The following is a 1,088,594-nucleotide window of genomic DNA, read 5'->3' as shown; positions in this document are numbered from 1 at the left end:
TTAAAGTCGGCCTTCTTCACAAGTCTATCACCATCTGCTGTATGCTCCACAATGACATGGAAGCTGTAACCTCATCAATGGGTCCACAACTAATCCCAGTGCAGAGTGGAGTCAAGGAGGTTTCTGCACCTCCAACATTTACTCCCTCCACCACCCACCCAAGGAACGAAAAAAATGGCATTCTTCATGTCAATTCTAGAATAATGATTACACTAACTTGGGCATGGTTATTGTTAAACTCCTTGATTCAATGTTAAAAGACTCTTGCATGGGATGTTGGCATACTTTCTGTTTCCACAAATGCTGTTTGACTTGCATTCTATTCTAGAATATTGTTTTTATTTCAGATTTCCAACATCTATATATTTGGCTTTTCAGTTACACATACCTGTACAATATTTCACTAATTTTAAACAAATCTAAACGATTACCTTTGTCATTGACTCAATGCAGAAGATATGGTTTTACAAATTACACATCATATGCTACTCAGGTCTACATCCAAAGGCAAGAATACTGAATTCTCCAATTTCAGGCAATCCATATGCCTCTGTCCCTTTCTCTCTCTCTATCTACCTTGGTCCTCTAAATAAACCCGTCTTCCCAGAATAAAACCGTAACCACCCACCTAACCATCTGCATGAGCAATTGCTTAATCCTCGCTCAGGAGCTTCAACCGCCCCGACGTGGGAGCTTCAACCACCTCGTGAGAGAGCTTCGATCGGCCCAACGCAGGGTCTTCGACCGCTGGATACGGGAGCTTTGATCACCCTGACCGCGGATGGTTCAACTGCCCCGACCGCAGGAGAAAAATAAGGGAAGGAGATTAGACTTTATTGCCTTCCATCACAGTGAGGAATGTAGGGAATACTGCATGTTTATGTTAATTTTATGTGGTTGTGTGTCTTGTAGCTTTTCTTTAGTATGGCTGTATGGTAATATGAATATCACTCTACCTTAATTGGCAGATGTGACAATAAAAGACCTTTGAAACCTTTAAATATTAAATTGCCATAGGTGGCAACCTCCTTTGCTCATCCACCTTGTCATGACTCCTCAACACCTCTGAATCCTGTAACCCCCAGCAGATACAAACCTACCTTCCTCTCTGATATAATCCGCCCAAATCATATATTAGTCCAGTAGGTACCCAAAAATGCTGGAGAAACTCAGCGGGTGCAGCAGCATCTATGAGGCGAAGGAAGTAGGCAATGTTTTGGGCCAAAACCCTTCTTCAGACCCTTCTTCGGCCCGAAACGTTGCCTATTTCCTTCGCTCCATAGATGCTGCTGCACCTGCTGAGTTTCTCCAGCATTTTTGTGTACCTTCCAGCATCTGCAGTTCCTTCTTAAACACTATTAGTCCAGTAGTCTTTCTCTAAACTGTATTCAATTTATATATGTTTAAGAAGGAACTGCAGATGCTGAAAAATCGATGGTAGACAAAAATGCTGGAGAAACTCAGCGGGTGAGGCGGCATTAATTTAGATTTTTCTTTGTATAAAGAAACCAATATTGGCCAGAATATTCCAAATTAGACTTCATTGTGTTCTATAGCATTAATCATGATTTGTTTACAAATATCTCACAATAAATTATATAATTCTATTGGATTTTCCAATTAATTGTTGTACTTGAATTTTTCATCTTTTGCATTCAATCCCGGGACAAGTGCCAGAGCATAGCAACTCTTTGTTTGCTGGTCCCAGAAATGGATCTACTATCCACTACAATAGTTCCACTCATTTAAAATCGCTGTTGTACAGGTGTTTGACTTCACTGAACTCATGTATGATATTTTTTGACTGGAAAGCATGTTAACATGATTCAAATCTCTCTGCATCTCAGACCTCTGCAATCTCACCATTTAGTAACCTTTTTCATAATTGTCATGCCAAAATGGACAATTTTATAGTTTCCCATTTTCTGTTATATATGCTAGATCTTTGCCAAAGTGTTTAATCATATATTTTCTTACAATAAAACACATTTGGACAGATATATTGATAGGATAGGATTAGAGGGATATGGGACAAACGCGAGCAGGAGCAAGTGTAGATGGGGCATCCTGGTTGGAAGGGGCAAGTTGTACAAAGGGGCTGATTCCATGTTGTATGAATCTATGTCATCAACAGATTGAGCAACAGCACATTTAGTGTCATCACCCAGGACACACACACATATATATACATATATAAATATATAAAATATATATATATATCACCCATATATATATATATATATAATAAAAAATACATAAATATAAATAAATGAATAGACAAATGGATAAATGTGTGTGTGTGTGTGTGTGTGTGTGTGTGTGTGTGTGTGTGTGTGTGTGTGTGTGTGTGTGTGTGTGTGTGTGTGTGTGTGTGTGGTATATATATATATATATATATATATATATATATATATATATAAACAAGTGAATAAATAAATAAATAAATAAATAGATAGATAGATAGGTAGATAAATAAATAAATAAAAAATGAAAGTTGAGGTCCCTGTATTGATCCCTCACTCACAAATCCCATCGCGTCTTGTCAACCAGAGATATACCTGTTTATGCCTACAATTGATTTCAAAAGATTTTAAAGGTAAAGGGAATTTGAATGGACAATATATAGCACTGGGTTTGCACACCAGAAAAGATGAAATCCAATTTCTAGCCAATTAACAACAGCGATGCTGAGGAGGACTTAATCATACAGCATCAGAAGTAAGAAAAACGGGTGTTTTGGAGATGTTTCTTCATGCAAAGAGGAACTTGTGTGGTGCGGAAATGGTGAGGGGAATGTTCCACTAGAGGGAGCTCCACTGCCAAACCTCAAGATCTCATCTATAATGTCTGGAGCCAGGATGTTTAGGCACTAAAAAACTCTGAAATAGGCAGGCAAAAAGGCATAATACAATTTCAAAAAAGGCATGAAAAGGGCATTTAGTGACATAAAAAGGCATGTATTTCCACCACCAAAATATGGTTAAAAATGATAATATAAAGGTATACTATATTAAATGGCCAAAGTTGCCTGGTTGCACATAATTTTCTGGTGTTAAACTATGCCGTCTGTCAACAGAATATGCTTCAGTTGTGAAAAACTGAATAATAAAACTTTCTACCCCAGCTGAGGTCACTTGTGCATACCCGAAACAAGCTACAGACTCTATATTCATATTGATATCTTGTGTATTACAACCTTTGAGAACTTTATAAAGTTATAAAGAAGGCACATCAGCTCCTCTATTTCCTGAGAAGATTACGGAGAGTCAGTATGTCAAGGAGGACTCTCTCGAACTTCTACAGGTGACAGTAGAGAGCATTCTGACTGGCTGCAACGTGGCTTGAATGTCCAGGAGCGGAAAAGAATGCAGAAAGTTGTGACCACTGCCCATTCCATCATCGGCTCTGACCTCCCCACCATCGAAGGGATCTATCGCAGTCGCAGCCTCAAAAAGGCAGCCAGCATCATTAAAGACCCACACCATCCTCGCCACACATTCATCTCTCTGTTGCCATCGGGAAGAAGGTACAGGAGTTTGAAATCTGGAACACCCAGGTTCAAGAACAGCTTCTTCCCCACAGCCATCTATACTATTACTAAAAGTCTCATCTTGACCACTTCCAGCCTACGTGGTAAATACATTTTAAAAAATAACGCTACCCAATATTGCTATGATTTTTCGCCATCTTACTTACCATCCTCTGCTCCTCCAAGCACCCCAAGGTTTCTTCCGATCGGTGAAATAATTAAAAAGTTATGAATGTTTAAAAAATTATGAGATCAGCAGATTGGTCTTCTCACCTGTCAGTCACCATGATGAAGGTAATGCCCCTTCCGGGGGCCAGGAGAATAAAGTCCCAGAGGCCGGACGTGAGTCAGTCGCCCCGGAAGTGAACTGAACTGTTGGTCTGCACCGTGAGTGAACTGAACTGTTGGTCTGTGCTGTGCTGATTGAACTGAATTGTGAATCTGCGCCGTGCTAAGTGCAAAGATCGCGGTCATTCCGGAGGTCCCGTTCACTCCAGAAGTCCCAGTCAGTGAGTCAACTGCCAGCCCACCAGCCGTGAGTCAATTGCCAGCCCACTAGCCATGAGTGAACTGCCAGCTCACCAGCAGTGCGTCAACCAGCCGTGAGTGAGTGAACTGCCAGCCCACCAGCCATTAGTAGGTGAACTTCCAGCCCACCAGCTGTGAGTCAATTGCCAGCCCACCAGTCGTGGGTGAACTGCCAGCCCACCAGCAGTGAGTCAACCAGCCGTGAGTGAACTGCCAGCCCACCAGCCGTGAGTGAGTTAACTAGCCGTGAGTGAAATGCAAGCCCAGCAGCCGTGAGTGAACTGCCAGCCCACCATCTGTGAGTGAATGAACTGCCAGCCCACAAGCCGCGAGTCAACTGCCAGCCCACCTACCGTGAGTGAGTCAACTGCCAGCCTACCAGCCTTGAGTGCACTGCCAGCCCACTAGCCGTGAGCGAGTCAACTGCCAGCCCACCAGCCGTGAGTAACTGAACTGTGAGTCCACCAGCCGTGAGTGACTGAACTGTGAGTCCACCAGCCATGAGTGACTGAACTGTGAGTCCACCAGCCATGAGTGACTGAACTGTGAGACCAAGAAGACCTCACCCCCCCACTGGCCACCAATATTGGAATTGGTGGAGAGGTGGAATATTGCGTTGGGGGACCAGCCCTCCCGTGTGAACATGGACCCAACGGGTCTCACTTAGTCTAGTCAGGCTACTAAATACGACATCAAACAAGCTCTGAACAATAACAGTCTATTGCACTTCATCTGTTTATTTATTGTGTACATATAAGGTCTATGGTATATAGACACTGAAACACGCTAGAATTTAGATGATTGAGGGGGGATCTTATAGAAACTTACAAAATTCTTAAGGGGTTGGACAGGCTAGATGTAGGAAGATTTTTCCTGATGTTGGGGAAGTCCAGAACAAGCGGTCACAGTTTAAGAATAAGAGGGAAGTCTTTTAGGACCGAGATGAGACAATAATTGTTTACACAGAGAGTGGTGAATCTGTGGAATTCTCTGCCACAGAAGGTAGTCGAGGCCAGTTCATTGGCTGGATTTAAGAGGGAGTTAGATGTGGCCCTTGTGGCTAAAGGGATCAGGGGGTGTGGAGAGAAGGCAGGTATGGGATATTGATTTGGATGATCAGCCATGATCATATTGAATGGTGGTGCAGGCTCAAAGGACCGAATGGCCTACTCCTGCACCTATTTTCTATGTTTATCTCCTGTTCTGTATTATGTTTACATATTATGTTGTGCTGCAGCAAGCAAGAATGTCATTGTCATATCTGGGACACATGACAATAAAACTCTTGACTCTTGGCTCTCTTGCTGCCTGACATGCTGAGTGTTTCCATCATTTTCTGTTTTTATTTCAGAATTCCAGCATCTAAGGATTTATGATTAGCAATCTTAGTGAGGACTGTGTTACTATTTTAAAACTTTTTCCCATCAAAATTGCAGCATTGTTACACCTCACAGCCATTAATCCCACCCCAAGCACTAGTGTGGGGTGGGATTAATGGTGGAGTAGCAAGTTAAGAAATTTATCATTGTTAATGCCAATTGCGAATAACCCTTTATTTAAACCATCTCTTATTGATAAAACATATAACCAATGGGAAAGTTTCGGAATTAAAAGGATCGGGGATATGTATGAAATGGGAAACCTACTATCATTCCAACAATTACAATAACATTTAAATTGAAAAGCAACCAATATTTTAAATATCTTCAGATTTGCGATTTCATGAAAAAATACATGCAAGGATATCAAAAAATTACGAAGGTTACATGGGAAAAGTACTTGATATATATTCACAAATGTTCGATTAATGTAAGACATAATCTAATTCAATTTAAAATTTGACATAGATTATATTATTCAAAAACAAGATTGAACAAATCCTATCCAAATGTATCCCCCATTTGTGATAAATGTTTACCCCAAAACGCAAATATAACACACTCTTTTGTTTCCTGCATAAAACTTTATAGATTTTGGAGTGATATTTTTGAAATATTTACAACATTATTTAAGATAAGAATGGAACCTAATACTGAAATGATTATATTTGTAGTAATGGAAGGTGGGAATAAATTGAACTCATCTCAAAATTTATTTTTAAATTATGGTTTAATAATAGCAAAAAAATTAATACTTAAAATTTGGAAAAATACATCAATACCAACGCTTAAAATGTGGATCACAAGCATGTTGGACACCGCACATCTTGAGGAAATGCAATTCCTCCTAATAGATAAATCGGACCAATTCATAACGAGTTGGTCTCCATTTGGCGTCTTTTTGGAATCATATGGTGCAACACAATTGTAAAAAAGCTAACTGTTTCAGGACTGGACGAGGGATGGTCAAGATTATAAATAATGATCTCCTTACTTCTTTTCTTTATGTCTTATTCTCTTTATCCTATTTTCTTTTCTTCAACTTTCTTCATTCATTCTTCTTTTTTCTTCTTCTTCACACACTATATATCTCACGTCTTTCAATCCTTTACTATCTAATTTATTTTTCTTATTCTTATTATTCTTTATTATAACAAAAAAAAAGAAGCTGTACATAAAATGTATTATGAAAATATATATTAGGCACTTTGGTGCCATATGATTGTACTTACTTCTATTAAAATAAAATATTAAAAAAACAAGGATGCAAACAATGCACTTGGTAGGATCGCCACTTCCACGCATTCCACTCTCTAGGCCCTCACCCCCTCATCTTCACCATGGATGTCAAGTCACTCTACACCTCCATCCCCCACCAGGATGGCCTCAAAGCCCTTCGGTTCTTCCTCGACCAGAGGAGCAACCTATACCCAGCCACTGACACTCTCCTCCGCTTAGCGGAGTTGGTCCTCACCCTCAACAACTTTACATTTGACTCCTCCCATTTCCTCCAAACACAAGGCGTATCTATGGGCACACGCATGGGCCCCAGCTATGCCTGCCTCTTTGTCGGGTACGTTGAACAATCCTTGTTCAATACGTACCAGGGCCCCATCCCCGACCTCTATCTCCGTTACATTGACGACTGCTTTGGGACCACCTCCTTCACCTACACACAACTGACTGACTTCATCCACTTCACCACCAACTTCCACCCGGCACTCCAATACACCTGGACCATTTCCGACACTTCCCTACCATTCCTTGACCTCACCATCTCCATCGCAGGAGACAGACTCCTGACTGACATACATTACAAACCCACTGACTCACATGGCTATCTGGACTACACGTCTTCCCACCCTGCCCCCTGTAAAGACTCCATCCCCTACTCCCAATTCCTCTGCCTACGCCGCATCTGTTCCCAGGATGAGACATTCCATACCAGGGCATCGGAAATGTCCTTGTTCTTCAGGGAACGGGGATTCCCCACCGCAACCATAGATGAAGCTCACACCAGGGTCCCATCCATACCCCGCAACACTGCTCTCTCTCCCCATCCCCGCACTCGCAACAAGGGCAGAGTCCCTCTGGTCCTCACCTTTCACCCCACCAGCCGGCAAATACAACACATAGTCCTCCGCCATTTCCGCCACCTCCAACGTGACCCCACCACTCTCCACATCTTCCCATCTCCCCCCATGTCTGCCTTCCGCAAAGACCGCTCCCTCCGCAACTCCCTTGTCAATTCTTCCCTTCCCTCCCGCACCACCCCCTCCCCGGGCACTTTCCGTTGCAACCGCAAGAAATGCAACACCTGTCCCTTCACCTCCCCCTCGACTCCATTCGAGGACCCAAGCAGTCGTTCCAGGTGCGACAAAGGTTCACCTGTATCTCCTCCAACCTCATCTACTGCATCCGCTGCTCTAGGTGTCAGCTGATTTACATCGGGGAGACTAAGCGTAGGTTGGGCGATCGTTTCGCCGAACACCTCCGCTCAGTCCGCAATAACCAACCTGACCTCCCGGTGGCTCAGCACTTCAACTCCCCCTCCCATTCCCAATCCGACCTCTCTGTCCTGGGTCTCCTCCATTGCCAGAGTGAGCAACAGCGGAAATTGGAGGAACAGCACCTCATATTCCGCCTGGGGACCTTGCGTCTGGATGGCATTAACATTGAATTCTCCCAATTTTGCTAGCCCTTGCTGTCTCCTCCCCTTCCTTAACCCTCCAGCTGTCTCCTCCCATCCCCCCGCCCTCGGGCTCCTCCTCCTCCCCTTTTCCTTCCTTCTCCCCTCCACCCCCCATCAGTCTGAAGAAGGGTTTCGGCCTGAAACGTTGCCTATTTCCTTCGATCCATAGATGCTGCTGCACCCGCTGAGTTTCTCCAGCAATTTTGTGTACCTTCAATCTTCCAGCATCTGCAGTTCCTTCTTGAACACTTGGTAGGATGGCTAGGATGGGGGAGGGGCCATCCTCCAGAAGAATGCTGCCTGACCTGCTGAATTACTCTAACATTTTTTTTCAAAATGCAGATACTTTATTCCAAGTTTTTTCAGGGAAAGACATTAAGTGGACAGGATTCAAGTTTGTGCTGAAAGACTACTTGAAAAAAATTGCAATCACTACACTTGTTTCTCTTTGAGCAGAGAGCAATGGTGAATGTGGACATGGTAATTTACCCAGATGTTTTTAATATTAAAAAACTTTATTTATTAAAATATATCCAGAAAAATCCATATGGTTGGTACATGTCTCTCATTATATTAATTTTGCCATCAAATCAACACATACTATTTTACAATGCACCAATTTCACTCCTGTTTCTTTTTTAAGCAATACATCTAGGAAGTGATTGAAACGTTGTTTTTACACAAAAGTTTGTTCCCGTGTCCAATGACGGCAGGACTGGACAGTGGCCTTTATCCACAAAGCCTTTATGGTGACTGAATCAAGCGTCAGTGCATCTCTCAGCACACTCTCCTGAAGCCTGGAATGTGTCAGTTGGCAGCACTTACCTAAAGACATCTCATTGTACTGGAACAGGTTTCAGGAAGATCAAATGCACCTTTTAGTTGAGGCCTCGGTACTCATATTGTACACTGATTCATAATCACCTGTTATTCGTCCAACATCCAATGGCTGTATCACCTGTATTGAGATACTATGAAAAACTAGATTTATGTGCTATCCATGCAAATTATCTGTCTGAAGAAGGGTCTCGACACAAAACTTCCTGTGGCAAAACGCATTCCGTCCCTCCAGAGATGCTGCCTGTCCCACTGAGTTACTCCAGCATTTTGTGTCTACATGCAAATAATAATATACATTAGAGCAACCATGCCTTAAATGAATATAACAGTTAGTGCAAAAAGAACAAAGTGCAGTTTAAAAAATGTGTAGGCCAGAATGAGATGGATCAACTTTAACATATGATCAAGAGTCTAACAATAGCAGAGAAGAAGCCGTTCTTGAATTTGGTAATACACACCTTCAAGCGTTTGTAGCTTCTGCCCAACAGAAGAGGGGAGAAGCATGAGAGACCCTAATTATGTCGGCTGCCTTCCGGCATGAAGTGTATATCGAGATGCTTGGGGGAAGTGGATGGTTTGCATGATGGATTGGGTGGTTTCCACAACTCTCTGCAGTTTCTTGCTGTTTTGAGAAGAACAATTGCCAAATCAGATTGTGATACATCCCGATAGGATACCTCCTGTGGTGCAGCTGGAGAAATAGGTAATCGTCCTTGGATGCATACCAAATTTCCTTGGTCTCAGGAAGTAGAGGCGTTGTTGTGCTTTCTTGGCCATAGTGTCAATAGGGTTAGACCAGGATACATTTTTGGTGATATTTACGCCTAGGAACTTGATGCTTTCAACATTTTGCACTGATGCAAACTGAGCCTCGTGCACCACCCCAATTAATGAAAAAGTTCACAGAATATGCATACAATAATGATAAATACAATAATAAATACAATGATCACAAAACAGAATGGTGGATGATTATAGTGAAATTTAATATAGTGTAATAAAATATTGAGGTACAATGGAATCAGCAAATAAGGCAGAGTTAAGAGTAGAAAGGAAGTGCAGATGGTAGTTTAAACCGAAGATAGACACAACATACTGGAGTAACTCGGTGGGATAGCACCTCTGCCTGACCCGCTGAGTTACTCCGGCTTTTTGTACTGATCTTCAGAGTTAAGAGTATGTGGCACACTGCCAGGAACTGGATTGGGAGAGCTGTTTGTTTCAGAAGTCTGAAAGTAGAGGAGAAGCTTTTCTTAAATTTGGATGCCAAAGCTCTTAACCTCCTGTACCCTCACCCAGAATGCAAGAGAGAAAAGGGAATGGCAAGGATGGTAGGCATCTTGAAGGTGAACGAGATGGAAGAAAGTGACAAACCTGTGATGAACAGGGCTTTGATCACCACTCTCCGCAGGTTCAGGTGGTCAAGACCAGAGCAGTTGATGTACCAGGCTGAGTACAGCAAATAACTATTTTGGAAGTTGAGCCATTTATTTATTTATCTATTTATTTATTTATTTTATTATTTATTTCAAACAGAATAAAAAGCAAGTGTGAAACAACATACAAAAAACAAACAAGATTATTTATAAAGTGTCATAAACAATATCTATAAATAAATGAAATCGTATGTGCCCGAATTCTATAAGTGTTGCAGAGAAAGTCCACTGAAGTGATTCAGGCGTTTTCTTCAGTTTAATCATCATTAGAAACATAGAAACATAGAAATTATGTGCAGGAGTAGGCCATTCGGCCCTTTGAGCCTACACCGCTATTCAATATGATCATGGCTGATCATCCAACTCAGTATCCCGTACCTGCCTTCTCTCCATACCCCCTGATCCCCTTAGCCACAAGGGCCACATCTAACTCCCTCTTAAATATAGCCAATGAACTGGCCTCAACTACCCTCTGTGGCAGAGAGTTCCAGAGATTCATCACTCGCTGTGTGAAAAATGTTTTTCTCATCTCGGTTTTAAAGGATTTCCCCCTTATACTTAAGCTGTGACCCCTTGTCCTGGACTTCCCCAACATCGGGAACAATCATCCTGCATCTAGCCTGTCCAACCACTTAAGAATTTTGTAAGTTTCTATAAGATCCCCTCTCAATCTCCTAAATTCTAGAGAGTATAAACCAAGTCTATCCAGTCTTCCTTCATAAGACAGTCCTGACATCCCAGGAATCAGTCTGGTGAACCTTCTCTGCACTCCCTCTATGGCAATAATGTCCTTCCTCAGATTTGGAGACCAAAACTGTACGCAATACTCCAGGTGTGGTCTCACCAAACCTTGTACAACTGCAGTAGAACCTCCCTGCTCCTATACTCAAATCCTTTTGCTATGAAAGCTAACATACCATTCGCTTTCTTCACTGCCTGCTGCACCTGCATGCCTACTTTCAATGACTGGTGTACCATGCCACCCAGGTCTCGCTGCATCTCCCCTTTTCCTAATCGGCCACCATTTAGATAATAGTCTGCTTTCCTGTTTTTGCCACCAAAATGGATAACCTCACATTTATCCACATTATACTGCATCTGCCAAACATTTTCCCACTCACCCAGCCTATCCAAGTCACCTTGCAGTCTCCTAACATCCTCCTCACAGCTAACACTGCCCCCCAGCTTAGTGTCATCCGCAAACTTGGAGATATTGCCTTCAATTCCCTCATCGAGATCATTAATATATATTGTAAATAGCTGCGGTCCCAGCACTGAGCCTTGCGGTACCCCACTAGTCACTGCCTGCCATTGTGAAAAGGACCCGTTTACTCCTACTCTTTGCTTTCTGTCTGCCAGCCAGTTCTCTATCCACATCAATACTGAACCCCCAATGCCGTGTACTTTAAGTTTGTATACTAATCTCTTTTGTGGGACCTTGTCGAAAGCTTTCTGGAAGTCTAGATACACCACATCCACTGGTTCTCCCCTATCCATGCTACTAGTTACATCCTCGAAAAATTCTATAAGATTCGTCAGACATGATTTACCTTTCGTCAGACATGATTTACCTTTCGTAAATCCATGCTGATTTGTCCAATGATTTCACCACTTTCCAAATGTGCTGCTATCCCATCTTTAATAACTGACTCTAGCAGTTTCCCCACTACCGATGTTAGACTAACTGGTCTGTAATTCCCTGTTTTCTCTCCCCTTCTTAAAAAGTGGGGTTACGTTTGCTACCCGCCAATCCTCAGGAAAGAGTTTTGAAAGATTATTACTAATGCATCCACTATTTCTGGAGCTACTTCCTTAAGTACTCTGAGATGCACCCTATCTGGCCCTGGGGATTTATCGGCCTTTAATCCATTCAATTTACCCAACACCACTTCCCGACTAACTTGGATTTCACACAATTCCTCCAACTCCTTTGACCCGCGGTCCCCTGCTATTTCCGGCAGATTATTTATGTCTTCCTTAGTGAAGATGGAACCAAAGTAGTTATTCAATTGGTCCGCCATATCCTTGTTCCCCATGATCAACTCACCTGTTTCTGACTGCACGGGACCTACATTTGTTTTAACTAATCTCTTTCTTTTCACATATCTATAAAAACTTTTGCAGTCAGTTTTTATGTTCCCTGCCAGTTTTCTTTCATAATCTATTTTTCCTTTCCTAATTAAGCCCTTCGTCCTCCTCTGCTGGTCTCTGAATTTCTCCCAGTCCTCTGGTATGCCGCTTTTTCTGGCTAATTTGTACGCATCATCCTTTGCTTAGATACTATCCCTGATTTCCCTTGTTATCCACGGATGCACTACCTTCCCTGATTTATTCTTTTGCCAAACTGGGATGAACAATTTTTTTAGTTCACCCATGCAGTCTTTAAATGTCTTCCATTGCATATCCACCATCAACCCTTTTAGAATTAATTGCCAGTCAATCTTGGCCAATTCACGTCTCATACCCTCAAAGTTACCTTTCTTTAAATTCAGAACCATTGTTTCTGAATTAACAATGTCACTCTCCATCCTAATGAAGAACTCAACCATATTATGGTCACTCTTGCCCAAGGGGGCACGTACAACAAGATTGCTAACTAACCCTTCCTCATTACTCAATACCCAGTCTAAAATAGCCTGCTCTCTCGTTGGTTCCTCTACATGTTGATTTAGATAACTATCCCGCATACATTCCAAGAAATCCTCTTCCTCACCACCCCTGCCAATTTGATTCACCCAATCTATATGTAGATTGAAGTCACCCATTATAACTGTTTTGCCTTTGTCGCACGCATTTCTAATTTCCTGTTTGATACCATCTCCAACTTCACTACTACTGTTAGGTGGCCTGTACACAACACCCACCTGCGTTTTCTGCCCCTTAGTGTTTCGCAGCTCTACCCATACCGATTCCACATCCTCCAAACTAATGTCCTTCCTTTCCATTACGTTAATCTCCTCTCTAACCAGCAACGCTACCCCACCTCCTTTTCCTTTCTCTCTATCCCTCCTGAATATTGAATATCCCTGGATGTTCAGCTCCCAGCCTTGGTCACCCTGGAGCCATGTCTCTGTGATCCCAACTATATCATAATCATTAATGGCTATCTGCCCTATCTGATTAACAGATTAAGTTGTGCAAGTGAGATTTCTTCAGTAATTGGAAAGAGAAAAAACCTTCATGGTCACAGTGAGGGAAAGAGACAAGTATTGGGGCATGTTTACTTCATCTGGATCTTGTTAACAAAAAATAAATTGTAAACTGACCAAGAGATTTGTAGGGAAGAAATGTATTTTGGATCCGATAGTGTGGTAGGAGGGTCTCGTTTTCCACTGACTGCTGGATCTTCAACCCCATGATTTGTTTCCTGTCTGCTAACCAATTTCCTATCCATGTCATTATCTAATACCATGTGTTCTAATTTTTCCCACTAATCTCCTATGTGGGAGCTTATCAAATGCTTTCTGAAAGTCCAGGTTACACTACATCCACTGGCGCTCCCTTATCCATTTTCCTAGTTACATCCTAAAACAATTCCAGAAGATTAGTCAAGCATGATTTCCCCTTCGTAAATCCATGCTGACTCAGACTGATCCTATTATTGCTATCCAAATGTGCCACTATTTCATCTTTTATATTTGCCTCCAGCATCTTCCCCACCACCGATGTTAGGCTAACGGGTCTATAATTCCCCGTTTTCTCTCTCCCACCTTCCTTAAAAAGTGGGATAATATTAGCTACCCTCCAATCTACAGGAACTGATCCTGAATCAAGAGAACAGGGCCAGCCATCGGCCGATTGGACAGATTTTTCCAAATTGGGCCCCGCGCCCAAGGGTGGCCCCGCATAATTTTCCGTATTTCATATGGAAATACAAATTCGCTTTGTTAAATAAAGATTTTTTTTTAAACATTTCCCATACGGATTTTTTTTAAACGAACATGAATAACAACCGCTGGGCGGCCATCAGACACAAACGATGTGATAACTACTACTGTAGCATTTGTTAACAGCTAGTATTTAACAAGTAGTTATACAATGTCTCATCAATGCTCTGATCCACATTCCTCAGTAAATGTAATTGTGTTTTGACTCGCTGCCGCCGGAGTGGGCGAGACTCTGGTCCGGATCGGGGGGAGAGAGAGGAGAGGAGAGGGGGGTAGTACCGGGCTCTGGGGGTGTGTGGGAGTCTCACAGCCTCCGCCAGATTACGGCAGCGAACTCAGCCGTGAGTATTCAACGGTAAACGCCAGGAGCGGGCAGGCGGGCGGTGTGTGAGTGAGTGGGGGGGGAGGTGAAAAAGGGTCAAATTTGTATGAATTCGGCGGCGTACCAGCCCACTCTTGGTCGGGGGGATAGAGTTAAAAGACCTGAAGCAGAAACGAAAGGCAACAGGCCGGATACGTGCGAGAGGGAGACAATCTGTGGATAAACAGATCTGGGGGTTGTGTTAACTCGTTCGGTGCCGGAACAACAGCAAACCAGGTTGGAGGTTTGAGTCTGTGTTAACATTGGTGTCGGGGTTAATGTCTGGGCCGGGGTACGGGTGGGATTTAACCCTGTGTGTGTGTGTCTGTGTGTGTGTGTGTGTGTGTGTGTGTGTGTGTGTGTGTGTGTGTGTGTGTGTGTGTGTGTGTGTGTGTGTGTGTGTGTGTGTGTGTGTGTGTGTGTGTGTGTGTGTGTGTGTGTGTGTGTGTGTGTGTGTGTGTGTGTGTCTCTGTGTGTGTGTGTGTATCTGTGTGTGTGTGTCTCTGTGTGTGTGTGTGTGTCTCTGTGTCTCTCTGTGTCTGGGTGTGTGTGTCTGTGTGTGTGTCTGTGTGTCGTGTGTGTGTGGAGATGTGTGTGTCTGTGTGTCTGTGTCTGTCTGTCTGTCTGTGTAAGTGTGTGTGTGTCTGTGTGTGACTGTGTCTGTGTATGTCTCTGTGTTTCTCTGCGTGTGAGTGTGTGTCTCTGTGGCTGTGTGTGTGTGTCTGTGTTTGTGTCTCTGTGGCTGTGTGTGTGTGTGTCTCTCTATCTGCGTGTGTGTCTGGGTGTGTCTCTGTCTGTCTGTGTCTGTGTGTGTGTGTGTGTGTGTGGGGGGGGGCAGTGGAGATACAGAGAGAGGGGGAATTTTCTGTTTGCAAACCACACGTTTTCAGTTACATGAGATTATGCAATCCTGGACACAATTCGAAAGTTGTACTGTCAATACCAGCAGCTCACGGAGGGGGGGGGGGGGGGGGGGGGCAGGGGAACACGTCCCCCTCCATGGTTTGAGAGGTGGGGGACATCCCCCCCCAAGTTTTGTAATCCATATTTTAAAAATCGGTGATCGAGGGCGCCGATTGGAGGAGAGAGACGTTGGTCAACAGGCAATGGGGGCAGGATATGTTTCAGCTCGATGATTGGAGGAGGGAGGAGTGGCGGGGGGGGGGGGGGGGGGGGTGGGACTGAGGATAGAGCGCGATGATTGGAGGAGGGAGACGTGGCACAGACCTGCGCCTCATCTGCAGCCAGGATCGATCCCAGCCGGGTCTCCGGCGCTGTCCTGTCCCCTCCCGAGTGCCCCCCCCCATGGGTGGCCAGAGAGGTCGGCAGCAAAGATCCTCCGCTATAGGACCTTTGGTTGGGAATCAGACGGGCCAGCGCAGAAAAACAGTGCTAAACCCAGCTAACTCTGCCTGCCCCGCCAGGTGAGCTTACAACCCTTCCCGGGTTTGCGGGAAATATGGCCAGCACGGAAAAGCAGCGCTGGTATCCTGTCAGTTCAGACAGGGCTGTAGTTAACCCAGTGAGACAGGCAGAGTTGAGCTGCATTTAGCGCTGGATTGAGCCTCCGAAGCCTCGCACGCGGGTGTGTGAGTGTGCGCATGCGGCAAAATTTGTGTCCCCCGTCCCCTCCATGTTTTGATAGCGAGTTCCGTTCTTGGACAGGGATGCTACACAGATATTTTGATAGGAAGGAAACGTTACAGCAGCTGAGTAAAAGATTGGTCAAATGGTGGGTTCAATGATGATCGGGCGAGGGGAGTTGGGGGTGGGGGAAAAGTATCTATAGCTTGTGACTTGCCTAAATGAGTACTGAGATGGATTATCATTCCACACCAAATTTATTGGACAATAATACCTTTAATGCAATTATCACAACATTTTGCTGGATATGGATCAGCGGACTCTGTATGGTACAGTGGGCGGTGGAGCTTACTCCATATGTCAGTGCGAGTAACCTCAATTGATCCCTTGTTCGTGCTGACACAGGAGTAAGCTCCACCGCCCGCTGTGATGTTATCCATCACCCGCTGACCCACTCCGCTCTATGTTCTTTGCTCTTGAGCTGGTCCCCTCACTGTTCAGGCGGAGAGCACTGCCAGAGGTGAGTGGGCCGGCAGAAGGCGCTGAGATGGCAGTCGGCTCCGCTGTCCGGTGATGGGAGACCGCTTGTAGCCACGTGAGCTGCTTCCCTCCCCGGCCACAATGCAGTAGCTCCGCGCCCGGATCGCCGCGGCAGCGGTGAGTGAGTTACTGGCATGAACCCGACCCCCTCCTTCTCAACGCTCCTGCCCTCCCCGCAACTTTACCCCTGGCTAGACTCCCCACACGCTGTGAAAGGAACTGTCCCCGGAATTGGTCCCTTGATAAGTTGAACTAGTATTGTCATTCAATAAGATGACAACTAATTCAACTTGTCCCGGTGTACTCCCGTTTTTTGCACCATCTTTCCTCCTGCCGTCTCCATCCACCCCCCACCCATTCAATAATTCAGAAAGAAGGCGATTTGAAAGCAATGGGAAAATTGAATTGTTACGTTATTTATTTTTATTTTAATTTTTATGGAGAGAACAATCTGTGCATGCGCGGTTTAAGATTTTTTTTTAAAGCCGACTGACTATCATATTACTCACGACATGTGACTCATTTATAATTATTTATTTATATTTCTATGAAAATTTTTCCCAATTGGGCCCCGCACCTCCTAAGGCCGGCTCTGCAAGAGAATATGATCACCAATGTGTCCAAGATTTCTAGAGCCACTTCCTTAAGTACCCTGGGATGCAGACCATCAGGACCTGGGGATTTATCACCCTTCAGTCCCATCAGTCTATCCAACACCATTTCCTGCCTAATGTGAATTTCCTTCTGTTCCTCCGTCACCCATTTCTGGCGGCGGGTTTCCCGTAAAGAATGAGCAATTTGATTGGCTTAAGTCCATCGTACACTATTAATATGACTAGTCACTGCCTGCCATTCTGAAAGGGACCCGTTAATCCCTACTCTTTGTTTCCCGTCTGCCAACCAATTTTCTATCCATGTTAGCACTCTACCCCCAATACCATGTGCCCTAATTTTGCCCACTAATCTCCTATGTGGGACCATATCAAATGCATCAATCGTTATTAAGATGCATGCGAAGAAGCAATGTGCTAGGTAATTCTGTTGTTTAAACAAAGTCAAAAGAATGCTCCACGAATGAAATTATGTCCTCTAACTGGGTGTTTGCATTGCCACGTGGAATCTCAAAAAGGATAAAAGCTATGGCACAATTGAACATAAGCCACTGGATCTCCCCTGCTATTCTTGTGAATTCAGTGCAGAAAATCCAACCTGTTTATGGGTAAACGTAGACGCCATGCGTGCATACTGTTTAAATAACAAGACACAGATCGCAATATTTTTTAGTTTTTCTTTATGCCAGCATGAGCAGTGAAATGGTGAGCAATAATTACAGATCCATACATCAATACGATACTTACGTTACAATGACTCATTGTGACATTTTGAAATTGTACCTTCCATTCAGTCAGAATGAAATATTTCAAACTTGTTGCAAGGATAACTAGAGGTCATGGTTTTCAGTAACTGGTGCACCATTTAAATGTTTCCTGTTATAAGTCCAGTAAATTCCTGTGTTGATTTATACAGAACAGAGTGGGAAAAAAGTGTTGTATGGCCAGGAGGTGGTGCAGTCTTGTCCCTTGAACATCATTCTGAATGCACTAATCTTTAACGCACAATACATTACAAACACAGCTTCCCAGATTTATTTGGCAATATAGCAATAGAATTTGTTCAAAAACTGAGCCAGTAGGGACACTGGAGACGGGAGCAGGCAGTGACACACATGATGAGGAGATGCATCTAAGTGGGGTCACTTATACTGCATGAATGAAAAGGCTGCTCCTCAGCTCCAAACAAAACAATTTGCAGTCATCATATCAAAGATTAATAAGTACACACGGAATTGTCTAGATAGGCTACTGAACTATGATGCATTGAACAGATTTACTTGGTGCACAGTGCAAAACGTAAACTTATGAACAGGAGGATTACACCACCATTATACTGATAGGAAAGGGATGCATTCAAGAATATTGTTAACTCCAGGAAAATACAATTAAACATAGTATTGGACTTTGATAAAGAAATACATATTAATTTCCATACTTTGTTCAAAATAGATATATTGAGGTCAGTGCCATGCTTCCTGTGTCTTCGGTTAATATACACTGACGCTCTGCGTAGTTTGTGATCATTTGATGCTTTTAACCTTGCTGATTAGCTTTTTATCTCAGGCATCAGCCTTTGAAAAATCCAAAGACGCAACCATATTGTGGGAGACCTTGTATGGGGAGCAGAGTCCTGCTTTTTCTGATAACTTCCACACAGGTAGACAACGGCCACAGTCTATTCCAGTTGCTGAGTGAAATTCTTGGGGAACAGCCCTTTGGAACTGTTGGCAGCACCATACTGTATCCAGTCCGACTCCTTTATACCTGTGAGCCAACCAGCATCCTGAAAAAGTACATGTAAAAATGACCATTACAGAGATGAAAAGCAGTGTCTCACTTCTACAGAGCAATGATCTGTCAGGAGTATAGCATTTGGATTTCTGCTCAGTACCATGCAAGTGATATCCCAGCTTTGATTTGGAGTGGGTTTGAATAGTCAGTTCTAGAGGTGACACAGTAGTGTTTCGGCAGCAGATGAGCTGAGGTGCAATTGATTCAAGCAGTGTTAGTAAGATAGAAATAGAGTGTTTTCATTTCTAATTAAAAAAGACAGCATAAACCTTAATTTAGAAACACAGAAATGAATCAAGGCCAGCCAGCATTGAATTGCTGGATGATCCTATCTGACTAAAGGGGCTGTCCCACTTGGGCGACCTAATTGGCGAGTTTAGAAGAGTTTAGGAGAGTTTGAAAAAAAAGTCATGTTGAAGACCTCTTCGACTATGTTGAAGACTAGCTTCGACTAGCTACGACTAACTTTGGGAAAATTGGACACCGAATAGTGGAGAGTGAATACGACCTCCTTCGACTATCTACGACTACCTTCGACTATCCTTGGACTAACATGCCAACCTACTACAACTAAACATATGAGTAAAAAAAGTATCGATTTTTCCCATGGCAACATTTTTTTACGCGCGAGATTTTTTTATAACGTTGAAAAATACGGCATGACCTAGCTGAGGCCTCGAGTACACGGGGACTACTCTCGAGCATGAAGGAGAGTTACAAAGACCTCCTACGACCTCGTGTCGACCATGCTGGGAGTACGAGTCGAGGGCAAACTCGCGGATTAGGTCGCCCAAGTTGGACAGCACCTTTACCCATACATTTTTTAAATAAAGATATTTGAGGACTGTGTGTTTGATGCAATCTGCATGAATCTGAAGTAGCAGGCTTAACAGGCCCTTCGGCCCACTGAGTCCACACCGACCAGCGATCCTCACACATTAACATTACCCTAAGCACTCTAAGGATAAATTTACTTGTATACCAAGCCAATTAACCCGCAAACCTGAACGTTTTTGGAGTGTGGGAGGAAAACAAAGATCTTGGAGAAAACCCACGCAGGTCACAGGGAGAAAGTACAAACTCCGTACAGACAGCACCCGTTGTCAGGATCGAACCCATGACTCTGCCGCTGTAAGGCAGCAACTCTGCCGCTATGCCATCGTGCCGCCCTTCTGAAGGAGAGTGGAAAATAGGATCCAAGGTGGTTCAGTGACAGGAAGTACTGGGCAACAAGTGTCTTTGTGAATGAAAGGCTGAAATAGCGGAGTTCCACAGGGCTCAGTACTTGGTTCCTACATATGGTATATGTTACGGAGGTTTGCAGATGAGACAAAAATGGGCATGCATATGGGACAGTTAGCTTGAAAGGTTGAATGGGAGGATGGAGATAGGCAGAGTGGATTCTGGAAGTAATAAAAACAAGTGATGCTCTGAATGGGTGAGTGTGGTTGGCTGGAGCACAAAGGAAAACCACTGGGAAAAGGCACTCCCAAAAGCTGCAGAAAGATCGGGAAGGGCGAGAAAAGATATCAGTCACAATCTCGCAGGAATTAATGAGAAGCACCGTTAATTAAGTTGCATAAAGTGGTAAAAGGATTTGATTTATTTCTAAGGAATTTAGTTGACATTATTAAGATTAAGCTTGGGAAGCAGTTTTCAAATCTTTTTATTGCTGAAAAACTGAAAGGACTTCATTTAAATTGTAAGATCAAAACCAACCAATATTTATTTGTAGAGTGATTTAAAGGATATAAAGGTGTAGAAGACATGACAGTGATGCAGCATAAATCCTGTTGCCTCACAGTAGCAGTGGTCTTGGTTTGATCCTGACCTCAGATGCTGTCATTTCAGAGTTTGCATGTCCTTCTGAATGATGCTGCTGTTTCCTGCCCCATCCCAAAGTTGTGCTGGTAGGTTACTTGGCTTCTGTAAAATACCTCTTTGTATAAGTTATGCTCCTGTCCCACTTAGGAAACCTGAACGGAAACCTCTGGAGACTTTGCGCCCCACCCAAGGTTTCCGTGCGGTTCCCGGAGGTTTTTGTCAGTCTCCCTAATGGTTGAAAGTGGTTTCCGCTTCTTCTATGTTCTGGCGATTATTTCAAAAAATTCAAAACCGGCAGCGACTAAAAATAGGTTGCCGTTTTAAAAACCGGTAATTTTTTAGTCGAAGCCGGTTGCAATGCTAGTTGATGGTGGTTGCCGGAGGTTGCAGGTAGTGGAAGGTAAACATAGAAACATAGAAATTAGATGCAGGAGTAGGCCATTTGGCCCTTCGAGCCTGCACCGCCATTCAATATGATCATGGCTGATCATCCAACTCAGTATCCCGTACCTGCCTTCTCTCCATACCCCCTGATCCCCTTAGCCACAAGGGCCACATCTAACTCCCTCTTAAATATAGCCAATGAACTGGCCTCAAATACCCTCTGTGGCAGAGAGTTCCAGAGATTCACCACTCTCTGTGTGATAAAAGTTCTTCTCATCTCGGTTTTAAAGGATTTCCCACTTATCCTTAAGCTGTGACCCTGTAAGACTGTAAATTCTGTAAGACTGTAAGACCTCCCTGGTGGAATAAAACTGGGTGAAAAAAAGGTCTTACCTTCCACTACCTGCAACCTCTGACAACCACCTTTAACTAGCATCGCAAACGGCGTCGACTAAAAAATTCACGATTTTTAAAACGGCAACCTATTTTTAGTCACGGCCAGTTTTGAATCTTTTGAAATAATTGCCGGAACATAGAAGAAGCGGAAACCACTTTTGACTATTAGGGAGACTGACAAAAACCTCCAGGAACCGCACGGAAACCTTGGGTGGGGCGCAAAGTCTCCAGAGGTTTCCGTTCAGTTTTCCTAAGTGGGACATGGGCATAACTGGTTAAACAGATCAAAGGGAAAGCTGAGACATGTGTGTGTGAAAGAAGGTAAGATGCAGGAGGAGGAGAATGGGACAGGAGGATCTGCTCCTCCAGATGTTGCTGTGTACCCGACGGACCAAATGGCCACCCCAGTGTTGTCATAAGAAATGAAGGCTGATTTACAGAGAGCCCATGATATCAATGGCAGGGAAGACCCCAGGTTCCCCCCCCCCCATGTCCCTACAAACACAAAGTGAGTAGACTCCCCAGTACTCAAAGTAACCTGACAACAAATGGTTTAGCCATCGCACGACCTGCAAGCTGTACATAGCACAAGAGTTTGTAGCACAAATGTGTTATATCAATCTATTTTATGTTTACTATCATGGCAACCATTCATGTCTACATTGCATCTAATGGACACCCATGTTAAGTGAGGCAGTTATTCAAGATACAATGTTCAACTATATCTTGTAATTCTAGTGACATTCTCATGAATTTGGAGAGTTATTGCCTATCCTATCCTAATTATATTCCCTCAAACACATACCCATTTAATAGTGGCACTCCCACACATGCAGACACCTCGCACTGAGTGCTGCAGGTCACAAAGTGAATTTACAGATGCTGGTATCACAATGGCATATCAACAATTGTATAATATTTCTAGGGAGCACCATGTGAAGTCTACCTGAAAGCCTAAAAGCCCTGTCCCACTGTACGAGTTGATTCAAGAGTTCTCCCGAGTTTACCCTGATTCGAACTCGGAGATTTACGGTAATGGCCGCACATGGGTACTCGGGGCTCTCGTGGACATTTTTTCCAACATGTTGAAAAATCTTCACGAGTCTTCCCGAGCTTACTGCGTTTCCCGAGTATCTGCCGTTAGCGTAACGAGCCGTTAAGAGACGTCCCTGAGCTCCGACGTACCCGCTACGTACATTCTATGTGCTTCTACGAGTTTGAATTTTTTTTAAAACTCGGGAGAGCTCTTGAATGAACTCGTACAGTGGAACAGGGCTTTTAGTCACTCGCTTAAACTCGCATGGCAGCAAATGCATCTTATTGCAGAATATTTGCAACATTAGCAAACCTGGCTACAAAACACTTTCTGCTCGGCCGTCAACATCGATTAGAGTTAATGAAAAAAATCAGACATAATTTACTTTTCATAAAACCATTCCGCTTAACTAGAGTATTTGAGAATCTTCTAATGTGAAAATCAAGCTATCATCCCCCTGACATGCAACAGCATTGATGCCATTGAATCCCCCACTATTTATATCCTGGGAATTACCCCTTGACCAGAAACTGAACTGGAGTAGCCAAATACACAATGTAGCTACAAGAGCTTGTTCCGGGGGCTAGGAATCCTGTGACATGTATCTAGCCTTCTAACACTCCAAAGTCAATCCACTGTCTACAAGGCTCAAGCCAGAATTGTGATGGAATACTCTCCACTTGCCTGGATGAGTGCATCTTCAACATGGCCAAAGAGCTCAACACCACACAGGATACAGCAGCCCGCTTGATAGGCACACCATCAACAAACAGTGGTAAAAAAGAACTGCAGATGCTGGAAAAATCGAAGGTAGACAAAAAAGCTGGAGAAACTGAAAAAAAGCTGAAGAAGGGTCTCAACCCGAAATGTCGCTTATTCCCTTCGCTCCATAGATGCTGCCTGACCCGTTGAGTTTCTCCAGCTTTTTTGTCTGCCATCAACAAGCAGTCACTCACTTACCAACAATGCACAGTAGCAGCAGTTAGCACCATCTACAGAATACACTGCAGCCACTCACCAAGACTCTGCATACACACCACCCATGACCTCAACCAACTAGAAGCATAAGGGCAGCAAATGCATTGGAACACCACTACCTGGAAGTTGTCCTCCAAACCGCACACCATTTGACTTGGAAACGTATCACTGTTTCTTCACTGATGCTGGATCAAAATCATGGAACTCCCTCATTAATAGCATTGCAGGTATACCTACACATCAATGACTGTGATGGTGCAAGGTCAGCTCACCATCATCTTCTCAAGGGCGATTATGTAGGAACAATTAAATGCTAGCTCAGCCTGAGACAACCTCATCCCTTGACTGGATAAACAAAAAAGACCGCTACTATTTGCTTAATTGCGGAGTACAGCATTCTCCCAGTAACAGACATTAGGCTTACTGATTTTACAGGTTCCTAGGTTCTGGCTCTTTATATTTGTCGTTTCTAATTCACTGGGACCTCTCCAGAATTTTGAAAGATCACAAACAATGCATCTCAGGGTCTCATTAACCTTGAGATTTTTAATAATATGTATTGTAATTTTTATCTTGCTTCAAATAGATATGCTTTTGCATCTGTGAAAGGAAGACTGTCGGCAAAGGCCCATTAAAGATATATTTATGCAGGCTTCTACTACAGTATATTCCCATGTTTTGTGAACTTTCAGTAAAAGATTTCATACCTACTCGAGATAGTATGAAGAAACTTGCTACTAGAATTTAAGCAAGATTGTTCCACATTTAAATTCTGTTTACCTGGTCTTCCATTGTCTCAGATGGAATCACTAATACAATGTCTCCACGTTGTAAATTAAGTTCATCTTCATTGGCAGCTTCAAAATTATGGACAGCTTCAACCTGTTAGAAAATCCAACCATAGATTTCAGTCATTTTTTTTAATTGAAGTATGGGAACTTTGCATCACTTCTGAGGCCAAAATGCTTGATCATTCCTGGTTTCACTTAAGTAACAGCAAGCAACCATTTTGGAAAACTGCAGTGTTGAGGTAACTGAGCTCTTCTGTTGCTGTTGTAAAGAAAACTTCAAGATTTAGATCCAGCAACATGGACCACTATCACATTTCTGGATTGGGAATCCTCCGCTTTCAAGGTCCATTTCATTGTGTGCATACGTACTGTATAACTAGGTCAACTTTCACCCGCAGTATTCTCAACATCGTGGTTACGAATTAAAATTGGGAAAGAGCTTGTCATTCTCAGAATTAATGGGATCAATGGCAACCCGTTTGGGAGCAGGATCAAGTCACAATCCAGAACACGTGGAGATATTCAGGTGAAAACTATGCAGTTCTGAAGAAATATTGGAATGTCCACAGACCCATAGTTTAGTTTAGTTTAGTTTAGAGATACAGCGCGGAAACAGGCCCTTCGGCCCAATGAGTCCGCACCGACCAGCGATCCCCGCACACTAACACTATCCTACCCTAAGGAGAATGTTTACATTTATACCAAGCCAATTAACCCACAAACCTGCACGTCTTTGGAGTGTGGAACAAAACCAAAATTTTCGGAGATAACCCACGCGTGTCACGGGGGGAACGTACAAACTCCGTACAGACAAGCACCCATAGCTAGGTTTGAACCCGGGTCTCTGGCGCCTTTTTTCAATTGCTAAGATGCTTTGGTCTGTCTGTTCCCCACATTTGAAAAACAGAACAGGTTTTTTTCTTTTTATCCAGGGTCTTGGATATAGATATACAGTACCTTCAGCAATATAATTGAAAACAAAATGTCTCACTACTGCTTTCGGAAGTTTGCTACAGGCTTCTGAACTGCCCTGGTTACCCCTGTGGCAAAATTACTGTGTTTCAGAAACAATCTATTCACTCGTCAATATGACAGTAGGTTTCTTTCTGTGATATTTACCACCTTGCAACAAATAAAAGGTTCTCTTTATCAACGAGTGGCTCGCTAAAGAGAATATGATTTGAAAGTCTGAGATTGAACCACTGTGCTTTTGAGAGTTGACTAGGTTTTCTGGTCTACTGGTAGTTTTGCCACTTTTCATGAAATTGTTTTTATTTACGTTTTTCCTTGGCCTTTTTAGTATCGTTCACCTTACTCTTTTGTCCCTCATTCTGATTAGGATTCATTTCTCCTGATCATTGTTAAACTGGCTTAAATCTCACGCATTGCTTATTTATTGACTTCTCCTTTAACCTATCTGTTCTGTCCAATTCGGCCTTTGTGCCTTTGTAATTGTCCAAAGTAGAGGATGCTGGTTTTGAATCTGAGATTTTTGCTATCAAGTTGTCCTTGGAATGACACGATGTGATTAATATTACCCAAAGGTTTCTTACCTTGTACATGAATCTCGGGGGCATGGTCTGTGAGTTAGCAGATTCAACCTCGGCTGCACTCTGTTGCTGACCGTCATTGGTACTCTCTGCACTGACAACTGGCTTATCATCAGCTCTGCTCACTTCCTCTGACTGTTCCATTGCAGTGGGTGCTGGAGGAGGTGAACTCACGTCCACGGCTGGCACCACCTCCTCCTCTTGCACATCCACAGTTTCATTCACTGTGGTGCTCTGATCATCTTCGCCTTCATTGTTGGACGCTGGCTGAATAACCACCAAAGGAATTGAGACCTTTCAAAGAGCACAGAAGTCAACATTATAAACCTCTCAGGAACAGCTTCTTCCCCACAGCCATTAGACTATTAAACACAACTTCAAACAAACTCTGAACTATAACAGCCTATTGCACTTTATCTGTTTATTTATGTGGGTAAATTACAGTGGCTTGCAAAAGTTTTCATACCCCTTGAACTTTTCCACATTTTGTCACGTTACAACCACAAACGTAAATGTATTTTATTGGGATTGTATGTGATAGACCAACACAAATTGGCGCATAATTGTGAAGTGGAAGGTAAATTATACATTTCAAACATTTTTTTACAAATAAAAAACTGAAAAGTGTGGCGTGCAAAAGTATTCAGCCCCCTTTACTCTGATACCCCTAAATAAAATCCAGTGCAACCAATTGCCTTAGTCACCTAATTAGTAAATAGAGTCCACTTGTGTGTAATCTAATCTCAGTATAAATACAGCTGTTCTGTGAAGGCCTCAGAGGTTTGTTAGAGAACATTAGTGAACAAACAGCATCATGAAGCCCAAGGAACATACTAGACAGGTCAGGGATAAAGATAAAGTTGTGGAGAAGTTTAAAGCAGGGTTAGGTTATAAAAAATATCCCAAGCTTTGAACATCTCATGGAGCACTGTTCAATCCATCATCCAAAAATGGAAAGAGTATGGCACAACTGCAAACCTACCAAGACATGGCCGTCCACCTAAACTGACAGGCCGGGCAAGGAGAGCATTGATCAGAGAAGCAGCCAAGAGGCCCATGGAGGAGCTGCAGAGATCCACAGCTCAGGTGGGAGAATCTGTCCACAGGACAACTATTAGTCGTGCACTTCACAAATCGGGCCTTTATGGAAGTGTGGCAAGAAGAAAGCCATTGTTGAAAAAAAGCCATAAGAAGTCCCGTTTGCAGTTTGCCACAAGCCATGTGGGGGACACAGCAAACATGTGGAGGAAGGTGCTCTGGTCAGATGAGACCAAAATTAAAGTTTTTGGCCTAAATGCAAAACGCTATGTGTGGCGGAAAACTAACACTACACATCACCCTGAACACACCATCCCCACTGTGAAACATGGTGGTGGCAGCATCATGCTGTGGGGATGCTTTTCTTCAGCAGGGACAGGGAAGTTGGTCAGAGTTGATGGGAAGATGGATGGAGCCAAATACAGGGCAATTTTGGAAGAGTCTGCAAAAGACTTGAGACTGGGGCGGAAGTTCACCTTCCAGCAAGACAACGACCCTAAACATACAGCCAGAGCTTCAATGGAATGGTTTAGATCAAAGCATATTCATGTGTTAGAATGGTCCAGTCAAAGTCCAGACCTAAATCCAATTGAGAATCTCTGGCAAGACTTGAAAATTGCTGTTCACAGACGCTCTCCATCCAATCTGACTGAACTTGAGCTATTTTGCAAAGAAGAATGGGCAAAACTTTCAGTCCCTAGATGTGCAAAGCTGGTAGAGACATACCCCCAAAAGACTTGCAGCTGTAATTACAGCGAAAGGTGGTTCTACAAAGTATTGACTCAGGGGGGCTGAATACTTTTGCACACCACACTTTTCAGTTTTTTATTTGCAAAAAAATTTGAAAACCATGTATCATTTTCCTTCCACTTCACAATTATGCACCACTTTGTGTTGGTCTATCATATAAAATCCCAATAAAATACATTTATATTTGTGGTTGTAACGTGAGAAAATGTGGAAAAGTTCAAGGGGTATGAAAACTTTTGCAAGCCACCGTGTATATATATATATATATGGTATATGGACACACTCATCTGATCTGTATTTATGGCTACAATACTCTGTTGTGCTGCAGCAAGGAAGAATTTCATTGTCCTATCTGGGACACATGACAATAAACTCTCTTGACTTGACTCTCACAAACAGAATTCTGTCGAAGGTGATATGTCTCTGTGTCTCATTTATTCAAATTAGATTGCACTTTAGAACATTTGCTTAATCTGCCATGGAATCAGCAGGAATTTCCTCTGGTTCATCGTCTCTGCTGTGGGGGTCACTAAGATGAACATTGTTCCTGGACATTATGATTCTGTCCTCAGTATAACATCATGTGGGACTCTAGCTGGCCCTGCAGATAGACACGAGGGTTCAGCGAAGTAGTCACCTTCCTAGGAGGCAAAGATTGGACAGGATAGGTTTCTTTTTTAGAACTGGGAACTTTCAGTGAGGGAAGACTACATTATGAGACCCATACAGAATAAATGGAAACAATCTACATCGCTTAGTAAAGAGATTAAAAAAAAAAGATAGAATAGACTTAATGTCATTGTTAAAAAAAAAAATTTAGAGAGGAGGAGGATATTCATTTTCACCTATTGAAACTTAACATGATTTCAAAATAATTCTTTAGCTTCCAAGATCTTCCCCACTGTAAATATAGATGAAACATTTCCATTGAATATCTCACCCATCTCAGGTGGCTACGCACATAGACTATAAATGCATACTCGGTTGTCAGCAAGGACGCAGTGAGCCAAACTTATTGTGGCGTGTGACTGTGGCTCTGTACCAAGTCTGTGCAATCCATTCTCATTATTCTGCTAAGTCACCACAATGTTCATCTAACATGAAAACTACGAAAACAAAATGGTCGATGGCAAAACGCAATGGTAATTACATTGAAACTTAGACTTGTCCTAGCTTAATGGCCTAGTTTAGTTTAGTTTAGAAATACTACGCAAAGTAGGCCCTTCGGCCCAGAGTCTGCACCAACCAGCGATCCCCGCACATCAACACTGCCCTATACACACACGAGGGACAATTTTACATTTATACCAAGCCAATTAACCTACAAACCTGTACATCTTTGGAGTGTGGGGAGGAAACCGAAGATCTCAGAGATCTTTGTCTGTAGGGACAGCACCCTTAGTCAGGATTGAACATTGAATCAGGCTTGAAGGGCCGAATGGCCTACTCCTGCATTTATTGTCTATCGTCTATTGTCTATTGAACCCATGTCTCTAGCGCTGTGAGGCAGGAGCTCAACCGCTATGCCACTGTGCTGCCTTGTATTTATTTAGTGTTCCAAAGCGATTCACAGAGAAGTATCAATCAAAAATTAACATCATTTCAAAGTAAGTCATTAGAATAACAAGTGAATATTATGGGAATTATAACGGTGGAGTGGTGGATGGGCAGAGAAAGGAACACAATAATGTTAATTCAGACGGTGGATTTTTCAAAGTATAGATAACGCAGACGTTTTAGTTTCTACTCTACAAGGTGACGCCACCATTTGGACAGAGTTGCAAAACCCTGACTTTATACCATAATTCTGCAGACAACATTGAATATATCTCAGCTACAGAGCAGAATGAGGCAACAGTGGAAACAGATTTAGAAGTTGCGTCTGTACCTGTGGGGCCTCCGCATCTTCAGGGATTTCCTTGTGTTGTTCAGTGTCCTGCTCGGGCTCCACTTGCTAGACAGTAACAATCAGAACAGATTAGAATGCAAATCTTCAGGACACTTGACTTATTAATGCAATAATCTGATAGATTGGATATTAGATTGGTTCAATAACACTCTTACAGTAAACCATTCTATACGTTGGATTTCAGTATCTTGTATCTTCACTGTTTCGTTTTAGTTTATTTTAGAGATACAGCGCAGAAACTGGCCTCTCGGCCCACCGATTCTGCATTTGACCAGCGATACCTGCACGTTAACACTACCATCACACACTAGGGCCATTTTTCACATTTATACCAAGCCAATTAACCGATAAACTTGTACGTCTTTGGAGTGTAGGAGGAAACCAAAGATCTCGGAAAAAACCCACGCAGGTCACAGGGAGAACGTACAAACTCCGTACAGACAGCACCCATAGTGTGGGTAGAACCCGGATTTCTGGCGCTGTAAGGCAGCAGCTCTACCGCTGCGCCACCATGCCACCCTGTTGGTAGAACTTTATTTAATTTTCTTATACTGGATCTAAAAGTTCTACATTCTCCTGTGTTTATCGAACGCGTGGTAAATGGTACTAGACTAGCAGTGATGGGTGCCATCGTGATCATGGCTTGGTACGGCAAACTGAGTGTCCAGGAGCGGAAAAGGCTGCAAAAAGTTGTAACCACAGCCCAGTCCATCATCGGCTCTGACCTCCCTACCATCGAGGGGATCTATAGCAGTTGCTGCCTCAAAAAGGTTGCCAGCATCATCAAGGACCCACACCATCCTGGCCACACACTCATCTCTCCGCTGCCTTCAAGTAGAAGGTACAGGAGCCTGAAATCTGCAACATCCAGGTTCAGGAATAGCTACTTTCCCACAGCCGTCAGACTATTAAACACAACTTCAAACAAACTCTAAACTATAACAGGCTATTGCACTTTATCTGTTTATTGATGTGTGTATATATATATTCTATGGTATATGGACACACTGATCTGATCTGTATTTATGACTACAATATCCTGTTGTGCTGCAGCAATGCAATAATTTCATTGTCCTATCTGGGACACGTGACAATAAACTCTCTTGACTCTTGACTTGACTCTACCATGTACAGTGTGCAAAGATTAATTAAAAACTAAAAACAAGTGGCCCCATACTTTTCTACTAAAAGTAAGTAAATGTATTGCACCACCAGGAAACTCCGTTGTATTTGTGGGGAAGGTCTTATCTGCGGCATTCTAACCATTGTCATTCACAAGAGGGCTGTTGCTGTTGCTGATGCTTCAAGCACTCTATCTAAAGAACGGTTCCAACCAGAAACGTCACCCGCCCATTCCCATCATAGATGCTGCCTGATCTGCCAAATTCCTTCAGCACTTTGTTGTTTCTTTACAGCACAATTATTCTACTTCAAGGACTAACCAAATCAAGCAAAATACACATCTATTCATCGCAACCGGACAATGTTGCTCTGTTGAAATGCGAAATCAGTGAAATTTAAATCACCTTAGTTAAGATCAGTTCTATAGGAGAATCCCAGTAACATTAGAGAAGTGGCTAGGTAAAGCAATTGATATTAAAGATTTATTTATGTTTGACACCATTTCATATTTCGTAAGGAAGAAACCAAAAGACTGCCAATGTCTATGTACACAGTTAATATCAGACTATCATCGGCAGTGATTGAAGGGGATGCATTTAGATTCATTACATCAGCATCAATGGAGATTCCTTTCTTCTGTGATCTGACATATCTTTAGTCAGAGGGTGGTGAATCTGTGGAACTCATTGCTGCAAAAGGCTGTGGAGACCAAGTCAATGGTTATTTATAAGGTAGAGATAGATAGATTCTTGATTAGTATGTGTCAGGGGTTATGGGGAGAAGGCAGGAGAATGGGGTTGTGAGGGAGAGTTAGATCAGCCATGATTGAATGGCAGAGTAGACTTGATGGGTCAAATGCCCTAATTTTGCTCCTATCACTTATGACCTTATTAATTTATCCCCAAGTGATTCTAATCCGCTTCTACTTTCTCCAGCCTCAATTTCTTCTCCACTCCAAACCACACCACCCATTCCACTTTCCTGCTTCTAACATGCAGGAAGCTGATTTTAATTAAAAAACAGCTGGCATCAGAGATGAAATTGGCCTGTAGCCATTGGGTCCAGCTGGATCTATGTACTGGCACAATGAGCACTGCTCTGGTGAGGAGGGGCAATCTCTGTGCTCCACTGTACACATGGGGAAGCACAGAAACACTTGTGCTTCTGACACTAATAGTAATTCCTGACAATGACAGCTCACTGATGTATCTGTTAAATGTTCAGTGATAAGAGTCAAGTCAAGAGTCAAGAGAGTTTATTGCCATGTGTCCCAGATAGGACAATGAAATTCTTGCATTGCAATAAGATTCCTGAACCAGTGTCACCATTGAGCAAGTGTTTGGCCACTGATATTGTGCTTCATTTGGGGGCTATTGCCAGGAAAGCAGGATGCAAGCTCACCCTCCCATAGGTTCGGCGAGCGAGAAGGGAGTCTATTAAACATCTGTAATTCATCAGATAGGAGCAGAATTAGGCCAAGTTTACTCCGCCATTCAATCATGACTGATCTATCTCGCCGTCCTAACCCCATTCTCCTGCCTTCTCCCCATAACCCCTGACACCCGCACTAATCAAGAATCTATCCATCTTTGCCCTAAAGATATCCATTCACTTGGCCTCCACAGCTTTCTGTGGCAAAGAATTCCATAGATTCACCACCCTGACTGAAGAAATTCTTCATCATCTCCTTCCTAAAGGAACATCCTTTAATTCTGAGGCTATGACGTCTGAATCTAGACTCTCCCACTAGTGGAAACATCCTCTCCACATCCCCTCTATCCAGGCCTTTCATTATTCACACTAATTTGTGCTTTTATATATAGCAAGCTATCCTTTGCAGCTTTGACTGGTGGGTGTGAGCGTGGATAACATTTAAAAATTAATACTTGAAAAGTTTTCGTGTGAAGTAAATTCTTTGTCTAAATGATTATAAAATTCACAATATTAACTCCATACTGCCACGCATTGTAAAATATTGAACGACCAATTAATCGTTAACACTGAAAAAGATAATGGAACGTATGGAATCACTCCCAGATCACGGTTCTCTGGTGAAGAACCAGACTAGATAAGGTCAGGTGCAGGAGAACTGAATGTGAAGGTCAGTGAGCTTCTTGAGCACTAATCCAGGCAATGCTGCAGCATCCGTAACTGACAGTGCATTCTAATAGATGAGGCGGACAATCGGAGAGGAGCTATGATTCATCTTCAGTTTCATTGAGGTGGGATAGGCCAGGTGTTTCTGACTGTTGTACAATTAGGATGTGGCAGGGTGGGAGAGCACATGATCATTTTTTTAAACTGGCAGTACCTCACCATCTCAGGTTTAAAGATATAATAACAAAGAGAACGGGTGTCAGGGGTTATGGGGAGAAGGCAGGAGAATGGGGTTAGGAGGGAAAGATAGATCAGCCATGATTGAATGGTGGAGTAGACTTGATGGGCCAAATGGCCTAATTCTGCTCCTATCACTTATGGACTAATGAGTACACAAAACAGACGTGGTCCTTGTATGCCTTAACAATAGACAATAGACAAAAGGTGCAGGAGCAGGCCATTTGGCCCTTCGAGCCAGCACAGCCATTCAATGTGACCATGGCTGATCATCCCCAATCAGTACTCCATTCCTGCCTTCTCCCCATATCCCCTGACTCCACTATTTTTAAGAGCCCAATCTAGCTCTCTCTTAAAAGCATTCAGAGAACCTGCCGCCACTGACCTCTGAGGTAGAGAATTCCACAGACTCACCACTCTCTGCGAGAAAAGGTGTTTCCTCGCATCCGTTCTTAACCCAACTACCGGATTTGCAATTATTAATGAAAGGCATTGCAATGACCCAGTGATGAAACTTCCTATATCACACTTACATTTGCTGCTACCCCAGGCAAAGTTTCCTGTGATTCGCATGTAAACAACAGCATAAAGTGGAATTGAGGTAGACATGGTAAAGTAAATACAATTCATTAGGTTCTTTTTCCTTTCAATGATATTCACATTCTCGGATAGTACAGCTCTCAAGTAAACTGAATAAAGCAAGACTGGAAATGGCAACTTGAATACAGTATCGTGGCTGAAAACGTGAGGGATAAATTATTGTCCATTCAGAACATTTGGTGAACAAAGGAAGCCCACATTCTCTGCTCTGTTACATGCGGGTAGGTGGAAATGTTGGGCTGGAGTGTGAAGCTTTGCATAGAAACAGTGGACTTTCCAAGGATGTTGCTAGCAAAAGAAAAGGGGTCAAGGAAAGAGAGTTCGTATCGCAGCCCTGTTTTCACCAATCTTTCCACCACCATGCACACGAAGCACAAGAAGCAACACAAGGAGCAACACAAGGAGCAACAAGACAGACACCATTGTATTCAGATGCCGAGAAGTGTGTTCAGCTCTGGCCGAACAACTTCTAATCTTGCGTGTGGACTCGATAAGAAGAAGCAAAAGAAAAAGGGAAACTTGGTGAAGTGATCTGTTTTTGCTGCATGGTTTGCAAGTACATTTTCAGGAAATCTCTGGGTCTTTGCATGAGCAACTTTTCCATTGAAAATATTACAAGCATGTGAAGAGTGGAGACTTGCTTGCTCAGAATTTACACCAGGAACTTAGATCACTAGAAAGCTATATCTGGAAATCAGTGGAGTTTCATTCTTGGTTTCACAACAGAACACTAGTTTTAAGATTGAAATGAGCAAACTCAGGGAACGGTGTTTGATGATTGTAAGGCATAAACAAGGCACAAATGCGGTAATGGAAGGATGTGTTTACGACACATGCAATGCATAGGCCTCAAAATGCTGACAGTTAACTGAAATGAACAGATGATGTGACAATGTGTTAAATTTAGCCTCAGCCTGAGGCAGCATCTACATACCTCAATGCTCTCTGTTTTAGCAATTACTTTTGCCTTCTCCACCTCAGTGTCTTTAATCTCCTTTAAGGGGAATAAAACATTGGATTTATTGAATCTAATCAGAGAACTGTAGAATACCACATTATAGAACAGGCTGATTGCTCACCAGTTCTGTTTTGTTGATGTTTCTCGCTGGTCCATTCCCACACTCCCACTCCCTCTTGTTTCATTTATTATTCATTCCTTTCAAATAGTTACTGTATCTGATTGCTGTTAAAGTACATTATGGACCTTGTTTCAGATTTGGTTTAGTTTAGTTTAGTATAGAGATACAGAGCAGAAACAGGACCTTCGGCCCACCGAGTCCGCACCGACCAGTGATCCCCGCACACTATCACCATCCTACACACTAGGGACAATTTACACTTATATCAAGCCAATTAACCTACAAACCTGTACATCTTTGGAGTGTGGGAGGAAACCGAAGAATTCGGAGAAAACACACGCGGTCATGGGGAGGATGTACAAACTCCGTACAGACAGCACCCATAGTCGGGATCGAACCTGGGCCTCCGGCGCTATAAGGCAGCAACTCTACCGCCGCGCCACCGTGCCATCCTGATGGCAATGTAGAAGTATTTTACCAATCTTCCTTTTCAATTGTTTCTTTGATTACTTTAAATGTGCCTTTTCTCATTATCATCTTGTTATACAGTAGAAAATTATCAATCACTATTTATTTGATCTTTAATACTGTTTGTAGGGCTGCAGAGGAAAAGCTGAGAACTATAGGCTGTGAGCAACATCTGTAGTTGAAAAGTTACTAGAGAGTATTCTGAGGAATAGGATAAGGAGGCATTTAGATGGACAAAGGCTAATTAGGGATAGTCAGCATGGTTTTGTACGTGGGAGGTCGTGTCTCACAAATCTGATTGTGTTTTTTGAAGACGTGACCAAAAAGGTCAATGAGGGCAGAGCTGTAGATGTTGTGTACATGGACTTCTGCAAAGCATTCGACAAGGTTCCGCATGGTAGGTTGCTCTAGAAGGTTAGATCGCAGGGATCCAAGGGGAAATAGCTGAATGGATGGAAAATTGGCTTCATGGAAGGAAGCAGAGGGTGATGGTGGAAGGTTGCTTTTCGGACTGGAGGCCTGTGACTAGTGGTGTGCCTCAGGGTTCTGTGCTGGGCCCAATACTGTTTGTCATCTATATCAATGATTTAGATGAGAACATACATGGCAAGATTAGCATTTTTGCAGATGATACAAAAGTGGGTGGTTTTACAGATAGTGAAGATGGTTGTGAAAAATTGTAGCTGGATCTGAATCGATTGGCCAGGTGGGCTGAGGAATGGTTGATGGACTTTAATACAGAGAAATGTGAGGTGTTGCATTTTGAAAAGTCTAACAAGGGCAGGACCTACACTGTGAATGGTAGGGCTCTCAGAGTATTGAGTATAGAAGTTGGGAGTTCATGTTGCAGTTATATAAGACAATGGTGAGGCTGCATTTTGAACATTGTGTTCAGTTCTGGGCACCATGTTTCAGGAAAGGTGTTGTCAAGATGGAAAGGGTACAGAGCAGATTTACAAGGATGTTGCCAGGATTCGAGGGTCTGAGCTATAAGGGGCGGTTGAACAGGCTGGGATTATATACCTTGGAGCTTTTCATCCCGTTTACCCCTGGCAACTTTAATAGCACAGAACAATGTTATTTCACTTATTTATGAACATCTAATGATGAACAGATACCGGTATATCAGAACCAAACACAGCCAGTCAATGAGAAAAAATATCTACAAATCCAGAAACAACATATTTACCCCCTGGGTAGGCGAAATTTACCCCAGGTTGTAAACTCTTGGTTTAAAGTGAAGGGGAAAGATTTAATAGAAATCTAAGAAGGCTAACATTTTCACACAATGGGTGGTGGGCATATGGAACGAGCTGCCAGAGAAGGTTGTTGAGGCAGGGACCATTGCAATGTTTAAGAAACAATTAAAAGTATATGGATAGGACAGATTTAGAGGGATATGGGCCTAACGCAGGCAGGTGGGACTAGTGTAGATGGGACATGTTGGCCGAAGGGGCTGTTTCCACGCTGTATCACTCTATGAGACACTGGTCATCGCTAAGGGATGGGCAGCAGTGTAGAGGCAAAAAGCCAATTAATGGGATTGGGAATTGGTGTTGATATGGAAGCCATACGTTTATCAACCGTTGCAGGTGCAGACCTGCTAAGGATTTATGACATGGTTGCAGAAATAGAAAACAGCAACTTAGAAATGTACTTATAATTAAAGAGAGCAGAACTAGGGATATGAGTTCTGATCGTTAAAAGGAAAAGCTGAAGTTGAGGTTGGTGAAGAATTATTTCCACACACTCACGAACCAAACAAAATTTCAGAGAATCACTCAAAAAGAATTCTGTGTTATATTGGATGAAAATTGATCATGTTTAATCATAAAGGGATTCATGGAATCTTACATAACAAAAGGACACCTCTTGGCCTTTCATGTGGATTATCATAAGGTCATAAGTAATAGGAGCAGAATCCATCTGGATTCCATCTGCTACATCTCTGACCACTCCCCCAACCTGTCCAATTCTTTCTGCAGAGTCCTAGCTTCCTCTGCACTACCTGCCTATTTCACCTATTCCACCCATTTCCTTCACCTTGAGTTCCCTTGTCAGATCGGGTTTGAGACACAATACCAAATCCAGAATTACCTATTCCCTGGTAGGCTCCACTATAAGATGATCTAAGAATACATCTCAGAGACACTCTACAAATGTCCTTTCTTGGGGTCCAGTACCAACCTAATTTTCCCAGTCTACCTGCATATTGAAATCTTACATTCTTACACGGCGAGTGAATCTCCTGATATAACTTGAGTTGTGAATCTGTGGAATTCTCCACCTCAGAAGGCAGTGGAGGCCGATTCTCTGGATGCTTTCAAGAGAGAGTTAGATAGAGCTCTTAAAGTTAGTGGAGTCAAGGGATATGGGGAGGGCAGGAACAGGGTACTGATTGTGGATGATCAAACATGATCACAGTGAAGGGCCGAATGGCCTACTCCTGCACCTATTGTCTATTGTATGCAATAATGCGGCCCAAATAACTCCCATTAGTGTATTTTTACCTTTGCAATTTCTCAGCTCTACCCACAAGGATTCTACATCTTCTGATCCTATGTCACTTGCTCAGGACCAAATTTAATTCCTACCAGCAGAGCTACCCCATCCCCTCTGCTCACCTGTCTGCCTTTCCAAAGGGACATAACCTTGAATAATCTACTCCCAGCTCCCATCCTCTTGCAGCCAGTAATTCCCACAACATCATAGCTACCAATTTACCATCGTAGCTACCAATTTCTAACTGTGCTCCAAGCTCATCCTCTTTGTTTATTATAATATGTGCATTCAAATAGAACATCTTTAATTCAGTATTCACCTCCTCTCCTCTCCTATTTTATCTGACCTTCCTCTCTTATCTTTTCTTAAACCTTCCATCCTATTGCTTCCAGAGACTACTGTAACTTTTCCTGCACCGTCTTTCCCTTTAACTCCACCCTTACACTTCCAATTTGTTGAGCCACCCCCCCCCCACTATTCAGTTTAAAGCTCTATCCATGGCTCTGGTTGGACGGTAATTCAATTAGTCTAAAAACAAAGAAATTAAATTGTATTAAATTGTGTAATTTAAGTTCAGAATGAGAAATTATTAAATCATCATTTTCTTTCTTAATCATCACATTATCAAGTTTAACATTATAGTCATATTGGCTATCAGTTAAACCCAATTATTGATAATGACAGGAATAACAATGTCCTTTTGATGATGCAGGTGGAACTAATCCATTTATGGAACACCAATTAAATGGAAGATATTTGTTGATATTTATTTGTAATGAGCAGAAGATCTAGATTTGTGCACAGATAATGAAGCATTGTTTACATACCTCAACAATCTCCGTCTCAGCACCTGCAGCTGCCTCCTGCACTTCAAGCTCCTTATTCTCCTTAATAGAGAATAAAACATGGGATTTATTTCATTTGAATGTAATTCAAACATACATCCAGTGGTGTAAAATGTCAAAACATGACGTGGTTTGAAGTGTTCAAACAAAGGTGGGTTGTCTGATGGTATTCAAGCAATATATACCTGCAGAGCACAGACGAGGGCACTAACACATTAGTTACACTCCCAGACTGGTCCATACAGTAGTTCCGTTGTAGTGTTGGCACGCGCGCACACACACACACACACACACACACACACACACACACACACACACACACACACACACACACACACACACACACAGTTCCGTTGTACACACACACACACGCACACACGCACACACACACACACACACACACACACACACACACACACACACACACACACACACACACACACACACACACACACACACACACACACACACACACACACACACACACACCAGAACACAGGCATTTTACTCACACAGGAACTCATGCACACAGCCACAAGTACTAAAGGCGTGGAACATGTACTGGAAGCACAAATACAAATAAAAAAACTGACAATTGTGCAGCAAATGGCATTATTGCACACAGTTTGTATCAATAACAAGACCATCGTTTTAGTTACAGCATTTATTGACAGGTTCATTATTGCCATTGCAGTCAGCGAAATGAATGTTCAGATTTAATTCAGTGTTAATGAAAATGGAAGGCAGATGGATAGAAGGTGAGGGAGTGTGGTGAGTGGTGCTAAAAAAACATTGCAGACAACATCTTCATGATCAGGGTGGAGGGTGGGCGTGCAGGATGGAGCAGGGAATTATCTCTACCGCTGAGCAGTAACAAGGGAACTGGCTGTGGTGATAGAATGAATGAAGCACTTACTGCTTCGAAATTAACTCTGCAGGAAACAGTGGGACTCACCACAACTTCCTCCGTGACTGCACTGGGCACAACAGAAGGACCATCCGGGGGTGCTTCAGTGCCAGTGGCTGGCTCTTTGGGCTCAGTAGCAAGAGTGGCTTCAGCTTCGATCTATTGAGAGTGGGAGAAGGAGCTGAGTTAGTGCTTAAAGAATATGCACGGAAAACTCAACATTCCATGAAAAGGAAAATGAGGTCACATTTTATAATCTAATTTGTTGAATTATGTTACGATTTAGCGTGAAGGGACGCTGATGTATGTTTTTTATGGAAATGTCCAGAACTCGCAGAATTCTATTCAGCAAACTTGGATTTTGAATTATTTAGCCTGACAAACCTGTATCCTGCTTTAAATAAAGGAACCACAGACCAATGCTAAACTTGCCTCCACATAGGCTTGGAAAAGAGTGGATGTTTAGAGGATGCTTCCACTACTGGGAGAGTCTAGGGCCAGAGGGCATAGCCTCAGAATTAAAGGATGTTCCTTTAGGAAGGAGCCAAGGAGGAATTTCTTTAGTCAGAGGGTGGCGAATTTGTGGAATTCATTGCCACAGAAGGATGTGGAGGCCATCAACGGATATTTTTAAGGCAGAGATAGATAGATTCTTGATTAGTATGGGTGTCAGGGGTTTTGAGGAGAAGGCAGGAGAATGGGATTAGGAGGGAGAGATAGATCAACCATGATTGAATGGCGGAGTAGACTTGATGGGCTGAATGGCCTAATTCTTCTCCTAACCCTTGTGAACGTGATATTCCACCTTATTGGATCAACAAGCACAGCGGGACATGCTTCAGCCTGGAGTATTAAACAGGTTTACTGGTTGTCTATCTCATCGCTCTTTGGCAGATACCTCACTGTGTGGAATTGGCTACGGTGTATGTTTACATTATAATGTCTACATGTCAAAATCAGTTCATTGGTTGTGAAGCAGTTCTTTCCTCTAACCGGTCATCAAAATTGTTAAAAATAAATCAAATTTAAAAGCATTATCGAATGAATTTAAGGGCTGCACCGTGGTGCAGTGGTGGGGCTGCTGCCTACAGCTCTTGCGGCACCGGAGACCCGGGTTCAATCCCGACTACGGGTGCTGTCTGTACGGAGTTTGTACATTCTCCCTGTGGGTTTCTCCGAGATCTTCGGTTTCCTCCCACACTCCAAAGACGTACAGGAATGTATGTAAATTGGTTTGTTAAATGTAAAAAATTGTCATTAGTGTGTGTAGGGTAGTGTTAATATGCGGGGATCGCTGGTCAGCGCGGACTTGGTGGGCTGAAGGGCCCGTTTCCACGCTGCATCTATAAACAATACTAAAGTAACCAAATGAAAATAATTAGACCTTCAGCCCAGAGACATTAGGTTAGACGAACTAGGTACCAATGTCTGACTATGGGAGTGTGTAGGATTTCACATGAAATGAATGGAAATGGGAATCTGCCGGGTACCACCGGCTGCGTGTAGACCCAGCCGGTGGAGTGAGGTACCACTTAAATCCACTACCATGGCGTGCTCACTGCCACGCCCATATCAACAACACAAACGGCAGACATTTTTCCCGGTGTCGAAACACTGAGGGCAGAAAACGCTAGTGGGAGTTGTGTACAGCCCACCTAACAGTAGTAGTGGAGTTGGGGATGGCATCAAACAGGAAATTAGAAATGCGTGCAACAAAGGTAAAACAGTTATAATGGGTGACTTCAATCTACATATAGATTTTGGGTGAATCAAATTGGCCAGGGGTGCTGAGGAAGAGGATTTCTTGGAATGTATGCGGGATAGTTTTCTAAACCAACATGTAGAAGAACCAACGAGAGAGCAGGCTATTCTAGATTGGGTATTGAGTAATGAGGAAGGGTTAGTTAGCAGTCTTGTTGTGCGTGCCCCCTTGGGCAAAGTGACCATAATATGGTTGAGTTCTTCATTAGAATGGAGAGTGACATCGTTAATTCAGAAACAAGGGTCCTGAACTTAAAGAAAGGTAACTTTGAGGGTATGAGATGTGAATTGGCCAAGATTGACTGGCAATTGATTCTTAATGGGTTGACAGTGGATATGCAATGGAAGGCATTTAAAGACTGCATGGATGAACTACAACAATTGTTCATCCCAGTTTGGCAAAAAAAAAAATCAGGGAAGGTAGTGCATCCATGCATAACAAGGGAAATCAGGGATAGTATCAAAACAAAAGATGAAGCATACAAATAAGCCAGAAAAAGCTGCCTACCGGAGGACTGGGAGAAATTCAGAGACCAACAGAGGAGGACAAAGGGTTTAATTAGGATAGGGAAAATAGATTATGAAAGAAAACTGGCAGGGAACATAAAAACTGACTGCAAAATGTTTTATAGATATGTGAAGAGAAAAAGATTAGTTAAAACAAATGTAGGTCCCTTGCGGTCAAAAACAGGTGAATTGATCATGAGGAACAAGGGCATGGCAGACCAATTGAATAACTACTTTGGTTCTGTCTTCACTAAGGAAGACATAAATAATCTGCCGGAAATAGCAGGGGACCGGGAGTCAAATGAGATGGAGGAACTGAGTGAAATCCAGGTTAGCCGGGAAGTGGTGTTAGGTAAATTGAATGGATTAAAGGCCGATAAATCCCTAGGGCCAGATAGGCTGCATCCCAGAGTACTTAAGGAAGTAGCCCCAGAAATAGTGGATGCATTAGTGATAATTTTTCAAACTCTTTAGATTCTGGAGTAGTTCCTGAGGATTGGAGGGTAGCTAATGTAGCGCCACTTTTTAAAAAGGGAGGGAGAGAGAAAAAGGGGAATTACAGACCAGTTAGTCTAACGTCGGTAGTGGGGAAATGCTAGAATCAGTTATTAAAGATGGGATAGCAGCACATTTGGAAAGTGGTGAAATCATTGGACAAAGTCAGCATGGATTTATGAAAGGTAAATCATGTCTGACAAATCTTATAGAATTTTTTGAGGATGTAACTAGTAGAGTGGATAAGGGAGAACCAGTGGATGTGTTATATCTGGACTTTCAGAAGGCTTTCGACAAGGTCCCACATAAGAGATTAGTATACAAACTTAAAGCACACGGTATTGGGGGTTCAGTATTGATGTGGATAGAGAACTGGCTGGCAGACAGGAAGCAAAGAGTAGGAGTAAATGGGTCCTTTTCACAATGGCAGGCAGTGACTAGTGGGGTACCGCAAGGCTCAGTGCTGGGACCCCAGCTATTTAGGATATATATTAATGATTTGGACGAGGGAATTGAATGCAACATCTCCAAGTTTGCGGATGACACAAAGCTGGGGGGCAGTGTTAGCTGTGAGGAGGATGCTAGGAGGCTGCAAGGTGACTTGGATAGGCTGGGTGAGTGGGCAAATGCATGGCAGATGCAGTATAATGTAGATAAATGTGAGGTTATCCAATTTGGTGGGAAAAACAGCAAAGTAGACTATTATCTGAACCTGGCCGATATGGAAAGGGGGAGATGCAACGAGACCTGGGTGTCATGGTACACCAGTCATTAAAAGGAGGCATGCAGGTGCAGCAGGCAGTGAAGAAGGCGAATGGTATGTTAGCATTCATAGCAAAAGGATTTGAGTATAGGAGCAGGGAGGTTCTACTGCAGTTGCACAGGGTCTTGGTGAAACCACACCTGGAGTATTGCGTACAGTTTTGGTCTCCTAATCTGAGGAAAGACATTCTTGCCATAGATGGAGTACAGAGAAGGTCCACCAGACTGATTCCTGGGATGTCAGGGCTTTCATATGAAGAAAGACTGGATAGACTTGGTTTGTACTCGCTAGAATTTAGACGATTGAGGGGGGATCTTATAGAAACTTACAAAATTCTTAAGGGGTTGGACAGGCTAGATGCAGAAAGATTGTTTCCGATGTTGGAGTAGTCCAGAACAAGGGGTCACAGTTTAAGGATAAGGGGGAAATCTTTTAGGACCGAGATGAGGAAAACAGAGAGTGGTGAATCTGTGAATTCTCTGCCACAGAAGGTAGTTGAGGCCGCTGAAGAATGTTCACCGACGCCGATGGACCAGCTTCGCGGCAGAGGGCCTGAAAACATCGAGTTGGCTGAGGAGGCCACATATAGACCCCGTCCTTGGGTGGACTATGAGGGGGAGAACTGGATATTTTTAGTACCTTCCCTCACAGTGAATTCTGCTGTGGGGGGACGTTTCTTGTTGATTTCTATAGTGTACTGTTCTGTGTCTTTTTTTCTTTTTCTCGTTTTTGTTTTGTATGGATTTATTGACATTTAATCTGTTCAATTAGTTTAATCAATCTCTGTAAAGCACTTTGGTTCAAATTGATTTTGTTGAAAAGTGCTATATAAATAAACATTATTATTATTATTATTATTATTATTATTATTATTATTATTATTATTATTATATTTGAGAGGGAGTTAGATGTGACCCTTGTGGCTAAAGGGCCAGGGGGTATGGAGAGAAGGCAGTTATAGGATACTGAGTTGGATGATCAGCCATGATCATATTGAATGGTGGTGCAGGCTCGAAGGGCCGAATGGCCTACTCCAGCACCTATTTTCTATGTTTCTAAAAGACCACCAGACTCTTATAAACGATAAGAGCATATAGACGAGCAAAGTACCACTGAAAAATAATGTCAAATGAACAAGTTGATTTCATAGAGTACAAAATGGGTTACGCCAGACAAATAGTCCGCTGCATTACAGGTACCAGATACCCCAAAAATGGATACCCTAGACCCTGCTGTCCAACTAGGCTAGCGTAGATATTGTGGGTACCAGTTGAAACTGAGTTTAAATGATCTACCACAGCTTGACCTATGACATTGACCTATGACAGAACAATTATCTGCTGCATTGTGCCTACCAGACCCCCTAAATGGACCTTTGGGCCAATCTAGGCTAGCCCAGATATTAAAGGTACCAGCTAAAATCAGGTTTAGATGATCAATCACAGCCTAGGAAATACAAAATGACCAATGCCAGAAAGTTGATTGAGTTTTCACCTGTCACAAATGTCGGTTCATGTTTCTTGCATATAACAAGTCAAGAAGGTTCTGAAATCTACTGTTTATCCTGGAGAAATGGCGGTCAAAATTCCAGGTTCTGAGTCTCAAATGGTAAGCTCCAATTAAATGCTGCAAGGGCCTATTTTTATATCAATTTGGGTCCTCTTTCATTGTGTTTTATGTATACTATGTTTCAGGAGACTGATACTAACAGTGACAGAGACCATGAGCCACATGGTCCAACCCAGGCCCTCTGCATCATATGCAAAACGTCTGGTGGGACCAAAGTGAGAGAGTTTGATAATAAAACATGGGAAACTGTCAAGAACGTGGCCTGTGTTCTGGCTACAACTAAAGACTGACAGGTACAGAGAAGTGGTGAATCTGTGGAATTCACTGCCACAGAAGGTAGTTGAGGCCAGTTCATTGGCTATATTTAAGAGGGAGTTAGATGTGGCCCTTGTGGCTAAAGGGATCAGGGGGTATGGAGAGAAGGCAGGTACAGAATACTGAGTTGGATGATCAGCCATGATCATATTGAATGGCGGTGCAGGCTCGAAGGGCCGAATGGCCTACACCTGCACCTATTTTCTATGTTTCTATGTTCAAGTTTATCGGAGGATGAAGGAAAAACAAGCCTGCAGAATGAGAAAGAGCAGCACCAAACCACTATAAGGAGTGCAACCCTTCACCTGAGAAATTAAATTCTGGGGATGCCTAAATGGAGAATACCAACTCCTACATCAGTTGAGTCCCTGAGGACCTGCTGTTGTTTTTCAGGACCCTACTCTGTGGGCTTCGTAAATCTACTGGTGATGCTAACAAGGATAATGTGGATAGAAAAGTCATGGCATTGTCATCCGATGCAGTGTTCAATACATCTCTTGGTTTAGTGCATCTATGGAAACAAAAAGTATTTGGCTTGGCCATAGGAACATTGACAGGATCCAATTTGATCCTTCGGATTCTAAATCGTTTAGGATACAGCCTGAGCTATGATGAGGTTAAGTCGCGAGAAACAGAGTTTGCATTTTCAGCCAAGGAGAATGATTGTGATGCACCAGATGGTATTGAGTTGAAGCCAGATCTTGGACCAGGACTTGCATGGGACAACTACAATGTCAACATGGGGACACTGGATGGAAAAGACACTGCACGCAACCGTTGGGATTTGCTACCAAAATGTGACAACAGAAAATGAAACACATGACAGACCAATTGCTACTCGCAGTGGGAAGAACGGGCAACAGTTTGATGGAAGAGAGCTTGACTTTGCCCCAAATCACCACCAGCTGAGTAAAGCAACTTTTTATCTATCGACACCAGTCAATCAACAGGGAACGATGGCAACAGGTGCTCAAGGCATGATTGATTTCTATTGGTTAATGCTCTTCCAAGTTATGTCACAGCCACTGTTTGTCGGATTCTTTTCTCAGTTTTTTTATGATGAGCTCCCAAAGCAGAGAATCTGTTAAATGGATCCCATCGCTTCACCTCCAACAAGAAATGATGTAGTTCGCAAAACTATGAAGAGAAGCATGAAAGTCGCCATAGACACAAATCAGGATTACGCAGTTGTCAAGTATGATCTGGCAGTCGCTCTAAAGGCATACTCCATTCAGTCCCTCGAAGCACCGTTGTTTGATTGACTACTGATTAAGTTGGGTAACTCCCATCTTGAGTTGGCCTTTTATGGCGCTATGGGGACCTACATCAACGAATCTGGTGCTAAATACCTCCTGACAAAAAGTGGGATATTGGCAGACGGTTCACTCAATGGGTTCATACGAAGTAAGTACTATAATCGGTGCTACAGAATCCATGAGATTCTGGCCGTAGTGATAGAAAGGAAGCTTTATGAGAGTTTCCTGTCAAGTTTCCCGCAGGAAAAGTGAGATGAAATAAATGTGTACATGGCTGCAAGATGCCACTGGAGATTGTAGTGAAATAGAACAGTTCCTGCAGACAAACCAGATGTTCAGAGAGCACATGGAACAATATGAGCAGTTCTTCACCAAGGTGATACAGGGCGTGATGGGTCCAACAGCTCAGTACTGGTGTGGATATGTCTACATGATCAATCGGGTACATAGAGATCTGATGCGAGCTGTGCAAACAAATGACATCGAGAGTTACAATGCCATTCTTCCAATAGTTACTGATATCTTTTTTGGACTCAATCGCCCAAACTATGCTCGTTGACGTTGATGACACAAGTTCTGGACCAGAATGGAGCGATGACTCAGACAATGAAAATGAGATGTAAAACATACCCTGCTGTCTGTCTGCTAATTTTTTTCTCATTGCAAAAAATGTCCCAGCTGCTCACTTCTTGCCAATTTTGCTAATGTCGACTTCAGACTGCTTTTGATGCAAACTCTTTGTTTTGAAACGGCCATATCTATGAAATGAGTAATGGTAGACCCAGTTTTCTTTTCAGAATTATTCTCAGGTAAACATATTGAAGTACGGAATATGTTAACTGGAAGAAAAGTTATTGAGCTGTCTCATAATGCCCAAGCCACCTTAAGAAAGTCATAGAATTTAATTTCATAAAGCATTTTTTTGTTCATTTTGTAAATCAAGGGTAAATGACCTTGTTAAGCAGTTTTTGGACGCATCGTAAAATGCCAGTGAGCTTTAATCTAATGACTGTGTGGTTTTAGCAATATATACTCCCTTTGAAAGACCAAAATAGAAAATACCAACAGCAGCATATCTAGTGTTAGGTCATCATATCACTTCCATTTAGGGGTCTGGTAGACCCACGGCAGCAGATAATTGTTCTGTCATGTCATTTTATATCCCCCAAGGTGTGATAAATCACTTAAACTCGATTTCAACTGGTACCCACAAAATCTAGGCTAGCAGGGTCGAGGGTGTCCATTTTTGGGGTGTCTGGTACCTGTACTATATGTTTGGCGTAACCTATTTTGTACTCTATGAACTCAACTTGTTCATTTGGCATTATTTTTGAGTGTTACTTTGCTTGTCTATATACTAGCCCATTTGTTAGGCCCTTTGTGGAGGGTCTGGCGGGCCTTTTGCAGTGGGAAAAATGGCTGCCGTTTGTGTTGTTGATATAGGCGTGGCAGTGAGCACGCCGTGGTGGTGGTTTCAAGTGGTACCTCACTCATCTATTTAGCACCCATTTTTTGGCCCCTTGGGGGGTCCACCTAAACGTAGCGGGTGGTACCCGGCAGACTCCCAATTCCGTTCATTCCAGATGACCCCTTACACACTCCCATAGTCAGATTAGTACCTAGTTCGTCTAACCTAATGTCTCTGGGCTGAAGGTCTAAATGGCCTCTAGTTTATTAATTAAACTCCTTGAGTTAAATTATTTTTAGCAAACTATGGGTGCTTGGCTGTACAGTGTTTGTACGTTCTCCCCGTGACCTGCGTTGGTTTTCTCCAAGATCTTGGGTTTCCTCCCACACCCCAAAGATGTACACGTTTGTAGGTTATGTGTGCAAAGGTACTGGTTTAAACCAAAGATAGACGCAAGAAGCTAGAGTAACTCAGCGTTTATGTTGCTTTCTTAGATTCTCTCCTCAACTCTAACTACCCCTTTAAACAGTCACCTGGAAGACTTCATTTACAGGTTGTACCTGTAATAGGACCCCAGCTATTTACAATATATATTAATGATTTGGACGAGGGAATTGAATGCAATCACATAACCCTTTCTGAAAATTAAAATGAATCTGTTTCCTCTCTCTCCCAGTTCTAATGAAGATTATCTAAAACAATAAATGTTCATTTTCTCTTTCCACTGACCTGCTGAGTTTACCCAGTGTTTTATGGCCTCCCAGTCACACTACTCAACTGACAAAACAACCTCCATGCAGAAAAGACCACTGGCACCAAGATTATAGATCAAAAATGCAGCAGTGTGCAACATGACTTACCACTGTATCGAACAAACTTTGGTCGGGCAACTCTGTGTCTCCCCCTGTGGTTCCAGCTTCCAGCTTTAATATGTGAAGACATCAAAGGGAAACATATTAGTCAGTAAAATGTTACCAGAGAGGAAGAATTTCTCACCAGGCCTGAGATATGACAGGTGTGATCCTACTACACTGATCTATGCAGTGGCTTTTCAGGATGAATCAGATTGTGTAATGCAGGGTAAGGGGCACAGCTGGAAGACACTTTCATCTGTCAAAGGCATAATTCATACTCATCTGCACCAGCTCCAACACTGCGCTATCCACAGGGACCCTTAGTCAGAGAAAACAAGGTTCTAAAAAGATTAAACGTTTTAATTTTCAAACCAATCACATGATTATCCCTTGGCCACAAGGCTATGGATTCAAAGCAACCCCCCAGATTGAAATATATTATTCAAGTTGATATTTCAACACAGTAGTGCAGTGGTTCTTCACGGTTGCAAGAGCTATTGATCAAATGAGCTTGTGTAGGAAGGAACTGCAGATGCTGGTTTACACAGAAGATAGACACAAAATGCTGGAGTAGAACAGTGGGCTTGTTGATCCAATGATCATGCTTCAGGCTAGAGTATTAAACATTACTGGTTGTCTATCTCATCGATCTTTGGCAGATACCTCACTGCGTGGAATTGGCTATGGTGTTTGTTTACATTACAATGTCTACATGTCAAAATCAATTCATTGGTTGTGAAACAGTTCTTTCCTCTAACCGATCATCAAAACTGTTAAACAAAAAAGACAAATTTAAAAACATTATCGAATGAGTAACCAAATGAAAATAATGGCCTTGAGTTAATTAACCTCCTTGAGTTAAATTATTTTTTAGCAAACTACGGGTGCTTGGCTGTAGAGAGTTTGTACGTTCTCCCCTTGACCTGCATGGGTTTTCTCCAAGACCTTCGGTTTCCTCCCACACTCCAAAAATGTATGGATTTGTAGGTTCAGTTTAGGAAGGTACTCCATATGCTGGTTTAAATCGAAGATAGACACAAAAAGCTGAAGTAACTCAGTGGGTCAGACTGCACGTCTGGAGAGAAGGAATGGGTACTGTTTCAGGTTGAGACCTTTCTTCAGAGTCTGAAGAAGGGTCTCGACCTGAAACGTCACCCATTCCTTCACACCAGAGATACTGCCGGTCCCGCTGAGTTACTCCAGATTATTGTGTCTATCATTGGACTTCTTTTGGTGTTGACAATGTGGTCTCGGCTGCAGTGGAGAAACCAAATGTAGGTTGGGCAACTGCTTTGCAGACCATGCTACCTGGCCCGTTGAGTTAATCCAGCACTGTGTTCAACTCAACATTGAAGCCAACAACATCTGGTAACTAACTTTCTCTGCCTGCATGAAAACTAGCCTTCCATCTGATATATTGACTCAGAGTTTCAATTTCAGTAGCACAGTCCAACCTACCTGGCATGTCACACAGCTCTGCATTTTTCCCTCTTTGTGGTCGATCTGTAACTTCCCTCATTTTACAGCATTTATGTTGCTTTCTTAGATTCTCTCCTCAACTGTAACTACCCCTTTAAACCGACACCTAGAGGACTTCATTTACAGGTTATCCATACAGCTACTCTGACTTCACATCACCAGAGACTTTCTGCTATTATCCTATTCATCCCCACACAACACTTTCTGAAAATTAAAACTAATTTTCTTGAAGACTGAAGCAGGTGAATTTATTATGGGGAACAAGGAAATGGTAGAAGAGTTGAACAGGTACTTTGGATCCATCTTCACGAAGGAAGACACAAACAATTTCCCTGATGTACTAGTGGCCAGAGGATCTGGGGTGACGGAGCAACTGAAGGAAATTCACGTTAGACAGGAAATGGTGTTGGGTAGACTGATGGGACTGAAGACTGATAAAACCCAGCGCCTGATGGTCTGCATCCCAGGGTACTTAAGGAAGTGGCTCTTGAAATCATGGATGCATTGGTGATCATTTTCCAATGTGCTATAGATTCATGATCAGTTCCTGTGGATTGGAGTGTAGATAATGTTATCCCACTTTTTAAGAAAGGCGGGAGAGAGAAAACAGGGAATTATAGACTGACATCGGTAGTGGGGAAGATGCTGGAGTCAATTATAAAAGACGAAATAGCGGCATATTTGGATAGCAGTAACAAGATCGGTCCGAGTCAGCATGGATTTACGAAGGGGAAATCATGCCTGACTAATCTTCTGGAATTCTTTGAGGAAGTAACTAGGAAAATGGACAAGGGAGAGCCAGTGGATGTAGTGTGCCTGGACTTTCAGAAAGCATTTAATAAGGTCCCACATAGGAGATTAGTGAGCAAAATTAGATCACATGGAATTGGGAGAAGGGTATTGACATGGAAAGAAAATTGGTTGGCAGACAGGAAACAAAAAGTAGGGATTAACGGGTCCCTTTCAGAATGGCAGGCAATGACTAGTGGGGTACCACAAGGGTAGGTGCTGGGACCACAGCTATTCACAATATACAACAATAATTTAGATGAAGGGTTTAAAAGTAACGTTAGCAAATTTGCAGATGACACAAATTTGGGTGGCAGTGTGTACTGTGACGAGCATGCTAAGAGGATGCAGGGTGACTTGGACAGGTTAGGTGAGTGGGCGGATGCATGGCAGATGCAATTTAATGTGGATAAATGTAAGCTTATCCACTTTGGTGACAAGAACAGGAAGGCAGATTATTATCTGAATGATGTCAAGTTGGGAAAAGGGGAAGTACAACGGGATCTGGGGGTCCTTGTTCATCACTCACCGAAAGCAAACATGCAGATACAGCAGGCAGTGAAGAAAGCAAATGGCATGCTGGCCTTCATAACAAGTGTAGTTGATCATAGGAGCAAAGAGGCCCTTCAGCAGTTTTACATGACCCTAGTGAGACCACACCTGGAGTATTGTGTGCAGTTTTGATCTCCAAATATGAGGAAGGACATTCTTGCTATTGAGGGAGTGCAGCGTAGGTTCACGAGGTTAATATCCTTTTCTATGGACTGTCATATGTTGATAGAATGGAGTGGCTGGGCTCGTATACTCTGGAATTTAGGATGAAAGGGGATCTTATAGAAACTTATAAGATTATTAAGGGATTGGACATGCTAGAAACATGTGCCCAATGTTGGGGGAGTCCAGAACCAGGAGCCACAGTTTAAGAATAACGGGTAAGCCATTTAGAACGGAGCTGAGGAAAAACTTTTTCACAGAGTGAGTCCAGTGAATCTATGGAATTCGCTGCCTCAGAAGGCAGTGGAGGTCAATTCTCTGGATGCTTTAAAGAGAGAGTTAGGTAGAGAGTTAGGGAATCAGGGGTTTTGGTAAGACGGCAGGAATGGGGTACAGAATGTGGATGATCAGCCACGATCACAGTGAATGGGGTTGCTGGCGCGAAGTACCGAATGGCCTACTCCTGCACCTATTGTCTATTCTCTAATCTGTTTCCTCTCTCTCCCAGTTCTAATGAAGATGATCTAAAACCATAAATGTTCATTTATTAATAATAATGAAGATGATCTAAAACCATAAATGTTCATAATTAATACTCATCTGCAAATGAACACTACAGCGATCATCAAGAAGGCTCAGCAGCGGCTGCACTTCCTGAGGGTTCTCAGGAAGCACAACCTGGACTCTAACCTGCTGATGACCTTCTACCGCTCGTCCATCGAGAGCCTGCTGACATACTGCACTACAGCATGGTATGGCAGCTGCACCATGGCAGACAGGGAGAGGCTTCAGAGGGTAACTAGGACAGCACAGAAGATCATTGGTTGCCCTCTCCCCTCCCTGATGGATATTTACACCTCCCGCTGCCTTAGCAGGGCAAAGAATATCATCAAGGACAGCTCCCATCCTGCGTTTGGACTGTTCGACCTGCTACCCTCTGGAAGGCGCTATAGGTGCATCAAATCTAGGACAAATAGACTCAGGAATAGTTGTTTTCTGAAAGTCATAACTACTCTTAATTCACACATGCACTGACTTCACAGCCCAACACCCAGACTTCCATCTATTCTATCCACGTACTGAAATTTGGAACTGTAATGTGTGTTGTAACTGTAATTTTTAATATTTAAATTTTTAAAAAAAAATATTTAATATAATTTTTAAACAGCTGCCTAAGAATACTATCTATTCATCCTTCACCATTTTGCCTTTATAGATATGTATATAGCGCCGCAGAATTGTGCACCTATCCCCCCCCCCCCTCCACCTTTTGTTTTGTTTTCTGCTTCTTGTTTTTTGTACTAAATTATATGTATGCACTGAGTACGAGCTGCTTTTAATCTCATTGTACATGTATAGTGAAAATAAATGGCATATATATATAAATATTTCTCTTTCCACAGACCTGCTGAGTTTACCCAGTGTTTTATGGCCATTCAGTAACACTACTCAACTGACAAAACAACCACCATGCAGAAAAGACCACTGGCACCAAGATTATGGATCAAAAATGCAGCAGAGTGCAACATGACTTACCACTGTATCGAACACACTTTGGTCGGGCAACTCCGTGTTTCCCCCTGTGGTTCCAGCATCCAGCTTTATAATGTGAAGACATCAAAGGGAAACATATTAGTCAGTAAATGTTACATGAGAGGAAGAATTTTTCACCAGGCCTGAGATACGACAGGTGTGATCCTTCTACACTGATCTAAGCAGTGGCTTTTCAGGATGAATCAGATTGTGTAATGCAGGGTAAAGGGCGCAACTGTATGACACTTTCATCTGTCAAAGGCATAATTAATACTCATCTGCACCAGCTCCAACACTGCGCTATCCACAAGGACCCTTAGTCAGAGAGAACGGTTCCAAAAAGATTAAACGTTTTTAACTTTCAAACCAATCACATGATTATCCCTTGGCCGCAAGGCTATGCATTGAAAGCAACCCCCCAGATTGAAATATATTATTCAAGTTGATATTTCAGCACAGTAGTGCAGTGGTACTTTATGGTTGCAAGAGTTATTGATCGAATGAGCTTGTGTAGGAAGGAACTACAGATGCTGGTTTACACCGAAGATAGACACAAAATGCTGGAGTAGCACAGCGGACTTGTTGATCCAATGATCATGCTTTAGCCTAGAGTATTAAACAGGTTTACTGGTTGTCTATCTCATTGCTCTTTGGCAGAAACCTCACTGCGTGGAATTGGCTACGGTGTTTGTTCACATTATAATGTCTACATGTCAAAATCAATTCATTGGTTGTGAAACAGTTCTTTCCTCTAACCGATCATCAAAACTGTTTAAAAAAAAAGACAAATTTAAAAACATTATCGAATGAGTAACCAAATGAAAATAATGGCCTCTAGTTAATTAACCTCCTTGAGTTAAATTATTTTTTAGCAAACTACGGGTGCTTGGCTGTAGAGAGTTTGTACGTTCTCCCCTTGACCTGCATGGGTTTTCTCCAAGACCTTCGGTTTCCTCCCACACTCCAAAGATGTACAGGTTTGTAGATTCAGTTTAGGAAGGTACTCCATATGCTGGTTTAAATCGAAGATAGACACAAAAAGTTGAAGTAACTCAGTGGGTCAGACTGCACCTCTGGAGAGAAGGAATGGGTAACGTTTCAGGTCGAGACCTTTCTTCAGAGTCTGAAGAAGGGTCTCAACCTGAAACGTCACCCATTCCTTCTCTCCAGAGATACTGCCGGTCCCGCTGAGTTACTCCAGATTATTGTGCCTATCATTGGACTTCTTTTGGTGTTGACAATGTGGTCTCAGCTGCAGTGGAGAAACCAGCACTTAGTGTTCGACTCAACATTGAAGCCAACAACTTCTGGTAACTAACTTTCTCTGCCCGCATGAAAACTAGCCATCCACCTGATATATTGACTCAGAGTTTCACTTTCATTAGCACAGTCCAAACTACATGGCATGTCACACAGCTCTGCATTTTGGAAATTTTATATTCGCCTCTTTGTGGTCTCTCTGTCACTGCCCTCATTTTATAACGTTTATGTTGCTTTCTTCGATTCTCTCTTCAACTAACTACCCCTTTAAAACATCATCTGGAGGTCAATTTATAGCAGGCATGTGCCATCAGGGTAGGCAAGGTAGGCACTGCCTACCCTGACTACAATAATGACATGGTACTCATTAAATATAAATAGTAAAGGCATAGGAGAATTATGCCTATCTTAGAGATCGATCTGTTAGGTAGGCACAATTCTCCGGGCCTTTCAACCGCAGCACTTGTAACATGTGAAGGTCTGTGCAGCCCACGTGCCGTCAGCACTGCTGGAAGCTGTCAATTTCAAGGGGAGCTGAAGGCAGCTGAAATGGTGCCTTTGCTGTACTGTGCATGCGCAGCGCGAGTTTCTTGGCGGGTTTTTCAAATATGGATTGCCATTATCTGAAGAGTATGTTCGGAAGCAAAGAGAGAAGAATGGAGTTTGTGTACCAATACTGTGGTAAGTACATATCTTGGTACTTTATGTTTTTAAATACTGTATTTCCCAGGGTGGGTGGGGGAGAGCTCCTTTCACAGTGTATGAGGAGTCTGGCCTGGGTGAAGTTGCGGGGAGGGCAGGAGCGTTGTGAAGGAGGGGATCGGGGCCAGTAATCCACTTGCGAATCTCCGGGCACAGACCCACTGCATTGTGGCCGGGGAGTGAATGAGCTCGGGTGGCTGCCGCAGCGCTCCGGGCAAGGACAGCAGAACTGGCCTCCACTTCCGAGGAAGGAAGCAGCTCGGGTGACTGCGAGCAGCCGCTGGGACCAGACAGCATAACCGGCTGCCAATGCAGCCCCTTCTGCTGGGCTCCGCTCACCTCTGGCAGTGTTCTCCGTCTGAACACCTCTCTCCTGCCGCTCGCCGGCCGGCATCCCGCAAATCCTTAAATTCCGACAGTGCGCTCAAGGGACCAATTGAGGTTACTCAGCTAAGGGAATTTAAGGATTTGCGGGAAGCAACTGACATGAGTGAAGCCGGCAAGCAGAAGGTGAGAGGTGTTCAGTCGGAGAGCACTGCCAGAGGTGAGCGGGTCAGCAGAAGGCGCTGAAGTGGCAGCCGGTTCTGCTGTCGGGTCCCGGCGGCCGCTCGCAGCCACCCGAGCTGCTTCCTTCCCCGCAAGTGGCGGCCAGTTCTGCTATCCGTGCCTGGAGCGCTGAGGCAGCGGTGAGTGAGTCTGACATGATCTCCGACCCCCTCCTTCTCAACACTCCTGCCCTCCCCGCAACTTTAACCCCTGGCACAGACTCTCCAAATGCTGTGAAAGGAACTCTCCCTCCAATTGGTCCCTTGAATTAGTATTGTCATTCAATAAGATGACAACTGATTCAACGTCCCGGTGTGCTCCCATTTTTCCCACCATCTCTCCACCTGCCTTCATCCTCCGTCCCCCACCCATTCAATAATTAAAAAATGAAGGCGATTTAGAAGCCTTGAAAATTGAATTGTTACTTATTTTTAATTTTTAATTTTAAGGAGAGAACAATCTGCGCATGCGCTGTTTAAGATTTTTTTTGATAGCCACCTGCTTACACTGAGTAATTACTCACAGCACGTGCCTGATTTATAGGTTATCCATACAGCTACTCTGACTTCACATCACCAGACACATACCGCTTTTTTCCTCTTCAACCCCACCCAACCCTTTCTGAAAATTAAAACAAATCTGTTTCCTCCCTCTCTCAGTTCTAATGAAGATGCTTTAAATCCATAAATGTTCATTTTCTCTTTCCACTGACCTGCTGAGTTTACCCAGTGGTTTATGGCCTTCCAGTAACACTACTCAACTGACAAAACAAACATCATGCAGAAAAGACCACTGGCACCAAGATTATAGATCAAAAATGCAGCAGAGTGCAACATGACTTACCACTGTATCGAACACACTTTGGTCGGGCAACTCTGTGTTTCCCCCTGTGGTTCCAGCATCCAGCTTTATAATGTGAAGACATCAAAGGGAAACATATTAGTCAGTAAATATTACTGGAGAGGAAGAATTTCTCACCAGACCTGAGATACGACACGTGTGATCCTACTACACTGATCTATGCAGTGGCTTTTCAGGATGAATCAGATTGTGTAATGCTGGGTAAGGGGCGCAACTATGACAATTTCATCTGTCAAAGGCATAATTAATACTCATCTGCACCAGACCAACACTGCGTTCTCCACAGGGACCCTTAGTCTTGGACAGGTTGGGTTAGTCGGCAGATGCATGACAGATGCAGTTTAATGTCGATCAATGTGAGGTTATCCACTTTGGTGGCAAAAACAGGAATGTAGATTATTATCTAAATGGTGTCAAATTGGGAAAAGGGGAAGGTACAACAGGATCTGGGGTCCTTGTTCATCAGTCACTGAAAGTAAGCATGTGGTTACAGCCGGCAGTGAAGAAATCGAATGGCATGTTAGCCTTCAGAACTAGTGGAGTTGAGTATAGGGGCAAAGAGGTCCTTCTGCAGTTGTACAGGACTCTAGTGAGACCACACCTGGAGTATTGTGCGCAGTTTCGGTCCCCAAATTTGAGGAGGGACATTCTTGCTATTGAGGGAGTGCAGCCTAAGTTCACAAGGTTAATTCCTGGGATGGCGGGACTGTCATATGTTGATAGAATGGACCACCGGGCTTGTATACTCTGGAATTTAGAAGGATGAGACGGGATCTTATTGAAACATATAAGATTATTAAGGGTTTCGATACGCAAGAGGCAGGAAACATGTTCCCGATGTTGGGGGAGTCCAGAACCAGGGGCCATAGATTCAAGATACAAGATTATTTAATGACCACACAGTCAAGCTGGTGGAATTCATGTTCAGTACAGGATTTTACACAATAAGCTGATTCCAGTCATGCAGACATACAGTTTGTGGTACAGAAGAACACAGTAAGCAGAACATAACATAACATAAAACACAGACAACATACAGTATACAGTACATGCACGGGGTGGCTTTGTGATATTATCATAGAGTGTTCAGAGTTCGAATTGCATATGGGTAGAAACTGTTTTTGAATCGTGATGTTTTGGCAGGCAGTGAGCTGTAGCGCCTCCCTGAGGGCAGCAGGTGGAAGATGTGGTGAGCTGGGTGGGAGTGATCAAAAATGATTTTCTTCACCCTTGACACAGACCGTTTGAGATTGAGTGATTCTATTGATGGGAGGGGGGTGCTGATGATTTTGGATGCTTTGTTGACAATTCACTGTAGTTTATTACGGGAGTGAGTGTCCAAACTGCTGTACCAAACTGTTATTGATGAAGTGAGCATGCTTTGGATGATGGCTGTGTAAAATCGGATTAGGAGATGTTTCCTCACTTTAAACTTCTTGAGCTGGCGGAGAAAAAAGAGTCTTTGGTTGGCTTTTTTATAAATGTGGTCTGAGTTGGTTTTCCATTTGAGGTTATTGCTTATGTGAGTGCCAAGAAATTTGAATGAGTCAGTGGTGGATATGGGTTCACCGGGCATGAGTAGGGGGGTCTTGGGTTGTGCCTTTCATCTGAGGTTGATGATAAGTTCATGGGTTTTTGATGTGTTCAGTAGGAGGTTATTGTAGTGCATACTTTTCGGTGCCCATTCATGGGGATCACCGGAGATATTTGAAGTTTAGCTGGATGGGGCAACTGTGGCAATTTAAAGCATTAACTTCAGCCCCCAGTTTAGTCACAAAATTATTAAAACCGGTCCAGGGGCTACTCCAGGCTCAGAATCATATTGTGATGGCATATTTGGATGACATCGTAATCATAGGGAAAACTATGAAATTAGCTGAATTATCTGTTTCAGCTACTAAACTCATGTTTAACTCAGGGTTGTGCCTTTCATCTGAGGTTGATGATAAGTTCATGGGTTTTTGATGTGTTCAGTAGGAGGTTATTGTCTGTGCACCAAGTGACTGCTTTGTGTGTTTGAGTGCGGTATTCTGTTTCGTTGTTGTTAGAGATGAGACCTATGATGGTTGTGTCGTCTGTGTATTTGTATATTTTAACTGAACTATACTGGGATGTGAGTTGATTTGTATAGAGTGAGAATAACCAGGTTGACAAGACGCAGCCCTGAGGGGCTCCTGTACTGAGGTGCAGAGGGTGAGATATGGTGCTATGTATCTTCACCCTTTGTTGTCTGTTCCAAAGGAAGCTATGGATCCAGTGACAGATGCAGGGGTCAATGTTCATGTCCGTTAATTTATGGAAGAGTTTGACCAGGTTGATGGAGTTGAATGCAGAACTGGTCCATGAACAGGATGCGGGCGTAAGTGTTGGCGGTTTCCTGCACCTATTGTCTATTGTCAGAGACAACAAGGTTCTAAAAAGATTAAACGTTTTTAACTTTCAAACCAATCACATTATTATTCCTTGGCCACTAGGCTATGGATTCAAAGCAACCCCCTAGATTGAAATATATTATTCAAGTTGATATTTCAGCACAGTAGTGCAGTGGCACTTCATGGTTGCAAGACTTATTGATCGAATGAGCTTGTGGAGGAAGGAACAGCAGATGCTGGTTTACACTGAAAATAGACACAAAATGCCAGAGTATTAAACAGGTTTACTGGTTGTCTATCTCATCGCTCGTTGGCAGATACCTTACTGCGTGGAATTGGCTACGGTGTTTGTTTACATTATAATATCTACATGTCAAAATCAGTTCATTGGTTGTGAAGCAGTTCTTTGCTCATCAAAACTGTTAAAAAAAAAGACAAATTTAAAAACATTATTGCAACATGACTTACCATTGTATCGAACACACTTTGGTCGGGCAACTCTGTGTTTCCCCCTGTGGTTCCAGCATCCAGCTGTATAATGTGAAGACATCAAAGGGAAACATATTAGTCAGTAAATGTTACTGGAGAGGAAGAATTTCTCACCAGGCCTGAGATACGACAGGTGTGATCCTACTACACTGATCTATGCAGTGGCTTTTCAGGACGAATCAGATTGTGTAATGCAGGGTAAGGGGCGCAACTGTAAGACACTTTCATCTGTCAAAGGCATAATTTTATTTCGGAGTCACATGAGTGATTACGTGAAGAAGACCGTCAACCCGCATGCACGCCATTACGTCTAACGCATTGCGCAATGACTGGCTGACAGGCGCGCCGCTCCTCCAGCGGTAAGTTTAAAATCCTCAGGTAAGTGTTTAAACTTTTTCTGAGGTTGTTTCTCTTGGTTCGATAATTCTTACTTACAGTACGAGCCGCATGGAGAAAATGTCCAAGGTGAAGTCTAGACGGGCCGTGGGGAAACAAGCTGCGGCAGGCCATGGGAGTGCGGGTAGTGGGCGACTGTTGATTTCACCTTCCAAGTCGCTGGTGGTGGAGCCAGCGGCTTCAGACTTGGTGCCGGCCGACAGCACCTTGGCAACTCAGCTTGGGCGGAAAGCCACAAAAAAGTCTGTAAGGCCCGTTCACTCGGACGAGTCGGGCCAGGAGGGTTCCCCTCCTTCAACGGGTAGCGTCTTCGGACGTTTAACCCACATGGAGCTCCTGATGGAGAGGATGCTCCATAACGATATGCACCAAAAACGGAGTTATATCCAATCGGGGGCCTGCGGCAGTGGCACCTGTTTCAGGGCTTCACAATGTCTCCCTCTCTGAGAGGGGAGCATTCGGGGTCATTTTTTTCTGACTCAGAGTCCGGAAGTATAGCCGGAGAGCATACCACCAGGCACGAAGGGCATGAATCAGAAGTGCCTGCTATGGCAACAAAATTTGCCATCCCATCACAAACAGGGGAACCGCTGGATGAGGACTTAGCCATGAGTATCAATTACCTGGCCGCACACCAGCTCCAAGAATTGGCAATGGAGGAAACTTCAAACAAATATCACACACCGGCTAACTGTGTTTCATTAAACGTGCCGGCTGTTAATCACTCCATCTGGGGTTACATTGGAGGGGACGTCAGAGTCCAGGAGGTGAAGGATGGAGGATACCGAATCATCCTTGACTTGACTGAACTTAACTCCTTTGTGCAGTATAAACATTTCAAAATGGAAAACTGTTACTGCCAAACAACTGATTTCCAGGGGATGTTATATGGCATGCATCGACCTTAAAGATGCATACTTTTCGATGCCCATTCATGGGGATCACCGGAGATATTTGAAGTTTAGCTGGATGGGGCAACTGTGGCAATTTAAAGCATTAACTTCAGCCCCTAGTTTAGTCACAAAATTATTAAAACCGGTCCAGGGGCTACTCCAGGCTCAGAATCATATTGTGATGGCATACTTGGATGACATCCTAACCATAGGGAAAACTATGAAATTAGCTGAATTATCTGTTTCAGCTACTAAACTCATGTTTGAGAGATTGGGGTTTCTCATCCATCCCGTTAAGTCCAAATTCATACCATCTAGAGTAATTGATTATTTGGGATTTTACCATTAACTCAATTCACATGTCACATGACTCTGCCTTGGGGCAAACGATTAGAATTAATAGAAGCCTGTAACAATCTCATTGTTAAGGAGCAACCTTCTATTAGGCATGTAGCTTGCATAATTGGCAAACTAGTGGCTGCTTTTCCAGCTGCACGGTTCGGGCCTATGCACTACCAACATTTACAACGTGCAAAGGAGCAGGCACCCAAATTCCATGCAGGTCACTTCGGTAGACCTATGCGGTTGCCAGCTGAAGCCATTGCTGAGTTACAATGGTGGGTGACGAATATTCAGCATTGCTCCAGTAAAATTTTGGTCGATACACCATCATTAATTTTACAAACTGATGCTAGTGCTCTAGGATGGGGAGCTGCTAATACCATCTCTAGCTGCGGTGGAATGTGCAGGAGTCATTAATTCTTCAGTCACATGTTATTAACTACTTAGAGTTGTTGGGAGCACTCTGGGGTGAAGGCTTATTGTGGCAATATGCATCATGTGCATGTTCAACTTTAGATTGACAACACTATAGCGGTGGCATACTTTAATCACATGGGTGGAATCAAGTCTGTATCCTGTGATAAATTGGTTAACCTTATTTGGCACCGGTGTATTATGAGAAACATTTGGGTTTCAGCTATCTACTTACCAGGTAGATACAACATGGTGGCGTACACCAGGTCATGGAAATTCAATGACATCACAGAATGGATGTTGAATCATGAAGTGTTTAACGACATTGTCGCTCGGTATAGCATACCAGAAATCGATTTGTTTGCATCCAGACTAAATCACCAGTTACCAAAATACGTTTCATGGGAACCAGATCCAGGGGCAGTGGCTGTAGATACATTCTCGCTACACTGGTGTGGAATGTTTTTGTATGCATTTCCCCCATTTTGCCTCATAAGTCGGTGCTTGGCTAAGATCAAGCAAGACTCCGCCTCTGGCATTTTAGTAGTACCAGACTGGCCTACACAGCCTTGGTACCCACTCGTCCTGGGAATGATAACACAGTCTTTTATGGTTGTCCCCAAAAGCAGAAATCTGCTGGTTCACCCTGTGACTGGGGAAAACCATCCACTACATGACCAAATCAATTTATTGGTTTGCAGATTCTGAGGAGACCGTACCTAGGGCTCGGACTATCAGATCGTACAGTGGATGTGATTACTGCGGCCTGGAGGAATGGCACCATGAAACAGTACATCTCTCATATCAAGAAATGGGAGATGTTCTGTTCACACTCGAACATATCGTATGACACGGCACGCATATGGGATGTGTTGGAATTCCTATCAACACTATATTTTGATTAGTTATAGTGCCATAAATAGTGCCAGGAGTGCATTATCATCATACTTATTGCTGGGATCGGGACACCACTCTGTTGGGTCTCACCCTTTGATATCCAGGTTCATGAAGGGTATTTTTAACTACTCTCCCCAGGCCCCCGTATTCGGAGATATGGGATGTGAGCGTGGTGCTCACGCTGCTTCGCCTGTGGGCTCGAGCATCATCCCTGTCTTTGCCCAAACTCACTCTCAACGTAGTCATGCTCATGGCGCTGGTTTCAGCGCAACGGGTCCAGGCGTTGCATAAACTGCGACTGGACAGGCTGGTCTCATCTGTAAATAATATAACTTTTTTTGTATATGATTTAATCAAGCAGAGCAGACCAGGGGTGTCAGGGCTCAAACTAGTTTCCATGGCATACCCCATGGACCTTCGGTTGTGTGTAGTTACACATATACAAAAGTACATCAAAGTCACCAAGAGCCTCAGAGTTAACTGTGTTCATTAGTTACAAAAAGACTCATAAGGTGTCAGTACAGACCATTTCGAGGTGGTTAAAACAGGTTCTGGATTGTGCAGGAGTGGACACTGACATTTTAAAATCTCACTCCTCCAGGGCTGCATCTACGTCAGCAGCGAGGGTAATGGACGTCCCTCTCGACCACATCCTAGTGGCTGCAGGATGGTCAAATAAACTAACATTCCAAAGGTTTTATAATAAACCTATTGCGAGACCGGGGTTTTTTGCCAATTACATTTTAGATTCTGTTTTATAGTTTCCCCCTGGATGAGAGGGGTCACTACTATTTTTCTTTGCTCATTAAAGCATCAGCATATTTAAATCTATGTCATGTCTGAATGCATTAATTATTTTAACTCATCCTGGTCAACTGATGCAGTGTGCGACGCATGGACTCATGAAATCACAGAGCTTTAAAATCTTCACGTAGTCACTCACGTGACTCCGAAGTAAAAGAGTAAGATTAAATGAGAACTTACCAGTTTGAAGTTTGATCTTTATTTTATGAGGAGTTACGATGAGCGATTACGTGCCCTCTGCTCCCAACCGTCGTATCATGAAGGTCATCCGTTAGTTCTAGTTCTCTCCAATCTTACTATGTTCAGTTCAATACTGTTATCTGTGATTTCACACCGCTGCTTTGAAGATTGATGCGCATGCGTGGTGACGGCCTTCTTCACGTAATCGCTCATCGTAACTCCTCATAAAATAAAGATCAAACTTCAAACTGGTAAGTTCTCATTTAATCTTACTGTTAATACTCATCTGCACCAGCTCCAACGCTGCACTATCCACAGGGACCCTTAGTCTTGGACAGATTGGGTGAGTTGGCAGATGTATGGCAGATGCAGTTTAAAGTGGATAAATGTGAGGTTATCCACTTTGGTGGCAAAAACAGGAACAATCAGAGACAACAAAGTTCCAAAAAGATTAAACGTTTTTAACTTTCAAACCAATCACATGATTATCCATGGCCGCAAGTCTATGGATTCAAAGCAACCCCCCAGATTGAAATATATTATTCAAGTTGATATTTCAGCACAGTAGTGCAGTGGTACTTCATGGTTGCAAGAGTTATTGATCGAATGAGCTTGTGTAGGAAGGAACTGCAGATGCTGGTTTACAGATGGTGGCCGATTGGGAAAGGGGGAGATGCAGCGAGACCTGGGTGTCCTGGTACACCAGTCATTGAAGGTAGGCATGCAGGTGCAGCAGGCAGTAAAGAAAGCGAATGGTATGTTAGCTTTCATTGCAAAAGGATTTGAGTATAGGAGCAGGGAGGTTCTACTGCAGTTGTACAGGGTCTTGGTGAGACCACACCTGGAGTATTGCGTACAGTTTTGGTCCCCAAATCTGAGGAAGGACATTATTGCCATAGAGGGAGTGCAGAGACGGTTCACCAGACTGATTCCTGGGATGTCAGGACTGTCTCATGAAGAAAGACTGGATAGACTTGGTTTATACTCTCTAGAATTTAGGAGATTGAGAGGGGATCTTATAGAAACTTACAAAATTCTTAAGGGGTTGGACAGGCTAGATGCAAGAAGATTGTTCCCGATGTTAGGGAAGTCCAGGACAAGGGGTCACAGCTTAAGGATAAGGGGGAAATTCTTTAAAACCGAGATGAGAAGAACTTTTTTCACACAGAGAGTGGTGAATCTCTGGAACTCTCTGCCACAGAGGGTAGTTGAGGCCAGTTCATTGGCTATATTTAAGAGGGAGTTAGATGTGGCCCTTGTGGCTAAAGGGATCAGGGGGTATGGAGAGAAGGCAGGTACGGGATACTGAGTTGGATGATCAGCCATGATCATATTGAATGGCGGTGCAGGCTCGAAGGGCCGAATGGCCTACTCCTGCACCTAATTTCTATGTTTCTATGTTTCTAAAATGCTGGAGTAGCACAGCGGGCTTGTTGATCCAATGATCACGCTTTAGCCTAGAGTATTAAACAGGTTTACTGGTTGTCTATCTCATCGTTCTTTGGCAGATACCTCACTGCGTGGAATTGGCTACGGTGTTTGTTTACATTATAATGTCTACATGTCAAAATCAATTCATTGGTTGTGAAGCAGTTCTTTCCTCTAACCGATCATCAAAACTGTTTAAAAAAAAAGACCAATTTAAAAACATTATCGAATCAGTAACCAAATGAAAATAATGGCCTCTATTTAATTAACCTCCTTGAGTTTAATTATTTTTTAGCAAACTACGGGTGCTTGGCTGTAGAGAGTTTGTACGTTCTCCCCTTGACCTGCATGGGTTTTCTCCAAGACCTTCGGTTTCCTCCCACACTCCAAAGATGTACAGGTTTGTAGGTTCAGTTTAGGAAGGTACTCCATATGCTGGTTTAAATCGAAGATAGACACAAAAAGTTGAAGTAACTCAGTGGGTCAGGCTGCACCTCTGGAGAGAAGGAACGGGTAACGTTTCAGGTCGAGACCTTTCTTCAGAGTCTGAAGAAGGGTCTCAACCTGAAACGTCACCCATTCCTTCTCTCCAGAGATGCTGCCGGTCCTGCTGAGTTACTCCAGATTATTGTGCCTATCATTGGACTTCTTTTGGTGTTGACAATGTGGTCTCGGCTGCAGTGGGGAAACCAGCACTTAGTGTTCGACTCAACATTGAAGCCAACAACTTCTGGTAACTAACTTTCTCTGCCCGCATGAAAACTAGCCATCCACCTGATATATTGACTCAGAGTTTCACTTTCATTAGCACAGTCCAAACTACCTGGCATGTCACACAGCTCTGCATTTTGGAAATTTTATATTCGCCTCTTTGTGGTCTCTCTGTCACTGCCCTCATTTTATAACGTTTATGTTGCTTTCTTCGATTCTCTCTTCAACTCTAACTACCCCTTTAAAACATCATCAGGAGGTCAATTTATAGCAGGCACGTGCCGTCAGGGTAGGCAAGGTAGGCACTGCCTACCCTGACTACAATAATGACATGGTAATCATTAAGTATAAATAGTAAAGGCATAGGAGAATTATGCCTATCTAAGAGATCGATCTGTTAGGTAGGCACAATTCTCCGGGCCTTTCAACCGCAGCACTTGTAACATGTGAAGATCTGTGCAGCCCACGTGCCGTCAGCACTGCTGGAAGCCGTCAATTTCAAGGGGAGCTGAAGGGAGCTGAAAGTCTGCCTTTGCTGTACTGTGCATGCGCAGCACGAGTTTCTTGGTGGGTTTTTCAAATATGGAATGCCATTATCTGAAGAGTATGTTCAGAAGCAAAGAGAGAAGAATGGAGTTCGTGTACCAATACATTTCTTGGTACTTTTTCAGATACGTTGTTTTTTGCCTTCCATCACAGCGAGGTGGAGATGCGCTGTGATGGATGTCTGTGTAAATTGTGTTGTGTCTTGGGTCTTATTTTTTCTTGGATGTATGACTGCAGAAACAACATTTCACTTGAGCCTCAATGAGGTTCAAGTGACAAATAAATTGTATTGTATTGTATTGTATTGTATTGTATTGTATTATGTTTTTAAATACTGTATTTCCCAGGGTGGGTGGGGGAGAGCTCCTTTCACAGTGTATGAGGAGTCTGGCCCGGGTGAAGTTGCGGGGAGGGCAGGAACGTTGTGAAGGAGAGGATCGGGGCCAGTAATCCACTTGCGACTCACTGGGCACAGAGCCACTGCATTGTGGCCGGGGAGTGAATGAGCTCGGGTGGCTGCCGCAGCGCTCCGGGCAAGGACAGCAGAACTGGCCTCCACTTCCGAGGATGGAAGCAGCTCGGGTGACTGCGAGCAGCCGCTGGGACCAGACAGCATAACCGGCTGCCAATGCAGCCCCTTCTGCTGGTCCTCGCTCACCTCTGGCAGTGTTCTCCGTCTGAACACCTCTCTCCTGCCGCTCGCCGGCCGGCATCCCGCAAATCCTTAAATTCCGACAGTGCGCTCAAGGGACCAATTGATGTGACTCAGCTGAGGGAATTTAAGGATTTGCGGGAAGCAACTGACATGAGTGAAGCCGGCAAGCAGAAGGTGAGAGGTGTTCAGTCGGAGAGCACTGCCAGAGGTGAGCGGGTTAGCAGAAGGCGCTGAAGTGGCAGCCGGTTCTGCTGTCGGGTCCCGGCGGTCGCTCGCAGCCACCCGAGCTGCTTCCTTCCCCGCAAGTGGCGGCCAGTTCTGCTATCCATGCCCGGAGAGCTGAGGCAGCGGTGAGTGAGTCTGACATGATCTCCGACCTCCTCCTTCTCAACACTCCTGCCCTCCCCGCAACTTTAACCCCTGGCACAGACTCTCCAAATGCTGTGAAAGGAACTCTCCCTCCAATTGGTCCCTTGAATTAGTATTGTCATTCAATAAGATATAACCATATATATAACCATATAAATATGGTTATATCTTATTGAATGACAATACTAATTCAAGGGACCAATTGGAGGGAGAGTTCCTTTCTAAGATGACAACTGATTCAACGTCCCGGTGTGCTCCCGTTTTTCCCACCATCTCTCCACCTGCCTTCATCCTCCATCCCCTACCCATTCAATAATTAAAAAATGAAGGCGATTTAGAAGCCTTGGGAAAATTGAATTGTTACTTATTTTTATTTTTTATTTTTAAGGAGAGAACAATCTGCGCATGCGCTGTTTAAGATTTTTTTTTAAAAGCCGCCTCCTTACACTGAGTAATTACTCACGGCACGTGCCTGATTTATAGGTAATCCATACAGCTACTCTGACTTCACATCACCAGACACATACCGCTTTTTTCCTCTTCAACCCCACCCAACCCTTTCTGAAAATTAAAACAAATCTGTTTCCTCCCTCTCTCAGTTCTAATGAAGATGATTTAAATCCATAAATGTTTATTTTCTCTTTCCACTGGCCTGCTGAGTTTACCCAGTGGTTTATGGCCTTCCAGTAACACTACTCAACTAACAAAACAAACATCATGCAGAAAAGACCACTGGCACCAAGATTATAGATCAAAAATGCAGCAGAGTGCAACATGACTTACCACTGTATCGAACACACTTTGGTCGGGCAACTCTGTGTTTCCCCCTGTGGTTCCAGCATCCAGCTTTATAATGTGAAGACATCAAAGGGAAATATATTAGTCAGTAAATATTACTGGAAAGGAATAATTTCTCACCAGGCCTGAGATACGACAGGTGTGATCCTACTACACTGATCTATGCAGTGGCTTTTCATGATGAACCAGATTGTGTAATGCAGGGTAAGGGGCGCAGCTGGAAGACACTTTAATCTGTCAAAGGCATCTGCACCAGCTCCAACACTGTGCTATCCACAGGGACCCTTAGTCTTGGACAGTTTGTGTGAGTCAGCAGATGCATGGCAGATGCAGTTTAATGTGGATAAATGTGAGGTTATCCACTTTGGTGGCAAAAACAGGAGCGCGGATTATTATCTAAATGGTGTCAAGTTGGGAAAAGGGGAATAGAACAGGATCTGGGGGTCCTTGTTCATCAGTCACTGAAAGTAAGCATGCGGACACAGCAGGCAGTAAAGAAAGCGAATGGCATGTTAGCCTTCAGAACAAGTGGAGTTGAGTATAGGGGCAAAGAGGTCCTTCTGCAGTTGTACAGGAACCCAGTGAGACCACACCAGGAGTATTGTGCGCAGTTTCGGTCCCCAAATTTGAGGAGGAACATTCTTGCTATTGAGCGAGGACAGCCTAGGTTCACGAGGTTAATTCCTGGGATGGTGGGTCTGTCATATATTGATAGATAGGACCACCGGACTTGTATACTCTGGAATTTAGAAGGATGAGAAGGTATCTTAATGAAACATATAAGATTATTAAGGGTTTGGACACGCTAGAGCCAGGAAACATGTTCCCGATGTTGGAGGAGTCCAGAACCAGGGGCCATAGTTTATAAATATGTGGTAAGCCATTTAGAACGGAGATGAGGAAAAACATTTTCACCCAGAGTTGTGAGTGTGGAATTCTCTGCCTCAGAGGGCGGTGGAGGCAGGTTCTCTGGATACTTTCAAGAGAGAGTTAGATAATACTCTTAAAGACAGTGGAGTCAGGGGATATGGGGAGAAGGCAGGTATGGGGTACTGATTGTGGATAATCAGCCATGATCACATTGAATGGGAGTGCTGGCTCGAGGGGCCGAATGGCCTACTCCTGCACCTATTGTCTATTGTCAGAGACAACGAGGTTCCAAAAAGATTAAACGTTTTTAACTTTGAAACCAATCACATTATTATTCCTTGGCCACTAGGCTATGGATTCAAAGCAACCCCCCAGATTGAAATATATCATTCAAGTTGATATTTCAGCACAGTAGTGCAGTGGCACTTCATGGTTGCAAGAGCTATTGATCGAATGAGCTTGTGTAGGAAGAAACTGCAGATGCTGGTTTACACCGAAGATAGACACAAAATGCTGGAGTAGCACAGCGGGCTTGTTGATCCAATGATCATGCTTCAGCCTAGAGTATTAAACAGGTTTACTGGTTGTCTATCTCATCACTCGTTGGCAGATACCTTACTGCGTGGAATTGGCTACGGTGTTTGTTTACATTATAATGTCTACATGTCAAAATCAGTTCATTGGTTGTGAAGCAGTTCTTTCCTCATCAAAACTGATAAAGAAAAGACAAATTTATAAACATTGTTGCCACATGACTTACCATTGTATCGAACACACTTTGGTTGGGCAACTCAGTGTTTCCCCCTGTGGTTCCAGCATCCAGCTTTATAATGTGAAGACATCAAAGAGAAACATATTAGTCAGTAAATGTTACTGGAGAGGAATAATTTCTCACCAGGCCTGAGATACGACAGGTGTGATCCTACTACACTGATCTATGCAGTGGCTTTTCGGGATGAAACAGATTGTGTAATGCAGGGTAAGGGGCGCAACTGTAAGACACTTTCATATGTCAAAGGCATAATTTTACTTCGGAGTCACGAGAGTGGCTATGTGAAGAAGACCGTCAGCCCGCATGCGCACAATTACGTCTAAAGCATTGCGCAACGACTGACTGGCAGGCTGAGGTTGTTCCTCTTGGTTCGATAATTCTTGCTTACAAAACAAGTACGAGCTGCATGGAGAAAATGTCCAAGGTGAAGTCCAGACGGGCCTGCGGGAGTGGCACCTGTTTCAGTGCTGCACAATGTCTCCCTCTCTGAGAGGAGAGCATTCGGGGTCAGTTTTTGTCTGACTCAGAGTCTGGAAGTATAGCCGGAGAGCATACCAACAGGCATGAAGGGCATGAATCAGAAGTGCCTGCTGCGGCAACAAAATTTGCCATCCCATCACAAACAGGGGAACCGCTGGATGAGGACTTAGCCATGAGTATCAATTACCTGGCCTCACACCAGCTCCAAGAACTGGCAATGGAGGAAACTTCGAACAAATATCACACACCGGCTAACTGTGTTTCATTAAACGTGCCGGCTGTTAATCACTCCATCTGGGGTTACATTGGAGGGGGCGCCAGAGCCCAGGTGGTGAAGCTACAGAAAATATTAAACTTGCTCGCCTCAGGCATCACGGCTTTTGCCAGGTCGGTGGATGGGGGTCCCCTGTCTGATGTGCAACAGGACGCCATGGCATTAATATGCAATGCACATTTCGAAATCAACTGCCTATGGAAAAATGGCATCCATCCTACCCTGAACCCCAAATTCGCAGCACTGTGTAAGCCCAGCAACGTACAGCCACCGGATTTCCTGTTTGGCGATGATCTGCCGAAGCAGGTCAGGGAGCTGGGCGATGAGGCAAAAACGGTCGGGCTAATGAAAGTCCCAACAACTCCCAAGGTTTCATCATTCCGGCGACAGCACCCCTACACTCCCTTCAACAACAGACGGTTCGCTGAAACTGGTGGGAAAGCCGGACAAATGGCACAGAGGTCTTTTTTAGGCCAAGGCCCAAACCGGCCCTTGTCCAAGATGCGCGGTTGGTGCCCTCCATCAGTCCTAACCCCAAACCTCGGGGGCGGAAACAAACACCATTCCACCGGTCACCATTGAGGTAGGTGGGTCTGGTTCTTTGCGGAACATATTGTGTATGGATCAGTTACAAGTTGGAGGGAGATTACAATTGTTTTTGAATGAATGGCGTTGGATAACATCAGATCCGTTTATACTACACAGTATACAAGGCTTCCAAATTGAATTCCTTCTCAATTCACTTCCACCCACACAGCATACACTGAACCGCACATTTGTTTTCACAACAGGAATGTTTGGATGCACAAGCTGAAATTGAAGCATTATACACAAAAAGGGCAATTGAGATGTTGTGTCATGAATCTCACCAATTTGTGTCTAATATATTTACAACACAAAAGAAGGATGGAGGATACTGAATCATCCTTGACTTGACTGAACTTAACTCCTTTGTGCAGTATAAACATTTCAAAATGGAAAACTGTTACTGCCAAACAACTGGTTTCCAGGGGATGTTATATGGCATGCATCGACCTTAAAGATGCATACTATTCGGTTCCTATTCATGGGGATCACCGGAGATATTTGAAGTTTAGCTGGATGGGGCAACTGTGGCAAGTTAAAGCATTAACTTCTGCCCCCAGCTTAGTCACAAAATTATTAAAACCGGTCCAGGGGCTACTCCAGGCTCAGAATCATATTGTGATGGCATACTTGGATGACATCCTAATCATAGGGAAAACTATGAAATTAGCTGAATTATCTGTTTCAGCTACTAAACTCATGTTTGAGAGATTGGGGTTTCTCATCCATCCCGTTAAGTCCAAATTCATACCATCTAGAGTAATTGATTATTTGGGATTTTACCATTAACTCAATTCACATGTCACATGACTCTGCCTTGGGGCAAACGATTAGAATTAATAGAAGCCTGTAACAATCTCATTGTTAAGGAGCAACCTTCTATTAGGCATGTAGCTTGTATAATTGGCAAACTAGTGGCTGCTTTTCCAGCTGCACGGTTCGGGCCTATGCACTACCAACATTTACAACGTGCAAAGGAGCAGGCACCCAAATTCCATGCAGGTCACTTCGGTAGACCTATGCGGTTGCCAGCTGAAGCCATTGCTGAGTTACAATGGTGGGTGACGAATATTCAGCATTGCTCCAGTAAAATTTTGGTCGATACACCATCATTAATTTTACAAACTGATGCTAGTGCTCTAGGATGGGGAGCTGCTAATACCATCTCTAGCTGCGGTGGCAAATGGAATGTGCAGGAGTCATTAATTCTTCAGTCACATGTTATTAACTACTTAGAGTTGTTGGGAGCACTCTATGGGCTGAAGGCATATTGTGGCAATATGCATCATGTGCATGTTCAACTTTAGATTGACAACACTATAGCGGTGGCATACTTTAATCACATGGGTGGAATCAAGTCTGTATCCTGTGATAAATTGGTTAACCTTATTTGGCACCGGTGTATTATGAGAAACATTTGGGTTTCAGCTATCTACTTACCAGGTAGATACAACATGGTGGCGTACACCAGGTCACGGAAATTCAATGACATCACAGAATGGATGTTGAATCATGAAGTGTTTAACGACATTGTCGCTCGGTATAGCATACCAGAAATCGATTTGTTTGCATCCAGACTAAATCACCAGTTACCAAAATACGTTTCATGGGAACCAGATCCAGGGGCAGTGGCTGTAGATACATTCTCGCTACACTGGTGTGGAATGTTTTTGTATGCATTTCCCCCATTTTGCCTCATAAGTCGGTGCTTGGCTAAGATCAAGCAAGACTCCGCCTCTGGCATTTTAGTAGTACCAGACTGGCCTACACAGCCTTGGTACCCACTCGTCCTGGGAATGATAACACAGTCTTTTATGGTTGTCCCCAAAAGCAGAAATCTGCTGGTTCACCCTGTGACTGGGGAAAACCATCCACTACATGACCAAATCAATTTATTGGTTTGCAGATTCTGAGGAGACCGTACCTAGGGCTCGGACTATCAGATCGTACAGTGGATGTGATTACTGCGGCCTGGAGGAATGGCACCATGAAACAGTACATCTCTCATATCAAGAAATGGGAGATGTTCTGTTCACACTCGAACATATCATATGACACGGCACGCATATGGGATGTGTTGGAATTCCTATCAACACTATATTTTGATTAGTTATAGTGCCATAAATAGTGCCAGGAGTGCATTATCATCATACTTATTGCTGGGATCGGGACACCACTCTCACCCTTTGATATCCAGGTTCATGAAGGGTATTTTTAACTACTCTCCCCAGGCCCCCGTATTCGGAGATATGGGATGTGAGCATGGTGCTCACGCTGCTTCGCCTGTGGGCTCGAGCATCATCCCTGTCTTTGCCCAAACTCACTCTCAACGTAGTCATGCTCATGGCGCTGGTTTCAGCGCAACGGGTCCAGGCGTTGCATAAACTGCGACTGGACAGGCTGGTCTCATCTGTAAATAATATAACTTTTTTTGTATATGATTTAATCAAGCAGAGCAGACCAGGGGTGTCAGGGCTCAAACTAGTTTCCATGGCATACCCCATGGACCTTCGGCTGTGTGTAGTTACACATATACAAAAGTACATCAAAGTCACCAAGAGCCTCAGAGTTAACTGTGTTCATTAGTTACAAAAAGACTCATAAGGTGTCAGTACAGACCATTTCGAGGTTCTGGACTGTGCAGGAGTGGACACTGACATTTTAAAATCTCACTCCTCCAGGGCTGCATCTACGTCAGCAGCGAGGGTAATGGACGTCCCTCTCGACCACATCCTAGTGGCTGCAGGATGGTCAAATAAACTAACATTCCAAAGGTTTTATAATAAACCTATTGCGAGACCGGGGTTTTTTGCCAATTACATTTTAGATTCTGTTTTATAGATTCCCCCTGGATGAGAGGGGTCACTACTATTTTTCTTTGCTTATTAAAGCATCAGCATATTTAAATCTATGTCATGTCTGAATGCATTAATTATTTTAACTCATCCTGGTCAACTGATGCAGTGTGCGACGCATGGACTCATGAATTCACAGAGCTTTAAAATCTTCACGTAGTCACTCACGTGACTCCGAAGTAAAAGAGTAAGATTAAATGAGAACTCACCAGTTTGAAGTTTGATCTTTATTTTATGAGGAGTTACGATGAGCGATTACGTGCCCTCCGCTCCCAACCGTCGTATCATATGAAGGTCATCCGGTAGTTCTAGTTCTCTCCAATCATACTATGTTCAGTTCAATACTGTTATCTGTGATTTCACACCGCTGCTTTGAAGATTGACGCACATGCGGGCTGACGGCCTTCTTCACTTAATCGCTCATCGTAACTTCTCATAAAATAAAGATCAAACTTCAAACTGGTAAGTTCTCATTTAATCTTACTGTTAATACTCATCTGCACCAGCTCCAACGCTGCACTATCCACAGGGACCCTTAGTCTTGGACAGATTGGGTGAGTTGGCAGATGTATGGCAGATGCAGTTTAATGTGGATAAATGTGAGGTTATCCACTTTGGTGACAAATACAGGAACAATCAGAGACAACAAGGTTCCAAAAAGATTAAATGTTTTTAACTTTCAAACCAATCACATGATTGGCCGCAAGTCTATGGATTCAAAGCAACCCCCCAGATTGAAATATATTATTCAAGTTGAAATTTCAGCACAGTAGTGCAGTGGTACTTCATGGTCGCAAGAGTTATTGATCGAATGAGCTTGTGTAGGAAGGAACTGCAGATGCTGGTTTACACAGAAGGTAGACACAAAATGCTGGAGTAGCACAGCGGACTTGTTGATCTAATGATCATGCTTCAGCCTAGAGTATTAAACAGGTTTACTGGTTGTCTATCTCATCGCTCTTTGGCAGATACCTTACTGCGTGGAATTGGCTACGGTGTTTGTTTACATTATAATGTCTACATGTCAAAATCAATTCATTGGTTGTGAAGCGGTTCTTTCCTCTAACCGATCATCAAAACTGTTTAAAAAAAAAGACAAATTTAAAAACATTATCGACTGAGTAACCAAATGAAAATAATGGCCTCTATTTAATTAACCTCCTTGAGTTAAATTATTTTTTAGCAAACTACGGGTGCTTGGCTGTAGAGAGTTTGTACGTTCTCCCCTTGACCTGCATGGGTTTTCTCCAAGACCTTCGGTTTCCTCCCACACTCCAAAGATGTACAGGTTTGTAGGTTCAGTTTAGGAAGGTACTCCATATGCTGGTTTAAATCGAAGATAGACACAAAAAGCTGAAGTAACTCAGTGGGTCAGGCTGCACCACTGGAGAGAAGGAATGGGTAACGTTTCAGGTCGAGACCTTTCTTCAGAGTCTGAAGAAGGGTCTCAACCTGAAACGTCACCCATTCCTTCTCTCCAGAGATACTGCCGGTCCCGCTGAGTTACTCCAGATTATTGTGTCTATCATTGGACTTGTTTTGGTGTTGACAATGTGGTCTCAGCTGCAGTGGAGAAACCAGCACTTAGTGTTCGACTCAACATTGAAGCCAACAACTTCTGGTAACTAACATTCTCTGCCCGCATGAAAACTAGCCATCCACCTGATATATTGACTCAGAGTTTCACTTTCATTAGCACAGTCCAAACTACCTGGCATGTCACACAGCCCTGCATTTTGGAAATTTTATATTTGCCTCTTTGTGGTCTCTCTGTCACTGCCCTCATTTTATAACGTTTATGTTGCTTTCTTCGATTCTCTCTTCAACTCTAACTACCCCTTTAAAACATCATCTCGAGGTCAATTTATAGCAGGCACGTGCCGTCAGGGTAGACAAGGTAGGCACTGCCTACCCTGACTACAATAATGACATGGTAATCATTAAATATAAATAGTAAAGGCATAGGAGAATTATGCCTATCTAAGAGATCGATCTGTTAGGTAGGCACAATTCTCCGGGCCTTTCAACCACAGCACTTGTAACATGTGAAGATCTGTGCAGCCCACGTGCCGTCAGCACTGCTGGAAGCTGTCAATTTCAAGGGGAGCTGAAGGCAGCTGAAATTCTGCCTTTGCTGTACTGTGCATGCGCAGCGCGGTTTCTTGGCGGGTTTTTCAAATATGGATTGCCATTATCTGAAGAGTATGTTCGGAAGCAAAGAGAGAAGAATGGAGTTCGTGTACCAATACCGTGGTAAGTTTTCTTGGTACTTTATGTTTTTAAATACTGTATTTCCCAGGGTGGGTAGGGGAGAGCTCCTTTCACAGTGTATGAGGAGTCTGGCCTGGGTGAAGTTGCGGGGAGGGCAGGAGCGTTGTGAAGGAGGGGATCGGGGCCAGTAATCCACTTGCGACTCTCCGGGCACAGAGCCACTGCATTGTGGCCGATGAGTGAATGAGCTCGGGTGGCTCCCGCAGCGCTCCGGGCAAGGAGAGCAGAACTGGCCTCCACTTCCGAGGAAGGAAGCAGCTCGGGTGACTGCGAGCAGCCGCTGGGACCAGACAGCATAACCGGCTGCCAATGCAGCCCCTTCTGCTGGGCCCCGCTCACCTCTGGCAGGGTTCTCTGTCTGAACACCTCTCTCCTGCCGCTCGTCGGCCGGCATCCCGCAAATCCTTAAATTCCGACAGTGCGCTCAAGGGACCAATTGATGTTACTCAGCTGAGGGAATTTAAGGATTTGCGGGAAGCAACTGACATGAGTGAAGCCGGAAGCAGAAGGTGAGAGGTGTTCAGTCGGAGAGCACTGCCAGAGGTGAGCGGGTCAGCAGAAGGCGCTGAAGTGGCAGCCGGTTCTGCTGTCGGGTCCCGGCGGCCGCTCGCAGCCACCCGAGCTGCTTCCTTCCCCGCAAGTGGCGGCCAGTTCTGCTATCCGTGCCCGGAGAGCTGAGGCAGCGGTGAGTAAGTCTGACATGATCTCCGACCCCCTCCTTCTCAACACTCCTGCCCTCCCCGCAACTTTAACCCTGGCACAGACTCTCCAAATGCTGTGAAAGGATCTCTCCCTCCAATTGGTCCCTTGAATTAGTATTGTCATTCAATAAGAAGACAACTGATTCAACGTCCCGGTGTGCTCCCGTTTTTCCCACCATCTCTCCACCTGCCTTCATCCTCCGTCCCCCACCCATTCAATAATTAAAAAATTAAGGCGATTTAGAAGCCTTGGGAAAATTAAATTGTTACTTATTTTTAATTTTTATTTTTAAGGAGAGAACAATCTGCGCATGCACTGTTTAAGATTTTTTTTTAAAAGCCACCTGCTTACACTGAGTAATTACTCACGGCACGTGCTTGATTTATAGGTTATCCATACAGCTACTCTGACTTCACATCACCAGACACATACCGCTTTTTCCTCTTCAACCCCACACAACACTTTCTGAAAATTAAAACAAATCTGTTTCCTCCCTCTCTCGGTTCTAATGAAGATGATTTAAATCCATAAATGTTCATTTTCTCTTTCCACTGACCTGCTGAGTTTACCCAGAGGTTTATGGCCTTCCAGTAACACTACTCAACTGACAAAACAAACATCATGCAGAAAAGACCACTGGCACCAAGATTATAGATCAAAAATGCAGCAGAGTGCAACATGACTTACCACTGTATCGAACACACTTTGGTCGGGCAACTCTGTGTTTCCCCCTGTGGTTCCAGCATCCAGCTTTATAATGTGAAGACATCAAATGGAAACATATTAGTCAGTAAATATTACTGAAAAGGAAGAATTTCTCACCAGACCTGAGATACGACAGGTGTGATCCTACTACAATGATCTATGCAGTAGATTTTCAAGATGAATCAGATTGTGTAATGCAGGGTAAAACGTGCAGCTGAAAGACACTTTCATCTGTCAAAGGCACAATTAATACTCATCTGCACCAGCTCCAACACTGTGCTATCCACAGGGACCCTTAGTCTTGGACAGTTTGGGTGAGTCGGCAGATGCATGGCAGATGCAGTTTAATGTGGATAAATGTGAGGTTATCCACTTTGGTGGCAAAAACAGGAGCGCGGATTATTATCTAAATGGTGTCAAGTTGGGAAAAGGGGAATAGAACAGGATCTGGGGGTCCTTGTTCATCAGTCACTGAAAGTAAGCATGCGGATACAGCAGGCAGTAAAGAAAGCGAATGGCATGTTAGCCTTCAGAACAAGTGGAGTTGAGTATAGGGGCAAAGAGGTCCTTCTGCAGTTGTACAGGAACCCAGTGAGACCACACCTGGAATATTGTGCGCAGTTTCGGTCCCCAAATTTGAGGAGGGACATTCTTGCTATTGAGCGAGTACAGCCTAGGTTCACGAGGTTAATTCCTGGGATGGTGGGTCTGTCATATGTTGATAGATAGCACCACCGGACTTGTATACTCTGGAATTTAGAAGGATGAGAAGGTATCTTAATGAAACATATAAGATTATTAAGGGTTTGGTCACGCCAGAGGCAGGAAACATGTTCCCGATGTTGGAGGAGTCCAGAACAAGGGGCCATAGTTTATAAATATGTGGTAAGCCATTTAGAACGGAGATGAGGAAAAACATTTTCACCCAGAGTTGTGAGTGTGGTATTCTCTGCCTCAGAGGGCGGTGAAGGCAGGTTCTCTGGATACTTTCAAGAGAGAGTTAGATAATACTCTTAAAGATAGTGGAGTCAGGGGATATGGGGAGAAGGCAGGTATGGGGTACTGATTGTGGATGATCAGCCATGATCACATTGAATGGGAGTGCTGGCTCGAGGGGCCGAATGGCCTACTCCTGCACCTATTGTCTATTGTCAGAGACAAAAAGGTTCCAAAAAGATTAAACGTTTTTAACTTTCAAACCAATCACATTATTATTCCTTGGCCACTAGGCTATGGATTCAAAGCAACCCCCCAGATTGAAATATATTATTCAAGTGATATTTCAGCACAGTAGTGCAGTGGTACTTCATGGTTGCAAGAGTTATTGATCGAATGAGCTTGTATAGGAAGGAACTGCAGATGCTGGTTTACACCGAAGATAGACACAAAATGCTGGAGTAGCCCAGCGGGCTTGTTGATCCAATGATCATGCTTCAGCCTAGAGTATTAAACAGGTTTACTGGTTGTCTATCTCATCGCTCGTTGGCAGATACCTTACTGCGTGGAATTAGCTACGGTGTTTGTTTACATTATAATGTCTACATGTCAAAATCAATTCATTGGTTGTGAAGCAGTTCTTTCCTCATCAAAACTGATAAAGAAAAGACAAATTTATAAACATTGTTGCCACATGACTTACCATTGTATCGAACACACTTTGGTTGGGCAACTCTGTGTTTCCCCCTGTGGTTCCAGCATCCAGCTTTATAATGTGAAGACATCAAAGGGAAACATATTAGTCATTAAATGTTACTGGAGAGGAAGAATTTCTCACCAGGCCTGAGATACGACAGGTGTGATCTTACTACACTGATCTATGCAGTGGCTTTTCAAGATGAACCAGATTGTGTAATGCAGGGTAAGGGGCGCAGCTGGAAGACACTTTCATCTGTCAAAGGCATCATTAATACTCATCTGCACCAGCTCCAACACTGTGCTATCCACAGGGACCCTTAGTCTTGGACAGTTTGGGTGAGTCGGCAGATGCATGGCAGATGCAGTTTAATGTGGATAAATGTGAGGTTATCCACTTTGGTGGCAAAAACAGGAGCGCGGATTATTATCTAAATGGTGTCAAGTTGGGTAAAAGGAGAATAGAACAGGATCTGGGGGTCCTTGTTCATCGGTCACTGAAAGTAAGCATGCGGATACAGCAGGCAGTGAAGAAAGCGAATGGCATGTTAGCCTTCAGATCAATGGAGTTGAGTATGGGGGCAAAGAGTTCCTTCTGCAGTTGTACAGGAACACAGTGAGACCACACCAGGAGTATTGTGCGCAGTTTCGGTCCTCAAATTTGAAGAGGGACATTCTTGCTATTGAGCGAGTACAGCCTAGGTTCATGAGGTTAATTCCTGGGATGGTGGGTCTGTCATATGTTGATAGATAGCACCACCAGACTTGTATACTCTGGAATTTAGAAGGATGAGAAGGTATCTTAATGAAACATATAAGATTATTAAGGGTTTGGACACGCTAGAGGCAGGAAACATGTTCCCGATGTTGGAGGAGTCCAGAACCAGGGGCCATAGTTTATAAATAAGTGGTAAGCCATTTAGAACGGAGATGAGGAAAAACATTTTCACCCAGAGTTGTGAGTGTGGAATTCTCTGCCTCAGAGGGCGGTGGAGGCAGGTTCTCTGGATACTTTCAAGAGAGAGTTAGATAATACTCTTAAAGATAGTGGAGTCAGGGGATATGGGGGGAAGGCAGGTATGGGGTACTGATTGTGGATGATCAGCCATGATCACATTGAATGGGAGTGTTGGCTCGAGGGGCCGAATGGCCTACTCCTGCACCTATTGTCTATTGTCAGAGACAAAAAGGTTCCAAAAAGATTAAACGTTTTTAACTTTCAAACCAATCACATTATTATTCCTTGGACACTAGGCTATGGATTCAAAGCAACCCCCCAGATTGAAATATATTATTCAAGTTGATATTTCAGCACAGTAGTGCAGTGGCACTTCATGGTTGCAAGAGCTATTGATTGAATGAGCTTGTGTAGGAAGAAACTGCAGATGCTGGTTTACACCGAAGATAGACACAAAATGCTGGAGTAGCACAGCGGGCTTGTTGATCCAATGATCATGCTTCAGCCTAGAGTATTAAACAGGTTTACTGGTTGTCTATCTCATCGCTCGTTGGCAGATACCTAACTGCGTGGAATTGGCTACGGTGTTTGTTTACATTATAATGTCTACATGTCAAAATCAGTTCATTGGTTGTGAAGCAGTTCTTTCCTCATCAAAACTGATAAAGAAAAGACAAATTTATAAACATTGTTGCCACATGACTTACCATTGTATCGAACACACTTTGGTTGGGCAACTCTGTGTTTCCCCCTGTGGTTCCAGCATCCAGCTTTATAATGTGAAGACATCAAAGGGAAACATATTAGTCATTAAATGTTACTGGAGAGGAAGAATTTCTCACCAGGCCTGAGATACGACAGGTGTGATCCTACTACACTGATCTATGCAGTGGCTTTTCAAGATGAACCAGATTGTGTAATGCAGGGTAAGGGGCGCAGCTGGAAGACACTTTCATCTGTCAAAGGCATCATTAATACTCATCTGCACCAGCTCCAACACTGTGCTATCCACAGGGACCCTTAGTCTTGGACAGTTTGGGTGAGTCGGCAGATGCATGACAGATGCAGTTTAATGTGGATAAATGTGAGGTTATCCACTTTGGTGGCAAAAACAGGAGCGCGGATTATTATCTAAATGGTGTCAAGTTGGGAAAAAGGAAATAGAACAGGATCTGGGGTCATTGTTCATCAGTCACTGAAAGTAAGCATGCGGATACAGCAGGCAGTGAAGAAAGCGAATGGCATGTTAGCCTTCAGAACAAGTGGAGTTGAGTATGGGGGCAAAGAGGTCCTTCTGCAGTTGTACAGGAACCCAGTGAGACCACACCTGGGGTATTGTGCGCAGTTTCGGTCTCCAAATTTGAGGAGGGGCATTCTTCCTATTGAGGGAGTGCAGCCTAGGTTCACGAGGTTAATTCCCGGGATGGCGGGTCTGTCATATGTTGATAGAATGGACCACCGGGCTTGTATACTCTGGAATTTAAAGGATGAGAGGCTATCTTATTGAAACATATAAGATTATTAAAGGGTTTGGACACGCTAGAGGCAGGGAACATGTTCCCGATGTTGGGGTAGTCCAGAACCAGGGGCCATAGTTTAAGAATAAGTGGTAAGCCATTTGGAATGGAGATGAGGAAAAACATTTTCACCCAGAGAGTTGTGAGTCTGTGGAATTCTCTGCCTCAGAGGGCGGTGGAGGCTGGGTCTCTGGATACTTTCAAGAGAGAGTTAGATAGAGCTCTTAAAAATAGTGGAGTCAGGGGATATGGGGAGAAGGCAGGAATGGGGTACTGGTTGTGGATGATCAGCCATGATCACATTGAATGGAAGTGCTGGCTCGAGGGGCCAAATGGCCTACTCCTGCACCTATTGTCTATTGTCAGAGACAACAAGGTTCCAAAAAGATTAAACGTTTTTAACTTTCAAATCAATCACATTATTATTCCTTGGCCACTAGGCTATGGATTCAAAGCAACCCCTCAGATTGAAAAATATCATTCAAGATGATATTTCAGCACAGTAGTGCAGTGGCATTTCATGGTTGCATGAGTTATTGATCGAATGAGCTTGTGTAGGAAGGAACTGCAGATGCTGGTTTACACCGAAGATAGACACAAAATGCTGGAGTAGCACAGCGGACTTGTTGATCCAATGATCATGCTTCAGCCTGGAGTATTAAACAGGTTTACTGGTTGTCTATCTCATCGCTCGTTGGCAGATACCTCACTGCGTGGAATTGGCTACGGTGTTTGTTTACATTATAATGTCTACATGTCAAAATCAGTTCATTGGTTGTGAAGCAGTTCTTTCCTCATCAAAACTGATTAAAAAAAAGACAAATTTATAAACATTATTGCAACATGACTTACCATTGTATCGAACACACTTTGGTTGGGCAACTCTGTGTTTCCCCCTGTGGTTCCAGCATCCAGCTTTATAATGTGAAGACATCAAAGGGAAACATATTAGTCATTAAATGTTACTGGAGAGGAAGAATTTCTCACCAGGCCTGAGATACGACAGGTGTGATCCTACTACACTGATCGATGCAGCGGCTTTTCAAGATGAACCAGATTGTGTAATGCAGGGTAAGGGGCGCAGCTGGAAGACACTTTCATCTGTCAAAGGCATCATTAATACTCATCTGCACCAGCTCCAACACTGTGCTATCCACAGGGACCCTTAGTCTTGGACAGTTTGGGTGAGTCAGCAGATGCATGGCAGATACAGTTTAATGTGGATCAATGTGAGGTTATCCACTTTGGTGGCAAAAACAGGAGCGTGGATTATTATCTAAATGGTGTCAAGTTGGGAAAAGGGGAATAGAACAGGATCTGGGGGTCCTTGTTCATCAGTCACTGAAGGTAAGCTTGCGGTTACAGCAGGCAGTGAAGAAAGCGAATGGCATGTTAGACTTCAGAACAAGTGGAGTTGAGTATGGGGGCAAAGATGTCCTTCTGCAGTTGTACAGGACCCTAGTGAGACCACACCTGGGGTATTGTGCGCAGTTTCGGTCTCCAAATTTGAGGAGGGACATTCTTCCTATTGAGGGAGTGCAGCCTAGGTTCACGAGGTTAATTCCCGGGATTGCGGGACTGTCATATGTTGATAGAATGGACCACCGGGCTTGTATACTCTGGAATTTAAAGGATAAGAGGCTATCTTATTGAAACATATAAGATTATTAAAGGTATGGACATGCTAGAGGCAGGAAACATGTTCCCGATGTTGGGGGAGTCCAGAACCAGGGGCCATAGTTTAAGAATAAGTGGTAAGCCATTTAGAATGGAGATGAGGAAAACCATTTTCACCAGAGAGTTGTGAGTCTGTAGAATTCTCTGCCTCAGAGGGCGGTGGAGGCTGGGTCTCTGGATACTTTCAAGAGAGAGTTAGATAGAGCTCTTAAAGATAGTGGAGTCAGGGGATATGGGGAGAAGGCAGGTATGGGGTACTGATTGTGGATGATCAGCCATGATCACATTGAATGGGAGTGCTGGCTCGAGGGGCCAAATGGCCTACTCCTGCACCTATTGTCTATTGTCAGAGACAACAAGGTTCCAAAAAGATTAAACGTTTTTAACTTTCAAACCAATCACATTATTATTCCTTGGCCACTAGGCTATGGATTCAAAGCAACCCCCCAGATTGAAATATATCATTCAAGTTGATATTTCAGCACAGTAGTGCAGTGGTACTTCATGGTGGCAAGAGTTATTGATCGAATGAGCTTGTGTAGGAAGGAACTGCAGATGCTGGTTTACACCGAAGATAGACACAAAATGCTGGAGTAGCACAGAAGCTTGGTGATCCAATGATCATGCTTCAGCCTAGAGTATTAAACAGGTTTACTGGTTGTCTATCTCATTGCTCTTTGGCAGATATCTTACTGCGTGGAATTGGCTACGGTGTTTGTTTACATTATAATGTCTACATGTCAAAATCAATTCATTGGTTGTGAAGCAGTTCTTTCCTCATCAAAACTGATTAAAAAAAAGATAAATTTATAAACATTATTGCAACATGACTTACCATTGTATCGAACACACTTTGGTTGGGCAACTCTGTGTTTCCCCCTGTGGTTCCAGCATCCAGCTTTATAATGTGAAGACATGAAAGGGAAACATATTAGTCAGTAAATGTTACTGGAGAGGAAGAATTTCTCACCAGGCCTGAGATACGACAGGTGTGATCCTACTACACTGATCTATGCAGTGGCTTTTCAGGAAGAAAGATTGTGTAATGCAGGGTAAGGGGCGCAGCTGGAAGACACTTTCATCTGTCAAAGGCATCATTAATACTCATCTGCACCAGACCAGACCTGGGGTATTGTGCGCAGTTTCGGTCTCCAAATTTGAGGAGGGACATTCTTCCTATTGAGGGAGTGTAGCCTAGGTTCACGAGGTTAATTCCCAGGATGGCGGGACTGTCATATGTTGATAGAATGGACCTCCGGGCTTGTATACTCTGGAATTTAGAAGGATGTGAGGATATCTTATTGAAACATATAAGATTATTAAGGGTTTGGACACGCTAGAAGCAGGGAACATGTTCCCGATGTTGGGGGAGTCCAGAACCAAGGGCCATAGTTGAAGAATAAGTGCTAAGCCATTAAGAACGAAGATGAGGAAAAACGCTTTCACCCAGTGAGTTGTGTCTCTGTGGAATTCTCTGCCTCAGAGGGCGGTGGAGGCTGGTTCTCTGGATACTTTCAAGAGAGAGTTAGATAGAGCTCTTAAAAATAGTGGGGTCAGGGGATATGGGGAGAAGGCAGGAATGGGGTACTGATTGTGGATGATCAGCCATGATCACATTGAATGGGAGTTCTGTCTCGAGGGGCCGAATGGCCTACTCCTGCACCTATTGTCTATTGTCAGAGACAACAAGGTTCCAAAAAGATTAAACGTTTTTAACTTTCAAACCAATCACATTATTATTCCTTGGCCGCAAGTCTATGGATTCAAAGCAACCCCCCAGATTGAAATATATTATTCAAGTTGATATTTCAGCACAGTAGTGCAGTGGTAATTCATGGTTGCAAGAGTTATTGATCGAATGAGCTTGTGTAGGAAGGAATTGCAGATGCTGGTTTACACCGAAGATAGACACAAAATGCTGGAGTAGCACAGCGGGCTTGTTGATCCAATGATCATGCTTCAGCCTAGAGTATTAAACAGGTTTACTGGTTGTCTATCTCATTGCTCGTTGGCAGATACCTTACTGCGTGGAATTGGCTACGGTGTTTGTTTACATTATAATGTCTACATGTCAAAATCAATTCATTGGTTGTGAAGCAGTTCTTTCCTCATCAAAACTGTTAAAAAAAAGACAAATTTGTAAACATTATTGCAACATGACTTACCATTGTATCGAACACACTTTGGTTGGGCAACTCTGTGTTTCCCCCTGTGGTTCCAGCATCCAGCTTTATAATGTGAAGACATCAAAAGGGAAACATATTAGTCAGTAAATGTTCCTGGAGAGGAAGAATTTCTCACCAGGCCTGAGATACATAGAAACATAGAAACATAGAAATTAGGTGCAAGAGTAGGCCATTCGGCCCTTCGAGCCTGCACCGCCATTCAATATGATCATGGCTGATCATCCAACTCAGTATCCCGTACCTGCCTTCTCTCCATACCCCCTGATCCCCTTAGCCACAAGGGCCACATCTAACTCCCTCTTAAATATAGCCAATGAACTGGCCTCAACTACCCTCTGTGGCAGAGAGTTCCAGAGATTCACCACCCTCTGCGTTAAAAAAGTTCTTCTCATCTCGGTTTTAAAGGATTTCCCCCTTATCCTTAAGCTGTGACCCCTTGTCCTGGACTTCCCTAACATCGGGAACAATCTTCCTGCATCTAGCCTGTCCAACCCCTTAAGAATTTTGTAAGTTTCTATAAGATCCCCTCTCAATCTTCTAAATTCTAGAGAGTATAAACCAAGTCTATCCAGTCTTTCTTCATAAGACAGTCCTGACATCCCAGGAATACGATAGATGTGATCCTACTACACTGATCTATGCAGTTACTTTTCAGGATGAATCAGATTGTGTAATGCAGGGTAAGGGGCGCAGCTGGAAGACACTTTCATCTGTCAATGGCATAATTAATACTCATTTGCACCAGCTTCAACACTGCGCTATCCACAGGGACCCTTAGTCTTGGACAGGTTGGGTGAGTGGGCAGATGTATGGTAGATGCAGTTTAATGTGGATAAATGTGAGGTTATCCACTTTGGTGGCAAAAGCTGGAGCGCAGATTATTATCTAAATGGTGTCAAGTTGGGCAAAGGGGAAGTACAATGGGATCTGAGGGTCCTTGTTCATCACTCACTGAAAGTAAGCATGCAGTTGCAGCAGGCAGTGAAGAAAGCGAATGGCATGTTATCCTTTAGAGCAAGTGGAGTTGAGTATAGGGGCAAAGAGGTCCTTCTGCAGTTGAACAGGACCCTAGTGAGACCACACCTGGAGTATTGTGTGCAGTTTTGGTCTCCAAATTTGAGAAAGGACATTCTTGCTATTGAGGGAGTGCAGCGTAGATTCAACAGGTTAATCCCGGGATGGCGGGACTCCATATGTTGATAGAATGGACCGCCGGCTTGTATACTCTGGAATTTAGAAGGATGAGAGGGACTTTTATTGAAACATATATGATCATTAAGGGTTTGGACGCGCTAGGGGCCAGAAACATGGTCCCGATGTTGGGGGAGTCCAGAACCACAGTTTAAGAATACGGGGTAAGCCATTTAGAACGGAGATGAGGGACACTTTTTCACACAGAGAGTTGTGAGTCTGTGGAATTCTCTGCCTCAGAATGCGGTGGAAGCCGGTTTTCTGGATGCTTTCAGGAGAGAGTTAGATGGAGCGCTTAAAGTTAGCGGAGTCAGGGGATATGGGGAGAAGGCAGGAACGGGGTGCTGATTGTGGATGATCAGCCATGATCACGAATGGCCTACTCCTGCACCTATTGTCTATTGTCAGGGACAACAAGGTTCCAAAAAGATTAAACGTTTTTAACTTTCAAACCGATCACATTATTATTCCTTGACTGCAAGGCTATTGATTCAAAGCAACCCCCCAGATTGAAATATATTATTCATGTTGACATTTCAGCAGTGCATTGGCACTTCATGGTTGCAATAGTTATTGATCGAATGAGCTTGTGTAGGAAGGAACTGCAGATGTTGGTTTACACCGAAGATAGACACAAAATGCTGGAGTAGAACAGTGAGCTTGTTGATCCAATGATCATGCTTCAGCCTAGAGTATTAAACAGGTTTACTGGTTGTCTATCTCATCGCTCTTTGGCAGATACCTTACTGCGTGGAATTGGCTACGGTGTTTGTTTACATTATAATGTCTACATGTCAAAATCAGGTAATTGTTTGTGAAGCAGTTCTTTCCTCTAACCGATCATCAAAAATGTTTAAAAAAAGACAAATTTAAAAACATTATCCAATGAGTACCCAATTGAAAATAATGGCCTCTAGTTTATTAATTAACCTTCTTGAGTTCAATTATTTTCAGCAAACTCTGGGTGCCTGCCTGTGCAGTGTTTGTACGTTCTCCCTGTGACATGCCTGTGTTTTCTCCACGATCTTTGATTCCCTCTCAAACTCCAAAGATGTACAGGTTTGTGAGTTATGTGTCGGAAAGAACTGCAGATGCTGGTTTAAATTGAAGGTAGACACAAAATGCTGAAGTAACTCAGCGGGACAGGCAACATCTCTGGAGAGAAGGAATGGGTGACGTTTCGGATCGAGACCCTTCTTCAGACCCCTCTCCAGGTTTGTAGGTTAATTGGCTTGGTATCAATATAAAATTGTCCCTAGTGTGTGTAGAGTAGTGTTAATGTGCGGGGATCGCTGGTCGGCATGGACTCGGTGGGCCAAAGGGCCTGTTTCTGCGCTGTATCGAAACTAAACTAAACTGTGTAAGAATGTTACTCAAGGTGCTGAGTTTACTCGAAGTCTACTCAAAGTTTAAACACACAACCTTGTGGCTCAGAGGTGCACGTGCTAATGTTAGAGATACACTCATGGAATGCATTGCCCTTCTGTCAAATCCCACACCTTTATAATCATTTAATTTCTCCCTTTATTTCTCAATGCATACTCAGAGAATTGCCATTTTCACTCTAGGTCTGCGGAAATGTTAAAGAATAATAATGAGATATTAGAAGCAGCGTGGAGAGATGGATCATGCGGAGGTGGACCATGTTTGAAACTTCAGGCTGGCTTCCCAGGGAATGTGGCCCTAACTTCCCCTTTATCTAATTGCCTGATCTGCCGTCGGGTCAGACAAAACTGCATGTCAGAAGCTCCAATTTATTGAAAGGCTCGAACGGAACCCGGTTGGTCATCATGAAACCATCTCCAAAAAATGTGTCCCTTCCCACCCGAACTACCCCCTCTCCGGGTACTTTCCCTTGCATTTGCAAGAAATGCTACACTTGTTGCTTTACCTCCCCCCTTGACTAAATTCAAGGACCTAAGCAGTCTTTTCAGGTGCGGCAGAGGTTCACCTGCACCTCCTCCAACCTCATCTATTGCATCCGCTGCTCTGGATGTCAGCTGCTCCACATCAGTGAGACCAAGTGTAGGCTTGGCGATCGCTTCACCCAACACCTCCATCCAGTTTGCAATAACCAACCTGATCTCCCAGTGGCTCAGCACTTCAACTCCCCCTCCCATTCCGAATCCGAGCTTTCTGTCCTCAGCCTCCTCCATGGCCAGAGTGAGGACCATCGTAAATTGGAGGAGCAGCACCTCATATTTCGTTTGGGCAGTTTGCACCCCAGCAGTATGAACATTGACTTCTCTAATTTCAGGTAGTCCCTACATTCTCCTCCCCTTCTCAGCTCTCCCTCAGCCCACTGGCTCCACCTCTTCTTTCTTCTCCCCCCCCCCCCCCCCCCCCCCCCCCCCCCCCCCCCCCCCCCCCCCCCTCCACATCACTCTGAAGAAGGGTTTCGACCCGAAACGTTGCCTATTTCCTTCGCTCCATAGATACTGCCTCACCCACTGAGTTTCTCCAGCATTTTTGTCTACCTCCAAAAAGTGACGATTAACTTCACCATTAATTTCTTACCTGTGTGAATCCATTGAATGCAGCACTGGGCTTCTGGAAAAATGGAAAAGGAAATGAGAAGTCCATCCATGGCTATTTTCTAAATCACCTGGGAAATCACTTTTTTACACAACAGCTATTACATTGGCCATTAATTATGACATGCCCTGTGGAGGAATAACACAACAGCAGGCAGTTGAAGGAAAGACAGAAACAAGGATAATAATGGGGCTATAGCTGGTATTTACAGTCAAATTTAGTCATTCCTAGTATTTTTTCTACGCTAAACACTTGACACGGTACCTCTTCTCTTTCAGCATCTAGTTCCTGGTATAACAGTCCATATCTCCGGTTTGCACTCTCATCTTCCGACAGATCCAAGATGTTTGTTTCATTATCTTTTGGGCCGGATGAACTCTCGTAGCTGGCGATGCTTAAAGTCTTGACTGGGTCGGCCAATTGGGGGGTATGTGTATCTTTAGCTTGAACTCCATCACCAGAGCTTTCAGCGTCCCCACACAAGTTCTGTGCTGCCTCACTCTGATCAGAAGCACCCAGCACGCTTCCAGCCCCTGTACCATCAGATGTGTGATGAACACTCTCAATCTGATCACATTCTTTCCAAAAGTCTACTTTTCCATCTCCGCTCGGCTCACCAATCTCCCCTTGCTTTTCTTGAGATAGTGGCCAAAAAACAAATCCTTGGGTCTGGTCTTCTGCCAGGCTTGCAAAACCCCACTTGCTGCTGCTAACAATAGGCTCCCAGTTCTCTGGCCATATCTCCTGCCTTTCCCTCCTCCTGGGCTCTGACCTAGGGCTTTCAGGGGGAATTGTGTTGTCAGTCGTTTGGTGGCATGTGTCTGCTTGATTCACAATTGGGAGTTCAGTATGGACTTCACCTGCTTGATCAGCTCCTCTTTCTGTGCTGGTTGCATTATCTGATGCTGTGTCGCTTGTGCTAGTTAGTGCAGGCTGGCTCCCCATATCCTCAGACTCCACTGTGCTGCCTATTTCCTCAGGGCTCACAACAAAGATGTCACCTTGAAAGGCAAACATTTGGTCCCCTTCACTCCTGCAATCAATTCCCTCTATTTCCTGGCAACTGGGAGTAGCCTCGCCTGCACATGTCAAAGGAATGTCTTGATCCTCTATCATATCTGGACTGTTATCTATTATATGGTTAAGTGGAATGTTAGCTTCTGGACAATGATCAGCTGTCTGGTCATTTTGGTAGCTTTTGGTGCTCTGAAGCCTTTCACTGAATTTCAACTCTTCATCATTTCTCCCAGAGTCTTCACTAGTGTTTGTTTTGGCCTCATGAACCTCACATGCAACCTCCACTGCCTCATGTCCTGGCTGATCCAGTGAATCACTCTGTTCGGACCTGTATTCATTATCTCTCGGTTCCAACTGGCTCACACTTCCCCCTTGACCCATTTCTATATCTAGGGGTATAATAGGAGACAAGGATGTCTGCTGATTAATGCAGAATTCAGCGGCATGCTCTTGCTCTACGCACGGATCTGTCTGCCAAATCCTGCTCTCCGTTACTTTAATGTCTACCTGTTGGTCTAATGGGTTCTCCTGCCAATTCTCTGCAATGACTGAACCCTGCTCCTCTTCCTCCGCCTGATACACAGGGTCCTCAAGGCTCTTATCTGAGTGGTCAGCACAGCTTCCTGCAGTTTCTTGCTCCCGAACACATGGCTGAGCTTCATGATGCCAAGCATCCACAGTGCCTTCCTCGCTGCTTACAAGCAGGCCAGTCTCCGTTAAGCTGCGCAGTGGCACGCAGTGCTGGCTTGCAGCCACTCCAGTAACTGCTGCGTTAACGTCCCTTGGTGCACCAGTATCTGTGCTGTCATCTCCCGCCGGCATATAGTCAGAGAAGAGACTTTTTGACGAGTCGGGCTTTTGACAGAAAATGGGTGAAGACAGATATAAAAGATAGCAAAAGCAGATATGATTTTTTAAAAAGCAAAACAAAAACATGTTTTTTCAACCAGAGGAACAAATTAAAATAAATTATATGAAATAAAGCGCAGGATATGGATATGAGAATCATAAACCAACACGTTTACTTGGTAGGGTTCGAGGGTCAGCTGGTGTTAATGGGCATAGAACTGGGCATAAAACCAGCTCTGTGTACATATGGTCCACTATGGAGCATCAGACCACAAGTTGTCCCCTCTCCCAACAACCCTCACCCCTCCATCCGCATCCATCACTGAGAATAAATTGAGTGGGACATTACACACAGTGAAACATGTGCAAATTTACATTAAGAAAGACCAAGTAAATCTAGTAAAGACAAAAGCATAGAGTTAACATTGAACGACAAGTGTACTAATGTGCTTCATTTTCTCAGAAATTAGTGCGCTTATCTTCAGGCCAAACTACATATTCGGGACATGAGGAAATATACTCACAGGCTGAACCAGTTCTGTGTTGGCCTTGAGAAAAACAAAAAAGAGGCATTTACAGAGCAGTATGTCAATTCTACTGTCATTATATAGTATGAAGTTTCACACTTGTTTTAATCTGACATTTGTCATGAGTGCAGAAAGTGCATTCACAAAACCAGCAGCCTTTTAAATTAAAAAAATAATTTTGTATCTTAAATTTTTTTGGTCGATATATATTTAACATCCCAACCAAAATCAATGAGAATTCTGTCTAAATTGTGGGGTGTTGCTGTGCTATATGATAATTTTAAAACAATTTCACAGTCAATTCTTTCTTTTGAATAATTCACTAGCCTTCCTGCGACTAATTAGACTGTTCTGATGGATTTTTTTACACAGGATGCATTTTCTAATCATTTTCTAATCTAATCCACCTTTTCTCATCAGTTTGTGCTGTGTTTTCACGTCGAAATGCAGTCAAATTACGCTGCAGGCTCGTGTGCATTTATTTCTAATCTAATCCACCTGAGAAATTACTCTGACAAGAATGCTCCAGATGAAGATTTTCTTAACAGTTAATAAATCTACAGAGTTTGTTGTCAGATGGAAAATATATGGTTCCTACCTCCCACAGATCCCAAGGAAGAGTCTGAAAGTGGATTAAAAGAAAAACACATCCTTGTTAAAACAGTGTGCAGGGTGTGCAGAAATCATACATATAACTTTTACCCACTTCTAGCATGACATCAGGACGAAGCAAAAATGCAATCTTCATTTATTTAGCACTTTAATGCAGAATAATGTCATAAGATCTTTCCAACTAACATAATTAAACAACAAATGATGAGGCATAGTGTGTGTACCCTCTCTGGAGCAGTGTCTAATAACTCGGCCTGACTGCGGCTCTAGGGAGGATCTTAAAATTGGAGAGGGGGAATAGGGTCTCAGGGAGGACAGTACAAGGCATAAGTTACAGATAATGAAAGCTACGCATTTACCTAGAAATTCACCTATTCACCTTGGGTGGCACGGTGGTGCAGTGGTAGAGTTGCTGCGTTACAACGCCAGGGACCCGGGTTCAATCCTGACCACGGGTGCTGTCTGTACGGAGTTTGTACGTTCTCCCCGTGACCTGCGTGGGTTTTCTCTGAGATCTTTGGTTTCCTCCCACACTCCAAAGACGCACAGGTTTGTAGGCTAATTGGCTTGGTGTAAATGTAAATTGTCCCTAGTGTGTGGAGGATATCGGGCTGGATCGCTGGCCGGTGCTGACTCGGTGGGCCTTAGGTCTGTTTCCGTGCTGTATCTCTAAACTAAACTAACTTAGAATTCAGGAATAATATCTATTTTTTGTGCAGTTAAACATCATTGTGTTTAATGCTAGTATAAAATTGGACCCTCCTCAAAATAAAAAATAGCAAAACTGACCAAAATGCATAGAGAAGGAATGCTGTCGCGGTTTTACACATTCATCAGTGGCGGAAATCGCTATCAAAACATGGGGGGGACGCGATTTCTTGGTGGCTGTATGCACACACACACACACACACACACACACACACACACACACACACACACACACACACACACACACACACACACACACACACACACACACACACACACACACACACACACACACACACACACACACACACACACACACACACACACACACACACACACACACACACACACACACACACACACACACACACACACACACACACACACACACACACACACACACACACACACACACACACACACACACACACGCTATGCTTCAGCCGTGGGCCATGTGGACAGTAACATTGGGAGCTGACCTGGTTGGTGCCCGATTTCGAACTCCAGCAACAGCAGCTTTGTCCGCCCCGAATCGTGGGGCTTGAATCGGCCCGTTCGCGGGGCCTTTCATCACCCGGCACGGCTTAAAATCGGCCGCGGGATCTTCCATCGCCTGGCGGGGGCTTCAACATCGGGAGCCTCGATCGTCTCGATGCAGCAATTTGACCGCGGGGCGATGGAAGATACCGTGGCTGATTTTAAGCCGCGCCGGGTCGGGCGATGAAAGGCCCCGCGAACGGGCTGATTCAAGCTCTGCTCTATGATCTTTGCTCCACCAGGACGTCTCCCTCTTCCAATCACCGTGCTCTATCCTCAGTCCCACCACCCTCCTCCAATCATCGGGCTGAATCATCATGTCCAGTCCCCCGCACTGCCTGCTGACCGACGTCTCTCTCGTCCAATCGGCGCCCTTGACCATCAGTTCCACCCCCACTGTCTTGCGGAAAGCGGAGATTTTTAATAGATTTTTTTTCACCAAATTTCAAAACCCGGATTACAAAACATGGGGGGGGGATTGTCCCCCTCCTCTCAAAACATGGAGGGGACGTGTCCCCTGTCCCCACCCGGGATTTCTGCCCCGTCAATAAGCACTGGAGTGGGATGTACGCTGTCTGACAGGATCTCATTTGCTTCAACACATCTCCGACACTCTGATGCACAGCAATGAGAGAAATGGTGACAGCCTTTAAAAACACACCTTCTTGGCAGCCATTTAGCACTAACACACACACTTTGCCTGCCATGGGGGTGACATGGAAGAGTTGCACCATTCCTACATTCACTCAGATGGTCATTTAGTTGCTGGTCAGTGGGAAACACACTAGGAGAGACGTCCTGTGCACGAGGCAACCTGCTGACCCCCTGCGGCCACAATATTAGAGGAGCTGAGGAGGAGGTGGCTCCTTGAGGAATGACAACCCTCACACAAACAAGCAATGAAGAAAGAAGCGTATAGGAAGGAACTGCAGATGCTGGGTTAAACCAAAGATAGACAAAGAAAGCAGGGGTAACTCAGCGGGACAGGCAGCACCTCTGGAGAGAAGGAATGGGTGACGTTTCGGGTCGAGACCCTTCTTCAGACTAGTTCGGGGAAAGGGAAAACGAGAGATATAGACAAATTTTCACCCAACAAACAGTTAACAATGGCCTGTTTCCTTTATCATTGTTATTTTTTTAATCATCATTACTTCTCTTTTTATCTCACAGCGAGTGTTTTTCTGGGGTATCATTAGCTGTAGGTCACCATGATTCAGCCTGAGATTTGGCAACACACTGTCTTATAATTTTTTCACAGTGGAAAGTAATGACTACAGTTGTTAGCTCACTGTTATATGTTCTGGCATTGGCTGTATGTTCAGCAGCTGCCTGTGACAGCAGAGTCCCCTTGGATCAAAATCATAACTGACTGGGGGTGTTTGAAGAACACTTGTGCTGCCCCATGCAAGCCTTTGTTTCTTAGAGAGAGGGAGCGTTGTGGCTGCAACAAGTTGTAGAAACCCCCTACAAGTTACATTTGACCTGGGATGAAGAGAACAATGGCCGAATATTGGAGAGAGCAAACACTGGAGCAAACAGCATTGCAATGGAGATCGAATGGGGAGAGATCCAGGGGGAAAGGAGGACATTAGCTCTGTAGCAGAGTGGTACAGGAGGCCTTCCAGACACAAGGGGCAGATAATTTGGTGCCCAGTGTCAGGAAGCCAATGGTTCTGGTGCAATGTTAGAGGTTACTTGATGACTTAATTCAAGTGGTCTAGCTCTGTGAATCATATTAAAATTCAACTTCCCATCACAAACTATTATTCAACACATCCCATCCCACCATCAACTATGAGAAACAAGGCTTATATAGAACCATCAATCCACAATGTCTGTGCTGAACATGATGGCAAGACCAATTCTTATCTGCCTCCATATAATCCATATCCTTCCATTCCCTGCATACCCATGTGTATATCTAAAAGCCTTTTAAATGTCACTATTGTATCTACCTCCAGTACCAATTTTGGCAGTTCATTCCAGTTACCCACCTCCTCATGGGCCTGTCCCACTTAGGCGATTTTTTAGGCGACTGCTGGCGACAACGACAATGGAATTCACCGGTCAGCACTGGCAACAACCTACGGCATCCTGGTGACAACTTATGTTAACCTGGCTACATCCTACGATGCCACTGTTGCCGAAAAATGTTCCACATGTTGAAAATCCAGCGGTGACCAGAAAGACGCTTCGACTCTTTGGGCAACTGAGGAGACTACTCACGACTATACATGCGACACCCCAGCGACGATGTGGCGACTGCCTAGTCGCCTGTAGTCCCCTAAAAAATCGCCTAAGTTGGACAGGCCCATCAATGTAAAAACCTTGCCCTGCACATCTCCTTTAAACTTAGACATCTCAACTTAAAGCTATGCCACATAGAATTTGATATTTACATCCTGACTGTCTACCCTATGCTAGGCCTCTCATAATTTTAAATGCTTCTATCAGGTCTCTCCTCAACCTCCAGTGCTCCAATGAAAACAATCCAAGTCTGTCTAATCTCTCCTTGTTGCAGTCCCCTTTATTCCAGGTATCATTCTGCTAAACCTCCACATCTTTCCTGCATTCGAGCGAACAAAACTGCGGGTAATGCTCCAAATACAACCGAACCAAAGTCCCATTTAGCTGCATCATGACTTTGTGACTTATACTCAATGCCTCAACCAATGAACGCAAGCGTACCATGTGCCTTCTTTACCATTCTACCCACATGGTGCCACTTTCAAGGTCCATGAACTTGGACCAAAGGATCCCTCTGAACATCATTGCTGACAAGGGTCATGCCATATATTGCATATTTCCATCTTAAATGGTTAGATCACAGGAGATCAATAGACAATAGACAATTGGTGCAGGAGTAGACCATTCGGCCCTTCGAGCCAGCACCGCCATTCACTGCGATCATGGCTGATCATCCACAACATGAAGCCAATTCTGTAGCCTGGCAGCTAGCTCTCCCTGGATGCCATGCAATTCTTGAAACTTGTTCCATTCCACCATCAGAACTTTAAATCAATTATGAAACATAATCACACTGATTGAGAAAACAAAATCTCTTATCATCTGCAGGTGATCATGGAAATCAATGCTATTTATACAAGGATGCAGATCGTGATCTTGGGGATGAAGGATTTTAAGGCTAATGCTTTTTTACAGCGGACATCCTGCAGGGTCACTGGATGCAATACTGTACAGGGGCAGAGACCAGTGTCCTGAGCTGAGGGGCAGTAACGTATCTGACCCCAACATTGCTCCAGGAAGGGCAACATTGGTTGCCAATTCCTAGATGGCATGAGAACATAATGGTCAGCTGGGTAGTGTGACCCAACAAAACCATGAGTGAATGACTTGCCTGTAGCAACAACACATTAGCTTTCATGGCCATTGCTCTTTTAAACCTGGATTTTAAGATTGCCATATTTTAAACCTGGTTACCTTTTGAGATCTGAATGCTTAACTATCCCTTTTCCACCATAGATGCTACCTGACCTTTTGATTTCTTCCAGCATTTTGATTCCAGCTCCAGATTCCTGCAACTGGCATCTGTTGCGTCATTGCGTTTTCAGGTTAAACCCTATTTTCAAACGCCCAGGAATCCCAACAGCATTGGGAAGGTGAGGACAGATTTGGGGAGTTTGGGGTCTCGGGCCTTTAAGATGCTACTCATGGCTAAGAGGAACACGAGTGCTTCCCAGAAGATTCTGACCTTCAATATATCTTGCTTTCCCCTGCCATTGGATCTCATCTCCACCTCACATCTACAGATACTTTCCTATCTGAGAATTAAGGTTGCCAATTTTCTCACTCCCAAATAAGGGACAAAAGGTCAAAATACGGGACAAATTCCCGACGGCAATTTGTTGACCGACTCGGCCGTGTCTGGGTGAATGATCGGTTGGCCCGTGTGCTGGACTGCGCACAAAGCCCAGCCGGCGGGCCAGCTGAGGCGTTTTCGCCGGCGTGACGTCGTGCGTAAAGTCTGGCACCCCATCCAGCTCATGAACCGATGATTGGCCCTGAGAAGGAGAGGTGGTGATGTCGGTGGTAAACGAAGGTCCGAAGGTCAGACAGCTGGCCGGGCTGCCGACCGACGGGGCCATGGGCGAGGCGCTGCTGCTGCACTCCATGGGCTGCACTACGTTGGGACGGGTGAGGTGGGGCCGGACGCAGTGCTCCGACCCGACAGTCCCCTCGACCCGAGTAGTAGCAGTCAAATACGGGACAAGAACGTATGCCACAAACCAATTTAGCCCAATATACAGGATGTCCCGGGTAATACGGGACAGTTGGCAACCCTACTGAGAATAGACTCATTCATATACATTTCCGACCAAAGCAGATGCAGACTCCTTACCTGATATTGCAACCTCCCTGCCGGAGTATTTATGCAAGCTTGACACTGTGCCCAGACTGTATATCAGCCTGATCCCTACCACCATCGCCCAACCACCCAGGAAGAGAATCAACGGTAACAAAATGCACATTATGAACTGACAATTCACAACCCAGAATTCCGAGTTTCCCGTCACAAATCCTATTTGAACACCAATTCTGTGCGTATATCTTACAAATAAAAAAGACATTCCTCAACACAGACCTGAGCATGCGGCGACTGACTTTGAGTTACGGTACTGGTCTGGTCTGGTTTGAAAGGATCAAAGTCCAGGTCAAGCAGCGACTCCCCTGGGTGAGCGGCAGGTTGCTCCGGCTGCAGCAAGAATGAAAGAGAAATCAAAATAATAAACAATAATAATCAAATAATAGCGACTTTATATCCAAGGTCCAGACAAGGTGTTACGGAAAGGTTGCTCCGGCTACAGCAAGAATATCACATAAAAAGCATCAAAAATTATATATTAAAAAAAACCACAATACATGATTTCAAAACCAGAATAAAAAAGAAAGATCAGTGTCCTACAACGAGACAGCGATACCAGTGTCTTAATGAAACATACTTCAGTTTTGACTCCAAAGGAACATCACAAAACGAAGGCTGCTGGTTCTAATGCGGATCAAATGCATTTGCTGACAAGGTGGTATTTACTACAATGGCCTCAGCACTGACACATCAATTGTCCCACCATCAGTGGTCCCAGCTTCAAATGTCCCAGCACTGAAGGTCTCAGCTCAAACTGTTACAGTCTGATGGATCCAGCTCCAGCTGTCCCAATATGAAGGACCCAGTTCTGACTGTCCCCTCAGTAGATGTTTCTGCGACAATTGTCGACTCAGCACTGATGCACGGAGTTCCGGCCGTCACATCCCTGATGGACCTGTTCTAATTATCCCATCACCTGGTGTTTGCATATCAATTGACCCGCCACTGAGGACCTGCTTCCCCATGTCCCAACACTGAAGGGCCCAGTTTTGACTGTGCAATCACTAGATGTTTCAGTGGCAGTTTATCATGGTTTATCAGCCATGCGTCCATCTTCCTGTTCACATAGTTATAGCTGCTGTTCGTCCAATAATTTCACTCAACAGAACTTTCTGTGAGCTTTTAGCTTCTCGGAGAAAGGAGAATTGCACAAGGGATTTTTCTGTACTGTCGGCATAAAACAACCTGCTTCTATATAATATTTTGGGATCAAGTTTAATTATTTTCTGGCATTTTCCTACCATCTAGTAGGAATGAGGCCAGAGGCTATGAATTAAGCCAAGCTGCAGTGGTTCCTACTGAGCTGGGTGGGTTGTCTCAGGCAAAGTCACCATCTTTATTCTAACCACAAACATCCTTTGCCAGCCTTTGGATACGTGCCATTTCCTAGCCGCCGGTTAAACCCTCAGCACCTTGGATTCCAAGTTGCCTCTTTGCTGCGAGCTTCTCGGGGCAGTGGATGGGCCAGAAGGTGCAAAGAGTTGGGATTTTAATCTAATATGCTTATTATGTTGTGTGCATAAGATTTAGTATGCTATTGTCTAAAGCAGTCTATATAGCCCAATTACTATTGATAAGTGTTTAAGAAGGAACTGCAGATGCTGGAAAATCGGAGGTACACAAAAAAGCTGGAGAAACTCAGCGGGTGCAGCAGCATCTATGGAGCGAAGGAAATAGGCAACGTTTCGGGCCGAAACCCTTCTTCAGACTATTGATAAGTGTTGTATATGAAAACAACATTTTTACCAAGGACATTTGTAGCCTCAAAACTACCCTGGACCGGCAAGCAAAACCATCAACCTGCCGTATCACTGTACACTTAGACTTGAGGGAAGATAGACAAAAAAAGCTGGAGTAACTCGGCGGATCAGGCAGCATCTCTGGAGAAAACGAATAGGTGACGTTTTGGGTCAAGACCCTTCTTCAGACTGAGAGTCAAGGGCTTGATTAGGCAGGGGTTTCTCAGTGGTGTGATCAATGGTGGGGTTTTCTCTGGCTGCCCCAGTTTTCCTCTCTACCTCAAAAATGTGTGGGCCTCGTGGTTAATTGGCCATAGTGAGTCTACCCTAGTGTGTAGGTAAGTGTTAGAATCTGGGGACATTTAAGAGAATTTGGGGGGAAAAATGGATAAATGCCAGATGAGTGTAAAATGAGCAGATAATTACCATGGTGGACTTGATGGGCCAAACTGTTTTTGTGCAGTTTACAACTAACAATCTGGAAGTATAATAGCTAATTGAAGAGTGTCTGGAAAGTTAAATGGCTTCTGCACAAGCAAAAGAGACACCAGTGGGCAGAACTGCTATCAAATGACAGAGAGATTGCACTAATTAATTATACAGAAGTCCATCTCATTGGGTTACACAAGACACCTTCAATTGAATGCAGCAAAAGATTTCTGTTTTATCTCAATTGTACAATTTCTATGTCAAAGCTCTGGCTAATTGTAATAAAAACTGAAATTATTGCTTCTCCAATAAACTTAAAGACTCCAATAAACTTATGCTTGTCTCATTAGTGTACAGGCAGTAGTTGTCGGGTGATTTAATACCTCACCACATTATTCAGTGCAAAGCCAATGTTGTTTTCCTGAAGGCTGCTTTCAAATCTATTTACTCTGACAGGATTAATTGAAGGTTTGTGGCTCGGACAATCCTTGCTCAATTGGTTTCAACAGTGCCACACCATTGAGAAACCTGTCAAATCCCAGCTGAATATGACACAATTAGATGGATCCCTCAGACATGTCTCCTCTGTGTCCTGTAGCTTTGCTCTTGCTCCACTTCCCCCAAGACGGGACAAAGTTCCCTCTGCTTAGTTTTATAGTTTTAGTTTAGAGATACAGCGCGGAAACAGGCCCTTCGGCCCACCGCGTCCGCACTGACCAGCGATCTCCGCACACTAACACAATCCTACACACACTTGGGACAATTTACAATCTTTACCGAAACCAATTAACCTACAAACCCGCACGTCTTTGGAGTGTGGGAGGAACCCGGAGCAATCCCACACAGGTCACGGGGAGAACGTACAAACTCCGTACAGACAGCACCCGTGAGACAGCAACTCTACCGTTGCACCACCGTACCTTACTTTTCACCCCACCAGCCTCCGTATCCAACACATTATCCTCCGACCTTTCCGCCACCTTCAACGTGATTCCACCAGCATTCACATCTTCCCATGCCCACCTCTTTGCACTTTCCAAAGAGACTGCTGATTCTGCGACTCCTTGGTTCACTCACCCATTCTCACACAAACTACCATCCCCGCAGGTATTTTCCTCTGCAACCGCAGGAGATGCAACACCTGTCCCTATACCTCCTCCCTCACATCCATTCAGTGACCCCCTGCTTCCAGGTGAGACAGAGTTTCATAGCACCTCCTCCAAACTGATCGATTGCATTTTGGGCACCAGATGTGGCCTCCTATACATCGGCGAGACCAAGCACAGACAAAGAGACTGTTTCTCTGACCACTTGCACTCAGTCCACCAGCTTTGCTGTATCTCCAATTTTGAATGTCTGCTAACCACTTCCAACGCATTTAAACATTGTACCCTTTCCCCTATATCTGCACACCATCTTGGTATCTGGATGACTTGATTGTAATCATGTATAGTCATTTGCTATCTGGCGAGCACACAACAAAAAGCTGTTCACTGTATCTTGGTACATGTGACAATAATAAAAAAAACTAAACTAAACCAAACCTTTGTCCCCACCTTTCTTTGTTCCCTCTCTACCCTGTGCCCAACCTAGATGCACACCCATTTCTGCCTTTTGTAGTGGGGACTCGCAGGGGTCCAGCCAAAAACTAGTCGGACACGAGTTGTGTGCACTTGCCCTGTTTAATCTCTCTAATACAGCTCCCTACTCCTCTAAGGTCACGGGCATTGCCCGGCCTTAAATACCAACTTGGGTACCAACCCCGTGACTAGCGCCTCCCACACCGAGATGCCGCCCTCCAGAGCCGAGGGTTCGTTGTGCTCAAGGCTAGCCATCAGGTGCCACCACATGACCCTCCCCCCCAGAATCAGGTGCACCAAACCGGATGGGACGCTGAATGAGGCAGCCAGAACGCGTAGATACCACCCCATGCTCGGTTCGGAAGAATCTCCGGGAGCCTGGGACGGCGGACGCCCGCGACAGGGAGGTTGAGCCACATGGACTGGCTCGCTCAGGTCCAAGTGGGCCCGTTTCGAACGAGCCACATACACAGTTTCACGCCGGCCTCCCATGTCCAAATCGAATGTAGTAGGCCCGTGCCGCAGCACGCGAAAGGGATCTTCATACGGGCGCTGCATGGGTGACTTGTGGGAGTCACGGCGAAGGAAGACGTACGGGCAGCCCATCAGTGGCAGTGGAACATGGGAAGGGGCCACTCCATGACGTGACGTTGGGATGGGAGACAGAGCGCCGACCCTCTCCCGCAAGCGGATCAGCACCATTGACGGGGGTTCTTGGGACCCATCAGAAGACCCATTCGGCCGTCTGAATCCCCAACAGGACCAACTCTATAGCAACTCGTCCATCCACCCAGGGCTTGTGAGACGAGCCTTCAGGGCGGCCTTCAGACAACGGTGGAACCGTTCCACCAACCCATTTCACTGGGGATGGTATGGTGTCGAATGGTGGAACTGCGTCCCCAACAGGCGGGCCATGGCGGACCAGTCCTCTTACTCCCGTCCTCTTGTATCTAAATTCCTTCATCTGGCTTCACATTTCGCACCTAACCTCATACATTTTGTCTTTTCATCTCTGACCTTTGTCCAACCATTTACTGCTCTAAAAACTCCCCCTCACTTGTATCCACCTATCACTTGACAGGTTTGCCCTGGAACCACCTCTCTTCCAGTTTTCTCCCCTTACAACAACCAGTCTGAAGAAGGGTCCTGACCGGAAATATCACCTTTCTATGTTCTCTAAAGATGCAGCCTGACTCGGTGAAGTGCACTCCAGCACTTTATGTCTTTTTTTGTAAACCAATATCTGCAGTTCCTTGTGTCTACGTTTTTTGTGTTGCTTGTTGATCCTGCGAGCTGCAGCTGAAAATATCCTTGGTAAAATTTTGTTTACATATTCAAAATTTATCTTGAAATAGTTATTGGGCTACATAGAATACTTACGTCAACAGCATTTCATCAACGTTACTCTCATGTCCACCCTGCCCTCAAACTAACCTGGACCATCTCTGACATCTTTCTGCGTTTTCTGGAACTCTCCATCTCCATCACAGGGGAAAGACAATCGACTGGAATCAACTACAAACCCACTGACTCGCACAGTTAGCCTGACCACACTACCTCTCACTCAGCCTTTTGGAAGGACACCACCCATTACTCTCACTTCTCCGTCTCTGCCGGTTCTGCTCCCATGATGAGGCTTTCCACTCTAGGACATCTGAGATGTACTTTATCTTCAGTAAACGTGGAATTCCCCCTGTAGTTGTGGAAGAGCCCGCACCCCGAACCTGCTCTGTAGGGCCTCACAGTCCTGCTCTCACTCCCTCTCCCCCCCATTAAAAGCAAAGATAGTTCCCCTGGCCCTCACCTTTCACCCCCACCTCGCCATCCACTACATCCAACACATTATTCTCTGACATTCTTTCAACTGTCTTCCATCATGAGTCACATCATCCAATTCCCACTACTTTCCACCTTCCAGAGAGACCACTCCCTCCACAATTCCTTCCCACCCAAACTGCCACACTCCCAGGTCCTCTCCTCTACACACAAAGGGGATGCAACACCTGTTCCTATATCGCCTCCCGCACATCCATTCAGGGACAGCCAACAGGTGAGACAGAGGTTCACGTGCACCTCTTCTAACCTCATCTACAGCACTTGGTGTTCCAGATGAGCCCTCCTTTACATCAGTGAGACCCAGCGTAGGTTAGACAACTATTTAGCCGGTCACGTGCTCGCTCAAGTCCTACTGGATCTCCCAGGACTAACCCTTTTAACGACTCTTCTCATGCCCATACTGACCTTTTTGTCCTAGGCCTCTTCCACCGCCAGAATGAGGCCACACACAAGATGGAGGAACAGCACCTCATATTCCGCTTGGGGAGCTTACAACCCACTGGTATGAAGATTTAATTTCTCCCAGTTTTATGTAATACCCCCCCCCCCCCCCCCCCTATCCTGAACCCCCCCCCCAACGCACCATTCCTCCTGCTATCACCCTGCCCTGCTTTGCTCCCCCCCCCCCCCCCCCCCTCTTCCACCCAGATCCCTCCCTCCGGCTTTACATTTCATCCTTATCTGATACATTTTTGCCTTGCTGTCATAAATCTGTTTAGATATTATCAGCTCATTTTTTGACTGTAATTATTTTCATTATTAATGGAGGTATTTTAGGAGGTGATGTACACATACCTGATAGAAGTAACAGTTAGACAAGTACATGGATAGGACAGGTTTGGAGGAATATGGGCCAAATGCAGGCAGGTGAAACAGGGGCAGCTGGGACATGTGTGGGTAAGTTGGGCTGAAGGGCCTGTTTCTACGCTGTACCACTCTATCACTCTATCTGCCACCTCTGCTGCTGGCTCGCATTACCAGCTCAATCTGAGATTTATCCACCAGAATAAGTTTTCATTTTCATTTAGATTAAATTAGAGGAGTTGATAGAATGCATGCAGGCCTATTTTCTGCAAAAATGTATCATGGAGACAGGTAGGGAAAAGGTTATTTTTAAAATATACTATTAATTAGTAGGGTCATGATTAGAAAATACTAGAGGAAGTGAGCATGGCATGATAGAAGTCTGTGCGGTTCGGGAGAGGCATAGACAGCCAGAAACAAAACAAATAAAACAAAATAGAAACCAGTTATGTCGTAATAAGCATGCTTTAACTAAGTTGATGGAAAACTAAATTAATAGGTTTGCCAGTGAATAAACATGAAAGAAATAAAAGTAAAATTCTAACTATATAACCATATAACCATATAACAATTACAGCACGGAAACAGGCCATCTCGGCCCTACAAGTCCGTGCCGAACAAAAAAAAATTTTCCCCTTAGTCCCACCTGCCTGCACTCATACCATAACCCTCCATTCCCTTCTCATCCATATGCCTATCCAATTTATTTTTAAATGATACCAATGAACCTGCCTCCACCACTTCCACTGGAAGCTCATTCCACACCGCTACCACTCTCTGAGTAAAGAAGTTCCCCCTCATATTACCCCTAAACTTCTGTCCTTTAATTCTGAAGTCATGTCCTCTTGTTTGAATCTTCCCTATTCTCAAAGGGAAAAGCTTGTCCACATCAACTCTGTCTATCCCTCTCATCATTTTAAAGACCTCTATCAGGTCCCCCCTTAACCTTCTGCGCTCCAGAGAATAAAGACCTAACTTATTCAACCTATCTCTGTAACTTGGTTGTTGAAACCCAGGCAACATTCTAGTAAAATCTAGAAATAAAAATTACAGAGATAACTGATTTTTTTCCACTGCAAACTAAGCATGCCAATGAGAGTATATTTTTTCTTATTAATTGTTCTGGAATGCCCTCCCCTGGGAAACAGACTGTGAGCATTCACTTTATTCATGCTCTTCATGATTCTCTATAGTTCAGTTAGACTCGGTGGCAGGATGGCGCAGTGGTAGACTACGGGTGCTGTCTATGCAGAGTTTGTACATTCTCCCCGTTACCGCGTGGGTTTTCTCCGGGTGCTCCAGTTTTCCCCCCACACTCCAAAGATGCACAGGTTTGTAGGTTAATTGGCTTGGTACAAGCAGATGGTGAAAATGACAGATCAAAGCAGAATGTCTTCCTGGTCACATCTTCCCACACCATCTGCCTTGATCTGTTGTCATTTTCACCCCTCACCCCTCCATATCTCTAGACTCTCTCCCCCTGACTCTCAGTCTGAAGAAGGGTCTCGACCCGAAATGTCGCCCATTCCTTTGCTCCAGAGATGCTGGATTGGGGAGAAATGGAATTGAGATACAGGACCTGTCTACTTGCTTGTAGTTCATTTGGAGCAGTGAGAGCATGGCCCGTTGCTTGTAGTTCATTTATTTCCACCAGATTAGAGAATACACAGCCCTTGTTCACCAGCAGTTCTTTATCACAAATTTCAATGATAGATTGCAGTCCTAAATTCCTTTGCTTTGAACAGTGCGAGTTGAAATGTGATGATCCTTATTATTAGTTAATGAGGCTGTCCAGGGTGGTGATTAGAAATGCAATAAAAACAAGGAATGGACTAATAATGAGAACAATATATCTTATATTTATTGAAAAAAAATCTCTCGTCCTCTTTCCAGTGAGACACCACTAAAGCAATGACTCTCGATTATAGTTTGCTGTGCATTAGATTGTCTGTGAGAAGCAATGAGGATTATTTGGCAATCCATCACAGGGATGTAATTGAAAGCAATGAATTTAACTTGCTGGAAAGACTAGTAGTGATGATCAATAATTTAAGCAGCAAGAGATAGGAGAATATGAATGGTTAAAGCTGTGGAATAGTAACATAATGTTAAGATGGTCAATAAAGCAATGCAGGAAATGTCACAGCCTCGGGGCATTTAGAGGAGTCACAATACATCATTAAATTTATAAACCAGGCTTGGACATACAATAACTAACTTGTTTCAAGGAGAATTGTGAGGCAACATTTTCTGACCAAACACAGAGTTGAAGATAGACTCAAAATGCTGGAGTAACTCAGCCGGTCAGACAGCATCTCTGGAGAAAAGGAATAGGTGACGTTTCGGGTCGAGACCATTCTTCAGACTGAGAGTCAGAGGAAAGGGAAACAAGAGATATAGACGGTGATGTAGAGAGATATAGAACAAATGATTGAAAGATTTGCAAAAAAGTAACAATGATAAAGGAAACAGGCCATTGTTAGCTGTGGGCTAGGTGAAAATGAGTTACAGACAATGAGACTCAACAAGACGACTTTGAAGCTGGTACGACTTGGGTGGGGGAGAGACGGAGAATGAGGAGATGATGCCAGGGTTACTTAAAGTTAGAGAAATTAATATTAATACATACAGTTGATATGAGAAGGGACAATGGAATACTTTGTGAAATGTTGCTTTAAGTAATGTCTTAGAGAAGGGAACAGTAGGGAAGTTCAGAACTTTGCACATAGGAACAGCACAGGAAGAGGGCCTTTGCTCATTATGTCTATACTTGATGCCATACTAATCTTATTTGGCTGCAAGTGGTTTATTTCTCTCCATCCCCTGCCTCTTCATGCCTCTAAAAATGTCTCTTAAATGTTGGTATCACATCTGCTTCCACCACCTCTCCCAGCAGCATGTTTCCGGCATCCACCTCTGTACAAAATAACTTGCCTCTCAAATCTCCTTTGAACTTTCCTCCTCTCACCTTAAACCTATCCCCTCTAATATTTGACATTTCCACCATGGGGAAAAGATTCTGATAATCTATTCTATCTATGCCTCTCATATTTTTACTTTGAATTTAATAAGCCCCCTGTACTTCAGAACTAACAATGCTAGTGCATGCATCCGGAAGCGGCGGCGCTGGTGAACGGCTGAGGCTCGCCTGCAGTCCGTTTGTTTTTACTTTTTTGTGTTGTTTTTTTTTTTGTCTAGTTACGTTTTGTCTAGTTACGTTTTGGTTTTTTTTGGGGGGGGGGGGGGGCGGGTGCAACGGGGCCTTGCTGTCTGTCTCTCCCTTCGGGGGAATACGACTTTTTTGTCTTATCCCCCTTCTCTGCCTCCGTCTGCGCTGAGGCCTAATGGCGGAGCTGGTGACCTCGAGGCTCCGGAGGCAGCCTGACAGGACTCGCCCTGGGCTCGCTCCCGTGAAGGCGGGCCAGCTCGGGGCTGGAACTGCGCTCCCGTGAGGGGCGGTGAGGCTCCCATGAGGGCGGCCTGGCGAGGGGTGAGACTCTCCTGTGAGGGGCTGTGGCGCTCCCATCGGAGTGGCCCAGCTCGAGGAACGTACGGCGCTCCCGTCGGAGTGGCCCAGCCCAAGGTGGAACGGCACTCCCATCGGAGTGGCCCAGCTCGAGGGAGGAACGGCACTCACGTGAAGGCGATCCGGCTTGGAGCTGGAACGGTGCTCCGGTGGCTGGGACGGCGTTCTGGCTGCGGTGACTTGAGTCCTGGGTTCAGCCGCGGGCCAGCGGCCGCGTTCGCTGGACCGGAGGGCGGCAGCTTCGACCACCCCGGGTCGCGGTGTTTGAGCCGGCCCGTTTGCGGGGTTCGGACTGTTTATGCCATCGCCCGGTGGGGAATCGCCTCAGCGCAGAGGGAGAAGAGGAGGGAAGAGACAGTAGCCCTAAGATTTTTGCCTCCACCACAGTGAGGAAGTGCTTGGAGGACTCACTGTGGTGGATGTTGATTTGTGTTTATTGGTGTTTATTATTGTATGATTGTATGTATGACTGCAGGCACGAAATTTCGTTCAGACCATAAGGTCTGAATGACAATAAAGGTATTCAATTAAATTAAATTCAATTCAATTCAATTCAATGCTCTCCTTATAGCTAATACAGGTTTATACTTAGTGCCCCGACCAGTAAAGGCAAGCGTGTTGTACATCTTTTGTAACCACCATGGCAGCACAGTAGTGTAGCGGTAGAGCTACTGCCTTACAGCGCCAGAGACCATGGGTCCCAGTTTTCATGCTGACTACAGGTGCTGTCTGTAAGGAGCTTATACGGTATCACCGTGACCTGCATGGATTTTCTCCGAGATCTTCGGTTTTCTCCGACACTCCAAAGGCGTACAGGTTTGTAGTGTGTGTAGGATAGTGTTACTGTGCAGGGATCGCTGGTGTGGTGCAGACTCAGTAGGCTGAAGAGCCTGCTTCCGCGCTGTATCTCCAAAGGGCCTGTCCCACTGGCGATGTTTTAGGCGAATGCAGGAGACTCTGCACTCGCCTCATGATTGCCACATGGTCACCACATGTTCACTGGTAGTCTCTGGTGAGTCTCCTTCATGGTCGCTAGGAGTTCCCGCATTCTGGGAACTAGTCGCGGCCTCAGTATGGTCGCCACAATTGGTCGCCAAGGAGATAATCGATTATCCTGTAGTCGTAAGTGCAGTTGTAGTGGGGTCGCAACGTAGCTGTAGGTAGTCGAGGTAGTCGTAGGTAGGTTTAGTTAATCGCCTTTGCTGACCAGTCATTTTCATTGGCTCATTGGGGGGAAAAAATGTAAGCACAAGTTTTCAAAACCAAGGATAACCGTCCGGTAATGTTAAATGTCCGCCGAACTTCACAGCTGTGTATCACTGGCATATTGAAAGTTGTCTGGCTTCTTAAAAGTGTCTCCACTCCTTCTCCTACATATTTTACATTACCTTTGACCTCCAAAATACAATACCTCACTCTTGTAAAGATTAAACTTCACCTGCCATTTCACCCAAAATTTTCAATGGATCTATATATTGCTGTATCCTTTGACAATTTCCTTCTCTATCCAACCCTCTGCCAATGTTTTTGCAATCTGTAAACTTAATAATCATACAAAGCTACATTGTCATCCATATTGTTAACATATATCACAAATAACAAGGGGCCCAGCACTGTTATTTGTGTAAAGCCACTGGTCACAGACCTCCAGTCAGTTAAACACCCATTGCCTTCTATAGCCAAGCCAATTTTAGATCCAATTTCCATTCACCATGGATCCCTTGTGACAACATCTTCTGGTCCAGCCTACCATGAGGGATCTTGTCATACTTTACAAACATCCATGAGGACAATGTCCACTGCCCCCCATTCATCCATCATCTTCATCACTTCCTCAATATTCCGTGGGGGAAACCGTTTAATCTCTTCCCTGTACGGGGACCCAACTTTTTCCCTGTCGGGTCTCCGGTGTCGTTGGGGCCTAACATCGTGGAGCCGGCGGCGGCCTCCAACCGGAACCAATCTAAGGGCTCCAGTCGCGGAGCCTGCGGACCTGCCATCGCGGTGCTGGCCGACTTCGGAGCGGGGAGAGCTGCAGTGACGCGCGGCTGCAACCCGACTTCGGAGCATTGGTGGACAGGAACATCGGGAGCTCACAGGACCCAGGTGGGAGACCGCTTTTCGGAGCTACCGCAACGGCAACATCTCCCGCCAGAATTGCGGGGTTTAAATGACTCAGAGCGGGGTCTAACATCGCCCGGCGTGGCTTAAACAGCCGTGGGACTTACCATCGCCCACCGGGGGCTTTAACATCGCGAGCCCCAATCGCATCGACACTACAGTTGGACTGCTAGACCGCGGAAGAAGAACAAAGGGAAGTGATAAGACTTTTGCCTCCAGAGTGAGGAGGTGTTGGAGATTCACTAAGATGGATTTTTGTGTAAATTGTGTTAAGTGGGTTTTTTTTGTAATCTCATGATTGCAGAAATGAAATTTTGTTCAAACCTTGTCTGTTTGAATGACAATAAAAGGCATTCTATTCTATTCGGTCAGTTCAGTTTAGCTAATCGTCACGTGTACCGAGGTACAGTGAAAAGCTTTTGTTGCGTGCTATCCAGTCAGCAGGAAGTCAATACTATTCATGGTGTATAAATACATGATAAGGAAATAATGCCCCTCCCCTGCACAAAGCCACGTTGACTATCCCCAATAAGACCAAGCTATTCCAAATGCGACAATATTCTGTAACTAAGAATCTTCTCCAATAGTTTTCCTACCATGGTGCAAGGCTCATCAGCTGAAAATGTAACTGTTTGTCCCTATGGCCCTTCTTAAACAAAGGACCAACACTGGTTATTCTCCAGTCTTAAGGCTGATGACTGTTCAGGTTTAGCTTTGTTTAGAGATACAGAGCGGGAAAAGGTTCTTCGGCTCACCAAACCCACACCGACCAGCAATCCCCACATGTGCACAATTGAAAAATACACTCAATGTCCTTCCCTGCTCGTTTAGGCTAAGACAATGGGGAATAGGCGCTCTCCTCACATGCCGCAGCACAGTATCTTCTCCTCATGATGGTGGGAGCACTGATGCCGCAACCTGCGCTCTATTCTGCAAGAGTAGCAAAATGCCCCCAACCGACTGACACCTGCCCCGATTGACAGCAAAGTTCTGCTCCGATTTAGCAACAAATTGACTTGGTGAAGATACTAGCCCGAAGAGCTCTCTTGAAAACATCCAGTGAATTGGCCTCCACTGTCTTCTGTGGCAGTGAATTCCACAGATTTGCAACTCACTGGGTGAAAACGTTTTTCCTCAACTCAGTACTAAATGGCCCACCGCTTATTTTTAAACTGTGACCCCTGGTTCTGGACTCCCCCAACATTGGGAACATTTTTCCTGCATCAACACTGTCCAATCAATCATGAATGTTATAAGTTTCTATGCTCCTATGGAGGGGAATGGGGATAGTTGGCAAGTAGCCTGTGATGCCTGGGACAGATAAATATGGTCAAATCTGCACTGCCCGCTCAGGAGGCAGTGGTGCAACTACTGCCTCCTGATGCCAGACATCTGGTTTGATCCCGACCTCGGGCGCTGTCTGTGCAGTTTGCATGTTTTCATAGAAAAATAGAAAACAGATGCAGGAGGAGGCCATTCGGCCCTTCGTTTGTGATCATGGTTGATCGTCCCCTATCAATAACCCGTGCCTGCCTTCTCCCCACATCCCTTGACTCCACTAACCCCTAGAGCTCAATGTAACTCTCTCTTAAATCCATCCAGTGACTTGGCCTCCACTGCCCTCTGTGGCAGGGAATTCCATAAATTCACAACTCTCTGAGTGAAAACGTTATTTTCTCACCTCGGTCTTAAATTACCTCCCCTTTATTCTAAGACTGTGGCCCCTGGTTCTGGACTCGCCCAACATTGGGAGCATTTTTCCTGCATCTAGCTTGTCCAGTCCTTTTATAATTTTATATGTTTCTATAAGAGCCCCATCATCCTTCTAAACTCCAGTGAATACAAGCCTAGTCTTTTCAATCGTTCCTCATATGACAGTCCCGCCATCCCAGGGATCAATCTCGTGAACCTACGCTGCACTGCCTCAATCACAAGGATGTCCTTCCTCAAATTAGGAGACCAAAACTGTACACAATACTCCAGATGTGGTCTCACCAGAGCCCTATACAACTGCAGACCACATGGATTTCCTCCATGTGCTCTAGTTTCCTCTCTCATCCAAAGTTAGATAGAGCTCTAGAGGCTAGCAGAAGCAAGGGATATGTGGAGGAGGCAGGCACGGGTTACTGATTGTGGACAACCAGCCATGATCACAATGAATGGTGGTGCTGGCTCGAAGGGCCAAATGGCCCTTATTTCTATGTTTCTAAAAGATCTATTTTCTATGTTTCTAAAAGATCTGTGGGCTGGTGGGTTAATTGGCCTCAGTAAATTGCCCCTAATGTGTGGAGAGTATCTTGTACCTTGTACCTTCCGAAGAGTCCACCAGGGACTATACGGGAAGTTGGACAATTTTTATACTGGACAATTTTTATATTTATCAAGCCAATTAAGTAAGCCAATTAATCTGTACATCTTTGGAATGTGGGGGAAAACCGAAGATCTCTAAGAAAACCCACGCCGGTCACGGGGAGAACATGCAAACTCCGTACAGACAGCGCCCGCAGTCAGGATCTAACCCGGGTCTCTGGCGCTGTAAGGCAGTAGCTCTACCGCTGCGCCACCGTGCCACCCTATTGATGACTGTTTACTTTTCTCAGGGCATGCCAATCCCAAGGAGCAGGTTCCCTGCATTTACCCAGTCAGACCCTTCATTATTTTGAGCATCTCTGTCAAGTCTCGCCTCAAACTAGGAGCTGACCTAGGGGTCGATAAGAACTGACCCAATTTCTACAATCGCTCCACAAAACTGCAGATTCTGGTGATGTTCACAGAAATCTCCTCAAAACATTCTACGGCTTGGACATCCTTGCATGTGTGTGGTCGCCAGACTATCCCCTGACCACTGGCTGAGTGAGGCAATGAGTCCAGCCCCAGCAACCACTGTGCCACCCTGACTGAGTGGATGAGACAGTGGGAATAACATGGAACTCATGTAAATGCGACAGTTGGAGGGCCGAAGGGGATGCTTCCATGCTGCATTGCTAAATGAATCCGTAGAGAGGAGGAAAAGAGGAAGCACCCAACTGAAGCAACCCGATAGCTGAGGTAATTGAATGAAAGGAGTTTACATAGTTGACATGTGTGGATTCAGTAGATGTCATTCCTGCAGCGTCGTATGGAGTTTAGCCCACATTTGTATCCTTCTGACAATTAGCGATCATGACTCTTCCATCAAGATTTTTTTACCTGGACTACATTAAATGTACAAATACGAATATTCCAGGAATGGGGAGGTGTGCATATGATGGAAATTTTTGGTTTCAGAACATGGATTATCACGCAAATCAAAGGTTAATGGAGGGTTGGCATGAAAATTAAAGATGTTGAAGTGTGAAGTGAGAATAATTCATGTGAAAACCGATATGGAAATTTGAATTACTAAGCACTTGATGAAAGAGAAACATATTACTAAAGGTCACTGCTCTTTACCTGTTGAGATAATTCTTGCCCAGCAAAGAAGGATCCACAGCACATCAGAGCCTAAGGAGAAATTGGTAAATAATCTACTTAGTCTAAATTACAAAAGCAGCTGTCTCTGCAAAATAAAGCATCACATCTAAACATAATAATATCCTTTAATAGAATTTTCAACCTTCCTTCAGTACCAACTTTCGACCTAAAGCATTGGAGGGAGAATTGCTTACACATGCTTGCTATACACAAAAACTCAGTACTCAGCGTGTCAGACAGCATCTCAGGAGAAAAGCAATAGGTGGCGTTTTTCTGGTCGACACCCTTCTTCAGTCTGAAGAAGGGTCTCGATCTGAAACGTCACCGATTCCTTTACTCCAGAAATGCTGACAGACCCGCTGAGTTAATCCAGCATGTTGTGTCTATCTTTGGTCTAAACCAGCATCTGCAGTTCCTTCTTGTTCCTTTTACGCATGATATTTGCTGCAGGGAATGCCCAAAGAACCAAATCTATAAATATCTGCATTTTAAACAATTATCTGACTTTTCTCTGACAGATAAAACAAAAATTAAAAGGCAAGGCTTGGTAAAGTGAAAAATTTATTATTTACACAGAAATGTGAAGGCAATGTCCCATCGTATCCAAGGGAAGCTCTTTCAGCATTTATCCACTATGCATATCTCTAATGACAAACCAAATTGATGGTTATTTGCTGTTTGCGGATGTTTAATTTAGTTTTAACATACAGCGCGTGACATCTAGTGAATTGGCCTCCACTGCCTTCTGTGGCAGAGAATATGGCAGAGTGGATGGATAAGGCAGTGTAGAGAGATGTGGCAGATTTAGGGATTGGACAGTGTCGGGGGATGGGTCAGTGTTGGGGATGACGCAACGTTGTGGTGGTCTTGGGGGAATGGAGCTGTGTATAGGGATGGGAAAGCGTTGGGGAAATGGAACAGTGTTGGCGGGGGGAGCGGGTCAGTTTCAGTTTAGTTTATTGTCACCGAGGTGTACAGAGGTGCACTGCAATGCTTTTGTTGCGTGCTATCCTGCCCAGCCCCGCCCCGCACACTAGCACGACAACATGTGTTTTCTCAGAGATCTTCGATTTACCCCCACACACCAAAGATGTACAGGTTTGTAGGTTAATTGGCTTGGTATAAAAATGTCAAATTGTACCCAATGTGTGTAGGACAGTGTTAATGTGTGGAGATTGCTGGTCGGTGCGGCCTCGTCGGGCCGAAGGGCCTGTTTTCTTGCTATATCTCTAAACTAAACTAAACTGAATTAATCAAGATGTGATGCCCAGGAATGCAGCTGACGAGGTGATGGAAGGTTATAGAAGCAGAGTTATTAATAAGTTTCAAAGTAGAAATGGATATTTGAAGTGAAATCATCGAACAGCCCATAGGGACTGATTTAATCTAATTTCTCAGAAGCAGCAGAGTAAGAAGGTGCTCTCTTTAGCCGTATCAATCTATGACAGTGCTACATTTTCACAACGACCGTTATAGGTCATTAGTTTAGAGATACAGCGTGGAAACAGGCCTTTCGGCCCACTGAGTCTGCACTGACCAGCTATTCCCACACATGCTAGGGACAATTTACATTTATACAATTACATTTATAGCAAGCCAATTAACCTACAAACCTGTACGTCTTTGGAGTGTGGGAGGAAACGGAACATCTTGGAGAAAACCCCTCCCAGGCCACGGGGAGAACGTACAAACTCCGTACAGACAAGCACCAGTAGTCAGGATTGAAACCGGGTCTCTGGTGCTGTAAGGCAGCAACTCTACCACTGCGCCACCGTGCCACACCTAAATAGTCATCCGGGAATAACCACACACTTCCAGATGGTGCATTTGCAGTTGCTAACAGATGTTGTCTTGCTGCAGGGCTAATTTTAGCTGAACTCAATAATCCATAAAGCAGGGAACAGTCAACAATATGAAAATCAAGTCAATTAATATACAACCTACTCAACCAAATGAAACAGTAACTTCACAATTGTACTAATGGTGCACTTTGTCTGACAGAATACTACATCCTAGTATCTTCTACCCAGAGAGCACTAAATCCCTCATCCGGTAGGCGGCGCGACTCTGGTCAGCAGCGGCCTCTGCAGCCTGTCCGCGTTTTTATTATTTTTTGTCTGTGTTTTAATGTAGTTTTTGTTATTTTATGTTGGGGTGTGTGTGTGGGGGGGCGGGGGTGGGGTGGGAGGGGGGGGGGGAACTTTTAAATCTCTCCCTGCACTGGAGACCCGACCTTTTCTCGTCGGGTCTCGGTTGTCGTTGAGGCCGCAACGAGGAGCGGCCTCCAACAGGAAGAAGCCGGGGACTCAGGTGCCGACTCACCTCACCGCCGCGGAGCTGGCCGAGACCGGAGCGGGTGGAGCGGTGGAGGAGCGCTGCTGCTGCTGCTGCTGCTGCTGCTGCTGCCCGACCTCCGGAGATTGGGAGGCTGCTGCTGCGGGTCTGCGGACGGCGGCACCGGGAGCCCGCGGCTCTCTGGAGGGAGACCGCTTTTCGGGGCTCCTGCAACGGCGACTTCTCCCGCCCGAGTTGCGGGGTTGAAGAGCTCCTGGAGCGGGGCCTGACATCACTGCCCCGCGCGGCTGGAACGGCCGCGGGACTCTGCGAGCGCACACCGGGGGCTCTAACACCAAGACCCGGTGTGCGACCTCGCACCACCCGGCGTGGCTTTAATGGCCGCGGGACAATCGCCATCGCCAGCCGGGGGCTTTGACTTTGACTCTGACATCGGGGGGGGGGAGAGTGCAGTGGAGAGATAAGTTTTTTTTTGGCCTTCCATCACAGCTATGTGATGGATGTTTATGTAAAATGTAATTGTGTTGTGTCTGGGGTCTATTTGTGTGTAATGTATGGCTGCAGAAACGGCATTTCATTTGGACCTCCAGGGGTCCAAATGACAAATAAATAGGTTATTGACTATTGACTATTGATATAGCACGGTGGCAAAGCGGTAGAGCGACTGCCTTACAGCACCAGAGACCCGGGTTCGATCCTAACTACGAGTGCTGTCGGTACAGAATTTATGCGTTCTCCATGTGACCTGCGCGTGTTTTCTCCGAGATCTTCGGTTTCCTCCCACACTCCAAAGACTTACAGGTTTGTAGGCTAGTCGGCTTGGTATAAATGGAAAATTGTGTGCAGGGTCGTGTTAATGCGCTGTATCTCTAAACGTAAACTAAGCACCCATTGCTGGAAGAAGCAAGAGGATAACTGGGGAATGGAATGATGTAAGTTAAAGCTAATCATTAGTTTCATCCTGATGTGAGGAGATCTGCAATGGTCAGGGGGACAGTGATCTGATGCGTGGTGAGGGGTGATGGCGATGATGCACATTGGATTACGAGAGGTTGGTGAGGGTGAGGTGAGTGGGGATGTCAAGGTGGTCAATTTCACACCACCAATCAGATATAAAAGTTAAGAGAGGGAAAGAGGCCAGAAGGGGGGTGTCCCAGGACAAGGGGAGCGCTCGAGACATGAGAAAGGGTCATCACTGGGAAGGATTTCTCGCTGAAGAAATAGGCAGATGCAAGAGGGGAACAGAAGAGGAGCTTGAAATCCATGTTGGGCCGGAAGACACACGGGCACAAGGTATAAAGGGGAATGTCAGAGAGGGGGAGGTCAAGGAGACGGTGAAGACATGGCAGGAGTTGGAGATGGTGTGAGGTGCAGGTCATAATAGAGTAATGGGAGAGGTGGCTCAGGTGGGAGAAATTGCGGGAGGAGGAAGGGAGGTTCATGGAGAGATGGAAAAAGGTACAGAGGTGGTATTGGGGCTTGAACATGAGGTGATAAAAGGGTGGGGTGGGAAATGGGAGAGATGGGGAGCTGGGGCAAGTGATAGAGGGCTGGGAGGAAAGATGTGGCGGGGGGGGGCAATAGACAATAGGAGCAGGAGTAGGCCATTCGGCCCTTCGAGCCAGCACCGTCCTTCACTGTGATCATGGCAAATCATCCACAATCAATAACCCGTTCCTGCCTTCTCCCCATATCCCTTGACTCCATTATCTTTAAGAGCTCTATCTAACTCTTTCTTGAAAGCATCCAGTGAATTGAACTCCACTGCCTTCTGAGACAGAGAATTCCACAGATTCACAACTCTCTGGGAGAATTTTATATTCCTCGTCTACGTTCTAAATGGCCTACCGCTTATTCTTAAACTGTGGCCCCTGATTCTGGACCCCAAAGGTCAAGAACATTCTTCCTGCCCCAACTTGTCCAATCCCTTAATAATCTTATCTGTTTCAATAAGATCCCCTCTCTTCCTAAATTCCAGTGTATACAAGCCCAGTCGCTCCATTCTTTCAACAAATGACAGCACTGCCATCCCGAGAAAGAGGTGGGGGGGGGGGGGGGGGGGGGGGGGGGGGGGGGGGGGGGGGCTTGTGGGGGGAGATGGGGGGGTGGGGGAAGAAGACTGAGCTCCCCGTGGAGCAATGGAGCCCTGGAGCTGGGCGAGGGAGCTAGCCCCAGCCCTCTGAAACTCATAATAAAACTACTAGAAACTGGAAATTGCACAGAGCTGAGGCACAAAGGTCTAAAGTCCATGGACATTGTAGTTCACAAGGAGAACTGTCTTAGAAGGTCATAGGTACCACATGGAAAACTAAATAAAACATTTGTTGTGTAAGAACGAGTCAAGGTAGCCATGCGCTGAATTCTGCTGCAATGGGACAGGCAGCCATTAAACTCAACGCCAATGGACTGAATTCATCTCTGGCAACACTGCTCTCGAAAGAAAGAATCATTATAAAACAGCAGCAGGAAAGTTAAGGCTCATCCAGAAATAGACTGCGAGTTTTTAAATAAGGTTGCTGATAATCTATTCTCACTCTGTGCAAAGAGTAAACATGATCCCAGATGTGCCAGCTCTGCAGAGAGAAGGTGCTAATGAGATTTATTTAATTTAATATAGATTGCCATTCTGTACTGTAGACCTCAGACGCGGCATGTATGCTTAGCTAATAGACAACGTGGGTGAGTGAATTAGAATGAATTAGAATATTTACTTGTATTCGAGTTCAGTTATCAAATGGCAAGTTAAAGTGTCTCCAATGTTGGATATATTACTGCATAAAAATTGTTGATGAACGCAGCTTAATTTTCCCTCCCTCCTCGCTCCGTCCCTCCCCCACCCAAGTCGTACCAACTTCATAGTCGTCTTGTTGAATCTCATTGTCTGTGCCCCTGTCCCACTTAGGAAACCTGAATGGAAACCTCTGGAGACTTTGCGCCCCACCCATGGTTTCCGTGCGGTTCACGGAGGTTGCAGGTGGTTGTCGGAGGTTGCAGGTACTGGAAGCAGGTTGGGAGACTGACAAAAACCTCCGGGAACCGCACGGAAACCTTGGGTGGGGCGCAAAGTCTCCAAAGGTTTCCGTTCAGGTTCCTAATTGGGACAGGGGCATAACTCATTCTCACCTAGCCCACAGCTAACAATGGCCTGTTTCCTTTATCATCGTTACTTTTTTGCATATCTTTCGTTCATTTGTTCTATATCTCTCGACATCACCGTTTACATCTCTCGTTTCCCTTTCCCCCGACTCTCACTGAAGGAGAGCCTTGACCCGTAACGTCACCTATTCCTTTTGTCCAGAGATGCTGCCTGTCCTGCTGACTTACTCCAGCTTTTTGTGTGAATCTTCGGTTTAAACCGGCATCTGCAGTTCCTTCCTACACATCTAACTGTTTAATTAATGTGTATCGGCACCTTTCTGTCTTCCAAAAAAGCACTGATTCAGACACAAGATGTTCCCTGTCTGAAAGGTGTGGAAAGGACTCATCTTTCAATTCTGATCTCAATATTGCCTTTATCAAATGAATGCTAGGATATCACCACAAACTCAGCACTCCCTTATCTATTAATTACCTACATCGTTTGCCTCGCAGCCTTTTGGAAGTTCCAGAGACACAATTCCCATGATCAAAGTCAGGGAGTCAGATCCACGTGAGTGAACATGCCTTGCAGCTGCACATCCGCCACCCAGGGACTCCAGTGTCACCAGAGCCTTTCCATTAACTGGTGGCGCCAGAATGTCACCAGAGCGTGTGCCTAAGATAGCAACCTGACGGAAGAAGGAAAAGAGGCTGACCAAAACTCACATGGAGGCGAACGTTCCAGAAGGATTTGGAAAGCAACCTATCGAGCGTTGAAGACGTCGCACATGACCGAACAGAATGGTGAAAGCTTGCTGCCCAATGCACTCAACAGTGTGGGAGGAACTAAGTCTAAGTAAGTAACTCTTCATTTGGGTACAATCCCAACAGTGCACTTGGATGTAAAAGTGCCTAGAAATGAGATTGATAACTCCAGAGCAAAAGAACATCTTGATAAAATAGCTCATAGTTATGAGGGAAGTATTAAGAACCCAATTTCCACAGATATAATGTGTAGAGGACATGAACAAGCAGAAACAATGGGTCTGCCAGGACAGTTCTGTTTGTGTATTTTGGGGAGAAGATATAAGGTTGCTAACCAGAAAAATTCAGATTTAAAGCAATCTGCAACCTACTGGTGTTTAAGAAGGAACTGCAGATGCTGGAAAATCGAAGGTACACAAAAATGCTGGAGAAACTCAGCGGGTGCAGCAGCATCTATGGAGCGAAGGAAATAGGCAACGTTTCGGGCCAAAACCCTTCTTCAGACTGAAGAAGGGTTTCGGCCCAAAACGTTGCCTATTTCCTTCGCTCCATACATGCTTCTGCACCCGCTGAGTTTCTCCAGCATTTATGTGTACCTGCAACTTACTGGTGTTGGCCCTGGTTTCCCCTGTTGTTCTGTCGCAGTTGGTTATGATATGAAACTCTGGAATGAAGATGGAAGATATAATTGGTAAAGTTAACATTTATAGTCCACACATTTTTTCTCTGAACTAAGGGCTTAGTAGGACATTTCTTGTGTCAGTTAAGAGACAGTGTACAGGTGCTTCAGGAGTCAACCATGTTGGTTCTAGTTCCTCAGGTCACATACATGCCAGAATGGGGAAAGATGCCCGATATCGATCCCTGATGGAGATTTGGTGGCAGATGGATTTTTAATCATAATCTAGTACTTTGCTGAAACTAGTCTTTTATCCTCGGCAATCAGGTGCCACGGCTTCGATGAAAGAATTTAAGGTCAAGAGCTTGTAGACATTGGAGGCACTGCAGAGCATTTTTGTGGCTGAAAGTAATGTGGATAGCATGGGTTTAGATGTGGTTAACCTGCAGCTGAAAGAGAGACAGTCGGAGAAGGAATTGGTGACCACGAGGCAGAGGAAGGGAGGCAGGCAAATAGCCAAGGAAGCCTCAATGATCTCACTTCTAAACCAGGAGTGAAGAAGGGTCTCGACCCGAAACGCCGCCTATTTCCTTCACTCCATAGATGTTGCCTCACCCGCTGGGTTTCTCCAGCATTTTTGTCTACCTTCAATTTTCCAGCATCTGCAGTTCCTTCTTAATCACTCCTATACCATGTCTCCATTGCAGGAAATTGTACGATCAATGTACCTCTCAGGAGTGAGGCCAGAGCCAAGGTGACGGCACCATGCACTACTCAGTTGCGCAAGAGGCGATGACCAACAGTCCAAGGGCAATATTGATAGGGGATAATAGTGAGGGGAATAGACAAGCATTCTACAGCTAAACATGTGAATCCCAGTGCGCTATTGCCTTCCCCGGTGCCAGGGTCAACGAGGTCACAAAAAGTGGCAAAGTATTCTGGAAGGCTGGAAGGTATAGGAATAGCAAGATGGGAGAGATGAATATGTGTAGAGTGGACTTTAGATTTCTGGATCACTGCCACTATTTCTGGGGAAGGTAGAGATTGTACAAGATGAAAAGGTTGGACCTGAACTGGAATGGTCCATTGTCGAAGTATGCAGGTGTACTGGCACTTTGGGAAGGGTTTAAACTAATTTGGCTGGGCAATGGACTAAAAATAGATGAACACTTTGTGGGGCGAGATGAAGTCAAATATAGAAGTAAACAAACCATATGATGGCATGAGACAGACGGCACGTAGGCACAGAGAAAGAAAGGAAGGCTAAATTGCATCTGTTTTAATGCAGAGAATGACAAATAAGACAAATGCAGGTAGACTGATCAGCACATTGGAACATGCAAACACAGGGATGATTCAGTTCATGGTTAAAAGAAGGGCAGAGATAAATGATTTAAATGTACATAGATGTCTAAAGGGCCTGTCCCACTTTACGATTTTATAAGCGACTGCTCAGCATCATTGACAGATGTATCAGTTCATGAAAGATTTGCGGCGTGATGACTTATGACGCGCGGTGTTTTTTCAAGTGTCGCAACTTTTTCTGTCGCTGCTGGATTTTGAATTGTTCAAAATCTTTTGGCTACACTGATATGACGCCGGCAGTCGCCGAAAAAAATCGGCAAGTGGGACAGGCCCTTAAACGTAAAATGTAAATGTTGGTAAGTAAGAGTGCTGACTACACCAAAACTGGAGAGTTTGCAGACAGTGAGGATGTCTGTCAGAAGATACAGTGAGATAGAGATCAGCTGTATCTGTAAATGGGCGGAGAAATGGTAGATGGAATTTAACCCAAGCAAGTGTGAGATGTTGCACTTTGGGAGATTGAATGTAAGGGGAAAATATACAGTCGATGGCAAGATGCTTAAGAAGCATTGATGTGCAGTTGAATGTTGGAATCCAAGTTCGTAGCTCACTGAAGGTGGTAACACAAGTAGATAGGGTGGTAAATAAGGCATATGGTATGCTTGCCTTTATTGCTAGGGGTATTGAATATGAAGGTCAGGAAGTCATGATGCATGCTCCATATAACCTTGGTTAGACCAGGGGTCGCCCCATTACAGTTCTGGTCGCTCCATTAAAGGAAGGATGTGGAGATGTTGGAGAGGGTGCAGAGGACGTTTAACAAAATGCTGGATTAGAGGGTTTCAGCTCCAGGTTGGATAGATTTGGATTGTTTTCTCTGGAATGTTAGAGGTTGAGGGTAGACAGTCAGAACCTTTCTCCAGGGTGAAAATGTCCAAAACTAGAGGGCATAGCTATAAGGTGAGAGGGGGAAAGTTTAATGGAGATGTGTAGGACAAGTTTATTACATACAGAGGGTGGTGGGTGCCTGAAGGGCCTGTCCCATTTGCGTGTCATTTTTGCGACGTCATTTACGCGACATCATCTACATGTCATGACGCGTGCATTACACACAATTACCTCTGAACTGCAGATTCAGAGATTGAGTCCTGCTCCAGAGATTTGCGCACAAAGATGTAGGCTGCCATGCTGTTGTAATACTGAAGGAATGCCACGCCATCAGAGATTGCCTTGAAATTAGATGTGGGACTTAATTTCTGCCTGTGCTCTCAAGTTCTCATGAGGGAAAGACTAGTTGCCCTGTTTCGAAGTTCAGCAGAGAACCTTGTTTATGTTTTACTCAACAGTACTAAAACAATTATAAAGAGGTACTACGTGTAAAGAGGAGGCATGTCAAAGTTATTAAAAGCCAGAATATTTGGTTACCTTCACTCACTGAGATTCCATCAGGTACATTTGCCAATCTTGGCCGTCTTCCCAGGAAATGACCTCAAGGAAGACATTGAGCTGCAGTGCTGTCTCATCTCCTGCAAGGAGACCTTGACTGAATGCACAACAGAGGGCTGATGCATCCAATGCTAAGAATACCTCCAATATGGCTGCTATTTATTATTGGTAAATTGACCTGTGGTGCAGATACATTGCAAACGGTAACTTATTCCAGAAGAGAAAGAGGAAATCACTCTGACATGTCATTTAAATACAGTGCCACCTCTCATTATCACCTTTCAGCTTAGTATTTTCACTTTTCAGTCTTGGCAAAGATCAAAATATGCGAACTTCCAAAGCTTCGTACATTATCTCCCACTGATTTGAGATGTCCTTTCAATTGTCCCACCCTCTTCAATTTTCACTGGCACAAATACTTCCCATTTCTACCAGTACTGTGCTCACTGCACCCATATAAATCCACTGTTGAAGCCATATTGATGATGAAAATTAGCGGCCAAGAGCATACCTCAATTTGAGTTCTGCATTTAGTAGGGTATCTATTGCGGCCAAGAAAATTGAACTTTCAGCTATCCCAATACGGCCGTAGTCAAAACAACTGAGAATACTACCAATTCACAAAGAAAAAACTTCCAGGGTATAAAGCCCATGTTTCAGTTTGGCTCTGTGGTCATCTCCAACAATTATAATGAAGACAGTTGGAGATGGAGTTCAGCATCATGGTAACTGCTTTGAACATTTTTGGTGTCATTTCATTTGAAACATGAAGCATTATCTTTCAGTTAAATTAATAAGATTCTGTAGTGTACTAATCAGCAGGAGGAATTCTGGCTCATGGTACATTTGTCAGCATTGGCTCCTCATGTCAAGCTATCAGCCAATGCTTTCCACCACCTCCTTCCCCATCTTGGCTGCTAACTGAAGTTGGCAGCAGCACCTTGATAACCGCCCACCCTGATCAACATGATCAATCTTTCATGCTCCTCTTCAGTCTGTGCCGAGTGTGGCTCCCTCAGCTCATTGAAAGCATCCACAATTGCTGGAGATCTGCTTCGTTCCGGTGACTCAAAACGCTAAGTGCATGGGCCAAAGAAGCAGCCTTGCATACAGCGTTTACACCATGCAAATGTTAGGAAACAATAGTGAGAGCAAGGGGTGCTTTCTTCATTTACATGCTATTTTAAATCTGGGTGGTCTTAAAATTGATGCACTGAATTAGACATCGGGAAGACATAGGAGGGAAGAACACGGATGAAGGACAGTGAACATTTCTCAATCACCATCAATCTAGGTCTACAGGAAATTCAGACAACAAAATTAGTTTGGTTTAGTTTAGAGATACAATGTGGAAACAGGCCCTTTGGCCACAGAGTCCGTGCTGACCCAACGATCATCCATACACTAGTTCTATGTTATTCTAGTTGTGCATCCTACACACTACGGTCAATTTACAGAAGCAAATTAATCTTCAAACCCGCACATCTTTGGAATGTGGGAGAAAAACAGCACATAGAGAAAACCCACAGGGAGAAGGTACAAACTCCTAAAGACAGCAAACCTAGATCTCTGGCACTGGAAAGCAGCAACTCTACCACTGCAGCACTGTGCCGCCCAGATGGGCATGGTCAGTCTGCGACTGCTGCACTGGTTCTCTGCCCTAGCCTTAGTTTAGTTTAGTTTTAGAGATACAGCTCTTCGGCCCACCGAGTCCGCACCGACCAACGATCCCGCATATTAACACTATCTTACACACACTAGAGATGATTTACAATTTTACCAAAGCCAATTAACCTACAAACCTGCAAGTCGTTGGAGTGTGGGAGGAAACCGAAGATTTCAGAGAAAACCCACACAGGTCACGGGGAGAACGTACAAACTCCATACAGCCAGCACCCATAGTCAGGACGTAGCTCTACCGCTGCGCCATCGTGACACCCACAACGTATTTTTATCTGAACTTCTCATCCAATTGTTCATCCGTTTAGACATCCGAAAAGACTAGGCTTGTATTTACTGGATTTTAGAAGAATGAGGGGGTATCTTTTTTTGTTGGGTTTTTTTTGTCTTTTTTTAAATTTGTTTGTTTTATTAGAAGTTAATACAGTACAAAACAATACAGTGGTACCTAATTTTAGGTGCCAACTGTGTCATAACGTAATACATTCTATGTACAACCTCTAGTTTTATGTTTTTGAAAAGGAAGTAAAAAAAACAAAAACAAATAGAGAGAAGAAAAATAGATAGTAGAAAATAGAAAAACGTGAAGCGTGTATATAAGAAAAGAAAAAATAGAAAGTAGAAATAGGAGAAAAAGACCCTTAAAAAAGACATTTTCAAATCTTTATTCGGAGATGTAAATCTATCCACGACCTGACCTGAAATCAGTAATCTTTACGGTACTGCTGCATCACATGATTCCAAAAAGTTGATGAAAAGGGACAAACTCCTTAAGATTTGGTCATATTTATCTATTAGGCGGAGTCTCATTTCTTCAAGATGTGCTATGTCCATCATATTCCTAATCCACATTTTAATAGTTGGTATAGCTGTATTTTTCTAAAATTTAAGTATCAATTTCTTTCCAATTATTAACCCATAATTAAAGAATACTTTTTGGTCTTTATTTAAATTGATATCGTCTACTATTATTCCAAATATAATCCATTCCGTATTAGGTTCTATTCTTGACTTGAAGAGCTTTGTAAATATATCAAATATATCGCTCAAAAATTTATTCAACTTTGTACATCCTACAAATGAATGTGGTATATTGGCATTTTGAAACAAACATTTATCGCATCTGGGAGAGACGTTTGGGTAGAATTTATTCAACCTCGTTTTTGAATAATATAGTCTATGTAATAATTTAAATTGATTTAAATTATGTCTTGCATTAATAGAGCAATTATGTGTGTTCAGCAGATACTTTTCCCATCTATCTTTCGGGATCTTTATCATTAGTTCATGTTCTCAATCTTCTCTTAGTGCCTCTGTTGAGGGTGCCTCTATTTAATATACTATTATAAAAAATATGATATTAGTTTTTGTGACTCAGCCTTAATATTCATTGCTTCTTCTAAAGGGTCTAAAAATATAGTTTGAAATCTATGTATATATTTCTTCATAGTCACATATCTGTATATATTTAAAATATTGATTATCATTCAGTTTAAATTTTGATTTTAATTGTTGAAATGATAACAATTTGCCCAATTCATACATATCTCCTACTTTCCTAATCCCTAGTCTATCCCATTATTTGTATGTTTTGTTAATAAGAGATGGTTTGAATGCAGGATTGTTTAATATTGGGGTTAGTACTGATAGATTATTTAATTTCAAGGATAATTTTATTTGTTTCCAAATTCTTATTGTATTGTGAATAATTGGGTTCTTCTTATATATTAACTATTCAATTTCATCGGTGAGAACAAGATTGTTCCTATATCGTACGGGAAACACTCCTCTTTCTCCATTCTTATCCACTCCGACTGGTGAGTGGAACTATCCAACCAGTACATTATGTTCTTAATATGCACTGCCCAGTAATAATACGTAAAGTTAGGTAATGATAAACCTCCAATTTCTTTAGGTTTACACAAATGCTTTTGTTGAATTCTGTGTGCTCTATAATCCCATATAAAATTAGTGATGTTAGAATCTAGTTTTTTTTTAAATATTCTGGAATATATATTGGGATCGCTTGAAACAAATATATTAAATGTGGTAAGAAAGTCATTTTTATAGCATTAATTCTACCTATCAATGAGAGCGGGAGCGTTTTCCAAAATGTAATCATAACATTCAGTTTATTTAATAGTGGCATAAAATTGGTGCTAAATAATGATTTGTGTTTTCGCGTAATTTGAATACCCAAAAACTTGAATTTTTCTGTTGCAATTTTGAAAGGAAATTTTAATAAGTGTCTCGCATCCTGTGGTTTTAAATACATAATTTTGCATTTATTCCAATGTATTCTATATACTGAAAAAGAACCAAATTCCTCAATTAGTGTTAATAAGGTGGGGATACTCGTTTGTGTATTAGTAATATATAAAAGGATATCATCAGCATATAATGAAATTTTATTCTTTGAGTCCTTAGTATTATATCCGTGAATATTCAGATGATTTCTAATCCTTTCAGCCAGCGGTTCTATCATAAGGGCAAATAGCAATGGTGATAAGGCACAACCCTGCCTATTATCCCTTGTTAAATAACATTTTGGAGATAACATGTTATTAAATATTCTTGCTGTAGGTTTATCATAAAGTAGTTTAACCCATCTAATAAAATTCTCTCCCATATTAAATTTTTGGAGTACCTTATATAAATACTGCCATTTTACATGGTCAAATGCCTTCTCTGCATCCAGCGTAACAACTGAAATATCTTCAATGTCCTCTTTGTGAGCATACATTATATTGAAAAGCCTTCTCAAATTATTAAATTATTGTCTTTTGAGTATAAATCCCGTTTGATCCGGGTTTACCAAATTGTTAATATAATTATTCAGTCGCTAGAAACTTTGCTAAGATTTTCTGATCGGTATTTAGAAGTGATATAGCTCTGTAAGAACCCAGTTCATCTAAATCTTTTTCTTTTTTTGGTGTAAGTGTTATTGTTGATTCTGCTAAAGTTTCTGGTAGTTTATTTTCGGTATAAGCCTGCGTGTATAAGTTGAGTAATCTTGGTACAATTGACTCCTGAAATCGTTTATAAAATTCATTACTAATACCATCTGATCCTGGGGTCTTCCCATTTTTCAATGAGTTTATTATTTATTTTATTTCTTCACTAATAATCCGTGCTCCTAATTCCTCTTGTTCTAAACTATCCAATTTAGGGAGGTTGCAACTATCTAAAAAATTTGTAATTTTACTATCATTTGTATTTATTTTAGTTGTGTGTAAATTATGATAAAATTGGGCAACCCTTTTATTAATATCCTTTGGTAATGTTAGAAGCTCACCATTATCAGATTTAATTTTAGTGATAGTATTTTCCTTTTCTTGTTGCTTCAGTTGCCTCGCTAATAATTTATGTGGCTTATCCCCAAATTCGAAGTGTGCCTGTTTTGTAATTTGGAATAGTCTTATTACTCTTGCCGATAAATTTCTATTAAGATTATATTTCAATAAGGTTATCTTGTTATGTTTATCTATGGTTGGGTCAGTTGCATTGTCCAGTTCTAGTGATTTTATTTCCTGTTCTATCCACTGAAGTTCTCTTTTATTTTCTTTATTTTGAAAACTTTGATAAGAGATTATAGCACCGCAAATGTATGCCTTAAAGGTTTCCCATAATAGCGATACCGAAATACCCAGCGTGTCATTTATCTCGAAAAAAAATGTTGTTTGTTCTTTTATATACTCATAACCCTGCGGGTTATTTAATATTATCCAGTTGAATCTCCAAAAAGGTTTCATACCCGGCATTCCCTCGATTTTAAGTATAAAAGTAATTGGTGAATGATCGGAAATAATACTATTATGGTATGATGGTTTAGTCGTATACAGGATTAATTTTGTATCCAATAAGAAATTGTCAATTCGTGAGTAAGTTTTATGAGCCGATGAGTAAAACGAATATTCCCTTCCACTTGGGTTTGCTATTCTCCAAACATCAATTATGTTATTATTGTTTAAATAAGTATTTAAAAATTCACAGGTCTTAATTTTAACAAGACGCTTCCCTACCTTTATTGATTTATCTAAATATGGGTCTATAACACAATTAAAATCTCCCCCCATTATTATATTTTGATAATTATGCTCTGCAATTATATCTACTATTTTTTTTTTAAATTGTGGGTTATCAAAATTAGGCGCATAAATATTTATCATAGTTAATGGTGTATTATAAATTTCTCCTGTGACTATAACGTATCTTCCCTCTTTATCAGATATGGACTTCTTTAATTTAAAAGGTATACCTTTCCGAATTATAATGGCCGTGCCTCTTGCTTTAGAAGTTAATTCGGAGTAGTAGGTTTGACCTATCCAGTTTGAGGGGGGATCTTATAGAAACATATAAAATTATAAAAGGACTGGACAGGCTAGATGCAGGAAAAATGTTCCCAATGTTGGGCGAGTCCAAGACCAGGCACCACAGTCTTAGAATAAAGGGAAGGCCATTTAAGACCGAAGTGAGAAAAAACGTTTTCACCCAGAGAGTTGTGAAATTGTGGAATTCCCTGCCACAGAGGGCAGTGGAGGCCAAATCACTGGATGGATTTAAGAGAGAATTAGATAGAGCTCTAGGGGCTGGAGGAGTCAAGGGATATGGGGAGAAGGCAGGCACGGGTTACTGATTGGAGATGATCAACCATGATCACAATGAATGGCGGTGCTGGCTCGAAGGGCCGAATGGCCTCCTCCTGCACCTATTTTCTTTGTTTCTATGTAAATCACAATTAGTGGATCTTTCATTAATTACCTAAGATTGTCCTTGCTGAAAAGGCCAAAGTTTTTACACTTTTCTGAGACTGGGTTTGGATGACAGAAGGCAGTACCAACCTTAAAGTGGCAGTTGATTTAAGCAGAGTAAAACAAAGAAAACTCCTCGCAAAATCTCTTAATTCTCAAAATATTTTGTTTGAAAAAATAAATATATTTGAAAAGAAGTCCCATCATAAAACTACCAGCCACATTGCAGTGCTTATGCACCAGTTTTTCCTGAGTGATGACCATCAGAATATGTTCCATGTGTCTCTTTTACGATAAAGCCAATTTAAACAGAGGCTGGATAAATCCACCATCTTTTCGCTGTCACTTATTGACCGATAAGTTTTATCATGTTACCAGTCTTTGAAAGTAGGCATGCAGGTGTAGCAGGCAGTATTTGAAAAGGATTTGAGTATAGGAGCAGGGAGGTTCTACTGCATAACAGGGTCTTGGTGAGACCACACCTGGAGTATTGCGTACAGTTTTGGTCTCCAAATCCAGCCACTGATTCCTGGGATGTCAGGACTGTCTTATGAAAGACTGGTTTGGTTTATACTCTCTAGAATTTAGGAGAGTGAGTTCTTATAGAAACTTACAACATTCTTAAGGGGTTGGACAGGCTAGATGCAGGAAGATTGCTCCCGATGTTGGGGAAGTCCAGGACAAGGGGTCACAGCTTAAGGATAAGGGGGAAATCCTTTAAAACTGAGATGAGAAGAACTTTTTTCACACAGAGAGTGGTGAATCTCTGGAACTCTCTGCCACAGAGGGTAATCGAGGCCAATTCATTGGCTATATTTAAGAAGGAGTTAGATGTGGCCCTTGTGGCTAAGTGGATCAGAGGGTATGGAGAGAAGGCAGGTACGGGATACTGAGTTGGATGATCAGCCATGATCATATTGAATGGCGGTGCAGGCTCGAAGGGCCGAATGGTCTACTCCTGCACCTAATTTCTATGTTTCTATGTTTCTATGTTACACAAGGTTCAAATTTCAATATCAGAAGCAATGGTAAAGGAACATGTTCAGACTACTTGCTCTGAGGTCCACAATGTGCACCATTTTATTTTGCAGTCCCCTGTACTCGTGACAACCAATGCATGGAGGCAGCACAGGGCACATCTGCAGAAACCACTTCCCACCCGAAACGTCACCTATTCCTTTTCTCCAGAGATGCTGTCTGACCCGCTGAGTTACTCCAGCTTTTTGTGTCTACCTTTGGTTTAAACCAGCATCTGCAGTTCCTTCCCACACATCTAGGAAAATAATGTCCTTTACATTACCATTACTATCTCCAATAATGCCTTCCAAATGTCAAGAATACCAATCAAAGAGGATTTTCCCCATTTAAATTATGTTGACTGACTTTTCATCCCGTTTTGGTCTTTGCTTTCTTTTATTTTCTCCTTTGCTTTTTTTTTTATTACAACAGTGCTAAGGTGACTGGTCCATGATTTCCTTGGACATGTTCTAGATCCATTCTTAAATGATGGGACCATTTTCTATTCCATTAATAATATGAATGAAATATCATGAACAATTCAAGTCCCTGACTATCAAAGTGTTACAAAATGAAAACCAAGGGTTTAAGTTAAAATATCCCACATGAAATTAGAGTGTTGGTTTCACTGGAGGTGGTCTTGGATGGAGGAATGCTCCTCAAACAGCGGAGTATCTTGGACAATACAGCTCACCCCCTCCATGACACACTGGTCAATTCGAGGAGAACCTTCAGCAACAGACTGGTTCCACCAAGATACAGCACAGAACGTCACAGGAGATCCTTTTCCCCCTGTGGCTATCAAACGGTACAACTCCTCCCCCTTCTGTCATGGGATAGACTGACTCCCCTCTCCCCACCCCTCCCCAATTTTGGGGGACATTCCACTCATCACTTTAATTTCATGTTTCATGTATCTTGTTGTGTTTCACGACTGTTGGCAGACCAGTTTACCTCCTGGGATAAATAAATTGATATTGCATCGTATCATATGAATAAAAGCCACACTTTCCTCCTTGCAATATAAAGGCATCACCAAAGGGTTGGTAGTCATGCTGTCATCTGAGTCTGAAAGTTGTGGATTTATGTGCGAGGGAATTGCTCTCAGGAAGTAAGTATTACTGACAAGGTCACAATATTGGCCGTCTTCAGTCATCATTCAGGAGCTGTTGCCAAACTCTCCCAACCAGCTATCGTCTTCTTTTCAAGGAGATCCAACAATATTGGGTCGGGTGGTCCAACATTCTGTGCCAGGTTCTTGAGCACACAACCAAGGCTAACATTTCCGTGCAGTGTTACATGTCAGAATCTGGCCACATGATGAGGCGTAAGACCAAAGACCAAATCTCCTTCATGTAGGGAAGGTTTGAGGTCCTATAAGATGACTTGAAGATGACCAGTGGTCTTCTGACGTTCCTCAATCACCAACACACAAAACAGACTGTCTTCTGATGTACCTCATCACATGGGATTGTCCACTTTAGTTTAGAGATACAGCGCGGAACCAGGGCCTTCAGGCTCAGCTCACCAAGTCCGCTACGACCAGCGATCCCCGCACATTAACACCCACCCTACACACACTAGAGCCAATTTACACTTATACCAAGCCAATTAACCTACAAACCTGTACCTCTTTGGAGTGTGCGAGGAAATTGAAGATCTTGGAGAAAACCCACACAGGTCATTGGGAGAATGTACAAACTCCGTACAGACAGCACCCGTAGTCAGGATCGAACCCGGATCTCTGGCGCTGTAAGGCAGCAACTGTACCACTGCAACACCATGCCACCCTTACTCTCTGGGAATCTGTTCAGTCATCCTCTGAAGCTGGAATATCTCTTGCATGGTGCAGTGCAGAAATACAAATGCTATACTCCTGACAGGATCAGATCAATGCTCTGTATAAGCGAGGCACATAAAGTCATAAGGTCATAAGTGATATGAGTAGAATTAGGCCATTCGGCCCATCAGGTCTACTCCGACATTCAATCATGGCTGATCTACCTCTCCAAACCCCATTCTCCTGCCTTCTCCCCATAACCTCTGACACCCATACTGATCAAGAATCTATCTATCCCTGCCTTAAAAATATCCACTGACTTGGCCTCCACAGCCTTCTGTGGCAAAGTATTCCACAGATTCACCACCCTCTGACTAAAGAAATTTCTCCTCCTCTCCTTCCTGAAAGAACGGCCTTTAATTCTATGACCTCTAGTCCTAGTCTCTCCCACTTCTGGAAATCCTCTCCATATCCTCGGAAATTACGGACCAGTCATCTTAGCAATGCGGTAAAAAAAGCAAAGGAATAAGCAAAAAGAAAGCAAAGATAAAAACAGTATGAAGAGTCAGTCAGCATGGATTTCAAAGGGGGAACATCGTCTCCACATCCACTCTATCTAAGCCTTTCATTATTCTGTATGTTTCAATGAGGTCCCCCCTCATTCTTGTAAACTCCCAACTTTATAAACTCAGTTTCATCTCTGTAATTGTCATTTTTACATGTACCTTTTCAGGATGCTGGTTGGCTCACAGGTATAAAGGAGTCAGACTGGATACAGTACGGTGCTGCCAACAGTTCCAAAGGGCTGTTCCCCAAGAATTTCACTCAGCAACTGGAGTAGACTATGGCCGTTGTCTACCTGTGTAGCCATAGGCACCCACAGTCTGGATCGAACCCGGGTCTCTGGCGCTGTAAGGCAGTAGTTCTACCCCTAGGACACAGTGCTGCCCGCACGCATCGCCAACTTAAGTTCTGAGGGTGACTATTTAATTTAGTTTAGAGATACAGCGCGGAAACAGGCCCTTCGGCCCACCAGGTCCGCGCCGACCAGTGATCCCCGCACACTAATATTATCCTACACCCACTAGGGACAATTTTTTTTACATTTATACCAAGCCAATTAACCTACAAACCTGTACGTCTTTGGAGTGTGGGAGGAAACCGAAGGTCTCGGAGAAAACCCATGCAGGTCACGGGGAGAACGTACAAACTCTGTACAGACAGCACCACAGTCGGGATCAAACCCGGATCTCCGGCGCTGCATTCGCTGTAAGGCAGCAACTCTACCGCTGTACCACCGTGACCGCTGAGGCAGCTGTGAAGTGCTTAAAAATCTCCAGAGGATGTTGAAAGTTATTAAAATGCATTTTCAGTCCCTCTTATAGCACGCACAGTGAATAGTTTGTATCGCAATTGGTATTGGTGATATTTCATGGCCGTGGCTCAAACAGTGCTATTTTACGCCACCTACATGCTATGGCCCAAGAACAGGTCACTCCGGGTAAACAATGCAGCTGTAAAGTTTGCTCACCTGCGATGAGCTGGTGACGTTGATCTCAGGAACAAAGTTGTCCTCGAAGAAGTTGATGATGTTTTCTGGCTGCAGCTCCTTTGTTGGGGTGAGTTTTGGTGGTGGTGGGACAGGAGGGCCTTTACGCAACTGGGTGCAATGGGGAAACACAGATCAGAAACAAGCTACAAAAACACAAACAGCAGACTCCACAATCTCACGCTGCCAGGAGCTTTACTGTGCAAACTGTGGATGAAGATCATGTGGTCGTCGTACACGACATATGGATCAACCGAGTCTGCACATTTCATCCAGCACCCGTTTACACTAATCGTACACTGATTCCATTTTGTTCTGCTTACTTTCATACCTTTCAATACTATCCACCAGAAAAACCCTAACACTTGGTCTGCTTCTTCATTGGCCCTTCCAACTTGTGGTGCAACTTCTTTTGATTTGAGTTTAGTTTAGAGATACAGCGCAGAAGCAGGCCCTTAGGCCCACCGGGTCCGCATCAACCAGCGGTTCCAGCACATTAACACTATCGTACACCCACTCGGGACACATTTTTTTTTACATTTACCAAGCCAATTAACCTGCAAACCTGTACGTCTTTGGAGTGTGGGAGGAAACGGAAGATCTCAGAGAAAACCCACACAGATCACATGAAGAACGTACAAACTCTGTACAGTCGGGATCGAACCCAGGTCTCTGGCACCGCATTCCCTGTAGGGCTGTAACTCTACTGCTGTGCCACCATGACTGCCCTATTCCTCCATTGGAATTTGGTATTCCTTTATCCCACCTAGACATGTATTCTAAATAACATCTCTTTCTCTTTTTTCTCTTACATTCTCTTTTTTCTCTTACATTCAGCACACTTCACGTTTTACTCTTCACCTACATACTTTGCCAGTTCATCTATCAACCAGCATTCCTTTGAGATATAGAAGGAAATCGGAGCACCTGGCGGAAGCACAGTCACAGGAAAAACATGTAAACTCCACAGAGACAACACCAGAGGTGAGAATTACACCTGGGTCACTGAAACTGTGAGACATCAGTTGTACTTGCTGTGCCACCATGCTACCCTATGCTAGATTGCAGAATGGACCTTAGGAAGAGGTACTCCTGACAACGATTGAAGTGAAACATTGCAAGCCTGATCTTAATGAAGAGGAAGAATGCAGGACGAATGCAAACTGATCTTCAGAGTCATCACAGTCTCCAGAATGCCAGTGGATTCTGGGTGAGCAAATTGAAAAGTTCCCTCCACTCCAAAAACAAGGCCAAAAATATTTTATGTTGCTGTGCTCGTTAAAATTCCACTGTTCCGCCTAAACTCCCTGTGCACATTGGGAAGAATCATAGATTTTGTAACCAGTTCTATCTCGCATTTTTACATGGAAGCTTGAAGGTTACAATTCTCAATGTCCTGCATCATTCAGAACTCATTGCAACATGGACTAGTTTGTATCATGCATAGTTTCTCAATTGGACCTCCAATATTTTCTTTGGGTCCCCTGGAAGGTAAGTAATCACACCTTAAAACTATTTTAAGTATATGTTTCTACATATCTATTTTACTAAAACTAAGATCTTGACCACTTTCTGACTTTCTGTTTTGTGATTTCTGAAAGAACGCCGCCACTTACGGCCGTCATTTTTGGCCACCTTAATCAAAGTCCCCCTCCGCTGAGCTGGACCAGAGGATACTTCCCATCGATGAAACATAAAAGAGTTATTAATGTTTTTAAAAAGTTGACATTCTCTCTGCTGCCCCTTCTGATGGGAGGGGGAAGGGACTATAAAACCCAGAAGTGTTACGCCTCAGTCAGTCTCTGCAAGATGGAGGAAGTGAGAGGGTCACGTCTCTCAGTCTGAGGTGTGAATAATACTGAACACCTGATGTTGCCTGGGTTTCAACAACTAAGTTACAGAGAAAGGTTGAATAAGTTAGGTCTTTATTCTCTGGAGCACAGAAGGTTAAGGGAAGACTTGATAGAGGTCTTTAAAATGATGAGAGGGATAGACAGAGTTGATGTGGATCAGCTTTTCCCTTTGAGAATAGGGAAGATTCAAACAAGAGGCCATGACTTCAGAATTAAGGGACAGAAGTTTAGGGGTAACATGAGGGGGAACTTCTTTACTCAGAGAGTGGTAGCAGTGTGGAATGAGTTTCCAGTGGAAGTGGTGGAGGCAGGTTCGTTGGTATCATTTAAAAATAAATTGGATAGGCATATGGATGAAAAGGGAATGGAGGGTTATGGTATGAGTGCAGGCAGGTGGGACTAAGGGAAAATGTTGTTCGGCACAGACTTGTAGGGCCGAGATGGACTGTTTCCGTGCTGTAATTGTTATATGGTTATATGGTTAACACACGTCTACTAAACTGTGAGTGTGGTTTTACTGAACTTGCGTGCCCTTAATGTGGTTTGAAAATGAAAATATGGTTGGTTTGAAGTAAAAGCACTGCAAATGGTTGTTTGGGGGTTTTGGTTTGAAGTAAAAAGCACTGCAAATGGTTGTTTGGGGGTTTTGGGTTGAAGTAAAAGGCACTACAAATGGTTGTTTCGGGGTTTTGGGTTGAAGTAAAAAGCACTGCTAATGGTTGTTTGGGGGTTTTGGGTTGAAGTTAAAAGGCACTGCAAATGATTGTTTGGGGTTTTTGGTTGAAGTAAAAAGCATTGCAAATGGTTGTTTGGGGTTTTTGGTTGAAGTAAAAAGCACTGCAAATGGTTGTTTGGGAGTTTTGGGTTGAAGTAAAAAGCACTGCAAATGGTTGTTGGTCTAAACTTGACAACTTCCTGTTTGCACTAAATATTGATTTTAGATAAAATGCTACCACTTACGGCTGTGATTTCTGGCCATCTTACTCAGTCCCCTGCTCATCAGGTGCAGAGGATTCTTCCCATTAATGAAAAATAAAAGTGTTATTAGTGTTTAAAAAATGTTGAGAAACTCTCTCCTGTCAATCACGCCATTAAGGCCACATTTTTTCCGGTGGGAGGGAGAGGGATTATAAAACCCGGAAGTGTGGGTGTGGCTCAGTCTCTGCATGATGGGGGAGGGAGAGGTCATGACTCGGTCTGAGCTGTGAATCAACTGAACACACTGAATGTCTACTGAACTGTGAGTGTGGTGTTTTGTGTGGTTTTATGGTGGTTTTATGCTGGTTTCACCCTGCTTGAAATGGTATGAAACCCTGCTTGAAATGGTATGAAACTGCATTTGAATGTGGTGGCGTTGCGCCCTGCATGGAATGGTATAAAACTGCACTTGAATTTGGTGGCTTTGCACCCTGCTGGAAGTGGTATGAAATTGCACTGAATTTGGTGGCCTTGCACCCTGCTGAAAGTGGTATGAAACTGCACTTGAATTTCGTGGCCTTGCACCCTGCTTGAAGTAGTTGAAAACTGCACAAATTCGGTGGCCTTGCACCCTGCTTCAAGTGGTAGGAAATTGTACTTGAATTTAGTGGCCTTGCACCCTGCTTGAAGTGGTAGGAAAATGGATTTGAATTTGGTGGCCTTGCACCCTGCTTGAATTGGAATTCAAGGAATAGCCGTGAGTCAACTGCCAGCTCACCAGCTGTGAGTGAGCTGCCAGCACATCAGGCCTCTCTGGAGACCAGTCCCTTCAGCCCACAACACCTATACCAGCGCTCCAGAAAGCCCCCCCCCCCCCCCCCCCCCCCCCCCCCCCCCCCCCCCCCGCCCAACTGGCCACCAATATTGGAATTGGTGGAGAGGTGGAATATTGTGTCGGGGGACCAGCCCTCCCATGTGAACATGGGACCCAACGGGTTCCACTTAGTCTAGTAGACACTATATTTCTCTCATACTTGAGCAAAGAACTGGAGTAACTCAGCAGGTCAGGCAACAACTCTGGAGAACATGGGTAGGTGATGTTTCAGGTCAGGTCCCTTCTTCAGATTGATTGTTCACCCATCTGCTAATCAACCCTCCACACCCCTATTCACTGGTCACTTGCCAGGTTTTGTCATGTTCCCGCCTCTCTTCCAGCTTTCTCCCCTCACTACAATCAGTTTGAAAAAGGTTTCTGAACCATATCATCACCTATCCATGTACTCCAGCTTTTATGTTTTTTGTTACAGTTTCCAGCATCTGCAGTTCCTTGTGTCTACTTTCTTTCAATCCGCCTAGACCTACATGATCTTCCGGTTGCTAAACACTTTAACTACCCATCCCATTCCCATACTGACCTTTCTGTCCTGGTCCTCCTCAACTGTCAGAGTGAGGCCCAATGCAAATTGGAGGACCTCATATTTTGCTTAGGTAGCTTACAACTCACCTGTATGACTATTGACTTCTCTAACTACAAGTAACGCTTGCTTTCCCTCTCTCTCCATCCCTCCCCCTTCCTAATTCTTCAACCAGTCTGACTGTCCCCCGATTAAATGTTATCTTTGTATGCCTCGTTGTCACCTTTCTCTAGCTAACGATGATCTATTCTACATATTCCTTGATCTTCGTCCCTAGATCTCTTGTTTTCACACTTTACCCTTCCATATCTCTGTGTCTTCCTCTCTCCTGACTCTCAGTATGAAAAAGGTCTCAACCTGAAACATCACCCATTCCTTCTCTCCAGAGATGCTGCCTGTCCCACTGAGTTACTCCAGCATTTTGCGTATTTCTTCGGTGTAAACCAGCATCTGCAGTTCTTTTCTACACAGAGATCTGCTGGTAGACAGGTCATTTGGCTTGGTCACCAATAAGTGAGGGTGGCATTGATATGAATTGTCAGTATGATACCAAAGACTTGATGGGTTGAATGGATTCTTTCTCTGTTGGAAGAAAATTTTAAATATAAATGGATCGGCTGCCCTAATAAAGTGGGGTGAGGACTGAGTCAGGATTCTGCAGAAACACAGATGCCCAGAAAACGCAGGTATTTGTCATGTGTACACAAGGACAAGTCACACCCAGCATATTCACTCACAGTCTCCATGAACCACTGTGCTTCTGCAGCTTTTCAATGTTCACTTCTATCATGTGTAGGAAGGAACTGCAGATGCCGGTTTAAACCGAAGTTAGACACAAAAAGCTGGAGTAACTCAGTGGGTCACACAGCATCTCTGGAGAAAAGGAATAGGTGATGATTCGGGTCGAGACGGTCGGCTCGGGTCTGAAGACTCTCAACCTGTTTACATCTATCGTGTGGTTTTCTTCTGACTGAACCTTACGTGCCCTTAAAATGATTTTCCCATTGTCTCAACCTGCCTAAAGATTGTATAGAACAAAATATTCAGTTTGTCTGTGTCACCAAATAAAGCAGATCACTTGAATATAACAACATTGTGAATTTGTTTTCCACTTGAACCATTACCAGAGATGGCGACTTGGGTCGAGTCGGAGTGTGGGCTGGTGAAACTGCCAAAGGAGCCAAAGTGTGGTTCGGGCTGGTCATAGGACTGCTTGGCGGAGATGGCTCTTCTGGTGGCGTTGGAGTCTTAGAAATTCGTAGAGGTCCTGAGTCACTGTAACAGGGAAGCAGTTTGCTCAACCATAGATTATCTGGTGCTGAGAGGATTCACAACACGACAGTTTGATAGCGCTAAATCAAAAACTATCCTTTTCTAATCACCAACCTGACACAGCCGAACAAGCTTGTGAGATTTGCATCATTATTAGGTGAAGTGTTATTCAGGTAAAGCTTCGCTTTTGTTTTACCTGGACAATCACATATTGCAAAAATGAAATCCCATACCTAGAGTCTGATATTTTAGCATATCCATAATTCAGTTGTTTTGTTTCTCATTATTTACCCAGTACAGGCAACAACACATAATTGATCTGATACCATTTGGCAGGAAGAACTAACCCTGAGAATGAAGAGTTTTGTTTTTAATTTAAGCTTGTATTCATTCTAAGGAGAAGAGCAAGCATTTCTCTGATATCTTTAACAGTCAAAAACATGCCAAAGTGCTTCACGGGAGGATTAACAAATGAAATTTAACACCGAACTCTGTAAGGAGATATTAGCACAGATGGCCAAAAGCTTTCTCATTTAAGTAGGTTTTAACAAGAAACAAAAAGGAGAGAGGCAGAGATTTAGGTACGGAATTCTAAAGCCTGGGCCTGAAGCAGATATAGATCACAAGTGGTGGTGCATTCAAATTTCAGGTTTGACCAAGGCAACATATCTTTTGGGGTACAGAGCTGGAGGATATTGTAGAGAGAGAGTAAGAAGTGAGGCGGAAGAGGAGAATTTGAAGACAAGTTATTTTAAAATTGTAGTGTTGCTTCCCAGGAAATGTGAGGTGAAGGGAGAAACAGGATATTTCTAATTGTAAAGGAAACTCAAGAGATTACAGCTGCTGGAATATGGAGCATCAAGCTATCTGCTGGAGGAACTCGGTGTGTCGGGCAGCATCAGTGGGGGAAAAGGAATCACTGACATTTCGGGTGAAAACCCTGCATCAGAACTTCGACCTGAAACCCTGCATTGTGAATTGCAGAGTTGTTGACTTACATAGAAACATAGAAATTAGGTGCAGGAGTAGGCCATTCGGCCCTTTGAGCCTGCACCGCCATTCAATATGATCATGGCTGATCATCCAACTCAGTATCCCGTACCAGCCTTCTCTCCATACCCTCTGATCCCCTTAGCCACAAGGGCCACATCTAACTCCCTCTTAAATATAGCCAATGAACTGGCCTCGACTACCCTCTGCGGCAGAGAGTTCCAGAGATTCACCACTCTCTGTGAAAAAAAGTTCTTCTCATCTCGGTTTTAAAGGATTTCCCCCTTATCCTTAAGCTGTGACCCCTTGTCTTGGACTTCCCCAACATCGGGAGCAATCTTCCTGCATCTAGCCTGTCCAACCCCTTAAGAATTTTGTAAGTTTCTATAAGGTCCCCTCTCAATCTCCTAAATTCTAGAGAGTATAAACCAAGTCTATCCAGTCTTTCTTCATAAGACAGTCCTGACATCCCAGGAATCAGTCTGGTGAACCTTCTCTGCACTCCCTCTATGGCAATAATGTCCTTCCTCAGATTTGGAGACCAAAACTGTACGCAATATTCCAGGTGTGGTCTCACCAAGACCCTGTTCTTGGTGAGACCACACCTCCCTGCTCCTATACTCAAATCCTTTTGCTATGAAAGCTAACATACCATTCGCTTTCTTCACTGCCTGCTGCACCTGCATGCCTACTTTCAATGACTGGTGTACCATGACACCCAGGTCTCGCTGCATCTCCCCTTTTCCTAGTCGGCCACTATTGAGATAATAGTCTGCTTTCCTGTTTTTGCCAGGACTTTATTTATGGTGATCAGAAGGAAGTATTGTATTAAATGTAAAAACATAACAGAGGAGTGGATGAGTCGCGGCGACATAGTCGAGGTCAGGTGCTGCGGTAGTAATTGTAAGTGGTCTGATGCTTGTCTCAGAGTTCAATCTGGTACCAGCGCTGTAAATTGTCTGGTTCTAAATCCCAAACAAGAATACAGACTCGTTATTAATGAAATTGCTATCGACATAAACTAAATAGAAATATGAACAGAATATATCAAGGTTACATGCACAGAGTGTCTGACTCCATTGATTGAGATATTTAGTCAAAGATAGACACAAACGCTGGGGTAACTCAACTGGACAGGTAGCATCTCTGGGTGATGTTTCAGGTTGAGACCCTTCTTCAGACATTCAGACAGGTATTTACAGTCAGCAGAGGAACTATTAAATATAAATTAGTCAAGCGAGAAACTATTAAACATAAATTAGATCCACCACTTGGTACTAATCTTGTTTCATCTCAGTTTTTGACAGGAAGCCAAGATCTAAGTCTTCTTAGGAAGAATGAAGTCCGCATGATTTGGTGTTGTGAGCCATAATCATGGGTGTTTGGAAGCTAATCATGGCCACTACCAATTGTGCTACATCACATACTCCAACCTACCTCCAAGTCCTTTTTGTCACAGCAGCAAAAGCAGTGTGAAATACCATCAAACATTTGATTACATCCAATGGTTAATGGATGAAAGCATAAACATTCTTCACTTTGGCATTGAAAAGATCTATCGCAGTTGTAATAGCCCTGTCCCACGGTACGAGTTCATTCCAAGAGCTCTCCCGAGTTTAAAAAAATTAAACTCGTGGTAAGCACGGAGAACGAACTTAGCGGGTACGTCGGAGCTCGGGGACTTCTCTTTGTGGCTCGTAATGCTAACGGCAGGTCCTCGGGAAGACTCGCTAACGGCAGGTACTCGGGAAGACTCGCTAACGGCAGGTAAGCTCGGGAAGACTCGTGAAGATTTTTCAACATGTTGCAAAATGTCCACGAGAGCCCCGAGTACCGACGAGCGGCCATTACCGTAAATCTCCGAGTTCGAATCAGGGCAAACTCGGGAGCGCTCTTGGAATGAACTCATACCATGGGACAGGGCCATTAGAACCATGTAACAATCCAGCTAGTTTTCAAAACAAACTTAATGAAATAACAAAACATCAAATGAGAAAACGCCTTTCAGTCCATTGAGTTTGCTCTTTCCACATCGCATGGATGCACCAGCCCATCATCGTTTCTAACACCTATTTAATCTCCCCCAGAATCCTGGGCAATTTATCCTATCTGGAACTGTAACCCTGCCAAATATATTCCTTTCACGGTCCATCACTAATCCAAACTTGGTCTCCAACTCATACATTGCATCTTCCTCTATATCTTTATCAAATCTTCAGTTTCATGGATTCTGTTTTCTCCCCATTAAATCTTCTCTCCCAACTCATATACATGCTATCCTACCATGAGGCTGGAGGTTTTCTCAATGCTGATCGCCAGTCAAAACCAGGAGGTCCTGTAGCCTACAGGCCGTCCCACAGTTGTTGATATTCAAGGCTGATGGGATAATCCCAACCCTGATGGGATACTCAACCAGGGACCAGCAAGTGCCAGTGATGGTCAATGTATGTTAACAATCCAGCAATGGTGAACCCTTTAGTCATGTTCTCATGATCAGTTGGCCTTGGTTGAATGGTAAGTGAATTCTACACTATATGTTCAGGCAGCATGCATATGACGCAGTGAGAAGCGGTCATTAAATCACAAAAATGTCCACATGGCGTCTCTCCAGGCAAACATCACATAAGCACATCCAAAACATGCAGGAATACAGACAAACGATAATGCATCCAAAAAGGTTCCAAAATAAACTTTTGTTTTAGAAAACCCACACATTTAGAACCTCTGCCAACTTGAAATGGAGTGTATTCTTTCCTTGCAAAAATGTAACCATCAAGTATCATCTTTACATTTAACAGACAATCAATGGCAAGAAACCAACCCTTCCCTTTTCTGAACGTTTGGTGCAAGAGGCCGTCTATCTGTTTGAAGAACACTATGTTGAAATATGTTGCTGGACCAGCTGAAGACAGGACTTCTGTGCACAAGTGACACCGTGAGAGCTTTTGGATGGTTCACATACAGAATTCTTCAGGAACTGTGAAATTTTATATCTCAAAGGTGAATTCAGCCTAACGAGAAAAGTGGAATATAATTGATTTGTCTGCAGATTTCAGGTTTCTGTATTGATCGGACGTTTTAAACGCTCAATGAATTGTCGGGCCATGGTCACCCCTCCAGCCTCGAGATTATTCTTGTATTCAATTAGATCATGACTGAGCTATATCTAAATAACAAGACAAACGCTTCCAGAAAGGATTCACTCAGTCACCTGGAATGGAAATGATAATTCATCACCAGGAACAATGTAAGTACAGGTAGTAGCTTTAAATACCAAGGGGCATGAAAACAGAGCAACATTGTCTATAGGTTTCCCAGCAGATGTGTTAAGTTAAGGTTTACAAATGGAGCCCAATGAGAAATTTTCCTCTTTGTGTGTGAAGCTAGTTATGGAAATATCTTACAAAAAGGTAATTAATAGTCATCAGATACTCTACCTGGGTGCGCCTTGGATAGTAAATGCTTTGTCGGCATGCTGCTCTCCAAGCTTACTCATTATTTCATACAATTTATGACAGAGCTGTAAAACAGAAACAGACAGGGATGTGTTATGGCCAAACAAAGTGTTATGATGATGATAAGGAGCTGTTTCTACTTCCAGACCCTCAATAATATTCAAATGATAGCATAACATAACAAAAGAGAAGGCAAGTGCTCTCTCTGCAGGGAACTAATTTTGTGTTCCATTAATGTAATTCAAAATCCATAAATATTATGAAAGAATCCCCTTTAAACTATTCCATTCTGGATGAGTGCATCACGTGCATTAGTATATTTAGTTTATTGTCATGTGTACCAAGGTACAGTGAAAAACTTTTGTTGCATGCTATCCAATCACCGGAAAGACAATACTTGAAGGCAATCGAGCCATTTACAGTGTATAGAAACATAGACATAGAAATTAGGTGCAGGAGTAGGCCATTCGGCCCTTCGAGCCTGCATCGCCATTCAATATGATCATGGCTGATCATCCAACTCAGTATCCTGTACCTGCCTTCTCTCCATACCCCCTGATCCCTTTAGCCACAAGGGCCACATCTAACTCCCTCTTAAATATAGCCAATGAACTGGCCTCAACTACCCTCTGTGGCAGAGAGTTCCAGAGATTCACCACTCTCTGCGTGAAAGATATAGATATAGATATAGATATATGATAAGGGAATAATGTTTAGTGCAAGTTAAAGACAGCAAAGTCCGATCAAGGATGGTCTGAAGTAGACAAAAATGCTGGAGAAACTCAGCGGGTGAGGCAGCATCTATGGTGCGAATGAATAGGTGACGTTTCGGGTCGAGACCCTCCTCAAGGATAGTCCAAGGATTACCAATGAGGTAGACAGTAGTTCAACACTGCTCTCTAGTTGTGCTAGCGGCTCTCTAGTTGCCTGATAACAGCTGGGAAGAAACTATCTCTGAATCTGGAGGTGTGTGTTTTCACACCTCTGTACCTTTTGCCTGATGGGAGAGGGGAGACGAGGGAGTGTCCAGGATGCGAGTCATCCTTGATTATGCTGCTAGCCTTGCTGAGGTAGTGTGAGGTACAAATGGAGTCAGTGGAAGGGATGTTGGTTTGCGTGGTGGTCTGGGCTGCGTCCACAATTCGCAGCAATTTTCTGCGGTCTTGGATGGAGCTGTTCCCAAAGCCAGCTGTGATGCATCCTGATCAAATGCTTTCTATGGCGCATGAGAGCATATTCAAAGATATGAGAAACTCCATGAAATACACAGGCTGGTACATACATACCCACCTTTAGACTTTAGAGAAACAGGCCCTTTGGTATGCTGCTACCTATTTGTGGAGGGAATGATGCTTTGAGTGGTGGTCACATGGGCTACGTTTTCATCTTAACCATTGTTGGAGTCTCACTCATGCAAGCATGAGGAGAGAATTCTATCACATTCCTGGCTTCTGGATGACGGAAAAGCTATGGGTGTAGGAGACAAATCTCTCACTCCAGAATGTGCAGCCCTTGGATTGTACTGTGGCCATTGTATTATAGTTAGCAGTGTCCACCAGAATGTTAATAGTTGGAGGTTATGCAGAGTTTTATACCAGTGGTCCTATTTCATGCAAATTAGCCCAATATTTTTATCTGTCCCATTTCTTGGCATTTTCAATGAAGAATCTTACTTAAAATATCAATCAATTTACTTTGCTCACAGCTGCATGGCACATGAAAACTGATAAACGGAAGATCAAATTTCATTGAAACAGGGCTAGCTGATTCAAGAGTAGCAATGCATTCTGATCTTAAATGCAAAGAGATGGGATGCCAGGAAATATTCATGAGAACAGGAGGGCAAACTTGACATGGGAGGAGCTTTATTGAAGTGTTTAAAGCAGTGCTTCTTAAACTGGTGAATGGTTCACCCAAAGGTGAATTAAATTATTTTGGGATGAATGAAACTAGAGGGGTGAATGAAGGGTGAATGACTTAATTTATCCAGATATTTATATATTTTTTGCCATTTAAGTGGTTAGTAAGCACTTATTGGTTTTAATGGCAGTGGAGCTGGATTTTGATGTTTTTTTATCTCTACCTATGGTTTGGTAATTTCAAAGGAGCAGGATATTTGCCAAATTTACTGTAATATAACCTTATAGTGAAGACCATGGTTTTTTGAGCAAGTTTTCCAAGAAAAAAAACTGCAGTAATCAAAGCCCGAAATGGTAGGATGGGGCTGAAGCCCAGTGTTTAGACGTTGGAATGTTTTTTTTTAATCATTCTAATAGAATGATTTTCCAACTCCAGTGGTAATTAAACTTCTTTTTTTCATTCCTATTTTTCTTTACATATTTTTAGGATGTTCAAAAAGTTGAATAAAAGAAGCACTTAAGAAATGAGTTAATTTATGTTATTTGCTCATGTGACAAAATAAATTATATATAAAATTATACACGAGGGAGAATAAGACGAAAATTACCTACAAACAGAAGAAAATTTAGTCGAGGGTGAATGAAATTTTATGATTCAAAGGTGAATGACACTGAAATAGTTTAAGAAGCACTGGTTTAAAGGATTAAACGGCACACACAAACCAATACAAAAAAAGGAAAAAGTCATTAGTGAAAACTTAATTTAAAATATACGTAATGAAGGAATTTGCTCTTGGTTGTAAATGATCAGAGTAATGTCCCAGCGAGAAAGAAAGTGCAAAAATCACAAAATTATATCAGTGCACAGAATGGATTAATGTACTGGCTGACTGCATATCTTACAAAGGACAAGATGTACAGAAGAATCCAAGGAGACCTCACATAGAATTCAGATACCCAAAACTCACTAAGGTCATGTGTAGGAAGGAACTGCAGATGCCGGTTTACACAGAAGATAAGACACAAAATGCTGGAGTAACTCAGTGGGACAGGCAGCATCTCTGGAGAGAAGGAATGGGTGACGTTTCGGGCCGAGATCATTCTTCAGACTCATGACAGGTTTAACAATGCCAATCACAGGGTCCATTATTGGCCAATTGAAGAAATGTGCCAGGCTAAATGTTGCATGAAGCATCATGCCGTGATCCCTATTATCCACCCCCAATCCAATTGCAGTGGCCTGGTTCAATATCCATCAGAGATTTGTGTTGAACATTGTACCTTGTGGGTCAACGCCCAATGTGTGATGTGACTGTAAACTCAACTTTGCTTTTTGGCACTGGTAATCATTCTGTTGGCTAAGGATCCATCACCTTCTTTCTTAAAAATATTCAAAAATTCTACTTCCATTGGCCTTTGAATGAAGAGAGTTCTAAATGAACTCGACAAGTTCAGGTAACTTTATTGTTCTATATTAGTTATTCACCTTTTGATATTGGCTCAGCTCATTTGTACTTTTAGACTGTAGACTTTAGAGATAAAGTGCGGCGACAGGGCCCTTGGCCCACCGAGTCTGTGCCGACCAGCAATTAGTCTGTACATTAACACTGTCTTGGCCCCATAGCAGAAGTGTCCACGTCGTGGAGCTGGAAACTGGAAGTATCCTGAGCTAATTCTGCTACCACCATCATCTATTGCGACGAGTGATGGCTTCCACTGATTGTCGCTGGAGGCTTGTGTCCTTTTCAGGACGGACAATGACAGCGAGGCCAACATTTGTAACAAGATGGACACGAAAAGAAGAAGAAGAAGAAGAAGAAGAACACTTCTACATGCTAGGGACAATTTACAACTTTACTGAAGCCAATACAAATCTGTACATCTTTGGATTGTGGGAGGAAATCGGAGCACCCGGACAAAACCCATGCGGTCACAGAGAGAATGTACTAACTCTGTAGAAACAGCACACATAGTCAGGATTGAACCTGGGCCTCTGGCGCTATAAGGCAGCAGCTCTACCGCTTCTCCACTGTGCCAGCTTTTCTTTCACTGCCCTTTGTTCTTTTCTTTCTTTGGAGGTAGAGGACATTCCCAGCCTGACCTCAGTCAGCATCAGTAGTATACCATTGTAATATTAGCTCAGCTTGTTTTATTTTCCTTTTTTTCTCTCTCTGGGAGAGGAGAACGTGCCCAGTCTGCCCTGGTGGGCCTGTCCTCCAGCGCTGCTTTATGCAACCCACATTCTTTTATCTGTTCTCATCTTCTAAATGCTCCCATTCATTCATTAGCCAGATAATGTTGTTCACAGCTCATCCCCCTGGTTGCCCCAGCATTATCCCATCAGAGACGCCCACAGTCCCCAGCCCCCAGTCTTCTTCCCTGTACTGGTGGAGGGTTTCCGACCTGAACTATTAGTGAAGCATCTCTTCCCGCACATGCGGCCTGACTTGCTGAGTATTTCCACCTTTTTATGTTTTTAGTTTAGATTACCAGCATCTACAGTTTCTTTGATTTTGAGTTCCAAATATTTCCTCTCAAGGAAAACCAAAATCAACTATTTCTGAAGAACAAGATCCATAATTTTTAAAAAGTGACCCATGGTTCTGGATTCTCTCACAAGTAGAAAGATTCTCCCCCTATCCACCCGTCAAGGCCCCTCAGAGTCCCATTTGTTTCAATCAAGTCCATGCTCACTCTTTAGGGCCTGTCCCACTTGGCGATTTCTTTCAGCGACTGCCGTATCACGTGACCGAAAAAGTTGTGGCGTGATGACGTATTGTCGCGCAGTGATTCCTCAAGAGTCACAACACTTTTTGTTGTTGCCACTGGATTTTGAAATGTTCAAAATCGTTCGGCGACCCTGATCCAATACAATACAATATAATACAATATTTATTACATGTCATTTGAACCTCAGTGAGGCTCAAACAAAATTCCGTTTCCACAGCTATACAAAAAAAGACAATTTCCTACAGACATACACACAATTCAATTTACAGAAACAGAATGTTGCCTGGGTTTCAACAACTAAGTTACAGAGATAGGTTGAATGTTAGGTCTTTATTCTCTGGAGCGCAGAAGATTAAGGGGGGACCTGATAGAGGTCTTTAAAATGATGAGAGGGATAGACAGAGTTGATGTGGACAAGCTTTTCCCTTTGAGAATAGGGAAGATTCAAACAAGAGGACATGACTTCAGAATTAAGGGACAGAAGTTTAGGGGTAATATGAGGGGGAACTTCTTTACTCAGAGAGTGGTAGCGGTATGGAATGAGCTTGCAGTGGAAGTGGTGGAGGCAGGTTCATTGGTATAATTTAAAAATAAATTGGATAGGCATATGGATGAGAAGGGAATGGAGGGTTATGGCATGAGTGCAGGCAGGTGGGACTAAGGGGAAAAAAATTTTGTTCGGCACGGACTTGTAGGGCCGAGATGGCCTGTTTCCGTGCTGTAATTGTTATATGGTTATTATATCCATCACAGTGAACCCACTGTGATGGAAGGCAAAGTATTTTCTCTCCCTGTTCTCCGTTTCTCTCCCGATGTTGAAACCCCAGGCGGGCGATGATAAGTCAGTCAATCACTGATGATACGTCAGTCAATGACGCAGGCAGTCGCCGAAAAAAAATCGGCAAGTGTGACAGGCCCTTTAGAATTGCTGCCTGTTTCTTCCTCCACACTCCAGGTCCAATACAGTCTGCTCCATTGTCCCAGATTTTCAGTGCTGCCCGATTTATTGATTTATTGATCGATGCGCAATTGTCCCACCTCTACCATTGACCCATCATAACTAATTAATGAAGTGAATCAGACTGGCTTTCCCCACTCCCATAAATCACCCAGTTTGTCTATTCACTATCTGATTGGCTCAGCACTCAATTAATGAATGTTCAGCATCAAATGTACTTATTCTTCAGCCACTCACAAAACCAGCTTTACAGTAGAACAGGTCCTTCACTGGGATATGGTGTGTGGTGAGTGAATGCCACTTCTTTGTCACCACAGCTTCCATTGCTTACACTGACCACTCTTTTCCAGGACAGTGAGCAAATGGCAATGTTTAATTTAGTTTAGTTTAGTGATACAGCGTTGAAACAGGTCCTTCGGCCCACCGAATCCGCTGTGACCAGCAATTACCATACACTAGCACTATCCTACACACAAGGGACATTAAAAAAATTATACCAAACCAATTAACCTACAAATCTGTACGTCATTGGAATGTGGGGGAAAACCAGAGCACCTGGGGGAAACCCACGTGGTCATGGGGAAATAGTACAAACTCCATATAGACAGCACCTGTGGTCAGGATCAAATCCGGGTCTATAGTGCTGTAAGGCAATAACTCTACCACTGACCCACCGTGCCCCAATGATCCAGGGAACAATTGCAAGAGTGGCCAAGGCCCAACTTTTCAAACAGCTTTTAACTTAGTGAGTTGCAATCACCTACATTAAAGTTCTTATAAGCAGTCCCACTGTCTTTAATATGGCAATCCATTGATTTCTTCTGACATATGATGATTCAATGTAGACAAAAATGTTGGAGAAACTCAACGGGTGAGGCAGCATTTATGGAGCGATAGGCAACGTTTTGGGTCGAAACCCTTCTTCAGACTGATGTGAGGGTGGGGGGGGGGGGGAGGATAGAAGAAAGGAAGAGGCGGAGACAGTGGGCTGAGGGAGAGCTGAGAAGGGGAGGAGAAAGCAGGGACTACCTGAAATTAGAGAAGTCAATATTCATACCGCTGGGGTGCAAAATACCCAAGCGAAATATGAGGTGCTGCTCCTCCAATTTACGGTGGTCCTCACTCTGGCCATGGAGGAGGCCCAGGACAGAAAGGTCGGATTCGGAATGGGAGGGGGAGTTGAAGTTGAGATGATTCAATGTATACTCACTGAATGGTACAGACGGAGAAAGTGAATGTATTGGAATAAAAAGCAGAAAGTAGACAATGGAATAAATGATACTGAGGGAAGATGAAATGAATGGGACCGTCATTGATAATGCTACCACCATGTCCAACTTTTCAAGATAACGGAAGGCGAAACTGAGCAGGCGGATTCTTCCTCCTTCAATGTTTGGATCATTCCTGCAGTGTTGACAATGGCTGTGCAGTAGGTGGAGAGAGCAGAGAGTGAGGGGCCAGGGAGAAAGCTCCATGTAAATTTTAAACCTTTTCTTGATGACACCAGACAGTGTGTACTGTAAGCGGGAGTTGAGAGCAAGCTAGGATAGGCTAGCACAGGACTCTGGAAAGAAAGTGCTGACAAATGATTTACATGAGATTTTATACAAGCATACCAGTAAGAATCTTGTTATTCTATTCCTACCTAAGACCCACCAATTGTGGTGGGAAACATATGAACAATTATTTAATTTAGTTGAGTTTAGTTTAATTTGGAGATGCAGCACGGAAATAGACCCTTCGGCCCCGCGGAGTCCACGTCAACCTGCGGTCCCCACATGCTAACACTATTCAACACACGCCAGGGACAATTTACATTTACACCAAGCCAATTAGGCTACAAACCTGTGCGTCTTTGGAATGTGGGAAGAAACCAGAGAACCCGGAAAAAACCCACGCACGTCACTGGTAGAACGTGCAAACTCCGTACAGACAGCGTCCATAGTCAGGATCGAACCTGGATTTCTGCAACTCAACCGCTGCACCACCATGTGGTGCCCATTCAGGTACACTAGGAAATACCTTGACCGTCACCTTCATTGGGCCGAGGGCCACGTATACTCACCACTGCAATCTCCTTGTGGAACTTCGACTCTATGCACGTAATGTTTCTGAAGGTGTTGACATAGAAACCAACTCGGCTGTGAAAGAGAAAACATATGATCAGTGAAACTTATCCCTCATTATTATCTTAAATAGACACTAAATGCTGGAGTAACTCAGTTGGGCAAGCAGCATCTCTGGAGAAGATGGGTAGATGACGTTTCAGGTTGGGACCTTTCCTGATACGAAACGTTACCTATCCATTATCTCCAGAGATGTTACCTGACCCACTGACTTACTCCAGCTTTTTGAGTCTATCTTTGGTATAAACCAGCATCTGCAATTCCTTTTAATTACATTTATCCCATTACATTATCTCCACATGAAGAACATTAAATCAAAGATAGACACAAAAAGTTGGAGTAACTCAGCAGGACAGGCAGCATCTCTGGAGAGAAGGAACGGGTGACGTTTCGGGTCAAGACCCTTCTGCAGGGTTTTTCCTGCATCCCTATTTTGCCAACATCCCATTTGTCTTGACTGGACTTGTCGGGAGGACTGAGAACACGAACTTGCTCATCTGGCTTGAAGTACCTCTCCTTTTTGTGGTAGTAAAAATGGCATTTTTGACAACTGTTTTTGCTCAACTCTCAAGGCCAAATTGGGTTGAACTAGGCTTAGGCGTATTCTTAGTCTTCTCTTCATCAACAGTTCTGAAGGTGAGTAACCCGTAGTGGTGTGTTGTGTGGTTCTGTACTTCAGCAAGAAACTAGCAAAACAATGTTTCATGGTGAGCTTTGAACTTCCCTGCAAAACTTGTTTCTTGAGAGCATCTTTAACAATTCTAACAGACCTTTTCGCCGCCCTGTTGCAGGCTGGATGGTATGGGTGAACAAGTGTGTGTTTTACACCATTCCGCTGCATGAACTATTTGAACCGTACTGAACGAAACTGAGGCCCGTTATCAGAAACAAGTTCATCCGGACAACCATGGCATGCGAAAATGGATCTCAACTCATCTATGGTACACTCAGTAGTAGTGCTTGACCCCATATACTTAACCTCAATCCATTTGGAATGACTATCTACTAGCACCAGAAAGTGATCATTACTCTTTTCACAAAAATCTCCATGAACTCTCTGAAAAGGTCTACTTGGCCATGACCAGGGTTGCAGTGGTGTTTTTGATGGTTTACTCCGGCAATTTTGGCAGACGCTACATTTGCTCACCAGTGACTCGATGTCACTGTCAATACCAGGCCAATACACAAAACTTTTGGCAATTAACTTCATGCTTACTATGCCAGGATGTTCGGCATGAAGTTCGTTCATAATTTTGTTTCTCAAAGAATCTGGTACAACCACTCTGTAACCCCACTTAATGCATCCCTGCTCACATAATAATTCATGGTGTCGATTATGGAAAGGCTTCAGCTCTGAGTTCAGAACTGAGTTCAATCCACTATCGATTTCAGTCCAACCATTCAACGTCTGTTCATAGACCCTCTTCAGCACAGTGTCTTTCTCTGTTTCTGCTGCAATTTCTGTTGCAGTCACTGGAAAGTCTTCATCTACAACTTGCAGTGTGTAGATTGAGTTCTCACTTCCCACGTCAGAGTTCTCATGGGGCAACCGGGACAATGCATCTGCAACTGCGTTGCACTCGGAGCTTCTGTGCACAACCTTGTAGTCATATTTCGACAGCAAAATTGCCCAGCACTGCATCCTTGATGCCATGGTGGAAGGTATAGCTGACTTGGGACCAAGTATCACTAGTAGTGAGTTGTGATCAGTCACTAGGGTGAATGGTCTGCCAAGAAGAAACTGATTCTTGATTCCGAACACAATGCTGAGTGCTTCCTTTTCTATCTGTCCATAATTGCGTTCACTCGGTGATAGGGTACAGGATGCAAAAGCAATAGGCTTTACCCGTTCGTCATTCATTACGTGGGAGATCACTGCACTTACACCATAACTTGAAGCATCACAAGCAAGTTTCATTTTGCGTGTCGTATCGTAGTGAACAAGGAGTTTGTCACTTGTCAAGTTTTCCTTGCAGATGTTATATGCACGTTGTTGTTCTTTTCCCCACGTCCATTTTGCATTATTTTGTAGCAGATGATGTAGTGGCTTTACCACAGTTGCTAAATCTGGAAAGAATCGTGCATAGAACTGCACCATCCCAAGGAATGATCGTAGCTCTGACGCATTATTGGGTTTTGGAGCATTCACTATTGCTTCAACTTTCGCCTTCACAGGGCGAAGTCCTTCGGCGTCTAGTTTGAGTTCAAGGCAGACCACCTCTGACTGCGCAAATGCACATTTACTTTGTCACAGTTTGACACTGTGGCAGTTCAGTCGTGTGAGAACTTGCTCAAGGATTTCCAGATGTTCTACCATGCCCTCTGTGAATATCACTATGTCATCCTGGTTGCACACACAGTGCGGAATGCCTTGTAACATTTTGTGCATGACAGATTGGAACATTTTCGGGGCGGATCCCACCATAGGGCAGCTTTGTATATGAAAACAAGCCTTTATGTATGTTGATAGTCAAGTACTGCTGACTTTCCTTGTCGATATTGTTGGGCGTAAGCATGAGACAAATCCAGTTCAGTGAAGACTCTTGCTCCACTAAGTTCTGTGTACAGATCTTACGAGGTTGGTAACGGATATTGTTCGCATCAACGGCTTGGTTGATTGTGACCCAGTTATTCCCGTGTAACTGTTGGCAAAAATGTTTGCATGTTTGCTTCTGACGTTTTAAAGACTTGATTTGGACAAATCGACACTGAAAATGTTCTTCCAGTCTAACTCTCTTCTACTCAGCCAATCCTTTCCAAGGAGGGTTGGTTTATTTCTGTAGCTGGCCACTATGATGGGCAGTGTTACTGACTAACCATTATGCTGAACTTTACAGTTCATTTGTCCGCATGTTTTCAAAGCTTCGCCCGGGTAGGTTCTCACCTTGACCTTACTCTCAAACAATGGTATCTGTGGGAACTTTGTTTCGTACAGGTCTTTGCTCATGACCAAACAATCTGCTGCCGTGGAAGCCTCCATCGTGTCGTTCTCTATTTTTTTAAGTCCGTTCAAACCCCCTGATTTCCTGTCTGTTCTGGTGTAGCAATTCATCTAAAACTTAGCTGTACAAAAATTATACCAGCTTGTGGAACTAGACAGAAAAAACTCAGTCTAAAATCTTATACAATCTTATACACCAACTTGCCACGTAGACACAACATAGAGATAGCCTGACAAACCCTCTACGATTTGTGCAGACTGCAATCCCATACATAGAAGGATCTGCAGCCTATCGTGTCCAGCTCAAAAATAACTGCGACACAGCTCCGTATTGCTGTTTAAAATGTTAAACAATATTGCATGTTGCAAAACAGTCCTGCACCGTAGTTAAAGGATGAGTTCACAAACTCTATCCCGTCCTCGTTGCCAATTTTGTTACATTCCGGACGGCAGAATGAAGAAGAAGACTTACATACTGGTTGCCTGGATCACGACAGAGAGATTTATTACCCAGCACTCCCTGCTTATATTGAACACCAACTCATTAACATACACATGAATATGTATGAATACATTACAATATGAAAATTGATAAAAGGCAAATTATACCTAAATTGGGAGTGAGAATTAGACACATGGCCAATAATAGTCCCTTTGACTGGGCCCTATTATTTCCTTCTCTCTTTTAAGTTTTAGGAAGATCTTGAGATAACAGATAATCAAAGTAACTGCAGATGCTGGAAGTCTGAAATGAAGATAATTTGCCTTATGGCCTGAAATGTTAACCTGCTAAATGCTTTGAAAATGTCTGTTTGTTTCAGTAAAAGTAAGTTCTGTAGACCCACATATCATGAACCTTCTTCCTGTACTAGCAGCAAAATCTTAACGTTGTTCCTCTGCAATGTTTCTGTCCAATTCAAGATCACTTTTCCACTCTCAATATGTAACTCTCAAACAAGACCTAAATATTTCCATAATTTAAAAACTGTTATCTAAAGGGGCTGTCCCACTGCGGCGACCTAATTGGCGAGTTTAGAAGAGTTTGCCCTCGGCTCATACTCGCAGCATGGTCGACACAAGGTCCTAGGAGGTCTTTGTAAAGGGCCTGCCCCACTTTCGCGACCTAATCCACTACCTTTTTTACTCGTGGACATTTTTTATCAGGCTAGAAAAACGGCCCGACCTACTTGATGCCACGAGTACCTACGACTAGCATCACGACCTACCTACGGCCTACCTACGACCTCCTACGACCCCGTGACCAAAGGTCTTAGAGCAGAGCAAGATGGGTTACTCCTGCGAAATACAATGGGCTGACGTGTAATATGCTACGGACGGGATCCTGGGCATTTTTCCCCGCCCATTTTAGTAACCGGAGCCTACCTGACCCGACTCGCAGTGTAATCAATGTTGCGGGGCAACAGTTTGTGTGTGTGATTATAGGGTTAGATTCATAATTCTGTCAGTTCATACTTCTTGTCAAGAATAAAATTTGACTCTGGTAATTGTCTTTTTTAATGTTTTTTAAATCATTTCTTTTTAAATGGCTCACAAGCAGTGTTTGAATTGATTTTGTAGTGACCGGAACCGACCCGACTCGCAGGGTAATTGACATTGCGGGGGAAGTTTTTGTGTGTGATATTGGGTTAGATTCATAATTCTGTTAGTTCATAATTCTGTTAATTCTTGATAAAGAATAAAATGTTTATAAACACACATACATGAATGTGATATAAATGTATATAATCATATAACACACAATTATATTTCTTCTGATCCAATGATGAACTTTATTTCAGACTCGACAAGGGACATTAAATAAGAAACATTGTAAACCTCCCCGCAACTTCACACACAACTAGGTCCTCTCCCCCACACTATAATCTCTCCCCCCCTCCTATGCCCCTCTCCCCGCTGCCCCGGGCCGCGCACTCCCTCTCCCCGCTGCCCCGGGCCGTACACTCCCTCTCCCCGCTGCCCCGGGCCGCTCACCCCCTCTCCCCGCTGCCCCGGGCCGCTCACACCCCTCTCCCCGCTGCCCCGGGCCGCGCACTCCCTCTCCCCGGGCCGCACACTCCCTCTCCCGCTGCCCCGGGCTCCACACTCCCTCTCCCGCTGCTCCGGGCCGCACACTCCCTCTCCCCGCTGCCCCGGGCCGCCTACTCCCTCTCCCCGGGCCCCCACACTCCCTTTCCCCGCTCCCCCGGGCCCCACACTCCCTCTCCCCACTACCCCGGGCCCCACACTCCCCTCTCCCCGCTGCCCCGGGCCCCACACCCCCTCTCCCCGGGCCGCTCACTTCCTCTCCCCGCTGCGGAAACAAAGATCCGATCTTTGGCCAGAAGCAAGATGGCGGAACAAGATGGCGGAGCAAGATGGCGGAACAAGATGGCGGGGACTGGTCGCTAAAATGGGTCCTATAATCACCCATGAATCCGCCCATGAGCGCACTACACGTTTGCGTGAGAGTAACCCATCTTGCTCTGCTCTAAGATCTTTGCTCGTGACGACCATGCTGCGAGCATGAGAAGGGCAAACTCGGCAGAGGTCGTGAATTAGGTCATGAATGTGGTACAGGCCCTTAACTCTCCTTCATGCTCGAGAGTAGTCCCCGCGTACTCGAGGCCTCAGCTGGTTCTCGGCGTATTTTTCAACGGGCTGAAAAATGAGTAAAAAAAGGTCGCCATGGAAAAAATTTTAACTCGTTGGTTTAGTCGAAGTAGGTCATAGTAGGTCGGCATGTTATTCATAGGTAATCGAAGGTAGTCGAAGGCAATCAAAGGTAATCGAAGGTAGCCAAAGGTAGTCGTAGATGGTCTTCAACATAGTCAAAGGGAGGTCAAAGCAGGTTGTCTTCACTCCTCACTATTCGGTGTCCACTTTTCCCGAAGTTAGTCGTAGCTAGTCGAAGCTAGTCTTCAACATAGTCGAAGGAGGTCGAAGGAGGTCTTCTACATAGTCGAAGGAGGTCTTCAACGGGACATTTTTTCAAACTCTCCTAAACTCTTCTAAACTCGCCAATTAGGTTGCCGCAGTGGGACAGCCCCTTTACTATCTCATTGATCCCCTTGGAAATAGTCCCAGATTCTTGATGGTGTTTCCATATCTGCACTTTTCCATTCATCAAAGTGTCTTCTTAAATACAGTTCCCATAGCCACAGGGCGGCACGGTGACGCAGCGGTAGTGTTGCTGCCTTACAGCACCAGAGACCCGGATTTGATTCTGACTACAGGTGCTTGTCTGTACGGAGTTTGTACGTTCTCCCTGTGACTGCGTGGGGTTTTCCGGTGGCTCCGGTTTCCTCCCACTCTCCAATGACGTACAGGTTTGTGGGTTAATTGGCTTTGGTAAAAATATATAAATTGTCCCTAGTGTGTAGGATACTACTAGTGTACGGGAGTGGCTAGTCGGCAAAGACTCAGTCGGTTGAATGGCCTGTTTCCATGCTGTATCCCTAAACTAAACTAAACTAAACTAAACTATGAAGGAAAACTCTATAACCAAACACTTAACTTTATTCCAACTGTGATCTTACCAGGGCAAAATGACCATAATCTCCCTTTGGTATTACATGAAAAATCCAGAACGGTACTTGCCAGCTTTTATAGTCTTCTGCATCATTTGACTGTTTTAATTTCTCTATATTCATTGAGAAAATTCTCCTTTTATACATTCCTTTCATGATGTATAATTGCACAATTCACTGTATTTAACTGCAACAAACACCAGTTTGTCTTTCCTACAAACACTAGTATCCACTGGTGAAGGACTGAGAATGGCTCTCTGCAGCCTCCTCCCTGCTCTGCTTAAGATAGTTGGTGAGGTTCTGTTTGGCAACTTCTCATAACAGGCTGGCTCCGACCAGTGGCACTGCAACAAGGAATGTGCACAATCGCACCTTTTCCCACTCCGTGACAATGTTGACTGCAGCTTGACAGGGTAATAGATAAAACAGCTCCAGTCGCCCATTCACCATGGCGCTCCAGAAAGTTGAACTATGCTGCTTTGACCTGCTTACTGTTTGTTTCAGTAAAACAATAGCCGTCGAGTTGCTGTCGATCCTGGCTACGGGGTGCTGCCTGTACGGAGTTTATACGTTCTCCCCGTGACCTGCGTGGGTCTTCTCCGAGAACTTTGGTTTCCTCACACACTCCAGAGACTTACAGGTTTGTAGGTGTACTGGCTTGGTATAAATGTAAAAATTGTTCCTAGTGTAAAATAGTGTTAATGTGCGGGGATCGCTGGTCGGTGCGGATCTGATGGACCCAAGGGTCTGTTACCTCCCTACTGTATATCTAAACTAAACTAAACTTCCTGCTAAGCCCCAGTGACATACAGGAGGGGCTGAAGTGTTCACAGTGAGGGTTGTGCAGACAATGGCAGTGTGCAATTCTTTAGACCGAACAAGTGTGAGACTAATCTACCTCAGCAGAAAACAGCATTCTTTAGAAGAACCTCATTGAAACATACAGAATAGTGAAAGGCATGGATAGAATGGATGTGGAGAGGATGTTTCCACTAGTGGGAGAGTCTAGAGGTCATAGCCGCAGAATTAAAGGATGTTCTTTTCGGAAAGAGATGAGGAGAAATGTCTTTAATCAGAGGGTGGTGAATCTGTGGAATTCTTCACTGGCTGTGAAGGCCAAGTCACTGGATATTTTTAAAGCAGAGGTAGATAGATTCTTGGTTAGTGCAGATGTCAGAGGTTATGGGGAGTAGGCAGGAGAATGTGGTTAGGAGGGAGATATAGATCAGCCAAATTGAATGGCATAGACTTGATGGGCCAAATGGCCTGATTCCACTCCAATTCCTAATGACCTTATGAACAATGGCCTGAGAGAGCAGGCCTAACAATAATATATAACCTTTCAAGCACAGACCTTTTCCATTCTTCCTTACAACATAAAGAGGCCACTTGGCCCATCAAGTCTCTGCTGGCTCACAGAGCAAACCCATTCCCCCATTCCTATTCTTCGAATATTCCAATAAATATGCTGCAGACTCTACGCCCCACTTGCACAAGGACAATCACAGCGGCCAATTAATCTACCAACATCATTGGGATGCAAGAAGGAACTGGAGCACTGCTAAGAAGCCCACCTGGAGGCCCCCCTACAAGCTCTAGAAAGACGGCACGAGAGGTCAAGATTGATCCAAGGTCACGAGGAAATGTGAGGCAGCAATTCTCCGTGTAGTGCCACTTTGCTGACGGGTGGAATTGCTCTTCACGATCCATGAGGACATCTTGAGTCTTCATGGGTTCTCTACCAGATGTTTCAGCAGTTAGTTCAGTGCATTCACCTAATGCCTGGAAGGCTGTGTGGACTTTAGTGCGGCTTCTTGCTTACTTTCCATTCAGAATAGTTGTCTCTTGCCCAGAGTAAATGGATCAAGGACAATGGGGCGTAGTTTTAAGGTGAAGGAGAAAAGATTTAATAGGAATCTGAGGGGTAACTTTTTCACACAGAGGGTGGTGGGGGTATGGATTGAGCTGTCAGAGGAGGTAGTTGAGGCAGGGACTATCCCAACACTTAAGAAACAGTTAGATGGGTATATGGTAGGACAGGTTTGGGGGGGGGAGGGGGGGATATGGACCAAACGCGGCAGGTGGACTGCGCAGCTGGGACATGTTGGCCGGTGTGGGCAGGTTGGGCCAAAGGGCCTGTTTCCACACTGTATCACTCTATGACTCCATGACTCTGTGACTCTATCCTATTCCAGTTTCATCAGCAAAGCTTACCCAACCTAAAGTGAGCCCAACTTAAGACCAGACACATAATATTGTAAAGGACAGTTGGGTGAAATATGTGGCAAGTTGCTCGAAATAATGACCGTCAGCCTCAGTAGTAGAAAGAAAGGTCTTGTACGGATAGACGGATTTGACATTGAAAATATGAAAATCAGAGAGAAAAAGACATGCTTTTAGACAACACATCTTGCACGACATTAGAGGATGGAGCTTAATACCTTGACCACAATGATGGCAATTCGTCCTGTAGGTCAATATTTAATTCTTCAAAGACTTTCTGTGCCTTTTGAAATTCCTCTTCTGCCTGAAATGAAAAGGAGTCAAGGGTTTATTTTAAAACATAAATCGCTTTCATTGCAGGAAATGATTAAAGCTTAAAGCTGTCACACAGTCAAGCAAGAGGGATTGACCACCAAACTGGAGAGCAATGTCCTCTTATCTCCAGCTGCAACGGCTTAATGATGTGCCTTTGTTCATTCTGCACAGAATAGAACTCTGGTTCCAAAGGCTAAACGACAGGAGAAATGATATCTGATTTCCATGCCATTTAGCTTAACCCATTCACGTTTCAGACATGTCACCAATATAATGAAGCTGGGCCCTGGTGAAAGCTAGTCTTACATTCGAGAAGTTAACACCTGTACTACTATTGTGTAAGAAGGAACTGCAGATGCTGGTTCAAACTGTAAACACAAAATGCTGGAGTATCCTGCTGCCTGATTATATGGGACAGGCAGCATCTCTGGAGAGAAGGAATGGGTGACGTTTTGGGTCGCGACCCTTCTTCAGACCCGTTGAGTTACTCCAGCATTTTGTGTCTACCCGTACTAATATTGATGGGTTTTGGGACTCTCTAGAAGATTTTAATCTTTGTTTTTCTGCATTAACTTAACCCCTGACTGTGATATCGAACACCAGAGGTTAGACAGATTAAGCAAAAATCTTTTCCCGGCCCACTTAAAAGGTGGAAAATGGTGTACCAACAAGCCTACACGTACTGACCCAAACTGGCTCAGATTTATTTCTGAGCGTTCATCTCATTTTTTTGGGGTACGACGTTTTTCTCTGGACGGCACGGTGATGCAGCCGTAGAGTTGCTGGCTTACAGCGCCAGAGACCCGGGTTCGTTCCTGACTACGGGTGCTGACTGTATGGAGTTTGTACCTTCTCCCCATGACCTGCGTGGATTTTCTTCAAGATCTTCGGTTTCCTCCCACACTCCAAAGACGTGCAAGTTTGTAGGTTAATTGGCTTGGTATGAATGTAACATTGTCCCTAGTGTGTGTAGGATAGTGTAAATGAGCAGTGCTCAGCCTCAGTGGTTTAAACGCTAATTGCTGAGAGATTAAGGACGGGAGATTCCCCCATTTGAACATTTACCTGAAACTCGCAAGGATTTATCAACTGGAGCTTCTCTGGATACATACACCAAGTGTGATAAAGCAGTGCGCTTCCATACCCTTGGAATCAAATAAATGGTGTGACTGCTCTAGGCCTAGTGATAGCTCTTAACATTGCGCCTTTACCAACCAGGATCCTCACTCAGTAGGGTGAATTGGAAAAGTACATAAAATGGGGGATATCCTGAACAAGCATATTGTCATGGTCCTGCCGGGGGATAAACAGCAAAATCACACAGTCACATGTGAGGAGGGCAATACGAGGAGTCAAGGGGTATGGGGAGAAGGCAGGAACGGGGTACTGATTGTAGATGATCAGCAATGATCACAGTGAATGGTGGTGCCGGCTCGAAGGGCCGAATGGCCTCCTCCTGCACCTATTGTCTATTGTCTATATTACTCATGGTAGCAGCAAGGTAGACATATGAGATAACGGCAAATATACAGTAACGAGGGCTCCAATGAAAACATTGTGAGGATTTTGGTGGGATATTTTAATCCAATGCTTTCAGAGATTTGATTATATCTTGGGTACATGCAACAAGGGACCAGAAAGACAGTGAGCGACTGCCTCAGAAGATAGATCATAGAATAGTACAGCGAAGGAATGGGTCCTTTAGCCCACTATGTCTGCAGCAACCATGTCACCAGGTGAAAGGAACTGGTTGAAAGCTGTAACTTTCAGAACCTTTTCATGGATGGTGTGTGGAATCCCAAACTAGAAAATTCAAGGAAAACTCTGACACACTGGATCTGGCAAATGAGGGAATTTGCACAATAGCCACGTGGATGGAAAGGACTTTCACAAATGTAAGGTAGATACAAAAAGCTGGAGTAACTCAGAGGGTCAGACAGAATCTCTGGAGAAAAGGAGTAGCTGATGTTACGGGTCAAGAACCTTCTTCAGACTGAGAGTCAGGGGAAGGGGAATCGAGAGATATAGACGATGATATAGAGAGATATGGAAGAAATTAATGAAAGATATGCAAAAAAGTAACGATGATTAAAGGGAACAAGCCAATGTTAGTTGTGGGCTGGGTGAAAACGAGTTGCAGACAATGGAACTCAACAAGATGACTTTGAAACTGGTACAACTTGGGTGGGGGTGGAATGGAGAGAAGGGATGCAAGGGTTATTTGAAGTTAGAGAAATTAATATTCATACCTCTGGGCTGTGAGCTGTCCAAGGGAAATACGAGGTGATGTTCCTCCAATTTGCGTTTGGCCTCACTCTGACAATGGAGGAGGCCCAGGCCAGAAATGTCAGTGTGGGAATGGGAAGGGGAGTTAAAGTTTCACAAATGTAAACAGTTTCCCCCAAGACATGAGCCCCTGGTTGACCAAGGAGTGATGGTGAAGGTGGCTTCATCTTTATTTATTTGAGGCCATGTAATAATTTTGGCGCCACATGTGCCATCAGCAGAGATAACATGAGAACACAAATGCCAAAGGTAGGAAGGTTAGAAATAGCGGGACTTACTATGACGGAGGTGTAGACCATCCAGCATTTGTAATGAATGGAAGCAAGATTCTTTGGCGAGGCTGCGACCTAGAGAATATTTGCAGCAACCATTTTATCAGGTTAAAGGCACTGGCTAAAAGGTGTAACTTCCAGACATTTTTTGGTTTAGGTGTTTGACGCATGGAACCGCAAACAAGGAAATTCAAGGAAAACTCTGACTCCTGTTTGCATGGATGTGAGCACACAAGATTATTAGAAGATCCAATGGTGGCCAGCGACAGACTGCAGTGGACTCGGATGATGCTGTCTGCAATCATGATACCCACAGATGTGAAGCTGTTGGACACATTAAGGAGGGAAGTATCGTGCATGACATAAAGGGATTTTTCCCAGTGTGTCTTGGTACTTGGAACACTGCGGTGCTCATTGTTCAGCTTCTGTCTTGCAGCAGCTACCCACGTGCTGGCCGCAGCTTCTGCAGTGACCACCACCAGCAGGAAAGGAGAGATTAAGAGGCACATCGCCAAGGGATCTCTTAGCTATGTCTCCTCTGTGTCCCATAGTTTAGATCCCGCTGCCCCCCCCCCCGCCCTCCCCATACCCCCCGAGATGGTTAATGCAAGTGTTCCTCTGGTCCTTACTTTTCACCTGCCCAGCCTCCGCATCTGACAGATCATCCTCCAACAATTCTGTCACCTCAATGTGATCCAACCTACAAGTCACACCGGCCCATCCTCACCCATTTACACCTTCAACACAGACCGCTCCCTCTGCATCTCCTTGGTTCACTCGCTGCCTTCCCGCTCAAATCAGCCTTTTCCCCAGCAACCACAAATATATCACCACTACATTCACAATTTGCAACTTTTCAATCCTTTTGTCTTACACCTGCTGTTTTTTTTTTCCCCATCTCTGGCATTTGTCCAACCATCTGCCTATCAACCCCTCCCCTCGCCCCACCTCACCTATATCCACCTATTACCTGTGTATGAAGGAATTGCAAATGCTGGTTTACACTGAAGATAGACATAAAATGCTGGAGTATGTCAGTGGGTCAGGCGACATCACTGGAGAAAAGGAATAGGTGACATTTCGAGAAGGGTCTTGACCCGAAGCGTCACCTATTCCTTCTCTCCAGAGATGCTGCGAACCCACTGCGTTACTCCAGCTTTTTGCGTTTATCCAACTACTACCTGCCAGAATTTGTCTTGCTCCTCCTCTCTCCCAACTTTCTCCCCCCACCCCCCCCCCCCCCCCCCCCCACCCCCACCTTCCCTATAGCAGTCTGAAGAAGAGTCCCAACCTGAAAAGTCACCTATCCACATTCTCCAGAGATGCTGCCTGACCCACTGAGTTACTCCTGAACTTTGTGTCTTCGTTGGTACACCAGTTTCTGCAGTTCCTTGTTTCTACATCACCAAGGGACCCAGGCACGAAGATCACTATGAGATGTTCTGGAGCGACCACCTGTCCTTTATGAAAGTTTAACTCTGGCCACTGGAGAGTCCAGTGATTTGGCTTTTTCCCAATTATGTATTCTGTGTCTTCAGTCGCAACACAATTAGAAGTGATTTGTTTAGGAAATACAAGTTAGCGTTCTCCAAGGAGTACTAGGACAACCGTGTACTCAGAGTAAAGTACACCCTAGACCATTGTAATGAGCAGTGGATTGTAACATTGCAAAACTAATGCGACAAGTGAGACAGTTTGAAGAATATTCAACTTCCTTCAAGATTGTGTGGTCCCGTTTGGGCAAGACAGTAACCTACAAAGCTGGCCCTCATTCAAGATTTGTGATGAAGTCACAAAGCAAACAGCATTCATTTGGTGCATGGAGAAGTGGAGCCAAAGCCACATAAGGGGTATTCCTTTGAGATTGGGACTGAAGGAATTTGACGGATTAGAGAGATATTGAAGCAGTGTTTCAATTAACTGCAGGTGTTGAACTGGCACCAAGGACTGACCATTCTTTGCAGGAACAATCAATTTGAAGGGAAGATCGTTCGACCACCTTCACCAAGAGCAATGCTACAGCCATTGCAAGTAGTCCCCTCATTGCAGCACCGTTCAAAGACTTGGGAGATGTCCAGGTTATGGATGTAGCCATTTCCAGAGACTGAAGAAGGGTCTCGACCCGAAACGTCACATATTCCTTTTCTCCAGAGATGCCGTCTGCTTCAGCTTTTTGTGTCTATCTTCAGTTTAAAAAAGCATCTGCAGTTCCTTCCTACACATAGAGTCTTAAGGTGATACAGCATGGAAACAGGCCCTTTGATCCAACTTGCCAACACCGGCCAACATGTCCCAGCTACAGTAGCCCCACCTGCCTGCGTTTGATCCATATCCCTCCAAACCTGTCCTATCAATGTACCTATCTAACTACCTCCTCTGGCAGCTTGTCCCATACACCCACCACCCGTTTTTGGGAAAAGGTTACCCTTCAGATTCCTATTAAATCTTATCCCCTTCACCTTAAACCTAGGTCCTCTGGTCCTCGATTCACTCTGGGCAAGTGGCTTTGCGCATCTACCCGATCTATTCCTCTCATGATTTTATACACCTCAAAAGGATCACCACTCATCCACCTGCGCTCCAATTAATAGAGTTCCAGCCTACTCAACCTCGCCAATAGCTCAGACCCTCTAGTCCTGACAACATCCTTGTAAATCTTCTCTGTACCCATTCCAGCTTGACAACATCTTTCCTATAACATGGTGCCCAGAACTGAACACAATATTCTAAATGCGGCCTCACCATCATCTCTCATACAACTGCAACATGGACCTCCCAACTTCTATACTCAATACTCTGACTGATGAACGCCAATGTGCCAAAAAGAACATGCCTATAATATATTCAATTGATTGAGCCAACAGTCCAAACTATGACAATGCATATTATTCATTAGCAACACAATCATTGTCAGCACCTGTACTTATTCAAGCAAGGCATAGCAATCCCTCTAACTGGGTTGTGGGCTCATCATTGATGACTGAGCAGCTGTGATCTATGGGAGTCTTGTGGGTGGCATGGTGTGAATCGGCAATCATTGATCATTGATCCGGCAACACACATTAAGTACCTATTTCACTTGTACGCCGTTGTCAGTTCAGTGTTGCATGCATCTAATTTCACTTTGTTGAGAGGAATAATTTCAAATCAATAACATCACTGCTTCTAAGTGATCTGCCTACCTTGACGAGTTTACTGTCATCCCTTCGTCTTGAGTGCTGCAAGGACTCTAGGTGATGTCGGGCACAGTCGTAGTCAACCAGCTTTCTGCTGCGCTTTGCAATTCGAGTCTGTGAAGATGCGAAAGGCGTGAATAGACCATCAGTTTGAGTTTGCAGTATGTACAGCAACATCCAACAGGCACTTTGTGCATTTCACCATAACTATTCATCAGACTGTGACATTGGAAGTATCATCCCCCCATATACTGGTCACAAAGTAGAAGGAAAGTATTATTACCATCTACATTTTGACACATTGTGGAGGGGCGGAAACCCTTTTGTCACCTCACGACATCCAAAATCAGTTCACAATCATGAACTTAACACTTGTGAAGCCTGACGACTAATGTAGATGAAGCAACAACCAATTTGAGCACAGACACAACTCCACAATTACCAATCTGATCACCTTCAGATTAACTATTGCTGGGATATATTTTCGGCCAGGACACTAGAGAGACCTCTAACAAAAAGTGACCAGAAATATTAACTAGATTAGGACACCGATGATGTGTCCAGAAGTCCTGATGGTTCTGCATGTGGCTCACACACTTGATGTTTGTTGTGTTCCCAGTTCATTTTGTAGAGATTCCTGGGTCCAAAATTCCCACACACTCTCTGAGGATCCAGTCCTACACCCCCTGCTCATTCACCAGCACTCCCATTCCCATGCTCCCCAGCCGCTCTCACAGAGCAAGACCCTCCCTGCTCCCTATTGCTTGGGCATAAGGTCCCATGCGTCCTTGACACTTACCCGTTTGTTCTGTGTCCAACGTGTTTCTTTTAATTACCAGAGTAACTGAAGTGTTACTGTATAATATCAAGTTATTCATAAATAAAGAAAAAGTCATGGAGTTATACAACGCCCAACTTGCCCACACCGGCCAACATGTCTTAGCTACACTAGTCCCACCCGCCCTTGTTTGGCCCATATCCCTCCAAACCTGTCCTATCCATGTACCTGTCTGTTTCTTAAATGTTGGTATAGTCCCTGTCCCAACTAACTCCTCCAAAAGTGTGTTGGAGTATTAATAAAATAAAATCTGATAAATCTGTTGGTTTGGCACTGGCAAAAGTTCTGTGAGTGCCAGACTAATGGAGTTTTTTTTAATTTATTTTCCCACAGACACTGCTCTATCTTATGAATAATTGTAGCAGTTTTCTGCTTTATTTGTTTTCAGATCTCCAACCTGTGCATTTTTTTGTTAATGGGCTCCATGCTGTATGAATTTATGACTACATGGGTTTGTAAGGGAAGAAGATATATGTGCAGGGAAGTCATCGTTGGGGGGGGGGGGGGTTGGCAGAGATGGTAAATTGTGGTCTGGGGAGCAAATGGTTGAAATGGGTTGCTGTTGAGACATAGTTTTTATTTGTTTTTTTGGGGGGGGTTTTTTATTTTTTTTATTAGAAGTACGGTAAGTTACAATAATACACAACATATGTCTTAATACATTTTTTGTACCGCTTCATTTTTTGAGCTTTAAAAAAAAGATAGCAGTAAAGGAAGTAAGGAAAGTGCGCAAGAGTCGTGAAGGTGCAGGAGAGTGTTGAGAAAAGAAAGCCCCTTAGAAAAGAAGTTAGAGAAGGAAGTAAAGAAAGAAAGTAGACCCTAGAAAAGAAGGAAAAAGAAAGGAGAAACAATCGTTCTATTATAACATTAAACTCCGCAGAAAGGGACTAGCAACCAAGTCTGTTTTTGTTGGGGGTTTTTTTTACCCCCCATTGCCAGATCCTGGTATCTTTTATTTATTTATTTATTTAAAAAAAAAAGAAAAAGATTTAACTTACTATTGCACCTTATGCTTGTAATAGTTCCAAAAACGTAGACCACGTCTTTTGGAAGTGGTCGGCTTTGCCTGCTAAGAGGATGTTGAGACATAGTTAAGCCCCTGTCCCACTTAGGAGACCTAAACAGCAACCACTGGTGACCTTGCCCACCACCCAAAAAAAAATCAAGGTCGAGGTGACCTGTAACCTCCTACCACCTCCCACGCATATGTTGAAAACCTTCCTCGACTATAAATAAATCCGGCTTCGACTAGACCTGCGACTAAAAAATGATCGATTTTTAAAACGGCAACCTATTGTTAGTCGAGGCCGCTTTTAATCATGATGAAAAAATAGCAGCAACCTAGATGAAGCCTCGACCACGCGGAAACCACTTTCGACCATTAGGGAGAGTGACCAAAACCTCCGGTGATCTCATGGAAACCTTGGGTGGCGGGCAACGTCGCCAGAGGTTGCTGTTTAGGTCTCCTAAGTGGGACAGGGGTAACTATTTAAAACCAAGGTGCATAGGAACTTTACATAGATGGTGGCAATCTCTAGATTCTCTATCCCAAGTGGTCTAAAGGTTAGATCACGGGAGGTATTTAAAGAGCAAATAGATACATTTTTGAAAGATTGGCGAATTGAACTGGCAAATTGGGCCCAGTGTAAGATTAATCATTGCCAGATTGTATGGTGGGAGCGGATTGAAGGCAAGATGATCATTGCTACACTTATTTCCTTGTGTATTCTTGTGGGTAACAAGTGGTTTGTGGGCAGTTGCTCCCTCAAGAAGTGGCAGAGAGTGTCAGGAGGCAGGAGGCAGGAAAGGGCAAACGATGGTGGAAGATGGTCAACAATGGTGATTGGAGGAGGGAGATATTGGCAAGAAAGTTCTTAATATGAGAATACATTTTGTGTGGGTATCATGCATTCACTGGCAGATTAGATAAAATGGGCAACATCAATAGGGCTGTACGGTGGCGCAGCGGTAGAGTTGCTGCTTTACAGCGTTCGCAGCGCTAGAGACCCATGTTCGATCCTGACTACGGGTGCTGTCTGTACGGAGTTTGTACGTTCTCCCCATTACAGCGTGGGTTTTCTCCAAGATCTTTGGTTTCCTCTCACATTCCAAAGACATACAGGTATACAAGTTAATTGGCTTGGTATATGTGTAAATTGTCCCTAGTGTGTGTAAGATAGTGTTAATGCGCGGGGATTGCTGCTCGGCACATACTTAGTGGGCCGAAGGGCCGGTTTCCGCTCAGAATCTCTAAACTAAAATCAGATCAGTTCTCTAGTATAAATCTCCCGATTTCTAGTTCTGTAAACTTAATAACTATCAGGGTAACAGTACAATGAGAAGGCAGTCCACGATCATCTGATTCACACTGCAGTCTGCAGTCAAAATCACCCTCTGGATGACACATGCACATTTTAGGCAGCGGTCACTTTTATCAATTGAACACGTTGTAATCAGACCATACCTTGATATCAGGAAACTGGCCCAGGTATGTGTCCAGCGTCAACAAAGACTGGTCAACCACCTTCTGGTGAAAGTCCGCCCATAGCAAGTCAGAGTTCTGAGAAATGAGCAAAGAATGCTTGAGAGTTTATAATGACCACAATATAAAATGTGTCCAGATTCAGAAATCAAAATGATAAGAACTGATTCAGAAACAAGTAGCAATTCTATGATGGGAATTAGCTACACATATGATGATGCATAAATGTTGTGGCATTTTGCTGTCCAATGTAGCACAGCAGGTCACCTTTAAAACCCAGTGGCTGGTTATTGTTCAGTTACACTTGCTTCAACACCGTCCCACTTTCACAACCTAATTCACCACCTTTTTTACTTGTGGTACAGGCCGGCCACTTGAGTGAGTATGGTAAAGGGCCTGTCCCACTTTCACAACCTAATTCACCACCTTTTTTACTCGTGGTCATTTTTCATCTGTATTCTCATCCCCATACCAAAGAAAACTTTTCCTTGCTGTCTACGTGAATGCAGTCCTCAGTCAGTGACTGCAGTCCTCAGTCAGGTGATCCTTACTTCACATTAGCTGGTGAAGAAAGCTAAAATAGTTATTACCTTTCCAAGGCGTACTAACATTGGTCAAAAATCCTTGGCCTTGCCAGCTAAATCCCCATCCTACAAAGGATATTTGGCGTAGCGGTAGATTTGCTGCCTTACAATGCCAGGGATGTGTGTTCGATCCTGACTACGGGTGTAGTGTGTACGAAGTTTTACGTTCTCTCCATGACTTGCGTGGGTTTTCTCCTGGAACTCCGGTTTCCTCCCCCACTCCAAAGACGTACAGGTTTGCAGGTTAATTGGCTTGGTATGAGTATAAATGGTCCCTAGTGTGTGTAGGATAGTGTTAATGTGCGGGGATAGGTGGTCGGTGCCGACTCGGTGGGCCAAAGGGCCTGTTTCTATAAACAAAACTAAGTTCAGGATTAATACTACTCTTCTGCTGTTATACTTTGTTCATTGGCCTTACCATGTTCATCATGAACTTCAATACATAAGCATCTTGCGGCACCCTGCATTCCCCACCCCAGCAATATAAGCACGTCAGTGGGCATAGGGTCAGAGGCTCCTTGACTTGGTGATGGTTAGGATATGGACATTGGAATGCTGAATCTGCTCATTTCCAAATGGACCAACTTCAACTGTCCAAAGGCCTGCTCTTTGTCATCGACCTGGAAACATGTTTAATGATCGGCCAGTGTAGAGTTCCGTCCTGAATTGAAGGAAGTTATTGGCTTCCTGACAGACCAAAAGAAAGTAAGCAATTCCATAAAAATATATGATCTCCTTTTTCAGCAGAACCTTGAGATCAAAGATGCCTTGCTTCCACTTCAATTTTGTGGACTTTGAGGCAGCTGATGAGCCCAGTGTTTGAACCACAAGTGGTCCAAGACATGGCCTGGCTACTCTGTGAGTGAATGTGCCGGGTTTTGTCTGCTTCAGGTACATGGACTTGAGGTTCTCAATACCATCCGAAAGGCCCCCTTTGAGCGTTCCTGGGCTAGACATCCAAAGGACTAGATGGAATGGTGTTCTTCTTCAAGGAAGCTTCCTGCATATCCTTGAATCTCTGTCAGCTTGACAATCTCCCGTGACAGCACTTGCAATAAGGTGTCTGTTTCAAGAGCCTGGTGTTGGCCATACAAACAACATAACCTGACCAACAAATTTTAAGGAAAATAATTAGGATCTCAGTGCTGGCTAAGTTGACCCATGAGAGGACATAGATATTTAGGACACAGTTTATTTATCCTTCCAGTGAAATTGAAGGATTTTGTGGAGACAGTTTTGCTGGTTTCTATCCAGTGCCTTGTGTTAGTTATGTAGGAAGGAACTGCAGATGCTTGTTTACACTGAAGATAGACACAAAATGCTGGAGTACTTCCCTTTTCCCTTTGAGAATAGGGAAGATTCAAACAAGAGGACATGACTTCAGAATTAAGGGACAGAAGTTTAGGGGTAATATGAGGGGGAACTTCTTTACTCAGAGAGTGGTAGCAGTGTGGAATGAGCTTCCAGTGGAAGTGGTGGAGGCAGGTTCATTGGTATAATTTAAAAATAAATTGGATAGGCATATGGATGAGAAGGGAATGGAGGGTTATGGTATGAGTGCAGGCAGGTGGGACTAAGGGAAAAAAAGTTGTTCGGCACGGACTTGTAGGGCCGAGATGGCCAGTTTCCGTGCTGTAATTGTTATATGGTTATATGGAGTAACGCAGCGGGTCAGGCAGCATCTCTGGATAGAAGGAATGGGTGACTTTTCATTTCGAGACCCTTCTTCTGAAAGTCTCGACCAGAAGCATCACCCATTCCTTCAATCCAGGGATGCTGCCCGTCCCGCTGACTTACAACAGAATTTTGTGTCTGTCCTTGAGGTAATTATTGTCGGTAGTCAAGATCTCTGGAGACTGCAGGAGACCAGTGATCATAAGTGCCATTTTGTGTTGGGTGTCATGATTTCATCATCAACATCTTTTCTCTGAACCAATCTAAGGCTGTGCAGGTGAATTGAAGACAATGGTGGATTTTACCACCAACGCCTGCCTTCAGACGTTTCTCCCGAGATATGGGAAGTGATCTACATTTTTTAGGCTTTGTTATGAACCGTTATTACTGGAGGGCAGTATTGTCTAGCAGAGACAGGCTGGTGGAGGAACTCAGCATCATGGATGGCAAGTGTTATGGGCCTGCCCCACTTAAGGCCCTGTCCCGCGATGCGAGTTTACCCAAGAGGTCTCCCGAGTCTAAAAAAAAAAATCAAACTCGAGGTAAGTACGTAGAATGTGCGTAGCGGGTACGTCGGAGCTCGTGGACTTCTCGTAGCGTCTCGTAACGCTAACAGCAGGTACTCGGGGAAGGCGGTAAGCTCATGAAGCTCGTGAAGTTATTTCAACAGTGTGAAAAATTTCCAAGAGTAAAAAAAAACTGGTGATGAAGTACCACGAGTGTGATTTTTTTTTAAACTCGGGAGAGCTCTTGGGTAAACTCGCATCATGGGACAGGCCCTTAAAGCGACTGCCAGGGACTAGTTTTAATGGAATTCACCTACGACACCTGGCAACAACCTACGACAGCACCTACGTCAACACCTACGTCAACCTCGACAGCAAAATTTGTCGCCACTGTCGCCGAAAATGTTTCAACATGCGGCAAATTTTCGGCAGTCGCCTGGAGTCGCCTAAATGGGACAGGCCCATGAGGCTCACTCTCTCAGCGCTTCAGTGAATGAACTGATGCTTACATGTCTCTCAGTATGCACAAACAAACAACTTGGTTAAGGACAATTGGGTGATCTTGGTTCTCTATGTAGTTGCCATTACTTGAACAGTTACCCCTCGTTCCAAAGGTTAGTTCCATTCTCATGGGCAATTTATTGGTGACGAGGTGCAGCACTGCCATGAAAAAAAAATGGCACTTCCATAGTTCTTTTATCAGCTCAAAATATTTAAAAATATTTTGTGATATATTACAATATTTTCTACATTGAGTGTTCAGTGAGTGTTGCTATTTGCTGAAATCCAGTACAACAAATCTTGTATCAATCTTGTACAAAGAGCACTGAGATGACATTTTAAAATAAGCAAAGATATTGGGTTTTTAGTGGTTAAGCTAACAGCTGATCTCATCTGGGCTCAGTCTTACCTGGCCGACAGTTTTAACGCTATCCCTGCCATACCACTCAGGCTCGTACACTTCATGTAATGACTCTGTGAGCTTTGTTGAAGCCTCTTGCATCCCTGCAGAATACAAACACATCAGCACATTTAATTCTCCAGACATGTCCCTCGATGTGAAATGTTGCATTCAGTAACACATTGATTCTGTTGTTTAAGAGAATCTCCAATATTTCATCGTCAAGCAATCTCTCCAGAGAGGCTGCCTCACCCGCTGAGTTACTCCAGCATTTTGTGTCTACCTTCGATGTAAACCAGCATCTGTAGTTCTTTCTTTCAAATGATTTACAATTTAGTTTGCTTTATCGACATGTGTACCGAGGTACAGTGAAAAGCTTTTGTTGTATGCTATCCAGTCAATGGAAAGACAATACATGATTACAATCGAGCCATTTACAGTGGAGATAGACACAAAAAGCTGGAGTAACAGAGACAGCATCTCTGAAGAAGAGGAATAGGTGGCGTTTCGGGTCGATTCCCTTCTTCAGACTGAATCAGCAGGATCTTGATTGACTGGGCCAATGGGTGGGGAATCACAGGTAGAGTTGAATTCTATGTGTGGGTTGTTCTTTGGCAAGTGAGCCCCGTCAGTTGTTATGGAACGGAGACCAAGGGGTGCAGATATATAGTCCAACAAAGGTGGCAACACAGGTGGACATGGTGGCGAAGAAAGCATTTGGCACGCTTCCCTTCATGGAGTATCGACTACAGGAATTGTGATTTCATATCAATGCTGTACAAGGCGATGATATGATGACTTCTCATGTACTTGTTCAGCTCTGTTCACCCTGCTATAGGAGGAATGTCATGAAAGGGTGCAAAATGGGGGTTATTTTCCAGTCTGGCGGATTTGAGTTTTAAGGTTGGATAGTTTGGGGATTTCTTTCCCCTGGGGCATATGTGGCTGAGGGATGCCACGTACATAAGATCATGAGGGGCACAGATAAAGTGAATAGCCAGTCGTTTTACCAGTGTAGGGGTGTCATAAACTGGGGGGCATAAGTTCAAGGTGAGAGAGGAAAGATTTAAAAGGGTCTCGAGGGTCAGCCGTATCACACAGAGAGTGGTGCATACATGGTATGAACTGCCAGAAGAATTGGTGGAGGCAGTTTCAATTCATTGCAATATTTAAAGGACATGGCTCGGAAAGCTTTGTAGGGTTATGGGCCAGCCTAGCTTGGGCAGGCATCTTGGTCATCAGAATGAATTGGGTGGATGTCCCTGTGTCAGTGTTGTGCTACAATGGACAGGACAGGTTGGGACAGCACAGTGTTGCCACTGCCTAATGGCGCCAGAGACCTGGGTTCAATTTTGACCTTGGTTGCTATCTGTGTTGCCACCCTCATTACATTATTTCTGGACTGAGAAAAGCACCATCAGCGTTCTGGTCACGAATCAATTAACAAAACAAGTAAATATTGTTATAATTCATTCTTTGCATTAAAAGTTGGAGCAAAACATTGAGGGTGGCACTGTGGCGCAGTGGTAGAGTTGCTGCCTTATGGCACTCACAGCCCCAGAGATCCAGGTTCAATCCTGGCTACAGGTGCTTGTGTGTACGGAGTTTGCACACCCCCCTGTGATCGTGTGGATTTTGTCCGAGAACTTTGGTTTCCTCCCACACTGCAAAGACGTACAGGTTTGTAGGTTAACTGGCTTGGTATAAATGTAAAAAGTGTCTCTAGTGTGTGTAAGATAGTGTTAGTGTGTGGAGATCACTGGTCACACAGAGAGATTCGGTGGGCCGAAGGGCCTGTTTTCGCCCTGTAGCTCTAAATTATAAAAACGAAATAATGCAGTGATAGGGCAGTTAAAGGGCACTAAAATGAACTGTTTACAAACAGCACCTTTTCTTGTGTGTCTCATCTGAAGAAAATAAATGCCCCAACTGGTGACATTATTCATCGGGTAGAAACAAGGAACTTCAGATGGTGGTTTACAAAAGAAAGACACAAAGTGGTGAACTAACTCAGTGCTTGAGTAACGCAGCGGGTCAGGCAGCATCTCTGGGGAAAGTGGGTTGCACCATTTTGGGTCAGGAACGTCACCTATTGTGGGGCCGGCGGCGGCCTGCGGCTAGAATCGACCTGAGGGCTCCAGTCGCAGAGCCTGCGGACCTGCCATCGCGGAGCTGGCCGTCTACAGAACGGGAAGAGCTGTGGTGGCACGCGGCTGCGACCCGTCTTCGGAGCTTCGGAAGCTCCGGCCGCAGGCCCGGTGGATGGTAACATCGGGAGCTCGCAGGTCGCTGGTGGGAGACCGCTATTCAGAGCTCCCGCAATGGCAACTTCTCCCGCCAGAATTGCGGGGTTAAATGACTTGCAGCGGGACCTAAAATTGCCCGGCGTGGCTTAACGGCCGCGGGACTTGCCATCGCCCGCCGGGAGCTTTAGCATCGTGACCCCCAGTCGCCCTGACGCTGCAGTTGGACTGCTAGACCGCGGGAGAAGAACAAAGGGAAGAGATAAGACTTTTGCCTTCCATCACAGTGAGAAGATGTTGGAGATTCACTGTGATGGATGTTTGTGTAAACTGTGCTAAGTGTGGGTCTTGGGTTTTTTGTAATGTTAAGACTGTAGAAAATGCAATTTCGTTCAAACCAAGCTGTTTGAATGACAATAAAAGGCATTCTATTCTATTCTCCAGAGATGCTGCTTAACTCACTGAGTTACTCAAGCACTTTGTGTCTTTTTTTGTGCTTCGTGTGTTTGGAAACTTGGGAATAAAATAATGAATTTATCAAGTCCGGCCAACATGTCCGAGCAACAATAGTTCGACCTGCCCGCATTTGGTTCATGTTCCTCCAAACCTGTCCTATCCATGTAACTGTCTAACTGATTTTTAAACATTGGGATAGTCCAAGCCTCAACTACCTCCTCTGGCAGCTTGTTCCATACACCCACCACCCTTTGTGTGAAAAAGTTACCCCTCAGATTCCTATTAAATCTTTTCCCCTTCACCTGGAACCTATGCCCTCTGGCCCGCGATTCCCCTACTCTGGGCACGAGACTCTGTGCATCCTCTGGTCCTCTATTCCTCTCATGATTTTATAAAGGAGCTCTGGCCAAAGATACTTTCAAATGATAGCTAGCAGTCTAGGCATGGCTGTGAAGGGTGAAGTGATTGGTACCAAAAGCGAAGCACATCATACAAAAGAACTGCCGAATAATTATACATCAATTCTCCATGTCAAACACACCAATCATAAGGTATAATATAAAATTGTATGACAACCTTTCACTGCAGTTAAGTACCCTCGTAGTTCCCTCTGTAATCGGCTACCTTCGGCCTGAATAAAGCAAAAGCAGCATGTGAAAACAGTCATGCTATTTTACAATATCCACCCTTTACTGTTAAAACACATCGTGACTGAGTATTGTTTCAACACATTTGGTTGCCTGCTCAGCCCATCTCGCATCACACTGAAAATCTCCCATCTAATCAACAGGGTTAGGCACAAAATGCTGGAGTAACTCAGTGGGACAGGAAGCATCTCCGGAGAGGAGTGGATGACGTCTTGGGTCGAGACGCCCTATTCCTATTGATCAGCAGGGTTCTTTTGGGTGCCAATCTTGCCTTAGTCTCAAAACCCTCTTTCTTTCAAATTCATGGAAGCCCCTCCTTGGTCAGAGGGAATCACAAAAAAATCCCACCCTTCCTTATCACTGTGTCTCCTTCTACCCTGACTCTCAGTCTGAATAAGGGTCTCCAGCCGAAACCCATTGAAAGGGTCTCCAGCCGAAACCCACCTGAATAAGGGTCTCCACCTATTCCTTCTATCCAGAGATGCTGCCTGCCCCACTGACTTACTCCAGCATTGTGTGTCGATCTTCACAAAAAGTCTTTGCTCTCTGCTCAGCAGTTGCCAGCACCAGGTTTCTCTCGCTTGCTGGGGTGATAATTTGAAAGCGCTGTTGATGGCTGCCTCCGCCTGCAGTCTGTTTGGCTTTGTATCTTTTTTTATTTTTAGTATGTTTAAAGTATGTTTTTTTTAGTATTTTATGTTGGGGAAGGGGGTAGGATAACGGGCAAACCGTCCTTCAGTCACTTCAGGGAGAGGATGTGACTATTATCCGAGTCGCGCCCTCGCCTCCCTCCTCGCGGCCTTTGCTGCCGGGACTGGACCAGAGCTTCAGCAGTGGTGGCGCAGCGCTGGATACATCCCGGAGCAGGCGATGCCTCACCTGGGATCACCGTTTGAGGCTCCGGAGTGTTGGGCCTGCAGCATCAACATCGCGGAGCTGTGGTTTGTCGAGCTCCCAATGCGGGTGGCGCTGACCAACATCGCAGTGTCCTGGGACCCTTTGCCAGGGGCTGACAGCTGCCTGTGGACATCGGGAGCCACGGACTCCAGTGGGAGGTGGCTGATTCAGAGGGCCAGACCACTGAGGATGTTCTTCCGCCCGACATCGGGGTTCCATCGTTCCCGGCGAGAGGGCCTGGACATCGGGCCGCCCGTGGCGGCGACTATGGGGTGCTCGGGAGACCACGACCACGGGTGAACATTGGGGAACATCAGCGAGGAGGTTGACTGGACTTTGGTTCCTTCACTCACAGTGGGGAACTTTGGTGCTGCTGTGGGGATGTGTGTGTTGTGGACTGCTGTGTTCTGTGTTTTTGTTTTTTTTATTCGTATGACTGTATGGGAAATAGCATTTTGTTGTCTCTGACTTGAACCCAATGACAATAAAACCAGACCTAAGCCAACCACCACACAACTTGAGGAAGTTATACGTGCACTCCTGCGTCTATAACGTGCCTGTTTAATGCATGTGCGGACGTGGCGCCGACAGACAAGAAGCCGAAGCAAAGAAGCCGCAGCCAAAGAACCGAATAGAAACGAAGCCGAAATGTCAATGAATCGAAAGAGTCAGAAGACGAAACGCCTACTAACCGAAAGGATGGGACGCCTAAATACAAACTAATCGAAAGGGCGGGACGCCTAAACGCCAACGAACCGAAAGGCTGCATCGCCTAAAAGCAAACTTACCGAATGGCCCCACTGTCAAAACGCCACCTACCCAAAAGGCGGCGGCACCTATAGGCCAAAGGACCGACTGCCGCTCAACAGAAAAGTCCAATAACGGACTTGACGTTGCCGGGGGCGGGACTTGCCAGCAATTGGTCCAGACCCCCCGTGTCCATCACATCACTGTGAAGGCATGAACATTGTCCCACACCTCCGCTCCACCCGACCCGCAGCCCGCAGAGGGTGGCCGTGGGAGAGTGGGGGCTGTCCCGAGGAATGCACACCTTCGGCCGCTTTCAACTTGGTGCTTGGGTTCAGATTGCCCAGTCACCTATGGCTTGTGTGGGAAAATGAACCCCACGCTCCCGTCTCCCCTCTTCTCTCTCCCCTCCTCTTTCTCTCCCCCTTCTCTCTGTCCTCTGTCTCCACCCGCGGGAGCGTCCCACAGTCACTGACCGCGATGCACCGCCCTCGGACCCCAACCTCCCCACCCATCTCCAACCCCCGGTCTTTGGCACCCACACCAGGGTGATTCACCCCGGCCGCGGGGACAGATGGTTTATTTATTACCGTCTCGGTGTTTGCGGAACACATCCAGGCTCCCATGCACAAAACAGGCAGCATCTCTGGAGAGAAGGAATGGGTGACGTTGCGTGTTGAGACCATTCTTCAGAGTCCGCCGGAAGGGTCTCGACCCGAAATGCCACCCATTCCTTCTCTCCAGAGATGCTGCCTCTTCAGCTGAGTTACTCCAGCATTTTGTGTCTATCTTTGGTGTGACAGTTGTGTCATTTCATCGGCTTCGTGTATTGCGCGCCCAGGAGAGAAGCTGGACTTGCCGCTTGCATCTAACAAACAAGTGCGCTCAAATTGAAATCCCTCATCTTTGTGAGGGAGGGATGGAATAGATTTAATCACCGGCTAAAACAAAGGCCATTATGACAGGGAAATAATGCCACCAGTTAATTAACCATGTTCCCGAATGTAAGAACGAGTCATACATGTACTACCTGATATCATTTATACATGGTTAATTAACTGGTGTATATCATGTATTACATGATTTAAATTAAAGCTGGTGCAGGCTTGTGTCAGGATAGGTCCTATTCCCTTTTCTGTTTCTTATGTTCTACATACAATGACAGAACATACCACTGAGCCAACAATGTCCTTAAACCAATGTCTAAATAAAGAATCAGACTTTCCATTCATTGATTTGTTTGAATATGCCAGATACCAAAATGACTGCACTTCAAAAGTGATTATTTTGTTTTCATTGGAAAGTGATTTTGTCAGTTGAAAGTGGCATCGCAGGTAGATAGGGTGGACAAAAAGGCTTTTAGCCCATTGATCTTCATCAGTTCGATTATTGAGAAGTTGGGAGGTCATGTTACATTTGTAGTGAGGCCACCTTTAGAGTATTGCGTTCAGTTTTTGGTCACCATGTTATAGGAAAGATGTTGTTAAGCTGGAAAGGGTACAGAGATGATTTACAAGGATGTTGCCACAACTCGAGGGCCTGAGCTATTGGGAGAGATTGAGCAGGCTGGGACTTTATTCCTTGGAATGCAGGAGGATGAATGGTGATCTTACAGAGGTGTTCAAATTCATGCGAGGAATAGATTGGATGAATGCACAGTTTTTTGCCCAGAGTTGGGTAAATTGCGAAATAGATGACATAGGTTTGAGGTGAGGGGGGAAAAATTTAATACAACTTTTTTTTTTACAGAAAGGATGGTGCCGGGGAAGGTAATTGAGGCAGGTACTATCATAACACTTAAGAGACATTTGTACAGATTCATGGATGAGATAAGTGTGGAGGGCTGTGGGCCAAGCACAGGCACATGGGACTAGAGTAGATAGGGCATGCTTGTAGGCATAGGCATGTTGGGCTAAAGGGCCTGTACTCTGTATAACTCTATGACTAAGTCGCTGCCTCAAAAAAGCAGTCAACATCATCAAAGACCCACACCATCCTAGCCACACACTCATTTAACCCCTGCCATCGGGGAAGAAGGTACAGGAGCCTGAAAACTGTAACGTCCAGGTTTAGGAACAGCTTCTTCCCTTCAACCATCAGGCTATTAAACACGACAACAAATAAGCTCTGAACTACAACAGACTATTGTTATTATTGCACTATAATTGTTTGTTTATTGAGTATGTATGTATGTGTATATATACACAGTGAAATGTTTTTTTCTTTTTTTTTTTCTTCCGTTATATACTGTGATTACATATTATGTCGTGCTGCAGCAAGTAAGAATTTCATTGTTCTATCTGGGACATATGACAATAAAACACTCTTGGCTACGACTGCTGGTGGTGGAAGTAGTTCATTACAAATGTAAAATCTTTATTTAGTTACCTCCTGCTTCTTGAAGTTTTGTACAAATCCTTCAAACTGCTCATCTATTGTTTCATCTGCTTTGCCAAGCTTCTGCAGCACCTGAAAAATAAGTAAATACTTATGACGCCACTTGACATTGGAACATGCTTAGAAATGTTGGGAGTAAAATATTTTTAAATTGACCCTTGAATATTTCTTCATTCTAAAAGCAATTATTAATATTAATCTTAGATGAAGTCAAACGCTCCCCATACCTCAGTCAGCGGAAAGACAATACATGATTCCAATCGAACCATTTACAGTGTACAGATACATGATAAGGAAATAACGTTTGTCCATGGTAAAGTCAGTAAAGTCCAATAAAAGATAGTCCGAGCATCACCAATGAGGTAAATAGTAGTTCAGGACTGCTCTCTAGTTGTGGTAGGATGATTCAGTTGCCTGATAACCGAATAGTTGAAGGTGGTTGCCACTACTTGCAACCTCCAGCAACCATGTTCAACTCGATTAAAAAAAATTACCGATTTTTAAAATGGCAACCTAATTTTAGTCGCAGCCGGTTTTTAGTTTTTTGAAATAAATAAAGGCCTGTCCCATTAGGCGATTGTTTCGGCGACTGCCGACGATTGTCACAGTCGTAGCAGGTCACCCTAAAAACGGCGACAGGACCCCCCCCCCATGACAATGTCTACGACAAGCTACGACAACCTTCCACCTAGTCGACGTCAAGCTAGCGACATCCAGCGACCCATTAGGACGTCCACCTTCGACCACACCTACGACAACCTATGATTACACAGGCGACAACCTACGTCAATCGAAGTCAACCTACGTCCACCCGCAGCAAGCTAATGACTCTGCAGGCGACAACTGAAAACAAATCAGTCGCCGGTACATGTCGCCGTTTGATGTAGGTTGACGTAGGTAGTCGCCAATGGAATTCACCAAAGTCAGCACCTGGCGACAACCTACGTCATCCTGGCGACAACCTACGACAGCACCTATGACAGGAAAAGACAAGCTATGTCTTTGTCAAGCCTACGGTCGCCAATTGTTTGGCAGTAACAAAGGTTTCCATTTTGAAATGAATATACTGCACAAATGTATTCAATTTGGTCAAATCTATGATGATGCGACAACCACCATCTTTTTTCAATAACCCCCTTGTCGTGGAGTCTCACCAGTTCAGCATGTTCTTCCAATTTTTATTTTCGTGAAAGTACGAACGTTCGGTTCGGTACATGCTGAACTGGGGCTATTTTTGTGCACAAATTCAATGGTATATCCCTGGTTAATGCACTCCATGCCTCCCAAAAGAAGTGTAATCTCCACCGATATGTGTATTATCCACACTTCCTATAATTTGTAAGGGACCAGACCCACCTACCTCCATGGTTACCAGTGGAAAGTTTACTCCTTCCTGTGTAGTCTTCGAGGAGGTTGAGGCGCCGGTGTCTTGGGGTTTGCGCATTTTCCACGAAGACCGGTCTGGGCCATGGCCTAAAAAAGACCGCTGTCCAGTATGTCCGGCCTTTGAGCTTTCACCAGCTTCTGATTGTCTTACTCTGCCGGTGGGTGCGTGAGGGTGCTGTTTTTGAGTGTAGGAGGTCCTCTCATCGAGCTCCTTCTTTCTCCTTCCTGCACCCCCTGCACACTTGTAGTTTGTTCAGCAAACCCCTCTTCAGGGTCAGCCCAGAATTGACCCCCAGTACTCCCCTCTGACGAGGGAGATGCATTGTGCAGCCCTACTGCTGCTGTGCTGGGGGTGCTGCTGTGGGTGTTTTGTATAACCCATGGTGACTAGACTCCATCTCCCGGAGTCTGTCACATTGGAGCATCTGCTCCATAAGCCGCTCCATTTGACCCCAGCAACGCTAGGCCCCGCGGCATTTCTTGCAGTCCAACTTGTCAGAGTCAACGGCTCTGTTCCGTATAGCCTTCCCATCCGGCCGCGATGTTGATCTGGCCGGTGCGGGTACCAAGTCGGGTACAGCCGATCCCACTCACGGTGATCTGGTGCCGTCAGCCGCTGCTAGCTGCCTGCAACTCCGCGGTTCTTTCCAGCCAGTGCAGCCCTTGTGGACTCTAGTCCATAGTTTCCCCTGTGAAATACAGCACGGGAAACAAAAATGACTGCAGAGTAATTCCCTTACCTGTCGGTCTCGGTTTAAACTTGCCGCTGCGGGGGAACGCTCCCTCCGCATAGCCTTCCCGCCCGGCCGTGGTGTTGATCTGGCCGGTGCGGGTGCCAAGTCGGACACAGCTGATCCCACTCACGGGGGTTTCCGGTGCCTTCAGCTGCTGTTGGCTGCCCGCAACTCCGCGGCCCTCCCCAGCCAGCTTTAGACGCAGCCCTTGTAGACTGTATTTTTGTCCAGTTTCCCCCAGTAAAAAACAGCGCGGGAAACAAAAAACGACCGCAGAGTAATTCACTTACCTGCGGTCTCGGTTTCAAAATTACTGCTGCACGGGAACGTCGTTCCACCCCGACTGTCGTTTCGCAATGCGTGAAGCGATATGATACGCATGCGTCCTGGCGAGTTCTTCACGTTGTCACTCACGTGACTCCGAAGTAAAATTGACCCCAGGTTGGGAACCCTTAGCCTAGAGGATGAGTGATGTAGTTGCTGATAATCCAGGTTAAAAGATACAAACTCAAATGCGAGGCCGAATGATTAAAGTATCTGTAACTCATGCGCTACAAATCTCCAAACCATCTGGTGGACATACTGTGGCGCTGTTGCTAGCAGCCTCCGCATTCAGTCCGGTATCTTTTTGTTATTTTTTGTTATGTCGAAGTGTGTTTTCTGTGGTTTTTTTATGTCTTTATGTGGGGGAAGAGGGTACGGTAAGGGGGATACCGTCCTTCAGTCGCTTCCTGGAGAGGCGACTATTATTTGAGTCGCGTCCTCGCCTCCCACCCCCCCCCCCCCAAGCGGCCTACCTACTGGATTGGCGCGGCCTTTCCTGCCGGGACCGACCAGAGCTCCAGCAGCAACAGCGGCGCAGCATTGGATACATCGTGGGGCGGGCGATACCTCACCGGGGATCGCCGTTTGGAGCCCCGGGTGCTGGGCCTGCTACACCGACATCGCGGAGCTGTGGTTCGCGGAGCTCCCAACGCGGGCGGCGCTGACCAACATTGCGGAGTCCTGTGACTCCGCCCGGCTCGGCCTGCGGACTTCGGGAGCCGCGGACTCCGGTGGGAGGAGGCCGATCTGGCGGTCCGGGCCGCTGAGGATGTTCTCCGTCGGGGTTCGGCGTCGTTGTTCCATCATCCCGGCGTGAGGGCCTGAGCATCGGGCCGCCCGTGGCGGCGACTGCGGGTGCTCGGGAGGCCCCGACCATGGGTGAACATCTGAGAAGATCGGAGGGGAGGCTGGCTGGACTATGGTACCTTCCTCAACTTTGGTGCCACTGTGTTGTGTTGTGGTTATGCTGTGTCGTGGACTTCTGTGTTGGTTCTTTTTTTTAAAATATGTTTTATTTATTATTTATTTTAATGTTACTTGACTGTAAGAAAAATCAATTTTGTTGTCTCTTATGAGATAATGACAATAAATAGAATCCAATGCAATGATATGCTGATTGGCCAGAATATAGACCAGTGTAGAACAGGAACGTGGCAGCACAGTGATAGAGCTCCTGCCTTACAGCGCCGGAGACCTGAGTTCGATCCTGACTATGGGAGCTTGCCCGGATGGTGTCTCTACGTTCTCCTCATGACCTGCATGGGTTTTCTCCGGTTTCCTCCCACAATCCAAGACGTACAGGCTTGTAGGTTAATTGGCTTGGTATAAATGTAAAAAAATTGTTCCTAGTGTGTGTAGGATATTGTGAATGTGTGCAGACAATGTCGCTGGGCGGTGCAGTCACGCGGGGCCAAAGGGCCTGTTTTTACACTGTATCTCTAAACTAAACCAAACAGGCCTTTCGGCCCACCATGTCTGGGCCAACCATGATGCCAATCTAAACTAATTCTCTCTAGCTGTCTGTTCATGTGCCTGTTTAAATGCCTCTTAAACTGTGCTGTAATTTCTGCTTCACCCCGACCATAGCTATTTATGTAAAAATCCGCCTCACAAATCTCATCTAAACGTTCCCCTTACCTTAAACCCATGACATCTAGAATCCAAATATTATGATGCACAACATGACCTCCAGGATTATTTCTTACATTTTCCTGTCATCCTGAGGGTTCACACACAAAGGAACACTCTACAAACATGTCTGAGCGTGACAGCTCAGAAAAACGTATTCCTTTTTCAGAGGACCCATCACATAGACCCAGCCCTGTCACAGTGCAAACCCGCACTCTTAGTTTAGCTTAGTTTAGAGATACAGCACGGAAACAAGTCCTTTGGCCCACCAAGTTCGCACAGACCAGCGATCTCTGCACACTAACAGTATCCAACACACACTAGGGGCAATTTACATTTATACTAAGACAATTAACCTACAAGCCTGTATGTCTTTGGAGTGTGGTAGCAAACGATCTCGGAGAAAACCCAAGTAGGTCACGGGGAGAACGTACAAACTCCGTTCAGGCTGCACCCGCAGTCGGGATCAAACCCGAATCTCTGGCGCTGCAAGGCAGTAGCTCTACCGCTGCGCCATCGTGCTGCCAAGTGGGTCAATTAGACAGCCAGTTAGATTTTCATTTGATGAATTACAGTTTCCAAGTGAGTAGGTGGGAGCGACACTGCCACAATCCTTCCCTCACTCCGGTCATCTGGATGGATGGTAAATCCCGAGTATTTTTTCTGAGAAGGAGAATGAAAAACATCTGTAGCCTTGAAGTGGCAGTAGGCCAGGAGAAGGAAGTTGGAGTAAGGAGACAAAGAAATAGATCTCCATCTCACTGGATGTGCTAGGACCTCAGACATATCCAACACATGTGCGGCATGGTGGCGTAGCGGTAGAGCTGCTACAGCGCCAGAGACCGGGATCTATCCGGGTGCCGTCTGTACGGAGTTTGTACCTTCTCCCCCGCGACCTGCATGGGTTTCTCCGAGATCTTCTGTTTCCTCCCACACTCCAAAGACGTACAGATTTGTAGGTTGAAAATAGACACAAAAAGCTGGAGTAACTCAGCGGGCCAGGCAGCATCTCTGCAGAGAAGGAATGGGTAACATTTCGGGTTGTAACCCTTCTTCAGACTGAAAGTCACGGGAAAGGGAAACGAGAGATATAGAAGGTGATGTGGAGAGATAAAGAACAAATGAATGAAAGATATGCAAAAAAGTAACGATGATAAAGGAAACAAGATTCAAGATAGTTTATTGTCTGTGTCTCTGTGTCCCTGATAGGACAATTAAATTCTTGCAAACAGGCCGTTAGCTGTTTGTTGGGTGAAAATGAGAAGCTGGTGCGACTTGGGTGGGGGAGGGACAGAGAGAGAGCGGATGCCGGGGTTACGTGTAGTGAGAGAAATCAATATTCATACCACTGGGCTGTAAGCTGCCCAAGCGAAATATGAGATGCTGTTCCTCCAATTTGTGTTTAGCCTCACTCTGACAATGGAGGTGACCTAGGACACAAAGGTCTGTGTGGGAATGGGAAGGAGAATTAAAGTGTTTGTCAACCGGGAGATTAGGTAGATTTGGTCTCGCCGATGTATAAGAGTCCACATCTTGATCAACAGACACAGTAGATGAGGTTGCAGGAGTTGCAAGTGAACCTCTGCATAACCTGAAAGGACTGTTGGGGTCCCTGGACAGTATCGAGGGAGGAGGAATAGGGACAGGTGTTGCATCTCTTGCGGTTGCAGGGTACGGTACCTGGGGAGTGGATGGTTTTGGTGGGAAGGGATGAGTTAACCAGGGAGTTGCTGAGGGAACGGTCTCTATGGAAGGAGGAAAGGAATGGCGATGGGAGGATGTGACTGGTGTTGGGATCACGTTGGAGGTGTCGAAAATTCTGGGAGATTATGTGTTGTATGTGACGGCTGATGGGGTGAAAGGTAAGGACTAGGAGGCTCTGTCTCTGTTGCAACTAGGTGGAGGGGTAGCAAGGGCGGAGCTGCGGGGTACCGAGACACGAGTGAGGGTCTCAACTATAATGGAAGAAGAGAACACCCGTTCCCTAAAGAATGAGGACATCCTGGATGTCCTGGTGTGGAACATCTCATCTTGGGCGGGGACGCAGCATAGACGGAGGAATTGGCAGTAGGGATAGAATCTTTACAGGAAGCAGGGAGGGAAGAAATTCAGTCGAGATAGTTGTGGGAGTCAGTGGGTTTGTAATAGACTTCAGTCAATAGTCTATTTCCTGTGATGGAGTCTGTGAGATCACGAAAGGGGAGGGAGGTGTCGGAGATGGTGCAAGTGAATTTGAGTGCAGGATGGAAATTGGTGGTGAAGTTGATGAAGTCCATGAGTTCTGTATGGGTGCAGGTAACACCAATGCAGTCGTCCATGTAACGGAGATAGAGTTCGGGGATAGGGCCGGTGTACGCCTGGAACGCCTGCGTTTGACCTACCCTACAAAGAGGCAGGTATAGCTAGGCCCCATGCCGGTGCCCATTGGTACGCCTTGAATTTGGAGGAAATGGGAGGAGTTGAAGGAGAAGTTGTTCAGTGTGAAGACCAGCTCTGTTAGGCGAAGTAGAGGCAACTTGGATGGTTCTGCGGTCGAGGAAGAAACCGAGGGCTTTAAGGCCTTCTGGTGGGGGATGGAGGTGTAGATTCAGATTCAATTTCAATTCAATTTTAATTGTCATTGTCAGTGTACAGTACAGAGACAACAAAATGCATTAGAGACAACGAAATGTAGAGTAACTGAACGTCCACAGTAAAGATGATGGAGCGGGTGCTCAGAAAGCGGAAGTCATTAAAGAGACAAAGATTAATTGCTTGGTATAAATGTAAATTGTGTGGAGATCGCTGGTCGGTGCGGGGTCGATGAGCCGAAGGGCTTGTTTCTGCGCTGTATCACTAAACTAAACTAAATCTTTAAATTAAACCGCATGTGAAAAATCACAAAGAATTGGCCACTAACTGTGCGCTGTAGTAGAAGGAGGTATTTTAATTACATTTATCACACCTGCGCAAACTCTAGCGTGTTTAGTGGCAGCCATTGCTCAGCGGTAGCATCTTTCTCTCCATCAGGTGGCTGGGACTTCAAGTTCTTCCCATTTGAATATGCCCTTTTTCCTGCTCAGTTGAACACAAAGGGTCCCATGGAGCTACTGCAAAGAAGCTCAGGGAAGTTTTACCTGGTGCCATCCCGAAATTTACACTCAACCAACATCAGTGAAACCAATGGGGTGGGAGATTGCAACCTTCACGTGGTCCACCCTGTTTCGGCTAATGCAATCAACCCAACGTACACAAACAAATAGAACAAGGTGACCTACAACTTTAGGCTGTGCACGCCATGCGCAAAAAGAAGAAATGAAACCAATTATCATGTTACTGTTGGACATTGGAGTGTAAAATTGGCAGCAACATAACAACATGAATGCTTCGAAACAACTTCATTAGAAGGGTCTGTGAAGATAGACAAATTAAATCATGTGGAAATACTTTTTCTACATTTCGCAAGAGAGCACCAGCATCCCAGGGATAATAAGACAGCATCCTTTGAGCAGTCGTTTCAGCAAACAGATGAAGGCAGATCAGAGAGCCGCAGGTGGGTTTCAGCAAGGTGCCACCTTTCATACTTAAGCTACTTACACGTTCAATGAAAACCTGCCTGTGGAATTAGGTGTTAGAGTTGCTGCGCACGGCGTTACAAGTAATGATGTCGGGCAAACTTTGATGTTGTCATTAATATTAACATTAGATTCAAAGGTTTCTAGCCCACGCATCGCTCCATTTTTACAGCTCTTCAAAACTGGCACAGGGAGAGAATAAATCAGCCCGTTTACTGTAAGGTATTGTACAGAAATATGCTTAAAAATGTTGGGATATATGCATTTTTATTATTAATGTTCAATGTTTTACGTGTCATTCTTAATTGTTACTGTATGTCGTGTTGTTACTTGCGGGCGGAGCGCCAAGGCAAATTCCTTGTATGTGTACACACTTGGGTCAATAAACTTATTAATTCATTCTCTTCTTCTTCATTCATCCATTTTCATGCCTCATGTCCAGCTTAGGACAGGTAGCCTAGAGCTTGTAGACTTTCTTGACTTTCCATTTTCAAACAAATCGATAGTAATGGAGTTGCACAATAGCAGGAACATCAGCACACTCTGGCACATAAGCCAGAGTGTGTATATTATCAGGGGGAGTGTGGGCAAGGGTGGGGTGTGGTACGATCTTGTGAAGTTTCAGATGGTATGTTTTTGGTGTCTTCCACCTGCCGATCTCCATGTATTGGAGAGGAGGAGGGGTGGGATCATTGTCCAAGTGGCACAGTCGTAACATGGCAGAGACACCAAGTGACCAACGTTCGGGACACTGATTCCAACTGTACCAAACCTAAACATTCAAAGGCGTTATTGTTGCCAGACCCCACAGCGTAAACAATGGCCCCACTCTGTAACACATTCCCAAGCCTTTCCCTGTATTCAAGAGAACATTATCATGCAGAAATGCTCAAAATATACTCATGGGTCAAGTTACTGGGAGAGGCACAACATGCACAGAAAAATATATAGATCGGAGCCCATGGATCATTTAACGTAAATATAAATGAAATCATAGAGAACGAATAATAGGCATCAGATTTATTATTATACAATAATCCAGAATCAAAATTAATCCTTATTGGCCTGTCCCACGGCGATTTTTTAGGCAACTGCCGACGACTCATAGTTGAAGCAGGTCGCCGAAAAACCGGTGACAATCTACATCATCCTGGCGACAACCTACGACAGCACCTACGTCAGGAGATGTCAAGCTACGCTCATTGGCGTCAAACCCACGGTTGCCGAAATGTTTTCAACATGTTGAAAAGTTAGCGACGACCAGAAAGACGTTACGACTTTTTGCGCGACTGAGACTACTCCCGGCGACCACTGGTGAACATGTGGCGACAAACTAGTCGCCTATAGTTGCCTAAAAAATCGCATGTGGGACAGGCCCATAATGAGTTATCCTCTTTTTATTCCAGACAATAATGCTACGAACGTGATGATTTAACAAAGAACCATAACAATTAGGGGCTCTTTGGACCCCTTCCGCCATTCATTATGATCATGGCTGATCACCCACTTCAGGACCTATTTCCCTGCCTTCTTCCTATATATATCTCTGGATTCCTTCAGCATTAAGAAACATATCTACCTCCTTCTTGAACATATCTAATGACTTCTGCTCCCTTCTGTGGTAGAGAATTCCACAGTACACCTCTCCTCAGGGCGAAGAAATTGCATGGATCTCAGTTCTAAATAACATACCTTGTATCCTGAGACTGTGAGCGTCCTGGTCCTGGTTCTGGACGCTCTAACCTTTGGTAATGTTGACACCGGAATCTAGTCTAGTTGGAATTATATACGTTGCTATGTGCTCCTCCGTCATTCTTCAAAACTCCAGTGAATATCGTTCATGTGACCCAATCTCCACTTATGTTCAGTCCCTTCTTCCCAAAGTTGCTTCTCTCATGGAAGCAACATCCATTCTCAGATTAGGCGACCAAAACTGTACACCAAACCCTACATGGGTTTCCAAGACCCCAAAATGCTGTAGCAAGACAGTTGCTCTAAGATCAAATCAGATTTCAATGAAGGTCAACATACCATTTGTGACAGGAAGACACTGACTCAGTTCAGTTTAGTTTAATGTCATGTGTACCGAGGTAGAGTGAAAAGCTTTTGTTGCGTGCTAACCAGTCAGTGGAAAGACTGGGCAGTCACGGTGGCGCAGCGGTAGAGTTGCTGCCTTACAGCGAATGCAGCGCCAGAGACCTGGGTTCGATCCTGACTACGGGTGCTGTCTGTACAGAGTTTGTACTTTCTCCCTGTGACCTACATGGGTTTTCCCCGAGATCTTCAGTTTCCTCCCACACTCCAAAGATGAACAGGTTTGTAGGTTAATTGGCTTTGTAAATATAAAAATTGACCCTAGTGGGTGTAGGACAGTGTTAATGTGCGGGGAACACTGGTCGGCACGGACCCAGTGGGCCGAATGGCCTGTTTCCGCGCTGTATCTCTAAATTAAAAAACTAAACAATACATAATTACAACCGAGCCATTCACAGTGTCCAACCTTATCATTACCCAGCCCCACACAGCAGGGTTTTATCTTCTCCCCAAAATCCATATATTTAGTATTTCAAGATGTATGTAAGAGATATTTTTAAATAATAACCATGAATTAAAAGAGTCTCTCAGAAGAGTAATACCATGATAACGTTTTCCATTGAGCCTGTGAGTGAATGGTAAGACAGCGTTAAAAAGTCAAGAACATGGTGTAGGGATGTGGTGATCACCTAAAGTCAAGAACATGGTGTAGTTTAATGATAAAAGCCGGGCCCACCAGCTTTTCAAATTATCAATCAATAAAAGATGAGTTTAATAGTATTTGATCATCATTGAATAAGATCAAATCCGGGAAAGTAGTTGCAAGAACATTTTTTTTTTAAAGTTTTTTATCTGAATGTACAAAACATTCATGCCAAGAGAGATGAATTAGTAGCCCAAACTAAGATAAATAACCTTGATCTATGAGCATCACAGAGACTGGGTTGATCAAAATCAAAATTACATTCTATATGGTACTTGATGTAACAAAAACATCAAGATAGACATAAAGAGCTGGAGTAACTCAGCGGGACAGGCAGCATCTCTGAATAGAAAGAATAGGTGATGTTTCGGGTCTCAACCCTTCTTCAGATCATTCTCAAATGGTAATAGGGACAGATAAAAAGGACATACGTTTTAGTTTTGGAGATACAGTGCGGAAACAGGCCCTTTGGCCCACCAGGTCAGTGCCGACCAGCGATCCCTGCACATTAACACTATCCTACATAAGGATAATAGGAATGAATAAACTTGCCTCAACTGATCAGAAAGTAGGTTCACATCAGTGAGAAATGAAATAATAAGGGGTAAAACCATGATAACTTCACAACAGTAGCTACTGTATATTGTTTGAATTAGTATCAATATTAAAAAGAGTCGGTAACAAAGGGAATGTATTCATTATGAGACCCTTTCATTTTCACACGTACGTTTCTCCCCGTACGTTTTTCTTCACCGTGAGTGCCACAAGTCACTCATGCAGCGCCCGTATGAAGGTCTCTTTCGCGTGCTGCGGCACGGGCCTACTACATTTGATTTGGACATGGGAGGCCGGCGTGAAACTGTGTCTGTGGCTCGTTTGAAACCGGCCCTCTTGGACCTGAGCGAGCCAGTCCATGTGGCTCAACCTTCCCGTCGCGGGCGTCCACCATCCCGGGCTCCCGGAGATTCTTCCGAACCGAGCATGGGGTGGTATCTACGTGTTCTGGCCGCCTCATTCAGCGTCCCGCCCAGTTCGGGGCCTCTGGGGGGTCTGGGGGGGGGGGGGGGGGGGGGGGGGGGTGGCGGCACCTGGTGACAACCCAAGGTCACAACGAACGATCGACTCTAGGGGGCGGCGTCTTGGTGGGGAAGGCGCTAGTCACGAGGTCGGTACTTGATTTGGTATTTAAGGCCGGGCAACGCCCATGTCCTTGGAGGAGTAGGGAGCTGTATTAGAGAGATTAAACACAGCTAGTGCACGCAACTTGTGTCCAACTAGTTTTTGGCTGGACTCCTGCGAGTCCCCGCTACATGGAAATTAATGTAACACTGCTATTGCAGAATAAAGCGAGTGAGATAACAATCCATGTAGTCCTTTATCGGCTGAAATCTGCTGCTAAGGAAGTGATGAGAAGTATGTTTAAGCAATGCCAACATAGATTTGTGAAAGTGAAATGATATTTGAACAACCTAACAGAATAATTTGAAGATTGTAGCCCCTAACGCACATAAGGGAAGCCTGCAGCTATAATTTATTTGTAGGTTCAAAAGATCTTCAACTAGATAGCAAATTAAGAGAGGTTAAAAAGAAATCTTCATGGGAAGATCATTAGAGTCATAAAGTCATACAGCATTGCAACAGGCCCTTTGGTCCAACTCATTTATGCCCACCTGAGCTAGTCCCATTTGCCCACATTTGACCTATATTATCTTATACATTACGGCACCATGTTGTTATTGTAACTGCATCAACTAGTTCCTCTGGCAGCTCATTCCATATAGCCTCATAAGTTCATGTCATATGAGCAGAATTGGGCCATTCGGCTCATCCAGTCTACTCTGCTATTCAGTTATGGTTGATCTATCCCTTTCTTTCAATTACATTCTCCTGCCCTCACCTTTCACACCCTTACTTATCAAACGCCTGTTAATCTCCACTTTACACAATGACTTGGCTTCCCCAGCTGTTTGTGCTGATGAATTCCAAAGATTCACCACCCTCTGGCTAAAGAAATTCCTTCTCATCTTCTTTCTAAAGGTGCATCATTTTATGCAGAGGCTGTGCCCTCTATTCTTAGACTCCCCCACGAGTGGAAACATCCTCTCCACATACACTATATCTATGCGTTCCACTGTCCGGTAAGTGTCAATGTGATCCCTTCTCATCCTTCCAAACTCCAGTGCCGTCAAACACTCATCATGCATTAAACCAATCATCCCCGGGATCATTCTCTGGAACCTCTCCAAAGCCAGCACATCCCTCCTCAGATATGTGGCCCAGAATTACTCACAATACTCCGAATGTGGTCTGACCAGTACCTTCTCTCCAGCCCATTCTTTCGCTCCAGAGGTGCTGCCTGACCCGCTGAGTTACTCCAGCATTTTGAGTCTACCTCATAAAACCTCAGCAGTACAACCCTGCTTTTATATTCTAGTTCTCTCAAAATGAATGATCAAAATTGCATTTGCCTTCCAATCTACTGATTCAGCCTGCCTAAATTAACCTTTTGGGAATCCTGCACCAGTCCTTTGCACCTCCGATTTCGGATTCGTCGGCCCTTTTAGAAACATAGAAACATAGAAAATAGGTGCAGGAGTAGGCCATTCGGCCCTTCGAGCCTGCACCGTCATTCAATATGATCATGGATGATCATCCAACTCAATATCCTGTACCTGCCTTCTCTCCATACCCTCTGATCCCCCTAGCCACAAGGGCCACATCTAACTCCCTCTTAAATATAGAAAATATTCTATGCCTTTATTCCTACTACCAAAATACATGACCACATACTTTGCCACACAGTATTCCATGTGTCATTTATTTGCCCATTCTCCCAACCCGTGCAAGTCCTTCTGTAGATTCCCGGCATCCTCAACACTATCTGCCCCTACACCTCTCTGCGTACCGTCTTCAAACTTGGCCATCAATTCCCTCATCCAAATCATTAATATACAACGTGAAGAGCAGCGGGCCCAACACTGACCCCTGTGGAACTCCACTAGACACCGGCATCCAAACATAAAACCCTTTGTTAACACTTTTTGCCTTCTGCCATTCAGCTAACCTGTCCATGCTGTATCTCACCTCTCATGCAGCCTCACGTGGGGCACCTTAAAGGCCTTCTGAAAATTCAAGTAAACAACATCCACTGACTCTTCTTTGTCGATCCTGTTATTTACTTCCTTAAATAATTCCAACAGGTTTGTCAGGCAAGATCTCCTCTTCACAAAACTATGCTGACTTTGGTCTATTTTATCATGTGCTTCTAAGTACTCATGAAGCTCATGCTTAATAATGGTCTCTAAAATGTTACCAACCACTGACGTCAGGCTAACCAGAGAATAGTTTCCACTCTTTTGACTCCCTCCCTTCTTGAACAGTGGATGGAGAAACACTGGCCAGGATTCCAGTCCTCCGGGACCACTTCAGGCTCTCGTGAACCCAGAAAGATCACTCCCAATGCCTCCACAATCTCCAATGTTACCCATTTCAGAACACTGAGGTGTAGTCAACCTGGTTTAGGTGACCTATCCACCTTCAGACCATTCAAATTCCCAAATGCCTTCTCCTCGGTAATAGCAACTCACCTACTTTCCATGCCCTGACTCTTGAATTTCTGGCATGTTGCTGGTGTCTTCCACTGTGAAGAATGATATAAAAAACTTGTTCAATTCACCCACCATTTCTTTATTCTCCAGTTCTAACTTCTTCAGTGTCATTTTCCAGCAGTCCAATGTCCACTTTCCTCTCTTTTACTCTTGATATATCTGAAGGAACTTTTAGTATCATTTATATTATTGGGCAGCTTATCTTCAAATGTCATCTTTTCTCCCCTTATTGCCTTTTTAATTGCCTTCTGTTGATTTATAAAAGCTCCCAATCCTCAAGCTTCTTACTAATTTTTGCAATATTATACAGGTTTTCTTTTACTTTTATGCTGTCTGACATAATTTGTCAGCCAAGGTCACCTCATTCTCCCCCTAGAATCATTCTTCCTCTTTGGGATGAAAAGATCCTGCGTCTTCCCAATTACCTCCAGAAACTCCTGCCATTGCTGCTCCACCATCATTCCTGCTCGGGTCCCTTTTCAATCAACTTTAGCCAGCTCCTCCCTCATGCCTGTGTAGTTACCTTTACTCAACAGTAATACCGACACATCTGATTTCATCTTCTCTTTCTCAAACTGCAGGTTGAATTTTATCAAATTATGGTCACTACCTCCTTGTGGTTCCTTTACCTTAAGCTCCTTAATCAAATCCAGTTCATTATGCAACACCAAATCCAGAACCTGATTTCCCGGTGGCTCAACACTTCAACTCCCCCTCCCATTCCGAATCTGAGCTTTCTGTCCTGGGCCTTCTCCATGGCCAGAGTGAGGACCATCGTAAATTGGAGGAGCAGCAGCACCTTATATTTCTCTTGGGCAGTTTGCACCCCAGCGGTATGAACATTGACCTCTCTAATTTCAGGTAGTCCCTACTTTCTCCTCCCCTTCTCAGCTCTCCCTCAGCCCACTGGCTCCACCTCTTCCTTTCTTTTTCCCTCCCCCCCCCACACCCTCACATCAGTCTGAAGAATGGTTACCACCCGAAACGTTGCCTATTTCTTTCGCTCCTCCAGCATTTTTGTCTACCACCAAATTCAGAATTGCCTTTTCACTAAGAAGCACAACCACAAGCTGCTCTAAGAAACCATCCTGGATGTACTAGACAAATTCCTAACTGTGCTTTAAACTCATCCACCTTATCCCATTTAATGCGTGCGCTCAAATATAACACCTTTAGTTCAGTATTCACTACCCCTCTTCCTAATTTGCCCCCATTTTGCCTGACCCAAGACTTTTATCACTTCTTAAACTTTTCAACCTATTAGTTCTTCGAGAGATTTCAGTAACCTGAATCGAATATGCTTACCACCCTCTTGAGTGAAAAAGTTGCCATGGTTTCTATTAAATCTTCCCTGCTGGCCTTGCTGAGGCAGCCTGAAGGTATAAATGTAGTCAATAGAAGGGAGGTTGGTTTGTGTGATGGTCTGGGCTAAATCCACAATTTGCTGCAATTTCTTGCGGTCTTGGGTGGAGCCGTTCCCAAACCAAGCTGTGATGCATCCTGATAAAACGCTTTCTATGGCGCATCTGAAGAAGTTGGGGAGAGTTGTAGGGAACATGCTAAACTTCCTGAACCTTCAAAGGAAGTAGAGGCATTGGTGTGCTTTCCTAGCCGTTGCTTCAATATGTGTGGTCCATTGGTTCTCACGATAGTTCTCCCTCTGTGCCCAGTAGGCCCTCGCTCTCTCTCCCACAGCTCCAGGCCTCACTCACCCACACCTGCAATGGACCTGTACATTATTCGCTGCGAGATCCATGCCTTCCATCAACGTCTCCTCCCTCCTCTACCCCACTAGTTCCTGATTCCCCTATCCTGGGAAAAATAATCTGTGTATTCCCCAGTTCCCATTGTACTTCCCCTTTTCCCAACTTGACACCATTCAGATAGTAATCTGGCTTCCTGTTTTTGCTAACAAAGTGGATAACCTCACATTTATCCACGTTAAACTGCATCTGCCATGCATCTGCCCACTCACCCAACCTGTCCAAGTCACCCTGCATTCTAATAGCATCCATTTGGGAAGGAGGAATTTCTTCAGTCAGAGGGTGGTGAATCTGTGGAATTCTTTGCCACAGAAGGCTGTGGAGGCAAAGTCAGGCAATATATTTAAGGCAGAGATAGATATATTCTTGATTAATACGGGTGTCAGAGGTTCTGGGGAGAAGGCAGGAGAATGGGGTTAGGAGGGAGAGATAGATCAACCATGATTGAATTGCAGAGCAGACTTGATGGGCCGAATGGCCTAATTCTACTCCACTTATGGCCTTATGATCTAATGATCTTTAACATGAATATAGGCCAGGTGAAAGGATAGAAAGTAGAAAATCAAAGCACAGATTATTTTCACATTGATGCTATTTCCCACTGAATGCTATAATACCCGAATACCATTGTCAGGCCCCAACAACATACACTCTACCTTACTGACAATTAGAAAAAAAGAATATATTCTATTTAAATTTACAGATGACAAAAAAGGCTTCCATCGGGATGGAACCTTTTACATCTAGGATCACCACGTGTAACAACCTTCTTATCTTAAAAATAACCCCATGGATCTCTGACATCAAACTAAGAAAATAGGCACAGCCTGAAATTTGTATCTTGACGTTAAAAAAAACGTACTACAGAAAGTGTACCAGTCACTTAGTTTAGCTTTGGATCAGCAGCTGGATATTTGAGCTCAATTGTCAAGTGGAGAGCCCATGACTGACGCAGAAGCTAAGGTGTCCTTAACCGAGCACAACCCACAACTGAACCCAAACTGCCTCGGAGAAACCAACCAGACCCTTTTCTCCAGAGATGCTGTCTTCCCTGCGGACTTACTCCAGCTTTTTGTGTCTATCGGCATCTGCAGCTCGTTCCTACACACTGTTTTGTGTACATCCACTGCACCTAGGCTGCTCCCTGAGCAAGTACTGCCCAAGTCCGGAAATCAAATTGAGAAATAGTCAACATTTCCGATCTCAGACTGGGACCAACTCCAATGAATTATTCCTGACCGGAAACATAGACTATTTCACTTCCCACGGATGCGGCCTGGCCTGCTGAGTGTTTCCAGCAATTTGGGTTTTACTTCACTCACGAGCAATGATTTTGCTCCGTTTCCAGCGTCACACACCATCAGGTACAACTAAGAAAGTGAACTCTCGAAAGATAAAGAGAAACTGCTAAATAATGTAGACAAGCTAACTAAACGTGGAAGGAATTGAAAGGTGGAATGTAATATGGATAAATAATGTTATTCACTTACATTTGAAAGAGTAGATACTTTTTAAAAGGTGAGAGACTATGAAGTGTTAGTATTCCTTGTGAGTGGGTGGCTTGGAACATGAATCACTTAAAGCTAACAAGCAAGGGAAGAAAATGTTAGCATCTGCCAGCAAATGGTGGAGTGAATCTTCCTGCACTGACACACGGCCTTGCTGAGACCACACATGAAGTACAATGAACCATTTTGGCCTTCTTGCTTAATCATCATCATCATCATCATCATCGTTGAAAACATCAACGGGCACAGTGCCTTACAATGCGATGTACGACAGTGATCGCAACTTCTACTGAAGTGTGGATGGCTGTTGGCTCGCTAGGAGCTCATCTGCACTTTGACAGAGCTTGTTTTTGGTCCTGCTGGGGGTCTACAGCCCCCTCCTCACCTGGAAAACCAGGTGGGGGAGGCGGTTTAGTCGCTGACTATCCGACCATCCAACCATGGAGAAGGTAGCACGGGATAACATGGTACCCGTTGCAGGGGGAACTCCATCTGCAAACTTACTAATTGTGCTTTGTACGTTCTCGTCCAAATCATTGATTATAGATGACTAACACCAACAAGCCCAACTCTGAACCCTGTCTCACACCACGAGTCACTTGCTTAGTTTTCCTCCCCAAATGCACAAGCATGTCCTTCCGTAGTTTGATTTCAAGTGTTCAACTTTGTACCCACATGTTCACCAGTTTCATGCAACTTTGAACTTTCTTTCAATATGATCAGCCATGATCAGGCTCGAAGGGGCAAATGGCCTACTCCTGCACCTATTTTCTATGTTTCTATCCCGCCAGATTGGCAAAATTTCAAACTTCTGAATCACGACCCTTACATTTCAGTCCAAACCCATACACACCACAGAAACCAAGGGGTAAATCATCTGTTACACTTCCTCTGCTGAGCCAATTTTGTATTCAACTTGTCACGTTCATATACACCAAAAATCATATACACCACATCAAATGGTACACATTTAATTTTTACCTCCTACTAGACCAAGTGCAGACCCGTTGGGTCTGTTTCCCCAACGCGCGTTTGCGGGGGGGGGGGGCTGTGGCATCACACTCACACTAACCACCACACCCCAAACTCACAGGTGGTGGGAGGGGGGGGGGGGGGGGAGGGAGACGGGGTGGGGTGAGGGAAGGGTGAGAAGAGGGGAGGGAGTGGAGAGGGGGAGGAGGAAACGGGAGAGATTTGGGAGGGAGAGGAGAGCGGGGTAGGGGGAGAGAAAGGGGGATGTGGAGGGGGAGGAGATTGGGGAGTGGGAAGAGAGCAGGGAGGGCAGGAAGGGAGGAGAGGGGTAGGGGGTGGGAGAGGGGTAGCGGGTAGTGGTGCAAGAGAGAGGTAAGGGGTGGGGGGAGATGGGGGTGAAGAGGGGGGAGAGAGGGGGTGGGAGGGGTGGAGGAAGAGGGGTGAGAAGAGAGGGAGATGGAGATGGGGGGAGAGAGAGGGGGGAGAGGGGGCAGAGAGGGGGAGGGGGGAGAGAGAGGGGAGAGAGAGAGAGGGGGGAGAGAGGGGGGGAGAGAGAGGGGGGAGAGAGGGGGGAAGAGGAGGAGGACCACCACCACCGGTGGACTGTGATTACTCAGTCCATTATTTCTTAAAAACATTAGAACACAAGAAAAAAAACAGGCCAGATGATCCTTTCAGTCTGCTCTAGCATTCATCAAGATCATGATGATCTTTCATCTCAATGCCAATTTCCAGCAATATCTACAAAATTAGCACAAATACATCTAATTTCCAAGACTGCAGTGTGACCGGCACTGTGAAATACAGTAGATATTGAACGGTATTCTATACTGAGGAAGGACAGTCAAAAAGAAAATGGTTAACTTATTAACAAAGGGAAAAGATTAATTCTGTGATGTGATCTGACATGACCATAACTAGTAGAATAGATAAGAGGGTAAAGCAATGGATGTGGGGATGTGATGTGGTTAAATTATAAGGGCCCAGGCAGAAGGTTGATTGACTAGATTCTGGCACAGGGAATTTAGAATTGGTTAAGAGTCATAGAGTCACAGAGAGCTACAGTGCGGAAACAGGCCCTAACTTGCCATACATGTCCCAGTTCCACCTGCCTGCATTTGGTCCATATCCATCCAAACCTGTCCTCTCCATGTACCTGTCTATCTGCTTCTTAAACATTACGCTAGTCCCTGCCTCAGCTACCTCCTCTGGCAACTGGTTCCATGCACTCACCACCCTCTGTGTGAAAAAGTTACCCCTCAGAATCCTATTAAATCTTTTCCCCTTCACCTGAAACCTAATGGTTGTTTGGACAGAAAGCAAAAAGGGGGAATAAACAGATAGTTCCCAGGTTGACCAGTGGAGCACCACAATTTAGGCTGCAGCTATTCGCAATCGATGTCACAATTTGACTGAAGAGACTAATTATTATACTTCTAAGTTCACTGATGATACTGAAGCAATTCGAATTGTAAGAAGGGAAGAGAATGAAGGGAATATGAGCAAACTGGTTAAGTCCACGTAGATGAGAAGGTGGCAGGTGGAATATAATGTGGAAAATCCACAGCCACAGAAGGCAGTGGAGACCAATTCACTGGATTTTTTTAAGAGAAAGGCCCTGTCCCACTTTCCCGAGTTTCTCGCAAGTTCTCCCGAGTTTTCCCCTCGATTCAAACTTGGAGGATGTCCGTAGCAGGCCCGTAGCGGGTCCGTAGGAGTCAGTAGATATTTCGTAGCGGCTCGTAATGCCAGCCGTAGGCACTCGGGGCATCAGGTAAGCCGGGACGTTTTTTCAGCAAGTTGAAAAATGTCCACGAGTAAAAAAAAAATAACCCCGAGTACCTACGGCTGACTATTACCGTAGTTCTCTGAGTTTGAATCACGGGGAAAACTAGGGGGAATTTGTGAGTCACTCTGGAAAGTGGGACAGGCACTTTAGATTTATCTCTTAGGGCTAAAGGAATCAAGGGATATGGGTGTTTATGAGTGATCCACAGCAACACACATAGTGAAGATCAATCTTTATTCCACAGGCAAACAGGAACATTCAAACAGCCAGCCATTCTCATCTAGCTCTGCTGGCTTGTGAGAGAGAGCGAGCTGGCTGACCTTGCTAGTGTAAAGCTGTGTAGTACCGTAATACCATCTAAAGGGTGGCATGCACATATGTGTAATGGAGATTGTAAATGGCATGAATTAATAAGGGTTAATCTACAATGGGGGGAAAAGCAAGAATGAGGTACTGAAGTTAGATGACCAGCCATGATCATATTGAATGGCGGAGCTGGCTCAAAGGGCTCCATGGCCTACTCCTGCACCTATTTTTCCATGTTTCTATGTTTCTATAATCGTCATCATACATTTTGATTCAAATAACAGAAACACATGTTTGTTAAATTATGCGAGATGCAGTAGCATTGAGATTCAAAGGAACAAAGGTTTACTTGCAAACACGTCAATGAAGGTCAACTTACAGTTGCAGCAAGCGATTAGGAGAGCAAATGATATGTTAGCCTTTATAATGAGAGGGGCTGAGTATACAGGAGCGAAGGAGTCTTATTGCAATTGTATAAGGGCATGGTGAGAGTACTCCGGGAGTATTTGGTGGAGTCGTGATAAAGTGAAGATCACTAGAATAGAATAGAATAGAATAGAATAGAATGCTATTTATTGTCATTCAAACCTGGGTTTGAACAAAATTCCATTTCTACAGTTTTTTTTACATTACAAACACAATCCAAGACCCACACTTAACACAGTTTTACATAAACATCCATCACAGTGAGTCTCCAACATCTCCTCACTGTGATGGAAGGCAAAGTCTTTATCTCTTCCCTTTGTTCCTTCTCCCGTGGTCCAGCAGTCCAACTGCAGTGTCGAGGCGAACTGGGGCTCCGATGTTAAAGCCCCCGGCGGGCGATGGTAAGTCCTGAGGCCGTTTAAGCCACGCCGGGCGATGTTAGGCCCCGGCTCCATGTCCTTAAACCCACGATTCCAACGGGAGAGCGGAGCTCGGAAAAGCAGTCTCCCACCAGGGACCTGCGAGCTCCCGATGTTCCTGTCCACCGGGTCTGCGGCCGGTGCCTCCGAACTCTAAAGTCGGGTCGCAGCCGCGCGCCACCACAGCTCTTCCCTCTCCGAAGTTGGCCAGCTCTGCGATCTCAGTTCCGCAGGCTCTGCAACTGAAGCCCTCAGGTTAGTCCCGGCTGGAGGTCGCCGCCGGCTCCACGATGTTAGGCCCAACGACATCCGAGACCCGACAGGGAATAGTCGGGTCCCCGCACAGGGAAGAGATTAACGGTTTCCCCCACACCACCCTTGTTCCAGACTTGACTTGTTCCAAGGATAGCCGGCTTTCCATTTGAGGAGAGATTGAATAGACTGGGCCTGTAGGTATTTAGTAGGATGAAAGGAAACCATCTCAAAACTTACAAGGTTCCCAAGATGCAAGGAGGATGTTCTTTGGACAGAAATCCCACTGACACCTCAACCCAAAGGAAGGTTGAATTTGTGAAGTTCTCCTGCCAGGCCCTTCAGCCCACCGCTTCCGCGCCGACCAGTGATCCCCGCACACTAACGCTATCCTACACACACTAGGGACAGTTTTTACATTTACACCAAGCCAATTAACCTACCAACACTTTGGAGTGTGGGAGGAAACGAAGATTTCGGAGAAAACCCACGCAGGTCACAGGGACAGAATGTACAAACTCCGTACAGACAGCACCCATGGTCAGGATTGAACCCAGCTCTCTGACGCTGTAAGGCAGTAGCTCTACCGCTGCACCGCCATGCCGCCCAATACACATTTCCTATACTTCCTATTCACATTTCCATGGGCAACATTCAGGGAGATTTTCTTTTGTAAGTGGTATTAACAGATCTGATTCATTGGTGTAAAACAGACCTGAACCGGAGGCATCAATCATTCAATTGGATGGTGGGATAGGCTCAAGGAGCTGACTGGTCTATTCTTGTAAACAATGAGATAGTGGTAAATTGCATGAGCATATCTTGTTGTGTGCTGGCAGCATTAAATACATCAGGGAAAACAGGTCTGACATCAGGTTGCCTGAAGTGGAATATCAGTGGCACTGCTCCCAAATGATCAACAAGCTTCAAGAATGTTCACACCTGCTTGTCCAGGAAACTTGGAATTATCATTTGTATTTAGTAACATTTCCGCTTGTCTCAGTATCGTAAACACAACATTCCCCCTAGTTCTCAATTTCCCAGTCTTCTCTGAGCACATTCTATGGCCCGAGGGATTTTATTTACTTCTACGAGTTCACCCCTCAAGGGCCTGTCCCACTTTCACAACCTTTTTTAATCGTGGACATTTTTCATAAGGCTAGAAAAACGCCCCGACCTACTGGATGCCACGAGCACCTACGACTAGCATCACGACCAAACTACGACCTTCCTACGACCATGCTGTTAGTATGAGCCAAGGGCAAACTCGGCAGAGGTCGTGAAAGTGAGACAGGCCCTTTAGTCTCCTGCACTCTGTCTGATAAAGTCCTCGCATGCTCAACTTCTTTTGTTAGTCCTCTATTGAACAATAAATAAGCAAGTACAAAATCATACTGTATAGCATTCCATGAAGCAGTTAGTGGTTTAGGAAATGTGCCAGCCTTTGCCTTGAATCTATTGAGATGAATAATTTCTTTGGTAGGCGAGGATCGAAGTCCAGGAGACCCAGTCTTTGGCAGCCTGAGTACACTCCCCTACCGGCGATTGTGTATTACACAAAGCTCCCTGCACTGCAAACAGAAGCCTGTACATCGGGAAAGGAACAAAGGAGGACCCGGCGTAAGGGGCTTGCCGTGAGGAGGGGGTGTGGGGAGAACAAAGGGGACCTGACGCGGGGATACTTTGTAACGTTATAAGCTTCCTTTATGTGGTGACTATTTGTATACCTTGTGTGAGCAAGCAAAGAATTTTCACTGTGACTCTACACATGTGACAATAAAGTATTACATTCAATTCAACCCCAACACTGCACTCCTAAAAATCTGCATATCATTGCAAAAATACTGAGTCTCAGCACAAAAATGCAAGATCCCACATAAACAAACATTTCAGTTCCTCCATGGTTGCTCTCCTTTGCACGTATGTAATTTATTGAATATGGAATCCGCACATGATTCACGCTGCATTTTGCCCGATAATGGGACAATTTGGACAAGGTAGAATCCAAAAATTCAATTTTAATTTACAGAGCACGTGTGGGGCAGTGAACATCCCAAGGAATGCAATCAGAGAAGTCAAACAAATGAGCATTAGGACATGTAGCCAGACAATCGGTCGTTGAGGTAGGTTTGAGCAGCTTCTTCAGGAAGCAGGGCATGTGCGGAGATTTACTGAGGACATTTCAGAGTGCAACATTTGGCTATTCTATGGAGAATTAAGTAATGAAATAGGCAAATGGGTTGTGTTGCAGTTGTGCTCGACATTGGTGAGATCGCACTTGTAGTATTGTGTTCAGTTTAGGTCACCCTTCTGTAAAAAGGTGCCATTATGCAATAAAGTGTGCAGAAAAGATTCATGAGCGACCATTTATGGCAGGACTCAGGGGGATAATGCAACCAAAAAGAAGTTGGTTAGGAAGGAACTGCAGATGCTGGTTTCAACCGAAGATAGACACTAAAGGCTGGAGTAACTCAGTGGGACAGGCAGCATCTCTGGAGAGAAGGAATGGGTGACGTCTGAAAAAGGGTCTCGATCTGAAACCTCATCCATTCCTTCTCTCCAGAGATGCTGCCTGCCCCGCTGAGTTGCTCCAGCTTTTTCTGGCTTTATGCCGTACAAAAATAAATTGAGCAGGCTAGGACTTTATCAGATGGAGTGTCGGAGACTGATAGGTGAACTCAAATGAGTATATCAAACCATGAGGGCCATAGAATGTGCCCAGTCTCTTTCCCAAGATTAGGAAGTCAAGAACTAGACATCGTAGGTTTAAGGTGAGAGGGGAAGGATCTAACAGGAACCTGACAGACAAAATTTTCTCACAGAGGGTGGTATGTATATGGAACTTGCTGCCAGTGGAATTGGTCGAAATAAGTACAATAATAACATTTCAAAGGCATTTAGGAAGGTACAGGGATAGGAGAGGTTTAGCGCGATGTCAAATGCAAGCAAATGGGACTAGTGTACTGTAGATGGGTGTTTTGATCAGTAAGGACATGTTGGGCTGAAGGGCCTGTTCTGTGCTGTATGACTATGATATCCATGGTGCAAAGTTCTCAGATGGGAACATTAATGAAAGAAGATTGTGGGATAGAGAGCAGTAAAATAAAATAACCTGAATCCAGGGATGCTTTTTAAGAAAAAATGGAAGCATTGATGGCTGATGCGAGTCACTGGCCATTTCGCTTGTCCACCATCTTTCTCCTATTCAACCTCCGCCTTTTCCAAAGACATCTCTCCCATCTGCTTCTCCCATGTCTCCCGATTTCCACCCTACATCGTTTCATTCATGAGAGGAATCTCTGTGTCGGGGTGCATTTTTACGACTGAGCTGAAGAGAATTTCTTCCTTTCAGAAGTTGTGGAATTCTCTGTCACTGAAGGTCAAATGGAGGTCAAGGCACTAAATATATCTCAGACGGAGATAGATTTTTTAGCACAAATGCATTCAGAAATCCAGTGAGAGTGGGAATATGATATTGAGATTGTTGATGTCATGAACATATTGAATGGCAGCACAGACTCAAATGAACAGATATCCTACTCAGGTTTCTATTCTCTATGTTTCTATATAATGGTAAATTTTAATCTGTTTTCAGCTGAAAAATGAACATAGGTTTGTGGCAAGATGGCTATGTAATTTCTTAATTTCCTACGTCAGTAGTTCTTTTCAGAAATGAGGGGATCCTGGCTGTTCACTGGGGACCTTTACATAGCAATGTTACAAAATTTTGAGATTTAAAAAATCAAGTCTGCAATTTATCCCATCAGATAAAGCATAACAATAAGTTTAATTTGACACCAAATTCACTTTCATATCTCAAGTATTAAAAAAGTTATGACCATTTTCATACTCGGAAATTAGCATCTTGTTCCCTATTGATTTTCAATGGACATTACAAAAAAGCTGTGATCTTGGATAATCAAAAGCCCATTTCTTAAGGAAAGATTAACATTTTTAAATAGCCTAAGTGTCCAAAGATTATTCACAAATAATTCACAATATAACATGATTTTTATATCTAATTTACATTAATTTATATGCCAAATGGAAGGAATTTAGTGTTCAATTGCTGTAAATAAATGCCCATTTAAATCGGCTTTCTAGTGGGTTCATGTGGAACGCGCTGGTTTAGAACGTTGACATAGCGCTGGATTAGTGCCCTCAAATGCCGAGAAAAATACTGCGGGATATAAAAAGCCCAAAATGAACTATTCGTTATAGATAACTTGATATATAGGGTTATATATATGCCCCATTTAATGTAAAAATAATTTAATTGTTTGCTTTATAAAACCCTGGGGCTGCGAGAGGTTGCGGAATGAAACAGTAATTTTAAAACTATTAGAACTATATTATCGAGGCCTATAAAACTAATAATACCTTTTGCGACCGGGTCTTGCAGCGATTTTTCGTTAATGATTTACTAGGCTGAACATGTGCGATTAGTACAGCCTAGTAAAAATCGCGTTTTAAACCCGCCCCCTCCAAACAGCGGCAAAATCGCGGCCATGGCTGAGGGCAGATTCCCAATGACGATTCAGGTAGGTTTTGTAACATACCTACTTTACAGATTACAGATCTCCTTTATTGTCATTCAGACCGAAGTCTGAACGAAATTTCGTGCCTGCAGTCATACATACAATACAATAAAAAACAACAATAAACACATATTAACATCCACCACAGTGAGTCCACCTAGCACATCCTCACTGTGATGGAGGCAAAAGTCTTAGTTCTGCAGTCTCTTCCCTCCTCTTCTCCCTCTGCGCTGAGGCTGATACCCCACCGGGCGATGTTAAAAACAGTCCCGTGGCTCAATCACCGCGCCCCGGGGTGGTCGAAGCTGCCGCCCACCAGTCCTGCTGACGCAGCCGCTGGCTTGCGGCCGAACCCCGGACTCAGGTCACCGCCGCCAGAACGCCGTCCCAGCCACCGGACCACCGTTCCAGCCCCGAGCCGGATCGCCCTCACGTAAATACCGTTCTCAGCCTCACGCCAGGCCGTCCCGACATGGGCGCCGCTCCTCCCTCGGGCTGGGCCGCCCTGACATGGGCGCCGCTCCTCCCTCGGGCTGGGCCGCCCTGACATGGGCGCCGCTCCTCCCCAAGCTCGGCCACTCCGACGGGAGCACCGTTCCTCCCTCGTGCTGGCCGCCCTCATGAAAGCACTGTTCCAGCCCCGAGCCGAACCGTCCTCACGGGAGCGAGCTCAGGGCGAGTCCTGGCGGGCTCTGCCTCCTGAGCCATTAGGCCTCAGCGCAGACGGAGGCAGAGAAGGGGAATACGACAAAAAAGTCGCATTCCCCGCAGGGAGAGACAGCAAGCCCTGTTTCAACCCCCCCCCCCCCCCCCCTCCCCTCCCCCAAACACAAACTAAAAACCATAAACTAAACTAACCAAAACGAAAAAAAAACAACACAAAAAAGCAAAAACAAATGGGACTGCAGGTGAGCCGCTGCTGCCAGGGCAGCGCCGCCACTTCCGGAGGTAGATACTTGGAGAAAAATGGCCAAACTTAAGAAAGTAACAAATCACAGATACCCTACGGTATCATAGGTGGTCCAGATTCACGTCTTAACATGATGTCTGCCAATCTGCTGAGAGGTGCTGAAACTTCACCCATTCCTTCTATCCAGAGATCCTGCCTGTCCCGCTGAGTTACTCCAGCATTTTGTGTCTTTCTTCAGTGTAAACCAGCATCTGTAGTTCCTTCCTATGCAAAAGTTTTTCCATCCCTTGTTTTGTGTGTTCATAATCAATGATCAAGTATTCAAGAACAGCTGTAGCTCAACTCCAGGGCTCATTGGCATTATAAATATAAATATATTAGCAACATATAAACCGTTCATTGGCTTTATATAGGGGGGGGGGGGGATGATACACACAATTTCTTGGCGGCCGCGCACACTCACGCGAGGCTTCGGCAGTGGACCCTGTGGACGGTAACATCAGGAGCTGTCCTGGTTGGTGACCGAACTCCAGCAACAGCTGCTTCGTCCACCCGTAATCGTGGGGCTTGAATCGGCCCGTTTACAGAGCCTTTCATCGGCCGGCGGGGCTACAACAACAGGAGCCTCGATCGCCTCGATGCAGTAGTTTGATTTTAAGCTGCGCCGGGTGCTGAAAGGCCCCACGAACGGGCCGATTCAGCCCTTAGAAAGCGTCTGATAAAGTCCAGATTACAAAACAGGGGGTGGGGGGAGATTGTCCCCGACCTCCCAAAGCCTGGGGAGGACGTGTGTGTGTGTGTCCCACCCCCCCCCCCCCCCCCAGGATTTCCACCCATGATTTTGCATGGGCTGTAACAGAATCATCTTACTATGGCAGGAGAACTAAGGAATTCCCAAACAGTTCTAGATATTGTGCTTCTCTCAATTGACATAATTCAACAACATATCTGATTATTGATATTTGACTTTGCTGCTAACAGCTTCACAAAGATATGACCTCTAGTCCTAGACTCTTCCACGGGTGGAAACATCTTCTCCACATCCACGAAACCCAAGCCTTTCACTATTCTGTACACTTGACAATGAGGTCCCTCCTCATTCTTCTAAACTCCAGCGAGTAGAGGCCCAGTGCCATCAAATGTGCCAGCACATCCTTCCTCAGATATGGTGCCCAAAATTGCTCACACTATTCCAAATGTGGCCTGACCAGCACCTTATAGAGTGTCAGCATTACATCCCTGTTTTTGTATTCTAGCCCTATTGAAATAAATGCTAGCACCGATTTGACTTGCAAATTAGCTTTTTGGAACTCCTGCACCAGCACTCCCAAGTCCAAATTTTGGTACAGAAATTCAGATAGCACCCGTAGTCAGGATTGAACCCGGATCCCTGGCGCTGTAAGGCAGCAACTCTACTGCTGCGCAACCGTGCCTCCTCTGTGCCAGAGATTATCAACAGCTGCCTGGAGTGATCCCAGGGTTGGAATCAGGGACATTGCCTCCATGGACAAAGCAGACCAAGAATAGATGATTCTGCATTGAGGTCACCTGAAGTCACCAATCTGAGTGTAAAGGATACCATGCAGTGTTGAGTGTATAAACTGCATGGTTTTTGAGGAAATTGAGGTTTTAAAAACTGCTATAATGTGGATAAATATGAAATGTCATGATTCAGAATAGTGCAGTTAAAAGTCACAATGGGCTTAAAAGGTGTAACAACTCTGGGGAATTATACACCAGAAAAAAAATCCTAGTTCTGATGACAATCCCAGAGGAATGTCAAAGGCTAATCTTCTGCAGACACGAAAAGTCCCAGAAATGTGACAATCTGCCTTAATCTGTGATAAAACTAGGTGCAACTGCACAGAGTTCTTGAATTTGCAATTAGACATTTCTAGGTTATAATCTGATCATTGTTTCAATGTTGTTGTTTTTTAGTACTGTTTAGTTCACACAATAGTTGCCACGTTTCCAACACTGCCGCCCAGTATATAATTGCATGTCGTGTTTTTAAAACCAAGTACATGATTTCCCATGGACGAATATATCATTAATATGTCTGCAGCTAGCTCAGCCATTTTGTACTGAATTTATCTGAGGCTTTAAGGGCGAGTCACTCCTAGAAGGATACCCAAGTATCAGCTCACAGACCGGGTATTCAATGGTTACTCCTGACTCTTGAAACTATCCGATATTTTATGCATTTTAGGAGTGGGGTGGAATAATCTCCATTGGCCTGGACATACACAGTTCCAAAACAGGAATCCTGACATGGCCTCAAACGGAACAGCCCATTTGATTGGTACATCATCTAGTAATGCAGAATAACACTCTGCATCAAAGAAGAAGCTAGACACAAAAACTCAGCAGGTCAGACAGCATCTCTGAAGAAAAGGAATAGGTGACGTTTCGGGTCAAGACCCTTCTTCAGACTGAAGCTGGTCATCGACGTGAGGAAGCGCTGTGGAGTTCTCGCCCCTGTCTTCAACAATGGTGCTGAAGTGGCGATTGTTGGGACTTTCTCAGTGCAAACATCACCAACAATTTGTCCTGGTCCATCCACATTAATACAATGGCCAAGAAAGCACACTGATGACTCAACTACCTCAGAAGCTGAAATAAATTTGGCTTTTCTCCAATGCGTCCTACCAATTATGACAGATGCACCATAGAAAGCATCTCGGCCAGGTGCATCACAGAGTGTCCACCTCCCACCAGTCTTACTGTCCGACTCTGGCCCGCCCACTCCCCTGACATCAGTCTGAAGAAGGGTCTCGACCCGAAACATCACCCATTCCTTCTCTCCAGATATGCTGCCTGTCTCGTGGAGTTACTCCAGCATTTCGTGTCTACCCTCGATTTAAACCAGCATCTGCAGTTCTTTCCTACTCAAGATAAACTCTCGGCATCTAAAGGTTACTTTACTCAGTACCGTGGCGAAATACTGAAGCACAAATGAGAGGGCAATGGAAGCATTAATGGAAGGCCGTCTTCATAATCACACGGATAAACCAACACAATCTAGCACAATCTCATAGAACCAGCAGTTACACAAAAAAGCTGGAGAAACTCAGCGGGTGCAGCAGCATCTATGGAGCGAAGGAAATAGGCAACGTTTCGGGCCAGTCTGAAGAAGGGTTTCGGCCCGAAACGTTGCCTATTTCCTTCGCTCCATAGATGCTGCTGCACCCGCTGAGTTTCTCCAGCTTTTTTGTGTAACCTTCGATTCTCCAGCATCTGCAGTTCCTTCTTAAACTCATAGAACCAGCATTTGGAACAAAACATTTCACCTTCATCTTCCGTTTCTCACCCTTGGATGCATTGCCCACATTGCCATCTGTCATCTCTGAGCCTGAGCATGTGTTTACAGAGTATGAGAGGCTTACAGCAGTGTATGTTCCTGGCTCCTGACATTCATGTAAATTCATTTCCAAAAGTGCCATGGTTATGGATCAAAGGTCAATCCACAAATTATTCCCCTTTCTATCCCTCCTCATCAGTACCATGCCTCCCATCATTGGAAACCTCCTTTCAATACATATCAGCGATTAAAGCTAGGATGAGCTTTCGACCAGAGCCACAAGAGACCACAGATGGTGGAATCAAGATGAGACAAAATGTCAACTCCATAGATGATACCTCCATAGATGATGCCTGACTCACAGAGTTCCTCCAGCAATTTAGCGTTTGCTCATGGTTTATGGACCACCAATCTTCACAGGTTTATCCAGCTGAGGGCACAGGGAGGGTGACATGACTTTCAGGACAACAATGGTGGTCTCACTGTGCAACTATCTGTGGTTCTTTAATCCTTGGTTCTTGGCACCCCACTCTACCCCCTTGCCTTTTGCATTTGTAAATAGCTTTCTGCGAACTGCCGCTTCGAGCTTGTTGAAACACATCCCCACACTGCAGCTGCAATTACAGCACCAGCTGGCACCTTGCCATGACCAGAAATGTTGCAGGAAAGACTGCAGGAACAAGGCCAAGATGCAGGGAATGAGATGCGCTGTAATTACATGAAATGCAGTCATACTGCATTCCACTACTCTGACCTCGTATTTTCTACTTGTAAGTGATGAGAGGACATTGTTGTTCCAATGCAACGTTGCCCTTTTTTCTTCCTGTGTCTCTACTACCTTTATTAATTACTTGGGGCTCACGTTGTCGACCTCCCCGTGGTGAGCCCCATCAACTGACCTCAGTCAGGAGAATGGCAGCAAATAGAGGCAGCAGCAGCGCCGCAGCTTGGCGCCAACCCGGAGCATGCGCCCTTTATAGGGCGGGCACCTACGGATGTCGAAACCGGATGGCATCATCCTGCTGCGACTTCTGGTGCCTCAAACGCAAGAAGAAGATTAAATACTTCCCATCCATATCCTCTGGTTATTGACATTCCCATTGCTGGAAATGGCCTCTCTTCGTTTATTTCTCAATGTCCTTCATGCAAATGCCTCAATCATATCTTCCTTTAATGTTGGTGTTTAAAATCATGATTAATAATATACGGGTTCATCAAAAACCCCTGGCTAGCAGATGCACCTTTTCAACTCAAGGCTCACCCTAAAGGGCCTGTCCCACTTAAGCGTCATTTGCGCGTCATTTACATGACATCATTTACATATCACGACGCACGCCGCACGCGTGATGCGCATTACACGCGCATGGTGCGTGGTGACATAGGCAGTGATGCATGGTGCCCCAGGATTTTGGGATGTACAACATCTTTGCGCACCATGTGCGTGACGCGCAAATGACGCCCAAGGGGAACAGACCCTTTACTCCCTACCAACAGAACATGGGGACTGCAGCCCAAGGCAACGAGCAGTGGTTTCAGGGGTATAAAGTACAGCCGATGAAGACTCATTGAGTTTTGGGTGGCAGTAGAGCTGCAGTAGAGTTACTGCCTTACAGTGCTTGCAGTGCCAGGGACCCGGGTTCGATCCTGGCTATGGGTGCTTGTCTGTACGGAGTTGGTATGTTCTCCCTGTGACCTGCGTGGGTTTTCTCCAAGAACTCCGGTTTCCTCCCACACTCCAAAGACATGCAGGGTTGTAGGTTAATTGGCTTGGTATAAAGGTAAAACTTGTTGCTAGTGTAGGATAGTGTTAGTGTGTGGGGATTACTGGTCGGTGCGGACTTGGTGTGCTGAAGGGCTTGTTTCCTTTCTCTATCTCTAAACATAACTAAATAAATTTTAAACTAACGTCCTGTTGTGTGATCGACAGGGATCAGTCACATTATGAGTAATTAAGTAATCCGAAAGGTTAGTAAATCCAGCATCCCACTGAGGCGCCTCATATATACGGAAAGGAAATGTGACTACTTTCACCTTGGTTTAAGGCTACTTGAGGAACCCATTCATGATGCACCTACAAAACCGTCAGCTCCAGCTTTTAAGGACAATTGGAATGAACCTCGGAGGGCAGGTACCAAAATATGACTGCAGCAATCGATAAGCAACTGTGCTCACTCGGTGCTCATTACAAGCCCATGAAGGGTATTAGGAGATGCTACTCCACAACATCCAGCTACAACCAAATGTCTCTGATCACTGTTAAGAAAACAAATTGATGAAGAGATGGAGATCTTTCGGCACGGTGGCGCAGTTGCTGCCTTACAGCGCTTGCAGCTCCGCAGATCCAGGTTAGATCCCGACTATGGGTGCTGACTGTACGGAGATTGCACGTTCTCCCTGTGACCGTGTGGGTTTTCTCCGAGATCTTCGGTTACCTCCCAAACGCCATAGGCATGCAGGTTTGTAGGTGAATTGGCTTGGAATAAATGTAAATTGTTCCCAGTGTGTGTGGGATAGTGTTACTGTGTGGGGATCGCTGGTCGGTGGAGACTCGGTGGGCCGAAGGGCCTGTTTCCACGCTGTATCTCTAAACTAAACTGAAGAAGGGGCTCGACCCGAAAAGTTGCCTATTCCTTCTCTCCATAGATACTGCCTCACCCGCTGAGTTTCTCCAGCATTTTTTTCTACCTTAAATCTACACCGATCTACATCAAGGTACCTGAACCAGACCTTGAACTATGAAAGTGTAGAGGACAATGGGTTAGGTCAGGGGTGGGGAACCTGCAGCCTTAAGGCCGCATGCGGTCTTCTAGGCCATTAAGTGCAGCCTTTTGTATGAATCCAAATTTTGTAGAACGAATCCTTTTATTTTTATTAATATGTTTTTGTTCGTGTTTTATTATTTTTATTTTAGTCTTAAAATGAACGTATTTAAAATACCAAATAGTAAAAGAAGATTCAACGAAATAATCCTCCCCGACTGACGGCCACAATTAAACATTAGTAAGTCATGAGGGGTATTTTAACAAAATGTACATTTTGAAGTATATCTAATTGAAGTTTCTTGGATGCGGCCTTATTAGATTACAGCTAACTTAATGCGGCATTCCAACATGAAAAGGTTCCCCACCCCTGGGTTAGGTGTTGCTAAACTCGATCTTGTACATACAGATACCTGATGATCAGCGTGGACATGTTGGGCTGAAGAGCTTGCTTCTCTGCTATGTGACTGTCTCACCTTCACCCAGAAACCTGCACCGTGTAAACCACACCCAGCATGGCCCTTGTGCAGCATGTTACACTGGCCCATCGTGACCCAGTGTGGCATTCTTTCAGCATAAGCCTCACCTTTGTAAGACTCCGTCCAATGTGCCCTTCACCAAGAGTGCAATGCACTGGTCTTCTCCATTCGCCACCCTTGCACCCACATCATTCCAATGGGGTCCGCAGCTCCACCTTCTGATGAGAAGTCATCTGTGGGGCTTTGGGTTTGGACTGACAGCAGGTGGCTCTGGCTCACCAGCAGTAAAAACTGTCTCAGGGGATGGAAATTGAACACTTCAGCAGGGTAATGTAATTTTACACCATCACCTAAACTAGCGTTGTCATCTGTAGAAGTATATCATCAAGTCAGGTTGAATTAAGAAGTCATGCATGTGGTCCAAATGAGCCATTAACCTGTTCACAGCCAAGTTTCTTTTTCACTATTGGCCATGAGTTAGTTATGGGCCTGTCCCACTTAGGCAATTTTTTCGACGCCTGTCACAGTCGTAGCAGGTCGCTGAAAAACCGGAGACTGGACCCCTCCTACGACAATGTCTACAACAACCTACTACCTAATCGACGTCAAGTTCCAGCAAGTTACTGGCGACCCATTAGGACGTCCACCTGCGACCACAGCTACGACAACCTACGTCCACCCACCACAAGCTACAACCCTGTCGAAGACAACTTAAGACAATTCAGTCACCGGTACCTGTCACCGGTTGACGTAGGTTGGCATAGGTGGTTGCCAATGGAATTTACCGGTGAGCACCGGCGACATTCAACGTCATCCTGGCGACAGCACCTACGTCAGGTTACGATCATTGTTGTCAAGCCCACAGGCACCGACTGTCACTGAAAAGTTTTAAATATTTCAAAATCCAGCGGCCACCAGAAAAAAAAAAGTACGACTCTTTGGGCGACTGAGGAGGCCATACAGGCGACACTCTGGAAACCATGTGGCGACAGCCTAGTAGTCGCCTAAAAAATCCATAAGGTATTTTAGTTTATTGTCACATTTACCGAGGTACAGTGAAAAGCTTTTGTTGCGTGCTATCCACTAAGCAGAAAGACAAAATGTGATTACAATTGAGCTTTTTACAGTGTGTAGAGTTTAGACCGATTATAATTATAAAGTAAGAAACGTTGATTCAGATTCAATTTTAATTGTCATTGTCAGTGTAATACAGAGACAACGAAATGCATTTAGCATCTCCCTTGAAGAGCGACATAGCAAACGATTTGAATAAATAATAATAAGTGTCCGGGGGGGGGGGGGGGGGGGGGTGTAGATCTGCTTCTGTGGGGGGGGTCATGCAAACAATCATATAAGAGTTCGGGGAGAGATTGTAATATGTGTTTGTAGATCTGCTTCTGTGGCTATCATGCAAACATCATATATTCGGGGGTGTACACTGTACAGTACACTCGGAGGTGACACTGGACAGGTTAAAGAAAATAGATATCTCACCATTTCCTACTGCCTGCATTCTCCTATCTGCAGTCAGTCAGTCAGTCACCACAGCTACCGAATTAATAAGATACTAATCTCTCTGATATTATATATCTTTAATCACTTCAAGTTAAGATTGTGGCAAGCCTTCGAGCCTTTCAATTGAGATTAATCACCAACAATCGCTTTGTTGATATCAAAAGCATGAATGAAATGAATAAACTGATGTTTAGACCTGTTTTTGCAGGAGTTACCCCAGCGTAGTTTGGTTCTTCCATGACCAGATTTCCAACGGCTCTTTACACTTTATGTAAGAGACACTGAAAGCCAAATTCAATAGGCTGCAAACAGCAATCTTGAAAATGCTCAACCCACTTCTTAGTTTTGTTTTTTTTTTAGTTTAGAGAAACAGCGCGGAAACAGGCCCTTCGGCCCACTGAGTCCCTTCAGCCCACTACCCTGCATACACTAATGACAATTTACACTTATATCAAGCCAAGTAACCTACAAACCTGTACGTCTTTGGAGTGTGGGAGGAAACTGAAGATCTCGGAGAAAACCCACACAGGTCACGGGGAGAACGTGCAAACTCTGTACAGACAAGCACCTACAGTCAGGATCGAACCCAGTACCCGGGGCTCTGGCGCTGTAAGGCAGCAACTCTATCGCTGCGCCACCGTGTTGCACTGTTGAATGTAATACAGAAGAAGGATGACCTCATGATTGTTACAAATTAAATCAACTGGCTCATTATATGTGACAATATTGTGTAAGGAGCACCAGTTAAAGATGACAGCACTGCTCTCAACCAACCTGAAGTTCATAAGATCATAAGACATAGAGGCAGATTTAGGCCATTTGGCCGATTCGGCGCTGCCATACAATCATGGCTAAACTATTTATCCTTCTCAACTACATTCTCTTGCCTTCTCCCCATAACCTTACACACCCTTACAAATCAAGAACCTATCAATAACCACCAAAAATACTTAAAAAACTTGGGCTACACAGCTGCCTGTGGCAATGAATTCCACAGATTCACCAGCTTCTGGCTAAAGAAATTCCTCTGCACCTCCATTCTAAAGGTATGTCCTTTTATTCTGAGTCTGTGCCCTCTGGCCCTAGGTTCCAGTGGAAACATCCACACACACTCTATCTAGGTCTTTCATTATTTGATATGTTTCAATAAGATGCCCCATTCTCCCTCTGAACTCCAGTGAGTACAAGATCAGAGCTTTCACACGCTCCTCATACCTAAATCCCTGGGATCATCCCTGGGATCATTCTCGTAAACATCTTCTGGACCTTTCCTCGCATATGGGGCCCAAAATTGCTCACAACACTCCAAAAAATAAAAAGACCAATGCCTACCAAACCTCAGCATTACATCTCTGCTTTTATATTTTAGCCACGCGCATGCGGGAGAGTCCCGGGGAGCTGCGTGTGGGGCGGGTGTGGCCCAGGGAGACGCGCGGGCCCGGTCCACCCGCCGAACAACCGCGGTGCCGACCGGAATGTGCCCGGTAGGCTCGACTCGCCCCACAGGCCTCCCAGGAGATGGCAGAGAAGCCGGGCGGCGAGGCCTGCCTGGGCCGAAGGAGCCTCAGTGGTGGCGGCAATGGGAGCATCGACGGCGGCAGAGGGTGGCTCGGTGGCAGTGTCAGCCTTGCTGACAACAGGAGCCCTGGCAGTGGCCTTGGCAGCAATGGTAGCCTCGGCGGCAGAGGGGCATGGCGATTGACCTGCGATCAACAGACGAGGAGCGTGAGGGGGGAGGGGAAGACAATATGGCCCGGCTTAGGGGGACCACGGTGAAGAACAATGGGGACCCAGCGTGGGGGCACCGCCGTATGGGACGGTAGGAGAACAAAGGGGAACCCGGTTCTGGGGGGGGAGCACTCTAATATAAAATGCTCGGCCCAGTCTGTGTTTGTTCATTTGTCCCGGTGAAGGTGTGTGCTGTGCACACGGCAGCCAGACAACAGTCGCTTGTCTTTTTCTTTTTTATTTCACTTTTAATTTCAGGTTTTCGTGCACGGTGTGTGTTGTGACCGTCGGCAGACCAATTTCCCTCCGGGGTTAAATAAAGTTTTATCGTATCGTAGTCCTCTCAAAATGAATGGCAATTTTATATTTACTTTCCTTACTACCGATTCAACCTGCAAATTAATCTTTTGGAAAAGTCGCTCCAGCACTCCCAAATCCCTCTGCATCTCTCATTTCAGAATCCTCCTCCCATTCAGAAAATAGTCAATGCCTTTATTCCGCTCCTCTTCATATCATAGGGTGATTCGGTCAAATGAGCATAGATGTGACCGAAAATTTGAACTGGAGGACATATTGTCGTTCCGGTACATGTTTGTGAATGGAAAACACGCACTTTCCCACCCGTTAAAAACATGGAAAACGGACGAATTTTTTAGCTGAAAATTTTCTTTTGACCGTGAATCAGCGAGGCAAAAAAAAAGCGAAAGTAAGGTTCCCGAGGGATTTGAAGGTAGGCATCGGAAGTGATCAGCTTCTTCCAAAGTGCATGATCATACACTTTACTACACTGGCCACAAAACCATCCTATAGCGTTAGCCAACACCAACCTTTGTGGAAAATTCACCGCAGCCAAACATGATGGCCAGTCAGATGCTTCTAGTTTCCCTCTAACACCATGGGTGCATAAAGCCTGAGGTGCTGCCACTTTTGTGGCAAAAACAGGAAGGCAGATTATTATTTGAATGGTGTCAAGTTGGGAAAAGAGGAAATACAAAGTGATCTGGGGGTCCTTGTTCATCAGTCACTGAAAGTAAGCATGTAGGTACAGCAGGCAGTGAAGAAAGCTAATGGCATGTTGGCCTTCATAACAAGAGGAGTTGAGTATAGGAACAAAGAGGTCCTTTTGCAGTTCCACAGGGCCCTAGTAAGACCACACCTGGAGTACTGTGTGCAGTTTTGATCTCCAAATTTGAGGAAGAGCATTCTTGCTATTGAGGGAGTGTAGCGTAGGTTCACGAGGTTAATTCACGGGATGGCGGGACTGTCATATGTTGACAGAATGGGGCGGCTGGGCTTGTATACTCTGGAATTTAGAAGGATGAGAGGATATCTTATTGAAACATATGAGATTATTTAGGTATTGGACACGCTAGAGGCAGGAAACATGTTCCCAATGTTGGGGAAGTCCAGAACCAGGCACCACAGTTTAAGAATAAGGGGTAAGCCATTTAGAACGTAGATGAAGAAAAACGTTTTCACCCTGAGAGTTGTGAATCTGTGGAATTCTCTGCCTCAGAAGGCAGTGGAAGCCAATTCGCTGGATGCTTACAAGAGGCAGTTAGATAGAGCTCATAAAGATAGCGGAGTCAGGGGATATGATGAGAAGGAAGGAACAGGGTACCGAATGTGGATGATCAGCCATGATAACAGTGAATTGCATTGCTGGCTCAAATGGCCTACTCTTGCACCTATTGTCTATTTATATATGTGAAAAATATTTTGCTATCCACTTTGATATTATTGACTAGATTACATATTCATATTTAATCTTTTCTCCCATTGTTATTTTTTTAGTTGCTTTCTGTTGGTTTTCAAAAGCTTCCCAATCCTCTAGCTTCCCACTAATCTTTGCCGTATTCTTTTATGCAGCCTTTGGCTTCCTTTGTCAGCCATGATCGCCTTATTCTGGCCTTAGTATGTTTCTTCCTCGTGGGATGAAAACAGTCTGTGTCTTCCAAATTAGTCTCAAACACTTCTGCCATTGCTACTCCACCCTCATTCCTGCTATGGTCCTCCCAATCAACTTTAACCAGCTCCTCTCTCATGCGTTTGTAGTTACCTTTGCTCAACAGTAATACCGATTTCAGCTTCTCCCTCTCAAACTGCAGGTTGCATTCTAAATTATGATCAGTGCCTTCTAGGGATTCTTTCATTGCTAATTCTCTAATCAAATCTGAAAGAAAAGGTGAATTATGGTTCAAGTGTGTACTGATGATCATTCGACACCTGAAGATAGTTCGGGAAATGGGCTAAAGTAGCAAAACAGAGTGAGAGTATGCTTCAAGGTTTTGAGATGCTGCACTTCAGATTTTGGACTGTAAGGTAGAAAGTAAAATAAATCCCCTATGTCGACACAAGGACTGGAAAATCTCCAGATAGAAGGTGATAACAGCAGGTATTGAGGAGGCCCTTGCCAGAACAGGCTCCAGCGCCTGGATAGACACAAAATGCAGATGAGGCAGCATCTATGGAGAGGAGGAATAGGCGAAGTTTCGGCCAGGACCCTTCTTCAGAAGGAATAGACGACGTTTCGGGTCAGGACCCTTCTTCACCGCAGAACCAACCAATTTCCGTCTACTAATACTCCCCTCTGCCTAGCGGAGCAGGTCCTTTTATTTCTAATTTAATCCAGCTCCAGCTGGAAGCTCCTTTTTCATGAATGTCTTGATTTCATGTCAGTCAAGGTCAGTGAATGCACCATTATGTGCACAGCCCCACCAAATGTAACACTATTCCACTAGCAGACTCCGGGGACAATAGTGCATATCCAAGGTCATGGCTTCCACTAGCAGACAACTAGGGTTGCCAACTTTCTCACTCCCAAATAAGAACCAAAAAGTCAAAAAAGGGACAAATTCCCGACGGCAATTAATTGACTGACTCGGCCGTGGCTGGTGAATGATGAGTTGGCCCGGGTGCTGGACTGCACACAAAGCAGTTTTGGCCCTGGCGCCGGGCGACGTCGTGCGCAAAGTCCAGCACCCCATCCAACCCATGAACCGATGATCGTCCATGAGAAGGAGGGGTGGTGGTGTCGGCGGTAAGCGAAGGTCCGACGGTTGGACAGCTGGCCGGGCTGCCGACCGACGGGCCCACGGGCGAGGCGCTGCTGCTAGAATCCGTGGGCTGCACCACGTCAGGACGGGCGAGGTGGGGCCGAACGCGGTGCTCCGACCCGATAGTCCCCTCGACCTGAGTAGTAGCAATCAAAGTATGGACAAGGGTGGTCCCGTATGGGGCAAACCAATTTAGCCCAAACTACGGGATGTCCCAGCTAATACGGGACAGTTGGCAACCCTACAGACAACTGATATCAAGCAGTAATGATTCAATGATACTTCATTGTCACATGTACCCAGGTGCAATGAAATGCTTTGTTTTGCGTGCAACCCGATAACATCACAGCAGCCCTCACATTAAGCAGAAGTGTCGCCACGTTTCTGGTGAAAAGTTACAAAAAGTTAATTGAACAGTTTTATCTTCTGCTCGCAGTGGCGAACCAGGCCTGTGAATGTGGCAGCCGGCGGCCCCACCACCGGGTCCCCGCTTCAATCCCAGCACCCCCCGCCAGCCCCTCCCATTCAACCCCCCCACCCCCCTCCCCTGCAGCACCCCCCCATTCGTTCTCTCCCCCCAACCCCCATCATCATTCTCACTCCCCGCTCCCCCCCAGCCCCCTCTCTCCCTCACTACCCCCCCCAGTTATCCCTCCGCCCCCCCCCCCCCCCCCCCCACGTTCTCGACAAGCTCTGCCATGTCTCCCTTTCTTTCTCGCCGGTTCCCCCTTTTGCTCTCACCATCCACCCCCAGTCAGGTCCCCCCCCACTCCCCCCCCTTGAGTCCACCCTGCCTCCTGTCGGGTTCCCCCATCATTCTCGGTGCCCGGTACTCAGTCAGGTAGTACTCGGCGATGCGGGGCCCCCTTCCCTCTCTCGACAGCCCACATAAACACGCGGCTGACAACCCAGCCTCTCAACGGTCCACCGACCCTCTCAACTTGCTGCCATGACGTTACAGATTACAATGTGCAGAAGATGTTACACTCTTCATGCCAGTTAGGCAAGCAATGAGTTCCTTGAATTATTGATCAGGATGCCTGTGATCGCTCTCTCTGCATGCATGCATGCATGCTTCTGGATTATGAGGCAAACTTTCACATGGCTTAGCAGATATGGATATCATCACATTGATAAAGGAGCAATGTGGGAAAAGGAAGATGCTATTTCTTTGGACATTGGAAACAATGTAGAAACAAGAAGGAGTCTACCATTCGACAGGGTTCCATTTGAATCAGAATGGGTCAGGGTTCTAACAGGAAAGATAATTAAGGCAGACATAAGAATGTTAAATAGGCAGAGCTTATTATAGATATTAATTTTAAAACAAACTAAAAGGAAGAGCATATTAGTCATAATTATACTTTAAGCATGATAGGGAAATGAAAAAAAAAGCACTAGGAGTTGATCTAAATAAATGTTTTGCACAGGAAAGAACTGCTGATGCTGGTTTAAATCGAAGATAGACACTAAACGCTGGAGTAACTCAGCAGGCCAGGCAACATCTTTGGAGAGAAGGTATGGGTGACCGTTCTGGGTCGAGACTCTTCTTCAAAAATGTTTTGTACGATGCATGTAATGTATGAAGCAAACAAAGAAGATAGGAACACCTCCTCCCTCGACCGTCCAAAGACCCCGACAGTGCTTTCAGGTGAGGCAGAGGTTCACTTGTACCTCCTCCAACCTCATCTACTGTATCCGCTGTTCCAGGTGTGGACTCCTGTATATCGGTGAGATCAAGCGCAGGCACGGCGATCGTTTCACTGAACACCTCCGCTCAGTCCGCCAGGACCAACACGATCTCCCAGTTACTAAACACTTTCACTCCCCCTCCCATTCCCACACTGACCTTTCAGTCCTGGGCCCCCTGCACTGTCAGAGTGAGGCCCAAAGCAAACCGGAGGAACATCACCTCATATACACTTGGGCAGCTTATAACCCAGCGACATGAATAATAACTTTTCTAACTTCAAGTAACCCTTGCTTTCCCTCTCCCTCCCCCATCCTAGTTCTCTGACCAGTCTGTCTGTCCTCCTGATTAAATTTTATCTCTGAATGCTTCGTTGTCAACTTCTCATAGCTAACAATCATCCATTCTACATTTCCCTTGATTCTCATCCCCTTTGATGTCTCATTTTAACACCTTACCCTTCCATATCTGTGTCTCCCTCGCCCCTGACTCTCAGTCTGAAGAAGGGTCTCGATCCAAAACATCACCCATTCCTTCTATCCAGAGATGCTGCCTGCCCAGCTGAATTACTCCAGCATTTTGTGTCTAAGATTGCCTGAACCACAGGTGCAAATTCAACAAAGGATAGAGCCATTGCTCATGCATTGCTGAAAGATACTCAGTAAAAGGAACTAAATAAGCCATGTTATTAAGATTTGCGGAGGAGGCAGGGAAAATGATACAGGGCAAGAAGTACCATTATTGATCGAGGATGTAATCCATTTCATGATGAGATGTAACATATCAGTAACTAAGCCAGCGTTGACTTGAAATGGCTGTTGGATAAGTTATGTATGTCCTCTTTGCTGAGGATGTGAACAATGGAGCAGCATTAAAATACTTTAATAAATTGGCAGTGTGGGGGGATGGGGGAAATGGAGAGGGTGGGGGATGAGAGTGGGGAATTTAGCTTTCATACAAGTGTGGCCCGCTGATGTGTTCATTTCTGAAAGGAGTGAATCCCAGAGTTTGTTCAAAGATGGCTTCTGCAAGAAAATTCCAATTTTGCGTGAAGCTTACTGCCCCGCGATGTGCCAAAAACTATTAGCACAATCCGCTCATGGGCTAAAATACTTTCAAAAGTGTTCCAAAAGTTAATGTGATGAAGCCTTGCACAGGATAGCAAAGTCAGCATAACACTATTCACAATTAAGTCTGAAGAAGGGTTTCGGCCCGAAACGTTGCCTATTTCCTTCGCTCCATAGATGCTGCCTCACCCGCTGAGTTTCTCCAGCATTTTTTACCACTATTTACAATTATATAGCCAGGGTCAGTGTGGGTCCCATGCAAGCAGATAGCAGTGGTACTGGAAATGAAAATAAGGTAATTACTGCGCATCAGAATGTTGCAATGGCAAGTCAGTTTTACGGGGTTACGGGGAGAAGGGAGGAGAATGGGGTTAGGAGGGAGTGATAGATCAGCCATGATTGAATGGCGGAGTAGACTCGATGGGAAAAATGGCCTAATTCTATTTCTATCATGACTTTATGATAAATGTGACTTGCAATAATTTGTGGTATATATGAATATGCGAGTACCATTTGTGTGATAGTACTAATGTACTATCAACATTTATGATAAATGTTGCTCACGGCTGTATTTGTCAGTGGGGATGGAGAGGTCTGGGATCCATCCTACCATCACTTCACTCGGAGTCATTGACATGTCAGCTGCACATATCCCTATTCAATTTTCAGACTGAAAATAAGTCCTTGTAGCTCTTTTCCGGTGGAATGAGTTCAACAAATGGTGCTGGTTTCCAGAAGCTCTTTCTCATCCATCATTATGTTATTAAAACATTCTCAAGCTGTCTTTGCCTCCATGCCTTCCTGGCATCAACTACCCTTGACTCAGACTGGGAAAGAAACTCAAGCAATTACCTGCAACTTCAGCAGTAACTGTGATATTGCCAGCTCGCTCACCTATCTTTTGCCGATGACCCTCGTCTCCATCACTCTGTCCTTCCCCTCACTTGTGACCCACATTCTGCATGCACTAGCTCACTTCCTCCTGGAAACCGCTCACATGTAGCTGCTTAGCCTTTCAGTCTAATCTTAAATGCTCCTCTTCGGATGGGCGATCATCAAACTCCATCTGGTGTGGTTTCGGTACCTTTAGCAGCACAGCTATTTACAGGAAGAGAGGTGTTTATCCTCACCATTCTCTATCCTGAGTTGTATGTCCTCCTGCTTTCCCAAAGTGTGAAACATAGCTGTGAAACACTTGGACAAAAATGGTCACGTTGTTAGGGCCATCGTCAGTGCCTGACTGATGGTGTGTGCGTGTGTGTGTGTGTGTGTGTGCGTGTGTGTGTGAGCTTGACCTCTTGGTGCCTGTACAGTCCGTCTGACCTGTGAGCTGTTTGGTCAGGGACAGAACATGCTGAAGCTGCTGTATTCCCTTCCTTCCCAACTGTGCACTTCCCTCAAACACACAGTCCCTCAACCCGAGTGACTGAACTTAATCCACACCCATGATCAATGGCATAACCTTGTGGAGCCTGACCACGTTAGGCCTCTCAACCCACTGGTCTTCACAGGAAATCCAATAATTCACTTTCCCCATTACTCTCTGAGTCTGATAGATACAAAACACTATCTTACTCATTCTTAATCTTCTTATCAAGTCCACACACAAGATTAGAAGTTGTCCAGCCAGAGCTGAACACACTTGTCGGCATCTGCACACAATGGTGCCTGTCTTGCGCTTCTTGTGCGTGGTAGTGGAAAGATTGGTGTAAACAGGGCCGCGACGTGAACACTATTGACCCCTCATTCTTAATGGGAACTAATGATGTATTTTTGATACATATCTAGGCCCAAGACAAATATTATTCAGAATACGCATACATCATAGCATTCTCTATCAATAAATTGTGATTATTCTCCTCTTCAGATGTTAATAAACTCCATTTGAGCTCTTTGTGTTTCCAACTGCTTGTTATCTGACACCAAAGTGTGTCCCAGATGGTGCCCCAGAGGGAGTGTTCCATGTTTTTACCTCCTCGTATCTGAGACAAAGAGAACTACTGCCTTTGCCAGCTGTCATTTTCTTTAGACGCCGGCACTCCTGTACATGATGCCCCATTCTGTGACAATCCAACATCCGGTCAAATGGAATCGGCACCATAAATAGAATGCTGTCGTGGCTCCCGTTATATATATCCCCAGCTAAACTCCTGTCATTGTACTCATATAAACCTACTAACTGCCCATTGAAGACAGACGTAGCATCCACATAGCTGTGAAGAAAACTATGCCAGCATTTCTCTTTCTGCAGATTTGTCCCTGCCTTTCTTCGGAATTTTGTGATGAGTTAAACAGTTTCATCTTGCTAGGTGTTATCTTCATCTTGGTGGCTACTCTTCACACTCCCTCAAATCTCACTTTGGCATGCCAAGCAGTTCTGCTTGCATTTTCTCATTTGCCAGCTCTCGTACCAAACGATATGCAATCTAACAGGGTCAAGAAGCTGCATCTTTTAGCCTGGGCCTTTAATCTGACCACGTGCTCGCCAACTGTGTGTTCCAATCTCTACTCGCACACAGCAATCCCACAACAATCAAAAATCTCTGAAGCCAATAGGTTAAGACATCTCTTCAGGTCTCTTACAATATCCAAGTATGAGATCAGTTTGTGTTTTATAGTTGGTAAACTCACCAATGTCTTGCACGAGTCGGATCCAAGGAGCAGCAATATTAATGCCACCTACCTTTCACCAAGTGGCATTGTCAATAGACAATAGACAATATGTGCAGGAATAGGCCAGTTGGCCCTTCGAGCCAGCACCGCCATTCAATGTGATCATGGCTGATCATCCACAATTAGTACGCGTTCCTGCCTTCTCCCCATATTCCTTGACTCCCTATCTTTAATAGCCCTATCTAATCTCTCTTGAAAGTATCCAGAGAACCGGCCTCCACTGCCCTCTGAAGCAGAGAATTCCACAGACTCACAACTCTATGTGAAAAAGTGTTTTCTCATCTCCGTTCTAAATGGCCTACCCCTTATTCTTAAACTGTGGCCCTGGTTCTGGACTCCCCCAATGTCGGGAACATGTTTCCTGCCTCTAGCGAGTCCAAACCCTTAATATCAGTGTGTAGTGATATTGGTCATTCCGGGAGTAGAAACATAGAAAATAGGTGCAGGAGTAGGCCATTCGGCCCTTCGAGCCTGCACTGCAATTCAATATGATCATGGCTGATCAACCAACTCAGTATCCCATACCTGCCTTCTCTCCATATCCCTTGATCCCTTTAGCCACAAGGGCCACATCTAACTCCCTCTTAAAAATAGCCAATGAACTGGCCTCAACTACCTTCTGTGGCAGGGAATTCCACAGATTCACCACTCTCTGTGTAAAAAATGATTTTCTCATCTTGGTCCTAAAAGACTTCCCTCTTCTCCTTAAACTGTGACCCCTTGTTCTGGACTTCCCCAACATCGGGAATAATCTTCCTGCATCTAGCCTGTCCAACCTCTTAAGAATTTTGTAAGTTTCTATAAGGTCCCCCCTCAATCTTCTAAATTCTAGCGAGTACAAGCCAAGTCTATCCAGTCTTTCTTCATATGAAAGTCCTAACATCCCAGGAATCAGTCTGGTGAACCTTCTCTGTACTCCCTCTATGGCAAGAATGTCTTTCCTCAGATTGGGAGATCAAAACTGTACGCAATACTCCAGGTGTGGTCTCACCAAGACCCCATACAACTGCAGTAGAACCTCCCTGCTCTTATACTCAAATCCTTTTGCTATGAAACTGCACTTATACCTGATGTAAGTCTCATACTGTTGCCAACATATTCATTCTCTGCCTACCTTCACCGCTGCACAACTTCAGAGAAACTTACTTCTGTCACTTCACGTTTGATTATTGTCTTATCCTTCCCTTAAGCGATAACAGGCTGAACTTAACGCCAAGGTAGTATCCGTAGGCTCTTTTGTGTTGCTCTTCACCAAGGTAAGTAACAAGAATGAAATTGTGTGCAAAATATTCTTTACTCAAGGTGCTCAACTCATGGAAATGGTTGGCACAAAAGATGTGCCACATGGCACTCACTCATCTTAAACATATATGGTACTTTGCGGCGCCACCTGATGGTTAGGCCACTTACTGAACGAACCTTAGCAACTTGGGCTGGCAGGGTCACCTGACTGTGGCAGGAAGGAGTCGTCACGTGGTTAAGGGGTGTGCCCTGGTATACAGGGACAGCCCTGGGAAAACCCTCCCCAGTCGTGTGTCTGCTGATCTCTGTATTACCGTACTAAAGATCACTTTGATTCACAACGCACGGCTCGCGTTGTGTATTTCAGTGTATTCCAAGCCTACCATGATTTAATGTAGGAACTGCAGATGCTAGCTTAAACCGAGCAAAAAGCTGAACTAATTCAGCGGGCCAGACAACATCTCTGGGGGGAAAAAGGAATAGATGACGTTATGGGTTTGAAGAAGGATCTCAACCAGAAACATCACCTATTTTCTCCAGAGATGCTGTCCGACCTGCTAAATCACTCCAGCTTTTTGTGTCCGTCTTCCCTGATTTAATATGCATTCCCGAGGGTTAGAATTCAACAGAGTGTAGCAAAGTCCAACTTACTGCCTCGCACTTGCAATATAACTTGAAGATATCATATTGCAGTGGATGATACTATACACGTCTTGGAGTAGCATGTAATAATAATAATGCTTTAAGCTTGTTTGCAGAAACATTCGGAATTGAATACAGTGGCCACGTTATCTTCAGCTTAGAGGATGAGGTTATTGTGGAAAGGATCAAAATGGTACATTTCAAAATTATGAATTACTCATAATTTAATATTTATAGACACGTAAACACTCACCATAATTTGTGGTATATATGCATTTGTGTTCCATGCAATATTACATTTGATATATTGTTGTACTGGCCATTGCTGTAAGAATACTTTGTTGGGTAACCATCTTTGTAAGAGGACATTTTCAGATGTTCTAACTGTAATCTTAGGAACATTTTGTAACATGTTAGTGTTCTTTTAGACTGGAAAATTGTGTTAAGAAAAGATGAGAGGGAAAATTAGGGATATTACAGAAGTTGGTCTAATGTCTGTTGTCAAGAAATTACTCAAGTTTATAATTAGGCACAGAGGTCTTAACACCGTGACAATTTTCACTAGGCTAGAGAAATCCAGAATGGATTTGTCAATGTAGGTCATGCCTGATGTACCAAAGGTAATGAGAGAACGAGGAGAATAATATGAATTCTATGAATCTGGACTTCAGCAAAATGTTCTCCATTGTTAGCAATAGCTGAGACGCACAGAATTAAAGGCCAGTGACTGACCGAGCTAGGAAAATGACTGCAGTTGAGATAATGGACAGATAGATACTTGATGATCCAGACACATAGATCATTGAAATATCAAAGAGATATAGAGATGGTTGTAAAGGCATTTGGAATGCAGGCCTTTGTATCCAAGGAACCTAACACAAGAGCAAGGAAGTTATGCAGCACCTGTATAAAGCCTTTGGTATCACGATTGGTTCATTATTGTCATGTGGACCAAGATAGAGTGAAAAGGTTTTGTTTGCATGCTATCCAGTCAAATCATGTCATCCCATACATAAGTGCAATAATTGCCAGGTACGACAGGTTGTACAGACAGAAACAATTGAGAGTGCAGAATATAGTTTTCAGCATTATAGCACTATAATTACAGAGCAAAATTGCAACGTCCAGAATGAAATAGTTTAATGACATAAAGGAAGAACAGAATTGTTTTAGGAGACTATACTGAATAGTGGAGCAATATGTAAAAAACAATATTGGCCACACAGCAAAAGAGATCTCAACAAATTCCCTGCTGATCCATGAAGACTAACAACTAAAAACCAACACAGCCATAACCTTATGAAAAGGAGCAAACTAATATTTAATATGCAGCTTTCCACCAGCAGCTTCCTGTAACAGTGCTCCAGGGTCCAATAAGTTAAACAGTTATTTGAAGCTGATGACGTACACATTACCCCCGACTCGGAACATCTGCTCTGATGCAGTTTTGCTCTGCACACTGCATGGAATCATTACAAGCTAATGATAGACAAGAAATGCTGGAGTAACTCAGCGGGACAGGCATAGAAGAAATGTGTGACGTTTCCTTCTCACCATAGATGATGCCTATCCGGCTGAGTAAAGGGCCTGTCCCACTTTCACGACCTAATTTACGACTACTGCCGAGTTTGCCCTTGATTCTTCATCGCAGCACGAGGTCATAGGAGGTCGTAGGTAAGTCATAGCAGGCCGTGATGCTAGTCGTAGGTGCTCGTGGCATCAAGTAGGTCGGGGCGTTTTTCTAGCCTGACGAAAAATGTCCACGAGTAAAAAAGGTCGTGAATTAGGTTGTGAAAGTGGGACAGGCCCTTGGCTCCAGCATTGTGTGTGTATCTTCAGTGTAAACCAGCATCTGCAGTTCCTTCCTACACATTACAAGCTGCTTCTAATGACCACAAACTGGGAATCTAACAGTTGGTCTTCAGTCATTGCCTTTTATCAGTTCCATTACCTTCATTTTGCTTGTTCTTTAACGTCATAACTTATTTCCACTTTTATGGTGCAACTGTTAACTATGTGTCAGACAGCAACATTTTATCCAATAATATACTTGTTAAGCAGAGACACAGCAGTAGTACAACCCATCACAGTCGAACGCAATAACACATTGACATAAATGTTGAGATCATCTATTTTAATGCTTGTGATGATCGTCGTGAGATGAACATTAGAGAACTAGTTGTTGCAAAACCCTCCTGCTCTTTCACCAACAATACTATTGGGACTTTTGCACCCATTAGAGACGACAAACTGAAACATAATCTAACATCTTATCAGTAATCACAAAAGCTAAATTATCACAGGTACAGGAGCCTGAAAACTGAAGTCCAGGTTCTGGAACAGCTTCTTCCCTACAGCCATTAAGCTATTAAACACTACAACCTCCAAATAAGCTCTGAACTACATAGACTATTATTGCTATTATTGCAATTGTAAATGTATTTAATTTATTTGCCAAGTATGTAAACATACAAGGAATTTGATTTGCCAGCAGTCATACAAAAAATAAACAAGATGCATAACCCCATAAAAATTAAATATAGACTAAAACAGCCACCACAATGGCGTGTGAGAATCCCCAGGACCCACAGCCATCAGTTCAATGTCCGGGCCACACACACGCTCCTACACCGTGATGTGACCAGAGTTGTACTGACCGCTGTCATTCTGTCTGCAGCCCCTGTCCGCCCGAACAGTCAGAAAGCCGTCCACACTCGCACTAGACTCATGGATCCATGTCCCCGCAAACGCCAAGATCACTGCACTCACGGCGACCTGTTTATTTGGCGACCTCACATTCCCACTGTGAAGGAAGGCAAATAACTTATACCTTCCTTCCTCCTTTCCAATTGCTTATTATTGTTTGTTTTTTTATGGGTACTTTGGTGTGTATGTGTATGTGTATATACATATATATATATATTCTGATTGGAGGAGCAGCACCTCATATTTCGCTTGGGCAGTTTACACCCCAGCGGTATGAACATTGACCTCCAATTTCTGGTAGCCCTTGCTTTCTCCCTCCTTCCCCTCCCCTTCCCAGCTCTCCCACAGCCCACAGTCTCCGCCTCTACCTTTCTCAGAGAAAACCTACGGGGTCACAGGGAGAACGTACAAACTCCATACAGACAGCATCCTTAGTCAGGATCAAACCTGGGGCTCTGGCATTGCAAGCAAGGTAAGGCAGCAACTCTACCGCTGGGCCACCGTGCCGCCCTTAATTGGAGTGCATATGTTGGGTTGTTATATTACATTTATACAAGGTATTAGTGAGGTAGAATTTGGAGAAATGTGTTCACGTTTGGGCACCATACTATAGGAAAGATGCCATTAAGCTAGAAAGAATACAGAGAAGATTTATAAGGGTGTTTCCAGGACTCAAGTGCCTGAGCTGTAGGCAGACCTTGGGCAAGCTAAGACTTTATTCTTTGGAGTGCAGAAGACCGAGGTGTGATCTTATTGAGGTATATAAAATCACGAGGGGAATAGAGAGGGTTAATGCACAAAGTATTTTTCTTAGAGTAAGGGAATCAAACACTAGATGGCGGAGGTTTGAGGTGAAAGGGGAAAGAGGTAATAGGAACCTGAGTGACATAATTTTCACACAGAGGGCGGTAGGTATATGGAAGAAGCTACCAAAGGAACACGTTGAGGCAGATACAATAACAACATTTAAAAGACATTTGTGCAGGCACATGGATAGGAAAGGTTTAGGTGGGCATGAGCCAAATGCAGGTAAATGTAGCTAGCTTAGATGGGGCTCCTTAGATGGGGCACCTTGTTCAACATGGACAAGTTGGGTCAGAGGCCTGTTTCCATGCTGTATGACTGACTTTATTCCTTGCTAATGTGTTAGTTTTCACCAGAATAATTTAAAAACATGTTACAAAACCTTAAGAGATATGAGAAGTTGAAGTGTTACCTGCAGCTTTGACTCCTGCAAGGGGCGTCAGGATGTTGTGGGGAGGTGAGGCTTCAGTGGCACATCACGTGAAACTTCAGCCTTATATTATTTCAAATTGAATTCAACCAGACACTAGATTCCTGTATCAGGGAAGTAGGGGAGAGGTGTCGAAGCAAATACTTGCACGTGGACCAGGCAAGGCCAACACTGCTTTCTAAACCAGAAATAAGACCAGAACTCAAAACATATCTTGCTCACTTCCCTGATCTATATCTTCATGTTCATCACTTATAGGAGCAGAATTAGGCCATTCGGCCCATCAAGTTTATCCCGCCATTCAATCATGGCTGATCTATCTCTCCCTCCTAACCCCATTTTCCTGCCTTCTCCTCATAACCCCTGACATCCACACTAATCAAGAATCTATCTATCGCTGCTTTAAAAATATCCATTGACTTGGCCTCCACAGCCTTCTGTGGTAAAGAATTCCACAGATTCACCACCCTCTGACTAAAGAAATTCCTTCTCATCTCCTTCCTAAAGGAACATCCTTGAATTCTGAGGCTATGACCTTTATCTCTGCCTTAAAAATATCCGTTGACTTGGCATCCACAGCCTTCCGTGAAATTCTTTAGCCAGACATTTCTCCTCATCACCTTCCTAAAGGAGCGTCCTTTTATTCCGAGGCTATGACCTCTAGTCCTAGACTCTCCCACTAGTGAACACATCCTCTCCATATCCACTCTATCCAAGCCTTCCACTTCTTAATTTACTGAAGCACTTTGTCCACGTCAACCACTTAATGTGGCAAAACACGGCCGCTCCAATAACCATCAACATAAAGGAGTATCTGTAAACACCTTCCATGCTCAAGCAGTGGGATTTTACAAAGATAAGAATAAAAAATATTTGTTCACATTATCCAAGTAATTAATTCAGTTAAATTATTTTAAATGAGGAAGATTCAACATTCATTTGTAACAAAAAACAACTCTGTTCTTAATAATTGCTGGTTGATATGTCTCATTGAAAAAACCCATCTCTTGAACAGTTTTGATGAGTGCAAGAGAAAGATAAATACCATGGAGAAGTGTGGTTTCTAAGCAAACAAACAAGGTGTGAAATATGGCAACTGAAAGCGTCAAGATTGTTTCCTCAAATTTGCCAGCCCATTACAAGATCCAAAACACACACAGCTTAAAGAAAGGTATGAATATTATCATTCAAAAGGCATGAGAAAAGGTAATGCCATTTCAATACAGGTGTTATAGACAAAATACCTTGTTATTGGTAGAGGAAAAAAAAAAATCAGAAATTGAATAAAGAGTAGGCTGTGCAAAATAAAAACAAAAGTGCCGGAGGAATTCAGTGGGTTATAGACTATAGACAATAGACAATAGGTCCTTCGAGCCAGCACCGCCATTCCATGTGATCATAGCTGATCATCCACAATCAGTACCCCGTTAGGCAGCATCTGTGGAGCAAATTGGAAAGGCAACATTTTGGGCTGGGAGCTTTCAACAGACTAATGAAGTAGGTGGTAGAAAGCTGGAAGGTGAGGGCAAAGCCTGACAAGTGGTAGATGGATATAGGTGAGGGGCAGTGATTGGTAGAAGGATGGAGATAGTGACAGAGGCTAGAGGTGAAAAGGAGAATCAGCTAGGTTGACTTGAGAAAGACAAATATGTATGAAGTACATCATTCATATGAAGCAAAGGAAATTAGAAGGATTGAGGGGGTGATTTAAATTTTGTTTTATAAGGAAGCAGAATGGTCCAAATGGACATCTCCTTTAATGGAAAACCAATTATTCTATATAGATATGCATGAAAGAATAATTGCCATTTACAATTAGACTTTAATAGAGTAAAATATACCAAGATACTTGTAAAATATATAAAGAGACCAATTTAAGTGACACATTAGGAGAGGTTATAGAAGTATTAATGAGTGCCTTATGTGAAGAGTGGAGCAGAGAGTGTGTTGCAGAGGTTTTGGTCTGGACCATGAGATGGATAATCAGGTCGGGGCTGGGGTGAGGAGAAGGAAATCAGGGATGGAAAGAAATGTGTAGGAAGGAACTGCAGATGCTGGTTTAAACCGAAGATAGACATAAAAATCTGGAGTAACTCAGCGGGACAGGCAGCATCTTTGGAGAGAAGGAATGTGTGACATTTCGGGTCGAGACCCTTCTTCAGACTGGTTAGGGATAAGGATCTGCACCCATGCAGAACTCATGGACTTCATCAACTTCACCACCAATTTCCATCCTGCACTCAAATTCACTTGCACCATCTCCGATACCTCCCTCCCCTTCCTTGATCTCCATCACAGGAAATTGACTATCGACTGACGTCTATTACAAACCCACTGACCCACAACTATCTCGGCTACGCTTCTTCCCAGCCTGCTTCCTGCAAAGACTATATCCCCTACTCCAATTCCTCCGCCTACGCTACATCTGTTTCCAAGTTGAAATGTTCCATACCAGGACATCCGTGATATCCACATTCTTTAGGAAACGGGGGTTCCCCTTTCCCATCATAGATGAGGCCCTCACTCGTGTCTCCTTGGTACCCCACAGCTCCGCCCTTGCTCCCCCTCCCCCTCATCGCAACAGAGACAGAATCCCCCTAGTCCTTACCTTTCACCCCATTAGCCATCGCATAGAAAATAATTCTCCGGTTTTTGCCACCTCCAATGGGATCCCAACACTAGTCACATCTTCCCATCTCCACCCCTTTCTGCCTTCCGTTCCCTCCGCAACTCCCTGGTTAACTCCTCCCTTCCCACCCAAATCTGGAGAGAAGGAATGGATGATGTTTATTGATTTCTCTAACTTTAGGTAGCCCCGGCATTTCCTCTCACACTCTCTCTCCCCCACCCAAGTCTCATTAGCTTCTCATTTTCACCCAACAGCTAACAATGGGCTGTTTCCTTCATCACCAATACTTTTTTGCATATCTTTCATTCATTGTTCTCCATCTCTCCACATGACCGTCTATATATCTTTTTTCCTTAATCCCTAACCAGTCTGAAGAAGCGTCTCGACCCAAAACGTCACCCATTCCTTCTCTCCAGAGATGCTGCCTGTCCCGCTGAGTTACTCCAGCTTGTTGGGTCTATCTTAAGGATGCAGAGAAAACACTAGTTGGAATATGTGGTACTCAGAGTTGTAAGGTAGATGACCTTGGGAAGGACGATGACCTTGGATGTGTCAAATCCCAATCTATTAGTCAGAATTTAAGGCTTTTAGTTCCTCAAGAAATAGCAACGTTTTTTTGAGATATTAAGAGTTAAAATGCAGGGATTGTGGCAGTCAGTTATGCACAGCAAAGCCCAACAAAAAGCTGAAGTAGGAAATCTGTAGATAGAAAGCACAAGTAGAAAATCTGTATTTGTGATATCAGTCAAAAGATAGACATTTTAGCAAAGTGGCATCAAGTGGTGCATTACTGCCTTCACAGCTTAAGGATAAGGGGGAAATCCTTTAAAACCGAGATGAGAAGAACTTTTTTCACACAGAGAGTGGTGAATCTCTGGAACTCTCTGCCACAGAGGGTAGTTGAGGCCAGTTCATTGGCTATATTTAAGAGGGAGTTAGATGTGGCCCTTGTGGCTAAGGGAATCAGGGGGTATGGAGAGAAGGCAGGTACGGGATACTGAGTTGGATGATCAGCCATGATCATATTGAATCAGCCATATCGAAGGCCCGAATGGCCTACTCCTGCACCTAATTTCTATGTTTCTATGTTTCTATTGAAGATTTAATGCTCCCCCTCTCAGAAATGGCACCTTTGACCGATACAATACAGAACTCCTTCAGCTCTTGCAAAGCATATGATCGACACAACTGAAGGTGTGGCTGTGAATTGAGGGAAAGAAAATCCAGATTGTATGTGTCATCTTGAACATTGAATTCTCCCAATTTTGTTAGTCCTTGCAGTCTCCTCCCCTTCCCCAGCCTTCGGGTTCCTCCTCCTATTTCCTTTCCTTCGCTCCTTCGCTCCATAGATGCTGCTGCACCCGCTGAGTTTCTCCAGCTTTTTTGTGTACCTTGTATGCTTCAGTGTTGTGTGGAACTTCAACACTTGGCTTTCGATTACATGTTGAGACTGTCTCCACAATGTAATTGACTGTCATTTAATATTTCCCAATTGAATTTGGTGTAGCAGATTAGAATTCTATTATCATGGAACATGCAAGCAAAAAATACGTTTTTATGCTCAAGTCCAAAAAAAAAATTAAACGTCTTTAGTTCAGCTAATTTTGTATTCAAATTGAGCACATAAATAATTGCGGACTGAACCACTGTCAAAAGGTTATGTGCCCAATGAAAGAAGGTCACATCATTTCAGCATAGATTTTTGTATTGCTGCACTTAAATATGTCCCTCGGTATTCTTGAGGACACAATGAATGGTATTGTGATAGTTTCAAGGACACAACGTTCAAACACTTTTCCTAATTGATCTTAGATGAAATAACTGTGCACTGAACATTCCAAAATATAGCCCTAGGAAATGTGTTGATTCTCCTGTAATCTTGCAGTACCCAGTAAGAAACATGAATAGCGATTATATATAAAAAAGGCAGTAAAATGTTATTCGATGGAGACATTATTTTACAAGCCACTTTGACCAACCTTTGGTTTAATGATTTGAATAGTTATTTTGCTTTGTGCCCACAGTTCACAATGACACCTGGACATGGGAATTACTCTCACATGAGAACAGAAAATAGTGACATCTCGAATTAAAGCAAATTTGAGAATGCATTATCTCTATGTATTTGGTAGTAGATGTGATGTTTCCAAAGGAAAAAGGTCGCTTGTATCCACAAATTATATGTTCTGGACACTTTTGAACGATGTATTTGAAATTGTAGTATTTATACACAATTAGGGTATGTAACCTCAAAGATCCCACCAAAGTCAATATATATTGACATTATTTCTAGATTTACGAGGATATTGTCAGGCTAGAGTATCTTAGCTATAGGGAGAAGTTGAGTTCGCTGGGACACTATTTCGTGGCGTGCAGGAGGATGAGGGGTGATCTTATTGAGGTGTATAAAATCATGAGGGGATTAGATCAGGTAGATGCACAGAGTCCCTTGCCCAGAGTAGGTGAATCGAGGACCAGAGGACATAGGTTTAAGGTGAAGGGAAAAAGATTTAAAAGGAATCTGAGGAGTAACTTTTTCACACAAAGGGTGGTGGGTGTATAAAACAAGCTGCCAGAGGAGGTAGTTGAGGCAGCTTTTAAGAAACAGTTACCCAGGTACATGGATAGTACAGGTTTGGAGGGATACGAGCCAAATGCAGGCAGGTGGGACTAGGGTAGCTGGGACATGTTGGTCGGTGTGGGTAAGTTGGGCTGAAGGGCCTGTTTCCATGCTGCATCGCTCTATAACTCTATCTCACATCAATCCAACAAGATTAATCTAGTTCCACAGCAGTCAAATCAGAATATGACTGGTCACTGTTATAGCCATCTAGAAACACAGAATCTTATGAATTAATTAACACACACGCACATGCATACAGATTTTAAATCGATCACTTTTTGATATATTGTGCTAAACCCACATTTAATGGTTCCAGTGGGCCATTTAAGTTGACCTTTGCAAGCAATTTGATCTGCATATCTAGCAGCAAGTCAGAATAGTTTGAGGCTCCATCTTACTTCAAATGAATACAATTCTTTCTCCTTGATAATTCACTCACATAGGAACTGTTTGGTATGGTGCAAAGAATGACAAATCAAATTGTTTTTAAGTGTTCGTTGTTTGAGGAACACTTCCCACCTTTGATATCGTACTAAATAAATGTAAGGAACACAGATAATATATTCAATGCAATCTTTCAATTCCCTCCTGACAAGCATTACAATTCACCCTTTAAAAGATGGAAAGGCATCACAAGGGCTGACTCTGTTAACCACACAATGTCACATTGACAATTCGCGTTAAATTTAATCCATTAAGAGAGATGTTCTTACACGGCATTGAGAGAAAAAACACTTTTTTTTATTTGATCAGCAGTAATGAATAAATCTCTGGGCAAAAGAGATGACTTCACTCGACATGACTGCCCTATTCCAATCAATAACAACGAAAAAAGGTCAAAGATTGCTCCCTGCCTAGGAATCATTGCCAATTTAACCAGCCCGCGCCAGTAAAACCAACGATCGCCCGACTGCAGCAGGCAAGCCTCCTGATGTCGCCGCTCGACAGCATCTCATGCAAATTCCATCCACTCAGGCGTGAGGAAGCCCATGAGATACCGAGTCCCTCTGTACCGCGAAGCGACGAGAGAAGCATTCGGCCGGGGATTAGCGCGGTTGAATGAGCGGAGATATTAAAGGAAATCCTCTTATAAAAACCATGTGGGGGCGGGGGCGGGGACTGGGAGAGCACAAGGCAGTGTGGTTTTTTTTCCTAATCTGTCGGTCGCTTGTTGGGACAGCATGCAGGAAAGGCCGAGTTAAGTGAGCGCACACAAGCGCCTCTCGGCCGCCGGCGCGGTTCCCGCAAGCGGCTTTGGGAACAAGTCGGTGCGCGGTGCGGGCACGATAACTCCATGCAGTTTAGCGGCCCGTGCTGGAAACGTGGCGGACCATCCAAACTTCACCGCCCTGTGTGGGCGGTCACTCGGGTTTCCCCGCCGATGACAGGGTGCTGGGCAACAACAGGCCCGTTACTGGCAGGGAACCCGCCTCCCCGTGCCTGCCCCGGGCGCTGCACACTCCACCTTCGGCTTTGCTGTTTGAAGGTTACCCGGCGCTTTTTTGCAGCTTGCCGGGCCGGCCGCAGCGGAGACCCCCGTGGGGGGTTCTCCTCCTCTCTGCCCCACGGTCTCCCCGCTACTGGGCGATTTGGAGCCTGGTCAACCAAGAGCAAACTCCGTCGGCCCTCTCTCTCCGCGTCTGATCGCATTCCCCGAGTGGGACCACGAGTCGGGATCCCACCGCCAAGTGCGGCCACAGATTCTGCCTGAGCAGGCGGGCAAACTGAGTGCTCCGGTTCGCGTTACACAAACATGCTCCCCAGCCCAGCACCTTCGCCATCTCTAGCCCTTGTCCCAACCCTCCTCTCCATCTGCCCCTATCTCCAATCTAGCTCACCGCCGACCCGTATCTAACACGTCCCCTGCTCCCGGTCCCGGCCGCTGTCCGCTCGCCTCTGGTGCTGAAATGTTCAGCCACACACGGACCGCGACCAAAACCGAAACTAAAAGCACCTTTCCCAAAACGGACCCAGTATGCTGCGGCGTGGAGGCGACCGCCGCCAGCTCCTTACCTTTTCTTGGGCCCTGTTCAGCCGCTTCTGGACATTTTTAGCGAAGACTCCCGTTTTGATGTTGTCCGCCATGACTGCGCTGTGTGCGTGTGCTTCAGATCCCGGGCTGGAGCTGAAGCGGCGCGGCCGCTGCTCCAACTCTTAAAGCGACCTCGTCCCACCCTGCACCCACACCACTCGTGTGCAAACAGGCACCCAGTTCAACTAAAACATACCGCGCCGAAACCCCGCTTAGATTTGATCTGAGCTTTTAACTTAATAAATGGAACCATGTAAAACCGTAAACGTGTACAGAAAACAACCAGCAAATGTGCATAAACAAGCAAAAAACACGCGTATCCCAATGAACCAATATACATGGAGCAAAATGAATGACACAAAATACACATCGGTTAAAGCTTTACATCTGTCTAGTTGTGCTTATAGCTTTGAATGTCATCAATATACGTTTAACATTAGATATGCGCAAATGTACATGTATGTATATGCGTGTGCATTTATTTTTTTTTTAAAAAGCAGGTATATCCAAATAAACAAATGACTTAATCCCTATTCATTGATTAGGCGCTTTCATGTATTTTTAATATTGTTTCCTTTATTTCTCTGCCGGCTGTATCTATTTATATTTGCGCATCGCTGATATCTGTAAAGCGTATCCCGGACAGCAGAGAACTGTGCCAAATTGACAACGGCATAAAAATCCTCTCAGCGTCTAATCTGCGGCACGGAAATACCAGTATCTGGGATTAATATTGCGTAGATTATGTGTTGTGCGTTTGTTTATTGCCAGATGGAAGGTAAAACATATTCCGGGTCATTGGGCGAATGGATGCTTGATTTCAAGCATCATAATTTTATTTGCAATAAAAATACAGAAGAATAACATAACGTGCAGTCATTTCCAGTGGTAAAGGGGATGCGAACCTATTCATCTACACCCTTGAATTTAAATCCAGGCTCCTTTAGCTCAATAATTTGTGCATTAAGTGCAAAGGAAAGTCTCTTGCGTTCACGAGGTTTAAATTGCAAATTTTAAACATAGGAAAATACTTCGGAGAAAGTAGAGATTTTCTTGAGAAAATCTAATTGGAAGATGTAGCGATAGTCTCGGGAATTCATCTCATAACCTGTTAATATTAGCCTCGCTTGTCAAGGTTAAACATCAAGGTTATACTTCTATTTATATATTTGAAAAAAACCCCATCTACATCAAAATGTGTAGGAAGCAACTGCAGATGCTGGTTTACACTGAAGATAGACACAAAATGCTGGAGTAACTCAGCGGGACAGGCAGCATCTATGGAGAAAATGAATGGAACCATCCCTTCTATCCAGAGATGCTGCCTGTCCCACTGAGTTACTCCAGCATTTTGTATCTATCTACATCAAAAATGAATAGGATCACACTTCCTGATGGAGTCATTATATTCATGACAGATCTTACCATATCCCGAGCAATATTTCCCGTCAAGGCATCCCTCACTTAAGCATTGCCATACCCATTTTTTTTCAGGGAACTTGGCGAGCAAGGATTTGCTGCCATGTTTCCTACATTACAATATTGGCCATTTTTCAAAAGTACTTCCTTGGCTGCAAACCACTTTGCGAGATGCTGAGGTTGCAGGTGCTATACAGTGCATTGAGAAAGTATTCAGACCCCTTCACTTTTTCCACATTTTGTTACATTACAGCCTTATTCTAAAATTGATTACAGTCATTTTTTTTTAATCATCAATCTAAGCACAATACCTCATAATATAAAAGCGAAAACAGGTGTTTAGTAATTTTTGCAAAATAATTAAAAATAAATAACTGAAATATCACATTTACGTAAGTATTCAGACCCTTTGCTGTGACTCTCGAAATTGAGCTTCGGTGCATCCTGTTTCCATTGATTATCCTCGAGATGTTTCTACAACTTGATTGGAGTCCACAAGTGGTAAATTAAATTGATTGTACATGATTTGGAAAGGCACACACCTGTCTATATAAGGTCCCACAGTTGACAGTGCATGTCAGAGCAAAAACCAAGCCATGAAAACGAAGGAATTGTCTGTAGACCTCCGAGATACAGATCAGATCTGGGGAAGGGTATAAAACATTTTTCGCAGCATTGCAGGGCCCGAAGAGCACAGTGGCCTCCGTCATTCTTAAATAGAACTTTGAAACCACCAGGACTCTTCATAGAGCCTGGCCAAACTGAGCAATCGGGGGAGAAGGGCCTTGGTCAGGGAAGTGACCAAGAACCTGATGGTCACTCTGACAGAGCTCCAGAGTTCCTTTGCGGAGATGGGGGAAACTTCCAGAAGGACAACTATATCTGCAGCACTCCACCAATCAGGCCTTTATTGTAGAGTGGCCAGACAGAAGCCACTCCTCAGTTAAAGGCACATGACAGCCTGCTTGGAGTTTGCCAAAAGGCACCTAAACAAGATTCCCTGGCCTGATGAAACCAAGATTGAACTCTTTGGCCTGAATGCCAAGTGTCACGTCTGGAGGAAACCAGGCACCACTCAACACCTGGCCAATACCATACCTACGGTGAAGCATGGTGGTGGCAGCATCATGCTGTGGGAATATTTTTCAGCGGCAGGAACTGGGAGACTAGTCAGGATCGAGGGAAAGATGAACGGAGCAAAGTACAGAGAGATCCTTGATGAAAACCTGCTCCAGAGCGTTCAGGACCTCAGACTGGGGCAGAGGTTCACCTTCCAACAAGACAACGACCCTATGCACACAGCCAAGACAACGCAGGAGTGGCTTTGTGACAAGTCTGTGAATGTCCGTAAGTGGCCCGGCCAGAGCCCGGACTTGAACCCGATCGAACATCTCTGGAGGGACCTGAAAATAGCTGTGTATCAACACTCCCCATTCAACCTGACAGAGCTTGAGAGGATCTGCAGAGAAGAATGGGAGAAATTACCCAAATACAGGTGTGCCAAACTTGTAGCATCATACCCAAGAAGACTTGAGGTTGTAATCACTGCCAAAGGTTCCTCAATAAAGTACTGAGTAAAGGGTCTGAATACTTGTGTAAATGTGATATTTCAGTTATTTATTTTTAATTATTTTGCAAACATTTCTAAACACCTATTTTCGCTTTTTTATTGTCGGCTATTGTGTGTAGATTGCTGATAAAAAAAAAGAATTTAATCCATTTTAAAATAAGACTGTAACGTAACAAAATGTGGAAGAAGTGAAGGGGGCTGAATACTTTCTGAATGCACTGTATAATTACAGGCCTGCCTTTCATAGAAAACCAAGTTAGTTTGAGTGCAGATACACGTCCACCCTTTCTCACTTCTTGACAAAGTAAATATAAAAACCTATGCACATTCAAATACAAACTTAAACGTAATTATACTAGGTGGACAAAATTGCTGGAGAGACTCAGCGGGTGAGGTAGCATCTATGGAGCTAAGGAAATAGGCAACGTTTCGGGTCGAACCCCTTCTTCAGGCTATATACTAATTATACTATATTGCACACAAAATATGCTAAACATCCTTAGATACACACAAAATGCTGGAGTAACTCAGCAGGATAAGCAGCATCACTGGATACAAGGAATGGGTGACGTTTCGGGTCAAGACCCTTCTTGGGACTCAACTCAGTCTCCCATTCCTTCTATCTAGAGATGTTGCGAGGCCAGCTGAGTTATTCCAGCATTTTGTGTAATTCTTCGGTGTAAACCAGCATCTGCAGTTCCGTCCTACACTGAACATCCTTAGCACAAGCTTTATTTACCCAAGACCTGCGAAAAAATCATAACCCAAGGCTGCAGCATGGATGGTAGAAAGATAACGACACACAGAGAAAGAGGTCACAGAAATTCTAAGATGATGATAATGTCACAACTCTTGGTGGAAATCCTGGCTACAAAAAGCACCCAATAAATATGAGTGGATGAGGGTTGGCCATTGGATGAGGAAACCATTAAATATCTTGAGGATGTACACAAAAATGCTGGAGAAACTCAGCGGGTGCAGCAGCATCTATGGAGCGAAGGAAATAGGCAACGTTTCGGGCCAAAACCCTTCTTCTATTCTATTTACTACACTGCGACCAAATCAGTAGCAATGAATGATTTTTAACTTCTGTCAATACTGCTTCTCAGCTCTTACTCGGATGATGTTGGCTGCAGTGAGCCATGAGGGGTTAAAGCAGCTGTCAAATCGACCCAGCATTGGAATGTTTTTAAATGCTTATGATTTTCAGCAATGTGTAAAAGCCAATCGAGAATATGAAGATGAAAAAAGTTAAAACATTTTGAATATTTAAAATATTAAAAATAATCAGTAACATTAAGAAAAGCAGTTAAAAAATTATATCTCATTGTCATTCTTTCCTGTTGAAATGAATATGCTTGCAATTTCTGTGTGGCAGGCCTCATCTGGTGCAGATGGACTCAAAAAGCTGGAGTAACTCAGCGGGTCAGACGGCATCTCGGGAGAAAAGGAATAGGTGACGTTTCGGGTCGAGACCCTTCTTCTTCTTCATCTGGTGCAGGGTCACTTTGCAGATTCTCCAGTGCAGGAACTGGGGACCTGCAGGAAGAGCATACTTAGCCATTGTACTCCATGTGGAGTCCTTCGTAGAAGCAAAGTCAGGGAAGTGCCAATGAAGGGCGGCAGCATGAAAACATAGAGAAAACATAGAGCGACATAGAAAACATGAAGAAGAGAGCCACATCTGTGCTGGAATCTTGAACCAGGTGGCATTCATGCAGAGAATTGTAGAAAGTCCAACACAAAAACAACAAATCCTCCTAGATTCTCACCCATTGATTATGGAATCTGTCCCAGTTATTATGTGCCATGTACACTGGCTCTTTTGTGTTTAGACACCAGTTGTCACAGTCTGCCCTCTCCTCATTCTCATCCACTTCACCTCCCAGTACTTTTCCACCGGTCCCTCCTTCTCCTCGCCTGCCACTCCACTCCCCTCTCATCAGCCCAACTCTCCTCACCTGTTGCACTCAGTTGCCTCTGATCACCAATTAACCCGGTATATAGACTCTCCTCACCATTCAGACAGTGCCAGATTGTTCTCAGCATTCATGCAAGACTCTCCAGTGATTTCCCGACTGCCTACACGGATTCGAACCTGCCTGCCCCTGACCATTCCGCCCTTTCGTCTGTCCCTCGCTGGTTTGTTTGCATCGTGTGTTGGATCTCCTGGTTACCGGACCTTCCGCTACCCCGACTACGTCTCCTGCCTGCCCCTCTTTGGAACCCTCGCTCAATCCTGAGCCTCTGTGTGAGTATGGTGTACCCATTCCTGTGTTAATACTCTGTGCTGCTATTGGGTCCAAGCTATACCTGTTACCAGTAGGTGTTCCTTTCTTGACGATTCACTCTGTTGATGACAGTTGCATGACAGATTAACTTGCAAGTGATTCATAACAGGTACCCAATTCCTGCTGATCCCACTCACATGCTTCCACTCTGTTCCATGTTCAACATGCGTGCCATGTTCCCATGACATCTCACTCAATGGATTACATTTAACACGAGTTGTCAACCTGACTTTGTGTGGTTAATAAATTCAGCACTCCCGATGTTGGGGGAGTCCAAACCAGGGGCCACAGTTTAAGAATAAGGGGTAAGCCATTTAGAACAGAGACGAGGAAACACTTTTTCTCACAGAGAGTTGTGAGTCTGTGGAATCCTCTGCCTCAGTGCAGTGGAGGCTGGTTCTCTGGATGCTCTCAAAAGAGAGCTAGATAGGGCAAAGATAGTTTAACAAAAGAATAAGGGGTAGGTTAGATAAGGGGGAGGTGCCATTCACTGAAAGTTGGCTTACAGACGAGGAAAAAGCCACTTTTTCTCAGGGTTATGTGAGTCTTTGTGGAATTCTCTGCCTCAGTGCAGTGGAGGCTGGTTCTCTGGATGCTCTCAAGAGAGAGCTAGATAGGGCTCTTAAAGATAGCTGAGTCGGGGGATATGGGGAGAAGGCAGGAATGGGGTACTGATTGGGGGATGATCAGCCATGATCACAATGAATGGCGGTGCTGGCTCGAAGGGCCGAATGGCCTACTCCTGCACCTATTGTCTGGTGCCTTTCCTTCTTTTAAAGGGCAAACAGTAGCGGTTGGCAGGAGGAAATTTAAAGATTACATTGAATAGATTATCTGTGTTCCTTACATTTATTTAACCAACCCAAAACCTTACCCCCTCCCCAGGTGTTGCCAGACACCATGGCATTCCCAAAGTTCATGCTGCCTGCTCCAAAATCAAACTGAAAATGGACATTGTTCAATACATGGAATGATGCACAATGTTTCAATTCTCTTTTTGTTTAGTCACAGGACTGGTTTGTAGGCTTTGGATCTGAACTTAATTCCTTTTTGGCAGAACAACACAGGTGGCACAATGGCATAGTGGTAGAGCTGCTGCCTTACAGAGCCAGGGACCCAGCTTCAATCCTGACTACATCACTGTGCTTGTCTGTATAGAGTTTGCACATTCTCCCCGTGGTCAGCGTAGATTCTCGCCTTGACCAGAGTGGGTTTTCTCTGGTTCCCTCCCACATTCCAAAGACGTACAGGTTTGTCGGTTAATTGGCATGATATCATTGTAAATTATCCCCAGCATGTGTAAGGTAGTGTTAATGTGCAGGGATCGCAGGTCGGTGTGAACTCGGTGGGCCGTAGGGTCTGTTTCAGCACTGATCTCTGAATGAAACTAAACTAAACTGAACTGAAATAAGTAAATGTATTGAAAGCCCTGGGATTTGCCTTCAATGCCTTTAATTTAAAAGTGACTGGCATTAAAGAATCTTCACGTAGCAGTAGTGTTTCTGAATTTGATCATTACCAACTCAGACACTGAAGTAACTGTTTGGCATTTTTGATTTGCAGAGACCTACCATCTATATGCTGTCAGCACAGAAAACGTAGCAGCAATTTGACTTGCTTTTTTTAAACTCTGGTTTCACATTTCCCCACAACCATTGAACTAAAATATTACCTGCATTAGCACAGCAGAGAAAAATGCAATTCTAGGGCAATCTTAGTTGCGCAACAGTAAAGCTTCCTTATATAGGAAGTAACTACAGACGATGTTTTAAATCGAAGACCGACACAAAAAACTGGAGTAACTCAGTGGGACAGACAGCATCTCTGGAGTAAAGGAACAGGTGCCGTTTCGGGTCGAGACCTTCCTTCGGACTTAGAAACTTATAAAGTTAGAAGAAGGGTCTTAACCCGAAACGTCACCTGTTCCTTTTCTCCACAGATGCTATCTGACCGGCTGAGTAAAGTTTCCTTCACTGACAAGTCAATGTTCAAAATTGTGGTTGTGATGCAATTCGAAAAACTCCTCTTGGATCAGTAAATGCCAGGATCACCGACGGCATATGTCAGTAATAAAGTTGATGGCTTCCATCCGTCTACATATTATCACATTATTAATTGGTTGTCGGCATTAGAAGGCGTCCAATGTAATTAAAAATATTAGAGGGCTTGGTGGTTCAAATACTAGTTGTAGAGTTATAGAGAGATATACAGCACAGACACAGGCCCTTTTGCTCAACACGTTCCATGGTAACCAATGTTAAGATGTTTACCCGATCTAATCCCATTTGCCTGCATTTAAAAACTTCCTCTTATTCTGAAATCACATCCAATCCATCTTGGTTCTCTTCACCCTCAATGCCAGGCCTCGGAACTACACTGCATTGCTTGTACACATTGGGTCAGCTTCTCCCAAACTGACTGCCCAAAAGACATTGATGTACTTCCCTCTTGCTTGTGCAGCCCGAGGGAGCATGAACAAACAAACTGCAAGGGAGAGGCAGAGATCTGTGTTTCACCCGTTATGGATGAGATAGCATTGACCATCAAAAGAGGGGCATTTGCCTGGCTGTGGCTGCCTAGTGGGTGAAATTAAAAAAAACCAACTCAATCCTCTTTCGTACATCACATTTCCTCCGATTACAGTTTTCTTCAGACTTGAGATGCAGATAGTGCAACATGTCCTTCTTTCCCCTCAGCACAATCCAATCCTTGTGCTTTTTCTCTTGAAACCATAAGGTCTCACTTTGTACAGGCAGTGGTAGTTAAGATAATTGAAGCCAAGGACAAGTCTTATGTTCAAGAAGGAACTGCAGATGCTGGAAAATCGAAGGTACACAAAACTGCTGGAGAAACTCAGCGGGTGCGGCAGCATCTATGGAACAAAGGAAATAGGTGACGTTGGGTCAAACGTCACCTATTTCCTTCGTTCCATAGATGCTGCTGCACCCACTGAGTTTCTCCAGCATTTTTGTGTACCTTCCAAGTCTTATGTTACTGCTTAAGTCATTCTAAACATAGATTCCTCATTCGAATATCATAGTCATAGAATGATACAGCATGGAAACAGGCCCTTCGGCCCAACTTTCCAACACTGGCCAACATGTCCCAGCTACACAAGTCCCACCTGCCTGCGTTTGGCTTATATCACCTATGTACCTGTCTAACTGTTTCTTAAACGTTAGGATAGTCCCAGCCTCAACTACCTCCTCTGGCAGCTTGTTCCATACACCCACCACCCTTTGTGTGAAAAAGTTACCCTTCAGATTCCTATTAAATCTTTTCCCCTTCAACTTAAATCTATATCCTCTGGTCCATGATTTACCTGCTCTGGGCAAGAGACTCTGTGCATTTGCCCGATCTATTCCTCTCATGATTTTATACATGTCTATAACATCACTCCCCATCCTCCTGCGCTCCAAGGAATAGCCCCAGCCAACTCAACCTCTGCCTATAGCTCAGACATTCAAGTCCTGGCAACATCCTCGTAAATCTTCTGTACCCTTTCCAGCTTGACAACATCTTTCCTCTAACATGGTGCCCAGAACTGAACACAATAAGATGCCTATCTTTTATTGCTTTGGAGAGTTTTATTTATTATTTAAAATACATTTTATTGCTCATGTAGTTCCAGAGAAAAGTAGCTGGGGATCAAGAGCCGAACTCGCTATCAAAACAGAGGGGACCGGGGGACACAATTTTTTGGCGGCCACGCGCGCATGCGCACACCCACACATGCGTGAGGCTTTGGAGGCTCAATCCAGCGCTAAGTGCAGCTCAACTCTGCCTGTCTCACCTGGTTAACTACAGCCCTGTCTGGACTGACGGGACACTAGCGCTGCTTCACCGTGCTGGTCATATTTCCCGTGAGTCCAGGAAGGGCTGTAGGTTCACCTGGCGGGACAGGCAGAGTTGAGCTTGGTTTAGCGCTACTTCTCCGCACTGGCGGTGGGCTGGGAGCACCGCGCCCGTCTGACTCCCGACCAAAGATCCTATAGTGGAGGATCTTTGCTGCCGACCTCTCTGGCCACCCGTGGGGGTGGCACTCGGGACCAAAGATCCTATGCTCTGCTATAGGATCTTTGCTCGGGACAGTGCCGGAGAGCCGGCCGGGATCAATCCTGGCTGCACATGAGGCGGAGGTCAGTTCCACGTCTCCCTCCTCCAATCACCGCATTCTATCCTCAGTCCCACTCCTCCCTCCTGCAATAATCACGCTGAATCATGATGTCCCGCACCCATTGCCTGCTGATCGACGTCTCCCTCATCCAATCTGTGCCCTCGATCATCAGTACCACCCCCACTGTCTCGCGGAAACCGGAGATTTCACCGGGTTTTAAAATCTGGATCACAAAAACTTGGGGGGGGGATGTTCCCCACCTCTCAAAACATGGGGGGGGGGGGGGGGCGTGTCCCCTCTGGCCCCCCGGGTTTTCCGCCCCTGCTGGGGATGGGACGGTTTGGGTGGGAAAAGATGAGTGAACCAAGGAGGTGCGAAAGGAGCGTTCCCTGCAGCAGATGAAAAGGGGTGGAGATGGGAAGATGTGACTAGTGGTGGGATCATATTGGAGGTGACGGAAATGCCAGAGTATGATGTGCTGGTTGCAGAGGCTGGTGGGGTGAAAGGTGAGGACCATGGGAACTCTATCCTTGATGCATGTATGGGGGGGTGGAGGAGCATGGAGGAGCATGAGATGAACTACGGGATCCAGAGGAGACAGGTAAAGGATCCATCTATGACACAAGGAGGGAAACCATGCTCACTAAAGCAAAAGGACATCTCTGATGTTCTCGAATGGCAAGTCTCGTGTTTAGAGCAGACGCAGTAAATTTTTAATGCTATAATTTTTACGTCACCTTAAATCTATATTGACATTTTCCCTCTGGTAAAAATCGAATCTATCCAGCCTATCTATACCTGTCATAATTTCATATACAATCAGAATACCTCCATTTCCCTCTTCCTCCACCCAGCCTGCGATGCTGCAGAGAAACAAAATAAGTTTGTCCAACCCCTCCTGATGACTAATACACTCCGACCCAGACACATTTGTTTCACTCCCAAACTACTTTCTTGACAGTTGTGTGTTTGTCTCCCCTAGTGAGTTCCCGCAAACCCTTTTTTTGGTCAGAATAAAGTTACTTACAACGTTGAAAGCTTCTAACAAATATCTAAAGAATAAAAGATGAATGGGTCGGATGCCCCCCCCCCCCCCCCCCCCCCCTCCCTCCTCACACAACTTCTTAAAGAGACACTACCTCAAGATACAAGAGATATTCCAAATATATTTAACGTAGAGGAGCAGAATCATTCAGTCACATCCTATTCCATCTGGGCTAGAAGATTAATTCAACATTCTCCCAGAACCAATCTGAAAAACATGCAACAATCTTTCCATTCACTTAGTTCATGCATCAAAACGTACTGAATAGTGAAAGGCTTGGATAGAGTGGAGGTGGAGAGGATGTTTCCACTGGTGAGAGAGTCTAAGACCAGAGGTCATAGCAACAAAAATAAAGGACATTCCTTTAGGAAGGAGATGAGGAGGAATGTCTTTGTAGTCGGTGGGGGCGCTGCGAGCCGGCTGCCCTGCCAGCAGCGTTACTTTTTATGTTTTTTTAGTGGGTCTCAATGTGTGTTTTTAATGTTTCTCTGTGTGTCTTGTGCCTCCTCCACGGAGAGGCGACTTTTTCCATGTCGCCTCCCTCGTTGCCTAAAATAGAGGATTGGTGCGGCCTTTCCCGGAGACGCGTCCGGGGCTTCAGCAGCGGTTGCAGCGAGGACTCTTTCGTCACGGAGGGGGCGAGCCCTCGCCGGGGGTCGCCGGAGGGGAGCGCTCCGTTCACTGGCCCGCGACAGCCTGAAGCGAACGGAGCGCCAAATGGCGCGGCGTCCGGAGCCTGGGATCCGTCGTTGGGGACCCCGGAGAAGAGCTCCGACCGCCGGCCCGCTTTAACTCCATTTACAAGTTTGCAGAGGACACCAACGAGTGAACAACATTTCGAACAATGACAGGATGGAAATAGAGAGTTTAGTAGCATGGTAGCAAGACTACAACCTCTCCCTCAATGCCAGCAAGACAAAGAAGCTAATTATTAACTTAAGGAAATGTGGTGGTGTACACGACGCAGTCAGCTTCAATGGGGTTCAAGTGGAGATGGTCGAGAGTATCAAAACAAAAGATGAAGCGTACAAATTAGCCAGAAAAAGCAGCCTACCAGAGGACTGGGAGAAATTCAGAGTCCAGCAGAGGGGGACAAAGGGCTTAATTAGGAAAGGGAAAATAGATTATGAAAGAAAACTGGCAGGAAACATAAAAACTGACTGCAAAAGCTTTTATAGATATGTGAAGAGAAAAAGATAAGTTAAAACAAATGTAGGTCCCTTGCAGTCAGAAACAGGTGAATTAATCATGGGGAACAAGGACATGGCACACAATTGAATAACTACTTTGGTTCTGTCTTCACTATGGAAGACATAAATAATCTGCCGGAAATAGCAGGGGACCGGGGGTCAAATGAGATGGAGGAACTGAGTGAAATCCAGGTTAGCCGGGAAGTGGTGTTAAGTAAATTGAATGGATTAAAGGCCGATAAATCCCTAGGGCCAGATAGGCTGCATCCCAGAGTATTTAAGAAAGTAGCCCCAGAAATAGTGGATGCATTAGTGATAATTTTTCAAAACTATTTTGATTCTGGAGTAGTTCCTGAGGATTGGAGGGTAGCTAATGTAACCCCACTTTTTAAAAAGGGAGGGAGAGAGAAAACGGGGAATTACAGACCGGTTAGTCTAACGTCGGTAGTGGGGAAACTGCTAGAATCAGTTATTAAAGATGGGATAGCAGCACATTTGGAAAGTGATGAAATCATTGGATAAAGTCAGCATGGATTTATGAAAGGTAAATCATGTCTGACGAATCGTATAGAAATTTTCAAGGATGTAACTAGTAGAGTGGATAAGGGAGAACCAGTGGATGTGTTATATCTGGATTTTCAGAAGGCTTTCGACAAGGTCCCACATAAGAGATTAGTATACAAACTTAAAGCACACGGTATTGGGGGTTCAGTATTGATGTGGATAGAGAACTGGCTGGCAGACAGGAAGCAAAGAGTAGGAGTAAACGGGGTCCTTTTCACAATGGCAGGCAGTGGGGTACCACAAGGCTCAGTGCTGGGACCCCAGCTATTTACGATATATATTAATGATATGGACGAGGGAATTGAATGCAACATCTCAAGTTTGCGGATGACACGAAGCTGGGGGGGCAGTGTTAGCTGTGAGGAGGATGCTCGGATGCTGCAAGGTGACTTGGATAGGCTGGGTGAGTGGGCAAATGCATGGCAGATGCAGTACAATGTGGATAAATGTCAGGTTATCCACTTTGGTGACAAAAACAGGAAAGTAGACTATTATCAGAAGGTGATCAGTCCTACTACCGTGGTATCGTCAGCAAACTTAATAATGGCGTTGGATCCGTACTTTGGGATGCAGTCATGGGTGAAGAGGGAGTAGAGGAGAGGGCTGAGCACACAGCCCTTTGGCACTCCGGTGTTCAGTGTTATAGTGGAGGAGGTGAGGTTATTGACCCTAACAGACTGTGGTCTGTTAGTGAGGAAGTCCAGTGTCCAGTTGCAGAGGGAGGTGGAGATGCCAAGTCCGCTGAGTTTGGTGATCAAGCTGGCGGGGATGACGGTGTTAAAAGCAGAGCTGAAATCAATGAACAGCAGCCTGATGTAGGAGTTGTTGTAGTCCAGGTGGGTCAGGGCAGAGTGTAGGGCCGCCGATGTGGCGTCCTCTGTAGACCTGTTGGTCCGGTAGGCAAACTGATGGGGGTCCAGTGTGGGGAGGGGGAGGCAGGCTTTGAGGTGAGCCAAGATCAGCCGCTCAAAGCACTTAGCAATGACAGGGGTGAGTGCCACTGGGCGGAAATCGTTGAGACTCCCTGTAGCTGACTGTTTGGGCACTGGCACGATGGTTGATGTCTTGAGGCAAGTGGGGACAACACCCTGGGCCAGTGAGAGATTGAAAATGTCGGCGAGGACTGGGGATAGTTGTCCAGCACATGCCCTAAGCACCCGGCCAGGGATGCCATCGGGGCCGGCAGCTTTGCGCTCATTCACCTTGCTCAGTGCATCTTGTACAGCAGAGGTGGAGAGGCTGAGAGGTTGTTCATTCGGGGGTGGAGCAACTTTAATGGCTGGGGTTTTGTTGTCCCGGTCAAAGCGAGCATAGAAGTGGTTTAGCTCGTCAGGCAGGGTGGCGTTGTCTGGGGGAGGGGTGTTAACTTTCTGGTAATCGGCAAGGGATTTGATTCCTTGCCACATGCACCTGGGGTCAGAGTTGTTATGGAAATGCTCCTCAATCTGCCGTTTATGATTGAGTTTAGCAATCCTAATTCCCATTTTCAGATTGGCCCTGGATGAGCTGTATCCCTCAACGTCGCCAGATCTGAAAGCGGCATCGCGAGCCTTCAGTAGGAGTCTGATCTCCCTGCTCATCCACGGCTTCTGGTTAGGGAAGGTCTTTATCTCCTTGTGGGTAGTGACATTATCGGTACAGAATTTTATATAGTCCAGAACTGTTGAGGTGTACGAGTTGATGTCCACTTGTGAATTGAAGGTGGACTGAGTAGCAAAGAGACTCCAGTCTGTCTGCTGAAACTGCTCCTGTAAATCAGAGACAGCCCCCTCAGGCCAAACCTTCACTGTCCTCATGGTAGGTTTCACACGTCTGATCAGAGGTGTGTATTTGGGGAGCAGGAACAGGGAGAGGTGGTCAGACTGTCCAAGGTGGGGGAGGGGGAGGGCTTTGTAGGCTTCAGTAATATTAGTGTAAACTAAGTCCAGAACATTGTTTCCTCTGGTTGGGCAGGAAACATGCTGATGGAACCTGGGGAGTACAGTTTTAAGGTCGGAGTGGTTGAAATCACCCGCAACAATAAATGCCCCCTCTGGGTGAGCAGATAGATGTTTGCTGATAGCAGCTTGCAGCTCTTCCATTGCTAGCCTGGCATTAGCGTCCGGGGGAACATAGACTGCAGTGATAACAGTCGATGTGAATTCCCTGGGCAAATAGAAGGGCCTGCACTTTAACATCAGGTATTCCAGGTCAGCAGAGCAGTGACTACCAGTCTTAACAACGTCCGTGCACCATGTGTTATTCACATAAATGCACAGTCCGCCGCCCTTGGTCTTACCGGAGTCCTCCACTGATCTGTTGGCCCTGAAGACAGTGCGTCCCTCCAGCTCAATGGCGTTGTCTGGGATGTTGTCCTTGAGCCATGTTTCAGTGAAGACCATGGCATTGCAGTCGGCGATCCTTCTGTGTGTGGTGATCCGCAGCCTTAGTTCATCTATTTTACTCACCAGGGACCGGACATTCGCGAGGAAAATGCTGGGCAGAGCTGGCTGGTGAGGATTTGATTGCAGCCTAGCTCGATGGCCTCCCCGCTTCCCACGCCTTTGTTTGCGGTCCCTGCGCCGCCTCTGGGTACTTCCTGTCGGGGGCGCTGACCCGCTAGACCACTGTGTCCTGGCGATCTCCGGCGGCAGTTGACAGTCGCTTCTGGGGCTTGTTACACAGAGACGGCCGAGCTCCAATAGCTCCTGACGGCCGTACAGAGTCTTGGCTCGGGTGCTCCGGGCGAAAAACAGGGTAATTATTAATAGAAAAATAACTAAATTACAAAAACTACGGAGACGCAGAGCCTCGCGTTGTGCACCCGACACCATCTTGTCGTGCCATCTTGTCGCGACAACGATGAGTCGGCCTACAGGGAGGAGATCCAGCATCTGACAGCCTGGTGTGCCAACAATAACCTCATCCTCAACTCCAAGAAGATGAAGGAGATTATTGTTGACTTCAGGCAGACCAGAGGAGGCAATCATACCCCCATCCATATAAATGGGACTGAGGTGGAGCGCGTCTCCAGCTATAAGTTCCTCGGAGTACATATCTCGGAGGATTTGTCCTGGTCCCTCAACACCTCCAAGCTGATCAAAAAGGCACAGCAGCGCCTTTACTTCCTGAGGAGGCTCAAGAAAGCCCACCTGTCCCCCCGGATCCTGATCCTGACCCCTCACACCCCAACCATGGACTGGTTGCCCTCCTCCCATCAGGGAGGCGGTACAGGAGCCTCAGGTCACGTACTAGTAGGATGAAGAACAGCTTCTACAACAATACAATCACATTGCTGAACTCGGAGACCCGCCGATAAATTTCTCCAGTCCCTCCGTCCCCATTGTTTAATTATTCTGTATTTTTTGATTATTCTGTATCTTCTCTCTTTCTATTTTTTTAATTTTTTTATGCACAACTACTACGGACTGACGCAAATCTGCATTTCGTTGTACTGATACTTGTATTTGTGCGATGACATTAAAGTTGAATTGAATTGAATTGAATTATCTGAATGGTGGCCGATTAGGAAAGGGGGAGATGCAACGAGACCTGGGTGTCATGGTACACCAGTCATTAAAAGTAGGCATGCAGGTGCAGCAGGAAGAAGGTAAATGTTATGTTAGCATTCATAGCAAAAGTATTTGAGTATACGAGCAGGGAGGTTCTACTGCAGTTGTACAGGGTCTTTGTGAGACCACACCTGGAGTATTGAGTACAGTTTTGGTCTCCTAATCTGAGGAAAGACATTCTTGCCATAGAGCGAGTACAGAGAAGGTTCACCAGACTGATTCCTGGGATGTCAGGACTTTCATATGAAGAAAGACGGGATAGACTCGGATTGTACTCGCTAGAATTTAGAAGATTGGGGGGGATCTTATAGAAACTTACAAAATTCTTAAGAGGTTGGACAGGCTAGATGCAGGAAGATTGTTCCAGATGTTGGGGAAGTCCAGATCAAGGGGTCACAGTTTAAGGATAAGGGGGAAATCTTTTAGGACCGAGATGAAGAAAACATTTTTCACACAGAGAGTGGTGAGTCTCTGGAATTCTCCGCCACAGAAGGTAGTTGAGGCTAGTTCATTGGCTATATTTAAGAGGGAGTTAGATGTGGCCCTTGTGGCTAAAGGGATCAGGGGGTATGGAGAGAAGGCAGGTACAGGATACTGAGTTGGATGATCAGCCATGATCATATTGAATGGCGGTGCAGGCTTGAAGCGCCGAATGGCCTACTCCTGCACCTATTTTCTATGTTTCTATGAGATCTTCGAGTTCCCAGGTGTGAATATCACCAACTATTTGTCCTGGACCAACCAGTTTGAAGATATGGCCAAGAGAGCATACCGACACCTCTACCTCCTCAGAAGACTAAGGAAGTTCATCATGTTTCGACTCTTATCTACATCTCCAGATGCAACGTAGAAAGCAAGCTATCAGAATACTGTATAATGCACTGTATAAGCAATTCTTTAAGCCAACTGCTTCATTCCCAAGTTGCGTGTCACTGTAGTCTCATTAGCAGTGCGCCACTGCGCATGCAGCAATTTCCAGAAACCAGTCGCTTGTTCTCGTGGGTGCTGCCATGTGGTATCCACACCGGTGCTCCCCCGTGGTTGAAACGTAATAACAAGGAACTGCAGATGCTGGTTCATACCAAAGATAGTCACAAAACACAGCAGGTCAGGCAGAATTTCCAGAGAAAATGGACAGGCAATGCCTCGGGTCGGGCCCCCTCCCCAGACTCACAGTAACGGAAGAAAATAAAATAAAATGAAGTAAAAAGAAAAGAGGAAGAAAAATAAAAGAAATAAATGAAGAAAAAGGGGGAAAAAATAAAAATTAAAAATAAATGAAGAAGAAAAAAAGAAGAAAACAGAAATTGAAAAAGGGGAAGTGCTGGGTCCTCGCTTTGGAATTTATCTTTCTCGTTGGAACAAATCTATTCCATTCAATGGTCAAAAAACAAGAGTGTTTAATTGTCATATGCACCAATAATAGAAAAAATAAAATTCTTACTTGCTGCAGCTGAATAGGCTACTGCATTCTGACTGACCGATATTATAACCTGGTTTGCCAGTTCACTTCAACTACCTGTGTTATTATAGATGCTTATATTTGACCTGGATCTATTCTTTGCTCCCTGGATCCAAATGAAGAACTCATTTCATGATTGCTGCTACCTTGGGTCACCTTCACAATGTATTCAGTAATGAATCCCGTCTCGTTGCACAATACCTGGTGCAAAATAGCCTGGATCAGTAAGCAAGCTGCTGGAGGAACTCGGAAAAACTTGGCAAGCATTAGTGTATCCAGACGAGGAACGGTAAATTGGCAGATGGATTCAGGTGGGAGAGGAAAGGGTGGAGATAGTGACGGAGGTTGGAAAATGACAAATAGAGACATACAGGGCTGTAGATTGTGGAATCTGATTGGAAAGGAAGTGTGGAACCAAATAAAGGAAGTTGGGTGGCAGAAGGGAACAGTAGGATGGGGTGGGGAAAGCGGGATGAGCCTATGGGTGATGGACAAAGGGAATGGGTGGAGGATAGGAAAGGAACTGGGTGGCTTGGGGCTGGAGAAGGAGTGGGGTGGGGGGGGAGGGAAATGGTGGCTAGAAAGAAAGGTATACGTGAGGACCTGTCTGGAACAAAAGGCGAGAGAAAGGGGTAGAGGGAAAGCAGTTTTTATTTAAATTGAAGAATTCAAAGCCCTCTCTGACCAGTTGTAGACTACCCAAGTGGAATCTGAGGTGTTTTTTTCTCTAGTTTGTGTCTGGTTTCGCCCTGGCAGTGACCTCAATTGGGATGGGAAGAGGAATGAAAACGGTTTGCAACCAGGAGCTCCAGATGCCATGGCAGACAGAGCACGGGTGGAATGGTCGAATAATTAATGCGGTGGCTGGTAATAATAATAATAATAATAATATATTTTATTGTCATTGCACATACTTGCAACGAGATTTGGTATGCAGCTTCCATCCGATTGTAGATCAGTGCATGTTCCCTTAACCATAGTGACCTCCCCACTACTAACCACTCCCCATTGTCTCCAGTATAATTGTAGTGTCCCCACCTCTAGCTCGCTCTCTAGCTCCAGTGATGACCATGGACAGCTACAGCCTAGTGTTAACTCTCAGTTAATAAACAGTTACAGTAAAAAGACTTGTGTGTGTAGTAAGTCACTTTACACCGATGTCATAACTTAAACAACTAAAATTTAGATACCCAGAGAAACATGAATTATAAGAAAAAAGTAAAACAGTAAAACAGTTTAAAGTGCAAATAGGTCTGTGCCGGGTCGATGTGCGACGTGACCATCTTGAGGGAGACAGTTCATGGGGATGGGGGCACTCAGCCACGCCGGTTCAAAGCAGCTATAGCTCTGGGGATGAAGCTGTTCCTAAGTCTGGAGGTGCGGGCGTAGAAGGCATTGTAACGTCTGCCGGAAGGTAGAAGTTTGAACAGACTATTACAAGGGTGTGAGGAGTCTTTGTGAATGCTGACGACCTTACTGAGGCACTGTATACAGTAGATGCCCTCCAAGGCTGGTAGCTGTGTCCCAATTATTTTCTGCGATCTGTGGACGACGCGCTGAAGAGCTCTCCTCTCCGCCTCTGTGCAGCTGAGACACCACACAGAGATGCCATATGTTAGGATGCTCTCTGTGGTACAGCGGTAGAAGGTTGTCAGCAGCTGTTGGGGCAGACCAGTCTTTTTCAGTGTTCTCAGGAAGAACAGTCATTGCTGTGCCTTCTTGAACAGCACTGTGGGGTTGGTGGACCATGTGAGGTCCTCTGAAATGTGTGTGCCCAGAAACCTAAAGCTGGACACTCTCTCCACTCTCAGGTGAAAGGCAAGGGCTAAGGGACTATCCTCGTTCTGTCTGGGAGGCCGTTTGTGACCTGCAGATAATGGAGGGATACATACAAGAACTCAATCAACCACAGTGATGGGTGTCATATTTCCTGAAAAAGGAGGACATTACAGATGTTATGGAGTGGAAAAGCCTCATCTCTAGAACCAATGTGGTGGTGAAGGAGAAACCAATAGAAAGGATAACGTCCTTACAAGAGGAGAAAGTCAGTTGATGTAGATGTAGCAGTCAGTGGGTTTGCAGTAATTTTTTTGTTTAGAGATCTAATTTAGGTTAGAGATATAGAGATATAGACCAGCGATCCCCACACACTTACACTATCCTAAACACACTTGGGACAATTTACAATTACACCAAGCCAATTAGCCTACAAACCGGCACATCTTTGGAGTGTGGAGGAAACCGCAGGTCCTGGAGAAAACCCTCGACTATCACGGGGAGAATGGGCAAACACCGTACAGACTGCACCCAAAGTCAGGATTGAACCCGGGTCGCTGGCACGGTAAGGCAGCAACTCCACCGCAGCGCCACCGTGCCGCCCTAATCGATTGTCTCCTGAGATAGAGACAGAGAGACCAATAAAGGGGGGAGTGGGGGGGGAGGGGATGCTGGGAATGAACCAAGTCAATTTGAGGTGAGGTGGAAGATTGTGGTGAGGTTGGTGAAATTGACAAGTTCTGCATGGGTGCTGGAGGCAGCCCCAATGCAGTCGTCAATGTAACAGTGAACGAGTTGGGGAACGAACAAAGGCGTTTGGAACAAGGACTACTCCTTAGGCAGCAGAAAGGAAGATGAGGAGGTGGGGATTAGAGCCCATGTGAGTGTCTATGACTACAACCTTGAGTTGTAGAAAGCAGGAGGAATCAAAAGGGAAGTTGTTCAAAGTGAGCAGGAAGAAACTGCAGGCGCTGCTAGACACAAAATGCTGGAGTAGTTTAGCGGGACAGGCAGCATTTTTGGATAGAAGTATGGGTGACGTTTTGGGTCGAGACCCTTCTCGACCAGTCTGACCGTCTTCCTGATTAAATTTAATCTTTGTATTTGTTGTCACTTTCCCCTCGTTAACAATGAGCAATTCTACATTTTCCTTGAGCTTTGTCCCCTTTGATCTCGTTTTCACACCTGACCCTTCCATATCTCTGTGTGTTCTTCTCTGCTGACTCTCAGTCTGAAGAAGGGTCTCCTCCCGAAACCTAACCCATTCCTTCTATCCAGCGATGCTGCCTGTCCCGCTGAGTTATTCCTGCATTTTGTGAAAAGGAGACAAAGGGGATTAAGTTCAAGGAAAATATAAAATAGACCATTGTTAGCTGGGAAAAGGTGACAACGAAGCAAAGAGGGATAACATTTAATCAGGGGGGCATTCAGACTGGTCGGAGAACTAGGATGGGGGAGGGATGGAGAGAGAGGGAAAGCAAGGGTTACTTGATGTAAGAGGTCAATATTTATACCACTGGGGTGTAAGCTGCCCAAACGAAATATGAGGTGCTGTTCCTCCAATTTGTACTGGGCTTCACTCTGACATTGGAGGAGGCCCAGGCCAGAAAGGTCAGTGCGGTAATGGGAGGGGGAGTTAAAGGAGCAACCAGAAGATCAGGCAGGTTTAGATGGATTGAGCGAAGGTGTTCAGTGAAACGATCGTCCAGTCTGCGCTTGGTCTCACTGATATATTGGAGTCCACACCTCAAACAGCAGATACAGTAGATGAGGTTGGAGGAGGTGCAAGTGAACCTCTGCTTCACCTGAAAAGAGTGTCGGGGTCCTTGGACGGAGTGAAAGGAGGAGATAGAGGGAAAGGTGTTGCATCTTCTGCGGTTGCAGGGGAAGGTATCCGGGGAGGAGGTGATTTGGGTGGGAAGGGATGAGTTAACCACAGAGTTGCGGAGGGAATTGTCTCTGCAGAAAGCAGAAAGGAGTGGAGATGGGAAGATGTGGCGAGCAGTGGGATCCCTTTGGAGATGGCGAAAATGTTGGAGCATTATGTGCTGTATGCTTTGCAGGGGAAATATCCTCCTTAAAGGATACAGCGGGTGGCAGGTAGTAAAACCTGCCCACTGGTAAAGGACCATAAACCCCACTTTCTCCCCCAGTGCGCCCATGTTATAACCCGCAAGTTCCCAGAGAAAAATAAATATCGAGGCAAGCTGAGTCAATCATTCGAGGCCAAAGAAGACGGAGCTACCTACTCCACGTGGAAGATGGGGAACAGTTCAAATTGGAAGTATGATCACACAATCACATTAATGCTCATGTGCTGCACTCTAGTCCTTTGTGATGCATTTCAGTTGGCCGCAACCATTTACCTCAATGAAGTCACCGAGTCGATTGCTAATGTTGTTGATAACACATGGTGTAGGCCTGTCGTAGATGATGATAGCATGGTTGTGAGTCTCGATGGGATCGAGTGTGGTTCACGAGTCCGATGCGCGAGTCACGCACGCGGGAGAGATGGGGCACGTAAAGGCCACTGTGGGGGGGGGGGGGGAGTTTAGGGCCGCAACCTTCCCCCTGTCTCTGGCACTAACGAGCCGCATTCGGCGATTGTTTTCGAAACGGCTGACCACCTTCCTGGTAGTTATAAACCAGTCAGTCCTGTCACTGTCATGGGTTTCCAGTTCATTTGGGGCTAGGCATGTGTGCTGGAGGTGGTCCTTGATACAGTCTTTGCACCCTTTCTTTGGGTGCCCTGCGTTCCTTTCACCCTATGACAGAACTCCGTACAGGAGTTAACAAGGCATGCAGGATTCGTCCACGTGGATCATCGCTACATCTAAACACATCTGACCCTCCAAAATGTGCTATCAGGAGCATCGGCAGTTCTGGACTGAACTGCACTGAACTGCTAACGCTGCAGAGAACACATTTTGGAGGTTTAGATGCCTTTGTGAATTTCTGATGTGAGCTTCTGGTGAGCCAACATTCAGGCTATATATTTTGAATATTTTATAAGATTTGAAATTTACCCTTGGATGCATAGGAACAGCACATTAAAAACATGCCAACGTGCCAGTTCATTGTCTGCATAACCAAACAAGTGTTTCAATCTAGTCTGAAAACCGCAGGCTATAGTTAAATAAATGGACCTTGAGAGCTGTGTACATCTGGTGCATATGGCACAAGTGTTCTTGCCTTGCACCACTCCAGAAATTAAACTGATTCTTGTCTTGTCATATTGACAGAGGTCAATTCCATCATTCAAACAATGACAGTATTCACAGAGGGTTGCAGAGAACGTCGAGGCAACAGCAAGATAATACAGGTGTTGGCAATCTGAAATAATTAGTTTCAGTGATTCAATGGGCAGCATTATCACCTCTAAATCAGAAGGTTCTGAGTTCTAGGCAGATTCCAGTTATGTGATCATGGAAATATTGGCTGGCACTCTAATTCAGGAGTGAAGTAGTACTTCACAGTTAGGGAAGCTGTAGAACTCAACATATTAAAATGATCACCTCATATTTCACTTGGGCAGCTTACAACCCAGCGGTATAAATATCAACTTCTCTAACAGGTAATCCTCTTTCTCCGTCCCTCCCCCATCCTGATTGACCGACCCATCTGACTACCCTCCTGATTCAATTTTATCTGTGTATACTTCGGTGTCAGCTTCCCCATGTCACTATGACCTACTCTACATTTTCCTTGAGCTTCGTCCCCTTTGATGTTTTCACACCTTACTCTTCTATATCTCTATGTCTCCCTCTGCCCTGACTCTCAGTCTGAAGAAGGGTCTCGACCCAAAACATCACCTATTCCTTCTCTCCAGAGATGCTGCCTGTCCCGCTGAGTTACTCCAGCATTTTGTGTCTATCATTTGGACAGGTTGGGAGAGTCGGCAGAGAAGTGGCAGATGGAATATAGTGTAGCAAAGTGTGGTGTCATGCATTTTGGTAGTGAGAATAAAGGCATAGAATATTTTCTAAATGGGGAGAGAATCCGGAAATCAGAGGTGCAAAGGGACCTAGGAGTGCTGGTGCAGGATTCGCAAAAAGTTAATTTGCAAGTCGAATCGGTAGTAAAGAAAGAAAACTCAATGCTAGCATTTATTTCAAGAGTGCTTGTATACAAAAACAGGGGTGTAATGTTGAGGTGCTATAAGGTGCTGGTAAGGCTAATATTTTAAATACCTCCAGATCCGTGACTTCCTGAAAAAACATATACAAGGATACCAAACTTTAACTCTAGACTCACTGGAAGAAGCAATGTACAATAAGGCTGAGTCAAGGAATTCATATCATATTTATATAATAGCATTTTAAATATAGAATTACCACCAACAGAGGCACTTAGAGAAGAATGGGAACGAGAACTACTGATAAAAATCTCGAAAGAAACTTGGGAAAAACACTTGATATATATACATAAATGTTCGATTAATGCAAGACATAACTAAATTTAATTTAAAATTCTACACAGATTATATTATTCGAAAACTAGATTGCACAAATTCTACCCAAATACCTCCCCCATTTGTGACAAATGTTTATCTCAGAATGCCACTATAACACACTCTTTTGTTTCTTGTATAAAACTACACACATTTTGGAGCAAAATCTTTGAAATTTTCACAAAATTACTTAAGATAAAACTGGATCCTAACACTGAATTGATTATATTCGGATTACTGGAAGACGAGAATAAATTGAATATGTTTCAAAAATCTTTCCTTAATTATGGTTTAACAACGGCAAAAAAACATATACTGACATTTTGGAAAAATACATCAATACCAATGCTTAAAATGTGGATTTCAAACATGTTGGAAACCTTACATCTTGAAGAAATGCGATTCCTCCTAACAGATAAAGTAGACCAATTCCTAAGGCCACATTTGGAATATTGTGAGCATTTTTGGGCAACATACCGGAGGAAGAATATGCTGGCTCTGGAGAGGGAACAGAGGAGGTTTACAAGAATGATTCCAGGAATGAGTAGGTTAACCTATGATGAGCATTTGTCAGCACTGGGCCTGTACTCACTGGAGTTTAGAAGGTAGACATAAAATGGCTGAGTAACTCAGCGGGACAGGCAGCACCCCTGGAGAGAAGGAATTGGTGATGTTTCGGGTTGAGACCCTTCTTCAGGAGTTTAGAAGAATGAGGGGGACTTCATTGAAGCATACAGAATAGTGAAAGGCTTGGACAGAGTGGATGTGGAGAGGATGTTTCCACTAGTGGGAAAGTCCAGGACCAGTAGTCATACCCTTAGAATTCAAGAAATGTTATTTCAGGAAGGCGATGAGGAGACATTTCTTTAGTCAGAGGGTGGTGAAACTGTGGAATCCTTTGCCACAGAAGGCTGTGGAGGCCAAGTAAGTGGATATTTTCAAGGGAGAGATAGATATATTTTTGATTAGTACAGGTGTCAGAGGTTATGGGGAGAAGGCAGGTGAATGGGGTTTGGAGGGAGAGATAGAACAGCCATGATTGAATGGTGGAGTAGACTTGATGGGCCATATGGCCTAATTCTACTATCACTAATGACCTTATGACATGATCTTTTCTGTAAAAAATAAACTTGTTCCCTGCAAAGAAGCAATATTTTAGGCCTGGTCATATTCATATTGAATATTCAAAAACTTTGTAGAGTCATTTGCTGCTCCACCATTGCATCATTCATGAGGAAAATAAATTTAAAATATCTTTAGGTATAGCAAATGCATTAGGGTTGTGAAAATGTAAAACAACTGCAGATGCTGAAAATTTAAAGTAAAACCAGAAAGTGCTGGAAATATGCAGCAGATCATGCTGTATCTGTGGAAATAGATGTGTAGGAAGGAACTTTAGATGCTGGTTGAAACTAAAGATAGACACACAAAGCTGGAGTAACTCAGCGGGTCAGACAGCATCGCTGGAGAAAAGGAATAGGTGATGTTTTGAGTCGAGACCCTTCATCAGACTGAGAGTCAGGGGAAAGGGACTTTCAGTCCGAAGAAGGGTCTCGACCTGAAATGTCACCTATTCCTTTTCTCCAGGGATGCTTTCTGACCTGCTGAATTACTCCAGCTTTGCGTGTCTATCTTCTGTCGAAATGGAAACACGGCCAATGTTTTGCCAATCCTTGGGCGACGGCAATCACTGCAGCAGTTGGAATTCTTTCTTTTTGGTGAAACAGTGCATCAGTAGTACATGCATTTGCTTTTGAACCAGGAACCAGTCCCCAAATGCTGCAACAAAATCATTTTGGGTTTCACAAGCTGTGTGATCACTTCTCAGTCACTGGACTCTCCAAACACTGAGAAAATACCAATGATCCCAGTTACGAAATGATGGTGAGAAGAGAAAATGCATGCACAACGGAAATCTGATTTTTGTTGCAAAGGAAAACACTAGAGCCCAAAATTGAGACTATTGGATCAGAATTTAAATTACAGGAGAAAAGGCAAACATGAATTAATGGATTGACAGGGTGTTAATGCAGTTTACATTTTTAATTTAAACATTTTGAGGATATTTTATCAGGTTATGATTGCTTTTACAGCAACACAAACACTCCTGACTTATTTAATATTAATGTTTGTTTAGCCCCGCAGGGTATTTAACCTTTTGGTTATTATTCTCCTTATTTACTGGTCATAGCAGCTGCTTCAGTAAATAAACTGTGAGCATTGAGTTTTGATCATGATAATCAAATCGAGCTGCATTTTACAGTGATTCTGCATAAATGATCGTACAGTAGTCAGCCTTTTCGGTTTGACTTGAGGTAGGTTAACTGGCAACATCGGTACTGCAGTGTAATTTTAATAAACACTGTGATTTTCATTTTATATGAGTCATTCATTTATAGGGGAAGGGAGCCAAAAATTACCAGTTCAAGAAATATTGTGTCAAGAATTAGTCCTCATATGGCCATGGCATATGAGTCATTCAATTTAAGAGCTCATGGCATGCATTCCTAATCAGAAGAAATTGTCAGTGTGGAACTATCAACCCTTCGAGAGGGGAGTAGATTTAATTCTGCAGAGTTATCCTTTGTTTATCATGCTGAGTGAGTGACATAGGCAGATCCGGCTGATAATACATACCGGTTTTACCCTTGAAGGAGTGGTCTGAAGCCACTTACCTGAAACACACCCCTTCCTTTGATTTGTAGACTCCCACCGTGCTGTTTGAAAAGGTGTTCCAGGATTTAAACCCAGTTACGTGTTTAGTTTAGTTTAGAGATACAGCGCGGAAACAGGCTCTTCGGCCCACCGGGTCCACGCCGACCATCGATCCCCGCACATTAACACTATCCTACACCCTCTAGGGACAATTTTTACATTTACCAGTCTAAATAACTTCCAAACTTGTTCATCTTTGGAGTAAAAATGAAGTGTCAAGTCAGGAGACGAGGTGACTTGGAGGAATCTGCAGGCAGTGTGTAGTCCTGCACATCTGCTACCTTTGTCCTTTTGGCAACTCTGGTCTACGTAGGTAGAAAGAATGAATTATTCAAATTATTTACATGCAACAAACAATCTTCAAGTTGGTTGAGCAGCATCTGTGGGGGAAAATAATTGAAATGTTTTGGATCAAAACCCTTCTGCAGGACAATGTGGAGAGGGAAGAGAGCCAGCATAAAGAGAGAGGGGAAGAGGTGAGAGAGGGACCAGTGGGTGGGCTGAGGAGGGATGAAGGATGATGGACAAATTTTGCCAAGTCGGGGAGGAAGAATGTTGGGAGAGGATGGCGGGTAAAGAGCACCATGGCAGAATATGAGGTGTCATTTTGCATTGGGCCTCACCCTGGTAGTGGATTGGGCTGAGGATGGATAGATTGGTGTTGAAATGGAAAAGAGAATTGACACGGTCTGCAACCTGGTGTTTGGCATGGCCAGTACAGACAGAGTGCAGGTACTCTGCAAATCGGTCACCTGATCTTTACTTGGTCTCATAGATATAGAAGAAGCCACATCTGGAGCACCAAGTACAGGTGACGAGGTGCAGGTGAATCTCTATCTCACCTGGAAGAACTATGTGGATCTTTGAAAGGTGGTGAGGAAGGAGGTGTCGGGCCAGGAGTTGCACCTCCTGCAGTTGTACGGGAAAATGCAAGGGGTCAGGGAGCAATAGGCGGACAAGGAGTGACTCTGAGGGAGTGGTCCCTGTCAAACGTGGGAAGAGGCGAGGAGGATAAGATGTGGCCGGTGGTTGGATCTCATTGCAGCTGATGGAGATGAAGAAGAGTAAAGTGCTGGATGCGGAAGCTGGTGGGATGAATGGTGAGGACTTGTGGAGATATACCCTTGTTCTGTTTGCAGGGAGGTGGGATGAGAGAAGCGGAGTGAGGAACAGAGTAAATAGCACAGAGGCTTTGGTCCACCATTGTGTAAGGGTCACCTACCTTGAAAAGATGGACATTTCAGATGTCCTGGGAATGAAGACGGAGATAATGGGTTGAAGGGATTGCATCCTTAAAAGAGAAGTGTAGGATGAGGTGTATTTGAGGTAACTGTGGAAGTCAGTGAGTTTACCGTAAATGTCAGTGAATAGTTTCTCTCCTGAAATGAAGACAGAGATCTAGAAATGGTAACGGAGGGGGGGGGGGGGGGGGGGGGGGGGGGGGGAGGCGGGGGGGGGGGGGTGTCAGAAATGATCTAAGTGAAGGTGATAAAATTGATGAGTTCTGCTTGAAAGCAGCACCAATACAGTTGTCAATGTAGTAGAGAAAGAGCCAAGGAGCTGTATCAGAGAAAATAAAGTTGAGGAGTGGTAACGCGACCTAGAGGAGCAACACTCCATATTTCATCTGGTCAGGGAATCGTATGAAGATTGAATTTTCCACTTTCAAGTAACTCACACTTCTGGTGTGTTTGTCTTTCGCATCCTCCTCTGGTCCTCCGATTTGTGTCCCTTTTGTAAGGAAAGGTCCCAACGAAACATCTTCTATCCATTTCCCTCCCCTGATGCTGCCTGATCCATTTCCCTCCCCTGATGCTCCCCTGATGCTGCATTCTTCCAGCAAGTTGTTTTTTTGCTCAGTTTTAGTCAGTACACAGTTAGAGTTCTGTCAGAGCTACCCAGCTCAAATTACAGTTGCACACTTGTCTCAAACATAGGTTAGATGAGAGTGTCCTTGACATCGTGGCAGTTTTGATCATGGAAACTAAGTAAAGCTGAAATCAGTGGGAATCCATGGGATAACATTTCCACTGGGTCATCATACATTGCACAATAGATGATGGCCTTCACTGCTGTAGGGTTAGAAATATAGAAAATAGGTGCAGGAGTAACCCATTCGGCCCTACGAGCCCAGCACCACCATTCAATAAGATCATGGCTGATCATCCAAAATCAGAACCCCGTACCGTTTTTTTCCCCGGTTAAACATTGTAGGCCAGGGCATGACCATATACATTCCTTCCAGCTGCACCAGACTCACAGCTGCTGTACCACTGATGTTTCCTCCAGGATAAGGCTGTAAGTGCATGCTTTATGATGACGATCCTAATTGCATTTACAGTTCCACTGATAATGAGTACAGAACCACATCAAGTCATAGTGGCAGTAAGGGCCCTACCACCAGCATGGGATTTCATGAGCGCGACCAAAACTTCAATTGGCATGGAGGCGTAGGAAGTTGTGCAGATGCTGGTCCCGACACGCGCGGGGGCTCCGAAAATCTTGCACTGTCCTGGAGCCCATGTCACACGGGACAGGGCAGCATGTCGCATTGAAGGAATTGGTACGCAGCGCCTCTACGGGTGTACGCTGCGTCTTGACGGCGTAGTGTCAATAGTCCCGTGGCGTGTGTAGGATAGTGTTAATGTGCAGGGATCGCTGGTCGTGATGCACGTCACGCGTGGGTCGAAGGGCCTGTTTCAAATCCAGTCGGCCGCGCTCCTCTCTAAACTGATTGGTGAGTAAACTGAACACCAGTTCCGCCAATTCTCCATAATCCTGTGCGGTTTCCCATTGGGACTGGCCCCGCGAGGCCGTACGCCTTAAGCGACCACGTTTGGTCACGCTAGACGCATGCAATTGCATGCTGGTGGGACAGGCCCTTAACACTCCTACCATCCATCTGTCAATCGCATTTCCTCCCATCTGTTGACATGCATTTGGTGAAACACAGATGTGGTCTCCACTCAGATAGACACACAATGCTGAAGAAACCAAACAGACAGGCAGAGCTCAGCTGAAGGAAGGGTGATCATCTTTCTGGTTAATGACTTGGTAAAGTGTCACTAGTGTGTGTGTAGCCAGTGTTAATGTGCCGGGATCGCTGGTCACTCAGACTGGTGGGCGAAGAGTTATTCTTAAACTCCTTGAAAATAAACTGAACAGTTCCCTAAAAGGGACCCAATCTGTGGCACCAGTCAAGGCACCCAGAAGAAGCCACTGACTAAACTGTCTATGGCCTCTCCACTATCATAAAGAACAGAATCCCTTTAGGACTGTGATGAGGAAATGCATTTCCCCATCTGTTGACTGCAGTTGGTGAATCTGTGGAATTCTCAACACAGAAGAAAACAGTGGATTGGCCAATGCACTGGATGTGTTCAAATCTAGAGTTAGGGTTACCTCTTAGGTCTAACAGAATCTTGGGACTATTAATCCAAAATCAACTTCACGGTGTACTGAGTGGAGAGTTGATCAGCCATGGTGATGAATTGAATGCTTTGGCTGCTGGGGAGCAAGCTGACGCCGAATGGCCACTCCAGCTAGTCTATGACTAAATGTTCTGTGGCAAGCTTTTGGGAACTTACATTAACATCTTCCTCCTCTCAACACATTACTGCTGTCTGGACTCAAACAGTCTATATCAGAACTGGTCATTTTTGCTCCATGCTATTGACTTGGCAATGTTTCCCTCTTCATTACCACAGCCTCGCATCATACTTCATGGTCTAACTGCCACATTAAAAACCTAAGCTATTGGGATAGATTGGGCAAGCCAGAACTTTATTCCATTGTGCACACTGACCCGGGATGATCTTATAAAGGCATATATATTGAGGAGAATTGATAGGGTGAATGCACAGAATCTTATACCTACGGCAGTGAAATCAAGAAACAAAGGACAGAGGTTTACAGGAACCTGCGGAGCGGCATTTTTACTCAGAGGGTGGTGGGTATATGGAATAGGCGACCAGAGGATGTAGTTAAGGCAGGTACAGTAATTGCATTTAAAAGACACTTGCACAGTACATGGACAGGAAAGGTTTAGAAGGATAGACACAAAATGCTGGAGTAACTTGGCGGGTCAGGCAGCATCTCTGGAGAAAAAGGATGGGTAATGTTTTGCGTCGGGGCCCTTCTTCAGACTGAAAGTAAATGGGAGGGAACTGGAGGTAAGAAAAAGCCAGAACAAAGCAAGATTGGCAACAGATGACCATGGAAGGGTGAAGCCCATAATGGCCCACTGTTGGCTGGGGAAGGGGTGATAGGGAAGGGATACAAGAATGCAAACAGTGGAACTAGTAGGATGACTAGAGTGGGAGAGTGGGGATGCGAGGGAATGCAATGGTTACTTGAAATTAGTGAAATCAATATTCATACCACTGGGTTGTAAGCTGCCCAATCGATGTACAAAGTGCAGTTCTCCAATTTGTGTGTAGCCTCACTCTGACAGTGGAGGAGGACCAGGACAGAAAGCTCAGTATGGGAATGAGAAAGGGAGTTAAAATATTTGGCAACCGGGAGATCGCGTAGGCCAAGGCGGACTGAGCATAAGTGTTCAGCGAAAAGGAAATCCGATAGACTTGCTTTCATTGTGCTCCAATAAACAAAGGCTTATAAAACATACAATATATAAATTGTACTAAAGCGTGGGAAATAAATGACTTTTATTCAATGCAAGTAATTATTTCCAAGTTAAATTGCTAAACAGGAAAAGCAGGAAAGCCTCACAGAATATATCAACTAAGAAATTAGCATCATGAAAAAATTGGTGAATATTGACAGGATTCTTCATTAGTACGGGTGTCAAAGATTACGGGGAGAAGGCAGGAGATAGGGGTGAGAGGGAAAGATAGATCAGCTGTGATTGATTGGCGGAGTAGACTCGATGGAACGAACGGTCTAATTCTGCTCCAATGACTTATGAACTTATGAATTCAAATAATTATTTTTTGACATTGAAATTGAAATTTCAGCTCTGCTTTTAGTCCAAAACAATAGTCATCGTCAGCATTTTACACACTAGGATCAAATTGCGCATTTCATTTTTTTGAGAGTTTGTTATTGTGGACTGTTGAATAACTTTTGAAATTTTAAGCCTTCAATTTAAACAAAGTCATTACTTTAAGCAGCCGATATTGACCAAGCAAAGATTTAATTGACATGAGAAAGCTAGGTGAACGAAGATTAATAATACAAGTAGGTATTTGAATAATTCTCAATAAATTCTGGCAATTTTAGCATGGTTATCTTTATTATCAATTCATGTTTTTCATGATGCTAATTAAGCTCATAAACTCCTGCTATTGCTGCTCCACTGTCATTTCTGCAAGGGTCTCTTTCCAGTCAACATTAGCCAGATCCTTCCTCATGCCTCAGTGGTCACCTTTACTCAACAATAATACTCACCCGCTGAGTTTCTCCAGCATTTTTGTCTACCTTTGATTTTCCAGCATCTACAGTTCCTTCTCAAACAATATTACTGACACATCTGATTTTATCTTCTCCCTCACAAACTGCAGGTTGAATGTCATCACATTACGATCACTATTGCCTAGGTCTGAAGCCCTCTAATTATATCCAATTCATTACACAATACCAAATCCAGAATTACCCTTTCCCTACTCAGCTCGACCACAAAGTACTCTAAGAAACCCTCTCGAAGGCACTCTACAAACTCCTTCTCTTGCAATCCAGTACCAATCCGATTTTCCCAGTCTACCTCCATATTGAAATCCCCCATGACCACTGTAACATTGCAGTGCTTACATGCCGATGGTATCTTCTGGTGTAATTTGTACCCTACGCCCTGGCTACTGTTCGCAGGCCTGTAAATAACTCCCATCATGGTCTCTCAAGAGCTGCCCCTCCCCATCTGCTCACCTGCCTGTCTTTTTGATAGCATGCGTATCCTTGGATTTTCAGCTTCAGCTTTTGCCACAATGTGGTACCTACCAACTTCTAATTGCACTATCTCATCCACTTTGTTCCATAAACTGCATGCATCAAAATGTAACACCTTCAGTTTAGTATTCAATTTGAAGGGACAATCTTGCAGTGATAACATGGTGATAAGGGACAGGCTCAATAGTGGAGTCAGTACTGAATGAAACTTCCCCCTCCCCCCCCCCCATTTTGATTATCTGCGAAACAAGCTGCACTCAAAATGTCAGAATGAATTTATGTGCTACTAAATCGCAGGATTTATGCTTCATTATTTTAATCTTACAGAAAGCAAACACATTTTCTTCCCCTTCCTTGTTCTTTCACTTATCCAGTCCAGCATGCGTTATCATGATTATTGGCAAGAATGAGCCCTGCAACTCAACAAGCTCACGTGACCAACACCCCTTCCAATCTTCACTTCCAGTGTATCACTTGCATCTTGCAGAAACATTTGATTGTCAGTCTAGTCCTTTTATCTTGTACTTCAGTGAACTTCCCTGTTAATTTATTACACAACTCCGCTGCTCTTGGCTGAGAAGAACCTGGGCTTGACTCAAGGGCCTGGGCTATAGGGAGAAGCAGGGTTGGCTAGGACTTCATTCCTGGACGTTCAGGAGGCTGAAGAGTAATCTTATATAAAGGCATGCAAGGAATAGATAGGGGAATGCACTGAGCCTTTTACCTAGAGTAGGGGAATCAAGAACCAGAGGACGTAGGTTTAAGGTAAGAGGGGATAGATAGGAACCTGGGGGGCAACTTTGTCATGCAGAGGGTGGTGGGTATATGGAATAAGTTGCCTGAGGGGATAGTTGAGGCCAGTACTATAACAACATTTAAGACATTTGGACACGTACGTGGATAGGAAAGGTTTAGAGAGAAATGAGCCAAATGTGCACAGGTGGGACTAATGTAGATAAGGCATCTTGGATGGTATGGGCAAGTTGGACCGAATGGCCTGTTTCTGTGCTGTATGTCTCTGTGCTGTATGTGCTTAATGTTTTCAAACTAGAGGCAAGATGTGAGTTTATAACTCTGTGAATCTGCATTAAGTCTTAACATTCACTTTAAAAACAAATTATTCTTATTCTATGGACCTTTATCTAAATTGTTCCAATGTTAATGAAATGTGTTTTTTCCAGTTCAGGTGAAAGGTTGTGGACATGAAACATTTACTGTTTCTCTCTGCACGTACTAACTACTTGCTGAATCAGTATTTTGAATATTTTCAGTTTTCAATTATATTGCCTTTTACAGTTTTATACATTTATACAGATACCTCTGTATATATATCCATACTCATCGTGTCTTTGCTAAAATCATAAAGTATCATCAAATGTCTGAAAATCACAGCCATGCTGTGAAGGCCGTAGGACTGGAGAAGGTTGGAAATATGGAGGACCACGGTCACGGAGGTAATTCCAAACCAAGTCTTCAGAATTTAATGTGCATGAAGATCGTTTTGCAGACAAAAGTCACTGAACATTTTCCATTATGCACCTGTTCATGAGCACTTTTACTCAAGATCTTCATAAAGATAACATTTATTCTATCAAACAACGAAACACTTCAGATTACACTGCAGTAGTACCATACCCAACTGCATCTTGGAGTGGTTTCTAATGGGGCAGACAAAATCTGTTTATGGCCAACAAAACCATGACTGGAGCAGTCAGATCTCTTATCATTAGAGAAGAAAGCTATATTGTCATAATGGACAAACATTCTGCATTTAGTCAATGCACACTTTCTCAATGAATGAGATTGTGTTACTATGGTTTTGTCAACTTGACTGAGCTTTGTTGTTCTGCTTGTGATCATTTAGATAACTATACTATAATGCTGTTTGTAGTACAAAGTTATCTTTGTTTGGAGAACATAATGTGCTATATCGATTTCTTTATGTTTAATAGAATGCATGACAATTAATTGGAAAATTAGATCAGTTTTGAGATTTATTTTTAAGAATAAATTGGCCACAATCTTGAATTTTAGCCAAAGAATGAATTTCATGGAGAATAAAAAGACCAACACATTGTCATGTAGAGGGTAGTAGTGGCATAGCTTCCAAATGAGTAAAGAATCCAGAAAACTACAAGACCATTGATGTTTAAGGGCAGGTTAAAATAATGAAAAGAGAATAACATTCCTTGGGATGAAGCATTTTCTGAATATTAACAGGTAATGTCTCATATCAGGTCAGTGGTTTAGTTAGTTTAGTGCATTGTCACGTATACTGAGGTAATGAAAAACTTTTTGTTGCATGCTGTCCAGTCACCAAAAAGACTGTACATGATTACAATCGAGCCATTTACAGTGTATAGATACATGATAAGGGAATAACGTTTAGTGCGAGGAAAAGCCAGTAAAGTCCGATCAAAGATAGTTCGAGGGTCACCAATGAGGTAGGTGGAGGTTCAGAACTGCTCTCTGGTTGTGGTAGGATGATTCAATTGTCTGATAACAACTGGAAATAAACTGTCCCTGAATCTGGAGGTGTGCATTTTCACATCTCTATACTTTTTACTCGATGGGAGTGGGGAGAAGAGGGAGTGGCCAGGGTGCAACTAGTCCTTGATTATACTGCTTGCCTTGCCGAGGCAGCGTGAAGTACGGTGTCTCAATTGGTCCAATTTTCAGCAAGTCTAAAGGTACCATTTTTACCTCCCCGTCTAAAGGTTGCTGCCCTATTCTGAGATCGCAGCATAAAAATCTGGACTGGCATTCCAAAGCAGTTTTCTAGATAAACTGCAATGTTGGAGGTTCAGTCTTTCAAATGAAGCGTTAAACTGAACCTTGCTTTCTCAGATCGATGATAAAAGAACAATGGCACGATTTTGAAGAAAAGCCAGTATTTTAAAAGGAAGTTGAGGAAAGTTCCTGGCTTTTACAATTGACAACGTTTTTCACTGTACCTCAATTCATGTGACAATAATAAATCTATATGACAAAAAGCCAAGAGTTTTCTCTCAATCAACATCACAAAAGTAGATTATTTGGTCATTATCACATTGTGGTTGTCAGTGTGTAAATTGGCAGTTGTACATGTATTTCAACACAGTATACCAAGAATTCAGATTCAGATTCAGATTCAATTTTAATTGTCATTGTCAGTGTACAGTACAGAGACAACGAAATGCAACGAGAGAAAAAAGAAGTGGTTGTCAACTACATTGGGACATTTAGAAAGGGATGTATCAATATTATTTTAAAAGGACAGGGACCCCTAAAGTAAGAGTAGATTGTTGTGCATAAGTGTTTGAATTCAACTGAGCCACAAATATGACAAATGAATACATGGCTTAGTTTGAATTAGTCTGGTGCCATAACAATTAGCACATATACAATAACGTGTGCAAGGTGAGGAATACAGATTAGACTCACCTCATAAACGTTAAAAGTGATTTACTCATTGAAATGTATAAAATTCTATAAAGCATGGATATATAAAATGAAGAACTGTATCCTTGCATTAAAGAATGTCTTGATATTGAGTAGTAGTGGAATATGAACACAGAATGCAGTGTTTTAGTTACATATCCTATCTTGAACAATTGCAAATGAAACATCTACAAAAAAATCCAAATAAAGTTCTTATCACCATATGCTACCAAACCTCTCATTATGGGTTCAGCAAGTGGATTCTGAATAAGTCAGGTGTTAATAATTTTTATTTATTACTTACTTAAGTAAATTAATTGGTACTTTGAAACCTTTGATTGCATGGAACAACTATTTAATCAGAAAAGAATCTCCAATTTCAAGGGCCTGTCCCACTTGGGCGACCTAATCCGTGAGTTCTGGCGAGTTTCCCCTTGACTCGTACTCGCAGCATGGTTGGTCGACACGAGGTTGGAGGAGGTCTTCGTAACTCTCCTTCATGCTCGAGAGTGGTCTCCTCATACTCGAGGCCTCAGCTAGGTCATGGAGCTTTATTCAATATGTTAAAAAAATGCCCGCGATTAAAAAAAGGTCGCCATGGAAAAAAAATCGCTATATTTTTTACTTGTAGGTTTAGTCGTAGTAGGTCATCATGTTAGTCGTAGGTAATCGAGGTAGTCGTAGATAGTCTTCATCATAGTCGAAGGGAGGTCGAAGGAGGTCGTCTACGCTCTCCACTATTCGGAGTCCAATTTTTCCTGAAGTTAGTTGTAGCTAGTCAAAGCTAGTCTTCAACAAGGTCGAAAGAGGTCAGATTCAGATTCAGATTCAATTTTAATTGTCATTGTCAGTGTACAGTACAGAGACAACAAAATGCATTTAATGCATAGGTCTTCTACATAGTCGAAGGAGGTCTTCAACATGTCATTTTTTTCGAACTCTTCTAAACTCGCCAATTAGGTCGCACAAGTGGGACAGCCCCTTTAGGTAACAAATATCTTACAACGTAAAAATAATATTGTACACTGTATTCACCAATGTTAAGTAATAAATCCTTATATTTTGCATGGGTAGCTTACAACCTAATGGTATGAACATTGAGTTCTCCAATTTTAGATAACTAACCAAACCCCATTCCCCGCATCCTCTGCTCACACCTATTTCTCCCCACCACCTCCCATTCCACCCACATTCCTTCCTCTAGCTTGCAATTTGCAACTCTTCTATTCTTTGTCTCGCACCTTCTTTCTTTTCATCTCTGGCCTTTGTCCAACCACCTGCCTATCAACCCCCCCCCCCCCCCCCCCCCCCATCTATATCCATCTATTACTTGCCAAACTTTGGCCTGCCCCTCCTCTCTTCCAGATTTATTCCCACCCCGCCACTCGAAACATCGCCTGTCCATGTTCTCCAGAGATGCTGCCTGACCCGTAGCGTTACGCCAGCAATTTGTCCCTTTTTTTATAAACTAGCATCTGTAATTCTCCATTTCCATGTTTAATCATAGGATTTTTCATACATGCTTATGGTTTCTGCAAGATATCATGTGCAGCTCACAGCAAATACAATAGAACAATGACAGATATGATCAATGCAAATAAAGTTTAACTTGGTTGCATCTTCGACAAACCGCAGAACATTTCTGAATAATTCTAAGCTGATGAGCATAAGACACAAGAGTTCCAAGGGACGGATACACAGTTGTTATCTGCATTTTAGATAAAATCATATGGGTTCAGCAAGTGGATTCAGTGTAAGAAGTTAGATGTTAATAATTTTTATTAGCAGTTAATATCTGACATTCATACAAGTACTAGCATTGATGCTTGTCGAACAACATTTGATGGAAATAACTTGCATTACAACAAATCAGCAAAGGTTTGTAGATTAGTAGTTGTTAGTCAAATGCACCTCAGTTTAAACTTCACTCATTCCACTGGCAGGCCCTCGATTTTTTGCACTGCAGATGTTACAGAACTGTTAAAGAAACAAATAATCAAATGTTAATCGGTACTGCTCCCATAAGGAAAAAGCTGAAGCAACATTCTTTTTCTAAATCCTAGGTGCTAGGACCAGTACCTACATGACATTTATGAGCTTTAATTTTCTCTGGTCTTCACGATGGGCGAGTTGAAGAGCAGATTAAAGTGAAATTGTTTGCCTATAGATGCTACCCACAACACGAGTCCTCAGGTGATTATTTGCTTTACATGCAGCTCAAAAGACCAATTGTTCAGATTGGCATAAAGGATTAGAAACATCCATGCCAAAGATTTGGTGTGAAATTGTGATTTTTTTTTCATCATTAGAAACACTTTCCACCATACATCCCCAACACCAATATGTTTTTCATTCATTCAATCTATTGAATTGAAAATATATATTCCCCTGCAATATTGATTTTTTGCTGTTTTTGGAATATAATAAATTAACTAGGAGGAATAATAAAGGTATTTTCTTTAACTCTTTAAAAGCGATTTACTAGATTATTGTAATTGTAATTGTAATTGTAAATCTTTATTGTCATTTCCTGAGTATTCGCATACTCAGAGGAAACAAAAAAACGTTTCTCAACCAGTGTCCATTCAGTTTTCGTTACAAAATAAATAGCAATTAAAGTTAAAATACATGTCATGAACAATTTAACCCTCTAATAACATTCAATAACATTCAACAGCCGTTCCGACCGGCAGCGGGGTGTTTGTGCGCGATACTTGGCAGGGGGGAAAGTTCATTTAACAGTCTTATAGCCTGTGGGAAGAAGCTGAGGAGCATCCTGCTGGTTTTGCAGCTGATGCTCCTGTACCTCTTCCCAGATGGGAGGATGGTGAAAAAGTCATGCGATGGGTGGTAAGGGTCTTTGATGATGGAGATGGCTCTGTTGATGCATCTCTTCTTGTATATGTCCAGCAGGAAGGGGAGTGGAGCACCAATAATCCTGCTTGCGGTCTTCACTATCCTGTCCAGTTGGTGCCGTTCGTACGCCTTGCAGCTCCCGAACCAGGAAGTGATGCCGTATGTCAGTGTGCTCTCAACAGTCCCCCTGTAAAAAGTCCGTAGGTGTGTGGTGGGGAGGCCTGCTTTCCGTAGTCTTCGGAAGGGGTGAAGTCGCTGCTGGGCTCTCTTGACCAGAGCTGTGGTGTTGGCCGTGGACGTCAGGTCATCAGACAGGTGTAGTCCTAGGAACTTCATGCTGCTGACCCTTTCCACATCAGCTCCGTCGATGTGCAGAGGTGTATGGTGTTGTTTCCCCGCCCTCCTGAAGTCAACCACCATCTCCTTAGTTTTTCCCACGTTAAGAATGAGGTTGTGGGATTTGCACCAACCTGTGAGCAGCTCCACCTCCATCCTGTACGCCGATTCATCGTTGTCACTGATGAGACCCACTACTGTTGTGTCATCAGCGAACTTGCTGATGAAGTTGTTATTGAGTCTGGCAGTACAGTCGTGTGTCAGCAGACTAAACAGAAGGGGGCTTAGGACACAGCCTTGGGGTGAGCCAGTGCTCACGGCTATCGTTTTTGATGTCCTACTGCCCACCCTGACTGTCTGCTGCCGCTGCGACAGGAAGTTCAGGACCCAGCTACATGTGCCAGCATCAACCCCCAACAGCTCCAAATGCTGCGGGATGATTGTGTTGAAAGCGGAGCTGAAGTCTATGAAGAGGATCCTGGCATAGGTGTTTTTCCGATCGAGATGTGACAACACGAGGTTCAGTGTTGTTGAGACTGCGTCCTCTGTGGATCGGTTGGCTCTGTAGGCGAACTGCAGTGGGTCTAGGTCGGCAGGTAGACTGTTTTTGATGTGCTGCATAACTAGTCGCTCAAAACACTTCATTACAATGGGTGTTAGGGCCACTGGTCGAAAGTCGTTATGGCAGGCTGGGTTTGGTTTCTTCGGTACAGGGATGATGGTGGCACTCTTAAGACAATTCGGCACTACTGCCTGGCAGAGTGAGATGTTAAAAATGTCTGTGAAGACATCCTTCAGTTGCTCGGCACAGTCTCTTAGAACGCATCCAGGAATGTTGTCCGGCCCTGCAGCTTTGCGTGGATTGACGCTGGCGAAGGCCTTTTTAACTCTGGCTGCGGACAGCCTGAGCGACTGGTCACTGGGAGATGGCAGTGGTGCACGTGTCTGGGTGCTGTTTTTAACCTCAAACCGTGCGTAGAACTCGTTCAGTTCATCTGGTAGGGAGGGGTTGTTTTGGCATATCCGCATCGGGGGGGGCTTGTAGTCAGTGATGGTCTGAAATCCCTGCCACAAGCGGCGTGTGTCTTTTTCATTTTCGAAGTGGCTATTGAGCTTTTGTCCGTACAGCCTCTTCGCTTCCCTGATCCCCCGGGATAGGTTACCCCTTGCCAGTTTGTATGCTTCGTTGTCCCCAGATTTGAATGCCGCATTATAGTTCCAACCCATGCTTAAAAATTTGCTAACCTTCCTGATTTTGAATGGTGTTTCCAATTTCATTTCTTCTCCGGCACCTTGTTTGCCTGCTTATGACTTTGCAATTTTTTTTCTTTTTATTGCCCAACCATGCATGCACAAATCTGATTAAATCCTGATCAGAATATTTCAACGTTCTAGCTAGCTTCCACTTCTTCCACTCGACAACATTTTCAATCTATCCAAATTTTTGATGTCTGAACCCTAAGCTGACCCTTCTTCACTGAATGGAGTAGATGGAAAGGGGGAGGGGGGGCGAAAAGAGGAAGCAGGAAAATGTCAAGGTTCTCAATCTTGATTTTGCTCAAGATTCCAGCATCTGTAGTTTCCTGAATTGGCATCAACTCCTGTTCACCCATCAATCTATGCTTGCTGATCTGTAATATCTGTAATGTTTCATGGTATATGAACCAAGGTTTAAATCTTTCTCTGCTGATTTTTGATGGTCTAATTTCCTCTCATCTCTAAACTCCTCTTCAAGACCTGCCCAAATAGTCTCTTGCATGTTTCCAATGTCCTTCTGAAATTTCTTCACCTCCCTCTATACTTCTATCTTCCTTTAAGGTTCTTTTAAAACTCATTGTTTGGCTTAGCATTTGACCATTTGCCAATTAATAACCTGAACCATGCTACTAATTTCTAATGGTCTGTTTTGCACCTTCAGCCATTTTTTATTTCACCCTTTTGTTGTTGTTCGATAATCCTATTTCTGGCAGTGCGAGTTACTCTCCTTTCATGGAGCTATTTTATGAATTTCCATGTTCCACTTTGGTGCAGTTCTAATGTAAGTGGACCAGAAGAGCTTGGCTACACCTGAATATTTAATTATACTGGAGGGGCAAGATCAAACTCCAGATCATACCAGATGCTTTCTCCCCATGAAATCAAAAGTAAAAAGAGACCCAAATCTCAAGAGATGAACTAGAGATCATTTTGAAGAAGATAGTCAGCTCGCTTGCTCAAAAATGGCTGCTGGAAGCATCAGAGCAGCGTTTTGAGAGTCTACAATGTACATCATCCACAAACAGCAAAAAAAAAATAACAATAGGTATCAAATATTAACAAGGAAATCTAGATATGTGAAACAAAAGTTTATGCAGGATACTTCAGGACAATTGGATAAAATAGAAAAAAAACACAGCTTCGAAACAGGATCTTCAGCCCAACTTGCCCACACCGGCCAACATGCCCCATCTACACCTGCCTGTGCTTGACCCACATCCTTCCAAACCTGTCCTATCCATGTACCTGTCTAAATGTTTCTTAAACATTGTGATAGTACCTTTCTTAATTACCTCCTCAGGCAGCTCGTTTCATACACCCACCATTCCTTGTGTGAAAACGTTACCCGTCAGGTTCCTATTAAATCGTTCCCACCTCACCTTAAACCAAAGTCTTCTGGTTCTCAATTACCCTACTCTGAGCAAGAAACTCTGTGCTTCTACCAGATCTATTCCGCTCATGATTTTATACACCTCCATAAGATCACTCCACATCCCCCTGCGCTCCAAGAAATAGGGTCCGAGCCTGCTCAACCTCTCCCTATAGCGTAGGCCCTTGAGTCCTGGCAAAATCCTGGTAAGTCTTCTCTGCATGCTTTTCAGTTTGACAAAATCTTTCTTATAACATTGTGTCCAAAACTGAACACAATACTCTAAAATGTGACCATACCAACATCTTATACCACTGCAACATGACCTCCTAACTTCTATACACAATGCTCTGACAGATGAAGCCCAATGTGCCAAAAGTATTATTGTGATGCCACTTTCAATGACCTGTACTCTTAGATCCCTCTGCTCTACAACACTCCCCAGAACCCTACTATTCACTGTGTTGGTCCTGCCCATGTTAGTGCTCTTAAAATGCAACACCTCACATTTCTCTGTATTAAATTCCATCAACCATTCCTCAGCCCCACCTGCCCAACTGATCACGATCCTGCTGCAATTTTTGACAACCATCTTCACTATCTGCAACACCGTCCACTTTTGTGTCATCTGCAAACTTGCTAATCATGCCATGTACGTCCTCATCCAAATCATTGATACAGATGACAAACAGCAATGGACTCAGCACCAAACTCTGACATACACCACTAGTCACAGACCTCCAGACCGAAAAGCAACCTCATGTAAATAAAATAATATTCCAACTATAGACATGGCCTTTGTAAATCTATATAAATTGTTTGGGACAAAAACATACCATGCCAGGAGAAGGAAGGCAATCCTTGTGAAAGATATGCCTGCAGTGAAAGACCACTGCACTGAATGTTTTTGCAGCATCTAAAATGAGGAAACACAACATATTCATTTATTCCCTTCATACATTAAAAGATCTAACTCCTCAGTCTACTAAAATCAAAGGTTGCATAATGACAATGTTCAAAGGACAGGGATTATTGGGCAATTCTCATCAATCAGGCTTGGAGGTCACAACTGTAAGTAATTTTACACAAATAATTCATGTTTAATCACTTCGAGTCACTGCATTTTTCTGGATAAATCATTCTGCATTCATTGAGGTTGTTGTTTTTGTTTGCTATCAACTTTAATTTTTGCAAGTTAATTAATGCTGTTCACTGCATAAAGGAATGTTTGCTCTGCTTCTTACACAGTATTTCTAACAACTGTTCTTAAAGGAATTAATGAAAGGACAAAAAACTGGACAAAACACAAAGATATCAAATATTTTGGCAAAAGAAAAATGGACATAAGGAGTTTAAAAATAATTTGGTCAAGAAATAATGAGCAATTCCGAACGTTCAGTCATGAAAAGACAGAGCAACTATACAAAAGAATATCTCTACCAGGTTAAATGAGATCTGAAATCAATTCAACAAATAGAGAACAGAACACCAACTTTATCGTAGGCCTTTTGGAAACCTTACCCACTTGAAAACCTTGAGCGGTCTGTAACGCACTGGAATAGTGGAGCAATTCCCAAATCAAGTCAATAGGCAAACTTAAGACTTGATCTTGATATGTAGATAATAGGGGATAAAGGAATGGACAATAAGAAGTCCCATAAAGACAGTCAAAATATGTTGTATGCCATAGGCAGAAGAATTATCCACCCGCAGACTTGAGTCCAAAGTGCAGACTTTAGACACACTATTATGCAAAAATGCTGCTGCCCTGCAGTAAGCCAATTCCTCAAGGTGCCTTTGGTTAACATCCACAGGTACGTACGTACCCCCATAAGTTAAATAAGAGATCCAGTCAGCCCTGGTGCTCGAGCAGCAGTGAATGACATGCATCGCAGTGTGGATGTTGCCTATGTGGGCTGGCTGAGACAAGTGAAACAAGCACTCAACACTGGGATGTGGTGGTTCAGGGCTGTACATTGGCCAGCACAATGAGGGCCTGTGTTCACCTGCACAGATCATAAATTCTCTCAGATCAAATTCGTTTTTCATATACAAGTGACGTAAGAGTTTATTTTCGAAGAAGGGTCCTGACCGGAAACATCATATTTCCATTCCCTGCACAGATGCTGCCTGACCTGTTCGGCAAGGCCAGAATCCAGCATCTGCAGTCTAGTGTCTCTTTTCAGCTCCAATTCTCGCTGCTGGCAAATTCATTTCACTGCACCTTAGGGTGCATGTGACGAATAAAATTGATTTTGACTTTCTTTTGCATTGGCTAAATTATTAAACATCCTTCATTTTCAGTCAAAAGAGAACCACAGTCCCGAATAATTACTTTTTAATATTAACTTAAGAAAAGAAAACTGATCTGAAATGCATCAAAATAAAGGTGCTTGGAATTGATTGAATTGGTGAACCACATGTCTTCCTAATGAATAAAAGTCAGCGAGTTTCACTTTGCATGTAGCCAGAAATAGAAGACAATGAAAAGTCACAAGCAGTACGGATCTAGCAAGCTTACTTCTCATAATTCTACCCAGCTTTCCCCCAGCTGAAAGGTCACCTACCTGCAGGCAAAATGGGTGAATGGCATGAACCACAAATATTCTCTTCTGCAAGAAAACAGATATCACTATACACTTTGCTACAGAATCATTTCTATCAGAGTTGACCCAGAAACAATTATTTACAGATTAATAAAACAATGCAACACAGGATTAACTGAAACAATTCTTCTTCTTAATCTCCTTCACTGGCTTTTCTCCACACAATTTTAAAAAGGAATTGGAGGCACAGTTCTAAAAATGGAAAAATGTGAAGGCTGTTACTCAAGCCTTTTCTACCAGGCATTGCGTTCTGGATCACAGGAGCACATAGCATTAAATATATTTAAATGCTCCCTTCTCCTGTGCCTGTCGCCTTAAACCCATATTGTCTGGTTGGTGACACTACTGATGCTGGTAATAGATTCTCCTCTCTCACTCTTGACTCAAATAGTGGGAGAAAAAAAGCTGCAGAGATGCAACCTTACAAACAATATACACATGTCCTTTAATTCAAAGGATCTATAAATGATCTAAATCTGACACAATTCTTGAGTTGTCAGATGGCACAACAACCATGAAAGACGAGTAAGAAATCAAGTGAGCACCTCAAAATACCACCCATTAGACTAAATGTTTAAGAAGGAAGGGTCTCGACCCAAAACGTCGCCTATTTCCTTCGCTCCATAGATGCTGCCTCACCCGCTGAGTTTCTCCAGCCTTTTTGTCTACCCATTAGACTCATGTGCCCTTGATCAGCCACCGAGAAAACTATGAAGAAACTCAAACTACTTTCAAAAGTTTATTGGGCTGAAAAAATCCACTGGCAAGATATCCAGTAAAAAAATGAATTCCTGCAGAATGGTAGAATGCAACAGATCCAAGGGGTCTCAGTGACTCCACCACACCTTGAAGAGAATCCGGAGAAAGCAAAATGTCATACACAAGATTTCAGAGATCTCATTGCTGCAACACGGCTCAAAATCAAAGGCAGTAGGTCTGACTTTTAGGAGACTACAGTGGCATTCCCTCTTCTGTATGTTAAATATTCTACTAAACAGGTTTAGTGCAAGTAATTGAGGAACAAAATGCACGTAATTGAAGCTTGGGATGGATGAATTCGAAGGGAATAGTGGTTTTGCCGTAATTTCACATGATGTTTTTCCAAAATGCTTTACTTCCCACTGCTTTAGAAAGCTTTATCTGCCACATGTCTGCCTATTTCAGCAATGTCCGACTGAACTCCATTCCTTTCCTCATCACTGTCTACTGCATCTTGACGTTTAATGTTATCTATAAACTCAAATTATTACCTGCATACCCAAGTCATATTACATATTAAAGAGAGAGAGAGGTCCTGATAGTGCCGCTGGATATACCACTGTATATTTCCTCCAAACTAAACATCTCCCATTCATTACAACTCCTTTGCAGTGGCCTTTGGCTGGCTTTGTATCTATAGTGATCTTGTCTCTGTAATCATATAGTCTTCAGTTTAAAGGCAGCATTAATCCAGAGGAAAAGAACGACTATGTGTGGAATCAGACTTTTCAATAATTAATTAACTGTTTCAGCTGCCTCTCATTTGAGGAATGTTAAGCTTAGTTTAGAGATACAGCGCGGAAAAAGGTCCTTCAGCTTCACCGAGTCCGCATCGACCAGCGATCCACGCACATTAACATTACCCTACACACACCAAGGACAATTTGACATTTATACCAAGCCAATTAACCTACAACCCTGTACGTCTTCGGAGTGTGGGAGGAAATGGAAGATCTCGGAGAAAACCCACACAGGTCACGGGGAGAACGTACAAACTCCGTAGAGACAAGCACCCATAGTCAGGATCGAACATAGAAACATAGAAAATAGGAGAGGTAATTTGGCCCATCGAGCCAGCACCGCCATTCATTGTGATCATGGCTGATGATCCACAATCAGTAACCCATGCCTGCCTTCTCCCCATATCCCTTGATTCCACTAGCCCCTAGAGCGCTATCTAACTCTCTTTTAAATTGGCTTCCACTGCCTTCTGTGGCTAAGAATTCAACAAATTCAGAACTCTCTGGATGAAAAGGTTTTTTCTCATCTCAGTTTTAAATGGTCACCCCTTTATTCTTATACTGTGGCCCCTGGTTCTGGACTCGGACAACATTGGGAACATTTTTCCTGCATCTAGCTTGTCCAGTCCTTTTATAATTGTATATGTTTCTATAAGATTCCCTCTCATCCTTCTAAAGTCCAGTGAATACAAGCCCAATCTTTCCAATCTTTCCTCATTTGACAGTCCCGCTATCCCAGGGATTAACCTCGTGAACCTACGCTGCACTAATATCAAGGGTGCCTTTCCTCAAATTAGGGGACCAAAACTGAACACAATACTCCAGATGTGGTCTCACCAGGGCCCTGTACAACTGCAGAAGGACATCTTTACTCCTATACTCAAATCCTCTCGTTATGAAGGCCAACATGCCATTTGCTTTCTTCACTGCCTGCTGTACCTGCATATTTACTTGCAGTGACTGGTGTACAAGGACACCCAGGTCTCGTTGCACTTCCCTTTTTCCTAATCTGACATAATTCAGATAATAATCTGCCTCCTAGTTCTTGCCGCAAAAGTGGATAACCTCACATTTATCTACATTATACTGCATCTGCCATGCATCTGCCCACTCACTCAACCTGTCCAAATCACCCTGCAACCTCCTAGCATCCTCTTTGCAGTTCACACTGCCACCCAGCTTTGTATCATCTCCAAATTTGCAAACATGGGTCTCTGGCGCTGTAAGGCAGTAGATCCACTGCTACACCACCGTGTTTGCATTTTAATGTTGAATACATTTTACTGAAAGTTGCAAGCGTGTCAGTGGTTATTCAGTGTGTAGAAATATTAATCCCAATGGGAATATTTCTCGGAATAACCCAGAAATAATCTTAACAGCAGAATCCAGCAGTCAATGCAAGTTTAATGACAAGCTCAATTCAATAATTAAAGAGCAGCAACCCGTGATGTCGGGATTGATATGGAAGGCTGCTTACCATCAACACAAACACCTCTCATTTGGGTTTTATGCATTTTCTTCAACAATGCCAAGCAGTCAGTAACGATAATCTTTTTACATCCCTCCCGCAGTAGAATCTGCAAACAAATATTGGAGATGAGCTGAAACAGTTAATACAGTTAATGAAATAAAAACTCTCTCTTCTCGATGAAACTCAGCTTGATACATATCATCAGTATAGGATGTGCTAAGTGAGGAGGCAATGCAAATGTTAATGTTATAGTCTGTATTTTGAACTGAAAAATCTTATCATCTTTGCAGAGGCCAAGATACTTTGCAACTAAACAGTTACATCTGGAAAGTTGTAAACACATGCAGTACCTATCTGCAAAAGGCAAAACCTTAAATATGTTGTTCAACCAGTTGGAGGGTTTCTGATAATATTGAATGATAGAACATTGTTGACATGTCAGACAGCAAAATTCCATGATCTTAATAATGTACTGGGAAAGTTTTAAATCTACGTGATTGCAGCTTATTTTATCATTACATCCAGAAATGGCATCCTTGACAATGAGCAATCACCTAGTTTTGTTTAAAGCAGATTTTGCGCCATTGATGCAGTAATTTTTATGGCATAAAAATTAGAGGGCATTATCATACCTGCCAAAGGAAAATCAAGAACCATGTAAATATCTGTCAGTGTGAAAGCTGCCTTCTTGTAGATGTAAAACTTTCCCACTACATTATTAAGATCATGGAATTTTCTCTCTGATTTTTCACCAATATTCTATCTTTTGATATCAATGGAAACTCTCAGGCATTCGAGTTTACCGATAACATAAAAGAGGTAGACAAAAATGCTGGAGAAGGGTCTGAAGAAGGATCTCAACCCGAAATGTCGCCTATTCCTTTGCTCCATAGATGCTGCCTCACCCGCTGAGTTTCCCATTGATTTTTACCTACCTTCCTTTTCTAGCATCTGTAGTTATTTCTTAAACATAAAAAGAGATGGAAAGTAAGATGTGAAGAGAATAATCTAAGCGCAATGGGATGCAGCTAGGTTGAGTAAATGGGTGAACACTTGGCAATTGGAGTCTTAATGGGGTGGTGGGGGTGAAGTGCGAGGTCACACGCTTTAGTAAGAGGAATCACATTATTATATTGTTATTTCTATTGGAATAGATTGCAATTCAGTTAAGCACATGAGAATCTATATATTCATGCCAAGTAGTTGAATTTTAGAAATTGGGAAGTTTTGTTCTGAGTGTTGAGTCAGCCTGGAGTACTAGGCAGAGTTTAGGTCCTCTTACCTACAGCAGCATTGGAGGAAGATTTACCAGACTAGCTCCTGAAAGATGATAGTCCTATCAAGTGAGACTAAACAGCTTGGATCTGTACTCTTTGGAGTTTAGAAGAGTGAAGGGTGATCTTATTGAAATTCACATGATGCTGTGGAGCTTGACAGGGGGAGATGGTTACTTTTATTTGTGGAGAGTCTTGAATGAGGGAATGCAGGTTCAAGATGAAGGGCCAGTCAGATAGAAGTTTCTTCTTGCAGAATTTCTTCTGGGATTCTCTGCCCCAGAGTTGTGGAGGCAACATGATCAGAAGTGTTTAAAGTGACGTACAAAAATTAAGGAAAGATCATGGAATTGTTGGGCTATGGGGATCTGGCAGGAAGGAGCTGAGGCCAGGGGTAGATCTGCCATGCTTATATTGACATGGGTAGGTTGGGGGGGCAAGGTGGTCTAACCCTGCTCCTGTGTTATTGTGTTCTTATGTGAGATTCACTGATCAGTATCGGTGACTTTTGAACTTGGTTTTATTTCCTGTTGCACTGGATGTTAGCCGGATTGACGTGACCGGTAGAAGAGGCCACAATAAAGACTAGTGTTGGAAGGAACTGCAGATTCTGGTTTACATTAAAGATAGACACAAAATGCTGCAGTAACTCATCTATCTCCAATAAAGACTGGAGTAAGGAACAACTGGGAATGATTCCTGGCAACCAGAACAAGTTGTGGATTTGGGCATGTTGGTGGCATGGGGACATAATGGAGAAGCTCAGTTTACCTCACAGACCTGTGATTTGGAGGTTTTTGTGGCATTGGAATAGGATGTTAGGTACTGGGGTTTGGAAATCTTTCAGATGTAATAATATAATATAATATGCTAATAATATAAAAGATAATACAAATTTTATCTTTGTATACCCAATGAATATTGACCTCTAACTTCAAGTAACGCTTGCTTTCCCTCTCTCCATCCCTCCCCCATCCTAGTTATCCGACCAGTCGGACTGTCATCCTGATTACATTTCATCTCTGTATGTTTCGTTGCCACCTTCCCCTAGCTAACAATGATCTATTCTCCATTTTCCTTGAACTTTGTCCCATTTGATCTCTTGTTTTCACACCTTACCCTTGCATATCTCTGTGTCTCCCTCTCCCCTGACTCTCAGTCTGAAGAAGGGTCTCAACGCAAAAATTCACCCATTCCTTCTCTCCAGAGATGCTGTCTGGCCCGCTGAGTTATTCCAGCATTTTGTGTCTGTCCGTCTATCTTCTCTATCAGATCACTGAAGAAGGGTTTCGGCCCGAAACGTTGCCTATTTCCTTCGCTCCATAGATGCTGCTGCACCCGCTGAGTTTCTCCAGCATTTTTGTGTACCTTCTCTTATTCTTCTTCCGTGTTCCTGTCTATCAGCATTCAAGAGTGCCGAGTAGCAAAAATGGGAATATTTCAGAATTCAGTTAAGGAGGAGCAAGACATCAATAAGTGAAAAGGAGAGTAGAATACAAGTGCCTGGGACACTGGTAATTATGTTGAGCAATAAGGAAATGGCAGAGTTAGTAAACGTATTTGTATACCTCTGCATGGAAGACATTGAAAACCTCCCAATACTAGTGCATAATTACACAGAACTTGAGTGAGTGGGAATCTGAAAACAATTAACATTGGTAAAACAAAAGTATTATTTAATATCTTACGGATGACATATCTCGAGGACCTGACAATCTACATCCTAATTCTGCAGCTACTGGCATGCCACAGGGAGTGGTGTCACAGCCTAGCTGTTAATAATGTGTATTCATGAATTGGAAGTGGGGGACATATGCACGTTTGTTGACGACCCAAAGGTGGGTGGGAATTGGGGGAGGTTGCAAAGGGACATCGGGTGAGATGGACAAATTGTCAATAAGCAGGGAGATGGCAGATTAAATATGGAGGCCATACTATGTGAGAAAATAAGAAGTTGGACAATTTTGTAAATGACGAGAGATTGAAAAGATTCTAGTAGTCATTTGGATATGGGAGTCTTTGTAGAGTAGCCATGGAAAGTGAACATGCAGAGGCAGTGAGTAATGAGGAAGACCAGTGGCAATGGACCTTTATTGCATGAGAAGAGATTCCCGATTCCAATTATACCATTTGATGCAAAATGTGGAGGTCTGAACTCCCTACGTAAGCTTATATTTCTAATTAAATAAAACTTTCAATTAAAAGCATTTAGTCACTTTGTGATCATTAAATCAGATGATTATGTTGAAAAATGTTCTCTGTGTGCAGCTGATTCAGTGAGTCATGGAAAGGAAAAAGGTGAACTTGACTTCATTAGTTCCCTCGTCTCTTCTGCCACAATGGCTATGACATTTTAATTTGCCCTTTAAAGACAATTTCTATGCAGCTTCTGCCAAACGTGTGTATTGTCCACGTTTGCTTCATTCCCTCCAATACTGACCTGCAAGTTGTAATCCTGAAGGATCTTCACCAGTGAATCTCGTAGGTTAGGGATCTCCATGCCTTCCTTTATTCGATGAATCAAGAGGATTGGATCAACATGGGTCCCAATATTATTCAACAGACCAGTAATGAAGGCTGCATGTGTGGTATAAAATGCAAATTGTTGGCAGGCAATTTCAAGGCTAGACAATGGACAATATTCATGTATCAGGTAACCACTGGTTCATATTGAATCATAACATCTCATCTCCTAATCCATGGCATTGAATATTATTGATTTAAAAGTGATGAATTATCCTTCAAGAACATTTTTGAAAAGCACTCTGAGCAACATTCTTAAGGGGCTGTCCCACTGCGGCGACCTGATCCGCGAGTTCTGGCGCGTTTGCCCTCGACTCATACTCGCAGCATGGTCGACACGAGGTCTTTGTAACTCTCCTTCATGCTCGAGAGTGGTCTTCGCGTACTCGAGGCCTCAGCTAGGTCGCGGTGTATTTTTCAACATATTGAAAAATGCCTGCGAGTAAAAAACGGTCGCCATGGCAAAAATAGCTACTTTTTTTACACGTAGGTATAGTCGTAGTAGGTCGGCATGTTATTCGTAGGTAATCGAAAGTAGTCTAAGGTAGTTGAAGGTAGTCATAGATAGTCTTCATCATAGTCGAAGGGAGGTCGAAGGAGGTCTTCTATATAGTCGAAGGTCGTCTTCAACATGACATGTTTTTTCAAACTCTCCTAAAAGGGGTGACCTAATTGGCAAGTTTAGAAGTGTTTGAAAAATGTCATATTGAAGACCTCCTTCGACTATGTAGAACACTAGCTTCGACTAGCTACAACTAACTTCGGGAAAATTGGACACCGAATAGTGGAGACTGAAGACGACCTCCTTCGATCTCCTTCGACCTCCCTTCGACTATGATGAAGACTATCTACGACTACCTTTGACTACCCTCGATTATCCACGACTAACATGTCAACCTACTACGACTAAACCTACGAGTAAAAAATGTATCGATTTTTTTCCATGGCGACCTTTTTTCACTCGCGGGCATTTTTCAACATGTTGAAAAATACGCCGCGACCTAGCTGAGGCCTCGAGTACACGGGGACTTACGCTCGAGCATGAAGGAGAGTTACAAAGACCTCCTACGACCTCGTGTCGACCATGCTGCGAGTACGAGTTGAGGGCAAACTCGCCAGAACATGCGGATTAGGTCGCCCGTGGGACAGCCCCTTTACTTGCTCGAAATGTAGCCAAAACATCACCAATCAGCAACTAATGAGTTTAAGCCAAGATGGAAACGAGTACAGACTCAAGGACACTTTGGAGGACATGTGCCCAAGAAGTTCTGATTTTGCTTTACATATTTTTAAGTGGTGCAGCATGCTTCCATCTTTCATGGAAGATGAAAAGTTTTTTTTTAATAGAACAGATTACTTAAAATATTATATTTAAACCAACATCACGTAAAATCAAACATTAATTTATCCTGAGACTAAATGAACGGGTGTCTCAACAGATCCTTTATAAATATTCAACACTACCAGATTTCTTTAAATATCATGAGAGTGAAAGCACTTAAGGAATCAGGGAATAAATAACAGATCGAAGAATACTCCCACAATTTCTCAGGGCAAGTCAGGCCAGCCATATCAATTAACTAATGGCCTATTAAACATGCCATGCAAGAAAATAAAGGGCTTTAACAATGAGGTCAAGGAAGAAATGAATACACTGACAGCAACATAACCAATTCAGATTGGTTAATTATCTAATTAATTAATGGAACTATAAAGACCTGTGAAGTAAATTATTTACTAAGATTTAACTTGCCCACGTTGCTGCACTACAGTGTAGAGACTGGGAGCTCTCTGGTCACTGCTACTCTTGCATTGATTCATATGCAATCTACTGTTGCAATGAACAGACGGACATAAATTACTCTCATAATTAGGTCATGTGATAGGAGTAGAATTAGGCCATCAAGTCTACTCCTCCATTCAATCATGGCTGATCTATCTCTCCCTCCTAATTCTCCTATCTTCTCCCCATAAACCTTGACACCCATACTAATCAAGAATCTATCTATCTCTGCCTCAAAAATATCCATTGACTTCGCCTCCGTAGCCTTTTGTGGCAAAGAATTCTGCAGATTCATCACCCTCTGACTAAAGAAATGTCTCCTCATCGCATTTCCCATTTAAATAATACTGTTGTTTCCAGGTAACACCCAGGTTCCATTTTTACAGACATTTACATGTAGATTTTGTCTGTAAGTTGGAAAATACAAAAAAATAATTTGAAGTGGTAAAAATCACGTCTTTAAAATTTATGTCGGTTAAAATCGACATATTTTTACTTCCTGGTGCTTTTGATCAAAATTGTTCAATTATATTGGCTGCTTAGCTTGTAATGCAGCTGCCCGTGATGCCACAGGTCCATGATATTAAGCAGTTGCCAGAATTGCTGTCAGTGAAGGGAAATCCAAAGATCTTACTGAAGCTTTCAGGGCAAGTTCCTTTGAGGTCAGTTTGAGAGCCACCATTTTCTGCTACTGATTGTATGGAAATGAATTGAGTATTAATATTCTTAAGAGACCCTGATCAGAGTTCCTTCAATTGTCACAGATATTAAGAGGATCCAACTGTAACCAAATGGAGCAAGCCACCAGGTTAAATTATGGCTTCTTCTGAGCAGGTAACTGATAAATTATAACATTTCTTTTAAACCATGCTTCAGTGGGTTCCTCAGGACATCTGCATACTGCCGTTAAAATGTTCAAAGAACACCTGAGAAATTTTATTTCTCATTCCTGGGATCATTCTCGTAAACCTCCTCTGGACCCTCTCCAACGCCAGCACATCTTTCCTCAGATATAGAGTCTAAAATTGCTCACAATACTCCATATGAACAATGCCTTACAAAGCCTCTGCATTACATCGAAGAGAGGCACAAAATGCTGGAGTAACTCAGCGGGTCATGTGCTGGAGAACAGGAAGAGGTGATAGTTTGGGTTGAGACCCTTCTTCAGACTGAAAGTCAGGAGGGAGGAAAACTAGAGGTATAAAAAGGTACATAACAAATTGGAGGACCCAGGAAAGTTGGAGCCCACAATGGTCAATTGTTGGCTATGATAGAGGTGATAACGAAGGATGTTATTAATTCAGAAGTAAAAATGATGATTACTAAATAATATACAGCCCGAATATAAGAGATCGTGAGGACAGAGGTAAGTAAAATTATTTGGAGAGAGACCCAGAGCTCAATTTTCTTACAAAGACAGTGAGCTTTGAGAAGGCCACAGAAGTAGGATTTCAGTAGAACAAAAATTGAACTGTATTCAGTTTGGTAGTGTGTTATCACTTCATACAGTGACCAGCAAGCTGCACTCTGGGTACAATAAAACCCCCAACATTGAAGCCAATATGTGAACAAAGGCAGACTGGCCTTCTCCCACCGCCCTCCAACTACTACACTGTACTTGGATAATATTAGATACTTTATCGAGTTTGTTATATCTGGTCTGCAATAGGTCTCATAAAAGCCTCCAGAGAAAATGATATGCATAAATTGTGAGCAATTTATTTTAAAGCATTAATGAATTTAAAAACAGTAGATAAATAAACGAAGATTAAAGCCTGCACTGAACACAGCTCCCTTGTCTAATCTGCCCTCCTTAATCATCACAAATAGCTTTTGCAGTGGGAAACCCTGCCATGATGCATTGCAGTTACATAATCAGACTAATACTAATTCTAACCTAAATAAAATGACACCAGGACTGGGGACTAAGGTGGAGTAGCTGGGATTTGGGAATCACTGGTCAGTGCGGTCCCGGTGGGCGGAAGGGCCGGTTTCCACGCTGTATCTCTAAATTAAAAACAAAACTAATGGATGATTGTGACTCAGATTGAATTAGGATATAGACAGCACAATTGAGGCTGAGCACTGAGATGAGTGCTTGACAAGGGGATCTTCTTCATAGTTATTCTTAGAGTTAGGAATAAGGGCAAGGGTAAGAGCCATAAGCAAAGATGGGGGAAAAAGGGAAAAGCCTGCATCATTTTTGTTTCTTTCTTTCTCTCACCCACCGCTCCCTGGTTAAGTACATAAAGGGAAGGAAATTAAATGGTACGAACCTTGGTTAAAAATAATTCCATTCAACTTATAGACCTCTTTTGGAGGTAATGAAGGAAAAAATAAGACGAAGTAAAAACTGGAAGAAAAATAGGGACATTGGTAGAGAAGTGAGCAGACATTTAGTAATTTGATAGTGACAAATGAGGGAGGTCTTGCCAGATCTGACAGTCTGGGTGTCTATATCGCTTATGGACTCGACACTCTTTTTGGACTACAGGAAGCAAGAAAAAAAAAGCCTGCACTCGAGAATGAAGAAGAGGAGGATGATTTAAGATTTTACCAGGGCACAAACACTGAAGGAGGAGATGAGAGAATCGCAAAGTAGATTACTGTTCCACGGTGATATTGAAGGATCTAACGTTGGGAATTTGATAGTGACAATGTAAATAGATAAGCATATTTTAGCGAGAAACATAGCAGCTAATTCGAGAAAATATGTCCAATATTTGCGATGACATCATCATTTACGTACGTGGTTTGTCAATGGAGTAGGAGATAAGGTCCTCCCAGAGCTCAGCATCATCCTGTTCCTTGGCAAACTCAATAGCCTTGTCTACATCTTGCAGTTCCTCAGTTATCATCTGCAACGCACGGCGGCAATTGCCCATCCTACCTGCAGAAGAAAGACAGGCATTACATTTCAGCTGTGCCAAGAACCCATCACCAATCACACCACTTTATTTGCACTCTCATCATAAACGATAGTTGGAGAATTATAAACTTTTAATGCGAGGAAGAAAAGGAGGCAGCAGATTATTGGCTAGCTTTGCAGCCCAACCCAATTTTTCTTTTAAATAACTTCAATAAAGATAAATGATCATAAATCAAAATCGAGCAACCTTGACAATCTCAAGGGTGTTCCAATCTCTGTTACAATGCATTCTCTGGAAACTTAATCCATAGAATTGAACACAATACAATTGAAATTATATAGCTCCTTTCATGACATCAGGCTGCCACGGAATGCTTCAGAACTAATTTTAGTTTAGTTATACAGCGAGGGAAACAGGCCCTATTGCCTAGCGATCCCCACACATTAACACTATGCTACACGCACACTAGGGACAATTTTTACATTATAACATGCCAATTAACCTACAAACCTGTACGTCTTTGCAGTGGGAGAAAACCCACGCAGGCCACGCGGAGAAAGTACAAACTCCGTACAGACAAGCAACCGTAGCCAGGATCGAACCTGGGTCTCTGGCTCTGTAAGCACTGTCGGGCAGCAACTCTACTGTTGCGCCACCGATGAAAGTAATTCTGGAAATTATTTTCTGGAATGGAAATTATGTGACAGTGTGATTTAGGGAGAATGTCTGAGAGCTCATGGACTGGATATTTGACAGCATGGACAGCAATAATGGAGCAATTAAATCTGAGTCGTTCAGCTGGCTAGAATTGGAGGAGCTGAGGTATCCTTGAATTATGACGTACATAAGTAAGGAATTGCAGTTCTAACGAATTATCTTCAACTTGATAAGTTAACTTTAATATCTCCCCACAAATGATCCTCATTTTCTTTATGTTTAAGAAGGAACTGCAGATGCTGGAAAATCGAAGGTAGACAAAAATGCTGGAGAAACTCAGCGGGTGATGCAGCATCTATGGAGTGAAGGAAATAGGCAACGTTTTGGATCGAGACCCTTCTTCAGACTTATGTGAGGGGGGCGGGAAGAAGAAAGGAAGAGGCGGAGACAGTGGGCTGAGGGAGAGCTGAGAAGGGGTGGATAAAGCAGGGCCGGAATTCGGATTCGGAATGGGAGAGGGAGTTGAAGTGCTGAGCCACCGGGAGATTATGTAGGTTCATGCGAAATCCCGGTGGCTCAGCACTTCAACTCCCCCTCCCATTCCGAATCTGACCTTTCTGTCCTGGGCCTCCTCCATGACCAGAGTGAGGACCACCGTAAATTGGAGGAGCAGCAGCACCTCATATTTCGCTTGGGCAGTTTACACGCCAGCGGTATGAACATTGACCTCCAATTTCAGGTAGTCCCTGCTTTCTCCTCCCCTTCTCAGCTCTCCCTCAGAGCTCTCCCTCAGCCCACTGTCTCCGCCTCTTCCTTTCTTCTTCCCGCCCCACCCTCACATCAGTCTGAAAAAGGGTCTCGACCCGAAACGTTGCCTTTTTCCTTCGCTCCATAGATGCTGCCTCACCTGCTGAGTTTCTTCAGCATTTTTGTCTACCTTCTAATTTTCTTGGTGTTTTTATTTCAATTTCTGGTATTTGCATTTTGATGATTCTTATCTAAAATGTTGTAGGATTGGAGGGGCTTAGAGAGAGAGAGGATGGGGTGAGACAAATAGGAGGGATCTGAAAACAGATGAGAAACTTAATATTGAGACAAGGCTTAAGTTGTACTCAAATAAGCTGCCAAGCACAGGAAAGCACAGTTTAAATGACCTTAAGTTTATCGGCAGTGAAGTGAGGGTGATTGGTTGCAAACACATTGGAAAAGTCAAGTCTCGAACTCACAAAGGTATGGACAAGGGTTTCAGCATCAGATGAGCTGAAGGGGCAGAGTCAAATGCTGCTAAAAACTGGTTGCCTTTGTAATGTCAGATCAGAAACAGGCTGGTTCAGTTTCACACAGTTGCCACTGAGAGGGATGGAATTGGTGGCTAGGGAATAGAATTAGTGTCAACGATGAAAGACAGTAGCTTTGTTCCCAATATGCGGTTGGAGGAAATTACTGTTTCAGTAATAATGGCTGTCAGATAAAGAGCCTGACAAATTAGAGACAGTGGAGGAATCCAGAGAGTGTGAGATGGAAGCAAGAGTCATTAGCACACATGTGGAACTCTGTATTGGTGTGCTCTCTGTATTGGTGGCATTTTCAACTATGTGGGTGAGAAATGGGAGACAAATTCTCCAGAGGCTCCAGGTAATGATGGGAACATGTAGGAGAAGCCATTGCTTGTCATTCTCTGGGTTGGACTGAATGGTTCAGAACAGGACCAATTGAAAGAGCAGAGGTGTTGGAGGAGGATGGTGTGGTAAAGGGGGTCAAAAATTGCAAACAAATTGAAGGAGCTATGAAACAATCTCACAGGACATCAGCAGTCTAACCGGAATGCTTCTCATCTAAATGTTATATACATTAATATCTCCTAAATACTTTTATATATAGCTAGATCAGGGGGGACCCGTTGGGACCCGTCCCCTCAACGTGCCTAACCACCCCCCCACGCACACAATAACCACCCCCCTTGATATTGGAGAGAAGGGAGGGAGAGAGGGGGGAGAGAGGCCAGGGGGGGGGAGAGGAGGACGCAAGAGGAGGGGCAAGAGGAGGAGGGGGGGGGATAGAGGCGGGGAGGGAGGGGGCAGTGGAGGGGGGAGAGGAGGAAGGTGAGTGGGTGAGCGGAAGGGGAGGGAGTGGAAGGGGTGAGTGGGTGAGTGGAAGGGGTGAGTGGAAGGGGTGAGTGGAAGGGGGGGAGTAGGAGGGGGAAGAGGAGGGGGAGAGCAGGGGAGAGAGGAGGGGGGAGAGGTGAGGGGAGAGGAGGGGATGGAGAGGAGGGGGTGGAGAGGAGGAAGAGGAGGGCGAAGAGGAGGAGGAGGAGGGGGGTTCATAGAAAATAATCCAAGTCTGTCCAACCTATATCTGCAGCTAATACCCCCTAATCCAGGCAAAATTCTGGTAAACTCCCTCTGTAACCTTTCCAAACCCACCACATCCTTCCACTAATGGGGCGGCCAGAACTGCATGCAATATTACAAATGTGGCCTAACCAAAGTCCTATAAAGCTGCATCATGACATTCTGACTCTTATACTCAATGTCCTGACCCATGAAGGCGAGCATACCATATGCCTTCTTTACCACTCGATCTAATTGTTTTGCCACTTTGACCACCCCGGCAGCTTCGACCACCCCGGGCCGCGGAGCTTGAACCGGCCCGTTCGCGGAGCTCGGTTGAGCCGCGGGACTGATTACCATCGCCCGGTGGGGTAACAACAAATCGCCTCAGCGCAGAGGGAGAATGAGGAGGGAAGAGACAGTAACTTTAAGACTTTTGCCTCCATCACAGTGAGGAGGTGCCTGGTGAACTCACTGTGGTGGATGTTAATTTGTGTTTATTGTGTGTTTTGTTGTTTATTATTATATGTATGGCTGCAGGCAACGACATTTCGTTCAGACCAAAAGGTCTGAATGACAAATAAAGGATCTAATCTAATCTAATCTAATCTAAACTTTCAGGGAGTTATGGGCTTGTACCCTAAAATCCCTCTGCACATCAATACTGTTGAGGGTCATGCCATTAATTGTATATTTTCCCTTGCATTCGACCTCCCAAAGTTCAATACCTCACACCTGCTCAGATTAAACGCCATCTGCCATTTCTCCACCCATTTCTGTTGCTGATCTATATTCCACTGTATACCTTGACAGCCTTCCTCACAGCCCATGATCCCAGCAATCTTGGTAGATCTGCATGTTAGAGTGATAGATTTGAGTGAGGTTGGTTTGTCAAAAGGTTGAGACAGTCATTGTCTTGCTTGAGGTTAACAATGAATAGAGAAGAGGATAAAAAGCCAGAGGGACGGATCCACGTAGATCACAAAATCTGAAGATGGGTGAAACAGCCAAACACATGGACATGAATGAAAAAGTGCTGAAAAGAGAGCTCAAGATTATGCAGGGCCCAGAATTCATAATAACGTGGAAATCAGCGGGAAATGGCAGAGCTGGGGTTAGATCATTTGGAATCAAAAGATGAAGGGGGCGCTGTTCTGGCGGCAGCCATGGCATCAGCGCGTCAGCCTTTCAATTTTATTTTTTATTTTTAGTATGTTTTAAAGTGTGTATTTAGTGGGGTTTTTTGTGTTTTGTGTGGGGGGTGGTGTGGATGGTGTAAGGGAGAAACCGCTTCCGTCGCCTCCTCCATGGAGAGGCGACTTTTTCCAGGTCGCCTCCCCCGTGGCCTACCATCAAGGATCGGCGAGGTCTTTCCCGGAGACGTGCCCGGGGCTTCAGCGGCAGGCGCAGCGTGGACTCGGCGTGGAGCGGGTGAGCCCTCGTTGGGGCTCGCCGGAGGGGAGTGCTCCGTTTCACTGGCCCGGGGCAGCCGGCAGCCTGAAGTCGCAGCCTGAAGCCGCGGTCTGCAGAGTTCCAGCTGCTGCGGCGTCTACAGCCCGGGATCCCTCGTGGGGGACCAGGGGGAAGAAGAAGCCGCCATTGCCGGCCCGCGGATAACTTCTACCGCGGGCCCAGCATGGACTTACCATCACCCCTGGAGGGGAGCTTCGACCGCCGGCCCAGCAGTCTACGGTGCTTCTGGCTGCGGCGGGGACTTTAAATCTCAACCGCCGGCCTGCGGCCTACACAATCTTGAAGCCGCGGTCTCCGGTGAGGAAAGACCGATCCTGGACTCTGACTCTGGAGAAATGGAGGAGGACAGCCAACATTTTTTGTGCCTTCCACTACAGTGATGAATGCTGTGGTGGATGTTTATGTTACATGTTGTGTCCTGTTTATGCATTTTATTATTTTGTTAACCCATCTTTATGCTTTGTATGGAACTTATTTTTAAATTATGTAAAGCACTTTGGGGTCAATGAATTGACTATAAATGTGCTATATAAATAAACTTATTATTATTATTATTATTATTATTATTATTATTATTATTAAGATCAGGAGGGATGGTGAAAACCTAGCTCGGCCTATGAGCAGAGGATGGGAGCTGAGAACGTGTAAGCAGAAAAAGGTCTGAGGCAGTATTAGGCTTCAAGAGTTGCTGGTGTTTGAGATCTTTAATGGCTGAAAGAAAGAAAAATTGTCTTTGTTGAAGCATTGAAAGCAGCAAAGGATGAAGGAGCAGAACAGACCAGGACGGTTTTGAGATCGAAAGAATCGGTGCTGTTGGGAAGAAAGAAATCAATACAATGCTTATGCCAGTGTTTTAAACAGGAACATCAAGATGCAATGAGAACATTGATGTGAGAAATGCTGAGAATCTTGAACCATGGTTAAGTGTGAAATGTGAAGGGTAGAACTTCTGTTATAATGCACAGCTAAATATGAGAAAAGAGGTATGACTTTGGAAGTGTGTTTTGAGCAATTGTCGATTGTCTGTTATGAAACCAATCTGATGGGATGAATATCTCCTGCCCAGACACACCTTCTTGCCAGCAGTCTGCCCAGTGTACATAATGGATAGCATCCATAACTGGGCGTGATAAAATATCGCCCTAGGCATAAACGATGTGAACAACAAACCAAAACCGCCTGAAGGCTCCATCGTCCAAGAGGCTCCTGTAACTGCTATCAGGGAGCACTGTAAATTGTTAAGTGTCACCTAATAACATATTGGACAATTGTGATTATGTTCTTCCCACAGCGGCAGGTATAACTGTATGAAATGGTTAATATAAACAGTTGATATGCTATGCAGTGCCCTTGTTACATGCACTTGTTCAGTGCCACTTGAACAATATTTGGAACAGTTTGTGATAAGCAAGGACAGTGACAATGGTGCGGTTAAAATGTTTGGATATTAAAAGTCTGTATGATTCACAAGTTTAGGCATTTTAGTTGACTGTGAGCTCAATCTCTTTCAGCTCTGATCTGCTCTGATTTTCTTGTATCACTCATCAATTGCTGCCTTGAGATGGTGAAACTTCCAAAGTATTTACTGTAACTTTTTATTTGAATTCAGTACTTCCCTTATGGACTAGCCATCAAGAATCATTCAGCATGAGTGAAATTAACATTACATCTGCCTGCAGCAACATACCTTGTAAATTAATGCTTCTTATTCTGTTGTTGTGAACTATGAGCTCGGTTCCTTTTGTATTGAAATACTCCAAGAATTTCATTCAAACTCTTTCTCCCTTTTTTGATGGTTTTATACTCATTGTGTTGGAGAGACCAGTGGAGGGCAGCATTTGCCACAAAATAAGATACAAACGAACATGAAAGATGAATGGAAAAGGGAGCATTTTCTCCAAGTTTAAAAAGATAATGAAATTATCTGTCTTTTAACCAGCAAATACATTCATTAATCCACCTTCATCATTTTGATGACATCCCTATAATCATTAAGCCATATCCTATAAAGATATATTTGATATTGACAATGCCACAGTATTTTGGCTGGTTCAATTTTGGGGATTAATGCACACAGGTTAACTTTCTTAAGCATCAAGCATCTTTCAAGACAGTTTCAAATTTTTTGGTAGCAATGGCGAGAATAGTGTTTTGGGGCAACAATGCAAAGTGGATTAGGCATTGTTTAGTAAACAATTGGTGAGAAAAAAGTTACTTAACCTATCCTTTCACTTCTAATAAATTAACCCCGTCCAGAGGCTTTGCTTCCAGAGAGCACTTCTTTCACAACCCCTCCCAAAAAATATCTAAAAACAAAAATATTCTTACTTAAAAGAAAAACTGTCTCTTCAACAAAGTTCCGCTGCTGACAAATTTCAAGAGCCTGTGGAGAAAATAAACAAAAAAGATAAGGCTGTTGCCATTGCACATTGTTAATATTTTGTTCTACCGCAACAATACTTTCCTGCAAAGGACAAGATTTGGGATGTATTTGGGAAGCATTATGTGCATGCATTTTACATACAGTTACCAAGAGGTTCAAGATATTCTCTCAGGAATCTGACACAGATTCATATGTGATTTGTTTCCTCATAGTTTCTCTGAACTTGTCTGGAAATCAGGAGCTGCAGACTACTTGCGATAGGCTAGCAAACACAGGATGAGCAAAAAGCATTCACAAGACCATATCTCCCTCAACCTTCTTCTAATAGGACAATTTTATTGCCATAGCTAATTGAACTCTCATTGTTGGTCCAATCTTTTGTTCTCATTGTTCATTATTTGTCACCGTTATATGAACACTTGCATATGCTTTTCATTAACTAATACTATGCCTTTCCAATGAATAAGAAGATTCTGGGTTTGGACGCAGAAAATATTGAAGGAGCATACCCTATCAGGAATGCTGCTGTTCAAATCAGACATGTTTGTTCTTACAAGTGGATGTAAAGCATCCCTCAGCATCATTCAAATCCTTCATTCAATAGACAATAGACAATAGGTGCAGGAATAGGCCATTCGGCCCTTCGTGCCAGCACCGCCATTCAATGTGATCATGGCTGATCATCCTCAATCAGTACCCCATTCCTGCCTTCTCCCCATATCCCCTATCTTTAAGAGCCCCATCCAGCTCTCTCTTGAAAGTATTCCGAGAACTGGCCTCCACCGCCCTCTGAGGCAGAGAATTCCACAAACTCACAACTCTCTGTGTGAAAAAGATTCAGATCATGAATGAAGATCTATGGAGGATTGAGGCAGGTGAGAGGCTGGAATGCGGTATGAATGGTGATGAAAGAACGTGTAGTGGACAGAATGGGCAGGGAGCCAGGAGAAATGTTGGGTTGAATTACATGTATTTTAATGCGAGAGGTTTGACAGGTAAGGCAAATTAACTCAGGGCGTGGATAGTTACGTGTGACTGGGACGTTGTAGCCATTACTAAAACCTGGTTAAGAGAGGTACAGGACTGGCAGCTTAATGTTCCAGGGTACAGATGCTTCAGGAGAGGTAGAGGTGGGAGTAAAAGAGGGGGCCTTGCTTTAATGATAAAGGGGGGGGGGGTGTGTCATGACTGACATTACTATGGTTTGCCCCAGGATGGGATGATCACCTTGTTGGCAATGTACTACAGGCCCCAAATAGAAAATGGGAATTAGAAGAGCAAAGTGGCAGAAAATTGCAGGCAGTTGCAGGACTAATCCGGTTGCCTGAGTAGGGGAACTTTCCCTAATATTGAATGGGATTGTCACAGTACAAAAAGTTTAGACAGGGTGGAAATTCTCAAATATGTTCAAGAAAGTTTCCTCAGGCAATATGTAGAGGGCCCTACACGCGAGAGAGTAACACTTGATCTAGTTTCAGGAAATTTGGAGGGGTGAGTGGATGAAGTGTTCATAGAGGAGTCTTATGGGACCATTGACCACAGTTCTATTAGGTTTAAGATAGTTATGGATAGAGACAGAGCGGGCATATGAGTTAAAATTCTAAACGCTAAAAAAGGAAATCAGGAGGGCAAAAATCGATCACTCTGGCAAATAAAATTAAGGATAATCTCAAGAGACTTTATAAGTACATCAAGGGAAAAAGGTAACCAGAGAGAGAATGGGTCTCTCAGGAGATGGGTAAGGTCGACAACGCTTGGTTCTCCTCTATTTTTACTGTGGAGAATGACATGAGGACTGGGGAACTTGGAGCAGACAATGGGAGTGGCTTGAGGGTAGTCAGTATTACGGTTGAGAAGGTGCCGAAGGTTCTAATGGGTATGAAGGTAGACAAATTTCCCAGGCCTGATCAAATATATCCGAGGATACTGTGGGAAGCTGGAGAGGAAATTGCAGGTACCCTGGGCGAGATTTGCAAACAGTACAGACAGCACCCATGGTCGGGATTGAACCAGGATCGCTGGTGCTGTAATGCGGCAACTCTACCGCTGCGCCACCCCGGCTGAGCAGGCTGGGACTTCATTCCCATGATGATGAGGGGTAATCTTGTAGGGGTGTCTAGGATCATAAGAGGAATAACTAGGTTAAGCGCACAGTATTTTACCCATTCTGAAGAAGGGTCTCGACCTGAGATGCCACCTATTCCTTCGCTCCATAGATGCTGCCTCATCTGCTGAGTTTCCCCAGCATTTTGGTCTACCTAGTATTTCACCCAAAGTAGGGGAATCAAGAATCAGAGGACATAGGCTTCTGGTAAGGGGTGAAACATTTAATAAGAACCTGAGATGCAACATTTTCACACAAAGGGTGGTAGGTATATGTGATAAGCTGCCAGAAGAGGTACTTGAGGCAGGTATTATCACAACACTTAAAAAATATTTAGACAGGGAGATGCATAGGTTGGGTTTAGGGGGATATGGGCCAAACGCAGGCCGGAGGGACTAGTGTAGATTGGCCATGTTGGTCAGTGTGGGCAAGTTGGATCGAAGGGCTGGTTTCCACACTGTATGACAATGACTCTGAATGGGGCGAGTTGTTTTCCCGGGCCAATAATTTTCCTTCCATAAAATCATATTACAAACTGGCCTGGCTGTCACCAAAATTGATTTTGAGAAGGCTTGGTGTCTTTTCCATGTGAACTAAATTTAAAATGTGGTTATACATCAGTCTGAAATAATGTTAATTATTTCTCCATTATCCGTTACTAATTGCGGGCACAAGATTTCAAGCAACAAACATAGTTTGAGAGAAACAGACTGTACTTGACCGAAAATAGCAATCACAGCAACAACAATGGAGTAAAATAGATTGCTGTAGCGGCACCTAGTGGTTAGGCCACTCTTGCTATGCGAATCCTCCGCAGGCACGGGAAGGAGTCGCGGGATATAGGGGTGTGCCCGAGTATATAAGAACTGACCTTCCCTCTCTCGCTCTCTTCCTCTCTCTTCATGAGAGTGTCCTGCCACCTCAGCAGGAGCTCAACCGAGCCCACGAGGCAACAGCCTCTCAGCAACAACAATGACTATTATACTAGAGTGCTAAACGTGCATGTGCATCTAACCTACAATGCCTGAATAAAGAATCCATTTATTCACCCCATTTGAGCCTCTACATTACAGTAATTCTTAAACAGTCTAATTATTTTGAATTTCATTGGAGAAGATCAGAGATTTTGACATGAAGATATAATATTGAAGTAAACTAGTTAATTCTGACCCGAGTAGTATATCAGTGGGATACAATAACAATCGGGTAATGGACGTAACAAAAATGTGCACATAATATAATCTTTATTTTTATACGTATTCTTGTGATAGTGAAGTTACTGCAATTATATAATTTATTGCCTGATCTGAGCAGTTCATGGACTGTGTGGCTTCCTACAATAAATCAGAGGACAATTAAGACCATTTTTTTTTGCTATGAGTGTGGGTGTGGGGGTCAGTTATTCCCACACTAGGTGGCAACAATATACAGTAAATATACTTAATTCCCCAAGGAACTAGATGGATATTTTTAGTTTAGTTTAGTTTAGATACAGCGGGGAAACAGGCCATTCGGCCCACCGAGTCCACACCACCCAGCGATCCCTGCACATGAACACAATCCTACACACACTAGGGACAATTTACATTTATACCAAGCCAATTAACGTACAAACCTGTACGTCTTTGGAGTGAGGAAGGAAACCGAAGATCTCGGGGAAAACCCATGCCATCACGGGGAGAACGTACAAAGTCCGTTCATTCAAGCACCCATAGTCGGAATTGAACCCGGGTCTCTGGCACTGTAACGCAGCAACTCAACCGCTACTTCACTGTGCTGCCCAATCTGGTGGATTTGTGTCACTCTAGCAATTTTTTAATCTTGATGTAATCGTCCCGTGTATTCAGCAACTACTTGTCAATATCCAACTTTGAAAGAATGTCAGGTCAGAAACGAACACAGCAACAAACCTTTCTCTGCAGTCCCTACCTTGGCCACAGCATACAGTGATTTCAAAAGCAGAAGGCATAACTGGAGATCAACACAGGTCCCTTATAATGCTGCTCAATTATTGCTGAAATGCATTACAATTATGAAGGTCTTGGATCAGTTGAATGAGGAGGGATTGTTTGAATGTAAGTGTGATGAAGGGGTAGCACTTTGGTGTAGTTAGTGGATTACCTTGGTGTATAATGAGTGGGAGAATATAAGAGGGTGGATTGATGGGAATATGGGGGAAATATTAGGATCAGTATGCAGGTGGATGCTTAATGGTGGACGCAATCCCGATGGGCTGAAGGCCCTGTTTCTGCATTATATCATTCTATGACCTTTTGTAGCCATAAACACGACAGCTATTGAAAGGTCAAAGAGTAATTTGTTTTTTTTTTGTGAAAGTTGTCATCACATGGTGTGGTACTAACAGATGGCAGTAATGTACTGAAGGGAGGTTTGATCCAAACACACAGGGGGCAGAGTGAAAATTGATTACTGGAATGAAAAGATATATGTGCACATAAACACCAGCACAGAACAACTGGGCTAAATCACATTTTTGTACCATGGACATAATTACTTTTGGTACATAACCATACATGTCCCTTCACAGCAGTACCTGCAAAGGGAGACACATTACAGAGTTACCAAGACCAATTTACTTTCTCCAGTGGGCAGTGGGTGCTGTCTCTCAGGAACGGCAGCAGACTTGGACGATCGTATTCAGCATACAGGCTGATCTGCTGCTCGTGGAACCGCTGTCCTTTATGGTGATCCCTCTTGAATAGGTTATGCAAGTACTGTGTAAAGAAAAGTGGAAGTTAGAGCAGAACAGCCGTAAACACGAAACAAAACTTTCCCACACAGATAAAAGAATATTAGTAATATTACATGAGGAGAATGGTAAACTAAAAAATATTGATAAGAAATACGTATTCAGCTATTTCCCTTCGATCGGCCTCCCAGAAAACAGAGTCTTGATGAAGGTAGTTCAAAGTCAACACATTTAAAGAGACAAGGATATATGTGAACAAAATCGTATAATTTTAAGATTGCCAGTAATTATCATGAAAGGTTGTAATAAGCATTCACCTGTCATATTAGATTCGCAGCATGCCATACCCACCAAATGCATTTGGTCTTAGAGTTACAATAACACCTTATAGGACCAATTACACTAACATTCAAACAAATTCTAAAGTGGAAGCAAGTTGATGATTGCAGCTCCAAAAGATGGGTAGCCCATATGACCACCATTACCTTTGCACAGAGTCAAGCAATGGTGATTTTATTCGGCTTTAAATTGCAGGAAGCAAATCAAATCAGTGCCTAATCTGAAAAGTGTAGATAGTAAACTCCCCATAATGTACACACAAATCATGCTCATACGCCATCGCTGGAATATTCAATAAACACTCTGGGCCAAGATCCCTAATTTGAACTCAAATTTATTGACACATGTACCACATTTGGGATGTGTCAAACTTATTTAGCAATTTTCCACTCATATTTGCATCTGGTGAAAGCAGATTCTGCCCTGAACCAGCGCAAACCAGAGTTAGACCACAATATTTATATCTTTTTTTAAAAAGTTTTCTTTAAAAATATTTTCTTGATATATTGAAAATGGCAACATGTTGATTGATTATGCAGCCAAAAATGGGTTAACTACAGTGTGTAAGGGTTTTGATCAAATAGTTTTTGATAAACTACTGAAAATTAAATTAAAACACTAAGCTACTGGGCACTAAGAAAACAATTATAAGTTGAAAATATTCTGTGCAACAGATCTTAAAACATGCTTTGTGGCGCTGGGTGTGAACAACAAGTTTATTTTCTTTGGTCTCCACCAAAACCTGCAACCTGTGTCTGAATATGTGTGTGAGTGAATATGTGTGTGTGTGAATATGTGCGTGTCTGTATATGTATGTGTGTGTGGGTAAATATGTGTGTGTGAATATGTGTGTGTGTGTGTATATGTGTGTGAGTGCATGTGAATGTGTGTGTGTGTGTGTGTGTGAATATGTGCATGTCTGTATGTGTATGTGTGTGTGAGTAAATATGTGTGTGTGAATATGTATGTGTGCATATGTGTGTGAGTGCGTGTGAATATATATGTGTGTGTGAAATAATATAGTATTTCGTAGTTCAGAGCTTATTTGTTAAGTTTAATAACGTGATGGCTGTCAGGAAGAAGCTGTTCCTCAATGTAGGTGTTGCCGTTTTCAGTTTACAAAAGTCGGACGTGACTCCAGAAGTCGGGCATCAGTCAGTCCACAAGCCGTGACAGTCAGTCAGTCTAAAGGGCATGAGTTAATCCCAAGGCAGTGAGTGAGTCCACAGGTCATGAGTAAATCGCTCACTGCCCCCTCTCCTCCACTGACATGCCCCACCTCCGCCTGGCTATAGGATGCACCCCCTACTGAAGCCGCCCTCATCTCCTGCATGAGCCCCCACCGCCCCCGCCCCCCCCATTGCTCATCAGCTCACGAGAACCCCCATCTGAAGCTGTGCCCCTCCCTTGGTTGCACGATGTTTACCACCCCCTACCCCACCCTGACAGCCCCCACCTCAAAAAAATGTTTTGCACAAAATCTTCAGTGTTCATTAACAACTGAAATTGTCTTTCGGCTGCTTTTTCAACATCATGTCAGGAAATGTTAGAGGTCAAGGTGATGTGGCTATTGCTGTAGTATCCTCTAGGATAGCAGCTACATTTCTGCCTGGTGGAAGAATTACACATTCCCGATTCAAGATACCCATCCAAGTGGCCAAGGATTCATTGTGCAACATCGAGAAGAACTTTAAGACGCCACATTTCACGAGGCAAGTGAAAGTCATTGTTTGGGATGAATGTCCAATGATTTGGAGAGAATGCTTTGAAGTTGTGGACAGAACTCTTCCAGATGTCTTCAGCAACACAAAGCATTTTGGTGCACCCCCCCTGCCAGTACAGGCCTCAGTGACTGAGTTGCCAGCCCTCAGTGACTGAGCTGCCAGCCCAAAAATCCATTCCGCCCACAAACTCCATACTAGCCCTCTGGAAACCAGTACCCAACATACTAGCTCAACAGAAATATGAAGGGAAATGTCAAAGGTTTCCTGAAGGATGGAACATCGCCCAAGAATGTTGTCAGTAATATCGTGCTTCGTTGAATGATGCCTTCTGAGATAAATCCTCAGATTTTCCTTCTTAAAATTTGACCGCTGACTTTTTCTATATTAAAATTGTCTCTTTTTATCAACAGGAAATAGTCATCAAGAGGCAGTGAGCAGCAGAACACAACAAGACGCAACAAGACACAACAAGTAAAAGCTTAATAAATCTCATCTTTAAAATTTAAATTGTTCTTATATTTTAAGAGTCATTCACATTTTAAACTTTAATAAAACCTTTTAGCACTTTTAATGCCGTGTGTTCTTCATCACAATAGAACCTAATAGGCAGGAACGGCTGCTCTGTGGGAGAGCCACTAAGAGTACATGGGGGGGAGGTTGTTTGGAGATGCACTGAATGTGTGGGTGGGAGGGGAATGGCAAGGAGCAAAGTGGGGGGGGGTGACTGAGTGAACTGCCAGCGTACAAGGCGTGAGTGACTGCACTGCCAGCCCACGAGCCGTGAGTTAGTGAACTGCCAGCCCAATAATCCATTAAGTCCACCCTCTCCCCCTTCTCTCTCTTACTGACTGTCACCTGTTTTGGGCACAATTTCTGGCAGTTTCTTAGCCGCCAGCCTGCCAGGTCCGAGTGACTGTACTGCCAGGCCTCAGTGACTGAGCTGCCAGCCCAAAAATCCATTCGGCCCACAAACTCCATACTAGCCCTCTGGAAACCAGTACCTTCGCCCCACAACACTCATACTAGCGCAACAGAAAGTGCCCCACCTCCTCCCACTGACCAGCAATATTGGAATTGGTGCAGAGGTGGAATATTGTGTTGGGAGTCCAGCCCTCCCATGTGATGCTGGGACCCAACGGGTCCCACTTAGTCTAGTTTATTTATATATATCAGGTGTTTTTCCGATGTTTCTTTCAAAAATTTTATCTGTAGTTCTCGTTCCCAATCTGCTCTAAATGCCTCTGTCGATGGTGATTCTATATTTAAAATTATATTATATACGTATGATATTAAATTGCATGAATCCTTGTATATGTTTTTTCAGATCATCTCTAATTTGAAGGTATTTAAAGTATTGGTTATTTTTCAAGTTGTATTTTAATGGTAATTGTTGAAATGATTAAAAAAATTCCCATTTCATATACGTCTCCAATCCTTTTAATTCCTAATCTTTCCCAATAGATATACGTTCTGTCAGTGAGAGATGGTTTAAATGAGGGATTATTTACTATTGGAGATAAATGCGATAAGTTTCTTAATTTCAAAGTTAGTTTTATTTGTTTCCAAATTCGAATTGTTTGTGGATAATTGGGTTCTTCTTATATATTGTGTTGTTTAATTTTATCTGGGGGAAGAGGATCGCTCCTATATTAAAAGGAAAACAATCCTCTTTCGCCATTCTTATCCATTCTGCCTGTTGGGCCGAACTGTCCAACCAAAAAATTATATTTTTAATATGTACTGCCCAGTAGTAGTATAAAAAGTTCGGACGTTTCAGTCCCCCTAATTTTTTAGGTTTACACGGGTGTTTTCTTTGGATTCTGTGCGATTTGTAGTCCCATATGAAGTTTGTAATATTGGAGTCTAATTTTTTAAAGACATTTTTTGATAAGTATATTGGTATTGATTGAAATAGATATAATATTTGTGGTAGAAAATCATTTTTATAGCACTTATTCTACCTATTAAAGATATCGGTAAGGTTTTCCAGAATTTAATCGACGCATTTTATCTAGTCAGTACAGGCATAAAATTTGCATTAAATAGTGATTTATATTTTCTAGTAATTTGGATACCCAATTTCTGTTGAAATTTTAAATGGAAATTTTAACAGGTGTGTCGAATCTTGGGGTTTTAACGTCATAATTTCACTTTTATTCCAATTTATTCTGTATCCTGAAAAGGAGCCAAATTCCTCTATTACATTTAGTATATTTGGTATACTGACTTGTGAGTTTGTAATGTATAATAATACGTCATGTGCGTATAGTGACATTTTATTATTTAAATCTTTGGTATTATATCTCCGGATATTCAGATGGCTTCTTATACTTTTAGCTAGAGGCTATATCGCCAGGGCAAATAGCAGGGGTGATAATGCACACCCCTGTCTATTTCCCCTTGATAAATGAAATATTAAAGATAACATATTGTTAGTCAGTATTCTGGCTGTCGGCTTGTCATATAATAATTTTATCCATGAGATAAAATTCTCTCACATGTTAAATTTTGCAATACTTTGTACATATATTGCCATTCTACTTGATCAAATGCTTTTTCTGCGTCCAATGAAATAATTGATACAACTTCTTCTTCAGTTTTTTGTGAATACATTATATTAAATAAGCGTCTCAAATTATTGGCTGAGTATCTTTTAGGTATAAACCCCGTTTGATCCGAATTTATTAGTTTACTAACGTATTTACTCAATCTTCTCGCCAACGTTTTTGCTAGTATTTCCTGATCTGTGTTTAAGAGTGCTATAGCTCCATATGAACCTGGTTCTTCTAGATCTTTATCTTTTTTTGGTATAAGTGTGATCGTTGATTCAGCTAATGTTTCTGGTAGTATATTTTCTTTAAAGGCATGAATATATAATTTTTGTAGGCATTCACGATTTCTTGGTTCTGAATTATTCTATGTTTATAATATTATTATTATATTATTCTGAATAATAATATTATTGTATAATTGTAATAATAATAATAATATAATTATTATGCTATTGGCTGTTATAATAATACTAATATTAATAATATCATGAATACTGAATTTCCTTGTCACTTTTAAAGCAGTTCAGGCATTATCTCAAATAATGAAGTCAATGGGACTCGGTTATTGATGCTTAAATGGTGCAGTAACCTCAGGCAAGGGGGCTGATGAATGTGAACAAAATATTTTAAAGTAGCTGTCCGAGCTGCCTTGCCCCATATTGGCATTTCACTGCCTCACAAAATGTCACTTTGGACAAGCGCAAAAAACTGACAAACACAAAGCCTCAACCACATTTTTGGATCTTCCAATATCATATGACACCCTTAATAACGAGCATTAGATGTTAGTGAGATACTGAGAAAGCAGACTTACCACATGCTGCAGCTCAGGTTGGTCCTTTAACTCCTCCACAACTTTGTCAATCTTAAATAGATATATCAGTTATTAATCAGAGGAGCAACACTTACATGATTATCCTATTTTTTTGCTAGATTACACTTTTAGCATTTCCACAATTTCTATATTTACAAGTAATTTCATTTCATAAGTGCAGGTAGTTCTGGTATAACCCGAGAGTTGCATTCATAAGAAAACTCGTGGCATAGAACATTGCATTATAATGGCAAATGAGTCAACGGGGAAAGGGGGTTGGGGGCTAGAGACCAATAATAAAGTTATTTTCTCCTGCAGGATTTTCAAAAATAAAGATCTTTTCAATAGCAATATGCTTATTTATGTTACCCTGGGCTGTATGTTACATTGTTTAATAGAGTAACTGGTACATTGGTGCAATGGTACATGGTTTAATAGACATGTGTCATTAGAAATGACTGCTCATCAATTTCAAAGGATATCGGTGACAAAAGTAGCAGTTGTGTACTTAAGAATAATAGTGGCTGAGTACTGCAGGAAAATCATGTGGAAAAGGATTTAAAAAATGTCCCCTATTCAAGATGGCGTTTATTCTGCTTGTCAATTTCCAAAATAACTTTCAAGTGGTTCTCAAGTTCCCAATCAAAATTGTATAATAACCAATTTGGACCACGTAATGCAAAGAGTGTTCCTTAATTCACACTATCGTTATATCCAATTTGTGTGACGGAAACACGTGTTATAACAGATATTCCTCTATGCTAATAGCTGTTATCATGGAAGATGTTGAATGAATGCAGGCTTTCGTCTTTGGTTTTGTCTCGAAGGCTTGTTCAACGCGAGAACGAATTGTAAATAGAATTCACAACTTACTGAAATTTTATCTTCATTGTCCAGGAGCATGTTGACTGCTTGCTATGGAGGTAGCAGAGAATACAGTGGTTCAAATAATAGAATTGTAATGAGATTTTTAATCAAATGCAACTTCAAATCGAGAGAGTTTATTGTCATGTGTCCCAGATAGGACAATGAAATTCTTGCTTGCTGCAGCACAACAGAATATTGTAGGCATTGATAAATCTTCGGAAAAGCTATCTAACAAATATCCGAAACTGAAATCAGAAGTGAATGATCATATTTTTAGTGAGACTTAATAGAGACAATGCACAATTTATTAATCTGGCACTAACTTGGAAAATACCCCAATGTTTTTCCGAAGTAGGACAGAGGAATGAATGGCGATGCATGAAAGGGGTAAAGTTAGCAAAATCTCAATGAATGGATTTAAAGATGGCTTTGTAGTGGAGGATCAATCTGCAACCATTGAAGGCATAGCAAGAAATTAGAATAGATGAGAGACATTCTTGCCATGGAGGGAGTACAGAGAAGGTTCACCAGACTGATTCCTGGGATGGCAGGACTTTCATATGAAGAAAGACTGGACTCGGCTTGTACTCGCTAGAATTTAGAAGATTGAGGGGGGGATCTTATAGAAACGTACAAAATTCTTAAGGGGTTGGACAGGCTTGATGCAGGAAGATTGTTCCTGATGTTGGGGAAGTCCAGAACACGGGGTCACAGTTTAAGAATAAGGGGGAAGTCTTTTAGGACCGAGATGAGAAAAACATTTTTTCACACAGAGAGTGGTGAATCTGTGGAATTCTCTGCCACAGAAGGTAGTTGAGGCCAGTTCATTGGCTATATTTAAGAGGGAGTTAGATGTGGCCCTTGTGGCTAAAGGGATCAGGGGGTATGGAGAGAAGGCAGGTACAGGATACTGAGTTGGATGATCACCATGATCATATTGAATGGCTGTGCAGGCTTGAAGGGCCGAATGGCCTAATCCTGCACCTATTTTCTATGTTTCTATGAGATTGTTGGAGATGAGAAGAAAAGCTCCTTTCTGCCTCAGTGATATTGACAGCGGGATTCCTCATGCACACGAGGCAGAATAGCATAAGCAACATATTGACAAAGTTATATCTCTTCTTTACAGCCATCACTAAAATTCCATGCTAGCATTGACCAAATACATTTGGAGAGATCTACATGTTATACGGATGCCTGGTTTCTGCTGGCTAAGATAATCACCAATGATAAAAGAAGACTGGGCGGCATTCTCTGGACCAGTTACAATGAAAGATTCACCCAACATATTCATCCCTGATCACTAAGTGTTACTGAGGACCTTTACAAATGTATTGGCTTGCGAAAAGTTGACTGTCTAGCAATTGTACCAAGTAACCAAATGGACCTCTTAAGATATTTCCTACCGGGTCTATTAATCCACTGGCACTTCACAACTAGAAATGCAAAATCATATAGATTGGTGTCCGTTTACTTTTTATAAATATTAACTACCTCCATTCTTACTTTGAGGAACAGATAAATAATTACTGTTCGAGATGCAGATTACCTTCTCATAATGGAACTACTGTGAAAGACAGAGGTTAAAAAGACTGTGGTTACTGATACGAACAGCTGGATGAAAGCCAAGCCTAAGAATGAACTGTCGAGCAGCATGGAAAGTGAGGAAAATTTTGTATTGTATTGTATTGTATTGTATTTGTTTTGTATTTTAATGACCACACAGCCAGGCTGGTGGAATTTGTTATCAGTACAGCTCGGTACAGGTTCCAACATTTCATCAACATTAAACATATAACATAGATATACATACAGACAGACACATTACATAATACATAAGAGCCATGCTTATTCTTATTCCTCACTGTACAGAGTTTAAAATGTTAATTGCAGTGGGAATTAAACTGTTTTTGAAGCGGTTTGTTTTGGAGGCAATTGTCCTGTAACGCCTCCCAGAGGGCAGTTGCTGAAAGGCATAGTGTGCAGGGTGAGTAGGATCAGAGATGATCTTGCGGGCTCTGTGTAATGTTCGTTTGTGGTAAAGTGATTCAAGGGATGGTAGGGGTAAGCCAATAATTGTTGATGCCCTGTTGATGATGCACTGTAATTTCTTCCGGGAGAGTGAGTCGAGACTGCCGAACAAGACTGTGATGGATGAAGTGAGGATGCTTTCGATGATGGCTGTATAGAAGCGGAGCATGAGATGAGACCTTACTCTGAACTTCCTGAGCTGTCGGAGATGGAAAAGTCTTTGCTGGGCTTTTCCATAGATGTGGTCTGCGTTTGTCCTCCATTTGAGGTTGTTGCTGATTTGGGTTCCAAGGAGTTTGAATGTGTCAGTGATGGAGATGGATTCACCTTTAATGAGCACAGGAGTTTTGGGGGATGGCTGGCGTCTTGGGTCGATGATGAGTTCTTTTGTTTTTGAATTGAGTAAGAGATCATGGTCTGTGCACCAGGTCACTGCTTGGTGGACCTGTGCACGGTATTCAGTTTCTTGGTTGTTGGTGATGAATCCTATGATGTTTGAGTCGTCCGCGTACTTGTACAGGTTGACGGAGCTGTGGTGGGATGTGAGCTGGTTTGTGTAAAGGGAGAATAGCCAGGGTGAGAGAACACAGCCTTGGGGTGTGTCTGTACTGAGGAACAGAGGGGAGGATTGTTGATCCTCACCCTCTGTTGCCTGTTCCAGAGAAAGCTGTGAATCCAGTGATAGATGCATGGGTCAATGTTTATGTCCAGTAATGTATTGAACAGTTTGACCGGGTTTATTGTATTGAATGCAGAGCTGAAATCCAGGAACAGGTTGCGGGCATATGTGTTTGCGGACTCCAGGTGGTTCAGAATGTGATGAGTTGCTAAGTTGACGGTGTCCTCAACTGACCTGTTGGCTTTGTATGCAAATTGGTATGGGTCCATGAGTGGGGTGGTGACAGTTTTCAGGTGATTGAGTATGATGCTCTCAAATGATTTCATGACTGCCGATGTCAAGGCAATGGGTCTATAGTCATTGAGGCAGGAGATGGTCTTGGCCTTGGGAACCAGGATGATAATGGATTATTTGAAGCAATTGGGTACTGAGCTTTGACAGAGGGAGGTGTTGAAGATGTTGGTAAAAACCCCAGCCAGTTCTGCAGCGCAGTGGTGGAGAACGGAGGGGCTGATGTTATCTGGGCCGGGGGCTTTATTCCTCTTAAGTCCCCTGAAGATGCTCCTCACCTCCTCCTCGTAGATGGTGAAAGGGGGGGGTGGGAGGGGGTCGGGGGGAGATGGTGGTGGAGCCGGTGCCTGCTCAAACCTCCCATAGAAAAAGTTGAGTGTATCAGGAAGCTGATTGTCGCTGTCAGGTTTGGGGGTGGGTTTCTTTTTGTAGTTCGTCATGTTTTGGAGTTTTTTCCAGATGAAACGTATGTCACTAGTAGTGATTTGTTCTTCTAGTTTAGTGGCATAGTTAGATTTGGCTCTTCTTATAGCAGATCTCAGTTTGTATTTGGCAGCCATATATTGTTCTTTGTTTCCTGCCAGATGTGCTGAGTTTTTCTCCTTTCTTAATTTTTTTAATGTCCTTGTTAAACCACGGTTTATTATTATTGTAGTGTTTGACTTTTTTGAGTGGTATGCACAGGTCCACGCAGTAGTTAACGTATGACGTCACTGCAACGGTGGCGTCATGGAAGTCACCTGCAGCATGGAAAACATTCCAGTCTGTGCACGCGAAACAGCCCCAGAGTTTTTCGATGGCTTCAGGGGACCAGCACCGGACAAGTTTTCTTGGTGTCTTGGAGGATTTGACTTTTTGCCTGTATTGTGGAATTAGCAGCAGCATTGCGTGGTCGGACCTGCCCAGCGGAGCCCTCGGGAATGCACGGTAAGCCTCTTTGATGGTAGTATAGCAGTGGTCCAGCGTGTTGGTCCCTCTGCTGGGGCAAGTTACCTGCTGATGGTAGCCGGGGAGCTCAGATGACAAATTGGTCTGGTTAAAGTCCCCAAGGACGATGACTGCTGTGTCCGGGTGTGGGTTTTCCACTGAGGAGGCGTAGTTGGCTAACTCGGCTGTGATGGTGTTAGCGTTAGCCTCAGGTGGAATGTAAACACAGATCATAATTACTGATGCGAACTCCCGTGGGAGGAATGATGGTCTGCATTTGACAGTGAGGTATTCCAGGTGCGGGGAGCATACATGAGTTAGTTCTGTAGAATTTGTACATCAGCGTTCATCATTATGCAAACACCACCGCCTTTTGCCTTGTGCGATAGTTTGGATGATCTATCGGCACGATGTAATGTGAAACCTGGAAGTGTTACCGCTTGGTCAGGTACTGATTGATCCAGCCAGGTCTCTGTCAGGCAGATTGCAGAGCAGTCACTGTAGTCTTTGTTCGTTTGTATCATAAGTTGGAGTTCATCCATTTTGTGCCGGAGGGATCTGACGTTTGACAGCAGAAGGGCTGGGAGCGGTGGCCGATAAGGGCGTCTCCTGAACCTGGCAAAGGTGCCGGTGCGGCGGCCCTTTTTGGCCAGCAGCCATGATGTAGAGTTGCTTGAGATGTTTAAGTCCCGTTATTTCTCCTCCAGCAAGGATGTAGATGGGCCCGAATCGCTGAGGTTTAAAAGCTCCAAACGGGAGTACTGGATTAAGCACGACACTTTGCAAACAAATAACGCAGACACTAAAACGGCAGACAGGAACACTGCTTGTACTGCGGCAAGCCTCATGGCCGCCATCTTGTCAATGGGATAGGCCCTGCCTCAACTCAATCATTGCAATGTAATTGTCCCCCCCCCCTCATGATTTACATTCTCGAAAGGTTGCAAATGACTGACAATCTTTGAACCATCTCATGATTGGAGACAGTGACTGCAACACTACACATTCCATCAGGTAATATATAGAATTCACTGGATTCTAACCTTACCTCTTGCCTTATACCAGAGCCTACTGAACACATTTCCTTTCATCACACACTAAACTCTTCCCATCAGGCCTTTTAAAATTCTGGTTCCTCCCCATCCTACCATCAGCACAAGCCTTCAGCCATCGTACCCCAGAACACTGCCCTACTTGCTGGAGCTCTCACTAACTACAAGGGTCTCCTCAGAATTTAGCTAATTTACCCCGCATCAGTCAACCTCTATGTTACCTCTTCACTCTTCCCGAAGCCTCACTTCCCCCCTCAATACAGGATTTCTATATGAAATTCGATGTAATCAAAAGATCATCAGACTTGATTTTTAAAAGGTTATCCGATCAAGTGAAAAGCAATAACTGAGCAGGAATAGGAATACTTTATTGTCAGATGTGACAAGACACGGTGAGATTCTATGCTTTCATACACAATGTATACAAATAGCAGCCACCTCTGGCACTGACAAAGTTACAAAGCACACCGGCTCCCCCTTTTGTCCCCCCCCCCCCCCCCACAGTTCCCCCCCCTCCCCCCCCCCCCCCCCCCAGTCCCCCCACGCCGGGTCCCCATTGTCCTTTGATTCCCCCCAATGCACGATGTGCATTAAACTTACATACCTCTCTATCAAATTCCATGAGGAGAACTATTTTATCCTTTATGGAACTAAAGAGATTGTGCTTGTGTATGAGCTGGAAGACATCTTTATGTCGCAGCTTTAAGTAAATTTCGAGGGCTTTATCATAACGCTGGTCATACGTGTACCTGAGAATAGCAAAAAACAATTGTTAACTCCATTACCAGGTGTAACCTGCTCTTTCAAAATTAAAGAAATCTAATGCAACATATCCAATATTGTACATTGTATGGCATCATGCTTCCATGTTGCTGTGTCATTGCATTTGCCCTATTCACAATGCAGGAAGATAATGAATCTTTTAAGCAAAACCAATCATTGGAAAGGTAAAAACAAATAGACAAATACACAGCAGATAAAAATGCACCATGTTCTTCCGGAGGTCACTGCAGAATATACACACTGTATGTACAGAACAAGAAAGGATACGAATTAACATAGTACATAGTACAAAATACTACTCACAGAATAGCAAATAATCAAACAGAACAGAGGGGAGATGGGTCTAGAGGCATTATTAATTAGTGAATTCAAATGTGCAGAATAACCTTTCTCATTCATTATGTTAGCATTCTCACTAGGTTATTTAAGCCATTTAGACATGTTCACCTAATCTAGTGGTACTCTCCCCGATGACATTATAAAATGTCTCCCAATACACTTAAAATAATTTGTATATTCAGATTCAACAACAAGATTGTTGCCATGTTCTAGTCACTTTCTTAAATACATTCTTGTATCTACTAATTGGTCCCTTCATCAAATTGTTACAAATAGACATGTGGAGCCAGATACTCACAATTCCGCTAGAGTTGTCAGCAGGGTTCGATTATTTGGAGCCCCATCCAAATGATCCAAGACGGAGCGGACTACGGCCATATTATTATATATGTCACCTGGCCACTCTCTTATCAAGGATGCAAACCCCTTGAGAAAAAGAGCAATGTGCAAAGGTTAAAAGTCCAGACGTATCATTGGTTAAGTCTCCGCTCTCTGAATAGATGCATCCTCCACATAACAAAGGAAGGAAGTCTGATGGTGGATTTATCCTGAGATCTAGTTTAAGATAGCCCCCCTGTCATACTGAGGAATGCAGAATAATTTTGTGTTCTTCAGCTAGACAGAAGTCCTTACTTGGGCAATACTTGTATTGAAGTGGATTATTTCACTGTGCTATATTTTGATCACATCGGCATTAATGTCCTTTCCTCCAGTAATGCCATAACGTTGGGTGTACCCACAGGATGCAGCATTTCCCTACCATTGAGTGGCCATTATATGATATCAGCAGCTAAGCACAAGACATATCAAAAATGTAAGAACTATACCAAGTCAGTGTGAGATGGAACTACCGAATGATGCGGAACTATTTTTCCGTGTAGAGAACTCCCAACATTGGGAATATTCTTCTGTTCTGTTTTAGGAATTTTGTTCTTAACTGTAAATAATCAATTGCACTTTAGATAAGAGATTCAAATTCTCAATCCCAACTGCTGCTGTCATGTGACTACAAAGGCATACTGAACCTTTAGAAGCAGAATGTTTAGAAGGGGTGGCATGGTGGCACAGCGGTAGAGTTGCTGCCTTACAGTGCCAGAGCCCCGGCTTCGATCCTGATTACGGGTGCTTGTCTGTACGGAGTTTGTACATTCTCCCCTTGACCTGCGTGGGTTTTCTCCGAGATCTTCGGTTTCCTCCCACATTCCAAAGATGTAGGTTAATTGGATGGTACAATGTAAAACTGTCCCTAGTGTGTGCAGGCTAGTGTTAATGTGCGGGAATCACTGGTCGGTGCAGACTTGGTGGGCCGAAGGACCTGTTTCCGCGTTGTATGTCCAAAAATCCCCCTAAAAACCAGACAGTATGTGTGTGTGTCATTAGCATAAATGAATAAACAGCCACAGCTTTATTGGACATATAGATTACAACTTTGTTGCCCAGCTTGTTTATTTTTATACTCTGATCAAGTGTTGCTAAAACTAGATTTACATAACATACAATTAAGGAATAGAAAATAAACGGAGGCGAGCTTGAATGTTCAGTTTAAGGAACATCTCATCCAACTGACCACCGTGGAAGCTTTATTCTTACAAGATAGAACAATAGAACAACAAATGGAGGACTTGAGAAATGGATATCAATAAACTATTTCTTTAACTGTTGGTACAGAAGAGGAATCGAGCCCAGTATAGTTTAACAATGATTATATTGAATGGAAGACAGGCATGAAGAGGCCTGGTGTTCTACTCTTGCTCCTATCCTCTTGTGTTCAGTGTGCCAATGTGGAAATAAGGCCATTCTACTTTCTGCAGCATTGGTGGAAACGAGAAACTAAGTTTTAAGTGTTTTTTTAAGAAATAAAGGGTGCAATGTTGCAGGAATTGTGGTGGGATCCCTCTTGCAATATTAGCCTAGCTTGTGGCTCCCATGAAACTGCAAATCAGAGGTCTATATTCGATATGCCTATGATGAATAATTAAGGAAACAATCCACACAGAAATGTATTTCCTGGTACAAGTGTATTAAAGAATTGCAATTCCACTTTTCTACTTTCTCAGTTTGAATTTCCACATCTTGGTAATAGAAAGCTGAGAACACTGTACGTGGTTGTCAAATGCAGTCTTTCTACAGCTGTATTTGGGAACGGAAAAGATTTTGGATTCATTACCAATGTTCATACTTTGTTCATCAATGGGAGCACTGTAATCTGTCAGAAACTAGTGAAGCTCCCATTCCAGAGAAAGCATCACATAATTAGGTTTGTTTTGCTAGTACAGTACAGTACAGAGAGAAACAGGCACTTTCAATAATATGCAGGAAGGAACTGCAGATGCTGGTTTAAACCTAAGATAGACACAAAATGCTGGATTAACTCAGCGGGACAGGCAGCATCTCTGGAGAGAAGGAATGGGTGACGTTTCGTGGTTGAGACCCTTCTTCAGACTGACATCAGACTGAAGAAGTGTGTCGACCCGAAACGTCACCCATTCATTCTCTCCAGACATGCTGCCTGTCCCGCTGAGTTACTCCAGCATTTTGTGTCTATTTACTGTCAATAATATGATCTTTTTGATGACAAATGATGCTCACTCTTGCCCGGAGTAGGTGAATTGAGGATCAGAGGAGACAATTTTAAGGTGAAGAGGAAAAGATTTAATAGGAATCTGAGGGGTAACTATAACTTTTTCACACAAAGGGTGATGTGTGTATGGAACAAGCTGCTAGAGGAGGTAGTTGAGGCAGGGACTATCCCAACGTTTAAGAAACAGTTAGACAGGTACATGGATAGGACAGGTTTGGAGAGATTTGTGCCAAATGTGGGCAGGTGCGATTAGTGTACGTGGGACATGTTGGCCGTTGCGGGCAAATTAAGCCCAGAGGCCTGTTTCCACGCTATGACTATGTGAAACTAATTTGTGAAATGCTTGCCATCTCAAGCACATGTAAAAGGATCATAGCATTGTTCCAATGTGGAGGATTAACTGGAGGTAGCCCAGAGCAACTCAGATGAATTAACACCAGATGCAGCCATTTGCCCTCGCACTCTATTTATTTTCAGTATTTTATTCTTTGTAATTGTTTCAGTTTAAAAAAAAAATACTTTTAAATGTTTCAAGGTGGCAGGAGGGGTGGGATCTCAGAACCCACACCCTTAAGAGGAGGAGCCGCCACCCCCATATTAGGCAGATGGGCAGGGTCCAAAGAGATCTTCACAGCAAAATTGTATAAGACGTTGGTGAGACCGCATTTAGAATACTGTGTTCAGTTCTGGGCACCATGTTGTAGGAAAGATATTGTCAAGCTTGAAAGAGGTCAGAAAAGATTTACGAGGATGTTGCCAGGACTTGAGGGTGTGAGCTGTAGGGAGAGGTTGAGTAGGCTGGGTCTCTATTCCATGGAGCGTAGGAGGATGAGGGGAGATCTTATAGAGGTATACATAATAATTAGAGGAATAGATTGGGTAGATGCACAGAGTCTTTTACCCAGAGTAGGGGAATCGAGGACCAGAGGACGTAGGTTCAAGGTGAAGGGAAAAAAAGAATCCGAGGGGTAACTTTTTTACAGGTGGGTGTATGGAACAAGCTGCCAGAGAAGGTAGTTGAGGATGGGACTTTCTTATTGTCTAAGAAACAGTTGGACAGGTACATGGATAGGACAGGTTTGGAGGGATATGGACCAAGCGCAGGCAAGTGGAACTAGGGTAACTGGGACATTGTTGGCTGGTGTGGGCGAGTTGGGCCGAAGGGCCTGTTTCCACACTGTATCACTCTATGACTCTAATCAGAAGAGCTGCAAGGCAGTTAAAGGTTGTAGCAGAGTGTGCTCCCAAGTTGATGTGGTATATTCTCACCATTCGATGAAAGAATTGTTCAGCACAGAAGATAATGTGCAATAGTGACCCATCAAAATACACAATCACAGTTGAAATCTTAGGGCCAGCATCACCCATCACTTTTACATTGCCCTGTGCCAATCCATAAATGACTACAATACCTCATAATCACTCTCCAAGAACTCGTACAGAATCATTTCATATATAGCAGGCCTCAGGCGCAGGTCACCTCTGGGCAAGTATCTACTAATTGCCTAAAAGGAACAAATAACTTTGTATAAGTACATATAGTTGTCACATGAAAATATTGACAACAGTGACATTTAATATCTTCTGGAGACACAGTACACACTGTCGATGCTGTAATCTTGAGAAAAAACAAACTACTGGAGGAACTCAGTGGGTCAGAACAATCTGTGGAAGGAAATGGATATTAAATGGGAAATTAATATCTGCTGTTAGTGTTACTAACATTCTTAAAACTTGCCAGGCAGATGCCTTTTGAAGCATTGCACAGAGCTTCACACCCATCCCAGGAGAAAATGCTGCAACAGATGTTTGAGAAATGTTCCAGTTTCCAATTGTTATAACAATCAAGCACTATATATATATATTGGGAAATTGGTTTGGATGCGAGCTCACCCACAGAAGAAATGAAGGCCCCCCCCCCCGGCTGTTGCCAGATGTAATTGTTCCACACTGTGACCCCTGAAACTATTTGCTTATGTCTTGTCATAGTTTAGTTTGTGATTATTTAGGCTGTGAATATGGCATTGTCTCAAGATTGTGACAAAAATACCAGCTGCCATTTCCATTTTGGAGCATGTATCAGTTCCAGTTTATTGTCATGTGTACCGAGGTACAGTGAAAAGCTTTTGTTACATGCTATCCAATCAGTAGAAAGACAATGATGATAATCAAGCCATTTACAGTGTATAGACACATGATAAGGGAATAAGATTTAGTGGAAGATAAAGCCAGCAAAGTCCAATCAAGGATAGTCCGAGGGTCAACAAAGAGGTAGATAGTAGTTCAGCTCTCTGGTTGTGGTAGGATGGTTCAGTTGCCTGATAACAGCTGGGAAGAAACTGTCCCTGAATCTGGAGGTGTGCGTTTTCACACTTCTATGCCTTTTGCCTGATGGGAGAGGGGAGAAGAGGGAATAGCCAGGGCGCAACTCATCCGTGATTATGCTGCTGGCCTTGCAGAGGCAGCATGAGGAAAAATTAGATCTCTGTTTGGAGCAGAAAAAACTCTCATCTCTTCCAGCAGGCCATGTAGTGGGTTACGGTTTAAAAGAGGTAATGCTATCAAAAGGGTATTTGAAACCTTAAAATACTTTTTTAAAGCCAATATTTATTCCTCTTGACTTCAAAGTATGGACTTCTTTGATGATCCAATGGGCATTGGTGAATCACCACAACAAATTAGAAATGTTAATGTCAGTGATGGCAAAACATTCATTCATTCATCATCGTTAAAAAAATTAGTGATGCAGGGGTGCTGGTTTCCAACAGGAATGGTGACGGATGCACCACACGTCTGTCCTCCAGTTCCTGCAGACTACTGCCGCTGGAAGTATCGGATTTTATAGACAATTGACAATAGGTGCAGGAGTAGGCCATTCGGCCCTTCGAGCCAGCACCGCCATTCAATGTGATCAAGGCTGATCATCCCCAATCAGTGTGTGTGCTTTATCATCATTTCTTACAAGGCTACAAGACAGTGATCGCAACTTCTACTGAAGTGTGAATGGCCGTTGGCTCGCTAGAAGCTCATCCGCCCTTTGACAGGTCTTGTTTATGGTCCTGCTAGGGGTCCACAGCCCCCTCCTCATCTGGAAAACTAAGTGGGGGAGACGGTTTAGTCACCGACTATCTGACCATGGAGCAGGTAGCACGGGATTACATGGTACCCGTGGCAGGGGGAAACAGACACTTTGCAAAGTGCGTTTATTGGCACATTAACACAGCACTAGTAAAATAGCAGAGAGAGAAAGGATATTTGTATGAGCAGCCCAGTTGCAGCCTGACAATTCAGCAGTACTACATTTCCAAAGTAGCCTTCTCTTGCGCACTAATTTTGTAAGACGATAATTCTATGCTTCTCCTTAATACAATTATGCTGAATTGAATTAATCCTGGCCATAGATTCTAGTTAATTACCTTATTGAAGATGGTCACCATTCAATAGTTGGGATTGCATTGCTTGTTATCAAGTTTGTGGGAAATATGGGCCAGTCAAGCCTGCTTATTAAAATGTATTCCCCCTGGCCACCAGCATTTTACTCGCCTAACACCAGTTTATTGTCAAATCCCCTGTATAAATCCCCCAGCGTATTTAGCAATTTCCAAAGGCACAAATTACAGGAGCCAAACATAAGTATAATAGCAGCTACATGTAGATGCAAGAATTGCAGATGCTGGCAACTTGAGCATCATACAAACTGCTGGAGGGTCAGGCAGCATCAATGGAGCGAATGGACAGGTGATGTTTTGGTTCTGGACCCTACTTCTGACTTTGTAGTGGGGGAGAAAGCTGGAAAAGAGAGGTGGGGGAACGGCAAAGTCTGGCAAGTGATAGTTGGATACAGGTGAGAGGGGTTTGCTTGGCAGATGGGTGGATTAAGTGACAAAGGCTAGAGGTGACAAGGAGACTAAACGATAAGATTAGAAAGAGGAGATGCTAATTATGAATCTGGCAGGATGGAGGGGAAATAAAAGAGAAATACGGGACTTGGGATGGGAGATAGGCATACAGAGGAAGGTTTGGAGCAGGTAACTAGAATGTGGGAGATTTCGGAGAAATGTGTGCGCACCAGGGGAGGCGAAGGGAAAGAGAGAGGCTGGACGGTATAATTTGAAATTGGAGAATTAGACATTTCAATGTTCATACCGTTGAGTTGCACCCAAGAGAAATATGAAGTTGTGTTCTTTAAGTTTACTGGTGACCTAATTCTGGCAATGGAGGAGGCCAAGGAGAGAATGGGCAGTATGGGAATGAGAAGGAGAATTAAAAAAGCAGCCAGGAGCTCTAGCAGGCTTTGGCCATGGAGCACAAGTATTCAGCAAAACTGTAACGTAGTTGTTACTTGGTCTTGTTGAGGTAAAGGAGGCTGCATTGGGAGCACCAAATCCAATAAACCAGATTGGAGAGGTGCAACGTGAACTTCTGTCTCACCTAGAAGCGCTGCTGTGGCCCCTGGATGGAAGAGAGAGAGGAGATGTAGGGGCACGTGGCTTTCATTGTCCTATCTGGGACACATGTCAATAAAATTCTCTTGACTCGAGTGTGTGGGAAGCTGAGAGGGGTAGGATGGCGACGTGAATGGTGGTGGGTTCACACTGAAGGTGGCGGAAATATCAAAGAGTGATGTGTTGGATACTGACGCTGGTGGGGTGAAAGGTGAGGACCAGGCAATCTCTATGCGTACTCCATTTGGGGTAAGGGAGCAAGAGGAGAACTGTACGACACAGAATCATCATGGGTGAGGGATCCATCTTTAAGAGCAGTGGAGAAGCCACGTGTAATGAAGAAAGCCAACATCTTGGATGTTCTAGAATGGAAAGCCCCACCTTAAGAGAAGATTTGCCACAGAAGGCAGTGGAGGCCAAGTCAGTGGATATTTTTAATGCAGAGATCGATAGATTCTTGATTAGTGCAGGTGTCAGAGGTTATGGGGAGAAGGCAGGAAAATGGGGTTAGGAGGGAGAGATAGATCAGCCATGATTGAATGGCGGAGCAGACGATGGGCCGAATGGCCTAATTCTACTCCAATGACCTAATGACATGTGGTGGAGACAGAGAGATTGAGAGTAAGTATTTGCATCCTTACAAGAAGCAGGGTGGGAGGAGATGCAGTTGAAGTAGTTTTGAAGCCAGTGGGCTCAGATAATCACTGGGCAAGACATCAGTCGATAGTCTGACTCCTGCGATAGAGACAGAGAGATCGAGAATGGCGAGAAAGGTATCAGAGATAGTCCATGCGAATTTGAGGGCAGGATGGAGGTTAGAAGTAAAGTTGAAACAGATGTTGTTAATGGTGAGACCAAGTTCTGCCAGTCATGAGTGTTCGCTGAGGGGCATTGGTCAGGTGTCTGTTCAAGGAAGAAGTGGAGGGGCCTGAGGCCTTCCTGATGGGGAATGGAGGTGTAAAGGAACTGGACGTCCATGGTAAATATGAGGCGTGCCGAGGTATTGGAAACTATTGAAGTAGAGAAGAGCATGTGGGGTGTCTCAAATGTAGGTTAGAAGGGACTGGACAAGAGAGGACAATAGAATTGAGTTATCTGGCTTTATAATTCACTCCTCCTCTTTCCTTACCTGACACCTTTTTGACCTTTTCACCACTAGCCTCTGTCACTTGCTCCACCCATCGGCTGATCACCGTCCTCACCTCACCTATTCATCTATCACTTAAGGTGGACACAGCATGATGGAGTAACTCAGCGGGACAGGCAGCATTTCTGGAAAGAAGGAATGGGTGACATTTCGGGTTGAGACCCTCAATCAGACCCGCTTTCATCTATCACTTGCCAGCTCCTACCTTTGCTTCACTCCCACCTCCCTTTTCCAGCTTTTGCCCATGAGTGTGCAGAAGGGTCCCAACCGGAAATGTCACCTGTTGCCTCCGTGGATGCTGCCTGGTCTGCTGAGTTCCTCCAGTAGTTTATATTTTTGCGTAGCTAGAAGTTGTTCTCCATTCCACTGCTCATGCCATTCCCCTTCACGCTAACAACAAGTACAAATGTAAGTTTAATAGGAGAGATATTTGTACCAGTAGAAATCACTGTGCCAATTCATGGCAAACTTACTTTAAGCTGGCCTATTTTTTTAAATCGATACACTTCATTTTCCCAGAGATCCATGTTTTTGCCAAGAATCTTCTGACATTTTCTAGAAGGCATAATCAATGCAAATTATTTAATACAAATTTGACAATTAAATCTTTAAGATAAAGGTTCAAAATCCATGAATGAACAATACCTCGCAGCACCATGGTAATCTCCTTTGTCCACTAGGTAGTTTATATAGGCCCTGCCAATATCCTGAAAAATGAAATGCCACCAAACAGGTATTTAATTGTGTATTGATAAGTTTCCATCCAATCCATTCTTCGTTATTATTCATTGATAAGGTACTCACATGTGTCACTTAGCATGCACTACTGACTTTCACAAATCATTTCAAATTTTTTAGCTGAAGACAGACACAAAAAGCTGGAGTAACTCAGCGGGTCAGACAGCATTTCTGGAGAAAAGGAATGGGCGACGTTTCGGGTCGAGACCCTTCTTCTGACTGAGAGTCAGGGGAAAAGGGAACAAGAGATATAGATGTTGATGTAGAGAGATAGTGAACAAACGAAAGAAAGCTATGCAAAATTGTTAGAACAAATGATTGAAAGATGCAAAAAAAGTAGAACTGTTGGAGGTCTTGCATGGTAACTGGTGGTTGCAAGAAGTAAAATATAGTGCTTAGTTTATGAAAGACATGCCTTAACGATGTTCACAAAGATATTCTATAAATCAAAAAGGCTGGCGGAGACGTTCTTTGGGCATTTTGATACTGTGCATTCCTAAGCACAAGACTGAAGCCCTATTCATTACAGCAAAATAAAACGTAGTAAATGGAAAACAATTAGGTAAAATGGGCAAAGGCATTGTATTGAAAATGTATACAAAGATTATTTGTAAATATGCGATTTAGTTTAGTTTAGAGATAAAGCGTCAGCCCACCGAATCCGCACCGACCAGCGATCCTCCACATTAACACTTCCCTATACACACTAGGGACAATGAATGTACAAACTCCATACAAACAAGCACCCATAGTCACGATCGAACCCGAGTCTCTGGCGCTGTATGGCAGCAATGCTACTGATGCGCCACCATTGCTACACTGGTCGGAGTTGAGTCAGGGTCTCTGGGCTGTTTGTTCGGCGTGCTGGATTACTGATCTGGTGATATAACCACACCACCACTGTACTGTATTGTTAAATTACATAATATCAATGGATATCTTTCTACTAAGAAAACTAATTAAAAGCTGATCATTCATGCTGCCTGCTCCCCTCTCAGTCACCCAGGGAAAGGACTTAGTCTTCGAGGTCATCACGCCTGCTTCATCATTCAACTCAAGCATAACAAGTCAATGCAACATTTCTGAAGGGTTGGATGCCTTTCTTAAGGGCTTAAATGTTCTTGCAGACAAACTCGACTCCAGTACCATATTAATGCATATTCCATGTGCTTAACATACCAGTATGTTGTGTCTTTTTATATTCTTCTGGCTGATTTCAGCTGCCATCATAGCTTCCTAAAGGAAAAAAAAAATAAAGTGTTTTGGGACTGTTGCATTAAAAATGTTGATATTATTAATTACATACAGAGAAAAATGTTGACAGACCGAAAAACTTACTTCATATTTCTTTTTCTCCAGCAACCATTCAATGTGGTCATCTTGGTCCCGCTCCTTGGCCACTACAATGTCTCTTGGGCTGATGATGTAAAACAGCGATTCGCCATTGGAGTGCTCTGAATGAGAGAGCGGGGTGGGATGGTAGTAGTTGTCATACTTAAATTAGATCATAAAGATTTGCAGAAGTTGTTACACACATCAAAATTTCCTTTCAAGTCCACAACTAATTACAAATTTCATGGCAAAACCTCAATGCATGGATTAAATGTTTCGATCAAAGACAGTGGAGTGCATATATAATGAACAGACATGCAAAAAATCAACTGAAAGAAGTCACTCCACATCCACTCCATCCAAGCCTTTCGCTATTCTTGTAAGAAAGGTGGATGAACTTAGAGCCTGGATTGACACCTGGAAGTATGATGTTGTGGTGATCAGTGAAACATGGTTGCAGGAGGGCTGTGATTGGAAACTAAATATTCCCGGATTTTGTTGCTTCAGGTTTGATAGAATTGGAGGGGCAAGAGGTGGAGGTGTTGCATTGCTTATCAGGGAAGATATTACAGCAGTGCTTTGGCAGGATAGATTACAGGGCTCGTCTAGGGAGGCTATTTGGGTGGAACTGTGAAATGGGAAAGGGGTAGCAACACTTATAGGGGTGTATTATAGACCGCCAAATGGGGAGCGAGAATTGGAAGAGCAAATATGTAAGGAGATTGCAGATATTAGTAGTAACGACATTTCGTTTGGACCTTAACGGGATCCAAACGACAAATAAATTGTATTGTATTGTATTGCAACTAAGTTACAGAGAAAGGTTGAACAAGTTAGGGCTTTATTCTTTGGAGCGCAGAAGGTTAAGGGGGGACTTGATAGAGGTCTTTAAAATGATGAGAGGGATAGACAGAGTTGATGTGGATAAGCTTTTCCCACTGAGAGTAGGGAAGATTCAAACAAGGGGACATGACTTGAGAATTAAGGGACAGAAGTTTAGGGGTAACATGAGGGGGAACTTCTTTACTCAGAGAGTGGTGGCTGTGTGGAATGAGCTTCCAGTGAAGGTGGTGGAGGCAGGTTCGTTTTTATCATTTAAAAATAAATTGGATAGTTATATAGACGGGAAAGGAATGGAGGGTTATGGTCTGAGCGCAGGTATATGGGACTAGGGGAGAATACGTGTTCGGCACGGACTAGAAGGGTCGAGATGGCCTGTTTCCATGCTGAAATTGTTATATGGTTATATGGTTATTGTATTGTATTGTATTGTAAGCACAAGGTAGTGATTGTGGGAGATTTCAATTTTCCACACATAGACTGGGAAACACATTCTGTAAATGGGCTGGATGGGTTGGAGTTTGTAAAATGTGTGCAGGATAGTTTTTTGCAACAATACATAGAAGTACCTACTAGAGAAGGGGCAGTGCTGGACCTCCTGTTTGGAAATGAGACGGGTCAGGTGGCAGAGGTATGCGTTGGGGAATAGTTCGGGACCAGTGATCACAATACCATTAGTTTCAATATAATTATGGAGAGTGCCAGATGTGGACCTAGGGTTGAGATTTTTGATTGGAGAAAGGCTAACTTTGAGGAGATGCGAAAGGATTTAAAAGGAGTAAATTGGGACAGTTTGTTTTATGGGAAAGATGTGGAAGAGAAATGGAGGACATTTAAAGGTGAAATTTTAAGAGTGCAGAATCTTTATGTCCCTGTTCGGTTGAAAGGAAATAGTAAAAATTAGAAAGAGCCATGGTTTTCAAGGGAAATTGGACCCTTGGTTCGGAAAAAGAGAGAGATCTACCATAATTATAGGCAGCATGGAGTAAATGAGGTGCTAGAGGAGAATAAAGAATGTAAAAAGAATCTTAAGAAAGAAATTAGAAAAGCTAAAAGATACGAGGTTGCATTGGCAGGTAAGGTGAAAGTAAATCCAAAGGGTTTCTACAGCTATATTGATAGCAAAAGGATAACGAGGGATAAAATTGGTCCATTAGAGAGTCAGATTGGACAGCTATCTGCACAGCCAAAAGAGATGGGGGAGATATTGAACAATTTCTTTTCTTCGGTATTCACCAAGGAGAAGGATATTGAATTATGTGAGGTAAGGGAAACTTGAGTAGCTATGGAAACTATGAGATTCAAAGAAGAGGAAGTACTGACACTTTTGAGAAATATAAAAGTGGATAAGTCTCCAGGTCCGGACAGGATATTCCCTAGAACATTGAGGGAAGTTAGTGTAGAAATAGCAGGGGCTATGACAGAAATATTTCAAATGTCATTAGAAACGGGAATTGTACCGGAGGATTGGCGAACTGCGCATGTTGTTCCATTGTTTAAAAAGGGGTCTAAGAGTAAACCTAGCAATTATAGACCTGTTAGTTTGATGTCAGTGGTGGGCAAATTAATGGAAAGAATACTTGGAGATAATATACATAAGCATCTGGATAAACAGGGTCTGATTAGGAACAGTCAACATGGATTTGTGCCTGGAAGGTCATGTTTGACTAATCTTCTTGAATTTTTTGAAGAGGTTATTCGGGAAATTGATGAGGGTAAAGCAGTGGATGTTGTATATATGGACTTCAGTAAGGCCTTTGACAAGGTTCCTCACGGAAGGTTGATTAAGAAGGTTCAATGGTTGGGTATTAATGGTGGAGTAGCAAGATGGATTCAACAGTGGCTGAATGGGAGATGCCAGAGAGTAATGGTGGATGGTTGTTTGTCAGGTTGGAGGCCAGTGACAAGTGGGGTGCCACAGGGATCTGTGTTGGGTCCACTGTTGTTTGTCATGTACATCAATGATCTGGATGATGGTGTGGTAAATTGGATTAGTAAGTATGCTGATGATACTAAGATAGGTGGGGTTGTGGATAATGAAGTAGATTTTCAAAGTCTACAGAGAGATTTATGCCAGTTGGAAGAGTGGGCTGAAAGATGGCAGATGGAGTTTAATGCTGATAAGTGTGAGGTGCTACATCTTGGCAGGACAAATCAAAATAAGACGTACATGGTAAATGGTAGGGAATTGAAGAATGCAGGTGAACAGAGGGATCTTGGAATAACTGTGCACAGTTCCCTGAAAGTGGAATCTCATGTAGATAGGGTGGTAAAGAAAGCTTTTGGTGCGCTGGCCTTTATAAATCAGAGCATTGAGTATAGAAGTTGGGATGTAATGTTAAAATTGTACAAGGCATTGGTGAGGCCAATTCTGGAGTATGGTGTATCAGTTCCTTCCTACACTTAATCCTGAAAGACTGTCTAAGGAGGTTGTAAACAAATGCAATGATGCTTTGGTGCAATGAATGGACACAAGTAAATATCCAACATGGGAAAATTGTACATTTTATATATGGAGAGAATTTGGGGGAAAAATACTGTTGCACTCTCCAGCTAACATTGGAGAGAAATTAGGAGATCCTTTGCTTGTTGCCTGCTATTTAGCCAGAGCACTGTTAAAACCCACAAGCATGGCCCCATCCTGAGAACAACAAAGAAAGCAGAGGCAGGGAATTAAATCTGTGACAGGAGTATATGCTTTTTTACAGCTGGCATTGAGCCAAGGGGAGCATTGCTGCTTTGCACTTGGTCTGCCTACATAACTGCTTTCAAATATTGTACTATGATAGACGTCATCATTGGTTAGTAAATATTCTGCAACCTCATCCCTTCAACCAAATCCCCATCAGTGTGAAGGAATAGGGTTCCAGTGAGAGTTTGTTGACTTGGATATAAGTAACAGAATGCTTGGCTTCTGTTGCTTGGTGACTTCTCTCAAAGGCCAATCTGCAATTCTATCCTAAAACATTAAGCTTGATTGTTCACGAGTGGATAACATGAAACTAATAAAACTTGCATTCATTGGATGTATTACTAATCTATAGTTGTCTTCAGACAAGGTAACATTAAACAGTTCATTTTTGCTCATTTCTTACCCAAACTGTAATCTCTGCATTCATTCTCTTGGAAACCTCTCACAGACAGGGCATCAGAGGATATCTCCTCATACGAATCAGGCAAGTGGTGGATGATGTCCAGCCGTGGCCTTGCACACTGTTCATTGTCCTGCTTCAGAAAGAAGAGGGAGTGTGTCATTTGTTTCTCCATAATGACAATTCATCATTCTTTCCCTTAACCCACTCAGATCCTCCAGCCAACTGATCTCATATTGTCCGGTAACCATTTAAACTATTGCACAAGAGTGCTATGGAATGGGATCTTCAGCTCTGATAAAGTGTAAGAAATTTGCCATCGAAAATAAGGATTCCAAATGTTACCTGATGCTGATGAAGACCACTCATCCCCATGTATACGGCTTAATTTCTGATCACTATTTATTCTTAGTCATTATTTAAAGCCTTACCTGCCAGCACTATATAAGCAACAACCAGTAATTTATTGATGTTTAAGAAGGAACTGCAGATGATGGAAAATCAAAGGTAGACAAAATTGCTGGAGAAACTCAGCGGGTGAGGCAGCATCTATGGAGCGAAGGAAATAAGCAACGTTTCAGGCCGAAACCCTTCTTCAGACTGATTTCTGCCTATTTCCTTCGCTCCATAGATGCTGCCTCGCCCACTGAGTTTCTCCAGCATTATTGTCTACCAGTGATTTATTGATGCTGCCTCTTCCAGTGAGTTATTACAGCATTTCGTGTCTATCTTCGGTGTAAACATGCAGTTCCTTCCTACACAACCAGTGGTTTATTAACAAATCATGATTTTTAAAGACGAGATGTTAAATTTGTAAAGTGTGCTTGATTTCACTCCTGATAAATGTTACATTTTATTCTACACTCTTTCAAAGGATTAAATCTCTCGTGGTAAATGAATATTCCTAACATGATGTCATACAAAATTCCATTAAAATAATGTTGTAAATCTCAGGACAAAGTAACTTTTATTGAGATTTCAGTTACTACCTATTGAAAAGTTCAAATTTTTTTATATTTTCAAAATAATGTTGTAAATCTCAGGACAAAGTAACTTTTATTGAGATTTCAGTTACTACCTATTGAAAAGTTCAAATTTTTTTATATTTTCAAAATTTACTGGTGGAAGAAACATCAAACCATAGACATGTTCGTTCCTCTAAATGAGTTGTTCTCGTACTTTGCAAATGGTTCACAAAGTTGGAGCATAAGGGTATTAGTAGAACAGAAGAGTTATAGGCCATTCTCACGTTACGAGTTGACACAAGTGGTAACCCGAGTTAAACCTCGTGGTAATAACGTACGATTAACGTACAGCATTCGTGGACGCAATGTAGTGCATCGTGGCGCTAACGGCAGGTTCTCGTGTAACTTGTCGACTCTTGCAAGAAATCAAACATGTTTGAAATTTTCCACAAGTCAATTTTACTCTTGTGGTTAATAATTGAAACATTTTAACTCGATTTAAGAAAGTAGTGGCCCGTGCGTTTACCTTAGTGTATCGTGAGTCTACCGTGGGAACTCTTTAACTCAGCGGATTGTCGCTCCCTTCAGTTTCCCAGCGACAGTCACCTGCCACGCGAGAGAGATCATGCACTGTTGTAGGTCTCCTTTGCACGTCGTTGTTTCTGTCTTTCTCCACTCATTGTTGGCCCCATCTGTCACCACCCCCACCTACACCCCTCTGCTTCCAGGCCATGTGTGTGACCCCTTCCCTCCCCTCTCCAGCTCCCCGCCCATTGCACCGGCGCGGGGGCTTTGCACTGTCTTCACGTCGGCGATGCCAGCAGGTCCGTGCCAGTCACCAGAGACGTCAGGACCAACGGGACACCGACCCCCAGGCCCACCAGGCCCACTGCAAGCACGGAGAACCCAGAGACCCACAGCCAACAGCAACTCCAGCCCAGCCCCGCTCCAACTCCAGAGGAACCCGGGTTGCGGATGAGGGGGCGCAGCTCGGGCTGTGGGCGAACTGCCACTTGTCGCCGTAGCGGCCCATCGGGGAGCGGATTCCTGTGGAATTGGAGGGGGAGGGGGGTATTGTGCTGTTTGATCGCCCCCTGCTATCCCAGGGACAGGGAGACACAGCGGCTTTTGAGACTGGTGGGCAATCACTTCCAAAGTTCTGCCCACACAGTCAGTACACCTCTCCTACACTTGTCTCCCGCACTAAGATCACCCCGCAGAGAATGATCCCAGCCTAACACAAGAGCCATGTCACCCCCCCCCCCCCCCCCCCCCCTCTCTCCCATCTCAACTCACGCCTGGGCACCAAAGCAACTCAGGAGGCGAACCTTGAGCTCCATCTCACAACAATCTGATGTGCACGTCCGTCCACATTCAAAGATTTAATCTCCCGTCTCCCCGCAGTGTGTAGACATTCAATTAAAACATATCAAATCTGTGTGTTTCAAACAAATCATAAGTATAACTGCTCTGGCACTGGATGGTGCACATTTTCCCTTTGTAGGTCACATCAATAGATGCGGCCGCTCTGAATTATACCTTTAAAACAAAGCCACAGGATGGAGAGGTCTTCTTTAACACTCTTGCTTATTAAAACATAACACTGTTGCTTATTAAAACAAAACTTCAATCAGGATTGGCTCAAGAGTAACTCGGGGAACATCGCAGAAATGACAAGTAAACGGGAAACTGCCGTCTACCCGTGGGAACTCGGTTAACCTCTTGATATTTCACTTGTTATATCGTGCTCAACCACGACCCCTTCACTCGGGTTACCTCTTGCGTCAGCTCGTAATGTGAGAATGCACAATCATTCAGAATGTGACTGCCTCACCAAGAGTGCAGATATCACATCAAACAGCAAGAAGTACTAGGTAGGAGTGCACATACGTGGGTGAATTCATTTCTAATTTATTTCTATTGAGATGATCAAAGCCAGGTTTATGTTAATCATTAATCATTTCAACTTCCTCACACAAGAATACAAATTGTTTCCACAGTCAAATTCAGATGTTCTATAAAGTAACTGACAAGGGAAACACCCCTGTATGGCTGTATCAACCAACAAGAGACGTATAATACTGTAGATATCTTAGCACTTTAATGTACACACAAAATTATCGGCATTGATCTGTGTAACGTACACGGGATAAACCTTTGAATTACAGATAACTACCTTCAACAACGTGCTTCTGTAGATTTGATTATTGAAAGATAAATCTTTTGGAGCATATTATATGGTAGAGGTAATGAGATGGAAGCTGTACGGAACAGCATCAAGATGATGCAAACAATAAAGGGCCTGTGCCACTTGGGTGATTTTTCAGTGGACAGGTTCGCAGCACTCGTTGAAAAATCGGGAACTGGAACGGCAAGTGTCAGAGTGGAACACACACACACACAAACACATCGCAAAGGTGGAGGCCAGGGAAAGCGGGGGAGCACTGTCTGAAATTCACACGGTGTAAAGCCAAGGTGATACAGACACACACCGCGATGAACAGGAAGGTTAAGACAGCTAGCACAGTGTACGGTAAGTCCTTTAAAAGAGGGGGGGAGGAGGGGGGGGCAGGGAGAAGGGGAAGGGAGAAGGGGGAGGGAGAAGGGGGGGGGAGAAGGGGGAGGGAGAAGAGGGGAGGGAGAAGGGGGGAGGGAGAAGGGGGGAGGGAGAAGGGGGGAGGGAGAAGGGGGGGGGGGAGATGGGGGGAGAATGAGTGGCGACACTTATAAGAAGCCAGACAACTTTTAATAAGCCAGAGATACACAGCTGTGAAGTTTAGCGGGCATTTAACATTACTAGTCGGTTATCCTTGGTTCTGAAAACTCGTCCTTACATTTTTTTCCCCAATGAGCCAATGAAAATGCCCGGTCAGCAAAGGCGATTAATTAAAACTACCTATGACTACCCATAACTACATGGCGACCCCACTACAACTGCACCCACGACTACAGGATTAGCGATTTTTTCAACAAGTTCCCAGAATGCGGGAATTCCTCGCGACCATGAAGGAGACTCACCAGAGACCACCAGCGAACATGTGGCGACTATGTGGTGATCATGTGGCGAGCGCAGTCTCCTGCACTCGCCTAAAAAGTTGCCTAAGTTGGACTGGCCCTTGACACTGCAATTTCAAGGATCAAGTTATGAGAACAGTTGCTTGCATTCCATTGAATTAAGACTGAAAGATGGTTTAATCATGGAGTTTATAATGTTAAAATGATATTATTGGTTAAATAAAGTAATTACATCCTCTGGTGTAGAAATAAAGATCAAGGTGACTTCTTTTTTAAAATGTATCTGCGTTATTCTGAAATCAGGATCCACTCAAAATATAATATAAATATGAACTGTAAACAGAAACAATTTAAGCACAACTTCAATTGTTTCTGATGTGTTCTCAGTGTGAGAACAATTAGAGCTTTCAGATGAGTTTGCAGGTCAAGATATTAAGGGGCATATGAGCAAAGATGTTGAATTGCACAACAACAAAAAGTCAACCAATTGTACAACAGGTTCAGAGGCTGAATGGTCTACTGCTTATTTATCAAGGTAGGATACAATAAAACAGAAAGCATATGAAACCAAATTTACTTAATTAATCTATAATCAAAGCTTCTTTTGGATTTTTTCCACAGTCTAAGATCAGGCATATTGCTGTAATAGAGACTCAAGAAGCTGCAGATGCTGGAATCTTCAGAAAGACACAGGAACTCAGTGGGTCAGGCAGCATCTGTAGAGGAAATTGACAGGTGATGTTTTGGATCAGGACATTGCCTCAGAATTAAGTCTGAAGATGGGGTTCTGGCTTAAACGTCACCTGTCCACTCACTCCTCAGATGTTGCCTGACCCAATGAGTTCCTCCAGTTATTTATATTTTGTACATGGCTAGAATCTTTGTTATAACAATGGTTAGTTAGGCCAAAAACAGATAAAGCTGTGAATGACATCCACAGATGAATTGAAGATTAGAATTCTTCCACACGTATCTTTGAACAGAGCTTTTCCTTCAGCAATAAAAATGCCTGACATTCAAATGAAATGTCCAAGACAGTTCATGCTAACTATTCGTGATATTTATACAGATTTTAAGGTAGTAAAATTAATGATTAATGTCTCTCTGCACTTTCCGTCTCAAATGCTTTTACAAAGAAAAATACTCATTGTTGGAAAATTAGAGCTTGGCATCAACATTCCCAGACAGTGCTGCAATACCAATGCCTCCACTTATTTAAAAGGCTTAGGAAGTTCGACAAATCCTACCAATCATCACCAACTTCTACAGATGTGCCATAGAAAGCATTGTATCGGGATGCATCACAATGTGGTTAGGGAACAGCTCCATCCAAGACCACAAGAAAATGTAGTGTTGTGGACGTAGTCTAGACCATCATGGAAACCAACCTTCCTTCCATTGACTCCATCTACACTTCACACAGCCTCCGCAAAGCCACCAGCATAATCAAGGACCAGTCTCGTCTCCCCTCTCCCATCAGGCATAAAGTACAAAAGTGTGAAAATGCATTTGTCCAGATTCAGGGACAGTTTCTTCCAGCTGTTATCAGGCAACTGAACTGTCCCCTAACCAGCTGGAGTGGAGTTCTGACCTCCCATCTACCTCATTGGAGACTTTTGATCTTTCTTTAATCAGACTTTATCTTGCACTAAATCGTGTACTCTTGATCTGTACACTGTGGACAGCTTGATAGTAATCATGCATAGTCTTTTCTTTTCTGGATAGCACGCAACAAAAAAAATGTCACTGTACCTCGGTACACGTGACAATATTAAACTAAGCTAAATATACAGCCATGGAAAACAATAAACTGTAAATCTCTGTTCATTAAAAAATGTTGTAATCAGAGTCTGAGCTGTAAGTGTCTAGGCTGAGCTACCTGATGGTCTATTGATTTTATTCCAAAGATCTGACATCAGTCACTGAGTTTGATCCTGACTACGGGTGTTTGTATGTTCTCCCTGTGACCTGCGTGGGTTTTCTCCGAAATCGGTTTCCTCCCACAGTCCAAAGACGTACAAGTTTGTTGGTTAATTGGCTTGGTTTAAATGTAAATTGCCCCTTGTGTGTAGGATAGTGTTAGTGTGCGGGGATTCGGTGGGCCTGAAGGGCCTGTTTCCACGCTGCTTCTAAACTAAACTAAGCAGAATATATTTAGCGTCATTGAAATTTGACATTCGCAATATCATTCCAGAAAGGAAGAAGATGGGACAAAAAGCAATTCGCTGACACTTTACTTTCCCATTAATTGTGCATTTTTAACAATAAATTTTTGAATATGCCATTACCGTCTGCTCCAAGGTCTCCTTCACGTACATTAGGAGAACAAGACGCTCACCAAGCGGTGCCAGCCCACTGATGTAAAACTCCGACTCAAATGCAGACACTGCAAAGATAAAGATAAAGAAAACACAGCAATGAAGCAAAGAACACAATATTATAACTTGCTCAAAGCGTGACTTGGATAGTGCATTTATTTCAAAATAAATATTGGAAACTCTGCACGGGAATGTTCCGTTTAGTTTATTGTCACGTGTACAGTGAAAAGCTTCTGTTGCGTGCTAACCAGTCAGCGGAAAGACAATACACGATTACAATTGAGTCATTTCCAGTGTATAGATACATGATGTGGGAATAACGTTTAGTGCAAGGTAAAGCCAGTAAAGTCTGATCAAAGATAGTCCGAGGGTCACCAATGAGGTATGTGGGCCAAGTGAGACATAATAGTAACAGATTCTGCAATGAGGTTCGATCTCTGCAATAGCAAATCATCGCTAACCTCTTTTTAGAGAAAATCTTTGAAATTGCTGTAATGCATTATGTTCTGACACATTTCTGAGTATCAAATATTATTTAATTTATAAAATCAAGCACTTCATTTGAAATACTGTTCAAATTACACTTTATAATACAAGGCCTGTAGAGGACACTGAAGTTTCTGTCTCTGAAGAGATGCAACTTTCTGGTTCTCACGAGAAATCAATACCAGTTCTCCTTAGCCGAGTTGGACTACAAGGCTAAATATATTCTCTGCTTCAATTGAAGATTGCTGTACAGGATTAAAATGTATAGAAATGGGTTAATTTGTGGAGTCTGTATGTATCTAGGGAAGTTTATATGCTTGTAAATCCATTGAAATCTTATTTGCTTAAAAATAAATCTCCTTTATGCAGCATATCACAAAGCAGCAGCATTGCAAGAATGGATTTCCAGAATGTTCTATGAAAGAACATAGATAACATCAGGTTGCAGCTTAAACCTAGCCTAACTATTGCGAGGACAGACAAATATATCTCTTTAATTAAATAATAAAATCATCACTGCCTCTTAACTAACCCTCTGAATGGGCAGCAGAAGAGCTACTGCCTCACAGCGCCAGAGACTCGGGTTCGAGCCCGACTACGGATTTGTACAGAGTTTGGACGTTCTCCCACGACCTGCGTGGGTTTTCTCGATGATCTTCGGTTTCCTACCACACAGAGATGCAGGTTTTACAGGTTAATTGGCTTGCTGGAAATGTTTAAAAAAAATTGGCCCTAGTGTATGCGTAGGGTTGTGTTAATGTGCGGGGATCACTGGTTGATGCGGACTCGGTGGGCTGAAGAGCCTGTTTCCACACTGTGTCTCCAAACTGAACCATTTATGAGACACTGCACTGCTTTACTTGAACAGCAGGTGGCTCCGACATGGAAATGAAAGTAGCAAGATTGTTGCAACTGTGCTCGGCACAAAGACAAAAGAACCAAAACCACATTCTCTTCACACATTTTATAGCACTTTGGGGAGCTCATAGAAACACATTAGAAACCAAATGCTTGTCAGGATTTGATCAGACAAAGGCTGATGAAAGAATAGATTGACTGGCTTGTATTCACTGGAATTTAGAAGGATTGGACAGGCTAGATGCAGGAAAAATGTTCCCGATGTTAGGGGAGTCCAGAACCAGGGCTCTAAGTTTAAGAATAAGGGGTAGGTCATTTACGACTGAGAGGAGTAAAAAATTCTTTACCCAGGGAGTTGTAAATCTGTGAAATTCTTTGCCACAGAAGGCAGTGGAGGCCAAATCACTGGATGTTTTCAAGAGAGATTTTGCTCTTACGGCTAAAGAAATCAAGGGATATGGGGGAAAAAGCAGGAACGGGGATCTGATTTTAGATGTTGAATGGCGGCCTCGCTCGGGTCCTCGGGTCCACGCCGACCCTCCCTCCCTCCAACAGCGCGGTGCTCCCACCTCACCGCCTCTCCCTCCCTCGCACACACTTTCAATCGCAGACCAAATATGATTTGAAAGTAATACGCCCAACTCTCAACACCGTGGTAAAGGAATTCAATCCCACTTACAGACCAGCTTCTAAAGTTATTCAAGATCATTCTCCAACTTCACATTACTGACAACAGCTCGAAAAGCATAGAGATTTCAATGCACATAGTTGTGAAATTTGCACTCAGCAAGAGAAGAACCAAAATTGCAAAGCCATAAAGTTACCCCTTCCCCCCCCCCCCACCCCGCCCACACCATCCCCCTGCCCCCTACATCCCCCCCCCCCCCCCCCCCGCGTTGCGTTGGGGGAACGGGCAAGTGCTGGAATATTTGTTGGGGGAGGAGACCCAACAGGGCTGCATTTGGTTTAGTATCTTTTAAATATCACAATTGTACCATCCTCTACCATTCCCTCTGGTAGCTGGTTTCATATATGCATTACCCTCTGTGTGGAAAAGCTTGTCCCTCTAGTCCATTTTAAATCTTTCCTCTCACACTTTAAACCTATTCCCTCTAGTTTTAGACACCGCTACACTGGGAAAGATTGTGGCTATTCATCTTATCGCTACCACTCTACATGGTCACTCAAGCTCTTATTCTCCAGGGGAAAACGTTCCAGCCTACCCAACTTCACTTAGAACTCAAACCTTCTCGATCTGGCAACATCCTCAAATTCCTTTTTGCACACCTTTCCAGTTTAATGACATCCTCTGTCTCGTAGAACATCCTGAACTGTACATATTAATCCAAATGTGATCTTACAGTCTTGTACAGCTGTAACATTATGTCCCATCTCCTGTACTCTGACCAATGATGGTAACTGTACACTACACCTCCTGTGTTCACGACCCTGTGTACCTATGTCATCATCTTCACAGAATTGTGTATTTGCACTCCTGGGTCTCCCAGTGCTACGACATTCCCAAGGATGAGACCATTCCTTAACACACCCATGGTTGTTCACTGGAGACCATTTATCCTTCAACATCTCCACTGCTTCTACATAACAGCGGTCCAACCAGTCCCAATCCTCTGTCCTCTCCCTGGAAGGCTGCACGTTCTCTCTTACTAATACTCATCCAGTTTCCATTTGAAGACTACTATATCTGCCCCCACCACCATCCCTGTCATTGCATTCTAGACCATAACCATTTGCAGTTTAAAAACTATTTTTGTTCTAATCACTTTTTGTCCTCTTTTTTATGTTCTCTTCCTCTTGAAGTCTCCACCAATTGGAATAGTTTTTTTCCCCATCTACTCTGTCTACACACTTCACAATTTTGGATATCTCTATTAGATCTCCACGCAGCCTCCTCTATTCAGAGAAGAATAATGTCTGCTTTTCCAGGCTTCATACCATTTATGAAATGTGGTGCTCCCACTCCAGGTGAGGCCAAACCCCAATAAAGATACCTCACAATTTATATTCATAAATCCAGCATCCCATAGGTTTTTATGCAAGTGTTTTCTCAATCTGACTCATCACTTTCAAAAAACTAGGAGTTGATGCTCCAGACTGTTCATTCCTTATATTTGTTTAGTTTTGTTTAAACTAGATACAGCGCAGAAACAGGCCCTTCGGCCCAACGAGTCTGCACCGATCCCCACACATTAACACTACCCTACATACACACACACACACACACTAGGGACAATGTTACATTCTTATACCAAGCCAATTAACCTACAAACCTGCACGTCTTTGGAGTGTGGGAGGTAACCGAAGATCTCGGAGAAAACCCACGCATGTCATGGGGTGAATGTACAAACTCCGTACAGGCAAGCACCTGTAGCCAGGATCAAACCCGGGTCTCTGATGCTGTAAGGCAGTAGCTCTACCGCAGCTCCACCATGCCGTCCTTTTAGAATTCATTTTTAAATTCTGCCCTCACATTTAAACTGCCTTTTCTCGTTCTTCCCACCAACGTTAATATCTCAGTGTTGTTTGCACCTGCTTTCTACCCATCAGTCTGTCCATCTATATGTCTTCTCACTTTACAGTATGCCTCTCACGTTTACTGTCACCTATATGGGGGACGTGCAGCGAGACCAGGGTGTCCTTGTACACCGGTCACTGAAAGTTGGCTTATAGGTACAGCAGGCAGTGAAGAAAACTAATGGCCTTCATAACAAGAGGATTTCAGTATAGGAGTAAAGATGTTCTTCTGCAGGCGTATAGGGCTCTGGTGAGACCACATCTAGAGTATCGTGTACAGTTTTGGTCTCCTAATTTGAGGAAGGACATCCTTGTGATTGAGGCAGTGCAGCGTAGGTTCACAAGATTGATCCCTGGGATGGTGGGACTGTCATATGAGGAAAGATTGAAAAGACTAGGCTTGTATTCACTGGAGTTTAGAAGGATGAGGGTGGGGGGGATCTTATAGAAATATATAAAATTATAAAAGGACCGGACAAGCTAGATGCAGGAAAAATGTTCCCAATGTTCGGCGAGGCCAGAACCAGGGGCCACAATCTTAGAATAAAGGGGAGGTCATTTAAGACTAAGGTGAGAAAAAGCTTTTTCACCCAGAGAGTTGTGAATTTGTGGAATTCCCTGCCACAGAGGGCAATGGAGGCCAAGTTACTGGATGGATTTAAGAGAGAGTTAGATAGAGCTCTAGGGGCTAGTGGAGTCAAGGGATATGGGGAGAAGGCAGGCACGGGTTATTGAAAGGGAACGATCTGCCATAAATCACAATGAATGGCGATGCTGGCTCGAAGGGCCGAATGGCCTCCTCCTGCGCCTATTTTCTATGTCTATGTCTATATATTTGGAAATCGTGACCTGAACACCCAAGAGCAAACCATTTACATTACGAAAAGCAGTTCTTAGATCTGACCCCAGCTCAAATCCCTCCAGTCAGAAAAAAACAGCTTTTACCACAGTATGATTTCTGGTATCAAGTGAAATTTTTATCCCCTGTGAAATTTCCCATATCTTGTGTTACAAAATTCCAATCCCAATTGCATAAAATGGACTTCAATCCTGACAATGCTCTATTTTAAATATCTTTTGAAAGTTCATTTATAAACTGTGATTCTCCTCATTAACCCTCTCTGTTACTTTATTAAAATAAATTTTATTTATTTTAAATAAAGGCACAATTTGCCTTTCTGACTTTCTCCAATCAATCTCATTTGTCCGACTTCCAAGTCAACCCCTGATTATTGTTTTTACAACTCCAGAATATCCATCAGAAGAATTGCAATGATAAAACACCATTTTATGATCTTAACAATTATTTGCTTCTTGTGTAATGAATTACTTCACATCATCTAATGCTCCACTACTGTAAGCCCTACTTTTGCCTCTGTACACTTCCAGTCCAAAATTTAACATTACAGTTTCATTAAGCTTAGCCTACTGCCAGAAGTGTCTACTGCTCGAAGCATGTGTATTTTTAGAAAACCAGATGAGAAGATTTATTTAAAGAGAGCTGCTGACAAAGTTCATCAAAAATAACACAGACATTATTTTAAATTAATTTTTAAAAATTCTTCAAGAGACCTGCATTATGTCCAGAATGTGCTACTACATCACAATATCACAATTCGCTAATGAAATAGCTAATAATTTCACAAGGAAATTTTGAACATGTCAAAATAAGGCTGTGACGAGGAAATAGATATCTTACCGATTTCAACATAACGACTGGGCAAGTCTCTGAGATCAGTTGGATCACGCTCCTTCACCATACAAACCTGGGTGGAAAAACACGGTATCTGTTAAATTAAAACAGATCCTATTCCTGATACGTGTGCTAGCTGATGTAGCATTGTCCATGATACTGTGCTTCAAAAATAATTGTTCACTTCTAGTCACACCGAAATCGATTTGGAATTCAAAAGAGAACAATAATGATCCCACTCAACATTCTCATGGTGTTAATAATCATGCAAAAAGGGTTTTGTTAGCAAAAGCAATTTAAAATTATTATGTAGAATGTTGTGTGGAATTAAGAATGCAGACAAGAAAATTCCTCTTTGCGTTGTGATTTGCCAAAGATTTTTAATGTACGTTTTAACTCATTACATCGCCACTCTACACAGGACCCGAGATTACAGTTTCCCATCAAGCACAATTGTCTATATTACTAAAAGTCTGATCTTGACCACTTCCTGTTGTTGTGTATATTGATTTTAGAAAAAACGCTGCCACTTACGGCTGTGATTTTTGGCCATCTTACTCAGGACAAGAGGATTTTTCCCATCGATGAAAAATAAAAGAGTTATTAACGTTTAAAAAATGTTGAGATTCTCTCTCAAGGCCACGTCCCTTCCGCAGGGACTATAAAACGCAGAAGTGTTGAGTGCCTCAGTCAGTCTCTGCAAGATAGGGGAGCGAGAGGGTCACGTCTCTCAGTCTGAGCTGTGAATAACATTGAACACATGTCTACTAAACTGTGAGTGGTTTTACTGACATGTCAGTGCCCTTAATGTGGTTTGAAAATATAGTTTGGAAATGCTAAAGCTATGTTGCCTTTGGTTTGGAAATGCTAAAGCTGTATTGGCTTTGGTTTAGAAATGCTAAAGCTGTGTTGCCTTTGGTTTGGAAATGCGAAAGCTGCATTGCCTAATTAAAGTTGCCTTGCCTAATTAAAGTTGCCTTGCCTAATTAAAGTTGCCTTGCCTTCTATATAATTAAAAGTCTAATTTTGAACACTTCCTGTTTGCGCTTTATACTGATTTGAGAAAAAATGCTACCACGTACAGCTATGATTTTTGGCTATTGGACTCAGTCTCCCTCCGCTCATCAGGTGCCGAGGATTTTTCCCATCGATGAAAAATAAGAGTTATTAGTATTTAAAAAATTGTTTTGATTCTCTCTCCTGCCATTCACGCCATGAAGGTCACCCCCCTTCTGGTGGGAGGGGGAGGGACTATAAAACCCAGAAGTGTGGGCGTGGCTCAGTCTCTGCAAGATGGAGGAGGAAGAGGTCACGACTCGCTGTCTTTAGTGGCCTTGCACCCTGCTTGAAATGGTATGAAACTGCACTTGAATTTGGTGGCCTTGCACCTTGCTTGAAATGGAATTTCAAGGAATAGCCGTGAGTCATCTGCCAGACCACCAGCCGTGAGTGAGTGGAATATTGGAATTGGTGGAGAGGTGGAATATTGCTTTGGGGGACCAGCCCTCCCGTGTGATGTTGGGACCCAACGGGTCCCACTTAGTCTGTAATTTAATGTACAGTTCAGTGTCTGTTTCCCATCAGGTATCAACATCTAAAGCAACTAGGGTGGCATGGTGGTGCAGCGGTAGAGCTGCTGCCTTACAGTGTTAGAGCCGCCTGACTAGGGGTGCTGTCTGTACGGAGTTTGTAGGTTCTCCCCGTTGGCTTCAGTATAATTGTAAATTGTTCCTCGTGTGATTTGGATAATGTTAGTGTGTGGAGATTACATGCGTAGACTTGGTGGGCCAAAGGGCCTGTTTACACGCTGTATCTGTAAACTAAACTAAATTCTGCCCTCTCCAGAATCAACATTCACACCCCAAGAAAATGATGCTCACTTTACATTCCTAGCGTTTGCTGGTGATGCCACCACAAAGTGTCCGAGCCACAATAGACTAGTTATCGGGCTCCAGTTACATCCCACCTTCCCCACCCGTTGTGCACTGAACCTGCCCAAAACGCACCCTCAGAGTTTACTCCGATAACCATGAAATGTGACCCTGCTGCAGTGTCAGAACCAAAGCTACGAGGATCTATATAATTGCTGTCATTTGTAACGACCGGCAGGGAATAACACAACTTCATCACATATCCCATGATAAAATTTGGTGTTATGAAAAAGACTCAGAAAATAAGAGATATCCAAGATTTTATTTCAAAGAAAAAAAAGAGAACAATTGATCACTTTCCTTCCTTTAAAAGCTTCATTATAGTTAGATGGGTGAATATATCAATACCTAATTGGACCTTGTGAATGCTCCTTGCAATTCAAATCTATGGATGTTAAATGATTTATATTCAATATATGAACAGGATATATAAATCAATCCAAACTAATAATTCTATCAATACACAGTTTGTGGCATAAATAACATATCCAACACTTACTGTCCGGGAACTTGATAAAATGAGCAGAACGGAATTCTATTTGAATAGATTTATTCAATTTTGGTTTCCATCAAAGGTTGTTGAAGAGAATCTTAATCTTTCAAATAAACTTGTGAACAGCTACTTTCGATTTCAGTGGCCATTTAATATTTAGTATTGTTCAATCAAAATAAACAACTAAACTTTTACTGTATTCTTAACTTACAATATCTAGTACATGGATTCAAAAAAATAAAACATTTTGAGAACGCCATTTTTTATTTCTAATCTAAAATCTATTCCTGCCACAAACATTAGTGAAAAGAGCAAATCCAAATATTGTCCCATGCTTCTCTTCTCTGGTGACAGAGGGTAACAGAGAACTGTCCTTCTTACCACAATATATTAATCACATTTTTATCAATCATTCGCATGCAAAGCTATTAAAATACTAAATGAACATTGGGATTGTTACCTGTAACTACGCCATCTTGGAAAAGTTGAAACCCTTCAAAATTTTGAAGTAAAATGTACCTTGACAGATGTTGCCCAGCCAATAATGAGCGTTATGTTGTCCTTCCAACACAAGCTGCAGAGATACATATCCGGGCGAAAGTCTGTGTTGTCTCGAGCGATATTTGTGATTCGCTGCTTTGAATTAACATCATATATCTTGACTCCCTAAAGAAATAAGGATTGAGGATGGCAACTGAAACTTGACAAACAAAATGCAATTTTTCATGTCGCCATAATGCGATGGACAGATTTTGTCACCTTCGTTTTACTAAAATAAACATTATGAATCAACACACTCAGTTTTCCAAAAGCATTGACCTGAAAACATCACGTTTCAAATAAGGCAATAGCTTTGGGTGCAACTGTCACTGTTGTCAATGCTTTCGATCCAACAAAAGTAAGTTTCCAAAATGTTCTGTTATTGATATCAAGGGCTCAAATAGGGATATTAATACAATGGATCCAATCGAACTATCACAATTAAAATCAAAAATGTTAGGAACCAATAAAGACACCAAGTCACTTGGCTTCGTGAGGAATTCACTCTCAAGTACAACCCAAACATCTTACAGCCGAGTAACTGAAACTCAAATTCCCGATGCAGGAGATTGATTGCCCCGACGTGGAGGGCCCGCCACCGGCTACGGGAGTCAAGATCGTCCCGTCAATGGAGGACTCGAGGCCCCCGACCGCGGGAGAACAATGAAGGAATTTAACTTTTTCTCGCCTTCCAACAGTAAGGAATGTGGAGGAGTCACTGTGATGGATGTTTATGTTAAAATGTATTTTGTGTGTTCTGGTGCTTTTTATTAGTACAGGTATGACTGTATAGCAAAATGAAATTCCTCGTACGTTGCAAAACATACTTGGCTAACAAAGTATGATTATGAACTTTGGAACCTTTTATCACTGAAGGAGAGAAACTAAATGGAATTTGGCATTCATTTTCAAAATAATGCAAAGTTTGGAGGGCAGAAAGTGAGAAGTAATTTGAATTATTCGGTGCAACCTTGGCCATGTTGAGGCCTTGGATTATGACTAGAAAGACAAAAGGAGTGGTCTGGAAAGGGTTTTTTTTGGGGGGTTTTTACACAATGTGTATTACAACACAGGTTTTTAAAAATCAGATGCGGCCATTGGAGCAGACTTAATTTGATAGAAAACTTTGCTAAAACTAACAATATAAAACAAGAGGAAAGAAAATAGATGTACAGGTCCTGTTTGCAGCTTCATGTTTTTTCAGTCATTTCTTATGTTTCTACACGTTATTAATATAGTTTACAGCAGCAGGATTCATTACCACACCGTTCGACCATGCAATGAGGCTGCCCCTCCATTTGACATTTGTTACAGTGCCTTCTCCTTCGTGTATCACTGTCATTTTCCACCGGTTCAACCAGTTCCGTTCATATAGCAGCAGCTGGCAGCAAAAGTGAGGGAGGTGGAAGAGGGGAGGAAAGAGATAAATTCAAAAATTAGTGCAAAGTATAATCCACAATCCCTTTCAATTTCATTTTGGTGCAGGTTAATCTTTGCTGAATTAAATACTAGGCAAATAGAAACGGCCTTGAAATAATAGGGAATTCACAGTTGTCAGTCCGTACTGTACTGCAGTTATCAGTCATACTGTGGTATTAAATGCCCACATTGAAATCTGAAAACTAACATCTCCACTGCCAGGGATAGAGCCTTTTTGGTCAAACATTCATCCATTCAGCAAAATCTAAACGATTTCGCGGAACTATCCAAAATGTTTTCCATTATCAAAGCTGATTTTCAAAAACATCACACATCTCAATGAAGGAATGAACGATTTTAAAGTACAAAGAAATTTACTATCATGAAAAAATGCACTCAACAACATAACTAAGCTGAAAAATGCAACCTTAAACTTAAAACCTGATGAGATTCACGACTGAAATTACCATCCATTTAGCAAGGCTATATTCTTCCCGTAGCTGATACAGAAGAAAACTTCTCAGACTTTAAAAGAGAGCGTGCTTAAACCACAGGATTAGCATGTTGCTCTAACGCAAAGCTGAAAAGAGTCAGTGTACCATGCAGCAAAGGTACAGTGAACAGTCAGGTCTTGATTTGGCTATGGGTCATATGTCAAAAGAGCATTTTAAAAGGAAGAGCACAAAGGAAATGGGGAAAATATAACATATTTATAATATGCTGATTGGTGGATAACCCGTTTCTAGTGTTTCTATGTTTGCTTTTTATTCATTTCCCAGATGCGAACAATGCTGGCCATGGCAGTACTCACTGCTCACTTGTAATAGTTCTCAAGGAAGTAGCAGTGAGATGCCTTCTTAGGCTGCCACGGTGCTTCCAACAAAGATACCCCATGGTGAAGGTGGATAAGTTATTCTAGAATTTAGACAACACAACAGCACTTCGAAGTTCATAAAATAGGCTGGTCAGCATGGTTTTGTGAAGGGGAGATCTTCCCTGACAAATCTGCTGGAATTCTTTGAAGAAGTAAACAGCGGGACAGACAAAGGAGTCAGTGGATGTTGTTTACCTAGATTGTCAGAAAGCCTTTGATAAAGTGTCACACGTGAGGCTGCTAAGGAAGATGAGAGCCCATGGTATCAATGGGTAGGTGCTAGCATGGCTAACAGGTTGACTGGATGGCAGAAGGCAAAGAGTGGCAATAAAGGTGGCTTTTTCTGGCTGCCAGAGACTAGCGGAGTTCCGCAGGGCTTGGTGCTGGGGCTGCTACTCTTCACGTTGGATATTAATGATTTGGTTGAGGGGATTGAAGACTCTGCGGCAAGTTTGCAGATGATACAAAAATAGGTGGAGGGGCAGGTAGTGCAGAGGAAGCTGGGACTCTGCAGAAGTACAGGTTGGGACAGTGGTCAGAGAAGTGGCAAATGGAATATAGTGTAGCAAAGGCTGGAGTCGTGCATTTTGGTTGTCGGAATAAAGGTGTAGACTATTTTCTAAATAGGTAGAGTATCCAGAAATCGGAGGTGCAAAAAGCTAATTTGCAAGTCAAATCGCTAGTAAAGGCTGAATCAGCAAATCTAATATCATACTTATACAACATTATTTTAAATATAGAAATACCTACAACTGATGGTATTAGAAGAGACTGGGAACAAGAACTAGCTATAAAAAATTCAAAAGAGAGCTGGGATAAACACTTACTATATGTGCATAAATGCTCGATCAACGTACAACATACTCTAATTCAATATAAAACATTACATAGACTGTATTATTCAAAAACTAAAATAAATAAACTTTTCCCCAATGTCTCACCCATTTGTGATAAATGTCAGTCACAAGAAGCTACCATAGCGCACTCTTTTGTTTTTTGTATAAAAATCCAAAAATTTTGGAACAAAATATTTGAAATCTTCACAAAATTATTTAAAATAAAACTTGTACCAAAAGCAGAATGGATCATTTTTGGAATATCGGAAGGTAACCCCGAATTAAACGTGTTTCAAAATAACTTACTTAATTACGGGCTAATGACGGGAAAAAAGCTTATACTCAAATTTTGGAAAAATGCTCCAATACCAACAATAAAAATGTGGATTTCAAACATGTTCGAAACACTACACTTGGAAGAGATGAGACTCCTCCTAGCAGGCAAAGCAGACCACTTCCAAAAGACGTGGTCTGCATTTATAGAACTATTACAAGCATAAGGTGCAATAGTAATTTAAAATATAAATGGTACCAGGATCTGGTAACGGGGGGTATAAAATAATTTATTTTTTTAAAACACGGTTGGTATATCCTTTTTCGCGAGTTTTGTGTTACAATAGAGCGATTGTTTTTCCTTTTTTTTCTTTTCTTTCTAGGGTCTGATTTCCTTTCTTTACTTCCTTCTCTAACTTCCTCCCTAAGGGGCTTTCTTTTCCCGACACTTTCCTGCACCTTCACGATTTTGCTCACTTTCCTTACTTCTTTTATTTCTATCTTTTTTAAAGCTCGAAAAACGAAGTGGAACAACAAATGTAATAAGATATATCTGATGTGTGTTATTGTAATTTACTGTACTTCTAATAAAAAAAAAATAAAAAAAATTAAAAAAATCGATAGTAAGGAAGGCAAATGCAATGCTGGCATTTATTTCGAGAGGGCTAGAATACAAAAACACGGATGTAATGCTGAGGCTCTATCAGGCGCTGGTCTGGCCGCATTTGGTGTATTGCGAGCAATAAGGGCACCATATCTGAGGATGTGCTGACTCTGGGGAAGGTCCAGAGGAGGTTTACAAGAATGATCCCAGGAATGTTGGGTTAATTGATGATGAGCGTTTGTCGGCACTGGACCTGTACTCACTGGAGTTTAGAAGGATGAGGGGGTACCTCATTGGAACTTACCGAATCGTGAAAGGCTTAGACAGAGTTGATGTGGAGAGGATGTTTCCACTAGAGGAAGAGTCTAGGATGAGAGGTCATAGCTTTAAAGGACGTTCCTTTAGGAAGGAGATGAGGAGGAATTTCTTTAGTCAGAGCGTGGTGAACCTGTGGAATTCATTGCCACAGAAGGCTGTGAAAGCCAAGTCAATGGATATTTTTAAGTCAGAGATAGATATATTTTCGATTTGTATGGGTGTCAGGGATTATGGGGAGAAGGTCAGAGAAAGGGAGTAGACTTGATGGGCTGAATGGCCTAATTCTGCTCCTACCATTTATGATCTTATGAACTTATGATGAAACAGCAATATTTTTAGGTGAGGAAATTGTTTGCAATGTACTGTGGAAATGGTTTCTCTCTTCCTACTCCGAAAAAAATGCTTCTATTAAATTTCCAGTGAACTTATTTGCTACTACAATTCTCAACTACTAAAAATGTCACCTGACCAATTACGGACCAGTCCAAACATGTAGGTCTGCCATTAAAAAAATATTTTTTTCATCTTCTTTTCATTTATTTCATCTATTCACCTACATTGGGCAGCTATTTAAAGTAGGGTCTTGACTCAAAAAGTCATCTGTAAGACTGAGGAAGGATCTTGACCCAAACTGTCATTGTCCATTCCCTCCATAGATGCTGCCTAACCCACTGAGTTTCTCCTGCATTGTGTCTACCTAAAGAATCCAGCATCTTCAGTTTCTTGTGTCTCAACGTTATTGAGCACTCTGACACAAAGCAACATTTCCTTCTAAAAAGAAATACACACACATATCGGCATCATGTCCTTTAGATGCATTAATTTTCCACCTTCCTTGGCTTGAGAACAGGAACAATCACCAAAACTGATTAAAAGGTAGAGAAATCGTAGCAGGCCAATCTTCACTGTATTTGGTATGAACAGACCGGTTTTATAAGCTGGCAGGAACACAAGGTCAGATACAATCAATAATATCCAGTGCAGTTGTCAACTAAACGTCAAGAATAGATTCAGCAATTTTATCAATTCCTTTGCAAAGTATGGTTTCATTAAACTGTTACAGTAAAAATTCTAAATTGTAACAAAAAGTTTATCATCTATTGATCCTGTGACATGAGGGCACCACTGAGCCTTTCACAACTCTTAACCAGTTCTATCAGCTTTTCTATTACACCGACTTGAGTCACAGCTATTTTAATGTAGCAAGTGTCTCCTAGTGATACACCCATGGAAGAACCAAACATTGAGCTATGGAGCATTCAATGTTGCTCTTTAAGCTGCAAATAGCCGATGGGAAGACGATCTACGACAGCAGAATCAAGAAACATGAAGGGTCACTGTACCTTGGTACACATGGCAATAATAAATCTAAACCTAAGAAATGCTGAAGTTCTAGCCCAGGCCATTAAAGCAGGAAGGATTTGTGGAAGAGAATGCTCATTTTGCAAATCGGTAGGAAAAGGCAATCAGGTCATGCAGATTAAAGAAGGGCTCGCTGTTACGCCTTGCGAATCGAGAGTGGGGTCGGAAACCGGGGCTCTAAACGGCCTAGGAGTCGGCATGAGCCGGGATGGGTCAGCAGGTCATTCCATTCACATTCAGTTTACATTTTATATTTGTTTTATTTAAGTTGCTGACACTCCATGGTGCTTGAGAGACACGGGACGGGTGTCATTAGCGGGCCAGAGGTGTTTCATTATCAGGTGACCGCTGTTGGTGCAGAAAAAAACAAATAATCCAGAAAGGCTCTGGAACTGAAGGTGCCGGAAAATTGATGTTTAATTTGACAAGAATAGTAAACAGGCGGGTGGTGAAGTTATGTACAAGTTGATGTTTTTGTAAGACCTCAACATACGCTTAACACACTTAAAACATTAAAACCAATTAACCTGATGGAATGTGTAGGAAAGAACTGCAGATGCTGGTTTAAATCGAAGGTAGACACAAAATGCTGGAGTAACTCAGCAGCATCTCTGGAGAGGAGGAATGGGTGTCGCTTTGGGTCGAAACCCTGTTTCAGACTGATGGAAAAATGCTGCTGGAATTCCAAGGAAGTACAATTATGTAGTTTTATTTGAATTGAAGAAGCTTGTAATTATTTTAAAAATCCTGTTTTGCCTCATTGGTGAATAATTCTAAATCAGAAAAGTTTAGTTAAATCAACATAAGAAACACATCAATTGGTAATAACATTTAATTATATGGCAGTTAAAAAAAGACAGAATCTTGAATAATATTAATAATATGAAAAGAACAAATCACAAGAAATTCTACATCACTTGATTTTTCTTGAAAACCCCATACATGCACATTCCAGCTTTTCTCCCCCTGAATCAAGTATACATTTTATATCTCTGTTTCTTTTGAATAATTGCATAAAACCAAATAAATGTTTTGACAGAAGAGGCAGTTACTGCAAATGAAAAGACTAATAAGCCAGGGGTAGGTGATGTTCTGGTAGAGTCTGAAGAAGGGTCTTTTCTCCAGAGATGCTGTCTGACCCGCCAAGTTACTCCAACTTTTTGTGTCTATCTTTGGTATTTTTTTATACGCCAGATTTAATAAAAGAGAAAACACAGAAGCATATGAGATATAGAGGTTGAACAGCGATTTTAGGACAACTGATGGTTCCTTCCCCACCCCCCCATAATGCGGACAAAATTACGAGAGGTCAATTGAAATTCCTTGACAGGTGGCATTGTGAGTGGCGAGTGCTCTTTTGGGCGATGTCCCTCTGGTGCGAAAGAGTTATTTGTTTATGTAAGAGGGAATTTTGTACTTTACCCGTACTCTATATCTGACTTTACCTCAGATAACCTCAAACAACTTATAGACGAGTGGCGAGTCTGTTGAACTAATTGGTTTAATAAAGGCCTTAGCAATATACATTGGGAAGCAGTATGAGCAAGCTCAAAATGTAGGATTCTTATACCCTCATAACACAATGATTACTTGTGGAGTTGAAATAAATAATAATGAATCAATGTCTGTTACATTTTATCTTTGTGTTCCCCCAAAGTTAACTTTAATCTTGGGTTTCTTGTTGTTTAGAAATCTTCCTCCCATATATCTAACATGTATATATCATAACTGTCCAGATTCTACTCGTCAAATGGAGTCCCCTCGAAAAAGACGTTGTTTGTTAACCTTTAGGAGACTTGCTTGCTAAACACAGTGACCAAGAACAGCTGTGATGCAAGATTGCAAAAGAACCTAGACAGAACTGTAAAGGACTATCCTCCCCCCCTAGTGATAAGGAAGCCTGCTTCACAGCAGAATGTTTCAGCTTTAGCTATTCTGACTATATTCTATCTTGGCCATTTTTCCATCATGCTCGTCAGTATGTGAACGCCAGGGTTAACCAGCCTTAAGAAGGGTCTCGACCCGAGATGTCACCTATTCCTTCGCTCCAGAGATGCTGCCTGTCCCGCTGAGTTACTGTAGCATTTTTCGTCTACCTATAACCTACCCATCTTCCTTCCATTTTTTCAAAATTCCCTCCAACAGTTTACATCAAAACATAGAAATTCCTCCTTGGCCTTGTCGAATTCTTTCTCTGCTGGCCTAATGTTTAGGTTTTTCGTGTTTAATCTCTGCCTGGCCCACATGCACCACTCCCCAACCCCTCCTCCCACCATTCTCTTCAATGTTCCTCTTACTCTCTGGAACTTCCTGTGAGGCCTTCTCTAATGCACTAAGGACACCATTAGAGGGCTGCTTCCAAAATTCCCTTTGCAACAATGCCCTCAATCTTCTCTCCTAACTGTTTCGCAAAGGCAATGTAGTAAACCCTCATTTTAACCGACCCACTTATAATCAATTTCAGATATTTTGCACAGACTCACAAGGTGCACCCACCACATGGTCCGGTGGCACAGCTGATTTTTCAGCTCGCGTTGTAGTCCCTGGGGACAATGCTTTCTTCAGGCTGCTGTCTTGCAAGTCAGGAGTGGGGTTGGAAGCCCGGAGTCCAAACGACTTGGGAGACCTTGGGAGCCGGGGATGTATGGGCAGGTCAGTTTATTCCCATTTAGATTACATTTTATATTTATTTGATTTAAGTTTTGTGGCTCTCCGTGGTATTTGAGAGACACGGGAGGGGTGTCATTATCAGGCCAGGGACGTTTTGTCGTTTCATTATCATGTGACCTGTTTGTCCAGAAACACGGATAATACAGACAGGTTTTAGAACAGAGGGTACCAGAAAATCGGTGTTCAACCTGTAATTGTGTTACTGATCAGAGTATACCCCACTTGTATCTCAAACCTCCTGGTGTAAAAATCACTTCATGTTGAACAACAAAAATACATTTACTGCACCTAAGCACACACCACACACCACTTGTTTATCAAGCCAAACCTGTTCAGTTAGTCATGAGTACTTCCCAGTGTTAGCACATCCTCACACAGGCAGACGCTATACATTTCTATGCACTTTTATGAATTTAAATATCAACGACATCCATATTTATAATGAAAATGTCTGTATAGTAATTGTACTCCTCTGCTGCTTGTTAAGGCACTGTAACATTCCCACTGGCATGGAGGTTCATTTATACTATGTAAATATTGACAGATGCATTATTAATATGGCACCTGTAATGAAAATATAACTTTAAAATAGGGAGGATTTTAAGGGATTAAGGTTGGGATCATCACAGGCTGTACCATCTCTGTGATCCTTTTTGCCTTGGCGATGAACATGATCGTCAAGTCTGCTGAGCCAGAGTGCTGGGGCCCTTGGACCACGTCAGGAATGCGCCAACCACCAATCAGAGCCTTCATGGACGACCTGACGGTCACCACTGAGTCAGTGCCAGGAGGCAGGTGGATCCTGCAGGGGTTGGAGAGACTGATTGGATGGGCAAGGATGAGGTTTAAGCCAGGAAAATCAAGGTCACTGGTGCTGAAGAAGGGCAAAGTCATGGACAGGTTCCGCTTCAGCATCGAAGGGACACCAATCCCAACTGTCTCCGAAAGGCCAGTGAAAAGTCTTGGCAAGGTGTTTAACAGCAGCCTGAAGGATACAGCATCTGTCCAATCAACCTGTCAGGAGCTGGAGAGCTGGTTGAGAGCAGTGGACCAGTCGGGGCTTCCCGGCAAGTTCAAGGCATAGATTTACCAGCATGGTATCCTGCCAAGGATACTCTGGCCACTGCATGTCTATGAAGTCCCAATATCCATTGTAGAGAGATTGGAGAGGAAAGTCAGCAGCTTTCTCAGAAGGTGGCTGGGACTGCCCAGGAGACTTAGCAGCATTACCCTTTACGGAAATAACACCAAGCTCCAGCTGCCCCTGAAGTCCCTGGAGGAGGAGTTCAAGGTGACTCGGGCCAGAGAGGTGATGCTGTACAGGGACTCCAGCGACCCCAAGGTGGCTCAAGCAGGGGTGGAGGTGAAAACTGGGAGGAAGTGGAGAGCCGCCGAAGCCGTGCTGCAAGCGGAGTCCCGGATACGCCACAGAGTCCTGGTGGGAGAAGTGACTCGGGGAAGAGCAGGCCTGGGAATCTCCCATCTCCCCAGTTTGACAAGGCCAAAGGGAAGGAGAGGCGCAGGCTGGTCCAGGAGGAAGTGAGGGCAGTGGTGGAGGAGGAATGGTGTACCAGAGCAGTTGGATTGAGGCAGCAGGGAGCCTGGACAAGGTGGGAGCAGGCCATGGACCGAAAAGTCACATGGACTGAGCGCTGGCAGACTGAACCACAGCGCATCAAGTTCCTGGTCCAGGCAGTGTATGATGTCCTGCCCAGCCCATCGAACTTCTTCATCTGGGGCAACGCGGAATCTCCAGATTGCCTGCAATGCTCAGGCAAGGGGACGTTGGAACACACCCTGAGCTGTTGCCCAAAGGCTCTTGGGCAGGGCCGGTAGACATGGCGTCACGACCAGGTTCTCAAACCCATTGCAGAAGCCATCAGCATGGGAATCAGCAGCTCCAGACGAGAACGCCCCACCACCCAGATGATCACCTTTGTGAAGGCCGGAGTGCAGCTGCCAAATACCACAGCAGCCAGGAATCAGTCAGGAATCCTGGCGACTGCGCAGGACTGGCAGCTTTCAGTAGACCTGGTGAAACAGCTGAAGTTCCCACAGCACATTGCCACGACCACCCTGAGGCCAGATATCCTCCTGGTCTCAGAGGCGACCAAAAACATTGTCTTGTTGGAACTGACAGTGCCGTGGGAGGACCATCTGGAGAAGGCCCACGAGAGGAAGATGGCCAAATATGAATAACAGGTCATAGACTGCCACAAGCAGGGCTGGAAGGCAAGGTGTATGCCCATCGAGGTTGGCCGCAGAGGTTTTGCAGGGCAATCGCTCTACAAAGCCTTGAATGCACTGGGCATCAACGGAGTAGCAAGGAGAAGGGCCATCAAGAACACCATAGAGGCAGCGGAGAAGGCCTCGAGATGGCTCTGGATCAGGAGAGGTCCATGGGGAGGAGCGAATGCCACCTGAACACAAGTCGTGCTCTGATCAACCACGGCTGGGTCGCCTGGGTGAGGGTGTCTGATGTTGAAAGACCCGAAACACCCAATGACCCCAGGTTACATCACTGATGATGTGTTCAGGATCATCTATCGATGTATTTGTATCAATAAGGCTGGCGATTGCACCTACTTGCCCCAGGCAATTATTCACTTTGTCAAATGCATTTCACTTGACCATTTTACAAAACGGACAGTACCGCACAGAAATGCCTGTCTCCACACGATCCATATCATTCTATTCCTTCCATATCTACATGCCTATCGAAAGTCTCTTAAATTATATTATCATATCTGCCTCCATCACCTTCCCTGGCAGCTCATTCCAGGCACCCACTACTCTCAGTGTAAAAAATGTCCCCCACACATTTCCTTTAAACTTTGCACTGCTCACTTTAAAAACTATGCCCTTGAAACCTCGCGCACAATTCATGGGTGTTCGGCTCGTTATTATTTGACCTTTTGCATGCACTTTGCATCTCCACAAATAGTCTGCTCGTTATTCTTTCAGCACTAATTTCTTGGCGTTCTACATTTTGCATTGTCCGTGGTCCAGGCTTGCAGTAGAAATACTGGAGAGGTTCTTAAGGGCCTGTCCCACTTACGTGTCCTTGGCACGCACATTACACAACCTCGTGGTCGCGTTGAGCCGAGACGGTCGAGCGAAGGTCCGGTGCGATTACATGCGTACGCACAGCCGTCTGGAGCGCGTGACGTCATTTGAAGATGGACACAAAGCTGGAGTAACTCAGCGGGACCGGCAGCATCTCTGGAGAGAAGGAATGGGTGACGTTTCGTGTCGAGACTCTTCTTCAGTCTGAAAAGAAGGTTCTTGACCCGAAACGTCACCTATTGCTTCTCTCCAGAGATGCTGCCGGTCCCGCTGAGTTACTCCTGCATTTTGTGTCTATCTTCAATTTTCTTGCTCTAGGAATAGGAGTGGGGGCGGATCCGGACTGCAACGGCTGTGAGCCCCAGGCCGAGTTCGGTGATCGTTTGCCTGCTTCTGCTGCTGTTGAAGGTGAGACGTTGCGTCACGCCAGGGTCTTGAGCCATTGGTCAGTTCCGCGACAGGCTGTTGGCGTGCGAAGATTTTGTTCATGGCAAGAATTTCAGAGCCCCGCGCGATGTCCGGACCGGCCCCGCACAACTCCATACCCCTCCGCGCTTCTAAGTGGGACCGACCCCGCGCGGTCATACAGTGCCCATCTGCCTCAAGCGACCATAAGGTCGCGTAATTTGCGAGCCAAGGACGCATAAGTGGGACAGGCCCTTTAGTGCTTACTCTTTTGAACAATAAATCAGACAACAATTTTCTAGCCAGTTCTTGATTAGTATTGGTGTCAGGGGTTATGGGGAGCAAGCGGAGGATGGGGTTAGGAGGGAGAGATAGCCACGATTTAATGGGCTAAATGGCCAAATTCTGCTCCTATCTCGTGATCATATGATCTAATAACCCCCTCTTGTATTGTATTGTATTGTGTTGTATTGTATTGTATTCAAATTTATTGTCATTGTCTCAATTAGAGACAACGAAATGAATTTTCCTTTACAGTCAGTATTATAACAATAAATAAATAATAAATATTAAAACATATTAAAAAAATAAAATAGAAATTTAAAAAAAAGCACAAACACAGAAAGTCCACGACACAACACAACACAGTGGCACCAAGGTGAGGAAGGCACCATAGTCCAGCCAGCCTCCCCTCCGATCTTCCCAGATGTTCATCCGTGGTCGGGGCCTTCCGAGCACCCGCAGTCGCCGCCCCGGGTGGCCCGATGTTCAGGCCCTCACACCGGGCTGGTGGAACGCCGACGCCGAACCCCGACGGTGAGCATCCTCCTCCTCAGCGGCCCGGACCTCCTGATCAGCCGCCTCCCGCAGCCGGAGTCTGCAGCTCCTGAGTCCACAGGCTGAGCCGGGCAGAGTCACAGGACCCCGCGCTGTCCATCAGCGCCGCCCGCGTTGGGAGCTCCGCAAACCGCAGCTCCAGGATGTCGGTGCAGCAGGTCCAGCACTCCGGGCTCCAGACGGCGACCCCCGGTAAGGCATCGCCAGCCCCGCGATGTTTCAGCGCTGTCCCGCCGCTGCTGGAGCTCCGGTCGATCCCGGCAGGAAAGGCTGCGCCAATCCAGGTAGGTAGGCCGCTGGGGTAGGGGGGGGGGGGGGCGAGGACGCGACTCGAATAATAGTCGCGTCCTCACCAGGAAGCGGCTGAAGGACGGTATCCCCCGCACCGTGCCCTCTTCCCCCACATAAAAACATTAAAAAAAAAAAAAAAAATCATAAAAAACACACATCAACATAACTAAAAAAAATGCAGAAATGAGGACGGCCTCCTCCTCCTCCTTCTCAGCAAGGTTTGATGGAACAGCACCTCAGTCTCAGCATAAGTCAATATGTACAATACAGTAGTGTACAACATACTTTGAAGGATGAGCCAGAAATCATTTCCAAGTGATTAATAAGGAACTGCAGGTGCTGGAAAATCTAAGGCAGCATTTATGGAGTGAACGAAATAGGCAACGTTTTGGGCCGAAACCCTTCTTCAGACTGATGTAGGGGGGGGGGGGGGGGGGGGGGGGGGGGGGGGGGGGGGGAGAGAGTTGGAAGGGTGGGAAGAAGAAAGGAAGAGGAGGAGCCAGAGGACTGAGGGAGAGCCGAGAAGGGGAGGAGACAATAAGGGCTACCGGAAATTAGAGGTCAATGTTCATGCCGTTGGGGTGTAAACTACCCATGCAGAATATGAGGTGCTGCTCCTCCAATTTCCGGTGGTGTTCACTCTGGCAATGGAGGAGGCCCAGGACAGAAAGGTCGGATTCGGAATGGGAGGGGGAGTTAAGTGCTGAGCCACAGGGAGATGACAAGTGAAATGGCTGCGGAGGCCGGCAAATATATATTTTTAAGGGGGAGATTAACAAACTCTTGATTAGTGCGGGTATCAGGGATTATAGGGCGAAGGCAGGAGAATGAGGTGGGGAAGGAACGATAGATTAGCCATGATTGAATGGCGGAGTAGACTTGATGGGCGCTGGATGGCCTAATTCTGCCCCTATCACATTAACTTATGAAGTAGTGCTTCTCAAATATGATTACTAAACATACTAAAAATATCAACGTTGGGTTATGTGCCTCAGATATATAAGGTTTCAAATGCTAAAGTTCAAGAAGAAAGTTTCTGTTCGGATTGCCAACTAATATCAACATAATAATATTTTTGTTATTTCATATGCATGTAATTATGACAGAGATATTATATAACCACATGGAAATATACAGACTTTTTCCATGTTCAAGAAAACAGCCGAGGAAACTCATCAGAGTGTGACAATTGTATTTCATTTTAAAAGCATTTGTGGGTTAGTTGCCTGCAGAGTCAGAAGGTCTTGGCTCAAATGCAACTCTGGAGATACAAGAACAAAAACTTGGGCAGGGGTTGGATTAAATGAGGCCTTGCCTGCTCTTGCAGGTGGAACTAGCAGATTCCACGGCACTATTTCAAGGAGAAGCACGTATATTAATTCCATCTGGTGCTCTTTCAGAGTAATGCATTTTCTGTGTATGCAAACTGGTTGCTGCCTCTGCACTGCATCAGTAACATTCTCGCAGATGCGAGAGGTTAACTTGCAAAGTGCTTTATTTAAACAAATAACTTAAGAGAGACAAATATAATTGTTCTATTTACCTCTTTAACACAGATAGCAGACAGTTTCCTTTATTGCCTCATTACTTTGCAAAATATACACAAGTTCTGTTAGTCGCATGCTATATACTCCAATGACCATCTCCCAGCCATCTTCAGTGTAGTCTTAAAGATAGACACAAAATTCTGGAGTAACTCAGCAGAACAGGCAGCATCACTGGAGAGAAGGTAAGGGTGATACCCTACTTCAGACAAGACATCTGATTAGTCTTGTTAGTCATTGTTATCAACTGCACTGCCTCAGATTTAGGTTTATTAATATCATGCGTACCGAGGTGCAATGAAAAGCCTCGTTTTACATGCAATCCCAACAGATACTATACATAAATATAATCAACTCAAACTCAAACAGGTAGAATAAAGGGGAAGCTACAGAGTGCAGAGTTTCATTCTGAGCATTGTCGACACCTGTTCCATAGACAAAGTCCAATGTCCGTAATGGGGTGGAGATGAATCCAGTAGTACACTTCCAAAACAAGTTGAAATGTCACATGGTTGGCCTTGCACCACCAATATTCCAAATCTGACCCGGCTCTTTCTCTTTATATCTATTCCATGGACTTTTAGGTCAATGTTTATAGAAATTATTTTCCAATCCATATCACACTTTCTCCCGATCACGTAGAATGTCTTTTCACCAACTCATACTGGACGGCTATGTCCAGTATACTTGCAACAACTAAGCTGCCTTGGATGGGCTGTCCCTATTCCGCCTTTGCGTATACTTAAGGGCCTATCCCAATTGGCCGTCATTTACGCAACAGGCCAGTAGTGACTGACTCGCGACGGTCGCGCAACTGTCGTGCGCGTCATCATGCGTCTTCATCCGTCAGCACAGCCGTCTGGAGCGCGGGACGTCATTTGAATACGCAGTTTATGATATTTACCCAGTTTATGATATTTATGGTGATTTTCTAAAATGTTCCAGTTTCTTGAGTGATGCTAGCAATTGAAAAACTGCAGATGTGATGCCCCTATTCAAAAAAAGAGGTGATTGAAAAGTAGCAAGCTGCAGACCAAATTAATCTGTAGGAAAGAACTGCAGATGCTGGTTTAAATTGAAGATAGACACAAAATGCTGGAGTAACTCAGTTTGAAGGGTCTCGACCCGAAACGTCACCCATTGCTTCTCTCCAGAGATGCTGCCGGTCCCGCTGAGTTACTCCAGCATTTTGTATCACTTATCTGGTTTGCTCTTCCATTTCTACCAACTGCACCCCTTCTCATGTCATTCATTCATCCAGCTGTAGGAGATGCAACATTTGTCTTTTTAACCTCTTCCTTACCCACAATCCAGGGACCCAAGCAGTCATTGCAAGTGAAGCATCAATTCATTTTTGCACTTTCCGGTTTATTATATTTTGGTGTTCACCACGTAGTTTTCTGTACGAAACTGTGCAATTTTTTAAATCGTGCGCGCTTATATCCATGATGCGTAAAAGGCGGGCCGACTGCGTATGAGCGGCGCGCGGCGGCGCTTGGTTACGCACGGTGACGTAATCATGCGTCACCACGCACGAGACCAGAATGTCAGCGTGCGAACGCATTACGTCCGCGTGCGTACTCGTCAGAGGCGCGCAAACATTTTGTGCACTACAAAATTCTGGAGCGCCGCGCAATACCGCGCGCAACTCCATACCCCTCCGCGCTTCTCCGTGCGACCGTCCCGCGCCGCCCACACTCTACCCGTGCGTCTCAACGCGACGACGAGTCGCGTAAATGGCGCGCAAATGACGGCCAAGTGGGACAGGCCCTTTACTACTGTTGGCTACCGAACATTTCCAGCCTAATTTTGGACATCTGTAGAGCTTTCCATGTCTATATTCACTTTTCTAGAGATACTTCTGACTCCTGAAGTGGAGTCACTGTGGCCACTTACACAGGCTGGACCAACAGGCACCAAAAACAATCCAAAATACATGCAACCGCAGTAGTCTGTCAACAATGCCATGAATGAAGTATTGAAACGTTCTCTCTTGATTGTAAGAACATGCAATGCTTAACCTCCATTTCTAGAGGGTCGCATGGCAGTTGTAATGCATTCAATGGATTATTTAAGGATTTGTTTTTGAGGGCTTTGTGGTATGGTACAATTCCCTTCTCTTGAGAGCAATGAGATTCAATAGCATGATTACTTTGAGCTGGTCCAGTTATTTTATATATCCAGCTCGATATAAAGTGGTCAAATTTTCACTCCAATGTCTGCATTCTTTACGCAGGTTACTTAACCAGAGTTCCAGCTTCTTGGCGGGCTTACTATGTACAGGCTTGACTCTGAATTGAATCAACCAGCACGTCCACGTGTTTCATTAGTTATCAGGGATGCAGGCACAACATCTAAATGTTATAACTACCAACCAGCATTTCTGACACTAAGCATCCTTGGAGAGTGATAAGTTAAACCAACAAAATGCTTCCCTAAGCAAAAGTACAGAGGTAGGTATTATTTTTCCACTATGAAGTCCGCACACAGACAGGCAGGCAGCTTTTCTCCAGGGAGACAGACTTTCTGGAACCTTTTTCTCAAAACACTGCTGCAATAGACCAGCACTGCCATTTAGGACTGAAATGTCGAGACAGGCTGTAATCCTCAAAGGAGTCCACACCCAAAATTACTGGAGCTATGTATTTTCTGATTACATTTTGAGTATTTCACTGATTACAAAGTACTTTGGGTCATTCGGAAAAGGTAATCACTGAAAAATGCAAAACAAATACAACTTTATACAAATTGACATTTTGAGCCACATGACTGGCATGTATGTAATTTCCATGTAATATTCCGAAACCACTAATGCCATTTCACAAAAATTATTTTGATTGTGCAGAATAGTTTTTATTTGTATTTTCTGACTTTATACTTTGGACACAGCAGCAATATTACTTCTGATTATTGCATATGGAGTTAGTTATTGGCCTCAGCATAAGTTTGTATAATCAGTTTAGACAGTACTTTGGGTTTGGTTTTCTCAGTTCAGTGCTCAACTTGATGTTTCAGGTTTCAATGAAGTTCGTCAGGTATATAATTCAGAGAGCATGCAAGCCAAGCTTTTCCAGTTGGAGCGATTCCTGGAAGTGCATGCATGCACAAGTGCTGCAACTCAGCTATGAATAGACACTACAAGCTGGATGAGGGAAGCGTCTACCCAGTCAACTTTAAAGACTCGGGACTGGCTGGAAAAAAAAGTTCCTTCTTGTGGTTGTGGAGAGCATGTTGTTCGTTGCTAGAACTGGTTCCATTAATCTTGGGTACTGTGAGGAATGGTTTGTTTCTGCAGAACCTTCCATTCAGTTGCAACGTGCAGTACCACTTGTCCCTCAGAAAGGTTTCTGCAGAAAAAAAGTACTGCCCCAAGTCAATTCGGCATTGGCGTGCATGGCAGAGGCCATGATGGATTCTGGTAGATTGTCCATGATCAAGCTGTTAATGTAATTTGGTGAATAGCTCATCATCAATACATTCACCATAATTTTGCCAGGCTGGTGGTGAGAAACAGCCTCCCTCATTAGATCCTTCATATGTTGAGTGTCATTGCCCCCACACACCATTAAAGTGATTGGGTTTATCGTGAATGTATCCATACCACCAGAGGTTCATAAAGTCATTCAGCATGTAAACATGCCCTGCAGCCCAACTTGTCTGTGTCGACCAAGATGCCACTAATCCCACATTTGGCCCATATCCCGCAAAACCTTGCCTATCCATGTACCTGTCTAAATGTTTAGTTTAGTTTAGTTTAGAGATACAGCGCCGAAACAGGCTCTTCGGACCACTGAGCCCACACTGACCAGCATCTCCGCACACTTACTCTATCCTACACATACTAGGGACAATTTACATTCATACGAAGCCAACTAACGTACAAACCTGTATATCTTTGGAGTGTGGGAGGAAACCGAAGATCTCAGAGAAAACCCACGCATGTCATGGGGAGTATATACAAACTCCGTACAGACAAGTACCCGTAGTCAGGATCGAACCCGGGTCTCAGGTGCTGTAATGCAGTAACTCTACCACTATGCCAACGTGCCGTTTAATTTTTCTGCTAACCGATCCCAGACATGCACATAGACGTCAAAAAGACACCCTTTAGTTTGTCTAAAGATCACCGGCCATCTGGAATAATGAGCAGACCACAATTAAATACTGCTTTTAGCACATTCCCAGCTTCAGGACATGGTGCTGAGGGACTTGCTGAAATTGGTGCTGGTGCCACAAAAGCTCTCTGGCAAAATGTAAGCAAGAGTAAACCACAGGGCTCTTTGAGCCTGACCCGCTATTGAGTAAGATCAAGCAGGATTTGATCCTGGTAATAGCTCTAGCTTTATGCCTTCTCTCTGCATGGTTTGACTCCCATGTCGTTGAATAATCTGTCAGCCTTAGACACGACTATTTTCAATGATTCAGCCTTTACAGTTATCTAAGGTGGAGAATATCAAAGAATGACGACCGTGAGGGAATTCCTCTTCATCTCCATATTTTGGTCAAAAACTGCAACCTCCATCATCCCTTTCCTGTCCAGGTCTAGATTTCTTTATGAAAAAAAAACAGAAATCTAATATGTTTTAATAACAACATCTCATTTTTCTAAATTCCAATGAACAATGGTCAAGGGGCTGTCCCACTGTGGCGACCTAATTAACGAGTCTAGAAGAGTTTAGGAGAGTTTGAAAAAGTGTCATGTTGAAGACCTCCTTCGGCTATGTAGAAGACCTCCTTTGACCTCCTTCAACTATGTTGAAGACTAGCTATGACTAACTTTGGGTAAATTGGACACCGAATAATGGAGAGTGAAGACGACCTCCTTCGATCATCCTTTGACTATGATGAAGACTATCTACAACTACCTTCGATTATCTTCAACTACCCTCGATTATCTACGAATAACATGCCGACCTACTACGACCTACTTCGACTAAACCTACGAGTAAAAAAAGTATCGATTTTTTCCATGTCAACCCTTTTTTACTCGCAGACGTTTTTCAACATGTTGAAAAATACGCCGCGACCTAGCTGAGGCCTCGGGTACGTCTGGACTATCCTCAAGCATGAAGGAGAGTTATAAAGACCTCCTAGGACCTCATGTCAACCATGCTGCGAGTATGTCGAGGGCAAACTCGTCTGAACTCGCGGATTAGGTTGCCGCAGTGGGCAGCCCAAGTAGATTTCTCAACTATTTACCCAAGGCGAGCTTTTCATTCAAGGAATCAGCCTAATGTACTTCCTCTGAACCACCGGCTCTGTAAGGGTATCTTCTCATTAATTAAGGAAACCAAAACTATATACAGTGCTACACCTACAATACTTTGTCAATTATAGTGTGTTCTCAACTGCACATAACTGACCAGATCAGTGTGCACTATTGCTAGTTATATAAATTATATTTATTTGCGTGAAAAATAAATCTTTAATTTATCCACAAACTAATAAGGCCTTGACTATTCAAATCTGTGAATCCATATTGGCATGATAGGTGTCAAACAACCTTTCTGTCAAATTTCACCATATAACCATATAACAATTACAGCACGGAAACAGGCCATCTCGGCCCTCCAAGTCCGTGCCGAACAATTATTTTCCCTACCTGCACTCAGACCATAACCTTCCATTCCTTTCCCATCCATATACCTATCCAATTTATTTTTAAATTATAAAATCGAACCTGCCTCCACTGGAAGCTCATTCCATACAGCTACCACTCTGTGAGTAAAGAAGTTCCCCCTCATGTTACCCCTAAACTTCTGTCCCTTAATTCTGAAGTCATGTCCTCTTGTTTGAATCTTCCCTACTCTCAATGTGAAAAGCTTGTCCACGTCAACTCTGTCTATCCCTCTCATCATTTTAAAGACGATAGAGGTTAGGGTACTTGATAAAGTACCCCCTTAACCTTCTGCGCTCCAGAGAATAAAGACCTAACTTATTCAACCTTTCTCTGTAACTTAGTTGCTGAAACCCAGGCAACATTCTAGTAAATCTCCTCTGTACTCTCTCTATTTTGTTGACATCCTTCCTATAATTGGGCGACCAAAATTGTACACCATACTCCAGAATTGGTCTCACCAATGCCTTGTACAATTTTAACATTACATCCCAGCTTCTATACTCAATGCTCTAATTTATAAAGGCTAGCATACCAAAAGCTTTCTTTACCACCCTATCCACATGAGATTCCACTTTCAGGGAACTGTGCACAGTTATTCCCAGATCCCTCTGTTCACCTGCATTCTTCAATTCTCTACCATTTACCATGTACGCCCTATTTTGATTTGTCCTGCCAAGATGTAGCGCCTCACACTTATCAGCTTTAAACTCCATCTGCCATCTTCCAGCCCATTCTTCCAAATGGCCTAAATCTCTCTGTAGACTTTGAAAATCTACTTCATTATCCACAACACCACCTATCTTAGTATCCTTCCTCCAGATCATTGATGTACATGACAAACAACAGTAGACCCAACACCGATCCCTGAGGCACCACACTAGTCACCTGCCTCCAACCTGGCAAAGAACCATCCACCATTACCCTCTGGCATCTCCCATTCAGCCACTGTTGAATCCATCTTGCTACTCCACCATTAATACCCAACCATTGAACCTTCTTAACCAACCTTCCATGAGGAACCTTGTCAAAGGCCTTACTAAAGACAATATAGACAACATCCACTGCTTTACCCTCATCAATTTCCCTAGTAACCTCTTCAAAAAATTCAAGAAGATTAGTCAAACATGACCTTCCAGACACAAATCCATGTTGACTGTTCCTAATCAGACCCTGTTTATCCAGATGCTTATATATATTATCTCTAAGTATCTTTTCCATTAATTTGCTTCACTTATTTTCTCTGTTTTAATCTGTACTTTTTTTTGTTCTCTTTTGCTTTTTGGATATGATGCTATATTTAATCAAAATATTTTGACAAAGTTTCTGATTTAGTCCTGCACCTCACCACCTTCCTTCTTTTTATTCATTCATGGGATGTGAGCTTTGTTGGCAATGGTCATCTTTGTATTTAAGTTTATTAAGAACATTCAAATCAGGGTGGCATTGTGGCACAGCGGTAGAGTTGTTGCCTTTCAGCACATGCTGTGCCAGAGACACGGGTTCGATCCCGTGTATGGGCGCTGTCTGTACGGAGTTTGCACGTTCTCCCTGTTACCGTGTGGGTTTTCTCCGAGATCTTCGGTTTCCTCACACACTCCAAAGATGAACAGGTTTATCAGTTAATTGGCTTGGTAAAAGTGTAAATTGTCCCTAGTGTGTGTGTAGGATAGTGTTAGTGTGCGGGGATCGCTGGTCGGTGGGCTGAAGGGCCTGTTTCCGCGCTGCGTCTCTAAACTAAATTAAAGTTATGCTACTTTGCACATTACTCCAGTTGACATGATGCATTTTCACTGTTGAATACACAAGCCACAGGTCCTTCACTGGGGGCTCTTACAATATGTGATGTTCGGCTAATTATCTGATATTGTGACATATCTCTCTAGGCGATTCTAAAGTAAGAATATCCTGAATTACAATGCTAACTGCAAAGTGTTAGTTAAGGGCCTGTCCCACTTACGTGTCCTTGTCGTCGCGTTGAGGCGCACGGGCATCGTGTGGCCGCGCGGGGCCGGTCCACTGAGAAGCGCGGAGGGGTATGGAGTTGTGTGTGATATCGCGCGGTGCTCCGAAATTTTGTAGCAAACAAAATCTTCGCACACCAACGGCCTGTCGCTTAACTGACGGGCAATGTGGGACAGGCCCAAAACCCTGGTGCGACGCAACGTTTCACCTCCAACAGCAGCAGAAGCAGGCAGACGATTGCCGAGCTTGGCCTGGGGCTCACAGCCATTGCAGTCCGGATCTGCCCCCACTTCTACTCCCAGAGCGGGGCCAAGAAAATTGAAGATAGACACAAAATGCAGGAATAACTCAGCGGAACCGGCAGCATCTCTGGAGAGAACGAATGGATGACGTTTCGGGTCAAGACCCTTCTTTCAGACTGAAGAAAAGTCCCGATCCGAAACATCATCCATTCCTTCTCTCCAGAGATGCTGCCGGTCCCGCAGAATTACCCCAGCATTTTGGGTCCATCTTCAAATGACGTCAAGCGCTCCAGACGGCTGTGCGGGCGCATGCAGTCGTGCGCGACCTTTGCGGGACAAATATCCTCCCTTAGTTGAATTGGCTCATTTGGAGACATGCCTGTACTAATGCCGTGACTTTACTGCAGGAAGATGCCACATTACTTAGACGATGTTAGTTGCGCCCAAGTTTAAATTTCCAATGTGTGTTTCAGAGTAAAGAGTCAGCGCAGAATCCTTGATAATCAAAAACTGTCTGAATCAGCAAGTTAGACACAAAATGCTGGAGTAACTCAGCGGGCCAAGCAGCATCTCTGGAGAAAAGGAATAGATTCCATTTTTGGTCGGGATCCTTCTTCGGGATGATTGTAGGGGGGAACTGGAAGCAAGAAAAGACCGGGACAAATCAGGGCCAACAACAGATGACCTCAGCAGGGTCTTTTGAAGAGGGGTCCCGACCCGAAATGTCACCTAACCCTTTCCTCCAGAGATGCTGCCTGACCCACTGAGTCACTCCAGCACTTTTATGTCTATATTTGGTTCCCTGATAGGCCAATTGTTGGCTAGGGATAGTGTGATCCCAAGAGGGGACCATCGTTGCAAACCTTGGCCTGGTTAACCAACATTTACTGCATGGGGGGGGGGGGGGGGGGGGGGGGGGGGGGGGGGGGGGAGAGAGGAGAGAGTGTAAGTTACCTAAAATAAGTTACCTAATTCAATAATTCAATGTTCATAGTGAACACAGACAAAAAATGTTGGAGTAACTCAATGGGTCAGGCAACATATCTGGAGAAAATGAACAGGTGGCGTTTGTGTCTATCTTCGGTAAAAACCAGCATCTGCAGTTCCTTCCTGCACAATGGATCTCAGTGTCAGTCTCTGACTCCCGTTGGCAGGCCATTCGGCCCACAGCCCGCCCAGCGATGACTAATCCATGTCACAGGGGGATGGTGTGAAGGCGGAGTTAGACAGAGCTTGATTAATGTTACGGTTGGGGAATGGGCCATAATATGGCCAGGGAAACGCTGTTATTCGTGACTCCCCCTCCGCCCTTTCCCAGCTGTTCTCAATCGCATCCCTGGCCACACAAAAATTTATACTTTAAGAAGGAATAGACGGAACATTTAAACTCAGAACGCTTCTAACAGAGTGAGCCATGTGAGCACTTTGATCATTCTCCCTGTATTTGCATTTGACAAAATAGTCGGAACAAAAATGTTTAAAAGTGTTCATACCTTTTGCTAGGCCTAATTAGCCCTTACCTCTGTGAAAATAGTCTAATATTCGTAGGCGAAATGTCACCAACAATAATTGATTCTATTATAAATTGACTAATAATTGACTATTAGCGGAAAGATATAATTCTGATCTAATATTATCAATGCCTCTGTCTTTGGAAGCAACACCAGCAATTTATTAAATCTGACTACATGTGGCACAGTGGTAGAGTTGCGGCCTCACAGCCCCAGAGACCGGGGTTCGATCCTGACCATGGGTGCAGTCTGTCTGGAGTTTGTATGTTCTCCCTGTGACCACGTGGGTTTTCTCCGAGTGCACCGGTTTCCTCTCACACTCCAGAGATTACAGGTTTGTAAGTTAATCGGCTTCGGTAACATTGTAAAATTGTCCTTGGAGTGTATAAGAATAGGTGGTCGGCGCGGACTCGGTGGGCCGAAGGGCCTGTTTCCGCGCTATATCTCTAAAATCTGAAGTTAGGTAATGTCTAAAGGAACTGCAGAAATGCTGCTGGTTGATACGCACAAAAGGACACAAAATGTTGGTGTAATTCAGCAGGTAAGTCAGATCTGGGAAGAAAAACATAAAAAGCTGGAGTAAGTCAGCGGGTCAGGCAGCATCTCTGGAGAAAAAGAATAGGTGGCGATTCGAATCGGAACCCTTCTTCAGATATCCTAATCGGAATTGAGTCTGAAGATGTGTCTCGTCCCGAAACATCACCTATTTTTCTCCAGAGATGCTGCTTGACTCGCTGAGTTACTCCAGCTTTTTATGCCTGTCTTCGGTTTAAACCAGGATGTGCAGTTCACTCCTTACACGGGTCTCTGGAGAACATTGATTGGTAGCGTTCCGGACCCTGCTTCGGAAAGGCATCGATCGCTAGTCGGCGAGGACTCCGAGCTGTATCTCTCAAAGAAGTACATGTGAAAAATTTCTCACGGACCATAAAAATGCGGGACCTTTCAGTAAAGTCCCTTTTAAAGATTATTGTTATTTTCTTAACATAACTCATGAATAAGTTGATGTCCATATGCGGATGCAAATCTTTATTTTTTAAATTCAATCCCACAGAAGACAATTTTTACTCACCTTTTGTCCCCTCTGTCCAGCTTCCGGGTTCACCGTTCGCTGGAGTTCCCACGGTAAACACAAGAGTTATTATGGATATCGCACTGGCCACTACGTCCATATAATGTTGCAATGTTCAACCACAAGTGTACAAGTCACTCTTGGAGAAATTCAAGCTTGCTTGAATTTTGTCCCGAGTCACCAAGTTACACGAGTACCTGCCGTTAGCGCCATGGTGTCCACGGTGGTCCACGAATGCCGTACGGTTATCGCACGAGGTTCCCACGATGTTCAAATCTGGTTAACTCTTGCATCAAGTCGCCCCGTGAGAATAGCCTATTACCAATGTTTACACTTTAAAAACACTTATTAACTCAACGCAAAATTACTGCCCTGCAGTTATCCTGGCACATTTAAAAGATTTAATAGGAATCTGAGGGGTAACCTTTTCAAACATTTGGTCGTGGATATATGGAACAAGCTGACAGACGAGGTAGTTGAGGCTGGGACTCTCCCATCGTTGAAGAGACAGTTAGACAGGTACACGGATAGGGCAACTTTGGAGGGATAAGGACCAAATGCAGGCAGGTGGGATTAGTGTAGCTGGGACATGTTGGCCAGGGTGGGCAAGTTGGGCCGCAGGGCCAGTTTTCACTCTGGAACTCTTTAATAAAATTCGAAGAATGAGAATGATGAGCTTACCTTATTTGCCCCGGTGACGAATTGCTTGCTGCTTGATCTGCTAAACTGTGGGTGGAGAGCCACTATCTAGAATACAAATAAAAACAAAATCCAACTGAGAAGTGCTTCACATGGCACAATTTTTGTCTGGTTCACTCTCTGGATATGGACCTCAGGAAATTGGGGAAGTGCAACTGTGGGGCATTGTACAAGGAATTGCCCATCTTTGGGCCAACAAGGATTATATGCCATTCGTAGGTTGCTTAATCCAGTACTTTCTCCCTTTGCGAGCCCAATACTCCCCTCTTTTCCAAAGCTTTTTCTGAACAACCCCTGATTCATCGCAATTACATCAGACAGCAAAATTGACTACATAGTATCCACATGAGTGTAACAAGAGCAAGATATCTGTGGTCTAAACTGTGTAGAAAATACTTATGGAATTTAACTCTCCAAATCTGTTTTTCAGCAATCCCTGTAGCTCGCTCCATTCATGATTGGTTTTGAGTTATTTAAAAAAAAATAGCATTAAATATACAACTCTCACTTAAGGTACCGTTTACAGGTAGGGACAATTTGTATCTCAGTTACAAATAAATCTTAAAAATGCACATTCACTCCTCAGATAGCAGATTTTCCTGTAACAAGGGTACCATCAGAGAAAATAATCTCATACAAATTAGGCCTGAAGCCATGCAATAAGCAGGTGGTTAGAGAACCAAAATTATTTCTAGCAAGGTATGTATATGAGCAGATTTATGTTTACTGAATTTTCTTGATTTAATCACCAAATTTCATGCTTTTTCTATTACTACACCGTGGTTACAAATTAGCTTTGCCTCAATAGATTTCCAGCTTTTCACAAGATTGAAAAATCGATAAAACTCTTATGAGCCTCAGGGGTGCAATGATGAATGGCAGACGCAAGCTCCTTCCAAGAAATTCCTAACATTGGGAGGTTCCAAACTCAATAGCTTTGATCTGCCTAACCAATAGCAAGGAGGAGAGGCAAAATAAGAATGTGTGTGTGTGTATGTAATCTATATATGTGTGTATTTGTGAGTATGTGTATATGCTGTTTATACACACACTGAACTTTTTTCTCCTGTTTATTATACTGTTTACAGTGTACCATGTTTACATAAAGCCCTGTCCCACGGTACGAGTTCATTCAAGAGCTCTCCCGAGTTTGCCCTGATTTGAACTCGGAGATTTACGGTAATGGCTACTCGTCGGTACTCGGGGCTCTCGTTGACATTTTTCATCATGTTGAAAAATCTTCACGAGTCTTCCCGTGCTTACCTGCCATTAGCGAGTCTTCCCGAGTACCTGCCGTTAGTGTTACGAGCCGCTCAGAGACGTCCCCGAGCTCCGATGTAGCCGTTACGTTCATTCTCCATGCTTACCTCGAGTTTGATTTTTTTTTTAAACTCAGGAGAGCTCTTGGAATAAACTCATACCGTGGGACAGGGCTTTATGTAAACATAGTACACTGTAAACAGTATAATAAACAAGAGAAAAAAGTTCAGTATGTGTATATACAGTATATACACATATTCACAAATATATATATATATAGATTACACACACACGCACACACACACACACAAAATCAAACAATAATAGTCTATGTAGTTCAGAGCTTATTTGAGGTTCTAGCGTTTAATAGCCGAATGGCTGCAGGGAAGAAGCTGTTCCAGAACCTGGATGTTAGTTTTCAGGCTCCTGTACCTTCTTCCCGAAGGCAGGAGTGAAATGAGTGTGTGGTCAGGGTGGTATGGGTCTCTGATTATGCTGGCTGCCTTTTTGAGGCAGCGATTTCGATAATTCCCTTCGATGGTGGGGAGGTCAGAGCCGGTGATGGACTGGGCAGTGTGTTCACCACTTTTTGCAGTCTTCTTTGCTCCTGGGCATTCAAGTTGCCGAACCAGGCCGTGGTGCAACCAGTCCATACGCTCTCTACTGTGCACCTGTAGAAGTTCAAGAGAATCCTTTCCGACATAACAAATCTCTGTAATCTACTCAGGAAGTAGAGGCGTTATAATTTTTATAATTGCTTCAGTGTGCTGGGTCCAGGAGAGATCTTTGGAAATATGCACATCCAGGAATTTGAAGTTTTTGACTATCTCCATCGTCCCGTTTATATAGGATTGTGGGTCCTTATCCTTCCTCCTCCAAAGCCCATTATCAGTTTGTTGGTCTTACTAACTTTGAGAGCCAGGTGGTTGTGCTGGCACCATTTGGTCAATCGGTCAATCTTACTTCTACATCTGACTCATCACCAGCTGTAATTTGTCCCACAACGGTGGCGTCATCAGCGAACTTGAAGATGGAGTTTGCACTGTTTCCGGCTAAACATTTGTGAGTATAGAGCAGGGAGCTGAGAACACAGCCTCGAGGTGCTCCCTTGCTGATTGTTATTGAGGAGGAAGTGTTTCTGCCAAATCGAACAGACTGTGGTCTGTGGATGAGGAAGTCGAAGATCCAATTGCAGAGGGATGCTCAGAGACCCAGTTCCGTGAGCTTGGGAATCAGCTTTGTTTTCTTTTTTTTTGGTATCAAAAATAATTTATTTAATTACTATCACGATACAAACAAAATCATGGTCATACACCCACCACACCACACTGGAGGTTAGAAGGATGAGGGGGCATCTTATAGAAACATAAAAAATCATAAAAGGACTAGACAAGCTAGATTCAGGAAAAATGTTCCCAATGTTGGGTGAGTCCAGAACTAGTCTTAGAATAAAGGGGAGGCCATTTAAGACTGAGGTGAGAAAAAAAGTTTTCACCCAGAGAGTTGTGAATTTGTGGAATTCCCTGCCACGGAGGGCAGTGGAGGCAAAATCACTGGATGGATTTAAGAGAGAGTTAGATAAAGCTCTAGGGGCTAGTGGAATCAAGGGATATGGGGAGAAGGCAGGCAGGGGTTATTGATTGGGGACGACCAGCCATGATCACAATGAATGGCGGTGCTGGCTCGAAGGGCCGAATGGCCTTCTCCTGCACCTATTTTGTATGTTTCTATCTTTCTAAATTACAAAATCGCCAAATTATTCAGAAACTAAATTTCCAAATAACTTTGTTACAAATATACTAAATAACTACTATACAACTATGTCCCTCTCTAAAACCACCCAGGCCAGACTCAGGAGCAACCCAACCAGGACATCTTCGGCCCTATCCACTCCCTAGATCCCGTCACGTCATTTGGTCACTGACAGCGGAGCCACTCCTCCCCTTGCGGACCCTAGGTGGAGTGGCGGTGCCCCTTGCCCTCCAGTCCGTGGCTACAAGGGATGTTCTACTGGTCCCTCTACCCTCAGCAGGAACGACTGCTCTTGGTCCTGGCGTCCTTCTCCAGGTCGTCCAAGAAGGACCTGAGCTGACGCCAGTCGTTCCCCTTCACCCCATGCACCACCTTGCCCCTCCCCTTCATTTTGAGGATGAGGTTCAGCGAGCTGATAAGCCCGTGTAAGTTTGGCTACCGGAGGGAGGCCAGTCTGGGCTGATGTTGGGATCCTTCGGTGGCCACGATGAACTGTGCAGATTTCCTCCACTGGAATGAGTGGAGTGGCGTCGGGGGGAGCGAGAACATCCATTGATTCATTGTTCGAGGAGTCCCTTTCCACCCGCTCACTGCAGATGGAGACACCATCCCCATCCCCGGACATACCCTTGGTGCTCGATATTCCTGCCTCCCCACCTCCAGTCCCTAACTCCAGAGACGAGCTCTGCACCTCATCATGGAAGGGTTGCTCCTGGGCTTCCTCAGGTGCCTGATGCGGGACTCCCTCCCCAACAGGAATCTCCCCTGCTCCATATTACCCGTGGTCCCCATCACCACCCTCCCCAGAATCCCCTCCAGAACATGGGACCGGGGCCCGAACCAGAGGGCGGGATACTTCCTCCACCACAGCACTCCCCTCCCCCCTGGAGGATTCCCGTTCGTCACCCTTCCGCTCCTCGAGAGAGAGATTCCTCATTCTCTTTTTCGATGGGGAGGAGCTCACAGACTCTGAGTCACCTGAGCAACCTTCGTCTGCGGCACCCCTTCCTCCCGCCTGCTCCCCTCCGCCCTCGATTGGAATATGGGGCTTGCGGACTCCCTAACGGGAGGTGACAGGATGGGTGGAACGATCTTATCTCCAGGGGTTTTGTTCCCCATGCGTTTCATCTTTGCCACCTTGCCTCCCTTCGTTTGACCCTCCCCACCCACACTCAGTGCAACCCCAGGGCTCCATGACAACTACAGGGGGGGGTGGGAGAGAGGAGGGGGGTTAGTGGCACCGGAGGCATAGGCCTCCTCCCGGGATTTGGGACAGATTTGGGATAGAATACGCCCCACTTCCTTACAGGTATGGCACCTTGGGCGCTCCGATGTCCAGTTGACAGTGAAATCTGCTGGACACAGAAGCGCCGTCAACTACCGCCTCCCGGTCCAGCAACATCGTCAGCTGGCGCAGGAGGGAAAGAACGTGCCACAGCTCCTTCCTGCAGAACCCCTGGGATATCGGGGTGATATCCGTGAGTACATTCCCCAGGGTGTGTCGGTGGCGAAGGAGGGCCTCATTTGTGATGCAGGGCGGGAAGTTGGACAGGTCCACCCACTGCGCTGTGGTCACCAAAGGCTCAACCTGCAGGAATGTTTCCCCCACTGTGACCCCTTTACTCACGCCGCGTTCACCCCCTCAACGGAGGGGAGGAAGGACATGGCCTTCCCAAACATCCTGTCCACGTACAGGACACCTGCGAGCTTGGACGCCACGGCCACGGCAGCCGCGCAGTCCTCCAGGTTCATCTGGGGCAAGTAGCACCTTATCCCATGCTCGAAAGGCAGGTTCCTCATGGGGAACCGGGCCCCAAGAGCAGAATCTGAAGCAGCTGAAGCAGCCGCCTCTGCATAGCTCCTGGAAGGCCCCGATCCCCCAGAACACTGACCCTGCATGGTATCAAGCACTACAATTCAACAAAACTGTTAAACAAATTACCATACAGACATGGACAGTCCAAATGGCACGTGGCCAAGTCCACACACAAAAACAAAACAGACCAGCTCGAGGGAGGGAAGCGAGTAGTGTTGCCTCGAACGAGGATAATGGAGGCTCCAAAAAACTGCGGCGTCACCACTTCTTCGCCCCGCTATCTTGGCTCTCCTGCATTCCCTGGTGAGCTGCAGCCTTTCTCAGACAATCCCAGCCAGCCTTTTCAAGCAATGAAAGGGATTTTCCTGCAGTAGTTGTTGGAAGCCTCCTATCTCCGCGGGTGTTTTCGAGCTCCATTAGCTCCCGGTTCCATGGCTGCAGAAGAAGGTCGAGACGGTGCAGAAAACAGACCGGCCCGATCAGCAACGACGAAGAGGAGGGGGGGGAGGGGGGGGGGTTGTTCCGGACACAGGTGTGAAAGTTCTTCTCCCCATTTTGGTGCGCCACAGTTTCCTGGCAGGTTGCCAGCCACGGTAATAGTGGGAGCTGCGCGGTTTGTTGATAATACTGCTCGCAGCCCCAAAAACATGCCAAAACATTTAAAACAAAATTTCTGCAGCGTCGCAGCGATACACAAAGATGTTTAAATGTACCGCTGTACCTCCTCCAAATTCCAAAAGATGGTTAAAGTCACAAATCTGTGGGTTTGGACGAGGGCTCCGAATCACCACACTTCCTCGCATAAACAGATTTGTTTGATAATCAAAAACATTTATTCAAATATTAAAATAATAGAAGCAGTAAAAAACAAAACAGAATCCACCACCATAATACATGTCAAACAATAAACCATTATACAACTCTTACACTCCATGGGGTTGCGGAGGGAACAGTCTCTGTGGAAAGAAGAAAGGGGTGGAGATGGGAAGAAGTGGTGGGATCCCGTTGGAGGTGACGAAAATATCGGAGGATGATGTGTTGTATGCGACAGCTGATAGGGTGAAAGGTGAGGACAAGGGGGACTGTGTTCCTGTTACGACTGGGGGAGGAAGGGGAGGAAGAGCGGAACTACGGGATACAGAGAAGACACGTGTGTGGGCCTCATCTATGATAGACGGCGGGGGGGGGGGGGGGGGGGAAAACCCATCTCCTAAAGAATCCCCGAAAGAATCTTGGATGTCGTGGTATAGAACACCTCATCTTGGGAGCAGATGTGGCGGAAAGGGAAGAATTGGGAGTCAGGGATAGAGTCTTTGCAACGGGTAGGATGGGAAAAAGTGCAGTCCAGATAACTGCGGGAGTCAATAGGTTTGTAATGGTACTGTTACAGTAGGGTTAACATACTTACTTGCCAGGTTTCTGTGAATGAAAAACCTCATGCATCCATCATCCTCTTGGTTTAAGAGAAAAGTTCACAGGGGTCAACACATCTAATTTGGAATTATTTGCCACAATCTAACCGCCCCTGCATGATTACTGTTACATACCCAAGAACAAACCATTAGTACATTTTCAGTGAAGTTAGGTCAATTCTTTCTCCCACTATCCTGCTTTTTGGGAATGAAAACATAAGAGAACTAGCCAATTTAAGATATTATTTCCAAAATTCCACTCTATAGATTGCCCATATTCACTGATTATTTATTTCACTACCTTATTCCACCAAGTGTCGTGTCACATTTCATAAAACACCACAGTGAAGAAGGGCAGCAAAAAAGCTTTTCATTCTTTTCAGTTTTCATCCCAGCAAAGACCGTATTAGCTGGCATTAAGTCGACGGGTCTCCTCCAACATAAAACCAAGTACAAAGTCTAACTTCATGTCTAATCGCCACAACTGTGCCACAACTTATTACTGCTGCAATCCATATCTTAGAAATGTTTGTCTCTAGTCTTTCTTTCAACATAACAACAGTGCAATATTTAATTGAAGATTTTTTTTAAAACAAAAATACACTTACTTTTATAGGGCAGTCAAAGCTTTCATGAAATCCTTCTCTGGTGTACAATCCAACCACTTGGACCTGTTTGGAGCACAAAACCAAAATATATAACAGGAAGTCAGCACATGAAGAATAAACTGCAGTATAAGCAGCCAATATCACAAGTAAAAGTAGAAGATGCACAGCTGTCATGTCAATGTCTTAATATCTTTACAGAGTAATCATGTCCATATAACCATATAACCATATAACAATACAGCACGGAAACAGGCCATCTCGGCCCTACAAGTCCGTACCGAACAATTTTTTTTTCCCCTTAGTCCCACCTGCCTGCACTCATACCATAACCCTCCATTCCCTTCTCATCCATATGCCTATCCAATTTATTTTTAAATGATACCAATGAACCTGCCTCCACCACTTCCATGGAAGCTCATTCCACACCGCTACCACTCTCTGAGTAAAGAAGTTCCCCCTCATATTACCCCTAAACTTCTGTCCCTTAATTCTGAAGTCATGTCCTCTTGTTTGAATCTTCCCTATTCTCAAAGGGAAAAGCTTGTCCACATCAAACTCTGTCTATCCCTCTCATCATTTTAAAGACCTCTATCAGGTCCCCCCTTAACCTTCTGCGCTCCAGAGAATAAAGACCTAACTTATTCAACCTATCTCTATAACTTAGTTGTTGAAACCCAGGCAATTCTAGTAATATGTCAATAAATAATATTTTGTTAGAACTGTCATGATGTTGAATCTACTCAAGATATTAACCAATTTTCTCTCTCTGGAGCTGCAGTGATTCCCAACATTCTCTGCACTTAGCCTGAGTAATCAGAGCTCTTTTAGGAATGAATCTCAAAGGAAGATCCGTTATTCCATCTCTTGAAGCTATGAAGATAAAATGTTAAATTCTAAGGCACAGAGTACTGGAGTAACTCAGCAGGTCAGGCAGCATCTCTGGAGAACATGGATAGATGACGTTTTGTGTAAGGACCCATCTTCAGACTGAGCCTGGCAAGTATTAGGTGGATATAGGTGAGGGGGAGGGGGGGGGGGGGGGGGGGGGGGGGGGGGGGGTGACTGGCAGATGGTTTGGACAAAGGCTAGAAAATGAAAAGACAAAAGGCTGTGAGAGAAGGTGCGAAGAGGGGTGACGTTTGCAGCCAGAGGAAGGCATCTAGGTGACTTGGTGGAACGAAGGGCCCGTTTCTAAGATAATAGAGTTCTTATTATCTCTAAACTGAACTAATAAGGTTAGAAGATACTCAAAGGCACACATGAAGATTTTTTTTGGTTGGATTCTCCTCTCAATCAATACAACTGTTTCAATTGTTTTTGACCTTTGCCATGTGCACAATGGACTGCTACATTGGCATGGTATACTGTGATTACTGTGATAGGCTGAGATATCCAAATAATAACAAATACAATTCACTCCAGCGTTTTCAATTTTACTTTGATCTTGTTGCCCCTGGATCACACTGAACTGCCTGTTGGCTGGTGACCACAACTGTTGCATAATTTGCCTGCATCAAATTACAAGGATTTACAGTGCCCTCCATAACATTTGGGACAAAAACCTATAATTTATTTATTTGACTGCACTCTACAATTTGAGATTTGTAATAGAAAAAAAATCACATGTGGTTAAAGTGCACATTGATTTTAATAAAGGCCATTTTTATACATTTTGGCTTCACCATGTAGAAATTACAGCAGTGTGTATACATAGTCCCCTCATTTCAGGGCACCATATGTTTGCGACACAGCAATGTCATGTAAATGAAAGTAGTCACATTTAGTATTTTGTTGCATATCCTTTGCATGCTATAACTGCTTGAAGTCTGCGATTCATGGACATCACCAGTTGCTGGGTGCCTTCTCTGGGAAATGCTGCGGTCTTCGGCAGCCGACTTCCCCGCGGACCGTATCCTCGACATCTGGGCCCTGAAACTACAAAATGTTTCAAGCCCAAAAGAACGCAGATAAGTGATTCAACTTTCCTTACCTGCCCTCCTAACGGCCTGGGAGGACGCAGTGTCTCTGCCAGTCCGTCACGCGTTGCGTTCAGGCGCAATGACACGCACGCAGACGGACGGCCCTTCTTCACGTAGTCACTTACGTGACTCCGAAGTAAAATTGACCATTTTTAAGCTTTGAAAAACTCCTTTGTTGCTTTAGCAGTATGTTTGGGATTATTGTCTTGCTGTAGAATGAACCGCCAGCCAATGAGTTTTGATGCATTTGTTTGAACTTGAGCAGATAGGATGTATCTATACACTTCAGAATTCATTATGCTGCTACCATCAGCAGTTGTATCATCAATGAAGATAAGTGAGCCAGTACCTTCAGCAGCCATACATGCCCAGGCCATAACACCCCCACCACCGTGTTTTACAGATGAGGTGGTATGCTTTGGATCTTGGACAGTTCCGTCTCTCCTCCATACTTTGCTCTTGCCATCACTCCGATATAAGTTAATCTTCATCTCATCTGTCCACAAGACCTTTTTATAGAACTGTGGTTGATCTTTTAATTACTTTTTGGCAAACTGTAACCTGGCCATCCTATTTTTGCGGCTAACCAGTGGTTTGCACCTTGCAGTGTAGCCTCTGTATTTCTGTTCATGAAGTCTTCAGCGGACAATGGTCATTGACAAATCCACACCTGACTCCTGAAGAGTGTTTCTGAGAATTCTTCTGTCATCTGCTGTGGAGGTCTTCCTTGGCCTGCCAGTCCTTTTGTGATTAGTAAGCTCACCGGTGCTCTCTTTCTTCTTAATGATGTTCCAAACAGTTGATTTTGGTAAGCTAAAGATTTGGCTGATGTCTAACAGTTTTATTCTTGTTTCTCAGTCTCATAATGGCTTCTTCGACTTTCCGGAAGTGGCGGCGCTGTTACCAGCTGCGGCTCGCCTGCAGTCCGTCTGTCTTTACTTTTTTCTGTTGTTTTTTTTGTCTTGTTTTCGTTAAGTTTTAGTTTGTTGGGTTGTGTTAGAGAGGGTGAAACATGTTCTCTGTCTCTTCCTTCGGGGGAATGCGACTTTTTTGTGTCGTATCCCCCTTCTCTGCCTCCGTCTGCGCTGAGGCCTAATAATAATAATAATAATAATAATCTTTATTTATATAGCACTTTTCAACAAAACCAGTATTTGAACCAAAGTGCTTTACAGAGATTGATTAAATTAATTGAACAGATCAAATGTCAATAAATCCATAAAAACAAAAAAAGAGAAAAAAGAAAAAAGACACAGAACAGTACACTATAGAAATCAACAAGAAACATCCCCCCACAGCAGAATTCACTGTGAGGGAAGGCACTAAAAATATCCAGTTCTCCCCCTCATAGTCCACCCGAGGTCGGGGTCTATATGTGGCCTCCTCAGCCAACTCGATGTTTTCAGGCCCTCTGCCGCGAAGCTGGATCATCGGCGTCGGGTGAACGATTCTTCAGCGGCCTGGACTGAAGTGGCCGCTTCCTCCCTGAAGACTGCAATGTCCAAAGTTCTCATGGTGGAGCTGGCGGCCTCCAACCTGCGACCGACCCGAGGCTCCAGAGGCAGAGCCAGCCAGGACTCACCAACGAGAGGCTGGCCGTCTTCGGGGCTGAGGCAGTGGTGGCCCGACTTGCTGGTGCGGCGTTCTGGCTTTCGGCGGCGGCCTGGAGCTGGGGCGGTGGCCCGGAGCGGAGACTGCGGGACCTGGAACGGCGGCTGCGGGACCCGGAGCTGGGGCAGCGGCCCGGAGCGGAGACTGCGGGACCCGGAGCTGGGGCAGCGGCCCGGAACGGAGACTGCGGGACCCGGAGCTGGGGCGGCGGCCTAGAGCTGGGGCGGAGGCCCGGAGCGGAGACTGCGGGACCCGGAGCTGGGGCGGCTGCCCGGAGCTGATGCTGTGGTGGGCCGTCTCGGGGGGCAGACGGCGTTCCGGCTTTCGGCGGCGGCGACATCACCACGGAGGTCTGCTGGAATGGAGAGCGGCATCTTTGGCCTGGATCGATCGCCTCAGTGCAGAGGGGGAACAAGGAGGGAAGAGACTGAGACTAAGACTTTGCCTCCATCACAGTGAGGATGTGCTTGGTGAACTCACTGTGGTGGATGTTTAATTTGTGTTTATTGTATGTTTTGTTATTATTGATTCTGTGTATGACTGCAGGCAACATAATTTCGTTCAGACCGAAAGGTCTGAATGATAATAAAATAAAGGATGGATCTATCTATCTATCTATCTATCTATCTATCTATCTATCTATCTATCTATCTATCTATCTATCTATCTAACTAACTAACTAACTATGGTCCTCACGTAGATAAACAGCAATAAAGGTTTCCAAGGGTGATAGAAAGATTGGAGGAAAGACTAGGTGCTGAGAGCTCTCTTATACCTGCATTATGAAGGCATTTAAACACACCTGAGCAATTGCAAATGCCTGTGAAGCCATGTGTCCCAAACATTATGGTGCCCTGAAATGGGGGGACTATGTATAAACACAGCTGTAATTTCTACATGGTGAAACCAAAATGTATAAAAATACCCTTTAATAAAATCTGACAATGTGCACTTTAACCACATGTGATTTTTTTCTATTACAAATCTCAAATTGTGGAGACCAGAGGCAAATAAATAAATGATGGGCCTTTGTCCCAAACATTATGAACGGCATTATAATCAATCTTTTTGGCACCATTTCCTCAGGCAGAATTAAAGGAAGATGCTCTTTTTGTGGAGTGACTGGCAGTGATGAATATTGTTACAGAGAGAAAGCTCGAGTCAAAGTGAAATTATACGCGGATAAAAACTAACACAGCCAGGGGTAAAGACCAAGCAAACCCACAAATAATTAAATCTATTATCTGCCCAACTTGATCAAAAACATAACATCTTCAGCTAAACTGTTAAATGATGAAAAAGTATGATGTGCACTGCATGACTTTATGACTAAAATTAATTCAAGGATAAGCTTTTTTTTATCAATACTGTTGAAAACTGCCTCCTATCAACTGAAGCATCAGTGCTCATCCACATGAACTAAGAATTGATAGATACAGTATAAGGAACAACCTCTTTTAGCAACAGTCCAATTTGGACATTCCCCCGGTTGTGTGTGTAATTACCAAATTATGGTTAATCTAATGATCTTTGTGACACAAGATAAAATAAATTAGGGCATTAGAAATAGAATACATGGACCCACAAAGACTGGATAAAATAAGGTACGCTCAGCAAATTTGGAGACTGGAATAAAAAAGGGAAATAGTAGGGTGAATATAAATAGTCTGGGGAAAATGAACACAAGCTGGAGTGAAGTTCATTTTCAATCCAAGGATGTAGTATTTCTCCAGGGATTGCATCTAGATTCATTGCTGCTCCTTGAATATTATATATGGGTTTCTGGGCTTCATAGAAATATAGAGTAGAAAAGTGAAAAGTCAGTGAAAAACCTTCATAAAATACTGGTTCAACTACAACATGAACACTACATTCAATTCAGATCATGGCATTTTAGAAAGGATATGAAGGCCCTGGAGAGAGTGAAGATTTACCATTACAGCTCTTGGTATGCTGACTTTAGATTACAAGGAAAGATTAACTTATTTGCAGAGTGGAGAAGTTCAGATGAGATATAACAGAGATTTTCAATATAATGAGAGGCCCCTTCAGAATATACTGTAGGGTAAATATATAAAGAGAAATGTTTCCACTGGTGGAAGAGTCGAGAACAAGAGAATAGATTTAAGGTGATTTACAAAAGAACCAAAGATAACAGGCGCAACCATGCTACAGCTATTTGGGCCACTATTCCACAGTTCCAGTGACCCAATTGTAATCTTGACCTCCAATACTGTCTGCGTGGAGTCTGCACGTGTCCCCCATGACCATGTAAGTTTCCTCTGGATGCTCCAGTTTTCTCAGACCTCCTAATGCTGTGTGCAGCTTAGTATATTCATAAGTCAATGTAAGTTTACACAGAGTAAAATTACCCTGAGTGGAGGGGGGGGTTATATACAGGCCTCCGAACCATAGGCAGGATGTAGGATATAAATTATAGATTATTTTCTAAGGTGTAGACTATTTTTGAAATGGGCAGTGGATTCAGAAATGGATTCAATGAGACTTGGGAGCAGGCACGTGCCGTGAGTAATTAATCAGGGTAGGCAATCAGTCGGCTTTTTAAAAAAATAACTTAAAACGCGTATGCGCAGATCGTTCTCTCCGTAAAAATAAAAAATAAAAATAAAGAAAGTCACAATTCAATTTGCCCAAGGCTTCCAAGTCTCCTTCATTCTGAATTACTGAATGGGTGGGGGTGGAGGGTGATGGCAGGTGGAGAGATGGTGGGAAAAACAGGAGCACATCGGGACAAGTTGAATCAGTTGTCATCTAATTGAATTACAATACTAGTTCAAGTGACCAATTGGGGGGAGATTTCCTTTCACAGCGTGTGGAAAGCCTGGCCAGGGGTTAAAGTTGCGGCGCGGGCAGGAGTGTTGAGCAGGAGGGGGTCAGGGATAATGCCAGTAACTCAGACCGCATTAGGTCAGACCACATTTGGAGTAATGTAAGCAGTTTTGGGCCCCATGTCAGAGGAGGCATGTGATTGCTTTGGAGAGAGGGTTTAAGAGAATGACCCTAGGACTATGATACGATACGATCCCAGGAGGGAATTCATTTATCCCAGGAGGGAAATTGATCTGCCAACAGAATACACAAAAATACAGATTACACTACACACAAAATACATGAAATTAAAGTGACGAGTGGAAAGGCTTGGTGATGTGCAAAGACTGGGGGCGGGGGGGGCAAGTGGTCAGTCTCAGTCTACCCCACGACAGAAGGGGGAGGAGTTGTACAGTTTGATAACCACAGGGAAGAAGGATCTCCCGTGCGTTCTGTCCTGCATCTTGGTGGAACCAGTCTGTTGCTGAAGGTACTCCTCAGGTTGACCAATGTGTCATGGAGAGGGTGCTCATTGAAACTTATCAAATAATGAAAGGCCTGGATAGAGTGGATTTGGAGAGTGGGGTAGTCTAGGACCAGAGGGCATAACATCAGAATAAAAGGACGTGACTTTAGAGGAGGAATCTCTTTAAACGGAGCTGGTATAAACAGTTTTAAGCGGTTTAAAGCGGAGATTGACAGGTTCTTGATTAGTCAGGGTGTCAAAGGTTACTGGAAATGGCAGGAAAATGTGGTTGAGAGGGAAAGACAGATCAGCCATGATTTATTTGATAAGTTTCAATGAGCACCCCCCCCCCTCATCCTTCTAAACTCCAGCGAGTACAGGCATCAAATACAGCCTTTAAACGTTCATCAGACGTTAAAACCAATCATCAAGTACAGATACTTTGGAGTGTACCTGGACAGTAAACTGGACTGGTACAGGAATGCTAAGGCCCTGTACAAGATGGGACTGGCCAGCTGAGCTTTTTGAGAAGGCTGCAGATGTTCTACCAATCGATGGTAGCCAGTGCCATCTTCTTCGCTGCCGTGAGCTGGGGCAGCAGGGCGAAGGATGCGGATGCCAATAGGATCAACAATGACTCGATCCCCTACTCCCAATTCCTCTGTCTATGCCGCATCTACGCCCAAAATGAGGTGTTCCATACCAGAACATTCGAGATGTCCTCATTCTTTAGGGAACGGGGATTCCCCTCTCCATCATAGATGAGGCCCTCACTCGTGTCTCCTCGGTACCCTGCAGCTCCGCCCTTGCTCCCCCTCTCCCTTGTCGCAACAGAGACAGAGTCCCCCTAGTCCTTACCTTCCACTCCATCAGCCGTCACATACAACACATAATCCTCTGAAATTTCCACCATCTCCAACGGGATCCCACCACTAGTCACATTTTCCCAACTCCACCACTTTCCGCCTTCTGCAGAGACAATTCCCTCCTCAGCTCCCTAGTTAAATCATCCCTTCCTATCCAAACCACCCCCTCCCCAGGTACCTTCCCCTGCAACCGCAGAAGATGCAACACCTGTTCCTATACCTCCCCCCTCGACTGTCCAGGGATCCGACAGTCCTTTCAGGTTATGCAGAGGTTCACTTGCACCTCCTCCAACATCATTTACTGTATCTGTTGTTCAAGATGTGGACTCTTATACATCGGTGAGACCAAACGCAGACTGGGCGATCGTTTTGTGGAACACCTTCGCTCAGCTCGCCTGAACTGACGTGATCTCCCGCTTGCCAAACACTTTAATTCTCCTGGGTTACACAAAAAAGCTGGAGAAACTCAGCGGGTGCAGCAGCATCTATGGAGCGAAGGAAATAGGCAACGTTTCGGGCCGAAACCCTTCTTCAGACTGATCTGGGGCGGGGGTGGGTGGGGACAAGAAAGGGAAAAGGAGGAGTAGCCAGAAGGCTGGGGGATGGGAGGAGACAGCAGGGGGGCTGAGGAAGGGGAGGAGACAGCAAGGACTAACAAAATTGGGAGAATTCGATGTTCATGCCCCCGGGGTGCAGACTCCCCAAACGGAATATGAGGTGCTGTTCCTCCAATTTCCGGTGCTGCTCGCTGTGGCCATGGAGGAGACCCAGGACAGAGAGGTCGGAGGCGGAGTGGGAGGGGGAGTTGAAGTGCTGAGCCACCGGGAGGTCAGCTTGGTTATTGCGGACCGAGCGGAGGTGTTCGGCGAAACGATCGCCCAACCTCCGCTTGGTCTCACCGATATAGATCTGCTGACATCTAGAGCAGCGGACGCAATAGATGAGGTTGGAAGAGATGCAGGTAAACCTCTGTCGCACCTGGAACGATTGCTTGGGTCCTTGAACGGAGTCGAGGGGGGAGGTAAAGGGACAAGTGTTGCATCTCTTGCGGTTGCAAGGGAAAGTGCCCGGGGAGGGGGTGGACCGAGAGGGAAGGGAAGAATTGACAAGGGAGTTATGGAGGGAGCGGTCTTTGCGGAAGGCAGATATGGGGGGAGATGGGAAGATGTGGCGAGTTGTGGGGTCACGTTGGAGGTGGCGAAACTGACGGAGGATTACTTTTTGTATGTGACGGCTGGTGGGGTGAAAGGTGAGGACTAGGGGGACTCGGCCCTTGTTGCGAGTGCGGGGATGGGGAGAGAGAGCAGTGTTGCGGGGTATGGAAGAGACCCTGGTGCAAGCCTCATTTATGGTGGAGGAGGGGAACCCCCGTTCCCTGAATAGTGAGGACATTTCAGATGTCCTGGTGTGGAACGCCTCATCCGTGGAGCAGATGCGGCGTAGACGGAGGAATTGGGAGTAGGGGATGGAGTCCTTACAGGAAGCAGGGTGGGAAGAAGTGTAGTGCAGAAGAAGGAGGCTACTCCTCCTTTTCCCTTTCTTGTCCCCACCCACCCCTGCCCCGATCAGTCAACGGGGGTTCCCCTCCTCCACCATAAATGAGGCTTGCACCAGGGTCTCTTCCATACCCCGCAACACTGCTCTCTCTCCCCATCCCCGCACTCGCAACAAGGGCCGAGTCCCCCTAGTCCTCACCTTTCACCCCACCAGCCGTCACATACAAAAAGTAATCCTCCGTCAGTTTCGCCACCTCCAACGTGACCCCACAACTCGCCACATCTTCCCATCTCCCCCCATATCTGCCTTCCGCAAAGACCGCTCCCTCCATAACTCCCTTGTCAATTCTTCCCTTCCCTCTCGGTCCACCCCCTCCCCGGGCACTTTCCCTTGCAACCGCAAGAGATGCAACACTTGTCCCTTTACCTCCCCCCTCGACTCCGTTCAAGGACCCAAGCAATCGTTCCAGGTGCGACAGAGGTTTACCTGCATCTCTTCCAACCTCATCTATTGCGTCCGCTGCTCTAGATGTCAGCAGATCTATATCGGTGAGACCAAGCGGATGTTGGGCGATCGTTTCGCCGAACACCTCCGCTCGGTCCGCAATAACCAAGCTGACCTCCCGGTGGCTCAGCACTTCAACTCCCCCTCCCACTCCGCCTCCGACCTCTCTGTCCTGGGTCTCCTCCATGGCCACAGCGAGCAGCACCGGAAATTGGAGGAACAGCACCTCATATTCCGTTTGGGGAGTCTGCACCCCGGGGGCATGAACATCGAATTCTCCCAATTTTGTTAGTCCTTGCTGTCTCCTCCCCTTCCTTAGCCCCCCTGCTGTCTCCTCCCATCCCCCAGCCTTCTGGCTACTCCTCCTTTTCCCTTTCTTGTCCCCACCCACCCCCGCCCCCGATCAGTCTGAAGAAGGGTTTCGGCCCGAAACGTTGCCTATCTCCTTCGCTCCATAGATGCTGCTGCACCCGCTGAGTTTCTCCAGCTTTTTTGTGTAACCTTCGATTCTCCAGCATCTGCAGTTCCCTCTTAAACACTTTAATTCTCCTTCCCATTCTCACACAGACCTTTCTGTCCTCGGTCTCCTCCATTGTCAGAGTGAGGTTAAACGCAAATTGGAGGAACAGCAGCTTATATTTCGCTTGGACAGCTGACAGACCAGTGGTATGAATATTGATTTCTCTCACTTCAAGTAGCTATGGTATTCCATCGAAGGTAGACAAAAGTGCTGGAGAAAAACAGTGGGTGCAGCAGCATCTATGGAACGAAGCAAATAGGCAACGTTTCGGGCCGTAACCTTTCTTCAGACCCTCTGGCATTCCATCTCTCTCTCTCTCTCCCCAACCCAAGTCACACTAGCTTCTCATTTTCACCCTACAAACAGCTTCAATGGCCTGTTTCCTTAATCATCATTACTTTTTTTGCATATCTTTAATTCATTGTTCCTTATCTCTCCACATCACCTTCTATATCTGGAGTCAATTATAAAAGATGAAATAGCCGCACATTTGGATAGTAGTAACAGGATCGGTCCGAGTCAGCATGGATTTAAGAAGGGGAAATGATGCTTGACTAATCTTCTGGAATTATTTGAGGATGTAACTAGGAAAATGGACAAGGGGGAGTCAGTGGATGTAGTGTACCTGGACTTTCAGAAAGCATTTGATAAGATCCCACATAGGAGATTAGTGGGCAAAATTAGGGCACATGGTATTGGGGGTAGAGTGATAACATGGATAGAAAATTGGTTGGCAGACAGGAAACAAATTTGAAAATTTGCAGAAAGTTGGTTTCTCTGCTTCAAGCTTCAGCGAGACAGACAGACTTGATAGTTGTAGGTCAAAAATAAATCTGTTGATCAAGGGACTGCTGAAAAAAATAGTGAGTTCCTTCAAAGGTTCGATGAATATGGTTTCTCTGAAACAAATCTACAATGCTGATGAAACTGCCATGTGGTATCAATGTGTAGGATGGAACTGCAGATACTGGTTTAAACCAAAGATAGACACAAAAAGCTGGAGTAATTCAACCGCTCAGACAGCATCTCTGGAGAAAAAGTAATAGGTAACATTATGGGTCGAGGCCCTTCAGTCTAAAGTACCATCTTGACCCAAAATGGTACTTTTTTTCACAGATGGTGTCTGACCCGCTGAGTTTCTCCAGTTTTGTGTGTCCATCGTGTGGTATCATTGTCTTCCAAAATTAACATTAGCATGTGCAAAGAAAACAGCACCTAACTTTAATCAAGATTTGTCTTAGTATCAATGCAGCATATATCATTGTCAGTGGTTGTTGGCAAATACAATGAGTCAAGAACTTTCAAGAAACCATCCACATGTAGAACATAAAAAACTTATTGGTTTGGTGGAGGGAGGAATGTTTTTACATTGCTTCCATCATGTTTTAATGCCAGCAATAAAGGTACACTTAAGGTAAACAGGAAACCCAGAAGATACAAACGTAATTCTTATTCTTGATAACTACAGAGTCCATCTTTCAGAGTTGAGTTAGTGTCTGGAAATATTTTCCCAGTTTTCCTGTTCTGTCAGTCAAACATTTCTTATACCCCACTAGGCAATAGGTGCAGGAGTAGGCCATTCGGCCCTTCGAGCCAGCACCTCCATTCAATGTGATCATAGCTGATCATCCACAATCAGTATCCCGTTCCTGCCTTCTCCCCATATTCCTTGACTCCGCTATCTTTAATAGCTCTATCTTGAAAGCATCCAGAGAACCCGCCTCCACCGCTGTCCAAGCAGAGAATTCCACACTCCCAACTCTGTGTGAAAAAGTATTTCTTCATCTCCGTTCTAAATGGCTTACCCCTTATTCTTAAACTGTGGCCCCTGGTTCTAGACTCTCCGAACATCAGGAACATGTTTCCTGCCCCTAGCATGTCCAAACCCTTAATAATTTTATGTGTTTCAATAAGATCCCCTCTCATCGTTCTAAATTCCAGAGTATACAAGCTCCATTCTATCAACATATGACAGTCCCGCCATCCCGGGAATTAACCTGGTGAACCTACGCTGCACTCCCTCAATAGCAAAAATGTCCTTCCTCAAATATGGAGACCAAAATTGCACACAATACTCCAGGTGTGGTCTCGCTAGGGCCCTGTACAACTGCAGAAGGATCATGGAATTCTCCTAAGCATGAAAATGCTTCACAAGAAGGATTGCACATACACTGGTGAACAATGAGGTTAGAATTGAAAACCAACAACATCAAATATGTAATATATAATTTAACCTGTTTGTAGAATTCAGTAATGAATCAATCTTTGAGGAGACCCTGGAGAAAATTCTTACTATCTATTATGTTTGAGAGTAATTCTTCTGATGTGGGTGTGGCGGTGCCTAATGGCAGCGGCTCGACTACAGTCGTCTGTCTTTATTTTAATTTTTGCTTGTTAAATGTATGTCTTGAGCCTAGTTTTAATTATTTTTTTAGCTGTGTACCTGTGGGGGGGATGGAGGGGGGGGATGTGGGGGAAACCGTTAGTCTCTTCCCCGTTCGGGGACCCGAATTTTTCCGTCGGGTCTCCGGTGTCATTGGGCTTAACATCGTGGAGCCGGCGGCGGCCCCAGGCCGGGACCAACCTGAGGGCTGCAGTCGCAGAGCCTGCGGACCTGACATCGCGGAGCTGGCCATCTTCGGAGCGGGGAGAGCTGTGGTGGCGCTCAGCTGCGACCCAACTCTGGAGCTTCGGAGGCTCCGGCCGCAGGCCTGGTGGACAGGAACATCGGGAGCTCCAGGTCCCTGTTGGGAGACGGCTTTTCGGAGCTCCCGCAACAGCAACTTCTCCCGCTGGAATTGCGGGGTTTAAAGGACACGGAAACGGGGCCTAACATCGCCCGGCGTGGCTTAATGGCCACAAGACTTACCATCGTCCGCCGGGGGCTTTAACATCGGAGCCCCAGTTCACCTAGACGCTGCAGTTGGCCTCCTGGCCCGCGGGTTGGACTGCTTGAACACGGGTTGGACTGCTGAACCGCGGGTGAAGAACAAAGGGAAGAGATAAGACTTTGCCTTCCATCACAGTGAGGAGGTGTTGGAGACTCACTGTGAAGGATGTTTATGTAAACTGTGTTAAGTGGGTAACTTGGGTTTTTTGTAATGTAAAAAACTGTAGAAAATGCAATTTTGTTCAAACCAAGTTGTTTGAATGACAATAAAAGGCATTCTATTCTATTCTATTCATGAAGAAGATTTTGAAGATTTCAAAGGAAGCAAAGAGATGCCAATTCATAAAATCCTGGACAGCCTCATGTTTTCTGAACCCTGAAACTAACTCACTGAATTTGTAAAACAAGAACTGGAAGAATAAGGCTGAAATTGTCAAATTCACCAATGTTAATGTTAAACAATGATCGTGTCACCCAAAATGTTGCTAATCCAAGCAGGTCACTGCATTAGATAAAGATTCTGACGATGATGATAACCAATCTGATCAGCCAAAATACCCTAGATAAATGTTGGACTTTAATGTTGGACCTCTGGAATCAATCATCGAGTTCTACAAGAAGAATTCCAGTTATTCTGCCTAGGACTACATTTTATTTTAAAGACCGACTGCTTTGTTTTAGGTAATCAGATATTCAAAAATTGGAGCAAAGTGATTCCACAGCATATATAATACCTTCAGGTTCTGTAACCTCACCCAACACTATAAACAGTTAGTGTTGGATATTTCCTCCCTGATGCAGAAGTGTTCAAAATGTTATATGGCATCGCATTATAACAATATCTAAAAATATATGAATAAACAATAATTTTTCATTTGCCACTATCCAAAATGTACAGTGTAGCGGGCACCATACGTGGTGAATAAAGGTGAGACGTCAGGCCAGTTCAAAATCATTTATTCAGTGGTGATACGTTAGGTGGTGCGCTAACTAAAATACAATGTTGCTGTAGCTGAGCGAGGTTGTTATCTCGGACTCAGCTACCTGTCGACTCCTCAAGGTCTCGCGGTGAGAGACCTTTAGTACCATGACACTCCCTCTAGCCCATGACGTCATGTGCCCGCCCTCGTATCTCCTGACAAGGGTTCGAGCATGAGTGGCCCATGTTTATGCTGATGCCACATGCCATTTTAAGTTATTGTATACAGCATATTTGACTGTACTGTATTAATGAAGGGGGACCTCATTGAAACTTACAGAATAGCGAAAAGATTGGATGGAGTGGATGTGGAGAGAATGTTTCGACTAGTAAAAGAGTCTAGGGCCAGATATCATATCCTCAGAATTAAAGGACCGGCCTTTAGGAAGGAGATGAGGTGGAATATCTTTAGACAGAGGGTGGTGAATCTGTGGAATTCTTTGCCGCAGAAGGCTGTTGAGGCAGAATAAGTTAGGAGGGAGTGATAGAACAGCCATAATTGAATAGCAGAGTAGACTTGATGGGCCGAATGGCCTAATTCCGCTCCTATCACCTATGACCTTATGAACATAATGCTTTACAGCAATAAATAAAACACTATCTTAGAATACTGTATTTTACCTCCTCTGCCAATACCTTTTTTTTTTACCAACACAACTCTAGCAATTGTGCCATCTGCTGTTTACTAGATATTGAAGCTTTTATTGTATATTACCCATATAGCACCATTCACTAATTGGATGGATTTTCACACGACCAAATGCTTATAAATCTATCCGAATCCTTCGGATGGACTTTGCACTCTTTAAAGAAGTGCTGATACCAATCAGTAAATGGTTAAACATTGTCCTCAATATAGATGTAAAGCCAGCTGATTTGGATATTAATTTTTCATTTCTATTTGGAATATTTAGCTCTTGCTTTCGTCTGCGCTTCAAGTAAAATACATATTTCCAATGGAGTTTCAACTGTATCTGACCAGAATGTTATCATTTACCTTGCATATTTTCTTAGTATACATTAAATGGTCTGTGGATTCTGCAGACAGAAAACTAGAGTAATCGACAGGTGATGGCACTGAATTAACACTGAGAGACCGTAAGTTCAAATCCTGCTGTGGTAACTTGTGGAAATGAATTAAATAAATCTGATAATGTCCCGGGCATTGTAAAACAAAAATGAATAGAACTATCAACAAATCACTGCAGGGGAGGAAACCTACTTTGCCCCCATATGATTTTGCTAAGGATTGATTCCAACCTTACACCATATTTTATACCTTTAGGACAAGTCAGGACAAGCAATAAACATGGTTACAGAGTGCTGCATGCATCCTAACAACAAATAACGTAATTTCTGATGACAAAGCATCGCATACCTCTGCGTTCTCAAAATTCCAAGTCAGAATGAAATAGGCCCTGCACTTGTATAGGCATTATTTGTTAATGACGATATGGAGAATTAAAGTAACTATTTTACTGAAATAACTCTCTAAAATAACTTTAAAATAATCAATAATAATTCATTTCTCAAGGTGAACTGGACTTAACATACTTGCATGGGAAAATAAAATCTTTGCATTCTTCCTTCACGTTATATACCTCTCGCTACAGGGCAAACAATAAAGTCCCAGTCAGCGACCACAACAGTCCTTCCAGAGAAGGCAGCAATTAACTTGCACTCCTTCCAATCTAGTCATAGATTCATAGAGTGACACAGTGTGGAAACAGGCCATTCGGCCCAACATGCTCACACTGGCCAATATATCCCAGCTACAATAGTCTTGCCTGCCCGTGTTTGGTCCATGTCCCTGCAAACCTGTCCAAGCCATGGACCAGTCTAACTGCTTAAATGTTGGGATAGTCCCTGCTTCAACTACCTCCTCTGGCAGCTTGTTCCATACGCCCACCACGCTTTGTGTCAAAAAGTTACCCCTCAGATTCCTATTGGTGCTCACAATGTCATCTCTATACATTGGAGAAAGTAAATACAGATTGAATGTTAGCTTTGTGAAACATTTACAGAAATGACCTAAATTCTCTAACTTCGTTAAATTATCTCCTTTTTCTGTCTGTAACCGAATTGGCCATTTTTGCCTGTCTTCATTTTGGCTCAGGTTACCTTTTTCTGTGAGCATTGTCTAGCCAGTTGGACATGATCCAGAGCTTCACTATTAACAACTCATGACATTGACAGAAGCATAATGTGGTTCTGGAGACAAGAGACTACAGAAGCTGCAATCTGGAGCAAAATACAAACTGACAAGGGGGGGGGGGGGGGGGTATATGATTTGTCGATGTTTCAGGTTGAGACCCTACATGAGGTTATTGACTATAATGTGGCTCAAGCTGACCCTCTAACTGCAGCATTAATTTTTAAGGTCTCCCCCAATCAGACGTATTCCCCTTGTTAAGGTCATGTCCCACTTGGCGATTTGGCGACTGGCGGCATCATATTAGTGTCGCCAAAAGGTTTTGAACATTTCAAAATCCAGCAGCGACAAAAAAATGTTGCGACACTTAAAAAAATACCGCGTGTCAATGCGTCGTCACGCCGCGTCACCACCGTATCACGCCGCAAATTTTTCGGTGACCTGATACATCAGTCAATGATGCCGGCAGTCGCCAAAAAAAATCGCGAAGTGAGACAGGCCCTTTAATCCTAACTCTTTGCTGCTACTGAAAACTAACTTGTTTTCAGTCTTTCACAATTCTGACCAATGATTTTGGATCAGAAGCATTACCTGTTCCTCTTTCCACAGATACTGCCTGACCTGCTGAGTATTTTCAGAAATTTTTATTTTTATTTCAGATCGTCAGAAGCTGCACTTTATTGATTTTCATATTCTCGGTTATAATTTGGTCATTAGTAAAATATTATTGGTTCCTTAGCATGGACAACTGGTTACATTTTAAACATACCCACAGGCGAACATGCTGCCAAATATACATCTGAAAGTGAGACCACACTATAAAAAAATGAGAACAACACAAAATAAGATAATGTCCTACTCTGAGAGAATCAGGCAGGGCAGGCGACTGCAGTGCCAGAGGCTGAGCCCTTTGCACCCAGCAACCACAGAAAGTGAATGCGCATGTTGGCCTTCATAACAAGAGGAGTTAAGTATAGGAGCAAAGAGGCCCTTCTGCAGGTGTACAGGGCCCTAGTGAAACCGCACCTGGAGTAATGTGTGCAGTTTTGGTTTCCAAATTTGAGGAACGACATTCTTTGAGGGAGTGCAGCTTAGGTTCACAAGGTTAATTCCTGAGATGGTGGGACTGTCATATGTTGATCGAATGGAGCAGCTGGGCTTGTATACGCTGGAATTTAGAAGGATGAAATGGGATCGTATTGAAACATATAAGATTATTAAGGGTTTTGGGGAGGCAGGAAACATGTTCCCGGTGTTGGGGGAGTCCAGAACCAGGGGCCACAGTTTAAGAATAAGGGGTAAGCCATTTAGAACAGAGACGAGGAAACACTTTTTCATACAGAGTTGTGAGTGTGGAATTCTCTGCCTCAGAGGGCAGTGAAGCCCGGTTCTCTGGAAACTTCCAAGAGAGAACTAGATAGGGCCCTTGAAGATAGCGGAGTCAGGGGATATGGGGAGAAGGCAGGATCTGGGTGCTGATTGTGGATGATCAGCCATGATCACGTTGAATGGTTGAAGGGTCGTGTGCCCTACTGCACCTATTGTCTATTGTCTAAATTCCATCAACTATTCCCCAGCCCACCTGGCCAATCAATCAAGATCCTGCTGCAATTTTTGACAACCATTTTCACTATCTGCAATACCACCCATTTTAGTTATCTGCAAATTTGCTAATCTTGTCATGTACATTCTCATCCAAATCATTGATATAGATGACAAACAGTAATGGCACCAGCACCGAACACTGAGGCACACCACTTGTCACAGGGCCCCAGTCAGAGAAGCAACCTTCCGCCATCACCCTCTGCTTCCTTCCACGAAGCCAATTCTCTATCCATTCAGCTGTCTCAAGTCAAGTCAAGAGAGTTTATTGTCATGAGTCCCATATAGGACAATGCAAATTTTGCTTGCTGCAGCACAACAGAGTATTGCAAGCAAAAATACAGAACAGTTCAGTTCAATATACACATAAGTAAGCAGATAAAGTGCAATAGGCTGTTACAGTTCAGAGTGTGTTTGTTGGTGAGTTTAATAGCCTGATGGCTGTGGGGAAGAAGCTGTTCCTGAACCTGGATGTAACAGATATCAGGCTCCTGTACCTTCTGCCCGATGGTATTGGAGAGATGAGTGCATGGCCAGGATGGTGTGTGTCCTTGATGATGCTAGCTGTTTTTTTGAGGCAGCGACTGTGATAAATCCCTTCGATGGTAGGGAGACAGCTTTCGTCATCCTTTTCCGTTCCTGGACGCTCAAGTTGCCGAACCAAGCCACGATGCCACTGGTCAGCATGCTCTCTACAGTGCACCTGTAGAAGTTTGAGAGAGTCCTCTTTGGGGTGGGAGATTGCAACCTTCACGTGGTCCGCCCTGTTTCTTCGAATGCAATCAACCCGGCATGCACAGTCAAATAAGATCAAATAGAGCAAGTTGTCCGACACACTTTAGGCTGTGCCCTCCATACGCAAGGAGGAGGTTTCTTCGAGGAGGGAGGAGAGGAGAAGAAGGAGGAGAGGAGAAGAAAGAGAAGAAGGAGAAGAAGAAAGGAGAAGAAGAGAAGAAGGAGAAAGAGGAAGTCCTTTTTGACATACCAACTCTCCGTAGTTTTCTCAGGAAGTAGAAGCGCTGATGTGCTTTCTTTGTAATTGTATCAGTGTGCTGGGACCAGGAAAGTTCTTCGGAAATATGCACACCCAGGAATTTGAAGTTCTTGACCTTTCCACCATCGTCCCATTGATGTAAACGGGATTGTGGGTCCCTATCCTACCCCTTCCAAAGTCCACAATCAGTTCCTTGGTTTTGCTGGTGTTGAGAGCCAGGTTTTTGCGTTGGCACCATTTGGTCAATCGGTCGATCTCACTTCCATACTCTGACTCGTCCTTGGTCCCCTTGATTTAGCTAGAATTTATGGGCCTGAGCTATAGGGAGAGGTTGGGCACACTGAGACTTTATTCCTTGTAGCCCAACGGGCTCTGGGGTGATCATATAGAGGCATATAAAATCATGAAGGGAATAGACAAGGTGAGTGCACAAAGTATTTTACCCATTGTAAGGGAATCACAAACTGGAGGGCATAGGTTTAAGGTGAGAGAGAAAAAAGTAACTAGGAATTAAAGGAGCAACATTTTCACACAGGGTGTTAGGTATATGGAATGAGCTGCCTGAGGAAGTAGTTGAGGCAGGTATTGTGACAACATTTCAAAGATACATGGTCAGGCACATGGATAGAAAAGATTTCGATTCTTATGATCGAAAAACTGTCAAATGGGTCTGTTTTCAGTATGTCTCTGAGACTCTATGTAGACATTTCTACTTTAATCATCGCTGATCCTGGATTCATGGAGTAATGGTGAGAAAAAACACAGCAAAAGCAATAAGGACACATGGGAGACACTGTAAAAGGTGCAGGCTAGAGCAAATCCTACCTTGCCATCTTCTGAACAAATTCCGATATATTCTCCACTTTCATCCAAGCTAATTTGATTCACCTTCACAGAGCTCTGAAATGCAGTAATTAAAATAGAACATGTCACTGATCAGTGGATCATGAAACAGTCTAATTCCTCTCATTGGGCAATCATCCGGACACATTTAGTGTAAAGCTAGGAAAGAAATCTGAAAATGGGGCAATTGAAAATTTTCATATGTTAATGAAATTAAAACATTTGTAATTGATGTATAATCTAATGATATTCAAAATGAAAATCAGATGAGATAAAACCGAACTTTCTAGATTAATCTCACTTGATCAGCGTTCTTATCTATAGTCAGTGAGTGCTGGCACTCTTTCACACAGATTTGAACACAATGTATTCACATTAAATTGGGAAATTACCTAAATGGTGGTAAATTATTTTCAAAATCCAAATGGCGCATGATGTCAGAAATGGAACTCATCAAGCCAATGACTCCAGCCACACACCTAAGTCCATGAATCATAAATTCTCATTGAAAGTGGCTGCACAAAGGGTGAAAACCCTGCATTACTTTGTGGTAAAATAGAGCATATCAATCGGTGGATGAAAGAAAGGTATCATAGAGATCAGAAACAGAGTAGGAAAAGCTAATCAGGAAATAATGAAGAAGGGTCTCGACCTGAAATGTCACCCATTCCTTCCCTCCAGAGATCTGGCCTGTCCCGCTGAGTTACTCCAGCAGTTTGTGTCTGTCAGGAAACAATGATGCTCATGTGCAAGATGAATAAAAAACTTGACACATTTGACTTGGAGCAACGCCATACAATTATCTTCCACACACACAGCTAAGGGTTGGAGGTAAAATGCCCAAGTTTTCTCAGCTCACGAGTAACCGTTTACAAAATGGCCTATTAGAAAAAGGGATGAAGTGAGGGAGCTTTCCATTATTAGCTATAAAATATAAAACATGGCAATAATTAAAGTTCCCCAATATTATGATGTATCCAAGAGAGTTAGATATAGCTCTTCGGGCTAACGTAGTCAAGAGACATGGCGAGAAAGCAGGAACGGGGTACTGATTTGGGATGATCAGCCATGATCATATTGATTGCCAGTGTTGGCTCGAAGGGCCGAATGGCCTACTCCTGCACCTATTTTCTATGTTTCTATTAACTGGGATTGTCTTAATGTGAATGAGGTAGGGTATTTTCAAGTGCATAAAAGAGAGCTGTAGAAACAAGGAACTGCAGATGTTAGTTCTGCTAACAATAAACAAAAGCCACACAATGTTGGAGTAACTCAGTGGGTCAGGCAACATCCCTGGGGAACATAGATAAGTGACATTTCAGGTTCTGACTCCCCTTCAGACAGTTTGTGCCAATATTTTCTATTTGAGCAAGGTTATACTGTACCTAATCTTAGAAAATGGAGGCAGGCAAGTGGTGAAAATGCCAGCAGGAAAGTATTTTGGAGATAGTGGCCATAACTGTGTAAATTTAATTGAGTTGTGGAAAGGGATAACGAGGGTCCAGAAATTAAGGTTCTGAGTGAAAAAGGCCAATTTCAATATTATACAACAGACCTAGCAAAATTCAGTCAGAATGCAGCTACTCACAGATAAAGGGCCTGTCCCATTTAGGCGATTTTTTCGGCGACTGTTATAGTCGGAGCAGACAATAGACAATAGACATTAGCAGGTCGCTGAAAAACCGGTGACTGGACATCCCCCTACAACAATGTCTACAACAACCTACCACCTAGTTGACGTCATGCTACCAACAACCGGCGACCGATTAGGATGTCCACCTATGACCACACCTACGACAACCTACGTCCACCCATGACAAGCTACAACAAGGTACAACCCTGTCGGCGGCAACTTAAGACAATTCAGTCGCCGCTACCTTTCGCCGGTTGACGTAGGTAATCGGCAATGGAATTCACCGAAGTCAGCACCAGCAACAACCTACGCCACCTGGCGACAAACTGCGCCATCCTGGCGACAACCTATGACAGCACCTACGTCAGGAGAAGTCAAGCTACGCTCATAGGCATCAAGCCAACTGGCGCCGGTTGTCGCCGAAAAGTTTTGAACATTTCAAAATCCAGCTGCGACCAGAAAAACGCTACAATGTGCCGACAGCCTGGTCGCTTAAAAAAACACCTAAGTGGGACAGGAGCATAAGTCCATGGGAGTCAATGAGAAGTGGCATCCAGTAAGAGTCAAAGGTAAGGATAGCAAGTCCAAGGAGACCAGGATAATGAAAAAAAAAGCATGTGGCAAATATAAAAAAACTGAAAACGAAGGGGGGAGGGGATCTTTTAGGTCAGGGGTCGGCAACCTTGTTCTGCATAGGGGCCGGGACGCATGAATGTGAACGGATGGCGAGCCACATCTATCACGCCCCCATCCCATCCCGGAAGGCATGCATCAAATCACGTGTTCACATAGATCCTGCCCCTTCGAAGACGCCAACCGGAGCACTGGCCTCTAGTTACGGGCAAAGATGGTTACGGGCGCTCACGAACATGTCACACTTATGGACCATTGCCTTGGCTCTGTCCTGAAGGCGGTGGTTCAAATACTCATACTTACTCATCCCCAGTCTATTGACAACAATGATCCCGACAGTGTGTTTAAGAAAGAACTGCAGTTGCTGGAAAAATTGAAGGTAGATAAAAATGCAGGAGAAACTCAACGTGTGAGGCAGCATCGATGGAGCGAAAGGAAAAGGCGACGTTTCAGGTCGAGACCCTTCTTTGGACTGGTCTCAGAGCAACATCAGCCGCTTCTGAAGAAGGGTCACGACCCGAAACGTCACCTATTCCTTCGCTCCATATTTGCTGCCTCACCCGCTGAGTTTCTCCAGCTTTATTATCTTCCTCCGATCCCGACAGTGAAGCCCAAACACAGCAGGTGCAAAGCTGTGCCGGCAGCTTTGCGCAGGATGCGGTACAGCCAGAGCTCGGCGCTCCCTGGCAGCTCGGCGCTCCTCGGCTGCTCGGCGCTGCTTGGCGCTCCGCCATTGCAGTCACCAGCGCAGGCTTCCTTGCATCACCGTGCGTGGGCGCGTCGGCCTCGAGCCTGGGAGGTACCGGAGGTGAAGGAAGTCAGCAGGACAGATAAATACGGGGAAAAAAAATACGCTGCAGGCCGGACGATTTCGGGCTACGGGCCACATTTGGCCCGGGGGCCATAGGTTGCCTACGCCTGCTTTAGGTGTACACAAAGTGTACATGTAATTATTAAAAATAAATTAGGAGGGCAGTGGGGAGGCTTGCAATATCACTAGCAGACAAGTTCAAGATAAATCCCAAAACATTTTATATGCGCAAGAGGGTACCCAGGGAAAGAAAATGGTTCATTAGGGATCAAACCACAATTCTGTGCCTGGAGCCCGAGAACATAGGGAAGAACAAGGACATTATAGTTGGAGAATTCTAGAAGGACATCATTAAAAGAGGCGTAATAATTTTAGTAGGCTTAAGATAGATAAATCTTCCACAGCCTGATGTGATGTATCCAAAGCTACTATGGAAGGAGCAAAGGAGGAGATTGTGGATTGTGGGGAACAGATTGTTTTTAATTTTTATTTTTATTGCCCACAGGTGAAGTGCAATATGACTCGAGGACAGCAAAAGTGGTTCCTTTATCCAAGAGAAATAGGCCTAAGCCAGATTTGTAGATTTAACCTCAGTGCTAGGAAAGTTATTTTAAAAAACTGTGATGGAAAGGTTTAATGTGCACTTGAAAAGACAGGATTAATAAAAAAATAACATGATTTTACTTTGGGAAGATCTTATCTGACTAATGTGATTGCACTTTTGAAGAGGCAACAAAATGTATTCATGATAGTAGTACAGTTGAACAATCGGCATTTGACAAGGAAAACTGGTCCAAAAGGTTAGAATCCATGGGATTCATGGCGTTGGCAAATTGAATGCCAAACTGGCCTTGTGATAAGAGGCAGACGGTGATGATGGAAGGCTGTTTTAAGGCCCTGTCCCACGATGCGAATTTACCCAAGAGCTCTCCCGAGTTTAAAAAAAAATCAAACTCATGGTAAGTACGTAGAATGTACGTAGCAGGGACGTCGGAGCTTGTGGATGTCTCGTAGCGGCTCGTAATGCTAACAGCAGGTACTCGGGAAACGCGGAAACTCGTGAAGTTTTTTCAACAGTGTGAAAAATTACCAAGAGTAAAAAAATACTCGTGATGACGTACCACGAGTTAGATTTTTTTTTAAACTCGGGAGAGCTCTTGGGTAAACTCGCATCGTGGGACAGGAGCTTTAGTGATTAGAAATCTGTGACCGATGGTGCACCACAAGGATTGGTGCTTAATTTTTACCCCTTATATACAATAATGATTTGGATGTGAATCTGGAAGGCATGATTAGTAAATTTTCAGATGACACAAATATTGGTGGTGTTGACTCACTGCTACATCAGGAAGAAGGGACAAGGGACTCAGAACCATAAACTCCAGGTTCAAGAACAGCATCCTCCCATCAACCATCAGTTTTTTATAACTACCCTAACACAATCCTATCGCAGCACCGATCTGCTCCGGACTGCAGCCAGGAATGAGTGGGTTAACATATGAGACTCTGACGGCACTGGGCCTCTGCTTGCTCAAGTATAGGATGATGGGGTCGTCATTGAAACTTATCGAGTGGTGAAAGGCCTGCATTGAGTTAATGTGGAGAGTCTAGGACCAGAGATCATAGCCTCGGACTTAACGTAATTCAGTGCCACTAAAGGCTGTAGAGACTGTCATTGGATATTTTTTAAAGCCCTGTCCTACGGTACGAGTTCATTCCAAGAGCTCTCCCGAGTTTAAAAAAAAATCAAACTTGTGGTAAGCACGGCGAATGAACCTAGCGGGTACGTCGGAGTTCGGGGACGTCTCTTAGCGGCTCGTAACGCTAACGGCAGGTACTCGGGAAGACTCGCTAACGGCAGATAAGCACGGGAAAATTTGTGAAGATTTTTCAACATGTTGAAAAATGTCCACGAGAGCCCCGAGTGCCGACGAGTGGCCATTACCGTAAATCTCCGAGTTCGAATCAGGGCAAACTCGGGAGAGCTCTTGGAATGAACTTGTACCGTGGGACAGGGCTTTTAGGCAGAGATAGATAGATGCTTGATTAGTATGGGTGTCAGGGGTTCTGGGAGAAGGCAGGAGAATGGGGTTAAATGGGAAAGATAGATGAGCCATGATTGAATGGCGGAATAGACTTGATGGGCCGAAAGGCCTAATTTTGCTCCTATCAGTTATGAACTTACTATGGTGGCTCTAAGTAATACATAGTTACATACTCTCGATTTTTACTGGTTCTCGGATACAGAGTAAAACATACATTTCAATTTTGGTCCCTGTTGTAATATGCCTCACAAACAATAAAACGAATAATTAGATAATAATTTTTGAAAGTGGTATTGGTTGAGAAGAATTACAGTGAGCCAGTCGCGAGATCACCTCTACTTTTCCAACAACAACACGCTAGCTTATCAGTGTAGTAGTTCAGGGCAGCTCATAGGGCCACTGCCACACAGTACCAGCGACCAGATTCAATCCAAATGCCATTTCTGTGGAGTTTGCACACTCCCTGGGATCACATGGGTTTCTTTCAGGTGCTCCCATTTCCAGCCACATCCCGAAGGGACAGAAGTGGCCAATGTCAATTGACACGGGTGTGTGGGTGAGTGGTCGAAACTAGGAAGAGCTGATCAGAAAGTGTGGAACTGCAGATGCTGGAAAATCGAAGGTAGACAAAAATGCTGGAGAAACTCAGCGGGTGAGGCAGCATATACAGAGCAAAGGAAATAGGCAAAGTTTCGGGTCGAGACCCTTCTTAATTGCCTATTGCTCCATAGATGTTGCCTCACCCGCTGAGTTACTCCAGCACTTTGTGCTTTTTGCTCAAGGTTCCAGATTTTGCAGTTCTTTAAGTTTCCTTTCAAATATATATTGTTTGAATATTAATTTAATGCACGTATGATGATTTATAAATAGAAATTTCCGGAGCAAGTGATGATACAAAGTAAACTACAATGAATTGATTAAAATTAGGCCTGCCAAAAGTTTGCACAATGCATTCCAGTCAAACAATGACCAAAAAAAGCTGAATTCTGCTCAAAACTGTAGCTCTGTACCCTCAAGACATTTGCTTACAGGTATAACAGTTCAGCATTTACTGTCAAAATATCTATCCTGTGGGTGCTCCGAGGAACTGAAGGTGGAAAATAGTGTGCTGTTATTCTTCACTGCAACATTGACAAAACTTTGTGTCATTAAATGTATTTAACTTTTTGTGAGACACAGGACGCATGCCCAGCAGAGCCATCCAATGCTTCTTTTGGTTCTCGGTCCAAAGCTGCTACCCAAACTGCAGAACCTTTCCACCATATTCATCAGTTGGAGAAAAGACCATTTCATTCTTGCATCTTACTATTAACTGGACAGGGGGAAACAATTAAAAAACACAATCCATATTATTGCTTTCATATGTTTATCATAGAAAATCTGGCATTTCAAATTTGGACAATACATTCCCTTTCTATCTATGTGCAATATGTTACTGAATTTCTATCACTCCTTTCATATTAAAGCAACTTGAAGATCAGTTACAATATTATTTCCATTTCCATGATGAATGCTCTGTTTGGTCTCTCATTTAAACCTCAAAAGATCCCGCAAATGTAGTGTTTTTCTAACTCTTCACAAATGCTTATTTGTTTTATGACTGTTAGCTTGACAAAGGAAGAGACTTGAAATATTACAATAGATTACAAAAGTGACAATATTGTTAAATAACTTAATTGACTTTAGGGCACCCTTGGGTCGTGAAAGATGCTACATTAAGTTCCTCCTGAAAGCACTGCAAACCTTTGGTCACAGGGTGGCACTATTGCACCTCGAAGTGCACCCTTTTGTACCTGTTGGCTCTGCATTCAAATCTGGACCAAAAATTAAACTAAAGACATTGTGAAAGTATCTTATAGGCCATGCATTTATGTTTTCTACTTCCTATTAAACCCTGACTAAATAATGCAGCTTTGCTGACCACACTGACTAAAAAGTGCAGATCACACTTGCTCCCTCCTCCCTCATAACAGTTTTTCCCACTACGGTCCTCGCAAACTTCATTTTGATGCCTCCAAACTTCTATTCCCCGCTCCCACGCAACCTTTCCCCCTCACTGTTCCCTTCAGTCTGAAACTTCTGGCTCGTTTCCTTGCTCAGACTGTTGGTCACTCCGTTCATAGTGAAGGCTCTTGACACGAGTCAGGCTTGCAGTTTGGATAAAATATTCGGGTCATGTATTTCCTATTGCACTGTAAAAGACTGGCAAGCAACTCAACAGTGCACCTGCTAGAAATCGTATAAAAGCCAAGTGCGCAGCCCACAAAGTATATGTCATATCTGTTTCCGATAACATATCCAATAAAGTGATTCCACCACCTCACCGGAAGCAAACACATGGGAATAATACCTGTAGGAGATGCACAAGTTATTCTTGGTCATCACTGACATCACTAAAGTTGATAAGACAAATAAATTTGTTGCAAAAAAAAAAAAAAAAAAGAACCAGTGCAGAATTCATGAGACTTGACAGATAAACCCCTGAACCTAAACCGTAAAATATGGACAAAATACCCTTATGTATGGATTCTGTCAGCTTTTCGATTTCCTAACTATTAGGAGGACCTTTTAAAATCATATCCTTTTTGGTAATGTCGTCTCCCCTAGCATCCATCACACCAGCGTCCACTGCTCAGATACCCAACAGAAGCTAAAGTGATCAATCAGCTAATGGGTCATTTGTAAAGCTTGCCTTGCTAACAAATAGGTAATTGATTCTTTTGCAAATGTTGCATCCCCATGGAAAATCTGCTTTGGAAGCGTATAATGCGGAAAAAAAACTAATATCTCAAAAAGGAGTGAGTGACTAAAGTGAATGAAGCAGCATGCTATTCTGTTTATTTTCAATGAGTTTTACAGTGCTATTAATCTCACAGTGCAAAATTAAACCATCCCTTAACATCGTTGACATTTGCTTAAATGTTATGCCAAAAATACCACTTAAACGTATTTTAAATAAATAGCTTGGTATCATTACATGGAGGACATCAATGAAGATTGTATGGTGATCCTTGCCAATATTGTAGTTATTCTTTGTAATATTTATTCTTGATTTTATTTGTCTCTCCTTTCTTCAATCAGAGTAAGCAATTAGTGATGTAGGGTTTCAGCCCAATACAACTAGCAATCGCTTGCCTCCACATGCAAGGCTTTAAGTGCCTGTCCCACTTGGGCGTCATTTACGCGTCATTTACGCGACATCATTTATGCGTCATGACACACACGTCATGACGCGCATGTCATGGTGCGTAATGATGTAGGCAGTGACGTGCAGTCGAGCGTGGCACCCCAGGATTTTGGGTTTCATAAAATCTTTGTGTGCCATCTGCGTGACCCGCAAATGACGCCCAAGTGGGACAGGCCCTTTACTCTATGATTTCTTCCAGCAGTTTATTTTTTTGCTCAAGATTCCAGCATTTGCGGTCTCTTGTGCCTCCATATGAACAGATTATGTGACTGAGCAAAGATCTAGCAAACCAACTAAGAAGTGGGAAAACGCTAAATTGTCCATTTTGGAAGGAAAAATGATGGACGCATTATATAAATTTTAAGCATTTGCAGAGCACTGATTTGCTAAGGGATTATATCATATCTGCTTCCACCGAGATCTGCTGTTATAGAATAATTGAATATAGATTAAAATAATTTAACAGTAAAAATCTGGAATAAAAACAAAAATGATGGAAGTACTTGGGAAGTCAAGCAGCATTAGTGGAGAGATGCCAGAATTGTGGAATATTTAGAAAAGTTAATTGATGAGTTCTGAGTCTTCAGTAGTCCTTACATCTTTATCAGCTTCCAGTGATGTGCTCCAGAATAATTAAATATCCATTCCCTTGTTATGTTGTTTCCCTTTTTGTTTTAAGCCTAAGTATATACATTTATTTTTCCACAAGAGAAGGCAATAAATTAGTCAAAGTTTAAATGGAAATTCTTCTAAGATAGAAATAAAAGTACTCGGTCCAACACTAAGTAATGCTTTTACAGTCTTTCCCAACATATGTAGTGTTTCTTCTCCCATTTTTTCAGTGCTGTGAGGTGTCAAAGCTTCCCATTCAACCCAAAACTGCAAACACCTTCAACTCCCAAAATATCCTTGAAACTGCTGCACAGACATCTGATTTGAATATATCCACAAATGAAAAATCATACGTAGAACTAAATAAATTGGCATAACATTTCTTCCACCCTGACCCTCAACACTGGTGTCCCTCAGGGGAGTGTGTTCAGTCCCTTGCTCCATTTCCTGTACACCCATGACTGTATGGTCAAGCACAGCATCAACGCAATCTTCAGTTTGCCGATTATAATACTGTTGTTAGTTGGATCAACAATGCTGAAATGAAGTACAGGAAAGAGATCAAGCACCTTGAGACATGATGCAAGAACAACGAACTCGCCCTGAATGTCAGAAAGTCAAAAGATTTGATTGTTGACCAAAGGAAACGAGGGGGTGAAACACAACTCTGTTCTTATCAACGGAGATCCGGTAGAAGTGGTCAATAACTTCAAGTTTCTTGGCATCCATATCATCAGCATCCTAACTTTGTCCTTTCACATTGAAGCAGTGATCAAGAAAACAAATTAACATATTTACGTGTTTAGTGTCTGAGAAGATTCAGCATGTCCATGTGAACTGTTTCAACATTCTACTAATGGGCTACATTCTGACAGGATACATCTCAGCCTGATTTGGCAACTGCTCTACTCTTGAATGCCTGGACCTACAGAGAGTGGTAAACATAGACCATTCCATCACACACTCATCACTTCCTCCAATCCAGTCCATCTTCACAGTGTGTTGCAACGGAAAGGCTTAAAGTATCGTCAATGAAGCATGGCCATTCCATGTTCTCTCTTCTAACTTATAGGGTAAGATACAAGAACTTGAAAGTCCAGATGTCCAGACTTAAGAACAGCTTCTTCCCCATGGCTATCAGACTCCTGAACCAATTTTGCAAGTCTGAAGAAGGGTCTCAACCCGAAATGTCACCTATTCCTTCTCTCCAGAGATGCTGCCTGCCCCGCTGTTACTCCAGTATTTTGTGTCTATCTTCAGAGTAAACCAGCATCTGCAGTTCCTTCCTACACATCTTACAAGTGTACGTACAGTTGCTGCCGTACACTTGCTCTTAATGCTGCCTTATTTGATTATTCCGTTACTCTAATATTTGTCTGCACTACTTCAGACCACACAACACTCTTGCACCATTCCGCTGTTTTGCACTTGTCATTGTATTTATCATTACTGCATGTACACTGTTTATTTTCTGAGCTCCATGAACAGAATTTCATTGCACCTTGGTGTGTATGACAATACATGCAGCTGAATCCAAATCCGCAATCTGATGTTTGTTCAGAAGTAAACTGGCTCCTCACTGAAGCTTTATAGACAATCAAACAAATCTTGAAATATTCAAATGAACTCAAGCTTGGCCTAAGATGTTGCATGCAGCTGACTTAAAAAATTAGTTTTAAAATCAATGGCTATCTTTATAAAATCATTTTATTTTTCAACATGATTTGAAAAAGGGCAGCCAATATTCTAAAACTAAAATAAAATCTTATAAATTATTACCATTCTGAGGGAAAGTAATTAACATGACAGTTAAAATGAATACCTAACTTCTAATTCACAAGTTTGGTTTAATTAATCAAGCTGAATTAAATTAAATCATTTGCATTCTCTTCTCACTGGACCTCCCTCTGAACAATGTCATGATTTTTATCTTTATTAATGGCAAACTCGTTTTCTAAAATGATTAGCAGACTCAACACACATTGAATGATAATGCAACATCACAATGAATCCCATTATTTTTGTCTTCTAAAAGAAAAAATATTATTTTAAAAGGAGCGAATGGAATGTATGCTTATGATTAACTTATTTATACTCAAGCATAACAAAAATAAATACAAAAAGTAGCTCCCACACAAATTCAGCAGATATGTAAATATATTTTTAAGTTCTTGGAAATGTAAGGCTTTCAGGAAAAAAATACATTAAAAAGATGGAGCAAAAGGCACACAGATTCTTAACATTCAGTTGAAATTCTATCTCCATTAGTTGAGAAGTTAATGATAAGGAGCAGAGTGGAACTTGAGAATCTCCAAAGCCATGAGTGAAATGACAATAAATGGTCTCCAGAGTCCAATCTGGATTATTTCGCTTCACTCTAAAAATGCATGTCCCAATTACTTTTCCACACATAACTGACAGAGAATTACCTCGTCATCTCCATTCTGGCCAGGACTCAAGATTAATCCATTTCGAATAAAGAGGATAAATGGAGGGAATTGTTGTAAATTATGTCTCATCAATCTGAAACACACTTCCTCTGACATACTCACTATTTCCTGATTTTTTATAAATTTCAGATTTTGAGCATCATACATTTTTTGCATTTATTTATTGTACAAGGCAAATTTAGACATTGGAAGAAACTAACACCAATTTGCATTCATAGTGCCTTCAACATTAAGGGGCGGCACAGTGATGTTGCGGTAGAACTACTGCCTTACAGCTCTAGAGACCCGGGCTCTATTCTGACTACGGGTGCTTGTCTGTACGGAGCTTGTACATTCTCTCGGTGATCTGCGCGGGTTTTCTCCGAGATCTTCCGTTTCCTCCCACACTCCAAAGACATGGGTTAATTGGCTTAGTATAAATGTAAAATTGTCCCTGGTGTGTGTAAGTAGTGTTAATGTGCGAGGATCGCTGGTCAGTGCGAACTCGGTGGGCCTGAAGAGCCCCTTTCCGCACTGTATCTCTTAACTAAACTAAATAAGAGATTCTAAAATATATCAGAAGAGCAGAATTAAATAAAAACTTAAAGTAAAAAAATTTGCATACAACCAGTGATCTAAACCTTGGCCAAAGATGTACATTAAAAAGAGTGTAATAGAGAAGGAGGTGCAAATGGACTGTATTCAAAATATTTTTGTCTAGAGATAACATTTCTCTCCTAATTACTTTCCAATAATTAGGCATTGTTAGAATTTTGACAGAATAAGGCATGGATTCAAACCTTTGCTTTTCCCATAGCAAATCTCTGCTGAGCAGTTAAAGGATCATAAGAGCAGCAAAGGTGGAAAGAAAAATAATTAAAAACAGCCGTCGATTTGGACCTTTCTCAAAAAGCTTTGTGCAGTAGGTTCTGGAGCAGAATGTGAAGAGAGTTCAGAGTAAGTGGTTTGCTCATCCTTTCCAAAGAGACAAAAGAACGATATGGATTTATGGAGCAGGAGGTAGTAAAAACAAGGCGGGGAGGGTGGTTAAAAGATGGACAGTAGAAAAGTTAAAAACCTGTCACTTGCAATTTTTGTAATATTACTACACCACACTTACAATGTCGAAGTGTTGCGTCACGTCTCCCTGGATATCCAGCAAATAGACTTTGCCATGGTGTGTCCCCAGTGCTAAAAACTGGAACAGAAAAACAGCGTAGTGAAAGTTATTGAAGAATATACGCAATCTTCATCCATTATTATCAACAGAAGCCATTTATTGTGCTTCATTGAGAAAGCTTACAGGCAACAATTGTTATTCCAAATCACTTCATATGAAAAATAAACATTTGCGCCCATTTCTTTATAAATCTGGAATGCCGCACAAAACCATCCAGACAAATATGTGCCATGGGGAAACTATAGGTGCAATTGGATAGTTACTATCAGCCATGAAGAGATCTAATATTCTTGAAGACAAGAGAAAGCAGGTGCTGGAATCCGGAACAAAATGAAACAGATTACGGCAAGAACTCAGCAGGTCAAAGTACAAAGGTATCAAAGGTATCAAAGGTATTTTATTGGTCACATTCACAAACACCTAGGTATAGTGAAGTGAAATGCTTCTTGCCATTTTGCAGCACATAAAGAAGGAATACAGACATAACATTAATAAGAGTTTTAAACATAAAGAACATCCCCCCACAATGGTTCCCATTATGAGGGAAGGCACAAAGTCCAGTCCCCAACCCCAGTTCACCCATAGTCGGGCCCATTGAGGCCTCCACAGTTGCCTCTACGGAGGCCCGATGTTCCAGGCCGTTCTCGCCGGGTGATGTTGCTCCGGCGTCGGGAGAGTCCTCTCAGTGGCTTGGGAACCCTGGAATGGCTGCTTCCGTACTGGAGGCCGCGGCTTCCAAAGCCAACAAGGCCGCGCTGGTTGGAGCTGCACAACTGGCGATCTCATCTAGAGATCCCAGGCTCCTGGTGTAAAGTCAGCGCCGCTGCCCGCAGCTGGTCGCTCCACAGTCCTGCAGCTCCGCGATGTTTTCCTCAGTGAACTTCAGCTCACCGGAGCTCCAGCGCGGCGACCCGGGCAAGGCATCGCCCGCTCCGCGATAGCGCTCCAGCGCTGTGCCGCCGCCGAAGCCGAGGTTCTGGGCGGTCCCTGACAGGAAACGCCACTCCAGACCCGCTGGTAGGCTGCAAGGACGGGTCGAAGCTGCAGCCCGGAGAAAAGCTGCCTCTCCGACCAGGTAGGGACCCTGAAAGGTAGTTTCCCCCTTCCCCTCCCCACCCCCCACATAAAAAAGTCTAGACCTCCAAACAAAACACTTAACTAACTAAAATAAAAAATAAAAAGATGAAAAGACAGACAGCTGCTGGCTTGGGCAGCCGTGCACAGGACAGCGCCCCCTACGTGGAGTCAAAAGGTCCATGTCAATATTTCAGTTCTAGGGAAGGCTTCAGGACTGAGGAGAAAGACTGCCAATATAAGGAAGTATCAGGAAGGGAAAGTTGCCATTAACCTGGAAAGAGTGCAGAGAGATTTATGAGAATGATGCCAGGACTTGAGGGACTGAGCTACAGGGAGAGGTTAGTTTCCCTTGGAGCACTGTAGGGATGCAATGTGAAAACACGAGGGAAATAGATTGAGTGAATGCCTGGTCTTTTATCCAGGGTAGGGGATCAAGAATTAGAGGGCTTAGAGGTTTAAGGTGCATGGGAAAATATTTCATAGGAACCAGAGACACAGAAATAGGGAATGAGCAGCCAGAGGTAGCAGCTGAGGCAGGTACAATAAACACAATGAAAAAACATTTGAACAGGTACATGGGTAGGAAATGTTTAGAGGGATATGGTTGAAACGCAGGGAATCTTAAATGGGGCTTCTAGCTTAGATGGGGCATCGAGCTTAGATGGGGTATCTTGGTCAAGATGGATGAATAGGGTTGAAGGGCCTGTTCTGACTGAGAAATTGAGAAAAAAGGGATTGCATCCCTACAGGAGGCAGGGTGGGAGGAAGTCTAATCAAAGTAGCTGTGGGGGTCAGTTGGTTCATAAAATATGTCGATTGCAAGGGAAATCAGGCAAAAACCAAGCAACAGTTTTGTTGAACATCTGCACTTTGTCCACAACAGCTGTCTCGAGCTTCCAATTACATCTCATTTCAACTCTTCTTCCCACTTACATGCTGACCTGTTTAACCTTGGCCTTCCCCATTGCTATGAACTGGCCAAACACAAATTGGAGGAGCAACATTACATACTCTGTTTTGGTAACTTGCTATGCACATTGGATTCTTTCCAACTTGGGTACCCCACACCTCCAGTATTCTTCAAAGGTTCAAAGGTTCTTTATTAGTCACACACCAATTGGTGTAGTGAAATGCTTATTGCCAATGCAGCACATAAAAAAAATAGACATAACAATAATAAGTAATTTAAACATAAAGAACATCCCCCCACAATGGTTCCAATTATGAGGGAAGGCACACTGTCCAGTCCCCATCCCCATGTCCACCCTTAGTCGGGCCTATTTTGGCCTCCGCAGTCGCCTTTACGGAGGCCCGATGTTCCAGGCCCTTCTCGCCGGTTGATGGTGCTCCGGCGTCGGGAGAATCCTCACAGCGGCTTGGTATACCTGGAACGGCCGCTTCCTTACCAGAGACCGCGGCTTCCGAAGCCGACAGGCCGTGCTGGATGGAGCTCCACTACTGACGATCTCGGCGAGAGATCCAAGGCTCCCAATGTAAAGTTCAGTGCCGCCGCCCGCGGCTGGCCGCTCCACAGACCTGCAGCTCCGCAAAGTTTTTATCGGCGGTCTCAGCTCACCGGAGTTCCAGTACGGCGACCCAGGCAAGGCATCGCCCGCACTGCGATAGCGCTCCAGTGCTGTGCCACCGCCGAAGCCGAGGTTCCCGGTACGGACAGGAAACTCAGGCTCCAGGCCTGCTGGTAGGCCCGCTGGACGAAAGACGCGCCCGGAGAAAAGTGCTCTCACCCCAGGTGCCCCGCCGAAGCCGTCTCACCCTTCTGGCCCCACATAAAAAAACCCGACAGGAAAAACGCACGTAACACAGGCCTGCAAACAGTGAGGCCACGAGGACAGCTGCAGGCGAAGATATTGCCATACAGGACACGGAGGGGGGGGGACACACACACCGACACACACACCACACACACACACACACACACACACACACACACACACACACACACACACACACACACACACACACACACACACACACACACACACACACACACACACACACACACACACACACACACACACACACACACACACACACACACACACCCCCACACACACACCCCCCCCCCCCCCCCTACCTGTCCACCTAGATTTCTTCTTTGTTCACTCTTCCTATCCCCTCTGCCCTCCCACTTCCTTACCTGGATCCATCTTCCCATCATTACCGCTCCCCCATCCCCCAATCTACCTAGTTCCACTGCATACTGACAACCTTTCCTCTTCCCTCTCCTGATGGAGGGTCACAACTCAAAAAATGTCTTCACATACTTTGCCTCCACAGATGCTGTTTGAGACACTCGAGTTCTTCCACCGTTTTGTTCTTTACGTCTAATATCCTCTGTAAATTCCAATGCTGCTTACGACATTGGTTCTAACCATTTAATGTCAACTATTAACATATTTTTAAATATACAATGGCTTGCATGCCAATATTATGTAATCAGCTTAGAGGAGAAATATACAGATATAAAACTTTCTTTTTCACAAATAATAGCAGATCCACGCCACAGTGGAGTGGCATAGATTCTCAGCTTCAGCAGCTCCAGGGCACAGCAGAACTATTGCTCCTTCGAGAGTCTCCATGAAATAAAAGGGTAATATCAAAGTCCCCAACCCTCAGCTATCTATCTCTGCAGATGAGGTGTAGAGAGATCCTTTCACATCCTAACTCATTGACAGATTTAACTCACCCTAATCAAAACAACGTCAGTATTTGAATTTGTGCATTGTTGTTGCTATATCCATGATATATCACAGAAGCTCAGAAGAATGAAATGGGAGAACTTTACATATTTATTGTTACAATTTCCCAGCACAGAAAATCATATCTTCAGAATATTTGCCAATGATTGACATACTTTTAATTTAAATATATTTTTTATTTGAAAGTACTTCACAACCCTTCAGAACTAAAGAAATGTAGAAATAGCAATCAACTCAATGATAATACTTTACCTCCTATTCCTCCCAAACCAGCAGACTGCTACCAAATATAATGTTCCCCAGTATGTACTCATGAATTCTGTTTACATCTACCGTAAATGTTAAGCATAATTTTGTTTTATCATTATTAGAAGTTTCTTTCCTAATTACCCAACACATGTTAATTTTTGTTCAGAAAAAGTAACAGTTTCACCTCAATTCAATGGCATTTTTCCTCAAAATGAAGCTTTGGGCCAATGTTGATTGTGCAAGTACTGGCTACCTTTCAGAATGAGTCACAAGGAAGCCTCATCTGCTGACAACAAATTGTTTCTTTTCAGCTTGTGCACACTCGTTGATGAACTGTGGCAGCAAATTAAAAGTGCAGCATTAAAACTGGAGGAAGATACACATGTACAGCATGGATGAGAGAATGTCTGCAGCTTTATTTAGCAGAGTTATAGCTGTGTGAAATGTAATTGTTCAAAACAGCTGAAAATGTCGAGCTCTGGGAACACATTGATGAAGGGGGAAAAAAAATGCATAACACATTCAGAATTTTAACAAACGTATTAAATAAAATTTTAAACATTGAGTTTAAAAAATGGAACAGTAAACAGGAAATCAATACATACGAGTTCAATGTATTAACCAAATTCTGGGGCAACTTAAATTACAGTCATTTTGAGCATCCGAGCATGCTTGATTGGAGACTCTAATGAAATGCTCATATTTACAGGCACTACCAAGCATGTCAGTCAACCGGCACCATCTAAAAAAATAACCTTCCATTAACTTGAGGTTTAAAAAGGATTTATCAAGATGGAATTGCTAAACTGAAAATTAAATTCAATCACTTATAACATGAACCTGCATTAAAGAGGAGGAAAGGAGAACGAGGTGCATTGCAAATTTAGCCCAGCAATGTCTTTCACCCCTGCAAGGTTGCTTTTTTTCAGGAAGGAGAAAATCCCCCGGGTAAAGAAAATCAATACTGGTTAATAAAACATCAGGTGTGCAGACATAACTAGGTATGACTATTCCACTGCACAAGCCTGCTTGACTGCACCAGGTGCCATGACGATTAGTCATCTAGTACAGACTGATGCTTGTGAAAATATGATGTTTTAGAAAGGAAAGTGGCTGCTTGAGAGGGAAAAAAATTGTTTTGAATAGATACTGAACATTCAACTTGGAAAAAACCCAGATGCTTTAAGAATGCATAATCACCATTGCTTGATAAGAATCATGAGATGGACCAGCAATGCATACAATTTTTAATTATTCACCATTAGCATTCATTAGCTCTGTAATCTGCTTAACATGTTTTTGTTTCCTTAAATACATTATTGGATAAATTAAAATATTTTTAAGATTATAGACCTTTCTAAAAAAAAAAAAAACATTTTACAAAGAGAGTACCTTATCGTGCACGATCATACAACTTGCTGCATCTTTCTGCAGGATTTCTGTCACTCCATTCCCCAGTCTTTCATACTTAAGCTTCGGCTCCTCTTCGCTTTCTTCCTCCTGTGTTTAAATGAAATATTAAAAAAACAACAGCTAAATGAACTGATAATTTCCACGTTTTACTCTCTTAAAACAACAAAAACAATTACCTTGGAACTACTGTTATCCCAGGACAACCATGAATTATTGATTGTCTGCCAAGATTCCACCTACGGGAAATTAAAGTGGCAGACCAACTACTTATAATTTTTTGAGTCACCGAATGTGCCCTGTTTGATTACATGCAGGGATATTTTTGTTAACATGGCTACAAAAGTGACTCATACTACCCGCATAGTTTTCAGAAATCAGCTAAACCTAAAAGAATTTACTCACCAAAAACAACTAATCACATCATGACACTGCTCCTTAGTATAATATTTTTTCTGGATCGGAGTGATGGATGACTGTGCTAGGGAGGAGAATATTCTATTTTTCAAACAACTGACAATGCCAAGCTCTAAGATTGGAAACAAAAAAAGGCCAGGGGAGCTGTCTATTCCCACCACCCCCTCAGGTCATCATCTGAGGGGATGTGATGGCTTGAGGACTGAATCCCTAACCTAATGGCCGCTTATTTCAAGGGTTTTCAATAGCCAAAACAATGGCAAATGAAAAATCTAGTCTAAAATGTTAAATTAGTGCAAAACTGGAATATTTATTCTCCTTACAGTAACAAAGGCTAATTTGATATGATTCAAAAAAACTACACAGGATTATTACATTTTTAAGAGACAAGATAGGAAGAAATGCTTCCCACTAACAGGCAAGTCAGTGACCAGAAACTGACATAAGTCTGAAGCAGGTTCTCAACTCGAAATGTCACCCATTCCTTCTCTCCAGAGATGCTGCCTGTCCCGCTGAGCTACTCCAGCATTTTGTGTCCACCTTCGATTTAAACCAGCATCTGCAGTTCTTTCCTGCAGATTTACACTAACATGCAAAAGACCCAGCGGAAAAGTGAGGATTATTATATTTTATTGTGACACAGCAACTTACGATCCAGAATGCATACCATGAAATGGTCGTGGAGCCGATTCAATAGTAATTCTTTACAAGAGAGAAAATAATACAAATTTTATGAGAAAACAATCAGCAAAGCTATGTGAAAGTGCTACAAGAATGGGCCAAATTATGTCAGTAAGTCGAGAAGTGCAATTGGTTGACTTGTCTCCTGTAAAGAGGGTTCCGAGCTAATGAGATGCATGGTTTGACATCATATTTTTTGCACAACATTAATTGCACTAGACCAACTTCTTCCACGCAACACATTCTTCTTTTGTAACTATTTTAAATCCAAATGCTGGTAAATAATTAATAAATAACATAGTAGGGTGGGGGGAGGGGGGGGGGTGGGAAGAGAAATATGACAGAGATGCTCATTTCAGGAACTAAATCCAACCATTTGCAAACGGCTGCACACTCTCAGTTTTTAAATATGGTCCTCAAGGTTCCATTATGTGCACGTACCAATGCAGCCCAAAATTGTCCATGCATTGTCTTATGCCTGACTGCATGCATGCATGCCTGAGGAACCAATGCCAACACGATCAAACTCAAACTGGATTGGTTATAACTTGGGTGTTCCTTATTTGCCCAATGGAAAGTTCCGACCACACATCTACATTAATACGAATATCAATCACATGTATCTTTATTATACTTCCTGACCCAGTCTTCAGCTTTAGTTAGCATAGAGTTATGCAGACAGAAACAGGACCGTTGACCCAACTAATCCACGTTGGCCAAGTTGCTAAACCAAGCTGGTCCCACTTGTTTACACCTGGCCAATATCCCTCCAACCTTTTCTATCCATGTACCCTTCTAAATGTCTTTTAAATGTCAGAATGGTGCCCACCTCTACATCTTCCTCTGGCAGCTCATTCCATGGATGCACCACCCTCTATGGGGAATGTTGTCCCTCAGGTCCCTTTTAAATCCGTCTCTTACCCTAAACTCACCCCTCAGCCTCCTACCAGGGATAAAAGGTAAGGCTGATCCAGCCTCTCCTTGTAGCTCAAACACTTCAGACCAAGTAACATCCTCTTTTCTCAAACCCCCTTTCTAGTTTTATGAATTCCTTCCTATAGCAGGGTGACCAGAACTGTAAATAGAACTCCACATGTGGTCTTACCATCTTCTTGTAGGTAGCATGTTGCTCCAGTTAAGTTTCTTCCACCATTTATGACCAAGTTTAATGGGACTATGGAGCTTTGAGTTAGCTTGTCAGTGTAGGACGACGTAGCTTCTGCACACTGTTTAGCACACACAGTGAGTCGTGTAATACTTTCATTGGATTGTGACCCCATTTTTAGACATGTTGTTGCAACTGCTGCAGATTGTATGCACTCTTCATGCAGCCAGGCTAGAGGTGCTATCTTGATTACAAAGGTCAGGGATGAAGCTGGCCAGGATGTTACAGATTGTAGTTAAGTGCAATTCAGCAGCAGCCGACAGAGGTGCACAACACTTTGTGGGTGCCCAGTCTTGCGCTGCCACAGTCGTTCCAATCCTATCCAATTCAGCATGACCGTAGAGCCACACAATATAATGTACAAGTCTTTAGTGTGAAGAGTTTGACCGCAAAAGTACATAATAATAATAACATCTTTTATTGTCATTGCACATAAGCGCAATAAGATTTGGTATGCAGCTTCCATCTGATATCATAACTTAAATAACTAATAAAATTTAATTTAGATACCCCGAGAACATGGTTTGTAAAAAGAACATTACAACAGTAAAATAGTCAAAACAGTTCAAACAGACTAAAATGCAGATGTGTCCGTGCAACGTGACCATCCGAGGGAGACAGTCCATGGGGGGTGGGGGGCACTCAGCAGGGCCGGTTCAGAACCACTATAGCTCTGCGATGCGAGATCACTCACGCGATGATCACTCTTGTCATTCAGATACATCCGACACAGGTAGAACCAATGAGGACAAGGTAAAGTAGGTTTCTCCCGTGATCATTACCTTATCACAAATGAAGTATGATAACCACTCCTACTAAGATTTGGTCAGCACGGATGTTACCAAGTCAGTTTTATAGTGGCATTAAAAGTTCTCCACACGAGAACACAAGTACATTTTATGTCTTTACTACTTTCAGAACTTCGTCCAGATCTCAGTCTGAAGAAGGTTCTCGAGCCGAAAAGGCACATATTCCTTCTATCCAGAGATGCTGCCTGTCTCGCTGAGTTACTCCAGCATTTTGTGTCTATCTTTGGTGTAAACCAGCATCTGCAGTTCCTTCATATCCGCTTCTTCCAAGTGCTGTTTATTGTGGAGAATCATTGATTCATAAGCCAAGGAAGGAAAGTAGGTGACAATAACTGGAGGTTTCCTAGCCATGTTTAACCTGTTATGGTGTTGCAAGTTTTATCTTAGGACAAAAAATACATTATAGCCATGCAATCATCTCACTGTTTTATTGTGTCTTGTGGAGGCCTATGTCAGTAACAGAGAGAGTTAGGTTCATGTAAAGAGATATGGAAATCCTGAAGAAGGTGTGAGAGATTTCCAAGGATTTTCAAGAATTGAGAGGTTTTAGTTATCAGTAAAGACTAAACATGTGAGGGAATCCATCGAAAACATTGAGACATTTAATGAGGTGAACTTGGAGAAGATATTTTGTGCAACAGAATGAAAGTCAGGGTCAATACAAGGTAATCAAGAAATATTGGATACAAAATTCTTGATCCAGAGTAAATGTGGCAAATAGTTCAAGAGACTATAGATGCTGTAATCTGGAACACTTCCTTTCCCAATACCTCGCCAAACTATTTGTCCTTGGCTTTTTCCAATGGCAGGTCGAGGCCCATAAAGTAAAAAAGTAAAGTAGCCTTTATTGTCATTCAGACTTTTCAGTCTGAACAAAATTTCATGCCTTGCAGTCATACATAGAATAATGGGGCGCTGCACTGTGGGGCGCTAACACTGGCAAAACCTACACCTGTCTGTGTATTTCTGTCTTTTTTTATTAACACTTTAACTTTTTTATGATTTAACCGTTTCTCAGCCACAGTGCGGGGAGTCGACACCCGAGTCGCGTCCTCCCCCCCACTGTACCAGATGGATCGGAGCGGCAAACCGGGAACCGTCTGCTAAAGCGCTGGAGTCACCGTTGTACCTACTTCGCCGTTGGAGCCTTGTTCTCCAACATCTGCGTCTGAGGGGGCGCTATCCAGGATTGGAGTCCGGGGTTACGAGGGTCCCAGCAGTCTCCACCCGCGGCCTGCGGATTTGTAAGTGCGACTCGCGGCTCTGAATCCAAGCTCCACGAACGGGCCGTCTCCAGACTTTTAACAACACCCCGCGTGCGGTCCTGGAACTCGGGCCGCCCGTACGCAACTGCTGAGGGCACGGGGAGCCCTCCACGGGGAACAGTGGAGGAGAGACGGGTGCCTTCCCACACTGGAAACTTTGATTCTGCTGTGGGGGGATCTGGAAAACCCTATAGTGTGTTGCCTGTTGATTTTTATTGTATGGCTGTATGGTACATTTCACTGTGCTCCCATGTGACAATTAAATCTATCTTGTCTGATCTTGAAATCGTCCACTGGGCCCGCGTGAGTCCACCAGTCCTCCTCACTGTGATGGAAGACAAAAGTCTTAAAGTCCTTGTCGGCCTCTGCGTTGAGTCTCCGAACGACCCTGCCGGGTCATGAAGTCGCCGCGGCTGAATCCAAGCCCACGAACGGTCGTAAACGCCACGAAGCCCACCCTCCCCCAGCGGGCGAAGCTGTTGCCGCGGGATCTCCGGAAAACAGGTCGCCAACCTGGGACCTGCGTGCTCCCAACGTTGTCGTCCACTGGGTCCGCAGTGGCTCTGGGCTCTCCGATTCTCCGAAGTCACGATGTCGGTAATGCCACCACGGCCCCGAGTTTGGAAACCTGGCTCTGCCAGCTCGATGTCGGTCCATTAGACCGGCTCCGCCATTAGGCTCAGCGCAGACGGAGACGGGGATACGACAAAAAAAGGTCGCAACCCCCAAAGGAAGAGACCAAAAACATGTTTCTCCCACCCCCCACCCAAACACAACCAAAATAAACTAAAATAGACTGAAACAGGACCAAAAGTAAACAAAAAAAAAAGAGACAAACGGACTGCAGGCGCGCCGCAGCTGCAGGGCACGCCTCCACTTCATGGCAAACTGGGAGATCAACATCTCATATTCTGCCTGGTGCTCTGAATATAGCATTTTCCAATTTGAAGCAACCCCTAACTCCTGTGTTCCCACTCTCTTTCCACTAATGATACATCTTCAGTCTTTCCTTTGTCCTTTCCTGTAGCACTCCTCAAGCCATCCCTCCCCCAATCCCCCATGTGACCCCTCCTTCCCCTAGTTCTATTTATCTACCACCATTCATTTCACACAGCAAGTTCCCCCATGCATCAGGTTCTGACTACCCTTCACCTCTCCGCTTCTGGTTTTTAATAGCGCCTCCCTTTTTTTTTTAATCAGATTCCAGAAGTAGCCGTCCATGTGCCCCTACTACTCCCTTTCCAGTGCAGTCTCCAACTTAACCTTTCTTACCCTCCCCCCTCCGACTTATTCTATCTTTTTCTTCTCCTTGTCTGCTGCAACCTATCAACAGATGCGGCCTGATCCGCTGAGCTCCTCCAACACTTAGTTTATCATCGACTCAACTCTGTCTCACCACTCCCACACTCCTCTGCTTTTTATGCTGGCCATTTTCCCCTCTTCTTGCAGGGTCTTGATCTGAAATGTCTACAATTCTTTTTCTCCCGTAAAGGCTGCTCATCCCGCTGAGTTCCTCCAGCAGCTCCAACAGCAACAGCGGCACAGCGGTGCCTTCCAGCACTGGAGACCCGGGTTCGATCCAGACTACAGGTGCTGTCTGTACTGAGTTTATACGTTCTCCCCATGACCTGCGTGGGTTTTCTCCGAGATCTTCGGTTTCCTCCCACACTCCAAAGATGTACAGGTATGCAAGTTAATTGGCTTGGTAAATATAAAAATTGCCCCTTGTGTGTGTAAGATAGCGTTAATATATGGGGATCGCATGTCGGCATGGACCCGGTGAGCCGAAGGGCCTGTTTCCACACTGTACCTCTAGACTAAACTAGAGCACCTTGTTTGTTGTTGTAGGCAAATCGCTCACATGCATGAAAGGATATGTTAGATAAGTAAACACATTAAAGATCAAATAAGGATAAGCTGATATGGCAAGACAAAATGAGTTGTACCAAATAACTTGGAGGATAATGTTGGCGCAACTCAGTAAAAATAAACCGGGAATTTCCAAATTATAAATTTAAATTTGATCTATGTAAAATAAAAATAAAATTCTCAGCAAATTGCTGTTACAAAAACAGCAGATTCTACAATATCAGGGCTCTCCTACAATCACATGGATCATCAACATGTTCCTAGGCTCCCTCACACGGCAACCCCTCCACCACCATTTTAGTGTCCCCCTCGCCTACTCCTGCCACCTCTTCCTGGCCTCCCTACAAATTAAGGACTTCAGATTCATTTATTTCAACAGTAAATGAAAATAAACCTTCTCTATCACGTAATCTAACTTGCTTTCACTCTTCTCAGCTCTGATGGGAAGGGAGGTGGGGGGGGGGGGGTCATAGATTTGAAATGTTGATTAAATATTTTCTCACATATGCTACCCACCCTGCTGAGCTTTTCCATAATTTTCCGTTTTTCCTACATTTGTCTCTACAGCAGAGAGTATGGAACAAACCACTTGTATTCCTGGATTCAAGGAATAAACAAAGGGAAGTGAAATTAATAATAAAGATAAAATGATTTACACACGAGTTGATAGCACATTTAAAACATTTGGGGCAGCACAGTGACGCAGCAGTAGAATGACTGGTCTCGATCCTGACCACGGGTATTGTCTGTACTGAGTTTATACTTTGCCCCTCTGACCGTGTGGGTTTTTCTCTGGGAGCTCTGGTTATCCCACATTCCAAAGACATACAGGTTCATAGGTAAATTGGCTCCTGAGTTTGGGATAGAACTAGTGCGCAGGTGATCATTTGGTCGGTGTGGACTCAGTGGGCTGAAGGGCCTGGTTCAACACTGTATCTCTAAACTAAACTATTTCAAAAGAGTATTTACCTTATCCGGTTCCCCCCACCCCCAATACAAATATGCTGAATGACGTTCACAAATTAATCCTCTGCAATTCTGTCCACCTTGCCCATGTATCAACAGCAAATTTATGCTCATCCCATAATTTACACAGAACCTTACATGCAAGGCAACCATACATCATCTGCAAGCACACCAAGATTCAAGTTTCTGCCTTAAAATGGTGGTGAATAATAAGAACACCAAAAAATGATATCCAATAACGATGAAATCCATTATTACATGTGAACATAATAGCTTTCCAAAAATATGCAGAGACTTTGCACAAACCATTTTACAGTAAATTTTCTGACTACTTATAATGTCCTTATTTATCTAAAATATATTAATGATACTGGTTCCCATGCCTCAGACGCAGGTGTAGAAAAGCGTTGCCCTTTAAGAGTGAGCTGAAGAAACTATTCGGCTTGAATAAAAATAAAATCAATAATTTTGTTAAATTTTAATAATCCTCTAAATCAACAAATATAACCACTAATGTTCTGAGTTCAAATGACAGTTAGTTGTGTTTCTATGGAAACCTTGTGCAACCAGTAATAAGTTTTGACGTAGCAGAATGAAAACATGAACAGAGAGACATTCCGGCCATATACAAGAAGAAAAAAAAGGCATCTCGAGACGCCAGAAAAATAAATCGTGTGCTACTGAGGCAATGATTATTTTAATTTGTTCTATTTCATAAGATCAAACATTATTGAATTCTACTGGAGACACAAGCAACTGCAAATGCTGGAATCTGGAGCAAAAAAACTGCTAGTAGACTAGGCGTTTGGTTTACAGAGCATCTGCACTCAGATCGCAACAGCCATCTTTTGAGCATCCATTTCCATGTAATTTTAACTCTCCATTTCCATTTCATTTTAACTCCATTTCTCATTCTTTGCGACCTACCTGTCTATGGCCCTCTTCATGGAGAAGGTATGACACCTTGTGTTTAGCTTGGGTAACCTATTGTGTGTGTGTGTGTACACGTGTGTGTGTGTGTGTGTGTGTGTGTGTGTGTGTGTGTGTGTGTGTGTGTGTGTGTGTGTGTGTGTGTGTGTGTGTGTGTGTGTGTGTGTGTATGTGCGCACATGGTGCACACATCAAGCTTTCCGGTTTTGGGCGACTTGCTCCATGTAATCCCTCGTGTACCTTTCCCACTCCCACCACGCCAATCAGGAAGTCTCTCCCTTTGTTCACCTCCTCCATAAACTGCTCGCCTCCTCACTGTTTGGACTCGTTGCCTTTCCTTGCAATGGTTCAATCTGGCCCTCACCCCTCATCTGGTTCCACTTGCTGGCTTTCATCTCACTCCTTCCTCTCATTTCTACATACTGGCTATCCTCCCTCCACACAGCCTTGATCCAAAGAGTCATTTGCCCCCGCAGATGCAGCTTGACCTACTGAGCTCTTCTAACAGTTTTCTCAGCATTTTTTAGTACTGAATTCTACTAGCCTTGTGTTTAGTTTTTGCTTTAAAAAAAATAATCTAAATTTAGATCGTAATGTTGGAATGAAGAACTCAGCAATCTGGTTTGATAGCCTCAATTAAATTATAATTTGTGGCAGACCAAAATAGATTTTTCATTTGGTTACCAAATTAAACTAACCCACCTCTCCAGACTGTTTTGCAGAACAATAGTTGACATTAATCTCAGTGACAAGTCTACAGTAAAATCTGTTTATTGACTCTCATATGGTTAGACTTGTATTGTTTTTGTTGAGACAGAAGTTTGAAGGATTTCAAGGTTGGGATACAATCAATATTCTGGAGAGAAAGCAAAAATCCAAGAGTCCTATTTGTCCTATAGATTAATACCACTCCTTTGGAGAGCTTGTTAGAGGCTAGATATCAAGCACTTCGGTCATTGAGGTATAATATGCAGATGTGTACCCTCTGGCATGATGATCCCAAGTTTATTGTTCACTGAAGCATTTGAAAGGGCAGGTCTTTACTAAACAATCGTCTACCAACCTGCCCCGGCTGTGCAATAAAAGTCCATGACCAGACCCAGGTGCCGTGGATTACTTTCCATGTGTTGGGCAGTACTCCTCTTAGTGAATACATAGATAATGATAAGATTCACCACTGCCTCCCATGCACCTGCCTCCCATGGTGCTTTAGAGACACGGGAGGGGTGTTGTTAGTGGGCCAGGGGCGTTTTGTCGTTTAATTATCACGTGACCTCAGTTGGTCTGGAAAACGAATAATCCAGAAAGGCCTTGGAACCGAGGGTGCCGGAAAATCAGTGGTCAACCTACACCCTTATTAGTTTTGGGAATCCCCGGCATCTAATCATTTCAAATGGAGGAGGGGAAACTTGGGAAGGTCCCTTTGGCAGAGCATATGAAGATCGAGTAATTTAACAACAGGACACAGTCTGCAGGTTCTACGCTGACTTCTTCAGCCATCTTATAAGTAAACAGAACTGGTGTGGAAGTGCGCCGTCCTCAGCACAGGGGACCACTTGATGTGACAACCAAGTTATTGCCAAGAGCACAATTTCTTAATACAAACAAATACAATGCCAAGTTACATGATAAGTATGACAGATCATTATAAAACTGTAAATATGTTCTGAAACAGTTTCTAATAAGATGCATATGACAATTATCTATAATAATACATTTATTAATTAATAGGTGTGAACTCCTGCATATAGGCTAAACCAAGCACAGATTGGGCAATCGTTTCGCTGAACAACTTTGCTCAGTCTGCCTTGGCATACATAATCTCCCGGTTGCCAACCACTTTAACTTCCCTCCTCAATTCCATACTGACCTTTCTGTCCATTGGCAGAGAGAGAGGCCAAAAGCAAATTGGAGGAACAGTGCCTCATATTTTGCTTGGGCAAAATACAAGCCAGCGGTATGTTTATTGATGGTAGACAAAAATGCTGGAGAAACTCAGCAGGTGCAGCAGCATCTATGGAGCAAAAGAAATAGGCAACGTTTCGGGCCGAAAACCCTTCTTCAGACTGATGGGGGGTTGGGGGGGGGGAGAAGGAAGGAAAAAGGGTGGAGGAGGAGCCCGAGGGCGGGGGGATGGGAGGAGACAGCTCGAGGGTTAAGGAAGGGGAGGAGACATCAAGGGCTAGCAAAATTGGGAGAATTCAATGTTCATGCCAACCGGACGCAAGCAACCCAGGCGGAATATGAGGTGATGTTCCTCCAGTTTCCGGTGTTGCTCACTCTGGCAATGGAGGAGACCCAGGACAGAGAGGTCGGATTGGGAATGGAAGGGGGAGTTGAAGTGCTGAGCCACCGGGAGTTCAGGTAGGTTATTGCCGACTGAGCGGAGGTGTTCGGCGAAACGATCGCCCAACCTCCTCTTAGTCTCACCGATGTAAATCAGCTGACATCTAGAGCAGCGGATGCAGTAGATGAGGTTGGAGGAGATACAGGTGAACCTTTGTCGCACCTGGAACGACTGCTTGGGTCCTTGAATGGAGTCGAGGGGGGAGGTGAAGAGACAGGTGTTGCATTTCTTGCGATTGCAATGGAAAGTGCCCGGGGAGGGGGTGGTACGGGAGGGAAGGGAAGAATTGTCAAGGGAGTTGCGGAGGTAGCGGTCTTTGCGGAAGGCAGACATAGGGGGAGATGGGAAGATGTGGCGAGTGGTGGGGTCACGTTGGAGGTGGCGGAAATGGCGGAGGATTATTTGTTGTATTTGCCGGCTGGTGGGGTGAAAGGTGAGGACTAGGGGGACTCTGCCCTTGTTGCGAGTGCGGGGATGGGGAGAGAGAGTAGTGTTGCGGGGTATGGATGAGACCCTGGTGCAAGCCTCATCTATGGTGGTGGAGGGGAATCCCCGTTCCCTGAAGAACAAGGACATTTCCGAGCCCTGGTGTGGAACGTCTCATCCTGGGAGCAGATGCGGCGTATGCGGAGGAATTGGGAGTAGGGGATGGAGTCTTTACAGGGGGCAGGGTGGGAAGACGTGTAGTCCAGATAGCCATATGAGTCAGTTGGTTTGTAGTGTTTGTCGGACAGAAGTCTGTCCCCTGCGATGTAGATGGTGAGGTCAAGGAATGGTAGGGAAGTGTCGGAAATGGTCCAGGTGTATTGGAGTGCTGGATGGAAGTTGGTGGTGAAGTGGATGAAGTCAGTCAGTTGTGTGTGGGTGCAGGAGGTGGCCCCAAAGCAGTCGTCAATGTAACGGAGGTAGAGGTCGGGGATGGGGCCCTGGTACGTATTGTACAAGGATTGTTCAACGTACCCGACAAAGAGGCAGGCGTAGCTGGGGCCCATGCGTGTGCCCATAGCTACGCCTTGTGTTTGGAGGAAACACAATCTCCACATACCTTGACTCCATACTATCCCCCTTGGTCAAATCTCTTCCCACCTATGTTCTAGACACCTCAGACACTCTCCACCGCCTCCGCTCATTCCACTCTCTAGGCTCTCACCTTCACCATGGATGTCCAGTCACTCTACACCTCCATCCCCCACCAGGATGGCCTGAAAGCCCTCCGGTTCTTCCTCAACCAGAGGAGCAACCTATACCCAGCCACTGACACCCTCCTCCGCCTAGCGGAGTTGGTCCTCACCCTCAACAACTTTACGTTTGACTCCTCCCACCTCCTCAAGGTATGTTTATTGATTCCTTGCATCCCCTCCCTCTCCCATCCTAGTCCTCATACTGGTTTCACTGTCGTCCTGTTGAGTTTCACTGTCTGTGTAACTTGTTATGAGCAAGCCCACAGCCAACAATGGACCATTGTGGGTTCCACTTTTCCCTGAGCATCATTACTTTTGGCATGGCTCTCATTCATTTGTTCTATATCTCTCTCTATATATCACCATCTATATCTTGTGTTTTCATTTCCCCTGACTCTCAGTCTGAAGAGGGGTCTCAACCAGAAACGGCACCTATTCATTTTCACCAGAGATGCGGCTTGACCAATGAGTTACTCCAGCATTTTGTGTCTATCATCGGTTTAAAGCAGCATCTGCAGTTTCTTCCTACACATAATAAATTTGATTTGCCTCAACCAAGGAACAACTGCAATGGCAAGGTGCAATACAATTGGTCTCCTGAGGTAATGCAGCTCCAGTAGGTACTGAAAGAATTCAACTTGCATTAAATTACGTGTAGCTCTTATTTAGCTGCTTGAAGTTCGAAGGTTGCAGATTCAAAATGCAAATCTTGATTATGCGCCCTTAGAGTTTTCCTCCCTCCAAGTCAACCTTAACTCCCAGAAAATTCTAGATCTCTGTGTCACTCAAAGCAGTATTGAAGATTTTCATCATCAGAGGTTGAATCCCTATTATCCATTTGTCTACACATTGAATAATACACCAGAGGACCAGGCGGCATTTAATGTATTGTATTAAATAGTCACAGCATGCAAACGGGTCTCAACTCAACTGATATATATCAATATTTATATTACATGCAAGCCCGCTACAAATATTTTTCATCACACCCTATTATTTCTTCCTCTCATATTAGCAAGGTCTATATTTTAACACTCTTTGGGTAAGGAGGGTTCTTTTAATTTCTCCCTAGATTTGGAGTGCTATATTTAACTTGTGGTTCCGAGTTTTGGATTCCACTAGGAATGGAAACAAATTTTCTGCCATAATGGTTTAATAATTGTGGGATTAACAAAGCATTTCTGGTGTCAGATTATTTACTCATTCCCCAACCCCCACATTTTATCCATAGCCTCCACACCAGTGCTTTGAGCTAGGAGTGCCACTTTCAGGTCAGAGTATAAGATTGTTGTAGGCATCAGCCTGCTAATGATGTGCTACAAGAGAACTTGCTTTCACGTTAAATTACATCAAATAGTGTCCAATCTTCAAAATCAGAAACTGCTAGGTCCAAGACGCTCCATCAGAACCTTCTTTCCCAATTCTGCCAAAGGGACTCAGACCAAAACTTATATTGTATTTCTTTTGACAAATGTGCCCAACTTGCTGTGTGTTTCCAGATTTCCTGTGTTTATTTCAGATATCCAGCATCTGCAGAATTTTAATTCAATGCAGAGCATTAGTTGGTTTCACTCGCTCAAAACGAAACTGTGCGGTTGAAGCCCATGACAAAACCAAAACAAATCTGAAAAAGGCTACGGTGCTATTCATCATCAGTAAAGAAAGGAGTGATCACTCACTGAGCTATCTGTGACCATACCTACTGCAAGTAGAGTTGAGGGCACTCACAGGGCTATGCCTGTCTTTTTGTGTAATACATGGAATAGTTTCAGTTCACATCACACAGGTATTTTATCTGGTGAGACGCAGGAGGAGCCGGCCACGGAATCACCCCATAGAACCCGAAGCCTCCAAGTGGCGCAACTAGTCCCTCGGAACAGTTCTCCGGAGAAGGTTCGAGTAAAATGGCCTCAGGCCTGCAAGACGGCAGTCTGGCATCAGTTCGACAAGGTGCTAGAAGCAACTGCGAAGGGAGACGTGGACCGAAGGCTGCAAACGATGACGACAATCATCATCAGCCTAGCAGTGGAACTTTGAAGCAGAGGCCACCAAAGAGCAACGTCCCCCCTTGGCTGAGCTGCGAACCATCCTGAGGAAGAAGCTGATGACCCTCCGTAAAGCTGAGTGGCAACGAAGACGCCGGAAGGAAAGAGCCGGGAAGCGAGCATTCTTCATAGCCAACCCCTTCGGCTTCACCAAACAACTGCTAGGGCAGAAGCGCAGTGGGAGTTTGGTTTGCTCTAAGGAGGAGATCGACCGGCACATCCAGACGACCTACAGTAACCCCGTCAGGCAGCAGGAGCTGGGCCAGTGCAACATCCTGATAAAACCACCTCCACCCATCAAGGAGTTTGATAGTAGAGAGCCACTCCTGAAAGAGGTCCAGGACGTTGCGAAGAGAGCAAGATCCAGTTCAGCCCCTGGCCCGAGCAGTCCCCTACAGGGTCTACAAGAACTACCCCTTGCTACTGAAACGGCTGTGGAAGATCCTGAAAGTCATCTGGAGGAGAGGGAAAGTGGCGCAGCAGTGGCGATTCGCTGAAGGAGTCTGGATCCCAAAGGAAGAAGATTCCAAGAAGATCGATCAGTTCAGGATCATCTCCTTGCTAAGCGTTGAAGGCAAGATCTTCTTCAGCATAGTGGCAAGGCGGCTGACTAAGTTCCTCTCCAACAATGGCTACATCGACAGCTCAGTGCAAAAGGGAGGCTTGTCTGCAGTACCGGGGTGTCTAGAGGACACGGGAGTGGTGACCCAACTCATCAGAGAAGCCAGGGAGAACAAGGGAAACCTGACAGTGCTCTGGCTTGACTTGGCCAACGCCTACGGCTCCATCCTGCACAAGCTGATCCAGACAGTCAGGCCAAGCATCATGTTAAACCCGACAGTGTTTTTTGGGGTTTTTTCAGTATTTTGGGGGGGGAGCGCCTACGGTAAGGGGGGAAACTATCCAGTCGCTTCAAGCTGATCCTATTATCCGAGTCCCCTCGTGGCCTACCCCCTGGATTGGCCTACGAGCCGGATGGCGCGACCTTTCCTGCCTGGACCGGATCAGAGCTTCAGCGGCAGTGGGGCACTGGAAAGATCACGGAGTGGGCGAGGTCTTCCTTGGAGCTCCGGAGTGTTGGGCCGCTTCTCCAACATCGCGGAGCTGTGGGTGCGGAGCTCCCAACGCGGGCTGCGCTGACTTTAACATCGCGGAGTCCTGGGACCCTTTGCCAGGGGGTCACCAGCGCAAATCTTCGCCCAGCGCGGCCTGTTGACATCGGGAGCCGCGGACTCTGGTGGAAGTGGCCGACGAGAGGTTCCTGGCGAGAGGGCCTGAACATCGAGCCGCCCGTAGCGGTGACTGCGGGGTGCTCGGGAGACCCCGACCACGGATGAACATTGGGGAACATCGGCAAGGAGGTTGACTGGAGTTTGGTTCCTTCCCTCACAGTGGGGAACTTTGGTGCCGCTGTGAGGATGTTCGTGTTGTGGACCACTGTGTTCTGTGTTTTTATTTTACCTTTTTGTATGACTAAGGGAAAAATGATTTTGTTGTATCTTCATTGAAGACAATGACAATAAATTAAATTAAATCAAATCAAATCAAGAGAGATTGGAGAGGAAAGTCAGCAGCTTTCTCAGGAGGTGGCTGGTACTGCCCAGGTGTTTTAGCAGCATTGCCCTTTACGGAAATAACACCAAGCTCCAGCTGCCCTTGAAGTCCCTGGAGGAGGAATTTAAGGTGACTCGGGCCAGAGAGGTGATGCTGTACAGGGACTCCAGCGACCCCAAGGTGGCTCAGGCAGGGGTGGTGGTGAAAACTGGGAGGAAGTGAAGAGCCGGCGAAGCCTGCTGCAAGCAGAGTCTCGGATACGCCACAGAGTCCTGGTGGGAACAGTGATTCGGGAGAGAGCAGGCCTGGGAATCTTCCCATCTCCCCAGTTCGACAAGGCCACGGGGAAGGAGGGGAACAGGCAGGTCCAGGAGGAAGTGAGGGCAGTGGTGGAGGAGGAGAGGTCTACCAGAGTGGTTGGCTTGAGGCAGCACGGGGCTTGGACAAGTTGGGAAAAGGCCATGGACTGAGCTCTGGCAAGCTGAACCAAACCACATTGCATCAAGTTCCTGGTCCAGGCAGTGTATGATGTCCTGCCCAGCCCATCGAAACTTTTCATCTGGGGCAAAGCAGAATCTCCAGATTGCCTGCAATGCTCAGGCAAGGGGACGTTGGAAAACATCCTGAGCTGTTGCCCGAAGGCTCTTGGGCAGGGCCGGTACACATGGCGTCACGACCAGGTTCTTAAACCCATTGCAGAAGCCATCAGCATGGGAATCAGCAGCTTCAGACGTGCACACCCCACCACCCAGATGATCACGTTTGTGAAGGCCGGAGTGCAGCTGCCAAATACCACAGCAGCCAGGAATCCGTCAGGAATCCTGGCGACTGCGCAGGACTGGCAGCTTTCTGGAGACCTGGTGAAACAACTGAAGTTCCCACAGCACATTGTCATGACCATCCTGAGGCCAGATATCCTCCTGGTCTCAGAGGCGACCAAAAACATTGTCTTGTTGGAACTGACAGTGCCATGGGAGGACCGTCTGGAGGAGGCCCACGAGAGGAAGATGACCAAATATGAAGAGCTGGTCATAGACTGCTGTAAGCAGGGCTGGAAGGCAAGGTGTATGCCCATCGAGGTTGGCTGCAGAGGTTTTTCAGGGCAACAAAGCCTTGAGTGCACTGGGCATCAACGGAATGGCGAGGAGAAGGGCCATCAAGAACACCAGGGTGAGGGTGTCTGATGTTGAAAGACCTGAAACACCCAATGTGTTCAAGAGCATCAATAGATGTATTTTTAGCAATACTCTGTTCCACTGCTTTAATGCTGTTTTGCTCATTGACTGCACAGGTGCTGCTTCCAGCATTCAGATACAAAACTCAAAAGGTTCATACCTTTTACTGCCTTTTCCACCCTACCCCCACCTTCATATGGTAAATCTTCAACTCTTCCTTTTCCTTTCTGGATGTCTTCATCTCAGGGGGTAGGCAAGCGACAAACATCCATTGCAAGCTCCCAGACTCCCACATCTAACTGGACTAACCTCTCCCGTACCCTGTCACATATTAGGGCTCCTGTCCATTCTCCAAAGCTTTTTCTTCATCGCATTTACTCCAAGACAGGTGTCTCAATAATGTTTTCTATCTTTCTTAATCATGGCTACCCATGTACCATTTCATGATTACATATCATCTATAACCCACACCTTTGCTCTCATGGCTTCCCCACTTGGACAAAATAAAAACAGGGCTCCCCGAATCCTTACCTTTCACCCTCTCAGTGGATCATTCTCCACAATTTCCAGCAGCACTAGCAAAAATCTACCAGCAGATGTGTATTCCCCTCTCATCTAGTTTCAACAGTTCAATGACATTGCTTCCTGGTCTGCCCTTCCCAACCCATCAACTACTCTTTCTAATAACACCCCCATACAATAGAAACATGTCCTTTCACTTCTTCCCTTCCCACCACCCACAGACCCAAATAGCTTTTTCATGTGAAGTAATGACTTGCACTTCTTACAATCCAATATAGTGCATTTGGTGTTCACAATGAGGTCTCCTCGACTTTGGAAACGCCCAACACAAATGTGATGATTGCACAGTAGAGTAACCCAACCAAGTCACAGGAATGATCCAGTGCTCCCAATCAACCCCAACACTCCTCTCACTGCAATGCCGTATGAGCATGCGTGAAAATATTCCAAGATTCCTGAACCATGTGCCTGATAATTCTTCCCAGTCTTCACCCCCACACCATTCTCTCTCAGAAACTCCCTCCATTCCTCTATTGTCCCTTCAACTGTAACTCTTTCACTAATCCCGCCTCACTCTGACAATCAGACCAAATCAATGCCCCGACCAGCCCACTCCTTAGACCTCTCCAAATGTCCACCACACAATCTTCATAAGAGATAGGAGCAGAATTGGGCCATCGGTCCATCAAGGCTACTCCGCCATTCAAACATGGCTAATCGATCTCTCCCTCTTAACCCCATTCTCCTGCCTTCTCCCCGTAAACACTGACATCTGTACTAATCAAGAATCTATCTATCCCTGCCTTATAAATATCCATTCTAACTTCACTCTATAGCAATGTTACAAAATTTTGAGATTTTAAAAATCAAGTCTGCAATTTATCCCATCAGATAAAGCATAACAATAAGTTTAATTTGACACCACATTCACTTTCATATCTCAAGTATTAAAAAAGTTATGGCCATTTTCATACTCGGAAATTAGCATCTTGTTCCCTATTGATTTTCAATGGACATTACAAAAAAGCTGTGATCTTGGATAGTCAAAAGCCCATTTCTTAAGGAAAGATTAACATTTTTAAATAGCCTAAGTGTCCAAAGATTATTCACAAATAATTCACAATATAACATGATTTTTATATCTAATTTACATTAATTTATAGGCCAAATGGAAGGAATTTAGTGTTCAATTGCTGTAAATAAATGCCCATTTAAATCGGCTTTCTAGTGGGTTCATGTGGAACGCGCTGGTTTAGAACGTTGACATCGCGCTGGATTAGTGCCCTCAAATGCCGAGAAAAATACTGCGGGATATAAAAAGCCCAAAATGAACTACTCGCTATAGATAACTTGATATTCAGGGTTATATATATGCCCCATTTAATGTAAAAATAAGGTACATACCTTTAATTGTTTGCTCTATAAAACCCTGGGGCTGCGAGAGGTTGCGGAATGAGACAGTAATTTTAAAACTATTATATCTATATTATCGAGGCCTATAAAACTAATAATAGCTTTTGCGACCGGGTCTTGCAGCGATTCTCCGTTAATGATTTACTAGGCTGAACATCTGCGATTGGAACAGCCTAGTAAAAATCGCGTTTTAAACCCGCCCCCTCCAAACAGCGCCAAAATCACACACAAGGGGTGAGGCAGATGCTCAGCCACGATTCAGGTAGGTTTTGTAACATACCTACACTCTAGCTTTAATCTTGCACATACCCATAACCCTTTAATTCTAATCCACTCCATCAATCCTCATCCCAACACATTTATTTCACAATTGCCAGTGTGCACGAGCACAGGAAGAGGCAACGCACTGCAATCCTCGAGTGTGGCAGAACACTTGAGCTTTCCCGCAGCAGTTCAAACCAAAAATAGTCACAGGCTAACTATTTCTATGGCAACATAAAAATTAAAAGTATTTGCAAAGCTCCAGTAAAGTTTAATCTAGCTGGTCTAATCTAATCAAGATGTAAAACGAGGTGAACAAACCTATCCCCTCGTAATGACATCCGGTGCTTTTCTACTATATTAAAAAAATGCATTATTAATCCGTCACTACTTTTAGTGTTTGTGAATTATTAAACAAAGACCCCAAGACCCCCACCTCCTCCACTCGAGTATGACACATATTTTTCGAGCAGTATATGGCCTCTTCCTGCCTTACCAATTACGTGCCCACCTATGTGTTTTTTAATGCATTCAGGTATTTGGCACTACATCCCAAATACTCTGTCATCCGTAAAGATTGAAATTATGGTTTTGATTTCATATCCCAAATTGCTTGATAATATGTTGAACCTCGTACCGATATCGACATGTGGAATACCAACTGAAAAGAACATCTAGTCCTCTTTAACCTAGTCCTCTCCTCTGTTTGGGTTTATAACCAACTTGCTATCTATTCTACAACTTGCCCCTGACACCACATTTTCTGATCTTAGTCATATTGTACAATGTTTTTAAGATTTCATATATATTACGGCTGTAACATTCCCTTTATCCTCCCTGTGATTTCTTTAAGAAATTCAATAAATTTGACGGAACCTTCCCCTTTTTGAAAATCAATGCTGATCATTTTATTTTTAGTTTTTAAATGTTTTTCTATTACATCATGAGAAAGGATTATCTTTCCAACCATTGACATTAAGCTGACGTCCATAGCTGCCAGGATTTGTTCTAGCATTCTTTTTAAATACAAGAATCCCATTAGCTGCCCACCAGTCCTCTTGCACTGTCTTTTTCCAATGAATTTTTATGTAATGCCTCTGCCATCACTTCTACGCCTCCTTTCAATAAGCATAGATGCAATCTATCCAGATCAGGGATTATATTATTTTAAGATTAGTTTATCAGATATCACATTCCTCATATTAACCGAAACACAGCGGCAAAGGAATTATTCAATCTTTCTTCATCTTTGCCAGTATCATCAGTGAATTTGCATGTTCTTTATAAATGCGTCCATATTACCTTCATTGTACTCTAACATCCATCCACTCATGTTTGCATTAATCTGTGGACTGTCATAGTCTTCATGAATTTGCATAATTTTCAATTTTATTTTCCCTAATCCCATTCTCAACTCCCTAAAATCATACATTTTCCTCTTTTACTGGCATGTTCCCTACTTAGGTATTCTCAATTTTAACAAAGTATATTCCGCAATGGTCGCTTTTGTCGTGCTGTTCCTCTACACTTACTTCTCTTCATATTAGTTCATCTCCCATTATTAGGTCCTGTAGTATTACTCATGTTGGACTTTCAAAACACACGATTAGAAAGTAATTTGCACATAATATAAAAATTCAGTTCACTACTTTTATGTTCCCTCATCTTGTCAGGTCATTTGGGGTATTTGAATCTCCTGTTATTACTTCATGATCGTTATTCATTTAACATATTCTTTCTCCATTTTGGGTTATTTTGCATCTATAAAATCCTTTTTCTAAATACATTCCAGTCTACAAGTCTGAAGAAGGGTTTTGGCCCGAAACATTGCCCATTTCCTTCACTCCATAGATGCTGCTTCACCCGCTGAGTTTCTCCAGCATTTTTGTGTACCTACAATGGTTAGGATACCTTTGTAATTTGCAATGAGACCACAATGCTAGGTGCATCAAGAGTGGGCTTTCGTTTACAAACCGTAAGGGTACCACTCAACATCCCAATAATTAATGAATTAGTTATTCATCAACTACCATACACTCTCTTGCCTACACCCACATTAATTAATGTCTCAAAATTATCGATCACTAATGTGCAATGGAGATGTGTGCAGCGATTTATCAAACACAAGTTAAATGCTGATTTATAAAAACACCCAAGGTTTCCTGGAATTGAACACAATGCTCCTGAGCAGTTTGCATTTACTGCCACTGGCATTTCCTAGGGTTTCAGAAATTCCACGAAGATAACAGTGGGGGTTGTAGGGTAGGGGAAGATGATAAGCTGGGCAGAGTTCGGATCAGGTGGGTGACAGAATTGGCTGCGTTTGAAAGTGAACAGGACAATGGCAATTGCAGCTCGGGCAACAGAAACGGGCTAAAGGTGACCACAGACTGCATTTGAGCATTAGATACCTGATCTAAAGGTTATCAAGCCAAGAGATGTTATATCTTGAGCAGCTGAGATAGAGAACAGGTTACCCTTTATACAGGAAATGTTTTGAACAATTCTTTGAAATCATATGTTCCGTTCATGATGATATATACATATAATTTATCAAAGAATTATATAATTATTTGATTTCCTCCCAAGCTCTAAAGACGTACAGGTTTGTAGGTTAATTGGCTTCGGCAAAGATTGTAAATTGTCCCTAGTGTTAAGGGCCTGTCCCACTTAGCTGTCTTTCGCGCGCCATTTATGCGACCTGCTAGCATGTGGGTAGCATGTGGATAGCACGGGGACGGGCGCATGGAGTGGTGTGGAGGCATGTGGAGTGGCGTGGAGGAGTGTGGACTTCATCTTGAACGAAATCTTCACGCGCCACCGGCCTGTCGCGTAACTGACGGCCAAAGTGGGACAGGCCAAAAGTGAGACAGGCGCAACGTCTCACCTCCAACAGCAGCAGAAACAGGCAAACGATCGTCAAACTCAGCCTGGGGCTCACGGCCGTTGCGGATCAGGATCCGCCCCCACTTCTACTCCCAGAGCGGGGCCAAGAAGATTGAAGATAGACACAAAATGCAGGAATAACTCAGCCGACCAGCAGCATCTCTGGAGAGAAGGAATGGATGACGTTTCGGGTCAAGACCCTTCTTTCAGACTGAAGAAGGGTCTCGACCCGAAACATCATCCATTCCTTCTCTCCAGAGATGCTGCCAGTCCCGCTGAGTTACTCCTGCGTTTTATGTCCATCTTCAAATGACGTCACTCGCTCCAGATGGCTGAGCGGGCGCATGGTGACGCTCGCGACTCTCGCGCGACTGTCACTACCGGCCTGTGGCGCAAGTGACGGCCCAAGTGGGACAAGCCCTTTAGAGCACAGGGATCGCGGGTTGGCACGGACTCGGTGGGTCGAATGCCCTTTTTCCATGCTGTATCTCTAAACTAAACATAGCTTGCACATGATTCAATGCCCTTTTCTAATTTTCTCCTGGCATCTCAATCATCTTTTTTTTTACTACTATAAATCTTATTCATCCATTCCAGGTGAAAAATGACTGGAGAACGTCAGAATGTAGAAAGAAGCTGGAATTTGGAAGTCAAGCTCCAATGTCAAGAATGGAGTTTTTACTACTTTATGCGTAATTGACCTAAATCTCCGAGTAATACTAGCAGCTTCATTTCCCTTTCATCCTTCTACTGCCATAAGTAACAAGCTATCTGACTGGACTGTAGCAGACCCCAAATATCACGTTGGTATTTTATGCTGGTTTGCATTAGCTTTTCATACAAAACAGCAGCATTCTTTCCAATGATCTCCACTTAAACATCCAATCAGTTTGTATCTTGCACTGTGATGCATGCCCGTGTTTATTACAGCCATACATATCTTTGATTAAACAAGCAACTAACCTCCATGTTATGTGATATTCTTGAAGTATTAAAAAACAAATTGGGGATATTATATTTTGCTTGGGCACTTTGCACCCCAGATGTATGAACATTGACTTCTCTAATTTCAAGTAGTCCTTACTTTCTCGTCCCCTTCTCAGCTCTCCCTCAGACCTCTGGCTCCACCTCTTCCTTTCTTCCTCCCGCCCCCCCCCCCCCCCCCCCCACCCTCACATTATCTCTGAACAAGGGTTTCGACTGGAAACGTTGCCTATTTCCTTCGCTCCATAGATGCTGCCTCATCCGCTGAGTTTCTCCAGCATTTTTGTCCACCTTTGGTGATATTATAATGTAGATTTCATAATTTCAACCTATGCATGTGAAAAATGACCACACAGATGTCATTACAGGTTCAATCCTGACTACGGATACTTGTCTGTATGGAGTTTGTACGTTCTCCCCGTGATCTGCATGGGTTTTCCCCGAGATCTTCGGTCTCCTCCCACACTCCACAAACGTACAGATTTGTAGATGAATTGGCTTGATATAAATGTAAATTGTCCTTAGTATGTGTAGGATGGTGTTAATGTGCGGGGATCGCTGGTCGGCGCAGACTTGGTGGGCAGAAGGGCCTGTTTCCACGCTGTATCTCTAAACTAAACTAAATGACAACTCAATGATATTTCTACGCACTTTTCATCAATTTAGCTTAGCACAAAACAATCACCTCCCTTAACACAAAATGGAAAATCTTACCAAGAAGGTAACTGTGAAAAAATGTACATTACACCTCAAACAAGATGTCCAATAATCATCAGTTGGCACGACCCCCAAGCCATGAGAATTATTGAGCCAACTAACCCACCAGTATTTAGGTTTCATTTCTTACAGATTCACTAGTGATAGGAACCTGTGAATCAGATTAGGGTTGAAGACCCTCTCCATAGACTGGGGCTCAAAAATCTCTGTTGACTGAGGGACTTCTCCTGTGGAGTGATGCAGTTCTTTGGATGAAAAGTCCATTCTTTCACTTGAATGCAAAAGATTATTTTACAGTACTTCAAAAATGACCAGGGTAGTCAATGAAACAGGCAAACTGCAGATACTGGAAATCTAAAATAGAAAGAGAAAATGCTGGAAAGGGAAACGTAAGATTTCAGGTCAAAGACCATTTTTTTCCTCAGAAAGCTAGCATAGATTTGATGGGCCAAGTGGTTTCATAATAGGGTGGAGATAGGAGATTGCATTTCTGATTGAATTCTGTGACTGTTGGTGTATCACAAGGATTGGTTTTAGGATTAATGGCGTGTTTAAACAGTGATGTACGCAACTATGTAAACATTATGAAATTTGGTGGGGGAGATAGCAGGAAGTTTGGAAGAATCAAAAGCATTCAGCACTGGAATAGACTCATTCTACCCACATCCATATTGACCATGATGCAAATTATGATAATCCCATTTGCCCACATTAAGCCTGTAATCCTTTCCATCTTTCCTATCCAAACATCTGGCCTAATGCCCTTTAAACATTGCATCTGCCTCCACAACCTCCTCTTTGTTTAAGATGTTCACCACTGCATGAAAAACATTCCTCAGATCTACTTTAAATTTCTCCCCTCCCACCTTAGTTCTGTGCCCTCTCGTTCAAACCAAAGATCCTATAGCGAGAAAGATAGATCACTCGACTAAAAAAAAAAAGTGGTACAGTCATGGGCAGATTCATGGGTAATTTTCGGCCCCATTTCCGTAACCGGCTTCCGTTTCTGCACCAAAGATCCCATAGCGGAGCAAAGATACTAGTGCGGAGAGGGAAGCCGGTTACGGAAACATCCTCGTCAAAATCAAAGTTCTTAGATAAAAATCTTCTCCTCATTTTCAGAATCATAATTTATTAACACAAACTTTTCCCCCACAACGTTGATTACACTGCGAGTCGGGTCGGGTTACTGAAATGGATGAAAAAAGGCCCGCGTTCCGCTCCATTGCGTACTACAAGTCAGCCCATTGCATTTAGAATGAGTAGTCTATCTTGCTTCGCTATAGGATCTTTGGTTCAGACACCCCTGCCCTAGTAAACACAATTCTAAAATTTGTATGTCCTCAGAATTTTATAAACGTCTATAAAATCAACTTCAGGCCGCTACGTTCAGTGATAATAAACCCAGCCTATCCAATCTCCTCTTATAACCACAGCCCTCCATTTTAGCCAACATCCTGCTGAATCTCTTCTGCACTCTCTCTACCTCTTCCACATCCTTCTTGCAGTAAGGAGACCAGAATTGTACACAATACTCTGCAGGCTACAGTATGATATAAATCAACTGGAAGGTTGGATAGAACAATGGCAGATGGAATTTAATCCTAACAAATGTGATACATTTTTGTGAAGGCAAGCAAGGGTAAGACAATATACAATAAATCGTAGGGCCCCAGTGAGTGTTGATTAACAGAAACACCTAAGGGTTCAAGTATATAGATCCCCTGAAAGTGACAGCACACGTGGAAAAATTGTTGCAGAAGGCATTTGAAATGCTTGCCTTCAATGGCCTTGGCTTTGCATATACAGGTGCACAACCTTTTATCCGAAGATCCAAATAACGAAAACCTCCGAATAGCGGACATTTTTTCAGTCCTTGAAGAAAGGTCCTTGAAAACATTCACCGAGGGCGCCTTTCAGAGGTGACAGAACCTCCATCTCAAGGGGACAAATCCCCATTCATAAAGAGAAGGTGAGGGTTAACGCGGGATGGGTAAAACATATCTGCTCAGAAGTTAAAAAGTAAATCAATAAAGACGTCTTTTTAACAGCGGGCAGGCAGCAGCAAATTGTCGCTCCCTTCAGTTTCACCCCACCTACACCCCTCTGCTTCCCGGCCATGTGTGTGACCCCTTCCCTCCCCTCTCCAGCTCCCCGCTCATTGCACCGGCGCGGGAGCAAAGCCAGTGCCAGTCACCGGAGACGTCAGGACCAACGGGACACCGACCCCCAGGCCCACTGCAAGCACGGAGATCCCAGAGACCCACAGCCAGCAGCAGCCCAGCCCCGTTCCAATTCCAGAGGAACACGCTCTCCGCTGTCCCCGTAGGGACAGAAGCTGATGGATCGGGCTGTGAAGTCTCCCTTACCTGAGACTGGGAGCCATACAGTTGGACTCCAAAGACGTCAGGACCAACGGGACACCGACTGCAAGCACGGAGATCCCAGAGACTCACAGCCAGCAGCAACTCTAGCCCAGCCCCGCTCCAACTCCAGAGGAACCCGGGTTGCGGATGAGGGGGCGCAGCTCGGGCTGTGGGCGAACTGCCACTTGTCGCTGTAGCGGCGCATCGGGGGGCGGGTTGTTGTTGGTCCTGACATCTCCGGCCGTCCCCCTGGACAGGAGCTGAGAGACGTCAGGACCACCAGAAGCCGCTCCCCGATGGGCCGCTACAGCGACAAGTGGCAGTTCGCCCACAGCCCGAGCTGCACCCCCTCATCGGGACACCGACCCCCAGGCCCACTGCAAGCACGGAGATCCCAGAGACTCACAGCCAGCAACAACTCTAGCCCAGCCCCGCTCCAACTCCAGAGGAACCCGGGTTGCGGATGAGGGGAGCGCAGCTCGGGCTGTGGGCGAACTGCCACTTGTCGCCGTAGCTGCCCATCGGGGAGCGGATTCCTCTGCAGTTGGAGGGACAGGGAGACACAGCGGCCTTTGAGAATGGTGGGCAATCACTTCCAAAGTTCTGCCCACACAGTCAGTACACCTCTCCTACACTTGTCTCCCGCACTAAGATCATCTCGCAGAGAACCCTCCCTATTCTGCAAGAAAAAACTACATTGAAGACTCAAACTCGCGATCGAGTAACTGCCGGGATCGAGGCGCAAACTCGCGACCTTGCGGATACGAGCCGAGCACTCTACCACTGAGCCAGCCGTTAAAATCTACGCTAAAAAACTTTCATTCCGAAAGCCGAAAAATTCTGAATTACGAAAAGTGTCTGGTCCCAAGGCTTTCGGATAAAAGGTTGTGCACCTGTAATAATAATAATAATAATAATAATAATAATAAATTTTACTTTTGGACGCCTTTCAGAAATCTCAAGGACACCTTACAGAGATTAACAGGAATAAAAAACATATAATCAGAATAAAATAAATAATAAAGACGTCACAGAAACACAAATTAAAAACAGAATTCAGTCCAAAAACAAAAAATCAAAAACACAATGTGAAAAGTGAGCAGCGGCAGCTAAAGCGCGCCAGCGTCCACTCTCCCTTCCGACAGCCATCTTGGACAAAGACTAACAGGATTACTTACAGACAAAAAAAATCATCCCCCCACAATGGATACCACTGTGGGGGAAGGCACAATGTCCAGTCCCCAACCCCAAGTTCACACAAAGTCAGGCCTATTGAGGCCACCGCAATTGCCTCTACGGAGGCCCGATGTTCCTGGCCGTTCTCACCGGGTGATCTTGCCCCGGCGTCGGGAGAGTCCTCTCAGCGGCTGGGCCACCTGGAACGGCCACTTCCTAGCTGGAGACCGCGGCTTCCGAAGCCGACAAGGCCGCGCCGACCTGGAGCTCCCAGGCTCCCGATGTTGAAATCGGCGCCGCCCGCTCCGCTCCGCAGACCCGCAGCCCGCAGGTGTCGAACACGGCGGACACAGCTCACCGGAGCTCCAGCGCGTCGACCCAGGCAAGGCATCGCACGCTCCGCTCCACGATAGCGCACCAGCACTGTGCTGCCACCGATGCCGAGGTGCTGGGCGGTCCCCGCCAGGAAACGGCGCTCCAAGCCAGCTGGTAGGCCACGAGGACGAATCGACGGGCAGCCCGGAGAAAAAGCTGCCTCACCGACCAGGAAGGGACCTAGAAATAAAACTGCTCCCTACCCCCCACATTAAAAAGTCCATTTCTCCAACGGACGAAACACAGGACTTACTAAAAACGTTTTTTTTTTAAAAGCGAAGTAAACGGACGGCTGCTGGTTAGCAGCCGCTCCCCAAGATGGATCCTCCTCCTCCATGGCTCCTGTAGAGTTTGGACGCCATGTTTACAGCTTTATATAACATTGGTTAGGACACACCTGGAGTATCTTGTGCAGTCGTGGTCACCACATTAGGAAGAAGGATGTAAATGTGTTGTACAGGGTGCAGAAGAAAGTTTCCAGAATATTGCCTGGAGTGGAGCTTTTAAAAAGGGCATTTAAAAAGAGACAGAATCTACTGTATCCGCTGTTCCCGGTGTCAACTTCTCTACATCGGCAAGACCAAGTGATCGTTCCCCTGAACACCTCCGCTCAGTCTGTCTTAACTTACCTGATCTCCCGGTGGCTCAGCACTACAACTCTCCCTCCCATTCCCAATCTGACCTTTCTGTCCTGGGCCTCCGCCATTGCCAGAGTGAGGCCCAGCGCAAATTGGGGAACAGCACCACATATTTCACTTGGGTAGTTTACACCCCAGCGATATGAACATTGACTTCTCTAACTTCAGATAGCCCTTGATTCCTCTTCCCAGTTCTCCCACTAGTTTTGTGCCTTCCACTACAGTGATGAATGCAGTGGTGGATGTTTGTGTTAAATTTTGATTGTATATTGTGTGTTCTTTTTTTATTGCTGGATATTGCAAATTTCACCACTTTTCAAATTTCAAAATCACCATTTAAAATATTCACCTATTTCTAGCATTTTTAAAAAATCAATGTTGTGCTAAAACTGAATATTTCACCCAGAGTGTTGTGAATCTGTGGAATTTTTCACCCAAAGAGTTGCAAATCTGTGGAATTCTCTGCCACAGAAGGCAGTGGAGGCCAATTCACTGGATGGTTTCGAGAGAGAGTTAGAAATAGCTCTTTGGGCTAACGGAATCAAGGGATATGGGGAGAAAGCAGGAACGGGGTACTGATTTTTGATGATCAGCCATGACCATATGGAATGGTAGTGTTGGCTCGAAGGGCCGAATGGCCTACTCCTGCACCTATTTTTCTATCGCAAGCTGGTGGACACAACATTCACATGACTTTGTTGAGTTTCTTTCAGGGCCAGAAATGATATACTTATTGGCATAACATGAGGAAGAAATGACAGCTCTCAGCCAGAGTAGAGGCTGCTGAGAAAGTGGACGTCGTAAGCATAAAATCCAGGGCTTGGAATATAATGTAGAAAGCAATGATCTATCAGGAACAAGAAAAGTTATTTGCTGCCTGAACCAGATCGGGCATTGCAAGTATTACTTTCCTTCTCCATTCCATCTTGTCTTGCTAAAAACATCACATTCTTCTTTATACCCTTTGAACTTTCAGCAACAGTTTTCACTCTCTAGAAAATAACTATCAAATTTACAATTGCTATCAAGTCCTCAAACAAAGTGTCAATGTAAAACTGCTTAGTTTAGAGATACAGCGCAGAAACCTGCCCATTGGCCCACCGAGTCCACACTGACCAGCGATCTCTACACACTAACACTATCCTACACACATTAGGAACAATTTTACATGTACATTAAGCAAATTAACCTACAATCCTATACATCTTGGGAGTGTGGGAGGAAACCGATCTCAGAGACAACCCGCGCAGGTCACGGGGAGAACACACAAACTCCGAATAGACAGCAGCCGTAGTCAGGATTGAACCCGGGTCCCTGGTGCTGTAAGGCAGAAATTCTACCGCTTCGCCAACATGTCAGCAGTAGAGTTGTGTAGCAGTAGAGTCGTGTAGCACTATTACTAGAGCAAGCATGCAGGATAGGTTTGAACTGAAATAACACAATTGCCAGATTTAATTTACCTCAGATTCATCTGTGGACTCCTCATAGTTTTGAGTTTCCTGTAAAAGACAAACAGACTAGAATGAAAGCATTGCTTAAAGAGAATAATGATTTAGAAAATAGGGAAAGAGCAAGGAAATGGGATCAAAATACACTGCTTCAATGAAAATTCACCAACACACGAATGGAAGGCAGGAAGCCACCGCCGGCACTACAAAGTAAAATGCATTTCCACTGCTGCAAATGAGTTTGGAGAGGTGTCATTATTTAGTATTTGGAATATTTAATAGTAAAAAGGGCATGAGGTGGCAAGAGGACTCTTGCTTCAATTTGTTGGCTTATTACGCATTTAAGTGTAACTGCATTTTTGAGTGAATGCGCTATGCAACCTCTAATTACATTGTCTTGTTAAGTGTTTGACGGTCATTTTTAACCTTGGTGTAAAGTAGCATAGATTTGTACGATTTTGAGGTGATCAAATTCCCGATTCTACTATTACACAGTGGATGAGCTTGAGCTTCAACCTGTCATTAAAAATAACATCCTGATAACCTTTCACTCATTGTGAATTGATCAAATGAAGAAGCCTTTTCTCCACCTCTTAACCCATCCAACCCACACCTGGTTAAGCTTAAAGAACAAGACAAACAGTTAACTCATTGGGAACTGAATAATGCTTCGGCTTAAACTAAAGTTATTTAATATAGGCATTACATGTCAATGTAAATCTATAGAATGTAAGACGTGACCAAGAGAGTGTAATTTTACCATAGGTCCCCAAAGATTCACAAAGTACAATATCATAGCCAGAAAAACGAATGCACCAAAGATAATTTCAGTTTAAAATCAACATGAATCCTAGTTTGAAAATGATCTCCAAGATAATGGTGGAAAAAGTCTCCAATCACTTAAAGGAAAACACAACACCACAGTTAGTGAAAGTATTTTACAGCTCACGATTTGGCCGATTGATGGCCTGTTGTGTCATAGATCTTTCAAAGCATTGTTCAACGAGTGACAATACAGCATTCTGCTGAGAAGTTGATAGAAACCACAACAACATTTAGGATTTCCTCTAGGCCCTCATCTAAATTCTGCATCTGGATGTAGCACGTCTTCACTGGTTGGAAAATAACTTATTGGGGATTAATTTGTTTTTTAGAATGAGAGTTGTTTCAACATGATAGATGTCAATTTTACTTACCTCTCACGACCATACAGGGGACATGTCACGGGTGACCTCTCACGACCATAGGAGACCTCTCACAACCATACAGCCTGTATGGTCGTGAGAGGTCTCCAAAGAGTCATAGCGTCTTTCTGGTCGCCGCTGAATTTTCAACATGTTGAAAATTTTCGGCGACCTATGACGGGTGCCGGCAGTCGCCGAAAAAGTTGCGTAAGTGGGACAGGCCCTCCACCCATGAATGGGGCTGGAAATGAGATGTTAAGTATTTCATCAGGCTTTTAGAGTAGCAAACAATGCTGGGAATTATAGAACAAAGAGCACAGTGATGGAAAACCATCTGGTCAACAGCTGGTTTGTAAATGTGAGCATATAGTCTTCTGTTAACACAAAATTGGCTGTGCAGAGAACAAATATATAAGAATGGTTTGGGAACTGCCATCCTATGAGAGAAACAGTTTGATGAATTATAAAAGCACAAACAGGTATTCTGCTAATTACAGAAACACAATGGCTGAGGTAATTGTGCATTGCCACCAGCAAGAATTGGGAGAGGTTCACAGACCTATGAGGATAAGGGATTGGATGTGTGACTACCAACATTTCAGGATCTTATGGGGGAAGAGTAATTAGATGCTATCCGAATGGAAACATAAACCTCTCATTCGCTTCCTTTTCTACCACTTGTATGGGGACCTTCACATTTAAGAATGTGTAGGAAAGAGCCGCAGATGCTGGTTTACGCCAAAGATCAACACAAAATGCTAGAGTAACTCAACGGATCAGGCAGCATCTCTGGAGAAAAGGAATAGACGACATGTAGAGCTGTGCTTCATCCGGCAAATCATTACTTAGTTTCATTGGTAACCAAGCGTTCTTTCTGTTACACTTAATATTAGCATTATCTAATAGTTTCTATTGTGGCTTTTGCTGTAATAATAATAATAATAATAATCTTTATTTATATAGCACTTTTCAACAAAACCAGTATTTGAACCAAAGTGCTTTACAGAGTTTGATTAAATTAATAGAACAGACCAAATGTCAATATACCCATACAAAAACAAAAAAGAGAAAAAAGAAAAAAGACACAGAACAGTACACTATAGAAATCAACATGAAACGTCCCCCCACAGCAGAATTCACTGTGAGGGAAGGCACTAAAAATATCCAGTTCTCCCCCTCATAGTCCACCCGAGGTCGGGGTCTATATGTGGCCTCCTTAGCCAACTCGATGTTCTCAGGCCCTCTGCCGCGAAGCTGGATCATCGGCGTCGGGTGAACATTCTTCAGCGGCCAGGACTGAAGCAGCCGCCTCCTCCCTGAAGACTGCAATGTCCAAAGTTCTCAGGCCGCGCTGGCCGGACCTCTGACACTGGCGAACTCGGACACCAGGCCCCGCGGTGTTGAAATCCTGGGCCGCTCACAGTGTGGAGATGAGGCGGCGGCCGCTGCTGTCCTAGGCCCCGTTGCCATGGGGATGGGCGACGGCTGCGGAGGCGCGCCTGCGCGGGAACGGCGCTTCCGGGTGTGACGGCCCAGCTTCCGCATCCGTAGGACAACTTTAGGCTGTTGTAGGACAACTTGTTATATTTGATCTTATTTGATTGTGCACGCCAGGTTCATTGCATTAGTCGAAACAGGGCGGACCACGTGAAGGTTGCAATCTCCCACCCCCCTGGATCTAGGAGATAGCTGCAATAGCAAAGGCACACGGTGTTGGCCCTTCAAGTTCTCTGCCGACACTCGTCCAGAGGAAGGCTTCCCTTTAGTGTGAGCAAGCAGCTGACTGCTAGAGAGTGCGGCAAGGTGGATGCATAAGATTGCAGGGAAATTAAGACAGAGGGAAAGAAGCAAGAGAAGGACAAAGTGGGCAGTCAGTTTGAGGTTTTGCCAAAGTAGATTGCGGGAGGAAAGAGCAGAGCAGGTGCAGGAAGGGGACAGCAGAGCATCAGAGGAAGGAAACATGTGGAGCAGGGAAAGGAAGGGACAACCAACAAGGTGCAAGGGAGAGTTGGAGAAGTATGGAATAGATGGACACTGAAGGGGAGGAGAATCAGAAATAGAGAATTCATAATGGGAATGGACAAGGAAACAGAAGGTGGGAACCCTGTGTGTACAAGTGCACCTGCAGTTGTAAGCAGACCTGGTATCCAATCATTTTAGACCCTCTTACAACTTAGACAAAACCTAACAGTGACATGAGTATATCATGCCATGATCTGAGCTAGAGAACACGGTATGTATGTATATTCATAACAACCATGAGACACACAAGACTGTTAGGCTTACCAACATCTAATCCACTGTGTTATCACCATCAACCTGTCCCCAAAACAACAGGAGAAACAGATAGGCTACCACAATAAAATCAATCGTGCATTTCGTAAGAACACTTAGGCTGTGGGCCGAGCATCAAAAATGTGTCTAGAAATAGGATTTCGTGACCCAAGTCACCAAACTACATGACATTTTCACATATTGTGTAATTTTTTTAATATAAATCACCCCTGAAACCCGATATGAAGAAGACTTGCACATTTTTTATTAAATTAGAGAAAAAACGGAAAAATGTCGGGAATTTTTTAGTCCAATCAAAGCACATTTAACATTGAGTTGTCTGCCAGTTGGCCAATCACGCGCTTTGTTTCAGGCTAGCACACAAAATGACTGAGGGGGCTTCACAGATGCCTGTTTTACTGGAGATTCCGATGTGTTGTTCTGTGGAATAAATGTCGTAGAAACTTGCAGCAGGTAATTGTATTTAGTGCGAAAAGCATTAAAATGGCTGAAGAAAGTGCTGCGAAGTGGATTAAAAGCAAGAAAGCCTTGAAAGTCCCTGCTGATGTGCTGGAACACAGAGAAGGGCCCCATGAATCAAATCTAACTGAAAGGTAAGACTAAAGTCTGAATTTATGAAAATCTATCTGTATTGACTTTAATTAATTTAATTGCACCCTTTATAATGTGAATAAATGCATTCATTCATTCCTTAATCATTCACTCACTCACTCACTTACTCATTCATTCATTCATACATGAAATTGAGGGCCTAAACTATAACACAGTCAATTAAACATTTTCACTAATGCCAGCCTGTTGTAGAGTAATAAGTCTTTAACAGCTAATCTCGGAGCTGCCTGTGAAAACTTACCAGGAAAAAGTGCTCCGACCGCGGGGCCTAGGTACTCGCAGTAAAGTGAAGCCGCGGACTCAATTAATAAGCGGCCGATTCGCGATCGCGGAGCTGCGGATCATCTCCGCGGGGGGGGGGGGGGGGGGAGGCTGTACATAGTGCCGTCTGTAGCGGTCGTTTACAGACCCCGAGAACAGGAGAACAATGGAGGGATATCGATCGCTCTTTACCGCGAGTACCTAGGCCCCGCGGTCGGAGCAGTTTTTCCCGGTAAGTTTTCACAGGCAGCTCCGGGATTAGTTGTTAAAGACTTAATACTCTACAACAAGCTGGCATTAGTGACAATGTTTAATTGACTGTGTTAAAGTTTAGGCCCTCAATTTCATGAATGAATAAGTGAGTGAGTGAGTGAGTGAATGAATAAGGAATGAATAAATGCATGAATGAATTTATTCACATTATAAAGGGTGCAATTAAATTAATTAAAGTCCATACAGATAGATTTTCATAAATTCAGACTTTAGTCTTACCTTTCAGTTAGAGTTGATTCATGGGGGACTTCTTTGTGTTCCAGCACATCAGCAGAGACTTTCAAGGCTTTCTTGCACTTTAATCCACTTCACAGCACTTTCTTCAGCCTTTTTAATGCTTTTCCCACTAAATACAATTACCTGCTGCAAGTTTCCACGACATTTATTCCACAGAACAACACATCGGAATCTCCAGTAAAACAGGCATCTGTGAAGCCCCCTCAGCCATTTTGTGTGCTAGCCTGAAACAAAGCGGGTGATTGGCCAACTGGCAGACAACTCAATGTTAAATGTGCTTTGATTGGACTAAAAAATTCCCAACATGTTTCCGTTTTTTCTCTAATTTAATAAAAATGTGCAAGTCTTCTTCATATCGGGTTTCAGGGTTGATCTATATTAACAAATTTACACAATATGTGAAAATTTCATGTAGTTTGGTGACTTGGGTCACGAAACTGCAGAATAAAGCTCCTCGGCCCACAGCCTAACTGCATAAAAATCTAATCAAACAGAGTCTTGCATAGACGCTGATGACCCCTATAAAAGAGAACCATAGTGGATTGACCTGAAGTCCATCAGAATTAGCAGCTGTGAAGAGGCTCTTTGACTTCCCTATCGGAGAAGATCAGGACTGGTTTAATAGATTGTAAACTCAAACACATTTTGTGGGCAATGAAACTGCACTGAAAGAACCTGAAAGCCAAGAAACAACAGAAAAATTGTTATAGACTATAGAAACATTTGAAATAACCACTGCACATGTGAATTCTTTATCTTTGATCAGACCACCTAGAGCCCAGTCTATTGACAATCAAGGTTAGGGATTGTCAGCATCTGCTGGAAGGACACTTCAAAGAAGTTCCTAGCCATAATTCTGTGGCTGCTGCAAGACCCGATAGCCCTCTCCTTCATTTTGCATCCTGTTCCAGTCTTGCCATCACCCCCAAACCAACTGGTTGTCGATATAGCAAATACCAACAAAAAAAGCACACGGCCTCACAGAGACTTTAAAACTTTACGATGAACCTCATTGTCCAGTCTCCAACATCCAAAAATAATAGGATCTGCTCAGAGGCACTACAACTGTGACATATACTGTTTTACAACTGTGACTATAACTACAGAGAAATTCCCTGTTGACTCCCACAGAAAATATCAACACAAGTTTAAGAAAGAACTGCAGATGCTGGAAAAATCAAAGGTAGACAAAAATGCTGAAGATGGGTCTCGACCCAAAACGTTACCTTTTCAATTCAATTCAATTCAATTCAGTTTCGTTACCTATTGGACCCCTTGAGGTCCAAACGAAATGACTGTTTCGTTACCTATTCCTTTGCTCCAAGTTTCTCCAGCATTTTTGTCTACCTAAAATCAGCACAAGGGTCTTTCCCCGAATGCCTCCAAACAACAGCAGCAGCAGCACAGCTGTTCCTCAAATCATGGAGATGATCCTGTAGAATGATCCTGATGCCAAAAGCTGAGACAATTCTCCCCTTGTGCAAGTAAAATAAATTTACTGTTGATGGTTAAATATGAGTCCTTAAGTCTTATTACAGGTTGTGACTTCGACAATCCTGTACACCTAAAGATACAGTAGGCATCTTCACTATACAACAAGCAAGATGCAGTGAGCAACACCAGCCACAGTGCATGACAATTACTGACACAAACACCCACCCCAAAGGTTTATGGCTTTGGTTCAATAAATAAGGACTGCAGAAAATAAGCATCAAGGTAGTTGTCATGAGAAATATGTCTCCACAATGGCATTAATCAACCCAGTATTCTGTCAGGCCAACATGCCTTTTATTGAGGATCTAATTAATTCAGTCGACATTGATGCCTGACTCCAAAAGCTGATACTTTACCCTCACGAGTAAAATTTACTTTAGTTCTCAAGACCTGTGCAGACCAAGTTTTTGCAGATATTTTCAACCTCTCATTTCTGAGGTCTGAGGTTCCCACCTGCTTTAAGAGGGCGTCAATAATACCGGTGCCCAAGAAGAGTAAGGTGACGTGCCTCAATGACTATCGTCCAGTGGCACTAAAGTCTGTGGTGATCAAGTGCTTTGAGAGGTTGGTTATGGTGCACATCAACTCCTACCTCGACAAGAACCTCGACGCATCACAGTTCGCATACTGCCACAACAGGTCAACGGAGGATGAAATTTCACTGGCTCTCCACTTCGCATTGGACCACTTGGACAATAAAAATACTTACGTCAGGCTGTTGTTTGTAGACTACAGCTCAAAATTTAATACCATCGTCCCTTCCAAGCTGGTTACCAAGCTCACGGAACTGGGCCTCTGCGCATCCTTCTGCAATTGGATCCTCGACTTCCTCATCCACAGACCACAGTCTGTTCGAATTGGTGGAAACATTTCATCCTCAGTAACAATTAGTACGGGATCGCCTTAAGGCTGCATGCTCAGCCCCCTGATATACACATGACTGCGTAGCCGGACATAATGTGAACTCCATCATCAAGTTCGCCGACGACACCACTGTTGGTGGACGAATCACAGATGGAGACGAGTCAGAGTATAGAAGTGAAATCGACTGACTGACCAAATGGTACCAGCACAACAACCTGGCTCTCAACATCATTAAGACCAAGGAACTGATTGTGGGCTTTGGTAGGGGAAGGATGAGGACCCACAATCCTGTTCAAATCAATGGGACGATGGTGGAGAGGGTCAATAATTTCAAATTCCTAGGGCGTGCATATTTCCAAAGATCTTTCCTGGACCCAGCACACCGATGCAACATTAGCGACTCTATTTCCTGAGAAGATTATGGAGATTCGGCATGTCGAAGAGGATCCTCCTAAACGTCTGTAGGTGCCCAGTAAAGAACATTCCGACTGGTTGCATCGTGGCTTGGTTTGGCAACTTGAACGTCCAGGAACGAAAAAGACCACAAAAAGTTGTGACCACTGCCCAGTCCATCACCAGCTCTGACGTCCCCACCGTCGAAGGGATCTATCGTAGTCACTGCCTCAAAAAGGCAGCCAAATTCATCAAGGACCCACACCATCCTGGCCACACACTCATTTCACCATTGCCATCAAGAAGAAGGTACAGGAGCCTGAAAACTGTAACATCCAGGTTCAGGAACAGCTTCTTCCCGACAGCCATCAGGCTATTAAACACAACAATGAATAAGCTCTGAACTGCAAAAGAATATATTATTATTGCACTATATTTGTTATTTATTGAGCTTTTTCTTTTTTTCTCTTCCCCGTTATGTTTACATATTCACATATTCTGTTGTGCTGCAGCAAGTAAGAATTTCATTGTCCCATCCGGGACATATGACAATAAAACACTCTTGACTAAAGGAAGATAAAAAGTGGATTTTTTCAGCAGGTCAGGTAGCATCACTGGCAACATGTGCATGAGGGAAATGTGGATGCAGGTTTACACAAGTTCAAGTTCAAGTTAGTTTATTGTCCTGTGTCACAGATAGTGCAATGAAATAGACATAAAATGCTGGAGTAACTCAGCGGGACAGGCAGCATCTCTGAAGAGAAGGAATGGGTGACGTTTCGGGTCGAGGCCCTTCTTCAGTCTTCAAACCCTTCTATCCTTAGATGCTGCCTCTGTGTCCGTGTTGCATGTCAGTGGGTCCCTTCAGAATCCACAGCCGAGAGTGGAAAGCAAGTCATCCAGGTTCTGGTGGATTACTCGACCCCAGACAGCCCGTGAAGAGATAGGCAGTTGTGTTTAAACAAAAAGGAACGATTGCTGTTCAGAAACGGCAACACAACGGGAAAGGCGCATCTTTACAGCAGCGACTGTTGAAGTGAGTGTGGAAGGGACGGGCAGGGATGGCCGCAGCCCACGGTAGTGTTGTGGGACTCGACTAAAACTCTACACCGAGGGATGACCGCACCCTCCATCCCTCCATCCCTCCCTCCCCTTTGAACAGCCGCTCGGTTTCACGCACACGACTTGCTGTGAGAAGGAGGGGATGGAGCACAGCCTGGAGTCGCTCTGTTTACCTGCTCCACTTCCGCCATGGTGTTGTTGCTGGGGAGGGAGGGATGGAGGCCCGGCGGCACGTGACCGCCGGCTGCGACTGCGACTGCGCACGAACCCGCGCCGCCTCATGGGAGTTGTAGTCCGGTTAAAGGGTAACGTCAGAGCAGACAACAAGGAACACATTGAAGGTACACAAAGATGCTGGAGAAACTAACTCAGCGGGTGCAGCAGCATCTATGGAGCGAAGGAAATAGGCAACGTTTCGGGCCGAAACCCTTCTTCAGACTGATGGGGGGGAGAAGGAAGGAAAAGGGGTTGAGTTACTCCAACAGGTAGACACATACAACATGCTGGAGTAACTCAGCAGGACACGCAGCATCTCTGGGGAGAAGGAATGGGTTGATACCTTTCTTCAGACTGGTTAGGCATAAGTGAAACATTAGATAAAGAACAATGAATTAAAGATATGCAAAAAAAGTAACGACGATTAAGGAAACAGGCCATTGTTACTTCAATACCGTCTTTCATTCATTTGTTCTATTTCAATATCTTTCATTCATTTGTTTTATTGTTGTTTTATTTTCATTCATTAACACATTCTTTCTATCCAGAGACGCTGTCTGACCTGTTGAGTTACTCCAGCATTTTGGTCTATCTTCTTGGTTTTCTTGGTTTCATGGTCCTCCAAAATATTCCAAATGGAATTTAAACTGGAGGTTTAAACCAGCATCTGGTGTTCATTCCTCCACACTCTTTCATCCATGTGTTCTATATCCATCTCTTTCATTCATTTGTTCTACATCTCCATACATCACCATTCATATCTCTCATTTTTCCCTTTACCCTGACTCTTAGTCTGAAGCAGGGTCTCGACCTGAAACGTAACCCATTCCTTTTCTCCAGAGATGCTGTCTGATCTGCGGAGTTACTCCAACTTTTTGTGTCTATCTTTGGTCCTGCTTCAACTACCTCTTCTGGCAACTTATTCTGTATACTCACCACCCCCGAGAGAAGAAAGTTGGGCCTCAGGTTCCTCTATTAAATCTTGCCTTAAATCCATGTCCTCTGGTTCTTGATTCCCCTACCCCAGATAAAAGACTGCATTCACGCTATCTATGCCTCTCATGATTTTATATGATTGCAACAATGGATTACAAAAAACAGTACAACGTTTTGGAGTAACTGAATGTGTCAGACAGCATTGCCGGAGTATATGGATTCAACGTTTACTTCACCGTGGTGGTAGAGTTGCTGCCTTACAGCAAATGCAGCACTGGAGACCCGGGTTTGATCCCGACTGCGGGTGTTGTCTGTATGGAGTTTGTACTTTCTCCCAGTGATCTGCGTGGGTTTTCTCCGAGATCTTTGGGTTCTTCCCACACTCCAAAGACGCACAGGTTTGTAGGTTAATTGGCTTGGTAAATGTAAAAATTGCCCCTAGTGGGTGTAGGATCGTGTTTAAATTGCGACTTTGTCCTCCTAACGTATGCGACAACCAGTGATGGTAATTATTTGTCAAAGATACAAATACCTGTACAGTCGATTCAGGAAAACTCTGGAACTTTGTACAAATACTGCTGAAGCCCAGAAAGTAGCAACATTAAAGAGGTATAGATTTTTTCATTTTAAATTGTTCAATTGTGTTTTTGTATATGAAGAATATCAGTGAATGTGGACTCAGCGGGACGGGCAACATCTCTGGAGAGAAGGAATGGGTGACATTTCGGGTAGAGATCCTTCTTCAGACTTTTTTGTCTACCTTCGATTTAAACCAGCATCTGCATTCTACAGTTCTTTCCCACACATCAGTGAATGTGGAGTCAACAAAGGAAAGTTGAATTCAGATGATCTTGTTGAATGGCAGAACTGATACAAGGGGATGAATGTGAATGGCCAATTTATTCGACTGTTTCGTAATTCAACATTATTGCTTGCATAAACTACAGTTCCAGTTTTGACAATTTGAAATGACCTACCCTGACGAGTTTTATCGAGAACAGGGCTTCACGTTCTCACTTAAGATTGGTGTGACAAAGTACTTTCTGACATCACTCCTGCACATCCTGCCTCTAATTCTGTATTGAAGCAAGGAACTGCAGATGCTGGTTTACAAAAAGAAAGACAAAATGCTGGAGGGTCAGGTGCAATTTGTGAAATCAGCGGAAGGACTATGGGTGCATGGACAGGTGACCTTTTGGGGCGGGACCTTACGTCAGCCTGACTGTGGTGGAAGGGGGAAGAAAGCTGGAAGAGCGGAGAGGGTGGGACAAAGCCTAACAAGTGATAGGTGGATACCTATAAGAGAGGTTTTCAATTGGCAGATGGTTGAACAAAGACCAATGAAAAGTAAAAAAGTGTGAGTTCAGATGATAGGAATAGAAGAGGCATGAGAGCAAGGCCATACACAAACTGAAGCAAACAGCGCCTCGTATTCCACTTGAGTAGCTTACAACCTAATGATACGAACATTGAATTCAGTAATTTTGGGTGAATAATCTACGAACAAACCCACCCCTGCTTCCCAATGCCCTACTCAGAAGTGGCGGCGATGCCCTGCAGCTGCGGCTCGCCTGCAGTCCGTTTGTCTTTGATTTTTTTTTTTTTCCTTTTGTCCTGTTGTTTTAGTTTATTTTGTTTATTTTAGTTGGGGGGTGGAGAAACCTGTTTTTAATCTCTTCCTTCGGGGGGTGGATGCGACCTATTCTTGTCGATCCCCCGTCTGCGCTGAGGCCTAATCGCGGAGCTAGCGGCCTCCAACTGGGACCGACCTGGAGGCAATGCTGCCAGGACTTACCAAAGCAGGGCTGGCCGACTTCGGAGCCTCAGAGGCTCGGCTGCGGGCCCAGTGGACTCGGCGGTGGGCCCAGTGGATGACATCATCGGGAGCTCGCAGGTCCCAGGTTGGTGACCGATTCTCCGGAGCTCCCGCACCAACAGCTTCGGCCGCTGGACTGGAGAGTGGCAGCTTCGACCGCCCCGGGCCACGGAGTTTGAACCGGCCCGTTCGCAGAGCTCGGATTCGGCCGCGGGACTTACCATCACCCGGCGGGGTCGTAACATCGGAAGCCTGGATCGCCTCAATGCAGAGGGAGAACAAGGAGGGAAGAGACAAGGACCAACACTGTTGCCTTCCATCGCAGTGAGGAGGTGCCTGGTGGACTCACTGTGGACTCACAGTGCATGTTTTGTTATTTTATTCTGTGTTATAGCTGCAGGGTTCGTAATTTCGATCAGACTGAAGGGTCTGAATGACAATAAAGGGTACTTTGACTTTTGAATGCACACCCATTTCTCCCACCCCTGACCCATTGCTCCCATCGTACTTCCTCTGGTTCCACAATTCGCTCATCTTCCATCCTTATTTCACTTTATCTTTTCATCTCTGACATTTGTCCAACTATGTGCCAATCAATTCCCCCCCTCCTCCTCCACCTATCACTTGCCAGACTTTATCTCACCCCCCACCGCTCTTCCACATTTCTCTCCTTCCTTCCCCCCTCCATCACAATTAGTCCAAAGAATAGTTCTAGCCCAAGATGTCACTTATTCATGTTCTCCAGAGATTCTGCTTGACCCGCTGAGTTTCTCCAACGCTTTGTGTCTAATTCTGTACACTTCTGCTTTATACTAAAAGGCATTGACATTAAATGCATATTTTTTTCACAATAGAGTGTTGCAGACAAGACCAGCAATTACTGCCAATCCCTAATTGTGTTCCACAAGATGCTGGTGATTCACCTTATTGAACTGCAGTATTTTAATTGGAGAAGATCCCCCCTGAGGTTTAACGGTTTAGATCCAGTAATAATTTAGTATTAGTGATACAGCGCAGAAACCGACCCTTCGGCCCACCGAGTCTGCACTGACCAGCGATCCCTGCACACTAGCATTATCGTACATACACTAGGGACAAATTACAATTATACCAAACTAATTACCTACAAACCTGTACGTCTTTGGAATGTGGAAGGAAACTGAAGATCTCGAAGAAAACCCACGCAGGTCACAGGGAGAACGTACAAACTCGGTACAGACAAGCACCTGTAGTGAGGATCGAAACCGGGTCCCTGGTGCTGTAAGGCAGCAGCTCGACTGCTGCACCACCGTTTATAATGCTAAATAGTAATATATTTCTAATTCATGACGGTGCATAACATAGAAACATAGTAAATAGGTGCATGAGGAGGCCATTTAGCCCTTCGAGCCTGCACCGCCATTCATTGTGATCATGGCTGATCATCGACAATCAGTAACCCGTGCCTGCCTTCTCCCCATATCCCTTGATTCCACTACCCCAAGAGCTCTATCTAACTCTCTTTTAAATTCATCCAGTGAATTGGCCTCTGCTGCCTTCCATGGCAGAGAATTCCACAAATTCGCAACTCTCTGGAAACTCACTTAATGGGTTTCCTTTGCACTTGTTTCCCCGGTCCTTCCTGTCATTAGAGTTTGAAAGATGCCATCAGACCTCCAAAGATCTCTTTGATGGTGGGGATTGGTTTCTGCCCCCCAGTCCTGAATAGTAGTGTGCTTCTTGATTGAACTAGTACCTAGCAGGTGGAGAGTATTCTGTCACATGGATAATCGTTGGGATTCCAAAGGTGAGTGAGTCAGTTGCCGTGGCAGTCTCTAACGTGCTCCTGTAATTGCATTATTTATGTGAACAACAGTAACCCTCGAGCTGTTAGTGGAGCAGCCAATTATTGTTAAAGGTGAGTGATTGGACTCCCTTTTGTTGGATAAGGCCATTGCTTGGCACAAAAATGACCTGATTTTATGGACTGAGTGCTGCAATAAGAACAAGAAATATTGGAAACTTATCTGTTATCTCTTTTCTTTTTACTAATACTGACTGACCTGCTGAGTGTTACCTATGTGTTCTCTTTTTATTGCAGAATTTTAACATCTGTGTGAGGAGGGTGGGATGGGAGTGGTTGTGATTTTCAAAGCTGAATAATCTCTTTCTCTGACTGCATGCAAGCATGGGCTGTTTTATTTATTGAGGAGTTGAACATTTAGCCCGCACTCTTATGAAGCAGTTGAATATATTCGCCTTGAAACTGTCTAATGAACTCGTATTGTATGGCAGGGATGATGATTATCCAATTATGTCTCCCATGGGTAATATCTTGACCATTGGAGTGATTTCTCATTGATGTTTAGTTATATCAGGATACTTGATGCCACAATCAGTCAAGGACTGTCGTCTACACATAATCTCCACGATTCAGGTGTTTGGTTCGTGGTTATAATGGCTCTGATGCCATCCTGTCCTAGCCAGACCCAAAATAGGTATCAATAAACATGCAGTAACTGTTGATAACGTGCTGCTTCACAGCATTGTCATTGATAGCTTCTGTCAATTTGCTGATAAATGGTAGGTTGACTGGTCAATAATTAGCTGGACAGGATTTGTACTGCTTCCGGTGGAAGGATAGATATATCCAGGCAATTTTCCTTTTTTTTTGCATGGCTTCTGGTGTTGTAACTGCTGGGCTAGCTTGGTTGGAGGCATAACTGGCTGTAGTGCCCTTCAGTGCTATAGCTGGAATATTTTCTGCTGATATACCTTTTCCTCTCAGCTGCTTCATGAAGTAAGTGAATTGATTTGGTCCAGCTTCTAACAATATAGCTACTGTGGCAACAACATACCTGGAGGAATTGATTTATCTCCCCATAACATCCTTTATTTCATCTTAAACACTTTAATAATCTTAACTTTTACTTTTGAGTTCAGTATCAGACCTTTATGTACCCATAACTTTATTTATTTCCTTTGTATTCCAGCCCTTTGAGATAAAAGACATTTGGCAATAGCCTTTCTAACTTCCATTTGTAGTTGTTTACCAGCCTCTGTACTTTTACCCTAAATCTCTCTGCTGCTGCACTGTTCTAAGTCAATGATAAGTGTAATGAAAAGCCAAGGCCCCAGTAGAAATGCTTTGAGAATATGAGAAATCAATTATAATGATTAAACACTCTTGACTCTTGATCCTCCCAATTTTCCAGTTTTCTTTCTTTCTTTTAAAAAAAATCTATTTATTAGCTTTTTTTTCAAAAACAAAAACAAAACAACAACAAAAAAGAATAATGATAAACATAACAATGATATTGATACATAGGGATCAGGATTACATTAACAACAGGTATAGCCTAAATATGAGTCCAGTGCCAAAATACACATTGAATATAGACCTCCCGGACTCTATGTAAATATGTTTAAAAGAATGTTTAAAAGAAAACTTATATATTAAGAAAAATAAAAAGATAAAAAGAAAAACAATTTAAAAAAAGAGCAAAAAGGAAAAAACAAAACTCCCCTAAACTAGGAAAAAAAAAAGCAAAACAGAATCTGGGCTGCAAAGAATTTCAACAATTTAAGTCCCTGTTTGTTGTCAAGTCCGTTCCACCATATAAAGGTATAAAATGTTTTATAACGGTTGGAGAGCAGACAATTTATGTTGTGTGAAAATGTTGAATAAATCTTCCCCAAGTCGTATCAAATTTAACCAAGGGTTCAACGAGGTCACTCCTGATTTTTTCTAAATTTAAACATGATATCGTTTCAGAGTACCAATGGAGTGTGGTCGGAGGGTTAGAGTCTTTCCATTTAAATAAAATAGATCTTCTGGCAATTAATGTGGTTCAGTTTTTAACCAATTTCTTGGCCATGTCAACACACTTTCTCCAATTCCATCTGTTCTCAATTAGTGAGGGTATCTCTGTCAATAACATGCTCCAGGACGAGCAGTGGGGAGATGGTGGTAACAAATTGATTTTTTCTCCTTTCTTGAAGATGGTCACAATGGAATGGAAAGGAATACTTTATTGTCACGTGACAATTCACAGTGAAATTCTTTGCTTGCATACCCAAGGTATGCAGATAGTTGCCACAAATACAGTGCTTACAAAGTATCTCATGCCAGGGCCAGGTGTGTCCCCCCCCCCCCCCCCCCCCCCCCCCCCCTCCCCGCCCCGCTGGGTCCTCCATCATTCACCGTTCTTCCCCCTCCCTCACGGCGGCCCCTCATGCCGGATCCCCCACCGTTTCTCCCCCCTAACCCCTCACAGTGGTTCCCCCGTGCCCTCATCGACTGATTTGCGAGGTTCCCACCGACCCGTGAGGCTTCACCGCCGATGATGGGGTCTCTAAGACCCCCGGCATGACCTTTTCTTCTCAGGTATGATAGATGAGACTGTGATTATTTTTGTCATCAATTTCCTCTCCATTATGTTTTAGAACTTCAATGGAGAAGACCAAAGGCATTCATCATCAAGTATGAGTTCTTCAAAGTGTTCCATCCAGCAGGTGCTTACTGTCTGTTCTTTACTCATAGAAATGTAATTCTAAAGTGTTTAATCCATAAATGGTACTTTTGACAGTGTTAAAGAATCAATGCATCTCATAACTATATGTGAATTACTGAACTTGGCCTGGATAGAGTGGATGTGGAGAGGATGTTTCCACCAGCGGGAGAGTTTAGGACCAGAGGTCATAGCTTCTGGATTAAAGGACGTTCCTTTAGGAAGCACATGAGGAGGAAGAATTTCTTTAGTCAGACGGTGGTGAATCTGTGGAATTCATTGCCAATGAATGAAGGCTGTGGAGGCCAAGACAATGGTTATTTTGAATGCAGAGGTAGATAGATTCTTGATTAGTACTGGTGTCAGGGGTTACGGTAGGACAATGAGGTTGAGAGGGAAAGATAGATCAACCCCCCCCCCCATCTCTTCCTTAAGCCATTGGGGTTTTTTTGTGGGTTTTGGGTTTCACGTGTGTCTAGGGAACAGATTTTTCCTGTTGTTTTGGTGCTAACTAGCTCCTGGTCATTCTCATCAAAGACTTCACCATGTAAGTAAGTAAGTTTATTGGCCAATTATTCACATACAAAGAATTTACCTTGGAGCTCCGCCCACAAGTAACAACATGACATACAGTGACAGTTACAATTGACTCAGAAAACACTAAACATTAATAATAATAAGACATTAATGATAAAACACCATTGATCAAACAGGTGAACCTACAAAATACCAGATCTAAGGGAAGCTACAGATTTTTGGCTATTGAGTAGAGCAACTACTCGTGGATAAATACTGTTTTCATGTCTGGCTGTGGCAGCTTTGACAGTCCGGAGTCGCCTTCCAGAGGGAAGTGATTCAAAGAGTTTGGGGCCAGGGCGAGAGGGGTCAGAGATAATCTTGCCCGCTCGCTACCTGGCCCTTGCAGTGTACAGTTCATCAATGGAGGGAAGGTTGCAGCCAATAACCTTCTCTGCTGATTGGGCGATTCGCTGCAGCCTCCAGGTGTCGTGCTTGGTGGCTGAGCCAAACCAGACCATGATGGAGAAGGTGAGAACAGACTCTACGATGGCCGTGTAGAATTGGACCATCATTGCCTGTGGCAGATTGTGCTTCCACAGCTGCCGCAGGAAGTACATCCTCTGTTGTGCCTTTTTAACTGTGGAGTCGATGGTAGCCTTAAGGTCCTTGGAGATGATGGCTCCCAGGAACTTAAAAGACTCCACAGATATGACTCTGGTGTTGTTGATGGTGAGTGGGGTGAGGGGAGAGGGGGCTCTCCTAAAGTCTACAATCAATTCCACTGTCTTAAGAGCATTGAGCTCGAGATTGTTGCTACAGCACCAGGACGCCAGCTGTGACACTTCCTGCAGATTCCTCCCCATTCGGGATCAGTCCAATCAGGGTTGTGTCATCTGCAAACTTGAGCAGCTTGACAGAGGTGTCTGTGGAGGTGCAGTCGTTGGTGCAGAGAGAGGAGAGGAGAGAGTACGCAGCCTTGCGGTGCTCCTATGCTGAGTGTTTGTATAAGCCAAAGGTGTTTACACAGTTGTAAACATGCACCCCAAGGCCTACCATCCAACCATTTTAACCCCTCACAGATCTAATCTCTTCTCAACCTCCACTGTTTCCTTAAGAAGAAACAATTTCATGTCTGCACCTGTCGGAATAACTGTTGAATAGATTCATTCTGTTGAATCTCACTACCTTTTGTGGTATAAATAGATGGTATTGCAAATGCTGACCTTTCTGAAGACTGATGATTGTGGTGTTGTCATGGAACCTGTTCAGGCAATGAGACTAGAATCTGAAGCAACCTATAATTGCGACAATACTTTGACCGAGTTGTGTACATCTATCACTGAAAAATGTGGTTCATGTTTTTTTCACCAATCTGCACATTACTCCTTGGATTGACAAACTGTAACAAGTGACCCATCTTCCCATTTGTCTGCATTTATTTTAACCTGGAATTCAAAATTCAGTCATGATCATTGATCTGAAATCTTCACCCTTTAGAACCTTACTCGAGGTGATGTTTTTGACAATTTTGTTTCTATTCCAATCTGTCTATAACATTTAAAGGTACTAAACTCTGCTGCATGCAGAGTATGGCATTGGGGCAGTCATCAGACAAAGGTTGAGCAAAGGGAAGGCGAAAATCAAATAAAGATATACCCATATAGAGCAGGAGCCATTGGTGTCATGTTTGGCCTCAGGGAGTTTTATCAGTTTTCAAAGGCAGGTGACTTTGTTCACTGATCTCAAACACTTTTGTTATGATCCAGTTGCATGGCGAATGTTAAAAAATTAGAATCCCTACCGTACTTTAGTTTAGAGAAACAGCGCGGAAACAGGCCCTTCGGCCCACCGAGTCCGCGCCGACCAGCGATTCCCTAACATTATCCTACACATACTATGGACAATTCATACTTATACCAAGCCAATTAACCTACATACCTGGACGTCTTTGGAGTGTGGGAGGAAGACGAAGATCTCAGAGAAAATCCACACACTCACGGGGAGAACGTACAAACTCTGTACAGACATCACCCGTAGTCTGGATCGAACCCGGCTGATGCTGTAAAGGCAGCATCTCTACTGCTGGGCCACCCTTATCACCCTGTTAGCTTAATCTTCACTTTCCACTGTGCAAGTATGTTTAACATTTTGGGCCAAGGCCCTCCTTCTGTTTTTTGATCACACTGTGATAGAACAATTTCCCATCCCGTATTTGGCCAATCGTCTTCAGACAATTGACAGTAATGTTGTGAATATAAACTGACTTCTAAGAAATAACTCATTAAACTTCCTGTTGCCTAGTTTGATACCAACGGCTCCTTTTTGATTTGGCTGTAACTCCACTTGCTTTTCACCAGTGTATGGGTTGCAAATGTGATGGATTTATTTGCTCTTTATCTATTCCAGGACCAATGACCATTCCAAATGCCATGCCACAAAGCATCAATTCACTAGAGTTAGCACCGTAAACAAGGAGAAGTTGACCACCTTGCTGCATCTTGCATGAATCGCACCATCACTCCTTGCCCAACCTCTTTGTGCATGAACATTAAGCAATCTGCTGGAGGAACTTAGTAGGGAGATGGGTAATTCACGTTTCGGGTTGGGATCCAAAACTTTGACCACCCATTTCCCTTCCCATATGCTGCCTGACCTACTGAGGTCCTCCAGCAGATCTTTGCTCGAGATTCCAGCATCTGCAGTCTCTTGTGTCTCTTATTGTATGCTGCTTCAAAAAGAATTGAACTGGCCAGAATAGTACTTTGTCTTTAACAAGCATCAAATCGTTTGTGTCCACTTTTGGCCCCAGAAAAACCCATTTCGTGTTGAAAAAAGTAACACTCAGCCACTTTGAATTTGCATTGCTGTTCTGGATGATTATAATTTCATCTCCCGTGCATATGTTTCAACGACATGTCCCCTTTTCTATGTTAAATGTTCAATGGCTGTACAAGTATGTTTAACACTGCCATTAGGGATGGTCAGCACTACCATCTTTCTTGAGGTTGCTATCTGACAGGCTTTCTTAAATGTTTTCTCTGACATGCTGAGTAATTTATACTGAGTCTTCTCATCAATCAATTCGCAAAGCAGACCAGCCAGCGTAGATGTGGAGCTGATGCATCCCTCGCTGAGGTATCCAGAATCAAGGGTCAACATCTCAAAATAAAGAGTTGGCCTTTCAAGACGGGATTCAGAAAATATAACTCACTCAGGAGGTAATGAATTTTTGGAAATTTCCAACTAAGAGAGTTGTCAAGGCTCCGTCAAAAAGTATTCGACAGAGATTGATAGGATTACAAGGAATCAAAGCATTTAGTGTAAGAAAAATGCAGCTAATAAAAGGACAGCCATGATGAGAATGTGCAAGGCATGATTAGTAAAGGGTCGTCTCACTTTTTTTCTCTGCGATTTACCAGCACCCGTCATAGTCGCAGCAGGTATCCGAAAAATTTCACCATGTTGAAAATCCAGCGGCGACCAGAAAAAGGTACGACTCTTTGGCCGACTACTCACGACCATACAGGCTTCATGGGACAGGCCCTTAAGTTTACAGATGACACTAAAATAGGTGGTATCGTGGACAGTGAATAAGGTTATCAGAAATTATAGTGGGACTTGATCAGCTTGGCAAGTGGGATGAGGAATGGCTCATGGAGTTTTATCCAAATAAATGTAAGATGTTGCGTTTTGGAAAGTCAAACCACAGCAGGACCTTAACACTGAATGGTAGGGCCCTGGAAAGTGGTGTATGTAGAACAGATAGTTCCCTGAAAGTGGTGTCACAGGTAGATAGGGTGTTCAAAAAGGCATTTAGTGTGTTGGCATTCATCAGTCCAGCAATTGAATATAGAAGTTAGGATATTATGTTACAGTTGTATTGGATGTTGGTAAGGCTGCATTTGGGGTATTGTGTTCAATTTTGGTTACTTTGCTATAGGCAGGATGTCATTAAGCTGGAAAGAGTGCAGAGATGATTTACGAGGACGTTGCCAGAACTTGGGCCTTTCAAGACGGGGTTCAGAAAATATAACTCACTCAGGAGGTAATGATTTTTTGGAAATTTCCAACTAAGAGAGTTGTCAAGGCTCAGTCAAAAAGTATTCGACAGAGATTGATAGAATTACAAGGAATCAAAGCATTTGAGATGTCGACCCTTGATTCTGGATACCTTGCGAGGGATGCATCAGCTGGGCCTGAGCTATCGGGAGAAGTTGGGCAAGCTGGCATCTTATTCCTTGGAGTGCAGGAGACTGAGGGGGATCTTGTATCAGTGTATATATAAACATGAGGGGAATGGATAGGGTGAATGTACAAACATTTTTACCCAGGTAAGGGGAATCAAGAACCAGAGGATATAGGTTTAGAGTGAGAGGGGATATATTTAATAGGAACCCAAGGGTCAAATGTTTTCACACGGATGATGTGGGTATATGGAGGTAGTTGAGGCACGTACTTTAACAGCATTTAAAAGACACTTGGCCATGTACATGGATAACAAAGTTTTTGAGGGATATGGGCCAAACATGGGCAAATTGGATGAGCTTAGATTTAGTTTAGTTTTAATTTTAATTTTAAGTTAATTTAATTTTAATTTTAGTTTACATTAGATGGGTCACGTTAGTCAGCATGCACAAGTTGGGCCGAAGAGCCTGTTTCCATGCATAATGACTCTATGACGTTATGGTCTATCTTATTGAATGACAGAGCAAAAAAAAAAGATAGAAAGACTTGCTTGTGCTTTCTATGTTCTGTCTACTACAGCTCTTAAGTTGCAATATTACGAAAGGTTCTTCAATGCCACAATGTGACATTATTAGATACACTGTCATTTGATTTTGTGGACTTAACATAGCTTTCATTAAATTCTAAATGTACATAATTTTGAATAGAAGGTTTGTGGTAGAAGGTATTGCCCTGGTAGACTTGGGTCGGCCCTGCCCTGGCAGACTTGGGTCGGCCTGTACCAAAGGTCACTGGCTTGATTGTGATCATGTATTGTCCTTCTGCTGACTGGATAGCACGCAACAAAAAAGTTTCACTGTACCTTGGTACTTGTGACAGTAAAATAAACTGAACTGAACTGAGGCAGACATAAAATTAGCTTTCCCGAGAGTTAATTCATGGATAGCAATTGGTCCAGATGGAGCTCCTGGCTGTGCATCAGAACCTATACAAATCAGCTGACAGAAGTATTATTGATATATTAACCATGCACTACTCCATTCTGAAGTCCCCATCTGCTTCAAGAAGACCACTATCATCCCACTGGCAAAGAAAAGTAAGGTAGCGTGTTGTAACGACTACCGTCATGTAGCTCTGACATCTACCGTCATGCAGGGCTTCGAGAGGCTGGTGAAGGTGCTCATTAGCTTCAGCTATACAGCCAGCCTTGATCTGCTGCAGTTTGCTTACTATTACAATAGGTCCGCAGCAGGTGCCATGTCACTAGCACTAAACTCATCACTGGAACCCCTCGTCATTGAGGACTCTTACTGTATCAGTGTGGCGGTGCCTTGTGGCTGCGGCTCACCTGCAGTCCATCTGTCTTTTTTTTCGTCTTGTTAGAGTATGTTTTCGGTTTATTTTTAGCTGTGTATATATGTGGGGTGGGGGGGGGGGGAAGCTTTTTAATCTCTTCCTTGAACGGAGACGCAACTTTTTCCTTGTCTCCATTTTGCTGGGGCCTAACATCATGGAGCTGGCGGCCCCCAACCAGAATCGACCTGGGGGCTCCAGCAAAGCCAGCGGACTCACCTACTATTCACTTACCATCGCGGAGTTGGCTGACTCGGAGGCTGTGGTGGCATGGCAGCGACTGCCCCACTGCGGAGCTTCGGAGGCCTCGGCCACAGGCCCCGTGGACTGGAAAATAGGGAGCTCGCATGTCCCTACTGGGAGACCGATTTTCGGGAGCTCCTGCAACGGCAACTTCACCCACCCTGAATCGCGGGGTTTGAATCGGCCTGGCGCAGGGCCTTACATCGCCCTGTGCGGCTTAATGCCCACGGGGGCTTTAACATCAGACCCCTCGATGTGGGAGAAGAACAAAGAACAGGGAAGAGATAAGACTTTTGCCATATCACAGTGGGGAGGTGTTTGGAGATTCACTGTGATGGATGTTTGTGTGAAACTGTGCTAATTGTGTGTTATGTTTATTTTGCTGTTATGACTGCAGGGAACAAAATTTTGTTCAAACCTCTGTTTGTTTGAATGACAATAAAGGCAATTTGCATTTGTATTTGTTTGTATGCTAGACTCCTATTTATCAATTATAGCTTGGCCTTCAACATCAGATTCCCATCCAAACACCAGGACCTAGAACTACTGTTCCCACCTCCCATTTGTTTGCTTTGTAAGGGGGGCTGTTACACACGAACCTGATTATGCATATTGAACGCGTTCTTTTTGACTTCCACCATAATGACGCTTCTGATCAGATTGTTTGCGTTCAACCTGAGGAGATAGGTTAGATGAAATTCCATTATGTGGAACCAATTTTAGTTTAGTTCTGAGCCTTTTCATGAAGTTCAGCTGGTGTATACCCTGTAGTAGATTGTGGCGTAGTATGATATTTCCATAAGAAACTAGCTAGCCGCTGTGACAATTTTGAATTCCCTTCAAGAACTTGAATTTCCTTCAAGCCCCTTTGACTATACTGACTGACCTTTCGGCTGTGCCGTTAGATGCCGGATCGTAAGTTGACACTAAGGCATGCTTGCTATCATTTAGTTTCATGAAAATTTGGAACAGTGCAGCACGAAATAGGGGGCCGTTGTCAGAGACAAGCTCTTCAGGTCATCCATGACACACAAAAATAGACCACAATGCGTCTATTGTTCTTTCTGTTGTTGTGTTTGTACCCGTATGTACCACCTCAATCCACTTTGAGTGGCTATCTGCCAAAACAAAAACAGTATTATTCTGTGTTCACAAAAATCCACATGAACCCTCTGAAAAGGCCTAGTAGGCCAAGACCATGTTAGCAAAGGGGTTTGGGCAGGCCTTCCTCTACAACTCTGACATATGCTACATTTGCTTGCCATTGCTTCTATGTCATTGTTCAATCCTGGCCAATACATGCAACCTCTGGCTGTAGACTTCATTCCCACAATATCTGTGTGTTCACAATGGACAAAGGAATCTTTGTCTTAAACAATTGCTAGCCACCATTGAGGATAAATGGGGATACTGTGGATAGGGTGAGCTGTTTTAAATACCTGGGAGTCCACATCTCTGAGGATATGACATGGACATCACACGCTGCAGCACTCGTGAGTAAGGCAAGGCAGCGCCTTTACCACCTCAGGCAATTGAGGAAATTCAGAGTGTCTCCGATGATCCTCCAGTGCTTTTACTCAGCGGCTGTGGAAAGCATCTTGTCTGGAAATATTACAATCTGGTTTGGGAATTGCTCTGCCCAGGACAAGAAGGCTCTGCAGAGAGTAGTGCGTTCGGCCAGCCACACTATGGGAACTTCACTCGCCCCTCTGCAGGAACTATACATCAGGAGGTGCAACTCCAGAGCCAACAAGATCATGGGAGACCCCTTCCACCCCTGCAACGGACTGTTCCAGATGTTACGGTCAGGCAAATGCCTCCGTTGCCATGCTGTGAGAACGGAGAGGTTGAGCAGGAGTTTCTTCCCAGGCGCCATTAGGACTGTAAACTCCTATCTCACCAGGGACTAACTTTACTGTACCACTCTGCTTTTTTTTTTAATTGCTGTTTTTTTTTGGGGGGGGGGGAGGTTTCCCTTTTTCCTTCTGCCCACAATATTTAATATGTAAAAGAATATGTGATTCTGTTCCATTCTGTTGTAGTTTGTTTGTTTTTTTGCACAAAGTCTGCGAGCATTGCCACTTTTCATTTCACTGCTCATCTCGTATGTGTATGTGACGAATAAACTTGACTTGACTTGAGAATTAGGTGCTACTACTCTGGGACTCCAATTAATACACCCTTGCTCACATGGCAGTTCATGGTGTCTATTGTGATAAGGTTTTAATTAATTAGTAACATGGTTTTATTTCTGACCATCCGCACAAAGTTTGTATACTTGTTTTAGCAGTGTCCTTTTGAGTTTCAGCAGCAATTCAGCAGCAGCTGTGACTGGAAAGTCATTGACCCACTGCTTCTGCAATGTAGATAGTTCAAGTTCAAGTGAGTTTATTGTCATGTGTCCCTGATAGGACAATGAAATTCTTGCTTTGATTCAGCACACAGAACATTGTAGGCATTTACTACAAAACAGATCAATGTGTCCATATACTATAATATAAATATATACACACATGAATAAATAAAATGATTGTGCAAATAACAGATAATTGGTTATTAATAATCAAAGTTTTGTCCGAGCCAGGTTTAATAGCCTGATGGCTGTGGGGAAGTAGCTATTCCTGAACCTGGTTGTTGCAGTCTTCAGGCTCCTGTACCTTCTCCTGTACCTTCTCCTGTACCTTCTAGATAGCACCTTCAGTGCACATATCTAATTCTTCATGATGCAAACACGACATTGCATCAGCAATAGCAATTTCTTTTGAGCTGCGGTATTCAATGCTACAGTCATACTGTGACAGGAGAACTGCCCAGCGCTGCATCCTCGAGGCTGCCATTGTAGGTATTGCTGACCAAAGACCAAGAATAGCGAGAAGTGGCTTATGATCAGGAACCAGGGTGAATTTCCTACCCATGTTGATGAGGAAACACTTTTTCACACAGAGTTGTGAGTCTTAGGTGGAGGCCAGTTCTCTGGATACTTTCAAGAGAGAGCTAGATAGGGCTCTTAAAGATAGCAGAGTCAGGGGATATGGGGAGAAGGCAGGAACGGGGCACTGATTGGGGATGATCAGCCATGATCACATTGAATGGCAGTGCTGGCTCAAAGGGCCAAATGGCCTACTCCTGCATCTATTGTCTATTGTATATTATGGCTTCAGCATGTAGATAGAAACAAGCACATGTTTTCAGTGCACACTGTTGTCCGCGTGGGCCTTCGTTATTTTACAAAAGTACACTGCGTATACTCACACATATTCATGAGACTGATAAGATATTGAATATATCACATGACACATATCATACCAGTGTAGTACTCAGTTCTTAAAGTTACAGTTACCATTATATACACTACAGACCTCTAGTCTTCGATTCTTGCATGAGTGGAAACATCCTCTCCACATCCACTTTATCCAAGATTTTCATTACTCTGTATGTTTCAATGAGGTCTTCCCTCATTCTTCTAAATTCCAGCGAGTACAGGCCCAGTGCTGACAAACACTCATCATAGGTTAACCTACTCATTCTTGTAAACCTCGTTTGAACCCTCTCCAGAGCCAGCACATCCTTCCTCAGATATGGTGCCGAAAATTGCTCACAATATTCCACATGCGGCCTGACCAGCCTGTAGAGCCTCAGCATTACATCCCTGTTTTTGTTTACAAGCCCTCTGGAAATATAAATGCTAGCATTGAGTTTGCTTTCTTTACTACCGATTTGTCAAAGGTAAGGATGGTATCAAATTGAAAGAAAAGGCACAAAGATTTTCAAAAAATGCAACTTATGGCAGCATTGGAGGAAAATGTATTGTGTTACCAACACTGGTAAAATAAACTGCCCTGGCCTCTTTCACAAGGGCGGTGATTTCACTGGAACTGATCTCTCGTACGAGCTAACCCAGGTAAATGGATCCAATTTCTGTGTTAATGTGTTAAATATCTGTATCTGAATAAAGATCTCTTCACTGAAATTTAGCACCTGCTGTGGCCACAATACCTGCAAATTAGACGAGGATTGTGTATCATATGTTTGTCGAGGAGAGTAGCAGCTTTTCTTTTAAGTGTTTTCAGGTAAAATTGGAAATATCTTTAACTTCTTGTAGTTTTCTAACCAACAGCAAAGTTCACCATCAGTTTCTATTAAAATTGACCATGTGTGAGTTGCCATATAATAATAATAATAATAATAATAATACATTTTATTTATGGGCGCCTTTCAAGAGTCTCAAGGACACCTTACAAAAATTTAGCAAGTAGAGGAAAAACATGTAAGCGGAATGAAATAAATAGTAGAGACATGACTAGTACACAAATTAAAGACAGAATTCAATTCAAAACACAATATGAGGCAATTCAAGCACAGATGAAAAGGGAGGGGGATGTGGGGCTAAGGATAGGCAGAGGTGAAGAGATGGGTCTTGAGGCGGGACTGGAAGATGGTGAGGGACACGGAATTGCGGATCAGTTGGGGGAGGGAGTTCCAGAGCCTGGGAGCTGCCCAGGAGAAGGCTCTGTCCCCAAAACTGCGGAGGTTGGACTTGTGGATGGAGAGGAGACTGGCTGATGTGGATCTGAGGGACCGTGAGGGTTGGTAGGGGGAGAGGAGGTCAGTAAGATATGGGGGGGCCAGATGGTGGAGGGCTTTGTAGGTGAGGACCAGGATTTTGTAGGTGATCCGGTGGGAGATGGGAAGCCAGTGAAGTTGTTTGAGGACTGGAGTGATTTGATGCCAGGATTTGATGTGGGTGATGAGTCGGGCGGCTGCGTTCTGGACCAGTCGGTTGATGTAGGTGGAGCTGATGCCAAGGAGAAGTGAGTTGCAGTAGTCCAGTCGGGAGGAGATGAAGGCATGGATGAGTCTTTCAGCAGCGGGAGGTGTGAGAGAGGGTCTGATTTTGGCGATGTTGCGAAGGTGAAAGAAGGAGGTTTTAATGACATGGCGGATGTGAGGCTCAAGGGAGAGGGTGGAATCAAAGATCACGCCAAGGTTGCGGGCCTTGGGGAGATGGGGAGACAGTGGTGCCGTCGATGGTGAGAGTGGGGTTATTGATTTTGCTGAGTGTGGATTTGGAGCCTATGAGGAGGAATTCTGTTTTATCGCTGTTGAGTTTGAGGAAGTTATGTTGCATCCAGGTTTTTATAGCTGACAAACAGGAGTTGATATGGGAGAGGGGGGGGGTTGTGGGAGGATTTGGTGCTGAGGTAGATCTGGGTGTCATCGGCGTAACAGTGGAAGTCCAGGTTGAAGTGGCGGAGTATCTGACCAAGGGGGAGGATGTAGATGATGAAGAGGAGGGGGCCGAGTACGGAGCCTTGGGGAACGCCTTGAGTGACTGTGGCTGTAGCAGAGGTGTGGTTATGGAGAGAGATGAAGTGGGATCTGTTGGAAAGGTAGGAACAGAGCCAGCTGAGTGCAGAGCCTTCAATGCCGAGGTCTTTGAGTCTGGTGAGCAGGATGTTATGGTTCACTGTATCGAAGGCTGCACTCAGGTCGAGGAGGATGAGGATGTTGAGGGAACTAGTGTCAGCAGAGGTGAGGAGGTCGTTGAGGACTTTGAGGAGAGCAGTTTCTGTGCTATGGAGGGGGTGAAAGCCAGATTGGAGGGGTTCGAATAGGTTATACGCAAGGAGGTGGGAATGAAGTTGTGACGCAATGATACGCTCCAGGGTTTTTGAAAGAAAGGGGAGGTTTGAGATTGGGCGGTAGTTAATGAGAGAGGAGGGATCAAGACCAGGTTTCTTTAAGATTGGTGTGACAGCAGCAGTTTTGAAAGCGGAGGGGACAACTCCTTGGGACAATGAGGAGTTGAAGAGATTAGTGAGGTTGGGGCAGAGAACGGGGAGGCAGGACTTCAACAGGGGAGTGGTGAGAGGGTTGAGAGAGCAGGTAGTGGGTTTGGAAGAGCTGATGAGTTTGGAGATTTCAGTAGGGGAGACCAGGTCAAACTGGGAGAGGAAGCAGTGTGGAGGAGGGGTAAGGAGGTCAGTGGAGATGTTGAAAGGAGGGGCCTTGGTAGGTGGTGGAGTAGATGCTGGGGAGTCGGGTACAGGGGATAAAGATTGATAGATGGTGCTGATTTTATCAGCGAAAAAGTGGAGGAATGAGTTGCAGAGATCCGGAGTAGAGGTAGGGAGAGTGTTGGCTCGAGGCTTGAGGAGGTTGCCCACTGTGGAGAAGAGGGTTCTGTGGTTTAGGCAGGGGTCGGTGAATATGGAGGAGAGGTAGGCAGATTTTGCAGCAATGAGGGCATCTTTGTAGGCAGTGAGGTGGAGTTTGTAAGCTTCATGGTGGACTGTGAGAGATGATTTATTTGTGAGTCGTTCAAGTCGGCGACCAGTCTGTTTCAGTTTACGAAGTGCAGGTGTGTACCAGGGTGAAGATGTGTTGAAAGTTACATATGTCAAATGACTTCAAAACTACTACCTTCTGAATATATTTCCATACTTTACTTCTATAAGGCCTGATCAGCCATCCTCATCAGAGACATCAGAACCAGCCATCTTAATTTCTCTATCTGCTCTGTACATGTTTTTGAACGTTTTGAAAACTTTAATCAAATCCTCCAAATTCAAGGGATCTTTTGCTTCTCTTATTATAATTTAATCCTTCATGTACAGGTTTCATTCCAGTTGGTCTATACTGTGTCCTCTTCAAAATATCATCCTTCCTTGGATGCGGCATTTCCAGCTTTCTCTGTCCTCTGCTTATTGTGTCAATCAGGTGGTATTCCACTGAGATGTCTCAAAATGTACCAGCAGTACAGAAGTCAATAAAAGGTCCCTTGACACTTGTCACACTACTCCCTGTAGACCTGTGTAATTTGAAACAACTTTGGAAACTACTGAACACTTGAAATTGTAGTAATAAAAAAAAAACAATTATGTTCATCCGCTGAGCCCTAAAAACGATTAAGATAACCTAAAAAAAGCTGTTAATAGGTTTATAGAAGGCTTCCCTTTATACACGAATTCATGGAACATTAGACTCATGAGATTATGTTAGAACTGTACTGCAAAGAACAGTTGTTAAGCAAAATGGGACTCTGTAAATAGTTATGGCCACTTTACAGGTTGAACACCGATTTACCTGCAACTAATGGTCCAGATAAGTATCCGGATAAAATTATGAGAGCTCAGTTGAAATTTCCCAGAGCGGCCACAGATAGCATTGTGAGTGACGAGGGCTCTTTTGGGTGGTGTCCCTCCGTCGCAAAATTGTTATTTGTTTACATGTAAACATTGAAATCCCTCCTTGTCGAATTCTCTCTCTGCTGGCTCAGTGTTTTATGGTTTTTGTGTTTCACTCTGCCTGGCCCCCAAGCCAGGAAATCCTTGTTTTTTTTAACGGACCCACTTATAACCAATTTCCGATATAAGGGGCAGACTTGCCGACCCACCCCCAGCTCCCTATGTCTCCTCGGCCATTTAGAGCTTCGGCTTCTGACCATGCTCCCACTTGGCAATATGCACTAGTGAGCCCTTCACCATAGAATAGTAAGATTCAACGAGAACTTACCAGTTTGAAGTTTGATCTGTATTTTATGAGGAGTTATGATGAGGGATTACGTGAAGAACCCGTTCAGCACGCATGCGCAGCATACTTCAAAGCAGCGGTGTGGAATCACAGATAGACACAGTTATTGAAGTAAACATAGTAAAGACAAGGAGACATCAGTTTATCAGTTTGACCCATATTATTGAGGGTGGGAGCGGAGGGCACGTAATCCCTCATCGTAACTCCTCATAAAATACAGATCAAACTTCAAACTGGTAAGTTCTCGTTTAATCTTACTATTTTACTTCGGAGTCACGTGAGTGACTACGTGAAGGCTTCAAAGCTCTGTGATTTCAAACCGTGTAACAGTTATTACTTCACTCACTGCCGAAGTCCTTGAGGGAGGAAGTGTGTTATCATAATCAACCAATGAATCTGTTTGTAGAAAAACACAAAGGTATTTGTTAACGATAAAAACAAGAATTAAACTGCTCCCCTGGGCTTAAATTAAATATTTGCAGTCTGCAAAGTCTTTTCTGCAAATAAAACTGGTTTTGCCAACGGCTTATTATAAAATTTCTGAACGGTCTTTCCCCCGACCATCCTGCTGTAGCCAGGATGTGGTCTATAGGCATGTCCATTCTTTTGGCCGTCGACGTGGATGCTGCCCTGGTGGAGTGAGATTTGTACATGTTAGTGATTATCCCAGCAGCTTTTGGCACCTGCTTGAGCCATCTCGCAATGGTTTGGCTCGTCACCCGACCAAAAGGTTTTTTATGACTGACCCACAAGGCTTTTCATCTCCCTCGAATATTTTTGGTTGTGTCTATGTAGGATAGTAGGTGGGTCATGGCACATAACCGTGGTTCTGGCGGGTAAGCCCGGAATGGATGAAACACGGCTGGATTAGGTGTTCCTGGTCTGCTCTGTTTGATCAGTCCCTGGATAACGACAGAGATCTGGTCTGGAGCTGTGAGCATGCTGTCCAATCGCAATAGGTGCAGTGACTGGACCCTCTGTGCAGATACAAGTGCCATCAACATGAGTGTTTTGAGCATAGATTGTTCCAGGTTGAGGGAACTGGCTGGTGGCCATCCCCTGAGGTATGTCAGGACCACACTGACATCCCATGTATGGGTGTACCTTGGTCTAGGGGGTTAGAGTTGTAAATACCCTTCATTAGTTTGACCACCAGCGGTTGCGACCCCATGGCCTGTTGTTCTGGAGCTGGTTTTAAATAGACAGACAGGGCACTTCTAGCTGTGTTGATGGCTCTGTAGCTGAGTCCTTCATCGTGGTGAAGGTTCGCCAGGAATTCCAGTACGTTGGTAACTGTAGCGGTTGAGTAGGTGGTCCCTGTATCCAAGCAGTACTTCTCCCATGTTTTGATGCTGGACAAGTGCTGTTTTTTAGTGGATGTTTGGAGGGATGCTGACATGGTGTCGACGGTTTGTTATGATAATCCCAGTCCCAGAAGTGGTTTGTGCAGAATCTGCAACCCAGGAGTTTGATTTTTTCATGGCATGGGTGGCTTGTGCCTGACACTGGGTGTTAATAACTCTGGGTCACTGGGGAATACCATCGGATTTTCAACAACCATGTCATGGAGTATTGGGTATTTTCAACAACCATGGCTGCGTAGGCCAGTCGGGTACTATCAAAATACCTGAAGCAGAGTCCATTTGTATTGTGTCCCCGACTGATGAGGCAGAAGGGATGAAATGCATAGAAGAAGAATTTCCCCAATCCAGCGCAAACGCATCTACCGCTGCTGCCTCAGGGTCTGGTTCCCAAGCGACATACATAGGTACCTGGTGATTTAGCCTTGATGCAAATAAATCGATATCTGGCGTGCCATATTGCTTGATAACTTTTTCAATTTTTTTGGGGTTTAACATCCATTCGATGTTGTCATTAAATTTACGTGACCTGGTGTCTGCCACTGTATTTAGCTTACATGGCAGGTAAGTTGCTGATATCCAAATATGTCTTTTGACACACCATTGTCAAATTGTGTTGACCAACTTGCGCATGATACCGATTTTATGCCGCCCATATGGTTAATGTAAGCCGACACCGTAGTATTGTCTATTTGTAACCGTACATGCAAGTGATGCATATTTGTTCATATGCTTTTAAACCATAAAAGCCACCCAACATCTCTAGATAATTAATGCCCAGTGTAAGTGGTAATGATGACCCTGGGTTAGTCCATCTACCACCTGTGCTGGATATGGAGTTAGTCGCTCCCCAGCCTTGAGCACTGGCATCTGTTTGGATAACTAACATAGGGTTAGTGATGATAATAGGGCTGAAACTATGCCAAACGTTTTTTGCACACCACTGTAGTTCTGATATTGCTTCAGTGGGTAACTTCATGACACGATCATAATGACCTGTATGTCATTTTGGTGCCTGTACCTTTGCTCTTTGTAAGTTTTGACAGTGCAAAGGTCCGAATTGTGTAGCCGGAAATGCTGCTACCATTTTCCCAATTACTCTGTTACTTGTTGAATAGTTGGTAGTTCGTTGACCATTAAATTGTTGCATGATTGTGCCAATTCAACTGTTTTGTCTCTTGGCAATGTTACAGTCACGTAGACTGAATTAATTGTGAAGCCCAAGTAGTCCATGATTGTGGATGGCTTCAACTTAGATTTATCTGGATGTAAAACAATCCCAGGGTTTTGAATAACTGTTTGGTAGCTGATACAGCTGACATAGTCAATTCCATGGTCTTGCCTATTATTTAAGATATCATCAAGATATACCATGACAATATGTTTTTGTCTTCTGAATATTGCCAGAGCTGGTTTTAGTATCTTGGTGAATAATCTTGGGCTGATGTGAATCCATTGGGTAACGCTTTAAACTGCCATAGCGGCCCCATCCAGGTAAATTTCAGGTATCCTTGTGAATGGTACTAAATAGTAAACATCTTTAAGATCAATGCTTGCCATGAAGTTTCCTTTGGAAGTTAGTTGTTTGGCAGTAACAACCGTTTCCATTTTGAAATGTATATACTTAACAAACATATTTAGTGAAGTTAAGTCAATGATGATGCGACATCCACCATCTTTTTTCGGTTAAGTGACGAATATTTGATACGAATTCCAAGGGTTCATGTTTTCCCATGATACCCTTTGTAATTAGTCACACCAGTTCTGCTTGTCCCTCTCGTTTCTTTAACAGAGAGGGGAAATACCCTCTGGGGTTAATGTTGAACTGGTGGCAATTTTTCTAGTATGAATTGTATTTTGTATCCACTAATGCCATTGAGTATATACTGATCACTCGTGATAGACTCCCGTGCTTCTTAAAACAGGTGTAATCTCCCCCCTGTTAGTATTAAGTCCCTGTTTTCTATATGCTGGTAGGAACCAGACCCATCTATCTCCTTGGTTATGGGTATTCTTCTGTTTCCTGCCGGTCCAACGAGTCTTGCACGTTGTCTGACGTGGTGGTGATGTTGGGGGGTGGCGCATTTTCCATGGGGTCCGCTCTGGGCCCTGGTCTAAAGAAGACTTCCGGTGATAGAATGCGGACCCCGAGCTTTACACCAGTCCCATATGGTAGATGTCGACTGATGGACGCGATGGGGTGCTGCTGTTCGTCCCGGGGCCTGCCCTCATGAGACCGAAAGTTTTTTAAGGCCTCTTCCATATCCTTCATATGCTTTGTGAGGTTTTTACCAAAGAGCAGTGGGTCTGGCTCAGTGGCTGGGGTATGCACAACCCCGCAAATTTAGGATGTTATGGCAGGTCTTATGATTTGTTTACGAAGGTTGTGGTCATATCCGTATTTGTCCACGGAACGAGCAAACGATGTGATGGCTGACGTCAGGAGCCTGAGGATCCGCTGCAGTTTTAGCTCCTGGTTCCGAATATTTGCCACAACGTGCCCCCACTTTTGGCTGTTTACAGCCGGCACTTTAAGGGACTCACAGTTCTCTGGAGCTGTATATGCCTCATTGACCACCTCTCCTGTAGGGCCCTGTTGGAGAGGTGGTTAATGCTGGTCGCTGGTTTGGCCTTTAACGGCCTCCTGCATATGGGGTTGCATGTGCAGGAGGTCCACCACACCTAGCAGCTCTTCCTGTTCCTGCACCCCTTGCATACTCCCGACATCTTCAGCCAGCGTCCCCTCTTCTTGACCAGCCTAGTCCTGGTCACCAAAGCTACCCTCGGGTAAGGAGGAAGCAATGGACAGTGCACAATACACTGTGGAGGGAGTGCCTGAACTCCCCCTGCGAGAGCGCCCCTCATGAAGCGCATCTCGCTGGAGCTCCTGCTCCAGGAGCCGCTCCATGCGGCTCAGGTGGCTGTCTCCCCTCCCCGTGCGGGTGGAGAGACGTCCCCGTCCGACTAGTCGGAAGCCACCGGCCGGACGCCTCTTCCGTGGCTCTACTTCCAGCCCGCTGCTCAGGCGCTAGCGGGCTGGGCTCGGCACGGTGTGGGGGAATAGCGGAGCGCCCGGTAAGCGGTCCTACCGCCTTGTTGCTGCCCCCCCCCCCAAGATGGAACGCTCCTCCGTGGAGTCGAGCGGGGGACAGGTTTGTCCAAGTGCCTTTCTTCTCTGCCTGAAAAGCAGAAGGCTCCTCCTGTGAAAGAAAACCCGACCTCAGGGTACTTACCTGACGGTCCGTTCTTTCACCTGTAGCGGGAGCGCCTGACTCCCGATGCGGCCGCTGTTGCACTGCTGGCGTAATGCCGCGCATGCGTGCTGAGCGGGTTCTTCACGTAGTCACTCACGTGACTCCGAAGTAAAATTAGGTGGCGATGCTGCTGGTCTGTAGTCTGTAAGCACTCAGTGTTTTTTAGTGTTTCCAAAAGTATTAATGAAGTGAACAAATAAAACGTCAAAAAATACCCCCAACTTATAATAAAATAAATCAACCATCTAAATATTTTAATTAATTAAAAGCAGAGCAAACACATTACTGCAGCATACAACTCTCTTTCTCGCAGTCGTAATATCTCTATGGAACATGCACTGTCATCCTGGCATGGGATCCAAGAGGAGATTCTCATGTTAAATGCTAGAGAAAGGTCTTTTTTTAGAACACCCCCAATTTGGGGCTTTCTATTAGTGCAGGTTCTTGAACTTTTCGGCGACTAAAGAAAGGAGTATGATTGTTACAGGCAGAACAGTACGATTACTCCATGCAGGACAATAACAATTTTACTACAGGTATCACCTCAAGGAGTGCATTATCAGCAAATCTGAGGCTAAAACTAATTGAGAAGATCTTTTGCTGACAAACAAAATCGCAAGAAAGTTGCACCTCTGACAGGTGAAGCAGTTGTGAGAGAATGAGAGTTAAGAGTTTCATTCATAGGAAATTCTTATTTTACAACTTTACAGAACTAACACGGCGATACAACAAATAGACATCAAATAATAAATGATACAATAAATTGTCAGTAATACAAGGTAACTAGACCACGATAGTACAAAGCCGAAGGAAGTAGTGCAACCTAAAGTGTTCAAGAAGGAACTGCAGTTGCTAGAAAATCGAAGGCAGACAAGAGTGCTGGAGTAACTCAGCGGGTGAGGCAGTTTCTATGGAGTGAAGGAAATAGGCAACGTTTCGGGCCGAAACCCTTCTTCAGACGGGAGAAGAAGGGTTTCTGCCCGAAACATTGCCTATTCCTTCGTTCCATAGATGCTGCCTCACCCGCTGAGTTACTCCAGCACTTTTGTCTACCTGGTGCAACCTAAAGGTGGAGTTGTGGTTGGGGATGTGCAAGGTGGTTGATGGAAAGAAGCTGAACTTGAAAGTCACGGTTCTCAGGTTCTTCAACCGTTTTCCAGCTGGTAGCAGTGAAATGAGAGTGTAGCCAGGATGGTGTGCCTTTGATGATATCAGCTTCCTTTTTGAGGCAGTGCTTCCTGTGGATCCCTTTGTTGAAGGGGAGGTTAATACCTCAGATGGACGGTGAAAGATCCATCACTTTCTGCAGCCTCCTTCCTTCTTGGTCATTTGAATGACCGAACCAGGATGTAATGCAACCAGTGAGTATGCTCTCCACCGTACACCTGGTGAGAGAGTATACAGTTTCAACAGCTGATGAAAGAGTGAAAGAACACACAGTTCCGGGAACCTGAAGCTAGACACAGAATGCTGCAGTAACACAGCGGGACAGGCAGCATCTCTGGAGAGAAGGATTGGGTGACATTTTGGGTTGAGACCCTTGTTCAGCCTCTTTTGGGTCGAGACCCTTCTTCAGATCTGTATGATCACAGTGTTTTTCATTTCTTCTTCCCATTAGGAGAATATTCTGCCTTTCAATTCATCTTACTGAAGTGCATGAGTTCACAGTTTCCCACATTAAACTCCACTTGCCAGTTATCCTCTCACTCAGTCATACCATACCCTGGTGTAGAATCACAATGTTGCACAATAGAATCACAACAAGCCCTTGCAGCTATTTCTGTATCACCTCATTCAGACCCCATGCAACGAAATGGCAAACATTTGAGGGTCAAGAACAGGTCCCTGGGGTACTCCACAAGTCTGCAAAGGACCCATTTATTCCAATTCTCAGTTTTCTACGTGAAAGCCAGTTTCAATTCATGCTAGCCTCTTATCTTCTCGAAAGCCTTTGTGAAATCTAAATACACAATGTTTCTAGCTTCCTCTCTATCATCTCTCCTAGTCAAAGAATTTCAACAAATTTGTCAAACACAATATACCTTTTGTCTTGCTCCCTTGTTGAACAAGGGAATCGCATTGGCTGATTTCCGACCTCTGGTACCCTCTTAGAATTTAATGAGTTTAAAAAATTAATGAAAACAATCACAGCCACCTCCTTTAAAATCCTTGGGTGCAGGCCAATGTGTTTTGTCAATTTGCCACCTTCAGCCCTGGGAGTTTTTCAAATACTTTATCCCCTGTGATTGAGATTTTTACGTCCCACTTTGTTATTTGAAATTAGCTTATCTACTATCTACTATTTGCAGAGTCCTGGTGAAGCCTGATTCAAAAATTGAGTTAATATATCTGCCACTTCTTTGCTTCCTATTATTAATTCATTAGATTTGTTCTCTCAAGGTCCCTGTTCAGTTTAGTTTATTGTCACATGTACCAAGGTACTTTGAAAAGCTTTTGTTGCATGCTAACCAGTCAGTAGAAAGACACAATTACAATCAATCAATTTACAGCGTATAGATACATGATAAGGGAGTAACGTTTAGTGCAAGGTAAAACCAGTAAAGTCCATTCAATGGTAGCCCAAACCTACCTTAATCGTCTTCCTTTTTATATATACCCATAGAAAATCTTAATGTTTGTTTGATACTGTTGCCGATTAATTGCATTCCTAGAAAATGGTTTGTATTGCGATTTTCCATAATGTAATACTGCATCATCTGCACATGCGCCAAGAAAAATAATACATTTTGTGCTAATTTATTTTTTCCACACAGATTCCATGAGAGCTAATTTTCTTCTACATCTTTAATTTTTGGGTAGTGTGTTGTGAATTTTGTATGGGCAAACTTCCATAATCCAAATGGCCACAATGAGGGGGCCGCATTTTTCAAGTTTTCTCTCAAAGCAATTTTCTCCCCACCTGTGAGCTTTAGTCATTTTGTACCTGATCTTCCCAGTCTTCTGGCCTGCCATCAGCCCTTGCTACTTTGTATGTCCTACTTTTCAATTCGACATTATCTGTGACCTCCTTTGTTAACTGCAGACATACCCTCTTCTCATGGAATCCCTCTTTCCAAATGGGATAAATTCTAGCTGAGTGTTATGAACCAGCTGTTGGAATATCTGCCACTGTTCAATCACTGACCTGTCTCTTAACTTATTTTTTTCCACCTTAGAAAACTTCACCTTCGAATCATTATAATTGCCATTATAAAGGCAGTTAATTTGAAGACCTGCCTTTGGTTCTGTGATATTCACACTCAAAATGCAACTGAAGTTGTATCGTACTGTAGGTCATGTCTTACCACAAGATCATGTGTTAATCCTTTCCAATTACTAATTTCCAAATCCAAAAAGGCCTGTTCCCAGAAAGGTTCCACAACATACTGTTCTTAGAAGCAATCCCTGATTCACCAGAGAAATTCTACTGTGATACTTATGCCAGTTTGGTTCATTCAATAAATATGTAGAATAAAATCTTGCGTGAAAAATTGCACCTCCCTTCAAACATGCCCTAGATTTCTCCATTTATGCTCTGCTTTAGCAGGCATGTTGTTCACCTGGTGTTTAGCAGAATATGTTCACCTGTGTCTATTATGTCCTGCTATTCGTAATTTCAACCTAAGCTGATTCTGCATCGCTATGCGTTGCCTGCATAACACCTCTCTGTTACATTCATTGCATAACAGTCTCCTCCACCAGTGAAGTCATGGACAGAAGCATCTACCACAGGTAGATTGGTGAGACTGAGGTAAGATAGATTGATTACCAGACACAAACCCAAAATTGCAACTACATCCAGTCCCAGCGCTACTAGCCTACTCTTGGTGATGAACATTGAAGTCCCCCATTCTGAGTATGTTCTGTGGCTTTACTAGACTTTAGACTTAAAAGATACCATTTGTAAACGGTACCTTCGGCCCACCGAGCCTGCGCAGACCAGCGACCACCCCTCAAAATAGCACTATCTGACACTCTAGGGAAAATTTTATAATTTTACTTAAGCCAATTAACTTGCAAACCTGTACATCTTGGAAGAAACTGGAGCACCCGGAGAACATCTACGTGGCCACAGGGAGCACGTACGAGCTCCGTCCAGACAGCACCCGTAGTCATGATCGAACCCATGTCTCTGACGCTGTAAGGCAGCAACTCTACTGCTGCGATGCAGTACTTTTAGTGCTTCTTGCTTGTATTACTCAACATGGAAGAACATTGATTCATTGGCTAACAGAGGATAATCTTTTCCATGTTTGACCCTATGCCATGAGGCTTTATATGAGCCTAGATATCACAGGTCAGCTTGGCCTGCTGGTAGGATAAGATGTACCCCTGGATTGTGAAGCATGTTGTCTGTAAAGTATGATTCTGTAAGTCTGACTCAATCAGGCTGTTGCTTGAACACTCTGTGGGATAGTTCTCCCAGTTTATAAACCAATCCCCAGATGTTTATGAATAAAACTTTGTATGGTTAACTGGGTTGGGAGTAATTTTGCCACTTTGAGTTAGTTGTCTAAGTCGTGCCTGATGGCCAGCAAGTTTTGTTCTTTGAAGATGGACACAACATTCTGGAGTAACTCAGCAGGACAGGCAGCATCTCTGGATAGAAGGAATGGGTGGTGTTTCGGGTCGAGACCCTTCTTCAGACTGAAGAAGGTCTGAAGAAGGGTCTCGCCCCAAAATGTCGCCCATACCTTCTATCCAGAGATGCTGCCTGTCCCGCTGAGTTACTCCAATATTTTATGTCTAACTTCGATATAAACGAGCATCTGCAGTTCCTTCCTACAAGTTTTGTTCTTACCCTGTTTCAATGCAGTGGTGATGGTCCAGCTGGAGCGGCTCTTTATGCTGTTTCAATGGGTATTTATGTGTCAACCACGTGGGTAGGTCTGTTGTAATATATAAGGTTGGTAGAATTCCACCCATGCAACAAATTGAACCAGATGTTTTTCTTTGATGATTCAGTAGACTTGTTGTCATCTGAACCAGAGTAATGTCATTATTATTTTTCCAAATTCCAGATTATTAACCGTATTTAAATTCCACAGCTGTCATGTTGGTATTTGAAGATAGACACAAAAAGCGGGAGTAACTCAGTGGGTCAGACAACATCTCTGGAGAAAAGGAATGGGTGATGTTTCGAGACCCTTCTTCAGACTGAAGAACAGTCTCGGCCCAAAGCATCACCCATTCTTTACTCCAGCTTTTTGTGTCTATCTTTGGTTTAAACCAGCATCTGCATTTCCTTCCTACATATGTTGGTATTTGAACTCGGGATCACCAGTCTCGTAACATATTCACTGTACTGCCACCACAATACCATCACCCTCACAGAGTGACTTTATAATTCCAATGGATGACAATTGTAGCAGGTGGGAGAGAATAAAAATACCAGAGGCTGATGATTAAAACAGTGTGGAAGAGAGTGCAAACACAGGGGCTGAAGCAGCAGCAAGTGAGAGTGAGTGCATGCTGAGAAATAATGTCTGGAAAAGTCATGAACTCGCCCAGTACCAGTGGTTTATGGTAGAATCAATGAAATGACATACAATTACAGGGTCCAATTGGTGTCATAGGAGTTGGGTAGTATGCAAGTCCAAGGGTTGATGTTGACAGTAAGTGTGAGAGTGTGGGGTTTATTGTCTGGGTATGATTTTACGGCAGGTCTAAAATGTCCAATTCCAAAATTGTCAACTGAACCAGATGTGAGAACCAGTCTGCAGAAGGGTCTCGACCCGAAATGTCACCCATTCCTTCTCTGCAGAGATGCTGCCCGTCCCGCTGAGTTACTCCAGCATTTTGTGTCTACTTCAGATGTGAGAAAGTGTGCAAATCAAAGAGATAATGGTTGAAGCAATTGTGAGAATGTGCAAATCCAATGACTGATGAATGAGGCATTTAGAGTGCGTCGATTTTTATTATTATGATACGTATATACAAAAATGAAAATACAAGACCGATACAGACACAATTGTGCAAGTTAAGGAATGCTGGATCAGGTTTGAGCAGGATTTTCAAAGCAGAAGTGCTGATGGCAGAATTGGTTATGGAAGTTTGCAATTCATAAGTGACAGGAGCAGAATTAGGCCATTCGGCCCATCAAGTCTACTTCGCCATTCAATCACGGCTGATCTATCTCTCACTCCTAACCCCATTCCCCATAACCTGTGACACCCGCACTAATCAAGAATTTATCTATCTCTGCCTTAAAAATATCAATTTACGGCCTCTGCAGCCCTCTGTGGCAAAGAATTCCACAGATTCGCCACCCTCTGACAAAAGAAATCCCTCCTCATCTTCCTAAAGGAACATCTTTTAATTCTGAAGCTATGACCTTTAGTCTTAGACTTTCCCATGAGTGGAAACATCCTTTCCAAGTCCATTCAAAGGGCTATCAGCTGTAGCATGTGTGAGAGAGTGCAATTGTGTGGTGTTGCTGATGCAACGTGTGAGATTGTGCATTCCATGAGCAAATGGCAGAAGCACAGGCGAAAGATGTTCAATTCCAGGGGCTGATATTGCAAACAGTTGTGGAAAATGGGCAGTTGTGTGGACTGACAGCTAAGCATGGTGTCGTTGAGTGATACAGCATGGAAACAGGCCCTTCGGCCCAACGTCCACACGGGCCAACATGTCCCAGCTACACTAGTCCCACCTGCCTGCGTTTAGTCCTTATCCTTCCAAACCTGTCCGATCCATGTACCTGTTTCTTAGACGTCGGGATAGTCCCTTCCTCAACTACATCCTCTGGCAGCTTGTTCGATGAACCCACCAACCACCCTGTGTGAAATGAGTGTGCATTTCCAGTTGTAGGCGTGAGAGTGTGCAACTCCATGGGTTTTTTTTGGACTGGACAGACTGAGGGCAATGCAAGACCAGCGGCTGATCTTTGAATCGGATGTGGCAGAACATGCACATCCAGGGTTGCGTTGGCCGGCAGTGTGAGAGAGTGTGCAAGCGCGGAGGGTCGAGAGCTGGAGCTGATGTGTAAGGTTGAGCAGTACGTGTATCGTCAGAGGGATTGAAATGACAAACATGCGAGGGTGCTGCTGCTGCTGAATACCCGGTTGCAGGGTGTGATCAGAGTGTGCAATTCCAGGACCAGGTGTAAGAAAGGGTGCAATTCGGTTGCCGCCGGCGGCCGAAGCAGGTGCGTGCACGAGCGCGGGCGCGTGCCCGCGGTCCCGGGGCCGCGCGGGGGCGGGGGTGTAACTCTAGCCCGCGGCGACCCCGGGCTCTTTGTAGAATCAGCGCATCGCCCGCTTCAGCGAGTGTCAGCGTTGACCGCTTTCTGAGATCTATTTAAGACGGGAACCCTCATTTTCGTTCGTAATTAAACTTTTCCAGAATGCATATTAATAATTGACTCTCTTTCCCCCCAGAGTGGCAGTAGTTTGACAGCGGTTAAAGGCTTGTCCGGCTGCAGCTGGCGGGTGTGGCTGCATTATCTCTGAGGTAAAGAAATATATAAAGAGCTGAAACTGTGAACAGTTCCCTTGACGATGTTTGATCATTTGTCCCAGTGGGGTAGAGTTTGCAACCGTCCGCTGGTCCATGATCGGTTGTAGTTTTATGGTCCATGTTTTTAACGGAAGAAATAGGATGCAAGTTTAAAATAAGCCAGGATATATATTTGATTGCATTAAAATCAGGGCAAACGTTCATCTCCCCCCAAGAAACAATAACAAAGCTTGCACGGGAAGCTCTTGTAAAATAAAACAAAAGGTAGTTTTGTGATGTGGAAATAATTTTCCCACGGCAATCGAATTGAGACTCTCAAGTTTCGAAAACTCCCAATTTCAATTGGAATAACTTCTGGGCATTAATTGTATAACTTTCAGTTAAAACAAAAACAAATTCAAAGGTGGTTGATTGGCATCTTAATAGATTCTATATGTTGTTCATAGGAAGTAATTGGTGCCGGGCCAACAATTTAAGTCCATTCATTCACCATGACTACCTGTGACAAGTAGCGATGCTTTCTCTGCTGATGGACGTTTGCCATTTGACAGTTATTTGTACGTTTGGCTCTTTAAACTGGGCACTAGTTTTGCATTTTGTTTTGTATACTTCAAAAAGTATTGTAGCAGAATTAACATAATTTAAGTGTAAAATTTGGTGATATGCCACAAACTTTTAATAATGTATTTAGGGGGGGAAATGACTGTTTTGTACCAATCAGTGCACCACATAATGCCATTTTTTTTAAAAATTTGAGTCAAAATAAAAATTATCTTCAACCAATTGTGTTTTACAGAATTTAAAAAATTGTAATGTTTCTAAATGAAGCTATATATATATTTTAATTCATTTAAAATAAAGCCTTATTAACAGATTTCAAATGTCTGGATCTTGATGTTTTAAAGCAAGGTCACTTATGTGCTGGAAATACATGCAGTATGTCTGTGTGTGTGTGGCTGTGTACTGCTGTCATGTGATTTTTTTTTCAATCCTATTTGGTGAAGCAGCCTGACTTTTTGCTTTTGCCTCTGTTTGGTGATGATTTTGACTGCAAGCATTGATTGACAGATGCATGGCAGAAACCCTCATTCTGCTCCTCACAAGATATGTGTGATGGATAGCGATCTCTTGGCCCAGCAGGATACAGGGACCATGCATGCTGTAATTGGTCAGGTATGGAGTCAGCCATTTCTCAACTCCTCTCTTATTTTTTCCATGGGGTATAACAGTTTGATTCATATAATTCATATTTCCATTACCTTTCTACTGTCTGGGCCACAAATACATGCAGCAATTTTAGTGAGAAATTCAACATCTTAATCTGGGAATTAATGTTTAAAACTATTTGCCTTTTTTGGTCTATGTTTATTGCTTATTCAGATTTTATCATATCCCCTTTCTACTGTTGTTTTATATCTATGGCACACCTTTAAGGTGGTATGATGACTCAGATTTTGATACATTGTTGGGTGATTTATCGTCTATTTTAATGTTTTGAATGTTGCTCTGCCTTCTGTATTTTACTTCTAAGCTAAATGAGGTGTTATCTCAGTAAATGCAATAATTCCTGTTGTGCAAAAGCCAGTCTGCAAATTAAAAAAAACCTACAACAATCCAAAAGGTCCAGGTGGTCTGCTGCGTCTAATGTAATACAGCAGAGTAGCTTTAATAAACAGCTCTATTTACTCCCTCAAGCCACTAAGATAAACTGGTCTAGGGCTGCTGTGATGAAATGCCAGAAGAATATTTCTCAAAGGCCTCACATGCTGGGCTTTAGAGCCATTTCGTCTTTGTCTACTGGATACCAGATGGGTCACTAGTGCTTCTTGTGTTGTTTGTATTCTGAGTAGTTCTACTATTTGTGTCCTTTGCTTTAAGCACAATCATCTAGAGAGCAATCCCTGGCTTGTAATCTTCTTGTTTATCTGCATATAATCACAGGAACTGGTGGAATTATGCTCTTCTGGGTAAGGAAGGTTGGTTAAAAACAGTCTGTGTAAAGTAAGCATTTTCTAAGAATATTTTGATAAAATGGTACAATTTTCAAAATAAATTATATAACATTCAAGACAAAGATATCACAATTTAATTCTATACATTGAAGTTCCAAGAAGCAGTTGTGTAATTTTTTTTGTGAAAGATGTTACTTGAAAACATCTCAATCTGTTAGAAAATTAATACAGGAGAGCCTTCACTTGTGATTGAAATGCCAGCTTGACCACTTCAATTGTGTTAGTAGATTTAATGAGCAAATGTACACTACACGGAAAATATAATTGTTCTGAAGGTGCTTTTCGGTATTAATCCTCAAAAGTCAGTGCCCTTCCTTAAAACAGGATTTGTTTTTTACTGTGTTGAATATAATTCTGATATTTACGAACTATAGTACGTATAGTCTAATAATTTATATTTATTAGACTCAATGTTGTGGACTTTTCTGTTATTGACGAATTACTTAAGTGTTAAATTGTTCATGTATTGAAACTATAGTGATGAGAATATTTGCTGATTGTATATAGTACATTTTAAAACTATGTCGTGCAGCACAAGTACAATGTGCCTGTTTTCCTCAGAGTTATTCTGATCTGCTTAATTCTCCGTTCTGGTAAATAAATGGATTATAAGAGCTTTATCATTTTAATGACTTAAACTTCACTGATCTAGTATATAAACAAAATAATTTATTCCCTCAAGTTTTCAAATGCAATGTCAAGCATGATAAAGTTATTTTATAGAAATCTATTGACTAATTTAAATGGTCAGTAGTAGTAACAGTAGCAAAATAGCTTTTTATTTCATCCTCGGATTTGAATAGTGTGCCTGTATGAACAATTCGGTGCAGCCAAATTAGTTGTGCGGTAATCGACCAGACCTGACTCAAAACATTCATGTACGACTTTATTCCAGTTGCTGAATTCAAGTGACTTTATTTCCCAACATGTAAAATCGCATCATAATCTTCAAAAGGCACACACATTTATTAAAACTGAAAATGTAGTATTTCTGTTAGAGTTAAACTTTCTTTAGCCACAGAAGATGAATGTCAGAGTATCTAATCTCAGTATATTCATCACTGCAGAGGTCATATTTATTGAAGGAGATTACATGGTCTTTATGTAGATATAATGCCAAATTGTTATTAAACAAATACTAGCATGGATATGTGCTTTTGTGTTTTGTGCGTGTTTGCGCCTTTGTCGGTGTAAAATTGTTTCTCTCTGTCTTTCTTTTAATTATTCTCTATTCCTTATATGTTCTCCCCGTATTCTCTTTCCACAATGATCAAAACAGTTACATTATTTTAAGAACAATTTTCTCTAATATAAAAAGTCCTTCAAGTATTGCCATTTGCTTTTCAGCACAATTTTTATTTTGAAAATGTTACAGCTACAAATGGCATATATTTAATAGAATTGTTTAGAAATATAGAATCCCAATTTGATTTACTCAATTACTGCAAATCTTTTATTGTTACTGTTCATAAAAGTCTGTCCTTTCAGCAATAAAATACCGAATGCTGAAAAAGTATAATTTCATGTAATGTTAGAATAGTTTAGTGCCTGTAACATTATGGTAAACTCTGCAACTAAACTAAAAAGTTGGTTATTTTACCAAAATATCCATGAACATTTCACCTTTATGTAATTTTACTTCTAAAAATGTTCAGTCTCTGGAAAATCAATTTCAAACTCTCTATTTAACAACAGAACTTGAAAACACAGGACATAATTTGTGAGTTCTCTAGATGAAAAAGACATGTAATTTGGAGAAATAACAGTTTGCAACTTACTTGCATTGTTACATATTAATTGTAAAGATTTAAACAAAATGTGTCGCAGTTACAAATGGTATGAGACAGGGAAGTACTAATCACCTTAGTACAATTTCTTAAACTAAGATACCACAGGACTAAAGACAATTTGTTTTGAATTAGTCTGTTTAAACAAGCTACCATGTAAACGTAGGCTGTGTGAAATAGCTTGTGTTCTTTCCAGAAGTCCCTTAATATGTAAAGAACAATTTAAACTTTGTTTGAACAATTTTACAGTAATTGGATAACAATTTTACTGGCAAGTGCTATTTAATTGCTCACTTAGATTTAGACTGAAATTAACTATATTAAAATAGGTTTAGGCTGGAAATTAAATAACAATTGATTCTCCCAAAAATACACTGTGGCTAATCAAATGTGTGATTGTGCAATATCCAAATGGTATTTAAAAACCTCCTATTTAAAAATATTATTCACATGATGCTGTGCTAAAGGGAATTATAAATTTGGTGTGTTTTGTTAGATATTGGCAGTTTTCTTGTTATTAAACATTTCCCACAATTATTTTATTCTAACTGAGGCCACATCCTCTGAGTGACAGGTATGTTCATCAGTATTACTACCCTCCTGTTTATGTCTCAGCTGAGGCAGGCAGGTTACAACGTCCAGTCACCCTTCTTACACTTCTCTTCCCCCGGGAACACTCCAACCATGCCATCATGATCCCTAGGCCCGAGGGCTTGGACTAGCTGTGCATTTGTATGTTTGCTGGGTAGGAAAAGCATAATACAGCTCTGCTTGTTAAATGAGGAAAAGAAAGAGTAAAAATGCTGTGACTTGAATCTGAGGGGTCTGCGTGTGTAAATGGTGGGGGTTGGTGCAAGAGGAAGAGTAGAATAATAAAATGATTCTAATATTAATCTAGACAATGACAAATATTGATAATATTAACCACAAAGATCAAAAACCATGCTTACACACAAATTATAATATATTAAAGATATCTCACCTCAGTTTCGCTTACAGAAAATGTATTTATTTTGGTTTTTAAATATTTACTAACCACATTTAAAAGGTACATACTGCAGTTTTACTCAACATTTAAATGCTCAAATATATTATGTGGCATTACTTCATTTTGATCGGTTTAGTGAATTAGATTTGGTACTTTGCTTGCAGTCCAGGGGTGAGACTTCCTCTATATTTCTTGTTGCATGTACTTTGTTGTGCCAACTTGCCAAAGTCAAATATGGGTATGCTTTCTGTGAAGAGACTGATACTAAAATTTGAATGCAATACAAGTGACACTTGTTCAATATGCTATTAGTAAATTTAAGCATTACAGGGAAAAATAAATATTTTCTCCCTGATGCTGCAGATGAAAATTCCTGATGCAATAAAAACCCTTTCATGAGCTAATTTTAATGCAGTAAATGTGTAATAGAAATGATAAAAAAAGGATTTGAGACCATTGGTTTAGTTTCTTCAGTTTGTTTTTTAAAAGAATCAACGAGTAGCTGTGGTACATTATATTAAATGCTTAGGAGAGGAAATATCCTGTATTATTTCTTCAAGAAATCAAAGATGAAAATTTCCTTTAAAAATGCAGTAATTTCTAGATTATTTTATTTGATCAAACTTGGGTAAATGTCAAGTATGTTTTTACTATTTGCTCCAAATTCTACTTGCCAGAAGAATAAGCAGTAAATGGTTCCAGTGGATTATTTTTTTATTTCTATAGGTGAGTTATTGTTGAATTATGAGTTCAGCTTCCAATCTTTCTTATTCAAATGGTGAATCTTTTCCTTTGCACGCAAATATTTCAGATTTTTAAAAAAAATATAAAGGCCTTATCTTAGAAATATGTTTTTTATGTATAAATTCTGACATTATGATATTATTTAGCTCAGATAATTTTTTATTTGAATATTCTTTCATAACATTCTAAGTGTATTTCCACATGTTTATACACTTGTGGTCTGGTCCAATTCCTGCCTTGGTTCTTTTCATGCATTAAATGCATTTGACTCACTCCCTTCTTTAATGTATGCATAATGAGCTTAGTTTGCTAGGACTATATTAGAATAGCCGCATAATGCAACTCTTTTTTAAGGAAGTAATCTTGACCATTTAACTTCTATTGTAATTATCATTTAAGCTAGACGAGGAGTTTTTTATTTTCATGAGTGTTATTTTCCCAAGTGTAAAACAAAAATGCGAACTGCTTCATCTTACTGGCAAAACTAATTTTATAAAATGAGGAATGCTTAGATGGGCTCTCTGAAGTTTTGCATAGATGGATTTCAAATGCTTCCACAAACAGGATGCATTATTATTGGTAACAAACCACTCTTAAAAATACAAAATCAAGAGAGCACATCAGCAGATTTTGAGATGCAAGTCCTTCAAGGGTGACAGCTGTAGATATAGATGAAAAAAAAACCTGCGTATTGTCGAAGCATGGATACTTGAAGATATTTCCCCAGCATGTTTGCTCATCAGGTGAACTTATAGGTGCAGTTTCAGATATAAACTAACAGTGTAAATCTGCTACATCCCTGATAGTTTTTAATATCCAACTTATAATATGATGCAAGATGACAAAATAAGATTGCAGTTTTTTTTTAAACTGGGAAGAAGGCAGGTGTACATAGATGGAGAGATGTATTCAAATATGCCATTCCTTTTAGTATGATCAGTAATTTGATACTAAACTCTGTTAAGTGCTGCACAATACCAACAATCTGTTTAAAAGCAAATCATCTCGAATGTTTCCGTTTTAAATATTGTATAAAGGTCATTAAATTATATGAATAAAGAAATTAATTACATATCCAAAAAAATGAAATCCCTGCAGGCCAACAAAAATAATGTCAATCACTGAAATTTCTACAATTTTGGCTGAATTGTGATAGTGAGAAGGACTAAAGTGGTTACTGCAAAACACATTCAGCAGCATGTTGGGTGTTTGATGGCAACAGCATCCTGTGCATGGATTAGTTGCCAGTAGCTGTTAATTGTGGTTCCATTGCCAGTCATTAGTGGTTTATAGTAGGTCAGAAAATCTGGGAGGATTCTAGCCTGAGGATCTCTACTTTCCTGTTCTGACTGTTTTTCACAAACCCAGCCAGATATTACTGCCAGGTCTGGGCAGTATTTTCTTTGTTTTAAAGTTTGCTTTTATTGACAATAGATGAAGTCAAAATACAATTTTGTCTTTAGTAACAGGCTGATTCTGTTAGCAGTGACAGACGTAAATTAAATGATGAATAAATGTCGCATCAGCTTTCTGATGTACGGTACAGAGTTTATTTAAATAAAAGTATCACATCCTTTTAAAATTCAAAAAACGCCTGTTTAGAATATTTAGTAGGTCATAAGATTTTTATGTTTTTGATAATTTAGTCCTAATTGAGATTAATTGCTGTATATATTCCTCTCACGTGATATTATTGGCTTTCCGTTATTCAATGCACTTTATATTGAGTTCTATTGAAATCAATTGAACTGGATATTGAGGGGAATGTTTAAATTAAGGCAGATATAATAGCTTTTAATTTTCGTGGCTACCAAAACAGGCTTCGACCCATTTATTTCCTTCAGGTTTCCTGTCATTTGTTTGTGTTTTTATCTTGGCAATATTGTTTATTATGTGAAGAATAATTTTAAAACTCTAATGCATAGATTCCAGAGAATTTACAAATCAGCTTCAATTGAAGTATCTTTCATCAGAGTAAGTTTTTAAATGTCTCAAGGCTCACGTGAGGAAGAACATTTGTTTTGGGAGAATGTCGAGATGAATGAATTAATTGAATGTACTCGACTATTTAAGAAAGGAGTGAGGTAAAAGAAAGGAAATCATAGGCCAGTTAATGTGACTTCAGTGGTTGGTAAGATTTTTTAATCCATTAATTAAAGTTGCTGTTTCGGGATATTTGGAAGCACATGATACAATAGGCTAAAGTCAATTTTGCCTTTTGTTAAGGGGAGATCTTCCCTGACAAATCTGTTTGAATTATTTAAAGAAGTAACAAGGAGAATAGATAAAGGAGAGTCAATGGATGTGGTTTACTTGGAGTTTCAGAAGGCCTTTGATAAGGTGCCACATGTGAGGCTGATAAACAAGGTAGGACCCCATGGTATTAAAAGCAAGGAACAAACATGGATAGAAGATTGGTTGGCTGAGTGGCCATAAAGGCAAAGAGTAGCCATAAAGGGGGCCTTTTCTGGTTGGCTATTGGTGATCAGTAGTGTTCTGCAGGGGTCATTGTTGGGACCGCTATTTTCCATGTTATATGTTAATGATTTGGATGGTGAAATTGATAGCTTTGTGGCCAGGATTGTGAATGATATGAAGATAGGTGGAGGGACAGGCAGAGTTGAGGATGCAATGAGTCTGTAGAAGGACTTTGACACGTTGGAAGAGTGGGCAAATAAACAGTAAATTGAATGCAGCGTAGCAAACTGTACAGTCATGCATTTTGGTAGAAGGAATAAAGGCAGAGACTATATTTACTAAAAAGGAAGAGGATTCAAAAATCTGAGGTGCAAGGGGACTTTAGAGTGCGGGTGCATGATTCCTAAAATGTTAATTAGCAGGTCAATATGTTAGTAAGGAAGGCAAATGTAATGTTAGCATTCATTTTGAGAGGAATAGAATATAAAAGCAGGATGTAATGATGAGGCTTTACAAGGCACTGCTCAGACTGCATTTTGAGTATTGTAAGCAGTTTTGGGCCCCACATCTGAGGGAGATGTGCAAGCATCGGAAAGGGTTCAGTGGAGAATGATCCCAGAGATGATTGGGTCAACGTTTGATGGGTCTGGGCCTGTATTTGCTGGAATTTAAAAGGATGATCTCACTGAAACCTACCGAATAATGAAAGGCCTAGATAGAGTGGATATCGAGAGTATTTTTCCAGTCATGGGCGAGGCTAGGGCTAGAGGCCACAGCCTCAGTATAAAAGGACGTACCTTTAGAAATGAGATGAGGAGTCATTTCTGTAGCCAGAGGTTGTGATTCTGTGAATTCTATTGCCACAGACAGTGGGGGCCAAGACATGGGGTTTTCAAAGCAGAAATTTATATGTTTTTGATTAGTAAAGATGTCAAAGGTTACGAGGAGAAAGCATGAGAATGGGGTGGAGAAGATAAAATAGAACCGCCATGATCAAATGATGGAGCAGACTTAATGACCTAACTCATTTTATGGTCTAATGAGGTGGTTCTATTTGGAATGAATTAAATATAGTTGATTTCATGAATTGAAGTTAAGCAAAAAAACATAAGAATGACTGTGGAGGAGACGAGTGTCGTAGACCTGTGGTCAATGCTAAGAGAATGAAGAGAATAGCATTCTTGCAATTGAGGGTGTGCAGCGTAGGATCACGAGGTTAATTCCCGGGATGGCGGGACTGCCATATGATGAAAGAATGGAGTGACTGGGCTTGTATTCACAGGAATTTAGAAGGATGATAGGATATTTTATTGAAACATATAGCTATTAAGGGATTGGACATGCTAGATGCAGGAAACATGTTCCTGATGTTGGGGGATTCCAGAACCAGGGGCCACAGTTGAAGCATAAGGAGTAGGCCATTTAGAATGGAGGAAAGGAAAAACATTTTCACCCAGAAAGTTGTGAATTTGTGGAATTCTCTGCCTCAGAAGGCAGTGGAGGCCGGTTCACTGGATGCATTTAATAGAGAGTTAGATAGAAGTCTTCGGGCCAGTGGAATTAAGGGATATGGTGAGAAGGCAGGAACAGGGTACTGATTGTGGATGATCAGCCATGATCACATTGAATGGCGGTGCTGGCACGAGGGCCAAATTCCCTACTCCTGCACCTTTTGTCTATGTATCTAAGTAAGTCCTTGGAAAATTCAGTTCTTGTCTCTGGAATTGTTAACTAAGGAGTTGTATCAGTGGTAGAAACTTCAAAGTCATATTGTTGAGTCTCATTGTCTGTAACTCGTTTCCACCTAGCCCACAGCTAACAAGGGCCTGTTTCCTTTATCATCGTAACTTTTTTGCATATCTTTCATTCATTTGTTCTGTATCTCTGTACATCACCATCAATATCTCCCTTTTCCCTGTCCCTCATCTGAAGAAGGGTCTCAATGCAAAACGTCATCTATTCCTTTTCTTCAGAAATGCTGTCTCACGCGCCAAGTTACTCCAGCTTTTTGTGTCTATCCAGATTTTGTCCCTAGTGTGTAGAATAGTGCTATTGTACGGGGTGATCACTGGTCGGTGTGGATTCGTCAGCTGAAGACCCTGTTTCTTGTTTTAGACTCGAGTATAAAGTTTAATCAGGCCTGGAATCTGCATTGGAATCAGTTGGGTTTCAGATATTGTGCCAGGTCTGACTGGCAATATACCTGATGTAATGTGGGGAATCTAGCAAGACGGGGTCTTGCTACTGGACATGGTCTAGAACAACTTGCATTAAGTCCCTGACTCACAGGGCTTGTGTGCAAGACCGGGGTTTAATTTGGCTTGCATTAATGAATGAGGGTTGGACCTTTGCAAAGATTGGTCACAGCCAGCAAGATATGGCCCATCAACCATCTTTTTCTTTGGTTAATATGGTTTGGCAACTTAAATTTCTGCTGTACATATAACTCTGAGCTGGTCTTGTTTATTTATCACATCATTTGAGAGGGAGTGGGGGGGGGGGGGGGGGGGGGGGGTGGTACTGACCCAAAGTTGCTCTTGGGTGATTACAATTTGACTTTAACATTTTTAAATTCCTATTCAAATTTTTCACCCATTACTAATTCCCCTTTTATGAAACTCCTTCAACTGAGTTGATTGTGCATCCCTCTGTTCTGCACACTGTTATTGACTGTTGTTGACTCCAGCACTTTTGTCTACCTTTGATTTTCCAGCATCTGAAGTTCCTTCTTGAACTGTTAATCAAACCCTCTCGCCTTTATCCACCTATCACTTGCTAGGCTTTGTCATGGTTCCACTTCTCTTCCAGCTTTCTCCCCCTCATCACAGTCAATTTGTAAAAGGGTCCCAACTTGAAAAGTCATTACTTCAGGGATGTTCTCCAGGGATGCTGCCTGACCTGCTGAGTTACTTCAGCACATTGGGGTATATTTTTTGTAAACAGCATTTGCAGTTCCTTGTGCCTCTGTAAATTTGTGATGTTTTAATACATCTTTTGTTGACACTGGACAGCATAATTGATCACTGATTTTTTTTAATTTTACTGATTACTAAGTTCACGTAAAAAAATTGAAAGCATTGCACTAACGTTCCACTTCTTGGAGAGAGGACATAGGGATTGGATGCATAATGGTGCAGGACACCCAGCAATGTTTGTCTAACTCTAATCGCCATTTAGTTTAGTTTAGTTTAGAGAGATACATCATGGAAACAGGGCCTTCAGCCCACCGTGTTGGCACCGACCAGCGATCCCCACACATTAATACTATCCTACACACACTAGGCACAATTTACATTTATACCAAGCCAATTTACCTGCAAACCTGTACGTCTTTGGAGTGTGGGAGGAAACAAAATATCTCAGAGAAAACCTACGCAGGTCACGGGGAAAACATACAAACTCCATACAGACAGCACCCGTAGTTGGGATGGAACCTGGGTCTCTGGCACTGAAAGCGCTGTTGTGCACATTTTTGGAATTTACTTTATTTGCTCATATTAGATCCTCCGTTGAATATTATGGAACCTAAATTGCTTATTGAAGAATACCAAACACTTCTAGGGTCTTAACCTACCTGATCTACCAGTTACAAAACACTTTAACTGCCCCTCCCATTCCCACACAAACCTTTCTGTCCTGGGCCTTGTCCATTGTCGGAGTGAGGCCCAGCGCAAATTGGAGGAACAGCACCTCATGATTCACTTGGGCAGCTTACAACCCAGCGGTATGAATATCAACTTTTCTAAATTCAAGTAACCCTGGCTTCCCTCTCTCCCCATCCCTCCCCCAACCTAGTTCTCTGACTAGTCTGACTGTCCTCCTGATTACATTTTACATTTGTATGCTTGATTGTCACCTTCCCCGAGCTAACAATGATCTATTCTACATTTTCCTTGAACTACATCCCCTTTTGATGTCTCGTTTTCACACCTTACTCTTCCATATCTCGGTGTCTCCCCCTCCCCAGACTCTCAAACTGAAGAAGGGGCTCATCCTGAAATGTCATCCATTCCTTCTATCCAGACATGCTGCCTGTCCCGCTGAGTTACTCCAGCATTTTGTGGGGTAACTTCTTGGGAGAAAGACATTCTTAAAAGTGACGTGATTGGAGAAATGGCCACCAAGTTGTTATTTTGATTTTCGTACTGATGCTCCTCATATGCCACATGGAGTGTTGGGCTGTCAAATTAGGGCTCGTGTATTCTTGTCTTTATGCTTACCTCTACGAGGGCTTGGAGTGCAACTAGTTCTCATACTTAACAAAAATGAAACTGATGTTTAAGAAAGAACTGCAGATGCAGGAAAAATCAAAGGTAGCCAATAATGCTGGAGAAACTCAGTGAGTGAGGCAGCATCTATGGAGCGAAGGAATAGGTGACGTTTCGGGTCGAGACCCTTCTTCAGACATAAAACTGAGTTTTGTTGTAATTTTTTCTAGTCCCTTTGTCCATTAGTTTCTGTGTTTGCTGTTATGTTTGTTTTTGTGATTATAATGAAAATCAGAACAGGCAGAAACAAGATATTTGTCTGTCATAAAAATAAATATGCATTGAGGCAGTTATTTGAACTTTATTCTTTTGAGTCATGAGATTGCAGTTAAAACATTTGTGGGCCAGCTCTGTGCATGTCTTTATGTTGCTGTCATTTGTTTAGTCAGAGAATTAAGTAAAATAACTTTACTGATTTGGAACACAATCGTCATTTATTTTGCATGTTTTCTTGTAACTGTGTAGCTGATGAAATACCATGTCACATAATAAATCGTTTGTTAAAAATGTTCCTCATTAATTAATGCGACAATGCAAAATGTTTTTTGTTCTATAATGGTAGAGTGCCTTTGGTATTTGTTCAAAAAACTGTCAGGACCTGCTTCAAATTTGTTTCTTGTTGGTTTTTTATCCTCGTCAGAACGGGAAAAAAAGATTGAAGGTGATACGAAGAACAAATCCATGAGATAATTCTGTCACTTTCCTCATCAGCATAATCTCTCTTTAGCTTCCTCTGCCTCATAACCTGGCTATTGATCGGGTCAGGAGCTACAATGGGCAAAAAAATGGAACTGAATCAACCACTCGGGCAATAGCTTCCTGACGTGACTGACTTATCTTAAAGGGAACAGGGAATACATTGAGAAAACAATAAAAGTATTTCTTTTGATCTAGTAATTCTAAGCAGTTTGATGTCACATGGTGAAATATTGAAAAACATTTAAAAATTTGTAAAGCTTGCTTTTCAGCGTACTGTAATATCTTGAAATAATTATTTAACAGCATTAATAAACAACAATCTTGCAGAATACAAGCAGCAGGGAGAGGCAGCTTATTAATCCATGTACTATTATTAATGCCACACTATGAAATATTTATTAAAAAACTCAAGGCTGTCTGTATTGTGAACCAGCTAAATACACTATGATTAGCTAGAATTTCCTCATGGTAACCTTATTTTTGTAGCTCATTCTATCATGTGTCTAAACTTAATTATCTGTACTAGATTGTTTCAGACAGATTTACAGATCGCACACTGTGGCTCTCATTAGTGTGGTAAAGCACTCCAATTAGCTGTTACACCCGTGCAAGTACCTAGAACTCTTTGCATGGAGGTGGTTTGCAAGCACTGTGCTTAGTTTGTTTTAGACTTCCTAATGAGCTGTCAATGGCAGAATATTTTTTCCTTTGCAATCTACTTAGCACAGATTTATCGATTTAATTTTTTTTTTCTTCATAGAGAATTACTGATCCATTTTGGAAAATCAGATTTTCACACCTTTCATGAGAATGCACACAGCACAGTTCCCATGAGGCTGCCTTGGAAGTTGACTTTGACAAGAAATCCCTTGGCAGTAGCATACAATAGAATATAGTATCATTGCTATTGTACATTTTGCCAGGTGGAAAAAATTAATTTGTTTCTGTACTTTATTTTTGAAGTGATTAGCATCGAAATGTTTTATGAGATAAGCATATCTATCATAACATTTATTTGCTTGCAATTATGATCTTGGGTTAGATTTTTAAAACGTTATAGTAATTGACATAACATAACTAAGGCCTTGAAATTTGCACTGTAGAATAACTTGGTAAAGATTGACTAATAATTTTGCCTGATTGTTTTTTATTTCTGCTCTGACAAAGCAAGATTAGAGAAACTGCGATGAAAGGACAGTGTCAAGGTATAATAGCTTCAAAATGGCGTGCTATATGGTAGTGAAGTGATTCAGCTGTCTTGGGCCAAGGATTGCCAATTGAACTATGCTGTGCTACTGAAAGCTAGACAAATAGCTCGACTGAAAGAATATTGAGCTTTAGTGGAATTGGGGGTGCAGGAGAAAATGCCGAATGCGTGAAGTGTTCTCTACAAGAGCAGTTCTTGAATACTTTATTGCACATTTGAAGAGGGTATGGCATGGACTGTAAGTACCTAATATATACAACTACAATGACTAAACTGAAAGTCAGATTAGGTCTGATTTGAATATTTCTCACAACATCTGGTTACTGGCACAGAGGTGTACACTGAGGACTTTTAAGTTAGATTTTTTTTTTTGTATGCATTGTTTACCAATATGTATTTGGTTAAATTTGAACCTGCAATGTTCAGTTATTCTTTTTGAATTTATGAACCCATTTGAAACTTGCTCTTTTTGATATGTGTCGGGCATATATTTTGTACACACATTGTCAGGAGTCCTTCTGCACTCCCCTCTGGGATAGTAATTAATATTCAGTTGTAAAACTTTTCAGTAGTCAAACATAAAGTAAACAGTAGACTGCTTGTTGATATTTTTGTGGGAGTGATAATGCTGCTTGCTTAGAGCTTGCTTGTGAAGCTTACTGAAGATTATTGTAAAAGCAAATAAGATTGGACAGTGAGAAAACAAATGTGAACATCCAACAAAAGGCAGTTGGAGCACTAAAGGTTAATTTAATGATCTTCGATTTTGGAAAATGCCACTGCTTGGGCTTCAGCATTTCAACGAGGCTCTCTGTGGTGACAGATTCATATGTACACTGAGCAGCAGAAATGTATTCTATTTGTTATTTCCTGACTGCAATGAACATTAGTAGTATAATTATGCTTGGAATTAAATTTGGGATCAATTTTATTTATTAATTAACAGCATAAAAATTGCTGTCATGTTATTTGTGGAGCCAGAGATGCAATGAAATATGATATCTGTGGTCTCATCCTTTCCACTTGTTTAGGATTGTCAGGATGAGGAATGTCAGCATTATGAAAGCTCAGCTCTGCTCTTGGTGTGATAAAACGCTTCAGAAACAAGCTAACTCCATGTGTGTAACTGCAGTTTCCACACTTTTTTTGTGCTTTGATGTCAGAAATTAATTTATTTTCAGTGTGTACATTTAATCCAGTCATACTTCCACAAGCCCAGACATAATGCGTTGAAATTTGTGTTGTTTAACAACTGCATGTTCAAATCATGAATCCGTTCCAGCCTCCCCCGTGAGGTTTTAAACAGTCAACAGACTGTAAAGAATAAATAATAAAAAAGTATTGATTATTTTGATGATGGTGAGATTCAATTAAGTATTAATTTTGCCCTCCAGTGGACCTATCAAGTTATTCAAAGGGGGGAATTTGCTGCAGCACAAGCATGTGGACTGCATCAGTCTTTAAAAGAGGAAAATCTGTTTACCTCTTTGAAGACCAGCACATTGATGCACGGAGTCCAATATTTAAGTGCTGTGCAAATTAAGCCCCGATGACAGTGACATTGTTTGCAGCGATATTAGTATTGACTAAAGGAGTGCATTTGATGACAGCTTAAACTATTTTTATTGATTAACATTTTCATAGATTATCATGTGTCATATCAAATACAATTTTCCGAAATGAATATATTAAAAACCCACAGGCATTCATCGACCAATGTGGTGAGTGGATACAGAACACTAGTATACAATGAATGCTCGTCACCTGTTCTTCACTTAGAACCATTTAGGCACAAACTTTGCAATAAATATATGAGGGGTAGCTCTGGGAGTTCAGTACTTCCCAGTATTCATCAGCGGAGGTTTTCTAGAGCAGCTGTAGCCATCAAAGGTAAATGTCAGACAGTTTAATAGCAGGCTGTTTACCCTTTCCTTGCCTGCCTTTTCCTGTCAGAGGTCAAACAATAATCAAGAAAAGAGAACTCGAAAAGTTAATGCTTTTGTTAGATCTCCACAGAAGTGATCAGAAATCATTAAATTCATCTTGTACTAACTAATGGAATTATTAATTGATTGAATTTATACAGATGACATGTAAAACAATCTTAAAACTGGGTTTTTATTGTAAATTAAATTTTATTTGCAACCTTTCTTAGAGTCAATGATGCAGAGAATACATGTACAGAGGGAAAACTTTTTTAAATCATTTTGACTGGCTATGACATGAGCAGTAAGTGCATCTGATGATAGACATGAACTGCACAATTATTGAAGACATAAATGGACAAAATAAAATGTTGGCAGCCTGCCTTACACTACCATGTTTTCTTTAATCAGCTTTTCATGAAAAGGAGTATTTTGACAAAGCATAGTAAAATCCTTGCATGCTAGTAGATCTTTAATAGGGCGGAGAGTAATGGAAAACTCATTGAATCTATAATAGCTCCTCACTTGACTGCAGCTAGCAATAGCAGCTGGAGCTGCCTGGGACTTAGATAAGGGGAGAGTATACGCCAAAGCTAACCTTGTTTCACTCAATTTTCTTTCCCAGGATCCTATGATTTCTGGACAGCAACTCAGCAAACCCTTGCTGTCCCTACGAGCTGAAATGAATGCAGAATCGAGAGGTGAGGACAAGACGGCCACTTCAGACAATGAGCTAAATGATTCTCTGGTTGTGCCTGTGGAATTAAATGACAGCGAGGACACTCCCAGCAAGCTCTTCGGTGAGTTTGTTTTGAATACTCCTATTCTGTGAAAAGGATATGTCTTTCTTTCAGTTTCGTGCTGAGGGCAAGTGGACCAAATCCTACAGTATGGTTCAGTGTTTGATTTTCATTTTAGTGCAAATCAAATTCATGTTAGATTCCCTCTCAAAATCCAGTTTTTTATCGATACCTTCTCATCCCCCACCTTGCCCAAAAAATTCAGAACCATCTGAAAATTGTTAACTTTTTTTACCAGACTTGTAAACATTAGCCAGATATTACCTGCACAGACTTGAGATTTGATCTTGTGATTCTAAAGGGGGAACTATCTGAGTAACATTAACATATTTCAGTCCATCAATTTTACCCTGGTGACTCTCTGATGCTATATTTTGAGAACATTATGTGCAATGTTAGAATGATATCTTTGATACCTCTTGCACCGCCTTTCATTCTACTATTTTTAAGTGCTTCCGAGCTGTTACTTTCTCCTCTTCTTTATGCTGGGTTTGTTATTTTAAGCAATACTGTAATGATGTGCTTTAAAAAAAAAAAAAAAAATTGCACCAATTTGTCAAATATATTAATGATTTTGTAAATTTCCCTGTCATTTGCGAGCGATTCAGAGTGAAACTTGATTTTGCATTATTGACACTGAATGTCGGTTCAAGTCCCTCTGTTCAAAATATGGAGTGATTGGGTTGATGCACGATTGTTGATAGAAGTTGTTAAGTTAATTAATTTAATATCTTTAAACAACAACAGAAAATCTGTAATAGTGCACCTTGCCCTGTTTTGGTAAGTTATGTAATTTATTGAGGTCATAACTCTTAAGCAAGTACAAGGATCAAGGAATTTATACAACTTTACTGTTACTTTGAACTTCTGCATTATATTGTTGAAGATCGCTGGATATACATTTTCTGTACAATGCAAGAAAAAATAATTTGAAAAAAAATCAATCTGTACTGATTTTCATGTGGTTAAACAGTTGAATTTCTATTGTTGTATTCTTGTCAGAAATGAATAAATCTAGATTATTTAATGCTGTCAGAAACTAGAAATGTCTTTGATTAAAAACCCTGCTGTTATATGATTTGAGATTAATAATAGATCATACAGTTATGCATCAAGAGAAGCATGTGAACATTTGAGAGCAGCCAGATTAGAAAAAAAACTCATTTTTATCCTTGTCCACCTGGTGGTCATGTTTTATTTTGATGCATTGATCATGAGATTCAGACTCAAATTTGTGGATGGCTTTGCAAAGCTCAAATTTAATAAGATCCATTTGGGTTTTTCCAGTATACTAGAAATAAAGGTTGGTGGAAAAACTTCAGGAAGGCAAAGTGACAAGAGAGAGATCTGAGTAAAGTGTCATGCTGTGAAGTTAATAATTTTTTCAGTATATCCAAAGGCATGAATATCATAAGACTAGTTATAGTAGCAAACAAAATTCAACCCAACTGATCGTCCTTAATAACCAGGATAGTTTATGTTTAAATGATTGTTTCAGTTATATAATTTGTACTTTCAGCATTGGACTAATAAATCCAATGTTAGGAAACAATAGACATCTTTCATTCTGCTATTTTTATGTTTTTACTCTCAATGCTCTGGATATGTCTTATTATTTCAAACAACAAGCTTTCTACCATCAACCCTTCTGTTGTGTTGTTGAAAAATTCTGTGCATTGGCAAGTTACAAGGATTTATTTGCAAATGGCTAAGTCATAAATGTAATAGAGCAATGAATTGAAAGTCTAGATTTGGAATAATTATCATTGAACCAATTATACATTAAAACATGTGATGTATAAAAAAGACTGATAACTGGTGCCTAATGTAATACGGAGGCACAAAAGACTACAGATGCTGGAATCTTAAGCAAAAAACAAACTGCCGAAGGAATTAAACGAGTCAGGCAGCATCTGTGGAAGGGAGTGGTTATTGCCGTTTCAGGTCTGGATCCTTCAAACTGGAGAAAGGTCCCGCCCCAAAGTATTTTCTGTCCATTTCCTTCCACAGATGATACCTGATCCACTGAGTTCCTCCAGTAGTTTGTATATGTGCCTAATGTAGTACATCTGTGTTTTTGGTGATCACATGAATTAGGTGACTGTTTCCTGTTCAGAGTTTCCTGGTCTAAAGATTATATGTAAAAATGTAACTCAGGACCATGATGAATGAATGAATGAATGAATGATTGATTGAATGAATGAATGATTGAATGAATCTCTTTAAACTGTTTCTATCTTTACATTATTATACAAAGCTGAGCTTGTGTTTTGGAATTATACTTTATTATCTTTAAATTAAGAAATATTGCTAAAATTCGAATGCACGATTAGTGTGCAACTAGGTATGAAAATAAAGTAACGATTTCTGTTATTTTAGAATTGACAACAATAAGTATTGATAGGCTTAATTTATCACTTCATGAGGGGAATAGATTATTTGGCATTTTTGCTTTTGTTTTGCCTTTGTACAGACTCCAGATGTGGATAAGCCCATTTGGCCCAAATCTCAATCTTATCCCCTGGCACCCATCCTTTCCAGCAATTTTAGTTTAGTCTAGAGATACAGCATGGAAGTAGACCCTTTAGCCCACCGTCCACACCAACCATAGATCAGCCATTCGCACTAGTTCCATGTTACCCTACTTTTGCATCCTGTACTTTAGGGGGAATATATAACGGCCAGTTAACCTACGAACACACATATCTTTGGGATATGGGAGTAAACCTGAGTGCATGAAAGAAACCCATGCGGTCACATAGACAGCACCCGAGGTCAGGATCGAATCTGGGTCTCTTGTGCTGTGCAGCCTTAACTGCCACACCATTGTGTTGCCCCTGTATTGAACCAACTTATGGAATCCTTTAATTATGTATTCTTTTTGGTTGAGAAATTATTTTCGAAAACAAATTTAAATACCTAATTTTATGTTGAAACTTTCTCTTTGCTACATGTATATGTTGGTGAAGAAAGGTTGTATATCTCAAAAAGTTGAATGATAGAACATTTTAGATTGTTTCAGAACATAGAACCTTAATCCTATTCAGCCTGCAGTGCCTATGTGAGGCTGTGAGGAGGATGCTAGGAGGCTGCAAGGTGACTTGGATAGGCTGGGTGAGTGGGCAAATGCATGGCCGATACAGTATAATGTGGATAAATGTGAGGTTATCCACTTTGGTGGCAAGAACAGGAAAGTAGACTATTATCTGAATGGTGGCCGATTAGGAAAAGGGGAGATGCAACGAGACCTGGGTGTCATGGTACACCAGTCATTGAAAGTAGGCATACAGTTGCAGCAGGCAGTGAAGAAAGCGAATGGTATGATAGCATTCATAGTAAAAGGATTTGAGTATAGGAGCAGGGAGGTTCTACTGCAGTTGTACAGGGCCTTCGTGAGACCACACCTGGAGTATTGTGTACAGTTTTGGTCTCCTAATCTGAGGAAATACATTCTTGCCATAGAGGGAGTACAGAGAAGGTTCACCAGACTGATTCCTGGGATGGCAGGACTTTCATACGAAGAAAGACTGGATATACTCGGCTTGTACTCGCTAGAATTTAGAAGATTGAGGGGGGATCTTATAGAAACTTACAAAATTGTTAAGGGGTTGGACAGGCTAAATGCAGGAAGATTGTTCCCGATGTTGGGGAAGTCCAGAACAAGGGGTCACAGTTTAAGGATAAGGGGGAAGTCTTTTAGGACTGAGATGAGAAAAACATTTTTCACACAGAGAGTGGTGAATCTCTGGAATTCTCTGCCACAGAAGGTAGTTGAGGCCAGTTCATTGGCTACATTTAAGAGGGAGTTAGATGTGGCCCTTGTGGCTAAATTTATCAGGGGGTATGGAGAGAAGGCAGGTACAGGATACAGGGTTGGATGATCAGCCATGATCATATTGAATGGCGGCCCGAATGGCCTACTCCTGCACCTATTTTCTATGTTTCTATGTCTATGTGGTTATCTGAAAGGGCTGTTGAGTTTGCCTATTTTTTACCTAATTAATTAATTATGAATTATTTTAAATTAATTTTTACTTTATCTTTTCAGCAATGATTTTAAATGTATTCCCTATTATTTTCAATGCAAATTACTCCCCCCCCCCCCCCCCCCCCCCCCCCCCCCATTTATTTTCAAAGCACATGGATGGTGAAATTAAAGTTCAACAATAGCCCATACCAGATGATAGCAAAACAACAGGCTAGTTTTCTACCTGCCCTGATCATTCTTCAATTGGGATACAGAAAAATACATTGTATAATCTGATAACTTTACTGGCAGCAAACATAACTGATATAAGGTTGAACCTACGATTTGTTTAAACATTTTTTGTACACATCTTCATTTTTATCCAGCGGAATAAAGGGTTAATTCTAGTACTATTGCGAAGTCATTATTTAGCAACTTTGCCAATGTCATTACCTTCGGGTGCTTTAGGTTTGTGCGAGCTGAACCGAATGCTGTGTGTTTCCATATGAATTTTTCACAGAAGCATTGTAAATTTGGGTATATCATCTACTGTAAATAGCTTCAACATTCACTATTGAGTTGATAGCTAGCAGCAATTTTTCAATTTTTATCCCACCTTAGAATGAATTAATTCTTGACGGATGGATGTGTTCATGAGATGAATGAAAACATGTGAGATGCTGACAACTGTTAAGGATTTAATGGCTATCACAGTGATAATGTTAGATTAGAAATAAAAAATCTTAATCTTGTATAACAGTTTTGAATTGAAGAATATCTATTCAGTAAGAATCCTGCTGATAGTAAACAACGTGAATTTAGATCCTGCCTGAACAATTGCATTTGAGGAAGTGACAATCAATGTGGAACACCTAATGATGACTTGCTGAATATTTTTGAACAGGACAAACTTAAAAATAAACTCTGCTGCCTGAATTCAGGGTAGTTCCTGAAATGGATAAAACAATGATTTCAGCAGGAAAGAGCTCATGTTTTGCAGCAGCTCAGTTAACACCTAATATTTTGCTACCAATTCAGAACATGCTTTTATAATGTTGGGACGTGCAGCAGCCAATTTGTGCATGTAAGGTGTCTACCAAGGTGTTGATGATTAGGTTAATTAGGTCATTTTGAGTGGCTAAGGAGCACGGTGTATCTGAAGACGGGTCCTGACCCGAAATGTCATCCATCTGTGGCTTTCAGACTTACTGCCTGATCTGCGGAGTTACACCAGCACTTTGTTTTATCAGCATTGAGTATTTTTTGTACGGTTATAACAAGATGTGGTTGAGTAATGCTGATTGAGACTTGCTGATGGGACCAGTTTTGAATTTTCACAATCGATTTGGATGCAGAAAATCTGAATAAATTTGTAATCTAAGAAAGAGTTTAATTGAATAAAAGAATTCAGCAGTTACAAAAAAAAAAAACAGTTGCAAGAGAACTACCTAATCTTGAAAAATACTGTTAAATCAGAGAAAACATCATGGGCTTCGTCAAATTCAAGCCAACATGAATCTACTTACTCATTAGATGTTTGGGGACCAGTGGTAACCCAGTGACTGATTCTCTGATACAGATAAACTAAATTAAGAAAGTTTCCTATAGACACATGGCTGCTTCTGTTCAGATGTTGTGTTTTTTTTTCTTTAGAACTGGAAATAACAAAAATTTGCAATCTTGATTTGATTTTCAGTGACATGACTTAGTTAATATAGAATCAAAATTATTTTCAAAATCAAACAGCTAAAATTACTAGTGAGATTTATTCTGAAACAGCTCATGGAGATATTTTAATAATCTGTTGTATAAATTGGTATTGAACTAAAATATACCAGTTTCCAATAATTCAGAGCTAATATATATTTAAACCCTTTAACCTAACTCTCTTGTGGTCAAATTATTTAGCTATCTGTGTCCTAACTTGTATCAATTCTGTTCCATATTATCCCTTTGCGCAAAGACGTAAGATACCATCTTTTTAAATAATGGCTTGATTTAAAATTACCCCTTATTGTTCATATTCCTCCATATACTTACCACTCTCCATCTCTTCCAGCCGTACAACACTAAGATTTCATCAAACCTCAAATTCTGTATTTTAAAAACTTCTATGACTTTAATTACTTCACAATTGACGCTTGTGGCATGAACAGCCAGAGCTCTCACTGAAATTCCCTCCCTGAATATTTCAGTTTCACTGCATCTCTTCCTTCATTTTGAAACCTATAGCATTGGTCCTGAAAAGCCACAAGCATTGATCAACCTGGTGAACCTACATTCTATTATTTCCTTATGTGACTCTACATCAATTATTTTTAATCTTTCTGGAACGCCTTGTGGCATCGGCAATGATAAAGGCACTTCATAAATTGAATCTTTGAATCATAACATCATTAATATGTTCTTAGGTACACAGAAATGCTGGAGAAACTCAGCGGGTGCAGCAGCATCTATGGAACAAAGGAAATAGGCGACGTTTCGGGCCGAAACCCTTCTTCAGACTGATGTTCTTCTTATGTTCTTCAGCTTTATTAGTTCTCTCTTTTGCTGCTGCGACACGGTGAAATTAATGATTCCTTTGGTATAGCTGGAAAACCGTTAAGCTGTTGTGCGAAATGGTGCAGCAGATTATGAAATACCTGAATTCTACTGCAGTGGGCTTAGTGATTAACTTTTGCCTGCGAGTTATCTAGCCAAAATATTTATGTCACAGATGCCTGGCCATTTATCTATTGCAGTGCATAGATCCTACCACTGGAGGCCTGTAGTGAACTATGTAAAGAATACCTTTAAATCAGAATCCTTCAGTAACAATTTAATTTCATTGCGTAAGTATTATGCTTTAAACAGTGATCTGTTTTGTACATCTTAACTTCCTAAAGGGACCATTCCAAATTTGATTTGTTTCAAATTTGTCCAGCCCTGAATTATCAATGTGTGTTATGCTTGAAAATTAGTTAATTTTTTGACATCTTTTCCTCTGGATGTAGATCCACCAACTAAGCTAATCCTTTTTGTTTTTACATGAAAAGGACTGATGAACTTTATTGAACTATTGATAAACCATGTGATAAATCTGCTCCTGTAATATTGTTGTGTAGTGCCACATAAAATTTTCCATGAGCATAACTGGCACTCCTGTTGATCATACAGATAATAGACACAAAATGCTGGAATAACTTAGCCGGTCAGGCAGCATCCCTGGATAGAAGGAATGGGTGATGTTTCGAGTTGAGACCCTTCTTCAGACCCGAAACGTCACCCATTCCTTCTATCCAGAGATGCTGCCTGTCCCGCTGAATTACTCCAGCATTTTGTGTCTACGGTGTAAACCAGCATCTGCAGTTCCTTCCTGATCATGTATTACAAGAGATGACGTATTTGTGAATGAACTGTGTTGCATCAAAGTCTAAAGGTAACAGAAATTTGGAGGATAACGATTATCCAGAGCAAGACCATAATAACAACAGTAGATGTCAACAAACTCTAAAATTGTGGCGTAAAGGACAAATAGCTGAGCCTAGACAAGAGGAAGTGCATTTAAGTAATATAATTAATTAGGCCACCTACTGCTTGGAAAATAAAAGACTAAAGGGGCTAGAGGCACAGATTAACAACCATTAAAAGTAGCAATGCAACTTCAAACATAAAGTGAAATGACAGCATTCAGGTTCATTTTAGACTACTAGAACTCCAAACAGAGGTTACATTAAATTAGTATAGAAGTTTGAGTGGGACTACATTTAGATTTCTGTAAATTGTTCTGCTCTCCATGTTACAATAACTATATTGAAGCACAGTTCAAAGTCCACAACTAAACTATCAATGTTAATAGGCATAGATAGATCTGGTAATGAATAGCCTTTTTATGCTATAAATCTGATTTTATTGTCTCATGGAAAGATTCCTTTTGGAAAAGATATTGATCTCAAGCTTTGTCTGCTCTCCCTGGTGGATGGACAAAATCTCGAGGTACTATTTTAGTCAACCATTGATCACTAAGATCATCTAGTCATTGTATTTACGTTTCTGAAGCCTTCCCATGCACAACACAGCTGTCATATGTCGCACAGTGCAGCACAAATTACTATCCAAGAGTATTTGGTTGGAATCAAAGCACATTCCTGATATGATTTAAAATGCATGGCAAAAATGCTCATTATTTTTCTCATAAATCCATGGCATTATGACAAATGCACAATTGCACAGAATATATAGCACAGAAGATGACTATTCTGCTTAACAAGTCCATATTCATGTTCATACTGCACTTGAGAGGCCACTTACATTTCCTCTGTTATATATGTAGGTTTCTTTGTATGGTATTACAATACTTTAATGTGGTGTCCAGACAGTGGTTCTGGTCAGTACATTGGCCAGACACAACTGCAGAAGTCTGGCATTCTTAATTTAATAAAAAATGTTAAAGCTATTTTGTTCTACATTTGTTCGGATCATTTTTTGGATGTGCATGTTGCTGAGCAAGGCCAATATCCATAAGTGCCATGCAGCAGATGGTGCTTAATATCTGTATTGAAACGTTGTAATCTGTCTGATGACTATACTTTCACGGTTTGGTTGGCGAGTTCCACCATTAGATCCTTTGATGGTGAAGGAATGGCTACATATTTCCAAGTCAGATGTTGTACTACCTGGAAGGAAACCTGAGGTGACAGTGTTCTTGTCCTCCTTGGTGATTCACAAGTGCAGTTAGAGAGGCTTGGTGAGTTGAATTTTGTATGCAGTACATACAGCAGCCATGTGGTTGCATGAAAATTTAGGTTGGTGGATGAGATGTACTCAAGCAAGAATGGTTGCTGCTGAGTCTTTTTACTGCTATTGGTACCATGGACTATATATTGTAGAAGGTGAAAAGACTTGGGGGGGTAAGTTTCTATCCTGCTCTGGTAAATAGAGTTTTTATGGATGATGCAGTTAAATTTATGGGTTTTGATGGCCTCCAGAAATGGATGTTGACAGATTTGACAATAGTAAATAGGGCGGCACGGTGGCGCAGCAGTGTAGTTGCTTCCTGACAGCATTTGCAGCGCCGGAGACCCGGGTTTGATCCCAACTACGGGTGCTGTCTGTACAGAGTTTGTACATTCTCCCTGTGATCTTGTGCGGGTTTCCTCCCACACTCCAAAGACGTACAGGTTTGTGGGTTATTTGGCTTGGTATAAGTGTAAAATTGTCTCTAGTGTGTGTAGAAATATAGAAACATAGAAAATAGGTGCAGGAGTAACCCATTCGGCCCTTCGAGCCTGCACCGCCATTCAATATAATCATTGCTGATCATCCAACTCGGTATCTTGTACCCGCCTTCTCTCCATACCCCCTGATCCCTTTAGCCACAAGGGCCACATCTAACTCCCTCTTAAATGTAGCCAATGAACTGGCCTCAATTACCTTCTGTGGCAGAGAATTCCACAGATTCACCACTCTCTGTGTGAAAAATGGTTTTCTCATCTCAGTCCTAAAAGATTTCCCCCTTATCCTTAAACCCCTTGTTCTGGACTTCCCCGACATCGGGAACAATCTTCCTGCATCTAGCATGTCCAACCCCCTAAGAATTTTGTAAGTTTCTATAAGATCCCCCCTCAATCTTCTATATTTTAGCGAGTACAATCCGAGTCTATCCAGTCTTTCTTCATATGAAAGTCCTGCCATCCCAGGAAACAGTCTGGTGAACCTGTAGGAGAACGTTGTAGGAGAACGTTGATATGTGGGGATCGCTGGTTGGTGTGGACTCAGTGGGCCGAAAGGCCTGTTTCCATGCTATCTCTAAACTAAACTAAAACTAAAGATGATTATTAAGGTGGTATTTTGGTTCTCCCTGGTTGGAGATGGTTACCGCCTGGCAGTAGGGTTGCATAAATATTAATTGCCTTTTAACAGCCCAAACTTGAATGTTGTTTAGATCTTACTGCATGCAAGCATGGGCTGTTTTAGTTTCTGTGAAATGACAAATGGTGTAGACATCAGTGACTATTTCTACTTCCAATCTTATGGAAGAAAGGACATGATGAAACAGCGGATTAGACCTAGGCCATGAGGAAACCTATAGTGATATAATGCAGCCGAGAAGATTAACCTTTGAGATTGGCAGATTCTTGATTAGTATGGATATCAGAGGTTGTAGAGAGAAGGCAGGAGAATGGGAATGAGAGGAAATATAAGATATGATATAACATGCTCCTATAATGTATGAACATGAACCTGCAACAACCACAACCATATTCCTTCGTGCAAGGTATGGCACCAGCCAATGGTATGTACAAACTTTTTTTCAATTTTACCAAGGTTCATCGATGTAACTTGTTCAAACGCTGCTGATGTCAAAGGCAGTCACTTTCATCTCGCCCCAGTAATTCAGCTTTTTCTGCCCTTTTTTCGACTAAGGCTCGACTGAGACCCAGAGGTTAAATGAGGAGGTTATTGTAGAATAGGTGCCACTTGATAGAATTTTCAGTGACATTTTCCAACACTTAACTGATGATTGAGAGGAAATTAGCAGTAATTAGAGGGAGCCAATTTGTTCTGTTTTTTTCTGGACAAGGTGGACTAGGACAATTTTGGACATTGTTCGGTAAATCAAGTCATTTCAGTCTGAACGAAATTTCGTGCCTTGCAGTCGTAACACAGAACAAAATAACAAAAACACTCAATAAACACAGATTTAACATCCACCACAGTGAGTCCACCAGGCACCTCCTCACTGTGATGGAAGGCAAAAGTCTTAAAGTCCTTGTCTCTTCCCTCCTTGTTCTCCCTCTGCGCTGAGGCGATCCAGGCTTCCAATGTTGTGACCCCGCCGGGTGATGGTAAGTTAAACCCGCGGCTGAATCCGAGCTCCGCGAAGGGGCTGGTTCAAACTCCGCGGCCCGGGGTGATCGATGCTGCTGAAGCTGCCGCCCTCTAGCCCAGCGGACGAAGCTGTTGTTGCGGGAGCTCCGGAAAAACAGTTCACCAACCTGTGACCTGCGAGCTCCTGATGATGTCGTCCACTGGGCCCGCAGCCGAGGCTCCGAAGTCGGGTCGCCGCCGCCGGAACGCCGCCACAGCCCGAAGTCGGGTCGCCGCCGCCGGAACACCGCCACAGCCCGAAGTCGGGTCGCCGCCACCGGAACGCCGCCACAGCCCGAAGTTGCTGCCAGAACACCGCCACAGCCCCGAAGTCGGCCAGCCTCGCGATGGTAAGTCCTGGTTGGCTCTGCCTCTGGAGCCTCGAGGTCGGTCCCAGTTGGAGGCCACCAGCTCCGCCATTAGGCCTCAGCGCTGGCGGAGACAGAGACGGGGGATACGACTAGAAAAGGTTGCATCTCCCGGAAGAAAGAGATCAAAAAACAAGCTTCTCCCCCCCCCACCCCCCACACACACACACACATACACAACCTAATAAACCAAAATGAACTAGGACAAAAAAGAAAACAAAAAAAAAAGTAACAAACAGACTGACTGCAGGTGAGCCGCAGCTGCTAGGGCAGCGCCGCCACTTCCGGCAAATGCTGTTTTGTAACTGTATAGGAGCGGCTTGCTCAGCGGCACAACCTGTTTTGGGGCAGTTACTGTGTTATCAAGTTATTGAGATGCTGGATTCTAGAGTGAAACACAAAGTGCTGGCGTAGCTCAGCGGGTCAGGCAGCATTTCCAGAAGGCATGGAATAGGCAACATTTCTGGTAGGGCCTAAAGAGACCACTCCCTCCACAACTCCTTGGTTCACTCATCCCTTCCAGGCATCCTCTTCCCTCCCAGGCACTTTCACCTGCATCCTGGCCCTACACCTTCTCCTTCACTTTCATCCAGCCCTTCCGGGTGAGACAGAGGCGCACGTGCCCCTCCTCTAACCTCATCTATTACATTCAGTTCTTTTGATATGTCCTCCTTTATGCCGTTGAGACCAAGCATAGATTTGGCGACCATTTCACCGAGCACTTTCGCTCAGTCTGCCAAGGCCTGCTGAATCTTCTGGTTTTTAACCCATTTTAAAACCCCTTCATCTTCACATACCGACCTTTCTGGCCTGGCCCTCCTCAATTGCCAGAGTGAGGCCATGCGCAAAGTGGCGGAACAGCATCTTGTATTCCACTTGAGTACCTTAAAACCCAATGGTATGAACATTGAAATCTCCAATTTTAGAAAACACCCCCTCCCTTCTTTCCTGTGCACCTCCCCACCCTGATATGCACCTGTTTCTTCAACTTCTTTCCACCATTATCCCTTCCTCTGGCTTTAACCTATCCTTTATCCTTACCTGACACACTTTTGTTTCCTTTTCATCTCTTGCCATTGAACACTCATCTGTCGATGAAGTCCCCCTCCTCGCATCACTTGCCAGGCTTTGTTCTTCTCTCACCAGTCTTCCAGCTTTCTCCCCCTCCCCCTCCCTTCCCCTACTGCAATTAGTCTGAAGAAGAATCGACTATCGACTATCCCTGTCATCCAGAGATGCCGTGTAACCCACTGAGTTACTCCAGCACTGTGTTACAGATCGGATATTGACTGGTCCAAAGGCTATTGTTGTATTCAGTGTTCTTGGCCATTTCTTGAAACGGAGGTGGGGATTCCCAGAGGAATCTATGAAGGATTATCCGCTTAACATCTTTGAATGAAAATGAATTTGTTAATGCTTTTTTGTTTTTCTTTTGCACTTGTGGTACTCTGTACTTATTGCAGATTGAATGTTCTTGATAAAAGCATCTATTTTTTTTTAATCGCCCGCCATAATTTATGGCTGCACAATAACATAGATGCTGATGGTCGTTCTCTCAGAGAGCATCACCTGGGAAATAATGAGGAATAACAGAAAGAGAAAAAGTAGGTTCCAAGACATTGGAAGCTTATGCCAGAGGCTTTATCATGGAACGTAGGAAGAGATATTTTCTATCTGTAGAGAGCCATAGATCTCCTTCAGTTCATTGTAACAACGCCCACTCCTTCCTTTTGTCCTGCAGAGTTGTTTTTTTTCTCATTTGACTGTCCCATTCCCTTTCCGGGCACAAGTGTACAAGGAACCCATTAAAATATATACTCAGAAGGCCTTGGGAGCAGCACCACAAAGAAACTTTAAATTGTACCACAAACAATCTCCCTGATGTACTAGTGGCCAGATGATCTAGGGTAGTGGAGGAACTGAAGGAAATCCACATTAGGCAGGAAATGGTGTTGGGTGGACTGATGAGACTGAAGGCTGATAAATCCCCAGGGCCATCCCAGGGTACTTAAGGAAGTGGCTCTAGAAATTGTGGACGTATTGGTGATAATTTTCCAATGTTCTATAGATTCAGGATCAGTTCCTGTGGATTGGAGGTTAGCTAATGTTATCCCACTCTTTAAGAAGGGCGGCAGAGAGAAAACAGGGATCTGTGGATCAATTAGCCTGACCTCGGTGGTGGGGAAGGTGCTGGAGTCAATAATAGAAGATGAAATAGCAGCACATTTGGATAGCAGTAGCAGGGTCAGTCTGAGTTAACATGGATTTACAAAAGGGAAATCATGTTTGACTAATCTTCTGGAATTTTTTGAGAATGTTACCAGGATAATGGACAAGGGAGAGCCAGTGGATGTGGTGTGTCTGGACTTTCAGAAAGCATTTGATAAGGTCCCACATAGTAGATTAGTGGGCAAAATCAGAGCACACGGTATTGTGGGTAGGGTGCTGACATGGATAGATAATTGGTTGGCAGACAGGAAACAAAGGGTAGGAATTAACGGGTCCATTTGAGAATGGCAGGCAATGACTAGTGGGGTACTGCAATTAATGATTTGGTTGAAGGGATTAAAAGTAACATTAGCAAATTTGCAGATGACACAAAGGTGGGTGGCAGTGTAAACTGTGAGGAGGATGGTATGAGGATGCTATGAGGATGCAGGGTGACTTGGACAGGTTGGGTGAATGGGCAGATGCATGGCAGATGCAGTTTAATGTGGATAAATGTGAGGTTATCCACTTTGTGGCAAAAACAGGAAGTGAGATTCTTATCTAAATGGTGTCATGTTGGGAAAAGGGAAAGTACAACAGGATCTGGGGGTCCTGGTTCATCAGTCACTGAAAGTAGCCATGCATGTACAGCAGGCAGTGAAGAAAGCGAATGGCATGTTGGCCTTCATAACACGAGGAGTTGAGTATAGGAGCAAAGAGGTCCTCCTGCAGTTGTACAGGGCTCTAGTGAGACCACACCTGGAGTATTGTTTGCAGTTTTGGTCTCCAAACTTGAGGAAGGACTTTCTTCCTATTGAGGGAGTGCAGCGTAGGTTCACAAGGTTAATTCCCGGGATGGCGGGACTGTCATATGTTGATAGATTGGAGCGGCTGGACTTGTATACTCTGAAATTTAGAAGGATGAGACGGGATCTTATTGATACATATAAGATTATTAAGGGTTTGGACACACTAGAGGCAAGAAACGTTTTCACACAAAGTTGTGAATTTGTGAAATTCTCTGCCTCAGATGGCAGTGAAGGTTGGTTCTCTAGTTGCTTTCAAGAGAGAGTTAGATAGAGCTCTTAGGGATAGCGGAGTTAAGGGCATGTCTTTCACGACCTAATTCACAACCTTTTTTACTCGTGGCCATTTTTCATCAGGCTAGAAAAACGGCCCGACCTACTTGATGCCACGAGTACCTACGACTAGCATCACGGCCTCCTACGACCTCGTGACGACCATGCTGCGAGTATGAGTCGAGGGCAAACTCGGCAGAGGTCGTGAATTAGGTTGTGAAAGTGGGACAGGCCCTTTAAGGAATATGGAGAGAAGGCAGGAACAGGGATGTGGATGATTGTGGATGATTAGGCATGATCACATTGAATGGCGGTGCTGGCTCGAAGGTCCGAATGGTCTACTCCTGCACCTATTGTCTATTGTCTAAAATACTGTTTAATTAATCACTTTCCTAATAGACCTAGCAATGATGTTTGACAGCCAGGACTCAGACTTCATCCTCATAACATTGCGCATTAGCAAAGTTCTCGACCATGTCACGGAACCTGTATGCACTGCTATCAATTTAATTGTGACAGACACATCACAATGAATGAGATTGACATTTCCTCTCCTGCAAGTAGTGAAGACACTTGAACCACACTGGTAGTTTTCTATATCAGATTTCATCATTTCATTATTAGTCTCACAATTTGCGTGCTATGTAAGGATGCTCTGGTTGCCTTCTGGATCATGAGCCTACCCGCCAGTAGGTAGCCATGCCCTCGTGCTTTGTCATGAACTTTCAAATGGAGAAGCTACATTGGATTACCACCAAATGAGAATGAAAAGATTGTTGTCAGGATACTGTGCATTAAAATATACCATGTTCAGTGTTTGGTCATGCATCAGCTGGAGTTTGAAGGAATAGAATGTACAGACATTCGACTTTTGTCATGTCACACCACGAAGTCAGAAATAAAGCTCATATGTGTTCACTGCTAGCTTGCCACTGCTGAGAGAGTGTAATGAAGTAAGTTTGTTTTTAAAGGAATGTTGTTTAACAAACGTCCTTGTGCAACAGCAGACAGCAGACTGTGAGAACATCTCCAGCATTAGCTGAATATATAAAGAAAGTTACCACATTCACCCTGGAAGCTCTTGGCAATGTGGTCATTACTGTGTCATGTGGTTGGAGTTGTGGTTTAAGCTGATCGCAGATTTCAGAGAGAATACTCTTACAAGGAATATGTTATTCCCTGCAGAAGTTCACATCTGCAAATTGCTCCCCAAGTATCCTGGATATGGCCTGCATAGATGACTCCTTTCTCCTTCTTCCAGTCATGCATTTTTCCAAGAGGAGTGCTCACAGATGCGACCCCACCTGGGAGCAACCCTGTTTACACAGAAACCTTGAACTGGAGATGAAATCCATCTGTCCTTGCACGCCTCTAAACATGGAGTTTGTGGATCTGAATCTCAAGTAAAATCGATTTACACATGTGGAATCATGCAAATGACCAAAAGCAGTCAATCAAAACTAACAGGCTCTTATTTATTTTAATAAAGTATATGAAGAGACCCTTGCTGGAGTTGAATACATTGACGGCCATGCAAGATTATAAGCTTATGTTAGCAGGTTTAGGTTTATTCTTGTCACGTGTACTGAAGTACAGTGAAAAGCTTTGTTTTGCAAGCTAAGCGATCAACTCAGATAATACTATACATAAATACAATCAAGCCAAACTCAAGCACTGTAGAGCAAAGGGAAAGATACAGAGTGCAGAATATAGTTCTCAGCATTGCAGCATAACAGTTCAAATTCCAAAGTGCACAATCGGTAGAGGTGAATCAGACGGTACTCTAGCCAATAGAAGGACTGTTCAGAAGCTGATCACAGAATGGAAGAAGCTGTGCCAGAATCTGGTGTGGTGCATGCTTTCATGCTTCTGTATTGTCTGACTGACGGAGGTGGGGAGAGGGAGGAATGACAAGGATGTGACAAATCTGACTATATTAGCTGTTTTCCTGAGGCAGTGTGAAGTGTAGATGGGGTCAATGGTAGGGCAGCTGGTCTGATTGATGAACTGAGATACTGTACATCCACAAATCTCTGAATTTTCTTGCTTTTTTGGGCAGAGCTGTTTCTATGCCAGTCTGTGATGCAACCTGACATTATGTTTTCTCTGGTGCATCTGTAGAAGGTTTAGAGTAATTGGAGACGTGCCAATTTTCCTCTGTCTCCTGAGGAAGTAGGTGAGCTGGTCTGCTGTCTTAAGGGCCTGACCCACTTGGCCGTCATTTGCGCCTCATTTACGCATCATATGTAAAATAGGTCGACGTGTCATGATATGTGGGGTGTGCATGCGTTGCGCATGGTGAGGCGTGGAATCGCATGCGGTGGCGCGCGGTATCGCGCGGCGCTCCAGGATTTCGTAGAGTAACAAAATCCTTGCACGCCACGCACGCTGACACATTGGGTACACACGCTGACGCATTGGGTACGCACGCTGACGCATTGGCATCGCACGCTGGCTTCCCGACGTCTCATGTGTATCGCGTGGTGACGCATTGTTACATCACCGTGCGTAACCATGCATCGTCGCACGCCACAGGGTATTCTAATGACGTCACGCGCACCAGACAGCATGATGACGCATGATTTGCGCTCGACGTCACGCGTAATGATGCGTCGACCTATTTTACATATGAGACCTGTCTGAAGAAAGGTTTCGACCTATCTTCGGTTTAAACCAGCATCTGCAATTCCTTTTCAAACCCTGATTGCTGATGGTCGGTGTTCTTCCTAAAACTCAGCTTATTGCAGGATCACTTAGTTCCGAGTGTCAATCGATCTCATTCAATCTTGAATATACACGACCTTTTAATGTTCACTATTCTAAAGGCTCACAACCCTCTCCTCATCTTGTTGCTTAATGGCCAACTACTTGATGTGGGTCCATGATCTTCAAACCCTCCCAAACATTCCAGGATTTTTCAATTCGGAATAACATACTTTTGGTATCTACTCTGTTAAACCATCTAACAATTTTATGTTTCAAAGAGATAAACATTGTGTTACTGGTGTATTAGTCATGTGGAGAGATATGGGCAATGTATATAATCGATGATATTACAACATTATTTGGTTATCTCAATGAAGGTTTTCAACATTTTTCTTCACCATACGGATGCAGAAAGCTGAGGTTTTGTGTTCAACATAAGTGATATATTCCAAAGAATTTCCCATCAATTTAAAATGCTCCTGTTTCATAATGTTTGATGTCAATTTCTGCAATTGGTGAACTATATTGGCTCCAAGCATTGACCTGGGAATAGCATTTGTATCCGGGTCATAGACTTGGTTTCTAACTTAACTCAAGACAAGTGCATACTCGAGGCTTCTGCTTCAAGGGCGATGACTGCACAGAAGCAGACGACATCAGAAAGAAATGCTTATTTATTGATTTATATTGTTTGAAATTTATGGTCCTCGAGAATTTTTTCAGCATTGTCACCTCATCAGTTATGTAACTCGGAGTATCAAGATCAATTAGAATCAGCTACCTGAAAGGAAGCATTCCATGCCATTATTTTGAAGAATTGGGGAGATATTACTGGTGCCCTAGTTAATCTTTATAACAATGGAATTCACAAAAAAAATCACTAGCCTCAGATGTGCAGTCTGGATGAGTTGTTCATAATCACCATTAGGCTACTCATAAAATCTGAAAAATCAAAGCACTACAACTGGTGGAAGAGAGGAAATATCCCACGTGAATATCCTGGCCACCTTCTGATACAGAAGGAGAACATGAGTTGAAATTTTACGTTAGAAAACCGAAAACAAAAAGAAAGACATGGTAGGTCAGTCAGGATCACGGAGAGAAAAGTTGCTGATCATCAGGACTGGGATAACATAATGGTAAAATGAGCTTTAAGACACAATGATAGCTGGAAGATGAGAAAACTAAAGCAAAGCCAAGTGACAGGATGAAGAACAGGAGAGATTCAGTATAAAACGGAAGGAGGAGTTGAGTAAAGGGAGCAAATAGGGAAAGTTCGATTGAATTGTGTTTATTTTAATGCAAGTGGCCTGACGGGAAGGCAGATAACCTCAGGGTGTGGACAGGTACCTATGACTGGGGCATTGTGACCATTGTGGTAAATCTGGCCAATAGAAGGACCAGATTGGCAATTTAATGTTCAGGGGTGCAAATGCTACAGGAGAGTTGAGGTGGCGGCAAAACGAGAGGGAGTGTTGCTTTATTTAGTAAGGCGAATGTCACAGGATATTACTGATGGTTCGTCCAGTGAGACTATATAAGTGGAGCTGAGAAATAAAAAGGGGTGTTCACCTTTTTGGGAGTGTACTACAAGCCCCCAAATTGTCAATGGGAATGAGAAGAACAAATGAGCCCAGAGATTGCAGGTAGCTGCAAGACTAATACGTTTATCATAGTATGAGATTTTAAATTTCCACAGGGATTGTCATAGTGCCAAGGGCTTAGATGGGTTGGAATTTGTCAAACGTGTTTATCAAATTTGGCAATAGTGGAGGGCCCTACAAAGCTTGATCTACTCTGAGGAAATTTGGAAGGGCAAGTCACTGAAGGATCTGTGGGCGAGGATTTTGGCACGTGGCCATTGTTCTATTAGCTTTAAAATAGTTAGAGATAAAGAAATGGATGGGCCCACGAGTTAAAATTCTGAATTGGAGTAAGGCCGAATTTGATAGTATTAGACAGGAACTTGCTAAAGTTGATTGGAGTAGGTTGTTTGCGGTAAAGCAACGCCTGGTAAGTGGGATGCTTTTAAAAGTGTGATGACAAGAGTTCAGGGAATGTGTGCTCCTGTTAGAGTGAAGGGCAAGGCAGGTGTCAAGAGTCAAGAGTCAAGTCAAGAGTCAATTTAATTGTCATTTGGACCCCTGGAGGTCCAAACGAAATGCCGTTTCTGCAGCCATACAATACACACAAATAGATCCCAGACACAACATAATTACATTTAACATAAACATCCATCACATAACTGTGATGGAGGCCAAAAAAAACTTATCTCTCCACTGCACTCTCCCCCCCCCCGATGTCAGAGTCAAAGTCGAAGCCCCCGGCTGGCGATGGCGATTGTCCCGCGGCCATTAAAGCCACGCCGGGTGGTGCGAGGTCGCACACCGGGTCTTGGTGTTGGAACCCCCGGTGTGCGCTCGCAAAGTCCCGCGGCCGTTCCAGCCGCGCGGGGCAATGGTGTTAGGCCCCGCTCCAGGAGCTCTTCGACCCCGCAACTCGGGCGGGGGAAGTCGCCGTTGCAGGAGCCCCGAAAAGCGGTCTCTCTCCAGGGAGCCGCGGGCTCCCAGTTCCCGCCGTCCGCAGACCCGCAGCAGCAGCCTCCGACTCAGCAGCAGCCTCCGACTCAGCAGCAGCAGCAGCAGCAGCAGCAGCAGCTCCTCCACCGCTCCACCCGCTCCGGTCTCGGCCAGCTCCGCGACGGCGACGGTGAGTAGCACCAGAGTCCCCGGCTTCTTCCCGTTGGAGGCCGCTCCTCGTTGCGGCCTCAATGACACCTGAGACCCGACGAGAAAAGGTCGGGTCTCCAGTGCAGGGAGAGATTCAAAAGTTTCCCCCCCCCTTCCACCCCACCCCCATCCCCCCACACACACACACCCAACACAAAAAAACAAAAACTACATAAAAAAACAGAGAAAAAAAATGGGAGTAAGGATACATTGACGAGAGAAATGGAGGCTCTGGTCAGGAAAAAGAAGGAGACATGGGGACAGCTGGAATCAAGTGCATCTCTGGAGGAGCTTTGGGAACTGTCGAGCATACTTAAGAAGAAAATCAGGAGGGTATAAAAGGGGCAGGAGATGCTTCTAGCAGATATTGTTAAGGGAAATCCAAAGCGATTTTATATGGGAAAGAGGTTAACTAGAGAGAGAATAGGGCCCTCAGAAACCAGAACTGTCATCTCTGTGTGGAGCCACAGGAGGTGAACAAGGTCCCCACTGCATATTTTTCCTCTTTTTACAGTAGAGAAAGACATTAACACAGGAGAACTTGGGACAGTTAATAGAAATGTCGAGTACAGTTCACATTATGGTCGAGGAGGTGCTGAATGTCCTATGTCAATGTAGATACATCATCTGGGCTGGATCATATATATGTAAGGACACTGTGGGAAACTAAAGAAGAAAGGTGCCCTGGCTGAGATATGTCATCGTTAGACATGGCTGAGATGCCAGAAGGCTGGAGGGTGGCTCATGTTGTACCTCTATTTAAGGAGGGCTGCAAGGAAAAGCCTGGGAACAATAGACTAGTGAGCCTAACATCTGTGGTAGGTAAGTTACTGGAGAGTATTCTGAGGGATAAGATGTATATGCATTTAGATAGACAGGCTGTTTGAGGATCGTCAGCATGATTCTGTAGGTGGGAGATGGTGTCTGATGAATCTGAGTATTTTGAAGAAGTAACCAAAATTGTTGATAGACAATAGACAATAGGTGCAGGAGTAGGCCATTCGGCCTTTCGATTCAGCACCACCATTCAATGTGATCATGGCTGGTCATCCCCAATCAGTACCCCGTTCCTGCCTTCTCCCCATGACCCCTGACTCCGCTATTTAAAGCTATCTCGCCCTATCTAGCTTTCTCTTGAACTGGCTTCCATCGCCCTCTGAGGCGGAGAATTCCACAGACTCACAACTCTCTGTGTGAAAAAGTGTTTCCTCATCTCCGTTCTAAATGGCTTACCCCTTATTCTTAAACTGTGGCCCCTGGTTCTGGACTCTCTCAGCATTGGGAACATGTTTCCTGCCTCTAGCGTGTCCAAGCCCTTAATAATCTTATATGTTTCAATAAGATATCCTCTCATCCTTCTAAACTCCAGAGTATACAAGCCCAGCCACTCCATTCTCTCAGCATATGACAGTCCCGCCATCCCGGGAATTAACCTTATAAACCTACGCTGCACTCCCTCATATCCAGAATGTCCTTCCTCAAATTAGGGGAACAAAACTGCACACAATACTCCAGGTGGGGTCTCACTTGGGCCCTATACAACTGTAGAAGGACCTTGATAAGGCAAAACCATAGACATTGTCTACATGGACTTCAGCAGGGCATTTGATAAGGATCTGCAAAGTAGGCTGCTCTAGAAAGTTTGATCCATGGAAAAATAACTGACTGGAGAGGGAATTGGCTTTGTGGAAGGAAGCAGAAAACTATGGTGGAAGGTTGTATTTTGGACTGGAGGCCTGTGATTGGTGGTATGCCTCAGGGATCGATGCTAGGCCCAATGATGTTTGTGGATTATATCAACAATTTGGATGAGAATATAGAAGGCATGATGAGTAAGTTTGCAGATGACACTAAAGTGGGTGGTTTAGTGTAGTTCAGAGATACAGCGCCTTGGGGCCCAACGAGTCCGCGACAATCAGTGATCCCTGTACACTAGCACTATCCTACACACTAGGGACAATTTACAATTTTTATCCAAGCCAATTTAACCTACAGACCTGTACGTCATTGGAATGTGGGAGGAAACCAGAGCACCCAGGGAAAACCCATACGGTCATGGGGAGAAGATACAAACACCGTACAGCCAGAACCCGTAGTCAAGATCAAACTCTGGTCTCCACCACTGCAATGCCATACTGCCCTCACAATTATCATAGACAGCTGGTATCGTAGATAGCTAAGATGATTATCAAATATTACAGCAGGATCTTGATCATTTGGACAATTGAGCTGAGGAATGGTTAATGGATGTTAATGCAAATAAGTGCTAGGTGTTGCATTTTGGGATGGGTGGACCTTCTCCGTGAAGGTGAAGTTGCATGCTATACAGTCAGCGAAAAGACTATATTGTACATGATTACATCAAGCTGTCCAGGATAAAGGAAATAATGTTTAGTGCAAGGAAAAGTCCGATTAAAGATAGTCAAAGGTCTCCGATGAAGGAGATGTACTGCTCTCCAGTTGGTGATAGAATGGCCCATTTGCCTGATAACAGCTGGGAAGAAACTGTTCCTGAATCTGGAGGTGTGCACATTCAAAATTCTCTACCTCTTGCCTGATGGGAGAGGGGAGAAGAGGAAGTGATTAGGATGAGACTCATCCTTGATTATGTTGGTGGCCTTGCCGAGGCAGTATGAAGTATATGTGGAAGGGAGGTTAGTTTGCTTGATGGTCTGGGTTACGTCCACAACTCTCTGTAATTTCCTGCGGTCATGGATGGAGTTGTTCACAAACCATGCTTTGATGCATCCTGATAAAATACTTTCTACAATGCATCTGTACACGTTGGGGAGGGCTGTTGAGGACATGGCAAAGTCCGAAGCCTTCTAAAGAATTAGTGGCGTAGGTGTGCTTTCTTAGCCATTGCTTCGATGTGGCTGGTCCAGGACAAATTACTGGGGATATTTACGCCAAATAACTTGAAGCTTTCAGCCATCCCTACTTCGGTGCCGTCAATGTATGTATGCTGCTTCTTTTCCTGAAGTTGATTACACTTTCCTTTGTCTTGCTGCTGACATTGAGGGAAAGGTTGTTACAGAGGATGTTGCCAAAGCTCAGGGGCCTGAGCTATAGGGAGAGGTTGAGCAGACTAGGACTTTATTCCTTGGAGCACAGGAGGATGAGGAATGATCTTTGAGATGTGTATAAGATTATGAGGAGAATAGGTAGAGTAAATGCACAGAGTCTTTTACCCCGAGTAGGGTAATCGAAAACCAGGGGACATAGGTTTAAGGCTAGAGAGGAAAGAATTAATAGGAACCTTGAGGGGCAATTTTTTTTTTCACACAGTGGGTATAAGGAACAAGCTGCAAGGGAGGTAGTTGAGGCAGGTACTATAAAATAACAACATTTAAAAGGCCTTTGGACAGATATATGGATAGGAAAGGTTAAAGGTATATGTGGATTGGTGGGACTAGTGTGGATGGGGCATCTTGGTCAGCATATGCAGGTTGGGGTGATGGGCCTGATTCCGTTCTGCATCACTCTATTGCCTACCGTAACTGGATCAGAATACCAATATTGGTTTGAATGATCCTTCTGAGATCAAGCAAAATTGTTGGAAGATGTTCCGACCTTTAGCATGTTTTGTCCTTAACTGATTAAAATATCTAAAATGCCAGAATGCAAGTTGCAAAAGCAGATTTCATAGCAAAAGGAGTCCCAACAACTTCCTGCATAATCAATCTTTACTCCAAAAGCTTCAATGTTATGATAACTTCAGAGTGCTCGAATCCTATGTATACTTTTACTGTCACTGAATATAATGTTGTATTTGGAATACCATTACTATCTAATATGTAGAGGGTTGCTTAGTATGTTTCCTCAAGGTGGAAATTTCCCTCCAACTGTCATGAGGTTTTGAGTCTGGATTAAGATGTCATAATGTACACACACAACTTTCAACACGGCAGTGCACAGTAGCAAATGTGGTGCCTTTGGCAGCACAGGTTAAAACGGCCAAAACTGGTATAGGTTCTTTTAAAAGCATGTTTAACCTATGGGATAAATGGGTAGAACAGTAGAACACTTCTACAGCAAATTACAACCCAGAAGGGAAAATTAGGTTGATATCTTTCTCTCATCTTTTATTGCTAAATCTGAAAGTTACTGAAAACCATGCTGGTTCCAGCCAAACCAAGTTTCAAGATGTTTTTAGAGTTGGTTACAACAGCATGGTTGCCTCTTCACCAGCTCCATACTACAATTGCCCAGTTCCATTGCTTCATGGTTCAACACCTGTGGCAGTGCTCACACGCTATCACCTCCTAGCAGGTGAAACCAGACAACATAAATGACAACAACTGAGAATGCCTTTTACGCACGCTTAGAAAGGAAAAACAGTACCACACTGCATTAGCCTCAGCATCCCTGTGATCTCAGTCGATGACAGAGCATTCCTTCCAGGGGGTGATTCAACTAAATGCATGATTCAGTCAGCCTATCTGGCTGAGTGCTAAAGCATTGTGGACTAACTGGCTGGAGTATTCAAGGACATCTTCAGCCTCTTGCTTTTGCATTCTGAGGCCCCCACCTGCTTCACAAGGGCATCCATCTATCGTAGAGGTTCCCACGCCAGTTCCTCCTTTGTTCTCCTCCCCTCCCTTTAAATCACAACAATTGCACAAATTCACAAAGGTGTTCATTGCCACCTTCTCTGGGGCAATTAAGAATGGACAGGAAATGGTGGTCTTGGTTGAAGCCCCCAAAAACCCCCAAACCCCCCAAAATGTTTCAGAAAAATGGAACCGTTCAGAATAATGAATTCTAAATCAAAAATAGTTGTCAACAGATCAAGAGGATTTGTCGAGCAGAAACCAGAGGACGTGGAACTTGCTACCACGCAGATGCCAAAAGAGGCAGTATCAAACATTAAAAGGGAGGATTTAACATGTTGATGTTGTGTGAAAGAGATGGGATAGAACAAAGTGATGATGGTGTGTGGAGAGATAATTCAAATGGGTGGAGGTTTGCCAGGAGCACAAACACTGACAGATAAATATTGGGTTGGATGGTCCACTTCAGTGCTGTATGTTCCATAGATTATTGCCTGTTAATAACACTGCTCAAATAGCCTATATTCACTTGGGAACCTGAACCACGAGGCACTGTTATCACTGAGATTTTTGAATTTGGCTTTGAATGTTAAAAAAACGTAGCAATTGCAGATGAAGCAAAGATTACACAGTTTACATGAGTGAATGATAATGGAGTTGTTGACTAATCTGAGCAATTAATCTCTATCAATTAGTCCACTGTAGACCTAAATGAGATGAAAGAAAAACTCCATTGCCTGAGAGCTTTGGGAACCAAAGTCGCTTGATACCAGTGCTTCAAGTAAATAGTAATTAGAATCAATAGACATCAAGGCTGCTCGAAAATTCAATTACTGTTAATGTTATCTATGCCCAAGTGTTACTATCTCTGGTCACCAATCCATTTTTGGAGGGACAGAATCCATACTTGTATGTTGTTGTTTGGATCACCATTGTATAGTTATACTGAAATCCCAACGATAATGTTGTCATCAGTCACAATTAAATATCACATGTTCAAGGTAAAATGTGAACAAGTACTTTACAGGAACGCTATCCAGTGAGCAATGAGCAAAGAAGGAGCTATTTGAACAAAAGATAAAAGCTTTGATCAGGAGGTCATTTTAACGAGCAAGGTAAGTACAGCATAGAACAGTACAGCACAGGATCAGGCCCTTCGGCCCACAAAGTCTGTGCTGAACATGATGCCCTGACAAACTAAACTCATTCTACCTCACATGATTCATATCCCTCAATTCCCAGCATATCCATGTGCCTATATTTGGAGATGATGCTGCTGTAGGAAGAATTTCACTGCGGCTTAAACAATTAAAGCTCAAGTTCCCAATGAAGTGGCTGTAAAGTGCTTTTGGGATATCCAGGAGCTGTGCAAGTTGCTAAATAAAGACATTCTTCAAGGCAAATGGAGATAATTGCACCAAAGTCCTGTCATCAGCCTTATGAATGCTGGAAATGCTTTGGGGAATTGGAGATGATTTGCTTTCCATGCATAACCCAGCCTTTCATGTGCTAATTTCTTCCTTTTCAAGTTTCCTGCAATCTAATACCCTTTTTATTTTGAAAGGTGTTCAGACTTTAAAAGCGTAAATCAATACCCCAACGAGTCTACCTTCAAAAGAATCAAGCAGAATCTGAACCTTCTTCCATTTTTATCATAAATTAATTATCCCATTGTCCTGACCTGCATCGAAAAATATCCTAATTGATCCTGAGATGACCCAACAGATGCCAGCAGCCATTTTACTATAATTGATTAGCCAATATGTCCTCCTGATCAGCGACCTGTACAGCAGGTGTATATTCATGTTTGTTTTTATATGCAACAGCATCATCACCTTGCGGTCTATACTATTATGAAGTGAGCATAAAAGATAGATTAGTGCAGCATGGCAACAGGTCCTTCAACCCACAATGTCTGGCCGAACATGATGCCAAGACCTTCCCTTATCTACCTGCACGTAATCCATATTTCTCCATTCCCTACAGTCTCTCTACCTGTTTTTCTTTCTCCCCCCTTCTCTCTCCCCCCTTCTCTACCCCCCCATTCTAACTCCCCCCCCCCCCTTCTCTCCCCCCCTTCTCTCTCCCCCCTTCTCTCCCCCCCTTCTCTCCCCCCTTCTCTCCCCCCCTCTCTCTCTCTCCCCCCTTCTTCTCTTCTCCCCCCCCCCCTTCTCTCTCCCCCCCCTCTCCCCCCCCTTCTCTCCCCCCCCCTCTCCCCCCCCCTTCTCCCCCCCCCCTCTCTCTCCCCCCCTTCTCTCCCCCCTTCTCTCTCCCCCCCCTTTATCCCCAACCCTTTTCTCCCCCCCCCTCTCCCCCCCTCCCCTTCTCCTCTCCCCCCCCCCCCCCCTTCTCATTCCCTGTTAACCTTCTCCTTAAAAATAGAAGGAATGTTCAATAAAAAATTGTTTTGGAGGTTTAATCCTCAAATACTGTACAACCCAGATTGCTGTATATATCTAAAACAACAGATGGAACACTTTTTTGAGACCAATGATACTCCAGGTATTCCGCCCTCATTATTTTGGCAATCCTTTAAGGCTCTTTTTAGAGGATCTATCATTTCCTATCAAACATATCAAAACAAAAAGAATAGGGTGGAACAATTGTAATTAGAAGAACAGATCAGACAGCTGGACTCAGAAAACGCAACAGATCCGTCTATGGATAAACATAATAAGATAGCAGTATTAAAATTTAAGCTAATTCAAATTCTCTCCGCAAGAGTTATCAGATTATTTCAAATTATTAAACAGGAACATTTTGAATTTGGTGACAAACCACTCAAACTTCTAGCACGTCAGTTGAGAAAAGTGGAGAAGGACCATACTATTCAAAAAATCAGATCAGGTAAAGGTGAATTGTTGACACTTCCAAAAGACATTAAGAAAGGTTTGCCCAATTCTATCTAAATTTATATACATCCAAAACATCAACAGAAATGAGAATAATTACAAGCTTTCTCGATAACTGTAATCTTCCGACACTTAACGCGGTGGAACGAGATGAATTAGGAGCACAGATTTCAATTAAAGAAATAGAAGAGACTATCAATTCATTGAAGAATGGCAAAACACCAGGCCCAGACGGGTTTGGTAACGAATTTAGTAACGAATAACGATTATTTAGTTGGAATTTAGTAACGAATGTTCACGTAACCAGAAAATACACTTCTCTATTTAATGCAAACTTTCCTCCCTTAGTTACTAAATCAACTACTCAATTTTGGAAAACACTTCCGATGTCTTTAATAGGCAGAATAAATGCCATAAGGATGATCTTCCTACCACAAATCCTGTACTTATTTCAATCAATGCCGATATACCTTCCTAAATTATTTTTTTTAAAACTTGATTCCCTGATTACAAATTTTATTTGGGATTATAAAACACATAGAATCCATAAACAGCATCTATGCAAACCCAAAGAAACTGGTAGACTGGCTCTCCCCAATTTTCTTATACTATTATTGGGCAACGAATAATAAAAACGCATCTATTGGTTGCACAACACACGCCAACAGGTAAAATGGTTAATAATGGAGAGAGAGGATTGTTTGCCTTTTAATATAGGTACGATTCTTTTCTCTCCAATAAATTTGAAGAAAACAGTATTTGAGAAAAATCCAATTATCCGTAGTACCCAACGAATCTGGAAACAAGTCAACCCTTAAATTGAGAAATGTATCTCTTCTTTCACCAATTGCCAATAATCCTTCATTCAAGCCATCTATTTTAGACAAAACTTTCACATATTGGGAAAGATTCGGAATGAAAAAACTCAGAGATCTTTATGAGATGGGAACTCTTCTCTCATTTCAAGAACTACAGTTGAAATATCACCTGAAAGGTAATCAATATTTTAGATACCTTCAAATTCGAGACTATCTGAAATCATATACCCAAGACTACCAATCTTTGTTGCCAGACATACTAGACTAATGTATGAATAGAAACTCGGAGCCAGACAAGTTAATATCATATTTGTATAACACCCTTTTAAATATAGAAATCCCAACATCAGAAGTAATTAGAAGAGCTTGGGAAGAAGAACTTGGCCTAAAAATTCTCACAGACAGATGGGAAGAAAACCTATATATACCCAATTGTTCGATTAACATTAGGCATTCGGTAATTCAATTTAAAATACTGTTAGACTATTATGTCTAAGGGGTATATACGGAAGGGGCCCTGATGAGTGCCTCCCATCCCCCCTGGACTGTCTCCCTCGGATGGTCACGACACACAACTTATTTATTTATTTTACTTTTCTTTTTCATCGGTTGGAGCTGCATACTAAATCTCGTTGCACTGACGTGCAATGACATTAAAATATATTATTATTATTATTATTATTATTATTATTATTATTCAAAGTCTAAACTGAATAAGATCTTTCCAAATGTATCTCCTATTTGTGATAAATGTCTTCTTCAGGAAGCAACTATAACCCATTCCTTTGTCTCTTGTATAAAGTTACATAATTTCTGGAGAGGAATTTTTGAAATGTTCTCAAAAACACTAAAAATAAAATTGGATCCCGATACGGAATTGATTATTCTAGGTACGTCAGAAGCCTGCTCTGAGCTATAATTATTTCAAAGACGTTTCCTTAATTATGGCCTGATAACGGCGAAAAGAATTAATACTCAAATTTTGGAAACATACATCAGTCCCTACTCTTAAGATGTGGACTATAAACATGTCCGAGACGCTACATCTTGAAAATATTAGACTTGTCTTGGCAGAAAAACCAGATCACTTTTCGAAGACATGGACACCATTCATCGATTTATTACAAGGATAATATGGTACAACACAACATTGGATTTAAATCTAAATACAGCTTAGGTGAGGTGGGTGGGGAGGGATGTGAGGCAGGTACAGTGGCTTGCAAAAGTAGTATTCATACCCCTTGAATTTTTCCACATTTTGTCACATTACAACCACAAACGTAAATGTATTTTATTGGGATTTTATGTGATAGACCAACACAAAGTGGTGCATAATTGTGAAGTGGAAGGAAAATGATACATGGCTTTCAAATTTTTTACAAATAAAAAACTGAAAAATGTGGCGTGCAAAAGTATTCAGCCCCCCTGAGTCAATACTTCGTAGAACCACCTTTCGCTGCAATTACAGCTGCAAGTCTTTTGGGGTATGTCTCCACCAGCTTTGCACATCTAGAGACTGACATTTTTGCCCATTCTTCTTTGCAAAATAGCTCAAGCTCAGTCAGATTAGATGGAGAGCGTCTGTGAACAGCAATTTTCAAGTCTTGCCAGAGATTCTCAATTGGATTTAGGTCTGGACTTTGACTGGGCCATTCTAACACATGAATATGCTTTGATCTAAACCATTCCATTGTAGCTCTGGCTGTATGTTTAGGGTTGTTGTCCTGCTGGAAGGTGAACCTCCGCCCCAGTCTCAAGTCTTTTGCAGACTATAACAGGTTTTCTTCCAAGATCGCCCTGTATTTGGCTCCATCCATCTTCCCATCCACTCTGACCATCTTCCCTGTCCCGCTGAAGAAAAGCATCCCCATAGCATGATGCTGCCACCACCATGTTTCACAGTGGGGATGGTGTGTTCAGGGTGATGTGTAGTGTTAGTTTTCCGCCACACATAGCATTTTGTATTTAGGTCAAAAACTTCAATTTTGGTCTCATCTGACCAGAGCACCTTCCTCCACATGTTTTCTGTGTCCCCCACATGGCTTGTGGCAAACTGCAAACGGCACTTCTTATGACTTTTTTTCAACAATGGCTTTCTTCTTGCCACTCTCCCATAAAGGCCCGATTTGTGGAGTGCACGACTAATAGTTGTCCTGTGGACAGATTCTCCCACCTGAGCTGTGGATCGCTGCAGCTCCTCCAGAGTTACCATGGGCCTCTTGGCTGCTTCTCTGATCAATGCTCTCCTTGCCCGGCCTGTCAGTTTAGGTGAACGGCCATGTCTTGGTAGGTTTGCAGTTGTGCCATACTCTTTCCATTTTCTGATGATGGATTGAACAGTGCTCTGTGAGATGTGCAAAGCTTGGGATATTTTTTTATAACCTATCCCTGCTTTAAACTTCTCAACAACTTTATCCCTGACCTGTCTGGTGTGTTCCTTGGGCTTCATGATGCTGTTTGTTCACTAATGTTCTCTAACAAACCTCTGAGGCCTTCACAGAACAGCTGTATTTATACTGAGATTAGATTACACACAAGTGGACTCTACTAATTAGGTGACTTCTGAAAGCAATTGGTTGGACTGGATTTTATTTAGGGGTATCAGAGTAAAGAGGGCTGAATGCTTTTGCACGCCACACTTTTCAGTTTTTTATTTGTAAAAAAAAATTGGAAAACCATGTATCATTTTCCTTCCACTTCACAATTATGCACTGCTTTGTGTTGGTCTATCACATAAAATCCCAATAAAATACATTTACGTTTGTGGTTGTAACGTGACAAAATGTGGAAAAGTTCAAAGGGTATACTTTTGCAAGCCACTGTATATCACCACTTTTTTTATTCTTTCACTTTTTATTCTTTTATTTTTCTTATTTTTTCTATCTTCTTTAATTTATTCACTCTTTGGTTACGGTACTTTGGTAGTCTAGGGGTTCTATCTTTGCACATCTCACTTTTTCTCTTTCTTGCTTTTTCTCCTTTTCTTCCGACTATAGCTAAAAGTTAAAATTGAAGCTGTACAATAACTGTATTATTTTATATGCCGTTGGTTTTATTTTTGTATATTTACTTCTAATAAATAAATAAATTATGGTGTTATTCACGACGTTTGGTGCCGCTACACAATAAATAAAAATTAAAAATCAGTGCAGCCTAACTAAAGTACTATAAAGCTTCCTGAATCTTATGCCCAATGCTCCGACCTATGAAATCAAATATACCATATGCCTTCTTTACCACACCATCTACTTGTATTGCCACTTTCAGGGAGTTAAGGGCCTGTCCCACGAGCATGCGACTCCATGCGGCAAGCGCGACCTAACGTGGTCGCTTGAGTCGTACGGCCTCGCGGGGCTGGTCCCACTTCGATCCCCGGAGCCATATTAAGTTGTGCGAAGCTGGTCCCGACATCGCACGGGGCTCTGAAAATCTGACCATGTTCAAAAATTCCGCGAGGCAATTGCCTGCCGGCCCGCAGCCGCCTCGACGCCGTCCGCACCGCCTCGACGCCGTACGCACCGCCTCACGGGCGTGTGCAGCGTCTCGACGCCGTATGCAGCTTCTTGATGCCGTCCGTCCCGCGCAAACTTCCCGCGGACTTCGCTCAAACTTCACGTCACTCACTCGACCTCTGCGAGGCCCCCACTTCCGGTTTGGTCGCGCTCGCCGCATGCAGACGCATGCTGGTGGGACCGGCCCTGTACGGGGATCACTCGACCACCACCTGGCCGCCGCTTCCGGTTTGGTCGCGCTTGCCGCATGCAGGTCGCATGCTCGTGGGATAGGCCCTTTACGGACGAGGACCCCAAGATCCATCTGTACATCAATGCTGTTAGGGGTCATGTTATTAATTCCCTTTCAGATCTTCGAGTGGTCCTTCTTTCTGGTTTCCCTCGTGTTTTTAATATAGATTCCAGATTTTCTTTTATCCATCATAAAAGCCGTTTCATGGCCGTTTTAATTGCCCGCTTGAGTTCTTTCCTCCCCCCTCATATATTCAACCTTGCATGCGTTTCCTTTTTATTTTTGACTAAATTTTTAACCTCTTTGGTCATCTAAATTCCTTTACTTTGCCATCCTCATCCCACCATCTCACTGCACCATACCAGTTATGCACTTTGATCAACTGGTCTTTAAATGACTCTCATATATCAAATGTAGACTTATCCAATAACAATTGCTCTCAGTGTACCTTCCCGAACCCCTGCCTAAAAAATGTTGTAGTTTGCCTTACTCCAATTTAGTTATTTCCTGCAGGATCCAGTCTTCAGCCTTAAACGTATGGAGTTGTGATCACTATTCTCAAAATGCCCTTCTACTCAAATACCAGTTACCTGGCCAGGCTCATTCCTCCACAGAAGGTCCAGTATATTCTCTTCTTAGAAAATAATTGTTAATGGAGAATAAGATATGTAATTCAGGTGTTGGGGTGATGTAGGACAAGCCCCATCAAATAGAACAAGGTCATCTTGCTGAAGTTAACATTAGGAACTCTCCACTTCCTCTGAGACAACGGTTCTGGATGATAAACCACTGAACAAGGTATAGTAGGGGGCTTGGAAAGTAGATCAATATGATATTTAGGTGATTATTTTTGAAACATTTGGCAATCATTAGCAGGCATGGTGATCAAGTTAGAATGAGGCTGAATTAAAAATTCCAAGATAAACTGTTATAGGATCAGATTTAAATATGTATTGCAAAGGCAATAAATGAATGCAAGCATTTATTGTCATTTATTGACACACCTTCTCGTCACTAGATCATAAATGTTTTTTGTTTTTGTTTATGAGAGTATACTAAAGATTGGAATTTGCTCTCCGCGAATAATCCAAATGTAAATGACTGCAAAATGTGGGAATGTGAAATAAGAATGGAAAGTGCTGTAATTATTCAACAGATCGGTCAGCACCTGTTGAGAAATAAACCAAATTAACACTTTAGATTGTAGATCTTTCATGATCTTTAACATTAAAATTATCTCTCTGAGCACTAAGAAAAAGTATGCTTTTATTTACCTGTTTTTTGGATCCAATGAATAGACTGGAAATTAACAATGTCTTTGGACAAATTGTAATATGTTGCGCGGAAGGGTTGGGCTGTCTGAAATGTGCTTACAATCTCTCAAATTTAAAGAAAAATAACATTTTGGTTAAAAATTAACTGTAAGAAATTGTACTGTTTCTTTAAGATGAAAGAAATCTACTTTTAAAGAAAAATCCACTTAAAAAAATAGACAAGAGAAAAAATGTGTGCACATCATTTTTCAGCTGTCAAGGTTATGGATAGGTTAATAGTTTGAGCATATGCCCCATATCAGACCAATAAAAACTGAGCAAAAACAAATATTTCAGGCAATTTAGAACAAAAATGCTGTGGAAGAAATAGATTGTCCAATCAAAAGGTAGAATGTACATTTGTTGAATGACTTACAGTCTGTTTGAAAGGAAGCTTCTGAATTACATAATCTTGGAGACATGATCAAATTTTAAAACGAAAAGGGATGAAGAACCTGAGAGCCTTGGGTCCAGCCTGATCTCCTCCTGAATCCTGGCCTACTCCTGCACCTATTGTCTATTGTCCATTCCACCTACTGACAATGGGTGCAGGAGTAGGCCATTCGGCCCAAGGCAGCACCACCATTCACTGTGATCATGGCTGATCATCCACAATCAGTACCCCGTTCCTGCCTTTTCCCCATATCCCTCGACTCCGCTATATTTAAGAGCTCTATCTAACTCTCTCTTGAAAGTTTCCAGAGATTCTGCCTCACTGCCTTCTGAGGCAGGGAATTCCACAGATTCATAACTCTCTGGGTGAAAAAGTTTTTCCTCATCTCCGTTCTAAATGGCTCTTAAGAAGCCATTAGCCATTTCTCCTTGCATATTTCATCCACCATAATTTTATTCATTGATTCAATTATGTTTGCACTAAATTCCCAGTTTGATATTTGCACTGTTACTTAACTAAAATGTGACACAAATGAATTGGGCCTCTGTAACACATCGTGCAGCAGTTATAAATGTGCACAAATAGAACAATTGATCAGAGTGAATATTGTGCCCTAGATTTTTACTGGCATTGCATAAACCCCAAGGTCAATTTAACAAATCAGCACACTTTATAGAACACTGTTAAATTGGCTGCAGAGATCAGCAAGCATTGTAAATGTTCTGTCCATATATCTGAATAGCTATGTTTAGGTATTTTGATCTCTCTCCATAGCTGGGTAAACCTAGAGAATTTTTAAAAGAATACAAATCAGCCAAACATACTTCTTTATAAAATATTTCCATTTAGCATGGATGAAAAGGGATTATCTTCATATTAATAGATTAAAGGTTCCTGGAGAAATACAAAATTTTCAATTCACTTTCAAAGCCCATTAAATTACAGAAAAGCAGTATATTTCACTCCCTTGTTATACAGTATTGCTACCATCAGTAATACAATTCATATGTGTACAAGACTGCTGTGATATATTTTCTATAAAACTCTCTCCAGTGATGCATGCACTTCTACAACAATATATTAAGTGCATTTTCCACAGTTATACTTATTTTGTGGATTATTCCAGGTATTACCGTAACTATTCCTGCTTTCTATGATACATTTTCAAACGTTTGATATTGTCCATTCAAATGCGTATTTGAGTTCATTTGCACATTGATTTGATGACAGACAAATAATGGGAGCACTATGATATATATAACTGGATGTTTCCACCAGTGGGAGAGTCTAGAACAAGAGGTCATAGCCTCAAAATGAAAGGACGTTCTTTTAGGAAAGGGATGAGGAGACATTTCTTTAGTCGGTGGTGAATCTGTGGAATTCTTTGCCCCAGAAGGTGGCCAAGGCAGTGAATATTTTTAAGGCAGAGATAGATAGATTCTTGATTAGTATGGGTGTCAGTGGTTATGGGGAGAAGGCAGGAGAATGGGGTTAGGAGGGAGAGATAGATCAGCCATGATTGAATGGCGGAGTAGACTTGATGAGTTGAATGGCATAATTCTACTCCTGTCATTTATGACCTTATGAGCATAATGTACTGCATATAAATAATGATGAAATATCATAAATAAGATGTAGGAAAGAGGAAGGGAATTCTAAAGGATCAAATTACTAATAAATCCAATTGGTAATTCAGGAGAAATTGCTCATCTCAGAGAATGATAAAACAGAAGGGTGGAGGAACTCAGCGGGTCAGGCAGCATCAGTGGAGGAATTGGGCAGACAACATTTTGGGATGGTGGCCTTCTTCAGACTGAAATGTCATCTGTCCAAACCCTTCATAAATGCTGCCTGACCCACTGAGTTCCTGCAGCCTTTTGGTTTTTGCTGAAGATTCTGGCACCTGGAGTTTCTTGTTTCACCACTAAGGAACTCTTCACCATGGGAAGCGGGTGATGTGAGTAGTGCATTCAAAAGAAACCTGGTTGCATGTGAGATAAACATGAAAGACAAGAGTGGGAGAAAGTTCTTGTGGAGTGTGAACATCTGGTATGATCCTATTGGGATGAATGCTCTGCTTTAGTACAAGATATGTTATAACATTTGTGCATGGGAACCTATTGCGCTATAGCCATTTCTAGTGACACTTTCAATGTTCTTTATGACAATGAACATTTTATTTGTTAAGAAGTCTTAAAGAAGTCTTAAGATGTCAGATGCCAAGCAAACATCTGACTTTAACTGTTGAGATAAGATCATTTAGATGGTTTGCCGCATGGTTTCCAGTTCCACTGTATAATATATCCCATTTTCAGTGATCGCTACCGTATTATTACCTGCGCTGTTATTCTTGGAGGGGCTCTTTTCTCACTGCTGAAGATTTGGGAATTTAGAGAGGTAATGTCATGTAAAACTAAATAGGGTTTTGCAAAATATATTAAAATCAATGCACCAAAGTTGGATACCCAGTGGAAGTTGCTGAGCAAGTGAAGGGGGATGTGCAGAATCAAATGGCAGGGTATGGAAGAGGTGATATTCCATCAAGTTACAAGATTATGTAGGAACAGGCAGAGACTATTCAGCCAATTGGCCATCATCATACATTGATATTTTATTCATATCCATAGTACTTTTGCTCTGTAAAAAAATCTGTTAAACTCTGGTCTGGAAAATGGTGTTTATTTTACTAGCCATATCTTTTTTGGAGGTAAAATATTTTATATGTCCACTATCTTTTGTGTGGATAAAGGTGTTGCTTATTACATTGTTAACAGGCAAATGTGCCCTTGATCTACATTCCCCAATTGAGGAAATATATTTATTTTGATGATCCTATTGAATTCCTTTATCTTAAAATAAATCATCTCTCAACCTAATTTACTCCTTTAATACAATTATCCGGTGAATCTCTTCTTTGCTTCCTAAGAGGCCTTATTTCATGAGGTGCATTGACCTCAACTGAATGTAATTCTACTAACATGGTTTCATCAAGTCTCTCTGTACCTTTCTTTTGTATGCCCCAAACCATTGAGGTAAAGGTTAGAACTATCTCTGTCTTTTTGATTCTTTGTTTAAATCTACGTGCAGGCTTTTACTATTTTGTCTAACAACCTTAACTACCTCCACAATTCTAAGAATCCTCGTTTCTCCTTGTTAATCAAATATTTGCAGTTTACCTTTAATTCAAAAGTGGATGCCCTCCTGCTTCTCCAAATTGAACTCATTTAATGCCATGAAATAAATATGAATGGATTTTGGATTCTCTTCTCAGAACTCACACAAAAGGGCCTGTCCCACTGTACGAGGTAATACAAGAGCTCTCCCAAATTTTTAAAGAAACAAGCTCATGGTAAGTACATAGAATGTACGTAGCGGCTACGTCGGAGCTCGTGGATGTCTCGTAGCGGCTTGTATCGCTAACGGCAGGTACTTGGGAAACGCGGTAACTCGTGAAGTTATTTCAACATGTTGAAAAATGTCCACGAGAGCCCCGAGTACCCACGAACAGCTATTACCATAATTTTCCGAGTTCGAATCAGGGGAAACTCAGGAGAACACTTGAATTACCTCGTACAGTGGAACAGGCCCTTAACTCTTAATTTGTGGTAATGTTGAAGATGCAACAGTCTGTCCCTTCATTCTGTTCAATTGATTTATCTCATGTTAATCTGATACCTTATGCCCCTGAGATACATTCATCCATCTTATCCCAACTAAGTACTCATCCATGCTTCAATTTATGCATTTACATATTTGAAAAATTCTTGCTTGTGCTGGCTATTTTTCCATCCTTTTGGAAAATAGATATATTATTTGCAACTATTCCCCAGTCCTAATGACTTATTAAAATATATTGTGTTGTTGAAAAACCTACTTATGGAGAACATTAAATCAATAGTGAAGAAAATAAGCAACGTTTCGTGCTGAAACCCTTCTTCAGAACCCTTCATCTGAAGGGTTTTGTCCCGAAACATTGCCTATTTCCTTCGCTCCATAGATGCTGCCTCACCCGTTTAGTTTCTCCAGCATTTTTGTCTACCTTCGATTTTCCAGCATCTGCAGTTCCTTCTTGAACATTAAATCAATAGTAATGGTTCTTTGTTATCACATGGTATAATGAAATTCTTTTTTTGCCTACAGTTCAGTCAAATTATGGCCATACATGAACTGTATGGCCATGTTCATTTGGGATTACCCAAATTCAAGAGCGGAACTCGCTATCAAAACATGGAGGGGACGGGGACACAATTTTTGGCGGCCGCGCATGCATGCGCACACTCACACACGCGCACGAGGCTTTGGAAGCACAATCCAGTGATAAAAGAAGCTGAACTCTGCCCATCTCACCGGGTTAATTACAGCCCTGTCTGGACTGACGGGACACCAGTTCTGCTTCTCTACGCTGGCCATATTTCCCGCAAGTCCAGGCAGGTTCACCTGGCGGGACAGGCAGAGTGAGCTGGGTTTAGCGCTGGCTGTGGGCCTGGAGCGCCGCGCCCGTCTGACTGCCGACCTCTCTGGCCACCCGTGTGGGGGGGGGGGGGGGGGTTGGCACTCGGGACAGCGCTGGAGACCCGGCCAGGATCGATCCTGGCTGCGGATGAAGCGCAGGTCTGTGCCACGTCTCCCTCTTCCAATCACCGCACTCTATCCTCAGTCCCACCCCCCACTCCTCCCTCCTCCATCGTCATGTCCCGCCCCCATTGCCTGCTGATCGACGTTTCTCTTGTCCAATCGGCGCCTTCGATCAGCAGTCCCATCCCCACTGTCTCGCGGAGAGCAGAGATTTTAAAATACGGACCACAAAAACTTGGGGGGGGATGTCTCCCACATCTCAAAACATGGGGGCGACGTGTCCCCTCTGGCCCCCCCGGGTTTTCCGCCCCTGTCCAAATTAAATACAGAATGTATAGAAACAGCCCACTGAGTCCTTGCATGAGTTGCCAGGTGTTGGCACCATTTTCAAAACTCCCAGCTGCAGCTAGCCATAAACACCAGTTGTAGCCCTAGATGGTCCTCCAAACCATTGTCCCTCTCCTCACCCGGCCACCTTTAGCCTTTGCACCTCGGGATGCCTCCACAGCCAACATTGAGGGCACAGAAGATAAGACTTAGATCTAGAAAAGACAATGGCTTATATCTATTATTATTATTATTATTATTATTATTATTATTATTGCATCCGCTGCTCTAGGTTCACCTGCACCTCCTCCAACCTCATCTATTGCATCCGCTGTTCTAGGTGTCAACTGCTCTACATCGATGAGACCAAGCGTAGGCTTGGTGATCGCTTCGCCCAACACGGTCCGCTCGGTTCTCAGTAACCAACCTGATCTCCCGGTGGCTCAGCACTTTAACTCCCCCTCCCATTCCAAATCCAACCTTTCTGTCTTGGGCCTCCTCCATGGCCAGAGTGAGGCCCACCGTAAATTAGAGGAGCAGCACCTCATATTTTGCTTGGGTAGTTTAGCGGAATGAACATTGACCTCGAATTTCAGGTAGCCCTTACTGTTTCCTCCCCTTCTCAGCCATTTAATTTTACCCAGTTGCCAAACTGATATATACTAGTTTTTATGAATCACAGAGACAATTCTTTACACAATAGACACAAAATGCTGGAGTTACTCATCAGGACGGGCAGCATCTCTGGAGAGAAGGAATGGGTGACATTTTGGGTGGAGTCCCTTCTTCCTTTTAGGCTGTTAGCATTTTAATATTTTCTTTTATTCCCTCATGCTCTTCTAGCTTCCTGTTAAGTGCATCCATGGTAATCAGATAATGTCGAGGGACAGAAGGACGCCATTCTGCCCATTGTATCTGTCAGTTTCTCCTGCTTCCCCATTGTTCTGCATGATTTATCTTTTTGAAAATTATTATTGAAAATGCTTTGAACACAAATGGTGCACTCCAGATTATTATACCTGCTTACGCCTATAATATTTCCATCATGTCACCTGCATTTTTCTTTTGGCTGATTGATTTAAGATCTGTGTGAGGGAGTGCAAAGAAACTTCAAGATGATTTGAAAAGTTGAATGCATGGGAAATGGAATATAACATGGATAAATGTGAAGTTATTAATCCCATAGAAAAACAGTGTCTTAAAACGTAGAACTTTACAGCACAGGCGCAGACCATGCGGCCCACATTATCTGTGCCAAACACAATGCTAAGTTAAACTAATATCTGTCTGCATGTGTTCCATGTCCCTCATACTCTGCATATCCACGTGCCTATCTAAAAGCCTCTTAAAATATTGTATCTGCTTCCACGACCCCTGACAGCACATTCAAGGAATCCACCACTCTCTGTATACAAAAGGTGCACCGCACTTTGCCTTTGAACTTTATCCCACACTTTAAAACTCTGCCTTAGAATGTTGCATGCTTCCACCCTGGGAAAAATGTTCTGCTTCTCTTGAAGTTATGGAGACATGGATCAGATATAGGCAACTGGGGTCAAGTATATCCCTGGCAGAGTTTTGGGGACTGAATAACATGTTTAAGGGCAAAAGGGGGGCAGGGGATAGCTCTGGCAGATAATATCAAGGATTATCCAAAGAGATTTTATGTTTATTAAGGGAAAGAGTGTAACTAGAGAGAGAATAGGACCCCTCGGAAACCAATATGGTCATCTCTGTATGGAGCCGCAGGAGATGGGCAAAGTCCTCAATAAATGTTTCTCTTCTATTTTTACTGTGGCCAAAGACATGAAGACTGGGGAACTTAGGACAGTTAGTGAAGATGTCTTGATGACAGCCTGCATTACTGTCGAGGAGATGCTGAACATCTTAAGGCTTATGAAGGTAAATTACACTGTGGGAAGCTAAAGAAGAAATTGTAGGAGCCCTGGCAGAGATATATGAATCATCATTAGACATGGGTGAGGTGCTACGGCATTGGAGGGTGGCTAATGTTATATCTCTATTTAAAGCCTGAACTATAGACCAGTGATTTTAACATCAATGGGAGGCAGATTACTGGAGAGAAACAAGGCGTTTGGTACATTAGCCTTCATCAACAGGGATAATGAGTATAGATTTCTCTGGTGAAGGGTCCTGACCCAAATGTCACCCATCCCTTTTCTCCATAAATGCTGCCTGACTTACTGAGTTACTCCAGTACTTTGTGTCTATCTTTAAGATAAGACAGCATCTGCAGTTCTTTGTATATAATGACTATAGATGTTATGTTACAGTGAAGCTGCATTTGGAATATTGTAGGTTCAGTTTTGGTCACCATGCTATATAAATCATGACGAGAATAGATATGGTGATTGCATAGTCTTTTATCCAGAGTAGGGAATCAAGAACCAAAAGTCATAGGCTTAAGGTGAGAGGAGAAAGTTTTAATAGGGACCAGAGGGGCAACTTTTTCACACAGAAGTTGGAGTTGAAGCAGGTATTATAACAGCATTTAAAAGCCATTTGTACAGGTACGTGGATAGGAACAGTTGGGAGGGATATGGGTGAAACACGGTGCCACTAGCGTAGATGGGTCATCTTGGTCAGCATGGACAATTTGAACCAAAGTGCCTGTTTCTGTGCAGAATGACTATGACTATCTACCTTACATGACGTTGGAAACATCTTTCTTGAACTGGAAACAGAAGTAAATTATCATTTACAAAAAAAAATCTAGCTGAGCCCTTCGACTACACTAAACATCTCTTTTTTGTTCTTAAGGTGAGAGGAGAGAGTTTTAATAGGGACCAGACGGGCAACCTTTTCCTTCTTTGTTCCTTCTGGAGGGACTATAAAACCTGGAAGTGTGGTGGAGTCTCAGTTTTCTGCAAGATGGGGGAGGGAGAAGTTGCAATTCTCAGTCTGAGCTGTGAATAACACTGAACACATGTAGACTAAATTGTGAGAGGTTTTACTGACCTGTCAGTGCCCTTAATGTGGTTTGAAAATGTAGTTTGAAAGTGCTAAAGCAATGTTGCCTTTGGTTTGAAAGTGCTAAAGCTGTGTTGCCTTTGGATTGAAAGTGCTAAAGCTGTGTTGCCTTTGGTTTGAAAGTGCTAAAACTGTGTAGCATTTGGTTTGAAAGTGCTAAAGTAGGCGCGATGCTTCTCTCTCCAATAACTTTGAAGAAAACACCATATGAGGAAAATCTGATTATCCATAGTACCATACGAATCTGGAAATGTGAAGTCAACCCTTAAACTGAGAAATGTATTTCTTCTCTCACCAATTGCCAACAACCCCTCGTTCAAGCCGTCTAGCTTAGACAAGACGTTCACACACTGGGAAAAATTAGGAATTTAAAAAATGGGAGATCTTTACGAGATGGGAACTCTTCTCTCATTTCAAGAATTACAGTCGAAATATCATCTAAAAGGTAGCCAATACTTAAGATATCTTCAAATACAAGACTATCTGAAATCATATACCCAAGAGTATCAATACATGGTTCAAGACACACTAGACGAATGTATGAACAGAAACTTGGATTCAAAGAAGTTAATATCATACCGTTATAATACCCTTTTAAATATACAACCCCCATCGTCACAAGTAATTAGAAGAGCTTGGGAAGATGAACAGCCTAACAATTTTAAAAGACAGTTGGGAGGAAACCCTTCTATACATACACAACTGTTCTCTTAACATTAGGCATTTGCTAATACAATTTAAAATACTGCGCAGACTCTATTATTCAAAGTCTAAACTGAATAAGATCTTCCCAAATGTTTCTCCTATTTGTGATAAATGCCACCTTCAGGAAGCAAATATAACCCATTCCTTTGCCTCTTGTATAAAGTTACATAATTTCTGGAGCGGAATTTTTGAACTTTTTTCGAAAACACTTAAAATAAAATTGGACCCCGACCCTGAACTGATCAGTCTATGTACCTCAGAATTCTCTGAGCTCACACTATTTCAAAGATGTTTCCTTAATTATGGCCTGATAGCGGCAAAAAAAACTAATACTTAAATTTTGGAAACACACATCAGTCCCTACTGTTAAGATGTGGGTTACAAACATGTCCGAGACAATACATTTTGAAAATATTGGACTTGGCTTGGCAGAAAAAACAGATCATTTTACCAAGATATGGACACCCTTCACTGAATTCTTACAAGGATAGTATGGTGCAACACAACTTTGGATTTAAATCCAACTATGGGTTGAGTGAGGTGGGTGGGGAGGGACGAGAGGCAGGTATATCACCACTTTTCTCTCTCTTTTTCTTTTTGTTCTTTTTTTTTTCTTTTCTTTCTTTCTTTTACCCACTCTTTGTCTACACTACTTTGGTAGTCTATCTTTGCACCTCTCACTTTTTCCCTCTCTTGTTCTTTCTCTTTTCTTTTCCTTTATTTTGAAGCTAAAAAGTCAAAATTGAAGCTGTACATTAACTGTATGATTATATATGCCGTTTGTTCTACTCTTGTACATTTGCTTCTAATAAATATTTTTTTTTTTAAAAGGAAAAAAAAAGAAAGTGCTAAAGCTGTGTAGCCTTTAGTTTGAAAGTGCTAAAGCTGTGTCGCCTTTGGTTCGAAAGTGCTAATGCTGCCTTGCCTAAATAAAGCTGCCATGCCTAATTAAAGCTGCCATGCCTAGTTAAAGCTGCCTTACCTTATTAAACCTGCCATGCCTAATTAAAGCAGCCATGCCTATTTAAAGCTGCCGTGCTTAATTAAAGCTGCCTTGCCTAATTGAAGCTGCCTTGTCTTCTATGTATAATTAAATTAAATGTTTAATCTTGACCACTTCCGGTTTGCGCTTTATATTGATTTTAGAAAAAATGCTACCACATACGGCTGTGATTTTTGGCCATCGTACTCAGAGGGCTTTTCCCATCGATGAAAAATAAAAGAGCTATTAGTATTTAAAAAATGTTGAGATTCTCTCTCCTGTCAATCACGCCATGAAGGCCATGCCCCTTCTGGTGGGAGGGGAGAGGGACTATAAAATCCGGAAGTGTGGGCATGGCTCAGTCTCTGCAAGATGGGTGAGGGAGAGGTCACAACCCGTTGTCTTTAGTGGCCTTGCACCCTGCTTGAAATGGTATGAAACTGCACTTGAATTTGGTGGCCTTGCATCCTGCTTGAAGTGGTATGAAGATGCACTTGTATTTGGTGGCCTTGCAACCTGCTTGAAGTGGTATGAAACTGCACTTGAATTTGGAGGCCTTGCACCCTGCTTGAAATGCCAGCCCACCAGCCGTGAGTGAGCTGCCAGCACAACAGGCTTGAGTGACTGAGCAGCCAGCCCAAGAATCAATTTGTCCCACAATGTCCATACTAACCCTCTGGAAACCAGTTCCTTCAACGCACAACACCCATACTAGCGCTCCAGAAAGCCCCTCCACTGGCCACCAATTTTGGAATTGGTGGAGAGGTGGAATATTACATTGGGGGACAGGCCCTCCCATGTTATGCTGGGACCCAACTGGTGCCACTTACTCTAGTTTACACTGGAGGATAAAGGGATCAGTGGATAATATTTCTAGACACAATTCACAGTGTCCTGCTGAAATTAACCATTAACCACAGGCCATCCTCCTCCCCCCCGCAGATATTCTGCTCATTAGCTGGCTGGTTTCCAGTAACGTGAAAAATCAATTTGTGAGCAAATGCCAGATCAGCAGATTATGGTGAAGATGGTTGGGACAACTCTGATATTTAAAGGATTGGAGAGGATTTGGGGAATTGAAAGAACCTATGTTAGATTTACTGGTGACCTGGCATGAGAAACCAAACTTAAAGTCCAAGGTCGACATCCATCATTTACTGTTTTTCATTCCAAGATGCTACTATATTTACTGAATATTTCCTACTTTTTTAAAAATGTAGATTTCCAGCATATGATCTATTTTGCTTTATATCTGTAGCTATTGTTTTGGTCTCCTCATTTCTAAATACATCTCTTTATCCCACTTATTAAACATATTACTGTCTGAAGCTATTATTTAAGACTAAAATATTTTATAACATTAAAAATCTACAAAGTCCCCAGGAAAATTGAAGTTAAAGTTCAAGTTAGTTTATTGTCATGTGTCCCCGATAGGACAATGAAATTTTTGCTTTGCTTCAGCACACAGAACATAGTAGGTATTTACTACAAAACAGATCAGTGTGTCCATATACCATAATATGAATATATACACACATGAATAAATAAACTGATAAAGTGAAAATAACAGATAATGGGTTATTAATAATTAGAGTTTTGTTCGAGCCAGGTTTAATAGCCTGATGGCTGTAGGGAAGTAGGTATTCCTGAACCTGGTTGTTGCAGTCTTCAGGCTCCTGTACCTTCTAACTGAAGGTAGCAGGGAGATGAGTGTGTGGCCAGGATGGTGTGGGTCTTTGATGATGCTGCCAGCCTTTTTGAGGCAACGACTGCGATAAATCCCCTCGATGGAAGGAAGGTCAGATACGATGATGGACTGGGCAGTGTTTAATACTTTTTGGAGTCTTTTCCTCTCCAGGGCGCTCAAGTTGCCAAACCAAGCCATGATGCAACCAGTCAGCATGCTCTCTACTGTGCACCTGTAGAAGTTGGAGAGAGTCCTCCTTGACAAACCGACTCTCCGTAATCTTCTCAGGAAGTAGAGGCGCTGATGAGCTTTCTTGATAATTGCATTAGTGTTCTCGGACCAGGAAAGATCTTCAGAGATGTGCACGCCCAGGAATTTGAAGCTCTTGACCCTTTCAACCATCGACCCATTGATATAAATGGGGCTGTGGGTCCCCATCCTACTCCTTCCAAAGTCCACAATCAGTTCCTTGGTTTTGCTGATGTTGAGGGCCAGGTTATTGTGCTGGCACCATATGGACAGTTGCTTGATCTCTCTTCTATATACTGACTCATCCCCATCAGTGATAACATTGTTCAAAATGCATGCAATCCTCACCATTATCTATGTAAGAACAACAAATAAGAATATTATGTTAAACTTTGTAGATCATTGGTGAATCGATGGGTGAGACCACATGGAGTACTTAGTGCAGTTCTCATCAACCAGCTTGATGGATATCATTAAGTTGGAAAGAGTGCAGAATTTCTGCAGGATGTTATCTGAGCTGGTGGGCTTGTGTTAGAGGAAGAGATTGGATGGGCGGGGATTTGTCTCATAGGAGTCTGAGGGGTGCCCTTATTGAGGTGTACAAGATCATGCGGGGAATGGATAAAGTAACCCTCACACTCTTTTTCCCAGGGTAAAAGATTTCAAAACTAGAGGCCACAGGAGTACTTAGTGCTGAATGGGGAGATAGTTAAGTGTGTCCTCAGAGCAACCTCCTCTCAGATGTTAGTCCTTATCTGGAATGAGCTGCCAGAAGAAACTATGGAAATAGATATAGTTACTGCCTTTAAAATACATTTGACAGATACAGTGGCTTGCAAAAGTATTCATACCCCTTGAACTTTTCCACATTTTGTCACGTTACAACCACAAACGTAAATGTATTTTATTGGGATTTTATGTGATAGACCAACACAAAGTGGTGCATAATTGTGAAGTGGAAGGAAAATGATACATGGTTTTCAAATTTTTTTACAAATAAAAAACTGAAAAGTGTGGCGTGCAAAAATATTCAGCCCCCCTGAGTCAATACTTTGTAGAACCACCTTTCGCTGCAATTACAGCTGCAAGTCTTTTGGGGTATGTCTCTACCAGTTTTGCACATCTAGAGACTGAAATTTTTGCCAATTCTTCCTTGCAAAATAGCTCAAGCTCAGTCAGATTGGATGGTGAGCGTTTGTGAACAGCAATTTTCAAGTCTTGCCAGAGATTCTCAATTGGATTTAGGTCTGGACTTTGACTGGGCCATTCAAACATATGAATATGCTTTGATCTAAACAATTCCATTGTAGCTCTGGCTGTATGTTTAGGGTTGTTGTCCTGCTGGAAGGTGAACCTCCGCCCCAGTCTCAAGTCTTTTGCAGACTCTAACAGGTTTTCTTCCAAGATTGCCCTGTATTTGGCTCCATCCATCTTCCCATCCACTCTGACCAGCTTCCCTGTCCCTGCTGAAGAAAATCATCCCCACAGCATGATGCTGCCACCACCATGTTTCACAGTGGGGATGGTGTGTTCAGGGTGATGTGTAGTGTTAGTTTTCTGCCACAAATAGCATTTTGTATTTAGGCCAGAAACTTCAATTTTGGTCTCATCTGACCAGAGCACCTTCTTCCACATGTTTGCTGTGTCCCCCACATGGCTTGTGGCAAACTGCAAACGGGACTTCTTATGGCTTTTTGTCAATAATGGCTTTCTTCTTGCCACTCTTCCATAAAGGCCCGATTTGTGGAGTGCACGACTAATAGTTGTCTTGTGGACAGATTCTCCCACCTGAGCTGTGGATCTCTGCAGCTCCTCCAGTTACCATGGGCCTCTTGGCTGCTTCTCTGATCAATGCTCTCCTTGCCCGGCCTGTCAGTTTAGGTGGACAGCCATGTCTTGGTAGGTTTGCAGTTGTGCCATACTCTTTCCATTCTCGGATGATGGATTGAACAGTGCTCCGTGAGATGTGCAAAGCTTGGGATATTTTTTTATAACCTAACCCTGCTTTAAACTTCTCAACAACTTTATCCCTGACCCACCTGGTGTGTTCCTTGGGCTTCATGATGCTGTTTGTTCACTAATGTTCTCTAACAAACCTCTGCGGCCTTCACAGAACAGCTGTATTTATACTGAGATTAGATTACACACAAGTGGACTCTATTTACTAATTTGGTGACTTCTGAAGGCAATTGGTTGGACTGGATTTTATTTAGGGGTATCAGAGTAAAGGGGGCTGAATACTTTTGCACGTCACACTTTTCAGTTTTTTATTTGTAAAAATATTTGAAAACCATGTATCATTTTCCTTCACTTCACAATTATGCGCTAATTTGTGCTGGTCTATCACATAAAATCCCAATAAAATACATTTACATTTGTGGTTGTAACGTGACAAAATGTGGAAAGGTTCAAGGGGTATTAAACATTTTGCAAGCCACTGTATATGTCTGAAGAAAGGTCTTGACCCAAAACGTCACCCACTCCTTCTTTACAGAGATGCTGCCTGTCCCGTTGAGTTACTCCAGCATTTTGTGTCTATGGATAGGAAATGTTTAGAAGGCTTTGCCAAATCCAAGGAGATATGACTGGCCCAGTATGCAAATTTGATTGGTTTAGGTTAGGTTTTGGTTTATTATTGTAATGTGTACCGAGATACAGTGAAAAGCTTTGTTTTGCATGCTATCCAATCTGATCAATAATACTATACATTAATACAATCATGTCAAACTCAAGTACAATAGTAACAGCAAAGAGGAAGATACAGAGTACAGAATAGAGTTCTCAGCATTGTTCCGAGATAAAGTCCCATGTCTGCAATGGAGTAGAGGTGATCAGACAGTCCTCTAGCTTATGGAAGGACTGTTCAGAATTCCTGGAGAAGGAGCAGATCCTGAGTCTGGCGGTGCGCACTTTCAATTTGCTGCACCTACTGCTGGACAGGAACGGGGTGAAGAAGGTATTGACAAGGTGGGCTGAAGGACCTGATTCCATGCTTTATGCTCTGTGACTCCGTCAGTCTTCATCTGGAGTAATACGTTCACTTTTTGGGACCACACTCTAGGATGTCATGCTTCAGAGAGTGTGCAGAACAGAATTAGAATCCTCTCAGGACTGATTGACTGCACTTGTGTGCAGAACGTAGGAAGCTGAGATTTGAAGAATAAAGTTTAAAGGAAATGTAAGGAAAAGATTAAAGGGCTCGTCTAGGGAGGCTATTTGGGTGGAACTGAGAAATGGGAAAGGGGTAGAAACACTTATAGGGCTGTATTATAGACCGTCAAATGGGGAGCGTGAATTGGAAGAGCAAATATGTAAGGAGATTGCAGATATTAGTAGTAAGCACAAGGTAGTGATTGTGGGAGATTTCAATTTTCCACACATAGACTGGGAAACACATTCTGTAAATGGGCTGGATGGGTTGGAGTTTGTAAAATGTGTGCAGGATAGATTTTTGCAGCAATACATAGAAGTACCTACTAGAGAAGGGGCGGTGCTGGACCTCCTGTTAGGAAATGAGACGGGTCAGGTGGCAGAGGTATGCGTTGGGGAACAGTTCTGGACCAGTGATCACAATACCATTAGTTTCAATATAATTATGGAGAGGGTCAGAACTGGAACTAGGGTTGAGATTTTTGATTGGAGAAAGGCTAACTTTGATGAGATGCGAAAGGATTTAAAAGGAGTAAATTGGGACAGTTTGTTTTATGGGAAAGATGTAGAAGAGAAATGGAGGACATTTAAAGGGGACATTTTAAGAGTACAGAATCTTTATGTCCCTGTTCGGTTGAAAGGAAATAGTAAAAATTGGAAAGAGCCATGGTTTTCAAGGGAAATTGGACACTTGGTTTGGAAAAAGAGAGAGATCTACAATAATTATAGCAGCATGGAGTAAAGGAGGTGCTTGAGGAGTATAAAGAATGTAAAAAGAATCTCAAGAAAGAAATTAGAAAAGCTAAAAGAAGATATGAGGTTGCTTTGGCAAGTAAGGTGAAAATAAATCCTAAGGGTTTCTACAGCTATATTAATAGCAAAAGGATAACAAGGGATAAAGTTGGTCCATTAGAGAGTCAGAGTGGACAGCTATCTGCAGAGCCAAAAGAGATGGGGGAGATATTGAACAATTTCTTTTCTTCGGTATTCACCAAGGAGAAGGATATTGAATTATGTGAGGTAAGGGAAACAAGTAGAGTAGCTATGGAAACTATGAGGATCAAAGAAGAGGAAGTACTGACACTTTTGAGAAATATAAAAGTGGATAAGTCTCCAGGTCCGGACAGGATATTCCCTAGGACATTGAGGGAAGTTAGTGTAGAAATAGCAGGGGCTATGACAGAAATATTTCAAATGTCATTAGAAACGGGAATAGTGCTGGAGGATTGGCGTACTGCGCATGTTGTTCCATTGTTTAAAAAGGGGTCCAAGAGTAAACCTAGCAATTATAGACCTGTTAGTTTGACGTCAGTGGTGGGCAAATTAATGGAAAGGATACTTAGAGATAATATATATAAGCATCTGGATAAACAGGGTCTGATTAGGAACAGTCAACATGGACTTGTGCCTGGAAGGTCATGTTTGACTAATCTTCTTGAATTTTTTGAAGAGGTTACTCGGGAAATTGATGAGGGTAAAGCAGTGGATGTTGTATACATGGACTTCAGTAAGGCCTTTGACAAGGTTCCTCATGGAAGGTTGGTTAAGAAGGTTCAATGGTTGGGGATTAATGGAGGAGTAGCAAGATGGATTCAACAGTGGCTGAATGGGAGATGTCAGAGAGTAATGGTGGATGGTTGTTTGTCAGGTTGGAGGCCAGTGACGCGTGGGGTGCCACAGGGATCTGTGCTGGGTCCACTGTTGTTTGTCATGTACATCAATGATCTGGGTGATGGTGTGGTAAATTGGATTAGTAAGTATGCAGATGATACTAAGAAGATAGGTGGGGTTGTGGATAATTAAGTAGATTTTCAAAGTCTACAGAGAGATTTATGCCAGTTGGAAGAGTGGGCAGAAAGATGGCAGATAGAGTTTAATGCTGATAAGTGTGAGGTGCTACATCTTGGCAGGACAAATCAAAATAGGACGTACATGGTAAATGGTAGGGAATTGAAGAATGCAGGTGAACAGAGTTATCTGGGAATAACTGTGCACAGTTCCCTGAAAGTGGAATCTCATGTAGATAGGGTGGTAAAGAAAGCTTTTGGTGTGCTGGCCTTTATTAATCGGAGCATTGAGTATAGAAGTTGGGATGTAATGTTAAAATTGTACAAGGCATTGGTGAGGCCAATTTGGGAGTATGGTGTACAATTTTGGTCGCCTAATTATAGGAAGGATGTCAACAAAATAGAGAGAGTACAGAGGAGATTTACTAGAATGTTGCCTGGGTTTCAACAACTAACTTACAGAGATAGGTTGAACAAGTTAGGGCTTTATTCTTTGGGGCGCAGAAGGTTAAGGGGGGACTTGATAGAGGTCTTTAAAATGATGAGAGGGATAGACAGAGTTGACGTGGATAAGCTTTTCCCACTGAGAGTAGGGAAGATTCAAACAAGGGGACGTGACTTGAGAATTAAGGGACAGAAGTTTAGGGGTAACATGAGGGGAACTTCTTTACTCAGAGAGTGGTGTCTGTGTGGAATGAGCTTCCAGTGAAGGTGGTGGAGGCAGGTTCGTTTTTATCATTTAAAAATAAATTGGATAATTATATGGACGGGAAAGGAATGGAGGGTTATGGTCTGAGCGCAGGTGTATGGGACTAGGGGAGAATACGTGTTCGGCACGGACTAGAAGGGTCGAGATGGCCTGTTTCCGTGCTGGATGTGGTTATATGGTTTTGTAATGGACATGTTTAAAATCATGAAGGTTTTTAACAAAGTAAATAATTCTCAAATTCTCCAAATAAAATCCAGCACAGAAATCTTGCATGGTCCTTCATTTTAAGGACTCTACCTCACATTTATAATATTGCTACTGTTCGGGAGAATTTTCATCTATTTTACCCGACATTCATCTGGGACCCTTTGTGAATTATTGTCTTGTGTGATTGGAGCCCAACCTTAAATCTTTCTTATTACAACAGTATTCACTTCATCAGATGAAATGTGTGGGAAGGAACTGCAGATGCTGATTTAAACTGAAAATAGAAACAAAAAGCTGGAGTAACTCAGCGGGTCAGGCAGAACTCAGGAGAAAAGGAAGGTCTCGACCCGAAACATCACCTATTCCTTTTCTCCTGAGATGCTGTCTGACCCGCTCAGTTACTCCAGCTTTTTGTGTCTATCTTCACTTCAGAACTGTGTCAGATGGTTCTGTCGGAGACGTCATAGTCCATTTGCCCTTTCTATAATCTACTTTTTGTATTGCTATGTTTCCTATAGTTTTTTTACTTTATGAATTTATGTAGGTTTTAAATCTGATACCATTCCTTCCTTAGGATTTTGTTCAAAAGAAGTACTATATTTTATAACATAAAGATATTTATGGGCGACACAATGGAGCAGCTGAAAGGCCAGTTGCATTGCAATCCATTGACCTTGGTTCACTTCAGATATTGTGCTGTCTGTGTTGAGCCTGCATGTTCTTCTTGTGAATGCACATGTTTCCCCAGATATGCTCACTTCTACACAAATACTTGGCAGGATAATTAACCACTGTAAATTGTACCTGGCACGTAGATGAAAGGTAGAATCTACAGGGGTTCATAGGAATGCAGAGAGACTAAAAATAAAAATAAAAGAGGATTAATGTAAATGGATACTGATGGACTACATGGACTCAGTGAAATGAAGGGCCTGTTTCTGTGCTTTAAGATTCTCTAACTTCATTTATACTGGTAAATGGGAAATCCTTTTGACTGAGAAAAAAAACACATCTCCAAAGAATAAATAAGTTAAAAACTGTCCTACGTCCTTTTTTACGGTCTCAATCTGCATAAACTCAAGTGTAAAGATTAAAGGAAAACATCAGAGAAGGTACGTGAAATATAATTTCTACCCATTTTTTCAAGTATTTTGAAGACCTGCTTTCCACAATAGTAATCAACCTCACTCGCCTTGCAAAATAAAACCTCAGCACATAAGTAAATTGTTGTCACTTCCCTCTAACCTGCTATATTTATTTTCAGTAAGGATAGGCATTAGCTGGAAACTGATTGTTAAAGGTTGGCTAATGCTGGATTGCCAAATCAGTTTGTGGGTTCTCTTTTTTATATCGAAGAACCAAGCTCCAGACATCAAAAGACAAGATAATAAGGCACTTCAACCACAATTCAGTATTATATTCAACATCTAAAGGCTCATCTGTTGTCAGTTTGCATTTACTGTTCAAGGGATGTGATGCATCTGTCATCATTTCGTCAAGGGGAGCCTGGCTGTAAAAAAACCAGAGCACTTATTTCATGCACTTAGTGTTTTATGAAAGAGGACAATCTCATTCAGTCAACAAAAATAGAGGGATAATTTGAAAAAGGTCATGCACAGGCAAAGAGAGTTGTATTGATTGTATGATTAGGAGACATCATATAAGCAGGTTTACATTGGTTTGCTGTGAATTTTGTCTGTTTATTTAGCAATATGTCTTATTCAGCATGTAAAGTGGTCGATTATAAGAATCATCATCTGAAAGGGAATGACAAATGCAGTTAACCAGAAAAAATCAGACGAGGTAACATTTATCTGAAAAATAAAAAAAGTTTATTTAATTCAGTATTTCTGAATTCTTACAAAGTATTCAATTTGAACCTTCTAATTTCCCATCGCTATCTTAATTTACAAAACACTGATGCATCATACGATTATTAAAACAAATAACTTCCCCCTTTAAAGTTACTTGAGTTATGGACACATTACTGATGATAAATCTTTCCATCTCAGTACAATATTTTTCCAGTTCTCAAACGCTGGGTGAAATCTTTTGTTAGCTGCACCACTTGTTCCTTGGAACAAAAGGTGCATTGTTACATTCAGTACAATGTGCGTGGGAGAATTTTTATAGCCAATGCAGCATAATATCTAACATGAGTTAAGTTCAAGACAGAACCAAGCTCAAGTAAACAATAGAGTTAACACTTTTTTATGCATCATTTCTAATTCAGAGGAGATTTTAAATTGGGACATCATTTAAAGAATAAAATGTTTAATAATTGCACATCACAAATATATTTGGATGGCACAAAGAAACATTTTAAAGATAAGTGACCAATTTTCACAATTTTTCATTTATTTTCATGGTTGGTCTGAAGAGGATGAGGAGAGGCTTTAATATGGCTTCAGTTATTTTTCGAACACGACCTCCAATAATCTGATTTCTGCAGATATTGTTTGTGCTCTCTGCAACTAGCACATTTGGAGTTAACCAGTGTACTTAACCAATGTGCAAAGTATATCAATGGTAATTTAGATTCTTAATATACAATTTGATTTTTTTTTTTATTGCTCAGATTTGATCCAAAGGTAGTTTTGAGTGCCCGCTGCCCTGGCCATTTATATTATTTATATCACGCGTTCCCTGAGCATTGACCAGCATTGATATACAATGCTTTGTCCTTGTTGCTGAATGATTTTGATTTGGAAACTCAAAAGACATTATATGGGAGCACAAGCATGAGAATTTGTGGAGTGTTAATATCCTAGTTTTTCTTTCAGGACATGTGCCGGGTGTACTTTAATTTCCGAATTCTTCAGAGGAAAGAAGCTCATTTATTGAAGGTTCTTGTATGTTTAAATTGAAAAAACTCTCCTTCAACATGCACACCAAGCATATTCTGTTGCGCCTTTCCCTCACTTGCTTTTTTTGTTTTCTTGCCTTCAAAATATGGGTATAGGCCAAAAACAAAATCAATTCATGCCCCTGTGATATGCAAAGAAGTCGGGCATTAAACTACATCAACGATAGATCCCCTGTGGATAGGAGAAAGTTTCCAGAGCATGACCCAGGCATTTGCTCTTCCTCACTGGACTGTGTCAGGTCTGATGGCTAATGACTTAAACTGGATAGTCCACCATCAGCTGTTTATAATTTTGTTATATTGTACAAACACAATTCAAAATAACAATTTCAGCTTTGCTCATCTATACCTCATGAACCAATTTATTTGACTTTTAGGAGAATGTATATCAGTGGGGTAATGTTGCCGATATATTGTCATTTCTTTACACATATGGCAATATTCATTTTGTCCCAAATGATAAGCCCTTTTTGCTCCCGTCAGCTTGGTGTACATGTCACAGTGAGCTCCTGATATTCACTCCATTTATAGCAAAGGTGACGATGAGGAATTGTTTATTTTAAACTAAGGCATACTTTCTCTTATCTACTGAACATTGGTCATATATTAAAACTGTCATGAGGGAAGTGAGGGAAGTTAACAAGAACCTTCATGTGGAGCAACATGGCTATTACAGAGCAGTCCTTTTCCATTTGGTGCAAATAATGTTTAATGGTTTATAATTTAATTTTTGTGTAAAATGTATCTGTTCCTGCAGAAAATTAAATATAATTATCACTGACATTTTTATTGGGAGATATTATTTGCTTAAGGGCAGAAATTGTCCAACACTGATCATTGGCATTATTGCAAATTCAGCTTTCAATCCATGTATTTTTCATTGTACCATGCCTCCTTCCTTAAAATGCATATCAAAATATATCCAGTAAATTTAAAGTTAAGGTAGCATGGAAGGTTAAATGTATTTTAGTGTAGGTATTCAAAATTATGATGAGTTTTTATATTGCAAACTGATCCTTGGGTAATACAGTCAGTAACCAGACAATATGTTTATACCTGATGAAGGGTCTCGACCCGAAACGTCACCCATTCCTTCTCTCCAGAGATGCTGCCTGTCCCGCTGAGTTATTCCAGGATTTTGTGTCTACCTTCAATTTAAACCAGCTTCTGCAGTTCTTTCCTACACCTGTTTATGATAATCAGCTAAATAACCGAGGGGAGGGTGAGAGGAGCAAGAGGAGGGGATTTTTTAATGCAGCGTTATGATCAGGAACACATTGCTTGAAAGGTTGGTGAAAACATTTTTTCTGAAGGGAATTGCAAATGTACTTGAAAAAGAATTATTTACAGGGATGTGAGGGAAAAGAAGGGGAGTGGGACTAATTAGACAGTTTTTTTCAGTCAGCCACAAAAGGCCAAATGGCCTCCCTCTGAGCTGTATGGTTCTGTGATAACTGATTTGGAAATATCTGTTCTGATATTTTTGGTTGAAGACATTTTTGATTTAAAAAGTCTGAGCATGGTCATCAAACTTATAATTTAATTGAAGGTTGATAGCTGTTGGTTGCTGGCACCTGCTGCCTTTAGTCAATTACATGCAGGAAGGCCTTATTTCTGTACTTGTTTGCAAGTGAGCATGGGGAAAGTACAACTTTCACACCCCAGGAAGCATGACATTCCTTGTTACCGGTCAGAGTAAAGGCTAATTGAGAAATATGTATGAAATCTGTAATGAGTAGCATTTACATGTATTGATTAGAAACAGGACCACTGACTCTCATTTATCACCTGCAGCAGCTGGAGAATTTTCCCTCGTCAATCGGCACAGCTCAAATTGTCGCTCTGCCGGTGATTTATTGCTTTTTTTTCAGAGACCAGAATTCTGACCCACCAGCTGCAATGGGCTGGTAATTACTGCAACTGTTCCACCAGCTGCCAAATCGCTGGAGTGAAAAATTCCATCCAGCGTATCTTGATTTTTACATTAGAACTGCATAATCATATTTGACGAATAATTAACCTGGGTTAATATTGCAGGGAGTCATTTGCTAGTCCGTTGATAATCTGCATGCACTAACTGCTCACAGGGGTGTTAGGCTCCAGAGCTATTTCAAAGGATTTTCAACGACAACATAGAGCACTTGTTTTGCACGTGTGCAAATTATTACTTCTAATCGGGCTGCCAGTTGCAAAGCTTAGTGAATCTCACTTCACTCATGAGCGGCATGTTTCCAATGCTATATTTGTATTTTAGTTGATGTGGCTACTATCTTGACTCTGGTTATACGACTCAAAGATTAGATTTACTGTTGCAGTTTTGGCTTATATATTTTTAATTAACTTCCATGCATAATGGTCAAACTGGTTGCTCATTAAACTATTTGTTTAAGAAGGAACTACAGATGCTGGAAAATCGAAGGTAGACAAAAATGCTGGAGAAACTCAGCGGTTGAAGGCAGCATCTATGGAGCAAAGAAAATAGGCAACGTTTCGGGCCGAGACCCTTCTTCAGACTGACGTTGCCAATTTCCTTCACTCCATAGATGCTTTCTCACCCACCTGAGTTTCTCCAGCATTTTTGTCTACCTGCTCATTAAACTACTTTGTTTTGCAAAAATAAGTTTGTAATAAGGGTCATTAATGAAAATTACAATCTGTTGTATGAATTCTAACAAATCTTGTAAGTTGCAAGACATTTAATGAAAAGTTTTCTTTTTGCCCATATATCTTCACAATAATCCAAAGTTTCAGAATAAAATCATTTTTTTCTTTCCATTGATCCAGAGGCTGATTGGTTTCAGTTGATGTCAAACAGACCTAGAAACCTGTGGCAGCAGCTGCTGCCGGCCAAGCATTGCAAAAGTGAACTGAAAACCTTGTTCTATTCAGCAGAAATTAAAACGAATTATTTTGGCTTTTCCCCAATGACCCAACTAAATATTAACTTGGAACAAAATTCAAAAAGCTGTTGAAAAGCTGAAATAAAATTAGGAAAAGCTGGAAGCACTCAGTCAGGCAGTGGGATGAAGACGGTAGCAGCAACAGCTGAGGTGCATGATTGAATTCATTACTGTCACGCTTATGAGGAACAAGAGGTATTCCTGCCTGCCCTTGTCACCCAGTAAGAAGACTTTCTGGACAACTAGTTCAGAGATCTTTGAGGAAACATCTGACAAGCAGCCCAAACTCTCAGAAGGTTTGGGATGATAAATTTTGAAAAGTTTTTTTCAACACGTTTGAACATCTATCTTCCCATAGTGTTAAAATTCAAACCTTCTAAAGCTTGTGGGAGTGGCAGCGCCTAACGGCAGCGGCTCGACTACAGTCGTCTGTCTTTTTTTATTTTCATCTTGTTAAATGTATGTCTTGGGTTAGTTTTTATTATTTTTTTATAGTTGTGTATATGTGCGGGGTGGTGGGGGGGGCTGTGGGGGAAACCGTTTTAAATCTCTTCCCTGTGCAGGGACCCGACTATTCCCTGTCGGGTCTCGGATGTCGTTGGGCCTAACATCGTGGAGCCGGCGGCGACCTCCGGCCGGGACTAACCTGAGGGCTCCAGTTGCAGAGCCTGCGGAACTGAGATCGCGGAGCTGGCCAACTTCGGAGTGGGAAGAGCTGTGGTTGCGTGCGGCTGCGACCCGAATTTGGAGTTCGGAGGCACCGGCCGCAGACCCGGTGAACGGGAACATCGAGAGCTCCAAGTCCCTGATGGGAGACCGCTTTTCCGAGCTCCGCAACGGCGACTTCTCCCGCTGGAATCGTGGGTTTAAAGGACATGGAGCCGGGGCCTAACATTGCCCCGCGTGACTTAAACAACCTCAGGACTTATCATTGGAGCCCCAGTTCGCCTCGACACTGCAGTTGGACTGCTGGACCACAGGAGAAGGAACAAAGGGAAGAGATAAAGACTTTGCCTTCCATCACAGTGAGGAGATGTTGGAGACTCACTGTGATGGATGTTTATGTAAACTGTGTTAAGTGTGGGTCTTGGATTGTTTTGTAATGTAAAAAACTGTAGAAATTATATTTTGTTCAAACCTAGGTTTGAATGCCAATAAATGCATTCTATTCTATTCTATTCTATTCTATTCTATTCTATTCTATTCTGACAAAGACTTTGAATTGACTTCTGGTGATAGAACATGGTGTCAGGTGGAGAGGAAGACATGTTTAGTAAGACCATTGTAAATAACAGCATTAAAGCAGTTACATGCTAGATTTTGGTGGAGATCAGTTTAATTTTTTTTTTCATGTTTGTACTCCATTCACCACCTGATAATCAGTGTCACTCATGTTATGAGTCATGCATTTGTAGTTACGCCCACTAGATTTACAGTAACCCTCTGCCTGGTTCCCACATTATTAGAAATAAATGCTAGCATTAAGTTACCTGTGCTCTGTCATTAATTAAGTCTTTGGACCTTTATTATGGTGTTAGGCTTCAGTTATTTGGACAGCCACAACACAACATGGTGTCAGAAGTGGGATCATGGGCAGTGTGCAATAGTTTGGCAACTCACCAACAAAAGCATGACTCATAACATGAGTGACACTGATCTACACCACCCCTGCCTATCGATCTCCCAATAATGACAAGCAGTACAAATATGAATTTACTTTTGTGGATTCTCCAATGTCAAGTCCTCAGTGACGTTATCCTGACCCTCACTGGAAATATCTGGCACAGAAGACGGCATTACTTTATTTTTAACATTTTTGAAAGTTGGCTAAGCTAAATTACCATTCCTGACTTAATCAGTTGTTATATGTAAATATTATGGATTGTTTCTTAATGTCCCTTTTGTGGAACTTATATGTTCCTATAAAATGTAGGCCATTACCTTTCTTAGTCATTAATGTAGGGAAGAAGTCCAGATGCGGGTTTAAACCGAACACAGACACGAAACACTGGAGTAGCTCAGTAGGTCAGGCAGCATCTCTGCCGAAAGGAACAGGTGACATTTCGGGTCAAGCCCCTTCTTCAGACTGAGAGTCGGGGAAAGGGAAATGAGAGATATAGATGGGACTTAGAGAAATGAATGGAAGATATGCAAAAAGCAAAGATAATCAATGAATTGTGGGGCACACGATAGGTGGCTGTGGGATTGGTGACAACGAGTATCTGTGGGATTGGTGACAACGAGTATACAGACAGAGGAAACAACATCAAAATTAGTACTAAGGTGGGGGAGGGACAGAGAGTGAGGGGATGCAAGGGTTACTTGAAGTTGGAGAAAATAATATTCATACCGATGGGTTGTAAGCTGTCCAAGCGAAATATGACGAAATATGCAGTATAATGTGGATAAATGTGAGGTTATCCATTTTGGTGGCAAAAACGGGAAAGCAGACTATTATCTAAATGGTGGCCGATTGGGAAAGGGGGAGATGCAGCGAGACCTGGGTGTCATGGTACACCAGTCATTGATGGTAGGCATGCAGGTACAGGCAGTAAAGAAAGCGAATGGTATGTTAGCTTTCATTGCAAAAGGATTTGAGTATAGGAGCAGGGAGGTTCTACTGCAGTTGTACAGGGTCTTGGTGAGACCACACCTGGAGTATTGCGTACAGTTTTGGTCTCCAAATCTGAGGAAGGACATTATTGCCATAGAGGGAGTGCAGAGACGGTTCACCAGTCTGATTCCTGGGATGTCAGGACTGTCTTATGAAGAAAGACTGGATAGACTTGGTTTATACTCTCTAGAATTTAGAAGATTGAGAGGGGATCTTATAGAAACTTACAAAATTCTTAAGGGGTTGGACAGGCTAGATGCAGGAAGATTGTTCCCGATGTTGGGGAAGTCCAGGACAAGGGGTCACAGCTTAAGGATAAGGGGGAAATCCTTTAAAACCGAGATGAGAAGAACTTTTTTTCACACAGAGAGTGGTGAATCTCTGGAACTCTCTGCCACAGAGGGTAGTTGAGGCCAGTTCATTGGCTATATTTAAGAGGGAGTTAGATGTGGCCCTTGTGGCTAAGGGGATCAGGGGGTATGGAGAGAAGGCAGGTACGGGATACTGAGTTGGATGATCAGCCATGATCATATTGAATGGCGGTGCAGGCTCGAAGGGCCGAATGGCTTACTCCTGCACCTAATTTCTATGTTTCTATGTTTCTATGAGGTGCTGTTCCTCCAATTTATGTTTGTCCTCACCCTGACAATGGAGGAGGCCCAGGAGAGAAATGTCAGTATGCGAATGGGAGGGGGAGTTAAAGTATTTGGCAACTGGGAGATCACGTAAGCCCAGGCAGACTGAGTAAACGTGTTCAGCAAAACGATCGTCGAGTTTGCACATGGTCTCACCGGTATATAGGAGTCCACATCTGGAACAGCGAATACAATAGATGAGGTTGGAGGAGGTGCAGGTGAACCTCTGCCTCACCTGAAAGGACTGTCAGGGACATGGACAGTCGAGGGACAGGTGTTACATTTCCTGTGGTTGCTGGGGAAGGGTCCCTGGGAGGGGGTGGTTTGGGTGGGAAGGGATGAGTTAACCAGGGAGTTGCAAAGGGAACGGTCTCTGAGGAAGGTGGAAAGGGGTGGAGATGGGAAGATGTGGCGAGAGGTGGGATCCCTTGGATGTGGCGAAAATGCCGGAGGATTATGTGCTGTTTGCGACAGTTGATGGGGTGAAAGGTGAGGGGAACTCTGTCCCTAATGTGACTGAGGGGAGGGCAGGGGGGATGTTCTTAATCATTGCATTTTAGATATTGTAGCACGTACAGAAATTACAATTGTCGCAGTCCAAATTCTCACTTTCATGTTCAGTAGAATGTAATCATTCACACGAACAAAGAGGTGCACTCTCATTTTTCCAATGTGTTGTGACTTGCTGTCTGATTCTTTCACTGGACCAAGTCTGTTGCCCAGAATTGTGGCATATAATTGTGCCTAATCACATCTGCTTTGTGTTATCAATGGGTCTGGGGCAGTTTGTGGCATATTAAAGCCTAAGAAGTTTATTTAACAATATGGCCTTGATAGTTTGGTTTAGTTTAGTTTAGAGATACAGAGCGGAAACAGGCCGCTGGGCCAACCGAGTCTGCGTACCCCCACACACTAACACTATCCTGCACACACTAGGGACAATGTACAATTATACCAAACCAATTGAGCTACAAACCTGTACGTCTTTGGAGTGTGGGAGGATTCCGGAGAAAACCCATGCATGTCATGGTTAGAACATACAAACTCCATACAGACAACACCCGTAGTCAGGATCAAACCGGGGTCTCTGGCACTGCCAGGCAACAACTCTGCCGCTGCACCACCGTGCCGCCCTAAATAGATAGTTGTGCCATTTGAAAATTAGTGGGACTATTGCATATTATGTAAAATGTTACTAAAGTGCACAATTGAAATTTATGCTAAGTATATGGCTTATTTCAAGCAATGATTTAAATATAAGGATGATTAACATTTGTAGCAAATAAAACCAAAATGCTTGCAAAACCCAGGCAATGTAAAGTTATCTTCGGCTGAAGAGAGCAAAGACTGTGACAAGTTATTAATCAATAAACTGCAGGAAACCTGAAATGAAAACAGAAAACGACAGAAAAACTAATCCGTGGAATGTCATAGACACTGTTTCAGGTCTGCAACAGATGCTGTCTCACATGCTGAGTTATTCCAGCATTTTCTGTTTTGATTTCAAATTTACAACATCTGAATTATTTCTGATTAACATTTTCCTTTTGTGATAACACTTTAAAATACTTGCACATACTGCGCAATGCTATAGTTAGTTATCTGATGTTCTAGAAGCATAACATGTTCTAGAGGGAGGAGGAGCCATCTTGGTGAACGGCTGCTAGCCAGCAGCCGTCTGTTTAAATTCGTTTTTTTATAGTTTTTAGTGAGTCTTGTTTTCTGTTTGTAGGGGATATGGACTTTTAGGGGTGGGAACGGACATTGTGCCTTCCTCCACAGTGCTATCCACTGTGGGGGGATGATTTTGTTGTCTAATTGTAGTCCTGTAAGTCTGTGTCCTAGATGGCTGCCGTGAAGAGAGAGTGGACGCTGGCGTGCTTTGGCTGCCACTGCTCTCTCTTCACAATGTGTTTTTGATTTTCTGTTTTTGGATTGAATTCTGTTTTTAATTTGTGTCTCTGTGATGTCTTTATTACTTATTTTATTCTGATTATATGTTTTTATTCCGATTAATCTATGTAAGGTGTCCTTGAGATGTCTGAAAGGCGCCCATTAAATAAAATGTATTATTATTATTATAACCCCACTGTTATTGTTGATCACAAGTGCATATAGTTCTTTCTGCAGCAAAATAACAATGCTTAGATGTCAATTCCCTGTACGAAAACTGCATGAAAATATATTGCCATGCAATATATATATGGAAAAGTACTTCTTACACCACATACTAGTGACCATATGAAATATGAAAATTCATAGTTGTTGAGCAATGTAAATATATATATGTACTCTTACTTTCCTGACCATGAAATCTTTGGCTGCATTACTGCAACTTTACTACTGCCCTGCTGCACCACACATAAATATTGACCCACGATAATACACTGCTGCAGGTGAGATTAAGCCAATGATTCAATCTACCCATAGACTATGCTGAGGGACTGTTCAGTATAAAACAACATTATCCTACTGCACTATCTAAATGTTTTGTTGCAGTAAGAAAATATACCACTACAAATGCGATATTATTTCAAAATAATAATATATTGATGCACCAATGCCACAGTAAGAGATATAGTGCCATCTCCTGGTAACACACCAATTGTAAGTATCAAGTGTTTTATGGTCTGAAGTCATCACATACGAAAATGTATTGATGCCACACAAAAATGCATTGCCTTTCTCTTGCAACAGGCAACTTGAAAGGAGATTTAACACAAGATAAAAATTGCTAAAATTTACAATGCTGCATTATGAAACTATACAGCTGCAACATTAACTGGTTGCAATACAGCAATGTAAAATTAACTGGCAAAACTGTTTGACTCTTGAGACCAAACACATTTTACAACTCCTTGCCTTTTTCTACATGAGTAAGACAGACACGCTGACTATTTTATGGCAGTAGAGATCAGAGTTGGCTGCAACAATGTCATTGTTCTTTACAATCTACATTCTCTTTATACTTGTTAAAAGTAGCTTATCAACACTCCTTTTCATGGGATTCTGGTTAATTCTGTTACACCGTTTTATGAAGAACAATAGTCTGAGAAATAACATGATCTTGAAAAGAACAGATATTAATCGTTTTTATCCTATATATATATTTATACTATATTATTCCAAGTTAATTGGCCTCTGTAAATTGGTGCTAGTGTGTTGGGAGTGGGATAGCATAGAACGAGTGTGAATGGTCGCTGTGGTCTTGGTGTGTCGTGGAGCCTGTTTCCATGCTAAACTATACTAAACTATACCAGCATTGTTCCATCCCATTGTCAATATTTTGTGCCTCTCACGTTTTATGCAATGTTTACAAATTGACTTCAGATATTGGAATCATGAGTAAAAAACAAACAGCTGGAGGATCTCAACAGGCCAAGCAGCATCTGTGGAAGGAAATGGACAGATAACATTTTGGGTCAGAAGAAGAGTCCCAACCCGAGATTACGTATGTCCATTTCCCTATATGTATGCTGCCTGACTCACTGAGTTCCTCCTTCAGTTTCTCTTGGTCACTTCCTTAAAAAACGCAGTCAAATTTGTGAGATGTGATCGCCTATGAACAATGTCATGCTGACTATCCTAAATCAATCCTTGCCTTTCCAACTGCAACTAAATGTGGTCCCACAGAATCCTTTCCTGCCAGCCCTGCCCTTCACTCTAACAGGAACATGATGACCTTAACTCTTCCTAGCTCACTTTTAAAACCCTCTCACTTGCTAGACACCCCTCTACTAGTTAACTGGCTCTCCCAGTCAATCTTTGCAAGTTCCTTTCTAATATCATCAAAATAGCCTTGTACTTGTGTGGAAGGACCTACTTGTGTATATATCGTCCACAAAGTACAACAGTTAGCACAGTAATAGCATCGGTGATTGAACTTACAAACACATAAAATATAAAATGACTGATACTATGTAGTAAACTTTAAATTACAATGGAATGTTGTCCAATTGCTTATCAAGTTAGCTGAGTTACGTTTCCGTGATGTATGAACATGTAATAATTGAGACTACTGAACCAGATGCCAGAGGAAGTGTTTCCAACAGTACTGCAACCTGAACCTCGTACCGTGGTCATTCTTAGATTGGAGTAAAAGATAATTGTGACATCACCCGGAGTCAGGATCTAAACCCGTGTCCCTGGTGCTGTGAGGCAGCAGCAACACGTGGGCAGAGTGGCCTCTCTCTCTCTCTCTCTCTGTACCTGCCATCAGCCGCAGCAGACCCTCCGCCTTCCAGATTGAGAAGCGCATCCCTGGCGGTGACCCGGTCCCAGTTCCCTCTGCTCATCAGGCGCCAACTCCATGCTGTACCGAATCACCCCTGAGTCAAGCGGCGCGCTGGGCTGGAGGAGAGAGCGAGATGTGTGCGAGGTTTCGGCCGTGGGCTTAAATCGACCCATTCACAGGGTCTTTCATCGGCCGGTGGAGGCTTCTACATTGGGAGCCTTGATCGTCTCGATGCAATAATTTGATGTTACGCCTCGACGGGCGCTGAAAGGCCCCGCGAATGGGCTGATTCAGCCCTTAGAAAGCGGCTGATAAAGTCCGGATGACAAAACATGGGGGGGATTGTCCCCCACCTTTCAAAGCAAGGGGACCCCCTGTACCCCCCTGGATTTCCGCCCCTGTATGAGGCGCAAGGTGCAGGTCATCTCGAAAAACCCTGGGCATCCCCTCCATGTAATTCTGGAGAGTCAAAAGAGCACTCGGAACAACAGCCGACTCCTCTCCCTGTGCTGTCGAATGGAGCGGTTCAGGAGATCCTTTACCCCTGCAGCCATTAGATTTTATAATTCGGGTCGCTGGGGTGTAGGGGGATGCAGTTTTCACATTTTTTAAATTTTGAATTGTTAATTATTGGTCTTTTTAAGTACTTATTGCTCTCAGGTAATGTCCACATTGTATTTTATGTATTTTCCGTCTGCGTTCTTTTTGAAAAAGGCATGTCATGCGTGAAGACCAAAAACTTGTAGTTTACAATGCCAAAATTGAAAAGATGAGGAAAAACAAGGTGTACAGTTGTTTATTGGTTACAATCTGAGGACTACGATGATGCTACTGATTATGGTATGCCAATGTACCAGCTAGCAAGTGATCCTCTCCATAAAGACTTGGTCTATTGATAGAAATTGTAAATTATTTACCTATCTGTTACGGACTTACAGCATATAATTCAATAATATTAAAGTTCTGATCTTGAGAATATCACATTTTTGAATTTTCACAGCAGTCTGGGTGTTTATTACTATTTCCGTCACAACGGTCAATTTTGTATTTAGCTACAATTAGGTAGTTAACTAGTTGCACACTTGATTTTTAAAATCTCAAAATTTTCTGGTTACTTGAATACCCAGGTATTTAAATTTTTCTGTAGCAGTTCTAAAAGAGAATTTTAAAAGGTGTGTCAGCTCTTGACGTTTTATTGCCATAATTTCACTTTTATTCCAGTTTATTCTATATCCTGAGAAGGAACCGAATTCCTCTATAAGATTTAATATATTTGGAATACTAACTTGAGAGTTGGTGATGTATAATAATACATCATCTGCATATAATGATATTTTATTATTGGAATGTTTGGTATTATAACCGTGAATGTTTGGATGTATTCTTATACTTTCCGCTAAGGGTTCGATTGCAAGGGCAAATAGGGGGTGATAATGCGCAACCCTGTCTATTGCCCCTGGATAATTGAAATTTAGGAGATAATATGTGGTTGGTCAATATTCTGGCAGTCGGCCTGTCATATAGTAATTTTATCCATGAAATAAAATTCTCTCCCATCTGAAATGTTTGCAGTACTGTGAAGAGGTATCCCCATTCTACTTGGTCAAATGCTTTTTCTGCATCTAATGAAATAATTGATGTCTTCAATTTTGTGTGAATACATTATATTGAAAAGACGTCTCAAATTATTAAATGAATGTGTCTTGAGTATGAACCCCATTTGATACGAATGTATTAATTTACTAATGTATTTACTTAATCTTCTTGCCAAAGATTTTGTTAATATTTTCTGATCTGTATTTAGCAGTGCAATTGCTGTATCAACCGGGGTCTTCTAGATCTTTATCTTTTTTGGCTATAAGTGTGATAGTTGATTCAGCTAGTGTTTCGGGTAGTGTCTGTTCTTTAAATCATATGTATAAAGCTTGAGTAACCGTGGTGAAATTACCTCGTGAAATCTTTTATTACTAAACCAGTCTGGTCCCGGTGTTTTACCGTTATTCAGTGAGTTTATTGTCTCTTCTATTTCTTTGATTGAAACCTGTGCTCCTAATTCCTCTTGTTCCACTGGGTTAAGTGTTGGGAGATTACAGTTGTCCAGAAAGTTTGTAATTTTATTGCTGTCTGTTGTAGTTTTGGGTGTATATAAATTTTGATATCATTGACCAAATCTTTTGTTAATGTGTTTAGGCAGCATTAGCAATTCACCTTTATCTGATTTGATTTTTTAAATAGTGTGATCTTTTTCCACTTTTTTCAGCTGACGTGCCAAAAGTTTGTGTGGCTTATCGCCAAATTCGAAATTTTCCTGTTTTGTAGTTTGAAATAATCGAATAACTATTGCAGATAAAATTTGGTTTAGTTTAAATTTCAATATTGCTATCTTGTTATGTTTATCTATAGTTTTCTAAATCAAGTTGTCTAATCTGTTCTTCTAGTTGCAATTGTTCAGTCCTATTCTTTTTATTTTGAAAAGCTTGGTATGAAATAATAGAACCTCTAATAAAAGTCTTAAAGGATTCCCATAATAGGGAGGGTGAGATATCTGGGGTATCATTAGAAAAGTTCCTTCTGTTGTTTTAAGTATTTACAACCATACGGGTTGTTTAGTATTTGAGGATTAAACCTCCAAAACATTTTTTTATTGAACATTCCTGCTAGTTTTAAGAAGAAAGTTAACGGGGAATGATCAGAAATGACACTATTATGATATTTAGGATTAATTGTAAAGGGAATTCATTTCATGTCCACTAGGAAATAGTCGATACGTGTATAGGTTTTATGTACTGATGAATAAAAGCAGTATTCCCTTCTGGCCTGGTTTGCAATCCTCCATACATCTGTTATATTTGTATTTTTTATGTATGTATTTAAACGTTCACTGGATTTTGATTTTATATTAAGTCTCTTTTGTTGGGCAGATTTATCCAGATATTGATCCAGAATGCAATTGAAATCTTCCCCGATTATCACGTTTTGATAATTGGACTCGGAAATTATATTCAGGATTTTATAAAAGATTTACGGATTATCAAAATTAGGAGCATAAATATTTACCATGGTGAGTGGAGTAGGGTATATCTCTCCAGAGACTATAACATACCTCCCCTCTTTGTCTGCGATGGTATTCTTATGTTTAAATGGTATGCCTTTGCGAATTATAATTGCGGTACCCCTAGATTTAGAGAGCTAGGAGGAATGATATGTTTGACCGATCCAATTTGCCTTCAGCCTGGTCTGAGCTTGAACTTTCAGATGTGTTTCCTGTAGAAATATTATATCGGCATTGAGTGATTTTAATTGGGCTAGAATCTTACCCCTTTTAATTGGCTCGTTAGTACCCCTTATGTTCCAGCTACAAAATGTAATTCCTCCAATTTTCTTTTGAGTGTCGTCTTGCATTATAAGTTACATTGGTTCCTTTATTTCAGATGGTGCAACAAAATACCTCAAGCTTCTGGGTGTTGGGTGGGTGCTCCCAGCTGCTGAGCTCTGTAGGTACATTCCTTGAAAATGTGCCCTTAAAGATAAAATCAAAAAAAGTGCTAAATAACATAAATGATATGAAAAGAAAGTATTTAACAAAAATACTGCGTGAAAAAAAACACCAAATGGTGGGAGAAAAATTGATGAAACCTTCCGTAGATGTAAAGTTACATTAAGCTCCGTTACATTAAGCTCCGTTCCCTTAAACAAGTATTATAAAAAAGAAAGAGCAGGTCAAAACCGGGTAATATATATTCAAAGAGAAAACAAGCAAACATGTGCTGTGATTAGTTCCTCTGGTATCTTAAACTAAACAAGTATTTACTATTTAATGACTGTATTTAACTTAGAAGACAAACCCCAGTATATTTAAGTAAGAATCTGCTGGCTGGAAGAGGTTAACCAAAATTGCGATCTTGGCTGCTTGCAAACTGTTTAACTCCCTTCCAGCCTAGGTGATTCCTTGTTAATTTGGCCTGAGCATAACTGGGAATTTGTCTTCCCAAATTGATTACACATATTTTAGTATATTAATCCAACAAACTTAACTAGCAATCATAAGTCTGAAGCATATTCAATATTGGCTTTAAAGAGGAATGAATCATTATTCGGTTATGATATTACATTTAGATTAAAGTACATGAGTTTGTCCAATTATTTATGTGTTGGTATACAATTATTTATATATTTTGTGGCCATTTCTAGACTGGAGGTTTCTAAACAGTGGTATTCAGCAGGAATCAGTGTTGAGACCTCTCGTGTTTCTGATAGATAACAATGATTTGGATAAAAACATAGGTGGGTGGTAATTTTGCAGCTACCACAAAAATTAGTGGAGTTGTCCTTTGTGAAAAGGGTTGTCAAAGAACGCCACCGGATATAAATCAGTTGCAAGAGAAATGGCAGATAGAATCTAACCTGTGATGTGATGCTCTTTGGGAGGTCAAATGCAAGGGGAATCAAGTTAAACAGTGAAACATTTAGTCATAGGGTGCATGACAGATCAGTGTAAATTGTCTGAAATTCACTTTTTAATTACCCCTGACCCATTCCTGCTCATTGGGGAGAAGCTAAAGTCCCTGTCCCTCTGTACAAGGTAATTCAAGAGTTCTCCCGAGTTTTGCCCCGATTCAAACTTGGAGAATGTCTGTTGCGGGTCCATAGGAGTTTGTAGATGTCTCATAGTGGCTCGTACGAGCAAAAAGTAAACATTTTTTTCATCACAAGTATTTTTTTACTCGTGGACACGAGTTTACCGGATGTCCCGAGTACCTACTGTTAGTATTACAAGCCACTATGAGACATCCACGATCTCCTACGGACCTGCTACGAACATTCTCCGAGTTCGAATCAGGGGAAAACTCGGGAGAACTCTTGAATTACCTCGTGCAGTGGAATGTGGTTTAATCTGAGAACCAACATTTCCCTAACTTACTGGCTTTCTTTCCTCAAGCATCTTAATATGCATTTCATTAACTTATTGCTTCAATTAACATATATACTATTAGAAATATATAACATACTAGACCAAGGAAAGGAGGAGAGGGGGGAGAGGGGGGAGAGGAGGAGGGGGAGGGAGAGGGAGAGGAGGAGAGGGAGGGAGGAGAGAGGGGAGAGGGGGGAGAGGGGGAGAGGAGGAGGAGGAGAGAGGGGAGAGAGGAGAGGGGGAGAGGGGGGAGAGGAGGGGGGGGGAGAGGAGGGAGGGGGGGGGGGGGGGAAGAGGAGAGAGGGAGGGGGGGGGGGAGAGGGGAGGGGGGGAGGGGGAGAGAGGAGGGGGGCAGAGGAGGAAGGGGGAGGGGAGGGAGGGGGGGGGGGGGGGGGGGGGGAGGGGGGAGGGAGAGGGAGGGGGGGGGGGGGGAGGGGAGAGAGAAAGAGAGAGAGAGTGCCTTTTTACTTCAACCCAAACCCAAACAACCATTTGCAGGCAGTGCTTTTTTTTTTTACCTCTAACCATATTTTCATTTTCAAACCAAATTAAGGGTACTCACAGTGCTGTAGACATTTGTCAGTCATTCAAAGCTCTGATTGAGGCACACCACTTGCAGAGACTGATTGAGGCACACCACTTGCAGAGACTGACTGAGGCACACCACTTCCTGGTTTTATAGTCCCTCCCCCCTGCTGGTAGCGGGGGCAGCAGAGAGAATGGGGAATTTTGTAAAATCATTAATATCTCTGTCATATTTCATCGACGGGAAATATCCTCGGCACACATACGGCGGAGGGGGGCTCTGAGCGAGGTGGCCAAAAATGACGGCCGTATGTGGCGGCGTTTTCTCGGAAATCGCAGCACAGATCGCCAAAACCGGTCAAGAACAGAGTTTTGATAATATAGATGTTACACTTTAATAATATATATAATATAATTAATAACATTAACTTTAATTATCCAGTAAGTCTCAAGCCTGTGTAGAATAGTTCTTGCTTGTCATCCATCAGTACATTACAAAACACTTAATACTACCCTTGACCTTCCCTGGTAATTTTACACACCACAATGAACAGTTGAGACACAGCATTTGTCAAATGTATGGATTTTGGTGGTCAAATCTGCGGGATCCAGTGTACAAGAATTCTGATGCTTCTTACTCATTAAATGATATTTTAATCTAAATCAGTTGGTACACCTCCTTTGAGACACACGTGCCAATTTATTATTTCCTTAATGCATGTCTCCATGAATAAGTAATTCCAAGATAACCCTCCCATCCACCCCAACTATGCTCTGAGAGAGGCTCGTGAATTTTAAGGACCCCCGAGGATGAAATTTAAAACGTTTCAACACTAATTATCTGCTCCAATGTTGTCATATCATATGAAAAATGCGTCGTTATTTCATTACTTTAGGATGTCTTGGTGTGAAATTATGTAATTTTGAAATATTACTGTTATCATACAGATTTGTCACTAATTTCCACATCATAAGTTCCCACAAAGCTTAATTGAATGATTAAAAGGTCACAGAAATTCAGCCCATTCACCCTTCTTGACTTTCTTTCAGCACACAACATTTGTACGGTTTCATTGGTCAACAAATGAGCATGGTATTGTATAATGTTATATGTAAGCCAAAAGCAACCCTTACCAAAACAACCTTTGTACGAGCTGATTTAATGGTAGTCATGATAAGATTGGGCTGCAATGATTCAGCTAATATTATGCATTAAACATGCACAGAAAAACGAATCCGCCCTCCTTCCATCAAGCCTAGCTTATTTAAAGGGGTCTGACATAGATTGCAAGTTTGTTGGTGATTACGTTGGATTTGTGTTCAGCAGAAAATTAAATTGCTCTTAATTTGATGACTTGCTGTAAACTCTTCAACTATGGCTATCATTAAACTTACAATCTCAAATTGTACCTTTGGCCATCTCTGATTGCTGGCAGAATTGAGCGAGCAGAGCATTTGGAAGCATTGCCAGCAGTGACTTTGTTTTGATATTGATGACTGTGATCTATTAGCTGCTGCAAGCAGCTGAACTGCTGCAGCAGGACTGTATATGGAGTGTGCTACCTGTGCTTGTAAGGCTCATAGTTGGTCTTTGTGTTTTGTTTTAATTGTAATTCCTGCCTAGTATTGCCAGCATTTGCAAAGGGTCCCACTGTACAGCAATTTTTGGGCGCCATATTTGAGGAAGGATGTGCTGGCGCTGGAGACAGTCCAGACGAGGCTTACAAGAATTATCCTAGGAATGAGTGGGTTAACATATGATGAAATGTTGGCGGCACTGAGCCTGTACTCGCTGGAGTTTAGCAGAATGAGGGGGGACCTCATTGAAACGTACAGAATAGTGAAAGGTTTGGATAGAGTGGATGTGGAGAGGATATTTCCACGAGTGGAAGAGTCTAGGCCTAGAGATCATAGCCTCAAAATTAAAGGATGGTCTTTTAGGAAGGAGATGAGGAGGAATTTATTTAGTGAGAGGGTGCTAAATCTGCGGAATTCTTGGCCGCAGATGGCTGTGGAGACCAAGTCAATGGATATTATTAAGGACCAGATAGATAGATTTTCGATTAGTACAGGTGCCAGGGATTATGGGGAGTAGGCAGGAGAATGGGGTTAGGAGGGAGAGATAGATCAGCCATGATTATTAAATGGTGGAGTAGACTTGATGGGCTGAATGGCCTAATTCTGCTCCTATCATTTATGATCTTATGATCACGACATGATGGAGGTAACAGAGATTTTCTATCTGGCCAAGGTGTTAGAGAGAAACTTATAATTTAATGCTTCTGGTAAGAGAAGCCTTCTAAGGATAATGAAACAGTATGTACATGCAGGCAACACAATCTGAAGAAGATGGGCTGATAAGGTCTGAGTAACCTTTGCCCAATTACGAGTAGCTGAGGAATTGGTGTAGATGACAGCGATTCAGATTGTTGGACCACTCGGGATCTAGAGTGACCAGCAGAGCTGACTTGTATGAGAAAGATAGGTTGCACCTGAACTGGATGTGGCCCAAAATCCTGGTGGGCAACTTTGTTAGTGCTACTCAAGAAGGATTACACTAGATTGGCTGAGGAAGAAGGATCCAATGCAGTAAGGAGGCAGGTGGGAAGCTGGAAGGTAATGAGAGCAAGTTCAGTTGACAGGATAGCCAAGAACACAGCAGGTAGCGAGCAGGAATGTTTGGATTAAATTGAATTTATTTCAGCACTGGATGCTTGACAGGTAAGGCGGATGAAGTCAGGTTGTGGATAGGTTTTAGAGATATAGCGCAGAAACAGGCCCTTCGGCCCACTGAGTTCGCACCGACCAGCAATCCCCACACATTAACGCTATCCTACACACACTAGGACCAATTTACACATACGCCAAGCCAATTAACTTACACCTCTGTCTTCGGAGTGTGGGAGGAAACCGAAGATCTCGGAGAAAATCCACGTGGTCATGGGGCAAACGTACAAACTCCGTGCAGACAACACCCATAGTTGGGATCGAACCTGGGTCTTCGGCACGGCAAGCGCTGCAAGGCAGAAACTCTACCACTGCGCCACGTGGCTGTAATTATGACTGGAACGTTGTAGCCATTAGGGAAACCTGGCTAAGGGAGGGACAGGACCGACTGCTTAATGTTCCAGGGTACAGGTGCTACAGGCCAGATAGAGGTGGGGTAAAAGAGGAGGTGGGGTTGCTTTATTGATTAATGGAGGTGACAATACAAAGGATCATCCCATGAGACTATATGTGTAGAGCTGAGAATGTAAAGGTGATGATCACCGAGTTGGGATTGTACTATGTGCCCCAAAATGGTCAATGGGAATTACAGGAACAAATCTGCTGGGAGATTGCCGACATCTGCGAGACCAATATGGTTGTTGTAGTAGGGGATTATAACTTTCCCTATTTAGTGTGGGACTGCCGTATCGCCAATGGCTTAGATGGGTGTAATTTATCAGGTGTGTTTAGGAAAGTTTTCTCGGGCAACGTACAGAGGGACCTTTAAGGAAGAGGACAGAGTTTGTGTACTGGTTAGAATTGGGCAAGGCAGCAACCACAGTTACACTGTATATTAGCTTGAAAATCATTATGGATAAGTACAGGATTAGTCCATAAATTATAGCGGTAAACCGGGACAGAGCCAACTTTGATGATATTAGACAAGAACTTACAATAGTTGAGAGGCGTAGGTTCGTTGCGGGCAAAAGGATGAATGGTAAGTGGGATATCTTTAAAAATGTGATAGTGAGAGTTCAAAGTATGCATGTTCCTGTTAGTGAAGAGCAAGGCGGAGTGTGTGCTGCACCACTTGTACCTCGTTAAAAAAAAGTTTCTCAAGAAAAACACTTTTTATCACAAGTCATTCAGGCAGTCTACATTTGGAATGCGGGAAACATTGCGGTGAATTCAGGGGATTATAACTTTCCCTATTTAGTGTGGGAAAGCTATGCTCTGTGTAATAATCTTTTAAATGTTTCACAAATAGCGTGTTTGTGGATGAAATATTAGTGACTGTTGGAGCCATTAAGCTTAAGTAACTTTATTATAGTCATTCTAGTTACCTTTAATTATTATCTGCCTGTGTTAACGTGGGTGGGATGTTATGTGTAGTCTGGTGTGTGTTTTTGGCTAGAGGATTCTGGCGGAGACGCTCAGATGATTAGTTTTAGTTTTGATGTCGAGGCGATGGAAGGAAACAATTTTCTACCTGGACCACGAGCATGATCGGGACATACCATATTTCCCAGCAATGAAGACGCACCCCCAATTTAAGTTGCTAAATTTTGAAAAAAGGATGTCGGGACAGGATGAAGGGTTTGGTTTAGTCCAGGAGTCGGCAACATCACCTGCGTGCCCCGGGACTGGATGCAGTTCCCAGATCCCACTCGTCCCCGGTCTTCATTGCCGGGAAATACGGTATATAAATTGTCAGACGATGTACTTCTACAAGAAAAAGTTTTTATGATTTATATGACATGAATGGAATGATGATTAAGAACGGAAAGTCATGAGTTATTTCATTGTTTTGTATTACTACAATAAAGAGGCTATTAATAAAGAGACTACTTCTGTTAGATTCATCTTTGCTGTTTCATGTGTGACTACTTTTTTAATCGTACCCGGAAAATGAGTGGCTATCAAAATTGGATTTTGAGAAGTTGTAAAAACCGCCACTGCAGTGACATCTTAAAAAGACACAAAGTTCTGAAGTAACTCAGCGAGCGGGGTCAGGCAGATCTCTGGAGCACCTAGGCCTTCCGGAGGTTCCGTGGCCGTGGTGCCAGCCCAGAAGGTTTGTTGGTTGGTGAGACCTCGCCGGTCAAAGGGTTCGGGAACCCGCCCGAAGGCTCGTTGGATGGCGGGACCTAGAACCTGTTCAAAGGCTCATAAGACGGCGAAACTGGGGGGGGGGCACCAAAGGATCGATGGACAGCGCAACAGGTAACCTGCCCGAACGCCCGTCTGTCGGCAGGACCAGGAACCCACCCGAAGGTTCGTCAGGGCCTACCCGTAGGTTAGTCGGACGGAGTAACTGTGGGCCGAATGAAGGCTCGTCGATCGGCAGGACCTGTATCCCACCCAAAGTCTCAAACAAATGGAGGGACCTGCAGATATTGGATTGTGGAGTGTGCGAGGGCGAGTGGTGGGTACGAGGGCGAACTGGGTTAATGCCTACAGCGCCATCAAAGTTGGTTACTAGTGGCCTACCAGACTTAGGACTTTGAATAATGCGCCAAAAATGGTGGTGCCTGCATGTGTAAAATATGCAAAAAGAGTTTCACTGTTCAGTTCCATATGTGACAAATGAACCACTATTGACTGAATAGTTGATGTTTCAGTTATGATCCTTCTTCAGACTGATTGTAGTTGCAAGGAGAAAGCTGAAATAGAGGTGGGGGCAGGATAAAACCAGGCAACTGTGGATAAATGTGAGGGGGGTGGGGGGTGGTCAGTCAGAGTCGGTTGAAGAAAGGACAGAGATGTAAAGACAAAAAGCTATGAGATAAGCAGAATTGTGGTGTGAAATGTGTAGCCAGAGGAAGGGATATAAGTGGAACGGAGGGGAGGGGGATGGGATTGTGGGAGAAATGGGTGCACATTCAGGTGGGGCACAGCGAAGAGGGTGGGGGGGGGGGGGGGGGGGGGTGGTTGGGTGGCCGTTTGTTGGTTAGGTGCCTAAGATTGGAGAACTCAATGTTCTTTTGTTGGGTTCTGAGCAGTACAAATGGAGTTTGCGGTTCTGTTCCTCCAGTTGGTCTGTGGCTTCCTGGATGCTCACCTGTAAACCACCATCTGCAGTTCCTTGTGTCTACATTATTGACATCTTGGTAGACTGTAAATATTGTAAGTGGATGTCATGATATGCTTGTTGCAGCGAATGAAAATAAAGTCATTTCTTGATGGTACAATTGAATATTTTATGAAGAAATAATATGTTTGGCTAAAAAAGTGTTATTAAAAATAGAATTAATTTTTTAAACAGGCAGGTTTTTTCACACTTCAGTGATAAACTAATTTCTTGCAAGTTCTACCTCCATTAAAACCAGAAGAGGCAAGTTCAAAGCTGATTAAATAATGAGCTCTACAGTGGCACATCAGGTAGTGTTGCTCCAGTGAGCCAATATGATCCTGATCTTAAGTTGTATCTGTGACTGTGAGTGACGATGTATGCGTAAATCAGAGCATTGAGTATAGAAGCTGGGATGTAATGTTAAAATTGTACAAGGCGATTGGTGAGACCAAATCTGGAGTATGGGGTACATTTTTGGTCGCCAAATTATAGGAAGGATGTCAACAAAATAGAGAGAGTACAGAGGAGATTTACTAGAATGTTGCCTGGGTTTCAACAACTAAGTTACAGAGATAGGTTGAATAAGTTAGGTCTTTATTCACTGGAGCGCAGAAGGTTAAGGGGGACCTGATAGAGGTCTTTAAAATGATGAGAGGGATAGACAGAGTTGATGTGGACAAGCTTTTCCCTTTGAGAATAGGGAAGATTCAAACAAGAGGACATGACTTCAGAATTAAGGGACAGAAGTTTAGGGGTAATATGAGGGGGAACTTCTTTACGCAGAGAGTGGTGGCGGTGTGGAATGAGCTCCCAGTGGAAGTGGTGAAGGCAGGTTCATTGGTATCATTTAAAAATAAATTGGATAGGCATATGGATGAGAAGGGAATGGAGGGTTATGGTACGAGTGCAGGCAGGTGGGACTAAGGGGAAAAAAAAATTGTTCGGCATGGACTTGTAGGGCCGAGATGGCCTGTTTCCGTGCTGTATTGTTATATGGTTATATGGTTAGTTTCCTTCCACATCCAAATTGACATGTTAATTGGCTACCATAAATAGAAGTGGAAGGTTCCAGAATTAGGAGGGTGTAAATGGGCATGTGAGAGGGGAGAGGCTTCTGGCAAATATTTGGGGGAAGGGGATTGATGTGATTGTTTTGAGGGCCACCATAGATTCAATAGGCAGAATGGCCTCAGAATAAAACATGGTACACTATGATCCAAATCTTGTGAACCCAACCCCAATGCATCATATTTTGGGAGGTGGGACTCAGCCAATTATTTCTCTGATCTGCGTATGAAAGGCAATATTTAATGTGAGACATAATATGTAAATGTAATATTTCACCTTGTGAAAATTATTCTCTGTTTCACTGTACTTCAAATTAGTGTCTTTAATAAGGAAAAAAAACACCCAGTGAGTCATTTATGTTTTCATTCTAACAAGTGTTTATGCCACTCATGCCTAACTTTGCTCTGTAGAAGTGTTTAAATGTATTAATTTCCAAAGAACTAATTTTTATTATGTTCTTCAACAAATGTCATAGATTTAGAACATAGGAAACATTATGAAAATCAAATTTTAGCATGATATGAAAATGGACAAGTTGACAGAAAGATGAAATTATTATAGTCATGAGACCTTAGAATTAGTTTCTTCTTAAGATGTCTTCATTTTTCCAGTTTAGTTACAAATGAGCCCTGGTTCCATCACGTTAGTGCTTTTCACGGGATCATTGCTTTGATCCAGCACAATTTAACACTTGAAAAATGTACATTTCACAAAGATAACAAACTTTGTGTTTCAGCTTTGGCAGAGATGCAAGGAAAATGAAAATAAGTGGCCACCTGTTACATACTGTAGTCTTCAAAATTTCCTTTCCAATGCAGTCAATAGATGGAATATTCAGCAGAATGTACTAGAGGCAATGCATTCTCTGTTGCTCATTTTACATTCCTGCCAAAGATAAAAGTTCAATCGAATCATTGTGACTGCATAAAATCACCTTTATTAATCATTCGGTTCCCCTAACAGTTGGCCTTTCATAGCACATTGTTGATGAGTCTGTTCAGTCCCTATTACATTGTTGCTTTCAGAAATCTGCCTAGAAGAATATTTAACACTGATCTCAATTCTTTGTATACCCAAATATTCATAGTAAAAAAAGTGTGGGATATCATCATGAAATCGCAAGTTTTAAATTTCAAGTTTAAGGGCACTAGTTTCAAATTTTAAATTGAAGAGCTCTTGTTTCAAATCCCGCTTCTAGTCTGCAAGTATGGAATATATACTGACAAAATATAATCTGATACAGGAATGATAATTCCTAACAATCTTTTTAATAACAATCTTTCAATGCAATGCGAAACTGGCACCCCTTTTACTGGGGTGAAGGTAATCCCCTGCTCAACCCAGCCATTACAAAGTGATTTATGAGTGATTGTCTGGTCAAATTCTTGAAATGACACTTTCTAATTTGCCTGTATTTCTCTAATTATGGCATGATCTTAATGGGGTTTGATATGTTAATGGCCTGTCCCACTTGGCCGTCATTTGCGCCTCATTCACGCGTCATATGTAAAATAGGTCGACACGTCGTTACACGTGACGTCGCGCACAAATCATGCGTCATCGTGCCGTCTGGTGCGCGTGACGTCATTAGATACATGTGAGATGTCGGGACGCCAGCGTGTCCAATGTGTCAGCGTGCGTACGCGATACGTCCCGCAGGTGGCTCGCGTGAGAATTTCATGCAGCACGAAATGCTGTAGCGGCGCGCGATAATGCGCGTAACTACACATTCCTCCACGCCTCTCCATGCGCCCGTCCCATGCTACCCCTGTGTCACAACGCGACGGCCACATTTTTGGAGGTCGCGTAAATGGCGCGCAAATGACAGCCAAGTGGGACAGGCCTTTTAGCCGTTTCCAAAGATACTTGTGTATGAAAATTGGTACTTGGAGAAGAAGCTGCTAATGCTACGTATCAACTCCTATCTTAGCAAGGACCTAAGCAACAACCTGGACCCATTACAATTTGTCTACCACCTCAATAGATCAATGGGGGATGTGGTCTCCCTGGCTGTCCACTCACACTGCATCACCTGGACAATAAGAACGCGTACGTCAGCCTGTTGTTCACTGACTACAGGTCGTCATTCAACACCATCATCCCCATCCTCTACACTTGTACCAAGCTCAGTAACCTGGGTCTCTGCACATCTCTTTGCAACTGGATCCAGAACTTCCTTTTCAACAGATCACTATTGGTATGTGTTGGCAACAATACTTCCTCCTTGATAACCATCAGTACAGGGGCATAAGGCTCTGTGCTCAGTCCCCTGCTCAACTCACTCTATACCTATGAGTATGTAGCCGGGCACAGTTCCAACTTCATCTTGAAATTTGCTGACGACACCACCGTTGTTGGACAAACTATGGGTAATGATGAGTAGAGGAGGGAGATCAAGTGTCTGATTGAATGGTTCCAGAACAACAACCTTGCTCTCAATGTCAGTAAGACCAAGGAGCTAATTTTTGACTTCAGAAGAGTAAAGTCAAGGATCCGCAAACCAGTTTTCATCTACATCGTTGTTGGACATGGATATTTCTGAAGATCTGTCCTGGGCCCAGCACATTGATGCAATCATTAAGAAAACCCCTCAATGCCTCTATTTCCTTAGACGATTGAGGAGATTTGGTATGATGAATGCTCTCTTGAACTTTTCCAGGTGTACGGCAGAGAGTATATTGACTGGTTGTATCCTAGCCTGGTTCGGCAACTCGAACGCCCAGGAACGAAGGAGATCACAAAGAGCAGTGGACCATCATGGGCACTGACCTCCTCACCGTCAGATAGTATTATCAAGAGCTCGCACCACCCTGGCAACGCTCACATTTCACTCCTGCCAGTGGGATGAGTCTGAAAACTGTTCGGTTTTGGGGACAGCTTCTTCCCAACAACCAGAACATTACAAACACTCAAACACCAACAAAACTATAAACTACGAACTGTCTTCATAGCACTAAATACTTTGGGTTTTTGTTTTGCATTATAGTATTTCTTGAAGTTTATTGACCTTTCTTTTGATTATTGTATTATCTACTGTGTTTCCAAGGCTATTTTGCTGCTGCACTAAGAATTTCATGGTGCAGGAAGGAACTGCAGATGCTGGTTTAAGCTGAAGATAGTCACAGAAAGCTGGAGTAACTCAGTGGGTCAGGCGGCATCTCTGGAAAAAAGGAACAGGAAAAGAAAAAGAAGAAAATAAATAGAATAGCGGAGATATTTAAAGATAGCAAAGTCAAGGGATATGAGGAGAAGGCAGGAATGGGGTACTGGTTGTGGATTATCAGACATGATGACATTGAATGGCGGCGCTGGTTCGAATGACCGAATGGCCTACTCCTGGACCCATTGTCTGTAGAGTTTCATTATTCTGTTTTTGGTATATATGCAATTAAACAATCTTGACACTCACGAGGATTTGTAAGGAATTTTCCCTGGCTTGCCTCCTTTATTTCCTGCATTTAGAGGATTTTTTTTTGAGATTAGGGTAATTACAAATGAAGCTTCTCCATGGATTCACATCTGTTTCACAAGTCAGCCAAACTCATCACGGGCACAAGGTTTGACTCAAATACATTTGCCTCTGCACGAGTAAGAACAGACATTCTTCCTGCTGTAAACAAGATGAAGCATATTACACTAGCATCCAAACCTGGTGTAGAATGAAATTCCCGGATTAATACTGAACCCAAATGAGCTGCCAATCATGCAAATTTATCATATTATTAATGGAGACAGAAAACGACTGGAAATACTCATTAAACCAGGTGCCTGGTTCATCAGATTCTTTACTTTATATTTCTTTCATCTGCACTTTTTTGTCAAATTACAGTATTTACTTTTTCTTTAATATTTGATGTTTGGTTCATTTTTGCAAATGATTGTATGAATGCAGATAAATCTGTACTTGAGATGAATATGCCTTTATTTACCATCTTTTGAAGTTTGACCTTCTAATATATTGCAAGGAAAATGAACTAAATGTGAATGTAGCCTCCAATGTAATGTAAAAAAGGTGTGGCAGCAACTATGTACATGTGTGAAAGATACATCTTCGAGATGCGCTGGGACGCATCCTCAGTGATGTGACCTGGGGTCATCGGGTGTTTTGGGTCTCACAACAACAGAACCCTCGCCCAGGCGACCCAGCCGGGGTTGATCAAGCCCCGACTTGCTTCCCAGCAGCAACCGCCCACGGATCAGCCCTCTTAATCCAAAGCCACCTAGTGACTTTCACTGCGGCTTCACTTGCGGATTGAATGGCCCTCTTCTCTGCCAGCCTCGTAATGCCCAACTGGTTGAGGATTTTGCAGAGTGAGCGTCCTGCAAAGCCTCTACAGGCCATCTCTATGGGCTCATAGTACATCTTCCAGCCGTTGTCCTGGCACATCTCGACCAGTTCCTGGTACTTTGCGCATTTCCTCTCAGTAGCCTCTTCAATACGCTCTTCCCAGGGCACTGTCAGCACCAGAATGATCAGCTGTTTTGTCACTTCGGAGATGATGATCATGTCTGGCCGGAGTGATATTGCTGTGATGTGCTGTGGAAATTTCAGCTGTTTGCCCAGATCGACGTGCAGCTGCCTGTCAGTGGCTGTGTAGAGGAGGCCCATCCTTGTTTTTGGTTGTGGTCGAGGCTTCTCTCCAGCCTTGACAAAAGTGATTGATTTATTTGGGGCATGGTGGTGTTTGCTGTTACTGATGGCAGTGGCTATGCTCTCAGCAACCACCTTGAGCACCTGGTCATGGCGCCACCGATAGCGACCTTCCCCAAGGGACTTTGGGCAGCTGCTGAGGAGATGTTCTGATGATCCTCTTCCAGAGCAAAGTGGGCAGGAAGGTATCTCGCTCTTGCCCCAGACGTGGAGGTTTGCTGGGCTTGGTAGGACATCGTCGACAGCTTGGATAAGAAACTGGGCGTACTGGAAGTCTGCCTGCATAATGTTTGACCAGGTAATCCTGCGCTGCGGTCTGCTCTCCCACCTTGTCCACGCTCCCTGCTGCCTGAGCCCCACCGTCCTGCTCACACGCTCTTCCTCCACACCTGCTCGGACCACTTCCTGGATTAGATGGTATCTCTCCTTGCCCTGGGTCTTGCCAACCGATGTCTTGGGGAAGTATCCCAAACAAGCTCTGCCAGTTGCCATGACTCCCACCAATGCCTTTTGCCTTAGGAGTGACTCCGCCACCTCCACTGCTTTCTCCGCCCTCCATTTCCTCCCTGTTCTCACCTCGATGCCAGCTGATGACACCTTCTGGTCCCTGGAGTCCCTGTACTGCAGAGATTCTCTTGTTCGCTCCACCATAAACTCTTCCGTGAGGCCACTGAATGGGAGCTGCAAGATGTTACTGGTCCCACACAGTGCAACACTGTTGAGGCTGCGGGGAAGGCCAAGCCACCTGCGGAGAAAGCTGCTGATCTTCCTTTCGAGGGACTCAACTGTGGTCAATGGAACAGCGTAAACCAGCAGAGGCCACAGGACTCGGGGCAGGATGGGACGCTGATAGATCCAGGCCTTGAATCTGCCTGGTAGACCTGATAAGATACTCAATAAAGCAACAACAAGGTAATTGATTAGATAATCGTTTTAGTATGTTTGATGAAAATATGCTGCTCAGGACTCAAAGAGAATTGTTACGTTCTTTTCCGCACATCCAGTGAAAGAGCAGAAGTTGTTATTTTTAAAATGCTTTGTTCGTGTCAGTATAGTTTATACACTCAGGTTCTTGAACTGAGGCTTGAAACAACCATGCTTCTAAGCCTGAGGCAAGAATGCCACTTTGAAATATGGTTGATAGCTTGATCTTGAAAAGAAGTAGGCACTACAAGACTTTGATGCATGCATAATCTTCAATAAACTTTACTGATGGTTGTACCCAGAGAGATTCAGTGTTTGTGCAATAGTTCATGTTAAGATGAGCAATCTAACTTTACATGTAATGCTGGGATTTAAACACTCATTTTATGTACACGTTCCTTGCTTATTTTAGTTTTATTCTGTCTAGACCCTGATTACCCTTTTTAATGTGTTTCAGAAAATAGATTCATGGCATGTACGGTCATGGTGAGATGCTAAGTCAGTGATCAGAAGCAAGTTCTAGTTGGTATTATAAATAGGGCTCTTATTTTAATATTCCAGTTATTGAGGAAATGTTTAGTGTAGGCAATTCTGCAAATTGAAATTAATTGAATAGTGAGGCTTAATTTATAATCTTTACGTCATTACATTCTTCTTTCACTTGCTCAAGTAAGATAAATGTAAGTAACACACCACCCTTTGTGTAAAAATGTAAGCCCTCAGGTTCCGATTAAATCTTTCCCCTCTCACCTTAAACCTATGTCCTCTGGTTCTCGATTCCCCTATCTGGGCAAAAGACTCTGTGTGTTTACTCGATCTTTTCCACATGATTTTGTACACCTATATAAGATCACTCATCCTCCTGTGCCTCAAGGATAGAGTGCTAGCCTGCTCAACCTCTCCCTTTGGCTCAGGCCCTTGAGTGCTGGCAACATCCTCGGAAATCTGGAGAAACTCAGCGGGTGCAGCAGCATCTTCTCTGCACCCTTTCCAACTTGACAAGATATTTCCTAAAACATTGTGCCCCAAACTGGACATAATACTCTAAATGTGGCCTCACCAACATCTTGTATATTAGCTGTAACATGACCTCTCAACTTCTATATTCAAAACTCTGACTGATTTAGGCCAATCTGTTGAAAGCCTTTTTGACTACTTTTGACACCACTTTCAAGGAACTATGTACCTGCACTCCTAGATCCCTCTGCTCTACCCTGGGTCCTACAATTCACTGTGTAGGTCCTGCCCATGTTAAACATCCCAAAATGCAACACCTCACATTTCTCTGTATTAAATTACATCAACCATTACTCAACCCACCTGCCCAACTGATCAAGATCCTGCTGCAATTTTTGACATTCATCTTCACTATCTACAATACCACCCACTTTTGTGTCATCTGCAAAATTGCTAATCATGCTATGTACGTTCTCATCCAAATCATTGATATTGATGACAAACAGCAATGGGTTGGAAGGAACTGCAGATGCTTGTTCCAATCGAAGATAGACAAAAAAAGCTTGAGTAACTCAGCAGGACAGGCAGCACCACTGGAGAGAAGGAATGGGTGACATTTCGGCTCGAGAACTTTCTTCAGACCGGCTGAGGAAGGGTCTTGACCCAAAACGTCACCCATTCCTTCTCTCTAGAGATGCTGCCTAGCCCGCTGAGTTACTCCAGCTTGTTGTGTCTACAAACAGCAATGGGCCCAGCTCCGAACTCTGAGGCACACCACTAATCACAGGCCTTCAGTCCGAAAAGCAACCTTCCAACATCACCTCGGTTCCTTCCATGTAGCCATTTTTCTATCCATTCGGCTATGTATCCTTGGATCCCATGCAATCTAACCTTCCAGAGCAGCCAACCATGCGAATACTTGTCGAATGTCTTGCTGCAATCCATATATACAATCTCTAAAACTCAATCCTCATCTAGCATTTTGGTCACATTTTCCAAATACTCAATCAGATTGGTGAGACACGATGTCCCATGTATCTGATGGACTATCTCTAATCAGCCCTTGTCCATCTAAATGTATGTATATCTTATCCCTCAGAATACTCTCTAATAACTTTCCAACCACAGATGTTGGACACACTAACCTGTAATTCTCAAGCTTTTCCCTGCAGCCCTACTTGATCAGAGGCAGAACATTTGCCAACCTCCAGTCTTCCGGCACCTCTCCTGTATTTAATGATGGTTCTTAAATCTCAACCAGGGCTCAGTGCAATTTTCTCTCTAGCTTTCCACAGCGACCTTGTCCCGGGAGATTTGTCTACCTTCATATGCATCAGGACCTTCAGTACCTCCACATCCTTAATACTGGCTGGTCTCAAGACGCTTCCAATGATTGCCCTAAGTTCCCCAGTCCTCAAACAGATGAGAAATACTGGTTGAGGACCTTGCCCATCTCCTGTGGCTCCACACAGAGTTGACCGCTTTGATTCCTGAGGGGTCCCACTCTCTCTCTGGTTACCCTTTTTTCCTTTATGTACTTTCATGTACTGGGATTATCCTTTATGCTATCTGCCACAGCTATCTCATGTTCCCTCTTTGCCCTCGAGCAAATAATCAGGTTAATTTCTCTTTGGAGCTTGTCAGCACCTCAACAATTTAAGAACTATCTCACTGTCCAAATTGACATTAACCTTTCTTGTTTTCTGCTTGCAAGTCACTGTGACAAGGTCAAGACCTATCATTCAATGCCTTCACGATGTATTTCCACCTATTAGTAACCATTATATTTACACATACACTAACTTGCGTCACCTAGTAGGTGTAGACTTTAACAGTCGTAAATGTGGTATCAGTTACATAAAGCCTGAAGATTGGAGAAATCAGTGGCATTAATCATGGGCAGTTGGTAAGCAAACAGCAAGATCTTCATACGTTCTACATTCAATCGCTTTTTAGACTTCTTATTTTTGCTTTTTGCGGATTTTGATTTTTTAAAATCCATTTTTTGGATTACAATATAAACCCATTGTTTTACTGAGAAGGCGATGCATATGTCCCAATGTGTGGGAAGGAACTGCAGATGTTGGTTTAAACCGAAGATATACATAAAAAGCTAGAGCAACTCAGCAGGTCAGACAGCATCTTTGGTGAAAAGGAATAGGTGACATTTCGGGTCGAAAAAGGGTCTCGACCCGCAACGTCAACTATTCCTGGTCTCCAGAGATGAAGTCTGACCCATGTTAAATATGACCCGGTAGCTTTCTAGGATGCATGAGATAGCATTAAAATTCAACCACATTGGATGAGGATAAAGAACTCCTTGCCTAAAGGAATATTAATGAATAGATTATGTTAATACAACAATTAGGTACTTTTATCATCTCTTTTACCAAGACCATCTTTTTATTTACTGATTTTTAAAACTGCATTCAAGTTCTCAAACCATTATGGCATGATTTCAATCCTGAATATCTGTACTCTGGAGTCCTATTTATCCACTGATATAAATGGTATCCAAACATTCCCTCGAAGCACTGAGTATTTGGCAGAAATAGAGAAGAAAGAAAGCTTTTATTTATTCATTGTGCTTCAAAATCGCCTAACATCTTCAGTAGTTGAAAGCTTATGAATTTTTATTTTTTAATGTACTAACCATTGCAGTATAGGGTATGTGATAGGTAAAGCTACACACGGTTTGCCCAGAAAAAAATGGAAGTAACTTCATAATCTGTGTTATCACTTTGTTGAGGGCTAAATATTGGTCAGGATATTCAGAGAACTCCCATGCTCTGAAATATTTTACAGACATCTGAAGTTAAAGAGTGGCAGAGTTTGATGTAGCCTTCAGCAATGGGACTATTTTTAGTGCTGTTTTGAGGGATCAACCTAGTTTTTGTACTCATGTAATTAAAATAGACAATGCTTCAAATGCTCAGTAAATCAAATAGCATCTGTTGAGAGAGAAGCAGAGCTACCACTTTGACCTGACATTAACCTTATTTCTATGTCCTAAGAAGCTGCCTGTTCTGCTGAGTAAATTCAACATTTTCTGTCTATATTTCATATATACAGTATCTACTGATTTAGTTTTGTGTTTGTGCTCAAGTCTTTGGTGTGTGGCTTGAACACGCAATCTTTTGACCAAGAAGTGTGGTTGGTGTGGCAGGATGGCTTTGACAATATCAGGATTGTCCAATGTTAACAACTTTCTTTTGGCATTCAGTCAAGGCACGATGAAGATGTTCCTTTTTTTATATTTGCTATTTGGTCACTTATGTAACCAGAGTGTGCTGGAAGCATGTGGATAGTGTTCATTTGTAGCACCATGAAAAATGGAATATAAACATTCCTGAGAACATGATTGCAATGTTGCTGTGTATTTGCACACGCTGAATATCTACCAAGGAAGACCATGCTGACATTCTGGGCACTTATTACTTGCTCTGAGAACTATGCACCGCAACGTCCACTTACAGCTCTGCTTGCAATACCATTATTCCAAGCAAGTTCATCTCCAAACTTGTGGAACACAGAGTTAGCAATCATTTCTGCAACTGGATCCTTGACTTCCTGACCAACAGCCCGCAATCAGTGAGGATGGGTGACAAATCATCCTCTAGGATAATCCTCAAAACTGGTGCCCCTAAAGGATGCATTATCAGCCCCTATTATACTCCTGAAACACCCACGACCTTGCAGCCAAATACCAATCCAACTCAATCTACAAGTTCTCAGACGACACCACTGTGAAGAATGACACTATGGAACACAGAAAGAAGATTGAGAATCTTGCACCATTTTGCCAAGACACCAACCTCTCCCTCATTGTCAGTAAGACAAAGGAGATAGTGCTTGATTTCAGGAAGCAAAGCAAAACACACACCCATTCTACATTGATGGTGCTGAAGGAGAGGAGGTCGAAAACTGCAAATTCCTAGTTATAAATATAAATAGCAATTTCACCTGGACCAGCCATATCGAAACTATGGTCAAGGAAGCACCAATGCTTTCCTTCTACTTTGCTAGAAGGCTTGGGAAATTCAGTGTGTCCCCAACTTCTACGGATGCCCCACAGAAAGCATCTTATCAGGATGCATCACAGTATCATTCAAGACCGCAAGAAATGACAGGAAGTTGTGGACATAGCCCTGATCATCACACAAACCAGCCTCACTTCCATTGGCTCCATCTACACTTCATGCTGCCTCAGTAAGGCAACCAGCATAATCAAGGACCAGTCCCATCCCAGTCACCCCCTCTTCTCCCCTCTCCCATAAGTCAAGAGGTACAAACGTTTGAAAACACAAACTTGCAGATTCAGGAGCAGTTTCTTCCTGGCTATTATGAAAAGTAAATGATCCTCTCACCAGCTACAGTGCGATCCTGTCCTCCCATCCACCTCATTAGAGACATTTGAACTATCTTTAATTTGACTTTATTGGATTTCAATGTTATATCTTGCACTAAATGTTATACCCTTTATACATGCACTGTGGACAGCTTGATTGTATTCATGTATAGTCTTTCTTTGACTGGATGGCATGCAATCAAAAGCTCTTCGCTGTACACATGGCAATAAAAAACAGACTAAACTAAACTTCTACCAACTGTTGCATTGGTGAATACAAGCAGAAGTTAATTCTCCTGAGTACAAAACTGTTTGAAGGAAACGTTTCTACAAATACAAATACTTTTCACCATTTGTTGAAATGCAACAACATAATTTGTTTTTGTATGATCATTTTTAAATGGGAATGCTGCAGTGCTTTTTCAATATTTGATCACTCTGCTCATCCCAGGAAGTGACAAGCATTTGCAACTGGAGCTGGAACTTATGTAAGAAATTGGAGAGTGAAGGGAGAAAACTTGATGCCTTGCCATGATCTTTGCATGTTCTCTACCTTAAGTATCAGGTCCTCAGAACTTCCCCTCTTAATAGCTCAGAAATTTTAAATCCCTGCAGACTGCTGACAAAGGAGTCACATTTCCACAAGAATCTTCTTGCATATCGTGGATAAAATCATTATAAATGTGAACAAGCACGGTGGCACAGCGGTAGAGCTATTTCCTTGCAGCACCAGGGACCCTGGTTCGATCCCAACTATGGGTGCTTGTCTGTATGGTGTTTGTACGTTCTCCCCGTGACCTGCTGCGGTTTCCTCCGAGATCTTCGGTTTTCTCCAAGATCTTCGATTTCCCTCCACACTCCAAAGGCATAGAGGTTTGTAGGTTAATTGGCTTGGTATAAAATGTTTAAAAGTCCCCAGTGTGTGTAGGATAGTGTTAATGTGCGGGGATTACGGGTCGATGCAGACTCGGTGTGCCAAAGGGCCTGTTTCCACGCTGTATCTCTAATTTAAAAAAAACTTAATTAACATTCTCAGTTCATTGAAAAGAACATACTGAAGGGCAGGTCTTGCACAGAGGGCTTAGAGGTAGAGGTTTAGACATTTAGAAGGATTAGACAACTGGAAAGATTGGTTGCAGCAGCCTAAGTACTGAATTCTAATAAGCTCTTAAAAGTTTCTACAAGACAATTCTATAATTGTGGGCACTCCATATTATTACTGCAAAATAATTTTAATTAATGAAAATTGATCTCACAATGAACTCTGCTTGGCCTGTTCAAAACAATTACATATTCATTGAACACTTAAGTTAAATAGGTTTTGAAGTTCCCCCAAATTAAACTGAATACTTTTTAACAAGCCAATTTAAAATCAATTGGACTTCTCTCACCCTCTTCCTCAATATTTTCCAGTAACTCAAAGAACCTGTTCCACATGTCTTTTTAGCTTAAGATTGTCTCTCTATGTGTAGGTCTTGTTTTTATTCATCATCGCAGCTCACCACAATCAGACAACGCTTCTCAATGGTTCACTGATTGAGGTAGCCACAGCTGAATGCAAACATCATTGTGAATGCAATTTGGGCATTTAATAAAATATATTTTTTAAAGTTAATATGAGTGGCAAACATTGTATTATCTTATCATTAGCCTGCAGCTTGAAGATATTGTGATTGGAAGTGTGTGGCAATGGGGAGAATCTAAGAACTGCAATGAGTAAAGATTCAGCACAAAGCATTTAAAGGTATTTGTCACTTGTTTGTGGCAGCGTCGGAAATTTAGCCTTTGTAAGTGAAAAACCTTAGCACAATGTGAAATCAATGAGCAAGCAATATAACACAATTGGTTCCATATTGATAGAATTAAACATTGCTGTTAACGCCACTTGACATTGATCGGACTGCAAAAGGAGTTTGCTCAAAAAAACACTGCCTGGAGCTTAAGCATAAACTGCATTGTCACTAATGGATGTGAAGAATAACGAAGGACTGTCTGTTTCAAGCATAATGTTCATTTTTTTTTTACCCTTTGGTAAATTGTTAGAGTTTTTTAATGGCCAGTACAAATGAAATGTACATGATATGTTTTGATTTACTGTTGTTCCCTCCTGAATGACGTGGGCTTTTTGGGGTTTTTTTTTTCAATTCAATTTGTACTTGGTTGACATTCAGTTATGTGTTTTTTCAAGGCATGCAGTGTTACCCTCCTCGCTAATTTCCTGGGTCCTTTTAAACAGATTAAGAGAGTTTAGTTGCATTACATTGACTCTTGACTCTCTTGCATTATATTCAACTGTCTTTAGCTAGTTTGAGATGCACTAGATATATACTTATATCTAAAAATTTAATTTGTATTTTATCAATCTACACAATTTGGTACAGTTGAATCTCTCCGCCATCTACTTTCAATTTAATGACCATTTTAAGTCTTTTCTGCAGGTTAATTTCTGCATCATATTTTTTGAATGTGACATTAACTTAGAGATGGCAAGAATGTAAAAGTACAGTTCAATGCTTTGTATGGTAGGAGTACACAACAGAACTATAGGTGTAGGAGTTGGCATATCGTTTAACATTTTCTAGCCTTTAAAATGAACCAACAAAACTCCACCAGCAAATAAATGGTCACTGTATATGGATCATATCAGGCAAACTCTGCATTGGGAAACTACATTCCTTGAGATTCCTTCCAATTTATCAGGATGTATCACTGCTATGGTTTGGGTACCTCATTGGTGACCCTCTGACTATCTTTTATTGGACTTCACTGGCTTTATCTGCTCTAAACATTATTCCCTTATCATGTATCGATACACTGTAAATGGCTCGAATGTACTCATGTATTGTCTTTCCACTGACTGGTTAGCATGCAACAAAAGCTTTTCACTGTACCTCAGTACACGTGACAATAAACTAAACTGAACTGAGGTGGGCTACCATGAATATATTCCACAATAAATATTATTTTTGTTTTTAAAATATTCGCTTCCTACTAAGCATTTAATCTCTATTCTCCATGCCAAATATTTGTACTTGATTCCTCTTGATCTTAACATCTGCTTCAAAACGTTTGGGAAATCATTTAATATTTAAGACTGAATTTGCAGTAGATGTATGTAATATTTGATAATAGACAACATTACATGTTTAATTCATTTACAAAGAAATGTTCCTGTAAAAATAACTTGTTAAACTTTTTATCACTGGTGATCGGAAGCATTATTTTCAAAATAGATTGGGTAATTATAGGTAGATTCCTAACAGCCAAGCAGAATAGTTATGGAATTAATTTGAAACTACCATTATCAATCTTCTTTGACAGACTACTTCGGAGCTCGGGGACGTCTCTTAGCGGCTTGTAACGCTAACGGCAGGTACACGGAAAGGCTCGTGAAGATTTTTCAACATGTTGAAAAATGTCCACGAGAGCCCTGAGTACTTACGAGCGGCCATTACCGTAAATCTCCGAGTTCGAATCAGGGCAAACTCGGGAGAACTCTGGAATGAACTCGTGCAGTTGGACAGGGCTATTAGGACAAAATTAAAGATGTTGTATCTGAATGCTCGCGGCATTCTCAACAAGGGAAATGAATTAGATGTACAAATAGAAGTACATAGTTGCGATCTAATTGCCGTTATAGAAACAGTTCAATGTTCAAGCATGTTTTGCTTTTAGAGACAGGCAAAAAAGGCATATGGAATGATGAAGCACTGTTAATAAGGGTGAAGATCAATTCAATTCAATTCAACTTTAATGTCATTGCACAAATACGAGTATGGGTACAACGAAAATGCAGTTTAGCGTCAGTCCCTAGTATAGTGCAATATAGAAATAAAAATAAAAATACAGAATAATCAAACAATAATCGAACAATGTGGACGGAGAGACTGGAGAAGTCTATCGGCGGGACTCCGAGTTCAGCAATGTGATGGTATTATTGTAGAAGCTGTTCCTCATCCTACTGGTACGAGACCTGAGGCTCCTGTACTACCTCCCTGATGGGAGGAGGGCAAACAGTCCATGGTTGGGGTGGGAGGGGTCTTTAATGATCTTCCTGGCCCGTCTCAGACACCGTTTTCGGTGGAGGGCATCCATGGCAGGGAGCGGGGCACCGATGATGTACTGCGCAGTTTTCACCACCCGTTGTAGTGCCTTCCTGTCCGCTACAATTACATCATTGCAGTGGTGTAAAATAACTTGGCCTGACATACTGTGAAGTAGAATTAGAATAAATTGGTGTCAAACTGAGAAATAGACAAGGGAAAAAAATAGTCAGAATTATTTATAGGCTGCAAATAGTGGTGTAATGTTTGCTCTATCTATTGTATCGAGTTTGAAATGATTGTATCTTTGTTTAGTATATCTGATCTGTTTGGAAAGCATGCAAACAAAGCTTTTCAGTGTACCTTGGTTCATGTGGCAATAATAACCAAAACCAAATGTAATGGGAGACTATCATCTCAATGCAAATCAAATTTGCTATAAAATTCATGGAATGCATAGGAATCACTTATCTGGATCAATACATTGAGTCAATTGGAGAAAAAGCTATTTTGGATCTTTTTGTTGGCATTGTGAAATAATGAATCGTTTATTTTGTTGTCAATGGGTCTTTGGAAAAGAGTGACCAAAATGTGATAGAATTTGTATTTGAATTGCTTATTACATTGATATTATTCAATGCAAAACCAGGGTTTTAAATGTAAAATAAATAAACTATGAAGGTATGAGAGGAGGGATAGCTGTGATTGATTAGGAAAATACATCAAAGGGTATGATGGAGAACAGGAACTGGTCAGCATTTGAGGAAATAATATATAAGCTGCAAATAAAATATATTCCTTGCAGGCACAAAAACCCAAAAGGAAGAGTGATTCATCCATGGCTGACAAGTAAAATTAAAGATAATAAATCACTGAAACAGGCTTATAAAGTTGCTAAAATAGTAGTGGGCTTAAAGTTTGGGAGCATTTTATAACTCGGCAAATGAGACGCAAGAAATTGATGAAGAAAGGCAAAATGAAATGTAGACTGCAAGAATAGACTGGAGAGGAACAAATCAATGGACTGTAAGAGCTTTTAAAGGTACAAGGATCAATGATGATCCCGTACAGAGATAGACAGGAAAACTAATAGTGGGGAATGAAGAAACAGTGGAGGAAATAAATTGCTGCTTTGCATCTGCCTTCATGGAGAAGACACACAAAAACCTGCTACGATATATGTGAAAATTGGGGAACAAGTGAAATTGAGGATAAACACAAAATGCTGGAGTAACTCAGCGGGACAGGCAGCATCTCTGGAGAGAAGGAATGGCCATTGCTTCTCTCCAAAGATGCTGCCCATCACGCTGAGTTACTCCAGCATTTTGTGTTTATCTTCAGTTTAAACCTGCATCTGCATTTCCTCATTTCCTTCCTACAACAAGTGAAAGTGAGGAACTGAAAGAACTAAGTATTCATAAAAATACATATTAATGAAGTATTGAGGTAGAATCCTCACCTGAAATGTCACATGTCCATTCCCTCCCCAGATGCTGCCTGACCTGCTTAGTATTTTGATCTAGAGTCCAGCATCTGCAATTTCTTGTGTCTATATTAATGAAGCTGGTGCTGATGAAAACTCATAAACGCCAAATACTTGATGATCAGAAGCCAGAGTTTTGAAAGAATTGCTTTTAGAGAGAATAGATCCACTTGAGGGGCTGTTGTAAAGTGGTCAAAAGATCGTTCCAGGAATGGATAGATGAGCAGATTGGGAATGTATTCTCTGCAGTTCAAAAGAATGAAAAGTGATGTCATTGGAGCAAATAAAATTCTTAAAAGACAATGGACTAAACGCAGGTAGAATTGTTTTCCTCGTCTGCAGAGTCTATGACCAGGGTGCAGTGTTGTGAATAAAGGGGCTGTCCCACTGCGGCGACCTAATCTGCGAGTTTAGAAGAGTGTCTTCGACCTTCAAGATCGCAGCATGGTCGACACATGGTCCTAGGAGATCCTATGAGGTCACTGGAACTCTCCTTCATGCTCGAGGGAACTTCCTGAATACTCGCGGCCTCAGCTAGGTTGCGGAAAATGTTTCAGCATGTTGAAAATTTTCCACGAGTAAAATTTGGTCGGCATGGTTCTTTTTTAACTTGTAGTGCAGTGGAGTGGGGTCGCTATGTAGTTACAGGCAGTCCAGGGCCGCCTTAGGCAATCTCCTTCGCTGACCGGGCATTTTGATTGGCTCATTGGAGTTTTCAGGATCAAGGAAAACCAACCGGTAGGTAAAATGCCAGCTAAACTTTATTATACTGCTTAAAAGTGTTTCCATTCCTTCTCTTTTTGAACATTTTTGAACATTAGGGAATTGGGGGAAAGGAAAAAAGTGCTGAAAAATGGCACTGAGGTGGGAGATCAGATATGACCTTGATGAAAGGTGGACATGGCTCAGGGGGGCAGTTGTCCTCCTCTGCTTCCTATTTCTCATGTTCTTATAATAGACAGATTCAGAAACTTGTTACTTGAAGGGACTGAATTGGAATTGTTATGCTTTGTTAGGGAATGCTTGAAACATTTTAATCAGGCATGATTAATGTTTAAATAGTTTGTCTTAGTGCTGCATGCAGAAGAAACTCATGCTTACATTCATTTTTGTGAATTTTTGTATTCGTGAATTTGTGAGATTCATGCCACCATGCTCCTTTTTTATGCACAATAATTACGTCATCTTTGAAGTTCCAGGCATAAGCTGAAGGGAACTATGACTGATTGTAGCCATGATAGCTATTGTCTCTCATTTGAGAAATCCTATCTCAAACCACCGTTAGGATCCTGCATGCTCAAGGTCCCAAGAAGTTAACCAGTATATAGGTTCAATGGGCATATAAGCATCAATGGGCAAAGATGGCTAAGCAGGGGAATGACAAGGATTACGTCTCCAGGTCCTGGCAATGGCAGAGAGAAAAATTATTGATCTCACCTGGGTGCTTGACATCCATGAAAACAAATCTAACTTTCAACAACTGCTTAGTTATATTGGAAATTAACTGCTTAATTATATTATTATACTAGACCAAGTGCAGACCCGTTGGGTCTGTTTCCCCAACAGCGTTTGCGGGGGGGGGGGGGGGGGGGGGGGGGCGTGAGGTGTGAACTGTGAAGAGGGGAGGGAGGAGGAGGAAACGGGATAGATCTGGGAGGGAAAGGAGAGGGGTGAGAGATGGGGAGAGAGATGTGGGGGAGGGGGGATGGGGAGGAGGGAAGGATGGGGAGAGGTGTGGGGGGGAAAGAGGGGAAAGTCGGGAGGGAGAGTGGAGGGGAAGGGGGAGAGAAGTGGAAGAGTGGGGAGGGAGGTGGAGAGGGGTAGCGGGAGTGATGGAAGAGGGACAGGGGGAAGGGGGTGGTGGGAGAGAGGGAAGGGGGTGGGGTAGACAGGGAAGGGGGGGGGGGGGAGAGAGGGATGGGAGAGAGGTGAGGAGAGGGGGAGGAGAGAGTGGGAGAGAAGTGAAAGAGTGGGAGAGAAGTGAAAGAGTGGGGAGGGAGGGAGGGGTAGAGGGGTAGCGGGAGTGGTAGAAGAGGGACGGGGGAGTGGTGGAAGAGGGACAGAGGGGTAGTGGATGGGGTGGGGGAGAGAGGGGGAGGGAGGGGAAGAGTGGGGGTGGGGAGAGAGGCGTGGGGTAAGGGGATAGAAGTGGAAGAGTAGGGAGGGAGGGGTAGGGGGAGTGGTGAAAGAGGGACAGAGGGGTAGGGGAAGGGGTGGCGGTAGCGAGGGAAGGGGGATGGGGGAGAGAGAGATGGGTGGGAGAGGGAGAGGGGTGGGGAGAGGGAAAAATTAAGTGCAGGAGTAGGCCATTCGGACCTTTGAGCCTGCACCACCATTCAATATGATCATGGCTGATCATCCAACTCAGTATCCTGTACCTGCCTTCTCTCCATACCCCCTGATCCCTTTAGCCACGGGCCACATCTAACTCTCTCTTAAATATAGCCAATGAACTGGCCTCAACTACCTTCTGTGGCAGAGAGTTCCAGAGACTCACCACTATCTGTGTGAAAAATGTTTTCCTCATCTCAGTACTAAAGGATTTCACCTTTATCCTTAAACTGTGTCCCGCTTGTCCTGGACTTCCCCAACATCGGGAACAATCTTCCTGCATCAGACAAATGCAATTCAGGACTTTTCTCTTCACAAGCAAAGTCAGAATGACGGTTAGTGAAGAATTCGAACAATCGCTGAACGTTCAGATGCTGCGCGCGCCTCCTGCACCAAAGGGGGCGGGGGGGCGTGTGGCGTCACGCACAAAGATCTTGTAGCGGTGAGCTCCGCTATAAGATCTTTGGTCACACACTAAGCTCGCGCCTCCACAAACAGATGAGCGTCTTCTTGAATGGAGAGTGCGTGGCTGCCTCCACAAACAGTCACACGCACTGTGGACCCGTCCCCCACAAAAAATATTGTGTGAGGAAGGTGAGGAGGAGGGTGGAGAGGGGGGGGGGGGGAAGAGGGGGAGGAGAGGGGGTGGGAAGGATGGGGGAGAGAGGTGGAAGTGTGGGGAGGGGTTGGAGCGGGCGTGCATGAGTCGAGAGAAGAGAGAAGAAGGGCAGAGAGAGAGAGAGGCTTGTACAACAACAAAAAAGCTGCATAAACTCAGCGGGTGCAGCGGCATCTATGGACCGAAGGAAAAGGGCAACGTTTTTGGCCGAAACTCTTCTTCCGGGTTTTCGGCCAAAAACATTGACCATTCAATTCGCTCCATAGATGCTGCCGCACCCGCTGAGTTTATCCAGCTTTTTTTATGTCTACCTTCAATTTTCCAGCATCTGTAGTTCCTTCTTAAAGACAGAGACTGTGCACGGTAAGGGAATGAGGAGGGAGAGAGGGAAGAGTGTGGAGGGAGGGGGAGAGTGGGATGGGAGGGGGAGAGGGGTGGGGGGAGAGAGGGGGGAAAGGGGAAAGAGGGAGGGGGGGGAGAGAAGTGGAAGAGTGGTGGGGAGGGAGGGAGGAGTAGCGGGAGTGGTGGAAGAGGAAGAGGGACGGGGGAGTGGTGGAAGAGGGACGGAGGGGAAGGGGTGTGACAGGGAGGGGTAGAAAGAGGGGTGAGGGAGGGAGGGAGAGGGGTGGGGTAAGGGGAGAGAGGTGGGAGAGTGGGGAGGGAGGGGTAGGGGGACTGGTGGAAGAGGGACAGAGTGGTAGGGGAAGGGGGCGGGGGGAGAGAGGGAAGGGGGTAGGGTAGAGAGGGATGGGTGGGAGAGGGAGAGGAAGAGGGGTGAGGAGAGGGAAACAGAGAAACATAGAAATTAAGAGCAGGAGTAGGCCATTCGGCCCTTCTAGCCTGCAACACCATTCAATATGATCATGGCTGATCATCCAGCTCAGTATCCTGTACCTGCCTTCTCTCCATACCCCCTGATCCCTTTAGCCACAAGGGCCACATCTAACTCCCTCTTAAATATCGCCAATGAACTGGCCTCAACTACCTTCTGTGGCAGAGAGTTCCAGAGACTCACCACTATCTGTGTGAAAAATGTTTTCCTCATCTCAGTACTAAAGGATTTCCCCTTTATCCTTAAACTGTGTCCCGCTTGTCCTGGACTTCCTCAACATCTGGAACAATCTTCCTGCATCAGACAAATGCAATTCAGGACTTTTCACTTCACAAGCAAACCAGAATGACAGTTAGTGAAGAATTTGAATAATCGCTGAGCGTTCTCTATGGCAACAATGTATTTGAGCATTGGGCATTATGACATCACACGATGGAACGTTCACCAGGGGCTGGGCTCCTGCAAAGGCATATGTAAATGATCCATTCCGATTGGCCATCTGTGAGCATTGGGCATTGTGACATCACACGATGGAACATTCACCAGGGGGCTGGGGCTGGGGCTGCTTCTATGGGTGAGAAGCCTGTTTATTTTTGAAATATTGTGGTGGGGGGTGGTGGTGCGGTTAAGGATTTGATTAAAAAAGTGTACTTAAACACGACGAAATGTAATGAGGAGCGGATACTTAGAAAGAAAAGCGAAATCTCTACCGAAATGGAAAAGATGTCGGCGATTCTGCGTCCGGTTTCGGAGTTGCAGAGAATCAAAGGAAGAAACGCGGCCGGAAGCCGTACATGCAAATGGATCCATTCCGATTGGACGTCTGCGAGCGTCGGGCATCGCGATTGGACGTCCGCGAGCATCGGGCATTGTGACATCGCACGGCGGGAATGAATCGAAAGGCAGGAAGGGATCCGTACGGCAGGCGGTCGGATGGGGCGAGAGTTTTAATATTATACTAGACCAAGTGCAGACCCGTTGGGTCTGCTCCCCCAATGGTGTGATCTCCCAACCCAATATTCCACCATGCACCCGTCTCCTCCAATGGAACTGAAGCCGTTCCCAAAAGTAAGATTCCAGCATTGCCCTGTCTCCCTCAGCAGTGGATTTAAAAAAAAATCCAATGGCACCTCCCCTGCCTGCTGCAGCAGTGAAACGTTCAGAATGTTCCTGTCTTGCAACTTTGTTTCGAAGTGTGTTGGAAGCTGACATGTAAATGGAGAAGCCAGTTTATTTTTGAAATACTTGGGGGTGGGGGGGGAGAAGGATTTGATTAAAAACGTGCACTTCAACACGACGAAATGTAATGAGGAGCGGATACTTAGAAAGAAACGCGAAATCTCTACCGAAATGGAAAAGATCTCGGAGATTGAGCGTCTGGATTGGGCGTGGCAATGAATCAAAGGAAGAAATGTAGCCGGCAGCCGTACATGCAAATGGATCCATTTCGATTGGACATCTGCGAGCATCGGCCATTCCGATTGGACATCTGAGAGTATCGGGCATGAATCGAAAGGCAGGAAGGGCGCCGGACGGCAGTCAGCCGGATGGCCCCAGAGTTTTATAGATATATAGATAGATAGATGATATATCCAATACTCACAGATGCTCAAATCATCCTACACACAATTAACTACTCATGGTAGAATCAGCACTCCCTCCTTTTGCAGAAGTTAACAAGAACTGCCGACTGCAATTGCAGATTTTCTGAGGGGTTTGGGGTGGAGGGTGCTGGTGCTGGGTTGTTACAAGGTACTTTCAACGCACACAGATTGTGCTACATTGAGGAAGAGCGTGTTTACGATGATGGGCTTGCACACTTTATCCTAGGCAGCCCATCTGCCATGCAGCCCTTGAATCATGCTCTACCATTAAATATTATTCCTGATGCTCTATCTCAATACCATATTCCCACTCCTGATATCCCTTAAAGTCTTTGTCTTCAGAAGTCTATCTATTTCCATCTTTAAATATATTCAGTGACTCCAACCTTTGAAGACATTTCTCCCCACCCCATGCCACATATCATGAATCTATGATTCCTGTAAACGGGAGACTGTGGAGGCCAAGTCAACGGGTATATTTAAGGCAGAGATGGATAGATTCTTGACTAGTACGGGTGTCAGGGATGTCGGGAGAAGGCAGGAGAATGGGATTAGGAGGGAGAGATAGATCAGCCATGATTAAATGGCGGAGTAGACTTGATGGGCCGAATGGCTTAATTCTGCTCCTATCACCTATGATCGTATGAAACCCTAGCCAGGGGAACATCTTCTCCACATTCAGTATGTCTAGCCATATCAAAATGCTGTACACTTCAACAAAATCCCCTCTTATTCTTTTGAATATGGGTGAATTTATGCCCAGTTGATCCAAGCTTTCCTAATAACCCTGTCATACCATGAATCAGTCTGGTTAAATTATATTGAAATTCCTCTATGGTAAGAATATTGAGAATGAATTGCTTCTACTCTGGTTTCGTGGGTTCCAAGGTGCCAGATAAGGTTGAGATGGAAATTGCAGGCAGGACAGAGCACATAGGTGAGCAGTTTATAAGACGGTGCACACCTTCCTTCATTTGCACTGGGCTTCTATGTTCTCGTGACCACCATATGTCCTCCATTCAGATTGGCCCTGGGCTATGAATTCCAACAAGAGTGTGCAAATGCTGCTTTTTATATTCCTTGAAAAATTACACCAATGGTTGTCTTGTCCACCATAGCAAAAGTGTTCAACTGAGGAATTGAGATCATGAAACATGTTCATTTTTAATCTTTCATCTCACATCCCAGTTCTCCTTTATTGCACAATTTCTTTGTGCTCATAAAATGAAGATGGAATAAATGTGGAACTCTAACATGTCAACTCGAAGAAAGCGAATGGCATGTTGACCTTTACAACAAGAGGAGTCGAGTATAGGAGCAAAGAGGTCCTTCTGCAGTTGTACAGTGATGTGTGAGACCACATCTGAAGTATTGTGTGCAGTTTTGATCCCCTAATTTGAGGAAGGACATTCTTGCTATTGAGGGACTGCAGCGTAGGTTTATAAGGTTAATTCACGGGATGGCAGGACTGTCATATGCTGAGAGAATGGAGTGGCTGGGTTTGTATACTCTGGAGTTTAGAAGGATGAGAGGGGATCTTATTGAGACATATAAGATTATTAAGGGTTTGGACATGCCAGAGGCAGGAAACATGTTCCCGATGTTGGGGGAGTCCAGAACCAGGGGCCACAGTTTAAGAATAAGGGGTAAGCCATTTAGAACGGAGACGAGGAAACACTTTTTCTCACAGAGAATTGCGAGTCTGTGAAATTATCTGTCTCAGAGAGTGGTGGCGGTTCTCTGGATACTTTCAAGAGAGAGTTAGATAGGGCTCTTAAAGATAGCGGAGTCAGGGGATATGGGGAGAAGGCAAGAAGGGGGTACTGATTGGGGATGATCGACCATGATCACTTTGATTGGCGGTGCTGGCTCGAAGGGCTGAATGGCTTACTCCTGCACCTATTGTCTATTGTCAATAACTCCCATCACCATGACCACTCCCTATGTCTTTCTCATCACAGATATCCAAAAAATCCTATCAATCCAATCCCCAGCTGATGAGCCTATAGAGTCAGAAGAAAATACTGCTTCACCCCATCTGGCACGTGCTTCCACCAGCTCAGATCCTGCCACTTCTCAAAAAGTACAGGATAGTTTAGAGGAGGAATTTGTAATTGGTGAGTCACCAGGCATCCTGCAGCTAAGCCAATGGGGACAGGTTCCTCAGAGGTTTGGTTTGGTTTGATTGGTACTTGAGTTCACAGTTTGTGGCTAAGCAGAGGAACACAGAGGGTCAGGTAGCTTTTCCTGAGGGACATGGTCTGACAACATTTTGCTCAGAACCTTCTTCAAACTGATGTAGTACAGGGCCCCCCTCTACTCCACCAATCTGCTGAAAGGTCTTGTGTCAAATCCACTAATATGATCTACAACAGAATGAAACCAATATTGAGAAATGATTCAAAATGGAGAATTGGCATCAACTGTTTCAGAATATTTAGGTACAATTTTAACATGTCTGCCCTTAAACACTAGCTGATGTGCATGCACACGGAAGTGTTCAGAATATTATCAGTTCAACCACAAATCCTATATAAGATGTTGAAAATGCATAGGTGATGGCATGCACACGGAAGTGTGTCAGGGGGGAGGGGGTTTGGTGAGGTCAACCACAAATCCCATAGGAGATGTTGAAAATGGGGTGGTGGTGGTGGGGGGGAGGGGGTTGGGTGAGGTGGTGTGGGGGGGGGGGGGTTTGGTGAGGTGGGGGTGGGTGGGGTGGGGGGGTGTGGGGGGGGAGGGGAGAAGTGCAATGTTTCTTGTATATGGTTTGCCGTTCCCTTGGATGCTGTTTTTGACCCCCTATCACTGGATGAAGGAGGCTAATCTCCAGCATGATAGGTAACAGTTGGGTCCAATTAGCCGAAATCACTTGAACCTCGTCAACCTACTCCTTATACAATCCTGGCATCTTAGCTAGAGGAGAGACAGTTCGAGGAAAACTGAGCCATTGGGACAAACCTGAGACCACAAGCATCACTATGTGGTCAATACCTGACTGCCGGGTAAAAGCCCTTGACAGCCAGCACCTCTACTGAGGCTAAGATAGAGTGACCGTGGCAAACCTGAGATGCCTGTGCCTCTTCGTGCCCACGGACAATGAGGGATTGTGCCCACACCACACACACACACACACACACACACACATGCACGCACGCGCACACACACACACACACACACACACACACACACACACACACACACACACACACACACACACACACACACACACACACACACACACACACACACACACACACACACACACACACACACACACAGGCAAAGACTGTGCCATGAGGATAATCCAGAAACTGCCAGCATCGCCTCCTCAAGCCCAAAGCTAAGCCGCCAGTGTGAACCTGAGACCACCAGCGCCTCAACTCAGGGTAATGGTGAGCGGCAGGGAGAAGCCTGAGATTGTCACGTCTCTTCCTTCGTAGACACGGATTGAGTTGCCGAGACAACCCCAAGATGGCCAGCGCCACCGTAATGCGCCCCTGATGTCAAGGGGCAGCACCACCGTGCAGTCGTTGTCTTTCATACTACTGTAAAGTAATAAATCCCATCAGTTCACCCTTCTACGAGTGCCGGTGTGGTCACTGACTGACCCGGCATTGTTCCCGATGCCACAGTGGCTTTGTGTGGAACCCGGAACCCATACTTTTAAGCCTAAGGGTAGTGGCCAGTTCTCAGACAGAAACCACCAAATGAGTGAGTGCGTCGACAAGGCTCAGAGTGACTACAAGCATCATGTGCATACAACTGTTTGCAGATACTGTGAGGGTTTTCTGCCACTGAGAGATTACTAGGATTGCTGAGGTCCTGAACAGAGAAGTGGCAAAGACTCCGTGGAGCATAAATTCACTCCTAGGTTGGCTCCTATCGTTGCTAATTCCCCACCAGTATCACTATTGACTGTCAACCAAGCCTACCACTGTTTGCAGTCAGCCAGCATTGTTTAAAATTAGATCACTTAAGTTTGGCGCTCCTTGCAATCACCCTTCAAGCCATCTGCTGTTACATATCTCCACTGTAATTATCCAACAACCACTGTGGGGGCACTGCATTGTTGTGGTTGGGTAGTAACGTAGTTACTGAGATGATTCATAACAAAGTGCCTCCGACAATAGGAACTAGGACTCTGGATATCAGAGAATCTCTGGTGCTAGAAAAACATTACTGGGATGTGAGCATTTAACGACTGAATGAATTGTCATTGAAACTGCTGAGAAGTGGCATCCTAATATGCGGTAAGGTCGTGATGAAGAAACTCTCCTCCTGCTGTTATGTGGGCTGCTCCAATATTATAAATGAAGATCTCGAAAGGAATGGGAGTTTCTATTACCGGCTCAAGATGGTGTGAGACTATGATGTCTCCTTGCAGGTTTAATGTACCATAATACGAAAATACCTCCCTTGCATTCCAATTGTTCAATATTAATGATTTTTCATGTGTTGCTGAGGACGCTTTAATGATTTGCTGGCATTTATTTGGTTGATGACAGTGAGCGAGTGCAGCCAGTAGGTTAGTGGCGAGTGTAATGAATGTGTTGGTTTTTAAGACTGCTACATTGTTCTAAGTCAATTGAAGCTTCCTCAGTGTCTTTGCAGCTACATTAATGGAGATGAGTAGGAGCGATTCTGCAATGTCTTTACAGCTGAAGATAGTAGAACCTTTGTGAGGTCAGGAATTGAGTGCCAATGCAGAATATACTAACCCCGACAAGCTCCTGCAGCCACAAAAAATAGTTCCAGGAGAGGTTCTTTGTTATAAAAATTGAAAAAGTTGGACATAATCTCCAGGCGCTCAGTGGAGAGAGAAAACTAAAGGGCCTGCCCCACTTACGCAACCTTTGCAGGTGACTGCCGGCACCCGTCATAGGTCGCCGAAATTTTGAATATGTTGAAAATTCAGCAGCGACCAGAAAGACGCTACGACTCTTTGGAGACCTCTCACAACCATACAGGCGACCAATGCTGACATGTCACGGGTGACCTCTCACGACCATAGGAGACCTCTCATGACCATACAGGCTGTTTGGTCGTGAGAGGTCTCCTATGGTCGTGAGAGGTCTCCAAAGAGTCGTAGCGTCTTTCTGGTTGCCGGTGCTGGCAGTCGCCTGTAACGGTCGCGTAAATGGGACAGCCCTTAAAGTTATTGTTTCGAAAGAAACTTCCTAAGTTTCAATCACTTAAAGGGCCTGTCCCACGAGCATGCGACCTGCATGTGGCAAGCGCGATCTAACTGGAAACGTGGGCCGCGCAGAGGTCAAGTGATCCCCGTACAGGGCCAGTCCCACCAGCATGCGCATGCATGCGGCGAGTGCAACCAAACCGGAAGCTGGGGCCGCGCGGAGGTCGAGTGAATGACGTGAAGCTCGAGCGAAGTCCTTGGGAAGTTCGCTGCGTATGGCGTCAAGACGCTGCATACGGCGTCGAGACACTGCGCACGCCCGTCGAGGTGGTGCATACAGCGTTGAGGCGGCTGCGGGCCGGCAGGCCGTTGCCGCGCGGAATTTTTGAACACGGTCAGTTTTTCGGAGCCCCGCGCGATGTCAGGACCAGTTCCGCACAACTCCATACGGCTCCGGCAATCGAAGTGGGACCGGCCCCGCGAGGCCGTATGGCTCAAGCGACCACGTTTGGTCACGCTTGCCGCATGGAGTCGCATGCTCGTGGGACAGGCCCTTAAGGAATAGTTGGCATTTCAGATCAATGTAATAATGAAATATCTCAGGGTATTGCACAGCTCAGAGTAATATTCAGAGTATTTATTGCTGGTGGGAGAATAGGCAGTAATAATGTTGTTGAATTGAAGCGAAGATGGTAAAACATCCAAGGAGGTGATAATTACTTGGTACAATTGATATCTGACCCTAATGTACCATTTATCATTCCATATTCACAATGCAATAAAGTCTTGATGAATTCAGTGCCATATTACCTGCCTCTCTGCGGAGGAGGGAGTCTTGCTTTGAAGATAGACACAAACATCTGGAGTAACTTTGCGGGACAGGCAGCATCTCTGGAGAGAAGGAATGGGTGATGTTTCAGGTCGAGACCCTTCTTCAGACTGACCTTAGTGTGAAGAAGGATCTCGACCTGAAACACTTCAGCTGAGTTACTCCAGCATTTTGTGTCTATCTTTGGTGTAAACCAGGATCTGCAGTTCCTTCCTGCACATTTAGTCTGCCTTTTAATCTTGGTGGGATTAGCTATGAATTGAAAACAAGTTCATGAAGGGCCTCTTTTTATTTTTTACAGCATTATCATTCATATCTTCTCTTCCTCCTGCTGTGAAATAGTGGGTGAGGGTTGTGCATATGAACATATTAAATGGCAGAGCAGACTTGAGAGGCTGAAGGGTCTATTGCTCCTCTTAATTTGGCCGATTTGTTCCAACCTAGGCTCCACATTCTTGTCTACCCATGGTAATCTTTTACTGCCTTGCTTATCAAGTATCCTAAATATATTCAAATACTCTACCAGCTTATGAGTAAGAGAGTTCCTAAGTTTTCTCAATACATTTACAAATAAAAATCGGCAGTTCATCTCTGAATTTGGCAATACTACAGAATATTAAGGAGCAGACAAAATATATGCTTGTCAGCAACTCCAATGAGACATACATGGAGGAAAACGCCATGAAGAATTCCCGTTTCAAGCAGAACAGGCTAAACTTTGCACTAATGTGACAGTGCCACCTCTCTTGGATGTTATTCTGAAACCTATCACTGTGCTGACAGGCCAGGAGAGGCCAATCCCCAATATCATTGGCAACATCTAGGTTCAATTAGCTGATATTGGTCTGCCCACCTGAATCTTGTCGCCCCACTCACTATAAAACCCAAGCAGTCCAGCCAGAGAAGAAAATGGAGTGGGGGAGAGAAGAAGGGAAAGGGAGCAAGATGAAGGGAAAGGGAGAGAGAAGAAGGGAAAGGGAGAGAGAAGAAGGGGAAGGGAGAGAGAAGAAGGGAGAGATAAGAAGGGAGAGAGAAGGAAATGGGGAGAGAAGAAGGGAAAGGAGAGAGAAGAAGGGAAAGGGAGAGAGAAGGAAATGGAGAGAGAAGAAGGGAAGGGAGAGAGAATGAAAGGAATAGAGAGAAAGGGAAAGGTAGAGAAGAAGGGAAAGGGAGAGAGAAGAAGGGAAAGGGAGAGAGAAGAAGGAAAGGGAGAGAGGGAAGAGGGAGAGAGAAGAAATGGAGAGAGAAGAAGGGAAAGGGAAGAGAAGAGAGAGAAAGGGGTAAAGGAGAGAGAAAAGAAGGGAAGGGAAAGGGAGAGAGAAGAAGGGAAAGGGAGAAGAAGGAAAAGGGAGAGAGAAGGAAAAAAAAGTGGGGCACTTCCTTGCTAGTTGTATTCCCGTTGTAAGTTCAAGGAAAACGGACAAACCCGAGACCACCAGCGCCATCATGTGGGAAAGACTGAGCTGCCGAGATGAAGCCCTATGCAGCCAGCACCTCTACTGAGACTACGACTGAATGGCTGTGGCAAATGCCTTTACCTGCCCATGGACAACGAGGGACTGTGCCTACACCCTGAGCTGCCAGGAACATCTTGAGACCACCAGTGCCACCTTTTCAAGCCCCAAAAGCTGAGCCGCCGGGGAAAAGCCTGAGATCATCATGCCTCCTCTTTTGAAGACCAGGACTGAGCTGCCGGGATAAGACTGAGATTACCAGCGTTGAGAGACAACACCCCCCTGTGGCCCTGGATTTCTTACCATTGTAAATAAAATATATCAAGCAAGTTCACCCTACTGCAAGTGTCGGTGTGGTATAAATCAAGTATACATCAAGCGAAAGCCTAGCCTTTTAACTCAGTAGATAGAATCATTTTCTGGAATGTATAAAAGTCTGCCTGTAATTTATTTTCCATTAATTGGTCTTGAGATGAATATAACATGCGCCCGGATTCTGTACTGGTAATGATGCTGAGACTTTCACTTTGGTTTAATGTGGAAATCTTAATGCTGTCAGTAATTCAGTTCCCCTTAGGCTGCGCTGCTTAAGAACCAGTTCCTTACAATTATACTAAATATCATATATTATAATAAATAAATCAGATTAATGAGGCTGAAGTGAGCATTTAATGCTATGCTAATCCATAATTATTATTACTTGCTCCCAGACATTACTTGCATGTAATTACATTTATTGGTTTCCATTGGGAAGCTATACCGTTCCCTGAGTCTTAAGGAGGAGAGCAGGGTTAAGACATTATATTCCGAAAACCTTCCCCACCATTCAGAAGCATAATGGCCTATCTGCCATCCAAGTCCATTTTCTTGCATAATTCTCTTTACACCTGCTTGTAAGTCTATCTATTTCAATCTTATATGTACATTTCCTCAACACCAGACATGTTTAGTTATTATTTTACACTATTCTGAGCTACGGAAAAAAAGATGACCAGGTGGACATACGTTTCTTAAAAATCCAGCACTCTCACTAAATCTTGGGAGTCCCTGGCTCATGGCCACACATTCAGGATTGATATTGATATTGATATGCCATTTATTGTCACTATACATGTACAGTGAAACTGAAAGCTGCTCGTACTCGGTGCATACATACAATTTAGCACAAAAAACAGAAGGGGGGGGGGGGGGGGGGGGGGGATAGGTGCACAATTTCTGTGGCGCTACATACATATATACAGATGGAAGTCCGTGGTGTTGGGCAGTGAAGTCAGTGTATGTGTGAATTAGAATTAATTGTAGTTATAATTCTCGGAAAGCAACTATTTCTGAGTCTAGTTGTCCTGGATTTGATGCACCTATAGCGCCTTCCAGAGGGCAGCAGGTCGAACAGTCCAAACGCAGGATGGGAGCTGTCTTTGATGATCTTCTTTGCCCTGCTAAGGCAGCGGGAGGTGTAGATGTCCATCAGGGAGGGGAGAGGGCAGCCAATGATCCTCTGCGCTGTCCTAGTTACCCTCTGAAGCCTCTCCCTGTCTGCCATGGTGCAGCTGCCATACCATGCTGTAATGCAGTATGTCAGCAGGCTCTCGATGGACAAGCGGTAGAAGGTCAGCAGCAGGTTAGAGTCCAGGTTGTGCTTCCTGAGGACCCTCAGGAAGTGCAGCCGCTGCTGAGGATCTAACGGGCTGTATAATGAAACATGAGTCCATGCATTGGTAGCACAGAGAAGATCTGCAGAAATGGCAGAAGGTGTGCACAAGCTCTGTATCTATCCACTTGTTTGTCCGAAGATATATGCAAAAATCTGGAATAACTCAGCGGGTCAGACAAGCATCTCTAGAGAAAGAAATAGGTGATGGATCGAGACCCTTCTTCAGACTTGACCAGAAACATCACCTATTCCTTTTCTCCAGAGATGCTGTCTGACCTGCTGAGTTACTCCAGCATTTTATGGCTACCTTCAGTTTAAACCAGCCGTTTAAACTTAAAGAATTTGACAGGCTAGATGCAGGAAAAATGTTCCCAATGTTGGTGGAGTTCAGAACCAGGGGTCACAGCTTAAGAATAAGGAGTATGCCATTTAGGGCTGAGATGAGGAACAATATTTTCACCCAGAGAATTGTGAATCTGTGGAATTCTCTGCCACAGAAGGCAGTGGGGGCCAATTCACGATGTTTTTAAGAGAGAGTTCGATTTAACTCTTAGGGCTAATGGAATCAAGGGATACGAAGGAAAAAGCAGGAAAGGGGTACTGATTGTAGTTGATCAGCCATGATCATATTGAATGGCGGTGCTGGCTCAAAGGTCCGAATGGCCTACTCCTATACCAAATAGTATTTTCTAGGTTTCTATCTGCAGTTCCTTCCTGCAAACTTGTTTGTCCTGTCAGGCACCCCCTTGTTTTTATCTCCTGCTCCATCTGTGGAAGAATGTGCTGTTCCACATTGGCTTATGAGTCATCTTAGTGAGTAGGATCAAATCATCCTCAATCCAAAGGCTACGTGTTTTTTCTAAATATATTCCAATTTACCCACAGAGAATGTTTCAAAGTATAAAACACTTTAAAGTTAGAATTATTTATCATGGTATTTAAGATTTTGTATCATTTTGCCTTTACCCTCAGTCGAATGTATAAAAAGCGCATGTTCCTTTCTGAAGGGGGTACTAGAATATTTTTCCATGGCTCAGAATAGAGTATTGCTTGGCTAGCTTGATAACATCACACTCACAATGTTCTGGGAATCCCTTTTAACGGACATCTAATAATCTGCCATCAAGATGAGGGGCAAATATTGCTGGACTGATTCCAGTAGAGCTGCTTGTTTTCTGGAGGGGTGGGGTGGGGAATAAGCTTGACCATCCACACGGCAGATAAATTATGAATTATGGCCTGTTTGCCTTCACAGGTTGGGGCATAGAATGTAAAAATAAGGATTTAGTGTTTCATCTTTTAAAAAACTGGCACGGTGTCGTAGCGGGAGAGTTGCTGCCTGACAGCACCAGAGACCCGAGTTCCATTCTGACTATGGCTGTTGTCTGTATGCAGTTTGTACGTTCTCCCCATGATCTGCGTGGGTTTTCTCTGAGATCTTCGGCTTCCTTCCACACTCCAAAGACAAAAGAGGAGGACTGACTGAACTTTGTTGCCTTCCACAACAGTGAAGAATGCTGTGGTGGATGTTTGTGTTAAATTCTATTGTATATTGTATTCTTTTTTAGAGTATCGCTGCTGGCAAATTCATTTTACTGCACCCACCCCTCTCTATGAGATGGAGATGTTCAATTAAGACTGCATTGACTGCATAATGTTTATTTTCCCCTATCTCAACACAGCCAGTTTTGAATAAATTTGACTTTGACTTTGATGACAGGTTTATTGGTTAATTAGCTTGGTATAAATGTAAATTGTCCCTATTGTGTGTACGATAGTGTTAAGGGCCTGCCCCACTTTCACGACCTAATTCACGACCTTTTTTACTTGTGGACATTTTCCATCATGTTCAAAAAATGCCCCGACATACTTGATGCCACAAGTATCTACGACTAGTATCACGACCTATCTACGACCTACCTGCGACCTCCTACGACCTTGTGATGAGCATGCTGCGAGTATGAGTCAAGGGCAAACTCGGCAGAGGTCGTGAATTAGGTCGTGAAAGTGGGACAGGCCCTTTAGTGTGCAGGGATCTCTGGTTGGTGCGTTTCTGCACTGTATCTTTAAACTATAAATAAACTAAACTAAACTGTTTAGACTATAGCTATGGTACTGTGTGCAGTTCTGGTTGCAATAGGAGCAATATGGTTACACTGGAGATAATGCAGAGAAGGTTTACTAGAATAATCAGAATGGTTTTTTTTGCCATGGTAGAGCTATCACAAATAAGAGGACTTAGTTTTAAGGTGAGAGGAATGGTTTTGAAAGGGAATTTGACAGAGTTTTTCCACGTAGTGGTTAATATCTGGAATGCGCTGTCAGAGGAGGTGGTGAAATCAATGATGAGACAATGATGAGACTATTAGGCACATTTAAATAGACAAGGTGTCGAAGGATATGCTCCGATGCAGGTAAATATGATTAGTGTCGGTGGACAAAAATGTCTAATTGGACATGATGGGTGACTCTATCTGACTCTATTCTTCATGACTCTATCTGTGACCATGGTAATCAACTTTTGGTTGTAGGCTAGGTCTAACCAGATCCACTGGGAGATTATTTTGCTACCTATTATTGGTACCTATCTTTAATGCCAGCGGTGAGGTCTGTGGCTCTACTGCTGATTACAAATTCTATCCAGAATATATTGTTTCTTCCAGAGAGTATTGCTGATATACTGTAGGTTAAACAACTTGCAGATCAGATATGGTGGATTCCATTTTTTGAAGGCTGTTAGTGGAAGTTAATTTTTAATGATAATTCAACTGCTTTCATGCACATTTTCTAGGGCTTGTCCATAAATCACTGGATATATTGCATGTAGTTTTTCATTTTACCATTGATGGGTTTTTAAGTTCTGAGTTGTTGGTTCAGCATCATAACTGGTAGCCCAGAAATGAAATTTCAGCTATTCTGTTTTATCATATCATATCTATCTATATAAGTTTAAAACTGTGTGTGTGTGGGTGTGTGATTTTGCCTTTGAAACGTATTTCCTCGAAAACCGGATGCAAAAACATGGAGATTTTTATGTATTTCGGTAGTGATTTAACTTATGATTTCAGAAATGCACTCCTCTCTAAATTTGCTCAATTATTTCCCCAGACATCACATAAAATTGTTCACCAAAACTCACTTTAAAAAAAACAATCACCGCTTGCCAGCTGCTGACATCACAATGCCCACATGCCCACCAACCTGCCTCCTGCCCCCCCCCCCCCCCGCCGCTGTGGATGAATGCAGCTGCTGTCAATGCGCATGCGCAGTTTTCCACGAGGTACATTACTCCATCCACCCCCCTCTTCCATTTTTCAAGAATCAAGTCAAAAACATGAAACTTAACAAAAACAATCTAAGACTTCCAATGTACTTTTTAACCATCAACATTTATTTCTCCAAAATATAGGGTACGTTACTCCGTCTGGTATGTTCTTTATGTTCTTAACTGTGAACACAACCAAAAAGTACTTGATTAATGATCCTGCCATTTCTTTATCCTTCATTACAATTTCACTTTCTTTGCCTCGTAGATTCGCAGGTTTATTTACCGTACTTGAAAAAACACATGGAATCTATTTTTGATTCTAGTTATGTGACTTTCATATTCTCCACTTTAATCCAATTCTTGATTATCCACTGCTGATCTCTCCCTGTTCTCAGGTATACTGCTCATTGTTGGCAATGTTGTAATCTAGTTTCTTTATCTAATTCAATTTATAACTTCTCAGGTTGGATATGGCTGTAGCACTTTCCCTGTGGAGTTTTTATACCTTAGGGGCATATGTAATTGCTAAGAATAATATATTCCCGTAACTGTTTTCAAGTCTTTTTCTATTTTGTTTGCTTTCCCAATCCACCTGAGCCAATTAGCCATATGCACCTCTGCAATGACCTTTTTGGACTTAACCACATCACTGTTAAATGTAATATGATTTCTAACATAGTATGATCATTTCTTGCTGAGCATCTTTTACTCTAAGATTATTAATTTCGCTTGAAGTAGAAGAAAGACATATTTCCAAATTTGCTCTGTATATATCACAGCATAAACCCAGATTTCTGAAGAGAAAATGACAGAATGGACAAATGTTGTATGATCATATGATCTGAGAAAAACGACTGGGGGAAATCAAGAATCGGAGGAAATAAGTATAAGGTGAGGGAGGGCGAAGATTTAATAGGAACCCAAGGGGCAACATTTTTTACACAAAGGGTGGTAGGATGTTTTCCAGCAAATAAAATTAATGCAGATCTCTTGTTTTCTCACCTTACCCTTCCATATCTCTGTGCCTCCCTCTGCCCTGACTCTCAGTCTAAAGAAGAGTCTCGAGCCGAAACGTCACCCATTCCTTCTATCCAGAGATGCTGCCTGTCCCGCTGAGTTCCAACCATTTTGTGTCTATCTTTGGTGTAAAGCAGCATCTGCAGTTCCTTCCTGCACAAATGAATGCAATGGTCATTTGCTACCATCATCTGGGGCAGAGGGGGGAAGAGTGGCATGGAGGGGAATGTATCTTGCAGAATGTAAAATCTGAAGCTCTGAATGTGCAAAAGAAGTTACCCTGGGCAGTGAAATCGCCACAGCAGTACGTCATCTCACCTATGCTGAAGAATGAATGCAGGCTTTGACAAACTGGTGAACTTACTGAGGCACAAAGGCTTGCAGTGAAGATGAACAACTTTGGGCTGGATTTTGCAGCAAATGGCTGGGACTTTTTAAAGTTATGTTTAGAGATACAGCGCGAAAACAGGCCCTTCGGCCCACCGAGTCTGCACTGACCAGCGATCCCTGCACATTAAGACTATCCTACCCACACGAGGGACAATTTACATTTACATCAAGCCAATTAACCTACAAATCTGTATGTCTTTGGAGTGTGGGAGGAAACTGAAGATCACGGAGAAAACCCTCATGGTCACGTGGAGAACGTACAAACTCCCGAAAGACAGCGCCCGTAGTCAGGATCGAACCCAGGTCTCTGGCCCTCGTGGATGCAGAATTGCTACCATTTTTCTGTGTGAATGCCACCAAGTTCAGGATTCCAACATGAATAGAGCATGCTAAAATCTGGTAAGCATATGTATGATCTTGAAGAAAGACTCATTTTCCAAATGGTGTCCTTTAAAAGCTGTAGTGATCCAGGTATAAAACCATTAAAAAGTAGATTGCCATTGTTACTTTCCGGCACAGTGGGTTAAAGAAAACTTGGGAGCTGCTGATCAATCCACCTAGCATTGGCGGTGGAAAAGTATAGTTCTGGAACAAAATTAATCAGCAGCTGAAAAAAATCAATGTTGCTAATTAAAAAGCAGCATGAATTTATTAAAGGTAAATTGGTGTTGGAATAACAAGTCACGTTTTTTGGTGATGGAGCAGAGAAGTGCGAAGATGAAATACAATTGAGGTACAAAGGTCAGTCGCACCCTGGCCGATACTGATACTGATTCAGCAGCAGGTTAAAAGAGCTCTCCCGAGTTTAAAAAAAAAATCGTGGTAAGCACGTAGAATGTACGTAGCGGGTACGTCAGAGCTCGGGGCATCTCTTAGCGGCTCGTAACGCTAACGGCAGGTACTCGGGAAATGCGGTAAGCTCATGAAGATTTTTCAACATGTTGAAAAATGTCCACATTTAGCCCCGAGTACCTACGAGCAATTATTACCGTAATTCTCTGAGTTTGAATCGGGAGAACTCTTGAATTAGCTCGTACAGTGGGACAGCCCCATTACTCACGAATTCTCCCGGGTTTTACCCTTGATTCAAACTTGGAGAATTATGGTAACAGCCAGTCCTAGGTACTCGGGGTTATTTTTTTTTACTCTTGGACATTTTTCAACATGTGTCCCGACTTACCTGCTGTCCCGAGTACCTACGGCTGGCATTACGAGCCACTACGAAATGTCTACGGACTCCTACGGACTCGCTATGGACATTCTCTGAGTTTGAATCAAGGGGAAAACTCGGGAGAATTCGTGAGTAACTTGGGAAAGTGGGACAGGGGCTTTAGGCTTTTTTTGCACAAGGATGTGCAGTTTGTCATCCTGTTGAGACATTTCCTAATTTTTATTCGTTTTGAGTTAAATCTTCCCTCAGCTCATGTTGCAAGGAAAAGAATGCAAATGTGGTCAATCTTTGCCTTTTCTAATTTTTCTATCCCTGACCACATTCTTGTACATCTATAAATCTGTCTGCTGCTTACATCTTTCCTGAACATGTGGTGATGAGAACTGCACACAGTGTTATTGTCATAGCCTCACTCATGCTTCATAGAGGTCTGTGCTGTGTCTTAATTACTATAACTGCATTTTATAACTGGCTTGCTACCTTTTGGGACCTGCAGGCACATACTTAAATGACTCTTTGTTCGTCTGGACCTACCTGATCTCCCGGTTGCTAAGCACTTTAATTTCCCTTCCCATTCCCACACTGTCCAAGGCCTCCTCGATTGTCAGAGTGAGGCCAAACACAAATTGGAGCAACAGCACCTCATAATAATAATAATAATAATAATAATAATAATAATAATAATATAATAATAATATATTTTATTGTCATTGCACATAAGCGCAACGAGATTTGGTATGCAGCTTCCATCCGATGTCATAACATAAATAACTAATAAAATTTAGATTTAGATACCCTGAGAACATGGATTGTAAAAAGAACAGTAAAATATTCAAGACAGTTTTCATATTTCACTCAGTCGGTTTACAAACCCGTGGTATGAATATTTAACTTCAGTAACCCTTGCATCCCCCCTCTCTCCATCCCTCCCCCACCCAAATCGAACCAGCTTCGAAGTCGTTTTGTTGAGTCTCATTGTCTGTAACTCGATTTCACCTAGCCCACATCTAACAATGGCCTGTATCCTTTATCATTGTTATCTTTTTGCATATCTTTCATTCACTTGTTCTATATCACGCTACATCAACGTCTATATCTCTTGTTTCTCTGCAAAGCAACAGAGCATGCATAAAGTCTGCATAAGATGGTGCAGCTGAGCATGTCTCCAGTCTGAAGAAGGGTCTTCACCCTAAACGCCACCCATTACTTTTCTCCAGAGATGCAGTCTGACCCGCTGAGTTACTCCAGCTTTTTGGGTCTATCTTTTGTCCCTTTACGTTCATCACGAAGCTTCCATTTATTGTGATTTCCCTTGCCTTGCTCCTGTACCCAAAATGTGATAATACACTTCTCAGATTGAATTCTCAATGCGAGTTTTTGCCGGTGCAAGAATTAAATTGATATCTTTGCAACACTATTTACATTTGTGAACTTAGCTTATACAGTTTTTTGGTAACTGGCTGAAACTTGCCCGCGAATGTTATAGTGTGAGGGGAGTGCCTCAACACTGAATGCTGAAACATATGAAGTTCAAGGGATGAATAAATGAATCCACACAAATGGATGCAGATGGTCCAAATGTTGCATCAATCCTTGTGCAACTGTTCTGGATGATTATTCCACGGGTCTGCAGGGAAATTTGGTTCCAAAGATTTCAATATCAATAAATAGATTATGCGGTTCAACAATGTGCATTCAGGGTTACAAGAATGAAATGGTATGAATTCCCTTGGTATCTTGTTTTATTTTAAATTTTATACATGATATCATGAGTGTTCTGAAGCTGATACTTTTGCATTTATTTCTGGCATTTTTTAAATGTATTAAGTGTAACAGGTTATTACAAGTTCAATCTAAGTTGCAGCAATAGAAACAATCTTGTAATCGCAATAAAGACTTATTGCATACAAGGAAGATTTATTTTCATTACCTTCTTGAAAGCAGATCCTCTAAGGGTTTTGTAATAAGAGTAAATGAAAAATACATTTAAAGGTATGTATCACTGGGAATAATACATTCAATGATTCTTTAATGTGCTTGAAAAAAAATTTCCATGTATATTGTTACACAAATAGTGACAGTGTCGAGGGCACAATTGCTGAGGCTATTACCCTGAGGCTGTAAGAATGACTACATCAAACAATAACTATTGCTTTGGGCAATTAAACTTAGTGTTTTTCATCCTTTTATATTATACCCAGGAGCTGAATGCCGTGACCTACAGAGGAACAGTTAACATTTATAGCTAGCTTTACTGATACATCACAGGGCAATCATTTTTACTTGGAGAGGGTGAAGGGCAATATAGCTAATTAACTATTGCCTTTAAACTCATTTTATGTGTAATTTTATGAGGGGTGCACTGTGGTCCAACCCTAGTGTATGTCTTTTTTAGGCTAAATCCCCTCAGAGGAATGGAATGACTATTAAAAATAACTGGATTGATTAACACTCAATACACCACTTTCCATTTTGGAGCTGTATATTTTCTGCAGGAATTTTCTTAAGTTCCAGGGACATTAAACTGAGGGGGATATTTTACACAAGACTGTCAGAACTTTCAATTGGATTTAGATTTTTATCTTTGGCAAGAGAAAATAATTTGCACATCCATGTGCCACTCCGTTGAGTCCCTGAGATCTTGCTCCTCAAATGCATAGGCCATCAATGTGAAATACTCAGAATCACTAGGGAGGCGTGGTGGCATAGCGGTAGAATTCCCAAAAGTTGGGAATTATGGCCTGTTTGCCTTCATAGGTTGGGGCATAGTATGTAATAATTAGGATTTAATGTTTCATCTTTAAAAAAAAAACTCTGGCTGGCACGAGAGAGTTGCTGACATACAGCACCAGAGACCCGAGTTCCATCCTGACAACGGGTGTTGTCTGTATGCGGTTTGTACGTTCTCCCCGTGACCTGCGTGGGTTTTCTCTGAGGTCTTCGGTTTCCTTACACACTCCAAAGACATACAGGTTTGTAGGTTAATTGGCTTGATATAAATTTAAATTGTCCCTAGTCTGTGTAGGATAGTGTTAATGTGTGGGGATCGCTGGTCTGTGCGGACTCAGTGGGCCGAAGGGCCTGTTTCCACGCTGTATCTTTAAACTAAATTAAAATTATACTCATTTTTAAACTCTAGATTTCTGAAACCATAAATTGTTACCAAACACTTGACACATTTTTACTGAATTTCTGTCAAACAATACTACTTTCTGGTTAAAGCAGACATTTGCAATCAAAGATTCATACGAATAATGGAGACCTATCAGCCCTTCATGTCTATGCCGGTTCATTGGCAGCTGTATCCAATTGGTTCCACTTTCCAGCTAAGTACTCAGCAATCTCCAACTATTTTTCCATAACAAGTATATAATTCTGAAGATCCCTGGATAGAAAGAATGGGTGATGTTTTGCGTCGAGACCCATTGAAGAAGGGTCACCCATTCCTTCTCTCCCAAGACGCTGTCTGTCCCGCTGAGTTACTCCAGCATTTTGTGTCTATCTTCAGTGTAAACCAGCATCTGCAGTTCCTTCCTACACAATATGTAATTCTATTTTGAAAGTTAGTATTGAATCGCTTCCAACGCACTTTCAGGTAGTGGGTTTCAGATCATTATAATTCACTGTGTACATTTTTTCACCTCATCTCCCTGCCTGGAATTTTTCCAATTAGCTTAAATCTTTGTGCTGCAGTTGCTGACCTTCCTGCTGGTGGAAACAGTTTCTCACCATCCACTTCACCAAAACTCATCATGATTTAGAACCTAGTTCTTTTTGTGCTTTTTTGAAATGTTTTACATTTCTTTTCTCATGTTCATGTTTTCCTGTTTTTTTTTTAAACACATTCCACAGCTGTGTCAGTTTTTTTCTCTCTCTTTCATATTGTTTCGTGGCTCTGTGACTGCGCAGCTGCGCGCTGGTGTGTACTCATTAGTTCATGCATCTGGAATACACCCGACTCATTCCTACAGCACAGCTGTCAGTAGGCAGCTCAGACCCGGCTCTTTGAGGATGATTGTTGCATGTTGCTGCTGAGAATATAAACAGAGCTTTCATGCGCTGAACTGTCAAGGTCAGTGTGCATTCACAAGCAAAACTGACTTTTATTTTAATAAATAATTTTTGATATAACTTAATGAGAAGGAAGGTGCCAAGGATTGTATCTGATCACTGACATAAAGTTCAGTTTTGCAATTACTTGTTCTTTCCTTCTCCGCACCGCCATCAGCAATAATGATTTTCTTCGTCAGTTCAAAATGTCGGAGTAAATTGTCTTATAATCACATACTTTACATGGCTGTGGCAGCCTGCTGAAAACCTTAACATTTGAAGTGAAATAAATATGAGCACTTAAAAACCCCACCCCCACGCTCTGACTGGTGCTGAACTCCTTCAGGAAGGCTTAATGCATTGCTTGGGTGGGAAATCAAAAACACAGAAAAAGATAGAGGTAATTTTGAACATATAAGTAAACATGAGTTATTGATTTTATTGATCACCCTGTTAACTCAGTACAGCTTATTTATGTACAGACCTACATGCAGCATCCACGGTTTTCCTTTCAACTGAATATTATCGCCATTCCACAAAAAATAAACTGGTAATGAAACTGTCTGTCATTTGATGTCAAGATCCAACTAATTTTCAGCTACAAAAATCAATTCATCTAACTACACAATACAGTTACTTGATCATCACCAGCTATAACACAAATTGTTTCTGTATATTGTTTGCAAATTCCGTTTTTATCAGATCTTAATACACTCTTGGCCATTTCTCAGAAAGTGATAGTTCTTCATAAATCTTTCTAAGAAGAAATTAGCATGTAAGGAGATACTAATTTTGTTTTGGCTAAACAATTATTAATTGAAAGAGACTTTTAAAACATCCATTTTATATTCATTTTATGAAGTGAACCTCGCTGGTAGGTGCAGCTTCCTTGCCCATCTATAATGGAGAATATGGTGGTGAGCTGCCATCATGATCCACTACAGACCCAATGATCTTCTTCTTGTATATGGCGTGCACAGCTTAAAGTTGTAGGACAACTTGTTCTATTTGATCTTATTTGATTGCGCATGCCAGGTTTATTGCATTCGTCGAAACAGGGCGGACCACTTGAAAGTTGCAATCTTCCACCCCAGACCCAATGTTATATTGTGGAGAGTGGTCCAGGATTGAGACTATGAGTGGGCAACGAGTCAGAAAACTGCAAGCCCATTTCGGGTGTCATGGTAAAATACTGTCTTTATTTGTCAGGGTTCACCAGACAAGTTTTGTTTTCACTCCAGCAACTGAAAGGTTTTCTAAACCATTTCATAGAGCAGTTCCATCTGGTTTTGTTTAGTTTAGGGATGCAGCGCGAAAACAGGCCCTTTGGCCCACCGAGTCCACACCGACCAGCGATCCCCACACATTAACACCATCCTACACACACTAGGGACAATTTACATTTATACCAAGCCAATTAACCTACAAACCTGGACGTCTTTGAAGTGTGGGAGGAAACTGAAGATCTCAGAAAAAACCCACGCAGGTCACAGGGAGAACGTACAAACTCCATACACACGCCACCTGTAACCAGGATCAAACCTGGGTCTCTGGTGCTGTAAGGCAGTAACTCTACCGCGGAGCCACCGTGCCACAATGTATAATCCAGATTGGATAAAATCGGCTGTTTTTCACTCCCATAGGGGATATGTGAGCCAAATAGATATTTATGACAATTATTGATTGATGTCAGTCTTGATTAAGTCAGGTTGAGTTTATTGCCATATGCACAAATACAGTGAGATACAGGTAGAATAAACAATCTTGCTCAAAGGCATATCAACTCAGACAAGCACAGAAAAAAACAAATTATATTAAATCACACATAAATTATGCAAAACAGTGAAAAGAATAAAGAATGCAAAATACAAAACTTTAGTACAAAAAATTAGAAATCAAGTCCATGGTATTGCAAGAAGTGATCTGTAGTTTTATTTTGCTGAGACAGGACCAGGGTTTTGCAGGTCAGTTCAATAATTTGATGGTGGTAGGAAAGTGCCTGTTGCTGAACCTAGTGGTGTAGGACCTCAGGGTTCCCAACAGTAGCAGGGACAAGACAGTACAGCCGTTAGGACAGGGAAATAATGCCACCAGTTAATTAACCATGTTCCCGAATGTAAGAACGATTTATACATGTAATACATGATATACACCAGTTAATTAACCATGTATAAATGTATATCATGTATTACATGTATGACTCGTTCTTACATTCGGGAACATGGTTAATTAACTGGTGGCATTATTTCCCTGTCATAATGGCCTTTGTTTTAGCCAGTGATTACATCTATTCCATCCCTCCCTCGCAAAGATGTGGGGTTTCAATTTGAGCGAATAGATGCAAGCGGCAAGTCCAGCTTCTCTCCTGGGCGCCCAATACACAAAGCCGATGAAATGACACAACTGTCACACCAAAGATAGGCACAAAATGCTGGAGTAACTCAGCTGAACAGGCAGCATCTCTGGAGAGAAGGAATGGGTGGCGTTTCGTGACGAGACCTTCAGACGCATTCTGAAGAATGGTCTCGGTACGAAACGTCACCCATTCCTTCTCTCCAGAGATGCTGCTTGTTTTGTGCGTGGAGCAAACACCGCAAACACCGAGACGGTAATAAATAAACCGTCTGTCCCCGTGGCCGGGGTGAATCACCCTGGTGTGGGTGTCAATGACCGGGGGTTGGAGGTGGTGGGAAATCACCCTGGTGTGGAGGTTGGGGTCCGATGGCAGTCAGTGACTGTGGGACGTTCCCGCGGGTGGAGACGGAGGAGAGAGAGAAGGGGGAGAGAAGGGGAGAGAGAGAGAGAGGGAGAGAGAGTGGAGGGGGTGGTGGAGAGAGAGAGAAGGGGGAGTGAGAGGAGGGAGAGAGAAGGGACCGAGAGAGGGGGAGAGAGAGAGGGGAGAAGGGAGAGAGAGAGAGAGAGAGAGAGGGACAGATAGAAGAGGGGAGAGAGAAGGGGAGACGGGAGCGTGGGGTTCATTTTCCCACACAAGCCATAGTTGACTGGGCAATCTGAACCCAAGCACCAAGTTGTAAGCGGCCGAAGGTGTGCATTCCTCGGGACAGCCCCCACTCTCCCACGGCCACCCTCTGCGGGCTGTGGGTCGGGTGGAGCAGAGGTGTGGGACAATGTTCATGCCTTCACAGTGATGTGATGGACGCGGGGGTCTGGACCAATCGCTGACAAGTCGCGCCCCCCCCGGCAACGTCATGTCCGTTATTGGACTTTTCTGTTGAGCGGCAGTCGGTCCTTTGGCCTGTAGGCGACGCCGCCTTTCGGGTAGGTGGCGTTTCGACTGAGCGTCCATTCGGTAAGTTTGCTTTTAGGCGATGCAGTTTTTCGGTTCGTTGGCTTTTAGGCATCCCGCCCTTTCGGTTAGTTTGCGTTTAGGCGTTCCATCCTTTCGGTTAGTAGGCGTTTCGTCTTCGGACTCTTTTGGTTCATTGGCGTTTTGGCCTCGTTTCTATTCGGTTCTTTGGCTTTGGCTTGTTTGCTTCGGCTTCTTGTCTGTTGGCACCACGTCCGTACATGCACCTATACACTGGGCTCAGGACAGGTCATCCAAGATGTTAACTGTTAGGAAATTGAAACCAATCCTCTCCGCCACCGACCCACCAATGAAAATGAGCATGTAGGAAGGAACTGCAGATGCTGGTTTACACCGAAGATAGATACAAAATGCTGGAGTAACTCAGCGGGACAGGCAGAATCACTGAATAGAAGGAATGGGTTGAGACCCTGTAGGGGTTTGGTTTCCCTTTACTCCACTTCAGGCCCAACTGCCCGAGTTATTCTCCCCCTTATCGGAGGGTCAAATGGCCACCACTCCACTCGAGCGGTTCCCAAGAGAGAGAATACAACAAAAGGGATTCCCCTGGGTTCTAGACCTCGGAATTATGGTGGGATATGATAAAAGGTTGACTTGACCAGAGTGTGCTGATGAGAGAAAACAGAAACCAAGATGGACTCAAAGCAAGTCTAAAATTTACAGGCTTTATTAAACAATGAGAAATCAAATCTCACCAACACTACATTATACGTGGCTAAACTTATGCTTTAAACTAAGACTATGGAAGGGAAACTATCGGGCACGTCGTAAAACTTACTTTGCACAATTTTACTTGCAAGTACACCCCCCCTTTCCCCTTCTTCTCTCAACCTCTATCCTATTTTGGGAACTTCACCAGGTCACTGGGGTACTTACAGCTAGATTGATGCAGGGTCACGAGCCGTCCAGCAGAGCATAAAGAGAGAACGAGTTCTGGCTTGACTGCTGCTTTTTATACCTGAGTATTTCCCTTGAAACCCCCCAGGTGGTCCTCTGGACAAAAGGGTACTTTTGATGATTCCCAGTTTTGATCTGGCATGAACAATAGGCTTCCGATGATAAGGGGTTTGCTGATGTCATGATCCCTCAGCCTGATCGTTATCCCATCGCCTAGATGGGCTCCCATTGTCCCGATGGATGGGTCATCCACGATGGTGATATGTTTTGTTGTTGGGCTGTTTATTCCCGTCTGCTGAGGCTTGGTTCCTTCCTTTGTGTATCCAAGATAATCTCGTTATCTCCATCTCAGCCTTTCCTGCCCGCCATTCGCACAGTCGTGTAATGCCCAGGCCCACAGACAGGTTTGAAACTTGTTCTTCCTTTGTGGATTGGGGTTTTTTCCGTTGCAGCCAGCAAATCTGGTTTAAAAATGTCCATGTCCATCCGAGTTCTTCCATAATTTTGGAGGAATTGCCCCAATAACTTACAACCCTTCTTCAGACTGAGTGCGTGGTTTCCCGACTTCCCCTTTCTGAAGTCAACGATTAGTTGTTTCATTTTGTTGTACATTGAGCAAGAGGTTGTTGTAGCACCACTCAACCAGGTGACATCTCTCTCTCCTGTGTGCTGACTCAGCGTCTCCTGTGATTTAGCCACCAACAATTGTGTTGTCGTCTAATGTGTCGACGGCATTGGAGTTGTGCCAAGGGAGTAGACAGGGTCCAAGCACGCAGCCCTGAGGTGCAACTGTGTTGATGGTCAGTAAGATGACAATGTTTCACAAGATCATGACTTAAATGAAGCTTTAAAAAAAATTCCAAGTTATTTTACCTAGTCTTAAATTCCACAACTGCAATGGTGGAATTTGAACACATTTTCTTCTGGCTTTTTGTATCAGGCTTACTGGATTACTAGTCAAGTAACTTAATGACAGCATCACTGTTGATCTGAAATTATTCTTATTTCAGAGGGAAGGCTGCTCTATCTTTGCTTTAGAAAACGGGAAATTAAACAAAGTTAGGGTCATTAGGTCATAGATAGGAATAGCATTAGATCATTTGGCTCATCAATATCCACTGACTTGACCTCCACAGCCTTCTGTGGCAAAGAATTCCATAGATTCACCACCCTCTGACTAAAGACATTTCTCCTCAACTCCTTCCTAAAAGAACATCATTTAATTCTAAGGCTATGACCTCTAGTCCTCAACTCTCCCACTAGTGGAAACACTCTCCCCACATCCATGCTATCCAGGCCTTTCACTATTCTGTATGGTTCAATGAGGTCTCCTCCCCACCCCCCCATTCTTCTAAACTCGAGTGAGTACAGGCCCAGTGCCGACAAATGCTCATCATAGGTTAACCTACTCATTCCTTAGATCAATCTTGTAAACCTCCTCTGGACCCTCTCTAGAGCCAGCACATCCCTCCTTGGCTCAGTGCCCAAAATTGCTCACAATATTCCAAATGCAGCCTTACCAGCGCCTTACAGTCTCAGCATTGCATCCCTGTTTTTGTACACAAACACTCTTGAAATAAATGGAAGCATTGAGTTTTCTTTATTTACTACTGATTCAACTCGCAGATTAACTTTCTGGGAATCCTGCACCAGCACTCCCAAGTCCCTTTGCACCTCCAATTTCTGGTTACTCCCCCCATTTAGAAGATAGTCTATGCTTTTATTCCTACTATCAAAATGCACGACTCCGCAATTTGCTACACTATATTCCATCTGCCACTTCTCTGCCCACTCTCCCAACCTGTCCAAGTCCTTCGGCAGATTCCCTGCTTTCTCTACACTACCTGCCCTTTTCGTATCATTTGCAAACGGCCACAAAGCCTTTAATCCCCTCGTCCAAATCAAATATTAATATACAAAGTGAAGAGTAGCGGCCCCAGTACCGACCCCTGTGGAGCTCCGCTAGTCACTGGCAGACAACCAGAAAAGGCCCCATTTATTGCCATTCCTTGTCTTCTGCCATCCAGCCAACCTGCGATCCATGCTAGTATCTGCCCTTTGATACCGTGGTCTCCCATCTTCCTCACCAGCTTCACGTGTGGCACCTTATCAAACGTTTTCTGAAAATCTAAGTAAACAACATCTACTGACTCTCCTTTGTCTGTCCTGCTATTTACTTCTTCAAAGAATTCCAGCAAATATGTCAAGCAAGATCTCCCCTTCTCAAAGCCATGCTGACTTCAGCCTATTTTATCGTGAACCTCTAAGAACTCCGTAACCTTATCCTTTATAATGGACTTTAAAATCTTACCAACCACTGAAGTCAGACTAACCGGCCTGTAGTTCCCACTATTCTGCTTTGCTCCCTTCTTGTGCAGTGGGGGTAATATTGGCAATTTTACAATCATCTGGGACTACTCCTGCCTCTAGTGATTCTTGAAATATCACTATCAATGCCTCCACAATCTCTAAAGCCACCTTTTTCAGAATTTTGGGGTGCAGCCCATCCTGTTCTGATGACTTATCCACCTTCAGCCCTTTCAGCTTCGCAAGCACCTTCTCCCTGGTAACAGCCACTCCACTAACTTCCAACCCCTGACTCTCTTGAATTTCAGGCACGTTGCTGGTGTCTTCCACTATGAAGACTGATGCGAAAAAGTCATTCAACTCCTCTGCCATCTCTTTATTCCCCATTATCACTTCTCCTGCATCATTCTCCAGTGGCCTAACTAAAACATTTGCTTCTTTCTTAAGGGCCTGTCCCACTATTATATCAGTTTACCCAAGAGCTCTCCCGAGTTAAAAAAAAATCAAACTCTTGGTAAGTACGTAGAATGTACGTAGCGGGTACGTCGGAGCTCAGGACGCCTCTTAGCGGCTCGTAACGCTAACGGCAGGTACTCGGGAAACGCGGTAAGCTCGTGAAGTTTTTTCAACAAGTTGAAAAATATCCACGAGAGCCCCGAGTACCTACGAGCGGCTATTACTGCAGAAGAATTCCCCGAGTTCGAATCAGGGGAAACTCGGGAGAACTCTTGAATTACCTCGTACAGTGGGACAGGCCCTTTGCTCTTTGTATAACTGAAGAAACTCTTGCTATCCTCTATTATGTTATTGGCTAGCTTACCTTCGAATTTCATCTTTTCTCCCTTTATTGCCTTTTTAGTTACCTTCTGTTCTTTAAAAGTTTCCCAATCCTCTGGCTTCCCACTAATCATTGCTATGTCATATGCCTTCTCTTTTAGTTTTATACTGTCCTTGACTTCCCTTGTCAGCCACGGTCACCTCTTTCTGCCCCTAGAATCTTTCTTGGATTGAAAAGACCTTGCATCTTCTGAATTATTCCCAGAAATTCCTGCCATTGCTGTTCTACCATCACCCATGCTCGGATCCCTTTCCAGTCAACTTTGGCCAGCTTATGCCTCTGTAATCCCCTTTGCTCAGCTGCAATATCGACACATCCAAATTCACATTCTCCCTCTCAAATTGCAGATTAAAACTTATGTTGTGGCCGCTACCTTCTAATGGTTCCTCTACCTTGAGTTCCCTTATCAAATGCGGTTCATTGCATAACACTAAATCCAGAATTGATTAGTAATTACTTATATACTACAATATAGCATGGAAGAGGTGAAAGGAAATGATCAATATCTGTGGATTTGAGGTAAATAGAATAAAGATCCTCCAGACATCTGATACCGGATGATGCATATGACGTGATCAACTGGTTCAATAATGTTCTACAGATAAATAAACTGCACTCATATGTTTGTGACTCTGGAAAGAATTTATTATTATTCACTCCTAACTTCTTGAACTTCCCCAACAAACAACTCAGTTCTAATTAAGCTGCTACAAAAAAATTAAATAAATCGAACAAAATCAGAAAGATCACTTTGGTATGACCTAAGCTTAAAGTTAGGAAACAACCGAGGCACGTTCTGTCCAGTTAATTGTACAGAGAATGCAGTTGCAATCTTTTTTAGCACTTTCCATGAATGAATGGTTTTGGGGCATGTAATGTAAGAAACATAGCAATCAATTTGTGTGTGGCAGGGTGATAATAATTTTTTTTATACACGATGTTAGATAATGGATAAAAAATTGTCAAGGCATTGAAGAGAACACCTTTACTATTCTGTAGAATAGGAGAAAAGTAGATGTGATCTTTTACAACTGTCTGTCCAGGCATTTGTGATTTATGATTTTACATTTTATCCTAAGGACCACACAGCTGGCAGAGCAGTGTGCGCTCACTATTAGATTATTGCATCTGGAGCTTTATTTGAATTCACAGCATTAATGTTCAGAATGCTAGGAATGGGCAAAGTATCCTGTAATGTTCTCCTCGCTAACATATGGAGACATATCAAAGTTGGAAGAGCTCCAGAGATGGAATGATCACACAATAGCTGAACATTATCATGGCTCACAAAAAGGTACACATCAGGCAATAGCTCATCCTCCATTGTAATCCCGGGATATGATCTAGAGCAGTAGCAGGACAAATAGTGGAGAGAAAGAAACAGTGGTGGTTACTTGAATGTGAGTGGCCCTGGGAAATCTCACTTTTGACTCTGAAGCCAATAAGGTCTTGTAACCTTAGTTCAGACAAGGACAAAGTCCTACTGCCCTTCCATAATTACTACTTTTTTCTCTCCTTATGAATCAGAACTCCTTATTGTTGGGGACTGCAAAAAGTATGAAGGGTGAAAGGACGGGTTTGAGGGGTCTTGAGGTCCACTCCTGCTCCTATTTTCATGTTTTCCCATGCTCTAAACCTGATGGGCCCTATAATGGACAATAGGTGCAGGAGTAGGCCATTCGGCCCTTCGAGCCAGCATTGCCATTCAATTCATGGCTGATCATCCCCAATCAGTACCCCCTCCCCGTTCCTGCCTTCTCCCCATATCCCCTGACTCCGCAATCTTTAAGAGCCCTATCTAGCTCTCTCTTAAAAGTATCCAGAGAACCGGCCTCCACCGCCCTCTGAGGCAGAGAATTCCACAGACTCACAACTCTCTGTGAGAAAAATGGTTCCTCATCTCCGTTCTAAATGGCTTACCCCTTATCCTTAAACTGTGGCCCCTGGTTCTGGTCTCCCTCATCATCGGGAACATGTTTCCTGCCTCTAGCGTGTCCAAGCCCTTAACAATCTTATATGTTTCAATAAGATCCCCTCTCATCCTTTTAAACTCCAGAGTGTACAAGCCCAGCCGCTCCATTCTCTCAGCATATCACAGTCCTGCCATCCGGGAATTAACCTTGTAAATGTACTCTGCACTCCTTCAATATTGTAGATGGGTATTGCTCCGGTTACTGTTCGTACGTGGGTATTGAGGGAGGTTTTAAAATGGTCTGTGAACACCAGGATATTTCAATTCTCTTTTCATGTGATAAAACCTGCTCCTGCAAAGCACACAATTTTCTCGTAGGAGTAGAACACACGACTCCTCAAGCCTGCTGCATCATTCAACATCTTCTATGCAGGCTACGTCTCTCTGTGCCACGTTCCATGATCTTCAATTCATCAATCTTTCAATTATTTGTCCTGCTCCACCTTAATTATTTCTTATGATTTGGCCTCTACAAACCTCAGGGGCAAAGATTTTGAGGAATTCACAATCCCCTAAGAGAAGAAATTCCTGCACATTTCAGTCTTAAATGACCATCTTCTTATTCTCTTGCTATTTCCCTTTGTGTGTGAATCTCCCACAAATTAAAAAATCTCAACATTGATTAGCTTGGAGAAACTCCTTTGTATTGCCCCCGATGTTACTATGTTCTCTTGCTAAATGGAACAATACTGCACAGTTTTCCGAGTGTGGCCTCACCAAAACCCTGTATAACAACAACAAAATTGCCTTATTTTTAAACTTCTACCATTTCACGATGAAGGCCGGATACTTCTGAATTTCACTTATTTATGGTCTCTCACTATTTGAATAATAATCTGCCTTTTGATTTCTCTGAAGGGCCTGTCCAACTTACACAATTTTTTTCAGCGACTGCCGGCACCTGTCATAGTCGCAGCAGGTCGCCCAAAATATTCAACATGTTGAAAATCCAGCAGCGACCAGAAAAATGTACGACTCTTTGGGCGACCACTCACGACCATGCAGGTGTCACCCCGCAACATGTATGGTCATGAGTAGTTGCCCAAAGAGTCGTACCTTTTTCTGGTCGCCGCTGGATTTGAAACATGTTGAAAATCTTCGGCGACCTGCTGCGACTATGACGAGTGCCGGCCGTCGGCAAAAAAATAGCGTAAGTGGGACCGGTCCCACATTAAACTCCATTTGCCAGGATTCTGTCCAAACACTCAACCTTTCAATCTCTTGTTGCAGAATCACAATGTCCTCATCACAACATGCCCTTCCACCTATTTTCTTATCATCGGGTAAATGTGCAAACCCTATGGTTTATTCCTCCCCCAGGTCATTGAAGCAAATAGTAAACGACTGAGTGCCAAAAGCGTATTCCATATCCTTGCTTTTTTATGTCAGCCCATTGTGAACCCATGCTAACACTCTTCCTCCAATACAATGGGTGCTCCATTTATTTACTAGCCTTCGAGTAAATTTGTCAAACATAATTTGCCTTTCATAAAACCAATGTTGACTATGTATTTCCTGGAGCTTCTGTTATTTTTTCTGATATTACACGTTTTCTCTCAAAATTATTTTTTTCCATCCCTGTGAGTTTGAGAACCTAAAAACTTCCTAGTGTTCTCATCTATTGTAATCTTTTTCATGGACCTTTTTCAATTTAACATTTTACTAATCTTATAGAGGTGTATAAAATCATGAGAGGAATAGATCGGGTAGATGCACAGAGTCTCTTGCCCAGAGTCAGTGAAATGAGGACCAGTGGACATAGGTTCAAGGTGAAGGGGAAATGATTTAATAGGAATCTGAGGGGTAACCTTTTCACCCAAAGTGTGGTGGGTGTATGGAACAAGCTTCCAGTTGAGGTAGTTGAGGTAGGGACTATCCCAATGTTTAAGAAACAGTTAGACAGGTACATGGATAGGACAGGTTTGGAGGTATATGGGCCAAGCGCAGGCAGGTGGGGCTAGTGTAGCTGGGACATGTTGGCCATTGTGGGGAAATTGAGCTGAAGGGTCTGTTTCTACGCTGTAACATGCGATGACTCTATGACTCTGCTTGACGTCCATTGTTAAGCATGGAATATGCCTCTATTTCATGCAATCCCGTTATAATTGGGGCATTGGGAGGTCACATTTTAGGGGTCCACAGACTACTCCCACCAGGTCTTCTCTCCATTGCTCTTCATGATTTCAACCCAAACCAATTCTACTTTTTATCCACTGTCTCGGTATCACAACGTAACAGCGTTCTAATACCTTCCATGATCGACAACATTACCCCTTTAGGTCTTATCTTTCACAACAACTTCTAATCTAGAATATCGGTCACTTTGTAAACACATCTCTAAAACAGTAATCAGATCATCCTCATATGTTGCTATTTGTACTGTCAGCTCATCTGTCTTATTGCAAATACTTCCACCATTCAAATAATGACCACAAAGCTTTGATTTTTAAAGAAAATAGACATACTGGAGTAACACAGCAGATCAGGCAGCATCTCTGGAGAAAAGGAATAGGTGATGTTTCGGGTCGAGGCCCTTCTTCAGACTGCGAGTCAGAAGAGAGGGAAATGAGAGATATGAAAAGGTACAAAGACAAATGGATGAAAGGTATAAAAAGGTCGTCACAACCAACAACGATAATCAAGGAAAGATGGAGCTCACAATGGTCCATTGTTGGCTGTGGAGAAGGTGATGAGTGGATACAAACAGTGAAACTAAGCAGAAGGACAGTGAAACTAGTATGATGACTAGGGTGGGGGAGAGGTGGAGAGAGAGGGAATGCAAGGGTTACTTGAAGTTAGAGAAATCAATATTCATACAGCTGGGGTGTAAGCAGCCCAAGCGAAATATGAGATGTTGATCCCCCAATTTGCGTTTGGCCTCACTCTGACCATGGAGGAAGCCCAGGACATAAACCAATTCTAGATTTGCTCTTTGCTCCATACTTTTGGTTGCATTTTCTGCCACAGCATGTCACAATTTGCTGGTCAATTTCCCTCTCATCATCCTGTGCAACAATTCTATCATTCCCATTTGAATTATTAAATGTCCCATTCTTGGAGATACATCACGCACTAGTGATTACACTTTTATTCAACTTCCCTACTGAAAAATACAAACCCTCCACTACCACCTGTGTACAAAGATGTGAAGGTTCAAATTAGAAGCAGGAATAGATGAAGCAACCTCTTGTGGTAACCTTTCGCCTCTTGCTTGTCAAGCTGATTCTGTTTCCATAAGCCTTTAAGGAAGAGAGTTTCAATTACTTCTAAGAGAAAAAATGTTTACTTTATCACCATTTTAATTGTGTTGGTCCTAGTTTTGAGATCATGACTTCTAGTTCCAGATTCTCCAGATTTTATTTATCCCAAATTAATGGATAGTTAACCCTGTTATATATATATACACTCTGAAATTCTTCTGCAGTTGTATAGGGTTCTGGTGAGACCACACCTGGAGTATTGTGAACAGTTTTGGTCTCCTAATATGAGGAAGGACATCCTTGTGATTGAGACAGTGCAGCGTAGGTTCACGAGATTGATACCTGGGATGGCGGGACTGTCATATGAGGAAAGATTGAAAAGACTAGGCTTGTATTCACTGGAGTTTAGAAGGATGAGGGGGATCTTATAGAAACATATACATTATAAAAGGACTGAACAAGCTAGATGCAGGAAAGATGTTCCCAATGTTGGGCGAGTCCAGAACCAGGGCCACAGTGTTAGAATAAAGGGGAAGCCATTTAAGACTGAGGTGAGAAAAAACCTTTTCACCCAGACAGTTGTGAATTTGTGGAATTCCCCGCCACAGAGGGCAGTGGAGGCCAAGTCATTGGATGGATTTAAGAGAGAGTTGGATAGAGCTCTAGGGCCTAGTGGAATCAAGGGATTTGGGGAGATGGCTGGCACGGGATATTGATTGGGGACGATCAGCCATGATCACAATGAATGGCAGTGCTGGCTCGAAGGGCCGAATGGCCTCCTCCTGCACCTATTTTCTATGTTTCCACGAAATTCAAATTTCATTGTAATAAAAATGCTGCACCAATGTGTATGAAATATAAAATTTACCTCTTTCACTAAACAGAAATCATTTTCATGAGTGGTAAACTACTCTATTTTCTAATAGTGTAAACATCCTCTCCATATTTTACCCTATTTAGACCTCCTGGGATCTTATGTGAGTACCTCAAAAGCATACATTATTTATGTTTCTAGTATTTTAATTTAAGATTTTAGTGTTAATAAAATGATATTTTGTTATCTCATTTATGTGTGTTATATTTTTTGAGGTATTTGAAATGTTCTGATCCAGTTTCTTTAGCAGTGAAATACATCTAAGGTTTTTACGGTGAATAGGAACATTTTTTTTTGATAAACAAATTTCACCAAATAAAATATATTCTGGGAACACATACTTTTCATAAATCAAGGAATAATCTGTTATGGTATGCAATTAATTTCTACCTCACCTCTTTCCTTTCTTTGAACTCCCTCCCATCTTCCAGTTCAGTTTAAGGCTAGATAATTCAGGATGGTATTTCTTCCCACCCTCTGGAATTGATCTTGATGCCTTTTCCTCACATTCCCAATTTCATTAACCACCCATTCTCCAGTCTTTTCATCTTCTAACATTGACACAGTTTTCAAGTCTTGACACTCTCTTTTCAAACCCCTCCGCTTATCAGAGGTTGTTGGCACCTTTGCCCCTTCCCCCACTTAGTTGATTGTGACACTCTTTACTATCCTTGCGCCTCCCTATTAGCTAATCATGTCCCAAATTCACTCTCCTCCTCTTCCCTACTTAATGCTCCAATTTAATTGTATCTATAATTAAAGATAGAATGTTGTAGGAAGGAACTGCGGATGCTGGTTTAAACTGAAGATAGACACAAAATGCTGGACTAACTGAGCCGAACAGGCAGCATCTCTCGATAGAAGAAATGGGTGACGTTTTGGATCGAGACATATTGTTTCTCTGTCAATCTTAGTGGAAACTCCCTTTCCTTCTTTAATAACACCACATTTCTTTATCCAAAACTTTATTTTACTTATGATTTCATTTTTCCAACATTTCTCATAACCACGCACTGATACTTGCAGAAATAAAAATAGCTGCTATACTAAAAAAAAAAATTAATTGCGTTTTGCATTGCAGTCACAATCACAAAGAACAATCATTCACTGCTGTTCACAGGTAAAGGAGGAGCCTATTGTTTGCTCATTTTGTCAGTCAATATTTACAGTAATTTGAAATGTTTTTAACATGAAACTCTTGAGTTGGTATATATGCATCTTGAAACTTTGTTTGAAACATCAATGTCTCCTGATATACTTTTTGATAGAAGAATTTGGTTTAATTTAAAGCAGTGATGTTGGCCTGCATAAAAATTACGTAGCTATTGAATTTTCAGATCTTAAACTTTGAATATTATTGGCCACAAAAATATAAATTTCATATGTAGAGTCGAGCCTTTGTATAACTCAAAGAGTTGTGTGCAATGAAAGTGCATATTGTTAATTTGATGACAGAATTTATCATGCCTTTTTATTCATTCCAAAATAATATTGTTAGCCCTGTTATATCTATACTCGGAATTTCACTTTTCATTATTATAAAAATGCTGCACCAATGTGTGTGAAATATAACATTTACCTCTTTGACGAAACAGAAATCATTTTCATGGGTGCTAAGCTAATCTCTATTTTCAAATCATAGTTTTCCTCTTCATATTTGATCAATAGAGTTTTAGGTATTAAGGGGCTGTCCCACTTGGGTGACCTAATTGGCAAGATTAGAAGAATTTAGGAGAGTTTGAAAAAATGTCATGTTGAAGACCTGCTTTGACTATGTCGAAGACCTCCTTAGACTAGCTACGACTAGCTATGACTACATTTGGGAAAATTGGACACCGAATAGTGGAGAGTGAAGACGACCTCCTTCAACCTCCCTTTGACCTCCCTTTGACTATGATGAAGACTATCTACGACTACCTTTGACTACCTTCGACTACCCTCGATTACCTAGACTAACATGCCGACCTACTATGACCTACTACGTCTAAAAAAAGTATCGATGTTTCACCAATCTGTGATAAATGCCTGTGTCAAGAAGCTACCATAGCGCACTCTTTTGTTTTTTGTACAAAAATCCAAAAATTCTGGTATGAAATATTTGATATTTTTTCAAAATTGATCAAAATAAAACTGGTACCAAAACCAGAATGGATTATCTTCGGAATATCGGAAGGTAACCCTGAATTAAACGTGTTTCAGAAGAATTTTTTAATTACGGGCCAAAATAATGGGAAAAAAAAGTTATACTTAAATTCTGGAAAAATGCGCCGACATTTCAATAAAAATTATTGGATATCAAATATGTTGAAACATTACATCTGAAGAGATGAGATTTACCTCCTAGCAGGTAAAGCAGAAATTATTTTCAAGACGTGGTCTAAGCTTCTGGACTATTTTCAAATATGAGGTGCAATAGTAATTTAAAAAAAAACAAATATATAAAAAAGTGGTATCAGGACCTGGTAACGGGAGGTAAAACAACAAAAACAGACTTGGTTGGTAGCCCCCTTTGCGGAAATTTCATGTTATAATAGAGCGATTGTTTCTATTTAGAAGACTTCCTTCTAGGGTCTATTTTCGACTTTACTTCCTTCTAAACTTCTTTCCTAAGGGGCTTTCTTTTCCCAACACTCTTGCACTTCACGACTCTCTTGCACTTTCTTTACTTTCCTTACTTCTACCTTTTTCTTAAAGCTCAAAAAAAATGAAGCGGTACAAAAAATGTATTAAGATATATGTGTTGTGTAGGATTGTAATTTACCGTACTTCTAATAAAAATAAAATTAAAAAAAAAAAAAAAAGTATCGATTTTTTCCATGGTGGCCTTTATTTACTCGCGGGCATTTTTTAACATGTTGAAAAATACACCGCGACCTAGATGAGGCCTCGAGTACACGGGTACTACTCTCGAGCATGAAGGAGAGTTACAAAGACCTCCTACGACCTTGTGGCGGCTATGCTGCGAGTATGAGTCGAGGGCAAACTTGCCAGAACTTATGGATTAGGTCGCCCAAGTGGCACAGCCACAATAGGGTATCAAGGTGTAGGCAGCATCTCTGGAGAGAAAGAATGGGTGACGTTTGGGATTCTTCAAGGGATATGGGATTAGGTTGGGAAAGAAGTGTTGAGGTAAAAGATCAGCCATGATTTTATGAAATGAAAGAGCAGGCATGAGGGGTTAAATAGCTTACCCTGTTTCTTTTTATGATATTTAGGTTTCGGTTTATTATTGTCATGTGTACTAAGGTACAGTGAAAACTTTTGTTTTGCATGCTATCCAAATAGATGAGATAATACAATGTATAAATACAATCGTCAAACTCAAGTACAATAGGTAGAGCAAAGGGAAAGACACAGAGTGCAGAATATTGCTCGAACATAGCAGTGCATTAGTACTCCAGACAAAGTCCAATGTCCACAATGCGGTAGAGGTGAATCGGATAGTGCATTAGCTTATGGTGGTAGCCAAGAAAATAATCCTAACATACTGGAAATCATCCACACCACCCTGCTTCGAAAAATGGCTCAATGAAATGATAATAATCATACAGATGGAAAGGATACGCTTCTACAACTCCAAGGCACCCAACAACTTTTTAAATGTTTGGGGACCATTTATCAACCATCTCAAAGACCAATAATTTTTAGAATTTCATATTATCTGCAGTGATGTAGTCCTGTGCTCTTTAATTGTGCTCTTGCAATGCCTGACTGTGTAGCACCATGTGGATTGCACCAATACTGTTAAGTCTGGCGGCTTTTTGCTGTTGTCTTTTTTTTTCTTTATTTCTTTTCTTTCTCTTTTTTGTTTTGTTTGTTTAAATAAAAAAATGAGAGAAAAAAAGGTACAGAGAAAACTTTTGTTTTGCATGCTATCCAATGAGATAATATAATGTATAAATACAATCGTCAAACTCAAGTACAATAGGTAGAGCAAAGGGAAAGACACAGAGTGCAGAATATAGCTCTCAACATTACAGTGCATCAGTTCTGCAGACAAAGTCCAAGGTCCACAATGTGGTAGAGCTGAATCGGATAGTGCATTAGCTAATGGAAGGGCCATGCAGAAGCCCGAGAACCGAAAGGAAAAAGCTGTTCCTGAGATTGGGACATACGGTCATAAGTGATAGGAGCAGAAGTAGGCCATTCGGCCCATCAAGCCTGCAGCGGCAGATTTTTACATCGTTCAAGAGATTACTCCTTCTAGCCACTTAAGAGACTACATGGCTTTAGGACAAAGTCTACTCCATCAATCCTGGCTGCTCTATCTCTCCCTTTTAACTTCATTCTCCTGCCTTCTCCTCATACCTCTGCCTTGAAAACATCCATTGACTTGGCCTCCACAGCCTTCTGTGGCAAAGAATTCCAGATTCACCACCCTCAGAAAATACATTTCTCCTCATCTCCTTCCCAAAGGAACGTCCTTTAATTCTGAGGCTATAACCTCTAGTCCAAGAGATGCAATTGTTTTCCGGATCGTGTCTCCGGTTGCTCTACAGCCTAACATCGTGGAGCTGGAGGCCTTGCTCGGGACTGACTTTGAGCCCCACCACGGGGTGTGGACATACCATCGGAGCCGATTCCTTGCCTGGGATCGGCGCTCCAAACGTGGCCTGCGGATTTCATCATCGGGTGCTCGCAGTCTCGGGTTGAGACCGTAGATGTCGGGAACTCCAACCACGCAGAAGGATCGACCTGCCCCGACCCGGGGTCCGATCTCTCGGCGCGGGGGAGCTGAGATCTCCCGATGCGGGAGCTTGATTGCCCCGACGCGGAGTGCCCGAACACCACCGACCACGGGAGGACAAAGAAGGGAAGAGATTGAACTTTTTCCCTCCCTCCATGACAGTGAGGAATGTGGAGGAGTCACTGTGGTGGATGTTTATGTTAAAATGTATTTGGTGTGTTTTGTTGCTTTTTATTAGTATGACTGTATGGCAAATCAAATTCCTTGCATATTGCAAAACGTATTTGGTTAATAAAGTAAGTATGAGTGTGAGTATGAGTAGACTCTCCCACTAGTGGAATCATCCTCTCCGCATCCACTCCACCCAAGTCTTTCACTATGCAGTACGTTTCAATGAGGTCCGCCATTCTTCTAAACTCCAGCGAGTACAGGCCCCGTGATTCAAATCGTGTGTGCTTTCAACGTTCTTGGGATCTTATAACATCTTTTAATTGTTAATATTTACTTTTGTCGCCTTAGATTCAGTGAAATAAAAAGTGCTTCATGCTCAATATATCTAACACTAATAAATAGGTATTCGTTTTTTTATGTCCGTGCTGCTGATCACCAGATATTCAGCTTTTGAGTATATTTGAAAGTAAAATGAGGTCCTCTCAAAAATTATTTATTTGGTAGCACTTGCAAATTGATTATCTCCAATGCCTGAACTGATATTATTAATCTACAAAACTAATGCTATTTTGATTTTGAACAGCTGTGTATTATAGTGGAGATAGGGTATAGATAAGTACTGCTGGGTTTTAGCAGATCCAGTTACACCAAACTCATTTTAAATTGGCCTTTATTATGATGGTTGAAAGTGCAGGAAACAGGTTTAATTTAAAGAGGTCTTTGTCTGTGTTGTCCCTGTTGCGCTGAGGGAGCAGCTGGCCAATGTGAAAAAATAATGAATGTAGGAGGTTCATACTTATTTAATGACCTTTATTCACAGGTCTTGGCTGCAACTGGAGAGCAAAGGCAGCCCTACTAATTAAAAAAAAAGGAAAATACTGTAACTGGTCATTTTAGTACAATGTACTACAAGTACAATGTGTACATCCTGCCAAATTAATCCTCATGTAGATTCTGACATAGAATATACTTTTGCTATTTATATGTCTGCTCAGTGCCATTCCAACACTAAATGATTTTCGAGAACACTGCATAGAATGCAATGGATTTCCAAAAGAACAAATTACGTGTTATTTTAACAACAAATATCCCACTAGGACAATATGAAATAAGGATATTTTGTAATATTTAATCATATTCTTGCTGACGGACGTCAGTTGTGTATATATATATAATTTCTCTCAACTCATCCCTTATCTATCTGTATCTCTGTGTACATGTTTATTTGTATGTCTATCCGTTTAAATTGTATAAAACATATAAATATAAATGTATGTATTTAAGTTTCTACTCACATGAATTCTCGCTTATCAAGCAGTCTATTTGTTTATTAATTTATCCCTGGATCCTTATCTTTGCCATCTGCCTACAAAACTCCACTAATGCCTTTTGATCTGTCAAAATCTATGTGTTATCTCTTTCTGGCTATGTATCAATCTATGTGTATATTTTTGTATCAAACTTATTGCAATCTATTTATTTGCAACTTATGTCTGTATCTAAATATCAACCAACTATCTACACGTTTTAATATACATGATCACCTTTCTAACCATGCCTTGCCATTTCTTCACCTGGCTACTGCTCTGTTCAGCTATGCCAATATTTATCACTCACTTTTCCCTTTCTATGTCTGTCTAGTTCTGTCATCCATAAAAGCCTGTATTTATCAATCAATCTATCCCAATCTATCTAAGCCTAGATGGACACAAAATGCTGGAGTAACTCAGCGGGACAGGCAGCATCTCTGGAGAGAAGGAATGGATGACATTTCGGCTTGAGACCCTTCGTCAGACTGAACGTCAGGGGAGAGGGTGTTACATACATAAGGAAGTGTAAGAGATCAAAAGGGATGCAGATCATGCCTTATCTCCCCTTCCACCATTTTTCACACAAAGAGTTGTGAGTTTGGAATTCTCTGCCTCAGTGGGTGGTGGAGGCCGGTTCTCTGGATACTTTCAAGAGAGAGCTACATAGGGCTCTTAAAGATAGCGGAGTCAGGGGATATGGGTAGAAGGCAGGAATGGGATACTGACTGTGGATGATCAGCCATGATCACATTGAAAGGTGATGCTGGCTCGAAGGGCCGAATGGCCTACTGCTGCACCTATTTTGTATTGTCTATTGTCTACTGTCTACCCATATTTACTGATGGCTATGTGCATCACATAGTAACATAGCACACAGAGCAGAGGGATCTAGGAGTACAGGTGCATGGTTCCTTGAAGGTCGAGTTGCAGGGAGATATGGTGGTCAAATAGGCTTTTGGCACATTGGCCTTCATCAGTCAGAGTATTGAGTATAGAAGTTGGGAGGTCATGTTGCAGTTGTATAAGACGTTGGTGAGACCGCATCTAGAATACTGTGTTCAGTTCTCGGCACAATGTTGTAGGAAAGATATTGTCAAGCTTGAAAGGGTTCAGAAAAGATTTACAAGGATGTTGCCAGGACTAGAGGGTGTGAGCTATAGGGAGAAGTTGAGTAGGCTGGGTCTCTATTCCATAGAGCGTAGGAGGATGAGGAGAGATCTTATAGAGTTATATAAAATCATGAGAGGAATAGATCGGGTGGATGCACAGTCTTTTACCCAGAGTAGGGGAATCGAGGACCGGAGGACATAGGTTCAAGATGAAGTGGAAAAGATTTAATAAAAATCCGAGGGGTAACTTTTTCACACAGAGGGTGGTGGGTGTATGGAACAAGCTGCCAGAGGAGGTAGTTGAGGCTGGGACTATCCCATCTTTTAAGAAACAGTTGGACAGGTACATGGAGAGGACAGGTTTGGAGGGCTATGGACCAAGCGCAGGCAAGCGGGACCAGGGTAGCTGGGATATTGTTGGCCGGTGTGGGCGAGTTGGGCCGAAGGGCCTGTTTCCACACTGTATCATTCTATGACTCTGACTTTATCCATGTGCTAATTTATAAACCTCTTAAATGTCTTTATCATATTTGCTTCCAACACCACCCCTGACAGTACATTCCAGACACCCACCACTCTCTGTGTAAAAAAAGGTTTTCCACACATTTCCATTAAGCATTAGCCCTCTGACCTTAAAATTACTGTATGCCCTCTCGTCATTAATAATTCCACCCAGGGATAAATATTCTGACTGTCTCCTCAATCCATTCTGCTCAAAATGTAATGTATTTCCATCAGGTCTCTCCTTGACGTCCCATGCTCCAGAGAAAAAAAATCAAGTTTGTCTAATTTCTCCTTATAATTAATTGCCTTTCATCCAGGAAGCATAGTAGTAAATCAGTTCTGGACCCTCTCCAAAGCCTCCACATTTTTAATGGGGTGACCAGAACTGTGGCCTTAACAATGTTTTATAAAGCTGAAACATGACTTGCTCCCTTTAATACCTATTAGCTCGACTGATGAAGGCAACCATACCATATTCCGTCTTTCCCACTTTATCTCGTGTTGCCAGTTTCAGGGAGCTATGGACCACAAGATCCCTCTGTACTTTAAATTTGTTAATGGTCTTTCCATTAGCTGTATACCATCCCCTTACATTCTACCTCCCAAAGTGCAGCATCTCACACTTGCTCAGATTAATCTCAATCTGTCATTTCTCTGATCATTTCTGTAGCTGATCTTTATGGCATCTGTGATGTTTGGTGGACTGTGTGGGGTGGGAGGACCCATTGCTCCTCCCGTGCAAAGGGAGATGTTTTATATATGGTTTATTCTGTCTGTAGTGTGTGAGGGTGCAGCCATTTTGACTTGTCTTGCTGCCAGCATTGAGTAAAGCATTAAAGACTTCTGCTGTAAATTGAAGACTCTCAAGTTTTGTGCAGACCTAGAAAAATAACACAAAAGCACCATATACCTTGACAGTTTTCCTCCCTGTCCACATCTCCACCAATCTTAGTATCATCTGTAAACTTACTAATAAACTCATCTGCATTTCTGTGCAAGTCATTGATATATATCACAAACAACAAAAATCCAGACACAAATCACTGCGGAACACACTGGCCACAGACCTCCAACCAGAATAGCAACTTTCCAACACTACCTTCTGTCTTCTATGGGTAAGCCTGTTCTGAATCCAGATGGCCAGGTAACGGTGAAATCCAAGTATTTTAATCTTCTGGATCAGTCTATTAGGAGGAACTATAATATGTCTTACCTAAATCAATGCAGCCAACACCTATTGACCTAATTTCACCATTCATCTTTGTCACCTCCTCAAAAACTCAATCAATTAAGCCATGGATGAAGCACATTGACTGTCCCTTATTACCCCTTTCTATTCCAAATGCAGGTAAATTGTGTCATGATGAATCCTCTCCAATAACTTCCCTACCAATGATGTGAGGTTCATGAAACTATAAATTCCCCTTCTTAACATTTCCTCCCTGTGTATTGTCTTGACTATTGAAGATGCCCCCTTCTTCCAGAGCATTAACTGTTTTTGCTTTCACAGATGCTGTCTGATATTCCAAATTTTTCCAGTATTTTCCTTTTTTCTCTCTTTTCCTGCATGCATAAAACTAGCCTGCTGGGCTTGTCCAGCCACCTCAGGATTAACAACTCATTGCACAAGCCCAGTAGATTTATGTGATGATAACTGGCCTTCTTAAGCCATTTCAACTCATCCTATCACAGACATTCAATTTGGTCTACACATCTGCACCCTGCTGTTGTTTGACTGAAAACAGATCTGAAATGTTAGTTGTTTCTCTTTTCACATGGGATCCCTGAGATCAGAATGTTTAGTACTTCCTGCTTTTTCTATGTCCTGATGGGTGCTTACAACAATCCAATAGTTCTGAAGAAGGAATGGGTGTCGTTTCAGGTTGAGACCCTTCTTCAGACTGGTCTATCTCCTATCTTAAGTTCTGAAGAAGGGTCTCGACCCAAAACGTCACCCATTCCTTTTATCCAGAGATGCTGCCTGTCCTGCTGAGTTACTCCAGCATTTCGTGTCTATCTTTAGTGTTTTCCAGCATCTCCAGTTCCTTCTTACACAATCCAATTGTTTTGTTACTAAAGGGCCTGTCCCACTGTACGAGGTAATTCAAGAGTTCTCCTGAGTTTTCCCCTGATTCGAACTCGGAGAATGTCCGCAGCGGGTCCGTAGGAGTTTGTGGATGTCCCGTAGCAGCTTGTACGAGTAATGGTAGGTACTCGGGAAATCCAGTAAACTCGTGACTTTTTTTCAGCACTGTGAAAAATGTCCACGAGTAAAAAAATACTCGTGATGAAAAAAATGGTTACTTTTTACTCGTACGAGCCGCTACGAGATATCCACGAACTCCTACGGACCCGCTACGGACATTCTCCGAGTTCGAATCAGGGGAAAACTCTTGAATTACCTCGTACAGTGGAACAGGTCCTTAAGGCCAGCTGTTTGTTTTTTGTTAAAACAAGTTTATTAATTGAATTTAAATTTCACGGAGGCTATTGTGAGAATTGAATTTATTTATTGTTCCAGGCCTCTGGATAACTAGTCCAGAGACCTGGAGCACTGCTACATCCACATGACCACAATAACCATGAACTGCACATGATTACTTTTTCTGTTAATAGCCTGTCTGTCCAAAAGTAATCCGTTATGTAGTCGATTGTCTGTTTTGCAATAACACTTAAGCAGATAGATAGATTAGCCACATTTCTCCCTTACTGTGAACAGGTATTTGAAAAGCTTAAGTAATGTTGTGGAATTTTTCCGGGTGTGTTAATGGCAAGCAAGAACTTTGGGTGTGGCACGGTGGCGCAGCGGTAGAGTTGCTGCCTTACAGCGCCATAGACCCAGGTCGATGCTGACTATGGGTGCTGTTTGTATGGAGTCTGTTCATTCTCCCCGTGACCTGCGCGGGTTTTCCCCAGGTGCTGTACAGATGTACAGGTTTGTAGGTTAATGGGCTCCGGCAAAGGGTGTAAATTGTCCCTAGTGTGTGGGATAGTGTTAATGTGTGGGGATCACTGGTCGGTGCAGACTCGGTGGGCCGAAGGGCCTGTTTCTGTGCTGTATCTCTAAACTAAGTAAACCTGGTGTAACCAAACCCGTATCTTCTAAGTTGTAGCTGGACTTGATATCCCAGTTGAGGAAGAATGAGCTACCTCATTTTACATATTGATGCAATGACAAAGAAAGCTTACATCAACACTTTTACTTCCTTAGAAGATTGGGGAGATCCATTAGGTGGTGCCTCTGCAGTGGCTGCCTCGCCAGCAGAACGTTAGTCCTTTCACCCTTTTTGTTATTTTTTGTGTTTCTCAGTTTGTCTTATGTGGGGGTTGGTGGGGGGGAATAGGGGGAAACCTATTTTTCAGTCACTTACCTGGACGGAGGTGCATCTTTTCTCTGTGTCTCATCTTCATCCCCCTCCCCCCCCCCCCCCCCCCCCCCCCCGCGGCCTACCAACTGGATTGGGGCGGCTTTTCCTACCGGAGACCGGCCCAGAGCTTCAGCAGTAGGTGCAGCGCTGAATTACCATTGCTGAGCGAGGCGAACCCTTGCCGGGGATCACCAGTGTTGGAGCTCCGTCCAGCTCGGCCTGTGGACTTCGGGAGCCGCGATCTCCGGTGAGAAGTGGAAGTTTCGGAAACTCCAAGCCGCCGAGTGTGTTCCGATCCATTCCGACATCTGAGTTTCGATCATCCCGATGAGAGGGCCTTTACATCAGGCCGTCCCTAGCGGCGACTGTGGAGGGTTCAAAGGCCCCGACCACGGGTGAACTTTATTGTCTTTCATCACAGTGAGAAATGTTGATCCCACTGTGGTGGATGTTTATGTTAAACTCTATTGTGTATTGTGTTCTTTTTATTCGTATGGCTGTATGGTAACTCAAATTTCACTGTACCAATTGGTGCATGTGACAATAAATGTGAACTTGAACTTGAACAAGATTTGGTATATCAGCAAATACTCTCTTGAGATCATGTAGGTGTACAGTACAAAGCAGATTGACTGGTTGCATCACAGCCTGGTTCAGTACCTCAAACTCCCATGAATAAAGGAGATCACTGAGAGTGGCGAACACTGCCCAGTCCATCACAGGTACTGACCTTACCACCATGAATGGAATCGGTAAAGACCCACACCGCCCTGGTCACTCTCATTTCACTCCTACCATTGGTAAGAAAGTATCGGAGTCTGAAAACCATGACTCCCAGGTTCATGAATAGCTCCTTCCCAAAAGCCATCAGGCTCATGAATGCTACACAGCACTAATCTCAACTGTGAAATATGGACTTGTCTTTGGTTGCACTATTACTTTGTGTGTTTTTTTGTACTGGGGTTATTAGGTTAGTTTAGTTTAGAGATGCAGCATGGAAACAGGCTCTTCCACCCACCGAATCCGCATTGACTTTTGATCACCCGTTCACACTAGTTCTAGCTTATCCCATATTTTCATTCCCTCCCTACATACTAGTGGCAATTTATAGTGACCTATTAAACCACGAACCCACGCATCTGTTAGATGTGGAAGGGAATCGGAGCACCCGGAGGAAACCCACGCGGTCACAGTGAGAACATGCAACCTCCACACACAAACAGCATGCAAGGTCAGGATCAAACTCAGGTTTCTGGCTCTGTGGGGAATTGGCTTTACCAACGGTACCACTGTGCTGCTATTAATTTATTGATTGTTTTCTTTATTATATGGTACCTGGGTGTATTGTGTTTACAAGACAGTGAGAATTTCATTGTTCTGCAGTCGGTATATTTGATAATTGAATAGTCTTGACTCCCATCACATTTGGTTCGGACCTGACACCAGATGTAGGCAACAGAGCAAAACCCAAGTTCCACAGCAAAGATCCAGCATTCAAAGCTATCATTATTGCAAATTAAGACAGAGATAATGATAGGTAAGCCATTTCTCTTCCAGATATTGGATATACAGTTAAGAATATGGCTATTTGACAGTCATTATTTGACAATGGTTGCAAACGATCACGCATTTTCAGGACAGGTACATTGACTCGGAATTGGTTAGAACATACAACAATGAGGAAAAAAAAAATTCTAGCAGAATCAGCGACCTTGTTTTTCATTAGTTTGTTTCTCTGGGGAAAAAACACATTAAAATATATGTAAATATTTCCAAACCAATGAATGCCTCTGGTAGAAACAAATAAAGAAAAAAAGTCATACAATTTAAAAATATATATTAGCACCTTTATCCTGTAATCTATATCATGAAATGTTATTATGATTGACAGAATGCTGTTGAAATAAAGTTAATTCGATATTCAGTATTGGTCCATTTCATTTAGACTATATTGTCAAAAAACTATTCTTAGAAGAGTTCTGATTTATATTATTATTGAGCCATTCCCAGAAGAGACTACTAATTCTTTTTTCATTTTTTCAGATGAATAATTTAGCATGGCCAGCATTTATTGCCTATCCTAATTGCCTTTGCGAAGGTGCTGGTGAGTCACCTTATTGACCACTGGAGTTTTTCTGGTGAATGCATTACCACAGTGTTGCTATGTTGAGAATCAGAGCATTTAGGGACAGTGGAAGACTGGGGATATTCTTTCAAGTCAGAATGTTGGAGTAGCTTAAGTGGGTAAGCGCAGTAGATTTTTCAGGTGATGCATACTGGAGTCAGGATACACAGGTGGTGGAGCAGAGGAATGTTTAGGGTAGTGGACGGGGTGCCAATCGAAAGGAGTTTAGTCCTGTATCGTGTCAGAATCAGAATCAGAATCAGAATCACACTTTATTCGCCAAGTATGTTTTACAACATACGAGGAATTTCATTGGCCAGGTCAGTCATAAAATTAAAAGCAACAAATCACTCAAAAACACATTTTAACATAAACATCCACCACAGTGACTCCTACACATTCCTCACTGTGATGGAAGGTGAAATAAAAGTTCAAGTCCTTCCTTATGTTCTTCCTCAATCGGGGGCCTCGAACCCCCCCATTGACGAGATGGTCTTGACTACCATAGCCGGCGGCATTCGGGCCCTCCGCATCGAGGCGTTCAGCTCCTGCATCAGGGGGTTGTCAGCTCCCCCGCGCCGGGCGATTGAAACTCGTATCGGGGCTGGTCGAGCCTTCCACGGCATTGGAGCTCCCGACTAGCCTCACCCGAGACTGCGAGCCCTTGATAGTAAGTCCACAGTGGTCACGATCCCAGGCATGGGATCCGCTCCGATGTTAAGTCCGCGCCCTGCGGTGGGGCACGCTACAGTCCGAGGCAGTTCCTAGCTCCATCGATGGTTGGCCACAGAGCCCGGAGAATATGATCTGAAAATTGATCACATCTCCGGGAAGGTAAGAACCTGAAAAAAGTTTCCACCTACCCCTCCCCCCTCCCCCCACATAAAACAAATCGAAGAACATTAAAACCAACTTTTAACAAACTAAAAATAACAAATAGAAAGAAAAAACGAACAGACTGCCGGCAGGGCTGCCATCTCCCCGGCGCTCCTGGTGGTCTTGAGTATTGTTGGAGCTATGCTCATCCAGGCAAGTGGTGACTATTGTTTACAGTCCTGACTTGTGCCTTATAGATGGTGAAAAAGCATTGAGATGTCAAGAGGTGAAACACCTTCTGCAGCTTCTCAAGTACTCATGCAGTCTCAGTATTTATGTGGTTGGCCCAATTCTGCTTGGGTCAACGATAATCACTGGGATATTAAAAGGTGAGGTGATAATAGTTAATGTTAGGTGGTTGGGCTCCCTCTTGTTTGATTCCTCCCACATTCCATAGACATGCAGGTTTATAGGTTAATTGGCTTCTGCAAATTGCATCTAGTGTGTAAGATGCAATGGTGGAATAACAGAGAATCAGTGTATTGGCCATCGTTGGTCAGCATGGACTCAGTGGGCCAAAAGGACTGTTTCCGTGCTGTATCTCTAAACTAAACTAAACTAAACACGCTTCATTTGCTGAGACACTGCAAATTAAGTTGAACTTTTTTTTGTCAAAAAAGTCATAAATGAACATTCCTACTGTCTGCTCTTATAATGGATGGAAAGTCAACATGAAGCAGCTGAAAATGTTTGAGCTTAGGCCGAAGGAACACCTGGACTGATGACCTTTAGCGAGGACATTAGACCCCAACAACCACACCTAGCTTCCTTTATGCAAGGTAAGACTCTTACCAATTATGTCTTCCCCTTGAATGACCATTGATATCAGTTTTACCAAAGCTCTTTATTGCCATAGATAGACACAGAATGCTGGAGTATCTCAGTGGGACAGGCAGCATCTCTGGATAGAAGGAATGGGTTGCGTTTCGGGTTGAAACCCCTCTTCATATTCAGTGTAAACATTTGGTGTCAACCAGCATCTGCAGTTCCATCCTACTTTTTAGTGCCATGTTGACCATGCAGGGGCAGTGGTTCTCAACTCACGAATTGAGGTCTGTGGTCCATGCTTGGACAAGGGTTGTGATGTGATCTGGAGCTGAGTGGCCCTGGCAAACCCAGAGCAATAGTGAGCAAAGACTGAGCACGAGTGTTTATTGAGAGTACATGCAACGTCCATCACTCTGCTGATAGTTGAGGATAGACGGATTAGTGATAATTACGACAATTGGATTAGCCCTGCTCCTTGTGAACTGGATACACATGGGTAACTTTCTACACTTGTCATTGGAATATCATTCTTGTTTCTGTAGTGTAATTGTTTGGCATTTTTGACTGAACATAATTGTGAATGCCTCAGTATTGTCTTTCATACTCACCTACTGGGATGCTCTCAGAGCTGCCTGCACTGTTGGCTTTTCGATTGTTTGCAATGATTCACATGTAGGTGTAGCAGATTTGTTGAACATGGTTCTTATTTATTGATCTTGGTATTACTTAGATCTCTCTTTTGCATGCTGTGCTCTTGCTGTCCAGCGGGTGGGGAGCCCTGCTCTGCAGAATCATCATTGGCACCTTATTCGGTATGCCTGGTAAGCTCTTGGCATGCCCTGCTGCAGTCCACCATAAACAAAAGTTGGTGCTGGGCTTGACCGTAATGGTAAAGTGAAGGAAATGCTGAACCATGAGGCTACATTATGGAGGGGTACAATTCTGAAACTAGTGTTGACCACATCATTTCAAGGTTACACGATTATGAGCTGCCAGATCGATTCCATTGAGCTAAACTTTAGTGGCAGAAAACATCATAGTGAAACAGTGCGGAAACAGGAATTTCGGCCCAACTTGCCCGTACCAGCCAATATGTCCCAGCTACACTAGTCCCACCTGCCTGCATTTGGTCCATATCCCTCCAAACCATATCCCTCCAAACCAGTTCTATCCATCTACCCCTCTAGCTGTTTTTTAAATGTTGGGGAAGTCCCAGCCTCAACTACCAACTCTGGCAGTTTGTTCCATACACCTACCACCCTTTAGTTTTTTTTTTTTTTTTTTTTTTCGAGATACAGTGAGGAAACAGGCTCTTCGGCCCACCGAGAACGCGCCGACCAGCGATCCCCGCACATGAACACCATCCTACACACACTAGGGACAATTTACACATACAACAAGCCAAATAACCTACATACCTGTACGTCTTTGGAGATCTCAGAGAAAATCCACACGGTCACTGGGAGAACGTACAAACTCCATACAGACAGCACTGTAATGGTCTCCAGCGCTGTAATGGGCCTGTCCCACTTCGGCCACTTTCTAGGCGACTTCAGGAGACTAGGCGGTCGCCACATGATCGCCACATGTTCGCGGGTGGTTGCCGAGGAGTCGCCTTCGTGGTCGTGAGGAATTCCCGCAATCTGGGAACTAGTCACGGCCTCATTATGGTCGTCGCAAATTTTTCAATATATTGAAAAAGTAGTGGTGACCAGAATGAAGCCGCCATGGAGAGTAGCTAGAATTCTCGTGCCATAGGTGCAGTGGTTGTGGGTCGCGAGGAGGTCGAAGGTCGTCGTAGGTTCTCGTAGGTTGTAGGTGGTGCTGACCGGTGAATTTAATTGGCTCATTGGGGGAAAAAAATGTTAGCAATAGTTTACAGAACCAAAGGTATTGTTAATGTCCTCCGAGTTTCACAGCCGTGTATCTCTGGCTTCTTAAAAGTTGTTTCCACTCCTTCTCCCCCCTTTGTCCAACCCTCCCCCCTCTTTTAAAGGACTTACGTGACCCTTCCCGTACACTATGCTTTAGCCGTCTTAATTACAGCGTCAACTTTCCTGTTCATCGTGGTGCCTGTCTGTACCATATTGGCTTTGCACCATGTGAATTTCACTCAGACAGCGCTCCCCCCGCTTGCCCTGTCACCCGCCTGCATAACGGGCTGGTGAAGGAAGCGATGTGTTTGTGTGTGTGCGTTCCACTCTGACAGTCGCCATTCTAGTTGCCAGTTTTTCAGGCGACTGCCGGAAATGTGACAGAATCAGAATCAGAATCAGAATGCTTTAATGTCATTGCATGTGTCACATACAACGAGATTACTGTGTCTCTCCATTTAAAATAACTTCAAACATTCACATACTCATACTTTTTACACTCCCTCCCTCCCCAAACCTACCCATGGATTCACATTTATATAAATTAACACTGTCTCCCACCCCCCCTCCTTTCCCATAACCCGCTCCCGAGACAGAGTTCAGTTCCAAGATTGCTGATGGGTAAATGCCAGACAGTCGCTGACATTCGCCTGAAAAATTGCTTAAATGGGACAGGCTCATAAGTCAGCAACTCTACCGCTGCGCCCCCTTTATGTGAAAACGTTACCCCTTTCAGATTCCGATTAAATCTATTCCCCTTCACCATAAACCTATATCCTCTGGTCCTCGATTCACCTACTCTGGGCAAGAGACCCTGTGCATCTACCCAATTTATTCCTCTCATGATTTTACACAACTGTATAAGATCACCCCTCATCCTCCTGTACTCCAGGGAATAGAGCCTCAGCCAACTCAACCAGATTGTCCTGGCAGACCCATTGTCTCTGCCTGTTCGTGTCCTACCGAACTTATTTCCACATACCTCGACTCCATCCTATCCCCCCCAGGTCAAATCCCTCCCTACCTGTGTCCAAAACACCTCACACGCACTTCGTCTCCTCCATGACTTCCGTTTTCCAGGCCCCCATTCCCTCATCTTCACCATGGATGTCCAATCACTCTACATCTCCATCCCCCACCAGGAGGGTCTTAAAGCCCTCAGTTTCCTCCTCGACTGCAGAACCAACCAATCCCCGTCTACTAATACTCTCCTGTTCGAGGTGTACCCTGGCCCTATCTCCGAACTGTACCTCCGCTACATCGATGACTGCATTGGTGCCACCTCCTGCACCCACACACAACTCACTGACTTCATTCATTTCACCACCAACTTCCATCCGGCACTCAAATACACCTGGACCATTTCCGACATCTCCCTACCGTTTCTAGACCTCACTATCTCCATCACATGTAACAGACTACTGACCGACATCTACTACAAACCCACTGACTCCTAAGTCTACACTTCTTCCCAACCTGCTTCCTGTAAGGACTCTATCCCCTACTCCCAATTCCGCCATCTACGCCGCAACTGCACCCAAGATGACGTGTCCTCATTTTTTAGGGAACGTGGGTACCCCTCTTCGATTCACTTAGTTCCTTCCCACCCAAACCACCCCCTCCCCTGGTGCTTTCCCTTGAAACCGCAGGAAATGCTACACTTGTTGCTTTACCTCCCCCCTCGACTCCATCCAAGGACTGAAGCAGTCTTCCCAGGTGAGGCAGAGGTTCACCTGCACCTCCTCCAACATCATCTATTGCATCCGCTGTTCTAGGTGTCAACTGCTCTACATCGGCGAGACCAAGCACAGGCTTGGCGATCGCTTCGCCCAATACCATTTAAGACTGAGGTGAGAAAAAACGTTTTCACCCAGAGAGTTGTGAATTTGTGGAATTCCTTGCCACAGAGGGCAGTGGAGGCCAAATGACTGGATGGGTTTAAGAGAGAGTTAGACAGAGCTCTAGGGGGCTAGTGGAATCAAGGGATATGGGGAGAAGGCAGGCACGGGTTATTGATTTGGGACGATCAGCCATGATCACAATGAATGGAGGTGCTGGCATGAAGGGCCGAATGGCCTCCTCCTGTACCTATTTTCTATGTTTCTATGTTTCTAACACCGCTCAGTTTGCATTAACCAGCCTGATCTCCCAGTGGGCCAGCACTTCAACTCCCCCTCCCATTCCGAATCTGACCTTTCTGTCCTGGGCCTCCTCCGGGCCAGAGTCCCACTGCAAATTGGAGGAGCAGCACCTCATATTTCACTTGGGTAGTTTACACTCCAGCAGTATGAACTTTGACTTCTCCAATTTCAGGTAGTCCTTGCTTTTTCCTTCCCTCCCCTCCCCTCCCCAGCTCTCCCACAGCCTACTGTCTCTGCCTCTTCATTTCGCTCCCCCTCCCCCCCCACCAGATCAGTCTGAAGAAGGGTCTCGACCCGAAACATCGCCTATTCCTTCGCTCCATAGATGCTGCCTGACCCTCTGAGTTTCTCCAGCATTTTTGTATACCTTCGATTTATCCAGTATCTGCAGTTCCTTCTTAAACAATAACAGAGGGGCTTATTAAAGTAAAGTCTCAGCTCTGTCACTACATGTGCTATGATGTGGTCATTTCATCCATATTCTACAGGTAGATCAGTGAGTCTGAGGTAAGAACGTTTTTCATCTCATTATTCTCTCACTAGCTGCTGTAGGCCACCCCAATAGTGATTGACTATTGGTTACCTTGGTATGTGGGGGATGTTACCAAGTACCAGGTGCATTTAATGCAATGGAGACCAAATGGTTCATCTATTATATGTGCTGTAATTTATTAGATGTTCTAAAATTCAAAGCCAACTTTGATGCAATAGTTATAGAACATAGAACATTCCAGCACTGGAGCAGGCATTTTAGACCACAATCTCTGTAACAGAATGTCATATTAAACTAATCTCCTCTGCCTGTACGTGGTCCATGTCACGACCGTATCAGCTTCCATCACCACCCAGACTGCAAGTTTCAGACATCCACTGCACTCTGTAAATACGTTGCCCTGCACATCTCCCTATATTCTCATATCTCTTATATTCTCACCTACTTAAATCAAAGAACTTTGTGTTCGAAATCTATTCTAGAATGCGAAACACAAAACCTATGTTACCCCACAGTACACATTGAAGAGGTGCCCATCTTTGGATGAGATTTTAAACGGAGATCCCCTGTCTTTCTCTCAGCACAGACGAATCTATTAAGGATCTTCAGAGAAGAATTCTCCAACCAGAATATTGCTGAGGAGCTCTGGAAAGAGGAATCGCCACCAGAACAAAGAGGTTGCTGTTGAACTGTGTCATCTTCTTCAGCATCAACTTCAGCTGTCACACAGCAGAGTTAATAGACAATGGGTGCAGGAGTAGGCCATTCGGCCCTTCGAGCCAGCACCACCATTCAATGTGATCATGGCTGATCATCTCCAATCAGTACCCCGTTCCTGCCTTCTCCCCATATCCCCTGACTCCGCTATTTTTAAAAGCCCTATCTAGCTCTCCCTTGAAAGCATCCACAGAACCTGCATCCACCGCCCTCTGAGACAGAGAATTCCACAGACTCACCACTCTCTGTGAGAAAAAGTGTTTCCTCGTCTCCGTTCTAAATGGCTTACTCCTTATTCTTAAACCGTGGCCCCTGGTTCTGGACTCCCCCAACATCGGGAACATGTTTCCTGCCTCTAGCGTGTCCAAAGGTTGAAGCTAGTTGTCAGCATTAGCTTCAACCTTTATGTCATGAACATCTTTCAGGCTGTAAAAATGGACATTAACAACCTTCACGATATTCACATTATACAGAAGCAATAGACATTATTGTCACACCAAAAATATTTTCCAATTAACACTGTGCAAGACTTTGGCTGCAAAATGCAAGATACCATTGTAAGATACCATTGTCACTCAGTTTAGTTTATTGTCACGAGGTACAGTGAAAAGCTATTGGTGCGTGCTACCCTAGTCAGCGGAGAGACAATGCATGATTACAATCAAGCCATTTACAGTGTACAGATGCATGATAAGGGAATAAGTATTAGAGCAAGGTAAAGCCAGTGAAGTCTATTCAACGGTAGCCCGAGGGTCACCAATGAGGTTGATAGTAGTTCAGGACTGCTCTCTAGTCTGCACACACAATGCCTGTATGCTCTTTAACATTAAAATATTAAGCAATAACAATTCCTGAATGTTCAGAACTTACTGTATACCTGTCACATTAGCACACAGTCCTTACAGTGGTCACAACCCTATCATCTTGCTTTGGTAAAGGGTGATGACTGATCAACTGTTGACTGGATTGAAGCTTGGACCTCACTGGCTAAACCTGATGATACTGAACCACTGATGTTCAGGATTTTAAATGGCAGGGAATCTATGATTTCTGTACTGGTTGCTATGTGTGAATGTTTGCTCCAATAGTAGCCTTCACGTGAATATGAGCAGTGGTGCCTTGTCTTGCTGTGGATGCCCAGAATAGACTCGATCCAGTCTTATTGATTGAGATGAGCATTATAGGACCCAGAATCAGAAGGAAAGGGAAAAAAGAAACAAGCTCACTTTCCTAATTATTTTAATGTGGCTTAATGTTTTTAACTATCGATGAGTTTGAGTATTTTAAGTTAACATTATTCAGTTTTACATTTAATATTTTTTTATTTTGAAATTATTTACTTCAGGCTTATTTGTTTTAACTATCTCTGGATTCAGGGATGTTAACAAACTATTAAATGATGTTCACAAATTTTAATAGTAGCAAAACTGAGGATTGGGCATTGTTTGGGCAATTCTGGTGGGTGTGAGTCTACTCAGGTGTCCATGTTGGAATCCAGGATGCTTTACCCCAACAATACAGGCCCCATTGCATTGGGTCGAGAGAAGATGGATATGAGGAGTGAGCAGGCAGTGATTCTGAATGGGATAGGGTAGCATGGGATAGCGAGACCGGTAAGATCTGGCCTACTCAGGAAAAGTCCTTTGCTGTATCACTGATCAGTGTCAAGGTTAGTGAGATTCCTCACTATTATGAAGGGTCTCACCATTATGGATTTCCTTCATTCCAGTAAAACGATGAAAAAAGTGAAAGAGAAAGATCATAGTCAAGGCTCACATTTAATGCTGATTCCTAACTGGCCTTGAAAAGATATTGGTGACTGTTTAGTTTAGTTTAGTTTAGTTTAGTTTAGTTTAGTTTAGTTTAGAGATACAGCGTGGGAACAGGCCCTTCGGCCCACCGGGTCCGCGCTGACCAACGATCCCCGCACATTAACACTATCTTACACCCACTAGGGACAATTTTTACATTTACCAAGCCAATTAACCTATAAACCTGTACATCTTTGGAGTGTGGGAGGAAACCGAAGATCTCAAAGAAAACCCACGCAGGTCACTGGGAGAACGTACAAACTCTGTACAGACAAGCACCCGTAGCTAACATCGAACCCGGGTCTCTGGCGCTGCAAGCACTGTCAGGCCGCAACTCTACCGCTACGCCACCGTGCTACCCCATTAATCATGTGGAATAAACTTTCACTTCTCCATCTCTTGCATCAAGACCTCTAGTGTAGCATTTGATATTTTTGATGGCAGCTATATTCTCACAGCAGAGAATTTTTCTTTAGTGGACAAGCAGATCCCAGAGGTGGTTGTGATCACAATGAACCTCCAATGTAAGAGTTCCTTGCTATCTTTAAAGTAGATTTGTAGACTCCCAAATTTGCTGCCCATCCCCATTTTTGTTTGTTGGTCCAGTCAGTATGTGCTGTGGTAATGTTTGCTTCTCACAGTGATCATTATAGTGATCAGAATAAATCAGAATATAGAATAAACGTGCAAGTAATCTAAAGACATGAGTTAATCTTGCATTACACTCGCCCTCACTAATCAATTTTACCCCTTATATTCTTTATTGATAATTTCACATGAACCAGCTGCTTAAATTTGTGAAATAAGAATTATAATTCCTAGCATTTTTGAAGAAAAGAATATTTTAAAATATGGAGGGATGGACCTGACCAACATTTTCTCTATATTCTGTTGTCAGGCACTTATCTACTCACAAGTAACAAAGCCATTTCATGCATAACCTGTTTAACTGTAGAAAAATAGTATGAATAGCAAAAGGTAAAAGTATTTGGAAATAATGTGTTCAGAATCACGAAAGAGCAATTCACGTAATTTAGTTTTAGTTTTTTTAGTTTTAGAGATACAGCACGGAAACAGGCCCTTCGGCCCACTGGTAAGATCTGGCCTACTCAGGAAAAGTCCTTTGCTGTATCACTGATCAGTGTCAAGGTTAGTGAGATTCCTCACTATTACGAAGGGTCTCACCGTTATGGATTTCCTTCATCCCAGTAAAACGATGAAAAAAGTGAATGAGAAGGATCATAGTCAAGGCTCACATTTAATGCCGATTCCTAACTGGCCTTGAAAAGATATTGGTGACTGTTTAGTTTAGTTTAGTTTAGTTTAGAGATACAGCGTGGGAACAGGCCCTTCGGCCCACCGCCGACCAGCAATCCCCGCACATTAACACTATCCTACACCCACTAAGGAAAATGTTTACATTTACCAAGCCAATTAACCTACAAACCTGTAGTGTGGGAGGAAACCGAAGATCTTGGAGAAAACCCACGCAGGTCATGGGGAGAACGTACAAACTCCGTACAGGCAGCACCCGTAGTCGTGATCGAACCCGGGTCTCTGGTGCTGCATTTGATGTAAGGCAGCAACTCTACCGCTGTGCCACCATGACCGCCCTAAATAAATAAAATGAGTTAATGGTATTTGCTAAGTCTTTGATTCTTGGTAATATTTCACTGTTTCGTAGAGTGAAATTCACCAAGGCAAAATGTGAATTGTTGGACGAGCTGCTTTGGCAATTATCTGGCTGGTGGAATTATCTTGAAACCTGCACTTATCTTGCTGAACAGTATATCTTGCTGAGTTTTCATATTTATACCATTTCTCAGCTTCTAAACTGCCCTGATTATCAACCCCAAATCACTCCTGGTACCCTAAATCATACACTGCAATATTTGTCATTGAATTTAGGTCAACAATTCTCGTGGGGAGTGAGTAATATCAATTTTGGTCGTGGGGCAAAGAATTGGGCCAATTTTGAATTCATATAAGAGTCAAGAGTAACTTTCCAGTCTGGTTTTCTCAAATCAACAAATGATTTCTCAAATCAATTGAATTGAGATCAACTCAAATCAATTAACTTTAAGTTCAAGTTTACATTTATTGTCACTGTACCAATTGGTACAGCGAGATTTGGGTTGCCATACAGCCATATAAATAAATATAAAGAACACAACATGAACATCCCCACACTGCGGGATCAACGTTTCCCACTGTGAGGGAAGGCAATAAAAATTCAATCATCTTCCTCTATGTTCACCCGTGGTCTTGATATATATTGTTATGTATCAATATATATCAGCACACCATAAGGCGTAGGACAGCAGGTTCTACCGTCTTTTGAGGTCGTTCTACCATTCAGGAAAATCAAGCCAATTAGATCTTTGAGCTCAACTCCGTTTGCAATCTAATCCCCACAACACTTAATTCCCCTGAAGAAATTACTGTTCTTCTCAGTCTTAAATAATTACTACCTTATTTTGAGATTTTGCATCTCAATTCTAGTTCAGCCAGGGGAAAATACATTTGCACAGCCTCCATCCCTGTTAACTTTCAAGAATGTTATATGCTTCATTTTGAACACCTCATGTCTCTTAAACTCCAGACAGTTGAATCACAAAGCCTTTCAGCCCCAAAGGCCCTTTTGGTCATTTTTTACATTTCCCAAATAAACGTTCTACTTATTGACATTCAAAGTTGTGCTCTCTAGGTTATTGTTTTCAAAAATAAAATGGAGGGAATCTGCAACTCTTTTCTGTTTAGTTTAGTTTAGAGATACAGTGTGGGAACGGGCCCATCAGTCCACTGAGTCTACACTGACCAGTGATCCTCGCTCATAAACACTACCCGTTATACACAAGGGCCAATTTACATTTATGCCAAGCCAATTCACCTACAAGCCTGTACGTCTTTGGCGTGTGGGAGGAAACCAAAGACCTTGGAGAAATCTCACGCAGGTCATGGGGAGAACGTACAAACTCTGTACAGACAAACACCCGTAATCAGGATCGAACCCGGGTGACTGGCACTGTAAGGCAATCGCTCTACTGCTGCGCCGCCGTGCCATGTGGTCTTGGACTATGCCAGGAATGTGTATGTATATTTCTCAACATATCCTGAGTTTAGAGTCATTTCAATTGCAGCTTTCCATTTGTCTGTCAGTGGGTTTAAAATTGTTATATCACTCAATATAGTTCAGAGACGGAAGGCAATGTAATGGAATGAAATTTACTAGTGTAATAGAAAGCATAAGGTGATGAAGGTGATTTTGGTTGTAGGATGGAATGAGTGTTGATGCAATTTGCAGTTTAATTCCAGGATGTAGCACGTACTGTTATTAGTGTCTCTCACTATGAAGTGAATATTAACCCTATTTTAAATTCGAACAATGCAGTGCAGTGTCCATTGTTTTTAATTGAGTATTGCTTGAGTTTGTTGAGCAGACAGTTTTGTTTTTTACATTTCATTCGGAATGGTTGATCAAAACTCTTGGCAAAAAATCTGTTTGTACGATATCATGACTGTTCCACTCTCTGCTCAATAACGCTACCTTCTTGTCAACTTCATATACATTAGTTCAACATACGTATTCAAGTTTTGTTATTGGCGATGCAAGTGTTATTAAATGTACAAAACAGCGGATTACAAATCATTACTTCATGGCAGTTTCAAAGAGAGAATCTAGAGGTATTTGGCAGGAACATATTTTGTTTCACATCATTCATGTTCAATTGATTTTGTGTGCCTCTTGCAGAAGATTAGTCTGTTCCTGCAAAGTGACTACCATTTTTGCAGGTGATTTCGTTCAGCGACTGGTTAAATATAATGATAGCTTGAAAGTGATTCCAGTGGCAAAACAGATGAACAATAATAGAATAATAATAGCCAGAAACCTCTCCCAGACCTAAATGGGTGCCTCGATCTACATGGGTAGAGAATAGCAAAGAGGACACAAAGATTCCGCAGGTGGGTGCGGATAGCTGAACTGAAAAGACAAGACATTGCCAGATGATACCTGAGTTAGCTTTGGCAGGTAAAATAAAGGAGCATTCTAAGAGATTCTACAGGTCTAATAAAGCAAATAGTTAACTGGGGAAAGAAGAGATCACCTTAAACAGAAAGGAGATAGTAATATTGGCACAACACCTTAGTAATATGGTGTAAAGACACCAACCTCTCCCTCAACATCAGCAAGATGGAGGAGACAATCATTGACTTCAAGAAAAGGGGTGGTAAGCACCCCCATAACCGCGTACAGTGGTTACAAAAGTGGCATAGTCGGGAGCTTTAAGTTCCTGCATCTAAATATTACCAACAATTTGACCTGGTCCAACAACATTGACGCTGCTGCCAAGAAAGCACATGGACACATTCCTTAATGAATGTTTTTCCCCCCGGCTGTCATGGATGGATCCCTCACCCATGTCTCTTCTGTGACCCAAAGAACTGCTCTCCATCCCGTTCCCTCCAGACAAAACAAGGACAGAGTTCCCCTGGTCCTCACCTTTCACCCCACCAGCCTCTGCATCCAACACATCATCCTCCGACAGCTCCATCACCATGATCCCACCCCTAATCAAAACTTCCCACCTCCACCCCTTTCCACCTCCCGCAGAGACCACTTCCTCTGTAACTCCCTTGGTCACTCATCCTTTCCCACCCGAACCACCCCCTCCCCAGTTACCTTCCCCAGTAACTGCAGGAGATGTAACACCTGTCCCTATACTTACTCCCTTGACTCCAGCAGGGACACCGACTGTCCTTTCAGATGAGACATCAAATTTGAGATCTCTGGTACGGACAATTTTCTTCATCATGTCATCCAATACATGGTCATATTGCACCTTCACTGTCAGTTGTCTTGGTGGGGCGTCTGCCGATGGGCGGTGTCTAAGGGCTCTATGTGCTCAACCCAGTAAAGGTTTTTGATCCAGATTTAAGACTTTTTGCAATAAGTCTGCAGCGAATTTGCGGGGGTCTCGGTTCCCCTCTCTTCCTTCTTCGACGCCAACAATCCTTAAATTCTGACGTCTCTGACGTCCTCCCAAGTCAATACATTTTTCAGTTATTTTACTCAATAAGTCTGATAAACGTTTATTCTCTTTGAGAAGCTGTTTTGTAGTTTCAGCACTTGTCGCCGCAATGTTCTCTAATTCAGTTATTGCGATATTTTGTTGATCCAATGTCTTATTGATGGGATCCAACCTATCGTTAAAGCTGGATTCCATCAAGGTGATTTTAATATTTACCTCTTCAATCTGTTGATCAAGATTTTCTTCCATTGGTTTCTTCCATACTTCCAATAATTCGTGAACAGAGGCAGTGATTTCTTCTTTAATTTCTTCTTTAAAAGATTGAAGTTCCTTAAAGTTCAGTTTTTCATTGACATTTTTCAGTTGCTAGTTTATATTTACGATTTCTTGAGATAGAAAACTCCGAAGATCTTCTATTTCTGTTTTTTTTTACTTTGGTTTCCTTGACACATCTTCTTGGGACGATGTTGTAACTGAGCCCGCGGCTTCAGTCGAGCCTACTTCTTCCGCCGGTTGCCTGGGCTTAACGGCCCGTTTCGTCTTGGGGGGGGTGGGGGTACATAGTAAATACTAAATTCACCTTGATGGAATCCAGCTTTAACGATAGGTTGATGCCTGATGACGTCACTCACTCATTGCAGGCAGCCGGTGCGATAACAGTCACGTTCTTTTTCCCCATTTTTAGCGATTTTTGCGTGGAGCTAGCTGGCGCTGGTCTCTAGCCCTCCATAGCACCACCAGAAGTCGGATTTGGTGATCTTAATGCTGTTGAATGGTCCCAGCTTTTGAGGCAGTCGGTGTCTCCTTTGTTGGAGAAGGTAATTGTCAGGAACCTTTATGGCACAAAACATCACTTGCCTCTTGCCAGCCCATGACTAAATGCTGTCTAGATCTTGATACATTGAGGTTCAGACTGCTTCATTTACTGTGGAGTTGAATTATAATGACATTGAACATTGACATTGACTTTATGATGGAAGGACTGTTAATGACCATGTGACGGTGGGAAAGATGGTCATTGATGAAGCAGTTGAAAATGGTTTGGCTAAGGACATTGCACTGAGGAACACACGCCATGATGTCCTCGCACTGGGATGATGGACCTCCCACAGCCTTCTTCCTTTCTGCAAGACATTTCGCCAACCATTGGAGATTTCTTCCTTGATGCCCTTTGATTTCAGTTTTACCAGATGCCACACTTCATCCAATGCAGGCTTGACACATTAATACACGTGCTACCTATTGCAGACTGACTCAGGTAACTATGTCTTTCAGGACTTGCCCAGTTTGGTCTATATTATTTCCATCATGGCACTCTTGGTGATGGCTATTGAAGTACAACACACAGAATGTATTCAGTCTCTTTGCTAACCTGTGTTTTTGCCAAGTGTTGTTCAACATGGAGAATTGCTGGAGGAGCATTTATCAAGGTGGTAAGTGGTATCCTGATGGTAGGTTCCTTGTCTAATTTTGGTCTGATACCAGATGATTTCACAGAGCTTGGAGCAAAGAACAGCTCTCTTGAGCCTGAATACCACTGTGCTATACCACCTCAGGTGAATCTGACCTCCCTGCTGGACAGCATGTACACAAGGGATGTAATGGAGAAATCTGGCACATTGCCTGTGAAACATAATTTTAAGTATAATCATATTAGGTCTCCTAATTTAGTCAGCAACTGCAAATGTTTGTCAGATGGACTTGGCAAAGTTGATTAGTTTGGAACAACTTTGCCGTGTCAGCATTGAAGCTTGAGTTGTTGCCAGGTGATCTACCTGGTTCCATTCTTTATCTGTTTTAATGTAGCAGTAGTGGTCAATTGACTTCTTGCATACACTTCATAGTGCACTTCATAGAGTCAACAAGATGAATTGGGTCAGGATTCATATGAAAGTCAGACCGAGTAAGGATGGCAGATTTCTACCTACCCTGAAGAGTATTATAGAGCCTGATGTGTTTTTACAATAATCCATGAATTTTGAGTGTTAATCATCATTGTCTAATAGTTATTTATCTAAATACCAAGATTGGTGGGATTTGAATTTGGGTTTCTGCATGTTAGTGCAAGCCTCTGGAATACAGGTCCGTACCAACACCAGATTCTATTTTTGGAATACAAATTGGTTGTACGGTAAAACATCTCTGCTTTGAGAAAATGTTCACTTGTGTGAGGACTAAGATTTATTTCTTTTTCCAGTTGGCTGGCTGGGAGCAGTATCTTTGTGGGGAGATTTACTCATCCATTATAAAGCAACTTGACTGCAGGAAACCTGTCTCAGAGAAGTTTCAGAAATAAGATATTATGGAGTTAGGGTAATGATGAGAGTGCATGGAAAAAATATCAGAAAATAAGGCAAATCTTAATATGTTCCATGTCTACATGGAATGTATTACATAAGTACATGAAGGAAATGAAGATTAGATAGATGGGTTCTATTGAAGACCAACTTGGCAGAAGGAACTAGATGAAGAAGACATGTCAGAGTTATGAATGAACATGCATCTGTCTCATAAAGAGATGAATTAAGCATGGAACCTCAGAAGGAAGAATGTGAAATATTGTAATTTGCAAGTTTAAACACATATATAAAGACATAATCAGCATTCTGGTGAAGATAGACGCAAAATGCTGGAGTAGCTCAGCGGGACAGGCAGCATCTCTGGAGATAAGGAATAGGTGACGTTTCGGGTCAAGAAGGGTCTTGAGCTAAAACGTCACCTATTTCTTCTATCCAGAGATGCTGCCTGTTCCGCGAAGTTACTGCATCTGCAGTTCCTTCCTGCAGCATCTGCAGTTCCTTCCTACACACATCACCTTTCTGGTATTTTAAGTAGCTGAATCACCAGGTGGAAGTAAAGGAATGGTGCAGGCTTGGACGTTAATTCTCCAGTGCATTTTGGTTGCAGGCATTATCTGAGAGTATTAGAAGATTGCAGATATGGCACATTTGTTTAAGAAAGGGAAAGTGAACATATACAAGCCAGTCAGACCGACAACAGTCATGAGAACAGTTTCAGAGAAAATTCTGAACATGACATCAGTATTTGGAGAATGAGATGTCAATCAAAGATAACCTACATGGAAATGTTAAGAGAAAGCATGAATTAATTCAGACACAATCAAGGAATGGCAGTGAGGAAAGAGCAATTATATAGTGCTCTTATATAAGAGTAATTATATAGAGGTATAGTGCACATGATGTTAGCAAGGGGTTGACAGTGGCACAAGAAGAGATTGAAAGACAAATCCAATAGCATCCAAGAAAAATTATATTAAAAGTTCTCAGTGGCAAAAGGAGCTTTAGTGACTGGAATACTGTAAATAGAAGTGTTTACAGAGCACAATATTGGGGATAGACACAAAATACTGGAGTAACGCAGCAGGATAGGCAGCATCTTTGGAGAGAAAGAATGGGTGATGTTTCCGGTTGAGACCCTTCTTCAGACTGAGAGTCAGGGGAGAGGGAGATGCAGAGATATGGAAGGGTGAGGTGCGAAAACGAGAGAACGAGGGGAACGAAGACCAAGGTAAATGTAGAATAGATCATTGTTAACTGGGGGAAGGTGAAAAACGCTGCATACCAAATTCAATCAGGAAGACAATCAGACTGGTCGGAGAACTAGGATGGGAGAGGGATGGAAAGAGAGAGAGAAAGCAAGAGGTGCTTAATCAGTCAGATGATCAGGGTAGGTTGTTGTAGACATTGTCATAGGGGGGTCCAGTCACCGGTTTTTCGGTGACGTGCAACGACTATGACAGTTGCCGGCAGTCACCGATTAAATCGCCTAAATGGGATAGGCCCATTAATCCACCTTTTCACTTTCGGATGTGCTTCACCTCTTCACCATTCAGGACTATTTTCAGCTTTCATTTTCAAATCTCCGATATTCCCAGTTCCACTTTTTATCAGCATAGTTTATTTTACAGTCATCTTTCTGTGAAATCTCCCGTGTGGAATCTATTCTTAAACTGCGAGTTTAACCTTACTCTGACCTTGTGAACATTTTAGAGCAGAGAAAAATAACCTGAAAGATGTCATCTTTTTACCACTTTCAAGGGAATGTTTCTGTTCGCCTGTGATGCGCTTTTTATACAGGTTAACTTGTTTATAAATGGAACTCATCCTTGCAAGATATATGATCAATTATTTAGGAATTAGTTGTGTATTTAATGTATTTCATTTGAGTTGCCTCGCCTTTGATTTATATTTAAAACATTGGCTGTGAACCTTTATATACAAGATCGACACAAAAAGCTGGAGTAACTCAACGGGTCAGACAGCATCTCTGGAGAAAAGGAATAGGTGGCGTTTCGGGCCGAGACCCTTCTTCAGACCAGAAACATCACCTATTCCTTTTCTCCAGAGATGCTGTCTGACCCGCTGAGCTATTCCAGCTTTTTGTGTCTATCTCCGGTTTAAACCAGCATTCCTTCCTACACCTTCATGCATACTTTGAGAGAGTAATTTTCACAGAAATCTCCTCCTAATATTTTATTTACAATTTTTTCAGAAAAGAAATAGGAAGTAAAGCCAACTATGAAAGAGATTTAGTGTTAAGCAGCTACAGCATTGCAGAATATGGGATACCTTTTATGGGTTAGTTCTTCAGCTGCAGAGCTTTGTGCATGATGGCACAAAGCAAGAAATCAGGTTTAGTGGTCAGTATTTGCCCTGTATAGTTTTCTGCCCAGCTACTATGCAAAAATAATTTTAAAAAGTTCTTAAATAAATCATAAAATGATTTAATATGCTGGACCCAGTGAAAGTATTTCCTTTAGTGGAATCCAGAGCAAGCATGATTTTAATGTTAGAGATAAACAGTCGGGAAGCACATTCACACACACAGAGGAAGGTAGAGGATAATTGAAAGTCTCCCTCCCACTACAATGTAAGCCATGGATAAGTGCATTTTTTTTAAATTACTAATGGACTTCAGATACATTTCATCCCTTTTGGAACTAAATACCAGAAAAGGCTCAAAATATACAAATCTACTGATCACTGTCTTCAATATACTTGAAATTAGAACTCCAATGAAAGTGTGTGATATGAAAGATGCAGAAGGGAAGAGAACTGACCCAAATCAATTTAATTGGTTGTTGTGTCTGCAAATTGTTCAGTCAGAAGAAGAAATGGAATATCTGAAGACATGTTTAAAAATAGAAAAGAACACAAAGGAGATCTTGCTCAGTGGCGCAGTGGTAGAGTTGCTGCCTTACAGTGCTTTACACAGTGCCTTACACAGGTTCGATCCTGACTATGGGTACTGTCCGTTTGGAGTTTGCACGTTCTCCCCGTGGCCGCGTGGGTTTTCTCTGGGTGTTTCCCACATTCCTCCAGTTTTCTCCCACATTCCAGAGATGTGTAGGTCTGTAGTTTAATTAGCTTTTGTAAGTAGCCCCTAAAGTGTAAGATATAACAGTGGGATAACATAGAACTAGTGTACGAGTTGCCGCACCCTCTGAGCTTCTCCAGCATTTTTATCTACTAGTGTACGAGTGATCGCTGGTCGGTGCGGATTTGGTGGGCTAAAGAGCTTGTTTCCATGCTGTATCTCTAAACTAAACTAAATTTGTGCCTTTTCATTTTATGCTAAGCTAAAAGCTATTTGTATAAATCTTATCTGCAAATTGCAAAGGGCCACCCTGCATCTAGAAGGGATAACTTCATTCAAAGGCGCTCTTTGTTGTGATGTCCATTGAGGAGACTGCATTTTGGAGCTGCTCGTTCTGTGGAGAATTATTTTTTCTCAATATTGAACTCAAAACATTTTAAAATGGCTGCTTTAATCGTGATTGTTCTGTTCCAGCTCCATGTGGAGACGATAGCACATCAAGGATTGTCTACTGTAACATAAGAGAAAGTGAAGAAGGGTGTTGGTCATGAGTGATATAATCAATACATTTACCTCCACCTATACAACGAGAAAGGCATTAGTTTCAGTTTAGTTTATTGTCACGTGTACCGAGGTACAGTGAAAATCTTTTGTTGCCTGCTATCCAGTCAGCAGAAAGACAATACATGATTACAATCGAGCCATTTACGGTGTAAAGATACATGATAATGGAATAATGTTTAGTGCAAGGTAAAGCCAGCAAAATCCGATCAAGGATAGTCTGAAGGTCACCAATGAGGTAGATAGTAGTTCAGCACTGCTCTCTGGTTGTGGTAGGATAATTCATTCGCCTGATAACAGCTGGGAAGGAACTGTCCCTGAATCTGGAGGTGTGCATTTTCACATTTCTATACTTTTGCCTGATGGGAGAGGGGAGAAGAGGGAGAGACCAGGTTGCAACTCGTCCTTGATTATGCTACTAGCCTTGCCGAGGCAGCGTGAGGTATAAATTGAGTCAATGGAAGGGAGTTTGTTTTGTGTGATGGTCAACAATTTGCTGCATTTGTTGCGGTCTTGGATGAAGCTGTTCCCAAACCAAGCTGTGATGCATCCTGATTCTTCTTCTTGTGTATGGCGTGCACAGCCTAAAGTTGTAGGACAACTTGTCCTATTTGATCTTATTTGACTGTGCACACCGGGTTGATTGCATTTGTCGAAACAGGGCGGACCACGTGAAGGTTGCAATCTCCCACCCCATGCATCCTGATAAAATGCTTTCTATGGTGCACCTGTAGTAGTTGGTGAGAGTTGTAATAATCTCACCTGAACCTGTACATATCTTGTTATTACGGATGGCCGATAAATATCACGCGTTGAAGTTTTCTACAGAACATCACACACATTGCACATGAGGAAAGGAATTCATCTCCTCTTTGGGAGTTTTTGGCAGCATGGGAATGCAGACCAGCGTAGAAAATAAGCTTCTTGGAACATGGTTCCAAGGATTCCACGTGTGAAACTAGAGATTCTTATCCAAAAAAATACTTGTATCGAACATGCGGATGGTATGTGACCAATGCAAATATAAGGCACCTGGAAAGTACACCAATATATCATGAAGCATCTCAGATTTATCCCAAAACATAAATTTGACCTGCCTCCTAACTTGCTGTGACATTAATATGAGAGGACTCCAAGATTACAATGACAGCTCCAATATAACAAATGAGTGAGCACCTGGAAAGGGTGAAAGCACTTTCAAGTGAGGAATGTGTGACTTGGAATCCACTCTGCAAATTTTATAGTCTTGTCTTTCTGGGTGGTTAATTTTAGGTGATGGATTATTTCTAGATTGTGAAGGACATAATAGAAAACAATAAGCAGGCTTCTGGGAAGAGCAGAGGTATTCTGAAGGAATCTCTGCCAGGCTCCATGGAGTCCTCCTTACATGGACATAATTCAATATGGTGAGTGCAGGTAAATATGATCGAGGTTTAAGTAGAGTTAGTTTATGTGGAATCATTAAGTGCTGATCTCCCAACGACACCCATCACTCAAGGTAGAATGAACATAGAAATAAATTGAATCTCCCTGTGACACGATTTCAACGTGACCATCTCTTTGTTAGCAGACAAAAATGCTGGGGAAACTCGGCGGATGAGGCAGCATCTATGGAGCAAAGGAATTATTTTGCTCCATTGATGCTGCCTCACCCGCTGAGTTTCTCCAACATTTTTGCCTACCTTCGATTTTCCAGCATCTGCAGTTCCTTCTTAAACATCTCTTTGTTAGCCCTCTTTTAGTGCAGGGGGAAAAAGATGGATGTAAAAAAAGCACATGAAGTTCTGGACTTAGATGGATCAACTTCCAACTCCCCCATCTTATCATTTATGGTACCTGGGAACACAAATTCATTCATTTAGTTAAAATACTATGTGTTTTAATAAAATGGTTTGTGTCTGCAGACTGAATGGGGATGCAAGGGACTTTTGATAGACAAAGTAGAATGGCTTTATATGCAACACGTTAAATTAATTATATTGACTAAATGAAGTTAAGGGTGAGGATAGGATAGATGGTCATGTTTTTACAACTTATGTCCTGTGCCGGAATTCCATAGTATGAAACATCATTGGTGAGGAGTAGGCCATTCGGCCCTTCGAGTCTGCAAAATCATCATGGCTGCGTATTGTACAGCTCTGATGGCCACAAGGGCCACATCTAACTGGAACTGGCCAATACCCTCCAGGGAGTTCCAGAGCACCACTGGTGAAAAAAGTTCTCCTCATCTCGGTTTTAAAGGATTTCCCCCTTATCCTTAAGCTGTGACCCCTTGTCCTGGACTTCCCCAACATCGGGAACAATCTTCCTGCATCTAGCCTGTCCAACCCCTTAAGAATTGTGTAAGTTTCTATAAGATCCCCTCTCAATCTCCTAAATTCCTATTTGGATACTTTATTCCTGGAGAAAGGTCCACATTGGTCAAATGAAGAGGTAGGTTTCAGTGTCTCTCCTGCCACTTTTTTCCAAGTCTTGCTCCCCAAGCAGCTGGGACACTTCAAGCTGTCGTTGGAGTTAGTTATGCACAGGTTGTTTTCAAAGACATTCTCGGGATTGCCGTGTTGACTTGGAGTATTTGATAATGTAAAAAAGATTACAATTGAGCTTGGAAAGAAGAGAATTTCCCATAACAGGGACCCACCACTTCAATGTATGCTTTCTTATACAGATTAATTTCTAAGCCACATTTTTTTTTCAGAACAAAGGGAGCAAATGGAACCAAGCACGATCACCCTTTTTCGCAGTTAACAATCTCAACAAAAACCTTTTCACTGTAATCCCTCCCAATAGTTCACACCAGGATCCATTGATGCCATTGCTTCATTTGGCTTTCCTGACACCTTAATCCATAAATCTATTAGCCCTCAACTTTCCTCCTTCACATAACCAGTAGTGTGGAATGCATTTCCTCGCACTTAAATCTTTCAACAGAATGAACAACTGGAACATTTTTAGTTATCTCCTTCGTTAGTTGAGATTCTTTCTAACATGTTAATAAATAAGCTGGAAATTAACTTTTAAAGTATCATTTGACTGTTATTTTTTCCAATGTACTGCTTTTGCAAATAAAAATGCTGAATTCTATGACGTAAGCCTACTTTAGTTCCATATCCTTTGATTAACAGAAAATAATGTCAGAATTATAATTGATCAAGCATTAGCTGTTATTTGTAATGGGGAATTCCAAATTACTATCATGTCTTGGTTGTCCAAGGCAAGTAAATTCCTGTTAGAGTGAATGGCAAGGCAGGTGACCATAAGGAAGTTTGGATGACGAGGGAAATTGGGGCTCTGGTCAAGAGTAAGGAGACGTGGGGCAGGTATAAGCAGCTGGGAGCAAGTGGAAACATGGAGGAGTTTTGGGAACTGAGGAGCAAGCTAAAACAGGAACTCAGGAGGGCAAAAAGGGGACAGGAGATAGTCCTGACAGATAACATTAAGGATAATCCCTAGAGATTTTATAAGTACATAAATGAAAAAAGGGTAACCAGAGAGAGAAAATGAGACCCCTCAGGAATTAAAGTGGTCAATTCTATGCAGTCAAAGGAGATGGGCAAGGTCCTTAATGGATATTTATCCTCTGTTTATACTGTGGAACATGGGGACCCAGGAACTTGGGGCAGTCAATGGAAGTATCTTGCAAGCACTACAGTGTTATGATCAATGAGGTGTTGAAAGTCCTGATGCTTATAAAGGTAGACTAACCCTCCGGGCCTGATCAGATAAATCCGAGGACATTGTGCGAAGCTAGAGAAGAAATTGCAGGATCCCTGGCTGAGATTTATGAGTCATCATTTAATACAGGTGCGGTGTCGGAAGACTGGAGAGTGGCAAATGTTGTGACTCTGTTCAAGAAGGGTTGCATGGAAAATTCTGGGAACTATAGGCCTGTGAGAATAACATCTGTGGTCAGAAATTTCCCAGAGAGTATTCTGAGGGATAAGGTATATATGAATTTAGGTAGACAAGGGCTGATTGGGAATAGTTAGTATGGTTTTGTATGTGGGAGGTCATGTGTCATAAATCTGCTTGAGTTTTTTGAAGATGTGAACAAAAGGCTGATGGGACAGCTGTAGACATTGCAAATGTGGAATTCAGCAAGGTATTTGAAAAGGTTCCGCATGGTAGGCTGCTCTGGAAGGTTAGATCACATGGGATCCAAGGAAAAAAAGCTGAATGGATTGAAAATTGTCTTCATGGTAAATGTAGAGGATGATGGTGGAAGATTGTTTTTCAGACTGGAGGCCTGTGCCCAGTGGTGTGCCTCAGGGTTCAGTGCTGAGCCAATTTCATCTATATCAATAATTTGGATGCGAATGTACATGGCATGGTTAGCATGTTTCTGGATAACACTAAAGTGGCTGGTATTGTTAATAGTTAAGATAGTTGTCAAAAATTGCAGCAGGTTGGCCAGGTCGGCTGAGGAATGGTTGGAATTTAATACAGAGAAATGTGAGGTGTTGCATTTTGTGAAGAATAACATGGGCTTCTTCTTCTATGCCATTTTTTTTAAATTGTCACTATACATGTACAGTGAAACTGAAAACTGCTCGTACTCAGTCCATCCAAACACTTTAGCACAACAAATACAAGAAACAGCAAAAACAACAAACAGAGGGGAGAAGGGGGGGGGGGGATAGGGGCGGGAATGGGTGCACAATTTCTGCGGCGCTACATACATATATACATATATACAGATGGAAGTCCGTGGTGTTGGGCAGTGAAGTCAGTGCATGTGTGAATTAGAATTAATAGTAGTTATAATTCTCGGAAAGCAACTATTTCTTCTTCTTCAGTCGTATGTCTTTTAGACCTGCAGCTCCGTTGAGGCGAGCCAGGCCAACGTGTCATCGTTCAGATCAATCAGACCTCGTTCACCATTCGGTGGCCGGTGTTTGGGGCAACTGGTGACTATGTGCTCCACTGTCTGTGCTGTCCATGATGCCCCACCTCTTCATTGCTACTCCATAGCATCCGATGCCTGTCCTCAAGCGGTTGAGGGTTGTCCACTGTTTTTGGGGCAGTTCTTGGCCAGGGACGTCCATGGGGTCATTGATGTAATGGTGCAGCCTAGATGATTCCACTGACTTCCACTGGTCTCTCCATCTCGCCTTGACCCAGGCGGCCTTAGAAGCGTCAGCCGGTGTGTTGTGCGGAGCAGCTCTTGGGCTTGCGTGGCAAAGGGGTGCCGTGACTGGAGGAATAACATGGGTAATACCTACACATTGAGTGGTAGGGCTCTGGGGAGTGTTGTTGAGCAGAGGAATCTTGGAGTGTAGGTATAGAAGTCCTTGAAAATAGCTTCACATGTAGATATGGGGGTCAGAAAGGCATTTGGTACATTGGGCTTCATCAGTCAGAGTATTGAGTGTGTTACAGTTATATAAGACATTGAGGAGGCCACATATAGAGTATTGCTTTCAGTTTTGGTTACCATGTTATAGGAAAGATGTTGTCAAGCTGAAAACGGTGCAGAGAAGATTTACGAGGGTGTTGCCAGGATTCGAGGGCCTGAGCTATAGGCAGAGGTTTAGCTGACTAGGGCTTTATTCCTTGGAGTGCGGGGGGGTGAGGGGTGATCTTCTAGAGGAGTACAGTCATGAGATGAATAGAACAGGTAAACAAACCATCTTTTGCCCAGAGTAGGGGATTTCAGAACCAGAGGACATAGGGTTAAGATGAGAGGGAAAAGATTTAATAGGAACCTAACGGGTAACTTTTTTACACAAAGGGTGGTGAATGTATGGAATGAAGTGTCAGAAGAGTTAGTTGCGGCAGTATGGAACGAACTGTCAGAAGAGCTAATTGCGGCAGGTACTATCGCAACGTTTAAGATATATTTAGACAGGTACATAGATGGGATAGGTTTAGAGCGATATGGGTCAAATGCAGACAGATGGGACTAGTGTAGATTGGGCATGATGGTCTGTGTGGGCATGTTGGGCCAAGGAGCTGTTTGTTTGACTCTAGTGTTTCCTAGGTTTACTCCAGAAAAATATTTTTCGACCATGCCTCCTGATCCTGCAGTGATTAATTGCATGACCAATTACCTATCTATCAGTTCAATCGTTTGATTGATTGATTTTCTAAATTACAAGGAGTTTTACTCCAGGATTTCAGGATTCAGTCTCATTAGTTGTGTGGAAAGAGTATTGACTTTCAATCTTCTGCCAGAGCCAGTGGCAATATTGGATGTACAGAAATCCATGCCACCAAAAAGAGGGACTATAATCATTGTTTTCATCCCCATCACAAACATGGCTCCATTGTCTGATTATCATCCGCAGAAAGTGCACAGAGATGAGCCAGAACTGACACAGATGAATTTTCATCCATAAATCTCCACATCATTACTTAAGCTGTCTATTTCCTTCTCTGTCATGTCAACCATTCAGCCTTATCTTACTTCATATGCTGTTTAAAACATGTATCCTTTTCTTACACCCGAGACTTCATCACTCCTCACTGGCATCCTATATTATTTTTAAATTATTCATGGGATGTGAGTGTGCCTGGTAAGGGCAGTATTAAGGGCCTGTCCCACTTACACGATCTTTTCGGCGACTGTGGCACCCATCATAGGACGCCGAATATTTTCAACATGTTGAAAATTCAGCGGCGACCAGAAAGACGCTATAGCGGCCGATATTTATATCGTTCGAGCTGGTACTGGCCTTCTTGGCCGCAGGCTTCTGAGCGGCAGCAGCCGCCTTGGCCAGCGTGGGGCCAGCTTTCATCTGTGCAATTGTTGTGGCAGGATTTAGAGGTGCCTCTTCATCACTACTGTCTGAGCTGTCGTCTGACAAGTCACTGATTTCCATTTTACTCACTCCTGCGGCTGGTTTCTTCCTGGTCACGCCTGCTTTTCTATTCTGAACTTTGGGAGGCGGTACAGTACTGTACGAATCTTGTTGTGCTTTGGTTTTCGCAGGAGACTCATCATCTGAACTGTCAGACTCTTCACTGCTTGCACTTTCATCTTCCATTCTGGCAACTTGTTGCATCGCACCTCCAGCTATTAAGCTCGTAAGTTGTCGCATAGTTTCAGATAACCACTCCTCTGCCATACCCATGAAACCATTGAATATCTTCAACTTGTCTTCTTCCCATTGGGTGTGTCTTCTGCGATCTTCCCGAGACGGCTGTGAACACAGCAGTACTTCTTGTTTCTTGCTAACCTCCTGGCAGAGGTTCAATAGTTGGCTCATATTAGATTTCACCTTGATCACGTTCTTTTCTAATTCCATTAGTTTCTTCTGTTTCCCAATTAATCTGGTAACCTGTTTCCATAATTCGTTTCTCTCTTTCTTGGTTTCTTTCAAGCAGGCAGCTTGTGAATTATCTATATCTTCTTGATACAAGTTTTCTGTAGCTAGCGATGGACTCATTAACTTGCTCCCATATTGAGTTTTCCTCTCTCTTAGTTTCTTTAAGTTGTCTAATTGGTCTTTCATCACCACCTCGTGGTTCATCTGGCGTGGCCCTTTCTTCATCTTCTGGATCTATAATTTTAAAGAGGTATTGGCAGTTCGCCAAGTCTTTAAATTAAATGAACAGAGTGTTCTCTGAGTTCTGCTCCAACTTTTTGTAAATATCAAGTTATTATTTTGAAAACAATTTCCTTACAACCATAACATACTGATAATGTAGGGAACATCTCTCCAACATCCATGGGCTAAAACATGACGATAATTCAAATGGAATGCATGTTTATCAAAAGATTCAAAACAATCCAAGGTCGGTCTGGCTGGAATCTCCACAAAGACAGGAAAAAACACTTTCTGGCTCTGCTTACAAAAGTCGTTTAATATAAAGCTTCGCAGCTTCAAATTCAAAGAATAATAATCGATTTTTACCCACAATTCTGTGCGATGTCTTCAGATAAGTCTCGATGCTGTCGATAGACCTCAAGGCCATCTCTGGCCGAGATCTATTTTCTTCAGTTCCTTGGCTGGAACCAGACTTCTGGCCAAAACCTCTCCGAGAATCTTAGCCAAATCTTCTGTCCCAATCTCTGGTACTGGTATTTACCGCCCCTGCCGGAGGTTCCCTTCGACTTAACGTAGCGGCCGATTTTGATATCGTTCGAGAAATTAACCCTCTAGCTGCTAAATGGACAGCATGGTTAAGGGGAATATCATCGATACTCATGCGAGCTCACCCACAGAGATATTCAGAGCTTCTTCACAGATAAGTCTTCCGAAACATAGTCTTTTGATTAATGTTCTTTATTGTTGATGAAAAACACCCAGATACATCCAAACTTCTCCCGACTCGTTACTACAATCTTCATCGAACTCCAGCTTATTGCTTTAAACATTAGAAAACTCCTCGTGTCTCCATTACACTTCACATGGTCGAAGGGTGAATCTTCTCCATGCTGCTCTAAACTAAAACTAAAAACTAAGCTTCTGCGCAAGATACATAGCCCCAAACACCCCCAAAAATACATCATAAATCCCACCCACAATATAACGGGCAATCTAAGATTTAAAGGCACCTGCCAGCATCAATGACATGTAAAACAAGCCAAATGGCCACTACAGACACTACGACTCTTTGGGTGACTAGGAGACCTCTCACGACCGTACCGTCGACCCCCTGGCGACATGCCCCCTTGTGACACCCACGACATGTCGCTAGGGGTCACCTGTATGGTCATGAGAGGTCTCCTAGTCACCCAAAAGTTTTGAACATTTCAAAATCCAGCGGTGACCAGAAAGACACTTTGACTCTTTGGGCGACTGAGGAGACTACTCACGTACACACAGACGTCACCCCGGCGACCATGTGGCGACAGCCTAGTCGCCTGTAGTCACCTAAAAAATCGCCTAAGTGGGACAGGCCCATTAGTTTAATTTCATCTAGTCTGAATTGAATTGAATACTTTCACGTCACATGTGAGAAGTCACAGTGAAATAGTCGCCCATAAAGGGAGCTTACAAAGTTACAAATTCCACCCCTGCCCCACACCAGTTTCCCCGTTGTTCTTCCGCCCCTCACGGCAGTCCCCCCACGCCGGGTCCTCTTTTCTCCCCTCCCTCCCTCAGCAGCGGCATCCTCACTTCCACATGTCCGGCCTCTTCTGTCGGTCAGTGCCATCATCAACCGCCGCACCGACCTCTCCACTGTCGCTGCTGTGTCCACTCCGCACGCTTCCCAGGCACCGACTAAAGCCCCAGCCGTGTTTTTGTCACATGTACCAAGATACCCTGAAAAGCTTTTGTCACGGGCTAACCAGTCAGAGGAAAGACTATACATGAGTACTATCGAGCCATCCACAGTGTACAGATGATAAAGGGAATAACGTTTATTGCAACAGATAACGTTTAATGCAAGAATACCGCTTAGTGCAAGAATTTCCCCACATCCTTATCAACTTGAGAGTTATGGTGGAGAATGTTTTGTTGCCTAGCCTTACTGATTACTACTTATGGGTCAGAAAATCAAGGATGGACACAAAATGCTGGAGTAACTCAGTGAGACAAGCAGCATCTCCGGATAGAAGGAATGGGTGATGTTTCGGGTCGAGACCCTTCTTCAGACTTCAGAAGACGGGTCTCGACCCAAAACGTGACCCATTCCTTCTATCCAGAGATGCTAACTGTCCCGTTGAGTTACTCCAGCATTTTGTGTCTATCTCCAGTGTAGACCAGCATCTGCAGTTCCTTCTGACACAGGAAGTCAAGGATCCAGTTACAGAGGGTGGTGCTGAGTCCTAGATTCAGGAATTTGCCGATGAGTTTGGTTTAATGATGGTTTTGAGGGCAGACTGTAGCCAATAAATAGATGTCTGATGTAGGTGTCCTTGCAATCCAGGCATTCCAGGGATGAATGTCAGACCAGGGAAATGGCACCTGTCATGGACATTTTGCATTGGTAGGCAAATTGAATATTCAGTCCATTCCAGATGATATCCTGTTCCATTAAATAAAATAATTCCTCTTCATCCTTCTGGTTTTACTAATTATCTCATATTGTGTTCTGGAGACTGATAGTCCAGACACTGGAAGCATTCTCATTTATAACCCCTCATAATATTTCTGTTATTTTTTTATAATCTTCCCAGCTTTAAGAAGCACATCCCAGTCACAGTGGTCTCCAAATCACTTTCTAGTGAATATCTTCTGCGCCTTCTTCAAGGACTAGATATTCCTACAAAATTGCTGTTGATGGAATTATGAAAGGGAATTTATGTTTAACTAATCTATTGGAGATCTTTGATGTTGTGACCAGCAGGATAGATAATTGGGAACAGGGGGAGGGGGATGTGATAAATGTAGATATCAGAGGGCTATCGGTAAGGTCCTATATAGGAGGTCGGTTGTGAAGGTTCGAGCACGTAGAATTGGGAATTGGGATTCTAACTGGCATAGATTGAGACAAAAAATAATAAATGGGAATAAACAGGTCTTTCTCAGGTTAACCTGCTTTGACTGTTAGGATACTGCAGGAATTGATTCATGTGTCATAGTTTTGAACCATTTTTCACAGCAATTTGGCTGAAGGAACCAAATCCTATTTTCAGATGTCAAGCAAATGGAATCTAATATGGAAAAATGTGTAGTCCTCCACACTGATGTGCAAAGGGGCTTGAATGTCGTCATGCCGGGTGGCACAGTTTGGGGTGGCACAGTGACATGGCGGTAGAGTTGCTGCCTTATAGCACCAGAGACCCGAGTTCGATCCTGACTATGGGCACTATCTGTATGGAATTTGGACGTCCTCATGTGTAGGATAATGCTAGTTTGCGGGGTGATCGCTGATCGGCGTGGACTCGGTAATACGTAGGGTCTGTTTCCACGCGGTATCTCTAAAGTCTAAGGTAAAGTCACTTAAAGCAGTTAAGAAGACATATGGGATGTGATTTTTTTGTGACAGGATTTGAGTACAAGAAGAAACAGTATTTCAGCAATTATATGGTGAGTCCACACCTAGGGTGCATGGTAGTCTAGGTCTCCTAACACTTTGTAGAGGGTATGCAGCAACGATTCACTCCACTGATTCTTGGAATGGCCGACAGCCAGAAAAGCAAAGAGGGAGCAGACTATACTCCATGGATTAGAGGAATTATCTCATTGAATTTTACAAAATCCACTCAGCAGAAAGACAATACATGATTGCAATCGTGCCATTTACAGTGTTTAGATACATGATAAGGGAATAACGTTCAGTGCAAGGTAAAGCCAGCAAAGTCTGATCAAGGATAGTCCGACGGTCACCAGAGAGGTAGTGCTGAACTTATTCCCTTATTATATATCTATACGCGGTAAATGGCTTGATAATCATGTACTGTCTTTCTGTTGACTGGATAGCACGCAACAAAAGCTTTGCACTGTACCTCAGTACACGTGACAATAAACTAAAATGAACTGACTGACTGATAAAATCCTGCCAAGGAATGATGGAGTAAAAGCAGGGGGAATATTCACTCTGGCTGGGGCATCTTAGAATAAAGTCAGCCATTTCAGGCAGAAAGTAAATTGCTCCACACAGCGCTCAGTGAATATTTGGAATTCTCTACCCTGGAGGGATGTAGAGCCCCATCCACTAAGTTCATTCAGATAGCGATCAATAGATTTATGTACATTAAGGGAATCAAGGGACAAGACACAGCACAGGAAAATAGAGCTGAGGAAGATTTTGATAAATAACAGACTAAATTTGAAGTAAGATTGCTGACTCATGCGCCAAGTTCTTATGTTGTTATACATATACTTAAAAAGTCCTGAAACTGCATTTTTTCCACAACATAATTCATTTTACAAAGGATCACAGATCCAAAATGAGTAGTACAGTAGGGCAGCTGGTAGAGCTGCTGCCTTACAGTGCGAGAGACCTGGATTTGACCCTGACCTCGGGTGCTATCTGTGTGGAAATTGCATATTCACCCTGTAACCGCGTGGGTTTTCACGAGATGCTCTGGTTACCTCCCACCTCCCAAAGACTTGCGGGTTTGTAGGTTAATTGGACTCGGTAAAATTGCCCCAAGTGCTTAGGGAATGGATGAAAAAGTGGGATAATATAGAACTAATATGAGTGGGTAATCAGTGGTGGGCGTGGAGTCAGTGCCTGAAAGTGGCATCACAAGTAGATAGTGGTCAAGAAGGCCATCTACCTGTGATGCCACTAACAGGGATATATGTACCAGTACTACTGGATCCATCTGCTCTACAACCCTTCCCAGGGTTCTTACATTCACTTACATCAAAGCACATCAGTAGGGATATTGAGTATAAGGTTGTGACGATATTTTGTAGTTGTATGACATTGAAGAGGTCACACTTGGAGTACTAAGTCCAGTTTTGGTCACTCTGCTGCAGGAAGGATGTCATTCATTAAGATGGAAAGAGTGCAGAGAAGATTTACGAGGATGTTGCCAGGAATTGAGGGGCTGAGCTATTGGGCAAACCAGGACTTTCTTTCTTGGAGTGCAGGAGGCTGAGCGGTGATCTTACAGAAGCATATAAAATCATGAGGGGAATAGATAGGGTGAATGCACAGAATCTTTTACCAGCGTAGGAGAATCAAAAACAAATTCTTGCTATTGAGGGAGTGCAGCAAGGTTTACTAGGTTAATTCCTGGGATGGCAGGACTGTCCTATGCTGAGAGAATGGAGCTGCTGGGCTTATACACTCTGGTGTTTAGAAGGATGAGACGGGATCTTATTGAAACATATAAGATTATTAAGGGTTTGGACATGCTAGAGGCAGGGAACATGTTCCAGGTGTTGGGGGAGTCCAGAACCAGGGGCTACAGTTTAAGAATAAGGGGTAAGCCATTTAGAACGGAGACGAGGAAACACTTTTTCTCAGAGAGAGTTGTGAGTCTGTGGAATTCGCTGCCTCTTCAAGCAGGGTGCAAGGCCACCAAATTCAAGTGCAGTTTCATACCATTTCAAGAAGTGTGCATGCCACCGAATTCAGGTGCAGTTTCCTACCACTTCAAGCAGGGTGCAAGGCTACCAAATTCAAGTGCAGTTTCATACCTTTTCAAGCAGGGTGCACGGCCACCAAATTCAATTGCAGTTTCATACCATTTCATGCAGAGTGCAAGGCCACCACATTCAAATGCAGTTTCATACCATTTCAAGGAGGGTGAAACCACCATAAAACCACACAACACACCACACTCAGAGTTCAGTAGACATTCAGTGTGTTCAGTTGATTCACAGCTCAGACAGTCGTGACCTCTCCCTCCCCCATCTTGCAGAGTCTGAGCCACACCCGCACTTCCGGGTTTTATAATTCCTCCCCCTCCCACCGGAAGGGGCGTGGCCTTCATGGCGTGATTGAGAGATTCTCAACAACATTAATAACACTTTTATTTTTCATTGATGGGAAGAATTCTCTCCACCTGATGAGCGGAGGGGGACTGAGTAAGATGGCCAAAAATCACATCCGTAAGTGGTAACGTTTTATCTAAAATCAATATACAGTGCAAACAAAAAGTTGTCAAGTAACCACCACCAACAGCCATTTGCAGTGCTTCACTTCAAACCAACCACCATCAACCAGCCATTTGCAGTGCCTCACTTCAAACCAACCACCACCAACAGCCATTTGCAGTGCCTCACTTCAAACCAACCACCACCAACAGCCATTTGCAGTGCTTCATTTCAAACCAACCACATTTTCATTTTCAAACCACATTAAGGGCACTCAAGGTCAGTAAAACCACACTCACAGTTTAGTAGAGATGTGTTCAGTATTATTCACAGCTCAGACTGAGAGACGTGACCCTCTCGCAATGCCATCTTGCAGAGTCGGACTGAGGCACTCAACACTTCTGGGTTTTATAGTCACTCCGGAAGGGTGCGTGGCCTTCAGGGGAGAGAATCTCAACATTTTCTAAACACTAATAACTTTTATTTTTCATTGGTGGGAAAAATCCTCTTGTCCTGCACAGCGGAGGGGGACTCTGAGTAAGATGGCCAAAAATCACAGCCATAAGTGGCAGCGTTTTTTCTAAAATCAATATACAGAACAACAGGAAATGGTCAAGTTCAGACTTTTAGTAATATAGTTTTGGACAGGTGCATTCAAGAAAAGGTTTTTAGGGATTATGGGTCAAACACAGGCAAATTGGACAAGCTTGGATAGGCATCTTGGTTGGTATGGAAGAGTTTGTCCAACTAATCTGTTTTTGTGCTGTATTACTCAATAACCAGAGGACATAGATACAAATGACTGGGCAAAAGATACAGGGAAGTTTTGAAAAAAAAAAAGTACTTAGATAGAGTTTAATATTTTGGCCTATTAGAATGAATCAATTAGTGTGTTCAAAAGGTAGTATGTAGGTACTAGAAGGAGAGTAATTTGCAGAGGCATAGGGAATGACTATGGAATTAGGCAAAGTGGATTGCCCTGCAAGAACCCAATGGGCCAAATGATTCCCATCAGTGTCGTAACAATTCTCTGACTGTCACAAACCATCTGAATGGCAGTCTTTCAATTGAACTAAGTTGTGAGGAGATGCAACGTCATAAATACAAATATGTTTCAATATTTAACGGGGGTTTCTGTTTGTGTTGCAGGGGCAAGAGGAAGCACTACACATTCGGAACCTGGCACACCTGACCAACACCAGCCTAGCCAAACACACCCTTCATTCACAGTTGGGGCACAGGTGGGTACATTATAACTTTATATTAAAGCCAGATCCCAGTGAGCAGTGCTGAAATACTATCTACCTCATTGATGACTCTCGGACTATCCTTGACTGGGCTTTACTAGCTTTACCTTGCACTGAACGTCATTCCCTTATCATGCATCTACACACTGTAACTGGCTCGATTGTAATGATGTATTGTCTTTCCGATGACTGGATAGCATGCAAAAAAAGCTTTTCACTGTACCTCGGTACATGTGACAATGAACTAAAGTAAACTTGTTTCCAAACGTATGTAAGTGTGAATCAATTTTTATTCAAATTCTATCAAATTGTTATCTGTGTGCTTTTCATGACAATTTGTGCATTAAGTTAAACACGATAATATTTCTCTAAATTAATTTTCATTGTGCATGTGTGAAACAATGATTCAGGTTTGTAGCTGCAGTCATTGGCAACTGAGTCTCCATCTATTTATATAGGACCTTCTTAGTCTCAGAATGAGTATGTCAAAATATGTGTGAGCTAAAAAAGAGTTTTTTCTTGGCTATTTGCAAATCTATCCAATTCAATCATAGCAGTTCTTCCTGTTCTACACATTTCTCATAAGTGTAGGTGGTATCACCTAAATAATGAACAGATTCTGTTATGCAACAATGTCTTTTCCATCAGATTCAGATTCAATTTTAATTGTCATCAGTTTCCCCAAACAACAATTCCATAAGGGTGGCACAGTGGCACAGCAGTAGAGTTGCTGCCTTACTGCCCCAGAGATCTAAGTTTGATCTTGACTATGGGTGTTGTCTGGATGGAGTTTGTACGTTCTACCTGTGACCACATGGGTTTTCTGTTGGTGCTCCAGAGTTCTCCCACAGTCCAGGTTTGTTTGGCTTCGGTCAATTGTCCCCAGTGTGTGTAGGATAGAACTAGTGTATGGGTGACCGCTGGTCAGTGTGGACTCGGTGGGCTGAAGGGCCTGTTTCCATGCTGTATCTGTAAACTAAACTAAACTAGAGGAGGATGTAAGTAATTTGAAAATTGATCTATCACAGAGGTAACAACATTAAGAGCAGCATATGCCAGATATCCATAACTACAATATTCATGTGAATTTAAAAAACAAGGAATAAAATAAGTAGTAAAATGTAGAAAAAAAAGAACTGCAGAACGTCAGTCCTGGGCAGCGGCTCTGGTTTTTACCCTTATGCCTATACCTCAATGGGTCTGAACCCAATGCTGGCCTCTTCTTCTTCATCTCTGCTTCTGGGTCTTTTCTCTGGTAAGGAGACCACGCCTCCTGGTGACAACCCCTTCTCCTGTTTCCAACATCCCTCCTCCTCATGGTCTCCCCCTGCCAGTCTGTACCTTTTTATTTCCAACTGCTGGTGCAACATCAAATGTTGACTTCACCCCTCGTCTTACCCACTCTAATCTCATTCCCTGTGAATGCACAGCCCTCTGTTCACTCAACAACAATCTCAACATTGTTATTAAAACTGTCGACAAATGAGTTGCCATTGTAGTCTGGCAGGCTGGCCTTGACCAGGCGCCAGCTTCCAGACTCCTCCTCATACCTACTCGACCATGACCCCCCCGCAACACCAAAACTCATTTGTAGCAGAACTGATGGGGGAATAGACTTCACCCCTCGCAACACCAATCTAGTGAATTAGACATGGCTACACCAATTCAGAAAGGCCAGGCTTTGGCTGGCATCGTTGACAGCCATTCATCCTCAAGTATTCATCTTCCCCGCAGTAGGTATGTTACAAACAGTACTTACCTTCAGCGGCGCTGCAATTCTGCCACTGGCCATGCGCGCGATTTTGGCGCGTTTGAGGGGGGGGGGGGCGGGGTTAAAACGCGTTTTCCTCACTGCTGGTCCTGGATTATATTTTGTTTGAAGTGCAGGTTTTGGCTGAGGAATCGTTCCGACGGCCGTTTTTTAAAATGTTTTTAATTTGCCCGACAAGTTATTCGCTGGAGTGATTTTAAAATCAGCTTCTGAAGCCGTCAATGCCGACAACAGGGACGGAATTTACGTAGGGGACAGGTAAAAGAAAGTAGTTTATTTTTATGAATAAAAGTGTTTCTTAAGATGCATTTAATTCACATTTTAAGTAGCGAAACGGTGATTTTTTTCCCCGAACGAACCAGCAGTGTATTTGCTGCCGATACCGGTTTAAATTCACTGCAACCTCAACATTCCAATTGATAGCGTTCCAGAAAAACCCACTCGCAAGCTGATTTAAATGGCCATTAATTTACAGCTATTAAACATTAAATTCCTTCCATTTGGCTTATAAAGCTATGACAATGAGATTTAAAAATTATGTTATATTGTGAATTCTTAGGAGGTCTTTGTAACTCTCCTTCATGCTCAAGACTAGTCCCCATGTACTTGAGGCCTCAGCTAGGTTGCGGCGTATTTTTCAACATGTTAAAAAATGCCCACGAGTTAAAATGCCATGGAAAAAATCAATATTTTTTACTCGTAGGTTTAGTCGAGGTAGGTCCTAGTAGGTCATAATACTATTTTTAGGTACTCAAAGTCAATCGAAGTTAATCGAAGGTAGTCAAAGGAAAAGCTCATTGAGAAAGAAAAGGTAAGAATGGCCGCTAAACTTTATTAAATGGTGTCTGGCTTCTTAAAAGTGTCTCCACTCCCCCCCCCCTTCTCCCCCCTTCTCTCCCATTCTCTCCCCTTCTCTCTCCCACTCTCCCCCTCTCCACGCTCTATAAAGGACTTACCAAACTCTGCCAGCCATCTTTTACCTTCCTGTTCATCGCGGGTGTGAATTTCAGACAGCACTCCCCCGCTTTCCCTGGCCCACGCCTTTGCAATGTGTTTGTGCGTGTGTGTGTGTCTGGTCGGTCCATCTGGCTTGCGGTTTCATCGCTGACCCAGCTCGAGGTTTTCCAGGCGAGTGCTCTCGAGCTTGAAGGGTCGAAGACTGTCGCTGTAAAGTCGCGTCAGTGGGACAGGCCCTTTAGGGTTCCTCATTTGTAGCGGAAGATGGGGGAATAGAGCAACACCAATAGAATTAGAATGGCTACACCAATTAGAAAGGCCAGGCTTTGGCTCATCGTACAGCCATTCATCTTCAAGTATTCATCTTCATTTTCAAGTCCTTTGTCCTCTGTCCTCTGTCCTTTGTCCTTTGTCGAAGTAGATTGTCAGCTGTGGTCTGAATGTAACCTTGTGCACCAGGCAAGAGTGTGATGAACAGGTGTGAAAAGAATGTGAAAAATAAAAGCAGAAATCAGGTAATCAGGTAATCAGAAATCAGAAATCGAGCATTCATCTGCTTGTTCCAGGTCAGCTATTTGATAAGATTACAGCTGATTCTTACTTTCGTGCCTCTTTTCATGCACTATCCTTCATCCCTCGATTTCCTCAATATTAAAAATATACTGGTCTCTGCCTTGAAATATAACCACTACTGAGCCGCCACAGTTTTTGGATAGAAATTCCAAAGATTCCAAAGGATAGAAATTCCAAAGATGGTAAATGGTAGGGAATTGAAGAATACAGTTGAACAGAGGGATCTGGGAATAACCGTGCATAGTTCCTTGAAGGTGGAATCTCATATAGATAGGGTGGTAAAGAAAGCTTTTGGTATGTTAGCCTTTATAAATCAGAGCATTGAGTATAGAAGCTGGGATGTAATGTTAAAATTGTACAAGGCATTGGTGAGACCAAATCTGGAGTATGGTGTACAATTTTGGTCGCCCAATTATAGGAAGGATGTCAACAAAATAGAGAGAGTACAGAGGAGATTTACTAGAATGTTGCCTGGGTTTCAACAACTAAGTTACAGAGATAGGTTGAATAAGTTAGGTCTTTATTCTCTGGAGCGCAGAAGGTTAAGGGGGGACCTGATAGAGGTCTTTAAAATGATGAGAGGGATAGACAGAGTTGATGTGGACAAGCTTTTCCCTTTGAGAATAGGGAAGATTCAAACAAGAGGACATGACTTCAGAATTAAGGGACAGAAGTTTAGGGGTAATATGAGGGGGAACTTCTTTACTCAGAGAGTGTTAGCGGTGTGGAATGAGCTTCCAGTGGAAGTGGTGGAGGCAGGTTCATTGGTATCATTTAAAAATAAATTGGATAGGCATATGGATGAGAAGGGAATGGAGGGTTATGGTATGAGTGCAGGCAGGTGGGACTAAGGGGGAAAAAAATTTGTTCGGCACGGACTTGTAGGGCCGAGATGGCCTGTTTCCGTGCTGTAATCGTTATATGGTTATATGGTGATATGGTTATATGATTCACTATTCTTAGGCTAAAAACATACTCTTCCTCTCAGCCCAGATTGGCACAGTCTTATTTTGAGTCAGCCAGGGGGAACATCCCTGAATCTCCCTTGTCATCCCAATGGGAATTCTGCAGGTGTAAATGATGCAAAATGTTTAAGAAATACCTCACTGTAAAAGGCAATGCCCTGGTGTCAGAACAGCCACTCATTGCAAACAACAGGGTTCATGAATACATTGCATAGAAAGTTGACTAAGGACCATGCAGCCTTGGAGGTCCATTAAGTAGTCAAGCCCAAAGATATATCATACGAGCTGTAATTGTTTCAATCTTTTAACCTTCCTTTTGGACCTGAAACAGCAGAAGTCCCTTCCTGATCTAAGAAGCAGACCAGGTTGTCGTTTTCCTTGACCATCTTAAATCATTTAGCTCAAGCCATGAAGATCTCTTCATGGGACTTCTTCCTCAAACCACTCCCTGTTATCATTTTACACAGTCCTTCTCTACAAGAAGGGGGAACATAGAAAAAAAAATAGGACAACACAAGAACGGCCTCTTCATCCCACAGTGTTTGTGCCAAACATGATGCCTAGCTGAACTAATCTCCACTTGTGCTGCCACCTTTAGTAAGCTATCAACTTGGACTCAAAGATCCCTCTGCACATCAATGCTGCTTAGAGCCTTGCCATTAATTGTATCCTCTCTCCTTACATTCAAACTTCTAAAGTGCAACACCTCACACTTGCTTGGGTTAAACTCCATCTGCCATTTCTCCATCCATTTCTCATCCTCAACAACTCCGGTAAACCCTTCCATGAAACTCTGGAGGGTCAGAGGAGCACACAGAACAACAACCGGCTCCTCTCCCTGCGCTGTAGAACAGAGCAGGAGATCCTTCACCCCTGCAGCCATTAGATTTTATAATACTGACCGTTAAGCTGTATGGGGATGCTTTACACTTTTAATAGTTATTTATTGGGTTCTTTTTAAGTATTTATTGCTTTTATGTATTGTCTGTATTTTATGTATTGTCTGCTTTACGTTCTGACTGTGTTGGCTACTGTACATCTGAATTTCCCTGAGGGGATTAATAAAGTATTTATCTATCTATCTATCTATCCATTTCTGCTGCTGATCTATATTTCACTATATCTTCTGGCAGCCTTCCTCACTGTCTGCAACTCCTCCAGTTTTTATGTCGTCGGCAAACTTACTCGCCAAACCATCTCCATTTACCTCAAGGTCATTTATATATCGATGTGTTCAACATGTTCAAGTGATGGTGGTTGGCGGTTGAATGGTAATCTTTTCCAGCTGTTCGATATGAATGTGATTCTTGCAGTCATGCTAGATGTGTTGGATACAGTGAAAACATCTGGATGTCAGGTTAGAGTCCTGTGCCGTAGAGATTGATGATGAGTGAGTGATGAGATAGTGGTGAATTAAGCAATGTTTGAGCAAGGTTCTGCATTTGGTGGGTGAATTATTTTAAGCTGTATTTAATGACCTTGGCCATCAATCAAGCAGTCATTGAACCATTTGAGGCATTGGATCCAGCGTGTGGCATTGTCATGACCTGTGCCTCCAAAGTTATCATCACCCTCTTCCTCTCAAACATGTATCAGGAGTTTTCAAGACTTTTAATCCTACAATCCTTCTCCAGCAAAGTCTTCAATGCAGCTTCTGCAAAAGTTGGCTCTGCCTCTCCCATTGTACAATTCTTCACCATTTTCTAGATGATGTTCATCCCAGCATCTGTGTGCTGCATTTCCCTTTAAGGGGAGAAGGCACAGAATGGGGTTGAGAGGGAAGGATAGATCTGCCATGATTGAATGGTGGAGTAGACTTGATGGGCCGAATGGCCTAATTCTGCTCCTAACACATGAGGTATGAACTCCAGTAAGCCCAAGCTATCTTTAACTGGCCAGTTTCACTCACAAAGGTGCAATTCCTGATGCACCTGGCCAATCATTGAAATACATTTGGAGGCAAACTTGTTACTTTGTCTAAATCTAAGCTCAGATGAACAAGGAATTTGGATTTTATCAAGTGTTTAAGAGGGAACTGCAGATGCTGGAGAATTTGTGTAACCTTGTTTTTTATCAAACTGGGAGTCCCCAAAATCCAGACTCATGACTGAATCTACCTGGAGCATAGAGTCATACAGCATGTTCAAGTGGGCATTGAACAGCAAACACTAATTTCCACTAATCATACACCAATTCCATTGCTCACTTGCAATTTAACAGAAGGAGAATATGGGATGAGATTTCAATTGGCCAAGGAAAATAATGTGGTCATGAAATATTCTGATGGCATTGCCTGTCAATAAATATATCACTCATTTTATTTTCGTCTAAATGCAAGATACATGAAATACTGGAAATATGAAATAAAGCTAATATGTTCGGGGTGTTGATTCACGTTTCTCTCTCACATCGGTTGTTTCGACAATAATCGACCAGGGTTGCTTTAAACGTACGTTTTATTGAGCAGGAGTCTCCACACAGGTTACAACCTGGCAAAGAGTCAAGCTGACTGCCCTTAATTGCAAGGCTCTTTATATGTTAATGCCACCGTTTAGCACCTCCCACATTCCCCCCCCCCGATCAAAGGACCAACACGTACGAAGAATACAGGAAACCAAGTATGTACATATAAGGGGATGAAAGAGGAACCACACATAATCTCAGACCAGTACATTCCTCAGTCTTCCTGGCTAGGGGGGGAGGTTGTGTATTCCTCAATCTTGTCAGACTGGGCCTGTGATCCTTTATTCATGACTACACAGTAACTGCAAGACATTGTGTATCCATTCTAACAGCCGGTTCCAGCAAGTCTGGTCAGCAGCCATCTTATGTCCTTTGTTTCAGTCTACCTGGCCAACCATTTTGTCTTACAGAACAGTCTTATAGCATTGATTCAGAATTTCTATTCATCAGGGGGAGACACAACAAGCTAGTCAACAACTGTCAAAAGAGTAAGTGGAGTTAATGATTGATGATTAGCTACTATTAACCTGAAACATAATCTCACTTTCTTTATTCACATATGCTGCCTGTGTTTCTGAGTATTTTCAGTACTGCATGAGTATTTCCGTTTTACTATTAATCACTTGATTGTATTTGTCTGGAATCATAAAACTCAATGGTATAAAGTAGTGGCGAGATGACCTGAAATCATGGAAATTTGACAGCTCTGGCTATGGGCAAGGAGGAGCAGGAGTGTTTCAATCAGGTCCACTATGCCTGAGGCTCCCCACCTCAACCTGTAAACTGTCTGTTCTCTCTGAGCTACCATTGGAACCCAACCACCACTGTATTCTCAGCAGATACAAAAGAGGGTGGTTTTGCAGATAGTGAAGATGGTTGTGAAAAATTACAGTAGGATCTTGAGCAGGTGGGCTGATGAATGGTTGACGAGCTGCAGCAGGTGGGCTGATGAATGGTTGACGAGCTGCAGCAGGTGGGCTGATGAATGGTTGATGAGCTGCAGCAGGTGGGCTGATGAATGGTTGACGAGCTGCAGCAGGTGGGCTGATGAATGGTTGACGAGCTGCAGCAGGTGGGCTGATGAATGGTTGACGAGCTGCAGCAGGTGGGCTGATGAATGGTTGACGAGCTGCAGCAGGTGGGCTGATGAATGGTTGACGAGCTGCAGCAGGTGGGCTGATGAATGGTTGACGAGCTGCAGCAGGTGGGCTGATGAATGGTTGATGAGCTGCAGCAGGTGGGCTGATGAATGGTTGATGAGCTGCAGCAGGTGGGCTGATGAATGGTTGACGAGCTGCAGCAGGTGGGCTGATGAATGGTTGACGAGCTGCAGCAGGTGGGCTGATGAATGGTTGATGAGCTGCAGCAGGTGGGCTGATGAATGGTTGATGGAATTTAATACAGGGAAATGTGAGGTGTTGCATTTTGGGAAGTCTAACATGGGCAGGACTGATGCAGCGAATGGTAGCGTTCTAGGGAGTGTTGTAGAGCAGAGGGATCTTGGAGTGCAGGTTCATGGTTTCTTGAAGGTGGAGTCACAGGTAGATTGGGTGGTCAAAAAGCCTTTTGGCGCGTTGACCTTCGTCAGTCAGAGTATTGAGTATAGAAGTTGGGAGGTCATGTAGCAGTTGCGCAAGGTGTTGGTGAGACTGCATTTAGAGTATTGCGTTCAGTTCTGGGCACGTGTTATAGGAAAAATATTGTCAAGCTGGAAAGGGTACAGGGAAGATTTACGATGATGTTGCCAGGAGCAGAGGGTCTGAGCTATAGGGCGAGGTTGACTAGGTAGGGACTCTATTTCTTGTAGTGCAGGAGTTTGATGGGTGATCTTAAAGAAGTGCATAAAATCACGAGAGGAATAGATCAGGTTGATGCACAGTCTCGTGCTCATAGTAGGTGTCGAGGACCAGAGAACATAGGTTTAAGGTGAAGGGGAAAAGATTTAATAGGAATCTGAAGGGTAACATTTTCACACAAAGGTTGGTGGGTGTATGGAACGAGCTTCCAGAGGAGGTAGTTGAGGCAGGGACTATCTCAACTTTTAAGGATCAGTCAGACATGTACATGGATAGGACAGGTTTAGAGAGATATGGGCCAAACGTGGGCTGATGGAACTAGTCTAGCTGGGACATGTTGGCCGGAATGGGCAAGTTGGGCCGAAGGCCCTGTTTCCACACTATATCACTCTATGAATCTATGACACTTTCAAACCCTCAACCACCATGTTGCCCAGCCAGTCAATACCTACTTCTCCTCAAAATGTGATCTGCAGCTCCTTAAACTCTATCTGGGCCCCAAATTACTTTTAGACCCCATAAGTCTACTGTCAGATTTCCATGAGCTCCATCTCCCAACCACTCTTACATTCACATTCGAGATCTCACCCATCAGAATCAAACACCAGTAAACCCACACCACAAATTCCCCACTCCCTCCCCAAAATTGCAATCGTTATGATTTAAAATTTCATGCACACACAACCTGGATCCACCAGTAAATTCCAATTAGCACTCTAGTGAATTAATTAATGGATACTTGATTCTCACATGTGACAGGTCACAGTGAAATTCTTTGCTTGCATACCCAAGGTATGCAAATAGTTGCCACATAAAGGGCATTTACAAAGTTACAAAGTATCCCCGCGCCAGGTCCCCCTTTGCTCTCCCCCTCCCGCATGGCGGTCCCCCCACGCCGGGTTCTCCTTTGTTCCTTCCCCCGGCAGCGGCGTCCTCAGTTCCACGTGGTCCATCCTCGTCCATCAGTCGGCGACATCATCAACCGCTGCACCGATCTGTCCACTATCGCCGCCGGGACCCTTCCTGAACGCTCTTTGTTTACATATGAACACGATTGCTCTTGTTGGATGGCCTGTGAAACAGGTATACTGCCTGAAGGTCTGCTACTTATTGATGAAGCAGTCAATGGATATGCACCCCACTTAAAGGAGCCCCCACAGATAAAGATTAAAGGTGTCTTAAGGTTCCCTCACCATATTATGTGTTTCCCACACATTTCCAGTAAACGCCTACCATCGTCTTCCAAATGTTCTCAGTTACCCATTTGAAGTTTTCATTTCACCATTCTCCCCTAACCCCCCTCCATCCACGTACATTAAGGACAATTATTATATTAGCCAAGTTGTTTGGGATGTCGGAGAAAGCCAAAGCACAGGGGAAATTTCAGACTGTCTTGAGGGAACATGCAAACCCTTCACAAACATCACTGGAGCAGAATCAAATTGTGAGGCAATTGTACTGTCTCCGACACCACCAATGCCCATGTCGGGCAGATATGAGAAGGAATTTCTTCTCTCAAATGATGGTGAATCTTCAGAACTCTTTACCCAAGTGAGCAGTAGAGGTGGAGTATATATATGATATGTTCAAGGCAGAGATTAGCAGATATATGAACTACACTGGAGTCAAGATGTATGAAGAGAACGCGGGAAAACTGCATTGAGACCCAGAATGGATCAACCATAACCTTGCATGGGTGGAAATCCTGGGGGGGGGGGGGGGGGGGGGGGGGGGCTGTCCCCCACATGTTTTGTGAAAACATATTGGAGCAAAACTGCCCAGGTGGGCTTGCCTGCACCGGGACAGGCTGTAGTGCCCAGGTTAGCTGGCAGGTCTGGCTGTAGTGCCCAGGTCAGCTGGCAGGTCTGGCTGTAGTGCCCAGGTCGGTTGGCAGGTCTGGCTGTAGTGCCCAGGTCACCTCTCTGCCCCGGGAATGACTGCCATTCCCAGGTCGCGAAAACTATTTGAAAAAAAAAATGTCTGCAGGCCGGATGATTTCAGGTTAAGGGCCGGATCCGGCCCGTGGGCCGCAGGTTGCCGACCTCTGTCCTAGATGTTAGGTGTGTGTGTCATGTGTGTGTGTGTGTGTGTGTGTGTGTGTGTGTGTGTGTGTGTGTGTGTGTGTGTGTGTGTGTGTGTGTGTGTGTGTGTGTGTGTGTGTGTGTGTGTGTGTGTGTGTGTGTGTGTGTGTGTGTGTGTGTGTGTGTGTGTGTGTGTGTGTGTGTGTGTGTGTGTGTGTGTGTGTGTGTGTGTGTGTGTGTGTGTGTGTGTGTGTGTGTGTGTGTGTGTGTGTGTTCCCCCCCACCCCCGTGTTTTAAAAGTGATTTTTCCCTGAGTAGGCTCAAGAGACAAATTGGCTTCCTGCTGCTTCTGTTCCTTGTATTCCTCAGTAACCCAAACATTTAGTTTAGCTTAGAGATACAGTGCGGCCAACCAAGTCTGCACCGACCAGCGATCTCCACACATTAACACTATCCTACACACTCTAGGGACAATTTACACTTATACCAAATCAATTAACCTACATACCTACAGTATACGTCTTTGGAGTGTGGGAAGAAACCGATTTCGGAGAAACCCCATGCGGTCACGGGGAGAATGTTCAAACTCCGTACAAACAGCACACTCTCCCCTTCTCTCCACTTCTCTCTCCCCTCTCTCTCCTTCTCCCCCCTTCTCTCTCCCCTTCTCTCCCTTGCTCTTCCCCTTCTCTCTCCCGTTCCCTGTCTTTCTCTCCCCTTCTTTCCCCTTCTCTCCCTCCCTCCCGCGATCTCTCCCGTGCTCTGTGGCTTTTACTCCTCTTTATTGCGCAGACTTCTTTCCCGGGGCCCCCATTTCGTCGGTCGGTAGCCTCCTTTGGTCAGTAGATGCCCGCGATTCTCTTTTAAATTGTCAGTGTACAGTGAGACTCTGTGGCAGCCGTTTACATTAAGTGTCCGGGGGGGTCATTATTGCGCAGACAGCGTAGAGTGACAGCCGCCGGAAAGAAGCTCCTCGACCACTGGTCGGCAACGGGCCCCTCCCGGATGGTTCGCGATGTGTTGGTTGGGGTGTCCTTGGCGATGCTGAGCGCCCTGTGTGTGTCAGCATATGCCCTGTGGAACGCTTGGTAGCAAAGATCGCTGTAGGATCTTTGGTCAGTAGTTGCAGCTCACGCTTCGGTCGAGGCTTTCAAGGCAAGTGACCAAAACCCCCCTGGCGACTCATGGAAACCTTGGGTGGGGCGCAAAGTCTCCAGAGGATTCCGTTCAGGTTTCCTAAGTGGGACAGGGGCATTACAGCGAATGCAGCGCCGGAGACCCGGGTTTGATCCTGACTATGGGTGCTGTCTGTACGGAGTTTGTACGTTCTCCCCGTGATCTGCGTGGGTTTTCTCCGAGATCTCCCACACTCCAAAGACGTACAGTTTGTAGGTTAATTGGCTTGGTAAATGTAAAAATTGTCCCTAGTGGATGTAGGATAGTGTTAATGTGTGGGGATCGCTGGTCGGTGCGGACCCAGTGGGCCGAAGCGGCCTGTTTTCATGCTGTATCTCTAAATTAAACTAAACTAATTATCCTATACTGCTGAGGAGATCCACATTAACACTGAATCAGGTTGGTAATCAAAATGCCATTGCAGCTTAAGAAGCAGCCAAACTCCTCCAGAACTGAGGACAATGGGATGCATTGCGACCTATAGCTGGGCTGAGCACTGTGACGACAGGAATAGCCAGTGTAGTAATAGAACAAATATCGTACTGTACTCCAGGGACATAATTTGTTAAACAATTATAGTGTTTGTAAGAATTTCCCAGCAATTCTTACAGATCACACAGTTACAGGATATACAGATTTCAATAAACATTCCTGCATTTCACTCACAGCATGGCAATGAACAAACAAAAAGGAACAACACAAAATGTTGCCTGTGCTGAATTCTCGGTGCTTTGAAAAAAACCCAATTGTGGAAATTTTTCAGCCGGTAAATTGCACAACTGCTCTGACCCTAATGCTGAACATTCAGTTGACACAGTCAATTCAAGGGCACAATCGTCAATTTTCCTTGTGCCCCTTCATTTCATTCTTATCATACGGGATATTTCAATTCTGTCTTCATTTGAGAGCTCGGGATATTTACTTACATTTTAACTTGCTTACTTCCAATTAGCAAGCTACCTCAGGAAATGGGTGGTAATGTGATTGTGAGACAAGCCATCTGCTCACCAAGTAAATTCCAATTTTATGTATTAGCTATCTGCATTTCAGCAGAGAGAAAAAGTAACTAGAAAACAGATGCTTAAAACACTTAGCAGAAAAATAAAAGTCAATGCAAAGCCAATGAAATATCTGACAACATTTCTATGCTGGGAACCGTAAGCATTTACCGAATTTCGGAAACTGTGAAGTGGGAAATACTTGACTGGTCAGGTGGGTTATTTATCCAGAATTCTGCCTAATGATGCTGCGAGAAGGTTCTGGAAGGAACTTCAGCCCGTGCAAAGGTGTGGGTCACACGTAGATGTATTCTTTTTGGACAGGAACATAACCCAGCTACAGTCTGTCCAGTTCCATGTTTAGCAGTCTGAAGAAGGGTCTCGACCTGAAACGTCGCCCATTCCTTCTCTCCATAGATGCTGCCTGTCCCGCTGAGTTACTCCAGCATTTTGTGTCTACCTTCCATGTTTACCATATTGTATGCTGAAGAGAAGTTTAATTTAATAAAGATTAGATTTCAATTGTTTGATATGGATGGTGATGTGATGTTGCAATTAACACCCTCAGGAGAAGTTAGTTATGCTCTATTCAATCTATTTTTAATATCTCCAATGTTTAACTGAGCAGAGCAGGTTCATCAGTGCCTTATCGAGAGCATATAATTACTGATCTTGACAACCATGCCCACATTCCTAAACATGCATAAATAAAGTACCTATGTCTCTGTTGCAACTCTAGTATCCATCCAACACTGCGGAGAATTGCCCAGTTAAATACTTTCCGCAAAAAGTACAACATCAAATCTGTCAGATTGCTGCCTGATCAATGCAATTTAATTCATTAGCAAAATTATAGATATTGTCAACAATGCTATCTGGCAATACAGCCAGTCCCTGAGTTATGCAAGCGCGCAAATTTCTGAGCACTGTCTGTGAACCATACATTTCTCCATTACATGTACAGTATCCACTCATTAATGAATACATTTTATTGGTATTATTAGCACAGTAACACAGCTATCTAGAGAATAGAGGGATAGCAACACAAACAATTAACTCTGCCTTAGATAGACATAAAGTGCTGGAGTAACGTCGTGAGTCAGGCAACATCTCTGTATTGAATTGAATGGAATTGAATTGAATACATTTTATTAGCCAAGTATGTATACATACAAGGAATTTGCCTTGGTGCTTTGTTTGCAAGCAACAACACAATATACAGTAGGCAATTAAAAATAAAACATTATAATTTAAGCATGTAAAGATTGAAATAAAATAGCAGAGCAAAAGGAGGGTACAGACTTATGGCTGTTGAGTAGAGCTACTGCTTGAGGAAAAAAGAAGGTAGCCAAAAATGCTGGAGAAACTCAGCGGGTGAGGCAGCCTCTATGGAGCGAAGGAAATGGGCAACGTTTCGGGCCAAAACCCTTCTTGTGGAAAACTCGTGGAAAAAAGCTGTTTTTATGTCTGTCTGTGGTGGCTTTGACAGTCCGGAGTCGCCTTCCAGAAGGAAGTGCTACAAAGAGTTTGTGGCCAGGGTGAGAGGGGTCAGAGATGCTCTTACCCACTCTCTTCCTGGCCCTCGCAATGTACCGTTTGTCGATGGGTGGAGGGAGATTGCAGCCAACAACCTTCTCGGATGATCGAATGATGCGCTGCAGCCTCCAGGTGTCGTGCTTGGTGGCTGAGCCAAACCAAACCATGATGGAGAAGGTGAGGCAGACTATGATGGCAGTGTAAAACTGGACCATCATTGCCTGTGGCAGATTGTGTTTTCTCAGCTGCCACAGGATGTACAACCTCTGTTGGGCCTATTTGACTGTTGAGTCAATGGTGGCCTCCCATTTAAGGTCCCTGGAGGTGATGGTTCCAAGGAACTTAAAATACTACATGTGACTGTGGTGTTGTTGATGGTGAGTGGAGTGAGGGGATGGGAAGCTCTCCTAAAGTCTACTATCAATTGCACCGTCTTAAGAGCATTGAGCTCCAGGTTATTGTGATGGCACCAGGACGCCAGCTGTGTCACTTCCTGCATGTAGGCAGATTCGCCCCCATCCTAGATCAGTCCAATCAGGGTTGTGTCGTCTGCAAACTTGGGAAGTTTGACAGAGGAGTCTGTGGAGGTGCAGTCGTTGGTGTAGAGAGAGTAAAGGATGGTTGACGTTTCGGGTTGGGATGAAACGTCCACCTATCCATTTTTTCCAGAGATGCTGCCTGACCCACTGAGTTAAACCAGCACTTTGTGTCTATTTTCGGTATAAACCAGCATCTTCAGTTCTTTGTTTCTAACTAACATTGGATTTGTACCCATCTTAACACCGCAATTACCACTCCTAACGTGACACTCATTGCCCACCGCTCTGTCTGGTCATGGTATGGAGGAGGTTGTGCGGTCCTATTAGCTTATGTACCATCCTGGCGGCAACAATCTAAAAGATTTGGCAATGCATTAGATGAGTTAAATTCAAGAACTTGATTCAGCAATTGCTTAATTATCAGCACATAATCTACTAGCAGCTTTTGACACTTAACCATATAACCATATAACCATATAACAATTACAGCACGGAAACAGGCCATCTCGGCCCTACAAGTCCATGCCGAACACATTTTTTTTTCCCCTTAGTCCCACCTGCCTGCACTCATACCATAACCCTCCATTCCCTTCTCATCCATATGCCTATCCAATTTATTTTTAAATGATACCAATGAACCTGCCTCCACCACTTCCACTGGGAGCTCATTCCACACCGCCACCACTCTCTGCGTAAAGAAGTTCCCCCTCATATTACCCCTAAACTTCTGTCCCTTAATTCTGCTGTAGACATGGTTCAATTATGTTTTATCATCCTTTGAAATAATGCTTGCACTCTTATCTCTTCAGTTCTTGCTCTAAGTTTTTTTCCCAGAGCATAGAGTTCAATGCTTGGTTTGCAATGATCAGGTTTGCATTCCTCTAAACTCACATGCTGAGCCAGTTCAGCTGAAAGGTCTCAGACACTCATCAGTTCATCTTATAACAAGAATGTTGGCCTTTACCTCCCAAGGTGTACATGACTGATACTTACTGTGTCACAGACTGACTACTGTGGCAAATGTTTCCAAGTAATGATTTGAAAACATCTTGATAACACAGAACCATAATGCTGTGTTCACAGTCTAGGACAGAAATTCCCCCGTGGTGAAGCTTGCATAGAAGTCTTGTTCAAAAAGAGAGCAGCAATCAGTCATAGCCTTCTCTGCTGATACATCTGGAATAGTGTACCTAGAGTGATCAAGCACCTTCTTATCAAGACTAAGACTATGTCACTCATCACAAAATGCATTTAGTTGCGTTTCTGGGGAGAGTAGGAAGATGGTGGGAGGATAAAGAGGTGGGATTGGCTGACCATAAAAATATTCTTCCTCAAAACTTTACCTTATTATAAATTATATGTAATATTTATATTTAGTTTAGTTTAGTTTGGTTTAGAGATACAGTACGGAAATAGGCCATTCGGCCCACCGAGTCCGCATCGACCAGCGATCCGTGCACATTAACACTATCCTACACACATTAGGGACAATTTACACTTACACCAAGCCAATTAACCTTCAAACCTGTACGTCTTTGGAGTGCGGGAGGAAACCGAAGAATTCTGAAGAAACCCACGCGGTCACGGGAAGAACGTACAATCTCCGTACAGACAGCACCATTAGTTGGGATCGAACACATGTCTCAGGCACTGCAAATGCAATATTTCCTCTATGGTTCTCCCTATGCTCCATTTTCATACAAATTAATTTTCTTCCCTCGTTAAGGGAACCCGAAACAACCCATTCTCCATACATTCTTTACAAGAATCTCAAAGCTATGGTAACCATACCACACCTTTCCAATACAATCCACAGTATTTTTCAGGACCATTTTCAACCTAGTTCTGCCTTATAATCTGTGTCAATGATAGATTATTCTAAGTTTTGAACTTTGCCCATTCTATTGAGCGGCTGAATATCATAAAATCTGAAGCTGATGAACGCATGGTCATATCATTGTATAAATCCAATGTTTATGTAAGATTCTATAGTTCACTTTATGTACTTGCAAAATTGATGCAATTAGAAACTTATTCAGTGAGCTCATTGAATGCTGCTTTGAATACTTGTACCCGAGTTACTGTTGAAATTTGATGTGTTTCTCTTGAAGAGTTTCTGAATATAATCCAGCAAATTTGGAATATTTACTACTACCAAACTGATACCTTTAATCTCTAATTTTTCAATTTCCGACTGCCAACCACTCCAGCCCCACAGCCGTATTATAATTTAGTTATAATTTAGTATACTTGCTGGAGGGAGAAAGTGGTCCATCCACACCCATGGATCCATCTGGTGGCATTCTGACAGTTCATGCTGTCAGTCTATTTCACTATTTCCAATCTCAACTGATGGTCTAATTTTTGGAAGAAAAAACCCATTTTATTGAAAAATAAGAATAACAAAAATAGATTTAGTCTTTAGACTTTAGAGATACAGCATGGAAACAGGCCCTTCTCCCCACCGTGTCCATGCCAACCAGTGATCAGCCCACATGTTAAACTGAGTTATTTTGTCAATCTAATTCAAGAAAACTTGATTCAAACACTTGCTGCTGTTGAAATCGATTCTTTATTCAGCACTGAGACTAGTCTCTGAACCTTCCATTATTATTTTATTATTTTATTTCAACAAAGCAAATCCCCAGTAGGTTCAATTATCAAAGACCACTCCTCAAAATATAAGATACACATATAATACAATGATCACACAAGTAATACAAACAAACAAAATTTCCATACCAAGAAGAAAGATATTTTTATAAATCTGAACAAGGTCTAATGTTTACAATCCTACTTTGACACAATACATTTCATAAATGGTTTCACTACAATTTTACACAGTTTAAAATACTATTACCAGGTAGTAAAAACATTAATTATATGAGTTGGCTGAATTACACAGCTTCTAAGTTAAATTCAAAACCCACACACACCTCCCAACTCCAAGCATACATGGGTCATAAATCTGTCAACTTAATTGATGATATGTGTTTTGTGCCAAGATACAGCTTCATTCTAACTTACAGTCTCCCCTTCTCCTGCTATCTCTGGGAGATGGATTTCCAATCTCATCTGCAAAGCCTTTTACAAATATTACAGAACAAAGAGTAAATTTACAACTTCAGACCATCATCTCAAAAGTACAGCTGCTTGTTCGACATTCTATAAACAGAAGGAAGGTCCATCAATCTGATTCTTTCCTCTCCAAGCATCCAATCCTTTCTCAACCTCATTATAATTTAACATAGCCAAATCTAACCTCAGAGTCTATTATCTCTCAGCCTTGAAGTCTGCCTCGAATTCAGCATAAACACCCTTAATTCTTCATCTATATGTCACACTCAGAGCTCAGGAATGTGCCATAGAGAAAGAGCAGGTGACCTTTGGCCTAAGAAGAGGCCCTATTCAGCAATCCATTCTTAACACAAAATTATATCAAATATAATTTCCTCCAGCGTTATAATTGCCTCAAAACAATAAACTAAGCTATGCAGGTTCAGATTAGCGTTTCTAGGTTTTGATTCATCTGTTCCCTGTATGTGTTTCTTTGTACTTTATTTCTTTAGGAGACATGTGTTTCTGAAAACCTTAAGCTTTTCTCTTGCAAATTACCTAGCTTATATAAAAGTCACTATCCGAGCGGTTCTATTATATAATATTTCCTCACACACACCAACACTATCCTACTCACACTAAGGACAATTTACTATTTTACCAAAGCCAATTAACCTACAGACCTGTACGTCTTTGGAGTGTGGGAGGAAACCGGAATACCCAGAGGAAACCCACGCAGTCATGGGGAAAACGTACAAACTCTGTACAGAAGCACCCGTAGTCAGGATCGAACCAGGGTCTCTGGCACTGTAAGGCAGCAACTCTATGGCTATGCCACTATGCCACACGGATCCATTACATAATTTAAATCATAAATAGACAATGAACTACAGAAAACTAAACAACACTTACCTTTCTAATGAGTATTCACTATTGAATACTTATTCAATCTCTGAAGAAGGGTCACGACCCGAAACATCACCCATTCTTTCTCAACAGAGATGCTGCCTGTCCCGCTCAGTTACTCCAACATTTTGTGTCTACCTTCAGTATTCACTATTGATTTGCATTTGAGGCCCTACGCATGGCTGGACCATGAGTGGTACATTTATTGGTGAATCGAGAGGTGAAACAAGAGGTAAGGTGGGCATGCATCTGAGTTCCAATGTGTTTCCGACTGCTGTTCTGTATTGCACAAGTATTGACATGTTGATCATGCGGATGGCAGCAAGGCAAAGGTTCTCTAGAGAACTGATGATTCACTATTGGCACGTACTGGTCTATAATAGAGGACTGTATAGTGCTTTCCCACACGCTGTTGAACTTTACAAACATTAACACTCTGTAACATAAACTGAAACTACGGGAAGCATTCGGCCAGTGAGGCAGTATCCATGAAGACAGACGGCAAGTCAGTGCCACAGGTCTATGACCTTCCATCATCTGACCCTTAGTGGCTACCTGTACTACTTACTCCAGGAAGCAAGAGGAGTGCTCTGGTAGGAAATGGAAGACATTACACAATGACATGCAGATGGAACATAAACCAAATCCACTTGCAAGGTACACTTAAACTTAAAAATAAAGTTTGATTTACTGGTAATTGTTATTCCAGTGTGTGGTGAGGTGTCAAATGTCACCAGGCAGAACTAAATAATTTGGTAGAACTTTTCCTAAATCTTGTCAAAATGGTGATGATAGTGATGATATTTTTGATGCAGGGTATTTTGTGAATTCCTGAAACTATAACTCTGTTTATGTTTCTGGAGTAAATAATTTTGCAAGCAGAGATATTAATGACTAAATGTATTCATGCTAACCTTGTCTAGCATGTCTTAATTGTGTTAATTTTATTTTCCATGCAGACGTTGCATCATGCCACTCTGTATTGGAGAATATTGGATAACTAAACATGTCTAGCATTCCTTTTATTTAGCATATTACCATGCTAAATTGCATCATTCTTATTAACCTATGCTTAAGAGTGCCCAATGGAATAGACAAAGCTGGCCTTTGCTTTACAGGACTATTGATCTGTCTGCAAGGATTTCAGCAGTCCTATCATGGATTGACACTGTTCAGATACGCTCACCATTTTGTTGGTGACTGCTCTTTTTACAATTGGTTCTCTAACTTTCTGTACAGTTGTGTCTGCGCCGGGTTCTGAGCACATTTCGAATAGTGAAAGAGTGGATGTGGAGAGGATGTTTACACTGGTTGGAGAGTCTAGGACCAGAGATCATAGCCTCAGAATTAAAGGACATTCCTTCAGGAAAATGAGGAGGAATTTCCTTAGTCAGAGGGTGTTGAATCTGTGGAATTTTTTGCCACAGAAGGCTGTGGAGGTCAAATCATTGGATTTTTTTAAGACAAAGATAGAAAGATTCTTGATTAGCACAGACATCAGGGGGTATGGGGAGGAGAATGGGGTAGGAGGGAGAGATATAACAGCTATGATTAAATGGAGGAATGGACTTGATGGGCTGAATGGCCTAATTCTGCTTCTATCATTTATGACCATTTCATTCCAGTCCTTCTCCAGAACATGATGTATAGTCTTGCAATAAGTACCAAATGTTATATTTTAACCCAAATATTTTTCCAAAATACAGCCCAACATAGTTGAGACAGAAGACTTTGCTTCCAAATAAATGCCGAACCATGCTCTTTTCTCCTGGAATCACAGATTCTTGGAGACTACCAGTTAAATCTATCTTTCTGAAGCCAAATCGTAATTTTCATGCAGTCTTCTTTATAATGCTTCATATTGTTGTTTCTATTACGATTTATAAAAATAAACATTCTATCATTTATAGTCATCCACTATTGCAAATTGCACAGCATAGACAACAAGGTTAATTTTGTAAATTAATTTGGCAAATATCAAAATGGGATGCTGGACATGATATTATTTAATTTAGCTGCCGCAGGGTTATTTCATGAAATGATACCCTACTTATACACCAAAGCTGTGTATATTATGTTTTAATGCATTTCTGAGTGTCCTAATATCATTGAGGTGAACCTCATAACAAATGACTTTGATGAAAATATCAGCATAATCAAATAGATTTAAAAGCTTCTGAACTTGTCGTCAACATGGGAATGACCTGAGATGAGTCAATCTACTGAGCAACGGAATAAGAAATGACCATCTGTATCTCTGTGATGGTGTCATTGACTCTCAATTAGAGAAAGTAATTCAACAGTAAACAATGAGCTTCAAAGTCTTGTCATGTGCATGGCAATCTATAACACCTTCATTCTCAGCAAATTATAAAGCTAGAGGCCAAGGATTGTATGATTGCAGAGAAGCTATTTAATACAGACTATTAGGATGCCTGATTTATCAGTACATCATAACAAAGGAAATATAAAGATGCACTTGGAAGAATAGTCAGTATAAGATCATTGAGATTAATCAGTGTGTGTGCAAGTAAGCAAGTTTGAAAGTTGTTTCACCTTTCTTTCTCACTCATAGGATGGTGGGTGTATGGAACAAGCTGCCGGAAGAGTTAGTTGAGGCAGGTACTATGGCAACATTTAAAAAACATTTACACAGGTACATGAATAGGGCACGTTTAAATATGTGCCAAACGCAGGCAGGTGGGACCAGTGTAGATGGAGCATGTTGGTTGATGTGGGCAAGTTGTGCTGAAAGGCCTGCGCATGCTCATGTCACTCTTTGACTCTATGTGTGAATGTACATGTGTGTGTGTGTGTGTGTGACAATATGATATCTTACAAATTCAACATGCAGCATGACACTTGAAAAAGTAAAATCTCTGAATGTTCTGAATACTAAATGTTTGATGTGAATTTGAAAGTAGCCACCAACCTTGACATTTTTTGGGTGTGAAAAAAGATATCTGTTGCACTGTATTTCGAAGACTTTCTGAAAGACCTGTTAAATTATGAAACTTCCATTCATTTCTATCAGAGGTACCTCTGTCTGAGATGGTGTGGACAAGAACATCTTGGGGGTGAACAATCAAGGTGCTAATTGGCAAATTATGGCGCACTGTGATCACTTTCAGATGTTGTATATCCAAGATACATTGCCTCCACACAATGTCAGGATATTTCTACTGGGAATATTTCTAATTCATATTTCCACTCCAAAGATGTACAGGTTTGTAGGTGAATTGGCTTGGTATAAATATAGATTGTCCCTCGTGTGTGTAGAATCATGTTCATGTGCGGGGATCGCTAGTTGGTGCAGACTCGGTGGGCTGAATGGCCAGTAGGCTGTATCTCTAAATTTATTAATAAAGGGGACGATCAAACTTCCACCACCTATCGGGGCAGAGAATTTTAAAGATTCACCACTCTCTGCAAGAAGATATGTCTACATGCCGTTGTTTTAATTGATCAGTCCCTTATCTTGTAGTATGTTCCCTTGTTCAACTCTTCCAAAAGTGAAAACATCCTAGCATCTACTCCTCCATGTGCACAAGGATTGTAGGCTCACCCTGTGCAGCTTGCCCCAATATTCCAGTTCTCAATGAGAGCACCCACACCCCTGAGGCCATTTATATTACATAATCCTGTGCGCATGATATACATGACCAGTATATCATGTGTAAAAGGAACTGCAGATGCTGGTTTACACCGAAGATGGACTCAAAATGCTGGAGTAACTCAGTGGAACAGGCAGCATCTCTGGAGAGGAGGAATGGGTGACGTTTCGGGTTGAGGCCCATCTTCAGACTCTGACAGATGCTGCCTGTCCCGCTGAGTTACTCCTGCATTTTGTGCCTATCTTCAGTAGATCATGTATACTGGAATTATATTACATTATAATTCCAGTGGGCAGTGGGCAGATGCTATAGACCTGCACGGGAAGGTGGAGGCTCCCCCCCCACGAGTCTCGGGCAGATGGGGCTCATCAGCCTGGGAAGGCAGTCCATCTAGGAGAGGGAAAACTCTGATTTAAAATCTCCACTGCCTTATGACCATATCCAGTCATGGAAAAGGCTCCAGGCGTAAACCTCAAGCAAATCCAGAGTCGGAGCCCCTAAGGCAGTTCGTCGTTGTCGACAACCTCGCTCTGGCAGCTCCTGCGACGAAGCTGGTGCCAAACTGTAACGGCCCTGCTGTTCCTTTGGATCGATCAGCGACATGGAGAGTGGGGATGTGCTGCATGGGCAACAGCCTGTCCTCCATATGACATTGCCCAGGCTTGCACCCGACAAACTAGGATGCATCACCCATGGTCAGTCTTGACCGAGGGGGGCCTACTAATACCAGTATACTTGATACAAGTTCCATCATGAATACTGGTATTATAATGTAAGGCTTTCTTCATTTTTGAAAAGATGATTAGATTCTGTCTTGTAATATCAATGAAATATCTGTTTCATTTGACTGTAGGTGTGTTGTAATTTGGATGTCCATCATTTGTATTATTTAAGGTGTTTATGATTCCCCAGTGAGTAGCAATATATTTCCAAACTTCTTTCTTACTTACAAAGAGTGGATATATTTTTAGTGTTACGCCCCCTGTGAATGAACACAAATATTTCATATAATGAGAACCTGGATTCTTTGCTTCAGGAGGTGATCTACCCTGCTCAATCCAGAATTGTCGCCTTTCTTGGTTTTAATTGGAAAGGTTAGGATATACACTGGCTCAATCCTTTCAATGTGCAGAGGTTGAATAGGTCATGTTACCATGAAGTGGCAAAAGAACATTTAGCAAGTAACTAAACAATCGGGTCAAGATACAATCGGCCCAATTTACACAGATATCCTGTTATGAGTAAAGTTATGAGGAATTTGACAGATGAGCTGCAATAGACTGAAGACAAAGAGAGCAAAAGTCAGTGGTCTTTCACTGCAGTCAATTTATCATCTTAATTTGAAACTTATCATGAAATTCAAAATAATGCACTTCGTTAAATGTAAGGAAGCCTAGCGATGGCTCGCGTTGCCACGGTTGCCACAGTTGAATATGAAGCACAACATCTTGTGAACTCCCTCTCTCTATCAGCCCATTAGATCAGGGCTATTTCACAGGTCCACGCGAATTAAAGCACTGGCAAAGCACAGCCAATACAGAAAAAATAAATCTAATCATCCATTTGAAGCATCAGGGAGTGATCCAATAAAATGATGCTAAAGGCAGTGGTGGCAATTTTGGCCTAGCTGAAGATACCATTAAAAGTGAGGAATATTCATACTAATCGCCAAATTATTCTTTGTGTTCTTTTCAGCCATTGCTAACAGCACAACAGCCATTGCTAACAGCACAACAGCTGGCCTCAGCTGTAGCAGGAGTGATGCCAACCAGCAATCCTGCCCTCAATCAGCCTATCCTCATACCGTTTAATATGGCTGGGCAGCTCGGCAACCAGCAGGGGCTCGTTCTCACATTGCCGACTGCCAATTTAACCAACATCCAGAGCTTGGTTGCAGCAGCTGCCGCTGGAGGCATCATGACATTACCACTGCAAAACCTGCAAGGTAAGCAGCTACCATTGAACAACGAGCATAAAAGCCTTTTCAAATAGGTCTGAAACTTTGTCAGTCAGTGCTGTCACAGACTGACTTTCCTCCGTAATTTAATCTGCTTTCATTACTTCAAACAACTTTTTGCATTGCAAGTCAAATATATTGTGCATGATACCAGGGATTTTTGTTCTGTTTTATATATGAGTCCCTTATTCTCTGTATAGCAACAACAAGAAGGTAGACAAAAATGCTGGAGAAACTCAGTGGGTGAGGCAGCATCTGTGGAGCCTCCATCGATGCTGCCTCACCCACTGAGTTTCTCCAGCATTTTCGTCTAACTTCGATTTTTCCAGCATCTGCAGTTCTTTCTTAAACAGTAAGGAGGTAATCTGCTGTTGGCTGCTGAAATATTTGGATATCTGTCAAGGATTAACTTGAGTTAAACTGATGCTCCGCTGCCTATTACAATATTCACAGAGATATATACTATATCAGTGGGTTGGCAGAAAAGTATCAAAATGAGAAACATTCCTCTTTGGCATGATATTAGAAGGAGGAGTATTGTGTAATCAGAAGATAGAGAAAGAATGAACCAGGTTTTCTCATCACTCACAAAGGAATGGTGTATGAAACTCACCCGAATGTTGTAGAAACTCTGTGAGGTGCATTCACAGCAATGGGGATCAGATTTGTTGGAAAAATCCCCAATTTTATCTGGAAACAACCATTTGGGTTCAGTCCAGACACGGTGTGGAATCTGAAACCTCATTTATTTCAATGGAGATCCCTGCTCAGAGGTTTTGGAGAACATCTCTTTTTGTTCAGATTTGTTGTAAAAAGTTGAACAATTTTAATGATTTCCCAGTTTGGCTTTCAACGTTACTTTTAAAAAATGTGATTCTTAGAAAATATTTATTTGAATTTTTGAATGCTGTTGATGTTTAAAACGCTCTCCCTTCTGGTTTTCTGGTGTTGGAATATTTCATGGGCCACATTGCTGCATTTGAGGAAGTCCGGTGATGTAGGCTATCTCCATCCAGCCAATGTAGGTGCAACAGGCAGTGATTCCAAGAAGTGAGCATCGTTTCATAGGAACCAAGCCAATATCATGAAGTTGACCAAATATTTCACGAGGAGATTTAATAAAAAGGCAATAAACCAGTACAAATACGTCTTAATCTTGACTCAACTATCATCATTCCACAAAATATTTGGACCTTTAATGAGAGACCATTAAATATGACAAATTAGGAGGCATTTTGTGAGAAATGCAGATTGTTAAATGGTATGAAAATGAAAATAATGACATGTACACGCTTCTGTGGGGTACATCACATTGGCTGCCTTGTGAGGCTATCATAGAGTGATACAGCATAAAAACAAGCCTTTCGGCCCAACTTGCCCACACTGGTTAACATATCCCAGCTACACTAGTCCCACTTGACTGTGCTTGGTCCATATCCCTCCAAACCTGTCCTATCCATGCACCTGTATAAACTGTTTCTTAAACGTTGGTATAATCCCAGCCTCACCTACCTCCTCTGGCAGCTTGTTCCATACATCCACCTCCCTTTGTGTGAAAAAGTTACCCCTCAGATTCCAATGGAATCTTTTCCTCCTCACCTTAAACCTATGTCCTCTGCTCTTCGAATCCCCTACTCTGGGCAAGAGGCTCTGTGCATCTACCTAATCTATTCCATCGTGATTTTATACACCTCTATAAGGTCATGGGTCACTATTGATAATGTCATTGGCCACCCAATGGATGCTAATATTGATGTCAATCACTGTGTATTGTTAATATGTTGTTTATGCTGCTATTTTTGAGCTTGTAGCTCCAAGTAGCACTCTCTCTTAATTTATAGTCAGTTTTATCCAGCAAAGCCTTCTAAATAATAATTCACTTTGACTGGAGATTTCTGCAGGAATACTGCAGTACAGGAAAGAGCAAACATCAAATTTGTTGCTGGTGTGTTGTATGCTGTGGCCATCATGATGGGTCAGCCCTTTTCACAAAACTTGTGGCAACGTTTCGAGGAGGAGGTGGAGGAGATAAAAGGGAAGAATATGGATAATGTGAAAAGTTTCAATCAATATTGCAGTACCAATAACCACAAGCCAATTTGATGTTACTCAACTTTTTCACATCTGTCTTCCCTCATTCAATGACTATCACAGCTTCCACTGCGTCAGAGTGCAAAAATAAGCATTCTCAAACATATTTTTAGATAGAATCATGTTGTTTTGCATACAACAATTAATTAATCATGCTTTACCACCAGGGACGCCGCATGATTGGCAGCCCCGCCAACAGTCTGTATGTTTTTTCGTCTTTTTTTATTTTAGTGTGTGGTAAAAGTTTTAGTTTCTTACCTGTCAGAGATGCGATTATTTTCCGGATCGCATCTCCAGTCTCTCTGCGGCCTACCATCGATGGAGCTGGAGGCCTCCTTGGACTGTCTTGAGCCCCACCATGGGTCGTGGACTTACCATTGGAGCCGATCCCTTGCCTTGGATTGCTCCTGCGGACTTTACCATCGCGAGCTCGCAGTCTCGGGAGAGACTAGTCGAGAAGCTCTAACGACGCAGAGGTTCGACCAGCCCCGACCCGGGGTCCGATCACCGACACGGGGGAGCTGACATCCCCCTGATGCAGGAGCTGATCGCCCCGATGCGGAAGGCCCAAATGCCACCTGCTACGGGAGTCAAGATCGTCCCGACAACGAAGGGCTCGAGGCCCCCGACCACGGGAGAGCTAAGGGAACTTTTTTTCGCCTTCCATCACAGTGAGAAATGTGGAGGAGTCACTGTGGTGGATGTTTATGTTAAATTGTATGTTCTGTTGCTTTTTATTTGTATGACTGACTTGGCAAATGAAATTCCTTGTATGTTGCAAAACATACTCGGCTGATAAAGTATTATTGTGATTGTGATGGTGATTGTGATTGTGCATTCTCTGAGCATCTGCCTTTGCCTGACTCTGGGTTCCTGTACCATTCCTACTGAAGCGATTGCAATGTGGTGGTTGGAGATTGTTAACCTGCAGTAGAGGAGACTGCAACCACCATTTCAGCTTGAACAGCAGCAACTTGGGCTATGTCGGAAGGAACTGCACCTGCTGGTTTACAACGAAGATAGACAAAAAATGCTGGAGTAACTCAGCGGGTCAGGCAGCATCTCTGGATAGAAGGAATGAATGACGTCTCAGGTCGAGACTCTTCTTCAGACTGGTGAAGAACAGTTAACAAAAAAAGATACTGGAGAAGTGGTGGGAGATTGAAATCTGTCATCCAGTGATACGGCATCAGTCTTTGCCTTGTGAAGTCTCTGCCTCTCCACAAGTTGGTGTCTCAGATAAAAACTTGTTGGAGGATAATTTGCTGAATTGACAATCAGAGATTGAGTGGTCATAGCTTGTGCTACAATGTGTTGCAATATTGACTATCAGGCATTGCACTGTGGTCGAGTCTGCAATTCTGCAAATAGAATTGGCCATTACTTCTATGTCGAAAAGGCTGAGCTTCAAACTTTCTGCAAAGTTTTGTGGCAGTTTGGTACTGGATTTCTGACAGGTCTCCTGCATACAAGTCATTTCAAAGTGCATAAGAATAGAGGAACTGCAACATTCAAACTCTAAATTGCTGCATACATGCCTCTTAATACATTCAATTAAAAAAAACCTTATTCTTCCTCCTATTAAAATTTACATAAAATAAAGCTGGCATCATTTGTGAAAGAGAATTCGAAAGCAATGCCGTATTTGACCTTCTGTAACCTGTTAATTGAAGCACTCATTTAAGTAATCCTGGAGCAGAACTCCATATGCATTGCTACCCCCAGGTGATTTGGTACCAGCTCTTTTTGCTCCCTGCACTGGCTGCAGACCACACATGTCCTGAACCACACCTCACGCAGATCCAATCTCTCTTCTTTATTCCTCAAATTACATGCAATGTCATTACCATAGCTGGTAGCTATGAGTGTGAAATGACGTTTTTATTATAATTATCTTCATGCTGTTCCTACACCCCCTAATCAGGTTGCAGCTCATGGCTACATAGGCAGATCATACTGGAAAGACGCATTAGGTGAGGCTGTACCTGTGGCGAGAGGAATTGTGGTAATGTTTCCGGCTACCGAACTTTCCTCATCAGTTCTAATGAATGGTCATTGACCTGAATCATTAATTTAGTTTCCTTCTCTACAAGCGTTACCTGACGTGATGAGAATTTGCAGCATTCTCTGTTTACAATTTAGTTTTTCAGCATTTGTCATATCTTCGTTTTGAACCACTGTTCCTGGGGTTCTGAAAGCATGTTGCGAGATGGCGAAAGTAAAAGCCCTGTGCTAACAACTATCTGCAGCTTGGTAATTGGAAAGGAGTGTCATTTGAAGAGGAGATGTGAAGTACAAAGGTAGACTACATGTCGGGATACAGTTATCTTTGATATCTTCAAACTCTGCTTGCCAATGCATCAGCACACGTTTCCCAATGATGGCTTGCAATGTCTCCTTCATGAAGAGAATTTGGACATGCAGGTATCTCTCTGATTAGCTCCTGCCGACTGGTTGTCACTCTTACCTGGAAGAGAAAGTATTGTCTGATGTGTTTGAATGAAATAGCTGTCATAGTTGAATAGCTGTCACACACACACTGTGAATGCTGTTAGATTTGGATGCGAGGATTGCAACAGTACAGAGGTGTGTAGGTGTGTGGTGAAGCATACAAAGCATAAGTACATTTTCTGATTGATCGAAATTGTTGGTTGGTGAATGATGGGAGAGCAGTGTATGGAGTAGTATTCAAATCCTCTGGTGCAGATGAAGATGCACTTGCTGACTTTGACCATACACTGGAAGTCATTGAATATCTTGTGGCACTGCATCCAAATCCTCAGTGCTTGACCCCAAATGCCAGATGCTCCTCTCACCCTAGGCCTGGTGGCCTCCTATCCCCTGCAGAACAGTCTAAAATGTGGAACACATTTGTACGCTTGATAACGTGGGTCCATTGCTGCATGTCTGGCAGTCCAAGGCTGACTAAATCTAATCAAAAAAGCAAAACGTTGTGCTCTATCCATGCACTGTGTTGCTGTGACAATCTGTGCATATATTCAGGCTGATTGACACAAAACACTGGAGTAACTTAACGGGTCAGACATCATCTCAGGAGAAAAGAAATAGGTGACGTTTTGGGTTGAGACCCTTCTTCAGACTGAGGATCAGGGGAGAGGGAAACGAGAGATGTAGACAGAGATATAAAACAAATGAATGAAAGATATGCATAAAAGTAATGATGATAAAGGGAACAGGCCATTGTTAGCTGTGGGTTAGGTGAAAACGAGTTACAGACAATGAGACTCAACAAGACGGCTTTGAAGCTGGCACAATGACTTGGGTGGCAGTGTCGGCGCTGCCTGGCAGCTGCGGCTCGCCTGCAGACCATCTGATTTTTCTTTTTTTTGTTGTTTTCTTTTATCTGTTTTAGTTAAAGTTAGTTAAATTTAGTTTATTAGGTTGAGTATGTGTGGGGGGGGTAGGAGAAACATGGTTTTAGTCTCTTCCTTTGGGGGGATGCGACTTTTTCTTGTTGTGTCCCCTATCTCTGTCTGCGCTGAGGCCTAATGGAGGAGCTGGCGGCCTCGGGGCTGTGGCGGCGTTCCGGCATTCCGGCGGCGGACCTGACTTCGGAGGCACGGCCGCGGGCCCAGTGGACGACATCGTCGTGAGCTCGCAGGTCACAGGTTGGTGACCTGTTTTTCCGGAGCTCCCGCAACAACAGCTTCGTCCACTGGATTGGAGTGCGGCAGCTTCGGCAGCTTCGACCGTTTGAACTGGCCCATTTGCAGAGCACGGTTGAGCTGCGGGACTTACTTACCATCACCTGGTGGGGTCACAACATCGGAGGCCTGAATCGCCTCAGCTCAGAGAGAGAACAAGGAGGGAAGAAACAAAGACTTTAAGATTTTTTCCTTCATCACAGTGAGGAGGTGCCTCGTGAACTCACTGTGGTGGATGTTAAATTTGTGTTTATTGTGCGTTTTTGTTATTTTTATTATATTTATGACTGCAAGGCAACAAAATTTCGTTCAGACAGAAAGGTCTGAATGACAATAAAGGATACTTTGACTTTGGGTTGGGTGAGGGGCGGAGGGAGAGGGGATGCAAGGGTTAGTTGAAGTTGGAGAAATCAATATTCCTAGCTACCACTGAGTTGTAAACTGTCCAAGCAAAATATGAGATCCTGTTCCTCCAATTTGCGTTTGGCCTCACTCTAACAATGGAGGAGACCCAGTACATAAAGATCAGTATGGGAATGGGAAGGGGAATTAAAGCGTTTGGCAACCGGGATATCAGGTAGGCCCAGGCAGACTGAGCGAAGGAGTTCAGCAAAACGATCGCCCAGTCACCATGGCTCCATAGATGCTGCTGCACCCGCTGAGTTTCTCCAGCATTTTTTGTACCTTCGATTTTCCAGCATCTGCAGTTCCTTCTTAAACACCATGGTAAACTGCTGCTCCACTTCAGGTTGCTTTCAAGGGCCTGTCCCACTTGGCAACTTTTTCAGCGACTGCCGGCATCATTGACTGACTTATCAGGTCACCGAAAATGTTGTGGCGTGATAACGTATGACGCGCGATGTTTTTTCAAGTGTAGCAACATTTGTTTTGGCGCCGCTGGATTTTGAAATGTTCAAAATCTTTTAGTGACGCTGATATGACGCCGGCAGTCGCCGAAAAAAATCACCAAGTGAGACTGGACCTTTACAGAACAGCATCTTGTTTTAATATCAGGACTATAAATGACAGTTGTACTCAGGTAGGTTTTCTTCTCTGTTTCAATCATCATTTGATTTCATTAAAAATTCAAAAGAGGGGATGACTTACTTTTGTAGGTAGTTCGTGGATAAGTATTTTTAGGTGTGGTGTTCACTGAAGAATCTTCAAAACGCACCAATGCCTTATTTCCCACATTCTCTTTAAACTTCTCCCATGCTCCTTTAAACTTTCCTTCCAACCTAACTCATTGAAGATCTTGGAACTGTAACACTATAATTCTGTAATACTATATTCTACATTCTGAAAATTTTCTCTTTGAAAATGGAAGGATTGTGCTTCTGTAATATGATTTGACTGGATAGCCTGCAAACAAAGCTTTTCACTGCATCTCAGTGAACCAAAACCAATGCCAGCATTCCTTAAATCTCAGACAGCTGGAGTAACTCAGTGGGCCAGGCAGCATACCTCGAGAACATGGTTAGGTAACATTTCGGTATGAGATTTTTCTTCAGTCTGGTCAATGGAAAATATATTGTACTACACTTTGAAAAAAGTGAATTAACAGATGTTGGAGTATTAATGAAGAACAACATCCAATTATCTGCAAAATCTGCCATCAATGGTGCGGATGTGCAGTTTACCAGGGAGTACAAATACCTTGGTGTGTACATGTACAGTAAACTGGACTGGTCCAGGAACGCTGAGGCCCTGTACAAGGAGGGACAGAACCGCCTGTACTTTTTGAGAAGGGTCCGCTCCTTCAACATTTGCAGTAAAACGCTGCAGATGTTCTACCAATCGGTGGTAGCCAGTGTCATCTTCTTCGCTGCCGTGTGCTGGGGCAGCAGGGCAAAGGCTGCAGTTGCCAATAAGATTAACAAACTCATCAGGAAGGCTGGCTTCATCCTCAAACTGTGGAGCATCCTGGAAATAAAGCTCACCCCCTCCATGATACACTGGTCAACCTGAGGTGTACCTTCAGCGACAGACTGGTTCTACCAAGATGCAGTACAGAACGCCACAGGGGATCTTTCTTCCCTGTGGCTATCAAACTGTACAACTCCTCCCCTTCTGTTGAGGGGTAGACTGAGACTGAGACTGACTCTGCACCCCCCCCCCCCCCCCCCCCCCCCCCACCGCCCCCCATCTTTGCACATCCCCCAATCCTTTACACTCCTCACTTTAATTTCATATTTCAAATATTTTGTGTTTTTTATGACTATTGGAAGATCAATTTCCAGGCGGTTCTGTCAGTTTACTGTCCATGTACACACCTAGGTATTTGTACTCCCTGGTAAACTGCACATCCGCACCATTGATGGAGACAGGGGACAGGGGTGTTCCTCTCCTCCTGAAGTCCACCATTAACTCCTTAGTCTTGTCGGTGTTGAGCTGCAGGTGATTCAGTTTGCTCCCTAGCAGTGCAGGCCGGATGATGTTAAAAGCACTGGAGAAGTCAAAAACATGACTCTCACAATGCTTCCCGGCTTATCCAGGTGAGCATAGGCACGATGAAGCAGGTGGATAATGGCGTCTTCAACCGCCATCTTTGTTTGGTAAGCAAACTGCAGGGGGTCTAGGGAGGGTTTAACCAGGGGTCGCAGGTGAGTGAGCACATGAGAACGCACAGGGCAAAGATCGGGTAGATGCACAGTCTCTTGCCCAGAGTAGGGGAATCGAGGACCAGAGGACATGGGTTCAAGGAGAAGGGAAAGGATTAAATAGGAATCTGATGGGTAAGTTTTTCACACAAATGATGGTGGGTGTATAGGAACAGGCTGCCAAAGGAGGTAGTTGAGACTGGGACTACCCCATAGTTTAAGAAACAGTTAGACTGGTACATGGATAGGACAGGTTTGTAGGGATATCGACCAAGCGCAGGCAGGTGGGACAAGTGTAGCTGGGACATTGTTGGCCGGCATGGGTAAGTTGGGTCGAAGGGCCTGTTTCCATGCTGTATCACTCTATGACTATGACCAGCCTCTCCAGGGACTTCATGATGTGTGAAGTCTGCGCCACCGGTCTGTTGTCATTGGAGGAGCTGGGGCACGTCCTCATTGGTACTGGAACCAGGCAGGATGTATGTATATATACACACACATATACAAACACACACACATACAAAAAACAAACAAACAATTATAGTGCAATAATATCAATAGTAGTCTATATAGTTCAGAGCTTATTTGAGGTTGTTGTGTTTAATAGATTAATGGCTGTAGGGAAGAAGCTGTTCCTGAAACAGACAATAGACAATAGGTGCAGGAGTAGGCCATTCGGCCCTACGAGCCAGCACCACCATTCAATGTGATTATGGCTGATCACCCCCAATCATACCCTGCCTTCTCCCCATATCCAATCATAACTTTGGCATCATGTTTGGCACAGATATTATGGGCCGAAGAGCTTGTTCCTGTGCTGTACTGTTCTATGTTCTATGTTTTTCCTGATTGAACTAAGACTTTAGTTTTAGTTTAGTTCAGAGATACTGTGCGGAAACAGGCCCTTCAGCCCACTAAGTCCACACTGACCAGCGATCCCCGCACATTATCACTATCCTACACACACACTATGGACAATTTACAATTTACACTTATACCAGCCAATTAACCTAAATATCTGTACGTCTTTGGAGATGTGGGAGGAAATCAAAAATCACGGAGAAAACCCACGCGGGCATGAGGAGAACATACAAACTCCGTACAGGCAGCACCCTTAGTCAGGATCAAACCCAGGTCTCGGGCCCTGCAAGCACTAAGGCAGCAATTCTACCGCTGTGTCGCCATGCCGCCCTTCGGAGACCATTTGTGTAATAACACACTGTGAGACCCAGTCAACCTTCCACCTGGCTACAACCAATCAGTTGCAGCTAATGTGTAAGAAGGAACTGCAGATGCTAGTTTAAACCGAAGATTGACACAAAAAGCTGGAGTAACTCAACAGAGGCCGCATCTCTGGAGAGAAGGACAATATACAATAGACAATAGGTGCAGGAGTAGGCCATTCAGCCCTTCGAGCCAGCACCGCCATTCAATGTGATCATGGCTGATCATCCCCAATCAGTACCCCGTTCCTGCCTCCTCCCCATATCCCCTGAATCCGCTATTTTTAAGAGCCCTATCTAGCTCTCTCGAAAGCATCAGAGAACCTGCCTCCTCTGCTCTCTGAGGCAGAGAATTCCACAGACTCACAACTCCCTGTGAGAAAAAGTGTTTCCTCGTCTCCGTTCTAAATGGCTTACTCCTTATTCTTAAACTGTGGCCCTGGCTCTGGACTCCCCCAACATCGGGAACATGTTTCCTGCCTCTAGCGTGTCCAAGCCCTTAACAATCTTACATGTTTCAATGAGAAACCCTCTCATCCTTCTGAACTCCAGAGTGTACAAGCCCAGCCGCTCCATTCTCTCAGCATATGACAGTCCCGGCATCCCCGGAATTAACCTTGTAGGTCTTGTAACCTCAGGTCCACCCGAAACGTCACCCATTCCTTCTCTCAGAGATGCTGCGTGTTCCACTGAGTTGCAACCAATGCCAAGTAAACAAAGCTCTACACTTGTTGTTAGGCACATTATCTAGGTTGACATTAAAGGTGGGTGCAATGAAAGTGATGCCTTTCAGCTGAGACATTAAAATTCAGGAGGAAATACTTTGACTTAATTTTGAAGAGCAGGGGACTTTTTGTCCGATTCCCATCCCAACGTTGCAGTGTTCTCTCAGTCACCATCATTGAATGTAAATATATATGGCCATTATATCAGTGATTCTGACAGGACATTGCTGAGCTCATTGACTACCACAATTCTTATAAATTACAAGAGTGAACAAAAGTACTTAATTGCTTCTTAAGGGCTTTGGGGTTTTTTATGTTAAAAATTTGTTGCAAGCCACTTAAAAGGTGCATTATTTCTATTTTTGTTATCCTTCCAATCTTGCCTCTTTCTTTTATTGTTTGTTGTATTTCAGAGTATGTGCCCTGCATCTTGATTCTGGATGTCATTACTGTAGATATCAGATTTCCAGATTTTAGTGCTAGCAGAAATTCAAACAGAATTGAATGAGTGACAAAGACTTTGATGTGATGGCAAGAGAGATGTTTCCTCCTTACAGGGATCACATTCTATCATTGAAAGGAACACCCTGCAATTCTGTGTGATTCTGAAGCCAATTTGGCTTTGCAAAGGATAAATCAGATCAGAAGCTGAGCTGATGAATGGAACGCAAGTTGGAGATGAATATGGATTCGTAGGTACTGTATGAATCTCTTCTCAGCAATCACAAAATTTGTAGCATCTGAGCTGGCCCTAAGTCCATCAAGCCTATTCTGGTTTCCTACTTGTGTTGTTACTTGTGAGCGGAGCACCAAGGCAAATTCCTTGTATGTGTACATACTTGGCCAATAAACGTATTCATCATTCATTCATACCGTGAGCCACTATCCAGTTGTTCCTCCTTTTCCAGCAATTACCTGATGTTCTTTTGAAATAATTCATGGGCTCTGATTCCACAGATTGTAGCAGAATTTCCCATTTTATGCATTTCTCTACACCGAGCTTCACAAACCCCCAGTGACATGTCAGTATTTAAGATGCTCCTTATGTCGGGGTTCCTGCTGATTTTGTTGGATGTACTGGAAGTCTCTAGAGCGCATGGACCCCAGTGATAAGACATGAGAGATCACACTAACAAAGACTTTATCAACCCAAGGACCTCAGCACCTGGACTACTCTGCCCACTAAGGTCAAGACACTGTCGCACAAAACCTCGTAACTTCAGATCACTCCAGATGGCAGTGGCTGATCTACGACCATCTCACAGTTTGCTGCTTAATGCAGCATTATTGAAATTACAAATGCTTAACACACAAGGGAGAAAAATACTTCCTTGACTTATCCTTGAGCTCGGAGAACAATACAGAGCAAATGGACACAAAATGCTGCAGTAACTCAGCGGGACAGGCAACATCTCTGGGGAGAAGGAATAGGTGGTGTTTCGGGTAGAGACCCTTCTTCAATGAGAATCAGGGGAAAGGGAAATTAGAGATATAAACAGTGATATAGAGAGATATAGAACAAATGAATAAAAGATTTGCAAAAAAGTAACAATGATAAAGGAAATGGGCCATTATTAGCTGTTTGATGGGTGAGAATGGGTAACTGGTGGAATTTCAGGCCCTGGGTGGGGGAGGGATGGAGGGATATGTAGTGCAGGGGTTACTTGAAGTTAGAGAAATCAATATTCATACCACTGTGCTCTAAGCTGCCCAAGCGAAACATGAGATGCTTTTCTTCCAATTTGCGATTAGCCTCACTCTGACAATGGAGGAGGCCTAAAACAGACAGATCAGTGTGGGAAAGTATGGCAGGAATTGAATGGTTTGCATTTCCATTGAGTATAGTTAACATCCTGCAATGGGAGTCAATGAGTGCGTCCCCAGTATTGGAGCACTTTGGTGATAGTGACTACAGCACTACCATTTAAACTGACTTACAGACATACCGTTTACGATGATAAAAGCACATGACATAGATTCAATGACTTCTCATCTTGCAGGTTTTGGGAGTATGCTGGGTGAAAAAAATAACAACTAGATTTCCTATATTATGATATTGATTCTGTTTCAAGAAGTATTTCATTTATAGTGAAGTTATATGGCATGTCCAGAGGTAGTGAAAAATGGTGTAGAAATGCACCTTTATACTTTTTATTTTGTATATTTGTTTGCAGATAACATACTGTCAGAAGCATATCCAATATTGTTGCACTAACAAATTAATTGGATACTTGTCGAGTGGAAAAGTCTAATCCTTTATTAGTGGCCTCTGGAGATCGCATACAAACCTTCAGTCTGCAATTGATAAAATTAGAATTGCACGTTATCAGGAGGTGTCAAAGTCAGAAAGTGATAGCTGGCAGACTAACCCATGTTCAGGATTGCAGATTTACCACTGGCACTGAAACCTCAAAGTAATATTAAAACAAATGGCAACATGCACGGCCCGATTCTTAACAATCAAGTATTGCGCAACATCTACATTCTATTTTCACGCTGTATTCTCTTGTGCTGTGCCTCTGGGGGAACACCACTACTTGTAAATTTCTTCCCAACTCAAAGTCATCCTGATTTGGAATTACATTATAAATCTTTCACCATTGTTGGCTCAAAATTCTGCATCAGCTCCTTACAGCGCCGAGGGTTCCCCTCAGCACAGGGTCAAGCTCAAGACCATCTTCTCACATGTAACTATGAATGGGAATTAAGTGGTTGTTAGACAGGCAGCTCCCACAAATACACTTTAATATAGAAAAGGCTGCAGCGATGAGATTCCATCTGAGAGGCATTTTTAAAAGTACAGCACGATTTATCTTGTGATTTGTCAGTTTCCATTTCAGCGTAGAGTAGCAATGTTACAAAATTGTGAGATTTTAAAAATCAAGTCTGCTATTTATCCCATCAGATAAAGCATAAAAATAAGTTTAATTTGACACCTAATTCACTTTCATATCTTCAGTATTAAAAAAGATATGGCCATTTTCATACTCAGCATCTTGTTTTTCGCTTGACTTAACTCAAAAGCTGTGATCGAGGACAGTCAAAAGCCCATAACTTTCTTAAAAATTAAGAGAACTGAATGAAATTTTCAGTTATTGTAGATTGAAGCATTTTGAAACAAATATGAAACAATCTTACTTGGATGACCTGAAATTAAAGCATATAATTAGTTAGTTACCTAATTGTAGCTAATTACAACATTCAATTACTGGATCTAAATTCAATTAAATTCAATTCAATTCAATTCAATTCAATTCAACTTTAATGTCATTGCACAAATACGTGTATGGGTACAACGAAATGCAGTTTAGCGTATCCGTATTAGTCTTAAGAAATAAGGTTAAAATACCATTTTAATCGAAAATAGGAGAGACTGTGTCCCAATAGCATGTGATGGTATTATTGTAGAAGCGCATGAATTCACAATCCTGTATAAGGATGATTTTGAAATGATCTCATCTGTCATGAATTTGGCAAACCCCATATCGCGCAGTTGAAAAACTGCTGTATCATGCGTGAAGCAGGTGGTCAGGATACTCTCTATGTTCAGCGTGGGGGGACAGGTGAGCTTTCTTGAGCCTCCTAGTAAAGGCGCTTTACCAAAGATCACATTTGTCGCCGAGATGAAAGACACGCTTTTGATTAAAGTAATCCTAAGAAGCAAGTTTATATGTAAAATAAACGGCTTAGCTTATGTTTTGTCCCGTACGGGAGATCCGTCCCATTGTCGGCGTTGATGGTGTTAGAAGTGGATTTTTATTTTACTCCAGCGCATCAATTGTCCCGCAGTTTAAAAAGAAAAATTCACAGAAAGGCAGTCGGAACGATTATTCAGCATTAGTTAGCAGGTCGTGAAAAGATTCATATCTAGATGACAGGCTCAGGTGAAAATCAGCGCATTAGTTGAATACCTATCCCCCCTCCTCAAGAAAAGGCACCAAAATAGGTCGTGCACACGGCCAGATGACGACATGAACTGCAGCGCCGCTGAAGGTTGAATTTTACATAACACATTTTCGCTACGTAGAGTTCCTAAGGCAAGTTTATATGTCAGGCACTGCTGTTTTGCAGAGGGAGATCATAATCGGCGTATGGAATAAATAAACTGAGCCAATTCTACAGACAAAATTCAGAGCAAGCCATTCATGTTTGCATCCTTATCTTGGCTACTCGGATCAGATGTTAGATGTGGTTGAGCAATCTGAGCAATCTGAGTTGCAAAATATTACTGTTGTACATGCAATCTTGAAGATGCCAATAATTGCTTTTGTTAATTGTGTTTGACAATGCTACAAACACATGTTTTATTGCCACCTGTCTTTAAACTCATTGACGACTGCGTCAGTGCTACCTCCTGCACCCATGCAGAACTCATGGACGGTCAACTTCAATGCCAATTTCCATCCTGCACTCAAACTCACTTGGACCATCTCTGACAACTTCTTCCCCTTTCTTGATCTCACAGTCTCCAACACAGGGAATACCGCTCCGCCCTTGCTCATCCTCCCCATATTCGCAAAAGAGACAGAGTCCCCCTAGTCCTTACCCTTCACCCCATCAGCCGTCGCATACGACACATAATCCTCCAAAATATTTGCTACCTTCAACGGGATCCCAACACGTCGCATCTTCCCATCTCCACCCCTTTCCGTCTTCCGCAGACACCATTCTCTCCGCAACTGCCTGGTTAACTCATCCCTTCCCACCCAAACCAACACCTCCCCAGGTACATTCCCCTGCAACCGCAGAAGATGCAACACCTGTCCCTATACCTCCCCCCTCGACTCTGTCCAGGGACCCCAACAGTCCTTTCAAGTTAGGCAAAGGTTCACTTGCACCTCCTCCCACGTCCTACTGTATCCGTTGTTCAAGATCTGGACTCTTATACATCGGCAAGACCAAACGCAGACTGGGCGATCGTTTCGCTGAACACCTTCACTCAGTCCACCTGAACCTACCTGATCTCCTGGTGGCTAAACACTTTAATTCTCCTTCCCATTCCTACACAGACCTTTCTGTTCTAAGTCTCCTCCATTGTCAGAGTTAGGCTAAATGTAAGTTGGAGGAATAGCATCTCATTATTTTGTTTGGGCAGCTGACAGACCAGTGGTATGAATATTAATTTCTTGATCTTCAAGTAACCCCGACATTCCCTCTCTCTATCCCTCCCCCATCCAAGTCACATCAGCTTCTCGTTTTCACTGAACAAACAGTTATGAATGGCCTGTTTCTATCATAATTACCTTTTTGCATATCTTCCATTCATTGTTCTTTATCACTCTACATCATCGTCTATATCTTTTGTTTTCTTTATCCCTAACCAGTCTGAAGAAGGGTCTCGACCCGAAATGTCACCCATTCCTTCTCTCCAGAGATGCTGCCTGTCCCGCGGAATCACACTAGTTTTTTGTGTCTATCTTCTGTCTTTAAACTCTTCTCCAGCAGAACACTCGTTTTAAGCTGATTCTCACTTGCTGCAGATAAACACTAAAAACTGTTGAAGGTATTCTTACTTTATTCAAATTCTTAATCGAAAACACAGGGAACAAGCGACCACACCAGAATATTACATGTCACGATACACAAAGTGATCAATCTCAGTGAGACTTGTGGCTCTTATCACAGTTCCTCCTTGTCAAGGAAGGAACTGCGGATGCTGGTTTGAACCGAGGATAGACACAAAATGTTGGAGGAAAATCAGCAGGACAGGCAGCATCTCTGGAGAGAAGGAACAGGTGACATTTTGAGTTGAGACCCTTACGAGGGTTCCAGGGTCTCTCAGAGATCCCAGGATCTCTTCATGTTACAGGGTTTGATAAGGTCAAATCTACCCATCTCCTGCCTGTTCCTGATGCCCTCTTTCAATGAGATGGTAGCATATTGATTAATCCATCTGAACAATTTTGTCTGTCTTCGTACCATTTCCGATGAATATTTGATTGGAGCAGCACCATCTCCATTTTCTAATTCACCAAATTTGGAGCATTCATTTTGTACGTTCTGAGCAAAACAGTAATGGGCCTGTCCCACTTAGGCGATTTTTTTGGCGACTGCCGGCGACTGTCAGAATCATAGCAGGTCGCTGAAAAAATGGCGATTGGACTCCCCCCCCCCCCCCCCCCCCCCCCCCCACGACAATGTCTACCACAATGTCTACAACAACCTGGTATGTACAAAATCTTTGCGCGCCATCTGCGTGGCGTGCCAATGACGCCCAAGTGGGACAGGCTCTTAAATCCCTGCCAAAATCACAGGTTTGTGGAAGTCATCCTAGTAAATTAAACTCACTGAGAATTATCTGTACAAGTGAACAAATTTGAAGTATTTTGGATGATAAAATAACAATTCTAATCTTTCAGGACAAATCAATTGGCGAATTGTAAATTGAAACTCTTAACTGATGTAATTTAACTGCAGGAATATAAATGAATTCCTATTAAGTTAGGCTATCTTGAATGAAGTTCTCTTCCATTGTTTCAAAATATGCCTTATTTACAGTTATTTACTAAAAGTATGTATTCTCGGATCGTGGCAATGGCAGAGGTTTCATTGTCTTTTATATCTAAAACCATCTGTAGGTAGTTGACCTTGTTTATGACACAGGGGGAAACCACTTGGCCATCCTGTCTATACTGGTTGGTAAAATGCTACCAACCCTAATTATATCTTTTAGCACTAGATTCTTAGCTTTACACATCCCAGCTTCAACGTCACAAGTACTTTATACATGTGACAAGGATTTCAATCATTTCGAACTTTCAACTGAAGAGTTCCAGACTCTAACCACCCCTGAGTAAAACATTTTTGCCTCATCTCCCTTTCAATGCTACTCCTAATTACTTTACACCTTTACTTTTCTGGTTGATTATATCTGACTCGTATATCTGCAGACTTACTAATCATGTAGGAAGGAACTGCAGTTGCTGGTTTAAAGAAGATAGATACAAAATACTGGAGTAACCCAGCGGGTCAGGCAGCATCTCTGGAGAAAATGAATAGGTGACGTTTCGGGTCAGGACCCTTCTTCAGACTGAGAGTTATGGGAAAGGGACTATAATAATCAGTCTGAAAAAGGCTCTGACCTGAAACATCACCCATCCATGTTCTCCTGGGATACCACCTGACCTTCTGAGTTACTCCAGTACGTTGTCTCTTTTTTTGTAAACCAGCACCTGCAGTTCCTTGTTTCCACGTGGTCCTAATAACCATTATTTAAAAATAAAAACTTATTTTAATTTTAAAATAAAAACTTAGACTAATGAAACTTTGGTTCTCTCGTAATTTATCTTGATGAAATTTGTCCAGAATTACGGTCATAACACATTGTATAACTCTATAACATTGGCATTGTCAGCAATTCTAAAAGGGAACCAATGTGCTTCTGTGTTTTACAATTAACTTTTATCAAGGTTAAGTTTATTTAACGTGCAAAATAAAGGAAAAATAGGGCAGAGGTTCACACCAAGTGTTCACAAAAGATTTCTCATTTTACATTTTATAACCATGTCACAATTGCTACCACACTACCAAATCCCTTCCCATGTTCACAGAAGTGTGTTTCGAAAGTATAAACCAAAACACTTTGAGCAAAACATTACCTCGAGACAACTAGAGACTGCTGATGCTGAGATCTAGACGGCTGGAAGAACTGAGCAGCATTCGTGGAGGCATATGGATTGTTATCAAAACTTCTTGGAGATTCTTTAATCAGAAAACTGGCAGTAGCAGTCCAGAATCAGAAATTACCTTGAATTCTTGAATCAGAACCATCACTTGATTACAAAATGCATGTGCCTTGCACAACCTTTGATTGTCTGAGAAAATATGTATTTAACGATGAAGACCTCAAACCCAGCAAAATGCTCATGTTCATTTCCCTTCTGCACACCCCTGAAACATGGAATTCTGATGCAGGCAATTCAAAGCATTGAGAGATGCCACCAACAGGGTCTCCATCAAATCTTCCAAATTCACTGTGAAGATAAGCATTCTAATGTCAGCATCTTTGTCCATGCTATAATCCCCAGATCCAATTACACCAACCAGCGTAAATGGCAGAAGATGCACTCTACTCGCAAACTACTGAACCATCTGTGTTGGAGTCTGTGTGTTTCCTATTGATACCGTCCTAGCCTCAGAACTTATAGAACTGAAGCAGAAGCAAGGCATGCTCAATCCCAAAGGACTGCCTGAGAAGGGAAAGTGAGTGTATTTGAACAAAATGACAACACAAATATTCTCTGGTGTACTTTGACTGATTTGTTTTGACCGTAGGCAGAATATTTGGAGCGAAAGGTGTAATTGCAGATGAGGTTTGGTGGGAACAATTTCTGACAGGCAAGAGTAATGGTTTATGTCTCATTTCGTTTGATATTAAATGCGGTCTACTCTTCAATAAAACCCTCAATTATCTTTCTTGTTCATATTTTGTTCGTTCATTCGAATGATTGGGAAATTATTTTAAGTGTAACAAAATGACACTAAAGAACAGGTGGATTTTCTACAGGGAATTATGAATCTATGTGATTAAATTACTTTTTGACTTTTCAGTGTATTTCACATTGTTTCCACGGCTAAAATGTGAAGCAATGTAAAGGATTTATACTGATTAATCTGCTGATGATCTATGATGTGAATGTTTATTCCATAGTTGTGGCCATCTTTCTACCAGCAAACTGGCCACAATTCCATACTATGTGCATTTTATTAGCAACCTTAACCCATATGATAAAGTTGCAATCAACCATACCCAGCAGGTGTGAATTATTTACCAGATGTCATCATAGGATACAGATATACAATGTTGGTCACCTTTTGCAGAACATTCCTCAGCAAGTCTTTCTCAGAGGTAGAAATCCTACAATTGAACCAAAGCTTTGTTACAAGACTCATACATCGGCAAGACCAAATGTAGATTGGTTGATCGTCTTGCTGAAGACCTGTGCTCAGTCTGCCTGGACCTATCTGATTGCAAAACACTTTAATTCCCCTTCCCACACTGACCATTCTGTCCTAAGCCTCCTCCATTGTCAGAGTGAGGCTAAATGCAAATTGGAGGAACAGCATCTCATATTTCACTTGGGCAGCTCATAACCCAGTGATATGAATATTGATTTCACTAACTTCAACTAACTCCTGCATCGCCTCTTTCTCCGTCCCTCAGATCATTTGAGTCTAGCTTCCCCTCTGTTATCAGACTTGTGAATGGTCCAACCATAAGTTAGGGTGCTCACCTCCACTCCATCGTGTCTTTAGGCTTTGTCTGTGGGTCCGGTGTACTACAATGATGAGACCCATACTCCGCACTGTATATCTTCTCCTTTGCTCTACCTATTGTACTGTGATTGTATTTAAGAAGAGTATTATTTGATCTGATTGGATGGCATCCAAAACAAAGCTTTTCACTGTACCTTGGTATACGTAAAAATAATAAACCTAAACCTAAGCTTTGGCGAAGTGGACTATTATGGAGAAACCAAAATTAATGTAATGTATAAAATTGGAGCTCTCTCCTGACTCTCAGTCTGAAGAAGGTACTCAACCCAAAACGTCACCCATTCCTTTTATCCAGAGATGCTGCCTGTCCCGTTGAGTTACTCCAGCATTTTGTGTCTATCTCCATAATAATGAAAGTGAACATTTGTGATAAATTGATGGGTATCTAAGGAATAGCATAGGAAAAGAAGGATTGGCATGCAAGAACAGAAGACAATAGGAGCAGAAGTAGGGCTCCAAGATCCTCAAGCCTACCCTGATCTTGGCTGATCCATACTGGCCTCAACCCTTCTTTTGTGCCAGCCCCTTGTAACCTTCACGTATTTCCTCGGTTAATAGTGTGAAGCTATATAAGGATTTGTTGTGCAATGAACAAAATTTAAAACATGTAGGTATCTCCATCTTAAACGTTTCTCTTAATCTGGCCTCAACCACCCTTTGTGGCAGATAATTCCAGAGAATTTCATTGCCCTCTGAAGAGAAGAATCTCTCATTTTGCATTTTATACCCATATCATAATTGCTACCACACTGTTGCCAGATCCAGGTGTTAAAAGGGCCGGTCCCACTTTCACAACATAATTCACAACCATTTTTACTCATGGACATTTTTCATCAGGCTAGAAAAGCGCCCCGACCTACTTGATGCCACGGGTACCTACAAGTTGCGACACGGCCTACCTACGACCTACTTACGACCTCCTATCATGACGATCATGCTGCGAGTATAAGTCAAGGACAAACTCGGCAGAGGTCATGAATTAGGTCATGAAAGTGGGACAAGCCCTTTACTACGGTGTTGTCTGTGTTAAAATGGTACTGACGGGTGCGCTGAAGTGGAGTTACCATGGGGGGATCTGTCTATCTCCATCACAAGATGTTCATGTGATGTCAGACAACTCTCCGCACATTCTCCCATCGCCAAGGATTTAAATCAGATTCATGGTCACAGAAAGAAAACCACAGTTGTTGTAATAATAATAATAATAATAATAATAATAATAATAATAATTATTATTATTATTATTATTATTATTATTATTATTATTATTGTTATTATTGTTATTATTATTATTATCCAAGAGCATCTCTTTGTGAGTTCAGAGCATATTAATAAATGGATAATAAGAAGACTGAAAAAAGACACAAAGTGCCGGAGTAACTCAGTGGGTCAGCAGCATCTCTGATGGAAAGGTGATTTTTCACAACAGGACACTTTCTCAGACTGTGATGGGATTGGTCAAAACAGGAGATTGGGGGGGTTGATAGGCAGATGGTTGGAGAAAGGACTGAGATGAAAAGACAAAATGTGTTATATAAGGATTGAAGTTGTGATTTATGAAGCCAGAGAATGGAATGTGGGTGAAAGGAGAAGACGAATGGGGAAATGTGCAAGTCCAGGTGGAGCACAGGGAAAGAAGGGGAAAGGGGGGGGGGGGGGGTTAATTGCCTAATTTTGGAGAATTCATTGTTCAAACCATTGGGTTGCTAAGGATTCCTGGGATGTCAGGACTGTCTTATGAAGAAAGACTGGATAGACTTGGTTTATACTCTCTAGAATTTAGGAGATTGAGAGGGGATCATAGAAACTTACAAAATTCTTAAGGGGGTGGACAGGCTAGATGCAGGAAGATTGCTCCCGATGTTGGGGAAGTCCAGGACAAGGGGTCACAGCTTAAGGATAAGGGGGAAATCCTTTAAAACGGAGATGAGAAGAACTTTTTTCACACAGAGAGTGGTGAGTCTCTGGAACTCTCTGCCACAGAGGGTAGTTTGAGGCCAGTTCATTGGCTATATTTAAGAGGGAGTTTAATGTGGCCCTTGTGGCTAAGGGGATCAGGGGGTATGGAGAGAAGGCAGGTACGGGATACTGAGTTGGATGATCAGCCATGATCATGGGCGGTGCAGGCTCGAAGGAATGGCCTACTCCTGCACCTATTTCTATGTTTCTATGCATGCCACATTAGCACATTAGAAGCATCAAGCATCAGATGAGGTTAGAGTGGGTGCTTGTGAACCTCGGTCTTACCTGGAAGGGGCTGCTGGGCTCTCTGTATGGATGTGAGGGAGGAGGTTTAGGGACAGATGTTGCATCTCCTGCAGTTGCAGGGGAAAGTACCTGGGGAATGGGGTCTCTCCAACTTCCCAATGTCAATCGCTGCACTCCTCACTGTGCACAATGCTCAATTTATTTTTGTTCCATAACTTGACATAACTTGTGGCCTGAATAAACTTTGCTGCCAGCCTGCCTGTTAAATATTAATGTAGCCATTGCACTCTGTGGTGTTTGCTGTGGATTATGAAACCGTAGAGTTCTTGAACAGGCCCTCCATCCCACAATGTCTGTGCTGAACGTGCTCAAATTTAAACTAATTTCCTTTGCCTGCATGTGATCCATATCCCTCCATTCCCTGCATACTCATGTACCTACCCAAAAGCCTCTCAAACTCCATTACCGTATCTGCCTCCACCAACACCCCTGGCTGCATGTTCCAGGCCCCCAGTGCTCTCTGCATAAAAAGGGCTTTCCGCTGATTGGATCGCACGCAACAAAATGCTTTTTAGTCTGAAGAAGGGTCCCGACCCGAAACGTCACCCATTCCTTCTATCCAGAGGTGCTGCCTGTCCCGCTGAGTTACTCCAACATCGTGTGTCTATCTCAGGTTTAAACCAGCACCTGCAGTTCCTTCATACAGGTTATAGTACAGGTATTATAATCAGGTCTGAACTGCCTGGATTGATGGTGGTAGAACCATTGATCGACACAAGGGATGGAAAATTCTGATAACACCCCAAGCTCTGTGGGGGGCTCAGTTATACTCTGGTGCCCCTGATGGGCTGAAGGGAGGCTTAATAATCAGTAAGTAAATAGCCACAGCCATTTAGCCTGTTTTCTGAAAAGAAAAGCTCATCGGTGCTAGTGTAACGGACATGATATCAGAGGGCCAGAGGCACATCAGTCACAAAGTACACTAGAAAGAAAGCCTCCAGTGTCCGAGGATTCCTGGCAGCTGCTTCAGCAACTATGAACTCCTTTAAAGAAATCCAGGCAACAAATGAACTGGTATTACCCTCTCAGTAAGCCAATAAACAGTGTTGATAGTGCACACAGCAATCATGAAGATGAACAGAGAGCAAATAGCAGTTTTATTACCTACAACAGAAACAATGTGTAAGAAGGAACTGCAGCTGCTGGTTTAAACTGCAGATAGACACAAAAAGCTACAGTAACTCAATAGGACAGGCAGCATCTCTGGAGAGAAGGAATGGGTGATTTTTCGGGTTGAGACCCTTCTTATGACGTCTCAACTTTTCTACTCCCCTTACCTACTCCAACCTCACCCTCTTTGAACGTACAGCAAGGGTTGCCAACTGTCCCGTATTAACCGGGACATCCCGTATATTGGGCTAAATTGGTTGTCCCATACGGGACCGCCCTTGTCCCATATTTGACTGCTACTACTCGGGTCGAGGGGACTGTCGGGTCGGAGCAGCGAGTCCGGCCTCGCCTCACCCGTCCCGACGTGGTGCAGCCCATGGAGTGCAGCAGCAGCGCCTCGCCCATGGCCCCGTCAGTCGGCAGCCCGGCCAGCTGTCTGACCTTCGGACCTTCGCTTACCGCCGACACCACCACCTCTCCTTCTCATGGCCGATCATCGATTCATGAGTTGGATGACGAGCCGGACTTTGCGAACGACGGCGCCCGGGCCAAAATTCCTCAGCTGGCCCGCCGACTGGGCTTTGTGTGCAGTCCAGCACCCAGGCCAACTCATCATTCACCCAGCCATGGCCGAGTCGGTCAACAAATTGCCGTCGGGAATTTGTCCCGTATTTTGACCTTTGTCCCATATTTGGGAATGAGAAAGTTGGCAACCCTGTGTTCAGCCCTCCGCTCACTCTGAGTTAGGAATGTGGGGAATCTGCCGTGGTGGATGTTTATGTTAACCTTTGTGTAGTTGTGTGCCTTGTTGCTTTTTTTTCGTATAGCTGATTGGTCATTCGCATATAACGGTACTTTAATTGGTACATGTGACAATAAAAGACCTTTTAAACCTAATAATAATAATAATATCTTTTATTGTCATTGCACAGAGGTGCAACGAGATTTGGTATGCAGCTTCCATCCAATGTCATAACTTAAACAACTAAAAATTTAGATACCCAGAGAAACATGAATTATAAAAAAACCCAGTAAAACAGTATAAAGTGCAAATAGGTCTGTGCCGGGTAGATGTGCGACGTGACCATCCAAGGGAGACAGTTCAAGTGGGTGGGGGGCACTCTGCCGGGCCGGTTCAGAGCAGCTATAGCCCGGGGGATGAAGCTGTTCCTAATTCTGGAGGTGTGGGCATAGAAAGCCTTGTAACATCTGCCGGAAGGTAGACTATCGCAAGGGTGTGAGGGGTCATTGTGAATGGTGATGGCCTTCCTGAGGCACCGTGTATAGTAGATGCCCTCCAAGGTTGGTAGCTGTGTCCTAATGAAACCTTGGAAACCTTTGAAAACCACAGACAAGGGAGGTGCCGTGGTAGTCTGGCGCTGTGACTTCTACCGGGGGCTGAGGCCAGGTGACAACTCTCAGATGCCTCCTCCTACTTATCCTTGGACCATGATCCCACAAATGAGCACCAGGCCTGTTGCGGCCACCAGGCCACTGATTTCATCACCTCTGGCTGTCTGCCTTCCACAGGCTCCAACCTTATTGTTTCCCAGCCCTGCACAGCCCGTTTTTTTACCATCACCCGAAAATCGACAAACACAACTGCCCTGGCAGGCCCATTGTATCTGCCTGCTCTTGTTCCTACGGAAATGATTTCCACGTAACTCGACTCCATCCTATCCCACCTGGTCCAATCTCTCCTGAACTGCTCCCTTCGTCTCTTTAAACAGAAACAATGTGTCTGAAGAAGGGTCTTGACCCAAAACGTCACCTAATCCTTTTCTCCAGAGATGCTGCCAGTCCCGCTGAGTGACTCCAGCTTCTTGTGTCTGTCTACAGAAACAATGAGCATGATTTACATGCATATCATAGTCCGTGCTTTTGCTTTTTTTTGGTTTCGGCAAGTTAGAGCTGTTTTTTTGGTTTATGTGTCTTTCTGGCACATCTCATTGATTGTTGAGAATGTCTTCAAAGCAAACAAAGCACCTAAAATGCAGTGCCTTGATAATGAGGGCCAAAGAACATTATGAGGATATAGTACAGCACTGTATCATGTCCTCATTCTTTCTCTCCAAATAATCCTGTCTATTATGGAACAATAGTAAACATTTTCCCCAATTTTTTTTGTTTAGTTTAGTTTAGAGAAACAGCGCCGCAACAGGCCCTTCGACTCCCCGAGTCTGGACCAACCACCGACACACACTAGGGACAATTTACACTTGAACCAAGTATGCAAACCAAAGCCAATTAGCCTACGAACCAGTACGTCTTTGGATTGTGGAAGGAACCCGAAGATCCATGCGGTTACGGGGAGAACGTACAAACTCCGTACGGACAGCACCCATAGTCAGGATCGAACCTGGGTCTCCGGCGCTGCAAGCGCTGTAAGGCTGCAACTCTACCGCTGCGCCACTGTGCCGCCCTAAATTGTTGGGATATATATGTTAAATATAATAAGACATTTTTCGTCTGAATAAAAAGGAGCTTATTTTAATATATATCTCTTATCCCAAATAATACATTGCCTTTTTTTTAAACAACCAGTATTGTTTCACTTGTTTTTGATTGTAGGTTTGCTCCAAATATAATTTGGGAATCCGTTGGGAATTTTGTAGATGGCTCAATATAAAATTATTGCGTCTTCTACATGGCTTAGTGTTTCAAAATGTGGCAGGTGCTCATCCCTGAAGTAATAACCACTGCTGTTAAAACTGTGCCATTGTACGCAAAAAGAATATTGAGTTGAAAATGTGTGCCTTAAAAATTATGGTTTTCCCAGTATAGGGTGGCGGAACTTTATTCTACCATTCCATAAATAAAAACACTGCAAGGGTGAAAATTATTAACACCTAATAACTACGTTTGCCAATTGTTATGCTGTTGGATGTGACTGAAAGTAACACAGTGTTAGAGGCTTTGTGACATAAAAAGCAAAATACCGTATTTTACCTGGTAGAAGAATTTTGGAGAGCGGATTTCAACGCTAAAGGGCCTGTCCCACTTGGGCAACCCAATTGGCGAGTTTAGAAGTGTTTGAACAAATGACATGTTAAAGACCTCCTTCGACCATGTAGAAGACCTCCTTTGACCTCCTTCGACTATGTTGGAGACAAGCTTCGACTAGCTACGACTAACTTCGGGAAAATTGGACAGTGAAGAAGACCTCCTTCGATCTCCTTCGACCTCCCTTCGACCCCCTTCGACTATGATGAAAACTATCTATGACTACCTTCGACTACCCTCGATTACCTACGACTAACATGCCAACCTACTACGACCTACTATGACCTACTACCACTAAACCTACGAGTAAAAAAGGTATCAATTTCTTTTCATGGCAAACTTTTTTTACTCCCTGACATTTTTTAACATATTGAAAAAACACTGCGATCTAGCTGAAGCCTCGAGTACATGGAGACCACTCTCGAGCATGAAGGAGAGTTACGAAGACCTCCTATCACCTCGCGTCGACCATGCTGCAAGTATGAGTCGAGGACAAACTCACCAGAACTCGCAGATTAGGTCGCCCAAGTGGGACTTAACAAACTTGCAAGAATAAATGAGCACTTTAAGTGAAAACTAGCTTGTAATTTACATAATGTTGTAAGAAATTTACAAATGGAAAAGATTTAGAGGAACATGGGGCAAATGCAGCAAGTGAGACAAGAGTAGATAGGCCACCTTGGTGAACAAGGCCAAGTTGGGTCGCACGGCCTGTTTCCGTGCTATATGACTAAGATATTAAATAATTGATGAGATTAAAAATATGTCGTTCCGTTATGGCAAAAAGTAATTTCTAGCATAATTCTGCAATAATTTACTTTAATAACATTAGTTTAGAGATTCAGCACGGTAACTGGCCCATCGGCGCACTGGGTCCTCGCCAACCAATGATCCCCGCACATTAACACCATTGTCTACCCACTAGGGACAATTTTTACATTTACCAAGCCAATTAACCTACAAACCTGAACGTCTTTGCAATGTGGGAGGAAACCGAAGATCTCGGAGAAAACCCACGCAGGTCACAGGGAGAATGTACAAACTCCGTACAGACAGCACCTGTAGTCAGGATCGAACCCGGATCTCCGGCATTGAATTCGCTGTAAGGCAGCAACTCTACCACTGCGCCACCATGACATTATGCGTGATGCATAAAATTGTTATCAGTTTAATGCATAAATGATAACATTATGAAACGCCAAGTGAAATACGAATAACACTGATGAATTAGCCACATGTGCTGTCAAGCTTTTGAATCTTCCGTATCTTCTGAAGAGGACAAAAGAGGGAGTGACCATTGTGAAAAAGGTCCTTGAATGTATTGTGTAGGAAGGAACTGCAGATGCTTGTTTAAATTGAAGATAGACACATAAGTTTGGGGTAACTCAGTGGGTCGGACATCATCTCTGCAGAAAAGGAATAGGTGACGTTTCAGGTCGAGAACCTTCTTCAGTCTGACCCGCTGAGTTATTTTTGTGTCCATCCTTGAAAGTGTTGTCTGTTTTCCCAAGGCAGGGTGAAGTATCGATAGAGTCGATGATGGGAAGGCTGGTTTGCGTGATGAACTGGGCTACTTCCACAACTCTATGCGACCTATTGTGGTCATAGGCAAAGGCGTTACCAAACAAACCTATGATACTCTACAGCAGGATCTTTTCTCTGGGGTATCTGTAGATGTTAGATATCAAGTAGCATAACATTGTCACCATCTTCACATACAGCATTGTAATTTGGGCTGTTGAACAATTAAAAGAAGAATATCATTAACCATGATTTAATTGTGATTTTAGTTTTACTGTTCAACAACAATGGAATACTAGTCATTTTCATAAAAAGTATTTTGCCATTGATGTGGTCAGGAGCTGTAACTCGGTTGGATTTGATTTGGGTCATTCTCATTTGGGAATTTAAAAGGGCCGCTGTGTCTCTGAAACACTGTCAGTGGGCACATGGTTAAAATTTGTGAGCGGGAAAGAAAAGAAAAAGCAGAGCAGCAGAGAGGAAACCTAGTAATCTTGAGCCTCTGCGAGATTTAACGAGCGGACATCACTGTCACTTTTTCTTCCACAGCAGGCCTGCCAGCAGCCGAACTGACGTGTTGATCAATTACTGGGAAAAAGCCAGCAGCAGGAGACTGCGTCCAGTTATGGGTTGTCTGGAGAGATTAAAGCTGGGTAAGGGTGGAAGATCAGACCCAGAGCAAGGCATTTGGGAGGGAGAAAGGGGGATGAAAACTGGAGAACAGTGCCATTGTTGGGCACTTAGTGCAGCAAAGGGAAAGGATGAATTCTGATGATTAAAGGGGAGGGCAGCAGAGTGCCTTCATGGAGATCAGTAGGATATGACTGCAAAAACTAAAGAAGCGAGCGATTGACAGCCCACATTTCCCTGGGAGGCCCTGGAAAGCATTGCTGCCTATCCTCATTCACAGGGAATGGTCTTAACACCACTTGCTCCCCCCAGGCAGCCACATGTTTCCCAAGCTCTGGGAACCTCTGATCAACAACTATTATAATAATGTGCCCTGCCTGCTCCACATAGATACATAAACATAGAAACATAGAAAATAGGTGCAGGAGTAGGCCATTCGGCCCTTCGAGCCTGCACCGCCATTCAATATATTCATGGCTGATCATCCAACTCAGTATCCTGTACCTGCCTTCTCTCTATAACCCCTGATCCCTTTAGCCACAAGGGCCACATCTAACTCCCTCTTAAATATAGCCAATGAACTGGCCTCAACTACATTCTGTGGCAGAGAATTCCAGAGATTCACCACTCTGGACACAGACAGGTGCAATTTATATGGTGGCGGACCATATTCATTTGGAGAAGTGTTATTTGATTGTTAATTTGGATTAATTAATAAATCACGGGATAGGCACAGGTTGTGTCGTGTTGACCATTTTGATATTGAGCTACTGGTTCTCTTCATGAAAATAGAGCATGTTATAGGTACCAAGGAGGTCATGGCAACATCTATGCGGGGAGAAATATAATTTGCATTTGAAGTCAACAAAAAAATCTTAATCAGAACTGAGAACTTCACTTCCATCTGTGTCCCGAGAATGTGCTGAGGCTGGATTCAGGAGGTTGTGATGGCTGGTAGCTTCAGGCCACATTGGAGTGAGTTTGGATGATTTGAATGTGTAGGAAGGAACTGCAGATGTTGGTGTACACCGAAGATGGACACGAGATGCTATGAATATACCAGCGGTATGGATATTGATTTCTCTAACTTCAAGTAACCCTTGCTTTCCCTCTCTCTCTGTCCCTCCTCATCCTAGTTCTCCAACTAGTTCTACTGTCCTCCTGATTTAATATTACTGATTGTATGCCTCGTTGTCACCTTCCCCTCGGCTAACAATGAACCATTCCACATTTCCATATCAACATCCGATTTGATCTGTCGTTTTCACACCTTATCCTTCCATATCTCTAGGCACCCTCTGCCCTAACTGAAGAAAGGTCTCGACCCGAAACATCACCCATTCCATCTCTCCAGAGATGCTGCTTGTCCCGCATGTTACTCCAGCATTTTGTATCTGTCTTTGGGGGATTTGAAGCTGAGCACTGATGGATGGTCAGAGTTTTGGGAGCTGGGAGCATGATGAAGATATTAAAACCCAACATTAATGGATGGCTGTTCAGTGAAGGGAGGTCTCCAAATACAGAAACAAATAATTGAGGCACCAGAGATGAGCATTGATGGATGATTGGAGTGACCATCAGAGCTCAGCACTAATTGTTGCTGGGGCAGGGAGAATGTTTGAGACGTTAGGAGCCTGGATTGATGTTTGGGTTTAGATGTCAGATTGAGAGACTTAAACCAGGCCATGTGGCAATGGACTGTTGGTGTTAAGAGCCTGTCCCACTTCGGCAACTTTTTAGGCAAGTACAGGAGACTCTGCCCTCGCCACATGATCGCCACACGGTCACCACATGTTCGCTGGTGGTCTCTGGTGAGTCTCCTTCATAGTCGCGAGCAGTTCCCGCATTCTAGGAACTAGTCGTGGCCTCAGCATGGTCGCCACAAATTTTTCAACATGTTGGTCGCCATGGAGAAAATTGGTAATCCTGTAGTCGTAGGTGCAGTTGTAGTGGGGTCGCCATGTAGTTGCAGGTTGTCAGGTAGTCTTAGGTAGTTTTAGTTCATCGCCTTTGCTGACCAGTCATTTTCATTGGCTCATTGGGGAAAAATAACATAAGCACGAGTTTTCAGAACCAAGGAGAACTGACCAGTAATGTTAAATGCATGCCAAACTTCACAGCTGTGTATCTCTGGCTTATTAAACGTTATCTGGCTTCTTAAAAGTGTCTTCACTCCTTCCCCCTCCCTTCTCCTTCTCCCCTCCCTTCTCCCCCCCCCCCTCCCTTCTCCCCTCCCTTCTCCCCCCCTTCTCCCCCCCCTTCTACCCTTCTCCCCCCCTCTCCTCCTTTTCCCCCCCCCCCCCCTTTATAAAGTAGTAAACACTGTCCAGTACATCATCAGCTCTGACCTCCCTTCCATCGAGGGGTTCTATCGCAGTTGCTGCCTCAAAAAGGCTGGTAGTATCATCAAGGACCCACACCATCCTGGCCACACACTCATCTCCCTGCTACATTCAGGTAGAAGGTACAGGAGCATGAAGACTGCAACGACCAGGTTCAGGAATAGCTACTTCCCCACAGCCATCAGGCTGTTAAACTTGGCTCTGACAAAACTCTGAACATTAATAGCCCATTATCTGTTATTTGCACTTTATCAGTTTATTTATTCATGTGTGTGTATATTTATATAATGGTATATGGACACACTGATCTGTTCTGTAGTCAATGCCTACTATGTTCTGTTGTGCTGAAGCAAAGCAAGAATGTCATTGTCCTATCAGGGACACATGACAATAAACTCTCTTGAATCTTGAATCTTGAAAAGTAACCAGGTGGCAAAACCATATACGTAGATGCTCAAGGGTGATCCCTGCCCAAAAGAGCACAGCTGAATTTTTGCAGTGGAAGAAAGCAACTGGAAATCTGCCTTTATTGCATTTCGTTCCAGAAAATGGATGATCTTTAATCCACGTAGAGCAGTTAAAACTTAGGATATATATTTTGTGTCACTTTTGAGACATTAGGAGCCTGGAATGATGTTCCACCGCAAACCTGCTTTTGATGAACACTTATTATGAACTGGGCGTTCTCCTAAACTAATCTTCCTCCAGGGAGTCTCGCTCGTCTCTCCACCATTGCACATCAGACTCCTAATTCTGACTTTGGGCTCCATTTGCAACATTACCACAATGCCAGTGAGACGCAACACTCCTCCATCTCCCTAATGTCTGCTTGAAGCATACATGGCCATTTAACTCCAATAAAAAAAGCTGGTGAAAAAAACAGGATCATTAATGGTAAGCAGAGAAGGATAAGGCGTGCAGATAACTGGTCGGTAAAAGCTTAGGTCTTGTAAATCCAAGGCTTGCCATGATGATTCTAATTAATAGCCATTAACTTGGAGCACTTTGCAGTCTTTATATAGAAGGCTGTGCTGAATGTTGGTACACAGAGTATATTTTTGGCAGATTCACTCAATACGTCAGCAGAGCAAAGAGGCTCCAGAGGAAGAGATTCTGTCTGTAATGATCCTAAGAGTCTCAGATTTTACTAACCACAAGCACATCAGCATATGATCATATATCATCTTCTTAAACCACAGTGCTGCTGGTGGTTTGGAAATTGCTTTCAAAATCTATCCCCCAAAAGGGTGAGGTTATCCATCAGCAGAAATAATATTAAACTTGCCCATTCACACATGAGGCTGCAAAGAAAGATGATAGAAGATAGACATAAAATGCTGGAGTAACTCAGCGGGACAGGCAGCATCTCTGGAGAAAAGGAATGGGGGACGTTGCGGGTCAAGACCCTTCTTCACCCTTCTTCTGAAGAAGTGTCTCGCCCCAAAACTTCATCCACTCCTTCTCTTCGGAAATCCTGCCTGTCCCGCTGAGTAACTCCAGCATTTTGTGTGTTAATCTTCAATGTAAACCAGCATCTGCAATTTCTTCCGACATAGTTCTAATAGTTCTGTTCTTCGCTACTGCATTGATCTAACTATGGATAAGTGAACTAATAGAAAAAAAGTGTGTGGATGTATACATGGCATCCAAGAGACCCAGATAAATTAATATCACAAATGATGAATGCCATAAAGCAAATGTCATAAATGTCTTGGGTAAATAAATGTCAACAAATTTATCCTAATTCTGAGAGTGTCTCTGACCTGAAATGTTAACTACAGTAAAGCCTTGTTTTTAACCTTATATAATTGATTTTGGTTATTTACGGATGGACCTACTGATCTTCCACCAAGCCGGGCTGCTGTCACCACCCCCTGATCACATCGCTACCCCCGGCTGCTTCTAGGCCAGACCGACTGCTGCCACCCTTAGCCCACCTGCTGCCACCCTTAGCCCACCTGCTGCCACCCTTAGCCCACCTGCTGCCACCCTTAGCCCACCTGCTGCCACCCTCCCACCTGCTGCCACCCTCAGTCCACACAGCTTCCTTAGCCATTTACAGGCTGCACCTTCCACTGCCGCCAGCGCCAACCCTTACCTGCACTTAAGGGCCTGTCCCACTTGCCGATTTTTTTCGGCGACTGCCGGCATCATTGACTGACGAATCAGGTCACCGAAAAATTTGCGGCGTGACGCGGCGTGATAATGTATGGTGCACGGTGTTTTTTCAAGTGTCGCAACATTTTTTTTGTCGCTGCTGGATTTTGAAATGTTCGAAATCTTTTGGCGACAGTCATATGACGACGGCAGTCGCCGAAAAAAATTGCCAAGTGGGACAGGCCCTTTAGGCTGCTACCAATGACTCTGTCGATCCTAGCCTCAACACAGGCGGCACGGTAGCACAGCGATAGAGTTGCTGCCTTATAGCGCTTGCAGTGCTGGAGACCCGGGTTCGATCCCGACTATGAGTGCTGTCTGTACAGAGTTTGTACGTACTCATGCTTTTGTCATGGAGGAAGGGTTCAGTTATTTGGACAGCCGCAACGCAACATGGTGTCAGAGTAAACGGACTCACTCCTTGCTTAATTCTATTGCTTTTATTTGAGTTTATTGTTTTACAATTGTTTTGAAATGGCTTCTGCTCTCACAAAACCAGAGGTCTTGGTATTTGATGAGGATCTCGCAGAACGATGGTGTGTATTTGAAGAAGATTTCTCAATCAACATTGATGCTGCTCACCCTACTGCTGACCCTGGTGTTTGAGCGTCAATCCTTCTTAATTGGGCAGGCACAGAAGCTACTCGCCGTGCCAGAAGGTTTCACTATGCACCGGCTAGACTTGGCGATGCTGGTGTTCAGATTGCTCCTGCTGAATCCATTAGAGACCCTGACTGCCGTTGTCCAAATTGAGAAAGAGCTGCTGGCAGTTGTTTCACCAGCCAACACTTCAGGGAGTTTGCGAGACGCTGACATTTTCGCCACATTAGCAGCAGCCCTGAATATCCACAGTCTAATGGGCTGGCTGAACGAGCTGTGCTAAACAGCTCATGGAACGTTCACACAGGGCTAAATCCGATGTATTCCTAGATCTGCTCAACTTACGCAACATCTCCCGTGACCTCATTTTGGGTTCACCCGCTCAATGTTTATTGTCGAGGCAGACCTGTGCCACAGTGCCTGTAGCAGATCAGGCATTGATCCCACAGGTGATGCCACCTGAGGAGGTTCAATCCTCGTTAACAGAAGCATGACATTCAAAAACAAAGGTTTGACAAAACAAGTAGGCCACTGCCACCATTGACCAAGGGGCAGGTGATCCGTTTACAGACTGACAAAGGCCATGACCGTATTAGTGTGATTTCTGGAATTGCTTCTGAGCAACACTCATATATTGACAGTGCCGATGGCGGCACGTACAGGTGTAACAGACAACATATCCTGCCTATGAACGAGCCAGTTCCTCCTCCGTATTATCCAGACCGTAATAGTGCACTTCCGTCTGTGTCTATTCAATTCAATTCAATTCAACTTTAATGTCATCGCACAAATACAAGTATGAGTACAACGAAATGCAGTTTTGCGTCAGTCCGTAGTAGTTGTGCATAAAGAAATAAAAAAAATAGAAAGAGAGAAGATACAGAATAATCAAAAAATACAGAATAATTAAACAAAGGGGACGGAGGGACCAGAGAAATCTATCGGCGGGACTCCGAGTTCAGCAGTGTAATTGTATTATTGTAGAAGCTGTTCCTCATCCTACTAGTACGTGACCTGAGGCTCCTGTACCGCCTCCCTGATGGGAGGAGGGCAAACAGTCCATGGTTGGGGTGTGAGGGGTCTTTGATGATCTTCCCAGCCCGTCTCAGACACCGTTTTCGGTGGAGGGCATCCATGGCAGGGAGCGGGGCACCGGTGATGTGCTGCGCGGTTTTCACCACCCGTTGTAGTGCCTTCCTGTCTGCAGCAGTGCAGCTGCTGTACCATACCGTGAAGCAGGTGGTCAGGATACTCTCTATGGTACAGCGGTAAAAGTTGGTCAGGATCCGGGGGGACAGGTGGGCTTTCTTGAGCCTCCTCAGGAAGCCTCCTCAGTCTAGCGGAACTCTTCTGCTTCTACTAGCACAACATCCCACGTCTGCAATGGCTCCTCTGCCAATGACGACTTCGCCTGTGCCACAGTCTCCTGCTTCGTCTCCAGGAATGCTGGTTCAGTCTCTTTCACCTGTGCAGCCACCGGCTCTGTCCCCATGGAGAAAGAACGGAGATGGTCTCTATCATACACATGCTGGTTGTGTTTGTAAGTCGGTTGTGAAGTACCCTGACTATGTTTGACTTTCCTCCAGTTTATTATCAATTGCTATGCGTGCCTTACTTAGTTAATGGGTTTGTGCTGTTGTTGATTCTTTAAGAGGGAGCATGTAGATCAGTGTCACTCATGTTATGAGTCATGCGTTTTTAGTTACGCCCACTAGCTTTACAGTAACCCTCCTTGCCTGGTTCCCACATTATTAGAGAAACGTGCTAGCATGAAGTTTCCTGTGCTATGTCGTTAATAAAGTCTTTGGACCTTTATCATGGTGGAAGGCTTCAGTTATTTGGACAGCCGCAACGCAACGCACTTGTGTAAGAAAGAACTCCAGATGCTGGTAAAACTGAAGGTAGACACAAAATGCTGGAGTAACTCAGAGGGTCAGGCAACACCTCTGGAGAGAAGGAATGGGCGTCGTTTCGGGTCGAGACAAAATGAGCGGAGGTGTTGAGCGAAGCCTACGCTTGGTTTCACCAATGTAGAGCAGGTGACACCTAGAGCAGTGGATGCAATAGATGAGGTTGGAGGAGGTGCAGGTGAACCTCTGCCGCACCTGGGAAAACTGGAATCAAGGGGGGAGTGGGGAGGTAAAGCGACAAGTTTCCTGCGGTTGCAAGGGAAAATGCCAAGAGAGGGGGTGGTTTGGGTGGAAAGGGACGAATTGACCAGGGAGTTATGGAGGGAGCGGTCTCTGCGGAAAGCCGAAAGGGGAGGAGATGGGAAGATGTGGCCAGTGGTGGAATCCCGTTGGAGGTGGCAAATGTTGGAGGATTATCTGTTGTATGTGACGGCTGGTAGGGTGGAAGGTGAGGACAAGGGGGACTCTGACCTTGTTATGGGTGGGGGGATGGGGAGTGAGAGCAGAGTTACGGGGTATAGAAGAGATCCAGAGCCTCATCTATAGTAGAAGAGGAGAACCCCCGTTCCCTAAAGAATGAGGACATCTCCGATGCCCTGGTTTGGAACACCTCATCCTGGGTGCAGATGCAGCGTAGACGGAGGAATTGGGAGTAGGGGATGGAGTCCTTACAGGAAGCAGGGTGGGAAGAAGTGTAGTCCAGATATCCATGGGAATCAGTGGGTTAATAGTAGATGTCAGTCAGTAGTCTGTCAGAAGAAAGCAGAGGTGCATTTCCAATTCCAGATATATCCTTTTATACTGTATCAGAATGTCATCAGCTGGACTGAGGAAAACCCATATCCCAGATATTTCATCCATGCGGAAGAGCGCATATGACAACGTGCAAAGCAGGAAAATATGAGTGTAGATGTGTCATAGTAATCCCTCGAGTGGATTAATTCTGCAGTTTCATTTTGATTGAATCATTTAAAGTAAAAGCATTTCCATTTAAATTAATATCACATTTTGAACATTGCGTTCTTCTCTATAAACTGAATGAGGAAGGTGTTCGGGTGATCCGAAAACTGCGATTTCTTTCAACATATGTTGCTGGTTTTATCATTTCTCATATTTATATTTCACCATTTCACTGCATGTCTGTGTTTTGAAAGCATGCTAAGTTTCAAGAGCGTGTATTCCTCCAGATGATATATTGCCCTGGTGGAAAATTTCATTTACTGGCTTTGCCCTTTGCTGAACCTGTTGCTAGTAGGGGAAACACGATGAGCGTATAAGTAGTATCCCACTTCATTTATCATGGATGGTTTTCACTGCTCAAATATCTCACAGAATTTAGCATTCTGCAGCATGAAAGCACTGAAGCAGCAGAATCTTATTTGTGCAGGTTGGAAATTGGAGGAGGCATATGTATTCATTATTGTGCTTCAATGTGAAGTTGTCTGCCAATAAACGTTGTAGTATCAACAGAATCTTAAGCTTTAATCTTCTAAATCTGCTGAGGTATGTCCTCATCCAACATTCCCAATGATTTTCTTGTGAGCTTATCATTGGGGCCGGCTCAGCGGTATATTATCATAGTTATTTGTGCCAGGTGTGAATCAACGTTCATATCCATGCCTTTGAATCAGAGGGTTATGGATTCATTTTCTTCTCGAGAGACGTGGGCACATTGCAGATGACATTTAAGTGCAGAACCATGGGTTAGTTATTAGTGGTGTCTCGTGGATGCAATGCGAATGTAAGGACTGCCTGTTTCATGTAGTCAATATAAGAAATTCCACGGCACTATTCAAAGAAGAGCAAGGGATTCTGCCAAAATCTTGAATAGCATTCATCAGCTAACTATAACCTAAAACAAATTATCTGATCTTTTATTCCATTTCTCTTTGGGAGCTTATTGTACAAAAATTAGAAACCATATGTCTTGCACCATAGCAGCAACTATATTCTAAAATACAGTCATCTGGTTGGTGAGAGCATGAAAGCACATAACCAATGCGGAAATAAGAATATCCAGAAATGTACAGTAGTTCAGCGATACAGCACGGAAACGGGCCCTTCAGCCCACCCGGTCCGCGCTGACCAGCGATTCCCCGCATATAACACTATGCCACACGCACTAGGGACAATTTTCAATTATACCAAGCCAATTAACCGACAAACCTGTACGTCTTTGGAGTATGGGAGGAAACCGAAGAAAATCCACGCAGGTCACGGGGAAGGTACAAACTCCGTACAGACAGCAGCCCTAGCCAGGATTGAACTTGGGTCTCTGGCGCTGTGAGGCAGCAACTCTACCGCTGTGCCACCATGCCACCCCAATGTAATCATTCTTCAGTTTTAAACTGTGATTTAGAATATCTAGGTCTACATATAAACTCAGAGCAGGAGTAAGGCACTTGGCTGCTAAAGCTACTCTGCCATTTAATGAGTCATAGCTAATTTGATTGTAAATGCAACTGTACACTCCATAGAAACATAGAAACATAGAAATTAGGTGCAGGAGTAGGCCATTCAGCCCTTCGAGCCTGCACCGCCATTCAATATGATCATGGCTGATCATCCAACTCAATATCCCGTACCTGCCTTCTCCCCATACCCTCTGGTCTACCCCTGGTAATCTTTCATTCCTTACTTATCAAGTATTCATTCTACCTCTTACAAATAGACAACGGCTCTGCTCCCATTGGAGGAAGAGAGTTTCAAAGAGTCACTGCATTCGAGAAAAAATGCCTCCGCTTTATCTTAAAAGTGCAATACTTTCAAATGATCTCTTCACAAGAGGAAACATCCTTTCCACATCCACTCTATCAGGATCCCCTTTGGATCTTTTATGTTTTAACTCTCACTCTTCTGAAGGCTGTCAGGTACAAGCCTAGCTCGTCTAACATTTCCTCCTAAGCCAATTCCCACATTCCAGATATTAGTAGAAAATCGAAAACAAGAAGCAAATGCTAGAAACCTGAAGTGAACGGAGAAATTGATGGAAACACTCAGCAAATCTCAGAGAAAGAGAAAGAGAATGTTTCAGATAAAGCTCTTCATCTGAACTGGGGAAAAGAAAACAAGTTTGTTTTATGTGGTAAATCAAGTGGGGAGTGGTGATTAGGATAAGGGGTGTACCACCAAAGAGGTTGTGCCAGAATCACCATGATAATAAACTTCTGAAATAATCATCTCATTGATAGGTTAGTAAAGGAAATTGGGAAAAATAAATCCCTTTGCCCAATCAATTACTTCCCCATCATTTTGCAACTTGAAACTAACTTGGTTTCACAAAATATGCTGGAGTAACTCAGCGGGACAGGCAGAATCAATGGAGGAATGGGTGACGTTTCGGGTTGAGGCCCTTCTTCAGACTGAGAACCAGGGGAGAGGGAAACGAGAGTTATGGAAGGTTAAGGTCTGAAAACTGGAGATGAGGGATAAAGATCAAGGAAAATGCAGAACAGACCATTGTTAGCTAGGATAAGCTGACAATGAGGCATACAGTGTAACATTTAATCAGGAGGACAGTCAGACTGGTCGGAGAACTAGGATGGAGGAGGGATGGAGAGAGAGAGAGAAAGCAAGGGTTACTTGCAGTTAGAGAAGTCAATATCATACCGCTGGGTTGTAAGCTGCCCAAGCGAAATATGAGGTAGTGTTCCTCCAATCTGCATTGGGTCGGAAACGTCACCCATTCCTACTCTACAAAGTTTATCTTTGGTGTAAACTAGCATCTGCAGTTCCTTCCTATGCATTGGTTTCTCTCTTTCTAGTTGCTATTAAGGGTTTGGTCTGAAACATTAACTACACATATACTGCTTGACCTGCTGAGTGTTTCCAGCCTTTTCACTTTTTTTTAGTGGAGTAGTAAACCTTCTCTGAACTACTTCCAAAGCATCAATATCATTCCTTAAAAACAGCACTCAGTACTTCAGATGTGACTCATATAACTGAAGTGTAACTTCCCTTCTTTTGCCTTCCATCATCCTAATAACAAAAAAGATTCTGGTTAACCTCTCAATGACTTGCTTCACCTGAATGGTAACTAACCAGTCTATTGGACAAATCTGCAGATTCCTCCATTTCTCAGAGTTCTGAAATTTATTTAGATGACAATAGACAATAGACATTAGACAATAGGTGCAGGAGTAGGCCATTCGGCCCTTTGAGCCAGCACCGCCAACATGCTTCTCTTTTTTTTATTTTTCTGGCCAGAATACAGAAATTTCCGACTTTATATTCCATTTGTCAGATGTTTGCCCACTTGCATAACCTATCTATGTCCCTTTATAGATTTATCATGTTCTCTTCGCAACCTACATTCCTACCTATCTTTGTTCAACAACAACTTTGGTAACCATATCTTCCATACCTTCAGCTGTGTCTTTTTGTGTAAATTGTGTATTTTGTGTAGGTTGTATACAATCACTGATCCCGATAGCATATCAATTGCGAAATCTGACCAATAAGGAAAATATATATCAATGCAGGTGTGTTGTTTCCAGTTCGCTACCTAGTTTTCTATCCATGCAGTATGTTAGTTTTTGCACTATAAGCTTTTGTTTTCCACAAAAACCTTACCAAATGCCGTCTGGAAATCCAGGTACTTTATTGTTTCTGCTTTCCCCGGAGTGCATGTTCAAGAATATCCAATAGGTTTGTCGAATCTTCCCCTTCCCAAAAACAATGCTGACTGCCTCACTTCCTTGTACTTTCCTAAGTGACCTACTTTGATATATTTTTAATAATAGCTTCTACATTTTCCTTATGACAGATTTAAGCTAACTGTTCCTGCTTTCTATCTCCCTCCCTTTTTGAATAATTGTTTTTAAACTTGCACTTTCTTTTGTAGTGGGTAATATTTTTGTTCTGCATTTCGAATCAGTAATCAATGTTGTCGTTTGCTTTGGTAACATAAATACACTCAAAATGTTTAATTTATTCTGGCCAATATTCAATATTCCATTTTGAAATATGTACAAAAAGGGCATGATTAAGTTGAAAAATAGCTATGTGTAAAAATTCCAAATTGGAATTGAATTGATCCTTGGCCCAGATGTAAACTGCTTATTGTGAAAATCTATTACATATAAACATATATATCCTTTGGAAAAACTAGGTCTAATAATACAGTGATAATGGATACATTAGCACAACACAATTTGCTGTTTTGCCAAATTCATGAACACAGATCTTTCTATCATGTCAAACTGGATTGATTTCTCCACATTTAAAATGCTGAAAGAATCCATAACCCCACCCCCACTAGTCATCGCCAACATCTCCCCCCACCCTCTTTCACACACACATACAAACATTATATAAAGCTTTGTCTGACAGTGTGAGAACATATATCAGTGAGAGGACTGTAAATTTAAAATATAATGATCTCAACTACTGTCCTTCTCGTCAGTATTTGAAGCATTGGGTCTTTTGTCTTCTTTGAGAGGAAAACAGAATAACAACGAGGGAGAATGCGTTTTCCTGAAACACTACCGACAAACGACAGCTGACTGAAATGCATGGGGATGAATCTCCCAGAACTAAAAAGATTAAATAGCCATTAATCTCCTTTGTCTCAGTAACAATGTTTAGTTCATTTCAGAATGTTTTGATAAGTATGAATACAACTAGAGGATGAAGTGTGGAGTAAGAGACTTAAATGGGATCTGAGTGGGATCTTTTTCATCCAGAGCATGGTGAATATTTGGAAGGCATTGCTGGGGAGAGTGGTGGAACCAGAGACGCTGACAGCATTTATCAAATGTTTAGAGATGTACTTGGCTTTGAATGTCTCAAGCCATGTACTGGAAGATGAGATAAATGCAGATGGGTACCCACAGATCGACATAGACGTTGTGGATTGAGTGGGGTGTTTCTATCCAGAGATGCTGCCTGGCCCGATGAGTTACTCCAGCATTTTGTGTCTATCTGGATTGTCGTCTTGTGTGAGAAAGAACAGCAGATGCTGGTTTAAATCAAAGGTAGACACAAAATGCTGGAGGCGGGAGAGGCAGCACCTCTGGAGAGAAGGAAGGGGCGATGTTTCAGGTCGAGACCCTTCTTCAGTCTTCAGTCTGAAGAAGGGTCTCAACCCGAAACGTTGCCCCTTCTCTCCAGAGATGCTGCCTCACCCGTTGAGTTACTCCGGCACTTTGTGTCCACCTGTTTGTTGTCTTTCCATTTTTAAATCATGATTAATATCACACAAGTAGTTCATTGGCTGTGAAGCACTTTAGAGTGTGCTGAGATTTTTTTTAATGTAGAAATGCGTGCTTGTTTTATTTCACACTTTGTCTTCTTGCCCCATTCCCCCTGCGATTTAACATTGTCCACTCTCTTCTATTATTTCATTTTAACGTACTTGCAAGTCTCTCTCTTGTCTCTCCAGTTGTTTTACTTAATCTCTCTCTCATTGTTTACTTTGGCTGTACATTTCAATCAATTCTATAGTAATGTACATCTTTTCCCTTTCTTTCTCCCCTGGTGTATCTTTATTGAAGTCAAAACGGTATCAAAACAGTTATCTAACTTGAGTCAGACAGTTTGCTGCAAACAACTTCTTCAATTTCACTTTGGCTGTGACCTTAAAAATAAAAGCAGCTGAGGAATTTTGCAGAAGTTTTAGAAACATAGAAAAATTGGTGCAGGAGTAGGCCATTCGGCTCTTTGAGCCAGCACTGCCATTCAATATGATCATGGCTGATCATCCAGAATCAGTACCCCGTTCCAGCTTTTTCCCCATATCCCTAGATTGCTTTGGCACTAAGACCTAAATCTAAAGGGCCTGTCCCACGAGCATGCGAATGCATGCGACAAGCGCGACCAAACCGGAAGCGGGGGCCGCGCGGAGGTCGAGTGATCCCCATACAGGGCCTGTCCCACGAGCATGCGACTGCACGCGGCGAGCGTGACCAAACCGGAAGCGGGAGCCGCGCGGAGGTCGAGTGATCCCCGTACAGGGCCTGTCCCACCAGCATGCGACTGCACGCGGCGAGAGTGACCAAACCGGAAGTGGGAGCCATGCGGAGGTCGAGTGATCCTGTACGAGTTGACGTGAAGTTCGAGCAAAGTCCGCGGAAAGTTTGCGCTAGGCGTACACCGTCAAGACGCTGCGTAAGGCGTCAAGACGCTGCGCACGCCCGTCGAGGCGGTGCCTACGGCGTCAATGCAGCTGCTGGCTGGCAGGCCGTTGCCGCGCGGAATTTTTGGACAGTGTCAGTTTTTCGGAGCCCCACACGATGTTGGGACCAGCTCCGCACAACTCCATCCGGCTCCGGCAATCGAAGTGGGACCGGCCCCACGAGGCCATACGCCTCAAGCGACTGCGTTAGGTCGCGCTTGCCACATGCAGTCGCATGCTCGTGGGACAGGCCCTTAACTCTCTCTTGAAATTATGATGGCCTTCTCTTCGCAATTGCTTTCTATTGTGATGTTCAGTCACTCTTGCTTTTTTTTTGCAGCTTTGTGAATCACGACCTATGTTGTATGAAGCCCTTTCCCACTCTTTCTCCAGCGAATGGAGATATTTAGTGTAAATATCTAAAAATATATTAAATTAGTAATAAAAATCATATATGTTCACTTAAAGCCCATTCTCTATATGTAAATTAATGAAAACATTAGTATTAATTGTGATAATGTTAAACAAAATCTTTACTGTCATTTACCTTTTAGAGATGATCATTTGGATTGAATTGAAGTAAAATGAGTGAGGCCACGCTGGATGAACTGTATGTTACTTTTTGCAGCGACATGGCTCATATATTTGGAAAGTATTTATGTAATGAAGATACTAAAATTAATAAATGAGGCCCCTTAATTCATATGTTACTGAATGCCCATTAATTCCTTGAGGAGAGGATTTGAGTTTAGGAGCAAGGAGGTCCTACTGCAGTTGTACAGAGTGCTGGTGAGACCACACCTGGAGTATTGTGTGCAGTTTTGGTCTCCTAATTTGAGGAAGGACATTATTGCTATTGAGCGAATGCAGCGTAGGTTCACCAGGTTAATTCCCGGGATGGCGGGACTGACATATGATGAAAGAATGGATCAACTGGGCTTCACTGGAATTTAGAAGGATGAGAGGGTATCTTATAGAAACATAAAATTCTTAGGGATTGGACAGGCTAGATGCAGGAAAAATGTTCCCGATGTTGTTGGAGTCCAGAACCGGGGTCACAGTTTAAGAATAAGGGGTAGGCCATTTAGGACTGAGATGAGGAAAAACTTTTTCAGCCAGCGATTTGTGAATCTGTGAATTCTCTGCCACAGTGGAGGCAAATTCATTGTATGTTTTCAAGAGAGATTTAGATTTAGCTATTAGGGCTAACGGAATCAAGGGATACGGGGAGAAAGCAGGAACGGGATACTGATTCTGGATGATCAGCCATGATCATATTGAATGGCGGTGCCAGCTCGAAGGGCCGAATGGCCTACTCCTGCAACCTACTTTCTATGTGTCTATGTTTCTAAGAGGTTGGGGGGTGGGAGAGATGTGGTCAAATGTATTGCAGTCCACTCATCAATACTGAAGTGCACAAGATACCCAGAGAGCACTGGCTTCCACATTGCTGGCAGCGGCTGGTTCTGTGTGGGACCGCCAGCTGAGGCTGCAAAGCATTGGAGCTAAACACAACCTTTTTTGTTTGTGAATCTTACAAAAAGCTAAATCAGTCTTTAAAGCAGGCACAAAATGCAATAGAAGTCACTTGGTATTAATGTACAGAGTTTGCAGGTGTAAAGGAGACAAATATTCAAAAGCTGTTGGATCAATGAATTTACAGGATAGAGAATATTAGGTTTATTGAGTTTTTGCTTCATATTGTGGAAATAAACATTCGGAATGCTGTCTCCCCAGTGATCTATTTGTAACCATCAATGATTGTGGTCGCAGAAAACTTTAATTTAAATGTAAATGTTACTTTCTTGTGTGTAAATAATGAAATGGAGTACTGGAATAATACTTCACATTACAAATAAATGTTCTCTAGGTTCAAAGTGTATTGTTAGAAAATAATTATGAGGCAGATGTGTGTGAAATAGATGACAGCTTTCTGTGGCTTAAAAGCCACCATCTCTCTGTAATGGTGTAATTGCTTTAAACTTTCAAAATCATAATTGTTATCAAAAATAATCCCAGGGAAAGGCTAATATAAGGTGAGCAGACTATTATATGAGCTCTAATACACTCGATTCCACGAGCAGCAAATGCAGCCTTTCAATCTCCTGGTGCTTTTAGTGTCAGTCAGAGAGCACTCAGTTATTTCTGTGCATCAAGCCTGCAGTATTGATTTTTCCACTGACTGAAACAGCCGTATAAGCATAAATTTTGCATGAGGCTTTCACTTTGTAGACTCTCCTTTGGTCAGATGACACATGATGTGAACATGAAAACTATATAATAACCATGCATGGTCAACCTACAGGCTTTAAAGCATGGCTTTCCATAACTGTGAAGGACAAAGACTTGCTGTTTGAATTCGGCAGCTGGATTGTGATAAAAACAAATATCACTTCCATCTTAGCAGCTAGTGTTTGGTCGTTTACTCCGTAAAGCATGGCTAATATTGGCAGCAGATAGAAATCAGCTTTACGAAAATAAAGCTGATATAATCAATAGCTGGACATCAAAACATATATCATTTGAACTTGTTTCTGTAGTGGTTAGATTTCTTTTCAAACCAACCCTTGGGGCTAAATATTGCTATTTGATAAGATCTTGTATCAAAAAGGAAAAGCTTATCCAGTGATTGCAAAGCTGGTGAAGATTTTACCAAAGATTTATCAATTCATTATTGTTTCTGTTTCAGCGCAAAGTATTAAATACTACAGCACATCACTTTATAAATTTGTGACCATTTGTCTCAAAACACCAGCTTTGAATCTCTCCAGCTTGGTTTCTGTTCAGCTGCTGTTAGATGCCCATTATCAAAGTCATACTTGGAACCTATTTTGACTGCAGACAAGTTGCATTAACTCTCCTCCGAATCCCAACCACCATGCATGCAGTCTGTTGACCATCCTCCTTCAACCCTTCTTCTCCATTGTGTAGGAAGGAACTGCAAATGCTGGTTTGAACTGAGGATAGACACTAAAAAGCTGGAGTAACTCAACAGGGTCAGGCGGCATCTCTGGAGAAAAGGAATAGGTGACGTTTCGGGTCAAAGCCCTTCTTCTCTATTGCCAAGTGAGATAGAGAAAAGGAAGATAGCAACAGAATCCCTTGCAGTAGTTTCAATTTCCCACTCACGCATTGTTACTCTGCATTCACCCGAAGATATTTCATTAGCTTCCTCCTGATTTCCAGCAATCCTATTTTCTTCAAAGACATGTAAATGCACCTTTGGCTGGATATCTGTTGAATACACTTAGGCTGGACATCTGTTGATGACTGAGGAGGGAAAAATGGAGATAAGGTTTCAGCTCAATGATAGTCTCACCATCCCTGTAATCTCTTCCATCCCTGCACATCTTTGTGATTTCTGTGCTTCTTTTTCCCCAGCTTGTTTTAATCACAGTACCATTACTTTTAACAGAAAATGTTTTGAAAGACACTCTCTAAACTCATCCATCAGACTCTTTCTTGGGTCTGACCCTTTAGAGATCAGGCCCATTAAGGATTCCTTGTAACTTTGTTGGCACCTTGTAGCGACTCGTTTGTGTACTGTGTATGCAAAGATGAAGAATTTCATGATACCGTCATGGTACATGTGACAATATAGTATCCATCCGTCCGTCCGTCCGTCCGTCCGTCCGTCCGTCCATCCATCCATCCATCAATCTCCCCCTCCCTGCAACCTGATTCTTTGATCAACCTTCTTATCTGCTGAGTATTGAAATGTTTGTTAGACAATCTCTTAGGAATATTCCTGAGGCTAGTTACTACATTAATTAGATTTTATAATGCAAATGTATTGTAGAGAGTTAGATTTAGCTCTTAGGGCTAAAGGAATGAAGGGATATGGGAAAAAAACAGGAACGGGATACTGGTTTTAGATGATCAGCCATGATCATATTGAATGGCGGTGCTGGCTTGAAGGGCCGAATGGCCTACTCCTGCACCTATTTTTCTATGTTTCTATGTAACTAAGTTTTGATTCAAAACTTGACATATCATTGGTTAGATTTAAAACATAGTATTCTTTGGTAAAATAATAGCAATATGAAGATTCCAGTTGCTCTACTCTTGGAATGTTCCTTAATGTTTTTGTGTCTATGGAATTGTTTTTCAACAATAAAATGGGTCTGGTCATCCCAATAGCCAGAGAGTGGAATGAGATCTGTCTGTAATGGTGGGGTTATCTAAATGAAGCATTTAACAAAATAAAATTTGTTTTTGAGCAAGATTAACAAATGATGTATAACTTAAGGATGATTTTATTCAACGAACATACAACTGATTAGATTGTGTAGGAAGAACACACATACACACATATATGAATGTGATATAGATGTATGTAATAATATAACATACACATACATATTTCTCCATATTTTATTCACAATGATGGACTTTATTTCAGACTCAAGGTCCAGAAAAGGGACAACATTAGATAAAATACATTGCAAACTCCCCGCACTGGCGTCCCAGCCGTGCTGATCCGGGCCAGACTCCGCGCACGCTGTGGAAGGAACATAGGCATCTTTTTGCTTTTTATTGTGAGGCAGAGAGGCAGAATGAAAATGCTCTTGAGGAGAAGATTTTTGCGAGGATGTTTCCATAACCGACTTCCGTCTCTGCACTAACATCTTTGCTCTGCTATAGGATGTTTGGTGCAGAGACGGAAGCCGTTTACGGAAATGGTGCTGAAGATTACCCATGACCCTACTACGGCTCTTTCGTCAAGTGGACTATCTTGCTGGAGTGGACTATAGTATCTTTGTTTAAAACTAACGAAGGTCCTTTCTTGGAGATGTGGAGAACTGATGGAATTGAATGCACTTTTACATTCTTTCTTTCTTTGAGGTTTAAAGAGATTTAGCATGTCACCCAATTCTCTAATAAACTTCTACGGATGAAATGGAGAATGGTTCCTGAATGGTTGGACAACAGCCGGCTACGACAATTGTGGGCGGCGGCACAGTGACGCAGCGGTAGAGTTGCTGCCTTACAGTGCTAAAAGCGCCAGAGACCTTGGTTCGATCCTGGCTACGGGTGCATATCTATACAGGGTTTGTACTTTTGTGGGTTCTCTCCGAGAACTTTGGCTTCCTCACACACTACAAACACGTACAGCTTTGTCGGTTGTAATTGGCTTGGCATAAATGTAAAATTTGGCCCTCGTGTAAGGTATTGTTAATGTGCAGAGATCCCTGGTCGGTGCGGACTCGGTGGGTCAAAGGCCCTGTTCCCGCACTGTATCTCTAAACTAAAGTAAACTACATTATGCAGAACTGATTGGATGGAATTTCACAATTAGTAGAGCTGATTGGACGTACTTCATATCATAAGGAATTGATTGTATGGACCGTCGCACGTTCACTAAAGGGCCTGTCCCACTTGGGCGTCATTTGCGCGTCACGGAGATGGCACTCGAAGATTTTGTACATCCCGAAACCTTGGGGCGCCGCGCGCAACCGCGCATCACTGCCTATGTCACCACGCATCATGCGCACGTAATGCGGACCATGCACGCATCACGTGCGCATCACGACGCGTGCGTTGTGACGCGTAAATGATGTCGCGTAAATGACGCCCAAGTGGGACAGGCCCTTAACTGATTGGATGGTCCGTGATATAGTGAGGAGGTGATTGGATAAAATGACACACTGAGCTGATCAATTGGACTGTCAGATAAATGAGTTAATTCGCTAACTGTTACATAATTGGATGGCTTGCCGCAGAAAGAGGTGTTGACTGACTGTCACACTGTGACAAACTGATTGGATTGACTGTCATAGAGAGAAGCTGACTGAATGGATTGTAGTGCAATATGGAGCTGATTGGATGGACACCTACAATATGAAGCTGAATGGAAGGATTATCACTCTGTGAGGAACTAGTTTAACAGATACACGGTGGGGTGGAGGATTGTATAGAGCGTTGACTATAGAAAGTTGATTGAATGGAATTCTATTTTGGTATTTAGGGAAGGATGGACTGTTTCATGGTCCTTGCTGGCCCACTATGGAAAACTGAATGTATGGGCAGTCACACTATTAGAACTAATTCCATCAACCAACAAAATTGGGAATCGAGGATTAGACGCCATATCAAAAAAATGAGAAGCTGATTACAATAAGATATAGATATTGCTCCCACGCTCCAAAGATATGCAGGATTATAGGTTAATTGAATCGGTGTAAGTGTACATTATCCCTAGTGTGGATAGTAGGCTTGTGTTAATGTGCGGGGATCACTGGTCAGTGCGGACTTGTTAGGCCGAAGGCCCTGTTTCCGCGCTTTATCTCTAAACTAAACTAAGCATTTTGGGACAGTGATCCAGAGATTATGTTGTACACTTTCACCTATTTTCAATGTCAACATTTCAAGTTTAGTTATATAATTGATTTTTAATGTATGAATCAAAATATCTAATCTCTCCCACTCCAATTTCCTCTCCAGTCCTAAGACATGCTCAACACTGGCATTGACAGGCAACATAGCTTTCAGAGTACTGATCGCATAGCTGTCTACCTGCTTGTTCTCTCACTTCACACCCATCAGAGTGTTCGATTCCTTCACACTGTAACCTTTTCTTTCAACAGCACAGACAGCAACAATTTTGTAGACATTGGATCCGAGGCCTCCACACCTCCAAATATCTCAATCAATATCCTCCTGTCCTTAATCCTGAATCCAACTTGTAACCCTACCTGACCAAAAGGCTGTGACTAGCAAGGAATCGCTGTGTCCAAGTGACTTTCTACCTCACGCATATCCAGCAATGATGGTATTTCAGATTGCACCTCAGCCAGTTGGGGCTGAAGTTCCATGGCACAAAGTGTTTAGGAAGGAACTGCAGATACTGGTTTACACCGAAGATAGACACATAATGCTGGAGAGAAAGGCGGCATCGCTGGATAGAAGAAATGGGTGACGTTTCGGGTCTAGACCCTTCTTCAGACTGTGTTTCGACCCGAAACGTTATCCACACTTCTTTCCAGAGTTGCTGCCTATCCAGCTGAGTTATTCCAGCATTTATCTTCCATGGCACAAAGATATATATTACAATTGTTCTTGTCTAGTATCAAAATGTTTCCCTTAAACTCTCATATATGCAGTTATGGCTCATTGTCATTCTTCTGTTGCCTCTATTTATTGATTGATTGATTGATTGATTGAAACTATTGATTTATTTAGAGTAATTGGTTTATGTATTACATCAATGCTGCTTACTTTTTTAACTAATTATGGATCTCCTACCATACGTTCAATTATTGATCAGTGGAACCCTGGAGAGAAGCAGAATGGTTGTAAATGGCTGTTGTTGCTTCATTTCCACTGACCTCTGACATTGAACAATTGGGACCATTTTAATAGGCATTTGGCTTTTCTTTAATGTCAGCAAGTAGCTTAGTGTATTTGTAACTGGGGCTATTTTATTATCAAAGTAGGTTGATATGCTATAGATTTGTCTACATACCACAATATGCTTGCAAGCTATAATTATTTAGTTTTAGTCTTTAGTTTTAGTTTTAGAGATACAGCTTGGACAGGCCCTTCAACCTACTGGGTGTGCGCTGACCAGGGAACCCCGCATATTTACATTATCCTATACACAATATGGAAAAAAAAATGTTTACACTTACCAAGCCAATTTACCTACATACCTGAATGTCTTTGGAATGTGGGACGAAACGGAAGATCTCGGAGAAAACCCACGCAGCTCACAGGCAGAACGCACAATCTCCATACAGACAGCACTTGTAGTCTGGGTCAAACCCGAGTCTCCGGCGCTGCAAGCGCTGTAACGCAGCAATTCTACCGGTGCGCCACCATGCCGCCCTTCTGGAAGAGCTCAATGCCTTCTGTAGTACATCTGGTTGAGTGATACAGCAACAACAGCCTCTCACCCAATGTCAACAAGAACAAGGAAATTATTGTTAATTTCAACTCATGGAAGTCAGGTGAACACATGCGCAGGAAGGAACTGCAGATGCTAGTTTAAACCGAAGATAGACACAAAAAGCTGAAGCAACTCAGCAGGTCAAACAGCATCTCTGGAGAAAAGGAATAGATGATGTTTCGGGTTGATATCCTTCTTCAGACTGAGAGTCACGGGAAGTGGAAACATCACTTTTTTGCATATCATTCATTCATTTGTTCTATGTCTCTCTATATCACCATCTATAATCTCTTGTTTCCCTTTCCCCTGACTCTCAGTCTGAAGAAGGCTCTCAAACTGAAACAGCACCTATTCCTTTTCTCCAGTGATGCTGTCTGACCCACTGAGTTACTCCAACATTTTGTGTCTATATCTTCAGGAAAACACGTGCCAGTTTTCATTCAGTTAGCAGCTTCAAATCCATTATGGCCACAACCCTCTCCCGCCATTGAAAAGCATCTACATGAGATGCCACCTCAAGAATTCAATTCAATTCAACTTTATTGTCATTGCACAAATACAAGTATAGGTACAACAAAATGCAGTTTAGCGTCTGGTCATAGTCATAGTGCAAGATAGTAGAAGTAAAAATAAAAAGGGCAAACAGTCCATGGTTGGGGTGAGAGGGGTCCTTGATGATTTTCCCGGCCTGTCTCAGACACCGTTTTCAGTGGAGGGCATCCATGGCAGGGAACGGGGCACCGATGATGTACTGAGCGATTTTCACCACCCGTTGTAGTGCCTTCCTGTCAGCTGCGGTGCAGCTGCTGTATCATACCGTGAAGCAGGTGGTCAGGATGCTTTTGATGGTACAGCGGTAAAAGTTGGACAGGATCTGGGGGGACAGGTGAGCTTTCTTGAGCCTCCTCAGAAAGTAAAGGCGCTACTGCGCCTTTTTGATCAATTTGGTGGTATTGGAGGGACCAGGACAGATCCTCTGAGATGTGTACCCCGAGGAATTTGTAGTTGGAGACGCGCTCCACTTCAGTCCCGTTTATGTGGATGAGGGTATGTCTGCCCCCTCTGTTCTTCCTGAAGTCAACAATTATTTCTTTTGTCTTCTTAGAGTTGAGGACGATGTTATTATTGGTACACCAGGCTGCCAGGTTCTGGACCTCCTCCCTATAGGCTGATTCGTTGTTGTCGCTGATCAGTCCTACCACCGTGGTGTCATCGGCAAATTTTATGATGGCGTTGGAGCCATACTTAGGGATGCAGTCATGGGTGAAGAGGGAGTAGAGGAGAGGGCTGAGCACACAGCCCTGTGGCACGTTCAGTGTTAGAGTGGAGGAGGTGAATTGCAGAGTGAAGGAGAGAGATGGCAGAGAGATTAATGTGTTCTAACTGAGAAATAACGTTATATGGAAAGTTAATGTTGATGTTATGAGTGAACATAGGAAAAAGTTAAGAACTGCAATATCTTAAGTTGATTCCTTCGTTTGTCAACAAACCAAAACATATTCAAGAGTTGACCATTGCAGGTTCTCCTAGTCTAGTTGATCCATTTAGCTCATAACAATGGAACTCTGGAACCTCAACAGTCTACAATATTTCAAACTGCCAATATTATTTCATTACAAATACCATTTCACACAATGATACTGATTAATGAGCCTTTGCCTATATTTCAAATATTTTTAATGAGCGAGCTTTTTTTGTTATATTTAAAAACTTTACAAAATGAAAATTGCAGCTGAATGGATTCAACAGTTGGGATGTTTTTATAGTTTAGAATTTGTTTGTGGGACAGGATTATGAACTAAATATTTTCAGCCCGATGTTGAACCTATTTGTTAAAATTTGTAACTTCTATGTCTGTGTTCCTTTTATCCTGTGTTTACATTTTTTTAAAGGTTAAATGATATTGTTGTCTTGTTATTGCATGAAAGTTAATAAAATATTACTCCCCGATTTTGAAAGTAATGTTAACACATTTATAATAGATTTTCTTCATTGAAAAAGGAGAGGGAATTATATCTAAACAAGAATATGCAATACAATAAATTGTAAGTTGATGTTGAAACAAAAATGATTTTTGAACCCGTGACTAAATTTAGTCAAAGAATTAGGATGGAAATGTTTTAGAGAGAAAATGTTTTTGAGGCTCAGCTGTAAAGTTGCCACCTTACAGCATTTACAGTGCCATAGACCTGGGTTTGATCCTGGTTGGCTGTACCGAGATTGTAGATTTTCCCCGTGACCTGCATGGGTTTTCTCAGAGAACTTTGGTTTCCTCCCATACTACAAAGACATATCTGTACAGGTTTGTAGGTTAATTGGCTTGGTATAAATGTAAAAATGGTCCCTCATGTAGGATAGTGTTAATGTGTGAGGATCGCTGGTCGGTGCGGACTCGTTGGGCCAAAGGGCCTGTCTCCACCCTGTATCTCTAAACTAAAAAGGTGGATTGATTTAAAAAAGGGGAATTCCTGAATTCCGGTTCCAGTTGGCTGAGAGCACAACAACACATGATGGAGATAAGAGGTGACAATTAGAATAATGCAAATTCTTGGTGCATGAGTTATCAATGGGGGAGCTGTGAGGTTTATAAAATTGGAGATGGTTACAGAACATAAAGGTGTAAGAATATAAAAAACAATGACATTTAGAAATAATGATTTTTGATCTGAGCTACCGTGGAATGAAAGTACGACAGAAATGCCAGGTACATAATGTATGACACTGTGTGTGATAGAAAACTGACAGCAGAGATTTAGGTGAGCTAACGTGTGTGGATGACAGTGGATGAAAAGCAAAGCAGAAAAATAGCAAGAGAAATAGATTAATATTAACAATTGTGGAAGTTTTGAAAGGGACCTGAAAGTTTCGTACAAAATCTTAAAGTTTTGAACAAATTAAAATTTCTGTTTTGTTTAATTAATACTCTTTCAGAGTATCTGATATTGTTTTCCTTTCAGCAATTTTATTGGAGACACTCAAAATTTAGTTTCGTTTTAGAGATACTGCATGGAAACAGGCCCCTCGACCCGCCGAGTCCACACTGACCAGCGATCCCCGCACACTAACACCATCCTACACACACAAGAGACAATTTACAAATTACAATTTTACCTAAGCCAATTAACCTACAAACCTGCATGTCTCTGGAATGTGGGAAAGGAGAGATCCCGAAGAAAACCCACACAGGTCACAGGGAGAACGTACAAACTCCGTAAAGACAGCACCCATAATCTGGATTCAACCCGGGACTCTGGCACTGCAAGGCAACAGCTGTACTGCTCTGCTACCCTGCCACCCTTGTGTAGAATTCCGACTTGTAATGTATTATAATAACAAATGTCATTATGATATTGTAAAACTAGAATTGGGCCTGGGAAGATTTAAGAGGATGTTGCCAAGTGTCTGAGCTATGGGAAAAGATTGGGCAAGCGAGAACTATATTTCTTGGATCTCAGGAGGCTGAGGATATTTGGACAGATGGACATGAATAGAAAAGGTTCTGAGCTGCACCTGGGTTAAATGGAACTAGCTTGCATGGAGCATCCTGGTCATTGTGGATAAGTTTGCCGAAGGGCTATTTTCCATGCTATATGACTATACTAAATGAAATAGAAAATATTGAAATCCAATAACAATTATTTACATAATGAAACTCTATAAAGCCTCTATAATATGTCAGTTGTGTTTTCAAGTATTAATAATGTTCTATATAGAAATCTATATTTTATTTATAATTTCCCCTTCAGTTGCAATAATGTCAACCTTGCACAAGCAAATGCTATGTTGAGAGGCTGCATTATTGTATTCCCTGCATTGTGTTTATTGCATTTGTTTCCTTTAATTTGCCTGTATCTTGAGATGGTGCAGACCTGAGGTGTGAAACAGTCCTTTAATATGCAGTGATATTTGATAATTCTACAGATAGTGGGTTTTTTTGTAGGTGAAGCTGATTGTTGGACTGGAAAAGCAACAATGAGAAACAAATTGGGAAATTGGCACGCAGTTAAAGTGGAGAATTATCCCAGTCATAGAGAGAGGAGCAGGCGCCATCAAGACTGGGTAGTGCGTAAGAAGATTAGAGGGAGTTAAGACAGGAGTTCACATCCTTTCTACTGTCAAGAGAAACTTCTGTAATCATTTCTAGATTGATGCACAGTTCAGCAATACTGAACATGTCAGGACCACAATAGCTGCTATTTCCTTTGGTGTTGCAGAACTCTCCTTGGAAGTTCCTTCACTGAAATAGGCCATTTAGACCATTGTTTCTGCTCTCTTCTCTCTATAGATATATAATATAATCCCCCCCCCCCCCCCCAGTTCAATACGGTTTGCCCTATTTAATAAACTCTTTCTTGCAGAAATGCCAAATTTAACTGGTCTTTGAACAGTTGTTGACTGTATTGATTTGGGGAATAAGTTTACCTTCATAGGTTATTTCCGTGTGTACAGATATGTTTCTGACTGTGATCGCCTTATCCAGTTGGATATTTCTGACCTGATTCCTGACACAAATGAAACACATTTCTGGACCAAGGATTTGGATGATTCCACTGAGGGTGAATTGCTGAGACTAGTATTTGATCAAAGGGGCAGAAGTCTCTAACGTACTGCTCTGTAAATCTCTTCAATGCATTTCGCTTCAGTTACTGCTCTCTGCCAATATCCATTGTACACAGAGATGTCAATGCATCAACAGCTGTGGCAGAGTAAAACCACAAGTAGTTATACAATAGTTTAACAAGATGTTGGTGATAAACTATGCGTTGTGCGGTTAGAATTGCCTCGAACTACTTGTTTCCACAAGGTATTTTTGAAATTCTCCCTCAGAATACTTTGCAAACCTATCAAAAGTAGGATGAAACCAAGGAGTCAATAGGTGTTCGATTGTGTTACATTACATAAAACTTAAATAGAAGCAAAATGAACGGTGGCTTATTGTCAGAATTTAAACTTGTGAGTATTCCATTGCAGCAAAGAGTAATCTCAGCTCATTAATGATGTTTCAATATCATGTATGTAGCCCCTTATGTGACTTCAAGCCATTGTGTTTGCATTTCAGCCATCACCATGAAATGACCCATGATCTTGAAACAAAAATCAGCACTCATTTGTTGGACTGGTCGTCCCATTTCCATAGTTGTGGAATGCATTCAGTGAACATTTTATATTTGTTTTATTTAAGGTTCTGGCACTCCATGGAGGATATAGCAATGTGTTGTATAGAAAAAAATATATGTGGTTAAAGTGCACATTGTCAGATTTTAATAAAGGCCATTTTTATACATGTTGGTTTCACCATGTTGAAATTACAGCAGCGTTCATACATAGTCCCCTGAAATGGGGGGGGGGGGGGGGGGGGGGGGGGGGGACTATGGATAAACACAGCTATAATTTCTACATGGTGAAACCAAAATGCATAAAAATGGCCTTTAATAAAATCTGACAATGTGCACTTTAACCACGTGTGATTGTTTCTATTACATATCTCAAATTGTGGAGTACAGAGGCAAATAACTAAATGACGGGTCTTTGCCCCAAACATTATGGAGGGCAGTGTAAATGCAAATTGTCCTTAGTGTGTGTAGGATAGTGTTAATGTGCGGGGATCGCTGGTCGGTGTGGACTCTGTGGGCCGAAGGGTCTATTTCAGCGCTGTATCTCTAACCTAAACTAGCTAAAAAATTAGCCAGGCCAGGTTTGATCATCACGTTTTATAATCACGTGTCCTCCATTAGTCCAGAAAAATGGATAATCCAGAAAGGCTCTGGAACCGAGGGTATCAGAAAAGTAGTGACTTGGGTGGTATTACTCTGGCAAACTGTCCACTTTTTACCCTTTGGGTAACTTTTTCACACTTGGTGGGTGTATGGGACGAGCTGCCAGAACCTGTTTCCATGCTGTATGTTCAGGTTGATCTATCCTGTGTTCATGGACCTGTTTTAATAATAAAGTGTGCTGAGTCATCTAAGCAAAATTACTGGCTGCCAGTAAATAAATTGCACCGAACTTTTGACATTTAAAAATAATTGATTTTAGTTTAGGTGTAGCCCGAAGCTAGGCTATGCATGTAAGTCCATGTACTGCTTACAAAAGATTGTTTTGCTCTTCTGAAAATAAGGCCAAATGGTGGAATTTATTTCAAGTGATATGCAAAATAAGTATGAAACGAGACAATTAGTAGTTATGCACATAAAGGCAGTGCAGTTATAGGCTGAATAGGAGCAAACACCCTCTGAGCGTTTGACACCATATAATGGGAAGTACAGCCATACCTTTAATTTAGTTTTGCTGCACATTACATTAATACATTTTAACCTTAAATCGCAGGATAAAACATTGTCATTTAAAAGGGTATGGAGTTGATATATAATTTTTCTCATTCTTATTCCCAGTATTTTTTCGGATCAATTCTCATGCAACTGCCCTACTAATGAGATTAGCAGCCCTCCCTCACCCCTCATTTTTCCAGGATGCTAGGATGCTGGATGGCAGTTTATGGGATTTTTCCGACTACTGATATCAGGCTATTTGGTCTGTAACTCCCCATTTCCTCTCTCCGTCCAGACTTAAATGGTTGCGGGATGTGGAGGAAGCAACTGCGGATGCTGGTTTACACGGAAGATAGACACAAACTGATGGAGTAACTCAGCTGGACGATCCGAAGAAGGGTCTTGACCTGAAACATCACCCATTCCTTCTATCCTTAATTTGTGGGGTTACATTTATCAATTTCCAATCTGTGGGAAGATGATAACTGGTGTATCCACTGGAGACATAGCCCACCATTTCAAACCCTTATGGTATGGCTCATGACATACTGGAAACCTATCAACTTTCAATCCCATTAATTAGGACAATACTATACTTTTACAAATGCAGATTACTTCATTCATTCCTGACCTGTAACGTCGTGTAACGTTTTCTGTGTCTTCTTCTGTTAAGATACCATACAGAATAGTGGTTTAATTCCTGGGTTCAGGGCCTGTCGCACTTAGGTGACATTTTAGGCGAGTGCAGGAGACTGTGCGCTCGCCACATGGTCACTGGTCGGCTCTTGTGAGTCTCCTTCATGGTCGCAAGGAGTTCCCGCATTCTGGGAACTAGTCGCGGCCTCAGTATGTTCACAGCAAATTTTTCAACAATTGGGCGTCATGGAGAAAATCGATAACCCGATAATAATAGGTGCAGTTGTAGTGGGGTCGCCATGTAGTTATAGGTAGTCGAGGTAGTCGTAGGTAGTTTTAGTTAATTACCTTTGCTGACCAGTTATTTTCATTGGCTCATTGGGAAAAAAAACGTAAGCACGAATTTGCAGAACCAAGGATAACCGACTGGTGTTATTAAATGCCCACCAAACTTCACAGCTGTGTATCTCTGACTTATTAAAAGTTGTCTGGCTTCTTAAAAGTGTCTCCACTCCTTCTCCCCCCAATCACCCCTCTTCTCCCTCCCCCCCCCACCTTTTAAAGGACTTACCGTACACCGTGCTAGCCGTCTTAACCTTCCTGTTCATCGCGGTGTGTGTCTGTATCACCTTGGCCAATTACAGACAACGCTCCCACCCGCTTGCCCTGGCCCCTGCCTTTGCGATGTGTTTGTGTCTGTGTGTTCCACTCTGACAGTCGCCGTTCCAGTTCCCGGTTTTTCAGGCGTCTGCCAGCGAATTGACAGTCACCGGCAGTCCGCTGAAAAATCGCTTAAGTGGGACAGGCTCTTTATTTCCTTATTTCCCAATGTAATTTCCCCTGTCTCATCACTTCAGTAGGGTTCCGATCAGCACTGCACCCAAATCTCTAGCTGCAGCCTAAGCAATTTATATTCTATGTCTCAGCTGACAAAGGTCAGCACACGTTATGCCTTTTTCACCACCTTATCTAGCTCTTTAAACTGCAGTTGTATTGTGTATAGTTCTGGTGTAAACACCGGTTTAGTTTGGAGATAAAGCATGGAAATTGGCCATTCGGCTCATCGAGTCTATCTTCTTCTTCTGTCGTATGTCTTTTAGACCTGCAGCTCCGCTGTGGCGAGCCAGGCTATCGTGTCATCGTCCAGGTCAATCAGACCTCGTTCACCATTCGGTGGCCGGTGTTTGGGGAAACTGGTGACTATGTGCTCCACTGTCTGTGTTGGGTCTCTACACTCGCAAGAATCTATACCCACCATCATTCACTACGTTATCCCACTTTATCATACGATAAGATACGATACGATAGAACTTTATTTATCCCAGGAGGGAAATTGATCTGCCAACAGTCATCATAAAACACAAGATACATGAAACATGAAATGTAAAGGATTGGGGATGTGCAAATATTGGGGAGTCCGTCTAGACCACAACAGAAGGGGGAGGAGCAGTACAGTTTGATAGCCTCAGGGAAAAAGGATCTCCTGGGGCATTCTGTACTCCCTACACAATCCCTACCCTACACACTTACACGCTTGAAAGTGCATGCCACCAGACTCAGGAACAGCTTCTTCCCCCCTCTTATCAGGCTTGTGAATAGTTTTTTCCATGCTAGGATACTGTCCAATTCACCTCGACTGCAAGGTGAACATTAGAGTTTGTCTATGGAACTGATGTGCTACAATGCTGAGACCTATATTCTGTACTCTGCACCTTCCCCTCTATCTTTTGTACTTCAGTTTGACTAGATTGTGTTTATGTATAGTATATTTGATCTGTTTGGACAGCATGCAAAAGAGAGTTTTTCATTGATCATGTAACAATAATAAAACTAATCCTAAACCTAAGCTTGAAAACAAGGTTCGCTCTATTTCAATCATGTGTAGCTATCCTAAGATATAATTCCAAGTCTCTAGGGCCAGGAAAAAGTGCCTGTTGGCAGCTTTCTCCCCACTAGTCCATGCGTCTGAAATGTCATCTGTTAATTCTCTCCACAGTTGCTGCCTGATCCACAGAGTGCTTTGAGCACTTGGTTTGTTGCTCATGATTCCAGTATCAGCAGCGTCTTGTATCTTTATTCGCATCCATCCTTTCAAACCCTCACAGAATTTTATTCTCCCCTCAAAGTATTTTATACACTTCAAAGAGATCGCTTATGTTTCCCGCACTCCAGGAATTGCATGCTCAAAACTCAATCCATTTAACCAATAGAGTGAACAATACAATGAATCTTTTTATACCTTTTCAAAGATTATACCTTTTATTCCTTTTCACTAAAAGTATGCGTATCAAAGCTTAGAAAATGGTTGGAGAAAACTTACACTCTTGTACTCTATCCCCCTAGCTGTGAAATCTAATTGATAGCTAAATCTGCAGGGTAACTCTATGGTTGTGTACAAGGATACCTGAATCCTGAACAGCAATCTTTACCGGTGTCTCTTTTTCAATTTCTCCTCTGAAAATGTATTCAAAAAATCAGATCAGATAAAGGTGAAACATAGAAACATAGAAATTAGGTGCAGGAGTAGGCCATTCGGCCCTTCGAGCCTGCACCGCCAACTGTTCACACTTCCAAAAGACATTAACAAAAGATTTGCCCAATTCTGTCAAAATTTATATACATCCTAAACATCAACAGAAATGAGAAAAATTACAAACTTTCTTGATAACTGTAATCTTCCGACACTTAATGCAGTGGAACGAGATGAATTAGGAGCACAGATTTCAATTAAAGAAATCGAAGAAACTATCAATTCATTGAAGAATGGCAAAACACCAGGCCCAGACGGGTTTAGTAATTAATTTTATAAAAGATTTTACGAGGTAATTTCCCCGCGTTTACATAATCTTTATATAAACGCTACCACAAACCCTAGCCGAATCAACTATTACCTTATACCCAAAAAAGATAAAGATCTGGAAGATCCGGGATCATACAGAGCAATCACCCTGTTAAATACAGATTAGAAAATATTAACTAAAACTTTGGCAAGAAGATTAAGTAAATACGTTAATAAATTAATACACTATGATCAAACTGGGTTTATACCCAAGAGACACGTTTAATAATTAGAGATGCCTGTTTAACATAATGTACTCACATAGAACGATAAAAGAAGACATCAATTATTTCATTTGACGCAGAAAAGCATTTGATCAAGTAGAATGGAAATATCTTTTTACAGTATTGCAAAAATTCCAGTTTGGCGAAAATTTTATTTCATGGATAAAACTGCTATATGATAAGCCAACTGCCAGAATGCTGACTAATTATATACTCTCACCTAAATTTCAGTTATCCAGGGGCAATAGACAGGGATGTGCATTATCACCCCTGTTATTTGCCCTTTCGATTGAACCTTTGGCGGAAAGTATAAGAGTACATCCGAATATTCATGGCTATAACACTAAATACTTCAATAATAAAATATCATTATATGCAGATGATGTATTACTCTATATCACCAATTCCCAAGTTAGCATTCCTAGTATATTAAATCTTATAGAGGAATTCGGTTCCTTTTCAGGAAATAGAATAAATTGGAACAAAAGTGAAATTATGTCAATAAAACCTCAAGAGCCGACACACCTCCTAAAATTCCTTTTCAGAATTGCTATGGAAAAATTCAAATATCTTGGTGTTCATGTAACCAGAAAATACACTTCTCTATTTAACGCAAACTTTCCTCCTTTAGTTACTAAATTAAATGCTCTTACTCAATTTTGGAAAATACTTCCGATGTCTCTCATAGGCAGAATAAATGCGATAAAGATGATCTTCCTCCCACAAATCCAGTACTTATTTCAATCAATACCGATATACCTTCCTAAAATTTTTTTTTTTAAACTTGACTCTCTGATCACAAACTTTCTTTGGGATTATAAAACACATAGAATCAATAAATGGCATCTATGTAAACCCAAAGAAATTGGTGGACTGGCTCTCCCCAATTTTGTATACTATTATTGGGCAATGAATATTAAAAACGTAATCGATTGGTTGGACAACACAGGCCTACAGGCAAAAGAGGATGTTTGCCTTTTAATATAGGCGTGATTCTTCTCTCTCCAATAAATTTGAAGAAAACACTATATGACAAATATCCGATTATCCACAGTACCTTACGAATCTGGAAACAAGTGAAGTCAACCCTTAAACTGAGAATTCTATCTCTTCTTTCACCAGTTGCCAACAATCCTTCGTTCAAGTCATCTATTTTAGAGAAAACGTTCACACACTGGGAAAGATTAGGAATAAAAAAACTCGGAGATCTTTATGAGATGGGAACTCTTCACTCATTTCAAGAATTACAGTCGAAAGGTAATCAATATTTTAGATATCTTCAAATTCGAGACTATCTGATATCATATATCCAAGACTACCAATCTTTGTTGCCAGACATACTAGACGAATGCATGAATAGAAACTTGGAGTCAAACAAGTTAATATCATATCTGTATAACACCCTTTTAAATATAGAAATCCCATCACCAGAAGTAATTAGAAGAGCTTGACAAGATGAACTTGGCCTAAATATAATAAAAGACAGATGGGAGGAAAACCTTCTATATATACACAATTGTTCGATTAACGTTAGGCATTCGTTAATTCAATTCAAAATACTGCACAGATTCTATTATTCAAAGTGTAAACTGAATAAGATCTTTCCAAATGTATCTCTTATTTGTGATAAATGTCTTCTTCAGGAAGCAACTATAACCCATTCCTTAGTCTCTTGTATAAAGTTACATAATTTCTGGAGAGAAATTTTTTCAGAAACACTAAAATTGGATCCCGATACGGAATTGATAATTCTAGGTACGTCAGAAGCTATCGTAATTTCAAAGACGTTTCCTTAATTATGGCCTGATAACGGCGAAAAAACTAATACTCAAATTTTGGAAACATACATCAGTCCCTACTCTTAAGAAGTGGATTATAAACATGTCCGAGATGCTACATCTTGAAAATATTAGACTCGTCTTGGCAGAAAAACCAGATCACTTTTCGAAGACATGAACACCATTCATTGATTTATTACAAGGATAGTATGGTACAACACAACTTTTGATTTAATTCTAATTACGGGTTGGGTTGGGTGAGGTGGATGGGGAGGGATGTGAGACAGGTATATCACCACTTTTTTCTTTCTTTCTCGTTTTGTCCTTTTATTTTTCTTATTTTTTCTATTCCTCTCTTCTTTCTTTCATTCATTTATTCACTCTTTGGCTACACCACTTTGGTAGTCTAGGGGTTCTATCTTTGCACATCTCACTTTTTCTCTTTCTTGCTTTTTCTCCTTTCTTTTCTTCCAACTATAGCTAAAAGTTAAAATTGAAGCTGTACAATAACTGTATTATTTCATATGCCATTGGTTCTATATTTGTACATTTGCTTCTAATAAATAAAAAAAAACTTTTTTTTTTTAACTAAATAAATAAATATATAAATAAAATGAAATAAAATAAAATTGTTCCTAGCATTTGTAGGATAGTGTTAGGACAGGTTTGTAGGATAGGATAAGCGGGGATCGCTGGTCGGTGTGGCTCGGTAGGCCGAAGGGCCTGTATCTCTAAACTAAACCAAACTATTGCTTTCTGAATAGCAACCTATATTGTCCCTTTTATTCAACCAAACTTCATTAAATTAGTGATCCATTGTTTTATAGACTTGGGTTTGAATTGAAATATATAGTCATTCTGTCCTTCGATGACAAGGAAAAATGCAGTATGGTTTATGACCTATTACCTATACCGTGTATTGGAAGTCAAAGGCAAAGGATTTATTCGAAAGCAAAAAAAGTGCAGATGCTGGAAATCTGAAATTTAATAGAAAATGATGGAAATGCGCAGATCAGGTAGCATCTGTGGCAAGCAAAATTGAGTTAATGCTTTTATGTTAAGGATTTTTTTATTAGCATCATCAGACATGATGGGGAAATCCTTTAAAACCGAGATGAGAAGAACTTTTTTCACACAGAGAGTGGTGAATCTCTGGAACTCTCTGCCACAGAGGGTAGTCGAGGCCAGTTCATTGGCTATATTTAAGAGAGTTAGATGTGGCCCTTGTGGCTAAGGGGATCAGGGGGTATGGAGAGAAGGCAGGTACGGGATACTGAGTTGGATGACCAGCCATGATCATATTGAATGGCGGTGCAGGCTCGAAGGGCCGAATGGCCTACTCCTGCACCTATTTTCTATGTTTCTATGTTTCTATGACATTAACTGTGTTCTAAATGGAAGGTTATCGGCTAACATGTCGGAAGAAGGGTCTTGACCCAAAACATCGGCTGTCCATTCCCTCTACAGATGCTACCTAACCCGTTGAGTTACTCCAGTACTTAGTGTTTTGCTCAAGATTCCAGCATCTCCAGTTCCTCATGTCTACATCTAACTGTTAACCTCCTGAGTTTTACCAACATTTCTGTTTTGTTATGGGTTTAATTAGGCTTTATCTAAATATTGAACTGATTTGCAGCAACCTCAATGTGAGGTCTATTTGACAATGAACAAGGAAGAATTAATTGCAAAAAGCCAAAGAGATCTAAAGAAACACACACCTTTACTGGAGGCAGTCAACTGGTGGCAAATCTTCTTCTTGCGAATGAAACATAAATAAATCAAAGGAATAGTTAGATCTCACGCCGTGTGTTGAGCAGCCAGGTTGTTGTCTCTGCGTCAATGTCTGCCAGGCCCTGAGCTCCATTTGGTGGGTGGTAGAGCGGGCACTCAGAGATGACATGGTTGGCTGTCTGTTGTTCTGCTCCGCATTCACAGGTTGGGTACTGGTGGAGTCCCCATCTCCACAAACTGGCATTGAAACGCCAAACTCCAGTACGAAGTCTGTTGAGCTTCACCCATGCTCGTCTGGGGCGGTCAGACCCTGGACAACTTTTATCTGGTGAAGAGATGTAGCTGTGTAATGGAGATGAGGTTGCCTCCCACGCCTGTGACCACTTGGTGGCTATCCAGTGTGCTTTTGTCTCAGTTGGCTGGATGGATGCTAGGAGTTGTGGTAGATGCCATGAGTTGACTAATTATCAGCACAAATTATTGTAATAAATGTACTATCAAGCCCTTGGTAAAAATTGAACCATTTACGTCCCCGAATAAACAATTATGCTTCAAATTAGTAAGGGAATCATGGTGAAACAATTAGGGTGGTTTAGAGATACAATGAACAGCAGACTCTGGTTTACAAAAGAAAAATAAACTGCTGAAGTAACTCAGCAAGTCAGGCAGCATCGCTGGAGAACGTAGATAGGTGACATTTCGGGTTGGTATCTTCTTCCGGCAGATTGTTGGGAGGGGAGAACCTTGAAGAGAGGAGGGGCTGGAGTAGCCTGGCATGTAATAGGTGGATATACGTGATGTGGGATTTTGATAGACAGATGGTTGGGCAAAGGCTAGTGATGAACAGACAGAAAATGTGAGATAAGGATCGAAAAGTTGCAAATTTGAAAGCAGTGAAAGGAATAAAGAGGCAAGGGGAAAGGGATAAATTTGTATGAGTCCCGGTGGAATACAGGGAAGAATGAGGAGGAGAAAAAAGAGCGGGAGAAAGGGGCAGGTATTTGTAGATTAGTTACCTAAATTTGGAGCATTGCATGTTCATACCATTAGGTCGCAAGCAACCAAAGCGGAATATGAGGTGCTGTTCTACCATTTTGTGTTAATTAATGGTGGCCTAGATTAGCAGGCTCAATATTGGAATGGTTAGGGGTTAAAATGCTGGGCAACTGGGAGATCCAGCAGCCTTGGAAGACCGAGCACAAGTGTTCGGCAAAACAGTCGCCTTCCCTTCGTACCTCATTCCTCCATCACAAGGGTCTTCAGGCCTTCCAGCTCTTCCTTGAACAGAGACCAAATCAGTTTCCCCCTCCTAACCTTCTCCTTCCTCTGGCAGAATTTGTCTTCACCCTTAACAACATCTCATTTGAGTCCTCTCATATTCAAGTGAAAGGTGTAGATATGGGCAGTCACATGGGCCCCAGCTATGCCTGCCTTCTTGTTGGTTATGTTGAACATTCCTTGTCTGAAACATACATTGGCACCACCCACCAACTCTTTCTATCTCCATCGACAACTGCACCGGGACTGTCTCCTGTATCCGTGCAGAACTTGTGGATTTCATTAACTTTACCGCTAACTTCCACCCAGCTCTCCGATTCACTTGGACTAACTGTGACACGTGTTCCCACTTCCAAGATCTCTCTCTGTTGGCATCACAGGGCACAGACTATCGACTGATGTTTATTTCAGTTTCGTTTAGTTTAGAGATACAGCGCGGAAACAGGCCTTTTGGCCCACCGAGTCCGCACCGACCAGCGATCCCCGCACATTAACACTACCCTACACACACTAGGGACAATTTACATTTATACCAAGCCAATTAACCTACAAACCTGTACGTCCTAGGAGTGTGGGAAGATACCGAAGACCTCGGTGAAAACCCACGAGGTCACGGGGGAAATGTACAAACTCCGTGCAGACAAGTCTGATGGAACCCGGGACTTTGGTGCTACAAGCACTGTAAGGCAGCAACTCTACCACCATGCCACCTGGCCACCCTACTACACTCCCAAACTCCCACAGTTATCAGGACTACACCTTCTCCCATCCTGCCTCTTGCAACGATGATATCACCTACTCTTAGTTTCTTCATCTTCACCGCATCTGCTCCCAAGATGAAGCTTTACACTCCACGACATCGAGATGTCCTCTTTCCTTCATAGACGTGGTTTTTCCCTGTTATGACAGATTGATCCCTGACCTGCATCTCCTGTATCCCTTAGTTCCCCAAGTGATGAGGAATTGTAAAAGACTCATGAACATATTTAGTTACCCACATTAGAGCTGAATCGACAGATGTTTTGAGTACTATTCATAGTTATTTATTAAACTATGTTCATGTTCCTCCATATTTAAAAGCTAACCAAAAGTCATTCCCAGGGGTCAGGCAATAAAGTCTTTCATCAACAAACTTATGTCACAAGTTTTCTGTGAAAAGTTGTACGTCCAGCTTGTAGAAACAGAATTCTGAATGGGGAAAAATCTACAAATGTTCGTGTGAGAAATCTGTCCACTTCAAAAGAAGCCGTGAGAACAATGCCATTCAGTGTAGAGACAGAGGCACCATAGTATGCTCCTTGAAAACTGCTAGATTTATTTTTTTTAAAACAAGGGACGAGGAACATAATATTCGGACTTTGGTGTTCATGCTTTCTTTACCAATGCAGCTGCACATAAATTGTTTATTTTTTAAATAATACCGAGAAGCAACTTGGTTCGGACCAGGAAGATCAGAGAAAAGACACCAGCCCACAAAGTAGGATTTCATTTATACAAGGTGGCAGGCAGGTAGCTGCATCCTGGATAATGAGGAACGGATTGCAATTTTTTTAAGGAAACGGCGATGGCGAAAAAAAAATGACACCCAGCTGATGAATGAGCAGACCATGACCTACTCTTTCAACCTCTGACAATCAATCCTACCTACTCCTTCATAACGAATTATAACCACACCAGTCACATTTGACTCACAGAATTTTATTATGAAATTCTTATGTTTTAAAACCCTTGATAGTCACCGACAGGATGTACGTGGATGATTATTATATGTAATCTACAATATAACAATACTATAGATTAACTATAATAGAATGAAATATAATTTTTATCATGTAATATTTCCCTCGCTATCTTAAAGTCTTTGCTTTAGTTTATAATGTGTATATCTTTGAGAAGATCTTCATGCCTGTCACAGACCTTGGTCATTGAGAGATTTGGAGATTTATTTAACCTTAAATGAATCTGACACACACACACACACACACACACACACACACACACACACACACACACACACACACACACACACACACACACACATACACACACACACACACACACACACACACACATGAAGGGACGCACACACTGACTCACGCGCGCAGATGTGACATATTTAATTTCAGTTTTTGTTCAAAGTTAAAACATAGCCGTAATTAATCCAGAAAACCCCAACTCGAATTTCTACCAATTAGTGGCAGAAATTTAAAGAGAATACATTTGCAATTTTTTGCTGCAGTCTCCTTGTGCACTATCCTAATTCCAATAAAACAAATGCCAGGGTGCACATTATTTTCATGTTCAATAAAATGTATTCACCTCACATTTAAAGGTACTGCACAGCTGGCTTGTTAGTGGAAAACTGAGGTCAGCCGCCCTGACAGTCCTAACAAGGATGGCAGAATTTATGAAGTGCCAAACTAAAAGAATATTGGTACCTGGAGTCTGGTGATATAATAAGTCCACCTGGGGCCAATAGTTAATCCCCTTGACTTTGTTTTCCTTTTTTCTCCTGCTTTCCTTTTGTTGCTCTCTCCCTATGTCATGGAATTTATGCTTGAGGAAATACAAGAATTGACTTTGATCTATGATCGATTTGGATAATTTTATGACAGAATTTATCCTTTCAGAACTGGTTACTGCTTTTGGTCCATGATGTATCGAAAATGAGACGGCAGCTCTGTCAGAGCTTGTTACATTTCTCATCTTGGTGTTTTAAGTGTGGGAACCTTATTTTACGATACAGTTTATAGATAATTCATAAAGCAGCATAATGCTAGTATCAAAGTGCTAGACATCAGGAGGAATGTAAAAGTACAGTGTTTACAGAGCAAGTGCTCCGTTTCAAATCTGGCTTAACTATCTCCAATGCGGTTTTATTTTTCTCTCCTGTGGGGACATCCCAAACTCATGAAACCACTCTGAAGATGCTGCCTGGTGCAATTCAAAGATGAATAATTCCTTCAAACAAATTAAAACTGCTGGAACATTTCAGAGCTTTCATTGACTTATTTACTCACAATAAAAAAACTTTTTTTACAAAGAAGAAAGCAAGCAAAGTGTATTGGGTATTTTGTTTGTTTCCTGGATCAAAGGGTTTGTTCACATTTCTGAAAGAAGTACTTTGTTCTACTTGACCTGATGGGTTCGCAGAAGCATACTTCGGTGGTGTTCAATAGTTAGGAAGGTTGCATTTGGTGACACGGGTGAATGAAGTAAGTTTGCAAAGTTTGAATTATTCAGCACTAATAGTAAGATTAAACGAGAACTTACCAGTTCGAAGTTTGATCATTATTTTATGAGGAGTACGTTGAGGGAATACGTGAAGACCCCCGCCAGGACACATGCGTGTCATTCTTCAAAGCAGTGGTGTGAAATCGCAGATAACTGTAATTACTAAAACATAGTAAGATTAGAGAAAGAAATACCAGTTGAGTATATGATCATGGGTGGGAGCGGAGGGCACGTATTCCCTCAACGTACTCCTCATAAAATAATGATCAAACTTCGAACTGGTAAGTTCTCGTTTAATCTTACTATTTTACTTCGGAGTCACGTGAGTGACTACGTGAAGATTTCAAAGCTCTGTGATTTCATGCCGTGGAAACGAGTCCATGCATCACATCTGCCTTAATGACTGTAGGAGGAATTGTGTCAACATAATTTAGACATGAATCCGACATTAAAATCCATGAAATTTATTAACACAAATTATAACCCCTATTTATGGGGTAAATTAAATTACAGAACTTAAAATTGTTTCTGCAAACGTTCCAGGTTTCATGACTGGTTTATGATAAAATAGTTGGAATGTTTTTTCCCCTGACCATCCTGCTGCCTTGAGGATTTGGTCCATTGGTACATCCAACTGCATAGCTGCCGATGTAGCTGCAGCCCTGGTGGAATGAGATTTAAAAATATTAGTATCCACCCCAGCCTGTGTTAGAACCTGTTTCAGCCATCTTGAGATGGTCTGGACCGTCACTCTTTTGTGTGGTTGCATATGGCTGACTAAAAGTGCCTTCTCATTGCCTCTGATGATTTTCGTTTTCTCCATGTATAACGACAAATGTCTTACTATACAGAGACAATCATCTGTTGGGTAAGATCTAAATTCTATATTGAGGCCCGCTGATCCCTGTCTGTTCTGCTTTACTAATTCATAAATATGAAACGTAATATTTTCAGATGAAGAAGTCATGTTGTCCAGTCTTCATTTATGTAATGACTGTACCCTTTGTGCCGTGACCAATGCCATTAGCATGACTGTTTTTAATGTCAGTCTATGTAGGGACAGAGCTGTTGCTGGAGACCAATTCCTGAGCATCTTCATGACAATACTCACATCCCATATTTGGGAGTACCTGGTTCTTGGGGGATTGGTATTAAAAAATCCCCTCATACGTTATGTTACCAGTGGGTGAGTTCCAACAGAGTAACGCTCTGTCCCCTGCCATAGATAAGTTGATAGGGCACTTCTGGCGCAGTTGATGGCACTATAACTGAGCCCCTCATCATAATGGAGGCCTGCCAGGTATTCCAGAACAGACGGGATGTTCATATCTCTGTAGGTGAAGCTGTTTTTGTTACAATACATCTCCCACTTCCTGATATAGACCAGATACTGTTTTTTGGTGGACTGTCTTTGGGCCGCTGAAATCATGTTCACTGTTCGGTCCGTCAGTCCCAGCTGTAGGAGAGGTATTTTTAAACTCTACAAATTAATAAATTCAAATAGTTATGGCATGGGTGGCTATCCCTTGTTACGGGATGAACCAACAAGTCTGGTCTATTCGGGATGGTGATACATGGTTCTAATACCATGTTCAGTATCACTGGGAACCATGGTTAAGTAGGCCAATTGGGTACTACCAAAATACCAAACGCAGAGCCCGGCTGTATTTTCCTTAATATCCGACTGATGAGGCAGGAAGGAGGGAATGCATAAATAAACAATTTCCCCCAATGCAGCGAAAATGCATCTGTCGCCACTGCCCCAGGGTCTGGTTCCCATGAAACATAATTTGATAACTGGTGATTAAGCCTGGATGCGAATAGATCGATATCTGGAGTTCCATATCATGCTGTAATATCAGCAAATACTTTTTTATTCAACATCCATTCGGTGTTTTCATTAAATTTGCGTGACCTGGTGTCTGCCACTAAATTTAGTTTACCTGGTAGGTAAGTAGCTGATATCCAAATATCTCTCTGGATACACCACTGCCAAATTGTATTAGCCAGATTGTCACATGATGTCGATTTGTTTCCACCCATGTGGTTGATATATGCTACCACGGTGGTATTGTCAATCTGTAGTCTAACATGCTGGTGATATGACCCAGTACAATATGACTTTAGGCCATAGAATGCACCCAACATTTCCAGGTAGTTTATGCCCAGTGTGAGTAATAATGATGCCTCCTGAGCAGTCCATCTTCCTCCACAGCTGGAGATGGAATTGGTGGCACCCCAACCAAGTGCACTGGCATCAGTTTGAAGCACCATTTTGCTGATAATGATTGGATTGAAACAAAGCCAAATGTTATCTATCCACCATTTCAGTTCAATTATAGCTTTGATTGGTAGCTTCATTGGTCTGTCAAAAATGACCAACATTGATTTTGAGTGCTTGTATTTTTGCTCTCTGTAAATTTTGGTAATGTAAAGGTCCAAATTGTGTGGCTGGAAAGACAGCCACCATTTTGCCAATTACTTTTGCTACCAATCTGATGGATGGTTTATTGATGTCAATGAGGTTATTGCAAGCCTCTATTAAGTCTATACCCTTTCCCTTTGGCAAAGTCACCAACATGTGAACTGAGTCAATGGTGAACCCCAAATAGTCCATTGTAATGGAAGGCGTTAATTTAGATTTAAGTGGATGGATAATAAACCCCAGTTTTTCAAATAACTGTTTTGTGGCTGTTACAGTTTGTTTGGCCAATTACAAAGTTTTGCCCACAATAAGTATGTCATCTAGATATGCCATGACCATGTGTTTTCGTTTCCGTAGAAACTCTAGGGCTGGTTTCAAAATTGTTGTGAACAGTCTGGGGGCTGATGTTAACCCATTTGGCAGTGCTCTATACTGTCAAACTGTCCCATCCAGTTGAATTTTAAGAAACATCTGTGGTCACCTCGTATAGGCACTGAATAGTAAGCTTCTTTTAAATCGATGCTAGCCATGAGGTAATCTTTGGAAATCAATTGTTTAGCAGTAACAAAGGTTTCCATTTTTAAATGAATATATTGTACAAATGTATTCAATTTGGTCAGATCTATGATGATGCAACAACCACCATCTTTTTTGTTTTTGGTAAATATATTGGACACGAATTCTGGCGGTTCTTGTTGGGATTTTTCAATTACACCTTTTGCGTAAAGCCTCTCCAGTTCAGCATGCGCTTCTGATTTCTCTTTACCAGAAAGTACGAACATTCGGTTCGGTATATGTTGAACTGTAGGGCTGTACTTGTGTATAAATTCTATTGTATATCCCTGGATACTGCTTAAAATATGTATCGGTTGTTAACATGCTCCATGCATCCAGAAAGGAGTGTAATCTCCCCCCAACCTCCATGCTCCCTGTATTTTGTAGGGAACCAGACCCACCTACCTCTATAGTTACCAGTGGCAGGTTTACTTCTTTTTGTAAATCCTTCGTTGATGTTGAGGCGGTGGTGTCTGGGTTTGTGGTTTGGTTGATGTTGGAGGTTCGCGTATCTTCCAAGAAGGCCGGCCTGGGCCATGGCCTAAAAAAGACTCATGTTTGGTGTACCGGACCTTCGAGCTTTCACCAGTCGGTCTTGTTCTACTGGTGGGTGCGTACGGATGCTGTCTGTGGCTGTAGTGGGTTTTTGATGAAGTCCCTTTTATGAGTCCCAGGGTTTTTGCTTCCTCATCGAGCTCCTTGACTTGCTTCGATAGGTTACCTCCAAATAGTAGTATTGGTGGTTTTATGTTCCCAGGTTTGCACAGACCCGCGGATTTCGGATTTAAAGTGGGTCGGATGGCATTCTTCCTGATGTTATTGATCTCATATTGAGTGTTGCAAAGCAATGCCAGTGCATCCTGTTGGTCCTGGGACATGTCCTTCTCATCCACTGTGCGGGCGAATGCTGTTATCCCTGCTGTTAGGAGTTGTAATACCTTTTGGAGTTTGACATCCATGCCTCTAACTCCTATTCCAATATGTTTCCATATACAAGTATTGACTACTGGAACATTCAGGGATATACAGTTGCCCGGTGCCAGGTCTCTTGATGTGGTGTCCAATACAGCCTGTTCCTGTAGCTGGTTAAAAGACATATAGTCTATACTGGCAGCAAGCTTTTGCTCCAGGTTTTGGCCAGTCTGGTCTGGCTGTATTTTCTGTCTTGCCTTACCGCCCGGCCGCGTAGTGGATCTGGCCAGTGCGGAGGCAACATCTGGCACAGCTGATCCCATTATCGGTGATTCAAGTGCCGCTGGCCGCTGCTGGCTGCCCGATACTCCGTGGTCCTCCCACACCAGCTTTGTCGCAGCCCTTGTTGCTTTCTTAGACTTGTCCATGCTCCCCACCTGTAAGCTGGTATAGGAAACACACAAAAAGACCGCAGAGTAACTCTTACCTGCTGGTTCCAGCTTTTTAAAAACTGCCGCTGCGGGGGAACGTCGTTCTACCCCGTCTGACGTTTCGCAATGCGTGTAGCGATATGACACACATGCGTCCTGGCGGGGTTCTTCACATAGTCACTCACGTGACTCCGAAGTAAAATCTTAGGTAACATATAATGCAAAGTACCAAAGCTATGCTTGGAGCCACTTAAACATTACCTTGATATTGCAGAATCGTCAGTAACCTATTATTTACGCAGAGTTTACTTCTTTAGTATTCATTGATTGAGCAGCATGTAGAGAGCTTCTGTGCATTGGGAAGTAGCCACCTTCTTTGTTGTATCATAAGGAACGGGGTATAACCACCCTACAGTGAAACAAAATAAGATCCATGCTTCAGCCAAGCCAAAGGCTCAGGCAGGGATGTAAGAGGATCAGATATCATGTTATATGGAAAGTGTAAACAAAACATATGTGCCCCATTTATACTGTTATAGTATGCGGTTACGTGATGGCAAGAGTTCATGCACCATCATATATGTAGCCAGATTCAAGCAGTTGAATGTGCAAACCATTTTTGACCTACCTTAAAAGAAAAGCAAAATAGCATTGGTGAAGTAAATTGGTTATACAACAAGAAACAGAGAACGGCAGTATGTTGTTTTGCAATATGAGGGAATATTACAATGGAGCCCAGAGATTGATACCAGGACCAGTCCTTTAAAAAAAAAAAACAATTTTAATGGCTCAGACTGGGTGCAGAAGGGCATTTATAAATTTGCAGATTAAACAGAATTAGAAGCCATAGTAAACTATGAACAGGTGAATACTTTGAGATACAAGCAAGTGGTTGGAATAACAAATGAAATTTGATGCTAAGAAATGTGATGTGCCATTTGTACCAACATTTAGAAGGATGCTTTATTAATATGTGGAAGGAAACAATTTGCAGGGCAAAAAAGAGAGTTTGGAGAGTAAGATAAGCCAAATCATCTTCTTCTGTACCATAACGCTACGGAAATTAAACACCTGAATAAAAGGCAAGATGTTGAAAATACTCAGCAGTTTGAACAACTTTGGGAGAGGGGAAAACATTTCACACCTCTTAGGAAATTGGGAGGGGCAAGTGGCTGAAGTGTTAATGGATCAGCCTTTTGGGACCGCTATTCTGTGATGTTTAAGATAGTTACGGCTAAAGACAGGGAGGGCCTGCAAATTCAAATTCTAAATTGAGGCAAGGCTAACTTTGAAGGCATAAGACAGGAACTCGGTCAGGTTGTTTTCAGGAAAAGGAAGGTCTGGAAAGTGGGATGTTTTTAGAAGTGTGCTCACTAGAGTTCAGGGAATGCTAGGGGGGAGGGGTGACAGGGACGGAGAGGGAGGGAAGGGGAGGGGGAGAAAGGGGAGGGGAGGGGGGGGGAGGGGGGAGGGGACGGGGGGGGGGGGTTGAGAGGAGGGGGAATTATTGATTATTGGTAAGTATTTATAGATTGATGTTGTCCTATTCCTTTGAGGGTCACAACCAAAGCCTCTGCATGTCCTGGTTACCTCAGATCAGGCACGTCCTGTGAGTGATTACTCAGGGTAGACAGTCAGTCAGCTTTTAAAAACAATCTTAAACCGCGCACGTGCAGATTGTTCTCCTCTCCGTAAAAATAAAGACAGTAACAATTCAATTTGCCCAAGGCTTCCAAGTCTCCTTCATTCTGAACTACTGAATGGGTGGGGGGTGAAAGGTGATGGCAGGTGGAGAGATGGTGGGAAAAATGGGAGCACACCGGCACAAGTTGAATCATTGCTCTTCACTGTACCTCGATACATGTGCCAATTAGCTAAACTGAAATTTCTTGAGACAGGGATGGCCAAATGCATATTGGATGGAATCATTCCTGTACAGTCAGTCTCCAATGAGCCTGTCCCACTTGGGCCGTCCCACTTGGGCCGTCAGTTACGCGACAGGCCATTAGTGATGGTCTCGCGACGGTCATGCGAGAGTCACACTCGTCATCACAGCCGTCTGGAGCGCGTGACGCCATTTGAAGAGGGACACAAAATGCAGGAGTAACTCAGCGGGACCGGCAGCACCTCTGGAGAGAAGCAATGGACAATGTTTCGGGTCGAGACTCTTCTTCAGTCTGAAAGAAGGGTCTTGACCCGAAACATCATCCATTCCTTCTCTCCAGAGATGTTGCTGGTCCCGCTGAGTTACTCCTGCATTTTGTGTCTATCTTCAATCTTCTTGGCCCCGCTCTGGGAGTAGGAGTGGGGGCGGATCCGGATCCTCAATGGCCATGAGCCCCAGGCCGAGCTCGGCGATCGTTTGCCTGCTTCTGCTGCTGTTGGAGGTGAATGTTGCGTCACGCCAGGGTCTTAGGCCTGTCCCACTTTGGTCGTCAGTTACACGACAGGCCGGTAGCGCGCGAAGATTTTGTTCAAGACGAGGTCCACACTCCTCCACACCACTCCATGCGCCCGTCACACGCTACCCACACGCTAGCCACACGCTAGCAGGTCGCGTAAATGGTGAGCGAAAGACAGCCAAGTGGGACAGGCCCTTTAAAGTATGGGCTTTTGGTTGTCTGTCACTTTCATTTTCTGCCCCACACTCCCTTTCAACTCTGACCAATAAAGCTCAATGCAAGCCTGAGGAACAGCATTTCATCTTTCGAGTAGGCTTTTTACAAACTCCCAGCCTGGCTATTGGATTCAGTGACTTCAGATCATAACCACAACTGTCATTTTCATTGACAGTTGGTCCTACCGTTACTATATACTGTCCAATCTTCTGATTTGTTTTTAATTGACTCATTATCACCACTCTTTGGCATCTTCATCGCTTTCATCATTTAATTCTCCGGCTTGAATTAATAAAAAGTCTTGAGCTACAGTTTTCGGCTTGATACCGTTCATCTCTTCCTTACACAATAACATCACAAATGTTGAAAGAAGAACGAGGGAGTTACTAACACTGATACAATTACTGCTATACTCAGTTTCCTGAAGCTACCCTCATTTCAGAAACTATTTCCTGGTGGTTTACAGTCAAGGAAGATCAAGGGGCTAGAGCACAGAGCTGCTGAATTTGACAAAAGAGAATTTAGTATTAGAAAAGTAGTAGCATTCTGCACATTTGAGACTCTTGACTGCATGCTCAACTTGCAAAGTGATTATTAAAGGATTTGTATGTGACGTTAATTTTTCAATTTAATTTATTTATTTTGGGGTAAAAAATCAACCAGTTCAATTTCTGAGATAATTTTCTGAGCAGTGTAAATTACATTGTTGCATTTAAATATGGTTAAGTATTAACTTTACATTGAAACATTCACTTCCTATGATGTTGGACACAAAAAGCTGGAGTAACTCAGCGGGTCAGGCGGCATCTGTGGAGAAAAAGAATAGGTGACATTTCGGGTCGAGACCATTCTTCAGACTACGAGGCGGTGAGAGTTGGCAGCAGCAGCGGTGGCCCCGGAGAGGCAGAAGAACAGTCTCGATCCAAAACATCACCTATTCCTTTTCTCCAGAGATGCTGTCTGACCCTCTGACAAAGTTACTCCAGCATTGTGTGTCTATCTTCGGTTTAAACCAGCATCTGCAGTTCCTTCCTACACATCTCTCCCTATGATGTGATAGTTTGCTAAAACTGTGAAGCATGATGTACATTTTCCAAGCCACATGTCTTTCAAATGCTGGTAGAGCCAAAATTCAAGTGAGATTAAAGACTGTATACATGCTGCATTTTCCCCATAGTGTTCATAATCCCGTATGGGGCAGTGATGCTGTTCTCTCATGAAAGAATGAATAACGTTTTGTAAGGGTGGCCACGTTGGCACAGCGGTAGAGTTGCTGCTGTACAGTGCTTACAGCACAGGCGACCCGGGTTCGATCCCGACTACGGGTGCTGTCTGTATGGAGTTTGTACCTTCTCCCCATGACCGGGTGGATTTTATCCGAGATCTTCGGTTTTCTCCCACACTCTAAAGACATACAGGTTTGTAGATTAATTGGCTTGGTATGAATGCAAATTGTCCCTGGTGTATCATTGGTCATTGTGGCACGCTGTATTTCGAAATTATACTAAAAACGAAATTAAACTAAAAGATTTTCAAAAATGTTCCTGATTGGTTTATTGTTTAACTGTGGGTCACTGCAAGTATATAACACTGTTACTAAGGTATATCCCTGCATCTTCTTTTTCTTATTCTTTCTCTTCTTCCTCTCCTCTTCTCTTTCCTTTCTTCCTCTTCTTCAGTCCCTCGAGATCAAGGATAACTTGATAAAATCCCAGTTCCAAGAAATGGAAGATGCCTCAATATCAATTATTTTAACACGGGGTGGCTGTTACACATGGTCTTCACAGGGTGAGGTCTTGGTCCAGCGGTAATGAAATCCAAGTTTATTGGAGACATGAAGATAGACACGAAAAGCTGGAGTAATTCAGCGGTTCAGCCAACATCTCTGGAGAAAAGGAATAGGTGATGTTTTGTGTCGAGATCCTTCTTCAGACTGGAGACATGCTCTGCTGCACCATCTTGTACAGACTTTGCACATTATCTCATGCATGCCTCAACCGTAATCTCTCCCCTGCTATAACTGCCTCATTCAGGCCCCTCTCTTTGCTCTCTCTCATTGTATGCACATTGGGCCAGTGTGAAAAATAGATGTTTTAAGCGAGATAGAATATGAAATGAGCAGGTAACATTTATGTATAGGAAGGAACTGCAAATACTGGTTTACACCGAAGATAGACACAAAATGCTGGAGTAACTCAGCAGGACAGGCACATCTCTGGAGAGATGGAATGGGTTACATTTCGGGTCGAGACCTTTCTGCAGTCTGAGTTCTCATCCTTTGTTTTCAAATCTCTTCAGAGATTTACAGTATACTGTAATCTGCTCAATCCGATAATCCTCCAAGCCATCATCAGTTCTCAATGTTTAACCTCAAAATTTGATCTGTGGTTTCAATTCCTTATGACTTGGCATCAATGTTTGTTTGATGCCAATGTTTCTGTGTCATGGCACTGGCTAGCCTGCCCCATGTTGCTGCGCAGACCCACTCCCACAAACCTCTCGCCAAAATGTTGTGTTGGAAAGAACTGCAGATGCTGGTTTAAACTGAAGATAGACACAAAAAGGTGGAGTAACTCAGTGAGACAGGCAGCATCTCTGGTGAGAAGGAATGGGTGACATTCCGGGTCAAGACCCTTCTTCAGTCTGACAGACAGAAACTCTGGAAAAAAGGAATAAGTGACATTTCGGGTCTGAAGAAGGGTCGCGACCTGAAATGTCACCGATTCCTTTCCTCCAGAGATACTGTCTGAGTTACTCCCACTTTTCGTGTTTATCAGCAAAATATTATGTTCCACTACTCCTACATTCACATGGCTGACCCTGTGACTGACCTTCTGAACCTCTGACCTCTAGAAAAGAGCCCTGCTCTATATTATGCACAAAATATGAAAGACTTTGTAACTCGTGAATGGGCAAGTGAATTTAATGGTTGCTCTTCCAACACATTAATACCATTCCAGTGCAGCTTTTAGAGTGTAGTAGAATATCAACGCAACCATGTTTCTCCTGAGAAAGCACATTGTGCAAATTTATTCTCATTCAGAGCCAATTTAATTAGGACGTTCCTCTGTCAACCAAACCAACTGCCCCACATCCTTTGAGATTGAGATTGATTTTATGCTCATAATTTGGATGTAATTATCTTTCATTCATGGCATTTTACTTTGAGGAATTGCCTTGCTTTTATTGGGAGAATTTGATATCGTATTTTCACGTCAATTTTCCTTAGATTTTTTAACAGACTGCTTCTGAAGTAAATTGAATTTAAACAATAGTCTGTTTCACCCATACATGCACCCTGACCAAACATCAAGTCTTGCCTGATACAGTTTTGTCAACAGACTCACAAAGCCCAATGTATTACATGGCTTCCTAAATGATAGCTGGATCTGCCTGCTTTTTTAAAATCTGAAATAAAATTACAGCTCAATACAAGCAGAGGCAAACAACCAAATAACTTTTAATTGAACTACTTGAGTCTTGCCTGCCCCTCTATCCATGATCATTCCAACCAAAAGCAGACGCATCTAAGATGCTTCAACTTACAGTTTCAAGATTGCTTGGGGATTTTAACCTCTTACAGAACACACATTTTTGGATAATGAGATTAAGGACAATATTTCAGGTTGATGATCATTCATGAGAACTGGAATCGATTGGAAAAGCAAGGTTTCAAGCAAATAAGGAAGTGGGGAAAGAGGTGAGGAGGTGGATGAGGAGGTGGATGGGGAGGCAGTCAAAATTGAATGCTTGTGATTGAGGAATGACAGGAATGATTAAAAAACCCCTAAAAGCAAAAGGCATGTTAACAGGACTATGAAAGATGCTAAAGGGCTGAAGGGGCATGTAACAGTGATTATGAACTGAGGTTATTGAATTCAGTGTAGGAAGGAACTTCAAATGCTGCTTCACACCGAAGAGAGACACAAAATAGACACAAAGAGGAAGATGAGAATTTTATTGCCATACATCACAGTGAGAAATCCAATTCCACTTTGGTGGATGTTTATGTTAAGTTTATTTTATGTGTGTATTGTGTTCTTTTCACTTAGTATGGCTCTATGGTAACTGAATTTCACTGTACCTTTGTTGGTTAAGTGACAATAAACGCAAACTTGAACTTGAAAATGCTGGAATAACTCAGCGGGACAGGCAGCATCCTTCTGGACAGAAGGAATGGGTGGCATTTCGGGGCGAAACATAGACATAGAAAACATAGACAATAGGTGCAGGAGTAGGCCATTCGGCCCTTCGAGCCTGCACCGCCATTTAATATGGCTAATCATCCAACTCAGTATCCTGTACCTGCCTTCTCTCCATACCCCCTGATCCCTTTAGCCACAAGGGCCACATCTAACTCCCTCTTAAATATAGCCAATGAACTGGCCTCAACTACCTTCTGTGGCAGAGAGTTCCAGAGATTCACCACTCTCTGTGTGACCCTTCTGTTGAATTCAGTTCTGGTTCCAAAAGCATAGTTAAAAGATTAGATGCTTTCTTCAAGCTTCTATTGAGCTCCATTAGTGCATGAGAATCAGGGGAGAGGTCAATGAAGGAGTGGAGCAGAGAATTAATCTATTAGCTTTGAATCTCTGACAACAGTTGCTGGTAGCAATTCTGCTTTTGTCATCTTCAACTCCTCCAGACCCATTTTTTAAATTGACCATCTTGTCACATCACTTCCTTCCTCTGCTTTGCACTATATCCTTTTTATTGTTAATGAATCACTCCATTTTTCCATCCTAAAACAAGCCTTTCCGGCTATTTTCTCCTTGCCCTCACACCTCTCTCTGCCTCTGTACTTGCTTTATCTTCAAACTGTTCCTAGTTCTGATGAAAGGTCTTGACCTGAACCATTAGTTGTATTTCCCTATCCACAGCCTTTGTCCAGCCTAATCAGTATTTCCAGTGTCTCCTGTTATTATTTTAGTCGCAGCTGAGCTTCAATATTAAAGTTACCACAGTGTTTACTGTGCACGAGCAAATAAATAGTGAAACTGTAGAACAACATTGTTTAATGAAGGCAATCACTCTCAACCAAATAGCTCTGGTATAACAAAGCATCAAAGTTTTAATGCGGCTCGGTGGCGCAGCGGCAGAGTTGCTGCCTTGCAGCGCTCACAGGACCAGATACCCAGGATCAATCCCGACTACGGGTGGAGTTTGTACATTCTCCCCACGTGGGTTTTTTTCCGAAATGTTCTGTTTCCTCCCGCACTCCAGAGACGTACAGGTTTGTAGGTTAATTAGATTGGTATAAAGTGTAACTCGTCCCTTGTGTGTAGGATAATATTAACGTGCGAGGATCGCTGGTAGGTGCGGACGATGGGACAAAGAGCCAGTTTCCACGCTGTATCTCTGAACTAAACTAAACTAAAACTAAAAGTTATATAGCATCGTCACTTAATTCCTTGGTACCTTGGTACACATGACAATAAACTAAACTAATAAACAAATGTCCTAGAATGGAATGACTCATCTTGGGAGCAAATGTGGCAGAGCTAAACAAATTGAGATTAGGGGATAGTATCTTTGCAAGAGGCAGGGTGGGAGGAAGTGTAGTCCACATAAGTGGTCAGTAGGTTTGTAGTAGAAGCTTGTCGGTAGTCTGCCCCTTATGATGGATCCAGAAATGGGAGAAAGTTGTCAGGGATAATCCAAGTGAATTTGAGGGCAGAATTGAAGTTAGTGGTAAAATTAATTAAGTTGTGCATGGAAGGTGGAGGCAGCCCCAATAATGTGACCAATGTACGTTTGGAACAAAGCTTTCCAAAGTTCAGCTAATTGACAATCACAGTTCTTATTACAATAGATTGTATTTGATGAATTACTGGATACCATTAACACTGCTGCAGCAATCTCTACATTGGTTGCTTCTTCACCCTTTCCTCTGCTTCAGTTCCACTTTCTTCCGACAGACTCTGGCCACATCTTTGTCACAGTCACTTTTGAAGTGATCAAATCACATCCTCTTACTTTCCCTTTCTGAATTGTCTCCAGAGCTTTCAATTCTGCTCTGACTGTTCTCAGCCAGTCATCTCATGCTTTGTCTGTGCTATGCTGGGCCATTGTTAGTAAGTTCATGTCTGTTGTCGCATCAATCCGAGGATCTTCAAAATCTTGTGCTTTCCTCCACTTTACAATGACATTCGCTCTTAAAGCATCCCGTTTAGTCCATGCTTGATTCAGTCTATTCACCAATTCTGTTAATAGCAAGAATCTTAAATGAATTCTTCATAGAGGAAGTCAGTCCATGGGTGTTTGGGGCAGCCCGGTGGTGCAGCGGTAGAGCTACTGCCTTACAGCACCAACGACGCAGGCTCTATCCTGACTACGGGTGCTGTTTGTACGGAGTTTGTACGTTCTCCCCGTGACCTGCGTGGGTTTTCTCCAAGATCTTCGGTTTCCTCCCACACTCCAAAGACATACAGGTTTTGTATGTTAATTGGCTTGGTGTAAATGTAAAATTGTCAACTAGTGTGTGCAGGGTTGTGTTGATGTGCGGGGATGGGTAGTTGATGCGGATTTGGTGGGCTGAAGGGCCCGTTTCCACACTGTATCTATAAACTGAACAGAGGTCCTATCAAGATTGCATCCTCTTTTCCACATCTTCTTGTATTTCTCATCTGGTCACCATATAACTGGTGGCAAGGGCCACCCCTTGGAAAGGTGTGCTGATGCTTCAATTAAGATACTATCAAAGGCCTTGACAATTGCTCGATTAGGTCCTGTGGTGCTCCTCCAGTGATTTCCATGCAGCCAGTACTTTGTTTCAACTTATCAATGATCCCATGTGCACTGATCTATCGTATTTCTTGAGATGGCCTGGTTTGGCGGGTGGACACAAAATGCTGGAGCAACTCAGCAGGACAGGCAGCGTCTCTGGAGAGAAGGAATGGGTGACGTTTCGTGTCGAGATCAGTCTGAAGAAAGGTCTCGACCTAAAACGTCACCCATTCCTTCTATCCAGAGAGGCTGCCTGTCCCGCTGAGTTACTCCAGCATTTTATGTCTACCTGAATTTAAACCAGCATCTGCTGTTCTTTCCCACACATTAAGTGTATGGCACTGCCTACACACATCATTGCATTCACGGCAGATACCCACGAGCCATCCTTTAGTTTTCAGTGGTGGTGCACATTAAACCGATGTAATGAATTGCAAACTGCAGACAAAATTAGGACTCATGGAACACTGCCTCTTGACATGTTTTTCAGTTGCTTACTTTGTTTTGTATTCCCACACTACTTCTCCTGCTTAATGCTCCAGTCCAAGTCTGGAAGCAATTAATTTTTGGTTTAGATAAGTCAGGATGAGTCAACCAGCACATTTATGTAATTCCCTGTAGACGTGGTTTAATTTAGTTTAGTTTAGAGATACGGCGCAGAAACAGGCCCTTCGGCCCACCGAGTCCGCACCAACCAACGATCCCGGGTCTCTGGTGCTGTAAGCGCTGTAAGGCAGCAACTCTACCATGGTACCACCATGCCAACATCTGCAACTTAAAGAACTATGGTAGAAGTATAACGACCACTGAAAACATCAATTATCAATTAACACTTGGACAGTGCCAATCACTCTGTTGGTAAAGCTGTGAGGTTAATAGGCTGGACTATTTGGCAGTTCTGTGCACTGATTGTCATGATGAATAGCTTACTCTGCAGACTTACAGGAGATGTCCATTGTACATACTCTCATGCCCACACCAATATAACATCTTGTGTAATTCACACTACAAATGTGCACTTGTGCTGATTTTATTGATAGAATCATTTAAACAAATGGTGGGCCTTTCAGCCCTTTGAACTTACACTGTTGTACAATATGTTCATGGCTGATCATTCCAATTCACTATCCTGTTACTTCCTTACACCCATGTACATGATCTCCTTCACAATAAGAACTATAACTAACTATGTATTGAACATATTTAATGGTTTTGACTAAACTGCCTTCTATGTTGACAAATTCGACAGATTCACTGAGTGAAAACATTTCTCCTATTTTGAAGGTAGACAAAAATGCTGGAGAAACTCAGCAGGTGCAGCAGCATCTATGGAGCGAAGGAAATAGGGCCAAAACCCTTTTTCAGACTGATGTAGGGTGGAGGGGGGCGATGGGGAGAAGAAAGGAAAAAGGAAGAGGAGGAGCCCGAGGGCTGAGGGAGAGCTGAGAAGGGGAGGAGACAGCAAGGGCTACCGGAAATTGGAGAATTCAATGTTTATGCCGCAAGGGTGCAGACTACCCAAGCGGAATATGAGGTGCTGCTCCTCCAATTTCCGGTGGTGCTCACTCTGGCCATGGAGGAGGCCCAGGACAGAGAGGTCAGATTCGGAATGGGAGGGGTAGTTGGAGCGCTGAGCCACCGGGAGATCAGGTTGGTTAATGCTGGAGGTATTCGGCGAAACGATCGCCAAGCCTTCGCTTGGTCTCACCGATGTAGATCTGCTGATACCTAGATGCGGATGCAATAGATGAGATTGGAGGAGATGCAGGTGAACCTCTGTCGTACCTGGAACGACTGCTTGGGTCCTTGAATGGTGTCGAGGGGGGAGGTAAAGCGACAGGTGTAGCATCTCTTGCGGTTGCAAGGGAAAGTGCCCAGGGAGGGGGAGGTGAGGGAGGGAAGGGAAGAATTGACCAGGGAGTTACGGAGGGAGCAGTCTTTGCGGAAAGCAGACAGGGGGGGAGATGGGAAGATGTGGCGAGTGGTGGGGTCACGTTGGAGGTGTCGAAAATGACGGAGGACTATTTGTTGTACGTGATGGCTGGTGGGGTGAATGGTGAGGACTAGGGGGATTCTGCCCTTGTTGTGAGTGGGGGGATGGGAAAAGAGAGCAGTGTTACGGGGTATGGAAGAGACCCTGGTGAGAGCCTTTAGTAGGGGAGGGGAACCCCCGTTCCCTGAAGAATGAGGACATTTCCGATTTTGATGAAGGATACCAGGCCTAAAAGTGTTAACTCTTTCCCTTTCCACAGATGCGGGCTGACCTGCTGTGTGTTTCCAGCTATTTCTATTCATGTTTCAGAGTTCCAGTAACTGCACTTTTTTGAAATTCTTCTCCTTACCTAAATGTTGTGTCTGAAATTCTTGACACCAGGTTCTTGACCTCTCTGCCATTGGGGAATTCTGAAAGGTCTTGGCTCATTCCTGCATCAATCAGGATTTTTTAAGCCTCAATGAGGATGCACCTCAATAATTTGAACTCTAGCACAGTAAGCTCTCTTCATAAATCAACTTCGCCATCCCAGGAATAGGTTTGGTGAACATTTGCTCAACTCCCTCTGTAGTAAGAACATCCTTCTTAAGATAAAGTGACCCCAACTGCAAACAATTTTCAAGATATGGTGTCATGAAAGCCCAAGCAATTAGACATTTCTGCTCCTCTACTCAAACCCGTTCACTATGAATGCCAACATTCTATTTGCCACCTTTATCACCATCAGCACTTCCCTGCATATTGTCATTGGTGCACAAGTATGGCAGGTCTTCTTGCATTCCATATTTCCCTCCGAACCTCCTGCTGTTAAGATAATAATCCGCCTTCCTGTTTAATCCATAAACGGGGCAAGCGGTGAACACTATGGGTGACAATGAAAATGAAAGAAGAATAGTGGCTGGTGACTAATGCATTACGCTTACTGCAGATTCCATAGCTAATACTCACAAATTCTTCTTTCCTAAAACAAGGTGCTTTTCAGAGAGTTGCAGTTGCATTGGCATAATCAAATTGTATACTTGACCATCCTATGATTGGTATATGAGTATGTTCCTTTCTTTTCATAGTTATATATTCTTATTTGGAGTATCACAAATTTTCACTCACCTCAAAATTGATCTCTAGTTCAAAAGATATGAGATTTACCTTAAATTGGCTGATCTCAGCCTAGCACACTAAAGTTGGGTTGTGTACATCTGAAGATAGACACAAACAGCTGGAGTAACTGAACAGGTCAGACAGCATTTACAGTGCATGTCCTGTTTCCTTTATCATCGTTACTTTTTTGCATATCTTTCATTATTTGTTCTATATCACCATCTATATTTCTCGTTTCTCTTTCATCTGACTCGCAGTCTGAAAATGGATCTCGACTCGAAACAACACCCTTTATTTCTCACACAGATGCTGTATTACCCGCTGAGTTGCTCCAGCTTTTTGTGTCTATCGTTGGTTTAAACCAGCATCTGCAGTTCCTAACTACACTTTGTGTACATCGGAGATAAAGATGCTTAAATCAGTCAGTAATTTGCTGCTGATCAGTATTTAATTCTTCTGCATTGTCTTTTGTATTGAAATAGCTGGCTGATGGACAGTTTTGATATTTTAGTTAAAATGATGGAGAAATAGTAAGAGAACAAAGTGTTGCCACTAATGTGTCGTAAGGAACTGCAGATGCCAATTTACATTGAAGATATGTGCAAAATGCTGGAGTAACTCAGAGGGACAGGCAGCATCTCTGGACAGAAGGACGGGGCTAATGTTGCTTTACAGTAGAAAGAGATAACATCTTGGTGAGAGAATGATTCAGACTTGGTGAAAGTAAATAGAATTGAGTAAAATAAAGTTATTTATACTGTGTGTTTACTCACTGTGATATTTATGTCTTTATTATTGCAGCTACCTCATCCTTGAATTCTCAAATCCAGCAACTCCAACATCTTCAGCAGCTGCAACATCAACAGCAACAAGGCCAACATCAGCATCAGCAGAACCACCAGCTGCCTGGCCAGCAGGCAACATCCCCTCAAAAAAACAGCCAGTCCCCAGGGCAAGGCCTCCATTCACCACTGACACCAACCAATCCACTTCAGGTATGGCAATTGAATTCAATGGAAAAGATTAATCTGTGTGTCCCGTGTATGACGTTAATGTTCCTGATTGGCAAAGATAAAACCATGAGCTTGACATGGACTCCACCGAGTGAGAGTTTCAGGTGTGTTTCAATTTAACTTCAACCTCAAAAATCCAAACAGAGCCACTTTCTCCAAGTTAAAGGCGTAGACTTTACATGGGCCTCAGCTATGCCTGCCATTTTGTTGGTTACATCGAACACTTCTTCCAGGCGCACACTAGTCCTGTCCTCCAACTCTTTCTCCGCTACATCAACAACTGCATCGGGGTTGCCTCCTGCACCCGTGCAGAACTCAAGGATTTCATTAACCACCACTAACTTCCACCCTGCCCTCAAATTTACCTGGACTATCTTTGATACCTTTCTCCCCTTTCTTGATCTCTCCGTCTCCATCAAAGGAGACAGACTATTAACTGATGTCTACTGCAAACCTACTAAATCCCACAGTTATCTGGACTACACACCCTTCCACCCTGCCTCTTGCAAGGACACTATCTCCTGCTCTCAATGTCCATCTCCATCAAACCTGCTCCCAGGATGAGGCTTCCCATATGAGGATATCCGTGATGTCCTCATTCTATAGTGAATGTGGTTTCCCCCTGGCATTCATAGATGGATGCCTTACCTGTGATTCTTCTGTGTCCCGGAGTTCTGCCCTCACAGCCTCTCTCCCCAGATACAACAAGGCCAGAGTTCATCTGGTCCTCACCTTTCACCCCACCTGCCGCTGCATCATCCTCCGACATTTCCGTCACCTCCTAAGGGATCCTGCCACTAATCACATCTTTCAATCCCCACCCTTTCAATCTTCCACAGAGAAGCTGCTCCTTGGTTCACGCATCCCTTCCAACCCAAACCACCCTCTTTATGCAGAGAGGGGGGGATGACTGTCTCGTGACCCTTTACGATCATTCCGTCCTGCAGCACAAGTTCATCGCGTACCAGAAAGTTGGGTTTTAGTTCAACAGGAGTGTTGGATTGTTTGTTTGGCCAGCCGCCTTTAATGATTGAAGTTAGCAGCTGGGAGGTCTTATCCATGGCAGTGTGTTCAGCGAGGCGGTCAGTTGGAACGAAGGAAACCTTCATAACAGAGAATTCCTCGTTCGTCAGAATGGTGTTCGCCGGTGGCGCGTGGTGCGTGGGGTAGAGTGTCTGCGATGTGCATGTCTTTACCTATTTTGTAGACAATGTGGAGGTCGAAAAGTTGAAGCTGCATCATCATGCGTTGAAACCTTGCTGGGGCAGCATGGATAGGCTTGCTCATTATGGAGACCAGAGGTTGATGATCAGTCTCTACCGTGAAGGTTTTGCCAAAAATGAAGTATTTGAACTTGGAATAGGCAAAAATCATAGCAAGCAGTTCTTTTTCTATCTGGGCATAGTGCTGTTCGGTATCCGTTAGTGTTCGTGAAGCGTAGGATACCGGCAAGACATCGCCGTTGAAAGAGTTCTGCAGGCATGCAGCACCTAGTCCATTTGGGATGCGTCGCAGGTGATTGTAACTGGCAGGTTGAGGTTAAACTAAGACAGAGTGGGTGCACTAGCGAGCTGTAGCTTTAAAGTCTCGAATGCTCGCTGGTGGTTTGGGTACCAGGACCAGGTGTTGTCCTTGTGGGTTAGTTGACGCAGGGGGACTGATAGTTCGCTGAGATTGGGAATAAACTTTCCCAGGTAGTTGACCATGCCTAGAAGTCGTTGCAGGCTGGTGACATCAGTTGGTACCGGCAGCTCATTGATTGCTGCAGTCTTCAGCGTGTCTGGTTTTAGCCCATTGCTAGTGATCACGTGACCTCGGGAACCCTGAACTTGCATTTAAATGGGTTCGGCTTTAAAATTAATGTCTCTGGCACGGTCCAGTACTTCACGTAGGTTTGCATCGTGCTCGGTGGCATGGCGGTCATAAACTAGAATGTCGTCAACTATGAAGGCACAGGGGAATTCTGCAAACAGTTGCTCCATTGCACGCTGGAAAACTTCACTGGCAGAGTTGATGCCGAAGGGCATTCTTAGGAATTGGTAATGACCAAACGGGGTGGCGAATGTTGTTAATGCTGATGAAACACGGTCTAACGGGATTTGCCCTAATGTGTTTTTGGCATTCAGGACTGAGAAAACCATTGCATTACCGATTTGTGCTGCAACATCTTCAATGGTCCTCATAGGATAGTGTTGCTGTTTAATTGCTGCGTTCAAATCTTTAGGATTGATACAGATGCGTAACTCCTTCTTGTCTTTCTTTGTGGTGACAATCATGGTGGAAAACCAATCAGAGAGCTCGCTGACTTCGGCAAGGACTCCAATGGAGACCATACTTTTCAGTTCATCGTGTATATGCTCATGCGTACCATGCGGAACGCGGTGAGGGGCACTACGATTGGGGTGACTGTATGGTCAACAACGATCTTGTATATTGTAGGTAGTTTACCGAGTTGGTTGTCACACAAATCTTTGTAGTTGGATAGCATCTGTTTGGGTGGTCCCTCTGTCAAAAAGAGTTTGTGAACAGCACGCCCGAAATACCAAACCCAGGTCAAGGCACGCATCGATGCCTAGCAGGGTTTCAGAACTTGGCTGAACGATGTAAAACAGCAAGTCCTTGGTCTGTTCATTGATGGTATATTTAAGATTGGCTTTGCCCAGTGGGTGAAGAATTTCTCCTCCGTAAACATGTTTTTTTTCATGCGCTCAGTGGGTCTTATCTTGTTGAAAACCTTGAGTGACATGACGTTCACGCTGGCACCGGTATCGACTTTGGCGGTCAGAGGTTTGTTATTGATTATCATGGTCACAGCAGGATCAGTCACTTTGTCTAGGGTGCGCAGGGTTAGGGAAAGTGTTGTAGACCCAGAGTTATACCCATGGGAAGATTCGTCTTGTTCATGGGAATCTGAATCTGACGGGTCTTGGTGAATCAGGTGCAGCTTCGTCCTTGGAGCTGTACTCCCACTAGATCGACAACAATTTGCAAAGTGGTTGTTTTTTTTGCAAGTATGACTTACTTTCCCATGGGCTACGCAAAATTGGTGCCTCCTGGGGTGGAAATAGTTACAGTTTGTGCACCTCGTGTTAGGCATGTTCTGAACTTTGCAGGATGCATTGAGAAATCTTTGCAGAGAGTAACTAGCCAAATTCACATTTAACTGTTGATTAGCATTCGCGCTATCATAATCAGCCAATGGTGCCACAGTTTCAGCCATGAATAGCCTGATCTAAAGTCAGTGCTGCATTCCGTAATAGTTCAGCTCGCAGCTTTTGGTCGCTCATTCCTCCCACAATTTTATCTCGAACAAGCTCATTTGTTATCTCACCAAATCTGCATCGAAAACTGATGTTGCTCAGGTCAGTGATGAATCGTTCCACAAGTTCACCAGGCTGTTGCACTCGGGCAACAAATCTTGTCCAATCAAGGATTCTGTTAGACGGCAGGTCACACAATTCTCTAAACTTTCTCAGCCACACCTTGGAGTTATCTATAGATTCTGCTGGCACCAATACCTGTCCATTTGCATCCAGATGGGCAGGTGCAAATTCAGACGAATCAGCGTGGATCATAGCCTCCGGACCCGCTAAATTCAACCGTAGCGAAACCTTCAAATCGTCGGGATCATTGCGGTGAACGATGCGGATATAATGAGAGTAATCCTTCTCAAACATTCTCCATCGCTCGGTGATATCAGAATCAAACACAAGCAGGCTAGGCTTTCGACAAGAGCCAGCCATATTCCCAAATCACATAAAACACGCAAATAAAAATTGGTAAAAAAAATAAATCGCGATAAACAAATGCGGGGTAAACCCCATAATCTGACAACATGTAAAGAGCTCAAACTCACACGGGTTGAAACACAAGCATCTTTATTGTTCAGGTCATAACGACACAGCAGGTCATCACACGTTCACACTGCTACTCAGACTGGTAGACAGAGGGCAGGATCTTATACTATGAATGTTACAATTAGGCAGGGTTATAATTACTAAGCATTCTAATTGGCTAACATGCTATAGCCAATGCTACAGACACAAAAAGCTGGAGTAACTCAATGGGTCAGACAGCATCTCTGAAGAAAAGGAATAGATGATGTTTCTCGACCCGAAGGATCTCGACCGGAAACGTCATCTATTCCTTTTCTCCAGAGATGCTGCCTGATCCTTATAGAGCCTTAGCACTATGCAATGTAGGAAGGAACCACAGATGCTGGTTTAAACCAAAGATAGACACAAAAAGCTGGAGTAACTCATCGGGTCAGACAGCAACTCGCTGGAGTTTAGAAGATTGAGGGGAGACCTCATTGAAACTTACAGAGTAATGAAAGGCATAGATAGAGTGGGTGTGGAAAGGATGTTTCCACTGGTGGGAGAGTCTAGGACCAGAGGTCATAGCCACAGAATTAAAGGGCGCTCTTTTAGAAAGGTGAGGAGGAGCGTCTTTAGTCACAGGGTAGGTAATCTGTAGAACTCATTGCCACAGAGGGCTGGGGAGGCCAAGTCAGTGGATATTTTTAAGGCAGAGATTGACAAATTCTTGATTAGAACAGGTATCATGAGTTAAGGGGAGAAGGCAGGAAAATGGGATGAGGAGACAGAGATCAGCCATGATTGAATGGCGGGATAGACTCGTTGGGCCGAATGGCCTAATTCTACTCCTATACTGTAACTTGTGAACTTGTGAACTACACATTTTGTAAACCTCCCAGTCTTAATCAGGAATATCCAAGAACACTGGAAAGCTAATTGCAGGAGGAGTGGCAGAGATACACAAATCATCGTTACACAATGGTGAGGCGCTGAAAAGCTGGAGGGTGGTTCAATTCAAGAGGGTGGTTCAATTTTGCAAATACAAAACTGGGAACTATAGACCAATAAGCTTAACATCTTTAGTAGGAAAATTACTGGAGATTACTGGAGAGGTTTCTGAAGGATAAGATAAGACATGCATTTGGAAAGACAGTAGGGATATTCAGCATGGATTTGTGGAATGGGAGATCATGTCTCATGAATTTGATTGAATTGTCTACATGGACTGCAGCAAGGCCTGTGAAAAGATTCTGCATGGTAATATGCTCTGGAGGGTTGGATCACATGGGAGCCAGGGAGAGCTAGCTAACGATACAGAATTGGCTTCATGATAGGAAACAGCCGTGCTCATGAAGCTCAGCATACGTTCTGCCAGCTGGCCGTCAGCATTAGTGTAGTACTGTAATACCATGTAATGGGTGGCATGCATTATATGTGTAATGGAGTTTATAAATGGCATGGATTAATAACGTTCAATCTACATCCTTCATCTTAAAGAAGCAATGCATGTCAAGAGTGGTTAGTGGAGTATATTGTAAAACACCAGAATAGGGTGTGTGCATTTTTTCCTTGTACATGCTTGTGCAGTGTGAGCACATAAAACAAAGTGGGTCATGCACAGTTCAAGTGTAGCTGGTGAACTTTCCAATCAATGGGTTTGGCTTGCAGACACGACCTACACGTGTACGGTAGTACCCCTCGTGCATCTCATCCTTCTCTGCGGGAGCAAGTCCCTTATCGGGTGAATGCGGAGGAGAAGACACGGGTGGAGTTGGGGCCAATGGGGAAGGCAGGGATGGTGGTGGCACCGGTGGATGAATCTCTGGAGTGGCATTCACGGCACATGAGGGAAGACTGGCGGGCTGGTCCAGGTAAAGAAGTGGAGGTGCCGGTTCATTAATCGGGAGGAGGTGTTGGCGGGTGCGTCGATAGATGCCGCTGTCAATACTGACCAGGTATGAGCGTGGCTCTGCGGTTGACCCCAGAATGACTCCGAGGTGGTCGTAACCTCGGACTGACTGTAACCGGACAACCTGTTCCTTGTTGAGCGGTTGAAGCAGAGAGCTGGTTTTGTCATAGTATTTTCTTCATGTGTCTCGGCGATGTTGGAGCTGGGATTGGATCGCTGACAGTAAACAAACTTGTGGTTCTGATAGTTGCTTGGCCATAGGCAGGGTGGAGCGGGTTCGAGGGTCATTCGGCTGAAGATCCCAGGAGAGGGTCGCAGACGATGTTCCGAAGGTTGAGTGAGTCAAGATAAACATCAGAGCCATCCCTATGTAAGCATTCCATTAGTTGTCTTACCACATGCACGGCCAGGCCATTGGACTGCGGGTACCTGGGGATGCTGGTGGTGTGGTGAAAGTCCCGGCGTTTCGTGAAATCGCTGAAGAGCTGACTGGAGAATTAAGTTCCAATGTCTGAGAGTAGCTTTAGGGGGCTCTGGGGACAGAGAAGTGGCGAGTGAGTTTTTGAAAGACCATGACTGAGGTTGGGCTACTGAGCAGGTCGATTTCGAACCATCCTGAGTAGGAATCGACTAGAACCAGGTATTGTTTGCCATGCCACTCAAAGATGTCGGCTGCTACTGTGGACCAGGGTAAGTACGGTGTGGGGTGCTGGAGAAGTGATTGTTTCTGTTGGTGCGGGGTCAGGCTATTGCAAATCGGGCAGGCAGCAACTTTCTTGAGAATGTAGTCAGCCATGTCAGCCATGTCAGGCCAGAAGAGCATACCTTTTGCATGTTGGAGGGTTATTTCTGCAGCAGGGTGGCCCCCATTGTTGTGAAGAGACATTGGGATGATTACCTTATGTCCTTTCATTATAATGCCGTCTTGAATGACCAGTTTGTCACGCACAGGGTAGAACGGGCGGACAGGTTGTGGCAGGTGGTGCTGTTTGTCTGGCGCTGGTGCCGTGTGGATCGGTTTGTTGATGTTACTGACCAGGGGCTGGTGATTGGTTTCAATCGTGATTAATAAAGGTTAATCTACAGAGTGGAAGACTGTGATTCATGATATGCCTCAGCTATTGATGCTGCGTCTGTTTGCTGTTTGTCACCTGAATTAACAATTTGGATGAAAATGTATAAAGCATGATTAGCAATTTGCAAGCCATACTTAAATAGGTGGTAGCGTAGATTGTTATCAGAAATTACAGCAGGAAGTTGTTCAGCTGAGAAAGGGGGCCGAGCAATGGCTAATGGAGTTTAGTTAATTCAAGTGTGAGGTCTTGCATTTTGGCAAGTCAAACCAGCGTACAACCTTCTCAGCATAGAGTGGAGCCCCTGGGAAGCAGCGGAAACTAGAAGTATACGTACATAGTTTCCTGAAAGTGGAAGATATATGATACAATACAATAGTGAAGCCGCACTGGAGAATCACATTCACTTTTAGTCGACTGCTATGGGAAAGGTGCCATTAAACTGGAAGGAGTGCAGAGAAGATATTGCCAGGATTCGAGGGTTACAGCCAGGGGTTGGGCAGTCTAGGACTTTATTCCTTGGAGGCAGAAGGCTGAGGGGTAATCGTACAGAGGTATATAAGACCATGAGGAGAATAGATAAGGCGAACGCACCGAGTATTTTATCTGGAGAAGGGAAATCAAGAACCAGAGGACATAGATTTAAGGTGAGGAAAGATTTAGTAGGATCCTGAGGGATAACATTTTCCACACAGAGAATCAGAATCAGAATCAGAATAGTACTTTTTTGCCAAGTATGTTTTGCAACATACAAGGAATTTCATTTGGGTGGTGGGTATACGGAACAAGCTGTCAGAGGAAGTCGTTGAGGCAGGTACAATAAATATATTTAAAAGACATTTGGACAAGTACATCAATAGGAAAGATTTAGAGGGACATGGACCAAACATTAGTAAATGGAACTACCTTAGAGAACTACCTTATGAGGCTTACTGAGACGAATGGAGTTACTGAGGCTAATATGAGGCCTTATTTTTATTTGCTTGGATTCGAGCGATTAGGTGGAACACATTCTCATACAAAGGTATGCAAGTCATTGGCATTTATCCATAGCATTATATGTAGATCAGGTAATACAGATCCCGTGTCAAATTGTCATGAGGTTTGAGATGGTAGCTATTTTACTGAACCTCTTAGTCTGTTACAAAAGCAAGCTTTACACACAAAAGCAACACACACGCTTCTCTTTGGGAACAGATCCTGGACTTGGTGCCTCAAAAAAAGGGCACAGATAAAGAACTTAGCGTATCATGATATTCTCAGCTTTTCTTGATGACATGTCAAGTGAATGAAAGGGTATCTGCTATATTCATCATCTTTTCATCATTTTGCAAGACCACCACATTGTGACAAGAAACAGCAGAAAGACATTTCTAAAAACTTCAGAGCTGCTTCAACCATTTGCTTTTTTTCTTAAGTGGAAAAAAAGTTGCAGGAGCCAACGAATTCCATTTCAGAGAGCCTATTCAACAAAAGCTTGCAGTCAACAAGACAAGCTGATGTGTGTGATCATTGCCTTGGGAAAGGATTGCCATAAATTCTGGAGATTGACTGCGGCTCCTTTGCTTGTGACTTCAATCATTTTGACACCACAAGCTACATTAAAATCCTTTTTTTTGGTCGGGAAGTCAAGAACAAGAATGTGAAACAAAGTTAGTCTTTTTACTGCGGTGTTAAATCAGGAAACACTTTTTTTTATACAAAGATTAGTAGGAATCTGTAACAAACCTTTCAGAAGATCTCAAGTTAGAAGCCAATATTAGCTAAGTGTTATCAAGGGATTCAGAAACGCAATGGGCAAATTAGGCTGAGGTACAGATGAGAAAGGATCAAATTAGATGACAAAATAGGCTTGAAATGTTGACAGATATGCACCATATTCTGTGTTCTCGTTCATACGTTCATGTTCATAAGCCATAGGAGCAGAATTAGGCCGTTCAGCCCATCAAGTCTACTCTGCCATACAATCATGGCTGTTCTATCTCTCTCTCCTAACTCCTTACACAATACACAATATTGTTGTAGGGGGCGCCGTCGAGTATGGCTGCCCTGCCAGCAGCTGTTAGTCCTTTCACCCATTTTTATTTTTAGTGAGTTAAAAGTGTGTGTTTTGGAGGTCTTTTAGTCTTTTTATGTGGGGGAGGGGGGGGGGGGAAGGGGGAAACTATTTTTCTCAGTCCCTACCTGGTCGGAGATGCTGCTTTTCTCCGAGCCATGTTTTCGCCCCTTTCTCGCAGCCTACCAACACTCTGGAGTGGCATTTTCCTGCCAGGACCGGCTGGGACTTCAGCTTCGTCGGCAGCGCAGTGCAGAGGCACCATCGTGGAGCGGGAGATGCCTTACCCGGGTCGCCGTGCGGTGGGCTCCGGAGTGCTGAGACCGCCGACTCCAACATCGCGGAGCTGCCACGGGCGGTGCTGAGCTTTAAACACCGCGGAGCCTGGGATCTCATGCCGAGGTCGCCAGTGTCGGAGCTCTGACCAGCGCGGCCCGTTGATTTCGGGAGCCACGGTCTCCGGGGAGGAAGCGGCCGCTCCAGACACTCCGAGCCGCTGAGAGTGTTCACCCGATGCCAGAGCTCCATCATCCGGCGAGAGGGCCTGATGCATCGGGCAGACGTAGCGGCGACTGCGGAGGCCACAATAGGCCCGACTATGGGTGAACAGGGGATGGGACTGGACTTTTAATGCCTTCCCCCACAGTGGGAACCATTGTAGGGGGATGTTTGTTATGTTTATTGTTAAATTCTTTAATGTTGTGTCTTATCTTTATTTGTGTGCTGCGATGGCAAGTCAAATTTCACTACACCAATTGGTGTATGTGATAATAAATGTCCTTTGTATCATTTGTATCGTTTGTATCCAATAACTACTTAGATGTGAATGTAGGAGGAAAGTTAAGTAAAGGGCCTGTCCCACTTTCCGTCTTTCCCGTGACATTTACGCGACTTGCTGGGGTGTGGGTAGAGCGTGTGTAGCACGGGGACGGGTGTATGGAGTGGTGTGGAGGAGTGTGGACTTCGTCCTGAATGAAATCTTCATGCGCCACCGGCCTGTCGCGTAATTGACGGCCAAAGTGGGACAGGCCCAAGACCCTGGCACGGTTCAACGTCTCTCCTCCAACAGCAGCAGAAGCAGGCAAACGAACGCCGAGCTCGGCCTGGGGCTCATGGCCGTTGCGGATCTGGATCCGATCCTAGCACTTCTCCACCTAACCCCTTCAATCAATTGGGGTCACTGACCTTACTATAAAAGTTAGATATTTTGATTATTTGTATTTTACAGGATAGTTGAACTGGGAAAATTTAATTAACAACACATTTTTGGTTTTTAAACTAAATATGCTCTTTATAAACCTCTTTTTTCATCTGTTTTCCTATGTCTCAAATCATTTGGAAATGGTAAAGGTCCATTCTCCAACCTCCCTTACATTGACTCCATTTACACCTCACGTGGCCTTGGCAAGGCCAGCGTCATAATCAAGGACGAGTCGCACCCTTGCCACTCCCTCTTCTCCCTTCTCACATCGAGCAAAAAGTACAGAAGTGTTAAAATGCACACCTCCAGATTCAGGGACAGTTTCTTCCCAGCTGTTATCAGGCAACTGAATCATCCTACCACAACCAGAGAGCCCTCCTGAACTTCTATCTACCTCATTGGTGACCCTCGGACTATCTTTGATCGGACTTTACTAGCTTTACCTTGCACTAAACGTTATTCACTTATTATGTATCTATACACTCTAAATGGCTCGATTGTAATTATTTATTTTCTTTCTGCTGACTGGTCAGCACGCAACAAAAGCTTTTCACTGTATCTCGGTACACGTGACAATAAACTAAACTAAACTAATTTCTCCCGATTCACTAACACTCAATAGGCAAGGTCTTAACTCCACCACTTGCAGAAAGCCACTGCCCACAGGCCCAATGTTCCTCATGGATAGATGATGATACTGACAGGGCAGTGGAAGTAAAAGATATAATGCAGCCCTGAGCATGCCCGGTTGGTGTGAGACGCAGGCTCAACACAATCTCGCCCTTCTGTTATATTGATTGAATAAAACACAACTATATCCAGTTAATTGAGCACAGGTAATCAAAACACTGCTGACCATATTATTCAATCCTGCTCAAATACTTTTACTTCTGTTTATGTAAGACATATTATGCAATAATATGATGACAAAAAGCATGAGCGGTTAAAAAAAAAAGATTCAGCTAGGGATAAGTTCATCAATGAATTTTCCCAGTCCAATTTACTGTAAATTTTCACAGAGTTATACTTCAAAGTTACAATAAACCTGCTACATTGTTTTTTCACCTGGTCTTTTTTTAGTTTCATGTGTAACAATGAAATGTGGACATGTGAAGTTGTGTATAAAGAGAAATTATCATGATGTATGATAGAACAATTATGGTTTATAATTGGATGACTAAAGGATTTTTTTTTTTACCTGACCTGGGCAGTTGTTAAACACATTTTAAATGGCAAAAAAACATCCAAATACATGGATTGCAAAGGGTGGAAGTTGTTGCTTTTGCTTCAAATGGATGCACTTTAACACTTTCTACTGACTTTTGAAATGATTGTACTGATAAATAATTAGTATAATAATGTAAAGATTGACATTTTTAATACGTGAACAGACATTTATTTTAAAGAAGTGTAAATAACCATCTGCTGAACTCATGGTAGTTCTATGAAATACGTAAGGTGATGGTACCTCCAACATTATCGCAACCTTTTACTGAAGATAAATATTTCTCTTTACCTCTCTTCATTAATCCAGCACTCTTGTCACTTCAATTGTTCCATCACACTTCAAATCTAATAAGTTATTCCTGTTATGGTGCCAATCGTGGATAATAATTGCACAAAACAAGATCTTAGAAGCATCAAATGAGACAAAGAACCAGCTGAATTCTTCTTGGACTGGAAACCATTGTACAGGATGCCAGAGAGAATTCCTCTTTTTAAGCAGTCCTCAAGAATTAAGGATGGCTTGTTTCCACACTGGTTTGGTCGTTTTTGCGAAGACTGACGAGGCTCTTCCATAGGTCAGTGACTGGGTTCCTAACAAGGCAAGCAATGGGTAATATGTGAGGTGATGCATCAGTTGTGCAGGTCTTCTCAGTGTTGCAGTCCATGGACACAATGATGTTCCTTCTCCACTTGGAGTTGTCATGAGCCAAGAATTCCCAAGGGTTAGTGGGAATAATGTTATTTTTTTCCAGAAGGTTTTAAGCATATCCTTAATTATTTTCCTTTGGCCTGGTAATCTCTTCCTGTAACAGAGGTGAGAATCATAAGTCTGTTTTTGAAATTCTAGCATCAGGTATGCATAAAGGAGCAGACTGAGTGGAATTTGGACCTCAGTCTTTGGGATGTTGTCCCCAGAAAGGTTTCAGATGTTAGTTCAGTTATCCTTTGTGAGAATTTGGAAGATTATGTAGGGACAGGAGTCGTTGATATTTTATGTGTGTTTTTAAGTTTCAACTGTAGGTAACTCATTCTCAGAATCATGCAGGATGCAGGGTTCCTTGCTACCTAATAACACATATACCAGGAAAAAGGCCTTGATCAACAAACGCCCCTTTCCTCAATCAAATAAAGACTGTTCTGGTGCAATGAAGCAATGATAAATTTTGTCACTGATGTCTGCCTTTGCGGAGAGGTGGCATGTGGCGCATCCAAGAGAGTCCCAGGTTTTGAGAGAGAATTTATTTTCAATACAATACGAAAATAATTGATGCATTTTCAGAGATACTGTCTTTTTGATGGAATATAAAATCAAAGCCCTTTCATCTCTCTCATTCCGCTACACTACTCAAAAATTACAGGGGAATTCTCCCATTAAATGAGCCTTTATTCATCACTCAAAACAAATATAATCTGTTTATTATCTAACTGACGTTACTGGGACGTTATAACACATCCTCTACTTTATAGAGAAATGAGGAACTACAGCCGCTGGTTTACATGAAAAGACACAAAGTGTTAAGGACCTGTCCCACCAGCATGCGATTGCATGCGTCTAGCGCGACCAAACATGGTGGCTTGAGGCATACGTCCTTGCGGGGCCGGCCCCACGTCCAACCGTGGAGTTGTCTGGAGTTGTGCGGGGCTGGTCCCGACATCATACTCACCAATCAGCTGGGTAGGAGGCGGGCCGACTGAATTTGGACGTTGCACGGCGTCGGGGTGTTACGTCATCGCACAACGCCACACGCTAGGCGTACGCCGTCAAGATGCTGCATACGGCATCAAGACGCTGCATACGCCCGTCGAGGCGCTGCGTACGACCTCAATGCAGCTGCAAGCTGAATGGCCGTTGTCGCGTGGAATTTTTTGACAGTCAGTTTTCCGGAACCCCGCGCGATGTGGGGACCAGCCCCGCTCAACTCCATACGGTTCCGGCGATCAAAGTGGGACTTGCCCCGCGAGGCCGTACGGCTCAAGCGACCACTTTAGGTCGTGCTAGCCGCATGCAGTTGCATGCTGGTGGGACAGGCCCTTTCGTCAGTCACGGGTCAGGCAGCATCTACAGAGAAGACGGATAGGTAACGTTTCAAGTCTTAACCTTTCTTCAGATGGAGAGTAGGTGCGAGAAAGAAAACTAGAAGATAGGAGCAGCAGAACAGAGCCTCCAAGTAATAGTAAAACCGAGATGAGAAGAACTTTTTTCACACAGAGAGTGGTGAATCTCTGGAACTCTCTGCCGCAGAGGGTAGTCGAGGCCAGTTCATTGGCTATATTTAAGAGGGAGTTAGATGTGGCCCTTGTGACTAAGGGGATCAGGGGGTATGGAGAGAAGGCAAGTACGGGATACTGAGTTGGATGATCAGCCATGGTCATATTGAATGGCGGTGCAGGCTCGAAGGGCCGAATGGCCTACTCCTGCACCTAATTTCTATGTTTCTATGTTTCTATGTTTCTAATAGGTTAATACAGGTGAGGGGATTATGATAGCCAGATGGTTGGACAAAGGCCAGAGAAAGATGTGAAGGAAGGAAGAGTTGTGATTTGAGAAGCTAGAGAAGAAATGCAGGTGGAAGAGGAGGAGGGGAGAAAGAGGTGTGAGTCCAGGTAAGGCACAGAGGAGATAGATGGGGAGTGGGGGGAAGATGAGAGAGGGGGGTTTGTAGGTAACTAAAATTGGAGAATTCAAAACTCATAGCTTTGGCTTGTAAGCTAACCAAGCAGAATATGAGGGACTGTTCATCCAGTTCACGTGTGGCCTCATTTTAGCAATAGAAGAGGCTCAAGGTAAAAAAGGCCAATATGAGAATGGGAAGAGAGTTAAAATGGTGAGCAACCAGGAGATCCAGTATGCCTGAGCGCAAGTGTTTGGCAAAACGGTTGCCCAGTCTAGCTTGGTCTCGCCAATGTACAGGAGGCAACATTGTGAACACCAGATGCAGTAGATGAGGTTGGAGAACCTGCACATGAACCTGGAAGGTCTGCTGGAATCCCTGGATGGATGTGAGGAAGGAGGGACAGGGGCAAGTATTACATCTCCTGCAGGGGAAAGTATCTGGGGAGGGGGTGGTTTGGGTGGGAAGGAATGAGTGAACCAAAGAGTTGCAGAGGGAATGGTCACTGCGGAATGTGGAAGGCAGAAAGGGGTGAGGATGGAAAGATGTGACTAGTGGTGGGATCAGTTTGGAGTGGATGGTAATGCTGGGGGATGATGTGTTGGATGCAGAGGCTGGTGAGGTGAAAGGTGAGGACTAGGAGAACTCCATCCTTGTTCTGTCTGGGGGGGAGCAGAACTATGGTACATGAAGGAGACATTGGTGAGGGATAACTACAAAACTATGTCATAGGAATTGACAACTCTCTAAAATCTTTAAGAAAGAACTGCAGATGCTGGAAAAATCGAAGGCAGACAAAAATGCTGGAGAAAATCAGCGGGTGAGGCAGCATCTATGGAGCGAAGGAATAGGTGACGTTTCGGGTCGAGACTCTTCTTCAAACTGATGTGGGGGTGGGAATAAGAAAGGAAGAGGTAGAGACTGTGGGCTGTGGGAGAGCTGGGAAGGGGAGGGGAAGGAGCAAGAAAGCAAGGACTACCTAAAATTGGAGGTCAACGTTCATACCGGTGGGGTGTAAACTACCCAAGCGAAATATGAGGTGCTGTTCCTCCAATTTGCAGTGGGACTCACTCTGGCCATGGAGAAGGCCCAGGACAGAAAGGTCGGATTTGGAATGGGAATGGGAGTTGAAGTGCTGAGCCACCGGGAGATCAGGTTGGTTAATGCGAACTGTGCGGAGGTGTTGGGAGAAGCGATCGCCAAGTCTGCACTTGTCTCATTGATGTAGAGCAGCTGACACCTAGAGCAGCTGATGCAATAGATGAGGTTGGAGGAGGTGCAGGTGAACCCGCAAACTGCTCCCAGTGTAACTGAGTGGTGGAATACGGAAGTTACGGGGGGAGCGGTCTCTGCGGAAAGCCGAAAAGGGAGGAGATGGGAAGATGTGGCCAGTGGTGGGATTCCGTTGGAGGTGGGCTACAAGTCAGGAATATAAATGTAAATTATTTTAATTTTTAATATTGTTTTTGTAGATAGTTCCGAGAAATGACTTTATATGATTGTCTGTATGTGTGTAGTGGACTTTGGGGATCCTATGTCTTACACGAGGGAAGAACAAGTGCCTCGAGTTCAATCCTGTTCTCTGCCAATGTCTGAGAGGGGTTTGCACATACTCCCTGTGACCCAATGGGCTTCCCCCACTCCCCTAGTGCCCTTATAAGGTCAGAAGGAAAAGGAGCAGAATTAGGCCATTAGGACCATTAAGTCTACTCCACCATTCAATCGTGCTTGATCTATCTCTCCCCCCTAACCCCATTCTCCTGCCTTCTCCCCATATCCTCTGGCACCTGCTCTGGTTTCCTCCCAAAGATAGCAGATTGGTAAATTAATTTGCCACTGCAAACTGCTCCCAGTGTAACTGAGTGGTGGAATAATCTGAAGAGGGTGAGGTAGCCGTTGACAATGTCAGATACTATTATTAAACGCAAGAAAATTCCCTCTGAGTTTTTGGCTGAAATGGTACATGAAGATGAACCTCCATGATAATAGTTCTGAGACAGAAGCTGAAGTTTCACTGCAGGGCACGAGATATAACCTGCACTCCACTCCACTCCAGCACAGTGCTAGTGGAATGGTCCAATGTCAAAGATGCTGTTTGGTACAATTATTCATCAACGCTGTTGAAAACATTAGCGACGCAGTGGTGCTGGTTTCCAGCGGGAACAGTGATGGACACAACACACATCTCTGTCCTCCAGACATCCGCCGCTGGAAGTATCGGATTTTGGTGTGTGTGCTTTATCATCATTCCTTACAATGCGACGTACGACAGTGATCGCAACTTCTACTGAAGTGTGGATGGCCGTTTTTGATCCTGCCTGGTCCACAGCCCCCTCCTCACCTGGCAAACCAGGTGGGGGAGACGGTTTAGTCGCCGACTATCCGACCATGGAGCAGGTAGCACAGGATTACACGGGACCCGTGGAGGGGGGATCTCCCCCCGACCTGACCTAAACAATTAAGAGGCATTAAAATAGACATAAATAGGCAAGGTTTGGATAGGTATATTACAATACTTACCTTCAGCGGCGCTGCAATTCTGCCACTGGCCATGTGCGCAATTTTGGCGCCTTTGAGGGGGGTGGGGGGGGAGGGGGGGGCGAGATTAAATTGTGTTTTTTTCCTACCTTCTCCTGGAATATATTTGGTTGGAGTGCAAGCTTTTGCTGAAGAATCGTTCCGACAGGCGTTCTGTGTATTTTTTTTTTTTCAATCGCCCAACAAGTTCAGCACAGGAGTAATTTTTAAATCAGCTTCTAAAGCCGTCAATGCCGACAACGGGGACAGATTTCAGGTACGGGACAGGTAAAAGAAAGCCGTTTATTTTATGTATAAAAGTGGTCCTTAAGATGCCTTTAATTCACATTTTAAGTTGCGAAACGGTGATTTAGTCCGCATACGAACTGGCAGTATTTTTCCTGCCGATATGGGGTATAAATTCACCGCAAACCGCAACGTTCCAAATGATCGCGTTCCAGAAAAACCCACTCGCAAGATGATTTAAATGGCCATTAATTTACAGGTATTAAACATTAAATTCTTTCCATTTGGCCTATAAATCCATGACAATGAGATTTAAAAATTATGTTATATTGTGAATTCTTGTGTGAATGTTATTTGGACACTTAGGCTATTTAAAAATCTTAATCTTTCTTAAGAAATTGATAGATGTTTAGATCTAGTAATTGAATGTTGTAATTAGCTACAATTAAGTAACTATATAACCATATAATATAATGGTTATAACTAACTAATTATATGCTTTAATTTCAAGACATCTAAGTAAGATTGTTTCATATTTGTTTCAGAATGTTTCAATCTATAATAACTGAACATTTCTTTCAGTTCTCTTAATTTTTAAGAAAGTTATGGGCTTTTGACTGTCCTTCGATCACAGCTTTTGTGTTAAATCAATGAAAAAGCAATAGGGAACAAGATAATTTCCGTGTATGAAAATGGCCATAACTTTTTTTAATACTGAAGATATGAAAGTGAATAAGGTGTCAAATTAAACTTCTTTTTATGCTTATCTGATGGGGTAAATTACAGACTAGATTTTTAAAATCTCAAAATGTTGTAACATTGCTAGTTTAGAAGGAGAGGGTCCTCTTGAGGGAACAATGAATTAATGTGTTCAAAAAGGAACTGCAGATGCTGGAAGATCGAAGGTACACAAAATTGCTGGAGAAACTCAGCGGGTGCAGCAGCATCTATGGAGTGAAGGAAATAGGTGACGTTTCGGGCCGAAACCCTTCTTCAGACTGATGGGGGGTGGGGGGGAGAAGGAAGGAAAAAGGGAGGAGGAGGAGCCCGAGGGCGGGGGGATGGGAGGAGACAGCTCAAGGGTTAAGGAAGGGGAGGAGACAGCAAGGGCTAGCAAAATTGGGAGAATTCAACGTTCATGCCATCAGCACGCAAGCAACCCAGGTGGAATATGAGGTGCTGTTCCTCCAATTTCCGGTGTTGCTCACTCTGGCAATGGAGGAGACCCAGGACAGAGAAATTGAATTAATGTGGATGGGTACAAAGATAGGCATGGACATGGGCTTGTTCCTATTTAGTATAACTGTGACTCTCCATGACTCTATAATCCAAAGGGTTATGGTAGGATTCATGTACAAGTGTTACTGATGGTTGGCATGGACTTGATGGGCCAAAAGGCCTGTTCCAATGCTGTATTTCTCAACAACTACGACTCAAAGAGTATCTCTGACAGTGGATCACTCCTTCAGCACTGCACTGTAATGGAGTGGAGATTATTGTTTCATCCTGGACGGAGGCTTCACTTTTTCATCCTGGACTGAGTCTTAGAAGCGAGTGCACTACGAGCAGAATCAAACCTTTTCTTGTGCCATTTAAACCACCAGTTAATTTAATTGTCTGTATGTAGATTTAGTGGTGTTTCACCAGGTACATCTCACAGAGCACTGAAGTAAATTTAAGATAGGTGCAAAAAGCTGGAGTAACTCAGCGGGACAGGCAGCATCTCTGGAGAGAAGGAATGGGTGACGTTTCATGTCGAAACCCTTCAGACTGAGAGTCAGGGGAGTGCAAAATGAACAGTGGTAAAGAGAGATATAGAACACATTAATGAAAGATATGCAAAAAAGTTAAAAAGTAACGATGATCAAGGAAAGGTAGAGCTCACAATGGTCCATTGTTGGCTGTGGGCGAGGTGACACCTATTCCTTCTCTCCAGAGATGCTGCCTGACCCGCTGAGTTACTCCAGCTTTTTGTTTCTGTCATCAGTTTAAACCAGCATCTGCAGTTCCACCCTACACAATGAAGTAAATTTGCCAGATTTGCATGGCAAAACTGTGAGGTTCTATCAGTGAACTGAATATGTTTCAGGATCACCTCTAACTCTGAGAGATCTGTCAATTAGGGTTCAACAAAAACAGAACACAAACACCAATATCAAAGCAAATTTACAAGGCCATGGCTGTTGGTACGAAAGGCTAACGCTTATCTTCCAGATCCTGGCCTGCGTGTATGGATCATGTGAGGTACAATTCTCTCACTTTGCTCACAAAGCTACCTGGGTGTCATTATTTCCGCATTGCAGCCGGAACTTTGATATCCACCGCAGAGTGCTCAAAGCCTCTGGTGCTGGCAATCTTCCATGTGGTGGCGTCATCACCGCCAGGAACAGTTCTGTGAAGTAAATGAGGAGTGCTGATGGACAAAGCACATCACACCTCAACACTGAGTGTTTATAAAGTCAATGTTCTATTTTGTCAAAGGCACATGTTTTTTTTAATTGTCATTGCATCTGAAGACCCTGGGGGTGTGGGGGGTAATAGAAAGGAGAAATAGTTTTGTCTGTTACCATGTTTTATTTCTACTGATAACATTATTTTATATATAAATATCTATCTATATATATATATAATATTTAAACACAATATATTCTATATATAGCAATGTTACAAAATTTTGAGATTTAAAAAATCAAGTCTGCAATTTATCCCATCAGATAAAGCATAACAATAAGTTTAATTTGACACCTAATTCACTTTCATATCTCAAGTAATAAAAAAAGTTATGGCCATTTTCATACTCGGAAATTAGCATCTTGTTCCCTATTGATTTTCTATGGACATAACAAAAAAGCTGTGATCATGGACAGTCAAAAGCCCAGAACCTTCTTAAAAATTAAGAGAACTGAATGAAATTTTCAGTTATCATAGATTGAACCATTCTGAAACAAATATAAAATAATCTTACTTGGATGACCTGAAATTAAAGCATATAATTAGTTAGTTACCCAATTGTAGCTAATTTCAAACTTCAATTTACTAGATCTAAACATCTACCCATTTCTTAATAAATGATTAACATTTTTAAATAGCCTAAGTGTCCAAATAATATTCACAAATAATTCACAATAAAACATGATTTTAAAATCTCATTTACATCAATTTATAGGCCAAATGGAAGGAATTTAGTGTTCAATTGCTGTAAATTAAAGTCCATTTTAAATCGGCTTTCTAGTGGGTTCCTGTGGAACGCGCTGGTTTAGAACGTTCACATTGCGCTGGATTTGTGCCCTCAAATGCCCAGAAAAATACTGCGGGATATAAAGAGCCCAAAATGAACTACTCGCTATAGAAAACTTTATATACAGGGTTCTTAAGAAGCCCCTTTTAATGTAAAAATAAGGTACATACCTTTAATTGTTTGCTTTATAAAACCCTGGGGCTGCGAGAGGTTGCGGGTTGAGAGAGTGATTTTTAAACTACTATAACTATTATACAAGGCCATAGAAACTAATAATACCTTTTGCGACGAGGTCTTTCAGCGATTTTCCGTTAATGATTTACTAGGCTGAACATTTTCGATTGCAACAGCCTAGTAAAAATCACGTTTTAAACCCGCCCCCTCTAAACAGCGCCAAAGTCACACACACGGGGCTGGGACAGATTCTCAAACAAAGCTCAGGTAGGTTTTGTAACATACCTACTATATACCCCTCATATTTTGCTTGGGCAGCTTGCAACCTAGTGGTATGAATGTTGACCTCTTACTTCAAGTTACTCTTGCTTTCCCTCTCTCTCCTTCCCTCTCCCAACCTAGTTCTCCAACCAATCTGACCGTCATCTTGATTAAATTTGGTCTATCGGTTATATCGATTGTATTGGTGTAAACCAGCATCTGCGGTTCTTTCCTACATATTTATCTTTGTTTGCTTCATTGTAACCTTCCCCAAGCTTACAATGATCTATTCTACATTTTCCCTGAGCTCTGTCCCTTTTGATTTCACAACTTACCCTTCCATATCTCAGTGTCTCCCTCTCCCCTGATTCTCAGTCTGATGAAGGGTCTCAACCTGAATCGTCACACATTCCTATCCAGAGATGCTGCCTGTCCCGATGAGTTTCTCCAGCATTATAGATATATATATATATACACATACGTGCACACAATCTATATGTGTATATTATTTTTACAGAAAGCACAATTTTCTGAACAATAATCAATACATTTTAGGAAACAAAATTTGAATTCCAAATAACATAAATAGATCGGAAGTAAAGAACATCAAAAAATGTAACAACATGCTCCGAAATTGACAGGCTGAAATAGCTGTCTGAATCCGAGTATCCTCTCACAGTCACCCTCTTATATTATTCAAGAACTGGATGTGGAGTTATTAGTTTAGAGCAATAACATTCAATGCTCCTTGTAAAAGTGGATGGTAATTCATAGGATTATTACATCTAGACCAAATATATCAAAAATGAAAGCACAAAAATATTTTGAAATTGTGGGCAATCTGTCGGATTTTCTTGGAGAAATGAAATGAGAACAGCTTGTTAAATTCTGTCTTGCACAAGGCTGTTGCTGTCGGCCATGAGTTAAGCTGTTCAGCCTCTAGATCTTGTGCTTGGAAGATGCCTTCAGATTTTATTGTCCAATCAGTCCAGGATATTTTGGCCCTGGTGCTGATACTAAATATACTTCTTTTCAGAACGGAGTTGTAGTGAATACTGTCCAGTTATTCTCTGCAGATATAAGCTATTTTCTGTTTTAGGTTGGCAGAAAAGAATGGGAATAATTTGCTGCTCATTAGAAGACACATTTGATTTTAATTGTCAAGTTATCCCAAGACATATATTACATGATCATGCAAAATTTTAAGTAATAACAAATATGCACTTCGGTGATTGTAATTTTTTTTAAACGTATCCATTTATTTCTGGGATGTCCCGGGATGTCAGGACTGTCTTATGAAGAAAGACTGGATAGACTTGGTTTATACTCTCTAGAATTTAGAAGATTCTATTTAGAGGGGATCTTATAGAAACTTACAAAATTCTTAAGGGGTTGGACAGGCTAGATGCAGGAAGATTGCTCCCGATGTTGGGGAAGTCCAGGACAAGGGGTCACAGTTTAAGGATAAGGGGGAAATCCTTTAAAACTGAGATGAGAAGAACTTTTTTCACACAGAGAGTGGTGAATCTCTGGAACTCTCTGCCATAGAGGGTAGTTGAGGCCAGTTCATTGGCTATATTTAAGAGGGAGTTAGATGTGACCCTTGTGGCTAAGGGGGTCAGGGGGTATGGAGAGAAGGCAGGTACGGGATACTGATTTGGATGATCAGCCATGATCATATTGAATGGCGGTGCAGGCTCGAAGGGCCGAATGGCCTACTCCTGCACCTAATTTCTATGTTTCTATGTTTCTATTTATGAGATTTGGTCATTGCTATGAGGGCCAGCATCCATTATCAAAATCCTGATTACCCGTCAGAAGGTGCTGAAGAGCCAGTTTCTTGAGCTGCTGCATTCCTTCTGGTGAAGGTAATCCCAAAATGTTATTGGAAAACAGGTTCCAAGGAATAGATCCAATGATTATTACATAATGGCATATGTCCCATGTCAGGACTGCCTGTAACTTGGAGGAGAACCTGCTGATGCTGATATGATCATAAGCCTGCCTCACCCTTGTGATGGAGGTTACAGGTTTGGAAGGTATCAGTTATACTATATATCAGTCAGTTTTGTTTAGTTTATTGTCACGTGTACTGAGGTATAGTGGAAAGCTTTTTTTGCGTGCTACCCAGTCAGCGAAAATACAGTACATGATTACAATCGAGCCATTTACAATGTACAGATACATGATAAGGGAATACCATTTAGTACATAGTAAAGCTAGTAAAGTCCAATCGAAGATAGTCCGAGGGTCACCAATGAGGTAGATAGAAGTTCAGAACTGCTCTCTGGTTGTGATAGGATGATTTAGTTGGCTGATAACATGGCTGATAACAGCTGGAAGAAACTGTCCCAGAATCTGAAGATGTGCATTTTTACAATTCTGTACCTTTTGCCCGATGGGAGAGGGGAGAAGAGGGAGTGGTCAGGGTGTGACTCATCCTTGATTATGCTGCTGGCCTTGCCGAGGCAGCGGGAGGTGTAAATGGAAAGTTTACTGCTTTTTTTAGATGGTGAAGAGACTGGTCAGCCAAGGCCTACTGGATTTCTCTTTTGCTCACCATTTTAACTCCCCTTCCCATTTCCACACTGACCTTTCTGTCCTGGGCCTTCTCCATTGCCTGAGTGAGGCCACACGCAAACTGTAGGAACAGCACCTCATATTCTGCTTGGGTAGCTGAAAACTTAACGGTATAACATTCACTTCCAATTTTAGGTACCCTCTAACTAACCTCGCCCCCCTCCTCCTTTTCTTCCTGGCACCTCCTCCACCTCTCTTCCCCCACCTTCCCGCCCCTCTGCCCTAACTGAACTCCCACCTATTTCTCCCCTCCACACATCCCTACCGCTACGTTGCTCCCCTAGCCTTCTCAAATCACAACTCCTCAAAATTGTCTCACACCTTCTGTTCTTTTCTCTGGCCTTTGTTCCAATCATCTGCCTGTCAAAAAATCCCCCTCGCTTGTGTCGACCATTTACCTACCAGGTTTTGCCCTGCCTCTTCCCTTTTACACCGTTCACTTCCCTCATTCAATCAGTCTGTAGAAAGGTCTCGACCCTAAATGTCATCCACCCATGTTCTCCAGAGATGCTGCCTGCTGCTGAATTACTCCAGCACTTTGTGTCCATTTATGCATTAATCAGCATCTGTAGGTTTTTAACTCTGCAGGTTGAGGGTTGTCAGGAGGTGAGGCATTTGCAGCTGATCCAATGTCTGACCTGCCATTGCAGACAACTAAATGGTGAGGCTAGTTCGATTTACGTTCTATTCGGCGGAGAGCACAATGGCAGGATCTCAGAAAAGGTAAAGCTATTGGATGTGGAGGGAGAGAGAGGGAGAGAGGAGAGAGAGAGAGAGAGAGAGAGAGAGAGGGAGAGAGGGAGAGAGAGAGAGTACTGTACAAAATGTTCCTGCGCATTCTGCACCTCCTTTCCTTTGTCTCCCATTCCGACACACCATGGCGGACGGTGTTACCACCCGAAGGTGGGGGAGGTCCCCAGTGGGGGTCTCTCCACAAGGGAGTTGTTCCCCTTTACATTGGGGACCTGGGGTGGAGAGTGCTGCACAGAGCGGTGGTATGTAATAAACTTTTGAGTCGGTTCACGGGCTCGTCCGCCGCCTGTATTTTCTGCGGCGAGGAAGAGACCGTTTTCCACCTGTATATGGAGTGTGAGAGGCTACTGCCTCATACCAACATCTGAAGGGGTTGTTCGTCAAGTTCTGGTTGCATTTTAGTCCCACGATCCTAGTGTTCGGACACAAGGCAGGGAGTGGAAAGAGCCGATCGGGGTGGTGGGTTTGCTCCTTGGTCTGGCCAAGATGGCCATTCGCGGGTCCAGGCAGCGGGCTGTCGATGGTCAGGCTAGAGTCGGCTGCCTGCCCCTCCATCGGGCCTACGTCCGTGCACATGTGTCCCTGGAGAGGGAACACACGGTGTCCATGGGGACTCTGGAGGCCTTCCGTGGGTGCTGGTCACCGCGTGGGGTTGAGAGTATTGTAAACAATGAATGCACTGTTGTACTATAATGATTATTTGTTATAGTGTAATTTCTGATTATGTTTTGATGTGCTGTATCATATGACTGTATCGAATAAAGTTTTTGAAAAATGAAAAAAAAACGAGAGAGAGAGAGTGAGAGAGTGGAGGTGGTGAGAGAGAGAGATACTGTGATTAAAAATCCAGGGGGGAAATTGACATGTTCTATACTGTCTGTTGATCTGGCAACGGTTCGTGATAGATGGATTGAAAGACTATTATCGACCAGAGGTGTCAGGAATTCAGAAGATGGGGAAAAAAGGGTTCAGAGTCTGGGATAGAGGCTTCTTGTCAATGTAATGGGAAAGGAGTTAAGGCTTTACAAGAAGACGTTGTCATTATGTTGGACTTAGAATCCATTGGGTTGGGAATATTGGGAAATTAAGCCAAGACCTTTAAGAGCGAATGATTTAGGATGAGAGAGAAGCAAATTCAGAGAAATAGTGAAAGTATAGCAACGGGTAAGGCTGCCAGTGGAGATTGGATCAGAGGAAAGTGAAGTGGAAGGAAAATCCAGTGGAGTATTAAACTTCAAGAGTTGTTGAAATTGGAATCTTTGATGCATGACAGGAAGCACAAAAGTCTTTTGTTGGAATGTGGTGAAGGGGGAAGTGGCACCGTGAACTAGCACAGCACCGTGATAGAGTAAGTTGGTGCTGTTGTGTGGAGATTAAGAACGTGCATGCACTGTTGCATGAAATTTGCATGGACCGCTGAACGCTAGGGGAAACAATTGTTGGAGAAACAATGTACATCTTTAACGTAATCATGAATGGAAAAAGACGTGATGGGTGGAATTTCAGTTGTAATACTCATGGAAAAGTTCGATCCAGGGTTTGCATGTTTCAGCCAACGCCGTATCGAGTAAAAGAAGGGGAGTGAAAACTATGGAGTGAATAAGATGGAATGACGCCATCTACTCTGAATGAATGAACGAATACTTTATTGTCACGTGACAAGTCACAGTGAAATTCTTTGCATACCTGGCCAAGGTATATAAATAGTCGCCACATAAAGGGCCCTGATAAAGTTACAAGGTATCCGCACCACATCCCCCTTTGTTCTTCCCCCTCCCCCCCCCCCCCCCCCCCCCCCCCCCCCCCCCCCCCTCCCCTCCCTCTCCCCCCCCCCCCCCCCCCCTCCCCCCTCCCTCCCCCCCCCCCCCCCTCTCCCCCCCCCCCCCCCCCCCCCCCCCCCCCCCCCCCCCCCCCCCCCTCCCCCCCCCCCCTCCCCCCCCCTCCCACCCCCCTTCCCCCTCTCCCCTCCCCCTCCATCCCCTCTCCTCCTCCCTCACGGAGGTCCACCCCCATGCCAGGCCCCCATTGTTCCGTCGTGGGCCTTGGATGAGCCTCTAACCCTGGTCATAGTTGCAGATGGCAATCCTCTTTACTGAGAGTGAATCGCTGAAAGCAACTGGCCTGGATAGTCCTCAGCCGCATCCTCAAGGCCTGCATGGACCAGCTGGCAGGAGTATTCACAGACATCTTTAACATCTCCCCAACCCGTTCTGAAGTTTCCACCTGCCTTTGGGATACCACCATCATCCAATGAAAAATAACTTAGTGTGACTTAATGACTACCGTCCAGTGACTCTAACGTCCACGGTCATGAAGTGCTTTGAGAGGCAGGTCGTGGTGCACATTAATTCCAGCCTCCCAAACAACCTTGATCCATTGCAATTTGCCTACAGTCGTGACAGATCACAGGAAACGCCATCTCCCTGGCCTAACACTCATAACTGGAACATCTAGATAACCATCTGACTATGCCATGATCAGTCCCTGCTTCTCCGAATGTAGCTAAATCCAGTCCCTTAGGATATCTGTACTGAATAGGATTTTTTAATGTTATTATTTTCCTTCCACTAATATCGGCTCACCAGGCTTATCTAGTTCTCCCCTTCTATCTTTCATAAATGAAATTATAAAATTAGCTATCCTCCTGTCTTTGGCACCTCGCACGTGGCTAATGAAAATACTAAAACCATCTGAGCTATCTCTTCGTTTGCTTCCTTTTGCATCCTGGAATGGATCTCATCCATCCTTGAGGATTGAAACAATCTTTATGTTTTCCATGACACCTAACATAGAAAATAGGTGCAGGAGTAGGCCATTCTAACTCTCTCTTGAAAACATCCAGTGAATTGGTCTCCCCTGACATTAGTCTGAAGAAGGCTCTTGACCCGAAACGTCACCCATTCCTTCTCTACAGAGATGCTGCCTGTCCTGCTGAGTTACTCCAGCATTTTGTGTCTATCTAGGAGAGATAAAAGATCCTGCTTGGACACTCTGCTCTGTGCAACACTCAATCAATGGAGGTGATTTGAGCTATTTTCAAACAGACATGGGCAAGGGCAACTGCAGCCAGCCGTTTAGCCACCTACCGTTCAGTTTGTTATAATGAATTTACAATCACATTTGATAAACTCAGTAGTTAATTTGCAGATGATAAGAACCCTCACATGGTTTGTTTAATAAATTACCCATTTAATGGATGCGACAGGAACATTGGCATTGACAAAATAACGTTTTTAAATGGTCTAAAATCTTAGCACATACTAAGCAGCCCAAAATAGATTGTAAAAGAAAATTACTGAAAATATGTGTGTTGAGAAACATAAAAAATAGGTGCAATATCATCATGGCTAATCATCCAAAATCAGTACCAAGTTCCTGCCTTCTCCGCATATCCCTTGATTCCAGATCAGATCAGATCAGATCAGATCAGATCAGAATGCTTTATTGTCGTTGCGTGTGTCACATACAACGAGATTACTGTGTCTCTCCATTTAAAAGAACTTCAAACATTCACATACTCATACTTTTTACACTCCCTCCCTCCCCAAACCCACCCATGGATTCACATTTACACAAATTAACACTGTCTCCCACATCTTCTCCTTCCCCATAACCTGCTCCCGAGACAGAGTTCAGTTCCAAGATTGCTGATGGGTAAAAGCTGTTCTTGAGTCTGGCAGTGCGTGACTAGCGATCTGTACCTTTTTCCTGAGGGCAGCAGTGTGAAAAGGTGGTGACAAGGATGTGTAATGTCTTTCACGATATTACAGGTCCTGCTGCGGCATCTGGAGTGGTAAATGTCCTCCAGAGGGGACAGGGGGAGTCCAATGATACCCTGGGCAGTTTTCATCACCCTCTGGAGAGCTGCTCTGTCAGCTGCTGAACAGTTCCCAAACCAGGCAGCTATGCAGTAAGTCAGTATGCTTTCTGCCGAACAGCGGTAGAAAGACTCCAGCAGTTTAGCAGACAGATGGGCCTTCCTCAGTGTTCTGAGGAAGTAAAGTCTCTTGCGCCTATTTTACAACTACAGCAGAGTTCACAGACCATTTAAGATCCTCACTGATGTTGATCCCCAGAAATTTAAAACTAGGCACCCTCTCCACCTCCTCGCTCCCTATCTCCAGTGGCCTGAGCTCCACTCTATGTCGCCTGAAATCAGTGATGATCTCCTTTGTCTTTTTAGTGTTCAGAGAGAGATTGTTGTGAGCACACCACTCCATTCCATTGGCCCTAACAGCAATATCTAACGATCTCTTTGCTAATATTTTCTTTTTTACGCTCATTTGTACTGGAGGAATTCTGCTGAAATGTTGGTCCTGCGTTGTTATTAAAGTTTTGATAAAAAATAATCTGTGGATCTGCACTTATATGAAATGGAATATATGATACTACTGGGATTTCAAGGCATAAGGGGCGCTTGCGTGGCTGACATCAGCAATCTTGCTGTGCGGTGCAGAATAATAAAGCTCAATTTGAAGACCCAAATATTTCCATTTGATGTTTCCTGACATGGTTATCTTGATTTGTCACAAAACAATGGGACACATGACTCCAGAAATTGCACAGCGCAAGGAATTTTCTTTCAAACGCAGCCCCTCAGTTGTTCTATCTAATAAAAAAAAATGGGAAGAATGCATCCGATTACACACAATTGGACAACAGCCACTTGCACTGGGATATTTTCATTGTGTAGGAAAACAGAAAACAGAAAGGGAGACAGGCAGCATCTCTGGTTAGAAGAAATGGGCGACGTTTCGGGTCGAGATCTTTCTTCAGAAGTCTGAAGTGTCACCTGAAATGTCACCCTTTCCTTCTATCCAGAGATACTGAGTTACTCCATCATTTTATGTCTGTCTTCAGTGTAAACCAGCATCTGCAGTTACTTCCTAAACAGAAAGAGGAGCTGTTTTCCAGAGTATCAAATTGGCTGCAGAAATAAAAACTGTGTCTTGCCTTCGAAAAGCAATTATATGGATAGTCAAGATCCTCGGCCTGGGAAATATGGAAACTCTCCCTTGTTTTTCTTCTTCGCTGAAGACACTTGGAATTGAAGCTGACGCACCAGTCCCATGGACTCTGGTGCGGCCTTTGCAACTAAAGGTGGATGGCCGGTGTCTGCTGCAGGTGGCACAGCATGCTTTTGACATGAGAAGGGGAAAAGCGATTGATAGCTTCTGAGGTGCTGTGGTTCTTCTGCGGGACTTCTATATCTTCCCGATGAATGAATTCAGTTGTCAGTGCCATCCCAAATGCGCGTTTCCACTCTGTGGATTCATGAGCCCACAGATTCGACGAGACAATACACATCTTCAATGCAGATCCAACACATAGGAGCTGGTCTACAGAGCCCTTACCTCATGATTCATCCAAGTCACAGGATAAACACAGTGAGTGTCCAGCTTTAAGTTTCTGGGCACTCACATTTCAGAGGACCTCACATGGTCCACCAACACCGCTGCACTGGTCAAGAAAGCACAGCAACGACTGTTCATCCTGAGGACATTAAAAAAGACTGGTCTGCCCCAACAGCTGCACCACAGAGAGCATATTAACATATGGCATCTCTGTGTGGTATCTCAGCTGCACGGAGGCGGAGAGGAGAGCTCTTCAGCGCGTCGTCCACAGAGCGCAGAGGATTATTGGGACACAGCTACCAGCCTTGGAGGGCATCTACCACACACGGTGCCTCAGGAAAGCCGTCAGCATCCATAAAGACTCCTCACACCCTTGTAACGGACTGTTCGAACTAATTCCCTCCGGCAAACGTTACAAGGCCTTCTACGCCCGAACCTCCAGACTCAGAAACAGCTTTATTCCCAGAGCTATAGCAGCTCTGAACCGGCCCTGCTGAGTGCCCCCCACCCCCCCTGGACTGTCTCCCTCGGATGGTCACGTCACACAGCTTATTTATTTATTTTACTTTTCTTTTACATCGGTTGGAAGCTGCCTACTAAATCTCGTTGCACTGATGTGCAATGACAATAAAAGATATTATGATTATTATTAAACCACATCAAGAACATCAACTTCTGGAAAGATACTGCCACTGCTAATTCTACAGTAGTTCCCAAATCTATTCTTGATGCCTGCAAAAAATATGTATCATATGCATGCTGCCTTCAATCACTGTGCGATTGATGAACTAACAGTACAGAGAGTAACGCATGAGTGTGAAATTATTGAGACATTGCTGCATGGTGACCGGGGCTGGGGGCCCAATTAGTACAATGTTCCAAAAGAACAGGCCAAAAGGGAAAGGAGGTGGCTAGCATTGTTTATATCAGAGCGTTGTTGAGTCATGATAAAGAGGCAGTGGACAGCAATGTAGTGTAGGTTTGGGATGAAATTATAAATAGTATTAGAAAGAAGTCACAAGTAAGAGTCTTCTTTCAGCTCTCAGAAAGTGACCACTCAATTGGGTGGAGCATAAATGGGGAAGTACATGGGTTGCGATCGAAGGGAAGTGCAATTATCAGGAGAGATATTAATCTACGCATTCATAGAATGAACCAAAGGTTATCATCAAGGAAGAATTTGAGGAGTGCATCCAAAGTGTTAGTGCAGGATCTTATGGACTATAAGGCTATTTTAGATTTGGTCATAAATAATAATTAATAGGAAATTGTGTGATTACATATCCTCTTGGAGGTAGTAACTAAAATAGGACACAATTTTACTTCGGAGTCACGTGAGTGATTCCGTGAAGAACCCGTTCAGCACGCATGCACGGCATTACGTCATTCCACCAGGGCAGCATCCACGTCGATGGCTAAAAGAATGGATGTGCCTATAAACAACATCCTGGCTACAGCAGGATGGTGGGGCGAAAGACCGTTCAGAAATTTTATAATAAGCCGTTGGCAAAACCTGTTTTATTTGCAGGAAAGATTTTACAGTGCAAATATTTAATTTAAGCCCAGGGGAGCAATTTAATTTCTTTGTTGTTATTGTTAAAAAATACCATTGTGTTTTTCTACAAACAGATTCATTGGTTGGTTACGATAACACACTTCCTCCCTCAAAGACTTCGGCAGTGATGTAGTAATAACAGTTACACGGTTTGAAATCACAGAGCTTTGAAATGTTCACGGAATCACTCACGTGACTCCGAAGTAAAATAGTAAGATTAAACGAGTTAAACGATTAAAAATGTTTAAAGTATGCGCGGCATACTTTAAACATGTTCAAAGTATGCCGCGCATGCGTGCTGAGCGGGTTCTTCACGTAATCCCGCATCGTAACTCCTCATAAAATACAGATCAAACTTCAAACTGGTAAGTTCGCGTTTAATCTTACTATTTTAGATGCAGTTTGAGGATGAGAACCGCAGGACCCAAACTATCGGCACATAATGATACGAAGGTGTTGTCTAACGCAGAGGGGAGGACAGTACAGAGCTGGTCGAGGGGGGGGGGGGGGGGGGGGGGGGGGGGGGGGGGGGGAACAACTACAGGACTGTATAGAGTCTGTAGACTGGGCAATGTTCAAGGACTCGGCAACGGACTTGAACGAATATGCCACAGTCGTTACAGACTTCATTAAGAAATGTGTGGAGGACTGCATCCCCATCAAAACCTTCCGAGTGTTTCCCAATCAGAAACCTAGGATGAACTTTGAGATCCGCACTCTTCTGAAGACCAGACACCGGGCATTCAAGTCTGATGATAAGTTGGTTTACCAGATACGACCTTGGGAAGGCCATCAAAAAGGCCAAAAGGGACCTGCTCCAAGCTGGAGGATGAGACAGATGTTCGGCAGCTGTGGCGGGGCCTGAATGCAATCACCTCCTACAAGGCGAAATCAGGAGGCAGCTCGAATGTCGGCGAAGCATCACTTCCTGATGAGCTCAATGCGTTTTAACCATATAACCATATAACCATATAACAATTTACAGCACGGAAACAGGCCATCTCGACCCTTCTAGTCTGTGCCGAACACATATTCTCCCCTAGTCCCATATACCTGCGCTCAGACCATAACCTTCCATTCCCTTCCCGTCCATATAACTATCCAATTTATTTTTAAATGATAAAAACGAACCTGCCTCCACCACCTTCACTGGAAGCTCATTCCACACAGCCACCACTCTCTGAGTAAAGAAGGTCCCCCTCATGTTACCCCTAAACTTCAGTCCCTTAATTCTCAAGTCATGTCCCCTTGTTTGAATCTTCCCTACTCTCAGTGGGAAAAGCTTATCCACGTCAACTCTGTCTATCCCTCTCATCATTTTAAAAACCTCTATCAAGTCCCCCCTTAACCTTCTGCGCTCCAAAGAATAAAGCCCTAACTTGTTCAACCTTTCTCTGTAACTCAGTTGCTGAAACCCAGGCAACATTCTAGTAAATCCCCTCTGTACTCTCTCTATTTTGATGACATCCTTCCTATAATTAGGCGACCAAAAGTGTACACCATACTCCAGAATTGGCCTCACCAATGCCTTGTACAATTTTAACATTACATCCCAACTTCTATACTCAATGCTCTGATTTATAAAGGCCAGCACACCAAAAGCTTTCTTTACCACCCTATCTACATGAGATTCCACTTTCAGGGAACTGTGCGCAGTTATTCCCAGATCCCTCTGTTCACCTACATTCTTCAATTCGCTACCATTTACCATGTACGTCCTATTTTGATTTGTCCTGCCAAGATGTAGCACCTCACACTTATCAGCATTAAACTCCATCTGCCATCTTTCAGCCCACTCGTCCCTACTTTTACGCACGGTTTGATAGGGAGAACACAGATGTGCCTTCCCGAGCCCCCATTCACTGTGATGGTATTTCAGTCCCAGTCACAGAGGCCGACGTCAGGAAATCCTTCAGAGGGGTGAACCCTCAAAAAGCGCCTGGGCCTGATGGTATACCTGGTCGTGTTCTAAAAACCTGTGCGGACCAACTGGCTGGAGTTTTTACGGACATCTTCAACCTTTCACTTCTGAGGTCTGAGGTTCCCACCTGCTCCAAAAGGGCATTGATTATACCAGTGCCCAAGAAGAGTAAGGTGACGTGCCTCAATGACTATCGACCAGTGGCACTAACGCCGGTGGTGATGAAGTGCTTTGAGAGGTTGATCATGGAGCAAATTAACTCCTACCTCGACAAAAACCTGGACCCACTGCATTTCGCTTACTGCCACAACAGATCAATGGTGGATGCGATCTCATTGGCTCTCCACTCCTCTCTGGACCACTTGGACAACAAAAACTCATATATCAGGCTGTTATTCATTGATTACAGCTCGACATTTAACACAATCATCCCCTCCAAGCTGGTTACCAAACTCGCAGAACTGGGTCTCTGCGCATTCCTCTGCAATTGGATCCTCGACTTCCTCATCCACAGACCACAGTCTGTTCGTATTGGTGGAAATGTGTCAGCCTCAATAACAATCAGCACGGGAGCACCTAAAGGCTGCGTGCTCAGCCCCCTGCTGTACTCACTCTATACTCTTGACTGCGTAGCCGGTCATAGTGCGAACTCCATCATCAAGTTCGCTGACGTCACCACTGTTGTGGGATGTATCACTGATGGGGATGAGTCAGAGTATAGTAGAGAGATCGAACGACTGTCCATATGGTGCCAGCACAATAACCTGGCCCTCAACACCAGAAAAACTAAGGAACTGATTGTGGACTTTGGAAGGAGTAGGATGGGGTCCCACAGTCCCATTTATATCGTTGAAAGGGTCAAGAGCTTCAAATTCCTGGGCGTGCACATCTCTGAAGATCTTTCCTGTTTCGAGAACACTAATGCAATCATCAAGAAAGCTCATCAGCGCCTCTACTTCCTGAGAAGATTACGGAGAGTCAGTTTGTCAAGGAGGACTCTCTCTAACTTCTACAGGTGCACAGTAGAGTCCATGCTGACCAGTTGCATTGTTGCTTGGTTCGGCAACTTGAGCGCCCTGGAGAGGAAGAGACTTCAAAAAGTAGTAAACACAGCCCAGTCCATCATCGGCTCTGACCTTCCTTCCATCGAGGGGATTTATCGCAGTCGCTGCCTCAAAAAGGTTGGCAGTATCATCAAAGACGCACAACATCCTGGCCACACACTCATCTCCCTGCTACCTTCAGGTAGAAGGTACCGGAGCCTGAAGACTGCAACGACCAGGTTCAGAAATAGCTACTTCCCCACAGCCATTAGGCTATTAAACCTGGCTCGGACAAAACTCTGAACATTAATAACCCTTTGTCTGTTTATTTATTCATGTGTTTTGTAGTCAATGCCTATTATGTTCTGTTGTGCTGAAGCAAAGCAAGAAATTCATTGTCCTATCAGGGACACATGACAATAAACTATCTTGATCTTAGACTGGGAAAATATACTAAGAGATGGGTCGATTGATAAATAGTGGCAGATATTAAGATATTTATCCAGATTATAACATGGGATTCTATGAGGAAGAGACAGGGTCTTTGGTTAACATGTGAACCGTTTCTATGCACTGTGTGTAGCAATGTTACAAAATTTTGAGATTTAAAAAATCAAGTCTGCAATTTATCCCATCAGATAAAGCATAAAAAGAAGTTTAATTTGACACCTAATTCGCTTTCATATCTTGTATTAAAAAAGTTATGGCCATTTTCATACTCGTTAATTAGCATCTTGTTCCCTATTGCTTTTCAATTGACTTAACTCAAATGCTGTGATCAAGGACAGTCAAAAGCCCATAACTTTTTTTTAAAATTAAGAGAACTGAATTACATTTTCAGTTATTATAGATTGAAGCATGCTGAAACAAATGTGAAACAATCTTACTTGGGAGACCTGAAATTAAAGCATATAATTAGTTAGTTAACTAATTGTAGCTAATTACAAAATTCAATTACATAGATCTGAACATCTATCCATTTCTTAAGAAAAGGTTAACATTTTTAAATAGCCTGTGTCCAAATAACATTCACACAAGAATTCACAATATAACATGATATTTAAATCTCATTGTCATGAATTTATAGGCCAAATGGAAGGAATTTAGTGTTTAATTCCCGTAAATTAATGGCCATTTAATCATCTTGCGAGTGGGAATTTGTGGAACGCGAATGGTTGGAATGTTGCAGTTTGCGGTGAATTTAAACCCCATATCAGTTGGAAAAACACTGCCGGTTCGTCACCTTTTCGCAATGTGAAATTTTGATTAAAGGCATCCTAAGAAGCACGTTTATATGTAAAAATAAATGCCGTACCTTGCTTTGTCCCGTACGTGAGATCCGTCCCGTTGTCGGCGTTGACGGCTTTAGAAGACGATTTTAATTTTACTCCTGGGATTAAATTATCCAACGCTATTTTTAATAAACTTGATAAAACGGCAGTCAGAGCGATTTTTCTTCAGCAACTAAACAGCCTGACAAAGATTTGATTTCAACAGGCTGCATTTTAAACCCGCCCCCCTCTCAAAGGCGCCAAAGTCGCGCACACAGCCAGTGGCAGAACTGCAGTACAGCTGAAGGTAAGTTTTGTAACATACCTACTGTGTGTAAATCCTGCAGGTATATATAGCAGGTATATATAGCAGGTAAAACCTCTTGTATATGAGTCTTGTATATGAAATTTGAAATAAAAATTGCCAATACCAAAACAGCAGGTTTACAGATGGAACACTGGAAATTTCAGAAATAAAATTATGCAAAACTGTGCCAAATTGAACACATTGCAGGGTTAGACCTTGGACATCGGCCCTTTTTGAAACCAGTCCAAGAACCTCGTGTGAACCTTTTCCATATTCTGTATGTGAACCTTACATCGGCCCTTTTGAAGAACCTCGTGTGAAGTCTGCATTTGGTGTCAATGATAGACTGATTTATGATTTGGTTGCCAATTTTGTACAGTAACAATTTGCTGCAAATAGTCAAACTGTACTATGGACAGAGGATCAGTCGCCCACCATCTTTAGGAGGTTAAGGATGTAGCTCCTCTAAATATGGAAAGGTTTATTACATACAATGCAGAATTAAAGCCGAGTGCCTTGGTGTATTTAATAATTCACCAGATTACCTTAGTTTTTTCTCAGCATATAGGCAGTTATGGATGCAAGGCTAAAATTGTACAAAGTATTTATATTTAGGATCTTTAAGAAGTATTGCACTAGAGCAGTCTTGTCCACAATGGCTCTGTTTCTATAAATGAAAAGACATTCCTCTATCTCACTGTACATCAAATTCCCAACTACAATATTTAGCATTCTTCACCAGCATGTGACCAGTCATTGTTTTCTGTTACATTGAATTTAAGCTGAACTGATACTTGCTAAAATGCAGTCAGGATGGTAAGAAATCCCTCAGTAGCAAGCAGCATCACAGCACACACACACTTTTTAGAGAGATTTCAAATTTTGAGAAAGACAAGCACAAGCCTGGAATTTGGCCAGAAACTAAATGACAAGGCAGCACGGTGGCGTGGCGTTAGAGTTGCTGCCTTACAGCGCTTGCAATGCCAGAGACCCGGGTTCGAACCCGACTAAGGGTGCTTGTGTGTACAGAGTTTGTATGTTCTTCCCGCGCACGCATGGGTTTTCTCAGAGATCTTCGCTTTTCTCCCGCACCCCAAAGACGTACAGGTTTGTAGTTTAATTGGCTATGTATAAGTGTAAATTGTCCCTAGTGTGTGTAGGATAGTGTTAATGTGCGGGGATTGCTGGTCAGTGCGGGGATCGCTGGTCGGTGCGGACTTGGTGGGCCGATGGGCCCTATTCCGCTCCATATCTCGAAACTAAACAAGGCAAATCTTCATGACCAATTAAATTTCAGGGGCAGAACACACAATATATCAGTATTTATTGTTCTTTGTTTCTGAAACTTGATGGCACAGTGTCAATTCAATTTTCAATAATGAAGAAAAATAACATGAATTTTGAACTGCTTACCAGAAAAGATACCTGAGCACCAGCACACAAAGAGTTAAATAGGAAAACACATTTGGAAACTGATCATAAGGGCAGGTGTCCCAAGAGGTCTGTGAAGTACAGAACCCAAACTCCTGTTTGCAGACACTGTCTGAGAGACTTACTGGAACAATCTCATATGTAATGAGTTTATCTATACTGCGCACTGCAAACAGCCTGGGATGAGACATTGTGATCATAAAAAAGGTTTAATGCACACACAAACTGGAGCTTGGAGACTTGAGGATTGCGCGGGTGCTTAAGGGCAAAGAACTGTGATACCCATTGTTAATAAAAGCAAATAAAGGAATGAGCATGTACTGCTCATATTACAGCTCTTTAATGCCGTGTGCAGACTCTCGACTCATTTAGTCCATCATAGATTGTATGGGCTGGCTCATAGTAACAACTATCCAATTAGTTCATGTATCTATTCTTTCCCCAGAGCTCAGTAGTTTTCCCTCTTTTCGATTTAATGCACTTCTCCGTTGAAAGCCAATACTGAATCTGCTTCCAACACCCAATCAGGCAGGGTCCAATCCTAACAAGTCTATATTTGTGTTACATTTGTCCTCCTTGAGATGAAGTGCCGATGTACATTTGTTCTCTCTGGGAGTTAAGTGCAGATGAAAATGAGTACTTGGGTGGTTAATTGGTTTCCAGCATCCTGTAGCCATTATGATGGGAAGGTGGCTACGTACAAATCACTTAAAAGAGGGCCAGGGCTATAATTCCATTAAATTGCCAGGCTGCAAAGGACAATTAGCTGCTCTGAAGCAACTCACCAGCCTGGGTCTCCTCAACATTTATGGCATTGATGCAGAGCTGAAGAGTTGTCCATGAAATCAAGTCAAGTCAAGAGTGTTTTAACATCATATGTTCCAACTCAGAACAATGAAATTCTTATTTGCAGCAGCACAACAGAATATGTAAACATAGTACAGGTACTCTGGAAACACCTTAATAAACAGCAAGAAAAGTTCAGTATATATATATATATATATATATATATAATTTTAATATTTATATATAGGTATACTTATATATATTTATCTAGTCGTGTAGAAGTTAACTGAACTGATATGAATGTTACCTGGTAGCACAGGGGATGTTGCTGGGGATCTGTAATGCTCTTGTATATCGCTGTCTCCATATTTGGGTTAGTTTAGTTTAGAGATACAGTGCAGAAACATGCCCTTCGGCTCGCCGAGTCTGCACTGACCAGCAATCCCCGTACACCAGCACTATCCCACACACTAGGGACAATTTACAATTCTTACCCAAGCCAATTAAAGGGCCTGTCCCACTTTCACGACCTAATTCACGACCTTTTTTACTCGTGGACATTTTTCATCAGGCTAGAAAAACGTCCCAACCTACTTGATGCTACGAGTACCTACGACCAGCATCACGGCCTATCTACGACCTATCTACGACCTCCTACGACTTTGTGACGTCGGTGCTGCGAGTATGAGTCAAGGGCAAACTCGTAAATTAGGTCATGAAAGTGGAACAGGCCCTTTACCTACAAACCTGTACATCTTTGGCATGTGGGAGGAAAGCAAAGATCTCGGAGAAAACCCATGCGATCACGGAGAGAACGTACAAACTCTGTGCAGGCAGCACCCGTAGCCGGGATGGAACCCGGGTCTCTGGCACTGCTGGGTCACCGTGCTACCTCTAAGTAGTTGGTTAAGTGAAGGACTGTTCATTCGCAGATCTTTTAAAGATCACTGGTTAGTCAGAGACAATACAGCTGTAAAAATAGAGCAGTGCCTAAGTACGGCTGGCTCACTCAGTTTCTCTTAAATTTGGCAGCAGACTTTTAAACCAGGGTAGACAAAAATGCTGGAGAAACTCAGCGGATGAGGCAGCATCTATGGAGCGAAGGAAATAGGTAAAGTTTCGGGTTGAAACCCTTCTTCAGACTGATGTGAGGGTGGGGGGGGGGGGGGGGGGCGGCAGGGTATTGGGCATTACATATAATCAGAAATAGTATTGATAGGCACGATGTAGCATCGAAAAATTGAAGCAGTTTTAATTGCTAAATTAAACTACAGCTGCACCCCCACCTTGGCAATGTTTTTCTTCCTCACCTCCCTGTAAATGAAGGAATTAGCTCAAGCGAAGCATCAAGTAAATATGCATAGTTCATCAGCTTGGACTTTTCCGAAGTAAACCTGCGCTTCAACATAATTAAGAGGATGAGAAACTTGGTGTTAAATTACACTGATATCAAAATCACTTGGCTAAGAGGTTGAACTTGTTTCAGGCATATTTTGTTCCAGTCATGAGACTCTGATGTCAGCGTGGACTGCAAGTCTGAACGGAATAAGAGCTTCTCATGAGCTGCGGTGAGCCAGCTGGTGTTATGGATCAGCATGTACCAGCCCTCTTTCCTCTGCTTCGACCGATGTAACTCACTGGAGTGGCAAATTACATCAGACCTACAGCTGTAACCCGACATTATGATTAATTTGATCAGTAATTTCTCCTGTTTTTCATTTTAATCGGTGTGACTATTCTGCTGTGGCAGGTCTTTCAGATCTAATTAAGATAAATTTATATGTAACAGTCTTGGCAGCATTTACAGTCAAATCCCAAGGCAGAACAGGGAGGACCTGCAGCACTAATCAATCAACCAACTGAAAACCCACTGGGCCCACACGCAGCCATGAACCTATTAACACATTTAAGCAAATTTTGTAATCTTATGGATTTTCAGTTGCACTCTTGTAACATTCTATTAAAAGTGCCAGACACTAATAGATTATTACAAAAATGTTACTTGATCCATTTGCTCTGAAGAAAAAACTTTAAAAACCACTTTCAGTTAAAGTAATGGAACAAATTTTAAATACTACAGATTCTTCTGTTTTTTTTTTAACAGCGTAGCTGGAGGGAATTTAATTGTGGGCAATGCTGTTGATCTCTAACATTGCGGATCAATGGCTGGAGTGAAATGTTTATTTTCGGAATGAATTTGATACCTTGAGCTCTTGGTCTTGTCCTTGATTCTACACCTTTAATACCAGATCCCTTCATCTCCGCTCTCTGTTCACATTTAAGGGCCCGTCCCACTTAGGCAATTATTTAGGCGACTACAGGCGACCAGGCTGTCACCACATGGTCTGTATGGTCTTGAGTGGTCTCCTCAGTCACCCAAAAAATTGTAGCATTTTTCCAGTCCCCACTGGATTTTGAAATGTTCAAAATTTTTCGCCGACAGTCGGCAACCATGCACTTGACGCCAATGACCATAGCTTGACTTCTCTTGACGTAGGTGCTGTTGTAGGTGGTTGCCAGGATGACGTAGGTTGTCGCCAGGATGATGTAGGTTGTCACCAGGTGACGTAGGTTGTCGCCGGTACTGACCGGTGAATTCCATTGGCCATTACCTATGTCAACCGGCGACAGGTACCGGCGACAGCATTGTCTTTGTTGTCTTCAGTTGTCGGCGACAGGGTCATAGCTTGTCGCAGGTGGACATAGGTTGTCATTGGTGTGGTCGTAGGTGGACGTCCTGATGGGTCACCGGTTGTCGGTAGCTTGCTGTAGCTAGACGTTGACTAGGTGGTAGGTTGTTTGAGCTTGTCGTAGATATTGTTGTTCAGTCGCCGTTTTTTCAGCGACCTGCTATGACTAAGACAGTCGCCGGAAAAATCACCTAAATGGGCTAAGCCCTCAGGAGAAATTACACTCGTGTTGTCCTGAGATTAACCAGGATAACCTGATGCACACTCTTCAGTACTGAAGTGCACCTGGCTGAATCAGTACTGAGTCCAATGGCATCAGAAAAGTATATTGAAATAAGTAAAAATATTAATTTAAAAAGGGTATATATTTTGAATTCTCTTATTTTAGAGCTCAGTTCAATTTTGAATACCAATATTGCAACAAATATTTTGTTTACATTTGATTTGTATTTTTATTGACTTGTTTTTCAGGATTGTCATCGTTATTTCCCATCCTTAAATGCCATAAGAAGGTAGTGGTGAGTTATCTTCTTGAAACGCTGTATTCCTTCTAGTGGTGACACTGGGTAGGGACTATGAAGGACCAAAATATGTGCTTCTAAGCCATGATGGTGTATGACATGGAGGGGGCTGTATATAGATGTCATATACCTGCCCTCTTCGTTCTTGGTGCTGCAAGTTGTGAGGTTGGGAGCGTGGACTCACCAAGGAGAGTAACTGCAATACATTTTGTAGACCCACTCCTCTCTCATCAGGCAAAAGGTATAGAAGTGTGAAAACCTCACACCTCCAGATTCAGGGACAGTTTCATCCCGACTGTTATCAGCCAACTGAATCATCTTACGACAACTAGAGAACAGTCCTGAACTTCTGTCTCCTTCAATGGAGACCCTTGGACTAACTTTGATCAGACTTTGCTGGCTTTACCTAGCACTAAACATTATTCCCCTATCATGTATCTATGGTATATACTGTAAACGGCTTGATTGTAATCATGTATTGTGTTTCTGTTGACTGGATAGCACACAGCAAAAGCTTTTCACTGTACCTCCGGACACATGACAATAAACTAAACTAATCTTAACTAATGTCCACCAAGCTTTGGCAAGTCATATCAATCCGTTGCTGAACGTAAGACTCTTCTGCCTCCCCCAGCACTGGACTTAAAAAATGCAATTGCACTTCCCCAATTGCAATACCAATTCACCCTCCCCCTTCTGTCCTGCCTGGAGCTGGAGTAAGTGATGGCAACATTGGTGCAAATGTCGGGTGGAGGACTGTGATATCCCATTCAGATGAAAAGTTGGTGGAAACGCAGAGTGTTCCTGTATTGCAACTTTGTATCGAAGTTTGTTGGAAGCGGCAGGAAGGATTTTAACAGTAAAAATGTTGATAAATTTGGCTTTTTTAAACCTTTAAATAGCAATAATGTGAAATATAACAAAATCTAAAGGAAAGTTGATTAGACTGACAATGGGAGAAAGCTGAAGATTCTGCAAAGGTTGTAGCACTACCGTGTACCGTTTTGGTGAAAATACAATCACACAGACAGACACATAGAAACAAGAGATTTTTAATAGTATACTAGACGAAATGTGACCCGTTGGATCCCAGCATCACACAAAAGGGCAGGTCCCCCAACACAATATTCCACCTCTCCCCCCACCAATTCCAATATTGGTGGTCAGTGGGGGGGTGGAGCTTTCTGGAGCGCTAGTATGGGTGTTGTGCACTGAAGGGAATGGTTTCCAGAGGGCTAGTATGGACATTGTGGGCCAAATGGATTCTTGGGCTGGCAGCTCAGTCACTCAAGCCTGTTCTGCTGACAGCTCACTCACTCATGGCTGGTGGGCCGGCAGTTGACTCATGGATATTCCTTGAAATGCCATTTCAAACAGGGTGCAAGGCCACCAAATTCAAGTGCAGTTTCTTACCACTTCAAGCAGGGTGCAAAGCCACCAAATTCAAGTGCTGTTTCATATAATTTCAAGCAGAGTGCAAGGCCACTAATGACAGTGAGTCATGACCTCTCCCTCCTCCATCTTGCAGAGACTGAGCCATGCCCACACTTCTGGGTTTGTCTTGCCCCCCTCCCACCAGAAGGGGCATGGCCTTCATGGCGTCATTGACAGGGGAGAGAATCTCAACATTTTTTAATCAATAATGACTCTTTTATTTTTCATTGATGGGGAAAGTCCTCGACACCTGATGAGCGGGGGGGGACTATGAGTAAGATGGCCAAAAATTACAGCCATATGTGGTAGCGTTTTTTCCAAAATCAATATAAAGCACAAACAGGAAGTGGTCAAGATTAGACTTTTAATTATATAGAGGGCAAGGCAACTTTAATTAGGCAAGGCAACTTTAATTTGGGCAAGGCAACTTTAATTAGGCAAGGCAACTTTAATTAGACAAGGCAACTTTAATTAGGCAAGGCAAATTTAATTAAGAAAGGCAACTTTAATTGGGCAAGGCAACTTTAATTGGGCAAGGCAACTTTAATTAAGCAAGGCAACTTTAAATGGGCGACACAGCTTTAGCATTTCCAAACCAAAGGCAACACAGCTTTAGTATTTCCAAACCAAAGGCAACAACAGCTGTAGCACTTCCACACTGAAGGCAACACAGCTTTAGCATTTCCAAACCAAAGGCAACACAGCTTTAGCATTTCCAAACTTTAGCATTTCCAAATTATATTTTCAAACCAAATTAAGGGCACTGACAGGTCAGTAAAACCACTCACAGTTTAGTAGACGTGTGTTCAGTGTTATTCACAGCTCAGACTGAGAGACGTGACCCTCTTGCTCCCCCATCTTGCAGAGACTGACTGTGGCACTCAACACTTATGGGTTTTATAGTTCCTCTAGAAGGGGCATGGCCTTCAGGAAAGAGAATATCAACATTTTTTAAACACCAATAACTCTTTTATTTTTAATCAATGGGAAAAAATATCTTGTCCTGCGCAGCAGAGGGGGACTCTGAGTAAGATGGCCAAAAATCACAGCCATAGGTGGCAGCGTTTTTTCTAAAATCAATATACAGAACAATACGAAGTGGTCAAGATCAGACTTTTAGTAATATAGATATATTAGACTAGCTGGGTCCCTGTCCGAGGGAGGCTAGGTCCCCAATGCAATCTGTTCCCCATCGCAACCCATTCCCCAACGCAATATTGCAACACTAACCCATAGTCCCCACGGGAGGCGTGGTCCCCAAACTCAACCCTTTCCCGAACATAAGATTCCAGCACTCCCCTGCCTCCCCCACACTGGACTTCCAATTGCACTACCCTGCCTGCCAATTGTAATAGCAATTCACCATCCCCCTCATGTTGAAGCACCTGCTGTCAGGAGCTGGAGTAAGCGTTGTATGATGGCAACATTGTTGGAAAAGTCAGGTGGAGGACTGTGATAGCGCATTCAGGTGAAAACTTGGTAGAAGCGCAAAGTCTTCCTGTATCATAACTTTGTATCGAAGTCTGTTGGAATCTGGTGCAGCAAGGATTTAAACAATAAAAGCCTTGTTAAAATTGGCTTTTTTAAACCTTTAAATATCAATAACCTGAGAAATATAACATCAAATCTGAAGGAAACTTAATTTGACTGACGACGGGAAAAAGCTGAGTAAGATTGTGCAAATGTTTCAGTGCCACCATGTACCGTTCTGGCGAAAATACAATCACACACACACACACGCACGCACGCACGCACACACGCACACACGCACACACACACACACACACACACACACACACACACACACACACACACACACACACACACACACACACACACAAACAAGATGGGACTTTTAATAGTATACTAGACCAAGTGCAGACCCGTTGGGTCTGCTCCCCCAATGGTGTGATCCCCCAACCCAAAATTCCACCATGCACCCGTCTCCTCCATTGGAACTGAGCCCGTTCCCAAATGTAAGATTGCAGCCCTCCCCTGCCTGATGCAGCAGTCAAAAGTTCAGTGTTCCTCTCTTGCAACTTTGTTTTGAAGTGTGTTGGAAGCTGACATGGAGAAGCCTGTTTATTTTTGAAATACTTGGGGGTGGTGGGGGGGGGGGGGGGGTGGGAATGATTAAAAACATGTACTTCAACATGACGAAATGAAATGAGGAGCGGATACTTAGAAAGAAAAGCGAAATCTCTACCGAAATGGAAAATATCTCGGAGATTGAGCGTCTGGATTGGGCGTGGCAATTAATCAAAGGAAGAAATGCAGCCGGGCGGCAGCCGGACGGCAGGCGGACTGATTTGAGTTTTATATATATACTAGACCAAGTGCAGACCCGTTGGGTCTGCTCCCCCAATGGTGTGATCCCCCAACCCAATATTCCACCATGCACCCGTCTCCTCCATTGGACCTGAGCCCGTTGCCAAATGTAAGTTTCCAGCACTCCCCTGCCTCCCTCAATTGCAGCCCTCCCCTGCCTGCTGCAGCAGTGAAAAGTTCAGTGTTCCTCTCTTGCAACTTTGTTTGGCAGTGCGTTGGAAGCTTATGTAAATGGAGAAGCCTGTTTATTTTTGAAATACATGGGGGGGGGGGGGGTGTGAAGGATTTGATTAAAAACATGTACTTCAACACGACGAAATGAAATGAGGAGCGGATACTTAGAAAGAAAAGCGAAATCTCTACTGAAATGGAAAATATCTCGGAGATTCTGCATCCGGTTTCGGAGTTGCGGAGCGTCAAAGGAAGAAACGCGCGGCGGACGCCGTACGGCGGCAGGCGGACTGATTTGAGTTTTATATATATACTAGACCAAGTGCAGACCCGTTGGGTCTGCTCCCCCAATGGTGTGATCCCCCAACCCAATATTCCACCATGCACCCGTCTCCTCCATTGGAACTGAGCCCGTTGCCAAATGTAAGTTTCCAGCACTGCCCTGCCTGCTGCAGCAGTGAAAAGTTCAGTGTTCCTCTCTTGCAACTTTGTTTCGAAGTGTGTTGGAAGCTGATGTAAATGGAGAAGCCTGTTTATTTTTGAAATACTTGGGGGGGGGGGGAGAAGGATTTGATTAAAAACATGTACTTCAACACGACGAAATGAAATGAGGAGCGGATACTTAGAAAGAAAAGCGAAATCTCTACCGAAATGGAAAATATCTCGGAGATTGAGCGTCCGGTTTTGGAGTTGCGTAGCGTCAAAGGAAGAAACGCGCGGCGGACGCCGTACGGCGGCAGGCGGACTGATTTGAGTTTTATAGATAGATAGATAGATAGATAGATAGATAGATAGATAGATAGATAGATAGATAGATAGATAGATAGATAGATAGATAGATAGATAGATAGTTTAAAGATTTGGAATAAATGCAAACATCTATGAATATAAGGCAGGCGATTAAAGGAGATGGCTGATTCTGAATGAACCCATGCTACCAAATAGCCATGAAATAGCAATTATAATAGAACATTGTCTCTTCTTTGTTTAAGTGAAGACCGTGGCTAGTTTCCTTACAATGCTGATTTACTCTTGATAGGGTGGGTGAATGGTTTGCATGAATTGCAATCAGCTGTAAGGTTTGGATAGAGTGGACATGGAGAGGATGTTTCCACTAGTGGGAGAGTCTAGGACCAGAGGTCATAGCCTCAGAATTAAGGGGCGTTCCTTTAGAAAGGAGATAAGGAGGAATTTCTTTAGTCAGAGGTTGGTGAATCTGTGTAATTCTTTGCCACAGAAGGCTGTGGAGGCCATCAATGGATAGTTTTAAGACAGAGAGAGATGGATTTTTTTTTTAATATTTATTTTATTAGAAGTGATTGTACAAGGAGAAAGTGATCGACATGACAATTATACAATTTTCGTACAGCTTCAGTTTTAACATTTTATAAACTAATAAATAAATTGGTAAAAAGAAAAAAGGTAAGAAAGGAAAGGAAGAAGAAAGGAAAAAGAAAAAAAATAATTTTGAAATAGATACGAGAAAGAAAAAAGAAAAACACCTGAACTAACGAAGAAGTTAAAACAAAAAAGCGGAGATATATCCCACTACCCTTCCCTACACCCGCTCACCCAATCCGTTTTTGAATTTGTGTTCAACCATTATGTTGTTGAAGAAATTCAATGAAAGGAGACCATATTTTGAAAAATTGATCTGATTTGTCAGACAAAACAAGCCTTATTTTTTCTAAATGTAGTGTCTCGGTCATTTCAGTGATCCACATCTTCACTGTGGGGACTGTTATCTTTTTCCAAAATTTAAGTTTTTTCGCAGTTATTAAACCATAATCAAGGAAGCGTCTTTGGAATATCGTTAACTTAGGGCATCCCTCTAACATTCCTAATGTTATTAATTTTGAATCTGACTCCAATTGAATTTCGAGTGTTTTAGAAATGGTATTGAATATTTCCGTCCAGACGTTTTGTATTTTTATAGAGGATACAAAAGAATGGTATAGGGTAGCTTCTTGGAAGTGACATTTATCACAGAGAGGGGAGACAGTTGGGAAGATCTTATTCAGTTTGGTCTTTGAGTAGTATAACCTATACAATACTTTGAATTGTATGGCAATGCCTGGCATTTAAAGAACAGTAATGCATGTATAGTAGGCTTTCCTAACCATATATCTTTTGAAATAGGTAAACCCAGCTCATCTTCCCATGTTCACCTATAAATCTCAGAAGGTGGGGTGTCAATATTTAGAAGAGTGGTATAAATGTAAGATATCAACTTACTCGTCTATTCAAACAATCGTCTAATATATCTGAACCCATAAAAGGACAGTCTTGTGTATTTGTTTTCACATAATCTCAGAATTGAAGGTATCTAAAATATTTCTCCTGTAGTTCTTGAAATGAAGAGAGAGTCCTCTTATAGAGGTCTCCCACCGTATTGATTCCCAGGTTCTTCCATTGAACAAACACCATATCTAAAGTAGACGGTTTAAACAAGGGATTGTTTGCAATAGGAAGGAAAGACATGATTCTCAATTTAAGAATGAATTTCAGCTGTTTCCAGATACGGATAGTACTATGTATTATCGAATTTTGCTCATACGTTGACTTATTCAAATGTATTGGAGATAGGAGGATCAAGCCTATACTAAAAGGCAAACAATCTTCCCTCTCCATTTGTAACCAATTTACATGTTGACATGTATCGGCCAACCAGAAAGTGATATTTTTAATATTAGTTGCCCAGTAGTAAAAAAGTTAGAGCTAATCCTCCATTTCCTTTGGATTTGCACAAATGTATTTTGTGTATTCTATGGGTTTTGTAGTCCCAAATAAAGTTAGTGACAATAGAATCAATTTTTTTTTTAAAGCTTTTAGGGAGATATATCGGTATTGTTTGAAATAAATATAAAAGTTGCGGAAGGAAGAACATCTTTATGGCATTTAATCTACCAATAAGGGAGATAGGAAGGGTTTTCCAACATTAAATGTAAGCATATAGTTTAGTGATTAATGGTGGGAAGTTTATTTTAAACAGAGAGGAATACTTTCGAGTCACGTAAATTCCAAGATATCTGAACTTTTCAGTAACAATTCTGAAAGGAAATTGTTGAAGTTGAGAAGGGTCTTGTTCTTTTATTGGCATGATTTCATTTATTTTTCAATTTATTCTGTACCCGGAGAAAGAACCAAATTGTTCTATAATGTTTAGAACATTTGGAATACCTACTTGGGGATTAGTAATGTATAAAAGTACATAATCTGCATATACATAGAAACATAGAAACATAGAACATAGAAAATAGGTGCAGGAGTGGACCATTCGGCCCTTCGAGCCTGCACCGCCATTCAATATGATCATGGCTAATCATCCAACTCAGTATCCCATCCCTGCCTTCTCTCCATACCCCCTGATCCCTTTAGCCGCAAGGGCCACATCTAACTCCCTCTTAAATATAGCCAATGAACTGGCCTCAACTACCTTCTGTGGCAGAGAGTTCCAGAGATTCACCACTCTCTGTGTGAAAAATGTTTTTCTCATCTCGGTCCTAAAGGATTTCCTCTCTATCCTCAAACTGTGACCCCTTGTCCTGGACTTCCCCAACATCAGGAACAATCTTCCTGCATCTAGCCTGTCCAACCCCTTAAGAATTTTGTAAGTTTCTATACGATCCCCACTCAATCTTCTAAATTCTAGCGTGTACGCCGAGTCCATCCAGTCTTTCTTCATATGAAAGTCCTGCCATTCCAGGAATCAGTCTGGTGAACCTTCTCTGTACTCCCTCTATGGCAAGAATGTCTTTCCTCAGTTTCTCATATAACAGGATTTTATTGGTGGTATAGTTGATATTGTATCCATAAATGCCCGTGGGACCTGATACTCTCGGCAAGAGCTTCTATGGCTAAAGCAAATTACATTTTAAGAAATGGCACATCCTTGTCTGTTACCCCTAGATAAATAAAATCTAGGTGAAAGCATTTGATTTGTCAGTATTCTAGCTGTCGGATTAGTGTATAAAAGATTCACCCATAATGTAAAGTTTTCTCCCAATTGAATTTTTTCCAACAATGTCAAAAGATAAGACAGAGAAACATAGAAAATAGGTGCAGGAGGAGGCCATTCGGCCCTTCGTGCCAGCACCACCATTCACTGTGATGGCTGATCACAATGAATGGTCATTGTGATAGAGACCATTCCACTTGGTCGAAAGCTTTTTCTGCATCTAGAGAAATAATTGTTAGATCTTCATTTGGAATTCTCTGCGAGTATATTATGTTAAACAAACGTCTCAAATTATAAAACGAGTGTTGTTTAGGTATAAACCCAGTTTGGTCTGGATGTATTAGTTTATCGATAACCAAACTTAATCTACGAGCCAAAGTCTTAGCTAGTATCTTCTGATCCGTAATTAAAAGGGCTATAGCCCTATAGGATCCGGGCTCCTCGAGATTTTTTATCTTTTTTTGGAATTAATGTAATAGTTGATTCAGCAAGAGTTTGTGGTAAAGTCTGTTCTTTAAATGCTTGAATATAAAGGGCTTGTAAGCTTGGAGAAATTAAATCATTAAATTTTTTATAAAATTCGTCACTTAACCCGTTCAGGACAGGGGTTTTTCCATTGTTCCATGATTTAATAGTCTCTACGATGTCTTTTGTTGTTATGTCTGCTCCTAATTCATCCCGTTCCTCCTCATTAAGGAATGGGAGATTGCAATCCTCAAGAAAACTTTTCATCTTTGCAGGATCGGCTTGTTTTTGATGAATATAGTGTTTGGTAAAATTGTAAGAATCTTTCATTAATATCTTTAGGCAATGTAAGCAGATCTCCTTTTTCTGATCTAATTTTGTGTATTGTTGGTCATTCTCTAATTTGTGGAGTTGGCGTGCTAGTAGCTTGTATCACCAAACTCAAAATTTATTTGCTTAGTTTAATGTAATGCTCTAATAATTTTCGCGGAGTGAATCTGATAGATTCTTGATTAGTACGGGTGTCAGAGGTTATGGGAAGAAGGCAAGAGAATGGGGTTAGGAGGGAGAAATAGATTAGCCATGGTTGAATGGCGGAGTAGACTTGAAGGGCCGAATGGCCTAATTCTGCTCCTATCACTTATGATCTTGGTGTTAACACAGAAGTGGGTGTTAAAATTCTGTGAGGAAAGCAATAAATGATATTTTCCAAAATAATTCAGCAATTTACACAATGTATTCCTCTTAAATTAGGTTTACAAATAAGTATACAAATTGTAATATATCTAGAGTGAGTAAAATTGTCATCTTTAACTGTCAGAATTAATGTGATGTGAATGTGCAGAAGCCAAATACCAGAAAATATTATCAAAATGGGATTAGGTGACATTTAATGACGGATATGTGGTAAAAATTAAGAAAATAAATATTCTAATATTAACTGCATGCCCAGGAAGAAGACACCTAACCCAACATTTGTTTACTACAATGAGGGTGTTCATCACTTAGAAAATGTTCCTAACAAAGAGTGAGATTAAAAGCTAAAAGATCAAAGGGCCAGTCCCACGGCCGTAATTTACGCCTCATTTATGCGTCATATGGAAAATAGGTCGACTCGTTGTTACGCGCAACGACGCGCGCAAATCACGCGTCATCATGCTGTCTGGTGCGCGTGACGTAATTAGAATACATTGCAGCGCGCGGCGACACATGGTTACGCACGGTGACGTAACCATGCGTCACCACGCGATACGTCGAGACGCCAGCATGCGACGCCAATCCATCAGCGTGCGTACCCAATGCGTCAGCGTGCGTAGGCGATACTTCACGCAGGTGGCACGCAAGGATTTCGTGCAGCACGAATTCTTGGAGCGCCGCGGGATGCCGCTCGCAACTCCACACTCCTCCATGCCTCTCCATGCACCCCTCCCGCGCTACCCACACGCTACCCGTGCGTCACAACCCGACGACCACATTTTTGGAGGTCGCGTAAATGGTGCGCAAATGACGGCCAAGTGGGACAGCCCCTTAAAGATTAATTAGTGCCACCTCATGCAGCATATATTTTTGATTTGGACCTGTACGTTTTGTTTAATTTTGAAATTTCACTTTAAAACTAGGTGCGGCTTTCAACTGCTGTTGCTGCAAAGGTGGAGTATGTCGGCAACTCGAGGGGAGAAGCAGAAGGTGGTGGTGGGGGTTTGAGGGGGGGTTGAGGAGAAGAGGCCAACTGACAATAGACAATAGGTGCAAGAGTAGGTTATTCGGCCCTTCGAGCCAGCACCCCCATTCACTGTGATCATGAATGGACAATGTATTGGCAGAAGCAGGCAGCGGTGGGTGAGTGGGGAGCGGATAAACAGCAGCAAGTGTTCAACCTGTCTATGTGTTCTCACTCGCATTTGATCCCAGATGCACAATTCAGTCATTACTCAAAAGCTAAAATGGCATTAGTTTAGTTTAGAGCTACAGCGCGGAAACAGGCCCTTCGGCCCGCCGCGTCCGAACCGACCAGCGATCCCCACACAAACACCACCCTACACGCACTAGGGACAATATACAATTGTACCAAGCCAATTAACCTACAAACATGGTCGTCTTTGGAGTGTGAGAGGAAACCGAAGATCTTGGAGAAAACCTACGCGGGTCTCAGGGAGAAAGTACAAACTCCGTACGGACAAGCACCCATAGTCAGGATCAAACCTGGGTCTCCGGCGCTGTAAAGTAGTAACTCTACCGCTGCACCACCATGCCGCCCTAAAGTTGCATAAAAAGAATAAAGAGTATCCATTAATTTAAAGATAATTATATTAAGAATGATGATGATTATATACCTGATACGCAGAAGTATGACTTGTTTTCCCACTAACTTCAGCAATGTTTTTGACTGTCGAATGAATATAAAAATGTAAAATAATTATCTATCTGCCGCAATGCAGGAGAGTTAAGTGTTGCAAATAATGTGTTAAACATCTTTATTTATGTTCCGCCATATTCAGAAAATCTTGAGTTCAGCCATATTCAGAAAAATAGAACTATGTGACATTAAAAAATGTAAAATAATGTATTTACTTTAAGAAAAGTGCAAAAGTATTGGATTACATTTTCAAAATAGAACAGTGAGGTAGAGAAATTGGAGTAGAGGTTCTCAAATTGGGTTCTGTTCCCAAGGCACCCCTCCACAAACAATGCTTTAGTATGAATAATCAAATGATACCTCTCGCCGACCACAAGGGACCCTTCATGCATTGGCTTCGACTTGAAGCGGAATGCAGCCCGGATTGTAAGCATTTTCTAATACTTTTTTGATGTACATGTACAAAATTGATGTCAGCAGGATCATTGCAAAATCCAAACCAATAGAACGTTGTGAACATTTTCAGGTGGCAGTGAAATTCTGTCTGGGTGATCCCAGTATATTTTCTAATGTCATGGTTGATGAGTTTCGTAGGGAAGTGGAAATTGTGGAGGAAAAATCTCCTATTACCGTGCCCTGCCATATCGAGTCTCTTTTTCCCTTTGGATGCAACATTAGATTTGCAGTAACTGCTTTGTACAATTTGGTAACATGTGAAGCAGAAGTTATTTTTACAACAGGAATGGATTCAAAGCTTTTTATTTAAATTTTGAATTGTTCTAATGTTTCAGGTGAAACGAGTGGAAAGAATTCACTAGCTTTTCTCCATGATATGCGGTAGAAGTTTCGCTCAGCACTTAGATGTTTTATACATTAGATTTGTTTTTATAACACTGTAAATATCAAGCTGTGAAAAATAAATGTGGTTATTACAGTCATTCCAATAGGTTTTAAATGTTTGCCTCACTGGTAAACAGTATTACCGGTCTAGTGAAATCGAGTATTTCATCTGACAATTAAAATGGTGTCGCATTTATGCCCTGCTTTGATCAAATTATCCCACCTTAACAATGTAGAAATATGCATGTAAGGATACAAAATACACGTAGCAAGCTTAAAAAAAAATGCTTACAGTTTAAATAGATGTTTCTTCTGCGTCAGATAGAGTGGATGTGGAGAGGATGTTTCCACTAGTGGGAGAGTCCTGGACCAGATGTTATAGCTTCAGAATTAAAGGGCGTTCTTTAGGAAGGAAATGAGGAGGAATATCTTTAATCAGAGGGTGGTGAATCTGTGAAATTCTTTGCCACAGAAGGCTGTGGAGGCCAAGTCAATGGATATTTTTAAAGCAGAGATAGATAGATTCTTGATTATTATGGGTGTCAGGGGTTATGTGGAGAAGGCAGGAGAATGCGGTGAGGAGGGAGTGATAGATCAGCCATGAATGAATGATGGAGTAAACTTGATGGGCCAAATGGCCTCATTCTGCTCCTATCACGTATGACATGACCTGATCATGTATTGTATCTTTACACTGTAAATGACTCGATTGTAATCATGTATTGTCTTTCCGCTGACTAGATTGGAATGCAACAAAAGATTTTCACTGTACCTCGGTAAATGTGATACTAATCTAAACTAATACTTCTAGTTTGCAATAAAAAAAATAAACTTGTAGCTATTAACAAGACCTATCTTTGAAAGTCCTGTGGAAGATGTAACTTTGTTATTGCAAATCTATTCAAAATATCTCTAATGTCTATATGCTCCTTTTGCCTCTGACACAATTGTTTTTATAACATAATACCATGAAGTGCGATCCATCCCTGCAGTTTACAGATAGTTCATTGAGTTTGGATCTACTTCTGCAGAAAAACATCCAGAGCGAGAAATTCTATAAAGTGGTGATCATGAAGAAAGCCACACAAACCCACACATAAAATGCCTGGAACGAAGCATGAGTCGCTCATACAATCTCTTGAGCCTACTCTCCCATTCAATAGTTTTGTGACGGATTCCGATTTAATCTCAACACCTCTTTCCCGCTTTCTCCTCATACTCCTTGACTCCCTATCGTTCCAATATCCGTCAGTATCCTCATTGAAGGCGTTCAATGACTGCCTCCTTAACTTTCCAGGGTAGAAAATTCCAACATTCGTGAATCTCTGCTTTCTCATCTCTATCCAAAGTGGACAATCAATTATCCTGAAACTATCCTATTTAGTTCTAGAAAAGGACAATGAGCAAACATTCACTCAACATCCAACCTGTTAATCCAGCTGAGAATCTTGTATGTTTCAAGATCACCTCTCATTCTTCAGATATCTAGCAAGTAGAAGCCCAACCTGCTGAATTTTGAATGTCAGAAACAACTCTTTTCAAATGGGTAATGGTGTTAAATTGAAATAACTAGTTTACTGTTGGTCATACATAATACAGCAATTTGGAAATCTAAAAGAGGAATCCTAAATGGCCTGTCCCACTTGGTGATTTTTTCGATAGCGAATCTAAATATCTCTGATGTCTCTGCTCCTTTTCCACCTGACACAATTGTTTTTATAACATAACTAGACTAAATGGGACCCATTGTGTCCCTGTCACACAGGAGGCTTGGTCCCCCAATGCAATCTCTCTAATGTCTATGCTCCTTTTCCTCCTGACACAATTGTTTTTATAACATGATTTGCTATGTGCTAATCAAGAATCTATCTATCTCTGCCTTAAAAATATCTATTGACGTGGCCTCTGATTAGTACGTTGGGGGACCAGGCCTCCCATGGGGGCTATGTGTGAGTGGTGGAATATTGCAATAGGGGACCAGGCCTCCCGTGGGGGCTATAGGTGAGTGGTGGAATATTGCAATAGGGGACCAGGCCTCCCATGGGGGCTATAGGTGAGTGGTGGAAAATTGCATTGGGGACCAGGCCTCCCATGTGGCAGGGACCCAACGGGGTCCAGTTGGTCTAGTCACTTACAAATTTAGCAATTATAGGTAACTGCTGCAAGTGGTGAAGGAAGCAATTATGAATGCAAAAGGGGTCCTAATTACAAGAATTCACAGTTTTTCAATGGTTCTACAGCTGAACTGGTTTGTAATGGTACACACAAAACAGACTTTAAAAATGGTTAGATGAGCTGCCATTAGCTATGGCTTTTCTTAACATAAAGTGGATTCATGATTAGGGACCTACATTATTAAAGTGAACAACAACCAAGAAATGCCCACGAATTAATTGATATCAGGATGTTCTGCAGGAGGATCTCTTGCAAGTGCATTCTCCAATCTGGTGCGGTTGGTGTGATTATTGGAGGGGATTATGTTTCTGGAGTAAGAGATAGAAGAGAAAGTGGTGGTTGCAGTGAGTCATGGAGAGAATAACATGGTTAGAGTGAACGTTGGAGGAGAGCGTTGTGACCAGTAATTGCATAGAAACATAGAAAATAGGTGCAGGAGTAGGCCATTCGGGCCCTTCGAGCCAGCAGCGCCATTCAATATGATCATGGCTGAACATCCAGGATTCAGTACCGCGTTGAGAAGGATGGATGGTGTGAGTGTCAGGATGAATGGGATGGACTGGGTGAGCTTCGGAAGGGGCTGGTGTTGTCACTGTGAGTGTTGGGAATGTTAGTATAGTTTGTGTGAGCTTTGAAGGAAAATAACGTCATTGTGAGCATTGCGGAGGATGGTGTGTTCCTCTAAACTTTTTCTATCCATGCATCTATCTAAATTTATTTTAAACGTTGTAATTACACTCGCCTCTACCACTTCTTCTGACAGCTTGTCCCACACATCCGCCATCTTCCTTGTGAAAAATTGCCCTTCAGGGCCTCTTTAAATCCTTCCCTTCTCACCTTAAACCGATATCCTACCCGGGAAAAAGAGCATCCACACCTCTCATGACCTCTGTAGGGTCATCTCTCAGCCTCCTTCACTCCAAGGAAAACACTCCCAGAATATCTATTCACTTGCACCGTATCCAACTCTCCAATCTTGGCAACGTCCTTGTGAATCTTTTCTACACTGACTCTACCTTAGATAGATGAAGGATATAATTGTCTCACAAATGTTTGAGTGATAGGTACTTAGGTTTGACATGCCGACTTTAAGCAAGGGTTTAGAGTTGATATAGACAATAGACAATAGGTGCAGGAGTAGGCCATTTGGCCCTTCAAGCCAGCACTGCCATTCAATGTGATCATGGCTGATCATCCCCAATCAGCACCCCATTCCTGCCTTCTCCCCATATCCCTTGCCTCCGCTATTTTTAAGAGCCCTATCTAGCTCTCTCTTGAAAGCATCCAGAGAACGTGCCTCCACCACCCTCTGAGGCAGAGAATTCCATAGACTCACCACTCTCTTTGAGAAAAAGTGTTTCCTCATCTCTGTTCTAAATGGCTTACTCCTTATTCTTAAACTGTGGCCCCTGGTTCTGGACTCCCCCAACATCGGGAATATGTTTCCTGCCTCTAATGTGTCCAAGCCCTTAACAATCTTTTATGTTTCAATGAGAGTCCCTCTCATCCTAAACTCCAGAGTGTACAAGCCCAGCTGCTCCATTCTCTCAGCATATGGCAGTCCCGATTTAGCTGAGAGAATTATATTTTGGGGGATTTTGCACACTTCTAATCAGAGGAATGACCACATCCGCCTAACAGTGATAAAAACGGTTGTTGTGTGAATGTGAAAGATTGGAAAATACAGTTTAGTTTAGTGTAGTTTAGTTTAAAGATACAGCTCAGAAACAGGCTCTTCGGCCCCCCCAAGTCACCACCGACCAGCAATCCCCGCACATTAACACAACCTTGCACTCATACAGAATGTACAAACTCTGAACAAAGAGCACCCATAGTCAGGGTCGAACCCAGATCCCTGACACTGTAAGGCAGTAGTTCGACCGCTGCACCACCATGCTGCCCAGTTGCTGTTGTTAGAAAGGGAGATTCAGTGTCAAGGAGGAACAACACAATGGCAGAGCCCCAAGCACTGCTTCTCCACATGGCCAGTAACATAGGCTCATTGCAGACCTTGGATGCTGTCTATGTGATGTAGGGTCTGTTTCTGCACTGTAAGGGTCTATGGGTCGAGGAGACAATTGTTTGTTTTCTAGGAGGGGGAGAATAAAAAAGTGAAAGACAGAAACAATAGTAAGATTAAACGAGAACTTACCAGTTTGAAGTTTGATCGTTATTTTATGAGGCGTAACGTTGAGGGAATACGTGAAGAACCCCGCCAGGACGCATGCGTGTCATTCTTCAAAGCAGCGGTGTGAAATCACAGATAACTGTAATGACTAAACATAGTAAGATTAGAGAAGTTGAGTATCTGATCAAGGGTGGGAGTGGAGGGCACGTATTCCCTCAACGTTACTCCTCATAAAATAATGATCAAACTTCAAACTGGTAAGTTCTCGTTTAATCTTACTATTTTACTTCGGAGTCACATGAGTGACTACGTGAAGATTTTAAAGCTCTGTGATTTCATGCCGTGGAAACGAGTCCATGCATCACATCTGCCTTGATTATGGGGAGAATAGAGTTAACATCATTAGACATCAATACGATATTGAAACCCAACGATAAATATATTAACACCAAATTATTGCCCCTATTTATGGGGTAAATTATATTACAGAACTTAAATTTGTTTCTGCAAATGTTCCAGGTTCAATGACTGGTTTGTTATAAAAATCGTTGGAAAGTTTTCTTCGTTGACCATCCTGCTGTGTTGAGGATTTGGTCCATAGGAACATTCAACTTCATAGCTGCCGATGTAGCTGTAGCCCTGGTGGAGTGAGATTTAAAAATCCTAGTGTCTACTCCAGCCTTTATTAGGACCTTTTTTAGCCATCTGGAGATGGTATGGACTGTCACTGTTTTGAGTGGCTGTTTGTAGCTGATTAAAGTGACATTTCTTTCCCTCTGATGATCTTAGTATACTCCATATATAATAGTAAATGTGTTACAATACAGAGATGACCATCTGTCCGGTAGGCCCTGAATTCTGTTTTTAGGCCAGCTGACCCCTGTCTGTTCTGTTTGACTATTTCATTGATGTGAAAAGTTAAATTTCCAGATAATATAATCATGTTGTCCAGCCTTGGTTTCTGTAGTGACTGGACCCTTTGTGCCGTGACCAAGGCCATCAGCATGACTGTTTTCATAGTCAGTTTCTGTAGGGACAGAGCTGTAGCTGGAGACCAGTTTCTTAACATGGTCAGTACAATGCTCACATCCCATATTTGGGAGTACCTGGTTCTTGGGGGATTAACATTAAAATGCCCCTCATGAGTTTGGTTACCAGGGGGTGTGTCCCAACAGAATGCCGCTCTGTTCCTTGCCACAGGTATGTTGACAGAGCACTTCTGGCGCAGTTGATAGCACTATGACTGAGCCTCTCATCGTAATGGAGGCTTGCCAGGAATTGCAGAACAGACGGGATGTTCATAGATCTGTGGGTGATGTTTATTGTTGTGACAGTACTTCCCATTTCTTGATGACACCAAGTACTATTTTAATTTTTTTTAATTTTAATTTTTTAAATTTTTTGATGGACTGTCTGTGGGCCGCTGAAATAATATCCACTGTTCGGTCCGTCAGTCCCAGGTGTAGTAGAGGTGCTTTCAACTCTATAAATTAATAGGTTTATATAATTATGCCATGGGTAACTACCCCTTGTTGCGGGAAGAACTAGTAAATTAGGTCTATGATGGATGGTGATGCATGGTTCTAAAACCATGTCATGTATCACCGGGACCCATGGTTGAGTAGACCAGAGTAGGAGTACTATCAAAATACCAGACGCGGAGTCTACTGTATATTTCCTAAATACCCAACTGATGAGGCAGAAGGAGGGAATGCATAAATAAATAATCCCCCAATGCAGCGAAAATGCATCTGTACCACTGTCCCAGGTTCTGGTTCCCATGAACAAAATTCGATAATTGGTGAGAGCATGGATGCGAATAGGTCGATATCTGGTGTTCCATTCCGTGCTGTAATTTCTGCAATACATTTTTTATCCAACATCCATTCAGTGTTTTCATAGAATTAGCGTGACCTGTTGTCTGCCACTAATTCAGTTTACCTGGTAAGTAAGTAGCTGATATCCAAATATCTCTCTGGATACACTATTGCCAAATGGTGTTGGCCAGATTGTCACATGATGTCGATATGTTTCCACCCATATGGTTGATATATGCTACCACGGTGGTGTTGTCAATTTGTAGTCTAACATGCTGGTGATATAACCCAGAACAATATGACTTAAAGCCATGGAATGCACTCAACATTCCCCGGTAGTTTATGCCCGGTGTTTGTAATAATGATGCCTCTTGTGCATTCCATCTCCCCCACAGCTGGAGATGGAATTGGTAGCATCCCATCCAAGTGCATTGGCATCAGTATGTAGTTCCATAGACGGGTAGCTGATAATGTTTGGATCGGAACAATGCCTAATGTTATGTTTCCACCATTTTAGTTCCATTGTGGCCTCTGTTGGTAGCTTCATTGGTCTGTCAGAATGACCCCCACAATTTTTGAGTGCACGAATGTTTGCCCTCTGTAATTTTTGATAATGTAAAGGTCCGATTTGTTTGGCTGGAAACGCAGCCACTATAATGCCAATTATTCTACTACCAGTCTGATGGATGGTATTGTTTTGCTGCAAGCCTCCATTAAGGCTGTAACCTTTTCTTTCGGCAAAGTCACTGACATGTGAACTGTGTTAAGGGTGTACCGCAGATGATCCATTGTGTTAAATAACATCTGTGGTCCCCTCTAATGGGTACTGTATAATAAGCATCTTTTAATACGATGCTTGCCATGTAGTAACCTAGGAATCAATTGCTTAGCAGTAACAAAGGTTCCCATCTAGTAATGAATATATAGTACGAAGTATTCAAATTAGTCAAATCTATGATGATGTGGCAACCACCATCTAGTTTATGATAAAGATTTTGGACACGAATTCCTGTGATTCATGTTGGATATCCTCCATTACTCCTTTTTTATATGGGCACTGTAGTTCAGCATGCGCTTTTGATTTTTTCTTTGCCTGTAAGCACGAACATTCGGTTCGGTACATGCTGAACTGGAGGATTATGTTTTGTATAAATTCTATGGTATAACCCTATACTTCTGAAAATATAAGTGTCAGTAGTTAATTTATTCCATGCATCCAGATAGAATTGTAATCTCCCACCAACCTCGTAAGGAACCAGACCCACCTTCCTCCATGGTTACTATTGGTAGGTTTGTTACTTTTTCGGCATCCTCCGTGGATGTTGAGGTGCCGGTGTCTGGATCTGTAGTTGGGTCGGTGTTGAGGGTTAGCGCATTCCCCAGGAAGTAGTTTTTAGACATTGCTTTAATGAGCCCCATGGTTTTACCCTCTTTGTCAAGTTCTTTTACCTGTTTTGATAAGGTGCCTCCAAATAGTAATATTGGTGGTTTGGAGGTTCCAGGTTTGCATAGGCCTGCAAATTACGGTCTAAAGCCGGTTGGATGGCACTTCTTCTAATGCTGTTTACTCATATTGGTAGTTGCAAAATAAAGCCAGTGCATCCTGGTGATCTTGCGTCATGTCTTTTTTGTTTATTGTGTGGGCGAAACCCGTAATTCCCGCTGTTAGGACTTTCAGAACTTTCTGTTGTTTCAAGTCCCTGGCCCTGCCATGTTTTCAAATACACACTGGTTGACAGTGGGAACATTCAGTGTTTTGCAGTTCCCTGATGGTAAGTGTCTTCCAATAGGTTTTCTTGCACCCCATGTGCACTAGAGGTATGTTCTGCACCCCTCTTCAGGTTCAGCCCAAAATTGACCCCCTATACTCCCCTCTGATGAGGGAGAAACACTGTGCAGCCCTACAAGTGGTACTGCTGTAGGACTTACTAGCTGCCCCCTGTGACTAGTCTCCATCTCCCGGAGCCTGCCACTTACCTGCTCCAACAGCTGCTCCAGCTGGCATCCGATGTTCTCTGGCACTGGCCACTCGCGGCTGCTGCTGATCCTGCAGTCGCTCCAACTGGCTCCAATGCTCACGGGCACTGGCCGTCGCGGCTGCTTTTGAAGCTGTTCCTCCTGCAGCCGCTCCAACCGGCTCCAATGCTCATGGGCACTGGCCATCGCGGCTGCTTTGTTCCCCGCTCCCAGCCGCTCCAACCGGCTCCAATGCGCATGGGCACTGGCCGCTCGCGGCTGCTCCTGAAGCCGCTCCAACCGGCCCTAATGCGCACGGGCACTGGTCGCTTGCGGCTATTCAGAGTCGGACTCATCGGATTCAACGACTCTGTTGGTTTTTTACTTCGCTCTACCGCCCGGCCATGGCCGGTGCAGGAGCGAAGTCGGGCACAGCTGTTCCCATTACGGGAGATTGGCGTGCCGTTGGCTGCTGCTGCCGGCTGCCCGCAACTCTGCGGTTCTCCCCCGCCAGCTTTCCTGCAGCCTTCGTGGATCTGGTCCATGTCTCCACCTGTAAGGTAAGTGGAAGGAACGCAGAGAGTCTCCTTACCTGCTGTTCCCGGCTTTCAATTTTGCCCCTAAGGGGAACGTCGTTCCCCCTGCTGTGACTCGTTGCAATGCATGTAGCGATATTGACACGCATGCGTCCTGGCGGGGTTCTTCACGTAGTCACTCACGTGACTCCGAAGTAAACTCCTAATTTATGGAGTGAGAGGGTGGGAACATTTACAATAAATTGGTCAAATTATGGTATTAATAGCCTCTTTTAATAGCTTCTTTAGCAGAAGGACCTGGCATGGGGGGGACCGCCATGAGGGGAGGGGGTGAACATAGGAAGACCCGATGTGGAGGAGAGGATGGGGAGGGGAGGGAAGCGGGACAAAGTTACTATGCCGCAGGATACTTTGTAACTTTGTCACCACCATATGTGTGGCAACTCTTTGCATACCTTGGGTATGCAGAACAAAGAATTTCACTGTGACTTGTCGCAAGTCCTTCTTATTATCGAGTCCACACACAGGATTAGAAGTTGTTCAGCCAGAGCTGAACACACCTCTCGGCATCTGCATACAATGGTGTCTGTCTTGTCGCTTCTTGTGCTTCTTGTGCGTGGTGGTGGAAAGATTGGTGGAAACAGGGCCGCAACGTGAACGCTCTTTCCTTGACCCCGTCGCAAGTGACAATAAAGTATTCATTCAATCATTCATTCATTCATTCATTTTGTGCTGTAACATTGCAAAAGTTCCAGAATATATTTTGAAGAGCAGAGGCATATGGTTTCTCTACTAGTAAGAAACCACAAATTAATTGCCATCGTCAAAAAACTGCAGCATAGCAAGGCATCCTATCGGAACACGTTTATCTGTTTTCTTTACTGATGCTGTCTGGCTTGTGTTGTTTCCTATTTCTATTTCACCCTTATAAAGGGATGTCAAGAGTCAAGAGAGTTTTATTGTCATGAGTCCCAGATAGGACAATGAAATTGTTACTTTCTGCAGCACAACAGAATATGTAAACATAGTAGTGTGTCTATGTATACTGCGCATTATGGTAATATGTGAACTGCAGCTTTAAATAAGTTGGCTTTGCTCTGTAAGTGTTGATATAGTTCTGTCATCTCTATCTCCCTTTAATTTAATATCTGTCTCATGATTCATGCTTGGTTCAATCAGCTGCTTCCTGACACACTGAAATGTTGTGGCAAATGAGATTTCATTACACACATTCTACCATACATCAAAAAATGGATGAAAATAATGCCTAAGTGTTTGTGGAAGTCTGTCATCATATCCTTGAGAATATAATGATGGCATTGTGCTTAGCATGTAATAAATTGCTTACCAGACATGGATAATGCACATGTTTATTTTGTTCATGCCCTTTAATATTATACTGACAGGAAGTGGCTGTTTAACTCTGTGCTTCCAACATTTTTAGTGAAACAATCGTTAAAATAGTCTGATATTAGGGCAAATTGTTCACAACCCCATTAGTTGAGAATTATGGAAGTTTTGATTCAAATGAGTATAAACTTACGATTATTTATTGCTTACCTACTACGACTATGACAGTCGCCAGCAGTCGCCGAAAATATCGCCGAAGTGGGACAGGCCCTTAATATTTAAATGAATACAATATTGGTGTGGACTTTGCTATGAAATTCTCCCTTGTCAGAAACAACTCTTCAGGAAGTGCAAGTTGAAGACCTGCAAAGGCAGTACAGCTGTAATTTGATTAACCCACCATACGTGAAGTTATCTATGGATAAGAACTGAAGTTAGTCAAAGGACTCCATTTATACCTCACGCAGCCTCGGCAAGGCCAGCAACATAATCAAGGATAAGTCGCACCGTGACCACTCCTTCTTCTCCCCTCTTCCATCGGGCAAAAGGTTCAAAGGTTTCTTTATTAGTCACATACACCTAGGTGTAGTGAAATTCTTCTTGCCAATGCAGCACATAAAAAAAGAATACAAACATGACAATAATAAAGAACTTTAGCATAAAAAACATCCCCCCACAACGGTTTCCATTATGACGGAAGGCACTAAGTCCAGTCCCATCCCCACGTCCATCCATAGTCAGGCCTATTGAGGCCTCCGCAGTCGCCGCTACGGAGGCCCGATGCTCCAGGCCGTTCTCGCCGGGTGATGGTGCTCCGGCTTCGGTAGAATCCTCTCAGCGGCCTGGGACACCTGGAACGGCCGCCTCCTTACTCGAGACCGCAGCTTCCGAAGCCAACAAGGCCGTGCCGGATGGAGCTCCACTACTGGTGATCTCATCGCGAGATCACAGGCTTCCGGTGAAAACTTCAGCGCCACCGCCCGCAGCTGGCCGCTCCACAGTCCCACAGCTCCGCGATGTTTTTCTCGGCGGTCTTCAGCTCACCAGAGCTCCAGCGAGGCGACCCGGGCAAGGCATCGCCCGCTCCGCGATAGCGCTCCAGCGCTGTGCCGAAGCCGAGGCTCTGGGCAGTCCCCTCAGGAAACGCCGCTCCAGGCCCGCTGGTAGGCTGCGAGGATGGGTCGATGGTGCAGCCCAGAGAAAAGCTGCATCTCCAACCAGGTAGGGACCCTGAAAGATAATTTGTCATCTAATATCTCTCAATCAAGTCAATTCAATTCAACTTTAATGTCATTGCACAAATACAAGTATGGGTACAACGAAATGCAGTTTAGCGTCAGTCCGTAGTAATAGTGCAATATAGAAATAAAAATACAGAATAAGCAAACAATGTGGACGGAGAGACTGGAGAAATCTATCGGCGGGACTCCGAGTTCAGCAATGTGATAGTGTTGTTGTAGAAGCTGTTCCTCATCCTACTAGTACGAGACCTGAGGCTCCTGTACCGCCTCCCTGATGGGAGGAGGGCAAACAGTCCATGGTTGGGGTGGGAGGGGTCTTTAATGATCTTCCCGGCCCGTCTCAGACACCGTTTTCGGTGGAGGGCATCCATGGCAGGGGGCGGGGCACCAATGATGTACTGAGCGGTTTTCACCACCCGTTGTAGTGCCTTCCTGTCCGCTACGGTGCAGCTGCTGTACCATACCGTGAAGCAGGTGGTCAGGATGCTTTTGATGATACAGTGGTAAAAGTTGGTCAGGATCTGGGGGGACAGGTGAGCTTTCTTGAGCCTCCTCAGGAAGTAAAGAATGTTGACATTCAACAAACCTGGTGATGTTCTGCACAAGTCATTGAAAGTTAACGAGCAAGTGCTGCAAGTAATTAGCAATATATGAGTATGCTGAGTAAAGAGGTCTTACCGCAATTATATTCGCCCTTGGTGAGGCAGCGACGGGAGGCTTGTGCACAGTTTTGGTCTCCGTTCCTTAAAACTAAGGATATTTCTGTCACAGAAAGAGTCCAATGAAGATTCACTTTAACTGTTCCAGGGATGGTAGTTGTGCTGATTAAAGAGATATTGAATAGACTGCTATGTTGTTGAAAAGGATGAAAAATTATCTCATTAAAGCTTACAAAGTTTTCACAGGACTTAGAGGGTGAACGCTAATAGAAGTAATCCAATCCTACTCATGCCGTCCCTCAAAATACAACTTGCCCTTCCATGTATCCATTGCCAGGTTTTGCCGTGCACTAACCTCTCTTTTTCAGCTTTTGTCCTCCCACCACTATCAGTCTGAAGAATGGATCCCTACCCAAAACATAATCTGGCCACTTCCTCCACAGACGTTGCCTCATCCGCTGAATTCCTCCAGCAAGTTATGTTATCCTCAAGATTCCAAAATCCGCCATACATTATGTCTACGCATTCCCTTCCGGAAGTCAACAGTCACCTCACCAGTCGTTGGAAGACAAATTGCTGGAGAAACTCAGCGGGTGAGGCAGCATCTATGGAGAGAAGGAATAGGTGACGTTTCGGATCGAGACCCTTCTTCAGAAGTTCTTTAAGAAGTTCACCAGTGGTTGATGAAGGTTTGGGGTAATTCTGTCACGGCATATTCAAGCTCTAGGTCAATAGATATTTGGATTTTAAGGGAATCAACAGATATGGAGTTAATGCAGAGAACAGAAGTGTTGCTGAGGAAAAAGATTGACTATGATCTTTTTCAAGGGCAAAGCGGATGCGAGGGGCACGTGGTCCATTCTGAGTCAATTTCTGCCATTCTTGTTAACCTTTCCTCTTTTGACTGAAAGATTTATATTGTCAACCTGCTATTTGGGAAAGATGAGAAAGGGAACCCTCTAATCTTCTCTTCGTTTTCTTCTTGTGTATGGCATGCACAGCCTAAAGTTACTGGGCAACTTGTTCTATTTGATCTTATTTGTGCACGCCGCATTCGTCGAAACAGGGCAGACCACGTGAAGGTTGCAATCTCCCACCCCACTCCATAAATAATAAACTAGTTAGCCTGACATCTGTTGTCAATATTCATTTCTCATTTTGTAAGCGAGCGCATCGAGAATTCTCAGGTGATCAGAGAGAGAGCCAGTTCGGAACTGTAAGGGGAATGCCATGACTGATTAACCTGAATAAGGTTTTAGAAAAGGACAATGTAAATGACTGCTATAATGTAGACATTCAGAAGCCATTTACAATAGCACCTCATCAGCTAATGTTGTTGGAGAAACTCAAAGCCCATGCTTTTAGCATCTGCAGTGTCTCGCTAATTAAAGTTACATGGTTAGAAAATTGGCTGACCTATTCCTGTTCCTGTGCTTCCATGGGTCAGATTCGCTATTCAGCTTTTCTTCAATGTGCTCCACATACAGTCGTAAGCCACATTACAGAGAAAGCTGACGGGTGAAAGTGAAGCCTTAATTGATCATACATTCTGTGCATTTGAAAAATAAGTCATATTACACAGGAGAATTGACAGCAATTATAAGCGTCAATTACCAACAAATTCGTAGAAAAATGTTCTCTGGAAGAGGATATGCAATGTGAATCCGCTTTTATTATTAATATCTAAAAGTATGATACAGTTTTATGTTTTTTAAATTCAATTTTAGGACACTTGTGTCATTGATAAAGGATCCATCTCTGCGTCCATCGCTAATTTTCCTTGAGAAGGTGGTGGTGAGACCCTTTGTAAACTGCTGTAGTCTTTCGGCTGATGGTACTCTCATGGTGCTGTGGAGGAGGGAGTTCCATGGCCCAGAACCAGTGGTTGTGAAGGACTGGTGTTGTATGTCTCAGCCAAGTAGGTGACTTGGAGAGGGAACTACAGAGTAGTGGTGGCAAATGAAATTCCTCGTATGTTGCAAAATACACTTGGCTAATAAAATATTATTATGATTGATTGTGATTGTGATACTAATAAATCAATTACAAATGAGAAAGACACATCAAGCTGGAGTAACTCAGCGAGTCAGATATCATCTCTGGAGAAAAGGAATAGGTGACATTTCGGGTCGAGACCGTTCTTCAGACTGAGAGGCAGTCTCAGCCCAAAATATCACCTATTCCTTTTCTCCAGCGATGCTGTCTGACCTGCTTTTTTACTCCAACTTTTTGTGTCTATCTTCGGTTTAAAGCAGCATCTGCAGTTCCTTCCGACACCAACGAGAAAAACATTTTTTAATCAAGGTATCCTCCAGCTATCTCCACAATGGGATTTTGCCATCTTATGTTCATGAAATCATCACCCTGAACTACAGCAGCGAGGCAACAGTCACTTGGCTTGCAATGAAAATGTAAAGTCCATCCAACCAGGTTGTTGCACAATCAACATAAGGCTTGGATATTTTGAAGGAGGAGCAGAGATTGTATCAATGATATGATCAATAAGTAAAAAAGCAATTGTGAAATTTGCATTACAGTGCCAGCTATGTTACCAGATTTGTGATCATTGAACTGAGTATGGAAGACTGTTCAGGGCAAAGTGCCTACCCCAGTGACATTTGTACAATTGAAAATCAGAAAAAACTGCAGATGCTACAAATATGAAATAAAACCAGAAAATGATGGAAATACTCAGCATGAGAGGAAAGTGAAAAAAAATAACATTTCAGTTTAAAGATACCACACCTTCAGCTTGATATATTCATTCACTTTCATTTTCCATAAGTGCTGACGTTGAGATTTTCTGGCATCATCTGTGCTCTGAATAACATTGGGTGAGTTACAAATGTTGGTTAACAGATTTAATTTTAAGACGTTAGTTATTGCTGTGCGACTTTATCACAATTCAAACAGTCCCAAAGTGCTTTATAATAGTAAGATTAAACAAGAACTTACCAGTTTGAAGTTTGATCTTTATTTTATGAGGAGTTACGATGAGCGATTAAGCGCCAGTGCGCATGCGTGTCAATCTTCAAAGCAGCGGTGTGAAATCACAAATAACAGCAATTGAAGTAACATAGTAAGCTTAGAGAACTAGAACTGCCAGATGACCTTTATGATATGAGGGCTGGGAGCGGTTGGCATGTAATAGTTCATCGTAATGCCTCATAAAATACAGATCAAACTTCAAACTGGTAAGTTCTCGTTTAATCTTACTATTTTACTTCGGAGTCACGTGAGTGATTTCAAAGCTCTGTGATTCCATGCCGTAGATACGAATCCAGGCATCACACACTGCGTCAGTTGACCCAGGATGAGTGAGTAATAAACAATGCATTGAAACATGGCATAGATTAAACATGTTGATGCTTTAATTAACAAAATGAAAACAATAGCAACCCCGCTCTCCCAGGGGGAAGCTATGAAACGGAGCCCAAAATGGAATGGGCAAGTGGTTTATTATAGAATCTTTGAAAAGTCAGTTCATTTGACCATCCTGCGGCAACGCGGATATGGTCGAGAGGGACGTCCAGTGCCCTCGCTGCTGACGTTGATGCCGCCCTGGTGGAGTGAGATTTAAAATTGTCAGTCTACTCCCGCACACACCAGAACCTGTTTCAGCCATCTTGAAATGGTCTGTGCCGACATTTTCTTATGCGGCTGTTTGTGACTGATAAATAATGCTTGCTCGGAGCCTCTAAGGCTCTTGGTAACCTTGACATATTGCTGTAAGTGCTTAACTACACACAACCTCAAGTCAGTGGTGTATGCCGTGAAAATAAGCTTGAACCCTGACACCCCTGGTCTGCTCTGCTTAAGTAAATCATAAATGTAAAACGTTGTGTTATTTACAGACGACACCATCCTGTCCAATCGCAGCTTCTGCAACGCCTGGACCCTTTACGCTGAAACCAGCGCCATGAGCATGACCACCTTGAGAGTGATTTTGGGCAAAGACAGGGATGTGGCTGGATCCCACTGACGAAGCAGCGTGAGAACCACACTCACATCCCAGATCTCTGAGTACCTGGGCCTGGGGGGATTAGAGTTAAAATTACCCTTCATGAACCGGGTTATTAAAGGATGAGATCTGGTAGAATCCCTGCCATAAGTACAATGACAAAGCACTCCTAGCACTATTGATGGCACTCAAACTTAACCCCTCATCAAAATATAGGGTTGAAAGAAATTCCAACACGTCAGAGATGCATGTTGTGTGATATGATATGTTCCCCCGTAAGCAGAACCCCTCCCATTTCTTGACATGAGAGATATACTGTTTTTTGGTTCTATCCCTCCAGGCCGCAGTGATTACATCCACAGTACGATCGGTTAGTCCGAGCCCCAGGTATGGCCTCCTCAGAATCTGCAAATTAATAGATCTATACGGTCATGAAATGGATGTTTCTCCCCAGTCACTGGATGCACCGGTAGGTTACTGCGTTTAGGGACAGTAGTAAGAGGCTGTGTTATTATTCCCAAAACGAGTTGGAACCATGGCTGTGTAGACCAGTCAGGTACTACCAAAACACCTGAGGCGGAGTCCTGCTTTATCTTGAGCAAGCACCGACTGATGAGGCAAAATGGGGAAAATGCATATAAAAACATTCCACCCCTGTGTAGCGAGAATGCATCTACCGCCATTGCCCCTGGGTCTGGTTCCCATGAAACATACTTCGGTAACTGGTGATTTAGTCTGGATGCAAACAAATCGATATCTGGTACACCATACCGAGCGACAATATCATTAAACACTTCATGATTCAACATCCATTCTGTGTGGTCATTGAATTTCTGTGACCTGGTGTCCGCCAACATGTTGAATCTACCTGGTAAATAAATAGCTGAAACCTAAATGTTTCTCATAATACACCAGTGCCAAATGATGTTAGCCAATTTATCACAAGATACTGACTTGATTCCACCCATGTGATTGACATATGCCACTGCCATAGTATTGCCAATCTGAAGCTGAACATGCAAGTGATGCATACCAGTAAAATAAGCCTTAAGGCCATAGAATGCTCCCAACAGTTCTAAATAATTAATACCATGTGATTGGAGAATAAATGCCTCAAGCATATTCCATCTGCCTCCGCAGCTAGATATGGTATCAGTAGCACCCCATCCTAGAGCACTAACATCAGTCTGTAAGACAACTGAAGGCCTTTCAATCAGAATTTTACTGGAGCAACGCCAAATGTTTGCTATCCACCACTGTAATTCAGCAATGGCTTCAACTGGTAACTGCATGGGCCTATCGAAGTGACCTGCATGTGTTTTGAGTGCCTGCTCCTTTCCACGCTGTAAATTTTGGTAATGCAAAGGTCCAAATTGTGCAGCTGGAAAACAGCCACTAATTTGCCAAGTATGCTAGTCACATGTCGAATTGAAGGTTATTGCTCAACCACGAGCTCGTTACAGCCTTCAATTAGTTCTAATCTCTTGCCCCTGGGCAGAGTCACCGACATGTGAGTTGAGTTAATGGTGAATCCCAAATAATCAATAACTCTAATTGGAACCAATTTGGATTTAACTGGATGGATGAGAAACTCCAATCTCTCAAACATGAGTTTAGCAGCTGAAACAGATAATGCAGCTGCTTCCCTAGTCTTCCCTCTGATTAAGATATCATCCAAATAAGCCATCCAATATGACCCTGAACCCGGAGTAGCCCCAACACTGGTTTTAACCGTTTTGTAAATAATCTAGGGACCGAGGTTAAACCATTACGCAATGCTTTAAATTGCCATAATTGACTCATCCAGCTAAACGTCAAAAATTTCCGATGGATGATCCCTATGACGGTACTGAATAATATACCTCTTTGATCTATACATGCCATAGCATCCTCAGGAAATCAGTTGTTCGGCAGTAACAAAAGTTTCCATTTTGAAATGTTGAAACTGCACAAAGGGGTTAAGGCTCGTCAAGTCCAGAATGATTCGACATCCCCCATCCTTCTTTCGCCTAGGAAAAATATTAGACACAAATTGGTGAGATTGGTAAAAGGACTTCTCAATTACCCCTTTTTTGTATAACTTTTCAATTTCATCTTGTACATCCAAATGTTCTTGTTGTGAAAAAAACAATGTCCGACTTGGTGTATGTTGTGTGGGTGGACGCAAATTGGGAAGGAATTTAATTCTGAACCCTTATATACTGTGCAGTATAAACAAATCTGATGTTATCCAACACCATTCACTCAAAAACAAGTGTAATCTCCCCCCAACTTGTAACTGATCCACACATAATATGTTTCGAGCAGAACCAGACCCACTTACCTCCATGCTTACCAGTGGATATTTCTGCCCCTGAGTTTTGGGGGGTAAGGACATGTTCGCCCGTGCCACTGTTGGAGTGCGCCAACTGTGCATATTTGTGAATGGCGAGCTTGGTCCTTGGCCTGAGCCAGTTTCAGCGAACCGTTTGTAGGGGTGCTGCCGCCGAAGCGAAGTCTTGCTAATCCCCAGGGCTTTGATGAGTCCGACCGTTCGTGCTTCGTCGTCGAGCTCCTTAACTCTTTTTGAGAATAGATTCGGTGGCTAAATATTGCTGGGTTTGCACAGCGCCGCGAACTTTGGATTGATAGTAGGTCGAATGGCGCTCTTTCTCAGGCAATTTATTTCAAAACGTGCATTGCACATTAGGGCCAGGGCATCCTGTTGTACATCAGACCTTCGTGCACTGACCTGGCGAATGCTGTGATGCCCGAGGCGAGCAGTTTCAATATCTCCTGGAGCCTCACCTCTAGAGCTCTGATACCTACGCCCATGTGACCCCACGTGGCGTGGTTAATGATCGGCACTTTGAGCAAGGCACAGTTAGCAGGAGTCTCATATTTTTTGGATGTTTCCTCCATTGTGTGTTGATGTGAGGCCAGGTAATTTATACTTGCACCAAATTCTTCACCCAGCAGTTCCCCTGTTTCGCTCGGGATAGCAAATCTTGATGCCATTACTGGCACCTCTGGCTCACCTTCATGCCTTGAGGTATGCTCCATGGCTATACCTACGGACTCGGAGTCAGAATAAAACTGACCCCGAATGCTTTCCTCCTCTGAGAGGGAGACATTAAGCAGCCCTGACACAGGTGCCGCTGGCGCGGGCCCCCGAGGAGACTCACACTGATACAACTCCTCCTGTTAGAGAGTATCATGGTGGAGCATCCTCTCCATCAGGAGCTCCATCCTGGACAAACATCCAAAGGCACTGTCCACTGTAGGAGGGGAACCCTCCTGACCCGACTCATCCGAGTCCACGGGTCTTGCAGACTTCTGAGTGGCTTTCCGCCCCAATGGTGCAGCCATGGTACTCTCAGGAGGCACCAAGTCTGAAGTCACTGGCCGTACCGCCAGCGACTCTGCAGGTGAGATAGACGGCCACCCGCTACCCGCACTCCCGCAGTCTTCAATAGCTGCTCTCCCGGCGGCTCGCCTTGACTTCATCCTAGACGCTTTCTCCATCGACTCAAACTCACTCCTGTAACAAGAATTACTGACCCAAGAAAGCGACCACCGACTATGTTTCAAACACTTACCTGAGGGTTTTTCAACTTACCGCTGGAGGAGCAACGCGCCTGCCAGCCAGTCATTGCGCAATGTGTCAGACGTAGTGACGCACATGGTGGGGTTCTTCATGGAATCACTCACGTGACTCCGAAGTAAAATTAATGAATTTAGAAATGTTATTTTTATTACTGTGTACTGCATTTCAACCTTTAAGATCCCACTAACAAAAATAAAACAGTTGACTAGCTTCTCTTTGTGGTGTTGATGGAGGAGAAATATTGGGAGCATCATCTGCTCATTTTTAACTAGTACCATGGGATAATGTTTAGGAAGGAACTGTAGATGCCAGTTTACACTGAAGATAGACACAAATGCTGGTGTAACTCAGCGGGACAGGCGGCATCTCTGGAGAGAAGGAATCTCTCCAGCTGAGTTACTCAAGCATTTTGTGTCTATCCATGGGATATTGTTGCTCAGTTTGGTCTCAACTGACAGTCAGTGCAAGTTTTCTTACATTAGATATCAATTTAAAAATATTTTGTGGTGTTGATGTTGCTGATATTACTTTGACTATTCTAGAGGACACAAAGCAAAAGTGTATTTGTTCTCCTGGATATAAAACTCTATGTTCCCCTTTCTCTGTTAATTTGTTAACTGGTTCGGTGCAGGAGCCAGCCAAGCTCCAACTTTCCATGAGTATCCAGCTACAGAAAGGAGATTGTCACCTACAATGTGATGGCAGCATTTAAACCAGGCATAAAAGGGAACCTACACGCAAGTGGAATTTCTTGACCATTATGCAGAGCAGAGAAGTAATGTTTTTCTATTACAAAGCATCAGGCCTCAAAACATTAACTTGGCTTATCAACAATATCAACTACTTGGTCCGCCTGGACCTACCTGATCTCCCGATTGCCAAACACTTTAATTCCCCTTCCCATTCCCACACTGACATCTCTGTCCTGGGCCTCCTCCATTGCCAGAGGCCAAATGGAAATTGGAGGAACAGCATCTCATATTTCGCTTGGGCAGCTTACAGCACAGTGGTAGGGATATTGATTTCTCTAATTTCAAGTAACCCCTTCACTCCCTCTCTCTCCATCCCTCCCCCACCCAAGTTGCATCAGGTTCCTGTTCTTACCTGGGACACAACTAGCAATGGCCTGTTTCCTTTATCAGCATTACTTTTTTTGCATATCTTTCATTAATCTGTGTCTATCTTCGGTTTAAACCAAACATCTACAGTTCCTTCATGCTACAATAATCTAATGTTCTGTATTAGAAAACAACCAGTAATTTCTGGTGTTCTGTCAATGGCAAAAATGGGTTGAAAGTTGCATGGAAAATTCAAAATCTATCCAATAATACCTGGAATGTCTGAAATACAAGTTATATATAATCAAGTAAAATACAAGTTACATACATTTGGTAAGTCTCAAGGGTCCTAGTGAGATGATTAAAAGCTTCCTAAAGGCTTTAGTATGTTATAAAAATGAGCCTGTGCCCTTCTGAACACTGAATTCACTGACAGCTACCAAAATACACACACACTTTCCTTTCTGTATAAAGAGTTGACTGTAAATGTTTAATGTAAAATTATATTAAGGTGAAAAACGGAAGAGCGTTTTTTAGTGCATTGTATTTTTAAGCAAAATGTTTAACTTCCTTTTTTTAAATTTTGTGGATATAGAAGTGATAATATTTTCAGTAATTATAAGCTGACGTCACCTTGAAAATGCTGAAATATGTTGTAAATAATTAACAAAGATCCAAGGCATTTAAGCTTTTCACCGATGGTGCATAATTGATGCAAGTGAAACTGGATTATCTCCTGCAAGTCAAGGTTTTACATCAGCTATAAACCTGCCTGGGCCTTGGGCTAACAAAGAAGAGCCATAATTCAGACTCAAAGTAGCATGAGTTTGGCAGCTCAAGTTACTCGAGTTTCTTTGTAGATGATTTCCTTTTGATATCAAAGTTGTGTAATTTGACATGCGACTACTAGAAAAACTGAACAAAAGCTATTCGCTTTTACACACGAGTAAGCATTTAAACACATAATAATGGAATAAAAAGGAATAAAAAGAATAAACATGTTACGGGCAAATTGGCATTACCAGTTTCCTAATCTCCAGTCTTCTGGTCGCACATTTGAATTCCATCAATATTACTGAAATTTGGAGGAGCTATTGTTATTATTGAATTATTATTAATTTCACCAATAAAACAACATTAACTAATTTAGATACAAAGTGCTGGAGTAACTCAATGGGCCAAGTAGCCTCTCTGGACAACATAGATAGTGACGTTCCAGGCCGGGACCTTTCATCTGGACCCCCATGAGTTACTATTGTACTTTGTTTGTTTTTTTCTGTAAACCACCATCCTTGTGTTTACATATTAACTAATTTATCCATTTCTTCTAAAATCCACACTACAAATTATTTAATACTGATTAAAAACCAAATTGGTGTAAAAAAACCTGAATAGTTGATTCAGTAATAGGTGGCGCAGCGGTAGAGTTTTTGCTTTACAGCTCTTACAGTTTTTGCTGTCAGAGACTCGGGTTCGATCCTGACTACAGGTGCTGTCGGTACGGAGTTTGTATGTTCTTCCCATGACTACGGGGTTTTCTCCAGGTGCTTCGGATTCCTCCCACACGTCCAAAGATGTACACGTTTGTCGGATAATTGGCTTTGTATAATTGCAAATTGCCCCTAGTATGTCTAGGATAGTGTTAGCATGTGGGGATTGCTGGTCGGTGCGGACTCGGTGGGCCGACGGGCCTGTTTCCACGCAGTATCTCTAAACTAAACTAAACTAATCCCAGTATAAAGTCCATGTGGAAACGACAGTAAGATTTAAATACGTTTACAAATTGCCGGAATATGATGATTTTGCTGTTTATTTTCCAGTTGGCAAGTCAAGCAGCAGCGATGGGTTCGATGGGTTCCATTGCCGGATCCCAGGCTTTCAGCAATGCTCTGTCCAACCTACAAGGGATGACTTCCCAGCTCGTCACCAATGCACAAGGCCAGGTGAGTCTTGCAATTACAATGGTTTCACTTTATATTAAATGGACTGCATTGGCTATGTAAAATTATTTTGGCACCATGTCATCATTAAAAGCATAAAAACTCTACAGAGTCTCAGACCAGAACCAAAGGAACAACAAACCAATTCAGACACTGCAGATGCAGGAATCTTGAGCAAAAAAACAATATGCTGGAGGAATTCAACTGGTCAGGCAGCATCTGTGGAAGGAATGGAAACACAGCGTTTCATGTCGGGACCCTTCTTCAGAATCTGAGTGGAGTAGAGGTTAGAAAACTGGAAAAGAGGGGTGGGGGTGGGCCAAAGCCTGGAAAGTGTACTGTTTTGGATTATGATTGAAGGGGACTGTTCAGAGGATGACTGTGACTGTAGGATGAAGTCAGACAAGAGTGATCGGAAAGGGTACAGAGAAGATTTACGAGGATGTTGCCAGGACTAGAGAGGCTGAGCTTATGGGGAGGGGTTGAGTAGGCTGGGACTCAAGGCTGGGATTCCCTGGAGAGCAGGAGGATGAGGTTGATTTTATAGAGGTGTACAAAATCATGAGAGGTATAGATTGGATAGATGCACAGAGTGTCTTGTCCAGTTTACGTGAATCGAGGACCAGAAGACATAGGCTTAAGGTGAAGGGAAAAAGATTTAATAGGAATCTGAGGGGTCACCTTTTCACACAAATGGTGGTGGGTATATGGAACAAGTTGCCAGAGGAGGTAGTTGAGGCAGGGATTACCCCAGCATTGTTAGACAGGTACATGGATAGGATAGGGTTGGAGGGAATGGGCCAAACATGGGCAGGTGGGACCAGTGTAGTTGGGACGTTGGCCATTGTGGGCAAGTTGGGCCAAGGGCCTGTTTCCATGCTGCATCACTCTCTCAGACCCATTATTCATGTGGAACGGCAGGAGGTTCTGTAGTAACACACATGACTACAAGACGGTGTGTTGCTTCCCTGCTGCCAGGGTCCAGGATGTCTCAAAGCGGCTGCAGGACATCCACAAGAGGGGAAGGTAAGCAGCCAGAAGAGTGTTTGTGCACAGTGGCACAGGTGACATGGGTAGGAAAAAATATAAGATGCTGCAGGGTGAATATAGGGAGTTAGGCAAATACTCAGGGTGAGGCTAAGTATGTGCAATTGGGATGTTAGAACCATTTTCAAAACCTGACAATGTGAGGGAAAGGATGGGCAAGATAGAGGTGGTGTTAAAAGAAGAGGGGGAGTTGTTATATTAATGGCAATAGTTTGAGATAACATTCCTGAAGGACCTACAGTGAGGCTATATAGGTGGAGCTGTGAAAAAACAAGAGGATGCTCACCTTGTTGGGATTGTAGGGGTCTCCAGGGGTCCAAATGACAATTAAATTGACTCTTGACTCTTGTACTGTCGGCCTTCAAATACTCAATGTGAATTAGAAAAACAAATATGCCAGGAGATTGCAGTCATCTACAAGATTTTCCCAATACAGATCTGGGCTGCCTTAGTGCCAAGGGCTTAGAACGAGTGGAATTTGTCAAGTGTGTTCAGGAGAATCTCCTGATGCAATGTGTAGAGTGCACAACAATGGGGACCAAAGCTTAACCAGCTCTTAGAGAATTGGGCTGGGCAAGTGACTGAAGTGTCAGTGGGTGAGACTTTTTGGGTCAGTGGCCATTTTCTATTAGCTTTAAAATAGTTATGGATAAAAAACAAGGTTGGTCCACAAGTTGAAATTCTAAACTGCGGCAAGGCCACTTTTATGATATTTGACAGGAACTTGACTGGAGTATGTTGTTTGGGCAAAGTTACGCCTGGAAAGTGAGATGCTTCTGAAAGTATGACAGTGAAAATTTGTTATGCATATGGTCCTGTAGCATGAAGAGCAAGGCAGTTAGGAGTAAGGGAAAAAATACACAACACCCTTATTTTGGGTTTCCAGCAATTAAATAAATGCAATTTATTCCAAAGCAATTCAGTGGGTCAGGCCACATCACTGGAGAACATGAATCAGTGACATTTTGTGTTGGGACGCTGGGACCACTACATTCCCTCTCTTTCCTCTGTTGCTTCCCGACCCCAGTTCGTAGACATTGCTCCCACCGCTATAATCACCGCTACAATCCTTTCCCCTCCTCCTAATCCCTATCTCCCATCCCCTGAATCCCACATTTCCATTTTATCTCCCCTCCTTCTCCCCTGCCTGTGCCCTTCAACCAAATGTAGGCAAAAGTGCTGGAGAAACTCAGCGGGTGCAGCAGCATCTATGGAGCAAAGGAAATATGCAACTTTTCAGGCCGAAACCCTTCTTCCCTTCAACTAAATCGCTCCCTCTGGTTTTACACTTCACTCCTCCTCATTCCTTATCTGATCCCCTTGTCACCTTCAGCTTCCGTCACTTACTCCATCCATCAATCGATCATCTCCCTTCATATGTATCCACCTATCACTTGCCAGGCTTTGCCCCACCTCAGCTCTCTTTTCCAGCTTTCTCATCTGACTCCATCAGTCTGAATAAAGGTCCCAACCCAAAATGTTGTTAGTCCATTCCCTGTTGCCTGGCCTGCTGAGTTCCCCCAGCACCTTGTTCTGTGCTCAAAAACAAATTCAATTTCAGTATTCTGGTTTGTAGGATAATGTAATAGTTAGATATCCATGTTGCAGTAATTGAAATAAAGAATATCAGAACATAATGTTTGAGATTGTGATAGAGGGGCATTTTTGTTCATGTATATTGCATAAATGGTACATTTTGAAAACATTGTCGCACACATAAACACACACACAAAATATCTCTTGAGAAAAATCTAATATAAGCAAAGACATACCTTGAGCAACAGTAAATTGCTGACCTTGTCATTTTTATTGGGCAGATTCAGAATTGTTCCATCAGTACTCAGAGAGTTGAACGATGAACCTTGTCATGGTGAAGCCTGATCTAATGAATCATCCTATTTCAGGTGCACACAACAGACATTATAGGAAGATTGTTTTAACAACTTGCCGGTCTCACCAAGCCTTTGTGGCTTCAACCTTTCTGCTGCATTAATTTCTATTTGGAAGCTCCTTCTGCATGTGTGTGATGTGTGTGCATGTTCTGTTTAAAATGATTCTGCCTCAAAACTGTGACTCAATGCAGAGTGAAATCATTTAGGATAAAATATTTTGTAGATTTTATGTTTCTTTGCTGAAGGTTAACCAGAATCACGGGTGTAAATCAGTCATTATTGGGATACCATTTAATGACCAGATTAAACAGTGGTTATTCAGCTTGAAAGCCTTTGTTTGAAAATGGAGCCATAATTGTGGGCAGAAACCTGACTGCAGGAGGAACTCAGCAGGTCAGGCAGCATTTGAGGGGAAAGGACAGACAAGTCAAGTCAAGTTTATTCATCACATACACATACGAGATGTGCAGTAAAATGAAAAGTTGCAATGCTCGCGGATTGTGCAAAAAAAAAACCAAACAAACTACAACAGAATGGAGCAGAATCACATATTCACATATTACACATTTGTGGGAGGAAAGAAAAAGGGAAAAAACAGCAATTTTACAAAACAGTGAAATGGTACAGTAAAGTGAATCCCTGGTGAGATACCAGTTTACAATCCTAATGGCCTCTGGGAAGAAACTCCTTCTCATCCTCTCTGTTCACACAGCATGACAACGGAGGCGTTTGCCTGAACGTAGCAGCTGGAACAGTCCGTTGCTGGGGTGGACGGGGTCTCCCATGATCTTGTTTGCACCTTCTGATGAATAGTTCCCGCAGGGGGTGAGTGTAGTTCCCATAGTGCATTCGGCCGAACGCACTACTCTCTGCAGAACCTTCTTGTCCTGGGCAGAGCAGTTCCCAAACCAAATTGTGATATTTCCGGACAAGATGCTTTCCACAGCCGCTGAGTAGGAGCACTGGAGGATCCTCAGAGACACTCTGAATTTCCTCAATTGCCTGAGGTGGTAAAGGCACTGCCTTGCCTTACTCACGAGTGCTGCAGCGTGTGATGTCCATGTCATATCCTCAGAGATGTGGATTCGCAGGTATTTAAAACAGTTCACCCTATCCACAGGATCCCCATTTATCCTCAATGGTTTGTACGTCCTCGGATGATGTGCCCTCCTAAAGTCCATGATCAGCTCCTTAGTTTTTTAAATATTCAAAAGGAGGCTGTTGTCCTGACACCAGAGTGCCAGATCAGCCACCTCCTCCCGGTAGGCCTTCTCATCGTTATTGGAGATCAGGCCCACCACCACCACAGTGTCGTCAGCAAACTTGATTATCAAGTTGGAGCTGAACCTAGCCACACAGTGATGTGTGTACAGGGCGTACAATAGGGGGCTGAGGACGCAACCCTGGGGGGATCCTGTGCTCAGGGTGAGGGACTTCGATGTATTTCCGCCCATTTTGACAACCTGGAGCCTGGCGGTGAGAAAGTCCAGGATCCAGGCACACAGGGGGGTGTTGAGCCCCAATACCAGCAGCTTCTCGGCCAGTCTGGTGGGGACCTTTGTGTTGAAGGCTGAACTGAAGTCTGTGAACAGCATCCTCACGTAGCCCCCTTTCTGGCTGTCAAGATGAGAGAGAGCGGTGTGCAGAACCTGGGAGACTGCATCGTCCGTGGATCTGTTCGGATGGTATGCGAATTGTAACGGGTCCATGTTGCGAGGGAGGAAGGCGCAGATGTGTTTCTTGACCAGCCTCTCAAAGCATTCCTTGACTACCGAGGTCGTCAAAAACTTCAAATTCCTGGGTGTGCATAATTCCAAAGATCTTTCCTGGACTCAGCAAACTGATGCAATTATAAAGAAGGCACATCAGCACCTCGACTTCCTGAAAAGATTACGAAGATTTGGTATGTCAAAGAGGATTCTCTTGAACTTCTACAGGTGCACTGTAGAGAGCATACTGACTGGTTGCATCGTGGCCTAGTTCAGCAACTTGAACGTCCAGGAGTAGAAAAGACTGCAAAAAGTGACCACTGCCCAGTCTATCATTGGCTTTGATCTCCCCACCATCGAGGCAGCCAACATCATCAAGGACCCACACCATCCTGCCAACACACTCATTTCACCATTGCTATAGGGAAGAAGGTACAGGAGCCTGAAAACTGTAATGTCCAGGTTCAGGAACAGCTTCTTTCCTACAGCCATCAGGCTATTAAACATGGCACCAAATAAGCTCTGAACAGCAACAGACTAGTACTATTATTGCACTATATTTGTTTATTTATTGAATATATGTGCATGTGTATATATACACACCAAACTTTTTTTTTCCCTCGTTATGTAGTATTTTACATATTCTGTTGTGAGCAGCAAGCAAGAATTTCATTGTCCTATCTGGGACACATGACAATAAAACACTCTGTACTCTTGACTTCACTCGTGAAAGCTATAGAGTTAAGGGCCTATCCCACTGTACGAAGTAATTCAAGAGTTCTCCCGAGTTTCCCCTGATTCGAACTCGGAGAATTACGGGATTAGCCGCTCGTAGGTACTCGGGGCTCTCGTGGACATTTTACAACATGTTGAAAAAACTTCACGAGCTTACCGCGTTTCCCGATTACCTGCCGTTAGCGTTACGAGCCGCTACGAGACGTCCCGAGCTCCGACGTACCCGCTAAGTATATTCTACGTACTTACCACGAGTTTGATTTTTTTTTAAACTCAGGAGAGCTCTTGGGTAAACGCGTATAGTGGGACAGGCCCTTTAAGATGTTGCTGATGGTGTTCCATAGTAATAGGTTGCCAGGCTTCGGAATGAGAATATGATCTACAAGAAAATTATGGGGCAGTTATTTAATTTTGGAGCTGCCAGATAAGAACCCAAAAGAGCAATGGTACGAGGTCCATTGCAAAGTGAGCTTCAGGGTTATAGAAAAGACATTCTCAGACCTACTTTGTTCCTCCACTTACTGTATCAGTTCCTGCATTCTCCCTCCTCGGCCTGACCTAAAACTGTTGGCTTTACATTGGGATTGCAATGGATTTGTGGTTGCTGGTGTGCCTGCTTGTTCAAGAATCTGGGAAAGTTAATCCCCAGGACGTTTAATCCTAGATATTCCTGGGCTCACCACACACCCAGCTTTCTCTTTCAAATGTTCAGTTTCAGTTTAGTTTATTGTCACATGTACCCGAGGTACAGTGAAAAGCTTTTGTTGCATGCTAACCAGTTAGCAGAAAGACAACACATGATTACAATTGAACCTTTTACAGTGTACAGATATATGATAAGGGAATAACGTTTAGTGCAAAGTAAAGCCAGCAAAGTCCAATCATGGATAGTCCGAGGGTCACCATTGAGGTTGATAGTAGTTCAGCGCTGCTCTCTGGTTGTGGTGGGATGATTCAGTTGCCTGGGAAGAAACTGTCCCGGAATCTGAAGGTGTGTGTTTTCACACTTCGATACCTTCTGATACACAGCAGCTACTGTGCATTGCCGGTGGAGGGAATGAGCGTTTAGTGTGATTAATGGGATGCCAATCCTATCGACTGCTTTGTCCATGATGGTCAAGAGCTGCTTGAGAGTTGTTGGAGATGTACTCATGCAGGCAAGTGGAAAGCAAAGCCTGAGCAATCCACCCGCTGAGTGTCTAGGTACCACTGGAGATATTCCTTTGCAAGCAAAGCATGCTCCATCTAGAACAGGCACATCCAGCAACACTTCATTTATTTTGAAATAGGTTGAGGAGTATCAGAAACTGATTAGCTGATTAGGTCTGAAGAAAGATCTCTACCCCCCGCACCTCCACTTTTCCTTGAACTTCGTCCCCTCTGATGTCTCGTTTTCACACCTTACCCTTCCATATCTCTGTATCTCACGCTCCCCTGACTCTCAGTCTGAACAAGGGTACCGAACTGAAACGTAACATATTCCTTCTATCCAGAGACGCTTCCTGTCCCGCTTAGTTACTCCAGCATTTTGTATCTATCTTCTGATTAGCTTTCGGGAAGTTAGGCAAGCCCAACAAATCGGCAAATGCAAATACCAGGAAATAATTACCACAGAAACCTAAGAACATAAGTAGGGCAGCATAGCCCATTTGACCCTTCAAGCTCACTCCACCGTACAATATGATAATGACTGGCCCTCTTTCTAAACACCATTTTATCTTCCCTTTTCCATATTCTTTGGTTCCTTCAATACCCAGATGTCTATCAATAACTCTTTTAAATACAATCAATATCCAATCATCCGTAGGTGTCTTAGTAGAGAATTCCAAACATTAACCAACCTCAGTCTCTTAATTTCATTCTTAAATGGCCTACCCTTTATTCTAAGACCGTAATCTTTAGTTCAAGACTTCTCAGCCTGGTAAACAGTCCGCCCTGTTTAGATTAGTTTAGAGATGCAGCGTGGAAACAGGCACTACGGCCCACTGAGTCCGTACCAACCAGTGATCCCTGCACATTAACACTGCCCTACACACACTAGCAACAATTGTTTCCTTTATACCAAGCCAATTAACCTACAAACCTGTACGCCTTTGGTGGGGGAGGAAACCAAAGATTTCGGGGAAAACACACGCAGGTCACGGGGAGAATGTACAAACTACATATAGACAAGCACCCATAGTCAGGATTGAGCTCGGGTCTCTGCCGCTGAAGGGCAATAGCTCTACCGCTACGCCACTGTGCCGCCCTGTTGTAAATCCCTCCAAGAATTCTGTATGTTTCAATATAACCTCTCATTCTTCAAAACTTTAGAGACAAAAGAGCCTAGCCTATGCTTGCTCTTGAATAAGTATCCCCTAGTTCACATAAAGAGACCGAACCTGTCACAGGATATCCTTATTCTTGTACATATTTAATTGAATTGAATTGAATAACCTTTAATAATCCTTTACAGGAAATTACAGTGCCACAACAGCTTCAAGACAGACATAACACCACACATTTCCACAGATAGCTTCAATACTTAATAAGTTAAAATACAATGAATGAATACTAAAAAAAATCCAAAATTATTTTTGTGCATTATAAAACCTTATAGCAGCAGGTATACAAGACTTCCTATATCTCTCCGTTTTGCACATTGGTGCAATCAGTCTCTGACTGAAGATTATATTCTCTCATAATAAACATACTACAGGTGCACAACCTTTTATCCGAAGTTCCAAATAACGAAAAGCTCCGAATAGCGGACATTTTTTCAGTCCTTGAAGAAAGGTCCTTGAAGACGTTCACCGAGGGCGGCCCGCAGAGGTGACAGCGGAACCTCCGGTCGGTCCTCGAAGAAAGGGGAACTAAATCCCCATTCATAAAAGAGAAGGTGAGGGTATATTGCGCGGGAGGGTTAATAATTGACAATCTGCTGCTGCCTGCCCGCTGAGTTAAAAAGTTCCCACGGTAGACTCACGATAAACAGTGTATCATGAGTCTTGCGTGGGAACTTTTTAACTCAGCGGGCAGGCAGCAGCAGATTGTCGCTCCCTTCAGTTTCACCCCACCTACACCCCTCTGCTTCCCGGCCATGTGTGTGACCCCTTCCCTCCCCTCTCCAGCTCCCCGCCCATTGCACCGGCGCGGGGGCTTTGCACTGTCTTCACGTCGGCGATGCCAGCAGGTCAGTGCCAGTCACCGGAGACGTCAGGACCAACGGCACACCGACCCCCAGGCCCACTGCAAGCACAGAGATCCCAGAGACCCACAGCCAGCAGCAGCCCAGCACCTGTTCCAACTCCAGAGGAACATGAAGCTGAAGGTGTGCAAGGTGCGTCTTGGTCTTGGGGTTGCGGATGAGGCGGCACAGCTCGGGCTGTGACGTCTCCGACCACCCCCCTGTACAGGGGCTGAGACTGGGAACTGTGGGGTTGTTTGCAGGAGGGGGGGGGGGGGGGGGGGGGGGCAAGGGCGGTACAGTTCCCAGTCTCAGCTCCAGTCCAGGGGGGGTGGCCGGAGACGTCAGGACCAACGGGACACTGACTGCAAGCACGGAGATCCCAGAGACTCACAGCCAGCAGCAACTCTAGCCCAGCCCCGCTCCAACTCCAGAGGAACACGCACTGACGTCTCCGGCCACCCCCCTGGACAGGAGCTGAGAGATGTCAGGACCACCAGAAGCCGCTCCCCGATGGGCCGCTACGGCGACAAGTGGCAGTTCACCCACGGCCCGAGCTGCGCCCCCTCATTGGGACACCGACCCCCAGGCCCACTACAAGCACGGAGATCCCAGATCAGCAACTCCAGCCCAGCCCCGCTCCAACTCCAGAGGAACACGCAGAAGCTGATGGTGTGCAAGGTACGTCTTGTTCTTGGGGTGGCGCAGCTCGGGCTGTGGGCGAACTGCCACTTGTCGCCGTAGCGGCCCATCGGGGAGCGGATTCCTCTGAAGTTGGATGGACAGGGAGACACAGCGGCTTTTGAGAATGGTGGGCAATCACTTCCAAAGTTCTGCCCACACAGTCAGTACACCTCTCCTACACTTGTCTCCCGCACTAAGATCATCTCGCAGAGAATGATCCCAGCCTAACCCTCCCTATTCTCTCCTATTCTGTAAGAAAAAACTACATTGAAGACTCAAACTCGCGATCGAGTAACTGCCGGGATCTAGGCGCAAACTCGCGACCTTGCGGATATGAGCCGAGCACTCTACCACTGAGCCAGCCGTTAAAATCTACGCTAAAAATCTTCCATTCCGAAAGCCGAAAAATTCTGAATTACGAAAAGTGTCTGGTCCCAAGGCTTTCGGATAAAAGGTTGTGCACCTGTACATGCTTTCCTAACTATCTGCTGCATTATTACATTAGCTTTCAATAAAGTCAAGTATGCCTAGATCCCCTGGAACACCAAGATATTTCAGTCCCTCATTATTTGAAAAAGCACAATTCATAACCAGAGATGGTACGGTAGTTAGAAATGTGAATAATACAACTATTTTATATGGTAGAGCAAAGTAAATAAATTGGCTCCTTGTTTTACTCAATACAGCTTTCCTTTACTTTTAATCGGTGGCAAAGTAATCATGTAATATGGATTACCAGATGGCAATGGTTGTTTCCTTTAATACTGAAGGTGCCCACAGGCCAAATCAAAATAACATTGATTAAATAAGTAATAAATGAAATCTTGTTACAGTTCAGTCAACAAGGCAGCCATTTGTACATTCATCAGAGTTATTTATTGAGGCCAGCTTGCATTTAATCATTGAGTATCTGACATATGAACTATTTATTAAAAAGTAGCCTAATTGGTGTATCAAGTTACATAGCAATTTTTTTTTAAAGCCAGTCCAGAATTTACTCAAAATAATAAGACTTATTATTAATAATTAATAATAATTATTAATAATAAGACTTATTATTTTGTTTGTCCGCACGAGTCAATTATAAATGTTTTCAACAAAATTAAATCATCACTCTTTAACTCACACTTTCCTTCCCCAACCTCAAAAAAATACAACAAATACAACAATCTCTTTCTCCCTCCCTCTTTATCTCCCCCCTCTCTCTCCCTCTCCACACACTCTCCCCTCTCTCTTTCCCCTCTCTCTCTGTTTCTCTTCTCTCCTCTCTCTCCCCCCCCCCCCTCTCTCTCTCTCTCTCCCCCATTTCTCCCTCCTACCGCACTCTTCCCCTTGCCCTCTCTCCCCTCTCTTTCTCCTCTGTCTATCTCTTTTTCTTTGTCCCCCTATCTCTCTTTTCCCCCCTCTCCCCCTCTCTCTTTTACCACCCCTCTCTCTTCCCCATCTCTCTCCCATTCTCTCCTACCCTCTCCTCCCTCTCCACCCCCTCTCTCTCCTCCCTCTTTCTTCCCCTCTCACCCCTCTATCACCCCCCCCCCCCCCCCCCCCCCCCCCCCCCCCCCCCCCCCCCCCCCCCCCCCCCCCCCCCTCCCCCCCCCCCCTCCCCTCTCTCTCCTCTCACTCTCTCCTCTCCCCCCTCTCTCCTGTCTCCCTGTCTCCTTCCTCTCTCTCTCTCTCCACCTCCCTTTGAGCGTCTAGTCTGTCCCTTTGGCACAGAGACTCTCGCGGCAGCGGCAGTGGCACAACGCTTCTGACACCTCCGACGCCCGGGACATGCACCGTCCGGAGTGCTCCATGGCCAGAGCTGCAGCGAACGACACGCCGGCCCCGACAATCACTCGTCTGTCCCGGCTCCCCGCATCTGTTCCGGCCGCTGGTTCTGCTCCCATCCCTCCCGCAGCTTCTGCTCTCCAACACCCGCGGACCGTGCAGTTTATCCGAGTTTTGAAATTTTCGTTGATCACAAAATTTCTCACCACTGAGCGTGAGAAAATTCTGATGAGCGTGAGGGCGTGAGAGTTTGCTTGAGGGCGTGAGTCTCACGTTCAAAACGTGAGAGTTGGCAGCCCTGATGTTGGCCTTCATAACAAGAGGATTTGAGTAGAGGAGCAAAGAGGTCCTTCTGCAGTTGTACAGGACCCTAGTGAGACCACACCTGGAGTATTGTGTGCAGTTTTGGTCCCCTAATTTGAGGAACGACATTCGTGTTATTGAGGGAGTGCAGTGTAGGTCTACAAGGTTAATTCTCAGGATGGCGGGACTGTCATATGCTGAGAGAATGGAGCGGCTGGGCTTGTATACTCTGGAATTTAGATGGATGAGAGGGAATCTCATAGAAACATATAAAATGATAAAAAGGACTGGACAAACTAGATGCAGGAAAAATGTTCCCAATGTTGGGGGAGTCCAGAACCAGGGGCCACAGTCTAAGAATAAGGGGGAGGCCATTTAAAACTGCAATGAGAAAACACTTTTTCACCCAGAGAGTTGTGAATTTGTGGAATTCTCTGCCACAGAAGGCAGTAGAGGCCAATTCACTGGATGAATTTAAAAGAGAGTTAGATTGAGCTCTGGGAGCTAGTCGAATCAAGGGATATGGGGAGAAGGCAGGCACGGGTTACAGATTGTGGATGATCAGCCATGATCACAATGAATGGCAGTGGTGGTTCGAAGGGGGAAAATGGCCTCCTCCTGCACCTATTTTCTGTTTCTATGTTTCCACACTCTCACCTATTTCTCCCCTCCACTAAACCCCATCACTTTCCTCCCTCTGACACTACAATCCATAACTTTTCAACCTTGTCACACACCTTCCTTCCTTCCTTTCTTATCTCTGACCTATGTTCCAACCATCTGCCTGTCAAAACACCCCTAGCCTATGTTGATCTTATACTTGCCACACTGTGTCCTGCCTCTCCCCTCCGTAAGGGGATTCCAGATTTACAATTATGTATCTGAAGGTTTCTCCTGTTTGCCTTTTCAAAAACCTTGTACCTCGAGCCCCTGTCTCTGTATTCCTCAAGTTTAGTTTAGTTTAGAAATACAGCGTGGAAACAGCCCCATCAGCTCACCGAGTCCGCACCGACCAGCGATCCCCGCACATTAACACTATCATACACAAACCAGGGACAATTTTACATTGATACCAAGCCAATTAACCTACAAACCTACAAGTCTTTGGAGTGTGGGAGGAAAGCGAGATCTTGCAGAAAACCCACACAGGTCACGGGGAGAAACCGTACAAGCTCCATAAAGACAGCATCTGTAGTCAGGATCAAACCCGGGTCACTGGCGCTGTGAGGTAATAGCTCTACTGCTGCACCACCGTGCCGCCCGCTTAAAAAAATGCAGTTCCGTTCACATGTTAAATGTTTTGATAATTTTAATCAATCATGACTTTGCCTGGTGAAAATGGGATAATGGAGAGATACATTCACTCAAGTCACTTAGCTGCCCACATCTCTTCTCGTCATACAAGCTTCCTGATGGCTGGTTAAAATTACCCAGCAGAGAGGGAATATTGAAGTCCTCCTTTGAACAACCAGGGTGGTTTCTGCTGTGTCACGGAGCTACCACTGCAAGGGTTGTAGGGAAAACTAGACCAGAAGGTCCTGAGATTAAACGTGTTGCTTTCTATTGCAAGACCAGCGCACTCCAAACCTCTCGCCATTCCCCATGTATATTGCTCTTCTCCTCCCTTCCCGTGCAGACATCGTACACATTGGACAATTAACACGGGAAATGGAGCTTGTTAATGACAATTAGACAATAGGTGCAGGAGTAGGCCATTCGGCCCTTCGAGCCAGCACCGCCATTCAATGAGATCATGGCCAATCAGTACCCCATTCCTGCCTTCTCCCCCTATCCCTCAACTCCGTTATATTTAAGAGCCCTATCTAGCTCTCTCTTGAAAGTATCCAGAGAACCGGCCTCCACCACCCTCTAAGGCAGAGAATTCCACAGACTTACAACGCTCTGTGACAAAAAGTGTTTCCTCGTCTCCGTTCTAAATGGCTTCCTCCTTATTCTTAAACTGAGGCCCGGGAGTTAATATTGTCAGGCCTGATTTTTACGGCAATTCATGAGATTCCAACTGGCTTCACACAAACCCCACTCAGAGTTAAATGAGGCCAACAATATGATCGGGCTCACTTTGCTGCCTTTTTTTACAGTCCAGTTTTATGATGACCTTTAATGTCGCATTGTCTCTGTGTGTGAGCATTATCCATTTTTGATCGGACAAATTAATGATAATGAGTTTTTGACCATAGTCAAGTTCAGTCAAGTCACAGGTTCTTCAGGCAGAGTGCAATAAATGGTCACAAGTTGAGGAAACTCAGCTGTTCTTTCCTTAACTAGTTTAGAGGCACAAAACCAGCCGTAACTCCTCCCTGTGCTATGGCTGAGAGGTACGATATTTGATTGCCACATACTGCCCTTATAAAAATATCACAAGTGCGATTAAAAATAAATTAGTGACAGCTGTACTGTCGGCTTAAATGAGTAATGACTTCATTTAGTGTATCCAGAGAGGTGAGCTCCTGCAACATTACAGCAGCCAGGTCAAACAGGAAATACACATTCAAATTAACCTCAAAATGAGGTCTTGCATAGTTAGCAATGCAATTTGTTCTCTATCTATTTTTGTCAAAAACAAAATCTCCAGTTGCTTTTTGAAACATTTAACACTTTCCACCTAACCTGTGCCAGAACACAACCCGCAGATTGAAAAGACTAGGCTTGTATTCACTGGAGTTTAGAAGGATGAGGGGATATCTTATAGAAACATATAAAATTATAAAAGGACTGGACAAGCTAGATGCAGGAAAAATGTTCCCAATGTTGGGCGAGTCCAGAACCAGGGGCCATAGTCTTAGAATAAAGGGGAGGCCATTTAAGACTGAGGTGAGAAAAATATTTTTCACCCAGAGAGTTGTGAATTTGTGGAATTCCCTGTCACAGAGGGCAGTGGAGGCCAAATCACTGGATGGATTTGAGAGAGCGTTAAATAGAGCTCCAGGGGCTAGTGAAATCAAGGAATATGGGGAGAAGGCAGGCACAGGATATTGATTGGGGACGATCAGCCATGATCACAATGAATGGCGGTTCTGGCTCGAAGGGCCGAATGGCCTCCATCTGCACCTGTTTTCTATGTTTCTATGCTTTAGGGCTAAGCATTTCTAATGTGGAAACTTCGCTGCCATATCATGATGTTCTGATGGCATGTGGCTGAATCTGACTTCTATAGTGGTACAGGCCCTGGTGCAAGTGTGTGAAAGGGATCAAAGTCACACTCAAACCATGACAGGATTACATCTCAACTGGCCACAGATAGACGCAAAAGGTGGAGTAACTCGGCAGGACAGGCAGCATCTCTGGAGAGAAGGAATGAGTGGCGTTTTGGGTCGAGACCCTTCTTCAGACTTAGAGTCAGGAGAGAGGATTTCCTGAGTGCTGTTACTACACCTTTTTGCGTCTATCTTCGGCTTAAACCAGCATCTGCAGTCAACCCCCCCCCCCCCCCCCCCCCCCCCCCCCCCCCCCCCCCCCCTACACTAAAGGCCATGTCAACTGAGAGGTTGTTGTCACATCTTGACAACCTTAAGTCTGAAATCAAAGTAATTGACTTGTGACAACCTCGCATTAATGATCTAGGAATGCGACAGTCTCATCGCAGTGGATATGCACAGTTGCGCTGGGCAAATCTGAAGTAGACAAAAACTGTGCACCTTTCAACATTGCAAAGAGTTGATCAATAACCCTGTTGAGATAGATTGGCCATGACAGTGGCCACCCATCCTTAATCTATAAGAGTACTAAGCTCTTTGGTTGAAAGTATTGACTCTCTCAGCAGGACAACCACATCCAAACTAGCTGGAAAAAAACATAGTGATGCAAAATATATGTGGGAAATCAAACAGAGCTGTCATACCAGAACCTAAAGGGCCTGTCCCACTTACGTGTCCTTGGCACGCAAATTACGCGAACTCATGCTCGCGTTGAGGCGCACGGGCATCATATGGCCTCGCGGGGCCGGTCCCACTGAGTAGCGCGGAGGGGAATGGAGTTGTGCACGACATCGCACGGGGCTCCGAAATATTTGTGGTGAACAAAATCTTTGCGCGCCAACGGCCTGTTGCGTAACTGACGGCCAAAGTGGGACAGGCCCAAGACCCTGAAGAAGGGTCTCGACCCGAAACATCACCCTTTCCTTCTCTCCAGAGATGCTGTCAGTCCCGCTGAGTTACTCCTGCATTTGGCATCCATCTTCAAATGACGTCACGCGCTCCAGACGGCTGTGTGGTCGAATGAAGTTGCGCGCGACCTTCGCAGGATCATCGTGGTTCAACGCGACCATGAGGTTGCATAATTAGCGTGCCAAGGACACGTAAATGGGACAGGCCCTTTAATCTTCCTCACCAGTGTGTTTTAAACAAATGTTTAAAAGGTGTAACTTTATATTGCAAGTAATAAAATTCGTTGGGGGATAACTTTGTCACTGAGATTCAAGAGTCAGGCATGGTTGACAATCAGATGGGATTCTTTTACATCCATTTACATTAAATATTGGTTTCAAAGTGAATGATGGACAAATTGAGAGCTGCACAAGTTGAACCCACTGTGTTTCACACTTGTTTCTCCTAACTCTGCTCCTGGTGATTACATTACAACCAGGCTACAAAGGATGTCCTATGATTCACTGTGATCATTCTGTAAGAGAAGATTAAAAATATTAGTCAATTATTTATCAAAGTGTACTTAATTTCAAATCTTTTCACCTGAATTATACGAGATATTTAACAATCGAAGGCGGCACGGTGGTGCAACGGTAGAGTCGCTGCCGTACAGTGCTTACAGCGCCAGAGACCTAGGTTCGATCCCGACTACAGGTGCTATCTGTACAGAGTTTGTACGTTCCCCCCTGACCTGCGTGGGTTTTCTCCGGGATCTTCCGTTTCCTCCCACACTCCAAAGATGTACATATTTGCAGGTGAATTGGCCCTAGTGTGTGTAGGATAGTGTTAATGTGCGGGAATTGCTGGCTGTTTAAACAGGTCCCTCGGCCCACCGAATGCTTGTGAATTCGGTGGGCCGAGGGATCTGTTTCCATGCTATGTCTCGAAACTAAACTGGAAACAAATTGATTATATTCCATCAATTATTGTCAGTTTTGTTGATAACCCCAGTTTTATACTTACTCAAGGTAATTTTCAAAACTTCCATCTCAAGTTTGTTTGCCCTTTAATGTTGAGGAATTGTAACTATTTCTTTTTTTTTTAAATAATATTTTAATTAGAAGCAGAGTACAGTAATATAAACCGCGGCATATGACAAAATATATTAATTGTACATCTTCCATTTTAATTTTAATTTAACAAAAATGAAATAGAAAAAGAGAAAAAGAGCAAGAAAGAGAGAGAGTGAAAGAGCTAGTGAGTGTGTAAACCCCTAAACTACCAAAGAGAGCGGTCGGAGATTGAATAAGTAAAAACTTACCAAAAAAAAGACAAAAACGAAAAATAATAAAAAGAAACCAAAAAAACCCAAAAACATGTTGATATACCTATTTCGTTTCCCACCACACCCGTCGCCCTGTCCGTATATCGGTTTAATTCCAAAGTTGTGTTGCACCATACTATGCTTGTATTGAATCAATGAAAGGAGACCAGATCTTTAAAAATTGTTCCGATTTTCCTGCTAAGATGAGTCTCATATCTTCGAGATGTAGCGTCTCAGACATGCTTGTGATCAACATTTTAAGAGTTGGGGTGGATGCATTTTTCCAAAATTTAAGTTTACGTTTTTTTACCATTATCAGGCCGTAATTGAGGAAACGTCTTTGAAATATTGATATGTTGAAATGTTGAGCAGGCTCCTGTTGTTCCAAAAATAATCAATTCTGTATGGGGGTCCAGTTTTGTTTTTAATAATTTTGAGAAGATTTCAAAAATTTCTTTCCAAAATTTATGGAGTTTTATGCAATAGGCAAAGGAGTGTGTTATAGTAGCTTCTTCAGAAATACATTTGTCGCAGATAGGAGATATATTTTGAAAAATGTTGTTCAGTTTAGTTTTTGCGTAATATAATCTGTGTAGTATTTTAAATTGGATTAGAATATGTCTTACATTAATCGAACAATTATGTACATATAGGAGTCTGAATTATACATGATGTTTAACAACCCAGGGCAGCACGGTGGTGCAGCTGTAACATTTCGAAATGAAGAATCCTTACGGCTCAAGGAGTTCAATCAGCCCATCAAGTGAATGCTAGCCACATGCAAACAATATAGCCAGTTCCACTAATGCAAACTCTACCCATAACCCAGCAAATTACTTTCCCTGAACTGCTGATCCAATTTCCTTTTGAAATCCCTGATAAACTCTGTTTCAACCATTCTGTAGGTAATAAATTCCAGATTTTATAATCTGCATAATCTTCTCTGCATAAAAAATCTTGTCCCCAATATCCTACATTACCACCCCCTTCCTTCACTCGTATTTCTCTATTCCCAGTACCATTTACCCTTCACATGGAGCCTGGTTATCTCAGTTCTTGGACCATTCTTTAATGGTGCTATGCAGAGATGTTGCCTGTCCCGGTGAGTTACTCCAGCATTTTGTATCTGTCTATAGGTATAATCTCTCTGTTTGCTGTTTCTAAACCTGTCACAATCATCTGCATCATAACGTAATCACCATTTCTATAGTTATATAGAAATTAATACTTTATATTTTCATAATGAGTGTATGGTGAGTGGAGTTTAAATTCACATGATCACAAAATTGAATGAAATAATTAATTCCCATCCATCATTTCATGTCAAACAGCTTTTATAAATTAAAATCTACAACATTTCATCATGTCAACAAAACATTAAAAATAAATTAATGAACCCTTTCAGTGCATGTTTGAAAGCTCCCACACAATCTGACTTCCCAACCTGAGTAGATTACATTTGGCAAGGTCAATATTTATTTGTCTCTCAATTGTGCATGAGAGTTTCTACACAGAGGTGCCAGTCCATGGGCTCACACTCAGATAGAGCAAAAAACGCTCACAAGCCCCGGCAGGTTAAAGCTTTGATAGACACAAAATGCTGGAGTAACTCAGCGGGACCGGCAGCATCTCTGGAGCGAAGGAATGGGTGACGTTTCAGGTCGAGACCCTTGGTCAGACTCATATTCCTTCATACTTGTTAAAGCTTTGGGTCCATTTAGGCATACTGCCGAATTATATTTTGAAGAAAATCATGTCATTGGAATTATTTGGGGCTCGGGTAAGATATGGATGGTCTCGTGACAAGTATAACTGCTGCCACACGCATCAAAAGCCTGGGCTAAATCCCAACTGGGATGCTGCCTGTGTGGAATTTCGACTTTCCCACTGCGATCACATCCCCAAGACATGCAAGTCGGTCGGTTAATTAGCCGCTATGAATTGACCTGAGCAAATAAATAGTGATAGAGTCTTGGAAAATTGACGAGAATGTGGATAGAATTTTTTTTAATGGGACTAGTGTAAGATTTTTCAGCATTTCTGTCTGTGCAGAATCAATTCAAAAACTACAAAAAAATGAAAATAAACAACTACCGATGTTTAAAATTATAATCTTAATATAAAATCTGAAATCATATATATATATTTGCAAACAATAAACCAAGCACAAATACAGCTTACTGTACTATGCTTTCCCCCTTTACCATAAAACGTCCATTCAACTGGCTGGGCTTGCTCAGTCTAATCTAGCACGGAATCTGTCAGATCTCCAGTAAACATGCATTTCCATCAAGCTCCTGTTCTATCACATGGAAATTGGTGGCAATCAGTAGTTGGAAAAGCATCAGCAGACTACTACCAATGAGATTTGTGTGGAAATCACAAAACACGTAGGTGCTCTCATGAGGCAGAAGTTGCATGCAGTGCAGAGCTACTTTCAATGGACTACGGACTATGGCCATGCAATGTTTGTTGGAGAAAGGCATCCTGTGTATCTTTGATGCAACACCTGTCCCTCCTCCTCCCTCGACTCTGTCCAAGGACCCCGACAGTCCTTACAGGTGAGGCAGAGGTTCACGTACCTCCTCCAACCTCATCTACTGTATCTGCTGTTCCAGGTGTGGAATCTTATTTATCGGCGAGACCAAGTGCAGGCTCGACCATCATTTTGCTGAACATCTCCACAGAATCCCCCTATATGATTGGTAAACCTACATGATCTCCGGGTTGCTAAACACTTTAACTCCCCCTCCCATTCCCACGCCGACTTTTCTGTCCTGGGCCTCCTGCACCGTCCGAGTGAGGCCCAACGCAAATTGGAGGAACGGCACATCGTATTTCACCTGGGTAACTTACAACCCAGCAGAATGAATATTGACTTCTCTAACTTCTCTAACAAGTAACCCTTGCTTTCCCTCTCTTTTCATCCCTTCCGCATCCTAGTTCTCCGACTAATTTCAGTCTGCCTGATTACATTTTACCTTTGTATGCTTCGTTGTCACCTTCCTCTAGCTAACAATGATCCATTCTACATTGTCCTTGAACTTCATCCCCTTTGATGCCTTGTTTTCACACCTTACCCTTCAATATCCCTGTGTCTCCCTCTCCCTCTCAGCCTAAAGAAGGGTCTCGACCTGAAACATCACCCATTCCTTCTCTCCAGAGATGCTGCCTGTCCCTCTGAGCTACTCCAGCATTTTGTGTCTGTCTTCATGCTGAGTTGGGTCTGTCGCTATCTTCTGTGTCTCTTTCCTCAGTGCTTAAAAAGTCTGAAGTTTAATCTTCATGGCAAAATAATTGATGGGATAATAGCTCTGACTGGGATTCAAGATCACAGAAGAATTAGTTGGCCAGTTACACTTCTCTTTGCTTGAAAATGAGCCAATGTGGAAAGTGTCAATGAAAGCATACAAAGATAAAAATGTAATCAGGAGGACAGTCAGACTGGTCAAAGAACTAGGATGGGGAGGGATGGAGAGAGAGGGAAAGCAAGGGTTACTTGAAGTTAGAGGTCAATATTCATACCGCTGGGTTGTAAGCTGCCCAAGCGAAATATGAGTTGCTGTTCCTCCAATTTGCATTGGGCCTCATTCTGACGGTGGAGGAGGCCCAGGACAGAAAGGTCAGTGTGGGAATGGGAGGGGGAGTTAAAGTGTTTGGTAACCGGGAAATCATGTAGGTTTAGGCGCACTTCTGTTAGCTGGCATCTTGCCTAAAGCAATAATGACTTCCACAACTCCACTCTGCAGGTGCAAACAGTGGTGAAGATCTTGAACATTGCATAACTCTCACCACTGTAGCTGTTGCAGCTATGTGATGCACATCGCAATATATCGATGAGATTTACACGCAAGATGTAATAGATGGAAAGATTAATTGAGGGACTAATATATGCAGCCAATGAAATCCACCCTCACTTCTGTAATGAGAAATCTCTTATGAAATTCCAAGTGGCATTTATTTTTGGACAATTTCAAAGTTTACAATGGGAAGGAACAAATGCCTTCAGGGATGGAAGAGCTATGTTTTATTCAACTCGCATCAATTGGTTGTGACCAGTGTATTGTCAAGCTATCATGAATAAACAATCATTTTTGACTATTGCTCTATCACCTATTACAGTCATTTTCAATCCAGCAAATAAAAGAGGACCCAGAGAATGGGCAACGCAGAATAAATGTTTCATTTCAACTGGTGACCTTGCTCATTGTCCACAGCCTCTTGAGCCTTAGAAGTTATCAATAGACCAAGAAGGAAGAGGTATTTAGAGATACCATTCAACTTCACAGGGTAAGGTCAAACATTGTCAGAATAAAATGGCAGCTGTAATACTCAAAATGCTGGAGTAACTCAGCGGGACAGGCAGCATCTCTGGAGAGAAGGAATGGGTGACTTTTCGGGTTGGACAGGTGTATGGATGGGAAGGACTTTAAGGGAGAAAGAAATGCCGAAAAAATGGACCGATCCAGAAAGCCAACTTGGTCAGCATGGATTAGGTGGGCTGAAGGACCCTGTTCTCTGCTTTGTAGCTCTATGACTCTATAATTAAGTGGTTCATGCCTCAGTAGCCAGTATATATACAGGGAGGATAATTATTTTCGCCTGGACAGTGAGGATCCCAATTAATGCATTTAGGCGTCATCTCAGTTCAGTTTCAGTTTAGTTTATTGTCACGTGTACCAAGGTACAGTGAAAAGCTTTTGTTGCATGCTAACCAGTCAGCGGAATGACAATACACCATTGCAGTTGAGCCATTTACAATGTATATGAACATTTACATGTAATTAATGTAATTTACATGATAAGGGAATAAGTGCAGGAAGGAACTGCAGATGCTGGTTTAATCTGAAGATTGACACAAAAAGCTGGTCAACAGGTCGACAGCATCTTTGGCGAAAAGGAATAGAAAAGGAATAGGTGACCTTCGGGTCGAGACCCTTCTTCAGACCCGAATCGTCACCTATTCCTTTTCTCCGGAGATGCTGCCTGACCCGCTGCATTGCTCCAGATTTTTATGATATGGGAATAACATTTAGTGCAAGGTAAAGCCAGTAAAGTCCGATCGATCGGTTTGTGTTAATCCAAACGCAGAAGATGAAGAACATAGAGTAACCTTTCCGTGATCTTAATTTGTAAATTTGTTATATCGTGCAATTCATGTGTGAGTTGGAAGCGGTAGAACACCAACATAGTAGTAGAGTGAGAATGGGGTTGATGCTGAAGACGGAAGAGTGTGGATGGTAAACACAAAAAGCTGGAGTAACACAGTGGGACAGGCAGCATCTCAGGAGAGAAGGAATGGGTGAAGTTTCGGGTCGAGACCCTTCTTCAGAGCGTGGATGAGTGTGGATGGATGATGAATTGAAAAGCAGTGTGTGATTGATTAGTTGTGTGATTGATACTGTGAGTATTTGTGCAACTCTATGTTTTCATATTTTCAGTGGTGTGGAATTCACTTTGCCATATTTTGGTATAGTCATGAAATTTTTTGCAAACTTGTTTAGGGCTGACTGGAATATCACCTTTTGAAATTCCCATCTAAATATTGAGCTACAATTATACCCACATGGTATATCAGATTTTAAATACTTTCTTTCAATCTATTAACATTTCTGGCTGAGGCCATGCCATAAATAATGCTTCAGTTCATTACACAATTCAGCTGAAGAAACGGAGGAACTGGAGGCATGGTGCGGGTCCATCCTCCTGATACCACAGTAACAGGTGTAGGAAGGCCTGAATGGTGGTGAGTAGTCGTCCAAAGAGTCGTACCTATTTCTGGCCGCTGCTGGATTTTCAACATGTGGAACATTTCGGACACCTGCTGCGACTATGAAGGGTGCCGCAAGTCACGGAAAAAATCATGTAGGTGGGACAGGCCCTTAACTGTTCTGTCATCCGTGTCCCAGTGATTTATCTAAGGTTGACCTGCTCTGCTCACAATGTATATCTAAAGCCACTGTGAATCACTGTGAATGGATAGCTCCCAGTGATATTAACAGTATCTTCATTATTTGCAATTGATTCAGGACAGGAGCAGGCACTGACCACTGCTCTGAATCATCTGGTGCATCCATGTTCAATTAAAATAGGCTCAGATAATACTTCTAAAGATGAACACTAACCTTGCAAGCACAATAAATTATAGATGCTGGAATTTAGTTCAGTTTCGTTTAGAGCTACAGCGCGGAAACAGGCCCTTCGGCCCACCTAGTCCGCACTGACCACATTATCATGTATTCATGTACATATTCATGTATTGTTTTTCTGCTGACTGGATAGCTGTACCGCGGAACACGTGACAATAAACAAAACCATAAATTGTTAACTATCCGACACTCACTAGGGACAATTTTACATTTATACCAAGCCTATTAACCTGCAAACCTGTACATCTTTGGAGCGTGGGAGGAAATTGGAGAAAACCCACGTCGTCACGGGGTGAACGTACAAATTCCGCACAGATAGCACCCGTAGTCAGGATCAAACCAGGGTCTCTGGTGCTGCAAATGCTGTAAGGCAGCAACTCTACCGCTGTGCCACTGTGCCGCCCTGTATCTTGAGTATTAAAGTATTAAAAATTAAGTGGTAAAGCAATTCAGCCTCTGTGGTGAAGTTGCCTCTTTTGAGGGAATGGACAGATGACGTTTCGGGTCGGGACATTTGTTCAGACCCTTGCTATTATTTCCCTTTCTTATCCCACTGTCTTTTAAATCCTTACTACAATATGAACCTTCTCCTGTGCTGAAATGTTCATGGCCCCTTGAGGCGTGCGTTATTTAGAATATTGTTTTCATGTAGATAACTGCTTAAAAGTGGTATTAAAAACATTGTATCAAATGTTATAACAAAGCAGCTGTGGTTGAGTAAGGTGTTCAGTTATTGTTACTTAGTACTGTGAGGCCTGAAGACTATAAGCAACAGAAGGTGTATTGAGATAAAATGCCTGCCTTTATCACCACAGACCAGTGGAGTCCTGTTAGATGGTATCAAAGGTTTTCAATAGATTAAGTGTTAATGTTAGGTTACAGCTGCCAAGAGAGTCTCGTCCATTCGTAATCATGCCTTGTTTAACGAGTGGATTCCATCTCAACGTGGACATTAAATGCTGCTGAAATGAGTTATCAATCAAGCATATACATTTACCAGATTCATGACAGATATGCTTCAAACTATGGTTAACTTTGACAACAACATTAGGCAAATAGATCTGTTGTTTCAATTAAATAAGTCTCTGTGCACTGGTCTGCTCATTGTTCCGATTAGATAAATGTTTGTTTGTTTAGGAAGGTCCTTGATGTTAAATGGTGCTAATGAGGGCTGATGGATTGGTGCTTGCAGCAGTCCTGCGGCTGTGCGAGTCATTACTCTGCAAAGGAGCTCAATGGGATGCACTAGCTTTTGCAGTGTCTCAGCTGCTGAGACTCTCCGATATAATCAGGTCATAAAACTGGTCGCCGGCATCAGCAGAAAAATACACGCATATGCACGCCCCAACTCCCAATATCAGAATATAGTATTAACCTTAAAAAAAAAGCCAAATAAAGTTGAATCAATCTCTGAAAAAATCTATTCAATATTAGAAAGAAAATAAAATCTGTATCCTTTTTCATTTCAGCCCCATGTCACAATATTTTGCAATTTATGAAATTCTGAAGAAGGGTTTCGGCCCGAAACATTGCCTATTTCCTTCGCTCCATAGATGCTGCTGCACCCGCTGAATTTCTTCAACACTTTTGTCTACCTTATGAAATACATTGTTGATCATATGAACCTCCTTGCGTCAGAGTAAGAACATGAAAATGGTCAAAGACATTTGCAATAAGTATGGCCACTATACATTAATGAAATATATTTCATGCAATATTTATATAATTAAATTTGGTACGGTATGTAATGCAAATGATTGTGTGCTGTTTTAACAAATAGTTACAACCATTTTTTTCTCCATTTTTATAATATAGCACATAAGCTCTTCTTCTCTTACCAATAAGGTACAAAGGTACTTCAGGTCTTTAAAAGCAGAGAGTAAATTTAAAACCCATGTGAGCAAACAAGGATATGAATGTAAACAAGGGTTTGAGGTACAGATTAGAATTCACTAATGAAAAACTATTTTCATCCACAAGCATTGTTTCTGGAACATAGCATTTCTGTCTGGAGTGTTGTCGGAAGGAAATGCAGATGATAGTTTAAATCGAAGGTAGACACAAAATGATGGTGTAACTCAGCGGGACAGGCAGCATCTTTGGATAGAAGGAATGGGTGATGTCACCCATTCCTTCTTTAGAGAAAAGGAATGGGTGACGTTCTTTGGACAGCATCTTTGGATAGAAGGAATGGGTTACGTTTTGGGTTGAGACCCTTTTTCAGACTGAAGAAGGGTCTCAACCCGAAACGTAACCCACTGTCCCGCTGAGTTACTCCAGCATTTTGTGTCCAATTTCTGTCTGGAGTTGTTTGCGTCTAAATCTGAACGGAGACAAGTAATTCATCAATGGTACACCACTGCCTTGCAGCTCCAGGGACCTGGGTTCAAACCTGGTCTCAGATGGGTTTTTTTTGTATGTTCTACATTTGGGCTTCTGCCAGTTGCTCTATTTTCCTCCCACATCCAATAGACAAACTTGTAAGTCTTCTGTAAATTACCCGTTAGTTTTGATAAATGGTGAAAGAAGAGGAATTGATCGGTAATGTAAGAGCAAGTTTCAGAGCCAAAGAGATCGCTCTGATGAGAGCTGGCATGTACCTGATGAGTAGATCATAAGATCATAAGATAGGAGCAGAATTAGGCCATTTGGCCCATCAAGTCTACTCCACCATTCAATCATGGCTGATCTATCTCTCCTGCCTAATCCCATTTTACTGCCTTCTCCCCAATAAACTATCTCTGCCTTAAATATATCCACTGACTTTGCCTCCACAACCTTCTTTGGCAAAGAATTCCACAGATTCATCACCCTCTGACTAAAGAAATTCCTCCTCATCTCCTTCATAAAAGAACGTCCTTTAATTCTGAGGCTATGGCCTCGAGTCCTAGACTCTCCCACCAGTGGAAACACCTCTCCACATCCACTCTATCCAAGCCTTTGACTATTCTGTACGTTTCAATGAGGTCCCCCCACATTCTTCTAAACTTCAGCGAGTACTGGTGGCCTAAACCACTCCAGGCAGTGATAGTGTGCTGGGATCGCTGGTCAGTGCGGACTCGGTGGGCCGAAGAGCATGTTTCCATGCTGTATCTCTAAACTAAACTAAAAGTACTGGAATATTTGTTCCCCCTTAAACGTCTGATAATTCATGAGTCATTGTAGTTATGTCAAAGAGCAGGCTATGATAGCTACATTCATTTCATCATCACTCTTTATCTATTTGCAAAGTCAATAATAGCTGGGCATGTCTACATAGATTTCAGCTCAGTTCTAGGTTGCAGTGATGTCTGTTTAATCGTTTCTTTAAATACAGTCACTAAATAACTACAATGTCAATTTTTTAAATCTCTTTTAATGTCTGCAGTAAATCAAAATGTTTTATCCCCAAGAATGTGTGGTTTGGAGCAGGCAGAAAATTATTTTGGTAAAAAATATTGGATATAGAGCCAATGTCTCCAATGTTTCCACTTCATAGTTTAACTGAGGTGCCTTTGAATACCGGATTGCAACTATTCACCAACAATAGAGATTTAATAATTGGATGACAATATTAATGGGTACTTGTTAAACCACAGCCTCAGGAAACATTAATGAGCTTGCTTAACATTGTTTTTAAACGTGTTATTTAAAGAACTCGTGTTTCCTGATGACCTGGGAATACTTTGGAGAAATGAATGGGTGGGATGGTTTGAGAAATAGATCCATTAGCTTGTTAATTAGCCTCTCTCTAAATATAATCCTATTAATGCATTTGCTGTTCACTTCCCCCAGCACATTTTTCCTGCTTCATTTCTGGTGAGGTTAGTAATTATGACACATTCTTTGTTCCTCTGGAGAAAGCAGGAAAGGCTGGCCTTTGTGAACATCCAGTGATCAAGATACTTAATGCTGCTGTTAGATAACAAGCTCCAAAAGTGTAGAGTCGGAGTTAGCCATACTGACCAAAATGTCTATCTGAGCTAATCCTATTTGCCTGTCTTTAGCCCTATTCTATCCATGGACCAGTTTCATCCAACAATGAAGAAAGCCAATATATTTTCACATGATGGACTGTAACTTGAGGCATAATGATGGGAGGCAGCATTCCTATATACTTGCTACAGTTGTCCTTTTAATAGGCCATTCTCGCGGGGCGACTTGACGCAAGAGTTAACCAGAGTTGAACATCGTGGGAACCTCGTGCGATAACCGTACGGCATTCGTGGACCACCGTGGACCACTGTGGCGCTAACGGCAGGTACTCGTGTAACTTGGTGACTCGGGAGAAAATTCAAGCAAGCTTGAATTTCTCCAAGAGTGACTTGTACACTTGTGGTTGAACATTGCAACATTATATGGACGTAGTGGCCAGTGCGATATCCGTAATAACTCTTGCGTTTACCGTGGGAACTCCTGCGAACGGTGAACCCGGAAGCTGGACAGAGGGGACAGAAGGTGAGTAAAAATTGTCTTCTGTGGGATTGAATTTAAAAAATAAAGATTTGCATCCGCATATGGACATCAACTTATTCATGAGTTATGTTAAGAAAATAACTATAATCTTTAAAAGGGACTTTACTGAAAGGTCCCGCATTTTTATGGTCCGTGAGAAATTTTTCACATGTACTTCTTTGAGAGATACAGCTCGGAGTCCTCGCCGACTAGCGATCGATGCCTTTCCGAAGCAGGGTCCGGAACGCTACCAATCAATGTTCTCCAGAGACCCGTGTAAGGAGTGAACTGCACATGCTGGTTTAAACCGAAGACAGACACAAAAAGCTGGAGTAACTCAGCGAGTCAAGCAGCATCTCTGGAGAAAAATAGGTGATGTTGCTTGACTCGCTGAGTTACTCCAGCGAGTCAAGCAGCATCTCTGGAGAAAAATAGGTGATGTTTCGGGACGAGACACATCTTCAGACTCAATTCCGATTAGGATGTCTGAAGAAGGGTTCCGATTCGAATCGCCACCTATTCTTTTTCTCCAGAGATGCTGCCTGACCCGCTGACTTACTCCAGCTTTTTATGTTTTTCTTCCCAGATCTGACTTACCTGCTGAGTTACACCAACATTTTGTGTCCTTTTGTGCGTATTAACCAGCATCTGCAGTTCCTTTAGACATTATCCAAATTCAGATTTTAGAGATATAGCGCGGAAACAGGCCCTTCGGCCCACCGAGTCCGCGCCGACCACCTATTATACACTCCAGGGACAATTTTACAATGTTACCGAAGCCGATTAACTTACAAACCTGTAATCTCTGGAGTGTGAGAGGAAACCGGTGCACTCGGAGAAAACCCACGCGGTCACAGGGAGAACATACAAACTCCAGACAGACTGCACCCATGGTCAGGATCGAACCCCGGTCTCTGGGGCTGTGAGGCCGCAACTCTACCACTGTGCTGCATGTAGTCAGATTTAATAAATTGCTGGTGTTGTTTCCAAAGACAGAGGCATTGATAATATTAGATCAGAATTGCATCTTTCCGCTAATAGAGTCAATTATTAGTCAATTAATAATAGAATCAATTATTGTTGGTGACATTTCGCCTACGAATATCAGATTATTTTCGCAGAGGTAAGGGCCAATTAGGCCTAGCAAAAGGTATGAACACTTTTACACGTGTTATTTAAAGAACTTTTTAAAGTTTACATTTTTTTCGGACTATTTTGTCAAATGCAAATACAGGGAGAATGATCAAAGTGCTCACATGGCTCACTCTGTTAGAAGCGTTCTGAGTTTAAATGTTCCGTGTATTCCTTCTTAAAGTATAAATTTTTGTGTGGCCAGGGGTGCGATTGAGAACAGCTGGGAAAGGGCGGAGGCGGAGTCACGAATAACAGCGTTTCCCTGGCAATATTATGGCCCATTCCCCAACCGTAACATTAATCAAGCTCTGTCTAACTCCGCCTTCACACCATCCCCCTGTGACATGGGTTAGTCATCGCTGGGCGGGCTGTGGGCAGAATGGCCTGCCAACGGGAGTCAGAGACTGACACTGAGATCCATTGTGCAGGAAGGAACTGCGGATGCTGGTTTTTACAGAAGATAGACACAAACGTCATCTGTTCATTTTCTCCAGATATGTTGCCTGACCCATTGAGTTACTCCAACATTTTGTGTCTGTGTTCACTATGAACATTGAATTATTTAATTTTAGGTAACTTACACTCTCTCTCTCGCAGATGGGTGAAGGGAAAATAGTCACAAAATGCTGGAGTAACTCAGTGGGTCAGGCAGCATCTGCGGAGAATATGAATAGGCGACGTTTCACAGAGTGCTGGAGTAACTCAGCGAGTCAGGCAGCATCTGTGGAGAACATGGATAGGTGACATGTCACAGAATGCTGGAGTAACTCAGTGAGTCAGGCAGCATCTGTGGAGAACATGGATAGGTGGCATGTCACAGAATGCTGGAGTAACTCAGTGGGTCAGGCAGCATATCTGGAGAAAAGGTATAGATTATATTTCGGGTCAAGACCGTTCTTCAGTAATATTCATGATGTGACATGCATAGACATTCCTGAATGTTACCCAAACCATCGTGAGCTACTGTGTTACAGTGCTTGCCCTCTCCTATAACATCTCTGCTGCCTTGGGTGATGCAGGACAGGGCACAAGCTTTGGGACACCGTTTGAAGCTGTTGCCGTCTGGCTCAGCCTGATAAAAACCTGATGGTGTGGATTTGGAGAGGATGGTTCCACTAGTGGGAGAGTCTAGGACCAGTGGCCACAACTTCAGAATTAAAATACATTCCTTTAGGAAGGGGATGAGCAGGAATTTCTTAAGTCAGAGGGTGGTGAACTGTGGAATTAATTGCCAAAGACAGCTGTGGAGGTCAAGTCAATGGACATTTTTCTACTCTCCCCCTCCCCCCTCTCACATCCCCCCCTCTTTCTTGCGGCGTGGGGGGGGGCGAAGATGAAGTGTTCCATGAAATCGAGTCCCAGCCTACTCAACCTCTCCCTATAGCTTTGCAGACTGAGGTCAGGCTGTGAGTAGGTCTGAAGTGTTGGGTGGGGTGGGAAAGGATCCACTCTTTTCACACTGGAGTCTTGCCTTAAGTAGGTGTGAAGTGGTAAATGGGAAGGAGAGGGTGCAGGGTCCATTCTTTGCAGACTGGGGTCTGGCTGTGTTTGTCGGGGAAGGGGTACCAGGGTTACGTTTCTGATTTTCAAACCTGCAGTAAAACTCATTCAGGTCGTTCGTCAGCTTTCCTCTTATAGTTGGTGATTTCTTGCAAGCCCTTCCAAACTGAAGAAGAGTCACTGGCTGAGAACTTGCTCCTCAACTTCTCAGAGTACCTTTCCTTGGCAGCTCTGATTCCTCTTCTCAGCTCTTTATCGCGTATTTTCCCCCCCACCCCCCCCCCCCCCCCCCCCGATCTCGAAATTGAAATGTTACATCTGTATATAATGATCCCATTAAAATGTGTATTTATGTCACAAACTATGGAATTCATATTTTTCAATATTGTTATCAAGGAAAAGAAAGCAGTTCCAATTGTTTGATATTATTTTATATTGTTAAATATTATTCATATGGAGGAGAAAATATAATAGCTCTAAAACCTACCTTAATTTTGCAATCTCACTAAAGATAATCCCCTTTTCCTCGCTCCCCTCCTCCATTTCTCTCTCCCCTCCCTTCCCCTCTCTCTCTCTCTCCCCCTCCTCCCTCTCACATCTCCCCCTCTTTCTGGCAGCGGGGATGTAGCTGACGGTGGGGCATGGCCCAGCGGGTGTGGGGGATGAAGGTGGCGTGGGCCCAGCGGGGGTGGCGTGGGCCCAGCAGGGGTGGCGTGGGCCCAGCGAGGGTGTCGAGGGTCAGTGGGGGTGGCGTGGGCCCAGCGGGGGTGACGGGGGGTCAGCGGGGGTCAGCGGGGTGGCGTGGGCCCAGCTGGGATCAGCGAGGGTGGCGTGGACCCAGCGGAGGTCAGTGGGGGTGGCGTGAGCCCAGCGAGGGTGGCGTGGGCCCAGCAGGGGTGGCGTGGGCCCAGCGGGGGCGGCGGGGGGGGTGTGAGCCCAGCGGGGGTGTCATGAGCCCAGCTGGGTGGTGTGGGCCCAGCAGGGCGGTATGAGCCCAGCTGGGGTGGCGTGGGCCCAGCAGGGTGGCATGAGCCCAGCGGCGGTGGCGTGGGCCCAGCGGTGGTGGCATGAGCCCAGCAGGGCGGTATGAGCCCAGCTGGGGTGGCGTGGGCCCAGCGGGGGTGGCATGAGCCCAGCGGGGGTGGCGTGGGCCCAGCGGGGGTGGCGTGGGCCCAGCGGGGGTCAGGGGTGGCGGGGGGAAGATGGCTTGGGCCCCGGCGGTGGGGGGAGGCGAGGGGAGCGGGCTCCGCCGCAGCAGCGTCTGGTGTTGGGGTTACAGCCATTGGGTTCAGATTCAGCCACTCTTGCCCGGTGACGGGAGAACAGAGGACTGGCTGTTTCCAAAGTGGGAACGTTGATTTTTTTTTACAGTTTTGTTTTTGTGATATTTTTGTTTGTTTTTTTTTGATTTTTTTCTTAGGGGGGAAAAAAGGGGGGTGCGGTCGCACCCAACACACCCCCCCTTCAGGCGGCCATGCTTTTATCAGTCCATGTCTCCGTGTTGGCCAGTTTTGACGGCACATGCGCAGTCATTTCATTTTCTAAGGAGCTGGCAATTTGATACTAACATTGTGCCATTTTCAGCAAACGTTCATGCCGTATGTTTGAAAACTTCTGACCTTATTAAGAAAGCCTTTGCGAACACTTCTACCAGGTGAAGTGAATTGCTTAAGCTGAAGCCTTTGCTAATGGAACATAGATGGTGGGTGAAATGGATTAGCCACTTGGTGTTTGTAGCTGAAACTGTTTGAGTATCATAAGTCTTGCATTTGTTGTGCCCCTTCGTTACTGAGGATGGAAGTGATCGCTGCTTCCCTTCCTCCTATTGATCAATCATTTAATTATTTGCTGGAAGTCATGACTAGAGGTAACAGGATGTTGTAGGGTGAACGGTAGCGAGGGCTAATAATCAGTAAACAGGGATGGGAATTGTGCTAATGTGGTGACAGCGAACCACTGACAAAGCCGAACAAGAATGTCATTGATTACGTGTGCAACCATCATTGTAACACAAATTTGGATCGACTGTTAACGAATTTAGACTTGTGGATAATCATCTCAATGTGTTTGTGACCTAATTAAGTTTTTTTCCGAGTTCCATTCTGTAATTAAGACCTCAGTTTATTATTAATGGAGTCTCTGAGCAAAACCTTGTCATCTGAGAATATTTAAAAAAATGTTCCGAAGTCACACTTGGCAGGTGACCTTTGGCTCACCTCCCTGGCACGTACGCACGGGTTTAATAAACCACCCGTTACTTCAAAACACCAACTCGGCGAGGCCTTTCCATTTAGTTCCAAAACAGGGCAACAGAACCATTGCCCCATTTGATTGGCTATTTCTGATGACAGGGAACTGTTTCTGCAAATTAATATGCTTGTGGCTCTGCTACATCCCTTTAATAAAACCGGGAAGTAGGTGCCCTAGCTAGATGGGGAATGATAGCGGGATCTGACCCATGTAGGGAGATATTTCACTTTTACTTTGGTTTATTATTGTCAAGGTACAGTGAAAAACTTAGTTTTATATGTTATCCAGGTAAATCCATATATCCTCCTTTAAACGTTACCCCGCTAACCTTATAACTATGCCCTCTAGTTTTCATTTCCAAGATTCAAGAGATTCAAGATTCAAGATTGAATTTATTTGTCATTTGGACCCCTTGAGGTCCAAACAAAATGCCGTTTCTGCAGCCATACATTACAAACAAATAGACCCAAGACACAACATAATTTACATAAACATCCATCACATCGCTGTGATGGAAGGCCAAAAAAAACGTATCTCTCCACTGCACTCTTCCCCCCCCCCCCCCCTCCCCCCCCCCCGATGTCAGAGTCAAAGTCAAAGCCCCCGGCTGGCGATGGCGATTGTCCCACGGCCATTAAAGCCACGCCGGGTGATGCAAGGTCGCACACCGGGTTCTTGATGTTAGAGCCCCCGGCGTGCGCTCGCAGAGTCCCGCGGCCATTCCAAGCCGCGCGGGGCGGTGATGTCAGGCCCCGCTCCAGGAGCTCTTCAACCCCGCAACTCGGGCGGGAGAAGTCGCCGTTGCAGGAGCCCTGAAAAGCGGTCTCCCTCCAGGGACCCACGGGCTCCCGGTGCCGCCGTCCGCCAGACCCGCAGTTGCAGCCTCCGAATCTCCGGAGGTCGGGCCGCAGCAGCAGCAGCGCTCCACCACCGCTCCACCCGCTCCGGACTCGGCCAGCTACGCGACGGTGAGGTGAGTCGTCGGCACCAGAGTCCCCGGTCTTCCTGTTGGAGGCCGCTCCTCGTTGCAGCCCCAACGACAACGGAGACCCGACAGAAAAGGTCGGGTCTCCCGTGCAGGGAGAGATTTAAAAGTTACCCCCTCCCTCCCACCCCACCCCTACACACACACCCCAACAAAAAAATAACAAAAACTACATAGAAACATAGACAAAAAATAATAAAAACGCGGACGGGCTGCAGACGCCGCTGCTGACGAGAGTCGCGCCGCCTACCGGATTTCCACCACAGGAAATGGTTCTGACTGCCTACCATGCCTATGCATCCCATGATGCTGGCTCGGAGTTGGATTATTGGATGTGGTCTTAGAAAGGAGGATGCTCCTCAAACTGCGGAGCATCTTGGACAGTACAGCTCAACCCGTCCATGAAACACTGGTCAACCTGAGAGTACCTTCAGCAACAGACTGGTTCCTCCAAGATGCAGGACAGAACGCCACAGGGGATCATTTTTCCCTGCAGTTATCAAACGGCGCAACTCCTCCCCCTTCAGTCGTTGGGTAGACTGACTCCCGCCCTCCCATCCCTGCACATCCCTCATCCTGGACTTTTCCACTTGACCATTTAATTTCATGTTTGTGCAACATTACATATATGCTGTGCAATTACTGGTCACTTAAATTTCATTATTATTACAATGCACATGACACTTTCAATGCCTTGTAACTGCTTCTTTTGACTGGTGGCAGACCGCTTTCCCTCTGGGATAAATAAAGTGGTATTATATCGTGTAATTTTTTCTCTTTCAGGTCCAACATTCTAGAGACAATAATCCAAGGTTGTCCAACCTCTCCCTGTAACTAATACACTCCGATCCAGGCAGCACTCATCTGCACCCTCTCCAAACTTTCATCTCCTCCCTGTAATGGTTCAACTGGAACTGCATACAATATTACAAATACGGACTAACCAAAGTCTTAAACCCCCTTTTCACGGTGCGACTTGACGCAAGAGGTAACCAGAGTTTGACATCGTGGGAACCTCGTGCGGTAACAATACGGCATTCGTGGACCACCGTGGCGCTAACGGCAGGTAACCGTGTACCTTGGGTACTCGGGAGAAAATTCAAACATGTTTGAATTTGTCCAAGAGTGTCTTGTGCACTTGTGGTTGAGCATTGCAACATTTTATGAACGAAGTGTCCCGTGCGATATCCGTAGTAACTCTTGCGGTCACCGTGGGAACTCCTGCCAACGGTGAACCCGGAGGTTGGATAGAGTGAATCCAGCCAGTTTGCTATTTACATACAAATCTAATAAAACTAGCTAAGCATTTCATTAATGTCAGTGTGTCTCTTTTTGTCTGAAAGCAGTTTCTAACTGGAGGAACTCCGCGGGCCAGGCATCTATGGAACGAAGGAAATAGACAACGTTTCGGCCCCGCTGCACCCGCTGAGTTTCTCCAGCATTCGTGTGTGTAGGTGGGAGTTGGGGTGAGGGGGGGGGGGGGGGGGAGAGACATAAGGCAGCCTGAAGAATGGGTCGCTGTCCATTTCTCTCCATAGATGCTGTCTGGCCCGCGGAGTTCATCCATTCATGCCTGTGTGAGAGAGAGGGAGGGAGAGAGAGAGAGAGAGAGAGAGAGAGAGGCAGTCCTGGTCAGTCCTTTGAAGATAGACACCAGTTGCTTGGAGCAACTCAGCGGGACAGGCAGCATCTCTGGAGAGAAGGAACGTAAATGCTGCCTGGCCCGCGGAGTTCCTCCATTCATGCCTGTGTGAGAGTGAGGGAGGGAGAGTGTGAAGAAGGCTCTCGACCCGAAACGCCACCCGTTCCTTCTCTCCAGAGATGCTGCCTGTCCCGCTGAGTTGCTCCAAGCAACTGGTGTCTATCTTCAAAGGACTGACCAGGACTGCCTCTCTCTCTCTCTCTCTCTCTCTCTCCCTCCCTCCTCACACAGGCATGAATGGAGGAACTCCGCGGGCCAGACAGCATTTACGGAGAGAAATGGACAGACGACCCATTCTTCAGGCTGCCTCATGTCTCCCCCCCCAACTCCCACCCACACACGCGAATGCTGCAGAAACTCAGCGGGTACAGCAGCATCTATGGAACGAAGGAAATAGACAACGTTTCGGCCCCGCTGCACCCGCTGAGTTTCTCCAGCATTCGCGTGTGTGGGTGGGAGTTGGGGTGAGGGGGGGGGGAAGAGACATAAGGCAGCCTGAAGAATGGGTCGCTGTCCATTTCTCTCCGTAGATGCTGCCTGGCCCGCGGAGTTCATCCATTCATGCCTGTGTGAGAGAGAGAGAGGGAGGGGGAGAGAGAGAGAGAGAGAGAGAGAGAGAGAGAGAGAGAGAGAGAGAGAGAGGCAGTCCTGGTCAGTCCTTTGTCAAAGGACAAAGACAGTCCTTTGGAGCAACTCAGCGGGACAGGCAGCATCTCTGGAGAGAAGGAACGGGTGGCGTTTCGGGCTGAAAGTTTCTTCAGACTGAAAGTTTCACCTCTCAGTAGATCATAAAATAACACAATCATCACGGTCAATGTGAGACACAGTCTTTATTCATATTTGACAAAATAAAAAGACGACTTCTTGCACATATTGAGAGAAGGTGCATCACACCAAACAACATTTGTCTAAAAAAACACAGATTATTCTTCAGCTCATTAAAGAGCTCGGGTGAAAAAAATGAATAGAGTGTGTGACAACAAAGTAACATCATTTGTGCCACGTGATTAACTACACTACAGTCCACGATGTTCATTCGGGAAAGATCGGGAGACGGACAAGTCACTCGCACAAATGACAGAATTGCCGAGTACCGTGGGAACTCTTTACTCTACCCCCGTTATATCGTGTGATATCGTGCTAGACCACGACCACTCCACTCTGGCTACATCTTGCGTCAAGTCGCCCCGTGAAAACTAGCCATTATGAAGATGCATTATGGCGTTCAGGGAGCTATAGATCTTGACCACAAAACCTCTCTGCTGATCAATACCATTAAAGGTCTTGCCATCAACCATATACCTTCCCCTTACATTTGATCTCCTAAAGTGTGACACTTCCCTCTAACTTGGATTAAACTCCATTTCACATCTCCCCATCCATTTCTGTAGTTGATCTACATCCCACTGACACTTTGCCAGCCTTCCTCACTCTTCACCCCCAACTATATTGCTGTCATCTGCAAACCTACCAGCTAACCCATCTATATTTATGTTCAGGTCATTTATAGACATCACAAACAACAGCAGTCACAGCAGCGATCCCTGCGGAACTCCACTAGTCCCAGACCTGCAGCCAAACTAAAGCCCCTCCACCACAATCCTTTGTCTTCCACGAGAAAGCTTGTTCTGAATTAATACAACCAAGTCAACATGAGTCCCATGCACCTTAATCTTCTGGATCAGCCGACCATAAGGGACGATATGAAAATGCCTTACTATGCAGCCAACATCCACCTCATCAATCATCGTCATCACCTCCTCAAAAAACTCGATCGAGTTTGTAAGACATCACCTGCCATGTACAAAATCATGCTGACTGTCCCTAATCAGCCCATTCCCTTCAAAATGTGAGTAAATCCGATCCCAAAGAATGCTCCACAATAACTTCCCTACCACTGACATTATGCTCACTGGCCTATAATCCCCTGAATCCACTATTGAACAGTGTCCAAGTAAAATAATTGAAAGAGTCGGTTGGTGTTCGACCCGCAAAGATAACCAAGGCAATAATCAGTAAATGTTAAGTGGCTCCGTACAGATTGTTTCATCATTAACAACATAACATAACAGGGTGGCACAATGGTGCAGAGGTAGAGCTATTGCCTTATGTTACCAGAGACCCAGGTTCGATCTTGACCATGGATGCTGTCTGTATGGAGTTTGTACGTTCTCCCCATGACATGCAAGGGTTTTCTCCGATATCCTCGGTTTCTTCCCACACTCCAAAGACGTACAGGTATGTAGGTTAATTGGCTTGGTATAAATGTAAAATTGACTCCAGTGTGTGCAGGATAGTGTTAATGTGCGAGGATAGCTGGTTGGTGCGGACTCGGTGGGCTGAAGGACCTGTTTCCGTGTTGTATCTCTAAACGAAACTAAAATTTGCTGAAAATGTACAGGCTTTCTTTTCTTTAAGCTGCTCAAAATTACAGCTTCTTGGTACATCATTTTCCTACTAAAATAAACAGCTACTTGCCATGTTCACTGTGATGAATACAGTTAAATATTCTGACGGGAAGGCTAGTGGAGAAAATAAAATTGCATTTCGTGCTCCTGCTTTTTCTTATGTCTGTTTTTTTCTAATTATAGATAATCGGGACGATCCCTTTGATGTCAAACCCTACAGTGCCATCTAATCAAAATGCAGGTGGGACTCAAGGCATCCAAGTACAACCAATTACCCCTCAGCTTCTGACTAATGCCCAAGGTCAGATCATCGCCACAGTGATTGGAAATCAGATCTTGCCAGTAATCAACACACAGGGAATAACACTGTCGCCCATTAAACCAGGCCAGCAGGTAAATAACTTCCTCTCCTGTTGTGGTTCTTCACCTGTCATGAATCGAATCAAAGCAGAAAAAGATGGAACGCTGCAAGGCTCAAGGTATAATTTTTAACTGGCCTCTCAGGTTGATCCTGGTTTATAAGTATATTCAATATGTAGGAAGGAACTGCAGATGCAGGTTTAAACCAAAGATCGACACAAAATGCTGGAGTAACTCAGTGGGACTTGCAGCATCTCTGGAAAGAAGGTATGGGTGACATTTCGGGTTGAGACCCTGTCTACAATAAATATATTAATTTAGTTATTAAAACAATTGCATAAGAAAATCTGTTGAGTTAACTGGTGAAATTGTGCTCAGCGTTGTAAATGAACAGGGACTAATTAAAAGCTGGTCTTGGAATAAAGATGCAGACAGTAAAACTAACAATGCCACCGACCTGGGCTGAATTCAGGTGTCTCTGAACAAATAGTGTGATGCCATGAAATGGGATTGAGACGCGAGGGCAACAAATGGAGCTAAACTATCTCAAATGTTTTTAAAGTGGACACATTAACTCATAGGCTGTTGACAACAATTCAATGGCTTCATCACTATAAGTTAGCAATCCCGGGTGATTTGCTTATAAGGTCATGTGATAGGAGAGGAAATAGGCCATTCGGCCCATCATGTCTACTCTGCCATTCAATCATGGCTTATCTAACTCTCCCTCCTAACCCCATTCTCCTGCCTTCTCCCCATAACCCCTGACACCCGTACTAATCAAGAATCTATCTATCTCTACCTTAAAGGGGCTATCCCACTCTCACGACCTAATTCACAACCTTTTTTACTCGTGGACATTTTTAATCATGCTAGAAAAACGCCCCGACCTACTTGATGCCACGAGTACCTACGACTAGCATCATGACCTACCTATGACCTACCTATGACCTACCAAAGACCTCCTACGACCTACTACTACCTCGTGACGACGATGCTGCGAGTATGAGTCAAGGACAAACTCGGTAGAGGTCATGAATTAGGTCATGAAAGTGGGACAGGCCCTTAAAAATATTCATTGACTTGGTCTCCACAGCCTTCTGTGGCAAAAAAATTCCACAGATTCACAATCCTAAATAAATTCCTCCTCTCCACCTTCCTAAAGGAATGTCCTTGAATTCTGAGGCTGACCTCTAGTCCTAGACTCTCCCACTAGTGGAAACATCCTCCCCACGTCCACTCTATCCAAGCCTTTCACTATTCTATATGTTTCAATATATATTCAATTATATATTTATTAAAATTGTATTTTAATGTCCTCAGAAACAAAGTAATGTGATAGTCACTGAAACAGATGTTGGCCTTGACTGTATTGTCTCTTCAAATGGAGTGCATCATTAAAGACACGCGACTGCAGATGCTGGAGAAACACAGCGGGTCAGGCAGCATCTGTTTGAAGAAGGGTCCCAAGCCGAAACATCGTCTGTTCATTTGCCTCCACAGATGCTGCCTGACCCGCTGAGTTCCTCCAACACTCTTTTTTTTTCTCATAATATCAGAGCTCGATTGAGGAAATGAAAGAATATGTTTTCTCACAAATTGTTAATCAATAAGTAATATTTGAAAGTTTTAATATATTTTATGATGTGAAGATCATAAGCAGTTATCACATTAGGTTTCTTCAATTGATGCTTTAGAGAGTAAGTGTTGACATTCCTCATCTCCTGCAGTCACTGCTTCTCTGGTTGTCCATAGTTGTCCAAAGCATGCCATGACAATCCATAGGTATGATTGTAGCAAGATATTTCAGATCTTAGTCCTAATGTTAGACCCTTATCTGTTGAGGTCTTGTTAGACCCTTATTTGTTGAGGTTTTGTGTATTTGTTTGTTTGAGAGATATCAACCATTGATCAAAGGCCAAGGAAATAAAGTACCTTAATAATTTTACCAGAATAAAACATGCAAAGTTTACAGTTCACATACTCTTCAATGTGACAGTGAATAACAAGATCACACACCCAAAAGGAAGCGTTGTTACTGATCTGGTGCAATTAGCCACATTGACCCAGGCCACTTGATCCCAAATCACATTGACATCATAATTGTCAAACATTGTATTTCACTATCTTAATATTTTTGAATGTCTATACCAGCATTTGTCAGTGATATTCAGGAGAGAGCAGGTGACTGGCACTCATTGGTGTATATCTAACATTTAAGCAATATACAGTATATGGCATAAGATTCCCCCTGGCATGAGAACAAATCGTGTAGGAAGGAACTGCAGATGGTGGTTTAAACCGAAGATAGACACAAAATGCTGGAGTAATTCGGCGGGACAGGTAACATCTCTGGAGAGAAGGAATAAGTGACATTATGGGTCTCGTCCCGAAACGTCACCCATTCCTTCTCTTCAAAGATGCCACCTGTCCCGCTGATTTACTCCAGCATTTAGTGTCTATCTTCCTTGAGGACAAATAGCTTGGGTGCCTCTGGAAAAATTCAGATAGAAGTCAACAAATTTAAAATAACCTCACAAAACCAAAATACAACATTTGTTGGAAATCTGAAAGATTAAGAGGAAGTTCTGGAATTATTTTGAAGATTAAATAGCATCTGTGGAGAAGGGAAGGAACTGAGAAATAAACCCAGTGTGTATTTTTAGTCTAAGAAGGAACTGCAGATGCTGGAGAATCGAAGGTACACAAAAATGCTGGAGAAACTCAGCGGGTGCAGCAGCATCTATGGAGCGAAGGAAATAGGCAACGTTTCGGGCCGAAACCCTTCTTCAAAAGCAGAGTATTTTTAGTCATTTGGAGTTGAGTGGATCAATGTTTCGAGAGACAGATTGCTAGATTTACTCCAAATATTGCAGTCAAACACCTCTGCTTTACACCACAATTGAAGCCATACAAATTTCTATCAATTATAATAATAATAATAATAATAATAATAATAATAATAATAATAATAATAATAATAATGTCTCTTTTATTGTCATTGCACATATGTGCAATGAGATTTGGTTTGCAGCTTCCATCCGATGTCATAACTTAAACAACTAATACAATTTAGATTTAGATACCCCGAGAAACATGATTTATAAAAAGAACAGTAAAACAGTCAAAACAGTCTAAAGTGTAAATGTGTCTGTGCCGGGTCAATGTGCGACTGTGCCGGGTCGATGTGCGATGATATAAGAACATCATCTAATATCCTTGAATATCCTTGTGCATTCCAGTAATATCAATATTTGCACGTTATTGAAGTAGGAGTCAAAATCAAAATAACTGCAGGTACAAGAGACAGCTGATGCTGGAGGAATCTTGAGCAACTCAGCGGCTCCATCGCTATCTGTGGAGAGAAATGGACGGACAACATTTTTGGGGTCAGGATCTATCTTCAGGCTGAGTCTAACTGAATTCCTCCAGCAGTTTGTTTTTGTTCAAATTGCCTGAAGAAGCTGGAAGTCTATAACAAAACAGAAAGTGCTGAAAATACTGAGGAGGTCTGTGGGAAGAGATGAAGGATGGATTATCTGTTGTCTGACGAGAATTTTTTTTTTCCTCACAAAATGAAGTGAAGTACATTAATAGCTCTCCAAATTCAAGCTGATCATAATTTTTGAGATCCTATCATAATACTGCTTAGATACTGAGTTATTTTATTGAGTTTCCCATCACAGTGTCCTGCATCATAAGGATAATAACAAATTATTATCATTGGCAATATGCTCACCTCAGTTGCCATTTGAGCAGCTGATTTTAAATTCTGTTTGTGTTTCCAGTGTCATCAGAAGCAGTAGATATTTAGACAAACTTCACAGCTACATTGTTTCTGGAGTTTTGCTTTCAGTGAATGAGGAACTGATTGGATCAAAAACTTAGCTAGCAGTTCCTTGCCATATAGCATAACACAGGAGATACTTGCATTTTAGTTGAATGTTGAGGTTCAATTTGACGGCATGTTTATCTGCGAACTGGTTTTGGTCTTACACCACAGCTAATTGGTGACCCACCCAAGGGAGGTTGTAGGGCACTTTCTTGAGCGTTTAGGTAGCATTGAGTTAAGTTTAATCCACTGTTAACTCAGTGTTATTCTTAGCCTGATAATATTTTAAGCTAGGAGAAGGAAACATAATAGAGCAAAAAGTGTGGTGTTTGGAAAAGGAAAGTGACTACTGCCTTATTCCCCAGGTCTCGTGGCTCTTTTCCATAGTTCCAGCTCCCCTGAATACGGTATGAAATTGAACCAAGATATTTACAATTCCGGTGTAGGAAGGAACTGTAGATGCTGGTTTACACCGAAGATAGACACAAAATGCTGGAGTAACTCAGCGGGTCAGGCAGCATCTCTGGAGAGAGAGAATGGATGACCTTTTGGGTCAAGACCTTTCTTCAGACCCCAGTCCTGTATTCTGACATATCTCACATATCTAAGACCACTCACTTCCAGATGACTGCCTTAGATCTGCAGCCAAAATCCTCATCAATTCCTTGCTTAATGCAGACTGGTCTGACCTTCCACCGTTCACCTTCCATAAGCCTAAGATCATCTAAATTCTATTAAGTCCAACGCATAATCCCTTTGGTACTGACCAATATTGGCTTTCGGTTAATTAATACCCGTATTTGAAGATTTTCATCATTTTCATTTCCCCCTGAGGCATACTCCAAATGACCTCTTCTAGTCCTGTAATCCTCTGAGATTCTTGCAACCTGGCCAGCACAACCTCCAGCATTGTCTCCACCATTGGATGCCTTACATTCACCTGTTAAGCTTTGCCATTACAAACAGCTTGGTTTCTCTACTTCTCGCTTCCTTTGAACTGTTTCTCAAAACTAATCCCTCAGCATATTCCAGATTTCCAGATATATTACTTTGTAAGGATAAGTGTCAAACTCACTTTAACATTTATCTCACAATATTTTACTTGATTTTACTTTGAAGCCTAAAAATAGGTTGTTGTTGATATTTATGACCAGATTTTCTTTGGAGTATCTTTAGGTTCTTTAGTATCTTTAGGACACCAGGCTTGGGATTGGATCATTTAGCCCCTTGCCTTGGCCTGTCTGTTCATTCCACTATATTGCTGACTATGGTGAAAGACTGGGACCCCGTGTAGCAGTGGCTCACTGCTGCTCCCCAGGGCAAGTGAACAGAGTCAATACACCGTACAAGGGCAGACTGCGCTCAACTCAAAGAGATTGTAAATGTACTCAAATCCTACAGATCCCTGCTAGCACTTGCTCCCCATCAGCTACTTGCAAAGTCCTGCCGGACCGAGAGTTTGAAAGTGGATTGTGTCCATTGCACAGCACCTTGTCTCCACCCCACAGTCCAAGGGTCAGTACGAGGATCAGGTCAAAAATTGCGAGCAGCAGCAGATGGGCACTGAGTGTTGGGATGTGAGATTTATTGGCCTGCTCCTTCCACATAATGCAACCACTCCCACCATTATTCAATGGGAATGAGAGCTGACTCCAATTCGGTGGCAGGGGAGACTGGTTCATTTAATAGGAGGATAAATTGAACCTCACGTATTAGCATGGCAGGTTTGAACAAACAGGGAAAGACATGGTTTCCAGCCTTCCAAACCTTTTGCTTGAGACTACAACCTTCATCCAATGAACCGAGGATCGACAACGGGAGTGAGTGGTTCATAGTTCCCTGCAGAGTGGGTGTAATGTGTGGTACTGTAAGTCCGTGCAGAGAGTGGTGAGGACGGCTGAAAAAATCATCAGGACTTCTCTTCCTTCAATCCTGGACATTGCGTGCAAAAGTTGCTTGTCCAAGGCCAACAGCATTATAAAAGACCCCACACATCTCCATCATGGAGTGTTCACTCTGCTGCCCTCGGGCAAAAGGTATCGCAGTATAAGGAGCAGAGCGGCCAGGTTTTGCAACAGCTTCTTCCCCCGAGCCATCAATTCCATATAATGTGCCACCCCTATTATCTATTTTATCTTTTTATCTATTTTATCTTTTTATCTATTTTATCCTTTTGTTATTTTATGTTGCATGGTGAGCCAGATGCACCGAAATTTCATTCAGACTTGCATTTGTTGGTGTATTTTTAAATGGCAATAATGTCTTTGATTGATTGATTGATTGATTGATTGATTGATTGATTGGTATCAGATTCTCCTCAAGTTATCCTGGGTCAAAGCATGACATGTCGATCTATCCACTTTCCACCCCATCTCGTGTGTCGTACTAACACAGTAAGAATCAGAGGTTATTGAGTAAATCGAATGCAAATCGTCTATAACTCACAAGAAAATATCAGTTTGAATTATTGCTGTTGGAATGCTATTCACGATCTGCACAAAATAGAATCAACTATATAAACTAATTTTCATCCTGGGTTTAGTTTTTACAATGCAAAGCCAAAAAGAAGCATTTGCTCTAGTATACGTGCAGAACATGTGTGAATTGATTTTGCTGAATTATTTTCTCCCCCCTGCAGATCTCAGTGTGTTCTAACCTTTGGTTGTATGTTTATGTGTTCTGCTTCCACTGCAGCAACAGCAACAGCATCCGCAGGTAGGCCAGGCAGTGTCCCAGGCTAACCTTCTGCACATGGCACATGGGCAGTCCTCCCTCGCACAAAGCCCAGTGCGCCAAGCCTCCTCTTCTTCCTCTTCATCCTGTTCTTCTTCGGCTCTGAGTGTTGGACAGTTAGTCAGCAGTAAGTAGGGGCTTCTCGCCAATACAGTTGGTTAGCCAACAGCTTCATCTTCAGACAAACATTGTAATGAGTTTATTGCAACTGAACACAATCTAATTGGTATATGTTATGTCCTAACAAAGTCTGCCCAGGTCAACTCAACACCTGCCTGGAAGATTGGACTTAGAAAACATTAGAGTCATTAGAATTTGTCACGTATTACATTGATTGGCTTTTAAAATGTCATATCAGATGAAACAGGATAAGACTTTGACAGGAATAATATGAAAGGGTGTGGGTAAAATACGGGGACATTGGATTGGAGTTCATTGCTCCCAATGAAGTGTCCAGGCAGTTACTTGCTGCATAAGACAAAAGGGCCTCCTTTGGTGCACTAGGCTCTGTGGTTCTAAATGCTAAGTTATGAGGGGAAGAAAAAATCAGTAGGAGTCCAAATAAAGTCCATCATTCAGAGTTCCTGCCAATCTCATCCCTTCATTGACTTTGACTGATGATCGACTGAAATAGCTGCTTCCATGATTTCTTTGGGGTTTCCACTTAAATCATGCTGGATGAACCATGGCAGAATTTCTACCATGATGGAAATAAAATGAAAACAGAGGAGGCTATTCAAGCCCCTTGAGTTGTTCCATCATTGACTGATCTAGGTATCAATGTCAGCATTGACTCCATTTCCATTGATTATGTTACCTGACAAAACATCTTATTTACCTCAATAGTCCTCGCAACCAGAGCCTTTTGAGGAAGATATTTCCGATTTCCTTGGTATGGAGACAAATGACTTTTCTCATAATAACTCACATATTATCTTTTTTTTCTATCTTTTAACAAACCACAAAATCTATCTCCTTGATGTTGCTAGTTTAACACAGTTAACTTGTTAGAATATTTTCTAACTTCTACTCAATCCATCAATGAATAGACAATGCGGCACGGTGGTGCAGCAGTAGAGTTGCTGCCTTACAGCACTTACAGCTCCTGAGACCCGGGTTCGATCCTGACCAGGGGTGCTGTCTGTACAGAGTTTGTACATTCTCCCCGTGACCTGCATGGATTTTCACCGAGAGCTTTGGTTTCCTCCCACGCTCCCAAGACGTTCTCGTTTGTAGGTTAATTGGCTTGGTTGCAATGTAAAATTGTTGCTAGTGTGTGTAGGATAGTGTTAATGTGTGGGGGTCGCTGGTCGGTCCAGACTCGGTGGGACTAAGGGTCTGTTTCCGCGCTGTACCTCTAAACTAAACTAAATCCTAATACTTCAGCCAAGGTGACCATTATTGTGAATGATAGCACCACCTGCTTAATGGTTCTAATGACAGGCACAAATCTGAACATATCATAACCATATCAACATTAAGCAGACGTCACTGGAAATACCTAGTTCTTTTTTCTTGTAAAGAGCTGAATTATTAGATAAAACATAAAGTGCCCTATGACTCTAGTGGGAATGCTCTCGTGGATATGTGAGCATGGAGCACACACTGTGCAAAAGAACGTTTTGTGAGAGACAATAATCAGAGGCACTAACATTATTTCCGGTTTTTAGATTGATCACAGTGTCACATTCCACAGGTCACTGTACGCCTGGGGCTGTATTCAGTCAAAATGGCTCCTGCCCATCTTGAGGCCTGAAAACTGAGTTCGACCTCGAATCATTTTTTAAAAAGTAATTCTTGATTCACTGATGGCTCTCAACCTCAGTGAGTATATCATGGTTCAGGTCCCACTCCAAAGACTCGAGAAAATAGTGTCAGAAGTGCCCCATTTTAGATGAGCTGACTAACCAAGGCTTCAACTGCCCTCTGAGGTGGATTTCAAAGGTCCAACAATACTATTGGAAGATGAGCAGGCAAATTTTCTTGGAAACCTGACTAATTCAATCGTTTTTAAAGACCAGTTATATTCATGATTAATTAATTTATTTGCACTTCTTTCTTTGCCAATATCTTTTGCTTTCAAATCGCCCCAATATTTCAACTTGAAAAGTGTTTTACTTCAGTTTAGATATACAGCGCAGGAACAGGCCCTTCAGCCCACCAAGTCCGCACTGACCAGCTATCCCCGCGCATTAACACTTGCCCTACACATATCAGGGGCAATTTACATTTATACCAAGCCAATTGACCTATAAATCTGTATGTCTTTAGAGTGTGGGAGTAAACCGAAGATCTCGGAGAAAACCTACGAAGGTCATGTGGAGAATGTACAAACTCAGTACAGACAGCACCCCTAGTCAGGATCGAACCCGAGTCTCTGACGCTGTAAGGCAACAACTCTACTGCTGCACCACCGTGCCACCCCTGAATTTTTCAAAAATATTTTTTATGTTACCATCACTTAGCATTCTGTTTATTCATCAAACAGAAGTACTTTTATTATTGTAAAATTAACCAGAATTTAAAAAAAAGACTAAATTTTTAATACAATACCAGAGGTTTGATTTTTTTCTGATGTTTTGAAATGTTACCTTACATGACAGGACTGTGAAATGGAAGATTTGAAATTGAGGTCATAGCTTAATTTGAAAATGCGTGGAAATTGGGATTTCACAATTGGAGCTCTGTCCTCCACAGTCAATTGTCCATCCTTCATTCACCCTGTCATAGAGTCATAGAGTGATATGGTGTGGAAACAGGCCCTTCAGCCCAACTCGCCCACACCGGCCAACATTGTCCCAGCTACACTAGTCCCACTTGCCTGCGCTTGGTCGATATCCCTCCAAACCTGTACTATCCATGTAGCTGTGGAACTGTTTCTTAAACGATGGGATAGTACCAGCCTCAACTCCCTCCTCTGGCAGCTTGTTCCATACACCCACCACCCTTTGTGTGAAAACGTAACGGATTCCTATTAAATATTTTCCCCTTCACCTTGAACCTATGTCCTCTGGTCCTCAATTCCCCTACTCTGAGCAAAAGGCTCTGTGCATCTACCTGATCTACTCCTCTTATGATTTTGTATACCTCTGTAAGATCTCACCTCATCCTGTTGCGCTCTATGGAATAGAGACCCAGCCTACTCAATATCTCCCTATAGCTCACACCCTCTAGTCCTGGCAACATCCTCGTAAATCTTTTCTGAACCCTTTCAAGCTTGACAATATCTTTCCTATAACATGGTGCACAGAACTGAACACAATATTCTAAATGCGGTCTCACCAACATCTTATACAACTGCAACATGACCTCCCAACTTCTATACTCAATACTCTGACTAGAGAAGGCCAAAGTGCCAAAGGCCACCTTATCTACCTGATACTGGCCCTTCAAAGAACCATGCACCTGTACTCCTAGATCCCTCTGCTGTACAACACTATCCAGAGGCCTACCATTTACTGTGTAGGATCCAGCCCTTGTTCGACATCCCAAAATGCAACACCTCAAACTTTTCTGTATTAAATTCCATCTGGCCAATCGATCCAGATCCTGCTGCAATCGTTCACAACCATCTTCACTTTCTGCAATACCACTAAGTTTGGTATCATCAGCAAACTTGCTAATCTTGCCCTGTATGTTCTCATCCAAATCATTGATGTAGATGACAAACAGTAATGGGCCCAGCACTGAACCCTGAGGCACACCACTAGTCACAGGCCTCCAGTCAGAGAAGCAATCTTCCACCATCACCCTCTGCTGCCTTCCATGGAGCCAATTTGCTAATCATTCAGCTATCTCTGCTTGGATCCCTTGCGATGTAACCTTCCAGAGCAGCCTACCATGCGGAACCTTGTTGAACACCTCACTGAAGTCCATGTACACAACATCTACAGCTCTGCCCTCATCAACCCTTTTTGTCTCGTCTTCAAAAACATCAATCAGATTTGTGAGACATGACCTCCCACGTACAAAACCATGCTGACTATCCCTAATCAGGTCTTGCCCATCCAAATGCCTGTTTATCCTTTCCCTCAGAATACTCTCCAGTAACTTACCAACTACAGATGTTAAGCTCACCGGCCTATAGTTCCCAGCATTTTCCCTGTAGCCCTTCTTGAAAAGAGGCACAACATTTGCCACTCTCCAGTCTTCTGGCACCTCTCCTGTATTTAAGGACGACTCATAAATTTCAACCAGGGCTCCTGCAATTTCCTCTCTAATTTCCCACAATGTCCTCGGATATATCAGATCAGGCCCCGGAGATTTGTCTACCTTCAAACACGACAGTACCTTCAGTACTTCTTCGACGGTAACCCTGACTGCTCTCAAGACACACCCAGTGACTGGTCTAATTTCCTCCATCCTACTGTCTATCTCCTCGGTAAATACAGAGGAGAAATACTCATTTAGGACCTTGCCCATCTCCTGTGGCTCCACACAGAGGTGACCGCTTTGATTCCTGAGAGGTCCCACTCTCTCTTTAGTTACCCTTTTCTCCCTTATGTATTTATAAAATATTTTGGGATTGTCCCTAATGCCACCCGCCAGAACTATCTCCTGGCCCCTTTTTGCCCTTCTGATCTCTTTTTTTAGTTTACTCCTTGGTCCTCCTTTTACTCTATTATTTCATCATGCCCTCTTCTTTATTATGTTATTTTACTTTTTTTTTGCTTCCTCACATAGTACAAATTCTCTGGTCCACATTTTATTTCGGTTACTGAAGTTACTTCTTTAGAACATATCATCTGCTTAAATGTGCGTTATTCTCTCTTCCCACTATGAAATTGTGAAAATTGCGTAAAAATAACAAAATGGCCGACCCATCTTTATGAGATGAATATTCGAAAAATCAGTGTACCCTCCGTAGTTGTTGCCTTCCACATTTCTAGCATCAATAGTGTTTGCAACTGGGCTTTGAGCTGAAATAAAGATTTTAAGGGCCTGTCCCACTTGGCAATTTTTTCAACGACTGCCGGCATCATTGACTGACGTATCAGGCTACCGTAAAAGTGGCGGTGTGATGCGGCGTGACGCGGCGTGATGATGTATTGACGCACAGTGTTTCCTCAAGTGCCGCAACATTTATTTTGTCGCCGCTGGATTTTGAAATGTTCAAAATCTTTTGGCGACCCTGATATGACACCAGCAGTCACCGAAAGAAATCTCCAAGTAGCACAGGCCATTTATACGCTTGCCAACATTTTACCACTTTTAATACCATCTTTGATCTTCTTACTCATAGAAAATACAATTTAGATTGTGATGGCGCAGCTGATGAACGAGAGTGCATGAGTGATGAGACTGGTATTTTTTTGAGGTACTCAAGGATCAAATTTGTGATCATTGCACCTAGATTAGCCACAGGAAGCATTTGTCTGTTTGCCCCAAATAGAGCAGAGATCGGTGGAGAAACATGCCTACTCTCTGAAAAGAAGGATAGGTATTAAACAGGCTACGCAACTGCATGACTGCCCTCCTGTTCACTCACCCATGCCCCTCTTTTACTGAAATCTCTTTTACACATTTGTTACTATCTCACACACTTCATAAATCGAGCTTCATGTAAAACTCTGGTATCCATATGTGATTCGTACCACAGTCTTATGAAAGCCCTTTGAATGTTTATAATTCCATGGTTGGAATTAAGCATCAGGATCAATCATTTGGAATCAGGGTTTGATCCTTGAGTATCTAGGAGGATACAAGAAAAATAACAGTCCTCTTGCTCCTGCACTTCCCGCACTCCCCTGCTGAGTCACCGCCATCTAAATATCTTTGTATGAGTAAGAAGATTAAAGATGGTATTAAAAGTGGTACCATTTTCGTAAGTGTATAAAATCTTTATTTCAACTCAAAGCCCAGTTGCAAACACTGTCGATGCTAGAAATGTGGAAGGCAACATCTGCGGAGGGAACACTGATTTTTGAATATCCATCGTATAATGATGGGTTGGCCATTTTGTTCTTTTTATGCCACAGGTTTGCTCTTTCCGTTCTCCCGTTTGAATGATTTTCTTCCAACCTGCAGTTGTCATTATTTTTTTCTGCTGCTACTTTTCTCCCACTGTAAGCTCAACCCTGCTTCCTCAGCTTTTTTCTCTCTTTACTCATTGGGTTTTTTTATTCCTTCACCCATCCCCAACTCCAGCCATTCAGTCACATTCAAACAGACTCTGCTCCCAGCCTGTCACTTCCAAACCTCATACACATTATAATTTAGGTACCATTTTCCATAGAAAAAGGCACTGCAGTAATGCTAAGGTGCCCGGCGTCTTTGAGGTGTTCAATAAAGTGATGATGTTACAGTGTTATCACTGTGCATGTAATAGCTCACACCTTTTTAGTCAATCCTCAAGTAGATTTATACATTGCAGGTAGTCTAGTCAGTGCTTATTTACTGGTACTCCCTCAATGGTAGTAAATGAAAAAAAAAAAAAGAACAATGCAGTAAGTATTGCCTGGAGCCCGACGTGTGCTTGCAGCTTCATCTATTGGAATATACTGGCTGCTTTTACGGGCTTGTATTTCTGTTTAGTCAATGTGGTCATTATTTTGGTATGTGCATGACCAGTATGGATCTATGTGTAAGTGTGTGTTTGTGCGTAAGTGCGTGTGCATCATTAACATGTTTGTGTCAATTTGAGCTGTCCCCAGTAGGAAGGCAGTTGTTTTCTTCTTAGGCAGTCCCCCGGGATCAAGGTTGGCTTACTTCCACAGCTCTGTGGGTTCGGAGATGGTTAAGGAAGCAAACGTGTAATTCACAGACGCTTTCATAGATGGGACAGGAGGTGGCTGCAAGGGATGGATAGTTTGTGAGGAGGTGCTCTCTTTCGACTGCTTATGCAGGGCTTCTATGTGCTCCTGATGCATGGCCTAAGAAAAGTGGGGAGAATGTAAAACATGCAACCAACACTGCTCCGTTATATCCTCAGTACCCACTAATTGGGAGCAATGAAACCAAGCCCTCCAGTCTTGTGTTAAGTATGCATGTAGATGTCTATGTGAGTCTCTTTCAGTGCTTGTGTATGTGTGTATCTTTGTGTGTCTACTCCATAATCCACTGACACACTTGTGTTTATGCATTCACTACAGATCCTCAAACAGCAGCCAGTGAAGTTGATGGAGTAAACCTTGAAGAAATTCGTGAGTTTGCAAAAGCTTTTAAAATTCGACGTCTGTCTCTAGGTCTGACACAGACGCAGGTTGGACAGGCCTTAAGTGCCACTGAGGGACCAGCATACAGCCAATCTGCCATCTGCAGGTAGCTAAGTACTTTGTGACTTTTGGAATTTGTCCAGTATGCTTGGTGAGTGTGTCAAAACATGTTTAACTGCAACTTCTATCATTACCATTATTAACAGTGGAATTAATGTTAATGGAAATAGGACATTAAAAAATGGTAACATTTAGATTATGAATTTATTTTACCCTTAGTAACTGTAAGTACCAACTGAAAGTAACTGAGTGTATAAAATGTTTCTATGAGAAACAATGGTCTAGAAATTGGATCATGATCAGAAATGGTTAAATAAGTCCATTGGCCTTGTTTGTATACCTGTATGCTCTTGGTGGCATTCACGGTTTCTTAGGTAGCAGTTACAGATGTAATATTCCAGGGTGGTGGCAGAGAAAGTGGAGATGAACAGGGTCCCTGCTACCAGTAGAAGTCTCCAGCTCGAATATGAAACTGGTGGGGAGCATACCGAACCCTCCCGGCTTAATATTACAGAAAATAGCTTTCCACTTCCAGTCCACAAACAGATCAGCTTGTCAATGCCAGTCTTTTCTTTAACACAAGTATTCTTCCCTTTTCATCTCACTCAAATTGCATAATCTTCTTTTCCTTTCAAATTTATGTGATTGAATAGCATCCCATTAAATGTATCCATGCTATTCACTTTAGGTATATTTATGAGAGTGTTTAGTTTAATATAGAGATACAGTGCGGAAACAGGCCCTTAGGCCCACTGAGTCTGTGCCGACCAGTGATCTACGCACACTTACACTATCCTACACGCACTAGGGATGATATAGATTTATAGAAAGCCAATTAACCTGCAAACCTGCACGTCTATGGAGTGTGGGAGGAAACCGAAGATCTGGGAGAAAACCCATGTGGTCACGGGGAGAACGTACAAATTCCGTACAGACAGCACCTTAGACTAGGCCATATATCAACAAATCGTGGTGAGTTCAAGGACAACTGACATCCGTTGCAGGTGCTAAATGATAAGACTCTTGTATGTTCTTGAGGCCAAATACCATACTGATGGCCACCGTGGTCAACTTTCCATCAATCAAGCTTGCATAAAAAAGGAGTGTCAACCCGAAACGTCACCCATCCTTCTATCCAAGGATGCTGCCTGTCCCACTGAGTTAATCCAGAATTTTTGTGTCTATCTCCGCCATGATGCCTATATGTAATATCCATCCAAGGCTAGTCTCTGTAAAAAAAGTATCAGTTAACAACTGCTTTTTTTTACCAGAATAAAGGTGCAAGAAAATCTTGAATCAACCTCCCTCCCCCTTGGCCTTAACTTCTTAAGAGCCATTGAAAATTAATCATTGGGCTATTAAATCAAAGGAAGAACCAAAGAGAGTGGAAGACCAAAGATGCCACTTTTAAAAGTCATTCTCAGGATTTAGCTATCAATACATTTCACTGTATCTCGGTACAAATGACAATAAACTAAATGAAGTTAAAAACAATCCTGAGATTTACAGAGTTGACTCAATCCTGATCGACCTAAATGTAGTCTGGTGGCTCTTTGGTGTTTCAGCTTGCCAAGGCAAATATCACAGATAGAGATATTAACAAAACATCCTTCATTGAAGCCAGTTAATTCTCAACTAACAGCAGTGGCTGGTGCACCATGCATCAAAGTTATAACACATGATGTGTGCAATTCTTTTAGGTATCCTTGCACCACGCACATTGATTCCCCTTTAAAAGGAAATTAACCCATTCAAACAATCAATTATCTACTTATATAAATTTATACAAAGCTAAAATATTTTCATTTGAATATGAAATTATCTACTCAAACAGGTATGAATTCAATCAATATTCTTAATAGATCAGCATAACCTTTAAGAACTCCACTACTGCAAATCTGCCACTGTCGTCCCTGAAATGCCCACTCCAGATGCCTCCAATTCTTGTGGGTCACCTCCACCTGTAATTCTCATGTCAATACTGGTTGTCACATTTGCCCAACTCAAAGCCATCTCTGCTGATCTGGTGCCCGGTGCCGACCTTTCTTGGTCCACTTTTTTCCCCTCTACCTGCCCTTCAAAGTAGGCTGCACCTAATTAGGGCGGCACGATGACGTGGCTGCAGAGTTGCTGCCTTACAATGCAAGAGACCGGGTTCAATCCTGACTACGGAGTTTGTACGTTCTCCCCGTGATCTGCATGGGTTTTCTCTGAGACCTTCGGTTTCCTCCCACACTCCAAAGACGTACAGATTCGTAGATGAACTGGCTTGGTATCAATGTAACATTGGCCCTAGTGTGTGTAGGATAGTTTTAATGTGCGGGGATCACTGGTCGGCTCGGACTCGATGGGCCGAAGGGCCTGTTTCCACGCTATAAGTCTCTAAACTAAATTAAACCTGACTCATCTGGGCCTGCAATCTGTAACCCGTTGTTTATTTTTGGTAAAGGACAACTATGGTGGAATGTGGGGTGGTCCTGTATATGGATAGGCCATTGGTAGATGATGAGACGTGAACCACTTTTCTGTTGATTCCTTCATTGTGCAGGCAAACCCTTCAGTCTTCTCACTGGTCGCTGAATGGTATAAATGATAGGAGTGGAATTAAACCATTCAGCCCATCAAGTCTGTCATTTTGTCCCTCCTAACCCCTTTCTCCCCATTTGCCTGACACCCGTGCTAATCAAAAATCTATTCCTTCAAAATATCCACTGACTTTGCCGCCACAACTTTCTGTGACAAAGAATTCCACAGATTCACCACCCTCTGACTGAAGACATGACTTCTCTTTTCCTTCCTAAAGGAACGTCCCTTAATTCTGAGGCTATGACCTTTTGTCCTAGACTCTCCCACTAGTGGAAACCTCTCCACATCCACTCGATCCAAGCCTTTCACTATTCGGTACGTTTCAAATAAGGTCCCCCCTCATTCTTATAAACTCCACTAGTACAGGCCGAATGCCGTCAACCGTTCATCATATGTTAACCCAATCATTCCTGGGATCATTCTTGTAAACCTCCTCTGGGCCTTCTCCAGAGCCAGCATATCTTTCCTCAGATATGGTGCCCAAAATTGCTCACAATACTCCAAAATTGGCCTGACCAGCGCCTTATAAAGCCTCAGCATTACATCCCTGTTTTTGTATTGAAATAAATGCTAGCATTGCGTCTGCCTTCTTGCGTGGATGTGAATGTGAACTATGCAAGATTCCATTATAGAGGAGGAACAAGGCAAACTGTGCCGACCTGAACTGTGAACCATTCTTAGAAACCAGTTCTCCAGGGAGGCCATGTGTTGCAGAAAATGTCCTTGAGGAGTGGACAAACGGATGAGCCACACTTATAACTACTTCATGTGGCAATCAGCCAACAGGAGGAAGTGGTGACACAATGAACTGCAGATGCTGGAATCTTGAGCAAGAGACAAAGTGCTGGGGAAACTCAAAGGGTCAGTTGCGACTGTGGAGGGAATGGACGGAGTACATCTCGGGTCAGGACCCTCTCCCGATTAATGGAGAAGTGCAAGAGAAAGCTGGAAAAGAGAGATGATAGAGGGGCAAAGCGTGGCAAGAGATAGGTGGATTACAGGCTGGGGGACGGGGTGATTTGCAGTTGGAGAAGCAAAGTGACTAAGGTTAGAAAGTGAAAAAGAGGAAAATGGGTTTGAGATAAGGAAAGAAGAGGAGTGGAATGTAAAGCTGGAGAGAGGAATATTCATGGAAGGGCCAGTAGGGAGAGAAAAGACGGGGGGGGGATAAAAGAGGAGTAGGGACAGTGTTGGGAGGGGTAGGAGATGACCATAAGGAGGATGGAAAAGGACAGGGTGATGAGAGACGATGGGAAAATGTGTGTGCACCAGGTGACAGGAAAGAGATGCGGGTTGGAGGGTACTAGTTAAAATTGAATAATACAATGTTTCTAGCATTGGGTTGTAAGCTACCCAGGTGCAATATGAGGTGCAGTTCGTCCTTTTTGTGTGAGGTCTCTCTCTGGCAATGGAGAAGGCCCAGGACAGAAAGGTCGGCATGGTAGTGGGATGAGGAGTTGAAGGAGTTAACAACCGAGAGCTCCAGCAAACATTGGTACGCAGAGCGCAAGTGTTCAGTGAAACAGTTGCCTTGTCTATGCTTTGTCTCACCAAGGAGGAAGTAGTTCTTTCCCAATATTTAGATAAGAGATACTGCACGGGACCAGTCCTCAGGATGGAACCCGGGTCTCTGGCGCTGTAAGGCATTAGCTCTCTACCACTGCGCCACCGTGCCGCCCTATGGGAGGAAATCAACATGCATGCATTGCAAGGGACAAGGCGATTACATGCATAGTATTAGATGAATGCCCAATGTAAAGCCAGTTTAAGGAAATGTTGTCATGGTAATCTTGCAAGGAATAGCGCCTCTCTTTCGGGAGAAATAAACAGCTTCAAAGATGATCTGAAAACAGCAGAAATATTCTTCATAACCTGACACACCTAAAATGTTAGCTGCTACTTTAATCCCACTCTGAGCCAATTTAATTGCAAGAAATTAGCAAGGGCATATCTTCTGCCATTTGTTGAGAAGCATAAAGGGCCTGTCCCACTTACGCGATTTTTCAGGCGACTTGCCGACACCTATCATAGTCGCAGCAGGTCGGCTAAAATTTCAAAATTATGAAAATCCAGCTGACCAGAAAAAGGTACGACTCTTTGGGCGACTCTTCACGACCATACAGGCGTCACCCCGCGACATGTCGCCTGTATGGTCGTGGTGACGCGTGGTTCGGGCGTGAGCAGTCGCTCAAAGAGCCGTACCATTTTCTGGTCGCTGTTGCATTTTCAACCTGGTGAAAATTTTCAGCGACCCTAATGATGGGTGCTGGCAAGTCGTCGAAAAATTGTGTAAGTGGGACAGGCCCGTAATTCATTTGGACCATAGTCGTGTTTCTCTCTGTAAATGCAGCAATGGTTTTCTTTAGTTTCCTATTCTATTTGCTATTCTGCCAAAATACGGCAGGTTTCTTGATATGCCAACGGGTTCACTAATCTAGGGCAGGTGCTGGAATTTAAATGCGACAGCCTTTAGGTGGCATTTTGGGTGAGTGCACACTTTGATTTTCATTTCAAAAGAATGAGCATTTGACTATGAATCCAGCACTTCCCTTCAACCTCGATGTTCCTCTTTTGACCCCTTGGGTCAATCCACTCAATGGCCTCCTGGGATGAAAAGTGGAGAAGTGAGCTGCCTCGGGCAATGCCTCTAATGTACTCCATAGCCTGGGGCTCATGGCCAGAGTCGCACTTTGGGTCATAGAGCATCTTTCGTTCCTGGAAAGGGTGGCCACGTCATCCAGGGTCAATGCAGGCAGTCCTCAAAGTCACAGCTCCTCCCATAGGATTAGTGATTGGACCTTTGTTTTCTGTGCTGGATGCATCCCAGTTCTCCATCCGTCTGATCAGCAGGTCTATGCCTGCATCATAAATGCCAGCTGCCCAATAACAGAATGGCTAGCGCCATTCTAAACATAAGCAGTCATTCAGTACAACTGCATTGATGAGCAACAGGACCATCCTGTGGGTGCCCTTCAGGGAGGTTCTGTTCCCCGTGACCCTTTCCATGTCATGGAAAATTTAGGAGCAGCCCGCTTAAGCCTCCACCACCATTCAATAAAATGATAGCTGATGAGCTTGTAATATCAAATATCTTACTCAATAAACCTCTAACGCATTACTTAGCAAGAATCGATTTACTTCCTGATAAACCAATAAAATATTCAATGGACAATAGCCAATAGACAACAGACAATAGGTGCAGGAGTAGGCCATTTGGCCCTTCGAGCCAGCACCGTCATTCAATGTGATCATGGCTGATCACCCACAATCAGTTCCTGCCTTCTCCCCAAATCCCCTGACCGCTATCTTTAAGAGCCCTATCTAGCTCTCTCTTGAAAGTATCCAGAGAACCGGCCTCCACCGCCCTCTGAGGCAGAGAATTCCACAGACTCACAACTCTCTGTGTCAAAGAGTCTGCTTCCACCACCGTTGAGTAAGAGAGTTCCAAAGATTCACGACTTTAAGAGGAAAGGTTCGATCACATCTCTGTCCTAAATAGCAGTCGCGTCGCCATATACCACCCTGTCTACATCTCTCAGAGTGGTTCCATCCAGCCCCCATTTACACTTCTAACTCCATCAGATACAAGCATCGCCTCAAACATTAACTCATCCATTCCAAGCATGAGTCGAGAACCACAAACAACACATTAACATCCTTTCTTAAATAAGGAAACCAATACCGTAAAAAGATTACCAGATGTGGCCTCACCAATGTCCCACAAAACTGATGTTATTTGCCCCAATATCCAAAGACTCCATTCATCTTTACCAGGAACCAAGATAAACAGATTCCATCATCACCAAAAGGGAGCAAACTCTTATCTAGTTTATTCTGCTTTTGATGATTCTTGAAAAGTTTATCCATTTCAACATTTTGTATTGTGAAAGATCTTCCTTAAGAGAGGGAAAGTGCTTTTCCTCCCTTTTAATGTTGGTGTTATGAGTGGTTGCAGTAGGGGGCAGTTTAATATGGCCTTGCTCAATAACTCTCCATTATATTGCATCGATTGTTACTGCATACAGAGCTCCAGCTTGTACAGCACAGGAACCCTTGACTACATCGACCCTCTTTGCTGTCTTGTCATAGGGAATTTCAGTGCAGAAAATCATTCAATTTTTTTCAATTCTGTCAAAGAGACCACTATTAAATTTGTCACTCTATGTATGTGTACATTTTGGCACGTCGTCTTAGTACATACATTCACAATGTAGTATAAATTTGAAGAATACAATTAGTTTAAAGCAATGAGCACATAAGCTACAGGATGGTACGGCACGGTGGCGCAGCGGTAGAGTTGCTGCCTTACAGCAAATGCAGCACCGGAGAGCCAGGTTCGATCCCGACTACAGGCGCTGTCTGTACAGAGTTTGTACGTTCTTCCCATCACCTGCGTGTGTTTTCTCCGAGATCTTCGGTTTCCTCCCATACTCCAAAGCCGCACAGCTTTGTAGGTTAATGGGCTTGGTAAATATAAAAATTGTCCCTAGCGTGTGTTGGATAGTGTTAGTGTGTGGGGATCGCTGGTCGGCACGGACCCGGTGGGCCGAAGGGCCTGATTCCGTGCTGTATCTCGAAACTAAACTAAAATAAGAGAAATAGGATTATTTCAAAATTAAGGGCTTGATGATATAAAGATCTCAAAAACTGATGGCTCGCATACCTTGCACTTAAATAAGGCAGGGTGGATAATGTTTTGGAGGCACAAGAGACTGCAGATTCTGAAATCTGTACCAAAAAACTGAGAGCCATTGGAGCAACATAGCGGGACAGGAGCATCTGGGAAGGGAAATGAAGAGTTTCCGGTTGAGACTCTTCATCTAGACTTGTTTGATTTCTCATTGTGGCAAGCTGTGAAACTCAGTGGAAAATCAATCAATCAATCAATCAATCAATTTTAGTGTATAGCACATTTAAAAACAACTCACGTTGAACAAGAACTGTACATCAGTTCAGATACTAATGTGCTACATACAACGGTGGACAGACCTAACAATACATACATAAACTGTTTACAGCGCCACCTCAGAAGGCCTCAAAAACGGTAGGGAGTAGAAATAGGTTTTAAGTCTAGACTTAAAGGAGTCAATGGAGGGGGCAGTTTTGATGAGGAGAGGGATGCTGTTCCACAGTCTAGGTGCTGCAACCGCAAAAGCGCAGTCACCCCAGAGCTTAAATCTAGACCACGGGATAGTCAGTAGCCCCAAGTCGACCGTTCTGAGGGACCTGGAGGTAGAATGGTGGATTAGAAGATTTTTGATATAGGAGGGGACAAGCCCATTAAGGGCTTTGTATACAAATAAGAAAAGTAGGATAATACTAGACTAAGTGGGACCCGTTGGGTCCCATGTTCACACTGGAGGGCTGGTTCTCCAACGCAATATTCCACCTCTCCACCAATGCCAATATTGGTGGCCAGTAGGGCGGGGGGGTGCTTTGTGGAGTGCTAGTATGGGTATTGTGGGCTGAAGGGACTGGTTTCCAGAGGGCTAGTATGGACAAATGAATTCTTGGGGTGGAAGCTCAATCACTCAAGCCTGGTGTGTTGGCAGCCCACTTATGGCTGGTGGGCTAGCAGTTGACTCGCGGCTATTCCTTGAAATTCCATTTCAAGCAGGGTTCAAGGCAACCAAATTCAAATGCAGTTTCCTGCCATTTCAAGCAGGGTGCAAGGCCACCAAATTCTATTGCAGTTTCATACCACTGCAAGCAGGGTGCAAGGCCACTAAATTCAGGTGCAGTTTCCCACCACTTCAAGCAGGAGGCAAGGCCACTGAATTCAAGTGCAGTTTCCTACCATTTCAAGCAGGGTGCAAGGCCACCAAATTCAAGTGCAGTTTCATACCACTTCAAGCAGGGTGCAAGACCACCGAATTCAAGTGCAGTTTCCTACCATTTCAAGCAGGGTGCAAGGCCACCAAATTCAAGTGCAGTTCCCGACCACTTCAAGCAGGGTGCAAGACCACCAAATTCAAGTGCAGTTTCATGCCACCAAACAGTGTGCAAGGCCACCAAATTCAAGTGCAGTTTCATGCCATTTCAAGCAGGGTGCAAGGCCACCAAATGCTAGTGCTGTTTCATGCCATTTCAAGCAGGGTGCAAGGCCACCAAATTCATTTTTTAAAAACCCTAATAACACTTTTTTTTTTGTTGATGGGAAGAATCACCTGCACCTAATGAGCGGCGGGGGACTGAGTAAGATGGCGAAAAATCACAGCTATAAGTGGTAGCGTTTTATCTAAAATCAATATACAGTGCAAACAGGAAGTTTCCACCAACTTCCATTTTTGCAGTGCAGCATTTCAAAGCAGTGACCACCACCAACAACAACCATTTGTGCATTGCAGCATTTCAAAGCAGTTACCACCACCAACACCAACCATTTTTGCAACTCAGCATTTCAAAGCAGTTACCACCACCAACAACAACCATTTGCAGTGCAGCATTTCAAAGCAACCACATTTTCATTTTCAAACCACATTAAGGGCACTCACAGTTGAGTAGACATGTGTTCAGTGTTATTCACAGATCAGAGAGACGTGGCCCTCTCGCGTCTTCCATCTTGCAGAGACTGAGTGATGCACAACACTTCCGGGTTTTATCGTTTCCTTCCCCCTTCCACCAGCAGGGGCAGCAGAGAGAATGTCAACATTATTTAAACATTAATAACTCTTTTATTTTTCATAGATGGGAAAAATCCTCTTGTCCTGCGCAGCGGAGGGGGACTCTGAGTAAGATGGCCAAAAATCACAGCCATAAGTGGCAGCGTTTTTTCAAAAATCATGAAACAGAAAACAGGAAGTGGTCAAGATCTTACTTTTAGTAATATAGATTTTGACTGTTGGTAAGCAACAATACAATTTCAGAACAGGCATTGTTACCATTCCTCTGGTAAGCTGTGGTTCGAAAACAGGCAGTCACCAGCTCTGAGTTGGTGTTATTGCAGACAATTCATTGATGGCAAAGGACTTGGAACCACTGACCTCCTTGCTATTTGTTTAGCGATACAGCACATAAACAGGCCCTTCGGTCCACCGAGTCAATGCAGCCCATTGGTCACATGTTCACACTCGTTCTCCATTTTCCCACTTTCTCATCCATTCCCTACAAACTAGGGGCAATTTTTTTACAGAGGCCGAGTAATCTCCAACACGCACATCTATAGGATGTGGAATGAAACTGGAGCACATGTAGCAAAACCGCGCAGTCACAAAGAGAATGTGCAAACTCCACACAGACAACTCCTGAGGTCGGGATCGAACCGGGATCTCTGGCATTGTGAGCAGCAGCTCTATCAGCTGCACCGCCATGGGGCCCAATTGTGTTGTGCATTCTTGTTCCTTGCCCACAGGGATAATTGAAAATTTGACCTTTTGGGCTTCCTAGACCAGATTAGTGCAAAAAATATTCAACTGAGTGAGTAGACATGCTTCCCCCCTGTGCTTTTCCAAAATGCTAGCAGGGTCTTGTACACATCAAATAACTTGCATAATGAATCTGTCACTTGAAACTGATAGACACAAAATGCCGGAGTAACTCAGACTAAAGAAGGGTCTCGACCCGAAACGTCACCCATTCCTTCTCTCCAGAGATGTTGCCTGTCCCGCTGAGTTACTCCAGAATTTTTTTGCGTATCTTTGGTTTAAACCAGCATCTGCAGTTCCTTCCTACACTTGAACTAGATAAGAGGCTCTCCAGATGCTAGCAATAAACAAGAACACAACAACATTCACCCATTCAGTCAAATTACATTTGATCTTTGCCTCACCTCCAATTGCTCTTTTGGCTATATGATTAGCTAACTGATTACCTAACAATATGTTCGTGTTCCATGTTGGATGATGGTGGTGGTCAAAGTGCCGTATAAATGGAATGGTATTCCTTTATTCAAGCTATTAACATTATTATACCAGCCACCCAAAATTTAAATCTATTCCTTTTATATGTCATTGATGTGGATTGTAAATGGTGAAAGCCCCAGTACTGATTCCAGTTGCACCCCATCTGTTCCAAATTGCCTACTTTAAAATGACGCAGTTATCTCAACTCTCTGTTAGTTAGTCAATCCTCCATCCACGTCATGAGCTCTTACCTGCACAGTAAACCTCCTTGTGAAACCGATTGTTTGAATGCCTTTTCTAAATCCAGCATCAGTGCATTCATCAGTTCACTTTTATCCAGAAAAGAATATGCAGGATATATTCAGCTGAGCAGGCTGCATCTGTGGGAAGAGAAAGAGTTAACATTTTAAGTTGAAAATCCTTCCTCAGAACTGGCAATGAGACAAACAAAGATTGTGAAGCTGCAGGGAGAGTGGGGGAGTGGGAGTATCTCTTGTAGAGTAAAGACAAACACATAAAGCTGAAGTAACTCCGCAGGACAGGCAGCTTCACTGGATAGAAGGAATGGGTGACGTTTCGGGTCGAGGCCCTTCTTTGGACTGAATCAGGAGAGAGAGACACACAGAGACATGGAGGGGTGTGGTGTGAAAATGAGATCAAAGGAGACGCAGAACAAGGAAATTGTAGAGTAGATGATTGTTAGCTGGGGAAGGTGACAACAAAGCATACAAAGGTAAAAGTTAATCAGGGAGACAGTCAGACTGGTTGTAAGCTGCCCAAGTGAAATATGAGGTGCTGTTCCTCCAATTTGCGTTGGGCCTCACTCTGAAAGTGGAGGAGGCCCAGGACCTTTGCAGAGTAAAACTGGAGTGACAATGTGATAAACAGTAAACATGGTTATCTGGCCAATAACTGAATGGGAGTGATCAGAAAGTGAGACACAGAAAAACAGTGAGTGTAGGAGACACAAGAGACCGTAGATGCTGGAGTAAAAATAAACTCGTTGGGCCAGACTGAATCTGCGGAGGGAAATGATCCAGATTCAGGATTAAACGTAGGAGTGCTCAGATGCAGCCTAACTTGTTGCCTGTTTGCAATTTACAGTATTTTCTTTTTTTTTAATTTAGATTTCCATCATCTGCAATTCCTGTTTTGATTTTCCCTTTCCATTCATCGAATATGCGGCAAATAACAGGCAATTCCCATTATTTATGTATGCTCTTGGCTGGCGGGTAACGACAGCATCAATGCCACTTTCTCATCTATTGAGCCTTTTTAAAAATTAACAACAATCAAAATTAGGTCCTGAAAGTACGACAGGGGCTTAAGTCTTAATGCACTTTATCAGTTTATTTATTCATGTGTGTATATATTTATATAATGGTATATGGATACACTGATCTGTTCTGTTCTGTTCTGGGGAAGTCCAGAACAAGGGGTCACAGTTTAAGGATAAGGGGGAAATCTTTTAGGACCGAGAGGAGAAAAACATTTTTCACACAGAGAGTGGTGAATCTCTGGAATTTTCTGCCACAGAAGGTAGTTGAGGCCAGTTTGTTGGCTATATTTAAGAGGGAGTTAGATGTGGCCCTTGTGGCTAAAGGTATCAGGGGGTATGGAGAGAAGGCAGGTTAAGGATACTGAGTTGGATGATCAGCCATGATCACATTGAATGGCGGTGCTGGCTCAAAGGGCCGAATGGCCTACTCCTGCATCCTAATTTCTATGTTTCTATGTAGTCATGCCTACTATGTTCTGTTGTGCTGAAGCAAGGCAAGAATTTCATTGTCCTATCAGGGACACATGACAATAAACTCTCTTGAATTTTGAATCTTGAATCTCTCTTGAAGCCCAGACTTAAGCAAATCCTGATTCCTGGAAGAAACAGAGTTGTGGGTCTGTCCCACCTAGGCGATTTTTTATGCAACTGCAGGTGACTAGTTTGTCGCCACATGTTCGCCGGTAGTCGCCGGGATTAGTCTCCTCAGTTGCGCAGAAAGTCGTAGCGTCTTTCTGGTCACTGCTAAATTTTCAACATGTTGAAATTTTTCGGCGACAGTGGGTTTGACGCCAATGAGCGTAGCTTGACTTCTCCTCACGTAGGTGCTGTCGTAGGTTGTCGCCAGGATGACGTAGGTTATCGCCGGTTTTTTCGGCAACCTGCTTCGACTATGACAGTCGCGGCAGATGCCTAAAAAATTGTCAAAAGTGGGACAGGCCTTTAGAGTCCCCCCTCAAAGGATTCCCCACATGACCTAACCAGATCAGTCTCCAACTCCAGAGCTAGGCTGCCTTTCCAACTAATACTTCATAAATATATAGTGTGCCGTGTGATTTTAAAGCACATATTCCTCAGAAATCAGTAGATTCTCATCAACTCGGAATGGTCACTGCAGCCGAGTCAATGAACTGGCATCACGTTAAAGCTTTCTCTGCCTCAGGGAGGCAGGTTCTCTGGATACTTTCAAAAGAGAGCTAGATAGGGCTCTTAAAGATAATGGAGTCAGGGGATATGGGGAGAAGGCAGGAACGGGGTACTGATTCGGGATGATCAGCCATGATCACATTGAATGGCGGTGCTGGCTCGAAGAGCCGAATGGCCTACTCCTGCACCTGTTGTCTATTGTCTATGTGCAAATTCTCCTTTATCAAGGCTTAACATAACTAAACCCCAAAGCATAACAGATACACAGAAAGGACACAAAATGACCAGAGGGCAGTGGAGGCTGGTTCTCTGGATGCTTTCAAGAGAGTTAGATAGAGCTCTTAGGGGATAGCAGAGCTAAGGGATATGGACAGAAGGCACAAACGGGCTACTGATCACACTGTCTGGAATACTCCTTTAATAATCGACTCACATTGCCATGATCACATTGAATGGCGGCGCTGGCTCGAAGGGCAGAATAGCCTACTCCTGCACCTATTGTCTATTGTCTATTGAATGGATTTTAACAGCTGCCTGGTTATCTTGCACAGCACCCAGTGAAACATCTTCCTGTGGTGGCAAATCGGCTGAACATCCATGGAAAAACAACCCAGTAAAGGAGTATTCCAGACAGTGTCTTTAGTTGCACGATTCCAGGTGCTGGCTCCTAGACCTGTGGGAAGGCAGCCTGGGCCACATGTTGATCACTTGTTCCAGCGAACGGCAACACTGGCAAGTCAGACATATTTTAGCTAGGCAAAACTCAAAAGGTGAAAGCTGGAAAAGAGATGGAGGTGGGACAAAGCCTGCCAAGTGATAGTTGTCAATTGCGTTGTCCCACCCCAACTCTTTTCCAGCTCTCACCACCCTACTATAATCAGTCTTAAGGCAGAGATAGACAAATTCTTGATTAGAACGGGTGTCAAGGGTTTGGGGTGAAGGCGGGAAAATGGGATTACAAGGCAAAGAGCAGCCATGATTGAATGGCAGAGTAGACTCGATGGGCTGAATGGCCTAATTCTCCTCCTATAACTTGTGAACTTGTGAAGAATGTGCCGACCCAAAACATGGCCTGTCCATGTCCTCCACAGATGTTGCCTAACCCGCTGAGCTATTTCAGCACGCTGTGTTTTACTCAAGATTCCAGCATAAAAACATAGAAACATAGAAAATAGATACAGGAGTAGACCATTTGGCCCTTCGAGCCAGCATTGTCATTCAATATGATCATTGCTGATCATCCCGAATCAGTACCCTGTTCCTGATTTTTACACATTAATCGCCTGTGTGGGACCTTGTCAAAGGCTTTTTGAAAGTCCAGATACACCACATCCACTGGCTCTCCCTTATCCATTCTACTTGTTACATCCTCAGAAAATTCCAGAAGATTAGTCAAGCATGATTTCCCCATCATAAATCCATACTGACTTTGACCGATCCTGTCACTGCTTTCTAAATGTGCCACTATTACATCTTTAATAATCGACTCATGCATCTTCCCCACTACTGATGTCAGGCTAACTGGTCTATAATTCCCTGTTTTCTCTCTCCCTCCTTTCTTAAAAATTAGGGTTACATTGACTACCCACCAGTCCACAAGATCTGATCCAGAGTTTATAGAACATTGGAAAAAGATCCCCCATGCATCCACGATTTCTAGGGCCACCTCCTTGAGTACTCTGGGATGCAGACCATCCGGTCCTGGGGATTTATCTGCCTTCAGTCCCAACACCATTTCATGACTAATGTGAATTTCCTTCAGTTCCTCCATCACGCTGGATCCTCTGTCGCCTAGTATTTCTTGGAGATTGTTTGTGTCTTCTTATTGAAGACAGAACCAAAGTACAAAGCACTGCCATTTCCTTGTTTCCCATTATAAATTCCCATTATGTTTCTGACTGTAAGGAACCTACATTTGTCTTCACTAATCTTTTCCTCTTCACATATCTAAAGAAGCTTTTACAGTCAGTTTTTATGTTCCCTGAAAGCTTTCTTTCATGCTCTATGTTCCCCTTCTTAATTAAGCCCTTTGTCCTCTGCTGTTGAATTCTCAATTTCTCCCAGTTTGCTGCTTTCTCTGGCCAATTTATATGCCTCGTCCTTGGATTTAACACTATCCCTAATTTCCCTCATTAGCCACGGTTGACCCTCCTTCCCTGTTTTATTTTTACGCCAGACAGGGATGAATAATTGTTGTAATTCATCCATACGATCTTTAAATCTTTGCCATTGTATATCCACCATCAACCCTTTAAGTATAATTTGCCAGTCTATCCTAGCCAATTCCCGTCTCATACCATCAAAGTTACCTTTCTTGAAGTTCAGGACCCGGGTCTCTGAATTAACTGTGTCACTCCATCTTAATGCAGAATTCCACCATATTTTGGTCACTGTTGCCCAGGGGGCTTTGCACAACAAGATTGCCAACTAATCCTTCCTTATTACACAGATGGCCTGCCCTCTAGTTGGCTCCTCTACATATTGGTTTAGAAAACCATTCCATATACACTCCAGGAAATCCTCCTCCTCAGTGCTGTTACCAATTTGGTTAGCCCAATCTATATGTCACCCATGATAACTGCTGTACCTTTGCCACATGCATCTCTAATTTCCTGTTTGATGCTATCAAACCTCACTCCTGCTGTTTGGATGGCTGTACACAACTCCAACAAGCGTTTTCTGCCCTTGGCTATTTCGCAGTTCTACCCACACAGATTCTACAGCATCCAAGCTAATGTCTCTCCTTACTATTGCATTAATCTCCTCTTTAACCAGCAATGCCACCCACCTCCTCGTCCTTTCTGTCTATCCTTCCTGAATATCGAATACCCCTGCATACCCCTGAATACACCAGCCTTGGTCACCCTGGAGCCATGGCTCCGTAATCCCAACAAGATCATATCTGGTACCAGCCAGCTGCACATTCAATTCATCCACCTTATTACGAATGCTCCTCGCATTAAGGCACAAATCTTTCAGGTTTGTTTCTGTTTTCTCCATTCTACCTTTTTGCTTCTGCCCTCATTTTACAGCCCTCTGTCTCCCTGCATTGGTTCCAATCCCCCTGCCATATTAGTTTAAGCGTGACCTTTCCTGCATTCTCTTTCCCGTTAACTGCACGCATACGCATCCACGTTGTTGACCCCACCCCCTCCACTATTTAGTTTAAACCCACCCGTGTCGCACTGGCATCTGCATCCAGACATCTTTTACCTTCCTGGTCCATTTGTATATGACCTGAGAAATCCAGAGCCATCTTCAATAGATTCCTCGGAATTCTGTTGTAGAGGACTGCACTCTCTTTGCACTCCTCTGAAAACATGTGTCCATAGATCCAACAGTTAGAGGAGGTTGCAAAGATATGCCATCACCTGATATAAAAACCTGAGGCACTGGGAGACTGTTATCTGAAACATCGATGTCTCTACTTATGCACACTGTTAAATATACCATCAAAGAACCAAATGTATAACAAATATGAGGAAGATTTGCGGTGACCCAAGGATATTTTACACATGCCAGGGTGTTAAGTTTCCATAGTTTGTAAGCTCATAGAATTTTTGAGTTTCAGGTTTGCAGCAATTATATTAAAGGTTTTAACTTGAATTTTAATAGGAAAGCCAGAGGAGGATGTGGTCCATAGGATTCTTATGGAAGTTTTCTGTTGTAAAGTGTCTCATAAGCAGCTGGAAGTGGGTCTGAAGTAGCCTCGTGCTGTTTGTAAGCTCATGTAGTTGTTCATCTGGTTTCTGCACTGGATCATACGTCCATGTTCATAAGTTGTAGGGGCAGAATTAGGCCATTCGGCCCACCAAGTCTACTCTGCCATTCAATCATGGCTGATCTATCTTTCCCTCTTAACCCATTCTCCTGCCTTCTCCCCATAAACATAGACATAGAAACATAGAAAACAGGTGCAGGAGTAGGCCATTCCTGCTTTCTCCCCATATCCCTTGATTCCGTTAGCCCAAAGAGCTATAACTATCTATTGAAAACATCCAGTGAATTGGCCTCCATTGCCTTCTGTAGCAGAGAATTCCACTCTGGGTGAAAAATGTTTTCCTCATCTCAGTCCTAAATGGCCTACCCCTTATTCTTAAACTGTGACCCCTGGTTCTGGATTCCCCCAACATCGGGAACATTTTTCCTGCATCTGACCTGCATAATCCCTTAAGAATTTTATGTTTCTATAAGATATCCTCTCATCCTTCTAAATGCCAGTGAATACAAGCCCTGACACCCGTTACTGCATGAGCTGCATCATGAAGTCTTCACAGAGATCTGCTGACTATTCTGGACAAGTAGCAGGTCCAATGATGATGCAACTGATCGACAAAATGGTGGCTCTATTCCTCTCAAATATTCCTTCAAAGTTTACTGAAATAATGAGCACAATTCCCATTAAGAAAATCTTTGATCATCACTCAAGCCAGCAGATCGGAAGCTGCAACATTTAGTGTGAGATATCAATGTTAAATTTGTAGCATGAGTTCAGTTCTGCTCTCCCTGAGTTTCAAGCACTGGCAGGCTGGGAAGAACTGCAGGTCAGATTTAAGGGCGGCATGGTGGTGCAGCGGTAGATTTGGTAGATCACAGACCAGGGTTCGATCCTAACTATGGGTGCTGTCTGTGCAGAGTTGGTATATTCCCCCTGGGACCATGTGGGGTTTCTCCAGCTGCCCTGGTTTCCTCCCACATTCCAAAGACGTGTAGGTTTGTAGGTTGACCGATTTCTGTAAATTATCCCTCGTGTGCATGATAGAATAGTGTGTGGGTCAGCGCAGACTCAATGGGCTGAAGGGCCTGTTTCAACGCTGTATCTTTAAAACTAATCTAAACTAAAAGTTGAGTACAGGAGAGATATGTGGATGAGACTAGATGTGTTAATATTACCGGGCAGCACATATTACATTAATTTTCTCAGATTAAGTCAATTCCTACACACCATCTCACAACAATGAACATGGATGTCAATCTGCCATTTTTTATATCCTGAAAATTTTTTAAATTAATTTATGAGAACAATTCGCATACAATTGTATTCCCCAGAAGATCAGTATCAGTAAGATCAGAAGATGAGTTATGTTTCATGATGTTTAAGTTATGGTTACATATTACAACAATGCAATGACCAGCCCAAATGATTGAGTAATCCCCTTGTGAATAAAGCCAGGGATCTGTTCTTGCTTGCTACCGAGAATGGTTCTATGACGAGTACAGTTTATCCAACTGTGAGTGATAGAGAGTGAAATTATACACGTACCCAAGCACGTATCTCTAAACTAAACTAAACTAAACTAGACATACTCTCGCCTCACTGCAATTTACTAGAGAGATCACCCTGATTTTATTGAAAGACAATACTGTAATATAAGTTTATTGAGCTCTTTAAAGATTGAGACGTATAGACAGCAATTTAATGAGGCAATGGATCAGAGGTTATAGACCTAATGCGGGCAAATGGGATTAGACAAGATGGGCTATAAGTCAACATGGAGGTGGTGGGGCAAACCCACCATCTAGGCACCATGACTCCATAGCTCAGTTTCTGATTGATTTTGCAGTCCTCCCCAACCCACCTTTAGCTTGTGCACGGTTGCCAAAAATACTCTATTAAAGAATGGTAAGGTAGATCATGAGAAATGGTTTCCTTTGTTGAGGATTCCACGATAAAGGGGCATTATCTTAGAGCAGTGCTACGCAGTTCAGAGGTAATATCAGTAATCATTTCTTCACCCCATCTACATCTAGAACACTCTTCTTTTAAAAAAAAGGTCCCAATTTAAATGGTGACTGACAGATTTATTAGGCAAATGTTTTAAGGGTGAGCTACTTGGAATACACAAGAAACAAAAGGTTGAGGATGACAAAGCTCTGGGATGATTGGAGGAGATCAAAATGATTAGAGCAACAAACCAATACAGAGATAAACTGAACACAAGGTTCAGAATTTTTGTATTAAAGCATTATTATCCTGGGATATGAATAAGACAGATTCCTGAGTTCAAATACGTTCTCCTTTTCTAGTGGTCTTGTGGTTTGATGGTTAACAATGGAAAAAATTAGAACACACTATTTTCATTTCCTATGTAAGTCCAGAAATCATTGAGTTACTGATTTTTTCACAATGAATATCAAAATCTTAGCATAGGAGATTGAAGCACAAATGATTGAAATATGCACCTGATCGAAGAGTTTAATCCAATATTTTGATTGAATGTCACAGAAAATAATTTGGCATTTATTTCAGTGTTAGGCGTATATAAAACAAAGAACATTCATCTTCCCACAGGAATGTGTGTGTGTTATTAAGTAAAGAAGACTAAAATCTTTACAATCAGTCAATTTTCTCCAGTGGGACCACTGACTGGGACAAGGGTAGTTGTCAATAAATGGTTCCTATTGTTTAAAACTCATCCCTGGCCCAGATTCCATTATTAAACTCTTGTGGGAATGTTACACTGTCAGCGATGCCATCTTTCAGAAACCAAGACTGTTGGGTGGTCATAAAGATCTCGCAACAATACTAAGGAGAGCATGTGTGTTATCTCAATGCCTTCGCCAATATTCACCATTCAACCAACACATAAAGCAAATGATCTTATAATTTATCCAGTTTACTGTGCACAAATTGACTGCCTAAATCCCCTCATTTCAGCAGTGGACAACTCTAGAGAAAGATGCTTTGTCATTCTCTTAAAGACCCTATGGAAGGTCTAGAATTTGTGAAAGGTGCTATACCTTTCCTTCCTATCTAACAAGGGTCTGCAATGGAAGCACATTCCTACTAAGTTCAACAATGGCCTGTATTGTGCATGTGTAATCAACGAAAACAAGTCTTTATGGTCCCCTAATTTGAGGAAGGAAATTCTTGCTATTGAGGGAGTGCAGCATAGGTTTACAAGGTTAATTCACGGGATGGCGGGACTGTCATATGCTGAGAGAATGGAACGGCTGGGCTTCTATACTCTGGAGTTTAGAAGGATGAGAGGGAATCTTATTGAAGCATATAAGATTATTAAGGGTTTGAACACGCTAGAGGGAGGAAACATGTTCGCGATGTTGGGGGAGTCCAGAACCACGGGCCACAGTTTAAGAATAAGGGGTAAGCCAGTTAGAACGGAGATGAGGAAACACTTTTTCTAACAGAGAGTTATGTGTCTGTGGAATTCTCTGCCTCAGAAGGCGATGGGAAGGCAGGAACGGGGCACTGATTGGGGATGATCATCCATGATCACACTAAATGGCGGTGCTGGCTCGAAGGGCAGAATGGTCTACTCCTGCACCTATTGTCTATTGTCTATCAAATGAGATAAGCTCACTATAATTATCCAGAGTAAAACACAAAGTGCTGGCGGAACTCAGCAGGTCAGGCAGCATTTTGGGAGGGAATGGACACGTGATGTTGGGTCGGGACCCTCAGATTGGGTAGTCTAAACCTACCCAGATGCTGCCTGACCCACTAAGTTCCTCTAGTACAGTGTTTTGTACAAGCTTCCAGCATCTGCAGTTTCTTGCATCCCAATTATCCAGTGTAATGTCTTTCTGCTCACATCCCTGCAACTTTAAATTAAATGAAATACTAATTTAATTGTATTCTTCACTTGGTCTGGGCAGGCTTAGAAATAGCTGTTTACATTGCTGAACTTTATATTAATTTGAACAAATTGGTAATTTGGTACCGAATAGAACATATCTAGACATATTGAAGATTGGACTTTGCAGGGACTCTGTTTACAGTATTTATTTCATGAATTAACCCTTTATTCGAGGGCTTTTTGTTGAAATCAGTGATAAATACACCAGGAACTTCAGAAAATAAGAACAGAGCAGGATTTATATGGTTCATAAGTTATAGGAGCAGAATTAGGCCATTCGGTTCATCTAGTCTACTCCGCCATTCAATCATAGATGATCTATCTCTCCCTCTCAATCCAATTCTCCTGCTTTCTCCTGATTAGAGCTTAAGTCTCAACATGCCTGCTCTGCCAATGAGTAAGATCATGGCCAATCTGCTATAGGCCTCTTTTCTTGCCCATTCTTGCTCCATCTTCCTTTTTGCCCATTTCCCATAACGCTAGGCATCTTTTTGTCACCTGCCCATGTCTTGAATATATTGTGATTCAGTCTTCAAGGCTTTCTGGGTTTTGCATGGAATCGCATACATCTGAGAGAAGAAATTCCTTTTAACCTTCATTGTAAATTGATTTTTTTTATAATTCTGAAACCATGCTCTGGATTCCTGCTCAAGGAAAACATTCTCTCATCATCAACTTTGTGAAGCCCCTCAGAATCTTGAACATTGAATTCTCTAATGTTAGATAACTAACCCCTCCCCCTCCACTTTCTCCCCCAAAATCCACCTTGCAATTTACTCCCCCCCCCCCCCCCCCCCCCCCCCACCCCACCACCCCCCCCCCCCCCACCCCCCCTCCCCCCCACCACCACTCCCCTCACCTGAACCTTGGCTGATTTTGCACCAGTTTCTCCCATCCCACCCACCCCCCCATTTCCTCCCTTCCACTAGTGCATATTGACAACTTTTAAAAAAATATTTTATGCATTTTGAAATCTGCAATTCTTTATTCTTTTGGGGCCCGTATCTGTCTTTTCATCCCAGGCCTTTGTCTAACAATCTGCCTATCAAACTCCTCTCGCCTTTGTTCACCTATTACCAGCCTTGATCTGTCCTGACCCTCCTCTCTTCCAGCTTTCTTCCCAATGCCCCTTCAATTAATCAGAAGAAGGGTTCTGACCCGAACCATGCTGCCTCACCTGCTGAGATATTTCCACAATTTTTGTCTTTCTTTGGTAAACTAGCATTTGAAGTTCCTTGTAAATATCCCTCAGAAACTTATATATTTCAAGATCATCTCGCAACCTTATAAATTTCAATGATCTAAGGCTGCTTCCTCTGTTATATCTTCATCCATGCAGTGAGCTTCAAACTGTGCTGATCTGTGTATAGTTCCCTCTGTCTCAATTCTCATTATATGGGAGGTCTCCAAGAGATTGAAAAATGTCAGACCCAATATTTTCTTATGAAATATCACCATCCTGGAAATAAACCCACTGTTTTTTTCTAAACTAGCCCTATTTAAAATGTATTTCTTGATAAATAAGGAGGCCAAAATTGCAGGTTTTGGCTCATCAATTCCATAGAGTCACAGCGTTATATATATAACACAGACCTCTTCCACTGGCAGCTTGTTCCATACACCCACCATCCACTGTGTGAAAAAGTTTCCATTGGGTCCCTTTTAAATATTTCCCCTCTCACCTTACATCTATGTCCTTTAGTTTTAGGCTCCTCCCCTATCCTGGGAAAAAGGCTTTGACTATCTACCCTATCTATGACCTTCAAATTTGTATACACTTCTGTACTTCCATCCCCAAGTCTTACCTTGTGCAGGAACACTGTATAAGAAAAATAAACCATGTTCAAAACTGTCAGGGTGAACACGTTTCATTCATTAATTTTAAGTGGAGATACTAGAATTTCCTGGGCTCAAATATAAACTAATTTTAATAAAACCATGTATTCTGATTTAATCTACTTTTATAATTAATGTTCACAGAATAGAACTCCACTTTATTGTGAGGGTTCTTCTGCCCATATTTAAAATGCTCTAAAACTCCTCTTTTTATTAAAAAGCTATGATTGTAAACCATTTAGGGGGGCACGGAGGTGCAGCGGTAAAGCTATTGCTTTATAGCGTCAGAGACCCCGGTTCAACCCTGACTAAGGGTGCTATCTGTACACAGTTTGTACGTTCTCCCCGTTTGGGTTTTCTCCGAGATCTTTGGTTTCCTCCCACACTCCAAAGACATGCAGGTTTGTAGGTTAATTGGCTTGGTATAAATGTAAAATTGTCCCTAGTGTGTGTGGGGTAATGTTAATGTGTGGGGATCGCTGGTCGACGTGGACTCAGTGGGCAGAAGAGCCCGTTTCTGCGCTGTATCTCTAAAGTAATAAACTAAAAGAATGAATTCAAAGCCTCCCAGGATAGGTGTACATCTATATATATAACAATTTAATTCCATCATTAAAAGCGAAACCTCTATTTGGCCAGATATTTGCACCGTGAAAATTGTTTTGACCAAAAATAAATATGGTCTATTTTTGAGGTTCCCGTTAGTGTTTAATGGAAATGAATGAAGCGGCATTGATTTCAGACCACATGGAGATTTGTCTATAATTGAAAAATCATATTTTCCAGTACAATTGTATGAACAGAATTAAATTTTCATGTGCACTCTATTATAATGAATCTTTTTTGAAACATTTGAGAATCTGTCATCTCATAGAATTTGATTAAATGTGGCATGTGCAAGGCAGCCAAAGATCTTTTAAACACTCATTCAGGGAGGCATTCAGTAAGAGTGCAGGTGTGCAGGAGTTGCTGAAATAGCTGCTTGCTCTGTGATGTCCTCAATGCTTGGCCATGCAGAACTGCGCTGCCCTGGACATGGATTCCTGGGTGTTGCACAGTGTCTGAAGGGGTTTTTGGCTTTCTTCCCATCCCACTTTCCCACCAGAACAAGTCATTCAAAGACACGGCTATCGATCTGCTTTTCTTTTATTTGAGTGTTCAATTTTTGCAGGAAATGTAGACAAATTGTTAACTGGGAAAATTGTGTAAATGTGTATGTTTCTACATTTCTAGAATATAGTTTTGATGATTGTTTTAGAGATTTAAATTATGTAAGTTATATGTGAATCAATGACATTTTAAATTAATTCTTTCTGGCAAAAATTGGTCACAGGGCCAATTCTAAGTGTCTCTGCCGGTTAATCAATTAGTAGGATCCCACCCTGGCAGAGCACCAGAGTAAGACTCTTCTTTCTCAACTTTCCTCAGACACACCATCCTGAGAAGCCACTTTTTCCTACCACAGGATGCCCAAGAGAGCTCTATAGCTAGCAGTCTGACAGCCAAACTGAACCCTGGCCTTTTGTATCCTGCCAGGTTCGAAAAGCTGGACATCACCCCTAAAAGTGCCCAGAAGATTAAGCCCGTTCTTGAGCGGTGGATGGCTGAGGCTGAGGCCCGCCACCGAGCAGGAATGCAGAATCTAACTGAGTTTATCGGCAGTGAGCCCTCCAAAAAACGCAAGCGGCGGACGTCTTTCACCCCCCAGGCCTTGGAGATCTTAAATGCCCACTTTGAAAAGAATACGCACCCGTCAGGCCAGGAAATGACAGAAATCGCCGAGAAACTGAACTATGATCGGGAAGTGGTTAGAGTGTGGTTCTGCAACAAGAGGCAAGCGCTGAAAAACACAGTCAAACGCTTAAAGCCACCCGAGCCCTCGACAGGCCTGGCCATGGAACCTCTCACAGACACTTTCGAAGAAGCCTCGTAAAAAAAAATAAAAGGTCCACCAGTAAGTCATGAAGCGACATCTTTGGAAGAGTCCTTGCACATCTCCTGCAAGTAAAAGAATGCAAAGTGCTGTGTGTTGACACATTTTCAGACTGTCTGTTGAATTTACTATTGAAAAAAGCAACACATTATTGTGCGTAGAATTAGTTTTAATGGAAAAAAAAAACACCCGGTCTTTTAGCAGGCTGAAACTGAACCAAATAGACATTTCTTGTACTGTAAAATATGTGAAAATATTTGACTGAGAAAAACACCTACCATGAGTTACAGAGAGCTCTAATTGAACAAAGGGACCGCATCTGAAGTAGTGCCTGTCATTCAGTGTCAGGTACTGTGCTGCATTATTACTAATCTGTTAACCAAAGTCAGAACTTAAAAAAGCACCAGAATCAAAGCTATTAGCCTACTGGTTTTCAACGTATATTGTATTTGAAGTTTTTACATTTGTGATTACAAAAAACGGATGAATTACTTTTCCTCCCCCTCACAGATTGCGTCTGTTTATCATGTTGTGGGATCACAACTGTGAAAATCATTACAACGGTGTCATTTTGTCTTTCTTACGTGCGACTGAAATGTTTGTGTGCCAACAATTTCTAAGTAATAAGCAGCTGCCAGTGGTTCTGTGTGATGAGTTTTAAATTGCACTGTAGTTCAGTAGTGCAATATGAAAGGGGGATTATACACATCGCCAGTAATGCAATGTTGAGTTTCCCTTTATTACAGTGGCCACAAACACAAAGAGGTTCTATTTAGCATTCCTGTATCACAACCTCAATTGTCTGTCTAATTGCAGCATCAATGTGAATTTTGTGTGCAAAGCAATTTTTCCAAAGTCTGTTAGCCAAAGAATTTCAACAGCATTGTGGTTAAGAGAAAAATGATAAAGGTTAAATTAGTGATTAGGACTTAGTCGTGACCACATCATAGACTGTTTCATTGTTAATCTTATTTATTCAGAATAAGTATTGGAGCAAAGGCACTGAGCTACAGTAACTGCACAAGCTGTAACTGGTAATCATATTTCATTTACAGCTCCTGTTTTTCTTACAGATGTTTAGATGGCTGAGCATTTTCCAGTTCCCCAAATCCCCAATGCCAAGGAAGCACATAAATGCACATACACATATAACAAAGGTTTTCTTTAATGACAGCTGTGGTGTCTCTTTTGTTGGCCAAAAAATTGTGTCTCTTTTGTTGGCCAAAAAATATTTTCCACATCAGGGTCACTATTTATGACTTGTTAATTTGTAGAAGACAGCATAGCCCCAAAGAATTTGGAATATATTCCAGATCTGGTCACACGAGATCATGTCTACATTAGATCTCACCAAATATTACATATTTATTTGGAAACAGTGGATTTGAAATTACCAAAGACAGTGAAACCAGGGACATTGAAAAGAGATATATTCGCAATTATTTTACTCTTTCCAATTGAACTTTATAAATCACATTTAGGCCAATATCTGAGGATCTCAACTTTCACATGAAGTAGCATATTATCATATTCATGCAACATAGAAAGAAAATGGCAGAAGTGATATCAAATTAGTAGACAACGTCATAGAGCTATTTCATTCAGGAATTTGTTTTCCATTGGTGGCATACTATGATAATCAGTGGCGGACTGGCCAGGGTGTCAGCTTGCCCGGTGGCAAGTGGGCCCCTGATGAAGTGGGCCCCCTATATCAAGTGGGCCCCTATATGAAGTGGGCCCCCTATATCAAGTGGGCCCCTAATGAAGTGGGCCCCCTCTGTCTCCTGGCAACCAATATTTTTAGACTCAGTCCGCCACTGATGATAATGATGAAGTTGCAGTGTGTTTATTTCACTTCTCCATTGACTTCACTGGAACCACATAGTGGAGCCAGAAGACAAATCACAGACTCTACCATATTGCACATTTTATGGCAATGATTGATGAAACCATTCTCTTTACTTAAATGTCTTTAATCCAGACTTCCTGAAACCAATCAGGTTTGTTTCTCCACTACATTATTACACCTTGATTCAAATATTGAGCAAACATCAGTGGATATTCTAAAATGGATAAATGGTGGAAATGGTTTTGCATCAGTGGTCCTTTATTGAGTAGATATCTGCTTTCATAATACCCATTTTATTGACAAGAAGTCAAATAAGATGATGGACAAGTGATTATTCAAGTCTCAGGCCAAATGGATTATCACATTTTTGTCTACTGAATAAACCCAGCATCTATGTGTATTAGGTGGTGTTTGACTCAAAGCATCATGTTAGTGTTGTGATATGGAGGAGAAAAAAATAAGTAGAACATATTGTCCAAATTCAAGCCATTTGGTCAACAGTAAGTGCGGTTGCAAAACATTTGTTCAAGAGATTGTTTTTTTTAAAGTGCAGGGCTTGAGGGAAAGTGTTGTGACTGGAAAGATGAAGATCGCCAAGCTTCAAGTGATACTTCCGACACTGTAATGGGACATTTATATCATGAATTAATATTCATCTATGTGGCCAAACGGTGAAGAGAGCTGAGCAATAATTAAACATTACACAGTTAATGACAAACATAATGGCCAGTTATTGTTGTGGGTGTACTAAACTTCCAGAAATGTCGCCTAGACTGCCTGAGGCCAGGTGAAAAGTCTGCCATATATCAAACCATGCATGTTATTTCAAAGGAGCCAACCTTCAATATAATGGAGGGATGAGAATCAGTCACGTTGAGCTGAAATGGGTTGCAACAAAAGTAATTTCATCCAGACTCTACTAACTGCCACCCTGAGAATCTTCATAATCATAAGTTCCTGAAGGCCTAATGGTCATAACACAATGGAAAGAGAATCATTACTAATAAACCACACGTTTTAAAGTGCTATTACTGATTTGTTCTATTGAGCAATCTCATCAAGACAATCGCTACAGTATTAGGTTGTTTGTCTGGTAATTCCTTGAATACATTGATCACTTGAATTATTACTAAATAGTTTTTCAGCATTCCAGACCCCGGCATTATAATCCCCAGTAAAATGCTAACCAATATTGCAGAAGCATTGTTGTACAACTGGCCATCAAGAGAGACATTGCAATATGACAGCTGTTGTTTCCATTGATTATGTGTCTTACATTGATATAACATTCCTTATCCCTTTCTCTAATTTCTAATGTTTTTTTTCTGTCCCCTTCAAGATCCTTATTTAACTTTAGAGATTTTGAAAAAAATCTAATACTTGAAAACGTTTTCTTTAACTCATTTACTCATTCACACCAAATTAGCAGATATGAAATATACTGAATGAAACTGAGAAAGATAAGTAGAGGCTTAATGTAACTCAAGCTGTAACCAAATATAGAATCAAAATGCCTTTGCTCATCTTATCAATGCTGGACCAAAGCTCAGAGTATATGAGTATAGGTATATGCACATTGTATAGATGTGGCTCAATATTACAGACAATCTCACAATATTAAGCTGTTACTTTTTAAATCTCTTTATAAATACTTTACCTCAACACTCTACTTCTAGTACCCTAAATTCCAACATTCAAAACCACTAATTTTCTTGTTAGAGTTTGATCAATTGAGTGAAATCTGTTTGGGTTGAAGTTTGCATTGTTCTCAGCTGAATGTGTAAGTCATGTGTTTTGCTTGTTTATAAATTGAGAAAGTTCTATTTGTAGCACAGTGTCCATTGATTCATTTGCAAATGAGCGTTTTGCTAAAAGCTATAAAATTGTTGCCAGGGTCACTCAAATAAATTGCTGCAGAGTCAAGGTGTGAAACGCACCACCGTTACACTGACAGTAAAGAAGACGATCTCATTGGAACTTCAAATCAAAGGAGGTTAAAAACTGGAGCCAGAGACAAAACCTACCCAATGAAGATCCTTTACTGTTCAGACATTTAAACCAAAGCTGACTTACCTGCACAGGTTGCTTACCTTTTATAGACTGAAAATACTGTACTTTATCTACAGCAATATCTGTATGGTCAGTTAAGCTGCACTTTGTGTATTTCTAAACAGCTTCAGATCTGTCACTTTTACTTTGTACCATAAAAATAAACAAAACATTTGAAATGATATTTTTAAACAAAATGATTATTTCATGGATACTTTGATTATGATGCTGTGTAATTTAATGTTGATCTCTCCTCAGGGTCTAATGTGAACGTTGTGGTTTTAGGGAAAGTTACTTGATCTTTTTAAGTATCATAATTCCTGGTGCTTTTGTTATAGCCTTTGGATGTACAGATAGCTGGTGTTTTTAATCTGATGAACTGATTAATATTGCCTCATTAATGGCACGAGTGTGGTACCGACTGGATCAGTTCTGAGATTTTTTTCACCGTTATTAGAACAATTATTGGATTCATTAATATTTCTCAGCACAGAAATCATGAACGAAGATTGGGTTTTCTATGGCCTCTAAAAAGCACAAGCAGTAACCAGATGCATTTGTAGACCTCTTTTTATGGTTTCTGCATATCTTTAAACACTTTATGACCAATGAAGAACTTTTGAAGTGTAATCATTTGTACTGCTGGGAATTTTCATACAGCATTTCTTAAAACACCATTGAGATAATAAATAAGATGATGTTGATTGAATGAATGATGGATATTGGTACTAATGACAAGGGGGGAGCTTACCAGCTCCTCTTTGTAATTATTTGCAACTTGACAGGCCAGAGGAATGTAGGTTTGTTGACTCACCTGACAGATGGTACCTCTGACAGGTCAACGTTCTCTTTGTACTAAAATATCAGATTTTAAACAAATATCTCTGGCATGCGAATTGAACCCACAAACCTGATTCAGATGCAAGTTGGGCACCCAGGAGCCAAAGCTGACTAATGACACATTTGTTGACCTCCTGACACAGAACCCAATGATATTACTCCATCCCTCTCTCCATCCCTCCCTCACCAAAGTCGTTGTACTAGCTTCAAAGTCATCTTGTTGAGCCTCATTGTAACTCATTTTCACCTAGTCCACAGGTAACAATGGCCTGTTTCCATTATCATCGTTACCTTTTTGCTTATCTTTCATTCATTTGTTCAATATCACTCGATATCACTGTCTATATCTTTCGTTTCCCTTTCCCTTGACTGAGAGTCTGAAGAAGGGTCTCGATCTGAAACATCACCTATTCCTTTTCTCCAGAGATGCTGTCTGACGTTGAGTTAATCCAGCTTTTTTGTGTCTATCTCCATTAATAGCAATTATTCAATAATAACAATCATAGAAGAACAATAAGATGCATTTCATTTGCACATTACTTCCACTTGTGAGTTTGTTGTCATGAACATGGACGGCAGAGTTGCTGCTTTACAGCACTTGCAGCGTAGGAGACCCGGGTTAAATCCCAACTACGGGTGCTGTCTGTACGGAGTTTGCACGTTCTCCCTGTGGCCGCGTGGGTTTTCTCCGAGATCTTCGGTTTCCTCCCACACTCCAAAGACGTACAGGTTTGCAGGTTAATTGGCTTGGGATAAATGTAAAATGGTCCCTGGTGCATGTAGGATAATGTGAATGTGCGGGGATCTCTGGTCAGTGGGTCAGCGGACTCAGTGGGTCGAAGGGCCTGTTTCCGTGCCGTATCACTAAACCAAATTAAATATCACAGTTTAGATTTCTGTGTTTCTTTCATTGCTTCCAGCCAATCGCCAATGTGTCATTGTTTAACAAAGGAACCTATAAAATGTAGACAGCCGATGATAACTCTCTGCAGAGAGATATTCATCACCTTGTTTATGAGCAAACAAGTTAGGAACAACAGGAAGCCACTTGGCCCCTCGAGTCTGTTCCTCCAGTCAATGAGATTATGATCGCTCTGATGTTAGCCTCATCACATTCTAACCCTTCTACAGTAGCCTTTCACCTCTTTGTGTATCAAGAAATAGCTACCTCTGCCTGAAAAATACTCTCTTTCCCCCGCCGATTTAGAAGGCATTTCAAAGTCTTTCAACCCAAGAGAAAATTAATCTCACCTCATTTCTGTGTTAAATTTTAAATATATCCTTATATTTTCAGAAGAATGGCTACTGGTTCTACTTCCTCCCCCAAGAGGAAGCATCTTCCCCACGTCCATCCCATTCAGACCCATCAAGATTTTACACATTTCAATCATCACCTCTCACTCTTCTGAACTCCTGGAGATGGAAGCCACATTTGTCCAACCTTTCTTTGCAAGACAGACAGGGAATTACTGCATAAATGGTATTATTATTTCATTGGAACGCGAGCTCTCAGATACGTGGAGAGCTAAAATTACCACTGTAAGACATTATTTATTTTTTCTTCCAAGTTACTTAAAGCTGAAAGCAAAGCTCCCATCACTTTGGAGAGGTCAAGAAATGGAGTGGTTTTAAGGAGGTAGTTGTTCTTTTCACCAAATCATTTTTCAGGACATTATTACAATATTGCACTGTCCTCTTGCAGGTTGTAATTATCTATTTGTCCTAAATGAACACTGACCATTACTGTACAACCAAGAACAAAATTGTGAAGCACAGTGATGTAAGACATCCAGAATTGTACCAGTGAGTAGTTTAAAAGCCTTATATAACCTACCCATTAGACTACTTCTGTTATTACCAGTAATAGCAAAGTCAAGGGATGGCCATGAAAAGTTTGTTCAGTTGAATGAATCCACAGAGCATGGAATAGTGTAAGTTTCAGTCTCTATAAAACTTGCCCTTTTATTTAGCCGGCCAAGCACAGATAGTGACCCATATTTTCTTCATGTTTCCTGCTCCTTTGGTGTATTACATTGAACTAGGAGGAGTAAATTCCTAATTTGAGGAAGGACATCCTTGTGATTGAGGCAGTGCAGCGTAGGTTCACGAGATTGATCCCTGGAATGCGGGACTGTCATATGAGGAACGATTGAAAAGACTAGGCTTGTATTCACTGGTGTTTAGAAGAATGAGAGGGATTCTTATAGAAACATATATAATTATAAAAGGACTGGACAAGCTAGATGCAGGAAAAATGTTCCCAATTTTGGGCGAGTCCAGAACCAGGGGCCACAGTCTTAGAATAAAGGGGAAGCCATTTAAGACTGAGGTGAGAAAAAACTTTTTTCACCCAGAGAGTTGTGAATTTGTGGAATTCCCTGCCACAGAGGGCTGGATGGATTTAAGAGAGAGTTAGATAGAGCTCTAGGGGCTAGTGGAATCAAGGGATATGGGGAAAAAGCAGGCACGGGTTATTAATTGGGGGCGATCAGCCATGATCACAATGAATGGTGGTGCTGGCTCGAAGGGCCGAATGGCCTCCTCCTATACCTATTTTCTATGTTTCGACAGTGCCTAGCTTCCAGGTCCAAAATACTGTTGCAATTTCACTGTTCTGCATCCCTGCCCAAGCCTGCCAATATACTTTCTCTATTAGCCCGACTACATTCCTGCTCAATACAAGTAACGTGATTTAAATGCAATTTTTTTAAAAAGGAACTGCAGATGCATGTTTATACCAAAGATAGACATAAAATACTGGAGTAACACAGTGGGTCAGGCAGAATGCCTGGGAAAAATCAATGGGCAATGAGTCTGAAGAAGGGTCCTGACCCGAAATGTCACCTATCCATTTTCTCCAGAGATGATACCTAACCCGCTGAGTTACTCTAGCATTTAGTGTCCATCTAAAATGTACCAGCTGCTGAACACTTCAACTTCCCCTCCCATTCTCACACTGACCTTTTTGTCCTGGGCCTCCTCCATTGTCAGAGTGAGTCAAATTGGAGGACCGGCACTTCATATTTCGCTTGGGCAGCTTACACGCCAGCGGAAATAATATAGATTTCTCTAATTTCAATAACCCTTGCTTTCCCTCTCTCTTCATCCCTCCCCCTTCCCAGTTCTCCAGCCAGTCTGACTGTCCCCGATTACATTTTATCTCTGTTTGCTTTGTTGTCACCTTCTCCCGAGCTAACAATGATCTAATCTACATTTTCCTTGAGCATCATCTCTTTGGATATCTCATTTTCACACCTTACCCTCCATATCTCTGTGTCTCCCTCTCCCCTGTCTCTCAGTCTGAAGAAGGGTCTCAACCCGAAACATCACACATTCCTTCTCTCCAGAGATGCTGCCTGTCCCACTGAGTTAATCCAGCATTTTGTGTCTATCTTCAGTGAAAACCAGCATCTGCAGTTCCTTCCTACATAATTGAAATTCAGCTTGCTGGACAATTTTGCATTTCCTCCCGTTATTTTCAGGCATAGAAGGTAATGGCCAATTTAGTCTGAAGATCTTTCTGCCAATTCATGTTGGGGAATAGGTAATTTGTTTGCATATTGGATTGTCTTGCACCCCCAGAAGTTGTCCTCACGTTCCAATTCTATTTCTGGTGCCTCTGCACTACTTTACTGATCCCCTCCGCGTTCTCCATCCCCTGTGGTTCAGGGGAATGTTATAAGACATTGTAATTGAATAGTCACTCATGGCTACTCACAATAGTTGTTTCTTTGTTATGCTTCCTTCTGTTCTCCTGCACTCACTCTCCAGACTCACAGCCAGCCTTGAAGGAAGGTCCTCGCCTGAAACATCATCTGTCTATTTCTCTCCATAGATGCTGTTTGCCTTGCTGAATTCCTCCCGCAGCTTGTTTTTGCTCAAGAGTTCAGCATTTGCAGTCACTTGTGTCTCCAATTATATAGAGAAGCTTTGAGATCTGACTACACTTTGTAGGATTCTAAAGGGCCAATGATGATGAACTATTTCACCCCATCCAAAAAAGCAGCAGCAAAGTGGAAGGTAATTAGCAAACTAACTAGACAAAATATTTTTTTTTAGAATGAGACATCAATCTGTGAGCAGGCTCTCCTGGAAGATACTAGAATCAAATAGTGCTAAATAATTCAAAAATGTGAGAAATACATTAGTTTCCAAACGCTGCATTTAGGAGACGCCATATGTGTAATTTGGGTTATAGCTTATGGTAAATGGAACAAACTAGGAAGAAGCAACCCTATCCACAATCCACCACCTAGGTCTTCCTCGTGTGATGTCTGGCTTGGTTGTTAACTAAATAATAGATCAACTGTTATGATCATTGGACCCTTGGCTTACCAGTTGAAGCAGAATGCAGAATGCTTACTGTAGGTATATGTTCAAGCTTTTGACCAAGTCAGTAACTACCCTGCAAATCTACCCTCCGTACACTAACTAAAGATACTGCTTGAGATCCTAAGGCACCCATAGACATCGTGACAACATGACTGCCAGAAACAAATTTCTAAAGGGTTATTTCATGTGCCTGGATTGATCTGGTGGAGTTCCAACCCTCAGCTTTTCTACCACGTTCTGGTGCCAGGTACTGCATTATTAGAACTAGATGCTTCTCATGCAATCTTGCTGTGAGGAAAGGACTAATGATTTAAGCTGCCGAAGCAAAGTCAAGGTTTGGACTGAAAAGCTCAAGGAGACCGTCAGAGAAAAGATTTGTATGAACATTCATGTGTGTTGTTTATGCTTAGATTTGCTAAAATGCAACATTCACCAAGATGATCCACAACATTGAGGGAGTGGAGACCTTTCTAGTTAATGAAGAGATCCAGATTGTTCATGTAGATCCTTAGGCCACATGCAGGTAATCAATGCCTGCCTGCACCAATGATGTCAAATCCCAATGCCCAAGGTGTACCTGCTCCTCACTTAAAAGTAGTTGAAACTTTGAGCTTGAGTAACTCAGCGGGTCAGACAGCATCTCCAGAGAAAAGGAATAGGTGACGTTTTTGGTCGAGACCCTTCTTCAGACTGAGAATCAGGGGAAAGGGAAACAAGAGATATAGACGGTGATGTAGAGATATAGAACAAATGAATGAAAGATATGCAAAAAAGTAATGATGATAAAGGAAACAGGCCATTGTTCGCTGTGGGCTCGGTGAAAACAAGCTACAGACAATGAGACTCAACAAGACGACTTTGAAGCTGGTACAGATTTAGTGGGGGAGGGATGGAGAGAAGGGATGCAAGAATTACTTGATGTTATAGAAATCAATATTCACATTATTCAAAATAAATTTTGGGTGGCCTCTCTGGAGTAAAGAAGTTGGAGATCAATGTAATATCGAACTCAACAGAGAGTGAAATATAGCCAAGAGGACATGAAGCATTTGTTTGTAGTCACAATACTGCAGGCAGATTTGAGCTAATCCATCCACAATTCCAGTTCAGTTCAGTTCAATTTAGTTTATTGTCATATGTCACAGGTAACAGTGAAAAGCTTTTGCTTTGTGCTATCCAGTCAGCAGAAAGATAATACATGATGATCGATCCATTTACCTGATAAGGGAATAACGTTTAGTGCAAGGTAAAGCCAGCAAAGTACAATCAAGGATAGTTCGAGGTAGACAGTAGTACAGGACTGCTTTCTGGTTGTGTTGGGATGATTTAGTTGCCTGATAACAGCTGGGAAGAAACTGTCCCTGAATCTGGAGGTGTGCGTTTTCACACTTCTACGCCTTTTGCCCGCTGGGAGAGGGGAGAAGAGGAAGTGGCCAGGGTGCGACTCGTCCTTGAATATGCTGCTGGCCTTGACGAGGCAGCGTGGGGTATAAATGAAGTCAATGGAAGGGAGGTAGGAATTTGGCTTGTCGCCATCACTCCAATGCAGCCATGTCATGGTCCTGAACTGGCATACCACTGCTGAAGTTTAAAGTCTGGATTTTACAAAAAATCTGCTTTGCAACAGCCACACGTCAATGAAAATATAATTTTTTTTAATGTTTTCCCCACTTGAACAGGTGACAGGAATTGGAAAGATTTGTAACATGCCATTGTTTCTTTGCATAAAATAGGTGAAATTAAATTACCTAGAATATGGGTTTCTTCAGCATTTTTGCAAGTAGTATCACTCAAACAATGGAGACTAACAATAAAATTCCTTCATACAAGGCAATCATGCTTGACTAAACAGTATTGCCTGGTACAAGAAAGTACCAAGATCATACCATTTGGTAGAATTGGCTTTAAGGCTTAAAATTAATTATGGGGGGGGGGGCGGTGGGGAGCGGTCAACAAATTGATGAAGTTAAAGAGAGGGAGAATAGAAACATAGAAATATAGAAAATAGGTGCAGGAGTAGGCCATTCAGCCCTTCGAGCCTGCACCGCCATTCAATATGATCATGGCTGATCATCCAACAGTATCCTGTACCTACCTTCTCTCCATACCCCCTGATCCCTTTAGCCACAAGGGCCACATCTAACTCCCTCTTAAATATAGCAGGAGAGTTTACTGAAGTCGCCAGAAGTGATAGTGACAGAAAGTTTAAGAATGAATAAGAGACAAAGGTCAGGTAATATCTTGACCAATGTGAGAAGAGGGACAGTGAATACCAAACTAAAGGTGTTATATTTGAATGCACATAGTATATGGATCAAAGTGGATGAGCTTATAACGCAGTTAGAAATTGGCAGCTATGATGTTGTGAGCATTACGGAGATATGGCTGCAAGAGGATCGGAGCTGGGAGCTGAATGTCCACGGTTACACGTCCTATCAGACAGGTGGGCAAAAGGGTACGGTAGCTCTTCTGGTAAGGAATCAAATTCAGTCCTTAGCAAGGGGTGACATAGATGTTGAATCCTTGTGGGTAGAGCTAAGAAACTACAAGGCTAAAAAGACCCTAGTTGGGGGTTATTTACAGGGTCCCAAACAGTAGCCAAATTACATCAGGATATACAGTCGGCCTGTAAGAAAGGCAATGTTACGGTGGTCATGGGGGATTTCAATATGCAGGTAGACTGGGAAAATCAGGTTGGTCGTGGACCCCAAGAGAAGGAATTTGTAGAGTGCATCCAAAATGGTTCTTAGAGCAGCTTGTAGTTGAGCCAACCAGGGAAAAGGCAATTCTGGATTTGGTAATGTGTAATGAACCATATTTGATTAGGAAGTTTAAGATAAAGGGACCACTAGGAGGCAGTGACAATAATATGATAACATTCAACCTGCAATTTGACAGGGAGAAGATGAAATTGGACATGTCCGTATTCCTGTTGAGCAAAGGTAACTGTGTACGAAGGAACTGCTGGTTTAAATCAAAGATAGACACAAAAATGCTGGAGTAACTCAGCGGGACAGGAAGCATCTCTGGAGAGAAGAAATGGGTGACGATTCAGGTCGAGACCCTTCTTCAGACTGGTTAGGGATAAAGGAAATGAGAGCTCTGTAGATGGTGATGTGGAGAGATAAAGAACAATGAATGAAAGATATGCAAAAATGTTACGATGATAAAGGAAACGGGCCATTGTAAGCTTTTTGAAAAACAATAGAAGATAAATAAAAAGGCAATACAGGGAGAAAAGACGAAATATGAAAGTAAGCTAGCCAATAATCTAAAAGAGGATAACAAAAGTTTTGTCAGATATATAAAGAGTAAGAAAGAGGCAAGAGTGGACGTTGGACAGCTGGAAAATTATGCTGGAGAGTGATAATGGGGAATAACAAAATGGCAGATGAATTGGGTAAGTTTTTTGTATCAGTCTTCACAGAGGAAGACACCAGCAATGTGCCTGAAATTCATGAGTCAGGGGGTGGAAGTTAGTGGAGTGGCTATTACTAAGGAGAAGGTGCTTGGGAGACTGAAAGGTCTGAAGGTGGATAAGTCACCTGGACCAGATGGACTGCACTCCAGGGATCTGAAAGAGGTGGCTTTAGAGATTGTGGAAGCATTAGTTGTGATCTTCCAGTAATCATAAGAGTCAGGGATGGTTCCAGACGATTGGAAAATTGTAAATATTAATTGTTCAATAAAATTGTTCAACAATATTAATTGTTCAAAAAAAATTGTTCAAGAAGAGAGCAAAGCAGCAGAGTGGAAACTATCAGCCAGTTAATTTGACTTCAGAAGTTAGGAAGATTTCAGAGTCCATAATAAAGGATGAGGTTTCTGTATACGTTTCAATGAGGTCCTGAAAAAACATCCTGAAAAAACATAATCAAATTCTGGAGACATGACCTCCCATGTACAAAACCATGTTAACTATCCCTAATCAGCCCTTGTCCATCTAAATGCATGTATATCCTATCCCTCAGAATAATATTTAGTAACTTACTGACCACAGATGTTAAGCTCACTGGCCTGCTGTTCCCATCAATTTATCTCCAGCCCTTCGTGAATAGAGACACAACATTTTCCTCCCACCAGTTCTCAGGAGTAAGGAAGGCAAATGCAATGCTGGCATTTATTCTGAGAGGACCAGAATACAAAAAAACAGGGATGTAATGCTGAGGCTTTATAAGGCACTGGTCAGACTGCATTTGGAGTATTGTGAGCAGTTTTGAGCCCCGTATCTGAGGAAGGAAGTGCTGGCATTGGAGAGGATAAAGAGGAGGTCTATGAGAATTATCCCAAGAGTGAGTGGGTTAACATATGATGAACGTTTGAAGCCACTGGGTCTGTACTCGCTGGAGTTTAGAAGGATGAGGGGTAACCTCATTGAAACTTACCAAATAAAGGCCTGGATAGAGTGGGTGTGGGGAGGATGTTTCCACTAGTGGGAGAGTCTTAGGCCAGAGGTCATAGCTGCAGAATAGAAAGGTACCTTTTTAGAAATGAGATGAGGAGGAATTTCTTTAGTCAGAGGGTGGTGAACCTGTGGAATTCATTGCCACAGAAGGCTGTGCAGGCCAAGTCAATGGATATTTGTAAGGCAGAGACTGGCAGATTCTTGATTAGTAAAGTTGTCAGGGGTTATGGGGAGAAGGCAGTAGAATTGGGTTGAGCGGAGAGATAGATCAGCCATGATTGGATGGCAGAGTAGACTTGATGGGCTGAATGGCCTCATTTTGCTCCTATTACCTATGAACTTATGAAAAAGTTTTGAGCTTCAGGGCAGACCACACCACTTTATTTGGAAGATTCTTACCAAACACGGGCCTGCAATCACTCCATGGGTTGGCCTATTTGTTGTGTCTCTTCTTATATGGTTTTTTTCTGATTAGTACTGCAAGTGAAACTGTTTCTTCAGCAATTTCTTCCCCTTCACTGTCTCTGCAGCTGCAAGGACAGATCCAAAACGCTGACTTGTAATGCTTTGAATCATTGGATACTGCACATTGGTCGAATTTCCAGTTCTAATAGTCATTTTTTAATTTTTTTCAGCTAATGACCACTCCAACATTTCTTGACAATTTGCTGTATTTATAAACATTCCTGCATTATGTAATAACATGACTCAGTTTTCTCAAGTTTGTTCCCCCTCCCATTCCCAATCCGACCTCTCTGTCCTGGGTCTCCTCCATTGCCAGAGTGAGCAACACCAGAAATTGGAGGAACAGCACCTCATATTCCGCTTGGGGAGTCTGCATCCTGCAGGCATGAACATTGAATTCTCCCAATTTTGTTAGCCCTTGATGTCTCCTCCCCTTCCTCAGCCCTCGGGCTGTCTCCTCCCATCCCCCAGCCCTTGGGCTCCTCCTCCTCCCTTTTCCTTCCTTCTCCCCGCCACCCCCTCCTATCAGTCTGAAGAAGGGTTTCGGCCCGAAACGTCACCTATTTCCTTTGCTCCATAGATGCTGCTGCACCCGCTGAGTTTCTCCAGCATTTTTGTGTACCTTCGATTTTCCAGCATCTGCAATTCCTTCTTGAACAATAAACTATGTTATGCAGGTTCAGATTAGCGTTTCTATGTTTTGATTCATCTGTTCCCTGTATTTGTTTCTTTGTGCTTTATTTCTTTAGGAGACATGTGTTTCTGAAAACATTAAGCTTTTCTCTTGCAAATTACCTAGCTTATATAAAAGTCACTATCCGAGCAGTTCTATTGTATAATATTTCTTCACCAGCAGCAGTACAATAAAAAAGAACACACAATACACAATTAAAAAATTAACACAATACATCCACCACAGCATTCATCATTGTGGTGGAAGGCACAAAGTTCAGTCAGTCCTCCTCCAGGTTCCCCATGGTCGGGACCACAAACCCTCCGCAGTCGCCGCTGCGGGCGGCCAGATATACAGGCAAGGTAAGTTCCGAATCGATGCTTCCCTACCGGAGCCCGCGGCTTCAAGATGATGTAGGCCGCAGGCCAGCGGTCGAAGATCTAAGTCCCCGCCGCGCCACGGCTAGAAGCACTGCAGACAGCTTCAAGATGTTGAACGCCGCGGGCCAGCGGTCGGAGCTTTTCTCCTCTGGGGTCCCCAATGAGGGATCCCAGGCTCCGCTTCAGGATGTAACAGTCGGCGAGCCAACGAGCGGAGCACTCCCTTCCAGCGACCCCCGGCGAGTGCTCGCCCGCTCCGCGATGAAAAGTTCACGCTGCGCCCGCTGCTGAAGCTCCGGGCCCGACTCCGGGAAAGGCCGCACCAATCCATGGTGTTATCCATGGAAAAAGTCACCACTTCAGGGAGGAGGCAACCAAAAGCGGTTCCCCCCTTAACCGCCCCTCACCACCCCCCACACAAAACACACCGAGAAACATTAAAACACACATTTGGACATACTAAAAGAAACAAAATGACTAACACGCTGCTGGCAGGGCAGCCATCTCGCAGGCCCCCCCCCCCCCCAACCCACCGACCCCCATGTACGACTTTAGTGAAAGTTCCTGATGGCAATAGATTCAGCCACTATCTTCCGAGCTATAACCAGCAAAAATATCACCTTCAAGAATACGAGAGGCTATTATAAGGAACAAGATAACAGACTATTTGAAAGAAATCAACGTAATCGAAAAGTCAACATGAATTTGCGAAAGGGAAATCGAGCTTGACAAACCAACTGGAGGGTGTAACTGGTAGAACAGATAATGAAGAATCAGTAAATGTAATGTAGATTTTCAAAGGACTTTGATAAATTCTCACATGAGAAGTTTATGAGCAAGATTAAGGTTCATGAGATTGGGGGGTATTATACTGCAGGCATTGAAATTTGGTTTATGGACATGAAACAGGTAAAAGGGTCTTACCGTGAGTCAGCAACTAGGAAGGTCCCACACAGTCTAGTACTTGGGCCACAGAACCAGTACTTGGACCAGGGCTTGGGTCCCACAACATATATCAATGTTTTATTGAAATCAAATGTTTTTTTAAGTTTGAATACAATATAAAACTGGGTGGAGTTGTGAGTTGTGGGGAGGGCTCATAAGGGACTATAAACAGAGTCCCTTATGGGCTCTGTTTTAGACAAGTTTAATGAGTTAGCCAATACATGGCAGATATGGTGTAAATATGAAGGTATCTATTTCAGTCAGAAAAACAGAAAAAGGGGAGTGTATTTTAAATGGTGATCGTTTAGGAATCATTAATGTAAGAAAGGGACCTGTTTTTTTATACCCCCGCTGAAAGGAAACATGCAGATGCAGTGAGCAGTTAAGAAGGCAGATGCTATCTTGGCCTTCTTTGCAAAAGGTTTCGAGTAGGACCAAGGAAATGTTACTATGATTATACAGGACCTTGATGAGATTCCACCTGGAGTACTGTGTACAGTTTTTGGACTCTGCCCTATGAGTGGTATATTTACCATGGAGGGAATGCAGCAAAGGGTCATCAGGGTGATTTTTGGGATAAGGACCGTTGCATCAGAAGAGGTTGCACCGATAGGCCTGAATTCGTGGTAATTTAGAAGAGTAAGAGACCTCGTTAAAATGCACAAAATTCTGACAAGGTTGATGTGAGGATGTGGGGAGTTTGTATCTCCTGACTGTGGGGTCTTGAGCTGGGGCAGAATATGGGGCAAGACATACCGGGTGGCACAGTGGTGCAGAGGTAGCGTTGTTGCCTTCCAGCGCTTGCAACGCCAGAGACCTGGGTTCGATCCTGACTATGGGTGCTGTCTGTACGGCATTTGAGTGTTCTCCCTGTGACCGCGTGGGTTTTCTCCGAGATCTCCCACACTCCACAGACAAACAGGTTTGGAGGTTAATTGGCTTGCTATAAATGTAAATTGTCCATAGTGTGTATAGGATAGCGTTAATGTGCGGGGATCGCTGGACTCGGTGGGCTAAAGGGTCTGTTTCTGCGCTGTGTCTCTAAACTAAACTAAACTAAACTAAACATACAGGAATTATATGAGGACAAATTCCTTCACTAAGGGATGGTGTATCTGTGAAACTATATCTTGCAGTAATTTATGGAGGCCAAGTCACTTGAGATGTTGAGGACGGAGAATAAATAGATCTCTGGCCAGAAACACATTAAGGGGTGTGAGGAGAGTGAGGTGGGACTATGGTGAGAGGACCTGCAATGACCATAGTAAACGGTGTGACCATTAAAGGGCTGAATTGCCTATTTCCGCTTTTAACTTTTAGTTGTTTTGTTCTTTTATTCTGTAACATTGCCAAAACCACAACTATATTATTTGTATTGAGGAACACCTCCATGTGGCCCGTGGTGAATGGCTACTCACCTCCTAACCTTGCCGACATATCTTAAACATCTACAAACAGGGGCGGCACGGCACGGTGGCGCAGCAGTAGAGTTGCTGCCTTATGGAGCCAGAGAACCGGGTTCGACCCTGACTACGGGTGCTGTCTGTACGGAGTTTGTACGTTTTCCCCGTGACCTGTATGGGTTTTGTCCAGGAACTGCGGTTTCCTCCCACACTCCAGATGTCAAGGTTTGTAGGGTAATTGGCTTTGTAAATTGTCCCTAGTGTGTAGGAGAACGCAAGTGTACCATGATCACTGGTTGGTGCGGACACGGTGGGCCAATGGGCTTGTTTCCACGCTGTATCTCTAAACTGAACTAAATCTATCTCCGGTCCTTCACCGCCTGTCCTCCTGTCTAGAGTGGGTTCACCATTGTGGATCTCTCATCTCCTCACTTCAACAAAAAACTTCAAACAACAAAATTCATGTCAAAGCGGTGGGCCTGTAGCTTTGTATCATTCTTAGTGTTGCTGCTGACTTTGTGCATCTCCTTTAATGTTGCTCAGACCATGCAGAGCTAACAGCAGATCACTCTTTAAACTGAATGATCACGCCTAGGTCAAAGTATCTAGGTAATACCATGCGGTACACTCACTTACACATAAACATTATGGAGGACATGAGCAAAGGTTTGCCTGCAGAATATCACATACCTCAGCAGTGACAGCCTCAGACAGTTTGGGACTGTGAATGCATTGTTCATTAGGCAGATCAGGGCAGGATGTGGTGACTCTGAAGACTCTGTGGCAGTAGATTGTTTGCAGATGGGCCGAAAGGCCTGTTTCCACATTGTATCACTCTATGACTCTAAATATGCTGTGCCTCTACTGATCCACATTGAGTCTATGAGCCAGGAGATACAGTGCATAACTTGACATGTCGTTAGTATGTGTCCAGCCCTGGGAATAAATCAGACTCACTAGGGTGGATCGGGCACAGAAGTGCTCAGACCAATTTCATAGTTGGTGTGTTTCATCTGGAAATGATCACTAGAGCAATCTACTCCAGGTAAAATTGTATTTTGCACAATCAGTGCTGAAAAAACTGGTGCAACTTAATCCAATTTCAAGGCTCAGAGGGGCATATCTGGTCCACTCACCACACTAGAAACTGCATATAGTGGGACCAAATCATGTGCAGGATTGAGCTGCAGCCCACGCATTTATTATACCCCAGTCAAATCTTAAAGAAGCTCATATTTCATCATTTCTCCTATTTCCTTACGATGAAGGAGGCCATTCTGTCCATCGAGTCTGCACTGGTCCTCAGAGCACACCTTTCAGTCCCATTCCCCCAAAGATAGACACAAAACACTGGAGGGTCAAGACCTTCTTCAGTCTCGACCCAAAACGTCGCCCATTCCTTCTATCCAGTGATGCTGCCTGTCCCGCTGAGTTACTCCAGCATTTTGTGTCTATCTTCAGTGTAAACCAGCATAGATACATAGAAACAAAGACAAATAGGTGCAGGAGTAGGCCATTCAGCCCTTCGAGCCAGCATTGCCATTCAATATGATTATGGGCCCATTCCTGCTTTCTCCCCATATCCCTTGAATCGTTAGCCCGAAGAGCTAAATCTAACTCTCTCTGAAAACATCCAGTGAATTGACCTCCACTATCTACTGTGGCAAATAATTCCATAGATTCACAACTCTCTGGGTGAAGAAGTTTTTTCTCATCTCAGTCCTACCCCATATTCTTAAACTTTGAACCCTGGTCCTGGACTCCCCCAACATCGAGAACATTTTTCCTGCATCCAGCCTGTCCAATCCTTTAAAAATGTTATATGTTTATATAAGATCCCCTTTCATCCTAAATCCCAGTGAATACAAGCCCAGTCGACCCATTCTTTCATCATATGTCAGTCCCGCCATCCCGGGAATTAACCTGGTGAACCTACGCTGCACTCCCCCAATAGCAATAATGTCCTTCCTCAAATTAGGAGACCAAAATTGCACACAATGCTCCAGGTGCAGTCTCACCAAGGCCCTGTACAACTGCAGTAGGACCTTCTTGCTCCTAAACTCAAATCCTCTCGCAATGAAGGTCAACATGTCACTAGCTTTCTTCACTGCCTGCCGTCCCTGCATGCTTACTTTCAGTGACTGATTTACAAGCACACCCTGGTCTCGTTCCACGTCCCCTTTTCCTAATCTGACTCCATTCAGATAATATGGGGTTCCTTCCTACACAGTCCCGTTCACCAACTGAGCTCTTAGCAACATATTCTCTCTCACGTGCCAATTAGCTCCACCCAATTCTTGGCACAATTCCTACAATTGGGGCAATAAACTAATTTCAGGAAAAATGTTTCTGATGTTGGGGGAGTCCAGGGGTCACAGTTTAAGAATAAGGGGTAGGCCATTTAGGACTGAGATGAAGAAAACCTTTTTTTCCCCAGAGAGTTGTGAATCTACGGAATTCTCTGCCACAGAAAGCAGTGGAGGCCAATTCACTGGATGTTTTCAAGAGAGAGTCAGACATAGCTCTTACGGCTAACAGAATCAAGGGATATGGAGAGAAAGCAGGAACGGGGTACTGATTTTGGATGATCAGCCATGATCATATTGAATGGCTCGAAGGGCCTACTCCTGCACCTATTATCTATATTTCTAATAACCAGCACCTCTTTGAGATGTGGGAGGAAATTCGAGGAAACCAGGGAAACCTGTGGAGTCACAGAGTGAATTTGCAAACGTGAAAACCTCACACAGTTAGCATCGAAGGGCAGGACCGGAGATTGTTTCTGAATGCTGCACTACAGTCGCATCCATTAGAGACACTCAGCTTCTTCAATAGCACAATGTGATCAGGATAAAATGATGCAATTACAAATCTGCCACCATTTTCTTCTCTATCCTTCTCGCTCCATCAGTTCTCCTGGAAGCTTTGACCAGCATGCTTGGAGACAGCTGTTTCCAGCTGCAGGAAAGAGAAAGCTGGCAACACCTCTAAAGGCTTCACGGTTTCCCTGTTCCTATGGACATTCAAATTCTAACACAATGGCAAATTATAAAGGCAGTAGAACATGGACAAACAAGACGCAAGGAGAAAGGAGAGAAATATAACAGTTAAAGAAGGGGGAAGTATGGGGAAGAAGGAAACGTGAAACAAGAACATTGAGATGAATAAATACATTGTAAAGTACTAACAGGTATAAGGCCACAAACATGAAGCTATTTTCAAGCTATCAATGTGTTCACCGTGCAATGTGCAGATAGATTTCTGTGCTTCTTTTCATGAAGTTTGTAACTATTCACACAGAGGGATTTCTGTGCAAAGCAGCCTTATGGATGGTTAAAAGCCACAGGTATTGATTTCTTTCCAACTGTTATAGATTTTGTGGTGGATTTTTAAAAGCTGTTCAACAGTAAATCAATGACATGGGCCATCTGATGGGAAAAAATAGGGTTGATTTGACAAAAAGTCTGTAAATCAGGTTGATGGAATTACTTTATTGTCAACCATGTATAGTTACAGAACTTCACAGACAGGAAGATGCATGGTCACTGCAACAAACAAGCAAACAGTAACAACTAACCAAATAATAATATCAGAATGCATCCGCACACAAGATTATTCAGCCCATTATGTTTGTGTCGACCCCCGTTCAGTTTAGTTTAGTTTAATTTAGAGATGCAGAGCGGAAACAGACCCTTCGGCCCATCGAGTCCGCTCCGACCAGCGATCCCTGCACATTAACACTATCCTACACTCGGACTCGGAATTTTTTTACATTTTGTTACATTTATACCAAGTCAATTAACCTACAAACTTGTCCGTCTTTGGAGTGTGGGAGGAAACCAAAGTTCTGGCAAAAAACCCACGCAGGTCACAAGGAGAACATACAAGCTCCGTACAGCCAAGCACACATAGTCAGGATCGAGTTCTGGCTCAGTAAGGGCTGTAAGGCAGCAATTCTACCATTGGAGAAGATGAACCATTACAAAGAATAACTAGTAAGCCTGGAGGTGTAGCTAGCTGCCCACTCACACCTCAAGGCTTACTAGTAATTCTTGGTAATGGTAGAGATGCGCCATAGAAAGCATTTTATTGGGATGCATCAAGGCTTGGTTTGGGAACAGCTCCACCCAGGACCATAAGAAATTGCAGTGAATTGTGGACGCAGCCCAGACCATCACACAAACCAACCTCCCGTCTATCGATTCCATTTACACCTCACGCTGCCTCAGCAAGGCCAGCAGCAAATGCAAGGATGAGTCGCACCCTGGCCGTTTCCTCTACTCCCCTCAACCATCAGGTAAAATCAATAGAAGTGTGAAAACGCACACCTCCAGATTCAGGGACAGTTCCTTCCCAGCTGTTATCAGGCAACTGAATCATCCTACCACAACCAGAGAGCAGTGCTGAACTACTATCTACCCCTCAGACTATCCTTGACCGGACTTGGCTGGCTTTACCTTACATTAAATGTTATTCCCTTATCATGTATCTATACGCTTTGAATGGATTGATTGTAATAATGTATTATCTTTCTGGTGACTGGTTAGCATGCAACCAAAAGCTTTTCACTCTACCTTGGTACACGTGACAATAAACTAAATTGAACTGACCTATTAGAACTATCAACAAACTTATTTAATGACTTTATATAAGGAAAACGCCTGTCCCACTTACTTGACTTTTTCAGCGACTGCCGGCACCCGTCATAGGTCGTTACAGGTTGCCGAACATTTGCAACATGTTGAAAACCCAGCGGCGACCAGAACAAAGTATGACTCTTTGGGCGACTACTCACGACCATACAGGCTTCACCCTATGACTGTCGCCATGGTGTCGCCTATATGGTCGTGAGTAGTCTCCTCAGTTGCCCAAAGAGTCATAGCGTCTTTATGGTTAGTGCAAAGCAAAGCCAGCAAGTCTGATCAAGGATAGTCCGAGGGTCATCAAAGAGGTAGATAGTAGTTCAACACTGCTCTCTGGTACGATGTTTCATATCATGTTTCAGATCGATGTTTCCCCCCCCCCCCCCGCCCCAACCCCTCCGGAAGGGGCGTTACCTTCATCATGGTGATTGACAGGCAAGACGACCAATCAGCTGATGTCAAGGTTTTTTAAACATTCAGAACGTTTTTATTTTTCATCGATGGGAAAAAAAATCCTCGGGGCTGGCTCAGCGGAGGAGGACTGTGAGTAAGATGTCCAAAAATCACAGCAATACAGGGTAGCATTTTTTTTTTCAAAAATCAACATACAGCGCAGTCAGGAAGTGGTCAAGATGAGACTTTTAATTATATAGATATGTTGGTTGAATATTCCTCATGATGCTCATCTTTTGCAAGTGTGCATTTCCTCTTATCATAATCTCTCTGCAATCTTTTCTGGTAAGTATTGCGATTCTTCATCAGTTGATGCAAAGTTTCAATGTACAGGTTGCTGTTTGCACCTAACTTCATTCCCAGGAGTTCTGAGTTAATCCTCTGAGTGACAAGTGGAGATGTTTGATCCATTTCAAAAAAACGTTAGTCTCCATAATTTGATCTTTTTTTACGAATTTAATATGTTTGAGATAGTTTGTTTATCTCCAATCTGGACAACTCTTGACAACAGCTTAACTGTAGTCACGTAGTATATTTATTAACGCAGTCAGGATTCACCACCATTTCAGCATGCTTATCTGTACTTTGACAATGAAGTATAATTAATATATTTTGTATTCCAAAACCAATCCTGTATATGCTGCCATATCTTCAAAATACAAAATTGAATTAAGTTTCATTTACCCACATTTTGGACATTTTTATCAACAAAATCCTAGTAGAACTGCTCAACACAGTTCCTGTAACCATTGTTCAATTCCGACCTCTGGTATTGCCAATGTGTTTGCATCAATTCGCTACATTGAAAAAGATGAATTAAAAAAGTTAAGGGGCTGTCTGTATGGAGTTTGTACGTTCTCCCCGTGACCTGCGTGGATATTCTCCAAAATCTTCCATTTCCTCCAACACTCCAAAGAGTGCAGGTTTGTGGGTTAATTGGCTTGGTATAAATGAAAATCGTCCCTAGTGTGTGTCGGATAGTGTTATTGTGCAGGGATCGCTGGTTGGTACGGACTCGGTGGGGTGAAGGGCCTGAAGGAAACCAAAAATCTCTTAGAAAATCCGCCCAGGTCACGGGGAGAAGTTACAAACTCCGTAGAGACAGCACCCTTAGTCGGGATCGAACCCGGGTCATTGGCGCTGTAAGGCAGCAACTCTACCGCTGCGCCACAGTTCGACCAAATCAGCTACCGTGGTTTCCTAATGTAAGAGTGACACATGCTCCATCCCAGATATTTCTTTTGTGTTGGAATATACTTGGAGGAATATAAATCGGAGAAGGTGAACAGAGGGCAGTATAGAATCTGGTTTTGCTGTATGCAGGCATGGACTGCTTCTTCTGCTGACAAAACACAATAATGGAATCTTCTGCAAACACTGAGCTACTGACCGTCCGATGAAGGGAAGGTCATTAATGAAACAGCTGCCTAGGGCTCTAGCCTGAGGAACGTCGGCAGCAATATCCTGGGGCTGGAATAATTCATATCTAACAACATCAACAGAGAGTGGTGAATCTCTGGAACTCTCTGCTACAGAGGGTAGTTGAGGCCAGTTCATTGGCTATATTTAAGAGGGAGTTAGATGTGGCCCTTGTGGTTAAGGGGATCAGGGGGTATGGAGAGAAGGCAGGTACGGGATACTGAGTTGGATGATCAGCCATGATCATATTGAATGGCGGTGCAGGCTCGAAGGGCCGAATGGCCTACCTAATTTCTATGTTTCTATGTTTCTATCAACTATTTTCCTGAATGCATGGTAAGAGTCATAGTCATAGAGTGATCCAGTTTGGATGCAGGCCCTTCGGCCCAACTTGCTCACACCGGCCAACAGGTCCCAGCTACACTAGTCCCACCTGCCTGCATTTGGCCCACGTCCCTCCAAACCTGTCCTATCCATGTACTGTCTAACTTTTTCTTAAACGTTGCGATAGTCCTTGCCTCAACTACCTCCTCTGGGAACTCATTCCATACACCCACCACCCTTCGAGTGAAAAAGCTACCTCTTATTAAATCTTTTCCTCTTCACCTTAAACCCTTGTCCTGTGGTCCTCGATTTCCCTACTCTGGTCAAGAAACTGTGCATCTACCCGATCTATTCCTCTCATGATTTTATACACCTCTATAAGATCACCCTTCATCCTCCAGCACTCTAAAGAATTGAGTCCTAGTTTTCTCAACCTCTCCCTATGGCTCAGACCCTCAAGTTCTGGCAACATCCTCTTAAAATTCAACTGTTGGAACGTTTTCTTCCTGATAACCATTGACTTCAGTTTTAATGGGACTCCTAGATACGCAATCTCATCTTAGGTCTGAAATCTTTTAAGGGGCTGTCCCACTTGGGCGACCTAATTGGCGAGTTTAGAAGAGTTTAGGAGAGTTTGAAAAAATGACATATTGAAGACCTCTTTCGACCTCCTTCAACTATGTTGAAGACCAGCTTCGACTAGCTACAACTAGCTACGACTAACTTCAGGAAAATTGGACACCGAATAGTGGAGAGTGAAGACGACCTCCTTCGACCTCCCTTTGACTATGATGAAGACTATCTACGACTACCTTCGACTACCTTTGACTACCCTCGATTACCTATGACTAACATGACAACCTACTACGACCTACTACAACTAAACCTACGAGTAAAAAAAGTATTGATTTTGTCCATGGCGAGAGTTACAAAGACCTCCTACGACCTCGTGTCGACCATGCTGTGAGAATGAGTCGAGGGCAAACTCGCCAGAACTCGCGGATTAGGTCGCCCAAGTGGGACAGCCTCTTAAGAAGGAACTGCAGATGCTGGAATTGCATCTGTATTGCTATTGCAATATAGAGTATGAACCTGCTGATTTGAACATAGCAATGAGATATCAGTCAGCTCAATTAATTGAATGATATTGTTGAGCAATTTGTTAAATGTTAGAGCTCTGGGGAGTGTTGTAGAGCAGTGGGATCTCAGAGTAAAGGAATTTAGTTCCTGATAAAGAATCAGATTCTTGATTAGAATGCGTATCACAGGGGTTATGGGGAGAAGGCAGGAGAATGAGCTTAGGAGGGAGAGATAGATCAGCCATGGTGGAGTATACTTTGAAGCAGCTTGGGAAGACTGAAGGACCAATGAATGAATGAAGCAAAAACATCTAGCACCAAAGCCTTCATCATCAAGAACCAACTAAGATGGATCGGTAATGTTGGTTGGATGGAAGTTGAGCGTCTACCAAAGCAAACTTTCTACTCCCAGCTTAAAGAAGGCAAATGTAAAAGATGCGGACAAAAGAAGAGATTCAAAGACGCCTTAAAAGCCTGCATGAAGAAATGTGCAATCGACATCGACAATTGGGAAACCAATGCCAAGGACAGGAAACTCTGGCGTACCATCATCCAAGAAGGAACAGCGACCTTCGAAGCCAAGAGATGCGCAGAATTAGAAGAAAAGAGTAGAAAACGGAAAGAGATCCAGCAACAACCAAAGCCCGGTCTGCCATCTGGAATTAGTCAGCTGAAGAACTTTCAATGCCAGGATTGGACTCATAAGCCACCTGTGAGTCCATAAAAACCACGGAAAGTAAACCATCATCCTCGACCTCGAGGGATAGCCACGACAATGAGACTTGTTGGGGCCAAATGGCTTCATTCTACTCCTATCACATGACCTTTTGACTTTATGACCTTATGATATGGGCCTAACAGGAGCAGATGGGGCTGCCTGACTTCGGGGCTGTGGTGACTACGGGGTTTGGCTGACTTTGGGGCTTGCAGCGGCAGCGACCCGACTTCGGAGCCTCGAAGGCTCGGCCGCAGGCCCAGTGGATTTGGCCGCGGGTCCAGAGGACGACATCGTCGGGAGCTCGCAGGTCCCAGATTGGTGACCGGTTCTCCGGAGCTCCCGCAACAACAGCTTCGTCCGCTGGACTGGAGGGTGGCCCCGGGCCACGGAGTTTGAACCGGCCCATTTGCGGAGCTCGGATTCGGCCGCTGGACTTACCATCACCCGCCGGGGTCACAACATCAGAAGCCTGGATCGCCTCAATGCAGAGGGAGAACAAGGAGGGAAGAGACAAGGACTTTAAGACTTTTGCTTTCCATCGCAGTGAGGAGGTGCCTGGTGGACGCACTGTGGTGGATGTTAAATCTGTGTTCATTGTGTGTTTTGTTATTTTATTCTATGTTATGACTGCAAAGCATGAAATTTCATTCAGACTGAAATGTCTGAATGACAATAAAGGATATTTTGCCTTTGACTTTGACTTTAAATGCTAATCTTTCTCGTGACTGAATGTATCCAACCACTCCATGATTAAATGATAATTTCTAGAGATATTTTAGGCAGTCTAATAAATAATTACCCCTTCCTATCATAAAGAAAAAAATAGCGTGGAACACATAATTCATTGAAGTCACCATTTACCTAACTGTCTATCTTTGTGATGAATCTGAAGATTTTCTCTGGCTACTACAGGTTTTACTTTTAATTGTTCTCCCTGCTCTAAAGAATGAGTTGCAATGCCGCATTACTGTAAGGGTTATATTATACTGTCTATTAATATTTTATGTTCCTTTTTCTTAGGCATAGATTATTCTTTCACCGCACCTTCATCTTAAGAAGTTATTCTTTTGTTATCTTAATGGTACCTGCATCACTGCTATAAATTGGATTAATAGCAATTCATTAATCCCATAGAGGTTGAAAGATCTAAAACAACCTACCTGTGTGATGAAATATTTATTCATTTTTATTCAAGATGATTCTTCTCTCTTCCCATTGAAACATTTTAACAGATGTAACACAATGTACGGTGCAGGTAATCTAACACGCTTTTATGCCTTACATCAATGTAGAGTGTATTCCAAATGTCTCTGCACTTTAGAGATGTTGTAAATGATTCTTTTAAAATCTGGACATGTTTTTTTATAATCAGATAAAGTAAAAGCAAGTACTCGTTATATGCCTGGCAACTACAGCCAACACACTGTGCTGTTACATGCAACCTGCTGCATTTGAACAGGCCAGGACGATTACTTTCTATGTGTCTCTGCTGAGATGGTTTGATCAATTGCATCCCTTCCTTTCAGAAGAAGAGGGCTTTTTTTATTCCGTGGCATCTTTGACAGCACAAAACCTGACTCTTTCAAGAAAGAGACTCTGTTCTTGTAGCTCTATCCTCCACTTGAGTTTACCTTCACTTCACACTCTGTTCTAATAATGCAACAAAAATATTATTAACGAAGAATGCCATTTTTAACCAACAGCTAATTCCTCGCAGCTTTTGTGCATTTGGGTTGGTTTTAGTGGAACAGTTGCTTTCAATCATTCACATCTAATTGGAGGTAACGGCGTATGGCACAAATTCCCAGGTGGATCAACATGGAAGTGCTTTGTTTTTCACTTTTCAGAATAAAGACACTAAGTTCCTTCTGCTCGAAGTCGATCTGTGAGTTGCCAAGGTGCTCTCGCTCCATTGTGCAACATACTGTCACATTAAATTAGATAGTACAGACCCTGTGAGTGTAAAAAAATCAATAGTTGATGGAAGATTGCTCCCTGGAAAATCTGTTCTGATTCCAAGATTTATTCTTGACCAAAAATGACATGCCATTAGGCAGAAAATGAACACATTCTACTGTACAAATTGGACGGAAATGTGTCAGGTGACTTGACCTGTTCATTTGTTTTTTGTTCTCTTGAGCAATAAAGCTGGGTGTGGTTTTACAGACAGACCGATGCCAGCTTTGCTTAAAAGTTCAATATTCCACAGTGCACAGGAAGAATTCTCCAGATCATTGTTGTAAATATCTAGCAAATGCACTTCATCAAGGTAAATGCACTTTGCTCAGTAAGATGTTCCTCTCTTGTGTTTTTTAAAGTCTCAGTGCACAATAAACAATTTCTTAAAAATAGGGCACTGATTTTCCTCTTTGCTGCGAAACTCATCCATTATTAAAATATACCTGATGTCTTCCTTTATTAAGAAGTTACTTTGGATAGAAAGGAATTTTAAAACAAAAATCTTTTGAACTTTATTGTCTTCTATCTAATTTACCTTAAAGACATGTTGTGTAGACCTATAAAGACTCAGAAATCTAGAAAATAGCAGGAGCATGCCATTTCACACTTCCAATCCGCTCTGCTATTCAATATAAACATGGCTGATGGTCTACCATGTACAAGTACACCCAAAGAGACAGGCAAGCTGAGCACTGTATTGGCACACCTAGAACTGTTTTTGCTGGAATCCACGTAGATTCATAGTCACAGAATCACAGCAATGAAACAGGTCTTTCGGCCCAGATTGTCCATGTCGACCAACTTGCCTCATATGCTAGTCCCACCCGCCTGTGGTTGGCCCATATTGTTCTACACCTATCCTATCAATGCACCTGTCCATTTGTATTTTATACATTGTGTTCGTACATGCCTCAGCTAGAATATTTACCTTCCACCACAACCCTATGTCTTCTCTGAATAAGCTAATTAGGAAATGTTTGGAGAGATATGGTTCAGAAACAGATAGGTTGGGTAACTTGGACAAGTTGGGACAAAGGACCTGTTTCCATGCTGTATAGCTCCATGGTTCTATGTTATACTACATTTCATCTCTTTCCAGAGTGACAATACTCCTGTCATGTGGTACAGCATAAGAACAGGCCCTTTAGCCTATGATGTCTGTCAATTCATGATGCCAAGATCAACCCTGCACATATTCCATATTCTGCTTGTATATCCATATGCTTATCCAGGACTATCGTAAATGCCACGATCATATCTGCCTCATCCACCACTCACGGCAGCATCATACAGGCACTCACCATCTTCTGTGTAAAAAAAACCTTCCCCGCACATCTCCTTTAAACTTTGCCACTCTCACCTTTAAGCTCTGCCCTTTGGACCATATGTGATCTGAAGATGGCGGCGTGTTCAGACGCAGCGGCTTTGCGCTCCCAAGTCCGAGTCAATTCGGAGCAGCCCGGTACCGAACGCGGCTGTGGAAATAAGGTGTTTGACATCGGATGGAAGCTGCATACCAAATCTCGTTGCACTTATGTGCAATGACAATAAAAGATATTATTATTATTATTATTATTATTATTATTTGATTTTTCCATCCTGACAGAAAAGGTTCTGACCATCTACCCTATCTATGCCTTCCATAATTTTATATACTTCTGTCAGGTCTCCCCTCAACCTCTAATATTCTAGAAACTATCCAACTCTGTCCAACCTGTCTCTGTAGATAATACCCCAAATTCAGTCTTCATTCTGGTAGACCTACCCTGCACCCCTTCAAAAGCTTCCAGGTCCTTCCTGTTTATAGAGTTGCCAGAACTGCATGTAAAACTCCAAATATGGCCAAATCAAAGTCCAATAAAGCTGCATCATGACTTCCTGACTCTTATACTCAATGCTCTGACCAATGAAAGGAAGCATACCATATGCCTTCTGTACACTCTATCTCTTTCATGGAGTTATGGCCTTCGACCCTAAGATCCTTCTGTACATCAATGCTGTTAAGGGTCATGGGGGTTGGGGGTTCAGTATTGATGTGGATAGAGAACTGGCTGGCAACAGGAAGCAAAGAGTAGGAGTAAACGGGTCCTTTTCACAATGGCAGGCAGTGACTAGTGGGGTACCGCAAGGCTCAGTACTGGGACCCCAGCTATTTACAATATATATTAATGATCTGGATGAGGGAATTGAAGGCAATATCTCCAAGTTTGCGGATGACACTAAGCTGGGGGGCAGTGTTAGGTGTGAGGAGGATGCTAGGAGACTGCAAAGTGACTTGGATAGGCTGGGTGAGTGGGCAAATGTTTGGCAGATGCAGTTTAATAATGTGGATAAATGTGAGGTTATCCATTTTGGTGGCAAAAACGGGAAAGCAGATTATTATCTAAACGGTGGCCGATTGGGAAAGGGGGAGATGCAGCGAGACCTGGGTGTCATGGTACACCAGTCATTGAAGGTAGGCATGCAGGTGCAGCAGGCAGTAAAGAAAGCGAATGGCATGTTGGCTTTCATAGCAAGAGGATTTGAGTATAGGAGCAGGGAGGTTCTACTGCAGTTGTATAGGGTCTTGGTGAGACCACACCTGGAGTATTGCGTGCAGTTTTGGTCTCCAAATCTGAGGAAGGACATTATTGCCATAGAGGGAGTGCAGAGAAGGTTCACCAGACTGATTCCTGGGATGTCAGGACTGTCTTATGAAGAAAGACTGGATAGACTTGGTTTATACTCTCTAGAGTTTAGGAGATTGAGAGGGGATCTTATAGAAACTTACAAAATTCTTAAGGGGTTGGACAGGCTAGATGCAGGAAGATTGTTTCCGATGTTGGGGAAGTCCAGGACAAGGGGTCACAGCTTAAGGATAAGGGGGAAATCCTTTAAAACTGAGATGAGGAGAACTTTTTTCACACAGAGAGTGGTGAATCTCTGGAACTCTCTGCCACAGAGGGTAGTTGAGGCCAGTTCATTGGCTATATTTAAGAGGGAGTTAGATGTGGCCCTTGTGGCCAAGGGGATCAGAGGGTATGGAGAAAAGGCAGGTACGGGATACTGAGTTGGATGATCAGCCATGATCATATTAAATGGCGGTGCAGGCTCGAAAGGCCGAATGGCCTACTCCTGCACCTAATTTCTATGTTTCTATGTTTCTATGTCATTAATTGTGTATATTTTTTCCCTTACATTTAACCTCCCGAAGTGCAATACTTCATATTTGCTCGGATTAATTTCTAACTCCCATTTCTCCACCAAAGAAATGAACAACTCCTTCTGCAGCTAATCTATATCCCATTGTATACTTTGTGAGTCTTCCTCGCAGTCCATGACTCCAGCAATGTTGGCAGCAACTGCAAACTTATCACAAACAGCAGAGGTCCCAAAACAAATCCCTGCGGAGCTCCACTTGTCACAGACCACCAGCCTGAATATTATCCTTCCACCACAACCTTCTTGTCTTCAATAAGTAAATGATTTCTGAATCTATATGAGTTACTGTTTATCCGATGCATCCTGAGCTTATTTCCAAGATCAGCTGACCTTTAAACGATTCCCGCTTGTCAGATGTTGGCTTAACCTATAACAATTGCTCCCTGTGTACGAGTGTCCCAAGCTTGGGTCTAATCACATTATAATTTGCTTACTCTATTTTAGTACCTTCCTTCAAGGTCCAGACTTCTCCCTATTCAAACCAATTTGAAAACATTATGGAGTGGTGATCATTCTCCCCATTATGCTCTTCCACTGAAACTCCGGTCATCTAGCCAAGCTCATCCCCCAACACAAGGTCCAGTATGTTCCCTTCTCAGGTTGGACTATCGACATACTGTTTCAAGAAGCCCTCTTGGATACATCGAACAAATTGTGCCTTGGTCTAATCCTTTGGCACTGAGCAAGTACCAGTCAATATTGGGGAAGTTAACATCATCCACGTGGACAACCATGTTGCTTTGGCATCTTTCAATGATCTGTCTACATATCTGTTCTGCTGTCTCCCATTTACTATTGGGGGGGCCTATAGCACAATCCCATTGGAGTGCTTAGTTTAGTGTAGCGATACAGGGCGGAAACAGACCCCTCGGCCCACTGAGTCCGCACCGACCAGCGATCCCCGCTTGCACCTTTCTTATTTCCAAGCTCTACCCATGTTGCCTCGGTGGACAAAGCCTCCAGTACGTTCCCTTTGAGTGCCGCCGAGACATTCTTGATGTGACATCAGCGGTGTTGAATTGGTGTGAGAAGCAAGAGTGGAGCCTTTTGGTGGAGAGCATGAAAGAGAGGACCCAGCTGGGGAATGGGAGGCTGGTTGGTGTCTAGCAAAGGGTCGGTGATGTTGAGATTAGTGCCATTTTGCTGGGGAGGTTTGGAGATTAAAGGCAGCGACTCCATTGGTGAGTTCAGGACTTTGCAAGACTACGACCAGGGCTCCAATGCTTCAGGGGGTCAGCAATCAAGCTCCGTGACTAAGTTCTCCAAACAAGGAATCAAGGATGAGGAACAGGAGCGATTGAGGGCCAGTGGCAATATGGGACTGAGGTCGGAGAGGATAGGGGGTTTCGACTTGGGACATTTGGAAAACTGAAGGGATCATGCCCAAGATGAGTGGATGGGGAGTGATGTTAGTCTGATGTTGGAGGTTGAGGCCCATAAAATAGAAGGCAGGTCCCAGTCCAGCGGTGGACCATGGAAGCATGCGGAAATGCATAAACATTAAGTACCCGCAGGGCAACTAGGCACCGTTCCTCCAGATAATCACTGTGTTCCATCTCTCTCTCCATTTCTTGTTGAATCTAGCTGTCTGTAACTCGTTTTCTCCTAAGACACAGCTAACAATGGCCAGTTTCCTTTATCATCGTTACTTTTTTGCATATCTTTCATTCATTGGTTCTGTCTTCTACAGCACCGTCTATATCTCTCACTGTCCAATGTGGATGTGATGTCAATATGGGAGCAACACACCCTGAAATGATTATTATAAATCTCACTTCAAGAAGTTTGTCTTCCATTCTGTAGCCCCAAAATAACTGGTACAACATGTCAATTTTAGCTATTTAAACCTATCATTATTTCCTATAAAATGTTGTTGTGAAGATGCAAATTAATTGTAGAATTACTGTAGAATTAACTTGTAGCCAACTATTTACATCTGCTAGAGGACTCGGTCTAGGGACCCCGTAAGTTCTTTCAGGTTAAGCTGCGATCCACATGCACCTCCTCCAACCTCATCTACTGTATCCGTTGTTCAAAGTGTGGACTCTTATACATCGTCGAGACCAAACTTAGACTGGGCGATCATTTCGCTGAACAACTTCTTTCAGTCTGCCTGGACCTACCTGATCTCCTGGTTGCCAAACACTTCAATTCCCCTTCCCATTCCCACACTGACCTTTCTGTCCTGGGCCTCCTCCATTGTCACAGTGAAGCCAAATGGAAATTGGAGGAACAGCATCTCATATTTCTCTTGGGTAGCTTACAGCCCAGTGGTATGAACTTGACTTTTCTAAGTTCAAGTAACCCTTGCATTCCCTCTATCTCCATCCCTCCCTCACCCAACTTCAAAGTCATCTTGTTGAGTCCCATTGTCTGTAACTCATTCTCACCTGGTCTATATTTCTCGTTTCTCTTTCCCCTGACTAGTTTGACGAAGGGTCTCAACCCAAAACGTCACCCATTCAGACCCATCGGTCTGAAGAAGGGTCTCGACCTGAAATGTCACCTATTCCTTTCCTCCAGAGATGCTGCTTGACCTGCTGAGTTCCTCCAGCATTTTGTGCCTATCTTCAGTTTAAACCAGCATCTGCAGTTCCTTCTTACACAATTTACATCTGCTAATCACTCCTGTACCTCACTTTCAGTTTGTTGTCACCAATGTGACACACTTGAGTACAATATTTTTTTTGCCATTTTATCTCAATTACCACCTTCATTATTAATATTACACACTTGCAATGGTATAGGTCGGATATAAACTGTTGTTGATGCAGTTCTATATTCCACCCAATTATTTGAAACATTTGCTATCCCACAGATACCTGTTTAGATAAATAATACGGCTATATTTCATTTAATTGCATTTGTTTCTACTACCTCCAAACCAATTAATTACATTACTGACATGATGACAGACAGTCAGAGCCAGCCTAATGTCCTTGCTACTAATCTATTTCGACCATGTCTGGTGTGTCGCTGTGTCTGTTGTTGTGATTGATATTTCACAGCATGAAATGGTTTTAAAGGAAAGTGCAGCAGCTCAGGCTTCCCACGAATTGTTTCCAGTTGTCTTTGCTGTGCACCAATTTAAAGCCTAGGTTCTGTCTACAAGGATGATTGAGGGCCCTAGGTAATGTGGTGTGGAAAGGCCGTGTGGCACCCATCAATCTGTTGCTGAATTACAAAGCATAGGCTCTGGAATTTAGCAGGACACAGGGACTTTGGACAAATGAGTCAAGGTGCAACCAGTACATGTGAGGCTCATGACAATAGACAATAGGTGCAGGAGTAGGCCATTTGGCCCTTCGAGCCAGCACCGCCATTCAATATGATCATGGCACAATCAGTACCCCGTTCCTGCCTTCTCCCCATATCCCCTGATTCCGCCAATTTTAAGCCCTATCTAGCTCTCTCTTGAAAGCGTCCAGAGAACCTGCCTCCACAGCCCTCTGAGGCAGAGAATTCCACAGACTCACCACTCTCTGTGAGAAAAAGTGTTTCCTCGTCTCCGTTCTAAATGTCTTACTCCTTATTCTTAAACTGTGGCCCCTGGTCCTGGTCTCCCCCAACATTGGGAACATGTTTCCTGCCTCGAGCGTGTCCAAGCCCTAAACAATTTTATATGTTTCAATGAGATTGCCTCTCATCCTTCTAAACTCCAGAGTGTACAAGCCCAGCCGCTCCATTCTCTCAGCATATGACAGTCCCGCCACCCCGGGAATTAACCTTGTAAACCTACGCTGCACTCCCTCAATAGCAAGAATGTCCTTCCTCAAATTAGGGGACCAAAACTGCACACAATACTCATGGGGTCAGTTACCTTGTGATTTACTCAACCATGGCAAGATGAGAGGCTGTTGACCCTATTACCTCGAAAGGGTATCTACTAATGTGTCGAACAAAAGGCTCTAACCTAAGGTTCAGTACAACTCAATCTTTATTAGCAGTTGCATTACTTAAGCATGCATGCAAAACACTGACTTCTAATAACTTCTCATTTGATTTACTGTCCCACCTTATCTCTTCTCACACTAAATCACAAGGCTCATGTACAACAAGTCTTGTACTCAAATACTACCCATATGTAGATTCACATTTCTGGGGGGGGGGGGGGGGTCTGGAGCTTTGTGTCCCTCTACTAACATTCTCCTTTGCCTTTAGGAGCTTGCCCTTACCCTCAACAACTTTTCTTTGGACTACTCTCACTTTCTCCAAGTTAAAGGTGTAGCCATGGGCACTCGCATGGGCTCCAACTATGCCTATCTTTTTGTTGGTTACGTCGAACAGTCCTTGTTCCAAACATACACTGGCATCAGGCCCCAACTATTTCCCCGCTACATCAACGATGGCATCGGGGCTGCCTCCTGCACCCGTGCAGAACACGTTGATTTCATTATCATCACCATTAACTTGCACCCTGCCCTCAAATTCACCTGGAGTATCTATGACACCTCTCTCCTCTTTCTTGATCCTGTCTCCATCACAGGGAACAGACTATCGACTGACATCTACTACAAATCTATCGACTCCCGCAGTATTCTGGACTATTCTGGTTATTAATGATTTGGATGAGGGGATTGAAGGCTTTATGGCCATTTGCGGATGATACAAAAATAGGTTGAGGGGCAGGTGGTGTAGAGAAAGCAGGGACTCTGCAGAAGGACTTTGATAGTTTGGGAGCGTGGGCAGATAAGTGGCTGATGGAATCAGTAGTAATTTTGTAGGAATAAAGGCGTAGACTATCCTCTAAATGGGGAGAGAATCCAGAAATCAGAGGTGCAAAGGGACTTGGAAGTGCTGATGCAGGATTCCCAAAAAGTTAATCTGCAAGTCAAATCAATAGTAAAGAAAGCAAACGCAACGCTAGCATTTATTTCAAGTGGGCTTGTATACAAAAATAGGGATGTAATGCTGAGGCTTGAGAAAGAGCTGGTCAGGCCGCATTTGGAATATTGTGAGCAATTATGGGCACCATTTCTGAGGAAGGATGTGTTGGCTCTGGGAGGGTCCAGACGAGGTTTGCAAGAATGATCCCAGGAATGAGTAGGTTAACATATAATGAGCGTTTGACAGCACTGGGCTGTACTCGCTGGAGTTTAGAAGAATGAGGGGGGGACCTCATTGAAACCTACAGAATAGTGAAAGGCTTGGATAGAGTGGATGTGGGGAGGATGTTGCCACTAGCGAGAGAGTCTAGGACTAGAGGTAATAGCCTCAGGATTAAAGGACGTTCTTTTAGGAAGGAGATGAGTAGGAATTTCTTTAGCCAGAGCGTGGTGAATCTGTGGAATCATTTGCCACAGAAGGCTGTAGAGGCCAAGTCAATGGATATTATTAAGGCAAAGATAGATAGATTCTTGATTAATACGGATGTCAGGGATTATGGAGAGAAGGCAGGAGAATGGGGTTAGGAGGGAGAAATAGATCAGGAAATTGAATGGAGGAGTAGACTTGATAGGCCAAATTGCCTAATTCTTCTCCCATCACTTATGACCATATGATTTTGTACCATTAGGTTGTAAGCTGCCCTAGTGGAATATGAGGTGTTGTTCCTCCAGTTTGCGTCTGGCCTCCTTCTGCTAATGGAGGAGGCCCTAAACAGAAAGGTCAGTATGGGAATCTGAAGAGGAATTAAAAATGTAAGCAACCAGGAGATGCAGCAGGCCCAGGCAGATTGTTTGGCAAAATGGCAAAATGGTTTGGCATTTGGCTGGCAAAATGGTTGTCTAGTCTACACTTGGTCTTGCTGATGTAAACGGGGCCTTATCGGGAACACCAAATGCAGCAGATGAGCTTAGAGGAGCAGGTGAACCTCTCTCTCACCTGGAAGGACTGCTGCGGTTCCTGGATGGATGTGAGGGAGGAGGGAAATGGACAGGTGCGGCATCTTCTGCCGTTGCAGGGGAAGGTACCTGGGGAAGGGGTGGTTTGGGTAGAAAGGGATGATGAACCACGGAGTTGCAGAGGCAGTGGTCACAATTCGCACCTCTTGAATTCTTCTCATACGCTTTTTGTCTCTTCCCCTCCGGTCTTTGTCCAAACATCTGATTATCAAAACCACCCTTGCCTATATCCACTTGTAAACCAGTATCTGTAGTGCCTTGTTTCTTCTGATCATCTCGCTTTGAGCTTTCTTCCCCATCCCCCCCCTCCCCTCACAACCCCATGACTACCACAATGTCTGAAGGTCCCGACCCCACATATCTCCTGTCTATGTTCTCCAGAGATGCTGCCTGATGCGCTGAGCGTCTTTTATTCTAAACCAGCATTTGCAGTTCCTTGTGTGTCCTTTCTGTGACTGGCATATGTAGAATCTAGTAAGAATTAGAGCAACATGTAAGCTTTCCCTTGGTATACATTAAATCAAGCACTGTGACAACAATAACAATTTTATTTTGGACAGAGAGGAAGGTTTTAGAGGCTACGAACTGCAGACAAATGGCACAAGATAGTCGGCCAACAGGACAAGCATGCAGGCTCTCCCCAACTTACATAAGGGTTATGTTCCATGTGGACACAAAATGCGGGAGTAAAGGGCCTGTCCCCCTGTACGAGGTAATTCAAGAGTTCTCCCGAGTTTTCCTCTGATTCGAACTCGGAGAATGTCCGTAGCGGGTTCGTAGGAGTTTGTGGATGTCTCGTAGCGGCTCGTACGAGTAACGGTAGGTACTCGGGAAAACCGGTAAACTCGTGACATTTTTTCAACACTGTGAAAAATGTCCACAAGTAAAAAAATACTTGTGATGAAAAAAATGGTTACTTTTTACTTGTACGAGCCACTACAAAACATCCACGAACCCCTACGGACCCGCTACGGACATTCTCCATGTTTGAATCAGGGGAAAACTCGGGAGAACTCTAGAATTACCCCGTACAGTGGGACAGGCCCTTTACTCAGTGGGACAGGCAGCACCTCTGGAGGGAAGGAATGGGTGACGTTTCGGGTTGAGACCCTTCTTCAGACCACCCATAGGTAAGTCCGATTTTATATAAGTTGGAATCAAACATCACTTGTCTATGTTCTCCAGAGATGCTGCCGGGCCCGCTGAGTTACTCCAGCATCTTGTGTCCTTCACTGAGAATACTAACTGTCTCAGCAGCATCCAGCTGCATCCGGGATGTGCGGCACGCGGTCTTCCAGGTAAGCGCCGTCGTCAATGTTTCCAATGTAAACGAGTGATCATACGGTGTAGTGGAAATTACAAATTGAGAAATAGACACAAAGTGCTGGAGCAACTCAGCAGGTCAGACAGCATCCCCGGAGAAAAGGAATGGGTGATGTTTCGAGTCGAGACCCTTCTTTTGACTGAGAGTCAGGGGAAAGGAAAATGAGAGATATGGACGGTGATAAAGAGACATATACTGTAGAACAAATGAATGAGCAGGAGGAATCACGGTGGGGGAGCAGTGAGAGAGAATGTAGCAGAATTCTCGTCGGAGAGAGGAGAACGTCTTCAAAGTAGGCATACCTCGAGGAGATTTCACAGTGGAGCAGACAAAATGTGTAGGAAGGAACTGCAGATGCTGGTTTAAACCAAAGATAGACACAAAAAACTGGAGACCTAAGTCGCTTGTTGCGTTGCGTTAGTCGGGGAGTGTCTGTATTTTTGCAGGTCAATGTTGTAAGTTTGGTGACAATTGAACCTTACATAAGGATTGCTGTCACTGCTCCGTACTCTGAAAATAAAATTTATATCCAGTTTACGTAAAACCTCACAATTCGCTTTGCCATATAGTGTAAGATGCGATAATGCTGCAATCACTACTAGTAATCTATCTGGAACACAAATTATGCACAAACGTTACAAAATATAATACATTTCTGGGTTGTCAATGGTGTTTGATCCTGCATTGGAGCTGCCTGGCCTGTTGTATCTTTCCAGCTTTTTGGGTTTTTATTTCAAATGTTCAGCACTGTACATTCTATGTTTGGAAGTTCAGGATGTATCTGAGTCTCTGTTAATCTATCCACGTTAGTCTTTTTCCTTCTTTTCAATATGGTTCGCCCACTTTTTTGAATTAACTCATGTTATCTCTTAATCTCAGTGAATTTATAACTAACATGTCTCCATGTTAGTCCAACTATCTGCAGAGATGATTATTTCTTGACTTGTAATTCCCCCCCCCCCCCTACTTCCCACCTCCATATTTCAGTATTTTTCTCCTGCTTTGTAGCCAGCTTCCGGTTTCTTTTGATTTTCAGCTCCAGTCGAAGTTTTGATGTACAGTAAACCTCGTTATAATGTACCAGTGGGGAGGTGGAATAGTGTCCGTTATTGCTGGTTGTCCGCCATATCCTAAGTGAGTATCACCGAGTAATAAGAGTATCATTGCACAAGCAATAGGAACGAAGAACTGCAGATGCTGGTTAATACACAAAAGGACACAAAGTACTGTAGCTGGAGTAACTCAGCGGGTCAGGCAGTATCTAGGGAGAACATGGATTGCCTTCTTTTGACTCTCTGTCTGGAACTGGTCCTGGGATCCAGGTGAGTTAATGGTCCCGGCCTGTTGGAGGCCTGGCGACATGTGAGGTGCGACAGAGTCATTGGTCGCTGCCCGCGAGTGGTCGCAGTGCAGGTAAGGATCAGCCATGAGGGAAGCAGTAGGTTTAGCCTGGAAGAGGCCAGGGGGACAGTGGTTGGCAGCCTGTCCTGGTGGTGAAGGTCAGCAAGACTTTTCTGTGGGCGACGGTTGACATCGGCAGCCCAGCCTGGTGGATAAGGTCGGTAGGACAGGTGGGGAAGGGGCTGGGCTGGTGGTGTGGGTCGGCGGCAGCTTTGCTGGTCCTGGCCACAGAGAGACGAGAGCATTGGCATCACGTCTCTTGACGTCGCTGTGGATATCGGCCTCGTGGCGGTCGTGTCTTGATCAGGTGCAGGAGTGGAGCAGACAGCTTGTGTATGTGTAGATTTGACAGCATTGTGGGTTTCTCAATGGTGCTTGGAGCCATTTGACCAACCCACCTTGGAAATGTCAGATGAGAATTAACTCGTTCTATTTGATCTTGTTTGTGCACGTCGGGTTGATTGCATTAGTCGAAACAGGGTGATGGACCACGTGATGGTTGGAACCTCCCACCCCAGAAGTAGAGCTGGACACCTCTTCCCAGCTGAAAAGGATGGGCCGAGCATCAAGCTGCTTGCAAGGCTAAAGCTTTACTCCTAAATCTCCTTTGCATTGCACCCGGGCATTGAGGTCAACATGACCACACTCTCAGCATTTCCTTTTGCACACTTACTCGTTCATATCCATAACTGGCCCATCAATGACACATCTGCTCTTGACACTATTTCTGAAGCATGGTGTTCAGAAATGAACACACAATCTCTCTAGCTTAATGCTCACTGGTGGTTTACAGAGCTTTTAAATATTAGTGTAGGAAGGAACAGCAGATGCTGGTTTACATTGAAGAAAGACACACAATGCTGGGGTAACTCAGCGGGGCAGGCAGTATCTGTGTCTGTGGAATTCTCTGCCTCAGAGAGTGATGGAGGCAGGTTCTCTGGATTGCTTTCAAGAGAGAGCTAGATAGGGCTCTTAAAAATAGCGGAGTCAGAGGATATGGGGAGAAGGCAGGAACGGGGTACTGATTGGGGATGATCAGCCATGATCACATTGAATGGCGGTGCTGGCTCGAAGGGCCAAATGGCCTACTCCTGCATCTATTGTCTATTGTCTATTGTCTATTGTATCTCTGGAGAGAAGGAATGGGCGATGTTTCGGGTTGAGACCCTTCGGGTCCGAAGAAGCTTCTTCAGGGTCTCGACCCGAAACATCACCCACTACTTCTATCCATAGATGCTGCCTGTCCCGCTGTTGCTCCAGCATGTTGTATCTCTTTTAAATATTGGTAGTGACATTCTAAAATTTAATTTTGAGATGCAGATGGCACTGTAGAGGCTAACATTTATTTCCTGTCACTAATTGTCTTTGAAAAAATGATGGCGTCACCATTTTGATGAAAGTACTCCCACAGTTCAGTTGTAGGGAAAGCTAAAATATATGATGATATATCTCCAAGTAGTCTGGTGTGAAAATTGTAGGGGAAATTGCAGGTTGTAATAATGTAGCCATGCACCTGTTGTCCTTGTAGCTAGAGGTCACAAGTTTCGTTATAATGCAAAAATGAGGATGATAAATTATGAGCACAATTTGTTTATTAAATAGTAGGAGAAAAAGTAACAAATAACCAGCAGCGTCACTGAAACCAATTATGCATTAACTGTACTTCAGTGCCCCCTGCTGGCTACAACAATGGATTTACAATCTACAGCACGAAACAAGCTGCTACCAATCAGTTTATATAAACAAGGAAGAAACCTTCAACGTTCAGTGTATGAAGGAACTGCAAATGCAGCTTTAAACTGAAGATCGTCACAAAAATCTGGAGCAACTCAGCGGGTCAGGCAGCATCTCTGGGGAAAGTGAATAGGTGACGTTTCAAGTCGAGACCCTTCATCAGAATGAGAGTCAGGGGAAAGGGAAACAAGAGCAAAGTTCAGTGATGGACCAGTGAAAGACACAGTGAAACTGTGTGGAAATGTCCATTGGATAAAGGTGCACCAGTTGACTTATCCTGAAAGTGGAGACATCCAGTTCATCATTGGGGCTCCAAGACTTGTTTCCGTAGCAGGCAGCAGCGCATATAAGGATGGGCACTTCATCTTCTTGCAAATGCCAGCTCTTGTAATTAAGAGTAGGAAGTAATTGCAGATGCTGGTTTAAACCGAAGATAGACACACAATGCTGGAGTAACTCATCGGGACAGGCAGCATCTTTGGAACGAAGGAATGGGTGACGTTTTTGGTCGAGACACTTCTTCAGACTGAGAGTCAGGGGAAAGGGAAACGAGAGATATAGATAGTGATGTGGAGATATATAGAACAACTGAATAAAAGGTATGCAAAATAGTGACGATGATAATGGAAACAGGCCATTGTTAGCTGTCTCTCCAGAGATGCTGCCTGTCCCACATGTGTGGGATTTCTCCCACCCTCTCTAGCGAACTATCGGGAAGAGGTGACTCCGATTATACTGCCGGCTCATCCGAGTCATATGGGGGCCAGAGGCCTGAGGAAACAACACCTGGTACAGGGTTGCACTCTATATCCTCCCTGAAACACTCCGTTGAGGCTCCAGAAAGGAGCAAGGACACGGAGTCACTAGCAGGTGCAATCTGTCTGGTAAGTATAATGATGATACCGACAGAGCACCAATCTGCACAGCTAGTCCCGATTCGGCTCCTAGAGGGAGCAGCTTGACAACCCCGAGTTGGGGCAAAGTCAAAGCCAAGTCTGTCAGATGATTTGGTTCAAGGGGATTCTGCCCCACATCTATGTGATTTGCCATTTGTCTCAATTGGAACATGGTGGATGAATCAGATGGTGGCACGAGAAATGCTCCGTGTTAACGGAGGCATGTACAGGCAGTTTGAATCATACGCCTGAGGCAGCTCCTGGTTCAGGGTTGTAATATTCCTCCCACTCGGATGAAAGGAGTGTTGGAGATGGTGCCAAATAATATGCTCCGTGTTACGGAAGCATGCACAGGCAGTTCAATCATTCGCCTGATGCAGCTCCTGGTTCAGGGTTGCAATTTTCCTCCCACTCGAAAGACTAACGGAGATGGTGTCACAAAATATGCTCCGTGTTACGGAAGCATGCACAGGCGGTTTGAGTCATACGCATGTGGCAACGCCTGGTTCGGGGTGCACTATTTCATCCACTCTAAGGTAGTGTCAGAGATCAGTATGGAACTGACTTCGAAAATGACTGTGCCTGAATCCCATGCTTTAATGCATGATGTACAAGAGTCGCATAAGGCCACTACTAGAGGAGTTGGCCAGCGGCACCAGCTATCTAACATCACACCAGCTGAAGAAATTACATGACAGACAGGGTCTGCAAATGGAACTTAGCTGAAGCTCCAACAAGCAAATCGACCCAGGTTCAGAGATGCTGGCAGGTAAGGTCTTTTTATTAACCTCCGTAAAACTCCAAAATGGAGCAGTCTGTCGGCCCAGGATTGGGTTTACTAGCAGCATGGGCTGTCTAGTATTTTTTTACTGTCTCTGGGATAGATCAGGTTGATGCAGAGACATTGGCAGGGTGCCTTGCATAGTAACCTCTGTCAGTTCCATGCAGGAACAGCTTGGTTACCCTGGTTCAGGGTAGACCATCATGGAACTGCCTGGCCATATGGGTCATATTGACCAGGGAAGCACTGCCTCGTCATCTGTGATTGAGGTTATCAGACTGCTCAGTAGAATGAAGCAGTTGAAGTCTTCCTCAACACATGGTTTATTTTCTCCTCAGTTAGTAGAGTTGCCGGTTCATTGGAATCATCATTGCCATCCTCTCTGGGATAGGTAGCTACCAGCAGGAAGCTGGTCTGGCATATAATATTTTTAATCTGACCTACAGGTTCATGTTGTGAATCAACAATGTATTTATAATAATCCGTAGGCTCTCAATACCAGTATTCCTGGTTGAATGGCGAGTCAAAGAGATTATGTTGTGCACTCTAGCGACTCAGACAAGTGGTTTCAGTCAGAGGACTGCGAGGCAATTCCTGATTCAGGCTAGCATTATGCTAAAATTCCACTGAGGAAGAACACTGAGAATTTGTGGTGACTCTTCTAGTCGAGAGTTGACAGGGAACTCGTATTCCCACATCAAAGGGAGACTGTGTTTTCAGCTCTAGTCATAAGGTTCTGATTATATGATATCAGCGCAATGTATGAATAACTAGATAATGCATCTTCCGCAGCAAAAGAAGCCAAATATTTTCCGTTCGTATGGTCAATAGAGGAACGGTGGTTTCAAGTGGAATCAATGACATCTCACGGCGGATGAGTGGTCTGCCCAAGAACAAGAGGGGTATATTTCTGATACTTCTCAAGATCACAGAAACATGGAGCATGCCAAATCAGGTTAGCATTTGCTAATCTGATCATGTGTTTAGTTACCCAGTTTAAGATGGATGATTGCTTTTCAGCAGTTTAACTGATTCAGAGAATCAATTTTGGAGATGCATATTTTGCCATATCTATACACATGAGGCACAGATTATCTGGTGTTTGATAACAAAGCCAATGGTGGAAGCCAATGCTGCCCTACTCAGCTCAAAGGGCATTGTGTCATCGAGTTTAGATAATATGCAGAACATTATGCAGGGTGTCTTTTATATGACCACTCTAATAGCCTACACTCATTGTAGTGTGTGATGTATATCAGTAAATTATTATGCAAATATTCTTCTACTGTATTCCTAATGGGAGCAGTATTTTTAAGATGATTATGCTTTCAGCAACTGATCTCAGCACAAAGAACACAGTCTTTACTCAATCTCTGGCTCGGTCTCTGGGTTATAACTGACATTAGGATAGCTTGTTATGGGAATGGTCTCATAAGCAAAATGGCATGATTGCGTACATTTGAAGTTGGCAGCATACCCACCAGAGCAGAGATTGTGGGTGTCATTAGGTATACAAGTGCACTGAGCTCGCTAGTACCTATGGGATGAAAAATACTTTCTTTATTGTTATTCAATAGTCTCAAGATTGCTGATGGCTCATTAGCAGCCAATAAAATGGATATTTCCCTTTCATCATACAGCAAGAGGCTTACATAGTGCGTGTTAATAAATTAAGAAATTTGGTTGAATATGTCCGGATATTTGCAGATAGAATTCTGCACAGTGTTGCATGAGTTATTGTCTAACTCAAAGTCAATTGGGACTATGGTCTGGTTAAGAACAATGGCCATGTATGCAAGTTAGCATCATGATATTAATAACCCATGTTTTTTCTACCATTAATGGTTTATCTGTTTAAGTGTTTCACACACAGATTGGGTTACTGCATGAAACCACAGAGCTTTGAAGTCTTCACGTAGTCACTCATGTGACTTCGATATAAAATAGAAAGATTAAACGAGAACTTACCATTTGAAGTTTGATCTTTATTTTATGAGAAGCTGAAGTGAGGGATTACGTGCCCTCCACTCCCAACCCTACATCTCATAAAGATCATTCAGTAGTTCTAAGGTCGTTAATCTTCCTATAGCTTAGGTCAGCAACTATTCTGTGGTTTCATACAGCTGCTCTAAAGATTGACGTGCATGCGGACTGGCGGGCTCTTCACGTAATCCCTCACTTCAACTTCTCATAAAATAAAGATCAAACTTCAAACGGTAAGTTCTCATTTAATCTTTCTATTATATTCTGTACTTTGGTATTTTTCTCCTTACATTACCTGTTGTGCTTGTGTATAGCTTGAATGTGCTCATGTAATGTATGATGTGACTGAATAGCATATAAACAAAGCTATAATGACAGTTTTTATAACGTTCTCAAAGTCCAACTTCGATAGGCATTACTCCTCGAGGATGGGTTGGATGTATGGTTTATGCACTCACGACACACGTATGGGCCTGTCCCATTTAGGCGACTTTTCAGGCAACTGCCGGTGACTGTCAAGTTGCCGGCAGTCGCCTGAAAAACCGGCAACTGGAACGGCGACTATCAGAGAGGAACACACGCACATCGCTTCCTTCACCAGCCCTTTATGCAGGCGGGGGACAGGGCAAGCGGGGGAGCGCTGTCTGAGTGAAATTCACATGGTGCAAAGCCAATGTGATACAGACACACACCACGATGAACAGGAAGGTTGGCGCTCTAATTAAGACGGCTAAAGCACAGTGTACGGTAAATCTTTTAAAAAGGGGGGTGGGGGAGAGGGGGGAGAAGGAGTTCAGACAACTTTTAAGAAGCCAGAGATACACGGCTGCGAAGCTCGGCGGACATTTAACATTACCTTGGTTATCCTTGGTTCTAAAAACTACCGCTTACGTTTTTTTTCCCAATGAGCCAATGAAGTTCGCCGGTCAGCATCGGCTACAATGGATGAGAACCTAAGAGAACCTTCGACCTCCTGGTGACCCACTAGGACTTCCTGGCGACCCAACTACGGCACGAGAATTCTCGCTACTCTCCATGGCGGCATCATTCTAGTCGCTGCTAATTTTTCAACATGTTGAAAAATTCACGACGACCATAATAAGGCCTCGACCAGTTCCCAGAATGAGGGAACTACTCACGACCATGAAGGCGACTTCCTGGCAACCCCCCCGCGAACATGTGGCAACCATGTGGCAACTGCATAGTTTCCTGCAGTCGCCTGTGGGAAAGATAGTGACAACTAATCGTCCAAACGTTGTTTCTTGATTAATTAGTCTTTTATTGATGTAGTACATAGCAAAGAAATAATCCATCACTTTCCATTCTTAATCGCTGTTCCATTCATGTGATATAAATCATATGAAAGTTTCTTCTGATAAAAGTATGTCGTCTCATTAACATGGGTGTGGCGTGATCACGATTTGTGTGTGGTAAAATACTGTATTCTCGCCATCCTTCTGAGACCCAACTGACACCTACTCTATGAGTCTGCGCTAGTCTCCTCTAGAAATAGACACACCCCTTCTACGTATCAAGTCCCACCTACAAAAGTACAGGCAGATAAAAACTAAAAACTAAAAAAATTAAACATGATTATAATAAACTGACAAGCTTAATGGCTCATATAAAAGCTTTTCACTGTATCTCAGTGCATGTGCCAATGATTTATCAATAACAATCATAACTGTACCTCCTCAGTTAGCAAGTTTCTAACCCATCACTGGGATATACAAACAGTGTTGCAAATTTAAACGATTCATCTCCAAGCAAGTATGAGTGTGAAAGAATGAGCAGGGTAAATATGTATTGGAATGAGCAATGGATCCAACATTGGTGGCACCACTGAACACTTCCTTCCAGCCTGAAAACAACTTCTCTCTGTTTTTGGTATACCAGCTGATTTTATAACGTCAACACTCCCGCTTTGATTCTATGTGTAGGAAGGAACTGCAGATGCTGGTTTAAACCCAAGTTAGTCACAAAAGGCTGGAGTAACTGAACTGGTCAGGCAGCATCTCTGGAGAAAAGGAATAGGTGATGTTTCGGGTCGAGAACCTTCAACAGACTGAGAGTCGGGGGAACTGACTCTCCCCAGGGGAACTTTGCCCTGACTCTGTCTGAAGAAGGGTCTCAACCTGAAATGTCACCTATTCCTTTTCTCCAGAGATTCTGTCTGACCCGCTGAGTTTCTCCAGCTTTTTGTGTCTATCCCCATAGATCCTAGTCTTTACTTTTTTTTAATGTTTATTCTATGGCATTTTAAAGTCTATTTGCATATCAATAACCACACTACTCTCATTAATCTTTTCAATTACAGGCGATCCAGATGTTATGATCATTCGGCTAATGGAAATTCACCCAAATTCACTATCCAGAAATTTGAGATACGCCTAAAATTTACCCTCAGGGAACTTATGTAAGAAAATGTGATACGATACAATATGATAGAACTTCATTTATCCCAGGAGAGAAATTGGTCTGCCAACTCATAAAACACAACAAGATACATGAAACATGAAATTAAAGTGAAGAGTGGAAAGTACAGTATTGGGGATGTGCAATGATTGGGGAGGGGAGGAAGGGGAGTCAGGGGGGACAGAAGGGGGAGGAGTTGTACAGTTTGATAGCCACAGGGGAAAAGGATCTCCTGTGGTGTTCTGTGCTGCATCTTGGTGGAACCAATCTGTTGCTGAAGGTGCTCCTCAGGTTGACCAATGTTTCATGGAGAGGGTGAGCTGTATCCCAGATGTTGGGGAAGTCCAGAACAAGGGATCACAGTTTAAGGATAAGGGGGAAATCTTTTAGGACCGAGATGAGAAAAACATTTTTTACACAGAGAGTGGTGAATCTCTGGAATTCTCTGCCGCAGAAGGTAGTTGATGCCAGTTCATTGGCTATATTTAAGAGGGAGTTAGATGTGGCCCTTGTGACTAAAGGGATCAGGGGGTATGGAAGAAGGAAGGTACAGGATACGGAGTTGGATGATCAGCCATGATCATATTGAATGGCGGTGCAGGCTCGAAGGGCAGAATGGCCTACTCCTGCACCTATTTTCTATGCTTCTATGTTGCAGTTTGAAGAGCATCCTCCCTTCCAAGACCACCTCCAGTGAATCCAACTCCACTACCAGGACGGAGCCGGCCTTCCTGACGAGCTTGCTGATTCTGTTGCCATCCACAACCTTTGCCCCGTAAGTAATGTAATTAAATAAATGTATTTCTTTCGACATGTATCTGGACCTTTGCTGATGATCATCATTTTTTAGAACTGTACCTCCCCCAACCCCTGCACAACTCCATCAAAGAACTTAAACAAGTTCATGACATATTCAAACCATGTATCGGTGGTAAAATTCTATCCTTACACCATCAAAGTCAATCAAAGGTTTTCTGCAGAATGACAGGGAGAAAGGGAGATGCAAGGACCCAGAATGAGAGCATTTGGGAATAAATCTCATCTGCTTACTGCATCTTCCCTCACAAGTGTATTATCACGCTGTGGGATCAAGGAAAGAGCGTTCATGTCACGGCCCTGTTTCCACCATTCTTTCCACCACCACGCACAAGAAGCGACAAGACAGACATCATTGTATGCAGATGCCGAGAAGTGTGTTCAGCTCTAGCTGAACAACTTCTAATCTTGTGTGTGGACTCGACAAGAAGAAGAAGATCACGTCGTGATTCACAAACAGATGATTACAGAGAAATGTGAATTGCCATTTGATGCTGGGAAATACTGATCCCAACTGCATTTCTGTTGCTGCAGCACTAGTCATTAATATTCTTTCCCTTTGGGCCGTTGCACGCAGCAACGGTAGATTACAGTGACATTGTTGAAGGCACCAAATCTGTCTGTAATCAAAAATTGACAGATGCACTGTTCTGAAGTATGGACAGGTTCATTCATTTCTTTAGAGTCTGGTGCTGTTTCTCGTTTCTGGGCGTGGTAGGATGAATCATTGTGGAGATTCAATCATCAGCGTTCTGAATGAACGCTTCAAGCTTCTATTCTTCAATTACTTTGGTGATTTGGCTGTTAGCTGGCAAATATCAAGAATTCAACCAATGCCCTTTTCTTTCCCCTGTCTGCTGTGTTTCAAGGTAAAGGGCCTGTTCCACTTGGGCGTCATTTGCGTGTCATTTACGCAACATAATTTACGCGTCATGACTCGCACGTGATACGTGCATGGTGTGCATTGCATGCACATGGTGCGCAATACGCGTGCATGGTGCATGGTGACGTAGGCAGTGACGCGCGGAGCCCCAGGATTTGAGGATTCACAAAATCTTTGTGCGCCACCTGCATGATGCGCAAATGACCCCCACATGGGACAGGCCCTTAACATTGCTCAGCTCACCGAGTGAGCCGATTACCAAGAAAAGTTAATTTTAACCCATGCTAACATTTTATATTCTTTCGTCTTCATTTTTGTACAGGACTGCGGTCAATTAGCACGGCAAAAGTCGAATTTCTGGTCTGACTAAAGGTATTTGTCTGGACGTTTCGGTACATTAAATATCTGAGCTATTCATATTGGTGCCAAACATTGGAAACTGATCCAATATTGCCAAGCGGCAGATAGAATTAAAGCCTTCTGGGATAATAAAATCCAATTGCAAAGTGGTTTATGTAGCCCAGTCCATCTCACGGACTAGACTCCCTGCCATTACCTTCCTTTACACAACCTCATGAGGCGTACCCCATGAAATTAGCCAACATAATCAAGGATCCTTTTTACCCCAGTCATCCCCACTTCTCCCCTCTTTCCCTCTTCTTTCCGTTCCCATCGGGCAAAAGGTGCAAAGGCTCGAAAGCACATACCACCATCATTAGATCCTTGGCTTCTACCTGCAATGTTGGACAGCAATACCTACATTTCAATGTATGATGTAATTTAATACTCTGATGCCATTTCCAGAATTTTTCACCTGTTTTGTTGCAATAGCCAAAGTCCAGATTATTTAAGAGCTTTGGCTAAAATCCAAATAGCTGGAAATTATTTACTTTGACACTAAGAGAGCTTTGTGTCTCTTCCAAAGGTTAGTTGTGCTGTGCTATCCCATTGTAGTTCTCTCCTTAAATAACCCCCTTGTCACACTGATCCACTGCCACCTCTGCCTCGGGCCTACCTGGCACTTTATGCTCAAGCAGAGCCTCCTAGTAATGCTGTACCTTCAATGATCTGCCCATATCACATTTTCTGTGTGAAACAATGATTCCCGATGATTCCCAAGCTCTCATCAAACGGATGCTCTTTCCTGAATGTAGTAAGGTACTTTCCCCTGCAATGGCAGGAGATGCAACATCTGCCTTTATACCTCCTACCTCTACTCCATTCAGTTCTTCCAAGTGAGACAGAAGTTCACGTGCATCTCAGTTAACCTCATCTACTGCATCTGGTGTTCCTGATATGGCCTCCTGTACATCTGCAAGACCAAGCATAGACTCAGTGACTGTTTCACTGAACACTTGCTCTCTGTCTGCCAAGGCCTACTGGATCTCCCGGTTGCTAACCATTTTAACTCTCCTACCCATTCCCATATTGACCTTTCCTGGGACCCCTCCACTGCCAGAGTGAGGCCACATGCAAATTGGAAGGTCAGCACTACATATTTCACTGGGGCAGCTCACAAACCAGCAGCATGAATGAATTATTTCATTTAGTTTAGTTTTGTTTATATTATTGTCACATGTATGGTGAAAAGCTTTGTTACATGCTATCCAGTCAGTGGAAAGACAATACATGATTACAATCGAGCCATTTACAGCGTATGATAAGGGAATAATGTTTAGTGATTATGGTTAAAGTAATAAATGTTGCTGGAGGAGCAGAGATTTAAGAGTTTGGAGTGATTGTAATATGTGATTATAAATCTGCTTCTGTGGCTAGCACGCAAATAGTCGCTTGGGTTGGACACCATATTGGAAGCAGGGCAAGTAACTTTTACATACACTTCCCTCCCCCCTATGCCCCTCCCGCTTCCCCCACTAAAAGTCGGTTAACTTGTTCCACAATTCGCAACGATCTATCCCTCTTAGGATCACACCATTGCTAACCAACATCATTGACCTATCAGACAACCACCCTGCCTGAGGTCATCTGTTACCGTCCCTGATTTACTGGCATTTGGAAGAGAATCAGTCAATTACGGACAATCAGCGTGGCCTTGCATGTAAGGTCGGTCATGCCTTACAAACCTACTTGTGTTTTTGGAGGATGTGATGAAGATGATTGATGAGGGTAGGCCAGAGAATGTTGTCCACATTAACTTTAGGTCCATCACAGTAAGATGATCCATTGATATAAATATTGGTTTATTATTAACACGTGTACTGAGTTACAGTGAAAAGCTTATGTTTGTGTGCCACATCCAATTAAACCACATAATACTATACATGAATACACTCCAACCTCATGCAAATACAACAGGCACAACTGAGAGACAAATACCAGAGTTCAGAATATACTTTTCCAGCATTGTTGCATAACAGTTCCAGTGAAAAAGTCCGATATCTGGTATGAGGTAGGTTGGAAGATTTGTACCATATCCTAGCTTATAGAAGAACCATTTTAAAGTTTGATAAGAGGAAAAGAAGCTGTTACTGAGACTGGTGGTATGTGCTTTCGAGCCTTTGTACCTTTTGCCCGACGGGAACAGAAAGAAGAGGGAGAAGTTGGGATGACTGGGGTAAAAAGGGTGACAGTTTAAGGATAAGGGGGAAATCTTTTAGGATCGAGATGAGGAAAACATTTTTCACACAGAGAGTGGTGAATCTCTGGAATTCTCTGCCACAGAACGTAGTTGAGGCCAGTTCATTGGCCATATTTAAGAGGGAGTTAGATGTGGCCCTTGTGGCTAAAGGGATCGGGGGTATGGAGAGAAGGCAGGTACAGGATACTGAGTTGGATGATCAGCCATGATCATATTGAATGGCGGTGCAGGCTCGAAGGGCCGAATGGCCTACTCCTGCACCTAATTTCTATGTTTCTATGTTTCTATGATCCTTGATTATGTTGGCTAATTTCATGGGGTAACGCCTCATGAGGTTGTGTAAAGGAAGTTAATGGCAGGGAGTCTAGTTCATGAGATGGATTGGTATATATAAACCACTTTGCAATTTATTGGTGTCTTAGGCAGGGATGTTTTCAAACCAAGCTGAGATGCAACCCGATGGAACACTTTCTACAGTGCATCTGCAGAGGTTTGTAAGAGTGATTGGAAACATGCTGGATTTCCTTCATCTCCTGAGGAAGTAGAGGCATTGCTACTTTTTTTTTACTATAACTTTAATATGATGTGTCCAGGCCAGATTGTTGTGTTTGTAATATTTGCCTTGAAACCTGAAGCTCTCAACCATTTCCACTTTGACTGATGTTGATTGGGATACATATTCCACTACACTTTCTGAAACAATAACTAGCTCCTTCATCTTGCTGACATTGAGGAAAATGTTGTTGTCATGACACCATGTTATTAGTCTCCGAATCCTCGTCTCATCATAGTTCGAGATCCGGCCCACCAGAATGGTGCCATCTGCAAACTTGTAGATGGAGTTAGAGCAGAATTTGGCCACACAGTTGTGTGCATAGGGAGTATAGTAACGGGCTGAGAGCATATCCTTGCAGGCCAATGGTGTTGAGAATTATTATTGAGGATGTGTTGTCACCTGTGGTCCATGAGTCAGAAAGTCAAGGATCTAATGATAGAGAGGGGTGCTGGGGTCTACTAGGTCCAAGAGTTTAGAGATGAGCTTGGATGTAGTTATGGTGTTGAAGGCAGAGCAATGGTCAATAAATAGTCTGGCATAGGTGTCCTTGTTATCTAGGTGTTCAAGAAATTAGTTTAGGGCCAGGGAGAGGGTGTCTGTTAAAGTTAGACACAAAAAGCTGGAGTAACTCAGCGGGCCAGACAGCATATCTGGAGAAAAGGAATAGGTGATGAGACCCTTCTTCAGACTTGTTTAAAGACAGCTGGAAGTGATAAAATTGTAGAAAGTCAGCAAAATGATAGCCTGGTGCTGATCTGTGGGGTCATGGTTCAAGAGTAAGTAGGAGGAGGTGTCCGAGAGCTGGACCGATTGCAATGGTAGGCAAACTGCAGTGGAGGCTGGTCCTCTCGAAGCTCTTTATGATGGTGGATTTCAGACCCACTGGATGACATTCATTAAAACACTCTACCTTAATTTTTCTTGGCACAGGGATAATAGTAGTCTTCTTAAACCAGGTGGGGACATCAAATTAGAGCCATGAGTGGTTAAGGATGTCTGGGATGCCTCTGCCACAGAACACCGTTGGGTAGTCTATCTTGACATTAGACAATAGACAATAGACAATAGATGCAGGAGTTGGCCATTCGGTCCAAGCCAGCACCGCCATTCAATGTATCATCCACAAACAGTATCCCGTTCCTCCCTTCTCCCCATATCCCATGACTCCGCTATCTTTAAGAGCCCTATCTAGCTCTCTCTTAAAGTATCCAGAGAACCGGCCTCCACCGCCCTCTGAGGCAGAGAATTCACAGACTCACAACTCTCTGTGTGAAAAAGTGTTTCCTCATCTCCGTTCTAAATGCCACTATCCTGGCCACCTGCTTTTTGCGGATTTTCTCTCAGGAAGGCCAATCTTAATTCAGAAGATTAAGCTGCATGAAATCTATGGTGTTGTGGTAGTTTGGATTCAAAATTGGTTTATGCATCGAAGACCGAGGGTAGTGTTGGTCGAGTGTTATTCTGGCTGGAAGTCAGTAACTAGTGGCATTCTGCAGGGTTCAGTGTTGGGACCTTTTATTTGTGATATATATAAAACGACTTGGAAAAAATTGCAGATGAGATGGTTGGCAAGTTTACAAATGACACAGACATTTGTGGAGCTGCAGATAGTGAAGGATGCTACCAAGGAATACGGCAAATTACAGACCAGCGACAGATATGGGCGGAGAAATGGCAGATGGTGTTTAATCTGGGCAAGTCTGAAGCGTTGCATTTTGGAAGGCCAAATGCAAGGGAAGATATGCAGTTAATGACAAGATTCCTGAAAGCAATGATGTAGGGAGGGATCTTGGACTCCAAGTCCACAGCTCTCTGAAAGTAGCAATAAAGTAGTTAGAATAGGAATGTTACAGAATTTTGGGATTTGAGAAAAATCAAGCATATCATTTATCCCATCAGATAAAGCATAAAAATAACTTTGGTTTGATACCTAATTAACTTTCATATCATCAGTATTAAAAAAAAGTTATGGCAATTTTCATACTCAGAAATTAGCATCTTGTTCCCTATTGCTTTTCCATTGACTTAACACTAAAGCTGTGATCGAGGACAGTCAAAAGCCCATAACGTTCTTAAAAATTAAGAGAACTGAATGAAATTTTCAGTTATTATAGATTGAAGCATTCTGAAACAAATATAAAATCTTACTTGGATGACTTGAAATTAAAGCATATAATTACACCCAGACGGCCTTGAAAATTCAAAAATGTGATATTCACAAGATCAGAACTTTAATATTATTGTATTATATGCTGTAAGTCCGTAACAGACAGGTAAAGAAATTACAATTTCTAGCAAAAGACCAAGTCTTTTTGGAGAAGGTCAGTTGCTAGCTGGTACATTGGCATATCATAATCAGTAGCATCATCATATTCCTCAGATTGGAACCAATAAGCAACTCTGTACACCTTGTTTTTCCTCAACTTTTCAATTTTGGCATTGTAAACTACAGGTTTTTGCTCTTCAAACCACGCATGACATGCCTTTCTGCCCACTACATTCCCATTAAGAATGTCCTGTAGATCATCACATTTGGAGTACAAATTCAGATAATCTCTGCGAATGCTGTCTAAATCAGTCTTTTTTGCTGGCCAATTGGATTGACAATTTTGCATTTCTTCTTCGGAGATATCTGTTTAAAATGTAAAGGAAAAAAAACACTGAACAGCATTAACAGAAACAAGTTATTATTTGCAGTTTTAGAAAAAAGGTAGAAATGAAAAGTTAAATGCTAAAACAAACAGTAAATACCCAACAAAAAATTCATATTCATCAGTTTCATCAAATCAATCAAATTCATCTAATCTATTAAATTAATCTAAATTCACTTACTAGATCTAAACATCTATCCATTTCTTAAGAAAAGGATAACAAATTTAAATAGCCTAGGTAGCCAAATAATAAATAACAAACTCAAGATTCAAGATTCAAGATTCAAGAGAGTTTATTGTCACGTGTCACAGATAGGACAATGACATTATTGCTTTGCTTCAGCACAACAGAATATAGTAGGCATGAATAATACAGAACAGATCAGTGTGTCCATATACCATTATATAAATATATACACACATGAATAAATAAACAGATAAAGTGCAAATAAACAGATGAATGTTCAGAGTTTTGAATGAGTTGAGTTTAATAGCCTGATGGCTGTGGGGAAGTAGCTATTCCTGAACCTGGACGTTGCAGTCTTCAGGCTCCTGTATCTTCTACCTGAAGGTAGCGGGGAGATGAGTGTGTGGCCAGGATGGTGTGGGTCCTTGATGATGCTGCCAGCCTTTTTGAGGCAGCGACTGCGATAGATCCCCTCGATGGTAGGGAGGTCAGAGCCGATGATGATCTGGGCAGTGTTTATTACTTTTTGTAGTCTTTTCCACTCCTGGGCACTCAAGTTGCCGAACCACGCAACAATGCAACCGGTCAGCATGCTCTCTACTGTGCACCTGTAAAAGTTCAAGAGAGTCCTCCTTGACATACCGACTCTCCATAATCTTCTCAGGAAGTAGAGGCGCTGATGTGCTTTCTCAATAATTGCATCAGTGTTCGCGGACCAGGAGAGATCTTCAGAGATGTGCACGTCCAGGAATTTCAAGCTCTTGACCCTTTCCACCATTGACCCATTGATATAAACGGGACTGTGGGTCCCCATCCTACCCCTTCCAAAGTCCACAATCAGTTCCTTGGTTTTGCTGGTGTTGAGAGTTGGTCGATCTCTCTTATATTCTGACTCGTCCCCATCAGTGATACGTCCCACAACAGTGGTGTCATCAGCGAATTTGATGATGGTGTTCGCACTATGACCGGCTATGCAGTCATGAGTATAGAGTGAGTACAGCAGGGTGCTTGAGCACGCAGCCTTGAGGTGCTTCCATGCCGATTGTTATCGAGGCTGACACCTTTCCACCAATTCGAACTGATCCCATTCACACGCGTTCACAATATAACATGATTTTTAAATCTCACTTTGCCAGATGGAAGGAATTTAATGTTTAATTGCCATAAATCAATCCAGTAGCATCCACTCTCAAGATACTCAATCTTTGATCAAAATCATTATTTTTTTGCTCAATACATCTGACTAAAACTGTACTCTGGCTATTTAGTGTGAAAATATCGATCATGGATAGACAATAACAAAAAATATAGATGATCTTATGACATGATTGTCCAAAAAAAATAATTTAGTTATCTTGAGAGTGGGTGTTTTTGGAATGAGATCAATTGGAATGTTGCCGTTGCTGTAAATTTAAGCCCATATCGGCAGGTAAGATATGGTCGATTCGTATGTGGGCCTAAGTAACATTTTCGTATCATAAGATTAAAATAAAGGCACTCCATAAAGCGAAATAATATGTTAAATAAACTACATCCCTTTTGTTTTGTCCTGATGTTGTGATCCATGATGTTAAAGGCATTGAAGGCATTTTTAGTCGTGTTTAAATTAAATCCAGCGATGCAAACTTCCAGCAAATTTTTTTTAAAACCCGCGAACGGTAGCACGAACGATTTTTCTTCATCAGCTAGCAGCCCGGGGAAATCTCTCTCCAACAATCAATACAAACCTCAATTTTAATCCCCCCCCCCCCCCCCCCCCCCCCCCCCCCCCCCCCGGAAAGCCTCGCCGCCCACACAGGCAGTGGCAGATCTACAGCGCTGCTGATGGTAGGTTTTGTAACATCGCTAGTTAGAGTGTTAAAGAAGGTTTGTTTTCATCAGCTGGGACATTGAGTATAAGAGTCAGGGAGTCATGTTGTAACTTTATAAATCTTTGGTCAGGCTGCATTTGGAATATTGCATACTGTTCTGGTTGCCCCATTACAGGAAGGTTGGGAACACTTTGGAAACAGTGTAGGAAATATTTACAGGATACTGCCTGGATTAGAGGGTATGAGCTATAAGAATACATTGAATAAACTTGGATTGTTTAGGCTGAGGATCGACCTGGTAAAAGTTTATAAAATTATGAGAGGCAGGACAGTGAATTTTTTCCAGGATCGAAATGTGAAATAGTAATGGGCCTGTCCCACTTAGGCTATTTTTAGGCGACTGCCAGTGACTGCCGGCGACTGTCATAGTCGTAGCAGGTCGCTGAAAAACTGGAGACTGGACTTCCCCTTCGACATAAAATTTGAAATAGAATCATTACTTTAATATGGGTTATGGGTCACTGTCCAAGGATTATCCTTGAGATGTTTCTACAACTTGATTGGAGTCCACCAGTGGTACATTAAATTGATTGTACATGATTTGGAAAGGAACACACCTGTTTATATAAGGCCCCACAGTTGACAGTGCAAGTCAGAGCAAAACTCAAGCCATGAAGACGAAGGAATTGTCCGTAGACCTCCGAGAAAGGATTGTGTCAAGACACAGATCTGGGGAAGGGTATAAAACAATTTCTGCAGCATTAAAGGTCCCGAAGAACACAGTGGCCTCTGTCATTCTTAAATGGAAGAACTTTGGAACCACCAGGACTCTTCGTGGAGCTGGTCTCCCGGCCAAACTGAGCAATCGGGAGAGAAGGGCCTTGGTCAGGGAGGTGACCAAGAACCTGATGGTCACTCTGACAGTGCTCCAGAGATCCTCTGTAGAGATGGGAGAACCTTCCAGAAGAACAACTATATATGCAGCACTCTCACCAATCAGGCCTTTATGGTAGAACTATACCAAGTGCAGACCCGTTGGGTCTGTTCCCCCAACGTGCGGTGTGGGGGGGGGGGCGGCATGCAGCATCACACACACTAACTATCCCCCCCCCCTGCACTCACACTAATTACCCCCCTTGATATTATATTAACATTATTAATTTGCTCCTTTTACCCCATAACCACCCTCTCTACTGACACATAGCCCCCAACTTGCCCTCCAAAGAAGTGCGGGTTTGTATGTTAATTGCCTTCTGTAAATTGTCAATTGTCCCTAGTGTGTAGGGTCGAACTAGTGTGAACGGGTGATCAATGGTCAGCATAGACTCGGTGGGGCGAAGGGCCAGTTTCCACGCTCAATCTCTAAACTAAACTAAATTAAAAAAATCTTTAAAGATTCTAATCGTTTTCAATTTCCTATATAGCGTTACTCGCCCTTGGTTTAGTAACACCTTTGAAGAATTTTATGACCTTCCAACTTCCTGAGCTTTGCAAATTTTAGTTTCTGCCATTGACAGCCAGGCTTTCAGCTGCTCATATCTCAAGGTCTGGGTTTTTTTCTCTGAGTTTTTTTGAGCTTGTCCTTTATCTCCTCATTTACGAACACTCCGTGAAACCTATTTCTTACTCCAAGCATTTAACGTTCTATCTCAATAGCTCTTTAGAGGCCAGTATTACATTTTATTTGAGAATGCTCCTGTAATGCAATATCTTTTAAATGTGTTCCTGTTTTAAAGGCACTCTATTGCTGCTATTGGTATTGTGCCTGACCATCTGTTCAAATGCTGGACATTGAAACCTCATTGGCAATAAAGAAATCACATTGGTGCCAAATAAACCTTCAGTAAAAAAAAATGTTACAACTCCAAGGTGAAAAATAAGCATGTTACAGAAAGAAAGAATGTTTTAGTGGGAGACAGTACAACAGGGAGAGACAGTACAATACAAAAACGGGGGTCCAACCCAGTGGTGTGAATATTGATTTCTCTAACTTCAAGTAACGCCTGCGCTCCCTCTCTCTCAATCCCTCCCCCGCCCAAGTCGCACCAGCTTCCCGTTCTAACCTAGCAAACAGCTTCTTCTTCTTATTGAGTCCACTCACAAGATTAGAAGTTGTTCAGCCAGAGCTGAACACACTTCTCGGCATCTGCATACGATGCTGTCTGTCTTGTCGCTTCTTGTGCTTCTTGTGCGTGGTGATGGAAAGATTGGTGGAAACAGGGCCCCGACGTGAACGCTCTTGACCTCAGCAAAGCTAACAATGGCCTGTTTCCTTTATCATCGTTACTTTTTTGCTTACATTTCATTCATTTGTTCTATATCTCTCTACATCACAGTCTATATCACTCTTTTCCCTTTCCCCTGACTAGTTTGATGAAGGGTCTCGACCCAAAACGTCACCCATTCCTTCTCTCTAGAGATGCTGCCCTACCAGTTGAGTTACTCCAGCATTTTGTGCCTGTCTGGCTTAAACCAGCATCTGCAGTTCCTTCCTACGGGTATATATTTCCCTTGATCTTAGAGAAAATTCAAAATGTTACTGTCTACAATTTGCTATCTGTCAGGAAAACATTCCATTTTGTACAGACTTCTTTCTAAAGACGTAAGGCAAAGAATTCTACTTAATTCAATTAATTGATGAATCTGAACAATATACATCAGCTGATCTGACCATTTTTAGTATCAATCACTGCAAAAAGCTCCTTAGGTACTGGTAGCATCCGACAAGTTAGCAAGGCATCAGTCAATAGATTTTTTTGTCACATTTTTATTCCTTATCTCCTCAATTTTGCTGCAACAAATGGATCTCACAAGGATCCAGAAAATCCACAACTCATTTATATATCTGACCGAGAGACTTCCAGTCCTGCAAATTGATGATTTTTCTGGAATGCTGGTGTATCTTGACAGGTCAGGCAGCATCTCTGGAGAACATGAAAAAGTGTCTGTCTCGGGTCGAGATCCTTCATCAGACTCTCGGCCTGCAACTGGGCCTGTAACGGTGAGTTTATGGTCCTGGCCTGCTGGCGGCTGGGGGAAGAGGCGAAGATTGGCAGAATCATTGGTTGCGGCCTGCAGAGGTAGGTGACAGCAGCGGCAGTGACGTCGACAAGCGTGGTCTGGAAGGTGCCGGGGACGCATTGCGAGCCGGCGTCGGCAGCCCGGCATGGATGCAGTGCACAGTTGACATTCTCAGAAGGCCACGGCCCTTGCGCAGCCGAATGGTAAGCAACGGCACAGAAAGGAAGACCCTGTGGATCGCAGCTTCAGGGGACGCCAGTCCCCCACTGCGGCCGATCTCAAGGTATGGCGGATTGCATCCTACCAGAGGAAGTCATCGAGCTGGTCGGAAGGGGGAGACCGTCATGCCGGTCCCTGCTAATCCCCCGAAGACTGAAGAGCAGAGATCAGGAGGAGGGATACGACAGGCGAGGAGCAGGCCACAAGGAGAGGAGAGGGAACCGGTGCCGGGCCAACATGTTCGTCTGCGGGAGGCAGCCCTGGGGGACAAAGGTGGATGGGCGATGAGAGTTGGGTTGCCAACTGTCCCGTATTAGCCAGGACGTCCCGTATTTTGGGCTAAATTGATTTGTCCCAAACGGGACCAGCCTTTGTTCCATATTTGACTGCTACCAGCAGCTGCTCCTCAACTTACAATGGGGTTATGTTCCGATAAACCCATTGTAAATGGAAAATATCGTAAGTGGAAAATTCATTTAATACACCTAACCTACCATCACAAGTTCAAAGTTGGACCGCCAGGTGTGTGTGGGTTTTCATTCTCTGGGTTAGTTTCTCCCGCCTCCTTCTCTCTTCCCCCCCTCTGTCCCCCTCCTCCCTCTCTCTTCCCCTCCTCCCTCTCCCCCTCCCCCTCCTCTCTCCTCTCCCCCCCCCCCCCCTCTCTCCCCCACCTCCCCAGTTCGGTCGGAGCGCTGGCAAAATCCCTGAGCACCGACGCCCCTTAAATCTCCCAAGTGCCAGCCCCAAAGGCAAAGATGGTTCTCTTATCTCTCTCTCTCTCTCTCTCTCATACCTCGCATACAAAACAGCTAACTCAAACGACCTTACATCAAGATAAATAGGAGAGGAAGTGCACAGCCTAGCGTTAGATACTAGACGAGTGCGTCTGCTCCACAGAGCAGGCGTAAATCTAACTACACCACAGGAAAGCAATTTTAATTAAGCAGTAAAGCATTACCATAGGGCGGGCGAATTAGCAAGCCACGCGTGATGAATCAAAGAGATCTTTATTGATGAATCAAAGAGAACACACACGCGAATTGGGTTTGGTTGACCTGGGGCTCACTACTTGTACTAGGGCACACTCCTAAGCCTTGTGACAATCCCTTCCTGCCATTACCCAGTCACGAGACCCTACACCCGACTGCCGAGGGTTCGCATAATAAGTGGCCTCACCATCGGATGGCGCCACAAACCGCTTAAATTATCAACACAGCCCAACGCTGCCAGGCTAGTGAAATACAGTTTCTACTGAATGTGGATCACTTTTGCACCATCATAAAGACTAAATATCGCAAGTCGAAGCATTGTAATTTGAGGAACATCTGTACTCTGTGATCACCAGAGGGCACGCTTACAGACAGATCCTAGATCTGATACAACAGCGTGCGTGTGGGTGGGCGTGTTGCATGTGCTGTTGCTGCCACGCACGAGTGATTCACCTGTCATCCAATCACTGGCCCCCTTATGCGCATCAGTTGTACGTTATATTTTGCCAATTCCTGCCAAAACAAAAAGTTCAAGTAACGTCTGGTGTTGTTCGGTCGGTTTGGCATGTGTAAATATGGATGAATCTGCAAAAATGAACAGACTGTGCAGCTGTAACAAGCAATGGGAAGCAGAAAGGACGTGGGTTAAGCCCATCAGCGGTGACTCGCCGAAGGTCTTCTGTACTTTATGTCGTCAGGAATTTGTCCCATATTTTTACCTTTTGTCCCTTATTTGGGAGTGGGAAAGTTGGCAACCCTAGATGAGAGGGACGTGGTGTCTAAGGAAGGCGACGGAAGAAGGCCCACAACAGCCTGGGGCTTGCCTGGAACATGCACCACTCATAAATACTAGAGCATGGATTTTGAAAAAGGCACTAAAACATGGCCCCCCTTGCATGTGGGCTAAGTCGACTATTCCTGTACACTTGCTAATCGAGGATCGGGGGTATGCCAATACTCTACAGGACTGTTTGTAAGAAAAAGAATATCACTGTGTTAGCACCTCACATGTGACAATAAAACCACATTGAACCACTGAAGCGACCAGGAAGGCTTTGGCAGTCTGGTCTGGTGGTGTAGGTCGGTAAATTATAGACAATAGACAATCGGTGCAGGTGTAGGCCATTCGGCCCTTCGAGCCAACACCGCCATTCAATCAGTACCCCGTTCCTGCCTTAACCCCATATCCCCTGACTCCACTATCTTTAAGAGCCCTATCTAGCTCTCTCTTGAAAGTATCCAGAGAACCGGCATCCAGCGCCCTCTGAGGCAGAGAATTCCGCAGACTCACAACTCTCTGTGAGGAAAAGTGTTTCCTCGTCTCCGTTCTAAATGGCTTACCCCTTATTCTTAAACTGTGGCCCCTGGTTCGGACTCCCCCAACATTGGGAACATGTTTCCTGCCTCTAGCGTGTCCAAACCCTTAACAATATTATATGTTTCAATAAGATTGCCTCTCATCCTTCTAAACTCCAGAGTGTACAAGCCCAGCCGCTCCATTCCCTCAGCATATGACAGTCCCACCATCCCGGGAATTAACCTTGTAAACCTACGCTGCACTCCCTCAATAGCAAGAATGTCCTTCCTCAAATTAGGAGACCAAAACTGCACACAATACTCCAGGTGTGGTCTCACTAGGGCTCTGTACAACTGTAATTGAAATTCGTCCACTATAATTGAAATCTGTCCTAAAGAAGCCCACAATTACAAGGATTTACTCTATGTAATATAGGATCTTATGCATTTTTGGGAGTAGTAATAAGGAGTAAGACATACACAATGGATTATAGTGCCTAAAGAAGTTACCAGGAACAAGACTGCACAACCATGCTCTCGTCGTCTATGAAAGGCCACCACCAGCACAGGTTTATAAAACATTGGTTAGGCCTCAGATGGAGTACTGTGTGCAGTTCTGATGGCTACTTACTGAAGAGTGTGGAGAGGATATTTATCTGGATGATTCTTGAAATGAAGTATTTCAGTTTGAGGAAAGAGGGGAAAGGTTGCATTTGTTTCCCCTCGAAGTGCAGGAGCATAGATAAGTAGTAGGAAATAGTAGGAACATTTTTCCCCACAGCAGAGGTGCGTAGATTTAGCAAAAGAGGCAAGAGTTTTAGAGGGGAAGATTCTGAGGATGAATCTTCAAATGTGGTTGGAATCTGGAATGCATTGCATATGAGGGTGGAGGCAGGTACTTTCACAACATTGAAGCATCCCGACCAGCACTTTAATCAGCAACACATGATGGCCACGGTGGCTCAGCAGTAGAGTTGCTGCCTTACAACACTGGCGGCGCCGAATACCCGGGTTCAATCCCGACTAAGGGTGCTGTCTGTACGGAGTTTGTACGTCCTCCCCGTGTCCCGGTGGGTTTTCTCCGAGATTTTCGGTTCCCTCCCACACTCCAAAGACATACAGGTATGTACATTAATTGGCTTGGTGTATGTGTATGTTGGCCCTAGTGTGTGTAGGATAGTGTTAATGTGCGGGGATCGCTGGGCAGTGCAGACTTGGTGGGCCGAAGGGCCTGTTTCCATGCTGTATCTTTAAACTAAATTAGAACATAGAAGGGTGTAGACCACACACAGGTAATTGGAATGAATAGCATGGACACAGTAGGCCAAAGGGCCTGTTTCTGGGCTGAATAACTATGGTTCTTGATTCTAATTTTACATCCAAGACACTTAGATCAGTTTTATCTCACTGACTCAAGTATTCATTCAATATATCAACACCAGTAATAGAAGTAAAGAAATCAGAACTATTCTAAAAAGTAGCATCCCATGCATGCTTCACCAGTGGTTTGATACATCTATGGAAAAATGCAAACATGTAGCCAAATATACACATATTAAAAGGCTATCAGCTGTTGAAAGAATAATATCGACCTTCTTTCCATTGGAGAAGATTAAATATTTTTGCAACTGATTCTCTCACCAATTCAATACACCTATAAAAGCAAAAGTAAAATTTAACAGCTCTGCCAGAAGGTGAATTTATTTCACACATCGTAATTCAGCATGAAAAGAGGGAAGAGGTGAGACGTGTTTGCTCCTGGACAATACATTCAGATTCAGATTCAGATTCAATTTTAATTGTCATTGTCAGTGTACAGTACAGAGACAACGAAATGCATTTAGCATCTCCCTTGAAGAGCGACATAGCAACAACTAATGATGGCAGGGACGGGCTTCTGTGGGTTGGTAACTCGTAACTCGTAACTCCTCATAAAATACAGATCAAACTTCAAACACTGGTAAGTTCTCGTTAATAACCTTACTATATGTGAACGATTTGAATTTTAAAAGTCACCGAGGTACGTTGTTGAGTAGAGTGACAGCCGCCGGGTACGTCACCGAGGTACGTTGTTGAGTAGAGTGACAGCCGCCGGAAAGAAGCTGTTCCTCGACTTGCTGGTTCGGCAACGGAGAGACCTGTAGTGCCTCCCGGATGGTAGGAGGGTAAACAGTCCATGGTTGGGGTGAGAGCAGTCCTTGGCGATGCTGAGCGCCCTCCGCAGACAGCGCTTGCTTTGGACAGACTCAATGGAGGGGAGCGTGGAACCGGTGATGCGTTGGGCAATTTTCACCACCCTCTGCAATGCCTTCCGGTCGGAGACAGAGCAGTTGCCATACCATACTGTGATGCAGTTGCCGATTCAAATCTGATTCGTGATCATTCAAATCTGCTTATATCTTCAAGAAAAAACAGAAGGCACGTGGTGCATTATCTTCAAATGCCTACATAACTTTGATTTTTTCAAGGTTTCATTCAGCAGCATTTCATCACAAATGTCACTGCTGTCTGTAATTACCTTTTCTGTACTAAATGAAGGAAAAGTCAACTCTAAGTAAGTAAACTTTGTAAAGACAAGAGTAGTCTTCCACGTCCTCGAGCAAACTGTGCCATTCAAAAGTGTCTTGATGGATTTGATCCTTGCCTCATCTATTTTTTCTGCCTTGTATTTTTGCACTTAATCTGTTTATTTATTGTGTATATGGGGTGGAAGATCGCAACCTTCATGTCGTACGCCCTATTTCAACAAATGCAATCAACCTGGCGTGCACAATCAAATAAGATCAAATAGAGCAAGTTGTCTTACAACTTTAGGCTATGCACGCCATACGCAAGAAGAAGAAGATTGTTTATATATGGTCTATGGTCTATAGACATACTGAACTTTTATCTCCCGTTCTGTATTATGTTTACATATCCTGTTGTGCTGCAGCAAATAAGAATTTCATTGTCCTATCTGGGACACTTGATAATAAAACACTCGACTCTTGACTAGACTTTTGATTCCGCATGTCTCATTTTCTATCTCTGCAACATGCTGTATTGGCAGCATTCTGGAGAACTCCAAAGATTCACAACCCTTTAAAAGGAAGAAATTGCTCCTCATCTCAACAACTTCTTATCCTGGGATTGTACACTTCTCATTTATCTCATCTGCAGAAAGTATAGATAGAGGCGGTGTAATCTTTCCTTATAAGATAATGCTTTGAAACTTGAAATCAATCCAGTCAACCTTCTCTCCACTAAGTCCAAGGAAGTTTATTCTCCTTTAAATAGGGGGAGTAAAACTGTACTGCACAGTTGTGACAGATCTTCCCTATTGATTTGAGCCTTTACTGGAGTTCTTTCTCTGTGTTTTCCTTTTGTTGAAATGCTAAATGTGGCAGCCGCATAATCATTGCATGAAAACCAAGAAATGTTTGCCTGAAGGTCTGCGGACATCAACATTTGATTTGCGGAACTGGTTGATTGAGCGTTTATCAAAATCAGTGAGAAGCTTGAGTGAAAAATAAAAGACTAATCTAGATTCATGTTCAATACAGACAAATAATGACATTTCATCTAACCTGCAGTAATAAAAATCTTCAACTAACAGAAAGATCATTTGACTCAATCCCCACTTAACTCTCCATATGTCACATGAAATACTTTCACAGCCACATTGCTGTGGATGTGTGACTTGCAGTTCATTTCTGATCCACATATTTTCAATGGTATTGCCACATTAAAAACCCACTATATGTTGTGATCTACGAGGTGTAAATTGTGAAGCAATGTTCTGCAATACACATGAAGATTTGTTTCTGCCCAGCAGAGGGCAATGTAGTACTATTGATAAATCGCGATTTAACAAAAAAATATGCAGATGTATGGCTGGAAATTCTCTCAGTGAAATATAGATGTCAAATATCTTTTATGCTAGGCCACTGGAGAACAACTTTCTGGCATGCATTATTTGAAGTAGAACTACAGTGACAGGTAATGAGGGGGCAGGTGCAACAGATTGGAAAAGTATGGAAAAGGAGCAGAGAGGTTCTACTGCAGTTGTACAGGGTCTTGGTGAGACCACACCTGGAGTATTGCGTACAGTTTTGGTCTCCAAATCTGAGGAAAGACATTCTTGCCATAGAGGGAGTACATAGAAGGTTCACCAGACTGATTCCTGGGCATTGTGTCAGGACTTTCATATGAAGAAAGGCTGGATAGACTCGGCTTGTATTCGTTAGAATTTAGAAGATTGAGGGGAGGATCTTATAGAAACTTACAAAATTCTTAAGGGGTTGGAAAGGCTAGATGCAGGAAGATTGTTCCTGATGTTGGGGAAGTCCAGAACAAGGGGTCACAGTTTAAGGATAAGGGGGAAATCTTTTAGGACCGAGATGAGAAAAACATTTTTCACACAGAGAGTGGTGAATCTCTGGAATTCTCTGCCACAGAAGGTAGTTGAGGCCAGTTCATTGGCTATATTTAAGAGGGAGTTAGATGTGGCCCTTGTGGCTAATGGGATCAGGGGATGTGGAGAGAAGGCAGGTACAGGATACCGAGTTGGATGATCAGCCATGATCATATTGAATGGCGGTGCAGGCTCAAAGGGCCGAATGGCCTACTCCTGCACCTATTTTCTATGTTTCTATTGATAAAGTTAAAGGGAAGGAGAGCACAGCAGTGGTTACTGAAGTCTCCAGAAAAATAAATAGGACAGGAAGTTTAGTAAGAGTAAAGGGCTTGTCCCACTTGGGCGACCTAATCCACGAGTTCTGGCGAGTATGCCCTCGACTTATACTCGCAGCATGATCGACATGAGGTAGTAGCAGGTCTTCGTAACTCTCCTTCAAGCTCGATAGTGATCTCCGTGTACTCGAGGCCTCAGCTAGGTCGCGGCGTTTTTTTCAATATGTTAATAAATGCCCGCGTGTAAAAAAAGGTCGCCATGGAAAAAATCTATACTTTTTTTACTCGTAGGTTTAGTCGTAGTAGGTCGTAGTAGGTTGGCATGTTAGTCGTAGATAATCGAGGGTAGTCGAAGGTAGTCGAGGGTAGTCGTAGATAGTCTTCATCTTAGTCGAAAGGGAGGTCGAAGGAGATCGTCTTCACACTCCACTATTCGGTGTCCAATTTTCCCGAAGTTAGTCATAGCTAGTCTTCAACATAGTCGAAGGAGGTCGAAGGAGGTCTTCTACATAGTCGAAGGAGGTCTTCTACACAGCCGAACGAGGTCTTTAACACAGTCGAACGAGGTCTTTAACATGTCATTTCTCAAACTCTTCTTAACTCGCCAATTAGGTCGCCCAAGTGGGACACCAGGCAACATGGGGAGCATTATGAAAAGAAGGGTGGTGAATAGAAGACTGAGCAAGCAAGCAAGTTTATTTGTATAGTACATTTCATCAACAAGCCAATTCAAAGTGCTTTACACAAAGCATTAAAAAGCAATCAAAAGCAATTAAAAACAGTCATTAAAAAGAATAGAAAATAAATACAAGCTAAAATAGAATAAGACAAGTATAAAATATAAAGAATAAAAGTTACAGTGCAGTGTAAGAAATGAATAATTATTAAATTTAATTAAAAGCAAGCAGCATCAAACAGAAAAGTCTGATGGAAGTGGCAGGAGAAAGGAACTGGGTGGAAGGGGTGGAGGGATGTTGGCGTAGAATGAAAGGTGTGCATGGGTTTACCTAAAATTGGAGAATGCAATGTTCCTGCGTGAGCAGGGCTTCTGTACACCCCTAACTCGTGGCCTCATTACCATGCTCATTGCTCCGTCTTCACTTCGAGCAATCGTGGATCAGAGGGGCTATTTTGTTTCTTCAAGGAAGCTTTGAGCACAACCTTGATTTGTTTTGCAGTATCTTGTGTCTCTAACTTCAAAGTTTCTCATTCTCAATGATAACTACTTCCACCACCTCAATAGGTAATGTGACCCAATTGCCTTCAAGCCTTGAATGTGTGGTTCTTGGATCGGACTAGCCACTACACCTCTTTAATGGCTGATTGGATATCTTACCATTGGAGTTTGCATCCAAGCAAAATTTTAGAAATGGGCCCCTTCAATGCATTCTTCCATGCTGACCATGATGCCGATCCAAGCTCATCTTATTTGCTCACATTAGGCTGCAATCCCTCTATCAGCACAGTGGAGCAGCAGTAGAGTTGCTGCCTAAAGCCCCTGTCCCATGTTGCGAGTTCACCCAAGAGCTCTCCCGAGTTTAAGAAAAAAATCAAACTCGTGGTACTTCATCACGAGTATTTTTTTACTCTTGGAAATTTTTCACACTGTTGAAAAAACTTCACGAGTTTCCGCGTTTCCCGCGTACCTGCTGTTAGCATTACGAGCCGCTATGGGACATCCACGAGCTCCGACGTACCCGCTACGTACTTACCACGAGATTGATTTTTTTTTCAACTCGGGAGAGCTCTTGGGTAAACTTGCATCGTGGGACAGGGACAGGAAGGAACAGTTTCATTCCCAGAGCTATAGCGGCTCTGAACCGGCCCTGCTGAGTGCCCCCCCCACTCCCCATGGACTGTTCTCGGGGTATCTAAATCTAAATTTTATTAGTTATTTAAGTTATGATATCGGATGGAAGCTGCATACCAAATCTCGTTGCGCTTATATGCAATGACAATAAAATATATTATTATTATTATTATTATTACAGCGCTTGCAGCACCAGAGACCCGGGTTCGATCTCGACCACGGATGCGGTCTGTACAGAGTGTGTCCGTTCTCCCCGTGAACTGCGTGGGTTTTCTCCGAGATCTTCAGTTTCCTCCCACACTCCAAAGACGTAAAAGTTTGTAAATCAATGAAATACTAGTGGAAAAATGCACCGAATTGCTAATAAAATGCCTTGTTAAACCACAACTTTATTGGGCTTCTGGTATCGGTCTTCTGATGAGGTCAGTTAATTTCTTAGAGTCACAGAGTATGGAAACAGGCCTTTCATCCCAACTTGTCCACGCCATCCACTTATATGCTTCTCACCTACCCACATTTGGCCCATATCTCTATAAACCTAGCCTATCCATGTGCCTGTCCAAATGTTTTTTAAACGTTGTGACAGTACCTGCCGCAACTACCTTCTCCAGCAGCTCATTCCGTATACCTACCACACTTTGCGTAAAAAAAAGTTGCCCCTCGAGTTCCTATTAAACTTTTCCCACCTCACCTTAAACCTATGGTTCTGGTTCCCCTATTCTGGATAAAAGATTCTGCATTTACTCAATCTCACACTTCTGGCACTGAGTGGTCAGAGAGCTTGTTTGCACTTCTGATGGCATTTGCCATTTCTTGAAGGCGCAAGAGAGTTCAGATGTTGGAATCTTGAGCAAAAAACAAATTGCTGGACAAATTCAGCAGGCCTGGCAGCGACTATGGACAGACAGCATTTCGGTTGGGAGTCGGGACCCTTCTTCAAGCCTAGAGTGGAGGGGAGATAGCTAGTAGAAAGAAGCGAGGGGAAGAGGTGGGCATGTGCTGGAAAGTGATAGGTGGATCCAACTAAGGAGGTGGAAAATGATAAGAAAGGAAGGCGAGAAGTGAAATGTAGAATAAGAGGAAGGGTTTTTATGAGGGTGTTGGTATTCAGAGTAACAAACCATTGATATAGGGATAGTATTTTGAATCCCACAAAGGCAGCGGGGAAATTTAAATTAAAGACGTTAAATGGAAAAGCTAACATCAGGAACAGTGTCCGCATAACTATCGGACCTTTGTAAAAATCACCTGGTTCACTAATGTGTTTCAGGAAGGAATAGTTTCCACCCTTACCTGAATTTCACTCCAGACCAACTAATGTGGTTGGGATGTGTAGGAAGGAACTGCAGATGCTGGTTTAAACCAAAGATAGACACAAAATGCTGGAGTAACTTAGCGGGATAGGCAGCATCTCTGGAGACGTTTTGGGTCGAGGGTCTGAAGAAGGATCTCTCCAGGGAAGGTGCCTGTCCAACCAGTGTGGTTGACTCCTCACTCCCTTCTCAGTCACAAGACAACTACAGACTGACAATAAAGTTAGGGATGCCCTCATCCCATGACCAAAAAATGCAATAGACTAGCTAATGCATTTCATATTAATCACGCTTAAAAAACTGGTCCTGCTTCAGTGTATTAAATTACATTGTATCTGAATTGCATAAATCTACCTACTCACGTGGCTCAAAGAACCTCTTGCATAAAATTTTCTAGTGGGCTTAATTGCTATTGTAATAGAATGGTTGTTTCGTCCCTTTCAACTGATGCATTTGGGTTTTAAAGGAGCAGCAATATTTTATTTTCTCTCCTGCTCGACAGCCCTCAAACAGAGAAGTGCTCTAAAAGAGCCGACTGATATCTGCCACCAGCAAGCCAGGTTCTTTTAAGATTGACTCACGCCTGTATTGCAGAAATTCAATTTTGCACATATCGAGGAAAATCTAGTCCACCTGAAAGCTTCTATCAGTTTTGCAGGGAAAAGCGTTCCTTAGTCATCTTCAACTCAGTTACAACACTGCAACCTTTGTCTGAGACTCTGAATTCCTGTCTCATCCTAGTAAGGTGTTGCTCATATAATACATGAAATGCTCCAGGAACACTCCAGTATTTCAAAGAACAGGGAAATTCTTCCTAGTATCCTGGCTAATATCTATCCATCAACCAGCATCATAAAAATAAACTGTTAGGTCATTAACTCATGCCATGGGACATTTCCATTCTTGTCAAATAGATTTTCGACCATCTATTTTATCCACCGACATGCAGTTAAATGCAACACTCTTGCTTGATCTCCGTTTGCAGCCTGGAATTATTTAAAGGGAAGAAATCAAAACGGATAGTTTTTTGCAACCTCTGGCCACCAAAACCAGATGCAGAACTTTTGCATTTAATAATCTCACCATCTGGAACCACTGCTTCTCTGGCAGTTCAAGGAAGCTGAGCTTCCTGAATGGGGCCTCATGCATCTCCTACTCCCATTTTCAAAGGTTATCCAATCTGACTCAATTAAATTTCAAGATAGAAAAATAAAGAAGGTCTCCCCTGCTCTTCGCATTACAAGATAAGTGAATATAAAAGGATCTTATAAAGCAAGAGAGAAATTGGGACCCCATGGTGTAGGTCCACTGAAAAAGTGTGAGATGAATCAAAAGCACAATTTGTTGGTAACCTGCTCTGAATCTCCCCTACCATCTTGTCACAAAGCAATATGCTTCACTTCCAGACCAACTCATAGTCAACTAGGGATAGGCAAAATGATTTTTTGTTTAAGAAGGAACTGCAGATGCTGGAAAATCGAAGGTACACAAAAATGCTGGAGAAACTCAGCGGGTGCAGCAGCATCTATGGTGCGAAGGAGATAGGCAACGTTTCGGGCCGAAACCCTTCTTCAGACAAAAAAGATGCCACCTTTCCCCAATTCTGTCTACATTGCAGGAACAAATAAAAAAACATATATTTTGTGTTGGAAGGAATTGCAGATGCTGGTTTAAACCGAATATAGTCACAAAAAGCTGGAGTAACTCAGTGAGTCATGCAGTATCTCTGGAGAATACGTCGAGACCTTTCTTCAGACTCGACGTTTCGAGTTGAAACCTTTCTGAAGACCTGAAACGTCATCTAGTCCTTTTCTCCAGTGATTGGGCTGACCCGCTGTGTTACTCCAGCTTTTTATGTCTATCTTCAAAAAAAAATCTTTATTTGGCTGATAGATTTGGGAAGGCAATCAGGTGTTGTTGTAGCCTGGAGGGGGTTTGATTCCCTCAATACATCAACAGCTTGGACTCCTTCCAGAAACCAGCAGGCAAGCGAAGGATGAGCTCTGGGGATCATACTCAAAGTGATGAAAAAGAACATGTAGACACAAAGGATTGGGATTTTGACGGGAGGGAGGCTCAAGATACATGAATGGGTCCCGTTGGAGAATGCTCAGTCGTTCCTCCTGAACCACACCAATGACAGTCTGCTTATTGCTATCTCTTGGTGATGTGGTGAATCCGTGGAGTTCTTGGAGGGTGGTGAATCTTTGCCACAGAAGGCTGTGGACGCCAAGGCACATTTATAAGGCAGAGATAGATAAATTCTTAATTAGTAGTCAGGGGTTATGGAGAGAAGATAAACACAAAATGCTGGAGTAACTCAGCGAGACAGGCAGCATCTCTGGATAGGAGTGGGTGACGTTTCGGATCGAGACCCTTCTTCAGACCTTCTTCTGTATTCTTGGTGTAAACCAACATCTGCAGTTCCTTCCTACGCCTTTGTACTTCTGTCAGCTGCAATCTTACTCCATTGACAGCCAAGTCGATGGATATGTTTAAGGCAGAGATAGATTCTTGATTAGTACGGGTGTCAGAGGTTATGGGGAGAAGGCAGGAGAATGGGGTTAGGAGGGAGAAGTAGATCAGCCATGACTGAATAGCGCAGTAGACTTGATGGTCCGATTAGCCTAATTCTGCTCCTATCACTTGGGACCTTGTGAAGAGCAAAGATACTAGAGGAGCTTTGGTGAAGAACATGCCTCACCGCCCAATACAAATACTCAGAGGTGAACGTCCACACATACTGTGACGTGTGCGCGCTCCTTGATGGTCTGCGCGGTGACGTGGTGCGCCGCGCGTTCCCCGATGGTCTGCGCGGTGACGTGGTGCGCCGCGCGTTCCCCGATGGTCTGCGCGGTGACGTGGTGCGCCGCGCGTTCCCCGATGGTCTGCGCCGTGACGTGACGCGGCGCGCGTTACCTGACGGTCTGCGCCGTGACGTGAGCGCGGCGCGCGTTACCTGACGGTCTGCGCCGTGACGTGTGAGCGCTGTGACGTACCCCCCCCCTCCGCCAGTGCCGCCGCCGCCGCCGCCGGGACAATGTGGCGGCTGAAAGCGAACCAGAGCGATGATGTGTTTGACGAGGAGGCCGATGAACTGCGGTTGTCGAGGAACGAGTGGAATACCTGCATGGGGCACAGACTGAAGGTAGGGAGATGGAGGAGGAGGAGAAGGGTGGAGGACGACGACGACGAGGGAGGGGAGAGGGGGATGGAGGAGAGGAGGATGGAGGAGGAGGATGGGGAGAGGGGAGGATGGAGGGGAGGAGGATGGAGGCGAGGAGGAGGAGGATGAGGAGGATGGGGGAGAGGAGGAGATGGAGGAGGAGGAGAGGAGGATGGAGGAGGAGGAGGATGAGGGCGGAGGAGGATGGAGGAGATGAGGAGGAGAGAGGATGGAGGAGAGGAGGAGAGGAGGATGGAGGAGAGGAGGATGGAGGAGAGGAGGAGAGGAGGATGGAGGAGAGGAGGATGGGGGAGAGGAGGATGGAGGAGAGGAGGATGGAGGAGAGGAGGATGGGGGAGAGGAGGATGGAGGAGAGGAGGATGGAGGAGAGGAGGATGGAGGAGAGGAGGGAGGATGGAGGCGAGGAGGAGAGGAGGATGGAGGAGAGGAGGATGGAGGAGAGGAGGGAGGAGGAGGAGGAGGATGGAGGGGAGAGGAGGATGGAGGAGAGGAGGATGGAGGAGAGGACGATGGAGGAGAGGAGGATGGAGGAGAGGAGGTTGGAGGAGAGGAGGGAGGAGAGGAGGAGAGGAGGATGGAGGAGAGGAGGATGGAGGCGAGGAGGATGGAGGAGAGGAGTTGGAGGCGAGGAGGATGGAGGCGAGGAGGATGGAGGAGAGGAGGATGGAGGAGAGGAGGATGGAGGCGAGGCATTCTCCCCAAACAGTCTGAAGAAGGGTCCCCATTCCTACTCTCCAGAGCTGCTGCCTGACCCGCTGAGTTACTCCAGCATTTTGTGTCTACCTTTGGATTTAGCACGTATTCACTTGGCACTTTCAAATTAATACTCATTAACAAGTAGGATTTTGGCAAAAGTTAAATATTTGTTCTCGCCCCTAGTCTAATTCTGGGGTTGCCACCAATTTGAATCGTGTCCAATTATTTATTTATGCTGATGCGTCATTGAAATGTTCAGGGTGCACTTCATTTGGTTGTTGGAGTCTGGCAAAATCAGTTAACTTTGATCAGTTAAATGGATCAAATGTGTGTCTTTTGGTCTCTTAAGTACAACTAAATGAAAATATAGTAACATGAATATTTAAATTTGTATTGCTAAATTAACTCCTTAAAATAAACAACATTCCTTTTACTAAATACGTAAGATAGTTATTATTTCAGTGGGAAACTGTGTGTCTGATCTCAATGCATCCATATAATATGGATGTTACCAACAGAAACTGCATGTGACCGGGACCGATTGGCAAATTGTTGCTTTACAGTAAGTATTTTTGTCAGAATATTTTTCAAATGATTTATGTCACATTACAAGCGTGGCGAGTAATTTAAAAAAAATGCCTTTACTACCATTGAAATGCCTCGGATAGCTGGCGATTCAACTGGCCAATGCCATGCAAGAAACTCTGTGATCTCACTTGGACCATATCTCTCCAAATCTTTCCTGTCCAAATGTATTTTAAATGTTGTTGTGGAAGTTTCAATTATGTCTGGGGGGGGGGGGGGGGGGGGGAGGGGGAGACGGGGGGGGGGGGGGGGGGGCAGGCACATGGATAGGCTAGGTTTATAGAGATATGGGCCAAATGCGGGTAGGTGAGAAGCGTACAAGTGGATGGCGTGGGCAAATTGGACTGAAGGGCCTGTTTCCACTGTGATATTAGTGAAAAATATGGAATATGGGCTTTCCTTCTCCTGATTTTCTGCCCCTCTTTCTGTTCCACCCTTATTTCTTCTCATTCTTCACCAAGCTCTTGCTCCCACCTAAGTGAAATGATATAGGAGTCACTCAATTTTCTATGAGGCTTTTAAACTTCAGTACAATATTGTTATGCACGGCCTTTCAAGTATTGTCATCTTCAAATCCAATGCCCATCTTTCCCTCAACTCCATGTTTGAACTTCATTGATCAGCTCTCTGCCCCGTCTATGGATTTAAACACCCTTATCAATATTGTAAGCCTCTTATCCTGTCTGCAGCTTTGGCTATGGTTCCCATCTCATCCTCTTCCATTTAGATGGAATGGTTTATTCTCAACTAATTCCATTCTCTTCTAAGTTTCAGTTTCTTTCTGCTTTTGCACTGTTAATGTATAGACCTCAAAGCACTCATTCTTCGTCCTGTTTATTAAATATCTGTCTGCTGCCCTGCAGCGACAGCATTTAAAAAATACTGGGAGTTCAATCTTTATGTTGCCATGTAGCTCCATCTCCAGAACGGAGTCTCTGTTCATAAATCTGAGTGGTCTGATGACAAAATTCCTGTCTGAAATCTAGTTCTATGTGAGAATATATATTTTTTAAACTAAACATTAGGAAGGCCAAGTTCATTGTCTTGTGTCACAAGCACAGTTCCCCGACTCAATTTTATTCCCTGGTCACTTTGAGGCAGAACATTCAGAACCTTGACATCTTATTTGACCAGACATTAAAATTTCATATCATTTCATTGAATGTTTTCTGTCTGGTCTCTCATCATCCACCCTCCATGCACCTGAATATCATTTTCTATAGCACTAATTTAAATTGAATCCTGCTATCTGTCATTTCTATGGTTATTGGCTTCTAGTCCACCAATAATTTGATTTTTTTTCCATTAAATTCTATTCCAAAGGTTCATATTATATCTTTGATATTTCCTCCCGTTAACAACTTCCCAGATCATTATTCTCAAATACTAACCTTTTACAGTTGAACTTTCTAATCTTTTTTGTCAGCTGTGCCTTCAGCTTTCTAGGAACTGGGCATCTAGCTTCTACTTTTCTTTCTGAGAAGACGCTTCGTAAAAATTACCTGGGGCTGATTCTAACGGCAGTGCTTATGATCTACCTGGACATCCCCACAAATATCTCAGTTTAGCCACTGGTAATGTCGGCAATGGCACCCCTGTGTGCTGTTAAATTTTAAGATCAATATTTTAAAATGTTCGAAGTCAAGAATATGTATTTGTCCAATGCCCCGCATATGAACCGGTGCAATAAAATGGTTACTTGCTGCTGCTTTGCAGGCGTTCTAGACACCACAACAACTAAAACAAATACAAAATTAGTTACCAGTTATTCTAAGTAAACCAAACCATGCAAAAGCCAAGTTCCGAACAAATACTGATTGTAAAAAAAAACATTAATGAACAAACACTAACACTGATAGGTGACGTTTCGGGTTATGGCTCTTCTTCAGACCCTTCTTCTCGACCCAAAACATCACCTCTTCCTTTTCTCCAGAGATGCTGTCTGACCCGCTGAGTTACTCACTTCTGACCTGCTGACTTTTTGTGTCTACCTTCGATCAGCATCTGCTGTTCCTTCCCACACTAACATTGATACTTTGACAGCTGGTAATGTGTGACTAGGATCTCTGGTTGTCAGAACTGTTCTATGTGTGCAGCCATTGTCAGTGCTGAGACGGCCCCAGTGCTGTAATCAGCCACATTGAAGCAGAGAGCCCAGTGGAGGACTGTGCAAGGGCCACGTTGCAACAAACAGCATGACTCAGCAGATGGTGACTCAATGATTGAGCCAATAGTGGATCTGCCCCTTTATCCCTACAAAACACCCTGGGATGTTTCTCTGCGTTAAAACTGTGATTTGGATGCAAGTTGTTGGTAGAAGGGCCATGTCGAATTTAAATTTGATCTACTTTAATAATAATAATATATTTTATTGTCATTGCACATATGTGCAACGAGATTTGGTATGCAGCTTCCATCCGATGTCATACTTGACAGAATCTGAATTTTCTAGATATTTTTATATCCATTCTCTTAAGTTACAGGTCCAATAATAAAATGATAACCACTTTTCTCTCCAATGAGCTAAAATTATATTATTTATTGATTGATTGCTAGGTAGAGAATGTGTGGGTTCATCGTGCATTGCTATCAAATGTAGACACGCGGCAGTAAATTCAGTCATTACTTCCAACTGTTTCTTTCTAGGAAGGTTATCGGGATGGGATTAATGCTGGCAAAGAATCCACTTTACAGCAAGGATTCAATAAAGGTTATCAAGAGGGTGTAAAGAAGATGTTGATCCCTGGACAGATGAAGGGATTTCTGAGGTAAGTACGCAGAAAGATGTACAGCACTCCTAATAGATTGGCATGATGTTGTTCCATGGCGCTATGGTCCATTCACGCATGGGACACATATCTTTACCAAAGGCTATTTCTCTGAACTTTCTGTGCTGTGCATGAGCTTCCTCACACCCTGTTTTATTGAATTCCGTCAGCATATTCTTTATTAGTCCATGCCTTTTGGGTTTTCTTTTGAATGCATCTTATCCATACGTTCAACCACTTCATGATGTTTTCTAGGAACATATCTTTCGTGCATTGCGAAACGGCGGCACAGGAAATGTGTGCTGACAAAAATATTATTTTTCAAATAATTATTTACAGTTCTCTATATTAGCACTTGTAATATATAGTATTATATATAAATTATGTCCAGATGGAAAATAACTTTTTGTAGAATGTTTAGTTTTTGCACACAAAATACTTTTGAGAATTAATCTGTCGCTTTTTAATTTTTACAGCGCATTGCTGTCGTGGTGTCACCTCAACAGAAATGATCCTAACCTCGTGGCCAAAGTAAATCAGCTCCTTGATGTTGCTACCCAGCAGGAGGAACTTATTTTTAGAAATTTGAGTTCACCCCCTAGGGAAACTAGTGTTGGTGATGTGATGGAATGCATTGAGGATATGGGTTTGGCCACTGGACCAGAACAGCCAGATATGGATAATTCCAATGATGCTCAAACTGAAAACGACTGCCACAGTGCCAGTGATATCAGAAGGCATGATCTTCGAATGAACAGTCCTGGTCTAGTACACCGTGGATGCTGTAGGACTGCATCAGGAATTGATGAAACAGAAATGGTTAAGCAGCTCTATCAAGACTGTGTTCTCTTATTGAAAGACTATGAAATACCAATAGATATGGCACCGCATTTTCAGTTGCAACCATAACTGTGTCAGTAATTGAGTGCAATGCCTTCTGGGTATTTTTTGTTAAATGGAAATAGTTGAGAATGCTAACTATCTGCTGAGATATGTTTAAAAATTTAATAAAGTATTTGATTATGCTGTGTGCAAGAAGATAAGAAAAAGCCCTTCTGTCATGTTTACTCTTAATCTTTACTTATCCTTTGTAACAGCCCATCCCCAGTGTCTTTACAAACATATGAATGGTAAATAGGTGCAGGATCCTCTGTTGCTATTCCATAATTACAGCTGATCTAACTAATTTCAACTTTATTATCTACCTGCAATGCTTATTCATCAACCCTCCTGCTTATCAAGAATCTATCTACCATCTGTTTCTGTCTTTCATATGTTCTCAGCCTCTGCTTCCACCACCTTTTGCGGAAGAAAGAACCAAAATGTCATTTTCAAAGAGGAAAAAAAATCACCTCTTAAATGCGAATAATTTATTACTACAACATTCTCCCACGTGGAACCAACTCCTTAGGATTTCATGTGTTTGAATCGATAGCTGGATGGCCAACCCATTCTTCATAAAACAATGTTCCCATGTGGGATATGAGTAAACTTTCTGAATTGCATTCAAATAGTTGACATCCTTTCTTTTAAAAAAAAGAGACCAATACAATATTGTACTCCAGATATAATGTTACAGAGACACAAGGAAGTGCAGATGTTGGAATCTTGAGCAAAACACTTAAGTGCTAGAATATGAGGTGCTGTTCTTCCGGTTTGCATGTTTGCATCTGGCAACGGAAGAGGACAAGGACAGAAAGGTCAGTGTGGGAATGGGAAGGGGAGTTAAATGGTTAGGAACAGGGAAAGTTAACCGTAATCAGGTAACTGATAGGTTACCAGAGTATTATTTAATTGCAATAAACCTTTGTCTTTTATATTCAATTCTCTCTTCGCCGCAAAAGAACCTTGTCAGCTTGCGAATTGTGAATTGCTCTGCCCAGGACTAGAAGGCTCTGCAGAGAGTAGTGCATTCGGCCGAACTCACTATGGGAACTTCACTCGCCCCTCTGCTGGCACTATACACAGAGCCAATAAGATCATGGGAGACCCCTTCCACCCCTGCAACGGACTGTTCCAGCTGCTACGGCCAGGCAAACGGTAAGGTTAAGGTTGAGAAGGAGGTTCTTCCCAGAGGCTATTAGGACTAAACTCCAATCTCATCAGGGACTAACTTTACAGTACCATTCTACTGTTTTTTTAATTGCTGTTTTTTTTCCCTTTTTCCTTCTGCCCACAATATGTAAAAGAATATGTGAATCTGTTTGTAGTTTGTTTGTTTTTTGCACAAAGTCCGCGAGCATTGCCACTTTTCATTTCACTGCACATCTTGTATGTGTATGTGACGAATAAACTTGACTTGACTAATTACTTGCCGTACCTGGATATTAGCTTATTGCAAATCATGTAATGATACCCTGAACCTTCTGCATTTCTTCCACCACCTCAGGACACATAAAGTTGTTTGGTTAGACCTGTCCTATGATAATTTGCCTGTGCTAACATAAGCCAAGAAATGCCTAACTATATATTTACATTCACAACAACATGATCACCCCATTCTTTGAATATCCATCATGGATTGATTAAATAAAATTTGTTCTCAGTGACACTTTTGTAGTCTTGATTCATAAGATGCCACGACTTCCTAATACTCAGCCTCACTAATAATCTGTTTTCTACATGAATCAGATCCCTTTTAATCAACAACTACCAGGGTCCGTCATCATGACGTCGCTTGCCGAGAGCTTAAACTCTGAAATGCCCTCCCAAACCTTCTCCATCTCTTAAGATGCTCTTAAAAAATTAACTCCAGTATTTCCCTGATGTCAAATTTTACTTGATATGAAATGTTTTGATGTTGCTACTGTGAGACGCTTGGTGATGCTTTTCTGCATTATAAGCAGCATTTCATGCAAACAGCTGTTCAATGCCAAGATGTCAAATTAGCTACTTAATTTAATGGATACTTTCAAGAGAGATCTTGATTGGGCTCTTAAAGAACATAATAAGATAGTAGCAGTATTACAAATTCAAGCTTAAAAATCAAGTCTGCAATTTGCCCCATCAGATAAAGCATATCAGGCTATTTCAAAATTACTAAATATCTCAGGAATTAAAAAAGTTATGGCCATTTTCGGCTCGGAAATTAGCATCTTGTTCCCTATATTTTCAACATTACAAAAAAGCTGTGATCTACCACGGCCCATTTCTTTAAGGAAAGATTAAAATTTTTAAATAGCCTAGTATTGAAAAAATCAGATCAAAAAACAAAGGTGAACATGTTCACACTTTTACAAAAGATATTAACGAAAGATTTGTCCAATTCTATCAAAATTTATATGCGGCCAAAACATCAACAGAAATGATAGAAATTACAAACTTCCTTGATAAATGTAATCTTCCGTCACTTAACGTGGCGGAACGTGATGAATTAGGAGTGCAGATTACAATTAAAGAAATCGAAGAGACTATTAATTCATTGAAAAATGGCAAAACCCCAGGCCCAGATGGGTTTAGTAATGAATTTTATTAAAGAATTTATGATGTAATCTCCCCGCGTTTACAAAACCTTTATATACACGCATTTAAAGAACAGACGCTATCACAAACAGCGCCAAAATCGCACAAACCTTAGCCGAATCAACTATTACACTGATACCCAAAAAAGATAAAGATCTGGAAGAGCCAGGATCATACAGAGCAATTGCCCTGTTAAATATAGAACATAAACTATTAGCTAAAACCCTGGCAAGAAGACTAATAAATTAATACATTCTGATCAAACTGGGTTTATAAAAAATTAAAAAAAGTGAAAATCCCAGGGCATAAAAGAACATTTCAGGTCAATGATCATCAGAATTGGGGAAGCCAGTAAACCGTTTGAATTTTGCGGAGAGAAGGGGGTGGAAAGAGCAAATATGATGTCTGTGAAGATTGAGATTGTCTGGGTTCACATTTATCTTTATTGTCATCCAAGAGAGAATGGCTGGAATGTGTTCATTACAGCATTTTTCTCTTTTCTCTTCAGATTTCCAGCAATGTTTTTTTTGTTAGCTTTTCAAATACAGGAGAAACTCAGCAGGTGAGGTGGTAGCTGTGGAGAGAGAAGCTGATTTAACCGATAGGTCATCAAGCTTGACTCTATCTCCAGCACTTTCAGTTTGTTTTTTTCCAGATTTTTGTTTGGTGTCAATAACCTCTTCATCTCAAAATTGAATTCATAAATTTCTGAGATCATTATCTGTTACTAGACTGAGTGGGACGAATTGGGTCCCAGCATCACACGGGAGGGCTGATCCCCCAACGCAATAGCTTTAGCATTTCCAAACCAGCTTTAGCATTTCCAAACCAAAGGCAACACAGCTTTAGCATTTCCAAACCAAAGGCAACACAGCTTCAGCATTTCCAAACCAAAGGCAACACAGCTTTAGCATTTCCAAATCAAAGGCAACACAGATTTAGCATTTCCAAACCACATTAAGGGCACTGACAGGACAGTAAAACCACTCACAGTAATGTAGACATGTGTTCAGTGTTATTCACAGCTCAGATTAAGAGACCTGACCCTCTCGCTCTTGCAGAGACTGATTGAGGCACTCAACACTTCTGAGTTTTATAGTCCCTTCAGGAGAGAGAATCTTAATATTTTTTAAACACTAATATCTCTTATTTTTCATCGATGGGACACTAATGATCTTGTCCTGCACAGCGGAGGGGGACTCTGAGTAAGATGGCCAAAAATCACAGCAGTAAGTGGCAGCGGTTTTTCTAAAATCAATATATAGAACAACAGGAAATGGTCAAGAACAGACTTTTAGTAATATAGATTTTAAATGATATTTTAATTATTGTGCCTCTTGGTGTCTGAAACAGTTTCTTCCTTTTTCAAAATAGTTAATTAATAATATTCCACTTATTCTCTGCTCAATGAGAATGATCCAGAGCTTCTCCTGTCTCTCCCAAAAACTGAAAATGGAAAGATGTAAAGATTTCCACTTTGAACAAAATAAATTTGAACTCCTGCATGCACTATGAATAATTTACATGAGTCTGCAAGTCATAACAACTGGCTGAGAAAGTTTCTAGAGGAAACAGGCATGAAGGTCAGCACTTTTCACATACCTTAGTGAATGGAACAAAGAGGCATTGGAAAAGAGTGCAGCAACCATTATAACCCATTTATAAAAAATGCTATGCAGCACAATATTATACTGAACAAAAAACTGCAAGCAAACTAGGGACAGATCAGTGAGCTTTCAAAAGAGAAGCTTTGCATCTACATATTATCATCAGAACTCTGTTTCAGTCAAACTAAATTAATGTCATTAAAGAGTAGGAAGGAACTGCAGATGCAAGTTTAAACTGAAGATAGACACAAAGTGCTGGAGTAACTCAGCGGGACAGGCAGTATCTCTGGAGAGAAGGAATGGGAGATGATTCAAGTCAAGGCCCTATGCACAGAGTGTTTTATTCAGGGTAAGGGAATCAAGAGGCCAAATGTTTATGGTGAGAGGGATCCTGGTGAGCGTGCACAGCAGAAGCATCCCAGCTAGCCGCGATCATATCTGTCAGCAGGCATGGCTCACCTGCCGAGGTCTGGGAATCCTCCTGGGAATACCTAGTGGGACATGTAGCAGTACCCCGAAAGATGAAAGAATGGATCGCCTGGGCTTATATTCATTGGAATTTAGGATGAGAGGGATTCTTATAGAAACATATAAGGGACTCCTTCTTAAGGGATTGGACAGGCTAGATGCAGGAAAAATGTTCCCCATGTTGGGGGAGTCCAGAACCAGGGGTCACAGTTTAAGAATAAGGGGTAGGCCATTTAGGACTAAGATGAGGAAACAGAAAAATCAGCCAGAGAGTTGTGTCACATTCACATACACCTAGGTGTAGTGAAGTGAAATAATTTTGGCATTTTCCAGCACACAAAAAACGAATACAGACATAACACCAATGAGAGTCTTAACACATAGAACATCCTCCCATAATGGCTCCCACCATGAGGGAAGGCACAAAGTCCAGTCCCCAACCCCAGTTCACCCATAGTCGGGCCCATTGAGGCCTCCACAGTTGCCTCTACGGAGGCCCGATGTTCCTGGCCGTTCTCGCCGGGTGATGTTGCTCCGGCGTCGGGAGAGTCCTCCCAGCGGCCTGGGAACCCTGGAACGGCCGCTACCGCACTGGAGGCCGCGGCTTCCGAAGCCGACAAGGCCGCGCCGGTTGGAGCTCCACAACTGGTGATCTCGTCACAAGATCCCATGTTCCCGATGTTAAGTTCAGCACCTCCGCCCGCAGCTGGTCGCTCCACAGTCCTGCAGCTCCGCGATGTTGTTCCCGGCGGTCTCAGCTCACCAGAGCTCCAGCGCGGTGACCCAGGCAAGGCATCGCCCACTCCACGATAGCGCTCCAGCGCTGTGCCGCCGCCGAAAGCCGTGGTTCTGGATGGTCCCCGACAGGAAACGCCACTCCAGGCCCGCTGGTAGGCCGCGAGGACGGGTCGAAGCTGCAGCCCGGAGAAAAGCTGCCTCTCCGACCAGGTAGGGACCCTGAAAGGTAGTTTCCCCCTTCTCCCCCTCCCCCCCACACATAAAAAAGTCTAGACCTCCAACAAAACACTTTAACTAACTTAAAATTAAAATAAAAGGATGAAAAGACAGACAGCTGCTGGCTGGGCAGCCGTGCACAGGGCAGCGCCCCCAGATCTGTGGAATTCTCTACAACAGAAGGCAGTGGAGACCAATTCATTGGATGTATTCAATAGAGAGTTAGATATAGGACTAATGGAATCAAGGGATATGGGGAGAAAGCAGGAACAGGCTACTGATTATGGATGATCAGCCATGATCATATAGAATGGCGGTGCTGGCTCGAAGAGCCGCATGGCCCACTCCTGCATCTATTTTCTATGTTTTTACCTGGCGGGCTGCAGTCCTAAGGGTGGAAATCTGACAAAGCCGGCACTTGCTCATCTCCCGAAGACCAGAGAACTGAAGAGGAGGGAGCTTACTACGTCAGACAGAGAAGCAAGATCAGTAGAAAAGTAAATCAGGATCGTGTCTTCTGTGCCCTCAAGACCAGCTGTGGGATACGTACCCGGGGCACAAGGGTGGGCCGGCAAGGAAAGGAACGTCAGTTTGTTGAACAATCCAGATAAGGTGATGGTTGGAGGCCCTGCAGAAACCTGGGGCTTGCCTGGATCAGGCGCCGCTCCAGAACACCTAGTGCTTGGACACCGGACTTTGGAAATGGCGCCAGACCTGATGACTCGGAAAATAATTTTGACAATAAAGCACCATGGAACCATTGAGAGGGCAAGACTTAATACAAACTATAGAAGCAACTTTTTCACTCAGAGGGTGGCGGATATATGGAACAAACAGCCAGAGGAGATAGTTGAGGCATGTACTGTAAATACATTAAAAAGACACTTGGATAGATACATGCATACGAAAGGTTTGTTGGGATATGGGTCAAATCCAGGCAAATGGATCTAGCTTAGATGGGGCATCTTGGACTACATGGATGAGTTGGGCGAAAGGGCCAGTTTGTGTTTTGTATAACTCTATCACTCTATCAGAATGTTATAGCCAGGTAGAACTATACAATAAAACACCAAAATGGCCATTTGAGCAAGTTATACGTTGCAGGTAGACAAAAATGTTGGAGAAACTCAGCGGATGAGACAGCATCTATGGAGCGAAGGAATAGGTGACTTTTCGGGTCAAGACCCTTTTTCAGACTGATGTGGGGTGGGGGCGTGAAGAAGAAAGAAAGAGGCGGAGACAGTAGGCTGTGTGAGAGCTTGGTAGGGGAGGGGAATGAGGGAGAATTGCAAGGACAACCTGAAATTGGAGAAGTCAATATTCATACCGCCGGGGTGTAAACTACCAAAGTGAAATATGAGGTGCTGCTCCTCCAATTTGCGGTGGGACTCACTCTGGCTAGGCCAGCAAGGTCGGATTCGGAATGGTAGGGGGAGTTGAAGTGCTGAGCCACCAGGAGATCAGGTTGATTAATGTGAACTTGTGGAAGGTATGTATTCTGGCTGGAGGTCTGTGACCTATCGAGTTCTGCAAAGATCTGTGCAGGGATCTCTGCTGTTTGTGATATATGTAAATGACCTCTAAGTAAATGTAGATGAGGTGGTGAGTAAGTTGAAAATATTTCTGAGATTTGTATGGAGGCCCCAGGCAGCTGTGCTACATATGCAATAAATGTTGCAATATGAGGCATACAAAACAAGATATATATATATATAAGTACAGGTAATTTTGGTTGGCTCAATTGATATGTAATAGCCTGGAAGATTAACTCATAAAGTGTCTAAGTGATGATTCTCTAGCTCAGTATGTCAGTATGTTTAGTATTGTGCAATGAGAAAAAAATGATTAATAATCTTATACGTAAGAGGGTCTTCACGGAACCTATGTCAATATGAATTTCATATAAAGATCAAAAATAATTTAATTCAATCTGAAACCAGATTGTATAAACACATCCCCTCTGGCCCCCTGGGTTTTCTGCCAATGTATGTGCAGAAGTGCAGGAGATGAGTAACATCCTCAATTAATATTTCTCCTGTTTTTACCATGGAGAAAGACATAAAGATGGGGTACCATGGAACAGTTAATGGTGATCATTGGGTTAACGAGGACTATCTGTATTACAGTTGACGAGGTGCTGGATATCCTGAGATTCAATTATACTTGATTGTCACATGTACCTTGGTACAGTGAAATGCTTTGTTTTGCGTACAACCCAGTAGAACCGTATCTCTCCTAGGCAGTGCACAAGTGTCGCCACATGTCTGGCATGAGGCAGCAGTCCCCCCCAACCCTGCGGGGTCCCCTTCGTTCTCATAGGCCACCAGCCATATCCCCCATTGTTCTCAACGGTCTACCTCGCTTTCAACTGTCCCACCGTTGGTGAGGAATCTGCCTACAGACAGGAGTGTCACAGCTGGCGTCCTGGTGCTGTAGAACAACCTAGAGCTCAATGCTCTTAAGACAGTGGAATTGATTGTAGACTTTAGGAGAGCTCCCCCTCCCCTCATCCCACTCACCATCAACAACACCACAGTCACATCTGTGGAGTTTCTTAAGTTCCTGGGAACCATCATCACCAAGGACCTTAAGTTGGGGGCTACCATCAACTCCACAGTCAAAAAGGCACAACAGAGGATGTACTTCCTGCGCAGCTGAGGAAGCACAATCTGCCACAGGCAATGATGGTCCAATTCTACACGGCCATCATAGAGTCTGTTCTCACCTTCTCCATCATGGTCTGGTTTGGCTCAGCCACCAAGCACGACACCTGGAGGCTGCAGCGAATCGTCCGATCAGCAGAGAAGATTATTGGCTGCAACCTTCCCTCCATTGATGAACTGTACACTGCAAGGGCCAGGTAGCGAGCGGGCAAGATGATCTCTGACCCCTCTCACCCTGGCCACAAACTCTTTGAATCACTTCCCTCTGGAAGGCGACTCCGGACTGTCAAAGCTGCCACAGCCAGACATGAAAACAGTTTTTATCCACGAGTAGTTGCTCTACTCAACAACCAAAAATCTGTAGCCTCCCTTTGATCTGGTATTTTATTGGTTCACATGTTTGATCAATGGTGTTTTATCATTAATGTCTTATTATTATTAATGTTTAGTGTTTTCTGATACATTCGTAACTGTCACTGTATGTCATGTTGGTACTTGTGGGCGGAGCACCAAGGCAAATTCCTTGTATGTGAATACTTTGCCAATAAATTTACTTACTTACTTACCTCGCTCTCGGTGGCACGGGTCCTGTTAACGCTGGTGGCTCGGGGCACAGTTTGCAGTCCGCAGTGGGTGAGCCTGGTCTACCAGCGTGTCCTCTGTTCTCAGTCCACCACGAGCGGGTCCTCCGCCGTTGTTCTTCGACGTCAGTCCTCTGTCGTCGTCCATGGTGGTGGATCCTTCATCTTCGGTGGCAAGCCGGGCCTCCTTGCCGGGACAATCCTGACACGCTGCTTACCAGGACACCGAGACGGGATGTACGAAGAAAAATACATTTCACGGCCCTGATCAGATATATCCAAGAACACTGTGGGAAGCTGGAGAAGAAATTGTGGGAACCCTGACTGAGATATATGAATTATTGCTCAGCTGAGTTGCCGGAGAACTGGAGGGTGGCTAATGTTGTGCCTCTCTTTAGAAGGGCTGCAAAGATAAACCTGTGAACTATAGACCAGTAAGCCTAACATCTGTGATAGGAATGTTACTGGAGAGTATTCTGAGGGATGTGAGACCTGTATTCAGAAAGGAAGGGGTTGATTAGGATAGTCAGCATTGTTTTATGCTTGGGAAATCAGTGTCACAAATTTGATTGAGATTTTTTGAAATAACCAAAAAGGTTGATAGGTGCTGGACCATAGATGTCATTTATATCGACTCCAGCAAGGCCTTTGAAAAGGTTCTGCATCGTAGGCTGCTCCAGAATGGTAGATTGCATGGGATGCACAAAGTGCTAGCTAACTAGATATAAAATTGGTTTGATGTAGGAAGCAGAGGGTGAGGGTGGGTCTTCTTTCAGAATGGAGGCCTGTGACTACTGGTACGCCACAGCGATCGGTGCTGTGCCCGTTGCTGTTTGTCACCTATCCCAATGATTGAGATGAGAATGAACAAGGCAGGATTAAAACGTTGATCTCCCAGTTGCTAAACACGTCAACTGCGTGATGGTGGTTGAGGGGGGGGCGCGCGGTGGTTGAGGGGGGGGGGGGCGCGGTGGGCGCGGTGGTTGAGGGGGGGGGGGGCGGTGGTTTGAGGGGGGGGCGCGGTGGTGGGGGGGGGGGGGGGGGGGTTGAGGGGGGGGGGGCGCGGTGGGCGCGGTGGTTGGGGGGGGGGCGGTGGTTGAGGGGGGGGGAGCGGTGGTTGAGGGGGGGGGCGGTGGGCGCGGTGGTTTGAGGGGGGGGGGGGGGGGGCGGGTGGTTGGGGGGGGGGGGGGGGCGGGTGGGGCGCGGTGGTTGGGGGGGGCGCGGTGGGCGCGGTGGTTGAGGGGGGGGGAGCGGTGGTTGGGGGGGGGGCGCGGTGGTTGGGGGGGGGGGGCGGTTGGGGGGGGGGGGCGGTGGTTGGCAGGGGGGTGGAGGAGGGAGGGGGGGGGGGGGGCGGTTGAGGGGACGGGGGGTTCGGGCGGGCGGGGTCGGGGGTCTGTGGTGACGGGGGGGCGCGGTGGTCGGGGGGGCGGGGGGGGGGGGGTGGCGGTGGGGGGGGGGCGCGGTGGAGGGGGGGGCGCGCGGCCGTTGAGGGGTTGAGGGCGGGTGGGTGGTTGGGGCGGGCGGTGGTTGGGGGGGGGGGCGCGGTGGTTGGGGGGGGGGGGGGGGGTGGGGGGGGGGACCGAGGTTGAGGGGGGGCTCGGTGGTTGAGGGGGGGGCCCCCGTGGTTGAGGGGGGGGCGGTGATACAGTCTCCCGGGACACGCGTGTCGGGTGTGTGGGGGGCCGAACCGCCCAACACGGTCCCGCTGGTTGAGGGGGGGGGCGCGGGGTGAGGGGCCCCGGTGGTTGAGGGGGGACGGTGGTTGAGCTGGACCGCATCCCCTCTTGCCCTCCCCGTGGGGAGGGGGCCATCCCCACTCTTGGGGGGGGTGGGGGGGGTCCCCTCCCTCAAGGTGGTTGGGGGGGGACACTTCTCAACCCCCCCCCCCAAAAAAACATGGTTTCAAACCCCCCAGGGGGGGGGGGGGCGGTTGAGGGGGGGCGCGCGAGTCTCTTGAGGGGGGGTGGTTGAGGGGGGCGGTGGGAGTAGGGGAGGCGGTGGTGAGGGGGGCGGTGATTGACGGTGGGGTGAGGGGGGGGGTCGTGGGGGGGGGGGGGGGGGGGTGGGGGGGGGGTAACAGGGGGGGGGGTGGACAGGGTTAAGAGGGGGGGGGCAGCACCTTGAGGCAACAGGGGGAGTGGTTGAGGGGGGGGGGCGCGGTACTGGAGGGGGGCAGTGGGTGCAGGGGGGCATGGTTGAGGGGAGCGGTGGTTTGATAGGGGCGGGTGGGTGACGGTGGTTGAGGGGGGGGGGGGGGGGGGGGTGGGGTGGGGGGGGGGGGGGGGGGGCAGGAAAAAAGGGGGAGGGGGGGGATCGGGTGGTTGTGGAGGGAGGGGGGGAGGGGGGGTGGTTGAGGGGGGGGCAGCGCGGTGGTTGGGGGGGGCGGTGGTTGGTGGTGGTGAGGGGAGGCGGGGGGGGGTGATGAATGAGGGGGTGGGACTAGGATGCAGACTGCCAAGCGGAATATAAGGTGCGTTCCTTGGGTTACGGGGTGCTCACTCTGGGTTGGCGGTCGAGGAGGGGGCGGTGGACAGGGGGGGGGCGGTGGTAGGGGGGGGGGTGAGAGGGGGGGGCGGTGGTTGAGGGGGGGCGGAGCCAACGGGAGGTCAGGTTGGTTATGGGGGTTGAGGGGGGGCGGGGTTCGGTTGAAACGGCGGTGGTTGAGCCTACACTTGAGGGGGGGTTGAGTGGGGGGCGGGTGGTTGAGGGGGGGGGAGCGGTGGTTGAGGGGGGGATGGTTGAGGGGGGGGGGCAGGGGTGCGGTGGTCTGGCACCTGGAACGGGGCGGCGGTGGTTGAGGGGGGGCGGTGGTGTTGAGGGGGGGGGGGTGGTGGTTGAGGGGGGGGCGGTGGTTGAGGGGGGGCGTGGTTGTGGTTGAGGGGGGGCGCGGTGGTTGAGGGGGGGGGGCGGTGGTTGAGGGGGGGGCGGTGGTTGAGGGGGGGCGGTGGGGGGCGGTGGTTGAGGGGGGGGGCGGTGGTTGAGGGGGGGGCGGTGGTTTGTTGGAGGGGGGGGCGGTGGTTGAGGGGGGGCGCGGTGGTTGAGGGGGGGCGGGGGAGGGGTGGTTGAGGGGGGGCGCGGTGGTTGAGGGGGGGGGCGGTGGTTGAGGGGGGGGCAGATATAAGGTGGGGGGGGGGGCGCGGTGGTTGAGGGGGCGGTGGTTGAGGGGGGGGGGCGCGTGGTTGAGGGGGGGGGCGGTGGGTGGCTGCTGCGCGTCGGGCAGACCGTGGAGGAGGGAAGGGGCGGGGCAACGCGACGCCTCTCGGGCGGCGCCGTCGTTGCGTCTGTGGTGACGTCCATCCCCGTTCGTGGCGTCACGACCGTCGTCACTTCCGCCGACGTCACGCTGCAGCCGCTCCCCACTTTGCTGGCTGTGGCGGCGCCGTTCCCTTTGTCGCCGTGAACGGAGCGGCCGAGCCGAGCCCGACCGACCGGGCAGGCGGGGGGGGTCGAGGACCGAGGAGCCGGGCGCTCGGTGAGTGAGGAGGACACCCCCGTCCGCCCGCCCGCTGATACAGTCTCCCGGGACACGCGTGTCGGGTGTGTGCGGGGCCCGAACCGCCCAACACTGTCCCGCTCCCTCCCCCGCCCACAGCCCGCTGGCCCTCGGCCCCCGTCACCCCAGCCCAGACAGGACTCTGGACCGCATCCCCTCTTGCCCTCCCCGGACCCCCAACCCATCCCCACTCTTGCACCCGTCCCCACTCTTGCACCCACCACCGTCCCTCAAGCTCGGGGTCTGGTCCACTTCTCAACCCCCCCCCCCCAAAAAACATCTTTCAAACCCCATTCTCTCTCCCTCCCCCAATCTCTGGGTCTTGTATTCTCCTCCCACCCACAAGGAGTACAAGACAGCTGAATGGTGCATGATTCTATTACAAAAAAACAAGTCGTGCAAAAATATTCTTAAAGTACAGTAACAGAATTACCAAATGTGACAGAGTTAAGAGTATATGTGGCAGCACCTTTGGCAACAGGGAGTGATAAGGGTGGACAAAAGTACTGGAGAAACTCAGTGGGTGCAGCAGCATCTATGGAGCGAAGGAAATAGGCAATGTTTCGGGCAGAAACCCTTCTTCAGACTGATGGTGGAGGGGGGCGGGGAGAAGACAGGAAAAAAGGAGGAGAAGGATCCCGTGTGTTGAGGAAGAGCTAGGAAGGGGAGGTGACAGCAAGGGGCAACGGAATTGGGAGAATTCAATGTTTATGCGACTAGGATGCAGACTGCCCAAGCGGAATATAAGGTGCTGTTCCTCCAATTTACGATGGTGCTCACTCTGGCCATCGAGGAGGCCCAGGACAGAGAGGTCGGATATGGAATGAGAGGGGGAGTTGAAGTGCTGAGCCAACGGGAGGTCAGGTTGGTTAATGTGGACCGAGCGGAGTTGTTCGGCGAAACGATCGCCAAGCCTACACTTGGTCTCACCAATGTAGATCAGCTGACATCTAGAGCAGTGGATGCAATAGATGAGGTTGGGGGAGGTGCAGGTGAACCTCTGTCGCACCTGGAACGACTGCTTGGGGTCCGTAAATGGAGTCGAGGGGGGGATGTAAAGTGACAAGTGTAGCATCTCTTGCGGTTGCAAGGGAAAATGCCCGGGGAAGGGGTGGTGCGGGAGGGAAGGGAAGAATTGACAAGGGAGTTATGGAGGGAGCGGTCTTTGCGGAAAGCAAACTGGTGATTTGTTCACGGTCAGATAGCAGTGGGGAAGAAGCTGAATTAAGTAATGGGTGTCCTTGCTTTTAAGCTGCTGCGTTTTCCCACAGAGATAAAAGAGAGAAAAAGGAATAACCTGTGTGATTGGAACTTTGACAATTCTTCTAGCCTTCATGATGCACCAGACCGTGAAGATGGAATGAAGTGATGAGGCTGTGATGTGATGCTTTCTGTAGTGCATATGTAGAATTTTGACAGAATCCTTGTGGATATGCCAAATCTTCTCAGATGCCTTGGGAAGTAAATATCTCCTGTGGTTTCTTGGTCATCACGTCAGTGTGAAGGAACTAGGTTATGTTACTGGTGGTGTGTGTGCGCTTGGAACTTGAAGCTCTCGACATCTCTACTTTAGCTCCTTTGGGACAGGGTTGTGTTTATCCCCTTGCTTCCTCAGGTCATCAATCAACTGTTTTGTTACTGCTGATGTTAAGGGGTTGATTATTGTCCTGAAGCTATGACATTACTTTTCGCTCTTTCCTTCTTGCTTTCAGCCATGTGTACAATAACAATTTTATCATTCTTCAAAGGTAGACAAATTATCATTCTTCTATAGTATCTATTCTTCGATGAACATTTTTTTACTTCATTGTGTGTAAAATGGCAATGTGGCCATTTTAACCCACGTGAGAAGGCTGTGGGTTAAATTCACAGCGAATGAAGCTGCATCCACAAATCTGTTGGACAATTCCTGGAATTTGGTTTCGAAGATGGTGCCATCTATTGACATAATGACTACTATTCGCAATTGGACGTTACAGATTCTACTGAACTTTGTTGTGATTCGTTAGTTGTGGAAATGTTCATCTTAATTGCTTCTACTACTTATTTCATTCCCCTTACATGTTTTTCCTCTACCTGCTAAATTTTTGTAAGGTGTCCTTGAGACTTGAAAGGCGCCCATAAATAAAATTTATTATTATTATTATTATTACTCAACATGAATATGTCATTAGATTAGCATATTCTGTTTGTATCCCTCTTGCTGCACTTGTTATGTTCTTCCAGGTTTGGGTGTCTGGTTTGATGGTAATAGACGTCTTTTCTTGGGGTATGATGTTGAAGATCATGTAAAACAATTCTGTTGATTGCCTGCAGATGTACACTTTTAAGCTGGTGTATCTGTTGATCCAAAGATCTAGTCCCTACATTGAAACGAAGAGTATCCTCAGAGCAAAGATGGGGCTTGATCTCAAGAGGCCTGTGGTGTTTTCACTACCAATATGTATGGGCAGATAAATCTGCAGCAGGGATATTGGGGTGAGAATAACATAAAATGCCCTTCGGTATGTATTGTACACTGGGATTGAAACTGTAGAATAGTTGGTTTTCATTTTGTCAGACAACCTGTCCCCATGAATAATGCTGGAGTAATTGGAATGTGTAGGAAGGAACTGCAAATGCAGATAAACTGAAGATAGATACAAAAAGCTGGGGTAACTCAGCGGGTCAGACAGAATCTCTGGAGAAAAGGAATAGGTAAAGTTTTGGGTAGAGACCCTGCTTCAGACTGAAAGAAACTCAGCGGGTGCAGCAGCATCTATGGAGCGAAGGAAATAGGTGACATTTCGGGCCGAAACCCTTCTTCAGGCCCTAAACGTCACCTATTTCCTTCGCTCCATAAATGCTGCTGCACCCGCTGAGTTTCTCCAACATTTTTGTGTACCTTCGATTTTCCAGCGTCTGCAGTTCCTTCTTGAACATTCAGACTGAAAGATCTCGACCCAAAACGTCACCCATTCCTTTTCTGCCGAGATACTGTCTGGCCCGCTGAGTTAATCCAGCTTTTTGTGTCTAGATTTGTCTGATAGGAATGTTTGATTAGGAAAAGCCTGATGGTGATGGTTAGAGTTGATGAGAATGCATTCTACGATATAGCATAATATATCTGGCTGACCCACCTATTTTAATTGTACATGCAGTCAGGTGTTCTGACTGCCTAACTAAAATCCTATAGTGATGTTTGAGTCACTACACTAAAATCAAGTTGTCTTCTGCTCAAATATTGTGCTGTGTAGTTTGAAATATGGCAATCTGCAGAAAGCCGGGGGAAATGGAGGATGTGTTTACTTGGCTATGTAATTGGTTTAGGATGTCGCAATATCCCAAAGTTGCTTTGCACCCAAACTGGTTTTGCTTATGCGGATTGGCAGCACTAACTTGATTTTTATCAGCACCGTGAATGCAAAGTTCTTGTTATATGCTACGTTAGTTGTAAAAGCTCTGTTATACAGTAATCTGGACCTCGCTTTCGCTCATTCAGCCTCCTGTTATCTTTATCTACCTTGCTTACTGAAAATCCATCTAATACTGCCTTAAAATATTCAGAATCAAGATACTTTGCTGTATCTTATCAGATAAGACATGCCTGCAGATTTCCCATGGTTCAGGACTTTGTGTAAGGGTGAACAAAAATGTTCAAATATAAATTATTACAGTTAGTATGCCAGTAATGCATAACTTATTGAGCACAAGACTTAGATGAATGATACGTACTTTTACTCCAGAGATCTGATAAAATGTTCAGATTCTTTTCCTGGATTAGCTTTTTGCACGTCAAATTAATCCTGGAAAAAAAATATATTTTGCAGCATGGTTATCCAGTAATTGCAACATGGAAATCAGAATAATGGGATGCAGAACTAAGTTATCACATAATTTATGTCGGTAGACGTTGCTTGATGTGATGATTATTTTCAGTGTTTTCTGGTATTTTAAACAATTATGCCATTTTGCAGCCTATTATAGACAGATAGTTTGATATTTCTTGACTACAACATAGATTTGGTTTTCCTTGGTCCAGTGATTGCGCAATATACCTTTTGGTGATTTCATCGTCCAGGATAAAAGGATGTGGGAAATGGAGTGAATAAATCTATGCATCTTTACTTTTTAAGGAATAAAAACATAGGGTTAGTGCAAAACATTGGTGCTGAGGTAAAAGATCAGCATAATGTCATTGAGGGATCCTCAGGTAGTTCAATGGCTTCCTCCCCTACTGATGTTCTTGTATATATGTCATTGTGCAAAGTAAAGAGCGCTGATAAGATTAGTTTCTTAGCACAATTCTTTTCTACCTGAAGGAACACAATTTAAAATGCCTTGTTTACGAACAAAATCCATTGTAGATCGTGTCTAATGCAAGAGCTTAACCTGTAAGGACTGGTGTGGAAATTTGACCACGTTAATCTATTGAAAACTTCAGACCGATTTTAAATCAAATTTTCCCTATTGTCTGCCCTATTCTAAAGGCATTTGCTTGAGTATGTGTTTTTGGCATTGTGATCTTGTGGAACATGGCAAAGTGACTTGATTCATAAGGTTAGATAGCAAATGGAGTTAGGCTGTTCAACCGTTTATTCTCGTGGCAATGGGGACACCATAAGAAATCAGAAAGGCATCAGTCTTAAGAAAGGTCTCGACCTGAAGCGTCACCCATTCCTTCTCTCCAGGGATGCTGCCTGTCTCGCTAAGTTACTCCAGCATTGGTGTAAACCAGCATCTGCAGCTCCTTCCTACACAGAAAAACGTACTTTATTGACTCTTCAACCAGCTAAATTATCAGGAATTTGTTGCTGGCAAGGCCAGTATTATTGCTCATCTGCAATTGCGATGGTGATATTGAACCACTTTGAATTGCTGAAGTAATTGGAATGAAAGTATTCCCACAATGTTATTGGGTAGGGTGTTCTAAGATTTAGTAGATAGATAGATAGATAGAATTCATTACCACACAACCAGGGTCGGTGGAATTTTGGGTTGTCAGCAGCGGTACAATAATAAAGAACACACAACCACAATAAGAATGTAACACAAACATCCACCACAGCATTCATCACTGTGGTGGAAGGCACAAAAAAAAATTTGGCCAGTCCGCCACCATTTCCCCCCCCCCGTGGACAGGACCAGAGTCCAGAGTCAGTCCATGATCGGCTCTTCCTCACCTGAGACCGCGGCTTTAAGTTGGTGTAGGCCGCAGGCCAGCGGTCGAGATTTAAAGTCTCCGCCGCAGCCAGAAGCACCGTAGATTGCAGGGCCGGCGGTCGAAGCTCCCCTCCAGGGGTGATGGTAAGTCCATGCCGGACCCGCGGTAGAAGTTGGCCGCGGGCCGGCAGTGATGGCTTCGTCTTCCCCCGGGTCCCCCACGAGGGATCCCGGGCTGTAGACTCCACACCAGCTGGAGCTCTGCAGCCCGCGGCTTCAGGCTGCCACCTCAGGCTGCCGGCTGCCCCGGGCCAGCGAAACGGAGCACTCCCCTCCAGCGAGCCCCAGCGAGGGCTCACCCGCTCCACAACGACAGTGTCCACGCTGCGCCCGCCGCTGAAGCCCCGGGCGTGTCTCCGGGAAAGGCCGTGCCGATCCTTGTTGTTAGGCCACGGGGGAGGCGACCTGGAAAAAGTCGCCTCTCCGTGGAGGAGGCGACCGAAGCGGTTTCCCCCTTACCCCCCCACACAAAACACACGAAGGAACACTAAGCGCATACTTCAAAACATACTAAAAAATTTTAAAAAGTTGAAAAAACTGAAGTGCTGCTGACATGGCTGCTGCCAGAGCAGCGCCCCCCTCGACAACCTCGAAATATATTTGTGTTAGAATAGTATGTGACTTGAAGGGTAAAGTGCATTTACCATTATTATCTTTCTAGGTTGTAGAGGTCATATGTTTGGGAGCTGTTTTCAGAATAGCCTAGATGAGCATCCCCAATACGTTTTGTATTTGACATGCACTGCATGGATGGTGCACAAGTGATGGATGTAAGGAAATTGGCAGATGACACTTCAGGTTGCCACCCTTCTTCAGATGAGATGAATAAGGCTTGCGCTAATAATTAGACACAAACATTTGTTCTGAATACATTTACAAATTTACAGACATTTAAATGCTACAATATAGGACATAAGGTAGCGTTTGTTGACTGAGTGAGTCAAGGGATATGGGGAGAAGGCAGGCACAGGTTATTGATTGGGGACGATCAGCCATAATCACAATGAATGGCAGTGCTGGCTCGAAGGGCCGAATGGCCTCCTCCTGCACCTATTTTTTATGGTTCTATGTTAAAGAGTGCTTGCATTGCATAATCAATATTTTTGTGTCACAGCCTGCTGCAGGTGGTAATTTTCTCCTTGTATATTCTAATATTTTGCTGATACTGTGACCTTGTGTGACGCATCCAATTGGAAAAAAATATGAGAACAGTGGGTTAGTCTGATATTTCTTCTGTTTGACTGTCGAGTTCCATCTTCTATCACATTGTTTGTTCAAGCTCTGGTATGATTTGGTTTTTCCTGTCAGTTCATTAGGATTCATGTGTAAATTATCTAACCTGATTCACTCCAATCAAATCCTTGAGTACAATTCCACAGAGTATCCACTGCCTGACAGTGGTGTCCTTTGGGGATCTCTCGGAATTAATAAAAATACTCAAGGGGCTACAGAATACAACAAAGCCTTCAGCCACCTAGCCTTCAAGGTGCTCATGCTTCGTCTGTTCAAGCAGGATTACATATAAGATTGTTAAGGGCTTGGACACGTTAGAGGCAGGAAACATGTTCCCGATGTTGGGGGAGTCCAGAACCAGGGGCCACAGTTTAAGAATAAGGAGTAAGCCATTTAGAACGGAGATGAGGAAACACCTTTTCTCACAGAGAGTGGTGAGTATGTGGAATTCTCTACCTGAAAAGATTGGAGGCAGATTCTCTGGATGCTTTCAAGAGAGAAAGCTAGATAGGGCTCTTAAAAATATGGGATATGGGGAGAAGGCAGGAATGGGGTGCTGATTGGGGATGATGAGCCATGATCACATTGAATGGCGGTGCTAGCTCGAAGGGCCAAATGGCCTATTGCACCTATTGCCTATTGTCTATTGATTAGAAAACAATCATAATATTCTGCAACACCTTGACATGTACTCTTTCTTTTCTCCCTCTCCTTGCAAATACAAACTCCGTGTTGCCTTCCTTAAGGCGCCCTTAAATTTTGAATTTGGGTGAGCTTAAGGTCACCTGCCCTATTTTTCTTCGTTTGGCTTATGCCAATTTTAAAGTTTTTTTTTCTGCACCGCATTTTGTTACTACATGTAGGAAAATTGTTGGTACTCCTCTTAAATGATGATTCTTACAACATTGAATTTCGGGTACAAATGTTAATGATCTGCATGCTATTTTCTTTCAAAACATTACCAGGTTTTTTTTTACTTCTGTGATGGGGACAGAGCATGGGAAATGTTCTTGAAAGTTACAGATTTTTGTCTTCAAATCCTGGCTCTGTGCAGTGAAACCATCTGTATATTAATTGCACCCACAACTGCTATTTCGGCATATTTTGACGATTAGCAGCTGATTCTCCAGCTGTATTTGGCAATGAAGGAATATTAAATCAATTTTATTAGGCATGCTAACGTCTGCCAGAGCAAATTGTATTGCAGCTCCAATTACAGCTAAACCGCTAGACATAACCTTCCATGAGGAAGAGCACATTCCATGCAAGATGAAATCATATGTCAAATGATTGTTTAACTTCCAATTGCAATCTTAAATTAGCAAATGTGCCCATGACATAGCACTCCCAGTTGCTGACCATTTTAACTCCTCTTTCCGTTCCCATACTAACCTTCATGTCCTCGACCGCCTCCACTACCTGGATGAAGCCACATGCAGACTAGAGGAACAACAATTCATATTCCACATAGGTAGCTAACAACCCAAAGGTAGGAAAATTAAATTCTCCAATTGTAGAAAACCTCCAACATCCCCATTGGCCTCTTCTTTCTTCACCGCCTGTTCAACCCCACTGTGACTCTCCTATTGCCCCTCCTCACACATTCCTTCTCTGGCTTCACAATTCACAACTCGTTAATCCCTTTTTTAACACCCGTTTTTATCTCTTGCTTTTGTTCCAACCAAAGATAGGCACAAAATGCTGAAGTAACTCAGCGGGTCAGGCAGCATCTCTGAAGAAAATGAATAGGTGACATTTCAGGTCGTTAACCTTCTTTAGCCTGGTGCATTGTTGGCTATGGAGGGAGAGGGAAACTAGAGGTATGCAAAGGAACAAAACTTGTGTGGGGAAGGGATGGAGAGAAGGAATGCTAGGGTTACTTGAAATTAGAGAAATCAAATTCATACAGCTGGATTGTAAGCTACCCAAGCAAAATATGAGGTGTTGTTCCAACCATCTGCCTATCAAAAATCTGGGTCACCTGTTGCTATTTTGTAGTGCTCCTCCCAGCTGCTGAACGTTTATTGTCACTATACATGTACAGTGAAACTGAAAGCTGCTGTATTCAGTGCATACATACAATTTAGCACAAAAACAAGAAAAAGAAAAAAAGAAAAACAACCTTCCATGAGGGGGGGGGGGGGAATAGCACAAATTCTGCGGCAAGATGACATCATATATCAAATGGAAGTCCGTGTTTAACTCAGTGCATGTGTGAATTGCAATAGTAGATATAATTAAAGCAAATTCCTGAGTCTGTTTGTCCATGTTTGATAGCACTCCCGGTTGGCTGACCATTTTAAACTTTCCGTTCCCATACTAACCTTTGCCCTGTCCTCGATCGCCTCCACTACCTGGATGAAGCCACATGCAGACTAGAGGAACAACAAATTCATATTCCACATAGGTAGCTAACAACCCAAAGGTAGGAAAATTAAATTCTCCAATTGTAGAAAACCTCCAACATCCCCATTGGCCTCTTCTTTCTTCACCGCCTGTCCTGAGACTCTCCTATTGCCCCTCCTCACACATTCCTTCTCTGGCTTCACAATTCACAACTCGTTAATCCCTTTTTTTACACCCGCGGTAGAGTTATCTCTTGAGTTTTTGTGTTCCAACCAAAGATAGGCACCGCTGCTGATGCTGAAGTAACCCAGTCGGGTCAGGCAGCAGATCTCTGAAGAAACGCCGTGAATAGGTGACATTTCAGGTCGTTAACGGGGGATAAGTCTTGTGCTTCCTGAAGTCGACAATGAGCTCTTTTGTTTTCCTGGTGTTCAGAGCCAGATTGTTTTCTGCAACCAGGTTGTCAACAGAACGAATCAGTAGTGCCTCGTCACTGATAAGTCCGACCACAGTAGTGTCCACAAATTTGATGGTGCGGTTGTTGTTGTGGGCCGGACTACAGTCGTAGGTGTACAGTATAAGAGGGGGCTTAGCACACAGCCCTAAAACTACTCAACCTGCGAGTGGAGGAGGTGTGGGGAAGGGTCTCACAGTCTGGGGCCGGTTGGTGAGGAAATCCTTTATCCAGGACATGCTAGGGTTACTTGATTGTATTAAAGGCCAAACTTAAATCCACAAAGAGCAAACGTCAAAGAGAGCTACGGTAAATGGCGTCTTCTGTGGATTCATACAGCTGGATTGTAAGCTACCCAAGCGAAATATGAGGGTGGTAGATAGTGTTGGAGGACCAACCTCTCGAAGCACTTCGTGATTACCGGAGTGAGGGCCACAGGACGGTAGTCATTAAGGCTCTTGATGGTAGACCTCTTCGGCACAGGGACGATTGTGGCTGATTTTAGGCAGGACGGAATAACTGCCTGGGCCAGGGAGAGGTTGAAAATTCTGGTGAAGATGGCAGTGAGCTGGTGGGCGCACGCTTTGAGCACCTTACCAGGGACTCCATCTGATAAAAGCAGATAAAAATGTTCAGAAATTTACATGGCTTCCAGTATTGGCAATTGAAATGTAACTGCCCGAGGTGGAGCAGTTAAATCTGAATGTGATCAAGATATCAGACTCCATGGGGATTGAGAGGTTGGGGCTGTGGAAGATAATGGAAGGATTTGAAAACAAGAATGAGAATTTAAAAATAATTTTTTTTGATTTTTTAACTGAGAATTAATTTAAGTTTGTGTGCTGGTCTCAATCGTGAAGTCCTTTGGTACTTGGTGTGAGTTAAACGTGGACAGCATGTTATGTTTACACAGAACAAGGGGGAGTGTGGGGAAGAAAGGTTGTGGGAGGTTACCAAAAAATGGAGAATTCTCCCAAGTTAAGGGTGTAGCCATGGGCACTCGCCTGCGCCCCATCTATGCGTGCCTTTTTGTCCATCCAAGTCAAGTCAACTTTATTTGTCACATACACATGCAAGGTGTGCAGTGAAATGAAAGTGGCAGTGCCTGCAGATTGTGCAAAAACAACAGAGCAGAATAGAACAGAACCAGTATTTACATTTTCAGGGGGGAAAAAAAGTTTTTTAAGACACAACACAACAGTAAATTAGTCCCTGGTGAGATACGAGTTTACAGTCCTGATGGCCTGTGGGAAGAAACTCCATCTCATACTCTCTGTTTTCACAGCATGACAGCGGAGGCGCCTGCCTGACCGTAGCAGCTGGAACAGTCCGTTGCTGGGGTGGTAGGGATCCCTCATTATGTTGATGGTTTTGGATCTGCACCTCCTGGTGTATAGGCTTTGCAGGGGGGTGAGCGTAGTTCCCATAGTGCATTCTTCCGAACCTACTACTCTCTGCAGAGCATTCCTGTCCTGGGCAGAGCAGTTCCCAAACCAGAATGAGATGTTGCCGCACAAGATGCTTTCTACAGCCCCAGAGTAGAAGCACTGAAAGATCCTCAGAGAGACTCTGAATTTCCTCAGCTGCTTGAGGTGGTAAAGGTGCTGCAGCAGTATGTGTTGTCCATGTCAGATCCTCTGTGATGTCGATTCCCAGGTATTTAAAGCTGCTCACCCTATCCACAGTAGTCCCATTTATCTCCAGTGGTGTCAAACAGTCCTTGTTTCAGGCATACACTGATCCCAACCCCAAACTATTTCTCTGCTACATTGATGACTGAATCTGGACTGCCTCCTGCACCCATGCAGGACTCGTACACTTCATTAACTTCACCACTAACTTCCACCCTGCCCTGGACCGTCTCTGAGACCTTTCTTGAACTCTGTTTCCATCGCAGGGGACAGAACATTTCACCCCATCAGCCTCCGCACCCAACACATCATCCAATCACATCTTCCCCTTTCCGCCTTCCGCAGAGACTGCTCCTTCTGCAACCCCTTGGTTCACTCATCCCTTCCCATTGAATTTACCCCTCCCCAGGTACTTTCCCCTGCAACCACAGGAGATGCAGCATCTGTCCCCATAACTCCTCCCTCACCTTCATCCAGGGACTCCAGCAGTCCTTCCAGGTGAGACAGTGATTCAATTCACATGCACCACCTCCAACCTCATCTACTGCATCCAGTGTTCCTGATGTGGCCTCCTGTACATCGGTAAGACCAAGTGTAGACTTGGCAACCGTTTCACTGAACACGTGCTCGGTCCGCCAAAGCCCACTGGATCTCCTGGTTGCTAACCATTTTAACTCCCCTTCTCATTCCCATGTTGGCCTTTCTGTCCAAGGCTTCCCCCATTGCCAGAGTGAAGCCACATGTAAACTGGAGGAACAGGATCTCATTTTTCAGGTAGTCCTTGGTTTCGCCTTCCTTCCCCTCCCCAGCTCTCCCACAGCCTACTGTCTCCGCCTCTTCTTTTCTTTCCACCCACCCCCCAAAATGTTAAAGATTTTCCAGAATGGAAACTAACGTGTTATAGTTACCAAAGTAGTGTCTCAATTCTGGTAATTGAAGACCTGCACTAAATTGATCTTTGAGGTTTCTTTGTGTAATTTATAATTATTGTCGGCTCTTAGCGAAGGCCAGTTGTACATGATCAGATTGGTTTAATTCTATATGGTAATGTGATTAAATTTGCTCAGCTGTGATATGAAGTATTTTTCAAATTAATCCAAAATACCATCAATCTTCTACCACTATTCTCCAAAGTAGCTAGCTTTCCATGCAGAGATAATATCAATTTTGTGATGTTTCTTTTTTGTTCCCTCTAGCACAGACTAGAATTATATCCTTGACTGAAATCAAAGGCAGGTTAAAATTGCCGTTTTGTAGCAACAGTGACTCTGAGCTTCCAGTTGCCTGCTACTCTGACATGTATCCTTGGCTTTCTGCACTGTTGTAATGTTGCCCATCATTAGCTTGAGAAACAGCGCCACATCTGGTCTGTTGCCACCTTCCAATCTCATCAAGTGGTTGTTCTGGTATAATGTGATATTTGCATTCCTAAGAAAACTGGTGGTGTAAAAAAATTGTGCTGGAGGAACAATTGTCACTGGGGAGAAGTGTGTTGGGGGGCGAGAGAGCTCACAATAAAGGTTTTTTCCCCTTGCAGAATTTTTAAAGCTAAAGATCTTTTAAATAGCTTTGTTTATTTTTGTTACTGTTAAAAAGGGTTAACTAAACATGGGTTTAGTGTGTGGTCATGATTAAATAAAATAATTATGGAGAGTTAATTTTCCCATGCAGAAATCGTTACTTATTGTTCCCTGCAACCAGTTTTCAAATAATTGTATGAATTTTGATGTCTACACTCACATGGAGAGAGCTGTGGACCATGGAGTCAAATAAGTTGAGCTTCATTATCAGAGCCACATATGACACCCTTCCCTCTCCCACAACCTAAATCTTTAGCTGGGAGAGGATCCAGCCTGCCCCCTGTGTGCAGTTCCAGCAAACCTCAAGCACATCCTGGTCGTTTGTAAGACCAGCCTAACACAAGGCAGATACACCTGGCGACACAACCAGGTGCTGAGGTGTTTGGCAGCTGAACTCGAGTGCAAGAGAGTTACCACCAACGCCATGCCTATCAATGCCCAGATAACATTCCCGCAAATACCATCCTTCATCCGGGAAGGAGAGAAACGGAGGACTAACCCCTCGCCTCTCAACTCATGCCCACTGAACGCAGCCAGGGACTGGGAAATGCGTGTTGACATAGGCCAGAGGCTTTCGTTCCCAGTTGAAATCGCAGTTACCAACCTGTGACCAGACCTCGTTCTCTGGTCCAACTCCTGTCGGCGTGTTTTAATCATTGAGCTGACGGTCCCATGGGAGGTGGCTGTGGACGAGGCTAATGAAAGGAAAAAGCTTTGATATTCAAACCTTGCAGCAGAGGGGAGAGGTTGGAGTGTAAGGGTGTGTCCAGTGGAGGTGCGGTAGCCAGTTCAACCGCAAGGCTCCTGAGGGAAGTAGGGAGGGAGTCAAAGGGCTGGCACAAGGGAGGGCAATAAAAGAACTTGCCAATGCCGCCGAACGGAGCAGCCACTGACTGTGGCTGAAGAGGAAAGATACTGTCTGGGCTGCCACGTGACCATCTAGAGGCTAACAATAAGACACACACCCAGGTCTGATCAACCTGCGGTGGGCCTGCCTCGATTGAGGGTGTCTTGTGATAAAAGGCCAAAACACTCAGTGGCGTTGAGGTACACAACTGAAGATGTGTCTGATTGTTAGCAAATTCACCTAGTGGTCATACCCAAGAATGTCAATTGTAGTGAAATCTTAGGGATTGTAACATTCAGTCATACTAATCAATCTGTGCCATATCTACTTCACATTTACCAAATCCCACTGCACTGAACCCATTCAGGTCCAAAAATCTGATAATATTTTTTGTTCCATTAAATATACTGAAAGCCTGAGCAGCTGCAGTCACTGAAGTGCTACTTGATTTGTTAAGCACATCCTAAATTTTACTTATTTGCAGCATCTGCAGTAATCTGCTTTTTATTCCTATTTGTATCATAGTCACATAGGCCTTGTGTCCCACTAAATCTATGCTGCCTATCAACTACCCTTTTGTATTAATCTGTAGCGGGACCAAACGTGGTGAGTAAACAGTTGCTTTATTCAGACATAATAGGCTTGAAGTACATACATTTTTGGTCCTCTAACATACTGAGTCGTGGCTGCTGCAGCTGAGCAAGTGTGTTTACTAGAGCTCAGCTACCTGTCGACTCCTGATCTCCAGGTGAAATCTGCTTATGTAGCAGGACATTCCCCTTAACCCATGACATTACGTGACAGCCCTCATAACCACTGAAGAGGGTTCAACAGGAAGTGGTCTGACTATCAGCTGACGCCACAAATCTTGCATTAATTTTGATTCAATTTATTGTCATTGCACTTTTCAGTGCAACTAAATGGTTTAGTCTGCAGTCATAACATAGAATAAATAACAAACACTCAACACAGTTTAAAGTCCCAAAGTCATTGTCTCTTCCCTCCTTGCTCTCCCTCTCCCTCTGCGCTGAGGCAATCCAAGCCTCCGATGTTGTGACCCCGCCGGGTGATGGTAAGTCAGTCCCGCGGCTGAATCCGTGCTCCGCAAACGGGCCGGTTCAAACTCCGCGGCCCAGGGCGGCCGAAGCTGCCGTCCTCCAGTCCAGCGGACGCAGCTGTAGTTGCGGGAGCTCCGGAAAACAGAACTCGAGCTCCCGACGATGTCGTCCACTGGCCCACGGCCGAGCCTCCGAGGCTCCAAAGTTGGGTCGCACCGCAACCACAGCCCCGAAGACGGCCAGCCTCGCGTTGGTAAGTCCTGGCTCTGCCTCCGCAGCCTCGAGGTCGGTCGCAGTTGGAGGCCGCCAGCTCCGCGATAGGCCTCAGCGCAGAGGGACACGGATACGGCAGGAAAGGTCGCATCCCCCCAGAAGGAAGAGTCATAAAACATGTTACACCCCCCCCCCCCCCACACATACACAACTAAATAAACTGTAATAAACTAAAAACGGAACAAGAGAAAACAAAAGACAGAAAAGACAAACGACATCCCATTTGGTTTTATTCTTCACTCATTCTCACCAACAATTTACATTGGCCTGTTAGCCTATAAAGCTACGTTTCTTTGGAATATAGGAAAAAATAACAGAATATTTAGAGGAAACCCATGAAGTCAAATGATGTGCAAACTCAATTCAGATAACTCCTGAGGTCAGGTTTGAACCAGGGTCTCTGTTGCTGTGAGGCAGCAGCTCTTTCAATTTATTGCCCCCTTGCCACTTTTCCTACCATTATTTTACGTTACCCCTTCAAGTTTGAAACTAACTTTTGAAGCTTTCCTCATTATTTTCTTCTTATTATGTGTTGAGTGTGTGTGTGCGCAGTTTTCCAATGTTGCTGTAATTGTGTCATTAAATTGACAGTGGTGCAACATTGATTTTAACCTCCAGTTTAGAATGTGCCTGCTCTTTAAGTTTGTTTTTGATTTGTGTTTTAGGTGGACGTTGATCTATTAAGTTTCACACTCGGCAATACTCCTACATTCATAAGATGGCAGCAAACAAGACCAAAGGCCAGAATTCCTTGGCACTGCACAAAGTCATTATGGTTGGGAGTGGTGGTGTGGGGAAATCTGCCCTAACACTGCAATTCATGTATGATGAGGTAAGAGTATTTCTATTATACATTTTTTTTCTGATGTCATTTTAAATTCTTGTACTGTCTTGACGGTTTACCTTCTTAGAAGTTCAATGTCCTGCAATAAACATACAAAATGTTCTCATTAATAAAACCAGGGAACATTTAAAATGGCACAATTGTCAGAATAAAATTACTTTTTCTTACATATGTTCAAATTTTCCTATTCAGTGATTTTATTCCAGATTGTTGGAATTGCTGCATTAATCTGATTGCTCTGGGCTAGAAGTAACTGCAGTAAGTGTGTGTTTATATATTTCATATGATGGAACAATTGCACTAGAAGAATTAAATAACCAGACCTCTTTTCCAGTTTGTTAGGTCCTCGGCTCTGTTACATATATTTTCATTCTTGGGTGGTGGTGGGAAAGGGAGGAGGAGGAGGAATGTAGTGGCTGTTAGATTATTGGTAATTCCTAATTGTCCTGAGAAATGTTCTATAGTCAAGTCAAGTCGAGTTTATTCGTCACATACACATACGAGATGTGCAGTGAAATGAAAGTGGCAATGCCCGCGGACTTTGTGCAAAAAGACAAACAAACACACAACCAAACCAATTATAAACACAATCATAAACACACGTATTCTTTTACATATTAAATATTGGAAGGAAAAACGTTCCGTAAAGTTAGTACCTGGTGAGATAGGAATTTACAGTCCGAATGGTCCCTGGGAAGAAACTCCTTCTCAACCTCTCCGTTCTCACAGCATGGCAATGTAGGCGTTTGCCTGACCGTAGCAGCTGGAACAGTCCGTTGCATGGGCGGAAGGGGTCTCCCATGATTTTATTGGCTCTGGAGTTGCACCTCCTGATGTATAGTCCCTGCAGGGGGGCGAGTGAAGTTCCCATAGTGTGTTTGGCCGAACGCACTACTCTCGCCAGAGCCTTCTTGTCCTGGGCAGAGCAATTCCCAAACCAGATGGTAATGTTTCTGGACAAGATGCTTTCCACAGCCGCTGCGTAGAAGCACTGGAGGATCCTCGGAGACACTCTGAATTTCCTCAATTGCCTGAGGTGGTAAAGGCGCTGCCTTGCCTTACTCATGAGTGCTGAGGCGTGTGATGTCCATTTCATATCCTCAGAGATGTGGACTCCCAGATATTTAAAACAGTTCACCCTATCCACAGTATCCCCATTTATCCTCAATGGTGTGTACGTCCTCGGATGATGTGCCCTCCTAAAGTCCATGATCAGCTCCTTAGTTTTTTTGATGTTCAAGAGGCGGCTGTTGTCCTGGCACCAGAGTGCTAGATCAGCCACCTCCTCCCGGTAGGCCTTCTCATCGTTGTCTGAGATCAGGCCCACCACCACAGTGTCATCAGCAAACTTAATTATTGAGTTGGAGCTGAACCTAGCCACACAGTCATGTGTGTACAGGGAGTACAATAGGGGGCTGAGGACACAACCCTGGGGGGGATCCTGTGCTCAGGGTGAGGGACTTCGATGTATTCCCTCCCATCTTGACTACCTGGGGCCTGGCGGTGAGAAAGTCCAGGACCCAGGCACACAGGGAGGTGTTGAGCCCCAATTCCAGTAGCTTTCCGGCCAGTCTGGTGGGGACTATCCAACGTGACAAAAGCCACAGTGGGTAAAAGAAATATGCAGTAATGCTGCTGTTGTTCTCTTGATTTTTTGGGGATTTTTTTTGTATTCAAATTTATTGTCATTGTCTCAATTAGAGACAACAAAATGAATTTTCCTTAGGCAGTATCATAAAAGTAAATAAATAATAAATAATAAAACATATTAAAAATAAAATTGAATTTAATTAAATAAAAAAAATAAAAGAATAAAAGAAAAGCACAAACACAGAAAGTCCACGACACAACAAAACACAGTGGCACCAAGGTGAGGAAGGCACCATAGTCCAACCAGCCTCCCCTCCGACATTCCCAGATGTTCATCCGTGGTCTGGGCCTTCCGAGCACCCGCAGTCGCCGCACCGGGCGGCCCGATGTTCAGGCCCTCACGCCGGGCTGGTGGAACGCCGACGCCGATCCCCGACGGTGAACATCCTCCTCCTCAGCAGCCCGGACCTCCCGATCAGCCACCTCCCGCAGCCGGAGTCCACAGCTCCTGAGTCCGCAGGCCGAGCCGGGCGGAGTCGCAGGACCCCGCGTTGTTGATCAGCGCCGCCCGCGTTGGGAGCTCCGCAAACCGCAGCTCCAGGATGTTGGTGCAGCAGGTCCAGCACTCCGGGCTCCAGACGGCGATCCCCGGTAAGGCATCGCCAGCCCCGCGATGTTACAGCGCTGTCACGCCGCTGCTGGAGCTCTGGCCGATCCCGGCAGGAAAGGCCGCGCCAATCCACGTAGGTAGGCCGCTGTGGAGGGGGGGGGGCGAGGACGCGAGTCGAATAATAGTCGCGTCCTCTCCAGGAAGCGACCGAACGACGGTATCCCCCACACCGTGCCCTCTTCCCCCACATAAAGACATTTTAAAAAACAGAAAAAACACACTTTAACATAACTAAAATAAGAAAAAACAAAAAGATACCATTTGATACAAACTGAGTGACAGGGTAAGGCACTTGAGTGTAGCCAGAGATAACCGTATTGGTTTGGGGTTGGAGTAAACTATTTAAGGTTGATGGATTTTCTGTAAAATATATATGGATTTTCTGTAATAAAATATATTGGTCAGCCGATTGAGTTATTGGGTCGATCCAACAGCTTTGTAGTAATTCACACCATTTTTCAATAATCATATTTCAATTAATTCAGTTTTTCAACAGTGGGATTGGAATTATTTCCATTCCCAGCTATTTTCTCATTTCCATTGTTTAACTTTTGCATAAAATTAAAGCCAGATTAATTTGTTAGTTAATTAGTTTTTAGGAGTGAAGAGGAATTTCACTTCTGCATGAAAGGATGAAAATTAGGAATTGCCTTCCTATTAAATGGCAATATGTTTGTTAATTCAGTGATTTACATGTTTTGGTTTACCAAAAATATTAAGAGGTATTGATAAAAGGTTATTTGGATGTAGTTCACATGTGAATCAGTATTTCACTGTAAGCATAATTGGCTTGAGGATCTTTTTGCCGTTCCTCTGATATAGGCAAATACCAGGTGGCGCCAGCAATGGCTGCCTCGCCAACAGTCTGTCTGTCCTTTCCTTCTCTGTTTTTTAGTATGTGTTAAATGTATGTTTTAGTGTTCTTTAGCTGGTGTTATGTGTGGGGGGGACTTTTAAAAATGTCTTACCTCAACGGAGATGCAATTTTTTTTCCTTCCTTTTTTTCCCCCGTATCGTATCTTTGTTTTAAACCTATCACTTTGCAGAAGAGTCTCAGTACATGATTAAACAATATTTCATGTTTCTTCCTTGAACTTCACATTTTTTTAAATGTATATATTTTGTAATGCATAAAAGCACATGTTGGATTTCAAGTAGCAAAGTCAGATGAACTGTTGGCGTAAACTGAATTCTAAAATGCTGATTTGTTCCTGTTTCCCACCCAAACTTCAGTTTTACTTCCAGCAAGTTAGTGTCCTGAACCACAAAACCTGTATTGAATTTCTGTTTCTAACATTTGTTTTAGTTTGTTGAAGATTATGAGCCTACAAAAGCAGACAGTTACCGGAAGAAAGTGGTGCTGGATACTGAAGATGTCCAGATAGATATCCTGGATACTGCAGGTCAAGAAGATTATGCTGCAATCAGGGATAATTATTTTCGCAGCGGTGAAGGCTTCCTCTGTGTCTTTTCCATCACTGAGCAAGAATCTTTTGCAGCTACTGCTGATTTCAGGTACATTTTAAAAATCCCTCCGAATGAACATGTTTTTAGTTAGTTTAGATATACAGTGCAGAAACAGGCCTTTCGGCCCACCGAGTTCGCACAGACCAGCGATCCCCGCACATTAATACTACCCTACGCACACTAGGGACAATTTTACATTTTTACAAAACCAATTAACCTATAACCATATAACAATTACAGCACGGAAACAGGCCATCTCGGTCCTACAAGTCCGTGCCGAACAACCTTTTTTCCCTTAGTCCTACCTGCCTGCACTCATATCATAACCCTCCATTCCCTTCTCATCCATATGCCTATCCAATTTATTTTTAAATGATACCAACAAACCTGCCGATACCACTTCCACTGGAAGCTCATTCCACACCGCTGCCACTCTCTGAGTAAAGACGTTCCCCCTCATGTTACCCCTAAACTTCTGTCCCTTAATTCTGAAGTCATGTCCTCTTGTTTGAATCTTCCCTATTCTCAAAGGGAAAAGCTTGTCCACATCAACTCTGTCTATCCCTCTCATCATTTTAAAGACCTCTATCAAGTCCCCCCCCCCCCTTAACCTTCTGCGCTCCAGAGAATGAAGACCTAACTTATTCAACCTATCTCTGTAACTTAGTTGTTGAAACCCAGGCAACATTCTAGTAAATCTCCTCTGTACTCTCTCTATTTTGTTGACATCCTTCCTATAATTGGGCGACCAAAATTGTACACCATACTCCAGATTTGGTCTCACCAATGCCTTGTACAATTTTAACATTACATCCCAGCTCCTATACTCAATGCTCTGATTTATAAAGGCTAGCATACCAAAAGCTTTCTTTACCACCCTATCTATATGAGATTCCACCTTCAAGGAACTTTGCACGGTTATTCCCAGATCCCTCTGTTCAACTGTATTCTTCAATTCCCTACCAATTACCATGTACGTCCTATTTTGATTTGTCCTGCCAAGGTGTAGCACCTCACATTTATCAGCATTAAACTCCATCTGCCATCTTTCAGCCCATTTTTCCAAATGGCCTAAATCACTCTGTAGACTTTGGAAATCCTCTTCATTATCCACAACACCCCCTATCTTGGTATCATCTGCATAGTTACTAATCCAATTTACCACCCCTTCATCGAGATCATTGATGTACATGACAAACAACAAAGGACCCAACACAGATCCCTGAGGCACCCCACTAGTCACCTGCCTCCAACCCGAGAAACAGCCCACCATTACCCCTCTGGTATCATCAGCCACTGTTAATTGCTATTCCTGCATTTATACCAACAGTTGAACCTTCTTAACCAACCTTCCATGAGGAACCTTGTCAAAGGCCTTACTAAAGTCCATAGACACATCCAAACTTTACCCTCGTCAATTTCCCTAGTAACCCTTCAAAAAATTCAAGAAGATTAGTCAAACATGACCTTCCAGGCACAAATCCCACTGTTCCTAATCAGACCCTGTTCTAGATGCTTATATATATTGTCTCTAAGTATCTTTTCCATTAATTTGCCCACCACTGAAGTCAAACTAACAGGTCTATAATTGTTGGGGTTTCCTCTTAGAACCCTTTTTAAACAATGGAACAACATGCGCAGTACGCCAATCCTCGGGGACTATTCCCGTTTCTAATGACATTTGAAATATTTCTGTCATAGCCCTGGCTATTTCTACACTAACTTCCCTCAATGTCCTAGGGAATATCCTGTCAGGACCTGGAGACTTATCCACTTTTATATTTTTCAAAAGTGTCAGTACTTCCTTTACTTTGAAACTCATAGTATCCATAGCTACTCTACTCGTTTCCCTTACCTCACATAATTCAATATCCTTCTCCTTGGTGAATACTGAAGAAAATAAATTGTTCAATATCTCCCCCATCTCTTTTGGCTCTGCAGATAGCTGCCCACTCTGTCTCTCCAATGGACCAATTTTATCCCTCGTTATCCTTTTGCTATTAATATAACTGTAGAAACCCTTTGGATTTACTTTCACCTTACTTGCCAAAGCAACCTCATATCTTCTTTTAGCTTTTCTAATTTCTTTCTTAAGATTATTTTTACATTCCTTATACTCCACAAGCACCTCATTTACTTCATGCTGCCTATAATTATTGTAGATATCCCTCTTTTTCCGAACAAGATGTCCAATTTCCCTTGAAAACCAGGGCTCTTTCCAATTTTTACTGTTTCCTTTCAACCGAACAGGAACATAAAGATTCTGTACTCTTAAAATGTCCCCTTTAAATGTCCTCCATTTCTCTTCTACATCCTTCCCATAAAACAAAATGTCCCAGTTCACTCCTTTTAAATCATCTCGCATCTCATCAAAGTTAGCCTTTCTCCAATCAAAAATCTCAACCCTAGGTCCAGTTCTGACCTTCTCCATAATTATATTGAAACTAATGGTATTGTGATCACTGGACCCGAAGTGCTCCCCAACGCATACCTCCGCCACCTGTCCCGTCTCATTTCCTAACAGGAGGTCCAGCACTGCCCCTCCTCTAGTAGGTACCTCTATGTATTGCTGCAAAAAACTATCCTGCACACATTTTACAAACTCCAAACCATCCAGCCCATTTACAGAATGTGTTTCCCAGTCTATGTGTGGAAAGTTGAAATCTCCCACAATCACTACCTTGTGCTTACTACTAATATCTGCTATCTCCTTACATATTTGCTCTTCCAATTCTCGTTCCCCATTTGGCGGTCTATAATACACCCCTATAAGTGTTGCTACACCTTTCCCACTTCTCAGTTCCACCCAAATAGCCTCCCTAGATGAGCCCTCCAATCTATCCTGCCAAAGCACTGCTATAATATCTTCCCTGACTAGCAATGCAACACCTCCACCTCTTGCCCCTCCAATTCTATCACACCTGAAGCAACGAAATCCTGGAATATTTAGTTTCCAATCACAGCCCTCCTGCAACCATGTTTCACTGATTGCCACAACATCATACTTCCAGGTGTCTATACAGACTCTAAGCTCATCCATCTTTCTTACAATGCTCCTAGCATTAAAATATGCACATTTAAGAAACCCCCCCGTCTCTTCTTCTCTGTTTATTTCCTTTTTTTTCTTTCTCCTCTTGTGTCCGAGTGCTTCCCTTTTCTGCTTCCTGCCTCCCATTCTGTCTATTACCTTTCGCTATTTGAGTCCCTCGCCCCCTACGAACCTACGAACCTGTACGTCTTCGGAGTGTGGGAGAAAACCCATGCAGGTCATGGAGAGAATGTAAGAACTTCCTACAGATAGTACCTGTAGTCAGATCGAACCCGGGTCTCTGGCGCTGTAAGGCAGTAACTCTACCGCTACACCACTGTATCTCCTCAACCGATGCTATTGTATTTTGTGTTTTTACTGTGTAGAATTAAGATGTTTACCTGCTAAGGGAGTAGCTAGAACAAGGAAAGCAATATTGGGTTGGGTGATAGTCAATTTTTGTTTCCAACAAGCAGAATTTGACCATTTTATTATTTCAGATATTTGAGTGTGTTATGAGCCCCAATTTAAAATGTAACTAACATTTTCCATCAAATGCTCTATTTAACATGCAGAGTTGTAATAGTGCCCTTATTACATTTTCACATGAAAGATATAGAAACAAAGAACTGCAGATGCTGGTTAATACGCATAAGGACACAAAGTGCAGGAGTAACTCAGCAGGTCAGGCAGCGTCTCTGGAGAACATGGTTAGGTGACGTTTCGGATCAAGACCCTTCAAACTGAAGGTGGAGGTGGAGAGGAAAGCTGGAAAATGGTTGGAGGTTACCTAAAATTGGAAAATTAAACGTCCAAACCAATGGGTTGTAAGCTATTGGGTTGGGTTGGAAGCCACTCTCCATTCCTGCTACTTTCTTCTCCCAAATTCGCAATCTGCAACTCTTCAAACATATCTCACTCCTATTGTTCTTATGTCGGGCCTTTGTTCAGACCATCTGCCTGTCAAAAAATCCCTTGCTTGTGCTGATCTATTACATGCTATGCTTTGTCCAGCCTCTCCACGTTTTTCCAGCTTTCTTCTCCCCACCCCCTAAATCAGTCTGAAAAGAGTGTCAACCAGAAACGTCAGATATCCATGGTATCCAGAAATCCTGCCTGACCTGCTGAAATACTCCTGCCATTTGTCCTTTTTCATGTGAAAGATGTAGTCTGGTTAATTTTAGTTTATAATAGTATGCTTCTATGGATTAATATGAAACAGAATTTAAAAGACTGATTTGGGGTTTACCTTCTCCAGGGAACAGATTCTACGGGTAAAGGAGGATGAGAATGTTCCCTTTCTGCTAATTGGTAATAAATCAGATTTGGATGACAAACGACGAGTGTCTGCGGATGAGGCCAAGAGCAGAGCTGAACAATGGAATGTGAATTACGTAGAAACATCTGCAAAAACAAGAGCCCATGTTGATAAGGTGCGCTCAGTGAAATTTCTAAGGAAAATATAGATGCTGGAAATCTGAAATAAAAACACATTTTAGAAATATTCAGTACATGCATCATCAACCATGAAACTTAGGCTGTGGGCTGAGCATCAAAAATGTGTCTAGAAATCAACTTTCATGACCCATGTCTCGGAATTACATTAAATTTTGCACAGATTTAGATAAAATATAATTGAGAAGAAAGTTATAATTCGGCAGTGCCAAAAGTTGCACATTAATTAATTAAACTAATTAGAAAATGAGATCGAAAAAAGTAAATCCATCTAGTGTCCAATGCCCATATTACACCACGGGGAGCCTATTTCCATGTTGCAGTCTATTTAAACCATTTATTATACCATATATATATAAAAACATCATAAAAATATATATGACGTGAATATGATTGTAATCATATATAATTATGTATAATTAGTTCAAGTGAGTTTATTGTCATGTGCCCCTGACAGGACAATGAAATTCTTGCTTTGCTTCAGCACAACTGAACTTAGTAGGCATTGACTACAAAAACGGATCAGGTTGTCCATATACCATTATATAAATATATACACACATGAATAAATAAACTGATGAAGTGCAAATAACAGATTTATAACAGGCTATTAATGTTCAGAGTTTTGTCCGAGTCAAGTTTAATAGCCTAATGGCTGTGGGGAAGTAGCTATTCCTGAACCTGGTCGTTGCAGTCTTCAGGCTCCTGTACCTTCTACCTGAAGTAGCAGGGAGATGAGTGTGTGGCCAGGATGGTGTGGGTCCTTGATGATACTGCCAGCCTTTTTGAGGCAGCGACTGCGATAGATCCCCTCGATGGAAGGGAGGTCAGAGCCTATGATGGACCGGGCAGTGTTTACTACTTTTTGTAGTCTTTTCCTCTCCAGGGCGCTCAAGTTGCTGAACCAAGCCACGATGCAACCGGTCAGCATGCTCTCTACTGTGCACCTGTAGAAGTTAGAGTCCTCCTTGACAAACCGACTCTCCGTAATCTTCTCCGGAAGTAGAGGCGCTGATGTGCTTTCTTAATAATTGCATCAGTGTTCTCGGACCAGGAAAGATCTTCAGAGATGTGCACGCCCAGGAATTTGAAGCTCTTGACCCTTTCAACCATCGACCCGTTGATATAAACAGGACTGTGGGTCCCCATCCTACTCCTTCCAAAGTCCACAATCAGTTCCTTGGTTTTGCTGGTGTTGAGGGCCAGGTTATTGTGCTGGCACCATATGGACAGTTGCTCGATCTCTCTTCTATACTCTTGACTCATCCCCATCAGTGGTACGTCCCACAACAGTGATGTCGTCAGCGAACTTGATGATGGAGTTCGCACTATGACCGGCTATGCATTCATGAGTATAGAGTGTAGAGTTATAGAGTATGAGGGGGCTGAGCACGCAGCCTTGAGGTGGTCCCGTGCTGATTGTTATCAAGTCTGACATATTTCCACCAATACGAACAGTATGTGGTCTGAGAATGAGGAAGTCGAGGATCCAATTGCAGAGAGATGCGCAGAGACCCAGTTCTGTGAGTTTGGTAACCGGCTTGGAGGGGATGATTGTATTAAAAGCTGAGTTGTAATCAATGAATAACAGCCTGACATATGAGTTTTTGTTGTCCAAGTGGTCCAGAGCAGACTGGGCGGTAAGCGGACTGCAGTGGGTCCAGGTTTTTGTTGAGGTAGGAGTTGATTTGTGCCATGATCAACCTCTTAAAGCACTTCATCGCCACAGGTGTTAGTGCCACAGGTCGATAGTCATTAAGGCACGTCACCTTACTCTTCTTGGGCACTGGTATAATTGATGCCCTTTTGAAGCAGGTGGGAACCTCAGATCTCAGAAGTGAGAGGTTGAAAATGTCCGTAAAAACTCCAGCCAGTTGATCCGCACAGGTTTTTAGAACACAGCCTGGTATTCCATCAGGTCCAGGCACTTTTCGAGGGTTCACCCCTCTGAAGGATTTCCTGACGTCGGCCTCTGTGACTGAGACTGAAATACCATCACAGCGAATGGGGGCTCGGGAAGGCACATTGGTGTTCTCCCTATCAAAGAGTGCATAAAACGCATTGAGCTCATCAGGGAGTGATGTTTCGCGGACATTCGAGCTGCCTCCTGATTTCGCCTTGTAGGTGTAGGATTATATTATATTATATATAAAAATGATATATAAAAATAATATGAATATAATTGTGTGTTTTTTGAATGAGACTGCCGCAGAGGTCCGATCCTGAACCAGCCTAATTAATGGATGAGGATAGTTCCTGTAGGTTTCCCGTTTACTGAACCCCACTGACTGCCAGTGTGCAGAGTGGGGGGTCATGGCCCTAATGGGACTGGGCAGTGCCAGGCTGGGAGGCAAAGGCATCTTCCACTGACAGGAAAATGCCTAACCTTAACCCTAACCCCCCCCCTTCTTGATGATGATGATGGTGGGGAACAGTACTGACCTGCACGCCACCCGGGCCACATTCAGCACCACCATAACGCCGGCTCCGTCGGACCGCCCACTCGCTCGCTGCAACACCGGCCTACCGACAGCCCGACCGACCCCTCGCAGCATCCACCGGCTGTCCAACCACTCCAGCACCCACGGTGACCTGACCACTCTCACCACCACCGGTGACCTGACCACTCTCACCACCCACCGACGGCCCGACATCCCGACCGATCCTTCACAGCATCCTTCGGCCTGCTGACAAGCCCGACCGACCCACCCTGTCCCTAACTCTACATTTGTTATTTATCATTTTTATTTAACAGTTCACATCATATCTTTATAAAGATAAATCAATTGAAAAACAAAATTATCAGCAAGGTTAGCATTACCTTTATTCCTTGGAAACCTTGTTATTGTTTTGATGTAATGAGGAGGCAGCCATGATCCCAGGGCCTAGGGACCATAAAACAAAGCGCGGGATTGGTCAATTTGCGTCTGACCTCAATGTCAAACGTGCATTGTTTGGACAATTACTACTTGGAAAATTGGAAGTTTTTGTCATATTTTTAAAAAATGTGCAGGTTTTGTTCTTGACGAGTTTCAGGTATGATTTATATAATATGTTTACACAATATGTTAAAAATACACGTAAATACATGATTTGAGTCACAAACTTGAACGAAAAAGCTTCTTAGCCCACAGCCTAACTGGAGTTTCAGGCTGATGACTTTAAAATGTCAATTTATTTTAACAGATGGAACATAAAACAGCACAGGAACATGCCCTTTGGCGTACAATGTCTATGTAGAACATGGTGCTGGGTTCAAATAATCTGCCTGCATGCGAATCGTATTCCTTCATTCCCTACATATCCTTGAACCTGTCTCAAAAACTCTTAAATGGCACTTCCATAAACTGCCTCCACCCCCAGCACTGGCACCACTTCCATCATCCACTGCTCTCTGTGCTTAACAAAATATTGCCCTGCACATAGCATGGAAACAGCCCCTTAAGCCCAAAGTGCCCACACAGGCCAATGTGTCCCATCTACATTACTCCCGCCTGCCTGCATTTGGCCCATATCTGTCCAAATGTTTCTTGAAAGTTGCGATAGTACCTGCCTCAACTACCTCCTCTAGCAGCTGGTCCATACACCTACCAACCTTTGCTTGAAAAAGCTACCCCTCGGGTTCCTTGTTTAGTTTAGAGATACAGCGTGGAAACAGGCACTTTGGCCCACCATGTCGGTGCTGACCAGCGATCCCTTCACATTAACACTTTCCTACACAGGAGGGACAATTTTAAACTTATACCAAGCCAATTAACCGACAAACCTGTATATCTGCAGAGACGATCTCGGAGATAAGTCACGCAGGTCACTGGGAGAACGTACAAACTTTAACCCGGGTCTCTGGCACTATAAGGCAGCAACTCTACTGCTGTGCCCGCTGTTCTTATTAAATCCTCCCCATATCACCTTAAACCTAAGTCTACTGGTTCTCAATTCTCCTACTCTGGGCAAGATACTCTGCGCATCTACCCATTCTATTCCTCTCATGATTTTGCACACCTCAATAAGATCACCCCACGTCCTCCTGCGCACCAAGGAATAGTCCTAGCCTGCTATCTCCCTATATCAGGCCCTCGAGTCCTTGCAACATTCTCGTAAATCTTCTCTGCACCCTTTCCAACATGACAACATCTTTCCCATAACATGGTTCCCAAAACTGAACACAATACCGTTCACGGTGTAGGTTTGCCCATGTCAGTGTACCCAAAATGCAACACCTCATATTTCATTGCATTAAGTTTCATCAACTACAACTGGATACTGGACTTTCTAACCAACAGACTCCAGTCTGTAAGGTTAGACAAGCACACCTCTTCAACCCTCACCCTGAACACCGGCGTTCCACAGGGCTGTGTGCTGAGCCCCCTCCTCTACTTCCTCTTCACCTACGAGTGCACACCTGTACATGGTACTAACACCATCATCTAGTATGCAGATGATACAACAGTGATTGGCCTCATCAGCAACAACGATGAGTCGGCCTATAGAGAGGAGGTCCAGCTCCTAGCAGCATGGTGCGCTGACAACAACCTGGCCCTTAACTCCAAGAAGACCAAGGAGCTCATTGTAGACTTCAGGAAGTCTAGGGGCGGCACGCACACCCTCATCCACATCAACGGGACGGAGGTGGAACGTGTTTCCAGCTCAGGTTCCTGGGGGTCAACATCTCCGATGACCTCTCTTGGACCCACAACACCTCAACTCTGGTCAAGAAGGCTCACCAGCGTCTCTTCTTCCTGAGGAGACTGAAGAAGGTCCATCTGTCTCCTCAGATTCTGGTGAACTTCTACTGCTGCATCATCGAGAGCATCCTTACCAACTGTATCACAGTATGGTATGGCAACTGCTCTGTCTCCGACCGGAAAGCACTGCAGAGGGTGGTGAAAATTGCCCAACGCATCACCGGTTCCGTGCTCCCATCCATTGAGTCTGTCCAAACCCCCCCCCCCCCCCGGACACTCCTCCCACAGGAAAAACATTATGACTGTATGCATGTAAATAGATTTATTTATTGAAATCATATTCTATGTCGCTCTTCCAGGAAGATGCTAACTGCATTTCGTTGTCTCTGTACTGTACACTGACAATTAAAGTTGAATCTGAATCTATTCCTCAGCCCACCTGGCCAACCAATCAAGATCCTGCTGTAAATTTTGACAACCATCCACAATTTCTACGATATCATCCACTTTTGCGTCGTCTGCAAACTTGCTGATCTTGTCGTGTATGTTCTCATGCAAATCATTGATATGGCTGACAAACAGCGATGCACCCAGCACCAAACCCTGAGGCACACTGCTAGTCACAGGCCTCCAGTCCATTCAGCTATCTCTCCTTGAATCCGATAGGATCTTACGTTGCAGAGCAGGCTTCCATGAGGAATCCTTTCAAACGGCGTACTATAATTCATGCATACAACGCCTAGCTCTGACTTCATCGACCTTTTTGATCACATCCTCAAAAACATTGAATCGGATTTGTGAGACACGACCTCCCACGTACAAAACCATGTTGACTATCCCTAATCGGCCCTTATCCATCCAAGTGCCTGTATCCCTCAGAATACTCTAGTACCATTCTGACCACATGTTAAGATCACTGGCCAGTAGAAATTCTTTAGATTTCAAGTCTCCGTTGGCCTAGTTCTGTAGTTTTGTTTGGCTGAAGAAAGAAGGGAGGAACAGTCCTATTTGAATGGGTCACGATAGGAGGATTCCTTCATTTTTTGCTATTGTGACCTTGCAGGCACGGAAATCGCTATCTAAACATGGGGACGACACAATTTCTTGGGCCTGTGGGCGGTAACATCGGGAGTTGACCTGGTTGGTGACCAACTCCGAACTCCAGCAATAGCAGCTTTGTCCGCCCCGAATTGTGGGGCTTCAATCGACCCATTCGCGGGGCTTCAACATCGGGAGCCTCGATACAGCAATTTGACTGCGAGGCGGTGGAAGATCCGGGCCAGGCCGGGTGATGAAAAGCCCCGTGAACGGGCTGGTACAAGCTCCGCTCTAATGATCTTTGCTCCACAGACGTCTCCCTCCTCCAATCACTGCCCTCTATCCTCAGTCCCACCCCCCTACTTCCGCCTCCGACCGACAACTCTCTCCTCCAATGATCGCGCCGAAACATGGTCCCCCCTCCCCACACTGCTTGCTGACTGACGTATCTCTCGTCTAATCGGCGCCCTCGATCATTAGTCCCACCCCCACTGTCTCGCGGAAAGCGTAGATTTCTAATTGCTTTTTTTCCACTGAGTTTTAAAATACGGATTACAAAACGGGGTGGGGCGAAGAGGATTGTCCCCCACCTCTCAAAACATGGAGGGGACGTGTGTATGTCCCCAGGATTTACGCCCCCCCCCCCCCCCCTGTGACCTTGTATCTGCTACTGGAAAAAATTATGTCGTGTTCCCCTTGTTAAGGGATTATTGAATTGTGATTTATTTTCGGGAAAAAAAAGAAACTGTGATAAATATTTTCCTGTTTAATGCTTTCATTCTTCCAAGAGTGCTGCTGTCTTATCTCTTCCATGTTGTGTATAGACTTCTTACTTCAAGTTATTTCTTTCCTTTAAGATTTTTTTTGATTTGATGAGGGAAATAAGAGCAAGAAAAATGGAAGACAGCAAGGAGAAGAATGGAAAGAAGAAAAGGAAAAGCATAGCTAAAAGAATCCGGGAAAGGTGCTGCATATTATAAACTTGGCAGACTAAACTACAAGTCCAAACGTACTACGTATCTCGTTTCATTTGCTGTTCTGTCAGTGATTGAAGGAACATTATGACTTGCATATGCAGCTTTCGGAAAACATGAATTGGAGCCAACATCACGACAAAGGATCAGGAGGTTTAATGTCAATCCAAAGTGCTTTTGTGCTGTCACTTGCTTTGGGTTTATCGTTTTACTACGTACCGTTGGAAGGTTATTTAAATGGATCTTCTGGGAAAGGTTAATCGGTTCAGTCAATTAAATTACAAAATGAAGAGGTAACTCATTTCTCTCTCAAAGTAATGCATTTTGTTAAATCATTTTGAGCCCGAGCTATTTAACTTTGCAGATTCTCTATAATATTTCTTTTGTTACCTTACTACAATTATTTTATGTGCTAGTATTTTGGAGATAAATATTTGGTATGAAGTGGAGATTGCTCTTGCCAAATTTGTGTGCTTTAAAAAAAAACTCTATCTACAAGTTCAGTTAGTAATGCTCGTTTTTCACCTTTGAATTTTTTATCAAATGCACTTCCATCAAGAATGATCCTAAGCTGTTGCTATGTGAGACAAAACTTGGTGCATTCTGGTTTGGAAAGTGTCACTAAGAATGAAACAGATTAAACTGTGAAACAGTGAATCTCAAAAAAGATTAGTATGAGTTATTGGCAGCTTACCTGTGGACATTTTGCATCATTTTGACCTTTTGAATACGTTGATAACCCATTATCAGCTTTTAATTTGGAGCTGTATTTCTGATGATGCAGGTTACAAAGCAAAATTATGCTTCTTTGGCACTGTGAAATTAATAGGAAAAATTTGCACATGCACGTTTACCACTGTTTTCTTTTGCAGTATTGTATACCAGTTTATTTTGTGAGATGTCAGGAGTTCATGGAATTTTTAAATCATTGGGACTCAATAACAAAATATAGTACATATTTTCTAAGTCTTATTGACGTGGTCTAAGTAAGTACAAGAGCATTTGCTGTTGAACTCTACTATTTTGTCAGTGGGTCAATTGAAGATATTTTACATGATTAAGTATTGTGTTCCTAAAACAGACTACATTTTGTTTTGCTTTGAATCTGACTTTGCAAAGATCTGACTTTGTTGTGTTTTGATATTGACACTAAAAATCGAGAGCTATGTTGCAAATGCTTGAGCTTGAATTACGATCTCCAGTTTTTAAACTACAAGTAATTTATTATATCGCCACCACTGAATTGATGCGCTTTTCACTTTGGGTTAACAATGGGGCTTGTTCGTACTAAATTTTAATTTTGGTGCTTTGCTTGAATATGGGCTTGGTTTGTTTTTGCTTTACTAACTTGTATAAGATAAAGTTTCAAGATATTTTAACATAACCTGCCCACCCAGAAAGTCACTGAACATGTATTAATCAGCAGATGAACAGCTGTTTTTTTCCAGTGCATCTATGTGAAAACATTTAAGAGTATTTTATGATTGGGTGCAACATTCTGTCTTCCAAGATGTGCATTTCCCATTTGGCAAGATGGTTCAAGTATAAAATTTAGAAGGCCTGAAGTTACGCTCTCATAATATGGGAGTGCTAGAATGATTTCAGTGAGCATGAGTTGCTGGGTTTGCTTAAGTCTCAGGTCAATAAACTGGGACACTATTCAGGTTTTGTGTTTATTTAACTTGCTAGAATTGCATGTAAATAGATTTCACTTTGTCATATCAAAGTAATTGTAAGTGGAAATCTGAAGCAAAGTTTTGATTTTTCAAATGATTCACTAATGCACAATAGATGTGCATATAATCAAGCTGGGCTGTACTGTAGCAAAGCAATGTAAAACTTGTAAATATAAACTTATCTGAATATGCCTTAAATTAAAACTTTTACAGGTGACATCCAATATGAATGTGGTAAATGAATTATGCAGATGAAATCTGCTAAAAAGAACTTCAGTCCTGTAAAACAGTGCCATACTTTTGGTCCTAATGGTCTAGAACACAATACAATTAAATGATGCATTTTAGTTCCAATAGCAGTTATACAATTTCTGTAGAAATATGTGTTGTCCGTTTTACAGCTTCCAGCCCTGCAGAGAACCTGAAGAAATTGTAGAAGAATTATATGTTTGGTTTGAAACCACATCCATTCCAATTTATTCACTTTCATTTGGCAGAGGATAAGACTAATTTTAACAAAGGTGCAGATGAATTCTTCAAAGTTCAACGAGAAACGTGAGGACAATGTCACTAAAGCTGGAGTGCTGGGAATTTAGAATGTATACTCTATTGAATATTATTTAGTCTTTTAGATGTACCATTTGCCTTTTCACATGTATATTCAATGTGTTTTTCACACTAGGGGTTTATTTGTATTGTATAGAATTGGGGGATACTGTGATGAATTGTTGCAATATATATAAGCCTTGTTTAGACTTTAGTTTGGACCCTTTTTTTCTACTTTGTGCATTGCATAGCTGTGAAATTTGTATGGAAGTGTGAATTTGAATCTAACTACTAACCTGAGGCTCACGATAAATGTGAAGCTAGGCTATTATGGTGTAATGAAGCTGAAAAACACGGTTAAGTGATGAAAGCTGATGCCCTTGCCCGACAACAATTTTAATTGTATGTTAAACCACCCGAAATAAAATTGTGTTTTTACAGCCTCTTGTATTTCTTATGCAGCATCACTTTGGTTGCTAATAATATATTTTTATGTTCTGCAAATATTTGTGCCAAGAAAAGTAACTTTAGCCACAATTCCATTCCCTTACAAGAAATTAAGTTATTATCACGAGAGGTGAGATACCATCAGGACACTGAATCGGAAGCAATTACTAACAAGCAACTAGCAGCATTGACCAGATAGCATTGTGATAATTAGAGGAAGTCTCTGATGTTAAGAAGGAATGTATGAGGAATCATTTGTGTTTGGATAGAATAATTTGAGAAAAACAAAATTACTGGATGAACTCAGTGGATATCCTGTGGAGGGAATGGACAGATGGCATATGTGATCAAGACCCTTCAGACTTAGTTGAGCTGAGGGGGGGGGGGGGGGGGGGGGGGAGAGCAGGGGAGAAAGCTTTGTATTTAGATTTAGTCAAAAGCTGTCCAATGGTGACAATTAAAAATTCCCAGACTTCAAGCTTTGAAGGCTTCTTAACACCAATGCAAGAGTAAATACTTGAGACCCTGTGGGAATTGTCTCCAGGTGCAGCTCCTTAAGGACCACGTTAGGGAACTGGAGCAGCAACTGGATGACCTCAATATGATCATCCATGATCATATTGAATGGCGGTGCAGGCTCGAAGGGCCGAACGGCCTACTCCTGCACCTAATTTCTATGTTTCTATTATCCGGGAAAATGAGAGCTTCTTGAATAGGACATATAGCGAGGTCGTCACACTGAAGGTCTAGGGAGAGAGAAGGAAGTTGACTACGAGGAAGGGAATTAGGCATGGCGTACAGATGATCTAATTGACCACACTCTTCAAAACAGGTACACCATCTTGGATTCTATTGAGCAGGACAACAACGAGGTTGAACAGCAGTAACAGGCAGGTCGGTGACACCAACCCAGCATGGAAGGGCGACATCAGGCAGAGTCATAGTGGCAGGCGACTATAGTTTGGGTTGCACACAGGAGATTCTACAGCAGCAACAGAGACTCTAGGGTGTTGTGCTGTCTCCATGGTGCCAGGGTCCAGGATGTATCTGAGTGGCTGCATGACATCTTCAAGGGGGAGGGAAAGCAGCTGGAAGTTGTACATGTTGACACAAATGATATAGGTAGGAAGTGGAAGGAGGTTCTGCACCACGAGTATAGGGAATTGGGTAAAAGGCTGAAAAGCAGGATCTCTGGGGTAGGGATCTTGGGATTCCTTCTAGTGCCACTTGCTAGTGAGAGGAAGAACAGAAAGATAGAGGAAATGAATGTGTGCCCGAGGAGGGGACAGGGATTCAAATGTTTAGACCTAATAGAGGAGGGATGTACTACAGCCCCCAAATAGTCGACGGGTATTAGAAGAGCAAATGTGGCCGGAGATTGCAGACAGCTGCAGATTTAATATGGTTGTCGTATGGAATACTAACGTTCCCAATATTGAGTGGGAATATCAGTGCAAAAGGTTTAGTTGAGGTGGAATTTGTGAAATGGGTTCAGGGGAGTTTTCCACTGCAATATGTAGAGGGCCGCACATGGGAGAGGGCAAAGCTTGATCTAGTCTTGGGCAATTGGGAGGGGCAAGTGGATGAAGTGTTCTTGGGTGAGTCTTTTGGGACTAGTGACCACTGTTCGATTAGATTTAAGATAGTTATGGATCGGTGGGATAGCGGGCCCACGAGTTAAAATGCTACGTTGGGGCAAGACCAAATTTGAGGGTATGAGACGGGAACATAAGTAGTTTGAAGGTTAAGGAACATCAGGAAAGTGGGATTTTTTTCTTAAAGTGTGCTGACAAGAGTTCAGGACGTGCATGCCACTGTTACAGTGAAGGGTAAGGAAGCATGGAAGAGGAGGGAAATTGAGCCTTTGGTCAAGGGTAAGAAGGGGGCATTGGACAGATATGGGCAGCTGGGATCAAATGTATCCCTGGAGGAGTTTCTGGATCCAAGGAGCAAGCTGAAAAAAGGAAATCAGAAGGGCAAAAAGGACAGGAGATAGCTCTGTCAGATAGCATTAAGGATAATACCAAGAGATTTTATAAGTACCTAATGAAAAAACAAGGGTAACCAGAGAGTGTGTGAACCCTCAGGAATCAAAGCAGTCAATACTGCGTGGAGCCACAAAAGATGGGTAAAGTCCTCAATCAGTATTTCTCTGTTTTTACCGTGGAGAATGACAGGAGGACCAAGGAACTTGGGGCAATCAATGCAAGTCTCATGAGAGCAGTCAGTATTACAGTCGAGGGGCTGGTACAAAGGTGGACAAATCTGAGTCTGTTCAGATATATCCAAGTGGGAAGCTTGAGAGGAAATTGCAGGAGCACTGGCTGAGATTTACAAGTCATCATGAAATACAGGAGAGGTGCCAGCGGACTCGAGGGTGTCTATAGGACTGCAGGGAAAAGGCTGGGAACTACAGGCCAGTATGCTTAACATCGGTGGTCGGAAAGTTACTAGGAGTATTCTGAAGGGATAGGATATACATGCATTTAGATGGACAAGGGCTGATTAGGATAGTCACCATGGTTTTACACGTGGGAGGTCGTGCCTCACAAATCTGAGTTTTTGGTTGATGAGGGCAGAGCTGTAGACATATGGATTTCAGCAAGGTATTCAACAGGTTCTGCATGATAAGCTGCTCTGGAAAGTTAGATCCCATGGGATCCATGGGGAGATAACTGAATGGATAGAAAATTGGCTTCATGGAAGGAAGCAATGAGTGATGGAAGGTTGCTTTTTGGACTGGAGGCCTGTGACTAATGAGGGTTCGGTGTTGGGTCTATTGCTATTTGTCATCTATATCAATGATTTGGATGAGAACGTACATAGCATGATTAGCAAGACAACCTATGCCTTCCACCCCAATTTCTGTCTAGGCCATTAGTGTCAACCCTACTCATTTCACCTCGCACATAACTTTTATTTTGTACCATTTGACATTATCGCAAGACTGGTCTGGAATGAAGGGAGAGAGACAGCTAATGCAAAGTTGGGAGTACAAAGTGGCAAGGGTTGGTGGTACACCAGAAGACAGAGTTTTTAGGATATGGTAGTAGAAGACTAAGAAGGATAGGTGGCCATCGTGGGACTTCTAGGTAACAAGTCAGGTGAATTATTAAGAGGAAATTGTGATTGTGTTAAAAGTATTATTGTGATTGATTATTAAGAGGAAAGACATTGGTTTGTTATTGCCGTGTGTATTGAGATATTTTTGTGAAGCAGATTTTTTTTGTGTGCTATCCAGACAGGTTATACCATGCATGAGTGCAATAATGCATACATGACTACACGGAGTGCAAAAGTGAATTAAGAGAACAAAAACAAAGAGAACCGGCCATGCAGAATGAAACAGCAATTCTGTTAGAATGCATATTTGAAAGAGTGAAACGATTCTAGCAGATTGATGTAGATCCTCTGAGGCCAATGCACAGAGTTGCCTTGCTCAGACACCATCATGCAAAATCAAATATGACATAACCTCCAATGTCCAAAATGGATGCTCAAAAATGTTCTCCACACTTCTAAAAGTGCCACTTTTCCCCTTGTATTCAGAAACCATGCTGTAACAGATCATTCCTATTTGTTCCTGGGCAGCTGATTTGTGTTTTGAAAATGGACAAATAAGATTCACATTTCAGACCACCCAATGGAAGGAAAATTAAATCACTACTTAGTCATAATATTACTTCAATCGTGTTGTCTGTGTCTCTCTGATCATTGTCTAGTTCACCTTATTCCGACATAGAAGGCTGAAAGAAAATCTACTAAGCCTGTGGTCAGAACAACGAAAAGGTAGACAAGCGAGGGCATTGAGAGCCTACAATCCTGCTTTGACTGAATGGATTGGAATGTGTTCAGGGAAGCACTCACAAGACTCGATGAGTATACAGACACTATCATCATAGGACAGCTTTTGTGAGGACAGTTGCATTCCAACTAGGACCCGGACCTGGTTCAACAACAAGCCCTGGTTTACTGCAGAACTCAGACACTGTACCAAAGAATGCCTCTCCAGCTTGTTTGAATGACTACCAACTGGTGGCCCTCACCTTGGTGGTCATGAAATGCTTCGAGAGGCTGATCAAGAACCACATCTGCGCCTTCCTCCCTCCCAACATGAACCCGCTACAGTTCGCATACCGTCCGAACAGATCCATGGACGATGCGGTCTCCCAGGTTCTGCACGCCGCTCTCTCTCACCTTGACAGCCAGAAGGGGGGCTATGTGAGGATGCTGTTCATTGACTTCAGTTCAGCCTTCAATACGATAGTCCCCACCAGACTTGCTGAGAAGCTGCTGGAACTGGGGCTTAACACTCCCCTGTGTGCCTGGGTCCTGGACTTTCTCACCACCAGGCCCCAGGTAGTCAAGATGGGAAGACATACAACGATCACCCCAGGCACGTGTCGTGAGTAAGTAGTCAGGGTTGGCAGTGGCTTTTAAAAATCTGGAAAACCACGCATGCTCAGATTGTTCTCTCCCCGGCGAGCTGTCAGTCGGGTTTAAAAAAACTTGGAAACCGCGCATGTGATGATTGTTCTCTCGACTTTTATCAAGTAATTTGTCTTCAATAGGTCCTATCTCTTAATAAAGTATTTAAAAACATATAGCTCAAAGAAATTTGCTTACCATATTATTTGTACACAAAATCCATTCTTCTTTTTGCTCCCTGTTGCACCAAGCTGTTTTAAATGCTCTGATTATTTTTGTTCCTTTGCGCTGTTGAAGTTCTTTAAGTTCCAGCGTTGGTCTGCCATTTTCAATTATTTTGGTCTTTTCCTCATATGTTTGCTTCGAGAAACTCTTCAGGTAATCACTATCCATCTTTGAAAAACCTGCCAAGAAACCTGCGCATGCGCAGTAGGATGGTGCGCATGCGCAGTGCAGCACATGCACGCAGATCACAGTGTAAAGGAAGAATTTCAGCTGTTGCCACTGATGGCTTGAAGCATCGTCGACGGCCCATGAGTAGCACATATTTCCGCGTTTTAAATGTACTGCGGATGAAAGGCACGGGACAATTATGCCTCCCAAGAGATCGATCTCTTTGGGAAGCATAATTATATATATAAAATAATTTTATAATTTTAGGCAGAGTGGGCACTGCCTACCTTGCCTACCCTGACGGCACATGCCTGGAACACCCTCACCCTGAACACCCTCACCCATGGTTGCGTCCTCAGCCCCCTACTGTACTCCCTGTACACACATGACTGTGTGGCCAGGTTCAGCTCCAACCATAATCAAGTTTGCTGATGACACTGTGGTGATGGGCCTGATCTCCGATAACGATGAGAAGGCCTACCGGGAGGAGGTGGCTGATGTGGCACTCTGGTGTCATGACAACATCCTCTTGAATGTCATAAAAACTAAGGAGCTGATTGTGGACTTTAGAAGGGCACAACATCCGAGGACGTACACACCACTGGAGATAAATGGAGCTACTGTGGATAGGGTGAGCTACTTTAAATACCTGGGAGTCCACATCACAAAGGATCTGACATGGACAACACACGCTGCCGCACTGGTGAGTAAGGCAAGGCAGCGCCTTTACCACCTCAGGCAGCTGAGGAAATTCAGAGTCTCTCTGAGGATCCTTCAGTGCTTCTACTCTGGGGCTGTAGAAAGCATCTTGTCCGTCAACATCACAATCTGGTTTGGGAACTGCTTTGCCCAGGGCTAGAAGGCTCTGCAGAGAGTAGTGCATTCGGCCGAAGAGCTGCTAAGGAAAGGTATGCTGAGAAGTTGAGGAGCAAGTTCTCAGCTTGTGACTCTTCTACAGTTTGAAAGGGCTTGCCACAAATCACCAGCTACAAGAGGAAAGCCCCCTGCTCTTTGGACAATCATCCGCTGCCCAATGACCTAAATGAAATTTACTGCAGGTTTGACAAGCAGAAACGTAACCCTGGTACACCATCCTCAACAAACACAGCCAGACACCAGTCTGCAAAGAATGGACCCTTCTACACCCACTACTCCCCATTCACCACTTCACACCTACCTAAAGCAAGACTCCAGTCTGAAAAGACTAGACCCTTTCCCATCCTTCCCTCTCTAATCACCACTTCACACCCATTTACCCGCCCCCTCCGTGCTGTACAACATCACTTATCCATCATCAACAATAAAAATAGAGGAGGTGGAGAGGCTGTTCAGAAGACAGAAAAGCCGGAAATCTCCAGGACTGGACAATGTTTCCCCCACTACTCTCAAGCTCTGTGCCGAACAACTGGCACCAGTCTACACAGACATTTTCAATCAGTCCCTGCAAACCTGTACTGTTCCTGCCTGCTTCAAAGTCTCCACTATTGTCCCTTTACCCAAAAAGGCAAGGATTACTGGTCTTAATGACTACAGGCCTGTCGCACTGACCTCTGTAATCATGAAGACCCTTGAAAGGCTTGTGATGGCCAAGCTGAAAAATATCACGAAAAATACCTCTGCAGTTTGCATATCGGGCCAATAGATCTATGGATGACGCATTCAACCTGGGCCTGCACTTCATCCTCCAGCACCTAGACCGCCAGGGGACCTATGCAAGGATGTTGTTTGTTGATTTTAGCTCTGCGTTCAACACCATTGACACAATGGACTCCCCATCTCTGCAGAGCCTTCTAGTCCTGGGCAAAGCAGTTCCCAAACCAGTTTGTGATGTTGCCGGACAAGATGCTTTCTACAGCCCCAGATGATGACACAACCCGACCGGAAGGCATTGCAGAGTGGTGAAAATTGCCCAACGCATCACCGGTTCCACGCTCCCCTCCATTGAGTCTGTCCAAAGCAAGCGCTGTCTGCGGAGGGCGCTCAGCATCGCCAAGGACTGCTCTCACCCCAACCATGGACTGTTTACCCTCCTACCATCCGGGAGGCGCTACAGGTCTCTCCGTTGCCGAACCAGCAGGTCGAGGAACAGCTTCTTTCCGGCGGCTGTCACTCTACTAAACAACGTACCTCGGTGACCGCCAATCACCCCCCCCCCCCCCCCCACCCGGACACTTATTATTTTATTTTTTTAAATTCAAATCGTTTGCTATGTCGCTCTTCAAGGGAGATGCTAAATGCATTTCGTTGTCTCTGTACTGTACACTGACAATGACAATTAAAATTGAATCTGAATCTGAATCTGAATCATTGTGCCAGAGCTACTACACTCCAAACTTTCCAAGTTGACAGTGCCTGAACCCCTCTGTCGGTGGATCGGCAGCTTCCCGACAGACAGGACGCAGCATGTGAGGCTGGGAAAGCACATCTCGGACCCGCAAACGCGCAACATAGGAACACTGTATTCTCCCCTCTGCTCTATTCTCTCTACACCAATGACTGCAGCTCCACTGACTCCTCTGTCAAGCTTCTCAAGTTTGCGGACGACACAACCCTGATTGGACTGATCCAGGATGGGGAGGAATCTGCCGACAGAGGGAATTGACACAGCTGACATGCTGGTGCCATCGCAACAACCTGGAGCTCAATGTTCTTAAGACAGTGGAATTGATTGTAGACTTTAGGAGAGCTCCCCCTCCCATCACACCATCAACAACACCACAGTCACATCTGTGGAGTTTTTTAAGTTCCTGAGAACCATCATCTCCAAGGACCTTAAGTGGGGGACCACCATCGACTCCACAGTCAAAAAGGCACAACAGAAGATGTACTTCCTGTGGCAGCTGAGGAAGCACAATCTGCCACAGGCAATGATGGTCCAATTCTATGTGGCTATCGTAGAGTCTGTCCTCACCTTCTCCATCATGGTCTGGTTTGGCTCAGCCACCAAGCACGACATCTGGAAGATGCAGCGAATCATCCGATCAGCTGAGAAGGTTGTTGGCTGCAACTTTCCCTCCATTGACGAACTGTACACTGCAAGGGCCAGGAAGCGAGCGGGCAAGATCATCTCTGACCCCTCTCACCCTGGCCAGAAACTCTTTGAATCACTTCCCTCTGGAAGGCGACTCCGGACTGTCAAAGCTGCCACAGTCAGACATAAAAACAGCCTTTTTCCACGAGTAGTAGCTCTACTCTCTAGTCAAAAATGTGTAGCCTCCTTTTGCTCTGGTATTTTATTTAATTCACATATTTAATTAATAATGTTTTATTATTAATGTTTAATGTTTTATGTATCATTCTTAACTGTCACTCTGTCATGTTGTCATTTGCGGGCGGAGCACCAAGGCAAATTCCTTGTATGTGAATACTTGGCCAATAAACGCATTAATTTGTTCAAATAATGTATTAATTTTCACCATGGAGAACACTGGAAACAAGTCTTAGATAATGGGTTAATTTCAGATGATGTGCAGGAACATAAAACATCAGAAGGGATAAAGTATTTTTAGGGAAACACACGTAGTTAAAGGAGGACAAATCTCTGGACCTGTTGTTCTTCATCGAGGGAGTTTAAAGTGACTGCAAAAATGGTTGGATCCATTGCTTTAATCTTTTCAAAATCCGTTAAATTATGGGAGGGTAGCAGTGGAGGGGAATTGGTCAATATGAATTATGAAAACCATGATGAGCTGTTCCATCTGAGATATCCTCATTCTTTACGGAATGGGGGTTGCCCTCTTCCATCATAGATGAGGCCCTCACACGTGTCTCCTCATTACCTGCTGCTCTGCTCTTGCTCCTCCACCCCCTCCCCCCAGTCGCAACAGCGACACCCCTCTAGTCCTCATGTTTTACCGTATCAGCCGTCCCACACAGCACATAATCCTCCATCATTTTTGCCACCTCTAACGAGATCCCACCACTAGCCACATCTTCCTATCTCCACTGCTTTCTGCAGAGGCGGTTCTCTTTGCAACTCCCACGTTAACTCATCCCTTCCCACTCAAACCACCCCCTCTACAGGTACTTTCCATTGCAACAGCAGGAGATGCGATACCTGTCCTTATACCTCCTCCCTCGACTGTGTCCAGGGACCCTAATAAGTCAAAGTGAGACAGAGGTTCACTTGTACCTCCTCCAACCTCATCTACTGTATCCGCTGTTCCAGGTGTGGACTTCCTAAATATCGACCAGCCCAAACGCAGACGGTGATCGTTCTGCTGAACACCTTCGCTCAGTCCACCTTGGCCTATGTAATCTCCTGGTTGCCAAACACTTTATTTCCCATTCCCATTCCCACACTGATCTTTCTGTCCTGGGCCTCCAACATTGTCAGAGTGTGGCCAATCGTAAATTGGAGGAACAACATCTCATATTTCGCGAGGGCAGCTTACAACCCAGCGGTATGAATATTGATTTCTCTAACTTCAAGTAACCCTTGGATTCCCTCTCTCGCCGTTGCTCCACCACCCTAGTCATCAAAAATAGTTTTACTGTCTTCCCTGATTGAGACACATTGTCACCTATCCCACAACCAACAATGGCCTATTGTATGCTCCACATTTCTTTGATTATCGATGCTTTTTGCATATCTTCCATTCATTTCTCCTAGGTACCATCTATATCTCTCGTTCCCCTTCCCCTTATTCTCAGTGTGAAAAAGGGTCTTGACGCGAAATGTCACCTATTCCTTTTTTCCACAGATGCTGTCTGACCCGCTGAGTTGCTCCACCCGTTTGTTTCTCTCTTCGGTTTAAACCAGCATTTGCAGTTCCTCCCTACACTTTATGAAAGGTAACTTGTTTTATAATATTTGATGTCCTTGTCTTTTCTCCTTGTATCTTGACCCGAAACATCTTAAAAGCCATCCATTGTTTTATCTACCAATATCGCCGTTCCCCTTAAATTTATCCAATTGTTTTTAATCCCATGGAAATTAGATTTCCAGTTAGATGTTACGTTAGATTTTCCCTGCTCATTTTCATTATTAATCTATTCTTAATTGATGAAAACTGCTACTGACATTAGATCCAATTTATTCTCGACAACTAGACGCAAACATTTATTTTTGGTTGAAAATATACTATCAAAGAGGTTTTCCTGAGTTGTTTCATAAACTCCTCCCTTTTAACATATGTCTTTGTGCATGATTCTTCAATAAATACTATTCCAACACAAAGATGCCCCTTGGCCCATTGGACTCATGCTAGCTCACAACGGAACAATCCCTTCAGTCCCATTCCCAAAGGAACAATTTATAACCTACATCTCTGGAAGGAAATTGAAGTAACCATAGAAGTAACTCACTTGGTCACCGGGAAAACATGAAAAGTCCACACGACAGTAGAATTGCATTTGGATCTCAGGAGCTGTGAGGTGGCAGTGCCAACAGTGCTATTGTGCCACAAAAGACTAGTAAGCATCTACAGAAAATGTGGGAAAAAAAGCAATGTACAGTATTTGTTAATTGCAAGGGGAATGCCGTACAAAAGTAGGAATATAGTGCTTCAGTTGTATAGGACACTTGACCAAGTGCAGACCCGTTGGGTCTGTTCCCCCAACGTGCGGTTGCGGGGGTGGGGGGGCGGCATGCGGCGTCATACACACTAACTACCCCCCGCACACACGCTAACTACCCCCTTGATATTATATTAATATTATTAATTTGCTCCTTTTACCCGATAACCTCCCTATCCACTGACGCATAGCCCCCAACTCGCAGGCGTGTCTAGAGAGGGAGGGGGGATAGAGAGTGAGGGCAGAGACAGAATGGGGAGAGACAGACAGAAAGGGACAGAAGGGCAAGAGACAGAGCGGGGGGGGGGGGGGGAGGGGGAGGAGGAGAGGGAAGATGGGTGAGGGGGGAGGTTGGGGGAGGAGGGAGGTGGAGGGAAGGGGGTAGGGGAGGGGGTGGAGGGAATGGGGGAGGAGGGAGGTGGAGGGGGGGGTAGGGGGGGGGGGGTGTAGGGAAGGAGGGAGGGGTGGAGGGGGAGGGGGGAGGGGAGGGTGTGGAGGGGAGGCGGGTAGGGGGTTTACGGGAGGGAGGGCAGGGGATTGGGGAAGAGGAAGGGGGGAGAGAGAGAGGAGGGGGGGGGGGGGAGAGGAGAGGAGAGAGAGGATGGGAGAGAGAGAGGAGAGGGAGAGGAGAGGAGAGAGGAGGGGAGAGGAGGGGGAGAGAAAGAGCGGGGAGAGAATGAGAGAGGGGGAGGGAGAGAGAGGGAGAGAGAGAGGGGGAGAGAGAGAGGCGGAGGAGGAGAGAGAGAGGGAGGGGGGGGGGGAGAGAGAGAGAGAGAGAGAGAGGGGGGGGCGGGGCGGCAGCCCGAGCGAGGCAGGGAGCGATCTGAGGACGGTGAAAAGCAGCGGGGGGACCAGCCGATCGTGGCTTCCGCAAGGAAAGCGCACCCACCAGCGTGACAGAGCCGGGCCTGGGGGACAGACGATCGGGCCTTCCTGGAGAGGAGGTCGTCCCCCTTTGATGGGTGGGGAGAGGGGAGAGAGGAGAGAGGAGCGAGGATAGGGGAGGAGGTGAGAAGAAGGGGGGGGGGGGGGGGAAGGGGAGCCGGATGAGTGAGTGGGCTGCGAAATGTGGAGAGAGACAGAAGCGGCTTCTGACTCGCAGGAAACCCACAGCTGGAATGAGCAGGAAGGGAATGGGAGGGGCAGGGCTTCACGAGCTGCGCCGACAGTGAGGAGAACCTCCTTCAGTGCGTGAGCGACGCTCACCTCTGGATCTGCAGAACAAAGATCCTATAGCGGAGCGCAGCTATAGGATCTTTGCAGCAGAACATACTTGTTCTTTCTGCGCCTTTTGAGGAACGGGGGGGGGGGGGGGGGGGGTGCGTTGAGTAACGTACCTCGCGGAAAACTGCGCATGCGCGTTGGCAGCAGCTGCATTAATGCACAGTGGTGGGGGGCGGGGCCAGGGGGCAGGTGGGGCTTGATAGGTGGGCATGTGGGCATTGTGACATCAGCAGCTGGCAAGCGGTGATAACTTTTTTTAAATGAGTTTTGTGAACAATTTTATTCAAAATCTGGGGAAATAATTGACCAAATTTAGAGAGGAGTTGATTTCTGAAATCATAAGTTAAATTCCAACCGGAATATGTAAAAATCTCTGCGTTTTTGAGTCTGGTTTTCAAGGAGATACGTTTCAAAGGCAAAATGACACACCCACACACAGTTTTAAAAAAGTAGATAGATGACAGATGGATGACAGGATGGACAGGATGGATGATAGATGGATGGATGGATGGATGGATGGATGGATGGATGATGGATGGATGGAGATAGATAGGATAGATATGATGATTGAAGAGAATAACTGGAAGTGCAGTTATTAAAATTGGATGTTAATGCTTTTTTAGGGATTAGTAATTTCGGGAATTTACCAGATTGTTGTCAGAGGGCTGGATATTGCACAGGATGGTGGGGGTTCATTATTGAGTGCAAGGCTCATGTTTATATACTTCATAAACAGACTACTGATGGCTTGAAGGTTGGCCTCCATATACACAAGCACAATCATTATCTGTGTACTGCAGCCGAGATAGTAAAATTCAGGTGACTTTGAGGTTATAGTGTTGTCAACAGAGCTTGAACAGTTCCCATTGGTTCTGAAAATTAGCTACACTCCTGCAGGCAATTTGATGGAGGAAAGTTCAGTTCAGGTTAGGCTAAAATGCCAACCACTTTTCATATCTTGGGTTATCACTTCTTAGCATAGGCAGGCATCAATCATGAATTGATTTTTCAGCACTCATCTATGCTCCTAATAGACTCATGACTGTGCAGCCAAGTATATCTATCCAACTCTATTTACATGTTCGCAGCCACACCAGCGTAGCTTCCCGTGTATGGAAAAGTGCAGTTCCGTTTCAGTTTAGTTTAGTTTATTGTCATGTGTACCAAGGTACAGTGAAAAGCTTTTTGTTGTTTGCTATCCAGTCAGCGGAAAGATAATACACAATTACAATCGAGCCATTTACAGTGTATAGATACATGATAAGGGAATAACGTTTAGTACCAGGTAAAGTCCGATCAAAGAAACTCCGAGGGTCACCAATGAGGTAGATAGTAATTCAGGACTGCTCTCAGGTGGTAGTAGGATAATTCAGTTGCCTGATAACAGCTGGGAAGAAACTGTCACTGAATCTGGAGGTGTGCGTTTTCACACTTCGATATCGTTTGTCCGATGGGAAAGGGGAGAAGAGGGAGTGGCCATGTTGCGGCCTTCCAGAGTCTTTGAAACTTTTTTTCCACTGCACTTTAAGGAAGAGTCTTTGAATATTTATGATGGAGCTAAATGAATTTTTTGATTAGTATGGTGGTGAAAGCTTACCTCAGTTACATTCAGATCTGCCATAATCGTATTAAATGGCAGTTTGAAGGACTGAATAGCTTATTCCTGTTCCAAAGTTATATGTTTGTAATGTAGAATTTAATATAGATCAATGGTGATTGCGATTTTGCTGGCTGTCCACTCTGCACAGAACAACTTGGACAATAAAAATACATATCAACAGGCTGTTGTTCATAGACTATAGCTTAACGTTCAACAACATCATGCCCTCCAAACTTGTTACCAAGCTTAGAGAACTGGGTCTCTGTGAATCTCTTAGCAACTGGATCCTTGATTTCCTCATCAACAGAAAATAATTGATATGAATTGATAACAACCCTTCCTCCCCAATAACCATCAGCACAGGAGCACCTCAAGGTTCTGTGCGTATCCCCGTGCTCTACTCACTCTCCACCCATGACTGTGCAGGCAGACACAGTTTGCAGGTACGTTCGCAACTGTTTGAGAAACATTTAGACAGGTACATGGATAGAATATGTTTATATGTATATATGTAGTAGCGCCGCAGAATGGATATTCCCCCCCCCCCCCCCCCCTTCTCCCTTCTGTTTTTGTTTTTCTGGTGCTAAATTGACACTAGTACGAGCAGCTAGTTTCATGTACATGTATAGTGTAATGGTCATATGTGGATAGAATATGTTACAAGGGCTGGGGACAGTATAGATGGCCAATTTCCACAAGCTGTAAAGTAGCGATGTATACAATACTTACCTTCAGCGGCGCTGCAGTTTGCCACTGTCCGTATGCGCGACTTTGACGCCTTTGAGGGGGTGGGGTGGGATTAAAATGCCGTTTTGTACTGCCTATCGGAGGCGGACTTCCTCGGGCTGCTAGCTGCTGAAGAATAATCGATCCGACTCCCGTTTGCGCTATATTTAAAAAAGAAACGCTGGACTATTTAATATTTGGATTAAAATAAAAAGCGGCTGAACGCCCTCAACGCCTACAACGTGACGGATGGCAAGAACGGGACAAAACAAATGGTAAGTCGTGTATTTTACATATAATCTTGCTTCTTGGGATGGCTTTAATCTACTTTTATGTTGCGAAAATGTTATTTGGGCCCCATACGAACCGGCAGTGTTTTTCCTGCCGATATGGAGTTCAAATTCACCGCAAACGCAACGTTCCAATCGATCGCGTTCCAGAAGCAAGATGATTAAAATGCACATTTTTTTTAACAATCATGCCATAAGCTGTCTACATTGTCAATATTTTGTGCTATTCTCTCTCCATGATCATTATTTTTAAACTAAATATTCACAACGGTTTGAGTCACATGTATTGTGCAAAAAACAATAATTTTGATTATATTTTGAGAGGATGTTTCTGGATTAATTTATGGGAATTAAACATTAAATTCCTTCCATCTGGCATATAAATTCATGACAGTGAGATTTAAAAATCATGTTATATTGTGAATTCCTGTCTGAATGGGATTAGTTTGTTATTTGGATACTTAGGCTATTTTTGAAAATTATCCTTTTCTTAAGAAATTGAATCTACAGGACATTCTTAATGGGAAAGTAGTGGGCAGAAAGGCATGTCATGTGTGGTTTGAAGACCAAATACTTGTAATTTATAATGCCAAAATTGAAAAGTTGAGAAAAAACAAGGTGTACAGAGTTGCTTATTGGTCACAATCTGAGGAGTATGATGATGCTACTGATTATGACATGCCAATGTACCAGCTAGCAACTGATCTTCTCCATAAAGACTTGGTCTATTGCTAGAAATTGTAATTTATTTACCTACCTGTTACGGATTTACAGCATGTTATACAATAATATTAATTCTTCTGATCGTGAGAATATCACATTTTTTAATTTTCAAGGCAATTTCTGTCACAACGGTCAATTTTGTAATTAGCTACAATTAGGTAATTAACTAATTATGCTTTAATTTCAGGTCATCCAAGTAAGATGTTTTATATTTGTTTCAGAATGCTTCAATCTACAATAACTGAAATTTTCATTTAGTTCTCTTAATTTTTAAGAACGTTATGGGCTTTTGACTGTCCTCGATCACAGCTTTTGTGTTCAGTAAATGGAAAAGCAATAGGGAATAAGATGCTAATTTACGAATATGAAAATGGCCATAACTATTTTAATACTAAAGATATGAAAGTGAATTGGGTGTCAAATTAAACTTCTTTTTATGCTTTATCTGATGAGATAAATTGCAGACTTGATTTTTAAAATCTCAAAATTTTGTAACATTGCTACTGTATGACTAACTCCATCTTTACATTTGTTAATGATATCACAGTTTTTGGACGGATTATGGATAAAGATCAGAGCATAGGAGGGAGATCGATTATCTAATTGAATGGTACCAGATCAACAACCTCAATTTTAACATCAGTAAAACCAAGGAACTGATTGTTGACTTTAGAAGAAGGCCAAGAATCCACAAATTTGTCTTCATCGATGGGTTAGTGGTGGGGAGTCAACAACCTCAATTTCCTAGACGTGTATATCTCTGAAGATCTGTTCTGGACCTAGCAAATTGATGCAATGATGAAAAAAAGCCCATTAACACCCCTACTTCCTTAGAAGATTGAGGAGATTTGGTATGATGACAAATATTCTCTTGAACCTCTACAGATGTATAGTGGAGAGCAAATTCACTGGCTGCCTCATGGTTCAGTTCGGCAACTCGAACGCCCAAGAACGAAGGAATTTACAAAAAATGGTGCCACTGCCCGGCGGTCCATTACGGTACCGACCTCACCAGTATTGAAGCTATCTATTAAAGGCACGGTCTCAAAAAGGCAGCAAGCATCATCAAGGACCCACGGCATTCTGGCCACCCTCTCATTTCACTCCTGCCATCAGAAGGAAGACTCTGAAAACCATAACATCCAGGTTCAGGAACTGCTTCTTCCCAACGACCATCAGGCTATTAAGTTACGACTCCTGGTAAACTCTGAACTGCGAACTGCCTCTGAAGCTCTAGGAACTTTGGGCTTTATTTGGTGGTTTGCATTATACTGGGGTTTTTATTTATTAAACTTCTTGGGGTTTTTTTTGTTTGTTCATATTATCTATTAAGTACTGCATTTACAAACCTTTTGTGCTGTGGCTGCAAGTAAGAATTTCATTGTTCCGTTTTGGTAACATGACAATGAAACGTTCTTGACTCTAGAAACTAACTGAAGCAACCACATATACACAGCAAGCCCCAGCAAACAGCAATGATCTATTTTAGTGATGCTGATTACAGGGTTTAATACTGACCAACGTCAGAAGAGTGCCATGGAATGTCACTTCTTTTCATGGACTTTCGAATAAATTGATAACATAATGGAAGCCAAGTGTTGGAGGAGGTAGTTATTGGTGATTAAATGCTGCAGAAAAGATGGTCGGTTTTCTCTGAGATCTTCAGTTTCCTCCCACACTCCAAAGACGTACTGGTTTGTAGGTTAATGCACCTTGGCCTTTGAGGCTAGTTTGTGTAACTTTGACTTTGGGCATAAGAACTTCATCAATTAGAACAGAGTAGCCATGTGGTTCCTTGAGCCCTCTCTGCCATTCAACAGCGGCAGTACAGTAGAGCTACTGTTTTACAGAGCCAGATACCTCGGTTCGATCCTGACTACGGATGCTTGTTTGTACGGAGTTTGTATGTTTTCCCTGTGATTGCGTCGGTTTTCTCTGAGATCTTCAGTTTCCTCCCACATTCCAAAGACGTACTGATTTGTAGGTTAATTGGCTTGGTAACATTGTAAATTGCACCAAGTGTGTGTAGGATAGTGTTGGTGTGCGGGGATAGTGCTGGTCGATGCGGACTCGGTGGGTCGAAGGACCTGTTTCCATGCTGTATCTTGAAACCAAACTAATCAAAACAATAAGATCATTGTAGTGGCCATTTGGCTTCTTTTGTGTGTCATTAATTATGACATTTGTCTTTAAATTTTAGACTGCCCGTTATTATGTGGATGGGATATATTATGTAGTCAAGGGCATGTTTGGTGTTGGGTTTCTTGCGCAGAAGCTTAGTTTTTAGTTACATGGGGAAGGAGTTATGTGGGGAAGGAACACCCTTTGACCATGTGAAGTTTAACCGAGACACAAGGAGTTTTCTAACGTTTAAAAGCGATATGCTGGAGTTTGACGAAGATTAAAGTGTACGAGTCGGAAAAGAAGGTTGGATGTATATCTTATTGTTTTTCTTCAATAATAAAGAAACCATTAATCAATAGGCTGTGTTATGAAGATTTATCTGTGAAAATCTCTGAAGGTCTCACGGAGAGCTCACATGCGTAATATGACATTCTCTTAAAGCCATGTAGTCTCTTTAGTGGCTAGAGGGAGCAATCTCTTGAACGATGTAAAAATCTGCCGTTACATAAAGTCGAAGGATACCTCTGACAGGAGGTGAGAGCCAGCCCCAGAGTGGGACAGAAGACTTGGCTATGATCTCGAAAGAGGTTCTGGCCAGAAAACTGTTTCCAGAAGAGGAACCGGAGATGGCCTAGAGGTTTATCGACAGCGACACGACTTATCTGAAGATGGAAGACATTATCACAAAATCGTGAGTAGAAATCGACTTATTTTTTTGAAGCTAGAAAGCTTTAAATTTGAACGGATTTTGAACCGTAAGGATGCCAGTAAGCTAGTTTTGCTAGCTTAGAGGAGAGCCAATAAAGTGTTTTTCCATCAGCCTGGAGAAATCAAGATGTCTGACCTTGGATTGTTTTGAAGTCAAGATAAGACACATTCCTTTTGAACTAACGTCATTATTAACTTTGTAGATGTTGAGGAAGTTGTCTGGAAATCCAATTTGTTATTGTTCTTGAGAAAAGATGTTTATCAACAAAACTAAAGCAGATTGAAGAAGTCTTTGTTCGTTCAATTTAAAGACTAGGCAATCTGCCAAGACCTGTTTAAATCCATGGATGGAATAGAGGCATCATTGGAACCACAAGGTGGCAGAGCCAGGCAAAAGTGTCGGGAAGATGCAAATAATACCCAAGCTGCCTACCTGAAAGAAACCGAGGAGAAAAACAAATTATGGAAACAGGTTACCAAATCAAACCGAAGAAACTAATGGAATCGGATAAGAACGCGATCAAAGTGGAATCTAATATGAGCCAAATATGGAGCCTCTGCCAGGAGGTTGGAGAGAAACAAAAGATGCTGCTGTATTTGCAAAAGACACATACAGTGGTGGAAAGCAAGGGTGGAGATCTTCAATGGTTTCATGGATGAGGCAGAGGAGTGGTTATCCGAAATTATACTAAACTTACGACTTACAGCTGAAAGTGCGATGCAACAAGATGCTGGAAAGGAAGATGAGATTACAGCACGAGATAGTATCTCGAACGTATCTACGTAAAGATCAGGCCATAAATCTGGTTCTATAGCCAGTTTGGTATCAAGGGTTTCTGCTCGATTGGGAGTTGAAGCTGATCTATCCGCTCTCTCAATATAAATGGATGCCTTGAAGAAGAAACATGAGATTGAGCAAGAGGAAGAAGAGATGAGGCGATGAGAACTGATCAAAGAAGGGATGAGGCGACCAGATGAGATGACGTGACAAACGGAAGAGATGAGGCGACAAAAGGAGCAGATGAGACGACGAAAGGAACAGCTGGAATTAGACATGAAGATGGCGGTGGTCAAATCAAAGAAGGAGATATTGGAAAGTGAGGGTTCAAGATGCAGCTCTAGAGCATCGAAGACGATGAACTCTGGACTACGAGGAAAAACTGCTCCAAGTGAGACAGCAGTTGGATCAATTCCACAATCGAGGGCTACCAGATTTCATGTCTTTCAACACCCATTAGAACAGAGTAAGATGGGTAAAACTTAATCTCATCAAATGGGTGCTAGATCGAAACAAACTACTTATGAAGCCACTGGAGAGGCTCGGGACAATAGCGCACTTTTCCAAGGCCTGATGCACAGACTAGAGCAAGCCAGTATGAGTCACAGAGACCTGCTTATCGTCCGTTGGCGCCAAGCCTAGGTTTTCAGGATGGATTATTGGCATTGATGAATAGCCAAGCTGAATTCAAAGCTCGACAAAATACCTCTCTCATCTGCCATCAGCAGAAATTCCTACATATGATGGAGATCCTTTGCGGTATGAAGCTTTCGTAAGGGCATTAGAAGAAATATTGGAAAACGAAAATTACGGATGAAAAGGAGCGCTTACGATTTCTGGTGAAGTATACAAGCGGAAGTGTTAAGGTACTTGTGGAAAGTTGTCAAAATGAGCCAGACAGCCATGGCTATGAAGAGGCAAGGTTTCTTAAAGAACGTTTTGGTAATGAACAGAGAATTGCTAACGCACACATGGAAAAGGCCTATGCTTGGAAAGAAATCAAGCTGGAAGATGGGGAGGCTTTGAGTGATTACGCAATATTTCTTAGAGGTTGTTGCAGCTCGATGAAAAATCTCGGCCTCATGGAGGAAATGAATCTTGCAAGTAATACTAGAGTCATCATTAGTAAGCTGCCCAGAAGACTGAGAGAAAATTGGAGAGATGGAGCAGGCGGAATATTGGATCAAGGAAGCAAGTAGCCAGGCTACCAGACCTGGTGAATTTCTTGGACAAGCAAATACGGAACATGTTACATCCACACCACGGGACTATTGAAGATCATAAACCAATTGCAACAAACAAAGGTTCCACCTTTACCAAAACTGAAGTTCAAGTTCAAGTGAGGTTATTGTCATGTATCCCTGTATAGGACAATGAAATTCTTGCTTTGCTTAAGCACACAATAGTAGGCATTTACTACAAAACAGATAAATGTGTCCATATACCATATATAAACAAAGGACAGAACATACCATTATAATATCTTTGAAAACAACAGATGGAATGAAAGGAGATGTATCTTTGGAAAACAACCATAGATGGTGTTGAAAGGAGATGTATCTATTATCAAGACAAGGTGGATTTTTGTTTGTTATGTGTTTGATGAAGTTTGTCACGCCATAGGAGTCCTATGTTGTGTTAACATCCTGAAGATTCAACTGTAAGAAAGAATATGAAGATAAGAATGGATTTTGAATTGAATTGAAAGAGAATTGATTGAATCTGTTTTGGTCATGTTCTGAAAAAATTTCGTGCCTGCAGTCATACATACATGGTGAATAGACAGTAGGAGTCCTATACACCTCCTCACTGTGGTTATAAAAATCTTAGGGTTGCAAGCAATCCCATCCCCTGAAGCACTTCACGATTGTAAAGAAGCCACCAGAGCAAATAGAAGAGAAAGAACCGGAACAAATAGAAGAGCAAACAGAACAGAAGGAGAAGCCAGCTACTAATGATGCTATCACCTCGCCTCAAGTAACTGCTCATATTGTGGCCGGGGTAGAAGCCTGTATCTTTTCTATCTTACCAGTACAGGTAAGGAATAGCAAGACGAATACAGTGTTGCAAACATGTGCATTTTTGGATCACGGAAGTTCAATTACCTTTTGCACAGAAAACCTGATGAGAAGACTGAATACCACAGGTGAAGAGACTAAGATTCGATTGCGTACCATGAATGAAGATAAAGAGAGCATGTCATAACATTGCAAGTATGGAGATATCCAGTCTGGATGAAGATAATTTAAAACCAATATCTGAAGTATTTACACATGAAACCATGCCTGTTGGTCGTCAAAATATACCCAGACATGAAGACTTGAAACAATGGGTTACCTGAAGGATGTCAAAATATCTAAAATAAAATCTAGTGTTGACCTACTTATCAGACCAAATGTTTTGAAGGCATTGGAATGTATACAGATTGTGAGGAGCCAAGATGATGGACCGTATGCTGTGAAAACACAACAGGGATGGGTTATCTATGGAGAAGGAACAATGAAAACAGGAATCAGCACAATTATCCTATCATTATTGTTAATCAAAATATCTACTTATAAATTAGAAAACCTGGTGATGAAGCAATACAATCATGACTTCAATTAAAGTACCAATATGGAATCTGAAGAAATGTCCAAAGAAGAGTTAAAGTTTGTGGATATTATGAACTACTCAGTAAAGATTGACGGACACTATTAGTAAGTAAGTAAGTAAGTACATTTTATATATAGCATGTTTAAATCACTCGCGTTGAAACCAAAGTGCTTTACATAGAAGAAAT

At 43.3% G+C, this 1,088,594-nt stretch overlaps 6 protein-coding genes and 1 long non-coding RNA gene across 15 annotated transcripts; 4 read left to right on the top strand and 3 right to left on the bottom strand.

Moving 5' to 3' along the window:
• Positions 1-17,362: 17,362 nt before the first annotated feature.
• On the bottom strand, positions 17,363-238,472 carry LOC129696197 (amphiphysin-like). 5 transcript variants are annotated; one of them, XM_055633837.1, is made up of 35 exons: positions 238,318-238,472; positions 180,097-180,177; positions 175,994-176,048; positions 172,728-172,822; positions 169,036-169,131; positions 165,740-165,847; positions 159,903-159,988; positions 150,933-151,008; positions 143,303-143,385; positions 138,728-138,878; positions 133,400-133,528; positions 113,112-113,162; positions 97,864-97,974; positions 92,002-92,025; positions 91,401-91,424; positions 88,993-89,025; positions 85,264-85,326; positions 83,934-83,996; positions 82,274-82,336; positions 80,612-80,674; positions 78,954-79,016; positions 77,297-77,359; positions 69,431-69,493; positions 67,786-67,848; positions 59,347-59,409; positions 56,489-56,551; positions 53,141-53,203; positions 48,629-48,691; positions 39,743-39,853; positions 38,770-38,829; positions 34,828-34,887; positions 29,817-29,882; positions 26,144-26,434; positions 24,580-24,681; positions 17,366-19,173 (listed from the first exon to the last, which is right to left on the bottom strand). In XM_055633837.1, exons 1-35 carry the CDS (start codon positions 238,387-238,389, stop codon positions 19,066-19,068), a joined length of 2,829 nt encoding a protein of 942 aa, XP_055489812.1. In that variant the 5' UTR covers positions 238,390-238,472; the 3' UTR covers positions 17,366-19,065. The 5 variants fall into 5 exon arrangements, with proteins under 5 accessions (XP_055489815.1, XP_055489816.1, XP_055489812.1 ...); XM_055633840.1 differs by lacking the exon at positions 67,786-67,848 and having other exon boundaries at positions 17,363-19,173; XM_055633841.1 differs by lacking the exon at positions 69,431-69,493 and having other exon boundaries at positions 17,365-19,173.
• Positions 89,069-91,394, bottom strand: LOC129696199 (uncharacterized). Its single transcript, XM_055633842.1, has one exon. It carries the CDS (start codon positions 90,961-90,963, stop codon positions 89,203-89,205), a length of 1,761 nt encoding a protein of 586 aa, XP_055489817.1. The 5' UTR covers positions 90,964-91,394; the 3' UTR covers positions 89,069-89,202.
• Positions 238,473-275,288: 36,816 nt separating the features above from the next.
• vps41 (VPS41 subunit of HOPS complex) lies at positions 275,289-454,942 on the bottom strand. Of its 3 annotated transcripts, XM_055633834.1 has the most exons (30): positions 454,868-454,884; positions 446,032-446,070; positions 423,552-423,632; positions 416,812-416,919; positions 411,314-411,391; positions 398,826-398,900; positions 379,112-379,174; positions 372,246-372,311; positions 347,920-348,039; positions 346,638-346,784; positions 343,701-343,767; positions 338,093-338,190; positions 331,828-331,960; positions 327,899-328,014; positions 327,740-327,796; positions 326,468-326,529; positions 326,296-326,377; positions 321,643-321,735; positions 317,948-318,075; positions 317,132-317,276; positions 311,614-311,655; positions 310,741-310,791; positions 305,199-305,336; positions 300,443-300,497; positions 293,534-293,674; positions 288,919-289,055; positions 285,211-285,310; positions 282,196-282,240; positions 280,465-280,544; positions 275,289-275,787 (listed from the first exon to the last, which is right to left on the bottom strand). In XM_055633834.1, exons 3-30 carry the CDS (start codon positions 423,567-423,569, stop codon positions 275,728-275,730), a joined length of 2,505 nt encoding a protein of 834 aa, XP_055489809.1. In that variant the 5' UTR covers positions 423,570-423,632; positions 446,032-446,070; positions 454,868-454,884; the 3' UTR covers positions 275,289-275,727. The 3 variants fall into 3 exon arrangements, with proteins under 3 accessions (XP_055489809.1, XP_055489807.1, XP_055489808.1); XM_055633832.1 differs by lacking the exon at positions 423,552-423,632 and having other exon boundaries at positions 454,868-454,942; XM_055633833.1 differs by lacking the exon at positions 423,552-423,632 and having other exon boundaries at positions 331,828-331,957; positions 454,868-454,914.
• Positions 454,920-466,669, top strand: LOC129696196 (uncharacterized). The gene is made up of 3 exons (XR_008723286.1): positions 454,920-455,035; positions 462,088-462,156; positions 465,078-466,669. It is a non-coding gene; the product is annotated as an uncharacterized LOC129696196 (long non-coding RNA).
• Positions 466,670-485,394: 18,725 nt separating this feature from the next.
• On the top strand, positions 485,395-947,572 carry pou6f2 (POU class 6 homeobox 2). 2 transcript variants are annotated; one of them, XM_055633835.1, is made up of 12 exons: positions 485,395-487,750; positions 487,983-488,055; positions 489,130-489,234; positions 504,735-504,909; positions 682,992-683,083; positions 707,157-707,406; positions 793,090-793,283; positions 867,685-867,807; positions 905,283-905,492; positions 911,986-912,151; positions 919,116-919,284; positions 942,953-947,572. In XM_055633835.1, the coding sequence occupies exons 3-12, from the start codon at positions 489,130-489,132 to the stop codon at positions 943,455-943,457; spliced, it is 1,989 nt and encodes a 662-aa protein (XP_055489810.1). In that variant the 5' UTR covers positions 485,395-487,750; positions 487,983-488,055; the 3' UTR covers positions 943,458-947,572. The 2 variants fall into 2 exon arrangements, with proteins under 2 accessions (XP_055489810.1, XP_055489811.1); XM_055633836.1 differs by lacking the exon at positions 485,395-487,750 and having other exon boundaries at positions 487,811-488,055; positions 943,061-947,572.
• A 69,209-nt stretch (positions 947,573-1,016,781) lies between these two features.
• Positions 1,016,782-1,023,337, top strand: otulina (OTU deubiquitinase with linear linkage specificity a). Its single transcript, XM_055633831.1, has 3 exons — positions 1,016,782-1,016,941; positions 1,020,908-1,021,029; positions 1,021,506-1,023,337. The coding sequence occupies exons 1-3, from the start codon at positions 1,016,834-1,016,836 to the stop codon at positions 1,021,936-1,021,938; spliced, it is 663 nt and encodes a 220-aa protein (XP_055489806.1). The 5' UTR covers positions 1,016,782-1,016,833; the 3' UTR covers positions 1,021,939-1,023,337.
• Positions 1,023,338-1,034,085: 10,748 nt separating this feature from the next.
• On the top strand, positions 1,034,086-1,067,297 carry ralaa (v-ral simian leukemia viral oncogene homolog Aa (ras related)). Of its 2 annotated transcripts, none has more exons than XM_055633829.1 (5): positions 1,034,086-1,034,236; positions 1,049,547-1,049,713; positions 1,053,292-1,053,500; positions 1,057,739-1,057,913; positions 1,058,822-1,058,956. In XM_055633829.1, exons 2-5 carry the CDS (start codon positions 1,049,600-1,049,602, stop codon positions 1,058,939-1,058,941), a joined length of 618 nt encoding a protein of 205 aa, XP_055489804.1. In that variant the 5' UTR covers positions 1,034,086-1,034,236; positions 1,049,547-1,049,599; the 3' UTR covers positions 1,058,942-1,058,956. The 2 variants fall into 2 exon arrangements, with proteins under 2 accessions (XP_055489804.1, XP_055489803.1); XM_055633828.1 differs by lacking the exon at positions 1,058,822-1,058,956 and adding an exon at positions 1,064,516-1,067,297 and having other exon boundaries at positions 1,034,089-1,034,236.
• Positions 1,067,298-1,088,594: the final 21,297 nt, after the last annotated feature.

The sequence above is a fragment of the Leucoraja erinacea genome, chromosome 4 (genome assembly GCF_028641065.1).
Source record: "Leucoraja erinacea ecotype New England chromosome 4, Leri_hhj_1, whole genome shotgun sequence".
Lineage (NCBI taxonomy): Eukaryota > Metazoa > Chordata > Chondrichthyes > Rajiformes > Rajidae > Leucoraja > Leucoraja erinaceus.
Note: the sequence above shows the minus strand (reverse complement) of the source record. Positions and strands in the feature narration are given on the sequence as shown.

Excerpts from the sequence above, each read along its gene's own strand:
- ralaa (XM_055633828.1), top strand. The coding sequence starts at position 1,049,600 with ATGGCAGCAAACAAGACCAAAGGCCAGAATTCCTTGGCACTGCACAAA. Across the intron at positions 1,049,714-1,053,291 it reads TGCAATTCATGTATGATGAG|TTTGTTGAAGATTATGAGCC; the intron begins GTAAGAGTATTT and ends CATTTGTTTTAG. Across the intron at positions 1,057,914-1,064,515 it reads CAAGAGCCCATGTTGATAAG|ATTTTTTTTGATTTGATGAG; the intron begins GTGCGCTCAGTG and ends CTTTCCTTTAAG.
- otulina (XM_055633831.1), top strand. The coding sequence starts at position 1,016,834 with ATGTGGCGGCTGAAAGCGAACCAGAGCGATGATGTGTTTGACGAGGAG. Across the intron at positions 1,016,942-1,020,907 it reads GCATGGGGCACAGACTGAAG|GAAGGTTATCGGGATGGGAT; the intron begins GTAGGGAGATGG and ends GTTTCTTTCTAG. Across the intron at positions 1,021,030-1,021,505 it reads CAGATGAAGGGATTTCTGAG|CGCATTGCTGTCGTGGTGTC; the intron begins GTAAGTACGCAG and ends TAATTTTTACAG.
- LOC129696197 (XM_055633837.1), bottom strand. The coding sequence starts at position 238,389 with ATGGCGGACAACATCAAAACGGGAGTCTTCGCTAAAAATGTCCAGAAG. Across the intron at positions 180,178-238,317 it reads TGAACAGGGCCCAAGAAAAG|GTGCTGCAGAAGCTTGGCAA; the intron begins GTAAGGAGCTGG and ends CTTATTTTTCAG. Across the intron at positions 159,989-165,739 it reads ATGACAGTAAACTCGTCAAG|GCAGAAGAGGAATTTCAAAA; the intron begins GTAGGCAGATCA and ends TTTTCATTTCAG.
- vps41 (XM_055633832.1), bottom strand. Across the intron at positions 327,797-327,898 it reads TGGAGAAAAAGAAATATGAA|GAAGCTATGATGGCAGCTGA; the intron begins GTAAGTTTTTCG and ends TTTTTCCTTTAG. Across the intron at positions 289,056-293,533 it reads CTACTCCATTGACAAACCAC|CCTTCATTACTGGTCTGTTG; the intron begins GTACGTAAATGA and ends CCACACATGCAG.
- LOC129696199 (XM_055633842.1), bottom strand. The coding sequence starts at position 90,963 with ATGTTTTTGTTTTGCTTTTTAAAAAATCATATCTGCTTTTGCTATCTT.
- pou6f2 (XM_055633835.1), top strand. The coding sequence starts at position 489,130 with ATGCATGGCAGAAACCCTCATTCTGCTCCTCACAAGATATGTGTGATG. Across the intron at positions 489,235-504,734 it reads TGCATGCTGTAATTGGTCAG|GATCCTATGATTTCTGGACA; the intron begins GTATGGAGTCAG and ends TTTCTTTCCCAG. Across the intron at positions 504,910-682,991 it reads CACTCCCAGCAAGCTCTTCG|GGGCAAGAGGAAGCACTACA; the intron begins GTGAGTTTGTTT and ends TTTGTGTTGCAG.